This window comes from Pinus tabuliformis, chromosome 8, assembly GCF_031772625.1.
Source record: "Pinus tabuliformis cultivar Carrire ecotype Pingquan chromosome 8, CPIR1, whole genome shotgun sequence".
Taxonomy (NCBI): Eukaryota; Viridiplantae; Streptophyta; class Pinopsida; order Pinales; family Pinaceae; genus Pinus; species Pinus tabuliformis.
The window spans coordinates 908424068-909577500 of NC_142294.1; the positions used below are offsets into that span (position 1 = coordinate 908424068).

The window sequence follows — 1153433 nt, forward strand, 5'->3', positions numbered from 1 at the left end:
ATTGAAGACTTTTAGGCCAACATTTTTGCACACATGGATTGTGAATGTTTCTAAGACTATTCTTTGAATATTTATGGTTCATGTTTGCTTTCATTAGTACTAGAGTAATTGAACTATTTCAATGACTTTAGTGCTTCTTGTTGGGAATTTGTCGTTATATGTATAACGATCATCGCATCCTTGTGAACTATTTCACTTGATGTTATACAAACCTTTATCTTTTATGTGTGTCTCCATTAGGTTAGTACTATAACTTCTTTCTTAGAGGCTCACTTCATTTTCCCCTTTGCAATAAGTGAACCTGTTGACAGTGTTGGAAATCCGTCAACCAAGCAGTCTCCCCAATGTGAAGTCCCAATTAAACCTCACATAGTTTGGAGTAGGAACCCCATTTAGAGTATCGACCTAGTTTCCATGTATTCTTATATATTTTCCTTGGTTCTAACTATCAGCGAGAGAGACGAGTGCAATGGTACTTTCAAAAATTAAGAAGGTGTGCCTAGTGAGTGTTTGGTTGTAGGTGTGTCAAAATTCTTCTACTGCAGAGGGAAAGAGTAAAGTGATCCTCTAAGAGAGAGGTAATAGTACTAGCCTATAAGAGACACACACAATAAAGAAGGATTCATCTAACATCCAATGGAATAGTCCACAAAATATGTGATCGTCATTACACCCAATCAATGAGCCAAGGAGAAATGTACTTTTCTCATACAATGAGGGTGTATATATAACTAAGAGGTGATTCTTCACCTTCCTTGTGACTCTTTGACTACCCTCATGATTGTTTGACTTCCTATGACTTTTCAACTTTACATGACTCTTCATATTCTGAATGTGTCTTTTGGACTTCCACTTTACAATACATTTTGAATAGGTAATTACATAATCCACAATAATGATGTGGCATATGATGACTTGTGACAGGACATGACATGACACTGATGACATGGACTGCATGATGATGTGACAGTGCCAAGTTGTCCTTCTTGCTACTTCTTTCTTTGTGTCTTCTTGAAAATATGGTACATGTTCTTCTTCTTCCTCCTCCTTATGACTTGAAGATGAGGATTCTTCCATGTGATCTTGATATTCATCTTTTGTTATAGTTCATGTTCCTTTGTCTTCTCACATGATGATCATCTTATCTCTTCAACTCCATATGTGTCTTCTAGCATGTCCTCCTTCTCCATATCCTTCTTCATCATCTTTCCATAGCATGATAGAGTACCTACATCTGCAATCCACTCATGACAAGACAACATCAGTCTGATAAACCCCTAGTCTAAGATGGTGCATATTGATCCACTAACTGAGCTAGAACCAGGTGACAGGCTGGGAAAGAGGCTCAATAATTTCACAATTGCATAGCTCAGGTAGTTAGGGGTGAAGATTGAGCCTTAAAACTGCACAATGCGTAGTTCAAGTTGGACAGAGTAAGAATATTGTGTAGTTTGGGAGCTCAGTGATCCAAGCTTAGGGGTTGGGCACTGTTTAAGTCAACTACATAGTTATGGAAGGCAAAGAAGATTTGGTGATTGTAAAGTCGTGAAAATAAAGAGCTCAAGGATTGGGCTTGAGGTATAATAATGCACAATGCACAGTTCAGGCCTAGCTGGAGGGCACTATTACACAGTTTTCGAGGCCAAGGCCTGGACTTGAGAACTAAACTTGTGAAATGTGCAGTACTACAAGGACAGGATGTCAAATTATTATGTAGTTGCATAGTTCAAGAGATCAATACTTAGGATTGAGGACTGAGACTACGTAATGCGTAGTGTTGGCTTGGCTGGACAGAAAGATTGCACAGTTGTCAGACTCAGGGGATGGGCTTCAGCACTAAGGTTGAAAAATGTGAACTTATAGGAGCAGAGACTGTGCATTGCGCAGTTCCAAGAGACAAGGTCATTGATTGAGGGTTGAGACTACGGAATGCACAGTTCAGGAGGGCTGGATGAGGCTAGGCTGTTGGGGATTTTTCAAAATTGGCTAAGTGTGGGACCGAGGAGACTTATGTGAATAGCGATATGACTTGATTTTGATCACACACTTGAAACACTTTGATGACACAACCACGTAGATCATATGAAACATGTTAACAACATATTTCCCTCAATGTGACAACTTTGCGATGAATTTACGACAAGTGCAACACTAAAGGTACACTTTGCGACGACACTTATGCGACATTGCTTAAAACTTTGGGAATCAGTGTGACTGGTGTTTACATGGTTATTCCAACTAATTCACATGAAGATAACCCCTTGAAACCACCAGAACAAGCATACATACATTGTGCAATATCTAACCTGCGAAAAGTCAATAATTTCTAAAGTGTACATGACTCTTGCGATATGTGAACGACAGTGAAAGTAACACATGTTAGAGAAAAGATAACGTGAAAATGAAACTAATTAGATTGAATGCAAGTGAAAGCGATAGCCGAAAATATAAAAATGACACACCCAAAAACAAAGGTGCATGGAAGCGACAGTTTCCAAAATTCATCGAAATGGAACCAAAAATGCAATTAAAATCTGATAAATTGTCATTGTCAGTGTGCACTGACTATCGACATGGATTGGAAATCGCACAAGCACAATCTTGATGGGACATGCTATGCTTCTTCAAGCTTGCGTAAAAGAATGCTCCCATGGACTTTTTATGGACTAAGCATGTGTGAGAAAGTGACTTTGACACTTCCAATCCAAGAAGGGAGCTCAGAAGCATCAGCTAACTGAGAAGTGACTACAGAATGACTGATCGCAAGATCTATAGTAGGCTCCAGAATTTGAGTGTATGCAAAATTTTGGAGGGTGTTTTTTGTAGCGACAACACTTGGAAAACTCTAGTTTCTTTGCCTTGGTTAGATATTTCATGAAAGGTCTAGTACTTCAGGAAGTATTGATTCATCATTGTGATTACCATGGCTTCCCCACTTATCCCATGTATAAACAAGGTCCCCTTAATTCCTTTACTCGGCTAAACACAAACATAATACCAACGATCATACAATGTTTCAAAGCGGGACAAGGTAATGAAGTTCATGAGATTTAGATTTTTGGTGTTGTTACACATTATTTTATCACAACTCTTATTCACTTCATGTCCATATCCCGAAATGCCAAAATGTTGACTACTATGCAGCATATCCATCATGGTATACAAACCAAAACCTCCCTGAAGAATTGAAGGAAAACTTCCTTGAATCCATTATGAAGATGGTTGAATAAAAACCCTAATTTTAGCATCAGCGTGTTTTGCTACATTGCCTTCCTGTGTTGATGGCAGGTTTCTTAGTTATACACTCACGTTGCTAGCGCGGGTTTTCATAGGAAAACCCACGTTGAACCTCTTCTGGCAGGTTTTCCCAAATTGGAGGAGAAGCTTCTTACACTAGAGCCTTCAGGAAGAATGAGTTGGATATTGGTTGTTGTTGATATGGTCGAGCTCTCTCATTTGGACCTCTTGATCTTATCATCATCTGCTTTCCCCTTGATATGTGGACCTTCCTCCCTCTTTTGTGGATCCTAACTCCCTCTTCCTTCCTATAAATTCACTCCTTTCCACCCCAAAATGGTTGGCCATTTATTGTTGCATCCCTATGCTGAGATTATGCTTACATGCTACCCATTCTAGCTTGGAGAAGGAGTGCTTGAAGAGTCTTTGCTTGGACTTGGACATCTACCAAAAGGAGGTCTCCAACATCAAGGCATAAGTTGTATGATCCCATTTTTATCTCATTAATATGTACATCTGATATTCACTTTCCGTAATTGTGTAAATGTTTATACTTTTAGCTTCATACTCCTTGATCTATTAAGTAGTTTGTTTGATGTATGCCATATATGCTCTTGTGTCTTGCATAGCTCTTTGATCTTCCTTGCAAGTACTCAAACATGAAGAACAAGTAAGAAGCGATGCCTGGAGTGAAAGATTCAAAGTCATCTCCAATGGATCGAGCGATTAGCATCAGAGCGAGGTAGGTTTCTCCTTCTCTGTGTATTTGTTAAACATAAACTAGGAAAGTGTATGTTAGTTTGTTTGGTTTGTTGCTAGACCCACTCATTGGGCTAGAGGGATTGCCTATGTTCGCAGAGGGGATTTACCTTCAAAACAAAATGGCTACTCCATTGGGGAAGCTATAGCCTCTTCATCCTATTTTCTCATCTGATATTTTGATCACTTTGACCAACCATTGAGTTCGCAATTAGTTTGACCCTGTATAGGTTTGCATATTCACTTATTGCTTCCATAGAGTGTTGAGTCTAGATTGTTTTTTGAAATATTTTTTGTTTTTACCCATATTCCTCGCTCAATGCGAGTTTAATCACTGGCATTCGCGTTGGAAATGCTTGGTTTTGCCCGTACAATCGTGTTGGAAACCCTTTATTCCACTATTTAGCCATGCTGAAGACCAGCACGGGCTTTGCTATGAAAAGTAGCACTCACAGCATGGGTTTTGCTATGAAAGTAGTGTTGATGACCACATCAGCACGAGTTTTGCTATATAAAGTAGCGTTGATTCTTGAATGTGAGAATTTTCTATCAAAATCCAGTGTGTCTTGGCCCTTTATATCTTTTCCCATCCTGTATGCTAGGATTTGCCAGTGCTTTTGATTGATTGTCTTGATTAATTTGAAAAATTTGTGTCCTTGGCTTTGAAGTGAAATCTGATTGAATTCTAGGGTTTCTAGTCAATTGGTCATCGCTTGTTTCTTGTTGGTGTCATTGAGGTGTTGGTTTAGTTGATTGATTAAGTGTTGTTTTATGTGGAAATTATTGAAAACGTCGTTTTACATTTGTTTTATCTTTTCTTCCAAAATTTACTTTTCATGAAAATGCATTAGATTAGTTGCATTGAAAAGTTATTCTTTGAGATTCACCATTGAAAATAGATCGCATTTTTCAGTGATTGAAAGCTAAAAAATGTATTAGGTGCATCAAATCATTCAAAAGGAAAAGAAAAGCATAATTCATATAAGTGCATCTTAGTAAAGCAAAATCATTTTGCTTTCAAAAAAGTTGCATCTAGGATAGTGAAAAGTGAAAATCATTTTTACTTTTGGCATTGCATTTGGAAGACGAAAGTAAAAGTTAGTGAAAGGAATTTTTCTTAATTCATTTAGTTTGATGCATTATTGACTGAAATTTCTTCCCTCGGTTAATCTAGCTTTCATTGAAACGAAAAGATTTCCTTTTCTCATATAGTTGCATTTTAGGATTCAGGTGACATCATTTGAACCCAAAATTGAAACATAATTCAAGAACAACATTAAAATTTATTGAATTAACCTAAGGACCATTTGGAATTTAATGCAAACATTTAGAGGTCTAGGCTAGAGACATGTTCTTGCATCTATAAACCTAGCAGTTGTCGTTAATTACTTGCATTGTATCCTGGGGATGAAATTCCATTCCAATACGGAAGTATATCAGAGGTTCTCCAGTACTCTTGGGTATATCGAGGCACTCTAGAATGGAAAGTATATGGGAATGCTCTCACTTAACGATTATGCATTAGAAAACGCTAACACGGACTTGTTCTCCCCATACTATCACATATATATTGGGAGACCCCATTAGGTTGTTATCTTTTAGCCACAGGTAACCGAGTCAACTGCCTTGTAAACATGGTACACCGAACACAACATTTGAGGAGACTGGGTGATGTACATTAAGTCCTTGGTTTCAGCTAAGGTGTATATTGCGGTTGACAGATACTTGGTAAACCCTCTTACCTAGCTTACCCATCTTTTATTTTGTTTTGTTAATTTCTAAAATAAATTAATTGACTGTGGAACAACATCCTTCCTATGGAAATACTCCTTAGTAGATCTTAGGTTGATACTAAAGGTGACATTTCCTGAGTTTACCAGTCAAGGAAAACCCTCTGACAAGAATCCTATGTTGTAAATAATACTGAGAGGGGGGGTGAATCAGTATTATCAATTCAAATATTCCTTTTTCAAATCCAGATGATATACGCTACTTCAGTTAATTAAAACCGCGTATATACGCAACTATGTAGAAGGAAACCCGCGTATACAATGCAAACTTATAATTTACTTTATCTTTCAGATGATGATTATTAATCTGTGTATCAGAATCAAATAACCAGTAACCAGAAACAGTAAAATAGAGTAGAGGACAATCACACACAAGAACACAAGATATAAGGTGGAAACCCAATGTGGGTGAAAACCACCTGCTGCAATTCGTCTCTATCTTATTTTAATTAGAAACTTCCTTTTACAATGTACTGGTGCAATCCTTTACCAGTACGCAGGCTGCAACCTGCAGAGAGCTACAACCCTCTCTCATTCTCCAGCTTCTCCTGGAAGGGAGCTACAACCCCCTTAGCTCTTGTACTAGCCAAGATACTAGTACGTAGGTGCTGGCCTACTGAAGGCTACAACCTTCTCTTTCTTCCAGGGACCACGTTTCATAAATTTTCAGACTGGATCCATGAACATCAAAAAATTTCTGCTTCAACCAATCTCCTTTTCACCGAACAAAAACTGAATCACAATAAACACTTCTCTGATAGCTGTACCCAGAACACAGTGACAGTAACCATATACCAAATTCTAAACCTAGAACACTACAACAACAAACAAAGGAAGCTAGATCACAATAAAATACATATACGCTACTTAAACAACCTGAAACCTGCGTGCATACGCTCCTATGTGTGGAGCAACCTGCATATACACAGTTTTCCTTTACTGAACCTGTGTGTATATGTTCCTTCACTTCACTGAACCTGCGTATAGATCTATAAAGGATAATTCACTCTTTCAAATAGTCAGATACTAATTAACCCAGATTGTCGGATTTATACATCAAGCGTGCGCCTCACAGAACAGATCAAAATCATACAAAGATACTATCATTCAAGCCTTAAAGATTATGACCCATCAATAGATCTTATCCTTCTTTATGCGCTTATGTTCATCCTTCATTCAGATCCAGATCTGCACCATAACCCCAATCACAAATATTTCAGATCTAGCACTTATTATATATTCAATTCATTCGATGATCCTTTGCCAAATGATCTCCTTCCTCTTTTATAGTCTTAGGCCTTTCACAATACCACGGTCCAGAACCATAATAACACAATACCATGAACCCAATACTTGGGATCAACACTTTTGGATGCAATACCATGGACCAAAACCATAGGATCAAAAACTGTTGGACTAATACCATGAGCCAACCATGAAAAATGAAAGTGCGTGAACTTTTCTCTTCATGAAAGGAACTTTTCTCTGCATGAAAGTGCGTGAACTTTTCTCTATATGAAAGAAACTTTTCTCTACATGAAATTGCGTGAAATTTTCTCTACATGAAAGTGCGTGAACTTTTCTCTACATGAAAGAAACTTTTATCTTCATGAAAGTGCGTGAACTTTTCTCTACATGAAAGAAACTTTTATCTTCATGAAAGGGCATGAACTTTTCTCTACATGAAAGAAAATTTTATCTTCATGAAAGTGCGTGAACTTTGTTGCACTATAATTTATCATCTAAGATGAGTGGGTTGCCATCAAGTACAAAATATGTATCATAATGCCAACATCCTAGTCCTTTTCCTTCTTTTGGAAATATTGGTGCTCCATATATGGAAACATTGTCCCTTCCTGGATTGACCATTGGTCTGCCAGTTTGGTTATTTCCGGCCTCAGTGATTCCAAGTGTCCAAACTACTTTTCAACCGAGTTATCCTCCACCTAAAAAACATCAACCTCATGTTGATCCTAAAGTTGACCCCTCACCTTCTTCGCCTATTTCTTCACCCTATTCTTCCTCTTCACTTGGTGAAAGTCTGGATTCTAGTAACCAAGAAGCTAAGAAGAAGAAGAAGAGGACAAAGAAGAAGAAGCAAATAAGCAAGGGGGAAACCAAGCAGCCATTGCTATGGAGGAAACTAATCTAGAAAAATCTTCCAACCAACCCTAGAAAGGAAAATTCCCTTGCATGTTATGTAAGGGTGACCACCTTCTTCGGAATTGTCATGGTATTCTCAAGGTCTTAGAAGTGTGGTCCACAGGTTCACATCAACCTTTGTCATCAGCCTCTGGACATCATGCTGATGATAAACCTTTGACTAGTAATAATAAGATCCATGAGAAAAAGGGAAAAGTCAAATTTCCCTATAAGTTGTGTGAAGGTAATCATCCCATTCACCTTTGTCCTCTTATGGATGAAACTTCCAAAGAGTTGGAAAACCGTACATTTTTCCAGTCGTATCTTCTGGTTGATTATCGGAAGTGTTATCTCAAAATTAGACCCTAGAAGGCTGCTGGCCAGGAAGACCTTGAGTAACTGTTTCAAACCTACCTTTTAGCTAAGGCTTAGCCTCCTCAGCCTGAGAGGGCTCTCTCAAAGGGTTAATGATTTTGATTAAAGAATAAGATAGATGGCTAACTCTATGGTTTGTGATTGTATATGTTTATAGGTTGAAAGATGAATGCTGGCTACCATTGGGCTATGGAGTCAAAGTATGTTCAGTACCACAGCAAGATCAGCTTAACGTGAAGTCAATGCATAGAGAGTTTTTATACATCAACAAAACAAAGATACAATGTAAGGAAACACAGTTTATAAATACATGAAGGAAGTTAGAGCATCATTGATGAGTTCTAAGTAACATGTATTCATACCACTGCAAGTAAGTGAAAGAGGAAAGCCATGAGATAATAGGACATTAAAAACTCTCTTTGAATCCTGAGTAGTGAAGCCAAAACATTCTACCTAGCATGGAAGTCAAGGCATTATAGAGTTCAAGTGCAGAAATGCAAATATAAAACAGTGAAACACAGTTAGTTTATCTATGAAGGAAGTCAGAGCATCATTGATGAATTATGAGTATCATAAGTAAACATCACTGCAATGTATGTATTGGAAGATGCTATCAAAACAAGAACATACAAGAACTCTTCATGAATCTTGAGTTGTCTAAGTAGAAATTCTGCATTAGGTTAAAAATATACATAGTCTGCACATAGAGCAGCAGCTGAGCCAAAAAGTCTCCAACCCTTTGCTAATTCGACCTCTTGCTCTATATATAGCATTTACAACATGTATTCCTTCATCCCTCATCAAGAGAATTTGAATTTTCTATGAGTGACACCTATTCTAACCATAAAACAAACTATTAAATACAAATGACAGCAAACTAGCAGTCCTAGAGTCCTAATACAATTAGGAGTACAACTCCTTGTTATGATTACAACAACCTTATATAAACATTGAAAGCATTCTTTGACAGCTGCAACCTCATGAAGTCGAATTTGATGAAGCCTCCCACGTTGTCACCTTATTGCTGATGACAAACCCTAGAAATTAGGGAACATGTTTCCCTGTTTTTAGGTTTAGGATCTTTGAAAATTAGCATGTGGGACAGAGCCTTTATCTTCTCATCCACGACATATTTTACAAAAATGAAGGAGTTTTTTGTATTCCATGATGTCTAGAACAAAAAAATCTCTTGGTTTTTTAAAATACTTCTCCATCTATCCAGAATCTGTCCTTGAAAAACACATGTCAAACAGGAAAAATCCGTTCTCTAAAATTAGGGTTTCAAAGAAAGCTTAGTATCTCCCAACTGAAAACACTTGTGAAGAAAGTGAGATAGGTTATTGTAGCTGGAGAGTTGGTGAAGAGAAACCTCGATAAGGATTCCAAAATACCTTTTCCTGTAACCAGAAACTGATCTTGAAAAAGACTACTAAAACCAGAAGACAAAGCTTGACTTTCAGCAGTTTCGTAGCGCAAGTTTAACCATTAATTCCTCCCACCTCAGAACGAATTTGAAGAAAATGAAAGAGGTTTTTGTATTTCAGTATGTTATAAAGAAAATCCTCTTTTTTTTTTCAAAATTTAGTTATCAGCTGCTCAGAAACCCTTTTGGAAGTTGACTAGTAAAAGCAGAAAACATACTTTTTTATGCTGAAACAGGCTTTTTTAGGGGTTTCGTAGCATGCTACGAAAACTCCTAGTTCAGAATCCACAATTTCGTAGCGCGGCCAGTGAAAATTCTAGGTTTTGTGCTACGAAAACTCCTAGGTAGCTTGTATTGCATGAAAACCTTGACACAAGTTTGACACATGGAATTTTAGGTGTGATGTGGGGCCAATGATGGGCAAGAAAGGAGTGTTGACCCTATTTGACCATACCAACAAGACTATTTTCTAGATCTTAGACATTAAAGAAACCATGGAAAGATTAGACCAAGACTAACACAAATCCTTTGGAATCTTAGTGATGTCAAAACACATGGTGAGGCTTTTAGGACATGGAATGAAGCTGTGAAACTTTTTTTTTTTTTTTGGAAAAGAGAATGACACTTATTGAGATGAGATGACTCAAAACCTATAAGACTATGACTAGAAACAAGGCAAACTTTCCAAAGCTTAGAAACAAAAATTTTAGGGTGATAACAGGAATATTTCCCGTGATCCTTCGCTAGTTGATTAAGTGATTGATCAAAATCCATATTTGGCCAACCCCGCTCTCTCTAAAAGTGAGTCTCATGAGTCTATTCTCGACCAACCATTGGTTGAGAAAACGATAGACTTGGCTCTACCTTCAGTTAACCGTACCTTTCTGGTAGAGAGTAAACCTCATACTACTCAGGTTCTTCTGGTGTCTTCAGTTTGAAATGAATTGGAGGGAAATCCTCCCATTCCTAAGATGCATGAGAGTAGTTATCCTATTCCCACAGTGCAAGAGGGTAGCTCTCACGTTCCTACGACACCCATTCCGAGTAGTTTAGTCACTTCTTTTGATTGGAGTCGACTGACGGGATATTGTCTTATGTCTTATGTGCCTTTCCAGATTACAATATAGGCTTACAATATGGTCGTACCTAACACAATCATAGATGAGGGTGCATATGTTAGCATTCTCTCCTCAACTACTTGGCAAGATTTATGTTCTCCTTGGCTTGTCCTTGTCACCCAAAATATGTTAGCTTTTAACAGAGGAGCTAGTCAACCGTTAGGGATCCTTCCTAAGCTACCTATTAATTTGGGAGGAAATATTGTCTATATAAACATTATGGTTGTCCAAGGCCCTTTATATTTTAATCTACTCCTTGGCCATGACTATGTTTATTTCATGGGAGCTCTTGTCTCTTCTCTCTTTCATGTGATTTGTTTCCCGCATGAAGGAAGAATTATGAGCATTGATCAACTTACATTCATTGGTCCTGAATTAACTCCCAATCAATGATCATTCCTAAATGGTTCTTATGTGCCAGCAGTATCACCCCCGCCACGGGTTAATTATGTGGCTACATGTTCCATGCCCACATCTACTGATGGTCTAGTAGGTGATGTAGTACGTTATGTACTAGGGGAATTGGAGCCCGATTTTTCCATTGGATCCCTGGACATGTATTCCTTCCAGAGTGTTGTTCTCCCATCTTATGAGAAACTCTTGGAAACCATGGCCTCTTTTGGTCTGTGATCAGGGGTTTGGAGCAAAGTTCTTTGTCTTATGTCAAGCTTGTCAAAAATGAAACAAGGGCCATGAGGATAATTATTTTACCATGCAAACCTCGTTAAAAAATGAAATAGGTTCCAATGAGGATAGTTCTTTTACTATGTCAACCTCGTTAAAAAATGAAACAAGATGTCATGAGCATGGTTCTTTTCCTATGTAAAGCTCATTAAAAAATGAAACAAATCCCCTTCCAATTCGAGTCTTTGATTAGATATCGTAAAATCCTAGTCGAGTCTTTCACTTGATCTCGTAAGTGAACCTTCATTCCATCCACCTGTTAGTAACCAGTAGTCTACTTAGGTGAATGAAATGAAGCTTAGGGGGCATGTACCTCAAATTGAGTCATTATGCTGGGGGCATGCAAACTTATCTCAAGCATAGTTTATCTTTGTTTCAAGCTTGTGTAAAAATGAAACCAAATCCAAGCATAGTTTTTTTTCTCATGTTTCAAGCTTGTGAAAAAATGAAACCATCCTCAAGTATACTCAAGAATAGTTTCCCATGTTTCAAGATTGTGTAAAAATGAAACCATTTCCCTTTTTACCTCTCGTGTTTGTCATTTTATTAGCATGTTTTTGCTAGATGAGACTTGTTTTTTTCCTTTCCATCGCCGCCATCTCTTCGGCCGATCATACTCTTTCACTTGGTTGTTTTACCCTTGCCTAAGGAACATCTACGATGAGTGGTCTTATTATCCATCTTCTTGACCCTTACATTTTTTTATCAGTTCCATCATGACCGGAACTAGTTGTTATCCTTTTATACCACTCGTTCCTTTGGGTGGAGTCCTCTTTCAACTCCTTTCAAACTCAATATGAAAATATTGTTGAGTACATGTCGTTTCGAACTCGTTAAAGTAAATGAAATGACATCTACTCTGTATAAGTTTAGCCCTTTTCCGAACTGAGTAGACTATTGTACGAAAAAGGAATACCTTAGTCAAACATGGCTAAGAGGTTCTCTTGGATATTTTTTTTTCTACCTTTTTAGGTTCAAGAGACAATTTACGAAAAGGGACCTTTGGATTTTTATTTTTCACTTATTTTTCAAACTCTCTAAACATGAAAAAGTTGTCGAGTTTCACCTTCATCAGACTCATAAAACATAAATGACGCAAGAATTATCACCATGACGAGACCAAGTTTTTCCTTCCTAGGACTCATAAAACTTACTAGGATGAACTTATATGGTAAGCATATGCTATCCCCTTCAAGCTTGCGATAAAAAATATATGGGGTACTCGTAAGAAATGGTGCGGGGGAATGTGAAAGCGATCATCTCTTGTATTCTGTAAAGGCAACATGTCACTCTTGAACATGGCGCTCATCTGTTGCTCATGTCAGGTTTGGGACATCCTCACTTGGTCACTTGCCTTCCTGGGTTTGGGAAATCCATTTTGCCTCTCATATTATTATACCACTTCGTCATCATGATCTTTGATCCTATGTTGAGTCAATTTCTACCAAACTCCGGAGTCAAGTCGTCGGTATGTTCAAGAGAAGTCCTATATGTAGTTCTTTACAACTTATACATTATCTGACTTTCTTCCACAGTCCTGGATCACACTTATCTACTCTACTACATCCTTTTGTTTCGTGTCAATGATATGGGATTCATTATGGCCCTCCTTGGATCACTTCTATTGACTTCAGCTCATTATCTGGGAAGATGATTTAGAAGCTCCTTTCCAATATCCTAAATCTTGCATGCCTCAATGGAAATTTCTTTACATTCGATGACAGTTTTACATCATTTACCTTCAATTAGGTGATTCCACGGGTGTTTGACTTCAGCTCTCTTATTCACATTCGTGGAATTTGTTGATTTTACCTTGAGATCCATTGTCAATATTGGTGGTTTCTCTCATGCCTGTTAACGGTTTACATCATTGACCAATAATCAGGTGGTTTTCTATCAGTTCGACTTCGACATATCTATTCACATGTTAGAATTCGTATATTGATTGGGTCGAGACGGAGTGAAGACCCTGGATTTTGTTTGATAAAACCCAGGTTGTGTGGAGTTATGAGTTATTCATGACTGTACACATGTTTCCTCTGGACAGATGGTTGCGAGCCTACCATGAGTCCATATTCATGATCCATTTTATTCAGATGGATGCGATGATACCGAGGATATTTGCACATGATCCCTTCTATTCAGACGGTTGTGTCCATACCATGGATTCATGTATCGTTAGATGCCTATTCGTGTATCATTGGGAATGATCATTAGAGATGTCAGATATGTATATGTATATGTATATGCTCAATTTCCAGGTCTCTTGACGGTGTTGTTCTCGCCCTTGCACTGACTTGTAAAGCATATCATCCATCACTCCCTGTTATGCCTTCATGCTTTAGGGGGAATATATTACACAATATTTTTCACACCTCCTATTCACTTCCTTTCCATATCCCGAAGTGCCAAAACATTGACTACTGTGCAGCATATTCATCATGATATACAGACCAAAGCCTCCCTGAAGAATCAAAGGAAAACTGCCCTGAATCCATTATGTTAAACACACATGGGCAGCAAGAGAGATATCAAAGATAAAACATGCATTACAATTTTTATTAACAAGATATATACATTTATAGTACATGTGGTGACCGTTGGGTTTCACATCCCAAGGTCTCTTGGACTCCTTTTGTCCATTCGGCTTCCACACTAACCCATTGAGGATTAGGTGTCCAACATTCCCCCCCTTAATCCGAAGGGTTATGTATGAGTCCAAGAAGAGAGCTGTAATACAAAATGTGCAAATATGCATGGCAACACTAGGCTGAATGTGCTCTCTGAAATGTTGGTATAAAGGGTGGTGGTTTAAGGATGAACACCAACACTGGAACGCTTAGTGAAGTTCCCGGAACTCTTCCAAAACTTGCAAGAAGCTGAAGTCTTCTGCTAGAGGAAGTGCTCCTATTTTTTTGAAGAGGGAAACCTTCAACCAATAAAGGGAGGTCTCACCCCACATAAAAGGGAGAACTTCAACCTGAAAAGGGAAGTTTCAACCTGTGATGGTTTAAGGATGACCAACAACTCTGGAATGCTTAATGCAATTCCTGGAACTCTTCCAAAACTGGTAAGAAGCTGGAGTCTTCTGCTAGAGGAAGTGTTCTCAATTTTGTTCTTGGAATTCTTCCGAAACTGGCAAGAAGTTGAAGTCTTTTGCTAGAGGAAGTGTCCCAGATTGCCAACTGAAGGCATGTTTAGGCATCTTTGTCTCTGGCTACAACTCTGAAACTGGTGTGGCAGGTTGTGCCTCAGGCTCGCTTGATGTGACTTTGAAGCTTGTAGATGACCATCATTTCCCCCCTGTCAGATACAAGGTGAGATGATGGAGGAAACTCAACTGCAAGACTGTTCAATATTCTGGAACAAGTTCTGACATGTGTTTGGAATATCTTCTTGGCTGTTGATGCCCATTGCCAAGAAGCGATCCATCCAAGATGAATCTTTGTTCTTGCAGGACGTTTGTTTCTGAAGCATCTGTGTGAAGAATGACTGGTTTTATGACAGTGCTTACATGGATGAAGATCAAAATAGTGATCTTTCAAATGGCAAACTCGGTCACAGTGTTGGAATTTCATGATCCGTTGTTTTTGTTGTTGTTGTTGTTGCTGTGGAAGAGGGGCAGAATCTGGAACAGCTGGAGGTGAATTGTCATGAAGAGCAGGTGAACTGTCATGAATGAATCCCGCACTCTGAAACTGAATGGGCTTGGCGTAGTCTGGAATATGAAAGGACAAGTCCTTGTCATATCCAAGACTAGTTCTATGCTTGTTGTGGACAAGCTGTTCCCAAGGTCTGATGATGGGCTTGGGAAGTGCAGATTGAGTTTCTGCATATGCATGTACAACTGCTGCTTTATTTGAATGAACAGTAACATTATTGACTTGCTGTTTATGGGAGTCTGTTTCAATCCTCTGAATAGAAACAGGTTTAGAATGATGACTCCACTGCTGTAATTCTTCCTATTGTAGCTTTGTTTCCAGCTGCAAAAACTCAATATTTTCCTGTGCATTTTGTAGACATGTCTGAATTTCTGAGAGAGATCCTATGCTGATTTGTAACATGTCATCAACACTAGATTGTATAAGAGTTCTCATAAACTCTAATACTTCACTGATTCTGACCATTTTTCTTCAATGTTAGATTTACACCCTCTCTCTTTTTTTCTTAATACAATTTATTCAACACAACAGTAATGTGATATTACTCAATTCCACAATGCACAGAATTGATTGTTCAATAATAAAAATATGCTCAAGCAATACTTTACAATACTGCCGACTAAATAAATCAAAAGTTACTAGCTTAATTGGATTCCACTACAGCCTACAGAGCCTAGGCAAATTTTCTTAATTCATTGCCTGGAGTACTGTAGCTTGGAATTATTTCCGTGACAAGTCCGCATATGCATTCTTGCTTCACCGAACTCAGGAAAAATTCTACCGAATTTTACCCTCAGCAATACACGAGCTGCTTCAGAAATGTGGTCGAGCTGCCACAGAGATTGACCACTTGCCTCGAATGTGCCTCGAGCAGCCTTACATTAGTTCGGCCCGAACTACCTTGAGAAAGTCACCCACGCTGCCTCGGGAGGTAGCCAAATTGCCTCAGAGTAAGGCACAAAACTCAGCCGAAATGCCTTAGGGAGACCGAAGTGTTGCGGAGCTGCTCACTACAAAAGCCAGCATACCAAATCCAGCGGCAATTCAGTCTTGAAATATACTGTATTTTGACAGGCAAAAATAATACAGAAGTGGCATTTTTTATCACATCAAAATAGCCATTGTCTACACCTCCATTGTTGTTGAACATCATCAATTGTCATCTTCATAAACTACAGGCACCAACTCAGCAAATCAAAAGAAATGGTTTTTCACGAACATTAGAATCCCTTCATTGATCATAATACAATCTTAGCCACTAGCGCCCAGTTTTTGCTCTCTTCATGCCAACATTGTTAAAAGGAGATACACTTCCACTCATATGAGGACTATCCTCTCTTAAAGTACCATTCAGCATGGCCAATTCTCGTAACTGTTTTTTTTTTTTTTAAATAATCATGAGACTCATCCACAGGCTTCAAAAGATCATCTATAATTTCAAATGCTTGTTTCATGCGGGCATCAATGATCTGAGCACGATGCTTTGTTATAGAGGAAAGGGAATCGAAGAAATGGAAATCTCCCTTGGGATGACTACCAGTTGATGAAATTCACCCAATGTATCATAAATGAAACACTTCGTCTCCGCAACTTTGCTCCAGGGGCTTTCAGAGAAGCTAAAGAAAATTACAATACAAAAAAAACCTAGCAGTTCGATCAGTTTTATTTTAGGAAAAAATGATAACCTGTGGATGCCCAAAGCGACCAGAACATAGGCCAAGAGAGCTTGTTCTGCAGAACGAGGAAAGTCCGTGGAGGGCTCTGCCCGGACAAACAAGGGTTACTACATCATCACCGGAGATCGACATCGAGGAGAGGCCGCGTGAGGAGCCATGCTATCCTTACTGCATACGGCAACCCCGAACCACTACCAAACACAGGGATATATGGCTTGCTTGAGATGCATGCAGACCTAAAAACACGAGCTCACTCATGATACATTAAAAATCAATTCTGCATATTGTTACCTAACCATCGCACTAAATAGGAATCTGTCATAATGGTTACATGCCAACTGCTAATTCAAACCGCTCCATGCCTGATGCATTGCATTGCTCACAACAACCTTTCTATACACCATTTCCTTGATTTCGCATTGTTGACTAAATCATTCGTCCCGTCAAATTTTGCTACTGGTGTGATATTCTATAGATTGGGTTATGATACATATATCAACATCACGATAATGCGCAGGTGTGCATAATCTGCGCACAATCATATTGCAGTTTTCATGGAGAAGGGGCTCCTTGTTGTAGCGTGATGGTGTTGTTGGTGTGTCTTGGCCTGTATTCAGATGGGCTAGTGGCAGAGATGACAAATACTTTGCCCGTATTGGAAACAATACCCCTCAGGAAGTACAGACAACAAAAGATCAAACAAATGGATATAAGCTGGATAAATCCCATATATTTGTTGTTAACATGTTTGATGACTTCGATAAATACATGAAAGTATCAAATGGGTGGATTCCTCCAGAAACAAAGGCCTATACACCTGTGGAAAATTTACAACAATGGCTAACAGACGACAAAGGACGTGATCAATTTGTTATTCGTGCTAACACAGACACTGAAGTTTATTGGAATGATCCTAGACAACTCAGACCAGAACTAGTCTACCGACGTGGATAATGGACTGAAAGCTTTGTCCAGTGGTTATCTCCTGGAACTTACCTCACAGCAGTGCACATGCAGGGAGCAGCTATTTGGGGAGGTGCTACAACCTTTAAACGTCTGATGCGATTTGCACATCCGCAGGTAAAATTGATAGATTTCTCTTCTAGTGAAAATTCTTGGTTACTTACAGCAGTCGCGAGCCAAGTAATCCTCGAGACACACAGAGGGTTACCCTCAACATTTTTGATGTGAGGACTGGTAAAGTATTGAGAGATTTTAATGGAAGTGCTAATGATTTTGCAACTGGTGGAAATGGAAATGTAGTATGATATCAAATCTATCCGGCAGGTCGGACCAGAGTTCAACTCAATCAACGGAACAGCGTTACAAATTCAGGGAAGCGCAGAGGTCATAATTAATGAAATGGTCAGACGAACAGTGGACGTTGCAAAGAAAGAGCGCTGACAATTGCAGAGAATGCCCAAAAATGAGAAAATGCATTTCTGACAGAGGCCAAATTAGTGGAGAGTTAGGTCATGCAAGCAATTATAGCACTCAAGTTCTGGCAAGTAGGATAGAGCCAATAGAGAAAAACTGACAAAACAGTGGCTCAAATTGGAGCAAGGTCAGAATTCGCCCTCTCTGATACCATGTTAAACACGCATGGGCAGCAAGAGAGATATCAAAGATAAAACATGCAGTACAATTTTTATTAACAAGAGATATACATTTATAGTACATGTGTTGATCGTTGGGTTTCACATCCCAAGGTCTCTTGGAAATCGTGATCCCAACACATTATGAAGAAGGTTGACTAAAAACCATAATTTTAGCATCAACGCATTTTACTACACTTCATAACCATGTTGATGGCAATTTGCTCAGTTATACACTCGTGCTGCCAACATGGGTTTTCATAGGAAAAATCACGTTGAACCTCTTCTGGCAGGTTTTCCAAAACTGGAGAAGAGGCTTCGTACACTAGATCTTTTGGGAACAACGAGCTGGATATTGGTTGTTGTTGATATGGTCAAGCTCTCTCATTTGGACCTATTGATCTTATCATCATGGGATTTCCCTTGATGTGTGGACCTTCCTCCCTCTTTTGTGGATCCCTAGCTCCCTCTCCCTTCCTATAAATTCACTCCCTTCCATCCCCAAATGGTTGGCCATTGATTGTTGCATCCCTATGCTGAGATTATGCTTACTTGATACCCATTCTAGCTTGGAGAAGGAGTGCTTGAAGAGACTTTTCTTGGACTTGGATATCCACCAAAATGAGGTCTCCAACATCAAGGCATAGGTTGTATGCTTCCTATTTTAGCTCATTAATATATACATCTGATGTTCACTTTCCATAATTGTGTAAATGTTTATACTTTTAGCTTAATACTCCTTGATCTATTAATTATGTTATGTTTTATGTATAACATATATGCTCTTGTATCTTGCATAGCTCTTTGATATTCCTTGAAGGTACTCGAACATGAAGAACACGTAAGGAGCGAGGCCTGGAGCGAAAGATTCAAATTCATCTCCAAAGGATCGAGCGATTAACATCAGAGCGAGGTAGGTTTCTCATTCTCTCTACATTTGTTAAACATAAACTAGGAAAGTGTATGTTAGTTTGTTTGGTTTGTTGCTAAACCAACTCATTGAGCTAGAAGGATCACCTATGTTCGTAGAGGGGATTTACCTTCACAACAAGAGTATATTTTTTCATCTCTAGTGTTTCTCTGCTGCTAGCAGGCCTTGACAGTACCCTGTTGGAATCACTTTAGGAACAAAAACATTGCCTCACTGCCAATGAACTTGGATAGTACCCTGGCAAAGTTGCTTGCTTCACCTCTCTGTGTAGGAAGCCTTTCTCTATTTTCACCTTTATTTACTTATTTATATAGGACTATGCATCGACACTTATTTATTTCATGGGTGGAAGAGGGATCTTGACTTATTAAGATCTTTGATATTGGTTTGCTCGTTTAGATTTCCCCTTGTCCTTCTCTACTTGATTGGATTAGCTTGAAAACACTGAAACATTAAGACCCAAGTATAGGCATGAGGTTTCCATAATAGACATGGAGATCATGGTTCGACACAAGGCTTTCTTAATGCAAGGATTATTTTTTTGTCATAACATCATCAACCAAAAGATGTAACCAAGACAAGGAAGAAGGACAGAAAGTTAGCCAAATGTTGCAGTGTTACAAAGTCCTTTTCTATTTTTCCACTTTCCCTTTGAGCCAATAGAGCATCTCCATGCACGGTCTCACAAAACGAAAGGAAAGACAACATACAACAAGGAAACAAAACTAGAAGACAAGACAGAAAATCGCTAAAGAAAAACATGTTGTGAAACCAAAACCAGAAAACACAGGCCAAAATACAAGAAATGAATGTAGGATGGACATGCAGGTAAATTAAAATGAAATTAGACTTACTCCTAATCTAACTAGCTAGAAGTTTGGGGTCACGAATAATGGAATTTCCAATGTAGCCACCGTAAATTTTCCTGACCTATAATCACAAAGATGTGATCGATTAACACAAGTGTAAAACAATGTGCACTAGAAAAGATAATAGCTTGAATAGCTTGCACAAAAATATGAAGGTATTTCTTGTGAGTAAAAATATAGTCCATAGCCACCGCTTCTAACCATTTTATATTCTCACCCTTTTGATGAATTCAATCATTCAAAAAACCTCTAAATCTTGTCGAGAATGTGTCTCTATCTACTCCAAACTCCTTAGCAAATGTGAGGAAATATCGCAACTTGTTATTTCTGACGGAGCCTTCAAGGTAAGAATGTTCCAACCATTCAATGACTGTATCGTAAAATTCATGATAATCCTCTTGAAAACCCTGAAATATTTGAAAAGATGAATTTTCAATTAGAGGCATGAGAATACGATGGGAATATTATAAGGTAAAATATATATGATCATATTCAATAGTCATGTCGAGACAGTTAGGACCTAACATAACCATCAACGAAGGCTAAAGTGCCTCAATGTTATAGACATTTTTGGGCACTGCAACCCCAATCATAAATGTCCATAAACCAAGGGCTCCTAAGGGCGAGAGTGGACAAATGGTAGGGTCAATCTGTGAGGTGGAGGATCATGGAATCTTCCAAAAACTTCTCCTGTGACACTTGCCTCTCTGCATTCGCCCAGGGATGAGTAAGAGATCATCAATCTCCAAGTGGAATCAAGAACTATCAGAGAGAGGACACTAATCAAATCTCAGAAGCTAACTCACCCCCCTTGCAAACATCTATATATGGATCCCTCATCCCAGAGATCCAGAGGCTGGAATTTTGTATCTTGTAACGAAGTGTTGCTGGTTTCTTGGTGTAACATCATAGTGTTGGGTGATCTAAGCTTTTCATGAGCTGAAGAAGGGCTTTCTTGCTAAGAGGATGAAGCTGGGTCAGAACAATGGGTTGTAATCCTCTTTGCTATTCTTGATTATTAATAAATATATTCAAGTTTTCCTCCACATTCTTGTTTGATTGATGATATATGCATTTGTGTGGTCAAAATATATCTGGTCCTATATTGTTTATGATAGTAGATCTCTATTCTTGGATAGTGTTATGCTACTTTGATTCTACAGGTACTCTTTGAAGCCGGGTAAACGAGGAAGCAAGTGGCAAAGATCTATCAGAAGAGAGAGGAATCAAGCAAGGAACCAAGCGCAAGACAGAGGTTGGTCTCCTTCTTTCCCCTCTTATCTACCTCTCATAAAGGAAAACGAAAGTGGTTTTAGTTTGAATGTTTCTAAGGTAGCTACCAGCCTTAGTGGGACTAGCAGCTCTGCATAGACACTAGATTTCCCGATAACAAAATGGTGACTCCACTGGGGAGCGAATAGATTGTTTGTTTGTCTATATTTGTTTGCTTTATAAACTTACAGACGGAGCCTGAAGTCAAGCCAACTAGCCTTCGAACTGCATTTGCTATGCAAGTGCAAAGTAGATCAATGCTGCTTCAGTCTATCTCCGGGTTTTGTTTATGAATTGAAAAATCGATTTACAAGCTCTCTAATTGCCCTTGTGGTGGCTCTAATAACCTCCTTAGATCTACCCCCGTGATTTATTTACTGATTACCACTTGCTTGGCCAAAATCCCTGAACTGTGCTGCAAACTATGATCAAGAACTGGATCAAAAGTCTCGCACTGTACCATCGCACCCTCTCTTCAAGGATCTCAGTATGCATCGCACTTCCTGTGTGCTGTAGGTGCGCTGATTAGAAAGGGCTAATTTTGCCTTCAGACTTTGGTTTTTTCACTCTTTTCAGCTCTATTCAGGAGTTTTGTTGTCTGTAATCAGTATACCTCTGTTGGAAACCCCCTTCCTTGCCATTTTTCTGCCTCCATTGTGCAAAGAACTGTAAATTTTTTTATGTATTGTGATCCATTTTCAGTTCTCTTTTACAAAGAAGTAGCATAATTGAATTGTCGTTTCTTGATTTGGAAGTGTCGCAAGTGTCGTTTTCAGTCATAGAAGAGAATCCGATTGTTCTTGATAGTCGATTACATTGTGACTCTTGTATTTGATTTGAATTATTAGTTTTTCAAGTGTCGAAAGCAAGTTTTCAATTCCAAATAACGAAGTGTCGTCATTGTCTTCATTTTGTCTTGAAAATAAACTTGTTTTTTTTTTCCAAGGAAAAAAACGGTAACCTTTTATTAAAGAATTAATGAAAAGTTACACTAGCTTATGCAATAGAGCATGCAGAGAGATGCCATATGGCCCGCAGCGTTAGGACAACTAACGTGCACAAAGAAATAAGAAGAGAAAAGAGAAGGAAAGAAAAGGGGAAAAAACCTGATTTCGACTCATGCTTCAGGTTTTTCTCCCCTTTTTCTTTTCAACCTTGCGCCACTCTCCCACAGTGGCCTCGGTCGAAGCAATGACTAACTGTGTTGTTACCTTCAGATGTCCTGTTTCTTTATCTGAATCTGAGGTGTCTGAGTGATGTTGTCGTTTGATGCCTCCCATGCTTTGATCCACGCTTGTCATCTCTGCCTGATTTGAGAGTGGCTGTGAATCCTTGTTGACTTCTATATTTTCCTTCTGGTTCTCTATTTCAACTTCCTCTATGGTGGTATCATCCTCCTCTGTTTCTGTTTCTTCATCTTCTGATACTGGGGGAGCTTTCTTTCCCGCGGTTCTCTTCTTTATGACAGAATCTATGTTCTGCCATCCTTTGTGCTTCCTTTGTTGTGGCTTGCTCTTGTTAAGGCTTTTGCATGCATTGAACAGATGGCCTGTTTGTTGACATCCCCTGCATCTGAAAGCTGTATTCTCATAGTCCAAAGGTTGTTTCCACTGAGTATTGTTGAAATGCAGAATGATGCTTTCCGGTAGACCTTGGCTGAGATCTACCTCAACACATATTCTAGCAAAAGTAAAGATTCCTTTTAAATGTCTCTCAGTATCGATCTTTAACATCTTCCCAAGGGTGTTTCCTATAACTGATAAGGTCTTGAAGTGCCAAAAATGTATCGGTAGGTTATGCAACCTTACCCATACCGGCATCCTTGATACCACCATGGTATTTGGATCAAACTCCGGGAACCAAGGGGTAACAAATAATCCCGCACTGCCCCAGAACCATGGTCCTTCAGTGAGTGCTTTTTCCCTTTCTTCTTCAACGCGAAAGATTACGATGAAGAAACCCTTCGAGCATAGATGGATCTGGCAGTTTGTTGTCCAAACCGTATGGATCCATTGGTACAAAGCATCCGTTTTAGGCCAGAAGCCGTTAAATCTACAAATAACTGCCTTTTTTTGTAGATCTGAGAAAATGCCCTGTACCTCTGGGATATCCAGAGGTATGGAGGGGCTCTCTGGAACTTCATCCACGATATACTGCCCAGGAGGTGTATTAACAGCTGAGTGTTCTTTCCCCTTTTGAGGTTCTTTCCCTTTTGCTGCGTCGCGGTAGGATCCTGTAGGTTTTGATGTAGATCCTCCCCTTGAGGAGCTTGGTTGTCCCTGAGGCAGAGCCCCTCCTCTCAATCTGAGATTTAAAATAATGATTGATCCTGGCCCAATCTCATAACTTTCCAGAGATCTACAGTCCTGAAGGGACCGCCTTCCACTGACCAGATGCTGGGCCTGAACTGGATACCCCATTTCTGCCCAAATTTGTTGTTTTATCTGCATGGGGGTATCTCCTGCATAAACCCATACAAATTGAGATTTCCCATGAGGGGGTTTAATCAGGATCTGAAAACAATTATTAGTTACCTGCTTTGACTGATGGCGAAAATCCAGATCTGGCTCCGTTTTGGTTCGTTTTTCCTTTTGCTTGCCTGGATCTGCATAAACTCTGCCCGATCTTGGATTGATGTCTAACTGCTCTGACTGAAAGCCAACTTCCGACATCGGCCTCGTTTTTACACGTTTGTCCTTTTGCATGACTGGTTCTGCGAAAGCTCTGCACGATCTATTGTGTATGCCTTCGATCTTCTTCCTAGGCTCTGGCTGTGCATAAATATAGGCTAGATCTTGTAGATCCAAGCCCATTCTACATAGTTTTGGCCCCTGCGCTACAGGGGGGAGTGGATCTGCTTCATGCATTCCCCCCTGCCATTTCTCCATTCAATCTGGGTTTTACTGGCCCTTGCCTCTAATCGCCTTACGACACCAAGACAGCCTTGATCTAAAACTCATTTTTTGACCTCTATCCTCCGCCAGGCACAGCCCTCCTCGTGTTCCCGCGCCAGAAAGGGGTCTTCCGTTGCTGCCCTCTCCTCATGGTCTCGTTGGATACTTGAGTATTGTTCCCAAGACAGGATGACATGAAAACTTTTAACGGAATACTCCACCGATGCGACGGCATATAGATCTGGGTGTATTCGATGCGTTTGGCTGCAGGAGAACAGCCATTCTTCTGCATGCTCTTGCTCTAAGGAGATCCTTACAACCGCGATCACCGTCTTCCCAACGCATGGATCGCCCTCGGCCCTGGAGGCGGGCTTAGGAACCTCTGCGGCAGCGGCCAAAAACCCGCAAACCCTAACAAGCGCCATCCCTGGTTCGACACCCCCAAATCTATTTACAAAACCCCGAATTGAAAATAAACTTGTTAGTAATGTCGCTTTGAAAAATAATTTAGATTTGCGCTTAGCTTTCTTTTTATCATTCACACATTAAGAAGGCTGAAAACAAATACATGCATGTGAATTTGCATTTAGACTGTTTGTTGGTTTGATTTAGGATAGTGCATATAGTGTGTGCTCTCTGCTCTATGTTGAAAGAATATCGTCTCTCTTTCCTTAATAGCTAGGATTTTCATTGCAAAAAGAAGATTAAACGATTGTTTATCATCTTAGATTGCATTTTAGGAAATTGTATATCTACATCACGCGGTGAACCTGAAAGGAAAATTTCTTAAGCAAGATCAATTGTAAAATAAATTGAATGAATCTAAAAATGCTTTGGAACCTAACGCACAACATTTAGAAGTCTAGGCTAGAGACGTATTCCGGCGTCATAAAGCCTGGTAACTGTTGTTTTCATTGTTGGTTGGGTGATTCCTCCACTTTGAGACGATAAGTGCCAGTACGGACTTGTGCTCCCACGTATCATCGAGTATATATTGGGAGACCACAATAGGCTTTATCCTTTATCCATAGGAAGTCGTGTCTGCCGCCCTATCGATCGTAATGCACTGAACACAGCATTCGGGAAGATTGACTGCCGTACCGTAAAAATTATTTTGCAGTTTTGCGATTGGTTTGGTAATCCCTCTGTCTAGATTTCCATAGTAGTCTCTTTTGTTCCTTTTCAGACTCCTTAAAGGAAAAGGTCCATCTGAGCACTTGTCACTTCAAGCTCATTAAAAATCAAAGGCGACTAGAGTCATCTTTTGTTTTTTCTCGACTCTTAAAAATTGAAAAAACAAGTTGTGTCAAAGCGTCTAAAATTCATTTAATTCGGAAACATATTTCCCCTTGATTTTTAGTTGATCAAGTAATCCGCAATCGTGGAAGAAAGTCAATTGAAACCCCGTCGTTCGCGGAGGCTTACGAGTCAACCGTCTTTGTCTCCAGAATCAAAATTGTTACGGACGAAGCGAACTTGTTTAACCAGTTCCAAATCCCCTGGTAAAGTTAGAACAAGTGTTCCAACACCATCGGAGACTCTGGTTACTCCAACCATTTCTAGTATCCCTACCTTTACAGAAGAAGTTCTGCAACCACCAAAGGACAGTAGAACTGATCCTAGTGTGAAGTTAAACACTATTATTACTGAACCAGCTCCATCTACAGCTGATTTGGAAGGTGTTATTCCCCAAACATCTGTCGCTGTAGATTCTATACCTTCTTCGACACTAGAAATATTTTACGGACCTGACGGTCTACCTCTTCCACCTGATCTGATTGCTATAGAAGAGATTGTGGAGGATCCTCCATCTAGTACTCCATCAAAATTTGGAGTCAGGATCACCCTATATCCTTCTTCATCAGAAATTATTCTACCGTTATCGGAAGCTCCTGTAGAATCGCTAGGAAATATTTTGGATAGACTAGAAATGTCTGAACAACCGTCGACATCTAGGACTGTGTCATCCGACACAGCAACGGCAGAACTTCTTGCTGTCACTCCAACAATGTTCGCCAGCATACCATCTGTCCCAACTAGCTCTCAATCGCTAGATGGGGCCCACTCAAGGGCTATTTCGACAGTATGGTCCGTTCCTGTTTGTTCATTCGGAATAATATCCAGGAACTCTTACGTTGAGTCTCAGCAAATTGACCCTTCACGGTGTCAATTTGGGCAGTCCGGTCCTCAAGGACAAATAATTCCTTTGAGTACCGGATTACCGCCGTATGGGGGGCAATATACCCTTTCATTGTCTCCTCCGGGAGGACAACCATACGAGAGTTCACAACAAAATTCAGGTTATACTGGAATTACATCTAGCGGTTGGGTTCCAACACTGCCTCAACAACCAAGAGTTGTATACTCAATGCAACAATGTTTACCTATGTCTAATATACCAACTACGCCGCCTATTGTGACGGTATCGCAAGTACAAGAATTGCGTGTTGTATGCCAACCTCAGGTTTCTCAGGTTGTAATGCAACAACCTCTTGTCCTTGCGACTCAACCACAATCGCCAACTAGTGGAATGACACAGGTCCAAATGGGTACAATTACCCCTCATCTTGGACAGATAGTCAGTATTGGACAACAGCACATGGCTTCACAACCATGGCTGGTGCAATATCAACAACCGCAATTCCAACAAGTTTACCAAGGATCCGAGCAACAAATCTTTGCAAATAATGGGCAGCTGTATATTCAAAACGGTCAAAATCAACCATTCTACAATGGTTATGCCCATCAACCTTACCAAAGTTACCAGCATCAAATGCATTATGCTGGTATGCAAAGACCAACTGCTCAGGCAATTCCATCTTATCCTGGGTATGCTTTGCCAAACCTGAATCAACAGTTACCCTTCGTGGAAACTTTAGAGTTACTGGATCTAAATCGGCGAATGAATGATCCAATTGCTTACGCCCCTTGGTGGCTAGCGATTCTGCATAAACTTCCATCAGATATTCCTAAATTTAATGGAAATCCAGGTGAAGACCCATCGAATCATGTGATGACCTTTCATCTGTGGTGTTCATCAAACACCCTAAATGATGATTCGATTAGGCTTCGCCTTTTTTAGAGAACGTTAACTGGTCCGGCAGCAAAATGGTATATCGAATTACCTAGAGCTTCGTTTGATAACTTCAGTACCCTAGCCACAACCTTTTTAACCCATTTTCAGTTACCCATAAGGTACGAAACGGGAACAGAACTCCTTACCAATTTCAAACAAACGACGGCCACTCACATATCCGATCATATTCATGAGTGGTGATGTCGTTGTAGAATGGTAAAAACGTATGTTCCTGATCAGCTTTTAGTTGAATGGTTTATTAAGTCGTTATTACCTTCCATTACAGAAGATGTGGCAAAAGGAGGAGTCGTCATCGAAGAGCAAGTTATTGCTCGTGCACAATATTTAGACTTGATTTATACTCAGTCTGGCACGCTCTACGATAAAATCCCTGATGCTCTTAGACCTGAATTTTCCGTTCCTCCTCCTCCTAAATCGAACAATGACTCTCATGCCGGTGATGGCATGATTGGTACGATAGACACAAAATCAACAAAGGCTACATCTAAAAAGGCCTGTAATATTTCCAGTCAAAATGCAAAAGAAGAACTTCTCGCCTCGGAAGTAAATGTCGTCTCAACTGATAAAGGTAAAGAAACCAAGCAACCAGGAGGCAAGAAAAAAAACAAAGGGAAGAAGAAGAAACAGGAGGAATCATCACCTGAAAAATCTTTTGCAAACCCTTCTGGAGATAAGAAACCAAATCGTCCATGTCTTATATGTGACGAGGATCATTGAACAAGAGATTGTCCATATAAAACTGAGCTTAGAAAATTCTTCAAGAATTCAAAAACCTCGGCGGTATTGACTTATCCGTTTCCAAATCCAGGAACAAATCTGGTTGCTAGTGACAATGCTTCCCCGTCCCAAGTGTTGATGTTGTCAGTTTCGAAACAACAAAATGATGCTTTGATAATGACAAGGAATAAAGATTACAAGAATCCACAGCTGCCGAACAACAAGGATAAAGATCAGCATAGTAGTTCGACAACAACTTCGACAGAAGTTGCGCCGCCCATCATTCCAAAGCTAACAATAAAACCGCCAAAGGGAGTAGTACACAAGTCGACATTTAATCCTCGTGCCAGAGCAGCACAACATTATAATATAGTGGAAGATCAGGCCCAATCGCCATCCGCTATGTCGACACTTGAGGTACTACAAAATTTCCCCTACCAAAAGCAGGCTTTATTATCAGCAATAGGTGGGATAGACCCAAAGGATTCTAATCTTGCGTCCTTTAACCACAAAGGATATGATCCTCAATTACCATCTCAACTAGCTTTCCTCATTCAAGTGAAAGCCCTCAACAAAACTGTTCATCGAACAATTATTGATAAGGGGGCATCTACATGTATTATGTCGATGAGTTGCTGGAAAACTTTAGGATCTCCAACCTTGTCACGACCTTCGACGACATTAAAAGCATTTGATGGACGAACATATACCCCGTATGGGATTTTAAGTAACTTGCAAGTTGAACTGGGGGGGAAACAGTAGAAATAGATGTTGAAGTAATCGACGGAAACCTCGATTACAACATCCTGCTGGGAAGGCCCTGGATATATGCTATGGTTGCGGTTGTGTCGACCTACTTTAGGAAGATTGCATTTCCTTTTCAAGGAGGAATTACAATCCTCGACCAACAAACATTTCTCCCCAATAGTTCCCAAGTTACGGGAAGCATTCCAATGATACATGGAAGCCCCCATTCGCTTCAAAATATTGGAGTAGGCCTACTAAAAGACCCTATATTAATGGGGACTTTTGCTCTCCCACCTCCAATCAATCTGGCGGAAGTGGCGACGGTAGGAACCTGCAATATGATATCTTCTATTCAAAAGATCTCAGAAAACAATATTAACATGGATCATTTGTAGGTATTGCCTCCAAGCCCAATAGAAATATTGTAGCAATCAATGTTTTCGGCATGGGAGGCAAACCCCAATCAACACTCATCAAGAGTTTGGATAGATAGGTCTAAGGAATATGGCACCCCTTCAGATCCTTGGTCGCAAGTGCATTACACCGACGAAGGAATTGTTCAGTCAATGACAATTGACGGCGCGCCATGGGAAAATTACCACCATCATTCCCATCTTCCATATCGTCAAGAAGATACTCTTGATGACCTTCATCATCCTTCAGTTTTTGATTTCCTATCAAATACTGTAAACATGGTGGATTCCGAGCGAAACTTGTCCAATATCGAAGATACTATCGCCATAAATCTCGACCAAAACAGATGTTGTAGAGAATATTTGTGTTGGAAAATGTTGTTCTCCTTCAGAACTGGAAATATATAACGCTCTTTTTTGTGAATTCAAAGATGTCTTTGCTTGGTCATATGACGAAATGCCATGCATTGACTCGAGTATAGTTGAACATGAAATAAAGATGTATCCAAATGTCAAACCAGTAAGACAACGGCTACAGCAGGTGCACCCCAAGAAAGCCACTGCCATCAAGGCAGAAGTTGAGAAACTTCTCCATGCTGGTTTTATTTACTCGGTTCCTCTAACCGATTAGGTATCAAACATTGTTCTTGTGATGAAAAAACAAGGAACGATTAGAGTGTGCGTCAATTATAGGGATGTAAATCAAGCTTGTCCAAAAGACAACTACCCTACACCCTTTATTGACCAGATAATTGATGAATGCGCCGAATGTGAAATCTTTTCATTTATGGATGGATTCTCCGGGTATAATCAAATAAATATCCGCCCACAGGACCAGTCAAAGACTGCATTTATTTGTCCGTAGGGCACATTTGCATATCGCAAATTACCCTTTGGTTTAAAGAACGCAAGGGCAACATTTCAGAGGGCAATGAATTATGCCTTCCATGACATCAAAAACATCGTTCAACCATATCTTGACGACCTTCCGGCTCATTCGCAAAATCGGACCGATCATCCGCAGCATTTGAGAGCGATATTCCTACGTTGTCGACACTACAAGATACGACTCAATCCACACAAATGTGTGTTCTATGTCAGTTCTAGTCATTTGCTTGGATTTGTAGTCTCGAAGGACAGGATCCATCTCGACCCCTGTAAGGTTCAGGCAATCATAAATTTTCCTCCACCTTCAAATTTGCTTCAGATTCAGAAACTCCAAGGGAAAGCAAACTTTCTGAGGAGGTTCATTCCAAATTACGCCGAACTTGCTAAAGGTTATATGCGTCTATTGAAAAAGGAAGTGCCCTTCGTCTGGGATCAAGACGCGCAAGCTTCCTTTGATGCTTTAAAAGAATCCCTCATGAAATCATCATTAATGTACGCTCCTGATTATCAAAAAGACTTTAACCTGTATCTGGCTGCAGCGAATACAATCATCGCAATGGTTTTAGTTCAAGAAGACAACGGAATTGAACATCCTATATATTATTTTAGTAGAAACTTAAATGATACAGAAATCAAATATTCCTATGTTGAAAAGCTGGCTCTCGCAGCCGTTCAAGCGATACAGAGATTTCGACACTATGTCCTCTTTCGAAAAAATACCATTTTGTCAGATTGCAACCCCATGAATTATATATTGTCGAGACAGTTGCTGGGGGGAAAATATTCAAAATGGATAGCAATTCTTCAAGAGTTTGATCTAGAATTTGTAAAATCCAAATCAAAGAAATCCCTAGTTTTCACGGAATTACTATGCGATCTCCCATTGTCGTCCAACGATGAAACATCCGAAGAAACCATCGTGGATGAATCTTTTTTTCTGATATCTTCAAGCAATTCGTGGTATGGAGATATAATCATCTATCTCCAAACCCAAAAATATAGGTCTAATACCTCTCGCTCAGAACAAAAACGTATTCGATACCAATCAAAAGACTACATGATCGTCGGTGATACACTTTACCGTCGTGGTGTCAATACAGTTCTGAAGAGGTGCCTCACCCATGAGGAGGCCGAAAATGTCCTGAATGATTGCCATTCAAGCGCGTGTGGGGGGCATCAATCTGGTTACGCTACGGCGCAAAAACATTTACGAGCAGGATACTTCTGGCCAACAATGTTCAAATATTGCATAACCGCAGTCAAAAGTTGCCATGCATGTCAAATTTTCGATAGCAAAACCAGAAAACCACCCGCACCCCTGCAACCGACAGTTGTTGTTGGGCCATTTGCCAAATGGGGCATTGATTTCATGACATGTCACCCCACCTCGGCTGGGGGGCATGGGTATATCATAGTCGCAGTAGACTATTTTACCAAATGGACTGAGGCGATGCCTACATTAGATAACACCGGTGAAACAACTGCCCTTTTCTTTTTCAATCATGTAGTCGCCAGATTCAGCGTTCCACAGGCTATAGTCACAAATCATGGATCACATTTTTGCAAACACATGATGGTAGAATTGGCTGCCAAATTCGGGTTGTCCCACGACAGCTCTACTCCATATTACTCGCAGGCCAATGGACAAGTTGAAGCAATCAACAAAGTCCTGAAGCAGATGCTGCAAAGGATGATTGGAGTCCACAAAAGGAGTTGGCACCTGATCCTGTACTCAGCCTTGTGGGCATACCGAACATCGGTAAGGAATGCAACCGGGTTCACACCTTTTCAACTGGTGTATGGCCTAGAAGCAATCTTACCAGTTCAGTGTGAAATCTCGTCCCTCAAACTCGCAGTCGACCTTCTCCCCGGAACTTCAGAAGAGGAGGCTCGTTTCTTGGAACTAATCCAATTGGATGAAACCCATCATGATGCCGCATTGGCTAACGAAGCCCATAAGAAATGAGTCAAGGCGCAGTTCAACAAGAATGTCAAACCCCGTGTCTTCTCATAAGGTGACTTGGTCTTACTTTACAACCAGGAATCCGATAAATTGGGAGTAGGAAAGTTCAAGTCTTTGTGGATGGGCCCCTATATTGTTAAACGTGTATTAGCAAAAGGGGCTTACGAGTTATTGGATTATGACGGGATTCCACTGGCGCAACCCCGTAATGGGTTGTACCTTAAGCGTTACTATGCATGATTCAGTGTAGTAACCCATATGCTTTTGTTACATTTTTGTTTTCGCTAAGGGTAATTGTTTTGGTCAAGTAATCCACTTTTTACATTTTTCGCAGATGTCGAACCTATTGGAATCTTTTGTTGGATATGCTGACGGAGCGAGTCGTAGTTCGCGGAACCTATCTTCTGCGGCCTGGGCCATTTTTGATCCAAGCGGTGAGTTAGTAAGTTTCAGAGGGGTATGTATTGGTCGGTCAACAAATAACATCGCTAAATATAGCGCGTTGATAGAACTTCTCTCTGATGCCATCACACATGGCATAAGCCGACTTGTCATCAAGCTAGACTCACAACTCGTCATCCTACAACTCACTGGTATCTACTCCGTCCAAAATCCAACTATCTATCGCATGTTCCTAAGGGTCAAGATTTTGGAAAGGCAATTTGATTTTATTCAATATCAGCATATTTCCATAAAATTAAACACATTAACAGACTCATTGGCAAATTATGTGTTAGATAGACATTTGCAACATTTATAAAAAGAAGCATTTCATCAATATTTGCATCGGGACCATGTAACTTAACAAAAATAAAACTTCGAAAATCAAATATATATATATATATATATATATATATATACTATTTATGGTTTACATATAATGTTCTGTAACCAAGACAAAATTGGTCAGATGACCCAAAACTCAAAACGCTAGGGGGCACCCTAGTCTAATGATGCTAGTGATAACAAGTCACCGCCTGTGCAATCATGTGTAAAAGCCTAATCCATCGACTTGGCACGCCGGTAGTATGTCGCTGCAACCTCAGAGGCAGCTCGTCAATCCTCACATCCAGAATACCAAGAGTGAGGCCTTCGACCTGATCCTGCAATGTTGAAAGAGTCTCGGCCACATCAAGGTCGCGAAGGATAGCCCTTCCCACAGCCTCTCCTGCTGGAGTGGCAGCGGGCACTCTCAGGCGTACTACTAGCCGAACTGGTCCAACATCTGCATGAGCACATGAGTTTTGATTAGTCCTGATAGAAGAAAGCACAAGAACATTATAAAGAGAAACGATAAACAGAGATATGGTCAAAGAATTTACCGATGACACCCCACTGCTCGCCAGCCGGCAGTACCAAATCCGGGTCACCCCGGAAATCCATACCAGCATATGGATACTCGGAAAAAACCATCTCCTGACAGTTGAACCACTCAAAGAAAGTATCAGAAAAGGAAACCTGGGACTGACCAGCATGTCTGGCCATAAGGTCGACCCATCTCTGCATCCGTGGCTCAGTCGGTGGAGGTAAACCAAGTGAAACATACTGCAGCTGCATCAGCGGGATCTTTTCCAAGGCGAAAGCTGTCAAGATAGAACCATATCCAAAGTTCTTCAATCTTTCGTTTTTCACCTTGGTCAGTTGTTCTTTCATCACAGAGAGTACTGCATCACACCATTTGAACACCTTTGGTTCAAGGCATTCTAAGGCATACTGCATATAAGATTTGTTGGCCACATGGAGAGCCGCACTACCAGCCAATCTAGCAAAAGTGAACAGAATGGTCCTCAGGGACCTGTCAGTGACATCTCAAATATTGATCTTGCCGTCCTTACTCGGCTGAGATCCCTCTCTGCAATACCTACGAATGTAATCTCTCACAAATTCACCCCCACGGGCCGAACCTGATAATGAGATAGGGGCACCCCGCCTCGATAAGCCGTTCAAAAAATAGATGTCCATGACAGTCAAGGGGATGGACTTGCCCCTAATCTGGAACACCTGGGTGGTAGGATCCCATGCATCGAGAAAATATTGCAACAATTTGATTTGTTGCCTCATGCTAGAGATGCGGAAAAACTTGAACAGGCCACAATTCCGCAGTGCATTTACCATAACCGGATCATGTAAAGCAAGCATGTCCTCTTCTTCATGCTCACGTTCTCACAATGTAACAGGAATTTTTCTCCAATGAATCTCTGAAACAAACAACAGAAGAGTCAGGATCCTGATTTGGTGAAAAACAGGAAAAACTTTCCATGAAAAATTGTGCATAAATTTCCCTCTTTGTGCCCATCGCACCCCCAGTAGTGTTCTGGGTGGGATGCATGCTAACTGGCTAATGGAAAAGCCAGCATGCATCACACCTTTCAATATAGAAGAGGTGTGATGGAGCCAGGGTGAGTTTTTCAAACCCTAGAGGCTCAGAAAAACCAGAAAACATGCTCAGAATTCAAAAAGGAAAGGATGAAACTGAAGAGCTCAGGTTTAGCTCCTACCTGGTCCAGACGTCGCCGAGAATTGTCCACAGAATCTTTGGAATCAGCTAGTGAAAATCAAGGGGGAAAGCACCTCCAAAGCTCCAACAAACCAAAGTTCAAATGAAATGGTAAAATGAGAGGTAAAAAACCACTTTTAAATTACTTTTCACATAATTCAAGTAAAATATTAGTGTTTTGACTCATTTCTCAAGCATATGTTATTCGTTTCTAACTAGTTTGATGAAGAAATTGAAGAAGCAGTACAACCGTTGAAGGAACAAAAGTTGTCAATGGTAAAATCAAGATAATCAATGACCATTGTATCGAGCAGTTTTAACGCGGAATTCAAGCTCGTTAAAAAATAAACATAAGCAATGAGCAAATGTTCCCCAAGAATTTAAGCTCATTAAAAAATGAACCAATTTCCGGTAAATAACCATCGTGAATGCATTATCATTAGCCTTTGAAGCCTTGGTCGTGTTCTCATCATCACCTCCACTTTGTATTGGACGATCATTCACCTCCATTTGATTGTTTACCCCCTTTTGAGGAACAGCTGCAAAGAGTGATCCTGTTAGCCATCCTTGTGACACTGTCGTGATTGGAAAATTCCAAACCTTACCTGGAATTAGCTGCTACCCAAATTTATCACTCGTTCCTCAAAAAACGAGTCTCCTTTAAGCTCTTTTCAACTGACTCGTAAAATATGAAAAGATTTCCAAGTAATTGGCCTCTCCAGCTCGTTAAAGTGACCGGAAGAGCTATCCCTCCTTTAGATTTTAATCTTTTTGGACTTGAGGAATTATTACACAAAAAGATCGAGCACTTGTTTTGTTCGGCTCGTTAAAAGTACCGAAAATTCATCCCTTTTGTATTTTTTTATACTTTTTCAGACTCAAGGGATTATATGACGAAAAAGGATTATTGGAGTTTTCTTTACGTCCCTTTTCAGACTCTCTAAAATTGAAAAGGACCGAGTTATCTTTGTCATTAAACTCGTTAAAACCGAATAGCGACAAACTTGTCCATACAGACAAGAACGAGTTTCACTATCGCTAGGCTCGTTAAAACATAGCGATGGGTTTGCCCGAAGGGAAAATTATAGAACAAGCATATGTTATCCTTCTCAAGCTTGACAAAAATAAAGAGGTACTGGTCAGCAATCACTGGGGAAAAATTGGGAAGAAAACTTGAAGAAACTTCATTGGTAGCAAGTCGCTCTTGAACATGACACTTTCACTCTACATCTGAGTCGGGTTGGGTTGTTCCGTTCACTGGTCATATCACCATTGGTCCATCACACCATTCATATTTGGGCTTAACGCTACCAATCCATCATGTCAGTGTCACTGATATGTTCAAGAGAAGTCGCTCAAAGAATTCACCTATGTCTCATCCACTGCAATTTTTACGCTCCATTCTTTCATGACCGCCACCCTGAACCTTATGTCATCAGATCGTTTTCACCTCCATTAAAATCATTTGCTCCGTTCTGTGTCATTGATGTTGGATTCACTAAGGCCCTCCTAAGACGGATCTCTTCTTGTCGACATCAGCTCATTATCCAAGAAGTCGATCTAGGAACAACCCTTTCAGTACTTTGAAGCTTGCATGCCTCAATGGCAAGTTTCTCACTTCCGGCGACAGGTTTACATCAATGGCCTTCAACCGAAAGATTTTGTGTGGTGTTCGACGCCAATTCCCTTATTCACACCACGTGAATTGTACTGTAGTACCTTGAGGGTCATCATCATTATCGGCGATTCCTCTCGCGCCTGTTAACAGCTTACATCATTGGCTAGTAATCAGGCAATGTCTTTCCATGTTTGACTCCAGAACATATCTCACATGGATCGACTTGTACTTTGAGTGAAGATCGAACGAGATTGAAGACCCTGGATCTAGTTTCATCCATCCGGGCTACGATATATATTCAGTAAAATAAAGACATCAAATGTACATCATTACTGCACAGATAATCATCCAATCCAAGGGATGATGGCTCTACCAGAATCATCAGTCTTCACTCAGACGATTGTCTGTCTTATGTACATGAAAGTGAATTTATAAAGTTGAGCATGGGAATGCCCGCCTCAGCTAGATCATGAAAATATTATGAAGATAATGTATTGTATTGTATCTTATTACAGGTCACCTTCCAGCTTGAAAAAACTTCGGATCCTCATGATAAAGCATTTCACCCGACATCAAAAAAACGATTAACGACCTTATGCTTTAGGGTGCAACTGTTATAGACATTTTTGGGCACTGCAACCCCAATCATAAATGTCCATAAACCAAGGGCTCCTAAGTCCCTAAAAGTGTTGTTCCAACCCCTAAAAGAACAAAGTCAACTGATTACAGCATCTCCCAGAAGTTCTCCATGAAAAACTGTCAGACCAGGAGTAACTCCAGACTTGGCAAAAAACTGATTCATATATTTCATTAGGTAGCTATTGTTATATACATGAATGTGACTGATCAGTTCATCTTCTTGATGACTGTTCACATTCCGCATTCACCCAATCGCAGTGGATTAGGTGTCAACATTCCCCCCCTCATCTGAAGGGATGTTGGTGAGTCCAAGCATCATTCTGAATCTTTCAAGCTTTTCTCTTCCAAGCGCTTTGGTGAAGATGTCTGCAATTTGCTCATTTGTGGAACAATGACGAAGATGGATTGTTTTGGCCTCAACATGATGTCGGATCAGATGATATTTAGTATTGATGTGCTTTGTACGATCATGGAACTTTGGGTTCTTGGCCAACTTTATTGCAGAGGTGTTGTCAATCATGAGTGGAGTTGATTGTACTTGTTTTACCTGCAAATCTTCAAGAATTTTCCTGAGCCACACAATTTCTTTCGTTGCTTCAGCTGCTGCCACATATTCTGCTTCTGTTGTGGAATCTGCTGGAACTGATTGTTTGCGTGATCTCCAAGAGACAGCTCCTGATCCAAGACTCATAGCATATCCTGAAGTAGATACTCCAGTTTCTTTGTCTCCATCGAAGTCTGAATCAGAGTATCCAATCAAGCTGAAGTCGTCCACCTGTGTATACTTGATTCCAAGGTCTTGAGTTCCCTTCAAGTACCTTAGAACTCTTTTTGCAGGAGACCAATGTCCCTCACAAGGCTTTTTCATAAACCTGGAGAGGATTCCAACAGCAAATGAAATGTTTGGTCTGGTAGTAATGAGGTAGATGAGACTTCCTATAAGCTGTCTATACTTTGTTGCATCCTCAAATTCCTTTCCTTCAATAGATGTGAGCTTTAAGTTTTGTTCCATTGGAATAGAAAGAGGATTGCACTCTGTCATGCCAAATCTGTTTAACAAATCTCCAATGTATTTCTTTTGAGAAAGAAATATGGATTTTGGATGTTGGGTTACTTCAATGCCAAGATAGCAATGAACATAGCCCAAATCAGTCATTTCAAAACTTTTTCCTAATTTTTTCTTTATGGATGCAATATAGCTTTCATTGTTCCCTATCATTAAAAGATCATCTACATATACCACAAGATATACAACTGTTTTGCCAACTTTCTTGACAAATAAAGTTGCATCATCAAGGTCAAAATGATTGAAGTTGAGTTTCAGAAGATGCTCAGTTAATTTTTCATACCAGGCTCGCTGTGCTTGTTTGAGGCCATACAAGGACTTCACAAGTTTGCATACTTTTTGTTCATGTCCTTTCACAGCAAATCCTTCAGGCTGGGACATAAAAACATTCTCTTTTAGATCTCCATTCAAGAATGCAGTCTTTACATCCATTTGATGGACTTTCCAACCGTTCTGAGCTGCTAGTGCAAAGAGTGTCCGGATGGTGGCCCATTTTGTTGTGGGGGCAAAAGTTTCCTCATAATCGACCCCTTCCTTCTGTGCAAAACCTTTTGCCACAAGCCTGGCTTTGTGCTTGTCAAGTGAGCCATCAGCTTTGTACTTGTTCTTGTAGACCCACTTGCAGCCAATTGGTTTGGTTCCAAATGGAGGGTCAACCAGCTTCCAAGTGCCATTGTTTATGAGAGCATCATACTCCTTTTGCATCGCTTCTTTCCATTCATCATGAGAAGCAGCTTCTTTGAAGGAAGTTGGTTCAAAATATGTAGACAAGTTCAATTCACAATCATAAGTAACATCCATATCAACAGGTGAATTAGAGTCATCTACATCACCTCCATTTTGTCGGTTTGAATTTCTGGTTCTTGTTTTTCCAATTTCATCAGGATGAACACTTTCAAGTGTCTTTGTCAGCCACTTTGGGGGACCTTTCTGAGATGGTCCAGGCTGCTCTGTTGATTGAGTTGGGACTGAATCAAGATTGAGTCTCCCAATTCTATCAATTACATCACTTAAAGCATCATCTGTTGTTGGAGTTCCATGCAGGGGAGATTGTGCTTCAGAAGAAGATTCCACATGTTGATCTAGTATAGGAATCCCCCCTTCAAGGTGTGGAATCTGATTATCAAATTCTTGAAATGATTTCGTTTTTGCGAATCTATCCAAGCGATCAAGTTGCTGCTCAACAACATTGTCAGATTTGGATGATTCAAGAAAAATGACATCTCTAGATACAACAAAATTTTTATTTACTTCATCATAGAGGCGGTATGCCTTAGAGGTGTTTGAATACCCCAGGAAGATACACTTACGACTTCTAGCACCAAGTTTGTTTCTATGTACCTTTGGTATCAAAGCATAACAGGTGGAACCAAAGATCCTGAGATGTTTTACTGAAGGAACATGTCCATACCACAATTCATAAGGAGTCTTGTTTCTTATAGCATTAGATGGACATCTATTCTTTATATATGCAGCACATAGAACAGCATCAGCCCAAAACATTATCTTTACATTTTTGAAGAAAAGCATGGATCATACCATATTCAAGATTGTTCTATTCATTCTTTCAGCTACACCATTCTGTTGGGGATTATAAGGCACAGTTGTTTGATGTTTGATCCCATGTTGGCGAAGATAGTTTTCAAATTCATTTGATGTATATTCTTTTCCATTATCAGTGTGAATAAACCCAATATGAGATTGTGCATCATTTTCAATCCATTTATGAAAATTCTTGAATGTTTGAAAAGCATCAGATTTGTTCTTCAATAAATAAACCCAACACATTCTGGTGTAATCATCCATAAATGTCATGATATATTTATTTCCATTTGCAGAAGGAACAGGCATTGGACCACATAAATCTGAATGAATGAGTTCAAGCTTCCTATGTGCTCTTGAATGTGAATCATGAAAAGACTGTTTGCTATGCTTTCCTAGAATGCAAGCATCACATTGCTTATGTTTCCTAGGAATTGTAGGCCAACTAGTAACACCATTTTTCTTCAATAAGCGGAGACTGTCATAGTTTAAATGTCCAAATCTAGCATGCCATAATAAACTTGATGGAAGTGTACCTTCTTCATGATGAGAAATATATGAGAAATGTTGTGCATGAGCAGAGGTTCCTTGCAGTTTGAGAAGCCTTTCTTCTTCTATTCCCCTCATGACAAGTGAGTGGTCAGATGCTTTTCTTACCTCAAGCTTGCCATCAAACATATGAATGGAGTGACCTTGCTGGCGGATGTGGACCAAGGACAACAAGTTTCTCTTGAGCTATGGGAGATATAGAACATGATCCAGAAGAAACTCTGGAAGACCAGGCAGTTTAAGCCTGATTGTGCCAAGCCCTGATGGCTTGATTTTTTACTAATCTACAAAGTATACTGCTCCATCAACATTGCCAGTGAAATCTTCAAAAAAATATTTCCTATGAGTCATATGATAGGTTGCTCCTGAATCAAGCAACCAATCATTTTTCGAGGAAGCAAGTGAAGCATTAAACAAATCTTCATTTACTCCAATGTTACATTGTGCCTCAATATAGTGAGCGGATTCAGGTGCTTTACCTTTGTCTGTATCATCAGTTTTACCTTTCTGCTGGTTTCTTTTTTGCTCAATTTTGTCCCATGGTAGCTTGCATGTAGAAGCATCATGTGATCCATTTCGTTTGCAGCGAATGCAATGCAGATCTGCTTTTTATCCTTGAGAATGTCTGCCCCCCCTGCCTCTGAAGTATCTTCCTCTTCCTCTTCGTCCACCTCTTCCTCTTGTAGAATCTTGAGCAGGATGATTTTCTTTATTAGCAAGGCAAACAGTCTCTTCAGAAGATTCAGGGACTGTCTTCTTTCCAAAGGCTTTCTCTCTTTCAGCAAACTTTTTCACAAGAGAGTCAAAGGTTATATCTTTAAGATTTCCATTTGCTTGTAAAGACTCAAGATAATTGGAGTAAGTAGGATAGAGTGCCTTGAGAAAAGCAATAAGAGGGATATCCAGCTCAACCTTAGTGGATTTGATATCATGCATTATGGATTTAACTTCAGATGCAAGAGCAAGAGGATCATTATTTTTCAATTCAAGAGTGAAGAGTTTAATCATGAGATGAACAACTTCAAGTGCAGAATGTGAGTCATAGAGTTCTTTGAGCTTTTGTAAAGCTTCAAATGCAGTTGAATATGATGAAATATGGCGACTTACTTCTTCATTTACAGATGCTGCGATTAATGCATATGCTTTGTTGTTCCTGTTATCCCAAATGATGAGCTCTTTGTCTGATGTAGGTTGTACTGGGTCATTGTCTCCTTCTCCGACACACACTCCCTTCCACAACTCATTGAAGATGAGGGTGTGTTTTATCATCCGGGACCATTCAGGATAGTTCTCCTTGCCAGTGAGAACTATCCCTACCATAGAGATGATTGAATGCATTCTGTAAAAATTCTTCTGCTGAAAAAAAAATCCTTATGTCACAGCCTTATGCACTTTATTTTCCTCTAACGTTTGATAGAAGCATCAACATTTCTTTGTACATATCACTTCAATATATCATGCAATACTACTATGTTTTGAAAAAACGCACAAGGGATCACTTCAATATATCACTTCAATATATATCAATATATCATGCAATACCACTTTGAAAGCAGCGCAATATATCACTATATCACTTCAATGTGTCAATATATCACTTCAATATATCATGCAATACTATTTTGAAAGCAGCGCAGTATATGACTATATCATTTCAATGTATTAATATATCATCCAATACTATTTTGAAAGCAACGCAATATATAAACGCTTTAAAAGTTTTGATTGATACTGCACAATACTCAAACGTTGTAAACTCTCAGTCTTCACTGTTTCAGCAGATTGAGTCTCTTCCAAGCGCAGAGACAGTGTACTCTGCTCCATCGTCAGTCAATTTGTGAAATTGATGTAGTGGATGCAAAACATGGAAAGCGGCTTTCGTTGCACTCTGGCTGGGGATCGCATCTTCATGGATCAAGTTGCTCGGCTCAGTATTGCCAACCCAAGAGTTTTTGTATTCGATGTCTTTCCCTTGCTTTTGGCATAGCTCTTGAAGCTCAGTCACAGGATGCAGTTCAAGTGTATCTGGACTCACTAGTGGTTCTAACAGTGGCTTGAATACCTCCCACACTCGATCTAAGGAATACCCAGAGTCAACAAACACTGCACCAGCTATGGATTTCACTATGTCAGCCAGAACTTTGGGGGGCTTGAAATCTCCACAACGGAAGGATTTGGATTCGTCTTCAATATTTTTCACAAAGTCCTCGATGATCCGTTGCAGAGCTGGTGCATCTTGTGTGGAGAGGCAGCAAATTTGGGTTCATAACCGATGCGCAGAGAATCAATGGGACGTAGGACAATCAATGAGATGCAGGACAGAGGCAGCACTCAGGTATTCATGCACAGAGAATCAATGAAACGCAGGACAGAGGCAGCGCTCAGGTATTCATGCGCAGAGAATCAATGAAACGCAGGACAGAGGCAGCGCTCAGGTATTCATGCGCAGAGAATCAATGAGAGGAGTTACAACTATTCTTAGGACTGGGTCTGATATCATGTCAGACCAGGAGTAACTCCAGACTTGGCAAAAAACTGATTCATATATTTCATTAGGTAGCTATTGTTATATACATGAATGTGACTGATCAGTTCATCTTCTTGATGACTGTAACTACTCAAAACTGGTCAAAATTGGACCATCTCACCTGCTCCATGGTCAAAGTGCGCTACATCCCACCTAAATGCACATGGGAGGTGTGATGCATACTGAAAATCCCTTCTATGGGGTGCGATGGGCGAGAGTGGACAAATGGCAGGGTCAATTTGTGAGGTGGAGGATCATGGAATCTTCTAGAAACTTCTCTTGTGACACTTGCCTCTCTGCATTCGCCCAGGGATGAGTAAGAGATCATCAATCTCCAAGTGGAATCAAGAACTATCAGAGAGAGGACACTAATCAAATCTCAAAAGCTGACTCACCCCCCTTGAAAACATCTATATATGGATCCCTCATCCCAGAGATCCAGAGGCTGGAATTTTGTATCTTGTAAGGAAGTGCTGCTGGTTTCTTGGTGTAACATCGTAGTGTTGGGTGATCTAAGCTTTTCATGAGGTGAAGAAGGGATTTCTTGTTGAGAGGATGACACTGGGTCAGAACAATGGGTTGTAATCCTCTTTGCTATTCTTGATTATTAATAAAGCTATTCGAGTTTTCCTCCACATTCTTGTATGATTGATGATATATGAATTTGTGTGGTCAATATATATCTGGTCCTATATTGTTTATGATAGTAGATCTCTGTTCTTGGATAGTGTTATGTTGCTTTGATTCTACAGGTACTATTTGAAGCTAGGTAAACGAGGAAGCAAGTGGCAAAGATCTATCAAAAGAGAGAGGAATCAAGCAAGGAACCAAGCGCAAGACAGAGGTTGGTCTCCTTCTTTCCCCTCTTATCTACCTCTCATAACGAAAGTGGTTTTAGTTTGTTTGTTTCTAAGGTAGCTACCAGCCTTAGTGGGACTAGCAGCTCTGCATAGACACTAGATTTCCCGATAACACTCAACCACTCAACAAAAATACAAATAGTGAGATGTTGAATGATGAAAATTGAAGGATGTAAAATAGCTATCATTGAATATACAAGTGGGAAAATGATAAAACGAATGACAGTCATCAAAGACATAATAATGATCAGATGAGTTGATTAAAGCATCAAATTCCCAATTTGTAATAAACGAAGATAAATCAATATGAAAAGTTTCACAAATGTTATGAACAATAGAATCATCTTCCTTGCATGATGAATGTGAGAAATTATTTGTTTGTAACTAGTAACATACTACACTAGCATCATAAGAAGTGAAAAGGAATTCCAGTATACCAAACACATGAAACCAGTTAAGATGTAGTGAACGAAGAAGAATTTGATTTGCACAATCACTCATCCATTCATTTGCACTCAAGAGGATTTCAGTGCGATAAAGAAAAATATTCACAATATGATATTCACAAGGAAAGCCATGAGTTTCTCATCATGAAATAAATATGATAGATATGATCCCTTCAACCAAAGATGGTCTTTGGAATTATCAAATTTGTAATTCCATGACTCTATGAGAGATACACATTCCAAACTTGAGTTTGATGCAAGATATTTGCGTGAAGACGAATGAACCGAAAAATATTATTAAATATGGTCAAAAGTAAATTATTGGAAATTTGAAAGATCTCATCCAAGATACCAAACATTTTTCAAAAAGGATTTTTCATCAAGTGAAAGCATCCAAAGGGAAGTATTGTGCGAGAGAAACCAGATATGACTTACTTCAAGGGGCTTAACAAATTCGCGAGATCCTACATAACCATCAAAATAATTTGAAGTTCCTCAACTCCCTAGCAAGTCCCAGAACTTTCCAGGATTTTAAAATCACATTTTGAAGCTTGAACCAAATTATGCATGGTTTGAGGATAGATGCTACCATTGGTTTCAATAAGGCCACTACTCACCAGATGGCATCCATCTTTGTCACTGATTTTACTAGATTTTTCAAATTCAACAACCATATTACTCAAGTCGAAAGATTCTTCTAATCCCAAATTCGAAGATGAATGAATCAGGGAATTTTTGTGAAAAAGTTTATTGGAAGAGTTGTCTTCATACAAGAGAAGATATGATGAGGTATGGGAAGGATACTCAATGATTTTATTGTTTTCATTTGCATCATGGATAATATCACAACCTTGTGCCAATTGAGAGGTTAACTCATCGACTGAAGAACTTGAAGAGCATGGAGTATCTTTGTTGCAAGTAGATGCATCGCAAACGGTAGAGCAAAAGGGATAGTAAGATGAAGAGGAAGTTTTGATAAGGCCATGTTCTTTGACCAAATCAAATTTTGGATCTAAAGTAAAATCTTCATGAGAAACCAAAAGATTTGTTGATGCACCTAGGAATTCATGACCACATACATCAACAAAGTCATCATCATCAGAATGATTGTTACCCAAGGCTACAGATTGATTGAAAGATTTGATTGCATTTGATTCACTACCGATATTATCATATGAAAAATGATCCAAGAATGGAAGTGCATCATCTTGACCTAGGGAAATTTGATAAAGGGAAGAGAGATCAAGAGTACTTTTCTGATACAATGAGGGTTTATATATAACTAAGAGGTGATGCTTCATCTTCCTTGTGACTCTTTGACTACCGTCATGACTGTTTGACTTCCTATGACTTTTTGACTTTACATGACTCTTCATTTTCTGAATGTGTCCTTTGGACTTCCACTTTACAATACATTTTGAATAGGTAATTACATAATCCACAATAATTATGTGGCATATGATGACTTGTAATAGGACGTGACATGACACTGATGATGTGATAGTGCCAATCTGTCCTTCTTACTACTTCTTTCTTTGTGTCTTCTTGAAAAATGGTACATTTTCTTCTTCTTCCTCCTCCTTATGACTTGAAGATGAGGAGTCTTCCATGTGATCTTGATATTCATCTTTTGTTATAGTCTGGTGTTCCTTCATCTTCTCGTTTGATGATCACCTTATCTCTTCAGCTCCACATGTGTCTTCTAACATGTCCTCCTTCTTCATCATCTTTCCATAACATGATAGAATACCAACATTTGCAATCCACTCATGAAAAAACAACATCAGTTTGATAAACCCATAGTCTAAGATGGTGCATATTGACCCATTGCCTGAGCCAAAACCGGGTGACATGCTGGGAAAGAGGCTCAGTAACTATGTAGTTGCACAACTCAGTAAGTTAGGGGTGAATATTGAGCCTTGAGACTATGAAATGCGTAGTTCAGGATGGAATCAGGAAGAAGATTACAGAGTTTTAGAGCTCAGTGAACCAGGATGAAGGGTTGGGCACTGTTTAATTCAACTGCACTATTCTGGGAGGCAAAGAAGATTTGGTGATTGCACAATTGCACAGCTCAAGAGCTCAAGAATTAGGCTTGAGGTCTGAGACTATGCAATTTGCAGTTTAGGCCTAACTGGAGGGCATGATTGCATTGTTTTGGAGGCAAAGGCCTGGGCTTGAGCACTGAAATTGTGAAATGAGCAATACCAGAAGGACAAGAGGCAAAATTATTGTGTAATTATGCATTTCAAGAGCTCAAGACAGAGGCTTTAGGACTGAGACTACAAAATGTGCAATGTTGGCTTGGTTGGAGAGAAAGATTGTGTAGTTTTGAGACTTGGGGGTTGGGCTTAAGCACTGAGGCTGCGAAATGAGAAATTACAGGAGGCAGAGACTTCACTTTTTGAAGTTACAAGAGACAAGGTTGTTGCTTGAGGGCTGATACTATGCAATGCGCAGTTCAGGAGGGCTAGATAAGGCTAGGTTGTTGGCAATTTTTGGAAATTGGCTAAGTGTGGGACTGAAGAGACTGATGTGAATAGCGATATGACTTGACTATGATCACACACTTGAAAAAAATTGATGATACAACAACATATATCATCTAGAAGACGTTAACAACATATTTCCCTCAATGTGACAACTTTGCGATGACTTTACGACAAGTGCGACACTAAAGGTACACTTTGTGACGACCATGATGAAACTTGTGTGAAAGTTCATAAAACTTTGGGAATGAGTGTGACTAGTGTTTACATGGTTAGAAAAACTAATTCACAAAATATAACCCCTTGAAACCACCAGAACAAGCATACATACATTGTGCGACAACTAACATGCAAAACTACGACAATTGTTAATGTGTGAATGATTCTTGTGATATGTGAACGAAAGTGAAAGTAACACATGCCAGCGAAAGGATAACATGGAAATTAAACTGATTAGATTTAAAACAAGCAAAATAAATAACCAAAAACATGAAAATGACACTCGCAAAAACAAAGGTGTGTGGAAGCGATAGTTTGCAAAACTTACCGAAATGGAAGTACAAACGCAGCCTGTTGAACCTCGTGATTGCTTCGTTTTGATACTCTCCCTTACCTATTTTTCCTTTCTTTGACCATCATCATCAACTAAATACGCATCAAACTATAAGTTTTTGGACATGATAAGGTATTTAATTGTCTTAACTTTCATATTTAATAATGTTCCTTATTATTGAGATGATATTTGTATTAGCTACTGAATTTGCACGATTCTGAAGCTAATTTATGTTTTTGTAGCTGATTCCAAGGTTTACCAGGATCAAAGGTGCCAGCTAAGAGAAGAAAGATATGGACAGTTTTATATTTAACCCTTTAATGATTTCCTCCTATTCATCGGAACCAGATCATCAAAGGATTGTTCGATTGCGTGGTCAAAGGGTAAAGTCAACTTGTTGTTGAACAAGCAAGTGAGAATCTAAAATTCCTCAGCTTCACGATTTGCTTTGTAAAATAGAAAATCGTGAGAAATGATATCTTGATATTTTTTAGAAGCTTAATTTAGAACTTTGTTAGCTAAGGTAGGCATAAAATCCTCGAACAATTATTGACATGGGCTTTTATAAATACAGTGCATCAAATATGAACAATAGGTTAATTTTTATACGCAACAATATTGTTTCAAACTCTGTTTTATATGTTAATGAAGAATTAAGCTTTGATGCATAGTTGGATGTTCAATTAAAGTTTTTTGACAACTTGTTTGTGGAGGGCCCCTGCAAACAGTGAAGCTTTCGCATTTTCATATATTTTCTTTATTGTTTGTTGCAATTATTTACATGTTTTAGAATCGTTCTGTAGTCTTGATTTCAATTATATAGCGATAGAAAGATTTCACTAATCATTCCTTTTTCAAGTTGATTTATAATTATGCTAATGGTAGTGTAATCACTTTACATAGATTTCTTTATAAGTCCATTTTACAATATTTCATTTCAGAGCTTGAGTGATTTCTTTATAGTTTCAGTTTACAGTATTTCATTTCAAAGCATGATTGATTTATTTATGGTTTTCCTTTCAAAATCATGAGTGATTGGTAATGATTAAATGTGTGGTTTTCGTTTTGAATAGAAGTCAATTTCATTTTGATTTTTATGCCAAGGATTGCTAGAATGTTAGATGAATAATTCTACTTTTAGAGATTAAATTTGTGTTGCAATAGATCAATTAAGTTTTTTTAATGAGAGTGTGAGTTTCCTTTAAGTTTCATTTGCAAGTGTGAAGAGCATTTTTTATTTCTTTAGAAAGGAGTGAGGAAATTTTAGGAATATTTAATGTGTTAATTCCATTTTCTTTGAAGAGTAAGATAGGAATGAATTACATCCTTAGAAGTAATTTTCAATAACTCAATCATGCACATTAATAATATGATTTAATAAAAAGGATTTCTAACATATATAGTGCACTTGCACTTCACAAGTTTACCAACTCCGTTAGATAATTTATGTAAAAATTTAAGACAATTAAATTGACAAACATTTTGGCGTCGTTGTCGGGAAAGTGTAAATAGAAGTTGTTAGCGCTTGAAATTTCACCTCAGGCTGAGAAAGGTAAACCTCAAGGCTACATCAAACCATTTAGCCTCGTAGCTAGCCCTACGGGGCAGGAGAAGGCTCTCTTCGGTCTATCTCGTAAAATCTTCAATAGATGAGATGACCAATAAGGTAACACTGATATTAGGCTAGTAAACTGATTAGAAAGGTTGATTTGGGGGTTTTTTGGGTTTTTGGTGACAATTTGAGGAATTGCAATTTTGGGTGCGGGGATTGGACACAGTTTCTGCAGGGGGTTCCTTGGGGCGAGGTAGGAAACAATATTGATGCCTTAACTTGAGATGGATGATCAGGAATGAAAGATGAGGAGCTAAAGAGAGCAAACAATGACTTTGAATTCCCTTTAGACAGTAGAAAACATGGAAATTAAACAAATTTAAAAGCAGAGCATGGCTAGCATGAATTCCTACTTTAACACTTCATTTGTTTAATGTGCAGCAGTAAAGAAAGGAAATGAATCACATAACAAAGCTTACAAGAACATTGAGAAACACACCATCAACACATGAGTCCACAAGAATCCCAAAGATGACTGCAAAACCCTGGTCTTCCTTAGCCAAAAATTGCAGAGATACAGTGAAAATATACAATGATAGCTTCTCCCTCAAGAGTCCAACCATGAAAATGAGCAAGAAAGTACATAATATAGATGATCTAACCTCTTTTCCTGCCTCCATGGGTCGAGCTCACTATCCTAGGAGCTGTTTCAACCACCTCTAAACTAAGCACTACAAAATAGGCAGTCAAAACAACTTGCCTCTATAAACTTGGAAACCAGTTCATACATTCAATTTTTACCCTTTACATGAATAAATCTTCTAGAAGAGTTACAAAAGGGTAAAAGTGTCTAAAAAGTGTCACAATTACATCAAAGAAGACCATCATTAACCTCAAAAAGTCAAACCAAGTCAAACTGTGCTTTTCCGAGCTGTTACAGTGAAATCTGGCAAAGTTTGCCTGACGGGTCGCGCACATCTGCCTGACGGGTCGCGCACATTGGGAGCTCTGTTTGAGGCACTTGCAGGTGTCAGAATTGGGTGCAGGATAGCTCGTTGGAAAGGTCTGTGAGTCTACTTTCCAACCCAACTAGAATTTTTGAATTTGGAGGTCATTTTCCCTGTCAAAACTTAATTCTCCCAAGACTGGTTTCTGCAACTCAAAAAAGGGGCAGAAAGTCAAATTTTGCATGTATTTTGACCTTCTGGAGGCTCAAAACTCCATAAAAACTCAAGTCCATCCATAGGCATATGTAAATTTGCATAAAAAATCTAGAAATGCTGAGTTTTTGCAAAAAGGAGCTGCCATGACAAAGGGTCTCACTGGGGGTGAGACCCGTTGAGGAGCCAAAACCTGTAAATTTCCAAAAAATGCCAAAATTACCCAAAATTCTCAAAAAAATTTGGGATTTGAGCTGTGGCTAGGCTAATGAGTGCCATGATCCTTGAGAGAAGCCTCAGCCAAGATACGGAGGGGATTTGGCTTCTTTCTCTGTTTTTGAGCATCGGTCAACCTCCTTTGAAAAACTTTCATTTTGGCTTTGCATACATGCATCCTTGCCCAATAATGATTCTTCATATTCCTCAGCAGCTTTTTCTCTTGGTTGGCCTTAGCCAACAGCCTCTCTAAGTATGCATTCACCTAGATGAGCATTGATTCTCGGTCAGCAGGCAATGGATCATCGGGTCTTCTTCGGTTCAAGACTCGGTCACTACGAATCCTCCATAACTCATCCAGTGCTTTCTCCTCCTCCAACTGTTTGTTCCGCTGCTCCAGGTAAGTGATAGTCCATTGGGCACCCTCAAGTCTCTTCTACAAAACATCATTTTCAGCTCTCAGATGCTGAATGATCTCCTTTGCCTCTCGGCTAGGAGAACTGGCCTCAAGATCAATGACCTCGGTGTCGGGGACTCATGATGGACCCTCATGAATCATGGGCTATTTGCCCCTCTGTGGTACCTGTGCTGGTGAAGAAAGCGAGGCCCCTTCCACCTAATGTGGAGATAACACTCGCTGTACTGATGATGAAGGCGAGATCCCTTCCACCTGCTGTGGAGATAGTACTCGCCTGGCTGCTGCAAATAAGGCCCTTGGACCTTTCTGATAGGTGACCAAAGGTGTAGAGCTAGCATGTCGGGTGACCGGAATATCAGGTTGCTGAGATGGTCCTCCCTCCTCATGAATGACCTCATGATGTGGCTGGGGTGGCACTGTGAAAAACTCACGAGAGATAAACTCCTCCCATGAGATACCCTGATGTGTCAACTGATGCAAGACTATGAGCTGAATCAAACCATAATGACATAAGCTCCTATACTGCTGGGCCGGGGTCTTCCTCTGCAACATGGGCACCATCTTCTGAATGTTCTGAAAGAAGAAAACCGGGATGTTCATCATCCTCACTCGGGTGAAGTGCATCAAGAGGCGAATGTGATATGAGTACACCTGTGAAAATCTGCCCTCACAGGTAAAATAGTGCATAATAAGCCTCATGATGGGAGCATACTCGCTCCGGAGAAATCTGAATGGAAAAACACCCGCTAAATGTCTCAAGAATGATGGCCGAACATAAGGCTCAAAGTGAACAATATCTAGCAACTTGCGCTTAGGCCACACCTCACCAACATTCGGTATTCCTGTAGCATGTGAGATCGCCTCGGGTGTCAATGTGAAATCTACCCCTGCTAGATTGACATGTCCATCATGCAAATGTAAAACAAAGAGGCGGGCCAACTCTCTGTGATGTTGAATCCGGGAGATCCTCTCACAAAACTGATAACAAGACATGTACTGAAAACAAGTCACTGCCATGGGACAAGCCTGTAATTCTGCCAAAGAGGTGGGCTCCTCTCACTTATGATATCCACCCTTACCTCCCCTACGAGGCCTCCTCTGTACCTCAACCTCTGTAGATGATGAATGGTCATCACTTTGCTCATAAGTTTCGGTTTCTGACATGGTTTAGGAGCAAAGTGGACAAACTGAACTGTTGTCTCTGCCTGCAAAAAGTGTTGAACTCTATGTTGTTTCAAGGGGAAAAAGACATGAGGGAAATGTCAGGGGAGGGATCTTTTAACAAGGAATGGGAATATATAAATATAACAGGGAATTTTTAAGGGAAATGTTGCAAATCATTATGCATATAGGAATACATATTTATAATTGGGAAATCATTTGCAAAGATCATTGCATATGGGAAAAAACATATATGAAAGTGAACATGGGAATATGCATACATGTATTAATAGGGGAAATAGGGAAACCATGAACAAAACATGCTGACATATTTACCAACATTTTTGCTTTATTTACACATGCATATGGTGGAGGAGAACTAGGGTTTGAATTTTGTTTTTTGATGCTTTGGGAGAGGGGTAGGGTTTTCATTTTTAGTGATTAGGGATGGGGAAAGAATTGCATTTTATTTGTAAAATACTATGGGAAAAGAGATGAACATATAAGTGTGAGTGAAAGGGAAAGGAGGGAAACAAACCAAAGGGAACAATAGCTTGAAACAACACAAACCCTAGCACAATTTGCTCATTAACATTGCAGCCATATAAAGGAGTTCCACTTGCAAAATTTTAATCATTTTAACATGTTCATGACACCCACCATTCATAACCAGCAACCAATCCATGTTTAGAGCACCTACCTCGAACAAATTGATAGCTTGGAGGGCATTTGAGGGAATTCGTTTGAAGTTTGCAGCAAAACAATCCAACGGGTCGTGCACCACGCCCAATGGGTCACGCCCCTCTAACGGGTCGCGCCCGTTGTTTTTCTGAACGGTGGGAGACCCTCTGACGGGTCGCGCGCACCCAACAGGTCGCGCACCTCTCTGCTGCCCGAAACTACTCTGCCTTTGCTCCTTTCTCACAATCGCTCTCTCAAACCTCTCTTGCAAGCGTTAGGATGCACAATGAGAGTGAAAGGAGGGAATTTAGGCTTTTATAAGTTTCATTTGAAAAAATTTCATTCATAAACCCACTTTCTAATGTTTTCCTTTTAACACTTTATAACACTGATTTTTGGTTTCTTTTATCCTGAATTTGACTCATTGAGTGCTTTGACTTGATTCTTTTTGCAGGTAGATCATCTGAGGGACCTTGGCAAAGGGACCAGGGTTGCATTTTGTCCGCTGAAGACTTTTGAAATTTCATCACTTATTTACAAAAACTGAGAAAATGACCTTGGCTTTAAAAACAGAGTTTTTAAATCCAAGGTGAAAGTTCACTGTACAAGATAAAAATATCGAAGAAACATGTTTACAAACCTCCCTCTGGCTTGCTGAGTACTCATGGATTTTCTTAGACATGACCTTGCAGAGATAAATGACCAAAACCCTAGACCTAGGACTTTGACCTCAAGACAAATCAAGACAAGCTTGAAAAACTTAATGACTGATATGACCTGATTCAGCAAAGCCAAGAGGGGTAAAAATAGACCAGCTCCTCCATCAGGGTTATGGCATGCCTAACGGGATGCAAAATTTGACACTGATGAGACACCTACTAATGCAAATGCAAAGAGCTTTGATCACTGATGGAGGGCTTTCAAGACCGACACTAACAGAAGTCATTGTCTTTTTCATTTTGATAAGCTAAAAAAAATGACAAAAATAAAAACATGATATGCATAGGGAAAGAGACTCTAGGGCTATATTTGTATGTAGAGGTAAGAGTTTAATTCCAACAACATCACTCACCTCACCACGATCTCGTAGTGACACACCACTCACACAAACTTGAATTCCATCCAATGCAGGGAAACACAAATTCCCTGAGGTATTAAGATCTAAAATCCAACCTAGAGATTCACCAACTTCATCAACAGAAGCCATAATATATGAATAAGATCCCATATCTCCAACAACAACAATAATTTTCCTATCTTCATCTAGAGAACAATTTCTAGCTCAAGAGATGGAATTTCCTACTGAAGAAGAGGAGGAAGAAACCTATTTTAACAAACCATTGATAGAAGAACCAGAGGAACTAGAGGAAGTTGAAAACCCAATTTTGGAACTTGAAACCTATATTAGTTATGAGGAATCTACAATGGTTGGAGAAGGGGAAGGAGATGTACATAATGTGAATGGTGAACAACCTAGGATTGGAGGAGGAAGAGGATGAAATAGGGGAGGTGGAAGAGGTGGAGTAAGAGGAAGAGGGAGAGGAGAAGATATAAATATAGAACCCTTTGGATTTCCTATCCTCAATGAAGATACAATTGTGACAGTGAAAAATATCTCACCCTATATCCTTCCAAACTTTCATGGACTAAGGAGTGAAGATCCTGAAATATTTCTCTTTGAATTTGAAGTCTTGTATAGATCATATGATTATATTCATGATGCTCAAAGGTTGAAATTATTCCCTGAAACCCTTAAAGATGCAGCATTAAAATGGTTTATGGGTTTAGGAATAAATTCCATAAGAACATGGGAACAAATGAAAACTACATTCTTAGATAAATATAAGGATTATTGTATGCCCCATAATATTAAGGATGAAGTCTTTAAAATGGTACAGAAAGAAGATGAAAATCTTGAAGACTTCGTTGAAATATTTGCTTATAATGTTAAAAGGGAAAAAATGAATAATCTAGATGAGGAAACTTTGAAAGCTCTCTTATTGAAATCCATTAGAGATGAGTGGATTTATCTTCTCAATCTAATGGGTAAGGGAGACATTTCTTAGTTGTCACTTGGAGAAATTTGTGAGTTATGCATACACATTTCAAGAGGCAAAGCAAGAACTAGGAAAAATCCAAGAGATCCTCTTTTATCAAGGATTAATAAATCTGCAGTTGGGATAGTAAGTAGAGAAGAATTAGGTAATTTACGTGATAGCTTTAAAACAAATATTTTAGGGAGTTTTAGTGAACAAATTGTGACCCTTAAAATAGAAAGCAAAAAAAAAAGCTGAAAACGTTGCATTTTCCATTTTTTGCCCTAAGTGCAAAAAGAAACATGCCCTGAGAGAATGTCCTATTGATTTAAATAGTGTAGAAACATGTGTTATATGTGCAGAAAGTCATGATACAAAATAATTTCCCTCAATAGCAGGTCTTAAATTTGTCTATCAAGAAGAAGGAGTACCAAATCAGGTAGACCCTCTTTGTTTTATTGCTAAGAGACCATGGCAGAATCCACAACCAAATACAACTCAAGGTTCTAACGCTCAACCATTTGCACAACCATCACAAAGTAATTGGACTTCCCCAATGCCTTCGCAATCTTGGCCACAACCTTGGTCACAGGATTAAAAAATCTTTATGGAGAGTACCCTCAATATCCTCAATATCCTCAATTTCCACATTTTCAATAATCATATCCTAATTTTCCTCGATAACATTATCCTCAGACAGTTCAAAAAAATAAATCCCACAATTTGAATCCACAACTTTCATTACCATTTCCTCAAAGACTAAACCAATTGCCTGCCCAACCACTTCCAAATCTGAATAATAATAAAAACTCACAACTTGTTTACAATATGGAAGGACAAAATTTCCAAACTTACATGATAACTCCACTAGATCTAAACAATGTTCAACTTATATCTGGTAGAATATTAGATATAAATTCCCCATTCGTTGTTATTCAGGAAAGTGAAAAACAAAATATCTCTGAAGAAGAGGAGTCTCTTAATGAAAAAGAAAAAAATCAAAAACAAGTTACTCCAACACATCCAAATAACTCAACTCCTACTATGGAACAACCTTCAGTATATGTTTCAAAACCACCTTTTCCTAAGAGATTAAAAATTGATGAAGGGGTAGAAAAATAGATTTTATTTCTTAATTATGACATGTTAGATGAACTGAAAAATGTTTTCATAAAAATCCCTTTGCTACAAGCCATTAAGGAAATACCAATTTTCGCAAAGACAATTAGGGAATTTAGCATAAAAAGACCAGGAAAAAAAAGAAAAGAAGTCAAAAGAACCCAACTAGTCGGCAAAATTGTAGATATCATGAAGGGTAAAACAAAAATTTAGAAGTATCTTGATCCAGGAAGTCCCATTGTGAAAACACACATCAATGGTGTAGAGACCCCAAATACATTGATTGATCTAGGAGAAGCTATAAACATCATGAGTAAACAAACAATGAATCAATTAAAACTTTCTAATCTTCTATATACACCTACACTATTACAATTGGCAGATAGATCTATAATTAAACATGATGGTGTATTAGAAGATATATATGTATCCTTAGATTCTTGGGAATACCCTGTCGGTTTTATAATTTTAACACCCAAGAATAACTTAGGAGGACATCCATTGATTCTAGGAATACCATGGCTAGCTACAATTGATTCTTTTATAAGTTGTAGATTTGGTGATATGTTTATTTCTAATGGGAGCTCAACAAAGAAAGTCACACTGTATCCACCTGCAAAAACAAAGATAGAAGTTGGAAATCAAGAATGGTTAGATGATGACATTGATATAATACCAATCTTTGTTACTTCATAAATAGATGAGGAAGATCAAATTTTGAATTTAATGGAAAATAATGAATCTTCATCATATTGTGATTCTAGTCATAGTTTTCAAGAGCAATGCAATATTGAATATTTATCATCCTGTCAACTATCCTTGCATTCTATGGAAAAATTTGGAAATTCTACAATTCAAATCTTTCAAGGAAAAAATTTGAATATCAATAATAATTTGGAAGAAATTCAAAAGAAAGAATTAATAAAGATGTTACAAGAACATCCCTATGCCTATGCATGGGAATATACTGACATGAAGGGAATTTATTCTACTTGTATACATCATATCTACATTGAAGAAAATGCCAAACCAATTCAAAAACCTCAAAGAAGAATGAATCCAAATCTAAGGGAAATTGCTAAGGAGGAACTAAAAAAAAATTTGAATGTAAATTTCATCTATCCAATATCAAACAGTCAGTGGATTTCACCCTTAGTAATTGTTCCTAAAAATAATGGAAAATATAGAGTAGGTATTGACTATAGGGAATTGAATAAAGCCACTTTAAAATATCACTTTCCACTTCCTTTCATAGATCAGGTTTTAGATACGTTGGTAGGAAAGGAATAATTTTCATTCTTAGATGGTTTTAGCGGATATAATCATATCTAAGTAGCCCCAGAAGACTAAGATAAAACTACCTTTACCTGCCCATGGGGAACTTATTCTTACCAAGTACTTCCTTTTGCATTATGTAATGCACCTGCAACATTCCAAAGAGCATTATTAGGCATTTTTCCTGATCTAATTGATGTTCATGTGGAAGTGTATATGGACGATTTTACAGTTTATGGAATTATCTAAAGAAGCTCTTAAAAATTTGGAAAAAGTTCTCATTAGATGTAAAGAGGCAAATCTCTCATTAAGCCATGAAAAATGTTTTATGATGTTTACAAAGGGAATTGTTTTAGGACACCATATTTTAAGAAATGGATTAGAGTGGACACATCTAAAGTAGAAGTTATTTCAAAATTATCAATTCCAACTTGTCAACGAGATGTTAGAAGTATTCTTGGTTTCACTGGTTACTATAGAATATTTATAGAAAATTTTACAAAAATTGCATCCCCACTTTTCAAACTGCTCACAAATAATCTGAATTCAATTGGAATTTCTATTTTCAAAAGGCCTTTGAAACATTAAAGGAGGAAATCTCTGAAGCACCCATTCTTAGAGGACCAAACTGGAAACTACCTTTTCATATCTCAACTGATTCTTTAGACACATCATTAGGAGTTGTACTAGGACAAAAGGATTTAACTCCTTATGTCATTTATTACACAAGTAAAAATTTGACTCCTACAGAGTTAAATTACACTATAATAGAAAACGAGTTTTTAGTTGTTGTCATGCCATCAATAAATTCACACATTAGATTACTGGATACGAAACTTTTGTACATATAGATCATTCTGCAATTAGGTACTTAATGAATAAACCTCTCACTAATGGTAGAATTACAAGATGGTTGTTTTTGTTACAAGAGTTTAACATCACTATTTTTTATCGACCTGGGAAACAAAATATAGTTGCTTACTTTTTTTCTAGGATTCAAAATGATAATAATGATGTACATGTAGAAGACAATTTCCCTAATGAATATCTTTTTGAAGTATCTACTAAATCACCTTGGTTTGCAGATATTGCTAATTATTTGGCTACAGGGAAGTTACGATCATATTTATCTCCTCAAGAAAAAAAGGAAGGTAATTCAAATTAGTGCATCTTATTCATGGCTAAATGAAGAATTGTATAAAATAGAGTCAGATCTGATCATTTGAAGGCGTGTTAGAGAAGATGAATTTCCAGAGATATTGAAATCTTGTCATGATGAGCCATGTGGAGGGCACTTCACTGACAAAAGAACTTCCTAAAAAGTCCTTCTCTTAGGATACTATCAGCCTTCCCTTTTTAAGGATGCCAGGGAGTATTTCAAGAGATGTGATAGTTGTCAAAGGATGGGGAAACTTGTTTCCTCTGCTGAAATGCCTCTACAACCTCGGGTACTTATTGAGCCTTTTGAGAAATGGGCTCTGGATTTTGTTAGTCCAATCAATCCACCATCAAGACAAAAAAGGTACATTCTTGTTTGCATTGATTATGTTACAAAATGGGTAGAAGCTAAAGCACTTCCTTTTGCTACTAAAAATGTTGTAGTTTCATTTATTTTTGAGGATATCTTTACTCATTTTGGTGTCCCAAGGGAAATTGTAACAGATCAAGGTACTCAATTCACATCCAAGTTGGTACATAAAATAATGGAGGAGTACAAAATCAAATATTGGAAGTCCACTCCATACCATCCAAAAGCAAATGGACAAGTGGAGTCCACCAATAAACTAATTGAAGTAATTCCCACCAAAATTGTGCATCTGCATAGAAGAGACTGGGCAGAAAATATTCCAAAAGCTTTATGGGCATACTGTACCACATGGATAAACACTACAGGGCATACTCCCTATGAACTTGTTTATGGGAAGCAAGTCCTTTTTCCTATTGAGTTTCAAGTAAAAACTTTCAAGACAACAGTTAAATTGGGTCTTGATCTTTCAGAAGCACAAAAACAAAGAATGGAGCAACTAAATGAACTTGATGAGATAAGACAAGATGCAATCCAAAGAACCAATCTAGTTCAAAAACAGAGATCCAGATGGCATGACAAATATATCAAAGAAAGAAAGTTCCATCCAGGAGATTGGGCATTACTTTTTGATTCAAAATTCAAATATTTCCAAGGGAAATTTCAAACTCATTGGCTTGGACCTTATGATATTGAAATAGTCTTTGATAATGGTGCAATTAGGATCAAAACTATTGATGAAGAGAGGGCCACCTTTCTTGTGAATGGTCATCGATTAAGAATCTTTCATAATCCATTGAGAAAGGATGATTTTATCAAACATTTGCAAGACAACAATGATTTCCAGTTGGTTAAGAAGGATTTTCCTTCTCCTCCAACTTGACTCATAAACCTTTTTATTTGCTAAAAAAAAAATTGTATAACATGAAAACCAACATTGTTGGCATGTTTATACAGAAAATTTAGGGTGAAAACCAAGTAATTTTGGCATCCTAAATTTTCTTTCCCATTCCCATTTCCTTTTTATCCCTCTTTTTCTTTTTAGAATAAAATAGCTATAGAATTGCTAAGAATATGCAGCTCTGATAGAATTCGCAGTTGATGTTTGATAGGGACTACTAATCGGAGTAATTGGAGAAATGATCAAATCCATCCTCGGAAGCACCTAAAGGCAATACAAAAAGGAGAAATCAAATGTTAGAATCATCAATTCAAAAGGTATGCAAATATTTAATTTAATAATAAGGGTCAAAACATTAGTGTATGAATTATATGGACATTATACCACCAGTTCAAAAACCATCATTGCCGAAAGTGAGGTGAAAATATCTTGTCATATCAAAATAAAAGTCATAAACCACCCATTCATTCCTCATCATTACACAACACTCATCTCAAATTCTGAATTCATTGTTGAAATCACCCAACTCACATCCATTCATACCCTAATGGTCACTTCACTTGTCTTTCCCCTCGCTCTCGTTCATACTCTCACAAAAATCCATTATCTCGAAACCCTGACTCATACCCTGTCAAGAAGTGAATTCTGAAGTGAAACTTCTGAACCATGGGCGTCATAGTGAGAACAAAACCAAATGGTAAAAAAATTATGGAAGGATACATGTAGGTGAAAGAAATTTTGCAGAAAGCACAGTGGCTAGAGTTCGTGGAAAAGTTTGATGGTTTTAACAAGGAAGTAACCAAATCATTTGCCATATATTTTGATGGCGTAGAGGTTGAAATTGGAGACATCAAATTTGCAGTGATATAATCTCCTATTGTTGAAGCTACCGAACTGTCAATAGTCAGAGAGAAATGGTTTAAGAACAGGGGCATTGAAGGAGACGAATGGAAGACTTTCTTGAAAAATCCAAGTATGGATATCACTATTTTTAAGAAAGGAATTCTCAGTACAAGAGTTAAGGGTAAATGGAGAAATTTGTTTCTATTAATTCATAAATTTGTCACCTGTGAAGGAATATTTGATTGTGTGTTATTTTACCACATTCGTTTGATGATGCATTTTCTCGAAGAAAATGAAATCAATCTTCCTCATTTTCTATTAAATAGCTTAAGGAAAATGTCTAGGAATGTTCAGAAAAGGATCCAATTCATATAAAACACCATGTATCACCACGGCCTTATAAAAATATTGATTGAATTTCATCTTGAAAGACTATGAGATAATTGGGATAGATTCCTAGTTAGAAATCATTTTAAGGAAGAGGATCAAGAGCCACTTAGCAACAGTAAAGCAAAAAGAGGAAGGAAGAGAATATCTAAGAATCCTATTAAAAACTTACCTCAACAACAACTACAAGAATAGTCAGAAGATGAGACTCCTATTGCAGAAATTTTAGGAAGCATTAAAAGGAAATCTATTAGAAGAAAGAAATCCAGCAAAAAGGAAGAAATCACATCCAAGAAAACAGAGGAAGCTAAAACAGAGAAGAAAAGAGTTAAAACTAAAAACCCTCTTCCATCAAATGTAAGAAAAAGTGCCAGGCTTAATCAAAAGCATATCAAAAATCTACAGATGTTGTTAATTTGGAGGAAGAAGAGAAAATTAAAGTTCCATCACCTACAATCATCTCACCTGTTCATAGCCCAGTGCGAAAAACACCAAAAATATATCCTGTACAGCAAGAAATCTATGACTATATTGAGTCTCTGGAGAGGAGACTACAGCAAAGGCATCTTGTTCTATAGTCCATGAAAAATAAATCTAGTCTAACAGTCCACAAGAACCTCCACTCGTGAAAACTACGAAGCAAGAAGTTTTTGAGTTGGAGACACTGAATAGACATCTGAAGAAGGAGCATGAGACATTAAAGATGCAGAATGAGATACAAAGGAATGACAATGATTACATTCTTTTACATATGGGATTATGGTATGAAAAGAGCAAGAAGTTAAAGAAAAATAATGAATCTATAAAAAGGAAGGTCATGAGTCTAAAATGCATGATTTTGATGAAGAAGCCCAGAATTACAGTTGCAAGAAAGAAGATAAAAAAGACAAACTTGGTTGTTCTAGCCCAAGTTTCTGAGAGAGAGAAATGATAGAGAAAGACTTCTAGTTTTTAATTTTTGGATGAGGACATGCAATGGCCTCAGTGTGGGGGAATGTTGAGCCTCATGATTACTTCAATTTGACACTCTCCCTTACCTATTTTTCATTTCTTTGACCATCATAATCAACTCAATAGGCATCAAAATACAAGGTTTTTGACATGATAAGGTATTTAATTATCTTATCTTTCATATTTAATAATGTTCCTTATTATAGAGTTAATATTTGTATTAGCTAACAAATTCGCACGATTCTGCAACTAATCTATGTTTCTGTATCCAATTCCAAGGTTTACCAGGGTCGGAGGTGCCAGCTAAGAGAAGAAAGACATGTACAGGTGTAGATTGATCCCTTTAACTATTTCCTCATATTCGTCCAAACCAGATCATCAATGGTTGTTAGATTGTGTGGTCAAAGAGTAAAGTCAACTTGTTGTTGAACAAGTGAGCAAGAGTCTGAAATTCCTGCTCTTCACGATTTGCTTTGCCAAATAGCAAATCGTGAGCAATGATATCTTGATATTTGTTATAAGCTTAATTTAGAACTATGTTAGCTAAGGCAAGTGTAGAAGCCTTGAACAATTATTGACATGATATTTTATAAATATCATGCAACAAACATGAACATGAGGTTAATTTTTATATGCAACAATATTGTTTTAAACTCTGTTTTATCTGTTAATGAAGAATGAAGCTTTGATGCATATCTGGCTATTCGATTAAAGTTCTGTGACCACTTGTTTGTGGAGGGCCCCTGCAAATAGTTAAGGTTCTGCATTTTTATATCTTTTCTTTATCATTTGTTGCAGTTATTTACATGTTTTAAAATCGTTCTGTAGTCTTGATTTCAATTAGATAGCGATAGCAAGATTTCACTAATCGCTCCTTTTTCAAGTTGATTTGTAATGATGCTAATAGTAGTGTATCGATTTTCATAGATTTCTTTATAGTTCCATTTTATAGTATTTCATTTCAGAGATCAAGTGATTTCTTTATAGTTTCATTTTATAGTATTTCATTTCAAAGCATGAGTGATTTCTTTATGGTTTTCATTTCAAAAGCATGGGTGATTGATAATGAGTAAATGTGTGGTTTTCACTTTTAATAGAAGTCAATTTCATTTTGGTTTTTATGCAAAGTATTGCTAGAATGTTAGATGAATAATTTTTCTTTTAGAGATTTAATTTGTGTTGCAATAGATCAGTTAAGTTTTCTTAATGAAATAGTGTGAGCTTGCTTTAAGTTTCATTTTGCAAGTGTGAAGAGCATTTTTTATTTCATTAGAAAGAAGTGAGGAAATTTTAGGAATATTTAATGTGGTAAATCCATTTTCTTTGAAGAGTAAGATAGGAATGAATTACATCCTTAAAAGTAATTTTCAATAACTCAATCATGCACATTAATAATCTAATTTAATAAAAAGGACTTCTAACATATATAGTGCACTTGCACTTCATGGATTTACCAACTCCGATTGATAATTTATGTAACAATTTAAGACAATTAAATTGACAAACACAGCCCAAATGTAATAAATTGTCGTTTTCAGTGCGCACTGACTGTCGACATGGATTGGACATCACACATGCACATTCTTGATGGGACATGCTATGCTTGTTCAAGCTTGGGTAAAAGAATGCTCGCATGGACTTGTTACGGATTGAGCATGTGTGAGCAAGTGACTTTGACACTTCCAATACAATAAGGTAGCTTAGAAGCATCAACCAACCAAGAAGTGACTACGGAACGATCGATCGCAAGATCCACTTTAGGCTCCAAAATTCAAGTGTATGCAAAATTTTGGAGGGTGTTTGTCGCAATGAAAACAGAACCTTGATATATCTACAATTGAACATTCACAAGGTGATCTAGCCCTCTCATTCAAAAGGACAATTTCACTTCTCTCTTGTGCTGACAACTAAAGCTAAGGCATATATTTAAGAAAACGGCAGTGGGGACCTATTCCGGATGGGACTCCTACACCAAATGGTGTGAGGTCTAGTTGGGACCTTATATTGGGGAGATCCCTTGAATGTTCGCAGTATCAAATGTCGTCAACAGTAAGGATTGTCTCCTATCAATTTTTCTTGCATTGGAAGATGAAGGTGTTTGTAGGCTCACTCAATAGATGGAGAATAGAGGATTGTGAAAAATATCATATATATCTTAGTGGAATGAGGATGGCCAATGGTGTGGTTGGAGATGCCCCGATTGCCTAAAGAATCTTCACACCCATTGGCTTACTCTCATAAATTCATTGTATGAATTTTCTCCTTATCAACCAACAAGCTTGATCAACGTATCTGGGTGGGAAGCAAGCAAAACACCTACACCGTTAAAGCTGGCTATGAAGTACTCATTTTTCAGTTACCATAACCCCATGTTGATAGAATATGGATCAAAATATGGAACAAAGATGGATTTACAAAAGTAAATCTGTTTTTTTGGGAGCTTGTCCACGAGAAAATTCTAACGGCTAAGAACTTGAAGAAAAGGAGCATACATACGCCCTCCATATGCGCTTTGTGCAAAAAGGATGAGGAGTATATCAAACATTTTTTTCTTTCCCTTGTATTGGTTTGGAATTTGTTGTTACCATGTAAGCGATTCATTTCAAATACCTAGAAGTTGCAATGATATGTTTATCGCATGGAATCATCACAACCCTTGGAAGTAAGGATCTGACTCTTTAATACAGCGATGCTGGAAATCGTTGCCAAAGTATCTTTTCTAGTCAATATGGTTAGTGCAAAATTCATATATATTCTAGAACTCTCGTCCCAATTTGGAAATAGTGGCTAGTAATGCTTCTATACTAATATTTGAATCTATTACAAAAAAAGGGTACAATATAGAGGAATTAGAAAACTTAATAGAATAGGAAAGGAACTGGTTACCAGTTGGGACATCATCAACTCATGCTGGCAACTTTAGTCAAAATTTCCCTTCCAAAAAATCTTATTGCCTCATAATGGATAATGACAAATTCACTGAATGGAGAACTAGAAAGAGTTATATATCCTATTTCTTTGATGGAGCATCGAAAGGGAACCCAGGGGAGGCAGGAGCAGGAGGATTTTTTTTATATTTTGAAGGAAAAATTGAAACAAGGTTTGCATAGGTATTGGGTTCCTTGTCTAATAATCAAGAGGAATTTTTGGCATTGTCCAAAACATAAGGAAGATATTGATTTTTGGTTACTCCATGTTGATGGTACAACAAATGCTAAAATTTAAAAAATATCTAGGATAGGACTTTTCCCCAATTGTGTAGACAATAGGAGCACTACTGAGTAATTTCGATCACATCAAAATATATCTTGTTAAATTCCATCTGAACTAGTTGATAGATAATATGGCTAATCAAGGTGCAAATATAGTATTAGGATAATTAAGAAAGAAAATCTTCCACCAATATTCAATATATTCCATGAATTGGACAAATAAACAGAGTAAGGTTCTGATCAATTGCTTCAAATTTGATTTTATGAATATGGCCGAATGTTGGGTTATTGAGTTGGAGGCTACTGGAAAATGTGTTGTGAGGATAGTCACTATTTTGTTTTAGTATTAGATGAAGTGTCTCTTTGTTGAACTTTGTGGAGTCTTTTGGAGGAAATACAAATATAGTCTGTTTAAAAGTGCATCGGTGAGAATAGGTAATGATACAGATGTATTCTTTGAATAAGGATAATGATTGGAGAAGAAGTTTTTTCACTTGATGTAACAGATGTTAGCTTGCAAACTAGTTTTTCTTGCTTCATTATAACCATTTCTTTTTAAAAAAATAGGTGGGAGGGAAAGAAACATTCCCATGGTATTGGGATGACCAATGGTATTTTAACAATCCACGAAAATAAAAGGAATATTGGAGCTCACTCTTGGCATGAATTGGTTATTGCTTTTTATAATTGATCTGATATCTCTTGGAGCTTTGTGTAAGGATTTCAAAGTATCATGGAGAATATTTTTTATGGTGGAACCATCCACTCTAACTAATCAAGGTTTGGTTTGGTGGTGAAACTATCCACCCTAGCTAGTCAAAAAGGAAGGATCATCTAGATTCATCACATGTACTCAAATGAAGAACTTCATTTGCGGGAGATATAGTGGGAGCTGAAGGAGAAGTGCTTCATCATTGCAACAACTCTATTTTAAGTTTTATTGTTCGGAACTAATCCCACATTAGTCATTTTTGAATCGATGTTTCGAGTCTATAGCAAGACTCATCATCCGGATAATCCTGATTATGGGTCTTGCTATAGACTCGAAATGTCGATTCATAAATGGCTACTGTGGGATTAGTTTTGAACAATAAAACTCAAGATACCACCCACATAAATATTCAATCAACTTTATTTTATTGAGGTTGAATTAAGATTGGGAGATTGAATTTGATTTATGAAAGTTGAGCTTGATTTTCTCAAGTTCCAAAGAAAACTTCTAAAGAACAAATTAAATCAAGGAGGCCAATCCCTGATTCCTAGAGGTCAAATTATTTGTAGAAGCCAAATTTAAATTTATCTTGTTGGGCCGAATTTATATTTTGGGTCGAATTTTTCTAGCTAGGCCAAATTTATTTTGTTGGGTCGAGTTTATCTTATTGGGTAGAACTTATTTTTCCTCGTTGAATTTCTCTTGTTGGGCCGAATTTGTTCTGCCTCGTTGAATTTCTCTTGTTGGGCTGAATTTGACTTGTTAGGCTGAATTTCCCTTATTAGGCTAAATTTATTTTGCTAGGATGAATTTCTTTTGCTAGGCCAAATTTCTCTTGCTCGACTGAATTTAACTTGTTGGGATGGATTTATTTTGATGGCCCAATTTTATTTGTTGGAGGGTGAGTTTATTTGTTATGGCTTAAGTTTATTTTTTGAGGTCGAATTCTTCGTTATAGAAGTCGAATTCCATTTGTGGAGGGGTTGAGGTAATACCTTCTGTCTAGAGCTTTGCTCGGCCATCTATTCAAGTCCATTTTTCCATAACATCATACAAAATCCAAATCCATTATTTTTTGCATCCAAGAAAGGAAATAATTTAGGATGTAAAAATTTTTGCTAACGATTAATAACTATTGGCTAAGTTATTTGGAGTTTTACTATGTTATTTGTAAATGGGGGATTAATATGTATTTGGATGTTAAATGTTTGAATAAATATCTCTACCATAGTAGTCCTCTTTGTTTTAACACAATATGTTTGACAAAATGTATTCACACAAAGTGTTTTTGAAAATGATTCAAAGCGAGTTTTTAAGAATTATTGGCACATACTAGTAAGGGATATTACTAGTGTTTGTTGGAAGAAAATTTCAAAAATACGCAAGTTAAATAAGTCATATTATGTGATGTCCCTTTCCAATCCATAGAAATAGAGAATAGTGAAATCATAGCCTACCATGATCCCCGTAGGTTATCGACAAGAAAACGGGAATCAACAGATTAATTAGTAGACATTATCTTAATAATTAAATAAAATGTGGTAAATTCACTTTAAAAAAAAAAGTGACCCATGGTATTATTTTTCACCCATATTATTTTGGAGAGGGAAAATTTATAAAGAAGGGGAGAATTGAGGAAAAGGGTATCCGTGAGATTTGATTGGTAAATTGATAAAATGGTTGAGTAGATTATGAGAGGGAAAACCCTAAAGTATTCTCAGTTTTGATGTTGAAATACACAACCTAGCTAGCGGTGATTGGTGGTTGTTGGGCCACCCTAGATAATAAATAATTATCATTTTGAGAAGAGGTCGAATTGCATATTTTACAGAGGGCTGAATTTTGGAGTTACTCGGCCAAGTTTATCTTGTGTTTCAGAGGCTAAATTTTTGGAGCTACTGGCCAAGTTTCTCTTGTGTACAACGGCTGAATTTCTAGTGTTGTTGGGATGAGTTTCTCTCGTCTTGTAGGGGTTGAATTTCTAGTGTTGTTGGGTCAAGCTTTTCCTATGTTGTAGGGGCTGAATTTCTAGTGTTGTCAGGTTGAGTTTCTCTTGCATTGTAGAGGCCAAGTTCTTGCTACAATTTGGAGGTTGAATTAATACCTTTGTGGGATGATTGATATTCTGAAGGAGGATGATTGATATTCTAAAGGAGGATGAAATTAATTGTTGTCGGAGGGTCAAGTTTCCTATCTCATGGAAAATAAATTTCTTGGTTCCTGAGGATCGAATTGCAAGGGGACGAATTCACAGTGGAGTCAAAATCGAATTAACTAAAAGGGCCAAAATCGTTGTCTCTTAGAGGGTCAAATTGAGGGCCAAAATTATATTATTTAGGAGGGTCGCAGTGCTAGGGTTCGATTGCATTTTCCAAGAAGGTTGAATACCCCATGGAGGATGAGTTGCAGAGCTAAGGAGCCAAGCCAAGGGTTTTTGAAATATCCCCATTAGGTTTCCTTCCAGGTTAATTGATGTAATTTCCTTACAATTTATAAATAAAATAGCTAGAGTTTGTAGTGTTTTTTGTACAATTTCTAGAATGATGTTTGCAATTTGTTGTTGAATCTTCTGAAAAAATTATATTGAATTTATGGGAATTAAGTCAATTATATAAGAGTTTTATTACAGTCGTATCAGAGTTATGCATCTTGCTATCCTGGAGGGTTACAAACCATAAGAAGATAGAGAATTTATGACTTAGAGAAGGAAAATGAAGGGATGAGAAATCCCTTACCCATGATCAAAGGCAGAAGAGGGAGAAATGGAAGATTGTGAGGATCAACCTTGCGAAAATAGCAGGCATACTCTGAATGATTTAGATAGTGGCCAATAGGAGATGGTCCAAACAATGAAATTTCTCACTCAATCTATGGCCAACATACAAGGGAATCAACTTAACAATGGTGCGAGAGGTTTAAACAAGACATTACTTGGAGGATATAACAGTCATTATGTTGAATTTATCAATAGATATGATCCAATTCCACTACTAGTAAACAAAGGCATAGCCAGCGCATTTATGCTAAAAATTTTGGGAGAACCAGATGGAAACCAACGGGCGTGAGATGAAGATTTATTAGATTATCTAAGAGAATATGAGCATTAAGAGTATATTTTCATGCATCCATGTAACTCTAGTATTATTGCACCATCAAATATCGTAATAACCAAATATCATAATAAATGGTGGAAAAATAGTTATATTTCCAAGAAGGTGAGTGAGATAACTATTCCTAATTTTGATGGAGCATCTAGTGGTATATATTGAGCTTGCATATAGAAATTAGACACATCCTTCCAGTTTAACACCATGAGGGAGGCCAAGGTTATCCAATACACTACCCTGCACTTGGGAGGCAAGGAACATGAGTGGTGGTACCACAGATTGACCACCCAAGGGCACTCTAATATCACTTCCTACTTAGAGTTCACAAAGATATTGATTCATAAGTTTGATAAGAAAAACCCAAAGTTGCACTTCAGGGATCCAGCAAAACTTCAGCAAACAGGGACTCCATGCATCTATATCACTAAATTCGAGAGATTTCTAGTGATGGTGAATGATATATCATAGGATCGGTTCGTTATGTTATTCTTGGAAGTGCTAGTTGAACCATTGCATTGGTGAGTCAAATCCTTAAAGCCCAATACACTTCAGGATGTTATATCCAAGACAAGGGATACAAAAGATGTAGATTTAAAGAGAATTCCTACGAAATTCATCCCTCCCTAGAAGAACAATGAAAAGAAGTTGTGGAAAGAAAAGGGTGGCATAGAAGAAATAAGGGATGAGTTGAGGAGAAAAAAAAATCGTTTCAACTACAAGGAACCATGGGTTCCTTGGCATAAGTGCATGGGAAAGGGAAAATTCCACCTCATAGAAGTAATATTAGATAATGAGGAAGAGGAATAACTAGAAGCAATTCACAAGTAATATCATAGTAGCAATGATGAAGAGCCTCCATGGATGGAGACAAAGGGGGCCACTCTTGCAAAGCTCTCTTTTGTTCCCATATATAATACCTTTCAAGTATGAGGAGTTTTGTAGGGAAAATGAGTTACCATCCTCATTTATGGTAGATCTACCCATAATTTCATAGATATAATATTGGTAGCCAAATGGTTCCTACCCATTGAAGAATTCAAAGGGTTTGATGTAGAGTTGGTTGGAGGGCATAAGATGGCATGTTTAAGGAGGGTTCCTTAGATTTAATTAAGGATGGTGAATTAAACCCTCTCTGATGATTTCTATGTGGTAAAGATAGCCAATACCAATGTGGCATTGGGGGTCTAGTGGCTCATTTCTATAGGAAGGCACTGGAACAACTACCGCATTATGGAGATGGAGTTCATTGGACTAGATGGATAGTGAGTACTGTTGAGAGGAATGACCAATAATTCTCCAAGAGTGGTCACGGGAAAGGGTATAATCAGGCATGGGTACATAATAAGGGTTTCACAGTGTATGGTGATAAAGAAAAATCTTCTCGGTGGTGAGAAGAAATACCCGATAAATATTCAAGCATTATTAATTAGGCATTAGAAGGTGTTCGGATAGATCCCACCAAGGAGGCCGCTAGACAAGGGATTCAAGCGTACAATAAAATTCGAGGAAAGGGATAAACTAGTTATCAAAACTCCATATAGGCATCCCAAATAGTAAAAGGAGGAAATAGAAAATACCATTAAGGAGTTATTGGATATGGGACACATAAGGTATTATATCTAGCCCATTTTCATCCTTTGTAGTATTAGTCAAGAAAAATGATGGAACACTGAGGATGTGCATTGATAACAGGGCCTTAAATAAGAAGACAATCAAGAATCGATACTCAATACACATGATCAGTGAGCTTTTGGATGAGTTACACAAAGTATTCTATTTATCCAAAAGTATTTGCAGTTAAGGTGCATGAGTATTATATACACAAAACAAACTTTAGATGTGCTTATGGGCACTTTGAGTTCCTTGTTATGCATTTTTCTTACCAATTCCCCCATTACCTTCCAATTGTGCATGAATCATATTTTCAAGAAGCAATTACGAAGATATTTATTATTTTTTTTCGAAAATCTTCTCATCTATAGAAAGACGTGGGAAGAGCATTTGGAGCAACCAGGGGAGGTGTTGTGCACATTGGAGGGTAGTCTCTTTTTGGAAAATAATCCAAATGTAATTTTAGGTTGATCGAGATCTTGCACTGTAACACCCTCCTCCCACATCTACCCAAGTAACCGGCCATCTCATGTAAACATGCGATGAGAGGCCACTATGATATGATTCGACCTCCTAATTCACGTGAAGGAAGTGGAACCAATGGAAACACACCATACATACATTCAACATCAACATTAGAACCCTCAGGAACCAATCCAACCTTTCTGTCAACCAACCACTGGGTCCCATAGAGATTTTGGACCACTTGACCTTTGGATGCTCTCATGCTATGGGCATGCCAGCGTCTAGGGACCTCTAGACATTCTCGCAGGCCTATAAGCTAGTGTCCAGGGACTATTTTGCACAATGTTGTGCCAGCATCCCTAGGATTTGAGCCACTTTTTCAAGCCCAGAGCCTAGGTCACTACCCAGAATTGAATGACATCTTCAAAACAATAAAATAACAAGTAAATGACAGTACAAATGCAATCTTTTCAATAAGACTTTGACTTGACCCCTACTAGCCATGACAGGTATTTCGTCAAACATATCACAAATATGTAATCTACAAGTGTAAATAACAATTCTGAGCATACGGGTCTCATACTTAGATGAGACTCCCTAAGAAGCATTGATGCCTCAGCACATCAACTACCATTTCATCCATTACGTCATAGATACATTGTTCATTCATTTACTAGTAAAAACGTGATGAGATACATGCATAGATACTATCATGAAACATATACATAACCAGCATAATAGAAACAAAAATACCAAAGAAATCACATCCACATGATCCACATATAAACCAGTATAATACTCATAGAAATAAAAGGAGAAATAACCTCATATTGATGATGCAAAATCAAAACCCGAGATGGGACTTCCACGTTCCACCCGACTGTAGAATGGTTGAGCCAAATCTCTCTTCAGTCATTCACCCCTATGCCATATTCCAATAATGAATGTGGGATCTCATAGAACACATCAATCCAAAACCATCTAGGGCTTCCAAAGGCCATCCACCTCAACCCATCAAACAGTGATTCCACTTCATGATCAGACATCACAAAACCATCACCAGATTGGTCTATATCTAAGCCTTCCAGGGCTCCAGAGAATTTGTTCCAAACAAGGTTCCAAGACTAGTAACTCAACCCACAACTGTCATAGGGCTCCAGAGCGTTTGTCTAACCAAGACTTCAGGACTAGTAACTCAACCCACCAAGTGCTCCAGAACATTTGTCTAGCCAAGGCTACGGGACTAGTAACTAAACCCAAGTTGTTACAGGGCTCCAGAGCGTTTGTCCAACCAAGGCTCCAGGAACTATTAACCCAACCCAAGCTAAGGAACCATGAGAACCAACCAAAACAAAACAAAGAAATAAACCCATAATATCCATGGATATCTAGGAAATGGCAAGGCTAGGAAATCCATTGTCAATCCAGACAATCCTCCATGTCAGTGACAGATCATGACCAATAATCCACATGCATATGTCATGCATGTCAAAACTAGTGAGAAAAACATACATGCAACTCGGTACCTGTAAGAAAATCCCATTGTAGTTGTTGATGCTGATGTCCTCTTGCGCCTTCCTGATCTCCCTTTGCCTTCTTCCTCCAAAAATCCAAGTATGCCACACCCTCCAAGAGTGCTCCAAGAAAACTCTAAGTATCCAATAGTATGAGAGAGAGAGAGAGAATAATGAGAGATCTCCAAAACTAAACTAAAAAACGTTATCAACTGATCCTCAAAAGCCTTTTTATGAGTAAGGCCTTTATTTTCTTCATTTTCCATTACCTTCCTTCAATTTCCTCCTCACATGCAACCCGTGACATTTCACCTCCCTTTTCTCCTAATTTCCATTATTTTCATAAAAAAATGTGCCAAAAATGCCATTTTTCCTTTCCAAAGCCTTAGCCATTTCCTTTGCCAATTTCCTTAGCCATTAATAACCAAATGAACACCCACACTAGGATGTCTTGCCCAACATTCATCTTGGAATAAGTGTCCCATCAACCGTGGTTATTATTTTTCCTTTATTAACTTTTATTACATGGAATTTTCACCAGGGTTGTTACAGAACCCTCCCCCTATGGGGAACACTGTCCTCAGTGTTCAACAACACCTATAACCATAAGACTTTTGTAAGAAAAATATATTGTCTATGGAGCTTTATAACTTAGCTCGTTGCATTATTTACAATGATCAACCTATTGAGAAGCAAACCAACATGAAAACATAACATCACAATGACATGAAACACATACCGCTTATTAGAGATTTATAACACATCTCATGGCGGTATTTACATCCATATACATATGTACATATACCAAACATCACGAAAACATGTACCAAACATATACCAAAACACCACACCAAAACTGCTTTGCCTCAACCAGAAAACAAGGAAGGATACATAGCCCGCATCTGATCCACCACCTCCCATGTAGCTTCATTGGGACCAAAGTGCTTCCATTTCACCTTAACTTTCTCGATTACTCAATTCCGAAGCATGAGCACCTTTTTCTACAATATACACTAAGGCTCTGGCTGGAATTCTCCATCTCGTTCCACCTACAATACATACTGGTCAATCACATGATCAACATCTCTAACATACTTCTTAAGCAATGAAACATGGAAAATATCATGGACTTTCACTATTAAAGGCAGTGCAAGTATGTAGGCTACTGGCCCAATCCTCTCAAAAATACTGAAGGTTCCACAAAACCATGGTGCCAGCTTGGCACATGATCTAATCTGTAAGGAGCTCTTCTTCAGTTTGATGTGCAAGTACACATGTTCCAGGGGCCTGGAACTCCTTGAACAACCTATTCTGATCTACATAGCTCTTCTTCCTATCCTATGTTGCCTTTGGATTCTTCTTGATCACCTTCATTTCATGTTCCATGTCTGCCAACATGTCTGGTCCAATCAACACCTTGTTAACTAGATCACTCCAACTGACAGGAGTATTGCAACTCCGCCCATACAATGCCTCAAATGGACTCATCCTCAAAGATTATTGATACCCATTGTTGTAAGAGAACACTACTATTGGAAGGTACTCTTCCCACTTTCATTGTTGATGCATCACATAAATCCTCAACATGTCCTCCAATATCATGTTGACCCTCTTTGTCTTTCCATCTGTCTGTCAATGATAAGCTATACTGAAGGGTAACTCTATACCCAAACTTGCAAGTAGCTCCTTCCAAAATTTGGAAGTGAACTTCGCATCCCTGTCTGACACAATATTCTTTGGATCTGACCACATCTATGATTAATACATGTGCTACATCACTAGCTGAGAATGTAGACTTCATTGGAATGAAATATGCAACCTTTTTCATCCTGTCGATAATAACCATGATGGAATCATGTTGTCTCACTATCCTCGGCAAACCTGTGAGGAAGTCCATGGAAATGACTTCCCATTTCCACTCTAGAATTACAATCGGTTGTAGCAATCCAACTGGATGTTTACACTCTTCCTTCACACGCTGACAATCAAAACACCTATCAACAAACTATGCTACATCCCTCTTCAGATTCGACAAATAATAAAATATCTTCATTGTTTTCGGTGTCTTATGATAACCTGGGTGACCCAAATATGATTTCGCATGAAAATAACTCAATATCACCTTCTTGAGCTCACTACTATCTGGCACATATATCCTATCTCTCAATTGGACCAATCCATCTGTTGTAAGGCAACAGTTCACATCCTGTGCACCTGCACCTGTACCTACCCCTGTACTTGTACCTGTAATACCACCTGTACATGTACTTGTACTATCCTGCAACTTGTGCATAATCTCCATATATTTGACACCCTACTGATCTACCTACAAGATCCTATCCTGTAAGTCTGTCCCATAGGAGCTCATAGTTGCTAAGTGATTTACATTTATCCGCCTACTAAGAGCATCTACCACTCTGTTCTCTTTACCTTTGATGTATATTATCTTGAAATTGAACTCACTAATCATGGCCAACCACCGATCCTACCTACCATTTAGGTTCGATTGGTCAAATAGATACCGTAACCCAGTGTGATCACTCATCAACACAAATCTTCTCCCCAAAAGGTAGTGTCTCCACATCTTCAATTGATGTATGAACGATGCCAACTCAAGATCATGTGTGGGGTAGTTTTGCTCATGCTCATTCAATTTTCGTTATTCATAGCATACCACCTATCCCTCCTGCATAAGGACTCCACCAAGTCCTTTCTTGCAAGCATCTGTACATACTACAAACTCTTTGTCTGGATCTGCAATCTTTAACATTGGTGCATGTCTCAACAACTACTTGAGCTGCTAGAAACTAGCCTCACACTCCTCTTTCCATTTGAACTTCTTACCTTTCCTCTGGAACGACATGGTAGGATGAGAAATCTATGAGAATTTCCTGATGAACCTCCTGTAATAACTTGCCAACCCCATGAAAGTTCTCACCTCATCTACATTCCTGGGAGCTACCCATTCCATGATGGCCCTTATGTTTTCTTGATCTACTGCAATTCCCTCCTTGGAGACAACATTCCCTAAGTAATTTACCTCAGTCTGAAAGAAACTACACTTGTTGAGATTCACATACAACTGATGCTCCCTCAACAACCTCAACACTGTTGCTAAATGCTCAACATGTTCTTCCTTATTTTTAGAATATACCAATATATCATCAATGAACACAATAACAAACTTATCCAAATACGGATGAAACACACTATTCATCAAGCACATAGATGTAGCTAAATCACTAGCCAAACCGAATGGAACTACAACAAACTCATAATTCCCATACCTGGTCCAGAAAGATGTCTTACAGATGTCCTCCTCTTTGATGCATACCTAATGATATCTGGATCTCAAATCAATCTTCGAGAACACTGCTTCTCCCTTCAACTAATTGAACAATTCATCAATCCTCGACAACAGAGACCTGTTCTTAATGGTCACTCTATTCAAATACATATATTCAATGCATAATCTGAGAGTACCATCTTTCTGCTTCACAAACAATACGGGTGTGCCCCATGGTGATACACTTGGCCTAATGTATACCTTGTCAAGCATTTCTTTCAGCCACAACTTTAACTCTACCAACTCATGTGTGCTCATCCTATAAAGTGCTTTTGATGTTAAAGCTACCCCTAGCACCAACTCAATATAAAATGATACCTCCCCATGAGATGGAAACTTTGTAATGTCCTCAAGAAATATATCATGAAACTGTTGTAGAACTGGGTATCTGCTCAAACATTTGCATCCTCAAATTCCTTACCTTTGTCACTAGAAATGCACACTACAAATAACAAAAACCCTTTCCTACGACTACACTTTTTTGCATAGTTGTTACCATCCTAACTAATGTGGCTTTATTCTTTCCCTGTAAGACTCTTAGTTCTCCATTGTCATCTAAGCACTCAATAACTTTGTCATAAAAATCCACCTTGGTTCTATGAAGGTACAACCAATCCATGCCCAAAAACATATTGTATGATCCCAACGGTAATACATTCAAATGTGTTGCAGTAGGCATACCATTCAAATCAAATGCACAAGCTCTAACCCAATGATGAACTCGTTTCTTTGTACATGTATCCAACTGCACTAACCAAGATTCTGCATCCAATTCCTTACTCAAACCACACTTATCCACAAATTCATGACTAACATAGCTATAATTAGATCTAGGGTCAATCAAAATAGAAATAACTTGATCACAAAGCTTACCGTCTATCTCATTGATAGATGCCTGATGGTATGCCTGTTTGTTATCCAATGTTGCATAAATACAAAGAACACTTTGAACAACATCACCAACAATATGTGTGTCTTATGCATTGTATATATGAGGCCTACCACCCTGATATTGTGGACAATCTCTCCTGCGATGATCCCCTCCACAAGTCCAACACCGCACGAGCTGCTTATTATGCTCCTCAAATAGATGTCCATGTCATCTATCTGATGCATTGAACATCTTAGATGGTGCAACATTCTCTTTATTATTTTTACCATGAGATCTTTCTCATTTCTTGTCCCATTTTCCTTTGTTCCTTGCATTACCTTTCCAATATGGCTTAGTCTCAAACTTGCGCTTCAATTGTTCGTAGCAATTATTTAGCTTTCAGATGGTTTCTTCCAATGATTTAGGCTCATAGAACTCAATCTTGTCTTTAAATGCAACTGACAATCCAATAATGAACCTCTGAATATTGACCTTATCCTTTGTGAGATAAGGCACATACCTCAGTAACTCCAAGAACCTGCTAGTGTACTCATCATCTATCATGGATCCCATCTTTATCTCATATAATTCTTTTTTCCTGTCATCAAAATATCTCTCCGACAGATACTTATTCTTGAATAGCCACTCAAACTCACTCCAAGTCAAGTCTTCCTCACAAATAGATTTGACATTCTTCACATTTTCCCACCAAATGTATGCTTTACCATTGAGACTAAATGTAGCTACTCTAGATTTCATGTTTTTTGAATACTCATGTAACCTGAAGAAATTACTCATGCCAAGAAACCATGCCTCTACACCTATGGTTTCTTCATCTCTCCATCAAAATTAGGTGGCTTTGCTTTATTAAACTCATCTGATAAGTATCCCCTATCACTCCTCCTATAAGGATGATAACACTGACGATCATAGTGCCTATCTGAATAAGAACTAGAATAATACCTGTGTCTATACCCCCTCCTATCTAGAGTGTTCAACAGTCTACCATCTCTGACCGTGTAATCTCTATCTAACATGTGCCCTACATGTGACCTACTACCATATGCCCTGTTAGTTTTTTCCTCCTACTCATAGTTGATCTAACATGGTCCCTGTCGCTACAAATCTGACAAACTCTGAAGTATCACTGCATTTACCTCTGATTGTTTCTCCTGTGCCTGCATGGTTCTGTCATTAGTTTCCTTACAACTCCTTATTTCTTCCTTTAAGCTTCTCAGCGTTTCTACCAAATCAGAAGAGTTCCCAACAACATATTTCTCTTATAATTCATAGGGAGAGTCTTTGTAGTCTACCATCTTGCTAGCCATTTGATAGTTCTTCCTGCAAGTTATATCATGTCAACTAAACCAAATCACAATAAACCAACGTACCTTAGGATAGCTCGGGGAGGATACCTTCCCTGCAAGATCAACAAATCAGCGTGATACATGTATAACATAATCATGATGGCATATAGAAAGATAACATGTAAGTATATAACCATGCAACCATCATTCTATCTAGGGTACAGTCATCAATCCAGGACCATAACAACAATGCATACCACAACCTCATGCATGAAAACAACCATTACATCATTATACACTTGACCACATGCAAACATTAACATACATGAACAGTGTGTAACCAACCACACACATGCATAAACACATGTAGCCAAGCATAAACGAACAAGACTTGTAACCAAACCTACAAGAATGATACATGCAACCAAGCATACAAGAATGAAAGCAAACATACAAGAATGTAACGAAGAATACAATAAATGATACATGTAAGTGACATACAAAAACATGTAACTAGTCATACACTCACGATGATGCACTCCATAATAACAACATCAACTTCCACATGACGACATCACTACAACCATGATCAACATTATGCAAATGCAACAAGAACATGGAATGCAAGCGTAAGAGACACACATGCAACTGACATGCATGCATGACCAACACATAGCCCATCCAGTGCAAGGGGTGAACCAGGCTCTGATACCACTCTGTAACACCCTCCCCTATCTACACAAGCAACTAGTTAGCCAGGGTAAACATGTGACGAGAGGCCACTATGATATGATTCGACCTCCTAATTCACGTTAAGGAAGTGGAACTGATGTAAACACACCATACAAACATTCAACATCAGTGTTAGGACCCTCATGAACCAATCCAAGATTTCTGCCGACTAGCCCCTAGGTCCCACTAAGATTTTAGACCACTTTACCTTTGTATGCTCTCATGCTATGGGCATGCCAGCGTCCAGGGACCTCTGGATGATCTCACAGGCCTACAAGCCAGCATCCAAGGACTATTTTGCATAGTGTTGTGCTAGCGTCCCTAGGATTTGAGCCAATTTTTCAGGCCCAGAGCCCAAGTCAATGCCCATAATTGAATGACAACTTCAAAACATTAAAATAACAAGGAAATGACAGTACAAATGCAATCACTTGAATAAGACCTTGACTGGACCCCTACTAGCCATGACAGACATTTCGTCAAGCATATCACGAATATGTAATCTACATGTGTAAATAACATATCTCAGCATAGGGGTCTCATACTTAGCTAAGAATCGCTAAGAAGCATTGATGCCTCAACACATCAACAACCATTTAATCCATTAAGTCATAGATACATTATTCATTCATTTACCGGTAAAAACATGATGAGATCCATACATAGCTACGGTCATAAAACATATATATAACCAACATAATAGAAACAGGAATACCAATGAAATCACAACCATATGATCTACATATAAACCATTATAATACTCATACAAATACAAGGAGAAATAACCTCATATTGCTGATGCAAAATCCAAACCCGAGATGGGACTTCCACGTTCCACCCGACCGTAGAATGGTTGAGCCAAATCTCTCGTCAGTCATTCACCCTCGTGCAATATTCCAACCATGAATGTGGGATCTCATAGAACACATCAATCCAAAACCATCTAGGGCTTTCAGAGGCCATCCACCTCAACCCATCAAACATTGATTCCACCTCACAATCGGACATCACAAAACCAACATTAGATTGGTCTCTATCAAAGCCTTCCAGGGCTGTAGAGAGTTTGTTCCAACCAAGGCTCTATGACTAGTAAGTCAACCCATAGTTTTCATCGGGATCCAAAGAGTTTGTCCACCAAGGCTCCAGGACTAGTAAATCAACCCACCAAGGGATCCAAAGTGTTTGTCCAATCAAGACTATGAGACTAGTTACTCAACCCAAGTTGTTACAGGGCTCCAGAGCGTTTGTCCAACCAAGGCTAGTAACTCAACCCAAGCTAAGGAAACATGACAACCAACCAAAAAAACCAAGGAAATAAACCCACGATCTCCATGGCTATCTAAGAAATGGCAAGGCTATGCAATCCACTGTCAATCTAGGAAATCATCCATGTCAGTGAGAGATCATGACCAATAATCCACATGCATATGCCATGCATGCCAAAACTAGTGAGGAAAACATACATACAACTTGGTACCTAAAATCAAATCCCATTGTAGCTTCTGATCTCGATGTCCTGTTTTTCCTTCCTGCTCTTCCTTTTCCTTCTTGATCCAAAAATCCAAGTATGCCACACCCTCCAAGAGTGCTCCAAGAAAACTCTAAGTATCCAAGAGTATGAGAGAGAGAGAGAGTAATGAGAGAGCTCCAAAACTGAATTGACAAAAGGTTACCAACTAATCCTCATAAGCCTTTTTATGAATGAGGCCTCTATTTTCTTCATTTTCCACTAATTTCCTGCAATTTTCTCCTCATATGCAACCTGTGACCTTTCACCTCCCTTTTCTCCTAATTTCCATTATTTTCATAAATAAATGTGCCAAAAATGTTATTTTTCCTTTCCAAATCCTTAGCCATTTCCTTTTCCAATTTCCTTAGCCATTAATAACCAAATGAACACCCGCACTAGGATGCCTTGCCCAAAATTTAGCTTGGAATAAGTGTCCCATTAACCATGGTTATTATTTTTCCTTTATTAACTTTTATTACATGGAATTTTCACCTAGGTTTTTACATACGTGGGCACATTATTAGTGGAAAGGAGGTACAAGTACACTAAGAAAAGATACAGAATATCCTTGATTGGCCAACACCCAATAACCTTACAAAGCTATGTTAATTCATGGGAATATGCAATTACTACATTATCAAGGGATACTCATAGATGGTGGCACCTTTAACGAACCTGACCCAAAAGGGTGCATTTAGATGGTCGGAGGAAACACAAAACACCTTCGAGAATTGTAAAGAGGTAATGAGTACTTGTCCTATATTGGCTCTTCTAGATTTCTTAAAACCTTTTGTGTTGGAGTCTAATGCATCAGGTGAAGGCATAGGGGTTGTGTTTACACAAGATAAACACCTTATATATTTTGAAAGTAGGAAGTTGAGAGAGTCATAGGAATTGTACTATATCTATTATAAGGAAATGCTAGAAATTATGCATGTGTTGGGGAAGTTCATATAGTACTTGGTAGGAGGGAGGTTCATGATCAAGAAAGATTACAACAACTTAACATCTTTCCTAGATAAAAAAGAGTTCAACAAAAGGCGGTAGAAATGGGTCATCAAAATTCAGACATATGATTTCAACATTGAATATGGTAAGGGGATGAAGAACATGGTCGGTAGTGCTCTCTATAGGAAACCAACGTCCTTCTCACTCATGGAGATTAGAAGTGATTGGAAGGCACTCCTGTTAGTGGACTATTCAAAGAATAATTTTGCATGTTAGTTGATGGATGGATTGATACAGGATGACAAGTACCAGGCATTCAATGATGTTATCTTTTACAAAGGGAGGATTTTCTTAGTTCCCAAGTCACAACTCAAGGATAGAATTATGAAGGCCATACATAACTCACCCTTAGTAGGCCACCTAGGATTCCTCAAGACCTATAGACAGGCAAGAGAAATATTTGCACGGAAAGGCCTCAAGGAGGACGTTTGGAGAAATGTGACAAAATACACTACTTGCCAACAAAAGAAGGTAGAACAAACCCATCCATCAGGATTGCTTCAACCACTGCCTATCCCAGAGAAGAAATGGGAAATCATTTTGATGGATTTTATTACAAGGCTTCCAAAGGTGCAAGGGAGAAACTACATCTTTGTGGTGGTGAATAGGGTAACCAAATTTGCACACTTCATGGTCATATATTTTGACTGATCAACAACATAGGTAGAAGAGACATTTTTTCATGAAGTATTTAGATTGCACGGGGTTCGCAAAGATATTGTCAACAACTGAGATATCATATTCCTTAATGCATTTTGGTAGGATCTATTTATATTTTTTGACACAAAATTAGTCCTGAGTACTAGTTACCATTTGCAAACAAATGGACAAAAAAGATTGTCAACAAGTGGTTGGAAGGTTATTTGAAATTGAGAAACTATTTGTCTAATCAGTAGAGGACATGGATCAGGTGGTTGCACTTGGGAAAATATTTCTACAACACTACTTATCATATGTTCTTTGGCATGACTCCTTTCAAGGCATTATATGGATATGACACTCCCTCATTTATTGATATGGCATTGAGTGATAGCAGGGAACCAAAGGCAAGGGATTGGTTACAGGAGAGTCAAGTTATTCTTAGAATCCTTAAATAGAACTTGAAGATGGACAAAATCAATAGAAGATATATGTAGATCATCATAGTGTGGAGCACAGTTTCCAAGAGGGAAACATTGTCTTCTAAGTATTCAGTTTTATAACAATCTTCCTTGAAAAAGAGTGGCTCTAATAAATTAAAGCCCCAATTTTATGGGCCTTACAGGTTTAGACATAAATTTGAAGAAGTGGCTTATGAACTGGGGCTACCAAAAGAAAGCAAGATTCACAATGTCTTCCATGTATCTTGCCTCAAAAAGGTTCTTGGGAAACATATTAAGGAAACAATAGAACTTTCACATTTAGATGAGGAGGGGAAATTGGTCCTCAATACAAAAGGGGCATGGATACAAAAGAAAGGAAGTTGAGGAGACAAATTATGAAGGAGTATTTAATCCATTGGAAGGCCTGCCAGTAGAAGATTCCACATGGGAAGGTGAACATGTTTTATGACATCACATCTTACAATTGCTTGTGGACAAGCAAATTCGGGAAGGGTCGTCTATAATGTCCCTTTCAAATCCATGGTAGCAAAAAAAAGTGAACTCATAGCCTACCATGATCCCCATAGGTTATCAGAAAGAAAAATGGGGTTAACACATTAATTATTAGATATTATCTTAATAATAAAATAAAGGTGGAAAAGCCACTTTAGAAAAATAAGTAACCCATGGCATTATTTTTCCACCCATGCTATTTTGGAGAGGGGAAATTTATAAAGAAGAGGAACCTTGAGGAAAATGGTATGTGTGAGATTTTATTATTAAATTGAAAAAAGATCGAGTAGCTTGTTAAATTGACAAAAATCTCAAGTAGCCAATCAATAATTATCATATGTAGAAGAGGTCAAATTGCATATTTTACAGAGGCCAAATTTCTGGTGTTGTTGGGCCGAGTTTCTCTTGTGTTGTAGGGGACAAAATTTTGGAGTTGTTGGGACAAGTTTCTCTTATGTTGTAGATGTTGAATTTCTAGTGTTGTTGGGCCAGTTTATGTTTTGTTGCAATGACCAAATTTCTGGTATTGTTGGGCTGAGTTCCTCTTATGTTGTAGGGGCCAAATTTCTGGCATTACTGGGCTGAGTTTCTCTTGTGTTGCAAAGGTAGATTTTTTGCTACAAGTTGGAGTTTGAATTAATACCTCTATATTCTAAAGGAGGAAAAACTTAATTGTTATATAAAGTTCGAGTTGCATATCTCGTGGTAAATCGATTTTTTGGTTCCTAAGGATCAAATTGCAAGGGGTTGAATTAACAATGGAGTCAAAATTGAATTAACCAGAAGGGCCAAAATCGTTCTCTTAGAGGGCCAAATTGAGGGATGAAATTTAATATTCAAGAGGGTTTCATTGCTAGGATTCGATTACATTTTCTAGGAAGGATGTATTCACCATGGACGATGAGTTGCAAATCTGAGTCAAGTGAAGGGTTTTTGAAATATCCCCATCAGGTTTCCTACCAGATTAAATGATGTAATTACCTTCAAATTTATAAATAAAATAGCTTGAGTTTGTTGTGTTTTCTCTACAATTTCTGGAATGATGTTTTAAATTTAATTTTAAATCTTTTGGGAAAAAATTATAGTGAAATTCTTGAATTTAAATTTCTGGAAATTAAGTCAATTTTATAAGAGGGTTATTACATATTAGTAGGGTGACATCACAATGGGATCAAATTTGGTTTACTTGTCATTTAGTGAGTTCATAGTACTTTGATGGCTCTAAGGACAAGGCATACATTATATAGGAGACAAATAAAAGGAAAAGATATCCCTCACTTTCAATTAGAAGAAGAAGGAGAAGAAACGGGTGTCAAAAACAACTAGCAGTTTCGGAGCATCATGAATTCCCTAAATGAATTGGGCAGAGGACAGCAGGAGCTAGTGTAGAGTCCAGACTATGGCAAAAGGGTAGCAAGATTTGGTGGGGAGTATTTGAAGAAATCAACAAAATGCCAACAATAATGCACTAGAGGGTCAAATAGCCTCCATGGGAAACACGCTGAGGTGAGTAACACTTATAGTGTAGCCTAATGTAATCCTTAGTCATCAAGTTGAATAACACCTAAGCCCCTCTTACCAAAATTTTTGGAAGAGAAACTAGTATAGAACAAAGGGAAACAAATGCAAGGTGAATATTTTAATGGTTATCTAACAAAGTATCAGGCATTACGAGAGGAGTTTCTTGCAACAATGTCCCTACAGAATTTTGTGCTATAAAGTACAAGAACAGGCTTAAAGATTATAATCGGGGGTCACATACTTATGAGCTCCTAAAGAAATCAAGGAATATAACCAACCCTTCTTTTGATGGCTCATCTAGCTACATGGCCAGAGCATGGGTACAGAAGTTGGATACATACTTTCAACTCAACCCTATGACAAATATAGAAGACATGCAATATGCTACACTACATTTTGAAGGCAAATCTCATGAATGGTGTTACCATGGGTTGATCAACTTGGGACATTCTAGCATCACCTCTTACTTAAAGTTCACACAAACATTGATCGATTAGCTAGAAAATAAGAGCTCAGAGTTACACTTTAGAGAGTTGATACAACTCAAGCATACAAGTATAGTTGATGCATTCATTTTTGAGTTTCAAATATTAGTAGTCATGGTGACCAATGTGTTAAAGCATAGGTTGGTCATGTTATTCATTGAAGGACTGGCTAAATATTTTCGTGGTTGGGTTAAGGCCTTCAAGTCGAGGTCCTTACAAGATGTCATCATTATGACATGGGATATGGAGGACATACTGTCCAAAAAGGTCATGTTGTCACCTTAGATGCACACCTAGATTAATGTGGGAATAATATTCAACCCCACAATGTGTGGCCTTTGAAGTGCAACGCTCAGAGAAGAGGTTGTCACCTATTCTCAACTCTCTCTCCTTTTAAGCTATCTCCTAGCTAAGTTAAGGGGGGTGGTCCCTAAATATGATTCTAGAAGGAAAATTTGTTGAACATAACAAACTCTAGGAGATAAAGGGAAAGGCAATCACCACTCAATTATAACTTGAATTTAAAGGTGGATTCAAAAGTATTAATATTAATGAGCATGTAAATATTAATGAGATGGATTCAATGAAATCAACAAGACATTCAGCAACACAATATATGAGAGACAAGTTCCTTTACATAATGATCAAATAGAAATTATGATACTTGCAAATGAAAATGATCCTTCAAGTTACAAGAATAGAAATCCTGCAAAACACGCGTTAATGGAACAACATCACAAGAGATTAAGTATGATATTGATATATGAGCAATAGAAAGACTTGCAAGATAAATAAAACTTATACTTCTAATTTTGAGAGAGATGCTTCAATAAGATATAGTGATATCCAAAGATAGTGAGTATGTAAATGAAATGACAAGTATAAGAGCAATGAAATGCAATGCTTGCAAGTAAAATAAATGCTTACAACTCAACTTAAACACTAACCACTTGTAAATCGAAACAATGTTATGTGAGTGTGTGATGCAAAGTGGTCTTGGTAGATTTTAATTAAAGCCTAATATATGGTGAGACTTCCCCTCAATTCCTCAAAACTTGTTAAGGACTAAGGTGAATCACTAGAATGCTAGGATGAGGAGGCACTAGTGTTATAGCATCATTTACGACCTTTATATACTTGATGCTATGAGTCATGGTCTTGGGAAGCCCTTTCCCTTCAGACTTGGTCCAATTATTAAAAAAAATTATTTTAAATTCCATACGCGACTATGCCCTTCAAAAAATCCATGTACACGTGGGTTCAGCTATACCCAACCCGCGTATATGATTTAAAATATGAAAAAAAATATAAAATCCCTATTTTTTGGGTGGGGTTTACGGGTTACACTGGAAGCCTACCTACAGGAGCCCGTGGCCTAACTGTATCCCAACTGAAAAAATTGTTTTGAGGTGATATAAATACACCTCATGGGGAAGGCCTAAGGGGAGAGAAAGATAGGATATTGACATTATATCCAATTGTCCATGATCAAGTCTAATTTATCCCTATGCCTCCTGCACTCCCAGCTATAAGAAACCCATGTTTCCTCATTGTGATGTCCATCTCCTTTATATGGCATCCATGTGTATGCATTTGAAAGAGGATTGTTGAGGCTTGGGATGGACAGATCCGGAGGAAGGTTTCACTTGGAGCCGTGGATGAATCAAGTTGTATTATTCCACATTCTTTTGCAGTCATCAATAAAGAAGCTCTGTCTTGTTCCTGATGTTATGATCTTAATGCTTTAATTCATGTTTTAATCTAACTTATGTATTATTTCATGTTTTATACTTATATTCTTATATGATCTAACATCTATATCATGAACATGCTTTTAACTACTGCTAATATATGTGCCTTTCTTGAATGAGTTGTAGGGTTTGAAGCATTGGAGGAAGCAGAGGGTTTTGACCCTATGGGAATGACCTCAAACATAGGACCTTCAGGTACTACTTCTTCTTCCTACTTTAGTAGTTTAAGTATTAAGATCGCTTGTTTGTTTGCTTCTTGTTGGTGTATTCCCTTCGCTTTGTTGGAGTTCTCAACCCATACCCTAGGGTGTATTATTCCCATAACAGAATTGGTGACTCCACTAGGGAATACTTCTAGTATTTCCTATTTTTGGTTGTTTCTTTCTTCATATGGGCCTTCTTGTTTGGTTTCTTGTTTTTCCAGTATCTTTGACTTGTTTGCAACCTGGGAAAAAAGTTTAATCTTCTGGATCAGACCTAAAATTTTTGTTTTTCTTTACTGACTTTTCTATACGTGGGTTTTAGTTTACACAACCACGTATAAACACACTTTTGTCCAAATAAAGACATGTATACGCATGTTTCCTTGAGAACAATGGCATATACATGCGGGTCTATCACTACACAATCGCGTATGCTTGGTTTTATTTGAATTTTTCAAATGCTGCATCCAGTAAAGGGTTTTTCTTGATGTTTCTTGCTTTTGTTTAGCCATTGATTGTCTGGGAAAGTCCTGCTTCTTATAGATTTTCAGTTTCCTGTCTCTCTTTGTGGAAAGACTTAGTCAACCTAGGGTTTGCTTTTTGGCAAAGTGTTGGTTTTTCTGTCTGAGTTCAAGGCTTCTCAGTGAAGTTCTTGGTTGTTCTCAGCCTTTGGAACAAAGAATTGGTCTCAATTTGTTTATAACCCAACATTTACATTGCTTTGCCTTGCTTTCTTGAAAGTTGGCGTTTTTGGTTTTTTCTTGGTTTTTGAGAAAGTTTTTCTTGCAATCTTGAAAAGTTTTCTTGGTCTTCTTGAATTATTTCTTGTTTGTTGGAGTTTGTATGCTGTTGTTCATATCATTTTATTTGAGTTTGTAGCCTCTTGTCACTTTAAGTCTTATCATGCTTATGATCTTTGTGGCTTGTGAAGTTTGAGGTTCTTCATGCTTGAATTTGATCTTGAAGCCTTTAGTAGTTTTTGTTTTCTCAAAAACTCTTTATGTCCTTAAAAGAAAAAGATAAAAACATTGTTTTGTTGCCTTTATTTTTCCTTTTTGGTTTTGTTTTTGGTCTTCTTATCATTTTGAGCAAGTGTGAAGTCTTTTCATTAGGTTGAATTCGCTTGATTTTGGGAAGAGTTTGTGATTGAATTTGTTCTTCCTTTTATCAAGTTTGGCCTCTTGATCATTTTGAGAAATACATTTGCTTTTTTTTTGGTAGTCCTTAGAATCTTGCATAAACCATTTAGTTTGCATTAGGATAGTTGCATTGTAAGCATTTTTAGTCTTTTCATAGAGTTTGAGTGTGTGAGCTATGTGTTTTGAAAAGGAAAAAAGGAATTTTTGTTTTCATAGTTTGTTCGTAGAAACTTGTAGAAATCTCTTTTCATCGAACAAAAAAGTTTCATGTGCATGTAGCCACATTTTCTATTGATTTTTTTTGCGTCCATAACATCATAAAATTACACTTCCATTTTACCCCTCACCTAAGAAAAGGCATTAAAATCAAGCACTAAATTTAAAATGAACTAGAATTTTTTGATTTGTCATAGTAACATCAACTAGTCTAGGTCATATTAGGGCCTTGGAATAGGCGAGTAGAGAGTTAACTCTGAAAGGCCACTCTAAATTGAAACACAGAAGTTGACTAAAAGAGTGAAATCCAGTGTCGTGAATTTGATCGGGAAAGATCTTCTCTTCTAGGAGTTAAGCACGAGGGAGTGAAGGCGAGAAAGAGAGATACCCCCTCTCCGACTTGTTGGATCCCGACCAAAGACTATTATGCCCGACTGTCGATACAAACTAGTTACCTTAGTTGCCTTTCCTAGGGACCACATAGGTGACTGCAAGGGGGGGTACCCATGGTACTTGAAGCAAACGTTGTATCATTCTCATTAGTACTTCTAGAGGGTGCCCTTGCGAAGCTTGGGTACTTGCACCAGCAAAGGCTTTTGATTGGACATCAACGTAATTGTTTTTGTTACCTTCGTTGGTAGTATTGGGTCGTAATTATCCCAAGCTATCTTTGGAAATACCTTTATTTCACTTTCTTTTATTTTGGTGTCCAGTCCTAATCACCCAGAGCGGAAATACCTGAAAGTAGCTTGATTGATTGTATCTTTAGGGACATTTCAATAAGTTCTCTTTGCTCCTATATTTCCATGTCTTTATAATTTTTTGAGTCTTTACAAGTTCTCATAATAGTTAAAAGTGGTTTATCGACCAGTTCGTCGGTCCAGGAGGCTTCATGGGCTCTCACCTACGAGTTTTGAGCCTTCTTCTAGAAGGCATAGGAGAAATTTTGTTGGTGTTTTTCAATCAATAGCAGCGAACCCATCGGAGATTGATCCTTCGCATCAGGCTATAGTTTCACAGGGTAGACCTAGTGCAAGTGGTGATTTGGATAGGGATACTTCTGTCCTTTCTAGGGTCCTCTTCCAGCCGGGAGACAAATTTGAGGCTGAAGATATTCCTGAGTCCCTTGTGACTCATTCTTCACCTCTTCCTCCTAATTATCTAGACGTTCTACTATACTTTGGGACCCCAACTCAGAGGATGGAAATCCCTAGATTTTATTGACCTTTTCCTTCGATGGCCACTGCTGGGAGCACGAATCTGACTATGAGTGCTACTAGTGAGCATACTCCTCTTTCAATCCAAGGAGGAGGTATTATCGCTATATATACTATCACTCCTAGTCCTGCAATATTTGGCTCTACCTCCATTCCATCTTCGAGTGGGGCACCCAAGCTTTTGCTTCCCACACTGGTTCCTTCCCCTTTGGGATGCTTTATAGTGCAATTCCCTCGGTTCCTTTACCCATCCCATTCGCTTTTTCCACATGTGTGACTTCTATGGCTAGTGGTTCAACCTCTTTTCAAGGTTTTGCTTTTGGAAGTGGTCAAATACCTCATTCTAATCCTTCTTTACACTCTCTTCCTTTTTTCGCTCATGGTCAAAGTTATAATCCTTTTCAATGATGGACTAACCCTGCTTTTAGTGGTTTAGGAACCAAGAATCAGTTTTCTTTTTATCAACAGGGGAACATGCCTTACTCCTCTAGAAGTTCCTTTCAGGATTTTTCTCCCTTCGCAAATGCATGGAACCCTTACCAAGGGCTCTCCTCTCCTTTTAATACTTCACTTGGGGGAAATATTACTTGTTATGGTAACTTTTCAACAAGAGTTGGTCAAACTCTGAATTTTTTCTAGACCAAAAGATTTTCCTTACAGTTCAATTTCTTCTACGAGCAATCATGGGCAACCCGGTGCCTCAACAAATCCAGGATATTCTTTTCAAAATATTGGGAATTTTTCTCATAGTGGGTGAAATTCTCAAGATCCTTCATGCTTACCATTCTTGGCAACCCTAAATTTTCCATATCTTTCAAAATTGACAAATGATCCCATCTGATATAATCTGGTGTAGCCTTCGGTTCCCACCAAAATTCCATCAGATATTCCAAAATTCGAAGGAAATTCTAGGGAGGATCTGGCTGATCATACAATAACATTCCATTTATGGTGTTCATCTAACTCCCTAATTGACGGTTCAATCAAGTTGAGATTGTTCCAATGCACCTTAACAGGAATAGTTGCTAAATGGAATATAGATATTAATGGGGGTACCTTTACCTCATTTGGTGAATTGGCTACTATGTTTTTGAACCATTTTCAGTTTCTCGTTCGATATGATGCTGGAACTGAGCTATTGGCTAGTTTCCAACAAGATAATGCAACTCACATTTCTGACCATATTCAGGAATGGTGGAGAAGGAAGAGACTCATCAAAGCCTATATTCCTAATAAATTCCTTCTTGAATGGTTTTTAAAATATTTACAGCCATAAATTTCTAAGTATGTATCGCTCTCCGAAGTATTCGCCAAAGAATAAGCTATCTTTAAAGACTGGCAATTATAACTTGTATATTCTCAGTATGGGATTCTTGAAAATATTTTTCCTGATGCTCCTCAATCCAAGATCGATTTAGCCAAACTGAAGCCAGGTCCCCATGCAGACAGAATTATCGGATCAATCGATAATAGCACGGCTAACCTGCTAAGCCAGCTGCAACAATTGTCTTTACAAACTGCTTCTTTGATTCATGCATCACCGTCAGTGCCTATGCCTTGTCAACCTTCAACTATTAACGATGTCCAATCTTCTAACCCTAAATGAAATCAAAAATCCAATGGGAAGAAAAAAGGACTAGGTAAGAAGAAAGATAAGGATGGGAAGGGTAATGTGAACAAACCAAGTAATAATACTGGGGAGGGTAAAAAGGAGTCCAAAAATAAAGTTAAGTTTCCTTGCAAATTATGCAATGAAGACCATTCAACTCATATTTTACCTAAGATTTAGGATTCTCAGTGCTTGTTATTGTAGCAGGGTTCTTCTAGCTCCCAGGTAGTTCTAACTAATCCTTTTCCCCAAGGGAAGAAAATGTTTTTTGGCGCAAATGCTAATACTGGAAACCCCACAGGGGCCAACCAGGAAGGGGAAAATCAATCAAATGTATATATGATGAGTTCTCATGTCAATGTTGCTACAATATCACATGATTATGGTGAACTAGAATCCTCTAAGGCTAAGACCACTCCCAATGTTCCAAAGTCACTCCATATTGAGAGGCTCGCATTAGAGTCTACACCTCAAATGTCGAAAGCTCTGCAAAACGTTCGACGATTAACCCTAATGCTAGGGTTGCCCATAACTACCTCATTGTTGAATATCTAGGCCAAAGCCCTTGTGCGATGTCTGTGTTAGAGGTACTCCAGCTGTCTCCATCACAAAGGAGTGTGTTTCTCACTGAAATCGAGGCTATAGATCCGAAAAACTCTATTATTGTTACATTTGACATGTCAAATATTAAGAAGAGACTGCCTCATCACATGGCTTTCCAAATTAAATCTACAAATAAAAAGATCAATATCTTTCAAACTGTAGTTGATGAGGGAGCTTTCACATGTGTCATGTCTTTTTCATGTTGGAAAGCTATTGGATCTCCTAAAGTTGTTCCTTCACCTACTATCTTCATTGCATTTGATGGTCATTCTCATAGGCTGCATGGAATTATTCCATCCTTTCCCATCTGTGTTGGGGGCAAGGTGGTTAATATTGAGGTGGAAATAGTTGATGAAAATTTGGATTATAATCTTATATTGGGATGAAATTGGATTTATGAAATGGATGCCATTGTATCATCATTATTTCGCATCCTATGCTTTCCCCATGAAGAGAGAATTGTTATTGTTGATCAAATGGAATATTCTCTGAAAGAATCCAATGCATCCTCTAATTTCTATGTCCCCTTGGTAAATAATCCCAAGCAACCTGTTGAGAATTTAGGAGTCATAATATATTCCTCACTAATGGGCACTTTTGATCTTCCTTCTCCTATTGCTCGAATAAATGCCATTTCATCATCCAAGGCCCCTTATCGAAGAGAGTTCTTCAGAACTCATTATTTTTTGGATCCTTGGCCCTTACCCTCTTCTACCACCACATTAGAAGTAGGGAAAGTGGGTGAAATGGCATATCTTATGTCTACAGCTCAAATTGCTTATCAATTTATAGTTAACACTGCAGATTTTGATCCTACTCCTTTTTCACTAGAGGATTTGGATGGAGATGTGGCTTCGGCTTGACCTCTTAACTCTACTTATTTTATGGATTTCCTTGATATTGTCTTACCATCTTAGGAAGCAATCCTAGAAGCAATGACAGGTATAGACAGACTATGGCATGATTTGCATCATCTGTCATATTTTCTCCCAGACTTGCGTGAAGTAGAATCAAGTTTGTCTAATCCTTCGTCGACTAGTGATGTTCACACAAGTTTAAACCCTTTGGCTCCAGCACAAGTTTTTTCCAAAGGTAACAAGTCTATCATTTCAGAAACTATTCCGATGAACATCTCCAGGAATCCCAATATAATCGAGAATGTTTTCATCGAAGTCGAATTCTACCATGAAGAAATTCAAATCAATACTGATCATTTTAAAGAATTTCCTGATCTGTTTTCTTGGTCTTATGAGGAAATGCCTAGAATTGATCAATCAATAGTCCAACATGAGATCAAGACTTACATAAATGTGAAGCCTATACGGAAAAATATTCGGCCGGTAAAACCTAGGAAAGTGGCATCTATCAAAGTCGAGGTTGAGAAGCTTCTTAAGGTGGGTTTCATATACCATATTCCATTGAATGAGTGGGTCTTGAATCCAGTCCCAGTTGATAAAAAAAAAGGAACGATCCGTGTATGCATAGACTTTATGGATTTAAATAAGTCTTGTCCTAAAGATAATTTCCCTACACCATTTATTGATCAGATTATTGATGAATGTGTGAGAAATGAAATTTTTCTCCTTCATGGATGGTTTCTTGGGTTATAATCAAATTACTATCCTTCCTTAATATCAGCATAAGACAGCTTTTATTTTCCCCTGGGGTACTTTTGTATACAAAAAGATTCCTTTTGGCCTTAAAAATGTTGGAGCTACTTTTCAGCGGGCCATGTCCTACGCTTTCCATGATATCAAACATATCATTGAGGCTTATCTGGATGACCTAGCTGCTCATTCTCGAAAAATAATTGATCATCCTCATCATCTTCAATAAGTTTCTGAGCAATGTCGTTTTTATAAAATCCGGTTGAATCCGAATAAATGCATTTTTGTCACATCTGGTTGATTATTGGGATTCATAGTATCTACTGAAGGGATTCGTGTAGATCCTTTAGAGGTTGAGGAAAATTCAGTTGCCTCCCCCATCTACCATCTTCCAACTTCAAAGTCTCCAAGGAAAATCCAATTTCTTGAGGAGATTTATCATCAATTTCGTTGAGATTACAAAGGGATTTATGCGGTTAATGAAGAAAGGAGTTCCATTTCTATGGGATGATTTCGCTCAACGCTCATTTGATGCTTTGAAAAAATCATTGACCTCTGCTCCTTTACTAATTCCACCTAATTATAGTAGGGATTTCCTCTTATATCTCATTGTGGCATAATCAACCATCGGTATGGCTCTCGTTCAGGAAGACGATGCTCTTCATGAGCATGTGATTTATTATCTAAGCCAAGGCTTGATAGGTCCTGAATTAAGATATTCTCCTATAGAGAAATTAGCTTTGGCAGTTGTTCATACTATCCAACGACTTAGACACTATATTTTGCTTAGAAAAACTTTTGTCTTGGAAGTTGTCAACCCATTCAGTTTGTTTTCAGTAGGCGAGTGATTGGGGAAGAATATAATAAATGGATTTTTATTTTACAAGGATTTTATCTCGAGTTGTTGTCAACCAAATCTAAGAAACCATTAGTATTTGTGGAATTAATCCTAGAGTTTCCTTGTGAAGAAGAAATAGTTTATGAGGAATCATTCCCTGATGAGCATATTTTCCTTATTTCTTCACAAGATCCTTGGTATGGAGATATTATAATATATCTTCAGACTTCAGAGTTTCATCTCACTTTTTCAAAGGATGAGCGAAGAAAATTGCGTCACTTAGTGAAAAGTTATGTTATTATCTGTGACACTTTATATCGTCGCGAGATTGATTGAATCCTTAGACGTTTCTTAACCTTAGAAGAAGTTGAGCCAGTGTTGAATGATTGCCATAGTGGAGCTTGTGGTGGTCATCTATCTCGGCTTTCTACAGCCCAAAAAAACTTGCGTGCAGCGTATTTTTGGCCTTCGATTTTCAAAGATTGTGTTGAAGCAATAAAAAAATGCCATCCTTGCTAGATTTATAGTCAGAAAATACGTGCTCATCCAGCTCCGCTCTTTCCTGTTATTACCATCAGTCCATTCACAAAGTGGGGAATTTAGGACTACTTTACTAAGTGGGCCGAAGCTATGCCCACTGTTGTGAATGATGGTGAAACAACAGCCCTATTTCTTTTCAACCAGGTCATTTCTCGCTTCGGTATTCCAAAGGAGATTGTCACTAACCATGGCAATGATTTCCAGAACAAGATGATGGTTGAATTGGCTCTCAAGTTCGGTTTCTGACAGGATCATTCGTCTCCTTACTATCCTCAAGCCAATGATCAAGTGGAAGTCATGAATAAATCTCTAAAAGTTATCCTGCAAAGGACAATTCATAAGGCTCGATCTAATTGGCATATCATGTTATATCCTAGACTTTGGGCATACCGGATGTCAGTTAAGACCGCTACGGGTTTCACTCCTTTTTAATTAGTTTATGGTTTGGAATTGATCTTCCTTGTGGAATGTGAAATTCCTTCTCTTAAATTAGTTGTAGAACTTCTTCCAGACAGTTCTAACATTGAAAAATGACTCGTTCATTTGGAACATCTTGACGAGCAGCATTGAGATGCTTCCACAATTAACAAAGCTCATAAAAAGAGAGTGACAATCCAATATGATAAGGTTGTGCTTCCTAGGTGTTATAGACATTTTTGTGCCTTACAGCTTTGAGCATGAAATGTCCATAATCCAAGGGATCCAAAGTCCCTAAATATGTTGTTACAGCTCCTAAAGGAACAAGTTAAACCAATGACAGCTTCTCCCAGAAGTTCTCCACCAAAAACCACTCAGAAACAGTCAATTCAGGATCAATTCAAGTGCTCCACTAGCTGCCCGCATTGCAAAGCACCCCAGTACACTGTCTAGGTGCGTTGCAACGCACTTGAATGCACTACCCAGGTGCGTTGAGCGGGAAAGGACAAGTGGAAGAGTCATTCAACGAGGTGGAAAGACCATGGAAGCTTCCAGAATCTTCTCCAATGACACTTGCCTCACTGAATTCGACCAAGTGATGAGTAAGAGGCTCTCAGTCTCCAAGTGGAAGAAAGAACTAACAGATAGAAGCCACAAGTCAAAAAATAAGCTGACTCATCCTCTCTGCTTACATCTATATATGGATCCCTCATCCCAGAGATCCAGGGGCTGGAATTTTGTACTTTGCAGAGAATTGCTGTTGGTTTGAGATTGAGATTAGTACATTGGGTGATTTATGCTTTGTTGGAGGAGAGGAAGGGATTCCTTTGCTGGGAGGTAGATGCTGGATCGGAACTCACTTGGTTGTATCTCCTCTTGGACTTTCTTATCATATCAATAAAATTATTTGAGTTTCTCCTACATGCTGTGTATCAATGATGTTTTGTTATATTTGCATGTTTAGCTTAATCTGATCTTGAGCTTTTTATGAATGTATATCTATATCTTCGTGTAGTTTCTCTCTCTTGTGATCTTGCAGGAATTCGGTGGAGCTGGGCCAGCAAGGGAGCAGGGAGCTGGGAGCTATTGAAGAGAGGAGCGATTGGATCAACAAACTAGCGAAAGACACAGGTTAGTTACATCCTTTCTCCTCATTTACATTTCATAAAGAAGAATACTCAAATAGTTTTCCTTGTTTGTTGCTAAGGCACTATCACACCTTAGAGTGGGATAGGGGCGTTCTGAATAGATACTTTTCCCAACAACAAATTGGCGACTCTGCTGGGGACTGTATCTAGTTAATTTATTTGTGTTTCTATTGTTGTTCTTCTCATAAACTTAGGAGTGCTGAATCGAACTGCATTTGCCATTTACAAATGCAAAGTAGAGATCTGCCACTCTAGTCCACTCACTGGGCCTGTTTATGATCTGAACAAGCTGATCCAAAAATGCTCTAACTTCCCTTTGTGATAGCTCTTAGTCCTCCTTTAAATCATCCTTCTAATTGTACCTTATTGATAGCTTTTATCCGGCCAAAATCCATAGATTAAACTGCAAACCGTGACCCAGAACCCAGAGACAACTCTCATTTCTGCTTCAGCGCAGGCTCTGTGAAGAGACTCTACATTTCAATGCAGGTCCCGAGAGGGCTACCTGCGCTGCAATTCAGTTTCTCTGTGCTGCAGGTTTGCTGATCAGCCTTTGCCCTGTGCAGCTATGGTTCTTTGCATCCTTGTGTTCAGTTTTATCTCTGTTTTTTGCAGCCTGTTATCAATGTGTGTACCTATCTGAAAACCCCTTTTCTCTGCCTTAATTCCGCCTCAGTTGTATAAAAGAAACTGTATTTGTTTTTGTGTATTTGTTACATCATTTGCAGTTTCCCATTACAAAAGTAAACTAGTCATATTGTCTCGCCTTTATATCTAGACCTGTCGTAAGTGTCGTTTTGATCTTAGGAGTAAGTTTGTTGGCTGTTGACAGTTGATTGTGCTTTTACTTTTGTCTTTTGGTTTGAATTTATGAATTTCTAGTGTCGAAACAAGTGTTTACTTCAAAATCATAAAGTGTCGTAATCGTCTTTTTGATTTCAAAAAGAAACTTGTTTGTGTTTTCACTTGAAATCGAATTCAAATTTTGTACAACAGCTTTCTTTTTAGGCATCAATATTAAGAAAGTGAAAACAAATACATGCATTTGTGCATTTGCATATTGATAGTTTGTATGGTTTGATTTAGGAAAAGTGCATTTACAGTGTGCTCTATGCTCTTTGAGAAAAGATTGTGTCTTTCTTTTCCCCTTGTAGCTAGGATTTTCATTGTTGAAAAGAGATAAATGCTTGCTTATCATCTTTAGACTGCATTTAGGAATTGTATATACATCTCGTGGTGATCCAAAAAGGCAAACTTCTAAGAAAGATCAACCTAAAATAAATTGAATGAACTTAAATACACTTTGTAACTTAATGCACAACATAGAGGTCTAGGATAGAGACGTGTTCCGGCGTCGTAAAACCTGGTGACTGTCGATCTCACTGATGGTTGGGTGATTCCTCCTGAGAGACGATAAGCGCCAGTACGGATTTTTCTCCCACGTACCATCGAGTATATATTGGGAGACCCCTATAGGCATAAAACCTTTATCCATAGGAAGCCGTGTCGGCCACCCTACTGATCGCAATGCACTGAACACAGCATTCGGGAAGATTGACCGCCCGTACCTTAAAAAGTATTCTGCGGTTTTGCGAAAAGTTTGGCACACCCTCTACCTAGAACTCCAGAGCAGTCCCTTTCGTTCCTTTTCAGACTCCTTAATGGAAAAGGTCCATCTGAGCACTTGTCACTTCAGGCTCATTAAAAATCGAAGGAGACTAGAGTCATCTTTTGCTTTTTCTCGACTCTTTAAAATTGAAAAAGCAAGTTGTGTCCAAGCGTCGTTAAAATTTATTTTAAACGGAATATTCATACCCTTTTTCCTGCGTTGATCTTTAGGTTGAGAAAATGGAGCCTACCAACCAAGGAATTCCCCTTGGTGGAAATCCTAGTCCCTTCTCCTCTTGGAGAGATGTTGGTGCGCCCCATATGGCCACATTGTCGCTTCCAGGACTGACAATTGGCTTGCCGGTCTGGTTCTTCTCAACCAATGTCGTTCAGAACACCACTATTCCTGAATAGTTGAATCAGCAGTTAGACCAGTCCAGAGTTACCCACCAACCTTCTACTTCCTCTAATTCTTCCTCTCCTCCTTCCTCTTCGCTTGATGGGGCTGGCAAAGCCAAAAGTCAAGTTTCTAAGGAGAAGAAGGAAAAGAAGAAGAAAGAGAAGAAGAAGAAGGAGCCAAAAGCGACTGGGGGCAAACGAGTGTCGTCTAATGAAAATCCACACACTGCACCGACCAGGCCTAAATCGCCATGTGTCATTTGCAAGGGAGATCACTTTCACAGAGATTGTCCCTGCATCCCTCGGATACTAAGGGACTGGTCTCCCCGTTTGCATAATCCGGTGGCGTCAACCTCTGATAGCCATGTTGAAAGCACACCATCAACTAGCGAAAGTGAAGTCCTAGGACAAAAAGGGAGAGCTAGATCTCCTTGTAAACTGTGCGAAGGCAATCACGCCATCCACCGTTGTCCCTTCTTAGACGAAGCTAAAAGAGTTTTGGATGATCGTCCGGTTTCACCGTTACGACTTCCTCCTGGATATAAAAAACTCTTGCCGAGTCCTTCGTTAGTTGAGAATCCAGCTAGCCCGCTCAAGTGGTCAGCTGAAGCGTCGGTCATTGAAGATGAACCAGCTGAATCCATACCCGACGAAAGTCAAAAGGTCGAGGCGGCAGTTGACCCGGTCTTGCCTTCAGAGGATTTATCTTCGAATGACACAGTCACTGAAGAGGATAAAGATGACACCATCCAAATTCTCTTCATCAACAGAGACTCTGACGAACACAGGGACAATCCACCCATTCCTTTATCGCACGAAGGAAGTTCATCAGAGCAATACCCGACCGTCTACTCGGTCCCACCACCAAGCAACCTAGTTGTCTCCTTCAACTGGAACCAACTAGGCAGACCCCGTTTGCCAGCAAGCATACAATTCAGAATTATCGTCCAAATATACAGAATGGTCATGGCTGGCACCATCATTGATGAGGGGGCATCTGTGAGTATCCTTTCCTCTATTGCTTGGGAAGCACTTGGTTCGCCATCGCTTTTGCCTGAGATGAGAAATCTGACAGGCTTCGATAAAGGAACCAGTCGACCTTTAGGGATCCTCCCCAATGTGCCCATAACATTGAAAGGGAAGACCGTTCAAATGAACGTGATGGTCGTTCAAGGACCCTTGGATTATAACCTACTCCTTGGACGAGACTATATATGTTGCATGGGAGCCATCATCTCCTCACTCTTTAGAGTAATGTGTTTTCTGCACGAAGGAAGAGTGGTCAAGCTCGTGGACCATCTTTCATTTCCCGGATCACGCATCGCAAATAGTCATATACCGTCCCTAAATGGTCTCTTCACGCAAGAAATGTCTCAACCCACAGTCCGTCCTCCCGATGAGCGCGAGTAATTCGGAGGGATATGACTGGAACCCAGGGGGCATGCGTCCTGGTCTGCTTCGGCAGGAAAACTTCGGGTATAGGGTAGGTTTCCGAGGGAGAATATGACTAGTCTGTACCCCGTCCGTCTTGGAAGAGGGGTTATTCTAGAATAAGATTTTTTTGTCAAAGTTATGTGTTTGGCACTCGTTGTCACTCACCTTTGTCTATCTCGGTAGACATCGCCGAGGAAGTGTTTTGTTTGAAAGATTAATAGAACAATCTTTGGGTAACCTGAAAGAGGTAGGCCTTTCCTGGTAGAACAAATGTTTTATCTGCAAATTGAGAGGTAACCTTGAAATCGTACTTTATACCTGGGGGCATGCAAACCTTTTGGAGTGCAAGCAAGGGGCGGCTATTTATTTTTTAAATTTTTAGGTCCTCCCTTTAAACCTGTAGGTCTAACCCTTTAAACTCGTAGGATTAGTCGTTTCCGAACTTGCATAACGAAAGGATGCGGGGCATAGCTTTGTAAGGCGCAAGCTCCATAAAAAATGGCATCTTACATGAGACATTCTTATCATATGACTGGATTAATCGAGCAGTTTTAGCACATAGTTCATGCTCGTTAAAATATAAACATAAGATCGAGCAAGTGTTTCAACCCGCGTTTAAGCTCGTTAAAAAATGAACTATCCCCCGGTAAATAACCACCGTGAATGTAACTTTATCAGCCATTAAAGCCTTGGTCGTGTTTGCACTGTCACCTCCACTTTTCCATTGGCCGATCATTCACCTCCATATGATTGTTTACCCATTTTGAGGAACAGCTGCGAAGAGTGATCTCACTAGCCATCCTTGTGACACTGCCGTGCTTGGAAAATTCCAACCCTTACCTGGAATCAGCTGCTATCCATTTTATCACTCGTTCCTCAAAAGACGAGTCTTCTTTAAGCTCTTTTCATCTAACTCATAAAATATGAAAAGATTGCCGAGTTTTGGCCTTCCAGCTCGTTAAAGTGACCGGAAGTGCTATCCCTCCTCTAGATTTTAATCTTTTTGGACCTGAGGGATTATTGCACAAAAAGATCGAGCGCTTGTTTTGTTCGGCTCGTTAAAACTATCGAAAATTCATCCCTTCTGTATTGTTTTATACTTTTTCGGACCTAAGCGATTAGATGACGGAAAAGGACTTTCGGAGTTAACTTTACGTACCTTTTTATACTCTCTAAAAATGAAAAGGACCGAGTTATCTTTGTCGTTAGACTCGTTAAAAAGATTAATAGCGACAAACTTGTCTTTAGACGAGAACGAGTTTCACTATCGCTAGGTTCGTTAAAACATAGCGATGGGTTTGCCCGAAGGGAAAATTATAGAACAAGCATATGTTATCCTCCTCAAGCTTGACAAAAATAAAGAGGTACTGGTCAGCAATGACTGGGGAAAAATTGGGAAGAAACTCAAAGAACTTTTATTGGTAGCAAGTTGCTCTTGAACATGACACTTCCACTACATGCCTGAGTCGGGTTGGGTTGTTTCATTCACCGGTCACATCACCATGGTCTCGCCATACCATCCACCTTTGGGGTAAATGCTACCGATCCATCACATAAGTGTCGCCAATATGTTCAAGAGAAGTCATCCAGAGAATTCAACCGTGTCCCATCCACTACCATACATTATACTTCATTCTTTCATGACCGCCACCCTGAACCATATATCATCAGATCGTTTTCACCTCCATCAAAATCATTTGCTCCGTTCCGTGTCACTGATGTGGGATACATCAAGGCCCTCCTTTGACGGATCGCTTCTTGTCGACATCAGCTCATTATCCAAGAAGCTGATCTAGGAACACCCCCTTCAGTACTTTGAAGCTTGCATGCCTCAATGGCAAGTTTCTCACTTCCGGCGACAGGTATACATCAATGACCTTCGACCGAAAGATTTTGCCTGGTGTTCGACACCAAGTCCTTTATTCACACCACATGAATTGTACTACAGTACCTTGAGGGTCATTATCATTATCGGTGATTCCTCTCGCGCTTGTTAACAGTTTATGTCATTGACTGGTAATCAAGCGATGTCTTTCCATGTTCGACTTCAAAACATTTCTCACATGGATCGACTTGTACTTAGAGTGAAGATCGGACGAGATTGAAGACCCCGGATCTAGTTTCATCCATCCGGGCTGCGATATATATTCAGGAAAAATAAAGACATTGACATGTACAGCATTGCAGAACAGACAATCATCCTACCAAAAGGATGATGATTTCATCGGAGTCATCAGTCTACCATCAGACGATTGTCTGTCCTATGTACATAAAAATGAATTTATAAAGCTGAGCATGGGAATGCCCGCCTCAGCTAGATCATGAAAACAGTATGAAAAATAATGTATTGTATTGTATCTTATTACAGGTCTCCTCCCAGCATTGAATGAACTTCGGATCCTCCTAATAAAGCATTTCACCCAATAAACGGCCTCATACTTTAGGGGGCAACTGTTATAGACATTTTTGTGCCTTACAGCTTTGAGCATGAAATGTCCATAATCCAAGGGATCCAAAGTCCCTAAAGATGTTGTTACAGCTCCTAAAGGAACAAGGTCAACCAATGACAGCTTCTCCCATAAGTTCTCCACTAAAAACCACTCAGAAACAGTCAATTCAGGATCAATTCAAGTGCTCCACTAGCTGCCTACGTTGCAAAGCACCCCAGTACACTGTCTAGGTGCATTGCAACGCACTTGAATGCACTACCCAGGTGCGTTGAGCGGGAAAGGACAAGTGGCAGAGTCATTCAACGAGGTGGAAAGACCATGGAAGCTTCCAGAATCTTCTCCAATGACACTTGCCTCACTGAATTCGACCAAGTGATGAGTAAGAGGCTCTCAGTCTCCAAGTGGAAGCAAGAACTGATAGAGAGAAGCCACAAGTCAAAACATAAGCTGACTCATCCTCTCTGCTTACATCTATATATGGATCCCTCATCCCAGAGATCCAGGGGCTGGAATTTTGTACTTTACAGAGAATTGTTGTTGGTTTGAGATTGAGATTAGTACATTGGGTGATTTATGCTTTGTTGGAGGAGAGGAAGGGATTCCTTTGCTGGGAGGTAGATGCTGGATCGGAACTCACTTGGTTGTATCTCCTCTTGGACTTTCTTATCATATCAATAAAATTATTTGAGTTTCTCCTACATGCTGTGTATCAATGATGTTTTGTTATATTTGCATGTTTAGCTTAATCTGATCTTGAGCTTTTTATGAATGTATATCTATATTTTCGTGTAGTTTCTCTCTCTTGTGATCTTGCAGGAATTCGGTGGAGCTGGGCCGGCAAGGGAGCAGGGAGCTGGGAGATATTGAAGAGAGGAGCGATTGGATCAACAAACTAGCGAAAGACACAGGTTAGTTACATCCTTTCTCCTCATTTACATTTCATAAAGAAGAATAATCAAATAGTTTTCCTTGTTTGTTGCTAAGGCACTATCACACCTTAGAGTGGGATAGGGGCGTTCTGAATAGATACTTTTCCCAACAACACTAGGGTTTTCTCTTAAGGTGACCTTGTCCTGGTCTATGACTAAGACAAAGACACCTTGGGGGTAGGTAAGTTTAAACCCATGTGGTACGGTCCTTTTATCGTTAAAAATGTCTTAAAAAGGGGAGCTTATGAATTGGTTGATTTTGATGGAAATGAATTGTCAGAGCCCATAAATGGACTCTATCTTAAAAATTACTATGCCTAGGCTTCTGCCTAGTGTTATCACTCAGGTTTTCCCAAAAGTTGTAAGAAAGGGAAAGGATGCTGAGGTAACCACAAACCAATATTTTAGATATGGAATATAACCAATCTATATCCAGAGAGGGCTCTCTCTTTATGATTTAGCTTTGTTTTTTAAAGGTATTAGGCTGGTTATGAAGTTCAAGGGTTTTGTTTGAGTTTGGGTGTTGAGATTCAATAGAGCAGAGAGGTAAGATAGAGTAGTTCAGTCCATTGGGCTAATGGATTCAAAGAAGACAGCTTTCTAGATTTGGTTTCTTAATAGAGGATGGTTTCACAGAGCAAGGCGGTAAAACAGGGAACAAATAAAGATTTGAAACAGATGGAATGGGCTCAAATGAGGTGAAGGGAAGTTGAGAATCCTTCAACCTATTTAAAGAGGGAAATTGGATGATTACTGATAAGGAGCAGTTAAGTATTCTTTAGCAAATAATCAACATGAAAGAATTAGGGAAACAGGAGCAATTAAGATTTCACTGCTTATCCTCGTTCTGAAGAAAACACAGAGAACAATAATGACAGAAAACAGATTCCAATCAAGCGTATTCTGAAATTAAATCTTTTCCTTATCATTCAAATTGTGAAACACAAATGATGTAATAAACTAAGAAAACTTTAAAACACAAGATATAGAGGACTTATTGATCTAGTGGTTGATTCAAGAAGTCTGTGACAAGTCCTCTACTTCATTTCCTCATCCAGTAAGCCAAGCAACGGTTGATTCCAACAGTTCTTTATTCCAAAAAATCAATATTACAGCAAAGTCTAGGAATCCACCCTAATACTCCATTTTAGGGGTATTTATGCAACAAATTATAAAACAAATATCTGAGTGAGATAATATCTAGGATGACTAAAAATAGTTTACAAAAAATAGAAACAACTAGCCTTGAAAATAGGGAAAAGATGAACTGATGTTGTGTTGGTCCTGTTTTTGTTGAATGTGTTGGAGGCAGGCCCTAGGATTCGGCTTGCAGCTGTCTTCTTCAGTTACTCTGCTCTGGCTGCCTGTCTTAACTGATACTCTTTAACCCTTGATCTGATACACTTTGACCATGTTTACCTATGTTCTTTTTTTTTTTCCTTTCCTGTGGTTGATTTCCCAAAATTCTCCTTTTACCAAGGGTAACCGCGTAGCTTTGGATAAATACCTATTGTAGGTTGTTCTGCGCCTTCCAATTCCTTTCCTTTATACCTTTCTGTGGCTGGTATGCTAATTTCCTATGGAGATTGCTGAGAATTCCTGGCAATTGATGCACCAATAACTGATTGTTTGAGATAGTTTGAAAGGTGCCTGTGTTTACAGAGGAAAACTGTATACTGCAGGTTGAATGGTCGGCTCAGAGTTCATCGCTGTAGCTTTTCTGGTCAGGTGGCATCGAGAAACTAGAACAATGGTCATTATTTCTGCATGGGAGTTCAAGGCACAGGGCATTACAGTGGAAAATACCTCATTCGTTTTATTTAGCAAAACATAGGTGGGCGGGGGTTTTTTATTTAATTGGGCGAATGACGTCAGCGAAGGGCGGTTGACGGAAGCGGTTTGTCGCGACGTGGAGGGTGACATGGTGGATGACGTCAATGGATGACATGGCAGATGACGTCAGAGGATGATGTCAGCAAAGGGTGGTAAGTGGTTTACCCCACACCGCTTTTGGGGTTGGGTGGTATTGAGCGGGGAGGGAGCAAGCACCCCGGATGGGCGACACGTGGCAGAGGTACGGCGGAAAACCGCCGGCCGATCGCGAGTTAACGTTCGGAGGTAAGGGGGGTCGCGATATTGTTTTCCACTGTCGGATGTGAATGGAATGATCAAACGGCAGACAGGCGTTGGAGATGGCGGAGAGTTAACTGTGGCGGGCCCGGTACGATATAACATGTTTTAATTTCATCGGGGCTATTTTGATTGGTCGAGGACGGTTATTATTTAACCCAAATGGTTAATTAATCCCATGATGCATGGTGGGAAGGTTTTTAACGAATTTCCAATGAAATCGGTAATTCCTATTTAAATAGCGTTTAGGGTTGTATGCAACCGGGGTGGGGATAAATAATATTCGGGGTTTTTTAATATAATTATATGATACGGGATGGGTAAATGTTTTCGGGATTTATATAATAATAGTTAGAGTTAATATGAATTATGAAAATGAAAGCGCTAAGTTATAATGTTAGGAATTTTACATTAAAACTTAGGCTAAAGGGAAAAAGGGGTTTATATGAGAAATATGGCCATTTTCCTAAGTAAAATAGGGTTTTACTTAGGCAATCGTTATGAAGTGGAATGAGTGGTTTATGAGTGATATTAAGCACAGATGTTAATACTTTAGGGGGAGTTAGTGAATGATTAGGGAAAAGTATGAAGGGGAGTTAGTTATGTAACCTTGCCTTGCTTGAGCTGCATCAAGTATAATATCTGCCTTGCACTTGTAATAGAGATAAAGATTAACACATTTAGAGACATAATCTATCACAAGTATCATTATGCAACACCATCTACCTACCCTGCCTACTTTAGCCTAGCATTTTTTCCTTTCTTTACTTGGGTGCACTTAGACTGGAAAACCCTTATCAATCTTCTTTTCTTTTCATAGCAAGCCTACCTAAGTCTGCACTTATTACATCCAATGGCTCAGATTTAACTATTGAGCTCATTTTTATTTACTCTACCTATCTACTTATCTGCCAAGATTAAATAGTTTGGTCAGATTTTATTCTTTATCTTTAAAATAGGAAATTCAAACATGAATAAGCCAAGTTTAAGCTGTTTGAATCTTCATCAATTGTTGCATAGATTAACAATTTGCACACAATGCTTATTACAGAAAATAAAAAGTAGTGGCATTTTGGACTTGCACACTTTCCTGGTCTTCCTTTGTTTGGGGTTCATTTCTTTCAATTTTTTGACCATTTTATTTATTTTCACCCTTTGATTTTTCTTTTAGGGTATACCCTCTTTACATTTTTTACATTTTTTAAAAATTTTGATAATATGGAAACCTTTGCAACAAGGAAAGGAATGAACATATTACAGAGCTCAACAAGTCAATCATGAAATATGACACCTATTGGTATAGGATTATAACAGTGGCTCCACTTGGGGATGGCTTTCCCTGGTGGAAAGTCAAGAACAGCAAGTCAGATGGCCTTCTGAATAACTTTTACTGTTATCTGAAATCTCCTTCAGCTGGTTGCTTTATTGTATATATGACAGCACACTTGTGAAGCTTAGGGCCTTCTCTTCGGGCTTCAAATGCAGCAAGTTACTATCCAATCCAAACTTTGACATTATCAAGGATATAGTATGTACATGTTAGAGTCAGAATACATTAAAAAACTGGATCAAGTAATGTTTCAGCATTCGACCATTCACTGGTCCTTCTTCTGTTTTTGTACCATCCAATCTTTTCAGAAAGTAAGTGTTGTTCCCTTGCAATGCCTAGATGATAAATGGCCCTTTCCATAGGAAGTCAAACTTCCCATGTTTTCCTTTGTCTTCTCTCCTGGAATCCCACCTTAGAACTTTGTCTCCAAGGTAGAAGTCTTCTACTTTGGTCCTTTTATCAAATATTTTCTTGAGTTTTTCTTGTAACACTTGGGATCTTTGGCGCACTTCTTCTCTGGTCTGCTGTAAATGGATGGTCTGATTTACTCTCCTTTGAATGTCATTGTGTTCCACCTGAGCTTTTTGTAGTAATTTCATTACAAGAACTCCTAAAGATGAAGGAAATACAGCCTCCATGCCATAAACTAACTCATGAGGGCTAGTTCCAATAGAGCTCTTTGTAGTAAGTCTGTCTGCCCATAATGCATTTATAAGTTTCTTGTGCCAGTTTTTTTGTTCTCTTCCAACAATTTCTTAATAATATTAATCAGGCTTTTATTGGAAGATTTAGCTAGACCATTACCTTGAGGGTAATAGGCTATGGAATGGCCTAAAGTGATATGGTATTTGTTACAGAAATTTATCATTTTCTTGGACTTGAAGGCAGCATCATTATCGGTTATGATCTTTTCAGGATAGCCAAATCTAGACAATATGTTGGTTTCCAAGAATCCTATAATCATTGTATCATTGGCTTGTCTAGAAGGAATGGACTCTATCCATTTGGTGAAATAGTATGTGGCAGTGAGGATCCATTTATGTTGGCCAGAAGAGGGAGGGTGTATTTCTCCAATGAAGTACAAACCCCATTGTTGAAAGGGCTTTTCAGTGGAAATTGGTCCCAAGGGTAAGGGTAACAGTTTCCTTTTGCCTTCAAAAATTTGGCATTTATGGCAAGCAGTGACAAATTTCTTTACATCAGCGAACAAGGATGTCCAGTAAAATCCAGCCCTTAGGATTTTGTCTGCAGTTGATTTCCAGTAAAGGTGTCCACCGCAATCCCCTGCATGAAATTCTTTGAGAACCTTGTCAGCTTCTTCTTTTATTAAACAATTCAATAGAATACCTTCATGATTTTTCCAAAAGAGAGCATTATCTAAAATACAGAATTTTGAAGCTTTCATCTTTAAAAACTTTTTCTTTGTTCTGGATAACCCTGGAGGAGCCTGCAGGTTTAATAATACATGAGTTATATCAGCATACCAAGGTGATTCTAAGAAGGCCTAGCTGATTTGTGGAGTCGCCATCTCCTGTTCATTATCCAGTTCATTAATATCCAGGGCTTGAAAGTTTGTTTTAGTCATGAGTTTAGCCAATCCCTGTCCTTTTATAATCTTTGTAGGTTTTATTTCAATATCATACTCCAATATATTAGCTATCCATTTACCTCGTTTACCTTCAATTCCATCCTGAGTCGGGATGTCTTTGACAACAGCATTTGGTACATAAGCTATTACATGGGAGTACAATATATAGACTCTGAAGTCTTTAATAGCTTTCATAAGTGCAAAAACCTATTTTTCCATGATTTTGTAATTTAGAGGTGCATCTCTAAGTGCTTTACTAAAAAAGGCTATGGGTTTTTCACATTCTTGATCATCGTTTTGCAGTAAAACAGCTGTTATAGTGTGTTCTGATGCAAATGAAAAAATTATGAAGTCTCTATTGAACTTTGGATTTGTAAGGACTGGTGTTCTGGTCAAAGCCATTTTAATTTCTTCAAATGCTTGTTTGGCTTCTACTGTCCATTTAACCTTTGAATCCTTTTTTAACATATTGTTCAGCAATCTAATTAATTCAGCCAAATTAGATATGAACCTTCTTAAAAAGTTAATCTTTCCTAGGAAAGCTTGAAGTTCACTGACATTTCTGGGGTGGGGTATGTGCAGAATAGCTTCTATTCTAGCAAGATCGATTCTGATGCCATCTTTGGAGATAATATGGCCTAACAGTTTGCCTTCTTCTAGACCAAACAAAGATTTTTTAGGATACCATACTTTTTGCATTTTAAAAACACTTGTTTGAGATGATCTAAATGTTGCTAATCTAATTTGGAAAATACAGTCAGGTCATCTAGATATATAATCAGAAAATCATGAATTTCTTTTGCAAAATCTATGTTCATTGCTTGTTGAAAGGTTGCCCCTGCATTCTTAAGTCCGAATGGCATTTTAACATATTTGAATGTACCCCATGGTGTTGTAAATGCAGTCTTTTCTTGGTCATCAGGATGAACCAGAATCTGATTATAACCTGAAAACCCATCCAAAAGTTAAATCCTAGAAGCACCTACTACCCTTTATAAAATATGATCCATCTTAGGTAAAGGGTAATTGTCTTTCAAAGAAACCTTGTTTACATTTCTTAAGTCAACACATAATCTGATTTCCCCTGTTTTCTTCCTTGTAGGCACTAAATTAGACACCCACTCTGAAAATCTGATTGGAGCAATTATCCCTGCATCATGCATTCGTTTGATTTCTTTTTCAATTGAAGGAAGCAGTACAGGGTTAATTCTTCTGAGCTTTTGTTTGAATGGTTTTTGATTTTCCTTTAGGGGTATTCTATGTTGAATTACAAAGGTGTCTTAAGATTTTAGGTCTTCATAGCTCCAGGCAAAAACATCCTGGAATTCTGTGATTAGTTCAACATAATTAAGTTTTTTATCAAGGGGCAAAGATTTGGATAATTTTACCATTTTTGGCTTTTCTTCAGTTCCTATGTTATAGTCTTCAGTGTCTGCTTTTAGAGGTTCCATCTTGGGTTTCTTTTGAATATCGTTGAAATCAACGAGATCTTCCAAAGGAGTTAATCCTTTGGGCAAATGATTGTCTTTTAAATTGATAATTTCAGATTCTCCTTCAATAATCTCATCAACATCTATTTCTTTAATATCCTGTATTTCCTTTTTGGTAAATTTCGTTGGATGAAGCATTTGAGTTGCATTTTCTACTGAAATGTCTGTTTCTAGCTGATTTGTTGGATCATACTCACTAACTGTATCTATATCTATGTTAGTGCTAGAAAATTCTTCTTCTAGGGTTAAAAAATTATTGATCTGATTATCACTGTCAAACACTTGCCAGTTTTTTACATTATTAGATATGGTTGGCCTGTGTCTAATCTCAGCTATGAATTGATGATTTGGTTCAAATGGTAATTTACAGGTGCTGGCAAACATTGCCAGGCTATGAGCTTGCAAGTTATGTTTTCTCAGGATTTTGGCAAGCTGAGTTTCTAGAAATGTATTGAGGATCTCTATAGTTGTTCCTCTGTACTCTCTTAATCTGGGATCATTTGTTAAGAACTTCCCTTTTATCTGTTGAATGATTAAATCAAAATCTCCTAGGACTAACACTCTAGTTGCTCCCAATTTCTTAACCAGTTTAAGACCTAGCAATAAAGCTTCATATTCAGCCATATTATTAGTGCACCTAAAGTTTAATCTGTAGGCATGGCCTTCAGCGTGATTGTTTTCAATATTGTGCACCCAGACTCCTGCTCTTGCTCCTGCTTTGTTCACAGAACCATCAAATTCTAAGTACCAAAGGATTTCATGTTCATAATTAGTATCTGGAGTTTCAAGGATCTGTTTAATAGGGAGATCTGGTTTTTTAGTTTCTTCTGGTTTATCTGATGTTTCATGATTTTCAGAAATTTCTTGGATTCGGACACTAGACTTTTCATTTGCAATTTTTTATGTTTCATCTGCTAAAACTTTTGTTTCAATTGAGGGATCAATTTCAGCATTGTAAAGCATAAAAGAATCCATATTCGAATGCACTGAGTAGATAGGGAAATTTTGAGGTTTCTCTTGACTACTCACTACATACTTCATTAAGGTTTCTCTGTATAGTTTCATGGGTAGACCAAACACTGAAATGGTAGCGTAAGACATGTCTAACTGTAGAGATCCTTGAAGCTTTTCGCCCCAAGATCTAGACAATAACATGCCATACTTTGGTGGAATATCAGCTACTACTATGTCCATTAAGATGGTTTTGGCAGGATATTGGACTAGTGATACACATGAATATTTGATTAAACCTAAACATTTGACCTGACTTGAATCAAAAGAGAAAATGTCTTTATATGGCCTAGTGATGTCAGGTCTAGTCTCTCCATTACAGATTTAGGCATTAAGTTATGAGAATCACCAGAATCAAACATGGCATTATGAAGTATTTTATCATGTATGTTTAAACTTACATAGAAAAGAGGAACTTCTCCCTCTACTGTTTTTCCATTTACTCCAAGGCCAAATATCAATTCAGGCTGGTCATCAAAAACATTTATTGAATCTTTGTTCACAGAAATTTTGAGTGATCTGCTGATTTGACTTCTATAGACATCATGTTTAGCTAATTCTGATAATGGAACAACTATCTTTAGTTTGCCTACTTCTGTCTCAAGATTAAAAGGTTTTTCGGTCTGAGTTCTTGTATTTCAGACAGCTAGATTTTCTTCGTTTCTCTCCTCTTCAGGAGTGGGATTATGGGCTGAAGTTGTTTCCAAATCAAGTTCTAGAGGCTCCTCTAGAATAGAAGTGGAAGGTTTTCTATTAGGTGGTTGATTATCTGATACATTTTCAACAATCCGGTTATTAGGGTTAGGACCTGTTCTAGAAAGAATATGTACACAGGGGGTATTGATCGTACCTTTGTTAGGCTGCTTGGTACCTTTCTGTTTATTGGTTTTAGGGACGTATATTCTTCTACTCCTCAGATTGTATTGTTTGTGGACGTCATAAATGGCTGTATCATACCCCTCCCTAAAGTCAAATGATTCACCTGACTGAGTTTGGAATTGTTTAAGAATGTGAGCTTCCTGATCCTCTTGGGTCAAGAAAACTTGTTGTTCATTGTTGAGTCCCATCAAATTAATTTGAGTGTCTTCTGTTGGTTCATCAGAAGTTGAGGCTTTAGCATAATTTTCTTGAAATGGGGGCCTAATATTTTGGTCAGGCCCTGTCTTTCCAGTGTTAGGATTTTGGTTCTTCCTGAAATTTGGATTTCTCCCAGTATTGCCTGGTTGACCATCCCAAGGGGATTTTCTCTCGATTGTTTCTACTCTATCTCCAAGTCTATCCATTCCTTTAATAATAGCATCTAATTTTTGTTTAAAGGCAGAAGGTTATTCTTTGAAAGGTGTCCTCCTTTCAGCTCTGGCTCTAGATTGTTTAGATATCAGGTTGGCCTCAACACAGACAGCTATACTTTGCTTATCTTCTAAGTTTCGAGGAGCTCTTTCCCTAAGTTAGTATGCCATATCAGAATCAAATGCATCAGGGAATTTGATCAAGGCCAAATCTGGAGGAGGTCTGAGATTTTGAGGAATAGTATTCTAGACATTATTGAATCTGGTACAGTAATCTTGGATAGTTTCTTGTGTGCCTCTTCTGAGGTTTTCATATTCTGATCAAATGTGGAGAGGATATTTCTTCTTTTCCCATCTGTTCAAGAAGGTCTGATAAATATCGTGTGGGTCATTGATATTGTTTGCAGGGAGAGCTCTAAAATATGTTCTAACATCTCCAGTTAAACTTTGCACAAATACTTTCATTCTAACATCATCAGCATCAACCTCATATATTTCAAAATAGTCGGTCATTTTCTTGGTATGTTGTTGAGTTGTGTAAGTGCCAGTGCCTTCAAAAGAAGTGATTTTACTTTGATAGTCTTGGGGCATAGCCCCTGGATTGGCAGGTAAGTGCAGGGGGTATATCGGTTTGCCAAGATTGCATAAATAGATGTGACAACTGGAGGAGTAGGGATAACAATGGGAATGTGAGTTGTGGATGGAGAAGTGGAAAGGGTAGTTTGAGGTGCTGATGGTGAACTTGGAGAAGCTGTAGTAATCACAGAAAGGTTTGGTGTTCTTTCAGAGGTAAGCTCAGACTGAATGGAGTCTAGCAAATTTCTATCAAGGTGTGAAGTAACAACTTCAATCTGCAAATTTTCAATGAATATTGGATTTTGAACTGTGTGGGTTAACCCAGATTCTGAAAAGGTTTCAAATAAAGAGTTTTCAAAATACTCATCAAAAGGTTCGTCCTCAGGGTAGATCCACTTCACAAGACAGGATCTTGATTTGTATAGAGGCCGAGAACTAGCAGAATTTTCTTGGCTCTCTTGTCTTCTAAGAATCCTAGGAATCAAATTAGGATTTTCAAACACAGGTGGGGGATTAGGATCAGGATTTGATTTGGTGTAATGAATCCTTTTTGAAGCCAAGTTTCTAGGTGTGTTTTTGGTTTTTTCTTGAAATAGATTTGACAATACAACTTTAACAGTCTCTTTAAGAGGTTTTAGATGTGGGAGTTTTGAACTTTCTTAAAGACTTATTTGAAAAGAGGAACTGATCAAGTATTTGAAACCAACTGTCCAATCTATAAGCTAGACCGGAGATAGACTGAAGTAGCATTCATTTACTTCTGCAATTGCAAAGCAAAAGCATTTCAAAGGCTACCTGGCTAACTTCAGGCTCCGTCTATAGCTTATACAGAAAACAGTAGTAACAAACAAATTATTCAGGTCCCTAGTGGAGTCGCCATTGATGTTATCACTCAGGTTTTCCCAAAAGTTGTAAGAAAGGGAAAGGAGGCTGAGGTAACCACAGACCAATCTTTTAGATACAGAATCTAGCCAATCTGTATCCAGAGAGGGCTCTCTCTTTATGATTTAGCTTTGTTTTTAAAAGGTATTAAGCTGGTTATGAAGTTCAAGGGTTTTGTTTGAGTTTGGGTGGTGAGATTCAATAGAGCGGAGAGGTAAGATAGAGTAGTTCAGTCCATTGGGCTAATGGATTCAAAGAAGATGGCTTTCTGGATTTGGTTTCTTAACAGAGGATGGTTTCACAGAGCAAGGCGGTCAAACAGGGAGCAAATAAAGATTTGAAACAGATGGAATGGGCTCAAATGGGGTGAAGGGTAGTTGAGAATCCTTCAACCTATTTAAAGAGGGAAATTGGATGATTACTGATAAGGAGCAATTAAGTATTCCTTAGCAAATAATCAACATGAAAGAATTAGGGAAATAGGAGCAATTAAGAATTCACTGCTTATCCTAATTCTGAAGAAAACACAGAGAACAATAATGACTGAAAACAGAATGTAATCAAGAATATTCTGAAATTAAATATTTTCTTTATCATTCAGATTGTAAAACACAGATGATGTAATAAACTAAGAAAACTTTAAAAAACAAGATATAGAGGACTTATTGATCTAGTGGTTGATTCAAAAAGTCTGCGACAAGTCCTCTGCTTCATTTCCTCATCCAGTAAGCCAAGCAACAATTGATTCCAACAGCTCTTTATTCCAAAAAATCAATATTACAGCAAAGTCTAAGAATCCACACCCAATACTCCATTTGAGGGGGTATTTATGCAACAAATTATAAAACAAATATCTGAGTGAGATAATATCTAGGATGACTAAAAATAGTTTACAAAAAATAGAAACGGCTAGCCTTGAAAATAGGGAAAAGATGAACTGATGTTGTGCTGGTCCTGTTTTTGTTGAATGTGCTGGAGGCAGGCCCTAGGATTCGGCTTGCGGCTGTCTTCTTCAGTTACTCTGCACTGGATGCCTGTCTTAACTGATACTCTTTAACCCTTGATCTGATACACTTTGACCATGTTTACCTCTGTTCATCTTTGTTTACCTTCCTGTGGTTGATTTCCCAAAATTCTCCTTTTACCAAGGGTAACCGCGCAGCTTTGGATAAATACCTATTGTAGGTTGTTCTGCGCCTTCCAATTCCTTTCCTTTAGACCTTTCTGTGGCTGGTATGCTAATTTCCTGTGGAGATTGCTGAGAAGTCCTGGCAATTGATGCACCAATAACTGATTGTTTGAGATAGTTTGAAAGGTGCCTGTGTTTACAGAGGAAAACTGTATACTGCAGGTTGAATGGCCGGCTCGGAGTTCATCGCTGTAGCTTTTCTGGTTAGGTGGTTTTAGCGCTTGAAATTTCACCTCAGGCTGAGAAAGGTAAACTCCAAGGCAACATCAAACCACTTAGCCTCGTAGCTAGCCCTACGGGGCAGGAGAGGGCTCTCTCCGGTCTATCTCGGTAGGGATCTTCAACGGGCGAGATAACCAATGAGGAAACACTGATTCTAGGCTAGTAAACTGATAAAAGGTTTGATTTGGGATTTTTAGGGTTTTGGTGGAAAGTTGGGGAAAGGCAATTTTGGGTGCGGGGATTGGACACAGTTTTTGCAGGGGGTTCTTTGGGGCAAGGTAGGAGACTGTACTGATGCCTTTGAATTAAGTGAATGGATAGGAATGACCGGTGTGGAGCTAAAGAGAGCAAGAAACCTTCAAGGGTTCTCTTTAGACAGATGAAAACATAATTATTAAGCAAACTTAAAAAGCAGAGCATGGCAATCATGAATTATACTTTAACACTTCATTTGCCTAATTTGCAGAAGGAAAAGTAAGAAGATGAATCACATAACAAACTTACAAGTACAAAGAGAAACACACCATCAATACATGTAACCACAGGAATCCCAAAAAGGACTGCAAAACCCTGGTCTTTCTTCCTTTGCCAAAATTGCAGAGATACAATGAGTAATACAATAGAAGCTTTCTCCCTCAAGAGTCCAACCATGAAAATGACCAAGAAAGTACATAATATAGGCAATCTAACATCTTTCCTTGCCTCTAGGGGTCGAGCTCACTATCCTAGGAGCTGTTTCAACCAATTCTAAACTGAGCACTAAAAATTAGGCAGTCAAAACAACTTGCCTCTATAAACTAGGAAACCAATTCATTCATTAAATTTTTGCCTATCACATGAAAGAATCTTCTAGAAGAGATAAATAAGTGTCAAAATATCATAAAGTTACATCATTTACAACAAGGAGGATCAAAATTCACTCAAAAAAGTCAAATCCAGTCAAAACTGTGTTTTGTCGAGCTGTAGGTGGAATTCTGTGAAAAACTGCCCAACAGGTCGCGCCCTAATCCTGAACAGGTCGCGCTACTTTGGAGCTGCTTTTGAGGCACTTCCAGGTGTCCAAATGATGCAAAAGTGGGCTTGTTGGAAAGGTCTGGATGTCTACTTTCCAACCCAAGTAGAATTTCTGAATTTGGTGGCCAGTTGCCCCTCCAAAATTGCAATCTCCCAAGCCTACTTCCTGTGTGTCAAAAAGGTGGCAGAAAGTCATTTTTTGCTTGTTTTTTGACCTTCTGGAGGCTCAAAACTTGATGAAATCTCTTGGTAATTGCTGAGCAGGTGTATCTTTGCATGAAAAATCCAAAAATGCTAAGTTTTCCCAAAATGGAGTTGCCCATCGAATAGGTCGCGCGCGGCGCACGACCTGTTGGGGAGGAAAACCTGTTTTTTGCCCAAAAATTCACAAGTGACCAAAAATGCTCAAATTTTTTTTTTTGAAATTTGTGCTGAATTTAAGTCATTTAGTATCATTCTCCTTCAAGGAAGCCTCAGCCAAGATGTGGAGGGGATCGGGCCTTTTCCGTCGTTTTAGTGCCTTGGCCAACCGCCCTTGGATCACCTTCATTTTTGCCTTGCATACGTGCATTCGGGCCCAATAGTGGTTTTTCATGTTCCGGAGCAGGTCCTTATCTTTGTTGGCCTTGGCCAGCAGCCTCTCCAAATGAGCATTGACCCGGAGAAGCATAGCCTCTCGCTCAACGGGTACCAAGTCACCGGGTCTCTTGCGCGCCAAGTTGCGGTCTTCATGGATCCTCCGCAACTCATCAAGAGTATGCTCCTCTTCAAGTTGCTTGTTGCGCTGCTCCAAGTAGGTGATTGTCCAATTTTCCATTTCCAATCTTTGCTGTAATGAATCATTTTCAGCTCTTAGGTGCTGAATGATCTCCTTTGACTCTAGGCTAGGAGAACTGATATCAAGGTCAACAACCTCTATGCCTGGAACACCTGATGGCCCCTCATCAATCTTGGGCTGCTTGCCTCTCTCTGGTACCTGTGCTGCTGTCGGAGATGAGGCCCCTTCCACCTGGTGTGGAGATAACACTCGTGGTGCTGATGAAGAAGGCGATACCCCTTCCACCTCGTGTGGAGATAATACTCGCCTAGCTGATGCAAATAAGGCCCTGTGGCCTCTCTGATATGTGACCAATGGAGGGGAGATGACATGTCTGGTCTCAGGAATATCATGCTGCTGTGAAGGCCCTCCCTCCTCATGAACAACCTCGGGGGGTGATGATGCTGATGCTATGAAAAAATCTCGAGAGATAAAATCCTCCCATGGGATACCCTGTTGAGCCAACTGATGTATGACCACAAGCTGGATCAAACCATAATGATAGATGCTCCTGTGTTGCTGTGCTGGGCTCCTTCTCTGCACCAAGGGCACCATCTTCTCAATATTCCGGCACATGAAAAATGGTATGTTCATCATCCGTACCCGTGTGAAATGCATCAACAAGCGAATATGGTACGAATACAAATATGCAAACCTGCCCTCACAGGTGAAATAGCGCATGATGAGCCTCATCAAGGGAGCATACTCATCCCTCAAAAATCTGAAGGGAAACATACCAGTTATGTACCTCATGTAGGCAGGTTTAATGTAGGGCTCATACTGAAATTTGTCCAACAGTTTGCGCTTGTTCCACTCTTCTCCCACATTGGGTATCCCTGTTGCTTGAGCAATAATTTCAGATGAAAATATAAAATCCACCCCTGCAAGATTTACATTCCCATCATGCAGATGCAAAACAAACAAGCGGGCCAATTCCCTATGGTGCTGAATTTGAGAAATCCTCTCGCAAAATTCATAACATGAGAGGTAGCGGAAACATGTGACTGCAAGTGGACAAGCCTACAAATAGGTCAAAGAGGTGGGCTCCTCTCTCAAATGGTGACCACTCTTACCGCCCCTGTGAGGCCTCCTTTGTATCTCAACTTCTGGTGTTGACTCACGGTCATCACTTTGCTCATAGTTGGTTTCGGTTTCTGACATGGTTTCAAGAGCAAAGTGGCTGAAATGTACTATTGCTTCTGCTCAAATGACCTATTGTTTTACCCTGTTTGAAATGCTGCTTCAAGGGGACAAATAACACAAGGGAGATGTTAGGGAAGGGAGACTTCTAAGGGGAATTAGGGAAAATACATGAAAAGGGAATTAAGGGAAGGAATCATGACATATACAACATCATACCATTATCATTTGCAAAGATTTTATGGGAAGTAGGGTTTAAGGTTATATTATTGGAGTTTAGGGATATGGGTAGGGTGTTGGGCTTTTGATATTTTTTGGTAGGGAGAATAGGTAAAAATGATAAGGGAGATGGTTGGGATGTGGGGAAAAAATGCGAGTGAAAGGGATGACCTTGAGAGCAGCAAAACAAAACCCTATCTCTACTTTCATTTTGACATTTTTAAAGCAAATATACATGAACCTCTCATTTCAACTTGATGGCAATAAAACACATTTCCTATGCTCATTTTTCTTTATCAAGTAAAATACTTTGATGATCAGAGGCCTACCTGCAATCTTGAAGAATTTTGGGGTCGTTTGGGAGTTTACAGGCGATTTTTTGTGGATGAATTCCCAACAGGTCGCGTGCACCCAACAGGTCGTGCCAGTGTATTTTCTCAACTGGTAAGACCCCCCCGACAGGTCGCGCCGGCCCAACAAGTCGCGCGCAAGTATTGACAGGTCGCGCGCGGGCTCTGTCCACAATTTCACTCAATTTCTCTCCAAATCGCTCTTCACTATTGATTAGAGGCAAATGATGATCAAATGGAGGGAGAGAGGGGCTTTATAGGCTTGATTTAAATTAATTTCCCCTCAAACCCTCTTTCTAATGTTTTTAACTTGACACTTTTTCAAAATTTAAATGTTGCTGACTTTATGGTTTCCTTTTGTCCTGAAATTGGTTGAACTGATGCTTTTTCTTGAAAATTTTTGCAGGGATAGCTTCTGAGGAATCTTGGCGAAGGGGACCAGGGCTGCATGCTGACTTTTGAAGAATTTTGAATTTTTACAACTTTTTACAAAAATGAAAAAAAAAATGACCTTGTCTTTAAAAACAGGGTTTTTAAATCCAAGGTAAAATTTAGCTGTACAAGATGAAATCTTTTGAAGAAAAACTTTGATAGTCATCCCTCTGGCCTGCTGGGCATTTATTGACTTTTAAAGACATGACCTCAAAGACAAATTGGACCTGTTAGAGTCGGTCTAGTAGCCCTCCATCAGCGATCAGAGCTCTTTGCATTTGCATAAGTAGGTGTCTCATCAGTGTCTTGCATTCCATTAGGCATGCCATAACCCTGATGGAGGAGCTGGTGCCTTTGTCCCCCTCTTGGCATTGCTGGATCAAGGTTGTTTCAATCCTTAGACTCTTTCAAGCTTACTTGTCTTGTCTTGAAGTCAAATTCTAGGTCTAGGGTTTTGGTCAAGATTGTCTTCAAGGTCATGTCTCTGAAGGTCAATAAGTGCCCAGCAAGCCAGAGGGATGATTTTCAAAGTATTTCTTCGAAAGATTCTATCTTGTACAGTTAAATTTCACCTTGGATTTAAAAACCCTGTTTTTAAAGCCAAGGTCATTTTTCAAAATTTTGTAAAAAATGGTAAAATTTCAAAAGGCTTGAAAGGACAGCATGTAACCCTGGCTCCCTTGCCAAGATCCATTAGATGTTATCCCTTCAAAAAGTATCGAGCAAAAGCATCAAATTAGTCAATTTTAGGATAAAAGGAAACCAAAATCATCAAGTTTATAAAGTGTCAAAGAAAAACATTATAAAGTGGGTTTGGGCATGAAATTAATTCAAATCAAGGTTATAAAAGCCCAATCTCCCTCCATCGAGTCTCATTGTGCATCTAAGTCATTGAGCAAGTGATTGCAAGTGAGTTCGAGGCGAATTTGTGAGTTGCAGAGGCGCGCGACCCGTCAGACCAGGCGCGCGACCCGTCAGGCACCCTCCGCCAGTGTTAATTCACAACGCGCGCGACACGTCAGAGGCGCGCGACTCGTTGGGTGAGGCGCGCGACCCATCAGCGCTCTCTCTGCAAAATCGCCAGCAAACTTGCCAAGGAACTACAAATTGCCAAATTTTGCAAGGTAGGCCCTCCATCATAAAAAATTATTGCTTGCTACAGTTCAAGAAGGTCATGATTGTATTTGTAAAAGTCTCCATTTGCAAGTGAAAGTCTCCATTGTGCTTTTGGTTTGAAGTTGTCAAATTGCTAGGGTTTTATACGTTGTTTTGAGGTATCCCATTGTTCTCATTTTTCTTCCATCTCCCATTTCATATTCCTTATCATTCTATGTAAATTTCCCTTCCAAATATGTGAAAAGCCCTAAACCCTACCCCTCTTCCCAAGAAATCAAAAAATTACACCCTAACCCTACCTCTCATAATATCCTTGTAAATCAAATTGTATAATGATGTATATGCAATGATTTTTCCCCTAAAACTCCCTGTTTCATTATTATTCCCAATTTCCCTTTAAAGTATCCCTCCCCTAACATTTCCCTCGTGCTCCTTGTCCCCTTGAAACAACATTCTAATCAGCAGTTTACAAAGCAGAAACAGCAGTACATTTTGGCCACTTTGCTCCTTAAACAATGTCAGAAACTGAAACCAGTTATGAGCAAAGTGATGACCATGCATCAGCTTCAGAGTTTGAGGAACAGAGGAGACCTCATAAGGGTGGAAAGGGTGGTCATCATAGGAGAGAGGAGCCCACTTCTTTGACAGATTTACAGGCTTGTCCTATGGCAGTCTCATGTTTCCGGTATATGTCTTGTTATGAGTTTTGCGAGAGGATCTCTCGGATTCAGCATCACAGAGAGTTGGCTCGCCTATTTGTTTTGCATTTGCATGATGGACATGTGAACCTTGCTGGGGTGGATTTTACATTGACACCCGAGATGATTTCTCAAGCCACAGGGATACCGAATGTCGGAGAGGTGTGGAACAAGCGCAGGATGTTGGACAGTGTTCAGTTTGAGCCTTCCATTAGACCTGCATTCATGAGACATTTGACGGGTGTATTTCCCTTCAGATTTTTGAGGAGTGAGTATGCTCCCATGATGAGGCTTATCATGCTCTTTTTCACCTGTGAGGGCAGATTTTCACAGATATATTCGTACCATATTCGCCTGATGATGCATTTCACACGGGTACGGATGATGAACATCCTTGTTTTCATGTGCCAGAACATTGAGAGGATGGTGCCCTTGATGCAAAGGAAGAGCCCAGCACAGCAGTATAGGAGCCTCTATCATTACGGTTTGATTCAGCTTGTGGTCAGACATCAGTTGGCTCAGCAGGGCATCACATGGGAGGAGTTCATCTCTCGTGAGTTCTTTATAGCACCACCGCCACATCCTAAAGTTATTCACGAGAAGGGAGGACCATCACAGCAGCATGACATCCCCGTGACTAGACATGTTAGCTCCTCACCATTGGTCACTTATCAGAGAGGCCAAAGGGCCTTATTTGCAGTAGCTCGGCGAGTATTTTCTCCACAGCTGGTGGAAGGGGTCTCGCCTTCTTCATCAGCTCAGTGAGTGTTATCTCCACAGCAGGTGGAAGGGGCCTCGCTTTCTTCAGCAGCACAGGCAGCACAGAGGGGCAAGCAGCCCAAGATTGATGAGGGGCCATCAGGTGTTCCAGATATAGAGCTTATTGATCTTGATGTCAGTTCTCCTAGCCTAGAGTCGAAGGAGATCATTCAGCACCTTAGAGCTGAAAATGATGCATTGCAGAGGAGATTAGAGGGGGCACAATGGACAATCTCATATCTAGAGCAGCGCAACAAACAGTTGGAGGATGAGCAAGCTCTTGATGAGTTGTGGAGGATTCGTAGTGACCGAAACTTGAATCGAAGAAGACCCGGTGATCTATTGCCCGCTGAACGAGAGTCCATGCTTATCCAGCTCAATGCTCACTTGGAGAGGTTGTTGGCTAAGGCCAACCAAGATAAGAAATTGTTGAGAAACATGAAGAACCATTATTGGGCGCGGATGCACGTGTGCAAGGCGAAGATGAAGATGTTCCAAAGGCGGTTGGCCAAGGCACAAAAAAGGAGAAAGAGGCCCGATCCCCTCCACATTTTGGCCAAGACTTCCTTGAAGGAGCAAGGCACTAAATATCTCAGCCACAGCACAAATCCCAAGAAATTTTGAGCATTTTGGGTCAATTTTGGTTTTTTCAGGCAATTTACAGGTTTTGTCCCTTTAACGGGTCTCACCCCCCACGCGACCCTTTCTCTTGGCAACTTCATTTTGCAAAAACTCAGCATTTCCAGATTTGTCATGAAAAGTTACATATGCTCATCCATTGCCAAGAGATTTTGTGAAGTTTTGGGCCTCCAGAAAGTCAAAAAACAAGCAAAAAATGACTTTCTGCCACATTTTTGACACACAGAAAGCAATCTTGGGAGATTGCAATTTTGGAGGGGAAAATGACAACCAAATTTAGAAATTCCAGTTGGGTTGGAAAGTAGACTCACAGAACTTTCCAACAAGACTACTCTTGCCTCATTTGGACACCTGAAAGTGCCCCAAAAGTGCTCTCAAAGGCGCGCGACCCGTCAGGATTTGGCGCGCGACCCGTCAGGCAAATTGCTCAGGAAATCAACCTACGGCTCAGCAAAAATGCAGTTTGACTGGATTTGACTTTTTGGGAGTTGATTTTCATGCTCCTTGTTGTAAATGATGTAATTTTATGATGTTTAGGCACTTATTTACCTATTCTAGAAGATTCATTCATGAAATAGCAAACATTTAATGAATGAATTGGTTTCCTAACTTATAGAGGCAAGTTGTTTTGACTGCCTAGATTTTAGTGCTCAGTTTAGAATTGGTTGAAACAGCTCCTAGAAGGATGAGCTCGACCCCTAGAGGCAAGGAAAGGTGTTAGCTTGCCTATATTATGTATTTTCTCAATCATTTTCATGGTTGGAAGGTTGGACTCTTGAGGGAGAAGCTATCATTGTATTATTCACTGTATCTCTGCAATTTTTGGCTAAGGAAGACCAGGGTTTTGCAGTCCTTTTTGGGATTCTTGTGGTTACATGTATTGATGGTGTGTTGCTATATGTACTTGTAAGTGTGTTATCTGAATCATTTCCTTTCTTTTCCTTCTGCACATTAAGCAAATGAAGTGTTAAAGTAGAACTCATGACTGTCATGCTCTGCTTTTAAGTTTGTTTAATAACAATGTTTTCTACTGTTTAAGGAGAATTCAAAGTTATTGTTTGCTCTCCTTAACTCCTCATCTGTCATTCTTAATCATCCACCTCAATCAAAGGCATCAATACTGTCTCCTACCTCACCCCAAAGAACCCCCTGCAGAAACTGTGTCCAATCCCCGCACCCAAAATTGCCACCTCCTCAATTTGCCACCAAAAACCCTAAAAATCCCAAATCAACCCTTTGATCAGTTTACTAGCCTAAAATCAGTGTTACCCTATTGGTTATCTCGCCCATTGAAGATCTTTATCAAGATAGACCGGAGAGAGCCCTCTCCTGCCCCGTAGGGCTAGCTACGAGGCTAAGTGGTTTGATGTTGCCTTGAGGTTTACCTTTCTCAGGCTGAGGTGAAATTTCAAGCGCTAACATATTGGCGACCATACTGGGGAGAACAAACTTGTTTGTGGGTTGATGTGTTTGTTTCATAAGTCTTAGACGGAGCCTGAAGTTATGCCAGGTAGCCTTCGAAACGCTTTTTCTTTGCATAAGCGGAAGTAGATAAACGCTGCTTCAGTCAATCTTCGTGAGCTTGTGAATACAGCACTTCATTTGCATATTACCCCAGTACATGTATCAAGTTCAGATCTGATTGTTGATGGTGAACAATGATCAGACACTTGAAAGGCTGAAATCATTCACTTGGCGACTCTAAATCATTTTCGAGATCAGATCCAAAGACTCCACTGGAGGATGATCCCGACCAGCAAAAACATGAAAGGACAATATGGACATATCAGGTATTCAAGTTGGAATTTCATCCAAGACATTTTGTTCTTTGTCATAAATTATTTCTTCTCTTTTCCCAAGAATGTTAAGAAGGCTTTGCAAAGTATATTGTATTTGAGAAGAGATCCTCGGCCTGCAGTTGATTCTTTCCCTTTGAAGATTGTGAATCTCAAGAGACCAAGACTGATTCTATACCTGCTGTACATATCCCTACACCTTGTAAAATTCCAGATCGGTATAAACCTCTTGTTTTACCTTCTGTTCTCCATTCTTTCCCCAAAAACTATGATCTATACTTGCCGAGGTTTGATGGTGAAAGTAAGAATGTCAACGCTGAGCAACATGTGCAGAATTTTGAGAATTTTCTAGATCTTTTTGAAGTTGATGAAGAAGATGTTAGTATTAGGCTTTTTGCTCTTTCTTTGCAAGCCAAAGTGAAGAGTTGGTTCAAAGCCTTGCCTGATGCAAGCATTTCAGATTTCCAGCAGTTTGTCAAAGTTTTTCTCGACAGGTGGATGATCGGACAGAACCTTCTCTTGATTGTAGAAGAGTATAACCAGCTGAAAAGATTACCAGGGGAGACAGTACAACAGTTTTCAGCCAGATTTAATCAAGTTTATTATTCGATGCCAGTTGAGATAAGGCCTACTCCTAAATCTGATCTCTTGCACTATCTGGGTGCCTTTGATCTGGACATGGAGTTTCAGCTGAGAGAAAGGGATATTACAACACTTCACGAGATGCAAAACAGTGCAGTAAATGTAGAGGCACATCTGCTAATCCGAAGGGCATGGTTGAAAGAAGAAGAGATGAAAAACATAGATCCGGCCGAATCGACATCTCTAGAGGTGAAACTTGACATTTTGGTAAGTGCAGTGGAAAATATGATGGACAAGATCAACACAAGGAATGCTTATGATGTTCAAGCTCATGGCTCGTTGATTGAAGAAGAACAAGTTGTTGATCCAAAACATTTTGTTTCTTATCCTAGTTGTTATAGATCTGATAATGATTGTTTTGTAGATCACCTTGGCGAAGAAAGAACTGTTGATATGACATGTATGCTTGATGATGTGTTTTATACTGATGAATTGCCTCAATTTGATCAGTATGATGATAATTATGTTGTCCAAACAAAAGCTAATCTTACAGACAAATCAGCAGCTAGTTTGTGGGAGGAAAAAGTTCATTTTCAGCAGCTTGAATACAATGTTCAGCCATCACATATCAGCTATGACAATGATGAGGAAAGTGCATCAAAGTTTGAAGTAAGTGAAGGATATTTGCCTTTTTGTTTTGAATCATTTCAGTTTTTGAAGGGTAGATTGCATAGTAAATCTTCAAATGAACAGCCTATAACAAATCAGCAATCTCTCAGTGTTAATGTTGACGATGAGACAGATAACAAAATTCTTGAGCAACCTGTAGCATCCTATTTACAGCCACCAAATGAACTTGAAGGGCAGATTACAGATGAAGGTATGGCAGCTGAAATACATGATTTGATGATGCAGGAAGATTATATGCCCTTTTGTTTCGAAGCATTTCAGTTTATAAGGAAGAATCTTCGTAAAATCTCTCAAGAAAAAGATGAACAGCTAGAAGGATGTCATGCATTTTCAATGGATACATTACAGCAGTCTTTTCAAGTTTTTCATGATCCAATTGCTGATGTTTTGGATGAGGTTTGCAGTCAAAGTCTTTCTCCATTAACTACATGTGAGCTTGAAACATGTGCTGATATGAATTTGATCCGGCAGCCGGTTTCCTTCTCATTTTCAGCAGAGGTCTCGTCACAAGGCTCAGATCAAAGTTTGCATTCATGGTATGAGGAGATGAGAAGTAATCCATTGGATGAGCTAAGTTCCAGTGTGCATGAATTTCAAGATCCTTATGCAGTGTTTTTGGAGGTGGATAGAGAATTCATATCATTCAAAGGATCTGTTTCTAAGTTGTCATGGGAGTTGCCTTTCAGTAGTTCTCTCTTGTTGTTCATAAGCGAGAACTTGTGGAGAATTCAACCAGCAGACGGGATTCTTACTTGGTTGCATTGGTTGTTTCATTTCACTTGATCAGGTGATGAATGAAACTGTTAGAGTAGGTTTTGATGAATAAGCTCCCCTTTGAGCATCATTTTCAGTTGGTCAGTTGTGTTTAAGTATTGAGTCAGTTTTTTTTTTAGTTGAGTGAGAGTTTATTTGTGTTGTCAAGTCATCAGTTTTCAGTCATGCATTGCAGCTTGAGTTTTTGACTCCATTGCCCAATGATTGAAAAGGCACTGGTCTAGCTCTTACAGAGATCTGCGGTTCTTGGCACCTCTAAGGAGCTACCATCCCCATTGGAGCCAATGTTAGAGTCGGTCTAGTATCCCTCCATCAGCGATCAGAGCTCTTTGCATTTGCATAAGTAGGTGTCTCATCAGTGTCTTGCATTCCATTAGGCATGCCATAACCCTGATGGAGGAGCTGGTGCCTTTGTCCCCCTCTTGGCATTGCTGGATCAAGGTTGTTTCAATCCTTAGACTCTTTCAAGCTTACTTGTCTTGTCTTGAAGTCAAATTCTAGGTCTAGGGTTTTGGTCAAGATTGTCTTCAAGGTCATGTCTCTGAAGGTCAATAAGTGCCCAGCAAGCCAGAGGGATGATTTTCAAAGTATTTCTTCGAAAGATTCTATCTTGTACAGTTAAATTTCACCTTGGATTTAAAAACCCTGTTTTTAAAGCCAAGGTCATTTTTCAAAATTTTGTAAAAAATGGTAAAATTTCAAAAGGCTTCAAAGGACAGCATGTAACCCTGGCTCCCTTGCCAAGATCCCTCAGATGTTATCCCTGCAAAAAGTATCGAGCAAAAGCATCAAATTAGTCAATTTCAGGATAAAAGGAAACCAAAAACATCAAGTTTATAAAGTGTCAAAGAAAAACATTATAAAGTGGGTTTGGGCATGAAATTAATTCAAATCAAGGTTATAAAAGCCCAATCTCCCTCCATCGAGCCTCATTGTGCATCTAAGTCATTGAGAAAGTGATTGCAAGTGAGTTTGAGGCGAATTTGTGAGTTGCAGAGGCGCACGACCCGTCAGGCACCCTTCGCCAGTGTTAATTCACAACGCGCGCGACCCGTTGGGTGAGGCGCACAACCCATCAGCGCTCTCTCTGCAAAATCGCCAGCAAACTTGCCAAGGAACTACAAATTGCCAAATTTTGAAAGGTAGGCCCTCCATCATAAAAAATTATTGCTTGCTACAGTTCAAGAAGGTCATGATTGTATTTGTAAAAGTCTCCATTTGCAAGTGAAAGTCTCCATTGTGCTTTTGGTTTGAAATTGTCAAATTGCTAGGGTTTTATATGTTGTTTTGAGGTATCCCATTGTTCTCATTTTTCTTCCATCTCCCATTTCATATTCCTTATCATTCTATGTAAATTTCCCTTCCAAATATGTGAAAAGCCCTAAACCCTACCCCTCTTCCCAAGAAATCAAAAAATTACACCCTAACCCTACCTCTCATAATATCCTTGTAAATCAAATTGTATAATGATGTATATGCAATGATTTTTACCCTAAAACTCCCTGTTTCATTATTATTCCCAATTTCCCTTTAAAGTATCCCTCCCCTAACATTTCCCTCGTGCTCCTTGTCCCCTTGAAACAGCATTCTAATCAACAGTTTACAAAGCAGAAACAACAGTACATTTTGGCCACTTTGCTCCTTAAACAATGTCAGAAACCGAAACCAGTTATGAGCAAAGTGATGACCATGCATCAGCTTCAGAGTTTGAGGAACAGAGGAGACCTCATAAGGGTGGAAAGGGTGGTCATCATAGGAGAGAGGAGCCCACTTCTTTGACAGATTTACGGGCTTGTCCTATGGCAGTCTCATGTTTCCGGTATATGTCTTGTTATGAGTTTTGCGAGAGGATCTCTCGGATTCAGCATCACAGAGAGTTAGCTCGCCTATTTGTTTTGCATTTGCATGATGGACATGTGAACCTTGCTGGGGTGGATTTTACATTGACACCCGAGATGATTGCTCAAGCCACAGGGATACCGAATGTCGGAGAGGTGTGGAACAAGCGCAGGATGTTGGACAGTGTTCAGTTTGAGCCTTTCATTAGACCTGAATTCATGAGACATTTGACGGGTGTATTTCCCTTCAGATTTTTGAGGAGTGAGTATGCTCCCATGATGAGGCTTATCATGCTCTTTTTCACCTGTGAGGGCAGATTTTCACAGATATATTTGTACCATATTCGCCTGATGATGCATTTCTCACGGGTACGGATGATGAACATCCCTGTTTTCATGTGCCAGAACATTGAGAGGATGGTGCCCTTGATGCAGAGGAAGAGCCCAACACAGCAGTATAGGAGCCTCTATCATTACGGTTTGATTCAGCTTGTGGTCAGACATCAGTTGGCTCAGCAGGGCATCACATGGGAGGAGTTCATCTCTCGTGAGTTCTTTACAGCACCACCGCCATATCCTGAAGTTATTCACGAGGAGGGAGGACCATCACAGCAGCATGACATCCCCGTGACTAGACATGTCAGCTCCTCACCATTGGTCACTTATCAGAGAGGCCAAAGGGCCTTATTTGCAGCAGCTCGGCGAGTATTTTCTCCACAGCAGGTGGAAGGGTCTCGCCTTCTTCATCAGCTCAGCGAGTGTTATCTCCACAGCAGGTGGAAGGGTCCTCACTTTCTTCAACAGCACAGGCAGCACAGAGGGGCAAGCAGCCCAAGATTGATGAGGGGCCATCAGGTATTCCAGATATAGAGCTTATTGATCTTGATGTCAGTTCTCCTAGCCTAGAGTCGAAGGAGATCATTCAGCACCTTAGAGCTGAAAATGATGCATTGCAGAGGAGATTAGAGGGGGCACAATGGACAATCTCATATCTAGAGCAGCGCAACAAACAGTTGGAGGATGAGCAAGCTCTTGATGAGTTGTGGAGGATTCGTAGTGACCGAAACTTGAATCGAAGAAGACCCGGTGATCTATTGCCCGTTGAACGAGAGTCCATGCTTATCCAGCTCAATGCTCACTTGGAGAGGCTGTTGGCTAAGGCCAACCAAGATAAGAAATTGTTGAGAAACATGAAGAACCATTATTGGGCGTGGATGCACGTGTGCAAGGCGAAGATGAAGATGTTCCAAAGGCGGTTGGCCAAGGCACAAAAAAGGAGAAAGAGGCCCGATCCCCTCCACATTTTGGCCGAGGCTTCCTTGAAGGAGCAAGGCACTAAATAGCTCAGCCACAGCACAAATCCCAAGAAATTTTGAGCATTTTGGGTCAATTTTGGTTTTTTCAGGCAATTTACAGGTTTTGTCCCTTTAACGGGTCTCACCCCCCGCGCGACCCTTTCTCTTGGCAACTTCATTTTGCAAAAACTCAGCATTTCCAGATTTTTCATGAAAAGTTACATATGCTCATCCATTGCCAAGAGATTTTGTGAAGTTTTGGGCCTCCAGAAAGTCAAAAAACAAGCAAAAAATGACTTTCTGCCACATTTTTGACACACAGAAAACAGTCTTGGGAGATTGCAATTTTGGAGGGGAAAATGACAACCAAATTCAGAAATTCCAGTTGGGTTGGAAAGTAGACTCACAGATCTTTCCAACAAGCCTACTCTTGCCTCATTTGGACACCTGAAGGTGCCCCAAAAGCGCTCTCAAAGGCGCGCGACCCGTCAAGATTTGGCGCGCGACCCGTCAGGCAAATTGCTTAGGAAATCAACCTACAGCTCAGCAAAAACGCAGTTTGACTGGATTTGACTTTTTGGGAGTTGATTTTCATCCTCCTTGTTGTAAATGATGTAATTTTATGATGCTTAGGCACTTATTTACCTATTCTAGAAGATTCATTCATGAAATAGCAAACATTTAATGAATGAATTGGTTTCCTAACTTATAGAGGCAAGTTGTTTTGACTGCCTAGATTTTAGTGCTCAGTTTAGAATTGGTTGAAACAGCTCCTAGAAGGATGAGCTCGACCCCTAGAGGCAAGGAAAGGTGTTAGCTTGCCTATATTATGTATTTTCTCAATCATTTTCATGTTTGGAAGGTTGGACTCTTGAGGGAGAAGCTATCATTGTATTATTCACTGTATCTCTGCAATTTTTGGCTAAGGAAGACCAGGGTTTTGCAGTCCTTTTTGGGATTCTTGTGGTTACATGTATTGATGGTGTGTTTCTCTATGTACTTGTAAGTGTGTTATGTGAATCATTTCCTTTCTTTTCCTTCTGCACATTAAGCAAATGAAGTGTTAAAGTAGAACTCATGACTGTCATGCTCTGCTTTTAAGTTTGTTTAATTTCAATGTTTTCTACTGTTTAAGGAGAATTCAAAGTTATTGTTTGCTCTCCTTAACTCCTCATCTGTCATTCTTAATCATCCACCTCAATCAAAGGCATCAATATTGTCTCCTACCTCGCCCCAAAGAACCCCCTGCAGAAACTGTGTCCAATCCCCGCACCCAAAATTGCCACCTCCTCAATTTGCCACCAAAAACCCTAAAAATCCCAAATCAACCCTTTGATCAGTTTACTAGCCTAAAATCAGTGTTACCCTATTGGTTATCTCGCCCATTGAAGATATTTATCGAGATAGACCGGAGAGAGCCCTCTCCTGCCCCGTAGGGCTAGCTACGAGGCTAAGTGGTTTGATGTTGCCTTGAGGTTTACCTTTCTCAGCCTGAGGTGAAATTTCAAGCTCTAACAGGACCTAAACCCTAGAAACCCTAGACCTAGGACTTTTGACCTCAAGACAAGACAAGTAACCTTGAAAGAGTTTATTGACTGAAACAACTTGATCCAGCAGTGCCAAGAGGGGAATAAAGACACCAGCTTCTCCATCAAGGTTATGGCATGCCTAATGGAATGCAATGAGATGACACTGATGAGACACCTACTTATGCAAATGCAAAGAGCTTTGATCACTAATGGAGGGCTACTAGATCGACTCTAACAGGTGGCATCGAAAAACTGGAACAATGGTCGTTATTTCTGCATGGGGGTTCGGGGCGCAGGTTATTATAGTGGAAAATACCTCCTCATTCATTTTATTTAGCAAAACACTAGTGGGCGGGAGTTTTTTATTTAATTGGGCGAATGACGCCAGCGGAGGGCGGATGACGGAAGTGGTTTGTTGCGACGTGGAGGGTGACATGGCGGATGACGTCAGCAGATGATGTCAGAGGATGATGTCACCGGAGGGTGGTAAGCGGTTTACCCCGCATCTCTTTTGGGGCTGGGCTGTATTGAGCGGGGAGGGAGTGAGCACCCTAGATGGGCGACGCGTGCCAGAGGTACGGCGGAAAACTGTCGGCCGATCGCGAGTTAATGTTCGGACGTAAGGGGGGTCGCGGTATTGTTTTCCACCGTCGGATGTGAATGGAATGATCAAACGACGGACGGGCGTTGGAGATGGCGGAGAGTTAACTGTGGCAGGCCCAGTACGATATAACATGTTTTAATTGCATCGAGGCTATTTTGATTGGTCGGAGACGGTTATTATTTAACCCAAATGGTTAATTAATCCCATGGTGCGCGGCGGGAAGGTTTTTAACAAATTTTCAATGAAATCGTTAATTCCTATTTAAACAGCGTTTAGGGTTGTATGTGACCAGGGTGGGGATAAATAATATTCGGGGTTTTTTAATATAATTATATAATACAGGATGGGTAAATGTTTTTGGGATTTATATAATAATAGTTAGAGTTAATATGAATTAGGAAAATGAAAGCGCTAAGTTATAATGTTAGGAATTTTACATTAAAACTTAGGCTAAAGGGAAAAAGGGGTTTATATGAGAAATATGGCCATTTTCCTAAGTAAAATAGGGTTTTACTTAGGCAATCTTTATGAAGTGGAATGAGTGGTTTATGAGTGATATTAAGCATAGATGTTAATACTTTAGGGGGAGTTAGTGAATGATTAGGGAAAAGTATGAAGGGGAGTTAGTTATGTAACCTTGCCTCGCTTGAGCTGCATCAAGTATAATATCTGCCTTGCACTTGTGATAGAGATAAAGATTAACACATTTAGAGACATAATCTATCACAAGTATCATTCTACAACACCATCTACTTACCCTACCTATTTTAGCCTAGCATTTTTTCCTTTCTTTACTTGGGTGCACTTAGACTGGCAAACCCTTATCAATCTTCTTTTCTTTTCATAGCAAGCCTACCTAAGTCTGCACTTATTACATCCAAGGGCTTAGATTTAACTGTTGAGCTCCTTTTGATTTACTCTACCTATCTACTTATCTGCCAAGATTAAATAGTTTGGTCATATTTTATTCTTTATCTCTAAAACAGGAAATTCAAACATGAATGAGCCAAGTTTAAGCTGTTTGACTCTTCATCAATTGTGGCATAGATTAAAAAGTTTCACACAATGCTTATTACAGAAAATAAAAAGTAGTGGCATTTTGGACTTACACACTTTCCTGGTCTTTCTTTGTTTGGGGTTCATTTCTTTCACTTTTTTGACTATTTTATTTATTTTCACCCTTTGATTTTTCTTTTAGGGTATACCCTCTTTACATTTTTCACATTTTTTGAAATTTTTTATAATATGAAAACCTTTACAACTAGGACAGGAATGAACATATTATAGAGCTCAACAAGTCAATCATGAAATATGACACCTATTGGTATAGGAGTATAACACCTAGCATTTTGTTGGTTGTAGATATTGTATATATTTTTGCATATCTATCTATAGGTTTCATAGTGATATTGATATTTTTGATCTGCTTTGGCAGGTATCGATGGATGATCTGGTATATCTAGGGTTCGTCGATGGTGCTAGTCGACATACTCAGAATTTGGCTTCCACGGCTTAGGTGATTTACTATCCATCTGGTCAGTTGTTGGTTTCAAGAGGCATATGTATTGACCCTGCTTCAAATAATGTTGTCGAATATACTGCTATTGTTAACTTACTATCTAAAGCAATATCTCTTGGTATTGATTCATTAGTAATATACTTGGATTCACAATTGGTGGTTTCTCAGTTAAACAACATCTATCGTGTGAGAGATCCTTATTTATATCGCCAATTTCTGAGAGTGCGTTTATTACAAAGATCATTTAATTTTATCACATATATTCTTATTCCATGATTAGAAAATTCATTTACTGATTCCACAACTAATAAAGCATTAGGTTGTCATATTAATCATTCATAACATTAAAAATAAAACATAATCAAACATCACCTATATATATGATCATCACATCAATTGTCTGTATATAGATAGAAGTTTTATGTTCAAAATATTATACAAAATCAGGACAAAATGTCCTACAAAATTAGGGCTTAAGCCCAATCATGTCTATCAAAAATCTGGACATCTCTAATCTATATCTATGGGTCCAACCCCAGATGTGAATCTCAGAAGAAGATGATGGCAATAGCCACCCGTCGGAAGAGCCACACCATATCTTGTGGTACTCCTACTACATGTCTTTTCACAGCCTCTAGTAGATCCTCTATCATTGCCATAAGTACCTGGTGAGTCAACATCTCCAAGTTCCTCTCTACGATATGGAGGAGTCTCTCAATATCATCTATGTCACTCTCTGCGTCTCTTCCATGAGGCTTATGCCTGGGTAGACCCTCAGGTCTTACCAGTCCCACATATGTATCATGATCAAACAATTTTGTAATAATTTTTGTCTCATCAAAAAGAATTTCAATTCATAATTTTTGAAATCCAAAAAATTCAAATAACTTTAAAATTTAAAAATAATTTTACCAATGGCACCCCATGCAATGTTAGGTAAAAGCACTAGACCTGGATCTGCTCTGAATTCCATGCCTCGATGGAAATGACTTGTTGTTCCCACCAAAGGAAAAACTCGTCATCAAATATTGTTCTAGGGACCTCACCACCCCCTAGTCTCTTCATCAAATCAACCCATATACCTATACGTGGATCTCTCAGGTTGCTGATGGTAGAGAGCACTTTGGGTCGAAGCCTTAGTAGCCTCTCAAAGAAGAAAGTGCAAAGGATGGTACCATACCCAAAATGTTTGGTATTACTCTTTTTGATAGAAGTGAGTTGCTTTTTCAGATTGATTAGGAAGGTTGTACACCAATAAAATACTGTGGTGAGGCAATCGACTACTAGGCTCATTGTAACACATGATGCTTGGTGTAATGAAGTTGAACCTGCTACCCTCACAATGGTAAAAAGGAGAATTCTGAGGGGAAGACTCTCCACATTCTTTATTGGGATTTGTGTCCCTACCTTCTCATTGTTCCCAGGGAAATATATGTGAATATAATCATCTACATTGAGGCTTCCTCAGGCCTTCCCTTGCAAGTTAACTAGCTCTCCTCCATGGGAAAGTCTAGTGATGAAGTAGATATCTTCTACTTCAATTCGCAAGGGCATTTGATCAATCATAAAAGCATCCTCTTCTGGATCCCAGTAATTCACAAGCATCTCCAGAAACCTTCTGTTGGTTTTCATATTAGGCATTTTGAAATTTTCCAATAATCCACACCTCTCAATGAATCTAGTGACAGTGGTTCATTCATTACTTCATTGTCTATTGCACTATGCTCTCTTTCCTTCCATGTGATAGTCATCCTGCAAATCAAGCATTTTTATCCATTAAAATTCATAATTTAAAATTTTTCACTGCACACAAGTGGTTTCACTTCATACACAGTCACATATAGGGCTTATTGATACGTACTTCAATATGCCCAGCCCGCATACGCGCAAAGTAAAAATCTAAAAACAATATTTCTACAGTAAAATTCTTTAAAAAAAGCTTGAAATGTACATAAATTCATTGAAATATTGAATTTGAGGATTACCTAGACGTTTGATAACTATTCGGGTCGATAAATAGGGTGGATTGTGGTTGTTGGTCTTTTCTCCAGAGCTCTTTCTCTCAATTGTTCAAAACAAAAATGAGGTTTGTTGAGCCAAAAGGTCTATTTATAACTTATAATTTCAAAAACTTTTAAAAACCCACTTTTACAAAGTTTATGTTTTATTTTTAAAAATTTATAAACTTTGTGACCTTTTGGCTTTGAGTGTTGGGATAGGTTGTCTTTCAGGTTAAATTGAAGAATTTGATATTTTTTCTACTGCTTCGATTCCATGACCGTTGACCTATCATGCCAGGCATTGTTTTCATCACTAGCATATAGGTTAGGGAAGATCACTTTTTTCGTTGCATTATGCATTCTAGCCTCCATACTGTGATATGTTGCCTTAGGGTTGACCCCATTATGTTATGATTCTTAAAGCCATTTTTACTCGCCGACTTATAAAATCATGACATGATGGTAGAGCCTTCTTTTACATGGGCTTCCTAGTTAGATCCTCGCTGACATATGTTGCCCATGTTGCAAAGATTGAGTAGGCTCAGGAGTCCTCTTTAGTCCCGCCATGACTTTTTGCGATGAAGCTTCATTCTCCTTCTTCTTCACTATCTTTCTGGCTTTATACCCTAGAGGCTCCCACATGTTGATTTGTACTACTTCATTGCATGTTTACTATTTGTACCTCTTGGTCTTAAGCTGGCTTCACTTGAACTCATGTATAAGCCACTTTTTCACCATGTCTTTCTGCAAAATCAACCTTGCAATCACTTAGCCTCTACAACTTGACAACATTTTCCTGTGGAAAGAACATTCCTTTGAGTGTCATTGACTAGTTTCGTCACCTTGCATTGAGCATAGGAATGTTCCCCTCCCAGGAACTAGCGCATTTGTATCTGGACACTCGTTCTTTCCACTATACCATAGGCATTCTTTTATTCCTTTTCAGGCTTTCCAAATATGAAAAAGACAAAAAAATTATATATTCCAAAAAGAGCGGGAACGGGACTTTACTTCCATAATTTATGGCAGCAAGAGTCAGTTGTGTCACCCTTGAACAAAGTACTCAAAGCAAGTCTTTCCTCCATCGGGATGGGCTTTGGTTTGAATTAGGAGAGCCATAACCTTGTTATTGAGTTAGTACTCCTCTGGTTGGTTATCTCTTCCAGTCATATGGAAAGTTTGTTTATTCCTCTTGCATGACAAACTTATACAAAGTTATCATATGTTGTCATACAGTGACATTTGAGTCATGCTTTTTTTCAAGGGAACTAAACCTAATTCGGCCTTTCTGTGGTGTCTCTTGACTCATATTCACTCATCCATACCTGGTCTGTCAGAGTTATGTTCAGTATCATATCAGCTATTTGGTCCTTTGCTCGTGTTGGTTGAAAAGGTATCCATTGACTTCTTGCTAGCGGGTCTACTCTTATCAACTTCGACACATTGTTGTGAGAGTAGGCCTACAGCTGCACCCTAACCCTATTTGCATCATTAATAGGTGACCTTGTGCTCAGCATTGATCAGTATCATGGGTCTTTAACTGAGTGGTTTCCCTTGTGTTCGACGTCAGCTTACATGATCTCACATTGGTATTTGTGCAGTACCTTGGTTTTCATTTGACCCTATTGGTGGATTCCTCGCCTCTGTGTTAGCTTTAATTATTGGTTGGTTCAGAGGGTTTCTTTCATGCATTAGCCACATCTTTTGTATGCCAGAAACGTGCTTTGGTATGGTTACTTCATATTTATTTGTCTGATTCCTTCCACATTATTGGCATGCGGATTACACTCACGCTGGATTGATGTAGGATGCCTTAATGCCTGCCTTCTTGCAAATCTTTTCCCATCAAATCCAAGTCATTTCTCTGGGAATAAGATCTAGAGTCATTTTTCAGTACCTTAGGGTTTGTAGTCATTAGTGGCAGACTCCTTCCCTATCAACAGTGAGAATACATCAATGTCTCATGATTGATAGATTCTCTCAAGTGTTCGACTTCAACTCATTTATTCGCACTCGTTATATTTTACTGGGGTACCTTGACTCTCATCATCATTATCAGTGAGTTGTCTCGTGTTTATTAATGGTATATATCAATGAACAATAATCAAACAATTTCTCACATGGTTGACTTCAACTCATTTATTCCCATATTGTAGAAATGTATCGTGGCGGTCGGTGAAGACCTCAGGTTGCATCATCATTTCATGGTTCACTTTTCAGTCCCTCCATTTTGTTGCCAATGACACCATCCACCTTATATTCCTCCTTATATGTTGCAGTTCATCACAGCAGCATCCTATATGTTGGCACCCAAGTTGCATGCAGTGCCATTATTCCACTTTTTGACTTGGTACTTTGGAGGATCAGTTATGTGACTTCAGTGATCAGATATCTACTTCAACATCATTGATCAGTTCTTCTATATGTGATATTGTGACATGGCCTTGATATGTATTTTTGTGGCTATGATTAGATTATCCACTATGTATTTCTCAGTTTCCTTTGTACTTGTATACATATTGGATCTTCTCTACACTTGATATGCAAACATGCTTTAATATCTCTAAGCATGGGTATGCCCGCCTCAGACATGAGCTTTCTTTCTGGTCTCTTCCACTGGTTTGGTAGGCTGGAATCTAGTGATATCCTCCCAAGTCCTCGCATGATTCTTTCTATAAGCTTAATACATTTTGGCCATCACGTGCCCCTTCTGACCTCATATATTAGGGGGCATCTGTTATAGCATCATCTACCACCTTTATATACTTGATGCTCTGAGTCATGACCTTGGGCAGCCCTTTCCATTCAAACTTGGTCCAATTATTAAAAAACATTATTTTAAATTCCATACGTGACTCTGCCCTTCAAAAAATGTGCAGGTTCAGCTATACCCAACTTGTGTATATGATTTAAAATATGAAAAAAATATAAAATCCCTATTTTTTGGGTGGGGTTTATGGGTTACACCGGAAGCCTACATATAGGAGCCCATGGCCTAACTGTATCCCTACTGAAAAAATTGTTTTAAGGTGATATAAATACACCTCATGGGGAAGGCCTAAGAGGAGAGAAAGATAAGATATTGACATTATATCCAATTGTCCCTGATCAAGTCTGATTTATCCTTGTGCCTCCCACACTCCCAGCTATAGGAAACCCTTGTTTCCTCATTGTGATGCCCATCTCCTTTATATGGCATCCATGTGTATGCATTTGAAAGAGGATTATTGACGCTTGGGTTGGACAAATCCAAAGGAAGGTTTCGCTTGGAGCTGTGGACGAATCAGGTTGTATTCTTCCACATTCTTTTGCAGCCATCAATAAAGAAGCTCTATCTTGTTCCTAATGTTATGATATTAATGCTTTAATTCATGTTTTAATCTAACTTATGTATGATTTCATGTTTTATACTTATATGCTTATATGATCTAACATCTATATCATGAACATGCTTTGAACTACTGCTAGTATATGTGCTTTTCTTGAATGAGTTGCAGGTTTTGAAGCATTGGAGGAAGCAGAGGGTTTGGACCCTACGGGAACGACCTCAAACATAGGACCTTTAGGTAATACTTCTTCTTCCTACTTTAGTAGTTTAAGTATTAAGACTGCTTGTTTGTTTGCTTCTTGTTGGTGTATGCCCTTCACTCTGTTGGGGTGCTCAACCCATACCCTAGGGTGTATTATTCTTGTAACAACTAGTCCATCATTAATGATACCCAGCTAGACTTCAAGACAACACATGTGGCTTTGTTCCTACAAGTGCTCGACCACAAGAGAACTGCGAGGTCACATGTTTTAACCTTTGCTCCAAACTCAGATTTATAAAATTGAATGAAAAATAGGGAAGGTTGCCATAAATTTGTATCAACCAAGCTTATGCTTAGAGATAAATTTTATAAAGTGCAAACTAACTCTATAATCCAAGTTAGAGATAAGATCCAGAATATGAAAAATGCTTCAATGAGATTTAACAATTTGGGAAAAATGCTTCAAAAATGAAATGTGTTAAATATGTTAATAGTAAATGCCACTTCACTTATATGATCCAACCAACAATTAGCACTTTGAGTACAATTTATTCTATTATAATAAGATTAACTTATGCCAATTACTAATGAAGCAAATGAATATTACTAAATATAGTAATGCAAATTGGATCTATGACAAGATGGAACAATTTTAATGGAGATGCCAATTAGAAAATTAGATCAAATTATTGAAATGCAAATCAAACAAAGTAGCTAGTGAAACCACCAAATAGTTAGATCAAGACAAAAGATAAGTGTTTCAAAATATATTACCAAATGAACACAAGATATGAGATCAAAATCTAACTATTAGATGAAATGAACTAATAAGTGCAAAATGAACAAGTTAGAAATGAGATTTAATTAAAAAGTTACAAAGTTAGTGTTCAAATAAAGACCCTCCTACCAAAATGGGTGGTGGGATACTATGGGGAAGAGACCCCAAAGCTCCCTCTAGGAAAAACTTACTTTATTAAAATTATCAAGAGAGCCCCCTTAGACAAAGGTCAAGGATTGAATAATCTTAAGGGGGATTTACAAATGGAAATTTAATATCCTTCCCTAAGAGAGCAATGAGAGAAAAAACCTTATAATGAATTTACAATATTCATAATGATAAAATTTCTCCCTAAAGGAAAACGAATTTCCTCAAGATGAATTACGCTCCAAAAATTAACATCAAATCCCCATGAGGACAATTTCACAACAGATGAAGAATAAAAATTTGTGGCTAAGAGATGAAAGCTTCAAAAATTAAATTTAAAAACCCCAAGTCTCAAAATTTAACTTGGATAATTTTCGCTCAAACTTTCTAGAAAATTTCGCTCAAGGAATAAAGATGAATTTCTCTTGTATTTGCGACCAAGGAGAGAATGGCTCGAAGATTCAAGGCGATTTCAACAACAACAAAAAATCCCATCCTCAATAACGTTCTTTTTTAAGAAACTGAGATTGAATCTCTCCTCAATTTTCTTTTATTTAAACCCTTGAGAGGAATTCCACTCAAGAGAAAAGGATAGATCCCTCCCAAGTCCGCGACCTAAAGAAATGGCCCTTCAAAATGAAAACAACTCCCAAAAATAATACAATCAAGGATGGATCTCTTCAAAGAAAATTGAACTAGGGTAGCCTGAAACCCTAGTCGTTTAGGATTGATGGGCAAGTCTGTAAAAAAAAATGTTTTAAGAAAAATACCAATTACTGAACCCTTGATCCCCTTCATATTCCACAAAATAGTCCAGAGGAACAACAAATATACAAGAGAAATAAAATTTATATGCAAGGGCTATAAAAATATTTACAAAATTTACAAGTGCTAATCCAAAGGGTATGAGGACTCCTTCGCCCTTTAGAAAGCAAAAATAAGCTCTTAAAATAACAAATATATTCAGTTAAAATGCATTAGTAGAGAGAAGTAGACGTTGAAATGAATCATTTTCACAAGCTATGGCTAAGAAACCCCTACAAAAAAATTTGAATGATAAACCTTTAGAAGAAATCAAGATGGGTTCTTCCACTTTTGTCCTTGGGAGTTGGTTGGTTCAACTAAAAATGTCCCCAAACACCTAAGATTTGATTCATAATATGGATTTCTACATGCTCAAAGTAAGATTGTTAGATCACAAGGAAATAGATAACACAATGAAGAGAAAGACTAAGGGTTCAACGAAAAACCCACTAGTGCTTTCACATCTAGAGTATTTTTCTAATCTCAACTACTAATGTAAGATACCTTACAAATACTAGATCCACAAGTGGCAAGTGAAATAAAAAAAATTTGTTAACCCCAGTAGAGCATTAAGAACAAGAAATCAGAATTTTTTTTACCATAGAAGATAGAAGAAGAACACCACCATGCTTTATTCTCAAAGACTTTCTTTATTATTCAGAAAAATATGAAGTACATAGTCCAGTAGAGACTCACTTAGCCAAGAGCTCGATCTTACAATGATCAAAGATCATACAATGAGGAGCCAAAGCCTCAATTTATAGAAAGAATGAGAGAGTGGAGCCTCTCCAAGTGAAAACGGCTAGTTCCCTTTAGCAAACGTCTTGACCCAAGTCAAATAAATTGTGTCCCTTGATGATTGCGTAAATCTTGAGGAGAGAATTTGTTTCCCTCGAAGGAAGATCTAGATTGGCCCAAATTTTGATCCCGGAGTGGTTTGGACCACTAAAATATTTTTCTCCTCTAGAATCTCTCATTCAAAATAACAATCTTGGACCATTCCTTTTAAAAAATCGATTTTCTGGACCATTAGTTGTTAAAGAGGACCAACTAATTTTCTTTGGGACTTTTCTCACTTGATTTGTGGAGATTCCTTCAGTTTTTGACTTGATTCCTTTCTTGGGAAAATACACATTCCTTTTTAAATATTTTTCCCCTAGAGAGGATTTTATTTTTCTCTCATTTTAATATTCTAGCTAATTTCTAGCTACTTAATTACAATTTTTTGCCAAAAAATGGAAATAATACAATTTGAGGGGTATAGACACCTTTTTTTTACCCCTAAAGTGTGTCTAGATAGAAATTTGAGGTGCAAAGATCTAATTTTGAGTACTCATAACCTATACAACTTCTATAGAAAACTCTAATTACATTTTTCCTTCAAATACTTATTAAAAATCCCGACTAGTGGAAATTTTTAATAATTAAAAACTGACACTTTGACACAACCAAATTCTATGAAACTCTAGACATGATATAGTATGGAAATTTACCATGACTTTGTATACTAGGACTCACCTAACACTTTAACATCAAGCTTCACTCCATCTTTGGGGGATATTTGGGAGAAAAACTTAACCAATTATTTAGTGTTGATAAACACAAATAAATAGCTAAGGAAAAAAAAATTCCTAGTGTGAACAATATCTAACAAAATTCTAAGCTACCTAGATGTGTTACATGATTCAATTTCCATCATACTAGAATCATTTTTTACAACGACTCTAAAGGGTTGTAGAATTTGGATTCCATAGAATTGACAAGTTTTTGAAATATGATGATGAAGTTATGAAATTCAAACTTTTTTTACCATGATGGAATGCTCTGACATGTGCTTTGGCATGGATTCTTCAACCTTTCTATATTTGACACGTAAGTGTTCAACAAGTCCCTTCCAAAACCTCACTTCCCTAGCAGAATAAAGACAATAAGCCTTTCCAAAAGTAGTAGTCCAAGAAAAGTAGGTTGGATGGAGAGACTCAAGATGAGCTAAGGAGGAAGAAACTATATTTGAATTGCAAGGAGCCTTGGGAAATGGGACATAGGTGCAATGGAAAAGGACAAGTGCACCACATCGAGGTACATTCAAATAGTGATGAGGAAGAAGAGAGAGGATTGGTTCAGGACAATTAGCATAGTAGTACAGATGATGAGCAACCACATTTGGAGATTGGGGGTGGCACCATAGCCACACTTTTAGGTGTTCTAAATTACCATGTGTTCATCTTTAGAGGGACAATACAAGGAAAATGTGTCACTATGCTAATTTATGGTGGGTTAATGCACAATTTTATTGACTCGGCATTAGCAGCCAAAAGAGGCATCCCTACAAAGGAATTTTGGGAATTTGATGTAAAGGTGGTTGGTGGGTGCAACATGACATGCATCAAAAAGGCTCCACGACTAAACTGGAGATGGTAAACTACACAACAATCAATGAATTCTATGTAGTGAATCTAGCATACACTAACATGGTATTGGGAATTCAATGGTCGATCTGTATAGGGAAGCACTAAAAAAAGTACCATACCATGGAGATGGAATTCATTGCCATGGATGGTAGGAAAGTAATATTGAGATGCATGACCAATGGTACCCCTAGGATTTCTTCAGCCAAACAAATGAAGAGCATAATCAGGAATGAGGACTTATATGTGGTAGTAAAAAATGACACCCAACCATTATCAAGAAAATTGGGCAACTCAAGACCTATCTTGGGAGTATTGTCTCAAATTGATTCTATTGTTGTTTAAAGGCCATTAGAAGTCTTACTAAGAGATAAATACTCAATAAAGTTGAGTAATGTTGACCAAGGTAGCTACTTTCATCTTGGAGATGCTAATAAACGTAATCTACAAGTGTTAGATGCTTGTACAAATGAGAAAGGGTGGGAGATAAAGATTGAGCTTTGTGACGAGGATAGCCCATTTCGAGAACATCAAGGAGTGGATGGGATGCATATTCATATTTCCTTCTTTAGTGCACTATATTTTCATTTCATTAACATTTGGTGTTTTAGGTTGGTGAGATATTCCCGTGAAAATCACCTTAGTTCAACTATGTAGCAGCTGAAAAGGCAACAAGATTGTATCATGAGGAAATCAGTGGACCAAGTTGATGCTTTATGGACCAAAGGCCATTATAGGCACCTTCTCCAAATTTGAATAGGTGGAGCATGTGACAACAAATGGAATCACTGAAGTCCTTTAAATAACATCATTTCTAACTCATTGTATTCACAGGTATTCAAATATGTTTTTGACATAGCACTCAAGCTAGCCTATAGATATTCAATATACAACAAAATAATTAAGTGTGAGTGTGCATCTTCAAATAAAAGGATCTTCCTATTAAAAAATTTGTTCTTCCATCATGTGAATTCAAGGTGGTAGATGGGATTCTAGAGAAATCTTACACTAGTTCTATTGTGTAGGATGTTATGGAAGATGTTATGCAATTGGACCATGAGGAGCTATGCTCTTCAATTTTACAAAGAATTTTTATGAAGGTCGCTTCACATTTTAGTGGACTACTTCGAGGTATGGTAGAATGTTGCAATAATATAGGGTTCAACTGAGTTGAAATGGTATAGCAATTATATGCCAGAAAGTTCCATAGACATGTTTTGGATTGTGGAATTGGTGTCCATGTGATATGCAATTTCAAGAAGGGAGGACAGTAATGTTCCTTTTTTGAATGGTGATCCAGATTTATAAAGTGTAGTGTCCTATTTTTCTAGTATAGTTTTGTCACTGCTATCAAGGGTTATATATATATATATATATGATAGGTTGATCACTTGATTGAGGAATAGTGTTTTACATACATAGTTATATTTCCTTTTATGTTTATGTATGACAGATTGATCACTGGATTGGGGAACAATGTTTTATATAGTTATATTTCCTCTTATATGTGGTATCATTGATTATTTTTATTAGATGGTTTTGGTTAAGTAAAATGTTATACATATGTTTTTTTCTGTTCGTATCTGATTTATGAAGCAGGTGTATGACATGGATGGTGATCCAAGATTGAGACACATAGACCCATGGATTCCCATGGTTATGAGGAATAGATGGTTAATTATGATTTATGGATGATACATGATTTGTGTGATTATATATGTCCAATATTGTACTAAGCAGGATGTGGTAGGGTACCTGGTCATTTTCCAACAAGGATGTTCGATTATGAATGACTGTGGAAGTCATTTCTTCAAAACTAAAATGATTGTGGAATCCATGCACCATTCTGGGTAAAATGTGATTAAGTTAATTTCATTATGAAATTCATTTGATTCCTTTGATCTATGGGATTGTAATGTGTGCATGTCTTTGAACAAGGCCTTACCAGCGAACCATCAGATGGGTAAAAGCTCACAATCAATACCATAAGGAGAAACGCAAAGTTTCAAAGCACAGTAGATGAGAGGGCATGGAAATTAGGGTGTGGAGTCATAAATCCAAGAAAGATAAAGACGTGGAGTCTTGTATATTTAGGGCACAGAGTCCTGAATATTTAAAAAAGATCAATTTGTGGAAGCTTGGATCTTTGGAGTAGATCAAGGCGCGGAGTCCTCAATCTACTAAGGCACAGAGAGGCATGAAATAGGGGTACAGAATCCCTATTCTCCATAATAAAATTACCACTCATGGATGAATTTCCTTAAATAAAATGTCATTCTCACAATTTTGGAATGACTTTCTAAAAATAGAAAGTCATTTCTAGCATCTCAAGCACGACTTTCCAAAAATAGTAAATCACTTTACATAAATTGGTAATCAAGCAGAGTTGAAGAAAAATGAATTAACTTATAATTCATTAATCCTAATAGTTCAATCTTGATTGAATACTCAATATTATTAATATTATTATTATCTTTTACGAGACTATGATATTATTATATAAAAGGAATTACAAGTGAATTTTATCTCCTTAATCAATTCACACATCTCCTTCATGGCTCTATGTAACTCTCTCTCTCTCTCTCTCTCTCTCTCTCTCTCTCTCTCTTTTAAATAATTCATTATACTCTATTTTATGCACTCATCAAAGAATGGAATATTCATTTTCACTCATTAAAAATATGTCATAAAATATTCCTCTTACGCTCTCTTTAATGCATATGTTACACTCTCTTTAACTAAGGCATTCATACCTCTCCTTAATGGCATAAGTTACACTCCTCTAAATGGAATCCAATGCATGCACATTACTCCTCCTTTATGAAAAGAATTGGTTGCTCCTCCTATATATGAGTCTCATGTATTCTCACTTGGGGATGGGGAGGCCAAGAGTGGAGAAGACTTGAGGAAAATAGTGAGAGGGAGAGATATGGAGAGTAGCCAATTGTTTCCATAATAAATCTGAAATTATTGATAAAATCCTAAGATCTCTAGCTATTGAGGTTGGCCATGAGTGGTATTGAGAGGAAGTGAAAATTTGCTTCCTTAGTTTGCCTTGCAAATCTCTCTATTGTTGTCTTTTGGTACTGCTTGTGAGCTTTTGCAGCTCAGGGGTTCCAGGGGGAGAAGTTCTTCCTGGATATGGTTGGGAGGAAAACCGGGTGGTTCACAATGAGTTGGTAAGGATATTGGAGCTGGAGCATACTCTCATTGGAGCTAGAGCATACTCCCATTTTTTGAGTTGTATAAATTCACTGCTAAGTATGTTGGCAACATTATATTGTGTTTATTTTTGTAGTTCATTACATGGTTTTTCTTATCTGGTTGTTGACTAAAACTTAGATGTATATCAAATGCTGCACAATAAATGTTGAAGGAATTTTGCAGTAATTCTAGTGTATTTTATGTAAGTTTTTTTTTATACAGTTTCATTGCAAGTTGATTTACATCATGTCTTAATGGTTGAAGCATTCAGGCTGCCATGAGTTTTATGAAAACATGTTAATAGCACAAATTTGGGTTTTCCTTCTTTTTACAGTTGTAGATAAGTTTTCAGAGTATATGTTTGACAAAAGGGATAAATGAGATAGTATGAATCTGTTTTTGGTTGTGGTTTTAAATAATCGCATTTCTGGGTGTTTCTGTTTTGATTTATTTTAACTTCATGGGGTATCTGTACCATTTGGCCATGTCGTCCCAACTTTGATTTTAAAAAACTGAGTTTTAGAATCCAGTTCTGTAATCTTCTATATTTTACAGATTTGTTGTTGCTCCCTGGTGGTTTGTCTTGCTGCTTTTTTTTTGTAGCTGTGATTTACCTGGTATTCTCTTTTTATGAAATCAATCTGTTATATAAACTTGGAATTATTATTTTAAAGTATCAATGATTAATACATTAATAGTTTAATAAACTTGTGACTGCTTATTTGATAGTTTAATAGTTAGCAGCTTGTTGTGACTATTAACCATTGTTCAAAATTCCCAATGGTTGTAGCTACATCGTTGCGAGCTATTTGTAAAAATTCTTAAATATTTATAGTCATTATGTTTCTAAATTTTTATATATGCAGCAATCATTATGGATGATAGTTATACTTATGTATTAGGTTCACTTCTTGGCATAAATGACAAAGAAAAAGAAATTATGTAATCCTAGATTCATGTTAGTTAATTTTGGTGAAATCGCCTTAAGGGTTATGGTTGTAAGTGTTTGACAAAATGCCTCAATGGCTGTACATTTCATGCTTGCAAACTGTTTGAAATAATGCTTCAATGGTTGTAGCTAATTACATCTGTGAATTGTCTATAAAAATGACTAATTAAATTTAGGATTTGCAACCAAGGTGTTTTTGGAGATATCTCAAAGAATAAGCATGATGGTTCCATTGAAGTAAAAATCCATGGAAGGCAAATTGGTTAGGTGAAATGTTGTAATTGTTAGCTCACATATGAATTCATAATAATTGGAAACCACTCCTTTAGAAGTTGAATTATCTTGTTTTTCTTCCCTTTGTTTTACCAAAGAATTCATAGGCATATTATCTAGAACAAAATCAAATTAGTCACTCTTAAACACTCTTAATTGCAATAGAATGAACAATTAGCTTATTGGAAATTGTGGTTTGTAAATATTGATATTATTTATCCCACTAAAGACTCTATCATTTAAATGTGATTTTAAGACTTATGGTTGTAAGTTTTGGATCTTGAGGAACCATGACCCTGTAGCCTTAATGAGAAGTTTAATATTACCATGGATTAGTTAGTTAGTAGAAATTAGTATGTAGTGTAAAGAATACCAATAAAAATAAAAATATAGATATATAAACTTGCATGAACTTTTACATCTTAAAAACTTAAACTTAAATAGCATTTTGAGTTAGCCTTAGTATAATACTGATGGTTGGTAAGGCGGGACCTTACATATGGTATCAGAGCAGGTTAAAACTCTAGGACCTAGGGCTTGCCTGCTAATATTTATTACTTACCTAAATTTTTCCTTGGTCAGGTTAAGCAATCATGGAGAGAACATCAAGGAGGAGGAAGGAAGTCTCATCTCCACCTCCCTAAGATAAAGAATCTGAGCAAATATCCATCAGGGAAGTAAGGGATATGATGTTATCTTTCCAAAAGATGACTGAAATCTTGATTAGTAGGGTTGGGGGAAATCCTTCAGTACTTGGTTCTTCATCTCAATTAGAGAGGCAAGAAATACCATCTAATGGAGATGTACATAGATAATTGGAAAAAGTTAAGCTTCTTATCTTTAAGGGTACCACAAAAGGGGAGGTAGCAGAAGCTTGGTTGGAAAACATGCGCCTATGTTTTGATTTGTGGAATTATTCTAGCAACCAAAAGGCAAAGTTGACTATATACCAACTTAAGGAGAGTGCACTATTATGGTGGAGGAACTTAGAATCCCAATTGGGATACTCCATGTCTACCTTGACATGGGAACGATTTGAAGAGGAATTTCGAGCAAAAGTACCTTTCTGCTGAATACTTGGAGAGGAAATTGAATGAGTTCCATGATCTTAAGCAAGGAACTAAGACAACCCTCGAATATGAAGCACGATTCATGGAGTTTCTTAGATATGCTACCCATCTAAATACTGAAGCCCTCAAGGTAAACAAGTTTTTATATGGATTGAATCCTATTATAAAGGAAAATGTGCACATTTTGAGGCCTACTACGTTGCATGAGGTAGTGCAATAAGCAATTATAGCCGAGGAAGAATTATTGGGGAAAAAAGGGGGGGATAAAACCCCAAATCTATCATTCCATGGGAAACCTCCTCGAAGGGGAGGCCAATATGTAAGACATAAGTCAGGTGGTTCACATCATCAGGGATTTCAAAAGAATCATACTTTTAAGAACCAAAGAAATAACCCAAGGCAACATCTTCAACAAAGTAATGCTCGCACTCAAGAATCACCTAATAAAAGGGTAAAAATTATGAAAACTGCTCCCACTAATGGATGTTGGACTTGTGGAGGACCTCATTATGAGCGAGATTTCCCTAAAAAGAAGACTGAAGCATAATCAGAGTAGGAACAAGCCACTGTTAGAGATATGGGCAGAGCCCATAGGATTCATGCAGTTGTGAAAAATCGGCAGGTCGAGCATCAGTCTACAGTGCTTGAAGCATCAGGTAAGATAAATGGTATGGTTGTTAGTATTTTGATTGATCCTGGCGCAATTGAAAGTTTTATTTCTCCTAATGCTTTATTGAAATGTAAATTGGTGGTGATAGAGCAAAATAATTTTGATCAGGTTCAAATGGCCTCAGGGCGATCTCAAAAGGTTGAACGCTTAGTGCAAGAGTGCCCTTTAGACATGGGAGTGTGTGTCACAAATGTGAATCTTTATGTGACGCCACTTGGTCACTATGATGTGATAATTGGGATGGACTGGCTTGAATCCCACTAGGTTGTGCTTAGTTGTTGAAGCAAAACCCTTCATTTTTTGAGTGATGAGGGCCAATCTATGGTTATCCATGGGGAAAGGAGACCTATTTCTTTAAGACTTATCTCATTCTTGCAAATGAAGAGAATTCTTAGGAAAAAATTTCAAATGTATGCTGTAATGACTTTAAATGAGGGAGAGATTTCATCCTTTGAATAATATCCTTTCCTTTCAGAATTCTTCGATGTCTTTCCAGAGGAGTTGTCTAGTTTACCTCCAAAGCGGGAGATTGACTTCTCCATAGAGCTAAATCCTGGTATCGAACCTATATCCAAATCTCCCTACTGAATGCCTATTGTTGAACTTCATGAGTTGCAAGTGCAACTTTAGGAGTTATTGGACAGGGTTATGATTAGACCTATTGTTTCACCTTGGGGAGCTCCAGTGATATTTGTAAAGAAAAGGATGGATCCCTTCGACTCTGTGTTTACTACAGGCAATTGAATCGAGTAACTATTAGAAATCAATATCCTTTGCCTCGCATTGATGATCTATTTGATCAAATGAAGGGAGCCACCATATTCTCTAAGATCGATCTTCGATCTGGATATCATCAGCTCAGAGTTAAAGAAGAGGATATTTCCAAAACTGCTTTTCGAACTCATTTTGGTCATTATGAGTTCATGGTTGTTCCTTTTGGGTTATCTAATGCCATAGGAGTGTTTATGAGTCTGATGAATGGTGTATTTAGGAATTACTTTGACAAATTTGTACAAGTGTTCCTCGATGACATCCTAATCTATTCAAAGTCCCTAGAAGAGCATGAGAAACACCTGATATTGGCGTTACAATGCTTAAGAGAAAATAAACTTTATGAAAAAATGTCCAAATGTTCTTTTTTCCAATCAAAAATCCATTATCATGGACACATGATCTCTAGGGAAGGAATTGTTGTTGACTCAGCAAAGATCGATGCAATTTCATAATGACCAACACCCTCTAATGTGTATGAAGTGCGTAGCTTCATGGGTATGGCAGGATACTATCGGAGATTTGTGGAGGGGTTTTCAAAAATAGTCAGCCCTATCACTTCATTGCTTAGGAAGGGAGTACAATTTAATTGGACAAATGAGTGTGAGCAAGCATTTTCCAAGCTCAAACAATGTTTGACTACAACTCAAATACTTAAAGTTCTAGATATGGATAGACCATTCATAGTATGTACCGATGCGTCAAAAGATGGATTGGGTGCAGTATTATCACAAGATGGTAGGGTGATTGCATATGCCTCTAGGAAGTTAAGGACGCATGAGGAAAACTATGCAACCCATGATCTAGAACTAGCAGTTGTAGTTCATGCCTTACGACTTTGGCGACATTATCTGATGGGAAAGAATTTTGAATTGAAAACAGATCATAGAGGTTTGCAACATATATTTACTCAAAGTGATCTAAATGCTAGGCAAAGAAGGTGGTCAGAACTCCTAAGTGAATATGATTTTGACATAACTTACATCAAGGGTACATTGAACAAAGTAGTCGATGCACTCAGTCAAAGACCACAAATATTTTCAGTAATTCCATTGAAGATTAATTTACGGGAGCACATCTTGAGGGCACAAGATGTAGATGAATGGTGCAAGGAAGTTAAAGTTTCTCTTTCTAGGGAGGGGGATAAGAAAAATAAGGTAGAAGGGTATTCTTGTGATGACGACAGTATGGTGAGATTCATGCAAAAGATTGTAGTTCCAGATCAATATGGGCTCCGTGAGTTCATTTTGAAAGAAGCTCACTGTAAAACATATATGGCTCACCCGGAGTTTAGAAGATGTATGCTGATTTAAAGAAAATTTTCTTTTGGGCATGCATGAAGAAGGATGTAGCAAATTTTGTGGCAAAATGTTTGGAATGTCAGCTAGTTAAAGAAGAACATGGTCATCCAACAGGATTTTTGCAGCCGCATAACATTCCTAAGTCCAAATGGGAAGCAATATCTATGGACTTTACTGTTGAATTACCTTAAACAACCAAAAGGCATAACTCCATTTTGGTGGTGGTAGATAAACTTACTAAGAGTGTCCAGTTTATACATGTTAGAGATACTTACAAAGCATCTGAAATAGCACAAGTATTTATCAAGGAGGTGGTTAGACTTCATGGTTTTCCTAAGAAAATCATATTAGATAGGGCCTCTATATTTACAGGAAGATTTTGGACTAGTTTCCAGGGAGCCCTTCAGACACAATTAAATTTCAGTACAGCTTATCATCCGGAGACTGATGGCAAAACTGAAAGAGTAAATCAAGTGTTAGAGGACATGCTTAGAATGTATGTAATGGATCAAAAATCTAAGTGGGAAGATTATCTTCCTCTAGTGGAGTTTTCTTACAATAACAGTTATCATCGCTCCCTTGGTATGGCACCTTATGAGTTATTGTATGGAAGACCATGCAAAACACCTTTAAGTTGGGATAGATTAGAGGACAAAATCTCAGTAGGTCTTGAAATTCTTCAAGAAATGGAAGAACAAGTGTGTCGTATAAGGCAAATATTAAAGTAGGCACATGATAGACAGAAGAGCTATGCTGATATGAATAGAGTGGATCATAGTTTTAAAGAAGGGGAATTTGTTTTTCTTCGAGTAAAACCTCATAAAAGCTCTATTAGGTTTGGGAAAGGATCTAAGCTCTCTCCTCGATTTGTTGGGCCTTTTGAGATCATCGAAAGCGTTGGACCTGTGGCATATCGTCTTGCTTTACCACCAGTCTTTCATCGTATGCATGATGTATTTCATATTTCGATACTATGTAAGTATGTTCATGATCCTTCTCACATTTTAGATTGGCATCAATTACAGGTAACGGACGAAGGAACTCTTAAGGCAGAGCCAGTTTGCATTTTGGACCATCGCACTCGACAGCTAGGACGCCGCATGGTGGACAAAGTAAAGGTCCAATGGGACCTGTACAGTCCTAGTTTCGCCAATTGGGAAGATGCATCTTCTATGCGTCTTGAGTTTCCTTTTTTGTTTAGTTAAACTTCGAGCCAAGTTTACTCCAAGAGGGGGAGTATGTAGTGTCCTATTTTTCTAGTATAGTTTTGTCACTCCTATCAAGGGTTATATATATATGATAGGTTGATCACTTGATTGAGGAATAATGTTTTACATACATAGTTATATTTCCTTTTATGTTTATGTATGACAGATTGATCACTGGATTGGGAACAATGTTTTATATAGTTATATTTCCTCTTATATGTGGCATCATTGATTATCTGTATTAGATGGTTTTTGTTAAGTAAAATGTTATACATATGTTTTTTTCTGTTTGTATCAGATTTATGAAGCAGGTGTATGACATGGATGGTGATCAGAGATTGAGACACATATACCCATGGATTCTCATGGTTATGCGGAATAAATGGTTAATTATGATTTATGGGTGATACATGATTTGTGTGATTATATATGTCCAATATTGTACTAAGCAGGATGTGGTAGGGTACCTGTTCATTTTCCAACAAGGATGTTCAATTATGAATGACTGTGGAAGTCATTTCTTCAAAACCAAAATGACTGTGGAAGCCATGCACAATTCTGGGTAAAATTTGAATAAGTTAATTTCATTATGAAATTCATTTGATTCCTTTGATCTATGAGATTGTAATGTGTGCAGGTCTTTGAACAAGGCCTTACCAGTGAACCATTAGATGGGCAAAAGCTCACAATTAGTACCATAAGGAGAAAAGCAAAGTTTCAAAGCACAGTAGATGAGAGGGCATGGAAATTAGGGCGTGGAGTCCTAAATCCAAGAAAGATAAAGACGTGGAGTCTTGTATATTTATGGCGCGGAGTCCTGAATATTTAAAAAAGATCAAGTTGTGGAAGCTTGGATCTTTGAAGTAGATCAGGGTGCGGAGTCCTCAATCTACTAAGGGACGGAGATGCATGAAATAGGGGTGCGGAATCCCTATTCTCCAAAATAAAAATATCACTCATGGATGAATTTCCTTAAGTAAAATTTCATTCTCACAATTTTGGAATGACTTTCTAAAAATATAAAGTCATGTCTAGCATCTCAAGAACGACTTTCCAAAAATAGCAAATCACTTTACATAAATTGGTAATCAAGCAGAGTTGAAGAAAAATGAATTAACTTATCATTAATCAATCCTAATAGTTCAATCTTGATTGAATACTCAATATTATTATTATCTTTTACGAGACTATGATATTATTATTAAAATGGAATTACAAGTCAATTTTATCTCCTCAATCAATTCACACATCTCCTTCATGGCTCTATGTAACTCTCTCTCTCTCTCTCTCTCTCTCTCTCTCTCTCTCTTTAAATAATTCATTATACTCTATTTTATGCACTCATCAAAGAATGGCATATTCCTTTTCACTCATTAAAAATATGTCATAAAATATTCCTCTTACGCTCTCTTTAATGCATATGTTACACTCTCCTTAACTAAGGCATGCATACCTCTCCTTAATGGCATAAGTTACACTCCTCTAAATGGAATCCAATGCATGCACATTACTCCTCCTTTATGACAAGAATTGGTTGCTCCTCCTATATATGAGTCTCATATATTGTCAATTGGCGATGGGGAGGCCAAGAGTGGAGGAGACTTGAGGAAAATAGTGAGAGGGAGAGATATGGAGAGTAGCCAATTGCTTCCATAATAAATATGAAATTATTGTTAAAATCCTAAGATCTCTAGCTATTGAGGTTGGCCATGAGTGGTATTGAGAGGAAGTGAAAATTTTCTTCCTTAGTTTGCCTTGCAAATCTCTCTACTATTGTCTTTTGGTACTGCTTGTGAGCTTTTGCAGCTCGGGGGTTCCAGGGGGAGAAGTTCTTCCTGGATATGGTTGGGAGGAAAACCGGGTGGTTCACAATGAGTTGGTAAGGATATTGGAGCTGGAGCATACTCCCATTTTTTGAGTTGTATAAATTCACTGCCAGTTATGTTGACAACATTATATTGTGTTTCTTGTTGTAGTTCATTACATGGTTTTTCTTATCTGGTTGTTGACTGAAACTTAGATGTATATCAAATGCTACACAATAAATGTTGAAGAAATTTTGCAGTAACTGTAGTGTATTTTATGTAAGTTTTTTTTTTGTACAGTTTCATTGCAAGTTGATTTACATCATGTCTTAATAGCTGAAGAATTCTGCCATGAGTTTTATGAAACATGTTAATAGCAAAAATTTGGGTTTTCCTTCTCTTTTTTCAACTGTAGATAAGTTTTCAAAGTATATGATTGACAAAGGGGATAAATGAGATAGTATGAATTTGTTTTTGGTTGTGGTTTTAAATAATCGCATTTATGGGTGTTTCTGTTTCGATTTATTTTAACTTCAGGGGGTATCTGTACCATATGGCCATGCCGCCCCAACTTTGATTTCAAAAAATAGAGTTTCAAAATCTGGTTCTATAATCTTCTATATTTTAAAGATTTGTTGTCGCTGCCTGGTGGTTTATCTTGCTACTTTTTTTTTGTAGCTGTGATTTACCTGGTAATCTCTTTTTATGAAATCAGTCTGTTATATAAACTTGGAATTATTATTTTAAAGTATCAATGGTTAATACATTGGTAGTTTAATCAACTTGTGATTGCTTGTTTGATAGTTTAATAGTTAGCAGCTTATTTTGTGACTGTTAACTGTTGTTCAAAATTCCCAACGGCTGTAGCTACGTCGCTACGAGCTATTTGTAAAAATTATTAAATATTTATAGTCATTATGTGCCTAAATTTTTGTATATGCAGCAATCAAGATGGATGACAGTTCTACTTATGTATTAGGTTCACTTCTTGGCATTACTGACAAAAAAAAAAAAGAAATTAGGTAATCTTAGATTCATGTTAGTTAATTTTGGTGAAGTCGCCTTAAGGGTTATGGTTGTAAGTGTTTGACAAAATGCCTCAATGGTTGTACATTTCATGCTTGCAAATTGTTTTACATAATGCTTCAATGGTTGTAGCTAATTACATCTATGAATTGTCTATAAAAATGACTAAGTAAATTTAGGATTTGCAACCAAGGTGTTTGATGAGCCTTGAATTGGGTAACTTATTGGGCTCATTTTTCCTAATTGTTCTTGATCAATCCACCATTTTTCATAGTTTATACATGTTTTTTGAGTATGTTTATGTTAGTTGAACGAATGAGGGTGGTCACTTTACCAAGATGGCTAATACGTGGTTATTTCAGGTTTTTTGGACAAATTTTGGAACAAAGCCAAGAAATTATGAGCAAGATGACAGCCAAGCATGAAGGAACAGGGTTGAGGATTCGTAGGGAGGTCGTCTCTTGCATTAAATGGCCCTTCCTCGAAATCTCCATCCTCAACTCAGAGCTCAGCAGGCCACCAAAACGAATCCTAAAGGCAGCCGAGCAGCTTTGTGAAGAGTGATTGTTCACTGGCAGTTTGAACAGCCGAGTCCCTTGAGTTAAGAAGGGCTACTAGGACCCTCGTAGTGCATAAATAGGAAGGCCTCAGCCTTCGTAGTTGACTTTTGGAACTGTTGGGTTTTGCACCATAGTGCTATCATTATCTTAGCTCATTTTTGTAGCTACTGTTGTATAACTTTCTTGTGACATGATTATTTTTGAGGAATGAAGAGCAGCTTTACTTGGCATCAATTCTGAGTTTCATAGGAGCCTATAGCTCTTGGGGTTGGGCCCAACCCAAGTGCTAAGGCTTCCTTTATGTACTGTTATTTGCTTTTATGTCTTTGCAAAATAATTTATGTTAAGTAGATTAAAATCTTGTTGATTATCTAAGTCATTGTTGATGATTAGAAAGGATTTTTATGTTCAGATTGACTTGATAGGTTATTAACAGGGAAGATATCCAGAAAAAGGCCATCAAGGACCTCTGATCTCACCTCTCCCTCAGTGGGATCATGAGTTGGGACAAAGGAGACCTTGCTGCCAACAAAAACATTGTCTTTGCTTCACCATGCAATCATTAGTGTTCGATTTTTATTTGCAGAAGTTGGTTACATGTTCAGATTCTTGATTGTTTCATTGCATAGTTAGTATACATGGTTTAATTGCAAATAAACTTCTTTTCATTCTCTTTACTGTTAGCTAGATCATATTAGGTTAATGTAACTAGGTCTCTGATTTTCCAAGTCTTCGTTGGTTCAGTTGGAGAAACAACTTGCAGAGCACCCGTACCACTTCTCTATTTGCCCATACTCCATCAATCCCATCTACTCCATCCCCTAACGCGGATACTTGCCTCACGTTTTCCACATTTGCTCACATAACCCTAATTTTTGTGCAACATTGCTTCACTTCTCCTTGAACAAATCCAGCCATCTTCATCTCTCCTCAGCTCCATCCACCAAGTCCTGGACCTCCTCACACCCTTATCCTACCTCCATACTCACTCCTTCACCTTTCTCTCTCCATCCACCCTCCAAAATCCTCTTTTCGGAACATCCTGTAGAAAATACAGAACATCTTGTAGAACCCCTGCAGACTTCCTGTAGAAGCTCACGAACGCAGTTTCTTGATAGCCAAACTTTGTGAAATTCTCTGGAAGGGTGCTAGGGACCCCTTAGGCCCTCTTTGAACCTTACCAACCATCTGCAAGCATTTCCTCTCGCCAATCCACCTATGCACAGTCAAAACAGTCAAAGCACATGCATGATAATTCTGACAACTTATTAAAAAATACAAAAAGATGTTTTTTTCCAGATTTTACTGTAGAAGTAGCTTAGACACATGCATTTTACCTTCCTAGAAGTCAATGGCATCTCTTTCAGTAGCTTGCATCCTCTTTCTTGCATCAGTAGGGCTAGCTGGTAAAATTAGGGTTTGTTAGGGTTTGCATTTCCTTTCAGCTTTCCAGTTTCTTTCTGCAAGTAGATTAGCCTTCTTTGAGTTAGCTTTCGTCCATGAGTTAAAAATATTCTTCTAAGAGCTCATAGAAGTTGGCTTAAGCTCCTAGTGGACTTGTGCCAGCTGACCAAGTGACAGCTGCGGCAAGAGCTAGTACTTGTGCATACAGCACCGTTGCTTCCAAGTTTGTTATGAACTACCAGGTTGATAAGAGTAAAAAAGGGAGTCCCAGGAGTTGCAGCATTATTGTTGCAATACTGGATCCCACCATATTTTTGGCGCCGTTTCCAGGGAAGCGTCAGAGTATTTGTGATTGTTGCTTTTCTTCTATTTTTCTACTCCAACCTTCTGCTAAGTAATTTATTTCAGTTCCATTCTACAATTTCATTTCTGCAAAAGTAAATTAGACATTTCCTGCTTTCATAGATTAGCCTTTCAATTCCGTAATTTCAATTATGCAAGCGTAGAATAGCATTTCAATTCTGCAAGCGTAGTCTAGCATTTCATTCCTGCAATTTAATTTCAACAAAATAGATTAGTCCTTTCCTGCTTTCATTTCATTTCCGCATTTTCATTTCCACAAGATACATTTTAGTTAGTTGCAATTCCATCTGTTTTAGTTTTGTAGGTACAAGTAGAAAAAAGCAAAAGCAACCAAAAATCTTTTCATGCCTCGTAGGAATAGAGATAATACTGGAAAATTCCTACCCAACAGCCCCACTACTTCACTGAGCCACCCTTCTCTCTTCTTTGGTGGCAGTGACCCAAAAGAACCTATAGGTGAACCTCCTGAGATATACAAAGATCCTATAACAGAAGAAGAGCAAGAAAACATTCCTTTTGAGAGCATGGCTGAAAACAGAAACGGTAGAGAATATGATGAGAGAATAGAAGGTACCTTCCCCATCCGAGAGACCAACGGGGACATGAAGATGAAAAACATAAGTCCCTCAGCCTTACCTCATTTCCATGGATTGACCACTGAAGACCCTGATACCTTCCTGTTTGAGTTTGTTGTCCTTTGTCGAACTTATGACTATGAAGAAGACGAGAAAAATTTGAAACTCTTTCCCTCTGCCCTCAAGGATGCAGCATTACGCTGGTTCATGGGGTTACCCGGAAACAGTATCACCACTTGGGCTCAGATGCAGCAAGCCTTTAACAACAAATACCAGGACTACTGTAGGTCCAAGTAAACAAAGGGAGAGATCTTTCGGATGACCATGGGAAATGACGAATCTTTAGAAGACTACGAGGAAAGGTTCCAACCTAGTTATAAACGGGCCAGGTGCACACTTGACCCTGAATTTCTGAAGCTGGTTCTGCTCTGAGGAGTCCCTGAAGACCTTCTAGATGCCCTTCACATGATAGTTGGAGGAGACATCTACCAACTACCTTATGAAGACATAAAGACTGTGTTTAGAAACCATTCTAGGGCAGCCCGGAAAAGGTAGGGGGAATCCACTTTCAGCTAGTACCACCTTCTCCAAGCATGAGTTTGCTAATCAGATGTAAGACCTCAAAAGTGAGATGAGACAGACCATTGCCATGCAACTTGATACTTTTTGGATCCAACAAAAGAAAGAAGAATCAGAGAGGGCTTTGGCCATTTTTTGTCCTAGATGTACGAGGAAGCACCCTAGAACGAGTTTCCATTGCACTCAGTAGAGGTATGTTTCGTTTGTGAGGAAAACCACCCCACAAACCAATTCCCAACCTTGCCCGAATTTAAAGCCATGTACCAAGGGACTGAGGCAACCATTGAACCTCTCTACTTCCTCAACCAAAGGAGGCCACATGGGCCCAGAATTACTAGCAGGGGATGCAAGGGACATCCCAAGCTTATTATAGCCCCAACCAATCTGCTCACATACCTTCTTAGGGTCCCCCTGCTCATCCTTCCTAGTCTGCACCTCCTCCATGGTCTTATCCATCTCAATACCATACTCAACCCACTTCTCATTCGTTTCACTCACATGTCCAGCCACAACCTTAGTGGAATGCACCTCAACCGGGGTGGAGGCCCCAGTACAACTCTCCTCCCGCCATTCTGCCTCCACCACCGGCTCAGCACAACCATTACCTCCTGCTCCTCCAAGACATCCCCAGATGCCTTCTCAACTGAACCCAAACCCCAACAACTGACAGGCCCAGCAGGTATACACTGGGGAGACAACATGCCCTACCTATGCTGTGGAGATCCAGGAGATCAACCTACGATCTGGGAAGACCCTTCCAGATCGCCAACCTCCTCCCCCAGAGGACGAGGAAGAGAAACAGGAAAGTGAACCCAAAGCCATTCCACCCTTTCCTGAGCGACTAACAGTAACCATGCAACCAAACCCAGAGGAGACTGAACTTCTGGGAGAACTTAAATAGTTGTGTGTGAAAATACCACTTCTCTAGGCCATAAAATATGTACCGATATACAACAAATTGATTAAGGAGAAGTGTTTCAGGCACCCAGGCAGGCGAAAGAGAGATTCCTCTACTATCAATGTCATGGGACAACTGTCTGATCTAAAGTTGGGGCAAGTAATCTGTCCAAAGTATTTGTACCCTGGGAATCATGTATTTGATGTCCACATCAATGGCACCATAATCCCCCATACCTTGATTGATCTAGGGGCTGCCATTAATGTGATGACCAGGGACACCATACTTAAACTCAACCTTCAGAGTTCCTTAAGGAAGACCTCGACAGTCCTGCAGTTAGCAGATCGCTCCACCATGACTCCCGAAGGGATTGTGAAAGATGTCTTGGTCAATGTTGACTCTTGCAAGTACCCTGCGGACTTCTTGGTCCTTCAGCCAAAGGCAAAGCTCACTAGATACCCCCTCATTTTGGGAAGGCCTTGGTTAGCCACTACGGATGCTTACATCAGTTGTCGAGCTGGAAGCATGACCATCAAGAATGGGCCTAAGTCCAAGCAGCTAGTCCTATACCCTCCTACCCAACCTATGCTAGAACATGACTTACCACTCTGGTTGGAAGAGGGAGATGAGGATGAGGTCTACTCTACACCATTGTGCACAGTAGAAACCACCAGGGGAGGCCCTCAAGCCGAGGATGACTTGATTGAGAATTTGATTCAAAATCCACCTCCCAATGCATTTTCCTTAGAAGAGTTGGTGGAGGGTACCCAAGCCAGAACTTTAGTGGACCTCTGTGTGACTGATCCGACCTCTCCTAGAGTTAAGAATGTGGAATTTGGCACCGAAAGAACCTTAAAGATCAGCTCCTCCCTATCTCCCTCCCAGGAGAAGGAGCTGTGTAGCTTACTGAACAATCATCTGGATGCTTTCGCTTGGAGCTATAAGGAGATGAAAGGAGTCCACCCTTCGGTCTGTACCCATCACATTTACATTAAAGAAGATTGTAAACCAGTCAAGCAGCCTCAGAGGAGAATGAATCCATCCCTTAAAGACATTGTCAAAGAAGAATTGCAAAACTTGTTGGATGCAGGATTCATCTACCCCATCTCCAATTGTGAGTGGGTATCACCTCTAGTGCTTGTGCCCAAGAAGAACGGGAAGTGGAGAATCTGTGTAGATTACTGAGAACTTAACAAAGCCACCAAGAAAGACCATTTCCCGTTGCCTTTCACTGATACGGACTGTGTCACCCTATCCAGCTCTCCAGCTCTTAGTCTGTCCCACGAAATTCTCCCAGCGCTTCCTCTATGCCATGCGTCAGCCTCTCTGGCCTAGCGTCAACCTCTCTGGGCTCTACGTCAACTTCTGGAGCCTCTATGTCAGCCCCTGGACCCTCTGCGTTTAACACACTGGCCCTCTCTAGCTCTGTGCAGCTCCTGGCTACCTATGCATCCCTCTCTCAACTCTGCATTAATCCTCCTGGTACTAACTTTGCTTCTCTACTATGTATTCATTTCCCCTCAACTGCAACTCTAATCACTCACTCAATTTCCTCAGCAAACCCTGCCCCAGAAAATCGAGTTCTTGATCTCTCTTGGTGTGTTCTCCAACTGACCCTCAAGCCTCCTCTTATACTTTTCTCGTTGGTCCATCAACGGCCAAGATTAAATCTCTAATCAATGGCTAAGATTAGATTTGGCTTGATCCATGACTTTTAGACCATTCTAACCCAGTTTTATATTAATACCCATTAATATTTTATTTTTCCTAAGTTTAGACTTAGGAACTCCATTAAAAATATTAATTATTTTAATATCTCCCAAACTGGTTAGAATCTGCCCAAACCATTTTTGGGTCTTGGAGATCTCATGTGCTTTAGCCTCTCCACCAATTTTCATGGCTAGAGCACATCCGATTCTACCCCAAATCAATAATGTTTCTGAGACCATGACCCTTATACCATGAACACCATACCGCTTATTGGTGCTTTATAACACAACTCAATGTGGTATTTATATACACGCACACACACACATATATATAGACATGACCAAAACATAACATCAAACACATATACCAGAATGCATCTTCTCAACCAAAGAATAGAGAAGCATACATAGCATGCATCTGATCAACCATCGCCCATGTAGCTTCATTGGGCCCAAAGTGCTTCCACTGCACTTTAACTTGCTTGATTGCTCAATTCCAGAGCATCGGAATCTTTCGATGCAAAATGCACTCAGGGTCCGGCTAGAATTATCCATATGGTTCCACCTACAATATAGATCAGTCAATCACATGATCAACATCCTTCATGTATATTTTAAGCAATGAAACATGGAAAACATCATGGAATTTCACTGCCATATGTAGTGCAAGTCAGTAGGCCACTGGTCTAATCCTCTCAAGGATCTCGAAAGGCCCACAATACTTAGGTGCCAACTTGGCACATGACCCAATATTCAAGGATATCTTCTTGGTCTTGATGTGCAAGTACATATGTTCCCCAACCTGGAACTCCTTGAATATCATGTGTTGATATGCATAACTCTTCTTTATATCTTGCAATGCCTTTAGATTCTTCCTGATAACCTACATTTCCTGTTCTGTTTCTGCCAACATGTCTGTTCCAATCAGTACTTTGTTCACTAGATCACTCCAACTGATGATAGTATTATAGCTTCGCCCATAAAGTGCCTCAAATGGATTCATCTTCAAGGACTCGTGACACCCATTATTGTGCGTAAACTCTACGAGTGGAAGATACTCTTCCCACTTCCTCTGCTGATGCATGACATACATTCTCAACATGTCCTCAAGAATCTTATTAACCCTCTATGTCTATCCATCTTTTTGTCGATGATAAGTTGTATTGAAATCCAAATCTATCCCCAAACCTGCAAACAACTTGTTCCAAAACCTAGAAGTGAACTTGGCATCTTTTTCTTACACAATCTTCTTAGGAATACCATGTAACCTGACTATCTCCCTAATGAAAATTTGAGTTATGTCACTAGCTGAGTTCGTAGACTTAACTACGATGAAATGAGCTACCTTGTTCAACCTTTCAACCACAACCATAATAGAATCATGTTGCTTCAATGTCCTCAACAAACCTGTAATGAAATCCATGGAAATGACCTCCCATTTCCACTTTGGAATCGAAATCGACTGTAATAAACCACCTAAACGCTTACACTATGGTTTTACCAACTGATAATCTAAACATTTCGAAACATACTTAGCCTCTTATTCTTTCAAGTTCAGCCAATGATAAGACTTCTTAACTGCTATCAATGTCTTTTGATATCTTGGGTGACCAGAATATGGCTTGAAATAAGATTCCCTCAAGATAAGCTTCTTGAGCTCGTTGTTGCCCAACACAGATCTTGTCCCTAAATCTGACCATACCATTGGCTGTGAGATGATAATCCATGTCCTAATCACCTATACCCTGCTGTTGTAACCTATGCTTAATAGGAAACTCTGTCAGCACTAAAGGAAACACAGAAAAAACAACAGGAAGGACAACAAGAACATAGGGAAGGCAAGGAAGCAGCAACACAAGTGTAGGAGGGGGAAAATTCTCTAAAGAAATCTAAGGGAGAATCCCAAGAGTTGCAGGAACCTAGCCCACAACCCAATATTAGCTCTTATTGCATATTCATTGATGGAGGCAGAGTAATACCACAAAAAATTTTCATCCCTCTATTCTTTGAGCTTGACAGGAAGGGCACATCACTGGATGCAAATTGCCAAATCAAAGAAGGTAGAGGATGTGGGCCATATGGAAGAGAAGCTAGTAGAGACAACCAGAGAGTTGAGCAAGATAAGAGCAAGGAATGAATTATGCGACCTCAACTAGAGGCAAAAAACACATGGCCAAGGAGGTAGTTACAACAAAAAGAGATCCAATTGGCAACCATGGCAAGCCTCTCCATGGAGGCACTCTAGTGCAGGATGTTACCTACTTTCGCACAAAGTTTCTAGGCACCCCGACAATGCTCAGAGTAAGGGTTGTCACTCTAATCCTTACTCACTCTTTTTAGACTCTCTCCTAGACAAATCAAGGGGGTAGTCCCTAGGGTGAATGAATGAGGATTGCCAGTGAAACACGAGCTCTAGGAGACTTAAATATGGACAAATTGATTTTTAGATTTTTTAAATTTTAGAAATTTTTATGTTTTTCAAAATGAAAATAAATAAAATCAAAATGAAAAAAAATGATAAAATGTAAAACAAAAATCAAATCAAAAATAAATAAATAAATCAAAATCAAAATCAAAGAATCATAAGTAAAAGCAAAACAAGAAATGTGAAATCAAAACAAACAAACAAAAATATAAAAATCAAGAAATCAAATTAAAACAAATCAAAATGAAAAAAAAAAAACACTAACCCTAACCATATACAAGACAAATAAAATAAAAGTCGAATGAATCGAAAAATAAAAAGAAACTAACCTAATAAAAAACGAAAAAAGGCAAGGAGAAATCGATTTTTTTGTTGTTGTTGTGTGCAGGTCGGTGGCAGAGAAATGGAGAGAAGCCGTGGGTCGACAGAATGGAATGAGTGCAGTGACGACAGAAAGGATTGACCTTGATGAAGAAGGAGCGGACAACAAATAAGAGAAGGGAATGCAAGCAATGAGGACATAGAGGAAAAAAAAGCCAATGGATGAGGGAGGGAGGAGGCGGATGAGGGTTTGATTCAGCGTGCAGGCAATGGAGCTCAATGGGAGAGGCAGAGGAAAAGTGGCTGCGAGTTAGGAGAAAGAGGTGGCCTTGGAGAGGGAAGGGAAGAAGATTGTGTGTTGGAGTAGTTGGACGCAAGTAGCAGCAAAAGGTTGTGGGTCTTCTTAAAAAAAATTGAAATTTTTGCAGTAAGAAAAATAAAAAGAAGAACCCAGGGAACATTTCCAGGAAGCCAATGGTAGCCTTAAGAAACCCAAAATAAACCCAAAAAATCGAATTCCACATCAATATATTTTTTATGCTTTAGATTTAGCCTTGAAACCCTCATGAAATTTTCCAGATCTAAAAATTTTAAACCCTTGGACTGTGTTGAAGCCCAGAAAATCAGGTCTACAACAAGGGGGATACCCACCCAGTCCAGACCTTGAAAGCAGCTCCTTTTCTGTTTGGGATGGTGGGTCCGACTGGGGATAATGGGACCAGTTTCCCAATTTGTTTGTGATGATGCTAAGGGTTGATGTTTCCTTTTCTAAAAGTTTCTAAATAAAATGCTTTTAATCTAATCCTAATCTAAAACATGCAGTTTTATTCTAATAAACAGAAACATCTAATTTTAAACTATCCCGGGACTAACTCTTCACTTATGCGATCTAAAATAGTTTCTAACAGCAATTGGTAATAAAGATCATTCAATTGCTACAAGAAAAGAATTCATTAAAAGTGAATTGTCTCATATAAGAAATTAGCCGAAACAATTGTGAGAAACATATTGCATAATAAGTTATTCATACATTAAGCATAAACAGAATATTCACCACCGTACAAAAGTGCCAAATGATAACTTAAAAATTCAAGCTTTCATATATAAACAACTGAACATAGCATATTACTTGACACATAAGTAGAAATCATTAAGAGATAAAAGTACCATTGATAACAAGTCCTACTCATGAGCTTCAACAATATATATTTATCTTCTCATAATTCAATATCTACTAAGAGTACAGAAGTGCATTTCAGTAGCAGACATTCAACATAGATATCAATAAATCTCGTTCCATTCATTCATCAAAACCTCCTCAGAGAGTACAGAAGTGCATGTTCTGAAGAATTTTTTTTGACAAATTTCTGGACCCCTCTCTAAATGCATGAGAGGGGTTTAAATACTGCTAACTAAAGATTAAAAATAGTTTATTACAAAAATATGGGAGGCGGTTTAAATGACCGTCCTCAACTAAGGCAAAAATAAATCAAAAATAAAACTAAATCTGTATTTGAAAATTAACTATGCATCTGTTCTCTAAAATCGCAAGCATTCAACATCAGTTTTAGGAGCGTCGATTGGCCGACCTCCGATTTTAGTTATCCTGTGAAAACATAATCAAAAAGCGTTGGCGCTATCTTTTCGGCGGAATTTGTAAGGCATTTTAGAGTCATACATTAACTGTGCATTTTAACCAAGTATTGCCAGTAAGAGTCCCAATTCAACTTAGTTAACTTCTTAATTGACTCTGCCCTTTCTTCAGCTCTCCGTCTCCAGCTTGTTTGTAGTTTTTGTGCTTTTGGGAGGAATCTTGGAGCGGTTTCTGAAATCAGGTTTGCTCTATGCATATTTTCATTAACACAGTTAATGACATTGCTCGTTGTTGTCGCTGCTTCTTCCGCTACCTGTTCTGCCTTTTTTATCTGTGCATCCCACTTATTGAACAACATTTCTTTATGGGATTCATTGATCCTGAGTAACCCTACTTTCTTGCCTTCCTCTGATTCCTGCCATTTCAAATAATCAAAAATTTTCTTATCAATTAAATCATAATCAAGTCACAAATCCACGACTTGACTGGTAATTTTGTCGCTCATCTCGCAATGGGAACTCCATTGCGATATTCTTTGGCAGAGTGCCTCTTGCTGTTGCAAGAGTTGGTCATTCAAGGCAAGAGCTTCAAAGACAAATTTTGTGACTTTGGGGTCATCTTTATGCATTTCTAACATGGCCTATAATTAATGTTCCTTTTCAGCCAAATTGTTTTGATATCCCAGCTGCATTTGTTGAAAGTCCTGTTGTAATTTTTCCAATTTTTCTTCCGCTTCCCGGTTAGTAATGGCCTACTATAACTGTTGCTGCAAAAATAGGATTTTTTTCTTCGTTATCCTTAAGCAATAGTTGTACTTCAAACGCTTTATCAATAGTAGCAGAAGCATAGGCTCCTGCGATTTGGGATAACTTAGTCAAATTTTCTGTAGGATCAGTGGTAGGGTCTCGCCAAAGGACATCTAGCTGCTCTGCCTCAGGTGAGAGCACGTTGTCTAATTTTCATTTCTTTCTCTGTCTTCTTACCACTGCTTTGTGCTGTGGGCTGTAAAATACATCTAGAGGAGGGATCTCCTCTATCTTCAGCATGATTTTAGATGATGGGGCTATGGGAATATGCTCCTTTTCTGGAGCATTGACAACTGTTTCAATGACCATTCCTGTCATTGTCTGTGTTGTATTCTCAGGTGTCTTCATGTTTTGCTCCTCAGTATTGATTAATTCATTAAATGTTTCCCACTCTTTCTCCAGCTCAGTTCTTACTGGCTTTTTTGGCTGGATGAGAGGAGCGGGAACCTTCACTTGTGTTGGCGACAAAACTTGTTGTTCTGGGTTCTCTTTAGATTGGGCAGTATCCTTGACTGACCCTTCACTTTTATTATGGTCACTCTCTAACCGTTTAGACTGTTCTGGTGATTCTTTTCCAGACTTAGATTTGGACTTGTCTGTCCCCGAGCTTCCACTTATACTGATGTTGGGAGTGGGCTCCCTTATTGGTTCTAAGTGCAACTTGTCTAAGGGGAGGTTTGCCAATCTCCGTTCTCTGTAGAGTTTGAACTCTTGGAATTCTGCTGGGCCAAACTGGATTTGGGCCATGTGAAAAATGTCTTTAAGTGTGCTCTTCTGCTGGAAGATGTCATCAAAGAGATCATCTTCTTTAGTGAATACCTTTATTTTAACAATCGTAGTAAAGTTTTTTATTACATCAAAGGGATCAAACTGTCTCCCTGGAAATTTAAACAATCGTAGACTCAGCATGTTGTCTACTTCTCTGAAAGCGTGACCTAAATCAAACAGTGAAAAGGCCCCACAGGGGACAGGGAATTGTGGCTAGATTTCCTTTTTCTTGTCTTTTAATTCTTTGCCCATTCCACCAACCCCGCAGGTTTGGTAGGCTATTTCACGGGCCATTAAATTGTCAGGAACATACAATGGAAGTACATGAGGGGAAGCAATGCTTCCAAATACTTTGATATAAGTAAAAAAACTCTTCTCCAAACCATCTTCCGACAAGGAGAATATCAATTTCAGCTTCAGGGGAAAACCTCGGGGCGTATTTATTATACAACATTTTGTGAAGGGGTAACATAACTCCATGGAAAATTCTATAAAAATATGGGGTAAACTTAGAATCCCACAATTCCTTATGGTAGACGTGAATAGGCAAGGGATTCTGTATAGTCCACTTCCAACCCATGAGAGGAAATCTAGAAACAGAACAGATTGCATCCATGACATAAGCAACTAAAAAGAAAGGAGGATAAATCCTCTGAGAGGGAGTTCTTTTAGACTGATAATTCCAAATGGCGGAGGATAAGTTATCAAACAATATCTAGGCCCAATCCATAATAGTGGCGTTAGTGGCCGCATCTAATAGGGGTAGCCACTCGGATGAAAACTTGTTGATATCAGGCCTTCCAAATAGCCTACATAGCATTGCAGCAACAAAACAATATGGAGAGGAGAGGGAACCAGTACTGTACATACCATATTTGTCCCTTTTTAATGGTTCTTCCTTTGCTGACCAGCTTTTGGTACATTCCACCAAATATTCATTTTCTTTGGCAAATTTCTCCACGAACTGCTTGTTGTAGCTAGCCCACGGCTCTGGTAAATGATACATAAGTCTTAAATCCTATGGGGTAAATGACCCAATAAGCTCCTGGTCCTGAAACTTGAATTGCCTATCTGTTATATCAGCGTTGTCTAATACCCACTTGACTATGTTTGTATAGGGAAGAATCTTAGGCCTTGCTGCTATGTGATGCAGGAATGAGCATGCAAGTTTAATAAGTGATGCTTCGGATGACCCGCGTGCATCAGCTGTAACTGTAAATTCCATAACTCTCAGGTTTTCTTCTTCTAGCATATTGTACATGCCTTCCCAAGTGAATATGTCAGTTTCTCTAGTACAGGTGGTGTCTGTGAATAAGGGCGTCATCTCTATTTTCTCAGCAACCAGAGCTTTTCCCTTCTTTCCCATTACGTTCTGCACACTGGTTTGTATATTATTCTTCTTGCTGCTCCTCCAAGTTCACAAGTAAGGAACGAATAATGGTAAGTGAAAAGGTGACGAGAAAGCTCTTTAATTTCAAAATCATATCAAATATATCACCCTACGTGAAACACCCTTTCGATTAGATGGAAATCTTTTCTCATAAATGACCATCAATAAACCACTAAGTTGACATTAATGCCCACAACTCATTATTGGATTACGAGAAATATTTCATTGAACGATGAGCCCTGTTGATCTGTGATAAAGCGATTTTGTGATTTGCTTCGTAATATCGCAGATCGCAATATCGCTAATCCTTTTTGTTATCCATCATTTATTTCTTTGTGTGACTGTGAGATGATTTATCGCATATCACAAGGTCGGGATATTTTATCTTAAGTGGTGGTGTGACATATGAAATCTGCGTCATGCAATGAGTCTTGTAAGGAGCGTGATCTCGCATCATTGCATTTTCGCAATTTCAAAAGTTTCTTTATGTGCTATCATCCTTTACCCTTTTGCGATGCGATGTTTATTGTTAAGAGAACGATTTTATTTGAAACTTATCATAATACTTAAGATTTAAGGTTTGCGAATGTTTTTCCTAAGCTATGATAGTGTGTTTTATTCCAAGTAAAATATAGGTGCTAGTTTTTTATTTTTAGAAGGGTCCCCATTTATTTAGTGTCATTACTAATACTAAATAAAAATGGGGGTTGTTGCTGGCCACAACAGACTGTAACAAAATTGAATAATATCCCTTAAAAATTACATTGATAAACCCCCAGAGATCTAGATCTTACCCTCCAGGGCCAAGATCTGGACTCTACACAAATTTTATCCTTAGATCTGTAGTTGCACGATAACAAAAAACACCCAAATGATATATAAAATGATAAAAACTAAAACCTAGAAAAACCCATGTTAGAAAAATAATTACAGAATTTACAAACTGCACAAGAATGATAGATCTATCAGATCTAAGGAGTATGAGTCCAACTCCGCTCCCAAATTTGATAATCAAAGGCTCTCAATAGCTAGATCTATCAATTTCCCCCACAATTTTTTTTTTTTTTAAAAGTAGGTGTTAACTCGGAACCCTTCATACATCAACAACAACAAAAAATCTTATGATAAGCCCGTGATTTATTTCACTGGGCTCCTCAAAAAGCACGGATCAGGAGTTGGCTGGTCCAACTGAAAACTTCCCCTAATGCCCGAGGATCTAAAATCAAGATTTCCCTGCAAAACTCAATCTATCCATTAAAAATAGAGCGAGAAAATAATAATAAAACTCAGAAAAATAGAGATACCTACTATTACATTCAAAATTTAGATTATTATTCAAACCCCAACAACTGAGCAAGATACTTGTACTCAAATCAGTATTTAGAAGCTATCATCAATAGATTTAGTAAAAATTGTGCATGAAAACAACACATCTTACAGTGTTCCCATGAAGAGTAACACCAACAAAACTTAACCCCAAAGTCTTTCTTTATTATCCATAACAAGATTACACAAGAGCTTCTTGCTAAGCACACGACTCAAAGGTTGGATCCATTGACTGACCAATGACTTCCTATTTAAAGATAAATCCTCTAACAGCTAGTTCGAGTGATCCTCGTCAAAGCGATCTCGACCGTTGATGAAAATTAAAATTTCTTTTAATCTCATCCGTCAAAATATTTAAAAATTTGGGGAAATTCAAAATTTTCAATTAAATGCATTTTAATTAAATAAAAAATTGAAATTTTGAGTTAATTTTCCCAAAATTTTGACTTTGATTTAACCCAAGGGATCAAAGGTTTAAAATTTATCAAAATAATTAATTTACTTTAGTCCCTGGGCCTCTTAAAATTTAATTTTTAAAGGCCGACGAATTTTTCCTTTGGAGAATTTAAATTTACCTAGGACCTAGAATTAATTAAATTTATGGCTTAGGATTTTAATTAATTTTTTGCGAGAAAATTTAATTAATTAACATATGAGGGGATAAATTATTTTTCCAACCCTCAAGACACTTTATATCATAATTTTCATATTTTTTTACATCACAAGGGGGAAAACCCATTTGTAATATACCCTCACATACTACCCATTTTTGCGACACAAATATAATCCAACAGACCAAGCAATTTATAATAAAATAACCTAACCAAATAGTTAGGATTATTCCCAAATCAATTTTACATAGACTCGATCTAGAACACTAGGACTCACCTAAGATTCCAATGACAAAATCCATTCCAGCTTTGGGGTAAGACTAAAGGAAAACTCTGCCGACCATCGGAGAATGGATCGGTGATACAAAAAACCTCCCAGAATGTATATCGTCACCAGAAAAGTAGATTTACTTAGGAAATTACATACATGACACAGATATGCTAAGATTATTTACATCATATATATGTAAAGTGGGTTTACATTATAACATGATGATCAGGCTAATAATGATAGTTGAACAACACTGACACATCGATCAGGTGCTATCCCTCTTGCGAAAAAAGGGGGTGTACTGCTATGGGTCGTTGACACGTAGTGGTCAACATCTGGCTCTACTTGGGGGCATGTTGTTGCACCAGAGGAATGTGAGAATCCAAAAATCTGCATCCACGCAACACACAATATAACATAAGTAGCGTTCATCCAAAAATCATCATATAACGTTACGCACAAGAAATATATAAGCTCTTCATTTATTAACTATCTTAATAACATGAAAAACACAAATCTAACTATAAAATGAAATACTGAAATAAAAGGGTATAAGTTTAGAAATTCAATACAAATATGCCCCATGGCATCAGATGCGTTCAATATAGTGCATACTGAGCATTTGTCTGCTTTCAGGTAAATCTGTTGGTTGCTTCTCGAATGTGCCATGTCCAATCCTACAAAGAGTAGGACTTTTTCCTATCCGAAAATAAAGCTGCCCGCGGCCAGCAGATGGATCAAACCGCTTTCTCATCTCTTTCTCTTGCATTTTTTCTTTATGGCAGGCTGTGATGTTGATGATGATGTCGTCGGCGTACAACTTCCTTCTTAGTCCGAAAAACGCTCGTATGGAAAATTTGAAATGTTCAAGACTTTTGTGACTTGCGCTTCTTTATGAACCTGATATGTTATGATTGGTGGATCAACTATGCGAGCATCAACCTGATTCTTATTAATTTGCATTTTATCCTAGTCACCTTTAATTAACCACTTTTCAGTGGAACAAATGATCTCCTCATAATAATATGGAGCTTGCTTCAGTAGACAGGGAGGCTTATGATCTGTTGACTTTTCCTTGTTTCTTTCATCCTCTGACTGATGCTGAAATTTATGTACCTGTATCTTTTCCATTGTTATGGAATCCATATGGTTAGAGTGTTCCACCTTCATAGCACTGACTCCCTTGGCATGGTTTCCCTCCATGGTCAATAACCTATTCTGAAGACATATTTGACCAGCTTCTGTGTCCTTTATCATTTTATCATTCTTTGCTTTCATGTCCATGAATTAGTTTTGCATATAGTTTATCTCTTTCTTATGATTTGCATGCATGGTAGCTAACTGATTATTATAATCGAATCTCATGATGGTCATTTCTTCATCCATAGTTGACAATTTTTTCTGAATCAAACTTATTTCTTCTTAATAACTTGCTTCCATGGCAGTCACTTGATTTGAATGATTAAATTCCATGATCGCCATATTTTCCTCTAGGGTTGATAACTTGCTTTGCATAGAATTAATTCCCCTCGCATGATTAGCTATTAATGTTGCTTGATTAAGTTCCATATCTTTAATAAGTTGAGCCTGATTAACTTCTGCATTCTTGCTTACTTGAGTCTGATTTAACTGTATGTCTTTAACCATTTGAATTAACTCCTTGAAATCATTTTCAGCTTTTATAGTTTTCTTTACTTTAGCTTTTTCTTTGACTTTGCCTTTATCTCCATATTCATCTTCAAAGGCATCAATGATTGATTATAGATAATCAAAAGTGTTATTAGGGAAATTAACATACCAATCAAAACCATCTCCAGATTAGGTAAGAATGAAAATATTCATCTCCATATCTTCATATTTAGAATATTATGGGAGACACTTGTTTATACAGAGGCTGACGTTCTAAAGGTGAGATTCGATAGTAAAAACATTGTTACCTTGAAAAGGAGGAAATTCATCAATGGCATCACCAAAAAAATAAGGATATCCATGCAGAGCTCCCTAAATATTAGTAAAATGACAAGGAGCAAACAAGTTATAATCCATGATGACGATAAAAAGATGGACCAAATGGATATCAAAGAGAGAGATCCCTACTCGAGAAAATCAAAATGTCTACAAGAAGTGGGCTTCTAGCATAAATTCTTGTAAGAAATGGAAGTGAAGTCGCCACTTGACCATGAATCTATCACAAAGAGACTAAAGGTGAAACCGAAAAAGTTAGTGGATGGAGGTAGATGGATATCTAGAGAGAGCTCCCTGTCTGGGATTAAATGAATGAATAAGTGGAGTTGCCACCCAAACAGGAAACCAACCAAAATGTCCAGTTGTGGAAAGTGAAGATGAATGGATTAGATGAGAAAGATGAGGAGAGTTAGGATGGTGAGAAATCAAGAGACGAAATGACACCAGAAAAATGAGATGAAATTTCGTAAAGCCAAGGTCCAATAAATTGGTCCTTGGTGGAAATGCCAAGAAGTGTTGGCTTTGCTGGCTCGAATGAGAGATGATAAATAAGAAGAATAAAAATTGTGAACTTCGGCAACAAGATAAACTTGTTTCCCTAGCAACAACACCAAATCGTGAACTTCGGCAACAAGATAACTTGTTTCCCTAGCAACAACACCAAAATGTTGTGCCGGATTATGGGAAGAAAAAAGATGAGATGATTGAAAGGACATTGAGGAAACCAAGGAAAGAAAAACTCTATCACCAAGAACGGCGTCGAAAAATGTTGTCGCACAAAGTGTCTAGGCACCGTGACAACGCTCAGAGTAAGCGTTGTCACACTAATTCTTACTCACTCCGTTTAGACTCTCTCCTAAATAAGTCAAGGGAGGTAGCCCCTAAGGTGAATGGATGAGGATAGTCTATGGAACATGGACTCTAGGAGACTTTAAGGATGAAAAACTTGAAGGAATTAGAACAAGTCTTGGTCAATTGAGATAGATAGATTAAAATAAGCAACCATAAGATAAAATTGATTATAGACCAGTGCCTTTAATTTGAATTAACCATAGACTAAAAAAAAACAAGTTATCCAGAGTAATTTATAAATGTGGCGAAGGTGACGATCATGAATGATTAAATGTAAATTCTCAAAACTTTAACATGCAGGATATTCTAGATTTAAAATAATTTTCATTAAGAACTCAGATCTAGAATAATTTATCATTTCCCAATAGGCAATATCATTTACACTTGCCAATAGAGAAATCAATACCACAAAAATTAAAATTTTACATTTAACACCATTGACACCAAGGTACTTTAAATTTTAATTTTAATTATCCCTTAGGCAATCAATTCAATGTGGTAAATGAAAAAATCAATATTTTTTATGTAACAAAAATAAAACAAATAAAAAAGGTTAATAAATTGAAATTTTAATGTGCCATAGGCCACATTAAAAAAAATTAATGTGAAAGCGCAAATCTTTTTTTGATCTAATTCCTTTACGAATTCTAAAGTCACTACAATTTTTTAATATTTTTTAATGTTTTGTTTTGTTTTTTTTTTTTTTTTAGATTTTTTAAATTTTAGAATTTTTTATGTTTTTTCAAATGAAAATAAATAAAATCAAAATCATAAAAAAATGATAAAATGTCAAACAAAAATCAAATCAAAAATAAAAAGAAAAAGGAAATAAAAAAAATGAAAATCAAAGAATCATAAGTAAAAACAAAACAAGAAATGTGAAATCAAAACAAACAAACAAAAAAAATATAAAAATCAAGAAATCAAATAAAAGCAAATTGAAATGAAAAATAAAAAATTCGAGTTAAAATAAAATCAAATTGAAATGAAAAATAAAAAATTCAAGTTTTATATATATATATATATATATATATATATATATATATATATATATGTGGTGACTTTAGACTTCATAAAAGAATTAAATCAAAAGAGGATTTGCGCTTTCACATTAAATTTTTTTAATGTGGCCTATGGCTCATTAAAATTTCAATTTATTAACCTTTTTGATTTGTTTTACTTTTGTCACATAAAAAATATTGATTTCTTCATTTACCACATTAAATTGATTGCCTAATGGATAATTAAAATTCAAATTTAAAAGTACCTTAGTATCATTGGTGTTAAATGTAAAATTTTAATTTTTGTGGTATTGATTTATCTATTGGCAAGTGCAAATGATATTGCCTATTGGAAAATGATAAATTATTCTATATCTGAGTTCTTAATGAAAATTATTATAAATCTAGAATATCTTGCATGTTAAAGTTTTGAGGATTCACATTTAATCGTTCATGATCGTCACCTTCGCCACATTTATAAATTACTCTGGATAATATTTTTTTCTAGTCTACAGTTAATTCAAATTGAAGGCACTCGACTATAATCAATTTTGTCTTATGGTTGTGTCTTATTTTAATCTATCTGTCTCAATTGACCAAGATTTGTTCTAAGTCCATCAAGTTGTTCATCCTTAAAATCTCCTAGAGTCTGTGTTCCACACACTATCCTCATCCATTCACCTTAGGGACTACCCCCCTTGACTTGTCTAGGAGAGAGTCTAAATGGAGTGAGTAAGGATTAGAGTGACGACCCTTACTCTTAGCATTGTCGCGGTGCCTAGACACTTTGTGCAACAACACCACCAAAATCATATGCCTTCTACCTCAAATATCAATGACTGCAATTTCAAATAAATATACTAGCACAACAGGCGACTATGTCTTTCCAAGACTATAGGAAATTCATTGAACTATGTGACAAAAGCACCCTAGAGGATAAGGCCAAGATATCTTAATTTTACTTACACAACTTGGCATTAACAAACTTGAATGTGTGGGACCCCAATGCAAAGTTGGGGGACTTACAACTAATGGCCCTTGCATCATGGATGAGTCATGAGGAGGCCAGGGCTAAGGAGGTGAAGAGGGTGTTGGAAAGAGAAGAAAAAGAGCCCCTTTACATCAGAGCAAAACAGATAAATTCAATGGTTGTCATTAGCACCCACAACATCATCGCCAATGATCCCCAACTTGCACCAAGATACCTAGCTACACAAGAGCAAGCAATCACACATTTTGAGAACACCTTGAGATTGCTAGGGAATGAAATCCAGCAAGCATGCCAAAGGAGATGGGGCACCCTACCATATAGCCTAAGGATCAAGGAGTATCATTCCCCTGAAAGGATGAGAGATGCACTAGAAAGGACCCCACTGTATAAGAATGCACTGCAGAGACTCAAAATCAATTGGATTGGTTTGAAACTCAGTCCACCCTTGCTATTGGGTATGCTAGAAGGTAGAAAGGAGGAAGAGGAAAGAAAGCAGTGGGAGGAAATAGAGAAGCATGCAAGATTTATCCACAAGAGGAAACTCCATCAACAGAGGCCTAGGATGTCAGAGAGGCCACAAGAGCTATGAAAGACATGGACATAGACTAAGTTTCTCAGAGGATGAGCAACACTTTCAGTAGGGCGGGGTGATGAGGCTCATCAATAGGTAAATTATATGGGCCTTAATGCCACTCTCCATCTTATTAAAATCATTTTTTCTCACATTTCTTTACATATTTTATTATATTTTTCTTATTGAGAAGGGTAAAGGTGAGATGTTACGTCATGTGGCCTAATGTGCATTAATTGCAGGATTTGCAGTAGTTTTTGGCTAATTGAAGTGCATGAACTTGAAGTAGACAAGCAAGAGGGCTTTTATGTAATTCGTTCTCCCTCCCTAACTCCTCAATCACTCGAATATTCCTCCACCAGATCTCATCAGCTCGGAGTTACAAGCAGTCAAGCCCACCAAGTTCATTGGCAGCCAAGCCAATGATAGTTGAAGACAAGTTAATCTCAAGTTTGGGAGCCAAGCCTCCCTAATTTTAAGGAAGATGTTGGTAGCTTTAGTTGTATAAATAAGAAGGCCTAGGGCTTCATTAGGATTTGACTTTTTATTGTATCCAAGAGGCAATTTTGAGCTTAAGATATTATGACTGTTATTCTCATGTTATTTTTGACATTTTGGTGATAATGAAAAGGGTTTCTTTGATCCAGCATTGAGTTGATTCAGAGGGTTGAAGCTCTTGGGTTAGGGCCCAACCCTAGTAGCAAAGGTTCCTCTTCTTTTTTTACATGTATCCTTAGATTAGAATCATAGATTAGCTGCTGAAATTATTTTTGTTTTGTTTAATTTGCAAGTCTTTGAATGATTGGTTAGTTTTGCTTCCATTAGTTGGAGAAGTAGATTAGTGTTACAGTAGTGAAAAAAAGACTTCAGAAAATCTTGTGACAGTGGCCTCATCCTCATCTCCCTCATGGGATCATGATTTGAGGGCCCCACTCTCACAGCCCCAAAAACAGAGTTATCTTTTGGTTATTACATAGCTTAGGATTTCTTGTCGAGTAGATCATTGTTAAAGATTTCTTAGAACTACTTGCAATTGTCATTTTGGATCCTTAAGTTTGTTGCAGATTAGAAAGCATTCCATTCCATGGATTTGATCCACTAGCCATCAATAAATTAGTTTCTCAAATTCAACTCATCTTTTCCACATTTACATAATGTTGTGCATAAATGAAGAAATGAATATGCGTTGTTGCAGGAGTTTCAGATCTGCAGGAAGTAACTCATTCCACTAGCCTCATCTAAAGTTTTCTCCACCTCTCGCCAAACACCACCAATCACCAATTCAGATTTTTGTTTTGTAGCCACCTTGGACAACCACCTTGAGCAAATCCAACCATCCTGAAGAGTTGGGTTGATCCTTTGGTAGTGTAAACCTTCCCCATACCTTATTCCACCATCATACAGCTTCCCAACACTTCTTTTCATGTTCCCTACCTTCCTACAACTTTCAGCTAAGTTTCTTATAGTAAACCAGGACATCCTGTAGTAACTACAAGAAACCTATATAAACTACAAGAAACCATGTAACAACCTTTTTTAGACTGTTTTGGGTAGAAATAATGATCAAAGCCTAGGGTAGGCCTTCAACTTGACCTCCATACCCCTCAATGCCATTTTTTACCAATTTTCCCATACCTTCCTCTCCTGCAAAAGATTAGCTTGATAAGTTTACCATTTACATTTCTAAATTGAAAACCAAAAGACTATTTTCTGCAATATTTAGCTAATGCATGCATACATCAGTCTTATAAATGTTAGGACCATTTCGATGCATACATCATTCTTAGCAATGTTAGGATCATTTCCATGCCTACTTAGTCCATATGACTAGATGATAGAATGCAAGGTTAAATTAGGTCTCTTTTGCAAGTAATGTGTGTTAATTCCTAGCTAGGTGATTTCATTTCATTTCATATCACTTTCTATTCAACACTTTCATTTCCTTAACGTAGGAAAGCATTTAATTTCTACAATAAAGATAGCTTTACATTCATTGTCAGTAGTCAACCTCCTTCTAATCAATAGAATACTGGTTTGAAAAACCCTAGTGGTCTATCACACTAGTTGAGAAGTGACAAGAGTAGATTGTTGCATCTGTTGTGCATATAGCACTTTCACCTCCAATTTTGTACGAAACTCAGGTTGATAAAGTACAATTGGTCACCCTAGGAGTTACAACATCCTTCTGCAATACTGGGGCTCATCACTAACCAGGCCTAACCATGACAATCATTTCATCAAACATATGGCGAACATGTAAGCTACGGGTCATGAATGCATATCTGATTGTAGGAATCTGAAACTTATTTGAGAATCACTAAGAAGGTCTGATGCCCTGTCATAATAGCTACAATAACATTTGTTAGTTTATGCATTCATCAACCTTTCATACATTCTTCAAAACATGTCGAGAACCATAAGTAATCTACATCACATAACCATCATATAACCAACATAGAAACAATGGCAACTCAACCATAATATTGCCAACATAATCAATACAAATATACATGAACCACAATAGAAGAATAACTCTTATTAACATATGGAAATACCAACCAAGTCTGGGACTTCCACGTATCACCCGACCATAGATTGTGCTGAACCAAAACTCTCTTTCATCCAATCAACCCCGCATCATATTCCAAGCATGAATGTGGGATCTCATGTAATAACCAAAACAAAACCAAATCAGGGCTTCCAGAGGCCAAACCACCTCAACCCTCAACCACAGTGATTCCACCTCCATGGTCAGAATCACTGACACCAACCAGATCTGTCTCTACCCAAGTAATCCAGAGCTCTAGGAACTAGTAACTCAACCCACAACCTTCTAGGGCTCTAGTGTGTTTGTCCAACCCGACTCTAGGGCCAATAACTCAACCCACCAAAGGGCTCCAAAGAGTTTGTCCTAACCTAGGCTCCAGTACTAGTAACTCAACCCAAGTTTTTCCAGGGTTTCTAGAGTGTTTGTTCCAACCCACAACCATAAGGAATTATGAGCACCAATTAGAAAACAATCAAGTAGAAAAACCCACAACACAATGGTTATCCAGGAAATGGAAAGACAAGGCTAAAACCACTGTCAATCCAGGAAAATCTCCATGCCAATGAAAACAAATAACCAAAAATCACATGCATATACCATGCATCCATAAATCAGCAAGGAAATCACACATGCAACCTGTTACCTGCCAAGTAATCTAGTTGTAGTTTTTGATCCCCCTGTTCCCTTGCACTTTCCTGCTTTCCTTTGCCTTCTTTCTCCAAATCTAATGTATGCCAAAGTGCTTAATAAATTCTCCAAGAATACTCTAAGTGTGAAAGAGTATGAGAGAATTAGAGAATAGAACAAAGCTCCAAAATTGAACTGACGAAATCTAAAATCAATAAAAGTTGTGAACCTATTGTCATAAACTTTTTTTATCATTGAGACCTCTATTTTCTTCATTTTCCTTCAGTTTTCCTTCAATTTCCCTCTCATGCAAATATGTGTCCCCTCATCTCCCTTTTCTCTTATTTTCATAAATAAATGTCAGTTAATGCCACTTTGCCTTTGCCACTTTACAACCATAAATTAATCACTAGTGATACCCATCACTATGTTTTTCCCAACATTCAGATTTGAATACCTGTCCCATGACCTTGTTCTTATATTTTATTTATATGAAAATCAGCCAGGGGTTGTTATATATGGTATCCTATATATCCTAACCAAAGTAATAATAATAGTCTGAGGTCTGGAGTCATACACAACATGATGCTTCAACAAGTACTGTTGTCCCAACAAAAAATCACAAACTTCAAGGGGAGAAACATCGCACAATATCTCGTCCGTGAAAATCTTGATGTTGTAGGGTGGGCGACACTGTTTCTTGATGCAAATATATGTCCCTTGTTGGACCTTCTTGATGGTGTATGGCTACAAGTGTGGTGTTGTCGGCAGGCCTAACCGCTTAGCAACCTCTGTTGAGATGAGGTTTTTTTAACTCCCATTATCGAAAATGAAATGTAGCAGAGTCCCATTTAGCCAAATTTGTTAGTGGAAGAGACACTCACCTTCCTCTGGATCTTTGGGTTCCTTGTGTTGGACCTTGGTGGTAGCAAAGGTGGCACTGGGTTCAATGATTTTTTTCCCGTTGTCAAGGTCTAGCTCAAAGTGAGAACCTGCATCTCACTTTTAGGTTTTCATCTCAGCCACTAGTGATTGCTTTGCATGACACTCATTTGTGTTATGACTAGGGCTCTTGTGGAACACACACCACTTTCCCGTGTCCTTCATATTTCCATTTCTATTCTTTGCTTGCAACTTTGATGGGTTGTCCTGGATTGGTCCACCTTGGCCTTGTCCTTTCTTCTGCTCTTTGGGTGTGCCCAACCCTACTTTGGATTTGCAAAACCAAAGTCTCGCTTTTTCTATTTAAACTTTTGCTCGATTCAAGTAGCATATCAGTATGTTGCACCAAGTGAGGAGATGTACATGAAATCCAGACAACCACGATACTTGAGCGCTAGATGTTGCTTCAAGTCCTTGATACCCAACTTCGTGCTCATAGTAGGAAAGATATTTATGAACTCTGACATGTCTTGGTCCCTTTCCTACCATAGCGTGGTCCATTTTATATATTTTCCTTCGTAGCTTCAAACAGGGTAATAATGTTCCTTAAAAACATCCTCAAAGGAGTTCCAAGAGGGCACAACTAAAAACAATGCAAACTCCTCCATGGCCCTTTTATCACTATAAGTTTCCCACCAGTACTTGACGTGGGGGGCAACTTTAAGCAGTGAAAAAGTAATTCTTTCTCTATTGGAAAAATCATGGACCAAAAAAATATCTTTCCAGCGAATTTGACCATTTACCTAGAGCATTTTCATCTGTGTCCCAGCTGAATCCCTTATTTCATGCTACTGATTAGGGTAGATATATCCACTTGGTTTTTTTCTCTAGATCTAGGATTTGGCATAGAATACATCATACAAATCATTCAACCTTTTTGATCTCCAAATACTCCTCCCACACCAGCTGGATCTGTATTTCCTTTGGAGGCGTTATCAAAGTTATACTTTATCCATCCCATGGTTGGGGGTTTCCATTGTTGCTGACACTTAATGAAGGTGCCCAAAGTCTGTTATATGTTTTCTCTTGTGAAATCTTGTGAGACATTACCTGTTGAGCAATTTAAATTATGAAGAAGTTTTAGTTATTTTGAATCACTTGTATTTGTTGAACTAGTTCCAAAAGAATCAACTAATGTGGTTTCATCAATTAGGTTTTAAGGGACCATGCTTTTTAATGCTTCATCTTTTAACATTTTTGACATTCTAGTTGTGGTTAGATAGACTAATTAAAATTTCCAATGACCAGACATTCAGCGCCGCAGAGAATTCGTCATTAGTTCTTTTTCCCTTGTTGCATGGTTTAGTATGCATAAGAGATCTGAGATACAACCTAAGAATGTTGGATTAATGATTATTTAAGATTTAGAACCATTTTAAGTCTTCAATGTTGTACAAGGCATGCATTTTTATGTTAGGGAAACATCTACATCTATTTGGAGCTTTCCATAATATAGAGAGGTGCATAGTTGGAGCATTTTATTATTGTCACGGCTTTACCTAAATTTGAAAATGTGCTTTAATCTCAGACCATATGTGGGGCAAAAGCATCCTGAGACTATAATGAATCACATATTTTCTAGAGTTGTCATGAATGTTGAATGCTACTTATTCTGGAGTTATGGATAGAGTGGACACTTTTTAGTGATATTGACCTAGAGTTTTCTTCAATTGGAGTTCAACCAATTTGGTCTTTCTTCGAGTTGCATCCTTGGAAAATCCATTGGTGGTATTGTAGTGGTGCTTATAGTCATAAGAGAACTTTGCCCCAGTAAATAAAAGGAGACAAGGAGTATGATTTTTAGAAAACTCATTCCATATAGTCGCACATGTAAATGTTATTCTATTCATGTGAACGGATCTTTTGAACTTAAATGTTGGTAACAAACATGGTAATTGATTTACCCTCTCAAATTCACTGACCCTTTTTTTGAGAAGAGTTGTTGATTAGATGAATGAAGCACGATTTATTGTTTTCCCACTCACAAGAATATCTATTTTCTTAAGACACAAAGAACATAATTGAAGGCATATCTAAGTGATGTTAGTATATTTGGACACTTGGGAGGTAGTTAAGATCAACTTGGTTTAAAGTGTCTTTATGTAAAGTGTGTTTCTTTAGTATGCATTTGTAGTTATATAATATGATGATCACAATATGTTCTAAATGTAAAGTGATCTAATGGTTTAGAAACTATATTGATCCATGGCTTAATGTTTAAATGTTTTGTGAGATTATTGATCAGGTGTGATAATCTGGAGACATGTAAGGAACCCTTCCATAAATTTTCCATGAAAATCAAAGTTACATGAGTAACCGTAGGCAAGGTTGAGGACAAGTGTTTTTGCATGAATGAGACAATGGAACATCATTATCAATGGAATTATAGATCTTCGTGTCTTTTCAAATTTGAGTGTATCCTCGTAGCCTTTCCCACATAATAAATAGGTTCATTGGCCTTATCCATGGCATCATACAAATAGCTCATTTTGGGGTTGTCCCCATTCTTACAACAAAATCTAGAAACCTAGTGCAAAGCCTCACTAAGTGACCTAGACAATGTGCAACACACAAGAGTGTTACCATTGTCACCTTAGCAACTACTCCCCTCTTAATGAAGGACACAATCCAACATAAGGGAATATTTCTAGGGAGGGATTAGGGATTGTTGGGCATGGAATCCCCCAAAGGCATGTTTTGGGGCTTAAAGCCCAAGTTTTGACCAAATATTGTTGTAAAAGCTTCGCGAATTGCGGGTGCAGGGCGTGAAAGTATGATAGAGTCACAGGGTTGTCCACCCTAGTTTTGTAATGTAATGTTGGCTGGGTAGACCTACCGATTGTATAAATAGAGCGAGGCTCTAAGTGTGCAAGATAACGAATAACTACTAAGAATACGAAGTCTAAGTGATTGAGTCAAAGTGTAAAGTGTGTATGTGGGTCCTAGAGTAGGAGAAGGCTCTGCAACTGAGTGCGCAGAGGCCTAGTAGTCCGCAATTGAGTGCACGGACCCCTGTAGCTGAGTACGCAGGGCGGGTCGAGTCTGTAACCGTTGAAGAATCAATAAAGAGAAGTTTTGCTATAATTCTGTGTATCTGTTTTTGGTTTAATGCGTGATTGAATATAATTTACAAGTATATTGTTCATTTACTGCACGACCTGTATGAATGTTTAAGGATAACTTAAGACATTTAAGTAGGCAAAAGTGCTTAAATAATACTGGAAGATAAATAAGATCTCGGGTAATAACGCAGAGCATAGCACAACCCCTGGTTAGGGCTTTGCGAAGGCTAAGTATCAGGCCACGAGGAGCGAAGGTGCGCAAAGGAACAAACAAAGGACTAGTCGTACTCATCAGACATCTCCAGGGTGCAGAAACCTGGTTCTAGCATCCTCCCATACTACTTCAGGTGAGACCTCAGTCTGTGCTCCGCGAAATGTTGCCGAAAGGGCTAGTATTACCAGTATTTGTGTGTCTAATTAACTCTGAACCTAGGTCAGGCCCCAACAAGCCAACAAATGGTTCTGTTGTCGGGACTGAGATCAGCATAAATATGTCTGATGTCGTATCACTATAATCTGACAAAGAAAGGAATTGAAGAGTTTTTGGACAGAAAGATTCACGATTTCACAGCGCAAGAAAACAAGAATCCGCGACTATCAAAGGAAGAGTGGTTAGATTGTTACTTGTATACAGAGATCCACGAAATTTTCTTTGCATCCTTCCCTACTGAGTTGTACGAGTGGATCGCGAAGCTAGTAGATAGCCAAGGAAGGTGTAAACTCGACAAACCTATTGTGTGGACTCTAGAATTGGTGCGCAAACTGGAAGCATCGAAAGATAAGATCGTGCGCACAGTTGATCACTGGCTAGATCGAATCATAGGAGGATTCATCACCGAGTTCGTGGTAGATACTTCAGTCAGCTATAGCGAGGCAGAACGTCGCTTCCTCAAAGTATCACGAGGTAAGTACGTTAAATATTTGAACACTTGGATTAAAATTCTACTTTGTGAAAAGCGGGTTATGTGAATAAATTGATGTTTGTGGCTACGTGAAGTGGGAGAATCTACATAAACGAAGGTAGCACAGAACTGGAAACTAGCCCCTTGATTTCACCTCCACGAGGAAGAAAGGAAGAGCTCGTGAAGGTCTCACCAAGAAGTGAAATCAATCTGATAAGACAAAGAATTCCACGCATACCACCCCCACCCATGCCACCACCAGTTTCACCATCTTCACCCCCGACTTCGCCCACACCACCTTCGCCACCACCGCGACGAAGTATGGCCAGTGCAATAAAGATACCAGTGTTCAAGGGAGTAGGGAATGAAGATCCAGACCAATTTTGGTTCATAGTAAAAGCTGTATGGGAAGCACAGGGTGTCACGGATGACAATATAAAGAAGAGGACATTGGTCAGTGCTCTGCAGGATCGCACGTTGACCTGGTACATTAAGCATTCCAATTACAATCCAAATGCGGGGATAGCAAACATCCAAGCTACGCTAAACAAGGAATTTAGCAGGCCAAAACCAGAAGCACAATTGATCATTGGATTCAAGGAAATCATAATTCTACCAAGTGAAACCCCATGGGAGTTGGATCAAAGACTGAAGTGCAAAATTCACGAAGTGAACATGACCTTAACAGATGAGTAACACTGAAAATGGTTTGTAGCCTCGTTAACATCGCGTCTACGGAATGCACTGTCACAGCAAAGGCTAACCACTCAGGCTGAGGCTTTGGAGATTGCGATGAGATTGCACGAGACTCTGATACAAGATCATAACCTGGGAGTCCAACAAATTCACACGCAATTGAAAAACTTGTGCCTTGAGATGCAGAGTTTGAAACAATATAGGACGGCTCATCCAGAAGTGCGTGACGAGGTATGGTGCGTAAAGTGCAAGGGCCAGGGGCACGACAAGGACCACTGCCCGGTGTTCACAAACTACCTAGAGGGAGGAGGACCAATTCCATTGAGACTGAAGGCACAAGTAGGACTAAGCATGGCACCTGCATTATGGTGCGCGATTTGTCAGATAGGAGGAAAACATGCTATAGATAACTGCCATCTACTACAGAAGTATACGCAGAATTCCCATCAGTTGTTCTGCAATTTCTGTAGGTCAGTAGGACATGATGAGCGCACGTATAGAAGTTATGAACTGATGATGGATCGAACTCCTACCTACAGAGTTTAGACTGAAACATGGGCCCTCGATCAAAATGTAGGAATGACGCGCACTGGATTTCAAGGGCGCAGACGAGGTCGAGGTGGAATGGGACCAGGAAGAGGTCATGAACAGTTGATATCTTACAATTGCGGAGGGCTGGGACATTATGCTTGCGATTGTGCAAATCCAACGAGACCATCATGCTTATATTGTATGCAGTTCGATCATGAGACAGAGGATTGTCCAACACTGATAGAAAGGTTGCGCGATAAAGGAGCACTCCAACCTCCCCCGGCTCAGAACCTGCAAATGATGAGGTCTGAGCCGCGCGAGGAAAACCCTAATATAAATATCGTGCTCTAAAGTGGTATTACGACAGGGGATGACAAAGGCAAGCTGCGTGAAGAAAGTACCTGGGTTCGCAAGGCTCCAATGGAGGAACCAGAATTTGATTTGGAGCGCGCTAAGGAGTCCTTCATGGAAGCTAAGGGGAGATTCGCGGATGCCTCCACTTCAGGAAGTAAAGACAGACTCGATCCGGAAATGGACCCATCGATGTTCACTACGTTCTTGGACGCATGCATGAAGTTGTTGCGCGACATCAAGGCTGTAAAGGGGTTGCAAGAACTCATAACTAGATGCACTAGGACCACGCTAAGAGAACCGCGCGTAGTCTGAAAACTCGGGAAGCACACAACGCGGGAGATGAGATTGACCGCACAGATCGGGGAATATGAGATCAAACAAGTGATTCTAGATCGAGGATCGGACGCGAACGTCCTACCAAAACAGACATGGGAGCACATGGGCAGGCCTGCGTTGCAATGGTCTCCTATCCAACTACGAATGGAAAACCAACAAAAGATCCTACCTATAAGGAGACTGCAGAGAATCGTAGTAGATATCGAAGGAGAAAGTGCGCTAGCAGATTTCAAAGTGATAGAGATTGTTGATGACAAAAACCCCTACCCCGCGCTACTGGGAATAGATTGGGCCACTGACATGAATGGAGTGATAAATCTAAAGAAGCGCAAGATGATTTTTGAGAAAAAGTCACTGTGCGTAGTGGTACCTTTACACCCTACGGAAGGATCACGCTACAAAGAGCCAGTACACAACTACGACAACGATGATGACTTGGACTGTATCTACAAAATAACCACGCGAGAGCAGGACTGGGTAAATCCAACCGCAAATGGTCGAATCTCATGGGAGTGTGAAAGCTCCTGTACATCATATTCTGACGAAGAGATAGAATGATGGTAGAACCGGTTACACGAGGTAACCACGCTCAACTGTAATGAAATGACGAGATCGTTGCGCTGTGTAACAAAAGAGAGAAGAGATCTGCCTACGTACGACAGAGTAGGTGAAGTGGAGGAATTCCTGAACAAATTTGAAGAGAAGTGTCAGAACAACAACGATTTGACGCTCTAAAATGGGTACTCCGCGCTATGCCCGCAAGGTGGTGGGGTATGCACTAGCAGAGTCTTGAGGACTACCGTGACTGCTGAAAGGATGATGCGCCTACAATTTGGGAAACCTCAGATGCGGTTAAAAGACAAGTATGATGGATGAAATGGCCCGCGCGCCCACCTTTCTAGGAGGATACGAACATATGGAGAGAAAATTTCTGGAGTGCACACAGTACTCACGGTAGGAGACACGACCGGTAAGTAGGTGCGGGCAAGACAATGGCGCAAGCGACCCCTCTGGCTAGGACCACGAAGTATGGAAAGACCAGGTGCGTAGAAGGCTATCCACACGGAAGCCTTTAACCAAGTATGCAAAGCGATGAACAAGGTCCACAATGCGAAGCAGACTGACTGGGAACTACGCGTACCAACGATTTTATGGGCTTATAGGACCGCGTGCAAGCACTTGACCCTAGAGGCACCCCCACAGCTCGACTATCAAGGAACCACTGTAAATCCTATAATACAAGGAAATGTTGGACTGTGCATACTAGCACCGGTAGATACGGCGGTTTGCGGAACCCTGGAAGAGGAAATCCAACTGGGAAACTCTAGGCTCCAAGAACTTGAAAAAGAAAGGGTATGATTAAGAAAGAAAAGCGCTCTGATGGACGCGGAAGTCAAGAAGCTGGAAGATGAAATAAGGGACGATTTTATCGATAAGAAGACCAGGGTGATAACACAGGGTGCGCACGAACATGTTGACAATTTTGAGGACTATCACCATGAATTAATCAGTCTGATGCCTTGGCTTGGACTGCAGATTACTAAGAGAATTAACCAGGGTGATACGCTACAGATGATAAGGCGTGTGACACAGCCAGTAATGGTAAAAGGTGGGTATTTCCCAGGAAGAATGATGGATGACCGGAGGAAACCGCACATAGGTGGCGCGACCACCTGACTAGCCAAGGGAGGAACAGTATTAGCACTCCAAGCAGTTGAAAGGAAGCACAGGAAATAAACTATTCTACCCGGGAACTCCGCAATGTTGGAGCTGCGCACAGAAGCGAAGAGTCACAAGGTCCGCGACCACGCACGGGGGGTAGTGCTGCCACGCGGGTTGGCCAAAAAGTGACCGTTGAAGTCACTATTCATGATGGGATGCTCGACTTGAGGCCAAATGGAGTAGGTGGCAGGCATTTAAGACGCGATTTATGGGCAATATTTGGGAAAATCTGCTGCCAAGGGAGCATTAATGAACCAGAATGGGGGAGAACGGTCGAATTCAAATTCAAAACGTGTTATAAAATACAAATGGTTGCCCAGCAAACAACACTTGGTCATTTGAGAATTGAGCAATTGAGCAGAGCCCTGATTTTTGGGTGTCGAGCATTGATTGAGCCCCTGAGTTCCCGAGTGCGATATTTATAGATAGATATTATGGCATCAGCTGAGGATATTATGGAGATAACTGAACTGACCGCCGAAGAGGCTGCACAGGCCCTGACTGTGGGGGATGCTCCAAAAGGCGTCGGGATTGTGGCAGAAATCCTGAAATCATCGCGCACGCCAAGACCCAAGAATGACAAATAAGCAATGGTCCCTGTACGTGTGTTCCCGCGAAACCCACTACACACCAAGCTGACAATGAAGGATAAGGGGAAAGTCGTCACCATAGTGACCGATGAAGAAGAAGAAGACCTGGAGGACCTGATTATCGCAGAAGACGAGGACGAAGGCATGGAGGCAAAAGCTGAGCCTGCCGACAGCCCCCGACAAAGTTGCTCACCTATGTCCCCCCACGGAAAGGAAAGGCTAAAGTGCCAAAGGACTTTGATGAGACGAAGAGCTCGCTCCAGACCCTGCTCCTCCCAGACAACATTATTTTTTAGGGCATGCACCTAGGGCGAGTGCCAAACTTAAAATTTGAAGATTGGGACCTCGCTGACCATGAGAAGTTCCCTCACTTTGCGACCTCAAACCTCATGAAGCCTAAGCAGAACACTGCGGCGAGGGTTACAAAATTAGAGCCGAGGAAGTGGTTGTGCGGAGTGGAAAAGGCCAGGCTACTTAATCTGCTCTGGATGTCGCATTTCCATCGCACCCCAATAACCATTTTCGTCATCAGGCAGCGGCTCTGCCTGGTGCATGATGGGTGTTTGTGGCTGGAGGAGCCCATCCCCATCACGATCGACTTGATTCACTGAATTTCCCAGCTGCCATGCAAAGGAGAAGACCTTGCGGTCATATCGGAAGGAAAGAGCAGTGACATGGCCATCGCGGAGGCCATGAAGAAAAATTACATGCTGGAAAAGAAGAAGAGGGGCTACGCCATCTCCAACATCAAGGACAAAGCAGTATGTGTGGCGACCCAAATCCTGGCCGGAAAGGTTATGTGCAAGTGCCGCGCAGACGAGGTACCTGCGCCAGTGGTCACACTGGCTGAGTAGTGCGCGGAGGGGGTCCAGTTTAACTGGTCTGGGTCCCTCTGTATGAAATTTTTAGAGAATATCTGCGAAGCCCAGGAACAAGGCAAAGCGTTCCACTATGTATGGCTTCTACTGTCCATAGTGCTCGTGGCAGGGGAATTACTGGAGGGGAGTCAATTCCCCATAATTGACAAGGACTTACCGGAGGCCGTGAAGTACGCTTCACTCTGGGCCACAAAGTATGCAACTAGAACCTGCGATAGAAAAATATTCTAGGTGTTCATGCAGATGAACCTCAGAATGGGGATCAACCGCAAGTCGCGGTTGTCACCCACTATATAGAACAATCTTTAGAGTTTTGCGGAATGCAAAGCGGACATGCATAACATTTACATCAGAGCGTGCAAGGACCCGACTAAACAATGGAGGAAGCTACCATTTGTAGCCACAGACGATGTAATCTTTAACGTCCTGGAGACATGGCCACCATAGTGGCACGCCCCAAACATTGCGGAGATAGAAAAGTCGACAGTGCAGAAGAAGAAAGACGAGGCCAAGTTGTGCATCGCACAGTTGGAAGACAAGAGAAGGGAGGAAGTAGTGGCAACAGAAGTGCGGGTGGCACGGGACATTGCACAGAAAGCAACTGAGTAGGAAAAGGTTGCAGCAGCAGCAGCAGCACGGGAGGCAACCACGAAGGTGGGCAAGGGCCAAACAACGCCTTTGCAGGGACAGGAAGCAGAGGAAGCAGAAACAGGAGAGGGAGGCGCTTACCCACAAACCGCGTCAACGCAGTTAAAGAACCAACACCCAACAGAGCGGGCAGGGTCATGTAAGAAGGTCAAGGCATCAAAGTTGTCTATTGACCCAATCACCCTAACTGAGGGCGATCTGCACGACATCGGCAGGACAGTGCACGATGTCACCTCCGAGGCTCTCCAAAATTTCATGCAGGAGAACCAGATTGTGTTGGGGGCCCTTAGAGCACAGTTGCAGGAATTACAGGCGTGCTCTCCTCAGGCTAGTACCCTTTCGACCAGCCTCGTAGTCAGCTCAACAGCAGCAGAGTAGATGTTGTGCGCAAGGATGAAGAATACCATAGTGTTGCCGGAAGGGGCACGAGTGACATCAAATGAGGCGACAGGCCTACAGTTAGAGCATTGAAAGGTCTCGGTCTCAATATAGCTAGGATAACTGCAGATCTGCGTGCTATGGAGAGCCGCACACTGCAAGTCCTCAATGAGTAGAAAATCAATATGGAACAACTGAGCTTGCAGCGCAACGAAGTGGTGTTGCAGAACCAATAACTGGTACAGGTAATAGATGATGCTTTCCAAAGCATCCCGGAGCTGGCCAGCCCAACAAACATGCCAGCAGAGGTGTAGATCCACAAGTTAACAGCAGGTGTCCACGAGACAAGGGAAGAAATGGCAAAGGTCCAGATAGAGTTGAACCTTTAGATCGAAGAGTTGCGATTGAAGGCACAGTCATCCACCCCCCCGGAAGTCAGAGAACAACGCACTAGCGCTATCACAGTGGGACTGGAGGAGATTTGCAGTGCAGTGTGAGACTGCACCAGTATGTTGGAAGAATCACTTGAGGTCCTCACAAATCTACAGGAGGACCCCAACATCCAACGCTCGGAGATAGAGGCACGAGAACTCCAACAGCAGTATGACAGCATTTGAGGGACTATGCAGACAGTGGTCCTCACTCAGAGGCTCGCGCTGATGCAGCAGGCTAAGCGCTGAAAGAGCAGGTGGACGCGGCACGACATAAGGAAGTAGCCCTGAAGGCATGCGTTCAACCTTGGATCGACGAGGCCTTCACCATCACAACATAAATTGAAGGCAAGCTTGCATAAATGTAGGGGATGCACACACTGATGTAGAGAAGCACTTCCGACACAGAGGTCTCAGAACAATGTATGCAGCAGATCTAGCACGTAATAGCTCAGTGTGCTGCTGACCTTGCCGCAGTTCGAGAATAGTTGGAGGGACTCCATGCAAAGATCTTCGCGCCGACAGAGTGACTCGAGGGTGAGTCACAATGTTTGTGTTGGGGGCCTGTTGGGCATGGAATCCCCCCAAGGCATGTTTTGGGGCTTAAAGCCCAAGTTTTGACCAAATCTTGTTGTAAAAGCTTCGCGAATTGCGGGCGCGAGGCGCGAAAATATGATAGAGTCACAGGGTTGTCTGCCCTAGTTTTGTAATGTAATGTTGGCTGGATAGACCTACCCATGGCCTGCGAACCATGGGATTGTATAACTAGAGCGAGGCTCTAAGTGTGAAAGATAACGAATAACTACTAAGAATGAGAAGTCTGAGTGAATGAGTCAAAGTGTAAAGTGTGTCTGTGGGTCGTAGAGTAGGAGAAGGCTCTGCAGCTGAGTGCACAGAGGCCTAGTAGTCCACAGCTGAGTGCACGGACCCCTGCAGCTAAATGCACAAGGCAGGTCGAGTCTGTAACTGTTGAAGAATAAATAAAGAGAAGTTTTGCTATAATTTTCTGTATATGTTTTTGGTTTAATGCATGATTGAATATAATTTACAAGTATATTGTTTATTTACTACGCGACCTGTATGAATGCTTAAGGATAACTTAAGACATTTAAGTAGGCAAAAGTGCTTAAATAATACTGGAAGATAAATAAGATCTTGGGTAATAACGCAGAGCACGGCACAACCCTTGGTTAGGGTTGTGCGAAGGCTGGCTATCAGGGCGCAAGGAACGAAGGTGCAGGAAGCCACCTGCGCGAAGAAAAAAACAAAGGACCATTCGAACTCATCAGACATCTCTAGGGTGTGGAAACATGGTTCTAGCACCCTCCCATACTACTTTGGGTGAGACCTCAGTCCGCGCTCCGTGGACTGTTGCTGAAAGGGCCAGTAGTACCGGGATTTGTTTGTCTAATTAACTTCGAACTTGGGTCGGGCCCCAACAAGCCAACATGGATCAAGTAACCCAAGGACCTTATGCTAAATTCCCTTAAAGATCCTACAATATAGATCCATCGGATAAAGGTATGGCAAACTGTGAAAAATTCACTACTGAAATTCTATTGCAGTAACTGGAATTAATTCTTCTAATTGTAAATTAATTTAGTAGTTTATTTCTACGACAACAAAAAATTAATCACATTGCAATCTTTACAAATAAAAATATCGTGGAAGATAAACTAGAAACTCAGAAAATACTAGCGCATATACACAACAATATAACATCGTTATTTTTGGACAAAAGTCCCCGGAAAAACCCAATGTGGGAAAATGGGTGCAACAACTAAGAATTTTTATTATTAAGCAACAGTGAGAAATTCTGAGTACAATCTATGGATGCCCAATTGACAATCCAATCAGAAAAATAAACTGGCCAAAATATCTGTGAGGAAAATACATCTTGCTCTGACAACTAGAAAAATTAGCTAATCGTACGACCTCTGCACAGTGCTTGTGTAGACCCCAACTTACTATGCCCCAGAACTGATGGAAAAATGACGTCTTTGCTAACTCTGCCTCTGGAAGGATTTGCTTGGCCTCCTGGAGAATTTCTGAACCAACTACAACTGAATTACCATTCCCTTCAGCAAAATCGATCTCCCTCTGAAGCTATCTACGCAACCTCTTTGGGAAATATGACCCTTCTACTGCTAACTCTTCGGAACTGGAAAACTTCATCCGGACTTATTGTCTTTGCCCCTCTCTGTCTCTGTGTCCCTTCTCTAGCTCGAACTCTTCTGACAACTCCTAATTCTCTTTGGAAAAATTGGACTGCCCAAGGAAATCGATCTCAAGTGTGTATCTCCATCTACTCATCGACCTATTATTATAATCTCCAGCTGGGACTCCAAAGGCCAATATTAAAACCTAATCAATGGTTGAGATTATTTCCAAGTCGATCCGTGTGATTTTATAAATGATTCACATTTTTCTCAATTAATTCTTACTAATTAACCACTTTTTTTAAGTTAGACTTAGGAAATTTTTAATCATGGACAATTAATTTAATTGAGCCATTTCTTGGTGGAATTTCTACAAACAATTTATGGGTTTTAGATAACTCTCGTATTTTAGCTTTTCCACAAAGTCTCAAGACTAGAAAACCATCTGATGCTACAAAAACCAGCACTCATTCTTAGCAAGGAAGCTGTTCTAGTGCTGAACTACTCCAACACCTTGTCTCTGCTACATCCTGCAACCATGTTGTTGATGTCTGAAAAGAAACTTTGTTGGAAATGACTGTGTTGCTCCCTTAGTTATAGTTTTTCTCCCTCAGTCACAGTGTCTCTTCCTCAGCCACTGCGTTGTTCCCTCAGTCACTGTCCATCAACCACTACGCCACTTTGATGTTGCATTTGTGTTGCTACTGACACTGATATAGTGTTTCCGAATCTGCATTTGCACTGCAACTCCCTCTCAACTATTGCTACTATCATTGCAACTGAGAAGCATCCAAAATACTGAAGCAGCTTTGTCTTTGTGCTGCATCTATCTCCAGAGCATCTGGCTGCTACTAGCCTCTACACATTCCACTGGGAAGTTTGCGCTGCTATTGACTCTGCACTGAGCCTCTTACTATGTTTTCAACACTTCTCTGTACTCCTCAACACTTGACTGCATCTAGTCTCCAACTGTCTCTCTAGAATCTGACTGCATCATTGTCATTGATAGATTCTGCTATTGAACATTGTGGGCCCCTTATAGCAAGGTAACGATCCATGAGGAGGACACCTCAATGGACCCTGTCCAATCTCTATGTGACTATAGCTCCATATCACCCCACCTCACTCCTGGAAGTATAGCTGCAAACATTGAAAATTCTTCCTTCAACTTGGAGGATAATTTTTCTATCTTTGTAGATGTTGTCGCCTGGTCCTGCTTCTCCCGCTTGTCCTTCTTACTAAGAGGACACTGGGTACTGTAGTGGCCAAACTCGCCACACCTGAAGCACTTGATCTTAGATAGGTCCTTTCTATTCTTCTCCCCTTGTCCCTGACTGAGACCCTTTGATGCAAGGGCGAAATTCTCCTCTTCCTTCTTACCTTTCAAACCTGAACTGTTATTTCCACTCATGGAGCTCTTTACTAGAGCACGCCTCATCTTCTCCTGTTGCAGGTCTGACCACATCCTGTCCCACCCTAGTAAGGTGTCTCATCCCAAGATTCTTTAGACAAAGACTTGTCATTCCTCTGAGACATTGTTTAGGTCCAAACACACAATCTTTGTAGGTTGAGGCACCTATCCAACTGCTGAAAGTTGATCTCGGATTTCCTAAATTCTGGTGAGGAAGGGATATATGCCTTCACCCTTCTGGATCCTGATGTTTCTCAACTTCTCTTGTAGGAAAATCTTCCGTTTCTCAGAAGGATTCTGATATAGCTAAGCAAAAGCATCCCACATCTCCTTGGTTGTATTCTTGGTCTATATATGCGAGACTATATGGTCCCAGACTCCATAGAAGATCATCCTCTTCACCTTTTCCATCTATTTCCAGTACTCCTTCAGCTGATTCGCATCGGTGGGTATTTCCAACATTATTTGCATAGGTATTCAGGCCAAATTCATCCAACAAGAAGGACATCTTGGCCTTCCAGATGACATAGTTGGAGGCTTCCTCCAACCTATCCTGATCTCTAAGCCCAACTGTGGGCATCTATGTAACTGAACCAGAAAACTCCCTCGTTCACCTGCTCAACTGTTGAATTTGCTATTCGCACTCCCTTTTGGAGTGAGACAATCTGCTTGCAGCTACTGCCGACTTCAACTAGAAATTTGGATTTCTAGGCTAGAAACCCTTTGAGAGAAATTAATTTGACTTAGTTGGTTCAGATAATTTGAGTTGAGGGTCTAACTTGAGTCATGTAGAGTGGCTCCTACTTTATAGGAGCCCTGGTTGAGTTTATTTTGAGTTTTAATTAATTAATTTAGTTAAACTGAGTTAAAGTCAATTAAAATAGTTCCAACTGTTGGTGGAACTAGTAGGAGATCTAGCAGTGGGGTGCAACTTTAGTGTTCAACTAGTTAACTAATAATTTAGCCATAAATAATTCATGAATGTGTGATCTACGAGTTACCCAATTGAGATTGGTGTCTGGGGGTAGTGTACTATCAATTGTATAATCATCCAAATTGTATAGGTGGTGCATGCAGTCAGAGGAAGGCCTATGATGTATTGCGTATTTGTGGATGAGGAATTTCCCTAATTAATAGGGGTTAATTCTCAAGGAAACAATGCAACGAAATAGGGACTTGGGTAAGTAGAAAATTGGTTAAGTATTGGCCAAGGCTTGTCTAGGAAGTAATGAGATAGATAGAGATAGTGCAGAGGTTGCTCGGGCTTCAACAAAGCATTGTAATCTTCTCATATTTTTCTGACTAATGCAATATACAAATAGCAGGGGTTTTTAGTTGTGGCTTTCCTAAGGAAATCATTGTGTAATGTGTTGATTGAATTCTTTCACTTGTATGCTCTTTGATTTCGCGATCAAATTGTTTTCGCAGTTGGTAGAGTATATTCAAGCCAATTGTTTTAGTAAATACAATTAGTAGTTTGAATCTACTAGGAATTTCTACAAAAATTAGGCTTTGCAACCACTAGGTCATATAGAAATGTTTGTGCCATAGATTCTAGGGAAATCATAGTGGTTGGTTTAATTAAAGACTTGCATGTCAAGTTGACTGTGTATTTAGATGTCTTGATTTTAATGGATGTTGTAGTTATTGAAGTTTCATATTTTTGGTGGATGTTGTTGTATAGGAAATAGGTTACCAATTTGGGTGATTTGTTACAAATGGACCTATCTTATGTTACCATCCCAACTTGTGAGGGCACATATGTCGATTCTCATCATGAACAATTTAGGAGAAGACCCCAATGAACCCATGAATGAATTTATGTGCATGTTAGATGGTGACATGGATAATTATAGACTCCTCTCACATTCAATAACCCTTGACATCAAGGAAAAAGAAGTAATAAGGGAAAATGATGAATTTGGAAGATGCACCTTGATGGGACACATTCTTAGTTAGGTACAGGTATACAAATTGTTTTCATTTCCCAACAAGATGATGTCGGAAAATTTGCCTATAGATTGGAATGTGAGACTGCAAACAATAATGTAGGATATGGAGCCTTGATTCTAGCATTGGAGTTGGCTTTAGAAATGGGCAAAAAAAGTGTTACAAGTAATTGTTGACTCTAATCTCATAGTGTTTAATGTCAAAGACCGATATGCTTCGAATTTTGAGAGGTTGAGGAAGTACAACATGCAATTTTGAATCTGATAGAATCACTAGATGGATTCTCAATAGAGATTGTCCCAAGAGGGAGAAATTTCTATCTAGATGCCTTAGTTGTAGTGGCCATGACCATCCATCTTGAATAATCTTAGACACTAGCAAGTGTTCTAGGATTATTCCCAAGTAGCAATATTCATGAACAACATAGAAGAATTTGTTGACCTTAAGGAGGATTGGCAATGTAAAGATAATATAAATGGTGAACTCAAAGTGCTTGAGCTAATGGAAGATAATATAATCTCTTATAGCTTGATACCTTTTGGAGAATTTTTTTTGATTGACACAATAGGTACAAACGAAATATAGAAGTCACTTATCCTCACGACCACTTAGAAGTGAATATTAGGTTAGAGGCAAATGCCAAGTTGATTAAAATTAGAAAGGGAAAAAACTCTAGATGAGAGAAAACTAATAGAAAGTTTGATCAAAAAATATAGGAATGTGTTTACCTAGTCATATGATGACCTAAAAACTTATAAAAAGTACATAGAGAATTAGTTAACATACCCGCCTAGATCCATCTTAACTCTAGATCTTTCAACCATTGAAATGGATCAAATCTTTCAAGGTGCAAACCTCTTTTTTGAGTGCAAAACTCGAGGAAAGATTTGCACCTCGAGAGATTTGTTCCCTCTCGATGCTTGATAGATCCCATTTGTAATGTCCCCACCATAAGAATTTTTTTTTTTACAACAAGCATAGCTAAACATTGTAAATTTGATTAATAATATCATAATCACTTTAGTACAACAATAATAATTTTTTATTTTATTTTATTCTGTTGAGGTTTATCACATACATATATTTGACCAAGGTTCAACAATTTGAGATTTCCGAAGCTCGGACCATACGAATGATCCAGAACCTCGTGTGAAAATTCCTGAATCTAACACATCAAAAACCCCTACTGCAATTATTGGTTTACAATCTCCTACTTGTTCTTTACATTAACAAGTTATTTAATTGCATAAACATCGAAGTAAACACTATTGCAACCTTCATAAATATAAAAATCATGTACTGAAATAAAATGAGACAATAACACAAGGGACACCATTATTTTTGGACAATCGTCCCCGGAAAAACCCAATTCAGGAAAACTGGTGCAACATATAGAGGGTTTGTATTATTAAGCAGATTTCGCGAATACAACTAGGGTGCCAGAAATGGCTCACCCAACAGAGAACATTCTCAGCAGTAGTACCTTTATCCAGAGATAGATATTCTGGCAAATCAACAACCGGATGATCAAACCCCACAGCGACTCTGGTTGTTCCTTGTGCTAGACAGTGAAAGTTGTTCCAAGCACTACTCTGGAACTGCGTCACTCCTCCAGGAGTTACATCACCCTTTCCCGACTTAGAATCTGTTGATATGCTCCCATTCTTCCCCACAGAATCTCCCCAGTGCTGCCTCAGAGGCCCGCCATTAGCCTCTATGGCTTTTGCGTCACCTGCGTGAGCGTTTTTCATCCTCTGCATCAGCCCTTCTAGGGCCTGCACTGTCTCTCCCGGCACTTAGCTGCCTCTCTGCTATGTATTCTTCAGCCTCAGATGAAAATCCATTGCTGAATTTCCCCTCACTGCAACTCTAATCACTAACTTGATTTCCTCAGAAAACCTCGCCCCAAAAAATCAAATTCTTTGATCACTTGGTGTATCTCCAACTGACCCTAAAGCCTCCTCTCATACTTTCCTGTTGAGTCTTCAACGGATGAGATTAAGTCCCTAATCAACTGCTAAGATTAGAACTAGCTTGATCCTCATCACTTAGAACTTTCTCACCCATATTTTATTAATACACATTAATATTTTTATTTTCCTAAGTTTAGACTTAGGAACTCATTAAAAATATTAATTATTTTAATAACTCTCCATCCGGGTGGAATTTCTCCAAACATTTATGGGTCTTGGAGGTCTCATGTGTTCTAGCCCCTCCACCAAATTTCAGAGCTAGAGCACATCCGATGCTACCCAAAATCAACACTCCATATTAGTGAGGAATGTGCTCTAGCAATGCTTCACAACATAAGTACTACACTGTTCAACTGCATCGGTCCTCTGTGCTACTAATGCTTGGCCTGATGCCCTTCATCCACTGCACTGTTTCTTCTTGTACTACTTCCCATGACTCTGCCACTGCCAGTACTACATCTGTATTGCATGTCCCTCTCAAAATGTTGCATCATGCTGCCCATAGCACTGCCACTACTAACTGATGCACTGCAACTCAGTTACTGAGAAGTAAGCAACTAAAACTTCACCCAAAGACTTACATGCTGGTTAGTATGGATGCCTCGTGATGCTGAAGCTACCTCTGCTGCTAATCTGTGCTGAACCTCTGCTGCTACTGCGCTATTGCAAACTGCTATGTGCCTCTCGCACTGCTACAACATCCACGGTGCTGCCTCAGACTTTGGCACTCTAGATCTACCGCTGTCGCTCCATCACACCTCGCTCCAACTGACACCCGTCATTTTGCTACTGTCGTTAAGGGCTCCCATAGCCATATGTGATCCAAGAGTTTGGGAACCTCAAGGATCTTGCCCTTCTTCTGTAGTCCTCTCAACTACAACTCTATGTCTCCCCACCTATTCTCTAGAGGTGCATGAGCACTCATGGCACAATCGTCATCAGTCTTGACATCCTTCTCCACCTTTGCTAGAGTAGCCTTTGAGTTGGAATCTTCTCCCTTACCTTTCTTCCTAGGGCACTGAGAGGCATAATGTTGAAGCACTTGACCTTGGAGATGTATTTCTTCTTCCTCTTCTGTACCCCCTATTGTCCTGCCTATGCGAGAGTTTCATCCTCCTCCTCCTCCTTCTTGATTCGGGCTCCCTTACCGCTACTCCCCGACTTGGTAATTCTCTTGATCTCTTCTTTTCGAAGAGCTTCCCACATCTTCTCCCAATTGGGAAAATTTGCTTTGCCCAAAATGCTTTGGAAAAATGTCTCCCACTCCTCGGAGATTGCATTCAGGGTAGTCCTTACCATGAACTCTAGATCCAGTGTAGACCCCATGGAAGTAAGTTGGTCGTAAATCCCTTGCAATCTGAGAAGGAATGGATCTATCTCCTCTCCTTTCTGCATCTAATATGACCTCAGCTAATTCTCCAATAACATCTTTTGCTGCACGAAAGAGCCCTGGTATAAGGTGGTCAACGTCTGCCACATCTCCCTTGTTGTGTTCTTCTCAACAATATGTGGTATGACATGATCCTTGACCCGTCTAGAATCATGCATTTCGCCTTCGCCTAGGCCTCCTCATGCTTCTCATTTGCATTAGGGTCAACTGGGACAACTACTATTTTCAAGGCATAGTCCTTGATGCGATGTTTATCTAGGATTGCTAGGATCCTGGCCTTCCAGATGACAAAATTAGAAGCCCCGTCCAATCTGTCTTGATCCCTCAATCCGTTCACTGCCATCTCTGCTCCTCTTCTCTAGACTCCCTCTGAGTCCTAATTTCCCTCTCAAAAATCCTCCAGCCAATTGTCAAATCACTCCTCTCCAATACTCCTTGTCGTTGCGACCCAGATCTGAGCCCTTCAAGCTCTGCACAATCTCTGTGTGGGTTGAATCTGCTCCTCCTAGCCAACTGCGTCAATCCTTCCTATCTCAAAAAGATGACGTGGCTCTGTGTGATCCAAATTGGATCTAACATAGACTTATAAATCTATGAAATCTTCCTCACAGAGGAAAATGAAAGTCAAATGATGCGCTTGGAAATAGTCTCATTGCATAGATCTCTTCATTCTAAATCTAATGCAATTTGAATGGGCTAAAATGGACTTCGGATGAAGAAGTTATTGTAAAAAGAAATTTGCCCATTATCCTTAGAAAAGGAGGCAAATTCTTATAAAAGTGGACTTAAGGGCTCCTTAAAGAAAATCGCATCGGAAAGGTTCAAAGGGAGGACTTAACCAAAGGCGGAAGGACTCCCTGATAGCGATCTCTGATATATCGCATCAGAGGAAGGCCTTCATGTGATATCGGAACCCTGGGCAAGCAATTTGTGATTCCGATCGGCGGATCGTCAATCAGCACAGTCAAAGGGAAGTTGTATGGACCCTGGGCCATTGCGACTTGCGATATGCGATGCGCTGATAGCGTGATTGGCGATCGGGATCATAACAATGAAAAGAGACCATGCCATTGCGACATGCGATGAGCGATGATGCAATCGCATCTGGACCGTTGGATCACGGGCTTGATCAGATGGTGGAGAATCAACGGCGGGATATTGCATCACTATTATGTTAATTCCATGAATCAGAGCTCCTACTTGTTGCGATTGCGATATGCAAATAGAGCCTGGACTCGATAGGATTATAAACACGATTGCATATTATTTGAAGTCTGTATTTTTGGATTTTCAGTGTATTCTCGTGTATCGATGTTTTGGCTATTTCTTGGGTTTTAAGCATTCCGCTTGTGCGATTGAAATTTGCGATCACAGGACGGACCCGATAGGTTTATCAATGCGATTGAATGCATTTTGAGTTCCGGTTAAATGGCTCATGATGCGTTTTTCCTGTGCATTTCCGTTATGCTGTTGTTTTCAGGATTATGGCAGGAGGAAGGCCAAACAACTAGGTTTCCCATGCCGATGGTTCATTCCAATTCTAAATTGGTTCTCTTGATTGAAACACGTGGGTTTTAATGATGAAGGATTGTAACCAATGTGTTACAAAAACACAGAAAGCATAGAGAAATGGGATTCCCAGAGGCACAGGTAGAGGAACGCTCAAAGAGAGCTCAGAGAAGCTCGAGAAGCCCAGGGATGCTCAGTGAATACTCAGGAAGAGTAAGAGAATGCTGAGTGATGCACAGAGGTAGTCTGCAGAGTGAGGAAGGCTCGGTGCAACGTAAGAGTTGATCGGATCCAAAGAGAGAGCAAGAGCGAGAGCGAGAGCCAAGAGCGAGAGTGAGAGCCAGAGTCAGATCTAGAGCCAGAGCCGGAGCTAGAGCCAAAGCGAGAGCCAGAGCTGAGAGCTAGAGCCAGAGCCAGAGCCAAGAGCCAGAGCCAAAGCCAAAGCCAGAGCCAGAGCCAAAGCCAGAGCCAAAGCCAAGAGCTAGAGCCAGAGCCAGAGCCAGAGCCGAGAGCCAAAGCCGAGAGCCGAGAGCCAGACAGCCAAACGGCCAGGGATAAAAATGGTATTCTAAGCCCAATGGTTTAGTTGTAACCTATTGGAGTTGAGTGTGGAACTTGTAAAAGAATTCAACCATAATCTCAAAGATTCTAATCGAGTTGATTAGAGTTCAAGGAGACGTAGCCTAAGAGGTCTGGGCGAACTCCATATTATATTGTTCTCTCCTGTGGTTTGCTTATTTGCTGCTTTATTTACTGTTATATGCATTTCATATCAGTTTAAGCAAATGAACATAAGCACTTAACAGTTAAAGGCAAACAAAAGCATATACCTATTTCAAATCCTTTAATTCCGCAAATTGTTAATCATAAGCATAGATCTTGGGAATATATAAGCTTTGGAGTGGGAGAGGTTCTTGTAAGCACGTCAAGAAGCCTTTAGGCCCCATTTCAGATCAGGTGGTGTCAGAGTTGGTTATATCAGAGCTTCAGGTTAATTAACCCCACCTTCAAAGAAGGTGATATCAGAGTTAAGTTATATCAGAGCAGGTTATATTATGATGCAAGTGATATCATATTAGAATGCTTGATTGACAGAGAAATCTATATGCTTGTTTGACTTGAAAGGTGTTCAAATAGTAGAAAGAATTTAGTTGTTTGATTGTTTGTAAACTTACTATTGTTTGAGTTTGCAGAGGTGAAAGCTATTGATAGCTAAGTCCAGGAGAGGACACGAAGGAAGAAGGGCTAAAGGCATTCTTCTTATTCTAAAGGACTTCAAAGCAATCCTTGAAGCACAAGAGGTTTTTTGCAAAAGGTTTCCTGAATAAGCTCTTTGTTAATCTTGTTTGAAGTTATTTTGTTCATTTTGATAATAACTACTTCTACAAGTGAGTCCTCACATTCTTCCTTCATCACAATATTCTTTGATGAAGACATGAAGCAATACTTGCTCATCATAATGGATATGGTGAGAGAAATGTATGAGAATGGAAGGAAGAGCATCATACTTATAAAGCAGTTGAATTCCATGAAGGAAGAGAAGCAGTTGTTTTCTGACAAATTGCAGGAAATGGAGAGGCAACTTCATATTGCAAATATAAACCTGAAAAGGATGCATGAGTTGGAGACACAATTCTTTGTTGCCAAAGAAGCCTTAGTCAAGTATCAGCTTGAAGAAGAGTTAAATGATTCCAGTTTGTCTTCAATTTCCTTTAAGAATGTTTATATTGGTTCTTTTGAAAAACATACTAAAGGCATAGGTTCCAAGTTAATGTCCAAGATGGGTTATGAAGGAAAAGGCTTGGGAAAACATGCACAAGGTATTGTTGAGCCAATAATAGTTGAGGAAAGGCCTAAGTATTTGGGTCTTGGCTATGGACAAGCTTATGGAGAAAGTTCCAAAGCTGCCATGAAAACAATTGAAACAGTGCCAAGAAGGAGTTTCATTTCAGGTCTTCTACTTCAAGAGTGTAAAGATTGTATTCATGGGGAATGAAATTGCTTGAAACATCATTTTCAGGAAGAAGGTGTTCATAAGCATACACTTGAATCAGAGAGTTGTGGAAACTCTGAAACCATTGAAGAGGTTGATGGTGTTCCAAAGGGAGCTACTTCTTCATTCAGTTCACCTCCTCATGAAGGCAATAAAGGTGAAAAAGAAAGGTATAAATCTAGTTTTAACCATATTCCTTTTGATTATGTTAAGCATGATAAATTTCCATATAAGCATGGGAAAATAATTGCATGTTCATTTTGTGGTTTGGATAACCATAATGTTTCTAGATGTTGGAAGAGAATGGCCACATACAAGAAAATTTTGAATGAAAGGAAGCAAGAAGCCAAAGGTCCACTGGACAAGGCAAATCATGCTGTCAAGAGGATGCACATGTGTTGCACTTACTGCCATAAGCAAGGTCACATTGCTAAAAAGTGTTGGACTTTGAATCCAACAATGCTTCCACGAAACTTGAAGAAGGTGGAAAGAGAGAACGGTAGGAATGGAAAGAGAGATTCCATGATTGATGTGTTTTAGGATGATTCACATGTTGTTGTTGATGCACAAACAAAGGAAGGACCTTTGAAATCGATTGGTAAGATATGGTTAGAATTCTTATCTAATTAAGATTGCATGTCTATTGATATAATGCATCTATTTGCATTTCTTTGTTAATGGAATGCAAGCTGCAGGGTTTTACCAAGAAGGTGAATGGAAAAGTTGAGTAGGAGACTCACTTTATTACTGCAACATTATATTCATTTCAGCTTCAAAAGTACAACGTGCTTAAGCGAAAGTTGAAATATGAAAGGCATGCATAAGCATGATATGCATGACCACAGGGATGTTGATGATTTCCTTGTATTTGAGCATGTATGTGTAATTAACTTGAAGGGTTGATTGCTTTGTTTTTAAACATGCATGTAATGTTAATGATTGACTTGGAAAAAGTTGATTTGGTCTCCAAGATGGAGATAATGATGAAGTGTTTCATCTTTGAAAAAGAATCCTAAAGTTCTTTTTCTACATGCTTGACTTGAAGGGTCAATTGTTTTAAAGGCATGTTTTGTTGGCTTGTTATCTAGTCAATCATTTGTATGCAGATGTAAAGACATGGAGGTGTTCACAAGATGTGAAATCTGTTTCTTTTGATGAAGCAAGAGTTTAGGCCATCCAGTTGTTGTTTGTAATCCTGTTGTTGTTGATAGTATGTCAAACAGGTACAAGTGAAAATCTTGTGAAGCAGATGTAACTTAACATTGGTTTGAGCCACCTTGGATCAATGACAAAGGAAGAGAAGTTCAAACTACCTTTTGTAACCTTCTCAATAGGATTTCTGCATGAAGTCAAGGAGGAAAATATTTCTTCCCAGGAGGACAAGCACATCCAGGAAGGAAGTGTTCAAAGGCTTTGGTTCAGAGGCACTATGGAAGGCAAGTGTATGGAGGCTGAAAGAAGAGGGTGAGGTACTCTCATTTACTCTTTAGATCAGTATATCAGTCTTTTGCAGTCCAAAAGCCTTTTAGTGGGAAGGCATGATCCAAAATGGATTTAACATAAACTTCTAAGTCTATGAAATCTTCCTCATAGAGAAAAATGAAAGTCAAAGGATGCTCTTGGAAATAGTCCCATTGCATATATCTCTTCATTTTGAATCTAACGCAATTTGAATGGGCTAAAACAGACTTCGGATGAAAAAGTTATTGTAAAAAGAAATTTACCCATTATCCTTAGAAAATGAGGCAAATTCATATAAAAGTGGACTTAAGGGCTCCTTAAAGAAAATTGCATCGGAAAGGTTCAAAGGGAGGACTTAACCAAAGGCGGAAGGACCGCCCAATAGTGATCTCTGATATATCGCATCGGAGGAAGGCCTTCATGCAATATCAGAACCCTGGGCAAGCGATTTGCGATTGTGATCGGCGGATCAACGATCGGCACAGTCAAAGGGAAGTTGTATGGACCTCGGCCGTTGCGACTTGCGATATGAGATGCACCGATAGCGTGATCGGCGATTAGCGATCAGGATCACAACAATGCAAAGGGACCATGCCATTACGACTTGCGATGAGCAAAGATGCGATCGCATCCGAACCGTTGGATCGCGAGCTTGATCAGACGGTGGAGGATCAACGACGGGATGTCGCATCACTATTATGTTAAGTCCATGAATCGGAGCTCCTACTTGTTGCGATTGCGATATGCGATTAGAGCCTAGACTCGATAGGATTATAAACATGATTGCATATTATTTGAAGTTTGGATTTTCAGTGTATTCCCGTGTATTGATGTTTTGGTCATTTCTTGGGCTTTAAGCATTCTGCCTGTGCGATTGCGATGACATGATGGACTCAATAGGTTTATCAATGTGATTGAATGCATTTTGAGTTCCGGTTAAACGACTCATGATGTTTTTTTCCTGTGTATTTCCGTTATGTTGCGGTTTTTTGGATTATGGCAAGAGGAAGGCCAAACGACCAGGTTTCCTGCGCCGACGGTTCATTCCAATTGTAAACTGGTTCTCTCGATTGAAATGCATGGGTTTCAATGATGAAGGATTGTAATCGATGTGTTACAAAAACACATAAATCACAGAGAAAGGGGATTCCTGGAGGCACAGGTAGAGGAACACTCATAAAGAGCTCAAAAAAGCTCGAGAAGCCCAGGGATGCTCAGTGAATACTCAGGAAGAGTAAGAGAATGCTAAATGATGCACAGAGGCAGTCTGCGAAGTGAGGAAGGATTGGTGTAGCATAAGAGTTTATTAGAGCCAAACAGAGAGCAAGAGCCGAGAGCAAGAGCCAGAGTGAGAGCCAAGAGCGAAAGCCAGAGCGAGAGCCAGAGTGAGAGCCAGAGCCAGAGCTGAGAGCCAGAGCCAAAGCAAGAGCCAAGAGCCAGAGCTAGAGCCAGAGCCAGAGCCAGAGTCGAGAGCCGAGAGCCAGAGAGCCAAACGGCCAGGGATAAAAATGGTATTCTAAGCCCAATGGTTCAGTCGTAACCTATTGGAGTTGAGTGTGGAACTTGTAAAAGAATTCAACCATAATCCCAAAGAGTCTAATCGAGTTGATTAGAGCTCAAGGAGACGTAGCCCAAGAGGTCTGGGTGAACTCCATATTATATTGTTGTCTCCTGTGGTTTGCTTATTTGCTGCTTTATTTACTGTTATATGCATTTCATATCAGTTTAAGCAAATGGACATGAACACTTAACAATTAAGGCAAACAAAATCATACACCTATTTCAAGTCCTTTAATTCCGCAAATTGTTAATCATAAGCATAGATCTTGGGAATATATAAGCTTTGGAGTGGGAGAGGTTCTTGTAAGCACGTCAAGAAGCCTTTAGGCCCCATTTCAGATCACTGTGTGAGCCTGATCTGCCCTCCTCTTGCCTCTTCAGCTCTAGAACAACGTTGTCACTCGGGACAACTAATTTTCTGCTGCAAATTCTCATATTTCTCAGTTGGTGTCTTTAGTCACCTATGATCTGCAATCGCTCTTATACCATGTGAAAATTCTCGAATCTAACACATCAGAAACCCCTACTGTAATTACTAGTTTACAATCTCCTACTTGTTCTTTACATTAACAAGTTATTTAATTGCATAAAATTCGAAGTAAAAACTATTGCAGCCTTCACAAATATACAAATCATGCATTGAAATAAATTAAGACAACAACACAAAGGGGCACCGTTATTTTTTGACAATCGTCCCCGGAAAAACCCAATTCGGGAAAATCGATGCAACATATAGAGGGTTTGTATTATTAATTAGATTTCGTGAATACAACTAGGGTGCTAGAAATGACTCACCCAACAGAGAATATCCTTGACAGTGGTACCTCTATCCGGAGACAGATATTCTGGAAAATAAGCAATTGGATGATCAAACACCACAACGACTTTGGTTGTTCCTTGTGTTGGACAACAAAAACTACTCCAAGCACTACTCTGGAACTGCATCACTCCTCCAAGAGTTGCGTCACCATTTCCCGGCTCAGAATTTGCTGATTTTCTCCCAGTCTGACCCACATAATCTCCCCAGTGCTGCCTTAGAGGCTCAGTGTCAGCCTCTATAGCTTCTGCGTCACCTACATCAACCTTCTGCGTCACCTGCGTCAGCCTTCTGCGTGCTCTGCGTTAGCTCTTCGGCCTCTGCGTCAGCCCTTCTAGGGCATTGCGCTGCCTCTCTTGCTGAACTGCCCCTCACTGCAACTCGGATCACTAACTCGTTTTCCTCAGCAAAATTCACCCCAGAAAATTGAATTCTTTGATCACTTGGTGTATCTCCAACTAACCCTCAAGCCTCCTCTTATACTTTTCCTGTTGAGTCTTCAATGACCGAGATTAAGTCTTTAATCAACGACTAAGATTAGAACTGGCTTGATCCTCGTCACTTAGAACTTTCTCACCCATATTTTATTAATACACATTAATATTTTTATTTTCCTAAGTTTAGACTTAGGAACTCATTAAGAATATTAATTATTTTAATAACTCTCGATCCAGGTGGAATTTCTTGAAACGATTTCTGGGTTTTGGAGATTTCATGTGTTCTAGCCCCTCCACCAAAATTCGGAGCTAGAGCACATACGATGCTACCCAAAATCAACACCTCGACCATACCTCTTCCACGTGGCAGACTTCTTCTTGGGATTGGTGACTAATCAATGGCGGAATTCCCTCTCGGGATTGTAGACATATCAATGGTGGCAGAAGTTTGGAGGTAGATCGATGACCAAGGTTAACAAGAGGGAGTCAGAGGGTAACTACCCTCCCCTCCAATACATCCCAGGTCCCTTATTCATCTTGGTCATGGTTTCACAACCCTCCTTTGCAATCCTTTTAGGGTTTTGTCAAACTCCCCTAGTTTACAATAGTGATGGTTGCCTATTATGCTCATTCAAATCGTATGATTCTCGTGGGGTAAAGGAAGTACACCCATAACCTATCCCAAGCTGGAAATCTCATGATAAAACCCCGGTTCACCTACGAATAGAAGACCACGACAATCACCAATTCAACAACCCAATAAGCTAATTATCATTAATATTTTGATTAATTTAATTTATTTTTTTATTTTTATATAATTTAACCAAATCAAAATGTGTACATTACATCACATAACATAACCTTACAACATCTCTTTCATACTCCATTGAAGAGTGACTCTGAGATCAACTATCTCTATTTCTTTTTTTTCAACAACCCAATAAGCTAATTATCATTATTATTTTGATTAATTTAATTTAATTTTTATTTTTATATAATTTAACCAAATCAAAATATTTACATTACATCACATAAACATAACCTTACAACATCTCTTTCATACCCAGAACATATGTCAAATCAACCAACTCTATTTTTTTTTTTTTTTTCTCTTCTAAATTAATCAATATTTAAACTCTATACCATCATTTTTCCATCTTGAATCCCGAGTGGGTAAAACATCGAGTAATTTCTATTTAAAAACACCAAATAAACGAAAGATACATGCTTTTTGAATATCAAAAACGTCAACCCAATAGACAGTCAAGGTGACCAACGACTTCCCTCCATCATCATACCTATATATACATGATTTTGATTGATTCATGGAGTGATCGTCCCACCTAATGCAATGCAATGCGATTATGCTCTTGTTGAAATTTAAATTTGCTCGCATTGCGTTGCAGGATGGTCCGAACGAGTTGAATCACGTACAAAACCAGCAGCAACAGGAGGAACATCCAAATTAAATTTTAAGCTACTACTGAAAGATCAAACGGTGGAATCCGGAGACAGACCAACTAAAATTTAGCCGCGATTTACTTCGCCACAACAATTATTGAATTTCAATCTGCAATTGTAATGAAACCGAAAAATCCCTACCTGATGACAGAATAATTCGTTATTTAGTAAATTCTATTCTCATATTATCTCATCTAGAACTCTTTCACCACATTTACCGTTCGATTTATTTATTTTATTATCCAGGTGGAGTGACAGGGTTTCAATTTTGTTTTATACAATAAAACCGTTTCGCCTGTTAGTATGGGAAATCGGAAACGGGGCCGGGACGGAAGGGAAACTGTGAAAATTGATAATGGAAAAAAAAAATTCGAGGAGACCGAGAGCACAAAAGGCAAAGAAAAGGTTAGTACAATAATGTATAATAATTTAAAATAATGTATTGTACGAACCTTGTTTGTGACAGAATTTTACAAGCTTTTTATATTTTATTTCTTATTTTGAAAAGTTCACGAATGATCAAAATATTTGTACTTTTTTTTCTAAATTTCTATCAATAATACAAATATTTGTACGAAGTGGGGAGACTGATACTATCAGGTGATGCAATAATTTTTTCTTAACTTGTCTTTGCCATTCTTGTTGGTGCATGTGTGCAGAAGCCCATTATCTTTTTAACTGCCATGATGTTATTTTATACTCTATAACAATATTTTCAGCTGATAACATTTATAGGAATCTTTCTTTTATATTCAACTAATATTCCTTTTATATGAGTTAATCATCCATTCTCTAGCTTATAAATCGTTAGTAACTTAGTACTGTGCCAGCCCCAATTAACAATTGGCTCACAAAGAGCAAAAATGCTACAAATGGGATTTGAACTTGGGTGGGAAACATAGCATCACCTCTATTCATGGTCTAGTATGCATAAGAGATCTGAGATACAAGCTGGGAATGTTGGATTCATGGTTCTTTAAGATTTAGCACCATTTGAAGTCTTCAATGTTGTACAAGGCATGGATTTTTATGTTAGGGAATCATCTACATCTATCTGGAGCTTTCCAGAATATAGAGAGGTGCATAGTTGGAGCATTTTATTATTGTCGCGGCTTTACTTAAATTTGAAAAAGTGCTTTAATCTCAGGCCATCTGTGGGGCAGAAGCATCCAGAGACTATAATGTATCATCCAGAGACTATAATGTATCTCGTGTTTTCTGGAGTTGTCATGAATGCTGAATGCTACTTATTCTAGAGTTATGGATAGCATGGACACTTTTTAGTGATATTGACCAGGAGTTTTCTTCAATTGGAGTTCAACCATTTTGGTTTATCTCTGAGTTGCATCATTAGCCAAGCCATTGGTGGTATTGCAGTGGTGCTTACAGTCATAAGAGAACTTTGCCCCAGTAAATAAAAGGAGACAAGGAGTATGATTTTTAGAAAATTCATTCTATATAGGCGCACATGTAAATGCTATTCTATTCATGTGAACAGGTCTTTTGAACTTAAATGTTGGTAACAAACATGGTCATTGATTTACCCTCTCAAATTCACTGCCGCTTTTTTTGAGAAGAGTTGTTGATTAGATGAATGAAGCATGATTTATTGTTTTCCCACTCACAAGAATATCTATTTTCTTAAGACATAAAGAACATCATTGACGGCATATCTAAGTGATGTTAGGATATTTCGACACTTGGGAGGTAGTTAAGATCAACTTGGTTTACTTTAAAGTGTGTTTCTTTAGTATGAATTTATAGTTAATAATATGATGATCACAATATGTTCTAAATGTAAAGTGATCTATGTTGTGCTCCCCGTTAATGGCGGTGTTGATCCAACGCTCCCGTGTGTTTCGTGGATCCGTTAACTCTAATGATGTGTCTGTTTGCTAACACCCGCGGGTTTTGGTGTAACGGCAATTTTGACTCCAACAAGTGGTATTAGAGCCAAAGGTCTCGAGTTTGAAACACACCTGGCTCGCGTTGGGGGGGGGAGATTGTTGTGCTCCCCGTTAATGGCGGTGTTGATCCAACGCTCCCATGTGTTTCGTGGATCCGTTAACTCTAATGATGTGTCTGTTTACTAACACCTGGGGGTTTTGGTGTAACGGCAATCGTGACTCCAACAATCTAATGGTTTATATTCTTCTCAATTTTAGCAGCTATATTGATCCATGGCTTAATGTTTAAATGTTTTGTGAGATTATTGATCAGGTGTGATACTCTGGAGACATGTAAGGAACCCTTCCATAACTTTTCCATCAAAATCAAAGTTACATGAGTAACCGTAGGCAAGGTTGAGGACAAGTGTTGTTGCATGAATGAGACAATGGAGCATCACTATCAATGTAATTCTAGATCTTCATGTTTTTTTCATATTTGAGGGTATCCTTGCAGCCTTCCCACATAATAGATAGGTTATTTGGCCTTCTCCATGGCATTATACAAGTAGCTCATTTTGGGTTGTCCCCATTATTACAGCAAAATCTAGCAACCTAGTGCAAAGCCTGACTAAGTGACCTAGACAATGTGCAACACATAGGAGTGTTACCATTGTCACCTTAGCAAATACTCCCCTCTTAATCAAGGACACAATCCAACACAAGGGAAGATTTCCTGGGAGGGCTTAGGGATCAAGTAACCCAAGGACCTTAAGCTAAATTGTTGGAATTTCTAATTCTAACCCGTTAGAAATTCTTCCTGCACTATCTAGTTTATTTCACCTACTTGTTTAATTACTTAACAAGTTGTTTAACCATTTAAATACTGAAAATAAACACAAGTACAGTCTCAACATCTACAGATCATCAGCTGAAGGAAAACAAACACACAAGTGACACCATTATTTTTGGACAAATGTCCCTGGAAAAACCCACTGCGGGAAAACTGGTGCAGCTATTTTGAGGGTATATTATTATGCAGTATTTCCTTGAGTACAGCTGGGTGCCTAACCGGCTCATCCGATAGAGAAAAATACACAGCAACAATACCTCTATATTCGGAAACAGGTATTCAGAAAACCTGTCCCACGAAACCCTCTCCGGCACAACTAAAGCTCAGCGCTGGCCCTTTTGGCCTCTGCGTTAGCCTCCTGCTGACCTGCATCAGCCCCAGGACCCTCTGCGTCAACCCTCTAAGGCATTGCGCAGCCTCTGGGACCCTCTGCGTCACTCCAGCAGCCTCTGCATGGATGACACAGTCCCTTTGGCCTCTACGCTGTCTCTGCTGGGCTCTGCATGGCCTGAACTGGCTGTTGCTCTTGCTCTCCCTACTTCTGTGCTGGTCTCTCAGTACTGTCTCTACCTCTCTGTCTAGTACTCACTGCCCCTCACTGCTGATCACTGATTCACTTTTGCTTAACAACCCCACTCTAGCAAAATGAATGACTGATCACTCTGGTGTGTTCTCCAACTAACCCTCAAGCCTCTTCTTATACTTTTCTCATTGGTCCTTCAACGACCGAGATTAAATCTCTAATCAATGGCTAAGATTAGATTTGGCTTGATCCATGACTTTTGGAACCTTCCAACCCAGTTTTATATTAATACCCATTAATATTTTATTTTTCCTAAGTTTAGACTTAGGAACTCCGTTAAAAATATTAATTATTTTAATATCTCCCAAACGGATACAATCTATCCAAACCATTTTTGGGTCTTGGAGATATCATGTGCTTTAGCCTCTCCACCAATTTTCATGGCTAGAGCACATCCTATGCTACCACAAATAAACACTCCCTCTTAGCGAGGACTGTGCTCTAGTAATACTCCCCACTGAGCATCGCTCTGATTATCTGGCACCAGTACGTGTGCTGACGCTAGGCCTTCCCACCCAACATCCTCTACACGGTTGCATCTTGCTCAGCTGCACATGGCTTTGCCACTGCTACAACCATACGGCATCTCCCTCTGCATCCATGCCGCTGCTGGTCCATCCTCCCAACACTGCATTTGCACTGCATCCCCCTCTCATCATGCTGCATCGTGCTACTGCATACTGCTACTGCACTGCAACTCAGTTACTGAGAAGTAAGTAACTAATCCACCCAACTTCTGACATCCCTGTCAGGCTAGAAACACTCCCTATGCTGAAGCTCCCTCTACTGCTAACAAGTGATCCCTCTACTAACCTCTGCGCTGCTGCAACAACTCCCTGCATCTCACACCGTTGCACACCTCTCTGTGCCATCCTGCACTGGTGCAACACTCTCTGTACCTCTCGCACTGTTGCAGCCTATTAGCCTCGTGCTACCCGGGGACTCCTGCATTGTAGGACTCTCTGCCGCTTCATCCGCATTTGTCTCTACCTACATTCGCCAGTCCTGCTACTCCTCTTCGGGGCTCCCGTAGCAAGGTATAATCCAAGAGGTTGGGTACCTCAAGGATCCTGCCCCTCATCGCCTGTAGTCCTCTTGACTACAGCTCGATGTCTCCCCACTTCTTCTCAAGTGGCACATGAGCACTCATGGCACAATCGTCATCCTCCTGGACTTCTTTCTCCGCCCTCGCTGGCGCTGCCTTCGATTCAAAAGCCTTTCCCTTACTCTTCTTCCTCGGACATTGGTTCGCATAGTGACTTAGTTCCCCACAATGGAAGCACTTGACCTTGGAGAGGTCCTTCTTCCTCTTCTCCTGCTTTCCTGCAGATGCCAGAGTCGCATCCTCTTCCTCTTCCTTCTTGATCTTGACCCCTTTGCTGCTACTTCTCGTCTTGGTCAGTCGTCTGATCTCTTCTTGACGAAGAGCTGCCCACAGTTCTTCCCAATCTGGAAGACTCGCCCTGCCTAGTATGCTCTGGACAAATGTCTCCCACTCCTCGAAGACTGTGTTAAGTGCGGTCCTCATCATCAACTCTTGATCCGGCCTCACCCCTATGGAAGTCAGTTGGTCATGGATCTCCTTCAACCGACCGAGGAAGACATCTATCTGCTTTCCCTTTTGCATCTGATATGACCTTAGCTGATTCTCTAGGAGCATCTTCCTCTGCATGGAATTATGCTGGTACAATGTCTTCAAAGTGTCCCACATCTCCTTTGCCATTTCCTTCTCGGCAATATGTTGGACCACATGATCCTTGACCCCATCAAGGATGATGCACTTTGCCTTATCCATTGCTTCCTCGTACCTTTCATTAGTTACCGGGTCAACTGGGATAGCCATTAGTCTCAAGGCGAAGCCCTTGATATGATGTCTGTCTAGAATGGACAAGATCCTGGCCTTCCAGACCACAAAGTTGGACACTCTGTCCAGCCTGTCCTGATCTCTTAGCCCATTCACGGCCATCTCTCTTCTCTTCTCTGTTGACTCCTACGAGTCTCTCCACTTCCCACTGAGTCTCTCTACTTCCCGCCTGGAAGTTCTCAGTTCGACTCTTGCTGAGTCTCTCTACTTCCCGTCTAGAAGTTCTCTTTTGGACTCCCTCTAAGTCCCGATTTCCCTCCTGGAAATCCTTCTGCCAATTGTCAAGTTGCTCCTCTCCGATCGTCTGTGCAACTGCAACATTGATTCGAATTCCTTGGCTAGAAATCCGCCTCGGCATTAACTCCCTCTACCTTGGTCTTGCCTTGTTAGGTACTGTTCTGACCACAGTACCCCACCAACTTCTCTCCCGCAAAATACCCACAGCTTCCTTCGCCCTAGCAACTGAAGGATTGAGCCACTAGGCTCTACGCAATCCCGACACGACAAAATAGATCCCTCAGCCAACTGCGTCAACCCTCCTGGCCTCTGCGGGAGCCTCTCTCTGCCCTCCTCAGCCTCTGTGCTGGCCTCTCTCTGGCCCAAACTGATGACGCAGTCCCTATGCGTCAACCCTTCCTCTGTCGCTTTTGCCAAGATCAGCTACTGTCACTCGGTACAGCTGATTCTGTTGCAAATGATCTACTTAGCTGATGCCTTCAACTCTCCTGTGATTTGCAACCACGCTTTATACCATGTTGGAATTTCTAATTCTAACCCATTAGAAATTCTTCCTGCACTATCTGGTTTATTTCACCTACTTGTTTAATTACTTAACAAGTTATTTAACCAGACAATTACTGAAAATAAACATAGATACAGTCTCAACATCTATAGATCATCAGTTGAAGGAAAACAAACACACAAGTGACACCGTTATTTTTGGACAAATGTCCCCAGAAAAACCCAATGCGGGAAAACTGGTGCAGTTATTCTGAGGGTATATTATTATGCAGTATTTCCTTGAGTACAACTGGGTGCCTTACCAGCTCACCCGACAGAGAAAAATACATGGCAACAATACCTCTATATTTAGAAACATGTATTCAAAAAACTTGTCCGATGAAACCCTCTCTAGCACAACTGAAGCTCAGCGCTGGCCCTTCTGGCCTCTGCGTCAGCCCTAGGACCCTTTGCGTCAACCCTCTAAGGCACTATGCAGCCTCTGGGACCCTTTGCGTCACTCTAGCAGCCTCTGCTTGGATGACGCAGTCCCTCTGGCCTTTGCGCTGTCTCTGCTGGGCTCTGTGTGGCTTGAAATGGCTGCTGATCTCGCTCTCCCTGCTTCTGTGCTGGTCTCTCAGTACTGTCTCTGCCTCTCTGTCCAGTACTCACTGCCCCTCGCTGTTGATCACTGATTCACTTTTGCTTAGCAACCCCGCTCTAGCAAAATGAGTGATTGATCACTCTAGTGTGTTCTCCAACTAACCCTCAAGCCTCCTCTTATACTTTTCACGTTGGTCCTTCAACGGTCAAGATTAAGTCTCTAATCAACGACTAAGATTAGATTTGGATTGATCCATGACTTTTGGAACCTCTAACCTAGTTTTATATTAATACCCATTAATATTTTATTTTTCCTAAGTTTAGACTTAGGAACTCCATTAAAAATATTAATTATTTTAATATCTCCAAAACCGGGTACAATTTGTCCAAACCATTTTTGGGTCTTGGAGATCTCATATGCTTTAGCCTCTCCACCAATTTTCATGGCTAGAGCACATCTGATGCTACCACAAATCAACATAAATGTGCCATAAAGATTAGAGATCCATCGGATAAAGGTATGGCAAACTGTGAAAATTTCACTATTGAAATTCTATTGTAGCAACTGGAATTGATTCTTCTATCTGCAAATTAATTTAGTAGTTTATTGCTACGACAACAATGAATTAATCACACTGCAATTTTTACAAATAAAAATACTGTGGAAGATAAACTGGAAACTAAGAAAATCGGTGCAACAACTGAGCGTTTTTATTACTAAGCAACAGTGAGAAATTCCGAGTACAATCTATGGATGCCCAATTGGCAATCCAATCAGCAAAATAAATTGGCCAAAATATTTGTGAGGCAAATACCTCAACACCATGCCAGATCTTGCTCTGACAACTGGAAAAATTAGCTATCGTACAACCTTTGCATAGTGCTTGTGCAGACCCAACTTGCTAAGCCCCGGAATTGCTAGAAAAATGACGTCCTGGCTGACTCTATCTCTGGAAGGAATTCGTTTGACCTCATGGAGAATTTTCGGACCAACTACAACTGAATTACCATTCCCTTCAGCAAAATCGATCTCCCTCTGAAGTTATTTGCGCTAGCTTTCGCAGCCTCTTTGGGGAATACGACCCTTCTATTGCTGACTCTCCGGAATTGGAAAACTTCCTCCGGACTCACTGTCTGTGCCCCTCCTCTAGCTCGAACTCTTCTAGCAATTGCTGCTGCTCTTTGGAAAAATCAAACTGCCCAAGGAAATCGATCTCAAGTGTGTATCTCCATCTACCCATCGACCTCTTCTTATGATCTCCAGTTGAGACTCCAACGACCAAGATTAAAACCTAATCGATGGCTGAGATTATTTCCAAGTCGATCCGTGTGAGTTTCTAGATGATTCACACCTTTCTCAATTAATTCTTACTAATTAACCACTTTTTTAAGCTAGACTTACAATTTTTTTAATTATGGTCAATTAATTCAATTGAGCCATTTCTAGGTGTGCACTCTCTCTTCCACCCAGTGTTGATTCTGCTCTAGCAACTGCCGTAAAACCCTTTTGTACCCTAACAAGGAATCCGGTCAGTGAAAATATCGAGCTGCTACTCCCTCTACCTGCTGGAATCACTCAATCTGGCAAGCCGAATTTTTCTGCAACCCTGCACTGGAAAAAATTGAATTGCTCAAGCAATTCACACTGCTTGGCTAGGCACTACGCAACCCCTAGAAAAACATCCTCTTGCTCCCTCTGAAAAATGAATTTTTCTGCTTCTGCTTTTGAGCTTCCCCGTCTGATCAAAATTGCTCTGATACCATGTGAAAATTTCACTACTGAATTAATTCTTCTAACTATAAATTAATGTAGCAGTTTATTGCTATGACAACAATGAATTAATCACATTGCAATTTTCACAAATTAAAATACCATGAAAGATAAACTAGAAACTGAGAAAATACTGGCACACACACACAACAATATAACACTATTATTTTTAGACAAAAGTTCCAGAAAAACCCAATGTGGGAAAATTGATACAACATCTGATGGTTTATATTATTAAGTAGTAGTGAGAAATTCCGAGCACAATCTATGGATGCCAAACTGGCAATCCATTTAGAAATATAAACTGGTCAAAATATATGTGAGGCAAATACCTCAACACCACGCCCGATCCTACTCCGACAACTGGAAAAACTAGCCAGTCGTACAACCCCTGCGTAGTGCTTGCGCAGACCCCAACTCGCTAAGCCCCGGCATTGCTGGAAAAATGATGTCCTAGCTGACTCTGCGCAACGTCTCTGCGAAATACAACCCTTCTGCTGCTGACTCTCCGGAACTGGAAAACTTCCTTCAGACTCACTATCTTTGCCCTTCTCTATCTTTGTGTCCCTTCTTTGGCTTGAACTCTTGTGGTGACTGTTGCTGCTCTCTGAAAAAATCAAACTGCCAAGGAAATCGATCTCAAGTGTGTATCTCCATCTACCCATCAACCTCTTCTTATAATCTCCAATAAGGACTCCAACAACCAAGATTAAAACTAAGTCAATGGCTGAGATTATTTCCAAGTCGATCCGTGTGAGTTTCTAGATGATTGACACCTTTTTTGCCATTAATTCTTAATTTCTTACTAATTAGCCACTTTTCCTAAGTTAGACTTAGGAATTTTTTAATTATGGTCAATTAATTTAATTGAGCCATTTCTAAGTGGAATTTCCAGAAACAATTTCTGTGTTTTGGAGAATTCCTATGTTTTAGCCTATCCAAAAAGTCTCGAGACTAAAACACCATCCGATGCTACAAAAACCAACACAAACTGGGGTTTGAGGTGGATGGAGTAAATTCTAGGCTTGGGTTCAAGGGATCTATGGGTCAATCTAAAGGTTACGATTGGCGTAAAGAGTCTCAAATAGGTTTCCCGAACACACCAAATCAAGAAAATTCTCAAGGCTGCTATAAAATAGGGGTTTAGAACATTAAATTCCAGCAAAACACTAGTTTATAACAACATCAACTTTAGTCATGAAAATTATGCAAAAGCTATGTAAGATGAAAGCTAAATTAAGGAGTAAACTAAGGACAAAGTCACAACAAATTTCAGTGGCAAATAAGGCATATAACAGCAAATACAACCTTTGACATCAGCTCTAGAAAATGTCTCAAAATGCATGAAAAACTTCAATTTTGCTTCTCTAATGCATTTTTAAATAATGTCTAATTCAAATTTACCATAAAATAAAAAAATAATTTTTATATTTTAAAGAGTGCCACATGTGAGATTCTCAATCTAGGGCATATGGAGTCTAGGATACAAATTATTCTAGGGTTTCTTTGGAGTGATTCTAAATCACAACAAACTAGGGCAAATAAACTCGACAAGGGACAATGAAGCAAATACCAAATAAACTAACTTAACACAAGAGCATTAATCTCATGGAACAGAATACCAATATAAAGCAAATAAATTAACTTACTTCACCGTTCAACTTCCAAGATACACCATAAGCATTCATGAAAAGAGATCACACCTCATCAGAAGATCCACCCAAGAAAGTTGCTCAAATAGGCCTTCATGTTGCACAAGAGAGAGAAATCACCTAATGAATAGAAGTTATGATACAAGTGTGACAATGAATCCAAGAGGATATTGACTCCCCTATTTATATGCTTTTCCCCTAAATTATGCTAAAAGCTTTAAAAACTACTAAATCCATGATACAATGTGGATGGGCCCTCAAGGTGACCACAGATAGCCAAATTATGTAATAATATGAAAATAAGTCTCAATTAACCCACATGTGTGAGTCTAAAAGCCTCAAAGGGTGACATAATCTTCCAAAAGACATGTCTCTTCATGATAAAGTGCAAGGGATGACCCAAGGGGTTTCTCTCATCACAAAAGTCATGTCTCCTCATCATATTGGTGCCTTGTCACCAAAGAAAATCCTCTCAAGACCAATGTCATCATCAAGAAAGCCAACGTTATCATTAAATGCATCAAAAGGTGATGTCATCATGCTATGGCATGACATCACTAGGGTAGAGGGTGTGTTAAATTATGGTATGTTCTATGCTTAAGAGCAATTTACTTCAAATCTTCTTATTAGCCCAATATCAATTTCCAGTATTGCAATCACATCAACATGATAGTAAAATGCAGATAGAACATAAATGTAAACAACAGAAGACAAGCCAAGACAAGAGACACAAGATGTGGCACCAGCCAAGGACAAACCCCAATGCGGGGAAACCCTTTGATTAGTTCTTCTATATTCTTCAATAATTTAGCAGAGAGAGAGAGAGATAGTACAATATCACAAATCTGTGATTTTACAACAACAGTAGTATAATCTAAATCAGCGAGGTCAAAGCTGGTCAAACAATTCCCAAGCGACCTCAAGACACCCTAGGAGAACTCGGCCTCCAACAGTAATAGAAAGAAGCCCAAAACAGTGAACGCAAGGAGCTCAAACAACAGTCCATGCTACAACAATACTGCAGCTAGCCCTAACCAGTCAACGCTAGTCAAACATATGCTCCAACAGGTCAACACTAGTCAATGCTATGCCAAAACAGAAATCCACAATCAAAATATGGTCAACGCTAGGTCAACGCATCACCCTGCAGCTCGGTCAACGGTCCTGCAGCTTGGTCAAACTTCAATCAAAGCTTGCCCTAACAGAAAATCTGTCCTCTTCTTTGCACGTGTGAGAGAGAAGCTACTCCTATGCTTGACCAATCAGATTAGGAGAGAGAAAATGATGTGTTCACTGTTGAGTGATGGTGAAATGGGACACAATGTCTCCTTGTTTTATATGCAACGTTAAGACTAAGTTGGGGGCAAAACTGACTGTTTTGCTTGCTGGCTGACCTTGACAAATTGTCAAGAATACAAATAGATTCATATCTCCATAAATACATATCGGAATAAAATGACCGTTAGATCAATCCTACACCTCTCGATGAGAGGAATCCAAGAAAAATATCAGCTGCCATAAATAAGATGACCCACATGGAGTTTGGCCCTAGTTGCCAATTTTAACACTCCCTCTCAACTAGGGAGAACTCCATCTGCTAATCCATCTGTCTGTCGGTACTATCTCTGCCATCAAATGCACTGCCCTGCACTGCTCGGCTTTGCTCTGCTTTGCTATGAAGAAGAAGAAATGATCGAGAATGTATCATACCATCCTCTACTGACCTGAAGTCAGTCCCAGATAAAAGAGAGTGTCCAATAGCACTCTTACTGACCTGAAGTCAGTCCCAATGAAGAGAGTGTGTCATACCACTCTTACTGACCCGAAGTCAGTTCCAAAAGAGAGTGAGTTATATCACTCTTACTGACCCGAAGTCAGTTCCAATTGATCCCATATCAATGTCATCCTAGCATAGGGAGTATGGTAGATACACGATGCATCCATCGGTACTACTCTGGTCCCTATCCGAATTTCCCTACTCATTGGCGAGATGAGAGGTACTTCCCATGAGTCCGAGACTGCATGGGTAGGATGTCTCGGCAGGAGAAGGATGAACCACTCATCCTACCTACATGTCGCCACGAGGTATCACAGGGGAAGGCTGAATCATTCACCCTGTACATAGCGCACCACTAGGGGAGGGTGAGTCACCCTATGGTCGCTCGTCGCTCCAAGAAGTACCCAAAGCCCCTTGGAGCTCAATGTATGCATCATACAGGACCCTCATAAGAGGGTCTCTCCATGACTCCTAGTTGTTCTCGGAAAGTCGGGAATTTGATCTTTCCCAGGGGCTTTGTCAGAATGTCGGCGACCTGCTCATCAGTCCCAATATGATGGAGCCTTATTGCTCCTTGTTGTACCATATCCCGGATAAAGTGATACCTGATATTGATGTGCTTGGAGTGATCATGAAATATGGGATTCTCTGATAAACGAATCCCACTCTAGTTGTCGTAGAGGATCATGGTAGTATCCAGTGTATGTCCAAACAGCTCACTAAAGAGCTTCCTCAACCAGACAGCCTCACAGGAGGCCATACTCGCAGCAATGTACTCTGTCTCCGCGGTGCTCAAAGCCACTAACTTCTGCTTCCTGCTCATCCAAGATATCGAAGCAAAACCCAAAGAGAAACAACACCCGGAAGTGCTCTTTCAATCCACCACACTACCTACCCAATCAACATTGGAATATCCATGTAGCCTCACATCTCCGACAGTGTATCACAGCCCATGAGTGACTGTACCCCAAAGATATCTCAGAAGATTCTTAGCACCAATCCAATGTGAGTGATGAGGCTCAACCATATATTGGCTCAACGTGTTCACTGCAAAACATATATCCGGACGGGAGTTCACCAAGAACATCAATGCTCCTATGAGTTGATGATACTCAGAAGCATTTCCCAAAACAGGTCTGTCAGCACTACCGCATAACTTCTTGAAGTTAAGCTCCATTGGGGTAGTCATTGGCTTGCAGTCTACCATACCAAATCTCTCCAATATCTTCACCACATATTTTCCTTGAGATAAGAAAATTTCTCTTGGATTTTGCCAGACCTCCAGTCTTAGGAAATAGTGCATCAGTCCTAGGTCCTTCATCTCAACTCCCTCTTATATTTTTGAATGAGAGGGTCTGCACCTGTTAGAAAGAGGTCGTCAACATACACCACCAATATGAGGCGCTTATCATCTTCAACCTTAAAGTAAAGGTTTGGATCGACTTCACTCTTGTGAATCCTAGCTTCATCAAGTAGCTATCGATCCTCTCATACCAAGCTCAGGGTGCTTGCTTCAACCCATAGAGAGCTTTCTTCAACCTGCATACATGAGATTCTCGATTATGAATCTCAAACTCCTTGGTTGTTCCACATAGACTTCTTCTTTAATTGAACCATGCAAGAATGCGGTCTTGACATCCATTTGACGTAGGTTCCATCTTTGCGAAGTGGCAAGGGCTATTATTGAGCGGATGGTGGTGTATCAGGCAACAGTGCAAATATCTCATCATAATCTACACCTTCCTTTTGAGAGAAGCCTCAAGTAACAAAGCGAGCCTTATACTTTTCAGCACTCCCATCAACTCCATGCTTGATTTTGTAAAGCCACTTTGAGGTGACAATTGTTTTGTCCTGGGGTCTGGGGACCACATCCCAGACATCATTCTTCATGATGGACTCATATTCCTCATTCATAGCATCCTTCCATACTTGATGCTTCACGGCTTCTTCGAACGATGAAGGCTCATTTTGAATGATGGTGCTCATAATAGTCAAGTATCCTTGATACCTGGTCGGCTTCTTACTTTCACGGAAAGTCCCTCTGGGTGCAATATGTCTCTTGGCATCTTCAAGAGTCCCCCTAAGCCATGAGGGCCTCTTCCTAGAAGAGGAAGGCTCTTGTGGAGGGGGATCAATAGGGTCCATAGGTTCTTCCACATCGGGCATTGTCTCATCTTCCTTCTCATCCGGCTTCCTGGTGTCAGCTTCTTTATCTTTCCTTAGAATAGGAAGATTGTCAACCTTGCTAAGAGCCATATCTTCGTCAAAGGTGACATCATGACTTATCTTGACTTCCCTTTGACCAGCCACATAGATTCTATAGCCCTTAGAATTTTCGCTATAGCCCACGAAGATTCCCTTCTTTCCAGATGCACCCAATTTTCTTCTTTTCTCTTTCGACACATGAAAATATACGAGACTTCCAAAAATTCTAAAATGAGAGACATTAAGTTTCTTACTAGTGAACATCTCTTTGGGATTTTTGGAATCCAATGCTTGATGAGGGCATCGGTTTTGAACATATACAGCGGTATTCGCAGCTTCGGCCCATAGAAACTTCAGAAGCCTTTGATCATGGAGCATGGCACAAACGGCTTCCACAATCATGCGATTCTTCCTTTCCGCCACACCATTCTGCTCCGGAGTGTATGGTGTTGTGGTCTCCGTCTTAATGCCAGCTTCTTTGCAAAAGTCATGGAACTCATTGGATTCATACTCGGTCCCATTATCACTCCTTAAAATCTTGATCCTCTTCTCAGTTTGATTCTCGATCAAGGCTTTGAAGTGACAGAACCAGGAGAATACTTCATCCTTCTTTTTCAAGAAGTATATCCAAGTCTTGCGAGAATAATCATCTGTAAAAGTGATATAATATAGATATCCTCCCAAATAGTTCACGGGCATCATACCAGATATGTCGGAGTGAACCAACTGCAAAATATCAGAGGTCTTGCTATGGCTAGAGGGGAATAATCCTCTTTTGAGCTTTCCTTCGGCACATCCCAGACATACAACTTCATGCTCTATTTTGAACTCAGACATCCTTGTCACCATTTGTCTCACATTGGGTGGAGCCTTATAATGAAGGTGAGAAAACATCCGGTGCCATAGTTCACACTGAAGAGATGTGTCGCAAGACATGACTCCCAACAGACTTCCTCCAACTTGATATAAAGAGTCAACTCGAAACCCAAGAGTGAAAGCATCTTTAAAATTCTTTTTCCACACACGTACCTTGCCATCGATGAAGGCCACCTTGTAGCCTTTGTCTTCCATTACCGAAATGGACACTAGGTTCTTCTTGAGATTAGGTACATATAGGACTTCTTGCAAATGAATTGTGTTACCCTGATTTAATTGAAGAGTAACATTCCCTACACCCTTTATGGGATAGGTGGAATTGTCTCCAAGAATAATCTCCAAGTTTGTCTCCTTCTCTATCAGATTAGAGAGAGCTTCCTTGTAACCAGTGAAGTGCCTTGAGGCACCACTATCAATAAGCCAATTGCCCAACGAGTCCGGAGGAGAGGTAGTGGAGAGGGTCGATATCAGATAATATTCATCTTGCTTATTGTTAACAACATTTGATTCATACCTGGAGTTCCTTGCTTTCTTGGAGGGTTGACCACTTCCTTGATTTCCTGCATTCCTCTTTCCTTTGCCATTGAACCTGCCATTCCTTTTATTGTGGTTGGAGTTGTCCCTGGAGTGATTTTGATTATCATCATGTGATGTGTCCTTTCTATCTAGACACTCCCTCGCAGAGTGGCCAAATTTATTGCAAACGAAGCATCTTCCCTTCCTTCCACCCTTCGATCCGGTCTTTCCTTTGAAGTGACCTTTAGACACAGAATTATTTCTCCTTTTGGCATGAGAGGAGAAAGAAGTGGGGTTGCCTTTACTTGAAAGAATTTCTTGCTCCACCGTCCTTATCTCTTCTTGAATGCATCTCGACTTCAATTCTTCAAATCCTGGAATTCGATCATTGTTGAGAAGAGTGGTTCTAAATACATACCATTCAGATGGGATCCCTCCAAGGGTAGTGATGGTTAGTTCCTAAGTTGCAGGAAACGTGGGAAGAGGGTCTGTTTCCGTACGGAAACGAAACGGAAATGGGGAAACCCATACGGTACGGCCTGGAAACTTGTTTTCGACCGTACTGGCCCGTTTCTCGAGGAGGAAACATGGCAATACGACGGGAAATGAGTTTTCGGGCCGTACAACGTAGTTTCCCCACGCAGATTGACTTTTTTATTATTTTGTTTTCTATTTTTTAATTGGGTGACTAAAGTGGCTTCTAGTTTCTTCTAGATGCCTCTCTCAAGTTATAAAAGTGACCTTTGCCTCATTCTCTCATCACACAATTGAGCAAATCGTTTCTCTTGGAGACTGATGATTTTAGCAAAGGAGAAGAGAGGAAGAGAGCAGTGGTTACAGCTAGGGTGTTTTCAACAGTGAGAAAAGGAGATTTCAGTAGCAAGAGCAAGAGAATTCAGCAGCAAGAGAAAGAGATTTCAGTGGTAGATTTGGAGTGCAGACTTTCTGGCTACAGCATTCTTGGTTTTTTGGCTCAGCTACAGCCATATTTATCGTCTTTTCTGGCATTTTCGGGTAGCTTTAGCTACAGGAAATTAATTTGGGTACGCAACATTCATTTTCTTAGTTTTTTCCTACTATTTCTTCAATTTTTCGAGGGTTTATGTTGCGAAAAATATGAAAAACGTTTTTTATTTACAGATTTGTTTTTTTAATTTATTTTTGCAGCAATGGCTTCCAATCAAAGTGCCACTGCAAGTTAAAGCCCTAGGGCCAACCCAAGGGCTGAATATTATTCTCTTTGGAGGCATGTTCAAAAGCTTCAAAAATGTGGAGGTGGTGGCTCATGGGAATGGCGATGTAATATTTGCAATAATTCGTACAAGGGCTCCTACCCAAGAGTGAAGGCACATCTTTTGCATGGAGGAGGACTGTGGGTTGCACAAAAACAACAGATCCATTGACAAGGAGGGCATATCAAAGAGAGCAAGATGAGGCGGATGTTATTAAGAGAAGGCATGATGAGCTTACTCAAGCTACTCCTCAAGCTCCATCTAACATTGAGCCAAGGATTGTAGTTGAAGCAAGAAAGAGGAGAGCCGGTGCCACTCAACAACATGAACAAGTAGCACCCAGAAATACCAGAGGCGCATCCCCTTCAGTTCAGGATAGCAGAATTGCTAAATTGGTGAATGTGCAAGCGAGAGAAGAAACTGATTCCAGAGTGGCTAGGTGCATTTATGCATGTGGTATCCCATTCAATGTTGTTCGCTCTCCTTACTGGCAAGATATGATAAGGGCAATTAACAAAGCTCCTCAAGGGTACAAGGGTCCCAAATATGAGAAATTCAGAACTCAACTTCTCAAAAATGAGGAGGAGCTTATGGAGGATATTTTATCACCAATTCGTTCTTCCTGGAGTAGCTCTGGGGTTACCATAGTCTCAGATGGATGGACAGATACAAGGCGCAGACCATTGATAAATATCATTGCCACTTCCCCCAAAGGAGCAATGTTTATCAAGGTGGAAGACTGCTCAGGAGAGGTAAAAGATGCACAGTTCATTGTTGATGTTATTATAAAATCTATTGAACAAATAGGGCCTAACAAGGTGGTGCAAGTTATCACGGATAATGCACCAGTTTGCAAAGCTGCAGGTTTAATTATTGAGGGGAGGTATGACCACATCTTTTGGACACCATGCATTGTCCATAATCTGAATCTGATCTTAGAGGAGATCGACAACAAAGTTTCCTAGATAAAGGAAATCACATGGGGAAGCAAGGGAGATTGTCAAATTCATCACCAACCACCACTAATTTTAGGCCATATTTCGAGAGTACTCCAAATTGGAGTTGTTAAAAGTTGCTGAGACTAGATATGCCTCAAACTTCCTGATGTTGCGCCGCCTTGTTGAGGTTAAGCATGCATTAGTTTCTATGGTGGTGAGTCAACTTTGGATTGAGTGGAGACAAGCAGATTCAGAGCGGGAATATATGGTGCGTAGATTGTGCCTTGATGAGGATTGGTGGAGCAAGGTAGATTTCTTGCTAAAGTTCACAACCCCTGCATTTGAGCTTCTTCAGAGTGCTAACACTGACTAACCTTTCTTAGGAGAGGTATATGATGGCATGGATTCCATGGTTGAGAAAACTATGGAAATCATTTCGCAAGAGTCTCCACAACTTTTGTTTGTTGATGATCATTTCGCTGGTTTAGTCAAGAAAATCATTGTTGATAGGTGAAACAATTTCAACACTCCATTGCACACTTTATCACATGCCTTGGACCACAAATTTTATGATGAGGAGCTTATTGCTCAAAGCAATGGGAAGAGGAAGGTACCCCATAAGGATAGAGAGGTGGCTAATTGGGTGAAAAAAATCCTTATGAGAATGTTTCCTTCTCATCTACACAGGGAGGTTGGTGGGCTCCAGTATTGTAGCAATAATGCTACAACTCCTGGAGCTTCCTATCTCTAATTTTATCAACCCGGTAGTTCGTACAAACTTGGAAGCGACGGTGCTGTATGCACAAGTACTAGCTCTTGTCGCAGCTGTCACTTGGTCAGCTGGCACAAGTCCGCTAGGGCTCAAGCCAACTTCTATATGCTCTCAGAAGAAGATTGCTAAATGATGGACGAAGGCTATCTTAAAGGAAATTAATCTATTTTGCAAAAATGAACTGAAAGCCAATCAAAACATGGAAACCCTGGTAAACCCTAATCTGACTAGCTTAACCTCTAGGATGCAATGGGTGGAGTGCAAGTGTCTGGAAATGATGCCATTACTTCTAATGATGTGAAATGAATGAACTTAAACTACTTTTATTGAAAAGAACATGTTTTTGGATTTTTGCTTAATTGGTTGGAGTGATGATGATTTTGTTTCTTATTAGGGTTTGGTTGTGCAGAGGTGGTGCGAAAGGAAGGAAAGCTTGGGAAAGGTCAGGGGGGCTAGGAGAGGTTCCAGGGGATCTCTAACATCATCCCACAGAAGTTCCACACGTTCAGATGCTCAGCAACCGAGTTTGCAGGCTTCTACAGGATGTCTGCAGGGGATCCTACAGGAAGTCTCGGGATTTCTACAGGAAGGTCTGTGGTTGGAGTTTTGGGTGATGGAGGAGTGGAGGAAGTGTATGGGTGAATAGGTAGGATGGAAATGAGGCTTGTGATGGCTCAGGAACAGAGAACTAAAGTGGAGAAAGAGTGCATGCATGGATCTATAATTAAAATAACTATGTGGCAACTTGCATGAAAGCATAAGACTGCGTTTTTTTGGTGGTTGGTACAGCCCACACCCCCAATCTCTAAACAGAGATGGCAGCGAGTGCACTATCAACCTTTTCTTGACTCTAATGAATTACAATCCTCCTCCTCTAATCTAAACAACTAAAAGCACTTAAACCATAAGCTAATCCTACTTCAATCACACAAAACAAATCAAATCAGCAGACTGGAAATTCTAAATGCATGTCAAAACAAAGGAAATAAAGTGCTGCAAGGAAACAAGTAACGATACAAGGAAGAGGAGGTCTATTGCTCTCAGGTTGGGCCCTAACCTGAGAGCTATAGCTCCCTTAAAAACTTCGAATTGAATCCAAAGCTGCTTGCCTTTATTGAATAATCATGAGTCTAACATCATGCCAAAACTGGCTTACAAAAAGACTAATTGGCTAACCAAATTGACTAACTAGCTAATCCCAAAAATGACTAACTAGCTAACCAAATTGACTAACTACTAGCTACAAAAATGACTACCAACTAGCTAACCAAAATGAGGCCGTAAGCCTTCTTATTTATACAATTTGAGGACCCAACAGTCCTCCTAAAATTTAGGGACTTGGCTGCCCAAGACTTGTAGTTAACAGCAGTCCTACTTGACTTGCTTGGCTGCCCTTGTGCTCATTGATTTGGTGGCCTTTGAACTCCGAGCTGATGGTGGAGAATTCGAGGTAAGGGCCCATAAATGAGGGGGACACCTTCCTACAAATCCTCTAGCTTGTTCTCCCACGAATTTGGCTGCCAAGTGCTCATTAAGACCTTCAATTTTGTCTCCAAGTGGACCAAAAAGGCTACACAAAGCACCCATTAGACTTGTTGGCATAATGACTAACCAAATTCACTCTATTAACATAAAAATAATAAAAAACATGCAATAAACCAATGAGAATGGTGGATTAAGTCAACTTAGGAGGTTGGATGAGCCCAAATAATTGTCCATTTTTGGGGCTCATCATCACCCCCCTACTGAAAGTGTTGCTCATCCTTTGAGCAACCAATCTCTCTCCTCATCTTTGATGGCCCTGGTGGCTTCTTTGGCTAACATCTCGGCCGATTTCTCCTTTGGCTTCCCTCTTTTCAAACTTCCTGTAGAAACAGTTCGCTGGCTTCCTGTAGAAACAGTCCTCTGTCTTCCTGTAGAAGCAGTCTTTGAGTCCATCACCTTGATTTTCTCTCTCTAGGTGAAGGTTTTTAGCTTCCTCATTCATAGATGATGGATCCCTTTGAAGGAGACTCTTCCTTTTGTTTAGCTGTGGTGTCCTCAATTGTAATTGGCTCCTTTGACTGTGGCTAGGGTCTGCCAGCTTTTATCCACATGCTCCTTCTTGCCTTAAAGTACATGGAAGGCTCCCTTTTTTGCTTCCCTTTTTGCCTTGGAGATGTGCTTAGGGCATCTAGCACTGCTACCGCCTCCCTGGCCAGAATCTCAGGCGATTTCTCCCTTTGCTGCTCCGTTTCCAGACTTCCTGTAGAAGGTCCTGTGTCAACTGTTTTCTGGCTTCCTGTAGAAAGTGTCTTCACTGTTTTGGTCTGCGTGGCTGAGGGTGCCTTTTTTTTGAATTGTGCTGCTAGGCATGGTGAGAATACCCGTGTGACAGTGTCACATTTTTCATCATCATTCATCACTGCTTCATTGATCTTGATCTGTCTAGACAGATTTGAATATAGAGCCGAGATGTAACCCTTGTTATTTCTGCACTATATACACAGTCTTCTTTGTCCATCCAGGATACTGCGTTTCAGGTATGCCGAGCTTGTAATTGCTTCAGTGATAGATTTAGAGCTACTTTTCACACTAACCATATAACAGCCACAAAAAGAAAAAAAAGTAGTTTATATGTGCACAGGTGAGCGTTACAGTGGTTTATCATTATCATGTGGAGCATTTGTTGACAGGAACCTTGGAAGAGAATGTGATGCAGCGTTGTTTGAAAGAAATGCCGTGTATCCCACAAGCAAACCACCATTCTTGACCCATAGGCAGACTGGTTTTAATTGTCCCCACTTCAACCAAGCTAGTTCACCACCCTTTAAAATCTCATGCATGGAAATGGTATTTTTGAGCCTACCTTTCTTCAAGCTTCACTGTGTCCTGCTTGGCTGTGGGTGATTTTCTTTTCAGCTGGGCTGTGGCAGCCTTCATCTTCTCCCCCTTTCTGCTCTTCTTCCTCACTGTTAGAAGGACTGATATCTTTGGCCAAAACTCTTCATCTTTGTCCAACAGTTCAGTTCACCACATGACATAATCTCAATACGTTCATCCACCAATGGTCCTGGACATCCTTGCAAGTTAGCTATCACGACATCCTTCCCAGCAGCATATTTCCCTGTGTCTTCATTGCCATTCTCACCCAATGAGGATGTTGATGGTCCTTGCATTTCTGGCAAAAAAAAACATCCTGCTGAGTAGCCTCTGTTACACATCTCCCTGCATGATCTTCATTTATTTCTCCCAATATTGGAATTGAAATAGGCTGTTTTGACTGTCCAGAATCAACATGTTTTCCTTGAAAAGATGCAATAACAGTTGTGTTGTGTCCAGCATCATTGTCTGACAATACCATGTCCCTTGGATTTTCATTCATCCCACCTTGTCGTGTATCCTCCATCTCTGTCAGACTGCTCCGGAAGGCTATGCTGTATTTCCTGTAGAAGACTTCACCCGTTTCCTGTAGAACGTGATTCGGCCTTTGAGTGAGCCCGATGCACTAGAGAAATTCGAAAATAGGTAGGAAACTCAGCGGAGGTCGATAGATCAGAGGATGTATACTTTGAGTGAGCATGATGCAAGTGCAAGTTGACTAACAGTCTTTGAATTTCAGCCGAGCGCTCAGTGATGTCTGCGTGATTTTTGGAGTGAGGTGGCACATACGTGTGCTGGCTTATGCGACTGTTTTGCAATCATGAACTGCAGTGGTCACTATTTGTTCTCTGCTTGAAATCTCATCGATTCAGTTGCACTGGAGTTAGACTGCCCATACTGTCCGTTTTTTGACTTTCACGTGCATGGCTGACCCATGCATGCTGCGTGACTTGCTAGAGAACTGGACATCAAGTGAACCTTCCTAAATTCGTGGCTTAATTCCATCACTCCATTCGTTCATGCAGTTCTTGAATTAGATTCATGCAATAGAGGAATAGGTTTTGTCACGTACCTGAAGCCAAACGACTGCTTGTGAAGTTTCTTGTTGCTGCATGCTCTGATTCTTTGATTGCATGAGGCTTGGCTAATGATTTTTGATTGCTTTTCCTTGTGCAGGTGTCCTCTGGCCGGATCTGAGCTGCATGCAATCGTTTCCACGTTCAACTTTGCCTGTTCAAGCTGTTGCTGCTGCATGGTCACAAAACCAGAACTTCTTTTTGCCATTTCTCCCAAACGGTAGATCAGATTGATTTGAAACTCGGTGAGCATGTTCCTACCATCATTATGCATCTCCCATAGCAAATTCGTGATCAATGGATGCACGGATTTCGAGAAAAATGGAAAATGGCTGAAGATTTCAGAGGTCGATTTCTCGAAAACCGTGCATCGGAATCGGCTGAAACTGCTTGGGTAGGTTACTATCACCCATGTGCATCTCCCCATGAAACAGGTTTTGAAACGGATGCACGGTTATGGAGAAAATGCAAAAATGGCTGATGGTCATGGAGGCTGATTTCTTGGAAACCGTGCACCAGAATTGCATGAAACTGCTCGAGCATGTTGCCATCACCCTTGTACAATTCCCCATAAAACGGTTTGTCAAATGGATGCATGGTTTTCAAGTTATGGCAAAAACAAATTCTGTTCTATGTGTTTTTGCTTCAAGGCACTTTGCATGCGTTTGCATGGAAGGGAAAACTGAGCTTGGGCTGTGATGCAGGTATGGAGATGATGGAGGAGGAGTTGGAATATTGCATGAGGGCTTCTGAACCCTTGAGGAAGCTACCATGTTCGCCAAACCACTTTTTGAAATGCATGCCTAGTTTCCCACAATTTCTACAGGAAGTTCCTGTAGAAGCACAATGAGAAGCACAAGGAGGTGGAAAAAATGATGGAGAAAGGCAAGGGATGGACACACAAGTGCTTGTAGGCCTAATCAACAGATTCCCACCATCAGATTCACTTTTGAAATTGGATTTGGCTCGTCCAAAGGTTCTACAGGATGTTTCCTGTAGAAATACAGAGCTTCCTGTAGAAGGCATAAGAAAAATTACTTTGACCTTGATTTGAGTGCTCCTCCTGTCATGAAATGTCCTTCTTGCAACCTGCAATGTCATTGCTGCAACATGAAATTATTCAATGGAGATTAGCTTTATTTTTTCTTTTTCTTTTTTCTCTTTTTTTTTTTGAAAAACAACTAGGGCGCCTCAGGGAGGTTTTCACCCTAATTGCCTGCCCTGGGCGCCTCCAAGGGAGGTTTTCACCCAGAAATCTTATTCTCTTTTCTCTTTTTTTTCAACCCATTGACCGCCTCATGGAGGTTTTCAATCAATGAGCCAATCTAAGGCGCCTCCGAGGAGGTTTTCACCTTAGATTTTTATTTTCATTTTTTCATTTTTTCTTTTTCTTTTTTTTCTCTTTTTCTTTTTTCTTTTTTTTTTTCTACCCTACCCTACTTGAAAAACAAAATCATTTTCAAGTATAAGAATACTTCCAATGGAGCCATGTGCACATCGAGATTAGAGAAGAAATGATGTGGAGGCTCGAAATGCATGCTTGGATAGGTATCCATATCTCAGAGACCAAATGATCTGACGTTGAAGGGATCAAACAAAGCTGAGGAAGAAAGTACTGCTGCAACTTAGTGACCTTCTGAAACTATATCTCAATATAGCTTTGATACCCTTGGTTCTTTTGCTGATCTGGATCATTCTTCATGTCACCTTCTATCATGACCTTCTGATCTTCCTCTTTTTGTTGATCTTTCTCTTGAATACATGGAAGATTTGATGGTAACCATGAGGGAACTCTCTCGATCTCTGATTCTGATCTCTTCTCTTCATCAAGTGCAGCCCATGGTTCTTTGATCTCCTCTTTTGAATCTTGTTTTTCCGGATGTGGTCCTTCAATGTTGTCAATAGATTCTCTCTTTTGCAACACTCTTCCTGAGCTTTGGTGAACATCATTGAGCTCAAAAGGAGTCATTTGCACATGTTGTGCCTCAGCTTTGCAATTGGGTTGAGCTGCTCCATTGCAGGGTTTTGGAAATGGAGGTACGGGTAGCTGAGTGGGGGTGTGAAATTGAGATGGAGATGGATGGCATTGTGGTTGGGTAGGCATTTGGGGTTGCCTTGGTGGAGGAGGCGATGGTTGTGGATGAGCAGGTGGTGGAGGAAAATGAGCGGGATGAGAGTTGTACTGGGGCCTCCACTCCTGATAAGGTGCATTCCACTGAGGCTGTGGCTGAGCATAAGAGTGAAACGAATGAGCAGCTGGTTGGGCATAATATGGATCTGTGAAGGAATAAGGAGGAGGTGTGAACTAGGAAGGATGAGCAGGGGGACCCCAAGAAGGCATGAAGGTGGCTTGGTAAGGGTCATAATAGGTCTCGGGTGTCCCTTGTAGTTCTTGCTGGTAGGGTACGGGTCCATGTGGCCTCCTTTGGTTCATATAACAGAGTGATTCAGTGGCTCCCTTGGCTCTTTGATATGTAGCTTTGATTCTGGGCAAGGAAGGGCATTGATCTGTAGGATGGTATTCTTCACAGATGAAACACACTTTTAGAGGGTGCATTGGACATTCGTTCCTAGGATGCTTTCTAGTGCACCTAGGACAAAAAAGGCCAAAGCCCTCTTGGCTTCTTCTTGCTTCTTTTGGATCCGCAAGGTATCGAGTTGCATGGCAAGAAACTGCCTCATATCACTCTTGAAATCTTCGATCTGATTTGCAAATTCATCTTTGGACAAGGGACTGCTCCCAACATTTCTGCTTGTAGCCATTTGCTTCAGAGGAATGTTTCTTCTTCTTCTCCCCTAGAGGTTCTTCAGATATGTCTTGATGTCCACCCAGGGGTTCTTCAATCACAGCCATCGAAGAAGAGAGAATCTTGGCTGTGTGAAGCAGTGGGGGTGTTGTGCAATCATTTTTCTAACTTATCTCTACTCCTACAAGGCATGAAATGAAATCTTTTTGGTTGATTTTTTTTTTTCTACTTCTACTTGCAAAACTGAAATAGATTGAACTGCAACTAACTATTTTGCTAAAATGAAAATGCGGAATTGAAATGAAAGCAGGAAAAGACTAATCTATTTTGCTCAAATGAAATTGCAGGAATGAAATGCTAGTCTACGCTTGCGGAATTGAAATTGCGGAATTGAAATGCTAATCTATGAAAGCAGGAAATGCTAATCTATGCTACTTTTGCAGAATGGAAATGAAATAAACTACTGAGCAGAAGGTTGTAGTAGAAAATAGAAGAATAGCAACAATCACCAATACTCAGCCGCTTCCCCGGCAACGGCGCCAAAAAGATGGTGGGCTCCAGTATTGTAGCAATAATGCTACAACTCCTGGAGCTTCCTATCTCTAATTTTATCAACCCGGTAGTTCGTACAAACTTGGAAGCGACGGTGCTGTATGCACAAGTACTAGCTCTTGTCGCAGCTGTCACTTGGTCAGCTGGCACAAGTCCGCTAGGGCTCAAGCCAACTTCTATATGCTCTCAGAAGAAGCTTGCTAAATGATGGACGAAGGCTATCTTAAAGGAAATTAATCTATTTTGCAAAAATGAACTGAAATCCAATCAAAACATGGAAACCCTAGTAAACCCTAATCTGACTAGCTTAACCTCTAGGATGCAATGGGTGGAGTGCAAGTGTCTGGAAATGATGCCATTACTTCTAATGATGTGAAATGCATGAACTTAAACTACTTTTATTGAAAAGAACATGTTTTTGGATTTTTGCTTAATTGGTTGGAGTGATGATGATTTTGTTTCTTATTAGGGTTTGGTTGTGCAGAGGTGGTGCGAAAGGAAGGAAAGCTTGGGAAAGGTCAGGGGGGCTAGGAGAGGTTCCAGGGGATCTCTAACATCATCCCACAGAAGTTCCACACGTTCAGATGCTCAGCAACCGAGTTTGCAGGCTTCTACAGGATGTCTGCAGGGGATCCTACAGGAAGTCTCGGGATTTCTACAGGAAGGTCTGTGGTTGGAGTTTTGGGTGATGGAGGAGTGGAGGAAGTGTATGGGTGAATAGGTAGGATGGAAATGAGGCTTGTGATGGCTCAGGAACAGAGAACTAAAGTGGAGAAAGAGTGCATGCATGGATCTATAATTAAAATAACTATGTGGCAGCTTGCATGAAAGCATAAGACTGCGTTTTTTTGGTGGTTGGTACAGCCCACACCCCCAATCTCTAAACAGAGATGGCAGCGAGTGCACTATCAACCTTTTCTTGACTCTAATGAATTACAATCCTCCTCCTCTAATCTAAACAACTAAAAGCACTTAAACCATAAGCTAATCCTACTTCAATCACACAAAACAAATCAAATCAGCAGACTGGAAATTCTAAATGCATGTCAAAACAAAGGAAATAAAGTGCTGCAAGGAAACAAGTAACGATACAAGGAAGAGGAGGTCTATTGCTCTCAGGTTGGGCCCTAACCTGAGAGCTATAGCTCCCTTAAAAACTCCGAATTGAATCCAAAGCTGCCTGCCTTTATTGAATAATCATGAGTCTAACATCATGCCAAAACTGGCTTACAAAAAGACTAATTGGCTAACCAAATTGACTAACTAGCTAATCCCAAAAATGACTAACTAGCTAACCAAATTGACTAACTACTAGCTACAAAAATGACTACCAACTAGCTAACCAAAATGAGGCCCTAAGCCTTCTTATTTATACAATTTGAGGACCCAACAGTGCTCCTAAAATTTAGGGACTTGGCTGCCCAAGACTTGTAGTTAACAGCAGTCCTACTTGACTTGCTTGGCTGCCCTTGTGCTCATTGATTTGGTGGCCTTTGAACTCCGAGCTGATGGTGGAGAATTCGAGGTAAGGGCCCATAAATGAGGGGGACACCTTCCTACAAATCCTCTAGCTTGTTCTCCCACGAATTTGGCTGCCAAGTGCTCATTAAGACCTTCAATTTTGTCTCCAAGTGGACCAAAAAGGCTACACAAAGAACCCATTAGACTTGTTGGCATAATGACTAACCAAATTCACTCTATTAACATAAAAATAATCAAAAACATGCAATAAACCAATGAGAATGGTGGATTAAGTCAACTTAGGAGGTTGGATGAGCCCAAATAATTGTCCATTTTTGGGGCTCATCAGAGGTAAAGGAAGAATTTGCCAGTTTTGCTGCAGGAATAGGTGATTATGCAGATATATCAGCTTTGGAGGAAATAAGCACCATGAATCTAGTGAGGTGGTGGATTTGTCATGGAGAAAATTGTGTACATTTGCAAAACCTTGCCATTCATATTCTTTCACAAGTGGCAAGCTCTTCATTAGCAGAAAGGAATTGGAGCACTTATGGTTTTATTCATTATGTGAAGCGCAATAGGTTGAGCTCACAGAAGGCAGAGGATCTTGTTTATGTGCACTCCAACCTTCACCTTGCATCTCGTAGGGGTCCAGAATACAACAGTGGTCCTTCTAAAGAATGGGATGTGGATGCAGAAAGCCCTGATTTGGATCTCTCTCTTGCTGCCTTGAATATTGAGGTCCAACCTGGAAGTGGAATTGGCCCATCATCTTCTTCAACACCACCATCCACTTTTGAGCATTGTTCTGCTTCTATTTTTGATGAGAATTATGATGATGATGATTAGTCTTTTGTCTCTATAGTTCTTGCAGCCTTATAGTCTTTATTGTACTTGCAGCCTCATATATTAATATATAATAAAGGCTGATTTTGAGATTTGGATATATAATAAAGGTTGCTTTTGGATATTCCGATATTTTTATTTTCATTATGTGATCATTCATGAGTAAATGTGATTTAAATTTAATCATAATGCTTAAATGTAATAAATTATAATGTATCATGTATGCTTTATGATTGCACATATATATATTTAATATATATATATTCGCGTTTCCCCGTTTCCAAAATTTGGGGAGGTTGCGTTTTGTACCCGTGCCCGTTTCGAAAACTCATACCCATTTCCCCGTTTCGTGCAACTTAGAGATCTACCAAAACGATTTGACTCTCGCTTCTAAACAAAGACATGATCATTGCAAACTCCTAAGAAATGTATTTGAGAAATGTAGGCAACACAACATCTCCCTGAACCCTAAGAAATCAATATTTAGTGTTGAAAGGGTAAATTGTTAGGGAACGTGGTCTCTAAGGATGGGATTAGTATTAACCCCGAAGTAATCCAAGCCATTAAAGGGATTCCCCCTCCCAAAGATCAAAGTGCCTTATGGTCCTTTTTTGGCAAAATAAACTTCGTGAGGAGATTTGTGCCAAATTTTGCTGAAATTGTCAAGCCTATGAATGACCTCCTAAAGAAAGATACTCCCTACTCGTGGAACCAGACTACAAATGAGGCCTTTGAAGATATTAAAGAAAGAATTGCCTCTGCCCCTGTCTTAATCAGCCCCGACTACACCAAGGACTTTATAATATATTCCTTTGCATCCAAGGACACTATAGCTGGTATCCTCATGCAAAAGGATGAGGAAGGAGGGGAAAGACTGGTGGCATTCATGAGCAAGCCCCTCAGAGATGCTGAGACAAGATACACCATTACTGAAAAGCAAGCTTATGCTCTTGTCAAATCCCTTAAGTTCTTTAGAGCCTATGTAGGGTACAATAAAATATATGCATATGTCCCTTACCCTGCTATGAAGGATGTGTTGTCACAATCTGATTGTCTCGGATCTAGGGGCAAATGGGTATCCAAAATCCAAGAATATGACCTTGATATCCGCCCTAAAAAGGTCATCAAGGGACAAGGATTGGTTGAGATGCTTACTGAGAGTAATAGTCAAGCCATTAAAGAAGGAGAAGAGGAGCAATTATGTGCTACATCCACTGAGCTCAGAAACATGACTAGTACACCGACATCGTTTATTATTTGCGTAATCTATCTACCCCTCCCTACCTTGCTGATCACAAGAGGCGAGCCCTGAGGCTAAAAGAATCTAAGTTCTGCTTGACCCAAGATGGCCTTGGATGGATGAGCCCCAATGGCGTGATCCTCCGATGCGTTAGCAAGGAAGAATATGAGAAATTGATGAATGAATTCCATGCTGGTTTCTGTGGTGGACATTATGTTGCCCAAACCACCACTCATAAGATTTTGAGAGCAGGTTATTACTGGCCCACCATCTTTGCTGACACCCTTAACTTTGTAAAACAATGCCAACCTTGCCAACTATTTGCTCGAAAGCAACACCTTGCCACTATGCCATTGAAAAATGTTGCTATCGACGCACCTTTCCAACAATGGGGCTTAGATTTTATTGGTGAATTCAAGGATAATTCTAGCAATGGGCATAGATGGATCCTCACAGCAACTGACTACTTCACCAAGTGGGTTGAAGTGATACCAACCAAGAAGGAAATTGACCAGGTGGTTATGGATTTCCTTGAGGATAAGATTATTACCAAATTTGGTGTTCCCACCAAGATTGTCACTGATAATGCCAAAGCTTTTGATTCCATGGCTCTGACATCCCTATGTAACAAGTATGGCATAATCTTATCGCATTCCTCCAACTACTACCCTCAAGGAAATGGGTAGGCTGAGTCTAGTAATAAGAAACTCATAAAAATTATTAAAAGAACCATTGGTGATAATAAAAGGGGGTGGGATAGCAAGATCAAGTACGCCTTATGGGTTGACTGAACAACCGTGAAGGCTTCCACTAGTTTTAGCCCATTCCAATTGGTTTATGGTTTTGAGGCCAAGTTACCTATTCAAATGTAGTTGCCCATCCTCGAATGCCTGAAAGATTTTCCCGATCAACAAAACGCCATACAATCCCAGATCGATCAACTAATTGAAAGCGACAAAAATAGAAGGAAATCTTTTGACCAGATTGGTCGTAGTCATGATAAAATGAAATTCGCCTTCAAATATAGTTGGCAAAAAGCCTTCAAACCTAGTGACCTAGTGGTTTATGGTTTTGAGGCCAAGTTACCTATTCAAATGTAGTTGCACATCCTCGAATGCCTGAAAGATTTTCCCGATCAACAAAACGCCATGCAATCCCAGATCGACCAACTAATTGAAAGCGACAAAAATAGAAGGAAAGCTTTTGACCAGATTGGTCGTAGTCATGATAAAATGAAAGTCGCCTTCAAATATAGTCGACACAAAGCCTTCAAACCTAGTGACCTAGTGCTCTTGTGGGATAAAAGAAGAGAAAAACCTAGTATGCACAAGAAGTGGGATAACCTTTGGATAAGCCCATTCAAGATAAGTGATGTGGCAAGAGTGAACTCATACTATTTAGAAACTCCGGATGAAGATTCCCGTGAATGGGCAACTCCTAAAGGAGTATTATCCCGAGGCTTGACATTGTATCATATGCATGGTAGAGTAGGATGCATTACATGCTGATTTCTACATTAGAAATAACATCGTATAATTTTCTCATGGTAGATAGATGCATATTTGCATAACTGTTGATTTTATGGCCTAACATATTAGCAGGTGCGATCATGAGACGCCGTGAAAGCATGTTGCCCCTTGTTTTTCCATTTATTATATGTGCATGTGACAGGTCTACAGTAACCAAGAGATTGTTGGAGTTCTCGTGACCTCTCGTTCGTGTAACTTCACCCACTTCTTTGAGAGATCACGTCTCAGTTGGAGCCAGATGTTACCCACCATTTTGTGGGTGATATCCCTAGGAGAAATTTTTTTTCCAAGATGGTCCTCAGCCGACAGCCAGCAACCCCTTGCAGCGACCAACTAGCTCATTGTGCCATTTTCTCCACCACTTGAGCCAACGATGTGGTCCCTCGCCCATCTGCCATGATCGCATATTTGAAGGTGGGCCTCTCGAATCTAAAGGTATGCCTTATAATTTGGAAATTGAGTATTGTAGTTTGCGTATCATGGACACTTCTGCGCATGGATTAATGGGGGGATTCAGCGGAACGAATGGGCTAGGTCTGTGCTTCTGTCCCCTAGACCCCTTTTAGGAATTGACTATAGATTCTAATCCCGTGGGATCTCTTTTACTAGCCATTTGGTTCCAAGGATGGTATGTCATGGAAAACCATGATTTTGGTTGTGTGGTCCCGCTCCCTTATCCACTTATATTAACCTCTTTCCATTCATTATTACTCCATCCATCATTTTTCACACTTGGGTCCACATTCCTCCATTGGGTCCACATAAGGTTAGCTCGCCCCTTCTCCTTTGCTGACACGTTGGGTCATGGCCTGGAATGAAACCCGGAGGTTGATGCAGTTGAAAAGAAAGTTAAGAGCATATATGGCCACATTCAACAGGAAAAGTACCACAAAATGCAAAAGATGGTCGGGATAGAAAAATTTAGCATGTGGGCAAAAGCCAATACATGAGATCTACCCCATCATCATGGCCATCAACCTAGTTCCTACAGGTTCTATGAGCCTTCTTCATCATATAGGAACCCATGATTGTCCCAATCCCTGGTGGGCGATGAACCGCCCCACCTTAAAAGGGGGAATTCATTTCTATATCTTATACATCATGCTCTAAACCCTTGAGCCCCGAGCAATTTGTGAAATTTTCTGAATCTAACACATTAGAAACCCCTACTGCAATACTTGGTTTATTATCTTCTACTTGTTATTTACATTAACAAGTTATTTAATAATATAAACATCGAAATAAACACAATTGCAGCCTTCACAAACATACAGATCAACAATTGAAATAAATTGAAGCAACACAAGGGACATTGTTAGTTTTGGACAATTGTCCTCGGAAAAACCCAATGCCGAAAAATCGGTGCAACATATATGAGGGTTTTATTATTAAGCATATTTCTGAATACAACGAGGGTGTCAGAAATGGCTCACCCTTCAGAGAATATCCTTGGCAGCATTATCTTTGTCCGGAGACAGATATTCCAGCTAATTAGCAACTGGATAAACAATCCCGAAAGTGACTCCGATTGTTCCTTGTTCTGGACACTGAAAGCTGCTCCATGCACTCCTCTGGAACTGCGTCACCCTCTTTGGATCTGTGTCAGCTAATCAACTCCCAGTCTGCCCCACAGAATCACCTAGCGTTGCCTCTGAAGCCTTCTGCATCAACCTCTTGGCTTCTGTGTCAACCTCTACGACCCCTTTGCGTCCTCTGCGCTGGCGTCCTTAGCCTCTACGTCAGCCCTCCTATGCTTTGTGCTACCTCTTTTGGCACTCTACTGCCTCTTCGATATGTATCCTTTAGCCTTGGATCAAAATCCCTTGCTGAACTACCCCTCGCTGCAACTAATCACTCACTCGATTTCCTTAGCAAACCCTGCCCTAGAAAATCAAATTTTTGATCTCTCTTAGTGTGTCTCCAACTGACCATCAAGTCTCCTCTTATACTTTTCCTGTTGACAATTCAACGGCTGAGATTAAGTCCCTAATCTATGGCTAAGATTAGAACTGGCTTGATCTTCGTTACTTAGAACTTTCTCACCCATATTATATTAATACACATTAATATTTTAATTTTCCTAAGTTTAGACTTAGGAACTCATTAAAAATATTAATTATTTTAATATCTTTTCATTCGGGTAGAATTTCTCCAAACGATTTCTGGGTCTTGGATATCTCATGTGCCTTAGCCTCTCCACCAATTTTCAGGGCTAGAGCACATCTGATGCTACCAAAAATCAACACAATTAATCACAGAAAATCATAAAAAGGAAAAAGGCATAAAAGAAGGGTGGAAAAATCAAGGTTGGGGCACCACATGTTCCACGATTGCTCCCTCTTACATATTAGAAACCCAAGTGTAGGCTTCCCTCTTATTAGCCACCCTTGTACCACAACATGTGACCCAGGGATGCCCCTTCTCATTCCCTACTTCATTCACCTATCTACCACATGCCACCACCTTTTGAAGGATCTACCTTGACTATATTACCCCCTTTAGAAGTAGAAACCACCTAATAGGGTGCTTGGCTAACCCCATTTGGAGTTTAGGAGACATTGACACATCTCGAAGCCCATTATGGAAGGGTGGGCCATTATGAAGTAACCATAAGCTCATTTACTCGATTTCTCTAATGACTTGTTGTGTTGAAAGACTAGGGTATGCATTGGATCTTACGCAGGATTGCAGATGGTTTCAATTTGGGTTTGGTCTCCCTATACAGGGTCCAAACTCTTTAAAGGGATACATTGGCACATGTAGGGTGAGCGTTGAGTGCCATGGGCCTCCACAGCAGTAAATTGCACTCCATAGATCCCCATAGCCATTTAGAGATTGCTCGTGGTTCACTTATTGGATGAGGAGGATGCACCTGATCCATCATGCCCAGTTGGCCCCAGATCTACACCATACACTTGACAGATGATCCAGGACTTGCACGATGATGTGGCATCACCTACACCATCATCCTAGCCCTTGTAGGTGATCTACAGGCATCTTCGATTTGTTTGGAGACCTGTAAGGACACTTGTGTGCCCCCACATGTCATTTGGAGCACCACAGGTTATTACAAGGGACCAACCCCTTGTCCACTGCTTTTGAGGGTCCTGTTCTTCATTGTGGTACCCACGGACCTCATTAGACCTCTGAGAGGACCCTACGACATGCATAGATTATTATTTGACCTCTTGAGAGGCTTACTTTTTCATTTATGAGCTAGTTTGGTGGGGTTGCCACCAAAAGTTGTATTATTAGAACATTATTTTATTTTTGGGGCTTATGTAGGCCAAGGAGGTTAATTCGAACTCCTAAGTTGTGTATATACTATAAATACAAGTGATATGAGTTCATCTCTTATCATCACTTTGGTTTGGATCTCTGATCTCTCTTGAGATTTTTGCACTTTTTCTAAGGATGAATTGGAGCTTTATGGATGAGTTTTAATGTGTGGATATTGATCTACCTTCTCTTAGAGCTTCTTTATTGTCAATTGTGAAAGGCTGGATATACTCTATTACATGTAAGTACGTACTTTTGATGTTATTCTTGTTTACTTTTGTCATACATGTTGGACTGTGATTTTTGTTGCTCTAGGGCTAATTGCTGCATGCATTTACTGCTTAATATTGTGGGATTTGTCTTTACTATAGCATTCCTTCAATGTATGGGCCATGTAATGTGAACAAAATTTCCTAGGGGTTAAATTTGACCTTGACAAGCCATTCCTCTTGCATATCGAAGTATAAAAGCTTTACAGTTGCTTCCTTTTGACCTAGAAGGCAAACGAAGTGATCTTGAGGCCTCCTTAACTGCGAAACAAGACTCCATTCGCCCAAGATTAAGGCACTGATCTACCAAGGGTGGTCACTAAAATCCATATTTTCTCACATCCTTCTAGGACTAGCCACATTGGGGTACCTAGGGCATCAATTTCCCGACAAGCTAGCCATAAAAAAAATTGATCTCCTAGGGTCTCTTGCGTTGGCCTTTCCTCTAGCTCGTCAATTTTGAAGCCATTCTAACGGTGGAGTTGGGAGAAAAGTCAAGCCCTAGCTCCGGGATCAAAACTTGCCTTGCCATCCCCAAGGCTAGTACCTCATAGGGTCAAGACAACATCTTCAAGTGAAATTATTTCTTTGATCCTTTCCCCCACCTTGTGTATGGTAAGAATATCATTGGTTGCTTCATACTTTCCTCATACCCTAGACCAAGTCCACTTGGCCCCGTGTGGTCTTTCTCCTTTAAAAGATCATTCTTCAAGAACCATTTGGGATACCAATTCTAAGGATTTTAGGGATTGGGGAACTCTTTCACAAGCCTATTCCCATAAATCTAACCCTCAAAATCCTCTCTTTCTTTCCCGAGAATACATAATACCTTGCGTAGTGAGCAAGAAAGCTCCATCTTTCAAACTTTTTTGGGAAAGGGCCTGTTTGGGTCACTCATATCTATTAACTTATCATTCATTAGTGACTCCACACATATCGAGTATCCTCCTATCGGTGAAAGTCCATAAATAGAAGGGAGCCTTAGCTGAGGTCACAGTGGGCTAAGTCTCCATTTGTTGCCATTGGCCTAGTATTTTCCCTTTACGGATCCCCCTTTGGTCCCCTGCTAGTTTGAGCGGTAACAGACGTCATAGGGTCAGTGTAGAGGCTGACGTAGAAGGTCCAGGAGGACGAGTTTCTGAAGAGAATTCGTGTTGGGGTTGCTTGTGGAGGAAGGGTAATTCCCTCAGATAATTTTGCCCATATTTTCCTGCTATTTGGATTGCCAATTGGGCATCCATAGATTGTACTTATTTTTCATTGCTGCATAATAAAATAAAATCCTCATCTGCTGCATCGGTTTTCCTGCATTAGGTTTTTTGTCCAAAAATAATTGTTACTTTTTATTGTGTGCGCTAGTATTTTCTCAGTTCCGACGCTATTTATTTTTAGCGGTTTTATTTGTGAAGGTTGCAGTGTTTTTATTTTGATGTTGTTGTAGCAATAAACTGAATAACTAATTTATCAGTTAGAAGAAATAATACCAGTGGCTGCAATAGGATTCCATTTTTGGAATTTTCACATGGTATCAGAGCGTGAGTGATCAGCCAAGATGCTTAGAAGTGGAGAAATAGTTTCGCTGCTTAGAGGGAGCAGCAAGCCAAAATTCTTGAGGCAGTGCAGTGATCAGACAAGCAGGCCGAATTGTTGGACCAACAGTTCAATTTTCAGTTACAGGGGTACAAAAAATTCGATTTTCCCAAGAGAGAGATTCCAACAGTCAGATGGAGTAGCTGCAGCTCAGATTTTCGCTGAGCAAATTCCTTGGATGGACGTAGAGGGTTTTGCAATAGCAGAACCAACGTCGGGTGGAAGAGAAAAGCACACACAATAGAGGAAAAACTTCTCTCATGGAACTTCGAGTCTCAGAAGTTCGTTTTTCCTTGCAAATTGGTAGTAGTTGTGAACATATCTTCTCGCTCCAGAAGGTAGTGCGAGTAGCAAAGCAACAACCAAGTAGAATCAAAGAGGGGATTTTCGACAGTTTTCGAGATGGCCACTACAGGGCTTAGAGATCAAGATAGGTTGGATGGATCATCCAACTATGTCATCTGGAAGGCCAGGATGTCTTTCCTTCTAGATGAATATGGCCTGAAAGCCTACATTGATAATGTAGTGGCAGTTCCTCAGGATGCAGACCAACTCAAGGAATATAGGAAGGAGATGGCGTGGGTGAAGCGTTTGATCCTAGATGGAGTCCGGGACCATATAGTCTCACATATAGCGGCCAAGGGAACGACCAAAGAAATGTGGGATGCTCTCTCCACATTACACTAGGGTACTTCCGAGCAAAAAAAGATGTTCTTGGAAGAGAAGCTGAGGTGCATCAGGATGCAAAAGGGGGGAGGCATAGATCCCTTCCTCGTCAAGATTCAGGAGCTCCAAGATCAGCTTTCAGTTGTTGGGCCAATGCCTCAACCTTCAGAGCTAGTACGATTGGCACTCAACACTGTCTTTGAGGATTGGTAGGTCTTTGTCCAAAGTATATTGGGTAGAGACACGCTATTAGGATGGGACAAAATGTGGGGCGATTTGCAGCAGGAAGAATTGAGGCAAGCTCTGTTGAAGAGCTCCATCAGTGGCAGCAGTAGCAGCAGACAAAAGGTGGTGAAGGAGGAGGATAATGTGAAAATTTCTAAACTGAAATTCTATCACTGCAGCAACTGATTTATTTCACCTACTTATTATTCTCAATAAGTTATTTATGAAATTCTTTCAACAAATATTAAAATAAATTCTACTGCAGTTATCACACAATTACCCAGAGAAAAAATACATGCACAAGAATCAATCACATCGACACAGTGATTTTTGGAAAATTGTCCCCGAAAAAACCCAATGTGGGAAAACCGGTGCAGCAGACGAGGGCTTTTTAATCTTCAGCAGCAATTGCTTTTACAAGGAATAATTTTACAGAGAAACTGAAAGAAAACACCTGAGGCTTTCCCTCTGAGACCATTTGACACTTTGGATACCCTGCTCACACTTCTGTGTCATCCCTGCATCACTCTGATTGACCCAGCGTGGCACTGAGTGGCTCTGCGTCCCTCTACATTAGCTTGCGTAGGCCCTGCATCACTCTTTTTGCGTTGTCTTACACTGCCCCTGCGTCACCTCCTCCTCGGTCACTGCCTGCTGTTGAAGCCCTCCTCTTCCTCCACCCTACAACTACCTCTGAAATCGATCTCCTCTTCCTTGAGATACTAAGTATTTGTCGATGTGTCTCCAAATGACCCTCAAGTCTTCTCTTATACTTTTCCTGTTGATGAATCAATGGCTGAGATTAAGTCCCTAGTCAACGGCTAATATTAAAACAGGCTTGATCCTCGTCTATTAGAAGCTTCTCATCCTTATCTTTATTAATACCCATTAATATTTTTATTTTCCTAAGTTTAGACTTAGGAACCCATTAGAATTATTAATTATTTTAATAACTCCTCATCTGAATGGAATTTCTTGAAACGATTTCTGGGTCTTGGATATCTCATGTGCCTTAGCCTCTCCTTCAAATTTCAAGGCTAGAGCACATCTGATGCTACCAAAAATCAACACTCCCTCTTAGCAAGGAATGTGCTCTAGCAATGTTTCACTATAGAAACATCACACTGATCTTTCGCATCGGTACCTGTGCTGATGCTTGATTTGGTGCCTCACATCCCCTGCACTGTTGCTTCCTTGTACTGCTGCCCATGACACTGCCAAGCCACTGTTGCTCTTGTACTGCAGCTCCCTCTCAACCTGCTGCATCATGCTGCCCATAGCACTACCAATGCTAACTGCTACACTGCAACTTCTGATTCTTATCCATTATTGAAATGGATTATTTACCATCCCCATCTTCTCTTGAAACGAACAAACTTTGTTCTTGCTAGGGCCTTGGTGAGGATGTCTGCTACCTGTTCTCCTGTAGGAGTACCTCAACTGTACTGCCCCTCATTGGACATAGTCTTTGACAAAGTGACACTTCATATCAATGTGCTTCAACCGATCATGAAATACTGGATTCTCAGAGAGTTTGATGCAACTTTGGTTATCACACATGATCTTGGTTGCTTCCATCCTTCTCCAGAATAGATTCACAGCAATTTCCTAAGCCATATGGCTTTGCACAAAGTTGTGCTAGCTGCCATATATTCTGCTTCAGCTGAGCTCAGAGCCACGGATTTTTGTTTCCTACTGCACCAGGAGGTCAATCCTGATCCAATGTTGAAACAATACCCAGTTGTACTTTTCCAATCTATTGAATTTCCAGCCCAATCTGCGTCAGTAAACCCATTCAACCTGATATCATTTCCTCTTGTGTAAAATAGTCCATGCTCGATTGTTCCTTGTATATACTTGAGAACATGTTTGGCTGCTGCCTAGTGCGCCCTCTTATGTTCTACAATGAACTGATTGAGGGTGTTGACAACGTAACAAATGTCTGGCCTGGTATTGACTAGATACATTAGGGACCCTATAAGCTGCCTATACAAGGTGGGATCAACATCTTTGTCTTTTGATGCATCAATCTTCTTCCAGTTGGTGATCATTGGAGTAGCCATAGGTCTAGAGTCCTGCATCCTGAATCTCTTCAAGATTTTTGTAGCATATCTCCCTTGTCGGAAGATCTCACCCTTCTTCTGCCAAACTTCCAACCCAAGAAAATAATGCATCTGTCCCAAATCCTTTGTGTCGAATTCTATGGCTAGGTTCTTCTTGCAATCTATGATGAGCCTGGATGACCCTGTCAGGAAGAGATCATCCACATATAACACTAGGATTAGAGGTTCATTCTCTACAACCAGATAGTAGAGATTAGGGTCTGCATCACTCTTGACGAACCCCATCTTCTGCAAGTAGCCATCAATTCGACCGTACCATGCCCTAGGTGCCTATTTCAGCCCATACAAGGCTTTCTTTAATTTGCATACATGAGATTTCTTCTCATGTGTCTCAAAACCTTCTGGTTGTTCGATGTATACTTCCTCTTCTATTACCCCGTTCAAGAATGTCGTCTTGACATCCATTTGATGAATCTCCCACCCCATCTGTGCTGCAAGAGATATCACGGTCCTAATAGAAGTATACCTGGCTACTGGGGCGAAGGTTTCTTCGTAATCTATTCCTTCCTTCAGTGCATACCCCTGAGCCACGAACCTAGCTTTGTATTTCTCCACACTGCTGTCTGCAGCATATTTGACCTTGTAGATCCATCTCGAACCTACCACTGATCTGTCCTGAGGCCTAGGTACCACTTCCCAGACATCATTGACCATTATAGAGTTGTATTCCTCCACCATAGCATCCACCCATACTTGATGTTGAACGGCCTCCTGAAAACTAGAAGGTTCCCCAACCTGAGCTACTAAGGTCTGGTATCTGTCTGGCTGTCTTCGCTCCCTTTTACTATTCCTGGGTGCACCAATGAAGTCTTCTACATCCTATAGAATCTGTCGGAGTTCCCGACTTGTTCTTCCACTAGTAGCAGGAAAATCTATCAACTCCTCTTCTTCCTGAGATTCCTCCTGTTCTGAAGCCTTGTCTTTAGGAGGATTTCTGGTACCAATTTCCGCTGGTTGAAGTGGTCTGACCAACGGCTCGTCTTTCGACTGCTCCTCGGAAGGGATTTCTCGAGATTTTCTGAAAGCTCTATTCCCCATGAACTTTACATCCCGCCGAACTACTACCTTCCTACTCCCTGGAAGATAGATTCTATATGCTTTAGCATTCTCGCTATATCTCACAAGATATCCTTTCTCAATAGTTTGATCTAATTTCTTTCTCTTCTCTTCAGGTATACGACAATATGCTAAACTCCCAAACATCCTGAAATGACTGACTTCAGGTGTCTTCTCAGTGAAGACCATCTCTGGAGTGATTTTTACCAATGCCCTGTGAGGGGTCCTGTTTTGGACATAAACTGTCATGCTACATGGTTCTGCCCACAAGAATTTAGGCATATCCTGATCATACAACATTGCCCTAGCTGCTTCCACAATAGTCCTGTTTTTCCTTTCTGCTACTCCAATCTGCTCTGGATTGTAGGGAGCTGTCCACTCTCTTCTAATGCCTTCCTTAGCGCAAAAATTGGTGAAGTCCTTGTCAACATATTTTCCACCATTGTTCGAGCACAACACTTTTATCTTCTTTCCTGCCAAATTCGCCACTAGAGCCTTGAACTCTTTGAATCGATCGAAAATCTCATCCTTGGTTTTCAGAAAGTAGATCCAAGTCTTCCTGGAATGGTCATGGATGAAGGTGATGAAGTATTCAACACCACTAAGAGATTTTGTGGACATCGGTCTGCAGATGTCTGAATGTATCAATCATAGCACACTCTTCGCCCTATTGTTACTCTTGGAAAACGCAACTTTGGCATACTTGCCCAAAGCGCACCCTCTGCATGCATTATCCCGTTCAGTACTTAGTTTGGGAACTCTTGATATTGTTTCCCTAAGAATTCTCAGAACCCCATGGTGTAAGTGTCTCATCCTCCTGTGCCATAGCTCATTCAAGTCTTTGTCTCCATTACTGCCTATCAGTGCCATTGGTGATTCTAGCTGTAACTTGTACAACCTGTTACTTCTGATTCCAATCTGAGCCTTCTTTTTCCAACTTGGGTGTTTGACATATACTTTCTCCTTAATGAAGAAAATGTCATAGCCCTTGTTTTGAAGTTGAGATACGGAAAGTAAGCTCATCTCCAATCCTGACACATGCAGCGCATTGGTTGTCAAAGTCTCTCTCCTGCTTCGGTTTGACAAACTATGGTACCTTTTCCTACTAGAGTACACTTTGCCTGATTCCCCATGGTGATCTAAAAATTCATTCTTTCTTCCCGATAATCTGAAAAACATTCTTAGATTCCTGTCATATGCCAAGAAGCTCCACTGTTTATGTATCAAACCTCCAATGAGGCAGAGCTTGCAAGGCAAGCGGCTTCTTCTTCCAATCTAGAAGCTAACATCGAATATGCATCCCTTATGCATTCTTCGGGAAATCTACATGAGTCCCCTTGACTGGATGCCTTTGCATCATGCTCTTGACCCATAATCGATTTTCCTTTCCTGTTGTCGGATCTCTGCTCTAATACCATGTGAAAATTTCTAAACTAAAATTCTATCACTGCAGCAACTGATTTATTTCACCTACTTATTATTCTCAATAAGTTATTTAGGAAATTCCTTCAACAAATATTAAAATAAATTCTACTGCAGTTATCACACAATTACCCAGAGAAAAAATACATGCACAAGAATCAATCACATCGACATAATTAATTTTGGACAATTGTCCTAGGAAAAATCCAATGTGGGAAAATCGGTGCAGCAGATGAGGGCTTTATTAATCTTCAGCAACAATTTCTTTTACAAGGAATGATTTTACAGATAAATTGAAAGAAAACACCTGAGGCTTTAGCTCTGAGACCATTTGACCCTTTGGAGACCCTTCTCACACTTTTGCGTCACCCCTGCGTCACTTTGATTGACCCAACGTGGCACTGAGTGGCTCTGCGTCAGCTTCTGTAAGCTCTGTGTCTCTCCTCTAGATTGCATCTCTCTTTCTACGTTGTCTTGCACTACCCTTGCCTCTCCTCGATCACTGCTTGTTGCTGAAGCCCTCCTCTTCCTCCACCCTGCAACTCCCTCTGAAATCGATCTCCTCTTCCTTGAGAATCGAATTTCCTTGAGATATTGAGTATCCTTCGGTGTGTCTCCAAATGACCCTCAAGCCTTCTCTTATACTTTTGTTGTTGATGAATCAATGACCGAGATTAAGTCCCTAATCAACAGCTAAGATTAAAACAAACTTGATCCTCGTCTCTTAGAAGCTTCTCATCCTTATCTTTATTAATACCCATTAGTGCCACTAATATATATTAGTGGCACTAATGGGTATTAGTGCCACTAATATATATTAGTGGCACTAATGGGTATTGTTATCACCCCAAGAAACTCTCCTAGGTTGTAGCTCGGAGATGCCTGGGAACATACAAATTCAACTTATTGTTGCAAATGGATGAATGGAAGGAATGATGCTTGTCCAAGCCAGATAACCACTTCTACTTTGCTTGACTCTAGACATGCGTGAACACCCCCAGACTACAAGGCTTTATACCACCAATTACTCACAGTTTAAGGATTGGGTGAATATGGAGAATACTGACCACACCAGCAGATGCACAAGACCATGTGATGGCCGGCTGCAACCAGTGAAGAAGTTTGCAAATCTAATTCCCTAATACATGGACCAGATGACAGCTCTCCGGCACTAGGTGAAAAGAAACCTGAATAAATCATTCACTGATACATACAAGACTTTAACACAGAGATAGGATGACAACTTCTCTAATGTTAAACATCAAGAGCTCATAAATACAGCATATCAGGCACAACTTGGAACAGAAAAAGAATGGAAAGTGAGCAATTAACAGCAAAAGAAGCTTGTATTAGCTGAAAATGAAGACGAGACGTTGCAAGTATCAAAATAGTTACAGTCTCCAGAAGTTGAACCTTACATCAAAACATCAACCATCAACCCTGATTACATCTTGTTTCTGGGTATATATAGGGTTTCAATACAAAGGCACTCGGCCATTCTAAGTATGGAGAGGTCATAATTGACCACCAACCGCATTTAGTTGCCTGATGGAGCTTCTGAGTACATTTGCTTGCTTTAGTGGATGAATCTGATCTTTTTTCCGTGCTCTGTTGTCCTCTCGGGCAGGTGGAGTGTCGTATAGGATGAAATTCCATAACTGTTAAATGCAGTTATCTGCTCGAGCTCTGTCCTTTTCCTTCTCGGCCATACTGTCTATTGAATGCGGTTGTTGAGGAGCAAATGCACCGAGTACTGGTAGATTGGTCACTTTCGTCCTTCGGGCATACGGAGTGATCAAGTGGCATGGATTGCCTGGCGAATAGACGGGTCGGATGAAGGAGGAGAATCAGCTGTCGGATCAAGAGAATAGACGGTGGGGATGAATCAACGGGGATATCGGAGGAGGCGAGAGTGGGATGATCGTGAGCTATTGGATCTCCAGCGGGCAGATCCAACGGTCGTCGGGTGGCGGAAACGTGCAGACATTATCGGGCGAGGACGGAGGACCGGGCGATAAGCGGTTTTGGTCGCACCACCTTCGGACGCTGGGCAGTAAAAGGACAATGGTGCGCAATTCCATTCAGAATGTGACACGTGGCGGCAGGGGAGAGAGGAAACCACTCTCCATCACGCGTTAACGTCCCAACACTTTGTGGACGCGGGGGAAGCGATCACCGTCCGATCGTGGCGGAGATGATTAGACGACGGGGAAATGATCGCGTAAGTCACTGCGATGGGAGCCGTCGGATCAAGAGGCGGAGATCGACGGTGGAGGTTACGGGTGAAGGGTTTGTGAAGGCGAGTAATCGTATGGGTGCGGGTTTTATGGGGTATGGTTTTTAGCGCTCAGGGCTTAAGAGCAAGGGATTTCATATGATTTTAACAAAAAGCATGGGAAATGGAGATGGAAGGAGGGTGAGTGAGGTAAAGGAGAAGGTAAAAATGGCCAGTATAGGCCTCCTTTGAACATAACCAAGGACTAAGCTTATTTCTGATTCTCAAAATATCAAAAATATGTAGTAGAGCTAACATTGGCTCCTTTTGGGGATGAGATCCTCCTTGCGAGGTCTCAAGAATTGCAGACCAATGCCTTACTTGTCAAAACCAGATGAGTAGAACTTCCTAGTGCTCCATTGGGCATGGAGTCTAACTAAGTCTATATTAAAGCTAATAAAACAACATATTTACAACTTTAAGGCTTGAAGACCTTAAACAACATAAATTTTCAAAAACCGCCCATTAACTGGGCCATCAAAAACTGTCTCCCCTTCCATACTTTGTAGTATAAAAGTATTGTTTCCTTGGATCTGAGAAATGATAAAAGACCTTGTCCATAGAGCATCAAACTTCCCATGATTGCCCTTCTTCTATTTTAGTGCATCCCACTTAAGAACTAGGTATCCAACCTGAAAATTATCTATTTTTGCCCTCCTGTCAAAAGCTTCCTTGATTCTCTTTTGATGTGCTGCAGACTTTTCAACTAGTTGTTCTCTGATTTGATGTATTTCTGCTAAATCAATGACTCTTTTTGCCATTTCCTCTTCCTCATTCTGCTCTTCTTGCAAGAACTTTGCCACAGGGAGGGTTAACTGAATTGGGAATACAACCTCAGCGCTATATACCAGCTTGAATGGAGAATTCCCTGTGGATTCTTAGTGGTTACTCTATTAGCCCATAGTGCATACTTGAGCTTAGAATCCCAATTCTTTTTGTTGTCTTCCAACAGCTTTTTAATTATTCTTATCAGACTCTTGTTGGAAGATTTTGCTAGACCATTGCCTTGAGGGTAATATGAGGTGGAATGAACCAGCTTAATGCTCATTGAGTCGCACATGTCCACCAATTCTTTTGCCCTGAAGGCTGCTGCATTGTCTGTAACCAGTTTATGTGGACAACCAAACCTAGTGAAGATATTCTCTGTTAAGAACTTCATGACCACATGGTGATCAACCTTTCTGGTAGGGATGGCCTCAATCCATTTATTGAAGTAATATGTGGCTACTAATATCCATCTGTGCTAGCCACTGGAATGCGGATTGATTTCTCCAATGAAATCCAAGCCCCACTGCTGAAAAGGGCCACTAGCATGTATGGGTTTTAAGGGCAGGGACTTCAAGTGTTGTTTTCCTTCAAACCTCTGGCACCTGTCACAAGATTTAACAAATGAAAAGACATCAGAAAATAAGGTGGGCCAATAGTACCCAGCTCTGAGGATTTTGTGGGCTGTAGTTTTCCAATAGTGATGTCCTCCACATATGCTGGAATGAAACTACTGCATGACTTCAATGGATTGTTCTTTGTCCAAACACCTCAAAAGAATTCCAGAGGGGTCCCTCTAGTAGAGCAGATTTTCATGAATCCAATATTTAGCTGCCTTGAGCTTAATAGTTCTGGCTTGGCTTGTACTAAGGTCTGGAGGAATTTCCAGCTTCAGCAAGAATTGAGCTATTGCAGAGTACCATTCACAAGAAGCTATAGTTTCTGCCAATCGCTGATTTTGCCCTGATTCAGCCGTTTCTTCTTTTGTCTGACCCTTTTATGAAATTGTGCTTATGATATTTATGTCCAGCATCATGCAATTTTCTTCAGCCATTACTCTGGCAAGGCCCTAACCTCTGACAAGCTTGGTGGGCTTCAATTCTATGTTAAATTCAATAAGCTTTGCAATCCATTTAGCCCTTCTTCCATCAGCATCAAGCTGTGTTAGGACATCCTTTACTGAAGCAGAGGGTACATATGCAATTACCTTGGAGTGCATAATGTAAATTCTAAAAGCTTTCAAAGATTTTATAAGAGCATATGCCTGTTTTTCAATGATATCATACCTCAGCTCAGCATCCCTTAAGGTTTTGCTGAAAAATGCCACTGGATGCTCTGAGCCTTCCTCATCTGCTTGCAACAAAACTGTTGCGAGGGTGTCATCAGAGGCAAACGAAAATATATGGAACTCCTTGCTGTAATTTGGGCTGATTAAAGTAGGAGCTTCCATGATAGCTTTCTTAATGGATTCAAAGGATCTTCTTGCTGCGTCAGTCCATTTGATTTCTGACCCCTTTTTCAACATGGAGATAATGTGTTTACAAGTTCTGCAAAATTTGGGAGAAACCTCCTTACAAAATTTATCTTGTCCAGAAAGGACTGGATATCCTTCTTTGATCTCGGGACAGACAAGGTCTGTATTGCTTTTACTCTTTCTGGGTCAATTTTGACACCTGCAGTAGAAACAACATGTCCTAACAACTTGCCTTCTTCTAAAGCAAACTGTGACTTTTTAGGATTGACTAAAATCCCAAACCTTCTACACTTCAGGAACACTTTCTTCAAATGCTGCAAATGGTCTTGATGGCTGCTAGAGTACATTGTTATATCATCTAGGTAGACAAGGACAAACTTATCCTTTTCTCCTACAAATGCTATATCCATAGCTCTCTAAAAGGTGGCTCCAACATTCATCAACCCAAAAGGCATCTTGGAATACAAAAAAGTGTCCCAAGGAGTGGTGAATGCAGTCTTCTCTTGATCATCTGGATGTACAGCAACCTGGTTATACCTTGAAAATCCATCTAGGAAAGACATCACTTTGGCTCCTGAGACTTTCTGCAGCAAATGCTCCATCTTGGGTAGAGGGTAATTGTCTTTCTTAGAGCATTTGTTCAAGTTTCTGAAATCAACGTAGAGCCTGATTTCTCCACTTTTCTTCCTCACCACCACCAAGTTGGCTACCCATTTTGAATATCTGAGAGGGACTATGATTTTGGCAGCCAGTAACTTCTTGATTTCCTTTTCAATCAGCGGGAGGAGCAAAGGATTTATTGGTCTCAGTTTCTGCTTGAAAGGGATAGTGTCTTTCTCTAAAGGGATTTTATGCTGGATGATATTTTTGTCATATGTTTTCAGGTCACTATATTCCCAGGTAAAGACATCAGTAAATTGCTTCATTAAATTGCAGTAATCAAAACTCTGGGCAGCAGATAGATGAGTGGACAGATTTATATATTTTGGATGATCTGGACTCCCTATATTATGCCTATGGACTGCAGATTGGTCTTCTTTTTGGGCAGCCTTATAAGGGACATCATTCTGGTCAAACAACTTTTCTAAGGGGACTAGACCTTTAGGTATCTGATTGCTGGGCAGTTGGACAATGCTATCTTTGCCAATTTTGTTCTTTAGCTGGGATTGGGGGTTTTCTTCCAAGGCTTCGTTCTCTTGGTCAATTTGCATTTCGGAGAATTCATCAATGACTTGAAGAAACCTATTTACTTCATCATCATCCTCAAAAACTTTCCAATGCTGGACATTATCAGGCAAGGATGGTCTATATTTCATCTGAACTTCATAAACTAGTCTGGGAGGCATGGGAGGAATAAACATGCTAGCAAACACAGCAAGGGAATCAGCAAGCTGATTTCTGACTCTAGGGATATATGAGATACAAAAATTATCAAAAGAATCTTTGAGTCTCCATACCTCATCTCTATATGCTTTCAGCCTTGGGTGCTTTGCCTGAAATGTTTTGTTCACTTGCTGAATGATAAGATCAGCATCTCCAAACACCTTTATGTTTCTGATTTCTCTATCTTTAGCTGCGTTAAGGCCCAATATCAGAGCCTCATACTCTGCTATATTGTTGGTGACTTGGAAAGCCAACTTAAAAGACAAATGTGTGCTTTCTTGTTTTGGAGATATCAGCACCACCCCTGCTCCTGCAGTTTCCCTGGAACATGCTCCATCAAAGAACATTTCCCAAACCTGACTTCCTTGCTCTCCCTCGGCCTGAACTATTGGTTTCTTGAGCTGCAATGAGGCCTTCTAGGATTCTTCAATTTGGAGGATACATGCTCCAAAATCGGTATCCATAGCATAAATGGGATGATTAGAGGGATTCTTCTCATCACTGATGATGTAGGCCAACTGTGTTTCTCTGTACAATCTCCTGATTTCTCCCCCAAAGACTGGGACAGTGGCATAGGACAAGTTATTTTGTAATGTCCCACCTAGTCTCTTAATCCACCCTCTGTATAGCAGCATGCCAAACTTGGGAGGGACATCTGCTACCACATTATCCATAATCATGTTCTTCATGGGCAGCTAAGTTATGGTAATGGCTAGGTCTTTGATTAATCCTAGGCATTTTACCTTTCTCGAATCAAATGAAAATAAATCATGGTATGGTCTAGTGATATCAAGGCCTAACTCTTCCATGATTGCTTTTGGCATCAAATTGTGGCTGGCCCCTGTGTCTAGCAGGCAATTTGGAGGATTTTGTCATGAATGGTCAAGGATACATAGAATGAGGGAGAATTATCATCAGCAGGTTCATTCATTGGGCTAAGGACAACTACAGGCTTATCATCTTGCAAATTTACATAGTCATGGGAGGTTTGTGAGGCTTTTAGCTCAAGGGCATCAAAGATAGACTTTCTAAAAACTTCACCCTTTACAAGTTCTATCAGAGGTACAAATATTTTTAACTTCTGGAATTCTGATTCAAAGCTGAAAGGGGAAGGGGACTTGTCAGGACCTCTTACCTTTTGAGCTGGTGTTTTGAGGATGGTTGGATCAGCTGCTGGCTTCTTCTGTTTGATATTCTGTTGCTTTGTTGGGACAACAGCTCTATGGGCAGGATTCTCCTTGACGTTGTTTGCTTTTGACCTCAGATTGTACCTTTGCTGTTCACCAGTCTACAAAACAGCCTCTCTATCCCACTTTTGACTGGTTGGGTCCTGTAGTAATGACTCTTCATAGGCGGTCAATGTCAAAAAGGAAGCACTGCCCTTATCTTCCATGCAATGAATTTCATCCTCTTCTTCAAACTGTTCCTCCTCCATGACTATGTTCTGGAAAGAAGCTTTAACCTTTTGTTCTTCACTAGCTCCTTTACCCCTCTGAATGATTTGCAATTGTTCATTTGCTCTTTTGAATAGATTTGGGTTTCTTGGAGCAAATGTGTTTGGAAGCCTTGCCTTTCTAGAGCTCTGCTCAACCTTCAGCTTAGATATCTCAGCAGCCAATGACTCTATCATTTTAGTCATTTTATCTAATTTGGGTTCTGAAGATGAAGCAGAGGAAGAAGAAGTCTCACCTCTCTGCCTCCTTCTATCAGCATGACTTTTGAGCTTTTCTGCAGCCATGATATTCGATTCCACCTCTAAAGCTACATCTTGCATTTCAGCTAGAGTGGCACATCTTCTTTCTCTTAAGAGTAGGCAGAAATCAGAGTCAAAAGCATTGGCATAGGCGAGTTTGGCAGAGGTGGGGGTAGGCTTTACTTCAGCTGGTATCTTACTATACATATGGTTAAATCTTTTATTAAAATCAGGCAATGATTCCCCATTCTCCCTCTTGAGATTACCAAACTCAGTATGGTAATAAAGCAGGTCTTTCTTATCCCCCGAATGCTTCAAAAATGCATCATCTAATGCTTCAATGTCTGCTATAGACCTAGGAGCTAGTTCTCTGAACCACTTTCTAGTCTCACCATCAAGGCTCTGGACAAACACTCTCATCCACACATCATCTTCACTAATATCTAGGTTATCAGCATAACTATAAAAAGACTCAAGGTGTTCTTCCGCTGTTACTCCCTCTGTATCGGTGAACTTAGGCATATATTTTTGGTACTCTCTTGCAGGCATGGCGTTCAAAGGAACATGCAAGACCAGGGGTCCATACCTAGCAGCGATGATTCTTTCCATCTTTGTGGGTGCTTGCTGGCCTGCGATGACTGAGGTAGGTGGAAGGATACAGTAGGGAACAATGAAATGGATGACAGAAACAAAGGAGTATGAGGGACTATATGGGAGGCTTTCTTTGGACTGAGATCCAAAGGGGAACTGGATGAACAAGGAACTTTATGAATCTCTGCGGGTATTTCTTCACTAACAATGTTAGGCTCTAAATCTTCAAACCGTATATTCTCAGCTATAATCTTCTCTTGCAGAGATACATAAGATTTCTTAGGCTTACCTGATCCTGATGCTCCTTTCTGTGATGTTTTTCTCTGCTTAACAATCTTCTCAGGGTCAGGCACTGGGTCAGCTGGTGATTTTTGAGGATTTCTCCGAGTATGCCTCACAAACTGAGCCATAATTGTAATGTGGAGTCGCCACTAGGTTGGTCCTCTAGTAGAGTCGCCAGATAGATGATTACAACCAAAAATGTGTCCAGACTTTGTCTATCATCAAAGTTGGAACTGTGTCGTTCTCCCAGGGAAGCTGAGCTTCAATCTTCGATCCCCGACAACGACGCCAATTAATGTTATCACCCCAAGAAACTCTCCTAGGTTGTAGCTCGGAGATGCTTGGGAGCATACAAATTCAACTTATTGTTGCAAATGGATGAATGGAAGGAATGATGCTTGTCCAAGCCAGATAACCACTTCTACTTTGCTTGACTCCAGACATGCGTGAACGCCCCCAGACTACAAGGCTTTATACCACCAATTACTCACAGTTTAAGGATTGGGTGAATATGGAGAATACTGACCACACCAGCAGACGCACAAGACCATGTGATGGCCGATTGCAACCAGTAAAGAAGTCTGCAAATCTAATTCCCTAATACACGGACAGGATGACAGCTCTCCGGCACTAGGTGAAAAGAAACCTGAATAACTCATTCATTGATACATACAAGACTTTAACACAAAGATAGGATGACAACTTCTCTAATGTTAAACATCAAGAGCTCAGAAATACAGCATATCAGGCACAGCTTGGAACAAAAGAAGAATGGAAAGTGAGCAATTAACAGCAAAAGAAGCTTGTTTTAGCTGAAAGTGAAGACGAGACGCTGCAAGTATCAAAATAGTTACAGTCTCAAGAAGTTGAACCTTACATCAAAACATCAACCATCAACCATGATTACATCTTGTTTCTGGGTATATATAGGGTTTCAATACAAAGGCACTCGGCGATTCTAAGTATGGAGAGGTCATAATTGACCACCAACCGCATTTAGTTGATTGATGGAGCTTCTGAGTACGTTTGCTTGCTTTAGTGGATGAATCTGATCTTTTTCCCGTGCTCTGCTGTTCTCTCGCGCAGGTGAAGTGTTATGTAGGATGAAATTCCATAACTGTTAAATGCAGTTATCTGCGCGAGCTCTGTCATTTTCCTTCTCGGCCATATTGTCTATTGAATGTGGTTGTTGAGGAGCAAATGCACCGGGTACTGGTAGACTGGTCACCTTCGTCCTTTGGGCATATGGAGTGATCAGTGGCGTGGATTGCTGGCAAATAGACGGGTTGGATGAAGGAGGAGAATCAGCCGTCGGATCAAGAGAATAGACGGCAGGGATGAATCAATGAGGATATCAGAGGAGGCAGGAGTGGGATGATCGTGAGCCGTTGGATCTCCAGTGGGTAGATCCAACGGTCGTCGGGCGGCGGAAATGCGCGGACGTTATTGGGCGAGGACGGAGGACCGGGCGGTAAGCAGTTTTGGTTGCACCACCTTCGGACGCTGGGCGGTAAAAGGACAATGGTGCACGATTCCATTCAGAGTGTGACGCGTGGCGGTGGGGGAGAGAGGAAACCACTCTCCATCGCGTGTTAACGTCCCAACACTTCGTGGACGCGGGGGAAGCGATCGTCATCTGATCGTGGTGGAGATGATTGGACGGCGGGGAAATGATCGCGTAAGTCACTGCGATGGGAGCCATCGGATCAAGAGGCGGAGATCGACGGTGGAGGTTACGGGTGAAGGGTTTGTGAAGGCACGTAATCGTATGGGTGCAGGTTTTATGGGGTATGGTTTTTAGCACTCAGGGCTTAAGAGCAAGGGATTTCATATGATTTTAACAAAAAGCACGGGAAATGGAGATGGAGGGAGGGTGAGTGAGGTAAAGGAGAAGGTAAAAATGGCCAGTATAGGCCTCCTTTGAACATAACCAAGGACCGAGCTTATTTCTGATCCTCAAAATATCAAAAATATGTAGCAGAGCTAACAGGTATTAGTGCCACAAATACCTACCAGTCTTTTGAGATTGCATTCAGGGCTGTCCTCACCATCAATTTTTGATTCGGCGTGGCTTTTATAGCAGTCAACTGATTTCAGATCTCATTCAGTGCTCCGAGGAAGGTGTCAATCGATTCTCCCTTCTTCATTTGATACGACCTCAATTGATTCTCTAGTAACATTCTTCTCTGCATAGAAGTATGCTGGTGCAATTTCTTGAGGGCCTCCCACATCTCATATGCCGTTTCCTTCTCGGCAACGTGTGGTACTACATGGTCCTTGACCCCGTCAAGGATGATGTTCTTGGCCCTCGCCATTGCATCCTTGTACTTGTCATTATCATTTGGGTCGATTGGGATAGCTATAACCTTCAAGGCGAAGTTCTTGACACGATTTCTGTCAAGTACGGATAAGATTCTGGCCTTCCAGACTACAAAGTTCGACGCTCCATCCAGCCTGTCCTGGTCTCTTACTTCGTGTAGTGCCATGATGCTCTTCTACTTCCCTCCTCGAAGTTCTCGATCTGACTTCCTCTGAGTCTCGATTTCCCTCTTGGAAATCCTTCTTTCGTTGTCGAGATGCCCCCTACTCTGATCGTCTGTGCAACCACAACATTGATCTGGGTTTCTCGGCTAGAAACCCTCGATAGCAATTCCCTCCTCTTGGCCTTGCTCTGTCAGGTATTGTTCTGACTACAATACCTCACCAGCTCCACTCTGCAATATTCCCACAACTTTCTAAATCCCAGCAACTTGAAGGTGAGAGCTCCTAGGCTCTGCGCAATCTCGGCACCAGCAACCCGGCCTCCTCAACCAACTGCGTCAGCCCTCCTAGCTTCTGTGTGGCTTTTTGTGAGGCTCCCTTTGTCCTCCTTAGCCTTTGTGCTGCCTCTTCCTGTCTCACCCTTGATGACGCAGCACTGTGTCACCCTTCCCTTGTTGCTGCTCTACTAGAAACAACTTCTCTCACCTCGGGACAGCTGTTTTTTGCTACTATCTCCTATGATCTGCAATCACGCTCTGATACCATGTTGAAGTTTGTAAGTCTACCAGTTAGAAACCCTCCATGCACTTTATCAGATTTATTCCAACCTACTTGTTTAGTTACTTAACAAGTTATTTACAATGTAAACACTGAAATAAACACTAGTGCATGCTCAACATATTACAAATCAACAACTGAAGGAAACAGAAACAATCACACCAAATGATACTGCCATTTTTGGATCAATGTCCCCAGAAAAACCCAATGTCAGAAAATCAGTGCAGCTATCTAAGGGTTTTCTTATTAAGCAATATCATAATACAATTTGGGTGCCAAAACTGGCCTACCCAACAAAGAATTTCTTTGGTAGTAATACCTCTCAGTTTGAGACAAATTTCCCGGCTGAAACCTCGGATAAACCTTCCGGCAGCTCCTCAGCTCTAATCTGCCCCAGAAACCCCAGCGTTTGTCCTTTCTGGACTGCATCAGCCCCTCTCTACCCAGCGCTGGCCCTGCGTCACCCTGAATGGGTCTACGTCAGCTTTCTGTGCCTTTGTGTCAGCAACGCTAGGCTCTCCGAGGCTCTGCGCAGCTCCTGGATGCCTCTGCACGGCCCTGCGTGAGCTCTGGCTGCTACTGCGTCACTCTCTCTGGATACTTGCTGCTCTTCCGGCACTATCTCTGCCTCTCTGTCTCTTTGTACTCAATGCCCCTCAACTACAACTCCGATCACTGATTCTATCTCTCTTAGCAAACCCAGGTCTAGAGAATAGAATGACTGATCACTTTGGTGTGCTCTCCAAGTGACCCTCAAGCCTCCTCTTATACTTTTATCATTGACATATCAACGGCCGAGATTAAGTCCCTAATCAACGGCTAAGATTAGATCTGGCTTGATCCATGTCTTTTGGACCATTATAACACAGTTTCATATTAATATACATTAATATTTTATTTTCCCTAAGTTTAGACTTAGGGACTCCATCAAAAATATTAAATATTTTAATATCTCCTGAACTATTTAGAATTTGCCCAAACCCTTTCTGGGTATTGGAGATCTCATGCACCCCATCCTCTTCACCAAATTTCGTGGCTAGAGCACATCCGATGCTACCCCAAATCAACACGCTGATGGATAGGTTAAGGTTTTCAACGAATTGTTTCGATAGAATCATGCCCCATGTTGGATTGGTTTTGATAATGAGAATGTTTATGGAGAATTCTCTCTTAGGATATGTATGGAAAAAGATCTTTCTACCTTCTACCAGCCCACATACCTTGAATTCTTCACAATTTAGAATCACCTTGCCTTGACATTTTCTTGAAAGAGTAATCCCAAGCATTTTCATAATACTTAAAGGCATGATATGGATAGGTCTCCTTGAATTTAAGACGCAATTCTTCAAAGTATGCCTATTTATTCCCAGCGTCACATAAAAAGGGTCAATTGTCCATCGCCCGCCAGGGGTTGGGACTGTTGATTTGTGTAGCTTGGGAGGTACTCCAAGCCCTAGGGTTCAGGGTTTGGAGGACAAAGCGCCACAAGGGAAACTTGTGGGCTTGGAGCCCAAGTATGGGGTTTTGGCACCCGTTGCGATTTGGACAAAACATCGATGGATTTACGACATGTGATGGATGAGGATGATAGTACTTAGAAAGACGATTCCAACGCAACATATCACCTTCTATATATACCATAAAGAAGGCTTCAACGTCACATTTGAAGTGATACATCCATTTTCTCTCAAGTCGGCCTACTTGACAACCAATAATTACTAGTCAACTTCAAAAATTCATATCTCTCTAACGACAACTCGGATTCCGGTGATTATAGTTGCAGCCCATGGGAGCAATTGAGAGGCTTTTCTTGGTGATTGAGAGCCTCTTCTCATAGCAGATCTCACAGTGAAGTATTGGGTGTCATAGAGTTGGTTGGAGGGTAGCGAGTTGGCTACCCAAAGTAGCCCTAGACGAGCTATCTTGAAGGACAAAGAGCAGTTGAAGGTTGGGTGAAGGATGGTGCCGAAGTGCAACACTTTGGTGGACTAAAGTTGTTGCTAGCTTGGCAGATTGGAGCTCTGTTGAAATTTGATGGCTAAAAAGTTTCCTGCAATCCCAACCTAGTTTTAATTTCACCTTATCACTCCCATTCAGTTAAATGCCCTTTCCCATAAACATACATTCAACATATAGAATTCTGGAAATGAAATTTTCAGATTAAAACACATGGGACTGGCAACACATGCTGAAAATAAATATGGATATAAACAGATCAACAACACACATAAAAATACACAGATTGTTGGTCAACTTAGACCTAGGCAAAACCCCTTCAATCTTCTCCGGGGAAAACCTGTTAGAGAGCTCTTCAAATTTATTTATCTTTCAAGTTCAGGAAAAATGCATTTGCAGACAAAACAAAACAACAATATACAACTTATCTCTTCAACGCAAAAATCCTTGAAAACTGTGCCCACTTTGCTTCGATTTCCATGCCCACTTGAAGCTGAAAATATGTACTATATGGATACAGACTGTACGGATTGTATGGTATGGATTTTGTATGGAATGTACGAATTTTCATACCACTGTACAGACTGTACGTATTTTTCAATTTTTTTTGTTCTCAAAAACTTCTCTCGAATGACGTGCAACTCACAACATTAAATGTTGTTCATACTGTACCTTCTGCTATCTTCTATGCCTTGATTTCCATGCCCAACTTTGCCCAGAAATCACTCCTTCAGCTTGCTGCAACAAATTTCTCCTTCAAAACTTTTCTCCAGCTCTCAGCCTCCTTTCTCCAATCTGTTCATGAAGAATGAATGAATGCAGTCTCTCTTTTCTTTTCCCCCTTTTGTTTCCCTAAATGACTTTTGGGCAACCCTAAGATCTAATGGCTCAGATTCATTTAGATGAAGGGATGAGAATAAATGTCTATTTAATTCTCACTTTCTATTTTTTAACTCACCCATTAAATAAAGTACCCACATTGTACTTTATGTCTAAAGTCACTTTTCACTTTATAATTTAACATTGACTTTACCACTTATAAAGTCACTTTCACTTTATAAAGTCACACTTAGGAAAATAATTATTTTGGACACTTTTCCCTAGGTAGAGACTAACCCATGGGAAACCACTTGTCCAAGGTACATTAAAAATCAACAAGCTCGGGAATTGGCCAACCTAGAGAATAGTTAATGAGCCCGTGTTCATTGTGGCAGATGTGACTTGCAGCAGTGATAGGAGGCAACCCTCTTGGAGTCTCGATGTGTGGTGGCCTTGATGGCCTTGATGGACTAAGGCACTACTAGTGAGCAGTACCAGTGTGACGGACTGGCAGGACAAGATAGGACATAGAAGTGTTGCAGCCAAGTTTGCCATTGTATCTTGTAACCATAGACTGTTGTATTTATCAAATTTGGATTAATATAACGAAGACTAGTGATTGTCCATTATTGTACAATTTTGTTTAAAATTGTGTATATTGTGCATATGTGATTTACTGCTTTATATTTCCGCTGTGAAAAGTTGTTTATGGTTGAGATTCTTGGTTTGGTAGCGTAAGTGATTTTAAGACTCTAACCTAGAACCATGGTTGTGGAAATTCAATAGAGACAATCATGGGTTCCTATATGATGAAGAAGGCTCATAGAACCTGTAGGAACCAGGGTGATGGCCATGATGATGGGGTAGAGTTCATGTATTGGCTTTTGCACACGTGTTAAATGTTTTTGTCCCGGCCATCTTTTGCATTTTGTGGTACTTTTCCTGTTGAATATGGCCATATATGCTTTTAACTTTCATTTCAGCTGCATCAACCTCCGAGCTTCATTCCAGGCCATGACCCAAGGTGTGGGCAAAGGGGAAGGGGAGAGTTGACCCTATGTGGACCTGATGGAGGAATGTGGACCCAGGTGAGAAAGACGATGAATGGGGTAATAATGAATGGGAAGAAAACAATTTTCTCTTCAGCAAAATCGAATTGCTTCTAAAGCAACTGTGCAGTCCTCTGTGCTGCCTCACTTGGAATAACTCGGCCCCTTGCTTCTGCCTCTCTAGATTTGGAAAAATTCCTCCGGATCACTGTTTCTGCCCCTCACTGACTCTACTTCGATCTTTGGCTCTCTAGCAACTTTTATTGCTCTCTAGAAATCAATCTACCAAGAAAATCAAACTACATAAGTGATTTCTCCAAGTTCCCATCAATTTCTTCTCATAATCTTCTGTTGGGACTCCAACGACCAAGATTAAATCTTAATCAATGGCTAGGATCATCTTGAAGTCGATCCATGTGAGCTTCTACACGATTCTCACCTTGACTTAATTAATTCTGATTAATTAACCATATTCCCTAAGTTTAGACTTAGGAAATATTTAAAAAATGGTTAATAATCTAATTAAGTCACTTCTAGGTTGAATTTCCATAAACGATTTATGGGTTTTGGAGATATCATGTATTCTAGCCTCTCCACCAAATTTCGTGGCTAGAACAGATTCGATGCTACAGAAACTAACAAGTAGTTTTGGTTGCTCCCTTAGCCTGATAGACCATCATCTCGAACTCAAAGGTCAAATCCCTTTGAAGCTAAAACAAAGCTCTTTGACTTCTTCCTTTGTTATAGAAGCAATTCTTTCTACCACAATTGCTCCCTTTGAAGCATGAGTCCTTCTGTTTCTGTCAGAAACAAATCAAATAGGATCAACCTTGATCCATTAATCCAAAAATAGCAAGTTCAACGTGTCTGCTTGTGATTATACAAAGCCTTCTGCAATCATGAGACTTCTTCTCATGTACCTCAAATCCCTAAGGTAGCTCTATGTACACTCCTTCCTCAATTAATTCATTGACAAAAACGATCTTTGCATCCACCTGGTGAAATTTTCAAAGCAATGATAATATTTCTAACATAAGTGTGCTTGCCAACTAGAGCAGACATCTTGTCATGATCCTCTCCCTCTTTCTGGGGGAACCTTCTATGTCTTGTCATGATCGTCTCCCTTTTTCTGGGAGAACCTGCTATTCTCAACTCTTTCTTTCTACTTGTCTATGCTGCCATTTGTTGCACACTAGATCTTATAGATCCATTTGGAATTCATCATTGGCTTCTCTTTGGCACAATCAAAGTATACATCAAACTTGTTGATCTACCTGCTTTCTCTGAGCTTGTATTTCATCTTAGTACAATATCTCTCATTATCGATTCTGGGAGAGTCCTCTTGTCACTTGTTTTTGCTTTGTTCTTCCATTACATTCATTTGCTGCCAGAGCCTTGGTAGCCTTCGTTATGTACCAACAATCCTCACTAGGAGGCCATGGAAGAACAACAATTATTACCAAATAAAGGGTATAAAGACAAGAAGCTAAATAGGAAAACATTATCAATGATAATAATCAAGGAAGAGAGATATAAAGTACTTATCTTTTGAGGATTATAGAGAAATGTTGGCTCCCTCTTGATCTTAGCCTTCTTGCATCCATCTTGCAACTTTATCATCCTCGTCCTCATCATCAACATGATGTCATTCCTTCCTTGCATGAGTTAGAGTTTCTTCTTTCATTGGAAACATTAATCTAGGTCTAGCTCTAGGGTTTTATCCTCAATCCCTTGGGCTTCCTTATCCTTCAAGATTAATCTAGGGTTTACAAACCCTATTTTTTACAACACTCGTTTACACCTTTTGCAAGGTCCACCAGACTTTGTCATCTGCAAAAATTCCTTTTCATGTACAAATGTTCAACATTCATCATGTCATTAAATAATTATCTAGATAGGCAAATGTCAAGATCATGGATCTTTTAATGAGATGTCTGTGAAAATTTCACTACTAAAATCCTATTGCAACAACTGGTATTAATTCTTCTAACTGATAAATTAATTATTTAGTTTATTGCTATGACAACATCGAATTAAACACACTGTAACCTTCACAAATAAAGTTCTGTGGAAAATAAATAGCGTTGGAACTAAGAAAATCTAATACACACACATTGTTATTTTTGGACAAATGTCCTCGGGAAAACCCAACATGGGAAAACTGGTGCAACAACTGAGGGTTTTTATTATTAAGAAACAATGAAATTTCGAGTACAATCTGGATGCTTGAAACTGAGAATCCACAGCAAGAAAATCTGTGCAAAATTATCTAAGGGAATTACCCTTCTTCCACAAGCAACTCTGACACAACTTTCCTTCAGAAACTCATCCTCCTGGAACCCTTACGCTGGCCTCCGTGAAGTGCTTGTGTAGGCCCTATGACGTCTAGCCCAGAACTACCTCTGAAGAATTCGTTTTGTCTGTCTCTGCTGAGGAAATCGCTTCTTCGGCACTTTGGAACCTTTGCCCGGCCTTTGGAATTGAAAATGACTTTTCCTCCTGCTAAATCGAGTTGCTCTTCTGAAGCAACTGCGCAGCACTTTGCTTTGCCTCATTGGGAATAACTCGGCATCGTTGCTGCTGCCTCTTCGGATCTGGAAAACTTCCTCCTGATCATTATCCCTGCCCCTCACTGTCTTTGCTTCCTCACTGAAGTTTGAACTCTCCAGCAATTGACTGCTGCTACTCTGAAAAATCAAATTCTCCAAGTGAGTCTAGTGTATTCTGCATCACCACATCGATCCCTTCTTATATCTTCCTGTTGGAACTCTAACGACCAAGATTAAATCTTAATCGATGGCTCAGATCATTTCTAGATTGATCTGTGTGAGTTTCTAGAGAATTCTCACCTTGGCTTATTTAATTCTGATTAATTAACCAATTTTCCTAAGTTTATACTTAGGAAACATTAAAAAAATTAGTTAATAATCTAATTAAGTCATCTCTAGGGGGGAATTTCCATAAACATTTTTTGGGTTTTGGAGATCTCATGTATTCTAGCCTCTCCACCCAAATTTCGTGTCTAGAACACATCCAATGCTACAGAAACTAACAATGTATTCATGACAGATCCACATCATACTTGGTTACTATTTCAACATTTCTAGCAACGCTAGTCTCACAAATCAGCTAAACATCAGTTTTGACTTTTTCCAACTCAAGAGATTATCGTTCATCATAGCAGTGGACACATCAAGTTTTGTAGATCACTCGTCTTTCTCGAGGGTACTTTGTCTCCAAACTTGAAGAGGGAGTCAACCTCTTTTTCACTGTAAGCTTGTGAAGGTAATATCTAAATGAACTTCCTTCATCAAAGTGTGCTTTCTTCAAAAGCATGACAGTGATCCTTTTTCCTTCTTGTTTTGATGTGAAAGGTATAGATTCCAATAATAGAGCCCATATAAAATATTTACAACATGCATCTTCTAGTACTTCAATATCTTGCTTCTGAACACAATGCAACATCTTTCAAGGAGACACACATGTTTGTTGTTCAGCACGTGTATATTGACCACATATTTGATATTTCCCTTATGTTGCTTTCTCTTTCTTTTAACAATTCGAACTGACATTGCTTCTTGAAATATTAATGCTACAAATTATAACCTTGTAAGGTGAAGGGTCTCCTTCATAATTTCCCTTAATGAATTATTCAAGGAACAAATCAGACCTTTGATACATTCCTATGCTCTGTCTAAGGAGCGAATCAAACTTTTGATACAAGACTTTTCAGCCAAGCATTTAAGTGGTTGTTTCCTCTAGCCGAGGTCTATAATAAGATTTCCAAAGTAGACCTTTGATCCCAAACAAGATTGTAAATAAATCGATCAAACATACCTTACATTCCAAGCATCATACTTTAGATTTTGGCAGACTTTTGTTGGTCTCATACTCGTTTTTGAACAACTCAACACGACGCGCTTTCCTTGGAACCAATATGTGCTTTTCATGGAAACAAAGTCATGCTTGCTTACATCTTCAATACTTTAGCCTTGCCACTTAAGGCATCAATCCTTCTTCTCAAACTTGTCATCAGCCCAATCCCTTATTTTGAGTACAGTGTCTTCCATAGTTCAAAGATAAGAAAGTAGATCTCATGCACAAGTAAATGACATTGTTGGCTTATCTTTAGAAGAAGTTATTATCAAACTTCTTTTAGGTTGCTTCCTGAGACTCTTCGGCCTTAGTCGTAGAGGCTTAGTATACTTACGATCATGTCAGTACAAAACATCATAAGTTTATGCTCAAGACTTCTCAATGTATGCTTGAATGATTCTGCCTTGTGGTCTTATGAAACATTAGTCAAATCACCAAAACAAATTGTAGGCAAGCTTTTCTATTGACTGTGATTATTCAGATTTTTTTGAGGTCATTTGTGAAGACACTCGACACTTTATTATTAGTCCTGAGGTCCTTTGGCTTTCTTGAGGTATCCTCGACATTCTGAAACCGTTGTTTGAGGCTTGTTGGTCTGTAATACTGGGACAAAGGTCATATTTTAATTATGTTAGTCCTATGACCTAGTCTAAGTTTCCTTGACCCTTTGAAATAAATCCTAAGGTCTTTTCGGCTTACTAAGACAGTCTTTGAGATCTTCGTCTTCGCATCTTTCAATTGAGGTTTTTTGATTTACTTCAATAGATCCTGAGGCCTTCTTGGACCTTTGTCACAAACTACGAGGCTTGAAAGCTCGACACCCCTCTTTTGTACATAGAACAAAAAAAGACACAGTTTTCTGCTCCTTTTCATTCCATGGATAGACCCTTTTTTTTAGAGCACAGGTTACATGGTACCTCGATGGCATCAATTCCTAAACTTGGCCTGATCTTATGCCTTCAAGGTTGCTCTTTAACCACTCTGATACCATGTTGATTTTTTGTAGGTTCTTGTATCTGATAATTAATTCTAATGATATTCACTTTAGATTATTTCATATTCACATTAATCATTAAGTAATTACACAAAATTTTTCAGCAATAGACATTAGGATCATAAAGAGACAACCAAATCAAGAACACAAGCATTACCTTGGGAAAACCCACATGGGAGAAAAACCCAACAAACTTTTCCTTAGAGAAATTCTTCAGTTCAAAAAGAGACACGCTTAGATCATCTAGTCAACCACAAGGTCAAACTGACCAACAAAGAGACTTGGTCAAACCTAGTCCAACTCCTTTCTAGTCAAGTCAAGTATCTGCCCAAGAGACTCGGTCTAGTCTGTTCTGCTAGGGCCAAATTTTGGCCTTCTTCTGCACCCAAAATCTCTGTTCTGCAGCTTCGTTATACCTCAGAAGTAGGCTGACTTGGATTCTTTTGGAGCCAAAAATTCAAATACTAAAATTCAAAATTTCTCTTTTGAAAAAGACATGAAGAACATGCCTTATAATTTTACTTTTGACATTAGCATGAAGAACATGCTTTATATTTATCGTTACAAATACATCAAAGGCTAAAATATTAATTATGAAGACTGGACATAGCTACAAAATTCAACAATCCTTTCATCTCCTAGGCACACTTGATCTCCAAGCAATGTCCTAGCTTGGATTACCAACATCCAAGGTCCTGAGACTAAGGGATGGTCTCATCAATTGTGCCATGTCATCCTCGAGGTCAACATTCCTCAAAAGGTGCCCAATGTTCTTTGTCAAATTGTACCATGTCATCATTAGAGTGGTTGGACATCATCTATAGAATGTTGGAGAAGCATCATATAATCCCTCAAAAGATCCTGGCTACACTTGGAAGAATCATTTAAGTTTTAACCCATACTCAAGTAGTGAAATGAAATCAAAATCATGGGTACAAGAACCATAAGAGCATTAAGGTGGACCATGTTCAATGTCAAATCCATCAAAGTACTTCACACAAGTATCATCTTCAAATGCCTTACTTATGATTGTGCACAAGTTACCATACTTAGGTATGGGAGGTGTTGTCGCACAGATTGTCACGACAATGCTCAGACCGGGGGCTGTCACCCTGATCCCCGATCTCTCCGTTTAAGCCTGTCTCCCACGGCTAAGGGGGGTAGACCGTAGACCCTGTAGAGAAATGAACGACCACCTGCGAAACAGTTGGATTGGGAGACACGAAGGAAAAAGCACTAAGCTGATTTTATTAATTTTATGGACCAGTGCCTTGTGGGTTTGATGTTTAAACGATTGTTTACTAGATGTTGCAGAGATGTAAACCATGTACATCAATCATTTATCATCAAATAACTTGAACGATGCAAGATATCCAGTAAAACCACAAAATTCTTATAATGATTAAAGTTCAATAACGATATCCAGCAATTAAAAATTTCGAAAGATAAATACTTTAAACGACCATGCAAATTATAAACATTAACCAGATATCATAGTCATGTAGTTAATCTTCAAAATGATCAAAATGATAAACATTTATTCCACATCAAAAAAAATTTGAATCTCAGCAGGAAAAAATAGAACGTGATAATTTCCCGAGACAAAAAACTGAATCTGGCAAATTTTTTATTTTTTTTATATGCGCTTTTATGATTTTTAATTAATAAAATCTAAAAAGTTAAAACTATTTAAAATAAAGCTAAAAAAAATAAAATTTAAATTATTAAACTAAGCTAAATTTAAAAAATTAATTCCTAAACTAAAACAAAACTATTGAAATCTAAAATTTAAAAGTTTATTCTAAATTTAAAGTCTAAATAAAAGGAACCCGCTTTTTATTTTTTATTATTTTTTTATTTTTATAAAGATTCAAGAGAAAAAAATAAAAAAATAAAACTAGAACTAGCCCTAAGATCCTAAACTAAAATTAAATCTAAAATTTCAATAATCTAAACACTATACAAAACCTAAACTAAAATCAATTTAATCTAAATAGAAAATAGAATAAATCAAAATGAAACGACGAATGCAGACTTACTTACCTGGCCCGTATTGTAATATTTTACCTGACTCATAAAAAACAACACGATTTCCTGAGATGCATCGCAGGTGACAGCGGATTTCTGCGCAGCTTCAAAACGATGAGTAATAGCTGCGTCTAATGTTTCATTTTACAACATTCACCCTTGTTTGTACGCAGATATGACGTGATCGATTGGCAGAGAAATCAACGGATGGTCGCAGCAGGCTTTGACGGCAGCAAAAGCAGGTATACAGGCAGCGATGCAACGTTTTTGGGTGGGATATGATTGGCCTGTCAAGATAAATCGATTTGCGGGTGATTTCAATGCCGACAGCGTGGGAGAGAGAGACTCCTGAAGCCCGCACGCACAGTCACTGAAACCCTCTTACGCCAGGCTCGTGGCACCCTTGACCATTTGGAAATGCTGGGCGGCGTGGAGATAATACGCTGGCATCAGAAAGTTATGAAGCGTGAAAAGGAAAGGCCTACGCAAGCTCGCAGGCGGCCCCCAAAAAGAAATCGATTTGCAAGCAGGTTTGGATGGAGCGGCGGCGAAGAAGGGGTCACGGAGTTTTGCAGATGTATGGAGAACTGTGGGAGATAGTTGTGCGTATAAGTTGATTGAAACAGTGAAGAGAAAGGGATGACGTGAGGAAACTTGGCGCGGCTGAAGGAGTATATGTGGATGAGCAGGGAACGTGCAAGTAAATGGGGCTTCCGTAAGCGTTTGAAGCAGAAATAGATTTCTGAAGGTCGCCAATGGAAGTGCTGCGTTTACTGATGAGAAAGAAAGGGCTGATCTGAAGCAGCTTTGAAAAGATGGCAGCAGGATGATGAAGAGGGAACAGCCCAGAAGCTATTTCCTGAAAAAAATGCACCTGTAACCTGCAAACAAAAACCCGGAAGATAATATATGCATAAAACAAAATTTGAAACCCCAGATCTGAAAACAACTGATATCTGAAACCCTTGGACAGCAAAACGGCGCAGATAAACCTTGGAAATCTTCAGAAAACCTGCAACCTGGAATGAAAAATCACCAAAAAATGATATGTGCATAAAACAAAAACTGAAAACCCTAAACCCAGCAAAAATTTACAGTATTTACAAACTGAAAGCTCTTCAGAAGCCAGATTTATCAATAATCACAGAAATATTATTAGAATTTAATTTTAATATAAAATGCTTCAGAAAACCCTGCATGCATTCATAAAAAATATTTCGAATGATAAGCCCGGGATCAAGAACTGGCTGGGCTCTTTCAGAAAACACAACCCGGGAGTTGGCTGGTTCAGCCGAGAACTTCCCCTAACGCCCGGTAATCTGAAAAAAGGATTTCATGCACAACTTAAAATCAACCATCAACATAGAAGGAGAAAACAATAGTGAAACCCCGATCAAATGGAGATACCTGCCACTATATTTCAAAATCTAAACTATCATTCAAACCCCAAAGATCAGACAAGATACCTGTGCCTAGATCAATCTTCATTAAGCTATCATTAATGGCTTAAAATAAAATTATGCAGAAAAAATAAAACAATCTTACAACATTTTCAGAAGAGTAACACCAACAAGATTTTTAACCCCAAAGTCTTCTTTATTGCACAAAAAAAATGACTACAAGAGAGCTTTCTTTAGCACTAGACTCCAAGATCGAATCTGATCTCAACTGACCCCTAGCACCCTATTTAAAGGAAAAGTTCCCAACGGCTAGTTCGAGTGATCCATGTCAAAAAGATCTCGACTGTCGATGAGGATCAAGATATCTCTTAATCTCATCCGTCGAATTTTTAATGCATTAAAAAATTGAAATTCTGCATTTATTTATTCAAAATATTATTATTTTATTATTTTTTAAGTTTTTACTTTATTTTATTATTTCATTATTTTTATTTTTAATTTTCTAATTTTTTCAATTTTTAATTTATTTTTAAATGGATTCTCGAACTTAGCCTTTGGAAAAATCACCTAGGACCTAGGACTTAGGACTTATGAGGGGATAAAAAACATTTTCTAACCCTCAAGACACTTTACATCATGACTTTTACAACTTTACATCTCAAGGGGGAGAACCCATTTGACATAGACCCTCATAAACCACCCAGTTCTGCGACACAACTATAATCTAGCAGATTAACACACTAAGATTCTCCTAAGATTCTAATGACAAAATCCATTCCGGCTTTGGGGTTAGGCTGAAGGAAAACTCTGCCGATCATAGATCGGTGAGACAAAAAACCTTCCGGAACGTAGATTATCACTAGAAAATTAGGTCCACCTAGGCAATTTACATACATGACTCAATTCTGCTAAGATTATTTACAATTAAATATGCAGACTGGGTTTACAACATAAATTGATCAAGCTGTCGATGACTGTCGAATGGCACGGACATGTCGATCAAGCGTTATCCCTTTTTGCGAAGAAAAAGGGGGTGTACTGCTGAGAAGTTGACACGTAGTGGTCAACAGGAGGATTATCACATGACCCTATTAGGTACTTCCAACTCTAAGGGGAGGAACGATTCCTAGACCAATCCTATCAAATAATAGGTACAAGTGATAATGGCTTGGGGTTTACTTCATGAAAGATGTCCTAGTCGTATACTAGGTTATGCAAACCATTGTCCATGAGTGCCTTTGTAAAGGAATTGCTAAGTTGCTGGAGTTACCTTCCCTTGCCTTCGTTTTTCAAAGCCCCCATATTTTTGTTTTTCTTCATTTGATTTGTCTTGTTTAGAAAGCTTCATTGGGTTTACCAAGTAATATTGATGATATAATTCCCCTTTAATGATGGGCAGTGTATCACTTCGCTAGGTCAAGATGTTCATTCAGATTTCCTTTTACTTTGATAGGTGTGATATGCATGAATACTCTTGGGGACAAGTGGCTATATAAGAGGGGGTAGAGCTCAAGCTATAATTTGCTTTTGATTGTTATACATCTGTTGCCATTTTTTGGCATTTTTATATTTGGCTCATACATTTTTTTTCATAGATGCATCAACCCAATGTTTCCAAGCTCTTTTTCTCACATGACAAGGCCAAAAAGGTAATCAATACAAGCAATTGACAACAACTAATAAAAAAATGGGATAACAAAAGGAGGGGAATGATGAAAATTGTTAAGTATGAATAATATGAAATGCTAGCATCATTAGAGCCTCTTTTTTGTGCCCTATTACTGATCGTATTAGGAGGGTTACAAAGTTCTATGCAACCTGCTAAGATAGGTACACATGAGGTAAGGGTCCACTGTCACCTTGGACTAAACTCCCACTCTTTAAGCTCAATTTCCTCTAAAATGCTAAGAAAGGATTCCCAATTAGTACCTCAACCAAACAAATGAAGGCCAGTGCCTTCTTTGGGGTCAAAGGATGAGGTGGAGAAGTTAATTACAGGAATTCTTTCTAGTTTTCTGTTGGACATTGGATAAACCAATGCTCCCCGTGTGTTTTGCGACATGGACTAACCGCCTCTCATGGATCCTTATCTCTGGTGATGTGATTGTTGACTAACACTTGCGGTTTTTGGTCTAATGACAATCGTGATTCCCAACAAGTGGTTTCAGAGCGTAGATGACAAGTTCGATACACACCTGGCTCGCATTGGGGGGGAGATTGTTGGACATTAGATAAACCAACGCTCCTCGTGTGTTTCACGACATGGACTAACCGCCTCTCGTGGATCCTTATCTCTGGCGATGCGATCGTTGACTAACACCTGATGGTTTTGGTCTAACGACAATCGTGATTCCCAACATTTTCTTTGTGTAAATTTGCAGCAGAAACTCAAAACTAGCAAGATGATACACTCAAAAGGACAAGATACAACATTTAAGCAGTAAAAGAGAGAGAACAAAAAATATATTGACCAGATCTAAATCATTTCTTCAATTGGATGATTCGTTAGAGGGGTTCATGTGTTAATTTGTTTGTGTCCTTGTTGCAGATTGTAAAATTTGTAGAAAAAAATGCAAGGGAAACAACCAATTCCCCTTAAAAAGGGCCACCCAAATAATGCCAAAGCACTCTAGATCTAAGATCTAAGGGTGGGAAGGCTAGGAGGTGTCATATTGACTTTAATAGATCACTCTCAAGCCTTTGGACAACAATGCAATGCGATTTCCAGCAAGATGGAAATTGAATTTCTAAAGTCCTGTGATAAAATGCCATTGGGTACTGTTGTCGCACATAATGTCTAGGCATCACGACAAAGGCTTAGATCGGGGGTTATCACCCTGATCTCCAACTCTCCATTTAAGATGTCTCCCAACAACAGACTAAGGGGGTTAGACCCTACGGAAATGGATGGAAGAAGGACTAGTTGGGAACAAACCAATTCGGGAGACATAATTGAGCGGCCAAGTACTTGTTTAGATCTAGCAAGACTTTAAGGATTCGACTAGATTTAGATGACTGATATCAGTGCCTTGTGGAGTCAGCGATCTCGCTATGTAAATTTAGGATGAAGTACAAGATGGACAACTACTGCTTTAATGATTAACTATCCTATATGAAAATGAAATTCCTATGACTTAAGTGAAATGCAAGAATCTTGGTTGATTTTTATTTAAATGCCTATTCTAAGTATGTTCTTTGATCTTTGTCTATATTGAGCCTAAACTTTATATCGAATGGCAGAGAGAAGTCAAAGTGAAGCACACAAAGGTGTGATTAACAAACCCTCTCCTTGAAATCTAATGTACCCGGTGGAAGGTCACCGTTTTAGACTCTAAAAAGACTAGACTTTTCAAGAGAAGACACAAAAGTGTTCCTATCTTTCTTTCAATCAAGCTTATCCTTGGAGGCCGATTATTAAATGCAAGTTTAATTTATAATGCGGAATGCAAGGAGGAATTAGAATATGATTAGTGAAACGAGATTTGAAACTTAGGAGCACTTAGATTTATGATTTATTATGAGTTATACTGCTAAGTATGTAAGCCAAGTTTTCAATTTTCAATCCCAAAAACAAATGCTCAAGATAAAGAATATTGAAATGAAATTTTCGCAAAATGTACAATTTGTCCAAAATCACAATTAAGCACTTATCCAATCTTGATGAAAAATGTCAATGACAACTTGAAATTTAGAACTAGTTAGCGAAGAGATTTGCAAAAAAAAATAGCTCAAGTATTCAACGCAATTTAGAGTAAAATTCCCTCAAATGCTACTTATCTTAAAGAGGATTAGATCATTCACCAATCAAGGAACGAGAATGCTTTAGAAAAGGACAAATACCACCATTTCCTTAGATCTAACTGCTAAAACAAGTGCCTCAGATCAATGAACTTTCTTGTAATAGTAAGCTTATGTATGCACAAATTGAGAGCATAGGAAAGATAAAAACATTAGGCTTCTCAAATACTAGTGCCAACACTTGTTTTGCCAAATATGTTTTAAGATGCAAGTTTATGTGTAACTGGAATTAGGGACTCAATAAATAGCAAACAATCAACTATAACCCAATGCCAATTACCACTAGAACTTGCTGATGTGAAAAAATTTAAATAGTAACCTTCACAAATGAATCCAAAGCATTTATTTTCAGAGATTATGTTGTTTAGGACAGCAATGAATTCTTTTATGACAGCAGAGGAATTAAGATGCCAATCAGTAAACAATATTTTAAAATTTTCTGAGTAAGCTGTCTTCTTAAAGATGTCCAAAATGAAATGCAAAGAAATTTTATAACCGAACTTTAGGAAATGTGTGACAATGACTGCAAGTTATAATTTCATGCCAATTTTTTTTTTAATTTGATGTGTAGACAGAAGCAAGATAAGGGTTTAGAGGATAAGAACTTGAAGCCCTAGGCCTTGAAGTCACCTGCTAAAAACTTTAGTGATTAACCACTTGAAAACTACTTCTTCACGAATGCACTACTCAGAAAATGCTTTTTCCCATGGTGATGATGATGCATTCCAGCAAAGTTTTGCAGCCCTCACTTTGAAGGAGGAGAAACTGCGTTTAGGCAGCGTAAGGACTGAGTAAGGGAGAGGCTGAGGCTGCGGAAAACCTAAAATAGGCTGCCAAAGGCAGCGATAAAGGAAAGAGGGGACACTGTTCGCAAGAGAGGCTACAGAGGATGTGAGAGGGTTTGGATAGGTGAGAAGAAGAGGAAAGGGAAGCAAGGACAGGGTCACGGCAAGGAGAAAGCGAAGAAGGAAGAGGCAGCGTGAGAACTGCATTAGGGTTTAAGGGAGCTGCAAAGAGGAGAAGGAAAGGTGGAGGAGTAAGGAGCTCGGTTAGGGCTGCCGAGGAGGCAGCAGAGGGCTGCGGAAGGTAGAGAAGAGGGTTCTGCAAGCAAGGAGAGAGGACTGGAGAACTGAGCAAAGAAGGAGATGGGTCTACGACTAAGGGAAACGAGTTGAGATGAGGGATGCAACAACGGAAGAAACCATGGCAGGGCTAAAGAGAGAGTGTGTTCGACATCGTTGGGCCTATAGGTCCTTAAAAAAGATTAAATTTTAATTTAGAATAAATTTTAGCCCAAGATTTGATTTCAAGTCTCCAAATTTTTTATGAAACCCCAGATTCAAAAATTTTCACTGAAAGATTTTGTTGTTTTATCCCTGCAATAAAAAGATTGAGGCTAGATATTGCCCTCCAGGGCCTAGATCTGCTTCAAAACCCAAAAAATATCCTTGGTAATCTTCAGATCTATGCCTGCACAAAATGAAAATAAAACCCTAGATCCCACATATATACAAAAACTAAACTAAAACCCAAAACCTAGAAATTTAAAATAATATTACAAAACTTCAAATCTATACAAATAAACTACAGATTTATCAGATCTAAGGAGTATGAGTCCAACTCTGCTCCTAGATCTGTAGATTTAAGCTCTTTCTAGCTAGATCAATCTATTTAGTATAAAATATTGAAGATGAATAAAATCTTTTAATTTAGGTACTAGCCCAGAAAATCCCCGCAAGAGGAAAATCTTTAGATAATATTAGGATTTTAATCTGGAAGGCTCTTCAGATCTTATGCATTAGGAGATGGCCGGTCTAACTGAGGACTTCCCCAAATGCCCAATTTTTTTTAAATCCAAATGATTTCTGCACATTTTAGATTTAACGGTCAGATTAATAGAGACATAAAATAACAATGTAATTTTTCTAGAATTAAAGATACTTGCTAACTCTATTAAATTAAAATGTTATTTTAAACCCAATAAACTATGCAAGATACCTGTGCAATAGATTATTCCTCAAAGGCTATTAACCAACAATTTATAAAAATAATATTCAGTAGAACATTAAAAGCAATATTATCATAAGATGCAGGAGAAGAACACTACTATCAATGTAAACTCCAAATACTTTGCGTTATTATTATTCCAGAAAAAGATTACAAGAGAGCTTCAAGAGCAAGTACACAACTCAATGATCAGATTTTTTGATGTGACAAATGAATTATAGTTTATAGATAAATTCTCCAAATGACTAGTTGACTTAATCCTCGTCAAAGTAATCTTGACCGTTGATAAAGATTCAATTATATTTTAACAATCATTGTCAAAATTATTTAACTTTTTGAGGAAATTTCAAAATTTTCATTTAATTGATTTTAATTAACTCAAAATTAATTATTTTGAGTTAATTTCCTCAAAACATTGACTTAGACTTAACCACCAAGGCCCAAGGGTCCAAAATTTCTTGATATTTTTAATATTCCCTTGGTGAAGGACTTCCAAAAATTAATTCTTCTAAAACCCACGATTTTATTTTTATTTTTTTATTTTTTTAATTTGGAGAATTTATTTTTTCTAAGACTTAACCTAGACTATAATTAATTAAATTTATGGGTTATAATTTTTAATTTATTTTTCCAGAAAATTTAATTAATTGACACATGAGGGGATTAAATTTTTTTTTGAACCCTGTAATATTTTAGCATCACGGCTAAAATATTATTTACATAAGATAATTACATTTAACTCATGAAGGAAGAACACTCGTTCATTATAGACCCTCAGTTATTTACCCAATTCTGCGACTCAAATATGATTTAGTAGACCAAGTGATTTATAATAAAATAATTTAGCCAATTAGCTAAAATTATTCCCGAATCATTTTACAGAAGGCTCGACTAGAACACTATGACTTTCTAAGATCTTGACGACAATGTCCACCATAGCTTTGGGGTGAGGCTGAAGGGAAAAACTTTTCCGATCATTTGTGTCTAAAAACACAGATGAATCAGTGAGGCGAAAAACCTCTTAAGATAGAAATCGTTATCAAAATAATAGGCTTACCTAGGTTGAATGGGTTTACAACTATAACAAAGTGAAGATTGATGATGAATCTTGGATGATCTGAATGATGAAATCCCTTTTGTGAAAAAAGGGGTGTACTGCTATAGGGTCGTTGACATGGAGTGGTAAACATCTGGCTTTGCTTGGGGACACGTTGCTTCACTGAAGGAATGTGAGAATCTAGAATCTGCACCCAAGCAACAAACAAAATCGTATAAGTAGCATCCATCCAAAAAATCATTATATAACATTAAGTACATGAAATAGAAGCTCTATAACTAGTAACCATTCTACTAATATGAAAAGTAAATTTAATTTAAAAACATAAATGAAATGGTGAAATGACAAGCTGTAGGGTTAGAAATACAATACAAAGGATGCTCGATGGCATCAGATGTCATCTTTGAAGAACAACTTGACCATTTGGCCATTTGCAAGTAAGTCAAGTGGTTCACCATCCAATCTACTCAAGTGGAATGAATTTGGTCCTGCGATGCCTCTGATAATGTAAGGACCTGGCCACAAAGTGTCAAACTTCTTGTGATTTCCTGGTTTCTAATTTCTATGATCCCAAAGTAATACCATATCTCCAATCTGCGAAGATCTAGCTCGAGAAGATTTATCGAAGCTTTTCTTAACAATAGATTGACTTTTGCATCTATTATCAAAATATTTTCTTCGATTTTCATCTGACTCCATAATTCGATCAATTCTATTTAGGACAACATCTTTATCAGTAGAAAAATGTTGAAGGAGTTGATAAGCTGGCAATTTAAGGTGCACAGGTAGAGTTACATTCGAGCCATAAACTAATTCAAAAGGAGTTTTATCAGTAGCTTTTTTCTTTGTAATTCTATCTTCCCATAATGGATACTTGATTTTTCTATCCTAGGACCGCTTATTATCTCCTACCATCTTCTTGATAATGGTTGTAAGATTTTTATTACTTGATTCAGCAAGGCCATTACCCTAAGGATAGTAATTAGATGAATGAGAGAAGACAATGCCATACTTGAACCAAAAAGATGAAAACTCTAAAGAATTAAAAGCCTTGGCATTATCAGTGGTGATTTTAGCTGGGACACCAAATCTAGTAATGATGTGATTTTCAATGAAATCTGTAATAACCTTTTCAGTGGCATTCTTAGCAGGAATGACTTCAACCCATTTAGTGAAATAATCAGTAGATGTTAAAATCGATGAGTAGCCATTGCTAGAATTTTCATGAAATTTCCGAATGAAATCCAGACCCCAATACTGAAAAGGTACCTCAACAACGACAGGTTGTAAATGCAGGGCATCTAGCTTCTATTTCCCAGTGAATAGTTGACAAACTTCACAACTTCTAACAAACTTATGCACATCAAAAAGGATTGAAGGCCAACAATAACCAACTCTAAGAATTTTGTGGGGGGTAGTTCTTGTAGCATAATGGCCACCACAAAATCCTAAATGAGATTCAAAAATCAACTTCCTTGACTCAATTTCGTCAACACATCTAAGTATAATACCCTCAGGATTTCTCCATATGAGGTCATCCTTCATAAGGCAATACTTAGTTGCTTTTAATCTAAGAACCCTTCTTTTATGAGCAACTAAATGATTAGGACACGTAAGATTTAACAAATAATAAATGATATCCTTGTACCAATCGTGCTCTCCCAATCTTTGCAGCTCAGGTGAAGATGAATCATTCAGACAAATCAAACCGTTAGATTTTTCATTACCTTCAATCAACATTTCAGCGAATCCTTGACCTTTGACCAACTTAGTGGGTCTAATCTCCAAGTCATACTCTTGGATCTTAGTAACCCACCTAGCACGAGTCCCTAAGCAATCAGTTTGAGTTAATATATCTTTAATAACTGAATGTGGGACAAAAGCAATGATTTTAGAATAACCCACATAAGTCCTGAAATGCTTAAGAGACTTGACCAAGGCATATGCTTGCTTTTCCATGGTAGTATAATTTAATTCAGAATTTTGAAGAGCTCTACTCATGAAAGCAATAGGTTGTTCGTGACCTTCCTTATTCTTTTGTAACAAGACACCAACAATTGTATCTTCTGAAGCAAAAGAAAAAACCATGAAATCTTTAGAATAATCAGGGCTAGCTAGAACAGGAGCTTTTGCAATAGCACCTTTGATTTCTTGAAAACCCTTTTTACTGTCTTCTTTCCACAAAAATTTAACATCTTTCTTAAGAAGACTTTGAATAGGTTTGGCTATCTCTGTGTAATTTGGAATAAATCTCCTAAGAAAGTTGGTCTTTCCAAGGAAAGACTGAAGGGATTTGAGATTATGAGGAAGAAGAATCTTTTGGATTGCCTCAACTCTTTCAGGATCTATCTTGATCCCATCTTTCGAGATGATGTGACCAAGTAACTTCCCTTTTGTTACTCCAAATACAGATTTAGAAGGATTCAAGGAGATTCCAAACTCTCTACATGTGTCAAAAACTTGCCTAAGATGACCTATATGACTGATACCATCATTAGAAAAAACCGTAAGATCATCCTTATATATCTCAATGATTTTATCAATTAAACCCTTAAAGGCGTAATCCATGGCCCTCTGAAAGGTAGCTTCAACGTTAGTTAATCCAAAAAGCATTCTAATATATTCAAATGTACCCTGTGGTGTGGTGAAAGTAGTTTTGTGCCGATCCTCTTTCTTAAGCCATACTTGATTATATCCAGAAAAACCATCTAGCAATGACACCATTTTTAAACACGTTACTTTTTGCAACATAGTCTCCATGTTTGGCAAAGGGTAATTATCCTTTTTACATGTCGGATTAAGGTTTCTAAAATCGACACAAATTCTGATTGTCCCATTCTTTTTCCTAACAATCACGAAGTTAGAACACCATGTCGAATGCCTAGTTTGAGCAATAATACTTGCTGCAAGAAACTTTGAAAGCTCCTTTTGAACTAAGGGGGCCAACTTAGGATCTGCTTAAGCTTTTGGCGAAAGGGTTTAGCATTTTCATCTTTTAAAGGGATAGTGTGTTCTATGACATCTTCCCTATAACCTTTTAACTCATCAGAAGAAAATGCTAAAACATCCCTATATTCACGAAGTAAATTAATTAACTTTTTTCTTTCTTCATCACCAATACTTTTACCAATTTTCACGACTTTAGGGTCATCATAGGTACCAATGTTTACTTCAATGAACTCCCTTGAATCCATCTTAATTTTTTCCTTTTTCTTTGTAGCATCATGACGATTGAAATGTTTCTCCAAAGATACAATGTTCCCGGGAGTAGGATTAGTTATGTCTTTATGATTTTCAGATCCATCCTCTTTATAACTAATCTCAAAATTTTCAAATTCATCCAACTTATTAAGAAAGAAAATCACTTGTCTTTCATCATCAAAAACCTGCCAATGCTTCATATTGTCAGGTAGAGAAGGTCTAAAAATAATCTCCATTTTAATCTTATCCTTCAACAATTCATCAGATAACTGCAAAGTAGATGCTGCTATAGCAAGCTCATCAGCCAAGTTATTCTTTTCTCTAGGGATAGCTTCTAGATCAAGAGCATCAAAACATTCCATAGTATCCCATACAACATTTCGATAGTTCCTTAATCTTTGGTTTTTACATGTAAATTTATTCTTAATTTGCATGATAACCAAATTAGAATCTCCCTTGATACTAAGCAATTTAACCTTCAAATCTTTTGCCAATTCAAGACCCAACAATAGAGCTTCATACTTGACAACATTGTTGGTCGCTCCAAACTCCAATCTATAGGCAAATTTGAAAATATGACCAAGGGGAGACTTTAATACAATTCCAGCACCTTTACCATGCCTAGAAGATGCACCATCAAAATACATATACCATACCTTATTCTTTAAATCACCCACCTTCTCATCAACCTTGACCTCGGGGGAATTATAGAGTTAGACAGAATGGCATAATTCCCAAGGCTAGGTTGTTCCTTTATTATTTCATTATGGGGACTCTTAGGATCTTCAACATGGAATCTTCTTTTAGGCTCTCTGTTAAGTCTAACAAATCCATCACCTCTAGGAGAAGGAATCGTAGCATATGACCAATTCATCTAAATACTTCCACCTAGATCAGAGGCCCATTTCCTAGACAACAACATGCCCCAAGCATCAGGAACATCAACTACAACTATGTCCATTACAATCATTATGTCAGGGTAAACTAATAAATGAACTTGTAAATCCTTAATCAACCCATGAACTTCAATTTTCTTAGAATCCATGGCACATATGTTGTAGTAAGGTCTAGAAATTCTTAAGTTAACTTGCTCAAGGACCCTCTTGGTCATAACACTAGCTGAGGCACCAGAATCCAACATGCAGTTATACAATCTATAACCATTAATCAACAAAGTAATAAAAAAGGGTTGATAATCCTTTGTTATCTAAATCCATACTTTGCTAATATATGGAGGCATCTTGATAGACAGTCTCAGGAGCCTTCTGTTGAGAAACATTCACACGAGGAGCTTCAATGGCTTTTAATAACTTAGCCTTTTGGGAAGGAATCTTCAATATCTCGGTGATAGGAACCCAGATTTTTGCATTATTAAACCAACTTCCCAAATCAACATCCAAACCAGAGCTTGAACCAGGGTTAAAACTTCAAGGGGGAATTTGATTTCCACTTTGATCCTTATCCCTTCTTTGATAAGTCAAACCCTTATCTTTTGCAATTTCCAAGACTTGCTCTGGAGAAGGATTTTCACTAGATAATTCAACCATCAAATCTTTTTCATGATCAAAATTATTTATACTAAAGGAAGATATAGAAGGTTTGACCTCATGACTATTTCCTTAATTTCCATCCAACATTCCATAGATAATGAAAAATCCTTGCCAACCACATTTAATTAATTTCTTGTCCCAAACATCCCACTTGTCATGTCCCTTCTCAAACACATTTGTAACAGGGTGCTACTACACAATTTTGCACAATTTGGCTAAGGAAGAGAATCCATAATTTTCGACTTAGGGACTTAGGAGGCAATTCGACATTATTTGGTTGCTAGTGGACTGTGGGAGCCACCCACATGGGAGTTCGAATTGGCCCATTCAAATAGATCGGAGGGAAATTCGAATAAGTGGGTGGAGGGGCCCATATGAGGCTAGGGAGGCCCAGGGAGTTATAAGGAGGGAGCAACTCTCATTTTGGATTCATTCTTACACCTTGCAATCAAAATTACTTGACTGTTCGCTCTGCTGTTTAACTGAGTCAACCGGCTATTTAGCCACGAATCTCTCAAGCGGGAGATTCAACCTCTACTTTGGTGGACCATCCATGCCCTCCCTAGAGAGGTAGTTCCATAAGTATTTTAGGAGTTTTGGGAGTGTGTACAGCGCTACCATTCAGCCAAAACAGGAAGTGCGTATTTCTGGTTCGCTGGAGAATACACAGGGGGCGTTTGGAGCTATCAGTGATCAAGCATTTGTTGGGAGAGTTAGAGGATTGGGAGAGCAACAAAGGGTTAGCCTTTCTTGTGAGTTTTGGAGCCCACAGAGCTAGTATCCCAGTAGTTCGATTTATAGTTCCCCGGGGCCTGCGTAGAGAGCCACCACTAGGCTCACGTGGGAGTTGGAGGAAGGAATTGTAGAGCTGGAGCTGGCCAGGATGTAATATCCCTTATCAGGAATATTCCTCAAACACAAGAAAACTCCAACCAGAGATGGACTGGGAGGGAATTTACCAGATATGTTGCCTCTGAAAAGAGGACGAGATCTGGAGGCTACCTGGCCCTTTCCAGACTCTGTCTAAGAGTATAGGAGAAAACACACAAGTGGTATAGTAGCTGGAAAGCTCAAAGAGATAAAAATAACAATGGTGCAACATATAACAATATAACCATAAGCAGATACTCAAGAAATGCAGAGAGAAATGCTAAGCCATTTTATTATACTAAGTAATAGAATGAGTATAGGAGGTGATTAGAAAGACGACACCTCGACTTGCAAAAGGCAAGTGAATAAATACACTCAGAATAGCAAAGGAATGGCCTCTCTCTAAACTGCGTCCAAGCTGCTGGAGAACTGTCGTGCTGCTGTTGCTGCTAGAAATCAAATGAGGATTTGGGGCTGTTCCCCTCCTCAGAAAATGCTGAAACTCTGGAATCGGATTCTACTCAGAAAACCCAGAAAAACCCAGAAAGCTTTTCTGAAATGGCCGACCCCCAAAAATCGCCCCCTTGAGGACCCATGCAATCCCTCAAGGCTTTGCATTGCCACTGAAATAAATCCACCACAACTCTGCCTGAAACTCAGCCAAAATCCTCCAATATGCAAGAGTTGATCCCCTGCTCAACCTCCCAGCACAAATCCACCCGCAAACCTTCAATCCAAAATTCTTGCCAGAAAGAACTGCGTCATCCCTCTCAAGACTGCGTAGTCATCCAAGATGCTCAATCCTCCTGCCAAAATGCTGATGAAACTACTGCAAAAATACTGATGGAAATACCTTGCCCGAGCAGGCACTCGAAGTCCCCCGGGGCTAAGGGTGAGATCTCCGAACGGAGACACTCAATGCACTAAACAGTGCTGCAGACTAGCTAAACAGCCAGCGTGCTCCAAGTCGAAGTGACTAGCTCAAATGCACATAATCGAATGCCAAAATGAGGAGGCTCCTCTCTCCTTTATAGCATTGGCCTCTCTCAATCCCAAGGCTCACCTCCTCCAACGTAGCTTCCCTCTTGCCACGTGTTTCTCACCATCTGCGCAATCACTCCAAGTGTCTACGTGGGCCCCTCCTCTACGTGGTTCTTTGGCCCCCCTTGGCTCACCTTTTAAGTTACAACGTTGTGCTACTAGGGAGTGTCTTTATTCATGAAGTGAGTATGTCCCCCTCTCCTCACCTTTTTATTTATAACTAGCTATAGAAGGCAAAACTGAGCAAAATTGAATATTCCAATTAGCCATGGCTAATTAGGAATATTACAGTCTTCCCTGGCAAAATGTTGCTTGTCCTCAAGCAACTGAAGTGATGATGCTGCAAGATCTTCTCTCTCTCTCACGTGGCATCCTCATCCTGTAAATTCTTCCACCTCACCAAGAATTCCCGGACTGTCCTGCTCCGCAGCTGCCTCTCCCTGGTATCAATAATAGCCTCTGACTGCAACAGCAAATGCCCCTCATCATCCGTGGGTGGTAGCTCATCTGTCACTGTCACATGCTGTCCCAATGCCTTCTTCAGGCATGATACATAAAAAATGTTATGAATCTTGCTGCCTTGGGGCAGCTCCAACTCATATGAAACCTGTCCAATCCTGCGTATCACCTTGTATGGCCCATAAAAGCGGTGCTTGAGCTTCTCAGCCCCCTTCTGCTTCAGTGACGACTGTCGGTATGGCTGTAATCGTAGGTAGATGAGGTCCTCTACCTCAAACCGTCTCTCCACCCGATGTAACAACCCATCTCAATTACGATCAACATAGCAATATCAGCATGCATGTGAGGCATACATATGATAGCTACATATGCATGCATCATATACATTGCACTAATATATATATATATATATATCGACTATATATCGACTATTCATGGAGAATGTCTAAATATAAGATAAATGAATTAATTATCAAAGGTGTTAATTAAATACCTAATTCTCGTAAATAGAAGAAATATACACTCAGTAAGAAATATAGTTGAGTTTATTCATATGTTTACATATAACCCAAAATGTATACTAATAAAACTAAACCCATAAACCTTATGATTAAACTTGATATTTTATAAAACATAAAATAATATGTAATATTTAAAATCATCATGGTCTTATACTATTTAATAAATTAAAGTACCAACTGTCATAATTAAAGTGACACCATTCGATGTTGTGAGGATCTGATTCAATTAAAGGCAAAAAGCATGACAAAGCATCCACCGCCTAACAAAAATAATATCTTTTCATAAAGGCGGTGAACGGATACGTAGAGGTGAAGGGACCTCTACTATTTAAAGGGAGGAGATATACAGGGAAAAGGGGGAAAGAAAATCAGCCTGTTTGAGGGATGAGCCGAGGGCTCGATTTTGGAACTATAAATTGGGAAATTCTGAGCCGTTCTTGGAGTTTTGGGCACGGGGGCCAGAGGACTTCGAAATGGAAGTCCTTTGGGTCTGGGAACCGCAGAGGTTGATCCCAGATAGGCAGGGAGGAACAAGTTGGTTTGGTAATGGTGGCAGAAAACTCGGAGCAATGTGATCAACACCAGACGGGAGAACCAGGTATGCAGAGATTCAGGTACACAGATGCAGAATCAGGTACACAGATGCATTTAATTTGATAGAAGTTTGAAAAAGGAAATCTGTCAATCTGATTAAAATATAAAACTTAATATCAGTCTTTACATTTGACTGAAATGGAATATTAGTCTTTACAGTCTTTACAGTCTTTACATTTCAGTCTTTACAGTCTTTACATGTGATAGAAATGGAATATCAGCCTTTGCAGTCTTTACATAAGTATTTAATTAACACCTTTGATAATTAATTCATTTATCTTATATTTAGACATTCTCCATGAATAGTCGATATATATATATATATGTAAAGACTGCAAAGACTGATATTCCATTTCTATCACATGTAAAAACTGTAAAGACTGAAATGTAAAGACTGTAAAGACTGAAATGTAAAGACTGTAAAGACTGATATTCCATTTCAGTCAAATGTAAAGACTGATATTAAGTTTTATATTTTAATCAGATTGACAGATTTCCTTTTTCAAACTTCTATCAAATTAAATGCATCTGTGTACCTGATTCTGCATCTGTGTACCTGAATCTCTGCATACCTGGTTCTCCCACCTGGTTCTCCCGTCTGGTGTTGATCACGTTGCCCCGAGTCTTCTGCTATCATTACCAAACCGACTACGTGATGACAAAACTCCAAGAACAATTGAAGCTTAATGAGATTCCATGATAGGGTGTTAACCCTAATTCTGCTAGGAGGGGTGGAGGTGTTGCCCACCGTTTATCCTCTAAAACCTGGGGTCATGGGAGGATTGTGTGAGTCACGCTCCCCTAGACGTGTGATGATGACTACCGGATGCCTACTGGGAAATCAGGTCGATATAGTCGACGCTGCCATCCTTAGAGTTTATGCATGGTTAGGTCAATATAGCTGACGCCATGGCGTACTCCAGTAGAGGCCGGATAGGATGGGAGCGGAAGAGATTAGGAAGGATAGGATGATTTTAGAATAGTTTGGGAACCTGGTTTGGGCAAGGCATGACCATTAAAATTAGAAATCTATCAGCGTTCAAAATCAAATTTTAAAGTGTCCTCACGATTATAAATGGAAATTCAATCACATAACACAATCCTTACATACCCTAAAGGAATTATCAATATACTTTATAAACCCTTAACTTCGGGACGAAGTTCTTTTGAAGGAGGGGTGTATGTAACAACCCATCTCAATCACGATCAACATAGCAATATTAGCATGCATGTGAGGCATACATATGATAGCTACATATGCATGCATCATATACATTGCACTAATATATATATATATATATATATATATATATCGACTATTCATGGAGAATGTCTAAATATAAGATAAATGAATTAATTATCAAAGGTGTTAATTAAATACCTAATTCTCATAAATAGAAGAAATATACACTCAGTAAGAAATATAGTTGAGTTTATTCATATGTTTACATATAACCCAAAATGTATACTAATAAAACTAAACCCATAAACCTTATGATTAAACTTGATATTTTATAAAACATAAAATATTATGTAATATTTAAAATCATCATGGTCTTATACTATTTAATAAATTAAAGTACCAACTGTCATAATTAAAGTGACACCATTCGATGTTGTGAGGATCTGATTCAATTAAAGGCAAAAAGCATGACAAAGCATCCACCGCCTAACAAAAATAATATCTTTTCATAAAGGCGGTGAACGGATACGTAGAGGTGAAGGGACCTCTACTATTTAAAGGGAGGAGATATACAGGGAAAAGGGGGAAAGAAAATCAGCTTGTTTGAGGGATGAGCCGAGGGCTCGATTTTGGAACTATAAATTGGGAAATTCTGAGCCGTTCTTGGAGTTTTGGGCACGGGGGCCAGAGGACTTCGAAATGGAAGTCCTTCGGGTCTGGGAACCGCAGAGGTCGATCCCAGATTGGCAGGGAGGAACAAGTTGGTTTGGTAATGGTGGCAGAAGACTCGGGGCAACGTGATCAACACCAGACGGGAGAACCAGGTGGGAGAACCAGGTATGCAGAGATTCAGGTACACAGATGCAGAATCAGGTACACAGATGCATTTAATTTGATAGAAGTTTGAAAAAGGAAATCTGTCAATCTGATTAAAATATAAAACTTAATATCAGTCTTTACATTTGACTGAAATGGAATATCAGTGTTTACAGTCTTTACAGTCTTTACAGTCTTTACATTTCAGTCTTTACAGTTTTTACATGTGATAGAAATGGAATATCGGTCTTTGCAGTCTTTACACCCGACCCCTGTCAGCATACAACTTCTGCTGGTTCTTCGCTGCAGCCATATTATCCTTGAGAGCTCGGAGAATATCCTGACTCTCTTGGATCCAAATCTTGGCTCTTGGAGCCTTGCTAGCACCAAACATCATGTCAGCAAAAGATAAAGGATGATACCCATACAAAGCATAAAATGGTGACATACCGATGGACATGTGATGAGTAGTGTTGTTGCAGTACTCTCCCAGATGCAGCCACTTTAGCCATGCTCACTGCTGCCCATTGACATAGTTACGCAAGTAGCCCTCCAGCCACTTGTTAACTATCTCTGTCTGCCCGTCCGTCTGTGGGTGATAACTGGTACTTGGTGTCAACTCCGTCTCCACTAATCGGAAAATCTCTTGCCAAAATCCGCCCATGAAACGGCTGTCCCTGTCACTGGTGATGGTCTTGGGAAGACCATGTAACCTGAAAATCTCTCTGAAGAACAGCTCGGCCACTTGCGCTGCTGTGTAGTGTGCTGATATGGCGAAAAAGTGTGAGTACTTTGTCAGCCGATCAACGACGACAAAGATGCAGTCCTTGCCCTGTACCATGGGCAACCTGTGATGAAGTCCATCGAAATACACTCCCATTTCCCCTCCGGAATGGGAAGAGGCTGCAATAGTTCTACTGGATGGTTCATCTCCTCTTTGTTCCTCTGGCAAACATCGCACTCCTGGACATGCTGGAGTACATCCTCCTTGTGGCCCTTCCATGAGAACCTCTCTCTAATGGCCCTGTAGGTTTTGGTAAACCCCTGGTGACCTACCAATGGTGAATCATGTGATGCCTGAAGTATCTTCTTCTTGAGCTGAGACCCCTCAGTCAAGAAGATCCGATCCCTGTAGTAGATGATCTCATTGACCACCTTGTACCTGTCATTCGCTACTTGCCCATCCAGAACCTCACATGCGAATCTGTCCTTAGAGTACTCTACTAAGAGTCGAGCCCTCTAGTCTGCGTCCAAGCTCATAAGAGACAACGTGGCTGCCCTACGTGAAAGGGCATCTACTACCATGTTGTTCTTACCCTTGACATACTCAATGTCAAAGTCATATGCTTGGATCTTGCAGATCCACTTCTGCTGCCTCTCCTGTAGTTGCTTCTGCTCCAAAAAGAACTTGAGGCTGTTGTGATCAGTCCTCACCCTGAACCTGTTACCTACCAAATACTGCCGGTACTTAGCCAATGCATGCATGATGGCCAGCATCTCCTTGTCGTATATAGAATACAACCTCTTGTGCGGAAGGAGCTTCCGGCTCTCAAAGGCTATAGGGTGACCTCCCTGCATCAACACTGTGTCGATCCCCTCTCCCGACGCATCACACTCCAAAACAAATGGCTGCGTAAAATATGGCAACACAAGCACTGGGCAGCTACTCATAACCTCCTTGAGACTGTCGATGGCTCGCTGCGTTGTATCCGACCAACTGATTGCCCCCTTCCTCGTCAAATCTGTCAGGGGTGCAGCAAGCTGTGAGAAACCCTTGACGAATTTCCGGTAGTAAGTACAAATGCCAATGAATCCTCGAAGTTTCGTCATGTTTCTCGGCTTCAGCCAATCTCTGATGGCCCTGATCTTCTCCTCATGGACCCTCACTCCGTCCACTCCTATGATGTGTCCCAAATATAACATCTCCGTCAACCCGAACTCACATTTGGAGAGCTTGGCATAGAACTGTTGCTCCTCCAAGATGCGTAATACTGTCTCAATGTGTTGGAGATGCTCCTCCCAAGTCCTGCTGTAAATGAGGATATCATCAAAGAATACCGACACAAACTTCCTTAAGTGACTACGCAAGATGTGATTCATGCAAGGCTGAAATGTAGCTGGGATGTTGGTTAGCCCGAAGGGCATCACCAAAAACTCAAAGTGCTTATAGTGACACCTGAAGGCGGTCTTGGGAATGTCCTGCTCCCTCACGAGAATTTGATGGTACCCAGATCTCAAATCAATCTTTGAGAAGAACCGTGCTCCTCTCAACTCGTCCATCAACTCATCGATCCTGGGTATGGGGTATCTGTTCTTCAGGGTCTTCTTGTTTAGGGCCTTGTATTCAATGCACATCCTCAATGTGCCGTCCTTCTTCTTCACCAACACCACGGAAGAAGCGAAAGGACTAGTGCTTGGCCGAATGTGCCTAAGAGCCAGCAACTCCTGAATGGCCCGCTCAATCTCATCCTGATAGGCCTTGGGATGCATATAAGGTGTAGTAATCACTGCCTGTATGCCCTGCTCAAGCTCAATGGTGTGCTCAAACCCCCGGTCCAGTGGCTGTCCCGGCGGAATCTCCCCAAATACTATGGAATACCGGTCAAGGATGGACTGTATCTCCGAGTGCATTGTCTGACCTGTAGTCCCTGTCTCTGATGCACGCAGCGCTACTGCCCACTCTATGTTTCCCCTCCGGAAGACTACCTCCATCCGATGAGCCGAAACAGTCTGAGGCGGATATGTATGCTGTCCCCGTATCTTCTCATGCCTCCCTGTCTTCTTATCATCCCACTCCATCTCTAGGGTTTTCCAATCTGTCGTGACCTTCCCTAGAGTGATGAGCCACTAAACACCTAGTATCATGTTGGTGTCCGGAATATCGACCACGAAAAAATGGTTAGTCAATGTATAAGTGCCCATCATCATGGATAACTCTGCTACATAACGTGCACACACCATGGTCTGATCTCCTGGGACCAAAACTGAAAACCCATCGAAGCTCTTTGTCTGTATGCCTCTCCGCTCAACCATCTGTGCATCGATGAAGTTGTGGGTTGCCCCACTGTCAACCAAAACTGATACTCGCTAGCCACGTACTGTCCCCCGTACGCGCAACGTCAAATACTTGGGAACTCCTCGCAATGTTGCAAGGGCTCCTCTGGTAGGTGAAAAAGCTGCACCACCCGTTGCTGGTGCTGGAGGTGGCAAACGATCCTGCGCGGCATGACTACCTCCTGCCTCCACATCATCCTCCTCATCCTCTTCCCCACTGCACTTGGAGAAGACCTCAATAAAATGTGCTTTGCCCCGGTGCCCACGGCTCCTGACAAGGGAAGCACAACCGCTTCTTCTTCAACTTCCTCCTGGCATCATCATCAATCTATACTCATCCTGGATTCCCCTTCGGAGGCAGAATCCTCACATCCTTCCCCTTAGGTTGAAAAGCCTGTCGCTGGGGTATGGTGTCCGGGTCCTGGGTAAGACATCCTGTAAGTCCCGAGTCCTGCTAATAGCATCCTGAAGGGTGGTTGGTCTAGTGGATTTGACTAGACCCCGAAGTGGCTCTGCTAACCCCTCAACATACATGTAGATCCTTCGTGCCGCGGATAGATCTGGCACCATCACTGAAACCCTCAAGAAATCTAAAATGTAGGTCTCTGGGCTCCCAGTCTGTTTGAGCCTCGTCAGCTCCACAAAGTGTTGTTCCAGATCCCTCCGGTCAAACCTCTCCATCAATCTCTTGGTGAACTTGGCATATGTCGTCACTGTGGAGTGTCCGAGTGTAACCATCCCATGGAATCACCAATCCTGGTCCTCACCATCCAAATGTAATGTCGCCACCTTGATGGCCTCCGTCTCCGACATCTGGTTAAGCTGGAAGTAAATGTCCAGCTTCTCCACCCAAGACTTTGCCGAACTGTTTGATGAACCATCAAACGTAGGCAAGTGGAATCTACTAGCTGCACAGTGGGTGTCACCATCATGATAATGCCGGTATCCTCTGTGATAGTCGCGGGGTCTACTATCCCGCTGGAGCTGAACAAAGTCTCTGAATGAGAGAGCCTCCCTGAACTCCTGCCCATAGGCTTGGTATTCTCCAAAATAATCTCCCATATGACCGGGCTTTGCCTCTTGCTGGGCTTCGGCCCCTGTGTCTGCTCCTAAGAAAGTGGGCATGGTAGAGCGTGTAGGGGCATGTGAGGCCACCTGCTGAGTAGTATCACGCTGCTCTGGCAAATGGTGGGATGCACCCGATCTCTCACCAACCTGGAAAGCCCGTGCGCTCTCACGCTGTCTAGCCTCTACTGCTGTGAATCTCTGCCCCATCACCTCAATCTGCGTCGACAGATCCTGTACTGATTTGAGGAGCATGTCCGCAAATCTCTTCCCGTCATCATATGCCATTGGATCCTCCTGCTCTGCATCCACCACAGGCTCCTTCTGTTCTGCATCCACCACAGGCTCCTCCTGTTCTGCGTCCACCACCGAACACAGTCTCCCTCTCCGTAAGTGTTCTCCAACCTACGCCCAGTGTCCCTGTATCTCCTACCTCTGTAACAAATGTAGGGCTTTTCCCTCGGTGTCATAGATTGCTAGCTCCACAGGTTGAGCCAGATCTATGCTCTGATACCACTGTAATATCCCTTATCAGGAATATTCCTCAAACACAAGCAAACTCCAACCAGAGATGGACTGGGAGGACATTTACCAGATATGTCGCCTATGAAAAGAGGACGAGATTTGGAGGCTACTTGGCCCTTTCCAGACTCTGTCTAAGAGTATAGGAGAAAACACACAAGTGGTATAGTAGCCGGAAAGCTCAAGAGATAAAAATAACAATGGTGCAACATATAACAATATAACCATAAGCAAATACTCAAGAAATGCAGAGAGAAATGCTAAGCCATTTTATTATACTAAGTAATAGAATGAGTATAGGAGGTGATCAGAAAGATGGCACCTCGACTTGCACAAGGCAAGTGAAGAAATACACTAAGAATAACAAATGAATGTCCTCTCTCTAAACTGCGTCCAAGCTGCTGGAGAACTGTCGTGCTACTGCTGCTGCTAGAAATCAAATGAGGATTTGGGGTTGTTCCCCTCCTCAGAAAATGCTTAAACTCTGGAATTGGATTCTACTCAGAAAACCCAGAAAAACCCAGAAAGCTTTTTTGAAATGGCCGACCCCCAAAAATCGCCCCCTTGAGGACCCACGCAATCCCTCAAGGCTCTGCGCTGCCACTGAAATAAACCCACCACAACTCTGCCTGAAACTCAGCCAAAATCCTCCAATATGCAAGAGCTGATCCCCTGCTCAACCTCTCAGCACAAATCCACCCGCAAACCCTCAATCCAAAACTCTTGCCAGAAAGAACTGCGTCATCCCTCTGAAGACTGCGCAATCATCCAAGATTGTCAATCCTCCTGCCAAAATGCTGATGAAACTACTACAAAAATACTGATGGAAATACCTTGCCCGAGCAGGTACTCGAAGGCCCCCGGGGCTAAGGGTGAGATCTCCGAACGGAGACACTCAATGCACTAAACAGTGCTGCAGACTAGCTAAACAGCCAGCGTGATCCAAGTCGAAGTGACTAGCTCAAATGCACATAATCGAATGCCAAGATGAGGAGGCTCCTCTCTCCTTTATAGCGTTGGCCTCTCTCAATCCCAGTGCTCATCTCCTCCAACGTAGCTTCCCTCTTGCCACGTGTTTCTCACCATCTGTGCAGTCACTCCAAGTGTCTACGTGGGCCCTTCCTCTACGTGGTTCTTTGGCCCCCCTTGGCTCACCTTTTAAGTTACAACATTGTGCTACTAGGGAGTGTCTTTATTCATGAAGTGATTATGTCCCCCTCTCCTCACCTTTTTATTTATAACTAGCTATAGAAGGCAAAACTGAGCAAAATCGAATATTCCATTTAGCCATGGCTAATTAGGAATATTACATGGAAGAAGTAGGAGATCACTTGGAGGGCCATTTGAGGAGGATTGCTTGAGTTTGGAGAGCAGAGATTGACAGGATTAGTCACAGCAACAAAATTCGAAATTGGAGGAGGGCCAAGCTGTGAAAGGTCAATTTTTGAACGTTGTAACCAAGGGAAACCCTTTCTGGGTTTTAGGCAAGGATCACACTCCTGATTTTATAGAATTTTTTGGGCAGATCTAAGGGGTCAAACAGGGGTCCCAACTTAGCCATCAACTAGAGGAGCTAAGGGGAATTTTGGCCAAAATTCCGAGGTCAACATTTGGCCAATTCCTTCGTGGTTTTTTTCGGGTTTAGGCCAAAGAGCAAGGAGATGAAACCTCATAATTTTCTGAGCACGGGAAGCAGTGATTCCAACCCTTTCGAAGTCAGTAGACAAAGCAGTTTTCTGGGGCAGCGCAATTTAGTTTGGTGGAGCAGTTGTAGTAGCCTTCAATTCAACATTTTCTCACCTGGGTTTTGTCAAGCTTGTCCATTGAGACAAGCCCAGGTGCACCATTCTATTTTACTATTGTATTTTCCTCCTGAAGAAGTAATAAAATAGCTTAGTAGTTCTCTATTTCCAGTGTTTCGATGGGTGATTAATGTATATTTCATTTTTCTAATTGCTAGATTGTTTGCATGCTTTGTATATCACTTACATTCCTGTTTAGGATCATTACAGTGGTATCAAAGCCATAATCTTGGCTCAGCCTGTGGGAAAGATTAGAATCAAACAACATGGCGATCACCTGGAATGAGGTGGTGAGGATTCAACAAATGATGATTGATGTGGGGAAGAAGTTGATTCATTCCTCAGTTTGGAATCCAGACATGATTGCAACTGATGTGGAGTTATTGGGGGAAACTGGAGGGCATACCAATCATTGGGTCATGGCATTTAGGCGTCCCTCTCTTTTTGGGAATTTTGTGAACTAAGGGGTATGCACAAACCAATGGAGATTTAGTGGGATTTTGTAGGGATGATGAGAAGTATTAAGAAAAAAGATGAAAGAGTAGTTGAAGGGGCCATGGTTGGCAAAGAGATAGTTGAGCATACACCCATTGATGAGGCGTCATCCATTGATGAGGTATTCGGGGTTGTGACCGAGTTCTCAGGTGATAATAATGCACCACAGGTTGGTGAAGTGCCGCAAGATAGCTCCATTGCTGTTGAAGAGCCAATAGGTACAAAGGCCTCCAGATCTATGACGGAGTTTCCAGACGATAGTCACCTACAACTTTCTGGTGAGCATATCGTGCATATTGGGTTGTCTATGGAGGAGCAGTGAAAGGCTCATGTTGAGCCTGTGATGGAGGAGGATGTGCAGCCATCCCTTGGGCTAGCCATTGATGAGGGGCAGCATAGAGGTCACGTGTTGGGTTTTCAGCACAGTTCACTTTAGAGGCCCACTGACGGGGTCTATAGCGTTATCAACTCACCCTTATGCATTGGATTGAGGGAGGCTGAGTTGTCTAGATGTACCCGAGGGGGTGGACAGGTTAGTAGGATTGAGCTGAGCATGATACCACATCAGCTTGGAGGGCTTGTTCCTTCCATAGAGGATTACACATTCGATCTCTCCTTTGGGATTGGATGGTGAGAGGTACTGAGTTGGTACTCGATGGAGCAGGTTAGGCGGTTGGATACATCCATGGCCACATGTCAGCAGAGGCCATGGATTACCAGAGGGACTCAAGGGCAGGACTATTTTTGGGATCCAGGTGGGATTTTCCATCACATCATAGAGCTGGTAGGTGATGGTAGTAGCTACGGGATGGGTTTGACGCTTGAGCGCACCCACATTTTCAGATCTCCATCAGAGCCCCAGTCAGCACTAGTGACAGGATGGTTTGACAGGCGAGCAGACAGATTTCATGAGTTGTCTTGGCATATTGACAGTGCGTGGAGTCACAGGGTGACTAGCTTACTTTGGCAGGAGCTGGTAGGAGGAGGTGGCATCGATAGGCTATCAGATAGGGCATTGTATGGAGAGAGTGCTCTCTTACTAGCATATGGGACGTAGGGACTATTGAGGATAGGCGCAGTAGTGTCATTTCCATTAGCATGTGGGGAGTCGGGCTGCTCAGGTCTTTCAGAGCAGATGGGGGGATGTAGCCCACATCATGGAGGGCGTACTAGTAGAGAGGTCGATATTTTGGCCCATGCAGGATATTGTATGTTACAGGGTGGTACGACAGTGGGCAGTGGTACACAGGACTACACAGAGTTATGTCATAGTGTCCAGTGTTATGTAGAGGGATGCAGTCTGATGCATACAGACCCAATGTTAGGCCATAACATCCAGTGGTGTGCAGGGCTATGGAGCGAGGAGCAGGGGCCTGCAGAGGAGCATGGAGATGCAGGGTGGTGTATCATAGTATGTTGGACTGCACTGTAGAGATGGAGTGCCTCACATCGCATTGAGTACATTCGGCGAGTGACAGGTACAGTGACACATGCAGGACCCAGGCTAGTATAGGATGGCATAGCCATAGTCGAGGGTATCTAGCGGTGTACATGTGAAAATTCTATCACTACAGCAATTGATTTACTTTTCCTACTTATTTCATCATAAGTTATTCATGAAATTACTTCAATAGACATTAAAATAAATACTGCTGCATATATCACACCATAATACAGAAACAACCATATGCACAAGAATCAACACATTGACATAGTTATTTTGGACTAATGTCCTCGGAAAAACCCCATGTGGGAAAATCGGTGCAGCAAGGGAGGGTTTTATTATTCAACAATTTTCTAGTACAACAGGGTGCCAAACTAGCTTACCCATAGATAGACAAATTCTTCAACACTTCTTCTGAAGCCAATGTCATCTCTACTGACCTCTGCGTGACCTGAAACCCTCTGTGTCAGCTTGTTGAGCCTCTGCGCAACCTCTTTGGCCTTCTGCGTCACTCCTGCAGCCTTTGCATGGATGACGCAGGCCCGACTGGCCCTGTTGCCTCTCCGTGGTCCCCTCTGGCCCTGCGTCTGCCTTTTTTGCCTCTGCGTTGATCTCTCGTCTCTCTATTCCGTACTTGCTGCCTCTTGACTGTTCTCCAAACCACTCTTAGCTAACCCCGCTCCAGAAACTGAACTGACTGGTCTCCCTCAATGTGTTCTCCAAGTGCACCTCAAGCCTCCTCTTATACTTTTCTCATTGACAAATCAACGACCGAGATTAAGTCCCTAATCAACGGCTAAGATTAGATCTGGTTTGATCCATGACTTTTGGACTATTCTAACACAGTTTCATATTAATTCACATTAATATTTTATTTTCCCTAAGTTTAGACTTAGGGATTACTTTAAAAATATTAATTATTTTAATATCTCCCAAACTATTTAGAATTTGCCCAAACCCTTTCTGGTTATTGGAGATCTTATGTGCCTTAGCCTCTCCACCAAGTTTCGTGGCTAGAGAACATCCGATGCTACCCCAAATCAACACTCCCTCTTAGCGAGGACTGTGCTATGGCAATACTCCTCACTGAGCATCACCTTGATCATCCGACATCTGTTCCTGTGCTGATGCTAAGCCTTCCTACTCAACATCCTCTACATCACTGTATCCCGTACTGTTGCCCATGGCTTTGCCACTGCTACTGCCGCCGCTGCATCTGTACGACAACTCCCTTTGCATCTGTGCTACCGTTGGTCCTTTCTCCCAACACTGCATCTGCACTGCAACTCCCTCTTCATTCGTGCTGCTAACACACTCATTTCTACTTATGAAAGGGGTTCTTTACCACTCCCATATTTTCCGTGAAGTAGTCAAATTTTGACTTTCCAAGGGCCTTGGTGAGGATATCTGCCACCTGTTCTCCTGTAGGAGTGTAGCTTAACTGTACAGCTCCTCGTTGGACACAGTCTCTCACAAAGTGACACCGGATATCAATATGCTTCAAGCTATCATGGAACACTGGATTCTCAGAGAGTTTGATGCAACTCTAATTTTCACACATGATCTTGGTCGCCTCCATATTTCTTCTGAATAGGTTCACCAACAGTTTTCTAAGCCATATGGCCTCGCACGAAGCTGTGCTTGCTGCCATATATTCTGCTTCAGATGAGCTCAAAGCCACGGACTTTTGTTTCCTACTGCACCAAGAGGTCATTCCTGATCCAATGTTGAAACAGTACCCAGAGGTACTTTTTCAATTCACTGAACTTCCTGCCCAATCTGCATTAGTAAATCCACTCAACCTGATATCCTTCCCCTTGGTGTATGAGAGCCCATAATCAACTGTTCCCTGTAAATACCTGAGAATGTGTTTGGTTGCTGCCCAGTGTGCCCTCTTTGGTTCCACCATGAACTGACTGAGGGTGTTGACAACGTAGCAAATGTTTGGCCTGGTATTGACCAGATACATCAGGGACCCTATGAGTTGCTGGTATAGGGTGGGATCGACATCCTTGTCTTCTGATGCATCAATCTTCTTCTAGTTGGTGATCATTGGCGTAGCCATAGGTCTACAGTCTCCCATTCCGAACCTTTTCAGGATTTTTGTAACATACCTCCCTTGCCCAAGAAAGATTTCTCCTTTTTGTTGCCAAACTTCCAACCCTAGGAAGTAGTGCATTCGTCCCAGATCCTTCATATCGAACTCCGTGGCTAGATTCTTCTTGCAATCCTCAATGAGTCTCAATGATTTTGTCAGAAAGAGATCATCCACATATAATACTAAGATAAGCAGCTCGTTCTCTACGACCAGATAGTCGAGATTCAGATCCACATCACTCTTGACAAACCCCATCTTCTGCATGTAGCATCAATTCGACCATACCATGCTCTCGGTGCCTTCTTCAGCCCATACAAGGCTTTCTTCAGCCTACATACATGAGACTTCTTCTCATGAGTTTCAAAGCCCTTTGGTTGTTCAATGTATACCTCTTCTTCTATTACCCCGTTCAGAAATATTGTCTTGACATCCATTTGATGGATCTCCCTTCCCATCTGGGCTGCAAGAGATATCACGGTTTTGATAGATGTATACCTGGATACTGGGGCGAAGGTTTCCTCATAGTCAATCCCTTCCTTTTGAGCATACCCCTTAGCCACAAACCTGGCCTTGTATTTCTCAATACTGTCTTCTGCAGCATATTTGATGTTGTAGATCCATCTTGAACCTACCACAGATCTGTCTTGAGGTCTTGACACCACCTCTCAGACATCGTTTACCATTATGGAGTTATACTCCTCTACCATCGCATCTAGGCAGACCTGATGCTAAGCTGCCTCCTTGAAACTGGCAGGCTCTCCATCCTGAGCTACTAACGCTTGATATTTGTCTAGCTGTTTTCACTCCCTCTTGTTGTTCCTTGGCTCATCGATGAAATTCTTTGCATCAGGCAGAATCTGACGAGGTTCCCTGCTAGTTCTTCCTCTACCAGCAGGTGGTTCTGTTTGCTCCTCCTCCTCCTCCTGAGAGTCTTCCTGACCTGAGGAAGAATTCTTCATTTCTGTTGGTTGAAGAGGCATGACCAACGGATCTTCTTTCGACTGCTCCTCGGAAGGCATTTCGCAAGATCTTCTGAAAGCTCTGTCCTCCATGAACTTTACATCTCGTCGTACTACTATCTTCCTGCTCCCTGGAAGATATATTCTGTATGCCTTAGCGTTCTCGCTATATCCCATCAAATATCCCTTTTCTGCAGTCTGATCCAACTTCTTCCTCTTTTCTTTGGGTATGCGACAATATGCTAAACTCCCAAATATCCTGAAATGGCTGACTTTAGGCGTCTTCCCAGTGAAGACTTTCTCTGGAGTAATCTTGCCCAATGTCCAATGACGAGACTTGTTCTGAACGTAGACAACTGTGTTGCATGCTGATGCCCACAGGAATTTTGGCATATCTTGATCATACAACATGGCCCTAGCTGCTTCTACAATGGTCCTGCTTTTTCTTTCTGCCACCCCATTCTGCTTCGGATTGTAGGGAGTTGTCCACTCTCTTCTGATGCCCTCCTTAGCGCAATAATCAGTGAAGTCCTTATCGACATACTATCCACCATTATCTGAGCGCAAAACTTATATTTTCTTCCCAGTCAGATTCTCCACTAGAGCCTTGAACTCCTTGAATCGACAGAAAACCTCATCTTTGGTTTTCAGAAAATAAATCCAATTTTTCCTCAAGTGGTCATCAATGTAGGTAAGGAAATATTCGACACCACCTAGAGATTTGATGGAGATAGGTCCGCAGATATCTGAGTGTATCAATCCTAGTACACTCTTGGCCCTGTCTTTGCTCCTAGGAAATGTCGCCTTGGCATACTTTCCTAGAGCGCATCCCCTACATACATCATAGTGTTCGGTACTCAGATCTGGAACTCCTGTTACAGTGCTCCTGAGAATTCTTAGAGCTCCATGGTGCAAGTCCTTCTGTGCCATAGTTCGTTCAAGTCCTTGTCCCCGTGACTGCCTATTAGTGCCATTGGTGATTCTAGTTGTAATCTATTCAACCGATTACTTTTGATCACGATCTACACTTTCTTTTTCCAGCTTGGGTGTTTGACTATACATTTTCCTTGATGAAGTAAATGTCATAGTCCTTGCCTTGTAGTTGTGACAAGGAAAGTAAGTTCATCCCCAATCCTGGTACATGCAACACATTTGTGGCACGGAACCGTTCTCCCGATTCTGTCTAAAAACTATGGTACCCTTCCCTACTAAAGTACACTTTGTCTTGTTCCCCATTGTGATCTGAAAGTTCATCTTCTCTTCTCGATATTCTGAGAAACACTGCTTGATTCCCTTCATATGCCACAAGGCTCCACTGTTTATATACCATACTTCTGATGATGCAACACTAGTCATGCACGCCACTTCTTTTTCCAGCCTGGAAGCCAACATAGAGAAATCAAAATCCCTTTCTCTTGTGAAATTTTCTGAAAATCTGTGTGAGTCCCCTGAGGTGGATGCCTCTGCATCGTGGTCTCGACCCATAACTGATTTTCCCTTTCTGTCTCTGATTACTTGCTCTAATACCATGTGAAAATTCTATCATTGCAACAACTGATTTACTTTTCCAACTTATTTCATCATAAGTTATTCATGAAATTACTTCAATAAACATTAAAATAAATATTGTTGCAGATATCACACCGTAATACACAAACAACCATATGCACAAGAATCAACAAATTGACACAGTTATTTTGGACTAATGTCCCCGCAAAACCCCAATGTGGGAGAATCGGTGCAGCAAGGGAGGTTTTTATTATTCAGCAATTTTCTAGTACAACAAGGTGCCAAACTGGCTTACCCACAGATAGATAAATTCTTCACCACTTCTTCTGAACCCAACGTCATCTCTACTGACCTCCGTGTGACGTGAAACCCTTTGCATCAGCCTGTTGAGCGTTTGCGCAACCTCTCTGGCCTTCTGCGTCACTCTTGCAGCCTCTGTGTGGATGACGTAGCCCCTGCTGGCTTTGCACAGACTCTGCTGCTTTTGCGTGGTTCCCTCTGGCCATGCGTCTGCCTTTTCTACCTCTGCGCTGATCTCCCGTCTCTCTGTTCCGTACTTGCTGCCTCCTAACTGTTCTCCAGACCACTGGTTCAATTTCTCAGCTAACCCCGCTCCAGAAACTAAACTGAAAGTCCCTAATCAACGGCTAAGATTAGATCTGGCTTGATCCATGACTTTTGGACCATTCTAACACAGTTTCATATTAATTCACATTAATATTTTATTTTCCGTAAGTTTAGACTTAGGGATTACTTTAAAAATATTAATTATTTTAATATCTCCCAAATTGTTTAGAATCTGCCCAAACCCTTTCTGGGTATTGGAGATTTCATTTGTTTTAGCCTCTCCACCAAGTTTCGTGGCTAGAGCACGTTCGATGCTACCCCAAATCAACACTCCCTCTTAGCGAGGACTGTGCTCTGGCAATACTCCTCACTGAGCATCACCCTGATCATCCGGCATCGGTTCCCGCGCTAATGCTAAGCCTTCCTACCCAACATCCTTTGCACTGTTGTATCCTGTACTACTGCCCATGGCTCTGCCACTGCATCTGTACGACAACTCCCTCTGCATCTGTGCTGTTGTTGGTCCTTTCTCCCAACATTACATCTACATTGCAACTCCCTCTTCGTTCGTGTTGCTAACACACACATTTCTACTTATGAAAGGGGTTCTTTACCATCCCCATCTTTTCATTGAAGTAGTCAAATTTTGACTTTCCAAGGGCCTTGGTGAGGATATCTGCCCCTTGTTCTCCTGTAGGAGTGTAGCTCAACTATACAGCTCCTCGTTGGAAAACAGTCTCTGACAAAGTAACACCGGATATCAATATGCTTCGACCTATCATGGAACACTGGATTCTCAGAGAGTTTGATGCAACTCTGATTATCACACATGATCCTGATCACCTCCATATTTCTTCTGAATAGGTTCACCAACAGTTTTCTAAGCCATATGGCCTCACACGAAGTTGTGCTTGGTGCCATATATTCTGCCTCAGATGAGCTCAAAGCCACAGACTTATGTTTCCTACTGCACCAGGAGGTCATTCCTGATCCAATGTTGAAACAGTACCCAAAGGTACTTTTCCGATCAACTAAACTTCTTGCCCAGTCTGCATCAGTAAATCCACTCAACCTGATATCCTTCCCCTTGGTGTATAAGAGCCCATAATCAACTGTTCCCTGTAAATAACTGAGAACGTGTTTGGCTGCTGCTCAGTGTGCCCTCTTTGGTTCCACCATGAACTGACTAAGGGTGTTGACAACGTAGCAAATGTCTGGCCTAGTATTGACCAGATACATCAGGGACCCTATGAGCTGCCGGTATAGGGTGGGATTGACATCCTTGTCTTCTGATGCATCAATCTTCTTCTAGTTGGTGATCATTGGCGTAGCCATAGGTCTACACTCTCCCATCCCCAACCTTTTCAAGATTTCTATAGCATACCTCCCTTGCCTAAGGAAGATTTCTCCTTTATGTTGCCAAACTCCCAACCCTAGGAAGTAGTGCATTCGTCCCAGATCCTTCATATCGAACTCCATGGCTAGATTCTTCTTGCAGTCCTCAATGAGTTTGGATGATCTTGTCAGAAGGAGATCGTCCACATATAATACTAAGATAAGCGTCTCATTCTCTACGACTAGATAGTAGAGATTTAGATTTGTATAACTCTTGACAAACCCCATCTTCTGCATGTAGCCATCAATTGGACCATACCACGCTGTCGGTGCCTTCTTCAGCCCATACAAGGCTTTCTTCAGTCTGCATACATGAGACTTCTTCTCATGAGTTTTAAAACCCTCTGGTTGTTTAATGTATACCTCTTCTTCTATTACGCCGTTCAGAAATGTCGTCTTAACATCCATTTGATGGATCTCCCATCCCATTTGGGCTGCAAGAGATATCACGGTTCTGATAGATGTATACTTGGCTACCGGGGAGAAGGTTTCCTCAGAGTCAATCCCTTCCTTTTCAGCATACCCCTTAGCGACAAACCTGGCCTTGTATTTCTCATTACTGCCATCTGCAGCATATTTGATCTTGTAGATCCATCTTGAACCTATTAGGTTCCTATAATAATAGGGTTCATAATTTTGAATTGACCATGTATATCTTGTAATATTGTACATACCTTTGCTTTCTGCAAATGTTTTCCCATATTTAAAAAATGAAAAGAAGGTATGTCCTAAAAGAAAATTCAAAGGACAAAAAGAAACAAGGATTGAAAAAGAATATTAAATATGAACTCCACCAAAAAGAGATAAAAAAGATCATGAAAGTGTGCACATTCAAATGCCATTACTCTTGGTTTACTTCTTGCAAATAAGATTGTGTGCAACTTGTCAAAATGCCACAATCCATGATGATCAAACAGTTTAATCTTGATTCATTCATGCTTTAAATTTCACGCTGATAGATAGTGAATAAACATATGACTAAACCATCTAATCTTAGCAGATCATTAGTTAGGTAGAGAATAAATGTTCTCATTAGTTTAATCTGGGCCATTGGATGTTATAAGATTAGAATTAGATAGTTTTCTTATCAAAGAAAAATAAGAGGGTCAGCAAGCTCAAATGCACCCAATAAATGAAGAAAAAATGTTAGGGTAAATGATGGGTAGGCAGAAGCAGTTTTCACAAAGCATGGAGAGCATCAATTGGCTCATTTCATATCACTAACTTCCTTCCAAACTCATTTTCCCTTGAAAAATCACCCCTACCCCTTCATTTTACTATTCCCCCCTTATTAGTTTCCATTTTCCCCTAAAACCCCTTATCCTAAGTTTGAATAATGTATCGAGCCCCATTCAAAAAACTCTCTCTGATGCCCTTTTTAACTTAAACCTTACATTATTCATACAATAATCCCACTTTATTTATTTAAACCCCTCCCACTTTATAAATCCCGACCCTCACTAAACCTTTGAAATATATTTAAACCATCGCATTATTTATCCCCGGGCCCCGCCAACCACACCCCGACTCAGCCCTTGCAACTCCGTTGATAACCCTCTAATCTCGCACCTCTAGATCCGATGGCCATATCCATATCTGCGCTTCCATCGTCCAACAGTTAAAATCCCAAAAGCATGTGAGATTCGTGGTTTTGCCCGAGCGCCCTTTTGCTATGTGGCAGCCCCATGTTATATCATGTGCTCTCAAAAAATACCGCCCTCCACTCAAAAGCGGTGCGATATGCCACAAAACCACCTCCCATTCCACGGCAGCCCCCTCAGAATACCGACCTCCAATTGTCTCCTCCTACCCGAAAGCCTCCTCTTGTTGCTTCACTATGTATCCCCGGAAGCCCTATCATCCATTGCTGTACGATAAACCTTCTAATCGCACCTGCACAATATGAAAAATCACAGAGTTTTTACAATATGAAATTCCACCATTCCCTTACCTTTGTTTAAAATGAATAAATGAAAAGCCTTTTCCAAACAGAATTGAGCCATCCACAGTCTGGACTCCATCCACAGACATCTCAGTTCAATAAAGCCATTGATTGCCTTCCTCGCAGACCTATGATTTATTAATGATTGTTTTATTTTGCAGGTGATTAGTAGAACGGGAGCTTGGACAAACAGTTTTGATACTAGTTCCAAAACCTGTTTACTCCAAGATTCGCAAGGAAATGTATTCAAAGGCTTTATTCAGAAGGAAAAGACAATTATCACAAAGCAAGAAGAAATCATTTACACAGAGGCAGTAATGGTTAAAATAGAGATAAATCCCATAAAATAAAAAAGAAAAAATATATATAAATCCCTCTTTTTACCCCTTACTTCACCAAACCCTATTAATATAAAGTTTTGGACTTTATATTAATTTCTCCCCGCAAGCCTATACTACCTCTTCCCCCTGCAAAGTCAACCAATGGCCCACCCTACACTGAGAATTAAACCCCCTTCATTTTAATTTGCCTTGAGATTCGTAAAAACAAATGAACAGTTAAAAAACACGCGAAATTAGTGGTTTTCCCAGCCCATCTTTTTACTACATGGTAGCCCCACATTATATCGCGTGCTCTCAAAAATTAACACCTACCACTCAAAAACATGCGAGATTAGTGGTTTTCCTAGCCCATCTTTTTACTACATGGTAGCCCCACATTATATCGCGTGCTCTCAAAAATTAACACCTACCACTCAAAAGCGGTGCGATAAACCATTCACTGTTTTGGTTTTAAATCTTATAAATGTTAAGGGAATATGGGGTGAATTAATTTCAAGTGAAATACAGAGATATGAGAATGTGGTAATATTTCAGAGCTACGAGTGAAACCATACTTGAGGTAAAATTATATAGCTACAGGAAATATGAGACTAAGGTTGTGGAATGAGATTCAAAGGTAAAATGGTTTTACAGCGACACATGAAATAAAATTCATGGATGCCATGAATTTATCAGAGAAAATAAAAGGGAAAATTTCACATGAAATTAATGTACAGGTGAGCAAAGATAGCATTCATGTAAATGCATTTCACGATAGAAGATTAAGGTGAAATCAATTTACAGGCATGGTGAAATCAATTTACAGGTGTAAAAACATGTTGCAGGTAAAAGTAAAAGAGTAAAGTGAGAATACTCTTCCAACCATACAAATCAACACATGGTTTTGCAAAACCATCCAGGTATTCTACAAGGGTAAAAGGAATTTACATACAGATAAAATGAATTTACAAAGGAAGGAGTAATAGGAACAAAACTACACATGGTTTTGTGAATTCATGGAAAGAGAAAACAAAACCACATATTGGAAACAACACATGGTTTTGTAGAAATTTAATTATAAATTTCATTTAAAATATTTTGGAAATATTATTCAAATATATATATTATTATATATTTTCGAAAATATTTTGTGACACTAATGGATAATAAAACGGCAGGGTAGTCACATGATCAACTATCAGTGAGGGAAGTCTCAGTTTATCAAGTCAGAGGATCAGCAAGCAATTGAGTGAATTACTAAGAAAAAGAGAGATACATCTGCATCTGCTAGTTCATCTGCCAGCACAACCACAAATTTGGGTCCACATCCTACCCGGTCCCACTTCCACAGGAACAAAATTTGCACAACACATTCCACTAGAACTATTAACCTGCAGTAGTTAGAGCTTTTTAGTTCATCTATAGTCTAAAAATGTCATATCTGTTAGAGACATAATTTATTGTAAACACTTTGTAAATACTTCTTCTTTTGAAGTATTAAGGTGGGGATTTCTGAACATTTCTATAGGTGAACTCATCTACAACCTAAGGGTTTACTGTACTTTTTCAGTTAACAGACAGGGCAAATAATAGAAGCATTTCTTTACAAGATTCATGTGTTGAGCCACTTCAGTGAAGTATATTTCAATTGTTCATGTTCTTTTCTAAAGTATTCCATAAACTTGAATGTTTTCTAAATTTGAATGGTATAACAGGAATGTTATTGCAGAAATTGTTTAAGTACACTCTGCTCTTACTATTATACATTTCTATGTTTTCTTCTGATATTCGGATTTGAGAATCCTTAATTGCTCTCCCATCTCGGTTGACCTCTTTCACTTCCTTCATTATCCGGTTTAAGGAATCCTTAATTGCTCCTTGATCCCAATTGAAAATCATTTCACCATTCCAACCTTGAGATCTGATATTGCTCAGCTACCTTGCCCTGTAACACTGCTTTTATAATTTGTTTATGTTCTATTTTCTTGATATATTGACTCCATAGCCCAATGGAAAATAGACAATCATCTATCCATCTAAATCAGTAATTCCACCAACAACTCAAATCAAAACCAAATCAAGCTTACATAACTAGCCTAAAATCAATTAAAACAACAAAGTTATATCATTAAGAGAGAGCCCTCTCTGAGCATTAGGAAGGCTAGATCCTAATCTCCAAAGTAAGTTTATGGTTACCTCGGTGATTTCTTTCTTTAGCCTTGAGAAAATTATGGAGTGATAATAGAACCTACCACAAATCTGTGTTGAGGTCTTGACACCACCTCCCAGATATCGTTCACCATTATGGATTCATACTTCTCTACCATCACATCTAGCCAGACCTGATGCTAAGCTGCCTCCTTGAAACTGACAGGCTCTCCATCCTGAGCTAGTAACCCCTGATATCTGTCTTTCTGTTTTCGCTCCCTCTTACTGTTCCTTGGCTCACCGTTGAATTTCTTTGCATCACGCAGAATCTGACGAAGTTCCCTGCTAGTTCTTCCTCTGCCAGCAGGTGCTTATGTTCGCTCCTCCTCCTCATCCTGAGAATCTTCTTGACCTGAAGAATAATTATTCAATTCTGTTGGTTGAAGAGGCATGACCAATAGATCCTCTTTCAACTGCTCCTCGGAAGGCATTTTGCGAGATCTTCTGAAAGCTCTATCCTCCATGAACTTCACATCTCGTCGTACTACTACCTTCCTGCTCCCTGGAAGATAGATTCTGTAAGCCTTAGCATTCTCGCTATATCCCACCAGATATCCTTTTTTTGCAGTCTAATCCAGCTTCTTCCTCTTTTCTTCAGGTATGCAGCAATATGCTAAACTCCCAAATATCCTGAAATGGCTGACTTCAAGCGTCTTCCCACTGAAGACTTTCTCTGGAGTAATCTTGCCCAATGCCCGACGAGGAGTCCTATTCTGAATGTAGACAGTTGTGTTGCATGCTTCCGCCCACAGGAATTTTGGCATATCCTGATCATACAGCATGGCCCTAGCTGCTTCTACAATGGTCCCCCTAGCTGCTTCTACAATGGTCCTGTTTTTTCTTTCTGCCACCCCATTCTGCTCCGGATTGTAGGGAGTTGTCCACTCTCTTCTGATGCCCTCCATTGCACAATAATCAGTGAAGTCCTTATCAACATACTCTCCACCATTATCTGAGCGCAAAACTTTTATTTTCTTCCTAGTCAATTTCTCCACTAGAGCCTTGAACTCCTTGAATCGACAAAAAACCTCATCCTTGATTTTCAGAAAATAAATCCAAGTTTTCCTCGAGTGGTCATCAATGAAGGTAAGGAAATATTCGGCACCACTGAGAGCTTTGACGGACATAGGTCCATAGATATTTGAGTGTATCAATCCTCATACACTCTTGGCCCTGTGTTTGCTCCTAGGAAATGCCGCCTTGGCATACTTTCCTAGAGCGCATCCCCTGCATACATCATCGCATTCCGTACTTAGATTCGGAACTCCTATTACAATGCTCTTGAGAATTCTCAGAGCTCCATGATGCAAGTGACCCATCCTTCTGTGCCATAGTTCGTTCAAGTCCTTGTCCCCATGACTGCCTATTAATGCCATTGGTGATTCTAGTTGTAATCTATACAACTGATTACTTTTGATCTCGATTTGCACTTTCTTTTTCCAAATCAGGTGTTTGATGTATATCTTTTCCTTGATGAAGTAGATGCCATAGCCCTTGCCTTGTAGTTGTGACACGGAAAGTAAGTTCATCCCCAATCCTGGTACATGCAGCACATTTGTGGCACGGAACCGTTCTCCCGATTCTGTCTGAAAAACTATGGTACCCTTCCCTACTGGAGTACACTTTGCCTTGTTCCCCATGGTGATCTGAAAGTTCATCTTCTCTTATCGATATTCTGAGAAACACTCCCTGATTCCCGCCATATGCCATGAGGTTCCACTGTCTATATACCATACTTCTGATGATGTAGCACTAGTCATGCACGCCACTTCTTCTTCCAGCCTGGAAACCAACATAGAGAAATCAAAATCTCTTTCTCTTGTGCAATCTTCTGAAAATCTATGTGAGTCCCTGAGGTGGATGCCTCTGCATCGTGTTCTCGACCCATAATTGATTTTCCCTTTTTGTCTCTAATTACTTGCTCTGATACCATGTGAAAATTCTATCGCTGCAGCAACTGATTTACTTTTCCTACTTATTTCATCATAAGTTATTCATGAAATTACTTCAATAAACATTAAAATAAATATTGTTGCAGATATCACACCGTAATACACAAACAACCATATGCACAAGAATCAACACATTGACACCATTATTTTGGACTAATGTCCCTAGAAAAACCCAATGTGGGAAAACCGGTGCAGCAAGGGAGGATTTTATTATTTAGCAATTTTCTAGTACAACAGGGTGCCAAATTGGCTTACCCACAGATAGGCAAATTCATCAGCGCTTCTTCTGAACCCAACGTCATCTTTATTGACCTTTGCGTGACCAAAAACCCTCTGCGTCAGCTTGTTGAGCCTCTTCGCAGCCTCTCTAGCCTTCTGCGTCACTCCTGCAACCTCTGCGTGGATGATGCAGGCCCTACTAGCTCTGCACAGACTTTGCTGCATCTGCGTGGTTCCCTTTGGCCCTGCGTCTGCCTTTTCTGCCTCTGCGCTGATCTCCTGTCTCTCTGTTCCGTATTTGCTGCCTCTTGATTATTCTTCAGACCACTGGTTCAATTTCTCAGCAAACCCCTCTCCAGAAACTGAACTGACTAGTCTCCCTCAGTGTTTTCTCCAAGTGCCCCTCAAGCCTCCTCTTATACTTTTCTCGTTGACAAATCAACGGCCGAGATTAAGTCCCTAATAAATGGCTAAGATTAGATTTGGCTTGATCCATGACTTTTGGACCATTCTAACACAGTTTCATGTTAATTCACATTAATATTTTATTTTCCCTAAGTTTAGACTTAGGGATTACTTAAAAATGTTAATTATTTTAATATCTCCCAAACTGTTTAGAATATGCCCAAACCCTTTCTGGGTATTGGAGATCTAATGTGCCTTAGCCTCTCCACCAAGTTTCGTGGCTAGAGCACATTCGGTGCTACCCCAAATCAACAGTACAGGGGTAGGCCATGGTGTACAGTGGCATGTCCAGGAGTACTGGGATGATCGGTGGCATGCAGGGGTGTATAGTGTTGCACAATGAGGTCATGGAGTGTTGCCTCTAGGGAGACCCTTGGACGGAAACACTGGGCATACCTTTGGGCCTAGTTCACCCAGGATCGACGGGGACATAGATGAGCGATACTTGATGGTATCTGTGGGGACTCACACGCCTGACCCTCTTCTACATCCCTCACGGGCGCAGTCGATTTTGCTGTCGACTTTCTGCACTTTGGGCATGAGCCACGGGGGACGAGGAGCTCACTTGAGATATTTGGGTGAGACTCAGTGCACTAGGGGGGAGACTTTTCAGCAGTGGCATTGGGTTGGTGCGTCAGTTGACAGCCACAAGTTGGGGGATGAGGTGATCATCTGCAGGGGTGGCATATCGTTCATCACCGAGCCTACGTCTAGGGATCTAGTCCCGAGGGAGACGTGTCACTCTTTTCTCAGGGCATGTCAGGATCAAGCATGAGCAGAGGATAGCGGTTACGATTGAGGTAGTTTCCCAATATGTGTCTAGGCTCTAGACCTTATATTGGCACATTATTGAGAGGGCGGATGGCAGACCCAGGGGAGATGGTTGGCAGGGACAGGAGGGATCCACATACCCTGAGTCGATTACGAGTATCAAATACCCATCTTTTGGTTGCATTCAGGGGGTAGCTCTTTGGCACACGTGGCTTCCAGCGATCATCGATACTACACAGTGGCAGGCACAAGGTAGATTAGCATGCATCAGATTAGCCCATGATATATGGAGCCTATATAGTGATCACATGCAGGGACTAGAGACAAGGGCCAGAGGGATTCCATCGGTTGACAGGGCTATGCCGTAGCAGGTCTAGCTATGGGATGCAGGGATTCAGTTGATCGATAGATCACTCGTGATGAGTAGAGTCGTGGCAAAGAGTGATATAGTTTGCTCTTGGGATGACACATGGGGGTTCACAGAGGGTTTCATCATATGGGGAGGCAGACATTCTCTGTTGCTACACAGGTTCAGAGTTAGATTTGGATGGGTAGGCCTGGGTGCCATGGAGATGCCCAGGCAGGATGTGTCTCGCCTCTTTTAGTGTTCCACCATCATGTTCCAGGAGAGGAGGATGATGACTGCGTATGATGGGGATTATGACATAGAATAGCGCAGCATCAGCATGGTGGCACCACTCTGGGACTAACAGGGAACTGGGGCATCACAACTCTTCATAGCTCAATAACCTTTAGGGATGCGCCGACTACTGCAGGGGGAGATCATATAGATATTCAATTGGGATTTAGCGAGTCACTGATAGAGCAGGGGACTTCTGGTACTTTCATTGGGTAGGATAGTGAGTGGAGCAAGGGGAGCTTCATGTTGGATCCTGGTATTGAAGGATTCTTCCATATCAGGACAGTGTAGAGGTCAGTCACGATCCAGTGGCACATATGGGACCCTGGCACATTTTGCAATGACAGTGGGGAGCAACAATTAGAGAGGTTGCTTTCTCAGGCATTGCTTGAGGACAAACGATTTTGGTGAACTGGAAGAGCTTGCCGGATGAGGATGCCACCTAGGAGGGTGAGCATATTTTGGAGCACCTAGCTATGAGGTTGCTTGAGGGCAAGCAACATTTGGGAGGGGAGGACTGTCATGTCCCTTCTCAAACACATTTGTAACAGGGTGTTGTGATGCACCCAGTTGTACTCAAGAAAATTTGCTTAATAATAAAACCCTCAGAACTGCTGCACCTTTTTTCCCAAGTTGGATTTTTCTGGGTACGATAGTTCAAAAATAATGGTGTCCCTTGTGTGTTTGTCTATTTCTTTTAGTTGATGATCTGTAGATGGTTGAGATTGCATTGTGTTTATTTCAGTATTTATATGGTTAAATAACTTGTTCATAATTAAACAAGTAGGTGAAATAAACCAGATAGTGCAGGAAAATTTCTAACGAGTTAGACTTAGAAATTTCAACACATGGAATAGTCAGATATGGGTTGAAGTACACTCCAGAAGATGGAGTCAGATTGAATGGATTCACAGATGCAGATTGGGCAGGTAGGTAAGTAGACTGGAAAAGTACCTCCGAGTATTTCTTCATTGTTGAATGCAGAATGATCTCTTGGTGCAGCAGGAAGCAAAAGTCGGTAGCTCTAAGCTTAGCCGAAGAAGAATATATGGCGACCAACACAACTACGTGTGAAGCTATATGGCTTAGAAAACTGCTTGTGAGTTTGTTCAGGAAAAGGATGGAGGCGACTAGTATTTTCTGCGATAATCAAAGTTGTATTAAACTCTATGAGAATCCAGTGTTTCATGATCGGTCGAAACACATTGATATCAAATGTCACTGTACGAGAGACTGTGTTCAGCATGGGGCAGTACAGTTGCAGTATGTCTCCACAGGAAATCAGGTAGCAGAAGTACTCACAAAAGTTCTAGGGAGAGCTAAGTTCATCCATTTCACGGAGTTGATGGGTATGGTAAAGAATCCGTTTTAGTGGCAGAAATAGGTGGTTTCTCAGTTGTAGTGGCAGGAAGTTGCTGTACATATGCAACATTAGTAGTGGCAGGGTCAGCAACAGTACAAATGCAACATTTGCGCAGTAGTTGGTGAGCAGTGATGTCAGACACCAACAACATAGAGGGAGATGTTGCAGAATAAGGTGATGCTTCAACAGGGTGCATTGTTAGAGCACATTCCTCGCTAAGGGGGAGTGTTGATTTCTAGTAGCATCGGATGTGCTCTAAGTCTCAAAATTTGCAGGGAGGTTTGGACACATGCATTCCACAATACCCAGATATCGTTTTAGGAAATTCCACCCAGAGACAGTTTTATTAAAATAATTAATTATTTTTAATGGGTCCCTAAGTCTAAACTTAGGAAATTAAAATAATTAAAAGGTATTAATCTAACTGTGGGTGAAAATTCCAGAAGAAGACATATATAGAGTCCAAATTATCTGAGCCATTGATTAGAATCTAATCTAGGTTGTTGGTTCTCAACTGGAGCATTATAAGGACTTCGATGGGCATTTGGAAGACACACCAGGGAAATACTCAGTTACCCGAATAAGATCGATTTTCTCATCGGTTAAAGTTTGGCAAGAGGAAATCAATTCAGAGGGAGAGTTGCAGGTGAGGAGGAGAGAGAGGATAGCAACATCAGTCAGGGGTGCAGGAGCAGAAGACGCAGAGAAGAGAAGGGACAACATAGCGGCTGTGACACAGAGGGACAGCGCAAAAGCTGACACTGGGACCGCGTAGTCCCCATGGAGAAGCTGATGCAGTGAGACGCAGAGGGGGCAGCAGGTCCTCTCCTAGATCGGAATCTTGCAGAGAAGTGTGAGAAAGTTGTCAGTAAATTTCTCACAGAGATTCCTCTTCTATTTTTCTGGTTGTATCATTAAGGACAAAGTGGCTGGTCTCTTGGACAACACATCAACAACTATGTTGTGCTCCCCTTTGACATACTCGATGTCAAAGTCATACACCTTTAGTTTGCTCACCCACTTTTGCTGCCTCTCCTGTAGCTATTTCTTCTCCAAAAAGAACCTGAGGATGTTGTGGTTGGTCTTTACCTTGAACCTGTTCCCCACCAAATAATGCTTGAATTTGGCTAATGCATGCATGATGGCCAACATCTCCTTGTCATAGATGGAGTAAAGCAGTTCATGGGGCAGCAACTTCCTACTCTCAAATGCTATGGGGCGCCCTCCCTGCATCAATACGGCCCCCACACCCACTCTTAATGCATCACACTCCAACACGAAAGGCTGAGTGAAATCAGGGAGTGCCAACATCGGATAACTACTCATGACCTCCTTGAGGCGATCAAATGCCTTCTGTGTTGTAGTGGTCCACTCGAAAGCCCCCTACTTCGTCAAGTCTATGACGGGTGCAGCCAATTGTGAGAAGCCCTTCACGAACTTCCTGTAATAGGTGCAAATGCCCACGAACCCCCTTAGCTTGATCACATTCCGGGGCTCTGGCCAATCTCGGATAGCTCTAATTTTCTTCTCATGCACTCTAACACCATCCTCCCCAATGATGTGCCCAAGGTAGAGCATCTTAGTCAACCCAAACTCACACTTGGACAGTTTGGCATAGAATTGCTGCTCCTCTAGAATGCATAGTACTATCTCAAGGTGCTGTAAGTGTTCCTCCCATGTCTAACTGTAAATTAGTATGTCGCAAAAGAACACCAGTACGAACCTCCTCAACTGTCGACGAAACACATGGTTCATGTATGACTGGAATGTGGCAGGTGCATTTGTCAACCCAAAGGACATAACCAGGAACTCAAAGTGCCCATATTGGCACTAGAATGGTGTCTTTGGGACATCTTGGTCCCTCACCTGGATCTGATGGTACCCCGACTGCAGATCAATCTTCGAGAAGAACTTCATCCCCTCAACTCATCCATCAACTCATCTATATGGGGAATGGGGTAGCTGTTCTTCAAATTTTTCTTTTTGAGAGCCATGTAATCAATTCACATCTGTAAGGACCTGTCCTTCTTTTTCATCAGCACAACTGATGAAGCAAAAGGGCCAGAGCTGGGTTTGATGTGCCGAAGTGCCAATAGCTCATGGATGGCCCTCTCAATCTGAACCCGAGAAGCCTTGGGATATCGATAAGGGGTGGTGATGACGGCTTGCACCCCTAGCTCCAACTCGATGGTGTGCTTAAACCCTTGGTCAGGAGGTTGTCCCGGTGGTATGTCCCCAAACATCACTGGATATCTGTCAAGAATAGCGTATATCTCCGGATGTGGTGGATTGGGTTTTCCCCTAGCCTCTGAGATCCTCAACTCCACAACCGACACAATGTCTCCATGTCTCAAGTTAGCGTCCATCTTGTGGGTCGAAACAGTTTATGGTGGGTATGAGTGCATCCCCTGAAGCAACACGGTCTTGCCATTTGGCCCTACGAACTCTATCTCCAGCTTCTGCCTGTCTGTTGTGACTCTTCCTAACATATAGAGCCACTGGACTCCGAACACAACGTTGGTGTCTGATACATCCACCACAAAGAAATGATCTGTCATGGAGTAATTCCCCATGGTCACTGTCAAAGTTGGCACATAGCAAGTGCAATGCATGGTTTTGTCCCCAGGCACAAGAACTGAGAATCCCTTGAATTCCTCAGTTGTGATGCCTTTCCTCTGAACCAGCTGCGCATCAATGAAGTTGTGGGTAGCCCCACTATCCACCAGTATTAAGACACGCTGCCCTTGAACAATGCCTCTGATCCTCATCGTCAAGAATTTGGGTACCCCTCGTAGTGATGCAAGTACCCCTACAGTAGGTGCGAAAGAATCTCCTCGTGGTGGTGGTGGTCCTCCTCCTGGTGGTGCTGCATTGTCCTCCCCCGTCATCTCAAAATAAGTCTCATCCTTTGCATCATTGTCAGAGAATACCTCTATATAGTGGGCCTTTCCCACTACACACCTGTGTCTCGGTGCCCATGGCTCTTGACAAGTGAAGCACAATTTCCTCTGCCTGAGGTCTCTCTGTGTCTCATCATCCGGCTGCGCACACCCCTGATTGGCTGTCGGTGGTGGGGCCTTGATATCCTACCTCTTCTGCTGGAATCCCTGTCTAGGGGGAAATGGTGCCCTTGTCCTGGGTAAGGCATCCTGTAGGTCTCGGGCTCTCCCTCTGACATCTTGCAATGTAGTGGGTCCGTTGGACCTCACCAACCCATGCAATGGCTCTTCTAGCCCATCTATAAACATGAAAATCCTCCTAGACTCTGACAAGTCTGGGACCATCACCGACAAACACGGGAACTCTGAGATGTAGGTTTCTGCACTCCCAGTCTGACTGAGCCTAGTCAGCTCCTCGAAATACTCCTCTAGATCCTTGCTCTCAAACTGCTCCAACACCCTCCTGGTAAAATCATCATAGGCAGTCACCCCAGCATGCCCCAATGTGGTCAATCTGTGGAACCACCAGTCGTGGGCTTCCCTTTCTAGATGCAACGTGGCAATCTTGATTGCCTCACCTTTTGTCATTTGGTTTAGTTGGAAATAAACATCCAACTTCTCGACCCAGGCCTTGGTCGAGCTCTTGGAGGACCCATCGAAGGTTGAGAGAAATAACCTCCCCACCGTGCGTTGCCTATCTATACCCTGCATATAACCTCCTCCATTCTGTCTCTTGGATTTGTTGTTTCCCTTACGGTGATGGCCCTCCCAAATTCAGGTCCATAAGACTGATACTTCAAGAAATAATCTCCATTGGGTGCTTGCTCTTGCTCTGGTTACCCTCTTGCTCCAGATTTTAGGAATGTAGTAATGGTGGATCTAGGGGGTGTGTTTTGGACCAATGGCATGTTGGCATGGAGAGATGCATGGTGCTGTGATGTGCTAGTCCCTTCTCCATAGTGGAAATCCCCTTGGACTCCTTTGCCCTTGTTTCCATTGCTATTTTGTTGCCCCATTCCTTCAATGTTCCAAGACAAATCCTGCACTACCTTCAGTAGGAGTTGGGCAAACTCCTTCTCCTCATCCCTTTTGTCTCCCTCGTTATCCCCCATGTTGGATTCCTCTACCTTTGGTTCTGTAGTCACGGGATCAAGGGTGATCTCTAACTGTCGTTCTTTGCTCCTATACCTCTGCCTCTGGTATGTCATGTTCTGCCTATCCTCTGGTGTCATAGACTGCACTACTCCCACAGGTTGTGCCAAGTCTATGAGCTTTGATACCATTGTAATATCCCTAAGGGAAAATTAACAGTAAATATTCAAAGCAAAATAGACAACACATCATAAAAACCAGAACAGACAATCAAACCATGAAAATGCTTCCACAACAACGTTGTATACTCATTTTATTAAATGGAAAAGGTGTACAATCAAGGTGCTGGAATGAGTGCACCTGGGCTTGCTTTTAGCAAGCTAGCAAAGCCCACAATGATCCTTGAATCACCCTCCTCCAAGCTCTGTCAATTTGGCCCAACTGTTGCGCTGTAAATCCCAGAAAATGGTGCTGTTGCCTGAAATGAAGAGTTGCGAGAGCCCTCTCTACTAAGAAAATTCCAGGAATTTAATATTGGGCTCTACTCAAGAAACCCAGAATAACCCACGAAGGGTTTGGCCAAAGCTTGACCCCGAAATTTCGACCCCCTTGAGCTTGACTAGCTCTCCTGCTGGGAAATTCGACCTCCTGGATGATCTGTTGCTGAAATGCCTCCAAAATGCCTGCAAACCCTGTTAGAAGGCTTCCCAAGCCTTCCCACCAAATCTCCACCTCGAATTCCCTTAACTCCCCAAACTCTCGGAGTGCCTCTAGCAGTGACTGTGCACTCCCTGCACTGTTGTGGCTCTCTCTGTTGCTGCAAATCGACCTCCTCCTGCTGGTACGAATTAGGCTGAAGAAGAACTCCCTCTTTGGGCTGGCACTCGAAGTCCACCGAAGCAAGGGCTGGGATTTCCGCTTGGAAACACCCGGTGTGCTGAACAACACATGCAGACTTGGCTCACTGCTCAAGCGTGCTCTTGTCAAAGACAAATTCTGAAATGATGAATGATAACCAAAATGAGAGCTCCTCCCTCTTTTATCGAATTTCCTCCAAGGCTGCCCATGTGGGCCCACATCGACTTTCTCCCACCTTCTTCGAGCCAATGAGAGTGTACTCTCCATGTGGGCTGAAAATGCCTTCGTGGTGGCCCCCACATTCCACCAAAGCCGCAATTTTTTGCTGAGCACTATAGTTGGAGTGCCTCTTAGGCCAAAAATCACATATGGGTCCCCTAGGCCCCCTTTTCCTAAGTGAAATAATGTGAATGCCAAAATTGATCAAAATTTCGATATTCCCTTAGTGAAACACTGAGCAGGAATATTATAGAAGATGATTAGTGAAGCGAGGTTTGAAACTTAAGAGCACTTAGATTTACGATTTATTCTCAGTTATACCGCTAAGTACTTAAGTGAAGTTTTCAATTTTCAATCCCAAAAATAAATGCTCAATATGAAGAATACTAAAATGAAATTTTCACGAAATGTAAAATTTGTCCAAAATCACAATTAAGCACTTATCCAATCTTGATAAAAATGTCAATGACAACTTCTTGATATTTAGAACTAGTTAGCTAAGAAATTTGCAAAAAAAATAGCTCAAGTATTCAATGCAATTTAGAGTAAATTCCTTCAAATGCTACTTAGCTTAAAGAGGATTAGATCATTCACCAATCAAGGAACAAGAATGCTTTAGAAAAGGACAAATACCACCATTTCCTTAGATCTAACTGCTAAAACAAGTGCCTCAGATCAATGAACTTTCTTGTAATAGTAAGCTTATGTATGCACAAATTCAGATCATAGGAAAGATAAAAACATTAGGCTTCTCAAATACTAGTGCCAATACTTGTTTTTCCAAATATGTTTTAAGATGCAAGTTTATGTGTGACTGGAATTAGGGATTCAATAAATAGCAAGCAATCAACTTTAAACCCAATGCCAATTACCACTAGAACTTGCTGATGTAAAAAAATGTAAATAGTAACCTTCACAAATGAACCCAAAGCATTTATTTTCAGAGATTATGTTGTTTAGGACAGCAATGAATTCTTTTGATACAGTGGAGGAGTTAAGATGCCAATCAGCAAACAATATTTTAAAAGTTTCCGAGTTAGCTGTCTTCTTAGAGATGTCCAAAATGAAATGCAAAGAAATTTTATAACCAGACTTTAGGCAATGTGTGACAATTACTGCAAATTAAAACTTCATGCCAAATTTTTCTTATTTGATGTGTAGACAGAAGAAAGATAATGGTTTAGAGAATAAGAACCTGAGGCCCTAGGCCTTGAAGTCACCTGCTAAAAACTTCAGTGATGAACCACTTGAAAACTACTTCACGAATGCACTACTCAGAAAATGCTTTCTTCCCACAGTGATGATGATGCAATCCAGCAAAGGTTGGCAGCCCTGGCTTTGAGGGAGGAGAAACTGCGTTTAGGCAGCGTAAGGACTGAGTAAGGGAGAGGCTAAGGCTGCAGCAAGCCTAAAATAGGCTGCTAAAGGTAGCAATAAAGGAAAGAGGGGACATAATTCAGCAAGGGAGGCTATAGAGGATGTGAGATGGTTTGGACAGGTGAGCGGAAGAGGAAAAGCAGGGATAGGGTCACGACAAGGAGAAAGCGAAGAAGGAAGAGGAAGTGTGAGAGCTGCGTTAGGGGTTAAGGGAGCTGCGAAGAGGAGAAGGAAAGGCGGAGGAGCAAGGAGCTCGGACAGGGCTGCCGAGGAGGCAGTGGGGGGCTGCGGAAGGCAAAGAAGAGGGTTCTGCAGGCAAGGAGAGAGGACTGGAGGACTAAGCGAAGAAGGAGATGAGTCTACGGCTGAGGGAAAGGAGCTGAGATGAGGGATGCAACAGCGGAACTTGGAAGAAGCCACGATAGGGCTAAAGAGAGGTTGTGTTAGGCAACGTTGGGCCTTTAGGCCTTTAAAAAAATTAAATTTTAATTTAGAATTTTTTTTGGCCCAAGATTTGATTTCAAGTCTCAGAATTTTTTATGAAAACCCCGGATCTGAAACTTTTCACTGAAGGATCTTGTCCTTTTATCTCTGCAATAAAAAGTTTGAGGCTAGATCTTTCCCTCCAAGGCCTAGATCTACCTCAAAACCTAAAAAATCTTCTTGGTAATCTTCAGACCTATGCCTGCACAAAATGAAAATAAAACCTCGGATTCTACATATATGCAAAAGGTAAACTAAAACCCGATTAAAATAATATTACAAAACTTCAGATTTATACAAATAAACTACAAATCTATCATATCTGAGGAGTATGAGTCCAACTCTGCTCCCAAATCTGTGGATGTAACCTCTTTCTAGCTAGATCAATCTATTTAGCACAAATTGTTCAAGATGAATAATTTTTTTTTAATTTAGGTACTAGCTCAGAAAATACCCGCAAGAGGAAATTTGTTAGATAATATTAGGATTTTAATGAGGAAGACTCTTCAGATCTTATGCCTCAGGAGTCGGTTGGTTCAACCGAGGACTTCCCCAAATGCCCATTTTTTAAATCCAAGTGATTTCTGCACACTTTAGATTTAACTGTCAGATTAATAGAGACATAAAATAACAACGTAATATTTCTAGAATTAAGGATATGTGCTAACTCTATTAAATTAAAATGCTATTTTAAACTCAATAAACTATGCAAGATACTTGTGCAATAGATTATTCCTCAAACGCTATTAACCAGCGATTTATAAAAATAATATTCAGCAAAACATTAAAAACAATATTACCATAAGATGCAGAGAGGAACACTACGATCAATGTAAATCCCAAAGACCTTACGTTATTATTATTCCAGAAAATATTACAAGAGAGCTTCAAGAACAAGTACATGACTCAATGATCAGATCCTTTGATGTGACAAATTGTTATTTTATGTTATGTTCTATGCTTAGTGCAGTTTACTTCAATTTCTTCTTATTAGCCATTGTTTAACAATCACATAAACATAAAGTAAAATGCAGATAGAACATTAATAGATCGACATAAAACAAGTCAAGACAAGAGACACCAAATGTGGTGGCTAGCCAGGGACAAACCCCAATGCGAGGAAACCCTTTGATCAATTCTTATTTAATCTTCAATGGTTCAGCAGAGAGAAATAGTACAAATTCATAAATCTGTAATTTTATGACAGCAGCAACAAACCCTAACCAACAAAGTCAAATCTGGTCAAACAAGATGAAATTGACCTCCAATATGCTTGGTCAATTTCCCTGTCATCTAGGCCTCCAAGAGCAAGAAGAGGCAACCCATAAACAACCTCAAAAACACAGTCAAACTGTAGTCAACCTGTTGCCACAAACTAGGACAGTCAACGCTGGTCAAACCAGAGGTTAGATTGCCTCGAGTTGCATGCCAAAATCTGCGGCCTGCCTAGGAGAGGCAGCCACACCAAAATCGCACTCTTGAAAAGTCAACGCTTGGTTGATGTTGGTCAAAACGTCTTGCTGCAGCTTCTGTGTCCTTCTTTCTGTGTCTTCCTGCGTCCTCCTTCTTTGCCCTTCTGCGTCCTCCTTCTTCCCACATGTGAGCTTCTCTTCCTTGTGTATAAACCCAATGCTAAGGAGAGAGAGAGAAGAATGAGTGAGATGATATGATGAAATAATGCCTCCACCTATATTGTATTTATATGAGACGTTGAACATGTGTGCCACACATTTAGCTGCTGGCTGACCTTGACAATTTGTCAAGTAATTACAAATAAATGCATATCTCCATAAATACTTGTTGGAATAAGATGATTGTTAGATCAATCCTACACCTCTCGACGAGAGGAATCCAAGAAAAATATCAGCTGCCATAAGTAGGATGACCCACATGGAGTTTGGCCCTAGTTGCCAATTGTAACATTCCCTCTCAACTAGGGAGAACTCCATCTGCTAACCTGTCTGATCGTCGGTACTATCTTTGCCATCAAATGCACTGCCCTGCACTGCTTGGCTTTGCTCTGCTGAACTATGAAGAAGAAGAAATTATCGAGGATGTATCATACCATCCTCCACTGACCCGAAGTCAGTCCCAGAGAGTGTATCATACCACTCTCACTGATCCTAGATCAGTTTCATTGATCCCAGATCAATGGAGGTCATCCTAGCATAGGGAGTATGGTAGATACAACGATGCGTCCATCGATAGTACTACTATGGTCTCTAACCCTGTTTCCCTACTCATTGATCAGATGAGAGGTACTTCCCATGAGTCCCAGACTGCATGGGTAGGATGGCTCGACAGGAGAACTAATCATCCTGTCCATAAGTCGCCACGGGGTGTCATAGGGGAAGGTTGAATCTTTCACCCTGTACATAGCGCACCACTAGGGGAGGGTGAGTAGCCCTATGGTCGCATGTGAATCTTTCACCCTATACATAGCGCACCACTAGGGGAGGGTGAGTAGCCCTATGGTCGCATGTTGCTCCAAGAAGTACCCCAAGCCCCCCGGAGCTCCCAGAGCTCAATGTATGCATCATACACGACCCTCATAAGAGGGTCTCTCAACGACACCAAGTCGTTCTTGGAAAGTCAAGAATTTGACCTTTCCCAGGGGCTTTGTCAAAATGTCAGCGACTTGCTCATCTGTACCGATATGTTGGAGCCTTATTGCTCCCCGCTGCACCATATCCCAGATATAGTGGTACTTGATATCGATATTCTTGGAGCGATCATGAAATACGGGATTCTCTGATAAATGAATCCCACTTTGGTTGTCACACAGGATCACGGTAGCATCTAATGTAAATCCAAATAGCTCACTGAAGAGCTTCCGCAACCAAACAGCGTCACAAGAGGGCATACTCGCAGCAATGTACTCTGCCTCAGTGGTGCTTAAAGCCACCGACTTCTGCGTCCTACTCATCCAGGATATCGAGGTAGATCCCAAAGATAAACAACACCCAAAAGTGCTCTTTCGGTCCACCACACTGCTTGCCCAATCAGCATCCGTATATCCATGTAGTCTCACATCTTTGGCAGTGTATCTCAACCCATGAGTGATTGTGCCACGAAGGTATCGCAATAGATTCTTGGCACCAATCCAATGTGTGTGGTGAGGCTCAATCATATGTTGACTCAACGTGTTGATTGCAAAACATATATCTGGACGGGAGTTCACCAAGAACATCAATGCTCCGATGAGTTGATGATACTCTGTAACATTTTGCAAAACAGGTCTGACAACACTACCGCTTAACTTCTTGAAGTCAGGCTCCATCGGGGTAGTCACGGGCTTGCAGTCCACCATACCAAATCTCTCTAATATCTTCACCACATATTTTCCTTGAGATAGGAAAATCTCGCCTGGTTTCTGCCAAACTTCCAGTCTTAGGAAATAGTGCATCAGTCCTAGGTCCTTCATCTTGAACTCGGAAGCCAACTCCCTCTTACATTTGTGAATGAGAGGGTCTGCACCTGTCAGAAGGAGGTCGTCAACGTACAGCACCAGTATGAGAGGTTTGTCATCTTCAACCTTAAAGTAAAGGTTAGGGTTGGCTTCACTCCTAGTGAATCCCAACTTCATCAAGTAGCTATTGATCCTCTCATACCAAGCTCGGGGTGCTTGCTTCAGCCCATAGAGGGCTTTCTTCAACTTGCGCACGTGAGATTCTCGATCATGAATCTCAAATCCTTCAAGTTGTTCCACATAGACTTCCTCTTTGATCGAACCATGCAAGAACACGGTCTTGACATTAATTTGATGTAGGTTCCATCCTTGCGAAGCAGCAAGGGCTATGATCGAGCGGATGGTGGTGTATCGGGTAACAGGTGCAAATATCTCGTCATAGTCTATACCTTCCTTCTGAGAGAAGCCACGAGCGACAAAACGAGCCTTATACTTTTCAGCACTTCCATCAGCTCCATGCTTTATCTTGTAAAGCCATTTCGAAGTGACAACTGCTTTGTCCTAGGGTTTGGGGACCACATCCCACACATCGTTCTTCATGATGGAATCATATTCCTCAGTCATAGCATCCTTCCATACTTGATGCTTGATATCTTTTGCGAATAATGAAGGCTCATTTTGAATGATCGTGCTCATGATGGTCAAGTATCCTTGATACCTGGCCAGCTTCTTACTTTCACGGAAAGTCCCTCTGGGTGCAATGTGTCCTCCGGCATCATCAAGTGTCCCCCTAAGCCATGAAGGCCTCTTCCTATAAGAGGAAGGCTCTTGCGGAGGGGGATCAATAGGATCCATAAGTTCTACATCGGGCATCGTCTCATCTTCCTTTTCCTTTGGTTTCCTGGTGTCAGCGTCTCTAGATTTCCTTAGTATAGGAAGATTGTCAACTTTGCTAAGAGCCATATCTTTGTCAAAGGTGACATCATGGCTAATCTTGACTTCCCTTTGACCAGGCACATAGATTCTATAGCCCTTAGTATTTTCGCTATAGCCCAAGAAGATTCCTTTCTTTCCAGATGCACCCAATTTATTCCTTTTCTCTTTCGGCACATGAAAATATACAGGACTTCCAAAAATTCTAAAATGAGATACGTCAGGTTTCTTACCAGTGAACATCTCTTCGGAGTCTTGGAACCTAATGCTTGATGATGCTATTGGTTTTGAACGTATACGGTGGTATTCGCAACTTCGACCCATAGAAACTTTGGAAGCCTTTGATCATGGAGCATAGCACGGATAGCTTCCACAATCGTATGATTCTTCCTTTCCACCACACCATTCTGCTCAGGGGTATATGGTGTTGTAGTCTCTCTCTTAATGCCAGCCTCTTTGCAGAAGTCATGGAACTCATTAGATTCATACTCAGTCCTATATTCAGTCCTTAAGATCTTGATCTCTTTTCGATTTGATTCTTGATCAAGGCTTTGAAGTGACGAAACCAGGAGAACACTTCATCCTTCTTTTTCAAGAAGTATATCCAAGTCTTGCAAGAATAATCATCTGTAAAAGTGAGGTAATATAAATATCCTCCCAAAGAATTCACAGGCATCATACCAGATATGTCGGAGTGAACCAACTGCAATATATCGGAGGTCTTGCTATGGCTTGAGGGGAATGGTCCCCTTTTGAGCTTTCCTTTAGCACATCCCGGACATACACCTTCTTGCTCTAATTTGAACTCAAGCATCCCGGTCACCATTTGTCTCACATCGGGTAGAGCTTTACAATGAAGGTGAGCAAACCTCTGGTGCCATAGTTCGGACTGAAGAGATGTGTCACAAGTCATGACACCCAACGGACTTCCTCCGACACGATATAAAGAGTCAACCCGAAACCCAAAAGTGAAAGCATATTTGAAGTTCTTTTTCCATACACGTACCTTGCCATCGATGAAGGCCACCTTGTAGCCTTTGTCTTCCATTGCCGAAATGGATACCAGGTTCTTTTTGAGATCAGGTACATATAGGACTTCTTGTAAATGAATTGTATTACCCTGGTTCAATTGAAGAGAGACATTCCCTACGCCTTTCATAGGATATTTGGAGTTGTCCCCAAGAACAATTTCTAGGTTGGTCTCCTTCTCTATCAAATTAGAGAGAGCTTCTTTGTAACCAGAGAAGTGCCTTGAGGCACCACTATCAATAAGCCAATTTCCTAGTGAGTCTGGGGGAGAAGTAGTAGAGAGGGCCGCTGGTAGATAATATTCTTCTTGCTTATTGTTAACAACATTAGATTCATACGTGGAGTTTCTTGCCTTCTTGGAGGGTTGACCACTTCCTTGATTTCCGACATTCCTCTTTCCTTTGCCATTGAACCTGCCCTTCCTTTGATTGTTGTTGGGATTGCCTCGGGAGTGATTTTGCTCATCGTCATGAGATGTGTCATTTCTATCAGGGCACTCCCTCTCATAGTGGCCAATTTTGTTGCAAATGTAACATCTACCTTTCCTTCCACCTTTCGGTCCGACCTTTCCCTTAGATTTTGCCCCGGAATTATTTCTCCTTTTAGCATGAGAGGAGAATGCAACGGGATTGCCTCTAAGTGCAGGCATTTCCTGCTCTTCCATCCTTGTTTCTTCTTGAATGCATCTCGCCATCAATTCCTCAAATCCTGGGATTACATTATTGTTGAGAAGAGTGGTTCTGAATATATACCATTCAGATGGGAGCCCTCCGAGAGTTGTGATGGTCAGTTCCCTGTCAAGAACGACTTCCCCAATTGATAGGAGATCATTCTTGATCTCGGTGATCCTTAAGAAGTAGGCTTGCATACTCTCATCTTTGCCCTTTTTAATTTCCTTCAACTTATTTCTAAGGAACAAAACTTGATTTGCATCACCAACTTTAAATAGGCTTACCAGTCTATCTTAGATTTCCTTGGAGGTGGTCAGCTCGGAAATGTAGGCTACTAGGCGCTTGTCGATAGAGTCCCGGATGATCTTCTTTGCTTTGACTTCTCCCCTAGTCCACTTGTTCTTAGCAGCAACGGATGCATTTGATGGAGGCTCAATGATTCTGCCTCTCACATGGTCCAACACTTCTTGTTCTTCTAATGTTAGATCGAGAGACATCTTCCATCCGTGATAGTCAGACTTCTCACGGAGCTTGTCTTCAGGGGGAAGTGATGAGGACCCCATGAAGCTTTTAAGATTGCTTCAACAGCCTTCAGTGATTGCTCTTGCTCTTGCTCTTGCTTGGGCTTTGTCTTCACCTCAGCTTCAATACCATGTTATATTATGGTATGTTCTATGCTTAGTGCAGTTTACTTCAATTTCTTCTTGTTAGCCACTTTTTAGCAATCACATAAACATAAAGTAAAATGCAGATAGAACATTAATAGATCAATAGAAAACAAGCCAAGACAAGAGACACTAGATGTGGCGGCTAGCCAGGGACAAACCCCAATGCGGGGAAACCCTTTGATCAAGTCTTCTTTAATCTTCAATAGTTCAGCAGAGAGAAATAGTACAAATTCATAAATATGTAATTTTATGACACCAGCGACAAACCCTAACCAACAAAGTCAAATATGGTCAAACAAGTTGAAATTGACCTCCAATATGCTTGGTCAATTTCCTATTTATCTAGGCCTCCAACAGCAAGAAGAGGTAGCCCATAAAAAACCCAAAAAACACAGTCAAATTGTAGTCAACTGAAGTCAAACTACAGTGAACTTGCTGCCACAAACTAGGGTAGTCAATGTTGGTCAAACCAGAGGTCAGATTGCCTCGGTTTGCATGCCAACATCTGCGGCCTACGTAGGAGAGGCAACCACACCAAAACCGCACTCCTAAAAAGTAAATGCTTGGTCAACGCTTGTCAAAACGTCTTGCTGCAGCTTTTGCGTCCTCCTTTTTGCATTTTCCTGCGTCCTCATTCTTTGCCCTTCTGCGTCCTCCTTCCCACGTGTGAGCTTCTCTTCCTTGTATATAAACCCAATGCTAAGGAGAGGGAGAGAAGAATGAGTGAGATGAGATGATAAAATAATGCCTCCGCCTATCTTGTATTTATATGAGATGTTGAACATGTGTGCCACACATTTAGCTGCTGGTCGACCTTGACAATTTCTCAAGTAATTACAAATAAATTCATATCTCCATAAATACTTGTTGGAATTGGATGATCGTTAGATCAATCCTACACCTCTCGACGAGAGGAATCCAAGAAATATATCAGCTGCCATAAATAATATGGCCTACATGGAGTTTGGCCCTAGTTGCCAATTTTAACACAAATGACTTCCAATTTATAGATAAACTCTTCAAACATCTAGTTGGCTTGATCCCCGTCAAAGTAATCTCAACCATTTATAAAAATTTAATTATCTTTTAATCATCACCGTTGAAATTATTTATTTTTTTGAGGAAAATTCGAAGTTTTCATTTAATTGATTTTAATTAACTCAAAATTAATTATTTTGAGTTAATTTCCTCAAAAAATTGACTTTGACTTAACCACCAAAGCCCAAGGGTCCAAAACTTCTTGATATTTTCAATATTCCCTTGGTGGAGGACCTCCAAAAATAAAATCTTTTAGAACGCATGAATTTTTTAATTTCGAAAATTTATTTTTCATGAGACTTAACTTTGACTCTAATTAATTAAATTTCTAGCTTATAATTTTTTAATTTATTTTGCCAGAAAATTTAAATAATTGACACATGAGGGGATTAATTATTTTTTCCAACCCTGTAATATTTTAGCATCATGGTTAAAACATAATTTACATAAGATAATTGCATTTAACCCATGAAGGGGGAACACCTTTTAGTTTTCGTTATAGACCCTCAATTATTTACTCAATTCCGCAACTCAAATATGATTTAGTAGACCAAGTGATTTGTAGTAAAATAATTTAGTTAATTAACTAAAATTATTCCTAAATCAATTTACAGAAGACTCGACTAGAACACTAGGACTTTCCCAAGATCTTGACGACAAAATCCACCCTAGCTCTTGGGGTGAGGCTGGAGGGAAAAACTCTGTGGATCATTTGTGTTTAAAAGCACAGATGAATCAGTCAGATGAAAAACCTCATAAGATAGAAATCGTCACTAAAATAATAGGCTTACCTAAGTTGTTACATACATATTGGTCTTAATAAGATCATTTACATTATAAACATGCAGAATGGGTTCACAACTTTAACAAATTGAAGACTGATGATGACTCCTGGATGATCTGAATGATGAAATCCCTTTTGGCGAAAAAAGGGGTGTACTGCTATAGGGTTGTTGACACGGAGTGTTCAATATCTGGCTCTACTTGGGGACATGTTGCTTCACCGAAGGAATGTGAGAATCCATAATATGCACCCAAGCAACACACACACTCATATAAGTAGCATCCATCCAAAAAATCATCATATAGCATTAAGTACATGAAATAGAAGTTTTGTAACCAGTAACCATTCTACTAATATGAAAAGTAAATTTATTCTAAAAACAAAAATGAAATGTTGAAATGACAAGGTGTAGGGTTAGAAATACAATATGGAGGATGCCCTATGGCATCAAATGTCATCTTTGAAGAACAACTTGAGCATTTGTCCATTTGCAGGTAAGTCAAGTGGTTCACCATCCAATCTACTCAAGTGGAATGAATTTGGTCCAGTGATGTCTCTGATAATGTAAGGACCCAACCATAAAGTGTCAAACTTCTTGTGATTTCCTGGTTTTTCATTTCTGTGATCCCAAAGTACTACCATATCTCCAACCTGCAAAGATCTAGCTCGAGAAGATTTATCAAAGATTTTCTTAACATTAGATTGACTTTTACACATATTATCAAAAGCTTTTCTTCGAGTTTCATCTAACTCCACAATTTGATCAATTCTATTTTGGAAGGAACCTAATAGTAAAATTTGATATGAAGGATTTGACACTGATACATCACTTCCTAGGCCTGGAGTATGGAAGAGGGACGGTGAGATATTCCTTGGTCAAGGGAGATATACTACAGAGATCCTGAAGGGGTTCAAGCTACAGAATTGTAGGCTTATGTCCATGCCTATGATTACTAACTCGAGGAATCGAATGACAAGGACGTTGACCCAACCTTGTATAGACAACTCATCGGTTCACTCATGTATCTGGTCAACACCAGGCCAAACATCTGTTTCGAGAACACTCTTAGTCAGTTTATGGTGGGACCTAAGATGGTGCATTGGACAACAATGAGACATATATTGAGGTACTTGTGTGGCACAGTCGAGTATGGGTTGACGTATACTCAAGGAGATGGTGTCAGGCTATGTAGTTATACGGATGCAGACTGGGCAGGCAGTTTAGTGGATCCGAAAAGAACATCATGGTGCTGCTTTAGTGTTGGATCAGGGGTTGTGTGTTGGTGCAGCAGGAAGTAGAAGTCCATAGAACTGAGATCTACAAAGGCAGAGAACATGGCAGCTAGCATGTCCACATGCGAAGCTATTTGGATTCAGAAGCTGCTAGTGAGTTTGTTCAGTTAGAAGATAGAGGCGACCAATATCTACTGCCATAATCAGAGTTGCATCAGGCTCTCTGAAAATCCATTGTTCCATGATAGACCGAAGCATATCGACATACGATACCACTTCATCATAGATTGTGTGCAACGTGGATCAGTTTGGCTACAACATGTTCCCACAGACCAATAGGTGGCTGATACACTCACGAAGGCTATAGGGAGAGCCAAGTTCGTCTACTTCAGAGAACAAATGGGTATAGTGGAAAACACCTTCTTCGCTAAGAGGGAGTGTTAATTTGTGTAGCAATGAACAAGTGTTATAGTCTCAGATTATGTTTGAGAGGCTAAGGAATGCAAGATCTCCAAAACCTAGAAAAGGTTTCGCGAGATAAGACTCAGAAACACCTTAATTAAATTAATTTTCCATAATTAAAATATTCCAAAGTCTAACTTAGGAAAAATGGTAAATTAAAGTGAATTAATTAAGGTAGATTGATTTTGCTCCAGAGGCTTCTATTGATGAAGTCAAATTGATCTTATGTAATGTTCCAAACTAGGAAAAACAGTGCTATGCAAAGTAGACAAGAAAAAACAACACCATAAAATCGAAACATTCAGTGCACACCCATAGAAATTCTAGAAATAACCATCAACTGAGCCATTTTATTATAATTTGGGAGAAAAGTACCATAATGTAAAAGAGGTGCACTTGGGCTTGCCTTAATGGTAAGCGTGATCAAGCCCAGGTGATAATATGTCAAGCTTGGATGGTAGAAATAGTTGTTGCAATGATGCCCTGCATTGCCCTTGTGAAGTTGTGTTGTTTGCTGCAAAGATATTGCTGAAAGTCCCACCTCTGGTGCTCAAAAAATTCTGCGAAATTAGTCCCGGGCTCCTCTCAATAAACCCACTAAAACCAATAAAGGGTTTCGCCTACTTTTGACCTCTGAAAATCGCCTCCAAATACGACATCCTCCTCAAACTGGCTAGAAAATACGGTACGTTTGGAAATGTGCTGAAGCAACCTTCCAATTTCTTAAAAAATGTTGAACTCCACTCCTCGGATGATCTCCTCAAACTCCTAACACAACCAAGCTCCCAAACTCCTTTCCTCAACCTTCCATGTGTGCCAAAAAATTAGCTTTTGCGTTGGCCCAGTAATTGTGCCACTGCTACTATCTGAAAGTGGTTCGAGTCCCTTTGCTAGAATGCCCGGATTGGCCTGAAATTGTTGCTATAGCCTTTTAATTTTCCCCACAAGACCCAAAAATGAATTGGTCCCAATCCTCCAAACTAGAAAACCCACAAAATGGAGCAAATAACCAATAGTTGCTGGCTGGGAAGAAACACCTGTTTGCACCCTCTAGAATGCTCAAAAAATTTAGCCAAATTAACCTTGGCCTCTCCTCAACAAACCGAAAAAAAACCCAGAAAGGGTCGGGCCTAATTCCAGCCTTCCAAAATTGACCCCAAATAATGTGAGCACCCTCTACAAATGGGTAATTCGTTCTAGCTGAATAATCATTGCCAAAGCCCTCCAAAATTAGATGAGAATACCTCCAAGAATTATCCCTATGCCCTTGGTAAATTCACAGCCCCAATTCGGTTCAAGCCTTCACAATCAATGTACTCCTCCAATGACTGTGCATGTCCAACCAAACCCCTTCTACACTAGCCCAAGAAGAGGAATTTCGACCTGTATGTAATCCACTCAGCCAACCCTTCAAGCCACTGCAAAATCGCTGCTAAGTTCCAAGAGAATATGCCTCTAAATTCCCAGAATATGCCTCTAAATTCCCAGAACCCATGTTCCCACATGAGTGCGTGGTCCCTTGCTGCGCTTAGCCTGCTCCTCAATAGCTCGAATCTCTCTCCCTTCGGAACAACTCCTCGAATGTAGTAAATCTCCCTCAGGGTGGCACTTAAAGTCCACCGAGGAAGGAGTTGAGATTTCCCCTCGGAAATATCGTGTGCTAAACAACACTTTGTTGACCCAACTAAGCAACTTGACCAAACTATGGTTCAAATATCAAATTAGCAAGAGATCCCCAAAATGAGGCCCTCCACCTCTATTTGTCTTGCTGCCCCTTCTACTCCTTCATGTGGTCCCCACAATTCGAGCTCTCTCCTCTTTCTCCCCACAAATTTGAACTCTTCTAATGGGTATAAATTCCGTTTGGAGTGGCCCCCACATTCCACTTGCACTTTGATTCATTACCATTTCTATTGTTTGGAAGCCTTCTTTTCCTAAAAATCCAAGTGGGGTCATCCTAATCCACCTTTCCTAAGTTCTAATGCCAAAATATCTCTCGAAGGTCAAAATTGTAAAAATGGAATTTCTTCTTAATGATATTAATTAATTGGGGACATTACATCTTAGCCATCGGTTGAGAGTTAATCATGGCCATTGAGACTCCAACAAGAGATTATAAGAGCAAGTCAAAGGGCTTGGGAATAGACACAGTTGCGAGTCAAGCAATTTGACTTACCCAGTTGCTGTATTCAGCAAGGGTGCAGTTGAAGTTAGGGAAAACATCAGAGCAAAGGTTGCAACAGAGATTCTAGAGTAATATTTTCTGTGTATTTCCAGTCTTCGGGAGATAGGAAAGAGGGAAGCCAAATTATGTGCAAAGGAGGTCGTACAAAGCAGTATAAATAGCTAGAAACCCCAGTGAGAGTTGCTGAAAGAGACTTGTTTCAACTGCTAGTTGCCGGATTAGAGTGTCAGAGGCAGAGCAAGTTGGTTCCAGAGGCAGAGGGAGGATAGACGTCTCACTTGGAGGCAGTTTCAAAGCTGCACGATTTTATTCAACCAGGAAGTGCACATTTATGGGTTGCAGTGTGAGTGGCCAGGAGGAGGCGTGAGTAAGCTAGGAGAGGCTGAGTTGATTGCAAAGGGAGACAAGGGTGTCTCCCAGTAGATTTCCAAAGGTTTTCCAGTTGGCAAACCAATTGTAATATTTCTCTCAAATTGTTGTATAGTAATAAAACCCTCATCTGTTGCACTGATTTTCCCTTTGAGGTTTTTCAAGAGACAGTTGTCCAAAAACAATGATGTCAATTTTTTTGTGTGTGCATCTATTTTTATATTTCCACAACGTTTTTATTGTGAAGAATGCATCAATGTTTTAATTGTTATTTGCCGAATAATAATTCAGAAGACAAATAAACTGCTAACAGTTAGAAGATTAAATTCCAGTTGTTGCATTCAAGGAACTTTCACAAAGTTGTCCCCACCTTTGATTTAAAACTCCTTCCACTCCTCAAATCCACCTAGGAGCAGTCCTTGATGTGGCATTCTTCAATTTTCAGATCGATTGTGTGGTGAAGTACAAACTCTTCTTCCGATTGAAGCTCCCTTCTGGAATGGTCCAACCTTTGTAAGAGTGATCCACTACAACAAAGAAGTAAAGCGAGATAGTTCCCTAGTTTATCTTCACGTGGTTACATAACTGCTCAATGAATCATTTTGGCAACTGCTGTGTGATCTTACTTAATGCAAATTGTTTTACATTTAAACCCAATTACTACAATAATCCAAGAAAATATAGGATAGTAAAAGTCAACCCACACAATGTAAAAAACACACAGGTTTGCAAAATGAGTTCTTTTTATTATGGCATATGATCTGACAAAACAAAAACAACCTTCTCTAGAGGGAGGCTAGCCTTTCATAAAACCATTCTAATAGCTAGATAATGGCTAGCTAATGCCTAGTTCATTTCTCCTCAAGGAAATATTATTTACTAGTCATCCACATGTCGAAGCCTTAGTAATTTTAATAAAATATTACAACTACATCATAAGTTTGCCCACTAAGGGGTTGAATGGACTCAAATGTCCCCTAGAAGTCCAACGTTCCTGGTGGGCTCCAGTATTGTAGCAATAATGCTACAACTCCTGGAGCTTCCTATCTCTAATTTTATCAACCCGGTAGTTCGTACAAACTTGGAAGCGACGGTGCTGTATGCACAAGTACTAGCTCTTGTCGCAGCTGTCACTTGGTCAGCTGGCACAAGTCCGCTAGGGCTCAAGCCAACTTCTATATGTTTTCAGAAGAAGCTTTCTAAATGATGGACGAAGGCTATCTCAAAGGAAATTAATCTACTTTGCAAAAATGAACTAAAAGCCAACCAAAACATGGAAACTCTAGTAAACCTTAATCTGACTAGTTTAACCTCTATGATGCAATAGTGAGAGTGCAAATGTCTAAAAATGATGCCATTACTTCTAGTGATGCGAAATGCATGAACTCAAACTACTTCCATTGAAAAGAACATTGTTTTTGTATTTTTGCTTAAGTGGTTGGAGTGATTATGATTTTGTTTCTTATTAGGGTTTGGCTGTGCAGAGGTGGTTCGAAGGAAAGAAAGCTTGGGAAAGGTCAGGAGGGCTAGGAGAGGTTCCAGAGGATCCAAAACATCATTCCATAGAAGTCCACAACGTTCAGGTGCTCGACAACCGAGGTTACAGGTTTCTACAGGATGTCTGCAGGGGATCCTACAGGAAGCTTGGGATTTCTACAGGAAGTCTGCTAACTTCTACAGGATGTGCTGTAGTGGGAGTTCTGGGTGATGGAGGAGTGGAGGAGTGGTATGAGTGAATGGGTAAGGTGAAGGAGGAATTTGTGGTGGCTCAGGGACAGAGATCTGAGGTGAGGAAAGAGTGAGTACAGTTGGTTGGTGAATAGAAGGGTGGAAGCAAGGAAAAGTTAAAAAGATGGAGCTACGTGAGAAGTAGAAGGGTTGGAAGGCTAACGAGCTGAACAGAGGTCGAGCAGGTGGCTTTAGGCGTGGTTGAGAAGAAAAAGAACACGATAAAGTGATGCTATGCAGTGTAAAAGAAACAAATCCTCTATATCTTGCACAAAACCGAGAATTCCATCAACCTATTCTAACTGTGTTATTAAACCAATGAACAACAATGTAAAGTGTGGAGAAAAATCGTGCATGGTGTTGGAACGAAGCAGTAGTGCTCAAGAGCAGAATGCATGGACGGATCTACAATTGAAATGACTGTGTGGCAGCTTGCATGAAAGCATAAGACTGCGTTTTTTGGTGGTTGGTACAGCCCACACCCCCAATCTCTAAACAGAGATGGCAGCGAGTGCACTATCAACCTTTTTTGGAGCTCTAATGGATTACAATCCTCCTACTCTAATCTAAACAACTAAAAGCACTTGAACTGTAAACTAATCCTACTCAATCACATAAAAGAAATCAAATCAGCAGACTATAAATTCTAAATGCATGTCAAAACAGAGGAATAAAGCGCTGAAAGGAAAGTTAAATAACAATACAAGGAAGAGGAGGTCTATTGCTCTCAGGTTGGGCCCTAACCTGAGAGCTATAGCTCCCTTAAAAGCTCAGAATTAGAACCAAATCTGCTTGCCTTTATTCATAATCAAGAGTCTAATGTCATGCCAAAACTGGCTTACAAAAACAAACACCGAGCTGTAGCTCGTGCTCAGAAATTACAATACTAGTTCAAAAGTTCAAAAAGCTCCTATCAAAGGCTACGGCCTTCATATTTATACACAATGAAGATCAAGCTGGCTTCCTCCATTCGTGGAGCTTGGCTGTCCAACTGAAAGTCAAACTGCTGATCCTGTAGAATCTGTTGGCTGCCTCTAAGCTCGGTGGGGAGAGCTGTTGGAGCTCGGAGTTAAGGTGAAAATCACGAGGGAGGTTATTTAAGGCTGTAGACAACCTCCCTATAAATCTGCAATGCCACCTTTGCTGTCTCCTTGTCTCCTTCTGCGTGGTCTTTTGCTCTCTTTAATGCCAAAAACCTGAAATCATCATGTATTAGCCACATAGATATAATGCTTGCCCTTCTTCCTACAAACAACACGAATATACTAAGAAATGAATGCATAAGTGATAAAAGATGAATGGTTGAGCAAGGTAAGTAGGCCAAATGAGCCCAAATTGTACCAAAAATTGGGGCTCATCATCACCCCCCAGCTAAAATATTTGCTCATCCTTGAGCAACTTTGCTCCAGCTCCTTGTCCTTGGCCGAGAACTAGGGCCCGGAGCATGCTCTTCCTTTCCTGTTCTTGGTGGCCCTGCCTCTTCTGCCCCTGGCGGTGATGAGGGTGGCGCTTCCTCCCTCTTTCCTGTTTCCTTGAGCCGGGCTTCGGAAGCCGATTGGCCTATCCTTCGTGTCCAGGAAGTTATTTTTGGACTTCCCCTCTCGGGGGTGGCCGATGTTTTAGAGGGGGATCTTTCACTGGGTGAAGTAGGGACACCCCCTAAAATGGTTTGGCTGTTGGGTGGAGGCTGCGGCTTGCCCGTTTTTATTCTCTTACTTCTCCTAGCTTCAAAAGGTAGAGGGATCTCCCTCTCTCTCTTCTCCTGTGGCTTTGGAGGTGTACTGAGGGCGGCCAGCGCAGCTGCTGCCTCCTTTTCGAGAATGCCAGCCTTCTCTTTCTTGCATTTTGCTTTCTCAGGGCTCCCTGTAGAGGGCCCCTTCCTTTCTGATTCCGGGCTTCCTATAGAAGACCCTGCTTTACCCACTTTCGGGCCTTCTGTAGAAGACCCCTTCTTTACCACTTTTGGGCTTCCTGTAGAAGACCCTGTTTTAGCCAATTTCGGGCTTCCTGTAGAAGCCCCTGTTTTGGTAATTTTCGGGCTTCCTGTAGAAGCCCCTTTTTCAATGATTTTCGGGCTTCCTGTAGAAGACCCTTTTACTGTTTTCGGGCTTCCTGTAGAAGCCTGTTTCTGCTTTCCTGTAGACACAGGTGTCACCACCTTTGCTTGCTTTGCTACATGGGTTTTGCTTTTTGGTTGGGTTGCGGGTGCTGATGAGGTACTTGGGCTGATGTGGACCATCTCAGCTTTGTCCGTTCTGCTCTGCAACCTCTTTTCTCTTGCTGACAAGATGGGTGTGTCACCTTTTTCTTTGTCATCCTTTTTCTCATGCTTCCTCTTTTGTTCTTTCTTCTGCACTGTGGTCGGGGTCTTCTGGCCTGTTTCCTTCTTTCCCTCGGCCACTGATTCTTTTTCCTCACTGCTGGAGGAACCCGTTTCTTCAATCAACATCCTTATGTTTCCATCTCTTGTCAAATTCCTGAATGATTCCCATGAGAGGGGAACCTTATATGAATGAAGCGCATCCTCCACAAGAAGTTTGATCAACCCATGGTGGGCTACCTGATCTGGTATGCCTTCTTTTAACTTTGTGGCACACTCAATTAGAGACTGTAGCAGGAAATAAGGAATGCTCAGTTTCTGTTCTACAGGAAGATCAACCCGATGCCTCAATTCAGTGAGCAACCGAAAGTGATACGCGTACACGATGCTAAAACGGCCTTCACAGGTTATATACTTCATGATTTGCAGGCTAACTTCATTCCATGGTGGCAGCAAACTGGTTCTACGCACCCCATTTTTGTCCTCCGAGAATTCCTCCTCAGGGGGAAAGAATTCTTTCTTGGCCTGTTGGCTCAACTTCCTTTCTTCCTTATCCCATGGCAAACCCATTGGAAGTTCAGTAATTCGACTGATATATTGCGGGGTGAGCTTGAGGCTTAGACCCCTGAAGTTCACTGTGGCCAGTGTCTTGGATTTCGGCCTCAGAGCCTGCAAAAACTCTTCTGCCACTTCATCGTCGTAACCCTGCAATTTGTCACAAAAAGATATCCATTGAACCCGTGTGAAGAGCTCCACCACCTCCTGGTTTTCCCTTAACTTGGTTGAATCAGTGGGTTCTCGTCTAATAAACCCACCCGGCATGATAAAACAGTTTCCTTAACCAGAGGTGGTGATTGTGGAAGAAATTTGGTCTACTGAGACAGAGCGTAGAATGTCATGCACATAATCCACAAAACTTATCCCTGAGGAACTTAACACAGTTTAATTACCCTGACATCCTGTAGAATGACAGTATAGGCACAGCAGACAACAATTTCACCATTTTTCTATGACCAGACTGTGGACGACAATTCTGCCACCTTTAAAAACCAGTTGCATGAAGAGTTCAGGGTTACCTTTTTAATCTGCCACCTTTTTACGTGAGGCACCCGCCTTCCTGTAGAAACTGCGTTCCTGTAGGATGACAACGTTCCTGTAGAATGACAGCGTTCCTGTAGAATGCAGCGCGCGATTTTCGGGAAAGACTGCAGTCGGTCTGCGCCTTGGGTGTGCCTCACAATCGTTCTGATAGCCAAAGGCTCGGCGTATCGAACTGCAGAAAGATCAGGATAGCCACTCGAGTTCAAAACGGTGGTTGATAAATGCATGAGTGCAATCTAGCCGATTAGATTTTGAATCGGCGGAATCCGTGGCGCGGGGGTGAGCTGTCCCCGCCGGACCGTTGGGTGACGTCATCCCATCATTCTACTGCGCGTTCACTTGCTGCCGCATCAATTCCCGCAGATCTGCCGCCTCCTCTTCTGTTAAACTCGTTTTTTTTCGACGAGATTGCTCTCATGTGCGTGCTGCCCATTCTTTTTGTCATGGCCGCCACCCAAACATCCAACTAGACCATTAACTGGCCGACGTGGCCATACGGCCGCTCAACCCATTCACCTTTACACTTTGCAATCAATCAAAGTAACATTCATGCAATCTGATGGAAGGAAGGGTCGAGACACTTACCTGCGCGGCTGCACACGATGTTTCGGTTCTTTGGACGCTGATGAATGGATTTACCTGCTGCTGGCGAACTCACACAGGCCCGGAGGTCCATGTTCACAGGCTGCTGACGATGGATTGGATGCTTTGGTTGCATGCGCCCACGTTTCATTGCATATGGCCTGCGCTGTGAATGGTATCCACTCTAGCAGGCTTAACTGTTACAGGACTCCCGCGGGATGTCTTGTAACAGTTCTTCCTCCTTGGGTGCATGCTGCACGACGAAGGATCTGGCCTCACGATCACGCCCCCGGAGCTTCTGGATGACTGGGATGAATATGGTGCGAGATCTCCAGCGTTTTTTCATTTAAAATTTGCCTTTTCTTGAGAACTCATCGACCTGCTTTGCTGGTGCAGGTAGCTTTGTTGCATGTCGACAAGGATGGTGGAACAAGATAACAGCAATGTGCAAGGGTGACAACAGTGGCTTGCATGCGTCCAAACCGATCCTTAGCTGTTAGATCTCCTCATGAAATGAATTCTGGCCCATTCTGAGCTTCTACAGGAAGTTTCCTGTAGAAATACAGAGCTTCCTGTAGAACGGTTGCGTTTCCTGTAGAGAGTCTGCACCTTCCTGTAGAAAATCTGCATCTTCCTGTAGAAAATCTGCGTCTTCCTGTAGAAAATCTGCGTCTTCCTGTAGAAGACTCAAGCTATAATAAAATTGCACATACCTTGGAGAAAATGAGTATTCTTGGAGGAGGTGCTAGTGAGGTCTCCTGACAACATGATACGGATTCTGAGTTGAGAGGCTTCCTCTCCTCCATAGAACACCTGCATGCAACTTTACATAATGAATCTGCTGACCTTGTTTTTTCTTTTTTTTTTGTTTTTTTTTTTTTCTCTTTTTTTTTTTTTTCTCTTTTTTTTTTGAAAGATAACAGGGGTGCCTCATTGAGGTTTTCACCCTTGCCATCTGCCTTAAGCGCCTCAAAGAGGTTTTCACTCAAGGATCTTTTCCAATCTTTTTTTCTTTTTTTTTTTGAAAGATAATAGGGGTGCCTCAATGAGGTTTTCACCCCTACCACCTGCCTTGGGCGCCTCAGAAAGGTTTTCACCCAAGGATCTTTATTATTTCTTTATTTTTTTTTTTTTTTTAGATTCTTCAGGGTATGCCCAAAGCAGAGGCAGAACCCTTCTCTATGACCAACACTGCCTTCTCCATAGTTTTGATGAACTCTTGTCTTGAGAGAGGCTTCCTGTAGATCTTCAATCGATGCCCATTGACAAGCATGGGGATGGCTTCCTCATCAATGGTCCGAATAAGAACAGATCCATTGTCATGACATTTTTCCACTGAATATGGCCCTAGCCATCTGGTTCTCAGCTTTCCCTTGAAATCTTTGTATCTGGAGTCATACAACAAAGCCCAATCTCCAGGCTGGAATTGCTTGTCATGGAGATGTTGGTCATGCCACACCTTTCTCTGAAGTTGAACCACTTCTGAGTGAAGGAGGGCCTGCATTCGGTGCTCATCCAGTCCATTCAGCTACAATAACCTTTCTTGTTGTGCATGGCTGAGATCTAGGTCCAGCTGAGCTGCCATCCTCAAAGTGTTGTATTCAAACTCAATGGACAGCAAAGCTTTCTTCCCATAGACCAGCTCATAAGGTGTGAAGCCGGTGGTGGTCTTCCAAGTGGTGTTGTAAGCCCATGTGGCTTCAACCAGGCGATCTGCCCAGTCCTTTCTGCTGCTGCTCACCACCTTAGTCAAGATCCCTTCTAATGCTCTATTGGTGACTTCCACCTGCCCATTTGCTTGAGGGTGATAGGGGGTGGAAGTCCTATGCTTGATCTTGTGATGAGCTAGTAGATCTTCAACCAGGTTGGAGGTGAACTGGCTCCCTTGATCGGTGACCAGCTCTCTTGGATAGCCAAACTTATAGAAGATGTTTTCTCTTAGGAACTCGGCCACCTTTTCTTCTGTTGCTGCTTTGATTGCTTTGGTCTCTGCCCACTTTGTCAGGTAGTCAGTGACTCAGTGCACACAATGATGTAAGACCTTTGCCTCGAAGGAGGGTTGATTGGGCCCACAAAGTCCATGCCCCACTTCTCAAATGGCTCAAGAGTCACCTGAGGTTGGAGAGGCATCTCATCCCTTTGGGTCGGTTTCCCCATTCTTTGGCATTGGTCACACTGGCTGACATATCTTCTGACATCTTGATGAAGTGTGGGCCAATAGTAGCCTGCCTGCAGGATTTTGAAGGCAGTTCTTTTTGCTGCAAAATGTCCTCCACAAGGCCCATCATGACAGGTGAGGAGGATATCAAAGACTTCCTCCTCCCTTACACAACGCCTTAAGATCTGATCGGGGCCAAGCTTGAACAGATTGCCCTCGATCCAAGTAAATTAGGCACTTTTTCTGATGATTCTGCTCTTCTCTCTTGAAGATAGGTGCGGAGGGAACTGTGCTGAAACAAGGTAGTTTGCTATATCAGCAAACCATGGAGAGAGTGCTGAGATAGCAAACAGATGTTCATCAGGCATCTGATCATCCACCGTTCCATCCTCATCTGCAGACAAATCCAATCTAGATAAAAAGTCAGCAACAACATTTTCTCTCCCTGGTTTGTCAACAATGGTCAAATCAAACTGCTGCAATAAAAGTAACCATCTAATAATACGAGCATTCACATCTGGTTTATTCATTAAATATCTAATTGCAGCATGGTCTGTATGTACAAAGGTTTGATAGCCAGTGATATAGTGTCGGAACTTGTTCAGTGCATGGACCACAGCCAAGAATTCTTTCTCGGTTACAGTGTAATTCAGCTCATCTTTGGACAAGTTTTTGCTAACAAAGTAAATGGCATATGGAAGTTTTTGCTCAACTTGTCCTAAAGCTGCACCTATGGCTTTGTTCGAGGCATCAGTGTGGATGTGGAAAGGTAGGGCCCAGTTTGGACCTCTCAGGATTGGGGCTGACACCAACTTGTCCTTCAATTCATTCAAAGCCCTCTGACAATCGTCAGTCCATTTAAACTCCACATCTTTTGCCAACAGGCCAAACAATGGCGAGGCTAGCTTGCTGAAGTCTTCAATGAATCTCCGGTAATATCCTGCTAATCCCAAGAAACTCCGAACATCCCTTACCTTTTGAGGAGGTGGAACCTTCTTGATGAGAGCAATTTTGTTAGGATCCACATGTAACCCTTGGCAAGAAATGGTATGGCCTAGCACGGTCCCTTCAGTCATTAGGAATTCACATTTTTCAGGACTAAGGGACAAGTTCATCTCAATGCATTTGGTTAGGACTTTTCCCAGATTGGACAATGCTTCCTGGAAGTTGGCCCCATAAGGAGTAAAGTCATCCATATAGATTTCCACTGCATCATGGACCAGCTCCGAGAAGATGCTTAAGACAGCTCTCTGGAAGGTAGCAGGAGCATTGCATAGCCCAAAGGGAAGGACTCGGTAGGCAAAGGTGCCCCAAGGACAAGTGAAGGTGGTCTTATCTTGGTCTTCCGGGCTGATTTGGATTTGGTTGTACCCGCTAAACCCATCCAGGAAAGAGAAGAACTTCTTTCCTGCCAGTCCATCCAACACTTGATCTATGAAAGGTAGAGGGAAATGGTCTTTCTTGGTAGCTTTGTTCAGTTTTCGGTAGTCCACACAGATTCTCCATTTCCCATTTTTCTTGGGAAACAACACCAGAGGGGACACCCATTCACTATCTGAGATGGGGTAGATGAATCCGGCATCCAACAGTTTTTGCAATTCTTCCTTGACAATGTCCTTAAGCGCTGGATTCATTCTCCTCTGGGGTTGCCTAACCGGCTTACAATCCTCTTTGATGTATATGTGATGGGTACAGATCGAAGGATGGACTCCTTTCATCTCCTTATAGCTCCAAGCAAAAGCATCTAGGTGACTGGCCAACAGGCTACACAGCTCCTTTTCCTGGGAAGGAGATAGGGAGGAGCTGATCTTTAACATTCTCTCAGGGCCGAACTCCACATTCTTGACTCTGGGAGTGACAGGGTTGGTTGTACAAAGATCCACTAAGGTGCTAGCTTGGGCATCCTCCACCAATTTCTCTAAGGATAGAGCACTGGAAGGTGAATTCTGGATCAAGGTCTCGATCAAGTCATCCTCGGTTGGGGGGTCTCTTCTAGTGGTATCTAAGGTGCACAGAGGTGCTGAGTACACCTCGTCTTCCTCTCCTTCCTCTAACCAGAGTGGTAAGTCATGCTCTAAGGAGGGTTGGGCAGGAGGGTATAGGACTAGCTGTTTGGACATAGGACCATTTTTGATGGTCATATTTCCTGCACGGCAACTTATGTAAGCATCTGCAGTGGCTAACCAAGGCCTTCCCAAAATGAGAGGATATCCAGTAAGCTTTGCCTTGGGTTGCAGAACCAAGAAATCTGCAGGGTATTCCCAAGAGTCGATAGAGACCAAGACATCCTCCACAATCCCTTCGGGAGTCACAGTGGAGCGATCTGCTAATTGCAGTACTGTCGAGGTCTTCCTCAAGGAACCCTGAAGATTGAGTTTGAGCATGGTATCCCTGGTCATCACATTAATGGCAGCCCCCAGATCAATCAAGGTGTGTAGTATGATGATGCCATTGATGTGGACATCTACTACAGGACTTCCAGGATCTAGGTACTTTGGGCAGATGACTTGTCCTAACATAAGGTCAGACAGTTGTCCTATGACATTGATGGTTGAAGCATCTTTCTTCCGCCTGCCTGGGTGTTTGAAACACTTTTCCTTAACCAGTTTGTTGTATATTGGCACATCCTTGATGGCTTGGAGAAGCGGTATTTTTACACACAACTGCTTGAGCTCACCCAGAAGCTCATCCTCTTCTGGGTTGGGTTGTGTGGTGGCTGTTAGTCTCTCAGGAAAGGGTGGAATAGCCTTTGGTTCACTTTCCTGTTTATCTTCCTCATCCTCTGGGGGAGGAGGTTGGCGATCTGGTAAAGTCTTTCCAGATCGAAGATTGATCTCCTGGATCTCCACAGCATAGGTAGGGCATGAGGTTTCCCTAGTGTATACCTGCTGGGCCTGTCTATTGTTGGGGTTTGGGTTCGGTTGAGCAGGCATTTGAGGTTGCCTTGGAGGAGCAGGAGGTAATGGCTGAGGTTGAACTGGTGGTGGAGGCAAAATGGCGGGAGGAGTATTGTACTGGGGCCTCCACCCCGACTGAGGTGCATTCCACTGAGGCTGTGGCTGGGCATGTGAATGATATGAATGAGAAGTAGGTTGAGTAGGGTACTGAGGTGGATAAGACCATGGAGGAGGCATGGACCAGGAAGGATGAGCAGGGGGACCCCAGGAAGGCATAGGAGTCGATTGGTTGGGGCTATAATAAGCTTGAGGTGCCCCTTGCATTCCCTGCTGATAAGGTCTAGATCCTTGTGGCCTCCTTTGGTTGAGGTAATAGAGAGGTTCAGTGGGAGCTTCTGTCCCTTGGTACATGGCTTTAAACCCAGGTAAGGTTGGACACTGATTTGTGGGATGGTCCTCCTCACAAACGAAACATACTTCAACCGAATGCAAGGGGCATTCGTTCTTAGGGTGTCTCCTTGTGCACCTAGGGCAGAAGACAGCCAAGGCTCTCTCAGCTTCTTCTTTCTTCTGCTGGATCCTGAATGTGTCCAGCTGCATGGCAATGGTCTGTCTCACCTCACTCTTAAGATTTTCTAATTGATTTGCAAGCTCATGTTTGGAGAAAGGGACACTTGTTGAGAGGAGGTTTCCTCTACCTCGTTTCCGTGCTGCCCTGGAGTGGTTTCTAAACACAGTCTTGATGTCCTCATAAGGTAGTTGGTAAATGTCCCCCCCAGCTAACATGTGAAGGGTATCTAAGAGGTCTTCAGGGACTCCTCGGAGCAGGACCAACTTGAGGGATTCAGGGTCAAGTGTGCACCTGGCCCGCTTATAGCTAAGTTGGAACCTCTGCTCATAATCCTCTAAGGCCTCATCATTTCCCATGGTCATCCGAAAGATTTCTCCCTTGGTTTCCTTAGACCTACAATAATCCCTGTACTTGGTATTGAAAGCTTGCTGCATCTGAGCCCAAGTGGTGATACTATTCCCAGGTAAGCCCATAAACCAGCGTAATGCTGCATCCTTAAGAGTTGAAGGGAAGAGTTTCAGCTTTTGCTCATCTTCAGTATAGTCATAGGTTCTACAAAGGACAGCAAACTCAAACAGGAAGGTATCAGGATCTTCAGTAGTCAGTCCATGGAAGTGAGGTAAGGCGGAGGGGCTAATGTTCTTCATTTTCATCTCTCCATTGGTCTCTCGGATGGGGAAGGCACCTTCTATTCTCTCATCTTCTCTTCTATTGTCAGCCATAGCTTCAGATGGAGTGGTCTCTAATTCTTCTTCTACTATAGGATCTTCGTATATCTCGGGATGTTCACCTATAGGTTCTTCTGGGTCACTGTCACCAAAGAAGAGAGAAGGGTGACTTAGTGATGTGGTGGGGGTGTTGGGTAGGAATTTGCCTGATTTATCTCGGTTTCTACGAGGCATGAAATGGAAAAGAATTTTTTTTTTTTTTGATTGCCTTTGTTTTTTTCTCTGTGGTACCTGCAAAACTGAAACAGATTGATCTACAACTAACTATAAAAGATGCAGAATTAAACTGAAAGCAGGAAAGAACTAATCTACTTTGCTCAAATGAAATTGCAGGAATGGAAATGCTAGTCTACGCTTGCAGAATTGAAACACTAATCTATGAAAGCAGGAAATGCTAATCTACGAAAGCAGGAAATGCTAATCTACGAAAGCAGGGAATGTCTATGCTACTTTTGCAGAATGGAAATGAAATAAACTACTTAGCAGAAGGCAAGAGTAAGAAAATAGAAGAAAAGCAACAATTACTAATACTCTGACGCTTCCCTGGCAACGGCGCCAAAAAGATGGTGGGCTCCAGTATTGTAGCAATAATGCTACAACTCCTGGAGCTTCCTATCTCTAATTTTATCAACCCGGTAGTTCGTACAAACTTGGAAGCGACGGTGCTGTATGCACAAGTACTAGCTCTTGTCGCAGCTGTCACTTGGTCAGCTGGCACAAGTCCGCTAGGGCTCAAGCCAACTTCTATATGTTCTCAGAAGAAGCTTTCTAAATGATGGACGAAGGCTATCTCAAAGGAAATTAATCTACTTTGCAAAAATGAACTGAAAGCCAACCAAAACATGGAAACCCTAGTAAACCCTAATCTGACTAGTTTAACCTCTATGATGCAATAGTGAGAGTGCAAATGTCTAAAAATGATGCCATTACTTCTAGTGATGCGAAATGCATGAACTCAAACTACTTCCATTGAAAAGAACATTGTTTTTGTATTTTTGCTTAAGTGGTTGGAGTGATTATGATTTTGTTTCTTATTAGGGTTTGGCTGTGCAGAGGTGGTTCGAAGGAAAGAAAGCTTGGGAAAGGTCAGGAGGGCTAGGAGAGGTTCCAGAGGATCCAAAACATCATTCCATAGAAGTCCACAATGTTCAGGTGCTCGGCAACCGAGGTTACAGGTTTCTACAGGATGTCTGCAGGGGATCCTACAGGAAGCTTGGGATTTCTACAGGAAGTCTGCTAACTTCTACAGGATGTGCTGTAGTGGGAGTTCTGGGTGATGGAGGAGTGGAGGAGTGTTATGAGTGAATGGGTAAGGTGAAGGAGGAGTTTGTGGTGGCTCAGGGACAGAGATCTGAGGTCAGGAAAGAGTGAGTACAGTTGGTTGGTGAATAGAAGGGTGGAAGCAAGGAAAAGTTAAAAAGATGGAGCTACGTGAGAAGTAGAAGGGTTGGAAGGCTAACGAGCTGAACAGAGGTCGAGCAGGTGGCTTTAGGCGTGGTTGAGAAGAAAAAGAACACGATAAAGTGATGCTATGCAGTGTAAAAGAAACAAATCCTCTATATCTTGCACAAAACCGAGAATTCCATCAACCTATTCTAACTGTGTTATTCAACCAATGAACAGCAATGTAAAGTGTGGAGAAAAATCGTGCATGGTGTTGGAACGAAGCAGTAGTGCTCAAGAGCAGAATGCATGGACGGATCTACAATTGAAATGACTATGTGGCAGCTTGCATTAAAGCATAAGACTGCGTTTTTTGGTGGTTGGTACAGCCCACACCCCCAATCTCTAAACAGAGATGGCAGCGAGTGCACTATCAACCTTTTTTGGAGCTCTAATGGATTACAATCCTCCTACTCTAATCTAAGCAACTAAAAGCACTTGAACTGTAAACTAATCCTACTCAATCACATAAAAGAAATCAAATCAGCAGACTGTAAATTCTAAATGCATGTCAAAACAGAGGAATAAAGTGCTGAAAGGAAAGTTAAATAACAATACAAGGAAGAGGAGGTCTATTGCTCTCAGGTTGGGCCCTAACCTGAGAGCTATAGCTCCCTTAAAAGTTCAGAATTAGATCCAAATCTGCTTGCCTTTATTCATAATCAAGAGTCTAATGTCATGCCAAAACTGGCTTACAAAAACAAACACCGAGCTGTAGCTCGTGCTCAGAAATTACAATACTAGTTCAAAAGTTCAAAAAGCTCCTATCAGAGGCTACGGCCTTCATATTTATACACAATGAAGATCAAGCTGGCTTCCTCCATTCGTGGAGCTTGGCTGTCCAACTGAAAGTCAAGCTGCTGATCCTGTAGAATCTGTTGGCTGCCTCTAAGCTCGGTGGGGAGAGCTGTTGGAGATCGGAGTTAAGGTGAAAATCACGAGGGAGGTTATTTAAGGCTGTAGACAACCTCCCTATAAACCTGCAATGCCACCTTTGCTGTCTCCTTGTCTCCTTCTGCGTGGTCTTTTGCTCTCTTTAATGCCAAAAACCTAAAATCATCATGTATTAGCCACATAGATATAATGCCTGCCCTTCTTCCTACAAACAACACGAATATACTAAGAAATGAATGCATAAGTGATAAAAGATGAATGGTTGAGCAAGGTAAGTAGGCCAAATGAGCCCAAATTGTACCAAAAATTGGGGCTCATCAGTTCCCTTTTCTCATGGCCTAGAAGTTGAAGAACGGTCCAAAGTTACCTCAAAGTTCAACTAAGATGCTTAATGACCTCTCCTAGAGCTAGTAGATTGGTTCAACTTCATTCTTTCCCACTCAAATTGGTTGAAGATGAACTTGAATTGGTTTAAAATGAAGTATCTTTGACTTGCAACAACTAGCATGTTGGCTCAACTTTGTCCCTGCCCACTCGACTTGGTTGAAGATGAACTTGAATTGGTTGAAAATGAAGTCCCTTTCACTTGCAACTACTAGAAAAGTGGCCACATGCTACTCCCTCAGTCTAAGATGCTCAAATGTTCCACTTTTGACTTCCAATGACTAGTGCATGATGCCAAACAACTAGTTGACTTGACCTTTCATGGATACCAAACTCAAATTCACCATCTTTTGGCCTTATACTCAATGCCTTGATGGATTTGATGATTTTTCCACTTGGGTGTACTATAACATGCCTTGGTTTCACCTAGATCTTGCTCCAATTTTCTATACCTTGCGTTGCATTGCCACATTATCACTACTTCTGCCATGTCATCAAAGCCCAAATGGTAGATCTCTAAAAAATTGAGGAATCTAAAGAATCTAAGTCTTTGGTTATACAATATATTCCTCTTTTTCTATAGACCACTTTTGACATAATGCATGTCAAAATTTGCCAAATGCTGCCTTGTTTAGCCAACCAGAAAACTATAGTACTTGTTGACCAAATTTGATTAGTTGTAACTTGACAATTTCTTCACTGTTTTGAAAAATTCAATGTAGCATGTTAGCATCTTATCAAACTAAACAATTTGGTACCAAGTTGACTTTTTGACTTTTGAGACCACTTTCATTGGGAAACATGATCTGCCTTGGGAAACGTGAAAATTTGACTTTGTGAAACTGCCATGTATGAAAACTCTTTGAGGGAATTTATTGAACCCATACTTCATACATTAGGATGACGATTCCTTAAATTGACAATACGCTTACAAACCATAAAATCAAAAATTTGATGTCACCAATATTTACCTTATTTCGTACCTTGAGGAGCAGTCTTTTGTACTGTATCTCTTTTGATTTCATTGAAATGGAGTCGCTAGATGCGATCCTACAAGTTAGTCCATAAAAGAATATCTCATCAAGTACAAATAAAAAATGAAAATGTCACCAATGGTGTTGTTGAATACAACCAGGGTTAAATGACTTCCCCTTGGCAATGGTGCCAAAAAATGTTAACCATGGATGGGAACAATTTACACCTTGAAATATATTTTTGAAACGTCATTTGAATGTCCATATTATTTGACTTTATCCTCAATAACGACGCCAAAAGGTTCTCCTCACTTCTTTGTCCTTCACTTCTTGATTTTTAATGGAAAAACAAGAAGGTTCTTTATTACTCTCCGCCTTGGAGTCTTTATCTTCTTCATCTGTATAAGTAGAAATATTTTCTTTTAATACCACCACTTTGTCCTTCTCAACAAGGCGGGACTCTTTACCACTATTCTCTGATTGAAGTCAGAAACTCAATTCGATGGTATGGTTTTCTTTTGTTGAAGTTTCTAAGTCTACCAGTTAGAAACCCTCCATGCACTTTACTGATTTATTCCTACCTACTTGTTTGATTACTTAACAAGTTATTTACAATGTAAATACTGAAAATAAACACTAGTGCATGCTCAACATATTACAAATCATCAACTGAAGGAAACAAAAACAATCATACCAAATGACACTGTTATTTTTGGACCAATGTCCCTGGAAAAACCGAATGCGGAAAAACCGGTGCAGCTATCTGAGCGTTTTCTTATTAAGCAATTTCAGAGTACAATCTGGGTGCCAAATCTGGCTTACCCAACAGAGAATTTCCTTGCCAGTAGTACCTCTCAGTTTGAGACAAATGTGTTGGCTGAAACCCCGAATAATCCTTCCGGCAGCTCCTCAGCTCCAATTTGTCCCAGAAACCCCAGAGTCTGCCTTTCTGGACTGCGTCAACCTCTCTCTACCCAGCCCTGGCCTTGTGTCACCCTAAATGGGCCTGCGTTAGCCACAGGAGGCCCCGCGTTAGCCTTCTGGCCCTCTGCGTCAGCAACGCTGGCCTCTCTGAAGCACTGCGCAGCTCTTAATTGACTCTGCGTGGCCTTGCGTGAGCCCTGGCTAGCTCTGCGTGGCCATACGTGAGCCCTGGCTGCTACTACGTCACTCTCTCTAGATCCTGCGCTGATCTCCCGATGCTATCTCTGCCTCTCTATCTCTATGTACTCATTGCCTCTCAGCTGCAACTCCGATCACTGATTCTATTTCTCTTAGCAAACCTTGCTATAGAGAATAAAATGACTGATCATCTAGTGTACCCTCCAAGTGACCCTCAAGCCTCCTCTTATACTTTTCTCGTTGACATATCAACGGCCGAGATTAAGTCCCTAATCGATGGCTAAGATTAGATCTGGCTTGATCCATGTCTTTTGGACGATTCTAACATAGTTTTATATTAATCCACATTAATATTTTAATTTCCGTAAGTTTAGACTTAGGGACTCCATTAAAAATATTAATTATTTTAATATCTCCTGAACTGTTTAGAATCTGCCCAAACCCTTTCTGGGTATTGGAGATATCATGTGCCCCAACCTCTCCACCAAATTTCGGGCTAGAGCACATCCGATACTACAACAAATCAACATCTTTGTCATTGAGTTCTTTAAGACCGTGGAGATAAATGATGTTGTTTTTCCACAACACGGGAGAATGTAGGTTAGGGTCTTAGAATCTCTAGAAAACCAACTCAAATGCCACAACAAACTACTTTGCACAGTGAAATAAATACAACAGCAAATCAACTAGTGCACAAATATACAACTTTTTACAATTTTACAACCCAACTTCGTTATATTATCAATCTATAATACCATTGTCTAGGGCTCCTGTACCAGGGATCGTGACCCTCATACAATCATTGATACAAGAATACAAAATAGGGTAGGTGTGAACAACTATGACCACCAATCTAACCTGAACATGATACCAACTGACCTACTAGCTAATCTAGTGCACCTCACAGCTCCACTTGGTTGTACCTTGAACACCACTGTTGGTCCTTCTGCTCCCAATCTGCAACAACAAAAATCTGCCTCTATCAATGAATCCTGCTCCTTTAGGTCACTGAACACAGCTCACCAATCTGCCCTCTAGCTGATCATTAGTCCATCAACGAATCAATACATAGGGTCTTCTTGTGAGTTGTTCACAACTCCTTAGCTGCCCATTTGTTGCTCCTCAACACTTGGGGACTTCTTCCCTCTATTGCCTTCATGTGTTGCTCCAATGAAGACAAACTTAGGGCATGCAGGGATGCCCATTATCACTGTCAAAAGTCCTCCAACAGTCAACTTAGGGCTGATTCACTAGCCCACTTAGGCTGCCACTTCTTCCTTCAAGGGATCGACCACTAGGCCATTTCACTTCTGCCTCTCCTACCAGATTTGAGCTCCTTTACAAATCTGGACTTAGGGAGCACAAGGACACCTTCTTGCTGCCCTCCAAACAGTCCACAAGTGTCCTCCCAAAACTGCCCAAACTAGGACCTCATCCACTAGCAACAAAATCAACTTAAGAAGACAAAAACATACCTCTTCTGCCTGAGATGTTACTCTGTTCTGTGCCCCTGATTCTCAGTTTTTTTGCCCCATTGGTTAGGGCTTCTTGTGCCACTGCAATATCCTTCAACTCGGCCTCAAAACTCCTTCAACTCCTGCGCTATCCTGCTTCACTTCTAGCCCTGCCTCTCCACCGTACTCAACCTCCTTCTAGGCTGTTATAACAAACTCCAAATAACAAAGAACTGCCCTAAATTAGTGCTCTGAACAGCCTGAGGTCACACGAAAACTTGACCTGCTTGAACAGAGATGTAACACCTTCAAACTAGCACGAATTTGCCTAAAAAATTCTGCTTTTCTTGCTTGCTTGCTTCTCCAATAATTCGGCCTACTGTCATGAGAAAATAGCACCACAAATAGTCCCTTTTCCATCGTTCACTAGGCTTCCTTTGTCTGCGGCTATCACAGAGGTGTCTTCTTATGATTCGTTGCACTTTGGATGGTAGAATGAGGCTCCTCCTCATCTCTATTTATATGTCTTCCTAGGGTGTGCAATGACCAACCCTTTAGGGCACCTTTTTAACTTAACTGACTTGAATCCTTTGTTGCAAGGCCACACGAAACACAAAAATTAATTTCTCTCAAACTATAAATCCTCTCTTGGTGTTCTTGGCAGCCCTCCCGCCTTTAAGGGTGCTCTACCATCTCCAAGGGTCAAATCATCAAATCCATGTATGGTTTCACATCCACAAGCTTGGGTGCAAAGCCCACCTCTTGGGTACTTAGCCCACAAAGCCCTTTTGTGGTTCTAATTCCTCCACAACTCTGTACCTTAGGGTTTGGAGTACCTCCCAAGCTACTAATCTCAACAAATGATCCATTCTTTTTTCTGACATGGTTCCAAATGTGGTTCTGTCATGCTCTCTTCACTTATTTCTTCATTTTGGGGATGAAGACATGTTGTTTCTTGGTTTCTTTCTTCAATAATGTCTCTCTTATCACTTTCCTTGTTTCTTAGACCATTTTCAAATAAGCCATCCAACAACATCATTCTCTTAATCATGCACTAATAGTTCAAGAGTGGGAGAATGACGTACCTCTTTATGGAGATCTTCTTCTTCTTCACCCGCATAATATTTCCCATCTCGAGGAGCCTTTGTTGCATTATGATTTGATTTCGAGTCATGGTAGTATGATTTTGAGTTAAGATCATTTGTAATTCCTTTAGTTGTTGCATTAGGAGAGTGATGGGATTTGAATGAGACAGATGAAATTCTTCATAAAGTTCATCTTACATTTGCATACAAGGTTCACCATATTGTGCTTTAACATAGTCTGACAAAAGACTTATCGCATCCTTCTTTTCTTTTATTTGCACAATAAAATCATTGGAGGGGTGCTCACCAAATTTCATAACCAAGTCATTAATCCTTTCTTGCATTCTTCCTTGCATATCAATGAAGACACAAATGTCTTCAACCTATTCATACCCCCGGCTTTAGAATTTCGGCCCTCCTGCAACCTTGCAATTTCGGCCTTCCTATAGCTTCAATTTCTTCGCACTTGTGAGATAGAAACAAGATAAAATGGTCTTCTTCCTTTGCTAGAGTTTCTCCTTTTTTTGCTTTAGGTTTTCTCCTCTTCTTGCCTTTTTCGCACCTTTTTCTCTTCTTCGAATTGCAGATCGAACTTGAATGTGTGTGTTTCAAATGAGGTCGAGTAGCCGCCTATTTATAGTTGTTTTTGGCTCCTGTTTGAGGCCAACTTGTCTTCTTTGAGGCCGGCTTGATGGACGAGGCCTAAATGACTCAATTTACATCAAAATAATTTTTACTTTTTATATAAACAAAGCCCAAGAAGGGTCTATTACATGATGACATGGACAAGAACTCTTGACATAAACCCTAGAAACCTACAATGGAGGCTTTGACCTATTAATCATTGACCCAAGCATGAAACCCATGCTTCAATAAGTCAATTTCTTTTACAATAAAATTTCCTTTTCTTTCTTTTGACAATTACATTATATTATGGCTCAAATATAATTATGAAGACCGACACTAGTTACATTCTTCAACAGGGAGCAACATTTTGTACTGTACCTCTTTCGAATTCGTTGAAGTGGAGTTGTCAAATGAGATCTTCCAAGTTAGTCTGTGTTGTCTCACAGATCGTCACGACAAAGCTCAGATCGGGGGCTATCACCTTGATCCCCGATCTCTCTGTTTAAGCCTGTCTCTCGCGGCTAAGGGGGGTAGACCCTATAGGAAAATGGATGACCAACTATGAATCAGTTGGGTTGGGAGACACGAAGGACAACCAGCACTAAAATGATTTTATTAAATTAATAGACCAGTGCCTTATGAAGTTAATGTTTAAATGATTACTTACTAAATGTTGCAGAAATGTAAACCATGTAGAGCAATCATTTATCATCAAATAACTCAAACAAAGATTAAATTTTATCAAATGCGAGAAAATGCTTAAATGATACTCTAGCAATTTAAAACTTCGAAAGATAAAGCTCGATACACAACCATGTAATTTTAAACGCTAACCAGATATCTCATTTATGTAGCTAATCTTCAAAATGATCATTCAAGCATGCTAAATCTCATAAAAATGATAAACATTAATTCCACATCAAAATTTTAGCGTTAGCAGAGAAGATAAAATGTGATAAATCCCTGAGCTAATACTAAATCTGGCAAAAAATTTCCACAATATTTTTATGCTTTCAAATGAAAATGAAACTTTAAATCCAAAAAATGAACTAACTATAAAATTAAAATCTAGAACCCTTTTTATGATTTTAAAGGCTTTAAACTTAAAACTAAAAATGAAAAAAAATAAGATTTAATCTAATCTAAGACTAAACTATAAAAAATTAAATCTAAATTTAAAATCTGAAACCTAAACTATAGAACAAATTTTTTTATGAATTTTTACTTTTTATATTTTCTTAAAAAAAGCAAAACCTCACATTAAAATCTAATCATAAACTAAATCTAACAAAAACGTAAATCAAAACCAGACAACTTAAAAAAAAAAAAATCAACCTACGCTAATTCCTAACCATGCAAATAAACGACTATCGAAACCTAAACTAAAATCTAAATGTAATGAAGCCAAAATCTAAAGTTTTGAAATTTGCATTTATGCTGAACCAAAAACGACTTGTTACTACGCAGACGAAAGGAGATTTACGCACCAACAGTTCACCCGCACGTAATACCACCAAAATACATTACCTGGCCCGTGTAGACCAACAAAAAATGCATTCTTACTGCAGTTTGGTGACGTTTGAAATGGAATGAATGCGCAGAATGAGGCCAACGAGCAGCTGCAGGTGCAGATCGAAAGGCAGGTTAGCACTGAGGGAACAACTGTAAAATTTCGAAGCGTTTCTTGCTGCGTGTGGTTGAAGGAATCCGACGGCGGAGTTTGCAGTGCGTAATGTGTGCAAATTTCGCTATAGGAATGAAGGTGAGGATGGCAGCTCGACGGAGGTAGAGGAGAGCGTGAGGATGCACGACGCAAGCGATGCGCTGTGCTTGCAGGTCTGAGTGTTTGGCAGCAGAAAGAGGATCGGGCGAAAAATAAATAGCAACTTTGGTAGCTGGACGAGGGGCAATAGACTCTGCTGAGACAACGTGGAGCTGGAAAAGAGTCGTAGCAATGTATTGCAGCCGTTGTGGGTTTAAGCAACAGTGTGAAGTAAGGTAGATATAGCAGCAGATGGAAAGCATAAACAGGGCTGCGGGTTTGATGAAGATGAGAAGATCCGTAGGATAGGGAGAAATTGTGTGAGAAAAATGAGACGTGTGGGGCGATGGATTGGCAGAAAGCGTGTATGCGTGGAGGTTGTGTGGAGGAGTTTGTAGCTACGGGTTTGATTCTGAGTAGCCAACAACGTGGAGATGGAACGGATTGCCAAGATTGCCCAGAAAAACCACTGGATCTCTCCACAAAATCAATATTTGAAATTCCCTGCTCCAAATTTGCTTGATAAAACCCTAAAAATTTTTCAAAACCTGCACCTGTGACCTGAAAACAATGAAACAAGCAACTAGAACCTGAAAACAATAAAGAATAAATGAAACCTTAAGAACCGGCGAAAATTATTTACAGTTTTGTGACTCTGCAACAGCCAGATTTGTCAGTAACCCTCCATAATATTTTCAGAATATCAGATTTACTATGAAGTACTTCAGAAATCTCTCATGCAAATCAGAAAAAAAAAACTTAAATGATAAACCCAGGATCAAAACTAGCTGGGCTCTGTAAGAGAATGCTTGCTGGAGTTGGCTGGTTCAGCCGAGAACTTCCCCAAACGCCCATTGATCTTCTTCAATAAGGGTTTCCTGCACAGCTCACTTCAACCATCAATAAAAAGAGAAAAACAGTACTAGATCTCAGATGCAATGGAGATACCTGCCATTATTTCAGAAATCCTAATACCATTCAAACCCTAGCAAGTGAACAAGATACCTGTGTTCAACAATACTCTACAATGAGCTGTAGCCTGTTACTAATGGCTGAAAATTAAAATATGCAGAAAATAAAATAGCTCACAGCACTTCAAGAGAGTAACACCAGCAAGATTTCAACCCCAAAGTCTTTCTTTATTAGCACCAGAAAAGGTTTACAAGAGAGCTTCTTCAGCACAAGACTCACAGATCGAATCTGATCTCAAATGACCCCTAGCATCCTATTTAAAGGAAAATTTCCCAACAGCTAGTTCGAGTGATTCACGTCAAAATGATCTCGACCGTTGATGAGGTTCAAGATATCTCTTAATCTCATCCGTCGAATTTTTAATGCTTAAAAAATTGAAATTCTGCATTTATTTACTCAAAATATTATTATTTTATTATTTTTTAAAGTTTTTTAATTTAATTTTATTATTTATATATTCCTTTTTTATTTTATTATTTTTTATCTTTTCAATTTTTTTTAATTTTTAATTTATTTTTAAATGGATCCTCGAACTTAGCCTTTGGAAAAAATGACCTAGAACCTAGGACTTAGGACTTATGAGGGGATTAGAACATTTTCTAACCCTCAAGACACTTTACGTCATGAATTTTACAACTTTACATCTCAAGGGGGAAAACCCATTTGACATAGACCCTCATAGACCACCCAGTTCTGCGACCAAATATAATCTAGCAGACCAACACACTAGGATTCCTTTAAGATTCTAATGACAAAATTCATTCCGGCTTTGGGGTTAGGCAGAAGGAAAACTCTGCCGATCATGGATCGGTGAGACAAAAAACCTTCCGGAACGTAGATTATCACTAGAAAATTAGGTCCATCTAGGCAATTTACATACATGACTCAACTTTGCTAAGATTATTTACCATTCACACATGCAGACTGGGTTTACAACATAAATTGATCAAGTCGACGATGACTGTCGAATGGAACGGACACATCAATCAAGCGCTATCCCTTTTTGCGAAGAAAAAAGGGGGTGTACTGCTATGGGAAGTTGACACGTAGTGGTCAACAGTCCGTAAACAACTATTTGAGCTCAAATCTATAGTACCATTTTTACATGCTTCATACCCTTGCATTGACCATGCAAGGTCTTTCATTAAGTCTTACTCGAAGACAATGTTAATATCTACAATATAATTCATAAAATACTTTAATAAATAGAGAGCTAACCATGGATTTCCATTAAACTTGGGGACTTGCATATACAAATCAGTTATAAGAGAATGAGGATATCTTGAACTGCATGGTAAATCCAAAGGAACATATATTATATATAGTCAAAAAATAAACCCTTATTAGATCACATACTTCATACATTAGGGTGATGATTATTACTTTGGGGAGTAGCCTTTTGTACTGTACCTCTTTAGAATTCGTTGAAGTGAATTTGTCAAATGAGATCTTCCAAGTTAGTCCATAAACAAATATCCCATAAGTACAAATACAAAATGAAAAGATTACCAAGGGTGTTGTCATATACAACCATGATTAAATATTAAAATAACCTCTCCTCTACAATGATGCCAAAAAATGTTACCCATCTTATTAACAGGGTTGCAAATGACTATGCAACCTTCTAAGATGGGCACATAAGGTAAGGGCCCATTGTCAGCTTGGCCCAAACCCTCATTCTTTAGGCCTAACTTCCTCCTAAAAGGCCAAGGGAGGATTCCCATTGAATACCTCTGTGAAAGTTTGGAATCCCCGAATCATTACTGCAACGATTGATTATATTTCTCCTACTGAATCAAGTTATTTACAATATTATATGGTAAACATCAAAAATAAATACAACTGCAGTCTTCACAAATTAAATAATATGTGGAAACAAGAACTGAGCAAGAAAGAAATAGCACACACAAGTGACACCATTGGTTTTGGACAAATGTCCTCGGAGTTGGTGCAACAACTGATGGTTTGAATTATTATGCAGTAATTTCTGAGTACAATTCATTGGATGCCCAGCTGGAAATCCTATACAGAGATCTAACTGGACAAAAACATAGTGAGATGATCTCACCCTGTCACTGGGAAATCCGACACTGATCTGCGCTAGAGATGAGCCTTTGTGTTGTCTTTGCACAGTATTGCGTCACACCACGCAGTTACTGCGTCACTGCTGCAGGGACTGCGCTGCACCTCCTCTCGATCCTCTGCTTGCTGGAAGATTTGGCCCTTTGGCCTCCCGATCTCACACCCCGGCTCCGACACTAGATATCGACTGTTCCCTAGCAGAAATACGGACTCCCTCTGAAGCTTTGCACTACCACAATGTAGATCTATGTTGCCTCTGCATGGCCCAACGCTGCCTCTCCGGACTACTCTCTGCCTTCTCTTCCTTGTACTCTCCGGATCAGGAAAACTTCCTCTGGAAAATTATTGCTACCCTCACTGCAAGAAATCTCCTCAATCACCTTCTTCGGCAACCGCTGCGCTGCTCTCTTGAGAAAATCGACCTCTGATTTCTCACTCGATTTTTTTCCAAATGCCCATCGAAGTCCTTATAATCTTCCAGTTGAGTAATCAATGACCCATATTAGATTCTAAACAATGGCTCAGATCGTATTGACTCAATTTCCATCTTCTTCTAGAATATTCACACCTAGTTTCATTAATACCCTTTAATTATTTTAATTTCCTAAGTTTAGACTTAGGCACCCATTAAAAATAATTAATTATTTTAATAAAACTGTCTCCGGGTGGAATTTCCCAAAACAATTTCTGGGTATTCTGGAATACATGTGTCGTAGTCTCCCTGCTAATTTTGAGGCTTAGAGCACATCCGATGCTACCATAAATCAACACTTCCTCTTAGCGAGGAATGTGCTCTAGTAATGCAACCTATTGAAGCATCACCCTGATTCTGTAACATCTCCCTCTGCGTTGTTGATGTTTGACATCTTTGCCCACTTACTACTGCACAAATGCTGCTGTTGGCCCTGCCACTACCAACACTGCATCTGCACTACAACCCTCTCCAACTGCTGCTGTTGTTGCAACAACAACGAAAAAGCATCCAAAATACTAAATAGGTGTTCAGCATGCTGCATTTGTTGTTGGAGTTCTGACTGCTGCTAGTCTCTGTGTTGACCCTCTGAAGCCTTTGCATTGCTGTTGACTCTGCATTGTACCAACTGCACTGTTGCCAACTCTGCTCTGCGTTGCTCAGTCTTTGGCGCTCCTAGCCACTGCAATTGTCACTCCGACACTCCTTTGCACCAACACTGGTCCATCCTGCTACTCTTGATATGGGCTCTTGTTGCAAGGTATTGTTCCAAGAGGTGGTCTCCTCAAGGACCCTGCCCATCTGCAGTTCTTTCTAGCTAAAGTACTAGATCACCCCACCTCTCCCTTGGAGATATTTGGGAAATCATGGAAAACTCTTCCTCCTCGATCTTAGTGGTTGCAGCGTGCGGATCATGTTTCTCGTCCTTGTCCTTCTTCTTGAGAGGAAACTGTGTGTTGTAGTGGCTAAGCTCACCACACCTGAAGCACTTGATCTTCAAAATGTCCTTCCTCATGCGTTGCTCCTACTGCCCCTTAGATGCATGGGCCACATCTTTCTCCTCCTTTACTTGCTTTGGGCCACTGCTGCTGCTAGCACCACTGATGGTGCTCTTCACTAGATCTCGCCTCATCTCCTTGTTGGAATTTCTAAGTCTGACACGTTAGAAACCCTCCATGCACTTTACTGATTTATTCCTACCTACTTGTTCCGTTACTTAACAAGTTATTTACAATGTAAATACTGAAAAATAAACACTAGTGCACACTCAATGTATTACAGATCATCAACTGAAGGAAAGAGATACAAGCACACAAAATGACATTGTTATTTTTGGACCAATGTCCCCGAAAAAACCCAATGCAGGAAAATCGGTGCAACTATCTGAGGGTTTTCTTATTAAGCAATTTTAGAGTACAATTTGGGTGCCAAATCCGGCTTACCCAATAGAGAATTCCCTTGGCAGTAGTACCTCTCAGTTTGAGACAAATGTCTTGGTTGAAACCCTGGATAAACTCTCCGGCAGCTCCTCAGCTCCAATCCGCCCTAGAAACCCCAGCGTCTACCTCTTTGGACTGCGTCAGCCTCTCTCTGCCTAGTGCTGGCCTTGCGTCGCCTTGAATGGGCCTGCGTTAGCCGCAGGAGGCCCTGCGTCAGCCTTGTGGCCCTCTGCATCAACAACGCTAGCCTCTCTGAAGCACTGCGCAGCTCCTGGCTGCCTCTGCGTGGCCCTGCGTGAGCCCTGGCTGCTACTATGTCACTCTCTCTAGATCCTGCACTGATCTCCTGGCACTATCTATGCCTCTCTATCTTTTTGTACTCATTGCCCCTCAGCTACAACTCCGGTCACTGATTCTATCTCTCTTAGCAAACCCCGCTCTAGAGAATAGAATGACTGATCATCTGGTGTACTCTCCAAGTGACCCTCAAGCCTCCTCTTATACTTTTCTCGTTGACATATCAACGGCCGAGATTAAGTCCCTAATCAATGGCTAAGATTAGATCTGGCTTGATCCATGTCTTTTGGACCATTCTAACACAGTTTTATATTAATCCACATTAATATTTTAATTTCCCTAAGTTTATACTTAGGGACTCCATTAAAAATATTAATTATTTTAATATTTCTCAAACTGTTTAGAATCTACCCAAACCCTTTCTGGGTATTGGATATCTTATGTGCCCCAACCTCTCCACCAAATTTCGTGGCTAGAGCACATACGATGCTACCCCAAATCAACACTCCTCCTGCTGCAAATCAACCCACACACGTTCCCAATCTGGCAGTTTCTCTTTGCCCAGGATACTTTGGACGAAAACTTGCCATTCTTCGGAAATGCTATTCAGAGCTAATCGTACAAACTCTGTAGGCTAGGGCGTTGTCCCTACTGAAGCTAGTTGATCTCGAACATCCTGAAGCCTAGTAAGGAAGGGGTCTATACGCTCCCCTTTTTGCATCCTCATGCATCTCAGCTTCTCCTCAAGATACATCTTTCGTTGCTCGGAAGATCCTTCATACAGCGTAGCTAGTGCCTCCCACATCTGTTGGGCAGTATCTTTGCCAGCTATGTGAGATACCACGTGATCTCAAACCCCATCGAGAATCAACCTCTTAGCTTTCGCCATCTCCTTCTTGTATTTCTTAAGCGGATCTGCATTTGCAGGTACAACTACCACACTATCAATATAAGTTTTGAGATCATGTTCATCTAGAAGGCATGAAATTCTAGCCTTTCAGATCATATAGTTGGAGGCCCCGTCCAACCGATCTTGATTTCTCAACCCAGCTGATGCCATCTCTCTAAAAACAAAATGTCAAACTACCTCCTCTCTCCTTTGTGCAGCTGCTAGGCTGGCCTACTCACTCTCGCTGGATTTTGTAGATCTCGCTCCTCGCTATTGCTGCTCAGAAATTGAGAAATAGAATTCCTTGGCTCAGAATTCATTGAGGAAGATATTCCCTCAAAAAGTGTCTCCTTCCTTCTTCTGACGTTTTTCTGCCCTAGCAACTGCTACAGAAAACTGCGTCTCACTTGAAGACTGCTCTGTGCTGAAGCTTCTGCTGCGCTGCTCCCTCTACCGCTGACTAATCTCGATCTGGAAATCTTACCTCTCTGTCAATTCACTTAGAGAGAGATCTTCTTTGAGAATCTTTCCCTTGTGGCCTGGACAACACAATCCCTCTGAGGATTCGATCTGTTTCCTACGAAACACTTCAATCTCCCTTCTTCTCTTCAATGCTCGGCTCTTTCGGTCTTCTCTCTTGCCTCACCTACGCTCTGATACCATGTGAAAATTTAGAATCTTTGAGTCACTACTGCAGCAACTAATTATATTTCTCTTGCTGAATCAAGTTATTTACAGTATTATACGGTAAACATCAAAATAAATACAATTGTAGTCTTCAAAAATTAAATAATATGCGGAAAAAAGAACTGAGCAAGAAAGAAATAGCACACACAAGTGACACCATTGTTTTTGGACAAATGTCCCCGGAAAAACTGTTGACACCTAATCCTCTGCGGTTGGGTGAACTTGGAATGTGAACAGTCATCAGAAGATGAACTGAGCAGTCACATTCTTGTATATAACAATAGCTACCTAATGTAATAAATCGAATCAGTTTTTCTGAGTTTTCTGCCAAACTGGAGTTACTCCTGGCCTGACATGGTATCAGAGCCAAGTTCTAAAAATAGTTGTAACTCCCTTCATTTCTGCCACTGTCTCTGTCCTGATCATTTCTGCCACTGCCTCTGTCCTGATCATTGCTGCCACTGCCTCTGTCCAGAGCGCTACTCTGCCTCTGCCTCTGTCGCTCTCTGAGCAGTCAGACCATGTCATAAACGTTTAAAAAAAAAAGGGCCGCCTTCTACAATTCAACGCATGTTAGAATGTCTTCCTCGTAATGAAATGCATATGGATTTTGTACTGTGATTTATCGGGGCCGCTTTCTATGATCCAACAGATATGCCATAATTTCTTCCTTGCCCTCTCTGGTTAAGGTGGCACGCAGGCTTTGTATTTCATTCGGAATTACTTCTCGTTTATCACGGTATGAGAGCCCACCCCATTTTTGACATTTTCTGTGTTGTAACTCCTCTCTACTACCATTATTCTCTGTCAAATCTCTGTCATTCTTCTTTGTCCTAATTGATCGAACACTGAACGTTGTCTACCTAACGTTGAGGCCGATATACCTGTGCATTGAACGTTGTTCTATGGGGGATTGTCGTGCATTGATTCAAGCCAGTTGGTCAAATATAACTGTGCGTTGAATTACCGTGGTGTGTTGTGCATTTGAAGGGCCATGACTGTCATGAATGGTGGAAGACTGGAGGACTTTGCGTCCCAGGACTAGATTTTGTTTGCATCTCCCTATGTAGTGGAGGGTGGCTTGATCATCTGCCATGATAAAAACCTCGTAGTGTATTAAACCGTGGCCTGACTGTATATTGTGCATAAAACCGTGGACTGTATAATGCATAAACCGTGGAAACGACAGTCTTTCATATATTGTGGTTTGCTCACACTAATTATATTGTGGCTCTCAATGTTATCCAGTGGGAAGGTGCTTCTTCAACGTGGGTCTTCATCCACATCCGGGTAAGATCATACTCCGGTTGGGTGTTCTTTGGCTGAAAGTGGAAGACTTAGAGCGTAGGTTCTTTCAGAGGCTTTGCAGAATCGGAGAAAGAGAAGACAAGCAGTTTGTCCTCGGAGACCATTGGTAGCAGCAAGTTGAAACTCCACTCAAAATGCCCCGAGTTCGATTCACCGCAAGGCAGAGGCACATAGCGATTCAGTCCATCGGAGGTTACAGCGATTCGAAGGCCTGAAAGCCCGGACGAGTGGTATATGTTTCCATAACGTTTGGTATTAAACCGCTTGTATATGCCTTGTTGATGATTGACCAGCATATATATATTGACCAGCGTTTGAGTTTTGAATGCGTTTTGGACGCTGTTTGAATAAGTTTTGAATGCGTTTTGGACGCTGTTTGAATGAGTTTTGGACGCTGTTTGAATGAGTTTTGAATGCGTTTTGGACGCTGTTTGAATAGTTTGTAGATATGGAATATGGTGGATATATTATATGAGGATCCTTGGAGGGATTTGAAGAAACAGTACATAAAAGTATTTGAAATCTTTTTTCCCTTTTGAGTACAATTTCACTATATATCAGCAGAAGTATTTTTTTTCTATCAGCAGAAGTTTTTTGTTTACAGAATGCATTCAATCATCTCTGTGGTAGGAATAGTTCTCACTAGCAAGGAGAACTATCCTGAATGGTCCCGGATGATAAAACACACCCTCATCTTCAATGAGTTGTGGAAAGGAGTGTGTGTCGGAGAAGGAGACAATGACCCAGTGCAGCCTACCTCAGAGAAAGAACTCGTCATTTGGGAAAACAAGAACAACAAAGCTTATGCATTAATCGCAACATCTGTAAATGAAGAGGTGAGTCGCCATATTTCATCATATTCAACTGCCTTTGAAGCTTTACAAAAGCTGAAAGAACTCTATGACTCACATTCTGCACTTGAAGTAGTCCAACTCATGATTAAACTCTTCACTCTTGAACTGCAAAATAATGATCCTCTTGCTCTTGCATCTGAAGTAAAGTCTATAATGCATGATATCAAATCCACTAAGGTTGAATTGGATATTCCTCTTATTGCTTTTCTCAAGGCACTTTATCCTACTTACTCCAACTATCTTGAGTCATTGCAAGCAAATGGAAATCTTAAAGATATAACCTTTGACTCTCTTGTGAAAAAGTTTGCTGAAAGAGGGAAAGCTTTCGGAAAGAAGACAACCCCTGAATCTTCTGGAGAGACTGTGTGCCTTGCTCATAAAGAAAAGCATCCTGCTCAAGACTCTACAAGAGGAAGAGGTGGACGAAGAGGAAGAGGAAGATATTTCAGAGGCAGGGGGGCAGACATTCTCAAGGAGAAAAGGCAGATCTGCATTGCATTCGTTGCAAACGAAATGGATCACATGATGCTTCTACATGCAAGCTACCATGGGACAAAATTGAGCAGAAAAGAAACCAGCAGAAAGGTAAAACTAATGATACAGGCAAAGGTAAAGCACCTGAATCCGCTCACTATATTGAGGCACAATGTAACATTGGAGTAAATGAAGATTTGTTTAATGCTTCACTTGCTTCTTCGAAAAATGATTGGTTGCTTGATTCAGGAGCAACCTGTCATATGACTCATAGAAAATATTTTTTTGAAGATTTCACTGACAATGTTGATGGAGCAGTATACTTTGCAGATCAGTCAAAAATCAAGCCATCAGGGCTTGGCACAATCAGGCTTAAACTGCCTGGTCTTCCAGACTTTCTTCTGGATCATGTTCTATATCTCCCACAGCTCAAGAGAAACTTGCTGTCCTTGGTCCACATCCGCCAGCAAGGTCACTCCATTCATATGTTTGATGGCAAGCTTGAGGTAAGAAAAGCATCTAACCACTCACTTGTCATGAGGGGAATAGAAGAAGAAAGACTTCTCAAACTGCAAGGAACCTCTGCTCATGCACAACATTTCTCATATATTTCTCATCATGAAGAAGGTACACTTCCATCAAGTTTAATATGGCATGCTAGATTTGGACATTTAAACTATGACAGTCTCCGCTTATTGAAGAAAAATGGTGTTGCTAGTTTGCCTACAATTCCTAGGAAACATAAGCAATGTGATGCTTGCATTCTAGGAAAGCATAGCAAACAGTCTTTTCATGATTCACATTCAAGAGCACATAGGAAGCTTGAACTCATTCATTCAGATTTATGTGGTCCAATGCCTGTTCCTTCTGCAAATGGAAATAAATATATCATGACATTTATTGATGATTACACTAGAATGTGTTGGGTTTATTTATTGAAGAACAAATCTGATGCTTTTCAAACATTCAAGAATTTTCATAAATGGATTGAAAATGATGCACAATCTCATATTGGGTCTATTCGCATTGATAATGGAAAAGAATATACATCAAATGAATTTGAACACTATCTTCACCAACATGGGATCAAACATCAAACAACTGTGCCTTATAATCCCCAACAGAATGGTGTAGCTGAAAGAATGAATAGAACAATCTTGAATATGGTACGATCCATGCTTTTCTTCAAAAATGTAAAGATAATGTTTTGGGCTGATGCTGTTCTATGTGCTGCATATATAAAGAATAGATATCCATCTAATGCTATAAGAAACAAGACTCCTTATGAATTGTGGTATGGACATGTTCCTTCGGTAAAACATCTCAGGATCTTTGGTTCCACCTGTTATGCTTTGATACCAAAGGTACATAGAAACAAACTTGGTGCTAGAAGTCGTAAGTGTATCTTCCTAGGGTATTCAAACACCTCTAAAGCATACCGCCTCTATGATGAAGTAAATAAAAAGTTTGTTGTATCTAGAGATGTCATTTTTCTTGAATCATCCAAATCTGACAATGTTGTTGAGCGACAACTTGATCGCTTGGATAGATTCGCAAAAACGAAATCATTTCAAGAATTTGATAATCAGATTCCACATCTTGAAGGGGGGATTCCTATACTAGAACAACATGTGGAATCTTCTTCTGAAGAACAATCTTCTCTGCATGAAACTCCAACAATGGATGATGCTTTAAGTGATGTAATTGATAGAATTGGGAGACTCAATCTTGATTCAGTCCCAACTCAATCAACAGAGCAGCCTGGACCATCTCAGAAAGGTCCCCCAAAGTGGCTGACAAAGACACTTGAAAGTGTTCATCTTGATGAAATTGGAAAAACAGGAACCAGAAATTCAAACCGACAAGATGGAGGTGATGTAGATGACTCTAATTCACCTGTTGATATGGATGTTACTTATGATTGTGAATTGAACTTGTCTACAGATTTTGAACCAACTTCCTTCAAAGAAGCTGCTTCTCATGATGAATGGAAAGAAGCGATGCAAAAGGAGTATGATGCCCTCATAAAGAATGGCACTTGGAAGCTGGTTGATCCTCCATTTGGAACCAAACCAATTGGCTGCAAGTGGGTCTACAAGAACAAATACAAAGCTGATGGCTCACTTGACAAGCACAAAGCTAGGCTTGTGGCAAAAGGTTTTGCACAGAAGGAAGGGGTCGATTATGAGGAAACTTTTGCTCCCACAGCAAAATGGGCCACCATCCGGACACTCTTTGCACTAGTAGCTCAGAACGGCTGGAAAGTCCATCAAATGGATGTAAAATCTGCATTCTTGAATGGAGATCTAAAAGAGAATGTTTTTATGTCCCAGCTTGAAGGATTTGCTGTGAAAGGACATGAACAAAAAGTATGCAAACTTGTGAAGTCCTTGTATGGCCTCAAACAAGCACCGCGAGCCTAGTCTCAAAAACTAACTGAGCATCTTCTAAAACTCAACTTCAATCATTTTGATCTTGATGATGCAACTTTATTTGTCAAGAAAGTTCGCAAAACAGTTGTATATCTTGTGGTATATGTAGATGATCTTTTAATGACAGGGAACAATGAAAGCTACATTGCATCCATAAAGAAGGAATTGGGGAAAAATTTTGAAATGATTGATTTGGGCTATGTTCATTACTATCTTGGCATTGAAGTAACCCAACATCCAAAATCCATATTTCTTTCTCAAAAGAAATACATTGGAGATTTGTTAAACAGATTTGGCATGACAGAGTGCAATCCTCTTTCTACTCCGATGGAACAAAACTCAAAGCTCACATCTATTGAAGGAAAAGAACTTGAGGATGCAACAAAGTATAGACAGCTTGTAGGAAGTCTCATCTACCTCACTACTACCAGACCAGACATTTCATTTGCTGTTGGAATCCTCTCCAGGTTTATGCAAAAGCCTTGTGAGGGACATTGGTCTGCTGCAAAAAGAGTTCTAAGGTACTTGAAGGGAACTCAAGACCTTGGAATCAAGTATACACAGGTGGACGACTTCAGCTTGATTGGATACTCTGATTCAGACTTCGATGGAGACAAAGAAACTGGGGTATCTACTTCAGGATATGCTATGAGTCTTGGATCAAGAGCTGTCTCTTGGAGATCACGCAAACAATCAGTTCCAGCAGATTCCACAACAGAAGCAGAATACGTGGCAGTAGTTGAAGCAACGAAAGAAATTGTGTGGCTCAGGAAAATTCTTGAAGATTTGCAGGTAAAATAAGTACAATCAACTCCACTCATGATTGACAACACCTCTGCAATAAAGTTGGCCAAGAATCCAAAGTTCCATGATCGTACAAAGCACATCAATACTAAATATCATCTGATCCGACATCATGTTGAGGCCAAAACAATCCATCTCCGTCATTGTTCCACAAATGAGCAAATTGCAGACATAATCACCAAAGCGCTTGGAAGAGAAAAGCTTGAAAGATTCAGAATGATGCTTGGACTCACCAACATCCCTTCAGATTAAGGGGGGAATGTTGACACCTAATCCTCTGCGGTTGGGTGAACTTGGAATGTGAACAGTCATCAGAAGATGAACTGAGCAGTCACATTCTTGTATATAACAATAGCTACCTAATGTAATAAATCGAATCAGTTTTTCTGAGTTTTCTGCCAAACTGGAGTTACCCCTGGCCTGACAAAAACCTAATGTGGGAAAACCAATGCAGCAGCTGAGGATTTGAATTATTATGCAGTGATTTTTGAGTACAATTCTTCGGATTCCCAACTGGAAATCCTATACAGAGATTTAATTGGACAAAAATATAGTGAGATGATCTCACCCTGTCACTAGGAAATTCGACACTGATCTGCATTGGAGATGAGCTTCTGCGTTGTCTTTGCGCAAAACTGCATCACACCCACGCAGTTACTGCGTCACTGCTGTTGGGACTGTGTTGCACCTCCTCTCAATCCTCTACTCACTAGAAACTTTGGTGCTCTGGCCTCTCCGTCTCACACCCCGCTTCGACACTAGATCCCAACTGTTCCCTAGCGGAAATACGTTCTACCTCTGAAGCTTTGCGCTTCCACAACGTAGCTCTACACTGCCTCTGCATGGCCCAACGGTGCCTCTCCGGACTACTCTCTGCCTTCTCTGTCTTGCACTATTCAGATCAAGAAAACCTTGTCTAGAAAATTATCCCTGCTCCTAACTGCAAGAAGTCTTCTTGATCACCTTCTCCGGCAACTGCTGCGTTGCTGTCTTGAGAAAATCGATCTTTGATTTCTCACTCGATTTTTTTCCAAGTTCCCATCAAAGTCCTCATAATCTTCCCATTGAGTAATCAACGACCCAGATTAGATTCTAATCAATGTCTCAGATCATATTGACTTGATCTTCGTCTTCTTCTAGAAGATTCACACCTAGTTTCATTAATACCATTTAATTATTTTAATTTCCTAAATCTAGACTTAGGCACCCATTAAAAATAATTAATTATTTTAAATAAACTGTCTCCAGGTGGAATTTCCCAAAACGATTTCTGGGTATTCTGGAATACATGTGTCCTAGCCTCCTTGCGAATTTTGAGGCTTAGAGCACATACAATGCTACCAGAAATCAACAACCTCAACCAATCCAAGTAAGACCAATGCATTAAATAGGGCCATAAGGTAAGGTGAAGGAGTTAATTACAGGTTGTCTTGCTCATCCTGTATGTAAATACACAACAAAAAACTAAAACCAACAAAACTCTACATACAATTTTGTTAGATAGAGCATGTAAGTAGTCAAATTGGTGTAGAGAAATTGTACAAAGTAGATTTAACATTTTTTTAATGTTTGGATCCCTGGTTAGAGGGATTCTAGAATAAGTATACTTGTTGTACTATGACTAAAGACTGTAAAATCTGAAAGAAGTTGTTGGGACAACAACCAAATTTTCCTTAAAAGGCCACTCAATAGTGCTTAAGCACTACTAAATCATAGATCTAAGGGTGGGGGAGTTGTAAGATGTTGAATTGTTCTTGAAATATCACTTAAGGCTTTGAACAACAACGAATTGCACTTTACAAGCTGGAAAATGAATTTCTGCAGTTTTGGGAATAAATGCTTCTGGGTGTTATCAAAATTTCCAGCAATAAATTTAATTATATAATAGTTGGAAATGCTTACCTTTTCAACTCTAAATTGATAAATGTACAATATGTATTAATTTTAGAGTCTAATTACAAGATTTCAAATAAAAAGATTCACTTTTCAAGAGCTTGGAACCTGGAAAATATTGCAGATTTATTCTGTCACAACAATAAAAATAGGCATATCTGCAAGTAAAACACTTGATACAAAGGGTAAAAGATATCCAATAATGATACAAATCAACCTATCAAACCTTGGATAAGACCTAACTTTATTTTTAGTAACCCAAGGTAACTAAACTTGTTATCTTGTGATAACACTTGAAAGTCAACAAGCTAATAATCCTCCACTAAAGAATAAAATGAAAAGTTTGGTTTTTTAAAATATATAAGTTGGTTGCTACAAATTTTTATCTTGTGCCACAATCACTTCATTTCATGATCTGAGTTGTGAAACACACTTTGCTCTAAGTCAGCATTGCAATAGATCATGGAAGTGAGGTTGGTCTTAGAGAGAATTTTCCTCCACTTGTGACTTAAAATCTTCTTCACTTTTCAGACTCAACTAGAAGTGGCCCCTATCGTGGTGTTCCTTGGCCTTCGGTTCAACTATGGGATGAAATACAAATTGCTCTCCTGGTTTAAGCTCTCTATTGGGATGGTCCAATCGTTTTCAAAGTGAATCACTTGCAACAAGAAAACAAGGTAGGCTTGCACCCTAGTTTGTCTACTCCACGTGGCTATGTAGTCCCTCAATGGATTGAACCTCCAACTTTTGTGTGATCTTACTTAATGGACAAAAAAAATTAAATTAAATTGGTTACCACAATAAGCCAAGAAGAAAAAAGTTAGTAAAATCCAACCCATACAATGTAAAGAATACACAGGTTTGCAAATGAAGTTCTTTTACTAATGGCATTGGCCTCACAAAACAACAACTCCATAGGAGAAACTTCCCTTTAATAGAACTTTTCTAACAACTAGGTAGCTAGCTAATAGCTAGTTGGACTCCTCTAGAAAATAATATGTACTAGTCATCCATATCTCAGAGAATTAGTAATTAAAATTATAAAATATTACCTATGTTTCCAGGGAACGTGGGTTCGGGGATGGGTACAGGGATGGGTACGTCATTTTTTGAAACAGGGTGCTTGGGTTCGTCGAGGGTATATTATAATTTATATATATAATATATAAATATTATATTTTATAAATTATAATATATATGAATTTGTATATTTTTCAACTTTAAACAAGAAAACTACAATATTTATGATTTAAACTTTAAATATTTTGTCAGGCCAGAGTAACTCCAGACTTGGCAGAAAAGACTGATTGATTATTTCATTAGGTAACTATTGTTTATATACATGAATGTGACTGATCAGTTCATCTTCTTGATGACTGTTCACATTCCAGTTTACCCAACCGCTGAGGATTAGGTGTCAACATTCCCCCCCTTAATCTGAAGGGATGTTGGTGAGTCCAAGCATCGTTCTGAATCTTTCAAGCTTTTCTCTTCCAAGCGCTTTGGTGAAGATGTCTGCAATTTGTTCATTTGTGGAACAATGACGGAGATGGATTGTTTTGGCCTCAACATGATGTCAGATCAGATGATATTTAGTATTGATGTGCTTAGTACGATCATGGAACTTTGGGTTCTTGGCCAACTTTATTGCAGAGGTGTTGTCAATCATGAGTGGAGTTGATTGTACTTGTTTTACCTGCAAATCTTCAAGAATTTTCCTGAGCCACACAATTTCTTTCGTTGCTTCAGCTGCTGCCACGTATTCTGCTTCTGTTGTGGAATCTGCTGGAACTGATTGTTTGCGTGATCTTCAGGAGACAGCTCCTGATCCAAGACTCATAGCATATCCTGAAGTAGATACCCCAGTTTCTTTGTCTCCATCGAAGTCTGAATCAGAGTATCCAATCAAGCTAAAGTCGTCCACCTGTGTATACTTGATTCCAAGGTCTTGAGTTCCCTTCAAGTACCTTAGAACTCTTTTTGCAGTAGACCAATGTCCCTCACAAGGCTTTTGCATAAACCTGGAGAGGATTCCAACAGCAAATGAATGTCTGGTCTGGTAGTAGTGAGGTAGATGAGACTTCCTACAAGCTGTCTATACTTTGTTGCATCCTCAAATTCCTTTCCTTCAATAGATGTGAGCTTCAAGTTTTGTTCCATTGGAGTAGAAAGAGGATTGCACTCTGTCATGCCAAATCTGTTTAACAAATCTCCAATGTATTTCTTTTGAGAAAGAAATATGGATGTTGGATGTTGGGTTACTTCAATGCCAAGATAGTAATGAACATAGCCCAAATCAGTCATTTCAAAACTTTTTCCTAATTCTTTCTTTATGGATGCAATATAGCTTTCATTGTTCCCTGTTATTAAAAGATCATCTACATATACCACAAGATATACAATTGTTTTGCCAACTTTCTTGACAAATAAAGTTGCATCATCAAGATCAAAATGATTGAAGTTGAGTTTCAGAAGATGCTCAGTTAGTTTTTCATACCAGGGTCGTGGTGCTTGTTTGAGGCCATACAAGGACTTCGCAAGTTTGCATACTTTATGTTCATGTCCTTTCACAGCAAATCCTTCAGGCTGGGACATAAAAACATTCTCTTTTAGATCTCCATTCAAGAATGCAGTTTTTCACATCCATTTGATGGACTTTCCAACCGTTTTGAGCAGCTAGTGCAAAGAGTGTCCGGATGGTGGCCCATTTTGCTGTGGGGGCAAAAGTTTCCTCATAATCGACCCCTTCCTTCTGTGCAAAACCTTTTGCCACAAGCCTAGCTTTGTGCTTATCAAGTGAGCCATCAGCTTTGTACTTGTTCTTGTAGACCCACTTGTAGCCAATTGGTTTGGTTCCACATGGAGGATCAACCAGCTTCCAAGTGCCATTCTTTATGAGAGCATCATACTCCTTTTGCATCGCTTCTTTCCATTCATCATGAGAAGCAGCTTCTCTGAAGGAAGTTGGTTCAAAATCTGTAGACAAGTTCAATTCACAATCATAAGTAACATCCATATCAACAGGTGAATTAGAGTCATCTACATCACCTCCATTTTGTCGGTTTGAATTTCTGGTTCCTGTTTTTCCAATTTCATCAAGATGAACACTTTCAAGTGTCTTTGTCAGCCACTTTGGGGGACCTTTCTGAGATGGTCCTGGCTGCTCTGTTGATTGAGTTGGGACTGAATTAAGATTGAGTCTCCCAATTCTATCAATTACATCACTTAAAGGATCATCCGATGTTGAAGTTTCATGCAAGGGAGATTGTTCTTCAGAAGAAGATTCCACATGTTGATCTAGTATAGGAATCCCCCCTTCAAGATGTGGAATCTGATTATCAAACTCTTGAAATGATTTCGTTTTTGTGAATCTATCCAAGTGATCAAGTTGCCGCTCAACAACACTGTCAGATTTGGATGATTCAAGAAAAATGACATCTCTAGATACAACAAACTTTTTATTTACTTCATCATAGAGACGGTATGCTTTAGAGGTGTTTGAATACCCCAGGAAGATACACTTACGACTTCTAGCACCAAGTTTGTTTCTAGGTACCTTTGGTATTAAAGCATAACAGGTGGAACCAAAAATCCTGAGATGTTTTACCGAAGGAACATGTCCATACCACAATTCATAAGGAGTCTTGTTTCTTATAGCACTAGATGGACATCTATTCTTTATATATGCAGCACATAGAACAGCATCAGCCCAAAACATTATCTTTACATTTTTGAAGAAAAGCATGGATCGTACCATATTCAAGATTGTTCTATTCATTCTTTCTGCTACACCATTCTGTTGGGGATTATAAGGTACAGTTGTTTGATGTTTGATCCCATGTTGGCGAAGATAGTTTTCAAATTCATTTGATGTATATTCTTTTCCATTATCAGTGCGAATAGACCCAATATGAGATTGTGCATCATTTTCAATCCACTTATGAAAATTATTGAATGTTTGAAAAGCATCAGATTTGTTCTTCAATAAATAAACTCAACACATTCTGGTGTAATCATCAATAAATGTCATGATATATTTATTTCCATTTGCAGAAGGAACAGGCATTGGACCACATAAATCTGAATGAATGAGTTCAAGCTTCCTATGTGCTCTTGAATGTGAATCATGAAAAGACTGTTTGCTATGCTTTCCTAGAATGCAAGCATCACATTGCTTATGTTTTCTAGGAATTGTAGGCAAACCAACAACACCATTTTTCTTCAATAAGCGGAGACTTCATAGTTTAAATGTCCAAATCTAGCATGCCATAATAAACTTGACGGAAGTGTACCTTCTTCATGATGAGAAATATATGAGAAATGTTGTGCATGAGCAGAGGTTCGTTGCAGTTTAAGAAGTCTTTCTTCTTCTATTCCCCTCATGACAAGTGAGTGGTCAGATGTTTTTCTTACCTCAAGCTTGCCATCAAACATATGAATGGAGTGACCTTGCTGGCGGATGTGGACCAAGGACAACAAGTTTTTTTTGAGCTGTGGGAGATATAGAACATGATCCAGAAGAAAGTCTGGAAGACCAGGCAGTTTAAGCCTGATTGTGCCAAGCCCTGATGGCTTGATTTTTGACTGATCTGCAAAGTATATTGCTCCATCAACATTGTCAGTGAAATCTTCAAAAAAATCTTTTCTATGAGTCATATGACAAGTTGCTCCTGAATCAAGCAACCAATCATTTTTCGAAGAAGCAAGTGAAGCATTAAAAAAATCTTCATTTACTCCAATGTTACATTGTGCCTCAATATAGTGAGCGGATTCAGGTGCTTTACCTTTGTCTGTATCATCAGTTTTACCTTTCTGCTGGTTTCTTCTCTGCTCAATTTTGTCCCATGGTAGCTTGCATGTAGAAGCATCATGTGATCCATTTCGTTTGCAGCGAATGCAATGCAGATCTGCCTTTTCTCCTTGAGAATGTCTGCCCCCCCTGCCTCTGAAGTATCTTCCTCTTCCTCTTCGTCCACCTCTTCCTCTTGTAGAATCTTGAGCAGGATGCTTTTCTTTATGAGCAAGGCAAACAGTCTCTTCAGAAGATTCAGGGACTGTCTTCTTTCCAAAGGCTTTCTCGCTTTCAGCAAACTTTTTCACAAGAGAGTCAAAGGTTATATCTTTAAGATTTCCATTTGCTTGTAATGACTCAAGATAATTGGAGTAGCTAGGATAGAGTGCTTTGAGAAAGGCAATAAGAGGGATATCCAGCTCAACCTTAGTGGATTTAATATCATGCATTATAGACTTTTCTTCAGATGCAAGAGCAAGAGGATCATTATTTTTCAGTTCAAGAGTGAAGAGTTTAATCATGAGCTGAACAACTTCAAGTGCAGAATGTGAGTCATAGAGTTCTTTCAGCTTTTGTAAAGCTTCAAAGGCAGTGGAATAAGATGAAATATGACGACTTACTTCTTCATTTACAGATGTTGCGATTAATGCATAGGCTTTGCTGTTCTTATTTTCCCAAATGGCGAGTTCTTTGTCTGATGTAGGCTGCACAGGGTCTTTGTCTTCTTCTCCGACACACACTCCTTTCCACAACTCATTGTAGATGAGGGTGTGTTTTACCATCCGGGACCATTCAGGATAGTTCTCCTTGCCAGTGAGAACTATTCCTACTATAGAGATGATTGAATGCATTCTGTAAAAAATACTTCTGCTAAAAGAAAAACTTTTGCTGATAAAAAGAACTTCTGCTGATAAAAACTTTCTGCTGATATACAGTGAAATTGTACTCAAAAGGGCAACAGATTTCATATTCTTTATGCACTAAGTTTTCTTCAAATGTCTCCAAAATTTTATAAAATATCCTCCACAAAATATTCAAACAGCGTCCAAAACGCATTCAAAACTTATTCAAACAGCTTACAGCGCATTCAAAACTTATTCAAACAGCTGGTCAATATATATATATGCTGGTCAATCATCAACAAGGCATATACATGCGGTTTAATACCAAACTTTATGGAAACATATACCACTCGGACGGTGCTAATAGTTCTCTGACAGGAGCTTTCAGGCCTTCGAATAGTTGTAACCTTCGATGGATTGAATCGCTATGTGCCTTCCAAGAGTTTGGCATTGAGCACAGGTCGGAGGGTCGGGTCAGGGCACTCCAGCAGAAGCTGAAATACCTCGTTGACGCCGAGGAGGCAGCAAAAATTCAAGAAGCCGAAGCTGCTGCCTTCAAGGAGAAGACAGATATCGAAGCAACTCGCAAATGATTTCTGCTGGATTGACCTACTGACTGGACCACTGGTTCTTTGAATGCTTCATGTTAATATGGACGCGGAGACTATGACCATAAATGCGAAGGCAAATCATACACAGTCACCCTTGATTGGACTCTGTGCTATTCAAAACCCACGAGTGTGAAGACCAGAGCCGAGGCGCAGAGCGGACTTCAATAGATCGAGGTAAACGTAAAAAAATATGAATTGCTGTATAACAAGGCTTTTAGCCTTTTTGATACAAATAACCCAGCAGTCCCATACCACCATAAAGCATATAACTCTTATGGAGATACGGTTCCCAATCAAGCTTGTAATGAAGAACAATGTACATCAATTAAGAACTGCAATGCGAAAACAAAGATTTGTTAAAAATCGAAAACCAGGAATATACTTGGTAGAAAGCGTCTTGCGAAAAGATTTGAATCTGATACGCCGTTTCCTTTGAAATCTCCTCAACGGAAGGATTTCAGAGCCGGTGCATCAGGTGTGGACAGAGGCAATCAATGCGCAGAGAATCAATGACTTTTAACGGATGCGCATAGAGTCAAACGTTCAGGCAGATGCGTTATGGCCAGACAAACGTTCAGGCAGAGGCGTTATGGCCAGACAAACGTTTCAGGCAGAGGCGTTATGGCCAGACAAACGTTCAGGCAGAGGCGTTATGGCCAGATGCGTTATGAACAGAGGAGTTACAAGGAATCTGGGACCTGCGCTCTGATACCATGTCAGGCCAGGGTAACTCCAGACTTGGCAGAAAAGACTGATTGATTATTTCATTAGGTAACTATTGTTTATATACATGAATGTGACTGATCAGTTCATCTTCTTGATGACTGTTCACATTCCAGTTTACCCAACCGCTGAGGATTAGGTGTCAACATATTTAAACATGCACATCATTGAACTTTCAACATTCACAATGAAATTTCAAAATTTCTAGTTTGATATCAAGTGCAAATTGGAGTTTACATATAAGAATCATGATATATGTCCATTGTCATACTACATTCAAAATTTTCCTTAAGGTATCTTCAAACAAGAACTAGGAAATTTTAAAATACTAAAATAAAAATAGCTGATAGTGAACAATGGCTTCCTCAAGCCATGTCATCAACATAACTCAGATCTTCAGTTAGCATGCTCTCTAGGTAGGAATCACTCATCTTGAGGCTCCTTCTCATCCATAGCAATTGGAGGTAGCTAAATAAGGCCATCTGGTTGTATCTCCTCGTCCACACACATAACCTCATTTGTGTATTGGTCCTACCTCTTGAAAGGACCCTCCTTGTACCTAGGGTCTTTTCGGGATATGAAACGAAGTGTGCTATGAATGTACACTAAGTTCTCTGTCTTCTTTGAGCCCAACCTATTTCTATCTACTGAATGGATAAAGGCATAAGTACTCCAATCCCTCTCACAAGCTGAAGAATTAGCTACCTAGAATATTAGGAGATGCCCATTAAATTAATTAAAAATTTAAAAATAAAAACTAAAATGAACCCCAAAGAACCCGATTGTGGGGTTCCAGGTACCCAACATCAGGGTTCTCTATACCCATGAAGACAAAAGAACCTAATTTTTTTAATGCAGAACCGGGTTCTTATGGGTTCTTCTCAGAAGCACCCGTACTTGAATTCGGTACTTGGGGACGAGAACCCGAGATGGGTTCGAGAACCCCACCCCTAGGTTCGTGAACCCGTGCAACATACAATATTACATTATATTCATGAATTTTTCCACTAAGGGGTTGAATTGACTCAAATCTCCCTTGGAGGTCCATATTCACTTTGCTTATGTCCTCAGAAGACCATAAATAAAGAATAGTAAACTTTGGAGGCCCAATGACCAACTTGGAAAGCTTGACTGAATTCGATTTGGTTGAAGAGAAGACTCTTGGCCTTTCAACGATTACATTTTTGTCCACTCACCAACTTCTTGGTCTAGAACATGTAATATCCCAAACAGTATATTTTGCAGAAAACTAAGGCAACCACAATTTCTCCATAAAATTACCGTTCAGTTTACAAAAGATTGCCATGTAAAATAGAACAAAAGAATGCATGCAATTCAATCATACAATGAGTAGAAATAATCTTAACCTTTATTATTATATATAAATTGGAGTTTTACATGCTGAAATAACAAAATAGCTGATATAGCTGAGATAGAATTGGCCTCAAGGATCTGCTCCAATGTTGCATGGGCCCTCCACCAAAACTGAACTGAACTGCCACTGCTAAGCTCTCTTGTGAATTCTAGATGAATTCACCAAGGGGAGATGGGTACTCGCCCAATCTCACTAAATCACCCAAGGGTTTCCGTCCTAGGGCTACCAAGGAAGTAGAGAACCGAGTTCTCAAACCTCTCCACAAGAAGAAAACACAAATCCAAGATGTCCTCTACTGGCCTCCTTCTCCTCTTTTTATAATTCTCATGTACCCCTCTAGAACCTCCTATTTTACTATTATTTTAATCATGGAGCACTTTTCTCTCTTTTAATTTCAATTAAAATATTCTTTTTAATGTGGGAAAATGGTCAAGTGGTCGCCATGTCTCCTCAGGTCACTGAAAATCACTCCTAACCATCCCATCCTATAGATCTTCTTGTTCCGGTTCCAACGAGCTATTACACTAAGATGTTTTGTCAAGTATTCCTTTTGGAATGCCACCTTAAGCGTAATTAATTGAGTTAGGCCCATTAATAACTCTGTTTTTTGAAAGTTGTTGGAATGCAACAGAACGAAAGACAAACTGCGCGGATGATGGAATCTATTAAGCAAATGCCATCAGACCTCATAAAAATCCATAAAAACCGCATGAAACATCTCCAGAAGCCCCTGGGCCCGCTGATGAAGTAAACCTGAACCTATGACCTGTCTGCCTCCAACCCTGAAAGTCCATCCATAAGGAACACCAGAAAAAGGAACATCACATAACACTCCAACATTCCATTTGATTGTCTAAAATTGATCTGAATTTGAAACTACTTGTAATTTGTTTGCAAGGTATTCAATTCAGAATTATACATGTTTAAAAGATTTCCATGTCTTGCAGAAAGAAAACAAATGAAATTTTCAGTTGTTCATGATCCATTTAAGCATAGCAGATTTATTTCCTTTTACTGTTTAACACACTAAAACGAATTTGTTCTGCAAAATAATTCAACCACAGATGCAAAAGAATTTGAGAAAGCAGTTCACCCCTCCTGGGCTACGTCTGCTGGGTCCAAAGCTCCCAAATGGGCTTGTCCTTGTTTTCATTAAATGCTCAAATTGAAAATACAGCTGAATAGAAGCACCTACAGGTGAAATAGATGGTAAAAATGGATTCAGAATACTTGAATCCTTCAGGATTGACTATTGGATCACCTCCAATGGATACCTGCAACCCTATACAGTCTTCACAAAACTGGGCCCTGGTGGCTCCTAGAACTTTCACGGCTCCAAAACCTCTGTAAATGACCTCAGATGGCTGTAAGACCTGCACCAATGGCTTCATAAGGTCGAAAATACCCAAAATCAAAAAAAAATTCGTCCAAAACGGACTTTCCTAGCCAAAGTTATGGCCATTTACTCCCAACTGCCAGCTGCCCCTACAAAAACTCCAGCTAACTTTAGTTAACTCCAGATAGGTCCGCCAAATATGGCGGGTCCGCCAATTTTGGCGCTCCGCCAATTCCTTCGCCAGTCTGACCGCATGTTACGGGTGGCAGTTAGTGCATGTGACCGAGTTCATTATTTGGCAGTTGACCTTGGATTCCGCGCTGTTGGTTAGGGGTTTAGCCCACGGTTCTGGGCCCCAGGTCGCATGGCATGGGGGCTGGCCCCCTTCGGGCCCCGCCCAAAGTCATTTTAAACCTTAAATGATGTTTTTTCCGCCATTCTAATAACAACTGTTTCCGTGGCCTAACGGTAAGTCGTTGCATTCTCCTGTGGGAGGTCGTGGGTTCAAACCACGCTTCAACCACAAATTTTGATAATGCGCACATACCTTGCTGACGTCATCCTGGGGGCCACGTGGCGGCCTCCAGGCCTGCCATGTGGCAGCTTGTGATTGGTTTCCGAAAAGGGAATATTCCCTGGAATATTCTGTGGAATATTCCTTGGAATATTATGTGGAATATTCCTTTTTAAATTTTTTTTTTCAAAAATTAAAATTTCCAATGTTATTGACAAATTCTTCTTTTTGCCATAACTTACTCATACGGCGACCGTTTTTCGAACCGTTTGCGGCGCCGAAATTAGGAAGACGAGCACTTTCCAGTCATTCAACTTTGAACCAGTTCTGAGCATTTTAAATTTTGAGCATTTTACGACACTTAGGACATGAGCACCTGATCAAGAATGGCTAGTTTGAAGCTATGATGGCTTGTAGACTTGACCATTAATGAATAGTAGACTCAACTTCACCACCTTTTTGCTTGATCTCCAATGCCATGGTGAGTTTGATGATTTCGCCACTTGGTTTGCTGTAATTTGCCTTGATTTCACTTGGGTATTGCTCAAATTTTCTATATGATGCCTTGCATTGTCGTATCATCATTGCATTTGCTGCTAATTTGGGGTAGCATTGGATGTGCTCTAGCCATGAAAATTGGTGGAGAGGCTAAAACACATGAGATCTCCAATACCCAGAAAGGGTTTGGGCAGATTCTAAACAGTTTGGGAGATATTAAAATAATTAAAATTAATTAATGGAGTCCCTAAGTCTAAATTTAGGGAAAATAAAATATTAATGTGTATTAATATAAAACTGTGTTAAGGGTCCAAAAGTCATGGATCAAGCTAGAGTTAATCTTAGCCATTGATTAAGGACTGAATCTCGGCCGTTGAATTGTCAACGAGAAAAGTATAAGAGGAGGCTTGAGGGTCACTTGGAGAACACATCGAGTTGATCAAGATTTCGACTTTCTGGGGTTGGGTTTGCTGAGGAAGTCGAAAGAGTGATCAGAGTTGCAACTGAGGGGCATTGAATATAGAAGCAGAGAGGCAGGATAGCACCAAGATGATCAACGCAGTAGTCCAGAGTGAGGGATGCAGAACCAGCTAGGGGTTCACGTAGAGCCAGCCAAGGCTCACGCAGAGGTAGCCAAGGGTTCACGCAGAGCTAGCCAAGGCTCACGCAGAGGCAGCTAGGAGCTGCGCAGTGGCTCAGAGGGCCAGCGTGGGTGATGCAGAGGGCCAGAGGGCTGACGCAGGCCAAGCCAGAGTGATGTTGGTCAAACACTGGGCCAGAAAGTGCTAACGCTGTCCCTAGAGGCTGACGCTAGGGTTTCATGGGGCAGATTGGAGCTGTGAAGCTGCTAGAGTGTTTATCCAGGGTTTCAGCCGAAATATCTTCTTTCAAATAGAAAGGTACTACTGCCGAGAGCATTCTCTGTTGGGTGAGCCGGTTTTGGCACCCAGATTGTATTCTGAAACTGCTTAATAATACAAACCCTCAGATAGCTACACCGGTTTTCCTGCATTGGGTTTTTTCGGGGACATTGGTCCAAAAACAACGGTGTCACTTGTGTGCTTGTTTTGTTTCCTTCAGTTGATGATTTGTAATGTGTTGAGCATGTACTTGTATTTACATGGTAAATAACTTGTTAATTAATCAAAACAAGTAGGCAAAAATAAATCAAAAAGTACATGAAGGGTTTCTAACGGGTTAGACTTAGAAATTCCAACATGGTATCAGAGTGTGGTTGCAGATCACAGGAGAACTGAGGACATCAGCCGAGCAGAGCAACAGTAGTAGAAAATGACTGTCTCGAGTGATAGAAGTTGTTCCTAGCAGAGAAGCAGCAAGAAAGGGGTGACGCAGTGCCTGCGTCATCAAGTTTGAGCCGAGAAGAGGATCAATGCAGTGGCTAAGGGGAGAAGACTCGACCTACGCAGTGCCCGGTCATCTTTCTCAGTGAGGAAGGATTGACGCCCGTGGCCAGGAGATGCGAATTTTGCTGGTGCCGGGATTACGCAGAGCCTAGAAGCTCTAACCTTCAGTTTGCTGGAGCTTAGGAGGCTGTGGGTAAGTTGCAGAGTGAAGCTGGTGGGGTACTGTAGTTAGAACAGTACCTAACAAGGCAAGACCAAGGAGGAGGGAGTTGCTACTGAGGATTTCTAGCCAAGAAATCCGGATTAGTGGTGCAACTGCACTAACATTCGGAGTGGGGGCATCTCGACATTGGCAGAAGGGTTTCCAGGAGGGAAATCGAGGCTTAGAGGGAATCACACCAATAACTTCCAGGAGGGAAGTACATGAGCAGTGAGATGACAGTGAACAGGGTAAGAGACCAAGACAGATTGGACGAAGCCTCAAACTTCGTAGTCTGGAAGGCCAGAATCTTATCCGTTCTAGACAAGAATCGTGTCAAGCACTTCGCCTTGAGGACGATAGCAACCCTAGTTGACCCAGCTGATAACGACAAGTACGCGGAGGCAATGGCGAGGGCCAAGAGCATCATTCTTGACAGGGTCAAGGACCATGTAGTACCACATATTGCTGAAAAGGACACGACAAATGAGATGTGGGAGGCCCTAAAGAAATTATACCAGCATACTTCTATGCAGAGAAGGATGTTACTAGAAAATCAACTACGGTCATACCAGATGTAGAAGGGAGAACAGATCGACCCCTTCCTCAGTCGATTGAAGGAGATCCGAGATCAGCTGATTTCCATAAGAGCCACGCCGGATCAAGAATTGATGGTGAGAAAAGCCCTAAACGTATTCTCTGAAGACTGGGAGGTGTTTGTCCAGAGCATACTGGGTAGGGCGACCCTTCTAGATTGGGAGGAAATGTGGGTGGCTCTTCGCCAAGAAGAGATTAGAAGGCTGAGCAAGGCGGGGAGCAGCAACAAGGGGATCAGAATCAGGAAGAGGAGGAGGAGGTGGATTGTAATGACCCACCTATAACTATAAATAAAATATGAGTATTAGAATACATATGAGACCTCCATACGATAGCTACGTATGCATGGACCCGCATGTATCGCACTATATATAAGCTAGTTACTACAGGAGGAGATATAAATTAAGGTAATGAATTAATACCTCACCAGAATATCATATATATGATAAATCCTTAAACTAACAGAAAATGTTAATTTTAATTTACAAATTAAAATTTAAAATTTAAAATTAATAAAATAATAATATAAATTAATTAAAATTATAAATTAAATAAATCAAATTAATTCATTAAAATAATAAATAAACTTTATCAAATCAAATCTCCATATCCGAATAAAATCAACAAAATCAAATAAAATTTGGTTTTATAAAATTACACGTATCAAAATAATGACACGGAGATGGGAGGAAGGCGGTGGACGGGGAAATAAAAGGAGGAAAAACAAAGAACAATTTCAATTTTAACACAGAGATACAGACACTCTTGAGTTTTGATTGTACTGGAGTTTTTGGGCACGGGGGATCAGATTGCTTTGATTGGAAAGCATTTTGAGATTGTGTGCCCAGGTCGTACTCATTTCGGCAGGGTGGCTTTGGCCATTTTGGTAACGCAGCCGGAACAAGAATTGTAGCCAGGACAAAATTACAACAGAACAATTGAAGTAGAGCTTCACAACAGAGCAGACATGTTGGTTTTCCTTAGTTAAATTATTTTAATTTTGTGTTAAATTACATATTTTGATTTTTGAATTTAAGGTTCTTACATGGATATTGCCTTAGCATCTGAGGGAAAGCAGGAGAAATGGAAGAAGTACCTCTCCAAGGTCGAATGCTTCCACTGTGGGGAGATGGGTCATTATGCAACCCAGTGTCCAAGGAAGAAGAGCAAGGGAGAGGCCTCCGAGACCAAGGCTGTGCCAGCAAGGGCAGAGAAGGAAGTGAAGATAGATGATGACTGTACCATGAGTGCACACACACCACTTGAGCGGAAGTGGGGAGACATCGAGCTGTAGTCAGACAAACTACAGGCGATGAGGGGCAAGATCCTCGAGGAACCCAACCTCTTGGATTAGACCTTGCTATGAGAGCCCCGAAGAGGAGTAGCGGTATTGGTGGATGTCAGTAGAGACAGATGCGAATGGAGCAATAGAGGGAGCTACAGTGCAGGATTCCCAGGACAACGTGAGGCAGCAGTGTGAGAAGCACGGGAGTGTTGCACCAGTGCAAGATGGCACAGAGAGGTGTGCAATGGTGCGAGATGCATGGAATAGTTGCAGCAACGCAGAGGTCAGAGAGGGAGCACTTGTCAGCGACAGAGGGAGCTTCAGCATCATGGGTGTCTCTAGCCTGACGGAGATGTCAGAGTTGGGAGATCAGTTACTTACTTCTCAGTAACTAGGTTGCAGTGCAGCAATTAGCAATGACAGTGCTATGGGTAGCACGATGCAACAAGATGAGAGGGAGTTGCATTATGAATGCAGTAGTGGCAGTGGCAGGGCCATGGGTAGCAGTACAGGATGCAACAGTGCAGATGATGGGCAGCAGGCCTAGCATCAGCACAGGGACCGATGCCAGATGATCAGGGTGATACTTAGTGAGGAGAATTGCTAGAGCACAGTTCTCCCTAAGAGGGAGTGTTGATTTGGGGTAGCATCGGATGTGCTCTAGCCACGAAAATTGGTGGAGAGGCTAAAGCACATGAGATCTCCAATATCTAGAAAGGGTTTGGGCAGATTCTAAATAGTTTGGGAGATATTAAAATAATTAATATTTTTAATGGAGTCACTAAGTCTAAACTTAGGGAAAATAAAATATTAATGTGTATTAATATAAAACTGTGTTAGAAGGGTCCAAAAGCCATGGATCAAGCTAGAGTTAATCTTAGCCGTTGATTAGGGACTTAATCTTGATTGTTGAATTGTCAATGAGAAAAGTATAAGAGGAGGCTTGAGGGTCACTTGGAGAACACACCGAGTTGATCAAGATTTCGACTTTCTGGGGTTGGGTTTGCTGAGGAAGTCGAAAGAGTGATCTGAGTTGCAGCTGTGGGGTAATGAATACAGAAGCAGAGAGGCAAAGATAGCACCAAGAGGATCAGCGCAGTAGTCGAGAGTGAGGGATGCAGAACTAGCCAGGGTTTCATGCAGAGCCAACCAGGGCTCACGCAGAGGCAGCCAAGAGCTACGCAGTGCCTCAGAGGGCTAGCGTGGGTGACACAGAGGGCCAGAGGGCTGACGCAGTGCCTCCAGAGGCTAACGCAGGCCAAGCTAGAGTGACGCTGGACAAACACTGGACCAGAAAGGGCTAACGCTGTCCCTAGAGGCTGATGCTGGGGTTTTGTGGGGCAGATTGGAGCTGTGAAGCTGTCGGAGTGTTTATCTGGGGTTTCAGCTGGAATATCTGCTTCCAAATAGAGAGGTACTACTGCCGAGAGCATTCTCTGTTGGGTGAGCCGGTTTTGGCACCCAAATTGTATTCTGAAACTACTTAATAATACAAACCCTCTGATAGCTGCATCGGTTTTCCCGCATTGGGTTTTTCTGGGGACATTGGTCCAAAAACAACGGTGTCATTTGTGTGCTTGTTTTATTTCCTTCAGTTGATGATCTGTAATGTGTTGAGCATGTACTTGTATTTATTTCCAGTATTTACATGGTAAATAACTTGTTAATTAATTAGAACAAGTAGGTAGAAATAAATCAGAAAGTACATGAAGGGTTTCTAATGGGTTAGACTTAGAAATTCCAACATTTGCCATGTCATCATGCCCTTGTGTTAGATCTCTAACGTCTTGATAGACCTGGAAGATTCAAGACATGGGTTTTGTTCCTCTTTTCTTGTCGGCCATTTTTGATGTAATGCATTTCCAAAACTGCTCAACAATGCCCCTATTTTGCCACTTGGAAACTTGTAGTACCTGTTGACAAATTATAACTTAAAAATTCCTTCACTAATTGGAAAAGTTCGAAGTGGCATATCATCCTCTCATCAAACTAAACAAATAAGGACCAAGGTCACTTTTTGACATCCGGGACCCGTTGCATTAGGAAACATGAACTTCCTTAAGAATGTGAAAGTTAACTTTGTGAGATTTCCATGTATGAGAATGATTTGAGGGATACTACACCAGGGCCAAGACCACATATAAAGTTATAAACTCAATAGACACATAACCATGCAGTAAGACATAGGGGCACCCTGATGTAGGATGGATTGACCCATAAACTAGCGATCACCCCTACAAAAGTAGGTTCCTCTAAAACCATGAGTTCTCAAGTAATTCAATCCAAAGCCCTCCAATCCTATCCGGGACAAAAGGAACTGGGGGTGAACCGACCAAACACAAGGTTAAGGACACCTAATATAGGGCCACACATGGTTGTTACAAGGCTTTAACTTGTGACCTTTGGCTTGCATTGGTGTGAAATGTTCTGCAAAAATGTGTACCCTTTGTTAACATGAGGGGTAATAGGCTTGACATCATGATTTGTGCAGGGGGATGAGATTCTGATGTCCTTTGTGTTATTTCAGAACCTTGGTATTGACAAAGGAATGGATGGGTCTATAGAAAACTGAAAGCTGCCATTACAAACCTATATGGAGAGGGAGGAGTCACACATATGTGGAGTGGGAGGGGAGGCTTCTTGGGACCATGGGATGGCCTAGATTTGAATTCCCTCAATAGGATCCTCCGTGAAGTCAATCATTTTCTCCTCCATTGCATTGAAGAAGGTAATTACATTAGAATCCAAATTTTAGACTGGAGTACGTGGAGTAGCTGCAGAGCCTGTGAGTAGTACAGGGTTACAAACCCTAGGCCTGAATGCCTACAGAAACCCTACCCTTCCTTGCCATCACCCGCTACCCACTCACCCAATGCCCTAAATTCATCCATAGGCCATTCCATAGCTGTCAACTCACTCACATGGTCTGCATTTTAGAAATAAAGCCATTATATATTTTAAACGAGTAATATCTAATTTCAGTTGACAATTACCCTTGTTCCCTCTGAAAGAATATTTGATCTTATTCATGTCAATGCAATATATTCATGCTTAAAGAGAGATTATGGAACCTTTTTCCCATGCTTTGTGACTGAGATGACTAGAGCTTGCTCCAAACTGAAGCTGTTGTAAGAGATTACCATGTCCTCCACGAGGCATGTTTTCAATGGGAATTACTGTTATAGTGCTCGTCTTTGTTTCTCAAAGAGTTCTGTAGAAAATGCTCTAAAAAGAAATTATTTTAGATAATCTCACTGGAAAATTTGTATTTACTTTAAAAGAAGCATTGCCAATCAAAGAATGGTCAATATTAGTTAATTCTCAGAATCTCACTATATTATACTTTTTTGTTTTCTTTTTTTTGTTCATGCTTCACTTAACCTTTGGATTATCAATTATAAACGTATGATTCCAAATATGCATGATTCTAAATTTTGAATTTTCTAGTTCATTTATTAGAAAGAAAATGCAATTCTTTTTAACATAATTAACATAACAAAAAAGTATTTTTTTTGCCAACTGTGGTTTTTCAATCTTTTCTGTTCTGTTTGTCAATTCAGAGTGCAGGGTAGAGAAATAATCTAATGCCTGTTTTCATGCAGTTGTCTGTACGTGAGGCCCCACCTGATTGTCAACATCCAGATTCCTTGGAGAAGAGGAAGGTGCCACAATATACTTGTATCAAGCGCAGTATCCTAATAAAAACTAGTGATTATGAACTTTCCTGTTTCATACTAAAATAACCCAAGATTAAACAGCTCACTGTTTGTATATTAGTGAATGTAAACCCTTGTTGATTTGCATACATGTTCTTTGGATGGAGCCAGGATCTTGAGGCATCATTATAATTTGTGACAAAACTGTCATTCATTCTATGTCCAGTCACTTTTCTTGATTATTTGGACATTTTCTACTGTACTTATTTTTCATTAGTGTTAAACTGATGGGTAATGGAAGCTATGTTTGTCCTGGACTACGTGAAGATGTATATTTGACCAAGGAAAAGCGTGTAGAAGATGATGCTGCAGAGTGCTCTTGTAGGCTATCTTCCTCTGGTTTGGAAGGAGTCTGTTATGAAAATTGTCATTGCAGGTAAGATATTCCTTAGATTGACTTTTATGCCATATATCTTTCAATTATAGAATTTGATAAATACTAATGTCAATGTATGTAATGTTGGAGATACGTTGGCTAATCTTTACTTGTGTCATAAATTATAATCATTAATGGGCACCCTTGTGGTCTTGATGAGTTACAATGATACACCTTGTGTAATTGGCTTATTATGTTAGTGAGGGTCCATACTAAGATTCCCTAACTCATATATATATGTGAGGCTAAGCATCATTTGTGCACAAGCAAGTTGAGAACTATATCATTCATTGATATTATCTGAAGGAGTACCTAATTGTGCCCATACGCATCTTGTGTGCTTGGGTTATATTTCTTATGATATGTTTATTAGTAAGTGTAATGGGTTTTATATTAATCACACATTAAATTTGTGTTCTATCATTTATAAGATGGTGTTAGAGCCTTGGAGTTGAAAATGGGTCTAGAGAATTTGATGGAATTATTTTGCCTAATATATCTTAGATTGTTGCACAACTTCTGGTTTGAGAACTTTTCAATGGGGCTCATAATAAAGGTCCTGTTACCATGAGAACATGTTTGGGAGCTTGAGTGCTAGAATTAGATGGGCTCTTCCACATCTCTTGATGTATTTTCCATTAAAAATACTTTTGAGGCATGCTCACTCCTTGTAGGCAAAGTTGTATATTTGGAGCTGATTTCATCCTCAAGAAGGCACCTCACATTATATGAGGCATGTTCTACATATTTGGAGGCATGGCATGGTTCATCAGCATTTCTTACATGGCATTAATGTGGAACACTCTGCACAAGAGGATGACACATGACATACAAACCTCATCTCCAAGATTAAACACACGTGTAATTGAGATGCCCATCAACTAGGGGTTATTATGGTACACCTATGATTCAAAGAGCTACTTTGAGGAATCCACCCCACATCCGAGCTCATATGTTGCACATACATCTATGAGGTCCATGTTTAGGGAATAGTCAAGCCTTTGTGGAAGTCAAATTGCACTATTTGAGCAACGTCTTGTATGGAAAGGTCTAGAATTGCATGTGTCAAGAAAAAAGGATTATTTGCTGGAGTGCTTAGCTTTAGGAGATGACAAGTAGCACCTTTGATCTCTTCAAGGCATGAAATGATGGCTTAGGATTGGATCACCTTGATTTTATGGTATTTTAGATTATTCTATTATTATTTTATTTTATATAGAGTCGTACAAAGAGCCTATACAAAGATCCCTCACTTTCATTTGTAACTAATGAGTTCTGTTGTTGCACAGATTGTCACGACAACGCTCAGACCGGGGGCTGTCACCCTGATCCCCGATCTCTCCGTTTAAGCCTGTCTCCCGCGGCTAAGGGGGGTAGACCCTATGGGATGATGAAGACCAACTGTGGACCAGTTGGGTTGGGAGACACGAGAGAAAACAAGCACTTATTTGATTTTATTAAGTTAATAGACCAGTGCCTTATAGAGTTAATGGCTGAATGATTATCTATCAAATGCTGCGGAAAGATGAACTCATTAACAATCATTTACCATCAGATAACTCAAGTAATGCAAGATATTCGATAAACGCACAATGCTTTAATAGTGATCCAGCGATTAAAACTCAATAACGATATTCCAACAATTAAAATTTCCAAAGATAAATGCTTTAAACAACCATGTAATTTCAAATGCTAACCAGATATCACATTCATGATCATTTAAGCATGTTTAAAAAAAATGATAAATATTAATTCCCACATCAAAATTTTAGCCTCAGCAGAAGAGATAAAGAGTAACAGATTCCTGAGCTAAGACTCAAACTGGCAAAATATTTCCAAAATATTTTTATATTTTCAGACAAAAAATTAAGACTAAATGAAACTTAAAAATCTAAATCTACACTTTAAAAGAAAGGAAACTCCCTTTTTATAATTTTATAATTTTTTACAAATTTTTATTGTTATATATTTAAAAGAAAAACTTGAAACTTAAATCTAAACTAAAACTGAAAATTTAGTTCCTAAAAAAATTAAACAAAAATAGAACCAAAACCCTAACTAAAGGGGCTTTTTATATTTTATACTTTTTATAATTTTTATGATTTTAAAATTTTAAAATTTTAATGTTTTTTTAAAACTTTAAACTTAAAACTAGAACATGAAAAAGGAAATCCTATCTAATCTAATCTAACATTAAAACTATAAGAAATCAAATCTAAATATAAAGCTAACTATGCTAACTAAAGCCTAAAGAATTTTAAATAAAGTCAAAATCGAATACAGCTAAAATAAAAATAAAATGAGAATTGTGAAGCATAAAGTGCTGAAACGAAATCCTAAAAAAAAAATTAACCAGCGCTTGCGAAGAAAACCTTGAATCGTATTGAAACTAAAAAAAAATTACCTGACACCCACGAGAAACCCCTGATCCTTACCCCGTCGTGAAGCTTCAACGATTTATGCGTTGATCAGGTGCAGGCCCACGGAGATTTGATGTAGGTGATGCGTGGCTTAGAGTGAAAATGTTAAACACGCACGAACCTGGAGCAGCGGACGGACGCCTTCAAAAAGAATAAAATCGACTTTTGCTTTGCCTGTTGTTTGCAGGTATGGTGATGTTTGACAACTGCAGATGACCGTGAGAGAGTTTTGATAGGTAGGAGGAGCAGGTTTTCAGCGTGGAGGTAATGAATTCGTGGGGCAGAGGTGCAAGATGGCAACACGCAGGTAAGAAATGATAAATGTGCAAGTAAAGAAATGAGCGCAGAGAGACAGGCGTTTGCAGATTTGCGTGATGATTGCTTGGACACAGAGATTACAGTGCTTTTCTTGCAGATCAATGGATGCTGGAATTGCAACGATGGAGCCTTGGTAATGATAAGTTGGAGTGAAACGCAGAGGTAAGAGAATGAAACGTGTGGACGATGGACAGGCAGAAAGCGTGAGGATTTGTTGATCTGGACAGCAGTGCTGATGAAGAAGATGCGTTTGAGAAAGTTGGCTTGAAGCAGTGTCGAAGTTTTGACAGATATGATGGCAGCAGGACGTTGATGAAGAAGGAACAATCCTGAAACTATCTCAAAGCTTGTACCTGCAAGCTGCAATGACAAAGAATCGAAAACCCAAAATAATATGTGTAAGAAACGAAACTAAAAACCCTAAACCCAATAAAAATTTACAGTATTTACAATTTATTGACTCCACAAAAGCCAGATTTGTCAGTAATTCACATAATATTTTCAGAATATCAGCTTTACTTCAGAAAATACTTCAGAAATCTCTCATGCAAATCAGAAAACAAACTTAAATAATAAACCTAGGATCGAAACTGGCTAGGCTCTGCAAGAAAATGCTTGCGGGAGTTGGCTGGTTCAGCCGAGAACTTCCCCAAACGCCCACTGATCCTCTTTAATAAGGGTTTCCTGCACAGCTCACTTCAACCATCAATAAAGAGAGAAAAAATAGTACTAGATCTCAGATGCAACGAAGATACCTGCCATTACTTCAGAAATTCTAATACCATTCAAACCCTAGAAAGTGAACAAGATACCTATGTTCAACAATACTCTACAATAAGCTGTTACTAATGGCTGAAAATTAAAATATGCAGAAAATAAAATAGCTCACAACACTTTCAGAGAGTAACACCAGCGAGATTTCAACCCCAAAGTCTTTCTTTATTAGCACCAGAAAAAGTTTACAAGAGAGCTTCTTCAGCACAAGACTCAAAGATTCAATGATCTCAAATGACCCCTAGCACCTTATTTAAAGGAAAAATTCCCAACAACTAAGTTCGAGTGATCCACGTCAAAATGATCTCGACCGTCGATGAGGATCAAGATATCTCTTAATCTCATCCGTCGAATTTTTAATGTATTAAAAAATTGAAATTCTGCATTTATTTACTCAAAATATTATTATTTTATTATTTCTAAGTTTTTTATTATTTTATTAATTATTATTATTATTATTATTTTTTTTTTATTTTTGTTTTTTTTTTATTTATTTATTTATTTATTTTTTTTTTTTTTAATTTATAATTTATTTTTAAATGGATCCTCGAACTTAGCCTTTGGAAAAATCACCTAGGACCTAGGACTTAGGACTTATGAGGGGATTAAAACATTTCTTAACCCTCAAGACACTTTACATCATGACTTTTACAACTTTACATCCCAAGGGGGAAAACCCATTTGACATAGACCCTCATAAACCACCCAGTTCTGCGACACAACTATAATCTAGCAGATTAACACACTAGGATTCCTCTAAGATTCTAATGACAAAATTCATTCCGGCTTTGGGGTTAGGTTGAAGGAAAACTCTGCCGATCATGGATCGGTGAGACGAAAAACCTTCCGGAACGTAGATTATCACTAGAAAATTAGGTCCACCTAGGCAATTTACATACATGACTCATATCTGCTAAGATTATTTACAATTCACACATGCAGACTGGGTTTACAACATAGTATGATCAAGTCGACGATGACTGTCGAATGGCACGGACATGTCGATCAAGCGCTATCCCTTTTTGCGAAGAAAAGGGGGTGTACTGCTATGGGTAGTTGACACGTAGTGGTCAACATCTGGCTCTACTTGGGGACACGTTGCTGCACTGTAGGAATGTGAGAATCCAGAATCTGCATCCACGCAACACACAACAAAACATAAGTAGCGTCCATTCAAACATCATCATACAACATTTAAGCACAGGAAAGATATAAGCTCTTCATTTATTAACTATCTAGTAACATGAAAAGTAAATCTAATCCTAAAACAGAAATAAAATGCTGAAATAACAAGGAGTAGGGTTAGAAATACAATACAAAGGATGCCCTATGGCATCAAATATCATCTTTGAAGAACAGCTTGAGCATTTGGCCATTTGCAGGTAGATCAAGTGGTTCGCCATCCAATCTGCTCAAGTGGAATGAGTTTGGTCCAGCTACGTCTCGAATGATGTACGGTCCCAGCCACAAACTGTCAAATTTCTTATGTTTTCCTGGTTTTTCATTCTTGCGGTCCCAAAGTAGTACCATATCTCCCACCTGTAAAGATCTAGATCGAGAGAAATTATCAAAGCTTTTCTTAATGTTAGATTGATTTTTACATATAGCATCAAAAGCTGTTCTACGAGCTTCATCTAACTCCACAATCTGATCTATTCTATTCTGAACAACATCTTTATTAGTAGAGAAGTTCTGTAGGAGCTGATAAGCTGGTAATTTTAGGTGCACAGGTAAGGTTACATCCAAGCCATAAACTAATTCAAAGGGAGATTTACCAGTAGCTTTCTTCTTAGTGATTCTATCTGCCCATAAAGCATACTTGATTTTGCTGTCCCATGATCTCTTATTATCTCCTACTATTTTCTTGATAATGGTTATGAGATTCTTGTTACTTGATTCAGCCAGACCATTACCCTGAGGATAGTAATTTGACGAATGAGATAAGACAATGCCATATTTGAAACAAAAAGATGAAAACTTTGAGGAACTAAAAGCTTTAGCATTGTCAGTAGTGATCTTAGCAGGGACACCAAATCTAGTAATGATATTATTTTCAATGAAATCCATAATAACCTTTTCAGTGGCATTCTTAGCAAGAATGGCTTCAACCCATTTAGTGAAATAATCCGTAGCAGTCAAAATCCATGAGTAGCCATTGCTAGAATTTTCATGGAACTTCCCTATGAAGTCCAGACCCCAATGCTGAAAAGGTGCCTCTACAATGACAGGTTGTAGGGGCAGGGCAGCAAGCTTCTGTTTCCCAGTGAATAGTTGACAGGCTTGACAAGCTCTAACAAACTTGTGCACATCAGAAAAAATTGAAGGCCAATAATAACCAGCTCTCAGGATTTTGTGGGCGGTAGTTCTAGCAGCATAATGACCACCACAAAATCCTGAATGAAACTCAGAGATTAATTTCTTGGACTCAACGTCATCAACACACCTAAGCACTATGCCCTCAGGATTTCTCCATCCAAGGCCATCCTTCATAAGGCAATACTTAGTGGCTTTTAGTCTAAGAGCCCTTCTCTTATGAGCAACTAAATGGTTAGGACATGCAAGATTCATCAAGTAATAAACTATGTCCTTGTACCACTCATGCTCTCCTAATTTTTGCAACTCAGGCGAAGATAGATTGCTAAGACAAAATAAACCAAGAGTCTTTTCGTTACCTTCAGTTAACATTTGAGCCAAACCTTGGCCTTTGACTAGCTTGGTGGGTCTGATTTCTAAATCATATTCTTGTATTTTAGTAACCCACCTAGCACGAGTCCCTAAGCAATCGGTTTGAGTTAATATATCTTTAACAGCAGAATGTGGGACGAAAGCAATGATTTTAGAATAACCCACATAAGTTTTGAAGTGCTTAAGAGACTTGACCAAGGCATAAGCCTGCTTTTCCATGGTATTGTACTTCAATTCGGAACTTTGAAGCACTCTACTCATGAAAGCGATAGGCTGCTCGTGACCATCTTTATTCTTTTGTAGCAGGACACCAGCAATGGTATCTTCGGAAGCGAAAGAAAAAATCATGAAATCCTTGGAATAATCAGGACTAACTAAGACAGGAGCTCTAGCAATAGCGCATTTGATTTCTTAAAAGCCTTTTTGCTGTCTTCTTTCCAAACAAATTTTGCATCTTTCTTTAGAAGACTTTGAATAGGCTTAGCTATTTCTGCGTAATTTGGAATAAACTTTCTAATAAAATTTATCTTTCCAAGGAAAGACTGAAGGGATTTAAGATTATGAGGAAGAGGAATCTTTTGGATTGCTTCAATTCTTTCAGGATCAATCTTGATTCCTTCCTTAGTAATGATATGGCCAAGTAATTTCCCTTCTGTTACTCCAAAAACAGACTTAGCTGGATTCAAAGAAATCCCGTATTCTCTACATCTATCGAAAATCTGCCTAAGATGATTTACATGACTGATACCATCCTTAGAAAAAACAGTAAGATCATATTGGTAAATTTCAATAAATTTCCCGGTTAACCCCTTGAAGGCATAATCCATAGCCCTTTGGAATGTAGCTCTAGCGTTGGTTAATCCAAACGGCATTCTGATGTATTCAAAGGTACCCCATGGTGTGGTGAATGTGGTTTTATGACGATCTTCCTTTTTAACCCATACCTGATTGTACCCAGGAAAACCATCTAGCAACGACATCATTCCAGAACCGGTTACTCTTTGCAACAAAGTTTCCATGTTTGCCAAAGGGTAATTATCTTTTTTGCATGCTAGATTAAGGTTTCGAAAATCGACACACAGCCTTATCGTACCGTTCTTTTTCCTAACAATCACCAGATTTGAACACCATGTTGAATGCCTGGTTTGAGCGATAATTCCTGCTGCAAGCATTTTCGCAAGTTCTTTCTGAACTAAAGGGGCCAATTTAGGATTAATTTGCCTAAGTTTATGGCGAAAGGGTTTAGCATTTTCATCTTTTAAGGGGATAGTATGTTCCATGACATCTTCCCTATAGCCCTTTAATTCATCATAAGAAAAAGCTAAAACATCTCAATATTCGCGAAGTAAATTAGTTAACTTTTTTCTTGAGATCCTTAATCTCAAGAACAAGTTTGCTTTCAGTTTCTTGAACTGCTTTTCCTTTAGGTTCTTTTAGTTTCGTAGCATTCCTATCGAAACCTGGGATCTCAGACTTCCCAGATGTTGCCTTGTCCTTTTCAAGCTCTATAGCTAAGGCTTGGCAATCTCTATAATCATTAAGTCTAGCACGCCTTAATTCATAAGATGGCTCAGGACTAAAGGCATCAATGTAAAAATCTTTGAGAGATTTATCTGTAGGTTTATAGTCTTGAGGTAATTCTCTAATAATACCATTAAACCTTTTATTAAATTCTTCAACAGTTTCATTCTCTCTCTTTTTTATTATGCTAATAGCTTTTACGAGGTGTCTTCCTTCTCTCTTATCTCCATATTTTTCTTTAAATGCATTAATGATTGATTCTAAGGAATCAAATGAATTCTGAGGCTTTTCAGTAAACCATTCATGAGCATTGCCCCCCAAGGTTAAAATAAAAAGAGTCATTCTAACATCTTCATGATCGAAATCAGGAGACCTTGCGTACTTAGCCATCCATATGCTAAAATCCCTCAGATGCGAATTTGCACTAATCGCATTATCTCCCTGAAAGCTAGGCAACTTATCTATCCCAACTGATGGAAGAGCATTGGGATACCCTGGAATGTTAGAAAAATTGCAAGGGGCATACATATCCATGATGCTGTGCCTAACTTGACTAGTAAAAAGCAAATGGATATCAGAGAGGGCTTCTTGTCCGAGGTTAACAAGAAGTGTACGAGAAGAGAGTTTGTGTAATCGTACCCTGAGGACCCTTTCAGGATCAGGAGTAGGATTGCACAGACTGCTTGGATGTCTTCTAGTATACACTCTTGAAGATAATATATGAAGTGGAGTCGCCACCTGGACAAGAAGTGAAACACGGAAAAGCTCGAAATGAAAGAACCAAGGACAAAAAAAACTCTATCCTCGGCAACGGCGCCAAAAAATGTTGTCGCACAGATTGTCACGACAACGCTCAGACCGGGGGTTGTCACCCTGATCCCCGATCTCTCCGTTTGAGCCTGTCTCCCGCGGCTAAGGGGGGTAGACCCTATGGGATGATGAATACCAACTGTGGACCAGTTGGGTTGGGAGACACGAGAGAAAGCAAGCACTTATTTGATTTTATTAAGTTAATAGACCAGTGCCTTATAGAGTTAATGGCTGAATGATTATCTATCAAATGCTGCGGAAAGATGAACTCATTAACAATCATTTACCATCAGATAACTCAAGTACTGCAAGATATTCGATAAACGCACAATGCTTTAATAGTGATCTAGCGATTAAAACTCAATAACGATATTCCAGCAATTAAAATTTCGAAAGATAAATGCTTTAAACAACCACGTAATTTCAAATGCTAACCAGATATCACATTCATGATCATTTAAGCATGTTTAAAAAAATGATAAATATCAATTCCCACATCAAAATTTTAGCCTCAGCAGAAGAGATAAAAAGTAACAGATTCCTGAGCTAAGACTCAAACTGGCAAAATATTTCCAAAATATTTTTATATTTTTAGACAAAAAATTAAGACTAAATGAAACTTAAAAATCTAAATCTACACTTTAAAAGAAAGGAAACTCCCTTTTTATAATTTTATAATTTTTTACAATTTTTTATTGTTATATATTTAAAAGAAAAACTTGAAACTTAAATCTAAACTAAAACTGAAAATTTAGTTCTAAAAAACATTAAACAAAAATAGAACCAAAACCCTAACTAAAGGGGCTTTTTATATTTTATATTTTTTATAATTTTTATGATTTTAAAATTTTTATGTTTTTTTAAAACTTTAAACTTAAAACTAGAACATGAAAAATGAAATCCTATCTAATATAATCTAACATTAAAACTATAAGAAATCAAATCTAAATATAAAGCTAACTATGCTAACTAAAGCCTAAAGAATTTTAAATAAATTCAAAATCGAATACAGCTAAAATAAAAATAAAATGAGAATCGTGAAGCATAAAGCGCTGAAACGAAATCCTAAAAAAAAATTAACCAGCGCTTACGAAGAAAACCTTGAATCGTATTGAAACTAAAAAAAATTTACCTGACGCCCACGAGAAACCCCTGATCCTTACCCCATCGTGAAGCTTCAGCGATTTATGCGTTGATCAGGTGCAGGCCCACGGGGATTTGATGCAGGTGATGCGTGGCTTAGAGTGAAAATGTTAAACACGCAGGAATCTGGAGCAGCGGACGGACGCCTTCAAAAAGAATAAAATCGACTTTTGCTTTGCCTGTTGTTTGCAGGTATGGTGATGTTTGACAGCTGCAAATGACCGTGAGAGAGTTTTGATGGGTAGGAGGAGCAGGTTTTCAGCGTGGAGGTAATGAATTCGTGGGGCAGAGGTGCAAGATGGCAGCACGTAGATAAGAAATGATAAATGTGCAAGTAAAGAAATGAGCGTAGAGAGACGGGTGTTTGCAGATTTGCGTGATGATTACTTGGACGCAGAGATTACAATGCTTTGCTTGCAGATCAATGGATGCTGGAACTGCAACGATGGAGCCTTGGTAATGATACGTTGGAGTGAAACGCAGAGGTAAGAGAATGAAACGTGTGGACTATGGACAGGCAGAAAGCATGAGGATTTGTTGATCTGGACAACAGTGCTGATGAAGAAGATGCGTTTGAGAAAGTTGGCTTGAAGCAGTGTCGAAGTTTTGACAGATATGATGGCAGCAGGACGTTGATGAAGAAGGAACAATCCTGAAACTATCTCAAAGCTTGTACCTGCAAGCTGCAATGACAAAGAATCGAAAACCCAAAATAATATGTGCAAGAAACGAAACTAAAAACCCTAAACCCAGTAAAAATTTACAGTATTTACAATTTATTGACTCCACAAAAGCCAGATTTGTCAGTAATTCACATAATATTTTCAGAATATCAGCTTTACTTTAGAAAATACTTCAGAAATCTCTCATGCAAATCAGAAAACAAACTTAAATAATAAACCCAGGATCGAAACTGGCTAGGCTCTGCAAGAAAATTCTTGCGGGAGTTGGCTGGTTCAGTCGAGAACTTCCCCAAACTCCCACTGATCTTCTTTAATAAGGGTTTCCTGCACAACTCACTTCAACCATCAATAAAGAGAGAAAAAATAGTACTAGATCTCAGATGCAACGGAGATACCTGCCATTACTTCAGAAATTCTAATACCATTCAAACCCTAGCAAGTGAACAAGATACCTTTGTTCAACAATACTCTACAATAAGCTGTTACGAATGGCTGAAAATTAAAATATGCAGAAAATAAAATAGTTCACAGCACTTTCAGAGAGTAACACCAGCGAGATTTCAACCCCAAAGTCTTTCTTTATTAGCACCAAAAAAAGTTTACAAGAGAGCTTCTTCAACACAAGACTCAAAGATCCAATGATCTCAAATGACCCCTAGCACCCTATTTAAAGGAAAAATTCCCAACAGCTAAGTTCGAGTGATCCACGTCAAAATGATCTCGACCGTCGATGAGGATCAAGATATCTCTTAATCTCATCCGTCGAATTCTTAATGTATTAAAAAAATGAAATTCTGCATTTATTTACTCAAAATATTATTATTTTATTATTTCTAAGTTTTTTATTATTTTATTTTATTTTTATTATTATTTATTATTTTTATTATTTTTTATTTTATTTTATTTATTTATTTTTTAATTTATAATTTATTTTTAAATGGATCCTCGAACTTAGCCTTTGGAAAAATCACCTAGGACCTAGGACTTAGGACTTATGAGGGGATTAAAACATTTCTTAACCCTCAAGACACTTTACATCATGACTTTTACAACTTTACATCCCAAGGGGGAAAACCCATTTGACATAGACCCTCATAAACCACCCAGTTCTGCGACACAACTATAATCTAGCAGATTAACACACTAGGATTCCTCTAAGATTCTAATGACAAAATTCATTCCGGCTTTGGGGTTAGGTTGAAGGAAAACTCTGCCGATCATGGATTGGTGAGACGGAAAACCTTCCGGAACGTAGATTATCGCTAGAAAATTAGGTCCACCTAGGCAATTTACATACATGACTCATATCTGCTAAGATTATTTACAATTCACACATGCAGACTGGGTTTACAACATAGTATGATCAAGTCGACGATGACTGTCGAATGGCACGGACATGTCGATCAAGCGCTATCCCTTTTTGCGAAGAAAAGGGGGTGTACTGCTATGGGTAGTTGACACGTAGTGGTCAACAAGTTCATTGTGGAGAAATGCCCTAAACACTTATATTTGGGCCTTGTTGGGAATCACGATTGTCGTTAGACCAAAACCCACAGGTGTTAGTCAACGATCGCATCGCTAGAGATAAGGATCCACGAGAGGCGGTTAGTCCATGTCGTGAAACACACGGGGAGCGTTGGTTTATCCAATGTCCAACAATCTCCCCCCCAACGTGAGTTGGGTGTGTATCGAACTCGTGACCTACGCTCTGATACCACTTGTTGGGAATCACGATTACCGTTAGACCAAAACCCGCAAGTGTTAGTCAACGATCGCATCGCGAGAGATACCGATCCATGAGAGGCGGTTAGTCCATGTCGCGAAACACACACGGAGCGTTGGTTTATCCAATGTCCAACAGGCCTTGTTACCCACCAAAATGGGTAACCTCATAGGAGACAACTTTTCTCCTACATTTGACGACTAGTCGGATAGCCAACTAGCTAGCAGCCCTTGACAACCACTATTTGATGATCATATGCCATGTGCCTCTCACCATATGGCATTTACAATTGGATGAAGGTGGGCTACTATTCAAAAGGTATTTTGATCATTTTGCAATCGGGTACTTATACTTGTTTGTTTTGGGCATATAGTATGGATAAAGGAGCGATCTCAATGATTGACCAATCTTGATTGTAAATCTGTTCTCTCACCTTACCAAGGGGGTTAATATTTAGCCCTAGTTCAGTGGGACCTCCCTTGAGGCCTTACGGTTATAGGAGTAGCACTACTTGGAAAACTTGAATTGAGATAGCATGTTTATTGTCCTATATACCATACTTGACACTTTCCATCACACATTACATGCCCCATGTGCCATATCCTCTCTTTGTGTCTAACTTGTCATTGTTTCTTTGGGATATGGCACCCACATGTTCATAACCCTTGAGTAGGGCTAGAAAACTATTGCCTTGGAGGTTGATGCAGCTAAAATAATGAAAAGGCATATCATGGCTACAATGAAAGAAAAGAAGAAAATCAAAATGCAAAAGATGGCCAGGGACATAAATTAGCAAGTGGGCAAAATGTAATGTCCCCTATTTCTTGAGCTTGGAGCCATTGTTTCCACTTGCTTAATTGTCTCCTTTAGGCTAGCAAGAAGGAAAAATTATCTAGTACACCCAAAGACATTTATCCAATTTTGATATTATTTTATGTTATTAAATTAAAGGGGTAAATTATGATTAATAAAAAGGGGCAAAAGTATTTTATTAAAAGGGGGGAAAAAGTCGCTTAGAAGAAAAAGCGACTTCATCAATAAAATAATATTAAAAAGAGTTTTAGAAGCTTGGAGAAAACTCAATGAAAAATTATAAAAGGAGGTTGGAACTCATTTACTAATCATTCTATCTTGTGATTTCTCATTTTCATTGAAGGAAGCTCAAGCGAGTTTCTGACTGAGGGCTTTAGGCAAGATCCTCACGCTAGCTTCGGTGGATTTCATTGCCGCCCTAGCTAGTATCTCTCCCATTTTGGTGGACACCTTTGCCACCCTAGTGGTATTTCCATACCTTGTCCAGATTTCATTGCTAATTTGTTGCAGGAGAATTGAAGAAATTTATTGTGTATCTGCAGGAGACTTCTCCCTAAGGGGCCGAGTTGTTTCAGATATCGTCATTAGAACAAATTCCATATTGTGCTTGCAGGAGAGTCATCACTGTTGGGAGCAGAATATTATTTCATTCAAGTGCCAAATTTATTGTACCAAGAGGATGAGGTTCTAGTGCATCAGAAATCAAAATTTATCCTAAATAAGGGGATGAGTTCTATCACTAGTTTCCTTGCCATCTCAGATTGATTTCTTGTAGGAGATGAGGGCCAAATTCTCATTTTGAAGAGGAAAGATTTGGATTAAAATTCAATGCCAAACAAAAGGGTGGATGAGATACATCAGTTCTTGCAGAAGAAATCACTATTTCCTAAGGAGATCAAGTCTAAAATCATAGGGCCAAATTTATTTGAAGACAAGGTCCAATTTTGGCATGGTATCACTAAGCATTTGGCAGAGATATACATATTATTGCTTCAACAATTAGCGCTTAGGGTTTTTCATCAATTGTTTGCTTTAACACTTAAAGCATTGAGGCCGAATCTCTTCTCTAACAAGTTGAGATTCACTGATTATTTGTGAAGGCCGAAATCCCTTTTACTCTGAGTTTGAATTAGCTTGATTGGGTGGCTTAAATTGCATATTGCAATTTGATCTGTGCGTTGTAAAGATTGAACTTTGGTACCTATCCATTCTTGAAGGCATGAGTCTTCAGATCTAGCAAGGGGACGAGTTTTTGGATGAATTTTGTCATTTGTTCAGAGAGGCCGAATCCCGTTTGGCGGTCAAAGAAAGATAGCTGCAAATTAATCCAGAACTAGACTCTCCATTGCATAGAGAAGAAATAATTACTACATCAAAAGAGGTCGACATGACAGGTTCAGATAAGGAAGAGGCAACATTCCAGAGCCTTCTGATAACTGGGTAATTGTGTGATACCTGTAGTAGAATTTATTTTAATATTTGCTGAAGGAATTTCATAAATAACTTATTGAGAATAATAAGTAGGTGAAATAAATCAGTTGCTGCAGTGATAGAATTTCAGTTTAGAAATTTTCATATCCACTTGTAGGACATTTGGGCTACCTACAGGGCAGTCAAGGAGAGGTTCTCTTGTAAGGGCCTCAAGGAGGATGTTTTGAGGTATGTCTGTGAATATAGCGTCTGTTAACAAAATAAGTAGCATACACATCCAGTAAGACTATTGCAACCACTTCCTGTCCCAAAACATAAGTGGGAAAGCATCTCTATGGGATTCACCATGGGATTGCCTTCAGTGCAGGGCAAGGATTGCATATATGTGGTGGTGGATCGATTGACTAAGTATACTCACTTCTTTGCGATCCCCTCTAGGAGTTTAGCATCCTAGGTGGCAGAGTTATTCTTCCATGAGGTGTTCAGGCTACATGGTATACCTAAGACTATAGTTAGTGATAGGTACATTAGATTTATGGGAGGATTTTGGCAGGAGTTATTTCGATTGGTGGGCACAAAAATCAACCCTAATATGATCTATCACCCACAGACGGATGGACAGAGAAAGATAGTAAATAAATGGATCAAGGTGTATTTAAGGAATTATGTATCAGGACAACAGAGAGCGTGGGTGAAGTGGCTACATTTGGTTGGGCACTCTTGTACAGCACTTCGGCCCTCTGCTAGGGCATCTATTTCAGACTTGTTAAGGGTTGAAATTTTGCATTTTGGCTATATCTCAGACCCCGTCCCTCTTAGGAAATTCACTACCTATGGGCAGCGAAGTTTTCTTTTAAGATTTTCTTTTGGTCTGGGCTTTGAGTAGAGCTGTGTTTTAGTCTATTTAGGGTCTGGTTAAGGTTTGTTTAGGTCTGTTCACAGCATAGGCTTTAGGATTGTGTTAATAAATAAAGATCTGTTCTATAGTGAGCAGCAAAGTCAAAAGAGTTTATTTTATCTAGACTGTGATTTAGGATTGTGCATTAGTGACATGACATTATAACTGTGATATGACCTTAAACAGTCAAATGGCCTTTGCACTAAATTCAATACTTAAATATGTAAGCCAGCCATTGATGGTACAAGCAGTCAAAAGATTCTATACGGTGAGAAGAATTAAGACACCCTTGTCAGTTATCTGGTTGTCAATTTATGACATTGAATTTCACTATAAGACAATGGCTGTAATGTCATCATGCATCAGTGAGTAACTTCAAGTATCAAATGCATTAAGCCAATGATTGATTTAGCATCTTGTTGACAAGTCTCTCATTGCAATTCTGAACCAAATTACAGTACCAAATAATCATTATGCCATAACACTTACTTCATGTGATCCTACAACAATAAAAAACAGTGAGACTGTAATGATGATAATGACTTTTGATGACTAGACTTTGTTGATGTATAGACATTCCTGTGACAGTTCTGGTGTAATAGTGAAAACAGTGACATGGCTTGACTTATGCAGTGTGTGCTATCATTTGAAGATGGAAAATCAAGCAAATAATATTGATTGTAAGATCCGTGTTTACAGTATTAGTAAGATAGTGGGAGAGACCTTATAATAGTATTATGTCCTTACATATACAGTGACAGGACAGCAGTCTTATTAAACACAACATTGACACATATTTATGATGATAGTGAGCTTGACTAGGGTCCATTGTTTGAATGTTGCAAATTATATTAACAGTGACTCTAGGGACACTTAGCAGTGGTTCAAATATGTATACTTGACATATAGGCTTGGCAATGAACTAACAGTAATGTGACTTAATTATGTGACTATATTCTGATGTGATGAGACTATATCTCCTTTTGTGTTTGTCACATGTGATGTGACAGTAATGCATGTGTATGATTTAAATTGACTTATAAACCTGATGCCTTACAATGACACCTACAGCCTCATAACAAGCAGAGTTGGACTATAGTGATCCAACATAAGAATTGGCTTGACACTTCAACATGTTGACATAATTTATAGATATATACTTGTTAGTAGCAACATTAGTATAAGAGTTTCCTCAGACTACAATGACATTGACATGGCCTATTGACTTGACACATAGACCTGATACACAGTTGACTTAGCAGTAACATATGGTTGACTGTATCAATAGAACTGGTATGATTGTGAGTTGACACTTTGACTTTGACTTGGATCTATGACTATGATGACCTAGGGATTTGTACTAGAAGTCTTGTAGTGATGACATAATCGTGACCTTACAGGTTAGTGGGTCTTTGAGGGCAATATCATTTCGTTGTACAACTTATTGATGTGATGATGGATAACAGTCTACATCAAGTGATCAGCAGTGAAAAGACATATGCTGGTAGCTCTTTGTGGGCAGAGTTTGTGAGCATTGGTAGCAGGTCATAGGGATGACTTGAGGCACCTTGGTTTATGCCATTGTTTGATAGCAGTGCCGGATGGTGGCAGCAGCATTTGCAGTTTGGTACGGTGAGGCAGTGTGATATGTTGACTGTCTCATGAGCATATGATGCTTATCCTTACATGAGCAATGTGGTACAGTGACCATTGCAGGTTGATTTGTTTGGTACAGCTTGGACAGTGATCAGTTGGATAACATTGTGCAGTGATTAGTAGTTGGACAGTGCAGTGGTTAGATTGAGCAGGGTTGTGCAGGTTGAACAAGATTATACAGTGTGATCAGCAGTGCAGTTGCAGGACTTGACAGGATATTCATTTTGAGCAGAGAAACATTCTCTTATTTACTATCTTCATATATTGATTCAGGGCACAAGGGGATCCAGTCTGAAAATTGTGAAACATGATCTACCGACTCTTTTGGCTGATTGGAGTCACCTTCAGGTTGTGGCTTGAGAACACCTCAGGGTGGCAGGGTGGTGGTAGGGTGTGGCTTGCACAGGGTGTTGTGGCATCCATTCAGTTGTGGATGATAAACTAACAGGGCAGTGAAGCATCCTTTCCAACAGCAACTAGTAAACAGAGTGTTGGGGCACTCATCAGGTTGTGGCCTGATCTATAGGGCGTTGGGGTGTCCTTCTGGTTGCAACAGGATATTAGGGTCTAATAGCATCCTACAGGTTGTAACCTATGAATTAGGGGGTTGACGCCTCCCTTAGTTGTAGCTGAAATCTTGATGTAATCAATTTTCTTTTAATAGGGAGAAGACAATTACTAAAGAAGCGTTTGGTGGTTTTTGACCCGGAGGGGGTTTTCCACCTAAAAATATTTGTGTCCTTTGTTTTATCTTTCTGCATTGTTGTATGGTGTTGTCTATTATTGATTATTATTTATGATCATCTGAAGAAGAACAATAATAATAACTGAAGATTAACTAATGCTCTGAAAAAGATTAAAAAGTGCTAATTGCTAAGAAATACTGATTCACCCCCTCTTAGTATTTCCAACAACATGCCCGAAATAGAGCATCTCAGTCATATCGAGCTCACACTTGGACTCTTTTGCATAGGACTTCTGTTTCTCCAAAATTCCCAACACTTTGTCCAAATACCTGAGGTGATCCTCCCAAGTTTTGTTGTAGACGAGAATGTCATCAAAGAAAACCAACAAATACTTTCGCAATTGTTTGTTGAACACATGGTTCATGCAAGATTGAAATGTTGTGGGTGCATTGGTTAGCCCAAATGGAATAACCAAAAACTCATAGTGCTCATAGTGGCACTTGAAAGCAGTCTTCGAGATATCTTGCTCTTGAACTTGAATCTGATGGTAGCTCGAGTGAAGATATATCTTCGAAAAATACTTTTCCTCCCTTAGTTCATCCATCAGCTCATCAATCCTTGGAATGGGGTACTGATTTTTTATTGTTCTTTTATTAAGTGCTCGGTAATCAATGCACATCCTCAAGGTGCCATCCTTCTTCTTAGCCATCACCACCGAAGAAGCAAAGGGGCTAAAACTAGGACAAATGTGGCCCAATCTCAACAGCTCCTTGATAGCCTTCTCAATTTTGTCCTTATAGACCTTGGGATGATAATAAGGGTTGGTTATAACAGCCTATAACCCCTCTTCCAACTCTATCACATGCTCAAATCCTTTATCTGGAGGTCTACTTGGAGGAATATCAACATATTTTTTTTGATGTTTGTGGAGTAATACCTAAATTTCATCTAGATACTGTCAAGACTGCTTAGACTGCCTTTTGTTAGAAACGTAGCACTCTACTATCCATTCTATGTCTCCATGCTGCATTGCTGCCTCCATACTCTGACATGATACTATCTTGGGTGGATATTGATGCATGGCCCGCAAAACTACCTTCTGACTGTCATGTTCTATGAAATCCATCTCCATCCTCCTCTTATCAGTACTGTATCTCCTGATGGAGTAAAGCCACTAAACACCGAGTACCACATTGGTATCTGGTATGTCCACCACAAAGAAGTCATCTGTTAATGTGTAGTTCCCCATGGTTATTTTTAGTTTGGGGACCCATCTAGTGCACTCCATTTCATGACCACCTGGTATGACCATTGTGAATCCATCAAACTCCTTTGTCGGAATCTCCCTTCGATCCACCAACGTTGCATCTATAAAGTTGTGGGATGCCCCACCGTCAATCAACACTGTCACCTTCTGCCCCAACATGACCCCCCTAACTCTGAATACATGGTACTTGGGAAGTCCTGACATGGATGCAATAACAGGGCCTTTAGCCCCAACCTATGATGACTCCTCACCTACTACTAGATGTCCCTACTCCTGTATTTGTCCCTGCCCTGAATCCTCATCCTCCTCATCACTATCACTGTTTGAGTAGACCTCATTGTAGTGTGCTTTGCCCAACTTGTCCTTTCCTGTACATCTGTGTCTTGGCGCCCAAGGCTCTTGATAACTGAAACAAAGCTTCTTCTTCCTCAACTCCTTTTCGGTCTCCTCATCTAGATTTTATTTCCCAGTATACTCCTTTTGAAAGGGTTCAACCTCTTTACCCTTTTGAGGGAGGGATTGTTTGGGAGGAAATCTGCTCTTAGGAACAACATCATGCATATCTGTAATATTCCTAATTAGCCATGGCTAATTGGAATATTTGATTTTGCCCAATTTTTGCCTTCTATAGTAATTTATAGATAAAAAAAGTAAGGACAGGGGACATAACTCACCTTTAAGAATAAAAAGTCACTTCCTAGTAGCACAACGTTGTGACTTAAGGAGGAGCCAAGGGGGCCAAAGGGGGACGCAGAAATGGGGCCCACACAGACACATGGAGGGACTACGCAGGAGGGAAGAACACATGGTAAGAGGGGAATCACGTAGGAGGAGGTGAGCCTAGGGATTGTGAGAGGCAGAGGCTATAAATAGAGAGGAACCCCCTCATTTTGGGATCATTCAGTTATGTGCATTTTGAGCTAGTCGTTTCGACTTCTGAGCACGCTGGCTGTTTAGCTGGTCTGCAACACTGTTTAGTGCATTGAGTGTCTCCGTTGGGAGATCTCAACCTTAGCCCCGGGGGACTTCGAGTGCCTGCTCGGGCAAGGTATTTCCATCGGTATTTCAGCAGTAGTTTTATCAGCATTTCAGTAGCAGTTTCATCAACGTTTTGAAGGACTACGCAGCACTTGGAGAGGGACGAAGTTCTTTTTGGTTGTAGTGCTGGATTGGGGTTTTGTAGGTGGAGTTATGCTGGGAGATTGAGCAGGGATCCAGCTTTTGTCTCATTGGAGGATTTTTGGCAGGGTTTCAGGCAGTGTTTCAAGCAGAGTTTAGAGGGGTTTTCTTCAGCGGCAGCGCAGGGCATTGAGCAACTACGAAGAACCCCAAGTGGGTGTTTTTCGGGGGTCGGCCATTCCAACAAAGCTTTCTGGGTTTTTCTAGGTTTCTTGAGTAGAGCCCAAATTCAGAGTTTCAGCTTTTTCTGAGGATGGGAGCACCCCCAAATCATCATTTGTTTTCTAGCAGCAGTAGCAGCACAGCAGCAACATCCACGCAAAGAGGCCATTCTTGTCATTCTGAGAGTATTTCTTCACTTGCCTTGTGCAATTCGAGGTGCCATCTGTCTAATCACCTCTTGTACTCATTTTATTTCTTAGTATAATAAAATGGCGTAGCATTTCTCGCTGCATTTCTTGTGTATCTGCTTATATTTCCGGTTTACATTATTATATGTTGTTCCACTGTTATTTTATCACTTCTGGGTTATTATATCATTTGCACATATTTGGTTGGAATTTTTGCTAGGGTTTGAGGAATATTCTAGGTTAGGAATATTACAATATCTTTGGTTCTACTAATTGCATTTTGTTGAGTGGCGGGTTGATAACCCTTAACCCAACCACATAGAGGCTCAAATAGCCCCTCAACAAATAAGATCACTAGTCATGCCTCAGATATGTCAATGACCATAACTTCCAACCTCTAAAACTCTGAGATATGCCTTCGGACTGCCAATTTACTTGAGTTGTGCCAACTCTCTAAAATGAATCTCTGGATTATTCCTATCAAAGCACTCTATGAGTCTCTAAGTAAACTTGGAATATGAATTTATGTTGGCATGACCGAAGGTCAGTAATCCATGGTACCACCACTCCTGGGCCTCTCCATTCAAATGTAATGTAGCCATCTTAATGGCATCAACCTCTGTCATCTTGTAATATTCCTAATTAGCCATGGCTAATTGGAATATTCGATTTTGCTCAATTTTGCCTTCTATAGTTATTTATAAATAAAAAGGTGAGGAAAGGGGGGACATAACTCACCTTTAGAATAAAGTCACTCCCTAGTAGCACAACGTTGTGACTTAAAGGGGAGCCAAGGGGGCCAAAGGACCACGCAGAGATGGGGCCCACGCAGACACTTGGAGGGACTGCACAGATGGAAAGGAACACGTGGCAAGAGAGGGACTATGTTGGAGGAGGTGGGCCTTGGGATTGAGAGAGGCCAACGCTATAAAGGAGAGAGGAGCCTCCTCATTTTGTCATTCGATTATGTGCATTTGAGCTAGTCACTTCGACTTGGAGCACGCTGGCTGTTTACCCTGTCTGCAGGACTGTTTAGTGCATTGAGTGTCTCCATTCGGAGATCTCACCCTTAGCCCCGAGGGGGCTTCGAGTGCCTACTCGGAAAGGTAGTTTCCAACAGTCTTTTGCAGTAGGATTGATCTTTGGCATTGTGGAGGAGCTGAGCATTTGAGGACTGTGCAGTCTTGAGAGAGAGGGACGTAGTTCTTTTGGTTGGAGTTTGCTTGGGTTTGAGGGATATCCTAGAAACAGGATATTACAGTGATATTAGAGCATAGATCTGGCTCAGCCTCTGGAGCTAGCAATCTATGACACCGGGGGAAAAACCCTACATCTGTTACAGAGGTAGGAGATACAGAGACACTGGGTGTAGGTTGGAGAACACCTACGGAGAGGGAGACTGTGTTCTAGTAGCGGAAGCATAGGAGGAGCTTTTGGGGACACAAAGCAGGAGGATCCGATGGTAGATGAGGACGGGAAGAGATTTGTGGACATGCTCCTCAAATCAGTGCAAGATCTATCGAGGTAGATTGAGGTGATGGGGCAAAGATTCACAGCAGTGGAGGCTAGACAGCATGAGAACCCGCGGGATTTTCAGGTTGGTGAGGGATCGAGTACATCCCACCATTTTCCAGAGCAGGGTGCCACTTAGCGTGGTACTACTCAGCAAATGGCCTCACATGCCCCTACACGCTCTACCATGCCCACTTTTCTAGGAGCAAACACGGGGGCTAGAGCCCAGTAGGAGGCAGAGCCCGGTCACATGGGTGATTATTTTGCAAAGTACCAGGCCTATGGGTAGGAGTTCAGGGACGCTCTCTCATTCAGAGACTTTGTTCAGCTCCAGAGGGATAGTAGACCCTTCGACCATCATAGAGGACACTGGCATTATCACGATGGAGACACCCACCGCACAGCTAGTAGATTCCACTTGCCTACGTTTGATGGTTCATCAAACAGTTCGGCAAGGTCTTGGGTGGAGAAGCTGGACATCTATTTCCAGCTTAACCAGATGTCGGAGGCAGAGGCCATCAAGGTGGCGACATTACATTTGGATGGTGAGGCCCAGGATTGGTGGTTCCATGGGATGGTTACACTCGAACATTCTACAGTGATGACATATGCTGAGTTTACCAGGAGATTGATGGAGAGGTTTGACCAGAGGGATCCGGAACAACACTTTGTTGAGCTGACAAGGCTCAAGCAGACAGGGAGCCCAGAGACCTACATTGCAGACTTCTTGAGGATTTCAGTGATGGTGCCAGATCTATCCACAACACGGAGGATCTACATGTTTGTTGAGGGGTTAGCAGAGCCACTTCGGGGTCTAGTCAGGTCCACTAGACCAGTCACACTCCAGGATGCTATTAGTAGGACCCGGGACTTATAGGATGCCTTACCCAGGACCCAGACACCTTACCCCCAGACATGAGGATTCTGCCTCCGAAAGGAAATCTAGGACGAGCACAGATTGATGATGACGCCAGGAGGGAGTTGAAGAAGAAGCAGTTGTGCTTTACCTGTCAGGAGCCGTGGGCACCAGGACATAGATGTGCTGCTGGCAAAGCACACTTTATTGAGGTCTTCTCCGAGAGCAGTAGGGAAGAGGATGAGGAGGATGATGTGGAGGCAGGAGATAGTGATGTCGTGCAGGGTCCGTCGCCGCCTCCACCACCAGCAGCAGGTGGTGCAGCTTTTGCAGCTACCGGAGGAGCCCTTGCAACATTGCGAGGAGTTCCCAAGTATTTGACGCTGCGCGTACGGGGGATAGTACGTGGCCAACAAGTATCAGTTTTGGTTGACAGTAGGGCAACCCACAACTTCATCAATGCACAGATGGTTGAGCGGAGAGGTATACAGACGAAGAGCTTCGATGGATTTTCAGTTTTGGTCCCAGGAGATCAAACCATGGTGTGTGCTCGTTATGTCCCATAGTTATCAGTGACAATGGGCACCTACACACTGACTGACCACTTTTCCGTGGTCAATATTCTGGACACCAACATAGTACTGGGTGTTCAGTGGCTTATCACTCTAGGGAAGGTCACGACAGATTGGAAGGCCCTAGAGATGGAGTGGGATGATGAGAAGACAGGGAGGCATGAGAAGATACGGGGACAACACACATATCCGCCTCAGACTGTTTCGGCTCATTGGATGGAGGCAGTCTTCCGGAAGGGAGACATAGAGTGGGCAGTAGAGTTGCATGCATCAGAGACAGGGACTACAGGGCAGACAGTGCACCTGGAGATACAGTCCATCCTTGACCGGTATGCCATAGTATTTGGGGAGATTCCGCTGGGACAGCCATCGGACCGGGGGTTTGAGCACACCATTGAGCTTGAGCAGGGCATACAGGCAGTGATTACTACCCCCTATAGGCATCCCAAGGCCTATCGCGATGAGATTGAGCGGGCATTCAGGATTTGCTGGCTCTTGGGAACATTCGACCGAGCACGAGTCCTTTTTCTTCTTCCGTGGTGTTGGTGAAGAAGAAGGATGGCACACTGAGGATGTGCATTGACTACAGGGCCCTGAACAAGAAGACATTGAAGAACAGGTACCCCATACCCAGGATCGAGGAGTTGATGGATGAGTTGAGAGGAGCACGGTTCTTCTCAAAGATTGATTTGAGATCTGGGTACCATCAGATTCGTGTGAGGGAGCAGGACATTCCCAAGACCGCCTTTAGGTGTCACTATGGGCACTTTGAGTTTTTGGTGATGCCCTTCGGGCTAACCAACGCCCTAGCTACATTTTAGTCTTGCATGAATCACATCTTATGCAGTCACTTAAGGAAGTTTGTGTTGGTGTTCTTTGATGATATCCTCATTTACAGCAGGACTTGGGAGGAGCATCTCCAGCACATTGAGACAATATTGCGCATCTTGGAGGAACAACAGTTCTATGCCAAACTCTCCAAGTGTGAGTTTGGATTGACAGAGATGTTATACTTGGGACACATCATAGGGGTGGACGGAGTGAGGGTCCATGAGGAGAAGATTAGGGCCATCAGAGATTGGTCAGAGCCGAGAAACGTGACAGAACTTCGAGGATTCATTGGCATTTGTACTTACTACCGGAAGTTCGTCAAGAGTTTCTCACAGCTTGCTGCACCCCTAACAGATCTGACGAGAAAGGGGGCATTCAGTTGGTCGGATACAGCACAGTGAGCCTTTGACAGGCTCAAGGAGGTTATCAGCAGCTTCCTAGTGCTTGCATCGCCGGATTTTACGCAGCCATTTGTTTTGGAGTGTGATGCGGCGGGAGAGGGGATCGGTGTAGTGTTGATGTAGGGAGGTCACCCTATAGCCTTTGAGCGCCGGAAGCTCCTTCCGCACGAGAGGTTGTATTCTATATACGACAAGGAGATGCTGGCCATCATGCATGCATTGGCCAAGTACTAGCAGTATTTAGTGGGTAATAGGTTCAGGGTGAGGATTGATCACAACAGCCTCAAGTTCTTTTTGGAGCAGAAGCAACTACAGGAGAGGCAGCAGTTGTGGATCAGTAAGATCCAAGCATATGACTTTGACATTGGGTATGTCAAGGGTAAGAACAACGTGGTAGCATATGCCCTTTCACGTAGAGCAGCCTCGTTTTCTCTTATGAGCTTGGACGCAGACTGGAGGGCTCGACTCTTAGTAGAGTACTCCAAGGACAGATTTGCATGTGAGATTTTGGATGGGCAGGTGGCGGATGACAAGTACAGGGTGGTCGATGAGACCATCTACTACAGGGACTGGATATTCTTGACTAAGAGATCTCAGCTCAAGAAGAAGATACTTCAGGCGTCACATGATTCACCATTGGCAGGCCATCAGGGGTTTACCAAAACCTACAGGGCCATTAGAGAGAGGTTCTCATGGAAGGGCCTCAAGGAGGACGTACTCCAGCATGTTTGGGAGTGCGACGTTTGCCAGAGGAACAAGGGGGAGAGGAGCCATCCTGTAGGATTATTGCAGCCTCTTCCCATTCTGGAGGGGAAATGGGAGTGTATTTCGATGGACTTCATCACAGGGTTGCCCATGGTATAGGGCAAGGATTGCATCTTTGTCGTCGTTGATCGACTGACGAAGTACTCACACTTTTTCTCCATATCCGCACACTACACAGCAGCACAGGTGGCCGAGCTGTTCTTTAGAGAGATCTTCAGGTTACATGGTCTTCCCAAGACCATCACCAGTGACAGGGACAGCCGTTTCATGGGTGGATTTTGGCAGGAGATTTTTCGGTTGGTGGGGACGGAGTTGACACCGAGTACCAGTTATCACCCACAGACGGACAGGCAGACAGAGATAGTTAACAAGTGGCTAGAGGGCTACTTGCGTAACTATGTCAGTGGGCAGCAACGAGCATGGCTGAAGTGGCTGCATCTGGGGGAGTACTGCTACAACACTACACATCACATGTCCATTGGTATGTCACCATTCTATGCTTTGTATGGATATCATCCCTTATCTTTTGCTGACGTGATGTTTGGTGCTAGCAAGGCTCCGAGAGCCAAGATTTGGATCCAAGAGAGTCAGGATATTCTCCGAGCTCTCAAGGATAATATGGCTACAGTACAGAACCAGCAAAAGTTGTATGCCGACATGGGTCGGGTGGAGAGACAGTTTAAGGTAGGGGACTTGGTATACCTACGGTTACAGCCATACTGACAGTTGTCACTGAAGCAGAAGGGGGCTGAGAAGCTCAAGCCTCGCTTTTATGGGCCATATAGGGTGATACACAGGATTGGACAGGTTGCGTATGAGTTAGAGCTGCCCCAAGGCAGCAAGATTCATAACGTCTTTCATGTATCATGCCTGAAAAAGGCATTGGGGCAGCATGTGACAGTGACAGATGAGCTACCACCCACGGATGATGAGGGGCATTTGGTGTTGCAGACAGAGGCTATTATTGATACCAAGGAGAGGCAGCTGCGGAGGATGGTCCGGGAATTCTTGGTGAGATGGAAGAATTTACCGGATGAGGGTGCCACTTGGGAGAGAGAAAATTTTGTAACATCCATCACTTCAGTTGCTTGAGGACAAGCAACATTTTGCCGGGGGAGACTGTAATATTCCTAATTAGCCATGGCTAATTGGAATATTTGATTTTGCTCAATTTTGCCCTTTATAGTTATTTATAAATAAAAAGGTGAGGAAAAGGGGGACATAACTCACCTTTAGAATAAAGTCACTCCCTAGTTGCACAACGTAGTGACTTAAAGGGGAGCCAAGGGGGCCAAAGGACCACGCAGATATGTGGCCCACGCAGACACTTGGAGGGACTGCACAGATGGAAAGGAACACGTGGCAAGAGAGGGACTACGTTGGAGGAGGTGGGCCTTGGGATTGAGAGAGGCCAACGCTATAAAGGAGAGAGGAGCCTTCTCATTTGGTCATTCGATTATGTGCATTTGAGCTAGTCACTTCAACTTGCAGCACGCTGGCTGTTTACCCTGTCTGCAACACTGTTTAGTGCATTGAGTGTCTCCGTTTGGAGATCTCACCCTTAGCCCCGGGGGACTTCGAGTGCCTACTCAGGCAAGGTAGTTTCCAGCGGTCTTTTGCAGTAGGATTGATCTTTGGCATTGTGGAGGAGCTGAGCATTTGAGGATTGCGCAGTCTTGAGAGAGAGGGACGCAGTTCTTTTGGTTGGAGTTTGCTTGGGTTTGAGGGCTATCCCGGAAATGGGATATTACACATTTGATGTAGCTAGACGTATGTGTCAAGTTTTTGAACCCATAATGTCGTTGAACATTTTGATGACCCATCAAAACATATGATGGACACTTCCCCCAGTGTCTTTTGAAGCTCATTGTTCTGCCTCATAGCCTTTTGAGCACCTTTAGGCTTGTTTTTCATTTGGAGGTGGCAGAAATATTTTGAAGTAATGGTTGCTTGAAAGTCTCCTCCCAACCTCATATACTCCTCCAGAGATTCCCCAGCAAGTATATCTTGATCATTCTACTCCTCATGGCCAGTTGTTGTCTCATTTAGGAATTGTGACATAGTGGTTCTACATGACCAATTATATATGTGTGGGTGGATTTGCACAATTGTGCATTCATGGCTTGCTTCCACACTATTAGATCCTTTGCTTCCACACTATTAGATCCTTCACCATTAATGGGGCCCTTCTTCGTCTTCTCTCCCCCTGCGACCTCGGTAGAACCTCCATTGTTGGCTAGTTTCCCCATTAGCTCCACCATCACTTTTTGGCCCTTAGCCAAATCATTTAGGATGCTGATAAGGCTGTTAAACTCTTGATTCTCCTTAGCCCCATGATTGTCTCCTCTTTTTCAGAGTGTATTTCTTCCTCTTTCCCCTTTTCAGGTGTTTATTCTTCTTCCCAAAGTAGAGTGGGTTCTCTGCCTTGATAATTTATCCTATAGGTGACACCCCTGTAGCGGTGCCCTTCATAACTCATCAAAACTCTGTTAAATTTTGCCATTCAAACCTCACAACTGTCAAAGACGATGCCTTGATACCATTGTAATATACCCTCCCAGACTATCTTAGTTTTTGCCACTAAAATTTCTGAATTTAACAGAGTTTGTCTATGATGTGTTTTGTCAAACAATTTGAGGACATATGGTTGTAGGTGTGTTTTTCATCATATATCTCAAATAAAATGAACATAAAACCATAGAAACACCATGAACTTGTTTCAACTAAGCAAATATAACTTCTATTAAGCTCATAAAATAACACATATCACTGATATGAGTTCACAACAACAATAGAAGAGGAATATGACCACAAATACCAACAGACTGTACAATAATGATAGTGTTGAAAGATGATACTCAGAGAACAAATCTGGACTGAATATATATATATATATATGGTCTTCAAAGCACATCTTCAGCAAGGCAATGATTGATATACTTGATGGTTCGAACAAGATCCCACAAGGTGAACACTTCCCACTTCTAAACAATGACTCGACCTCCAAGAAAGACTACGGCAGACGTTGTTTTTCTAATCACTGCCCCAAATCAGCCTGCCCATTGAAGTAAACTTTTGTGCCCATATTTATGTATTACACAACTAGTAGGAGGGGTGACTTCGACCTTAGTTTTGACCCCCACCAAAAGAGAGAGAACTCAACCCAGACTCCAGCAGAATACAAGATAACTTGGCCCCTTCTCTACAGTGCTTCGAACCACAAAATCTTGACAGAACTTGTCTTCCTTTATTTTCAGACTCAACCCCTTTTAAGTAGAGTAAACTCAGCTCCTTAACCCACTCAAAACTCAGCCGACAAACATCATAAACTCGACCTCAGGTGAAGCAACCAAAATCAGTGGTTTGACCCTCCAAATAATCCCATGAACTTGTCCTCTTAATGGGTATTCTCTATACGAGAGATAGAATAACATAAGTTAGTCCTTAAAATAAACTAATAACACCACTGACTTACTTCTTCTGCTAAGATATTTTTCTCCACTGAAGGACAATGGAAAAATCTGAGTGATCCCGCTCCCAAACTATCTCGGGTGTATAGTTTCAACACCGAATCTAGCAACCAACAAAGAGGGTTTCCAAAAACCCTAGACTCTTCCTCAAGAACTCTCCAAATTTCTTTTTCTCGAGTGAGCAAATGCAAGAATGAGGAGAGACTCTTCATTTTCCCTATTTTATAAGTCATTTGCCACTTTGCCACTTTTTTTCCCTCTTATTTTGATAAGTCACTTTAGTGAGTTTTCTTACTTTATAATTTAAAAGTGACTTTTCATTAGCCTAGTACCCATGCCCCCCTTTTCACCACTTTAGCTTTTGTAGTTTTTTCTCCTAGGCAAATTGTGTTCTCTTGATTAATTTTTTCTCATCCTAGCGTACGGGAACCTTATTAGGCTAGCGGTTCCCCTTCCTTATGTCTCTTCAGTGGATGGGGACATTACAATTTTTCATAAGTTGATCACCTTCTAGACCCCATCACCCAAGATCAAACACTAGCCTCTTCCACATAGGTGATCGCACCATAAATTTTCCCAAAACACAAATCTCTCTCTCTCCTATATATTTTCGGCCTTTTAAGGCAAGCTGCTAGGCTAGGGTTATGACTGACATTCAACTAGGGTGCATGCGCTGGCTTGTAGGAGGATTCAACATGTGGTTGGTAATACATTTCCTCAAAATCAACTTTTTCCTCTGAATAATTCTTCCATTTTAGGGTCGTTGTCATAAGACCTAGGCAATTTTTTCCCTAGGAAAACCCTAATCTAGCCCTAGGCTTCTACTTGGGGCTTGTTGAAGGTTTGTGGTCCCAAAAATTGATCATATTTATCTATTCAAGCCTTTTCTTAGCCTTGTGTGCCTAGGTAAGCCTATTATCCTTTCCTATCCATAAACCCTAGGTCACTTGTGCCCTAGATAAGCCTTTAGGAGGGTGCACTTTGCCTTGTCTAAGCTTGTTTGAGCCCTGCCCTTAAGTTCAGTACCTATCTTGAGTCCATCCTTGTCATCTCCAATCCTTATACTTGAACATCCATAAGGTGACCTACATAGGGAAGCCTCTCTTGTGGTGAGATCCACTAAAGAGAAGGGGGTGGTGGCTGTGGTGATAGTGGGCCACACCTCATAGTGTTGTCACTTGGTCTAGCTCTTGTCTTGTGAGTTTCCTGTTACCCACCAAAAGTGGGTGACCCCATAGGAGAAATTTTTCTTCTAGATCTCTTTTCAGTTGACAGTCGACACCTAGTGTTGAAGTTTCTAAGTCTAACAGTTAGAAACCCTCCATGTACTTTCTGATTTATTCCTTCCTACTTGTTCTGATTAATTAGCAAGTTATTTTCCATGTAAATACTGAAAATAAACACAAGTACATGCTCAACACATTACAGATCATCAATTGAAGGAAACAAAAACAAGCACACAAATGACACCGTTATTTTTGGACTAATGTCCTCGGAAAAACCCAATGCGGGAAAACCGGTGCAGCTATTTGAGGGTTTGATTTATTAAGCAGTTTCAGAATACAATCTGGGTGCCAAATATGGCTCATCCAACAGAGAAAAATCTCAGCAGTACTACCTCTCTTTTGGAGACAAATGCTCGGCTGAAACCCCAGATAAACACTCTGGCAGCTCCTCAGCTCCAATCTGCCCCACGAAAAACCCTAGCTTCAGCCTCTAGGGACTGTTTCAGCCTCTTCTGCCCTCTACGTCAGCTTTCCCGACAGTTCCGGCAGTTCCCGACAGTTCCGGCAGTTCCCGACAGTTTCGGTTGTTCCCGACAGTTTTGGCTTCTACCCTCTGCGTCAGTTTTCCTGGATGTTGCGCTGATCCTCCCGGCACTATGTCTGCCTCTCGGCTTTTGTATTCACTTCCCCTCCACTACAACTCCAGATCACTCTCTCAACTTTCTCAGCAAACCCAACCCCAGAAAGTCGAAATCTTGATCTCTTGGTGGGTTCTCCAAGTGACCCTCAGCCTCCTCTTATACTTTTCTCGTTAACAGATCAACGGCTGAGATTAAGTCCCTAATCAACGGCTAAGATTAGATCTGGCTTGATCCATGACTTTTGGACCATTCTAACATAGTTTTATATTAATTCACATTAATATTTTAATTTCCCTAAGTTTAGACTTAGGGACTCCATTAAAAATATTAATTATTTTAATATCCCCCAAACTGTTTAGAATCTGCCCAAACCCTTTCTGGGTATTGGAGATCTCATGTGCCTTAGCATCTCCGCCAAATTTCGTCGCTAGAGCACATCTGATGCTACCCAAAATCAACACCCAGCAACACTTGATAGCCACCATTGTAGCCGATACATTGTGCCATTTGATTTCTGCTCCCTACATAAGTTATATGTCCCCATGCCCATTTGTCGAGAACGTTGTTTGAATGTGGGTAATCCAACCCAAAAGGTATGTTTTTCATCATGCAATCGGGTGCTTATGTTTTTTTTTCTTGGGGCATCTTGGGTATGGATTAATGGATGACTTGGAAGAAGGAAGGAATTTGAACGTATTTTTGTTCCCTCACCTTAAATGGGGGGGTTAATCCCCAATCCTAGTCTCGTGGGATCTCCCCTATTGGCTTATGGCTTTAGGAAGGGGACTACCTAGAAAACCCCGAGTTTGGTGGCATGGTCTTGTTTTCTTGTTCCACATTTTTCACTCTCCTTCGCACATTACAAGCCCTGTTTCATCATTTTCCTTATTTTAGTCCACATGACCATTGGGTCCATAAGGCATTGGCACACCCCCTTCCCTTGTCCACATATTGTTGCCTCGGATGTTGTTGTAGCTAAAAGAACATTAAAATCATATCATGGCCACAAGAAAGGAACAAAAGAAAAGAATATTATAAAATGCAAAAGATGGTCGAGACATTTAATATAGCACATGGGAAAAAGCCAAGGATGAGCTCTACCCTTGTTATGGCCATCACCTTGGTTGGTTCCTAGGGCCCTATGAGTTCCCCCACATCATTAAGGAACACATGTGTGTCCCAACCCTTGGTGGGCAATTAACTGCCCCACCTTAAGGGGTTAATAACTGCTTACATCATGCACAACATCCTCTCATTTACTAGAGTTCGGAGCAGAAATACAAAGAAAAAATAAAGAAAAGGCAAAAGGAAAATAAAGAAGGGTGGAAAAAAAAAGGTCAGGGTAACTCATGTATCCATGATCACTCCCTCCTACATCTATATACCCAAATATGTGGACATCCCTCATCCTTTCCATCCTTGAACCCATGACATTTGGCCTTGAGAACTTTGTGTCCCTACCCTATCCATTCGTCATCATTCACATGACACCCATCAAATGAAGGATGTACCAGGGAACTGTCTTTCCCCTTAGGGAGTGGGAACACTTAATAGGGTAGTTTATTAGCCGCTCCTACCTAGGGAGGTGTTGGACTATTCAATAATCCCCCCATTTATTTCATTTTAGTTATTTTTAAATAATGGGGACCCTTCTTTCATTTTAATAAAACTCTTTAATTTTCAATAAAGATAGGACATTTTTAAGTTTGTTATAAAATTTCTTAGGCTTAAATGTTTCCCTCATCGGAACTCATTTATCAAAGATTTTAACCCTTAAAATGTTACGATAAATCAAAATCTCGATAGACCCTCTCTCCACAAAGTCAATGCATTATCGGAAGGTATCCATCGGACACTTATTAGATCGTAACTGTCCTTTTGAGAGAGTTACAATAAAGTCCCTCCCCGATAAAGCTTTCCCAATGATTACTTTCTTTATCAAAAGGGATTTTCTGAAAAATTTTAATATAAGTCACGCACCCCCTTTTTAAATGAATATTATAAGAGTCGCCGGCTCCACAACTGCCACTTGGCATATCATCTCTTCACAATATCGTAACATTTTAAGTGCGACACTTACGATACTCAGTACTTTCGATATCTCCCAGCTCCGATACCTTCCTCGTCCGATATCTACTACCTTCGATACTCGTCCCCTCCGATACCATGAGACCTCCAATATTCCCGTTTACAACTATTATCGGGACTTTCATATCGGGAGCTTGTTCTTTATACCTCCGATATAGATATCTTGATATCACTTCTTGCCCTTGCTTAATAGCTGTTACTTCATCAAATATCCTTTATCGAAAGTTACCAATATCGTAACTTTTGAATGCATCTCCAATTCATTCCTCTGATATTTATCTTTCGATATGTTGATTTGGATAGACCCACGTAAATTCACATTTCTGCACTTAATGTTAGAGAGTGGTGAATTTAATTTTTTCGAAACCATAAACATTTTCATTCATTACAGTTTCATTCTATCAAAATTTGCTTTTAATATGAAAATTGTTGTGTAAAATTCATTTTTTGCGCTAAGTATGAAGAAGTTATCGCTCATCCCTGTGTTTCCTATTATAGGCTAGTCCCAACCATCGTAACAATGAAGAAAAAGTCTAAAACAACAAAAGAAAATAAGAAACCCTCTGCACAACAACAATCTGTCGCTCCTACAACTGAAAACACTGCTATGCCAGGATTATTTTCCGACACAGTCTATTCTCTAGATTCCTAAAGTTCCTCCTGGGGATCAATTTATAAACTATTTGAGGATGAAGGGCCTAGGGTCACACAAAGAACAATTACAATCGATCATTCTACTTTGGTTTTGAATACTAGTTATAGTGATGTGGCCAATTCATTCTTGCATAGGATTGCAGCTCGACCCAAAATTCTTCCTTATACAGAGATGGTTCGGTGGGTCGTTGACAACTTGAGAATTGCAAAAAGGAAGTTCGTGACAATGAAGAATATAGTCATCGGATCATTCGCCGACAAGGATTTTAGCGTAATGTACAATTTCCCAGAGCCTCAGTGGAAATATAACAAGCAATTTGTGGAAAAATTCATGAAGGAACATGACCATGCATCAGAGCCTATTAGAGCATGGAGGAGAGATCCAAACAAGCATAAGCGAGAGGAATCGGGTAAGTATGTAGTTGACTCCCTTGTTGGTCCCTATTTCCAAATAGCCACTATGATGTGTAGACTCTTTGCTTACCCTAATACACAAAAGTTTATTGATCAATGGACACCACTGATTGATGGGGCTTCAGAAGGTTATATCTTTGATTGGGGAAATATACTTTCAGATAACCTAGCTTCTCATATCCTAGCTTTTAGAAGCAAGCGTAAAGTCTCAGAAAATATAATTCCTCCCTTTTACATGAGTGCCTACATAATGGATGCCCTGTGTTTCACTATGGACTTCACCTCTATGGGGTGGAAGTGGACTTTAGAAGACCCGACCCCTATCCACATCTATCACGATATTCTTTGGGATTCAAAGTATCAGCCTCATTTTTATAAAATCTTTCATGGAGTAATGCTACCTATTTACCAAATCATCTTTGATAAGAGAACTCCTAGGCTAAGTTACACGATACAGGGAAATGAGTACGAGTTTTCGAAACGAGAATGGGTACGAAATGTGGCCCTCCCAAATTTTGGAAATGGGGAAACGCAATATATATATATATATATATATATATATATATATATATATATATATATATTGACAATTGACAATTTACTCATAATGTAATAAATTAGAATGTATCATGTATGCTTTATGATTGCACATATTTCTTAAATGTCCTACTATATATATATATATATAGATATATGATACATTCTAATTTATTACATTATGATTAAATGTCAATTGTCAGTGGATAGACTATAAGTCTCTAAATTTACATCACATTTACTCATGAATGATGACATAATGAAAATAGCAATATCCAAAATCAGCCACGAGAAATTTCTAATTTCTTGTCTCATGCTTGATTTGGAGTCTCCTCCTACATCGTCGAACGAACTTAGTGCTCTTGATTAAATACAAGTTCCATACCTTAGTACCCTAGGTGCTCTTGATTATTGGGAGCCTCCCTTGCATAGAGGGCTTGGTACTCTTGATTAAATACAAGTTCCATACCCTAGTACATGTCAAAATCCAATGGAAACATTGCAATCCCCCCAATCCTGAAATCTTGAAAAACAGATAAGTCTGCTGGATTTTGAGTGATATCTAAAATTCTACTTTCTCCATATGAAATCCAATGAGGGCGAAACCACACTCAAACATCCTGAGTCATTTCATGGTAATATTAAAAATTTAAGTAAAATGAAGAAAATGAAAGGTAAAGGAGAATGTCACTTTTACTTTAAGAATTTAACATTACCATGAACTGCATATTAACACTAGGGCCATGGGCTTGAACATTAGGCTGCCCCACTCAAAAAAATCATCTTTTTTATAACTTGAGAGAGGCATCTAGAAGCATCCAAAAGATATTTTAGTCGCCCAATAAAAAATTAGAAGTGAAAAATTTAAAAATAAATAAAAGAAAACATCAAGTGTTAACTGGAAACTTCATCGTACGGCTTGGAAACTCGTTTCTAGCCGTACTGGCCACATTTCCCCAGTGTCAAATGGGCCAGTACAACCGGAAAAGAGTTTCCAGGCCGTCCGGTACGAGTTTCCTCGTTTCCGTTTCGTTTCCGGTCGGAAAAGGACCCATGGGCAACGTTTCCTGCAACTTAGCTCCTAGGATATCCCTAGAAGCCGAAACCGACTTGCTCCAGATAGGAAATTGGTTTGGTGAAGAGTTATTTACCTATGCCCGAATCTTTGTTAGCCTTGCTAACCCCCATGTCTTGCCTCTATTTGTCCTTGACAAGCTTCTTGCCTGAGAAATAGCATACTAGACTGTAGGGAATGGTATTTCAAAAGTATTAAAGGAGTCAAATAAGAAAATGTGGGCTATTTTTCTTGTTTAGTGCAATATATATGCTTTGTATAATTTCAAGCATGCAAGCATTGAAATTAATACTATTCTAGAGCTCAATTTCCCCACCATTCCAAACAGACAATATGATCTCCCCTTCAAACTGTTAGAAAGGTTACCGCAACATCAAGCATCAGGCAGTTTACTCACGAGCCAGACAAGTTTTATGATCTATTTGAAAAGCCTTCTACTTATTAAGTGGTTATGAGAAAAGCAGAAGAACAATTGGCTCCACAAGAGATGAGTCAATTCACCCAATACAGAGCCACAAGGCTAGCTAGTTTACCAATGGATTCATTAAGAATTCCTCATGAAAAGACAGTTCAGGATGATGTCATAGTTGTTGCTTCCACACAGACTACTGATGTGCCTTAATCAAGAGAAACAGGTGCTTCCTCCTCTTCTCAGGTAGAAGGTCTTATGCCTAATACCAAGCTTGAAGAAATATGGGAGCAATATAACCAGGTCCTGAAGGCCAATGAACCTCAAGTTTTAAAGACTCCCTTACAAGAGAAAGTTCAAGACACTTTCAAAAGTCTTGAACAAACTCCGATAACAACAAAGGCCTCTGAGAAGCCTTTAGGAGATGAAGACATTGAAATTATACTAGTTTTCCCAACATCCGAGGTTGTGTTAAGGGTTGAAGAAATTCCTCCACTTGATATATTTTATAGTCCTCAGCACAAGGTTGTTGTCAAAAGAGAGAGGAAGAAAAGGAAAATTGATCAATCCTAGGCTTAGTTATTGGAAATGCTTCTTTTGAGGTCTTATGGAAAGGCTCTTCCCACAGAGGAGATGGGAAGGCTCACTCAATTCACAAGAGCCTATGCTTCAGCAACAATGGATAAAGCCACGGAAGTACAACAACTGTTGAAAGAAAAAGAAGACAAAATTGTGCATTTGGAACAAATTTTTGAAATTGAGAAACAAAAGATTGCCGATCAATGGCAAGGACAGATTACTGAACTCTAGAACAGTTTTGATGCCCTCAAAGTTCAATATGATACTGATTTGTAGGCTCGAGACATTCAAATACAGGAATTGCAGAGCAGGATTGAACAACTAAGTGTTAATCCTGAATTGACAGAGTTCAAGAAGGAAGCAAGAGAGTTAAACACTCTCCTTGCTCAACAACAAATTGTATTTTGTCAAAAGTTGGCAACTATTCATGATTTGTGCCATACAGCCAGTTCCCTAGTTGATCAATTATCAGATATCAGAACTTATTTTGATGACATTGAAGAAAAAATTGCAGGTTTCCTTACATGGCAAGACAACGTTGATGGAAGATTAGCTAATATTCCCAGAATTGAAGAGTCACACAAGGAAATTGTTTTTAGAGAATGGGAAATTCGTCTTAAACATGCAGAGGCAACAATGTTCAATGCAAGAGATATTTCTAATAATCTCATTGAGGCAATTAGTGATAACTTATTTCAAGAAAATCTCATATCAAATTGCCTCGAAGGAGCATTTCCAGATATTAAACTGCTCACTAAAATGTGGCAAGAGTCATCCAAAAAGCGAGCCGAAGTAATCGATCAACTATCTAAAATTGACTTGGAAAGTCATTGGCAGTTTTTGGTCAAACCACACAGCTAGTGGTTGATGCTTCGGTGTCTATCCAATACCACCACTCAGATGTTGCCAGCATTAAGAGACACAATCTTCATCAGCCAGATGCGAATTCAACTGAGGTCTCCACCCGAATTAAAGAACATGACAGATATCTACAAGCTACAACAACGAATGGGAGGACAGTCTTCTTCACAGGCCTAGATGATTTGTTACAATAGATTCTAAATTTGTCTCTTTTGGTTTATTTTGGCTTCGTTTGTTAAAACCACCTCAAGTTGTTACTCTATTTGGTATATTTGTATTTTATTTTGAAACTATAAATCCCCTCCATTTGTAATAAGAAGGGGTTTTGAATTTTTGAAAGAAGGCTCAAGCTTGCACTACTGTAACTTCAGTTTTTCTTAATACATAGATGAACCAACTCCATTTTACTCATGAGCAGAGTGACAATATAACAGGTACTATTATCTATTTATTATTCTTTTGTTTAAGAGTTGAATGGAAATTTGATATTGTTCATTATATATGTGCTATAACAATCGTACATTGTCACTAATGATATGTTTGATTGGATTCATAAATTATATGTATGAACAACGAGATTTCATATATGTGATGAATTTATAAACTAATTTAATTAACTATTTAATTAAATTAGTTATTTTTTTGTTTTAAATTTGTAATTGCGCGATGATCTATATTGTCCTGTTGATTACGAAATATTTATAATCACATATACAAATAGCTTTCTCAGGATAGATATTAAGTTTAAGCAATCTCTATTTTCAGTTTTAATTATATCAGAGCTTTATACTTGTACTCAATTCATTTCTTATAGTTTTATTTAAAGAGAAACTGGTCCCATAATCCTAGTTGGAGGAACCATTCCAAACAGAAAAGGATCTGCTCTAAGGTCCCAACTGGGTGGTTTTCCACCAATATTGAAGCAGAAATTTCGGGCCTTCAACATTTTTGGCGCTAGAAGGAGGGCCATCAGACTATGAATGGAAACAAGGTTTAATCCCACAGCAAAAAGTCATTCTAAGAGCCAATCTCCCTCGAAGTCACCACCAACTTCAAGATCCTATTCTAAATCCCCTAATCCCAGATCTGAAGTTGTGAAACAACCACTAAATCTCCTAGCACACTTCCAAAGTCAATTGGTCAAACTTCTCCATATTTCCAGTGTTCGGGAAAATAAGGGACTCGGAATAGAAGAGCCAAGAGTTGCAAGAAGAAAAAGAAAACGTAGAGAAAAATAAGTCAATTTTTTTTGCATAGAGCGGTGACAAATCGCAGCAGGCAACAAGAAGAAAAACACAGCAAGGAAAATGATTTCGAGCAGAAAAGAGAAAAAACACAGAGGACTTAACAATGAATGGTAGCCCAAAATCCTTTAAATTTTTTTCTAGAAATTTATATTTTAAAATGATATATCCCTGCTCCAAATTTCCTCTCAGTGAAACTCATGAAATCCCCAGATCTAAATTTTGAAACCCTCAGACTGAAAGTAATTTTAAATAATGTCCCTGCAAAATAATATTGAGGCCAGATCTTGCCCTCTAGGGTCTAGATCCGGCTTCAAATTAAACTTCTTTTTCAGATCTGCATCTGCAAAAACAAAAACAAAAACTCCCAGAACCCAAATATAAAACAAAATGAATAGAAAAACTTCAAAACCCAAGTTAGAAAATTTTAAATCAAAATAAAATTTACAGATCTATGCACAAAGGTTGTAGATTTATCAGATTTGAGGAGTATGAGTCCAACTCTGCTCCCAAATCTGATTATCTAAGGCTCTTACTAGCCAAATTTTATCAATTCATTCACAAATATTAAAAAAAGATTATGAAATTTTTGGAGAGGTACTAGCCCAAAAACACCCTGCAGAAAAAAGAATTTATCGTTAGATAAATCCTGGAGCTTATATGAGGTAGGCTCTTCAAAAAATATATGCTGAGAGTTGGTTGGTCCAACCGAGGACTATCCCCAAACGCTCAACAAAAACCTGAGAGATCTCCTGCAAACACTAGATCAACCATCAAACCAGGTAGAGAAACAAAGCAACAATGAAATTTTGAAGAAATAGAGATGCATGCTACTTTGTTCAAAATTAATAATGTTATCCTAGATCCAACAAACTAAATAAGATACTTGTATTCATATTATTATAAGAGAGCTATTGATTGATAGTTTTTACATAACATTAAGCAGGAATTAAAACAATGTTACCATAAATTCATGAAAAGGAACACCACCGCATGTTGAAACCCTAAAGACTTTTTCATTAAGTTCAAAAAAGTATACAAGAGAGCTTGAGAGCTTAGTACACGATTCAAAGATTGGATGAAAAGACAGACTGACACTGACCTCTAATTTATAGGTAAAATCTCCAATGGCTAGTTGGATTGATCCCCGTCAAATTAATCTCAACCGTTCATAAAGATTTAATTAATCTTTAATTATCACCGTCGAAATTATTTAGTTCTTGAGGAGAAAACGAATTTATCATTTAATTGATTTTTAATTAATTCAAAATTAATTATTTTGAGTTAATTTTCTCAAAATTTTGACTTTGACTTAACCACCAACGCCCAAGGGTCCAAAATTTCTTGATTTCCTCAATATTCCCTTGGTTGGGGACCTCAAAAAATTAACTTCTTTAAAACCCACGATCTTTATCATTGGAGAATTTAATTTTACCTAGGACACAAAATTGATAAATTTTTTGGCTTAGGATTTTAATATAGTTTTGCCAGAAAATTTAATTAATTGACTTATAAGGGGATTAATTATTTTTCCAACCCTCTAATACCTAGCCATAGTTTCTAATTATGAGGGACCATGCACTAAATATTTTTTACATGAAGATTTTACAATTTAATACATGAAGGGGGAACACTCATTCGTCATAGACCCTCAACATTTACCCATTTTTGCTACACAAAATATGATCTAGTAGACCAAGTAATCTGTAATAAAATAATCTAGCCAATTAGCTAGGATTATTCCCAAATTACTTCTACAAAGACTCAATAAAAAAACACTAGGACTCAATATCTTGATGACAAAATCCATTTTAGCTTTGGGGTGAGGTTGGAGGGAAAAACTACGCTGATCATTTGTGTCTAGAGACAGATGAACCAGTGAGACAAAAAACATCCTACAGTAGAAATCATCATCAAAATACTATGCTTACCTAGGTTCTTATATACATGATGGTCTTACTAAGATCATTTACATTATAAACATGTAGAATGGGTTTACATCTTTAACAAAATTGTCGGCTAATGATGAAATCTAAAAGGCCCGAACACTCGAACATGATAGATTCCTTTTGTGAAAAAATGGGTGTACTATTATGGGGTTGTTGACACAGAGCTGTCAACAAGATGTATCTCTAGGAACTCTTTCAACTGCACTTATTTAATTTCATGTGGATTTAATGATTTGTGGTGAAGTTTTCTAGAGGAATCATTCTTTGGTCAAGCTTTTCAAGCGTGAGGGGAAATTCTCGAACGAATCAACTCATTCTTGAAAAATATTCAAGGAGAAACTACATGGGTTGAACTCCAAAGTCTCATCTATATCTTATTTTTGACTTGTAGGGATTCTTTGAAGTTTCTTAAAGCTCTTATTTCTTGTATCAAAAAAATCAAACTTAAAATAATTTTATTTTTTATGTATTGCACTTTATTTATCAATATCTGTCTATTTCAAAGAGCTAAGTCATGGCTAGTCAAAGAGGAGAGCTTGCTCATACTCTTTGGCCTAGCCACTTGTAGAGTATTTTTTTGTAACATATTTTGTAGTTTTCCTGAGCTAATATGTGTTGTGTTGTTGTATCCATTTCTAACATGTTCTTTGCATCTACTTGTGGGATTCATCATCAAAAAACTACTTACAAGTTTGCATGTAGGACCTTGGGACTCGAATTTAGTGACTACTTCCACCTTTAGGCCGAGTTTTTCTTGGACAAGGTCGTGTTCTTCTTGAGGGAGGCCAAGTTCTTTTGGCCATTTTTTTCTCTCTCTTGGTCGTGGCCATAGAGGAGGTTTATCCTCTCTTTTCCTTCTTCAAAAAATCTGCATTTGGTTGAGCCTATTTGAGCTTCAAAAAAAAAAAAAAAATCAGCTTGGAAAGGTCTATGGTTTGAAGCCAAATTGTTAAGACTTTCCTTGGATTTTAGAGAAGACTTTATTGTCTTTTCCTTCTTGTAACAACTAATAAAATTTCTGATTTTAGGAGCGTGGGTTTTACCCATTGGTATCCCTATCTTTCCACCTTTTGGAGAGGCTTGGTGGTTTGATCGTGTTGGTTTATTTCATTTTTCATGCATATCATCTAATTGGGAAATTAACACAACATGCATCACACTCATTTTGCATGCACTTTAATTTAATTTACTACATGTTTTAAATCCATAACAAGTTCAGATTTTTTGCATGCAAGCACTTTTTACTTGATCTTATTTGGCTTGAACATAGTTCCAAGTTTACTTATGCTTCACCATTAAACACATCTTACATGCATCAAATATTTGGACAAATTTTCTCCATAAAGTAACATTCTATTTCATGACAAACAAATATATTTCAAGTTGAAGTTAATTTTCATTGTTTGGTTAATTTACTTATATGCCCCAAGCATCATTAAAATTTACCTCCAACTTAAATTGGTTGAATAGAATTTTTAGGGACCTTCTACCTCTATTGACTCCTCATTGTGATACCCAAATCTTTGGGCGAGGATGAGGTCCGAGGACTAAAGTTCAATTGTAACTTTGCTTTAGCGCTAGTTAATAAAATAAACCAAGAACACCATTTCATCACATTTACTTTACTTGCAAAGTTCTTAAATTTCTTGCGATCTTGATGGTTAAAAGTCTCACATGCAAATCTTATGTCAATAAGGACTTTGGATGCAAGCATTGTAATATTTTAATTTTGCAACAAGTTTAGTTTAACTTTCCTGTGCTTGGAAATTGGTTTACCCTTGAAGCTTAATTACATATTGCCATTTTGATGGTCATTGATCTCACTTTCGAGTACTCTTATTTTGTTTCAAACTTAATCTCATATTGTCATGTTGGTCTAACATTTGAATTCTTTTTATCTTCTCATTTTCACAAGTAGATTTCTAATTGTATCCTTTTGAGCAAGATAGTTTCCATGCTTTGATTTGTAAACTTGTTCACCTTAAAAACATTTATAATATTTTGTGCTAACAATTTCTTGGTTCACTTTTCAGGATTACTTTTGCTTTCCATTTGAAATCATGTCACCTCATTTAAGCAAATATAATTTCATTTTAGAGAAATTTATTTGAAGGCACTGGTTGAATGCTCATTTATTGATTGTTGTCATAAATATTTGATGTCATATTGCTCATATCACATCTGCTTATAAATATCTAAGAGTAATCCATGACACTATAACACTCTCCTAGAAACTCACATCTTTAACTTAATTTTCCTTTAGGGACTACCCTCCTTAGCTAACCTAGGAGATATCTTAAATGGAGAGAGTTAGCATTAGTGTGACAGTCCCTTCTCTAAGTTCCTTGCCACCAACCACACCTTGTGGGGTTGAAGGCTTTTCTCACTAACCTATAGGTAGGTGTAGGCGGCAGGAGTAACAATAGGTACTTGACATCCTAAAGACCAACTCAATGAAATTTCTGAGATTGAAGAAGTTGAGGCATCTTTCTTGAGGAATATCGGCACTTGATAAGGTAAGGTTGCAGAGGTCAAGATAATTTCTTTCTAAAGCTTGACTACTAGAAGGAAGAAGTGGAAGCACATGGCAAAGCATGAAGAAGAAGAAGTAGAGAACAATTTGAAGCTTGCATAAAGGAAGTAGTTTAGAGGACAAGAAGTCCACTTACCTCAGATGAAAAGAGGGAGCTGTAAAGACCTCAATGGATACGATATTGAAGCTTGTTGATTGGTTCTTTCAAGGAACACATTTATTGATGATTGAAAGCTAAAGAGCATGAAGCAGAATGTTGTTGCAATATGAAGATAGATCATGCAAAGGAATGATGATCTCAGAAGGAGCAAGCAGCAAGATTCCGAATAATCCCACATCTTGACTAAAAGCTATTGTGATTTGGCAACTTTGATAATGTTGGGATATGATTTGGCTTCCTAATAGGACGTATTGCAAAAATATGTGAAGAGGCTGAAAGATAGCTTGTTTGATGATATTATACCAACTGCTGTTTGATTCGATTTGGGAGCATATGGATTGAGTGAATGACATTGATGATGACTTGGAAGAGCATTGATCCGGATTTAAACAGGAACGCAACAAACTACAGAGATAACCATATACACAAAGATGCAGCGGAAATGATACTTCATTTCATTAATGGAAAATACTGAAATATTCTTACAACCAGAAATGGAAATAAACTAGCTAGGGCGATGGTAGCTTATCTCTGAGAAGAGATGTGGTGGCTACATGCCTCTGAACTGTGTTACAATGAGGCTCGAAGGCCTATTTATTGTTGAGAAACAATGGAAAACCCTTAACATTCCAAAACCTAACCCTAGGAGATGAAACGCCAAACTGTGGGCCCTGTTGTCGCGCGGATTGACACGACAACGCTCAGACCGGGGGCTGTCACTCTGATCCCCGATCCCTCCGTTTAAGCCTGTCCCCCGCGGCTAAGGGGGGTAGTCCCTGAGAGATGATGAGACCAACTGTCGACCAGTTGGTTGGGAGACACGAGACACGATATGAAAAGCACCAGATAGATTTGATTAACTTAGCAGACCAGTGCCTTAAGAGATTATTGTTAAAATGATTACTTGTTAGATATAGAAAAATAAACTGTGAACATCAATCATTTGTCATCAAAAGGTATCAGCGAAATCACATAACCAAACGATATCCAGCGACTGAGAATTTTGAAAAAAGATAAATGCTTTAAACCACCACGAGAATCCAAATCATTAACCAGATATCAATATTCGCATCTCGGCTTGAAAATTTAATAATCCTGCAAACCATGAAAGGAAAAGATCACCCAAAGAAAAAATATGCCTAAAACCAAGAAACTGAAAACCCTAGTGAAAACTGCATAGAACAAAATTTAAAACCCTAATGAAAAAATATTAAAACCCTAGATCAGCGTAATAATTTACAGATTTAGGCCCTTAGCAGCCAGATTTAGCAGTAAGCACAAAAATATTTTAAAGAAAAGAAATTTCAGATTGTCACTGTGAAAAAACTTCAGAAATCTTCTCATGCAGATCAGAAAAATAAAACCGAATGATAGACCCAGGATCAAATCCAGCTGGGCTCAACAAAAAACGCTTGCGGGAGTTGGCTGGTTCAGCCGAGAACTTCCCCGAACGCCCACAAAATTCCTTCAGAAAATGTTATTCTGCACAGCTCAAAACAATCGTCAATAAAGAGGGCAAAAATGCTGCTAGATCTCAAACAGTAATGGAGATACCTGCCATTATTTCAGAAACCCTAACAGCACCCAAACCCTAGCAAGTGAGCAAGATACCTGTACCCACAATACTCTACAAAAGCTATTATTAACAGCTGAAAATAACATATGCAGAAAATTAAAACAATCTCACAGCATTTCAAGAGAGTAACACCAGCAAGATATGGACCCCAAAGTCTTCTTTTATTAACCAGAAACAGATTTACAAGAGAGTTTCTTCAGTCTTAGGCTCCAGATCGAATGAATCTGAAATGACCACCTAAGACCCTATATAAAGGAAATGATCCCAACGGCTAGTTCGAATGATCCATGTAGAAATGATCTCGACCGTTGATGAAGATCAAGACATCTCTTGATCTCATCTGTCGATTTATTCAATTAATTTTTTATTATTATTTTTAAAATTTTTAAAATTTCTTATTATTTATTATTTTATTATTATTTTTAAAATTTTTAAATTTTTAATTTTTTTTTTATTATTTTTTATTTATTTCATTTTTTTTTAATTTTTTAATTTTTTAAATTTCTTATTATTTATTATTTTATTATTATTTTTTAAATTTTTAAATTTTTTTTTATTATTTTTTATTTATTTCATTTTTTTTAATTTTTAAATTTTTTTATTATTTATTATTTTATTATTATTTTTTAAATTTTTAAATTTAATTTTTTTTTTATTATTTTAAATTTTTTTTATTATTTATAATTTTATTATTATTTTTTTAAATTTTTAAATTTTAAATTTTTTATTTTTTATTATTATTTTTTTTTATTTCATTTTTTTTAATTTTTTATTTATTTTATTATTTTATTTCATTTTTTAAATGGATCATCGAACTAAACCTTTGGAAACATCACCCAGGACCTAGGACTTAGGACTCACGAGGGGATTTAAAACATTTTTCGATCCTCAAGACACATTACATCATGACTTTTACAACTTACATCTCAAGGGGACAAGCCCACTTAACACAGACCCTCATAAATCACCCAGTTCTGCGACACAACTATAATCTAGCATATTAACACACTAGGATTCTCCTAAAGTTCTAATGACAAAATCCATCCCGGCTTTGGGGTCAGGTTTGAAGAAAAACTCTGCCGATCCATGGATCGGTGAGACGAAAAACCTTCCGGGACATAGATTATCATAGAAAGTTAGGTCCACCTAGGCAATTTTACATACATGACTCTGATCTGCTTAGATTATTTACAATTCATACATGCAGACTGGGTTTACAATTGAAATGATCAAGCTGCTGATGACTGTAGGCTGGCACGGACGCGTCGTTCAGGTGCTACCCCTTTCTGCCAAGAAAAGAGGGTGTACTGCATGGGAAGTTGACTAGTAGAGGTCAACATCTGGCTCTACTTGGGGACACGTTGCTGCTTGCAGGAATGTGAGAATCCAGAATCTGCATCCATACAACACAAAACAAAATATAAGTAGCATCCGTCCAAAAATCATCATATAACATTAAGCACAGGAAAGATAAAAGCTCTTCATTTATTGACTAACTAACAACATGAAAAGTAAATCCTACAAACAGAAATGAAATGCTGAAAAGACAAGGCGTAGGGATAGAAATACGATACAAAGGATGCCCTACGGCATCAGATGTGTTCAATATAGTGCATACTGAGCATTTGCCTGCTTTCAGGCAAATCTGTCGGCTGCTTGTCGGATGTGCCATGTCCCATTTTGCATATGGTAGGACTCTTTCCTATCCGAAAATCAAGCTGCTTGCGGCCGTCTGATGCGTCAAATCTTCTTCTCATTTTCTTTCTCTTGCGCTTTTTCTTTCTGGCTGGTTGAATTACTGATGACCTGGTACTTTCTGTTTCAAAGCTATCAGATGAAGTATGTAAGATATGCGTGCTATGTCTTTCTTCATCTTGCATCTGATCTTTATCATTCTTAAGTCTGTCTGGATCACCCTCAATCAACCATCTTTCAATCGAATCAACAACCTCCCAATAATAAGATGAATCTTGTTGCAGCAAATGAGAAGACTCCTGATCTGTTGATGTTTGCTGGTTTCTCTTATCTTCCAATTGTTGAAACCTTTGAACCTGTATTCTAATGGCCTCCATCTGTCTAGAGTGTTCAACCTTTGTAGCACTGATTTGTCTGGCATGGTGTTCTTGCATGTCTTTTATTACTTTAACATTCTTTTCCTTTATGTCCATCAAGCAATGCTGCATAAAATTTATTTCTTCTTTATGATTCGCTTGCATGTCAGCCACTTGATTATTATGGTTGAACGTCATGATGGTCATTTCCTCATCCATGGTTAATAGCTTGTTTTGCATAGAGTCAATTTCCCTATTATGATCAGCTTTCATGGTCACCATATTTTCCTCTAAGACTGACATCTTGCTATGCATGTTTCCAATTTCTGTTTCATATTTATTTTTTATGGCCTCAATTTCCTTAGCATGCTGATTTTGCGTGACCTCCATCTCTCTATTACGTTTCTCCAGGTGAGTGCATAAAGTTTTCACATCATTGACATAATTAGTTTGATTGATTTCCATATTTCTTACCAGCATCATTAGATCTCGTATAATTTGCTTTTGCTCCTCTTTTTCATTGTCATTTGTCCCTGGTTTTTCACTATCATGAACTTGATCTGCAATATTTTCGGTGGATGACACATTTTGACATGAAGAATCATCCTGGGATCTTTCAGCTGGACCTCCTATCAAATTACTTACATTCTGTTGCACAATTTTGGAGGAAGAAGGCAAGCTGTTTGGATAACCATATCTATCTTCAAAAGCATTGATAATATCAACCAAAGAAGAGAAAGAATCCTCAGGAAAATTGTTAAACCAATTCAAAGCATCATCTTCTAAAGAAAGGACAAATAGACGCATTTTGATATCATCATGATGAAACTGAGGGGGTCTGCAATATATGATCATGAAGCGAATAAACAAGTCAATATGCCTTTTAGCAGCGATTGGATCACCATCTGAAAAAATAGGCAATTCAGGAAGGGCCTCCTCCGGAAAATCATGGAGACGGTGAGTAAAACGACATGGTTTAAATGAATAATCCATGATGAACAATAAGGGATGATAGAACTAGATCTTTGCTCAAGAAAATCAAAAGATGAAGGAAGTGGAGTCGCCACTTGAACAACAAATCTGATTCTAAGATCCGAGAAGCAATCAACAAACAGATATGCGGTAGGCTTCTTGTCTGGGAAAAATAAGAAAAATGGAGTCGCCACCCAAACAGGAAACAAACCCAAGAGGTACTGCTGATACGTGATGAAAAGATGCAAAATATTGAATCTGCCAGCTCAAATGAGAGATGAGAAGATGAGAAGATGCATGAAAAGTCGTTGAAACACCAAGGATAGAAAAACTCTATCCCCGGCAACGGCGCCAAAAAATGTTGGCGTTGCCGGGCCAGATGAAGAGATAAGAAATGAGAAAAATGATTTGTCGTTTGAAACGCCGAGAAAACAATGTCCCCGGCAATGGCGCCAAAAAATGTTGTCGCGCGGATTGACACGACAACGCTCAGACCGGGGGCTGTCACTCTGATCCCCGATCCCTCCGTTTAAGCCTGTCCCCCGCGGCTAAGGGGGGTAGTCCCTGAGAGATGATGAGACCAACTGTCGACCAGTTGGTTGGGAGACACGAGACACGATATGAAAAGCACCAGATAGATTTGATTAACTTAGCAGACCAGTGCCTTAAGAGATTATTGTTAAAATGATTACTTGTTAGATATAGAAAAATAAACTGTGAACAGCAATCATTTGTCATCAAAAGGTATCAGCGAAATCACATAACCAAACGATATCCAGCGACTGAGAGTTTTGAAAAAAGATAAATGCTTTAAACCACCACGAGAATCCAAATCATTAACCAGATATCAATATTCGCATCTCGGCTTGAAAATTTAATAATCCTGCAAACCATGAAAGGAAAAGATCACCCAAAGAAAAAATATGCCTAAAACCAAGAAACTGAAAACCCTAGTGAAAACTGCATAGAACAAAATTTAAAACCCTAATGAAAAAATATTAAAACCCTAGATCAGCGTAATAATTTACAGATTTAGGCCCTTAGCAGCCAGATTTAGTAGTAAGCACAAAAATATTTTAAAGAAAAGAAATTTCAGATTGTCACTGTGAAAAAACTTCAGAAATCTTCTCATGCAGATCAGAAAAATAAAACCGAATGATAGACCCAGGATCAAATCCAGCTGGGCTCAACAAAAAACGCTTGCGGGAGTTGGCTGGTTCAGCCGAGAACTTCCCCGAACGCCCACAAAATTCCTTCAGAAAATGTTATTCTGCACAGCTCAAAACAATCGTCAATAAAGAGGGCAAAAATGCTGCTAGATCTCAAACAGTAATGGAGATACCTGCCATTACTTCAGAAACCCTAACAGCACCCAAACCCTAGCAAGTGAGCAAGATACCTGTACCCACAATACTCTACAAAAGCTATTATTAACAGCTGAAAATAACATATGCAGAAAATTAAAACAATCTCACAGCATTTCAAGAGAGTAACACCAGCAAGATATGGACCCCAAAGTCTTCTTTTATTAACCAGAAACAGATTTACAAGAGAGCTTCTTCAGTCTTAGACTCACAGATCGAATGAATCTGAAATGACCACCTAAGACCCTATATAAAGGAAATGATCCCAACGGCTAGTTCGAATGATCCATGTAGAAATGATCTCGACCGTTGATGAAGATCAAGACATCTCTTGATCTCATCCGTCGATTTATTCAATTAATTTTTTATTATTATTTTTAAAATTTTTAAAATTTCTTATTATTTATTATTTTATTATTATTTTTAAAATTTTTAAATTTTTAAATTTTTTTTTATTAATTTCATTTTTTTAAAATTTTAAATTTTTTTATTATTTATTATTTTATTATTATTTTTTAAATTTAATTTTTTTTTTTATTATTTTAAATTTTTTTTATTATTTATAATTTTATTATTATTTTTTTAAATTTTTAAATTTTTTATTTTTTATTATTTTTTTTTTATTTCATTTTTTTAAATTTTTAAATTTTTTATTTATTTTATTATTTTATTTCATTTTTTAAATGGATCATCGAACTAAACCTTTGGAAACATCACCCAGGACCTAGGACTTAGGACTCACGAGGGGATTTAAAACATTTTTCGACCCTCAAGACACATTACATCATGACTTTTACAACTTACATCTCAAGGGGACAAGCCCACTTAACACAGACCCTCATAAATCACCCAGTTCTGCGACACAACTATAATCTAGCATATTAACACACTAGGATTCTCCTAAAGTTCTAATGACAAAATCCATCCCGGCTTTGGGGTCAGGTTTGAAGGAAAACTCTGCCGATCCATGGATCGGTGAGACGAAAAACCTTCCGGGACATAGATTATCATAGAAAGTTAGGTCCACCTAGGCAATTTTACATACATGACTCTGATCTGCTTAGATTATTTACAATTCATACATGTAGACTGGGTTTACAATTGAAATGATCAAGCTGCTGATGACTGTAGGCTGGCACGGACGCGTCGTTCAGGTGCTACCCCTTTCTGCCAAGAAAAGAGGGTGTACTGCATGGGAAGTTGACCAGTAGAGGTCAACAGGCCCCGTTTGGGTAAATTGGTACATCAACTTCCCGGGGTCGTAACTTTGGCATACGATCTCCATTTGACGCGTACAATAGCTCGTTAGAAAGATCTATCCGAGCACTACCACTTTGGGAAGGGCAACATTGTCCATGGATCCATGTTGTCCCCAGATTTCCCAAAAAACGTCGTTTAGGGCCTCAAAACTGCTCCAGAAGTTCAGGACCCGAAAAACTGCTAAAAATAGTAAGTTGTGCTACAATTAAGGAAACTGAAAATGCTGAGAGAAACAATGGTGGGGGTCCAGGTGGACTTGGCAGGTGGCCACCAATATCCACCTGGATCATTCCTCCCCCCTTAGGAAGTAATGGTCCCCATTGCGTTGAGCTCCTCCATGAGATGAGGAAACTTTTGCTGAACTTGTTCCGTGGTGAGCCACTTGCCCTGCTGAAGGAGTTGGCCTGCTCTAACAACTCGATACAGTTGGATATTCTGTTGGCGAGTGTTCTTGATCTGTGTGTCCATGATCCGATTAGTTGCAGCTTGTTCCATGCAATCTGGATTTAATTCTGTGGGTTTGAGCTGTTCTGCAATGTCGGATGTGTCTAGCAATGGTGGAAAGTATGGCCAAAGGCGGTCCACATTGAACACTGGGTGCAGGCCAAGGAATGGGGGAATGCTGAGCTCAAATGCATTGTCTCCCATAGCCTTAGTAATGGTGTAAGGACCATATCGGAGTGGTCTCAATTTTCGATAGGCTCCAGTAAGGCGTTCCTTTTGCAAATGCAACCAGACTTTGTCGCCCACCTGAAACTTGTGTGGCACCCGATGTTGATCATGTCGTTGCTTGTACTTGGCATTTGATTTCTCAAGAATGTCATGGACCTGCTGGCGAATATGTTGGATGTGCTCAATGAAGCTGGTGGCCTTATCTGTTTCGGACTGGACATGAGCTGAATTTATGTGAGTAGCTGCAAGTGGCATGGCCACATCAATGGGGCATAGTGGCTGGAATCCCAAACCCACCTGAAAAGGGCTATGGCCAGTGGAGCTGTGAAGAGCTCGATTGTAGCTGTGCTGAACATAGGGGAGGCTCTCATCCCATGTGCGTGGATGCTTTGAGTTATACATGTGGAGAATGTGCACAATCATCCTATTGACAACCTCTGTCTGGCCATCAGTTTGAGGATGGAAGGCTGTGGACTTCGTGAGTTTGGTGTCCAGCATTGACCAGAGACTGGACCAAAATGTGCTAAGAAACCGACTGTCCCGATCTGAGATGATAGACTGTGGGATCCCAAAGTGCACCCACACTCGTTCAAAGAAGAGTTTAGCAGTGGCTTCTGCTGTGATATTCTTCTTGCAGGCCGCCATAATGGCCATCTTCGAGAACCTGTCGACGACCACAAAAACACAGTCATTTCCATGCTTAGTGGAAGGAAGGCCTGACATGTAATCCATGGAGATGGATTCCCAAGGTCGACTAGGGGTAGGCAACGGGGTATAGAGGCTGTGTTTCTTAATGGTTGGTTTGGCAATGGCACAGGCAGTACATGATCTGATGTACTTCCCAACATCCTGTCAAAGATTCGGCCAATAGAAATAATTTTGCAGTATTGCCACTGTTTTCTCGACCCCGAAATGCCCAGCAGCCCAACTGTAGTGTGCTTCCCAAATCATCTTGGCACGCTCGCTTGAAGGAACACAAAGGTGACCCAGGTGGCATAACAGGGCATCCTGGAGGTGAAAATCTGGAACATGCCGACCCTCCAAGAGTGTCTGGTATGTGTGGCCGAATTCTGGGTCGCTTTTGTAGAGAAGTGGCCAATCAGAAGTCTCGTGCCCACAAGAGTTGAGCACGGTGGTTAACGCCATGATCGGTGGTCGACTGAGGCAATCTGCAACATTATTGGTGCTGCCCTTCTTATACTTGATATTCAAGTGGAACTGTTGCAGGTATGTAGACCACTTCTGATGGCGATCATTCTGCAATTTCCCTTGGGTCTGTATGAACTGCAGGGGTCGGTGGTCTGTGTGGATGACTGTTTCCTTCCCCAAAATGTAATGCTTCCATTGTCGGCAGGCCTGTACAATGGAATACATCTCTTTATCATAAGTGGGGTACTTCCGGAATGTGTCTGAAAGTGCTTCACTGTGATATGCCACTGGATGTCCATGTTGAGTAAGGACTGCCCCAATAGCATAGTCAGAGGCATCTGTCTCGACCTCAAATGGTTGTTGTAAATCTGGTAACACGAGCACTGGTGCCGTGCAGAGGCGATCCTTCAACTCCATGAATGCCTTCTGTTGAGATTCAGACCAAAAGAATTTTGCTTTCGCCCCTCCCTTGGTGACTTGACTCAAGGGCCAAGCAATATGAGAAAACCCCAACAAGAACCTGCAGTAGAAGTTGGCAAGACCTAGAAAGCTGTGAAGCTCTGTTAGAGTGGTTGGAGAGGGCCAATCCCGAATGACTTGGATCTTGGCTGGATCGACATGCACCCCCTGTTCATCAATGATGTATCCCAGATACTGAACCTCGGTCATGCCAAAAATGCATTTCTCCAAATTGGCACATAGCTTGTGTTGCCGCAGTGTTTGGAGAACCTGTCGGATGTGGTGGAGGTGCTCTTCCCAACTCTGGCTGAAGATCAGAATGTCATCCAAGTATACTACTACAAAGGAGTTGGTGAATGGCCGCAAGATGTCATCCATTAGCCTCATGAAGGTTGCAGGAGCATTCGTCAATCCGAAAGGCATAACCAACCATTCAAAAAGGCCCTCCTTGGATTTGAAGGCAGTCTTCCACACATCAGAGGGTTCGATTGGTACCTGGTGATATCCTGACTTCAGGTCGATCTTGCTGAAATATTTTGCCCCCTTTAGTTGGTCTAGGAGGTCATCAATCCGCGGGATCGGGTACCTATTACGGACAATGATCTTGTTCAGCGCCCGATAGTCAATACAGAGTCTCCACATCCCATCCTTCTTCTGTACCAACACGATCGGGCTCCCACAAGGCGATGAACTCGGACGGATGTGACCTTTCTGCAGGAGCTCCTGAATCTGCCTCTTGATTTCATTGTTCTCCAGAACGGAGCGCCGATAAATTGGTCCATTCGGTAGCGGCACACCTGGGGTCAGATCGATGGAGTGCTTGACCTGACAGTGCAGAGGAACCCCTGCAGGGGAGGTGAAGATGTCCTCGTACTCCTCCACAACCTTGTCCATCTGTAGTTGTCGTGCAGAGGGACCCCGTCTGGAGGCCGCGGCCACCGTCTTCTTCTTTCCTTGAGGGCATATCATCAGGAAAACAAATTTACTGGTTTTGGAAATGATCTTACTGCATTGTTTTGCAGTAATCAAAGAGATGGCGGTAGGTGGCGCTACCTCTGGTATCCTGTACAACTTATTTCCCAATGTAATAATAACAGCACGGGGCCTTGATTCATACACAGCATGTCGCTTCCACAAGTATGGCTGTCCTAATAATACATCACAAACTTCAAGGGGAGCAATGTCACATAATACCTCATCCGTGAAGGGCTTGATGTTGTATGGAAGGCGACACCGCTGGCTCACGCGAAGATCTCGTCCTTGGTGAAGCCACCCAATAGTGTATGGTTGTGGATGTGCTGTGGTCGGTAAGCCCAACTGCTTCATGACCTCTGCCGAAATGAGGTTCTTTTGACTCCCGCTATCAACAATGAACTGTATCGGGGAGCCCTTTACCCACATCTAGGAGTGGAAGAGATGCTCCTCCTCCTCTGGATCTTCGGGTTCATTTTTCTGGATCGTGGCGGTAGCAATAGTGGCGTTGGGATCCGCATCAATGATCTGCTTTCCTTCTTCATTCCCCTTATCGGGTTCTGACTCAGAGTCAGAACATGCATCTGATTCTGAAACCTTTAGCTCAGCCACCAATGACTGCTTGGCCCGACACTCACTTGTGTTGTGAGTGGAGCTCTTATGGAACTCACACCATTTTCCAGTGTCCTTTTTCGGCTTCGCGGTGCTGTTCTTTGCTTGCAGCTTCGGCGGGTTGTCTTGGGTTGTCCCGCCTTGGCTTTGTCCTTTGTTCTGTGGTTTAGGGGCACCTTTCCCCTGCTTTGGATTCGCAGATCCAAAGTCTCGCTTCTTTTGTTTAAACTTCTGCTCGACCTTGACGGCATATCGGTATGCTGCGCCGAGCGAGGAGATGTTCAGGAATTGTATTTCTTCCTGGATGTACTTGTGCAGGCAACCACGGTATTTGAGTATCAAATGTTGCTCCGAATCCTTGATACCCAACTTTGTGCGAAGGGTATGAAAAAGATTGGTGAACTCCGGCACGTCTTGGTCCCTTCCCTGCCGCAGCGTGGTCCACTTTATGTATTCATCCTCATAGCTTCTGACAGGGTAGTACTGCTCCTTGATGGCATCCCAGAATGAATTCCAGGTGGGTGCGGCTGAAAATAGTGAGTCAGTACTTTCATCCTTCTGCTCGCAGTAGGTTTCCCACCAGTCCTTGACGTGGGGGGCTGCTTTGAGAAGAGCGAAAACAATCTTTTCCCGACTCGAAAATTCATGAACAGAAAAATAACCCTCTAGCAGATTTAACCATTTATCTACGGCATCTGCGTCTATCTGACCCTCGAATATGGGGATTTCAAAATGGACTTGTACCTTAAAGGGTGTGGCGTTTCCAGAGTAGCTGCTGGAAGCCGATGCGTCGCTTCTGGGTAGCCGCTGAAGGATCTGGGCAAAGCTGTCCATCATCGCGTTCCGTTGTCGCTTGAGAGCTTCTTCGAGCAAGATTTTGATGGGATTTCCTGCCCCCTCGTCTTTCTTCTCATTCGCCATGGGAGGTTGTCGGGATCTACGAGGCTGGTCTTGCAAAGGTTCAACCAGTTCAAGCCCTAACTCTTTATATCCCGACCTTGTTGGGGACATGCAAAGAAAAACAGAGAAAAAGCAGACCGCTCTGATACCACTGATCCGGATTTAAACAGGAACGCAACAAACTACAGAGATAACCATATACACAAAGATGCAGCGGAAATAATACTTCATTTCATTAATGGAAAATACTGAAATATGCTTACAACCAGAAATGGAAATAAACTAGCTAGGGCGATGGTAGCATATCTCTGAGAAGAGATGTGGTGGCTACATGCCTCTGAACTGTGTTACAATGAGGCTCGAAGGCCTATTTATTGTTGAGAAACAATGGAAAACCCTTAACATTCCAAAACCTAACCCTAGGAGATGAAACGCCAAACTGTGGGCCCCGTTTGGGTAAATTGGTACATCAACTTCCTGGGGTCGTAACTTTGGCATACGATCTCCGTTTGACGCGTACAATAGCTCGTTAGAAAGATCTATCCGAGCACTACCACTTTGGGAAGGGCAACATGGTCCATAGACCCATGTTGCCCCCAGATTTCCCAAAAAACGTCGTTTAGGGCCTCAAAACGGCTCCAGAAGTTCAGGACCCGAAAAACTGTTAAAAATAGTAAGTTGTGCTACAATTAAGGAAACTGAAAATGCTGAGAGAAACAATGGTGGGGGTCCAGGTGGACTTGGCAGGTGGCCACCAATATCCACCTGGATCAAGCATGAATATTGAATATTGTTATGTAAGGATGAAATGCATGTGCTATCAGTTGTGAGGAAGTTTGGCTCCTTCAAGATGTTAGATGAAACATTTAATGACAAAGTTGCATGATGATTGTCAAGATCCAGGAGGGGCAGTTCAGCCGAGAATACATAGCAGAGAGGCAGAGACAATGCTAGAGAGATAGCGCAGAGCCTGGAGATGTTGATGCAAAGGCAGCTGGGACTTACGCAGAGGCTGAGGAGGCTAGCGTGGGTGACGCAGAGGGCCAGAGGGTTGACGCAAAGAGCCAAGGGGTTGACGCAGAGGCATTAGTGGTTGTGCAGAGGCTAGCAAAGCTGATGCAGGTCCAAGAGGCAGCGCTGGGTGATTTTCATGGGGCAGACTGAGTGTCGGTGAGTTGAGAGGGTGACGCAGTCCCTAGCAGAGTGACACAGAGCATTGGAGAAGCTTGGAGCAACTTTTGCTGTCTAGCTAAGGAGCTGTTGTAGTTGTTGTGGGATTGATCATCTGGTGACTGATCAACCAGAATATTTGTCTCTGAGGAGAGTTTCTTCTGCAAAGGGCACTCTCTGTTGGGTGAGCCATTTCTGGCACCCTAGTTGTATTCAGAAACTGCATAATAATAAAACCCTTGTATCTGCTGCACTGGTTTTCTCGCATTGGGTTTTTCCAGGGACGATTGTCCAAAAATAATGGTGTCCCTTGTGTGTTTGTCTCGATTATGTTAGTTTTTGATCTGTATATGTGTTAAAGTTGCATTTGTGTTTATTTTCAATATTTATATTTATAAATAACTTGTTAATGAAAATAACAAGTAGGAGAAAATAAACTAGATAATGCAATAGGGATTTCTGACATGTCAGACCTAGAAATTTCAACATCTCTCTCGTCTCTCACAGAAGTTATAGGGCTAATGTCATGATGTTCGTTTGACCGTATGACACATAACATCGCTATCAATTGGCATGCCTGTATGACACTCAATTTTCTTCTCTGTCTCACTATATTGGCATGTACAATCATTGTATTGATTTAGGGCTATCACTCATATAGAATTGATGCGATGATTCTAGGATCTCACCTATGGTAATGGCATTACAAGACTTATGATACATCAACAAGTTCTCGATAATACTTATATATTCTGCGACTTGTATATCCGTTCGATGTTCCACATCTCATATTGATAATACATTCGTAATCCATGGCTTGCATTTCTTTTTCTCCTTGGCCTCACATTTAATTGATGTCCACGGACTTGTTGACTCGATGGCCCACATCGAGATCACTCAGAATACTTGGTTTATATGGCTCGAATGACCCGCAACAGTATGGCCCGGTTGGTATGGTCTCTCTCTGTATATGGCATTGTAATTCAATCCTGACATCTCGATTATTTTATGGCATCACACAATTTCATTGTTTATGGCACGATTATTTTATGGCATCGCAATCTCATTATTTATGGCATCGCACATGTCTCATGGCATTGTACAATCCACTTTTCTTTTTGTATATAGCATCCTTTGCTTAAGCATAAGATCATTGGCATTGCATTTATACTACAGTCCAGGCATCACATGTATATTACAGTTCTTAGCATCACATATATCTTCAGTCCTGGCATCGCATTATATTACAATCCAGGTATCACATATATATTTTACAGTCTTGGCATCACATATATCTTCAGTTCTTGGCACGACTGCATTTATATTATACTCTTGGAATTACACAGCTATGGTTCCTCTTTATATGTAGTCTCGACTCTACATTATTTTAATTTCTTATTGTATGGATGGACTCAAGCATTATGTCTATAGACGGGTCTCTACTCTGGTGTATTGATTGGTGTTGACACTACTGCATATATTGTCCTTGGTACTGGTATACATGTAAGTATCTGCACTGTGGTATATGCCAGTCTCAATGCAGTTTCACATCATTGACATCAGATTCATATATGGCATTGTTGAAGTTAAAAGAAGAGATAACATTTACATGTTGTAACCCTAATTCCAAGTATGGCAAACAATTGATGATAGTATTATGTACCTACATTATCGATTAATCTTTTTCACAAATGAAGTTGTGAACAAGACACATATATGGCCCTGGGCAGCCTGTTGATATTTTTTACTTTGTATCTCAACTGAACGATTGATGAAATCTAGTAGAAGGAGAAGAATTTATTAAGGGTTTTCCCCCTTGTGGGGTTTTTCCCTTGTCTCCGACCTATACTGGTGTCTCTTTGTGTGCATGCTTTTCTTCTGATGTTCCTTTTACTATATTGTTGCATTAATGATGAAGTTGTTCTTTCTACATAATTGCACATGATGTAATAATGTTTCAATGATGTGGGATGAATATAATGTGTTTATGATGTAATGCAATTATCAAAGCAAAGAACAATACAGTCCTAAGAAAAATTAACATTTCTATGATGCGTTCTGAGGCAAGAAAATATGTGAAGTTCTTAGGATATATGTCTAAAAAGATGTACGAGTTCCTAAGGTTATATGTCTGAAAAAGTTCCGAACTCCTGAAGCTATAAGTTTGCAAAATATGCGAGTTTCCTAAGGCTAGATTTCTGCAATGAAATGCGAGCCTCTTGAGATATATATCGGAGATTAAATGCAAAGTTTGTCTATGCCAAATGATATGAGATAAATGGAAATTCTTTGTGATAGATGATCTGAAATAAGAAGAGAGTTTCTTGTGGTTGTTGCTGAGACTGATGTTATCTTTTGTGATTAAGATTGATGGGATCTACCATGATGATGCAAAACGTGGAGGGATTGACTTGGCTTCTTGGAGGTTGGATTTCGGTTTTGTATTTCTCACTTTGATTTGGTTCTATAAGAAAAGGAGATTTTTTGGGTTTTCTGTAATGTTCCAAACTAGGAAAAAAGTGATATGCAAGGCAAACAATAAAAACGACACTACAAAATTGAAACATTCAGTGCACACCCATAAAAAGTCTAGGAATAACCAATAGTTGAGCCATTTTATTATAATATGGGAGGAAAGTACAATAATGTGGAAGTGGTGCACTTGGGCTTGCCTCGATGGCAAGCATGATCAAACCCAGGAGGTAATATGTCAAGCCTAGATGGCACAAATAACCGCTGCAATGATGCCCTGCACTGCCCTTGTGAAATTGTGTTGTCTGCTGCAAAGATGTTGTTGGAAACCCCACCTCCAGTGCTTAGAAAATTACGGGAAATTAACCCCGACCTCTCCACCAAATACCCGGAATAAACTACGAAGGGTTTCCCTTGGTTCCAACCCTCAAAAAATGACCCTTCACAGCTTGGCCCTCCTCCAATTTCGAATTTTGTTGCTGTGAATGATCCTATCAATCTATGCTCTCCCAAATTTAGCAATCGTCCTCAAATGGCCCTCCAAATGATCTCTTAGCACCCTAGCTCCAAACTTCCCTGGATGGTGCTGCCCCCAAAAGTCTCACTCCAATGACTGCTCAGTCATGGAGGAGATGATGCAGTCCTGTGTGTGATGAAATGAGAGTTGCGTGTAGGATGGCCCTCTTTTCTCTAGTTTCCCTCTATACTCCTGAAAATGATGAAAGGGTGCTCCTGTCTCCCCAACTTCTCGAAGTGCCTCATGCAGTGACTACGCAATGCCCGCGCTGTTAATCCTCCTGCTGCTGGTACTTGCCTTACAGTTGTTGTAACTTTTCTCCTTGCTGCTGCTACGAACTGATATGAAGAAGAACTCCCTCCTAGGGATGGCACTCGAAGTCCATCGAAGCAAGGGTTGAGATCTCCGCTCGGAGACACTCGTGTGCTAAACAACACAGTAACCCGACTGAAATGAGGAGAGTTGCCTTCCTTATATAGATTTCGTGGAGCACTTTTCCCTCCATTTTCCCTCCATCATGGGTCCCTCAACCATCGATTTCCCCTTCATGCAAATTGAACTAGGGAATGCGTATTCTCCTAGTGTGGATGGCCCCAACGTACAAATTAACCACATCGAAATAACTTCTACCAAGTCTAGCCTCCTAATAAAATCAAACGAGCCCCATCACCTCCAAAATGGGCCCCAAAATGTAGAAATTAATCTTGTTCCAAAATAATTTAGGAAGGGACATTACAGTCCTCCCCTCCCAAATGTTGCTTGTCCCCAAGCAACTTCAGTGCTGGATGCTCAAGTATGCGCTTGCCCTCCCAAGTAGCATCCTCATTCAGCAAGCTCCTCCAATGCACCAAAAATCGCTTGTCTTCAAGTAATGCCTGAGCAAGCGTCCTCTCTAATTGCTGCTCCCCACTGTCACTGCAAAATGTGCTAGGGTCCCAGATGTGCCATTGGATCGTGCTTGACCTCTACGTTGTCTTGATATGAAGGAAGTCTCAATACCAGGATCCCAGGCCATCCTGTCCAACATGAAGGTCTCCTCGCTCCACTCATTATCCCGCCCGGTGCAAGTACCAGAAGTCACATGATGCATCAGTGACTCGCTAAAGCCCAATGGAAGATTTGTATGATCTCCCCCTGTAGTAGCCAACGCATCCCTAAAGGTTATTGAGCTGTGAAGAGCTGTGATGCCCCAGGTCCCTGCTAGTGCCAGAGTGGTGCCACCATGTTGATGCTACACTGCTCTGACTGTGACATACTCCCTGTAAGGCCTTCGCGACTCGGGCAGGCGTGCACGACGAGCGGGCGCTCCGTGCACGATGAGCGGGCGAACGATATGCGACGTTGGTGCGACGATCATACGCGTTAAATGTGACGAAATGCGACGATAAGGAGCGTGTGCAAAAATGGCTAAGTGTTAGTACACTTGAGCGTATATGGGAGTTTATATGCATATTATATGAAAATAATATGAACATATTATATGCGATATGAACATATTATATTATATGCATATGTGAATAAAATATAATATAATAAGCCACATGTAAAGGGGATATGTGAATAATGGAGCACATACGACAAACACTTATGTAATACGAAAGGTATATATACATGGAATAATAAAACAATAAAGTATAAATCAAAGCCGACATGTAATAAAGTATGTAGAGCATACGACAAAGAATATGAGGTCGGCCATGGATTAACACCATGTAATATCACATTCGAAGGAATATATATAAGATATGCATGGGAGCTCATAAAGCATCGAACTCCACTTGGATACCTTCGCATAAGGACAAGGAAAAAGTGCGAAGTCTTGAGGATATGCGCATACCTCATGCGCATAAGAGTTAAGAAGATCTCGCATGTTTTAGGTTGGTTTATGTGAAGGGTTGTCACGGTTGAGGAGGTTTTTGTACTCGGTTTTATGCAGGTTTTTGTAAAGAGGTTGAGTGGCTCGGGTGAGCACTCTCTCTTGGACAAGGGTGCATGAAACGTTGTAAAAGGCAGGTGGCCTGTCTTTTGTAAGAATATTGGTTAAGTGTGAAGCTTGGCACACTTGTTGTAAAATCTGGTATTCTTGATATAAATAACATTGTTGGGCAGACTGTTCGGGGAGTTGCCCCTCCCTTCATATTGTGTATTGCTCTCGGTTTATTGTTGATGATTGATGAATGAGAATGTTCTTTAATGAAGTATAAAAGATAACATTTATTCGATTATAAGAACACAAGTTAACTAAGTTTATGTTGAAGTAGGCGTAGTCCATAAACGTGAGTATTGTTAAAAAGAAAGCGTTCGGTGGTGCCGCACCTCGCCGGCACGGTTGAAAGACTATCGTAGGCTTGGGGGCGTGACACTCCCCATCGTGCGCAGACAATATCCTCCCCTCCTGAGGCCTAGTGGCAAAAAATCTATGACAGTCAAGCTCATCCTGCCCGAGCATCTCCATGATGCCAATATCTACCCCTCCACTGCTAATCTCAACTCTAAGCCATAACAGGACAAGTCTGCCTCGCCATGCAGTGGAGGTTTTAGTGATTCCCCATGTGTCAAACCCAAAGTGAACGGATCAGCCTCTACCATGACCTTGCTCGTCACAAAGTGGAGTGATCTGCCAACCAACCGGATCCCGGGATTCCCCAAACATATGGGGAGCTCATAACTCCCACTCCTCACAAGATGTCACTGCATAACGTCGTTACCAGCTAGAACCCATCTGGCCCTCATCTCCGATCCCTGTGTGTAGTCCCTGGGTGGACCCCAAGTATAAAGAGTAGGTCTCATGCCTTTGAATTTTCCCTGCTCTTGCCATACCACGAGTGAAATCCGCTATCTCAACTCCTGATGATACAACTCGACACTGCTCGGAGTCTGGGTACACTCCTGTAGACAAAGTCTACCATCCACTGTCCCTCAAGTGTGAGCTTAGGGGTAGAATATATGCTACCTCGACTATCAACCTTGCCAGCCCTAAGCCTGTATCCGACAACTCGTGCACCTACCATGGGTCTCAATTGAAGAGTCTCCTCTCGGCTCATGGCACTTGGTGTCTCATCCAACTGTCTAGGGTGAGCCTCCCATAGCCTGCTGCTTGAATGGAGAGAGTCAAGGGGAAACAACCAAACACTCTGTGACTGTAACAAACACTGGAGGATGATGGGCGGGTATGTCCTAAATGGTATGATCAAAATTCTACTGGAATGCCCAAGAGTGATCCTATAGACGAAACTCTCCTCGCCTCAGATTTGTTGATAACTCCCTCAAAGCCCTGTCTTCACTAAGCATGGTGTCCCTAGATGCTCAAAAATGTCCTCATCGATCCTAGGTGCGCTGCATCCAATGGTACACCTAATGTCCCTGTCCATATGCCTCCTTGGAGGCAATGCTCCAAGAGCCCACTGCACCGCACCATGTGTCACTACACACCACCAAGCAACACTGCATTCCTTGAAATGCCCCTGTATGCCGCAACCCACCCTTTTACACCACTGGAACGGCTATGCCAATCTGTACCGTCCTGTGTTCTGCCTGTGTCACTGCACCGATCACTCCCCGCATTTTCTCAATGCGATGTGAGGCACTTCCCCATGCGTCTCCATGCCCATCTGCAGACTAATGCTCCACGCTAGATGCTTCTACCCATCCCCGAATGAGATGGCCTAAATTTGTGTCCCTATGCGTTGGCCCACACCTGACCGGTATCATCACTTCCATCGTCGCATCATCATACCCTCTGGAAAATGGATCTTCACTCCAAATCCTCCCTAAGGGATCCGAGAAGTGAATCTCCCTATGTGTCAGTAGTGATACTACCCCTGCACTGCTCCTTTGCACCCTTTGTGCCCCACACAAAAGTGAAGATTCCCCAACTCCATACAAGGCGCTATCTGGTGGCCTGCCAATGCCACCTCCTCCGCCAAACTCCTACCAGATTGTGCTGATCACCCTATGGTCTTGTGTACAAACGCCTTACCAAGTCAACCCAAGAAGCCTGTCCATAAACTGGTTGGCCACTGGTGCTGACCGAAACTCTGTTAGCAGAGGTGCATGTTCGACTGCTAGGTCAACTTTTTGAGACAGGTTTTCGGCGATAATCACATCAAAATTCATTTGCTGACGTGTTTCGAACCAACAAGTGTGGTTCATCGTCAGGACAAGATGAAGAACCAAATCCAGGCATAGCTTAAATAGAGAGAGATCGTTCAAACGGTTAGAAAAAAAAACAGCTATAATTGACCAAGTAACAACTATAATTGACCACAGGGACAGGGTAACAACTATATTTCTAAGTTACCAGGATTCGGATACGGATTCGGATACGGATCCGCTAGTTTTTTGAAAAGCCAGGATCCGGATACGGCAAGTACAAACAATATAAAATGTTTTATAATTTTTAAAAATTAAATGTATATAAAAATAAAATAAAAACATATATTAATTTTTAAATATATAATTTTTATATAGAGTACCTATAAAAATAAATATTAGATATATTAGGCCCACGGGGCTTTGGATTGACAGTGAATGGGTGCGCTGTTAAGGCACTCCTTGCGATAGGTCACCGATTCAAATCCCCGTGGGTGCGTAGGTTAGTCTTAACAAGCAAAAAAAAAAAAAATATATTAGATATATTAGATAAATAGTATCAGAATTAATATATTATTTATAAATATTAATTAAATTTGTATAAAATAAAAAAATTATAATTTCTATTTAAAATTTTAAATATAAAACTTCTACATAATATTTTTAGAATAATTATTAATTTCAGATGGAAAAATAATTATTAATTTAATATATTAAAATTAATGTATCATAATATTGAAACATTAATTACTAGTTATTATATTTAAATTAAATAAACTTACTTTATGAAACTTTTAAAATAAACCTATAATTCAATAGTTATTATATTTAAATTAAATGAAGTTACTTTATAGAACTTACTTCATCAAACTTCTAAAATAAACATATAATTTAATTAGAATATCCCAACATCCGTATCTTATAATCTTGAAATAAAGTTTATACAATGGTTAACCGCAGGTTTATAATCTTGAAATTAATGAACTCCCTTGTTAATTATTCCCACGGCTGATTTTTCCACTATAACATTATTCATCAGCTGACATTTTCTTTCTGGAATTCTGCGTTGAGATATAATTTGAAAATATGTGCTGACGTCAAACCATATTACACACAGATTAATGAACTCCCGCACGACTGATTTTTCCAATATTGGGTTATTCATCCACTGATATTTTCTTTCTAGATTTTGCGCTGAAATATAATTTGGAAATATGTGCTGACGTCAGACCACATTATAGACAGACAAATGTTGGGCGGGGCGGATCTTCGTGGATTCGGATCCGAATCTGTCTCTGATCCGAGGATCCGCGGATCCGGCCGTTGGGCCTGAAGGATCCGGTAACATAGCTATATTTGACTGGTCCAAGAGACAGTTAATTCATTAATTAATTTGTTAGATATAATTATTTTTAATTCATATGAACCTAAATAAATCTAATTTAAAAATATTTCTAACCTAGGAACTCTAATCGAAATATTTATTAGTTTACCAAAAATAATAATTTTTAATTCATATGAACCTAAATAAATCTAATTTAAATCAAAATATTTATTATTTTTAATTCATATGAAAATATTTTGATTACCCTCATTAAAATGACTCATAATATAGTATATTATGTTTAATCTAATTAGTTAATTCTATTACTAAACCTATTTTTATATAACCAAATATGAATAATTTTTTTATTAAAAATATATAAACTCATCCAACCTACGAGTTACTATGGTATTAACTAGAAATTTTTATAGATAAATTTATAAATTTATAATTTAAATCAAAATATTTATTAGTTTTCCAAAATTAATCATTTTTAATTCATATAAACCTAAATATATCTAATTAAAAATATTTTCATTTTCAACTGGTATACCTAGGTAATGATAGGTGGTCCCTCCCAGATCCCAATGCTAGTCAGGGCTTCCAGTATCCCCAGTGCCTGGAAACTCTTGCTGAGCTCCACCTGAGTCCACTACCATCTCCTTAGCCCACTTCACCAGGTACCAACTCAGAATTTCTCGCCATCCAACCCCAAGAGAGGGATTGAATGCACAAACTCCCGCACATAGAACAACCCCTTCATGCGAGTGCTGCACCCTGTACAACTCAGGTCGTCTCATCTCGCTACCCTAGTCAACACATGAAATCTGACTAGGACGCTTTGTCTCTCTTTGTCCAATGGGTAAAGGTAACCTCAGAGTGCTGCCAACCCCATCTATGTATGCTCGAAGAGGGCTTCTCTCATGCCCAATGTGCACTCTAGCGCACCAGTAGGGAATCCAGCCACTCCGGAACGTGAGTCAATTTGGCCGTGGACTCGGCACAAACCACTCTCATGCCCTCCAGTTCCTCATTCTGGTGTAGAATAGCCTTTCGCACTAAGGCGACCTTCCTTTTTAATTCTAGAAGGTTTCCCTGAAACTGATGGAACCATCGTGGGCATCTATCACCTGAAAAATTGGTCATGGCTCCATATATCTCAGCAACTTTTGGCATCTCGTCCATGGGTGGCACCCCCTCAACTAATGGCTCTATGTGTGTAAGCTCTATCCTCTCCACCAAGGTGTCAACTGGGGCTATCAAAGAGGTCTCTAATAAAGGTGACTATTGTGCCACATCGGGTATATCGATGTGCTCCTCACCATCATGTGGGATTTCAGCATCATGCTCAACCTTCTCCTCAAGATCCTGATAACTAAAGCGAGGTCTCCACCAGCAAAAGCACCCCCTGGTCTCACCCTCTAACCGTCTTTGTCCTGCCTGCTCCTTTTCAGGAGATTTGGTGCCCTGATCTGGTAGACTTTCCCCGCATGATGTAGATGGTTGTACCCCCACGGCCTGCTCACCTCTAATGTCTCTGTTGTAAGGGTGAGGATGGGTTTAGTCTGTCACCCTCATCAACTCGGCCAACCTCTCATTGTCCCAATGAATTTTACCCCAAAATTTCTACATATTGGATTTCCCTTGGGTCATGGGTTTGTCTCCGGTTTCATCCGTCACTACACACTCATACCCAAAGCTTCCATGATCTTCTGGCTAATTTCCAACAGCTGGGCCAAGATCATGCTCTGATACCACTGCAATGTTCCAAACTAGGAAAAATAGTGCTATGCAAAGCAAACAATAAAAACAATGCTACAAAATTGAAACATTCAGTTCACACCCATAAAAAGTCCAGGAATAACCAACAACTGAGCCATTGTATTATAATCTGGGAGGAAAGTACAATAATGTGGAAGTGGTGCACCTAGGCTTGCCTCAATGGCAAGCGTGATCAAGCCCAGGTGGTAATATGGCAAGCCCAGATGGCACAAATAACTGCCGCAATGATGCCTTGCGCTGTCATTGTGAAATTGTGTTGTCTGTTGCAAAGATGTTGCTGGAATAACTACCTCCGGTGCTCAAAAAATTACGGTAAATTATCCTCGGGCTCTCCATCAAATACCCAGAATAACCCACAAAGGGTTTCCCTTGGTTCCAACCTTCAAAAATTGACCCTTCACAACTTGGCCCTCCTCTAATTTCGAATTTTGTTGTTGTGATTGATCCTGCCAATCTATGCTCTCCCAACTCTAGCAATCCTCCTCAAATGGCCCTCCAAATGATCTCCTATCACCCCAACTCCAAACTCCCCCGGATGGTGCAGCCCTAAAGAGTCTCACTCCGAATTGTGTAGTCATTGGAGGAGATGACGCAGTCTTGCGTGTGATGAAATGAGAGTTGTGTGTAGGATGGCCCTCTTGTCTGTAGCTTCCCTCTATACTCCTGAAAATGATGAAAGGATGCTCCTGCCTCCCCAACTTCCCGGAGTGCCTCACGTTGTGACTACGCAATCCCCGCATTGCTGTAAATCCCCCTGCTGCTGGTACTCAACTTACAGTTGTTGTAACTCGTCTCCCTGCTGTTGCTACGAATTGAGATGAAGAAGAACTCCCTCCTAGGGCTGGCACTCGAAGTCCACCGAAGCAAGGGTTGAGATCTCCACTCAGAGACACTCATGTGCTAAACAACACAGTAACCCGACTAAGTAGCTCAAGCAACTAAGATTGAGTTCAATATGTCAAAAGATAAGATGCTGAAATGAGGAGAGTTGCCTTCCTTATATAGATTTCGTGGAACACTTTTCCTTCCATTTTCCCTCCATCGTGGGTCCCTCACTTAAACATTGATTTCCCCTTCATGCAAATCGAACTAGGGAATGCGTATTCTCCTAGTGTGGGTGGCCCCCATGTACAAATTAACCACATCAAAATAACTTCTACTAAGTCTAGCCTCCTAATAAAATCGAATGGGCCCCATCACCTCCAAAATCGGCCCCAAAATGTAGAAATTAATCCTGTTCCAAAATAATTTAGGAAGGAACATTACATTTTCCCCCTTGTGGGGTTTTGGCCTTGGCTTGGAGAGCCTACATCTTGTGTTCTTTGTTTCTTGTGATCTTCTTCATTTATATTTTGGTAATTGCTTGATGAAATAAGAGAACATAATAATAATAATAATAAAACCAACAAATTCACAAGTAATTACCATGACAGAGAAATCAACCCTAATTCATAAGCCCATTGTTTTCTCAACACCTTTGAATGTTTGGCGGCTTGCTTCCTTGACCTTCCCATCTCGATTCACCTGAGATTTGGGTTCCAGCTATTAGGCTGCCACTGAAGGAACCTCCTCTAATACCAATTGTTGGAGTCATGATTGTTGTTACACCAAAACCCACAGGTGTTAGTAAATGGTTGCATCGCCAGAGTTAATGGATCCTCGAGAGGCTGTGAAGCACATGTCATGAAACACACGGGGAGAGTTGGATTATCCAATGCCCAACATTATTCTTACCTGTAACATGATGAATCACGTGTTCTTTAATGACATCAAGGATAATCCTTTTGGCTTTAACATTCTTTTTGTTATATTCAGCCAAAAATGTTGCATCTGTAGGAACTTTGACAGGGTTCTCAACTATGTACCACAACTCATATTCCTCCATAATCAATACTATCCTTGCTTTCCATGGGAAAAAAATATCCTTCCCCCTCTAATATATCCTCAAACCTCAAACCTGTAGCCATATGACCTACTCAACTGATAACAAGGTCCAACCTTTTTCTTGGTGAACAATTTTCAACTCTCTTGCAAACCCTAGTGTCTTTCTTATTTGGTTTCCCCTTCTAGTATCATGTGCTTTGATACCATGTAAATTTTAATTTGACCCAATCACGGTTTTCAATCTCAATAAGTTTCTCAGTTTCTTGCTGTTAGGGTTTAATGCTCATACACAAATGCATTCAAAAAATGAACTTATGAAATAATACACATTGAATCATTTACTGCAAATGCTGAGTGGAAATTGAGGAAAACAAACACATTAAATGACAATTTTTTGGGCAATGCCCCTGGAAAAACCCTGAAGGGAAAACCAGTAGAGAGAGAATTTTTATTATGAGCCCACAAGAAAAATAAAATGAGTTTACAACAAATTTCTTTTCCAGCAACAATTGACTGTACTTATCTTGAATTTTGAGCCACTTCACCACCTCAAAAACTGTGCCAAGACTCAATTTTTGTGCAGAAGAGACTGCCTCAAAATGTGTCAAAACCCTTGATTTTTGTGTAGATAATAATACTTCCTTGTAGTTTGAGCCAAAACCCTCGATATTTTTGCATAGATACTGCCTTGAAATTTGGGCCAAACTTTCTCGATTTCTGTGCAAAAATACTGCCTTGAAATCTGTGCCAAACTTCCTTGATTTTTGTGCAGAATTACTAGCTTGAAATCTGTTCGAACTTCCTCGATTTTTGTGCAGAAATATTGCCTTGAAATATGTGCAAGAACCCTCGATTTCCCTGCCTTGAAATCTATGAAATGGCTGCAATAAATACTGTGTTCTCCTGGGTTTGTGTGCTCCTTGCTGCTCCTTCTCTCCTCTTTTTTCAACACTTCTCTCTCTCTCTCTCTCTCTCTCGTTCCAAAATGAATTGAAAAATAATGTCTTTCCCTAGAAACTCCTTTTATGTCTCATCATAACGAATTTTACCTAACCCTAAGATCTAATGGCTCAGATTAAATCCTTGGCCAATGAGATCTATGGTTGTGATATAATCTCTCATTATCACAACTTAAATAATTTAAAAAACATTTTATTCATTAATAATGCACAAAAGTCACTTTAACTTTATAAAATAAAGTTAATGTCCTAGGGACCACTTTTGGACATTCTCCCACATGCTAGACACCAAGCCAATGTGGAAGACACTTGTCCAAGCTAAAACCTTCAACTATTGCATGGTCAACACTTTGTTTCCTTGGTTTAAGCATTCTTGTTGGTTTTTGATACTGCCTTGACTGTATATTTGTTGAATCATTCTAAGATTTAATATGAGTCTTGGTTTGTGTGCTTGGAGAATTCTTATTGATCCTTGAAACTTGCTTGTAGGTTCATTGGATCATGCTTAACTTCATTTGTGGAGATTCCTCTTTGACAACATTGGGATTTGAGTTCTTGCTGTGACTATTTGTAATTTTGTACATCTTCTTGTTCAAACTTATTTTTTCTTTGCTGGTTCTGAAAAGATTCATCTGAAGGTGTTTGGAAGCTTCAATTTTGCAGGACTCTTGTTCAAAGTTGTGTTTTCTTCACCATTTCTAAAGATGTTTATTTGAAGGTGTTTCTTAAAGCTGTTTGATGAGAACTTGTTAGCACTTTGTCATGGGTAGGATGTTGCCATCATTTGTCATCATCGTATGCACTAAGCACTTAAACATTAATGGGGGATTATTGTAATGTTTTTGGCCCTTTTTTTACATTTACTACTATCCCAAGTGTATATTAAGGTGGGGCTTCCAGGGATATATATTTACTTTGTCAAATATGTATCAACACCCCGGTGATTGGATATGGTCTCAAAATTTCCCTTTATGCTAACTTTCCTTATTTGTCTCCCTATCCCATTTTAAATGGGGAGGGTGGAGCTATGTTAGCTTATCTTGACTTGTGTCATAACCCATTATTGGATGCCCTTGTGGTTCCCATAGGTTACGTTGATACACCCATGGTAGTTGGCATGTAACCACACTTATGTGTTAGTTAGGATCCACGCTAATATGCTCTGGCTTAAATATATATTCTGGAGGCTAATCCTCATTTGTGCACAAGCATCCTGAGAGAACTATATCATCTATTGATATTATCTTTTAGGTGTACTTGTAAACATCTTGTGTACCTGGGTTATCTTTCTTATGATGTGTTGAATCTTGATTATTAATTTTATTAGGTTTTGTTATTATAAATAACACATTAAATTTGTGTCCTACCTTTTTAACATATCTTTATTTGTGTCTGAATATATCTCAGAATGACAAATGTCATCTGTTCCTCAATCTGTCATTGTGGGAAATCCTGCGTAAATAAGCCATTTCAGCTCCGAAAACCTAAAAGCTTGAAACTGTCAAAGGTGAGAACTATTCGTTTGTCCAAACTTCAATAAAGCATTATCATTTTTGTAATAAGTCACTGCACCAATGAATGCCAGGGATGTTTTTATACATGCATTATCCTTCAAATCGTGCATTGAGGGATGTGGCTATACATCATTAATACAAGAGGACATGGAAATATTAGTTTCTTCAGGTCAAAGAAATTTGATCTCCAAAGAACATCTGATGAATAACACCACCCTTGAAATGCTATAAAATAACAGTTGCATTGTAAGGAAAATTTGATGTTAAAATGACAATTTTTTTTTCTATGTGGTTCACGGACCCCAAAGATCGGTGACTGCTACATCCGCGGAATATTTGTACTAGGCAAATCCACCTGAATGGATCACAACCACGGAACTTGACCCCAAGAGTGTCCAGATAATTGAACTCGTGACCTCTCAATAGCAAAGGTGGGACTCGACCAATTGAGCTAACCGTTGGGGATGTGAAAATGACACAATAATATTGGTCTTGAGTAAATATATTTTATGATCTGCCAAATAAAAACTCATTTGACATCATGTGCATTAAGTTCAAGAGTGTACACAATTGAGAATTCTCAAAGTAGGAAAATGAAACAGTTGACCCTCAGATTAAACTTTCAGTTGTTCACCAAGTGAATTCGAGGATAAATATGCTCAAATGTTGTAAATTTCTGTCAAAGGGGGTGCCCATTACATGCTTGAATTTACTTGCAACCACAGAACCTTCAAGTGAGTTTTCATTTTCATGCGTTTTTAGAAGATCCTCTGTATCCCTCAGTGCACAAACTTGGCCAGCAATTATTTCAATTGAATTTGAAATGTACCATGTCTTCTTATCTTTATGATATAAAGCACTATCAAACTACTTACGAAAAGAGGCTGAAAGTGTAGTTACGTCTCCAGAGAAGCTGTCTGCATATGGGTAAAACACTCGTGTTTAAAGCATCGCATTTTAAGTTTGCTTGTCTTTTTGATAAGGGCCTTTAATTTGAAGTTGTACGGGAGGCTACTTTGTTACCAGGTTGTGTATCTCATCTACAACTTAATTGTCATTGCGTAACAGCTTGAATTCCATTTCAAATTCATTTTTGAGTATTTGAATATCAGAGTTAATTCATTGGGAACTCCATGTTGACATCATGCCTTTGAGTGTTGCAGCAAAGGTCTTCCCCAGCATGTGTTTTTGCCTTCTCATTGGTGGTCCAGATTGTCTTATAGATGCCATTATTCCTTAATGCAACTATTCTGTTAGTTAGGACTTTCTAACAAGGGCATCTGAATGACATCTTCATAATGATGGTATCGTGACTTAACTCACAACGTAAGTTGCAAGACATGATGACACAAAAAATGGAGGACATGGAAGTACAAGTATTTGACATGAGAGACAACAACTCTGAAAACAGGATACAGTGTGTGTGTGTGTATATACTTAAAAAATAACAAATTAGTGAAATTACACAAAAATGAAACATAGACATAAACATTGAAATTTTGTTAGAATTTAGAAAATAGAACATTTACATGATACAAATTCAATCATACAATTAGTTACTACTTAGTACTTACTAGTACCACATCAACGATCAAGTGACAAACACACAAGAAATTAGAACCATAAATTGCAATTTTCTCATTAAATGATCAAAATCTAAATGTATTACATATATATTATGTCACTGCTACTATATGTGTATGCATTGGATGCACTTGCTTAGAATCCCTTTGGGACAACTTTGGGTTAGTTCTTATTGAATTTAGATGTAGATAGACCACCATATACCATGGTTTAGTAGGATCTACCATATGTGCCACCTATAGGAGTCAGAGACAGAGATGCACCTCACTTTTAGGTGCCCACATACTATGAGATCAAAGGATGCTATCAGTGCCTCATTAGGGACTTGGGGGGCTCTCTCTCTACATTCTTTTGGTTCCAGGCCCATAGATGCCTAGCCCTCTTCACAAAGGAGATCTTCAGTGATAGATCTTAGTTCCTACATGTCATGCCCCTCCTTGGGATGACCAGGACTATCACTTCATACTTTCATGTTGACTTGCCAAATTGGAGCTACAAGTGGCAGGCAGAGTTCCAGAGTGCACCAGACAGTATAATGGTGAAACCTTGGGTCTCTCCTCAGCCTCCCCCTTTGGGAGATTGATCAGCATTATCAAGACCCAATTTAGAGGTGTCGAATCATACATCAGTTCATATATCCTCAAAGTGTTAAAAGGGATTAAATCTAGATGGATCCAGATTAGGGCACATACCACTCATTAGATTACCTCCCAATTCCAAAGGAGCAACCAAAGATCTAATTAGAGTTTCTTTCTTTTGACCTAGAATGTTAGGAGTATCCCCTACTCCTACATCCCCCCAAGATCATACACCCAGACCCCTTGCTTGTTCTCGAGGACTCCAACCATAAGCCAGTGCCCATTTCTCCCTTCTCGCCCTTAACCATCAAACATCATTGGCTTCTTCATCAAATCTCTCTCTCTAGATAGGCTCTTGAGTTGTCTAGTTCTCTAGTCTTGGACAAACTCCAAACTCACATAGTATCTGCTGATTTGGGGTAGCATCGGATGTGCTCTAGCCATGAAAATTGGTGGAAAGGTTAAAGCACATGCGATATCAAAGACCCAGAAATGGTTTGGGCAGATTCTACCCGGTTTAGGAGATATTAAAATAGTTAATATTTTTAATGGAGTTCCTAAGTCTAAACTTAGGAAAAATAAAATAGTAATGGGTATTAATATAAAACTAGGTTAGAAGGTTCCAAAAGACATGGATCAAGCCAAATCTAATCTTAGCCATTGATTAGAGATGTAATCTCGGTCGTTGAAGGACCAACAGGAAAAGTTTAAGAAGTGGTTCTTCGGAGGAGGAAGCATACGCTTCCCGTACGCTTTCGTACGCATCGGGAAAGAGGCCGCGCACAAGGCAAAAAAACATTTTTTTTTAAATTTTTTTTTTTAAATTTATGTTAACTTAGCATAAAGGGGGTGGGTTAGGGTGAGGTTAGAGTGAGGTTAAGGTGAGGAATGAAAAGAATAAAACCCCCATTCATTCCCCATTTTCTCACTGAGTTTATGAGAGTTGGAGAAGAGAAGAGAGGAAAGGAGAGGAAAAGAGAGGAGAGCTTGGAGGAGTGAAGGAGGAGGAGCTAGGAGAAGGAGGAGGAGCCTGGAGCAAGAGCTTGGAGGACTTCATCTACAAGAGCTAAAGAGGTAAGTTCAAACCCCAAACTCCCTTATTTTTTTGACAATTTTTTTGTATTTTTCTCCTCCCTCTCCTACTCTTTCCCATTGTTTCTACTTGCTCCTTTACTTACAGGTTGTCCACCACCTATATCCATATTCCAAGATGGTGTTCTTTTGGCTTCTATGTATCATTCCACTCTTGGTTTTAATGATGGCAAAGGGGAATAGGAATATAAGGGAAGAAATACAAGAGGACAGTGGTCCCAATATGAGTGACCCAATGTATGATGAGGAGGAAGGGTTTGAAGAGGAAGGGGATGAACCTGAAGGGGACACTAAAACACAAGATGGGGAAACTACATCAACACCCTTGTGGAACTATGTGACCAAACTTGATGGGGGAAAGGGTGGTGGATCTTACAAATTTGTGTGCCGTCGTGGTTCTCATGGAGGAAAACCATATTGTGGTTCATATACCCGTCTGAGGAGGCATCTTTGTGGGATGCTGGACAGTGATGAAAAAAAGGGTCCTGTGGGGGTATAAATTTGCCCAAACATTTCAACTGAAGAAAGAATAAAATACATCCAAATAGAGATGGCTACACAACAAAAAAACAAGAAACAAGGAACTCATTCTGAATCAAGTGCAACCTCTAAATTTGGTAGCTGCTCATCTCCTCATGGTACTTCTGCAAGCTCTAGAGGTAGAAGAACAATAGGGGATTTCCTTAATGTCGCTGGGAGGGATGATGTGGATGGAAAGATAGTCCGTTTTCTTTGTGCTTGCGGTGTACCATTCAATGTGCTTTGCTCTCCATATTGGCATGAAATGGTAAAGGCCATCAATGAAGCCCCAAAAGGATACAAGGCCCCCAACTATGAGAAAGCTAGAACAGTGTTATTAGAAAGAGAAAAAGCTAAGGTTCAAAGAGCTTTGACACGTTTTACAAATGAGTGGGTAGATTTTGGGGTATCCATTGTATCAGATGGGTGGACAAATATTAGAAACCAACATTTGATAAATGTTCGTGGTGTTTCTTCTAGTGGTGCAGTATTTATTACATGTCATGACTCCTCCTCCATCACCGCATCTGCACAAAACATTGCAGATCTCCTATTGAAATCAATCAAAGATGTTGGTCCGAATAATGTGGTTCAAGTGATCACAGATAATGCAGCAAATTGTAAGGCAACAGGAAAAATTATTGAGCGTACTCATCCACACATCTTTTGGTCTGGGTGCCTGGTTCACACATTGAACCTTTTGATGCATGATATTGTGAAGCACAAAGAATGTGGGTGGATTACTGAGCTTTACAGGAGAGAGAAGCAACTCATTAAATTCATCACAAGGCATACAAGGGTAAACTACTTCTATGGCACTTACTCCATGTTGTAGTTGCTTAAAATTGCAAAGACAAGATTTGCTAGTTATTACCTCACCTTTAGGCGGCTAGTGAAGGTGAAACAAGCTTTAACTAATCTGGTGTGTGCTGAATCATGGGATGAAATTAACACTGACATAGATGGTGCTAATGCAGTCAAGGACACTGTTCTTGACAGTTACTTTTGGGCACAGGTTAAATATGTTTTGCAATTCACCAAACCAATTTATTACATGATCAAGTTTGCAAATTCAGATCGACCAGTAATTGGGGAGGTGTATGAGCAAATGGATAGCATGTTGGGGCAGATTAAAGACATTGTTGAGCCTAGAGATACCACCTTGTACAATTATATTCGTGCAGAGGTGGAAAACCGATGGGAAATGCTAAATGTTCCATTGCATGCATTAGCATATGTTTTGACACCTAAATACTATCATCCATCATGGCTTTCAACACCAGCACCTGGGGGGGGAAGCAGGATAAAACCACACCAAGATCAAGAGGTTCACAGAAAATATATGGCTGCATTGAGTAAATTAATCCCTAATGAGGAGGAGGCTGCATTAGTACGGAGACAGGTGAGCAACTATACGCTTAACACTGGTCCATTTGGGAGCATGCATGCAATTAAAGATCGAGAGACTTTTTCTTCTCTTGAGTGGTGGAACATGCATGGAGGGGGTACTCCACTTCTACAAGCTTTGGCATTGCTGGTGCTATCATAGGTGGTAAACACTTCTTTTGCAGAGAGGTGTTGGAGCTCTTATTCTTTCATCCATAGTGTTAAAAGGAATAGGTTGAGTTTAGACCGGGCACAGAGCTTGGTTTATGTTCATTACAACTTGTGATTGTTGTCCCATTACTGTGAAGATGCAAAGTCTAATTAAAGACCTGTTGATTTGGGACAAGAGTCGAGAGGAGCCCAATTTGGAGGATGGAGTGTTGCGATTAGAGAAATTAGAGGATGCTCTTATCCAGGTATGTCCATTGTGGTATGAATTTTCCAATTTTTCCTTATAAAGCATTTCTCTAATTCATGTTTTTAATTTTTTTGTTAACTAGTGTTTTTTTTTGCATGAATTTTTTGAGCGATTCCAGGATGATGATGATCGTGTTGATATGCCACCCCCACCCCCATCTGGTCCCTTGGTTCCTAGGTTCCATGGTTCAACACCAACAGCAGGGGGTTCTTCTTCATCAGTTTCAATGCCACAACTTCCACAGGCACCATCTTCTTCATTGCCACCACGTGGAGGCCCGCCGCCACATTCTCTTCGTGGTGGAAGGAGGAGAGATTAGTAGATATATTCACAATCTACTACTTTTTGTCATAGATTACTCATTAGACTTGTAGGCTTGTGAATTTGAATTTTGAACCTTTTTTTTCTTGGCGGTGACCAAGTGACATATTTTGTAAACATTATTATTTGAATTTTGGACATGACAAATGTTGACAGTTGCTCACTTGCTAGATAAATCATAATATGCTCTATGTTTTATGTTTTATAATATGCTTAAATGTTTTATGTTTTATAATATGCTTAAAAATTTGATGTATGTTTGTAATAGCTAGAATATAGATGATTGTTGTACATACTAGTAATTACAATGGAATCATGGATGCCATATCTATCTTGATTTATGCAAAAATATGCATGTTTTCATGTCTTCTACAATTAATTTTCTATTTGGGATGTTTTTTTTGAGTATAAATGCAAAAAAATATTATATATATATATATATATAGCAGACGCTTCCGCGGACGCTTCGCTTCCTAGATTTTTGGAAAATGATGCTTCCGCGTCCCCACTTCCAAAAAACGCTTCCGCTTCGCCCCCGCTTCGTGCAACATTGGTTGAGACTATATTGTGTTTATTTCGATGTTTATATGTTTAAATAACTTGTTTGTAATTAACAAGTAGGAGAAATAAACTAGAAGAATATAGATAAAATTTCTAACGGTTAGACTTAGAAATTTCAACATGGTATCAGAGCGTGGTTGCAGATCATAGGAGAGATGAAGGCACCAGCTGAAGCAGGGCATTTGCAGCAGAAACAACTATCCCGAGTGACAGAAGCTATTCCTTGCAGAAAGCGACAGAAGAAGGGTTAACACAGAGGGATTGTGTCATCAGTTCGGGCCAGAGAGAGGCCAGCGCAGAGGCTGAGGAAGGCAGAAAAGGCTCATGCAGAGCCATGCAGAGACCAGGAGGGTTGACACAGTTGGCTAGGGGAGCATTTCAGCCAATGCCGGGATTGTGTAGAGCCTAGAGGCTTAGTCCTTTAGTCGCTGGGGCATAGGAGGCTATGGGTAGATTGCGAGGAGTGAAGTTGGTTGGGTATTGTTGCTGCTGAGTCAGAACTGTACCTAATGAGAAAAACCAAGGTAGAGGGAGTCGCTACCAAGGCGGATTTCTAGCCAAGGAATCTGGATCAGTGTTGCAGGTGCATAGGAGATCGGAGAGGTGTGACTTGACGATTGGTAGGCGGATTTCTAGGAGGGAAATTGAGACACAGAGGGAGTCTAGTAGAGAACTTCCAGATGGGAAGTATCAACTCAGAGGGAGTCAAAGAGAGAACTTCCAGAGGGAAGTAGATACTCGGAGGAGTTGAAAGAAAGAGCAGAGAGATGGCCATAAATGGACTGAGGGATCAGGATAGGCTGGACGTGGTGTCCAACTTTGTGGTTTGGAAGGCCAGGATCCTATCCATTCTAGATAGACATCGCACCAAGTCCTTCGCCTTGAGAATAGTGGCTATCCCAGTTGACCCGGCTGATAATGAGAAGTACGAGGAGGCAATGGCCAAGGCGAAATGCATCATCCTTGATGGGGTCAAGGATCATGTGGTCCAACATATTGCCGAGAAGGAGACGACAAAGGAAATGTGGAACGCTTTGAAGACGTTGTACCAGCATACTTCCGTGTAGAGGAAGATCTTACTTGAGAATCAGTTGTGGTCATACCAGATGCAAAAAGGGGAGCATATAGATCACATCCTCGGTAGATTGAAGGAGATCAAGGACCAATTGAATTCCATAGGGGCCACGCCGGATCAGGAGTTGACTTCCATAGGGGCCACGATGGATTATGAGTTGATGAAGTGGGAGACATTTGTCCTGAGAATTTTGGGCAGGGCGAATCTTCTAGATTGGGAAGAATTGTGGGCAACTCTTCGCCAAGAAGAGATCAGACGACTGTCCAAGACGGGAAGTAGCAACAAAGGAGTCCAGATCAAGAAGGAAGAGGAAGAGGATGCAGCTCTGGAATCTGCGGGGAAGCAGGAGAAGAGGAAGAAAAAGGACCCTTCCAAGGTCAAGTGCTTCAACTGTGGGGAACTGGGTCATTATGCGAATCAGTGTCCGAGGAAGAAGACTAAGGGAGAGGCATCTGACTCCAAGGCAGCGCCAGCGAAGGTGGAAAAGGAGGTAGAGGAGGATGACGATTGTGCCATGAATGCTCATGTACCTCTAGAGAAGAGGTGGGGAGACATCGAGCTGTAGTCAAGAAGACTACAGGCGATGAGGGGCAGGATCTTCGAGGTACCCAAACTCTTGGATTATACCTTGATACGGGAGCCCCGAAGAGAGAGTAACAGGACTGGCGGATGTTGGTAGAAACATATGCGGATGAAGCAGCGGAGAGTGCTACAGTGCAGGAGTCCTGAGCAACGCAGAGCTAGCAGGCGCAATAGTGCGATAAGCACAAAGAAGGTTGCAGCAGTGCATGATGGCACAAAGAGGTTTGCAACGGTGTGAGATGCAGGGAGTTGTTGCAGTAGTGCAAAAGCAGTAGAGGGAGCACTTGATAGCGACAAAGAGAGCTTCAACATCGGGAGTGTTTCTAGCCTTACAGGGGTGTCAGTAGTTGGGTGGATCAATTACTTACTTCTCAGTAACTGAGTTGCAGTGCAGTAGCAGTTATCAGTAGCATGATGCAGCATGATGAGAGGGGATTGCAGTGCAGATGCAGTGTTGGGAGAAAGGACCAACAACAGCATGGATGCAGAGGGAGTTGCTGTATGAATGCAGCAAATGCAGTGGCAGAGCCATGGGCAGCAGTACAGAATGCAGTAGTGCAGAGGATGTTGGGCGGGGAGGCCTAGCATCAACACAGGTATTGATGTCGTATAATCAGTGTGATGCTCAGTTGGAGTATTACTAGAGCACAGTCCTCGCTAAGAGGGATTGTTGATTTGGGGTAGCATCGGATGTGCTCTAGCCATGAAAATTGGTGGAGAGGCTAAAGCACATGATATCTCCAAGACCCAAAAATGGTTTGGGATATATTAAAATAATTAATATTTTTAATGGAGTTCCTAAGTCTAAACTTAGGAAAAATAAAATATTAATGGGTATTAATATAAAAATGGGTTAGAAGTTTCCAAAAGACATGGATCAAGCCAAATTGAATCTTAGCCATTGATTAGAGATGTAATCTCAATCATTGAAGGACCAACAAGAAAAGTATAAGAAGACGCTTGAGGGTCAGTTGGAGAACACACCAGAGTGATCAGTCATTTGATTTTCTAGAGCGGGGTTTGCTAAGAAAAGTCGAATCAGTGATCAGTTTGCAGCGAGGGGTAGTGAGTATGAGATAGAGAGGCAGAGATAGTGCTGAGAGACCAGCACAAAAGCAGAGAGAGGGAGACGCTGAGCTAGAGGGAACATGCAGAGCCTAACAGAGACAACACAGAGGCCAGAAGAGCCTGTGTCATCCACATAGAGGCAACAGGAGTGACGCAAAGGGCCGTAGTGTTGAAATTTCTAAGTATTACCCGTTAGAAATTTTATCTGTATTCTTTTGGTTTATTTCTCCTACTTGTTAATTACAAATAAGTTATTTAAACATATAAACATCGAAATAAACACAATACAATATCAACCATCTATAGATCAAAAACTGAAAGAAATAGCAAACGCACAAGTGACATCGTTCTTTTTGGACAGCTCATCCCCAAAAAAACCCAACTTGGGAAAATCGGTGCAGCAATTCTGAGGGTTATTTATTATGTAGTATATCCTTGAGTACAACTGGGTGCCAAACTGGCTCACCCAACAGAGAAAAATAACTGACAATAATACCTCTCTATTTGAAAGCAAATTTTAGAAAATCTGCCCCATGAAACCCTCTCCAACACAACTGAGGCACTGCATCAGCCCTCTTAGCCTCTGCGTCAGCCTCAAAACCCTCTGCGTCAGTCCTCTGAGGCACTGCGCAGCCTCTACGGCCTTCTGCGTCACTCCTGCTGCCCTCTACATGGATGACATAGGCCCTCTAGCCTTTGCACTGTCTCAGCTAGCCTCTGCATCAATGTTGCATGAAGCGGGGATGTCTTTTGGAAGCAGGGATGTGGAAGCATCATTTTCCAAAAATCTAGGATGCGAAGCGTCTGCGGAAGCATCTACTATATATATATATTTTATTTTTTTGCATTTATACTCAAAACAAACATCCCAAATACCAAATTAGTTGTAGAAGACATGAAAACATGCATATTTTTGCATAAATCAAGATAGATATAGCATCCATTGTACATTAATGATTAATTATTCGAGCATCAACCATTTAGATGTATCAACCATCTAGATTCTAGATTCTTCTCCTCTTGTCTAGCCTTTGCCTCTACCTCGATTGTATAGGGATATTAGTCAACATTGCCCAATTTTGATCAAACTACCTAATTCAAGACTTAAAATATGGTAGAAAAAGCTTAACATGCTTGATCGATGATTTTAACTTGATTGAAAGGTAATTTTTTGCTAAGGGTGTGCCTCGTGACAAAGGAGTTCAACAATTAACACCACCAACACTAGGGTACATATAGGGCTTGGTGCTCTTGATTAAATTCTAATCGCATACCTTCATACTTGATATAATCTAATGAAATGCCACAATCCCATTGATCCTGAATTCCTAAAAACTGTTAAGTCTATTGAATTTTGGATAGGATATGAAATTCTATTTTCTGCATATGAAGTCCAATGAGATTGGAACCACTCTCAAACATCCTGAGTCATTTCATGGTAATGTTAAAAATTTAAGTAAAAGGATGAAAATGAAAAATAAAGGAGAATATCACTTTTAATTTAAGAATTTAACATTACCATGAGGGAGCATTTGCTATATTTATATTTTTTTTGCTTTCATTCCTCACCCTAACCCAAGGTGGACCCACCCCCAACAAGCAAACTCACCTAAAATTAAAAAATTAAAAAAAAAATTGATTTTCTAAACAGCGCGTCGCTTTTCTGGAATCGTACGGAAGTGTACGCTTTGCCCTCCGAAGCGCCATGCTTCGTAAGGTCGAAGTGCCGCACGAAGCGCACTTTGGAGGAAAGCTTCGGAAATTTCTAGGAAGCGCCCAAAACAGGCGGAAGCGCGCTTCCGAATTTTGGAATCGCGCTTCCGGGGACGCTTCCTGGACGCATCCGCACGGGACGCGCTTCGGGCCTTAGAACCGAGGGGGTTGGGATGCTTCCTGCAACATTGCTCTGCGTGGCCTGCTTTGGCTTCTACGTCTGCCTCTTTGCCTCTGCGCTGTCTCTCGACACTATCTCTGCCTCATTGTCCAGTACTCACTGCCGCTCACTGCAAATTGATCACTGATTCTACTTTTCTTAGAAAACCCCATTCTAGAAAATCAAATGAGTGATCACTCTGGTGTGTTCTCCCACTGACCCTCAAGCCTCCTCTTATACTTTTCCTGTTGGTCCTTCAACGACCGAGATTACATCTCTAATCAATGACTAAGATTAGATTTGGCTTGATCCATGTCTTTTGGAACCTTCTAATCCAGTTTTATATTAATACCCATTAATATTTTATTTTTCCTAAATTTAGACTTAGGAACTCCATTAAAAATATTAATTATTTTAATATCTCCCAAACTGAGTAGAATCTGCACAAACCATTTTTGGGTCTTGGAGATCTCATGTACTTTAGCCTCTTCACCAATTTTCATGGCTAGAGCACATCCGATGCTACCCCAAATAAACACTCCCCTCTTAGCGAGCATTGTGCTCTAGTAATGCTCCACACTGAGCATCACTCTGATTATACGGCATCGGTACTTGTGCTGATGCTAGGCCTCCCTGCCCAACATCTTCTGCACTGCTGCCCATGGCTCTACCACTGCCACTGCTACATCCGTACGGTAGCTCCCTCTACATCCGTGCTGCTGCTGGTCCTTTCTCCCAACACTGCATCTGCACTGCAACCCCCTCTCATCATGTTGCATCTTGCTACTGCTAACTGTTGCAACTTGCTACCACTAACTGTTACTGCACTGCAACTTAGTTACTGAGAAGTAAGTAACTGTTCCACCCAACCACTGACATCCCTGTCAGGCTAGAAACACTCCCAATGTTGAACCTCTCTCTATTGCTATTAAGTGCTCCCTCTACTGCCTCTGCACTTCTGCAACAACTCCCTGCCTCTCGCATTGTTGCAAACCTCTCTGTGCCATCCTACACTATTGCAACCTCCTCTATGCCTCTCGCACTGCTGCAGCCTGCTAGCTCTGCGCTGCCCGAGACTCCTGCACTGTAGCACTCAGTGGCACTTCATCCGCATCTGTTTCTATCGACATCTGCCAGTCCTTCCACTCTTTCTTCGGGGCTCCCGTAGCAAGGTATAATCCAAGAGGTCGGGTACATTAAGGATCGTGCCCCTCATTGCTTGTAGTCCTCCTGACTATAGCTCGATGTCTCCCCACCTCTTCTCTAGAGGTTCATGAGCACTCATGGCACAATTGTCATCCTCCTCTACCTCCTTTTCCGCCTTCACTGGCCATGCCTTGGAGTTAGACGCCTCTCCCTTGTTCTTCTTCCTCCGACACTGGTTCTCATAATGACCCAGTTCCCCACAGTTGAAGCACTTAACCATGGAGAGGTCCTTTTTCTTCCTCTTCTCTTGCTTCCCCGCAGATGCCCGAGCTGCATCCTCTTCCTCTTCCTTCTTGATCCGGACTCCTTTGCTGCTACTTCCCATCTTTCTCAGTCGTCTGATCTCTTCTTAGCGAAGAGCCGCCCACAATTCTTCCCAATCTGGAAGATTCGCCTTACCTAGTATGCTCTGGACAAATGTCTCCCACTCCTCAGAGACTGCGTTTAGTGCGGCCCTCACCATCAACTCCTAATCCGGCGTGGCCCCTATGGAAGTTAGTTGGTCTCGAATCTCCTTCAACTGATCGAGGAAGTAATCTATCTACTCCCCCTTCTGCATTTGCTATTACTGCAGCTGATTCTCAAGTAACATCTTCCTCTGCACGGAAGTATGCTGGTACAATGTCTTCAAGGTGTCCCCCATTTCCTTTGTCATCTCCTTCTTCGCAATATGTTGGACCATGTGATCCTTGACCCCATCAAGGATGATGCATTTCGCCTTGGCCATTGCCTCCTTGTACTTTTCAATATTAGTTGGGTCAACTGGGATAGCCACTGTTCTCAAGGCAAAGGCCTTGATGTGATGTTTATCTAGAATGGACAGGATCCTGGCTTTCCAGACCACAAAGTTGGACACCCTGTCTAGCTTGTCCTGATCCCTCATTCCATTCATGGGCATCTCTCTGCTCTTCTTTTGCACTCCCTCTGAGTCTCTACTTCCCTCCCAGAAGTTCTCTCTTCGACTCCCTCTTAGTTGCTACTTCCCGTCTGGAAGTTCTCTGCTAGACTCCCTCTGAGTCTTGATTTCCTTCCTAGAAATCTTCCTACTAACCGTCAAGTCGCACTTGTTCGATTTCCTGTGCACTTGCAACATTGATCTGGATTCCTTGACTAGAAATCTGCGTCGGTAGTGAATCCCTCTACCTTGGTTTTGCCCGTTAGGTACTATTCTGACTCGGCAGCAACAACACCCCACCAGCTTCACTCCTCGCAAACTGCCCACAACTTCCTAAACCCCAACAACCAAAGGACTGAGCCTCTAGGCTATGCGCAATCCCGACACTGGCTGAAATGCTCCCCTAGCCAACTGTGTCAACCCTCCTGGTCTCTGCATGGCTCTGCATGAGTCTTTTTTGCGTTCCTCAGCCTCTGCGTTGGCCTCTCTCTGGCCTGGACTGATGACGCAGTCCCTTTGTGTCAACCCTTCTTCTGTCGCTTTTTGTAAGGAACAACTTCTGCCACTCGGGACAACTGTTTTCTGCTTTAGCTGGTGCCTTCAGCTCTCCTGTGATTTGTGACCACGCTTGATACCATGTTGAAATTTCTAAGTATTACCCATTAGAAATTTTATCTGTATTCTTCTGATTTATTTCTCCTACTTGTTAATTACAAACAAGTTATTTAAACATATAAACATCGAAATAAACACAATATAGTCTCAACCATCTACAGATCAACAACTGAAATAATAACAAACACACAAGTGACACCGTTATTTTTGGACAACTCGTCCCCAGAAAAACCCAACTTGGGAAAACCGGTGCAGTAATTCTGAGGGTTATTTATTATGTTGTATATCCTTAAGTACAATTGGGTGCCAAACTGCTCACCCGATAGAGAAAAATAACCGGCAGTAATACCTCTCTATTCGGAAGAAGATAATCAAAAAATCTGCCCCATGAAACCCTCTCCAGCACAACTGAAGCATTGAATCAGCCCTCCTAGCCTCTGCGTCAGCTTCAAAACCCTCTGTGTTAGCCCTCTGAGGCACTGCGCAACCTCTACGACCTTCTGCGTCACTCTTCCTGCCCTCTGCATGGATGACGCAGGCCCTCTGGCCTCTGCGTTGTCTCAGCTAGTCTCTGCATGGCTTGCTCTGGCTTCTGCATCTGCCTCTCTGCCTCTGCGCTGGTCTCTAGGCCCAATACTCACTACCCCTTGCTGCAAACTAATCACTAATTTGACTTTTCTTAGCAAACCCCGCTCTAGAAAATCGAATGACTGATCACTCTGGTGTGTTCTCCAACTGACCCTCAAGCCTCCTCTCATAGTTTTCCTGTTGGTCTTTCAACGGACGAGATTACATCTCTAATCAATGGCTAAGATTAGATTTGGCTTGATCCATGTCTTTTGGAACCTTCTAACCTAGTTTTATATTAATACCCATTAATATGTTATTTTTCCTAAGTTTAGACTTAGGAACTCCATTAAAAATATTAATTTTTTAATATCTCCTAAACCAGGTAGAATCTGCCCAAACCATTGCTAGGTCTTGGAGATCTCATGTGCTTTAGCCTCTCCACCAATTTTCATGGCTAGAGCACATCTGATGATATCCGAATTCAACACCTAGAGGTTGCGCAGTGCCTCAGAGGGCTAACGCAGAGGGTTCTAGGCTGACGCTGAGCTTCAAAGGTTGCTGGAGAGGGTTTCATGGGGCAAATTTTCTGAATATCTGCTTCCGAATAGAGAGGTATTACTGCCGGATTATTTTCTCTGTCGAGTGACCCAGTTTGGCACCCAGTTGTACTTAAGGATAAACTGCATAATAAAATAACCCTTAGAATTTCTACACTAGTTTTCCCAAGTTGGGTTTCTCCAGGGACGAGTTGTCCAAAAATAACGGTGTCACTTGTGTGTTTGCTATTTCTTTCAGTCGTTGATCTGTAGATGGTTGAGACTGTATTGTTTTATTTCGATGTTTATATGTTTAAATAACTTGTAGGAGAAATAAACCAGAAGAATACAGATAAAATTTCTAACGGTTAGACTTATAAGTTTCAACAATATTTTGTATCATTGTACTTTTGTCATGGTTATATACATGTTTTGAGATTGTACATCTACAAATTTCTCTCTTTCTTTCTTTCTTTATATTGTTTTTGACATTCTCTAGGACCTACACTTGTTGCCCCAAATTATATTCATACTGGTTGTATTCTTCATTCCAATTGAGATACTTTTTTGGTCATTCGTTTGACATTAATAAAATGATTTGATGAAGATACTTTTTTGGTCATTCGTTGGACTTTAATAAAATGATCTTATCTTGTTTATAGGTGGGAATGACATTGGAAAATACAAAACTAGGGTAGATACTAGATTTGTAGATGGAAGAATCTCATAGCTCGTGATTGTCAATATTTCTTCTTCATGTCAGGAGCATCAAAGTTAACATCATTGCCACTACTCTCTCCTCCATCCTTCCCCTCCTCCTCTTCTATGTCCAATCCAATCAATGTTGATTTGTGGTAGCATCGGATGTGCTCTAGCCATAAAAATTGGTGGAGAGGCTAAGGCACATAAGATCTCCAAGACCTAGAAATGGTTTGGGGAAATTCCACCCGGTTGGAGAGATATTAAAATAATTCATATTTTTAATGGGGTTCCTATGTCTAAACTTAGGAAAATTAAAATATTAATGGGTATTAATATAAAACTGGCTGAGAATGTTCTAAATGACATGGATCAAGCCAAATCTAATCTTTTAGCTGTTGATTAGGGACTTAATCTCGGCTGTTGAAGACTCAACAGGAAGAGTATAAGAGGAGGCTTGAGGGTCAGTTGGAAATACACCAAATTGATTAGTCAGTTCGATTTTCTGGAGCGGAGTTTGCAGAGAAAATCGAGCTAGTGATTTGTTGCAGTGAGGGACAGTTTGGCACGAGGCCAAGAATACATAGCAGAGAGGCAAAGATAGTGCTAGAGAGACAACGCAGAGCCTGGGAAGGCTGACGCAGAGGCAGTAGGGAGCTACGCAAAGGGTTAAGAGGCCAGTGTGGGTGACTCTGAGGGCTGACGCAGAGGCTTCAGTAGTTGCACAGAGGCTAGCAGAGCTGACGCAGGGCCAAGGGGCAGCACCGGGAGAATTTTTTGTGGGGCAGATTGAGTGCTGATAAGCCAGGAAGGGTGACGCAATCCCCGCAGAGCAACAGAGAATCTTGGAATAGCTTTCGTTGTCTAGCTAAGTAGCTGCCATTGTTGCTGTGGGATCGTTCATCTGATGATTGATCATCTGGAATACCTGTCTCCGAGGAAAGGTACTACTACCGAGTGCATTCTCTCTTGGGTGAGCCATTTTTGGCACCCTAGATGTATTAAAAAATTGCATAATATTAAAACCCTCATATCTGTTGCACCGATTTTCCTGCATTAGGTTTTTCCGGGGACGTTTGTCCAAAAATAATGGTGTCCCTTGTGTGTTTGTCTCAGTTATTTCAGTTGCTGATCTGTATATCAGTTAAGGCTGCATTTGTGTTTATTTCAGTATTTATATCTATATATAACTTGTCAATGGAATAAACAAGTAGGAGAAATTAAACTAGAAAATGCAGAAGGGATTTCTAATGTGTCAGACTTAGAAATTTCAACAATCAATACATCTGTTGATGTGGAGGATGACCCCTCAATAGGATCACCATCATTAAATGTGAACAACTCTAGCATTGATTCATTGAGATCCAAGTTGGCTAATGTCATCTCAACATTGTTTTCCAAACCCATATCATTAGGAAACATATCCCACGCCTTTGTCTTTCCCTTCAACTACTCCTCCCTTTGCCCGTAAATAAGATGAAGTTTGGTGTGCATGCACACAATGTATCTATCTTGGAATGCTCAAGTCTACTCTTCTTCAAATTGTTTAAATTCCCATATGTGCTCCAATTCCTCTTTAAACAAGAGGATCAATTAACTTGAGATTCTGATGAAGGAGCCTCATGGCTAACAGTTGTGGAAGAGGGATTGTTGCCCCATGAGTTGTCCACCAAGCATAGGGATTTTTATTCCCCCTTTAATGTTGTAATATAACACCTTAGAACTCCATCTTGCTGAAAAATTGAGATAAAAAGAGGCATAGGTCGCTATTTTAGGGCCCATGGGTCAACTTTTAAGAGGATAAATGTTGAATTTCTTGGTACCTTCGAAAGGTCTTCTACATGAGCTTGGTGTTTTAGCATGTAGGAAATGGTTGATTGTCTCTTTAGGTGCTTGCTTGGTGGATTAAGTGATTTATGAGTTTTCTCCTAAGTCTAACTTAGGAAAAATACAATAATTAAAGTTAATTAATCACTGTGGGCAAGTAAGCTGAAGTATTAAAGATAAATAACTTAATTATTTACGTGAGTTAGATATGGTCTGAACCGTTTATCTCAAGTGAGGCGAGATTTAATCTCGATTGTCAATCACCTAGGAGATTAGGGTTAGGGATTTGGCTTAATGGAGTTATATGATATTCCTTCTTAGCAATATTGCTAAGGGAAATATCAATCTTGCCCAATTTTGTCTTATTTCATGTTTTCACTTAGAAGATGTGGGTTTAGAGGTCCCGCATGAATTTTGGGATTAAGTGGGGGACCAAACATTAGGAAGGAAGGGAAATATTGCGGCTCTAGTGGAGTGTGGGGGCCACCCCATGGAGAATTATGGCCCACATGTGGAGTACGCTCTCATTGGAGCGAAGTTGGTGGGGGAAAGTCAAGTTGGGCCCACATGGGCATCTTGGAGGCTCTTTGATAAATTGAGCAAGAGGCACCCATTTTGGTCATTCGTTCATCTATTGAGAAATTGTGTCTTTGACATAGCACGCTTGAGCTGAAACCAAGTCTGCAGTGTTGTTTATCACATGAGTGTCTCTAAGCGGAGATCTCAACCCTTGCTTCAGTGGAATTCGAGTGCTAGCCCAAAGAGGGAGTCCTACCTATACCAGTTTGTACCAGCAGCAAGGAGTGCGAGTTTGTGGAGAGGATTGGCAGCAACAATACAGGGACTGCGCAACTCTTGAAGGAGGCATCCTTGGAGGTTGTGGAGTTAAGGGAGTTAGGGGCTGAAACTTGAGGTGGAGTCCGGGGAAGTGTATTGGGGGATTTTCTGTTGATTTCTGGTAGCATCAGATGTGCTCTAAGTCTCAAATTTTGCAGGGAGCCTTAGGAACATGTATTCCAAAGAAACCAGAATGCGTTTTGGGAAATTCCACCCAGAAACAATTTTATTAAAATAATTATTTATTTTTAAAGGGACCCTAAGTCCAAAATAAGGAAAATAAAATAATTAAGGGGTATTAATCTATTTGTGGGTGTAACTTCTAGAAGAAGACAAGGATCAAGTAAAAATGATTTTAGCCATTAATTAGCTTCTAATCCAGGCTGTTAAATGTCAACGAGGAGATTATTTGAGGATTGAGGGTCATTTGGAAATATACACACAGAGAGTTCAGAAGTTCAATTTTTTGAAGCAGAGCAGCTGCCAGGAGAACTTCGATAGTGAGCTATTGCAGTGAGGGCCAGAGATAGTATCTGGAAGAAGGAAGTTTTCCTGGGCTGAAGAGTACAATGCAGAGAGGATAGAATGACATCCAGAGAGGTGCAGACGTTGGCCCACATAGAGCTAACGCAGTGGCAGCACAAGCCTTAGAGGGAGATTGAATTCCTGCTGAGGAAATCGAGTTTCAGTATCCGGGAACTGAGGTGTGAGACCGGGAGGCAGAGATTCAAATTTTCCAGCTAGTAGAGGGTCTGAAGCAGGAGCAGTGTGATACCCAACAGGGGTGATGCAGGAACTGCGTGAGAGTGACGCAGTTCCACGCAGAGGCTCCAATTTAGCGTGATCAGACTTAGATTCTCCCAGTGACAGGGTGAGAGCATTTCAACATTTGTTTTGTTTAAGTCTCTCTGTATCGAATTGTTAGTTGAGCATCCAAGGAATTGTACTCAGATTTACTACTGCAAATAATAAAACTCATAGATCTGCTGCACCAGTTTTCTTGCATTGGGTTTTTCCGGGGATATTTGTCCAAAAAAAATATTGTGTCACTTGTTTTGTATCTTTCTCTATTGTTTTGTTCTTTTGGACATATTATTTAATTGGTGTAGGCTACAGTGTATTAGCTTCGATATTTGCTGTAGGAAGCAGTAAATGATTTGTTTTTGTAACTAACAAATATGAGAAGTTTAATCAGTTGCTTTAGTAGGGATTCCGGTTTATGGAATTTTCACATTTTCCAGCATTTTGGCTGAGTATCAAAATCAGCATTTGCTACAGGTTACATCCTCTGTTTGTGGAGGAGGGCCAATCATTTGGGGGTCAATTTTGGAGTGTCAAAACTAGGAAAACCCTCTTTGAGTTATTTTGGGTTTGTTGAGGAGAGACCAAGATTAATTTAGCAGAATTTTTTAGGTAGATTTGAGGGGTCAAACAGGGTCCCCAACTCAGCTAGCAGCGAGAGGAGCTAGGGGAAAATTGGGCCGAAATTCCAAGGTCAACATTTGGCCTATTCCTTCATGATTTTTTGTGGTTTATTGGCGGAGAGCGCAGGGTTAATTTCCCATAATTTTATGAGCATCTGAGGAGGCCTTAGCGGCAGTTCTTTGCTGCCAGCAACATATTTCTGGGTAGTTTCAGTGCAGAGCCAGGAGAGAGCAACAACAGATTTGAGAGGGATTTCTTATTGTTCATTTGGGCTTAGATAGCTTGCCTTGAGCAAGCCTTGGTGCACTCTTTCGAGCACCATATTGTACCCTCTTATTTATTAATAAAATGGCTCAAATCAGCACAGTTCATGGAGATTTCTAGTTGTTAAATGTGCCGTAAAATTTTGCATGTGTTTTTGCTATGTTTGCTTTGTGAAGATTTCTGAATCTAACACATCAGAAACCCCTACTGCAATATTTGGTTTACTATTTCCTACTTGTTCTTTACATTAACAAGTTATTTAATAACATAAACATCGAAGTAAACACAATTGCAACCTTCACAATTATATAGATCAACAACTGAAATAAACTGAAACAACACAAGGGACACCGTTATTTTTGGACAATCGTCCCCGGAAAAACCAAATGCGGGAAAATTGGTGCAACATATATGAGGGTTTTATTATTAAGCAAATTTTTGAATACAACTAGGGTACCAGAAATGGCTCACCCTTTAGAGAATATCCTTGGCAGCAATACGTCTATCCGGAGATAGATATTCCAGTTGATCAGCAACCAGATGAACAATCCCATAGTGACTCTAGATGTTCCTTGTGCTGGACGATGAAAGCTGCCCCAAACACTCCTCTGTATTTGCATCACCCTCTCTGGCTCTGCGTCACCCTCTCTAGCTCTGCGTTAGCCAATCAACTCTCAGTATGTCTCATCGAATCGCCTCAGTGCAGTCTCTGAAGCTTTCTGCATCCTCTGCATCAACCTTTACAGCTTTTGCGTCAGCCTCTATGGCCCTCTGCGTACTCTGCGTTGACCTCCTTAGCCTTTGCGTCAACCCTCCTAGGCTTTGCACTGCCTCTTCCGACACTCTGTTGCCTCTCTGATATGTATTTTTCAGCCTCTTGTTGAACTTCCCCTCTCTGCAACTGATCACTCACTCGATTTCCTCAGCAAACCGTGCCCCAGGAAATCAAATTCTTAATCTCTCTTGGTGTATCTCCAACTGACCCTCAAGCCTCCTCTTATACTTTTCCTGTTGACAATTCAATGGCCGAGATTAAGTCCCTAATCAACGACTAAGATTAGCTCTGGCTTGATTCTCGTCTCTTAGAACTTTCTCACCCATTTTATATTAATACACATTAATATTTTATTTTTCCTAAGTTTAGACTTAGGAACTCCATTAAAAATATTAATTATTTTAATATCTCTTCATCTGGGTGGAATTTCTTCAAACGATTTTTGGGTCTTGGATATCTCATGTGCCTTAGCCTCTCCACCAATTTTCATGGCTAGAGCATATCCGATGCTATCAAAAATTAACACTCCCTCTTAGCGAGGAATGTGCCCTAGTAATGCTTCACCATAGAAACATCGCACTGATCTTCCACATTGGTACCTGTGTTGATGCTTGGCCTGCTGCCTCACATCCATTGCACTGCTGCTTCTTGTACCGCTGCCCATGACACTGCCACTGCCACTGCCACATCTGTATTGTTGCTCCCTCTCAACATGCTGCATCATGTTGCCCATAACACTGCCACTGCTAACTGCTGCACTGTAACTCAGTTACCGAGAAGTAAGTTACTGACTTCACCCAAACACTGACATCTCGGTCAGTCTGGAAGCCTCGTGGTGCTGAAGCTACCTCAGCTGCTATCCTGTGCTCCCTTTGCTGCCACTGCGCTGCTGCAAACACCTCTGTGCCTCTCGCATTATTGTAATCTCCACTGCGCTGTTACAGACTTCTGCACTCAAGCACTGCCTTGCCGCTCCATCACGCCTTGCTCCACCCGACACTTGTCATCATGCTACTGTCGTTAAGGGCTCCTGTAGCTGGATGTGATCCAAGAGTTTGGGCACCTCAAGGATCCTACCCTTCTTCTGTAGTCCTCTCGATTACAGCTCTATGTCTCCCCACCTCTTCTGTTGAGGCGAATAAGCACTCATGGCACAATCGTCATTAGTCTCGACATCCTTCTCCACCTTTGTTGGAGCTTCCTTTGAGTCGAAAGCTTCTCCCTTGCCTTTCTTCCTCGAGCACTAAGATGCATAATGTCCCAGCTTCCCACAGTTGAAGCACTTGACCTTGGATATGTCCTTCTTCTTCTTCCCTTGCTGTCCCGCAGATGCTAGAGCTGCATCCTCGTCCTCCTCTTTCTTGACTCAAACTCCCTTACCGCTACTCCCCGCCTTGGTCAACCTTCTGATCTCTTCCTGTCGAAGAGCTGCCCACATCTCCTCCCAATAGGGGAGAGTCGCTCTGCCCAAAATGCTTTGGACAAATGTTTTCCAGTCCTTGAGATTGCATTCAGAGCAGTCCTGACCATAAACTCTAGATCCAGAGTAGACCCTTCTGAAGTAAGCTCGTCACAAATCCCCTGCAACCTGAGGAGGAAGGGATCTATCTCCTCTCCCTTTTGCATCTAATATGACCTCAGTTGATTCTCTAATAACATCTTCCGTTGCATGGAAGGTCCCTGGTATAAGGAGGTTAGGGTGTCCCACATCTCCTTTGTTGTGTTCTTCATAACAATATGTGGTATGAAATGATCTTTGACCCCGTCTAGGATCATGCACTTCGCCCTTGCCTGGGCCTCCTCATACTTTTCATTCTCAGCTGGGTCAACTGGGATACCCACTACTTTCAAGGCATAGTCCTTGATGCGATGTCTATCTAGGACTGCCAGGATCCTGGCCTTCTAGATGACAAAATTGGAAGCCCTGTCCAATCTGTCCTAATCCCTCAGTCCGTTCACTACCATCTCTTCTCTTCTCTCCTAGACTCCCTCTGAGTCCTGATTTCCCTCTTGGAAATCCTCTTGCCAACTTTCGAATCACTCCTCTCCAATCCTGCTTTGCTGTTGCAACTCAGATTTGGATTTCTTGGCTAGAAATCCACCGAGGTAGTGCTTCCCTCTACCTTGGTTCCGTCTCCTTAGACACTATTCTGCACCGACAGAAACAATGTCCCACCAACTCCTCAAATCACAATTTGCACAACTCCCTTAGCCTCGAAAACTGATGAATCTGAGCTCTTCAGGCTCTGCACGATCTCGACGTAGGCTGAAACTCCTCCTCCTGGTCAACTGCGTCACTCCTACTTGGCTGAGAAGGATGATGTGGCTCTGCGTGAGCCTGTTTTGCCTCTCTCTGCCTCTGCGCTGGCCCTTCCTTGGCTCAAAATGCTGACGTAGACTGTGCGTGAGCCTATGCGTCATCGTCTAAGCATTGCGTCACTTATTCTCTTTCCGCTTCAGCGCTGGAACAACGCTGTCTCTCGGGACAGCTGCTTCTCTGCTGCAAATCCTCAGATTTTCCCGGCTGGTGCCTTCAGTCTCCTATGATCTGCAATCACTTTGATACCATGTGAAAATTTCTGAATCTAACAGATCAGAAACTCCTACTGCAATATCTGGTTTACTATCTCCTACGTGTTCTTTACGTTAACAAGTTATTTAATAACATAAACATCAAAGTAAACACAATTGCAACCTTCACAATTATACAGATCAACAACTGAAATAAACTGAGACAACATAAGGGACACCGTTATTTTTGGACAATTGTCCCTAGAAAAACCCAATGCGAGAAAACCAGTGCAACATATATTAGGGTTTTATTATTAAGCAGATTTTTGAATACAATTAGGGTGCCAAAAATGGCTCACCCTTCAGAGAATATCCTTGGCATCAATAACTCTATTCGGAGACAGATATTCCAGCTGATCAGCAACTGGATGAACAATCCCACAGTGACTCTGGTTGTTCCTTGTGTTGGACAACAAAAGCTGCTCCAAACACTCCTCTGGAACTGTGCCACCCTCTCTGGCTCTGCGTCAGCCAATCAGCTCTCGGGTTGTCTCACTGAATCACCTCAGTGCAGCGTTTGAAGATTTCTGCGTCCTCTGCATCAGCCTCTATGGCCCTTTGCAACCTCTACGCTGGCCTCCTTAGCCTCTGCGTCAACCCTCCTATGCTCTGTGTTGTCTCTTTTGACACTCTGTTGCCTCTCTGATATGTATTCTTTAGCCTTTTGTTGAACTGCCCCTCGCTGCAACTGATCACTCACTCGATTTCCTCAGCAAACCCTGCCCCAGAAAATCGAATTCTTGATCTCTCTTGGTGTATCTCCAACTGAACCTCAAGCCTCCTCTTATACTTTTCCTGTTGATGATTCAACGACCGAGATTAAGTCCCTAATCAATGGCTAAGATTAGATCTGGCTTGATCCTCGTCTCTTAGTACTTTCTCACCCATTGTACATTAATACACATTAATATTTTAATTTTCCTAAGTTTAGACTTAGGAACTCCATTAAAAATATTAAGTATTTTAATATATCTTCATCCGGGTGGAATTTCTCCAAATGATCTTTGGGTCTTGGAGATCTCATGTGCTTTAGCCTGTTCACCAATTTTCATGGCTAGAGAACATCCGATACTACCAAAAATCAACATGATTTGTTTGACATTGTATATTTCCATTAGGAATATTACAGTGGTATCAAAGCCATAATCTTGGCTCAACCTTTGGGAAAGATTAGAATCAAACAACATGGAGGTAACCTTGAATGAGGTGATTAGGATGCAATGAATGATGATTGATGTGGGGGGGAAGTTGATTCATGCCACAATTGGGAATCTGGACATGATTGCAACTGATGTGGAGTTATTGGGAGAAAACTGGAGGGTATACCAATCATTGGGTCATGGCATTCAGGCGTCCCTTTCTTTTTGGGAGTTGTGTGAACTAAGAGGCATGCACAAACCAATGGAGATTCAGTGGAATTTTGCGGGGATGATGAAGAGGATTAAGGAAGAAGACGAGAGAGTAGCTCAAGGAGCCATGGTTGGTAAGGAGATAGTTGAGCATACACCCGTTGATGAGATGCCATCTATTGTTGAGGTATCCATTGATGAGGTGTCGGGAGAGATCTCCACTATTGATGAGAAGCCAATAGGTACAGGGACATCCAGATTTATGACAGAGTTGCTGGATGATAGTCACCTACAGCTGACTGGTGAGCATTTTGTGCATGTTGGGTTGTCTATGGAGGAGCAATTGGAGGCTCATGTCATGCCCATGATGGAGGAGGATGTGCAGTGATCCTTTGGGATAGTCATTGATGAGGGGCAGCATAGAGACCACACGTTGGGATTTCAGCACAGTTCGCTTCAGAGTCTCACTAATAGGATCTCTTGCGTTATTAGCCCATCCCTACACATTGGATTGAGAGAGCGGAGTTGTTTAGGCATACCAGAGGGGATGACTAGGTTAGCAACATTGTTGGGTCACCTTTTCCCATTGGAGAGAGAGACAGAGGTACCTAGTCAGATCTCATGCGTTGACCTGTGTAGCGGGATGAGATGATCGAAGTTGCACAGGGTGCAGCATCCGAATGTTGGGATTGTTCTATGTGCAGGAGTTCATGCATTCAATCCCTCTCTCGGGATTGGATGGCGAGAGATTCTGAGTTGGTACCCTGTGTAGTGGGCTATGGAGATGGTGGTGAACCTGGGTGTAGCTCAGTAGGAGCTTCCAGGCACTGGGATATCGGGAGCCCAGACTGGCATTGGGATCTGGATGGGACTATTTATCATTTCCTAGGTTTGTTTGGTGACTACAACCTAGATGGTACAGTTGACCTAGTAGCAACACAGAGGACACAGAGGAGCAAAGCAGTGGTGGCATCACTGCTGACACATAGGGAGATTCACTTCTCGGATCCCTCAGGGGGGATTTGGAGAGAATATCCATTCATTGAAAAGTATAGTGATGCGATGGTGGAGGTGATGATACTGATCAGGTGTGGCCCGACACGTAGAGACACAGCTATAGGCCATCACATCCAGGGATATGTGGGAGCATCTAGCGTTGAGCAGTGGACTACCAGTGGACATGGAGGTACATGGTGGTGTACCATAGTGTGCTAGATTGCGTTGTGGAGTAGGAGTGTCTTACATCACATTGAGGACGTGCAGGGAGTGTTGGCGCCTTGACACATACAGGGCACGGGACGGTACAGAGTGGTATAGCGGTAGTCGGGGATAGCTTGTGGTGTATAGAGACATGTCTTTGCCTGGCTTATCAGCAAATCCGAGACCGAGAGAGGGGCACCCATAGGGTTATTCTTCAGTACCCCAGTAGATTCTTGATCCTACCCTTGGGGACCTACCCACCCATGACTCTCCAGTTGAGACGTTTGGTGGAGGCACGGGTTGACGGATGCAGGCTTAGGGACGGCTTGGTTTATTGCGAAGGTAGCATAGGTTCCACTCTTGGGCTCACACAGGGGGAGTCAATTGCGAGGGAACTGCATGATGCACTTTAGGTGAGACCAACGAAAGTTTACAAGGCATAAACAATGGATTTGAGGCTAACCTAGTATGTCATCTGAGGCAGTTTGTTGGATTGAAGATAGGTGTTTTTCTTGACATATGCTCATTGATCCTGAAGCACATTTCTAAGGCATCCCTGTGACATGTTAAAGCGAATTATAGGCATATTTTTATCCTCTGTTGTAGACACATATAACCCTCAATTCGGCTCTAAGAAACGTAAGATTGCTTCACGTCTGTTTGAGAGACATATTCACTAGCTCATGGTAGTTTGAGGATTCTTGTTTGGCATCCTTAAGGCATATTCTGTTTTGCATCAAATCCACATCTACCTGTGCCAAACCTCAAGCCCTAATCCGGGCTACCCGAAGCATTAATCTCAGTTGAAGTCGCAGATAATATGACTTGTATTCATCGCAGGGCATCGTAGAGGTTTATTATATATTCACAGAGGTTTTTGCATTCATCACAGAGCAGTGAAATGGTAGAATCTTATTATATATTCACAAAGGTTTTTACACTCATTGTAGAGCAATGAAATGGTTCAACGTGACTTGCATTCATCGCAAAAGACCGTAGAGACTTAATATATATTAGTAGAGGTTCAATTTTCATCACAAAAGGATCGTAAAAGCATCTTATGTATTCGCAAAGGGCTCTCATTGGTATGTTGTCTGTATGTAAATCGTATCAGATTATATGGCTTGATATCTCCCTATTACAATAACATGTTATCTTTGTGATGCGAATTGCTTTACAATGTATTGGCTTAGCTTCTATACCATGTGACATCTTTACAGTGATATGATAAATAAAGTCTTATAGTGATCTTTGATATGGCTCAGTGGCCCTAGGATTGAGAATGACCATATTCTTGGTGCCATTATATTTTGATGGATGTTACCTCGTTATAAATTGGTAACCATGATACATGATAAATAGAACCATAACGACTGTGACTTAAATGATGGCAGAATTCTTACTCTTGTGATTCATATGCTTATGTTATTCTATATTACATATGGCAAAGTTCTACTATGATACATTCAAATATGTATTAGATATATGGGCCAGAGTTCTTCCATGATTCAGATGATAGTGAATATGCAGGCAGTGTTCTTGGACAGGGATCTTACCTCTATGAAAAATGATGACAATGATCAGTGTTGATGTTTCTTATGATGCCACTTCAAATAGTGATGTGAAAGCAACTCTCTTTCTTGATGTATTTCAGTTGAACAGTTAAGGAATATTTATTAAATAGAAGAAGAATTGGATGGGTTTTCGTCCTGTGGGGTTTTTCCCTAGTATCTTACCTAAACAATTCTTGATACTGATCAGAACCTTGACTGTGATGGAGTTACAGAAGAAGTTGTAACAACAAATAGTAGTGGATCAGTAGTAGCAGAGGCAACAAGTCATGGTAGTGGTGCAACAGAAGAAGAGGCAGCAGTTGAAGGCTTGAAGTAGAGAGTGTGTCAATAGCAACATCAGTGAGTAGCAATGGCAGCAACAGTAATGTGCAGCAACAACATCAGTGAGCAGTAGTTGCAACAACAGTATGTGTGCAACAATTGCATCAGTGGGCAGCAGTGAGCAACAAAGGCAACAGTGGTTGTAGCAGTGAGTAGCGGTAGTAGTGATTGTGCGTGGGCCATTATCCCTGGTACAGGAGCCCAACCTTCAAGGAGCATTTTACTTCCTTCTAGATTGCTGGAAACTCTTGGAAGTATTGTATGTACATTGTACACTACATAATACAACACTTGTTAAAGCTAAATCCCTTGTGTACTGTTCAAGTGACATGTTTTATGGTTTTCATAATTGTTTTAAATTAATATTTAATCAAATGTGAAAAATAATAGGAAATACTGATTCACCCCTATCTTAGTATTTCCAACGGACTCCTGATACTTGGGGTCTACCCATGGGATACATACAGGGATCATAGATGAGGGCCAGATGGGTTCTAGCAGGTAGCAGCACTACGCAACGACACTCCGTGAGGAGTGGGAGTTATGAGATCCCAGTTTGGTTGGGGGATCCAGGGATCCGGTTGGAGGGTGGATCACTCCCCTTGGTGATGAGCAGGGTCATGGGAGAGGGTGATCCAGTTCACCTTGGGCTTGACACATGGGGGATCACTGAGATATCCATTGAATGGCAAGGAAGACTTATCTTGTTGTTGCTTGGGGTCGAGGTTGACAGTAGAGGCGTAGATATCGGCATCATGGAGATGGCCAGACAGGATGAGTTTGGCTCTCAGATTTTTGGCCACTAGGCCTTAGGAGAGGAGGATACAGTTCGAACATAGTGGGCAATATGAGCAAGTTGCATTGTCGGTTATGACTAGAGAGCCACAACGTCAACATGGCAATTTTCTTTCGCGATCAGCACAACATCTCAGCCTCTCAAGGCTTGACAGTTCAACCACATTCAGGGATGTGCTAGTTTCTACAGGGGAAGATCGTACAGGTCTTCCATTGGGTTTTAGTTGCATGAAGAGTAGCTTTCCCCTAGAGATTCGTTGATGACTTGGGTCACTACGCTAGTATGGCGGGATGATTGGCACATACGGGTTTTTGTGGTCATTGGCACTACTCAATGGCAGGCACCAAGAATTGGGAGCGATGGGCCTCCAATTTGGTTGTGGGATCCAGGGATCCATTGGGTGAGAGGACTACCTTGTTTTGGGAGGATCATGGGGATGACAGAGATAGGATTTCATCCTCCTCCGGATGACAGGTTAGAGACCATCAAGATGATCACTACGGGGTGAGGAAGGCCCTTCTCGCTATTATTTCGACAAGAGTTTGGGCGTGCATCGGTAGATGATAACCTTGGCAAGGTACCCTGGAAGGATAGAACTACGCGTAGTGATGTTTTCTCTTATTGAGTGTGTAGTGGAGGTTTACCAGAGTGGATGACTTTGCAGGAGCACGAGTGGGTCGCAGTTATGACTAGGTCGAGGCAACATCCACTTGATGGACTCACTTTGAGATTAGTTTGGGACCTGGGAGCTATAGGGCTGAGCAGTTGGGTTACGGATTAGGGAGAGTGGGTTCCCACAAGGGGAGATTACCTAGATCTTCCATTGGGACTCCTTTATGATAGGTCAGCACAAGGATCGGGAGTGGCTCAGTGGCATAATTGGGACCCCAATATTGGTCGCAGTGGTAATTTGGTCAGGATGGAGAGAGCGCTTGTTTGGAAGTTGCTTGAGGACAAGCAACGTTTTGGTAGAGAGGACTATGATATTCCTGCTTAGCAATATTGCTAAGGGAAATATCAATGTTGCCCAATTTTGGCTTATTTTATGTTTGCACTTAGGAGATGTGGGTTTAGAGGTCCCACATGAAGTTTGGGATTAAGTGGGGGACCAAACATCAAGAATGAAGGGAAATATTGTGGCTCTAGTGGAGCGTGGGGGCCACCCCATAGAGAATTACGACCCACATGTGAAGTATGCTCTCATTGGAGCAAAGTTAGTGGGGTAAAGTCGAATTGAGCCCACATGGGCATCTTGGAAGCTCTTTGGTAAATAGAGCAAGAGGCACTCATTTTGTTCATTCATTTATCTATTCAAAAATTGTGTCTTTGACATAGCATGCTTAAGCTGAAGCCAAGTTTGCAGTGTTGTTTAGCACACGTGTAAAAATCTCTGTTTTCCCACCCCGATTTTCAGTTTCTCCTTATTTCTCCCATGTAGTTAAATGCCCATTCCCATAACCATACATTTAACAAACTGAAAAAAATAAATATTGCTGAAAACACAAATTCTGGAAATTTTTCAGAATGCTGGAAATTGCAGAATTAAAAATCAGAAATAAAAAGCAGCCATTAAAATACATTAAAACACTGATATTTTTGGTCAACTTGACCCTGGAAAAACCCCCTACAACTCTTGGGGAAAACCAGTTTGAGAGCTCTTCTTTATTTCTGAAAATTGCCTTTTTACAGTGAGAATTACTCAGCAAAAAATCAGCAAGCAAATTTACAACTTATCTCCTTTCCCGTGCCTCACAGCAATCTGGAAATTACAGCAAACAAGACAACAATAAATGCTGTACGGCCTCCATTTTGTGTGCAGAAAAATTAGCAAACTGCTCCTCGATTTTTGTGCAAAAATCTGCCTTTCACTATGTGCTGAATCAGCTGTACAAATCTGCTCAACTGCTGCCTTGGAATGTGTGCCAAGCTGCTGTCTCCTTCTCCTCCCTGCTCAGAAATCTCTCTTGCTCTCTTGCTCTCCTTCTCCCAATCTGCTCATGAAAGAATGAATGACCTTTTCTTCCTTTTCCTCCTTTAATATAACTCCAAGTGACTTTTGGGTGATCTCTAAATCCAATGGCTGAAATAGATTTAGATCAATGGCTGAGATTAAATGCTCATTTAAATCTCACTTTCTATTTTTTTAATTCACCCCACTTTAATAAAGACCCACTTAGTCATTTATTTCCAAAGTCACTTTTCCTTTCTAATTTTTCATTTACTTTAAAATTAGACTTAGTAACTTTATCACTTAAAGTCACTTTTAAATTAGATTTAACTTTATAAAATTATAAAGTCACTTTAGGAGAAAAATTAAATTCTTTTGGACACTTTTCCCTAGGCCAAAGATCAAAGCCTAAGGGAACCACCTGTCCTCCGGTACCAAATTTCAACACTCCCTCTTACCGAGGAAGGTGTTCCTCACCACACCCATATTGTCTCTGAAGTAGACATGCTTGCCCTGTGGTAAGGCTTTGGTAAGGATATCTGCAACCTGCTCATCAGTGGAAATATACTCAAGCTTCACAACTCCCTTCTGAACATAGTCTCTGATGAAATGATATCTGATCCTGATATGCTTTGACCTGTCATGAAATACTGGATTCTCCGTGAGTTTAATGCAACTCTGATTATCACAGTAAATCACTGAAGGTCTCAACGGCTGACCAAATAAGCCAAACAACATCTTGCGAAGCCAGATGGCCTCACAACTAGCTAGACTGGCTGCCATATACTCTGCTTCCGCTGAACTCAGTGCTACTGACTGCTGCTTCCGGCTGAACCATGACACTACTGCTGAACCCAACCCAAAACAACACCTTGAAGTGCTCTTCCTATCAGAAGCACAACCTACCCAATCAGAATCAGTGTATCCTGCCAATCTCACTCCATCTCCCTGCCTGTAGTCCAGACCATAATCCACTGTCCCCTGCAAGTACCGCAAAATGTGTTTTGCAGCCACCCAGTGAACCTTCCTAGGCTCACACATAAACTGACTCATCGTGTTGACTGCAAAACAAATATCTGGTCTAGTGTTGACCAAATACATCAAGGAACCAATCAGCTGCCTGTACAATGTGGGATCCACCAACTCGGAATCCGAAGCATGAAGCTTCTTCCAGTTGGTGATCATCGGTGTCGACATGGGTCTACAATCCTCCATGTGAAATCTGCTAAGGATGTCCACAATATACTTCCCCTGCCCCAGGAAGAAATGCCCCTCCTCCTGCCACACCTCCAAACCCAAAAAGTAATGCATCAAGCCGATGTCCTTCATCTCAAACTCCGCCGCAAAATCTCTCTTGCAGTGCTCTATGAGTCTCTCTGCACCTGTAATGATCAAGTCATCCACATACAGCACCAGAATGAGAGGCTCCTCACCAATCACAATAAAGTAAAGGTTCGGATCTGCCTCACTCTTTGTGAAACCCATCCCCTGCAAGTATGTATCTATCCTGGAGTACCAAGCTCTGGGAGCTTGCTTCAGGCCATAAAGGGCCTTCTTCAGTCTGCACACATGGGACTCCTTCCCATGCACCTCAAAGCCCTGTGGCTGCTCAATGTACACCTCCTCCTGTATGAAGCCATTGAGAAATGCGGTCTTCACATCCATCTGGTGGATCTTCCAACCCATCTCTGCTGCTATCGATATAATGGAGCGGATCGAAGTATATCGAGCCACGGGAGCGAAGGTCTCCTCATAATCAACTCCCTCTACCTGGGAGAACCCTCTAGCCACAAACCTCGCTTTGAATTTCTCAATGCTGCCATCTGCAGCATGCTTTACCTTGTAAAGCCATCTGGAAGTAACCACGGATTTGCCCTCAGGCCTCGGCACCACCTCCCAAACATCATTCTTCATGATAGAAGAATACTCCTCCTGCATGGCCTCTCTCCAGACCTGCTGGCTAGCTGCCTCCTCATAGCTAGAAGGCTCAGAGTCAAGGATGCTGGTAACCATCGCCATATAACTACAAAACCTCTCAGGTGGTCTACTCTCTCTGACCGGCCTCTTCGGCTCAGCAACAGATGTGGCATCTCTCAAGGTGTCCTGAAGCCACTTGGGCTTCCTCTTCCCTGAGCATGCTTCTCCCATAGGAGAATGAAACTCCTCCTCATCACCATCAGTAGCCTGAACTCCTGACTGTCTGTCTGCTGTCCTGCCTACACCTGAACCTGTAGAAGCTGAGGTACCGTGTGAACTGTCCATCAATGGACTCCCTAGTGAACTGCTCTGCATGCTGCCCGGAGCACCACCCCTCTGGCTCGGCGAGCCACTGCTCACTGACGGACCTGACATCCTCATAGATGTACCTCCGGATCCTCTTGATCCCTGCCCACTGGATCCCTGCGACTGACTCAACTGCTGCTGAGGGTCTGGCTGATCCAGATACTCTAACTCCCATGACCTCCTAAAGGCCCTGTCCTCCTCGAACTTCACATCCCGTCTGACAACAACTCTCCTCTGTGCAGGAATGTAAATCCGAAAGGCCTTTGAGGTCTCACTGTAGCCCACAAAGATACCCTTCTCTGCGGTGGGCTCTAGTTTGGTCCTCTTCTCCTTGGGTATATAGGAGTATGTAATGCATCCAAAGATATGAAGATGACCAATATCAGGCTTCTTCCCAGAGAAAGCCTCCTCCGGAGTCATGTGCCCCAAGGCACGATGCGGACTCCTGTTCTGCAAGTAAACAACTGTGTTGCAGGCTTCTGCCCACAAGAACAATGGCAACCCCTGATCATGTAACATGGCTTTGGCAGCCCCTATGATGGATCTGTTCTTCCTCTCTGCAACTCCGTTCTGCTGGGGGTTGTAAGGAACAGTGAACTCCCTCCTAATGCCTGCCTCCGCACAATAGTCAACAAACTCTCCAAGGGTGTACTCTCCTCCATTGTCCGACGTCAAGGACTTGATCTTTCGACCTGTCTGAGTCTCCACAAGAGCTCTGAACTCCTGAAACCGCTTGAAGACCTCACTCTTGGTCTTCAAAAAATAAATCCAGGTCCTCCTGGAGTGATCATCAATGAATAACACATAGTACTCATATCCACTCAAGGAAACATGAGACATCCGACCGCTCACATCGGAATGAATCAAATCAAGTATCCTCGTCGCTCTGCTGTCACTGCTGGGAAAAGGGGATTTGGCAAACTTGCCCATCGCACAACCTCTGCAAGTATCAAAGTGATCAGTACTGAAATCTGGCACACCTGTAGTGATTTCCCGCAATGTCCTCAAGGCTCCATGATACATATGTCTCATCCTGCGGTGCCAAATCTCACACAGCTCAGAACTGCTAGCTCTGCTGTCGGTACTACTGCTCAATGCCAAAAGGGGTTGGAATGCAAACTTGTACACCTTTGCATGGCGTACACCTATCACTCTAGCTGAATCAACTGGAGTGCCCCTGGGATACATCAACACCTGTCCTCCCCTAAACAGTACCTCATATCCTCTGTCCTCCAAAGCTGAGACGGATATGAGGTTCTTCCTCATCCCTGGCACATAAAGAACCTCTGACACCTTCAAGGGAGTTTTGGACTCCCTCTGAAATGTCACTGTCCCCACCCCGACTACTCTAACAACTCTGTCATCACCGAGTACTACCTCGATATCAGTGCCACTCTCTGAAAGCTCTGAGAAGTACTCACGGACTCCTGTCATATGACGTGAAGCCCCACTGTCCACATACCAGATACCTGAAGATGCTCCGCTAATCGAGGGAAAAGCATGCTCTCTCTGAACCTGTGTGGCAGGTGATCCTGCACTAGAGGACTCACACGTAGTGAACGCAAACTCCCGGTCAAACCGACCTGCAAAGTCCTCAATCTCTGCTGAAGCTGCCACATCCTGGTTCTTCCCCTTCTTCTTCTTCTTCTCCGGACACACAACTGCATAGTGTCCCATCTTTTGACAATTCCAACACTTCACCTTGGAATAGTCCTTCTGTGTGTTCCCCTGTTTACCTTTGCCTTTGCCCCCACCATTGCTTGTGGAAGCCTGCTTCTTCCCTTTGCCTTTCTTGCCTCCTGCCACCAGTGTTACGTCCTCATCCTGCTCAACTGGCTTGGCTGCCCCAAGCTGTCCTTTCCTGATCTCTGTCTGAATGCAATCATCCCAAAATCTCTCCCATGTGGGAAGGGTCTCACGTGCACAAACCCCATCAACAAAGTTCAACCATGAACGGGGGAGGCCATTCACTGCAATACGCACCAACTCAGTGGATGGAATGGCCTCTCCAATCGCTGCCAACTCATCTCTCACATTGGTAATCTTTGTGAGATATCCAGCTGCACTATCATTCCCCATCTTAATGTTCTTCAGCTTTTCCTTCAGGACCATCTTCCGGTTCTCATTGGTACTCTGGTAGAGATTGGACAATGCTGTCCACATCTCATGGGCATTGCTCTTTCCTCTCACATGAGGAATGCAATGGTCTTTGATTCCGTCTAGAATCAGCCTCTTACCCTTATTGTTCTTCTTTTTATACTCAGCCAACTGAGTAACATCAGTGGGCACAACAACAGGGTTCTGTGCGGTATGCACCATGATATCCCAGACTTCTGCCTCCTCAAAGATACTCTGCATTCTCTCCTTCCAAACGCTGTAATTTATATGCCCATCCAGCCTATCCTCCACCCTCAATCCCAATGACATCCTGCTGTCCTAAAACTGAAAAATAGCACTGCTGTAGTAAAGATAAAACTGTTGTTTATGAAAAAATCAGCTTGCTGGAATTTTCTGAGTGAAAAATCAGCAACTGTAATTTTTCCTTTTGCTGTCCCAAACTACCCTTCAGCATTCAAGCTCCGATACCATGTAAAAATCTCTGTTTTCCCACCCCGGTTTTCAGTTTCTCCTTATTTCTCCCATGTAGTTAAATGCCCATTGCCATAACCATACATTTAACAGACTGAAAAAAATAAATATTGCTGAAAACACAAATTTTGGAAATTTTTCAGAATGCTGGAAATTGCAGAATTAAAAATCAGCAATCAAAAACAATCATTAAAACACATTAAAACACTGATATTTTTGGTCAACTTGACCCTGGAAAAACCCCCTACAACTCTTGGGGAAAACCAGTTTGAGAGCTCTTCTTTATTTCTGAAAATTGCCTTTTTACAGTGAGAATTATTCAGCAAAAAATCAATAAGCAAATTTACAACTTATCTCCTTTCCCGTGCCTCACAGCAATCTGGAAATTACAGCAAACAGGACAGCAATAAATGTTGTACGGCCTCCGTTTTGTGTGCAGAAAAATCAGCAAACTGCTCCTCGATTTTTGTGCAAAAATCTGCCTTTCACTATGTGCTGAATCAGCTGTACAAATCTGCTCAACTGCTGCCTTGGAATGTGTGCCAAGCTGCTGTCTCCTTCTCCTCCCTGCTCAGAAATCTCTCTTGCTCTCTTGCTCTCCTTCTCCCAATCTGCTCATGAAAGAATGAATGACCTTTTCCTCCTTTTCCTCCTTTAATATAACTCCAAGTGACTTTTGGGTGATCCAAGTGACTTTTGGGTGATCTCTAAATCCAATGGCTGAAATAGATTTAGATCAATGGCTGAGATTAAATGCTCATTTAAATCTCACTTTCTATTTTTTTAATTCACCTCACTTTAATAAAGACCCACTTAGTCATTTATTTCCAAAGTCACTTTTCTTTTCTAATTTTTCATTTACTTTAAAATTAGACTTAGTAACTTTATCACTTAAAGTCACTTTTAAATTAGATTTAACTTTATAAAATTATAAAGTCACTTTAGGAGAAAAATTAAATTCTTTTGGACACTTTTCCCTAGGCCAAAGATCAAAGCCTAAGGGAACCACCTGTCCTCCGGTACCAAATTTCAACAACACGAGTGTCTTTGAGCAGAGATCTCAACCCTTGCTTCGGTGGAATTCGAGTGCCAGCCCAAAAAGGGAGTCCTACCTATACCAGTTCGTACTTGCAGCAGGGAGTGCGAGTTTGTGGAGAGGATTGGCAGCAACAATACAAGGACTACGCAACTCTTGAAGCAGGCACGCTTAGAGGTTGTGGAGTGAAGGAAGTTAGGGGTTGAAACTTGAGGTGGAGTTTGGGGAAGTGTTGTGGGGGCTTTTCCAGCATTTTGGCAGAGCAACAAACACAACATTTGCTATAGGTTACATCTTCTACTTGTGGAGGAGGGCCAAACATTTTGGGGTCAATTTTGGAGCGTCAAAACTAGGACAAACCCTTTCTAGGTTTTTCTGAGTTTATTGAGGAGAGGCTAAGATTAATTGGGCAGAATTTTCTGGGCAGATTTGAGGGGTCAAACAAGGGCCCCAACTCAACGAGTAGCTAGACGAGCTAGGGGAAAATTGGGCCGAAACTCCAAGTTTCACATTTGGCCAATTCCTTTGTGGGTTATTGGTGGAGAGCCCAAGGTTAATTTCCCGGAATTTTCTGAGCATCCGAGGAGGCCCTAGCAGCAGTTCTTTGCAGCCAACAACATATTTTCTAGGTAGTTTCAGCGCAGAGCCAGGAGAGAGAAGCAATAGATTTGAGAGGGATTTCTTATTGTTCATTCGGGCTTAGATAGCTTGCCTTGAGGAAGCCCAACTGCACTCTTTCCAGCACCACATTGTACCCTCTTATTTATTAATAAAATGGCTCAGATCAACGCAGTTCATGGAAATTTCTAGTTGTTAAATGTGCTGTAAATTTTTGTATGTGTTTCTGCTATGTTTGCTTTGTTTAACATTGTATATTTCCATTAGGAATATTACAAGTTATAAAATAAGCCTAAGCAAGAGGTGAAGACACATAAGTGTAAGAAGCGATTTTCTCTAGAGAGAGGGGATCAGCTTGTTAGTTTATGTAGATCAGATAGGTGTTTTAGTCTCAAGTGGTGTCAATGAGGCTAGGAACACAAATGGTTTAATTATCTCCAAGCCTGATTTATTTTATAAGGGAAAATGTCTTAATTAGATTTATTAACCAATTTTAAATATTTTCCCAAGTCTAACTTGGGGAAATGGGTTAATTAATCAATATTAATTGAGACAAGTCGATTTATCTCTATTGATTTCTAGAAAAGTGATTTGATGGAGTCATGATTATCTTGGCCATCGATTGTGATTAGATCGTGGTCATTGATTGCTCAACGAGAGATTATAGGAGGAAATCAATGGGCATCTTGGAGACATAATTCAAGTGAGCAAGGGAAAAGTGATCGTGTGGGTCGACACTAGCAGAGGGTTCAACAATGATTGAGATCAATTTGCTGGAGAGAATTTTGTCACAGTGATTTCCTGTTTTTTAGTGACAGAGAGAGATCAGATTATTTTGCAGAGGCCGAATTTCTTTAGGTGGTGCGAATTGATAAAGGTTGATTTGGTAAAAAGGATGAATTTTCTAGAAGGTCGATTTGCAGGGGAAAAGATGAGTTTTCCAATGAAGACGATTTCCCGGTGGAGGTTGAATTATTTTGCCAGGTGATATGAGCTCCCATTGGAGGCCAAGTCCTTCTCCAGGGTTGCATGTGTTGGTTGATTCAGGGCTGTACAAGAGGGCCGAATAGTTTTCAAGAGGTCAAAGTAGCTTGCAGAAGTTAAGGAAATAAATTATCGGAGCTTTGCTAATATACAACAAGTAGTTATAATAATTTTCTATTATAGATTTGCTGAAGAATAATAAAACCCGCATTGGTTTTCCCCACCTTGGGGTTTTTCCAGGGACAACTTGTCCAAAAATATTGGGGTCTATTTTATGTGTGATGTTTTCTTAGTTCCAATGGTTTATTATTTGATGAAATTTGTAGTTGTGTATTTATTCAGTATTTACAGTAAATTAATTTGCTGGAAAAAATACTCATTTAAAGATAGGAGAATAATTACAAGATTTATTGGAATAGAATTTTCACATGGTATCGTAGCAGATTTGAGGCACAACTAATTATTTGAGAATCTCAACATAGGGTACAAGAGAGGAAATCGAGGGTTTGTAAAAGCCAGTTTGATTTGTTCCAGATTTACTTGGGTTTGCTTTTATTATTCCGAGGGTTTCAGATATGCATTCAGCTGGATTGAGGGATCAGGATAGACTTGATGGTGCATCAAAGTTTTGTGTCTGGAAAGCCAAAATTTTGTTATTCCTAGAGGAGCAAGTACTGAAGGAGTATGCTATGACAGTTGTTGTCGTACTTACAAGGAGGATGCCAAGGCTATGCGTATTATGCAGGACGGGGTTAAATATCACATCATTACCCATATCCCAGAGTTGAATATAGCCAAGAAGATGTGGGATGCAATCCTGAAACTGTTCCATAATGCTACTGTTAATAGGAAGCCGATCCTTAGAGACAAGCTAAGAAACACCAAAATGAAGACGGGCGAAGGCGTAATCAGTTGCCTCACCAAGATCATACTTGTTAAAGGCGAGTTAGCATCTGTTGAGGAAGAGATAGAAGTGATGAGATCATGAGAACTGCCTTGAACGGGTTCTCAAAGCAGTGGGACGTGTTTGTCCAAGTGATTAATGGACGCCATGACCTACTTAATTGGGATGATTTGTGGAGCGATTTCACTTGGGAGGAGCTTAGGTTGAATCTTGTCAATGGCTGCAGCAGTTGCCAAAAAAATGAGGCAGAATAGGAAAATGTGGCCCTTGTAGGGAAGAACAAAGTAAAGAAGAGATCCAACAAAGGGTCCAACTCTAAGGGGGACAAGGGGAAGGACCTTTCGAAGGTCAAGTGGTATGGTTGTCATGAGTTTGGACACTATGCTAGTAATTGCCCACAGAGGAAGAAAGGAGATAAGAAGGAAAAGAAGCAGACGAAAACTTCAACAAATGCAGATGAGCTTTCTAGTTGGATGGAACAGGAGTTCGCACTCATATCTTGCTTGACTAAATCAACCTCATAGGGTGTTTGATATATAGACAATGGAGCATCATTTCATATGATAGGAGTTAGGGGGTCTCCGGTTACAAGGAGGAGGACATCAAATTCTAGATCGAGATGGGGAACAAGTCCAAGTGCAATCCAATTGGGAGGGGGGCTGTTCTATTTCATGGGGAGTCTGGCAAGTCGATTCTTATTCATGATGTGTTGCATGTTCCTGGAATGTGGATGAATTTTATTTCCATATCTATTCTTTAGGATAAGGGGTACAATCTACTCTTTAGAGGACAACAAGTGTTGATAAAACATTAGGAGTGAAAGTCACCCATAGTTATCGGAGTTAGGAGCGACTGACTTTATAGGTTGTAGTTGAATACTCCAAAGGCACTAGTGAGAAGCAGCGATCCGAGAGATTAGGGAGAGCTATGGCATAAGAGGATGGGCCATATTCATCACGAGGCACTTAAGTTGCTTCAGGAAACAATGATAGGTGTTCTAGAGGTGAGGGCGGAGCACGATGATGTGTGCAAGGGATGTGATTTGGGGAAGTTTGCCAATGCAAATTTTCAAAGGAGTGACACCAGATCCAAAGGTGTTCTTGATTTAGTTCATTCTGATATATGAGATTAGACCTTGAAAACCCCTTACACCAGTGATCAAAATGTTCACGGCTAGAAGAGAAATAAGCCTACAATGCTTAGGACCAACTCCCAAAAATAAATTAAATTTTAGTTAAAATTATTAAAAACTATCAAGCGAATTTCACTATGGCTCCAAGGCTTGAAGCCTTCAAAAATTGTGCAAATGAATGGACCTCTTTAGACCCTAAAGGCCTCTCGCACCAGGTGAAGGAGGTAAGCCTTTAGGCTCACGAAAAAGAGAAATAGCTCTCCCGAAGAGGCTTTCTTAGCCCTAGCAAAACACAAGGTTAAATCGAAGAGACTAATTCTAGATCAAAGGAGAAACCCTCTCAAAATTGATGTGAAACCTTTGTAAAATAAATAAGGGTTGATAGAAATTGATACAAATAAAACCAAGCCTCTTAAAGCTCCGGCCTAGAATAAATAGCATAAAAAACCTTTGCTTTTATGATGAAATGCCCTCAAATTTTTTTAAAACAGTTAAGAAATTTATATACCAATGGATTGAGGGTTTGGAGGCTTGAAAAAGCCCGCGACCTCACTAAAACAAATTTTCCAAGGCTTCCAAATAAATATAAGTAATATAATACCCTTAGAAAAATTATTATGAGATTTCTATGCCATAAATCCTTCAAGAAAAATCTGATTTAGGAGCAGATATGGCCTTGCAGTGCTTGCAGCTTTCAGAGAGGGACCATAATTGGTCTGTGGCTCACCAAAAATTCAAAAAAAAAAGGAAGAAATTTGCTAACCACGGCCACAAAGGAGGAGGGGGATTGAGCCCTTGAAAATTTCTTTGTTTATCCTCTTGTAAGGCTAGATCCACCTGCAAATAATTCATTAAAGAGCTCTATCTTCTAGCCTTCATATTTGCAATCAAATGTTAAGAGAAAAGCCCAAAAAATTTACATACATAATCAATTAAAATATATACAAGCTAGATCTATTCACAAAATTTATTTGCAATATTTACAATGGACTAGATCAATAGGAATATGAGTCCAACTCCATTCCCTTTCCTAGTGAACAATAGCTCTAAATAGGAGCTCTATCAATTTACATCACAATGAGTAAAGAGATGAGTAAATATTAATAATATTATCCTTTAGATGAATGGCAAGGAAAATCCCTTAAAAGATGTTCTTATGACGAGTTGTTGAGAGTCCCACTATGGGTTCTTAGTTTCTATGTGCCAAGAAGATGGAGATCCAAACAAGGATTACTCCAAATGGTTGACTCGAGGAGATGAAGATTCAAACAAGAATTACTCCAACTGCTCGATATCTGATCAGATAAATATTTTCTACACAACTTAGAAGGATTTTGTTAGTTTCAATAGGGATTAGATGACATAGAGAGATGAAGCTCCAATGGTTCAAACAAGAATCCACTAGATCTACCCAATCAATAATGTTTCCCCAATCCAAATAGAGGTGGAAAGGCAAACAAGCAGCCAATAAATCCAATAGGCTAATGAAAATAACAAGTTTAAACTTTGTAGAAACTGAAGCACAAAATTCAATTTATTAGAATAACATTACCATAACAAGTTGAAGATATACACCATAGCTTTGCCCCTAAAGACTTTTGCTTTTATTAATTAGAGAAATATTATAGAGCTTCCAGAGTCAATTACACCATCCAAAGATGTTCCAATGAATAGCCTCAGACTCAATTTATAGAAAAATGATAGATCCAGATCTCTCTCCAAGTGGAAAGTAGCTAGGTCCAATGAAGTACACAAATTTGACTTGATCCCAGAGAATAATAGCTAGTTGAAGCTTGATCCATGCCAAAATTTAATTTTGACACTAGATCTGGAAGAAAAATTTGAATTCCTTGATGAAGAAACTTTGATCCCAGTCGAAAAAATATTTTTTCCAAATTTTTCTCCTTGAAAGACCCCCCCACTTTGTGAAAATTCAGTGACCCGAATTCCTACTGCAACAATTGATTAAATTTCTCCTAGTTAATTTTTGAATCAAGTTATTTACAGTGTTACACAGTAAACATCAAAATAAAATCTACTGCAACCTTCACAATATAAAATACCGCGGAAAAAAAATATTGCACAGGAGAGAAATAAGCACACACTCAAATACACCATTTTGTTTGGACCAATGTCCTCGGAAAAAACCCAATGCGGGAAAACCGGTGTAGCAACTGAGGGCTTTATTATTATGCAGTAATAATTTGAGTACAAATCATTAGATGGCCAAACTGTGAATCAGATACAGAGAATAAACTTGCAAAGAGGTAGTGAGAAATATTCTCATACTATCACTGGCGATCCGACACTGCTGGCCCCATGCTGCCTCTGCGCAGTCTCTACGTCAACCTATGCATATCTACATCACAACCTCTAGGAACTGCATCACCTCCTCCTCTGATCTTCTGATGACTGGAACTTCGACCCTCTGGCCCTCCGGTTTCACGCCCCATCTTCCGGGACTGGATCTCGACTCTCCCAAGAAAATTATAGACTCCCTTTGAATCTCTACGCTGCCTCTGCATGTCGTTGTGCTGCCTCTCTGAACCTCTCATTGCCTTCTCTGCGTTGCACTCACCGGAACTGGAAAAATCCCCTCCGATCTACTATCCCTGCCCTTCACTACAAGAAGATCACTCGAATTCTCTTTGGCAACTCAGCACTGCTACTCTTGAGAAATTCAATCTCTAGATCTCACTATCTCAATGTGTTCTCCAAGTGCCCATCAAGCTCCTTCTTATAATCTCTCGTTGGAGCACCAATGACCAAGATTAAAACATAATCAAAGGCTAAGCTTAACTGGGAGTTGATCCTCATATTTATCTAGAAGATTCACACCAGATTTAATTTACACCCTTTAATTAATCACATTTCCTAAGTTTAGACTTAGGAATACATTAAAAATGATTAATTATTCTAATTAAACAATCTCTAGGTGGAATTTTCCCAAATGATTTCTGGGTCTTGGAGAATGCATGTGTCTTAGCCTCTCTACAAAATCTCGAGGCTAGATCACATCCAATGTTACAGAAATCAACACTCCTTAGCGAGGAATGTGCTCTAGTGTTGCAATCCACTGAAGCATCACTCTATGTCTGCACCATCTCCTACTGCGTTGTTGATGTCTGGCTTTGCTGCCCATCAACTACTGCGCAACTTTGATTGCTGCATCTGTGCTACTGTTGGCCCTGTTGAACTGCTGCCAACACTGCATCTGCACCGCAACCCTCTCCAATCGCTGCTACTACAACTGCAACAACTGCAACAGAAAGGCATCCAAATTACTGAACCAACTGTGGTTAGTATGATGCATCTGTCACCTGAGTCCTGATTGCTGCTAGACTTTGCGTCGTCCCTGAAACCTCTGCGGTGTGCCAACTGCACTGCTGCTAACTCTGCTCTGTGCTGCTCAGAATCTGACCTGGTACTAGCTACTGCATCTATCACTCTCGTACCTAACTGCACCAACTGCCATTGATCCATCTTGTTACTACATATTATGGGCTCCTGTAGCAAGGTATTGAGTCATGAGGTGGACCACCACAAGAATCTTTCCCATCCTGTAGCTCTCTGGGGCTACAGTTCTAGATCACCCACGTCACCCCTGGAGGCATCTCGACAATCATGGCAAACTCTTCCTCCAATCTAGAGGAAAACTTGTCGATCTCAGTGGATGCAGCTTGTTGATCCTGCTTCTCCTCCTTTTCCTTCTTTATGAGAGGACATTGAGTGTTGTAGTGGCCAAGCTCACCACACATGAAGAACTTTATCTTTGAAATGCCCTTCTTTCTTTTGCGCTGCTCCTACTGCCCCTTAAATGCGACGGCCACGTCTTCCTCCTCCTTTACTTGCTTCGTCCCATTGCTGCTGCTAGCACCACTGTGGTGCTCTTCACCAGATCTCGCCTCATCTCCTCCTACTGTAGATCAGCCCACACATGTTCCCAATCTAGTAGTTTTTCTCTGCCCAGGATACTCTGGACGAAAACTTGCCATTCTTTGGAAACGTTGTTCAGAGCTAATCGTACAAACTCTGTAGGCTGGGGCATTGTTCCTACTGAAGCCAATTGATCCTAGACATCCTGAAGCCTAGTAAGGAAGGGGTCTATACGCTCCCCTTTCTGCATCCTCGTGCATCTCAACTTCTCCTCAAGATACATCTTCTACTTCTCAAAAGATCCTTCGTACAATGTAGCAAGGGCTTCCCACATCTGTCGGGCAGTATCTTTTCCAGCTATGTGAGAAACTATGTGATCTAGAACTCCATCGAGAATCAACCTCTTTGCTTTCGCCATCTCCTTCTTGTATTTCTTAAGTGGATTTGCATCGGTGGGTACAACTACCACACTATTGATATAAGTTTTGAGATCATGCTCATCTAGAAGGCAAGAAATTTTAGCCTTCCAGATCACATAGTTGGAGGCTTTGTCCATCTAATATTGATCTCTCAACCTAGCTGATGCCATCTCTCTTAAAAATGTCGAACTTTTTCCTCTTCTCCTCTCCGCAGCTACTGCCCAGCTATTCGCACTCCCTCCCAGAGTGAGAAATCCTGCATACAAGTACTGCTGCTCTGCTAGGAAAATTCGAACTTCTTGGCTAGAACTCCCCTGATTAAGGAATTTCCTCAGTGTGTGCTTCTCTTTCCTTCTGACGCTATTTTGCCAGCAACTGTTGCAAAATGACTGCGTCCCAACTGAAGATCCGCTCTGCGTGGAAATTGCTGCATTGTTTCCTCTGCGTCTGAGAATCTTTGATCTAGAAAATTTACTCTCGTCGACTCACTTAGAGAAGTAATTTTCCTCCATACTTAACCCTCCTGTCCTATGGACTGCGTAGCCTCTCTGGGGTTTCGAAATGCTGCCTACGCAGTGATTTCAAATTCCCTCTTCCGCCTGCAACTAAGCTCTTTTCTGCTTCACCTATGCTCTGATACCATGTGAAAAATTGGTGACCCAAATTCCTACTGCAGCAACTGATTAAATTTCTCCTACTTGTTAACTTTTGAATCAAGTTATTTACAGTGTTACACAGTAAACATCGAAATAAAATCTACTGCAACCTTCACAATATAAAATACTGCGGAAACAAAACATTGGATAGGAGAGAAATAAACACACACGCAAATACATCGTTGTTTTTGGACCAATGTCCCCGGAAAAAAACCCAATGTGGGAAACTAGTGCAGTAGCTAAGGGTTTTATTATTATGCAGTAGTAATCTGAGTACAAATCATTAGATGCCGAAAATGGAAATCAGATACAGAGAATAAACTGGCAAAGAGGTAGTGAGAAATATTCACACAGTCACTGGCGATCCGACACTAATCAGGCTCAAGAAGGCTAGCCCCACACTGCCTCTGCGTCAACCTACACAGGTCTGTGTCATAGCCTCTAGAAATTGCATCACCTCCTCCTCTGATCTTCTGCTGACTGGAACTTCGACCCTTTGGCCCTCCGGTCTCACACCCCGACTTCTGGCATTGGATCTCGACTGTCCCAGCAAAATTACGGACTCCCTCTGAAGCTTTGTGTTGCCTCTGCGTGGCACTACGCTGCCTCTCTGAACCTCTCATTGTCTTCCCTTCCTTCCACTCTCTGGAACTGGAAAAACCCCCTCTGGTCTACTATCCCTGCCCCTCACTGCAAGAAGATCACTCGATTTCTGTCCAGCAACTCAGCGTTGCTACTCTTTAGAAATTTGATCTCTAGATCTCACTATTGCGATGTGTTCTCCAAGTGCCCATCAAATTCCTCCTTATAATCTCTCGTTGGAGCACCAACGGCCAAGATTAAAACATAATCAAATGCTAAGATTAGCTGGGAGTTGATCCTCGTCTTTATCTAGAAGATTCACACTAGATTTAATTAATAACCTTTAATTAATCACATTTCTTAAGTTTAGACATAGGAATACATTAAAAATGATTAATTATTTTAATTAAATCATCTCTAGGTGGAATTTTTCCAAACAATTTCTGGGTCTTGGAGAATGCATGTGTGTTAGCCTCTCTACAAAATCTCGAGGCTAGAGCACATCCGATGCTACAAAAATCGATACACTTAACCAACTTGGCCGAACAAATTGATTTTCCTTAGAAAAATGATTTTTTACCTTTAATAGAGGGCCACAAACTATTTTCTCTTGAAATTTCCTCATTCGATTTAACCACTTGGAGAAAAAAAATCGATTTTCCTTTAGAAATTATTTTTTTGGCCCAACGAATTTTTTGTGGGATTTTTCTGCCTTGGAAATGAATCTTTCAAATTTAGTTTTCCTCGGGAAAGTCCGTTTTCTCCAAAAAACTGTTTTACTACTTCGAGAGTATTATTTTCTCTCATTTAATTTTTCCGACCATTTTCCAGCTAATTATTTAGCCATTTTTTGTAGGGAAAAGAAAATAAAAATAATTTGAGGGGATAGACCTAATTTCAACCCTCAAAATTTTCTTTAAATAGAGAGTTGAGGTGTAGAGGTTCTACTTATGAGTACTCATACTCCCATTAACTTCGATAGACACTATATTTTACAATTTACATCAAAATAATTATTAAAATCCTAACCAGTGAGAAATTGTAATAATTAAAATTAGACACTTAGAATTAACCAAATTCTTCAAGATTTTAGACATGAACTAGCATGATAATTTACATCGACTCTATACACTAGGACTTACTTAAAACTTCGCCATGCAGCCCCAACTCTAGCTTTGGGGTACGCTTGGGAGAAAAACTCATCTAATCTTTTTATGTTTAGGAAAAACACAAATAATTAGTTTAGGTTAAAAAACTCCCTAGAGTGAAACGCTTTGGAAAAAATCCTACGCTTACCTAGGTGTGTTGCATGGCTTTATAAACAAACTAGAATCATTTTCACATAATTGCCCACATGGTTGTAGAATTTGGATTTACAACCTTTACAAAATTGTTGAACGATGATGATGATGTTTGGATGTCTGGCTACTTGAACATGATGTAATGGTTTGAAAAAATGTGTATTGCTATAGGGTAGTTGACACAGACTGGCCAATACCACTGTAATATCCTTGATTATAATTTTGCCTAAATTTCTCAGAAAATTGCTATTTTTTTTTACCATAAATGTCTCCAAGCAATTGCAGAACAAGCACCATGAAATTGCAGCAAAAATAAAATAGATTTGCAATGTGAAAACCAAAATGTTGCCAATTGTTAAAATTGGCAACTAGGGCCAAATTCCACCTTAGGACAACTCATATGATGGAGATGATTATTGCATCGGATTCCTCTTTTCGAGAGGTCCAATTTTGATATAAAGATCATCTTATTCTAACAAGCAGAAGTGGAATTTTGAATTTATTCTCTCATGCAAAAGTTATCAAGGTCGACCTTAGTTAAATAAAGCCCAATAGATGTGTCTCCACACCCTCATCAAATTGTATAAATAGGAATGAACTCTCTCCTCGTTTGGACATGACTCATCACAACACACATCTTTCTCTCCTCTCTTGATTGGTTCGTACAACTTGGAGACAACCTTTCTCTTCTTTGCACGTGTGACAGGAGGCTGAATTTCGCTAGGACAGAACATGCCGAATTTCAGAGGAACAGACCAACATTGACCAACGTTGACTAGGACTCATTTGACCTCTGTTGACTTCGGTTTTCAGGGCAGAATTTCTATCTTTGGAGGTCGCATTTATTGGCATAGAAATCGAGGAGTTTGGGACAATTTGACCAACAACTTGACTTCAAATTTGACTGCAAAAAATTACAACAGTGTTTCTCTCTCCTTTGACTAGGTTTGACTGAACTATTTTGGGCTGACTTTGACTTTCTTTGAAGGCCGAATTGGACTGCTATTGACCACGCTGCGTGGAGGACAATTTGGTGCTGATTTGACCAGCGTTGACTTTCTGGTTAGGGCTGCAGTTGACTGCTGATTTTGACAAGGTTGTTTTGACTATATATTGGGCAAATGAATTTGATCTATGTACTCTCTCTCTGCTGAACTATTGAATAATAATAAGAAGATTTGATCAAAGGGTTTTCCCTGGATTGGGGTTTTTCCCTGGCATCTGCCAAATCTTCTGTCCTCTTGTCTTGGCTTGTCTTCTATAAATGTTTTATGTTCTATCTGCATTGACTGTCAATGTGTTTAAGTTAATATGATTGCTACTGGAAATAATTGGAAATTGTCATTGGGTTGGTAAGAAACATTGAAGTAAATTGTGCTAAAGCATAGAACATACTATTGTTATCTAAAGTTAACATGGAATCAGAGCTCAGGGGAAGACAAAACCCAAGCAAGAGTGAGGAAAAGCAATCACTAAAGGAAGCTGTTGGACAAGAACTTGGAACTAGTCCCAATGATGACTACATCCTACTTCAAATACGAGGACAAGCTTAAGGACAAATCCGACTATCATGCATGGAAGATGACTTTGGATTGACATTGGAAGAAAATGATGCCATGGATTATGTCAAAGGAAGAGTAGTGGAGCCTCCTTCAAATGCATCCGCAGTTGCACAAACAAAGTACAATATAGGTGAGGTTAAAGCTAGGAAAATTGTTGTTGATTCTATTCACAAGCCTTTGGTTGCCTATATTTCTGATTTGGATACATCTAAAGAGATGTTCAAAGTAAATAATTCAAATCAAGTCATGATTACCGAGGATCAAGAATGATCTCCTATCTATTGGAGAAGTCATTGGTGATAGGGAGCTCACTCTTATTACACTTGGAGGTCTTACTAGAGAATGGGATGTGTTTAACACAACCATCCTCAACAATGACACAATTCCAGGATTTGATGAATTATTGACTAGATGCACTCAAGAAGAAATAAATATGATGGAGAGAGACAAGCCCTCAAATGGAAACAATCCTACCACCTTCTCTGCTCATGCTAAGAGGAAGAACAAATGCTGGAACAAGAAGACAAGGTCAAGGGTCCAAGCTGGGATTCAAAGAAGGAAGAAAAGGAAGATGATTCAATTGTAACAGGTTTAGCCACTTTTATAGAGAGTGTCCTCATAATAAGCATACTCCAAGAGATGATGACAACCATAACAACAACTACAAGGGAAACGGAAATAAACAACAGGTTCAACAACAAAGGAAAGAGGAATGCTCCCGTTGCTCGAAATGGAAATGGTCGTCCTCCCAAGAAGTCGAGAAATTCTAGGTATGAAGAAGTTAATGTTGGTGAAAAGCAAAAATAATTTTATCTTATTTCTTCCCTCGCCACCGCCTCTCCTCCAAATACATTAGATCATTGGTTGATTGATAGTGGTTCCTCAAGGCACTTCACTGGGTACAAAGAGGCTCTGTCAAAGTTGATTGAAAAGAAAACAAATATGGAGATTATGCTTGGGGATAATGCCACTTATCGCGTGAAAGGAATTGGGACTATTACTCTTCACTTAAAATCAAGCTCAAATGCTTCATTTACAAGAAGTGTTGTATATACCTAATCTGAAAAAAAATCTGTTCTCTATTTCTGCGATGGAAGATAAAGGTTTCAAGGTGACATTCATTGATGGGAAGGTTCATGTTTGGCAAAGGAACCCAAGATATGCATTCACTCTTCGATTTAGGGTTGAAGGCCTCTATCAGGTTGGAGGAAGTCCGTTGGGAGTAATGACTTGTGATACTTCTCTTCAATCCGAATTATGGCACTGAAGATTTTCTCACCTTCATTTCAAATCCTTACCTGATGTAAGGAAGATGTTCACAGGTATGCCCGAATTCATCTTAGATCATGAAGGTGTATGTCAGGGTTGCGCAACTAGAAAACATACTAGGGGTCCATTCCCCTCAAGTCAAAGTCAAACTATCGATATTCTTCAATTGGTCCATTATGATCTATCAGGTATGTTTCCCATGACATCATTGGGTGGATATTTGTACTATGCAATTTTTGTGGATGACTTCTCTTGCAAAACATGGATCTATTTCTTAAATAAGAAGGATGAAGTGTTCAAATCGTTCCGCTCTTTCAAAGCCCTGGTTGAGAATCAAACAGGGAAGAATATCAAAATATTGAGGACCAATAATGGGACCGAATATGAGTCAAATGAATTCAATCACTATTGTAGAGAAGTTGGCATTAAGAGGGAGATCACTGCTGGATATACTCCTGAAAAAAATGGTATTGCCAAAAGGAAGAATCGAACTATCATAGAAGCCACCTATGCCATGCTTCATGACCAAGGTCTACCAAAGTTCTTATGGGGAGAAGCTACCAACACCGTTGTGTATGTTCAAAATAGATGCCCACATCAAGCATTGGACTTCAAGACACTTGAAGAAGTATTCACCGGTACGAAGCCTGATGTTTCTCATTTTAGAATTTTTGGTTGTCCCGTATATTTTCATGTGTTGAAAGAGAAATGAAACAAGCTAGATGCATCTGGGAATAAAGGAATGTTTGTGGGCTACAGTGAAACTTCAAAGGCATATAGAATCTATGTGCCTGGTCAAAGGGAAGTGGAGATAAGTCATGATGTCACTTTCGATGAAGATTATGCCCTTAGGAAAGTCCGATATCTGCCTATCCCTAGGAAGGACAATAATGATGATGATGCAAAGGAAAGAAGGATGAACCTCCGATTGATGATCCAATGCTTGATGGATCCCATTGATCCACCTCCTGGTGAGCCCTCAACTTCAAGAAAAACACCTTTGTGGCTCAAAGATACTTTTGAAGATGCTGAGAAACATATTGCACCGAGGGGGACATTTCGTGAAAGCAAGAAGCCAAACAAGTATCAAGGGTACTTTTGCCATGAGTACCATTGTACAATTTGAGCCTTTTACATTCGAAGAAACTGTGAAACACCAAGTTTGGAAGGATGTGATGAACAAGAAGTATGAGTTGATCATGAAGAATGATGTCTGGGATGTGGTTCCTAGACCCAAGGACAAATCCGTGGTCACTTCAAAATGTCTTTACAAAATCAAACATGAAGCTGATGGGAGTGCTGAAAAGTTCAAGGCTAGATTTGTTGTTCGAGGCTTCTCTCAAAAGGAAGGAGTAGACTATGATGATATATTTGCACTAGTTGCCTGATTGTAATGTTCCTAAGTAGGAATACAAGTGATATAACGCAAATAATCTGTGCAACAAAATAAAAACGAAATACACATTAAACACCCAAAGAAATGTTGCAAATATGGAACTCCTGAGCCATTTTATTACTTCTTGAGGGCACCTGGGCTTGTCTCAGTGGACAAGCATGACCAAACCCAAGTGAGAAAATCGCTGATCTGATGGCTGCTCAAACGGCTGCACCAATCTGCACTGCGCTGTCTAGAAAACTGTCTTTCTGCTAGGTTCGAATGGTTGAAAGGTGCACTTCATATGCCCAAAAAAATAATATGCTTTTAACCCCAGACTCCTTGGTCTAAACCTAGAAAAACCCACAAAGGAATTTCGCTGGTTTAGATTTCTAAAATTCGACCCCCTTGGAGCCCAACTTCAGTTGTAACTGCAAAACTCGGCCTGTTGGAATTTGCCTATAAATCCTCTTGGAAATGGTCCCAAAGTGCTATGATGATCCCAACTATCAATTCCCTAACTTCCCGGATGGGCTTCGGGCCTATGGCACCTTCTCATAAGCTCCACGAAAATCCTGGACTGGCCCTCTGCGCTGTCCCCAGGCCCAGTAATTCAAACTGTTGGGATGCTAACTCTGCAGGCTCCAAAACTCACAAGCAATGCTAGTCTACTGCTTCTTTCCCAATCCTCTAACTCTCCCGACAAATGGTTGATCACTGATAGCTCCAACTCCTCCTGTGTATTCTCTAGCTAGCTAGAAATACTCACTCCCTGTTTGTCGCTGAATGAGAATGCCGCAACACAATCCCGAATCTCCTAAAATCACTATGGAACTACCTCCCTAGGGCGGGCACAGAAGGTCCCCCGAAGGAAAGGTTGAATCTCCCGCTTGAGAGATTCGTGGCTAAACAGCCGGTTGACTCAGCTAAACAACAAAGCAAATAGTCAAGTAATTTTGATTGCAAGGTGTAAGAATGAATCCAAATGAGAGCTTCTTCCTCCTTATAACTCCTTGGGCCTTCCTTGCCTCATGTGGGCCCCTCCATCCAGCTATTCGACTTCCCTCCAAGCCATTCGAATGGCCCAGTCCAAATTCTCATGTGGGTGCCTCCACATTCCACTAGCATCCAAATAAAGTCGAATTGCCTCCTAAGTCCCTAAGTCGAAAATGCTAGGTTCTCTTCCTTAGCCAAAATTGTGCAAAATTGTGAAGAAACAACCTGTTACAAATGTATTTGAGAAGGGACATAACACAAATATACAACGATCTGTTTGATCATAGCCCTTGCTGCCTTGCAAGGATGGAGCCTACACCAAATGGATGTCAAAATTGCCTTCTTGCATGGCTCGCTTAAGGAGGAAGTCTATGTAGAAAAAACCTAGGGGTTCGAAGTTCAGGGTGGTAAGACACATGTATGCAGGTTGAAGAAAGCCCTCTATAGATTGAAGCAAGCCCCCAGGGCTTGGTATGAGAGGATTGATAGCTATCTTATGAAGCTAGGATTTACAAGGAGTGATGTTGACCCAAACCTATACTTCAAGGTGGAAAAGGACAGGCCTCTCATTTTGGTCCTTTATGTGGATGATCTCTTTCTGACAGGTGATGACCCTCTCATTCATCAATGCAAGAGGGAGTTATCTTCTAAATTTGAGATGGAGGACTTAGGACTGATGCACTACTTCCTGGTACTTGAGGTTTGGCAAAAGCCAAGTGAGATTTTCCTTTCTCATGGGAAATACATGGTGAAGCTACTTGAGAAATGTGGGATGGTGGGCTGCAAGTCCGTATCTACTCTGATGGAACTCAACTTTAAGAAGCTATGTGGAAGTGTTGTTGGGCTTGGATTAGCACACCCTTCCGACTATCATCAACTTGTGGGGGCCCTGATGTTCTTGGTCAACTCCTGTCCTGACATATGCTTCGTTGTGAACACGTTGAGTCAATTTATGGTTGAGCCTCATCACATTCATTGGATTGCTACAAAGAATCTCTTCAAATATCTCCGGGGCACAATCCACTATGGATTGAGATACACTACCGGGAAATTGAGGCTCATGGATATTCAAATGCTAATTTGGCTAGCAGTGTGGTGGATCGTAAGAGCACGTCTGGGTGTTGCTTCTCTTTGGGGTCTGCTTCTATATCTTGGATGAGTATGAAGCAAAAATCGGTTGCTTTAAGCATCATCGAGGCCGAATACATTGTTGTGAGTATGGCCTGTTGTGAAGTTGTTTCATTGAGGAAGCTCTTCAGTGAGCTATTTGAGCACATGCTAGATACCACCGTGATCTTCTGCGGCAACCAGAGAGGGATTTGCCTATTAGAGAATCTCGTGTTCCACGACTGCTCCAAGCACATTGATATCAGGTACCTCTTTATCTGAGGTATGGTACAACGGGGTAAAATAAGGCTCCAACACATTAGAACAAATGAGTAGGTCGCAAAAATTCTCATGAAGCCTTTGGGGAAGGTCAAATTATTAACCTTCCGAGAGAGACTTGGAGTCGTGGAATGACCCTCCTATGAGGGTCCCATATGAGTTGGACACTGAGCTCTGGGAGCTCCTGGGGGCTTGGGGTACTTCTTGGAGCTATGAGCGACCATAGGGTGAGTGGTTCACCTTCCCTTAGTGGTGCGCTAGATACAGGGTGAGTGGTTCACCTTCCCCTGTGATACCCCATGATGGTTGACATGTGTGTAGCTTGAGTGGTTCACCTGCCCCTACGATTGTGGACACATGTATGTAGGGTGAGTGGTTTACCTTCCCCTACAATTGACATATGCATAGGATGAATGGTTCACCTTCTCCTATGGCATATGAGCAGGATGAGTGGTTCACCTTCTCCTGTCGATGCCCCAACACACATCCTACCCATGCAGTCCGGGACTCATGGGAGGTACCTCTCATCTGGCCAATGAATTGGGAAAAGATTGTTGGGACCATAGCACTACCGATGGACGCATCGTGTACTGTCGTACTCCCTATGACTAGGATGCATGGTGTTCAACAACTTGATCTGGGATCAAGGACTGACTTTTGTCAGTGGAGAGTGGTATGATCTTGTGACTCACTCTTGATCACTTCTTCTTCATTATTATTTCATGGTTTAGTAGAGCAGAGCAGTGATGACAGAGATGGTACATGATGACAAGATGGCATGATGATGATCGATGGATTGGTAGGTGGAATTCTCCCTAGTTGAGAGGGAGTGTTAAAATTGGAAACTAGAGCCAAATACCACCTTAGGAAAACGCATATGATGGAGATGCTTATTGCATTGGATTCCTCTTTTCGAGAGGTCCAATTTTGATATAAAGATCATCTCATTCTGACAAGCAGAAGTGGAATTTTGAATTTATTCTCTCTCATGCACAAATTGTCAAGGTCGGCCTCAATCAAATAAAGCCCAATAGATGTGTCTCCACACCCTCAACGAATTGTATAAATAGGAGTGACCTCTCTCCTCATTTGGACATCACTCATCACAACATAGATCTCTCTCTCCTCTCTTGATTGGTTCGTATAGCTTGGAGACAACCTCTCTCTTCTTTGCATGTGTGGCAGGAGGTCAAATTTTTCTGCGACAGAACACGGCGAATTTCAGAGGAACATACCAGCGTTGACCAAGGCCCATTTGATCTTTGTTGACTTTGGTTTTCAGGGAAAAATTTTGATCTTTGGAAGCTGCATTTATTGGCATAGAAATCGAGGAGTTTGGGACAATTTGACCAGTTGGTTGACTTCAGATTTGACCGCAAAAAATTACAATAGTGTTTCTCTCTCCTTTGACTGGGTTTGATCAAACTTTTTTGGGTTGTCTTTGACTTTCCTTGAAGGCCGAATTGGACTGTTGTTGACCAAGCTGCTTGGAGGACATTTTGGTGCTGATTTGACCAATAATAAATTTCTAGTTAGGGCTGCAGTTGGCTATTGATTTTGACAGGGTTGTTTTGACTATATATTGGGCAAGTGAATTTGATCTATGTACTCTCTCTCTGCTGAACTATTGAATAATAATAAGAATATTTGATCAAAGGGTTTTCCCCACATTGGGGTTTTTCCCTGGCATCCGCCAAATCTTGTGTCCTCTTGTCTTGGCTTGTCTTCTATACATGTTTTATGTTCTATCTGCATTTACTGTCAATGTGTTTAAGTTAATGTGATTGCTACTGGAAATAATTGGAAATTGTCATTGGGCTGATAAGAAACATTGAAGCAAATTGTGCTAAAGCATAAAACATACCATTGTTATCTAAAATTAACATCATAAGAAAAACTCGGCTTTATTTAATTACTGAATATGATATTACATAGACATAGCTGAGATTAATAAATTGGCTTCCAAAATAATCTTCTTGAATGCTAACCAGCCTCCAAACTGACCACAAAATCAATAAGTGCACCTGTGAATTCTAGATGAATTCACCAAGGGAAGAGATGGGTTCTCACTCACTCTCACTAAATCACCTGAGGTTTTTCGTTCTGCGGCTACTAAGGCAGAGAAGTAAATTCTCTAATCTTCACCAAAGACAAATACTCAAAACCAAGATGTCCCAAATGATCTCCTCCTCCTTCTTTTAATGGCCCAATAGATCGATATTCAATCTTATTGAAGTATTTTATTTTATTATTTTATTATTCTTCTAGAAGCTCCCCCTTGACTTCATCTAAGTGACTTTTTAATTTATTTTAGTCACTTTCAGTCTTTTCCCTTAATTAATCTTTCCCCTTTTTAATTAGTGACTAATTAAAGTCTCTTTTTAATCTGGGGAAATTGTAAATCTCTCACCATATTTTCTCTAGCCACTAGAAGTCACTTTTTAGCATCTCATCATGTAGATCTTCTTGTTTCGGTTCCAACGAGATATTACACTAAGGTGTTTTGTCAAATATTCTTCTCAAAATGCCACCTTAAATGTAGTTATTTAAGTTATGCTCAATAATAACCATATTTTACGGGAATTATTAGAAAGCAACGAAACCAAAAACAAGTTGTGTGGAACTGTTCTTGATGATGAATATGCCAAGCGAACATTGTCGGATCCAATAAAAACTCCTAAAAACCCCTCTAGGACAATTGATGATGTAATCTTGCTCCTGTGACCTAGCCATCATGTAGCATGAAAATCCATCATGGTTGTACATTGAGGAAACTGAAAATGGGGATATTGCATACTCTCAACCTACATATAAAATTTGCCAATATAACTACCATATATATAAATATTGTACAAAAGAAAACCATAAATTACATAAGAGATACATTTATTCCAATCCTTGGAAAAATTGCTCACAAGCTCTTTCATTCAATAAATCCCAGATACAAATGAAGACCTGAATACTACCTCAAAACTAGGGTCAAAAGGTTAAGGTATGACATGGAAAGGTCATTAACTGTGAACAAGGATATTTTAAAGCTAGGTCAAATTAGCTATTTTACATGTGAAAAAGGGGTGTGCCTAGTCTCATGTGTAGCACATGAACTTTAAGTTACAACTTCTAGTGACCAATTAGAATTGAAACAAAGGGGAAAGGGTCTTAATGAAGAATTAGAACAATAAAGTGCAAATAGACCAATAATTGGGCACTCAACCTAAGGTTTAGGATTTAAATTTTAATTAAAGTATCCCAAACCATGTGTTCACACTAGAATATAAGTGTAATGTTCCTAAGTAGGAATACAAGTGGTATAAAGCATACAATCTGTTCAACAAATATAAAATCAAAATATATATTAAGCACCCATGACTAAAACCAAGTGAGAAATAGCCGAATTTATCGCTACCTAAATTGCTGCACCAATCCGCGCTGCGCTGGCCAAAAAACTACCCTTTCTGCTAACTTTGAATGTATGGAAACACCACTTCCCGTGCTCAGAAAATTATGAGATTTGAGCTCTTGACTCCTTGACCTTAACCCAGAAAAACCCACGAAGGAATTTAGCTTGTTCAGAATTCTGAAATTCGACCCCAAGGAACCCAACTTCAACTGTAACTGCAAAATTTGGCCTGCTGGATTTTGCTTCTAAATCCTCCTGGAAAATGTCTAAAAGTGCCAACTGATCCCTACTACCAATCCCTTGACATCCCAAATGAGCTTTCGGGCTGTAGCACTTGCTCCTAAGCCCCACGAAAACGCTGGACTGGCCCTCGCGCTGTCCCCTAGCCTGCAATTCAAATTGTTGGGTTGCTGGCTCCAAAAATCTCTAGAAATGCTGGCCTAGAGCTGTCCTCGAAATCCCCTAGCTTTCCCGGCAAATGACTCATCTGTTGTGGCTCAAACTCCTCCTACGTATTCTTCTGGTGGCCCAGAAATACACATTCCATGTGTGTGACTGAATGGTAGTGTTGTAACAAACTCCCGGATCTCCTGAAATGCTGATAGAACTGCCTTCCTAGGGCGGGCACTCAAGATCCCCCGACGATAAGGTTGAATCTCCCACTGGAGAGATTTGTCGCTAAACATCTAGTTGACTCGGCTAAATAGCAGAGCGAACAATCAAGTAATTTTGATTTGTAAGGTGAATGAATGAATCCAAATGAGAGCTTCCTCCTCCTTTTATCTTCATGGGCCTTCCTTGCTTCATGTGGGCCCCTCCATCCAGCACTTCGAATTCCCTCCAAGCCATTCGAATGGCCTAGTTCAAATTCCCACGTGGGTGGCCCCCACATTCCACTAGCAACCAAATAAAGTCGAATTTCCTCCTAAGTCCCTAAGTCGAAAATTATGGGTTCTTTTCCATAGCCAAAATTGTGAAAAAATGTGGAGAAACACCTTGTTTCAAATGTGTTTGGGAAGGGACATGACAGTCCTCCTCTCCCAAATGTTGCTTGCCCTCAAGCAACATCAAAGCGGGGTGCTCCAAAATGTGCTCACCCTCCCAGGTGGCATCCTCATCCAACAAGTGCTTCCAGTGCACCAGGAACTCCCTGATGGTCCTCCTCCTTAGGCTCCAAAACCAAAACCAAGTGGCCCTCATCATTCAGAGGGGGTAACTTTGTTGTTGCTGTCACCTATTGCCCCAACACCTTTTTAAGGCATGAGATATGAAATACACTGTGGATCCTGATCCCTGAAGGCAACTCTCCCCGAAGGCAACTCCAGCTCATAAGCCAGCTCCCCAACTCATCTGAGCACCCGGTATGGCCCATAGAAGTGGGGTTGTAGCTTCTTGGCCCCCTTCTGCTTCAGCATGGACTGCCTGTAAGTCTATAGATGGAGGCACACCAAGTCCCCCTCCTCGAAATGCCTCTCTGTCCTGTGCTGGTTTGCGTACACCTTCCGCTGGTTTTGTGCTGTCACCAAGTTATCCTTGAGAGCCTTGAGGATGTCATGGCTCTCTTGGATCTAATCTTTGGCCTTTGGGGCCCGACTGTCTCCAAAAACGACATCAGTAAAATGTAATGCATCATATCCATACAAAGCACGGAAATGGGTTATACCAATGGACATGTGGTGGGTGGTGTTGTATGTCATGTCCCTTCTCAAGGAAATTAGTCTCAGGGTGCAACTACACATTTTTGGCACAATTTTGACTTAGGAGGAAGACCCCACACTTAGACTTAGGAACTATGGGGGAAATTTGACTTAATTTTGCAGCGAGTGGAATGTGGGGGCCACCCACATGAGGAATTCGAACTTGGCCATTCGATGAGCTTGGAGGGAAATCGAATGGGTGGATGGAGGGGCCCACATGAGGCTAAGGAGGCCCAAGGTAATAAAAGGAGGATCAGCTCTCATTTTCGACCATCTTGAACATTTGCAAACAAACACTCTTTTGTACGCTTTGCTGCTTAGCGAGTCTAATGGTTGTTTAGCCACGAATCTCTCACTTGGGAGATTCAACCTCTTCTTCAGGCGATCATCCGTGCCCACCCTAGGGAGGTCATTCCGCAAGAGTTTCAGGGAGTTTAGCACAGTCACACACTTTAGCCAACAACACAGAGAGGGAACTGTGTATTTCCTAAGCAGCTAGAAACACGCAGGAGAAGTTGGAAGCCAACAAGGAGGTTCATTGCTTGCTGGGAGTTTTGGGAGTTGAGGAGGCTGCTTGTTGAGGACATTTTCGCTGGGGTTTGCAGCCAGCTAGACCAGTGCATCAGTTATACAAATTTATGGGCAGAGGGATTGCGTAGAAGCCTGTAGCAACAATTTCGTGGGGCTTGGGACAACAGTTAATCTTGGCCAAGAGCCATCTGGGGAGTAAGGAGTTGGATAGCACATGTAAAACCAACATTTCAGAGGTGTTTATAGAGGGATTTTCAGACTATTTCCTGCAAGTCGAATTTGGCAGCAAACGCTAGGGAGAGGCTTCAAGAAGGCCGAAAATCCAAAATCAAAACCAACAAAATTCCCTTCTAGGTTTTTTTGGGTTTTGTCCAAGGAGTCTGGGGCTGTAAGGGTATAATTTTCTGGGCAGTTTTTGGGCACATTCTACTAGGTCAAAGTTCAGCAGGGCAACACTTTACTAAGGCAGTGCAGAGCAGCAGCTGGGCAGCCTTCAACTCAACTATTTTCCCACCTGGGGTTGGTCTTGCTTGTTCATTTGGACAAGCCCAGGTGAACCATTCCATTTCATATTGTATCTAAGCCTCTGATTTCTAATAATATGGCTCAGCAGTTCCTGATTGGTAGCGTTTTCATGGATGTCTAATGTGTGTTTTTATTTTTATATGTTGCTGCACTATTTATTTGCTTAATATCACTCACATTCCTACTTAGGAACATTACAGTGGTATCAGAGCCTAGTTCTTGGCTCAGCTGTGGGGTTTGTTTCCTATGAGAGAAGAGGACCAGCAAAACATCACCTACCGTAGGTAGAGGTATAGGAGCAGAGAAAGGGAGTTAGAAATTATGCCAGATATTGAAGAAAGAGGGAAAGCAGTGGCTAGAGAGGAGGAAACAACAGAGCCCAAGAGCAGGGAGGAGATGGCTTTCGATATCTTCCTCAGGGCCTTGAGTGACTTGGCCAAGGGGCGAGAAGACATGCTGGAGGAGATGAAGTCACAGAACAGAGACAGCGCCACACCTAGAGGGTTTCTATTTGGATAAATTTCTGGGGCCTCTCAGCCTTTCGTTCACCCCTCACTAGCAGCACAACGTCGTTCAGTTAGTGTGCTGACTCGGGCTACACTACCTTCTTTCGTGCTAGTGGCACAAATCGAGCCAGCAAGGGAGGAAGACATTCCTCAGATGGGAGATTACTTCGGAGAGTGGAAAACTATGGATGAAGACTTCAAAGAAGCCCTCTCCTTCAAATATTACTGCAAGCTCAAGCAAAGTGAGAAGAACAAGGGGTACAGAGGACAGGGGACCCAAAACTATGAGCTGCAGAGAACTATAGGGAGGATGTATTTCCCTACCTTTGATGGCACTGCCAAGTGCACAGCCAGGGCTTGGGTTGAAAAGATGGACACATACTTTCAACTCAACCGGATGACGGAGCAGGAAGCCATTAAGATGGCAGCACTGCACTTGGAGGGGGAAGCCCATGATTGGTGGTTTCACGGTCTGACCACTTTGGGGCATGCCCAGATAGTTTCCTATGAGGACTTCACCCAAAGGGTGGTGGAGTGATTTGATCAGAGGGATTTGGAGGCTTCTTTCAGGGAGCTGACACAACTGCGCCAAACAGGCAACCCAGAGTAGTACTTCTCAGATTTTCTGCGTGTGTCAATGATGGTCCCGGATCTATCTGAGGCAAGGAGGGTGTACACCTTCATTGAGGGCTTGCTTGAGCCCCTGCGTGGACTGGTGAAGTCATGCAGACCCTCCATGCTGCAGGAAGCGGTCTTGTGTGCCAGAGATCTATAGGGGGTCATCCCCAAGACTAGAGCACCATTTCTTGCACGGACCCCTTTCCCACAGAAGGGGCATGAGGCTAGACCCCCACCACCGAGGAACACACAGGGGAGGGGGAAATTAGACGAAGAGACACGGAAGGACCTCCGGAGGAGGAAGCTGTGCTTCACATGAAGAGAGGCCTGAGCACCTGGCCATAGGTGCACTGCAGGTAGATCACATTACATTCAGGTCTTTTTTGACAGTGACCAAGAGGATGAGGTGGAGCAGGATTGTGGTGGGATAGATGGAGAGAGTCCAGCAGACAGAGGGCCACCACCACCACCTCCAGAGGGAGGGGCCTCTCTTGCCCCAGCAGGAGGAGTCCTTGCTTCTTTATGCGAGATTCCTAAGTTTTTGACACTCAGGATCAGAGGCACTGTACAGGGACAGAAGGTGTCAGTGCTTGTGGACACTAGGGCTACCCACAATTTCATAGATGCACAACTGGTCCAGAGGAGGGGCCTCACCACAACAGAGTTTCAGGGTTTCTCGATCCTAGTGTGTTAATTTTAGGCATGTTCTTTGCTTAGAGCAATTTATTTCAATTTTCACAGTTAGCTCAATATCTCTTCCAGATTAGCAATCACATCAGCATTAAAGTAAACTGCAGATAGAACATAAACATAAATCGCAGAAGACAAGCTAAGACAAGAGGACACAAGATGTGGCACTAGCCAGGGACAAACCCCAATGTGGGGAATCCCATGATCAATTCTTCTTATATGTTCTTCAATAGTTCAGCAAAGAGAGAGAGAGATAGTACATATACATCAGAAGTCAACACTTTGACTTGACAAGATAAGAACATAAATCTTCTCTAAGAAGATGTCTCATGAGGTAACTGATATGGACTCATGTGATTCCATCACCCTATCACAGTGCTGCACCATCATACCATGTCCATCACAGAGCTACACCATGCTGCATCACTGCTGCGATGTACCTCATCATGCTGTACCCATCTTGCTGCTCTTCATCTTCATGCTGCACACATCATGCTATTGTACCATATCATCATGTTGCACCTCCTTGTGTTGCATCTTCAAACTGTACCTTACTATGCCTATCATGCTGCATCCACTTGTGCTGCACACCCTGAAACACTGCCCATAACAACTCTTGCTATGGTGCTATGGCCTGCAGCCTAGCACATAGCAACAAACGTATCACAGATAATGTCCAATCATTATTAACACAACAACATTTAGTCTATAAAAATGTCAACTCTTGAATATGTTGTAATGCTGCAATTCAGGGACTGATTAGGGTACTGAACATAGTCCTTAACAGCCCATCTAAGCTGGCCCAGAATTACTCTTAATGACTGTGGTTGTCCTCCAATGAGTTGTTGCCCTCCACACTGCATCATAACAATCCTCCTTGATATAGTAGACCTCCCAAATCGTCCCGCTAATGAACTGTTGTAACCTTCTCTTTTCATGTGGCTAGGGCAGTCATGAGACTGCATATAAGGAACCATTAAGATCCCTTCTCACAACAGTCTAAGGGCACATGAAACCCTCCACAAATGCGGCCTAGAATAGTGTTAAGGTGATTGTGTTTAGGCCTGCGTTCAGCCATGTATAGACTGCGGCTAGGGCACGTTTAACCCTTCCTTAGATATGCAACTAAGGCTACTTTAAGGCTTCCTCATGTCTGTGGATTAGGGCTGCCTTGCTGCATGTAGGAGTTCCCCTAAACGGTGGCTAGATCTCCCTTCTTTGTTGTGGATTAGGGCCTCCACTTGGCTGCGTATAGGGCTCCTTAGATCTGCGGATTAGGGCCTCTACTTGGTTGCGTATAGGGCTACTTCTTTGCTGCGTATTAGGGCCTCCTTTAGACAGCTGTTAGGGCTCCTTTGGCTGCGTATTTGAGCTCCCTTTGACTGCGGCTAGGGATGCATTCTTCAACTGTGTCTAGGGCACATAGAACCCTTTCTTCACTGCGTCTAGGGCTTCTCCCTCATGACCTCTCTAGCCACTAAACCCAAACGAGTGGAGAGAGATCTTAAGAGAAGTGAGTGTTTAAATCAGTCTTGATAATATTGCCGAAATATCGGTGATATTCGTAAATATCACGATATTTTCGACGAGCGGAAATATCGCCGACGAATAGGCAAAATATCGCGCGACGATGCAATTTATCGCCGGGAGACAGTAGAAAATATTCACGCGGGTTATAAAATTCAGCTTTTGGTTTTTTATGAATCATTTTCATTTCTGATTGCTGGAGAAGGAAGGGGAGAGCTATGTGCTTGTTGCCAAGGAGTGTTTGAGCATTCCATAGCTATTATCGCCACCAACAACGAAGATTTCATTGATCTAAGCTTCAAGAACAGTGAGACAATTTCATTTCTTCCATTAATAGGTATGTTCAAATAAACCCCTATTTTAATGAATTTTTTGTTAGTTTTAGGATTGTTCTTGCTTGCCTATTTGCCTACAATCATTTTGCTTGATTTTTTTTTTTCCATTTGAAAATATTTTCATGCCCATGAGCAAATGCAAGGGTTTTAAGTTTTTAAGTTTTCAAGTTTTCTCCATATGTGGAGAGCAAACTCCATTTTTTTTGAGTTCATAGCTGCAGAGGCTATTTATTAATTTTATTATATATTAGGGGTTCATCTCTATAAAATTTCTTCACCTTAGAAATTAGTTTCTTATTGTGCAATGTGAACAGTGAGGTAGGTTTACCGTTTGCCTATTTCTATGTATGAATTTATGAAATGATGTGCTCAATATTGGATGTTGTGTAATGCCTTCGAAGTGAAATGTATTCCTCCTCTTATTGACATTGTTGTTTATTCATGTAGCCATGATTATCTACTTGGTGTTTCCCTTAAAGATTTCTCTGATATTTGAGAGCAAACTGCATTTTTTTTTAAACTTTCAAATACACCACCTTATTGTCATTTATGGTTTGTCATTGAATTTTCAATTTTCAATTCACATTGCAAAATTGCAAATAATGTAGCAAAAAAACTGTTTTGTAAAATGATGTGGTTATTACTTATTAAGTTACTAATTCCATTTTTTTTTTGGTGCCCTAGTTTTGAGTTAGCCCACTACAAAATACAAATATGCCAAAAGCCTTGGACCCATTTTGGGAGTATGGGAACCTTGATGGTGGGACAAATTGTGCATATCTTACATGCAAATTATGTGGGACCAAGATGACAGGTGGGGTTACACAACTGAAATACCATCTTGCTAGACTCAGTGGAAATGATGTTGGGATTTGTACAGTTTCTAGTCCGGAGCTTATACAAAAAGCTCTTGAGGCAATTGATGAAAAAGACAGAAAGAAGGAAGAGGCAGAAAGAAACAAAGCTGAACATGCAGGTAGATCTTTCGGGATATCTTCCCCTGATTTTGATGTTGAGGTTAGTGGGAGGGGCTCCACAGCTGGCACTGGCACATCATCACCTGCTACTACTAGTGTGAGGTCATCAGTTTTTGTTCCATAAATAGGACCTGGAGCACAACCTGGCATAAAATCACTTGTTAAAAAAAAGGAGAAGCAAGAAGTAGATAGAGTCATGGGGAGGTGTATTTTCTGGAGCGACTTACCTCTCAGCATCACCAAAACCAATCCATTTTGGCAGCCAATGTGTGATGCTATTGTTGTGGTGGGCCCAGGGTACAAAAGTGCCACATATGAGGAGTTGCGGGGGCCAATTCTTCAAGCAGAAAAGCAGGACATCAACTCTAGATTGGCAGAGTTGAAAAAGACATGGGAAGTTACTGGATGCACAGTGATGTCTGATGGTTGAACAGATAGGAAGGGTAGGACCCTTCTAAATTTCTTGGTACATTGTCCTAAAGGTACCATATTTATTAAATCATTGGATGCATCAGAACATATCAAAGATGCAACAACGATATGTGAGTTGTTAGATGGGTTCATTCGGGAGATTGGTGTGCAGAATGTGGTGCAAGTCATAACAGACAATGCAGCTAATTATGTGTCTCTCGGCAAGATGCTTATGGAGAGGCATCCCACATTGTTCTGGACTCCGTGTGTAGCACATTGTCTTGATTTGTTGCTTGAGGATATGGGGAAACTCTTCTTCATCAAGAAGGAGGTTGATATGGCTAGGAGCGTCCCCAAGTTTATTTATAACCATGCTTTTGTTCTTAGCCTCATGAGGAGGTTCACTAGAAACAAGGAGTTGCGGTGTCCTACGATCACACGTTTTGCCACAAACTTTATTACTCTTCAGTCTTTGCTTCGATGTCAGTCTGAGTTGAAGCAAATGTTTGTGTCTGATGATTGGCGTAATTGTAGATACAACAGGAGATAGGACGGGACAGCCATTGCAAAAATGGTGTACTCTGAGACGTTTTGGCGTGGAGTAGAAGAAGCATGAGCATTTAGTGAACCTATAGTAAAGGTTCTCAGATTGGTGGATGGGGAGAAGCCTGCAATGGCTTATTTGTATGAGGGCATGGATAGGGCCAAGGAGGCCATTCGTTCTTATTATGCAGACAAGGGTTCTGTTGGCCTTGATAGGCAGATGATGTTATGGGATGTGATTGATAGTCAGTGGACAGGGATGCTTCATCGACCCATTCATGCAGCAACACTCTTCCTCAACCCTGCATTTTCATACAAATGCGGCTTTGATTTTGATAGCGAGGTGATGGAAGGGCTCCATTCCTGTATTCAGAGGATGGTACTTGATCCTGAGCTTCGTAGCAAAATCAATCGTGAGATACAGTTTTATCGGGATTGTGTTGGCCCATTTGGCTTTGATGATGCTATTAGGGAAAGGACCCTCTTCATGCCACGTAAGTGACAAGTCATCACTCATTAGAAATTAGAATTTTCAATTTAGAATTTCCTTACTTATAATTCTATTTTTTTTAAATTCAATTATGTAACTTTTATTTGAAAGTTTAATTATGTTTTAAGTTTTTGAATTTTTTATTTCATTATTTTGTTGTAGATATTTGGTGGCGAAGCTATGGTGCAAGGGCACCAAATTTGTAGAAATTGGCCATACGAATCTTGAGTCAAACATGTAGTTCTTCAGGGTGTGAGCGCAATTGGAGTGTATTTGAGAAAATACACGCAAAAAAGCGCAACAGGTATAACTTTGAGCTCCAGCCTTCAGTTGAGCTATTACACTTATTGTAATTTTTAATTTTTAATTTATAACCTTCAAGTGTCAAGAGTTAAGAGTCGGGACTCATTATTTTTTTAACACTCTTAAAGGTTGGTGTTCGCACGCCTCGAACGATTTGGTGTATGTGCATTGTAACATCCGACTTCGAGTGAGGCAAATAGAATCACCAATGGATCCAGATGCCATTTCCTTAGACAATATTGGTGTATTGTCTTAGTGGAGGGTGGAGTTTGAGGAGCCCATTTTGGAGGAGTCACCTTCATGGTTAGAGCGAGTGGCAGATGATCCATTAGAATAGGGGCAGCAAGAGGAGGAGGACTCGGAGGAGTAGCAGCACTCAGAGGAGGAGGAGGAGGAGGAGGAGGAGGACATTGCAGGAGCATCAACATCAACACCATTTTCTATAGATATAGGAGAGCATAGCCCCATACCTAGCACTCATTATTTGACATTAGCTGCCGAGGCAGGGTCAGGGCCTTCTACTACTAGGGGCAAGCCTGGCAAACAGCCCATCATGTTTTCTCGTAAAAGGGGGAGAGGGCAGTGATTTTAGATAGATAGCTGCTAGCTTGCTAGTTTTATTTGTTATCCTACATATAACTCATGATGATGAGATACTTTTATATATGTGATGTTATTTTGTATTGGTTCTCCACATTTGAGTCCTTGAATGGACAATTATCAGGGATCAGTAGGATTTGGTATCGCCTTTGATGTATCATTTCTATTTGACATCATATATATCCGTGCTTTCTTCATATTTATGTGCCAATGTGTTTATTTCATGTTGTTATTGCTTTATATGTTTAAAAGTCTGAAAAAAATTGAATATATTATGCATTTTTTATGCTTGCCAATATTTGCTGATATTTTCGCCGATATTGCCAATAAGATATTTTCTGGACCCTCTGCGATATTTTCCCGATACCGATATTTTCAACACTGGTTTAAATGACTTGAAGATGTCCTCCTTTTATAGTAAAATGTGGAGCACAAGAGGGGGTAGATTAGTTGCTGGCCGACCTTAACAAATTGTCCTATAACACAAATAAAATCGTATCTCCATGAATATTTATTGGAATCGGATGATCTTTAGATTAATCCTACACCTCTAGATGAGAGGAGTCCAAGAAAAATATCAGTTGTCATTAATAAGATGACCCACATAGAGTTTGGCCCTAGTTGCCAATTTTAACACTCCCTCTCAACTAGGGAGAACTCCATCCGCTGATCCATCTGTCCGACTGTACTATCTCTGCCATCAGTGCCCTACACTGCACTGCTCTGCTCTGCTGAGCTCTATTCTAGTCTGCTCTGTGTTGCTCTGCTGAACCATGAAGAAGAAGAATTCTTTGCTGACCTGAAGTCAGTTTCATCTGAAGAGAGTGTGTCATATCACTCTTACTGACCCGAAGTCAATTTTATTGATCCTAGATCAATATCACAAGAGTGTCTCAAAGCACGCATACTGATCCCAGATCAATATCACAAGAGAGTGTCTCAAACCACTCATACTGATCCAGATCAGTTTCATTGATCCCAGATCAATGGAGGTCATCCTAACATAGGGAGTACAGTAGATACAATGATGCGTCCATCGATAGTACTACTATGGTCCCTAACCCTATTTCCCTGCTCATTGATCAGATGAGAAGTACTTCCCATGAGTCCTAGACTATATGGGTAGGATGCCTCGACAGGAGAACTAATCATCCTGTCCCAAAGTCGCCATAGGAGAACTAATCATCCTGGCCCACAGGAGAACTAATCATCCTATTTCACAGTTTCCACAGGAGAACTAATCATCCCAACCCACAGGAGAACTAATCATCCTATTCCATATTTCCATGAGAGAACTAATCATCCTAGCCCACAGGAGAACTAATCATCCTGTTCCATAGTTCCCACGAGGTATCACAGGGAATGGTTGAACCTGTCATCCTGTACATAGCGCACCACCAAGGGAGGGTGAGTCGCCTTATGGTCGTATGTTGTTCTAGTAAGTACTCCAAGCCCCCTAGAGCTCCCAAAGCTCAATGCATGCAAGATGTGGTTCCCTTATATGAAGGTCTCTCAACGACTCCAAGTCATTCGAGAAAATCAAAGATTTGACCTTTCCCGGGGCTTTGACAAAGTGTCTGCGACCTGTACATCAGTCTCAATGCGATGGAGCCTCCTCGTTCATTGACTTACCATATCCCAGATAAGCTAGTATCTGATGTCTAGCTGCTGGAGCAATCATCGAATATGGGTTCCTCAACCAGGCAGCGTCACAACGAGGTAGCGTCACACGAGATCATACTCGTAGCTATGTATTCGGTCTCGATGGTGCTTATAGCAACTAACTTCTGCTTCCTGCTCATCCATGATATCGAAGCAGAATCTAGAGAGAACCAACACTCAGAAGTGCTCTAACGATCCTCCACACTGCCTGCCCAGTTAGCATTCGAATAAGCATGCAGCTTCATATTTCCGACAGTGTATCTCAATCCATGAGAGATTGTGCCCTGAAGATTCTCAAAAGATTCTTGGCACCAATCTAGTGAGGCTCAACCAAATATAAGCTCACCATGCTAACAGCAAAGCATATATACAGACGGAAGTTCACCAAGAACATCAATGCAGATGAGTTTATGAAACTCAGAGGCATTTCCCAAATCTGATCCAACATCACCACCATATAACTTCTGAAAGTTAATATCGTTGAGGTAGTCACGGGCTTGTAGTTTACCATTCCATATCTGGAATCCAACTCCCTCTTACTTCTGCAAGTGAGAGGGTCTGCACCTGTCAGAAATAGGTAGTTTCTCAGAAGGTGCCGGTATGAGAGGTCTATCATCCACAACCTTCAAACAATGGTTTAGATCGACTTCACTTTTAGTGAATGTCAGCTTCATCAGACAACTATCAATCCTCTCATATTAGGCCTAGGGTGTTTTACCTCAAGCCATGGAGGGCTTTCTTCCACTTGTATACATGAGATTCCCAATCATGAATCTCAATCCCCTCGAGTTGTTCCAAACTTATGGACCTGCTACATGAGGGGAATGGTCCCCTTGTAAGATTTTCCTTCTGTACATCTCAGACATGTACCTTCATGTTCTTCTTGAATTCAAGTATCCGAGTCACTATATGACTCACATATGTTAGGGCCTCATAAAGTAGATTTCGAGTGTTATAGATGAGATATGTCATGATCCCCAATGGACACTCTTGCAACTTGACACAAATTGCCAACCCTGAACCCATGAGTAAAAGCATCTTTGAAAATTTCATTTTCAAACATGTACCTTTCCATCGATGAATGCCACCCTGAAACCTTTGACTTCCATTGTTGAAATGGACACTAGGTACTTCTTGCGATCAAGTACATAAAATAGATTCTGTAAATGAATTGAGCTACCCTCATTAAATTGAGGGGTAACACCCTTTCTGGGATAGGTGGCATCAGCTCCAAGTATAATTCCATGAATGTTTCCATCTCTACCAAATGAGAGAGAGAGCACTCTTCTATCTGATGGAGTTCCTTGAAGCACTACAATCAATAAGCCAGATTCCCAAAGAATCTGAAGGAGAGGGCCAATACAAGATAACACTTCTTTATCTTATTAGAAACAACATTTGATTCTCCATACCTGGGGTTCCTTGCTTTTTTTGAAGAGTCAGCCATATCCTTGATGACCTGCATTACCTATCATACCTCCATCATTGAAGATGTCCTTGGAATGATTGTTATCATCATCAAGTGATGTGTCCCTGCTAGTCGAATACTCCTTTGCATAATGGCCGAACTTATTTCAACCAAGGCATCTGCCTTTCCTAAAACCCTTAGATCCGGTTTTCCCATAGAAGTGATCTTTAGGTAGGCCATCAGAAACTTCCGCTGCGCCATTTTGATAATATTCTCTGCTTCGACTTCGCCCTTGGTGAATTAGAAGAGGGATGAGGAATCCATTGATCCTTTTGTCCTTTCCCAACTGTCTTTAGTGATTTGTCTTTCACTCTTGCTTGGGTTTTGTCTTCACCTTAGCTCTGATACCGTGTTAATTTTAGCTATGTTCTATGCTTAGAGCAATTTATTTCAATTTTCACAGTTAGCTCAATATCTCTTCTAGATTAGCAATCACATCAACATTAAAGTAAACTGCAGATAGAACATAAACATAAATTGCAGAAGACAAGCTAAGACAAGAGGACACAAGATGTGGCGCTAGCCAGGGACAAACCCCAATGTGGGGAATCCCTTGATCAATTCTTCTTATATGTTCTTCAGTAATTTAGCAGAGAGAGAGAGATAGTACATATACATCAAAAGTCAACACTTTGACTTGACAAGATAAGAACATAGATCTTCTCTAAGAAGATGTCTCATGAGGTTACTGATATGGACTCGTGATTCCATCACCCTATCACAGTGCTACACCATACTGCACCATCAAGGTGATACTCCTCACTGAGTATCACCTTGATCATCTGACATCGGTCCCTGTGTTGATGCTAGGCCTGCTGCCCATCATCGTCTGCACTGCTGCATCCTGTACTGCTGCCCATGGCTTTGCCACTGCCTCTGTTGCATCTGTATGACAGCTCCCTCTGCATTCGTGCTGCTGCTCATGGCTCTGCCACTGCCACTGCTACATCTGCACTGCATCTCTTTTCATCATGCTGCATCGTGCTGCCCACTGTTGCACTGCAACTCAGTTACTAAGAAGTAAGTAACTAATCTCCGAACTCTGACCTCTCTGTTGGGCTAGAGACACCTATTGATGCTGAAGCTCCCTCTGCCACTGACAAGTGCTCCCTCTCTGACCTCTGTGTTGCTGCAACAACTCCCTGCATCTCGCACCGTTGCACACCTCTTTGTGCCATCTAGCACTCGTGCAACACTCCTGTGCCTCTCGCACTACTGCAGCTTGCTAGCCTCGTGCTATCTTGGGAATCCTGCACTGTAGCTCTCTTTGCTGTTCCATCTACATCTGTCTTTACCCACATCTACCAGTCTTGCTACTCATCAGAGCTCCTGTAGCAAGGTATAATCCAAGAGGCTGGGTACCTCGAGGATCCTGCCCCTCATTGCCTGTAGTCCACTTGACTCTAGCTCGATGTCTCCCCACTTTTGCTCAAGTGGTGTGTGAGCACTCATGGCACATAGAACAGACAGGATCCTGGCCTTCCAGATGACAAAGTTGGATGCCTCATCTAACCTGTCTTGATCCCTTAGCCCATTCATGGCCATCTCTCTGCTCTTCTTGTTGACTCCTCTGAGTCTCTCTACTTCCCTCTTGGAAGTTCTTTGTTCAACTCTTGCTGAGTCTGCTTCTCGCCTAGAAGTTCTCTGTTCGACTCCTGCTGAGTCTACTTCCCATCTTGAAGTTCTCTGTTCGACTCCCGCTGAGTCTATTTCCCGTCTGGAAGTTCTCTCTTCGACTCCTACCGAGTTTATTTCCTGCCTGGAAATTCTCTGTTTGACTCCTGCTGAGTCTACTTCCCATCTGGAAGTTCTCTGTTCGACTCTTGCTGAGTCTACATCCCATCTGGAACTTCTCTATTCGACTCCGGCTAAGTCTCTCTACTTCCCATCTGGAAGTTCTCAGTTCGACTCCTGCTGAGTCCCTCTACTTCTCGTCTGGAAGTTCTCTTCTAGACTCCCTTTGAGTCCCGATTTCCTTCCTGGAAATCCTTCTGCCAACATCAAGTTTCCCCTCTCCGATCGTTTGTACAACACCAACACTAATCCAGATTCCTTGGCTAGAAATCTGCCTTGGCAGTAACTCCCTCTACTTTGGTCTTGCCCTGTTAGGTATTGTTCTGACCACAACACCTCACCAGCTTCACTCTGCAACTTACCCACAACCTCCTGAACCCCAACAAACTGAAGGTTAGAGCTCCGAGGCTCTGCGCAATCTTGGCACCAGCAAATCAACTTCCTCAGCTAATTGCGTCAGCCCTCCTGGCCTCTGCGTGGCTCTGTGCGAGCCTGTCTTTACCTCCCTTAGCCTCTGCATAGCCTCTTCTTGGCCCAATCTTGATGACGCAAGCACTGCGTCACCCCTTCCTTGCTGCTACTCTGTTAGGAACATCTTCTGTCACTCGGGACAACTGTTTTCTATTGTTGCTGCTATGCTCGGCTGATGCCCTCAGTTCTCCTGTGATCTGTAACCATCCTCTGATACTATGTTGGAATTTCTAAGTTTGACATGTTAGAAACCCTTCATGCACTTTACTGATATATTCCTACCTACTTGTTCTGTTAGTTAACAAGTTATTTACCATGTAAATACTGGAAATAAATACAAGTACATGCTCAACACATTACAGATCATCAACTGAAGGAAATAGAAACAAGCACACAAGTGATACCGTGGTTTTTGGAATAATGTCCCCAGAAAAACCCAATGCGGGAAAATCGGTGCAGCTATCTGAGGGTTTGATTTATTAAGCAGCTCTTTTCTAAGTACACTAGGTGCCAAACTAGCTAACCTGACAGAGATAAAAAAATCTGGCAACAATACCTCTCTTCAAAAACAGGTATTCGGAAAATCTGCTCCACGAAATCCCTCTCTAGCATAATCTGAAGCTCAGTGTCAGCCCTGCTGGCCTCTGCATCAGCCTACTGAGACTCTGCACAGCCTCTCTGGCTCTCTGCGTCACTCCTGCAGCCTTTGCATGGATGACATAGGCCCTTCTGGCTTTGCGCAGTCTCTGCTGCCTATGCGTGGCTCCCTCTGGCTCTGCGTCTACCGCTCTCTACTTCAGCACTGGTCTCTTGGCACTGTCTCTGCCTCTCTATCTCATACTCACTGCCCTTCGCAACAACTGATCACTGATTCTATCTCTCTTAGCAAACCCCGCTCTAGAGAATAGAATGACTAATCACTCTAGTGTTCTCTCCAAGTGACCCTCAAGCCTCCTCTTATACTTTTCTCGTTGACATATCAACGCCCAAGATTAAGTCCCTAATCAACGACTAAGATTAGATCTGGCTTGATCCATGTCTTTTCGACCATTCTAACATAGTTTTATATTAATCCACATTAATATTTTAATTTCCCTAAGTTTAGACTTAGGGACTCCATTAAAAATATTAATTATTTTAATATTTCTCACACTGTTTAGAATCTGCCCAAACCCTTTCTGGGTATTGGAGATCTCATGTGCCCCAACCTCTCCACCAAATTTCGTGGCTAGAGTACATCCGATGCTACCCGAAATCAACAGTTTAGTCATCCAGTTGAGCTAGAAGTAGGTGTCCATCTTCTCAACCCAAGCCCTAGCAGTGCACTTGGCAGTGCCATCGAAAGTAGGGAAGTACATCCTCCCTATGGTCCTTTGCAGCTCATAGCTTTGTGTGCCTTGACCTCCATAGCCCTTGTTCTTCTCACTCTGCTTGAGCTTGCAGAAATATCTGAAAGATAGTTCTTCCCTGAAGTCTGCATCCATAGATTGCCACTCTCTGAAATGATCTCCCATTTGTATGGGGTCTTCACCCCTTGCTGGTTCGATTTGTGCCACTGGTATGAAAGAGGGTAGTGTGGCTCGAGTTGGCCCATTGGCCAATGGGTGTTGTGCTGCTAGTGAGGGCTGATTGAATTACTGGGAAGCTCTAGAAGTTTCTCCAAATAGAAACCCACTAGGAGTGGTCCACTGTCTGTTATGCAACGTTATCTCCTCCAGCATCTCTTTCTGGCCCTTGGCTAAGTCATTCAAGGCCCTTGGGAGGTTGTTGAAAGCCATCTCTTCTCCGCTCTTAGGTTCCACCATGTCCTCCTCTTCTACCACTTCTTTCCCTCCGCCCTTCGTGTCTGGAGTAATTTCCAGCTATCTTTCTTTGCTCCGGTACCTTTGCCTTCTGTATGTGATGTTCTGCTGGTCCCCTTCTCTCATAGGTGAAAATCCCACAACTGAGCCAAGAACTAGGCTTTGATACCACTGTAATGTTCCTAGGTAGGAATACAAGTGATATAAAGCATACAATCTGTTCAACAAATATAAAAACGAAATATATATTAAGCACCCATGAAAATGCTGGAAATAATGAACTGCTGAGCCATTTTATTACTTCTTTGAGGGCAAAATACAATAGATAATAGAGTGGTGCACTCGGGCTTGTCTCAATGGACAAGCATGACCAAACCTAGGTGAGAAATAGCTGAACTGATGGTTGCCTCAATTGTTGCATCAATCTGCACTGCGTTACCCAGAAAATTGTCCTTTCTGCTAACTTCGAATGGCTGGAAACACCACTTCCCGTGCTCAGAAAATTATGAGATTTGAGCTCCCGACTCCTTGGCCTAAACTCAAGAAAAACCCATGAAGTAATTTAGTTGGTTAAGACTTCTGAAATTCGACCCCCAAGAAGCCCAACTTCAGCTGCAACTGCAAAACTCGGCCTATTGGATTCTTCCTGTAAATCCTCTTGAAAAATATCTAAAAGCGCTGGGTTGATCCCTACTGCAAATCCCCTGACTTCCTGGATGAGCTTACAGGCTGTAGCACTTGCTCCTAAACCCCACGAAAATGCTGGACTAGTCCTCTGCACTTTCCCCAAGCCAACAATTCGAATTGTTGGGTTGTTGGCTCTGTTGGCTCCAAAACTCTCTAGAAATGTCTGCCTATTGCTATTCTCCAAATCCCCTAGCTTTCTCGACAATGACTGATCTATTGTGGCTCAAACGCCTCCTGCTTATTCTTCTGGTGGCCTAGAAATACGCATTCCATGTGTGTGACTGAATGGTAGTGCTGTAACAAACTTCCGTATCTCCTGAAATTCTGATGGAACTGCCTTCCTAGGGTGGGCACTCAAGGTCCACCGAAGGTAAGGTTGAATCTCCCACTTGAGAGATTTGTGGCTAAATAGCCAGTTGACTCGGCTTAACAACAGAGCGGACAGTCAAGTAATTTCGATTCGCAAGGTGAATGAATGAATCCAAATGAGAGCTTCCTCCTCTTTTTATCTCTGTGGGCCTTCCTTGTCTTATGTGGGCCCCTCCATCCAGCACTTCGAATTCCCTCCAAGCCATTCGAATGGCCTAGTTCGAATTCCCACGTGGGTGCCCCCGACATTCCACAAGCAACCAAATAAAGTTGAATTTCCTCCTAAGTCCCTAAGTCGAAAATGCTAGGTTCTTTTCCTTAGCCAAAATTGTGCAAAAATGTGTAGAAACACCCTGTTACAAATGTGTTTGGGAAGGGACATGACAATAAAGATTGAGGGGTTATTACAATTTATAAGGTAATACTTGGGGACTTTAAGCCAATTATGTCATGTGCCTCCTTATATGGAATGAATTGGAGTGAATGTGTTAAAGACTTAAAGAAGCTAAGTAAATTATTAGGGTGAAATGGGTTGTGTTGTCGCACAGATTGTCACGACAATGCTCAGACCGGGGGTTGTCACTCTGATCCCCGATCTCTCCGTTTAAGCCTGTCTCCCGCGGCTAAGGGGGTAGACCCTATGGGAAAATGAATGACCAACTGTGAAACAGTTGGGTTGGGAGACACGAGGGGAAACAAGCACTTAATTGATTTTTATTAGGTTAATAGACTAGTGCCTTATGAAATAAATGATTAAACGATTACTTGTCAAATGCTGTAGGAATATAGGCTCATTAACAATCGTTAACCATCAATCAACTCAAACAAAGCTTAACCTTTACCAAATGCGAGATAATCAATAAATGCTTAATGGCTTAATGATACTCCAGCAATTAAAATTTTGAAAGATAAAGTGCTTCAACCATGTAAAATGCTAACCAAAGATGAACATTAAAGTATGCTAAACATTAATTCCCACTTCAAAATTTTAGCTTTAGTAGAAAAGATAAAACATAAGAAACTCCTGAGCCAAGATTGAAATTAGCAAAAAATTTCCCAAAATATTTTTATATTTTTCAAACAAAATTTAAAACTAAATGAAACCTTTAAATAAAAAATCTAAATAATATTAAAATCTAAACTAAATTAAAAGAAACCTTTTAATTTTTTTTTCTTTTTTATATTTTTTCTAACTAATAATGCAATTAAACTAAAATCAAATAGAACTTAAACTAATATCTAATCTAAAGTCTAACAAAAATAAAAAAGGAACTTTTTCAACCTTTTATGATTTTTTTTTTTTAATCAAAATTTAAACTTTAAATAAGTCTGAAATAGAAAAAATGAACCAAAACATTAGAACTAAAACCTAAAAAAAATTAAAAAAAAAATCTAAACTGAAAGAAACTGTTTATGCTTTTATAATTTTTATGATTTTTATATTTTTTATGATTTTAAAATTTAAAATTAAAAAAAAAAAAAACTTAAACAAAACTCAAGGAAATCGATCTGGATCCAAACTTTAATTCTAAAATCTAATGCTAATTTAAATCAGCTCACATTTGAATCAAAATTAAATAAAAACAAAAATTTAACCAACGCCTAAAGTAAAACCTAAAATTATATTTACGCTGTACCCAAAAAAACGATTTCTCCCTACGCAAGAACGCAGAGATGCAGAACGCAGAAGGCAGAGACCTGCCTATGCACGTACCAGAACGCAGAGACCTAACCCGTATTCAGAAAAGAATCCAAATTTTTTTGTTTTGCTACAGGAAGGAAAACGATGCAGCTTTGTCTTGACGACGAGAAAAAAAATGTAGATAATGGAGTCGCGCGGGCAGGAAGATGAAGACATAGGGGCACGTTTTGATTTGCAGGCTTTATATATGTGTGCAGGTTTGGCAGAGTGTGAAGAGACTGAGCAATGGACGGCGAGTGTATGAGATACGATTTCAGGAATGGCTCGATGCAGTGACTGCAATGTGAGGGATGGAGAATGGCAGCAGGCAGAGGAGAATGGCAGAGAAAGATGAGGGATGCGTGCAGGAAAATGAGGCAGCGGGTGGGCTGGACGCAGGTGGAATCGGTGGCAAGGATTGAAGATGCTGAGCAATGGATGAAGAATACAAGAACAGCTTCGATTGATGCGGCTGCGGTTTAGAGAAATAGAGCACGCGGGAGGGACGAATACGCAGGTATGAAGGAGCTGCTTGCAGACAGAGATAGGAGTTGGGATGGAAAAATGCTTTATGACTGCGGATTTGAGCAGCGTGGAGAGCACTGTGTGGGAGGGGAATTTGAAAGCGGTGATTTTTTTTTTTTTTTTGCATACAGCGAATAGGCAGCTGGCCAAGCGGCAAGGGCTTTGCCCAGGTCACAAAAATTTTCGAGAAATTTCTTCCCGTAATATAATCGAAACCCTCCAGATCTGAAAAACAACTGATATTTGAAACCCTTGGACAACAAAATAACTTAGACAGACCCTCGGAAATCTTCAGAAAACCCTGCAACTTGTAATGGAAGACAAGCACCTGGAGAATATATGCAAATATTAAAACTAAAACCCTGCAAACTGGTAAAAAATTACGATATTTACAGAATTATAGCTCTACAACAGCCAGATTTGTCAGTTATCATCAATAATATTTTCAGAACTTCAGATTTTCTATGAAATGCTTTAGAAAAACTCTCATGCAACTCAGAAATAAACTCTAAATGATAAACCCAGAATCAAAACTGGCTGGGCTCTACAAGAGAGTGCTTTGCGGGAGTTGGTTGGTTCAGCCGAGAACTTCCCCAAACGCCCACTGATTTTCTCAATAAGGGTTTCCTGCACAGCTCACTTCAACCATCAATAAAGAGAGAAAAACAGTACTAGATTCCAGATACAATGGAGATACCTGCCATTATTTCAGAAATCTTATTACCATTCAAACCCTAGTAAGTGAACAAGATACCTGTGTTCAGCAATACTCTAAATCAAGCTATTACTAATGGCTGAAAAATAAAAATATGCAGAAAATAAAACAGCTCACAGCACTTCAGGAGAGTAACACCAGCAAGATTTCAACCCCAAAGTCTTTCTTTATTAGCACCAGAAAAAGTTTACAGGAGAGCTTTCTTCAACACAAGACTCATAGATCGAATGATCTCAAATGACCCCTAGCACCCTATTTAAAGGAAAAATTCCCAACAGCTAGTTCGAGTGATCCACGTCAAAATGATCTCAACCGTCGATGAGGATCAAGATATCTCTTAATCTCATCCGTCAAATTTTTTAATGCATTAAAAATTGAAATTCTACATTTATTTACTCAAAAATATTATTATTTTATTATTTCTAAGTTTTTATTGTTTTTTATTTTTACAATTTTTTAATTTTTAATTTTTAATTTATTTTTAAATGGATCCTCGAACTTAGCCTTTGGAAAAATCACCTAGGACCTAGGACTTAGGACTTATGAGGGGATTAAAACATTTTCTAACCCTCAAGACACTTTACATCATGACTTTTACAACTTTACATCTCAAGGGGGAAAACCCATTTGACATAGACCCTCATAAACCACCCAGTTTTGCGACACAACTATAATCTAGCAAATTAACGCACTAGGATTCCTCTAAGATTCTAATGACAAAATTCATTCCGGCTTTGGGGTTAGGCTGAAGGAAAACTCTGCCGATCATGGATTGGTGAGACAAAAAACCTTCCAGGACGTAGATTATCACTAGAAAATTAGGTCCACCTAGGCAATTTACATACATGACTCAGATTTGCTAAGATTATTTACAATTCACACATGCAAATTGGGTTTACAACAAATATGATCAAGTCGATGATGACTGTCGAATGGCACGGACATGTCAATTAAGCGCTATCCCTTTTGCGAAAAAAAGGGGTGTACTGCTATGGGAAGTTGACACGTAGTGGTCAACATCTGGCTCTACTTGGGGACACGTTGCTGCACTTGTAGGAATGTGAGAATCCAGAATCTGCATCCACGCAACACACAACATAAATAAGTAGCGTCCATTCAAAAATCATCATATAACATTTAAGCACATGAAAGATAGAAGCTCTTCATTTATTAACAAGGAAAGTAAATCTAATCCTAAATCAGAAATAAAATGTTGAAATAACAAGGAGTAGGGTTAGAAATACAATACAAAGGATGCCCTATGGCATCAGATATCATCTTTGAAGAACAACTTGAGCATTTGGCCATTCGCAGGTAGATCAAGTGGTTTGCCATCCAATCTGCTCAAGTGGAATGAGTTTGGTCCAGCTATATCTCGAATGATGTACGGTCCCAGCCACAAACTGTCAAACTTCTTATGTTTTCATGGTTTTTCATTCTTGCGGTCCCAAAGCAGTACCATATCTCCCACCTGCAAAGATCTAGATCGAGAGAATTTATCAAAGCTTTTCTTAATGTTAGATTGATTTTTACATATAGCATCAAAAGCTGTCCTACGAGCTTCATCTAACTCCATAATCTGATCTATTCTATTCTGAACAACATCTTTATTAGTAGAAAAATTTTGTAGGAGCTGATAAGCTAGTAATTTTAGGTGCACAGGTAAAGTTACATCCAAGCCATAAACTAATTCAAAGGGAGATTTACCAGTGGCTTTCTTCTTAGTGATTCTATCTGCCCATAAAGCATACTTGATTTTGCTATCCCATGACCTCTTATTATCTCCTACTATCTTCTTGATAATGATTATGAGATTCTTGTTACTTGATTCAGCCAGACCATTACCCTGAGGATAGTAATTTGACAAATGAGATAAGACAATGCCATACTTGAAACAAAAAGATGAAAACTCTGAGGAACTAAAGGCTTTTGCATTGTCAGTAGTGATCTTAGCAGGGACATCAAATCTAGTAATGATATTATTTTCAATAAAATCCATAATAACCTTTTCAGTGGCATTCTTAGCAGGAATGGCTTCAACCCATTTAGTGAAATAATCCGTAGCAGTCAAAATCCATGAGTATCCATTGCTAGAATTTTCATGGAACTTCCCTATGAAGTCCAGACCCCAATGCTGAAAAGGTGCCTCTACAATGACAGGTTGTAGGGGCAGGGCAGCAAGCTTCTGTTTCCCAGTGAATAGTTGACAGGCTTGACAAGCTCTAACAAACTTGTGCACATCAGAAAAAATTGAAGGCCAATAATAACCAACTCTCAGGATTTTGTGGGCGGTAGTTCTAGTAGCATAATGACCACCACAAAATCCTGAATGAAACTCAGAGATTAATTTCTTGGACTCAATGTCATCAACACACCTAAGCACTATGCCCTTAGGATTTCTCCACCCAAGGCCATCCTTCATAAGGCAATACTTAGTGGCTTTTAGTCTAAGAGCCCTTCTTTTATGAGCAACTAAATGGTTAGGACATGTAAGATTCATCAAGTAATAAACTATGTCCTTGTACCACACATGCTCTCCTAATCTTTGCAACTCCGGTGAAGATAGATCACTAAGACAAAACAAACCAAGAGTCTTTTCGTTACCTTCAGTCAACATCTGAGCCAAACCTTGGCCTTTGACTAGCTTGGTGGGTCTGATCTCTAAATCATATTCTTGTATTTTAGTAACCCACCTAGCGCGAGTCCCTAAGCAATCAGTTTGAGTTAATATATCTTTAACAGCGGAATGTGGGATGAAGGCAATGATTTTAGAATAACCCACATAAGTTTTGAAGTGCTTAAGAGACTTGACCAAGGCATAAGCCTGCTTTTCCATGGTATTGTACTTCAATTCGGAATTTTGAAGTGCTCTACTCATGAAAGCAATAGGCTGCTCGTGACTATCTTTATTTTTTTGTAGCAGGACACCAACAATGGTATCTTCGGAAGCGAAAGAAAAAATCATGAAATCCTTGGAATAATCGGGACTAACTAAGACAGGAGCTCTTGCAATAGCACATTTGATTTCTTGAAAAGCCCTTTTGCTGTCTTCTTGCCAAACAAATTTTGCATCTTTCTTTAGAAGACTTTGAATAGGCTTAGCTATTTCTGCGTAATTTGGAATAAACCTTCTAATAAAATTTTCCTTTCCAAGGAAAGACTGAAGGGATTTAAGATTATGAGGAAGAGGAATCTTTTGGATTGCTTCAATTCTTTCAGGATCAATCTTGATTCCATCCTTAGAAATGATATGGCCAAGTAATTTCCTTTCTGTTACTCCAAAAACAGACTTAGCTAGATTCAATGAAATCCTGTATTCTCTACATCAAAACCTGCCTAAGATGATTTAGATGACTAATACCATCTTTAGAAAAAACAGTAAGATCATCTTGGTAAATCTCAATAAATTTCCCGATTAACCCCTTGAAGGCATAATCCATAGCCCTTTGGAATGTAGCCCTAGTGTTTGTTGATCCAAACGGCATTCTGATGTATTCAAAAGTACCCCATGGTGTGGTGAATGTGGTTTTATGACGATCTTCCTTTTAACCCATACCTGATTGTACCCAGAAAAACCATCTAGTAGCGACATCATTCCAGAACCGGTTACTCTTTGCAACAAAGTTTCCATGTTTGGCAAAGGGTAATTATCTTTCTTGCATGCTAGATTAAGGTTTTGAAAATCGACACAAAGCCTTATCGTACCATTCTTTTTCCTAACAATCACCAGATTTGAACACCATGTCGAATGCCTGGTTTGAGCGATAATCCCTGCTGCAAGAATTTCCGCAAACTCTTTCTGAACCAAAGGGGCTAATTTAGGGTTAATTTGCCTAAGTTTCTGGCGAAAGGGTTTAGCATTTTCATCTTTTAAGGGGATAGTATGTTCCATGACATCTTCCCTATAGCCCTTTAATTCATCATAAGAAAAAGCTAAAACATCTCAATATTCGCGAAGTAAATTAGTTAACATTTTTCTTTCCTCCACACTAGTACCTCTACCAATTTTAACAATCTTTGGGTTTTCAGAAGTACCAATGTTTATCTCGAGATATTCGCCTGGGTCCATCTTATTTTCTTCTCTCAACTTCGTGGCATCATGCCAATCAAAATGTTGCTCCAAGGAAACCACATTCCTAGGAGTAGGATTTATGACATGCTCATAATTTAAAGATCCATCCTCCTAAGAATCTATCCGGAAATCTTCAAACTCATCCAGACTATTAAGAAAACGAATGACCTGTTTTTCATCATTAAAGACCTGCCAATGCTCTGAGTTATCTGGAATAGATGGTCTAAATATTACTTCCATTTTGATCTTATCATTAATTAGCTCATCAGATAACTGGAAAGTAGTAGCAGCTACGGCAAGTTCATCTGCCAAACTATTTTGCTCTCTTGGGATAGCTTTGAGGTCAAGGGCATCAAAGTGCTCCATAGTATCCCACACAGCATTTCGATAATTCCTTAGTCTTTGATTTTTGCATGTGAATTTATTTTTAAGCTGCATGATAACTAAATCAGAATCCCCCTTAATGCTAAGCAACTTGATCTTCAAAGATTTTGCCAATTCAAGCCCCAACAATATAGCCTCATATTCAGCGACATTGTTGGTTGCTTCAAATTCTAATCGATAGGCAAACTTGAAAATGTGATCAAGGGGAGATTTAAGCACTATTCCAGCACCTTTACCATGCCTAGACGATGCACCATCGAAGTACATATACCAAACTTTATCCTTGAGATCCTTAATCTTATCATCGGGAGGAATTATGAAATTAGACATGATGGCATAGTTCCCAATGTCAGATTGCTCTTTGATTATCTTGTTGTGAGGTCTCTTAGGATCTTCGACATGAAATTTTCTTTCGGGCTCTCTATTTAGTCTTACAAAACCATCAACCCTAGGAGAAGGAATCATATCATATGACCAATTCATTTGAATACTTCCTCCTAGATCAGAGGCCCACTTTTTGGATAAAAGAATACCCCAGGCATCAGGCACATCCACAACAACAATATCGATGACAATCATGATGTCTGGGTAAACTAATAGATGAACTTGCAAGTCTTTGATTAAACCATGCACTTCAATTTTCTTAGAATCCATGGCACATATGTTATAGTAGGGTCTAGAAGCTCTTAAGTTAAGCTGTTCCATGACCCTTTTAGTCATTACACAAGCTGATGCACCAGAATCCAACATGCAATTATTCAATTTATATCCATTAACTAACAAGGTGATAAAGAAAGGTTGGTGATCTTTGTTATTTGCATCTAAGCTTTGCAAATATATGGGAGCATCGTGATAGTCAACTTCCTGAATCTTCTTTTGAGAAGTATCTATTTGAGGACCTTGGATAGCTTTTAGTAACTTATCTCTTTGGGAAGGGATTTTAGCAATCTCAGAGACAAGAACCCATATTTTTGCATTGTTAAACCAACTTCCCAAATCGACATCTAATCCAAAGTTTAAACCAGGGTTAAAAGTTCGAGGGGGAATTTGATTCCCGCTTTGATCTTTATCCCTTCTCTGATAGGTCAAACCTTTATCTCTAGCAATTTCCAAGATTTGCTTGGGAGAGGGTTTTTCACCATATAACCTAGCCAAAATGTCATCTTCATTTTCAAGGTTATTTATACTAAAAGCTGATGAAGGATTCATAACATCATGACTATTTTCCTTGACCTCTATCCAATCATCCATAGACAAAGGAAACTTGCTACCTACCACATTTATTTGATCACCTGTCCCAAACATCCCGTTATCTAAGATCCTTCTAACGATGGGGCAAGTGGCCTCTTCATGAAGAGCATCACAAACCCGACAATAAGGAGGAGCATTATCAACCAAATTAGTTATCGGATTAGGAGGTCTCTGCTCACTAGATTGACCCTTCTTTTGCCAATTGTTATTTCTGTTATTATTATTTCGAGGTTGGAAGTTTTGCGTTTGTGTTCTTTCCATTTGAATCAACCTATTCTGCAAAGTGGCTATCTCCTTGTTATGATTAATTTCCATGGTTTCAATCTTTTGGAGCAATTTGAGAACAAGTTCGCTTTCAGGCTCTTGAACTGCTTTTCCTTTAGGTTCTTTTAGTTTCGTAGCAGCCCTATCAAAACCTGGGATCTCAGACTTCCCAGACGCTGCCTTGTCCTTTTCAAGCTCGATAGCTAAAACCTGGCACTCCCTATAATCATTAAGTCTAGCACGCCTCAATTCATAAGATGGCTTAGGACTAAAGGCATCAATGTAAAAATCTCGAAGAGATTTGTCAGTAGATTTATAGTCTTGAGTTAATTCTTTAATAATATCATTAAACCATTTATTAAATTCTTCAACGGTTTCGTTTTCTCTCTTTTTGATTATGCTGATAGCTTTTACCAGGTGTCTTCCTTCTCTCTTATCTCCATACTTTTCCTTAAAGGAATTAACAATTGATTGTAAGGAATCAAATGAGTTTTGAGGCTTTTCAGTAAACCAATCTAAAGCATCACCCTCCAAGGTCAGAACAAAAAGGGTCATTTTAACATCTTCATGATAAAAATCAGCGGCCCTTGCGTACTTCCCTAGCCATGAACTAAAAGCTTTCAGATGTGAATTAGCACTAATTGCGTTATCTCCCTGAAAGATAGGCAATTTATCCATTCCATGCTTTGGAGTATCATTAGGATAACCCTGAATATTAGCAAAGTTACATGGGGCGAATATGTCCATGATGTCGTGCTCAATTGGACTAGTAAAAAGTAAATGGATATCAGAGAGGGCTTCTTTTCCAAGGTTAACAAGAAGTGTACGAGAAGAGAGTTTGTGTAATCGTACCCTGAGGGCCCTTTCAGGATCAGGAGCAGGATTGCACAGACTGCTTGGATGTCTTCTAGTATACACTCTTGTAGATAATATGTGAAGTGGAGTCGCCACCCGGACAGGAAGTGAAACATGGAAAAGCTTGAAAATAAAGGAGCAAGGACAGAAAAACTCTGTCCCTGGCAACGGCGCCAAAAAATGTTGTCGCACAGATTGTCACGACAATGCTCAGACCGGGGGCTGTCACTCTGATCCCCGATCTCTCCGTTTAAGCCTGTCTCCCGCAGCTAAGGGGGGTAGACCCTATGGGAAAATGAATGACCAACTGTGAAACAGTTGGGTTGGGAGACACGAGGGGAAACAAGCACTTAATTGATTTTTATTAGGTTAATAGCCCAGTGCCTTATGAAATAAATGATTAAACGATTACTTGTCAAATGCTGCAGGAATATAGGCTCATTAACAATCTTTAACCATCAATCAACTCAAACAAAGCTTAACCTTTACCAAATGCGAGATAATCAATAAATGCTTAATGGCTTAATGATACTCCAGCAATTAAAATTTTGAAAGATAAAGTGCTTCAACCATGTAATATGCTAACCAGAGATGAAAATTAAAGTATGTTAAACATTAATTCCCACTTCAAAATTTTAGTTTCAGTAGAAAAGATAAAACATAAGAAATTCCTGAGCCAAGACTGAAATTAGCAAAAAATTTCCCAAAATATTTTTATATTTTTCAAACAAAATTTAAAACTAAATGAAACCTTTAAATCAAAAATCTAAATAATATTAAAATCTAAACTAAAATAAAAGAAACCTTTTATTTTTTTTTTCTTTTTTATATTTTTTCTAACTAAAAATGCAATAAAACTAAAATCAAATAGAACTTAAACTAATATCTAATCTAAAGTTTAACAAAAATAAAAAAGGAACTTTTTCAACCTTTTATGAATTTTTTTTTTTAATCAAAATTTAAATTTTAAATAAGTTTGAAATAGAAAAAATGAACCAAAACATTAGAACTAAAACCTAAATAAAATTAAAAAAAATCTAAACTGAAAGAAACTGTTTATGCTTTTTATGCTTTTATAATTTTTATGATTTTTATATTTTTATATTTTTTATGATTTTAAAATTTAAAATTGAAAAGAAAACTTAAACAAAACTGAAGGAAATCGATCTAGAACCAAACTTTAATTCTAAAATCTAATGCTAATTTAAATGATCTCACATTTGAATCAAAATTAAATAAAAACAAAAATTTAACCAACGCCTAAAGTAAAACCTGAAATTATATTTACGCTGTACCCAAAAAAACGATTTCTCCCTACGCAAGAACGCAGAGACACAGAACGCAGAAGGTAGAGACTTGCTTATTCACGTACCAGAACACAAAGACCTAACCCGTATTTAGAAAAGAATCCAAATTTTTTTTTTTTGCCGCAGGAAGGAAAACGATGCAGCTTTGTCTTGACGGCGAGAAAAAAAATGTAGATAATGGAGTCGCGCGTGGGCAGGAAGATGAAGATGCAGGAGCACGTTTTGATTTGCAGGCTTTATATATGTGTGCAGGTTTGGCAGAGCGTGAAGAGACTGAGCAATGGACGGCGAGTGTATGAGATACGATTTCAGGAATGGCTCGATGCAGTGACTGCAGCGTGAGGGATGGAGAATGGCAGCAGGCAGAGGAGAATGGCGGAGAAGGATGAGGGACGGGTGCAGGAAAATGAGGCAGCAGGTGGGCTGGACGCAGGTGAAATCGGTGGCAAGGATTGAAGATGCTGAGCAATGGATGAAGGATACAAGAACAACTTCGATTGATGCGGCTGTGGTTTAGAGAAATAGAGCACGCGAGAGGGACGAATACGCAGGTATGAAGGAGCTGCTTGCAGACAGAGATAGGAGTTGGGATGGAAAAATGCTTTATGACTGCGGATTTGAGCAACGTGGAGAGAGCACTGTGTGGGAGGGGAATTTGAAAGCGGCGATTTATTTTTATTCTTTTTTTGCATGCAGCGAACAGGCAGCTAGCCAAGCGGCAAGGGCTTTGCCCAGGTCACAAAAATTTTCGAGAAATTTCTTCCCATAATACAATTGAAACCCTTTAGATCTGAAAAGCAACTGATATTTGAAACCCTTAGACAACAAAATAGTTTAGATAGACCCTCGGAAATCTTCAGAAAACCCTGCAACCTGTAATGGAAGACAAGCACCCGGAGAATGTATGCAAATATTAAAACTAAAACCCTGCAAACTGGTAAAAAATTACAATATTTACAGAATTATAGCTCTACAACAGCGAGATTTGTCAGTTATCATCAATAATATTTTCAGAACTTCAGGTTTGCTATGAAATGCTTCAGAAAAACTCTCATGCAACTTAGAAACAAACTCTAAATGATAAACCCAGAATCAAAACTGGCTGTGCTCTACAAGAGAGTGCTTTGCGGGAGTTGGTTGGTTCAGCGGAGAACTTCCCCAAACGCCCACTGATTTTCTCAATAAGGGTTTCCTGCACAGCTCACTTCAACCATCAATAAAGAGAGAAAAACAGTACTAGATTCCAGATACGATGGAGATACTTGCCATTATTTCAGAAATCTTATTACCATTCAAACCCTAGTAAGTGAACAAGATACCTGTGTTCAGCAATACTCTAAATCAAGCTATTACTAATGGCTGAAAAATAAAAATATGCAGAAAATAAAACAGTTCACAGCACTTCAGGAGAGTAACACTAGCAAGATTTCAACCCCAAAGTCTTTCTTTATTAGCACCAGAAAAAGTTTACAAGAGAGATTTCTTCAACACAAGACTCACAGATTGAATGATCTCAAATGACCCCTAGCACCCTATTTAAAGGATAAATTCCCAACAGCTAGTTCGAGTGATCCACGTCAAAATGATCTCGACCGTCGATGAGGATCAACATATCTCTTAATCTCATCCGTCGAATTTTTTAATGCATTAAAAATTGAAATTCTGCATTTATTTAATCAAAAATATTATTATTTTATTATTTGTAAGTTTTTATTGTTTTTTATTTTTTCAAATTTTTAATTTATTTTTAAATGGATTCTCGAACTTAGCCTTTGGGAAAATCACCTAGGACCTAGGACTTAGGACTTATGAGGGGATTAAAACATTTTCTAACCCTCAAGACACTTTACATCATGACTTTTACAACTTTACATCTCAAGGGGGAAAACCCATTTGACATAGACCCTCATAAACCACCCAGTTCTGCGACACAACTATAATCTAGCAGATTAACACACTAGGATTCCTCTAAGGTTCTAATGACAAAATTCATTCCGGCTTTGGGATTAGGCTGAAGGAAAACTCTTCCGATCATGGATCGGTGAGACAAAAAACCTTCCAGAACGTAGATTATCACTAGAAAATTAGGTCCACCTAGGCAATTTACATACATGATTCAGATCTACTAAGATTATTTACAATTCACACATGCAGATTGGGTTTACAACAAATATGATCAAGTCGACGATGACTGTCAAATGGCACGGACATGTCGATTAAGCGCTATCCCTTTTGCGAAAAAGGGGGTGTACTGCTATGGGAAGTTGACACGTAGTGGTCAACAGGTTGCACCTGGGAAAAGGGTGGTAACAAGTTGTTACAAGCAAATTACTTAGGTGAAATGATGAGATGTGATGAGAGATGAGTAAAACAAGGCAAACTAGTCAAGTACACCACCATGCTAGAGGATGTGGGCTCAAGGCAAAATTGACTAGAACATGACCATGTAATCTCCATGATGTATCATTGAAGCAACCTCCTCCCACATCCCAACCCTTGGACGGATAGGATCATCCCATCAATCTGCACAAGTCTTTTACCACTCATGTCAATATGAGGGGTTCCAGTTTGTATTACCAAGATTAGTATGAAAACATCCCTTGAATTACTTTGTCATTCCGATTTCCCCATTTAGGGGTTATGCTGGTGTATGAAGTTAGAAGTGAGAGGTCATGTTTGACCCAATGTTGCACGAAGCGGGGACGTTTTCTGGAAGCAGGGACGCGGAAGCATCATTTTCCAAAAATGTAGGAAGCGAAGCATCTGCTATATATATATATATATATATATATATATTTTTTTTGCATTTATATTCAAAACAAACATTCCAAATACCAAATTAGTTGTGGAAGACATGAAAACATGCATATTTTTGCATAAATCAAGATAGATATGGCATCCATGATTCCATTGTAGTTACTAGTATGTAGTATGTACATCAATGATTAATTATTCGAGCATCAACCATCTATATTCTAGAAATTACAAACATACATCAAATTTTTAAGCATATTATAAAACATAAAACATAGAGCATATTATGATTTATCTAGCAAGTGAGCAACTATCAACATTTGTCATGTCCAAAATTCAAATAATAATGTTTACAAAATAGGTCACTTGGTCACCGCCAAGCCAAAAAGGTTCAAATTCACAAGCCTACAAGTCTAATGATTAACCTATGACAAAAGTAGTAAATTGTGAATATATCTACTAATCTCTCCTCCTTCCACCATGAAGAGAACGTGGTGGCGGACCTCCATGTGGTGGCAATGAAGAAGATGGTGCCTGTGGAAGTTGTAGCACTAAATATGATGAAGACGAACCCCCTACTGTTGGTGTTGAACCATGGAACCTAGGAACCAAGGGCCCTGATGGGGGTGGCATCTCAACACGATCATCATCATCTTGGAATTGCTCAAAAAATTCATACAAAAAAAAACATGGAGGAAGCTCGCGATCTGTACGCTTCGTACGGTCGAAGCGCCGTCCGAAACGCGTTTCAGAAAAACCGAAACGCGTTTCGGTCACACGCTTCCTGAAATTTCAGGGAAGCATGTTTATTAGCCGGAAACACGTTTCGTTTTTTCCGAAACACGTTTTGGATGGCGCTTCCCCCACGCATCTATACGGATCGCAGATCAGGGTTTTGATCGGGGGTGACATTTCCTGCAACACTGGTTTGACCAATATGCATGTTTGACTTTGTCATGCTGTATTCATTTGTTAAAGGTCTATGCTTGGATTTATTGCTTGTTGTTGATTCTGGTTTCCATCCTTGACCAATATGCATGTTTGACTTTGTCATGCTGTATTCATTTGTTAAAGGTCTATGCTTGGATTTATTGCTTGTTGTTGATTCTGGTTTCCATCCTTGGTCTTGCTGCCATTCTGTTAAAAATGAAAGAACATTTATCTGCTTCTGCCTTGTTTCTAGTAGTTCCCTGAGCAATTTTATTGCTCTCATATGGTTCGGAAGTTTGAACAGTTTTGCAGGGAAATTTTCTACCTAGGGCCACTTTTTATAACATCTTCTGTAAATTATTAGGACTGTTAACTTATTTCTTCAAAAAGTCAGAAAAGACAGATCTATTGCTTTCTTTTCTTGCTACGCTTGCATAAATGATCTTTGCAGATGGATGTTATAACCTATTGATTTATAACAAGTTTGTTCTGATATGAAATTTAACTTGCAATACTACAGCCTAAAACCAGCAGAATCATTAAAATTACCATAAAACACAAATGGTCTGGCCTGAAAAAGAAAAAATCATATTTTGAGATAAAACTAAGATCTGAAAACAGTATACAAAAGCATCCAAGGATGGATAATCTCCAGAAAAAGTGCTAATGGAGGTCTATAACTATGTAGATTAATGTTTACATTGATGTTGAAAAATATTTATGTAAAGACATAGGTAGTTTACAAGTGTGTCTCAACAGCTCAATTTTTTCGTGATGTAATTCTTTGTTCCACGATCCAACTCTTTGTTCCTTGAAGTAATATGTGATGGAAAAGGGGGAAAAAAGGTGGGCCGAACTTCCTGTCAAGTGGATTTTTTACTATCTGCTGATGCTTTCGCGACATCATACTACCAGTGGGACTGTTTTCAATAAGAGAGCTTCTTGAATTAACTTATATTCTACCAGTCTATTGCTATTTACATGACATAAAACATATCAACATGGACCTCAGACATGCCATAATGTCCCTCAAGATGGACAGTAGACATAGAATCAACAATTAAGACAATAATCATAAATATTCTAACAAAAGAAATTTTTAGTTGTTATTGAATATAGATTGTTGTTTTTCAGCTAGTCAACTTAGTCAACTAAATCGCTATTTGCAATTTGCAATTCATGAACTTTGCTTTATAAAAGAGTAAAAGAGCTCAATTAACATTATTGCGATGAGTTATTTTAGTACGCTCAATAATTTAGTATGCCATGAATGATTTTAAATCCAACGAACAGATTTTTTATTTTGCTTACCGGCATCGTAGCCATAAAAAAATATTTAAGATCCTCATGTGTTTAATGTTAACATATTTGCCCCTACTTCTAGACTGAGAAATGTGGCTGGGGAGTGAAGGCCGGCGAAGATATTATGGCTGGAGAATTCTTGATAGAATATGTTGGAGAAGGTAATAATTTCCTAGTTCTTATATTGTTGCATCTTATGGCTGTTTCTTCTGGTTGTGGCCATTTTAGTAGGTAAATGATCACTGACTAATTTGATGGTTGAACTTCTGTTCAAATCAAGTAATTGATATCAAAACATGTGGAGAAAGGCTATGCAAGATGAAGGAAAAAGGTGAAACAAATTTCTATATAGTGCAGATGAATTCTAAAACGTTCATTGATGCGACCTACAAAGGAAATAAGTCACGATTTATCAATCATAGTTGCCTACCAAATACCACTCTTCAAAAATGGTTCGTACTTACTATGGATTTCTCTTTCATTAAATACCTACTCAGTTGTTCTTAGGCCGGGGCCAGCCTACACTACCATTTAATCCATAGCAGTCATCATTTATTTACATCACCTTAATTAATTGATCGTATTACGAAAATTATTCCACGCAACTATTATTTCAGGAAAAATGACTGGGAGACCAGAGCTGCGGTGTTTGCTATGAAGAATATAAAGAAAGGAGAATTCATAACATACGATTACCGGTATGTACATTTTATGTATACGCTTCGGGACTATGGACTGGCACTTAGTATAAAGCACTTTATTTTTTAATGCATTTTTATTTTCTTTCATTTTCCTCCATACTTGTCAAGAGAGTTATGAGGAGTTATTCTCATATAGCATTTTTATGTTTTATTAGTTCTGAATGTTCTTTACATTGATCTGCCCCAGGTGGACCCACTTTGGCAGCACTGATCAACCGTGCTATTGCGGAGAACCAAATTGTAAGCTTTTGCTAGGCGCAAACCGTGGTAAACATGCTTCTTCAGATGAAGCTATCAAAGTTGTGATCCAAGAGACTATTCCTCCAATGACCATGAAGGTTTCGCATTCATCTGCGGATGTTAATCCAGTAAGTTGTCCCCATTCCAAAATTTCGATTATGTGTGCAGTACAGTTAGTACTTCCTAGTAACTTCCATAATTTTGTTGGATGTTAACCATGATGTAGCTTGATCAAATTACAGACATTGTACTTTGGCATGCGCTGTACAAGATCTTGGAATTCTATGGATTTGTTACTATACTACAGTTATATGTTTGAGTAAATTTCACTGTAAGCTAGCCTGCTGTCTAGACATAATATCCAATATATTGAACATTGCCTGTGGGTTTTATCAATCAACTGCAACAAACTTGGAATCCCTTTTCTACCAAACAACAGTGAGAATTTATTTAGTGAATGGAATGCTGCAAATCAATGTGGAAAATATTGTTTTGGGATGTATCACAAAGGGTCCAGAAACATATTTGAAATAATAGGGAAAATATTAGTAAACTTAATGAAGTGTGTATATATATTCATTTTGTTAAAAATCTGAAGCAACAACAACATCAAATAGTCATATTTCTGCATAAAATGAAGAGGGAGAAACAAAATAAGTACATTACTGCTTGAGGATGGGAAACGCCTAGGGTGAGGAAACCACCATGGATACCTGAGTGAGAAAAGTGCATGGATATGCGTGTGGTGATTAGATTTGAGGAGTTGGACAATGTTGAAGGGAATGGAATAGAAGGAAATGCCTATGGCATACAGATATGAGACAACATGAAGGGAGACAATAGCAATGTAAATGATAATGGGAGGAAGCAGAGCTGTTGGCTACAAAAATCTAACACCAGTGATTGATGACAGCAAGGATTATCTGGGATGAAACCTAGGGTTCAATGTCATGCTCCTTTTGTCTCTTCTAGTCTATAGAATGACACATATAGAGGCCATGATCGACATAGACATAGGATGAGTCTTCCTTGTTTGTGACCACAAAACAATAAAAAGTTAGTCAATCCCTAGCATTTAGAACAGATGAATGCTCATTGCCTATTGTGCATTGGAAGACATTGGCATCACTCTGAGGACTTGATATTGGTTCATCCTTGATGTTATTATTGTCATCTTGTAGATTTGCATCCATAAAATATTCTTCAATTGCTTGCAAGTTTGTTGGCAAGCTCAGTTGGTGCCTTCTTGAGGAGTGGCTCTACGGTTCCAAGTTTAGGCCACATGCTTTACCTCATGATCGTTAGTTTTTGGTAACAGCAGACGAGAGTTCTATTCTCTATGGTGTCTATGAGGCTAAGGAACACATTTTCTCCAATACCCTAAAAAAGTTTCATAGGAAAATGCCTCAATTAGATTAATTAGCCAATTATTAAATATTTTCCTAAGTCTAACTTAGGAAAATTGGTTAATTAAATCAGATTAATTGAGGAAAATCGATTTTTCTCTAGAGATTTTCAGAAGTCACTTGATGGGGTCAAGATGATCTTAGCCATCGATTGTGATTAGATCATGGCCGTTGGTTGTTCAACGAGAGATTCTAAGAGAAAATCGATGGGTCAGTTGAAGATACACAACATACTCAGTGAGTGCAATTTACAATGATAGCAAAGGCATAGGGGGAGACACTAGCAATGGGGTTTCATGTTATGAATATAATTCATATAAAAATAATAAATATAAATATAAATATAATAATAATAAATAATGATTAATTAACTAATGGTTAGTTAGTTAGTAGTGAAGAGGTATGTCTTAGAGACATGACCATTCATGAAATGGCACCTGCCTAGGGTATATAAGCAGACCCTCATTCTATTTTTAAATATCTCATATCTTACATATATTCAATATACAGTTACATGTCTTACAATGGACATTTACGTATTTGAAGTATTTTAAAGATTTTCGCTGTGTATACGATTTTTGGTTGTTACATTGGTATTAGAGTTGTTCGATCCTCTGGACATTCAACTGCTGAAGAGAACCAGTGTGATCTAGCCTTTGGCCATTAATCCTTCGCATGGTTTTTAAAACCGGCCTAGCTAACCGGTTATCGGTCTAACTGGCCGGTCAGCAGGGCCACTGGTTGGAACTGGAGCAAAAACCTAGTTAAGGACGCTGTTTGGCGAGATTTTGACCCTAACCGGCCGGTTTAGGATAGAATTGGTCGGTTTGTAGCAAACTGGTCGATTTTGTCCTAAACCGGCCGATTACCTGCCATGCCCACCGAGGACCCACAGAGTGGCTTTTCCAATGAGGTTTAGGGGTTTTGGAGGGAAAGTAAGGGTGTTTTCCCTCCAAAAACACCCTCTCCAAGCCTTCAAGAGGCCCCTCTCCCTCTCATTTGTCTCACACATCTGATTTGGAGTGATTATGAGTGTTTGTGAGTTTGTGGGAGTCATTTGGTGGCCAGTGTCCTCAATTGCAAAGGTTTGCAATTAGAGTCCTCAGTCAAACTTGCAGTGCTTAAGGTTGTGAGCGCAATTGGTCTGTTTTTGAGTGCATATACACGAAGAAGAGAAACCGTTTGGAGCAAAAACAGTTAAATGATCTTGTTCTCGTGCAATACAACCTTCGACTGAGGAGGAACCAAATGATGAAAAAAACCCTGATCTAGAACCCCTTGTGTTAGATGATATTGATCCAACATCAGAATGGGTGGAGGAGACTGAAGATCCTGTGTTTGAGGCAGATTTTGATATTGACATGGTTTTAGCGGGGGATGAAGCAGATTTTGTGGTGGCATCAAAACCGGGATCAGTAGCGGCATCAAGGAAAGGAAAAGAACCAATGAAAGGCACTAGTCGTGTAGGTCGGCAAACTCGTGCTTCCATTACGTCCACTTCTATTGTTATTGGTGGCATTGCTACTGAGGTTGCAGATCAGGCTGAGACATCCTTAGACTCTGAGCTAGATGATGTCTATGTAGCTCTTGATGATGATCCCGTGGCTAGTAGTGATGATGAACTTGATGATTGATCATGTGTACACTGTAGACTTGTAGTAGCCAATGGCCTCATAGCTTGCAACATTGTTTTTGGACTTTATAGGCCATTTAGAGCCTCATTGATTATGTATTTTGTTATTTTGTTGATGATATGTATTGCACATGGTGCCATTATGATATATTCACCTTTACATGGTATATAAATGAGCAAACTTTGCATATTTTGTCTCTATTGGCTTGGAATCATGGTTTTAAATCTTAATAATAGTTTTGTTTCATTAAAAATTAATTATTTAATGTATTTTTCTAAAACTAGTTCGTTTAGACCAAACCAGTCCCTGTTAGACCAGTTCCAGTCGGTAAACCGGTTCATTAGGTGGACCGGTCTAGTCACCGATTTTGGTTTTAAAAACATTGATCCTTCGTCAAGCCTGTTGTCATCACAATTGAAGCGTTTCGCTACACAAAGTTGGAGTTTCTCTATTTCGTCAGTTTCGTCATTCAGGCTTTGACCATTAAACAAAATAAAAAAGAAAAAAAAGGATTGCCAAAGAAAAAAAAGAGAAAAGAAATAAAAGCACATATAAAGATTTAAAAAAAAAATTTAAAGAAAAAAATCATATAAAAAATATACTATTAAAAAAAAATAGTCCGATGTAAATTTTGAAGGAGAACATTCATATATATAAAAAGGTTCTACATTATTGATAAAGAGTGCATGATAAAGTCAAAAGTGACTCTTTTCAAATATCTTTAAAACTATACGTAAGAGAAGGAAGAGTATATAAGATTAACCTGATTCTTCATTAAGTAGTTTACAAGAAACCAACCCATGGTATTTTCAAGGTAAAAGAAGAACAAAAGGAATACAAAATCTCTTTATGTGAATGGTAAGTTTTACTTTTATGTGGAGAAAATTAACCGAGTCAAAGACACATAAGTGGACATATATTTTATATTAAACCCCAAAGAAATGAATAGCTACGTTTCACTAGGGTTGTAACTTTTCAAAAAGAAAATAATAAATTATAAATATATATGGAAAAAATAAAAATAAAGTAAAAAAAGAAAAGAAAGTTAAGAAAAAGAAGAGAGTTTAAGAGAACGAAAAAACAATTATTGAGAATTAAATAAATACAAATATTATTAATTTTTTTTATAAAACAATACTTTTATAAAAGTATTAAAAAGAGCAATATTCATTCAAGTTTAAATATTGTGGTACAAGAAGTGAAGAAGTGAAGTTTGACAAAGATAATAAAGAAGAAAATAATAAAAGGGTTACCACAAAACCCTAAGGTCGAGCAATGGAGTTTAATTTGAAAATGAACAAAGAAACTAAGGATTCCATATATAATTCTACGTTTTGGACCAGATGTCTATTTTGTCGAATAGAAGATCAGTATTTATCGATTTTTAAAAATCGCACAATACCTTGTCCAAAATGTCGAATATTGTTTACTTTGGAAGATTATCAAGGTAATACCTAGACAGAAATAAAAATATAAAAAAAAAAAAATTGCAAAACTTCAACAAAAGAATGAAGCATCAGAAAATAAATATAAAGATCTCGAAGATCAGTTTCATGCAAAATCAACAGAAAGCAACAAAGAAATTTGGCATCTAAGGGACCACATTGAGAAATTACTTTAACATATAAAAAAGTCCAAGGTTAAAAGACAAAGACTAAAACAAGAAAATGAAATTTTTGATAAGCAACTAAAGGAGAATCTATCATAAAAGGAAAAAGAAATTTTGTGCCTAAAAACTCTTAATAAAAAATTATTGGAGAAAATAAAAAATTTAAAAGATAAATAGAAAGATACTAAGGACAAAGTCAAGGTTTCAAAAAATTATGAACTTTCACATCTAAGGAATCATAACCAAGCCTTACGCAAATAAAGTGTAGTGTTCCAAAATAGGAAAAACAGTGATATGCAAGCAAATAATGATTTTTCACCACAGAAATTTCAAAAATATTATAACACACCCATAACAATCAGAAATATGGAAGCGACTGAGCCATTTTATTATAAACTAGTGCAAGAGTACAAAATATGGAAGGAATGCACCTAGGCTTGCCTCAAAGGCAAGCGGAGCAAAGCCCAAGTGAAGCAATGACAACCCGGAGCTACAATCAACTGACCAATTGCTGCACTGCGCAGTCCCCAGTAATTCTACACTATTTGCTGCAAAGATATGGCTGAAAACCCCACCTTCGGTGCTTAGAAAATTCTGCAAAATTATTTCTAGGCTCCTCAAGCAAAACCCACAAAAACCCAGAAATGGTTTGGCTTGGTTTTGACCTTCCAAAATTGACCCCCAAAAGGCCCTACGCCCTCCAAAACTGTTGAAGCACACTGCCTGCCAATACACCAGCAAAATCCTCCTCAAACACTCTGGAAAAGTAGCAATCATCTCCACTAATGCTTCCCTTATTTCTCCCGACAAGGATCAGCCTCAATGGTTGAGTCTCCACCTCCCACGTGTGCCTAATCTCTTCCTTCTGTGCTGGCCCAGGAAGTGCAAAATCCCCACTGAATGATAGCTCTCTCCTCTAGCCCAAAAACTCACCCAAATGGTAGAAAATCACCAGAGCTTCTCTTCCAAAATTTCTCTCGAGAAAAACTCCCTTGAAGAATGCAAAAGATCTCAACTCGGTTTCTCCCACTGCGTCCTCCAGAAATACGCACCACCTGTAGATATTGAACACAAATGCTGGAAACCACAATGAAAATCACCTCCAGAAGATTATGGATGAACCTCTCTAGGGTGACACTCGAAGTCCCCCCGAAGAAGGGGTGACTTCTCCGCTTGGCAAATTTTTGCTAAACAACAAGTGACTCGGCTAAGCAGCTTGAACAACAAAGAAGAAATTCAATATGCCAAAAGATGTTGAAATGAGGAGTGCTCCCTTCCTTTAATAGATTTTGTGGAGCCTTTTTCCCTATTCGTGGGTCCCTCTCTAAGCCTTCGATTCCCCTCTCATGCATTTCGAGCCATTGGCTTAGGGAGCGCATATTTCCTAGTGTGGTGGCACACCACACGCTACTAAGAAACCAAAATAACTTACTTCTAACTCCTAAGTCTTCTAAATAAAATCGAATGGGCCCCCTCTCCTCTAAACTTGGCCCCAAAATGTAGAAATTAATCCTGTTCAAAAATCATTTAGGAAGGGACATTACAGTCCTCCCCTCCCAAATGTTGTTTGTCCCCAAGCAACTTCAATGCTGGATGCTCAAGTATATGCTCGCCCTCCCAAGTAGCATCCTCATCCGACAAGCTCTTCCAATGCACCAAGTATTCTCTGATTATCCTGCTTTTGAGCTTCCTTTCCCTGGTCTCCAAGATGGCTTCTGGTTCCAAAACCAGATGCCCCTCATCATCAAGTGGAGGCAATTCCACAACTGCTGTAACCTGTTGCCCCAACACTCTCTTGAGGCATGAAACATGGAAAATATTGTGGATCTTGCTCCCTGGCGGTAGCTCCAACTCATAAGCTACCTCTCCAACCCTCTTGATCACCCTGTAGGGCCCATAAAATCGTGGTTGCAGCTTTTCAGCCCCCTTCTGTTTCAGAGTGGACTGTCGGTATAACTGCAATCAAAGGTACACCAAGTCCCCTTCCTCAAAATGCCTCTCAACCCGATGCCTGTCAGCATATATCTTTTGCTGATTCTGAGTTGTCTGCAAATTATCCTTAAGAGCCTTGAGGATGTCTTGGCTCTCTAGGATCCAATCTTTGGCCTTTGGGGCCCGACTGTCTCCAAAAACAATGTCAGCAAAAGATAAAGCATCATAACCATATAGAGCACGGAAAGGAGTCATACCAATGGACATATGATGTGTGGTGTTGTAGCAGTACTCTCCCAAGTGCAGCCATCGAATCCATGCCCTTTGCTACCCTGTCACATAGTTCCTGAGATAACCCTCTAGCCATTTATTTACCCTCTCTGTCTGGCCATCAGTCTGTGGCTGGTAACTAGTGCTTAGGGTGAGATCAATGCCCACTAGCCTGAAAAGCTCCTGCCAAAATCCCCCCATAAATCAGCTATCCCGGTTGCTGGCTATAGTCTTAGGGAGTCCGTGCAATGGAAGACCTCCCTAAAGAACAACTCTGCCACCTGAGAAGTTGAATACCATGTCAGAATGGCAAAGAAATGTGCGAACTTGGTTAGCCAGTCAACCACCACAAAAATGCAATCCTTCCCATGCACTGAGGGAAGCCCCGTGATGAAGTCCATAGAGATACTCTCCCATTTCCCCTCATGAATGGGGAGAGGCTACAACAATCTTGCTGGATGGGTCAACTCCCCCTTGTTCCTCTGACAAGCCTCACACTCATGCACATATCTCAATATGTCCCCCTTGAGGCCCTTCCAGGTGAAGCGCTCTCTCACTGTCATGTACGTCTTTCCGAATCCTTGGTGCCTAGACAAAGGGGAACCATGAGCTGCACGAAGGATATGCTCCCTCAACTGTGACCCCGAAACTAAAAATATGCGCCCCTTGTAGTATATAACCTCGTCCATCACCCTGTAGCGCTCATCTGCATAACTGCCCTCCAAGATCTCGCATGCCCGACGATCCTTGGAGTACTCCACTAATAGTTGTGCCTTCCAGTCATGGCAAATGCTCATGAGTGAAAGTCCTGCGAGCCTCCTAGATAGTGCATCGACTACCACATTGTGCTTCCCCCGCATATACTCAATATCAAAATTATAGGCCTACATCTTGCTAAACCATCTTTGTTGTCTATCGTTGAGGCCCTGTTGCCCCATGAAGTGGCGAAGACTGTTGTGATCTGTCTTCACCCGAAATCAGTTACCCACCAAATACTTGTCAAAACTTGGCCAATGCATGCATTATGGCCAACATCTCCTTGTCGTATATGGAATACGACCTCTCATGAGGTAGGAGCTTCTGGCTCTTGAAAGTAATGGGGTGCCCACCTTGGGACAAAACTTCTTAGATCCCCTCACCCGATGCATCGCACTCCAATGTGAAGGGTTGCGTGAAGTCCAGGAAGCATTCAAATGTTGTCTGAGCTCCATCTGTTCATGTAAAAGCCCCCTTCTTAGTCAGATCGGTGAGGGGTCCTGCCAACTGTGAGAAGCCCTTAACGAACTTCCGGTAGTAAGTACAGATGCCCAAGAACCTTTGAGTGTTGTCACATCTCTAGGCATTGGCCAATCTCGAATGGCCCTAATCTTCTTCTTGTGCACCTTGACCCCAGCTACGCCTATGATGTGTCCCAAGTAGAGCATCTCCGTCAGCCAAAACTCACACTTGGATATCTTGGCATAGAACTGTTGCTCCTCCAAGATACGTAACACCACCTCTAGATGCTGCAAGTGATCCTCCCACATCCTGTTGTAAATCAAGATATCATCAAAGAATACCAGGACAAATCTCCTTAGTTGACCTCTAAACACATGGTTAGTGCATGAATGAAAGGTAGTAGGTGCGTTGGTCAACCCAAAAGGCATGACCAAGAACTCAAAATGCCCATGTTGACATCTAAAAGTTGTCTTCAGAATATCCTTCTCTCTCACCCGAATTTGATAATACTCAGACCACAAAACTATCTTAGAGGAGTATTTGGCTCCTCTAAGCTCATCCATAAACTCATCAATACGCGGAATGGGATATCGGTTCTTCAATGTCTTCTTGTTGAGTACCTTGTAGTTAATGCACATGCGAAGAGTCCCATACTTCTTCTTCACCAGCACAACTGAAGAAGTGAATGGACTGGAACTCGGTTTGATGTGGCCCAACGCTAATAACTCCTTGATGGCCCTCTCAATCTCATCTTTATAGGCTTTCGGATGCCTATAGGGTGTAGTAATGACTGCCTGCACACCAGGCTCCAACTCTATAGTGTGCTCAAACCCCCTGTCAGGTGGCTGCCCTGGTGGTATATCTCCAAAAACTACCGGATATCTGTCCAGTATCGCCTGTATGTCTGGATGTGGTGGCTTGGCCCATCCCCTAGCCTCTGAAATCCTCAGCTCTATTGCCCATGCTATGTCCCCATGTCTCAAATCGGCCTCCATCTTGTGGGCCGAAACCATTTGTGGAGGATATGAATGCATGCCTCGAAGAACCACTAGTTTACCATTTGACCTGGTAAACTCCATCACTAGTTGCCTCCAGTCGATGGTAACTCGGCCAAGGGAATACAACCATTGGACACCCATCACCACATTGGTGTCTGGTACGTCCACCACAAAGAAATGATCTATCATTGAATAGTTCCCCATGGTCACTGTCAAAGCGAGAACATATCGAGTGCACTGCATAGTTCTGTCTCCTGGTACTAGAACTGAAAACCCCTCAAACTCTGCAGTGGTGATGCCTCTCCTCTGGACCATCTGAGCATCAATAAAATTGTGGGTGGCCCCATTGTCTACTAAGACTGAGACACGTTGTCCCTGCACTGTGCCTTTGATCCTCATGGTCAAAAATTTGGGAACCCCGCACAAAGAGGCTAGGACTCCCCCAGATGGTGCAAAAGATGCTCCCCCATGTGGTGGTGGTGGTCTCTTTGCCGAATCATCATTGTCTCCCCCATAAAATTCCAACTCCACATCATCCTCCTGATCACTGTCAGAAAAGACCTCGATATAATGGGCCTTGCCCGCTGTGCACTGATGGCCCGATGCCCATGGCTCCTGACATGTGAAACACAACTTCCTCCTCCTGAGGTCTCTCCTGGTCTCATTGTCCAGCTGCCCTCGCCCTTGGGCTGCTCTCTGTGCTGGGGGTGCTCTAGTGTCACTCCCCTTCTGAGGGTAGGGAGTGCATGGTGGAAAGGGTGCCTGGGTCTTGGGGATGCCCCCTGCAAGTCTCTCGTACAAGTCACGACCTCCAATAGAGTAGAGGGTCTGCGTGACTTCACCAGTCCATGCAGTGGCTCCGTCAGCCCCTCCACAAATGTGTATACTCGCCTAGCATTCGACAAATCCGGTACCATGACTGCAACCGTCAGGAACTCTGAAATATAATGCTCTGGATGTCCTATTTACCGGAGCTGAGTCAATTCCCTAAAGTGAGCCTTCGGATCCCTCTGATCAAAACACTCCACTACTCTCTGTGTCAAATCCTCATAAGAGGTCACACTAGCATGCCCTAGAGTGGACAAGCCATGAAACCACCAGTCTTGTGCAAAGTGGCCATTTGAATGGCCTCTATCTTCGTTATCCTGTTGAGCTAGAAAGAGGTGTCCAACTTCTCCACCCAAGCACGTGCTGTGCACTTGGTAGTTCCATCATATGTGGGGAAGTACATCTTCCCAATGGTGTGCTGCAACTCATTCTTCTTGAGCTGGCAAAAGTTTTGTAAGATAGTGCTTCTCTGATGTTTGCTCCCATGGGCTGCCACTCCCAGAAATGCTCTCCCATAGGTGATTGATCATCAACTCCTCCTAGTTCACCTTGTGCCAAGGGTAGGAAAGAAGGTAGCATTGCTCTAGTTGGTCCACTAGAGGATGGTGGTTGCTCAGCAGGTGAAGGGTGGTCAAACTGCTGAGAGGCTCCCGAAGTCTCTCCAAATAGAAAATCCCGGTGAGTGCTTCGCGGTTCTGCATTTTGATCTCATCTAACATCTCCTTCTGCCCTTTTTCCAAGTCACTCAGAGCCTTCAAGAGATTGTCAAAGGCAATCTCCTCTCTGCTCTTGGGCTCCCCCATGTCTTTGCCTACCATCGCCTTCCCATGGTCCTCGATGTCTCGAGTGATCTCTAGCTCCCTCTCCCTGCTCCAGTACCTTTTCCTCATGTAGGTAACGTTCTGTCGGTCCTCCTCACTTATAGGAAAATGCCCCACGTCTGAGCCAAGATCTGAGCTCTGATACCACTGTAGTGTTCCAAAATAGGAAAAACAGTGATATGTAAGAAAATAACAATTTTTCACCACTGAAATTTCAAAACAATTAGAACACACCCATAACAATCAGAAATATGGAAGCAGGTGAGCCATTTTATTATAAACTGGTGTAAGAGTACAAAATATGGAAAGAATGAACCTGGGCTTGACTCAAAAGTAAGCGGAGCAAAGCCTAGGTGAAGTAATGACACGCTGGAGTTACAATCCACTGACCAATTGCTGCACTGCACAATCCCTAATAATTCTTCACTGTCTGCTACAAAGATATGGCTGAAAACTCCACCTCCGGTGCTTAGAAAATTCTACAAAATTATTTCTAGGCTCCTCAGGGAAAACCCACAAAAACCCAATGGTTTGGCTTGGTTTTGACCTTCCAAAATCGATCCCCAAAAAGCCCTACGCTCTCCAAAACTGCTGAAACACACTGCCTGCCAATACACCAACAAAATCCTCCCCAAAGACTCCGAAAATGTAGCAATCACTTCCACTAATGATTCCCTTATTTCTCCCGACGAGGTTCAGCCTCAATGGACGAGTCTCCACCTCCCATGTGTGCCCAATCTCTCCCTTTTGCACCGACCTAGGAAGTGCAAAATCCCCACTGAATGATAGCTCTCTCCTCCAGCGCAAAAATTCACCCAAATGGCAACAAATCACCAGAGCGTATCTTTCGGATTTTTCCTGACAAAATCTCCCCTAAAGAATGCAAAAGATTTCAACTCGGTTTCTCCCATTGCGTCCTCCAGAAATACGCACCACCTAGAGATACTGAATACAAATGCTGGAAACCACACTGAAAATCACCTTCGGAAGATTATGGATGAACCTCTCTAGGGTGGCACTCGAAGTCCCCTGAAGAAAGGGTGAGTTCTCTGCTTGGAAAACTCTTGCTAAACAGCAAGTGACCTGGCTAAGTAGCTCGAGCAACAATGAAGAAATTCGATATGCCAAAGATGCTAAAATGAGGAGTGCTTCCTTTTATAGATTTCGTGGAGCCTTTTCCCTCCTTCGTGGGTCCCTCACTAAGCCTTCAATTTCCTTATCATGCATTTCGAGCCTTTGGCTTAGGAAGTGTGTATTTCCTAGTGTGGTGGCTTCCCACACACTACTAACAAACCAAAATAACCTAATTCTAACTCCTAAGTCTTCTAAATAAAATTGAATGGGCCCCATCTCCTCCAAAGTTGCCCCCAAAATGTAGAAATTAATCCTATTCCAAAATAATTTAGGAAGGGACATTACATAAAGAAGCTTAAAAGCGACAAGAAATCACTAAATGACAAGTTAAAACAACTTCAAGAAGTAGTATCGAAGTCTCCAGTTGTTTCAGTCCAAGTTGAAGATAAAGAAACAAATACCAATCCAGTCAAAATTGTAACTTAAGTAGAGGATAAACATACTAAAGTGAAGACACATGCAGAAGTTGTAGTTCAAACAATGGGCATTCCAAATGATGATTCGTAGCCAACTCAACAACAACATCGCCTTAAGGAAATCAAGAAACAACTGCTAACATGATAAGGGAAAGTCCACCCAGAAGAACTATTTATTGACATCTGAATCACAAGAGTAGACTTTCTAATCAATCTACGTACTAGTATCACTCAGAACATAAACAACAAATTTATGTTCCCAGGAATATTAAAGTTTGCAGAATCTAGTCCTATGATGACTATTCATAAAAAATTTCCAAAGATCAGAAGATTTCGTAGAAGATTAATTTAGGATGGTCCGATCTGTTCTCAGTATGACAATTTTGTTTATCACTCAGAGTATCATATCATCTTGTATCAATGAAGATGAAAGTTCATAGGCGAAAAGATATTCTCAGTAAGCTTTGAGGACAAAGCTTCTTGAAGAGAGAGACAATGCTGTGAATATAATTCATATAAAAATAATAAATATAAATATAAATATAATAATAATAAATAATAATTAATTAACTAATGGTTAGTTAATAATGAAGAGGCATGTCTTAGAGACATGACCATTCATGAAAGGGCACCTGCCTATGGTATATAAGCAAACCGTCATTCTCATTTGTAAATATCTCATATCTTACATCAATTCAATATACAGTTATATGTCTTAAAATGGACATTTACGTCTTTGAAGTCTTTTAAAGATTTCTGCTGCGTATATGACTTTTGGTCGTTAAATACTCTAGAAGATTTGGAATATGTAGATCTCCATTGAAGATACAAGAATATATATTAAAATGTATGAGTAAGATGATGTTACAAATGAGAGTGTGGACCTGCTTATATATCTTAGGCAGGTACCTCTTCATGCAAGGTCATGTTCCATTTAGACATGCCTCTTCAATGCTAACTACTAATAAACTAATCATTATTACAATTATCATCATTATTTACATTTATATTATTTATATATATTTTATTCATAACATTGCCTTCCTCTTCAAAAAGATTTTATCCTCAAAGCTTGCTGATGAAAAGGCTTGATCTCTTTTTCGGATTCGAATGTCTTCCCTTCTCGGAACTGTCATCTTTGTTGATACAAGTTGATATGATCCTCTCAGTGATAAACAAAATTGTCGGACTGAAAATAGATCTGACCATCCTAAATTAATCTTCTGTGAAATATTCTGATCACTGGAATTTTGTAATGAACTATCATCATAGGATTGGATTGAGCTTACTTAAATGTTCTTCGGAATATAAGTTTGTTGTTTCTATTCTGAATGGTACAAATACATATTGATTGAGTTGTCTAGTCTCGTGATTTGGATGCCGATAGGGAATTCTTTTGGTTTGACATTCCCTTATTAGGTGTGTGGCAATTTTTTTATTTTCTTCTGGTGAAGATGTTGTTGAGTTGGTTATAGAACTTTCACTTGGGATGTTCATCATCGGAAATGCGACATCTAAGTGTGTATTTTCTTCAACTTGCTTGTCTTCTTCTTGAGTTGTGACATTCACTGAATCGGTATTTGTTCCCTTATATTCAACCTAGACTATTACGACTAGAGACTTCGATACTTCTTGAGTAAGTTCTAAATTGTCTTTTAACAACTTCTTGTCCTTATTAAGCTTCTTGATTTGTGTTAGTAATTTTTTGCTATGGTCTTTAAGATGAGAAACTTCTTCATTTTTGTTAGTGGTGATCTTATCAACTTCTCTTTGCATATTTTGTAGTACTTTTTTACCTTCTTGAAAAATTACTTTTGAAATATCTTGTATGTCTTCTGGTGTTACTGAATTCGACTTCAAGGTAACATCTTGTAGTGTTATTTTTCTCTTTTTATATGAAAATGTCAAGTACTTCTTTTTCGTATTCATGATGAAGGAACCTAGGGTTTCCAGCCAGGGTGAACCTAAAAAATGTCACCTTGATCGCTCCATAGGGTTTGAACTGAGAACTATGATATGAATGTATAATTTCCAATGTTTAACTATAAATTGGCTGTCATATTTTTTGTTGCCAAAACAATCTAATTTTTTGTTTATATTTGACTCAGGAATCACTATTTGGTTTGCGATTTTAGGTTTTATATAATTTTTATCTTCGGCAGGTGAGATAGCAATAGTAACATCTTTCCCTGCAATAGACTCTTTAATTCTAAATAGTACAGAAGCATAATTGCGTGAGGTTTCTAGAAATCTTCTTTCTTTTATTTCCGAATTAGACCCCATTTTTTCCAAATTTTGTTGTAATATCTTATGTATTAATTAATTTCAGTTAATAATAATAGAATTATTAACTATTATATAAATAGTTTAACTATATATATTTGGTTATATAATTAAATATATAATTGAATTATATAGTTATTATATAATGATTATTAATTATATAATTTCAACTATATAATATATATATTTGAACTATATAATGAATATATATATATATATATATATATATATAAAAAGGTTATATAACTTTGAATGGGCACGAATTAGTAGATGTGACTTTTCGTTATTAGTTATTAGATAGCGTTGTTCAGATTTGGTCGTTAGGTATCTTTGACCAGTGAAATAGATGTGGTCGGGAAATCTACAGTGGCTCAGTCGGAACGGTGGAGACAGGTTTGTGGCTACAACTGCAAATGTGGTTGGTCATGAATGACAATGACTGGCGGCTCGACGTCTGTTGTGGGTTGTGGTGTGGCAGTAAGCTTGGTGTAGAAGACGCGAAAAGCAGGTTGGCAGCGGTGGTGAAAAGGTAGTTGTGATGGTGGTGAAAAACCAGTTGAAAGGGTTAACCGCGGTCAGGCCACTTTGCTTGCTGTGGTGGCGGCTGCAGGCGCCTAGTGGTGGTACAGATCAGTGCAACCTCAAGGTTTGATGGTGTACGAACAATTGAGCGATTGCAGTGGCATTTGGAGTGTTGGTAGCTATGCAGCGGAATTGACGGGCTAGTGGTGATGATTGTCTGGCGGTGGCAGTGGTTGCAAGTGGGCAAGAGAGGTGGTGGTGTGTCGCCGATGGTAGCGACTGGTGTTGCAGCTATGAGCCGGTCGACTATTAGTGGCAGTGGTGAACTGGTTGTCGACTGCTGCTACAAATTGCAGCGGGGCTAGGTAAGTCATTTTTTTTATTATTATTATTATTTTATTTGTTTTTCTATTTAATTTTTTTTAAACCCTCTTTTCTTTTGACCTTTTTTTTTGTATTTTTTTTCTAATAAATATAATTTTTTCTTATAATTTTTTTTTAATATATATATATATATATTTTTTTTTGTTTTTCCTAAATGGCCAAAGACTTGATAGCGAAAATGGAGAACCTCCAAAAGCTTGTAGTGAAATGCTCGAACGACAACAAGGTTGACGAATTTGACGGTCAAAGACATGGATCGAGAAACATGACTCTGTGCAGCAGTTGAGAGGCTAGATGATCTGAAATGGGGCACTAAAGGCTTCTTGTCAGCTTACAAGAATGTCTCCCACTCCAAAGGTTATATATATTCCCAAGATCTATGCTTATGATTGATAATTTGCGAAATAAGCACTTGAAATAGGTGTATGCTTGTGTTTGCCTTTAACTGTTTAATTGCCTTAAGTTTATTTACTTATGACTGATATATAAACACACATAATAGTAAAATGCAACAAAAAAAAACACATAAGACAATAATATAATATGGAGTTCACCTTGATATCTTGGGCTACTTGTCCTTGAGCTCTAATCAACTCGACTAGGCTCTTTGGGATTATGGTAATGCTTCTTTTACAAGTTCCACACTTAACTCCATTGGTTTACAACTGCACCTATGGGTTTAGAATACCATCTTATCCCACTGGCTATCCATACTCTACAGACAGATCTAGGCTTCTCTGGACTAGATTCTTTCATTCAATGCTCCGAGCTATCTTGAGCTCCTGGCTTGCACCAACTCCCTCAGAATTCTTTTGCTGTCTTTGGAATTCCTTCTTTTGTCTTCAGCACACATCAAACACCAGCGACAGCTTGATCATTTGATCTCTTTGCTGTTCTGCAACTTCATTACAACTCATGGCTCTTAGAAGTTTGTTTTGAGCTCTTTGGCTCTAAGGCTTTGCCTCCAACCTTTGGTGGCTATGCCTCTGTCAAGTCTCCAACCTCTAGTGGCTTCTGCCTCTACTCGGCCCTCTGGCTCTGAAGCTCTCTAGCTTTCTAGCTCTCCGACGCTAAAGCTTTTTTAGCTCTGTCTGGCTCTCCGACACTCAAGCTCTTTGGCTCTATCTTCTGTGCTCTTGCTTCTGAGTCCTTCTGAGAGCTCTTTGGAGGGAGAGTAGCCTCTTCGCTTGGCTCTCTGGCCTTTTAGAAATCCTCCGACTCTGCAGCTTCCACGCCCGTTCCTCTGTGTGCAATCATTCCTCTGCAGCTTTGCGACTTCTTCTGCTCCCTGTCTCTTCGACTGGCCCTTTGGCTTACCAGCTCTGTGGCTCTGTGTTTGGCCCTCTGGCTCATTGGCTATGTGGCTCTGTGCTTGGCCCTCTGGCTCACTGGCTCTGTGGCTCTGTGCGTTACATAATGCATTCCTGTTACAAACGCATCATTGTTTCAAAACGCATCATTTGTTACAAAATGCCCGCTTATAGCATGGCACAATGATTTTAGAATAGGGACTGTTACAAAGGAATCGACGATCTTTTTCCAAAACAAAATCTGTGAAATATCGCATATTTCGTTTGTAACGGAAATACAAAGGAATATACAGGAATCCCAACAAAACGCCTTATATCAGAACTCAAATTTTATGCAGTCGCATCCATAATCCTATCGGGTCCGGTCTTTATTGCATGTCGCAATGCACGGCTCTTTTATATGGCTGCGTTCCCATTTGCCGATCACCGATATCGGCGCTATCGCATGGCATAAGGCCTTTGTTCCGATCGCTAATCGCCGATCGCATCGGTGTATCGCTATCGCTGATCACACATCGCATTGTTGCATGTCAAAGACCCTTTTGTATTGCCGCGATCCCGATCGCCGATTGCGCTATTGGCACATCGCATATCGCAAGTCGCAATGGCTCGGGGTCTGTTCCTTCGCCAATGGATGGCTCTGATGCGATATACATCGCTGGTCGCCGATCCCTCGATCCGCTTCATCGCAATCGTTAATCGCAATGGTTGCAGGTCTTGGTCCCTTCCTCTTGGAAATCTACGATGCGATATTATCATATCCACCGTTAATCTGTGCACCCTATCTATGGTCCACGTTATATCGTGTTGATCGCTAATCGCAATTCCCTAAGGCCATGGTCCTTTAAACACTCTGCTTGGCTTTTCTCTGATGCGATGAAAGGTTGTGATGCGATAAACTTTAAGGAATTTTGTGTTTAAAAACACATTTTCCCTTAAGTCCCATTTAGTAAGAAATTGCCTCCTTTTCAAAGGACAATGGGCAAATCTCTTTTTACAATAACTTTTTCATCCGAAGTCCATTTTCACCCATACAAATTGCGTTAGATTTAGAATGAAGAGATCTATGCAATGAAACTATTTCCAAGGGCATCCTTTGACTTTCATTTTCCTCTGTGAGGAATATTTTTAGACTTAGAAGTCTGTGTTAGATCCATTTTGGATCACGCCTTCCCACTAAAAATCTTTTGGACTCCAAAAGACTGATATACTGATCTGAACAGTAACTGAGAGTACGTCACCCTCTTTTTTCAGCCTCCATACACTTTCCTTGCATAGTGCCTCTGAACCAAAGCCTTTGAACACTCTCCTTCCTGGACGTGGTTGTCCTCATGGGAAGAACTGTCCTCCTTCTTGACTTCATGTAGAACTTCTGCTGAGAAGGTCACAGAAGGTAGTTTGAACTTCTTTGCCTTGATTATTGATCCAAGGTGGCTCAAACCAATGTGAAGTTACATCTGCTTCACAAAATTTTCATTTGTACCTGTTTGACATACTGTCAACAACAACTATTAACAACAACAAGATTATAGACAACAACTGGATGGCCTAAACTCCTTCTTCATCAAAAGAAACAAATTTCACATCTTGTGAACACCTCCATGTCTTTACATCTGCATACAAATGATTGACTAGATAACAAGCCAACAAAACATGCCTTTAAGACAATTGACCCTTCAAGTCAAGCATGTAGAAAAAGAATTCTACAGTTCTTTTTCAAACATGAAACACTTCATCAACATCTCCATCTTGGAGACCAAATCAACTTTTCTCAAGTCAATATTGCATTACATGCATGTTTAAAAACAAAGCAATCAACCCTTCAAGTTAATCACACATACATGTTCAAATACAAGGAAATCATAAGCATCCCTGTGTTCATGCACATCATTCTCATGCATGCATTTCATCCTTCAAATTTCGCTTAAGAACACTATACTTTCGAAGTTGAAATGAATATAGTGTTGCAATAATAAAGTGAGTCTCCTACTCAACTTTTCCATTCACCTTCTTGGTAAAATCCTGCAACTTGCATCTCATTAACAAAGAAATGCAAATAGATGTGATACATTTCTGTTCATATCAAAAGATATGCAACTTTAATTGGATAAGAACTCTAACCATTTCTTACCAATCGATTTCAAAGGTCCTTCCTTTGTCTGCACATCAACAACAACATGTGAAACATCTTGAAACACATCATTTATGGAATCTTTCTTTCCATTCCTGCCATTCTTTCTTTCCACCTTCTTCAAGTTTTGTGGAAGCATTGTTGGATTCAAAGTCCAACATTTTACAGCAATGTGTCTTTGCTTATGGCAGTAAGTGAAACACATGTGCATCTCCTCAACAACATGATTTGCCTTGTCCAATGGACCTTTGGATTCTTGCTTCTTTTCCTTCCAAAGTTTCATGCATGTGGCCATCCTCTTCCAACAGCTAGAAACATTATGGCTATCCAAACCACAAAAGGAACATGCAATGCTTTTCCAATGCTTATATGGAAATTTATCATGCTTAACATAATCAAAAGAAATATGATTAGAACCAGATTTATGCCTTTTTCTTTCAGCTTTATTGCCTTCATGAGGAGGTGAATTGAATGAAGAAGTAGGTCCCTTTGGAACACCATCAGTCTCTTCATTGCTTTTAGAGTTTCCACAACTCTCTGGTTCAAGTGTATGCTTATGAACACCTTCTTCCTGCAAATGATGTTTCAAGCTATTACATTCCCCATGAATACAATCTTTACACTTTTGAGGTAGAAGACCTGAAATGAAACTCCTTCTTGGAACTGTTTCAATTGTCTTCATGGTAGCTCTGGAACTTTCTCCATAAGATTGTCCATAGCCAAGACCCAAATACTTAGGCCTTTCCTCAACCATTATTGGTTCAACAATACCCTGTGCATATTTGCCCAATCCTTTTCCTTCATAGCCCATTTTGGACATTAACTTGGACCCTATACCTCTGGTATGTTTTTCAAAAGAACCAATATAAACATTCTTAGAGGAAATCGAAGACAAACAGGAATTGTTTACCTCTTCTTCAAGCTGATACTTGACTAAGGCTTCTTTGGCAACAAAGAGTTGTGTCTCCAACTCATGCATCCTTTCCAGGTTCATATTTGCAATATGAAGTTGTCTTTGCAATTTGTTAGAAAGCAACTGATTCTCTTCCTTCATGGAATTCAACTGCTCTCGAAGTTCGGTGCTCTTCCTTCTATCCTCATACATTTCTCTCACCACATCCATCATGGTGAACAAGTCTTGCTTCTTGTCTTCATCAAAGAATCTTGTGATGAAGGAAGAATTTGAGGACTCACTTGTAGAAGTTGTATTATCAAATGAACAAAAGAACTTCAAACAAGATTAACAAAGAGCTTATTCAAGCAACCTTTTGCAACAAACCTCTTGTGCTTCAAGGATTGCTTTGAGGTCCTTTGGGATAAGAAGAATGCCTTCAGCCCTTCTTCCTTCTTGTCCTCTCCTAGATTTAGCTATCAATAACTTTCACCTCTGCAAAACTCAAACAATAGTCAGTTTACAAACAATCAAACAACGGAATTCTTTCTACTGTTTGAACACCTTTCAAGTCAAACAAGCATATAGATTGCTCTGTCAATCAAGCATTCTGATCTGATACCACTTGCATCAAGATACCACTTGCTCTGGTATAACTTAAGCTCTGATATCACCTTCATTGAAGGTGGGGTTAATTAACTTGATGCTCTGATATAACCAGCTCTGATACCACCTGATTTGAAATGAGCACTAAAGGGTTCTTGTCAGCTTACAAGAACCTCTCCCACTCCAAAGCTTATATATATTCCCAAGATCTATGTTTATGATTGATAATTTACGGAAATAAGCACTTGAAATAGGTGTATGCTTGTGTTTGCCTTTAACTATTTAATTGCCTTAAGTTTATTTGCTTATGGCTGATATATAAACACACATAAAAGTAAAATGCAACAAATAAACAAACACATAAGACAACAATATAATATGGAGTTCACCCTGATATCTTGGGCTACATCTCCTTGAGCTCTAATCAACTCGATTAGGCTCTTTGGGGTTATGGTAATGCTTCTTTTACAAGTTCCACACTTAACTCCATTGGTTTACAACTGCACCTATGGGTTTAGAATACCGTCTTATCCAGCTGGCTGTCCATACTCTCTAGACAGATCTAGGCTTCTCTGGATTAGATTCCTTCAATCAACGCTCTGGGCTATCTTGAACTCCTGGCTTGCACCAACTCCCTCAGAATTCTTTTATTGTCTCTGGAATTCCTTCTTCTGTCTTCAGCACACATCAGATACCAGCAACAGCTTGATCATTTGATCTCTTTGCTGTTCTGCAACTTCATTACAACCCATGGCTCTTAGAAGTTTGTTTTGAGCTCTTTGGCTCTGAGGCTCTGCCTCCAACCTCTGGTGGTTATGCCTCTGTCAAGCCTCCAACCTTTGGTGGCTATGCCTCTGTCAAGCCTCCAACCTCTGGTGGCTTCTGCCTCTACTCCTCCCTCTGGATCTGAAGCTCTCTGGCTTTCTGGCTCTCTGGCGCTCAAGCTCTTTGGCTCTGTCTGGCTCTCCGGCATTCAAGCTCTTTGGCTCTGTCTTCTGCGCTCTTGCTTCTGAATCCTTGTGAGAGCTCTTTAGAGGGAGAGTAGCCTCTTCACTTGGCTCTCTGGCCTTTTAGGAATCCTCCGACTTTGCGGCTTCCACGTCTGTTCCTCTGTGTGCAATCATTCCTCTGCGGCTCTGCGACTTCTTCTGCTCCCTGTCTCTTCGACTGGCCGTCTGGCTTACCGGCTCTATGGCTTTGCGTCTAGCCCTCTAGCTCACTGGCTCTGTTGCTCTGCGCTTGGCCCTCTGGCTCACTGGCTCTGTGGCTCTCTGCGATACATAACACATTCCTATTACAAATGCATCATTGTTTTAAACCGCATCATTTGTTACAAAACTCCCTCTTATAGCGTGGCACAATGATTTTAGAACAGGGATAGTTACAAAGGAATCGACAACCTTTTTCCAGAACAAAATTTGTGAAATAACGCATATTTTGTTCGTAACAGAAATACAAAGGAATACACAGGAATACATAGAAATCCCGACAAAACGCCTTATATTGGAACTCAAATTTTATGCAGTCGCGTCCATAATCCTATCGGGTTCGGCCTTTATCGCATGTCGCAATGTGCGGCTCTTTTATATGGCTGCGATCCCATTTCCCGATCGCCGATATCAGCGCTATCACATTTCGGCATATCCTATGGCATAAGGCCTTTGTTTTGATCGCATCAGCGTATCGTTATTGTTGATCGCACATCACATTGTCACATGTCAATGACCCTTTTGTATTGTCGCGATCCCGATCGCCAATCACTGATCGTTGATTGCGCTATCGGCGCATCGCATATCGCAAGTCGCAACGGCCCGGGGTCTGTTCCTTTGCCAATGGACGGCTCCGATGCGATATACATTGTCGATCGCCGATCTCCCGATCTGCTTCATCGCAATCGCTAATCACAGTGGTCGTGGGTCTTGGTCCCTTCCTCTTGGAAATCTACGGTCCGATATTATCATATCCATTGTTGATCTGTGCTCCCGATCTACGGTCCACGTTATATCGCGCTGATCGCTAATCGCAATTCCCTAAGGCCACGGTCCTTTAAACACTCCGCTTGGCTTTTTTCCGATGCGATGAAAGGTTGCGATGCAATAAACTTTAAGGAATTTTATGTTTAAAAACACATTTTCCCTTAAGTCCCATTTAGTAAGAAATTGCCTCTTTTTCAAAGGACAATGGACAAATTTCTTTTTACAATAACATTTTCATACGAAGTCCATTTTCGCCCATTCAAATTGCGTTAGATTCAGAATGAAGAGATCAATCCAGTGAGACTATTTCCAAGAGCATCCTTTCACTTTCATTTTCCTCTGCGAGGAATATTTTTAAACTTAGAAGTCTATGTTAGATCCATTTTGGATCACGCCTTCACACTAAAAAGATTTTGGACTCCAAAAGACTGATATACTGATCTAAACAGTAACTGAGAGTACGTCACCCTCTTCTTTCAGTCTCCATACACTTGCCTTGCATAGTGCCTCTGAACCAAAGCCTTTGAACACTCTCCTTCTTGGATGTGCTTGTCCTCCTGGGAAGAACTGTCTTCGTTTTTGACTTCATGTAGAACTCCTATTGAGAAGGTCACAAAAGGTAGTTTGAACTTCTCTGCCTTGATCATTGACCCAAGGTGGTTCAAACCAATGTGAAGTTACATCTGCTTCACAAAATTTTCATTTGTACCTGTTTGACATACTGTCAACAACAACTGTTAACAACAACAGGATTACAGACAACAACTAGATGGGCTAAAATCCTGCATCATGAAAAGAAACAGATTTCACATCTTGTGAACACCTCCATGTCTTTACATCTGCATACAAATGATTGACTAGATAACAAGCCAACAAAACATGTCTTTAAGACAATTGACCCTTCAAGTCAAGCATGTAGAAAAAGAATTCTACAGCTCTTTTTCAAAAATGAAACAATTCATCAACATCTCCATCTTGGAGACCAAATCAACTTTTCTCAAGTCAATATTGCATTACATGCATGTTTAAAAACAAAGGAATCAACCCTTCAAGTTAATCACACATACATGTTCAAATACAAGGAAATCGTCAGCATCCCTGCGTTCATGCACATCATTCTCATGCATGCATTTCATCCTTCAACTTTCGCTTAAGCACACTGTATTTTCGAAGCTGAAATGAATATAGTGTTGCAGTAATAAAGTGAGTCTCCTACTCAACTTTTCCATTCACCTTCTTGGTAAAATCCTGCAACTTGCATCTCATTAACAAAGAAATGCAAATAGATGTGATACATTTTTGTTCATATCAAAAGATATGCAACTTTAATTGGATAAGAACTCTAACCATTTCTTACCAATCGATTTCAAAGGTCCTTCCTTTGTGTGCACATCAACAACAACATGTGAATCATCTTGAAACACATAATTTATGAAATCTTTCTTTCCATTCTTGCCATTCTTTCTTTCCACCTTCTTCAAGTTTTGTGGAAGCATTGTTGGATTCAGAGTCCAACATTTTGCAGCAATGTGTCCTTGCTTATGGCAGTAAGTGCAACACATGTGCATCTCTTCAACAACATGATTTGCCTTGTCCAATGGACCTTTGGCTTCTTGCTTCTTTTCCTTCCAAAGTTTCCTGCATGTGTCCATCCTCTTCCAACAGCTAGAAACATTATGGTTATCCAAACCACAAAAGGAACATGCAATGATTTTCCAATTCTTATATGGAAATTTATCATGCTTAACATAATCAAAAGGAATATGATTAGAACCAGATTTATACCTTTCTCTTTCACCTTTATTACCTTCATGAGGAGGTGAATTGAATGAAAAAGTAGCTCCCTTTGGAACACTATCAGTCTCTTCATTGCTTTCAGAGTTACCACAACTCTTTGGTTCAAGTGTATGCTTATGAACACCTTCTTCCTGCAAAGGATGTTTCAAGCTATTGCATTCACCATGAATACAATCTTTACACTCTTGAGGTAGAAGACCTGAAATGAAACTCATTCTTGGAACTGTTTCAATTGCCTTCATGGCAGCTTTGGAACTTTCTCCATAAGATTGTCCATAGCCAAGACCCAAATACTTAGGCCATTCCTCAACCATTATTGGTTCAACAATACCCTGTGCATATTTGCCCAATCCTTTTCCTTCATAGCCCATTTTGGACATTAACTTGGACCCTATACCTCTGGTATGTTTTTCAAAAGAACCAATATAAACATTCTTAGAGGAAATCGAAGACAAACAGGAATTGTTTACCTCTTCTTCAAGCTAATACTTGACTAAGGGTTCTTTGGCAACAAAGAGTTGTGTCTCCAACTCATGCATCCTTTCCAGGTTCATATTTGCAATATGAAGTTGTCTCTGCAATTTGTCAGAAAGCAACTGATTCTCTTCCTTCATGGAATTCAAATGCTCTCGAAGTTCGGTGCTCTTCCTTCCGTCCTCATACATTTCTTTCACCATATCCATCATGGTGAACAAGTCTTGCTTCTTGTCTTCATCAAAGAATCTTGTGATGAAGGAAGAATTTTAGGACTCACCTGTAGAAGTTGTCATTATCAAAATGAACAAAAGAACTTCAAACAAGATTAACAAAGAGCTTATTCAAGCAACCTTTTGCAACAAACCTCTTGTGCTTCAAGGATTGCTTTGAGGTCCTTTGGGATAAGAAGAATGCCTTCAGCCCTTCTTCCTTCTTTTCCTCTTCTGGACTTAGCCATCAATAGCTTTCACCTCTACAAACTCAAACAATAGTCAGTTTACAAACAATCAAATAGCTAAATTCTTTCTACTGTTTGAACACCTTTCAAGTCAAACAAGCATATAGATTGCTCTGTCAATCAAGCATTTTGATCTGATACCACTTGCATCATGATACCACTTGCTCTGGTATAACTTAAGCTCTGATATCTCCTTCTTTGAAGGTGGGGTTAATTAACCTGATTCTCTAATATAGTCAGCTCTGATATCACCTTCATTGAAGGTGGGGTTAATTAACCTAATGCTCTAATATATCCAACTCTGATACCACCTGATTTGAAATGGGGCACTAAAGGCTTCTTGTCAGCTTACAAGAACCTCTCCCACTCCAAAGCTTATATATATTCCCAAGATCTATTCTTATGATTGATAATTTGTAGAAATAAGCACTTGAAATAGGTGTATGCTTGTGTTTGCCTTTAACTGTTTAATTGCCTTAAGTTTATTTGCTTGACTGCTATATAAACACACATAACAGTAAAATGCACCAAATAAACAAACACATAAGACAACAATATAATATGGAGTTCACCCTGATATCTTGGGCTACGTCCCCTTGAGCTCTAATCAACTCGACTAGGCTCTTTGGGATTATGATAGTGTTACTTGGGAGCGGGAGCGAAAGCGGGGAGTGGGAGCGAAAATGGGAGCGGGAGCGACATTTTAAGAAGCTTCCGGTTTGGGAGCGAATCCTGGAGCTTTTTTTATATAATATATATATTTTTTATATTTTGATACATATATGTCAACAAAAACATGTAGAATAATGAATTAGATATAAAAAACATAAAAAAACATAGATTGAACCATATAACAACAATCATCTAGAAGCTAAGATACCGGATTCGTCCAAAAGCCCTGTCGAATCGCAAATCCAGTGAATCCGACACGATTCTCTGCGGATTCGTGTCCAAACTTCATGACACGTCGTGTCCTTTTATGACACGTCGTGTCCTATAATGTGTCCCGAATTTGCAGTGCGTGTCGCGATTTTTGGGACGTGTCCTGTTTTTGGGACTCGTTTCCAGCTGCTAGGTTAAAGGGGCGTGTCTGCTCGGTTGACGGCTCATTTTGCAAGTCAGTTGGCAAGGGATTGTGCTGTTGCAGCGAGGAGCGGACTCTCAGCAAGGAGAATCGACCACCAAACATCCACAGTCCACCAGGTCTGAGGTAAGTGGTCCACCAGATAACGCAGTGAGTTTATAAATTATAACACAGTCCTTTGAATGAACCCAAATCTCTGAGTTTTACCAGCAATGAAGGCTCCAGCGTCCTATCTCTTTGTATCAGCGGTTATACTGGCTCTTCAGAACCCACGCAGATCAAAAAATAGTGAGACAATGGACTGACATTATGCACAGAAATGTGTCTCCTTGTTCTGCGTCCAAATACACTAGGCAACTCTTCAACTCAGTCCCATACTGAAGTGCGTTCACCCAGCTATACACAGGAAGAATGTGGCCCTCCTTATGGTCACAAACTCAGCCTCTTTATGGTGTGAACTCGGCCAGAGGAAGGGAAAAAACTCGGCCTTCTATTTTGTATGCAACTCGTCCCTTTGTAAGAGGAACTTCAATCCTCTGACACCACTGAGTGTATATTATATGGCATAATTTCCATCAAGGTTCCTCTTCCTGCACTGTGGGCTTGCACACTAATTTTTAGATTTTCTTAGTCTAGTTTGCATCTAAAGTCTCGACTCTCTATGCATACATTGGGGTGATTTTCAAGCGTGGTAAGGTTTTACAGTTTATTGTTCTGGTCATTGCACAATTTGACAAGATAGAATCATTTTGGATGGTGTTTCATGAAATTCAGAAATGAGAACATGTGTTCCCTCATAGCAGTTCACACCCTTCAAAACTTCTGTTCTAGACCTGTTATCGTTTTGTTCTCTAAACGTGTTATCTGGATTCTGCACTTAATCTGCCTCATTAACAAAATGGAGTTACACCTAATGTACTTTTTCATTAGGCCTTGAGACACCTGTTATCATCGAGATCATGGTTGCAACTTTCTAGCTAAGTAATGAAGTCTGTGAGTGATATCTTTGAATTCAACATCTATGGTGAAGCTGCCCTTCTTGTCTATAAATAACAGGGCTGCAGTTACCAGCTTAAGACATGTAATTATGTGCTTGCAATTTTTTTCTATGTTTTCATTAAGTGTTGTCAGTGTAATACATTGAAATTTGAAATAAATACAAGAAGAGCACCTACAGCAGTGTGTTTATAAACTGTTTGATGAAATGTGCCACTGAAAACTCAGTTGCACATCATGTATGCAATAAATTGGTAATGGTAACAAATTACAATTCAAATTAGTGTTGATTCTTGTTCATTTTTTTTGCATTTTTAAATTTTTACAACAGTTTGTTCATTTTTTTTACAGGTTGAGGTAACAGTGTTCATGGCTCAATCAAAGGCAGCAGTTAGGGGGCTGTTGTTGGGAAAAGTATCTATTCAGAACGCCCCTATCCCACTCTAAGGTGTGACAGTGCCTTAGCAACAAACAAGGAAAACTACTTGAGTATTCTTCTTTATGAAATGTAAACGAAGAGGAAGGATAAACTAACCTGTGTCTTGCGCTAGTTTGTTGATCCAATCGCTCCTCTCTTCAATAGCTCCCAACTCCCTGCTCTCTTACCGGCCCAGCTTCACCAAATTCCTGCAAGATCACAGAAGAGAGAAACTACACGAAGATATAGATTTACATTCATAAAAAGCTTAGGATCAGATTAAGCTAAACATGCAAATATAACAAAACATCATTGATACACAGCATGTAGGAGAAACTCAAATAGTTTTATTGATATGATAAGAAAGTCCAAGAGGAGATACAACCAAGTGAGTCCCGATCCAGCATCTACCTCCCAGCAAAGGAATCCCTTCCTCACCTCCAACAAAGCATAAATCACCCAATGCGCTAATCTCAATCTCAAACCAACAGCAATTCTCTGCAAAGTACAAAATTCCAGCCCCTGGATCTCTGGGATGAGGGATCCATATATAGATGTAAGCAGAGAGGATGAGTCAGCTTATGTTTTGACTTGTGGCTTCTCTCTGTCAGTTCTTGCTTCCACTTGGAGACTGAGAGCCTCTTACTCATCACTGGTCGAATTCAGTGAGGCAAGTGTCATTGGAGAAGATTCTGGAAGCTTCCATTGTCTCTCCACCTCGTTGAATGACTCTGCCACTTGTCATTTCCCGCTCAACGCACCTGGGTAGTGCATTCAAGTGCGTTGCAACGCACCTAGCCAGTGTATTTGGGTGCTTTGCAACGCAGGCAGCTAGTGGAGCATCTGAATTGATCCTGATTTGACTAGTTCTGAGTAGTTTTTGGTGGAGAACTTCTGGGAGAAGCTGTCATTGGTTGACCTTGTTCCTTTAGGGGCAGGAACAACACTTTTAGGGACTTTGGATCCCTTGGATTATGGACTTTTCATGCTCAAAGCTGTAAGGCACAAAAATGTCTATAACAGGGGCAAAGGAAGGGCAAGAATGTCATGGTTAGAGATGCCCTTCCTCCCCCAATATCATCAGAGTCTGTTGCAAGTAATGTTGAGGGAAGAGGACTTAAAGACAATGATAAATATCCATTGTGGAAATATTTCACAAGAGAGGATGGGCCAAACAACAAGGGAAAGGGAGGAGGCAATGTGCAATGGAAATGCAACTTTTGTAACATTTCTTTCAAAAGCACATATTACCGTGTGAAATCACATTTGTTGGCTATACCTGGTTGTGGGATTGGATCTTGTAGAGCTATTACTTCACAAAAGAGAAAAGAATTGGAAAAGGAGGCCAATGTTGGTATGGAACATGTGGCACTGGCTTCAAAATCAAAAACACCCAAGGGCAAGAATGAAGACCCCCTTCCATTTTTGAGGAAAGCCACCACCAAATTTCCATTTGAGAGTTCTACTTCTACTGGGGGACAAGCATTAAAAAGAAGATCACTTGGTCCAATGGACAGGATTTTCCAAAAAGAGAGACGGGAAGAGCTTGATCTCACCATTGCCTTCTTCTTCTATCAAAACTTCATATCATTTAATGTTGCACGTTCACCTTTATTTGTTGAGATGTGCCGAGCTCTAACTCAAGGGGCTCCAGCAGGGTATGTGCCTCCTGGGTCAGAGAAGCTGAGAACCACATTGTTGACGAAGGCAAAAAAAGAGGTGCAAAAAATGCTTGAGCCTATTATGGCATCATGGGCAACTTCATGATGTCTTCCTTGAATGGTCCAGTTTTCCTGAAAGCAGTGGATACACTTGGCAAATACAAGGATGCACAATTTATGGGTGAGTTATTTATTAAAGCTGTTGAAGATGTAGGTGTTGAATCTTGTGTGCAAATCATTACATATAATGCACCTGTTTGCAAGGCGGCTGGCATGATTGTGGAAGCTAAATATCCACAAGTGTTTTGGACACCTTGCATTGTCCATTCATTGAACTTAGCACTGAAATCCATTGCTTCTTATGTGCTTTGGATTGGAAGCATTATTGAGGATGCAAGACATATCTGTAACTTTGTGCAAAATCATACAAATGCCCTCACTAAAGAAACTGGGATTAGCAACTACACCTCACAAGAAACCATACCCATTAGGATGGTTGAATGACAAAGCACAACTACAAGTGACTAGACAGTGCAAACTCAAGTTTTCTTTTGGGCCAGCGTTTGTAGATGAAGTTTAGTTAAACATAATTCCTTTGGATATATGTGGAATTGTTTTAGGAAGTAGTTACTTGTATGATAGAAAAGCTATTTTCTATAGAGATGAGAACAAGTATCTACTTGTTAAAGATGGAATCGAATACTTTTTAAAACTCATAAGCTCAAGAATAATTATACTCTTATAAACTCAGGGCAGATGAAAAGAATGATAAATTCATGCAAACAATTCTTACTGATGGTTTGTAAAGGAAAAGAAACCTAATAAAACCAATGTATTTGAGGGCTGTAATGCTAAACAACAAGCTGATATAGAAAAGGTTGTTTCAGAGTATGATGTCTTATTTCAAGAACCTAAAGGTCCGCCACCCAAAAAGGGAATAGTACATGATATTATTTTGCAACAAGATGTTCCATTGCCTAACATTGGAATGTACAGGTTGTCTGCTTTAGAGAATGTTGAAATCAAGAAGCAAGTGCATGGGTTGCTCGAGAAAGGGTTCATCAGGCCTAGCACATCACCATGTGGGTCACCAATCGTTTTGGTGAGAAAGAAAGATGGCTCGTGGAGAATGTGTGTTGATTACCGAGCACTAAATAATATAACAATCAAAAATCCTTATCCCCTTCCTCGCATAGATGATCTTTTAGATCAATTAAAGGAAGCTGTTTATTTCACCAAGCTGGATTTGCACAGTGGATACCATCAGGTCAGGGTTGCAGAGCAAGATGCATGGAAGAATGCTTTCAAAACAAAGCAGGGATTGTATGAATGGCTGGTCATGCCTTTTGGCTTAACTAATGCTCCTGCTACTTCATGAGATTAATGAATGATGTACTCAGACCTTTTCTTGATGATTTTGTTATTGTGTACCTAGATGACATTCTGATTTTTAGTAAAATGTGAGAAGAACATTTAAAGCATGTTAAGCAGACATTAGATGTTTTGAAAAGAGAAAAACTTTATGTTAAACTCTCAAAATGTGAATTTGGCAAAACATCTCTAAACTACTTGGGTCATATAGTAGGGGGAGGTGAACTAAAAATAGATCCCTCTAAAGTGGCAGTCATTGTGAACTGGCCTAAACCCAGGTCTGCAACAGAAGTAAGAAGCTTCTTAGGAGCAGCACAATATTGGAGAAAGTTCATTTCTAACTTTTCCTCAATTGTAGCTCCCTTACATGCTTTAACAGGATTGAACAAGGTGTTTCAGTGGGGAGGTAAACATCAGAAAGCCTTCGACACCTTGAAAGAAAAGATTAGTACAACACTTGTACTAGCACTGCCAGATCTACAAAGACCATTTGAGATCCAAACTGATGCCAATGACTATGCCATGGGAGTAGTGTTGACACAGCACGGTAAACCCATGTTATCATTCTGAGACTTTTAATCCTACAGTAGTTAACTATCCTATATATGATAAAGAATTGTATGCATTAGTTCAGAGTGTGAAAAAGTGGAAACATTACTTAATGGACAAAGAGACAGTAATACAAACTGATCATCAACCACTTCAATATTTGCACTCCCAAACTAAGTTGCAGCAATCAAGACATTACAGATGGATGGGTTTTCTACAATAGTTTCATTTAGTCATCAGATATAAAAAGGGCATACATAACAAGGTTGCAGACATGTTATCTAGATCCATTATAAATGCATCTACCATACTTAAGCATAATTTTATACTACATGAAAGCTACATTGAAAAATATGCTCAAGATATGGACTTTAAGGATGTATATGCAACTTTGAGTCAAGGCAAAAGAGTAGAAGAATTGGACTATATGAAGGACCGACTCTTATACCATTGTGGGAAACTCTGCATTCCACAAACTGATAGAGTAAAGATAATTAGGGAAGCACACACTTCTCTGATATCAGGTCACTTTGGGGTAAGTAAAACAGTTGCACAGCTGCAAAGATTTTGTTATTGGCCGAAAATGAATGAGACAGTTTCTAGATATGTAAGAGGGTGTGCTATGTGTGCTAAAAGCAAGCCTAGTAATAGAAAAATAGGCTTGTACACTCCATTCCTAGTTCCTTCTCACCCTTGGGAAAGTGTTTCCATGGATTTTGTTGGAGGACTGCCTAAATCTAAGAAAGGTCATGATTATTTATATGTTGTTGTGGATAGGTTCAGCAAAATGTGTATTTTGATACCTTGTAATAAACAGATTACAGCTGAACAGACTACAAAATTATTCTTTGAACATGTATGGGTTCATTTTGGATTACCCACTTCTATTGTATCTGATCGAGACACTCGATTTGTGGGGTAGTTTTGGTCAAGTCTGTGGCAACTGATGGACACCAAACTGAAGAAAAGCACAACTTTTCATCCACAAATAGATGGCCAGTCAGAAGTAGTTAACAGGACAGTGATCCAGTTACTAAGAGGATATTGCAGCAAACATCCTAAGCTTTGGGATGAACACTTGTGTTATGTGCAGCATGCTTACAACAGAGCAAAGCATTCTTTTACACAGAGATCTCCTTTTGAGACCTGTTTTGATTTCACACCAAGGTCTCCGTTGGATTTTTTTCTTTGGAAAAGATACCATGGTTGATGTGGATAAGGCAACTAGGTGCATTGAACAGATCCAGGGGATCCACCACGCAGTACAGGAACAACTGGAAAAGAGCCAGGCCAAGTACAAGGCTAGGTATGACGAGCATCGGATGGAGCATAGTTTTCAAGTTGGAGACCAGGTCTGGTTGTATATCAGCAAGGACAGGATGCAAGGTGAAGGTAAAATGCTGAAGCCTATCAGTTATGGACCCTTTAGGATACTTGAGAAGATTGGTGAAAATGCTTTTCGCCTTGATCTACTAGCTTACATGCACATCTACTCAATTGTAAATGCAGATTGCTTGAGATTGTTTGAACCTTCAATGATTGAGGACCCTGAAGAGCAGAGTCAATTGCCTTCTATTGATGACCTGCTACCTGAATATCAGTGAATTGCAGGAAGACACAGTGCTGGACAGGTCGGTGAGGACGACGCATAGGGGAGATGTGGAGTACCTCAGGATTGGGCTCAAAGGTTCAAAGCCAAGCAATGCAAAATGGATTGAGATTAGGCAAGTGAGAAAGCAATACCCTCACTTAGTCGATGATTGAAAACCAACTTTTGGTGGTCCAAAAGATTTTTCAGTGGGAAGGTCGTGATCCGAATTGGATCAATAAGAACTGTCAAAAGAACTATGACTGTATCAGGTCGGGACAAACATTAAAGAATTCAAAACAGCGATCAAAAACACCTGAACCAGTGGCAATGGCAGCCAGCGTGGAACAACGAGGACCTCGGTCAAAGCACGCTAACCGAGGCCCATGGAGACTGCGCGGGAGGCCGAATTAGCCCCTAGGAGGACCGGATCGAGAAACGGAGGTGGATTTTGATGGGCGAAAAGGCTCGAAATGGGGAAGCCCCGAGCACTCGGTCGCGTGGGGTGCCGGAGAACCGTAGGGTAAAAGGCAGAAAGGCTAAAGGACAAGGCGGGACCTGTGCTCTGGAAACCGGCAGTATTGATTGGGGGCTCCTCAAACGGTAAGCGGTTTTGGATGAAAGCGAAGCGATCCCACTCAACGATCGACGCGTGGCAAGCGGAGGAGAGAGAAAACCGCTATTGATCGCACGCTAACGGTCGAGCAAGTCAACCGCGTGAAATGAGCGAATGGCGTTGGATCTGGGGGATCTAGATCAGACGGCTGAGATCGCGCCCGATGGGGAAGCGGAATCAACGAGGGATTAAGCCGCAGTTTGTAAAGATTTGAGGTCCGTTTTGACTACCACGGTGGAGGAAGACTCATTCCACGAATGTAACTGAAGAATTGAACTGACGAAGCAGGTTGGCGTGTTACAGGAGGACATGTGGCCACTCCCTGTGAGCTGATGATGACGCTGAGCCAGGGAACTGCAAGCGCAACTGCAGAAGGCGATTCAACAGACGCGGTAGAGGAATCAAACAGGCATGGAAACGGATGGCCTAAAAGCCATGAACAGACATAGAGGGAGAGACAAAGAGAGGGATAGAAAACCCCGAGAGATAGAGAGACAAGAATCCCGAGAGGAGGACGGAACATAGAGAAGAAGATAGTGAAGCAAAAACAGAAAGAGACAGAGGGCTGAGCTGACCAAAGGCAGCAACGAGCACCATAGAGCTTGAGAGATACAAGCCATCCCAGATAGGATCTGTCCGGACTGAGCACCACATTGGACTCTCTCCATTGTAGACCAGAAGGTCACAGAGCTGGTAGGCAGAAGAGTCTGTGCACTCCAATGGCTTGGGGAATCCAAGAACCACCCTGCCAAGCAAATCTGCTTTAGGTGACTCATATTGAACTCCTACATTGTAATTCTCTACTTAAGACACAATAAAATAAGGCCACCACTGAAAGCTGGACCGGAGACGTAGCCCTGGAGAATAGGGTGAACTCCTTATTAATTTCTTGTGTTCTTGTATTTGCTTACTGTATTTCTCTGTTGTCTTTCCATTTAAAGTGTCTGTGTATTTGCAATCTGATCGATCCGTTGCTTAAATAACATAGACACACACACCAGCACATGAGTCTGTAGTACCTTTATTCAATAGTCTTGAACTGAGGTCACTCAAAGGGTCATTATCAGATCAATTGAGGGGGGGGGCCTCCCCCGCAACACTGGATTATGGTAATGCTTCTTTTACAAGTTCCACATTTAACTCCATTGGTTTACAACTGCACCTATGGGTTTAGAATACCATCTTATCCTGTTGGCTATCCATACTCTGTAGATAGATCTAGGCTTCTCTGGACTAGATTCCTTCAATCAGTGCTCCGGGCTATCTTGAGCTCCTGGCTTGCACCAACTCCCTCAGAATTCTTTTACTGTCTCTGGAATTCCTTCTTCTGTCTTCAACACACATTAGACACGAGCAACAGCTTGGTCATTTGATCTCTTTCCTGTTCTACAACTTCATTACAGCCCATGGCTCTTAGAAGTCTGTTTTGAGCTCTTTCGCTCTGAGGCTCTGCCTCCAACCTCTGGTGGCTTTTGCCTCTGCTCGGCCCTCTAGCTTTCTGGCTCTCTAGCGTTCAAGCTCTTTCGCTTTGTCTGGCTCTCTGACGCTCAAGCTCTTTGGCTCTGTCTTCTGCGCTCTTGCTTATGAGTCCTTCTGAGAGCTCTTCGGAGGGAGAGTAGCCTCTTCGCTTGGCTCTCTGGCCTTTTAGGAATCCTCCGACTCTACAGCTTCCACGTTCATTCCTCTGTGTGCAATCATTCCTCTGCGGCTCTACGGCTTCTTCTCCTCCCTGTCTTTTCGACTAGCCGTCTGGCTTACCGGCTCTGTGGCTTTGCGTCTGGCCCTCTAGCTCAGTGGCTCTACACTTGGCCCTCTGGCTCACTGGCTCTGTGGCTTTGCGCGTTACATAACGCATTCCTGTTACAAACGCATCATTGTTTCAAAACGCATCATTTGTTACAAAACACCCGCTTACAACGTGGCACAATGATTTTAGAACAAGGATAGTTACAAAGGAATTGGCAGCATTTTTCCAGAACAAAATATGCGAAATAACGCATATTTCGTTCGTAACAGAAATACAAAGGAATGCATAGGAATACATAGAAATCCCGACAAAATGCCTTATATCGAAACTCAAATTTTATGCAGTCGCGTCCATAATCCTATCGGGTCCGGCCTTTATCGCATGTCGCAATGCGCGGCTCTTTAATATCGCTGTGATCCCGTTCGCCGATCACCGATCACCTATATCGACACTATCGCATGGCATAAGGCCTTTGTTCCGATCGTCGATTGCCGATCGCATTGGCGTATCGCTATCGTTGATCGCACATCGCATTGTCGCATGTCAACAACCCTTTTGTATTGTCGCAATCTCAATTGCAAATCGTCGATTGTTGATCACGCTATCGGCGCATCGCATATTGCAAGTTGCAATGGCCTAGGGTTTGTTCCTTCGCCAATGGATGGCTCTGATGCGATATACATCGCCGATCGCCGATTCCCCGATCCCCTTCATCGCAATCACTAAACGCAATGGTCGCGGGTCTTGGTCCCTTCCTCTTGGAAATCTGCAATGCAATATTATCATATCCACCGTTGATCTGTGCGCCCGATCTACGGTCCACGTTATATTGTGCTGATCGCTAATCGTAATTCCCTAAGGCCACAGTCCTTTAAACACTCTGCTTGGCTTTTCTCCGATGCAATGAAAGGTTGCGATGCAATAAACTTTAAGGAATTTTATGTTTAAAAACACATTTTCCCTTAAGTCCCATTTAGTAAGAAATTGCCTCATTTTCAAAGGACAATGGGCAAATTTCTTTTTACAATAACTTTTTCATCCGAAGTCTGGTTTCACCCATTCAAATTGCGTTAGATTCAGAATGAAGAGATCTATGCAATGAGTCTATTTCCAAGAGCAACTTTTGACTTTAATTTTCCTCTGTGAGGAATATTTTTAGACTTAGAAGTCTATGTTAGATCCATTTTGGATCACCAGAGGATCGAACTGTTCTGATACCAATGGAACGAACAAAGTTCGCTCTTCAAGTTAAATACTCTAGAAGACTTGGAATATGTAGATCTCCATTGAAGATACAAGAATAAATGAGTAAGATGATGTTACAAATGAGAGTGAGGGCCTGCTTATATACCCTAGGCAGGTACCTCTTCATGGAAGGTCATGTCCCATTTAGACATGCGTTTTCAGTAATAACTACTAATAAACTAATCATTATTACAATTATCATCATTATTTACATTTATATTATTTATATATATTTTATTCATAACATTTCAGCAGAGAGATTGGGAAGAGAATTTCTGGAGAAATTCTCCACAAAGATTCTAGCATTCTAGGAAAGGAAGGGAGGCCAAATTATTCTGCAGAGAGGTAGTACCAAGCAATGTGAATTAGCTAGTGTGCAGAGTTGGGCAGCAATTTGATTTCCAGTTCCCAGAGACAAGTGCTAGAGGTGGTGCTAGTTGGGGGCGGAAGAAGACATTGCAGGAACAATTTCTAGAGGTAGTGCGGGTTGTAGATTAGGGCTGTATGCATTTCTAGATCAGCCAATGCGAATTGCAGACAGGAGGTCGTGAGGTTTTGCAGAAGGGAAACTTGGGATTCCAGATCGATTTTGACATTGGAGATATTGTATGTCGAAGCTTTGCCAATGAAAGGAAAGTTGGTTGTATTTCTCAATTTCGTTAAAGAATTAATAATAAAATCCTCATCTGCAACACTAGATTTCCCCACATTGGGGTTTTTCAAAGGACAATTTGTCCAAAAATATTATGTCATCTATTTTGTGTGTGTATTATTTCTTAGTTTCTATATTTATTTGTGAAGATTGCAGTAGTGAATTAATCATTATTTGTTGTATTAATTTATGAAGACAAATAAATTGCATAAGTTAGAAGATTAACTTCCAATTATTGTAGTTAAGGAAATTTCACATGGTATCAGAGCATATCTAAGCGCAATGTTAGTTTTTGTGGCATCAGATGTGTTCTAGTAAGGGAATTTGTTGGAGAGGATAGAATACATGAGATGTCCATAACCCAGAAATCATTTCTAGAAATTTTGCCTAGAAGTGTCTCAATTAGATTATTAACTGTTTTTTAAATATTCCCTATGTCTAAACTTAGGGAATATGGTTATTTAATCAATATTAATTGACATAAGGTGAGAATCGTCTAGAAAATCACACGGATCGATCCTGAGATGATCCTAGCCATTGATTAACTTTTAATCTTGGTCGTTGGTGCTCCAACAATGGATTATAAGAGGAGATTGATGTGGTGATGGAGGATACACGAGTGCAGATACTTAGTTGCCTAGGCAGTTCGATTTTCTCAGTGGCATTAACTCAACAGAGAAGATAGAGTGAGAGGATGAGTAGCAGGTGGAAGAGGAGGGTAGCAGCATTCCAGGAGGAAGGTTACCAGTTCCAGGAAGAGACAAAGGATGTAAGGAGAAATCCTCACAGGGTTAGTGTAAGCTCTGCGCCGAGGGTGACGGAGGAGGCACAACACAGAGGCTAGGGACGTAATTTCGAAGGCAGAAATTAGTTGTGGGCTGAGAGAAAATTCACACAGTAATTTTGCTAGTATTTTCCCCAGATTAGATTGCTAGTTGAGCATCTAAATTATTGTACTCATAATTGTTGCTGAAGAATAATAATAAAACCCTCATCTGCTGCACTGGTTTTCTCGCATTGGGTTTTTTCAGGGACAATTATCCAAAAGTAGTTGCGTCAAAATTCTTGTGAGTGTGCTAGAATTTCTCAATTTTTCAGTATTTTATTTTCCGCAGTATTTTTATGGTGAAAATTACAGTTGTGATTTTATTCGTTGTTTGTCGTAGCAAACAAACTGCATAATTAATTTTACGGTTAGAAGAATAATTTCCAATTATTGCAATAGATAAAAATTTCACATGGTATTAGAGCTCAGTTGATGAGTTGGAGAGCTCAGAAACAATGGAAAGGAATTTTGCTGCTTAGTAAGGGCAGCAGGCCAAAACTCCCAAGGGCAGCGCAGTCTTTTTGCTAGGAGGTGAGGTCCTTGAGGAAGTTTGATTTTTCTGAGAAAGGGGCTGAAAATTTTGATTCTTCAAGTTCGAGTTATTCTAGAGGCAGAGGGAGAAACTCAGTTATTTCGTTGGGCAGATCTCTAGCAAGACGCAGAAAGTTTAACAGTAGATTGCTAGTACAGAACCAGTGTCGGGTTAAAGAGGAATAACACTTTAAATTCTTCAACATAACCATGGACAGAAGTGACATTTAAGGGACTTCAAATTTGTCTTCTAGGTTGGAGGACAAATTTTCTTTCTTATCAGGATCAGCTTCAGAGGGTGTCTGGTATATAGACAGTGGAGCATCAACTCACATGACAGGGGTTAGAGAATATTTCTCTACCTATAAGGAGGAGCAAATGGGACTTCCAAATTACTATGGGAAACAAGACGAAATGTACTCCAGTGGGGAGAGGTACCATAGATTTTCAGAGAGAGTCAGGAGCAAGCACCAATGCTACAAATGTATTTCATGTGCCAGGGTTGCGCATGAACTTGATTTCAATATCCCAGTTACAAGATAAGGGGTATGATTTTCACTTCGTAGGGAAGAAAGTGTATGTCAAACACTCAAGCTGGAAAAACGTAATACAAATTGGAGTTCGAAGTAACATATTGTATCGATTCTCCAATGACACTAATAGGCAGTGACAGTAGTAGTGGGAAGGAGTTGAATGAGTTATGGCATAAGAGAATGGGACATCTACACCATGAAGTACTAAGGATGCTTAGAGAAATAGTAACATGGGTTCCAAAACTTGGCACTAAACACGATGATGTGTGCAGAGGATGTGTACTCGGGAAGTATGTTAAGGCAACATTTCCAAGAAATGACAACAGAGCTTATTGCATGTTAGGACTCATACATTCAGATATTTATGGCCTGATGCCCACTAGAGCTCTCAACGGTGTCGAATATTTTGTCACCTTCATTGATGACCATTCCAGGAAAACTTGGATCTACTTCTTGAAGACCAAAGTGAAGTCTTTGATCATTTTAGAGGGTTTAAAGCTCTCGTTGAGAATGCAACGGGGAAGATGTAATGACCAAATGTCGTATACGCAGTGGAAATATTAAAATACTGTTGAATTTTCTAAGTTTACTTAATTTAGAAACCCTTTATGCACTTTACCCGATTTATTCCTACCTACTTGTTAATTTTTCCTTTAACAAGTTATTTACAAAGTAAATACTGAAAATAAACACTAGTGCATACTCAACATATTACAGATCAGCAACTAAAAGAAACAAGAACAAACACACCACATGACACCATTAGTTTTGGACCAATGTCCCCTGAAAAACCCAATGCAAGAAAATTGCTGCAGCTATCTGAGGGTTTTCTTATTAAGCAATATCAGAGTAGAATCTGGGTGCCGTTACTGGCCTACCCAACAGAGAATTTCCTTAGCAGCTATACCTCACAGTTTGAGAGAAATCTCCTGGCTGAAACCGGCCCCCCTTATCAAGAAGGGCAGGACCTTACCGCCTGAAAGGATCTTACCGCCCACACCGGTCGGCACAGGACACTTCTATTTATTCCCCTCAATCCTTACGAAGGTAAGTAAGTGATAACCCTTCTATAGGACCTCTAAAATGCATTCATTCGAGTTGGCTGCTCGATTCATTTATATCTGTATATGGGCTTATATATGCAATATGATACCTCGACCAGGCATTGAACCATAAGAACCGTCTATTACCGATACTTGAGAAGGCATTGCTGAACCCAGAGAGAGAGACGGCATTGAGAAGAATACGGCATCCTCGCCGGTCGAGGGGAAGGACTTGAAAAGTCATCAAATTGCTACGCTAGAGAGTGTTGGTTGTTCGGAAGAGTGAAACCTCGGAAAATCCTTCCAGCAGCTCCTCAGCACAAAACTGCTCCTCCAACCCCAACGTCTGCCCAATCTGGACTGTGTTAGCCCCTCTCTGTCTCATGCTGGCCCTGCATTAGCCTTTTTAGGCTTGTGTTAGCCCCAGGAGGCCCTGCGTCAACTGCGCTGGCCCCTTTGGTGCTCTGCGTAGCACTTGGCTGCCTCTGCGTGGCCCTACGTGAGCCCTTGCTGGCTCTATGTCACCCTCCTTTGCTGTTGCATTGCTCTCTCGACACAATCTCTGCTTTCTCTGTTTCTTTGTACTCGATGCCCCTCAGCTGCTCTCCCAATCACTGATTCTATCTCTCTTAGCAAACCCCGCTCTAGAGAATAGAATGACTAATCATTTGGTGTACTCTCCAAGTGACCCTGAAGCCTCCTCTTATATTTTTCTTGTTGACATCTCAACAGCCGAGATTAAGTCCCTAATCAACGGCTAAGATTAGATCTGACTTGATCCATGTCTTTTGGACCATTCTAACATAGATTCATATTAATACACATTAATATTTTATATTCCCTAAGTTTAGACTTAGGGACTCCCTTAAAAATATTAATTATTTTAATATATCTTGATATGTTTAGAATCTGCCCAAACTCTTTCGAGTATTGGTGTAATATTCCTAATTAGCCATGGCTAATTGGAATATTCGATTTTGCTCAATTTTGCCTTCTATAGTTATTTATAAATAAAAAAGGTGAGGAAAAGGGGGACATAACTCACCTTTAGAATAAAGTCACTCCCTAGTAGCACAACGTTGTGACTTAAAGGGGAGCCAAGGGGGCCAAAGGACCATGTAGCTATGGGGCCCACGCAGACACTTGGAGGGACTGCGCAGATGGAAAGGAACATGTGGCAAGAGAGGGACTACGTTGGAGGAGGTGGGCGTTGGGATTGAGAGAGGCCAACGCTATAAAGGAGAGGGGAGCCTCCTTATTTTTTCATTCGATTATGTGCATTTGAACTAGTCATTTCGACTTGGAGCACGCTTGTTGTTTAGCCTGTCTGCAACACTATTTAGTGCATTGAGTGTCTCCGTTCGAAGATCTCACCCTTAGCCTCGGGGGACTTCGAGTGCCTACTTGGGAAAGTAGTTTCCAGCAGTCTTTTGCAGTAGGATTGATATTTGGCGTTGTGGAGGAGCTGAGCATTGGAGGACTGCGCAGTTTTGAGAGAGAGGGACGTAGTTCTTTTGGTTGGAGTTCCAGATTGGGAGTTTTGTGGAGGATCAGAGCTGGGAGATTGAGCAAGGGATTAGCTCTTGCATATTGGAGGATTTTGGCAGAGTTTCGGGCTGAGTTTTGGTGGATTCTATTCAGTGGCAGCGCAAAGACTTGAGAGACAGCGTAGATCCCGAAGGGGGTGATTTCGGGGGTTGGCTATTTCAGAAAAGCTTTCTGGGTTTTTCTGGGTTTCTTGAGTAGAGTCTGATTCCAGAGTTTTAGAATTTTATGAGGAGGGGAACAACCCCAAATCCTCATTTGATTTCCAGTAGTAGCAGTAGCGTGGTAGTTCTCCAGCAGCTTGGACGCAGTTCAGAGAGAAGCCATTCCTTGCTATTCTGAGAGTATTTTTTCACTTGCCTTGTGCAAGTCGAGGTGCCATCTTTCTGATCACCTCCTGTACTCATTCCATTACTCAGTATAATAAAATGGCTTAGCATTTCTCTCTGCATTTCTTGAGTATCTGCTTATATTTCATGTTCACATTATTATATGTTGTACCACTGTTATTTTTATCACTTTGAGTTTCCCGGTCACTATATCATTTGGACGTGTTTGGTTGGAGTTTGCTTGGGTTTGAGGGATATCCCGGAAATGGGATATTACAGTGGTATCAGAGCATAGATCTGGCTCAGCGTGTCTAGCTAGCAATCTATGACACTGGGGGAAAAGCCCTACATTTGTTACAGAGGTAGGAGATACAGAGACACTGGGCGTAGGTTGGAGAACACCTACGGAGAGGGAGACTGTGTTCCAGTGGTGGACGCAGAATAGGAGGACACTGTGGTGGACGCAGGACAGGAGGACCCTGTGGTGGACGCAAAGCAGGAGGATCCGATGGCAGATGAGGACGAGAAGAGATTTGTGGACATGCTCCTCAAATCAGTGCCGGATCTGTCGAGGTAGATCGAGGTGATGGGGCAGAGATTCATAGTAGTGGAGTCTAGATAGCGTGAGAACCCGCAAGTTTTTCAGGTTGGTGAGGGATCGGGTACATCCCACCATTTTCCAGAGCAGGGTGCCACTCAGCGTGATACTACTCAGCAAATGGCCTCACATGCCCCTACACGCTCTACCATGCCCACTTTTCTAGGAGCAGACACGGGGGCTGGAGCCCAGCAGGAGGCAGAGCCCGGTCACATGGGCGATTATTTTGCAGAGTACCAGGCCTATGGGCAGGAGTTCAGGGACGCTCTCTCATTCAGAGACTTTGTTCAGCTCCAGCGGGATAGTAGACCCCGCGACCATCACAGAGGACACCGCATTATCACGATGGAGACACCCATCGCACAGCTAGTAGATTCCACTTGCCTACGTTTGATGGTTCATCAAACAGTTCGGCAAGGTCTTAGGTGGAGAAGCTGGACATCTATTTCCAGCTTAACCAGATGTCGGAGGTAGAGGCCATCAAGGTGGCAACATTACATTTGGATGGTGAGGCCCAGGATTGGTGGTTCCATGGGATGGTTACACTCTGACATTCCACAGTGACAACATATGCCGAGTTTACCAGGAGATTGATGGAGAGGTTTGATCGGAGGGATTCGGAACAACACTTTGTTGAGCTGACGAGGCTCAAGCAGACAGGGAGCCCAGAGACCTACATTGCAGACTTCTTGAGGATTTCAGTGATGATGCCAGATCTATCCACAACACGGAGGATCTACATGTTTGTTGAGGGTTTAGCCGAGCCACTTCGGAATCTAGTCAGGTCCACTAGACCAGTGACACTCCAGGATGCTATCAACAAGACCCGGGACTTACAGGATGCCTTACCCAGGACCCAGACACCTTACCCCCAGAGACAGGCTTTCCAGCCTAAGGAGAAAGACGTGAAGATTCCGCTTCTGAAAGGGGATCCAGGACGAGTACAGATTGATGATGACGCCAGGAGGGAGTTGAAGAAGAAGCAGTTGTGCTTTACCTGTCAAGAGTCGTGGGCACCAGGACATAGATGTGCTGCTGGCAAAGCACACTTTATTGAGGTCTTCTCCGAGATCAGCGGGGAAGAGGATGAGGAGGATGATGTGGAGGCAGGAGATAGTCATGTCGTGCAGGGTCCCTCACCGCCCCCATCACCAGCAGTAGGTGGTGCAACGTTTTCACCTACCAGAGGAGCCCTTGCAGCATTGCGAGGAGTTCCCAAGTATTTGACGCTGCGCGTACGAGGGACAGTACGTGGCCAACGAGTATCAGTTTTGGTTGACAGTGGGGCAACCCACAACTTCATCGAAGCATAGATGGTTGAGCAGAGAGGTATACAGACAGAGAGCTTCGATGGATTTTCAGTTTTGGTCCCAGGAGATCAGACCATGGTGTGTGCTTGTTATGTCCCAGAGTTATCAGTGACGATGGGCACCTACACACTGACTGACCACTTTTTCGTGGTCAATACTTCGGACACCAACATAGTACTGGGTGTTCAGTGGCTTATCACTCTAGGGAAGGTCACGATAGATTGGAAGGCCCAAGAGATGGAGTGGGATGATGAGAAGATAGGGAGACATCAAAAGATACGGGGAAAGCACACATATCCGCCTCAGACTGTTTCGGCTCATCGGATATAGGCAGTGTTCCGGAAGGGAGACATAGAGTCGGCAGTAGAGTTGCGTGCATCAGAGACAGGGATTACAGGGCAGACAATGCACTCGGAGATACAGTCCATCCTTGACCGGTATGCCACAGTATTTAGGGAGATTCCGCCGGGACAGCCACCGAATCGGGGTTTGAGCACACCATTGAGCTTGAGCAGGGCATACAAGCAGTGGTTACTACCCCCTATAGGCATCCCAAGGCCTATCGGGATGAGATTGAGCAGGCCATTCAAGAGTTGCTGGCTCTTGGGCACATTCGGCCGAGCACGAGTCCTTTTGCTTCTTCCGTGGTATTGGTGAAGAAGAAGGACGACACATTGAGGATGTGTATTGACTACAGGGCCCTGAACAAGAAGACACTGAAGAACAGGGGCCCCATACCCAGGATCGATGAGTAGATGGATGAGTTGAGAGGAGCACAGTTCTTCTCAAAGATTGATTTGAGATCTGGGTACCATCAAATTCGCGTGAGGGAGCAGGACATTCCCAAGACCACCTTCAGGTGTCACTATGGTCACTTTGAGTTTTTGGTGATGCCCTTCGGGCTAACCAACGCCCCAGGTACATTCCAGTCTTGCATGAATCACATCTTCCGCAGTCACTTAAGGAAGTTTGTGTTGGCGTTCTTTGATGATATCCTCATTTATAGCAAAACTTGGGGGGAGCATCTCCAGCACATTGAGACAGTATTGCGCATCTTCGAGGAGCAGCAGTTCTATGCCAAACTCTCCAAGTGTGAGTTTGGATTGACGGAGATGTTATACTTGGGACACATCATAGGGGTGGACGGAGTGAGGGTCCACGAGGAGAAGATCAGGGCCATCAGAGATTGACCGGAGCCGAGAAACGTGACAGAACTTCGAGGATTCATTGGCATTTGTAGTTACTATTGGAAGTTCGTCAAGGGTTTCTCACAGCTTGCTGCACCCTTGACAAATTTGACGAGGAAGGGGGCATTCAGTTGGTTGGATACAGCGTAGCGAGCCTTTGACAGGCTCAAGGAGGTTATGAGCAGCTGCCCAGTGCTTGCATTGCCAGATTTGACGTAGCCATTTGTTTTGGAGTGTGATGCGTCAGGAGAGGGGATCAGTGCAGTGCTGATGCAGGGAGGTCACCCTATAGCCTTTGAGAGCTGGAAGATCCTTCCACACGAGAGGTTGTATTCTATATACGACAAGGAAATGCTGGCCATCATGCATGCATTGGCCAAGTACCGGTAGTATTTGGTGGGTAACAGGTTCAGGGTGAGAACTGATCACAACAGCCTTAGGTTCTTTTCGGAGCAGAAGCAGCTACAGGAGAGGCAACAGAAGTGGATCAGTAAGATCCAAGAGTATGAATTTGACATTGAGTATGTCAAGCGTAAGAACAACGTGGTAGCAGATGCCCTTTCAGGTAGACCAGCCACGTTGTCTCTTATGAGCTTGGACGCAGACTGGAGGGCTCGACTCTTAGTAGAGTACTTCAAGGACAGATTTGCATGTGAGGTTCTGGATGGGCAGGTGGCGAATGACAGGTACAGGGTGGTCGATGAGATCATCTACTACAGGGACTGGATCTTCTTGACTGAGGGATCTCAGCTCAAGAAGAAGATACTTCAAGCGTCACATGATTCACCATTGGCAGGCCATCAGTGATTTACCAAAAACTACAGGGCCATTAGAGTGGAAGGGCCTCAAGGAGGACATACTCCAGCATGTCCGGGATTGCGACGTTTGCCAGAGGAACAAGGGGGAGATGAGCCATCCGATAGGATTATTGCAACCTCTTCCCATTCCAGAGGGGAAATGGGAGTGTATTTCGATGGACTTCATCACAGGGTTGCCCATGGTACAGGGCAAGGATTGCATCTTTGTCGTCGTTGATCAACTAACGAAGTCCTCACACTTTTTCGCCATATCCGCACTCTACACAGCAGCACAGGTCGCCGAGCTGTTCTTCAGAGAGATCTTCAAGTTACATGGTCTTCCCAAGACCATCACCAGTGATAGGGACAGCCGTTTCATGGGCAGATTTTGGCAAGAGCTTTTTCAGTTGGTGAGGACGGAGTTGACACCGAGTACCAGTTATCACCCACAGACGGATGGGCGGACAGAGATAGTTAACAAGTGGCTGGAGGGCTACTTGTGTAACTATGTCAATGGGCAGCAGCAAGCATGGTTGAAGTGGCTGCATCTGGGGGAGTACTGCTACAACACTACACATCACTTGTCCTTTGGTATGTCACCATTCTATGCTTTGTATGGATATCATCCCTTATCTTTTGCTGACGTGATGTTTGGTGCTAGCAAGGCTCCGAGAGCCAAGATTTGGATCCAAGAGAGTCAGGATATTCTCCGAGCTCTCGAGGATAATATGGCTACAGCTCAAAACCAGCAGAAGCTGTATGCCGACAGGGGTCGGGTGGAGAGACAGTTTGAGGTAGGGGACTTGGTCTACCTACGGTTACAGCCATATCGACAATCGTCACTAAAGTAGAAGGGGGCTGAGAAGCTCAAGCCCCGCTTTTATGGGCCATACAAGGTGATACGCAGGATTGGACAAGTTGCGTATGAGTTAGAGCTGCCCCAAGGCAGCAAGATTCATAACGTCTTTCATGTATCATGCCTCAAAAAGGCATTGGGCAGCATGTGACAGTGACAGATGAGCTACCACCCACGGATGATGAGGGGCATTTGGTGTTGCAGCCAAAGGCTATTATTGATACCAGGGAGAGGCAGTTGTGGAGCAGGATAGTCCAGGAATTCTTGGGGAGGTGGAAGAATTTACCGGATGAGGATGCCATTTGGGAGAGTGAGAAAATTTTGCAGCATCCATCACTTCAGTTGCTTGAGTACAAGCAACATTTTTCCGGGGGAGACTGTAATATTCCTAATTAGCCATGGCTAATTGGAATATTCAATTTTGCTCAATTTTGCCTTCTATAGTTATTTATAAATAAAAAGGTGAGGAAAAGGGGGGCATAACTCACCTTTAGAATAAAGTCACTCCCTAGTAGCACAACGTTGTGACTTAAAGGGGAGCCAATGGGGCCAAAGGACCACGTAGAGATGGGGCCCATGCAGACACTTGGAGGAACTGCACAGATGGAAAGGAACATGTCGCAAGAGAGGGACTCTGTTGGAGGAGGTGAGCCTTGGGATTAAGAGAGGTCAATGCTATAAAGGAGAGGGGAGCCTCTTCATTTTGTCATTCGATTATGTGCATTTGAGCTAGTCACTTCGACTTGGAGCACACTGGCTATTTAGCTTGTCTGCAACACTGTTTAGTGCATTGAGTGTCTCTGTTCGGAGATCTCACCCTTAGCCCCGGGGGACCTCGAGTGCCTACTAGCGCAAGGTAGTTTCCAGCAGTCTTTTGCAGTAGGATTGATCTTTGGCGTTGTGGAGGAGCTGAGCATTGGAGGACTGCGTAGTCTTGAGAGAGAGGGACGCAGTTCTTTTGGTCGGAGTTTCGGATTGGGAGTTTTGTGGAGGATTATAGCTGGGAGATTGAGCAAGGGATCAAGTCTTGCATATTGGAGGATTTTGGTAGAGTTTCAGGCTGAGTTTTAGTGGATTCTATTCAGTGGCAGCGCAGAGCTTTGAGGGACAGCGTAGATCCCCAAGGGGGTGATTTTCGGGGGTCGGCTATTTCAGAAAAGCTTTCTGGGTTTTTCTGGGTTTCTTGAGTAGAGTCTGATTCCAGAGTTTTAGCATTTTCCGAGGATGGAAACAACCCCAAATCCTCATTTGATTTCCAGTAGTAGCAGTAGCACGGCAGTTCTCCAGCAGCTTGGACGTAGTTCAGAGAGAAGCCATTCCTTGCTATTCTGAGAGTATTTCTTCACTTGCCTTGTGCAAGTCGAGGTGCCATCTTTCTGATCACCTCCTGTACTCATTCCATTACTCAGTGTAAAAAAATGGCTTAGCATTTCTCTCTGCATTTCTTGAGTATCTGCTTATATTTCATGTTCACATTATTATATGTTGTACCACTGTTATTTTTATCACTTTGAGTTTCCCGGTCACTATATCATTTGGACGCGTTTGGTTGGAGTTTGCTTGGGGTTGAGGGATATCCCAGAAACAGGATATTACAACTGGAGATCTCATGTGCCCCAACCTCTCCACCAAATTTCGTGGCTGGAGCACATCCGATGCTACCCCAAATCATCACTTCCTCTTAGCGAGGATTGTGCTCTAGCAATACTCCTCACTAAGTATTACTCTGATCATCCGGCATCGATACTTGTGCTGATGTTAGGCCTTCCTGTCCAACATCCTCTGCACTGCGGCCTCCTGTACTGCTACCCATGGTTCTACCAATGCCACTGCTGCATCTGTACGACAGCTCCCTCTGCATCTGTGGTGCTGCTAGTCCTTTCTCCTAGCACTGCACTCGCAATGCACCTCCTCTCATCATGCTGCCCACTACTGCACTGCAACTTAATTATTGAGAAGTAATTGATCTCCCAACTGACCTCTCTGTTGGGCTAGAAACACTCACTAATGCTAAAGCTCCCTCTGTCGCTGACAAGTGCTCCTCTCTCTGACCTCTGCGCTACTACAACAACTCCCTGCATTTCGCACCGTTGCACACCTTACTATGCCTTCCTGCACTGGTGCAACACTCCTGTGCCTCTCGCACTGCTGCAGCCTGCTAGCTCTGCGCTGTCTTGGGAATGCTGCATTGTAGCTCTCTCTGCCGCTCCATCCACATCTGTCTCTTCCCACCCAGCCAGTCCTGCTACTCGTCAGGGCTCCCGTAGCAAGGTCTAATCCAAGAGGATGGATACCTCGATGATCCTACCCCTCATCGCCTGTAGTCCACTTGACTACAACTTGATGTCTTCCCACTTCCGCTCAAGTGGCGCATGAGCACTCATGGCACACAGAACAGACAGGATCCTATCCTTCCAGTTGGATGCCTCATCCAACCTGTCCTGATCCCTCAGCCCATTCATGGCCATCTCTCTGCTCTTCTTGTCGACTCCTCCAAGTTTCTCTACTTCCCTCTTGGAAATCCTCTGTTCGACTCCTACTGTGTCTACTTCCTGCCTGGAAGTTCTCTGTTCGGCTCCTACTGAGTCTTCCTCCCGTCTGGAAGTTCTTTGTTCGACTCTTGCTGAGTCTACTTCCCGTCTGGAAGTTCTCTGTTCGACTCCTGCCAAGTCTCTCTACTTCTTGCTTGGAAGTTCTCTTCTGGACTCCCTCTGAGTCTTGATTTCCCTCCTGGAAATCCTTTTGCCGCTTGTCGAGATGCCCCCTATTTTGATTGTCTTGTGCAACTACACTGTTGATCTAGGTTCCTCGCCTAGAAACCCTCGGTAACAACTCCTCTGGACCTGCTCTATCAGGTATTGTTCTGACTACAGTCCCTCACCAGCTTCACTCTGCATTATTCCTACAGCCTTCTAGACCCCAACAACTGCCTCTCTGTGAACTACGTTAGCCCTTCTCTTCCTCACGCTAGCTCTGCATTACCCTGGATGGGTCTGCGTCAGCCCTGGGATGCCCTGTGTTAGCACTCAGGCCCTCTTCGTCTGCAACGCTGACCTCTATGAGGCTCTGCACAGTTCTCGACTTCTTCTCTGTGGCTTTGGCTGGCTCTGCGTCACACTTCCTTGGCTTCTGTGCTGCTAGAAACAACTTTTGTCACCTTGGGACAGCTGTTTTCTGTTGCTGTTGCTCCGCTCGGCTGATGTCTCTTAGTCCTCCTGTGATCTGTAATCATGCTCCGATACCATGTTGAAGTTTCTTTGTTTACTTAATTTAGAAACCCTTCATGCAGTTCTCCACATTTATTCCTACCTACTTGTTAATTTTTCTCTAACAAGTTATTTACAAAGTAAATACTGAAAATAAACACCAGTGCATGCTCAACATATTACATATCAGCAACTAAAAGAAACAAGAACAAACACACCACATGACACCATTATTTTTGGACCAATGTCCCTGGAAAAACCCAATGCGGGAAAATCGGTGCAGCTATCTGAGGGTTTTCTTATTAAGCAATATCTTAGTACAGTTTGGGTGCCGTTACTGGCCTACCCAACAGAGAATTTTCTTAGCAGCTATACCTCACAGTTTTAGAGAAATCTCCTGCATGAAACCCCAGGAAACCCTTCCGGCAGATCCTTAGCACAAAACTTCTCCTGCAACCCCAGCGTCTGCCCAATCTGGACTGTGTCAGCCCCTCTCTATCTCACGTTGGCCCTGCGTCAGCCCCAGGAGGCGTTGGCCCCTTTGGTGCTCTGCACAGCACTTGGTTGCCTCTATGTGGCCCTGCGTGAGCCCTTGTTGGCTCTGCATCACCCTCCTTGGCTGTTGCGCTGCTCTCCCAACACAATCTCTGCCTTCTCTGTTTCTCTGTATTCAATGCCCCTCAGCTGCTCTCCCGATCACTAATTCTATCTCTCTTAGAAAACCCCACTCTAGAGAATAGAATGACTGATCATCTGGTGTACTCTCCTGTGACCCTCAAGCCTCCTCTTATACTTTTCTTGTTGACATCTCAACGACCGAGATTAAGTCCCTAATCAACGGCTAAGATTAGAACTGGCTTGATCCATGTCTTTTGGACCATTCTAACATAGATTCATATTAATACACATTAATATTTTATCTTCCTTAAGTTTAGACTTAGCGACTCTATTAAAAATATTAATTATTTTAATATCTCCTAATTTGTTTAGAATCTTCCCAAACCCTTTTTGGGTATTGGAGATCTCATGTGCCCCAACCTCTCCACCAAATTTCGTGGTTGGAGCACATCCGATGCTACCTCGAATCAACAAATACTTTGTAGACAATGACATCCATCATAGGATAGTAATTGTAAATTGTATATTGTATAAAGCAATGTGGAAAAAGTCGAAGTCGGGATTAAATCGGCAAGGGTCCAAAAGTTGAAAAAGTCGTTAAAGTCGGGAGTTTTTCGAAAAAGTCGGCAAAAAGTCGGCAAAATTAAAAAAAATACAAAAATATTCATTTTTTAAAAAATCCAGACTTTTTCAATAAAATCCCGATTTTTTCAATAAAATCCCGATTTTTTCAATAAAATCCCGATTTTTTCAAACAAAAAAAAATCATTAAAAAAATACCACGATTTTTTGGAAAAAGTCCCGATTTAATCCCGACTTTTTCGATTTAATCCCGATTTTTTCGACTGGGAAAAAATCGGCAAAAAATCGGCCGATTTAATCGGCCAGCCAAAAAAATAAAAAAATCGGGATTTAATCCCGATTTTTTCCCGACTTTTTCCACACTGGTATAAAGAATTGATGTAGGATGATACAAATGAGAATGGGGGTCTTGTATATATAGCCAGGTAAGCAACCTTTCACTAATGGTTATGTCCTTGGGGACATATGTAATGACCCACTTATAGTAAATTAAAATTATGAAATTAAATAAAATTAATTAAATTAAAAATTAAAAATTGAATAAATTAAAATAAATAAATAAACTTTATTTCAAATTAAAATATTCAAATAAAATAAAATCAGATTTTGTTTATAAAAAAAATCAACACGTATCATACTTTGGACACGGTGATGGAGGATGTCGGCGAATGAAAACTTATAAAAGGAAGGGAAGGTTGGAAGCAAAGGGAAAGAGGGGGAGGAAAGTTTATAGATAGGGAGTTTGTTTATTATTAGGAACAGTTGGGCCTTGTTTGTTTTGAGGTTTCTGGGCACAGGGGAACAGTCTGCTTCCACTGAGAAGCTTACTGGACTGAGTAAGTGAGGTTCCGCTCAGTTTGGCTGGGTGGTTTCGGTCTTTTGCTAACCGAAGCAGGAGCAATTCGAGGCATCATCAACCGTAGGATTTCAGGTAAGTACTCTCATTGGTTCTGTCAGTTAAATTTATAAAACTCAGGAATTTTTATCACAGGCTCATGAAGATTAATTTTAGAAGCCTTTACTGTTTCTGCAATGGCTGCAATATTCTGTTATTTCATATTCTGTTCTTAAGGAATATTTGTTTAAATTCTTCACAGTTCTTACAACATACCTTTTCATTAATTGCTAACTAATTAATCATTAATCTTATTTGTTGTCTTTTACATTATTTGTGTTTATTTCTTATACAAATTTAGTTCGTTACATTTCCTTCCCCTTCAAAAATCTGTCCTGAAAGCTCACTGATGAAGGATCAGATCTCTTCTGTCATTCGAAATATCTTCTTGTTTCTGAACCTCCATCTTTGTTGATACAAGACGACATGATGCTCCGAGCGATAGACAAAATTGTTGTACTAAAAATGGATTAGACCATCCTAGATTAATCTTCTGGGGAATCTTTAGAAATGTTTGGTGAATAGTTATAGTATGACTGGATTGAGCTCACTTCAATATTCTTCGGAACATAAGTTTTTTGTTTATGTTCTGCGTGATATAGACTTGTAGATTGATTAAGGTGTCTACTCTTGTGATTCAGATCAAGGTTGCGGGGGAGCATTCCCCCCCCACACCCCTGCTCCCAATTCACACTCTGGGCGGGAGCGACTCAGGAGCTAGTCTGGAGTGTGCTCCCAGCAAAAGAAAACGCTCCTTGGTTTTTCAGAGCGTTTAGTCTTTTTTGCAAAAAGTTTCTTCCAGTAATGTTCCAAATGCAGTTTTTTTCAAAGAAACAAATAAGTTTTGAGTGAGGCAACCTAATGATCAAGCCTATGGCCCTAGTATTGATATGTGATTCATTGTAATGTTAAATTCTTAAAGTAAAAGTGACATTCTCTTTAATCTTCATTTTCATACTTTTACTTAAATTTTTAACGTTACCATGAAATGACTCAGGATGTTTGAGAGTGGTTTCGACCTCATTGGCTTTCATATGGAGAAAGTAGAATTTTAGATGTCATTCAAAATCGATCAGACTTATCAGTTTTTCAGGATTTCAGGATTGGGGGGATTGCAATGTTTCCATTGGATTTTGTCATGTATTAGGGTATGGAACTCATATTTAATCAAGAGCACTAATCCCTCTATGTACCTTGATGTTAGTGACATTGGTTGTCAAACTCCTCTATCCTGACTATCTTGACCCTCCTAAAAATGTACACATCACTCAAACAAAATCTTGACTTGACATGTTATGCTTTTTCTATCTTATGTTAATGCTTAGAGGGATGATATTAATGAAAAAGATCTCTATACAGATCCATATGTAATGACAAAGATACCTCTGGATATTAATGCTTAGATGGTGATATTAATGATAAAAATCTTGATTTTCCAACAAGACTAAAAAATTAGACATTTCTCGTGGTGGAAAGAGGCCCAAGCATTAACAATAGATAATAGATTTACTTGTCTTTTCTAGTTTCTAGTAGTTTTTATAACTATTGACTCTTTCATATTTATTATGATATTTTTTGTAAACAATATATGACAATTTAAGTTTGAAGCTGGCAATTACAACTCATTAGTAATGAATTATGAATATGATGCTTCGTGAACGTTGAAAGTTATTTCATTTCATTTCATTTTATAACATTTCATTTCATTTTAGGTATTATTGGTTGTAATGGTTACACTTAGCTTACAAGCACAACTTTGGTGATCAATGATGATAAATGTTATATATTGAATTTTGAAAGCTTGAAACTTTAAGATTGATGAATCATGAGACTCAATATGTTGTATGTTACTATGTTACTAACTTGTGGACGTGGTTGATGAAGATTATAACTTCTAGATGATTGTTGTTATATGGTCCAATCTATGTTTTTTTTATGTTTTTTATATCTAATTCATCATTCTACATGCTTTTGTTGACATATATGCATCAAAATATAAAAAAATATAAAAAATATATATTATATAAAAAACACTCATGGAATCGCTCCCAAACCGGGAGCTTATGAAAATGTCACTCCCGCTCCCGCTCTTGCTCCCCGATTTTGCTCCCGCTCCCAATTAACCTTGATTCGGATGTAGATAAGGAATTTTTATTGTTTGAACTTCCTTAAACATTTTTATGGTAGTTTCCTGATTTTTCTCAAGCATTGTTGATGTTGACTTGACTACTGAACCCTCATTTGGGGTGTCCATCGTTTGAATGGAAACCTTTGAGTACGTCTTTTCTTTAGTAGGATTTGAATTTGTTTGCACTGTGATATTAGTGGGGTCGATGTTTGTTTCTTCTTCCCCAACTTGGACTACTACATCTAGCAATTTTGATGCTTCTTTTGCAACAATTTTTTCGAACCTATTCGTCAATGATTTCTTATCGTCCTTAAGTTTTTTAATCTATTTGAGCAGATTTTGGTTATGATTTTTGAGACGTAAGCATTCCTCATTTTCTGAGTCAACTTTATTTTGGCCTTCAAGCTTCTCGTCTTTTAAACACTTGATTTGTTCTAATAATTTTTTGTTAAGGTCTTTTAAGCATAAATTCTCCTCTTCTTTCTTTGATAAACTTTCGTTGAATTTTTTGTCAAAACTTTATTTTTCTTGTTCTAACTTGTGCTTCTTAGTTTTACAATTTTTGACTTGTGCAAGAAGTTTCTCATTGTGGTTCCTTAGATGAAAAATTTCTTCGTTGTATTCTGTTGATTTTGCTTGAAACCACTCTGTGAGATCTTTATATTTATTCTCTGAGGTTTCAGTCTTTTGTTGAAGTTTTGTGGTTTCTTCTTTTAATTCTTTAATTTGTGTTTAGGCACTATATTGATATTCTTCTAAAGTAAACAATCTTCGACATTTGGGACAAGGTATTGTGCGATTTTTATAAATCGATAAATACTGATCTTCTGCTCCACAAAATGGACATCTGATCCAAAATGTAGAGTTATGTATGGAATCCATAATTTCTCTGTTCATCTTCAAATTAGACTTCTTTCTTCAGTGATGAACTTTCTTTTGTGTTTGTTGCTAAGCTTAGGGTTTAAAGGTAACCCTTAATATCTTATTAATACCTTTGAATTATTATTTATTTTTAGTTGAGGTCTATATATATATTTTTTAAATAATTCCCTTTTTCCTTTATAAAAATATGTGGCACTTTTCCTTTTGAATTTTTAAAATTTAACTTAATACTTTGGGTTTTTCAATCACCTTTTTTATTTATTTTTTTAATAACAAGAAATATATTTTCTATGACTTAAGTTTTAACTTTTCTGTTGAGTTGAAAACCAAGGTCTTTTTATCCTAACCCTCTTTAATATTTTTTATGATAATATTTTCTTTCCCTTTTTTTTTTAAACTTTAATTTTTTTTATGATAATATTTTCTTTCCTTTTTTTTTTAAACTTTAATTTTATAAATCAATTCCTTTTTATTTAGACTTCACTATTTTTTTCTCTTTTTTCTCTTTTAACTTAACACTTCCTTGGACTTCCAATGTTAATTCCTTCCTTACTTTTTTTTTTGACCCTATCAATTTATTGATAAATTTTGTCTTTTAAATTGATGTTTTGCAAGCACAATCGATGTGCTTTCTCTCTCTTTCTATATATTTATTAATTCTTATATAATAAATAAAAATAATTAATAGTATTATTATTTATATATTATATATCTCCATAAAAATTAAAAGACAAGACTTAAAATTAAAGGACACGATAATTATGAATTGTGTGGTGAAATATTGGATGCCGACATAGTGTGGAGTGTGGCGATAGTGGGCGGATTAAGTTGCACGATAAGAAGAGAGTGGTCGAACAAGCATTCGGGGAGTTCATTTTGACGGTGGCTGAGTGTGATGGCAATGGCAGAGATTCGTGGTGGTGGCGCAGAAGGCCGGTGCAGTGGTGAATAGTGTGATGCAGGTGGACGAGGTCAACGCTGTGGTGGAGGCTAAGGTGTTATCAATGGCTAGGAAGAGGTCGAAAAGCAGCATCATCTAAGGTTTTTGTGGCGGCAGAGCCCGCTCGGAAGGCAATAGGGGTCGGTGGCTGGAGAGCTGATGGCGACTGATAAGGAGGTGATGGTGTAGGTGTGGTCAGCCAACCTGTAGGAAGTCGTTGCAGCCATGGGAAGGGGGGGGTCGGACAATGCAACATCATGGATGGTCAAGGGATAGAACTAAAAGACGACTAGGAAGGAGGCGACGTCGACAGGAAATTTCTTTCGGGTCGAATTCAGTCGAGCTATAACTCCTTGATGGTTGTGATGTGGTCAAAACGGTGTGTCAATGGTCAATGTCAACCAGGTATGACTTCTTCCCTTTTTTATATATATAAATTTTTTCATATAATTTTAATTTTTTTAAATAAATTTTTTATTCAAATAATTTATATATATATATATTTTATTTTTTTATTTTTTATTATGGCCAAGAGCCTAGTAGCGAAACTGGATGAATGGAGAACCTCCCACTTTGTAGCGAAATGCTTGAGTCTTGACGACAACAATGTTGATAGAGTTTGATGGCTAAAAGTCGGGATCAGACGTGACTCTGATACCAATGTAACAACCAAAAGTCATTTATGCAACGGAACTATTAAAATACTTCGTAGACAAAGACATCGATCGTAGGATAGTAATTGTAAATTGTATATTGTATAAAGAATTGATGTTGGATGATACAAATGAGAATGAGGGTCCTATATATAAGTACCCTTTCACTAACGGTTATGTCCTTAGGGACATACCTTTTTATTAATTTTTAACTAATTAATCATTAGTCTTATTTGTTTTCTTTGACATTATTTGTGTTTATTTCTTATATAAATTTAGTTCGTTACAGAAGAAGATCAAGGTGCTTCACTCAGATAATGGTTGAGAATATATTGATAAAGACTTCACAAATTTATGTGTGAAGGAAGACATCAAGAGAGAATGGACAACTCCATATAATCCACAGCAAAATGGTGTAACGGAGCGAAAAAACTGAATCATTGTTGGAGCTGCAAAGTCTATGTTATATGACCAGGATTTACCCATATTTCTATGGGCAGAGGCATGTAACACGACAATATATATTCAGAACATGACTCCTCATAGAGCATTAGGGAAGAAAACGCCAAAAGGAGTCTTCTCGGGGAAGAAGCCAGAAGTTAGTCACTTCAAAAATTTTGGCAGCGTTTTTTATTGCCACATGCCAGATGAGAAACGTACCAAACTGGATCAGATTGCAGAGAAGGGGTTCTTCATTGGGTACAACAAATCACAAAGGCATATAGGATCTACATTCGTAGCAATAGGAAGATTGTAGTAAGGCGAGACGTGAAGTTCATGGAGGATCGAGTCTTTAGGAGATCTTGTGAGATACTTGTAGGTGATTAGAATCAGTCAACAAAAGCTACTTTGGTCCAGTAGTAGGGACAGGAAGGAGGACATTCACAAGGAATAAGTACTGTGACCAGTACCAGTATTTCCTCAGGTGCAGTAAATATGGGGAGTTCTCAGCAAATGGAGCACCAAAGACAGGATGAGGAGGAGATGGTTGAACCTCCCACGACTAGTGGTCGAGGCAGCAAAGAGGTTCGTCAAACATTGAGAGATGCAAAGGAGTTTATTGGAATTCCTGGGAAGAACAAAAGACAACATAGGAAACCTGACAAGTAGCAAGCATTGGTGCCTTAGGATGCAGAAACATCCAGCTTTCAGGAGGCCGCACAACATCAAGTATGGATAGATGCCATGGTAGAAGAGTATAGCTCTATCATGACAAATGATGTTTGGGAGGTAGTGCCCAGGCCGGAATACAGATCAGTTGTAGGTTCTAGATGGATCTACAAGATCAAATATGTTGCGGATGATAGTGTGAAAAAATACAAAGCTAGGTTCGTGGCAAAGGGGTATGCACAGAAAGAAGGGATATATTATGAGGAGACCTTCACCCCAGTTTGCAGATATACTTATATTTGGTCAGTTATATCCCTAACAACTCAGATGGGATGGAAGATGCACTAGATGGACATCAAGACAACCTTCTTGAACGGGGTGATAGAGGAAGAATTGTACATAGAACATCTAGAGGGTTTTGAGACTCATGATAGGTGCACTCATGTATGTAGATTGAAGAAAGCTCTATATGGACTCAAGCAGGCTCCCAGAGTATGGTATGGTAGGATTGGAAGCTACTTGCAACAGATGGGATTCATCAAGAGTGACGTAGATCCCAACCTGTACTATTTGATGGTAGAGGGTGAGCCACTCATCCTAGTTTTGTATGTGGATGATCTCTTTTTGATAGGATCATCAAGGCTCATAGAGGAGTGCAAGAGGAATCTAACAACAAAGTTCGACATGAGGGATTTGGGGTTGATGCACTATTTCCTAGGATTGAAAGTGTGGTAGAAGGATGGGGAGATCTTCCTTAAGCAAGGAAGATATGCTACAAATATTCTGAAGAGGTTCATAATGCAGGATTGCAGACCATGTCCATGCCCATGATCACCAACTACAAGAATATAGATGCATCGGATGACAAGGATGTCAACCCCACCTTGTATAGACAATTTATTGGGTCTCTCATGTATCTAGTCAATACTAGGCTAGATATTTGCTTCGCAGTCAATACCCTTAGTCAGTTCATGGTAGAGCCGAAGAGGGTACATTGGAAACTAGCGAGGAATATTCTGAGGTATGTGTGTGAGACAGTCAAGTATGGGTTGAGATATTCTCGAGGAGATGATGTCAGATTATGTGGATTCACAGATGCAAATTGAGCAGGCAATTCAGTGGACAAGAAAAGTACCTCTGGGTATTGCTTCAGTGTTGGATCAGGGATGGTTTCTTGGTGTAGCAGGAAGCAGAGCTCAGTAACACTGAGCTCTGTAGAAGCAGAGTATATGGCAGCAAGCACAGCTACATGCGAAGCTATATGGATTCAGAAGCTACTGGTGAGCTTGTTCAGGCAGAGGATGGAGGCGACTAGTGTCTACTATGATAATCAGAGTTGCATAAAGCTCTCTGAGAATCCATTGTTTCATGACAGGTCGAAACACATAGATATTTGATGTTATTTCATCAAAGATTGTGTACAATGTGGAGCAATCCAGCTACAGTATGTTCCCACAGAAGTGCAGGTTACAGATATAGATTTACTCACGAAATCTCTAGGAAGAGCTAAGCTTGTCTGCTTCAGAGAACAAATGGGTATGGTGGAGAACTCGTTTCAGTAGCAGAGGCAAATTACCTTGGATGATTATCAGCTGCAGCAACAACAGATGAGAAGGAGTTGCAGTGATGGTAGTAGTATGGCTACTATATGCCCCAACAACTTACCTTCACTCAGAGAGAACTGAGATTTCTTTGGATTCAAAGACAACCCATATTCTTTGCATTTATCAAAAGTGAGTTTCAAATGCACAATATGCTCCTCATCTATTTTATAAAAAAAGTTGATACCATCCAAGTAGACCACTACAAATTTGTCTTGTTCTCCCACGAATGCTATATCCATGGCCCTTTGGAAAGTTGCTCCTGCATTTATAAGGCCAAATGGCATTCTTGCATACATGAAGGTTCCCTAGGGCGTAGTGAATGCAGTTTTCTTTTGGGCATCGGGATGTACTACTACTTGATTATACCCTGAAAAGCCATCCATCATGGACATCCGAGCTGAGCCCACTACCTTCTGTAATATATAATCCATTTTTGGTAATGGGTAGTTGTCTTTTAATGAAGCTTTGTTGAGGTTTCTGAAATCCACACACAACTTTATCTCTCCATTCTTTTTCTTGACAGGAACTAGGTTTTCCACCCACTCTGAGTACCTCAAGGGTACAATGATCTTGGCCTGAAGTAACTTCCTTACTTCCTTCTCAATGGATGGGAGTAAAAGAGGATTGATCTGTCTAAGTTTCTACTTACAAGGCTTCATTCCATTTTTTAAAGGAATCTTGTGTTGAATAATATTTGTATCAAATGTCTTTAAATCATTATATGACCAAGCAAATACATCTTTATAGGTCCTAAAGAGATTTAAGTACCTTTGTTTATATTGATGAGGGATCCCTTTTGACAACTTAATCATTCGGGGTTCATTCTTCGAGCCAATGTTGCAATCCTCCACCTGTTCATCGACTCCCTATTCAGCAGGTTTTGAGGCCACATTGGATTTGAATAGTCTCTCCAAAGGAACTAGGCCATGGGGAATGGTGTTTCCCTTTAGCTGCAGAACTCTATGTCTTGCAATAGTTTCTTCCCAAGTAGTAGGTTGTTCCTTTGTCACTTTTTCGTCTTCCTGGTCGATCACAAAATTGGAGAATTCCCCAATGACTTCCATAAAGTGCTTGATTTGTTCATCATCTTCAAACACCTGCTAGTGTCTCACATTATCCAGCACTGAGGGTCTGTATCTAACTTCGACTTCATATCAGAGAAGTGGATTTTGTGGTGGCTTAAAATTACTGGCAGCTATAGCCAATGAGTCAGCCATTCAATTTCCTTCCCTGGGTAAGAATTGGACATTAAAAGCCAGGAAGAAATTGTCCATTAAATCCCAAACCTCATTTCTGTAAGCCCTTAGCCTAGGGTTCTTAGTTTGACATTGGTTCTTGATTTGCTTTACCACCAGTTCCGAGTCTCCAAACACAGTCAGGCATTCAATGTTCAAATTTCTCGCTGCTTGCAGGCCCAACAGTAATGCCTCATACTCTGCCACATTATTGGTTGCCTCAAATTCCAATTTGAATGAGAGAGGGATCAAGCTACCCTCGGGAGATATCAATGCTCCACTACCTTCCTTAGAATTAGCACCATCAAAATACAACTTTCAAACTTTGTTACAATTTCTGAGCCGCTGATGTAATTGGGCTACACATTGTATGTGTGCTTCTTCTAAAATAAAATCATCTTCTTCTAGCAGTAAGCAGGAGAGATCCCTTTCTTTCCCATACACAGGAGAATTATTTGGGCAATCATCTTTCGTAACTGTTTTAACAAACCTTGATTCCCTATACAATCGCCTTTCTTCTCCACCAAAGATAGGGATGGTAGCATAGGTAAAATCCAACTTGATGGAACCTCCAATCTTTGATCCCCAAGATCTGGACAAAAGCATACTGAACCTTGTAGGGATATCAGCTACTACAATGTCCATTACTACACTTTTCACTGGGATCTGGGCCAAATTCACCACCAAGTCCTTTATCATTCCCAAGCACTTTACCCTCTTAGAGTCAAAAGAGTAGAGATCTTTGTAAGGATTTCGGGCTTATGGCAATTTGGATCTGAGGACCCCTTCTTTTTTTGAATAATTGGATCTAAAGGCCTCTTCTCCTTATCAGTTGGCCTAGGAGGCTCTTACGAGGAGGCACCTTCGTTCTGTTCTTGTCCCCTTGATCTATTTCTAGATGACCAGAGACCATATTTCCTATGCAGTTGAACCTGCATAAAATCAACGAACTTCTTGCAGTAATCATCAATCTCACCATCGTTTAGTGTTGCATCAAGATCATCCCCTTCTTCTTCATACGCTCTAACTTCTTGTTCTTCATTAGAGAAAGAGGAATACAGGTTCCCTTGAACTTCATTGGCATCTTATATCTGCTCCTCTGGATCATCTTCTATATATAATGGAGGATGAATGTGGTCTTGTTGTTCTTTTCTCTCTCTTTGCAATATCTATAGGGGGGCCTTCTGTATTGGGGATTGAAACCTTGATTAGCAACCTGGGAATTCTGTCGTGGAAGGTTTTTATTTTCTAGCTCCAGTTTTATCAGTTTATTTGATAAGTTCTTTATTAACTTATCCATTTCCTCCATTTTTTGTTCTTGGGATTCCCTTCCATGACCTGAGGAATTTGCTTCCTCTTTCCCTTTTTTCCTTTCTCCAGGGTTTGTCATGTTTCTTGACTTCCCAGTTGATGTAAAATTTGCTTCTACCTCGAGAGCATCAATTTGAATCTGGTCCAGGGTCCAGGACTTCCTCTCTCGGAGTGTGGAACCGAAGTCTGATTCAAAGGATCCAACAAAAACTACTCTGGCAGCAGCCTGTGGAGGTTTTATCTCAGCAGGTAGATTGTTATATAATTTATTAAATATTTTTATAAATCCAGAGACGTCCTCATCGTGTTTCTTTTTCATAGCATTGACCTCAATAAGAATATATCCGTGATCTCTCTTTTCTCCCCACTTTTGCATAAAAGAGTTTTCCATCTCTTCCCAAGTAGTAATGGAAGCATCCAGCAAGGATTTGAACCATCTTCGAGCTTCACCATCCAGAGATTGGATGAAGAGCCTCAACACCACATCCAAGTGCTCGACATTTAAATTTTCTGCAAAGGCACAAAAAGCTTCTATGTGTCTCTATGTTGATGTATCGTCTTCTCCATTAAACCTGGGCAAGAGTTTGAGATAATCTTGAGGCATGGCACTTAAAGGTTGAGGTAGGTCTAAGGGAGAATATTTGTTTAATAGGAAACCTAGAACAACCATTTGGAGCAGAGGTGGTGGTGCTAGGTTTATTAGTGGTCCCTGAGCTATGACCAATTGCGAGACAGTTGACTGACTGTGGAATGAGAAATTGTTCACACTGTGAGTAGGGCTGCTCTTGAGGATATATTTTTCCTCCTCAACTTCAGGGAGGGGAGGAAATGAGAAAGAAGGGGTGTTGGTTGAAACTTCTTCTTTGACTTCTAGGGAGGCAACACTGAGTAGTTGACCACTTTCTGAAGGATATACCTGGACTCTAGGAGAAAAGCCGGAGCAATGAATTATGGCATTCTGCGAGCTGGATGAGAATGTTTCAGGAAACGGGGAGACAAAAGCATTAGTATTGGGGGTTTTTTCCTTCCAAATCCTCTGGATATTAGTCTTTCTGGAAAGGGAAAGCCAATGAAGAGTCCTAGTCTTTAATCGATCTTTGTCGAAGTTGTTGTCTGCTGCCCCTTCTAGTCCTTCTTCCTCTTTGGACACTGGGTGACATAGTGACCAAACTCAACACATTCGATGCACTTGACCTTCGAACATTTTTATTGTGAAGAATGCATCAATGATTTAATCGTTATTTTCCATAAACAAATAAAATACTAATAGTTAGAAGATTAAATTCTAGTTTTTGCATTCATGGAAATTTCACACACAACTTCTAGTAGAGTACTGAAAGAACTAGCAGGCGTGTGAGATTTTGGATGGTACCTTTGGGGATGATAGGTACAACATTATGGATGAGGTGATTGCTGGTCAAAGTTGTCATTGATGTCAATATGGCATTGTTGGAGATGGAAAATGTCCCAACCCTTGTGATGGACGAATAACCCTTTTGTGATGTTGCCCTAATGTCATGCAAACCCTAGGATAAAACCCTAAGCATGAAGATGATGCATATTGAAGTCACATGATGCACATGCAAAATTTCCTACTACATGATAAAGCCCTAAATTCTTGATACATGATGCCCTAGCTTTGTCAAAGATGCCCATGATGCCTTGTTGAAGATACCCAAATCCTAAGTGCATGCCCTAGCTTTGTTAAAGATGCCCATGATGCCTTGTTGAAGATATCCAAATCCTAATTGCATGCCCTAGAATTAATGTTTGATATATGAAGCCCTATGTTAATTGGCAAATAAGATAAATCCCTAATCCTATTATGTCCATTCCATTAATGTCAAGCCTTAAATGTATAAAGAAGGAGCCTTTACCTTGAATGCCAAAAACATAAAGATAAAATCCTAAAGGCTACCATGGATGAAATAATGATGACAGTTTCACAAATATAATTTTATTGATGGTAAAAAGACCCTAATTGAAGATGGAACTAGCATAGGCTTGTAGAGGACATTCTCCCCATTCCAACAAGCTATTACTCGCCTTCTAACTCCTATTTTTTTTTCTTTTTTTCTTTTTTTTTCACTTCTGGTTCACAGATACTCGGGTCAATGGGTAGCCGCTACGTCCAGGGTTGTTCAACACTGAGTGGACGCACCCGAAGGCATCAATACCCCTCGGCCTATTTACTGACCTAACCCCAAGAGTTTTCGGGATTCGACCCTGTGACCTCCCATTGGCGAGGCACTTGATTTGACCGATTGAGCTAACTCTTGGGGCTCCTTCTAACTCCTCTTATATTGAGAGAAATTGAATTTACAAGTTGGAAAATAATAATTTTTGAACCTAGCCGACATGAGCCTACTTGTGCAAGTCGGCCTCACCTTAAAGGGATGCGTCTATTCATTGAAGGTCAAACTTGTATAAATACAAGTTCGAACTCATCATTTTAGCATCCATTTCGGTAAAGAATTCAGAGGAGCATTGAAGTAAGAAGGCCGAGGAGAGCTAAAAGAAGTTTACAGTTTGGGCACAATTCTTGTGTTAAGGGTCCTTTCAAGCTCAGACTATAGGATAGTCACCTTGGAGGCATATAGAGAGCTAGGATTTGTGTGAATCTGTGATTTGTGCACAATGACATGTAAGCAGACTTTTGGAAGAGAAACTACACCTCAGACCTCAAGAGCTACAGTTACCTTTTTTGGGAGGCCGGACTAGTGGACAAGACACGGATTAGTGGCATATAAAGTGCTCGGATCTGAGTTATAGACAACTATAGGGGCTTGGTTTTGCGAGCCTGTGATACATTGGACAAGTGTGAACAATCACAGCTCGGACCTTGAGTGACAACTACCTGTGGGAGACTAGAACTATGGACAACTACCACTGTAGAAGCTCGAAAGCTTAAGGACAATCATCACCACAAATCAGTTTTTCTGAACAGTAAGTAGCTCGGATACCTTGTGAAAACCTGTGGTAAGCACACCTACACGTGGCTTGGACCTGTGGTCAGAGGAGATCGGATCTGTGACAATTTTGTGGACACTTGGAGGCTCGGTTAAAAGATCTTGATTGTGGCTCAGACTTAGGATAAAAACTTCATTCCTATGGTAAATTAACTTCTTTAAGGGTTTGGTGCAGTGATCATAACCTTAGACCTGCGATAGATTTTTGAAGCCTCAGTTCAAGGCTTGGATTTGTGATTTGTGGATAGCCTTCTTGTTGAAGAAAGGTGTAACTAGGTTTGGTTTTCATAATGACTTATAATTATGATTTCATCAAAAGAAGAAACAAATGTATTTATTGTATTCCTTGCATCATGGGTTTCATGAGCAAGAAGTATTTTATCTAGGTCAAAGACTTCTTCTTGATGTCTTTAGGATTGATGAGTACAATTAGAAAGGTTATGTTACACAAGGAGAACTCATACTCCAAGACGTTGTCACTATCTCTCACCATTAGTTAAAATGAATAGAACAGTCTTCATATGAATATGTCAGCGCAAACCAAGGATCTTATGTCGGCCTTCAAAGGTAACGCATGAACCACTATAAGTTTGTAGGTGATCTCACTCCAAAAGGACAAGAAGTTAACTCGATACATCTATGTATCTCGGTGAAGAATTACAGTGATACAAAGGCAATTACAAGTTTCGGGTAAAGGAGTCTCTGTCTTCATCGCAGTGATATGAAATAATGGTGAAATACATATATCTCTATTTCAAAGTAAGGCAACCTCTGTTGTTCATTACAGTAATACGAAGAAGGGTTCCATCACAGATTCAGATATCCTCTGTCTCATCGTGTGCAAAGAATCAATCACTGTCTTGGGACAATACTCTTATAAGGATATATATATATATATATATATATATATATATATATATATATATATACACGATCCGGAGACAGAGATGATCGAAGTTAGAATAGTCTTGTCAAGTGAAAGTCTTGGATTGTGGAATACATTGCGAAGGAGGAGAACAGAACTTGGCATAAGATCAGTGTCAAGGTTTCGGAGGCCGAGTTTCTCCAGTGCTACGACAAATAGAAGGAGAAAGAACTTAGAAGTATGTGAATAGAATGATTGTGCAAAATTCATGAAATAATGACAAGCGTCTTGGAAGTAAGTCTGAGTCAAGCAATTTTGTTAAGGGCCTTGGTATTCATCAATAAAAGAATCTATAAGAAGAGATTGAAGGGTTTTCCTCTCAAGAGAGGTTTTGGCCCTGGCAGAAAGCCAACATCGTGTATTTGTGTCTCTTTGTTTTGGTAGCTATTTGATGAAGTAAGAAATACACACACTAATGATATAAAGAAAAGATTGTGCTAATCAGTTAAAGATAAAATACCTCACAAATAGTTATCATGCTAAGAAGAATCACATAAACTACATTTTCCCTAGATTCTTCAACATGGTATCGGAGCTAAGGTGCTGAAGTCAAAGAAAGGGCAGTAAAAAGAGACATCAAAGCAAGGTTTAAGGGTTGAAGGATCAAATCTACAACAAGCAGTCTACAACAGCAAAGACTTTTTGCCTATACAACCTTCAAACAGTCTATACTACTCGCAGTATCGGTACTATTGAGATCTCGGTGCCACAATAGGATTAAGTAACCTCGGTCAAAGAATAAAGTTTTGATCACAAGTACAAAACTCACATTCTTTCTGAGATGATTCGGTGAAGAACAAAGACTGTAATTTGCATTACAGGAGAATAGTATCTCGAACCTCTGAAATCTCGTACAAGGTATAGGGGAGCAGACATCTCGGATAAAGTGCAGTGGGACAGTATTTCAGATAAATGAAGTGGCTCAGAATCTCAGATGAGGACAACAGTCCTATGTTTCTCGAATGGACATCATGATCTCTATCTCGGCATACCTAACACAATCATGTGTGATGAGGAGGATCTCGATGTGGTATACATCCTAAACATAGTCATGACCTCAGCATAATTGCAATCTTGATGAAGATCTCAGTACAACTATCATATATATACCTCAGAATGGAGATCTCATTGTTATAACAAAGATCTCTGTGAAGATCTAGCATTGGTGCAGCAGTGATGAAGGTCTCAATGAAGTTGTAGTCATGGTGCAGCAATAATGAAGATCTTTGTGGTGTAGTAGTGATGGCCTCAATGGTGGAGCAATGATAATGATCTCAGCAGTGACAAAGAAGATGAATTGATAAGGTCATTAAGCAGTTTCGGTGATGTCAAGACCACTAATGTCATGATGCTAAAAGGTCTCCAAGGAAGTCGTGATGAAAGGATACTAATGATGGGCAGCTCAAGCAAAAGAAGCATCAAGGTGAAGATCTCCTCATCACTCACCAAGTAAGTATCGTTAAATTTTATAATCAGATTTGGTTAAATGATTTCATGATTGCAAGGGGATTTATAAATTGGTTAGATAATCGAAAGTCCTTGCATAGAATAAGGAGGATTGTCATAATCCTCATAGAAAAGAGAAGTCATTGATATCTATGAAAAGGTCTATGTAGGTCAAGTATTGTTTGAATCCATCAAGATATTCATATGATTCATATGATATCACTCAAAAGTCCTCTCATACCTAAATAGCAGAAGAGGAGACATAAAGAGAGATATATGAAATGTTAAATATACTCTCGGAAATTAAAGTAAAGAAGGTCACTTAGACCTACACAATAGTAAAGGATAAAAGAATTCAACCATGTGCAGAAAGGAAAGGCAAGGTTGGTCCTTAAGCGCGCTTGAGCCAAAGGCGATCTAGGATGGGTGACCTCTCGGGAAGTCTTGGTTACCGGGTGCAAGCCCCAGAAGTGATGATTGACGCTATGTGATTTATTTCACCAGTTTCAATCCCACTTCTTCACCCTTGTGAGCATCACCCGATGCAATGAGTTCTAAGTGAACTATTCAAATCATGAGAAATTAGTCACTTACAACTACCTCTCATGGAAATGGTCATACATGAATGACTTACTTAACACAGTTGAATCCCAAAAATGATATCTAATAAAATAAGTTGGAAGCTCATATCATTGAAAGATGGAGGAAGTTGAAGAAAAGGGCCAAGGAAAGAGGGAGTAACAAATCTCTCCTATGACTAAGATAGTATCCCTCACTAAAGGCTCCTATCATAAGCTCCTAAATCCTGTGTTATAAGATATGACAATGATAATAAGATGCATCATGGAATCATGGAAGCATTAGAAACAAGAGCCCGTAACATCTCCATAAGGATCATGAAGGACAAAAATCCATGTCAGACAACATGTAGGATATATAGCACTTGGGAACCTTAGTAGACATTGAAGGAAAGAAAGGAGTCATCTAAGGCTCATCATACATCAAGTCAAAAAGGAAGCATCTACCAGTTGAAGATATACAAGATCCTCAAAATTCTTTGAGGGAATCCTCATCGTAGGGTTCACTAATCTAGAGAGGAAGCAAGTGTTTCAACAAGAACTCCAACGTACGGAATCCACGAGATGATGATATGACATGAAGTAGATCAAGGGATTGAAGATCTTTTCAATCAAGGAAGTTGCTGGAAGAAGCCTTGATGACCTGAAGGTAAAATAAGGTATGTATGCTTGTGTTTAATATTATAATGTCATGTCGTATGGTTGCAAGTAATATGGATCTCTACTTCTATCTTAAGAAGCATGATCAAGAGAAAAAGGATCGCTTCGTTTGAAAAGATGCAGGAAGGCATAAGTCACACTAGATGAAATCAACACAATATGCCCTCATATGAAGTATGAGGTGGTTGAATACAATAAAGAAACTCTGATTGAAAGCTATGGAATGTGTGAGGCAAAAAGAGATCGTGAGATAAGCAACCATGATGAAGGCAATCAACATCCAAAAGACTAAGAAGATTTGACTAGGAAATCTCCCAGAAAGATATGAAGACTCTGATGAAAGTCTGAAAAGAATGAAGACCCTTGATAATGGATATCTTTGGGAGATGTGACAATATGCGTGCAGGATGTTGATACCAACAAGATGTCATGAAAAAAAGCCATCTCGTAAGGTATGATTTAATTTAATATGATGTTTTGATTTCTTGAGTTCATGTAGGGCTACTAGAACAAGACTTGTAAGTACAAGTACGACCAGCACTCATGCGATGGATGGAAACTTCTGAAAGAAGCATGGAGAGAAAAGAAGTAGCCATATGAAGAAAGTTCCAGATGTATGCCAAGAAGGCAACTTTCCATGAAGAAAGAAATGACATGATGGAATAAGAAGGAAAGTGATCGATGATTGTTGCCCTCCAAGGAAGAAACTAAACTAAATTTCCTGACATCAAGGAGAGAAGTTGATCAAGCAACAGAAGAACCCACGGAGAAGAAGTTGTTGCTGTATAAAAGAGTCCCTAGCTAAGAGGGAGCTCTGATAGGTCCCTGATCAAGAGGGAGTTTGGATTAGATCACCCCTGATTACAAAGGAATGACAATTTTGTTTTTTCATTTCATGTGTCATGCACCAGACCAGGACTAACAGCCGTAATTCTAGATAAAGGCCATGAATGGAAATGTAGACACATGATAGACACAACATTATTGTCTTCACTTGAGAAGAAAGAATGGGAGGATTGGGTAATCAGCTGGCATCCGATATTCTTTGAGGATGTGTAGGGCATCCAAGACAAGAGTAGGCAAGAGGAGCGATATTCTTTGAGGGTTGGGAACCCAAGACAACAATAGTCCTAGAAGGTCATACTTAGTGAACACCCGGGTGTGTATGTACCTTGAGAGACAATGACTAAGTTGTCTATAAGTCATTGGTCAAGGCCTTGAGAGAGATAGAGTTGTTAGTCAAGGCCTTGCTATGTGACAATGTTGATTATAATGATGCTATATAGATGGGTTACTAGTCCGACTCTTCTTATAAGTTCTCTTCAGTATTGAGAATATCCATGTACCAATTATGAACACCTCCCTAGTTAAGAGGGAGTGTTGAAGAAATGTGTAACTAGGTTCGGTGTTCATAATGACTTTGAATTATGATTTCATGAAAAGAAGAAACAAATGTATTTATTTTATTCCTTGCATCATGGGTTTCATGAGCAAGAAGTGTTTTATCTAGGTCAAAGAGTTCTTGATGTCTTTCGGATTTATGAATATAATTAGAAAGGTTATGTTTCACAAGGAGAAGTCATACTCCAAGACGTTGTCACTATCTCTCACCATCATTTAAAATGAATAGAACAGTCTTCATATGAATATGTCGGCCCAAACCAAGGATCTTATGTCGGCCTTCAAAGGTAACGCATGAACCACTATAAGTATGCAAGTGATCTCACTCCAAAAGGACAAGAAGTTAACTTGATACATCTACGTATCTCGGTGAAGAATTACAGTGATACAAAGGCAATTACAAGTTTCGGTTAAAGGAGTCTCTATCTTCATCGCAGTGATATGAAAGAATGGTGAAATACATATATCTCTGTTTTTAAGTAAGGCAACCTCTATTGTTTGTTACAGTAATACGAGAAGGGTTCCATCACAGATTCAGAGATCCTCTGTCTCATTGTGTGAAAAGAATCAATCAATGTCTTGGGACAGGACTCTTATAAGGATATATATATATATATATATAACATGATCCGGAGACAGAGAGTCTCTGTCTTCATTGCAGCGATATGAAAGAATGGTGAAATACATATATCTCTATTTTGAAGTAAGGCAACCTCTATTGTTTATTACAGTAATACGAAGAAGGGTTCCATGACAGATTTAGATATCCTTTATCTCATCGTGTGAAAAGAATCAATCAATGTCTTGGGATAGGAATCTTATAAGGATATATATATATATATATATATAACATGATCCGGAGACAGAGATGACCGAAGTTAGAATAGTCTTGTCAAGTGAATGTCCTAGATAGTGGAATACATTGTGAAGCAGGAGAACAAAACTTGGCATAAGATTAGTGTAAAGGTTTTAGAGGCCGAATTTCTCCAGTGCTACAACAACTAGAAGGAGAAAGAACTTAGAAGTATGTGAAAAGAATGACTGTGCAGAATTCGTGAGATAATGACAAGCGTCTTGGAAGTAAGTCTGAGTCAACCAGTTTTCTTAAGGGTCTTGGTATTCGTCAATAAAAGAATCTATAAGAAGAGATTAAAGGGTTTTCCTCTCAAGACGAGAGGTTTTGGCCCTAGCAGAAAGCCAACATCGTGTGTTCTTGTCTCTTTGTTTTGGTAGCTATTTGATGAAGTTAGAAATACACACACTAATGATATAAAGAAAAGATTGTGCTAATCAGCTAAAGATAAAATACCTCACAAATAGTTATCATGCTAAGAAGAATCACATAAACTACATTTGCCCTAGATTGTTCAACACTTTTGTGATGCCTTGGAACTGTAGAGGGTGAGTGAACAACAGACCTGTAAGAGCTCAGATTAGTGACAAATCTTGAGAACAGTCAAAGCTCATACCAGTATAAACAGTCATTTGTGGAGCTCGAATATATCTCGACCTGTGGAATCGTAGACTTTAGAGCAATGTTGTTTAGGCCTGTGGAAGGATTAGTAAGGAGGCTCGAAACTACACTGACATAGATACTCAAACCGTGGTTATTCAACCTATGAAGACTCGGTTTTGAAGTCTCGAATCAGTCACAAAACTTCTACCTGTATAGCTTGACATATTTGAAGAGCAGGTGGAATATTGAGCATCCATCAGCTGCCTCTTGAGTATTTTTGGAGCACACTTGATTATCTTTGAAGCAAACTTGAAGTGGACAAATCTTGTTGTTGAAGAAAAAACTTGAAGACTATTTTGGAGCCTTAGAACCTTGTAGATCTTTGAGAGTGCTTTGGAGCTGACATTGAAGACCCATTGAAGGAAATTGGAAGCATAATAGAAGCTGATCTTGGAGACTATATTGGAGACCATGATACATTGTTGAATCCATCGTGAGGTGACCTTGAAGAATTTTGTTTTGGTAACATGAAGAGTTGTGGAGACACCTTTTGAGGAGATAAAGTTGTCATTGATGAGCTAAGTGCTTTGAAGATCGTTTGAGGGCATTGTTGAAGGTGAAGATATTGTTAGGGCTTCTTGCAGAAGATATTGGGAGCCATGATGAATCATTGAACTTATGTTGAAGAATTGAAGCATAGGGTTGGAGCCCTAGAGGATAGGAGTCCTCAAGAAGACCAAGTTGGAGCCTGTATCAGTGAGAGGGTTGGAGCCCTAAGGTTGGAGCCTCGTGAATTCCAAGTCGGTTATTGGAAAATAGAGTTTGGACCCTGGTGGATTGGAGATCAGAGTCTTCATCCAGGGTTGGAGCCCTAAACTATTATTGTACTTGATGTATTATAAAGAAGAGGATTGGAGTCCTCATTGCTTATGATTAATAAAATCATTTACTCTATATTGTTCATTTTGTGTTCTGGTTATAAGTGATCTAAAAACTGGTAAAATAACAATTGTAAAAGATATACTGATTCACCCCCCTCTCAATATTTCCAACAACGATATACTACAAGAACCAGATTTATCATGTTCCAAGGTCTAAGCTTCAGGAGAAGATCCCGAGGGAAGCACATGATTCAACTCTTGTAGGACATCCAAGTTTCCTGAAGACTTACAAGACGGCTAGGGAAGTTTCACATGGAGGCGCCTCAAGGAGGATGTCTTGTGATACATGTAGGAGTGCAGCACGTGGTAGAGGAATAAGGTAGAGCACACGCAGCTGACGAGACTACTTCAGCATCTACCTATTTTGGAGCAGAAATGGGAAAGCATCTCCATGGACTTCATCACAGGGATCCCAACTGTTCAAGGGCGAGACAACATTTATGTGGTGGTGGATAGGTTGAGTAAGCTTGGCCACTTTTTCACTATTTCGACTAGTTATTGATCCAAAATGGATCCTAGAACACTCTCTAAGTTTTCATGAACTCTCTAAAAATTATGCCAAAGATTCAAAGTCTTATAAATATCAAGCTATCGGAAGGAATCTTCAGACAATTGCAATGGCAATCAATGCGGATCAACGAGGGCCGTCAATCTAGCGCGCAGAGCGGCGGACCATGGTAACGTGCGCTGACACCAACCAGCAAATACAGGGACAAATTTAAGCAGTGGAGGTAGTTTCTGATATGCGATTAGTGACAAGTCGCTAATCGCACATCGCAAGGCAAACTTCTCAGTGAAGAGAAGCCCCGAGCACTCGTACCCGAAATAATTATAAAATGCGGAAAATACTATTTCGGTTCTGTCGGAGCGAGATTCCACAAAACTGGCAGAATATCGGAGGGGCTTCGAGTGGTAAGCGATTTCGACCGAGTTCCGCTCGATGCCACACAACGATCGTCAGTCGTCCTTGTGGGGGGACAGAGAAACCACTCACATCGGACGGGTAAACATCATGCTACTTAGTCGCCCGATATGAATGATGACCGTAGGATCTGGGGCCCCCAGATCAACGGCGGAGATGCGTTCTGATGGATGACTGGATTTGACAAGGTTATGAAGCGAGGTCACATAGGATTTGAAGTTCGATATGGACAATGCATTGGCAGAAGGTCGTGTTTCGCGGGCATTCTTGGAGTTAACGGGAAAAAATGGTCGTTTCAAATATGTCAAAGAGAACTGACACTCATTCGTTATGAAATAGGTGGCCACCTCCCTGTGAGGCGTTATATAGTGACTGATTACGCAGGACAGAGGGATTCAACAGATAGAGGCAGGGGAACCAGAAAGCCGAGAAGCAGAAATGAACAGTCAAGAAGCAGATTGGCTTTAAAGCCACAAACAGACAGAGAGAAGCAAGCAGTAAGCGAAGAGAGCAGTAGGCAGTAAGCCGAAAGCAGAGAGAAGAAGCCGAGCTGACCTACAAAAGCAAAGGCAGCATCGAGCCAGAGTTAAGACAGAGACAGAGAGAGTCAGAGAGTCTGTGTACTCCAGAGAAAGCTTGAGAGGTTCAAGCGCACTCCTTTATAATGCTTGTCATGTATGAGTCTCAGATTGGGCTCATACTACTGTGACCAATAGAGGTTAAGAGTTTAGTGAGGAGAGTCTGTGTACTCCAGAGACTTGGGGAATCCAAGTACAATCTTATTGATTTGTATCTGTTGAGTAAGACTCAAATTGAGCTCACTGTTGTAAAAACTCTGCTTTGAAAACATAATAGAGAGGCCACCATTGAAGGCTGGAGCGGGAGACGTAGCCCAGGAGTATTGGGTGAACTCCTTATTAAACTTGTTGTGTTTATATGTTTGCTTGTTATGTTTTCTTTAACTGCTTCATTGCCTGTGTATTTCGCAATCTTATCGATCCGTTGCATAAAATAACATAGGCACATCCATGCACATGAGTCTGTAATACCTTATTAATTGTCTTGGATCAATATTAGATCAAGTGGTATCAGAGCTCTAGGTTGCTAAGGTTAGACAAGCTTGTGCTGGATTCTTTTTTTGTTGAATGCTAACTAGGACAAAGCTTAAATTAGGAGAAGGAGAGTTGGTTGAAGCTAACCCAGAAATTGGAAGAGTCTATCCTAGGAGGAAAATGGCAGAAGAAAGTCCCTTGGAATCAGACTCCCAGTTCATGGACAGTTTCATGACCATGAGAGCCATGGTAGAAGAAATGTATAGAGAATTTAAGAGAGGTAGAGGTGAAGAGTCATCAACCTCCAAACAAGATAAAGGAGTAGAAGAACCTCTTCTAGTTGCCCACCCAGAAGGCAAAGGAAAAGAAGAGAAGCCCTCTCCACCATCTCCCCCATCATCACCTTCATCATCATCTTTTTCACATAAAGAAAACCCTTAAAAGAAAAAGAAGAAACCTTCTTTGATTAAATTAGATGTGAAGTTTGATTTGCCAGTTTATGACGGAGAATTGAATGCAGAAAAGCTAGATAACTGGACTAGATAGATTGATGTATATTGCAAAGTGCGGAACATCAATTCAGAAAGGAGAAAGATTCAGCTGGCTAGCCTACACCTTGGAGGCACCGCCCTAGTATGGTGGGAAGGCAGGACACAAGCTGATTTGAAGAAACATGGTAAAATTCTTTCTACCTGGAATGAATTTGTTTCTGCAATTAAAAAACAATTCTATCCACTAACTTATATGTAGCAAGCTATGATGAGTTGGCAAACTCTTCGCCAATTAAAAGGGCAAAGTGTACAAAGCTACACCCAAGAATTTAGAAAAAGAGCTTTGATTCTAGGCATTTCTTTAGACTCACCTGAAACTCTGCTGAAGTATATAGGTGGTCTACACAGCTATTTAAAGCACACCATTCTCATGTTTAATCCTACTAGCATAGATGAGGTATCTGTTCAAGCTACACATCTAGAGGCTAGAGGCAAGAATGTGAACCCAGAAGTTGGGGGATCATCAAAACCCACTGCAAGCAAGAACAAGGAAAAGAGAAAGCAGAAATGGAAAGAGAGGAAGACAAATGTTGTACAAAAGACCAAACCTTCATGCACTCATTGCAAGAAGGATGGGCATGATGATGAACACTGTTGGATTCTGCATCCGGAGCTGAGGCCCAAGAAGTATGATGGCAAAAAGAAGAAGACTGTTGCAGCTATTCAGAAGGATTTGGGGTCAGACTCAGGGGATGAAACAACAATCACAACCACAGGTATAAAAGGTAAAAATTCTGAAGCATCTACTAGTAATTCTGCACAATCTACTGATAATGAAGAAAATGAGAGGAAAAGACATGAGCTTTTTCATATTAGAGTTATTTCCAAGCATCAAAAGATTGATACTTTGTTTGATAGTGGCTCACAAGTAAACTTAATTTCTGAAGAAATTGTAAAGAAATTGGGATTACTAACCACACCTCACAAGAAGCCATATCCATTGGGTTGGGTATGTGAGAAAGCAAAAATACAAGTGACAAGACAGTGCAAACTTAGGTTTTCTTTTGGGTCAACATTTGTAGATGAGGTTGAGTTAGATATTGTTCCCTTGGACATATGTGGAATTGTTTTAAGAAGTCCTTACTTGTATGATAGAAAAGCCATTTTGTATAGAGCTGAAAACAAGTATCAACTCGTTAAAGATGGAATTGAATATATTGTAAGAGCTCATAAACTCAAGAATAATTATACTCTCATAAACTTAGGGTAGATGAAAAGAATTGTAAATTCATGCAAACAATTTTTATTGATAGTTGTAAAGGAAAAGCAACCTGATAAAACCAATGTATTTGAGCGCTGTAATGCTAAACAGCAAGCTAATTTAGAAAAAGTTGTTTCGGAATATGATATGCTATTTCAAGAACCTAAAAGTATGCCACCTAAAAAGGAAATAGTACATGATATTAGTTTGCAGCAAGATGCTCCATTGCCTAACATCGGAATGTACAGGTTGTCCACTTTAGAGAATGCAGAAATCAAGAAGCAAGTACAGGAGCTGCTCGAGAAAGGGTTCATAAGACCTAGCACATCACCATGTGGATCTCCAATTGTCTTGGTGAGAAAAAAAGATGGCTCATGGAGAATGTGCATTGATTACTAAGCATTGAATAAGATCGTTATCCCCTTCCTCGCATAGATGATCTATTAGATCAGTTGAAAGAAGCTTTTTACTTTTCCAAGTTGGACTTGCATAGTGGCTACCATCAGGTTAGAGTTGCAGAGCAAGATGCATGGAAGATTGCTTTCAAAACAAAGTAGGGATTGTATGAGTGGTTAGTTATGCCTTTTGGCTTAACTAATGCTCCTGCTACTTTCATGAGAGTAATGAATGATGTACTCAGGCCTTTTATTGATGATTTTGTCATTGTATATCTAGATGACATTCTTGTATTTAGTAAAATATGGGAAGAACATTTGAAGTATGTAAAGCAGACTCTAGATGTTTTGAAAAGAGAAAACCTTTATGTTAAGCTATCGAAATGTGAATTTGGCAAAACATCTTTGAATTATTTGGGTCATATTGTAGGGGGTGGTGAATTGAAGATAGATCCCTCTAAGGGTGCAGTCATTGTAAATTGGCCTAAACCCAAATCTGCTACAGAAGTTAGAAGCTTCCTAGGAGCAGCATAGTATTGGAGGAAGTTTATTGCTAACTTTTCTTTAATTGCAGCTCCCTTACATGCTTTAACAGGATTGAACAAGGTGTTTCAGTGGGGAGGCAAGCAGCGGAAAGCCTTCGACACCTTAAAAGAAAAGATTAGTACAACACCAGTACTAGCATTGCCCGATCTTCAAAGACCCTTTGAGATTGAAACGGATGCCAATGACTATGCCATGGGAGCAGTTTTGATGCAGCACGGTAAACCCATATGTTATCATTCTAAGACATTTAATTCTGCAGTAGTTAATTATCCCACATATGATAAAGAATTGTATGCATTAGTACAGAGTGTGAAAAAGTGGAAACATTATCTAATGGGCAAAGAGACAGTTATACATACTGATCATCAACCACTTCAATATTTACACTCACAAACTAAGTTGCAGCAATCAAGACACTATAGGTGGATGGGTTTTCTACAATAGTTTCATCTTGTCATCAGATATAAAAAGGGCATACACAATAAAGTTGCAGATATGTTGTCCAGACCAATCATAAATGCATCTACTATACTTAAGCATAGCTCAGTATTGCATGAAAGCTACATTGAACAATATGCTCAAGATATAGATTTTAAGGATGTCTATGCAACTTTAAGTCATGGAAAACAAGTAGAAGGATTGGATTTTCATGATAAGGACCAACTCTTGTATCGTTTTGGAAAGTTATGCATTCCTCAAACCGAAAGAGTAAAGATAATTCGAGAAGCACACACTTCTTTAATATCAGGTCACTTTGGTGTAAGTAAAACAGTTGCACAACTGCAAAGATTTTGTTATTGGCAAAAAATGAATGAGACAGTTTCTAGATATATAAGAGGGTGTACCATGTGCGCTAAAAGCAAGCCCAACAATAGAAAACTAGGCTTGTACACTCCACTACTAGTCCCTTCTCATCTTTTGGAAAGTGTTTCCATGGACTTTGTTGGGGGACTGCGTAAATCTAGAAAAGGTCATGACTATTTATATGTTATTGTGGATAGGTTCAGCAAAATGTGTATTTTAATACCTTGTAACAAACAGATTACAGCTGAACAAACAGCAAAGTTGTTCTTTTAGCATGTAAGGGTTCATTTGGGATTACCCACTTCCATTGCATGTGATCGAGATTCCCGATTTGTTGGGAAGTTTTGGTCAAGTCTGTGGGAATTGATGGACACCAGACTGAAGAAGAGCACAACCTTTCATCCACAAATAGATGGCCAAACAAAGGTGGTCAATAGGACAGTGATCCAGTTGCTTAGAGGCTATTGCAGCAAGCATCTCAAGCTTTGGGATGAACATTTGTGTTATGTGTGTTGACCTCTTCTGGTCAACTACCCATGCAGTGCACCCCGTTTTTCTTGACAGAAAGAAGCAGCACCTGATCAGCAGCTTGATCTTTTTGATTGTAAACCCAGTCTGCATGTATTAATTGTAAATAATCTTAGCAGACATGAGTCATGTATGTAATTTGCCTAGGTGGACCTAACTTTCTGATGATAATCTACGTCCCGGAAGGTTTTTTGTCTCACCGATCCACGGATCGGCAGAGTTTTCCTTCAAACCTGACCCCAAAGCCGAGATTGATTTTGTCATTAGAACTTTAGGAGAATCCTAGTGTGTTGATCTGCTAGATTATAGTTGTGTCGCAGAACTGGGTGTTCTATGAGGGTCTGTATTAAGTGGGTTCATCCCTTTGAGATGTAAATTGTAAAAATCATGATGAAATGTGTCTTGAGGGTTGAAAATGTTGTAAATCCCCTCAAGAGTCCTAGGTCCTAGGTCCTAGGTGATGTTTCCAACGGCTTAGTTCAGTGATCCATTTTAAAATGATTTAAAAAATTAAAAAATGAATAAAAATATTAAAATAATAAAAAAATTAAAAATGAAGCAAAAACCCTAACTAATAAAATAATAATATTTTAAGTTAATAAGTCGACGGATGAGATCAAGAGATGTCTTGATCCTCATCAACGGTCGAGATCATTTCTACATGGATCACTCGAACTAGCCGTTAGGATCATTTCCTTTATATAGGGTCTTAGGGAGTCATTTGAGATCATCTGATCTGTGAGTCTGTACTGAAAAGCTCTCTTGTAATCTGATTTTCTGATTAATAAAAAGACTTTGGGGTTCAAAACTGGCTGGTGTTACTCTCCGGAATTGCTGTGAGATGATTTTTTTTTTTGCATATTTCAGTTTTCAGCAGTTAATAATAGCTGTATTTCAGAGTATTGTGAGTACAGGTATCTTGCTCACGTGCTAGGGTTTGAATGTTGAGGGTTTCTGGAATAATGGCAGGTATCTCCATCATTCCTTGAAATCCTGTAGCATTTCTTGCCCTCTTTACTGATGTTTGCTTGAAGTGTGCAGGAGATCTTTAGGTAAAAGGTACAGGTGGGCGTTTGGGGAAGTTCTAGGGTGAACCAGCCGACTCCCACAGGCTTTTCTGTGCAGAGCCCCGCTGATTGTGCCCTGGGTTAATCTTTAAAATTTTATTGCGTGTTTTACATGAAGAGATTTTCTTTATGATTCACAGTGAAGTTCAAGTTTTTCTGATATATTGAAAATATCTCTGCTCTTATTGTTAAATCTGGCTGTGTAGGGGCCAAAATCTGTACATTAATTAGTTGTTCTAGGGTTTCAAGTTTATTTTTTTTTATGCAGTTTTCACTTAGGGTTTTCCAGTTTTGGGTCTGAAGCATATTTCATCAGGGTCTTGTTTCCATGCAATTGCAGAGACAAATTTATTGGCAATATGGTAAATGCGATCAGATTTCTTAACCCAGCTTATCGATTTCCTTGGCACATTGCAACTGATATGAAGGCGTGAATCGATTTTTTGAGAACGTGAGCAACATTCAACATTTTAGCAGTGCTCAGGTTCTCATTATGTGACTATCTCTATCAACTGAAACAAGTTTCATGACCATCACATTTTTTGAGCCCGAGTATAGTCAGCACGTGGTCAGTATACACAAGTCCGTCGAAAATTTCGCCATCATATTCACATCGGGCCAGGCTATCCAGAGCCGCCATCAAAAAGGAAACGCGTGCAGTCACGCGAGTTAACCCTGCATAAGCAAATTTTGAATTTTTGTGGCCGCCGACAGAGGTTATATGTTTGATTGATTTCCGTCATCGAAACCCTGTATCTACGATCCCTCTCACGCGAACTGCCTGGTCGCCCTCCTTGCCCATCCGCAAACCTGCATTTTGAAAATAAAAAAAAAACAATAAAGAGAGCACGCAGAAGAAACCCTTGAATGCATCGATGGCACTCTGCATGGACTGAAAGCTGCTCACGTCAGTTGTTGAGGGTTACGATTCCGCCTTACCAGTCACCGCAGACATTCTCAACAACCGTCGAAGATTTGCAGCCAAATCTCTGTCACGCTGCTCAGGTAATAACATAAATCCTTTTTCGATTTTGGTGAGGGATATCACGTGGTTCATCAAGGTAATCTCAGGCGTAAACATTCAACGTTTCGATATTCAGTTTCTTTCTTCGCCGCCATTAAGCTCCTCCTTAATCGAGAATAGGTTTCTGCGTTTAAAATTTTTTCGCTTTGGTTGAATTAGTGTCGTGCGTTTCTCTCTTAGTCTTCATATGTATATAGTTAGGGTTCACTGTAACATTCCTTTGCATTTTTATTTCGATGCGTTTTGATTGTTTCAGCATAGGTTCATCGCAGGTTTAATTTAGGTTTTTGTTTTTACGTATTTAGATTTTAATTCATTTTTTATAGTTTCATTTTATCACATATAAAAATCAAAAAAAAAAAAAAAAAAAATGCGTTTATGTTTAGGCTTGTTAGGATTTAACTTTATTTTTATTTTTCGATTTAGAGTTTAGTCTTTAGAATTTTGTTAGGTTTTAAATATTTAGATTTTAATTTGATTTCTAGGATTAATTTAAATTTTGTATAGTTTAGTTTTATTTTTATGTTTTAGATTAATTTTTAATTAGATTTTAAATAGATTTTAATTTTTGTTTTATTTTGGTAAAATAAAAATGCAAAAAAATATTTCTTAAAGGTTTTTTTTTAATGATTAGAATTTAGTTTTAGAATTCTAACCTTTTAGGATTTTTAATTTCCATAATATTGAAAAAATAAAAAATTTGAAAAAAAGATTTAAAAAAAAAAAATATATATATATATATATAAAATAAAAATTTGTGGAAAGCTAGTCTTGCCCGTATCAATGGTTTTTTCACGTTATATCTTTATTGCTGAGATCTAAAGTTTTCAAGCTGAGATGCGAAATTGATATCTGGTTGATGGTTTATGATTCTCATGGTGATTTAAAGCATTCATCTTTTCTAATTTTTAGCTGCTGGATATCGTGTTTCTCATTCTAAGAGCATTGTTTTTTTTTTTTGGCTGATGATAGATGGTTGCTTTTCATGGTCCATGTTTCTATATCATTTAAAAAGTAATCGTTTCAACATTAACTCCACAAGGCACTGGTCTGCTAAATTAAATCCATCGAGTGCCTTTTTATATCGTATCTCGTGTCTCCCAACCAACTGGTCGACAGTTGGTCTCATCACCTCACAGGGTCTACCCCCCTTAGCCGCGGGAGACAGGCTTAAACGGAGGGATCGGGGATCAGAGTGACAGCCCCCGGTCTGAGCGTTGTCGTGTCAATCCGCGTGACAACATTTTTTGGCGCCGTTGCCGGGGACAGAGTTTTCCTGTTCCTGGAGTTTCATCGACATTAATCTTCTCATCTCTCATCTCTCAGTTGCACTGGCAGATTCAAATATTCTGGCATCTTTTCATCACATATCAGTAGATTCTCTTCGGTTTTGTTTCTTGTTTGGGTGGGGACTCCACTTTCTCATTTTTTCCCAGACGAGAAGCCCTCCCGCATATCTGTTTGTTGATTACTTTTTGGATCTTAGAATCAGTTTTATTGTTCAAGTGGCGACTCCACTTCTTGCATCCTTTGATTTTCTTGAGCAGAGCTAGTTCTATCATCCATCTGATCCCTTATTGTTCATAATGGATTATTCATTTAAACCATGTCGTTTTACTCACCGTCTCCATGATCTTCCGGAGGAGGCCATTCCTGAATTACCTATTTTTTCAGATGGTGATCCAATCGCTGTTAAAAGGCATCTAGACTTGTTTATTCGCTTCATGATCATATATTGCAGACCCCCTCAGTTTAGTCATGGTGATATCAAAATGCGTCTATTTGTCCTTTCTTTAGAAGATGATGCTTTGAATTGGTTTAACAGTTTTCCTAACGATTCTTTTACTTCTTTAAAAGACATTATAAATGCTTTTGAAGATAGATATGGTTATCCAAGCAGCTTGCCTTCTGCCTCTAAAATTGTGCAACAGAATAAAAGTAATCATATTAAAGGTTCAGCTGTTGAAGACGATTCTTCATGTCAGAATGTGTCATCCACCGAAAATATTGCAGATCAAGTTCATAACAATGAAAAGGAGGAGCAAAAGCAAATAATACAAGATTTAATGATGCTGGTGAGAAATATGGAAATCAATCAAACTAATTATGTCAATGATGTGAAAACTTTATGCACCCACTTGGAAAAACGTAATAGGGAGATTGAAGTCACGCAAAATCAGCATGCTAAGGAAATTGAGGCCATGAAAACTAAGTATGAAACAGAAATTAGAATCATGCAAAGCAAGATGTTAGTCTTAGAGGAAAATATGGTGACCATTAAAACTGATCATGATAGGGAAATTGACTCTATGCAAAACAAGTTATTCACTATGGATGAGGAAATGACTATCATGACATTCAATCATAATAATCAGTTGGCTGACATGCAAGCGAATCACAGAGAAGAAATAAATTTTATGCAGCATTGCTTGATGGACATAAAGGAAGAAAATGTTAAAGTAATAAAAGATATGCAAGAACACCATGCCAGACAAATCAGTGCTATAAAGGTTGAACACTCTAGACAGATGGACGCCATTAGAATACAGATTCAAAGGTTTCAGCAATTGGAAGATGAAAGAAATCAGGTGACATCAATAGATCAGGAGCCTTCTCATGTGTTGCAACAAGCTCCATCTTATTATGAGGAGGTTATTGATTCGATTGAAAGATGGTTAATTGAAGGTGATCCGGACAGACTTAAGAATAATAAAGATCAGATGCGGGCTAAAGAAAGACATATCATGCACACTTCATCTGATAGTTTTGAAACAGAGAGTTCCTGGTCATCAGTGATTAAACCAGCCAGAAAGAAAAAGCACAAGAGAAAGAAAATGAGAAGAAGATTTGACGCATCAGACGGCCGCGAGCAGCTTGATTTTCGGATAGGAAAGAGTCCTACCATATGCAAAATTGGACATGGCACATCCGACAAGCAGCCGACAGATTTGCCTGAAAGCAGGCAAATGCTCAGTATGCACTATATTGAACACATCTGATGCCGTGAGGCATTTTTTGTATTGTATTTCTAACTCTACTCCTTGTCTTTCAGCATTTCATTTCTGTTTTAGGATTAGATTTACTTTTCATGTTATTAGATAGTTAATAAATGAAGAGCTTTTATCTTTCCTGTGCTTAATGTATATGCTGATTTTTGGGATGGACGCTACTTATTTTTGTGTTGTATGGATGCAGATTTTGGATTCTCACATTCCTGCAAGCAGCAACGTGTCCCCAAGTGGAGCCAGATGTTGACCTCTTCTCGTCAACTACCCATGCAGTGCACCCCGTTTTTCTTGACAGAAAGAAGCAGCACCTGATCAGCATGTCCGTGCCATCCTGCCATCATCAGCAGCTTGATCTTTTTGATTGTAAACCCAGTCTGCATGTATTAATTGTAAATAATCTTAGCAGACATGAGTCATGTATGTAATTTGCCTAGGTGGACCTAACTTTCTGATGATAATCTACGTCCCGGAAGGTTTTTTGTCTCACCGATCCACGGATCGGCAGAGTTTTCCTTCAAACCTGACCCCAAAGCCGGGATTGATTTTGTCATTAGAACTTTAGGAGAATCCTAGTGTGTTGATCTGCTAGATTATAGTTGTGTCGCAGAACTGGGTGTTCAATGAGGGTCTGTATTAAGTGGGTTCATCCCTTTGAGATGTAAATTGTAAAAATCATGATGAAATGTGTCTTGAGGGTTGAAAATGTTGTAAATCCCCTCAAGAGTCCTAGGTCCTAGGTCCTAGGTGATGTTTCCAACGGCTTAGTTCAGTGATCCATTTTAAAATGATTTAAAAAATTAAAAAATGAATAAAAATATTAAAATAATAAAAAATAATAAAAAAATTAAAAATGAAGCAAAAACCCTAACTAATAAAATAATAATATTTTAAGTTAATAAGTCGACGGATGGGATCAAGAGATGTCTTGATCCTCATCAACGGTCGAGATCATTTCTACATGGATCACTCGAACTAGCCGTTAGGATCATTTCCTTTATATAGGGTCTTAGAGAGTCATTTGAGATCATCTGATCTGTGAGTCTGTACTGAAAAGCTCTCTTGTAATCTGATTTTCTGATTAATAAAAAGACTTTGGGGTTCAAAACTGGCTGGTGTTACTCTCCGGAATTGCTGTGAGATGATTTTTTTTTTTTTGCATATTTCAGTTTTCAGCAGTTAATAATAGCTGTATTTCAGAGTATTGTGAGTACAGGTATCTTGCTCACGTGCTAGGGTTTGAATGTTGAGGGTTTCTGGAATAATGGCAGGTATCTCCATTATTCCTTGAAATCCTGTAGCATTTCTTGCCCTCTTTACTGATGTTTGCTTGAAGTGTGCAGGAGATCTTTAGGTAAAAGGTACAGGTGGGCGTTTGGGGAAGTTCTAGGGTGAACCAGCCGACTCCCACAGGCTTTTCTGTGCAGAGCCCAGCTGATTGTGCCCTGGGTTAATCTTTAAAATTTTATTGCGTGTTTTACATGAAGAGATTTTCTTTATGATTCACAGTGAAGTTCAAGTTTTTCTGATATATTGAAAATATCTCTGCTCTTATTGTTAAATCTGGCTGTGTAGGGGCCAAAATCTGTACATTAATTAGCTGTTCTAGGGTTTCAAGTTTATTTTTTTTTATGCAATTTTCACTTAGGGTTTTCCAGTTTTGGGTCTGAGGCATATTTCATCAGGGTCTTGTTTCCATGCAATTGCAGAGACAAATTTATTGGCAATATGGTAAATGCGATCAGATTTCTTAACCCAGCTTATCGATTTCCTTGGCACATTGCCACTGATATGAAGGCGTGAATTGATTTTTTGAGAACGTGAGCAGCATTCAACATTTTAGCAGTGCTCAGGTTCTCATTATGTGACTATCTCTATCAACTAAAACAAGTTTCATGACCATCACATTTTTGAAGAGCCCGAGTATAGTCAGCACGTGGTCAATATACACAAATCCGTCGAAGAATTTCGCCATCATATTCACATCGGGCCAGGCTATCCAGAGCCGCCATCAAAAAGGAAACGTGTGCAGTCACGCGAGTTAACCCTGCATAAGCAAATTTTGAATTTTTGTGGCCGCCGACAGAGGTTATATGTTTGATTGATTTCCGTCATCGAAACCCTGTATCTACGATCCCTCTCACGCGAACTGCCTGGTCGCCCTCCTTGCCCATCCGCAAACCTGCATTTTGAAAATAAAAAAAAAACAATAAAGAGAGCACGCAGAAGAAACCCTTGAATGCATCGATGGCACTCTGCATGGACTGAAAGCTGCTCACGTCAGTCGTTGAGGGTTACGATTCCGCCTTACCAGTCACCGCAGACATTCTCAAACAACCGTCGAAGATTTTCAGCCAAATCTCTGTCACGCTGCTCAGGTAATAACATAAATCCTTTTTCGATTTTGGTGAGGGATATCACGTGGTTCATCAAGGTAATCTCAGGCGTAAACATTCAGCGTTTCGATATTCAGTTTCTTTCTTCGCTGCCATTAAGCTCCTCCTTAATCGAGAATAGGTTTCTGCGTTTAAAAAATTTTCGCTTTGGTTGAATTAGTGTCGTGCGTTTCTCTCTTAGTCTTCATATGTATATAGTTAGGGTTCACTGTAACATTCCTTTGCATTTTTATTTCGATGCGTTTTGATTGTTTCAGCATAGGTTCATCACAGGTTTAATTTAGGTTTTTGTTTTTAAATTTTACGTATTTAGATTTTAATTCATTTTTTATAGTTTCATTTTATCACATATAAAAATAAAAAAAAAAAAAAAAAAAATGCGTTTATGTTTAGGCTTGTTAGGATTTAACTTTATTTTTATTTTTCGATTTAGAGTTTAGTCTTTAGATTTTTGTTAGGTTTTAAATATTTAGATTTTAATTTGATTTTTAGGATTAATTTAAATTTTGTATAGTTTAGTTTTATTTTTATGTTTTAGATTAATTTTTAATTAGATTTTAAATAGATTTTAATTTTTGTTTTATTTTGGTAAAATAAAAATGCAAAAAAATATTTCTTAAAGGTTTTTTTTTAATGATTAGAATTTAGTTTTAGAATTCTAACCTTTTAGGATTTTTAATTTCCATAATATTGAAAAAATAAAAAATTTGAAAAAAAGATTTAAAAAAAAAAAAAAAAAATTGTGGAAAGCTAGTCTTGCCCGTATCAATGGTTTTTTCACGTTATATCTTTATTGCTGAGATCTAAAGTTTTCAAGCTGAGATGCGAAATTGATATCTGGTTGATGGTTTATGATTCTCATGGTGATTTAAAGCATTCATCTTTTCTAATTTTTAGCTGCTGGATATCGTGTTTCTCATTCTAAGAGCATTGTTTTTTTTTTTGGCTGATGATAGATGGTTGCTTTTCATGGTCCATGTTTCTATATCATTTAAAAAGTAATCGTTTCAAAATTAACTCCACAAGGCACTGGTCTGCTAAATTAAATCCATCGAGTGCCTTTTTATATCGTATCTCGTGTCTCCCAACCAACTGGTCGACAGTTGGTCTCATCACCTCACAGGGTCTACCCCCCTTAGCCGCGGGAGACAGGCTTAAACAGAGGGATCGGGGATCAGAGTGACAGCCCCCGGTCTGAGCGTTGTCGTGTCAATCCGCGTGACAACAATGTGCAACATGCTTACAACCGTGCTAAACATTCTTCTACAGAGATCTCCTTTTGAGATCTGTTTTGGTTTCATACCAAGGTCTCCCTTGGATTTTGTCTTTGGTAAAGACATAGCGGTTGATGGACACAGTGATGTGGACAAGGCAACCAAGTTCATTAAACAAATCCAAGAGATTCACCAGACAGTACAGGAATAGCTGGAAAAGAGCCAAGCCAAGTACAAGGCAAGGCATGATAAGCATCGGATTGAGCATAGTTTCCAAGTTGGTGATCAAGTCTGGCTGTATATTAGCAAAGATAGAATGCAAGGTGAAGGTAAGACGCTGAAGCCGATAAGGTATGGACCTTTCAAGATACTTGAGGAAATCAGTGAGAATGTTTTTCACCTTGATTTGCCAGCTTACATCCACATCTATTCAGTAGTTAATGCAGAAAGCTTGAGACTATTTGCACCTTCATTGATTGAAGACCCTAAAGAGCAGAGTCAATTGCCTTCCATTGATGATCTATTGCCTGAATATCTCAATGAATTGTAGGAATATACAGTTCTGGACAAGGTGAGAACTATGCACAGAGTGGATGTTGAGTACCTCAAAATTGGACTCAAAGGTTCAAAACCAAGCAGTGCAAGATGGATAGAAATTGGGCACGCGAGGAATTTATATCCGCACTTGATTGATGCTCAAAAACCAAATTTTGGTGGTCCAAAAGCTTTTTCAGTGGGAAGGCGTGATCCAAAATGGATCCTAGAACACTCTCTAAGTTTTCATGAACTCTCTAAAAGTTATGCCAAAGATTCAAAGTATTATAAAGATCAAACTATCGGAAGGAATCCTCAGACAGTTGCAATGGCGATCAACGCAGATCAACGATGGCCGTCAATCTAGCGCGCAGAGCGGCGAACCATGGTAACGCGTGCTGACACCAACTAGAAAATGTAGGGACAAATTTAAGCAGCGGAGGTAGTTTCCGCGATTAGCGACAAGTCGCTAATCGCATATCGCAGGGCAAACCTCAGTGAAGAGAAGCCCCGAGCACCCGAACACGAAATAATTATAAAATGCAGAAAATATTGTTTCGGTTTCGTCGGAGCGGGATTCCACAAAACCGGCATAATATCGGAGGGGCTTTGAGCGGTAAGCGGTTTCGACCGAGTTCCGCCCGATGCCACACAGCAATCGCCACGGGTCCCAGCAGGGAGAGAGAGAAACCGCTCACATCGGACGAGTAAACATCATGCTACTTAGCTGCCCGATATGAACAATGACCATAGGATCTGGGGCCCCCAGATCAACGGCGAAGATGCGTTCCGATGGATGACCAGATTTGACAAGGTTATGAAGCGAGGTCACATAGGATTTGAAGTCCGATATGGATGATGCGTTGGCAAAAGGTCGTGTTTTGCGGGCATTCTTGGAGTTAACAGGAAAAAATGGTCGTTTCAAATATGTCCAAGAGAACTGACACTCATCTGTTATGAAATAGGTGGCCACCTCCCTGTGAGGCGTTATACAGTGACTGATTACGCAGGACAGAGGGATTCAAACGGACAGAGGCAGGGGAACCGGAAAGCCGGGAAGCGGAAACGAACAGTCAGGAAGCAGATTGGCTTTAAAGCCACAAACTGACAGAGAGAGAAGCAAGCCATAAGCGAAGAGAGCAGTAGGCAGTAAGCCGAAAGTAGAGAGAAGAAGCCGAGCTGACCTACAGAAGCAAAGGCAACATCGAGCCAGAGTTAAGACAGAGACAGAGAGAGTCAGAGAGTCTGTGTACTCCAGAGAAGGCTTGAGAGGTTCAAGCGCACTCCTCTGTAATGCCTATCATGTATGAGTCTCAGATTGGGCTCATACTACTGTGACCAATAGAGGTCAAGAGTTCAGTGAGGAGAGTCTGTGTACTCCAGAGACTTGGGGAATCCAAGTACAGTCTTACTGATTTGTATCTGTTGAGTGAGACTCAAATTGAGCTCACTGTTGTAAAAACTCTGCTTTGAAAACATAATAGAGAGGCCACCACTGAAGGCTGGACCGGGAGACGTAGCCCAGGAGTATTGGGTGAACTCCTTATTAAACTTGTTGTGTTTATATGTTTGCTTGTTATGTTTTCTTTAACTGCTTCATTGCCTGTGTATTTCATAATCTTATCGATCCGTTGCATAAAATAACATAGGCACATCCATGCACATGAGTCTGTAATACCTTATTAATTGTCTTGGATCAATATCAGATCAGTTACTCAGCTTCGCAGGTAGTCGAGCTCTTCTTCTGGTAGGTGTTTAGGTCTTTAGATTGGTGGGCACTGAGCTCACACCTAATACTAGCTACCACCCTCAAACCGACAGACAAATGGAGGCAATTAACAAGCGGCTAGAAGGCTACTTGAGAAACTCTGTGATAGGGAAACGAGCATGGGTGAAGTGGCTACACCTTGGGGAGTATTGCTACAACACCTCATATCCTATGTCCATTAGTATGTCCCCTTTCAGAGCTCTTTATGGTTATGATGCGTTATCTTTTGTTGTCATGGTCTTTGGAGACAGAAAGGCCCCAAGAGCTAGAGATTGTATCCAAGAGAGATAGGAAATACTCAACGCTCTCAAGGACACATTACAAGTTATGCAGAATCAACAAAGGGTCTATGCATGTTGTGTTGATTTGGGGTAGCATGGGATGTGCTCTAGCCATGAAATTTGGTAGAGAGGTTGGGGCACATGAGATCACCAATACCCAGAAAGGGTTTGGGAAGATTCTAAACAGTTTAGGAGATATTAAAATAAATAATATTTTTAATGGAATTCCTAAGTCTAAACTTAGGGAAAATAAAATATTAATGTGTATTAATATGAAACTATGTTAGAATGGTCCAAAAGACATGGATCAAGCCAGATCTAATCTTAACTGTTGATTAGGGACTTAATCTCGGCCGTTGATATGTCAACAGGAAAAGTATAAGAGGAGGCTTGAGGGTCACTTGGAGAGAACACTAGAGTGATCAGTCATTCTATTCTCTAGAGCGGGGTTTGCTAAGAGAGATAGAATTAGTGATCGGGAGTTGCAGCTGAGGGGCATTGAGTATAGAGAGACAGAGAGGCAGAGATAGTGTCGAGAGAGCAGCGCAATAGTCGGGGAGAGTGATGCAGAGTCAGCCAGGGCTCACACAGGGCCACGCAGAGCCAGCTGAGAGCTGCGCAGAGCCTCAGAGAGGCCAGCGTTGCTGACACAAAGGGCTAGAGGGTTGACGCTGGGCCTCCTAAGGCTAAAACAGACCCTTTCGGGGTGACACAAGGCCAGCGCTGGGCAGAGAGGGGCTGATGCAGTCAAGAGAGAGGTTGATGTTGGGGTTTTTGGGGCAGATTGGTGTTGAGGAGGTGCCAAAAGGATTATCCGAGGTTTCAGCCAAGAGATTTGTCTCAAACTGAGAGGTATTACTGCCAAGGAAATTCTCTGTTGGGTAGGCTAGTTTCGGCACCCAGATTGTACTTTGATATTGCTTAATAAGAAAACCCTTAGATAACTGCACTGGTTTTCCCACATTGGGTTTTTCCGGGGACATTGGTTCAAAAATATTGGTGTCATATGGTGTGATTGTTTCTATTTTCTTTAGTTGTTGATCTGTAATATGTTGAGCATGTACTAGTGTATATTTTCAGTATTTACATTATAAATAACTTGTTAAGTAACATAACAAGTAGGTAGGAATAAATCAGATAAAGTGCATGGAGGCTTTCTAACTAAGTAGACTTAGAAAATTCAACATGGTATCAGAGTGTGATTGCAGATCACAAGAGGACTAAGGACATAAGCCGAGCAGAGCAATAACAGCAGAAAAAGAATTTTCCCGAGGTGATAGAAGTTGTTTCTAGCAGAGCAACAACAAGGGAAGAGTGACGCAGTGCCTGTGACATCAAGGGTGAGACGGGAAGAGGTAGCACAGAGGCTAAGGAAGGCAAAGGGAGCCTCACGCAAAGCCAAGCAGAAGCTGGGAGGTCTGACGCAGTTGGCTGAGGCCGGGTTGCTGGTGCCGGGATTGCGCAGAGCTTAGGGGTTCTCACCTTCAGGTTGCTGGGGTTTAGAAGGCTGTGGGAATATTGAAGAGTGGAGATGGTGAGGTACTGTAATCAGAACAGTACCTGATAGGGTAAGGCCAAGAGGATGGAGATGCTACCGAGGGTTTCTAGCCGAGAAATCCGAATCAGTGGTGCGGTTGCACAAGACGATCAAAGTAGGGGGCATCTTGATAGCGGCAGAAGGATTTCCAAGAGGGAAATCAGGACTCAGGGGGAGTCCAGAAGAGAACTTCCAGACTGGAAGTAGAGACTCGGAGGAGTTGAACAGAGGACTTCCAGGAGGGAAGTAGAAGAGCATCATGGAACTACATGGAGTAAGAGACCGGGATAGACTGGACGAAGCATTGAACTTTGCAGTCTGGAAGGCCAGAATCTTATCCGTACTTGACAGAAATCGTGTCAAGAACTTCGCCTTAAAGGTTATAGCTATTCCAGTTGACCCCAATGATAAAGACAAGTACGAGGAGGCAATGGCGAGGGCCAAGAGCATCATCCTTGACAAGGTCAAGGACCATGTAGTACCATACATTCCCGAGAAGGAAACAACATATGAGATGTGGGAGGCCCTCAAGAAATTGTACCAGCATACTTCTGTGCAGAGAAGAATGTTACTTGAGAATTAGTTGAGGTTGTATCAGATGAAGAAGGGATAACCGATCAACAACTTCCTTAGAGGACTGAAAGAGATCCAAGATCAGTTCACTGCTATCGAAGCCACGCCGGATCAGGAGTTGGTGGTGAGGACGACCCTGAATGCAGTCTCAGAAGACTGAGAGGTATTGTCCAGAGTATATTGGGCAGAGGGACACTTCCACCTTGGGATGAGATGTGGGTGGCTCTTTGCCAGGAAGAGATCAGACGACAGTTGAAGATGGGTAGCAGTAGCAAGGGGATCAAATTCAAGCAGGAGGAGGAAGATGTTGCCCTAGCATCTGAGGGAAAGCAGGAAAAGAGGAAGAAGAAGGATCTCTCCAAGATCAAGTGCTTCCACTGTGGGGAGCTGGGTCATTAGTCGACCCAGTGTCCAAGGAAGAAGAGTAAGGGAGAGTCTTCTGAGACTAAGGCAGTGCCATCAAGGGCAGAGAAGGAAGTTTTGATAGATGATTACTGTGCCATGAGTGCACATGCACCACTTTAGCAGAAGTCGGGAGACATCGAGTTGTAGTCAGGCGGACTACAAGTGATGAGGGGCAGGATCCTTGAGGTACCCAGCCTCTTAGATTAGACCTTGCTACGGGAGCCTCGAAGAGGAGTAGCAGGAATGCTAATGTGGGTAGAGATGGATGCAGATGGAGCGGCAGCGAGAGTTATAGTGCAGGAGTCCCAAGACAGCACGAGGCTAGCAGGCTGCAGCAATGCGAGAGGCACAGGAGTGTTGCACTAGTGCAAGATGGCATAGAGAGGTGTGCAACGGTGCGAGATGCAAGAAGTTGTTGCAGCAACACAGAGGTCAGAGAGGGAGCACTTGTCAGCGGCAGAGGGAGCTTCAGCATCAGTGGGTGTCTTTAGCCCAATAGAGAGGTTAGATTGGGAGATCAGTTACTTACTTCCCAGTAACTAAGTTGCAGTGCAGTAGTGGGCAACATGATGCAACATGATGAGAGGAGGTGCAGTGCGGAAGCTGTGCTGGGAGAAAGGACCAGCAACAACACGGATGCAGAGGGAGTTGTCGTATAGATGCAGCAGTAGCAGTGGAAAAACCATGGGCAGCATTACAGGATGCAACAGTGCAGAGGATGTTGGGCAGGAAAGCCTAGCATCAACACAGGTACCGATGTTGGATGATCAGAGTAATACTCAGTGAGGAGTATTGCTAGAGCACAGTCCTCGCTAAGAGCGAGTGTTGATTTGGGGTAGCATCGGATGTGCTCTAGCCACAAAATTTAGTGGAAACGTTGAGGCACATGAGATCTCCAATACCTAAAAAGGGTTTGGGAAGATTTTAAACAGTTCAGGAGATATTAAAATTTTTAATGGAGTCCCTAAGTCTAAACTTAGGGAAAATAAATATTAATGTGTATTAATATGAAACTGTGTTAGAATGGTCCAAAAGACATGGATCAAGCCAGATCTAATCTTAGCCATTAATTAGGGACTTAATCTCGGCCGTTGATATGTTAACATGAAAAGTTTAAGAGGAGGCTTGAGGGTCACTTGGAGAGAGCACCAGAGTGATCAGTTATTCTATTCTCTAGAGTGGGGTTTGCTAAGAGAGATAGAATTAGTGATCGGGAGTTGCAGCTGAGGGGCATTGAGTACAGAGAGATAGAGAGGCAGAGATAGTGCCGGGAGAGCAGCGCAGTAGCCGGGGAGAGTGACGCAGAGCCAGCTAAGGCTCATGCAGGGCCACGCAGAGGCAGCCGAGAGCTGCGCAGAGCCTCAGAGAGGCTAGCGTTGCTGACGCAGAGGGCCAAAGGGCTGACACAGGGCCTCCTAAGGCTGACGCAGACCCTTATGGGGTGATGCAGGGCCAACGCTAGGTAGAGAGGGGTTGACACAGTCTAGAGAGAGGCTGACGCTGGGGTTTCTGGGGTAGATTGGTGCTAAGGAGCTACCAGAAGGATTATCCGGGGTTTCAGCCAGGAGATTTGTCTCAAACTGAGAGGTATTACTGCAAAGGAAATTCTCTATTGGGTAGGCTAGTTTCGGCACCCAGATTGTACTTTGATATTGCTTAATAAGAAAACCCTCAGATAGCTGCATCGATTTTCCCACATTGGGTTTTTCCGGGGACATTGGTCCAAAAATAAAGGTGTCATATGGTGTGATTGTTTCTGTTTCCTTTAGTTGTTGATCTATAATATGTTGAGCATGTACTAGTGTTTATTTACAGTATTTACATTGTAAATAACTTGTTAAGTAACATAACAAGTAGGTAGGAATAAATCAGATAAAGTGCATGGAGGGTTTCTAACTAAATAGACTTGGAAACTTCAACATGGTATCAGAGCGTGATTGCAGATCACAAGAGGACTAAGGATATCAATCGAGTGGAGCAATAGCAGCAGAAAAGTAGTTGTCCCGAGGTGACAGAAGCTGTTTCTAGCAGAACAGCAACAAGGAAGGGGTGACACAGTGCTTGCGTCATCAAGGGTGAGCTAAGAAGAGGTATCGCAGAGGCTAAGGAAGCCTCACGCAGAGCCACACAAAAGCTGTTTCTAGCAGAGCAGCAACAAGGAAGGGGTGACACAATGCCTGCATCATCAAGGGTGAGCCGAGAAGAGGTATCGCAGAGGCTAAGTGAGCCTCACGCAGAGCCACGCAAAAGCTGGGAGGGCTGACGCAGTTGGCTAAGGAGGCTAGGTTGTTGGTGCCGGGATTGCATAGAGCCTAGGAGCTCTCACCTTCAGGTTGCGGGGTTTAGAAAGTTGTGGGAATATTGTGGAGTGGAGCTGGTGAGGTACTATAGTCAGAACGGTACCTGACAGGGAAAGGCCAAGAGGAGGGAGTTTCTACTGATGGTTTCTAGCAGAGGAACCCGGATCAGTGGTGCGGTTGCACAAGACAATCAGAGTAGGGGGCATCTCGACAGCGGCAGAAGGATTTCTAGGAGGGAAATCGAGACTCAGAGGGAGTCCAGAAGAGAACTTCCAGACGGGAAGTAGAGACTCGGAGGAATCGAACAGAGGACTTCTAGGAGGGAAGTACAAGAGCATCATGGCACTACACGGAGTAAGAGACCAGGATAGACTGGACGGAGCGTCAAACTTCGCAGTTTGGAAGGCCAGAATCTTATCCGTACTTGACAGAAATCGTGTCAAGAACTTCGCCTTAAAGGTTACAGCAATTCCAGTCAACCCTAATGATAACGACAAGTACGAGGAGGCAATGGCGAGGGCTAAGAGCATCATCCTTGACAGGGTCAAGGACCATGTAATACCACACATTGCCGAGAAGGAAACGGCATATGAGATGTGGGAGGCCCTCAAGAAATTGTATCAACATACTTTTTTGTAGAGATTTTGTTACATGAGAATCAGTTGAGGTTGTATCAGATGAAGAAGGGAGAACCGATCGACACCTTCCTCGGAGGAATGAACGAGATCGGAGATCAGTTGATTGCTATAGAAGCCACATCGGATTAGGATTTGATGGTGAGGACGGCCCTGAATGCAGTCTCAAAAGACTGGGAGGTATTTGTCCAGAGTATAATGGGCAGAGGGACACTTCCACCTTGGGATGAGATGTGGTCGGCTCTTCGCCAGGAAGAGATTAGACGACAGTCAAAGATGGGTAGCAGCAGCAAGGGGATCAAAGTCAAGCAGGAGGAGGAAGATGTTGCCCTAGCATCTGAGGGAAAGCAGGAAAAGAGGAAGAAGAAGGATCTCTCCAAGATCAAGTGCTTCCACTATGGGGAGCTAGGTCATTATGCAACCTAGTGTCCAAGGAAGAAGAGTAAGGGAGAGTCTTCCGAGACTAAGGCAGCACTAGGAAGGGCAAAGAAGGAAGTTTTGAAAGACGATGGTTGCACCATGAGTGCACACGCACCACTTGAGCGGAAGTGGGGAGACATCGAGCTGGAGTCAGGCGGACTACGGATGATGAGGGGCAGGATCCTTGAGGTACCCAGACTCTTGGATTAGACCTTGCTACAGGAGCCTCGAATAGGAGTAGCAGGACTGGCTGATGTGGGTAGAGACGGATGTGAATGGAGCGACAGAGAGAGTTATAGTGCAGGAGTTCAGAGACAGCACGAGGCTAGCAGGTTGCAGCAATGCGAGAGGCACAGGAGTGTTGCACTAGTGTAGGATGGCATGGAGAGGTGTGCAATGGTGCGAGATGTAAGAAGTTGTTGCAACAGCGCAAAGGTCAGAGAAGGAGCACTTGTCAACGATAGAGGGAGCTTCAGCATCAGTGGGTGTCTCTAGCCCAACAGGGAGGTTAGATTGGGAGATCAGTTACTTACTTCTCAGTAACTGAGTTGCAGTGTAGTAGTGGGCAACATGATGCAGCATGATGAGAGGAGGTGTAGTGCGGATGCAGTGCTAGGAGAAAGGACTAGCAACAACACGGATGCAGAGGGAGTTGTCGTACAAATGCAGTAGTGGCAGTGGCAGAACCATGGGCAACAGTACAGGATGCAGCAGTGTAGAGGATGTTGGGTAGGAAGGCCTAGCATCAGCACAGGTACCGATGCCAGATGATCAGAGTAATACTTAGTGAGGAGTATTGTTATAGCACAGTCCTCGCTAAGAGGGAGTGTTGATTTCGGGTAGCATCAGATGTGCTCTAGCCTCGAAATTTGGTGGAGAGGTTGGGGCACATGAGATCTCCAATACCCAGAAAGGGTTTGGGCAGATTCTAAACAGTTCAGGAGATATTAAAATAATTAATATTTTTAATGGAGTCTCGAAGTCTAAACTTAGGAAAAATAAAATATTAATGTGTATTAAGATGAAACTGTGTTAGAATGGTCCAAAAGACATGGATCAATCCAGATCTAATCTTATCCATTGATTAGGGACTTAATCTCGGCCGTTGATATGTCACCAGGAAAAGTATAAGAGGAGGCTTGAGGGTTACTTGGAGAGAACACCAGAGTGATCAATCATTCTATTTTCTAGAGCGGGGTTTGCTAAGAGAGATTGAATTAGTGATTGGGAGTTGTAGCTAAGGAGCATTCAGTACAGAGAAACAGAGAGGCAGAGATAGTGCCGGGAGAGTAGCACGGTAGCCGGGGAGAGTGACGCAGAGCCAGCCAGGGCTCACGCAGAGGCAATCGGGAGCTGCGCAGAGCCTCAGAGAGGCTAGCGTTGCTGACGCAGAGGGCCAGAGGGTTGACGCATGGCCTCCTGTGGCTGATGCAAACCCTTCCGTGGTGACGCGGGCTAGTGCTGGGCAGAGAAGGGCTGACGAAGTCCAGAGAGAGGCTAGCGTTGGGGTTTCTGGTGCAGATTGGTACTGAGGAGCTGCCAAAAGGATTATCTAGGGTTTCAGCCAGGAGATTTGTCTCAAACTGAGAAGTATTAATGCCAAGGAAATTCTTTGTTGGGTAGGCCAGTGTCGGCACCCAGATTGTACTCTGATATTGCTTAATAAGAAAACCCTCAGATAGCTGCACCAGTTTTCCCACATTGGGTTTTTTTGGGGACATTGGTCCAAAAATAATGGTGTCATCTGGTGTGATTGTTTTTTTTCCTTTAGTTGTTGATCTGTAATATGTTGAGCATGAATTAGTATTTATTTTCAGTATTTGCATTGTAAATAACTTGTTAAGTAACATAACAAGTAGGTAGGAATATATCAGATAAAGTGCATGGAGGGTTTCTAACTAAGTAGACTTAGAAACTTCAACATGTTGAAAATTAGCAGCTCAGGGATGAATTTCTAAAAATAAAATGTCTAAACATATAATTTATAGAAATAGAAAATCTAAAAATAGAAAAACTAAAAATATAATTTCTAAAAATAGAAAGTCTAAAATTAAAAAGTCTCAAGATAGTAAATCACCTTTCATCAATTGGTAATCAAGTATTGTTGATGAAAACTCACTTCTTATCATTAATCAATCCTAATAGTTCAATCTTGACTTAATATTTTATCATCAATATTATTAATATCCTCTTTATGATACTATTATATTAATATTAAAAGGAAATTCAAGTCACTCAATCATGGCCCTCAATAATGTTCTCTTACACTCTCATTATTGGTATGAGATATTCCTCTTACACGCCCATTAATGCTCTTACACTCATTAATACACGTCATAGAAGATTCCCTTACACTCTTTTACACTCATTAAAGCACGTCATAAAAGATTCTCTTACACTCTCTTACACTCAATAAAAGTATGTCATAAAAGATTCCTCTTACGCACTGTTTAATGAACATGTTACACTTTCTCTTAAAAGCATAAGTTACAAAGACATGCGTACCTTTTTAATGACATGAGTTACATTTCCTAAATGGGCATATGTTACTCTCCCTCTTGGCATGCGAGTTACTCCTCCTTTATGGCATGGATTCGCTGCACCTCCTATAGATGTTTGCCTCATTCTTTCTCTCCTCACTACTTGTGCATTGTGAAAGAAGAATTTGAACTTGAGAGAGAGTTGGATTGAAGAAGATTGTGAGAGAGAGACTTGGAGTGTAAGAGTAGGACTTGGTTAGTTGAGGTTGATTCAGTGCTTCAGTGTTTCAATGTTGATTCAGTTGAAGGGAAGGTTGATTCAGTGGGTTCATCCGCTACTACTACTAGTGATCTTCATGTTACAACTTGTTCAAATTTGGGTGAACTTACTCATTCTCTTGATCTCTCATTGTATTGTGTATCTCTGTTGAACAATTGATTTCTAATAGAAGAAGAATCTGGTTGGGTTTTCCCCTTGTGGGCTTTGCCCTGGTCATTGGATTTAAATTCTTTGTGTCTCATTTCATTTGTGATAGTCTTCTATTGTGCATTTGATTTATGTGTTATCTACAATTGCTTATCTAATATTACGACATAAAGAAGTTTTGGAATAAGTGATTGTTACATATAACATCAGAATTTCAAAATGGTATTAGAGCTTTGGTTAAGACAAGCTCAAGAAGATAAGAGTTGTCACTCTTTGTTGCTAGAATCTTATTTGTTGCTCCTTACTTACTGTTGAAATTTTACTGCTAAAATTTTACTGTTGAAATTTTATTGCTGAATTTTTACTATTGAATTTTTGCTGCTACAGTTTTTCCAAGATTTCAAGGAATCCAAGATATGATAGTAATCTTGCAGAAAGTAATTAAGGTGTTGCATGTGTTTAATATTTTTGGTTTGGGAACTTGTTGATGCATGCAAACGTAAAGAGTACTTTTACTTTTGTTTATGCATGTGCAAGAAAGTGTTGTCCTGAAAATAAACTTAATACATAAAAAGTTATAATAATCGCTGATATAAATTGAATGTTGAAGATAGGGGGATTTTGATTATCTCACATTATATGAAAAAGGTCATAATATTATGGGTTTTGGTAATTTTGATATTAGAGTTTACTAAAAACAATGCTTGTAGGAAAGAATCGTGACTTCTGTAAAGCGTGGAATGATAGTTTTCTAAACTAACCTCTTTTGCAGTGATTAAAGATAGACTATAACTAATATCATTGCAAGCAATGAAGTAAATATGTATAATTATTATTACACGCCTTCACTCTGGGAACAAGATTTGAAGATCTTTATAAAATCAATGGAATACCTATCCATGCATTGATTCATGATAAGTAATCATCAATGTAAACTATGATACTGAAAGTTCGTTCATCTTCACTATAAAGCATTACCTCATGTGGGAAAGATGGTTTCCGAAATACCTGATATTAGAGTGGATCATGATGGAGTTTTCCAAGTGTTGTTCAAGAAGATGCATTTTTTCTACCAACGACATATAACTAATGGACAATGGTAACTCATAGAGGCTGGATCAAGAGAGAGCTAACAACTTCCTCCAATTCCCATTAGAAAATAAAGTCTTATGTTGTTTCTTTGTGTCAATGCTCTTGTTTAGATTTATATTTTTAGATCATTGGTTATTTTTCCTGCATGAGTATTTGAATGATTTTCACTAACTTCTTGATGAGAATGCGGTGAAGAAAAATAGATCTAAAAGATCGTCAGGATGCAAAATAGTGTTGGAAGAGTAAACTCCAAGAGGAAGCTTGTGCAAGGATAATGAAGGAGCCACTCTCACATCTAGAAAAGAAAGAAAGACCTGCCTCATCATTAGATATACTTTCATTATGTTTATTTCTCTTTCTCTTATTTTGGGATCAACAGGTACATTTGATGAATTTGAGAACCAAGTCCTATGTATCGAGATTGAGGAAGATGTCGATCTATCCCATGACTTGAGTGGACATGAAATGGATAAGATCTCAAGACTTCTACAAGGAAGCTGGAATCAAGAAAGAGACCATCGTACCATATAACACAGAAAAAAATGGGCACTTAGGGATCTTTGACTGCCCACTTTCATGTGTCAAACAAAAAGAGTACCAAGCTGGAAGCTTCAGGTAAGAAATGTATGTTTGTTGGTTATTGTAAAAATTCTAAAGCTTACAGAATATATGTGCATGGTAAAAGAACTATAGAGTTTAGTAGAGATATAACATTTGATGAAGATGAAACTCTTTGAAAAGCCATAGAAAACCCTCCTCCTGCTAATTTTTAAAGACTGGATGATGCCTTGGATGCACAAGAAGATACCCGAGCCTGAAATTGATCTTGTTGATGGACCCATGGAGCCCATGGATCCTTTGGATCCTCCTCCATGTGATCCTCTTGCTAAAAGGAGACCTTTATGTATTTGTGACACGCTTCAAGATGTTGCTAAACATGTTGCTCCCAGAGGAACCTTCAGATAAAGCAAGAAACCATGCCGGTTCCAATGGTATGTTGTAACCATGAGCAACATTATTCAAGATGAACCATGTACTTTTGAAGAAGCTGTGAAGGATTAAGTGTGGAAATATGCATGGCTAAAGAATATGAGTCCATCATTCATAATGATGTATGGGAAGTGGTTCCAAGACCACAAGGTAAATCTGTTCTGTCTTCTAAATGGTTGTATAAAATTAAACATGGTGATGATGGTAGTATTGAAAAATATAAAGCTATATTTGTGGCCAGAGAGTTCTCTAAGAAAGAGGGAATAGACTATGATGAAATCTTTGCACCTGTTGCCTGCTATACAACCATCTGATCTATTGTGGCTCTAGCTGTTAGCCAAAGATGGTACCTTCACCAAATGGATGTGAAGAGTGCTTTTCTGCATGGCTTTCTCAAGGAAGAAGTATTTGTGGAGAAACCACAAGGCTTTGAAGTATATGACTGGAAAACTCATGTGTAGATTGAAGAAAACACTCTATGGTTTGAAGCAAGTTCCAAGAGCTTGGTATGCCCCCATTGATAACTTCTTGACGAAACTTGGTTTTACTAGAAATAATGCTGATCCAAATCTTTACTTTGAGACAGTCCAAGGTATGCCTTTGAATTTGGTATTATATGTTGATGATTTATTTCTGAGCGGTGGTGAACATTTTATCCTCCAATGTAAGAGGGAGTTAGCTTCTGAATTTGAAATGAAAGATCTTCATTTGATGCACTACTTTCTAGGTCTTGAAGTATTGCAAAGAAATGGTGAAATTTCCTATCTCAAGGAAAATATGTTGTCAAGTTGCTAGAAATATTCGGTATGAGAAAATGTAAATCCATGAATCCTCCAATGGAGATGAACTTCAAGAAGTTGTTTGGTGAAGTTGTAGGTCCTAATTTGGCAAATCCTTCTGAGTATTGACAACTGATTGGCGCACTAATGTTCTTAGTGAACACTAGACCAAACATATGTTTTGCGGTCAATACTCTAAGCCAATATATGATTAAACCATCTCATGCACACTAGATTGCTCCAAAGCATGTGTTGAGATCCCTGCATGGGATCATCAATGTTGGATTGAAATACACTGCTAGAGATGTAAGATTACTTGGGTACTCTGATGTTAATTGGGCTGGTAAAGCTACTGACAGAAAAGCACATCTGGTTGTTGCTTCTGCTTAGGATTTATCATTATATCTTCGAAGAGTAGGAAAAAAAAGTTTGTAGCCCTTAGCATGGCTAAAGCTGAGTACATTGCTGCTAGCATGGCTAACTGTGAGGCAGTATTGCTGAGGAAGCTCCTTGGAGAGATGTTTGAGCATGTTCAGGACACAACAATAATTTACTGTGATAATAAGAGTGGGATTCAAATTGCAGAAATCTTGTGTTCCATGACAAGTCCAAGCATATTGAGATCAAATATCACTATATCCGGGATATGGTGTAGAGTGGAGTAATAAGACTCCATCATATAGCGACTAATGACTAGATTGCCAACATTCTTACCAAGCTTTTGCCGAAAGGGAAGTTCTTGGTTTTCAGAGAGCAACTTGGACTGACAGATGTGTGTTGGAAATAATACTGAGAGGGGGGGTGAATCAGTATTATCAGATTAATAAAACCTTTTCAATTTCCTACTCAGAAACATATACGCGACTTCTGTTAAGTGAACCAGCGTGTACACGCGACTGTGTCTAAAGCAACTAGCGTATATGCAGATATCTTATGATTCAGTTAATCTTATCTTCAGTAAATGCATCAGAACATTATTAAGCAATTTAGCAGTAAACAGGTGCAGTATAACAGAACAGAATCATCACACAAGAGCCACACACATGAACACCATGATATAAGGTGGAAACCCAATGTGGGTGAAAACCACCTGCTGCAATTCGTCTCTTTCTTTCTTTAATGAGAAACTTCTTTTACAATATACTGGTGCAGTCCTTTACCAGTATGCAGGCTACAACCTGCAGAGGGCTACAACCCTCTCTCTCGTTTTCCAACTACTTTTGGAAGGGAGCTACAACCCCCTCAGCTCTTGTACTAGCTGATCCATTTACTAGTACGTAGGTGCTGACCCTACAACCTTCAGGGACCACGTTTCATCAATTTTCAGACTGGATCCAAGAGTACAAAGCAAACATTATCGCAATACAATCATCAACTATACTTGCATCATAAAACAACCCAATACCGAATCACTGAAACCCTGTCATCAAGAACACAGAACCCAAACCAGAATCTAGAACTCTGCAACAACCACCAGAATCAGCAACAACCTGAAATATCAACCCTTATCATGCATACGCTACTTCACTGTACCAAAACCGCGTGTATACGCGCTTTCTCCAAAGGCAACCCGCGTGCAGATCTAGAAATGATTACTTCTGCCTTTGCTGTCAGATCCGACCCTTACCAAGCGTCCCGAACAGATAACCAATAATACCAGATCCTCTCACTGCGTCAGCCACACACAATCCATGCTCCTTTGCCTAGTGATCTTCTCCTTATATAGCTTTAGGCCTTGTTCAATACCAAGAGCCAAAACCATAGAAACACAATACCATCAACTTCAATACTAGGGATCGACACGCCCGTCGAGACATAATGGTCCGAAACCATAGGCACAACTTCCAAGGACTAACCGCCATGGACCAAAGGTACGTTTCCACATACACGCGCTTTTGCTGAAGTCAACCTGCGTGTACACGCTGATTCTCCTTGCTGAACCTGCGTATATCTCTTTCTTGTCCTGCTGTACTGAGATCTGTCTTCTAGTTAAGTTGTCATCACCTGTACCAGTCTCTGAGCACCTGTACCAACCTTCTGAGTGAGTTGCCATCAAGGACAACACTTGAATCATAATGCCAACAATCTCCCCCTTTGGACTTGATGGCAACCACCACACCAAGTCACTCTCCCCCTTTGACATCAAGGGCAAAGGGTGGACCAAGATATTCTCTTCCTTGGTATACCTTCTGCTGACCATACTGCTGTCCATACTCCCCCTGAGTACATGCTGAAATCTCCAAATGTGCTCCCCCTTTGTGTATGCCAAAGTGTACCAATCTATCCATCCTGCTCTTGCTGAATTGTGCTGTTCATGCTCCCCTTGACTGTAGGCAAGATCTGTAAAAGATGTTCTACAAGAAGAACAAAGACTTATACATCATAGAAGACCTTCCTATCACCAAAAGACTCAACATACATTCATCACCCAACCTAGTGGGGATATCCCAATATTGACTCATTCACCTAACCATGTGAAGATACATGATAATACATGAACATTTCATCATTCATCCCAGGCATAGTGGGGAAACCAACATAGGCCGTTACATGACCTTGACATCATAAAAGAGATACATGACATAGTGATGAAATATCTAGACCAAGACTTATGAAAGCCACCAACAGCATCATGATCTGTACCATCAGCCTGCAATACCATTCCTAAACAGTAAGATGTATCATTTAGCTTCATAGACTTTATCAACACCTTCTAACCATAATGCCAACAATGCATTATTCGAAGAATATTCTCCCCCTGAGTGTAAGCCAACCATGTCTGAACCATTTCCTGAGTCTGTTCTGCTCCCCCTGAGCCTGAGCCAACCATGACTGAACCTGGGTCTGTTCTGCTGCCCTTTCTTCATATACGCGACTTTGCAGCCTGTAACTCGCGTATATACGCGACTTGTCTTCAGTCTATCAGCGTATGCAGGATGGAATACTGAATTTCATCACTTTCAGATTCCCCTGTGTCTGTTATGTCAGCTGTCTGAGTTATCCCACACCTTTCTGTCTCTGTCTTCTTCAATTCCTGCAACTGTGATGATGTATGGTCCCCTTGTCTTGAATTTTGAAATCTGCTTCTGCATTCCCTTGCTTTATGCCCATAGTTGTTGCATGTATAGCACCTTATATTTTTCATGTTCCTTCTATCACAATCAAATGCTTTGTGTCCATATGCATTACAGGCAAAGCAATACCCTCTGAAATACCTGGGATGAGATGATCTTTCTTGAACCATTCTACTTCTGCATCTGGCTGCAACATGTCCAAGATTATGACATACATAACATTCAACTTTATTCAGCGGAGGAAATAATCGTCTATCACGTTCATAGTTAGGAGTAAAGGATCTTCCTTGAGGAATTTCTTTTCTTGGTTGTTCCTTGAGCATTTCAGATTTCTCATTAGAGTTTCTTGTCTCACCTTGTGAACTAGATTCACCTTCAACATATTCATGAAAACCAAGACCAGTCTTGATAGCAGGAGATCTTTGACTATTAAGAATATCATCCAAGACTTTAGAACTATCTTGAAATCGTAAAAGCTTATCCTTTTCTTCTAGTTTACCTTTCAAGATATTTACCTCAACTTGATGTTGTTCTTCCTTTTTCAGATACTGCTTCCTTAGGTCTTCTTCAACTTTTCTCCCTTCTTCTACTTGTCGCTTTAGTTTGATCACTTCATGTTCTTGATCTTCAAGATCTTCTTTTAGAGAGAGGATCTTTGATTCAAGTCTCTGAATAGTTGAGCTCTGATCTTTTGCTATATCCTGCAATTTCTCCCTTACCCTGGTTTCTGTTTCCAATAGTTCTTTTAATTTGGCAGCTTCTTCAGTTTCTACATTCTTCTCTTCATGTGCCATGAGACTTTTAATATCCTCGCTATCATTGGATGAAGCATTCTTCTTCTTGTGCGCCATGAGACTTCTAATATCTTCACTATCATTAAATGAACTTTTAATATGGGAATAATAGCTTCTACCATCTTCTTCATATATCCTTCCTTTGTTATGAGGACATCTAGCAGCATAGTGACCAACTCTTCCACATAGAAAACATTTGAAAGGCAACTTATCTTTGAACCGTCCAGTTCCCCGTTCAAGATTCTTGACAAAATTTACCTCATCTTCTTCCTCTGACACTTCGAATGCGGCCTCTGGTGGTACCTCTAGTCGCATTTCAAAAGCAGTTAGGATCCCGTGAAGCTGTGACATGGTAAGTTTTCGCACATTCTCCTTTTCTTCTATGGCAGATACTTTAGAATCAAATTTAGTAGACAGAGATCTCAAAACCTTTTGAACTAAGACAACTTCCTCAAATTCTTCACCCAGATCCCTCATACAATTCACAATCTCATCCATACGCAGGAAATAATTAGCTACGCTTTCATTACTTCGCATCTTAAGAGTTTCATACCGGATTCTGAGAGTTTGAAGCTTCGCTATTTTTACCAGATCATCTCCTTCGTAGCTTGTAACGATTTTGTCCCATATTTCCTTAGCTGATTTGAGATGCATGATCTTCATAAATTCTGATTGAGTCAAAGTACCCAATAGGACATTAACTACTTTGGCATTGAGCTCATATTGCTTTTTCTCTGCTGGATCTGTAGGAGTTGCTGATGGGAATTTGTATCCTCCTTCTATGAGTCCCCAAACTTCTGCTCCTTGAGACTGTAGATATGCAGTGGTTCTTATCTTCCAGTGAGTAAAATTGTTCCCGTCAAAGACTGGTGGCCTGATGTGTGCCTCTCTTTCTGGATTAGCCATTTTGATGGATCTTTTCCTTCAAGCGATCAAGCTTCCTCTGAAGGACCTGCTCTGATACCAATTGTTGGAAATAATACTGAGAGGGGGGGTGAATCAGTATTATCAGATTAATAAAACCTTTTCAATTTCCTACTCAGAAACATATACGCGACTTCTGTTAAGTGAACCAGCGTGTACACGCGACTGTGTCTAAAGCAACTAGCGTATATGCAGATATCTTATGATTCAGTTAATCTTATCTTCAGTAAATGCATCAGAACATTATTAAGCAATTTAGCAGTAAACAGGTGCAGTATAACAGAACAGAATCATCACACAAGAGCCACACACATGAACACCATGATATAAGGTGGAAACCCAATGTGGGTGAAAACCACCTGCTGCAATTCGTCTCTTTCTTTCTTTAATGAGAAACTTCTTTTACAATATACTGGTGCAGTCCTTTACCAGTATGCAGGCTACAACCTGCAGAGGGCTACAACCCTCTCTCTCGTTTTCCAACTACTTTTGGAAGGGAGCTACAACCCCCTCAGCTCTTGTACTAGCTGATCCATTTACTAGTACGTAGGTGCTGACCCTACAACCTTCAGGGACCACGTTTCATCAATTTTCAGACTGGATCCAAGAGTACAAAGCAAACATTATCGCAATACAATCATCAACTATACTTGCATCATAAAACAACCCAATACCGAATCACTGAAACCCTGTCATCAAGAACACAGAACCCAAACCAGAATCTAGAACTCTGCAACAACCACCAGAATCAGCAACAACCTGAAATATCAACCCTTATCATGCATACGCTACTTCACTGTACCAAAACCGCGTGTATACGCGCTTTCTCCAAAGGCAACCCGCGTGCAGATCTAGAAATGATTACTTCTGCCTTTGCTGTCAGATCCGACCCTTACCAAGCGTCCCGAACAGATAACCAATAATACCAGATCCTCTCACTGCGTCAGCCACACACAATCCATGCTCCTTTGCCTAGTGATCTTCTCCTTATATAGCTTTAGGCCTTGTTCAATACCAAGAGCCAAAACCATAGAAACACAATACCATCAACTTCAATACTAGGGATCGACACGCCCGTCGAGACATAATGGTCCGAAACCATAGGCACAACTTCCAAGGACTAACCGCCATGGACCAAAGGTACGTTTCCACATACACGCGCTTTTGCTGAAGTCAACCTGCGTGTACACGCTGATTCTCCTTGCTGAACCTGCGTATATCTCTTTCTTGTCCTGCTGTACTGAGATCTGTCTTCTAGTTAAGTTGTCATCACCTGTACCAGTCTCTGAGCACCTGTACCAACCTTCTGAGTGAGTTGCCATCAAGGACAACACTTGAATCATAATGCCAACAATGTGACCCTTCCTACAAAGGGTGGTCATGGATGATGAGGCTTGGTTGTGCGAGATCCTTGCCATGTGTTGACAAGTGGATCCCCCCAAGCAGAGATGAGACTTGGTTGTGCAAGATCCTTGTCAAGTGGGTTATCTCCCCAAGCAGAGATGAGACTTGGTTGTGTGAGATCCTTGTCATGTGTTGACAAGTGGATCCCCCCAAGTAGAGATGAGACTTGGCTGTGCAAGCTCTTTGTCAAATGGGTTAACCCCCCCAAGCAAAGATTAGGCTTAGTTGTGTGAGATCTTTGTCAAGCGGGTTATCCCCTCGAGCAAAGATGTGACATGGTTGTGCGGGATCCTTGTCAAGTGGGTTATCCCCCCAATCAAAGATGTGACATGGTTGTGCACGATCCTTGTCAAGTGGGTTATCCCCCCAAGCAAAGGTGTGACTTAGTTGCACAAGATCTTTGACAAGTGGGTTATCCCCCCAAGCAGAGATGAGACTTGGTTGTTTGAGATGCTTGTCATATTTTGGCAAGTGGAAATCCCCCAAATGAATATAGGGTGATGGATGAATCTCTCTTATGATGATTCTTCTTCATTAGAGTGAGACATCGTTGTTCCAAATGATACAAAGCAAAGATGAACATAGATGAGCAGAGAAAGCAAAGATCTTTGTTGCAGAAAGAAATTACTCCCCTGCCGAGAGGAAGTGTTCAAAATTGGGATCTCATGGATGAATTTCTAAAAATAGAAAGTCTAAAAATAGAATCTCGAAAATTAGAAAGTCTCAAGATAGTAAATCACCTTGCATCAATTGGTAATCAAGTATTGTTGATGAAAAATCAATTCTTATCATTAATCAATCCTAATAGTTCAATCTTGACTTAATATTTTGTGATCAATATTATTATTATTGTCTTTATGATACTATTATATTATTATTAAAAAGAAATTCAAGTCACTCAATCATGGCTCTCGATAATGTTCTCTTACACTCTCTTTATTGGCATGACATATTCCTCTTACACTCTCATTAATGCTCTTACACTCTTACACATTAAAACATGTCATAAAATATTCTCTTACACTCATTAAAACACGTCATAAAAGATTCTTACACTCTCTTACTCTGAATAGAAGCATGTCATAAAATATTCCTCTTATGCACTCTTTAATGCATATGTTACACTCTCTCTTAAAAGCATAAGTTACAAAGGCATGCATACCTTATTAATGACATGAGTTACATTTCCTGAATGGGAATATGTTACTCTCCCTCCTGGCATGCTAGTTACTCCTCCTTTATGACATGGATTTGTTGCTCCTCCTATATATGTGTGCCCCATTCTTTCTCCTCTCACTTGTGCATTGTGAAAGAAGAATTCAAACACAAGAGAGAGAGAGTTGGAGAGAGTTGAAGAAGATTGTGAGAGAGAGACTTGGAGACCGCCAATTGTACTATGTATCCCTGTTGAGCAATTGATTTCTAATAGAAGAAGAATATAGTTGGGTTTTCCCCTTGTGTTTTTTTCCCTGGTCATTGGACGTAAATTCTCTGTGTCTCATTTTGTTCTTGGTTTTCTTCTATTGTGCATTTGATTTATGTTCTATCTACAATTGCTTAACTAATATTACAACATAAATAAGTTTTGTAATAAGTGATTGTTACAACATAGAACATCATAATTTCAATAATGCAGACCACCACCGAGTTGAGAGGCAGTTGGAAGTTGGAGACTTGGTTTACCTACACATATAGTTGTACCGACAATCGACTCGCAAGCATAAGGGTGTTGAGAAGCTCAAGCCTCGTTTCTATGGACCATATAGGGTGATTAGGCGTGTTGGAGAGGTGGCATATAAATTGGAGCTTCCATCAGGGAGCAAGGTGCATAACGTCTTCCATGTATCATGCTTGAAAAAGGCTTTGGGATAGTGGGTATTAGTTTGTGTAGATCTACCACCCTTGGATGAGGAAGGGAATCTCGTACTCGTTCCTAAACCCATTTGGAGGTGATACAAAGGAAGCTCATGAACAGGTTCATCACGGAGTTCCTTGTCAGATGGAAGGACTTACCTAAGGAGGATGCAACATGGGAGGGAGAACATGTATTACAACATCCTGCATTGTAGCTGCTTGAGGACAAGCAAATTTTCGCAGGGATTTCCCCATTTTCATAAATTGCTAAAGTGTAGCACAATTTTGTAATTTTGAGGCTAGAGACAATTTTGAATTTTGGGCATTTTGGACTTGGAAAAAATGGGTAGATGGGTCCCATTCTCTAGAAAAGGGATGCAATATACACCCAAGTGGGAAAAATCGAACTCGTAGTGGAATGTGGGGGCCATCAAAGTAGGCAATTCGAACCTCAAGGAAGGGGGACGAATTTGTGGATTGTGGGGGCCACCAAGGGGTCCAGGGAGAGAAGGAACCCATGACTATAGAAGGCGACAACGAAGAATTTCTCCTCATATTTTGACTATTACATCTCAGAATTCAACCTCTCTTGGAGTTGTTCAGCGCAAGTGTTGGAGTGTTGAGCACATGAATTTCAAGTGAGATTCCACGCCAATTTCAAAGAACTTCAAGTGTCTCCTAGCTAGAAATTCAGGGAGTCCATTTTGGGGTTTCCATCAGGAGTTATTGTAGCAGATCAAACAATTGGTGCACATTTCCTAGGCACAGAGGCAGTTCGACTTGGCAGTTTTATGGGCTAGCTTCAGTGTTTTGTGTGGACGGAATTTGCAGGAGTATTTCCCATCTTGGATCCGATATTTTTGGTTACTTTTTGTAGCAGTAGCTTTGGGCCATTTCTGAGGGCCAAATTTCCCATTTTCTTTTAGTGCGCAGATTTTCTTGGGCAAAGGCTGCACATGCCTTGGAGCAGAATTGTTGGGAAGACGAGGGGTTTAGGAGTTGGGCCTTTTAGAGGACAATTTCCTGATTAGGAGGAGTTTCTTGGAGCGAGAATTAAGGGGTATTTCCAACAGGCAAATTTCTTATAGGAGCACACACAATTTATCTGTTGGGCCATACACACCTCTTGGAGGGTTTCTTCACCTTTTGGAGTGGAGCCAAGCTTTTTCTAGGTTTTTGTGGGTTTGAGGAGAAGAGTCCAGGGTTAAAATTGCAGAGCATTCCGTAGAGTATTCTGTAGGAGAGAGCCAGATTGAATGTTGAAATCACTTGCAGATTTACACACTGTAATGCAAAACTTTTATTAATAATTGAATACTTGAATAATGAACTACAAACCCTCAGACGGTATGCCTAAATAGGCAGTGACTGGTCATGAGGTTGATTGGTCACAACTTTTGACCATAACCCTTCATAACTTAATAATAATTAAAATACTTAATTCATTAATTATTATTCATTATTCATTATTTATTTATGAATTAATTATTCATAATATTGCCCCACCCTTAAAAATTGCTTTTTCCTCAAAGCAAGGGTAACGAGGGGTATTGCTGTTGGAACTTCTTAGATTCCCATGAGGAGTCTTATTTCGGAAGGTTTTTTCAACTTGATCAGGGATTCTCTAATAGTTTTGGAATGTAGTACCTTCACTCTGGTTGCAAGGATACCTTCAGGTTCTAAGACAATCCTTCCTTCTTCATCAACTTAAGGTATCTTGGTTTGAGCTGATTGGTTTTGACCTAGTATCTTTTTGAGACACGAAACATGGAATACGTTGTGCATTCGACAATTTTCTTGTAGTTTCAATCCATAAGCTACATCATTGATTTACCTGATTATCTGGAAAGGCCCATAGAATTTCAGAGCTAACTTGTTCTTTCCTTGTTGTTTCAAGGATAATTGCTTGTAGGGTTGTAGTCTTATGAAGACCCAGTCTCCTTCGAACTCTCTTTCTAAATGGCGTTGGTGAGCTTGTTGCTTCATTCGATTTCTGGAAGTTGCTAGGTTTTCCTTTAATATCTAGATAATCTTTTTACTTTCTTCCAAATGGTTCTTCATTGCTTCAACCTTATTGTCATTTAATGCAAAATCCTCCCATCTCGAGGTTTCATAACCATACAGGGCCTAGAATGGGGTCATTTTGGCTGAGGTATAATAGGTGGTATTGTACCACCATTCTGCTAGATGCAACCTATTGTCGCACAGGTTGTCTAGGCAGCGCGACAACGCTCAGACCGGGCGCTGTCACCCTGATCCCCAATCTCTCCGTTTAAGCCCTTGAAACAAGCTAAGGGGGGTAGACCCTATGGGATAAATGAAGACCAACTGGGAATCAGCTGGCTTGGGAGACACATCAGGGGAAAACCAGCACTTGATCGATTTAGAATTTGATTAGATCCTTAAATGCTTAAGACCAGTGCCTTATGGAGTCAATGAAAACCAAGTAATTAATTAGTTGCTGCTGCTTATGAAGTAATTTAATGATTGCTTGAAAATATTTACAAAATATCAAACATGTCACGAGCATTATATAATCCAGGCAACGATTAATTTCACCAGATGCAAAATATTCAATAGATGTGCAATGTTCTAGCAATTAAATTTCAAGAGATCAAAATTCATTACTCAACCATGAAATTCAAATGCTAACCAGCCCACAAAATGATTCACCACTTTTCAATAGCTAATCTTTAAATAAACATTTTAGTGCATTTAACTATAGAGAAGTGGAACATAAATACCACAAAAGACACCAAAAAGAATTTTCGATTTTTAGTTAATCTTTTCAAAAAAATTTAATTTTATATATCTTTTTATAAAATTTTAAGTTTAAAAGTAAAACAAAACTAAAATCCTAATAAAATTAAAATCTAATCTAAACTTAAATTTAAATTAAATATAACCTAAAGACTAACCCTTTTTAACTTTATTTATTTATTTTATTTTTTATTTTTTGATTTGAGAAGTTAAAATTAAGCTAAACTAAGATCAAACCAAAAAAAAACTAAAATCCTTTTTATGATTTTTTATTTTTTAAATTCTAAATTAAAAAAAAAAATCAAAATAAAAGAACTAAAATATAAATAAAGTTAAAATCTATTCTAAACTAAGATTCTAAAAAAAAAAAAAAAGGAACTTAAAAAAAAAAAAAAAAAAAAAAACCTTTTACGAATTTTTATTATTTTTTTATTCTAAAGCTAAAATTTAGATAGAACAAAACTAAAATTAAAATCTAAACTAAAGCCTAACTATACAAAATCTAAACTTACCATACGACTATCATAAAATTAAAAAAACATAAGAAACCTAATATGAAATAACTATCCTACAGCCAAGCTGTAATATAGAAAACAAAATGTTAACGCATATGACAAGGGGTTTTGGCTTTTGCGTATTGTTTGCAGATTTCGACGGAGAAGGGAAGAGCTAAAGACTTCAACAACTGAAAGGAGTTCTAGCAGGGATGATGAAGGGTCAGGCAGTAGTGAAAATAGATATGTGTGGAGTAGGCAGCGTGAATGAAAGCGGCGTGGGTTTGTTTTGAGCGTTTGAAGATGGGCAATGTGTAGGTAGATTGGAAGTTGGAAGGGAAACCGCAGAGGAACAGCGATGACGACGTGAGGGTTTTTGGTAAATCAATGGAGGGAGCAGCAATGTGTAGGAAGGTATGGGGCTGCGGAATTGATGGATTTAGCAGGTGATGGCAGCTATGGGCAACGGCATAAGGGTTTGCACGAGGGTAAGCTGCGTGGAGCTGTAGGGAAACGGCAGCGAGGCTAAGGTAAATGAAAAATAAAATCACAGGGAGACACCCAAGCTTAGACAGTAAAGAATAATTTTGAAACCCTCCATAAAACAACAACGAGAAACAAATTCGAAGTTTTTTTCTGCTCATGAAAAAAAACCAGGCAGCCAATCAACCTGCAAAAAATTCCACTAGAAACCCCTTGGACTGCAAGAATGCTGGTTGATATTCCTAGAAAGAAATTTTTTATGAACCCCAACGATCAAATGGCTTGGAAAACCACGAATTTCTTCATAAACCTTTTCTAGAAAACCCTTGCAAGAGTTGCATCTAAGGCCAGATCTTACCCTCCAAGGCCTAGATCTTGCTTTAAACAAAAATATCCTCTTCAGCGCTGCAACCTTTAATGACAAAACAAAATACCTAGAAACAATATGTGCAAGGATGAAACCTAAAAATTTTAAAACCAGCTAAATAATTACAGTGTTCACAAGATAAAGGCTTTGAGCAGCCAAATCTGTCATTATGCCACACATATATTTTTAAATTTTTAAAATTAAGATAAGGTACTTCAGAAAACCCTTCATGCATTCACCAGAAAATTTCAAATGATAAGTTCGGGATCAAAACTAGCTGGGCTCTTTAGAAAATGCAATGCGGGAGTTGGTTGGTTCAGCCGAGAACTTCCTCGAATGCCCGATAATCTAAAAAAAAAGGATTTCCTGCACAGCTTAATTCAACCATTAACAAAGAGGGAGAAAATGATACTAAAATCCAAATCTAATGGAGATACCTGCCATCATATTCAGAAATTTAACTATCATTGAAACCCTAGCGACTAAACAAGATACCTGTGTTTAAAATCACTCTTCATCAAGCTATCATCAATGGCTGAAAATAAATTTATGCAGAAAAATAAAAATCTTACAGCATTTTCGGAAGAGTAACACGAGCAAGATTTCAACCCCAAAGTCTTTCTTTATTTGCACATAAAAAATGACTACAAAAGAGCTTTCTTTAGCACACTACTCTCAAATCAAATCCTCTCAAATGACCCCTCACACCCTATTTAAAGGAAAATTTCCCAATGGCTAGTTCGAGTGATCCATGTCAAAGTGATCTCGACCATCGATGAGGATCAAAATCTCTTTTAATCTCATCTGTTGAAATTTTAAATATATTAAAAAATTGAAATCTTGCATTTATTTCCTCAAAACTTTCACTTATTATTATTTTATTATTCTATTATTTTATTTTTCAATTTTTCTATTTATTTTTTAATTTATTTAATTTATTTATTTTTTAATTATTTCTTTAATTTTTTAATTTTATTATTTTTTATTATTTTTATTGGACCCTCGAACTTAGCCTTTGGAAAAATCACCTAGGACCTAGGACTAATGAGGGGATTAATTATTTTCTAACCCTCAAGACACTTTACATCATGACTTTTACAATTTTACATCTCAAGGGAGAAATCCCATTTGACATAGACCCTCATAGACCACCCAGTTCTGCGACACAAATATAATCTAGCAGATCAAGCAATTTGTAATAACCTAACCAAATAGTTAGGATTATTTCCAAATTACTTTTACATAGACTCGACCTAGCACACTAGGATTCCCCTGAGATTCTAATGACAAAATCCATTCCGACTTTGGGGTTAGGCTGAAGGAAAACTCTGCCGATCATGGATCGGTGAGACAAAAAACCTTCTGGAACGTAGATTATCACTAGAAAATTAGGTTTGCCTAGGCAATTTACATACATGACTCAAATCTGCTAAGATTATTTACAATTTACACATGCAGACTGGGTTTACAACATAACATGATCGAGATGATGATGACAGTCAAATGGCATGGACACGTCGATCAAGCGCTATCCCTTTTCTCGAAAAAGGGGTGTACTGCTATGGGTAGTTGACACGTAGTGGTCAACATCTGGCTCTACTTGGGGACACGTTGTTGCATTGTAGGAATGTGAGAATCAAGAATCTGCATCCACGCAACACACAACAAAACATAAGTAACGTCCATCCAAAAATCATCATATAACGTTAAGCACAGGAAAGATATAAGCTCTTCATTTATTAACTATCTAGTAACATGAAAAGTAAATCTAATCCTAAAACAGAAATGAAAATGCTGAAAAAACAAGGAGTAGGGTTAGAAATACAGAGGATGCCCCATGGCATCAGATGTGTTCAATATAGTGTATACTGAGCATTTGCCTACTTTCAGGCAAATTTGTCAGCTGCTTCTCGGATGTACCATGTCCAATTCTGCAAACGGTAGGACTTTTTCCTATCCAAAAATCAAGTTGCTCATGGCCATCCGATGCATCAAATCGCCTTTTTGTTCTCTTTCTTTTGTGTGTTTTTTTTTGTGGCAGGTTGTATCACTGATGACGTGGAACTCTCTGCTTCAAATCTCTCAGATGAAGTATGTAAGACATGCTGACATGTCTTTCTTCAATCTGCATCTGCCCTGTCAAGGATGATGGATCAATCTCACAGGTGCCATGAGTTATAACTTGATCTTCTATGACTGGTGGATTAACCGTGTGAGCATCAACCTGATTATTAATTTCCCTTTTATCTAGGTCGCCTTAAATTAGCCATTTCTCAGTGGAACAAAGGACCTCATAATAAGATGGAGCTTGTTGCAGCAAATAAGAAGGCTTTTGATCTATTGACGTTCCCTGGTTTCTTTCATTCTCCGACCGCTGTTGAAACTTCTGAACCTGTATCTTAATGGCATCTATCTGACTAGAGTGTTCAACCTTCATAGCACTGATTTCCCTGGCATGGTCTTCTTCCATAGTCAGTAAATTATTCTGAAGACATATTTGATTGGCTTCCATATCTTTTATTACTTTGTCGTCCTTTGCCTTTATGGTCATCCAGCAATGTTGCATAAAGTTTATCTCTTTCTTATGATTTGCTTGCAGGGCAACCAACTGATTATTATAATCGAATGTCATGATAATCATTTCTTCATCCATAGTTAATAACTTGTCTTGCATAGAATTAATTTCCCTATCATGATTAGCTTTCATGGTCTCAATTTCCTTAGCATGCTGACTTTGCATGTCGGTTACGTGATCAGAGTGTTTAATTTTCATGATTTCCATCTCCTTATCACGTTTTTCCAGGTGGATGCATAAAGTTCTCATATCATTGGCGTAATTAGTTTGATTGATCTCCATATTTTTTACCAGCCGCATTAGTTCTATAATTTGCTTCTGATTTTCTCTTTCATTGTCGACACTGATTTTACAATTTGTCCCTGTTTTTCCACTATCATGGATTTGATCTGCAATGGTACAGGTGGAAGGCACATTCTGATATGAAGAATTGTCTTGAAATCTCTCATCGATAGCTGGACCTTTCATAAGATTACTTTCATTCTGCTGCACAATTTTAGGGGCACAAGGCGAGCTATCTGGATAACCATATCTATCTTTAAAAGCATTGACAATGTGTTGTAAAGAAGTGAAAGAATATTTAGGACAATTATTAAACCAATTCAAAGCATCACCCTCTAAAGAAAGGACAAATAGACGCATTTTGACATCTTCATGATCATACTGAGGAGATCTACAATATATGATCATTATACGAGTAAACTTGCATAAATGCTTTCTAACAGCGATTGAATCACCACCCGAGAACAAAGGTAATTTAGAAATGGCCACTTCCGGAACATCATGGAGAACATCAATAAAATGACACGGGGTAAACGAATAGTCCATGATGAATAGTGAGGGACCAAATGGATGATAGAAAGAGGTCTCTGCTCAAGAAAATCAAGAGATGAAAGAAGTGGAGTCACCACTTGAACAATGAATCTAATTCTAGGATCCAAAAAGCAACAAACAAGTAGATATGAGGGAGGCTTCTTGTCTGGGAAAAATAAAAGAGATGGAGTCGCCACCCAAACAAGAAACGAACTGAAGAGTAGTTGCTGATATGACGAAAGATAAGGTGATGAAAAGATCAAATGACGCCAAAGAATGTTGGCCGTTTGACAGGCTAATGAATGGCGGAAAATATGAGATGATGCCAAAAAATGTTGACCTTGCCGGCTCAAATGAAAAGATTCCAGATTTCAAATGAGAGAGAAGGATGAAGATGAAACGTCAGGGACAGGAAAACTCTGTCCCTGGCAACAGCGCCAAAAAATGTTGTCGCACAAATTGTCTAGGCAGCGCGACAACGCTCAGACTGGAGGCTGTCACCCTGATCCCCGATCTCTCTGTTTAAGCCGTTTCCCTGAAGCAGGCTAAGGGGGGTAGACCCTATTGGATAAATGAAGACCAACTGGGAATTAGCTGGCTTGAGAGACACAATAGGGGAAAACCAACACTTGATCGATTTAGAATTTGATTAGATCCTTAAATGCTTAAGACCAGTGCCTTATGGAGTCAATGAAAACCAAGTAATTAATTAGTAGTTGTTGCTTATGAAGTAATTTAATAATTTCTTGAAAATATTTACAAAATATCAAACATGTCACGAGCATTATATAATCCAAGCAACGATTAATTTCACCAGATGCAAAATATTCAATAGATGTGCAATGTTCTAGCAATTAAATTTCAAGAGATCAAAATTCATTACTCAACCATGAAATTCAAATGCTAACCAGCCCACAAAATGATTCACCACTTTTCAATAGCTAATCTTTAAATAAACATTTAAGCGCATTTAACTATAGAGAAGTGGAACATAAATACCACAAAAGACACCAAAAAGAATTTTCGATTTTTAGTTAATCTTTTCAAAAAAAAATTAATTTTTTATATATTTTTATAAAAATTTTAAGTTTAAAAATAAAACAAAACTAAAATCCTAATAAAATTAAAATCTAATCTAAACTTAAATCTAAATTAAATATAATCTAAAGACTAACCCTTTTTAACTTTATTTATTTATTTATTTTGATTGGAAAGTTAAAATTAAGGTACACTAAGATCAAACCAAAAAAAACTAACATCCTTTTTATGATTTTTTATTTTTTAAATTCTAAATTAAAAAAAAAACAAAATAGAAGAACTAAAATCTAAATAAAGTTAAAATCTATCCTAAACTAAGATTCTAAAAAAAATAAAAAGGAACTTTAACAAAAAAAAAAAAAACCTTTTACGAATTTTTATTATTTTTATATGAGATAAAGTTCTAAAGCTAAAATTTAGATAGAACAAAACTAAAATTAAAATCTAAACTAAAGCCTAACTATACAAAATCTAAACTTACCATATGACTATCATAAAATAAAAAAAAAACATAAGAAACCTAATCTAAAATAACTATCCTACAGCCAAGTCATAATATAGAAAACAAAATGTTAACGCATATGAATAGGGGTTTTGGCTTTTGCGTATTGTTTGCAGGTTTCAACGGAGAAGGGAAGAGCTGAAGACTTCAACAGCTGAAAGGAGTTCTGGCAGGGATGACGAAGGGTCAGGCAGCAGTGAAAATAGGTATGCATGGAGTAGGCAATGTGAATGAAAGCGGTGTGGGTTTGTTTTGAGCGTTTGAAGATGGGCAACATGTAGGCAGATTGGAAGCTGGAAGGGAAACCGTAGAGGAACAACGATGACTACGTGAGGGTTTTTGGTAAATCGATGGATGGAGCAGCAATGCGTAGGAAGGTATGGGGCTGCGGAATGGATGGATTTAGCAGGTGATGGTAGCTATGGGCAGCTACGTAAGGGTTTGCAGGAGGGTAAGCTGCGTGGAGCTGTAGGGAAACGGCAGCGAGACTAAGGTAGATGAAAAAGAAAATCATAGGGAGACACCCAAGCTCAGACAACAAAGAATAATTCCGAAACCCTCCAGAAAACAACAACGAGAAACAAATTCAAAGTTTTTTCTGCTCATGAAAAAAACTAGGCAGCCAATCAACCTGCAAAAAATTCCACCAGAAACCCCATGGACTGCAAGATTGCTGGTTGATATTCCTGGAAAGCAATTTTTTATGAACCCCAGCGGTCAAATGGCTTGGAAAACCTCAAATTTCTTCATAAACCTTTTCCAGAAAACCCCTGCAAGAGTTGCATCTAAGGCTAGATCTTACCCTCTAGGGCCTAGATCTGGCTTAACACAAAAATATCTTCTTCAGCTTTGCAACCTACAATGACAAAACAAAATACACAAAAACAATATGGGCAAGGATGAAACCTAAAAATTCTAAAACCAGCTAAATAATTACAGTATTCACAAGATAAAGGCTCTGAGCAGCCAAATTTGTCATTATGCCACACATATATTTTTAAAATTTTAAAATTAAGATGAGGTACTTCAAAAAACCCTTCATTCATTCACCAGAAAATTTCAAATGACAAGCCCGGGATCAAAATTGGCTGGGCTCTTCAAAAAATGAAATCCGGGAGTTGGCTGGTTCAGCCGAGAACTTCCCCGAACGCCCGGTAATCTAAAAAAAAAAGGATTTCCTGCACAGCTTAATTCAACCATTAACAAAGAGGGAGAAAACAATAGTAAAATCCAGATCTAATGGAGATACCTGCCATCATGTTCAGAAATTTAATTATCATTCAAACCCTAGCGACTAAACAAGATACCCGTGTTTAAAATCACTCTTCATCAAGCTATCATCAATGGCTGGAAATAAATTTATGCAGAAAAATAAAACATCTTATAGCATTTCTGGAAGAGTAACACCAGCAAGCTTTCAACCCCAAAGTCTTTCTGTATTTGTACACAAAAAATGACTACAAGAGAACTTTCTTTAGCACACAACTCTCAAATTGAATCCTCTCAAATGACCATTAACGCCCTATTTAAAGGAAAATTTCCCAACGGCTAATTCAAGTGATCCATGTCAAAGTGATCTTGACTGTCGATGAGTATCAAAATCTTTTTTAATCTCATCCATCGAAATTTTAAATATATTAAAAAATTAAAATCTTGCATTTATTTCCTCAAAACTTTGACTTATTATTATTTTATTTTATTTTTCAATATTTTATTTATTATTTTTTTAATTTATTTTATTTTGTTTTTATTATTTTTTAATTATTTCTTTAATTTTTTAATTTTATTATTTTTTATTATTTTTATTGGATCCTCGAACTTAGCCTTTGGAAAAATCACCTAGGACCTAAGACTAATGAGGGGATTAATTATTTTCTAACTCTTAAGACACTTTACATCATGACTTTTACAATTTTACATCTCAAGGGGGAAAACCCATTTGACATAGACCCTCATAGACCACCCAATTCTGTGACACAAACATAATTTAGCAGATCAAGCAATTTGTAATAACCTAACCAAATAGTTAAGATTATTTCGAAATTACTTTTACATAGACTCGACCTAGCACACTAGGATTCCCCTGAGATTCTAATGACAAAATCCATTCCGGCTTTGGGGTTAGGCTAAAGGAAAACTCTGCCGATTATGGATCGGTGAGACAAAAAACCTTCTGGAACGTAGATTATCACTAGAAAATTAGGTTTGCCTAAGCAATTTACATACATGACTCAGATTTGCTAAGATTATTTACAATTTACACATGCAGATTGGGTTTACAACATAACATGATCGGGCTGATGATGACAGTCGAATAGCACGGACACGTCGATCAAGCGCTATCCCTTTTGTCGGAAAAGGGGGTGTACTGCTATGGGTAGTTGACATGTAGTGGTCAACACAACCATTGTGACCATTTGCTTTTCTTATCAAATATGAAGCATCGTAGGTATGTTTCTAAACACTTATTTGCAATTTTTGTTTGGCCATTTGTTTGTGGATGGTAGGATGAACTCATGTTAAGGGTTATTCTGGCTTGATTGCAAAATTCCTTATAGAAATTTCGCTTAAATCTTACATACCTGTCACTAATGATGACTTTAGGTAGACCATGTAGCTTGTAAATGTTTTTTGCAAAATACTTATGCAATTTGCTTGGTTGAGTCTGTTTTCTTCACCGCCATAAAGTGTGCATATTAGTGAGTCTATCTACTAAAAAAAATATCTTGTCCTTACCATCAGACATAGGTAAATCGTTAATGAAATCCATTGAAATTTATTCCCATTTCTAATTTGGAACATGTAAGGGGTGTAACAACCTAGGATTTGAGACATTTTCGCTTGTACTTCTTTAACAGATGTTGCATTCAGTGACATATTTCTGAATCTCCTTCCTCATTCCCTTTCAGTAGAACGACTAACGTGCGTTGTAGTATGTCTTAAAGAACCCAACATGCCCAACTGCAGGGGAATTGTGTGATTCTTTTAGAAACTTTATTTTAAATTTGGATGAAGGACTTAGGTAAATCCTACCCTTATACCATAGTATGTCATTTTTCCATTCAAAATTAGGATGTTGGTTGATGTTTTCGATTATCGAACAAGAGTCTAGATCCTTGGCATATTCAGTTTGGATCTCGTCCAACCAATCAGGGACTACTATCAATGCAAAGTGTTGCCGCTCAAATTGTACAACCACCGTGACCACTGCTCAGGTCGGGGGCTGTCACCCTGATCCCCGACCTCTCCATTCTAGCTATCTCCCGACAACATGCTATGGGGGGTAGACCTTATGGAAATGAGATGATGGAAGACAAGTTGGAAACCAACTTATCCGGGAGACATAGTTGAGTGGCCTAGCTAATCGGTTTAATTTAGCAAGACTTAAGTAGTCAATTAGATTTAGAAATGAGACCAGTGCCATATGGAGTCAAAATTATTGCTTATTACAAATCAAGCCCAAGTAATGGATGGACAACTGCTACTTAAATGATCAACTAACCTATATGAGATGCAAGTCCTAGAAACTAGGTGTAATGCAAGGATCTTGGTTATTTTTAGATTATATGCCTAGCCTAAGTGGAACCTTTCTCTTAATTGTTTTGAGATCAATCTTTAGAGTAGGTTGTGGGATGGAAGCCAATGGGAAGCAAGAAAAGGCTTGATTAATGATACCTCCCCCTATGTTCCAACCACCCAATGCCTTCGGCGTTGTAGAGACTATGGCTTTGACAACTGCAAGTTTGTTGTGTTAACCACTAGAAAGGTGTTGAATCCCTCAAGCTAGGTGAGAAAGGGTTGCCCTAGGAGTCTATCAACCACGCTTATGCTTGAAGGTAAGTTATTAAAGCAAATTAAGCCTAGAATGATTATGCGGTGATTGTGAGTGAGATTCTTACTTAAGATTGCTTAGCGTTTAAGTACTTAAGTTATGATGAATCTTTAGAGATAAGAGTACTTGTAAATCAAAATGCAATCTTACAACCAAGAACATGCCAATTTATTTAGTGCCAATATCAAATCCACAAGATACCAATTACTCAAGATATTCAATTAACAATCTTATGCTTTTAGACAATGCCAATAATGAAAAATTGCTCAATTAGAATAAAATGCCAATTGCTCAAGATAGATAATAGAATTAAACCAAAGCACAAGATTATGATCTTAACTTAGAGCACTTATTCCAAAATGCTTCAACCACAATATCAATTAGATCTTATGCCAAAATAATTTAAAAAATCATCAACAAGATTAGAAGATTAGAGCTTAGATGTGTGAGTGTCTTAGTGCAAAGTTTTAACAATTCTTATAGCTAACACAAGACAAGTAAACGTTAGATTCCATTGTTTAAGCAAAAAATCTTTTCCAAAATGAATTACTTAGAGCATGAAACAATAAAAACCACTTATGAGGAATCATTTGATGTTATATCAGATTTGAATGTACTTATGAGTTATGATAGCAGAGAAATTAATGAGCTACCTATTGACCACTAGAGTGGCACTTGATGATTATATGAAGACTCCATGCCCAAGGATGATCCAGAAGACACTTGTACCATCATATATCATCAGTCAATAGAGTTTTAACTCTACTTTTATCTTCTCATCATCTTTCTTGTACCTAGATTCCACACCCTGCGGAGAATTGTAATAAGTGATACTAGTAATGATGATTTTTTGAGTCTGTAATAGGCCTAGGATGTTGGGACTCGATCAACAAACGAGTACACCTTGGAGTGTTTTTTTTATCTGGTTAATTATCCCATATTTTTCAGAAGTGGATAATTTTCTGGGTTTTTTCACTCTCTTTTTACCCCAAAACCGGGGTGACGGTTTGAAAGTTGTTCCCCTAACACATCTTAGTGTCTATAGTCGATGTATATTACCATACTAGATCACACAAATTTTTTTGTGGAATTTGGTTAGGTCTAGGTAGTCATTTTTTAAGTTTTTAGATTTCCTGCAAGTTAAAAATTGCAAATAAAATTGTATTTAAATTGTAATAAGTGTAGTCTAGAGAAGTTGTATGGGATATGAGTAATCAAAATTACACCTCTCACCCTCAACTTTCTACTATGTCACACTTTGAGGGGTTAATAATGTGTTTTGGACCCTCAAAACCCACTTTTCCTAAGTTTAGTGGGAAATCAGGTAATTAATTAAGCCATAAATTAAATAAGTGGAGAAAAATAAATATCTACACATGCTAAATGTTGTGGAAATGAGGTGGAAAATTATGGGGTAGTTAAAGTGAAGTCCCAAGGTGATATGGACACCCAAAATCAAGGAAATGACATGTGCTAAAATAAAATTGAATTTCTGGCATTAAATGAGAACGCTGCTTAGTTTGAAATTCAAATTTGTGAAGTTAATGCACATTTGGGAGGATTTGAGAGAATATTTGGTGGAGATTTTTGTGGGAAATTGTCCCCACATGGGTTACCACCCATATACACTTGTCATTTCATCATAAAATTCTAATTTGGCATATAACGGAAGAAGAAAATGATGTCCACTTGCCAGAATTCGATTTTTACACTGGGCATTGGAGCTCTGTACAAAAAATTTGAATTTCTCTTTGGAATTGTCACCTCATGCCACTTGTTTAATCACTTCTACATTGGGATTGACTCCAATGCCATTTGTCATTGTCATTCTTCATTGGGATTTTCTCCCAACTCTCTATATAATAGAGCCATGGGCTCTCATATTGTATCATGTAATACGAGCTATTGTGCTTGAGGAGACTTTGCGGGATTGTATTCACTACTTGCAATATAATACAACAGTGTTTGGGGTAAAGCGTGATGGTGTTCTTCTCCTTGCATGTGTGGTAAATTCTTGACTTGTTGTTATGCTTCTATTTATTTTCTCATGTCATTATTTCTTTCATGCTTGTTTCAAGTTATGTTAGTATGCAACTATCTCATATTAGCATAAGAATTAATTATTTGCTTTAGGAAAATAAATCTTCTAGTGGATAATAGATGTATCTATAGGAATTCTTTCCACTACACTTATTTAATTTCATGTCGATTTAATGATTTGCGATGAAGTTTTGTAGATGAATCATTATTTGGTCAAGCTTTTCAAGCGTGAGACGAAATTCTCGGAGGAATCAACCCATTTTTGAAAAATCTTCAAGAAGAACCCGCATGTTTTGAATTCCAAAGTCTCATCTATATATTATTTGTGTCTTGCATGGATTCTTTCAAGTTTCTTAAAGCTTTTGTTTCTTTCATCAAATTATCAAACATGGAAAAATTTATTTATTACATATTGTACTTCATTTATCAATATCTGGCTATTTCAAAGAGCTAAGTCATGGGTAGTAAAAAAAAAGAGTTTGCTCATACTTTTTGGCCTAGCCTCTTGTAGATTATTTTTGTAACATACTTTGTTGTCATCTTGGTCTAACATTTGAGTTATTTTTGTATCCTTTTGAGCAAGATAGTTTCCATGCTTTGATTTGTAGACTTATTCATCTTGAAAGCATTTATAATATCTTGTGCTAACAATTTAGTGTTTCACTTTTCAGGGTTATTTTGGCTTTCCATTTGAAAGCATTTTACTTCATTTTAAGCAAAATACAATTTCATTTCTTAAAAAGCAAATACTTGGAAGGCACTGGTTGTTTATGTATTTCATGCTTATCTTATGATGGTTATTGCTCATATCAATTTTTTTCTTATAAATATTAAAGAGATAATCTATTTAACTCTAACAATTCTCCTAGAAACTCACATCCTTTTTAAATTAACTTTTCATTAGGGACCACCCCCCTTAGCTAACCTAGGAGATAGTTCAAATGGAGAGAGTTAGGATTAGTGTGATGGCCCCTTCTCTGAGTTCCCTACCACCAACCACACCTTGTGGAGTTGAAGGCTTTTCTCATTGACTTGTAGGTAGGTGTAGGCAGCAGGGTCAACACTATCAATATGAGGGTGTGTGCCAAGTTATGCCCAACAATTGCTAAGTGTTAGTGTGAAAATTCTTAAACCTGAAATCCATACTGCAGCAACTGATGTTACTTCTCTTACTTGTTAATCCATACAATTTGTTTACTATGTTCTACGGTAAATATCGAAGTAAATACAACTGCAGCATTTACTATTTAAAATAATATTTCGAAACAAGAAACTAAACAGGAAAAAGATACAACACAATGACAATTATTTTTGGATAAATGTCCTCAGAAAAACCCAATGCGGGAAAACCAGTGCAGCAGATCTGAGGGTTTTTATTATTACGCTGAAGTATTTTTGAATACAACTAATAGATGCCCTCCCAACAATCTAGTTACAAAGAAAGTCACTTAGCAGAAGAAACTGGTGAGATTACCTCACTCTACAATGCAAGTCCCAGATTATTCAGTTGAACTGCGAGTTCCCCAGTTACTTTTGCACTGTCCCTGCGTCAGCCTCTAAGACACTACATCAACTCCACTAAGAATCGGTCTGCCTTTAAAAGCCTTTTCCAGCCCTCCCAGCTCAGAAACGTCAGCTTCCTCAGCAAATTCGAACCTCTGCACTGGAAGCTACTATACTGCTCTGCATGAGGCCTGCGTGAGCCCTTCCTGGCTTTGTGTCACCTTCTCTGGCCTCTACACTGCCTCCTCTGTGTGCCTCTCAGCCTATTTGCTGAATATTCTTGGCTCCGGAGAAGATCCTCCAGCCAAAACTCCCTTTGCCCCTCTCTGGAAAAACTCACTATCGAAATTCTCCTAACAGTTGCCCTGCTCAGAAAATCGAACTTCTGAGCTCACTTTGTGTGTCTTTCCAAATGACCCTCAAGCCTCCTTAAATAATCTCCTTGTTGACATTCAATGACCCAGATTAGAAGCTAATCAATGGCTAAGATCATTTTTACTTTATCCTCGTCTTCTTCTAGAAGTTACACCCATAGTTAATACCCATCAATTATTTTATTTCCTAAGTTTAGACTTAGGGTCCCATAAAAAATAATTAATTATTTTAATAAAACTATTTCTGAGTGGAATTTCCCAAAACGCTTTCTGGGTTCTTTGAAATACTTTTGCCCAAACCTCCCTGCAAAATTTGAGACCTATATTATATCTAATGCTACCAGAAATGAACACCCCTTCTTAGCGAGGAATGTGCTCTAGCAATGCCTCCCACTAAAGCATCACTTTGTTTTGTAACATCTCCCTTTGCACTATTGATGTCTAACATGTTGTCCACCAACCAATGTGCAAATGTTGCATCTATACTGTTGCTGACCCTACCACTGTCAATAATGCATTCATACTACAACTCCCTCTGAATTTTTGCATCTGTGTTGTTGTTGGCACTGCCACTGCACTGCAAACTGCTGCTGCTACTGCACCAGCAATGGAAAAACATCCCTAATTACTAAACTAACTATGTTCAGTATGATACCATGTGAATGCTGGAACTTGACTGTTGCTAGTCTCTACGCTGACCCTTTAAATCTTCTGCATTGTTGTTAACCTCTGCTTTGTGCCATCTACACTGTTGCCAACTCTGATTTGCGCTGCTTAGTCTCTGGCGCTCCTAGCCACTACAATTGTCTCTCCGACACTCCTCAGCACCATTCGACACTAGTCCATCCTGCTACTTCCGATCTAGGCTCCCGTAGCGAGGAATTGATCCGAGAGGTGGGATCCTCAAGGATCCTACCCATTTGTAGATCCTTCGAACTACAACTCCAAATCAGTGCACCTCCCTCCTAGTTGTCATGGAAAAATATGATATACTCATACTGGGACTGCTACTGCTCTGTTGCCGCAACTACTGCAATAATGAGTATGATCTCCTCAAATCCAGAAGTACTAGCTTCCATAGGGATGCTCCCTTTGAAACTAGACTTCCTTTGAATCTCGACCTCCCTATGGGAAATCTCTTTGCTCCCTCCTGGCAACTCACACAATCCTCTTGCATTGGAACCAGATTGCGAAGCTCTGCGCTGGGAATCTCCTGGCTAGAACTTCTCCTACATACTACGGGCAATTAACATTGCCTGTGTCACTACAACTAGATCTGCAACTGTCTTCCAGACACTGACTACAACTAGTTATGCCACTGTCACTTGAATGACTAGCTGCGTCTGCTGACACTGTGATCCTCCTGCTACTGATTCTGTTGGGTTCTTGTAGCAAGGATACTGATCCATGTGATAAATCTGCGGCAACTAGATCTAATTTGTTGCTCTTCCATGGATGCGGCCCATCCATGGCCATCTCTGCAAAAATGTTGAATTACCTCCTCTCTCCTCTACACTACTGCTAGGCTAGCCTACACACGCACGACTGGAGTCAGTATATCTGCTGCCCCTTGCTGCTTCTCAACTCGTGAGAATTCAAATTCCTTGGCGAGGAATTTTCCGAGGAAGAAATTTCCTCAACCATGTCTAACTCTTTCCTCTTACGTATTTTCTGCCTAGCAACTTCCTGCGGAAAATTGCGTCCCCCCAGAAAGAAAACCCCTCTTCGCTGGATCTGTTGTGCTGCTCCCACTGATGCTGGAAAACCTTGATCTGGAAGTCTTACCTCTCTGTCAACTCACTCAGAGAGACTTACCTCGAAAATCTTTGCCCTCTGGTCTGGATTGAGCAATCCCTCTAGGGATTTGAATTGGTGCCTCTGCAGGAATTTCAAATTCCCTTCTTCCTTCAGCGCTTTGTCTTCCAACTCTGTTCTTCTTGCTTAACCTACAACTATGATACCATGTGAAAATTCCTAAACCCGGAATCTCTACTGCAACAACTAATGTTACTTCTCCTACTTGTTAATCCATACAAGTTGTGTACTGTGTTCTACGATAAATATCAAAGTAAATACAACTGCAACATTCACTATTCCAAATAATATGTCGAAACAAGAAATTGAACAGGAAAAAGATACAACACAATGACACAGTTATTTTGGACAAATTTCTCCAGAAAAACTCAATGCGGGAAAACCGATGCAGCAGATTTGAGGGTTTTTATTATTAAGCTGAAGTATTTCTGAATATGACTATTGGATGCCCTCCCAACAATCCAGTTATAGAGAAAATCACTTAGCAGAAGAAACTGGTGATATTACCTCGCTCTACACTGCAAGTCCCAGCTGGTCCGGCAATTGAACTGCGAGTTCCCTGACTACTCCTGCATTGCCCCTCTGTGGGCCTTGTATCAGCCTCTAAGTCACTGCGTCAACTCAACTGAGAATCGATCTGCCTTCAAAAGCCTTTTCCAACCCTCCTGACTTAGAAATGTCAGCTTCCTCAGCAAATTCGGACCTCTGCGCTGGAAGTTGTTGCGTTGCTCTGTGTGGGGCCTACATGAGCCCTTCCTGGCTCTGCGTCACCCTCTCTGGCCTCTGGGCTACCTCCTATGTGTGTATCTTTGCCTCTCTACTTAGTATTCTTGGCTCCGGAGAATATCCTCCAGCCAAAAGTCCCTCTACCCCTCTCTATAAAAACTCTATCAAAATTCTCTCGGTAGCTGCGCTACTTCAGAAAATCGAACTTTTGAACTAACTCTATGTGTCTTTCCAAATGACCCTCAAGCCTCCTTAAATAATCTCGTCGTTGACATTCAACGGCCCAGATTAGAAGCTAATCAATGGCTAAAATCATTTTTGCTTGATCCTCCTCTTCTTTTAGAAGTTATGCCCACAGTTAGATTAATACCAATTAATTATTTTATTTTCCTAAGTTTAGACTTTTAGGGTCTATAAAAAATAATTAATTATTTTAATAAAACCGTTTCTAGGTGCAATTTCCCAAAACACTTTTTGGGTTCTTTGGAGTACGTGTTCCCAAGCTTCCCTACAAAATTTGAGGCTTAGAGCACATCCGATGCTACCAGAAATCAACAGTTAGAACTTAGAACAAGCTAGCTAATATGAAATTATGAGTTCTCAACCCTCTTAAGAAGTTATGTTCAACATATATCAGATCTGAATGACTTGTTATAATAGTAAGTAAAATGGACAATCAGTGAGCTATTGATGCTACAACACGTGCCAAATTATGCCCAAAACTTAAAGTAAGCTTACCAAACTAAAAAAAAATTGATTTTTCAACCCTTTAGGATGCAATAGTCAGAAAATATCAAATCTGATTTCACAGTTATGGAAATATATTCCAACAAGCTAAAAATTAGATCTAGGCTAGATACTCAATGGCTAAGTGGCCAAAAATTTAAGAGAATTTTATTATGAAATTTTTAGAGTTTTTAGATCACTTAGTTGTGATTTTAGGGCACTTATATCACTATTATGAAGAATATATTACAACCGTAGCAAAACAAATATAAAATGAGGGTTTAGATAACAAACCTTAGGCCCAAAGCCTTGTAGATACTTGCCCAAAACTTGTCAAAATTTCTTGAATGATTTTGCCACCTGAAAACACCAACTTAGGGCCAAATTTTCTGCAAAACACACCAAGCTTTAGTCCCAAAAAAATTTAGAGATAGGAAGGGTCAAATTAGGACCAAGAAAAGGCAGCCCAGTAGGGATAGTGTTGGGCAATAGAGGGCGTAGAAGGCCCAGGAAGAGGCAAAGGAGGCGAGAAAAGGCCAAGAAGGCCTGACGCTGGAGAGAGAAAGCCCTCTAAGGAATGACAGCTGGGGTTTAAGGCTGAAGGAGGGCTGAAAAGGGGGAAAAGAGAGGCCAAAAGGGAGAGCAAAGGGAAAAGGAGGTGGTCGAGGCAGGAAAAAGGGACATCGAGGCAAAGAGGGGGCCTGAAAAGCCCACGACAACCCTAAAAGGTTGACATCTAGGGTAATGGAGGGGGTCGAGGCCTTCTAAGGCCACAACTAGGCCAAAAATGGCCCTAAAGCCTCAACGTTGGGCCAAGGAAGGAAGGACGAGAGGCCTGGAGGGTATGACCAGCCCCAAAAAGGCCCAAAAATGTGATGCAGGGCTAGGAGAGGGAGACACTAGCCTTGGAGGGGTTGGATCTAGGCTCGGGAGGGCTGAAACTTGAAACCCTAGCTATGAAAAATTTAATTTGCTTTAGATCTAAGTTTTACTACAAAATCTTCAATGGTTGACCCTCCAAAAAAATTTAGAGACTAGATCTTACCCTCAAAGACCTAGATCTAGCTCTATTCCAGCTCTTTTTGCTTGATCACACCTACAAAAATAAATTTACAAATGCCCAAAAGCCCAATATATACAAAAATTCTCAAAACCCAAAACCCCAGTTAGGAAAAAAATAATTTACAAAATATATATTATACAAAAACTATTTACAAATGTACAAATATACAAGGCTTTTGAAAGAAATTTTGAGAAAAAAATTTAGAATTTTTTTGATAAATGGGTGTATTTCTAAGAATAGATGCAAACTACAACCTTAGCGAGATTAAATAAATGATATAAATATTCAGAGTTCAAACAAGGTCAACCTACATTCACAATTTGTGAACTTAGAGTCCAAGAATTGGAGAACTTGCAAACACTATATATTTTCTTCAAGAAATCTTTTTAGACATATGGTGAATCAGATCACCTAAGATAAATCCAAAATCTACCAATAGAATGATCTTATCCCCATCTAATGAAAAACAAACTTTAAAAAATATTTAAGCACAATATATGAATGTTGCACCCAACAAGTACCACAAATCATTAGACAATAAACACCATGAACTACACCCCAAAGTCTTTATCATGATTCAAATAATGTTCCTAGCGGGGTAGTAGCATTACATCAGTTTTTCTGCAGAATTTTCTTAGCCAAACCTCTGATGGTTTGAGATTCAAATGACTTGCTAATTTTTAGTTAAACACTCCAAGTAGAAAAATAATAGCTGCTTGGCTTAATCCTTGTCAAATTAATCTCAGACGTTGATAAATCCTTGATGATATTTTAATCTTTGCCATTGAAATAATTATTTTTGAGGAATTTTCGGATTTCTCATTAAACCCATTTTTTATTAGCTCAAAATTAATTATTTTGAGTTAATTTCCTAAAAAAATTCACTTTGACTCAACCACCAAGGCCCAAGTGTCCAATTTTCTTTTAAATTTCGAATATTCCCTTGGTGGGGGACCTCCAAAAATTAATTCCTTTGAGACTCACGAATTTTCCACTTGGAGAATTTAATTTCTCTAGACATTTAATTTTGACTCTAATTAATTAAATTTTTTGCCTAGGATTTTAATTTATTTTTTCCAGAAATTTTAGTTAAATGACACTTGAGGGGATTAATAATTTTTTCCTAATATTTTAGCTATGATGTCTAAGTATGAGAGATCATGCACTAAAATATTTTTTACATATGATTTTTACAATTCAACCCTCAAAGGGGAAACACTCGTTCATGTATAAACCCTCAAATTACACACCCAATTCTACAACTCAATATGATCTAGTAGACCAAGTGATTTGTAATAAAATAATTTAGCTAATTAGATTAAATAATTCTCAAACTACTTTTACATAAGACTCGACTAAAACACTAGGACTCACCTAAGACTTTGATGAAACATTCCACCTTAGCTTGGGGTGAGGTTGGAAGGTAAAACTTTGCTGACCATCCGTGCTTAGAAACACAAACAAATCAGTGAGATGAAAAACCTCCTAGGATGCAACTATTGCCAAAATAATAAGCTTACCTAGGTTGTTACATACACACACGGTCTTACTAGAATCATTTAATTACAAATTTGCATAATGGGTTTACAATGACTCAATGAACAGTTGATTGATGATTTGATCCTTTAAAAAATCCTAGCCCATATCTGCTTCCTTGGAAATTTGAAAAAATGTGTGCAACAGAGAGCATGTTGTGGTGTCTTCATCTTTATGTGAGAGAGCATCAACAACCACATTATCTTTTCCCTTTTTGTGCAAAATTTCCATGTCAAATGTGACCAGTTTCTCTATCCACTTCTGTTGTTTTGTTGATAATGTTTTTTATTGCAACAAGAACTATAGACTATTATGATCTGTGTGCATTGGAAACCTGCTCCCTAATAAGTATTGACACCACTTTCTTAATGCATGAATAATGGCCAACATCTCTTTGTGGTAGGTAGACTTCAAGCTTTCCCTTTTATTAAGCTTTCAACTTTCGTAAGCTATGGGGCGACCGTCTTGCATTAGTACTGCTCCAATCCCAAATCCTGAGGCATCACATTCTACCACAAAATGTTTGGAGAAATATGGGGTTGCCAGAACCGGGGTAGATGACATTATCTCTTTTAAGGATTCAAAGCATTCGTCTACCTTATTGTCCCATTGAAAGGAATTTTTTTTTAGTAAATTCGTTAGGGGAGCAGTCACATGTGCGTAATTTTTATGAACCTTCTGTAGTATCTGGTTAATCCAAGGAATCCCCTAAGTTTTGATATATTCTTTGGCTTGGGCCACTCTTTGATTATTTTAATCTTGTTGGGACCTACTTTGACGACTTCTTTGGATATGATGTGTCCTGGATCTTCGACTTCCTTTTGTCCAAAGGTACATTTTGATAATTTTGCATAAAATTAATTCTTCTCCAATACGGAAAGTACTTCTTCTAAATGCTTGAGGTGCTCCTTCCATGTTTTACTGTAGACGAGGATATCGTCAAAGAAAACCAATACGAATTTTCACAAGTATGGGCAAAAAAGTTCGTTTATGGTTGCCTGGAATGTGGCTGGTGCATTTGTTAGACCAAATGGCATTACCTGAAACTCATAATGCCCTTCATGAATTCTGAACGCAGTCTTCTTGACATCTTCTAATCGTACTCGGATTTGGTAATAGCTTGACCTCTAATCTAGTTTTGAAAAATATTCTGTGCCATGGAGTTCGACCAGCATCTCATCAATAAATGGAATGGGAAATTTGTGTTTAATAGTAATCTTGTTTAATCCTCGATAATCTATACACAACTGGAAGGATCCATCTTTCTTTCAGACTAACACAACTAGAGCCGCATATGGACTTCTGCTTTCTCTGTTTTATGATGATGGGGATAGTTGTTGGAAAATCAAAGTAGTTATATTAGGGTTTGATTCTCCTTTCTTGATAATTACTTGTGAGTATGTTGGCTTCTTTTACTTCTTTATTATCTTATCTTTCATCAAGCAATTACCATATTATGTGTGTGAAGATTACAAAACAAGAAACACAAGATATAGGCACTATGCCATGGAAAAACCCCCCTCGAGGGTAAAAACCAATCAAGATAATTCTTCCTTTCAATAGTAATATTTGGGACTCTTCACCCTAGACCAATACCAGACCTTCCCTCCACACCAAGTCAGCCTTCCATATCTTCAACCCCTTCCAGCAACTTCGACTAGGCAACAACTTCCAACAATAGTGAAACTTAGGAGACTTCGATCTCCCGATCCAAACCATGAAACAGTGAGAGAGAGGCATCAAAAGTTCGATTTTCTTCCTCTCCATAGACTTCCCCAAACTCACACTTATTTTGTGTTGGAATTTCTAAGTCTAACCTGTTAGAAACCCTTCATGCACTTTCTGATTTATTTCTGCCTACTTGTTCTGATTAATTAACAAGTTATTTACCATGTAAATATTGAAAATAAATACAAGTACATGCTCAACACATTACAAATCATCAACTGAAGGAAAAAAAACAAGCACACAAGTGACATTGTTGTTTTTGTACCAATTTCCCTGGAAAAACCCAATGCGGGAAAACCGGTGCAGCTATCTGAGGGTTTTAATTATTAAGCAGTTTCAGAATACAATCTGGGTGCCAAAACCGGCTCACCCAATAGAGAATAATCTCGGCAGTATTACCTCTCATTCAGAGATAGATAATCTGGCTGAAACCCCGGATAAACACTCCGACAGCTCTTAGCTCCAATCTGCCCCATGGAAAACCCCAACGTCAGCCTCTAGGGACTGTGTCAGCCCTTTCTAGCCCAGCGTCACCCTAGCTTGCCCTGCATCAGCCTCTAGAGGCATTGCGTCAGCCCTTAGAGCCTCCGCGTCACCTACACTGGCTCTCTGAGGCACTGCACAACTCATAGTTGCCTCTGTGTGAGCCCTGGCTAGCTCTACATGAACCTCTAGCTAGCTCTACGTCCCTCTCTCCCGACTTCTACACAGATCCTCCTGGTACTATCTATGCCTCTCTGCTTCTGTATTCATTGCCCCTCAGCTACAACTCTGATCACTCTTTCGACTTCCTCAGCAAACTTTGCCCCAAAAAATCAAAATCTTGATCAACTCGGTGTGTTCTCCAATTGACCCTCAATCCTCCTCTTATACTTTTCTCGTTGACAATTCAACGACTGAGATTAAGTCTCTAATCAACGGCTAAGATTAACTCTTGCTTGATCCATGACTTTTGGACCCTTCCAACACAGTTTTATATTAATTCACATTAATATTTTATTTTCCCTAAGTTTAGACTTAGGGACTCCATTAAATTTATTAATTATTTTAATATCTCCCAAACTGTTTAGAATCTGCCCAAACTATTTCTGGGCATTGGAGATCTCATGTGCTTTAGTCTCTCCACCAATTTTCGTGGCTAGAGCACATCCAATGCTACCCCAAATGAACATTTTGAACTCCTCGCTACAAACTTTGCACTTCTTCAGCTACTCTTGAGATATCAAACTAGCTTTAGAGTTGATGCTCCAAATGACTTCGACTAGCTTGTATTTATAGGCTTCTTGCGGGTCGAATTAGAGTCCTTTAGGCCGACTTGATGTGGAGGATACATAAATCATATTTGACTCAATACTAAACTTTTTTACATGATTCAAAAGCCTAAAAAGGGTCTCTTTGAATGTATAATCTCTATAAACTAAATATTAATCCTAGGAGTCCATAATGGGGACTTTGACTAATATAATGATGACCCAAGCATGAAACCCATGCTTTAATAAGCCATTGTTACAAAAATAAAATTTCTTCTCTTTATTCTCTTGACAAGTACATTACATCATGACTCAAGTACATTAATGAAGGCCGAACATAGTTACATTTTCCAACAATAGGGATATGGCTTGACATTCGTAGGTGTCGCATCCGGTTTAACTTCAATGATGTGTTTGATCTTCCTTTCAGGAGGTAATTTCCGGATTAGGCATGTAACTTCATATTGTTGGTGAGTCCCTTCCATAGATAATAACTCTAATTGTTGGCACTGTGCGACGAATACCAAAGCTCCTTTGCAAATAAGTTTCTTCATTTGTTGTGTAGATATGATTTGGGTAGGAGGAGCCTAGAACCTGAACAATTTATACTTTCTTCCATTCCACTTGAACTTAATGAATTGTTTCTGATGGTTTGTGGAATACGTTCCCAACATTTGTAACCATTGTATTCCCAGGATGACATCTACACCTCCCAAGGGCACTGTGTAAAAGCTAGATTCCATTTTGTAATCACTTAGTTGCAGTGTAACCTTATGGCACTTCCCTGCTCCATCTATTCTTTTCCCATCTGCTACCATAACCTTTATATCTGACACAGGATATGAAAATAGATTTAGCCTCTTTGCGACATTGACATCTATAAAATTGTGGGTGCTTCCTGAATCTATTAACACAATAACATTTTGCTTCTTAATATGTCCCTTCAGCTTTAATGTTTGTGGCTAGGCTATTCCTATGATTGCTGCCATAGAAATTCTTGACATATTTTCTTCTTCTCGATCTAGATTAGGAGTCTTATTTTCTTCGTTAGTTTCTTTGTTGGAGTCACTATTTGAAGATTCCTCTTCTTGTTATGCTTCATAGTAGTAGAGTTTTTGTGTGTTGCACTTGTGTCTTGGAGAATATTTGTCTCCGCACGTCCAACATTTGCCATCTTTTTTCTTTTCAAAACATCACTGTTGTTTTCCTCCTCACAACGGGGGTGGAATGTACTTGCTAGACTTGTCTAGAGAATTCTTGCTTGTCTTTCCTTTTGAGGAATTGTTTGATTTTTCACAAATGGTATATGACGTTTTATGGAATTTGTATTTATCTCTCAATAATTATCGCTGCGTGTCTAACTTCTTCAATAGTTTTGGGCTTGTACAACTTCAATTCTGCTCAAATATACTCAAGTACACATCTATACATTTTTAACAGTTATTCATCAGTAAACCTTCTTTGTCTTCTAGATAATACTCCCCATTCGTGGGTGAATTCGCTTACAAACCCTTTTTGCTTGGGATGAACGATTTTTTCATAGATATTATCTTCTTCTTCGTCATGAAACCTTTTTAGTAGGGTATCCACAAAATTTTTCCGAAAGAATGAACGAGGTTCACATTTGTTGGACCACTTCTGAGTTAGAGATATCACTTCTGGGTTTTGCATGGCTTGCATGGCAGGCCCAGGTTCTATCATTTCAGCTTACTCTATGTACCCATACACAGTTTATTAATAAAATGGCTCAAAGAATTTTGTTGGCATCTATTGTGTATTGATTTGTGTTTTTGGTTTAATTTATTTTGTTGTTCCTTGTGCATTGCTTTGATATTTACTGTTAAGTTCCATCTAGGAATATTACATGTGGAAACTCTGAAGTGGCCTGTATAGATGTTTATGCTCACCCATGTATGCTCTTGAGCTCTGTACTTGAAATCAATTGTATTAGTACAATTCAAGGGCATTTGAAGTCTCCTTCATGTTATACGAGAAAATTAAAACCAGATGGTTAGCTTGAAAAGGTATTTTCATCCTTGCGAACATTAATCTTCAGAATGTTAAAGGAGCAGTTCTCATTTGCACAGAGATCTCTAAGAAGAAAATATCTTGTCTTTTCGTTATTTTTAACATCTGAATCTAGTGTTGAGGATATTGTGGAGTCCGTTTACAGAAAAGATTGCCCAACAGGTGTGTGGGAAAGCTTTGAAGTTTAAAGGGTGTTTTATTAATGAGATAGGCTTTGATACTACATTGATCATATATTGGGTTTCCTTTTCTAAGTGCTGTAGATTATGCTGCTTGTTTTCAAATAATTACTCTAAACTGGCCTATGTATCATGCATTCTGTTGTACTAATTGTATGTGGTATAAATGTAGTTTGTCTAGGGTGAGAGCATTATTCTCTACACTAAGTTATATCTAATCTATGAAATGTACAGTTAATGCCATATGGTCAAAACTCTACTTGGTTCAAAGAATGTGATGTTCTTGATTTGGGCAGCCTGGGGATTGGCATTGTTGGATTTTTATTTTTTTTTTTTTTATTGTGTATTGGAGCAAGAATAAAGCATATTACAGCTGGGATTGACTGCCGTCCTTTACTTTTTGTCTGTATTTTTATGGAGTTAACATGCTGCTTCTTGGTTTCACTTTAGCCTTCCCTACAAACACATTTGTATGTTGATTTATTGCATTTTGAAATCCTGCAGAAACATAGACCACATGAAGCTTCCAGTAAAGGTATATATCTAAGTCTTTGTATGCCCATAATTTTTCAAATATCTTTCAGTTTAAACTGAAACTCATGCAATACTTTGATACATTATATTGAGGAGTTCATATTGCTAGTAAATTCATTCATAACTGAAGTGCAATTTTTGTTGAGTAGAGCTCTTATTGTTCAGAAGGAAGTCTCCTACAGAAAAGTGTATCGGTCTTCCTGTCCGTGTATGGTGCCCGCTTCAAAAAAGGTGCAAGTAATGCTCTTATTATAATACTTTTATTTGTTATTAAGGATATGGATGAAAGGAAGAAGAGAAAGACGTTTATGAATGGTTTTCCTGTCTGCTGAACTTAATTAGTGTACATTAATCTATCACAGCTTCAGAAATCTTCGTCTTGCAATGCATGGTAGTAGTTGGCACTATTTTACCCTTCCTTTTAATTAAATTCAATTAATTAATAACTTCTCTTCCTTGATGTATCTAAGTTTGTCCTCTCCTTCAAAATCAATTTTCTTTTCCTTCACTCTTTTAAACTTTGACTTATCACCAACCTACTAATATTAATAATAATTGTATTTATTTTATTTTACTATTATTTCCTAATGCCTAGTTGTTTATACTTCTATTTATTTGGTTTAGAAGTCACTCTTTTCCATCTTTTCAAAAGCTGTATTTGATCTCTTGATGGGTGGAGTGTCCACTCAAATTGTTGGAATATTTCTAAAGCCCACTACAATTTGTTCCACAAAATAGCATTACTATTTATATTCTGTTATTTCTCTTGATTGCTGATCTCTTCTGATGATTATGTTAAAATTATGGATCTCAACAGGTTCTATCGTGGAAAGATTGTAAATTATGACCCAACTAGTAATAAGCATATTGTGAGTTTGTAAATTATTTTGAATTTTTGTCATCAAAAGCTGTCTTAAACTTACTTCTGCGTATCTGACATTGCCAAACACTTATCTGATTAAGTTGATTGTGTGCCAGGTTCTGTATGATCACGGTGCCCAAGAGACAGTTGATATGTCAAAGAAGACATGGAATTTTGACTTGACTACTCCTCCAACTTAGGTCTTCTTCAATGTTATAATTTTATATCTTTAACGTAAGATGAAAAAAAATTGGATTGAAAATTGTTTTCATCCTTCATTACTGTGGATGTTATATATATCCAAGATTCTGTGTATCTGTATGCATATGAAATTGTTCTACTTATCCGTAGATCATGGTTTTGCAGAGAAAACAATGTGCCAGTAAGGGATCTGTGCATTCATTTGTCGAAAGAATCAGGTTACAACCAATATTTTGGTTTTAAGTTTATGTTTTGTTACTCTGTAGAAATTCATTATCTTTAGCTTGTTTTGTTTATTGGGAAGTGTTATTTCTTTCCAATCTTTTGTATCATTTGCAGGGCAGCATTAGTTTCATTGTGCCAATATCTGTTTGTATTTCTGGCCAAGTGGCTTTCTAACAAGAACATTCTGGTATACAAATGAATATATCGGTTGCTGTTCTTATCATCTTAGTGCCATTTCATGATGATAAAAAATGCATGCGTAGGACACGTGTTGTAATGTACCAGCACTATAATTTTGCACAAAATTCTTCAAAAATTTAAGCCAATCTCATAGCAGACTTTTGACATACAAGTTTTGTCATACAATTATGGCTTACCACAACAACAGTTCAGAAATTACATCAAACAGCTAGTGAACAAACTTGCTACAGCCAAATGTGCACAGGAATTTCACCTCAAGGGCAAAATTATTATTTCATTAGCTGGGAGAATTTCTTTACAAATTTTTGGAAATGTGGAACTTGGAAAATACACGTAACACAGCTGTTGGAGATACCAGTCCAACCCACTGTAAGTGATATCTGCCCTCAAAAATCATCTTTGCTTCCAACCCCAGGCAACTCTACCCTTCAAGGAAAATTCTGGAAATAGCATAGCCTGGATGAGGTTCTTCCTCCAACAATTCGACCCACTGAAGTGACCCTCCCAGAATTCGTTCCACTGAACAGAAACTCGGCCCTCTTGCACAGTAACTCAGCCCCTGGTGGATGTTAGTTTGTTTGTCTCTGGGACTCGGCCTGCCTTTTGCCCAATTGATCTTTGGCTACCAAAAGAAACTCGGCCTCCTCTTTTGTTGAACAGTTCTGTAATGTCACTAGGGAGAATTATCAGTGATAAACAGAGCATGCATAGCAAAACACCCACAGAATTTCCACACAAATTAAACACCATGAAACAAGCCAAAAACTGCGCTGAACTGAGCCATTTTATTATGAATGAATGGGGTACAATAGTAGTTTGGAAAGTATGCACCTGGGCTTTCCCAAGGCAAGCTAGCAAAGCCCAAGTGATGAAATCAACTTCAACTGCTAGGTGGCTGTCCCCACAATAGTTATGCGCTGGTCCCTTAGGAACTGAACTGCTGGCTGCAAAGAATGGCTGATTTGACCCTCCTCCGGTGCTCAAAAAATTCCAGGAAATTAACCCCGGTCTCTCCACCAATAACCCACCAAAACCCAGAAAGGGTTTGGCCAAATGCTGACCTCCAAAATTCGGCCCAATTTCCACCCACTCCTCCAGCTACTGGGTATTTCGACCCACCTGAAAATATCACTGCAGATGGTCACCAAAATGGCTGCAATATTCAGCAATTTCCCCTCCGGAACTACCCCACAAGCTCCAGCCCTCAATTCCTCTCTCTCCAAGCTCCCATGTGTGGCACGAAGGTACCACTGTGTAGGCCCATGCAGTCCCTAGTGGTGATTGTGTTGGCACAGCAGTCTCCCACGAAATGGAGCCCTGGAAGCACTCCAAATCTTCAGCAATTGATGGCCCTATGCTGTCCTTGAAATCCCAACAAATCCCTGGCTCCACAACCAGCTCCTCCAAAAGCAGCGTATTCCCTTTCCTGCATCCCACTTGCTGTCCAGCTCCATGAATTCACTTGGCAAGCTCCCTGGCTAGATCAGAAATGATGCAAAACATCTCCTTGGTCTGGCACTTGAAGTCCACTGAAGCTAGGGTGAGATTCTTGTTCGAAAATCTCGTGTGCTCAACAACACATGCAGACTTGGCTCTCTGCTGAAGCGTGCTAGTGAAGGATGAATTTTCAAATGATCAAAGATGCCCAAAAATGAGTACCCCCTCCTATTTTTTCATTGAGCCTCCAATTTCCCATGAGGGACCCATCCATCGATTTTCCCTCTCTCTTTCCCTCCAAGAGTGCATACTACCAAAAGGGAAGCGTATTCCTTTTTTGGGGTGGCCCCCACCATCCACTAGCCATTCAATTTCCTCCCTTTCTCCTATGTTGGGCCCTTACTATAGCTCAAAACTTCAAGTGGGATCCCACAACCCACTTTTCCTAAGTAGTAATCCAAAATTTGACAAAATTGATATTTCCCTTAGCAATATTGCTAAGTGGGAATATCACAGTCCTCCCCGCCAAAATGTTGCTTGTCCCCAAGCAACTACAATGCTGGATGCTGAAGAATCTGCTCACCCTCCCAAGTGGCATCCTCCTCAGGTAGGTTCTTCCACCTGATCAGAAACTCCCTGATGACTCTGCTCCTCAACCTCCTCTCCTTGCTGTCCAAGATGGCCTCAAGCTCTAAAACCAAGTGCCCATCATCATCCAATGGAGGTAGCTCTGGGACTGTTGTCACCTGTTGGCCTAATACCTTCTTGAGGCACAACACATGGAAGACATTGTGCACTCGGCTTCCCGACGGAAGCTCTAACTCGTAGGCCACCTCACTGACCCTCCTGGTGACTCGGTAAGGCCCATAAAACCATGGTTGTAGCTTCTCGGCCCCCTTTTGCTTCAGCGTGGACTACCTGTAGGGCTGGAGGCGCAAAAAGACTAGGTCCCCCACCTCAAAGTGTCTCTCAACCCTGTGCCTGTTTGCATACATCTTCTGCTGGTTTTGTGCTGTCTGTAAGTTATCCTTGAGAGCCTTGAGAATGTTTTGGCTCTCCTGGATCCAATCTTTGGCCCTTGGGGCCTGACTGTCTCCAAAAACAATGTCAGCAAAAGATAAAGCATCATAACCATATAAAGCGCGGAAAGGTGACATACCGATGGACATGTGATAGGTAGTATTGTAGCAATACTCCCCCAAGTGTAGCCATCTCGCCCATGCTTGTTGCTGCCCTGTCACATAGTTCCGCAAGTAACCCTCCAGCCATTTGTTGATGATCTCAGTCTGCCCATCAGTCTGGGGGTGGTAGTTGGTGTTGGGTGTAAGATTTGTGCCCACTAGCCTAAAGAGATCCTGCCAGAAGTCCCCCGTGAAGGGGTTGTCCTTGTCACTCACTATGGTGTTGGGAAGACCATGCAATCGGAAAACCTTCCTGAAGAACAATTTTGCAACCTGAGAAGCAGAGCACCTGGTAGGAATAGCGAAGAAATGGGCATATTTCGTCAATCTGTCCACCACCACATAGATGTAGTCACGACCCTGCACCATGGGAAGGCTTGTGATGAAGTCCATCGAGATGCTCTCCCATTTCCCCTCCGGAATAGGGAGTGGCTACAATAACCCTACCGGATGAGTCAACTCCCCCTTGTTCCTCTGGCAAGCCTCACACTCCTGTACATGCCTCAACACGTCCCCCTTGAGGCCCTTCCACAAGAAGCACTCTCTAATTGTCTTGTAAGTCTTCAGGAACCCCTAGTGTCCTGACAATGGCGAATCATGGGCGCATGGAGGATTTTCTCCCTCAACTGTGAACCAGGAATCAAATAGATGTGCCCCTTGTAATAAATAACATCTGCCATCACGCGGTAGCGCTCATCCCCATAGGTGCCCTCCAAGATCTCACACGCCTGACAATCCTTGGAGTACTCCACCAGTAGTTGTGCTTTCCAATCATGGAAAATGCTCATGAGGGAAAGTGTCACAGGCCTCCTAGATAGGGCATCTGCCACCACATTATGCTTGCCCTTGATGTACTCTATGTCAAAATCATAGACTTGGATCTTGTTGACCCACTTTTGATGTCTATCGTTGAGGTCCTTCGGCCCTAGAAAATGGTGAACACTATTGTGATTAGTGTTCCCTCTAAACCTGTTGCCCACCAAGTATTGTCGAAATTTGGCCAAGGCATGCATAATGGCCAACATCTCCTTGTCATAAATCAAGTACAATCTCTCTTGTAGAAGGAGCTTCTGACTCTCAAAAGCAAGGGGGTGTCCACCTTGCGACAATACTTCTTCCACGCCTTCACCAGATGCATCGCACTCTATTGTGAATCACTGGGTGAAATCGGGAAGTGCCAATACCAGGCAACTGCTCATCACCTCTTTGAAGTGCTCAAATGTCGTCTATGCCCTATCTGTCTATGCGAAGGCCCCCTTCTTGGTCAAATGGGTGAAGGGAGCTACCAACTATGAGAAGCCCTTCACAAACTTCCTGTAATAAGTGCATATGCCCACAAAACCCCTCAACTCAGTCACATTTTGGGGCACTGGCCAATCTCGGATGGCTCGAATCTTCTCCTCATGCACCCTTACGCCATCCTCCCCAATGATGTGCCCCAAATAGAGCATCTTTGTTAACCCAAACTCACACTTGGACAACTTAGCATAGAACTGTTGCCCCTCCAAGATCTTGAGCACCTCCTCTATATGCTGCAAGTGCTCCTCCCATGTCCTGCTATAGATCAATATGTCATCGAAGAAAACAAGGACACAACGCCTCAGTTGCCCCCAAAACACATGGTTCATGCAAGGCTGGAATGTGGCTAGCACATTGGTTAGCCCAAAGGGCATCACCAAGAACTCAAAATGCCCATAATGGCAGTGAAATGTTGTCTTGGGGACGTCCTGCTCATGCACCCTGATCTGGTGGTACCCCAAATGCAGGTCTATCTTAGAGAAGTACTTAGCTCCTCTAAGCTCATCCATCAACTCATCGATTCAGGGAATGGGGTACCAGTTCTTCAGCATCTTCTTATTAAGGGCTCGGTAATCAATGCACATCCTCAGCATGCCATCTTTCTTCTTCACTAGGACAACTGATGAAGCGAAAGGGCTAGAACTAGTCCTAACTCCTGATATGTCCTAACACCAACAAGTCATGGATGGACCTCTCGATCTCATCTCGATAAGCCTTGGGATGTCGGTAGGGGGTCATAATCACTCGCTGTACTCCTAGTTCGAGCTCAATCATGTGCTCAAACCCCATGTCAGGTGGCCGCCCTGGTGGAATATCTCCAAATACTGCTGGGTACCTGTCTAGAATAGCCTGCACACCCAGGTGTGGTGGTTGGGGCTTACCCCTTGCATTAGATACCCTCACCTCCACTGCCCACTCTATATCACCATGTCTCAAGTCAGCCTCCATCCTATGCGCTGGCACTATCTGTGGAGGGTATGAGTGCATCCCTCTTAGTAAGTGATCCAGATTTAAACAGGAACCCAACAAATTACAGAGATAACCATAAACACAGAGATGCAGCGGAAATAATACTTCATTTCATTAATGTAAAATACTGAAATATGCTTACAGAACCCAACAAATTACAGAGATAACCATAAACACAGAGATGCAGCGGAAATAATACTTCATTTCATTAATGTAAAATACTGAAATATGCTTACAAACAGCAATGGAAATAAATGAGCTAGGGCGATGGTAGCTTATCTCTGAGAAGAGATGTGGTTGCTACATGCCTCTGAACTGTGTTACAATGAGGCTCGAAGGCTTATTTATTGTTGAGAAACAATGGAAAACCCTAAACATCCAAAAACCTAACCCTAGAAGATGAAACACCAAACTGTGGGCCCCATTTGGGTAAATTGGTACATCAACTTCTTCGGGTCGTAACTTTGGCATACGATATCCGTTTGACGCGTACAATATCTCGTTAGAAAGATCTATCTGAGAACTACAACTTTGGGAAGAGAAACATTAGTCCATGGACCCATATTACTCTCAGTTTTCCCAAAAAACGTTGTTTAGGGCCTCAAAATGGCTCTAGAAGTTCAGGACCCGAAAAACTGCTAAAAATAGTAAATTGTGCTACAATTAAGGAAACTGAAAAGCTAAAAGGAACAATGGTGGGGGTCCAAGTGGACTTGGTGGGTGGCCACCAATATCCACCTAGGTCATTCCTCCCCCCTTAGGAAGCAATGGTCTCCATTGGGTTGAGTTCCTCCATGAGATGAGGAAACTTCTGCTGAACTTGGTCCCTGGTGAGCCACTTGCCTTGGTGAAGTAGTTGGCCTGCTTTGACAACTCGATACAGTTGGATATTTTGCTGGCGAGTGTGCTTGATTTGTGTGTCCATGATTCGATCAGTGGTCGCTTGTTCCATGCAATCTGGATTTAACTCTGTCAGTGTGAGCTGCTCTGCAATGTCGGATGTGTCTAGTAATGGTGGAAAGTATGGCCGAAGGCAGTCCACATTGAACACTGGGTGCAGGCTAAGGAATGGGGGAATGCTGAGCTCAAATGCATTGTCTCCCACAACCTTGGTGATGGTGTAAGGACCATATCGGAGTGGTTTGAGTTTCCGATAGGCTCTAGTAAGGCATTCATTTTGCAAATGCAACCAGACTTTGTCGCCAACCTGAAACTTGTGTGGCACCCGATGTTGATCATGTCGCTACTTGTACTTGGCATTTGATTTCTCCAGAATATCATGGACCTACTGGCGAATATGTTGGATGTGCTCAATGAAGCTGTTTGCCTTATCTATTTCGGACTAGACATGAGCCAAATCTGCGTGAGTAGCTGCAAATGGCATGGCCACATAAATGGGACATAGTGGCTGGAATCCAAGCCCACCTGAAAAGGGTTGTGGCCATTCGAGCTGTGGAGAGCCCAGTTGTAGTTGTGCTAAATGTAGGGGAGGCTCTCGTCCCATGTGCGTGAATGCTTTGAGTTGTACATGCGCAAAATGTGTACAATCATCCTGTTGACAACCTCTGTTTGGCCATCAGTTTGAGGATGGAAGGCTGTGGACTTAGTGAGTTTGGTGTCCAACATCGACTAGAGACTGGACCAAAATGTGCTGAGGAACCTGTTCTCCCGATCTGAGATGATAGACTGTGGGATCCCAAAGTGTACCCACACTCGTTTAAAGAAGAGTTTAGCAGTGGTTTCTGCTATAATATTCTTCTTGCAGGCCGCCATAATGGCCATCTTTGAGACCCTGCCGACGACCACAAAAAACACAATCGTTTCCATGCTTAGTGGAAGGAAGGCCTGACATGTAATCCATGGAGATGGATTCCCAAGGTCGACTAGGGGTAGGTAGCGGGGTATAGAGGCCTTGCTTTTTGATGGTCGGTTTAGCAATGGCGCAGGCAGTGCATGATCTGATGTACTTCCCGACATCCTGTCACAGATTTGGCAAATAGAAATACTTCTGTAGTACTACCATCATTTTCTCGACCCCGAAATGCCCAACAGCCTGACTGTAGTGTGATTTCCAAATCATCTTGGCACGCTCACTTGAAGGAACACAAAGGTGACCCCGGTGGCATAACAGGGCATCCTGGAGGTGAAAATCTGGAGCGTGCCGACCCTCCAAGAGTGTCGGTATGTGTGGCCGAATTCTGGGTTGCTTTTGTAGAGAAGTGGCCAATCAGAAGTCTCGTGCCCACAAGAGTTGAGCACGGTGGTTAACGCCATGATTAGTGGTCAACTGAGGCAATCTGCAACATTATTGGTGCTGCCCTTCTTATACTTGATATTCAAATGGAACTGTTGCAGGTATGTGGACCACTTCTAATGGCGATCATTTTGCAATTTCCCTTGGGTCTGTATGAACTGGAGGGGTCGGTGGTCTGTGTGGATGACTATTTCCTTCCCCAAAATGTAATGTTTCCATTGTTAGCAGGCTTGCACAATGGAATACATTTCTTTGTCATAAGTGGAATACTTTTGGACTGTGTCTGAAAGTGTCTCATTGTGATATGCCATTGGATACCTGTGTTGATTAAGGACTGCCCCAATAGCATAGTCAAAGGCATCTGTCTTGACCTCAAATGGTTGTTGCAAGTTTCGCAATGCGAGCATTGGTGTCGAGCAGAGGCGATCTTTCAACTTTGTGAATGCCTTCTGTTGAGATTCAGACCAAAAGAACTTTGCTTTCGCTCCTCCTTTGGTGACTTGACTTAAGGGCCAAGTGATATGAGAAAATCCAAACACGAACCTGCAGTAGAAGTTGGCAAGACCTAGAAAGTTGCGGAGCTTTGTTAGAGTGGTTGGAGAGGGCCAATCCCGAATGACTTGGATCTTGGCTGGATCCATATGCACCCCCTGTTCATCAATAATGTATCCCAGATACTAAACTTGGATCATGCCAAAAGTGCACTTCTCCAAATTGGCACATAGCTTGTGTTGCCGTAGTGTTTGGAGAACTTGTCGGATGTGGTGGAGATGCTCTTCCCATCTCTGGTTGAAGATCAGGATGTCATCCAAGTATACCACTACAAATGAGTTGGTGAATGGCCGCAAGATGTCATCCATTAGCCTCATGAAGGTTGCAGGATCATTCGTCAATTCGAAAGGCATAACCAACCATTCGAAAGGCCCTCCTTGGCTTTGAAGGCAGTCTTCCACATATCGGAGGGTTCGATTGGTACCTGGTGATATCCTGACTTCAAATCGATCTCGCTGAAATATTTTGCCCCCTTTAGTTGGTCCAGGAGGTCATCAATCCATGGGATCGGGTACCTATTACGGACAGTGATCTTGTACAGCACCCGATAGTCAATACAGAGTCTCCAAGTCCCATCCTTATTCTGTACCAACGCGATCGGGCTCCCACAGGGCGATGAACTCGAATGGATGTGACCTTTCTGCAACAGCTCTTGAATCTACCTCTTGATTTCATCTTTCTCCAGAACGGAGCGCTGATAGATTGGTCCATTGGGCAGCGGCGCACCTGGGGTCAGATCGATGGAGTGCTTGACCTAACAGTGCAGAGGAACGCTTGCTGGGGTGGTGAAGATGTCCTCGTACTCCTCCACAACCTTGTCCATTTGTAGTTGTCATGCGGAGGGGCCATGTCTAGAGGTCGTGGCCACCGTCTTCTTATTTCCTTGAGGGCGTATCATCAGGAAAACAAATTTCCTAGTTTTGGAAATGAGCTTACTACATTGTTTTGTAGTAACCAAAGAGACGGCGGTAAGCGGTGCTACCTCCAGTATCCTGTACAACTTATTTCCCAAAGTGATAATAATAGCACGTGGCCTTGATTCATACACAGCATGTCGCTTCCACAAGTATGGTTGTCCTAATAATACATCACAAACTTCAAGCGGAGCAATGTCACACAATACCTCATCCGTGAAGGGCTTGATGTTGTATGGAAGGCGACACTGCTGGCTCACGCAAAGATCTCGTCCTTGGTGAAACCACCCGATGGTGTACAGTTGTGGATGTGCTGTGGTCGGTAAGCCCAGCCGCTTCACGACCTCTGTCGAAATGAGGTTCTTATGGCTCCCGCTGTCGACAATGAACTGTAGCGGGGATCCCTTTACCCACATCTGGGAGTGGAAGAGACGCTCCTCCTCCTCTGGATATTCGGGTTCCTCCCTCTGGATCTTTGTGGTGGCAACGGTGGCATTGGGCTCCACATCAATAATCTGCTTCCCTTTGTCATTCCCCTTGTCGAGTTCTGACTCAGAGTCGGAACATGCATTTGATTTTGAAACCTTTAGCTTAGCCACCAGTGACTGCTTGGCCCGACACTGACTTATGTTGTGAGTGGACCTCTTATGGAACTCACACCATTTTCCCGTGTCCTTTTTCGGCTTCGCGGCGTTGTTCTTTGCTTGCAGCTTTAGTGGGTTGTCTTGGGCTGCCCTGCCTTGGCTTTGTCCTTTGTTCTGCGGTTTTGGGAGCACCTTTCCCTTACTTCGGATTCGCAGATCCAAAGTCTTGCTTCTTCTGTTTAAACTTTTTCTCGACCTTGACGACATATTGGTATGTTGTGCCGAGCAAGGAGATGTTCAAGAATTTTATTTCTTTTTGGATGTACTTGTGCAGGCAGCCGCGGTATTTGAGTATCAAATGCTGTTCCGAATCCTTAATACCCAACTTTGTGCGAAGGGTATGGAAAAGATTGGTAAACTTTGGAACGTCTTGGTCCCTTCCCTGTCGTAGCATGGTCCACTTTATGTATTGATCCTCATAGCTTCCGACAGGGTAGTACTGCTGCTTGATGGCATCCCAGAATGAATTCCAGGTGGGTGCGGCTAAAAATAGTGAGCTGGTACTTTCATCCTTCTTCTCGCAGTAGGTTTCCCACCAGTCCTTGACGTGGGGGGCTGCTTTGAGAAGAGCGAAAAAAAAAATTTCCCGACTTGAAATTTCATGAACAGAAAAATAACCCTCTAGCAGATTTAACCATTTATCTACGACATCTGTGTCTATCTGACCCTTAAATATGGAGATTTCAAAATTAACTTGTACCTTAAAGGGCATGGCGTTTCCAGAGTAGGTGCTGGAAGCCGATGCGTCGCCTCTGCGTAGCGGCTAAAGGATCTAGGCAAAGTTGTCCATCATCACGTTCCTTTGTCGCTCGAGGGCTTCTTTGAGCAAGATTTTGATAGGATCTCCTGCCCCCTTGTCTTTCTTCTCATCCGCCATGGGAGGTCATTGGGATATGCGAGGCTGGTCTTGCAAAGGTTCGACCAGTTCAAGCCCTAACTCCTTATATCCCGACCTCGTTGGGGACATGCAAAGAAAAACAGAGAAAAAGCAGACCGCTCTGATACCACTGATCCAGATTTAAACTGGAATGCAACAAATTACAGAGATAACCATAAACACAGAGATGTAGCGAAAATAATACTTCATTTCATTAATGTAAAATACTCAAATATGCTTACAAACAACAATGGAAATAAATCAGTTAGGGCGATGGTAGCTTATCTCTGAGAAGAGTTGTGGCGGCTACATGGCTCTGAATTGTGTTACAATGAGGCTCGAAGGCCTATTTATTGTTGAGAAACAATGGAAAGCCCTAAACATCCAAAAACCTAACCCTAGAAGATGAAATGCCAAACTGTGGGCCCCGTTTGGGTAAATTGGTACATCAACTTCCCGGGGTCATAACTTTGGCATACGATCTCCGTTTGACACGTACAATATCTCGTTAGAAAGATCTATCCGAGAACTACAATTTTGGGAGGACCGATGTTGCTCCTAGTTTTCCCAAAAAACGTTGTTTAGGGCCTCAAAACGGCTCCAAAAGTTCATGACTCGAAAAACTGCTAAAAATAGTAAATTGTGCTACAATTAAGGAAACTGAAAAGCTAAAAGGAACATTGGTGGGGGTCCAAGTGGACTTGGTGGGTGGCCACCAATATCCACCTGGATCAGTAAGACCATCTTCCCATCAGGTCCCATGAACTCCATCTCTAGCTTTTGCGAATCAGTGGTAACACTCCCAAGTGAGTACAATCACTGCACACCAAGTACTACGTTGGTGTCAGGCACATGAACCACAAAAAAGTGGTGTGTCATGGAGTAGTTCCCCATCACTACTGTCATCCCAGGAACATATCTGGTGCACTACATGGTTTGGTCTCTCTGTACCAACATCGAGAACCCCTCAGATGACTCTATTTGTATGCCCCTCCTCTCCACCATCTAGGCATCTACAAAATTATGGGTAGCCCCACTGTCCACAAGTACTAAAACATGTTGCCCCTGCACCATGCTCTTGATCCTCAAAGTGAGGTACTTCAACACTCCCCGAAGTGAAGTAATGACTCCAATTTCTGGCAAGAAAGGTGCTCCCCCTTGTGGGGGTGGTGTTGGTGCACTCCTGCCTCCTCCTCCTGCCATAGGCAGACCATCATCTCCAACATCTATCTCCTACTCCACATCATCCTCCAGCCCATTATTGAAAAAACCTCTATGATGTGGGCCTTGCCTTTTGGTACATCGATGCCCCAGTGCCCACAAATCCTGGAAAGTGAAGCACAAATTCCTTGGGCGAGGTCCCTCCTAGCCTCATCATCCAATTGTCCATGCCCTTGGGTGTCTCTTTGTGGTGGGGCCCTAGTGTCTCTCCCCCTCTGCTGAAACTTGGGTCTGGGGTATCTGCGTCCTAGTCCTGGGTAGAGCATCTTGCAAATCTCGAGCTCTACCAACCATGTCCTATAAAGTGGTGGGCCTGTTGGACCTCACCAAGCCCCTCAACAGTTCTACTAACCCCTCCAAAAGCATAAAGACCCTCCTCGCCTTTGATAAGTCTAACATCATCACGGACAATCTCAGGAACTCGGAGATATAAGCCTTATCACTCCCAGTCTACATGAGTCGTGTCAACTCTCCAAAGTTCTCCGGATCTCTCCTCTCAAAATGCTCCAATATCTTCTAGGTGAAATCATCATAGGTCGTAACTCCCACATATCCCATAGTGGTCAACCCATGGAACCACCAATCATGGGCTTGCCCCCTCTAAGTGCAGTGTGACAATTTTGATTTCCTCCACCTTTGTCGTCTGGTTGAGTTGGAAGTAAACATCTAGCTTCTCAACCCATGCCCTAACTGAGCTCTTGGGTGAGCCATCAAAACTTGGGAGGAATAATCTCCCCATCATGCATTGTAGGTCAGTGCCATGTGTGTAGCCTCTGTCACTCTGCCCCCTGCTCCTATTGTTGCCCTTAAGATGGCAACAGTCCTTGAAGGTGATGGCCTCTCTGAAATCAGGCCCATAGGATTGATACTCCACAAAATAGTCCCCCATGGGCATCTCCTCTTGCCCTTGCGGCCCTCTAGCACCGGATGCTAGAAATATGGGGATGGTTGACCTGGGTGGTGTACTAGAAACAAGAGGTACATTGGGTGTATTCGTTGCATGGTGGTGCGAAGTACCTGAGCCTTCACCCAAATGAATTTCTCCCTGAATCCCCTTGCCCATGTTGTTGCTGCAGTTTTGTTGCCTCAATTCATTAATGCCCTTAGACAAATCATTGATGGCCTTCAGAAGATGTTGGGAAAACTCCTCTTCCCCATTATCCCCCATGTCTGGCCTCTCAACCTTCGGTTCAACGGTTACTGGATCAGGAGTGATTTGTAGCTGCCTTTCTCTGCTTCTATACATATGCCTCTTGTAAGTGACATTATGCTTATCCTCTGGTGTCATAGACTAAAGCTGCTCCCACATGCTGGGCCAAGAGTATGACTTCGAGTACCACTTTAATATCCCTAGGGAGAATTATTTAGTGATAAACAAAGCATATATAGCAAAACATCCACAAAATTTCCACACAAATTAAACACCATGAAACAAGCCAAAAACTGCGTTGAACTGAGCCATTTTATTATGAATGAATGGGGTACAATAGTAGCTTGGAAACTATGCGCCTGGGATTGCCCAAGGCAAGCTAGCAAAGCCCAAGTGATGAAATCAGCTGCCCCCACAGTAGTTCTGTGTTGGTCCCTTAGGAAACTTAACTGTTGGTTGTAAATAATGGATGATTTGACCCTCCTTCGGTGCTCAAAAAATTCCGGGAAATTAACCCTTATCTCTCCACCAATAACCCACCAAAACCCATAAAGGGTTTGGCCAAATACTGACCTCCAAAATTCGGCTCAATTTCCACACATTCCTCCAGCTGCTGGGTATTTTGACCCACCTGAAACTATCACTATAGATGGTCACCAAAATGGTGGCAACATTCAGCAATTTCCCTTCCAAAATTACCCCACAAGCTCTAGCCCTCAATTGCTCTCTCTTCGAGCTCCCACGTGTGGCACGAAGGTACCATTGCGCAGGCCCATGCAGTGCCAAGTGGTGATTGCGTTGGCACAACAGTCTCTCATGAAATGGGGCCCTTGAAGCACTCCAAATCTTCAACAATTGATGGCCCTAGGCTATCCCTGAAAGCCCAACAAATCCACAACTCCACAACTAGCTCCTCCAAAAGAAACGTATTCCCTTTCCTGCATCCCACCTGCTCTCCAGATCCACGAATTCACTTGGCAAGCTCCATGGTTAGATCATAAATGATGCAAAACACCTCCTTGGGCTGAGACTCGAAGTCCACTGAAGGTAGAGTGAAATTCTTGCTCGACTCGTGTCCTAAACAACACATGCAAACTTGGCTCTTCGCTCAAGCGTGCTAGTCAGGGATGAATGTTCAAATGATCAAAGATGCCCAAAAATGAGTGCCCCCTCCTATTTTGTCATTGAGCCTCCAATTTCCCCATGTGGGACCCATCCATCGATTTTCCATCTCTCTTTCCCTCCAAGAATGCGTACTACTAAAAGGGAAGCATATTCCTTTTCTGGGTTAGCCCCCACCATCCACTAACCATTCAATTTCCTCCCTTTCTCCTATGTTGGGCCCTTAATTTAGCTCAAAACTTCAAGTGGGGTCCTCAAACCCACTTTTCCTAAGTAGTAATCCAAAATTTGACAAAATTGATATTTCCCTTAGCAATATTGCTATGTGGGAATATCACAAGTGCTCCCAGAATTCGGCCCCTGGTTAAAGATGGGTTCAACCCTCACCCAAAGAACTTAACCTCTACCCATAATTCGTCCTACTCATCCCTAGAAAAGCTAGCAACTCAACCTCGAAGGTGTATTGTCCCAAATGGAACAATTTGGGGTTTTCTCAAAATTTTAACTCATAAATACTTCAGATAAATTTTCCATTCATAAATAGAAGATTGCCATGTAGAATAGAACAAGACAATGCATGCAAATCAATCATACAATGAGCAGAAATAATCTCATCTTTTATTATAATGTATACACTGGGGTACTACATGCTAGAATAACAAAAAAAGTTGAGATAACTGAGATAGAACTGGCCTCAAGGATCTGCTCCAATGCTGCATGGGCCCTCCACCGAAACTAAACCAAACTGCCATTGCTAAGCTCTCCTGTGAGTTCTGGATGAACTCACCAAGGGGAGATGGGTACTCGCCCAATCTCACTAAATCACACGAGGGCTTCCATCCTGGGGCTACCAATGGAGTAGAGAACCGTGTTCTCAATCTCTCATATAAGAAACAATATCAAAATCCAAGATGTCCTCCAACGGTCTCCTCCTCCTCTTTTATAGATTTGATGGACTCCTCTAGAACCTTCTAGTTTATTATTATTTTAATCATGGAATACTTTTCCCTCTTTTATTTCAATTAAAATATTATTTTAATGCAGGAAAAGGGTAAATTGGCCACCATGTCTCCTCGGTGCACTGAAACTCATATCTAACCATCCCATCCTGTAGATCTTCCCATTCTGGTTCCAACGAGCTATTACACTGAGGTGTTCCACCAATTTATCTCCTCGGAATGCCACCTCGAGCATAATTAATTAAGTTATGCCCAATAATAATGTTGATTTCTGGAAGTTGTCGGAATGCGACAGAACAAAAGGAAAATTGTGCAGAAGATGGAATGCGCCAAGCGAATGCCATCAAATCCCATAAAAACTCCGCAAAACTCCATCAGAACCCGTGATGACATAAACCTGCTCCACTAACCTGGCCATCTTCTGCCCTGGAAATCCACCATGGTTGCATTATGAAGAAGGATAAAAAATGGGGCCATGACAGAAGGAAATAATTTTGGACCCCAATTATTTCCAAAGGAATCCAACCCTATTCTCAAGGAAAATCTCGGCGTTCTCTTCAAACTCAGCCCCAAGTATTTAAGCAGAAATTCGACCCTCTAAATGGTACTTGGCCTCTTCAAAAATTGGGTAGCTTGGCCCTGGATGGTTAAATGAACTCAGACCCTCTAGATTGGTTTGCAATTTGGCCCCACAACTTGGCTTTCCAAGGGAATTCAGCCCCTTGGCAAATGGGTTTCTTCCTACTACCAAGATTTGGATCCCAAACACCAACAAGAAGATTAACACACTTTGGCAAAGGGGAATCCAACTAGGGTGACAAGAAAATTCACCGAAATTGGAGACTAGCTAGGGCGAAAATTAAATTCATTGAAACTGGGTTGAGAATCTCCTTGGAAATTCTTTATTGAACTTGTTGTCGCCTTGCTTGCACACCTAGATTAGTGTGGGAAAAATCATCAACCTCACAAGGTGTGACTTGGTGGCAACGTAAGAGAAAGGAATGTCACCTATTCCCAAATCTCTCTGTTAAAGCTCTCTCTTAGTTTAAGCTAAAGGGGGTGGTCCCTAAGTGAAGGTTAAATGAAAATGTGAGATGTAAGTTTTTAGGATACTAAGGTTAGTGGGACTACTTTAAGATATGAACAAGCTTGTGAGTATATAGGCAATATAAATATGTATATTCAATGATAATCAATGCAACTTTCAAGAGATAAAAAATGTAAACCGGTGCCTTGTAAATAATTACTCAAATGAAATAATAAATACTTTTTCAAGTAGATATTCAAAGTAAAATGATAAGTAGTCTTGCAAAATAGAACAATGTTAGATGAAGCATAAGTTGACAAAAATGATGAAGCATGTACCCAAATAAATTATGAAACAGTTCACCTAGCTGAGTAAAAAAGGGATGGATTAGTGGACAAATCAAAGACTGCCCAAGAAAAAAATGTAAAGTGCTTGCACATAAAATGAGTTGCTCAAAAATAGATTGCAAATCTTGTAACTTAAGCAACAATAAGTTGAACAATGCAAGAGCTCAAGTAATGAAATAGCAAACTTGATTAGTCTAAATTAGCAAATGAAAGGAAATGTGAGCATTGTGTTGAGTCTAAAGATTAACCACATGTGAATTGGATTAGCAAATCAAATATGTATGCATGGAAATTAAGTGTTAAAGTTAGGAACTAGTCTATGCAAATCAATCCACCCAATAGAACCCTTCTAAATGAGGAGGTGGGATACCATGGGAGAATTTCCCAAGCTCCCTCAAGCCAAAAAGATGATTTTATTAGAGTTGTGTTACAATGAGGAGAAGCCTCTCAAAGGCTGCCAAATGAATGAAGGAGAAACTTTACAAAGGTGTGACTTATAAGAGCTAAATCTCCTCCTTAGACAAGGTAAAACTTGGCAACCACAATTACAAATGAAACTTCTTCAAATCTGAAAATACAATGGACTGTTCTTGCAGCAACAAATCAGCCTCAAAGAGTGGAAAATTGCGCTTGGACAAGGGAGGATGAGCCCTTTAAAGCCCACAATCTAGTCAAGAGTGATGCTCCCCTCAAGTGCAATTCGGCCTTGCAGAAAATTGGTGTTTTAAATGCCCACGACCTTCTTAAAATTCAGTCCCAAACATGTGCAAAGGGTCTTGCAAACAACTTGTTAGATGTCTCAAGCACTTGCTCCTCAAAATTTTCCACAAAGGAAATTAGCAAACACTTCAAACAAGGGCTGCAAGACAAGTCAAATATTAGGCGAAAATCAACAAAATGAAATGTACATGTACAATCTAATTCACAAGGGCTAAGCTAAAGAGTGTAAGTAAACTCTCCTCTTTGCTTAGCCATCATCAAGCTTTTTAAATAACAAATTTGAAACAATGAAGCACAAGATTTAAGAAAAAATGATTTAAATTTGAAAATAACTTGACTTGAAGACAAGCTATGGCTAGCACCCCTGCAAAATCACTTGTAAGATTAGATTATGAGGCTCAAAGAACAAATGAGAGTTCCTTCAAGAGCATATCAAGAGTGGGTTGGTCTCTCCAAAGATTTCCCCTCACACTTGGTCTTTGATCCAACTCAAGATTTCCTTTCTACAAAAGTCAAACACAAGATTAGTTCCACATATAAGTTCAAAAAAATGCATTGAAAAGGAGGCCTAGAGATTTATGTGAAATCTACTAGGACTATTTAAATCTAGAGCACAATTTATAAATCATGTATTGATGCAAGATAGCTCTACATCAAAACATCTCCCAAAGTATATGGAAGCATAAAATAATTAGCACATATAGAGAAAAAATAAACATAAGATCATACTGTGCTCCAAGGAAGGACTCCTCATGAATGAAACCCCAAAGTGTTTATTAATATTTGAAAGTGTACAAAGCAACAACGCTTCTACAAGCACAATAGCTAGTATCAAGAATACATAATGAGAGCCCAATGGGTCTCTTTATACAAATTTGAGAGAAAATCCCAATGAGAAAACCATGTGACAAGTGGAGTTGGAGAAGATCCCAAGGCAAAATCGAATTCTTGAGTGGAGGAGCCAAGTGTACCCTCATGCAATTCAAATTCTCTAGCTGACCCAATGCATTCCTTGGAGGCTTCGATGCATTCCTTGAGGAGGGACATGTGTAAGTGGGAGTGGAGTGGTAGGAGACCACTCTCCACTCATATCTCAATGATCTCCAAGTCCAAAGCCCACCAAAGAGTGACTCATCCATGAAACTCGAGCTATCTCCCTCAAAAAATGCAATTTTCCCAGCAGAACTCGTGGTCTCCTCCAAGAAATTCAATTTCCCTTGATTTGTGGCTTAAGTGGAGTCCACATCATTTTCTAACTTGATTTTGACTTTTAGATTAATTTCCACCCCATTTCCACATCATTTTCAGCATGTGTGGATATTTATTTTTCTCCATTTATTTAATTTTTGGGCTAATTTATTGCCACATTTTCCACTAAACTTAGGAAAAGTGGGTTTTTAGGGCTTAGACCTTATTTTTTATAGCTCAAAGTGTGTCTTAGTAGAAATTTGAGGGTGAGAGGTGTAATTTTGAGCATATATACCCCACTTTTTACATTTTACAATCATAATTATTAAAATTTACGTCCAACAGGAAATTAAAAAAATTAAAAAATTGACCCCTAAACTTAATCAAATTCCACGAAATTTAACGAGTGATCGAGTATAGTAATATATAACAACTCTAGACACTAGGACTCACGCAAGGCCTCACCATCAAGCCACACTCTGACTTTGGGATTATGCTTGGAGGAAAAAACTCAATTAATTATTAAGTGCCTAAAAGTACCTAATAATTAACCAAGTAAATAAAACCTCCCAGAGTAAACTCATTTGATGAAAAAGTCTCAATTTAACTAGGCCTGTTACATGACTCAATTCATCACACTAACTTCACTTTACATCATTTCCATTGGGCTTGCAGAATCTGAGTACAACACAAAAGAAGAAGAGAAGAAGAAGTTAGAGTTAAAAAACTTTGATGATATATGAACTCTAATGGACATGAAGCCTCTGACATATCTTCGGGCATGGAGTCTTCAAAAATTTTAGGTACAACTTTCAGTGGTCAATATCCAGCTCCACATGGGGATGTGTGCTAGATAGGAAGTGATAGCATGCAAGGACTTGGAATCTATAGCCACAAACAAAAGACATATATCAGCAGTGTCCGTTCAAAGTATCATCATATAATATCAAATACAAACATGAAGAAATTTTATTCTAAGAGAATAAAATAAAACTACTTCTAAATAACAAAATTAACAAAGATCAAAGTTAGAAATACAATATAGAGATGCCCCATGGCATTAGATACTCTCTTTGTAGAATAGTTTGAGCATTTGGACGTTGACAGATAGCTCAAGTGTTTCTCTGTCCAATGTGCTCAGATGGAAGGAATTTTTTCCAACTGCTTCTCTGATGATATATGGCCCAAGCCACAAACTATCAAGCTTACTATGGTTGCCCGACTTTTCATTCCTATGGTCCCACAAAAAACCACATCATAGTTAGAAAAATTCCTACTTCTAGATGATTTTTCAAAATTCTTTTAACCTTTGGTTGATTTTGCAACTATGCTCAAAGGCTCTCCTCTTGGTTTCATCCAATTCTACAATTTGATTAATCCTATTCTGCACAACATCTTTCTCATATGTAAAGCTTTGTAGAACTTGGTAAATTGGGAACCTTAAGTGCTCAGGAAGGGTAACATCCAAACCATAAACTAACTCAAAGGGACTTTTTCCAGGTGAACTCTTCTTTGTGATCCTATCATCCCAAAGCACATACTTAATCTTGTTGTCCCAAGCTCGTTTGTTATCCCCTACTATTTTCTTGATGATGGTGATCAAATTTTTATTTCTATATCCAGCTAAACCATTACCCTGAGCATAGTAGTTAGATGAATGGGATAAGACAATATCATACTTAAAGCAAAAAGATGAGAATTCAGAAGAGCTAAAAGCCATGGCATTTCTAGTCGTGATCTTGGCTGGGACACCAAAACCAGTGATAATTTTGTCTTCGAGAAAATCCATCACTACTTTGTCTGTGGTGTGTTTCTTAGGGATGGCTTCTACCCATTTGGTAAAATAATTGGTGGTAGTTACAATCTATGAGTAGCCATTGCTTGAATTTTCACTGGACTTCCTTATAAAATCCAACCACCAATGTTGAAAGGGAGCTTCCACAACCACTAACAATATAAACTTTGAAATGGGAACTATAAACTCAAAACGAGAACTCTGGCCAAGAAACCTCGAAAAAACATCAAAAACAATGCTAAAAACGAAAAGTGTGGCTACTGGAACGATGGTTTTTTTTTAGGGTCAATTTTAAACATGTTTTAAAAATGGCAGTGAAAACGTAATTTTCGTGCAAAAAACAGCTTGAAAACGAAAAAGTGATGACACTGGAACGATGATTTTTTTTTAGGGTCAATCTTCAACATTTTTAAAAAACACTAGTAAAACCGAATTTTTATGTGCCAAACAAAGTTGTTTATGAGGAAAAAACACACTAATGTTTTTGGTAGAATAACATTTTTCTTTCCTAGGTATAAATTCAACATGTTCTCAACCATAACATGCTAGATACAAAATAAATTGAAATTTTTTCAACCATAAAATTAAAAAACTGTGACATTATGAACAAATTACATCACTAAATGAATTCAAAAGTCATTATTTGTATATTGAATGAAACATACATTATATCTCTCATTTAATGTTGCATTGTAGATATTCTAAACGATAAAAATGATCATAATTAAGACATAATCCAACAACATAAAAATGACTCATAACTTCTCATTTAACACCATATGGAAATAAAAAATTTTATTTCAAGTCTGTCGCAGCCCCACCCTAGCGGCCCGCCCACCCGCCCGCAGGGTGGTTGGGCGATTCCCGGAATCGCCCAACCACCCCCCGGACAAGCGGGCGGGCCGCCGGGGTGGCACGAGGTGGGCTGCGACAGCCCCACCCCGCGCCACCCTAACAGCCGGGCCACCCGCCTGCGGGGTGGTCGGGCGATTCCGGGAATCGCACAACCACCCCGCGGGCGAGCGGGCGGACCACCGCGGTGGGGCTACGGCAACCCACCCCGCGCCACCCTGGCAGCCCACCCGCCTGCCCACAGGGTGGTTGGGCGATTCCAGGAATCACCCAACCACCCCGCGGGCGGGCGGGCGGGCCTCCGGTGTAATGCCTTGCGGTTGGCAGACAACTAGGTGCGCCCTCCATCCACTATGCGAAGCGACTAAGGCATGAAACGGAGCATGGAGCGACCAAGGACGAAGTGTATATTACATAGGCGAGTTGGCGTTCCATGATTTATAAGGCGAGTTGGGGAGCTTGTCGTGCAAGCCGACCGAGGAGCGTAAGGCAAACAAGAAGATGAATTGAGGGGCGTTCCCGTGCCATAGGCGGGCTGACCTACAAAGGCATGTATTGTTTGATGAACGCGCGGTTGGGAGGAGTAAATGGAGGGTTTGCCAAGGGCTCGACCTCCACACATAACAAGTGTATACATATGCGAGGGAGGGATGCATTTGAACATCACAAGTTCGACCTTCGATCATCAAAATAGAAGTACGAAGAGGTGGAAAGACCGCAGCAAAGGCATAGGTCATGCGCCCACTCGCCTGGCGGTATACATAGGTTCTTGCATGATGTTAGAAGCGGTTGAGGGCACAGGTGGATGGCATTCTAGGCGCCTGCCCTCCAAACGAATTGAACGAGTTTGGGTTGTGTTTTGGGCAAGGGTCGTGCACGGGCGCACCCGCCCATCTTGGCAAAGGAAACTCGTGTTGTTGTATATTGTTGTTGGGTTGTGGTGAGACCATCGTGCGGTCTTGCATGGGTGGGTGCCTGACTCGGGTGTAAGGCCGATTGAGTATAACTCCCGATCACTTGTAAAAATATTCTCTCATATAATAAAAGATTTACTTGCATATGAATGTGTTCATGCTGCTGTTCTATATTGTTATGGTATTAATGGATTCCGCACATTAATATGTTATTCATGTATAATGATGAATGTTAAGGCATAGTTCGTAAAGTAAGCTAACAATGGAAGATGTTAATTACTTAGGCAGTGCCTCACCCGGCCAATTTAACGAAAAAACAATTGGGGGCGTGACAGGTGGCATCAGAGCAGGTTCACAGGTAGTGAAGCCGTTGCTTGATGAATGCAGAGAACAGACATGTATGCAGGAAAAAGTTATGGAGAAATCATGGATTAACAGTCTGGGTTTCATGGACTTGATGGTTCATGGCAAGACCATTCAAGCTCTGGTGGACATAGGGGCCACTCATAACTTCATGACGACACGGTTGGCAAAATAGGTTGTGTTAGAGCCTAGATTTGTCTCAGGCTGAAAAGACAAGGTTCTAGGTCCACATCAAACCACGCTCAGCCTCGTAGCTAGCCCTACGAGGACAGGAGAGGGCTCTCTCCGGGTCAATCTCGGCAAAAGGTAATCGATGAGGCTCGAGATGACTAAATTTGCAATTGATCTTAGGCTAGGTATGAAGTACAAGGAGTTTGAGGTTGATTTTTGAGGTTTTTGTTGAATCAAAGGAAAAGGCAATTTTGGGTGCGGGGATGAGACACAGTTTTTGCAGAGGTCTACTTGGGGCAAGGTAGGCGATTGTCTTGATGCTTTTAAAGAGAATGAATGGGTAGATCTGACTGGTGAGAAGCTAAGGAGAGCAAGAAGCTTTCAAGGATTCTCCTTAAACAGACGAAAACATGGAAAATCAAACAAATTTAAAGGCAGAGCATAACAATCTATGGATTCTACCTTAACACTTCATTTGTTCAATTGCAGAAGACGAGAGAAGGAAAATGATACATATAACAACTTACAATTACTGAAAGAAGCACACCAAGGATCCCAAACAGTGCTGCAAAACCCTGGTCTTTCCTTTGCCAAAAATGCAGAAATGAATGTACAATAGAGTGTCAAGCTTTTCCCAAGAGTCCAACCATGAAAATGACTTAGAAATTACATTACATAGGCAAGCCAACCTCTTCCCTTGCCTCTAGGGGTCGAGCTTATCATTCTAGGAGCTGTTTCAACCAATTCTAAACAAGGCACTACAATCTACGCAGTCAAAACAACTTGCCTCTATAAGGTAGGAAACTGATTCATTCATTAAATTTTCACTCTTTGGTGAATGAATCTTCTAGAACAAGTAACTAAGTGTCAAAATTACATCATGTTCAATCAATTACATCAAGAGAAGTCAAAAATTACATCACAAATCAAAACTAGTCAAACTGGCCGAATTTCTGAGCTGAAAGATGAAAAATTGGGCAAAAAATCTATATGTGTCGCGCTACTTTGCTACTGATTTTGAGGTACTTGCTGAAGTCCAAATTGAGCTCACGTTGGCTTGTTGGAAAGCCCTGCCTGTCTACTTTCCAACCCATGTGGAATTTTCCAATTTGGTGTCCATTTGCCCCTCCAAAAGTGCATTCTCCCAAGACTGCTTCTTGTGTGTCAAAATAGGGCCAGTGAGGTCATTTTTTGCATGTTTTTTGACCTTTTGGGGACCCAAACCTTGCTCAAATTTCTTGTTCAAGTACCAAAATTCATGATTTTTCATGACAAATCCAAAATTGCAAGCCATTTGTCATTTGGAGCTCCCAATCCTAAGTGTCGCGCACCTTATAGAGAAAAAAACTGTTTTTAAAGCCAAAAAATTCAAAATTGACAAAATTTTCTCCAAATTCCTTGAAATTTGGGCTGAAGGTGCCTCATCAAGTGCCATGCTCAGCCAAAGAAGCTTCGGCCAAGATTCGGAGCCGATCTTGCCTTTTACGCCGTTCCAGTGTCCTCCTGATGCATGCAGTTTCAGTTGTAAAGTTACTGCCTGTCCGCCTTCATGGTGTTTCAAAGTCTGTTTGGCTTTCAATGAGATGGAGAATGAGAGTTTGGCACAATTGCCAAATGTGGGAGGGACTATTGGGATAGATTCAGTTAAGGAAATATGGGATGGTTTGGGAGTTTTATGTATAGGGTTAGGGTTTGAGAATTTGGGAAAAGGAATTTGGGAGAAGGAATTAATGAGCTTAGGGGGATAGGGAAACTTAGGGAATGATGAAAACAAGGGACCAATGGGATTGGGGAGTGATGGAGGAATGATAGACTTAGCAGCAAAATAGTTAATCAAACCCTAGGCAGCAATCTTTGTTTGGAAACTTTGAAGAAGTAGGGTTTGTAGTTTGTACATTCACCATGCAATAAACACCATCTCAATCTTTGATAAAAAACTATGAGAGAAGCTCATCCTACTTGCATCAAGACAAATCCATGCATTTTGGGCGATTTGGAGCAAATTTGTGAAGTTGTTGATGGCTCAGCACATTGGGCAACTGGCACGGCGCACATGGAAGGCGCGGCGCATATAGCCTCATTTCTCAGTGCAAAAATACACTGGTGTGGCGCATAGGGAAGGCGCGGCACATATAGCCTCATTTCTCAGTGCAAAAATACACTGGCGCGGCGCACAGGGAAGGCGCGGCGCATATAGCCCTGTGCGTAGCACCTTTTTGCAGGAGACTTTTGGAGGCCTTCCCGGTGTCGAAATCGGGCGCAGGATAGCTCATTGGAAAGGTCTTTGAGTCTACCTTTCCAACCCAATAATAATTTTTCAATTTGGAGTTCATTTACCCTGTCAAAAATCAAATCTCCCAAGACTGGTCAAAATGTGCCAAATGAGGCTGCCCAAAGGCAGAGTGCTGTTACAGTCAACTTTTGAATGCCTTCCTCAACTCAAAATTGAGCTCATGATAGCTCATTGGAAAGATCGTTCTATCTAGTTATCATTTGACTCATCAAGCAAGTCATTTGGCCAACCAAGCTAGGAGAAAACTTGATTTTCTCAAGGTCACTTCAGAGGTGCATCAATTCTCCCAAGGCGATTGTATTTTTGACATTTCTCTAAAACCATAACACCTGTGTAAAAAGTGAAAGAGGTTTTTCTTTCTTGGGCTGTTGTGGACAAAAATCTCTCTCAGTTTTCCCAAATTCATCTTTGATTGCTCAGAAACATCATTTGAGTGAAACCTATCCCGATGTGTGGAACAAGGGAATTGTCGAAATGAAGCGAAATGAAGGAGATAGGGAGCTTCTAAATTCTTGAGGAAATTTTGGGAAGTAGGGAGGGATGTTAGGAAGCAGGGGAAAGTGGAATTTCAGAAATTGAGTGAGGGTAAGGGGTTCAAAAGAGCAAAACACAGGCCTAACCTAGAAAATTGCCAGGTTGTAGCAAGAAACTAGGGTTTGTTCGAAAATGAGAAATTTGGGGGATCTCAGTGATGGGAAGTGTTTAAGAAGGTACATGAAGGATAGGGGAAGGTGTATGAACATCTGGATACAAGTTTTGCTAATGATTTGACTATTCAAGAGAAATTGCCTTCAAAACCCTAGGAGAGGGAAATGAACCTTGCCTAGGCGCAACTGAAGCATGAACAAGGTGTAAAATGACCCAATGGAACCTGACATGATGATGACAACCCTCTGAATGATGGTAGACTCAGCTGAATAGTGACATAGACTGACATTTGGACAACTTTGAAAGGAGTAAAAGCAAACCCTAGACCTAATGCCTAGTGTCCAAATTTTGCTTGAAGACTCACTGAAATGACAAAATTTGACCTTGACACTCTGAGACCACTTTGAAAGAGCATATTTTATCACTAGAGGAAGGCTGGAAAGACTGACACTAACATTGGCTCCAATGGGGATGGTAGCTCCTTGGAGGTGCCAAGAACGACAGATCTTTGGGAGAGCAGACGGTGCCTTCATCCATTGGGCAATGGAGTCAAAACTCAAGATAAAATGCATGACTGAAAACCGACACAAACTAACTTAACAACAAGACTGAAAACTGACTCACAAATGACTCATGACTCAACTAAAAACTGACGCGATACTTAAACACAACCGACAAACTGGAAATGATGCTCAAGGTGGAGCTTATTCATCAAAACCTACTCTAAAAGTTTCATTCATCACCTGATCAAGTGAAATGAAACAAACAATGCAACCAAGTAAGTATCATGTCTGCTGTTTGAATTCTCCGCAAGTACTCGCTTATGAACAACAAGAGAGAACTACTGAAAGGCAACTCCCATGACAACTTGGAAACAGATCCGTTGAATGATATGAATTCTCTATCCGCCTCCAAAAACACTGCATAAGGATCGTGAAATTCAAGCACACTAGAACTTAGCTCATCCAATCGATTACTTCTCTTTTCCTCATACCATGAATGCAGACTTTGCTTTGAGCTTTGTGACGAGACTCCTGCTAAAAATGACAAAGAAACCGGCTCCCGGATCAAATTCATATCAGCACATGTTTCAAGCTCACGTGTAGTCAATGGAGAAGGACTTTGACTGCAAACCTCATCCAAAACATCAGCTATTGGATCATGAAAAACTTGAAAAGCCTGCTGCAATGTGTCCATTGAAACTGTATGACATCCTACTGGCTGTTCATCTTTTTCTTTAGAGATAGTACGAAAATTCTGCCTTATAAACTGAAATGCTTCGAAACAAAAGGGTACAGAATCCTCTTGCATCATTAAATCATGTATTTCGACTGCCACACCTTCATCTGTAATCTGACCTTCATCCTCAACATTAAAACTGAGTGATTGTTGATTTCCTACAGGTTGCTCATTTGAAGATTTACTATACAATTTACCCTTCAAAAACTGACATGATTCAAAACAGAAAGGTAAGGAATCTTCTTGTATCATTTGATCATATGTGTTAGCTTCCATATCTTCATGTGCAACTTGAAAATCAATGGCATTTGGGGGCTGGAAATCTGAATATGAAAAGTCTGGAACAAAGTTTTCATCGCGCTCAAGAGGATCCAAATCAAGACTAGTCGATAGCTGATTTCTGATTGCATGGAAGTTGTCTCTGATGAACTGACATGAATCAAAGCAAAAAGGCAAAGATCCTTCACTTACTTCAAACTTTGCTGCACTTTCCTCATCAATGTCATAGCTGATATGCATCATTTGATCATTGTACTCGAGCTGTTGTAAGTGAACTTCCTCCTCCCACAAACTAGCTACTGATTTGTTTGCAAGATTAGCTTCTGTTTGGAGAACATAATCATCATCATACTGATCAAACTGAGGCAAATCATCAGTATAAAAGACATCATCAAGCATACATGTCATATCAACAGATCTCTCTTCTCCAAGATGATTAATAAGACAATCATTATCAGATCTATAACAATTGGGATAAGAAATAAGATGTTTTGGATCAGCAGCTTGTTCTTCTTCAATCAGCGAGCCATGGGCGTGAACACTATTCTCATTCCTTGCGTTGATCTTGTCCATCATCTTTTCCACTGCACTTACCAAAATGTCAAGCTTCACCTCTAGAGATGTTGATTCCTCCGGATCTATGTTTTTCATCTCTTCTTCCTTCAACCTTGCCCTTCGGATCAGCAAGTGAGCCTCTACATTTACTGCACTGTTTTGCATCTCGTGAAGTGTTGCAAGGTTCCTTTTTCTCAGCTGAAACTCCATTTCCAGATCAAAGGTACCCTGATAGTGCAAGAGAGCAGATCTAGGAGTAGGCCTTATCTCAACTGGCATTGAATAATAAACTTGATTAAATCTGGCTGAAAACTGTTGTATTGTCTCCCCTGGCATTCTTTTCAACTGGTTATACTCTTCTATAATCGAGAAAAGGTTCTGTCTGATCATCCACCTGTCGAGAAAAACTTTGACAAACTGCCGGAAATCTGAGATGCTCGCATCAGGCAGGGTTTTGAACCAATTCTTGACTTTGCTTTGCAAAGAAAGAGCAAAAAGCCTTATACTGACATCTTCTTCATCAACTTCAAAAAGGTCTAGAAAAGACTCAAAATTCTGCACATGTTGCTCAGCGTTGACATTCTTACATTCACTGTCAAACCTTGACAAGTATAGATCATAGTTTTTGGGGAAAGCATGAAGAACAGAAGGTAAAACAAGAGGTTTATACTGATCTGGAATTTTACAAGGTGTAGGGGTATGTACAGCAGGTATAGAATCAGTCTTGGTCTCTTGAGGTTCATCAATTTGAAGATGGTCATCACAAAATTTGGAAAAAAGATCCTGATCAAGCTCAAAGGCATGCAAATCTTTGGTATTTACCATCTTCAAAGGGAAAGGATCAAATGCAAGCCTGGGATCTTTTCTCAAGCATAGTATATTTTGCAAAGCCTTGTTAATGTTCTTCGGAAAAGAGAAGAAATAATTTATAACAAAGAACAAAATGTCTTGGATTAAATTCCAACTTGAATACCTGATCTGTCCATATTGTCCTTTCATGTTTTTGCTGGTTAGGATCATCCTCCAGTGGAGTCTTTAGATCTGATCTCAGAACTAATTTAGAGTCGCCAAGTGAATGATTTCAGCCTTGCCAGTGTCTGATCGTTGTCCACCATCAACAATCAGATCTGAACTTAATACATGTACTGGGGCAATTAACAAGTTAGATGTCACGATTACAAGCTAGACCGGAGATTGACTGAAGCAGCGTTTATCTAATTCCGCTAATGCAAAGCAAAAGTGTTTCGAAGGCTACCTAGCATAACTTCAGGCTCCGTCTATAGCTTATAAAACAAATGACATCAACAAGCAAACCATGTTCTCCCCAGTATGGTCGCCACTATGTTAGAGCCTAGATTTGTCTCAGGCTGAAAAGACAAGGTTCTAGGTCCACATCAAACCACGCTCAGCCTCGTAGCTAGCCCTACGAGGACAGGAGAGGGCTCTCTCCGGGTCAATCTCGGCAAAAGGTAATCGATGAGGCTCGAGATGACTAAATTTGCAATTGATCTTAGGCTAGGTATGAGACACAACTTTTGCAGAGGTCTACTTGGGGCAAGGAAGGCGATTGTCTTGATTCTTTTAAAGAGAATGAATGGGTAGATCTGATTGGTGAGAAGCTAAGGAGAGCAAGAAGCTTTCAAGGATTCTCCTTAAACTGACGAAAACATGGAAAATCAAACAAACTTAAAGGCAGAGCATAACAGTCTATGGATTCTACCTTAACACTTCAATTGTTCAATTGCAGAAGATGAAAGAAGAAAAATGATACATATAACAACTTACAATTACTGAAAGAAGCACACCATCAACACATAAAGCCACAAGGATCCCAAACAGTGCTGCAAAACCCTGGTCTTTCCTTTGCCAAAAATGCAGAAATGAATGTACAATAGAGTGTCAAGCTTTTCCCAAGAGTCCAACCATGAAAATGACTTAGAAATTACATAATATAGGCAAGCCAACCTCTTCCCTTGCCTCTAGGGGTCGAGCTCATCATTCTAGGAGTTGTTTCAACCAATTCTAAACAAGGCACTACAATCTAGGCAGTCAAAACAATTTGCCTCTATAAGGTAGGAAACTGATTCATTTATTAAATTTTCACTCTTTGGTGAATGAATCTTCTAGAACAAGTAACTAAGTGTCAAAATTACATCATGTTCAATCAATTACATCAAGAGAAGTAAAAAATTACATCATAAATCAAAACTAGTCAAACTGGCCGAATTTTTGAGCTGAAATTTGAAAAATTGGGCAAAAAATCTATATGCGACGCGCTGATTTCTATATGCGCCACGCTACTTTGCTGCTGATTTTGAGGTACTTGCTGAAATCCAAATTGAGCTCAAGTTGGCTTGTTGGAAAGCCCTGCCTGTCTACTTTCCAACCCAAGTGGAATTTTCCAATTTGGTGTCCATTTGCCCCTCCAAAGGTGCATTCTCCCAAGACTGTTTCCTGTGTGTCAAAATAGGGGCAGTGAGGTCATTTTTTGCATGTTTTTTGACCTTTTGGGGACCCAAACCTTGCCCAAATTTCTTGTCCAAGTACCAAAATTCATGATTTTTCATGACAAATCCAAAACTGCAAGCCATTTGTCATTTGGAGCTCCCAATCCTAAGCGCCGCACAAGGTGTGTGGCGCATATAGAGAAAAAACCTGTTTTTAAAGCCAAAAAATTCAAAATTGACAAAATTTTCTCCAAATTCCTTGAAATTTGGGCTGAAGGTGCCTCATCAAGTGCCATGCTCAGCTAAAGAAGCTTTGGCCAAGATTCGGAGCCGATCTTGTCTTTTACGCCGTTCTAGTGTCCTCCTGATGCATGCAGTTTCAGTTGTAAAGTTACTGCCTGTCCGCCTTCATGGTGTTTCAAAGTTTGTTTGGCTTTCAATGAGATGGAGAATGAGAGTTTGGGGCAATTGCCAAATGTGGGAGGGACTGTTGGGATAGATTCAGTTAAGGAAATATGGGATGGTTTGGGAGTTTTATGTATAGGGTTAGGGTTTGAGAATTTGGGAAAAGGAATTTGGGAGAAGGAATTAATGAGCTTAGGGGGACAGGGAAACTTAGGGAATGATGAAAACAAGGGACCAATGGGATTAGGGAGTGATGGAGGAATGATAGAATTAGCAGCAAAATAGTTAATCAAACCCTAGGCAGCAATCTCTGTTTGGAAACTTTGAAGAAGTAGGGTTTGTAGTTTGCACATTCACCATGCAATAAACACCATCTCAATCTTTGATAAAAAACTATGAGAGAAGCTCATCCTACTTGCATCAAGACAAATCCACGCACTTTGGGCGATTTGGAGCAAATTTGTGAAGTTGTTGATGGCTTGGCACATTGGGCAACTGGCGCGGCGCACATGGAAGGCGCGGCGCATATAGCCTCATTTCTCAGTGCAAAAATACACTGGCGCGACGCATATAACCCTGTGCATAGCACCTTTTTGCATGAGACTTTTGGAGGCCTTTCCGGTGTCGAAATCGGGCACAGGATAGCTCGTTGGAAAGATCTTTGCGTCTACTTTCCAACCCAATTATTATTTTTCAATTTGGAATTCATTTACCTTGTCAAAAATCAAATCTCTGAAGACTGGTCAAAATGTGCCAAATGAGGCTGCCCAAAGGCAGAGTGCTGTTACAGTCAACTTTTGAATGTCTTCCGCAACTCCAAATTGAGCTCATGATAGCTCATTGGAAAGATATTTCTGTCTAGTTATCATTTGACTCATCAAGAAAGTCATTTGGCCAACCAAGCTAGAAGAAAACTTGATTTTCCCAAGGTCACTTCAGAGGTGCATCAATTCTCCCGAGGCGATTGTATTTTTGACATTTCTCTAAAACCATAACACCTGTGTAAAAAGTGAAGGACGTTTTTCTTTCTTGGGCTGTTGTGGACAAAAACCTCTCTCAGGTTTCCCAAATTCATCTTTGATTGCTCAAAAACATCATTTGAGTAAAACCTATCCCGATGTGTGGAACAAGGGAATTGTCGAAATGAAGCGAAATGAAAGAGATAGGGAGCTTCTAAATTCTTGAGGAAATTTTGGGAAGTAGGGAGGGATGTTAGGAAGCAGGGGAAAGTGGAATCTCAGAAATTGAGTGAGGGGAAGGGGTCCAAAAGGGCAAAACACAGGCCCAACCTAGAAAATTGCCAGGTTGTAGCAAGAAACTAGGGTTTGCGCGAAAATGAGAAATTTGGGGGATCTCAGTGATGGGAAGTGTTTAAGAAGGTACATAAAGGATAAGGGAAGGTGTATGAACATCTGGATACAAGTTTTGCTAATGATTTGACCATTCAAGAGAAATTGCCTTCAAAACCCTAGGAGAGGGAAATGAACCTTGCCTAGGCGCAACTGAAGCATGAACAAGGTGTAAAATGACCCAATGGAACCTGACATGATGATGAAAACCCTCTGAATGATGGTAGACTCAGCTGAATAGTGACATAGACTGACATTTTGACAACTTTGAAAGGAGTGAAAGCAAACCCTAGACTTAATGCCTAGTGACCAAATTTTGCTTGAAGACTCACTGAAATGACAAAATTTGACTTGACACTCTGAGACCACTTTGAAAGAGCATATTTGATCACTAGAGGAAGGCTGGAAAGACTGGCACTAACAGGTTGGACAGATGATCTTCCCATCGAATGTGGAAGTCAAGGCAGTGAACTCTAGAGCTAAAGTGGCGGGTTTGGCACACGAAGTGCCTGTGCAGATAAAAGAATGGAAGGGTCAGTTGGACTTCACAGTGATGGAGATGAACGACTTCAATATGATATCGGGGCAATATTTCTTGAAGGGCAACAACGCAATTGTTGTCCCCTTCTGTGATGAGGTGGTGCTGGTTGGACAGTCACAAACTTGGACTTTGCCCACTCATAGGCAAAGGAGGGAAGTCAAGGTGCAACATGTTTCGGCACTATGTTTGGAGAAGGCTATGAAGGAGTCAAATATGGAGACATATGCGATGATGTTCAAGGATGTCGAAGGTGATGGAGTGGGGACGCCTGTTCTAGCCGAGATTTCTGAGGTACTGACCAAATATGCGGATTTGATGCCTGATGAGCTACCGAACAAACTTCCACCAAGGTGTGCAGTGGACCATAGCATTGAGCTTGAGCCAGGAAAATGACCCTTGGCTAAAGCACCTTATCGGTTGTCAGGACCTGAGTTGGAGGAACTGAAACGACAACTAAAGGAGTTAGCTGATGCAGGTTTCATTAGACCTTCAAGGTTCCCCTATGGAGCTCCAGTATTGTTCCAACGGAAGAAGGATCTGAATGAGCTACGGATGTGCTGTGATCACCGCGCATTGAACAAGCAGACGGTAAGGAATAGGTATCCTTTGCCATTGGCTGCTGATTGCTTTGACAAGCTTGCGAAAGCCCGAGTGTTTTCCAAGCTGGACTTGAGGCATGGATATTATCAGGTGTGGATAGCTGAAGGAGATGAGAAGAAGAGCGCGATAGTAACGAGGTATCGTAGTTTTGAGTTCCTTGTTATGCCATTCGGGTTGGGTAATGCTCCTGCTACGTTTTGCACTTTGATGAATGATGTCCTACGACCATACTTGGATTTGTTCATAGTAGTGTACTTGAACGATATAGTGGTGTTCAGTGAAAACATGGAGGATCATAAGAAGCACTTGGAAATGGTGTTCGAGGCACTGAAGACAAATCAGTGGTACTTGAAGAAGTCTAAGTGTATGTTCGCTCAGACCGAGATTCCGTTCCTTCGACATATAGTGGGTCAAGGGTACATACGGATGGAGCCAAGCAAAGTGAAGGCGATTGAGGACTGGGTTGAATCGAAGAATGTCCATGAGATGAGGGTGTTTTTTGGCATGACCAACTACCAACGGAAGTTTGTAGAGGGGTACTCCAAGGTAACATCATCACTGACAGACCTATTGAAGAAAGACAAGAGATGGAGTTGGACGGATAAATGTCAGGTGGCATTTGATGATTTGAAGAAGAGGATGGTTACAGCACCGATACTAAAGTTGCCAGACTTCGAGCTACTGTTTGAGGTACACACAGATGCTTCAGATTTTGCCATAGGAGGGGTTCTTATGCAGGATGGGCATCTAATGGCGTGCGAGAGTTGGAAGTTGCAGGATAGAGAACGGAGGTATCCGGTCCATGAGAAAGAGATGACTGCAATCATTCACCGTCTTCATGTGTGGAGCCATTACCTGATTGGGAAGCTGTTTATTGTCAAGACGGACAATGTTGCAGCAAGTTATTTTGCATCACAACCGAAGCTTTATGCGAAGCAAGCTTGTTGGCAGGACTTCTTGGCAGAATTCGATATGACTATCGAGTATAGACAGGGAAGACACAATGCGGTAGCAGATGCCATTAGCAGGAAGGGACAACTTGCAACATTGGAGGAAGGAGAAGACCGGGAAACTAGGAGTAGGAGTCGAGTTCAGATGTCAGAAGAGATGCAGAATAAGATCAAGGAAAGTGTTGAGACTGATACTCAGGCGTAGATTATAGTGAAGCAGGTGAAGGAGGGGAAGACACGGAAGTTCTTTCTCCGAGATGGATTCTTGTTCTTTGGAAACCGGCTCTATGTTCCAAAGTCATCTGGGCTCAGGAGGCACCTTTTGAAGGAGTGCCACGACTCGCCATGGGCTGGCCACCCAGGGATGTGTCGTTCTTTGGCATTATTGGAGAGAGGATTCTTTTGGGAGAAGATGCGGGAGGATGTAGAGGAGTATGTACATACGTGCATCATTTGTCAGCGGGACAAATCGGATACTCAGAGGCAAGGAGGTTTGTTGCAGCCTTTACCGATTCCTGAGAGACCATGGATGAGTGTCTCGATGGACTTCATCACTCAGTTGCCACAGGTTCAGGGGTATAATGGGATAATGGTCGTGGTTGATCGTTTTTCCAAGTATGCTGTCTTTGTTCCAACAAAGATACCTTGTGGAGTCGAGCGGACTGCGGAGTTGTTCTTTAAGAACATAGTGAAGTATTGGGGGATGCCATTAAGCATCCTGTCGGACTGAGATCCACATTTTATAGGCAAATTTTGGACTACATTGTTCAAGTTAGTCGGGACAGAGTTGTTGATGAGTTCGAGTTACCATCCGCAGACAGATGGACAGACCGAGAGGATCAACGCATTGCTAGAGGACTACTTGAGACATTATGTGATGGCTAATCAAAAGAATTGGCCCGAACTCTTGGATGTTGCTCAGTTTAGCTACAACATTCAAAAGAGTTCTACAACAGGGTACAGTCCATTTGAGTTGGTGAATGGGCAGATGCCAGTCACACCGCATACCGTAGTGACAGGAGGTTTCTTGAGGAGCCCTAATGCGAAGAAGTTCATGAAGGCTTGGGATGAGACCTTGGAGCTGGCACAGTTGCGCTTGCACGAAGCTGCAAGGAGAATGAAGAAATGGGCAGATAAGGGAAGACGGGATGTACACTTCAGTGTGCGAGATATGGTGTTTTCAGGATAACTGGGGAGTAGTTTCAGGTGCCTAAGGGGACTACGAACAAACTGACGCGGAAGAATGAGGGACCATTCCAAGTGAAGCAGAGAGTGGGGGAAGTTGCTTACGAGCTGGAGCTTCCACACCATATGCACATGAAGCATTCGGTTTTTCACATGAGTCAGTTGAAGAGATGCAAACTTGATATTGATCATCCAGAGAGAGCTGAACTGCCGAGAGGACCATCTGGGATTGTGGACAAGCCAGATTTGGAGTTGGAGAAGATTTTGAGCTTCAGAACTACAAGAATTGGTTGCCACATGAAATGAGAGTTTCTTGTTAGATGGAAGAATGCACCGGAGGAGGAAAGCTAGGAATTAGAGGACTCACTTTGGAGATGGAAGAAGAAGATTGAGAAGTATGACAGGAAGCTACTGAGACAGTCAGGATTGTCGAGGGCGACAATGATTTCGAGTGGGGGAGGATGTAATGCCCTGTGGTTGGCAGACAACTAGGCGCGCCCTCCATCCACCATGCGAAGCGACTAAGGCATGAAACGGAGCGTGGAGCGACCAAGGACAAAGTGTATATTACATAGGTGAGTTGGTGTTGCATGATTTATAAGGCGAGTTGGGGAGCTCGTCATGCAAGCCGACCGAGGAGCGTAAGGCAAATAAGAAGATGAATTGAGGGGCGGTCCCGTGCCATGGGCGGGCCGACCTACAAAGGCATGTATTGTTTAATGAACGCGCGGTTGGGAGGAGTAAACAGAGGGTCGGCCGAGGGCGCGACCTCCACACATAACAAGTGTATATATATGCGAGCGAGGGATGCATTTGGACATCGCAAGTTCGACCTTCGATCATCAAAACAGAAGTGCGAAGAGGTGGAAAGACCGCAGCGAAGGCGCAGGTCATGCGCCCGCTCGCTGGGCGGTATACACGGGTTCTTGCACGGTGTTAGAAGCGGTTGAGGGCGCAGGTGGAGGGCGTTCTAAGGTGCCCGCCCGCCAAACGACTTGAACGAGTTTGGGTTGTGTTTTGGGCAAGGGTCGTGCACAGGCGCGCCCACCCATCTTGGCAAAGGATACTCGTGTGTTGTATATTGTTGTTGGGTTGTGGTGAGACCACCGTGCGGTCTTGCACGGGTGGGCGCCCGACTCGGGTGTAATGCCGGTTGAGTATAACTCTCGGTCACTTGTAAAAATATTCTCTCATATAATAAAAGATTTACTTGCATATGAATGTGTTCATGCTGCTGTTCTATATTGTTATGGTATTAATGGATTCCGCACATTAATATGTTATTCATGTATAATGATGAATGTTAAGGTGTAGTTCGTAAAGTAAGCTAACAATGGAAGATGTTAATTACTTAGGCGGTGCCGCACCCAGCCAATTTAACGAAAAAAGAATTGGGGGCGTGACAGCTGGGGTGGGGCTGCGGCAGCACCCCACGCCACCCCGGCGACACGCCTGCCTGCCTGCGGGTGGGCGCTGGGGTGGGGTTGCGGCAGACCACCCCGCACCATCCCGGTGGCTCGCCCGCCCACCCGCCTGCAAGGTGGTTGGGCGATTCCCGGAATTGCCCAACCACCCCGCAGGCGGGTGGGGGGGCTGCCAGGGTGGCGCTGCGCCAACCCACCCCGTGCCACCCTAGCGTATTGCCCGCCCACCCGCCCGCAAGGTGGTTGGGCGATTCCCGGAATCGCCCAACCACCCCGTAGGCGGGCAGGCGGGTGGGCCGCCGGGGTGGGGCTGCACCAGCCAACCCCGCGCCAACATGGTAGCCCACCCGCTCGCTCGTGGAATCGCCCAACCACCCCACGGGCGGGCGGGTGGGCCGCCGGGGTGTCGCGGGGTGGGGCTGCCGCAGCCCACCTCGCGCCACCACGGCGGCCCGCTCGCGGAGTGGTTGGGCGATTCCAAGAATCACCCAACCACTCTTTGGGCGGGCTGTCGTGGTGGCGCGAGGTGGGCTGGTGCAGCCCCACCCCGGCGGCTCGCCCGCCCGCCTGCAAGGTGGTTGGACGATTCCCACCCCGCAGGCGGGCGGGCGGGCCGCCGGGGTGGCGCGGGGTGGGCTGCCACAGCCCCACCCCGGCGGCCCGCCCTCCTGCCCGTGGAGTGGTTGGGCCACCGGGGTGGCGCAAGGTGGGCTGTCGCAGCCCCACCCCGACGACCACCCGCCCGCCCGTGGGGTGGTTGGGTGTTAAATTTGGACAACTAGGTCCAAACTCCATGTTCTGATGCTCAAATTAAGAGGCTAATATTTTTGTTGGATTCCTCTTTCTGAGAGGTGTAAAATCCATATAAAAATAGTCTTAATCCGATGAGCAGAACTTATATTGTGAATTTATTATTCTTAATAAATTATATGTGCAAGGTCAGCCAGTTTTGTAATGTAGGCTCACATGCCCAACAGATGTGTCACACACCCTCATTGATGGATATATATACAGGAAAAGTTGGAGAGAATTTGATCACAACACAACTCACATCTTCCTCTCTCATCTTAGAGAGTACGCTACCTGGAGGATGAATTTCAGCCACACGTGGGAAGGACGAAGAGGACAGACCGTACGGATTTTCTGCTGCTAGGGTTTCGCAGAAAGTTTGACCAGCGTTGACTTTGGTCAACGCTTGGTCCAATCAAGCTGAAAATTGGTGGAAAGTTCGATTTTTGAAGGCCGTACTATCTGGCACAAAAATCGAGGTCAAAGGGTTGACCGTTTTGCTGCTGCGTTGACTTTTAGCTTGCTGCCCCTGCGTTGACTTTTCAGGACAGCGTTGACTTTTTGTAGAATTGACTTGGGTTGACTCATCTACTAGTTGGAGGGATCTTGTGACACATCTGGGCTGGCTGACCAAAGGAGACTTTGCTGGTTGAAGCATCCTGTTGACCGCCGAAACGAACACACACATTTTTCTTGTTTCTGATTTGTCTTCTGTAAGATCTACTTATATGTTCTATCTGCATTTTGCTTAACTACTTGTATGATTGCTGTGAGAAAAGTGAAATTGCTCTTAGCATAGAACATCTACAAAAATTTACATGGTATCAGAGCTGAGGTGAAGACAAACTCTATCTATAGCAATCATCATCGAAATAATCATGCCCTAATCGAAGTCAATGGATGCCTTTGTGTTGCTGTACATAGAGGATTATATACGCTATCAATGATATACGTTGTAACGTAAAGATATACAGCACAAGTGTAGAGGATATGTTTAGGCAGTAAAGGAAGCCGCAGTCATAAGGACATGAGGCTGCAGTCATGAAGAGTCAAGTCGTAGTAATGAAGAGGTATCTGCAGGCTTAAGGCTCTGGCCAAAGTGCGAAGAGGAGTATTTCTGTGTCTTTTGTTTATGATCTGATTGGCCAAGTAAGGAAGGAGGCTAGCTAAGCTTGTAAAGAGGAGTTCTGAGCATAAATGCAAGGGTTATTCTCTATGCACAGGCCGTTGAGTGTTTTTGAGTTTTACAATGGGACAAAAGTCTGTTTTGAGAGGGCCGAGAGGCCCAGCAAGGAGCAGGAAGAAGGCCGCAGTACCCTTGACCATCAACGTAGGAATTAAAGAGGTTTGAAGGCTGTATAGTGGGCTGTCGTAGAAGCCACAGAAAGCCCTAACCAGGGCCGAAATTTCAGGGTCCTGTGCATTGGTCAAAATGTAGTTGTGGACAGAAATATGACGTCTATCACAGGTATGTGCTTGTCTTTTATAATGATGAATTTACCAGATACTATGGTCCAGATTAGACAGTTTGCAATTCTGGTATAATGGGCTGTAAGAAGATGTTTGGTAAAGCTCCAAGTATAGTCCCTTGAGAAGGACAACAAGGGCTGTTAGAAGGTAGATGATTTGGAGTCTTAAAAATGGATATATGGAAGAGCTTAAGGGTAGTCAAGTGGGCTTATTATCAGACCCCATCTTCTGTACGTATGACAGTGAAATATGACAATATGACAGAGTTTTTGACAGTGATCTTCTGCACTCATTGTAGTGTCACTTACTCTTATAACAGTTATGCATAGCAGTGATATTGTTCTCTTGACAAATGGAGATGATATATGGAAGAGATATTTGTTCCTATGACAATAATGTTTGGGCAGCGACTTTAGTGATATTTGGACAATGTTTCTTGATGTATGGAAGTGATTCTTGTATGACAGTGATTTATATGGCTGTGATGTGACAATGATATATAGGACAGCATGATGATGATGCATAGGCAGCATTATAAGATCATGAACATGAAGGGCTGCCTGATTTTGGAAATAATCATAAAGGTGTATGTAAGGGCTGAAGGAAAACATACAAGGGGACCTTTCCCCTCAAGTGTCACAAAGACATCTGAGATATTGCAACTGGTCCATTCTGATCTTTCTGGTATGTTACCTGTAACATCCCTGGGGGGATGTTCTTACTATATGACATTTACTGATGACTTCTCTCGCAAAACCTGGATATACTTCTTGAAAAAGAAGGATGAGGCTTTCATGTGGTTCCATACCTTCAAAGCCTTGGTGGAAAATATGACCGGAAAGAAGATCAAGATTTTGAGGACTGACAATGGCACTGAATATGAGTCAAATGAGTTCAAAGACTTCTGCAGAGAAGCTGGCATTAAGAGGGAGACTACCACTGCACTCTCTCCACGTGTTTGGGTTTTGTGGACAGAGAGATCTAGAGGAGAATCCGCAGTTCTAAAGAGCCCTCATACGCTGTCCCAAGAGGCCCTTACACGCTAAGAATAGGAGCCCTAAATCTGCAGTATATTGGGCCCTAAATCTCTGTTTTATTGGGTGCAGGTAAGGGCATTTCCAGTGAAGGAAGAGGGGACGTTTAGGTCACTCCTATGACTGTTTTGGAGTGAAAATTAACCAACAGAAAGGCCTCAATAAAGGAGACAAAATTCTGGGTTGATTTGAATATTATGTGCGGGCTGGAAACTCTGTTTCGGCAGGCCGTGGGTACAGGAAGCCACCTGTGGTAGGCCGCAGGCCCTTACCCCACTGAAAAGGCATTGCGTGGGACTGTTTTGGGGCTAGATTGAGCCCTAAATCAACAGCGTGGATGCAGAGGACTTATACAAGGGTAGCACGTAGTTTTTGAAGGCTGTTTGGTGACTTGGTTAAGGGCTGTTGCAGCATATGGATGCCCTAACCAGTCACAATTAGGAGCAGCAGCGAAAACAGATTGGAACAACAATTTATGCCTTGTGTTGGGTCAAGGAATTTGATCAATTTTGGATCAAATGGTTGGGCAACCTATGGGAGCAAATTTGGAGGCTTGATTGGGTGATCGTAAGCCTCAATTAGTGCAGATCTGACTGTGTTGTAGTGTTGCAACGTGATGATGCAAAGGCAGCATGGGTAGCATGCAGCGTGATGATGCATAGACAACAAAGAAGATATGAATCTCCACTAGGAGTATATTACAATGAAAAGACCAGATCTGTCATTCTTGTTGATTTGGGGTAGCAATGTGATGCTGTATAATGAGAGCAACATTACAGTCATTGAGGTGCAGATCCATGATGATTGAGAATTGACTATGACGATATATTTGCACCTGTGGCTCGATATACCACCATCCGATCCATCATAACCCTTGCTGCTACGCAAGGATGGAGTCTTCATCAGATGGATGTCAAGACCGCTTTTCTGCATGGTGCAATAAAGGAAGAGGTGTATGTAGAACAACCTCTGGGATTTGAAGTTCAAGATCGAGACACTTATGTCTGCAGGTTGAAGAAAGCCCTCTATGGGTTAAAGCAAGCACCCAGAGCTTGGTATGAGAGGATGGATAGTTACTTGATGAAGCTGGGCTTCACTCGAAGCAATGCTGATCCAAACCTTTACTTTAAGGTTGTGGAAGGAAAGCCTCTCATTATAGTGTTGTATGTGGACGACCTCTTCCTGACAGGTGGTGACCCTCTCATTCATCAATGTAAGAGGGAGCTTGCTGCTGAGTTCGAGATGAAAGACCTAGGACTGATGCACTATTTCCTAGGCCTAGAGGTCTGGCAGAGACCTGGAGAGATTTTCCTTTCTCAAGGAAAGTATATTGTGAAGCTTCTGGAAAGATTTGGGATGGTGGACTGTAAGTCCGTGTCGACACCAATGGAACTCAACTTTAAGAAGTTGAGTGGCAGCGCTACAGGGCCTATCTTGGCCAATCCTACTGAGTATCGTCAACTCATAGGAGCTTTGATGTTCTTAGTGAACACCCGTCCGAACATATGTTTTGCAGTGAATACTTTGAGCCAACAGATGGTTGAGCCTCATCATTTTCACTGGGTTGGTGCCAAGAATCTTTTGAGATATCTTCGGGGCACGATAAACCATGGGCTGAGATACACTGCCGGGAGTGTGATACTCCGGGATATACTGATGCCGATTGGGCTGGCAGTGTGGTGGATCGTAAGAGCACATCTGGATGCTGTTTCAATCTTGGTTCTGCTTCGATCTCATGGATGAGCAGGAAGCAGAAGTCGGTGGCTTTGAGCACCGCGGAGGCCGAATACATCGCTGCTAGTATGGCCTGTTGTGAAGCAGTTTGGTTGAGGAAGCTCTTTAGTGAGCTGTTCCAACATGTGCTAGATACCACTGTAATACTCTGTGATAATCAGAGTGGGATTCGTATGACTGAGAATCCTGTGTTCCACGACCGATCCAAGCATATTGATATCAGGTACCACTTTATCCGGGATATGGTACAGCGAGGCGCCGTAAGGCTCGATCATATAGGAACTGATGAGCAGGTCGCAGATATTCTCACTAAGCCCCTGGGGAAGGTCAAGTTCCTAACCTTCCGTGAGAGTCTTGGTGTCGTGGAAAGACCCTGTGATGTGGGTCCTGTTGGACGATGAGCTCTGGGAGCTCTGGGGGGCTTTGGGGATAGCTTCTCGAAGCTATAAGCACTCATAATTCTTCTGCCCCACCCTTTGATTATTGAGCTGGTTCGCCACTCATTTAATCTGTGCCCCGTATGCATCCTACCCACTGAGTTCAGGGCTCATGGGAAGTACCTCTCATTTGGCCAATGAGGTGTGGAAAAGCTAGAGACTATTAGCAAAGACTAATGGACGCATCAGAGATTGCCGTACTCTCTATCTAGGATGGCATGGTCCAACCTCTTGATCTGGGATCAAGATTTGTGAGGTCTGGGACCTCTGGACTGATTATGTCAGTAGGGGAATGATGTCTTTGTGACTGACCCACTTCTGTTCTGAAATAAAGAAGCCAGCAAAGCAAGTTTCGGCGGGATGACTCACGATGTTGATTGCACTAATAAATGGAGTTCTCCCTAGTTGAGAGGGAGTGTTAAATTTGGACAACTAGGTCCAAACTCCATGTTCTGATGCTCAGATTAAGAGGCTAATATTTTTGTTGGATTCCTCTTTCTGAGAGGTGTAAAATCCATATAAAAATAGTCTTAATCCGATGAGCAGAACTTATATTGTGAATTTATTATTCTTAATAAATTATATGTGCAAGGTCAGCCAGTTTTGTAATGTAGGCTCACATGCCCAACAGATGTGTCACACACCCTCATTGATGGATATATATACAGGAAAAGTTGGAGAGAATTTGATCACAACACAACTCACATCTTCCTCTCTCATCTTAGAGAGTACGCTACCTGGAGGACGAATTTCAGCCACACGTGGGAAGGACGAAGAGGACAGACCGTACGGATTTTCTGCTGCTAGGGTTTCGCAGAAAGTTTGACCAGCGTTGACTTTGGTCAACGCTTGGTCCAATCAAGCTGAAAATTGGTGGAAAGTTCGATTTTTGAAGGCCGTACTATCTGGCACAAAAATCGAGGTCAAAGGGTTGACCGTTTTGCTGCTGCGTTGACTTTTAGCTTGCTGCCCCTGCGTTGACTTTTCAGGACAGCGTTGACTTTTTGTAGAATTGACTTGGGTTGACTCATCTACTAGTTGGAGGGATCTTGTGACATATCTGAGCTAGCTGACCAAAGGAGACTTTGCTGGTTGAAGCATCCTGTTGACCGCCGAAACGAACACACACATTTTTCTTGTTTCTGATTTGTCTTCTGTAAGATCTGCTTATATGTTCTATCTGCATTTTGCTTAACTACTTGTATGATTGCTGTGAGAAAAGTGAAATTGCTCTTAGCATAGAACATCTACAAAACTTTACATTGGGCGATTCTCAGAATCGCCCAATCACCCTGCGGGCAAGCGGGTGGGCCACCAGGGTAGCGCGGGGTGGGCTGCCGCAGCCCCACCCCGGCGATTCACCCAACCACCTCGCGAGTAGGCAAGCGGCCGCCGGGGTGGGGCAGGGTAGGTTGTCGCAGCCCCACCCCGACAGCCCGCCCGCTCGTGGGGTGGTTGGGCGATTCCCGAAATCACCCAACCACCACGCGGGTGAGCGGGCGGGCAGCCAGGGTGGCACAGGGTGGGCTGCCGCAGCCCCACCTTGTCGGCAGGGTGGCGCAGTGTCGACTGCCGCAGCCCCACTCCGGCGGCGTTCCCGCCCGCCCGCGGGGTGGTTGGGCGATCCCGGGAATCACCGAACCACCCCGCAGGCGAGCGGGCGGGCTGTCCGGGTGCGGCGGGGTGCGTCGCCGGGGTGGGGCTATGGCAGCCCACCCTATGCCACCCTAGTGGCCCACCCGCCTACCCGCAGGGTGGTTGGGCGGGCTGCCGAGGTGGGGATGCGGCAGCCCACCCCGCGTGACCCCAGCGGCCTGCCCACCCATTCGCGGCGGGCGGGTCGCTGGAGTCACGTGGGGTGGGCTTCCGCAGCCCACCTCAGCAGCCCGCCTGGCAGGCCACCGGGGTGGGGCTGTGGCAGCCCACCCCACACTACCCTGGTGGCCCGCTCGCTCACCCGCGGGGTTGTTGTGCGATTCCCAGAATCACCCAACCACCCCGCGGGCGGGCGGGCGGGGCGCCGGGGTGGGGCTGCGACAGGCCACCCCGCGCCACCCCAGTGGCTCGCCCACCTGCCCGCGGGAATCACCCAACCACCCCACGGGCGAGCGGGCGTGCCGCCGAGGTGGAGCTGCGGCAACCCACCCCGCGCCACCCCGACGCCCCGTCTGCCCGCCTGCGTGGTGGTTGGGCGATTCCCATAATCGCCCAACCACCTCGCGGGCAGGCGGGTGGGTTGCCCAGGTGGGATTGCGGCAACCCACCCCACGCCACAGCGACAACCCGCATGCCTGCCCGCGGGGTGGTTAGGCGATTCACGGGTGGGCCACTAGGGTAGCGCGGGGTGGGCTGCCGCAGCCCCACCCTGGCAATCCGCCCAACCACCCCACGAGTAGGCAGGCGGCCGCCGGGGTGGGGCAGGGTAGGTTGTCACAGCCCCACCCCGACAGCCCGCCCGCTCGCCGGGTGGTTGGGCGATTCCCGAAATCACCCAACCACCACGCGGGCGGGCAGCCAGGGTGGCACAGGGTGGGCTGCCGCAGCCCCACCTCGGCAGCCCGCCTGGCAGGCCACTGGGGTGGGGCTGTGGCAGCCCACCCCACGCCACCCTGGCGGCCCGCTCGCTCACCCGCGAGGTTGTTGTGCGATTCCCGGAATCACCCAACCACCCCGCAGGCGGGCGGGCGGGCGGGGCGCCGAGGTGGGGCTGCGGCAGCCCACCCCGCGCCACCCCAGTGGCTCGCCCACCTGCCCGCGGGATTCACCCAACCACCCCACGGGCGAGCGGGCGGGCCGCCGAGGTGGAGCTGCAGCAACCCACCTCGCGCCACCCCGGCGCCCCGTCTGCCCGCCCACGTGGTGGTTGGGCGATTCCCATAATCGCCCAACCACCTCGCGGGCAGGCGGGTGGGTCGCCCAGCTGGAATTGCAGCAACCCACCCCACGCCACCGCGACAACCTGCACGCCCACCCGCGGGGTGGTTGGGTGATTCCCAGAATCACCCAACCACCTCGCAGGTGGGCGGGCGGGCCGCCGGGGTAGGGCTACGACAGCCCACCCCGCGCCACTCCGGCGACCCGCTCGCTCCCCCGCAGGGTGGTTGGGTGATTCCCGGGGTAGGGCTACGACAGCCCACCCCGTGCTACTCCGGCGACCCGCCCGCTCGCCCACAGGATGGTTGGGTGATTCCCGGAATCGCCCAAACACCCCGCGGGCGGGCGGGCGAGCTACCAAGGTGGGGCTGCGGCAGCCCATGCCGCGCCACCCAGCGGGCCGCCCGCCTGTGGGGTTGTTTGGTGATTACCGGAATGGTGAAGACATTGCTAAACTCATACCTAAAAAGAATCACCCAACCACCCTGTGGGCGGGCAGGCGGGCGGGCCGTTGGGGTGGGTCTGCGGCAGCCCACGCCGCGCCACCCCGGCAGCCTGCCCGCTCGTAGGGTTGTTTGTCGATTCCCGGAATGGTGAAGACATTGCTAAACTCATACCTAAAAGGGATTATGCCCTAGTTATTGCAGATATTCCCTATGGTTTCAATATTCCAAACATTGACTATGATAGTGACCCTTATACTTATCAAGCTCTTAGTAAAGTGGTTGCTAGATTTCTAGAAGTCACGTCATCACCATTATGGAGATTTGTGACATTTCATTCAGACACACAATTGACAATGGTATTGTCAAGTTTCAAGGGGAAAACAAATTCAAGGATGTAGCTTACATGGGAAGACGTTTAAAATGTATATTTGATTAATGTTGAAAAATTCATTTATGTACAAGTTAATTGAACTTTCACTATTTCATGTTACAGGCAAAAGTCAAATCTTCTTAACCGTGAAGATCAACTATTTATAAATGATTGTGAGTTCATTCATATTGATAGTTGGGCAAAAGATGATAGCTATATGTCTATGATTTTTAATCGGGTAGACGGAAAGAGTCATAACCAAACACTGACTTATGATGTTGTTGTGAGAAAACTAACATATGAAGACAAAGAAGCAAAAGGAGAGATAGTTAACATTTATCAAAAGCCGCAATTATTGATTAACTATCTTATAGACATATGTTCAAACGAAAGAGGTTGAGTTCTAGATGTATTTTTTTGCTCGGGTAAGTTTTATTATATGGAATTGAATTTCAATATGTTATTTTTAATTAGTATGTCATTGTACTAATTTACTTCATTATTTCTTTTGTGCTTGATAATTAGGTACAACACTAGCATGTTGCCTTCAAAAAGGAAGAAATTGCATTGCAATTGAAAAAGATTCAATATAGTGCAATTTCATTCAGCAAAGAATTAATGTTCTTCAATTTCTTCCAGATGCAATGCAAGAAATTGGGTTGAAGAAAGGGGACTTTAGTGAACCACGTGTGGCAAAAAAGGCAAAGGAACCCCAACCACCATTACACGGAATGTTTGTAATGACATACATTGGGAGATTCGCAGGCATCAAAGATCCATTAGAAGAGGAAAATGAACAAAACGAAGCAGAAAATATTGTGGAAAAGGACAATGATGAAACTCTAGAGGACGAAGAGTTTGGATTACGTGACATTGTTGATTAAATTTAAGTTATGGTTGGAAATCAAGCTCATTTTTTGTAACTATTAAGTAGTTATACTTGCAATGTTTTGACTTTGACATTTTATGAGAAGAATATACACTCAATTAAGGTTCTTATGCGTTCAATATTTGTAATATGTGATTTTCGCATTAATTTTTAAGTTAATCATTATTTTTTGAAAAAAATGATTATTATTATTTTTTTGACATGAAATTCATAAAAAAAATTATTATTTAACCATTTTTAGTTAAAATTTTCGTATAAAAATTGTGATTTTGACATGTCATTTCTAGCAAAAAAATTATCAAAACGTGTGGTTTTTTAGTTATATTTATGTTAAAAATGGTTTATTTTTATGTCAATTGTTAAAAATTATTGTTTTTTAGAAACAATTATTTCATGTGGATTGAAAAAATAATTAACGATGTATAAATATGTAGAATATCGAAAATTCAAAATATTGACCTTCTTCTTTAAATATGCAAAACAATAAAAACCTCACTACAAAAAAATTAAAATTAAAATAAAAACAAGAAAGTATGAAGAAAAATACCACTTCAAAAATTATTAAATTTACAAAATAATTATTTACATTTCATATATTAGAAAATTTAAAAAAAAAAATTTTAAAAGCCTTTTAAAAAAATGGCCTAGTGTAAAATTACCACTTTTTAAAATCAGCATAAAAAACACTACCATTCTAAAACACCATGTACATAAAAATTTTATAGTGCCAAAAACTATGCTCTAAAAAAAACGTGTTCTGCATCACCCCTTTTCAAAATCGGGTCACTTTTTTGCTATCTCTACAAAACGGGTAACAGTATGAGTTCCTGTTTCCAAGTTTACATTGTTCACTGGATGTAGGGGCAAAGAAGCTAACTTTTGCTTCGCAGTAAATAATGACATGCTTGGCACCCTCTCACGTACTTGTGCACATCGGAAAAGATAGAAAGCCATAATAACTAGCTCTCAAGATTTTATGGGTAGTAGTCTTTGCAGCGTAATGCCCTCAACAAAATCGTGAGTGAAACTCAGTAAGGAGTCTTTTTGGCTTCAATTTCATTATGCATCTAAGTATCACCCCTTCTATATTTCTCCAACCTAGACCATCCTTCATAATGCAATACTTTGTTTTGCTTAGTGTCAATTCTCTTCTCTTATGGCCAACTAAATGGTTAGGACATAACAAATTTCGCAAATAGTAAATAATGTCACTATACCATTCTAGTTGACTTAACTTTTGAAGTTCTGATGAAGTTGAGTCCAAATCATTTTGACAAATCAGTCCTAATGCCCTCTCATTCCCCTCAGTCAAGATTTGGGCCAACCCTTGGCCCTTTACTAGCTTGTTGGGTCTAATGTTTAGATCATATTCTTGAACCTTAGAGACCCAACTAGCCCTGGTTCCTAAGCAATCAGTTTGGGTTAAAATATCTTTCAGAGCAGAGTGGAGGACACGTGTAATTACTCTAGAATACCCCACATAAGTTTTGAATTACTTAAGGGACTTGACTAAGTCATAAGCTTGCTTCTCCATGGTGCTATACTTTAGCTCAGACCCCTGAAGAGATCTACTCATAAAATTAATAGGTTGCTTATACTCTTATTTTTCCTTTTGAACCAATACCCTTGCAATAGTATCCTTAGATGAAAAGGAGAAAATCAACAACTCTTTAGAATAATCAGGGCTAACAAGAACATGTGCTTTGGCAATGGAATCCTTAATTTCCTGGAAAGCCTTTCTTCCTTCATTTCCCCAAACAAACTTAACATCCTTCTTTAAAAGGGATTGAATAGGTTTAGTTATTTTTGCATAATTTGGAATGAACCTTCTAAGAAAGTTGATCTTTCCTAGAAAGGATTGAAGGGTCTTAATATTGTGAGGCAAAGGGATCTTTTGAATTTCCTCAACTCTCTCAGGGTCAATCTTGATCCCATCCTTGGAGATGATGTGACCAAGCAACTTCCCTTCAGTCACTCCAAAAACAGACTTAGCAAGATTCAGAGAGATTCCATATTCTCTACACCTATCAAAAATTTGCCTTAGATGACTCACTTTAGAAACTCCATCTTTAGAAAAAATTGTTAGGTCGTCTTGATAAATCTCAATGAATTTCCAAATTAGGCCCTTTAAAGCATAATCCATAGCCCTTTGAAAAGTTGCTCTGGCATTAGTTAGTCCAAAAGGCATCCTTAAATATTCAAAAGTACCCCATGGTGTGGTGAATGTAGTTTTATGTATATCCTCTTTCTTTACCATGACTTGGTTGTATCCTGAAAATCCATCTAACAAGGACATCATTCCTAATCCTGTTACCCTTTGTAATCAAGTCTCCATTTTAGGAAAAGGGTAATTTTTCTTTTTACAGGCTAAACTGAGATTTCGAAAGTCTACACATAGTCTAATTGATCCATTCTTCTTTCTCACAATAACCAATTTTGAGCACCATGTGGAATGCCTAGTGTGAGCTATGATTCTAGCTTGGAGCATCTTTTGCAACTCCTTTTGCACCAAGGGGGCTAAGTTAGGACTTATTTGCCTAATTTTTTGCCTAAAGTGCTTGGCATTCTCATCTTTTAGAGGGATAGTATGTTCTATAACATTTTCCCTATGTCCTTTTAGCTCATCATATGAGAAGTCCAAACAATCCCTATATTCTTGAAGTAAATTTACCAATTTCTTCCTTTCTTCTTCTGTGGTACCCTTTACTATCTTAATGATCTTTGGGTCTTAGGGGTACGAATGTTTACTTCAATGAATTCCCCTACATCAATTTTCTTATCCTATTTTCTCTTGATAGCATCATGCCTATCAAACATCACGCAAGGTTGCGAGGGAGCGCACCTACCCCCCCCCCACGCCCCCGCTCCCAATTTGCGCTCCGAGCGGGAGCGACTCGGAAGCATGCTCCCGAAAAAAAAAAAAACTCCCTGTTTTTTCGGGAGCATTTCGTCTTTTTTGCAACAAAGAAAAAAATTGCAGTAATATTCCAAATGCAATTTTTTTCAAAGAAACAAATAAGTTTTGAGTGGGGCAGCATAATGATCAAGCCTATGGCCCTAGTATTGATATGCGATTCATGGTAATGTTAAATTCTTAAAGTAAAAGGATGAAAATGAAGATTAAGGAGAATGTCACTATGAAAATGATGATTAAGGAGAATGACACTTTCACTTAAATTTTTAACATTACCATGAAATGAATCAGGATGTTTGAGAGTGGTTTCGACCTCATTCAATTTCATATGGAGAAAGTAGAATTTTAGATTTCATTCAAAATCCAGCAGACTTATTAGTTTTTCAGGATTTTAGGATTGGGGGGATTGTAATGTTTCCATTGGATTTTGTCATGTATTAGGGTATGGAACTCGTATTTAATCAAGAGCACCAATTCCTCTATGTACCTTGATTTTATTGACATTGGTTGTCAAACTCCTTTATCATGACCCTCCTAAAAATGTGCGCATCGCTCACATAAAATTTTGACTTGACATGCTATGCTTTTTCTATCTTATGTTAATGCTTAGAGGGTGATATTAATGACAAAGATCCTTATATAGATCCAGAGGTAATGACAAAGATACCTCTAGATATTAATTCTTAGAGGGTGATATTAATGACAAGATCCTGAGTTTCCAACAAGACTAAAAAATTAGACATTTCTCGTGGCGGCAAGAGGCCCAAGCATTAGCAATAGATAATAGATTTACTTGTCCTTTCTAGTTTCTAGTAGTTTTTATAACTATTGACTCTTTCATATTTATTATGATATTTTTTATAAACAATATATGACAATTTAAGTTTGAAGTTTGAAGTTGGCAATTATAACTCATTAGTAGTGAATTATGAATATGATGCTTCGTGAAAGTTGAAAGTTGTTTCATTTCATTTCATTTTATAACATTTCGTTTCATGTTAGATATTATTTGTTGTGATGGTTACACTTAGCGTACAAGTACAATTTTGGTGATCAATGATGATAAATGTTATATATTGAATTTTGAAAGCTTGAAACTTTAAGATTGATGAATCATGAGACTCAATATGTTGTATGTTACTATGTTACTAACTTGTGGACGTGGTTGAAGAAGATTATAACTTCTAGATGATTGTTGTTATATGGTTCAATCTATGTTTTTTTATGATTTTTTATATCTAATTCATTATTCTACATGCTTTTGTTGACATATATGCATCAAAATATAAAAAATCTAAAAATGTATATATTATATAAAAAACGCCCCCGGAATCGCCCCCAAACCGGGAGCTTCTGAAAATGTCACTCCTGCTCCCAAGTAACCTTGGCTACACGATCCCTAGGAGTAGGATTTGATACTTTGTTACACTACATATAGTTACAACCTTCCTCTTTGTGGCCAACCTTAAAATCCGAAAATTCCTCCATATTATTAAAAAATCAAATCACTTAGCTTTCATCATTAAATACTTGCCAATGCTCAATATTGTGAGGAACCGATGGCTTAAAATTTACTTCCATATTCATTCTATCATCCATCAAGTTATCCCCAAGTTGTAAAGTAGATGCAACAACAACTAGCACATCAACTTGCCTATTTCCTTCTCTTGGAATTGTTTGAAGATCCAATGCACTAAATACTCCATATTGTCCCAAACAACATTGTCATACTTCTTTAATCTACCATTCTTACAAGCAAATTGATTCTTTACTTGAAGAATGACTAAATCAGAATCCCCCTTGATACTAAGCATCTTAATTTTCAAGTCCTTTGCCAACTCTAGACCTAACAACAAAATTAAGATGCTTAGTATCAAGGGGGGTTTTTATTTAGTCATTCTTCAAGTAATTGCCAACTCTAGACCTAATAACAAAGCTTCATATTCTTCTACATTGTTAGTTGCATCAAATTCCAATCTATAAGAAAACTTGAATATGTGACCAAGGGATGAGGTAAGGACAATTCTCGCACCCTTACCAAATCTTGAATGAGCACCATCAAAATTCATGTGCCAAATCCAATCTTTCTTACTTTCCACCTCCTTCTCCAAAGGAGAAATAGAATTAGCCAAGATAGCATAATTTCCCAAATCATCAAATTCACACACAATTTCATTATAAGTCTTCTTGGCATTTTCCACTTTATACTTTCTCTCCAACTCCCTATCCAATCTAACCATGATGCCCTCAGTATTAGGGATCGTAGCATAACTTTAGATTCATTTGTAAACTACCCCCTATATCAACTCCCCACTTTCTAAACAACAACATACCCCAAGCATCAGGCACGTCAATCACCACAATATCCATGGTGATTATAATATCAGGATGCATTGCCAAGTGGACTTGAAGATCCTTTATCAAACCACAAACTTCAATTATTTTAGAATCCATAGCACAAATGTTGTGGTAATTTCTAGAAATTCTCAAGTTCAACTGATTCATGATCTTCTTGGTCATGACACAAAATGATGCTCCAAAATCAAACATGCAATTGTGCAAAAGTAACCCATTGACCAACATAGTAATGATGAAAGGTTGATGATCTCTGGTATCTCTACACATATCACTACTTTGCAAAGTGATAGGGGCATCCTCAAATCTATCCTTTGAAAAATTTGACATTTCCTTCCCATGAGGTGCATCAACGGCTTTCAACAACATAGACTTTTGGGAAAGAATATTTAGGATTTCAATCACAGGCACTAAAATCTTTGCATTGTTTAGCCACCCCCCCAAGTCAATAATTAACCCAAATGTAGGTGGAGTGAAAGAGTTAGGGGCATTTTGATTTTTCTCTTGTTCCTTTCCATTTCTTTGATAAGTCAAACCTCTATCTTTGGCTATCTCTAAATTTTGATTTGATGAAGGCTTTTCTCCATATAATTTCGTGATCCTATCCAACTCACCAAAGTTATTCACACTATTGGAAGATGGAGACTTTTTATTTACCTTTTGGCTACTCTCCATAACTTCCATCCAATTCTCCATGGACAAATGATGCTCTTTTCCAACTAATTTTATTTGCTAACTTGTCCCAGCGATTTCTCCTTCTAAAATCATTCTCACATATGGACAAGTGGCTTCATCATGCATTTCCTTACAAGGTCCAAAACAAGGAATAGAATCATAAACTAAGTTAGTAGACTCAAGTGGAGTTGGTGTCTTATGTTCATTGGGAGGTCCTCTCTTTTACCATTTCTCATTTCCTCTATTTTGGAATCTCCCAGTTTGATTTCTTTCCATGGCTACCAATCTATTTTGGATGGAATTCATTTGACTAGTGTGATTTTATTCCATGGTTTTGATGAGTTAACTCTTTTATAGGACCATGGACACTTTCTTTCTTGGCCTCCCCTTTAGAATCACGAGACTTTGATGACCCTCTACTAAAACCAGGAATTTCAGACTTTCCTGATTCATGCCTAGCCTTTTCCATTTTCAAAGCTTCAATTTGAGCTTCATTTAGATTTGCAGGTTCCTTCCTCCTCAACTCATAGGAAGTGTCAACACCAAAAGCATATAAATAAGAGCACAATAAGAACTTTTTAGGAGGCTTAACATCTTGAGGCATACTTTTCACCAAGTCATTATATCTCTTGTTAAACTTCTCCATAGTTTCATTCTATTTCTTCTTGATAAAGCTAATGGCATTGATCAAGTGTTTATCTTCTTTCTTTCTCAAAATTTATCCATGAAGGCACTAATGATAGCTTGCAATGAGTCATAAGAGTTAGCAAGACGCTCAGTGAACCAATCAAGAGCATCCTCTTCTAAGGAGAGGACAAAGAGTCTCATCTTTACATCCTCATAGTTAGCAGTGGTACACCACTTGTAAATGCAAACATTGAAATTTTTATTGAAATTTTTAACATGTGATGCAGCACTAATGGCATTGTTACTTTGAAAGGAAGGCAACTTTTCAATAGCCTTGTCAGGGATATTGTGAGGATAGCCATTAATGGTATTAAAGTCACAAGGACCAAAAAGATCATTCATGATGTCTTGTTGCACTTGTCCTTGGAAAAGAAAATTGATATCAGAAATAGCCTCTTGCCCAAGATTAGCAAGAAGTCTACTATGAGAGTTTATTTAACCTCGTTCTAAAACCCCCTTTAGGCTCAAGAATGGGGATAAGTAGACCACTTAGATTCCTCCTAGTAGAAACTCTTACAAAGTTTGAGTTAATTGGAGTCATCACTTGAGCAGGAATCTATATCCAAAAATCCAATATGCAAAAACCAAAAGTTATGTCGATTTCCAAGTACAAGAGGACTTATCCCTGGAAACGATGCCAAAATAAGGTTTTTGCCTCAATAGCACACCTAGGTCAGTGTGGGAAAAATCCTCAACCCCACAAGATGTGACTTGGTAGAAACCTAAGAGAAGGGGCTATCACCTATTCCCAACTCTCTTCATTAAAGATCTCTCCTAGCTAAAGCTAAGGGGGGTGGTCCATAAATGAAGGTTAAATGAAAATGTGAGATGTAAGTTTCTAGGAGACTAAGGTTGGTGGGACTACTTTAAGATATGAGCAAGCTTGTGAGTATATGAACAATACAAAGATGTATATTCAACAATAATCAATGCAACTTTCAATAGATAAAAAATATAAACTAGTGCCTTGTAAATAATTGCTCAAATGAAACAACAAATACTTGCTCAAGTAGATATTCATAGTAAAATGACAAGTAGTCCCAGAAAATAGAACAATGTTAGATGAGACATGAAATACCACTTGCAAGATTCAAATTTTACTTGTAAATAAATGCTCAAATATCATTACATGTGATAGAAAATTGGCAAGTAAAGAAAAGATGGCAAGATGAAAATCCACACTACTTGCAATATTCTTCTTGAAAGAAAACAACTTGCAAATGAGATTCAATGGATCGAAGTATTGCTTGCAAAACATAAGTAGGTATTGCACTTGTTGAAAAGTGTAACTAGATTCAGTCTTCAAATGACATGTAATTGTGATTTTTGTAAATGATGAAAAGAAGAAAAACAAAATTATTTTGTAATGCTTGCTTCATAGGTTTCATGAGCAAGAGATTTTATTTAGATGGCTCCCATTGAGAGACCTTAGGATTTGTTATTAAATTCAAAGAGTCAATGTCATGTATGAAGAATCCTTCTTGGGGATATAACAATGTATATGAGTCTATGAAAATGTCTAGAAGCCCTCCAACGACAAGCACTAGTCCTTCTCTTGAAGTCGGCCTCAAAACATAGAGTAAACTCATGTCGGCGCACCTCAAACAGACACACCTATGTTGATTTGGGGTAGCATCAGATGTTCTCTAAGCCTCAAATTTTGTAGGCAGGCTTAGGCACATGCATTCCAAAGAACCCAAAAAGCGTTTTGAGAAATTCCACCCATAAGTGATTTTATTAAAATAACTAATATTTTTAATGGGGTTCCTAAGTCTAAACTTAGGAAAATTAAAATATTAATGGGTATTAATCTAATCAGGGGTGAAACTTCTAGAAAACGACACAGATCAAGCCAAAACTATTTGAGCCTTAGATTATGATGTAATCTAGGTCATTGGTTGTCCAATAGGAAGACATAAGAAAGGGCTCAAGGGTCATTTGGAAAACACACAGAGGGATTAAGGAAATCGATTTTTTGAAGTGAGAAGTTCTCAAGAGGAAAAATCAATTGAAGAGATCTCTTGCAGTTGAGGGGCAGGGATAGTAGCTTCCAGAGAGAGAGATTCTCAACCGGAGATACATTAGTAGAGAGAGACAGAGAGTGATCCAGTAGCCTTGACGCAGAGGCTGACACAGGGCTAGAAGGGCCACATAGAAGCAGTGCAGAGGGAGAGAGAGAGTCGAAAATCATAGCAGAGGGTCAGTTTCAGCAACTGGAAGTCGAGGTGTGAGACCGGGATTTTGAGAGCAGTGACTCTGGGCCACTGATCGATTCCCCAGTTGGGTGATGTTGTGCCTGAGAGGGTTGACGCTGGGACAATGTAGAAGCAACACAGAGATAGCGCAGGGCCTGCTAGGGGCACCTCATCTAGCAGCGGGAATAGGCGAGACTTTTTCTCAGTGATTGTGTGAGGTAAAATCACGAAGCTTATGTCAATATCTCTCTGTAACTGAATAACCCTGTGAGTTATTCAGTGATGTATTCATAATTTTCTACTAGTTAATAATAATAAACCCTCAGAGTTGTTGCACCAGTTTTCCTGCATTGGGTTTTTTCGGGGACTATTGTCAAAAAATAATGATGTCCTATGTGTTTCTATTTTCCTTGCTTAGTTTTTATGTTTTAGAATCATATTTAATTTGGTGTAGGTTGCTTCAGTACTTTACTTCAATGTTTCATGAAGAAATCTGAAATAATCTTGTAACATAATTTACAATCTAGGTGAAGTAGATTTAGCTGGTTGCAGTAGGATTCTTGAGATTGTTAGATCTAATAATTTTCACATGGTATCGGAGTTGTTGATGTGAAACAAGGAAGAGAAAATCTAGCACTGAAGCAAGGGCCACCTTGCTGCAACAAGCAACAGTTCGAATCCCCTAAGGGATTGCACAGTTCTAGCCAGGAGCTATATTTTCATGGGTGTCTCCCTTTGAGTGAGCCGACAGAGAGGTAAGACTGCCAAATCGAAAACTTTCCAAGTGAGAGGGAGCTATGTAGAGCCACGAAAAGCTAGAGGGACAAAGTTTTCTATAAGATGAGTGTTGGGTAGAAAAGTTGTTAGAAGGAAGAAGCAGATCACATAGTGAGGGAATACTTCCTCAGTGATTTCTTGCCAAGGAAATTAGTATTTCTCATTTGCCAAGTAGTAGAGGAGCAACAACTTACCAGCTCCATTAGGGAGTGTGTAAGGCAATCTAGGAGCTACACAGTAGGGAGAAAGAGGGAGTTGTTTGACATTTTTCGGAAGATATGGCAACCAGTGGCTTGAGGGGTTGGACATGGCTTCCAACTATGCCATTTGGAAGGCTAGAATGTCTTTCCTTCTAAATGAGCATGCCCTCAAGACGTATGTTGATAATGTGGTAGTTGAACCTACAGATTCAGATTCGCTAAAGAAGTATAAGGTTGAGATGTCAAAGGCCAAAATAATGATCCTAGATGGAGTCAAGGATCATGTGGTGTGCCACGATGTTAGCAAAGGGACTGCTAAGGAGATGTGGGATGCCTTGGCCACATTGTATCAGGGATCTTTTGAGCAGCGAAAGATGTACTTGGAAAAGATGTTGAGGCCTGCGCAGATGCAGAAGGGAGAACATGTGGATCCATTCGTCACAAAACTGAAGGAGACCTGTGATGAGTTGTCAGCTTCAGGGCACACACCTCAGGATTCAAAGTTAGTGAGGTTGGCTCTAATTCCATCTCGGATGAATGGAAAGTCTTTGTCCAGAGTATCCTGGGGCAGAGCAACATTGCCAAATTGGGACGAGATGTGGGAAACTCTGACACAAGAAGAGTTGAGGAGAGACCTGCTCAAGGTCAAACTTGATGGGAGCAACAGAAGTATAGGATCGAAGCCCAAAGTAGAGGAGGATGATAACACAGCCCTTGCATTGAAGGGACAAGAAGGGCAACAGAGACGAAAGAAGGACGTTTCCAAGGTGAACTGCTTTAGATGTGGTGAGATGGGCCACTATGCATCCCAGTGTCCTTTGAAGAAAAAGGACAAGGATGAGAAGCATGATCCTAAGGTTGCAGCCACAAAGATTGAACAGGAGGAGTTTTCATGACAACCAAGATACCTCCAGGAGGGAGGTGGGCTGATATAGAACTGTAGTTCGATAGATCTACAGATGGGTAGGATACCTGAGGAACCCACCTCTTGGATCATCACCTTGCTACGGGAGCCCATGATTAGTGGTAGTGGGATGGAGGAGTTTTCAGTTGGTGCCATAGAGTGTTGCTTTGATAGATGCAATAGTTAGTAGTGCCAGAATGTGAGCAACACAGAGTAGAGAGGCAACAATGTAGAGCTTCAACAACGTAGTGGCTTCAGAAGAGAGTGTGGGACTAGCAATAGTCAGGATTTCAGCATCGAGGTGTATCCATTGGATACATGTCCAGTTTTGGGTGTTTTCAGTTGCTTCTCTTAGCAATTGAGCTGCAGTACAGATGTAGCATTGGCAATGGCAGTGTCAAAGGCAATAGTATAGTAGCACTAACAGCGCAATAGTTGGTAGACATCATGTCAGACATCAGTAGCGCAGAGGAAGATGCTTCAAATTCAGAGCAGTATGCAGTAGCAGTGTATTGCTAGAGCACATTCCTTGCTAAGAGGGAGTGTTGACTTTGGGTAGCATCGGATGTTCTCTAAGCCTCAAATTTTGCAGGGAGGCTTGGGCACATGCATTCCAAAGAACCCAAAAAGCGTTTTGGGAAATTCCACCCAGAAGTGAATTTATGAAAATAATTAATATTTTTTTATGGGGTCCCTAAGTCTTAACTTAGGAAAATTAAAATATTAATGAGTACTAATCTAATCAGGGGTGAAACTTCTAGAAAAAGACAAGGATCAAGCCAAAACAATCGAAGCCTTTGATTATGATTTAATCTAGGTTGTTCATTGTCCATCAAGAAGATATAAGAAGGGGCTTGAGGGTCATTTTGAAAACATAGAGAGATCAAGGAAATCGATTTTCTGAAGTGATAAGTTCTCATGAGGAAAAATCGATTGAAGACATCACTTGCAGTTGAGGGGAAATGATAACAACTTCTAGAGAGAGAGATTCTCAGTCAGAGATACTTTAGTAGAGAGAGGTAGAGAGTCATCCAGTAGCCTTGACGCAAATGCTGACGTAGGGCCAGAAGGGCCACGCGGAAGTAGCGCAGAGGGAGAGAGAGAAAGTAAAAAATCAGAGTAAATGGTCAGTTTCAGCAGCTGGAAGCCAGGGTGTGAGACCGAGAGGCTGAGAGCAGTGACTCTGGGCTACTGATTGATTCCCCGGTTGGGTGACGCCATGCCTGAGAGGGTTGACGCTGGGACAGTGTAGAGGTAGCACACATATAGCGCAGGGCCTACCAGGGGCACCTCATCCAACAACTAGAATAGCTAGGACTTTTTCTCAGTGATTGTGTGAGGTAAACTCACAAATCTTCTACCAGTGTTTTTCTCTGTAACCGAAAAACCCTATGAGCTATTCAGTGATGTATTCAGAATTTGCTACTGCTTAATAATAATAAACACTCAGAGTTGTTGCACCGGTTTTCTTACATTGGGTTTTTCTAGGGACTATTGCCCAAAAATAATGGTGTCCTATGTGTTGATATTTTCCTTTCTCAGATTATATGTTTCAGGATCATATTTAATTTTGTGTAGGCTGCTTCAATAATTTACTTCAATGTTTCATGAAGAAATCTGAAATAATCTTGTGACATAATTTACAATCTAGGTGAAGTAGATTCAGCTGGTTGCAGTAGGATTCCTGAGATTGTTAGATCTAGGAATTTTCACAACCTATTCAAATAATAATAGGTTGGCTTATTTATGGGACAAACCACTATAAATACGTGGGCAGACTCTTCACATTTACACAGTGAAGTAATTTGGATATCTCCCTCTGAAGTCCGGATGAGGTTACAATCATCAAGTTCGGATGTCTAAATTCGAATGGACAATCACAGTCAAATTTTCGCATGTCTTTGAGATTTTCGGATGGTAATTATAATCAGAAATGTAGATGTATTTTTGTGATTTCGGGAGAATAGTTGCAGTGAAGGAAGGCTTGGATCTCTCCAAGTTCAGGTGTCAAAAAGAGAAGAGGTAAGTTCAGGTATATTGCAAGAGACAGGTCCGTTGTAGGAGATCAGATAAGGAGACAAGTTTACAGAGATAAGATCTATGCTATCTCTCAGTCAATAGATCAGGTTTATCTCTGAGATTCAGATGATAATGACAGTGACAAATTCGGTGTCACTATAGTTCGAAGCTGCCACAATGAAGAAGAGTTTGAAGGGCTCACAGTTCGATTTATTTTTTATGCTTACATAGTGAGAAGGGTTTGCTGCCTCTTTGCTTCAGTACCATTATAGTTCATGCAGTGATGAGGCTCTCGATGAAGTAGTCTTAGTGATACGAAGGAAGAGGAATCACGAAGAAGAGGAAAGGAGTAGAAGACAGTCAAGAGAACTAGTGCCTTGGTCTTGGAGTGGTTAATAGGTCAAGGGTCTTGGTCTTGGTATTTATCAATTGGAATCTCTATAAGAAGAATTTGTTTGGGTTTTCCTCTCAAAGAGTGAGAGGTTTTGGCCCTAGATGACAGCCTACATTCTGTATCTTGTCTATTTATGTTCATGAATTGGTTACTGTTTGATGAAGAAAAACACTAATAATCTAAGAAGAAGAAGATCCTAATCTAAAGAAGTAGAAAAACATTCTCAAGCAGTCACTAATTGAAGAGAAATCACCTAATGCTAATGCCCTAGATTTCTCAACATGGTATTAGAGCTAAGGTGTCAAAGTCAAGGAAGGGCATCTAATCAAAGAGACACTCAAGGATCGAGTTTCAAGGAAGGCATCAAAGCAAAGTGAAGGATCTACATTGAAGAATCAAACCCTAGATCAAAGAAGGAAGTCTACTTCAAAAGAAGTCTTGGGATCATCAAATAATCAAGGCCAAAGCCTTATTTCTACTCAAGGCGAATAGATCTACAAATCAAGGCAACTAGAAGTCTACACCAGCAAGAGTGTTGGATCCTATAGTCTTTAGCAAAAGACCACAAAGACCCTCATCAAGATGAAGAGATCTACAAAGCAAGGCAGCCCAAAATATAGAGAAGCATTTCTAGGATTAATATCACACAAGTCGAAGTATCTTGAAGGCAAGAAGGCATTATCATCATCTTCAAAATCTCCCTATCATTGAAGCAAGGATCCCTTCCTTATCCTTGAAGAAGATCATCCGAGGAAGCATCAAAACATCCTCATCAATCACCATCAACAAAGGAAGCTGGATCTAAAGGCGTTGACATCATAAAAGGAGTAATCTCCTTTATTGAAGAAGGGATTTTCATTTGGAAGAAGATCATCCAAAAGGAGCACTAATACATATTTTTCAACCACCATCAAAGTGATCAAGTTGAAGATTTCATCTTCACTTGTCAAGTAAGTATCTTTCATTCTATAATCAAATTTGGTAAAATGAATTCGTTTTGCAAGGAGATCTATAAGTTGGTTAGTTCATCAAAATTCCTTGCATGGAAAAGGAGGATAGACATAGTCCTCGTAGAAAGTGAAGTCATTGAACATATGAAAAGGTCTCCTTAGAATACATGGAAGCGGATTCTTATGAAAGGTCCCCTCATTTAGCGATATTAGAGACATCAAAGAGATATATATGATAAGATGGTAGAACTATTCTCTAAATATGAAATAAAAAAGGTCACATCACTTAGATCTAATCCACACAAATTGAAGGTATCAAAGAATAAAGGGTTATCTTCATAAGATCTCAATTGCAAGATCTGGGAGAGATAATCCTCATTGTTCTAAATGCACTAACTAATGAACAAGGTAACAAATGTCTATGAGGATAAGGAAGCTATCCCATTCAACAACTTGTGGTTTCTATGCAAGATAGGAGATGACAGGTTGAGGGCAAAAGTGTTGAAGGATCAAATGAAAGGATTTAGACATTTTGTCGAAAGGAAAGAAGAACATAGCTAAGATTCAATGTTATGAGAATTACAGGAAAGATTGTCCTAAACTCAAGAAGGGCAATAACAAGAAATATAGAGAAGAAGTCCATTTCACCGAAGAAGTGGAGAAAGTTGAAAGAAGGAAGTCCAAGAAAGAGGAAAAGCATTAGAAGAGCTCGTGACATCACTGTTAGAGTCGGTCTAGTAGCCCTCCATCAGCGATCAAAACTCTTTGCATTTTGCATAAGTAGGTGTCTCATCAGTGTCAATTTTTGCATTCCATTAGGCATGCCATAACCCTGATGGAGGAGCTGGTGTTTTTGTTCCCCTCTTGGCATTGCTAGATCAAAGTTGTTTCAGTCCTTAAACTCTTTTAAAGCTTACTTGTCTTGTCTTGAAGTCAAAATTCTAGGTCTAGGGTTTTGGTCAAGTTTGTCTTCAAGGTCATGTCTCTGAAGGTCAATAAGTGCTCAGCAAGCCAGAGGGATGTTTTTCAAAGTGTTTCTTCGAAAATTTCTATCTTGTACAGTTAAATTTCACCTTGGATTTAAAAACCCTGTTTTTAAAGCCAAGGTCATTTTTCAAAATTTTGTAAAAAATGGTAAAATTTCAAAAGGCTTCAAAGGACAGCATGTAACCCTGGCTCCCTTGCCAAGATCCCTCAGATGTTATCCCTGCAAAAAGTATCGAGCAAAAGCATCAAATTAGTCAATTTCAGGATAAAAGGAAACCAAAAACATCAAGTTTATAAAGTGTCAAAGAAAAACATTATAAAGTGGGTTTGGGCATGAAATTAATTCAAATCAAGGTTATAAAAGCCCAATCTCCCTCCATCGAGCCTCATTGTGCATCTAAGTCACTTGCAAGAGAGATTGGGTGAGAAATTGGCCGAAGTTGAGAGCTGGACAGGCGCGCGACCCGTCAGGCGCCCTCCGACAGTGCAATTTTTTAACGGGCGCGACCCGTTGGGTGAGGCGCGCGACCCGTCAGCGCCCTCCTTATCAAACTGCCTGCAAATTCATCCAAGGAAGCACCAAAATCGCCAAATTGCCTAAGGTAGGTCCTCCAACTTAAAAATTGTTGCTTATTATGGTCAAAGGAAATCGTGATTGCATTTTTAAAGATCTATATTTGCAAGAGAAAAGCTCCATGTGGCTGTGGTTTAAAATTGTAAAAAATGGCTAGGGTTTTATGTTGTTTTAAGGTATTCCCTTGTAATCATTTTTTCCTCATTTCCCATTTCATTTTCCTTGTCTTCCTATGTAAATTTCCCTTTTAAATTTGTAAAGAAAACCTAAACCCTACCCCTCTTCCCTAAAAAATAAAAAATCAAGCCCTAATCCTACCTCTCATAATACCCATGTAAAATTTTTTATATAATGATGCATATGCAATGATTTTGTACTGATTTTTCCCAAAATCCCTGTTTTATATATTTATTCCCACTTTCCCTTTAAAGTGTCCCTCCCCTAACATTCCCCTCATGCTCCTTGTCCCCTTGAAACAACATTTTAATCAGCATTTTATCAAGCAGAAACAGCAGTACATTTCAGCCACTTTGCTCCTTAAACAATGTCAGAAACCGAAACCAATTACGAGCAAAGTGATGACCAGGCATCAGCTTTAGAGTTTGAGGTACAGAGGAGGCCTCATAAGGGTGGAAAGGGTGGTCATCATAAGAGAGAGGAGCCCACTTCTTTGACAGATTTACAGGCTTGTCCTATGGCAGTATCATGTTTCCAGTGTATGTCTTGTTACGAGTTTTGCGAGAGGATCTCTCGGATTCAGCATCACAGAGAGTTGGCTCGCCTATTTGTTTTACATTTGCATGATGGACATGTCAACCTTGCCGGGGTGGACTTTACATTGACACTCGAGATGATTGCACAGGCCACAGGGATACCTAATGTCGGAGAGGTATGGAATAAGCGCAAGGTGTTGGACAGTGTTCATTTTGAGCCTTTCGTTAGACCTGCACACATGAGACACTTGACAGGTGTGTTCCCTTTCAGATTTCTCAGGAGTGAGTATGCTCCCATGATGAGGCTTATCATGCTCTATTTTACCTGTGAGGGCAGATTTTCACAGGTATATTCGTACCATATTCGCCTATTGATGCATTTCACACGGGTACGGATGATGAACATCCATGTTTTCTTTTGCCAGAACATTGAGAGGATGGTGCCCGTGATGCAGGGGAAGAGCCCAGCACAGCAGTATAGGAGCCTCTACCATTATGGTTTGATTCAGCTTGTGGTCTTACATCAGTTGGCTCAGCAGGGCATCTCATGGGAGGAGTTTATCTCTCGTGAGCTTTTCACAGCACCACCACCACATCCGGAGATTGTTCATGAGGAGGGAGGACCATCACAGCGGCATGATATCCCCGGGACTAGCCATGTTAGCTCTCCTCCGCTTGTCACTTATCAGAGAGGCCAAAGGGCCTTATTTGCAGCAGCTCGGCAAGTATTTTCTCCACATCAGGTGGAAGGGGTCTCGCCTTCTTCATCAGCTCAGCGAGTGTTAACTGCACAGCAGGTGGAAGGGGCCTCGCTTTCTTTAGCAGCACAGGCAGCACAGAGGGGCAAGCAGCCCAATATTGATGAGGGGCCATCAGGTGTTCCAGCTATCGAGCTTATTGATCTTGATGTCAGTTCTCCTAGCCTAGAGTCGAAGGAGATCATTCAGCACCTTAGAGCTGAAAATGATGCATTGGAGAGGAGATTAGAGGGGGCACAATGGACAATCTCATATCTAGAGCAGCGCAACAAACAGTTGGAGGATGAGCAAGCTCTTAATGAGTTGTGGAGGATTCGTAGTGACCGCAACTTGAATCGAAGAACACCCGGTGATCTATTGCCCGCTGAGCGAGAGTCCATGCTTATCCAGCTCAATGCTCACTTGGAGAGGCTGTTGGCTAAGGCCAACCAAGATAAGAAATTGTTGAGAAACATGAAGAACCATTATTGGGCGTGGATGCACGTGTGCAAGGCGAAGATGAAGATGTTCCAAAGGCGGTTGGCCAAGGCACAAAAAAGGAGAAAAAGGCCCGATCCCCTCCACATCTTGGCCGAGGCTTCCTTGAAAGAGCAAGGCACTAAATAGCTCAGTCACAGCACAAATCCCAAGAAATTTTGGACATTTTGGGTCAATTTTGGTTTTTTCAGGCAATTTACAGGTTTTGTCCCTTTAACGGGTCTCACCCCCCGCGCGACCCTTTCTCTTGGCAACTTCATTTTGCAAAAACTCAGCATTTCCAGATTTTTCATGAAAAGTTACATATGCTCACCCATTTCCAAGAGATTTTATGAAGTTTTGGGCCTCCTAAAAGTCAAAAAACAAGCAAAAAATGACTTTCTGCCACATTTTTGAGACACAGAAAGCAGTCTTGGGAGATTGCAATTTTGGAGTGGCAAATGACAACCAAATTCAAACATTCCAATTGGGTTGGAAAGTAGACTCACAGACCTTTCCAACAAGCCTACTCTTGCCTCATTTGGACACCTGGAAGTGCCCTCAAAGGCGCGCGACCCGTCAGGCAGAGGCGCGCGACCTATCAGGCAATTTTCTCAAAATTTCACTGTACAGCTCAGAAAAACGCAGATTTGACCATGTTTGACTTTTTGGAGTGGATTGTTATCCTCCTTGATGTAAATAATGTAATTTTTTGATACTTTTGCACTTATGTATCTCTTCTGGAAGATTCATTCATGAGATAGGTGAAAATTAAATGAATGAATTGGTTTCCAAGTTTATAGAGGCAATTTGTTTTGACTGCCTAGTTTTCAGTGCTTAGTTTAGAATTGGTTGAAACAGCTCCTAGGATAGTGAGCTCGACCCCTAGAGGCAGGGAAAGATGTTAGATGATCTATATTATGTACTCTCTTGCTCATTTTCATGGTTGGACTCTTGAGGGAGAAGCTATCATTGTATTATTACTGTATCTCTGCAATTTTTTGCTAAGGAAGACCAGGGTTTTGCAGTCCTTTTTGGGATTCTTGTGGTTACATGTATTGATGTTGTGTTTCTCTGTGTACTTGTAAGTGTGTTATGTGAATCATTTCCTTTCTTTTCCTTCTGGACATTAAACAAATGAAGTGTTAAAGTAGAACTCATGACTGTCATGCTCTGCTTTTAAGTTTGTTTTATTTCAATGTTTTCTACTGTTTAAGGAGAATTCAAAGTTGTTGTTTGCTCTCCTTAGCTCCTCATCTGTCATTCTTAATCATCCACCTCAATCAAAGGCATCAATATTGTCTCCTACCTCGCCCCAAAGAACCCCCTGCAGAAACTGTGTCCTATCCCCGCGCCCAAAATTGTCACTCCTCAATTTGCCACCAAAAACCCTAAAAATCCCAAATCAACGCTTTTGATCAGTTTACTAGCCTAAAATCAGTGTTACCCTATCGGTTATCTCGCCCATTGAAGATCTTTATCGAGATAGACCGGAGAGAGCCCTCTCCTGCCCCGTAGGGCTAGCTACAAGGCTAAGTGGTTTGATGTTGCCTTGAGGTTTACCTTTCTCAGCCTGAGGTGAAATTTCAAGCGCTAACATATTGGCGACATACTGGGGAGAACAAACGAATTGTTTGCTGACTGATGTGTTTGCTTCATAAGTCTTCGACGGAGCCTGAAGTTATGCCAGGTAGCCTTCGAAACGCTTTTGCTTTGCATAAGCGGAAGTAGATAAACGCTGCTTCAGTCCATCTCCGTGAGCTTGTGAATACATCACTTCATTTGCATTTTACCCCAGTACATGTATCAAGTTCAGATCTGATTGTTGATAGTGGACAACGATCAGACTCTGACAAGGCTGAAATCATTCACTGGCGACTCCTTCACTGAAAACTCCAGAGATCAATGCTTCATGGTGACTTCACTGCAGGAAGACTAGTAGCTTTGAGCTTTTCAAGATGGATCAGATCGCAAGAAGATATGCTCCCTTGAGCCGAGATCACAACCCTGGTTTTCCAAATAAAATTCCGAAGGTAGATTGGTCAAGGAATTTGCCTACATTTAATGATGATGGTAAGAAGGATGCTGCTTTACATCTAGTTAGATTTCATATGCATATCCGCAAGTTGAAGGTGGATTTTCCTGAAGATTGCTTGATGAAGATATTCTTGGCCACTCTGGAAGGTAAAGCCCAATCATGGTATGAAAGTTTGCCGCCTGCTTGTATTTACTGTTTAAAAGATTTTCATGCTATGTTCATTGAAAGATATCAAGCATCTTATCCATCATTAAATTTGGTTCAAGACTGTTGCCAACATGCATATAGTTTTATTGAAAGCCTTGAGAAGTTTTATGAAGATGATAATTTTATGGATGTTGAGATCATGGAGGCTCTGTATGAGAATCCATTTCAGCAGCATAAAGAAAACTTAGAGGATTCCCATAGAGACGATTATGAAAATTTGCAGCAGGACCAAGATCTTAGTACGGTGGAAAATGAAACAATTTCGCATCTTGACAGTCAACAGGAATTGCATGAAATGGATCAGCAGTATGAGGAAAATCTGTATACTCCTTCACTTGAAATCAATAAAGACAATCACTGTTTGAACAAAAGGAAGCAAAAGGTATTATCTTCTCTATCTGAAGATGAGATAGATCTACTTTTGAGAGGTCTTGTTCCAGCTCAAGTTAACGCAGAAATGCAGTGTGCACATGGTCGAGAAGATGATGGTGGACCTTCTTCCTCTTCTGAAAAGGATGACAGTCTTGTAAGCAGCTTTATAGATCAGCAGGTTGAAATTTGTTATATGGCTGTAATTGATGAAAGAGAAGAGCTTGTTTCAGATCTGCCCACAGAAGAAGACTAGATTGCAGAATGTGATAATGTTAGGACAGCTACTTCAGTTCTAGATTCAGATTGTGATGACCAAGCATACCTTGTGCTGAATCCTGAAAAGGAGAATTTTGTTGTTGAGATCATACACAGCGGTATGGATTCAAATGTTCTCAGTCATGCTGCCAGTCTGTCATTAGAACCGAGTCTTCATGAGGAGGTCATTCAGTCTGCTCATGAACAGCAAGGTGAGATCTTTGCTCAAGCAAGTGATAAAGTTTCTTTGAGTGAATTTGTGGTAGACAATGTAAATGATAATATTGAAGAATGTAATAAGGAACTTGATAATTTGGTTGTGATATCATATGAAGATGACATACCATATTGTCAGACTACAGAAGATCAGAGCATACAGGATTACCTTTCAGATTCTTCATATGTTTCATGTGCTGAAATGTTCTGCTCATCCATTTGTTCGGAGTTTTTTGAAGCTTATGAGCATACTTTTACTGAAGCACATGGTGAAGGCAGATCAGAATTTGAAACAAAGGACACCTTGATCTTTCAGCAGGAGGTGGCAGTGGCAAAACTTCAAGTTTTTCAAGATCCAATGGCAGCCCTGTTGCAGTCAACAGTGAAGGTGATTATTGCAGTATTCAGTGATGAAGGAGATCATGGTCAGCTATGTTTTTGGATGCCCAGTTACCAGTATCTATTGTTGATCATGAGATTTGATTGGGAGAATCAATCAAGAAGCCATCTTCTTGATTGGTTGCATTGGCATTTTGATATAGTTTGATGTATATTGTCTTGTAAGAAACACAGGTGGTCGTCATCATGATTTCAAATCTTGATGGACTGCTGCCTTTCAATAAGCTTTGTAAGTTTTTGTTTTAGTTAAGTCAGTCATGAGTCATTTGTGAGTCAGTTTTCAGTCATGTAGGTTTCATAATTGTGTCGGCTTGAGTCAGGTTTCAGTCAATAAATGTGTCAAAGTCTTGTATTGTTTATCAAATAATGACTCCATTGCCCAATGATTGAAAGGCACTAGTCTGCTCTCCCAGAGGTCTGCGGTTCTTGGCACCTCCAAGGAGCTACCATCCCCATTGGAGCCAATGTTAGAGTCGGTCTAGTAGCCCTCCATCAGCGATCAAAACTCTTTGCATTTTGCATAAGTAGGTGTCTCATCAGTGTCAATTTTTGCATTCCATTAGGCATGCCATAACCCTGATGGAGGAGCTGGTGTTTTTTTTCCCCTCTTGGCATTGCTGGATCAAAGTTGTTTCAGTCCTTAAACTCTTTTAAAGCTTACTTGTCTTGTCTTGAAGTCAAAATTCTAGGTCTAGGGTTTTGGTCAAGTTTGTCTTCAAGGTCATGTCTCTGAAGGTCAATAAGTGCTCAGCAAGCCAGAGGGATGTTTTTCAAAGTGTTTCTTCGAAAATTTCTATCTTGTACAGTTAAATTTCACCTTGGCTTTAAAAACCCTGTTTTTAAAGCCAAGGTCATTTTTCAAAATTTTGTAAAAAATGGTAAAATTTCAAAAGGCTTCAAAGGACAGCATGTAACCCTGGCTCCCTTGCCAAGATCCCTCAGATGTTATCCATGCAAAAAGTATCGAGAAAAAGCATCAAATTAGTCAATTTCAGGATAAAAGGAAACCAAAAACATCAAGTTTATAAAGTGTCAAAGAAAAACATTATAAAGTGGGTTTGGGCATGAAATTAATTCAAATCAAGGTTATAAAAGCCCAATCTCCCTCCATCGAGCCTCGTTGTGCATCTAAGTCACTTGCAAGAGAGATTGGGTGAGAAATTGGCCAAAGTTGAGAGCTGGACAGGCGCGCGACCTGTCAGACCAGCGCGCGACCTGTCAGGCACCCTCCGACAGTGCAATATTTTAACGGGCGCGACCCGTTGGGTGAGGCGCACGACCCGTCAGCGCCCTCCTTATCAAACTTCCTGCAAATTCATCCAAGGAACCACCAAAATCGCCAAATTTCCTAAGGTAGGCCCTCCAACTTAAAAATTGTTGCTTATTATGGTCAAAGGAAATCGTGATTGCATTTTTAAAGATCTATATTTGCAAGAGAAAAGCTCCATGTGGCTGTGGTTTAAAATTGTAAAAAATGGCTAGGGTTTTATGCTGTTTAAAGGTATTCCATTGTAATCATTTTTTTCTCATTTCCCATTTCATTTTCCTTGTCTTCCTATGTAAATTTCCCTTTTAAATTTGTAAAGAAAACCTAAACCCTACCCCTCTTCCCTAAAAAATAAAAAATCAAGCCCTAATCCTACCTCTCATAATACCCATGTAAACAAATTTATATAATGATGCATATGCATTGATTTTGTACTGATTTTTCCCAAAATCCCTGTTTTATATATTTATTCCCATTTTCCCTTTAAAGTGTCCCTCCCCTAACATTCCCCTCATGCTCCTTGTCCCCTTGAAACAACATTTTAATCAGCATTTTATCAAGCAGAAACAGCAGTACATTTCAGCCACTTTGCTCCTTAAACAATGTCAGAAACCGAAACCAATTACGAGCAAAGTGATGATCAGGCATCAGCTTCAGAGTTTGAGGTACAGAGGAGGCCTCATAAGGGTGGAAAGGGTGGTCATCATAAGAGAGAGGAGCCCACTTCTTTGACAGATTTACAGGCTTGTCCTATGGCAGTATCATGTTTCCAGTATATGTCTTGTTACGAGTTTTGCGAGAGGATCTCTCGGATTCAGCATCACAGAGAGTTGGCTCGCCTATTTGTTTTACATTTGCATGATGGACATGTCAACCTTGCCGTGGTGGACTTTACATTGACACCCGAGATGATTGCACAGGCCACAGGGATACCTAATGTCGGAGAGGTATGGAATAAGCGCAAGGTGTTGGACAGTGTTCATTTTGAGCCTTTCGTTAGACCCGCACTCATGAGACACTTGACAGGTGTGTTCCCCTTCAGATTTCTCAGGAGTGAGTATGCTCCCATGATGAGGCTTATCATGCTCTATTTTACCTGTGAGGGCAGATTTTCACAGGTATATTCGTACCATATTCGCCTATTGATGCATTTCACACGGGTACGGATGATGAACATCCCTGTTTTCTTCTGCCAGAACATTGAGAGGATGGTGCCCGTGATGTAGCGGAAGAACCCAGCACAAAAGTATAGGAGCCTCTACCATTATGGTTTGATTTAGCTTGTGGTCTTACATCAGTTGGCTCAGCAGGGCATCTCATGGGAGGAGTTTATCTCTCGTGAGATTTTCACACCACCACCACCACATCCAGAGATTGATCATGAGGAGGGAGGACCATCACAGCAGCATGATATCCCCGGGACTAGCCATGTCAGCTCTCCTCCGCTTGTCACTTATCAGAGAGGCCAAAGGGCCTTATTTGCAGCAGCTCGGCGAGTATTTTCTCCACATCAGGTGGAAGGGGTCTCGCCTTCTTCATCAGCTCCGCGAGTGTTATCTCCACAGCAGGTGGAAGGGGCCTCGCTTTCTTTAGCAGCACAGGTAGCACAGAGGGGCAAGCAGCCCAAGATTGATGAGGGGCCATCAGGTGTTCCAGCTATCGAGCTTATTGATCTTGATGTCAGTTCTCCTAGCCTAGAGTCGAAGGAGATCATTCAGCACCTTAGAGCTGAAAATGATGCATTGGAGAGGAGATTAGAGGGGGCAAAATGGACAATCTCATATCTAGAGCAGCGCAACAAACAGTTGGAGGATGAGCAAGCTCTTAATGAGTTGTGGAGGATTCGTAGTGACTGCAACTTGAATCGAAGAAGACTCGGTGATCTATTGCCCGCTGAGCGAGAGTCCATGCTTATCCAGCTCAATGCTCACTTGGAGAGGTTGTTGGCTAAGGCCAACCAAGATAAGAAATTGTTGAGAAACATGAAGAACCATTATTGGGCACGGATGCACGTGTGCAAGGCGAAGATGAAGATGTTCCAAAGGCAGTTGGCCAAGGCACAAAAAAGGAGAAAAAGGCCCGATCCCCTCCACATCTTGGCCGAGGCTTCCTTGAAGGAGCAAGGCACTAAATAGCTCAGTCACAGCACAAATCCCAAGAAATTTTGGACATTTTGGGTCAATTTTGGTTTTTTCAGGCAATTTACAGGTTTTGTCCCTTTAACGGGTCTCACCCCCCGCACGACCCTTTCTCTTGGAAACTTCATTTTGCAAAAACTCAGCATTTACAGATTTGTCATGAAAAGTTACATATGTTCACCCATTGCCAAGAGATTTTATGAAGTTTTGGGCCTCCTAAAGTCAAAAAACAAGCAAAAAATGACTTTCTGCCACATTTTTGACACACAGAAAGCAGTCTTGGGAGATTGCAATTTTGGAGGGGAAAATGACAACCAAATTCAAAAATTCCAGTTGGGTTGGAAAGTAGACTCACAAACCTTTCCAACAAGCCTACTCTTGCCTCATTTGGACACCTGGAAGTGCCCCAAAAGTGCCCTCAAAGGCGCGCGACCCGTCAGGTAGAGGCGCGCGACCTATCAGGCAATTTTCTCAAAATTTCACTTTACAGCTCAGAAAAACACAGATTTGACCATGTTTGACTTTTTGGAGTGGATTGTTATCCTCCTTGATGTAAATAATGTAATTTTTTGATACTTTTACACTTATGTATCTCTTCTGGAAGATTCATTCATGAGATAGGTGAAAATTAAATGAATGAATTGGTTTCCAAGTTTATAGAGGCAAGTTGTTTTGACTGCCTAGTTTTCAGAGCTTAGTTTAGAATTGGTTGAAACAGCTCCTAGGATAGTGAGCTCGACCCCTAGAGGCAGGGAAAGATGTTAGATGATCTATATTATGTACTCTCTTGCTCATTTTCATGGTTGGACTCTTGAGGGAGAAGCTATCATTGTATTATTACTGTATCTCTGCAATTTTTGGCTAAGGAAGACCAGGGTTTTGCAGTCCTTTTTGGGATTCTTGTGGTTACATGTATTGATGGTGTGTTTCTCTGTGTACTTGTAAGTGTGTTATGTGAATCATTTCCTTTCTTTTCCTTCTGCACATTAAACAAATGAAGTGTTAAAGTAGAACTCATGACTGTCATGCTCTGCTTTTAAGTTTGTTTAATTTCAATGTTTTCTACTGTTTAAGGAGAATTCAAAGTTATTGTTTGCTCTCCTTAGCTCCTCATATGTCATTCTTAATCATCCACCTCAATCAAGGGCATCAATACTGTCTCCTACCTCGCTCCAAAGAACCCCCTGCAGAAACTGTGTCCTATCCCCGCGCCCAAAATTGTCACTCCTCAATTTGCCACCAAAAACCCTAAAAATCCCAAATCAACCCTTTTGATCAGTTTACTAGCCTAAAATCAGTGTTACCCTATTGGTTATCTCGCCCATTGAAGATCTTTATCGAGATAGACCGGAGAGAGCCCTCTCCTGCCCCGTAGGGCTAGCTACGAGACTAAGTGGTTTGATGTTGCCTTGAGGTTTACCTTTCTCAGCCTGAGGTGAAATTTCAAGCGCTAACAATCACCATAGGAAACATGAAGGATGTGTGATAGTCAACTATGAAGGATATAGCTCTTGAGAACCTCATTGGAAACTAAAGGAAAGGAAGAAGTCATCTAAGACAAGGCTCATCATACATCAAAAGGTAACATCTGCTTGATAAGGATGTGTAAGATTCTCAACACTCATTGATGGAATCTTCATCAGAAGGTTCACCAATCTAGAGTGGAAGCAAGTGTTTCATCAGGAACTCCAACTTATGGAATTCATGGGATGATGATATGATGACATAAGAGATGAAGCAGATCAAGGGGTTGAAACTCTTTTCAATCAAGGAATGTTATAGATCTGATCCAAAAATATAAGAGAATACAAATAAACCTAGAAATAATATGAAATACTTCTTTATTGATCAAACCCTTATGGTAGGGCAACACCATACATTCAATCCTTAAGGAAGGAGAACGCTCCACAAGCCATATGCCTGTTCATACAATAATCCTTTACTATTCCTTCCTTGACATGGAGTTTCTAGCCTCTATATAGGCCTCATACATACAATACCATGGGTCATTACCATGGTTCCCTCATACCATCAAACTAATACCATGGGCCCATTACATTATTACTAACTACTTGTGGTCCCTTACATGATATGGGTTAACCACCTTATTTATTACTATGGCCCATCCCATTATTACATTATTACCTTGGGTACCTCCCTTGGTACCCCATATTATCCCCCCTAGGTATATAACATTCCACCCCCTTTAGCATGTTTCGTCCCCGAAACATGGGAAGAACACAAATAATAAGATCTACTCAAAAGAGTAGTCCACTGGTACCATGCACGTGCATCTAGCCATCCAAGAGAGAGGTGAACCCTCGGTCTCGCTGGTGCCTCGCTCGCTTGAGATGGAAGTTGACCGTGGTAGCTCTTCTGTGTTGATATGTAGTAGGTGGATCTTCGCTCCTCTCTATCTGTCTTGCGGAGGTTGTTGTCCGTGTGGCTAATTGGTTTCCATCTTGATGGTTGCCTTGCGGGGTGATGTGGGTGATGATATGCTGAAGTTTTAACCCACGATGGCTTTTTCTTTAATTCACCCCTTACGGGAGCCTAACTGTTATCTGGTGCATGTTGTGGTGCCTGTTGTAGTGTCTTATCTTTCAATATTACTTCAACCACTGAGCCCTCCTCTGATGTATAAGCACCTGTAACCTTTTCTGCTTCAGCCTCTGTTTGTGTTTGATTGTCTATCATCACTGGCTCATCATCTAATTATGCTCTTAACCTGCAAGACGATACCATAATACAGAATATGCGAAGAAATATACCCAAAACATAGAATAGTGAGAAACAACAACAAGTATTTTATTATTCAGAAAGTAATGTTCACTTGCCTCTTCGAGGGGGCAACCTCCAATAGAATAAAGCTCGATTACAAAATAAGACACGATGACTTTCTCCTTCTGAATCAATCCATGAACCTGCAATAAGGAGATACTAGTAGAAAATAACACATGTTTCTCATTATCTTGTTTTCTAGCATGAGACCATCTGTCTAAAAGGAATTTTTCAAATGCTTCATCAGGCAGGTTGTAACACTTCGTTTTGTTAAGTAATCCCCACCATGTGGCCACCTCATCTCTAAATTGCTCCACTACCCACCATTTCCAATGGTTGTTCCATAACCACTTCTGTTTTTTTATGTATTCTTCAATAGTAGGACCATTATCTTTTCCTGTAAAATATAGAACCTTGCTAGAAGCCATGAAGAGGGTTTTGAAAAAATTCACTTACTTGGCGAAAATTTGAAATTGTCACAGTTCTGTCAATATTGCTCAGAATCCCTATTATGACTTGTTTTCAGAAACGGAACAATAATTCTGCATCTTCTTATGTGATAGAAATCTTGATCCAGGCACTGGAATTTCAGATCTGCGCTGCAACTCTCCCACCGTCACCAAAATTTATGCAAAAAAGAACTGATTTTAAATAAGCGATATCTCCCTCATTCGGACTCCGATTCGATTGAATATTTTTTTTTTAAATTGGGTATTTTTCACAAAGAATCCAGATCTACAATTAGATTTTGCAGATCTTGCACCAGGACGTCCAAATCTGCGCCGCAAACTCGCTACCCTGAAAAATTTTCTGCAACCCCACTGATTTTTAGATCAGCAATATCTCCTTCATCCGGACTCCGATTCAACCGATTTTTTTTTTTAAATTGGCTATTTTTTTACAAAGAATCCATATATGCAATTAAATTTTGCAGATCTTGCACCAAAACGTACAGATCTGATCTGCAAACTCGCTGCCCCCGAAATCCTGCAAAAAACAATTCTCCATTTTTTCCCAAGAAAGTGCTCTGATACCACTTGTTATAGATCTGATCCAAAAATATAAGAGAATACAAATAAACCTAGAAATAATATGAAATATTTCTTTATTGATCAAACTCTTATGGTAAAGCAACACCATACATTCACTCCTTAAGGAATGAGAACACTCCACAAGCCATATGCCTATTCATACAATAATCCTTTACTATTTCTTCCTTGACATGGAGTCTCTAGCCTCTATATAGGCCTCATACATACAATACCATGGGTCATTACCATGGTTCCCTCATACCATCAAACTAATACCATGGGCCCATTACATTATTACTAACTACTTGTGGTCCCTTACATGATATGGGTTAACCACCTTATTTATTACTATGGCCCATCCCATTATTACATTATTACCTTGGGTACCTCCCTTGGTACCCCATATTATCCCGCCTAGGTATATAACAAGGAAGCTCTTGAAAGAAGCCTAGATGACCTAAAGGTCAATGAGGTATGTATGGTTGTATTCAATATTATAAACTCATGTTGTATGGTTGCAGGTAACATCGATCACTGCTCTATCTTGAGAAACATGATCAAAGGAAAAGAATATTTTCCTATGAAAGATTGCCGGAAGGCATGGGTCACACTAAATGAAATCAACATAATATGCCCTCATATGAACTATGAGGTGGTTGACTACAATTGGGGAACTCTGAATGGAATCTCCTGGGAATCAAATGTGTGAAGAAAGGAAGGAAGAGATTGTGAGTTATGCAACCATGGTAAATACAATCAACATCCAAAAGACCATGAAGAATTGACTAAGAAATCTCTCGGAAAGATATGAAGACTTTGATGGAAGTCTGAAAAAGATGGAGGCCCTTGACAATGGATATCTTTGGGAGATGTGTCAACATGTATGCGGGATGTTGATGCACACTGAAAGATGTCATGATGAAAGACCATCACAAAGGTAATTTTGATTTAAGTGTTCATTTCTTATCTTTGAACAAATATCTGGATGGGCTTATGCAGGACTACCAAGGGAATAACTGTGAATATCTTCCAAGAGGACCATATAGAAGGATGTAAGATCCTTCCGAAAATATGGCATGAAGAAGGCAAAATGACATGAAGCAAGACCAGATATAGACTGATGGATCACTTATGAAGGAATGATGACATGACTAACTAATGAAAGTGATGGATGGTCTATGCCCTATGAAGAAGCCCCAAAAGATGAATACTCCTTGATAAAGAAGTTCATGACATCGAAGGAAGGAGCTCTTCAAGTGGCTAGTTGAGAAGCTGTTGTAGGTCCCTAATTAAGAGGGAGCTTGAAAACAAGTTTCTTACTTGGAAGAAAATTGGAAATTTCTAAGCTAAGAGGGAGCTTAGGTACATTCCTTCCATAGGAATGAGTACATTCCGTTATTGGAAGTGATATGTCCTCCCTAATTGAGAGGGAGAGATAGACACATCATTCTGGTATTCACTTGGGAAGACAAAATGGAGGATTAGGTAAACATCTGGCATTCGATGCTCTTTGAGGATGAGATAGGGCATCTAAGATAAGAGTAGTCTTATAGGACCAATATTCTTTGGATCCAATGCTCAGAGAGAAAGTTATGACGATTTTCCCAACGTCACCTGTTTGACATGGAATTCGAGAGCCTGCAAAAACCCTAACTTCCTCAGATCATATCTCCAAAAATATAGTGAACCAAGATCTGAAGTTCGATCACGAGGTTCATCACGATTTCTACTCAACTGGGTTTTAATTTCAACTTCTGAAGCTTTGCAAAAAAAACATTGTAGTGAAAATTCCACAATGACCTGTTTGAAGCCACGAAATCCCTACTAGAGGAGGATATGAGGGTCATTATTTATATAAATGTCTTGAGTTGAGAGGGTCCTCAACAAGTGAACGTTGGAGGGATTTTAGGGGCAAAAAGGATTTATTAATTATTGACTATACAATGACCACAACCAATTATGAGTGCCATGCCACAACCTCATAGGGTTTTAGCTCACTAACTAGGGTTACTAACTTCAAACATGAATATCTCTCAAACCGTGAAGAATTACTGGGTGTGCCATATATCAACAAAAATATCGACGAGTAGAATCCATTTAGAAGATCCTTGATTCGAAATAGAGTAAGTTGTCAAGTCAAAATGCCCTTGCAAGATTGGGGTAGCCCCTGGTGCTGCTTGGGTTGACATCAATGACAACCACTAATCAACAAACTGTGCATGCCTTGAAGCCGTCTTTGAGCACATGTTTGGAGATCAAAAGTTTATGCCAACATTTTTTTCTTGTGGTTTCACAACCATTACCTTTTCAATTTATGAATTTTATTTGGCTTTTACTGCTACCAATACGTATCTGCTTCCTTCAAGAATGTAGAGAGTTGGGTCCAGCTCGCAAGCATGTGTGATTATGGTCTTCTAAATCCAACTTTATTGCAGGTATTTCAAGAGCAAATAAGTAGAAATTCTTCTGATAAAAAAAATGATTATGGAGCAAAGATAAACAATAGGGAACATATATAAAACCCCTCTTTTCAAAAATTTTAACCCCTGATGATTATCTGGGCCATTTATATTTGTGTATTATGGAAAATACTTTGAATTTCAATTTGTTGTTCAATTTTCTTTCATGGTTAGAGATATGAATAAACTCTTTTAAAACTCAAGCATAGACATTATTTCATTAAGAATTCTCTTCCAACTATTAAAAAAGATTGTGGGTATATATTTTGGTGGCCACACTCAGATCTTTGCAATATTTATTGTGGGATATCTACCCATTTTGTTTTGTTATCGCATTTTTCTTGGGAAATAGAATGGCAGTCAAAATTTTCAATCTACGAATTCATGTCTTCCTTGTTGAGTTGCAAAGCAATATTATCTATTGGCTAATGATATTGGCTATTGACTACTCAAAACGTTAGTTGATAATACAATGCGAAAATGATGTAAAAGATAGACTTCAACCAGCTCAGCTTGCGTGAACTACTACAGAAATACTAAAAGTAATCAATTCACCTCTCCTAAATATTGACACAAATGTCAAAAGTAATGGGGGAGATTGAATGCAAGTGCTATGAACCTCTTGTGGAAAACTTGGTCAATGATGAAACCTTTGAAGAAAGACTAACCATATCACTGAACTCTTCACAAATTTCTTACACATGCTTCTACCACCCATTCCATCAAAGGAACAAACTAGAAACCAACATATGAAAAGGGCGCTGCTACACTTGTATTGATAATAAGATTAATTTTATTTTCCAAATTTAATATTTATCACCAACATTCTCTTCTAATGTTTATTTGAAGTATCAAGCTTGCAGTGGGACCATGTTGAAGGTTCATCTAAGCTTACCAATAACATTAAAAACAAAAAAAGAATTATTACGTTGATAGTCGTTTATATTGAGGTTCTTCCTGGCAACACTGTTTGAGATTTGTCATCCTCGACACAATGTTGAGATTCATCGTCCTCGACACAATCTTCAACACGTGTCCCACCTAATTATGCCAATCACAAAGTTCTCTTTTCATCCGTCTTGCTCCAATCAAAATATCACATGTGGAAAATTTGCCATTGGGTTCACATGTTCTATTGTACACCACCGCCATGACTATGAAGAGAGCTTAGGGTTTATGGTTCTGGAAAGGACCACTATTATCTTTCTTAGGGTTTATGGGTCTGGAAAGGACCCCCATTATCTTTCTCTTTGTCTTTGTTTTCTTTTTGCTCTGCTACAGGTTTTGTCTTTGCTTTGCTACAGGGAACCCCTGCAACTTTGTCACGAATCCCTTTGCTACAATTCTTTAATATTCATTTATCTGTATTGTTGGTGTGATTTGCTGCAATTCTTCAACATTCATTTCTCTGTATTTTTGGTGCCCTTTGCTGCAGTTCTTCAACATTCATTTGAAAATTCATTTCTTTGTATTGTTGGTGAAGTTTGAAGGATCCCGCAAACATTTCACTAGTATTTTTTTCTTGTGGACATTTCACTAGTATTTTTCTCCATCCATGTGCTTTATTTCTTATTTGATATTTGTATTTTTTTCATAGGGTTTGTATTCTCCATCCATGTGCGTTATTTCTTATTTGATATTTGTGTTTTTTTTCATAGGGTTTGTATTGATGTCTAATAATGTTTCCTATGTGTGCAGGCCTTTATGGGGTTTCAACCCTGGTCTGGCTCAACCTTTACGAATCTGGTGCGGAAATATTTATGCATTATCATCTTTTCTCTCGACCAAGGAGGCGGTTTCTTCTTTCTTCCATTTTGAGGAAGGTTTTCCATCGTCAACTTTATCTGTAGCATCTTTTTCCAATAGGTTCATTTTCATTGGAATCATCTTTCTTTGCAACTTGTTCCTACAAAACAAAAATAAACAATTTAGGCAATAAATGCATCTATCATTAAAGACAATTTTCTTCTTATGTATTTGTGAATAACAACACACACAACACAATCAATGGGTTAAACCATTTTTCTCATTTATTGCAAATAGGTAGCCACCAAAATAAAAACATCTAGGAAGAAGACAAAAAAATCCTAGTGCCAAGATCTTATGTAATTATCAAGTCAGTCAAAATCAGTCATTAGCCTCCAAGCCAGTACATAATTACGTAGAGACACCATTGTTGCAGAGGGAACCTGCATGGTTTCTTTCTTTTTCCAATGTGAGAATAAACCTACTTTGGAACTTCTCAACAATCAATTCAATTATTTTTCTAGTGCGAGAAGCAACCTAAATTGGAACCAATTAATTCAAACACCATTATGACCGTATCAATGGGTTAATCAAAATTTAATTCAATTTGATTAATTCCCTTTTAGAAAAATTTGTAAACAAATGTGATTTATTCAAAGGCAAGGCAATTCCTACCTTGTAGGATGTCTGTGATCAAAATTTTATGATATCTACAATATATTTTCTTAAAAAGATGTAAAATTGTTCTTACAAATTGAAGCATACTTAATAGGTTTGGCAATTATTTCTTACTAGCCACATAGACTAATCCAAACCAAACCTTTGAACAACATGGGAAAATAAATTTGCAAAATACTTTAGAGCGTCATGCTTCAATAAACATCCTTTCAGACCATTTTGTCACCTGTAACTTAATAAAACAACATTTTTTTGTTCAAAGTATGACCACTTATTTCCTTGTAGAACCCTCATGGTTATAATTTTATGCCATGTGACTAAATCGTGAATTAGAAGAATGTATATTTTTTCTTACAAAATGAAGCATAATCAAACCATTTGCCTCGACTTTGAACCTTTCAAAAAATCCAGGCATACCAATCCATACCAAACCTATGAACCTTTAAAAAAAAATTGAAACCACCAATGAAATAGAACAACCTAAGCATTGATTTACAAGAAAAGAATATTGTCGAGACCCATGCTGAGGGCTCATTCTTGTAATGAGCGAGAAACATTGGGTTGTTTTCGTTATTAGACTCCATTATTATAATATAAGATAAAATAATGAAGTTATTTCATTAGTATGTCATTAAGATATAAATTATATACATAAGTTTCTGCATCGCAAGATTCCCAAACATTTCGAAATTTTTTTTCCTAAGTCCCTAGAACCTACCAATATTTTCAAACTTGGTGGCTATGACTGAGCTACAAAATGAAATGCACTATAGAAGACAAATTGCAATCCTCACCTCAACTTCTTCATCTAGGGGATGAATGCACCTTCGATGCTGAGTTTCAATCGAATTCCAAACAATGAAAGAAACATGATTCATTTTCATATTAGATTTTGTTGAGTGGGATTTGTTGGAAATACTGGGGGGGGGGGGGGGGGGGTGAATCAATATTCCCTAGAAATTAACACTTTTAAATCTTTTCAAAGAATTATTTAATCTTCAATTATTATTAATGTTTATGCGGTAATAACAGTAAAAAAAGAACATAGTAGGCACAAGAATTTTAGGTGGAAAACCCCCTTCGGTGAAAAACCACGGATGTTTTTCCAATAAATTATTTAATCTTCAGCCCCAACTGAAATGAAAGCAACAACTTCCTAGAACTCTAGAAAAGCATTCTTATCCAGCTCCCACTAGAAGGACGCCCCAACGCCCTGGTTTCTTCAGTAATCAACTGAATGGATGCCCCAACACCCTAGCAAGCCACAACTCGCCCTAGCACCACCCTACCACCCTGAAGTGTTCATAGGCCCCAACCTATAGGCGACTTCATACACCTGCCTAGCACCTCCCTATCACCCTATAATGTTTGAAATAACACAAGACTATGGATTCCCAAACCAGGGACAACAATCCATGATACAATAAGATGTACAATTATTTTCATGTACTTGACCAAATACCCAATCACTCTATGACCTACATCCCAACCATGACACCATCCCAATAGTGACTGTTATACCTCCCAACACTTCCTCTTCGACTCTAGGCAGAATAACTCTTTCACAAATGACTCTTTTACAATCTTTACAATGATGACTCTTTTACAACTTTACAATGATGACTCTTTTACAAACGACTCTTTTACAATGATGACTCTTTTACAACTTTACGATGATGACTTTTAGCCTTAAAAATACTTCACAATATTTGGATGGTTGTCATGTCTTCAAGGATGCCCTGCCACAATGCTTCTTTTAATTTGATACTTCTGCTCTTGAATTCTTGCATGATGTTGTACTTGAATCTTCTTCTACTTGCATGCAAAATTTGCCCTGTGAAACCAATCCCAAAACAAAATAAAATACCCTTCAACTTACCTTTGCCTGCAAAACACATGTAACTACATAATAATGGATAAATACAAATTAAAATTACAATGCATACCTGAAGTGTGCTTGTCACTTTTGTTTTTGACTTGTTGTAGCAATAGACAAAGACTCCCACTCTTGATATAGGTCTGGACTCTATGCAAGACTATATCCGAAACTGACCTAAAGATATATATAATAAAAACTAATGACAGACCCTAGACTTGTGATGGACCAAGTTCTAAGTACAACAACAGAGACCATTCTATCAACTATGTCGAGACAAGTAACATGAACTTACGACATCATATAGATTTAGCAGACTTGGTGTAGCATCAAGAATATGTAGCATCAAATGTGTATTATCAAGAATAGGACATCTGAAATGTGGTAACAAAACTAACTGCGACATATAGAGACATAGAGATATAACCGAGACCTTGTATATACTTACGTTGTCCTGCAAAAACATATGTTAGAGATGATACTCAAAATTAAAATGTAAACACTAATCATACATACCTTTCTATAGGAGACTTACCCTTGATTGTTGATGTGTGGTCCTTACTGCAGTGATCCTTGAATGCACGTTTTTTCTTGCCTTCTAGGAGCTCAATATTGAATCTGTTGTATCTATGTAATTTCGGATCTCCAAGGTCTAAAATTTCTTTGTGTGGTAGCCATCCGAGTTCTCTTTCCAACCCCACAGGTGTAATCAATATTGGATTCTTCAAGAAAGAGTTATTCCCAATCTCCCACGATGACCTTATTATATATTGGTTCAGAAGAGAGAACTTGTACGAAGTTCCACGTGTCATTGTTGCAACCTTTGGCCCTGCAAAAAATACCCAACAAACTATAGTCCATCCTCTTTCTGACACTATTTATGAAATTTGAATCCAATTCTCAGAGAGAAATTTATGACAATTTTCCCAACGTCACCTATTTGACATGGAATTCGGGAGCCTGCAAAAACCATAACTTCCTCAGATCATATCTCCAAAATTATAGCGAACCAATATCTGAAATTAGGTCATGAGTTGCATCAAGATGTCATCTTAAATGGGTATTAATTTCAGCTTCTGAAGCTTCGCAGAAAAAAAATTATAGCGAAAATTCCACGATGACCTGTTTGAAGCCACAAAATCCCTACTAGAGGAGGATATGAGGGTCACTATTTATATGAATGTCTTGAGTTGAGAGGGTCCTCAACAAGTGAACTTTGGAGGGATTTTAGGAGCAAAAAAATATTATTAATTATTTAATATTCAATTACCACAACCAATTATGAGTGCCATGCCACAACCCCATAGGGTTTTAGCCCACTAACTGGAGTTACTAACTTCAAACACGAATATCTCTCAAACCATGAAGAATTACATGGAGTGCCATATATTAATGGAAACATATCGACGAGTAGAATCCATCTGGAAAATCATTGACTCAGAATAGATTAAGTTGTCAAGTCAAAATTCCCATGCAAGATCAGGGTAGCCCTTGGTGCTGCTTGGGTTGACATCAATGACAACCATTGATCAATAATCTCCCCCTTCGGCATTGATGGAAACACAAGTACTCCCCCTGCAATTATGACACCTATTCTTACTGCCTTCTCTCCCCCTTTGTCATCAATGGAAAAGGGTAACTCCCCATGAAAAAATGTCATCCTGTGGACCTATACACACCTCCACTCCCCCTTTCTACTTAGTTAGATAAGAGAAAGATTCTAATGAGAACTTGGGAGAATCCCAAGATTTTGGCGAAGATACTCAAATGCTTCATGAGGTAATGGTTTGGTAAAGATGTCAGCAATTTGTTCCTTTGTACCAACATATTCAAGCTTGATATTCTTTTTGACGACCTACTCTCTAACGAAATGATATTTGATTGGAATGTGCTTTGTTTTGGAATGCATCACAGGATTTTTGGAGATACTGATGGCACTGATGTTATTGCAGAAGATGGGAATAGACTATCAAACTTAACTTGAATATCTTGCAAGGTTTGCTTCATCCAGAGAACTTGAGTACAACAAGTTGTTGCCGCGATGTATTCTGCTTCCACTGTGGATAACAAGATTGAAGACTGTTTTTTACATAACCATGAGACAAGGAAACCACCTAGGTAGAACGCTGCTTGGAATCGTGCTTCTTGTCCATCTTCCTGCATCACATCTTGTCGAGAGGCTGTCACATATAGGAGACTACCAATCATGGATCTATACAACCTTTGGTCCACATCCATTGACGAATATTCTTGTAACCTATTACCATGGGAGTAAGGATAGGCTTGCAATCTTCCATCTTGAATTTCTTGAGAATTTCCTTGATGTACTTGATTTGATATATGAATATTCCTTTATCCTGCTGAGATATCTCGATAATCATTAGATTGTCTTGATCCACTTTCACATAGAGATTTCTTGTCAGTGCTTCCTTTCTTGAATCTATAATACTTCAACTATTCTTCTCCCCCTAAACATGTAATGAAACTTCCATCTTGTTCAAACTACCTGTCTGTCAATCGTAGACTTGTGTCATACACTATTGCATAGACTCCTCATCTTCAAATATTTAGGAGTAGATAAGCCGAATTGTTCAGAATAGTCTGTCATTTAATGGACCATCTTGACTCGAGTCATTAATTGAAGCAGCTGCTGATTCCCCACAATTCGTTACGAATCATGAAAGCATAATTGTTGGGACCTTATTTCCTTCTTGCTTTTCTTGCTCATCTTGTACTTGTTTTCCTTTCCAAACCTTATTATTCTCGTCGTCAAGCTTTTCATTCATAGTTGATTCCATCTTGTACCTGCAGTTATGAGTTGTGTCCATAGTTATGACGTTTGTAACATTCGATGTTATTCATAGAAGATTCCATTTGGTGTCTATCTCGTGATCTTGCAAATTTTATTCTAGGGTTTTTTTAATAATAGTTGTACTTGTCTGGAACTTCACAATCCCTAGACATATGTCCAAAATTGTTACATTTGTAACATTCAACATCATCTCTCAAATGATCAAATTTGTTGATATTATGTTGAGTTTTGGAATATCCATTTTTGAAGGATCTCTTGGAATTATATTCATTCCAAACATACATGCGACATTCTACAGCTCTATGTCCAAACCTTCCACATGCATAACAATGACCATAAAAGATAGGTTGGTACCTGGAAGGAAATCTTCTTCGAGGAATTGTCTTCCAAGGTTCTTCCTGCGAGTCTTGATCTCTTGATTTAGCTAAGAGATCTATCTGCTTGGTATATTTTGCATATCCATTTTCTTTAATTGCCATAGAAGGAATTGACTTATTTTCAAATTTTTCTTTGTAACCAAGACCAATCTTGTCGCTATATGATCATTGGTTGCTGATGATTTCGTCCTGAGTCTTTGAACTGTTGGCGTAGTTTTGAATTTTTTTTTCTATTTTTTACTTCCTTTCGTAGAGAAACTATTTCAGCTTCCAATGCTTCACTTTCTTTGTTGTTTTCCTTTAACTCTTTCTTGAGAGATTCTTCAATTTGCTTCTATTCTTCAGCCTTGATTTTAAGGTTGAGGACTTGTTCTCTTTCTATCTTCAATTTTTCTTCAAGAGTGTTGACATGCTTCTTCTCGGCTTTGAGCTCTTTGATAACTCTAATCACTTTGTTTTGAAATTTAACCTCAACCATTTTTTCTTCTTCATCTCCTTCTTCATCGGGTGCCTCTTCCTTATTGTGCTTGGCCATAAACAATACTCTTCCGTTGAATTCTTCTTCATTATCACTGTCTTCTTCAGATGAGGAACTATATTCTTTGGTGAAGAAACTTTTCTCAAACCATTTCTTCTTGCCTTGCTTGTTGAACTTCCTAGGAACTTTCTTTCCATTTGTAACAACCTCATTTTTGTGAGGACATTTAGCTGCAAAATGCCCAGCCTCACCACAGTCAAAACATATTAATGGAATTTTACCTTTGAATTTTCCCATACCTGTTCTCATTTTTTGTGTGAAGTAGGCGAATTCTTTATCTGAGAGTTCTTCTTCCTCTTCTTCCTTTTCTTCATCCTTACAACTACAAGTTTTTGCATTATGAGTTTGCTTGTCCTTACCATTCTTCTTGGATGCAGCAAATTTTGTTTCTAAGTGAGATGTGTCATCCTCTTCTTCAATCCTCATTTCATATGCCGTAAGAATTCCATGCAATTCATCTATGTTGAGATTGGTTAGATTTGATCTATCTTCCAAGACAAATACCTTAGGGTTAAATCTCGCTGGCAAGGTTCTGAGGATCTTTTGGACAACAATTTTTGTTTCAACCTAAGTTGCAGGAAACGTTGCCCAAGGGTCCATTTCCGACCGGAAATGGAACATAAATGATGAAAGTCGTACCGTATGGCTTGGAAACTCGTTTCCAACTGTACTAGCCCATTTCACGCTGGGAAAATGTTGGCAGTATGGCTGGAAACGAGTTTCCAAGCCGTACGACAGAGTTTCCAGTTAACACTTGTTATTTTCTTTTAGTTTTTATTTTCATTTTTTCTCTTCTAATTTTTTATTGGGCGACTAAAATATATTCTAGATGCTTCTAGATGCCTCTCTCAAGTTATAAAAAAGATGAATTTTTTGTGTGGGGTAGCCTAATGTTCAAGCCCATGGCCATAGTGTTGATATGCAGTTCATGGTAATGTTAAATTCTTAAAGTAAAAGTGACAATCTCCTTTATCTTTCATTTTCATCCTTTTATTTAAATTTTTAACATTACCATGAAATGACTCAGGATGTTGGAGAGTGGTTTCGCCCTCATTAGATTTCATATGGAGAAAGTAGAATTTTAGATCTCACTCAAAATCCAGCAGACTTATCTATTTTTCAGGATTTTGGTATTGGGGGGATTGCAGTGTTTCCATTGGATTTTGACATGTACTTGGCTATGGAACTTGTATTTAATCAAGAGTGCCAAGCCCTCTATGCAGGGGAGACTCCCAATAATCAAGAGCACCTAGGGTACTAAGGTATGGAACTTGTATTTAATCAAGAGCACTAAGGTCGTTCGACTATGTAGGAGGAGACTCCCAATCAAGCACGAGACAAGAAATTATAAATTTCTCGTGGCTGATTTTGGATATTGCTATTTTCATTATGTGATCATTCATGAGTAAATGTGATGTAAATTTAGAGACTTATAGTTTATGCATTGACAATTGACAATTTAATCATAATGTAATAAATTAGAATGTATCATGTATGCTTTATGATTGCACATATTTCTTAAATGTCCTAATATATATATATATATATATATATATATATATATATATATATATATATATTGTGTTTCCCCATTTCCAAAATTTGGGAGGGCCACGTTTCGTACCCATTCCCATTTCGGAAACTTGTACTCATTTCCCCGTATCATGTAACTTAGGTTTCAATAGATTCTCCCAATCATTCCAATGTATTTTTTGTTTCATCAACACGCTGAAAGTATGTAGCAATATCTTCATCTTCCCCCATTTTTAGTTGCTCAAATTTTGCCCTGAAAATCTGAAACTTTTCTTCTTTCACCTTTGAATCACCTGCATATATATTTTCAAGCTTGCCCCATACCTCTTTTATAGTTTTGCAACTCAATACCTTAAGATAAACAGATTCGATAAGCCCACTAATAATAAGATCTTCAGCCTTTGCATCATATACCATATTTTTCTTACCTTGTTCATCATGGGTCGGTGTGAAGCCTTTGTCAACGATTTCCAATACTTCATATCCTTGCGCCAGCAAATGAACCTTCATTCTTCTACTCCAAAGTGCATAGTTATTTCCATTGAACAAAAGAACTCTATTCTTAGTATACTCCATGATCTCCTTCCAGTTGTTAGAGTGCTATTGAAGGAACCAAGCTCTGATAGTAATTGTTGGAAATACTAAGAGGGGGGGGGGGGGGGGTGGTGGTGAATCAGTATTCCTTAGCAATTAACACTTTTAAATCTTTTCAGAGAATTATTTAATCTTCAATTATTATTAATGTTTGTGCGTTAATAACAGTAAACAAAAGAACATAGTAGGCACAAGAATTTTAGGTGGAAAACCCCCTCTGAGTGAAAAACCACCGAACACATTTCTAATAAATTCTTTAACCTTCAACCTCAAGTGAAATGAAAGCAACAACTTCCTAGAATTCTAGAAAAGCATTCTTCTCCAGCTCCCACTAGAAGGACGCCCCAACGCTCTGGTTTCTTCAGTAATCAAATGAATGGATGCCCCAACAACCTAGCAAGCCACAACTTGCCCTCGCGTCCCTACCACCCTAAAGTGTTCACATGCCCCAACCTGTAGGTGACTTCATACACCTACCTAGCAACTTCCCGCCACCCTATAATGACTGAAATAAGACAAGACTATGGATTCCCAAACCAGGGACAACAATCCACGGTACAATAAGATGTACAATTATTTTCGTGTACTTGACCAAATACCCGATCACTCTATGACCTGCAAACCAACCATGACATCATCCCAACAATGACTCCTATACCTCCTAACACTGACTCTTCGACTCTAGGCAGAATGACTCCTTCACAAATGACTCTTTTACAACTTTACAATGATGACTCTCGGCCTTAACAATACTTCACGATATTTGGATGGCTGTCATGTCTTCAAGGATGCCCTGCTACAATGCTTCCTTTGATTTGATACTTCTGCTCTTGAATTCTTGCTTGATGTTGTACTTGAATCTTCTTCTACCTGCATGCAAAAATTTGCCCAGAGAAACCAATCCCAAAACAAAACAAAATACCCTTCAACTTACCTTTACCTGCAAAACACATGTAAGTGCATAATAATGGATAAATACAAATTAAAATTACAATGCGTACCTGAAGTGTGTTTGTCACTTTTGTTGTTGACTTGTTGCAGTAGTAGACAAAGACTCCCACTCTTGATATTGGCTTGGACTTTATGCAAGACTATATCCAAAACTGACCTAAAGAAATATACAATAAAAACTGATGACAGACCCTAGACTTGTGATGGACCAAGTTCTAAGTACAACAACAAAGACCATTCTATCAACTATGACAAGGCAAGTAACATGAACTAACAAAATCATATAGATTTAACAGACTTGGTGTATCATCAAGAATATGTAGCATCAAATGTGTAGTATCAAGAATAGGACATCCAAAATGTGGTATCAAAACTAACTGTGACATATAGAGATATAGAGATATAACCGAGACCCTGTATATACTTACGTTGTCCTGCAAAAACATATGTCAGAGACGATACTCAAAATTAAAATGTAAACACTAATCATACATACCTTTGTGTAGGATACTTATCCTTGACTGTTGATGTGTGGTCCTTACTGCAGTGATCCTTGAATGCATGCTTTTCTTTCCTTCTAGGAGCTCGATATTGAATCTATTGTATCTATGTAATTTCGAATCTCCAGGGTCTGAAATTTTGTCGTGTGGTATCCCTCTGAGTCCTCTTTCCAACCCCACAGGTCTAATCAATATTGGATTCTTCAAGAAAGAGTATTCCCAATCTCCCATGATGACTTGATTATATACTGGTTCAGTAGAGTGAACTTGTACGAAGTGCCAGGTGTCATTGCTGGGACCTTCAGCCCTAAACAATACCCAACAAACTGTAGTCCATCCTCTTTTTGAAACTATTTACAAAATTTGAATCCAATGCTCAAAGAGAAAGTTATGACGATTTTCCCATCATCACCTATTTGACATGGAATTTGTGAGCCTGCAAAAACCATAACTTCCTCAGATCATATCTCCAAAAATAGAGGGAAGAAATATCTCAAATTCGGTCACTAGTTGCATCAAGATGTTGGATCAAATGGGTTTTAATTTCAGCTTCTGAAACTTCACAGAAAACAGGTTATAGCGAAAATTCCACGATTGCCTATTTGAAGCCACAAAATCCCTACTAGAGGAGGATATGAGGGTCACTATTTATATGAATGTCTTGAGTTGAGAGGGTCCTCAACAAGTGAATGTTGGAGGGATTTTAGGAGAAAAAAAACATTATTAATTATTGACTATTCAATTACCACAACCAATTATGAGTGCCATGCCACAAACACATAGGGTTTTAGCCCACTAACTGGGGTTACTAACTTCAACCACGAATATCTCTCAAACCGTGAATAATTACGTGGCGTGCCATATTTCAATGGAAACATATTGACGAGTAGAATCCATCTATAAGATAATGACTCAAAATAGATTAAGTTGTCAAATCAGAATGCCCATGCAAGATCGGGGTAGCCCCTGGTGTTGCTTGGGTTGACATCAATGACCACCATTGATCAACAAGATTGGCGTGGCTTACTTCAGTCTTCTTTCTGGTAACTTTCATTGGGAAAACAAAACAACCAATCTAGACACACTAAACCCTTGGAACTGAAAAGACAAGGAAATCAATGAATTGACTAGAAAAATACACTTTAAGGAACCAAGAAGAAGGATAACCCTCATGCAGTTGCACCCACTCTAAAAGCCTATCCAAACGAAACCAAAAATTCGCATCCAAAATTAATTCATGAGGAAATATAAAACCATGGCATCCGACTCAAGCAAAATGAGCCAAAAGAGGGTTCGAATTAGATACCTATGATGAAAAAGAGAATCACTGATCCCGCCACACTAAACACCTAAACTGAGCATACAAAGAAATCAAGGAATTAACCAAAAGAAGAATCTTTGATAAATGAGCTTTAAGCTTTAAGGAACCAATATTCATCAATTGCATAATTGGCAAAAGTCAATGTAGTGGGTCTATCGAGCAGGGAATTGAATGGAAATTATTCTTATGTTGAGGATGTAAAGGGTTTGTTGAGAAAATGAGAGCATGGGTCAAAGGGATACAATAAGAATAGACTGCTAAATTGTGTGAACGTGGCAAAGGTCAAATGACCGAACCCTAATCTTTTCAAATCCTAGCTTTTCTAGGGGAGAGACTTCTATTGTTGTGCATGGACCAGTAGTTGTTATAGTACTGGTCCCACACAACCATCAAAACATGACAAAAAAACATTCATAATTAAAACATAAATAGATAATATTAAGTTATATAAGTTATTCAAATATGTCCAAAATGGGCCCATATATTGATTGGGCTTACAATTGTCCAACACTAGCCTTTACTATCACAATTTGACAAGACATCTTGTCCCAAGTACCTCCAGATCTGATTTAGAAAACAAGACAAAATTAACAAGCAAAACTTCCATCCCATACTATCCAACAAGACACATCACATCAAACCAACCCCAATAAATATAAACTGGAGCAGTTATGACCAAAGTTCATTGCTACCTGCACAAGAATAGAGAATGTATGTGTCAACCATAACTGCATATATGTTCATCAATGCAACCTGCTCAAAGCAATAAATGACACCAACACACAAGATTCAAGAATTAAACACAGGAAAACAAAAAGGAAAGCACAAGGATCAACCATAAGAGTTTATCAGCCATTGGATGACATCCAAATCAATCCACAACACACATTTGAATTTGGAAAAAAGAAATCCATGTCAATCCTCCCTTCCAATCAAATTCAACAACAAAAATCTATAAAACCACCTCACAATTGCTTCATAAACTTTCATTCTACTCATCTGCAGCTGGATTCACTCCATCATATACTATGCAGATTGTAATCAGGTTTGAATAATTCAAGTATTTTCTTTCTGTTTTTTAAATTCTTCCATTAATTTACGGTATAAATTTCAATTTTTTTCCTTTATTTTTTGTGTTATTTTTAATCTTCCAAATCTTCAATTAATTTACCATATGAAAAAACTATGTGTGCAATTTAGCTTATGTGTGTGAAATTTGCAGACAAAAAACCATAGCATCTGAGTCAACAAAGAACAAATTAATCATGCCCAACATGCAATTTAGATTTTGTGTGTGAAATTCGGCTTCTGTGTGTGAAATTGCAAAGAAAAAAACCATAGCATTTGAGTCAACAAAGACAAAAAATTAATCATGCCCAACAAAGACAAAAAAGACAAAAATACCAGAGCATCTAATTCAAAACACATAGGCCTGATATTTTTGTCAAAATAATGCTGAAGTCCAGCCTTGCCATAATGCGAAAGTCTAATGTATAAGGTAGTGAAACATGTCTTGTGTTCCATACTTGCTGAATTGTGCATATGGATTATATCACCTATGAAAAGTGTTTTTCATCAACAGAGTCAAACTCGCAAGTTTGTCTATTTGACCCACCAAAGGTGTCAAATTCACTCATTCTCTCCACTTCATGCATTTTTCTCTCCCATGATGACTGCAATTGCAAACCACAATCTGAGATAAGGATATATGTGGCATATCTAATGCGAAAGTCTAATGTATAAGGATATCTAATGCGAAAGTCTAATGTATAAGGATATCTAATGCAAAAGTCTAATGTATAAGGCAATGAAACAAGTCTTGTGTTCCATACTTGTTGAATTGTGAGTATGGATTGTATCACCTCTGAAAGGTGTTTTTCATCAATAGAGTCAAACTCACAAGTTTGTCTCTGTGACCCACCAAAGGTGCCTAATTCACTCATTCTCTCCACTCCATGCATTTTTATCTCCCACGATGGTTGTATCTGCGAGCCACAATCTGAGATAAGGATATATATGGCATCATAACATTGACATATTGCCAAGGTTTATTGTTTCACATTGCAACAATAAACTATGGCTTCATATCAGTGATTGTTACAACATCTTCTCCAACCCAAGAAGCACCTCTACATTCTCATCTTTTCAATTTTTATCCTGTTAGGGTTTTAGGGTTTATAGGTACTATTTTTAGGCTTGTTTCACTCTCTTTATGTTTTTTTTAAACTATGTTTAGAGTTTTATTTTTTTTCTAGTGTTTTTCAGGAATTTTAAGGCTGTGTCATAACAACCATAAACTAGAAAATACCCTAAATTAGAAATTGTAAACAAAATTCAGCTTTTGTGTGTGAAATTGCAGAGAAAAAACCATAGCATCTGAGTCAACAGATACAAAAATTAATCATGCCCAACAAAGACAAAAATACCAGCGCATCTAAGTCAAAACACATAGGCTTGATCATTCCTTAATCAAAACAACTAAGTCAAAACACATAGTCCTAATCATTACTTCATCACAACAATTTGGCAGCTTTTATGCAATAACTGTCATGCCTCTAAGAAAAAATGAATAAATTTGTTTCAAAATCGCTTGGAAGTTTTTGGTCTATTTTAAAAGGAAACTGTAGTATGTTAGTTTTCAGTTAGTTGAGACACAAATGTAAAATGAACACAAGGTAGTTACAATGGAGGAGACATCTTCACAACTGCTAAGGAATTCAGTTTTGTATGAGCAATAGAAGCCTCTTCCATTGCAAGATGTCAAGGCTTTAGTTATCATTTTAAAGGAGGCATGGTGGAAATTGTTATGGGTAATCCCCTCTAAAACTTCTACATCTCAGAAGACTAATCATTCTGAATCAAATCAAAGGAGATTTCCATTACAATCTATCATAAGACTAATCATTTTGAATCTAATCAAAGGAGATTTCCATTACAATCTATCCAAAGAGAGAGTTAGCATGTTAGCAACTAAACTCGTGGCACAATTGCAGAATTGGAAGCAGTTGTAGCTGAAAATGTAGAGAACTGGAGTGTTTTAAGATACGGTCAAACACTGCAACTTTTAGTCACCTTTTTTAGTGACCTTAACAACAAATGAATTTAAAACTTATTTCAATTAACCAGCACCTATTCCTAGCATTTGTAAGGAGACAGTTTTCAGTACCCTTCCCTTTTTTTCTGAGGTTGATCGGGATATTATGGATTTGATGCCCTACTCAGGATACATGATTATGTTCAAGCTAAATTTAGGCTTGATATTTCTATCAAACACATAGGCCTGATATTTCTATCAAATTAAGTCATGATATCTGTGGATGGAGATTCAAGTCGATGCAAACACATAAATTTCTTATTCAAATATATGTAGGTTGCAAGTATTGATTAACCTGTTCATATTTAAATTTCAGGAAATAAATAAGACTAATTTTCTATTATACATGTTGCAATTATTGATTTCCCTTTTCATATTTAAATTTCCTATTCAAATAACACTGAGTTTCTATTGCTAAAACAACTTCCACTAACAGAAATAAATTTTAACAATATGCAAGTTGTTGTAGCCATGCCACGAGTTTCAATCGCATATCGTATAAGGAATAGGAGGAGGCGAGGGACCAAGGGTGTCCAATTGCGATGCACTTCATTGAAAGAGGAAATAGTCGATGATGTAAATGATGTCAATACTCCATGCAATGATGTTGAGAATACCCATGTGGTGGCAGATCCTATTGTCCAGCCATCTACCATAGAGCCACCTTCAACCACAATACAAGGTGTAATCTCAACTAAGAAGATCAGTGCCATAAGAGGGTGGACAAAGTAAGGCATGCTAGGTGCAATTGATGACATAGAGTTCAGGTGATATTCAGTACATGCATCTACAAAAAGACATGGAATTACAGCCTCAAGCATAGATTATTGGATTAATGGGATCACTAATACAAAGCGTAGAGGGCCTGTTGTTGTTATGATTGAACAAGAGGAGGTCGAGGTGGTTGTGTGGTGTAAGGAGATGGCCCAAATGGGACATGGGTTAGAGTTGATACAACTCAAATCCACAGTATCTTAAATCTGTCATGGGAGGCCAAACCCCTTCAAATATGGGTTTCCTGGCAAATATTGGTGGAGTGGGTTTAAAAAAAGGCATCGAGACCTTGTCTTATGAAAAATAGAGGGTCTTAATAGAGACAGGGCTTTAAATTTATGCCCTGCAATTGTGTCTAAGTTCTATGACACCCTTTCCCATGCATATGAGAAACACTCTTATGCCCCAAACCATATCTAGAACTGTGACGAAATAGGCTTACAGGCTGGAAGGAATTGTGGCATGTGGGTAATTGCCAAGAGAGGGAGCAGAAATGTGCCAAATATTTTTCCTAGGAGCAGGGAGTGGATCACTATACTTTGTTGTGTCAATGCAATTGATTCTTCAATTCCGGGCTATTATTTATTCAAAGGAAAAACACAACTTAAAAACTATATACATAATTGTGAACCAGGTGCATGTATGGTTGCACATCCCCATGCATGGATGACAAAGGCACTCTTCTTGAATTGGCTTTTTCACTTCATTGCATCTGTGCCCAGTGGTGTCTTGCTTGAAAATAGACACCTACAAATTTTAGATGGCCACGGAAACCACATGGATGTGCAAAAAATCGAGGAGGCCAACCATTTGGGCATTGACCTATTAACACTGCTAGCTCATACCACTCACAGATTACAACCCCTTGATGTCAGCGTGTTTGGGCCTTTCAAGAACTATTTCAGGGTAGAGTGAACTTCATGGATGGAAAAGAATCCAGGGGTGGAGGTAAAAATACTTGAGCTAGCTAAGCTTGCAAGTAAAGCATTTAAAAGGGATCTAACACCTTCTAATATCAAGGTTGGATTTAGGAGGATTGGAATTTTGCCACTAAATGTTGATGCTCTTATTAATGATACTAGTTGCAGCCAAACATTTGTTGTGGAAGGTTAGGAAGCAGAGGACTTACATGACCCGGTTGATGCCCAAGAAGATGTTATTGTTGCTGAAGGTATGATATCCCTTTCTCAAGGGAACTTCTATGATGATGAACATGTATGTGAGACACAATTCAGTAATGAACCAATTTTCAATAACATGGAGGCTGCCACACCCACTAAAGCACCTACTAATTTTGCATGTGATATTCCAAATGAGGCAGTTGATCATGAAAATGACAATGCAAATGTGGTTTCAAATGAGAATGTAACAAGAATCAACAATGACCAATTGAGCATATTGTTGGAAAATCAAGGATATTATATTAGGGTTTGATTCTCCTTTATTTATAATTACTTGTGAGTGTCTTGGCTTCTTTTACTTCTTTATTATCTTATCTTTCATCAAGAAATTATACATACATGAAGATCACAAAACAAAAGACACATGCGAGGGAAAAACACCCCTCGAGGGGAAAACCCAACCAAGATAATTCTTCCTTTCAATAGTATTATTTGAGACTCTTTACCCTAGACCAAGACCAGACTTTCCCTCCACACCATGTTAGCCTCCAAGATCTTCGACCCCTTCCAGCAACTTCGACTAGGCAGCAGCTTCTAGCAACATGCAGCTTACGGCAATAGCGAAATATTAGGAGACTTCGATCTCCAAACTTAGACCACGAAACAAAGAGAGAGAGGCATCAAAATTTTGATTTTCCTCTTCTATAGAGACCCCCCCATACTGGCACTTCTTTCATCCTCTCGGCAACAAACTTCACACTTCTCCAGCTCTTCTTGAGATATCGAACTTGGTTGAGAGTGACTACTCCAAATGACTTCGACCTCCTTCAATATATAGGCTTCTTGTGGGTTGAATGGGGGTCCTTAGGACGACTTGATCTTCCTTAGGCCAACATGATGTGGAGGACACATAATTCATATTTGACTTGGTACAAAAACATTTTACATGAACTGAAAGCCCAAGAAGGGTCTCTTCGAATGTACAATGACTCTATAAACTCAATATTAATCCTAGGAGTCCACAATGGTGAATTTGACTAATATAATGATGACCCAAGCATGAAACCCATGCTTTAATAAGTCATTGTTACAATAATAAAATTTATTTTCTTTATTCTTTTGACAAGTACATTTACATAATGACTCAAGTACATTATTGAAGACCGAACATAGTTACTTTTTCCAACGCTTCCTCTTAACTAGGGAGGTATTCATAATGTATAAATACAATGGAAGATCTCAAACTATATGAAAACATGAAGAACCTTTACGCACCGCAATGCCATGGACTAGATTCCTAACCAGGGCAATCTATCTAACCAGTCTCTCAATAATTTAGGCACCACAATGCCATGGACTAAATTCCTGACCAGGGCAGTCTATCCAACCAATCACTCAACAATTTAGGCACCACAATGTCATGGACTAGATTCCTTACCAACGAAATCTATCCAGCTAGTCACTCAACAATTTAGGCACCGCAATGCCATGGACTAGATTCCTGACAAAGGCAATGTATCCAAGTGGTACTAAGGTGGACTCAAGCTTTTAGCCCCTCTAGGTACCATCAGGCTTACTTGCTAACCACCAACCCAAACATACAAGTGTGTATCCAAAACTGAGCTCAATAAAAAACACCACCTTTTCAATCCTGGGATTCCTGACATCAACACAGAGTGTCGGTTTGATGTCTCCCTAGGAAATGCTTCACTTGTAAAGCCTCAACAAATATCTTTCATTTCTTTATCATCAATACAATCACCAATATCTACCAAACCCAGCAAGTTCCTTAGATATTCAAACTTCTTATTAGGAAGAGCCTTTGCTAGTATGTCTGCTACCTGTTCGTCTATCAAAACATATTCTAACTTCACGATCCCATCCTGCACCAAGCTCCTAATAAAGTGGAATTTATTATTGATATGTTTCGTCCTCAAATGAAACATGAGATCTCTAGACATCTTGATACAACTTTGATTATCACAGTTAATCATAGTAGGACCTAGAGACTTTTCGAACAAGTCTGTCAGAAGCTTCCTTAACCAAAGATCCTCTTTTCCTACTTCACATGTAGCCACATATTCTACCTCGACACTACTCAATGCAATGGGATCTTGCTTCCTACTCATCCATGAGATCATAACAGCTCCCAGACTAAAGCATCCTCCGGTAGTGCTCCTTCCATTGGTCTCATTGCCACCCCAATCAAAGTCTGTGAAGCCAATTAGCTTGACTTCCTTACTATCATACTTTAGGCAGTGATGTATAGTGCCACAAAGATACCTTAATATATGTTTGGCATCTATCCAGTGATCATGACGAGGCTCCAATTGAAAATGACTAAGAATGCTGCAAAACATATATTTGGCCTAGTATTTACCAGATACATCAGGGAACCCACCAACTGACGATATGAGGTAGGATCCACGAGATTTGAGTTGGTGCTCCTCAACTTCTTGAGGTTAGTGATCATAGGAGTAGCTATCGGCTTGGAGTTCATCATCCCAAATTTTTGCAATAACTTGATTATGTCCTTACCTTGCTCCAAATATATCTCCCCAGGTCTTTGCCATACTTTTAGACCTACGTAGTAATGCATCAGTCCTAGATCCTTCATCTCAAATTCAACTGACAACATTTTCTTGCATTATTTAATTCTTCGTTCTACATTGGTGATGAATTGGTCATCCACATATAGTATAATAATGACTAGCTCATTATTCACGACCTTAATATATAGATTCATATCAACAGATCTCTTCACGAACCCAATCCTAGGAAGATATGCATCCATTCTTGCATACCATGCCCTTGGTGCTTGCTTCAAGCCATATAGAGCCTTCTTGAGTCTGAAAACATGAGGGTCCCTATTATTCACTTCAAATCTTTCAGGTTGCTCGATGTACGCTTCCTTTTCAATGGTCCCATTTAGAAATGCATTCTTAACATCCATTTTATGGATATTCCACCCCATTGTAGCAGCAAGTGAAACCAACGATCTAATGGTAGTGTACCTTGCAGTAGGTGCAAATGTTTCTTCATAGTCAATACCTTCCTTTTGAGAAAAACCCCTTGCAACGAACCTTGCTTTGTACTTGTCTATGCTTCCATTAGCAACATGTTTGATCTTATAGATCCACTTCGATGTGACAACCGATTTGTATCTAGGTATAGGAACGATTTCCCAAACCCCATTCTTCATTATGGATTGATATTCTTCCTGCATAGCTTTCTTCCAAACCTCTTCATGCTCAGATTCCTGGAATTTAGATGGTTCGGCTTCAATCAACTTTTTCATATATGCAACATAACCAGAATACCTTTTCGGTTTCTTAATTTCCTTGGAGGACCCTTTCGTAGCTTCATGTCCTTCAACATCTTCTAATGTAGCTTTCAACCAACTTGGCCTCTTCCTTGTGGTTGGGATAAAGACCGGTTGAATAGGCTCACTTGGTCCTTCTTCATCATTTGCAGTAGAGTTCTCATGAACTTCATCTTCTTCAAATATGGGAACTTCTTCGTCATCATAATCAATAGGAATATCCTTTGATTTCTTGTAATCTTGATTCTCATCAAATATGACATCCCTGCTTACTTCAATGTATCTTCCCTCCTTTATGTAGATTCTATATGCTTTTGAGGAAAGATTATAACCAACGAATATTCCCTTGATGCTTGTCGAGTCCAACTTCTTTCAATTGTCTTTCAGAACATGGACATATGCTGGACTTCCAAATATGTGGAAATGATCCACACTCGGCTTCTTTCCTGTGAATACTTTCTCAGGTGTAGTATTGTCAAGAATCTTATGAGGACTTATATTTTGAACGTACACGACAGTCATCGCTGCTTCACCCCATAAGAACTTCGGTAGATCTTGATCAAGGAGTATAGTTCAAATTCCTTCTTCAATTGATCTATTCTTCCTTTCAACCAATCCATTTTGTTAGGGATAGTAGGGAACAATGAGCTCCCTCTTAAAACATGCATCCTTACAATATGCAATAAGCTATTTAGCGGTGTATTCCCCACCATTGTCAGACCTTAGAGTGTTTATCTTCTTTTTAGTTAGGGTTTCTATCTCAGCCCTAAACTCCTTAAACTTATCAAATACTTTATCTTTAGTTTTGAGTAGATATATCTAGGTCTTCCTTGAATGGTCATCAATGAATGTTACATAGTAGAGATGACCTCCAAGTGTCTTATTAGACATGGTCCCGCATACATTGTAATGGATGAGATCTAATATTTCTTTAGATCTAGATTCATTATGATGAAATGGCTTTCTAGTATGCTTCCCTAAAGAACATCCCTTGCACACACCTTCATGGTCTAACTTCATATCAAGAATACTATGAACCAATTAACTTAGAGTACGGAGGACCCTATAATGAAGATGGCCATGCCTTTGATGCCATAGTTCAATGGGACTTATTTCCATATGAACCAGAGCTTGAGGAGATGGAGTGATAACATGGTAAAGACTTCCTTCGCAAACTCTAATAACCCTAGCTTTGTCAAAACTAGAGTTCTTTCCCCAAACCAATACTTTTCCATTACAAAAATCAATTATTTCCCCTTTATCTTATAAATAATAAATAGAAAGTAAATTCTTTTTCAAACCTAGAACATAGAGAATGTTGTTGAGATGCAGCTTCGATCCATTGTCCAGCTTTAGTGATGTAGATCCCAAGCCTCTAACAACATAGCTTTTGTTGTCACCCAATTCCATTGCATGAGAGGATGACTCCTTTGATAGTGTTGTAGTTTCCTACTTTCACCTGTCATGTGTCTCGATGCTCCACTATCAATGATCCATGCATTCTCATCAGTAAGAGATCCTGTAAGGGTAGCCAACAATCCATGACTCTTGACTTTGTCTAATAGGTAGTAGATGATCTTCTTGATCCATCTTCGAGTAGAGTTGAAAACCAAACTTATGTAGTTCAACATAGAGGGAGAATCCATGCCAACAAAGTGATCTTCGACCTCTCTTGACCTTCCCTCTAATACCATGTTGGAAAATCAAGGATATTATATTAGGGTTTGATTCTCCTTTCTTGATAATTACTTGTGTGTGTGTTGGATTCTCTTACTTCTTTATTATCTTATATTTCATCAAGCAATTATACATACATGAAGATCACAAAACAAGAGACACAAGATATAGGCGCATGCCAGGGAAAAACCCCCCTCGACGGGAAAACACAGTCAAGATAATTCTTCCTTTCAATAGTATTCTTTGAGACTCTTTATGCTAGACCAAGACCATACTTTCCCTCCACACCATGTCAGCCTCCAAGGTCTTCGACCCCTTCCAACAACTTTGACTAGGCAACAACTTCCAGCAACATGCAGCTTACAAGAACGACGAAATCTTAGGAGACTTCAATCTCCCAACTTAGACCACGAAACAGAGAGAGAAAGGCACCAAAAGTTCGATTTTCCTCTTCTCTAGAGACTCCCCCAAACTCACACTTCTTTCGTCCTCCTGATAACAGAATTCACACTTCTCCATCTCTTCTTAAGATATCGAACTTGCTTGAGAGTGAGTGCTCCAAATGACTTCGACCTCCTTCAATATATAGGCTTCTTGTGCGTAGAATGGGGGTCCTTAGGCCAACATGATGTGGAGGACAAATAATTCATATTTGACTTGATACAAACCCTTTTACATGATTCGAAAGCCCAAGAAGGGTCTCTTCGAATGTACAATGACTCTATAAACTCAATATTAATCCTAGGAGTCCACAATGGTGACTTTGACTAATATAATGATGACCCAAGCATGAAACCCATGCTTTAATAAGTCATTGTTACAATAATAAAAATTCTTTTCTTTATTCTTTTGACAAATACATTTACATAATGAATCAAGTACATTATTGAAGACCGAAGATAGTTACTTTTTCCAACACATGCCAACCCAAGTAACCCCACCATCATGGTTAGCAGAGGTCGTGATGAATAACAACAAACATAATGTATCATCCACCAATGATGAAAGCATGGCAATGCCTTCTTAACCAGCAGAGTTGAGCACTGAACTTGTTCATTATTTTGTGGACAATGGATCACTGGAAGAAGAGTCTATTCAGAATGAAGTACCAAATGAGGACAACAATGGGGTTCAATCAGGTTCCCCTGAGGTTGAAAGGCAAGTGTCAAGTCATCAGGAGCATGTGAAAATGAACTAAACAATAATTGGTAAGTCCTCAAAGCTACCAGTAGAGAGAGTGAAGGCCTCATCAACACATTCAACAACATACTATCTTCAGTTAGTGTGGAGTTCACAATTACTCACCTCTGAAGAATATTTGAGCCTAAAGTTCAATTCTAAGCATAGAAAAATTGAAATTTGGGAATCTAAATAGAGAAAGAAGGAGTTGGCCAAGGAAAAGAGAGATTCAAGGATTGCAATAGTAGCAGCTCGGGAAAAGGAAAGGCTTGAAAGACAAAAAACAAGGGAAGAGAAGGAACATCAAAAACAATTGGCAAGGCAAGAGAGGGAGGCAAGAAAGGCTCAACAAGTGTTGGAAAAAGAAGGGGTGACAGACAGGGAAGAGTATGGTGCAAGTTAGTTGGAGGAAAATAGGATGATGTCCAACACTTTGGACCACATTGCAGATCATACACCATCGTACCAGGACCTGATTAACATCCAAGTCCCCCACTATCAGCCAAGGGTTATACCCACCTCCTATACACCTACCAGTGCAGGGGTAAATCCTATGTATTATAGGCCACCTCCACTTATTGTTGGGGTTAGTAGCACAAGTGGAAAATTCGGCTATTCAATCCCTTCATGGTTACAAAGAGTAAAATTGACTCAAGCATATGGCAAAAACTTGGCTCAGGCAGACACTTCAACAAGTTTGGGCAATTCAGAAAATGGAGACAATCAAGCATAGGGGTGGCATGACTTTTTTGTTTGTAACCAAATTGCAATGTGGATGAATTTACCATCCCTTTTTGGTATGTTGTATGTAAGTTCCAAAGTGTATTTGGATACAATTCAAAAGACAAACATACAGTTTAATATACTAGTTAAATATACAATACGTTTCGAGTATGGTTTATAATTTATAATGTTACAAAAATAACTAACAGGCATGTTACAAGAACTAAATAACTGACTAACTAAATTCCAATGTTACAAAAACTAATTGACTATAAAACCCATGCATAATTTATAATGTTACAAAAACTAACTAACTGACATGTACCAAAAGTAACTAACTAGCTGTTACATAACATAATTACTCCCACTGTTACATAAGCACCCCAACTATTACATAACAAAATTATTAAGTTCACCCATAATTCAGTTGTTACATAACATAAGCACTCCAACTAGATTTCATTTAGAAATGCCTCGAAAAATTCTTGAATAATTTCATTACTGCAAGTTAATCCACTTGAGAATTAAATCAAATGTAACTACAACAGAAATTTAGGGTTCTTTTTGTTATCATCTTGTTCAGTGAATGAATGACACTTAGATGTAGGTATATAATACAGACGTCAATTTTTATACTGCCTTGAGCAACTAAGTGGAATATGCAGAGACTATGATGACAAACAAATTATTATGGTACTAAAAAAATGACAAAGTCTTTGCTTCCTCTTATGAAACCTTCCTCAACAAGGCCACCACTTCCCACAAATACATTACTTGTGAAGGCCACCACAAGGTTGCATAATTATATTATCTTCCGTTATTTAACCACCTACAACATGAAAGACCAATTAATTGACTATTTTTCCATTGTATAAAGATACTGAACAAGACCTCACTTTTGCATATTATTTCCCAACCATGAGGAACCCTCTCACATCACAATCTTGTATGTCTCCTAGTTAAGCATGTGCGACACATAGAAGGTAGGGTTTGGAGCAAAGTGGTAAGAACACAAATAAACTAAAATGTGTTACAACCCCATTTGGAGAAGCCAAAATTACTACAACTCCACCATGAGACAACGAAATTACAACTCTAGAAGCTACAATAACCCCAAAAGAAACTACAATTATGAGAGTTGTAGTTGTAGAATACAATGTTGCAACTCAAGTATCGACATAATACCCGGTGTTCCCATTTAATAAGAAATAATCAAGGTCTAAAGAGAAATGAAGGTAGCCATGATAGCAACGTGAATTCATAGCAGTTAAACCCCTAAGAAAGAGACGGTCCATATGATGCATAAAAAAAATCCATGTTGCGAGTGCCAAGACTCGGGATTTTGTACACAGGAGTAGCAATCAGAAAGAAACTGTATCAAATAAGAAATAGTCAAGGTTTTCATTTAAACTATAAAGAGAGATGAAGGTAGCCATGAGAGAAATGTGAATTCATAGCAATTAAAACCCTAAGAAAGAGACGGTCCATATGATGCATACAAAAAAATTATGCTGAGACTGCCAAGGCTCGGGATTCTGTACACAACAGCAACAATCATAAAGAAACTGTCTCCAATAAGAAATACTCGAGGTTTTCGTTACAACTCTAAAGAGAGATGAAGGTAGCCATTATAGTAATGTGGATTCATAGCAATTAAACTCCATCAGTTATACAAACAAATCTCAAGAGACTCCAGTTATAATAATCAGTTGTAACAAACAATTATAATAATTTTCAAATTGTTTATAATAATAATCAGTTGCATAATAATTTGTTTGTAATAATAATCAGTTATAAAAACAAATCTCAAGGGACTTCAGTGATAATAATTTATTTGAATCTCAGGGGACTGTTATACAAACAATTTTTTATGCAGAGACCGGCTCAAGAAACTCACTGGAATATGCAAAGACTGTTATACAAACTAATTATTATGGTAATAAAACCCCGATTTCTTTTTTCAACCTAAGCCACAAAAGCCACTAGAAGCCACGAATTGAAGCCACAGATACTCCATACATTCACAAAAGGCAAACAAGCCATCGAAAAACCCAACCAGTGCATAAACCCCATTTTTTTTCAACCTAAGCCACAAAAGCCACCAATTAAGCCACAAAATCCACAAATTGAAGCCACAGATACTCCATACATTCACAGAAGGAAAACAAGCCACCAAAAACCCAACCAGTGCAAAAACCCCAATTGTTTTTTCAACCTAAGCCATAGAAGCCATGAATTGAAGTCATAGATACTCCATACATTCGCAGAAGGAAAAAAAGCCACCGGAAAACCCAACCAGTGCGAAAAGGCCCCAAAAAAATTAACCTAAGCCACAGAAGCCACCAATTAAGTCATAAATACTCCATACATTCACAAAAGGAAAACAAGCCACCAAAAAACCCAACCAATGCATAATCCCCCAAAAAAATTTCAACCTAAGCCACATAAGCCACCAATTAAGTCACAGAAGTCATGAATTGAAGCCACATATACTCCTTACATTCACACAAGGCAAACAAGCCACCGAAAAACCCAACCAGTAAAAAAACCCCAATTTTTTTGTCAACCTAAGCAACCAATAAGCCAATACTCCATACATTCACAAAAGGCAAACAAGCCACTGGAAAACCCAACTTGTGCATAAGCCCAATTTTTTTTCAACCTAAGCCACAGAAGCCACAAATACTCCATACATTCACAGAAGGCAAACAAGCCATCAAAAAACCCAACCAGTGCAAAAACCCCATTTTTTTTCAACCTAAGCCATAGAAGCCATGAATTGAAGCCATAGATACTCCATACATTCATAGAAGGCAAACAAGCCACTGAAAAACCCAACCAGTGCATAAACCCCAAACATTGTTTTCAATGTAAGCCATTGAAGCCACCAATTAAGCCACATATACTCTACACATTCACAGAAGGCAAAAAGCCACCGAAAAACCCAACTAGTGCAAAAACCACAATATGTTTTCAACCTAAGCCGCAAATACTCCAAACATTCCCAAAAGGTAAACAAGCAACCGAAAAAAGCAACTAGTGCATAAAACCCAAAAAAAATTCAACCTAATCCACAAAAGCCACCAATTTAGCCACATAAGCCACAAATACTCTAGAGAAGGCACAAAAAGCCAGAGATTAACACAAAGAAGATGAATGGTGTGAATATCAAGCAAATAGTGGTGTTGAAAAACACAGTTGCAAGTATGGATGACATGATGAAGAATCCTACCAGGGAACGATGACGCCAAGCTCCAAACGCCTGCTACAGCGAACCGACCATGGTGTCCAGTTTTGTGTCAAGCAGGGTCGAGCAAGTGAGAAAAATTGAACACATGTCCCTCCAATTCGGAACCAGCATCGATGACATACAACCCTGTAGCAACGTGATGCCACCCAAGATCTGAAACCCTTTACTGTGCCCACACCCCACCTCTGCGGCCAAACAACACACCACAGTAGCCGAACAACACACTGCAGTAGCCGAATAACACACCACAGTAGGAAAACAAGATGCCATAACAAGCGATAAACAGAGGTTCACCTCAACATAAACGAAAAGTTCACACACAACTACTAGCAAAGCAGAACAAGCAAGTTTCGGGTCTGAACAAAAATGAACAAAGAGTGAAACAAGGTCAAGTAATCGAAGCATCAGGAACCCTAAATGGCGCCAAAACAGGAAGGTGGGGCCCACTATGCGAAGGGGACATGTGGAGTCACGTGAACAACATGTGTCGTACAGCCGAATCAACGGTTGAGGTGTCATTTTTGGTCCACGTAACTACTAGCCTGCCTCGCCACCCTCAAATTATTCTGTTCAAAGCCCAACTATTCACGTTTCAATCTACATGATGGCAATGTGTCACACTTGGAGGTCTAAGTGGAAGAGTCATGGGTCTTTTCAAATGTCATCGCCCAAAACAAGGCTTGTATGGAATTGCCACACACCTTGGGGAACCTACCTGAGTCTAACCTGAGTCTAGATATGTGGTAGATTCTAGTGAGTTATCAGAAGTGCAGAATAATGAACCAGTCATTAGTGATAGAGTGGTATCGATCAGAACATACCCTATGATGGTTCAACCATTTTGCTATCTTTAGACCACTGAACTAAACAAGCGGTTGAATGGATGTCTATGGACTAAACAACATTGACACTTACATTTACATTAAATAAGCGACTAAATGGATGTTTATTGACTGTCTGACATTGAACTTACATTTACATTTTCGAAAATAAAGTCAGACGAAGATGTAGGCTTATGTGGTATTTCCGGCTTTCCATCGCTTTTGTTGGTACTAATATGATCTGTCACTGTTGGTAGAGATGGATGAGAAGCAGTCATCCTTTTGCTACTTTCATGTTAACTATGAAAAGAAGAGTCTTGTAGGCTGTCGACGTACGGACCACTCATAGCTTGAATTCGGTTTTAGTTTGTTTTCTAACATGGGTCAAGCTCAATTTTATGGAAAAATAGAAGGAAAGGCCCTTGGACCATACAAGAGGATCAATTACTCATCTCCTACATTATGGTCCAACACATCAATTTATTTAATGATGTTCCAAATAGTTTTGATGATGAAGAAAATGTAATAAATTAATTACCACAACATAGCACGTACTACCATGCAAAAGAGTATTAAAAAATACAAAAAACATATAGACAAATCTAGTACTATCAAGTAATTTTTAATCAAGACAGACCAATCTGATGTTTGTACCACTTCATGGTCTGTTTATACCTCTTCATGTTTCTTCTAGCAATATATTCATACATGTTTTGCAATTTTTTATTATATGGAGTTATATTCTCATAGGTTTTTTGCATTTATTTATTATATTGAGTCTATCTAATTGCCTTGTACTGTCACGTTCTCCATTTTTTTATGGAGTAATATTCTCATATGCATTTTTCATTTATTTATTATATTGAATGTATGTAATATGGAGTAATATTGTCATAGGCATTTTGCATTTATTTATTATATTGAATCTATCTAATTGCCTTGTACTATCACGTTTCCAATTTTTTTTTTTTAATGGAGTAATATTCTCGTATGCATTTTACATTTATTTACTATATTGAATGTATCTAATTGCCTTGGACTATTGTTAACATCAAATTTCCCAAATATTTTGGAACTTACCATCAATGGAGATAAGATATATCCAATATCTAATATCAGGCACAATTGTGAGATGCATTTTAGAGGAAATCCTTCCTGTACTCTTATTATGTACAAATTATTACCGTACAAGTTGATTCTTATTATGTGAAAATTATTACCATACACGCTGATTCAAACAAAAAGCATTTTGTTCGACTTCAAATCATCAGCTGCACACTCATTCTTTTTCAACACGAAAAAAAGCTATATGGTTGTATTATATTCATCCAACAAATATGTACAACAAAATCCATATGAAGACCTTCAGATATGGAAAGATGACATTTTGATCTGCTACATATAGGTCATATAGAAATATATTGCTATGTGCACATGTGCACATATTGATATTTCAGCTATTCGGTCCCTTGAGCCAAGATTATATAAGGAAAAAACAAAAAATAAGATTTCAAAAAATAGGGGAAATAGAAATTCATACCAGATGGACTTCTTTGAAAATAAAACTATGTACCCAACATGGAAAATTCTTGGATCTGATGGGAGATGTTGTCCACTGTAATTTGCATCCTCCATATGCCCTGTGGCGTTGATAGTCCCTGTTTTGATAAAGCATCAGCTCTCCGGTTTTTATCCCTGGCAATGTGGGAGATTGTGTAGTCTTTCCTAATGTTCCACAATGTCTCAAGCTTGTTCAACCATCCAGAGAGATGTATATTTTTTATGATATGTTTAGATTGCACATGATCAATGATGATTTTTGAGTCTCCAAATATATGAAGATTTTGGAAGCCAAGGAAGTCACAAATTGTTAGGAGTCCAGTCAGTGCCATAATTTCTGCTTTATTGTTAGTTCCAGGTCCCCCATTCCAATGGATGTCCAATACTTTTATGTGCAAGTTATTACGATACACGCTGATTCAAATAGAAAGAAATTTGTTCGACTTCTACTCATCGGCTCCGCATGTTTGTGAAAACGAACTAGCTACTAATTCATCTAACAATTTAGATATTAGAAATATTTTTATTTTAGATTTTATTGTAAATATATATGAAAGGTGAAATATACTAAAAAACACTATTGACTTGTTTTTGCACTTTTTGGTGCAAATGCTAGTATATATAATCACAATGAATTATATGCATTAATATGGAGTCACGATAAGAGTAAATTGAGTTCTGACTAAAATTTCTCATTGTCATTCCCTCAGATGGAATTAAATATCAAGCTAGAAGAAGATTTGAATTAGGAATTTTAAGTCTTAATCATTCTTCTTTTAATGTAAATATCTCCCATTCCCAACATATGACTAGGTTTCATGGACTTGGTGACCTGGTGAACATGCTAACAATTTGTTTATCATCCTCACAATACTTCAATTTGATCATGCTTTTTGCATATTTTCCATGTGTAATGATGAAGAATTTCAATGTGCTTGAACTTTTCAAGAAATAAACATAAGATGGATAATTTTGGGTTGTTTCATTTAATAGATTAAATTTGGGAACAATTCTGGTTTAAAATGTAGAAAAGACAATTATGTAATAGTAGATAGCGATGGAGCACAACTATGTTGATCCTTGTTACATCTTTCACTCATGCATGCTAATTTGCATTAAATGTCATTGCATACTAATTCAATGATGAGCATAATTAATTGTGTTGAGGGGTGCTCTATAGCCCAGTATGGGGCGTTATTGTAGTGGTGTAAATGTTTGTGAACATTTATATTTCGGCTCACTCAATTAAAAAATAATAAAAGATTAAAAGTAATTGCGCCAACGAATATTGGAAGAGCAACTTGCTTGGGTGCGTGAGTTGAACATTGCTATTGACTTTATGAGGCTTGCCTTTACTCTTCATGTGCATGCTATCAACATGTTAACCACCCCTTTACTTTAACTGTCTCACCTTACTTAGTGGATGGGAGTATTGTCTGCCCTCATGGGAGGCTTCACTCAATGAACCTCTGACATATCTCATGCGTTCGTGGCATATTAAACAATACTCTTAATTTGACTACATATTGGAAAATACCCTTAAAAATCACTTTATTTAACCCCCTACCAATATGAACCCAATAGACCTTCCCAATTTAAAAACTCCAACTTTCACTAGATATTGAAGGTATCCATTTTTTAATTAACATTTTTTATACCCCTTTATATTTTTTCATTAACTTTAGGCTCCATTTTTTATACCTACCAATATAAAAACCCTCTACCCCCTATATATCCCCCATTATATTATGTCATTTTTTCCTCAATAAATACCCCCCAATATGAACCCACGTGGTATGGTATTTCTCCCCTAGTGAAGCCCCCGTGTCTGCCCTTAACAACCCATTTCTTCAATCAGAAAATAATACTTAGTGGGTGGGTACAACGATATCTTTCTTGTCGGGTTAGAAAATAAATGCTCTACAACCTAGTACGAAAGCGATGTTGTATTGGTGTAAATGTTTGTAAACATTTATAGGTTGGCTCACTTAAAAAATAGTAAAAGGTTAAAATTAATTATAGAGCCCAATATGAAGAAGATGTAGTCTTTGTAAATGAGTGCAAACATTTAAATGTTGACTAAAGTAAAAAGTTTAAAGTAATAAAAATAATAAAATTCAATTTGTTATATTGTAATTTTGTTTTTATTAATAAAATTAACAAATTTTTAAATTAAAAAGAAAAACCCATAATATACATATCATATAAATATAAATAGTAGTTATACGTTAAGATCCAATCTATAAATTAAAACAATGATTCCATAACCATATTTAAATTTAATTAATAAACACATAAAATCATAATACTCATTGAAGGTCAAGGGATGTTTTGCTCATGTTATCAAGAGGTCGTTGAAGAGAATTATTGTGTAAAGATCCAGAGGTTCGTGTACAGGTTCATGTAAGAGTTTGTGTATTCATCACAGAAGACATAGAAATTGCACAACAAGCTTCATTTTCTCCTTCGAAGGAAGCCCCTGCTCCAAATTGGTATCACAACTAGTAATGTTTGGTTCATGCGGGTATTTATCTTTTAAACTCTCTCAAAATATAACATGGAACCAGGAAGAAGATCTGTTTCATTTAGAGAACTTCAAAAAGAAGAAACATAAGAAAATAATTTTGATATGGAAAATTTGTTTCATAGTGCATCATCTTCAATGATTAACTCTGCAAAAATAGAGTTAATAGAAAGTCAGCCATCAGCCCGATGGGCTCTCCCTTCCATAAGCCCATCAGAAGTTTATGGTGATTTATCTATGTTTCATTTGAAAGCTATAACTAGAGTCATTGTTAAAGAATGTGTCTCTCAAATCTAAGAAAATTCTGAATCCATTCAAACCATTTCCCTTTTAGATCCTAAAAAGCTTTAGGAAGAAGCTCGAAGACATGGTACTTCTTATCTACATCTTGGTTGTATCCGGGTGGGCATAAATTCTTTAACCCAAAGAGGGCTTAATACATATGTGTTGGCTACTATCAGAGATCTCACAAATAACATATATACTGGTTCATTAATTGGTATCGTGGCTCCTTTATCAAATGGTCATGTATGGTTTGATTGCCACCCAAATTTCTCAATATATGTGTATGATTAACACATTAAGGACATCCTCCAATTGCAAATCAAAACTAGTGGTTTTGATATGAAAAGAAAAACGACAAACATTGCAGTTCATACTAGAGGGTGTTTTAGGTACACCAACACATTATATCCAACCATTCTGTATACACTCAGTCAAGAGTCAAAATCCAACACCCTGGTAATCACTGATGCTCACAATCAAAAAATTGAGCATCAGACCATCAAATGGGAAGATCTCAGATTTCTTGAAAACTGGGTAGTAGATTTATCTTAATCGCCCAAAGTTCAAAGTATCACGATTGATTAGATACAAAAAGGACTAGCTAAAGATACTATGTCCTTCCCTAGAAGATCTACTATGGATTGCAAAAGAACACAAGAAGTTTGTTAAGCCACAAAATACCATATAAACTCGGATCATATTTCATGTCAGCCATCTACTTCCACATCTGTAAATACTCCATTTGTAATATGCTCACATGCTGATTTATTTGAACTCGCTCAGTTATTACATTTTTCCACTCTTGAAGTAAAATGTCCTATCTACCAAACAATAGTTTTCTTACAATCTCTTGCAGATCTTATTCTCCACAAAAATCATAATCGCAGGACTAGAGAGGCCCCTTCTATTGTTACTACAAATTCATGTCCAAATCCAAAATGCTCTGACATTCTATTTCCTCATGACACTGTCCTAATGATTCATGAATTACCCACTCTAGAGAATGAAGACCCCTCTCTCACTAAATTGTTTAGCAATATGAGACCACCTGGAATGCCAAAATATGGCTTGGGATATCTTGAAAGACTAGACAATCTCATTCTATCTTCAAGATTTCAAAATCCTATTCCACCAAACTCCAAAAATCCATCAAACCCAGGAATGTAAAAATTCTTCTCCATCATGGATGGGTGTCCCAAACATAAGATTAATAGAGACTGAATGAAGAATATGCTAAATTGGGATCTCTATACACACCATGAATCCAAATAATTTAGTCTCACCAAATTTGTTGGTGAAAAATATGCTCTTTCTTTGGAATGGAAAAAGTAAATGGAAGAAACAAACTCATGGATTTCTTTTTATGTTTGGAAGAAATTAAAGGAACAACCAAAAGTACATATGGCATATGCAAAAACTTCATCTGCATAAAAACGTTTTTGGACAGCTTGTGATGGAAGCAAGTTAGAAACAAATACCACATTCCCTCCATACAAGAGAATCATGCTAGGAGAAGCTAGCAACTCAGCCAAGGCCATTCCTTTAGTATTAAAAGATGATTCAGCACTAGGATTAGATGGAAGGATCCAGAAAGTCGGTGAACAAATAAACTAGACAAATACAACAATTAAAGGGCTAGAGATGAATATTGTAAAAACTTCTGAACAAAAGGAATGTTTTGACTCACTATCAGTCGTTGTACATAGTGTGAATAAAAATTTGAATGATGTCAACTTTTCAGTTTCTGTATTAAAAGGTTTTGTCAGAGAATCAACAACACAAATTGAAAGCATGGAGAGAAAGGTAGATTATGAGTTCGAATCTACTCAGACTCTTATGGGTAAACTATCTGAAAAATTTGAGCAACTTGCAATATCTCCCAAAGATAAGGATATCCCTACCTCCATGTTGTTTAGCCACCATGTACCCATTCAGCATGCCACAAAACCTGTAGAAAGGTTTCCATTTCTATTTCCTCAAGAAAAACCAAAGCAACACACTGGCACCAAAGAATCTTTTAGTGAATCCTATTCTCTTTTCACAGGGACCATGACCAAAGAAGAAGAGCCAGGATCCTCAGGACAACATCTTTTGCCTATATATGAACCTTTGTCTAGCCAATTCACTAGATATCCAGCTCTTGACCTCAATGGCAAGGGAAAGATGCCAGAAACTCATACCTTTCAGTCTAGATCTTATAAAGAATGGAATATTGATGGCTTGAGTGCTGGTCAAATCAGGCAAATGATTGACCAGATGTACATTGAATATAAGCTTATGTGTATGAGAGGAAAATCTGAAATTGAATCCTGCAAAACTCTCATCCAGTGCTTTACAGGTACCCTATATAGATGATGGGAAGTAGAATTATCCCCTAAATTACTTTCAAAAATGGAACCAAAATTTGTTAAGTATGAAGCTGGAGATGTTATCCACAATGAAAATGGTGACCCCAAAAATAATATGATTGGAGCATTAACCTCCTTCATCCTAGAACATTGGTGTGGAGAAAAAATAGAAATTGCTAATAAACATGAGATGATCATGATGAATCTCAGATGTAAGAAAATGTCCCAATATGAAGATTTACACAGAGATTGGACACAAAGAATTTATGAAGTAAAAGAAAGTTAGAATGACCTATGCAAACAAGTATATATAGCAGCATTACCCTCCAAATTTGTTGAATACATCCAACAACAAGAAGTGTTCCAAACTTCTTTTGAAAACTACACATGGGGAGAGATATATTGCAACATAATAAAATGCTTGGTAGGACTTTGCACCAGCATGAAAGTCAACAATTCCTTACAAAAGATGTCCAGAATACCTGACAACAAATCCATCTGCAGTAAATATGGATTGATTATTGATGATCCAATTGTGCAAAGAAAAAAACACGGAAAATCCTAGAAGAAATGTCATAAACAGCGGACCAAAAGTCATCCTCATAAGTCAAATAGGCACAAGAAAGGATCATATAAAATAGTGCCCAGAACACACTACTATGAGCCCAAAGATATCCATTTGAAGTGTCAAAGAAAAAATATGATTACTTGTTGGTTATGTGGACAAACTGGACATACTACAAACAAATGTCCTCAGGGAAGAGAGTCAAGCAAAAATAGAGGCAAAAAGACACAAGAATATGCCTCTAGAAGACCTAGATTCCACTTCAAGGAAGAAGTGCACTTGATGAAGCAAAATTGTTGCAGTTCATAGAATCATCTGATTCGAGTTTATCTGAGTCTGAACATAGTGAAGAATAGAGGAATGTCAAACAATGCAATTGCACATATACTAATCAGTGAAACTGCAGCCCTTTTGAGACTGACTCAGACTTTATCTCAGAAATAAAAACAAAAAAGGTACCAGCCAAAGAGAAAGTGTGTATGGAACACACCATTGATTCAAATGATGAATCAAAAGTTCTGGCAGGCATCAAGATGCTTGCAAAAGGAGAAATGAAAGAAACACTTCTAGAAACTTTTTTACAAATCAGATACAGAGATCTTGGTAATACCTCAAAAGGTAATATTTCCAAAGCAGTGTTCATTGATGCTTGTTATGAGAAAAACACAAAATCTTTTAAAAGAAACCAACAACATACAAAACCAAGGTCTTTGACTCTAGGAGAAGTCAGTCATGAGATTCATCATTTAAAAAAGGAAATAGTTGAGCTAAAAGCAAAAATCTCTCAGATAGAAAAGGGAAAATGGAAAGAACCAGCAAAAAATCATAATGTTGAGATTTTTGAAGATATGCAAAATAGTGGCATAGGATTTGGCAATATGAATATCATGACCATTCAGTATCAGCAACACCACGTACTAATAAATGTTAATATACAAGGAGGAAACTTCACTCCCAGAACATTAATAGATTTGGGTGCAGACATAAATGTTTTAAACAAAAAGGTAATCCCAACCAAATACTGGACACCTGCATATAGGCAAGTCACTGGGGTAGGTGCACAAGATTCTCAATATGAAGTCTCTAGTGCAACTCTTTGATTTTCAAGACATTGTATGAAAATGAAGTTTGTAGTTAGAAATATTCCAATTGACTGTATTTTAGGAAATATTTTTCTTGTTGTTGTTGAACCACATGGATCGGCCAGATTACAGGATGGCAAAGCTGGTTATTTTATATTTTTCCCTCGTAACAAAGGCTTCTTATAAACCATCACATTGCCTTTTATTTCAACACCAAGAATATCCACCATGATTCAGACTATGCAGGTAGTTAATCTGACGGAAAGAAGAGTGGGAGAATTAAAAGACTTCAAGTCCTCTTTCAGAATAAAAGAACAACTACAGTCCCCAAAGGTACAACAAAAAATCTCAGAGCTCAGAGAGCAATTAGAAAAGGATTGTTGTTCTGAAAAACCCAAATTCTTTCTGGCATATAAAGCAACACAGAGTTTCATTGTCGTTCAAACAAGAATATGATGGAGAATCATGCAAGATCCAAGCCATACCTATGAACAACGAGTACAGAACTCTGTGCCAAAAAGAAATCTGAGATCTCTTAAAAATACGATTGGTCAGAGAATCTAGCAGTCCCTGGAACTACTACGAGTTCTATGTAAATAAACACTTGGAACAAATTAGAGTTGTTCCCAGATTAGTCATAAATTACAAACCTCTAAATTATGTACTAGCAAATGATACATATCCTATTCCCCACAAAGGAATCCTAATAAGCCGAATAGAAGGAGCTAAAGTTTTCTCCAAATTTTGATATGAAATCTGGGTATTGGCAGGTTGCAGTAAAAGAAGAAAATAGATTCAAAACTGTCTTCAACATTCATCCTTGTCATTATGAGTGGAATGTTATGCCCTTTGGCCTAAAACATGCACCATCCAAATTTCAAAAGTTCATGGACCAGGTTTTCAATCCATACTTTGATTGGCTCATTGTATATATTGATGATGCCTTAATCTTCTCTAACTCTGTAGAAGAAAATATCAAACATGTACAAATTTTTACACAGGTAGTTAAGAGAAGTGGTCTCATACTAAGAAAGAAGAAAATGGAATTGTTTCAGACAAAGATCAAATTCCTGGGACATACTATTGAGGATGGCCAAATCACATTACAAAAGCATGCACTTGAATTTGCTGATAAATTTCTAGATATGATCAAAGATTAAAAAAAAAAAACAATTGGAGAGATTCCTAGGCTGTTTGAACTATGTTAGCAATTTCTATGAAGGATGTGCCCATGAAAAAAAATTGTTAAATCAAAGATTGAAAAAAGATCCAACGCCTTGGACTTCAGAACATACCAATACCGTCAGAAAAAAAACAATCTAAGGTAAAAACTTTACCTATTCTCTACCTTGCGGATGAGGATTTGCCAAAAATTGTAAAAAGTGACGCCAACAACATTGGATGGGGAGGTATTCTCAAGAAATCTAAAGAAGGAGAAGAACAAGTTATATAGTTTGTTTCAAGCACATGAAACCAAGTAGAACAAAACTATTCTACAATTGAAAAAGAGGTAAAAGTTGCATGGAATTGTATAGAAAAATTTGACATCAACCTCATACATAAAAGGTTTCTTCTCACGAATGATGCTTCTGCTTTAAAGATAGTGTTAACAAAATACATAAAAAAGCCTGGGGAATCCGAGTTTTCCAGATGGCAAGCTTTGTTTGAAAATTTTGATTTTGATGTCGAGCATATAAAGGGAGAAAGAAATTGTCTACTAGATTTTTTGAGTCAGGAGTATCTAAAAAAAGAAAATCATCTAATGATTATTGTCAATGAATGGGACCCTAAAGCATAGCAAGAAGAACTTATAAATATCCCAGACAACACCTCATGGCCAATCTATGCTAAAAAATGGAAACCCACTTGGCAATTAAGAAACACCAAAGTTATGGATGCAAATCTACAACCTCATCGGGACTTATAACACCTTGTACCAGAAAGAAAGATTTACCTTAAGTCCAACACTTGGATACATGATATGGTGAATAAGAATTCAATGATGTATTATGATCTTGCAGATGAAGTATTAAGGGAAAGTGTTCATGATATCCATCTAATATGGAATGAGGGAAGCAATAGAACCAAAACATGTCATAAATATTATACTATCAATAGAACCAAATATCCTGAACATCCTGCAAGAATAATGTGGCCACGAAGGATCTAAGCCTTGTATTTCCTGACACTGTCTATAATTTCCATGGCTATAAAGATCTCCGGTGAGATATCTTATGTAGAGAAGAAAGATCAGAAATACATTATACATTATTAAAATTTGGACATGTCTTCATTAAACAGTTACTGTTACAACCAACTTGGTTACAAGAACGATGGATATGGTATTGGATAAATAAGACTACTATGGATCCAAGGTACTTTGAAAGAGACTTTCAAAATGATTGCCAGGAGTGCATGGAGTGTTTTCACCTTCCCTGTAAGACTATTGCAGATCTAAAAAAAAAATCGGATGATCGCATATTAGGCTACTTCATGAGAGGACATCATCATTGGTTAGTCTTAACCAAAGTAAACCATCAGATTATCCTCGGGAAACCAATGATTTTCCGAAGGATTTATACAAAAGCATGGGAGACTAGTGGAGCATACCATCATAATAATGGTCGATTCCTTGGTACAAATCCATTGGGAACATAATTTAAAAGACTCTAAGGGTTCTCGTGGGCTTCTCCTGAAAAGCATCCACAATGTACATTTATGTCTTGTCACTTGACTTTGATAGTGACCGATTTTCATGGGATTTTACGACAAAAATATCCACATTGTAAATATCTTTTCCGTAGGATTTGGAATAATATCTACTTTGTAAAAATTCTGATTTTTCGAGACTCGGAGCACTTCTCCGACTTTTGGTGTGATTCCCACACCTTGAAATCTCAGTACGATTGTCTTCTGGTGTGATTTGATCCATATCTCGAAATCTCAGTACATTTGTCTAATGTTTGTCCCCTTCTCATCCTATAAAAAGAGAGAAGTAAGGCTCATTGAGGCATTCGGAGTTGGAGAGTTTGAGAGTGAGAGTCTTGTTGTTTGAATTCTGAGATAATCTTCCTTCTCTACATCTGTGAATGTCTGTGTTCGATCTGCTTGCATCACAAGGAAAGTCTCTTTTAGAGTCGAGTTTGAAAAGATTGCGTATAAGGGCATAACAACCCTGGTAAGAACCTAAAGTGGTTGAACTCATTAAGTTTGCGTTGTGTTTGTTTCAAAAATTTCAAGGACAGAGTCTGCAAAGGGCCAAGTAGCCTCTAGAGTGCATCTCAATTTAAGGTGTGGCATCTGGTAAATGCCCAAGCAGTCTATCTCTCATTGAAGTTTCTCTAAGTCTCCCAGCATTGTAATCCATCTTTTGAAATTCAATAAAAGAGAGACATTTTTCAAAATGTTCTGCTTGAGTTTATGTTTTGTTATGTTATTTTAAATATTCGGTGAGAGGAGAGGTTCATCTAAGGTTCGCCGAAGGTTCACCAAGGATGAGGGATGTTTTGCTTGTGTTGGCAAGAGGTCGTTGAAGAGAATTATTGCGTGAAGATCCAGAGGTTCGTGCCTGGGTTCATGTAAGAGTTCGTGTATTCATCACATAAGACATAGAAATTGCACAGAAAGCTTCATTTTCTCCTTTGGAGGAAGCCCCTGCTTCAAATTAGTATCAGGGCAAGTAACGTCTGGTTCATATGAGTATTTATCTTTTAAAATATCTCAAAATATAACATGGAACCAGGAAGAAGATTTGTTTCATTCAGAGAACTTTAGAAAGAAGAAACACAAGAAAATAATTTGATATGACAAATCTGTTTCATAGTGCATCATCTTCAATGATTAACTCTGCAGAAATAGAGTTAATAGAAAATCAACCATTAGCCCCATGGGATCTCCCTTCCATGAGCCCATCAAAAGTTTATGGTAATTTATTTGTGTTTCATTTGAAAGATATAACTAGAGTCACTGTTAAAGAATGTGTCTCTCAAATTTAAGAAAATTCTGAATCCATTCAAACCATTTCCCTTTTAGATCGTAAAAAGCTTTAGGAAGAAGCTCGAAGACATGCTACTTCTTATCTACATCTTGGTTGTATCCGAGTGGGCATAAATTCTTTAACCCAAAGAGGGCTTAATACATATGTGTCGGCTACTATCAAAGATCTCACACATAACAGATATATTGGTTCATTAAATGGTGGTATTCTAGCTCCTTTATCAAATGGTCCTGTATGGTTTGATTGCCACCCAAATTTCTCAGTATATGTGTATGATGAACACATTAAGGACATCCTCCAATTGCAAATCAAAACTAGTGGTTTTGATATGAAAAAAAAAAGGACAAACATTGCAGTTCATACTAGAGGGTGTTTCAGGCACACCAACACATTATATCCAGCCATTCTACATACACCTAGTCAAGAGTCAAAATCCAGCACCCTGGTAATCATTAATGCTCACAATCAAAAAATTGAGCATCAGACCATCAAATGGGAAGATCTCAGCTTTCCTGAAAACTGGGTAGTAGATCTACCTCAGTCGCCCAAAGTTCAAAGTATCACAACTGCTCAGATACAAGAAGGACCAGCTAAAGCTACTCTGCCCTTCCCTAGAAGATCTACTTTGGATTGAAAAATAATACAAGAAGCTTGTCAAGCCACAAAATACAATATAAACTTTGATCATATTTCATGTCAGCCATCTACTTCCACATCTGTAAATACTCCATATGTAAGTTGCTCATATGTTGATTTATTTGAACTCACTCATTTATTACATTTTTCCACTCTCGAAATAAAATGTCTTGTCTACCAAAAAATAGTTTTCTTACAATCTCTTGTAGATCTTGTTCTCCACAAAAATCATAATCACATGACTAGAGAGGCCCCTTCTACTATTACTACAAATTCGTGTCCAAATCCAAAATGCTCTGACAATCTATTTCCCCATGACACTATCCTAATGATTCATGAATTACCCACTCTGGAGAATGAAGATCCTCGTCTCACTAAAATGTTTAGCAAGATGAGACCACCTGGGATGCCAAAATATGGCTTGGGATATCTTGAAAGACTATACAGTCTCATTCCATCTTCAAGATTTCAAAGTCATATTCCACTAGACTGCAAAAAGCCATCAAACCCAGAAATGTACAAATTCTTCTCCATCATGGATGGGTGTCCCAGACATAAGATTAATAGAGAATGGATGAAGAATATGCTAAATTGGGATCTCTATACGAATCCAAAGAATTTAGTCTCAGCAAATCTGTTGGTGAAAAATATGCTCTTTCTCTGGAATGAAAAAGTACATGGAAGAAACAAACTCATGGATTTATTTTTATGTTTGGAAGAAATTAAAGGAGCAACCAAAAGTACATATGGCAAATGCAAAAACTTCATTTGCACAAAAAAAATTTTGCACAGCTTGTGATGGAAGCAAGTTAGAAACAAATACCACATTCCCTCCATACAAGGGAATCATGATAGGAGAAGCTAGCAACTTAGACAAGGCCATTCCTTTAGTATTAAAAGATGATTTAGCGCTAGGATTAGATGGAAGGATCCAGAAAGCCAGTGAAAAAATAAACTAGACAAATACAACAATTAAAGGGCTAGAGATGAATATGGTAAAAACTTATGAACAAAAGGAATGTTTTGACTAGCTATTAGTCATTGTACATAGTGTGAATAAAACTTTGAGTGATGTCAACTTTTCAGTTTCTGTATTAAAAGGTTTTGTCAAAGAATCAACAACACAGATTGAAAGCATGGAGAGAAAGGTAGATTGTGAGTTTGAATCTACTCAGACTCTTATGGGTAAACTATCTGAAAAATTTGAGCAACTTGCAATATCTCCCAAAGATAAGGATATCCCTACCTCCATGTTGTTTATCCACCATGTACCCATTCAACATGCCACAAAACCTGTAGAAAGTTTTCCATTTCTCTTTCCTCAAGAAAAATCAAAGCAACACACTGGCACCAAAGAATGTTTTAGTGAATCCTATTCTCCTTTCACAGGGACCATGACCAAAGAATAAGAGTCAGGATCCTTTGGACAACGTATTTTGCCTATATATGAATCTTTGTTTAGCCAATTCACTAGATATCCTGCTCCTGACCTCAATGGCAAGGGAAAGATGCTAGAAACACTTATCTTTCAGTGTGGATCTTATAAAGAATGGAATATTGATGGCTTGAGTGCTGGTCAAATCAGGCAAATGATTGAGAAAATGTACACTGAATATAAGCTTATGTGTATGAGAGGAAAATCTGAAATTGAATCATGCAAAACTCAAATCCAGTGCTTTATAGGTACCCTACACAGATGGTGGGAAGTAGAATATTTCCCTAAATTACTTGCAAAAATGGAAGAAGAATTTGTTAAGGATGAAGCTAGAGATGTTATCCATAATGAAAATGGCGAACCCCAAAATAATATGATTGGAGCATTAATCTCCTTCATCCTAGAACATTGGTGTGGAGCAACAATAGAAATTGCTAATAAACATGAGATGGTCCTTCTCAATCTCAAATGTAAGAAAATGTCCCAATATGAATATTTCAACAGAGATTGAACACAAAGAATTTACGAAGTAAAAGAAAGTCAGAATGACTTGTGGAAACAAGTATATTTAGAAACATTACCCTCCAAATTTGTTGAATACATCCAACAACAAGAAGTGTCCCAAACTTCTTTTGAAAACTACACATGGGGAGAGATATATTGCAACATAACAAAAGCCTTGGTAGGAATTTGCACCAGCATGAAAGTCAATAAGTCCTTACAAAAGATGTCCAAACTACCTGACAACAAATTCATCTGTAGTAAATATAGATTGATTATTGATGATCCAATTGTGCAAAGAAGAAAACATAGAAAATCCCATAAGGAAGTTCATAAATAGTCATCTAAAAGTCATCCTCATAAGTCAAATAGGCACAAGAAAGGATCATATAAAATAGTGCCCAGAACACACTACTATGAGCCCAAAGATATCCATCTTAAGTCTCAAAGAAAAAATATGATTACCTGTTGCTTATGTGGATAGACCGGACATACTGCAAACAAATGTCCTCAAGAAAGAGAGTTAAGGGAAAATAGAGGCAAAAAGACACAATATCATGCCTCTAGAAGACCTAGAATCCACTTCAAGGAAAAAGTGCACCTGATGAAGCAAAATTGGTGCAGTTCATCATAATCATCTGATTCAAGTTTATCTGAGTCTAAACATAGTGAAGAACAAGTGAATGTCCAAGAGTGAAATTGCACAGATATTGATGAGTGCAACTGCAGCCCTTCTGAGATAGACTCAAACTTTAGCTCAAAAACAGAAACAGAAAAGGCACCAGCCAAAGAGAAAGTGTGTATGGCACACACTATTGATGACGATGAATCAAAAGTTATGGCAAGCATCAAGATGCTTGCAGAAGGAGAAATGAAAGAAACACTTCTAGAAACTTTTTTACAAATCAGACACAAAGATCTTGGTAATACCTCAAAAGGTAATATTCCTAAAGCAGTGTTTGTCGACGCTTCTTATGAGAAAAACACACAATATTTTCAAAGAAAGCAACAACATACAAAACCACGGTCTTTGACTCTAGGAGAAGTCAGTCATGAGATTCATCATTTAAAAAAGGAAATAGTTGAGCTGAAAGAAAAAATCTCTCAGATAGAAAAGGGAAAATGGCAAGAACCAGCAGAAAATCCTAATGTCGAGATTTTTGAAGATATTCAAAATAATGGCACAGGGTTTGGCATTATGAAGATCATGACCATTCAGTATCAGCAACACCATGTACTATTAAATGTTAATATATAAGAAGAAAACTTCACTCTCATAACATTAATAGATTCTGAGAGTGAAGTTTTCTCCTTGTATATTAGCATTTAATAGTACAAGGTGCTGCTGATACTAAATGGTCATGATCTTCATATTACCAAACCCTATGCCACTATTTTGCATATCTTCAAAAATCTCGACATTAGGATTTTCTGCTGGTTCTTTCCATTTTCCCTTTTCTATCTGAGATATTTTTGCTTTCATCTCAACTATTTCCTTTTTTAAATGATGAATCTCATGACTGACTTCTCCTAGAGTCAAAGACCTTGGTTTTGTATGTTGTTGGTTTCTTTGAAAATATTTTGTGTTTTTCTCATAAGAAGCGTCAACAAACAGTGCTTTAGAAATATTACCTTTTGAGGTATTACCAAGATCTTTGTGTCTGATTTGCAAAAAAGTTTCTAGAAGTTTTTCTTTCATTTCTCCTTCTGCAAGCATCTTGATTCCTACCAGAACTTTTGATTCATCATCATCAATAGTGTGTTCCATACACACTTTCTCTTTGGTTAGTGCCTTTTTTGTTTCTGTTTCTGAGCAAAGTTTGAGGTTGTCTCAGAAGTGTTGCAATTGCACTCATCATTATCTGTGCAATTTCACAATTGGATATTCACCTGTTCTTCACTATGTTCAGACTCAGATAAACTCAATTCATATGATTCTGATGAACTGCAACAATTTTGCTTCATCAAGTGTACTTCTTCCTTGAAGTGGATTCTAGGTCTTCTAGAGGCATATTCTTGTGTCTTTTTGCCTCTATTTGCCCTTGACTCTCTTCCTTGAGGACATTTGTTTGCAGTATGTCCAGTCTATCCACATAACCAACAGGTAATCATATTTTTTCTTTGAGACTTAAGATGGATATCTTTGGGCTCATAGTAGTGTGTTTTGGGCACTATTTTATATGATCCTTTCTTGTGCCTATTTGACTTATGAGGATGACTTTTAGCTGACTGTTTATGACCTTTCTTCTGGGCTTTTCTGTGTTTTCTTCTTTGCACAATTGGATCATCAATAATCAATCCATATTTACTGCAGATGGATTTGCTGTCAAGTAGTTTGGACATCTTTTGTAAGGACTTATTGACTTTCATGCTGGTGCAAAGTCCTACCAAGGCTTTTGTTATGTTGCAATATATCTCTCCACATGTGTAGTTTTCAAAAGAAGTTTCGAACACTTCTGTATTCAACAATTTTGGAGAGTAATGCTGCTAAATATACTTGTTTCTACAGGTCATTCTAACTTCCTTTTACTTCGTAAATTCTTTGTGTCCAATCTCTGTGGAAATCTTCATATTGGGACATTTTCTTACATTTGAGATTCATGATAATCATCTCATGTTTATTATCAATTTCTATTACCTAACCTTTGATATCAAACTCCACTTTACCATGGATATTATTAACTTGTAAATAAGTTTTGTTACAATACCATGGGTTATCGATACCACATGCCCGAAAATCATAACTCATTTCACAATCAAAATATTTATTTTAATTTAATTTTATAAAAAATAAATAATTAAATATAAAAGCAAAAGGGTTATAATCAGCGTAGATCCATCTTAAATTTGGATCTACCAAGTTGAGTGAGGGATCAAATCTCTTGAGATGCAAAGCTCTTTTAGAGTTAAAATAGATTTTATCCCTCTAGTAGGTATGGATTTAAGGTGGATCTAGGCTAGTTTAATTCTCCTTTAGATAGGCTATATTCCAAATGAATACCATGAGTTCTCATACCATGGATGAAAACAACGAAATTATTTTTATTTTAGCGTTATTTTTTTCTATTAATTTTATTTTATTTTGAGGGGTAAAAAAAATTCACATAAAGTTATATTCATTTGAAAATATTATATTCAAAAATTGAGAGTCCAAAAATTGTATGGTAAATTGGCTATTTTATTTTATTCTTATTTTAATTTATAATTTTATTATATTATATTTTATTTATTTTTATTTTTATTTAAAAAATTTATTTTATTTATTTTTATATAATTTCACTATCTCAAAATGTTAAGCGTGATGCAATATTTCTACCATATAGAGCGCTTCTAAGGGTAATTATTTTTGAGATATATTTAAACCCTCTATCCTCACTACTACTAAAAATATTCCGTGGATATTTCATAACAACCAAATCAAGGTTTTAATAAAATTAAAAATAAGAATATTTTTATCTAGATAAATGTGATATTTATATATATGAATAATATTACTATGAACTAGATCCATTTTAACTAAGGATCAAATAAAAGAATCAAATTTCTGGAGACTCAAACTTTCTTCACACTAAAAAAAAATTACATCTTAAAAATTTGATCTCTTAATTAATATAATAATCTTGACGAAAATGGAGCGGGAGCGACGCACGACGACGAGAGCGCCACACCCGGGTTCAACCAGTCTTCATCTCCAGGGATCGTTGTAGAATCAGGCCAACCAGCAGACACCGCTTTCAGGACCATTGAGCGGTTGGGATTGTTGTGGGAGAAGCAGCAGGCCAACCAGCAGACACCGCATTCACGCCCATTGAGTGGTCTGGGTTTTTGTTGGGATTGTTGTAGGAGAAAAATCTGGCCAACCAGCAGACACCGCATCCAGGCCCACAGAGCGGTTGACCACTGGAAGCCTTCCCTTCGCCACGTTCTATCCCTTTTACAGCTACAGATAGCTATCTCTCGAAGAAGGATTAGCCACCGTCCACATTTCTTCTCGCACACCTTGCTTCCAACCTGAAGCTATGACATACATGCTTTCTTAGGGACAGGACACATGTCGGCTTGCATGCCCCTGCTATTGTGGGTTGATATCTTATAAATCTCTGTTTCTTTCTTGGGAGCTTTTTTCGGCTTCAGGCCGCGACGTCCCCTCTTCTGTGGTGGGGGGGCTCATGCCTGTCAGCTTCTTACGTTCTCGTTTTTGCCTCATATGCAATTCAACGATGAACCGGCTTAGCTACTTGAGTTCACTGGTGCTCTCGGTCATGGTGGTCGCTTGCCGTTAAGGTCTGTAATTTCCTTTCTCACCTTGTTTTCTCTCGTATTTTATTCTAGATTTTCGCTATTCAGTATGCATCATCTTATTTGCTGATCTATCCCTCTTCTGGCATATTCTCTCTTGGAGTGTCATGATAAGATGCTAAAAGCACTCTTGCAAAAATTTAGGAACCTTATAGCTTTCTATAAGCCGTGTAAAGATGTCAGATTTAGTATAGGTGAATGGTGGTGCGTCCTTCACATCTATTGCTGCTGTTCTGCATGCAATGAATCTCCAGCTCTTTAGTTTGGATTCTCAGAGGTCATGGTTTCGAGCTCTCCCAGAGTTCTGAAAACGAATTACTGCCCCTCCTTCTTGTCGGAATTCCTACCGTTACGATGGCCGGGTTCCTGAAAAATTCAGTCTGGCTAAGAAATTCCCAGTGTCTGAAAATTCAAATGGTTGTTGGAATCGATAATTCATCCTCATATGTCCGGAACTGCTCTTGAATTTATTACCATATCCTTGACATATCCTTTAGATGCTAATATGGAGGCTTGATGATGAAATTCCAAGAACCATTTTCTGACCTCTTCAGCTGATCATCACCTGATCTAGTACTTGCATTTATTTCTATAGGAGTACTTCTATTGTTCTTCACCTACTCTTGATCATTCTATATCTTCCCTGTGGTGTCAGAACAACTCTCATCCTCCCCTTTATAGTAAAGGGCCTCTGTACTTCTTTCTTTTGTCTTTCTGTCCTTTTTTGTGCCAAATCCAAGAAAATATTTTCTGGCTGCGCATGGAGGATGGTTCTGATTCGGCTGCCACTGAGGCCCTCATCAAAGTTGCTATGGAGGCTGAATTGGCATGGGAGCATGCCACCTCACATGATGGATGGCAAGATACTTTGGATGAGGTGGCTGTTAAACCGACTCATTGCAATAGTGATATGGGATAGGTCCTCTCTAATAGAGAAGACAAGGCGGAGCAAAAGGCTAAACCTCCTCATAACCGTTATAATAAGATGCACATCCCCGCCAAGACATCTGATCCCCCATCTGCGATCAAAATCGACAACATCCACCTTACAGAAAGGATTGAAAGCCTCCAAAACCTTGCCCTCATTGGCAGATGGCACTTCCCTACCATGAGTGATGCAAACATGAGACAATGGATAGCCATTCACTGGAAGCCTATTATAGGATATATTCCTGTTATTTCTAACCTTATGAAAGAATGGTATTGCTTTCACTTCCTTGCTGCAGGTGACGCCGAAGCCATCCTGAAGAAACCTTGGGTGGTTAAAAGAAGTTTCCTTGCTCTCTACAGATGGTATATTGGTTTCGACCCGCTGAAAAACACTCCTTCCAACAACCTAATATGGGCTAAGCTCCCAAATCTTCCCTTAGAGCTCTGGTCTAAGGAAACACTTGAGGAGATAGGAAATGCCTTGGGCAGATTCATCTATGTTGATCCTTGGTGTCTAGGTGAAAAGGATAAAAGGATTGCTTGGATCTTCATAGAAAAATTCTACAGGGGGGGCTTCCCAGAATATATTGAAATAGCCTGGAGGGACCAGATAATTAAGCAGAGGATGGATTTCTGAGGCATTCCATTTAGATGCGCTGCATGTCACAAGACAGGCCATCTGATCAAAAGATGTCCTGGGCATAAGCGCTTTAAACACAGGCTCCCCCGTCAAAAGGATCATAGATTCCCTCCCTCGGCCAACTTATCCTCTACAGACCTATCGGATGACCATCTTCTTGGACCGCCTATTCTACGGGCTTCTTCACAGGACCCTCTCATTTCTTCTAAGCCTGGTAGCCCTCCAAATAGCCCCACGACTTTCCACTGTCACCCCATCCCTGAACCTAGAAATGATGCTACGGTCCCTTCCCCTGCTCCCTTGATAGCAACCGATTTTTCTTTTGGATCAATTCCCATCCCTATCTCATCCTCTCCCCCTTCGCCTGATAAAAATATACCTTCCCAGACTAAAGGAAAAGTTCCCTGTCCATCTGTCACCCCTGTTAACTCCCATACCTCTTCCCCCATCAATCAGACTGATAGCGACTTGGACTTCCTCTCAAGCAGAAAATCACTTGAACTTGAACCCCTAACCATTCATAAACCTAGGTTACAGGCTCCGCCCCTCATAAGCCCGGAATCAGGGAAAAATATTACTATCCGGAAAAAGTCTCGTGGGGGCAGCAGGCACTTCAGAGGGACAACCACTGTCACCGAAAGTGGGGTCAAGAACCTTTCTTTAACCGAAGTTCCTATTTATGGTCTACCGGATCCTCAGCCTCTTAGAGCACAGGCGGCTGGCGAGTCATCAAAATGACTCACATCATCTCCATGAACATCAGGGGCCTTGGCGTTGACCCCAAATTTCTAACGCTGAAAAACTTTTTCCATCTTTCTAGACCTGGGATTATTCTCATACAAGAAAAAATGCATAGTTGCGAGGCATCTATCTCATACTTCAGGAAGTTGTTACCAACTTGGTATATGGTTTCTACTGAGGCAAATGGGCTTTCGGGAGGTTTAGCGACGCTCTGGGATCCTGCTCGTATCAGAGCTAAAGCATTCAAATGCTTTGCGGGGATTATCATTTTTTCTTCCATCAGGGGAAAAGATTCTCCTATCAATGTCCTTAATATCTACGCGCCCTATAAAAACAGAGCTCCATTCTGGGGAAGACTTTTTTCCTCAGAAATTCTCGACATAGACCAACTAATTATTGCTTGTGATTTAAATTTTACTTTGAGCTCTAACGAATGCTGGGGCAATGCAGGAAAACAGACTCACTTGCAGATTGCATAAAGAACCATCCCCTAAACAAGAACTTGGTGGACGTAGTCCCTGGAGAAATGAAGCCTACGTGGACGAATGGCATGTCTGATAAGGCCTACATTGCAAAACGGATTGATCGCTTTCTGGTACATGTCAGCCTTATAGACAAATTGGGAATGCCACGGTCTACTGTGGAGAATGTATTAGTGTCAGATCATAGACCAATAATGCTTTCCTAGACTGAGAAGGGTTTTAAAAAAGGATATCCATTTAAGTTCAATCGGTCATTCCTACAGGATCCAACTTTCAATGAGCTTATCGTAAAATCATGGAAGGAGATGTCTTCTCAATCAGCTACTTCACCTTTCCTTATCTTCCGCGACAAAATGGCTGTTTTGAGGAGGACCGTAAAGAAATGGGAGACGCGAAAAAAGGCAAATGATAAAAAGCTGCTGATTTTTATTCAACAAGAATTGGATCTCATCCTGAAAAATGCAAATGCTACCTCTCTCTCTTTTTCCATGAAATGCAAAATTCGTGACCTTGAAAGGAAAAAAATTGAGCTCCTCAAACAAGAAGAATCATTCTGGCGGCTTAAAAGCAGAGCAACTTGGCTTCATGAAGGCGACAAAAACACCAAGTTTTTCCACAAGTTTGCAAGCGCCAGACGTGACAAAACTTCATCTGGAAAATAAAAAATGAAAGCGGAGACTCCTTTGTTTCACAGAAAGACATTACCAGGGAGGCTGTTAACTATTTCATGAAGCAATTCAACAGAAGGAATGACGTTGCATTCCGAGACACAGAAATACATTACCAGGGAGGCTGTTAATTATTTCAAGAAGCAATTCAACAAAAGGAATGATGTTGCATTCCGAGACATTCTATGGGTATTGATTTGACCCCCCAAATGTTCAACGAAGCTGATAATGAGATGCTGTATAAGCCAGTGACAGAAGAGGAACTACTTGGGGTTCTGAAGTCTTTCAAGAAAGACAAAAGTCCTGGGCCGGATGGCTGGACAATTGAATTTCTCACTCACTTCTTTGAGCTCATCAAGCATGACCTCTTAAGGATGGTGGAGGCCTCAAGGATGTCTGGAAATATTCATCATATCACTTCTTCAACGCTGATCGCTCTCATCCCGAAGAAGATAGACCCAGAATCGTTTAACGATTTCAGACCAATTTCTTTGTGTAATATATCTTTCAAGATTATTACAAAGATTATTGCTGAGAGACTAAAAGGGAATCTGGCCTCCTTTATAACAAAGGATCAATACGCTTTCTTGCATGGTCAAAACATCCTGGATGCCGTTGCCAACACACAGGAATGCCTCTCCTCTATGTATGCTCAAAAACTCCCGGCGGCCATCATGAAGATTGACTTGAGGAAAGCCTTTGATTGCTTAGACTGGGGATTTATGGAGTGCCTTCTTGCAAAGATCGGCCTCAATACACAGAACATCCGATGGGTAATGGCATGTATAGAGAATGTAAATTATGCGGTTATTGTAAATGGGATCCCCTCACATTTCTTCCAAGCCGAAAGGGGTCTGCGACAGGGTTGCCCTCTCTCGCCCCTATTGTTCATTCTGGCTATGAATTCGTTAAGTATTCATATTAACAAAGCGGGGGATGAAGGCAGATGTAAGCCCATAAAAATCTGCAGGCACATTTTTACATCTCACAACCTGTTCGTGGACGATGTCCTTTTATTCGCAATGCTCTATCGATCATCGTGGAGTTGTTTAAAAGTCATTTTGGACAGATTTCAAAGCGCTACTGGCCTCGCTATTAACAAAGCAAAGTCTGTGCTATATCATAACGATGTTGATTTTGAGATGGTCGAATGGATTTCCCAGCTATTCGGTATAGAATACATTTCCCTCCAGCATGGCCTTAAGTATCTAGGCTTCCGCCTTAAAGCAAAAGGCTATTCCAAACTTGACAGGCTTTGGCTGACAGACAGATTTTTCAAGAAAATTTCAGCATGGGAATTCAGGAGTCCCTCCATCGCGGGCAGGGTCACCCTCTCTCAAACTGTTTTAATGCAGATGGCAGTTTATTGGGCGCACCTTTTCTTTATTCCTGTAAGTATAATCAACAAGATGACCGCGATTTCGGCAAACTTCATTTGGGGCGGGTCTTCGGAACAGAAGAAGTTTCATCTATCCAGAATGGACAGAATTTCTATGCCAAAGAACATGGGCGGCTGGGGCTTAAAGAATCTAAGGAATTTCGGCAAGGCTCTCCTTTGCAAATCACTCTGGCGAGGGATCTACGGGGATGGTCCATGGAGCGAGACGATCAGACAGAAATACATGAAAGGTAAATGCCTTGAATTCTGGTATAGAAACGAAGCAATTGGTATCAAATCTGGATCGGCTATCTGGCTAAGTTTCAGGAAAATTGAAAATTTCTTCCTGTCAAAATTAAGATGGAGGATTTATTCCGGTAACAGGATCTTTATTGGCCTCGATCCCATTGCTTGTAGTCGCAATTTTTCCTTCCCAGAAGCTCTTTTATTTGCCTTGCACAGAATGGGTATCTTCACGTGGGATAAACTCATCTTAGACTGGAATGGCCTCTCCCCCACGTGGAAGGATGCAAACGTCATTGGTCTGCCGGTTGAACTCCACCCCACTTGGAATCTGATCACAGGACAACGGGTTTATTCGTGGAGGCACTCTTGACCATCTATCTTGGTCTTCTTCCAACAGCTCGACAGTTCCTAGAGTAAAAGATATTTACTCTGCCTTCATTTGCTCAAAGGCTTTGAACTCTCCTCCAATCTTCCCGGTTGTTTTTTGGAAAACAGGTTGCCCTCCTAGAATGATCCTTTTTGCGTGGCTGGTTTTTAACAACCGAAATCTCTCTTGGGACAATCTTAGGAAAAGGAGCTGGCATGGCCCCAGCAAATGCTCGATGTGCGAGTCTGAAGAAGAGACAAACTTACACATGTTCTTTCAGTGCAACTCTTCACAGAAAATTTAGTATGAACTCGCCATCTTTTTTGATTTCCCTCACAATGTCTTTGACTCTGTTCATGCAGCTTTCCATTGGTGGTGCTCTCAATGCGCGGCAAGGCGTCCCCTTCTTGTTATCATGATATGGTATGCTTGGAAATGGCGGAACCATAAAATCTTTAGAGACTCCAAGACCCCCTTCTCTGCCATTTTGCAAAGCATCTGCACTAGCTTTGAAGCTATCTCAGGCTTACAGGCCTAATACATCTGTCTTAACATGTTTTTGTTCCCTCTATTTTGACTTAATGTCTAAGTATATGTACATCCCCAGCCCATCTAGTATCATATGCTTCCATTTTCTGTATCCATCATACTCTGAGATATGTGCTATATGACATCCTATGTACATGATCCTGCTCTATTTTGACTTGATATCCACTCAAGTCCCTTTCATATGTTTCCAAATGTAGCTCTTTATATTGACTTAATATAATCTATACTGCTTTTTCTTCTGGAAAAAAAAAATAATAATCTTGACCAAAATACAATTAACAACATTTCAAATACATCATATACAATTTAGCATTGAAATGGAAGAAACATCTCCAATTTATCAAAAATTATGCAGAAATTACCCTTCACAGGTGATCAAAACACTTCAGATTATTAAAATTGAGCCAGTCTTGGAGAACACGGTACTGTCCCATCGTTACAAAAAATAATAGCATTAAGTAGACTCGAATGCATACCTTTGTTGCAAACAAATCATAAAATGGTCCAAACAAAACGGTCGCAGTGTGACAATACATCACACCACAAGTTTAACAGTCACAGAAGATGGCCTTCATTTCTTTCCGTTTTTCCTCTCCTCACGAAAGTTGAACCTAAGTTAAATTTAGTTCATTCACTACGATTTGGTTCAATCATCTCAACCGACTCACTATGGGAAAATGCATTTTGCTTCAGTGGGTCCAATTAAAAACCGTGGCAATAATGTGTAAATGTAAATGTAATATTTTTGCAGGGATGCAATCTAAACATGTCAAATATACATAACCTTTGGGGTTCTGTTCATATTTAGATAAACATCCCATAAATGTAAAGCAATCTCCATGATATACGATAAACGAGTATGGTGAAATTGTGAAAGGAAATGACTTTTTTTTGAAAAAAAAAAACGTGTATGGCCAAGTTGAAAAAGTAAATGCAGTACTTGCATTATCTACCAAAGTGAATCACAGAGATAAATTTTTTAAATAAACCAACAAAAATTCAAAGGATGCAGGTGAACACAGTGGTCACTTACTGCCAATGCCTATGGCCCAAATATTAATGAGATGGTGCAAGCCTGTGCTTTAAAACACGAATCACTGAGTCTGTTGGCTTTACCTATACTTTCTATATGGCCATTTGGTGCCCAACCGTGAAACAGAAGTCAAAGGAAATGGGTGTAATCAGCTTTCACTATGAAAAATGAATTATTAAATTTGTCGGTTTTCCTTACATTTTGAAAGATTTAAATTTCACTATCAAGCATGAATTTTATATATATATATTTTCTTGTTATTTCATATATATATATATTTGTTATTTCCACGAATGAAGCAAGAGTCAATACATAGTTTTTTTCTATGTTGCATGAGTTTCTGGAACGTGGGAACGTTGGGAACTTGGGTACCGGTGTTGGGAACGGCTAGAAGGTTAATCGGAACGATAATATTATATAATAAAAAAAAGAAAAAATATATAATTATATGATAATCAAAATTAATATTTAATCAAAATATTAAAATCAATTTAAATATATAATCTCTCTTATATATAAATATATTCTCTGGGTATCTCTCTCCCCGAGTCTCTCCCTTATATATATATATAAAATATGAAAATGTCAAGTTCATTATCAATTCTCTGACACATGACCAGTGTTTGAAACAATCTGCCTTAAAATTACAAAGGAACAATTTTACCTATGTTTCTCTAGTTATTCTTATGAGAAAAAGTAAAGCAACTCTAATGGTTAAGCATTGACTGCCACATACAATATGCACACAATCTTCTGCAATACATATACATAAACAACAAAATAAATACTCATCAGCATGACATCCCAGATATCGCCCTTACATTGACGTGTCACGCACTTCCTTAACCCATCAAGAGATTGCTCCAGTTTCTCAATAAAGGATATCGGTGTTAAGGATGTCTTTGGCCTTTCTTCCTGCGAAGATTTCAACAAAGGCTCATGTTTTGTGGGCAGTTCAACATATTTGTCTACATGCTTTGTATCCCCCAACCCCAGGGAACGCGGGAACTCCAAAAAAAATCAGTCTTCAAAGCTCCCGGAACTTTCCCAAGCTCCCATTGCAGCTGCTGCTGAAAAGGGAACGTTCTCGTACAGTTCCAAAGCTTTCGAGAGCGTGGGAACCACTGGAACGAGTTTCCCACCTCTAGGGAGCGGTTTCCATGTAACAAAGGTTTTTTTTCTAATAGATCTTAATATTTGTGGAAACCAAACCACCACACTTGATTATAGCCTGAAAACCATTAAAAAGAAAGAAAGAAGAAAGAAATTATTTTAACATCCATGAGACTAAAGATAGCCTATGGGATAGATTGCTTCTTCATCTGCTTGATGTATTCGACCCTTTTTCTGTGAAGCCTCAAAATAAATTCTCCCAGCTTCTCGACAAACCCCTCGCTAAATAGATTATCCCAAGAGCTAGCTGCCAGCATATCTGCATAACTTTCCCTGTTGTCTTTGAAAGCCTCACATTCTAAAATGAAATGTTTTTATGTTTTCACTTTTCCGAAAGAACAAAAAATGCATACTCTTTCCTCCCACACTTCCTTTGGACTTTTCCAGCGCCCTGTTTCATAACGGAGTTGATGAGAATTAGTCCTTAACTGAGCAATAAGAATTTTGGCTCTCCAAGAGATATTGGCCTCTATGTGTGTCTTTGTTTGATGACTATGAGTGGGATTAAACACTTCAATATAGTAATTTTTCTTTCTTCCTAGCTCTTTATCCCAAGTACATTTGTGGAACTTTTCCATAACAAAAGATTTTATCTCTTTGTTGTTTATGGGACACAAGTTCAAGCAAATACCCCATTTACTAAACCATTTTTTATTTTGCTGCATCCAAGTTTTTTTGCTCTTGCACAATCTATCATTAAAAAGTAATATACCCTCTTCCATTTGCTCAATTTTTTTACCATACCTTATGACTCGCACCATAGCAATTGCTTCAATAGGAGCAGTTCCTGTTTCACTTAACAAGACATCATAAGGAACTGCACTTTTAATCTTAAATTTGTTTGTAATCAAACACTTATGAATTTTCTCAATTTGTCTCCACTGCATGTCGGATGTACTGCGGGCCCATAGTTCACAACCATAGAGAATCACTAGAATCACTAGAAACCCAAAAAGAGTTTGAGTGGTTTTCTAGTCCCATAACTCTACCTCTATACACCTATTTTGGAAAGCATAAAATGCTTTCCAACCCCCAAAAGTTATTTTCTTTTTACAACCATTCCAGCTTAGATTTTTGTTGAAGTCAATTCCAAGGCATTTGTAATCCGCAACTTCTTCGAAAATGTTGTCTTCAAAGTAGAACTTATGCTAGTTATGTTTTCTTTTCTTAGAGAAGACCACTACTTTCGTTTTGTTGATATTGACTTGCATCTCCACACTTCTACAAAAATGTTCAAGGGATAGTAAGTGCTCTTCCAAACCAAGAGACGATTTAGCAATCAGAATAAGGTCATATGCATACAAAAGAAGCCTTATAACAAACTTGCCCAAATAAATTCCATCACCCCCTTGCGAATTTAGCCACTCCTCAAACTTATTGATATATAAACCAAAAAAGGTAAAAGACAATGGGCAATGAATTACTCTGTTTGTCAACTTACATTTTGAGAGCTTAAATAGAATAAACCAATGCCATCTTTGCACGTAATGCATATGTCCAGACAGGAAAATGGAAAGAAACACCTCAAATCTTTGCAACCGGCCACTCAATTGATTAGATGATAGAATTGGAATCTGGTCTCGTTCCCAGGCTGCTCATCCTCGTAGATGTCATTAAATTCAATCATTCAATCATCATAAGATTTTTCCATCTTCCACACAGCTCATCATTTTATATGCCCTCATTGGATGTGGGACTGAAACCATGTTTAAAAAGTTGAAATGAGTCCAGCGTAATGTAAGCAAGAAGCTGGGAATGAAAATAGTCGCATAGTTAAAAGCATTTACTTCAGTTTTCAACTTCAAAGTTTCCAACCTATACACACCAAAAGTTCAGCTGCATAAGTCTACACTTCTGGCATTTTAAGGCCCTTCTCCTCTCTTTGAAATCTTATTTTGTAGTTAAAGAGCCATTTCTTTATTAATGCAAGCATTTAATTCTATTTTCAACTTCAATGTCTCTAATATTGAAGCAGTTGCTCTGGAATTTATCTAGCTTCTTGATTCATGGTTTGTATCCCAATAAAAAAGATTCTTGTTGTGTATCCAAGAGTTGAATATGTGTAGCCACATAAACTCTTCATTGTGGAATAATGTAATGGCTTTCTTGTATATTATGGAGTTGCTTTCTTGCTCTTGAAGGAAGGGGAAGAAAGTTTAATATGACAACATTAGAATAGTGTTGTCAATAATGAAGACAATGATGAAGAGGTCTTAGGGAGTGAAGACTGGTTCTCGAGGCTGAGTGGGCACAACGGGGCAGTCCACCTTGGAGAAAAACTCACTCTAGGGATCAAAGGTAAAGGTTATATAACTCTTTATAACCACGATAATAAGAAATGTGAAATTCATAATGTTTTTTTATGTTCCTCAGGCGATGAATCATTTGCTTTTAGTCAGCCAGATGCAACATAGTGACTTGAAACTTGAGTTCAACATGAGAAATGGTAGAAGGATTTGTGTAAAAGATAGGAATTCCAAAGTTGTTGCACAAGGATCGGAAAAAGAGGCATGTGAATTTCTAATGCCAGTCCCCCCGACACCTTGCTCTGGCTACTACAGTCACAAACTTGTGCTTGTTGTGGCATGCTTTGGAAACTTGAATCTTGCTTACCTTATAGCATTGAGTAAGCAGAAGATGGTTCATGGGCTTCCAACCATCAAGGAAACTGCTCAATTTTGCTCTAGTTGTGTTATTGGAAAGCAACATAGATTGAAGTTTTGAGAGTGATAGGTCAACTCGAGCCACAAACATTCTCGACTCTTGAAGGAAGAAGGGGAAGAAAGTTTAATATGAAAATTTGGGTAGGAAAGTAGTGAGAGTTTTCCATATCGGTGCTCAAGAGTATAATGTTGCTAATTATACTTTGTTAATTTTCAATTTAAGTAGTTATATCAAAATCTATTTCATTTTAAGTGATTCACTTAACTATATTAAATTTTAAAAGGGGGATATTCCCCTGGGAAGAAGCATTATATTACATCATCCTTACAAACATTGCATCAACTGACAACAACCCATCATGTATAATCGTGATTCGAACCTGGGTGGGGAGGGCATTAGTGCACCATCCCAACCACCCGGGATAACGTCCACATACTAACTATATTAATTTATATTGCGAAATAAAATTATTATAATATGTTTTTATTCATATATTTACTTTACATATTATTCGGGTGAAATTTTGATAGGATAGGGGAGCTATATAAAATGTAACTCATGAAAAAAGATAAGGAAAATTCAAGTCACTATGAGAGACCATAAATGAGAAAGAGAATCTAAGAAAATTGTGCATGAGTTAGAAAATAGGAATGCACTAATTTGATTGTAAAATGGTGCATGAGGTAAGAGAATTTGAAAGAGAATAAATGACTTAGAAGATAATTTTTGTGTATTATGATTGATGGAAGATGAAATCTCTCTCTCTCTCTCTCTCTCTCTCTCTCTCTCTATATATATATATATATATATATATATATATATATATAGCTTTGTGGTGGTATACTCACATGTATTCACTATCCATTAGTAATATAGTAAAGGGGTGTGTGTGTTTTTTTGACCTTTCATTAACTTAATGTATTGTTGTTGTTTGTTTATAATATTGCCACCTCTTTAGGGAATAATTTTTCCTCAAAGCCTAGTAAGTTTGATTCTATCTAATTGAGAATGTTGTTGTGGTGACATCATCTTTGTGTTTGTTCAATTTTAGGGGTTTAACTTTTCCTCCTTTGAGTGTTAGCAAGACTTTATTGTATTGTTTGAATCATATCCCCAAGTATTTTTACATGGTTATTTAATGTAAAGTCTTTAGGCTTCCTGATAGCATATTTTCTTTATTTTTATTATTGTATGACCATTCGTGATTTTTGCACTTTTTTTATTAGTAGTAATTCAACTTTCTTGAGGGTGGAACCTTCAACACGATATAATTTATAATATTTTCCTTGCTAGTGAAATTCCATGAACCATTCTTCAAGGTTAGTGGTATGAGTGCTCAAATACATCAATCATTTTGTGCCTCGCACCATATTCAATTCATCAAGTGTAGCATGTAGAAACTTGTTTTTAGATCCAATCCTTAGATTTGAACTTAATCTTTATGATATCTACATACACTTTGACCTTTTGTCCCTTAGTAACCTTAATTTCCAAGTCCTTAGTGGGCTACACAAAAAGGTTTAATTGTTTAGTGGTATCAATGTCTATATAGTTATGACAACCACTAGATGTTACACACATTGTTACATTTTTATCTTTTATGATTCCTTTACATTTCAAGGTCTTAAGTTGTGACTTCCTCACCATGGTTGTTAATGGAACTATATGCTTGCTTTCTCTTTTCTTGGAACCTAGATCTTATTGGTGTTCCTAAGATGAGGTGGAATATATTTTGCAATTTGTTGTTGTATTTGGTCATTTAGAGTAATGGTTCATGTTTGAAACATGTTTTATTCATTCCTATTTTTTGGGTGCATTGGATTTAGCCTAAGGATAGTTTTGGCCATCATTCATTATCGATGCTCACTATTTTGATTTTAAATATATTGGGTTAACTTGTTCCATGTTAATCTCTTTCATAGAATTATGCCCAATGAGTTCAAAGTTACTGGAGGATTTTCACAACTATTAGGTTTTATACTTAACTTGTCTCATCTTTCAGTTAGCCAGTCATTCCTTTTTCTATGATAATTAGTTATCATTGATGTCTTTTCATTTAAATTTTGACTCACATAGATCTCTTCTTTATGAATTATAGTAATTATCTTTGGAAATCTTCTAGTAATTTGATTCTTTTTCTTATAATTCTTTTTGAAGTTGTAACTAACAAGGTTCGTATACTCAGAGAAATGCTCTAATACGAATGTAACAAACAAAGTTCATATATGCAACGGAGTAAACTTCAAAATACTTTGAAGACGTAAAAATCCATTGTAGGACAAGTAATGTATATTAAATATTGTATAAGAATTGATATGATATATGAGATGTTTACAATGAGGGGGAGGGTTTGCTTATATATCCTAGGCAAGTACCTCTTCACCAAAGGTTATGTCCACAGGGACATATGTTTTCGTTAACTAGTTACTAATTAATCATCATTATTATTGTTTTACATTATTTGTATTATATATATATATATATATATATATATATATATATATATATATATATATATATATATATATAGATAGATATATATATTATTCATAATAGAAACTTTTCAATATAATCCATTATTTGTGTGGCACCATAAATTTTATCTCCATAATGATAAACATATGTATGTGCTTTGTCATTATTAACCATTTTAGTGTGTGTTCTTTTTTGTATAGCCCACCTATTTTTTCAATACACGGCGCATCAAAATTTTATATTTTTTTTAAAGGTACATTTTTAGTTGACTTATAATATAAGCCAACTTGGTTAAAAAAATTACCAATGGATATTTTTTTTGGGTATATATATATATATATATATATATATATATATATATATCATGAAGGGTTTTAAAAAGTGGTTGTATAGACATATTGACAAAAGAAGTTATTAATAAGCATTAGTTACGTAGCATTCAAAAAGGATTTTATTAAGCAATGGTTATAATATATAAAGCAGGCCTGGAATGTGACAACTTCTAACACATATATTCATGAAGGGTTTTAAAAAGTGGTTGTATAGACATATTGACACAAGAAGCTATTAGTAAGCATTAGTTACATAGCATTAAAAGAGGATATTATTAAGCAGTGGTTATAATATATAGAGTAGGCCTGGAATGTGACAACTTGTAACACATATTTTCTCTCCAAACTCATATGTTACAAGTGGATACAAAATCAACACATTAACAATTATTTACATCAAAATTTTGATCGACGCTTAACTATGTTGAGTGCTCATCATAAATCCTAGTAGGCACTTATAGGCTACTATTAAGTCTTACCGATAGGCTATAATGCAAGGCATGGCAGGGGAAATGTTACATAACCAAGGGCTCATTGAAGGAGAAAATGAAATTGTGTGTCCCAAACTCTGGCCTATGTACAACTCATTTAGATACCCATGGTCCATAATCCATTCAACTTTGTTATGCTCAATGTTGGGTCTATTCCACTTTGTTAACTTCCAAGGGTTTTACTTAGCATTGGGTTTTCTCCATTTAGATGGATCTACTCTACTCTGTTAACTTCCAAGGGTTTTATTTAGTGTTGGTTATGCTCCATTCCATTAACTTCCAATGGTTTTTCTCATTGTTGGGTCTACTCTGCTTTGTTGACTTCCAAGAGTTTTACTCAATGTTGGGTCTACTTTGTTTTATTAACTTCCAAGGGTTTTATTCGATGCCATATTTTCTACACCATGGTGGGTCAAAGTACATTGGTGGTGGAACCATCCTATTATAGTAAGCTTGTGGATTTGAATTGAATTAAATAGAATCCCATATTTTTTGAAGTGGTCCTCTAATTCCTTCCTACAAATTTTGCAATTTATAGACTCAAGTAATTAAATTAATTGGGTTCTTTGTTGGGTGGGAATAATTTCATAAAATTTGATTGATTTGTTTTTCGGGGGGTGAAGATAATTTTGTAACTTCACTTATGGGGTTCCATCTTAGAGTAAAATGTATTGGGACTATGTTTTTTTTGCGTAGAGGTATGGCTCTAGTCATACTCATGTGAGGTTTGTTGCATGATGAGATAACATAATCTTCAAATTTCACTCTTGATCCAATTTGTTATTACAACCCTAACTCAAGATTTAGCTCATTCACATATTCCCTTGATATGTTCTTATCATGATGAATGGTTAGCATGGGAAACCATATCGATAATCCCTTAGGTTATTGGGTATGGAGAGATTGCCTAGCCTCATATTTGTGAATGTTTTCTTAGTGAATGAGCTTGCTAGTGTGTATTGTTTAGAAATCTAAGGGCAACAAGTTAAGTGATTTCTCTTACTTTGATAACTTCTTATTATGTATTTTACTTATCTTGATTACCTTATTCTCTTCACTTAATTATAATTAGTGTTCTTTCTCAAACTTTCCTTATAGAAACCTTCACTTCTCTTTTGACCAAGAATTTCGACCTGCAATATCGACTACAACTTCAACCTCTCTTACCTGTAACTTTTGGCCTCATGTACTTTGCATGTGTGACAGATTTGAGGCAGGTTTATACTTCTTCTTGCCTTTCCTGTACTTCGCATGTGTGACAAATTTGAGGCAGTTATATACTTCTTCTTGCCTCTGCTTGGATAGGCTTCCTTTCTTTTACTATTCGGCTTGTACTTTCAGACTTATTTGACCCTTGATCCACCCTTTTGACCTGGTTGTAATTTCATCCTTCTATAGTTGAGAATGTGCCCTAATTACAATCTGCACATGTGAGAAATTACCCCAAAATAGACCTTGAAAGACTTTGTGTTATCCTTCCTCTTGTCCTCTTCCTTCTTCGCTTGATATGAAACTCCTCCTTGTCTTTAAATCGAACTTTTGTGATGTTGTTGGACGTCTTCTTGAATAAGGTTGAATGCTCCTATATAGGCTTCGTTTAGTGCCCTAATGAGCTGACATGTCCTCTAGGTGAGCCGACTACTCCTTTTGAAGGCCGACTTGATTGTAGCATCTTGACAAGGTCTTGGAGGGTCTTTGACTCTAAATTTTGACTCAAATAAATTTTATTTTACAATATGTAACATGACCAAAGGGTCTTTCATACATGACAATAACTTAATTGATTTGTAGACTCAATAACAAGCCCTAGAAGCACTCAATGGGTGCTTGACCTATAAAATAAATTTCCCTTGAGCATGAAACCCATGCCTCAAGAATGAAAATAATGAATTTATTTTCTCATTTCATTCAATACATAAAATCATGATTACATTTTTCATTATGAGTACCGAACCTAGTTACATATTTCAACACTCCCTCTTAACTAGGCAGGTATTCATAATCCATACAAGGTACTTGGACATTCTCAAACTGAAGAATTCTCATAAGAAGAGACAGATTGGTAAGCCATCCCATAAGCTACTTCCTTAGTTTATGCTAGAGCATCTCATCATACCAACCGCCATTATCACATGCAAGGCCTTGGTTAACAACTCTATCTCTCCACAAGATCAGAGCACAATGCTGGTGAGACCAATGATTAATAGACACCATCATCATTTTCTCTCAAGGCACATACCCCACCCGAGAGTTCACATGGTATGTCCTTTTAGGACAATTCCTATCTTGGAATAACACATCATCAAGGAATTTCCTCTTCGACTACTCTTATCTTGGATGCCCTACCTCATCCTCAAAGAGTATTAGAATCAGTCTTAGATTCTTAACCAATCCTCTATTTTTTATTCACAATATGAAGACAAGAATGATGTTTTTATCTCTCCTCATGGCCTTTAGTAAGACTTGCGGTTGTAGTCCCGGTCTAGTGCATTACATATGAAGTAAAGAACCATATCTGTCACTCCCTCTGAGCTGGGGAGGATCAACTCATTCCTATAAAAGTAATATACCCAAGCTCCCTCTTAACCAGGGACATGCCTAATCTCCCTCTCAACTAGGGACTTTTTACCAAAAACAACTCTTTAGTGGAGATCATGGTACTATTAGTTGTTTGTAAGGCTCTTCCTTTCATTATCATGAACTTCATCTTCTTTATTATGGATCCTTCATCTTCTAGTTCTTCTTCGTAGGGCATCAACCATCCATCACTTTCCTTCAACGAATCACATGGTTGAACCATCAATCATGTCATCCTTCTTTTTCATCGAAAATTGATTGTCCAGTCCACATCTAGCTTTTATTCACATAGATACCTCTTCCACATCATGTTTCTTTCAGGATCTTCCATCCATTCCCATGAGTATTTAGTTGTAGGTGGCATCTACAACTCTCTTCCAGTAGCTCTGTATCACCCCAACTAGATGTTGTTCAAAAATAAAAATGAACATCAAATCAAATTTACCTTTTATGATGGCCTTTCATCATGACATATACTTGCTTGCAACATCAACATTTTGCACTTTCATAAACACATATCCAAGACATTCAATGTCAAGGGTCTCCTTCCTTTACAGACTTTATCAGAGTCTTCATACTTTCTCCATGGAGATGTCATACCAGATTCTTCTAGTCATCATATGTTGATTCCTTATCTTATGTGACAATAGTTGTAGCTTTTCCATGAATCCTTCTTCATTTCCTCACATATTGTAGCCTATGAACTTCTATACATAGTTCCTTCATCTTGTCAGCCACTTCATATTTCATATGAGAACATATTATGTTGACTTCACCTTATCAATATGTGAACTAGGGCATATGCCTTCATGCATATTTCTAAAGGAAGATATCCTTATTTTTCGATCATGCTCATGAGATAGAGGATTTAACCATGCTATCTACAACTATATGATGACATGACTTAATCTATCAAATGCATGCATACATACCTCTTTTATTCTTTTGGTCATCCAGGCTTCATTTGGTAGCTTCCTTTCCTTGCTTGAAAGTACTTCAACCATGTTTCACTCCTATGTCATCATACCATAATCTCTTTTAAACCATGGATACCACACAAGGTGGAATGATCAACAAGACACTTGCTTCTTCCAAGTAGAGATGAACCTTCTAATGAACATTCCAACAAAGGATATTGATTATCCTCATCATGCAAATGCTCCTTTCTAATGATGATAATGTATGATGAATTATTCTATAATGCTAGATTATTTTCTTCCAACCATATTACTACTTCGATATGAGCTACTATCATTATGAATTTTATAACCATGTAGACGTTTGCTTCAGCTATCCTTTCAAGCTTCTATAATGATGTCATGAGTTTGTTTATTTATTTCAACCGTATGCTTTCTAATATGATTCCATATTCTTACTAAGATGCATCCTATCATACTTACAATGTTTCACCTTGACTGTCATGTTAGATTTATTTTCACCTCATACTTCTCCTTGCTATGCATCTGAGAAACCTTAATAGTGAAGATCTATCCCCTTGGATTTCTTCTCATTAGTTTCTTCCACTTCTTCAATGATATGGGCTTCATTTCTTTCTTTCCTTTTATTGTTTTCATTCTTGAATTTAGGGAAATATCTCTTGAAATACCCATATTTTTGACAACCATAGCATCAGATCTTCGACATATCAATTTTCTTCTTTTTCTATGGACCAAACTTCCTAGACTTTCTTTTTCTCTTGGCCATGGCAGAAAATGCCTGAACTTGTCCATTTGATCCAACATCGTTTTTTGCCTTCAACCTAGTTTCTTCAATATTACATAATGACTAAAGATCGGTGAATGGAGTAGCTTCCTTCTTTCCGTAGATGCTTGATACAAAGTTGCCCCACTCCTTTGGCAGTGCATTGAGCACAACTGTGGTCATTTCTTTATCAAACATTATTTCCCCCAACTATTGTAGTCGGTCTCTTATTTGTGACACCCTCATAAAATATGAGGTTGTTCCTTCTTCCTTTGATATCTTCATATTGTATACCTCGGTTCTAAATGATATGATTTCTCCAACAGTGCTTACGAAGAACAATTTTACTAGCTTATTATAAATTTATTTTGATGTCTCCGACTTTGCTACATAAGGTATGAGGGGATCCTTGATGGATTCTATAAGGATCCTTTGAGCCCTTGTTTCCCCTTTCATATACTTTGATAATGCTTGAGTTTTCCCTTCAGATGGTTTAGAGACCTAACCATTGACATGACCAATAACTTCATTTTATATGAGGATCAATTTTGTCCTATTTTTCCATGCAAGGAAGTTCGATGACCCAACCAATTTGTTGCTCTCCTTGCAAAATGAAGTCATTTTTATAAATTCAAGCATAGATGTAAGGATGTTTATTTTTCAAGTGAAGGTGCTCCTTTGATGGTGATATTTTCAACTTGATTCTTTTCTTGATTTTGATGATGATAGCTTCCTTGAAGATGACAATACTTCTGGAGATGTCCTTCTTCAAATATGCTTGAGATGTGGTATTTTATTCAAAGAGAGGGAGATCACCTTGGATGATGGCAATTCTTATTCCTACTTCCCTTTGATGCAGAGACTTCAAGATGCTTCAATGTGTATGCTTTCTTTCTTTAAGTGGATCTAGGTTCCTTAAGGTCTTCTTCTTCTTGTGATGATGATTGTGAAAAGTGATCTTCAATAATGCTTATGGAACCCTTCCTTTGATGAGTTAGGGTTTTGAGGTCTTATTTTATATTCCTTCCTTCAAGATGATGAGAGGATTAGTCCTTTTATTATTGATGTTCTTGATGTTTCCCAAACGATTTTCTTGTGCTTCAGCCCTTGAGTATCCTTCTTTAAGCTTTTATCCTTTGATGTAGTCACCTTAGCTATGATAGCATGTTGAGAAATTTAGGGTGGAAAATTAAGTGAATTATCTTACTTTCATAACTGCTTGTGATGTATTTTACTTATCTTGATTAGCTTCTTCTTTCACTTAATTATAATTAGTTTTCTTATCATGAAATAGCTACCAAACCATAAAGAACAATGAGGCAAGAGAACACAAGATATAGGCTATCAGCTAGGGTCAAAACCTCTCCTCCTGATAGGACAACCCACAAGACCTATTTTCTTCTTATAGAACTTCAATTAACAAATTCCAAGACCTATGACCCTTAACCAAGACCCCTCCAAGACCAAGTCAAACTTCTCCTTGAAGCACTCTCTCAAAATTTCCTTATAACAACCTTCACTTCTCTTTTAACCAAGAATTTCAACCTGTAATATTGACTACAACTTCTGCTTCTCTTACCTATAACTTTCATCCTCTTGTACTTTGCACACATGACAAATTTGAGGTAGTTTTAGACTTATTTTTGCTTTCGCTTGGATAGGATTCCTTTATTTGACTATTCGGCTATACTTTTAGACTTATTTGACCCTTGATCCACCTTCTTGACTTGACTGTAATTTCGTCCTTCTGTTGTTGAAAATGTGCTCTAATTACAGTCGTAACATGTGAGAGATTAGCCCAAAACATACCTTGAAAGACTTTGACTTATCCTTCCTCTTGTCATCTTCCTTCTTTGATTGATATGAAACTCTTGCTTGTCTTCAAATCGAACTTATGTGATGTTGTTGGATGTCTTCTTGAATGAGGTCGAATGCTCCTAGACCTAGGCTTCCTTTAGTGCCCTAATGAGTTGACATGTCCCTCTAGATGAGTCGACTTCTCCTTTTGAATTCCAACTTGATTTTTGCATCATGACAAGGTCTTGGAGGGTCTTTGACTCTAACTTTTGCTCATAAACATTTCTTTTACAATATGTAACATGAACAAAGGGTTGTTTATACATGAAAATGACTTGTTTGACTTGTAGACTCAATCACAAGCCCTAGAAGCACTAAATGTGTTATTGACCTATAAAATAAATTTCCCTTGAGCATGAAACCCATGCCTTAAGAATGGCAATAATAAATTCATTTGTCTCTTTTCATTAAATACATAAAATCATGATTACATTTTTCATTATGAAGACCGAACCTAGTTACATATTTCAAGATGTACAACCTCAAGGACTCCCTCAATATCATACCCATCTACATTAATTAAGGCCATACACCATTTTTAATACCAAATCTCAAATTTTGTGGATAATGGTAGTGTGCATTGTTAATAAAAATATATGATACAAGTTAAACTAGGGTTTACATTTGTATATTTATATTATGGTAACTACAAAAGTGATATACATAAGCAGTATCTCCAAATCCCTTCCTTTTCTCAATAATTTTAGATATACAATATTTCTTGTAATTCCCTTCATTTTCACATCTCCAACATACCTTAGTGATTTTTCTAGGCAATTTAGATCTTTGTTTAGATTTAAATCTCCTGCGGTAGGACTTATATTTATTTCAATTTTGGGAGCATCCTCTTACAAAAAAGGCATCTGTGTTCCAAATTTCCATGATTTTCTATCTCATATCCTCTAATAACAAGTATGAGAGTATTTCATTGAAACTTAAAGTAGTTGCATTACTAGCTATGGAAACAATCAAAATATCCCATGAGTTTGGTAAAGAATACAATAAGTCAATACACTTATCTTCATCTGGAATATTTATATCAATGGATAATAACTGACTTACCATAGTGTTGAAGGTGTTTATATGCTCTGTCACCAAGTCTTCATCCTTCATCCTCAATTTATACAAACTTTTATATAGGAACAACTTTTTCATTGGGGACTTAGATGGATATAAATCCCATAGCTTGTTCCACAAAGCCTTTGTTATAGCTTCCATTGAAAGATTTAGTAATACCAAATATGAGAGGCACAACCATATTTTTCTCTTTGCCTTTCTATCCAACTTCATCCAATCTTCTATTCACATTCTCATTGATATAGAAATTAGATCCACAATGATCCACTAATCTTTTTCCACCAGCAAATCTTCCATTTTGATTTCCATAGCTCAAAAATATGCCCCTTAACTTTCCGAATCTCTATCTTTGAACTACTTTTCATTTCTTTTCACCACAAGCACCACAGGTATGAGCCAAACCCCTCAACCACAAAGTCATCCCCTTGAAGCCATAACTGATCTGGTAAAAAATATAGGTTTTAAACCATGTACAATTAATTATTTCCTACAAATTATAAAACATAAAAGCTACAATAGAAAACACACACATGGACACAAAGATGTTATCTTAGAAACCTGAACCGGAAAAGCCAACAATATTTTTTTTTTCAATATATATTCTTATGTATAATATTACAATATAATATATATTTTTCGACATTGTTGGTACCATCCCATGACCTCCTTTTTCCTCCTAAAACATATCATTTTCCTACCTCTTTCCATCATACATCTCTTAGATCCCTTGAAATTGATTAGTTAATAGTACTATAGTTATTAAAATGCATTAAAATTGATTTAGGAGTTTTATGTCAAAGAATTAGGAATTTTTGGTAAAATGACTACAGGAAGTTACAACATCCTGTAATTGGTTTATTGTTTGACATGTGGCATGACAGCTAGGCTAGAGCGAAGGGTAGGGATGAAAAGTAGAATGTCCAAGCATGGACGAATACCTATCCTACAGCAGAACCGACCCTCCTACATGCGCGATCAACGATGGTCAAAGTATAGCATGTTGGCGACAAAGGCAGCAACAGCATAGCATTCTAAATTGATTTAGTTTTGTTCCTTTTTGAAATTAGTTCAGGATAGAAGCATTTTAAAAATCACGACATGATAAAAGCGGCAACAGCCACATCATGAATGTACATTCGTTTTCGAAATGTAAGGGTTGTAAAAACATATGTAAACACAGTTCTGTGTAGTCAGTAGTGGGTTATCATTGTATCGTTTGAAAACAGAGTTTGAACTTAATACCAAGAACACGGTTGTAGTCACGATTTTCCTTGTTGCATTGATTTTATAATCGGTTGATCACAGTCCAGTATACCTCTGAAACGCGGACGGGCCCTGCGTTAAACTGGTATACTGTCATTTCTTTTTATTCGCAACTTAGGGTATTAAATGATATGCACAGTAATTAGAATTGGTTTTTGATTTCAATAGAATGCGTATCGTTGATGTTTATGATAGTGCTTGAACAATTCATCACTGAGATCGTGAATCGTATCCTGTAAGGGATTCGATCCTTTGTTGTCTTTTAAAGCAATGCCATGAACTCTGTTATCATTTTAAAGTATGCTTATGATTTCCGTATGTCTTTATCTTGCATGAATATTAGTGAATGCTGAGTATTTGCTGAACAGGGGTTTTATGCATAGTGTCTCCGTAAGGAGATTGAAATCTTGGTTTAAAGTGATACACAATGTTTTAATTTGGTAAATGAATTGAATGACAATGTTTCAATTAGGTAGATTAACTGAGTGACCTAAGTGTTTGGGTGATAGGTAACACACGTCAATCTTCCGTAAAGAAGTCCTGTAACCTACCATCATAACCACTTAGCTAATAATCCTTTATGTCTATATACTGTAGACGCATGCCTCTAAGTCTACGCATCCTGGTCGATAATAAATATAGCCTAGTCTAGCACCCTAGATAGGACACTACAGGCATCCATAAACCGTATTTCATTAACTGAAACTACAAAACCATGGGGAAAATCACCATGCACCACAAAATTTCTAAAGCTGAAAACCATGTGCCGAAAATTGCCAAAAACGGATGCAAGAGGCCGCTAATTTTTTTTATAGGCATTTCCCCTAAACCCTTGAACCCAAATAAAAGGGACTTCCACCCCCCATTGTGCCCGATGCACTGTATAACACACGTGGATAGTCATCCAAAGAATATAACACATACCCAACCAATAAAAAATCAATCTTATAGATAAATCCGAGAATATTCTATCAAGTAACCTTTTATATAATTAATCAAATTAGTCTAAATTTCTTTAAAATCTGATTTCAAATTTAATTAAACTTAAAATATTCATTTTATTTATTAAAATTATATAAACATATAATAAATATATAAATATATAAATCCTAAATAAAAATCAATACTTTATAATTCAAAACTTGTTTCTTTAAATATAAAATTATTATAAATATTATATATTTATTATTAATAATGGGGGACTTCCACCCCAGTGGTGCCCGACGCATTGTATAACACATGTGGATAATCATGCACATAATATAACACATACCCAACCAGTGAAAAATCAATCCTATAAATAAATCCTAGAATATTCTATAAGTAACCTTTTACATAATTAATCAAGATAGTCTAAATTTCTTTAATATTCAATTTGAAATTTAATTAAAACTTAATATATTCGTTTATTTATTAAAATTCTATAATTTTATAATAAATATATAAATCCTAAATAAAAAATCAATACTTTATAATTCAAAACTTATTTCTTTAAATATAAAACTTATTATAAATATTATATATTATAATATTTATATATATATATATATATATATATATATATATATATATGAAAATCTAGAGAAATTTTATTAAAAGATAAGAATCTAAATGAAATTCCATTATTGTTAAACTCTTAAATGGAAACCATGTAAGATATTAAAATCATGGAAAAAAAACCTACAAAATTCATCATAATCATGTATAAATTTATTGAAAGCATATTACCTTTTGAATAAATTTTATGTCAGTCAATATGTTGTATATGTTACTTATAGGGAGTTAATATTTATAGTGTTGCAACCACTTACACTAGCCTTCATTTATCTTAACCCTAGATCTATCATGTGCCGAGAGGGATCAAATCTATTGAGGAAAGGTTTGCACCTCAAGAGATTTAATCTCTCTCGACACTTAATGGATTCGGGGTTGAGATGGATGTAGATTGGTTCCAGTCATCCGTGACCACAGAAAAATCCTCGACTATATGTTTAATCTGATTATTTTAAATATGTTAAATACTTCTAATTTTAATATGATAATTTTAATATTTCTATTTAATAAAAATTATGAATACAAATTTTCAATGTTGATTTTGATATTGCCATTTAAAACAAACTATGAATATAAATTTATAATGTTGATTGATTATAAATGTAAATAATTATCAAAGAGATTTAGAACATTCAGTGAAGGAGCGCGTTGTTAAGGCACTCCGTAAGCAAAGGTCACCGGTTCTAGTCTCGCCGATACCAAAAATCCAACATGGTTTCCGCTGGTGTGGCTCAGGCCGGGTGCGATCCCTGGGTGACTTTGATAGCTTAGATGCCCCTGAGTCGTGGCCTCTCAGCCACAGGGTAAGCATGATATTCAAGATTCACCCACTTATCAATCAAAAAAAAAATTATAAATGTAAATAATATGAATCTAGTCAATTACAAATAGTTTACATTGTAATCAATCTTAATTTCTCTTCTTCTGATTTTCTCATAGTCACACCTGCTATTTTTTCCATCTTTTCATATCAATCATATGAAAAGGAAGGTTGAAATCATAGACAATTCATATCTTTAACTCAAGATATCATAGTAAATATCATACCTTATCTCACTTTCTTCCCAATATTAATTGGAGCTTTATCCAAAGTCAATCCTTGTAACTTGTGTATTGTTAAGCCCCAAGAAAGCTTCAAAGGAAGTTGTACCTCTTTCAACAGATGTAATAAGAAATATTTTAGGCAATGATTTGTCCCATGGTACTCTCATATAATTATCAAATCTTACTAAAATATGTGTGGGTGGTTATGGGGTTGAAACTCCAAGGTTATACACAATTTCTTCTACAATTCCAAGAGCACCATTTACAAGTCTTGCATTACTCGATATGTTTGATGTAAGCATCACTCAAGCTCCAACTACAATAAGTAACACAAGTTTCATTTCTTCCTCATCTATTTCCATGTAGTTTCTTTTCCTTTTGCAACAATTTTGGCTATAATGGGACAATTTAGATATCTTAAACAAAGTTTATTATGATTTTGTACATCATCATTTGTCACAAACAAATTTCTTTATTGAAGGACTCTATTATGGAAGGATCCAATGATGTATTTGTATGAGTCATATTTAATTTCTAGTCTTCCATAGTTGGTATTGTGTTCATTACATTCATTAACAAATGACGAAATTGTATTTGTTGTTTGCTTTGTCCATCTTGTCGAAATACAATATCAAACTTCACAACCTTTGTGAATGAGTTCCATAATTCTCTTTCAACATCATCACATTAATATAAGGGGTTTATCCATAATGAGTGGCAATTATCCCAAATCATCGATCAATATAATTAACCTCCCACCAAAAGGAATGTTACCATTTTCTGGGAAAGCTTGTCAAAGTCTTGATTCAATGTTTTTTAATAGATTTCTTCTAATAAAACTCATTTCATCTATTAGAATATATTTCACATGCCTCAACTCTTCCTATAATGTAATTAAACATGATCCTTGTAGAGGTGTTATGTCTTTGATTGGCAATTTAAGTGCATAATGAATTGTTGTTGCAGATATGTTGAAATTTGCAACTCTTATAGGAGCTAAAAGAAGTAACGAAATCTTCTCAAGAAAGGAATCAATTTTAAGTGCATTAAAATAGTTCCAATCAAATAAGACTTTCTTGTACCTACAATTACTTGGATTATCATGCATACAAGATCAACCAGTGATTTGTAATGGTTAAGGAGTGATTTGTAATGTTCAAGGATCATATCAAATTCTTTCCTTTGTTGAACCCCAAGACTTCCAAATGAATAATATTTTTCATGTTGGTTAGTGTGAATGGAATTTAGCTTTCACTTTTCAGATATGAAATTAATAGTGTTATTGGAAGTGGCTACATCAACAAAATTATGTTCCAATTATGCTCACAATCATGATCTCTATATCCCAACATCTCATACTCATTGTAATTTATATATTTATTCTTATATGATATAGAAATGATATCCCACTCATTCTCCCTAGAATTTGCAGGTGTATTTTGAACTTATTCTTCTTCATTAAATTCAACTTGATCAATTTGATGCATTACATTATGATTAGAATGTCATGGTTGGTATCGTAAATTTTCCGAATTATGCACTACCTTATCAAATGTTTGACCTATATATCTCCTAAAATCATGAAAGGAATTGTATAATACCAAATCAAACCAACAAAATTCTACAAATTAGATTGGGAATTGAGCTAAATCAAGGGAACACATGTAGAATAATTGCATTCTTCTGTGATAATCATTTTTCCTCATGTTGAAATTTGTCATATGACCATGATTTTTCCACACCTATCAACGCAAGTGGTTCAATGTAGGAAGGTGTTGAAGCCCCGAAAATCGGGTCGACAACAAGGGGGATACCCACTCGGTCTGGACCTTGGTTGGCAGCTCCTTATCTGTTTGGTATAGCGGGTTCGACTGGGGATAATGGGACCAGTTTCCCAATATAAGGGTGTGTGTGTGTGCAGAGTTGGATGATGCTGATCTAAGAGTTCTAATCTAAGCTACTTTAATCTAATTCTATGTTATTGTAATCTAATGAAAACAGCACATCTAATCTATGCTAACACGGGATGTATTTATTCTATTATGCAATCTAAAGAGATTTCAAACAATAACTGGTAAAAAAGATCATTCAACTATCATAAGAATGGAAATCAATTAAGATGAACCACTTTGCATAAAAAGTTAGGCAAAACAGTTGTGAATAGCATATCGCATAATAAGTTATTCATATATCAAACATAAATAAATGACTCCACCGTACAAAAGTGCCAAATGGTAACTCACACATTCATACAATAACATATAAACAACTAAAAACTCTATATCACTTTAAGAATATAAGCAGAAATGATCAAGAGATAAAGTACCATTTATGACTGGTCCTACTCATAAGCTTCAAGCAACAATGATTTATCTCTACTTGTTCTAATATCTACTAAGAGTACAGAAGTGAAACATCAGTAGCAGATATCAAATGCAAATATTAATAAACCTTGATCCATCCATTCATCGAAACCTCCTCTGAGGGTGCAGAAGTGCATGTTTTGATGACAAGTTTTTGACAAATTTCTGGACCCTTCTCTAAATGCATGAGAAGGTTAAAATACTACTTCCTAATTCTAATAATAGTTTATTTACAAAATTTAGGATGCGGTTTTCAAATGGCCGTCCTTTTTCTAATCTAATTTTTAAGAAAAAACAACATTCTAAATAAAGTTATTTCTGAATCTGATCTTTAAAGCTGCATGCATTCATCATTGGTTTGAGGAGAGTCGGCTGGCTAACTTCTGCTTTGAGCTGGGCTGAGAAAACGAAATCTATGAGAGCTGGCACCACTTTCTCGGCCGCATTTATGATACATTTCACAGTCATCTGCTGACTATGCGGCTTCACCAAGTATGCCCAGTAACACTCCCAATTTAACCTGTCTAGTGCTTGGACCTCTTTTCCCTTTTCTGGCGCCTTCAGCTTCCATTCTGCTTGTTCTGCCTCCCTGATTTGATCGTCCCACTCGTTGAAGAGCAACGCTGAGCCCACTTCTTGTGCTACCTGTGTATTGCTCACAGGTGTTTTTGGGGCCTGTCCTTCAAGATTGATCAGTTCGTTGAAGGTTTCCCATTCTTTATCTAATTCTGTTGTGATGGGTGGTGCTTCAATGACGAGAGGGGGGACATCTCTTGACGGGGAGGCGATAACTTGCTGCTGTGGAAATTCCATTGACTGAGCGGTGTCCTTAGCTGACTCTTCGCCTCTATCTTGGTCATTTTCGGATTTTTTAGAATGCTCAGGCATCTCTTGTCCAGTCTTAGATTTAGATCCGGAAGCGCTTGAATTCCCACTAAGGCTAATGCTTGGAGTAGGTTCTCTGGCAGGTAGTTGCAGCTTTTCTAGAGGAACACTGGCTAGTCTTCTTTCCCTGTATACCATGAATCTTTGGAGGTCATCTGGAGACAATCGCGATTGAGCTTCCCACAAAATTTCCTGGAGTGAGCTTTTATTCTGAAATAAATCATCAAATAAATCCTTCTTTCCAACGAATACTTTTATCTTGACGTTCGTTGTGAAATCTTGGGCAACTTCATTTGGGTCAAATGGCCTTGCCGGGAATTTAAATAATTGTAGACACGTCATATTCTCCACTTCGGTGAACACGTGACTTACATCGAACAATGAAAAGACCCCACAAGCTACAGGAAACTGGGGCCATATGGCCTTCTTTTTGTCTTTTAGGTCTTTGGTTAGGCCGCCTTCTGAACAGGTTTGATATGCAATTTCTCGAGCCAGCAGTTTGTCAGGAATATACAAAGGTAGGACATGAGGAGGGACGGTGCTTCCAAATACTCTAATATAGGTGAACCATTCTTCTCCGAACCATCTTGCGATGGGGATGATATCTATCTGTGCCTCAGGTGAGCACCTCGGGGGTTCTTTATCATACATCATTCTATACATGGGTAAGATAAGCCCGTGACAAATTTGGTAGAAATGTGGAATGAACTGAGAATCCCATAATATCTTATGATAAACATGGATAGGTAATGGGTCCTGAGTTGTCCATTTCCAACCCATAGAGGGAAATTTAGACACATAACAAATAGAATCCATAACATATGCGGATAGGTAAAAAGGAGGATAGATCCTTTGAGACATGGATCTTTTAGACCGGTAATTGATAATAGCCGTGAATAGGTTATCAGAAAAGATCTTGGCCCAATCTATAATAACGGCATTTGTGGCAGCATCAATCAATGGTAACCATTCAGACGAAAACTTATTGATATCTGGCATCCCAAATAATCTACAAAGCATGGCCGCAGCAAAACAATACGGAGAGGTGAGGGAACCAGTGCTGTACATACCGTTCTTATCTTTTTTGAGCGGTTCATATTTTCTGGACCAATCTTTAGTGGTCTCTGATAGGTTTGGGTTCTCCGCCACAAATTTTTTAATGAATTATGCATTGTAAGTCGCCTGCAGTTCAGGAAGATGATACATGAGCTTTAAGTCTTGTGCAACGAATGACCCGATGAGCACATGTCCTTGAATCTTGAACTGTCTGTCGTTCATTCTTGCATTGTCAAGTATCCACTTGATCATATTTGTATATGGGAGAATTTTAGGTCTTGCTGCTATCCGATGAAGGAATGAGCACGCTAGTTCTTCTAAGGATGCTTCGGAAGAGCCTTGTGAGTCTGCGACAGCGGTAACCTTCATTATTCTGGGGTTTTCTTCTTCAAGTAGTCTGTACATGCTTTCCCACGTCGATATCCCTGTGTCTCTGCTACAAGCTTCACCTCAGAGCCCTGAGCCTTACTTTTCTTTCCCATTTCTTCCTGCGTATGGCTTGGTATCGCCCTTCGTTCTTCGTTCCTCCAGCTCACAAATGGAAATGACTGATCAAGAAAGGTGATGGGAGAGTCTTAAATGCAGCAGATATATCAAATATGCCACCTTACGTGAAGTAATTCTTTGCAAAAGCACGCGTCTACATTTAATAGATGACAACTAATTCCTTTATTATCATTAAAAGCGCATGATCTTGAGTCAGATTATGGTAAGTGGCTTTTCTTGAATAGCGCGCCCGAAAGATTCGTGATGGAGTGATTTTGCGATTTGGTTCGCAATCGTCGCAGATCGCAACATCGCATTATCACACCATCGCGCTCTCGTACCGACTCACAAATATAACATCGCAGAGTTGATTTGGCTTAATATCGCAACCATCGCTTTATCGCGATATCGCAACATCGTAGATCGCAGAAGTTTTATGCTTGCCATATTTTGTTAGCCCATTCCCTGCGATATGTGATCTTGCGATCGGGGTTATCGCAAATCAGAAAATCTTGAAGTCTTTCTCATTGGCATTACCTTATTGCGATGCGATATATCGCTTAGTACAAGAATCTTGCACGTACCAGGATTATACCCAAATGGAGGTGTTTTTCTATCATTTTATGATGCGAATTTTTAAAGATTTTTCTTATCATAAACTTAGGTTTTAAAGTATTCAAAAGATCTTCCTAAGCTTACGATGGTAACCTTATTTTGAAGAAAGGAAACTCTTGCTTTTCCTAAATTTTAACTAAGGGTCCCCATTCATTTAGTATTTTGGACAACACTTAAATGAAAAAAGGGGGGGGGGGGGTTGTTGCTGGCCACAACAATTGGCGATTCACTTGGGAGAACTAGTTATCTCTGATTTTATATTGAACTTTTCAAATTTCCAAAACAAAATTTGTTGGAAAATTAAACTTTATTATAAAAAGATAAAGTGTATTATATCCCAAACTGTCAATGACATTTTGTTCCAACCTCTTTCTATTTTAATTATTTGCTTCCTCAGCGTGTCTTTGCATTTACATCAGCCATTACTTGGTCTTGTAAAGATAAAATAAGGTCTTCCCTGTGTACTAGTTTTTTTTAAAATATGCTCATTTGTCGCAGGTAGAGCCTCTGCTGCCAGCAGGCGTTCATAGCCTCGACAGGGTTACCTATTACCCAGTAATGATCCTTTATCCTGCTTAAGGTGATCTACAACTTTCAAAGAAAAACCCATATTGACACTTTTTCCTTTTTTATTCTTAAAGAACAATGTCTTGGTTTGGTAGCCAAATTATGACACAGTCGTTCACTTGATTTACACTTTCGCTGAACAAGCTGGCTCGTGATGAGACCTCTTATTCTTCAAGATATAGTGTATCCTTGGGTCGTTTCTTTAAATGCTGCGATTTTCTTTAGCAGGGAGGAAGTCATTTTTTTCCTTAAGAAAGCCCTGGACGACAATAATAGAGTTTTTTCGACATGGCTGTTCTACAAGGAATCCTCATTTTGTTATTGATACCTTTCATTGTACTGATATAAAACAATTTCTTCACTAAGATTGCTTTCGTCAAATTTTTTGAAGTTGAAACTAGTATCATATCTGGTTTAAAGTTTTTAACTATATATATTAATAATAAAGATCAAGTTTTCAAAAGATTTGCTATTTATACAAGCAAAAGTTCAAAATCTGATAGAGAAATGGTGTCTTTAATAAATGTCAAATGTTGTTAACCACAGGCAAATTTTATTAGGGAGGAAAATATTTAAAGAAATGAGAGGTAACTATTCCCTTGGATTATGTACATGATAGGGATAGTTTCTTCTTTTATTTTGCCTACCAATATTTAAAAACTAAATTATCCACCTAATAACCTAGCTAAACTACCCCTTCTCCTATTCTAACTATAAACAGAAAAATTAACTAGGTAAAATGATATTTCCAGTGGAACCATCTTTTCATTTTTATTCCTACATGTATGTACCTTTTAAACATCAGTGTTAAGAATAAAACTTTTCTTGGACTGTGAATATTGGATGTAGGATTAGAAAGTGTAACTTCAGTTGGAATTCCGCCTGAAATTTCTTTCTTATGAAATCTTCTGTCCAATTGGATACCTATTGGATCATAAAAATTGGGATGAATTTCTGTTATGGATTGGTGATCATGTAATAGGAAAGATGACAAGCAAGATTGCGAATATGATTTTTTAGTTTTAATGGCCTGTAATCTACTATGCGTTAAAGTCAAGCTTTTAGCAATTTCTCGTAAAAGGAAAGTTTCCACATATAAATCACTAAATAAATCAATGAAGAATAGATGGAAATTTTTGGAAAGAGATTTATCAATTAACACGAATTGCTGGCAAGTTTCCAAAAATACTTTTTTTTGTTGATGATGTTTTGGATGACACAGAAGTTTCTTCTGAAAGGCTGATATTGATTGATCATGGAATTGAAAAAGTTCTGTATTTCCTTGACACAATTTAGTTTTCCAAAATGGTAATACATCTTTCGAATGTTCTTTGATAAGGTGCTCAATATACCATAGTAATCTATCAAAAGTCTGAAAATTTAAAATACAATCCGATTTTATACAAAATGAGTGCAAGCAAAAAAGAGTGCAATGATTATTTGTACAGCTAATGTTACAACACAACTGGGATTGACTTGAAATATCTTCTTCTTCACAAGAGCTGGCCAGAATTATGGGATCCGAGTAATTTCAAATTACGTCTTGTGAATCAGAAAAAAAGTTATGATTGGGAACAGGCATAGGGGTTTTCTCATGATACGAATCATAGATCGGGATATTGTTTTGGATAGTAAAATCATGCAAATGATCTGTCACTATGGAATGAGGATCGACTGATATGATTCTTGAATTAGAATATCTCTCATTATCTGAGCTCTATTGAGTTACTTGAGATAAATCAACATCATCATCATCATCATAGTAGCTATCATAAATGATTTTACAGGTCTCTCTAGATTTTTCTTTTTCATCCAATATTTTCAGAAAAGGAAGGTCAAGTCGTTCTTGTTTGTAAATGACCAAAGGATGTTCTATTGCTGCCTCTTTATCTTGAAAACCTAATGGTGATTCATTTGAATAATCCTCTGTACTTTTTGAGATATCATTAATACTGAGGGGGAAAAATTATCATCACTAAATACATCAGGATAAAGAGAAAAATGTGATTCCGAAACAATGCATTTGAAAATATCATCGTGAAAAAATTCTTGTTCATCACATTCACCATAGACATCTGGCTTTAGATCATACCTTTGCGTGTTTGTATTTTCCGAAAGAGAATTAATTTGTTTTTCTAACCTTGGCGTCTCCATTTGTTGACTTGCGATGATATTATCTAACCTTGTCTCCAAGTTTCTTTCTGGTTCCAAGACAGGCTTTCTTTTAACGTTCTCGCTTTTGTCTTCTTGCATTAGAGCAGGCGTGTTTCCTAAGCTTTGGGAATTTTCTTCATCATGAGTGATTCGCACATTCAAATTGGAATTTTCATTCCTATTAGAAGAAAATAAAACAAGACTCGAACTAATTTCTGATGGATCAGACATCGGAGGTAGGGAATGCTCAGCATAATCTGAAGACTCTTCATTCATGAGTTCATTTTCAAGATCATATTTTAGACAATCAAGATGAAATCGCATATTAAAATCCCTAACAGATTCATCTTCTTTTCGTAGATACTCAATTTCATCATATACCTTATCATAATCATAGCAATCAAATTTACAAATGAAAGCCTTGACAAATTGGTCCCAGCTGTGAATTGAGGCAACTAGGAGGGTTCTACACCATTTTCTAGCTTCCGCCGTGAATGTGAGAGTAAAAATTCTGCATAAAACGCCTTCATCAATTCTTTGAACGTTCGAACTTGAAACTCTTTGAATAAATTGAAGGGCATGATTAAAAGCAGAAGAATTATTCCTACCATTGAATTTTACCTGAGACAAGAGTCTTACCACTTCAGGTGGAGTGTTGGAAGAGGCACGAACATGGATGCAACTCCAAATGGGAAGTTTGTGAGCAGCCATCCTAATTCGAATGATTACGATTTCAAACCATTCCAACAGACACTATGTTCAGGCCCTCCTTCTAGCGCTAAATATGTTGAAGCCCCAAAAATCGGGTCGACAACAAGGGGGATACCCACCGGGTCCGGACCTTGGTTGGCAGCTCCTTATCCATTTGGTATAGCGGGTCTGACTGGGGATAATGGGACCAGTTTCCCAATCTAAGGGTGTGTGTGTGTGCAAAGTTGGATGATGCTGATCTAAGAGTTCTAATCTAATCTACTTTAATCTAATTCTATGTTATTGTAATCTAATGAAAACAACACATCTAATCTATGCTAACCGAGGATGTATTTCTTCTATTATGCGATCTAAAGAGATTTCAAACAATAACTGGTAATAAAGATCATTCAGCTATCATAAGAATGGAAATCAATTAAGATGAACCACTTTGCATAAAAAGTTAGGCAAAACAGTTGTGAACAGCATATCGCATAATAAGTTATTCATATATCAAACATAAATAAATGACTCCACCGTACAAAAGTGCCAAATGGTAACTCACACATTCATGCAATAACATATAAACAACTAAAAACTGTATATCACTTTAAGAATATAAGCAGAAACGATCAAGAGATAAAAGTACCATTTATGACTGGTCCTACTCATAAGCTTCAAGCAACAATGATTTATCTCTACTTGTTCTAATATCTACTAAGAGTACAGAAGTGCAACATCAGTAGCAGATATCAAATGCAAACATTAATAAACCTTGATCCATCCATTCATCAAAACCTCCTCTGAGGATGCAGAAGTGCATGTTCTGAGGACAAGTTTTTGACAAATTTCTGGACCCTTCTCTAAATGCATGAGAAGGGTTAAAATACTACTTCCTAATTCTAATAATAGTTTATTTACAAAATTTAGGATGTGGTTTTCAAATGGCCGTTCTTTTTCTAATCTAATTTTTAAGAAAAAACAACATTCTAAATAAAGTTATTTCTGAATCTGATCTTTAAAGCTGCATGCATTCATCATTGGTTTGAGGAGAATCGGCTGGCTGACTTCTGCTTTGAGCTGGGCTGAGAAAACGGAATCTATGAGAGTTGGCACCACTTTCTCGGCCGCATTTATGATACATTTTACAGTCATCTGCTGATTATGCGGCTTCACCAAGTATGCCCAGTAACACTCCCAATTTAACCTGTCTAGTGCTTGGACCTCTTTTTCCTTTTCTGGCGCCTTCAGCTTCCATTCTGCTTGTTCTGCCTCCTTGATTTGATCGTCCCACTCGTTGAAGAGCAATGCTGAGCCCACTTCTTGTGCTACCTATGTATTGCTCATAGGTGTTTTTGGGGCCTGTCCTTCAAGATTGATCAGTTCGTTGAAGGTTTCCCATTCTTTATCTAATTCTGTTGTGACGGGTGGTGCTTCAATGACGAGAGGGGGGACATCTCTTGACGGGGAGGCGATAACTTGCTGCTGTGGAAATTCCATTGACTGAGCGGTGTCCTTAGCTGACTCTTCGCCTCTATCTTGGTCATTTTCGGATTTTTTAGAATGTTCAGGCATCTCTTGTCCAGTCTTAGATTTAGATCAGGAAGCGCTTGAATTCCCACTAAGGCTAATGCTTGGAGTAGGTTCTCTGGCAGGTAGTTGCAGCTTTTCCAGAGGAACACTGGCTAGTCTTCTTTCCCTGTATACCATGAATCTTTGGAGGTCATCTGGAGACAATCGCGATTGAGCTTCCCGAAAAATTTCCTGGAGTGAGCTTTTATTCTGAAATAAATCATCAAATAAATCCTTCTTTCCAACGAATACTTTTATCTTGACGTTCGTTGTGAAATCTTGGGCAACTTCATTTGGGTCAAATGGCCTTGCCGGGAATTTAAATAATTGTAGACATGTCATATTCTCCACTTCGGTGAACGCGTGACCTACATCGAACAATGAAAAGGCCCCACAAGCTACAGGAAACTGCGGCCATATGGCCTTCTTTTTTTCTTTTAGGTCTTTGGTTAGGCCGCCTTCTGAACAGGTTTGATATGCAATTTCTCGAGCCAGCAGTTCGTCAGGAATATACAAAGGTAGGACATGAGGAGGGACTGTGCTTCCAAATACTCTAATATAGGTGAACCATTCTTCTCCGAACCATCTTGCGATGGGGATGATATCTATCTGTGCCTCAGGTGAGCACCTCGGGGGTTCTTTATCATACATCATTCTATACATGGGTAAGATAAGCCCGTGAAAAATTTGGTAGAAATGTGGAATGAACTGAGAATCCCATAATATCTTATGATAAACATGGATAGGTAATGGGTACTGAGTTGTCCATTTCCAACCCATAGAGGGAAATTTAGACACATAACAAATAGAATCCATAACATATGCGGATAGGTAAAAAGGAGGATAGATCCTTTGAGACATGGATCTTTTAGACCGGTAATTGATAATAGCCGTGAATAGGTTATCAGAAAAGATCTTGGCCCAATCTATAATAACGGAATTTGTGGCAGCATCAATCAATGGTAACCATTCAGATGAAAACTTATTGATATCTGGCATCCCAAATAATCTACAAAGCATGGCCGCAGCAAAACAATACGGAGAGGTGAGGGAACCAGTGCTGTACATACCGTTTTTATCTTTTTTGAGCGGTTCATCTTTTCTGGACCAATCTTTAGTGGTCTCTGATAGGTTTGGGTTCTCTGCCACAAATTTTTTAATGAATTGTGCATTGTAAGTCGCCTGCGGTTCAGGAAGATGATACATGAGCTTTAAGTCTTGTGCAGCGAATGACCCGATGAGCCCATGTCCTTGAATCTTGAACTGTCTGTCGTTCATTTTTGCATTGTCAAGTATCCACTTGATCATATCCGTATATGGGAAAATTTTAGGCCTTGCTGCTATCCGATGAAGGAATGAGCACGCTAGTTCTTCTAAGGATGCTTCGGAAGAGCCCTGTGAGTCTGCGACAGCGGTAACCTTCATTATTCTGGGGTTTTCTTCTTCAAGCAGTCTGTACATGCTTTCCCACGTCGATATCCCTGCGTCTCTACTGCAAGATGTGTCTGTATATAAAGGTGCCATCTCCTTCACCTCAGAGCCCTGAGCCTTACTTTTCTTTCCCATTTCTTCCTACGTATGGCTTGGTATCACCCTTCGTTCTTCGTTCCTGCAGCTCACAAATGGAAATGACTGATCAAGAAAGGTGATGGAGGAGTCTTAAATGCAGCAGATATATCAAATATGCCACCTTACGTGAAGTAATTCTTTGCAAAAGCACGCGTCTACATTTAATAGATGACAACTAATTCCTTTATTATCATTAAAAGCGCATGATCTTGAGTCAGATTATGGTAAGTGGCTTTTCTTGAATAACGCGCTTGAAAGATTCGTGATGGAGTGATTTTGCGATTTGGTTTGCAATCGTCGCAGATCGCGACATCGCATTATCGCACCATCGCACTCTCGCACCGACTCACAAATATAACATCGCATAGTTGATTTGGCTTAATATCGCAACCATCGCTTTATCGCGATATTGCAACATCGTAGATCGCAGAAGTTTTATGCTTGCCATATTTTATTAGCCCATTCCCTACGATATGCGATCTTGTGATCGGGGTTATTGCAAATCGGAAAATCTTGAAGTCTTTCTCATTGCATTACCTTATTGCGATGCGATATATCGCTTAGTACGAGAATCTTGCACATACCAGGATTATACCCAAATGGAGGTGTTTTTCTGTCATTTTATGATGCGACTTTTTAAAGATTTTTCTTATCATAAACTTAGATTTTAAAGTATTCAAAATATCTTCCTAAGCTTACGATGGTAACCTTATTTTGAAGAAAGGAATCTCTTGCTTTTCCTAAATTTTAACTAAGGGTCCCCATTCATTTAGTATTTTGGACAACACTTAAATGAAAAAAGGGGGGGGGGGGGGGGGGTTGTTGCTGGCCACAACAATTGGCGATTCACTTGGGAGAACCAGTGATCTCTGATTTTCTATTGAACTTTTCAAATTTCCAAAACAAATTTTTTTGGAAAATTAAACTTTATTATAAAAAGATAAAGTGTATTATACCCCAAACTGTGAATGACATTTTGTTCCAACCTCTTTCTATTTTAATTATTTGCTTCCTCAGCTTGTCTTTGCATTTACATCAGCCATTACTTGGTCTTGTAAAGATAAAATAAGGTCTTCCCTGTGTACTAGTTTTTTTAAAATATGCTCATTTGTCGCAGGTAGAGCCTCTGCTGCCAGCAGGCATTCATAGCCTCGACAAGGTTACCTATTACCCAGTAATGATCCTTTATCCTGCTTAAGGTGATCTACAACTTTCAAAGAAAAACCCATATTGACACTTTTTCCTTTTTTATTCTTAAAGAACAATGTATTGGTTTGGTAGCCAAATTATGACACAGTCGTTCACTTGATTTACACTTTCGCTGAACAAGCTGGCTCGTGATGAGACCCCTTGTCTTTTGATTTCAAAAATCTTGAGTCATTGCCCTATTTTGATGGACAGTGTTTGACAAAGTCAACAAAGTTATAATATCTGTGATCATGATAAGCCGGCTCGTGATGAGACCTCTTATTCTTCAAGATATAGTGTATCCTTGGGTCGTTTATCTAAATGCTACGATTTTCTTTAGCAGGGAGGAAGTCATTTTTTTCCTTAAGAAAGCCCTGAACGACAATAATAAAGTTTTTTGGACATGGCTGTTCTATAGGGAATCCTCATTTTGTTATTGATACCTTTCATTGTACTGATATAAAACAATTTCTTCACTAAGATTGCTTTCGTCAAATTTTTTGAAGTTGAAACTAGTATCATATATGGTTTAAAGTTTTTAACTGTATCTATTAATAATAAAGATCAAGTTTCCAAAAGATTTGCTATTTATACGAGCAGAAGTTCAAAATCTGATAGAGAAATGGTGTCTTTAGTAAATGTCAAATGTTGTTAACCACAGGCAAATTTTATTAGGGAGGAAAATATTTAAAGAAATGAGAGGTAACTATTCCCTTGGATTATGTACATGATAGGGATAATTTCTTCTTTTATTTTGCCTACCAATATTTAAAAACTAAATTATCCACCTAATAACCTAGCTAAACTACCCCTACTCCTATTCTAACTATAAACAGAAAAATTAACTAGGTAAAATGATATTTCCAATGGAACCATCTTTTCATTTTTATTCCTACACGTATGTACCTTTTAAACATCAGTGTTAAGAATAAAACTTTTCTTGGACTGTGAATATTGGATGTAGGATTAGAAAGTGTAACTTCAGTTGGAATTCCGCCTGAAATTTCTTTCTTATGAAATCTTCTATCCAATTGGATACCTATTGGATCATAAAAATTGGGATGAATTTCTGTTATGGATTGGTGATCATGTAATAGGAAAGATGACAAGCCAGATTGCGAATATGATTTTTTAGTTTTAATGGCCTGTAATCTACTATGCGTTAAAGTCAAGCTTTTAGCAATTTCTTGTAAAAGGAAAGTTTCCACATATAAATCACTAAATAAATCAATGAAGAATAGATGGAAATTTTTGGAAAGAGATTTATCAATTAACGCGAATTGCTGGCAAGTTTTCAAAAATACTTTTTTTTGTTGATGATGTTTTGGATGACACAGAAGTTTCTTCTGAAAGGCTGATATTGATTGATCGTGGAATTGAAAAAGTTCTGTATTTCCTTGACACAATTTAGTTTTCCAAAATGGTAATACATCTTTCGAATGTTTTTGATAAGGTGGTCAATATACCATAGTAATCTATCAAAAGTCTGAAAATTTAAAATACAATCCGATTTTATACAAAATGAGTGCAAGTGAAAAAGAATGCAATGATTATTTGTACAACTAATGTTACAGCACAACTGGGATTGACTTGAAATATCTTCTTCTTCACAAGAGCTGGCCAGAATTATGGGATGCGAGTAATTTCGAATTACGTCTTGTGAATCAGAAAACAAGTTATGATTGGGAACAGGCATAGGGGTTTGCTCATGATACGAATCATAGATCGAGATATTGTTTTGGATAGTAAAATCATGCAAATGATCTGTCACTGTGGAATGAGGATCGACTGATATGATTCTTGAATTAGAATATCTCTCATTATCTGAGCTCTGTTGAGTTACTTGAGATAAATCAACATCATCATCATCATCATAGTAGCTATCATAAATGATTTTACAGGTCTCTCTAGATTTTTCTTTTTCATCCAATATTTTCAGAAAAGGAAGGTCAAGTCGTTCTTGTTTGTAGATGACCAAAGGATGTTATATTTCTGCCTCTTTATCTTGAAAACCTAATGGTGATTCATTTGAATAATCCTCTGTACTTTTTGAGATATCATTAATACTGAGGGGGAAAAAATTATCATCACTAAATACATCAGGATAAAGAGAAAAATGTGATTCCGAAACAATGCATTTGAAAATATCATCGTGAAAAAATTCTTGTTCATCACATTCACCGTAGACATCGGGCTTTAGATCATACCTTTGCGTGTTTTTATTTTCTGAAAGAGAATTAATTTGTTGTTCTAACCTTGGCATCTGCATTTGTTGACTTGCGATGATATTATCTAACCTTGTCTCCAAGTTTCTTTCTAGTTCCAAGGCAGGCTTTCTTTCAATGTTCTCGCTTTTATCTTCTTGCATTAGAGCAGGCGTGTTTCCTAAGCTTTGGGAATTTTCTTCATCATGAGTGATTCGCACATTCAAATTGGAATTTTCATTCCTATTAGAAGAAAATAAAACAAGACTCGAACTAATTTCTGATGGATCAGACATCGGAGGTAGGGAATGCTCAGCATAATCTGAAGACTCTTCATTCATGAGTTCATTTTCAAGATCATATTTTAGACAATCAAGATGAAATTGCATATTAAAATCCCTAACAGATTCATCTTCTTTTCGTAGATACTCAATTTCATCATATACCTTATCATAATCATAGCAATCAAATTTACAAATGAAAGCCTTGACAAATTGGTCCCAGCTGTGAATTGAGGCAACTGGGAGGGTTCTACACCATTTTCTAGCTTCCGCCGTGAATGTGAGAGTAAAAATTCTGCATAAAACGCCTTCATCAATTATTTGAACGTTCGAACTTGAAACTCTTTGAATAAATTGAAGGGCATGATTAAAAGCAGAAGAATTATTCCTACCATTGAATTTTACCTGAGACAAGAGTCTTACCACTTCAGGTGGAGTGTTGGAAGAGGCACGAACATGGATGCAACTCCAAATGGGAAGTTTGTGAGCAGCCATCCTAATTCAAATGATTACGATTTCAAACCATTCCAACAGACACTATGTTCAGGCCCTCCTTCTAGCGCCAAATATGTTGAAGCCTCGAAAGTCGGGTCGACAACAAGGGGGATACCCACCCGGTCCGGACCTTGGTTGGCAGCTCCTTATCTGTTTGGTATAGCGGGTCCGACTGGAGATAATGGGAACAGTTTCCCAATCTAAGGGTGTGTGTGTGTGCAGAGTTGGATGATGCTGATCTAAGAGTTCTAATCTAAGCTACTTTAATCTAATTCTATGTTATTGTAATCTAATGAAAATAGCACATCTAATCTATGCTAACCCGGGATGTATTTATTCTATTATGCGATCTAAAGAGATTTCAAACAATAACTGGTAATAAAGATCATTCAGCTATCATAAGAATGGAAATCAATTAAGATGAACCACTTTGCATAAAAAGTTAGGCAAAACAGTTGTGAACAGCATATCGCATAATAAGTTATTCATATATCAAACATAAATAAATGACTCCACCGTACAAAAGTGCCAAATGGTAACTCACACATTCATGCAATAACATATAAACAACTAAAAACTGTATATCACTTTAAGAATATAAGCAGAAATGATCAAGAGATAAAAGTACCATTTATGACTGGTCCTACTCATAAGCTTCAAGCAACAATGATTTATCTCTACTTGTTCTAATATCTACTAAGAGTACAGAAGTGCAACATCAGTAGCAAATATCAAATGCAAACATTAATAAACCTTGATCCATCCATTCATCAAAACCTCCTCTGAGGGTGCAGAAATGCATGTTCTGAGGACAAGTTTTTGACAAATTTCTGGACCCTTCTCTAAATGCATGAGAAGGGTTAAAATACTACTTCCTATTTCTAATAATAGTTTATTTACAAAATTTAGGATGCGGTTTTCAAATGGCCGTCCTTTTTCTAATATAATTTTTAAGAAAAAACAACATTCTAAATAAAGTTATTTCTGAATCTGATCTTTAAAGCTGCATGCATTCATCATTGGTTTGAGGAGAATCGGCTGGTTGACTTCTGCTTTGAGCTGGGCTGAGAAAACGGAATCTATGAGAGTTGGCACCACTTTCTCGGCCGCATTTATGATACATTTTACAGTCATCTGCTGATTATGCGGCTTCACCAAGTATGCCCAGTAACACTCCCAATTTAACCTGTCTAGTGCTTGGACCTCTTTTTCCTTTTCTGGCGCCTTCAGCTTCCATTCTGCTTGTTCTGCCTCCTTGATTTGATCGTCCCACTCGTTGAAGAGCAATGCTGAGCCCACTTCTTGTGCTACCTATGTATTGCTCATAGGTGTTTTTGGGGCCTGTCCTTCAAGATTGATCAGTTCGTTGAAGGTTTCCCATTCTTTATCTAATTCTGTTGTGACGGGTGGTGCTTCAATGACGAGAGGGGGGACATCTCTTGACGGGGAGGCAATAACTCGCTGCTGTGGAAATTCCATTGACTGAGCGGTGTCCTTAGCTGACTCTTCGCCTCTATCTTGGTCATTTTCGGACTTTTTAGAATGTTCAGGCATCTCTTGTCCAGTCTTAGATTTAGATCAGGAAGCGCTTGAATTCCCACTAAGGCTAATGCTTGGAGTAGGTTCTCTGGTAGGTAGTTGCAGCTTTTCTAGAGGAACACTGGCTAGTCTTCTTTCCCTGTGTACCATGAATCTTTGGAGGTCATCTGGAGACAATCACGATTGAGCTTCCCGAAAAATTTCCTAGAGTGAGCTTTTATTCTGAAATAAATCATCAAATAAATCCTTCTTTCCAACGAATACTTTTATCTTGACGTTCGTTGTGAAATTTTGGGCAACTTCATTTGGGTCAAATGGCCTTGCCAGGAATTTAAATAATTGTAGACACGTCATATTCTCCACTTCGGTGAACGCGTGACCTACATCGAACAATGAAAAGGCCCCATAAACTACAGGAAACTGGGGCCATATGGCCTTCTTTTTGTCTTTTAGGTCTTTGGTTAGGCCGCCTTCTGAACAGGTTTGATATGCAATTTCTCGAGCCAGTAGTTTGTCAGGAATATACAAAGGTAGGACATGAGGAGGGACGGTGCTTCCAAATACTCTAATATAGGTGAACCATTCTTCTCCGAACCATCTTGCGATGGGGATGATATCTATCTGTGCCTCAGGTGAGCACCTCGGGGGTTCTTTATCATACATCATTCTATACATGGGTAAGATAAGCCCGTGACAAATTTGGTAGAAATGTGGAATGAACTGAGAATCCCATAATATCTTATGATAAACATGGATAGGTAATGGGTCCTGAGTTGTCCATTTCCAACCCATAGAGGGAAATTTAGACACATAACAAATAGAATCCATAACATATGCGGATAGGTAAAAAGGAGGATAGATCCTTTGAGACATGGATCTTTTAGACCAGTAATTGATAATAGCCGTGAATAGGTTATCGGAAAAGATCTTGGCCCAATCTATAATAACGACATTTGTGGCAGCATCAATCAATGGTAACCATTCAGACGAAAACTTATTGATATCTGGCATCCCAAATAATCTACAAAGCATGGCTGCAGCAAAATAATACGGAGAGGTGAGGGAACCAGTGCTATACATACCGTTTTTATCTTCTTTGAGCGGTTCATCTTTTCTGGACCAATCTTTAGTGGTCTCTGACAGGTTTGGGTTCTCCACCACAAATTTTTTAATGAATTGTGCATTGTAAGTCGCCTGCGGTTCAGGAAGATGATACATGAGCTTTAAGTCTTGTGCAGCGAATGACCCGATGAGCCCATGTCCTTGAATCTTGAACTGTCTGTCGTTCATTTTTGCATTGTCAAGTATCCACTTGATCATATCCGTATATGGGAGAACTTTAGGCCTTGCTGCTATCCGATGAAGGAATGAGCACGCTAGTTCTTCTAAGGATGCTTCGGAAGAGCCCTGTGAGTTTGCGACAACAGCAACCTTCATTATTCTGGGGTTTTCTTCTTCAAGCAGTCTGTACATGATTTCCCACGTTGATATCCCTGCGTCTTTGCTACAAGCTGTGTCTGTATATAAAGGTGCCATCTCCTTCACCTCAGAGCCCTGAGCCTTACTTTTCTTTCCCATTTCTTCCTGTGTATGGCTTGGTATTGCCCTTCATTCTTCATTGCTGCAGCTCACAAATGGAAATGACTGATCAAGGAAGGTGATGGGAGAGTGTTAAATGCAGCAGAGATATCAAATATGCCACCTTACGTGAAGTAATTCTTTGCAAAAGCACGCGTCTACATTTAACAGATGACAACAAATTCCTTTATTATCATTAAAAGCGCATGATCTTGAGTCAGATTATGGTAAGTGGCTTTTCTTGAATAGCGCGCCCAAAAGATTCATGATGGAGTGATTTTGCGATTTGGTTCGCAATCGTCGCAAATCGCGACATCGCATTATCGCACCATCGCGCTCTCGCACCGACTCACAAATATAACATCGCAGAGTTGATTTGGCTTAATATCGCAACCATCGCTTTATCGCGATATCGCAACATCGCAGATCGCAGAAGTTTTATGCTTGCCATATTTTGTTAGCCCATTCCCTGCGATATGCGATCTTGCGATCGGGGTTATCGCAAATCGGAAAATCTTGAAGTCTTTCTCATTGGCATTACCTTATTGCGATGCGATATATCGCTTAGTACGAGAATCTTGCACATACCAGGATTATACCCAAATGGAGGTGTTTTTCTGTCATTTTATGATGCGACTTTTTAAAGATTTTTCTTATCATAAACTTAGGTTTTAAAGTATTCAAAAGATCTTCCTAAGCTTACGATGGTAACCTTATTTTGAAGAAAGGAAACTCTTGCTTTTCCTAAATTTTAACTAAGGGTCCCCATTCATTTAGTATTTTGGAGAACACTTAAATGAAAAAAGGGGGGGGGTTGTTGCTGGCCAGAACAGAAGGTCACTTGGTATATACATTAATAAGTGAATTGTCATTGTTGACGTTGTATATCTCAACTTGTACTTGTTTGAAAACCTTCATACCAACATTTAGAACCTCAAATTGACTACATTAAGAAAGGAGCTCTAGAATTAAATGACTTTTATCCCATGCATCTATATCTCAATCAACAATGGTTTCACATAAAAAAACATTTTATGCATGTGCTACCAGTTCATTTGGATTTTGAATAGAAGAGTGACACATCAAGATATCACGAAATGTTTATGATCCTTTTTTAGTTTTCCCTCCAAATTTTTTCGATGTAATTAATGATGACACACTTCAAAAGAATAGGTTTCCAAACTATATTATCCCTCTACATCATCAACATTTTACAATTGTGTATATTCAACCTATCATCATTTCATCTTGGTTCATACTTATTTTTTCCATTCTCATCAACATAAAGTTTTGACTCATCACATATATCTTGTGGTGACTTATATCGACATACCAATCTTCTTGCATTCTTTTGAAAGCAATATTTCTCATTATAGGTCATGTGACACTCAACACACTCAATATTGTTTTCATAATCAATCATATAATCAAAATTAAATAATTTTTGTGTCCTTTAAACAAGGATGATCATCGACTTTATGTCTAATATCAATATTTCTTTGATGTCAATCACGTGGATTCACTTTATGTACACATCCATTAAAATATTCTTTTGGAATCCTAGCTTACATAGGATCATCGCAGTTCAACATGTCCACGTTAGGAGCATTTTTTAACCATAGAAATCCATGCACATGTTGATATCCATGATGTTTCCACTCATAGAAACAACAATAATTTGTAGCTTGATGAAAATGTTTGAAAATTTCATATCAAACCATTCTATGCCATAAGTGCATATAATGTATTAAAATATGAGAATTATCAATTACAGTTTGATGTTTCCATTTCCTTGCTTCCATCGGATATGGAGGACATGCACTTGCCATTAATTTATGTAAATCTAGCCATTACATATTTGTCACACTTAGTGTAAAGAATATTTTAGGACTCCTAATATGTTGAATCGAACCAAATAACCCAGCACACCACTTATTCCACTATATGCATGTGTTCCTCTTAGTACAATTCCAAATCACATTAATCTTTCTCCAAATCGTGATTCTAGAATATTTTACAAATGCTCTCTTAAATCCTCAACTATTGTTGGTAGATTTGTCATATTCTTCTTTACAAAAATTGTAGACAAATACTGAGCACGATGTCTCATGATGATATTGAGTAAAACATATCTAAAATGTAGTTTTCTTCCAAACCTATTTTCATGATATCGGAGAAAATGTTGTGCATACTCATTTGGATTTTTAATAGAAGAGTGACACATCAAGGTATCATGAAATGTTTCTAATCCTTTTTTAGTTTTCCCTCCAATTTTTTCTATGTAATTAATGATGACACACTTCAAAAGAATAGGTTTCCAAACTATATTATCCCTCTACATCATCAACATTTCACAATTGTGTATATTCAATCTATCATCATTTCATCTTGGTTCATACTTATTTTTTCCATTCTCATCAACATAAAGTTTTGACTCATCAACATAAAGTTTTGACTCATCACATATATCTAGTGGTGCCTTATATCGGCATACCAACTTCTTGCCTTCTTTTGAAGGCAAGATTTCTTATTACAGGTGATGTGATACTCAACACACTCAATATTTTTTTCATAATCAATCATATAATCAAAATGAAATATTTTTTGTGTGTCCTTTAAACAAGGATGATCATCGACATTATGTCTAATATGAATATTTCTTTGATGTCAATCACGTGGATTCATTTCATGTACACATCCATCAAAATATTCTTTTGGAATCCTAACTTACATAGGATCATCGCAGTTCAACGTGTCCACGTTAGGAGCATTTTTTAACCATAGAAATCCATGCACATGTTGATATCCACGATGTTTCCACTCATAGCAACAACAATAATTTGTAGCTTGATGAAAACGTTTGAAAATTTCATATCAAACCTGTTAGTGTCAGTCTTTCCAGCCTTCCTCCAGTGATCAAATATGCTCTTACAAAGTGGTCTCAGAGTGTCAAGGTCAAATTTTGTCATTTCAAAGAGTTTTCAAGCAAAATTTGGTCACTAAGCATTAGGTCTAGGGTTTGTTTTCAGTCCTTTCAAAGTTGCCCAAATGTCAGTCCATGTCATCATTCAGATGAGTGTATCATCATTCAGAGGGTTGTCATCATCATATTCAGTTCCATTGGGTCATGTTACGCCTTGTTCATGCTTCAGTTGTGCCTAGGCAAGGTCATTTCTCTCTCCTAGGGTTTTGAAAGCTAATTTCTCTTGAATGGTCAAATCATTAGCAAAACTTGTATCCAGATGTTCATACACCTTCCCCTATCCTTCATATACCTTATCAAACACTTTCCATCACTGAGATCCCCCAAATTCCTCATTTTTGCACAAACCCTAGTTTTTAGCTACAACTTGGCAATTTTCTAGGTTTGGCCTATGTTTTGCCCTTTTCAACCCCTTCCCCTTGCTCAATCTCTGAGATTCCACTTTCCCCTGCTTCCTAACATCCCTCCCCACTCCCAAAAATTTCCCCAAGAATTTAGAAGCCCCTTATCCCCTTCATTTCGCTTCATTTCCACGAAATTCCTTGTTTCACACATCGGGATCAGTTTCACTCAAAAGATGTTTCAGAGCAATCAAAGATGAATTTGGGAAAACTGAGAGAGGTTTTTGTCCACAAAAGTCCAAGGAAGAAAAACCTCCTTCACTTTTTTCATAGGTGTCATGGTTTTAAAGAAATGTTAAAAATACAATCGCCAGATCCAAGGAGGTTGGCCAAGGCACTAAAACGACGGAAAAGGCCCGATCCAGTCCAAATTTTGGCCAAAGCCTCTTTGAATGAGCATGGTACTTGATTGGGGACTCCCAGCCCAAATTTCAAGAAATTTGGAGAAAATTTTGTCACTTGTGAATTTTTGGGCAAAAAATAGGTTTTCTCCACCAACACGTCGCGCGCCGCGCGCGACCCTTTCGATGGGCAACTACTTTTCAGGAAAACTCAGCATTTTGGGATTTTTCATGCAAATATACACTTTCTCATCAATTTCCAAGAAATTTCACCAAGTTTTGGGCCTCCAGAAGGTCAAAAAACATGCAAAAAATGACTTTCTGCCACTTTTTTGACACACAGGAAGCAGTCTTGGGAGATTGCAATTTTGGAGGGGAAAATGGACACCAAATTCAGAAATTCCACTTGGGTTGGAAAGTAGACTTTCAGACCTTTCCAAAAAGCCCACGTTTGCCTCATTTGAACACCTGGAAGTGCCTAAAAAGCAGCTCCAAAGGCGTGCGACGTGTTCAGGATCAAGGCGCGACGTGTTGGGCAGTTTTCACAGAAATTCACCTACAGCTCAGCAAAACGCAGTTTTGACTGGATTTGACTTTTTGGAGTAGATTTTGATCTTCCTTGTTGGAAATGATGTAATTTTATGATATTTTGACACTTATTTATCTCTTCTAGAAGATTCATTCATGAGATAGGCAAAAATTTAATGAATGAATTGGTTTCCTAGCTTATAGAGGCAAGTTGTTTTGACTGCCTAGTTTTCAGTGCTCAGTTTAGAATTGGTTGAAACAGCTCCTAGGATAGTGAGCTTGATCCCTAGAGGCAAGGAAAGATGTTAGATTGCCTATATTATGTACTTTCTTGGTCATTTTCATGGTTGGACTCTTGAGGGAGAAAGCTCTATTGTATTACTCATTGTATCTCTGCAATTTTGGCAAAGGAAGAAAGACCAGGGTTTTGCAGTCCTTTTTGGGATTCCTGTGGTTACATGTATTGATGGTGTGTTTCTCTTTGTACTTGTAAGTTTGTTATGTGAATCATATTCTTACTTTTCCTTCTGCAAATTAGGCAAATGAAGTGTTAAAGTAGAATTCATGATTGTCATGCTCTGCTTTTAAGTTTGCTTAATATTTATGTTTTCATCTGTCTAAAGAGAACTATTGAAGGTTTCTTAAACTCTTTAGCTCCTCACCGGTCATTCCTATCCATTCACTTAATTCAAAGGCATCAATACAGTCTCCTACCTTGCCCCAAAGAACCCCCTGCAAAAACTGTGTCCAATCCCCGCACCCAAAATTGCCTTTTCCCGATTTTCCACCAAAATCCTAAAAATCTCAAATCAAACCTTTTATCAATTTACTAGCCTAAAATCAGTATTCTTTATTGGTTATCTCACCCGTTGAAGATCTCTACCGAGATACACCGGAGAGAGCCCTCTCCTGCCCCGTAGGGCTAGCTATGAGGCTAAGTGGTTTGATGTTGCCTTGGAGTTTACCTTTCTCAACCTGAGGTGAAATTTCAAGCGATAACATAACCATTATATGCCTTAAGTGCATATAATGTATTAAAATATGAGAATTATCAATTACAGTTTGATGCTTCCATTTCCTTGCTTCCATCGGATCTGGAGGACATGCACTTGCCATTAATTTATGTAAATCTAGCCATTACATATTTGTCACACTTAATGTAAAGAATATTGTAGGACTCCTAATATGTTGAATCGAGCCAAATAACTCAGCACACCACTTATTCCACTATATCCATGTGTTCCTCTTAGTACAGTTCCAAATCACATTAATCTTTCTCCAAATCGTGATTCTAGAATATTTTACAAATGCTAAATCCTCCACTATTGTTGGTATATTTGTCATATTCTTCTTTACAAAAATTGTAGACAAATACTGAGCACGATATCTCATGATGATATTGAGTAAAACATATCTAAAATGTAGTTTTCTTCCAAACCTATTTTCATGATATCGGAGAAAATGTTGTGCATACTCATTTGGATTTTGAATAGAAGAGTGACACATCAAGATATCATGAAATGTTTATGATCCTTTTTTAGCTTTCCCTCCAAATTTTTCTATGTAATTAATGATGACACACTTCAAAAGAATAGGTTTCCAAACTATATTATCCCTCTACATCATCAACATTTCACAATTGTGTATATTCAATCTATCATCATTTCATCTTGGTTCATACTTCTTTTTTCCATTCTCATCAACATAAAGTTTTGACTCATCACATATATCTGGTGGCGCCTTATATCAACATACCAATCTTCTTGCCTTCTTTCAAATGCAAGATTTCTCATTACAGGTGATGTGACACTCAACACACTCAATATTTTTTTCATAATCAATCATATAATCAAAATTAAATATTTTCTTTTGTGTCCTTTAAACAAGGATGATCATCGCATTATGTCTAATATGAATATTTCTTTGATGTCAATCACGTGGATTCATTTCATGTACACATCCATCAAAATATTCTTTTGGAATCCTAACATAGGATCGTCGCAGTTCAACGTGTCCATGTTAGGAGCATTTTTTAACCATAGAAATCCATGCACATGTTGATATCCACGATGTTTCCACTCATAGCAACAACAATAATTTGTAGCTTGATGAAAATGTTTGAAAATTTCATATCGAACCATTCTATGCCTTAAGTGCATATAATGTATTAAAATATGAGAATTATCAATTACAATTTGATATTTCCATTTCCTTGCTCCCATCGGATCTGGAGGAAATGCACTTGCCATTAATTTATGTAAATCTAGCCATTACATATTTGTCACACTTAATGTAAAGAATATTGTAGGACTCCTAATATGTTGAATCGAGCCAAATAACTTAGCACACCACTTATTCAACTATATGCATGTGTTCCTCTTAGCACAGTTCCAAATCACATTAATCTTTCTCCAAATCGTGATTCTAGAATATTTTACAAATGCTCTCTTAAATCCTCCACTATTGTTGGTAGATTTTGCATATTCTTCTTTACAAAAATTGTAGACAAATACTGAGCACGATGTCTCATGATGATATTGAATAAAATATATCTAAAATGTAGTTTTCTTCCAAACCTGTTTTCATGATATCGGAGAAACTGTTGTGCATACTCATTTGGATTTTGAATAGAAGAGTGACGCATCAAGATATCATGAAATGTTTCTGATCCTCTTTTAGTTTTCCCTCCAAATTTTTCTATGTAATTAATGGTGACACACTTCAAAAGAATAGGTTTCCAAACTATATTATCCCTCTACATCATCAACATTTCACAATTGTGTGTATTCAATCTATCATCATTTCATCTTGGTTCATACTCCTTTTTTCCATTCTCATCAACATAAAGTTTTGACTCATCACATATATTTGGTGGTGCCTTATATCGACATACCAATCTGTTTGCCTTCTTTTGAAGGCAAGATTTCCCATTACTGGTGATGTGACACTCAAAAAACTCAATATTTTTTTCATAATCAATCATATAATCAAAATTAAATATTTTTTGTGTGTCCTTTCAACAAGGATGATCATTGAAATTATGTCTATTATGAATATTTCTTTGATGTCAATCACGTGGATTCATTTTATGTACACATCCATCAAAATATTCTTTTGGAATCCTAACTTACATAAGATCATCCCAATTCAACGTGTCCACATTAGGAGCATTTTTTAACCATAGAAATCCATGCACATGTTATATCCACCATGTTTCCACTCATAGCAGCAACAATAATTTGTAGCTTGATTAAAATGTTTGAAAATTTAATATTGAACCATTCTATGCCTTAAGTGCATATAATGTATTAAAATATGAGAATTATCAATTACAATTTGATGTTTCCATTTCCTTGCTTCCATCGGATCTAGAGGACATGCACTTGCCATTAATTTATGCAAATCTAGATATTACATATTTGTCACACTTGATGTAAAGAATATTGTAGGCCTCCTAATATGTTGAATCGAGCCAAATAACTCAGCACACCACTTATTCCACTATATGCATGTGTTCATCTTAGTACAGTTCCAAATCACATTAATCTTTCTCCAAATCGTGATTCTAGAATATTTTACAAATGCGCTCTTAAATCCTCCACTATTGTGGGTAGATTTGTCATATTCTTCTTTACAAAAATTGTAGACAAAGACTGAGCATGATGTCTCATGATGATATTGAGCAGAACATATCTAAAATGTAGTTTTCTTCCAAACCTATTTTCATGATATCGGAGCAAATGTTGTGCAAACTCATGTAGATGGATGTTTATCTTTCATGCTTGCAACCAATATGTTTCATTATTTGGGAAAAATGTTGTAAATTCCATATCGAATAATCCCATAATGTTATACTCATCGATTGGAGATAAGTCAATGTTAGGCCAACTAAGCACTTCCTCTACATTCGGGTTATATTCATCTACATTAAGGTTATTTTCCCAATATTGAATAATATCAATCTCTTGTCATGCATTTGGAGGATTTTCTACAAAATAATTTGTTTGCAAGCCATCTAATACATCATCAATCTCTAGAACCCCTCCCAAGATTGCAAATTTAGTGTCATTGTCTATCTTTGGTAATGTAATAAATTTAATCAAATGTCATACGTTTGTTGCAATTTTAGGTAATTCTTTAAGTGAATTTTCATAAACTTAAACTCCATGATAATATGGATCGTTCTTAATCTTATAATTCAATGCACACCATATTTTATCTTTTATGACAGTAAAATCATAACTTGATCATTTTCCACCTTTTTTTCACACAACAATCATCAAATCCAGGTCTTTAATATGTCAAGGTAACCTCATGGCAAGATTGCTAACCTCTTGTGGAAAACTAATAGTGTGTCCTCTATATTTGTATTTTCTACCTATTGAATACATAAATTGCAAAATTAGACTTGCACTGCTATCAACATCTCCTCAATTTGTGTGAGGTCTTGAAGAACTTTAATTTACTATCTTGGATTTAGATGGTTATCAAAATAAAATATATGATGAGTTCATTCTGTTTTACATCTCATGCAAATTCAACTTGTATTTATGTTAAATATATGAATTATGGCATATGAATACTCGCACATATAACACATTTGAAATTGAGCTAATCGATTAATCCTATCGCGAAATTTTCAATGCGCAATATCCATATTAGCGATAATTTCAGGTTAAACTTAGACATAGATATTGGTTAAACACCTTTTTTTGGTAATATTTTCATTTACATCCTTTAAACACCTTTTTTTGTAGGATTTTCTTTTATATTTTCTTGCATTTTTTTCTCTTCACAATCTTTATGTTTCACTTCTTGTGTTGTCCTCTATCGATGTTCTCTTTGATGTGCTCTTTGTCACTCAATTGGTTTTTTCATCTCTTATTGTTATTGTTCTATCAATTCGTTGTGCCTTTCTTTTTTGATATGCTCTTTTATTTTCTATTTGATGTGCTCTTTATTGTTTATTTTGTTCCTTAATCTCTTGTTGTTGTTGTTCTATTGTCATTTATTGCACCTTTATTTCTCGATATTCTCTTTGGATGTATCTTTGATGCGCTCTTTGTCATTCATTTTGTTATTTTCTCTCTTGTTGTTGTTCCATTGTCATTTGTTGCACCTTTTATTGTTGATATTCTCTTTTATTTTCTCTTTGATGTGATCTTTGTTGTTCAATTTGTTCTTTTATCTTCCATTGTTGTTGTTCCATTGTCATTTGTTGTGCCTTTCTTTGTCGATATGCTCTTTTAATTTCTCTTGATGTGCTCTTTGTCATTCAATTTTTTATTTCATTTCTCCTTCTTATTGTTCCATTGTCATTTCTTACGCCTTTATTTCTTGATATGCTCTTTAATTTATTTTTTGACGTGTTCTTTGTCATTCAATTTGTTTTTTCATCTCTTCTTGTTGTTGTCAGATTGTCATTTGCTACACCTTTCTTTTTCGATATGCTCTCTGATATTTTCTTTGATGTTCTCTTCATTGTTCAATTTGTTCTTTCATCTATTCTTGATGTTGTCCTCTTGTTATTGTTGAGAAATCTAGGGAAATTAGATTAGGTGATTTCTCTTTACATTGATAATTTCTTGTGATATTCTTTTACTTTTCTTTATGATTATCTTATTTTTCTCTTAGTATTATAGTTTTCTTATCATCAAACAACTACCAAAAGGTGAAAATTAATAGAACACATGGACACAATATGTACACCATTAGCTAGTGCCAAAACCTCTCCTAGAGAGCAAAACCCACAAAAATATCTTTTCTTCTTACAAAATATTCAAATGAGGAATTCCAAGAACCTTAGACCCAAGACAAAGACCCTTCCAAGACCAATTCAACCTTCTTGAGTATGTTCTTCTTTTCACCTATTCAAACCAAGTCAAATATTTTCCTAATGCTCAACTTCGACCCTCATTGCAATCATGTAACTTTTGGCCCACCTATAATTAGCTCCAACTTCACACATGTGGGTGATTAGGGCTCTTTTAGGATCCCCCCTTCCTTCACTTGGGTTGATTCTTAAAAATATTTTAGATGATCAAATTAGCTTCTTTACTTTAGACTTTGTCCCTTCTTGGATAATTTAGAAATTAGGGTTTGTAGATGTAGAAAAATCCTAGTCTTCCCTTATTTCTTATAGATCTCCACTTTCCTTCATTCTTATTGTCCTTGCTTTCTTGATCGAATCGATGGATGTAAAAATCAGGTCAAATGGTCACTTATATATAGGATTCCAAGGAGGATGAATAACCCTAATGAAGATGAATTCTTCATTGCCACACTGACTTGGTCTTGGAAGGGTAGATCTACATTTTTTACTCAAAAATAAATACTTTGACTTGTTACAAAATGCATAAAGGGGTATTTTACATAAGATAATGACTCTATTGACTCCATGACTCTTTGACAATCCCTAGAAGCACACAATGGATGCTTTGACCTAAAATAAAAATGACCTTGAGCATAAAACACATGCTATGAAATAACAATAATAATTTTTTCTTTCTTTTTACAAAATATACAAAAATCAAGAGTACATGACATATTATGAAGACCGAGCCTAGTTACATATTTCAATAGTCATTTGTTGTGACTATATTTGTTGATGTGCTCTATGTGTTCCCCTTTGTTATTGATACTCCTTAGTTTTCATTTCTTTCGTGTTTCGCTACGACTTTTTGTTTGTTGTTTATTTCTATTCATTTTTTATTCATGCTTCTCAACTTGACTCATCTTGTTATTACTATGCAACAAAAATCATTACACATTATCATAAGTTAACTTCTACACTAAAATTAATTTGTCTAATGCAAACATTGAAATATTAATTGATATTACTAAGAACTTGTCGAGAAGCCCTCTCCATTTAGAGATATATACTAGTATTAATTTATATTTAATATTGATATTAATAAATATTAGTTAAGCCACATGTTTTAATATATAGTTTGTTATGTATCCAGATTAAAAATCGCATAGAAACATAAGAAAAGATAGATCAATGACTATATAGTAAGCCACTTCGAGGGGGAAACCTCCCTTTTCATCACATAAATGAGAAATTCTTGGATGATTCAAATGAAAATACTTCCTTGGTATATATAAGAGTCTAAAGGGTCAAAATATAATTAGGGCCTACATAACAATAATAATGTAAGGACACAATAATAACAATAGTGGGCATCTATGGGGCACATAATAACAATATAGGGGATACACTAGTCTTATAGGGACCTAACATGCCCCTTTCCTTAAAAAAAGTGTTGTCCTCAATGCTTGAGTAGTTTTGGATGTTTCTGTATAAAATACTCATACTCCCATGTGGAATCTTCAACAGGTAAGTTCTTCCACTTAATGAGATACTCTAAAATTGATTGATTTCATAGCTGGCGGATTCTTGTTTTCATGATTGCTTCAAGCTCCAATATGATTTTTCCTTCCTCGTCAAATATTGGAAATATAGTTTGAACTAGGAACTTGTCACTTATATCCTTCTTTAAGCATGAAACATGGAAAACTAGGTGTACTCACGAAGATGTAGGCAAATCCAATTTGTATGCTATAGTACCAATATGTGCAACACCTTGTAAGGGCCATAGTACTTCGGTGATAATTTATTATCATTCTTAGCTTGCTAGAGGGAAATTTGTTTTTATGGTTGTAGCCGAAGAAATACCCAATCACTCACGTCAAAACTTATTTCACTACGGTGTTGATATACTTATTGTTTCCTTCAATTCTATGCCAAAGTCTGTTTATCCTTCAAGAGTTGGAGAACTTATTGGTGATGCTTGATGCGATCTTCCACTGCTTGAACCTTAGAATTGTCTCTTAGAGATGATGTGATAGATGGTGGATGATATCAATAAAGTGCCATAAATGGGAACTTTTTTGCTACTATATGGAAGAAAGTGTTATACCACCATTCTGCTAGAAGTAACCACTTGAACCATTGTGTTTATTTATCAGATACAAAAAAGCGAAGATATCCTTCGAAACATTTGTTCCCCTATCTCAATTTTCCCATCAGATTAAGGATGACAAGATAAACTATGAGCTAATGAGTACCGAGACAAAACAATTTTATCCAAAAATTTCTAATGAAAATGGGATCTCTATCACTTACAATAATCTTTGGGTTTCAATGTAGCTTTCGAATTATTTCCACAAATGCAGTAGTGGTTGTACTGACTTTAAAAGGATGAGATAGTGCACAAAAGTGTGCATACTTGGTAAGTATATCAAGTACCACCATGATGACACTCTTCCCTTCGAACTTGGGTAGACCTATGATAAAATCCATTGAGACCTCCTCCCAATGCTGACTTGGAATGGATAATGATTGTAAAAGACCTAGGGTCTTAATTATCTCAAATTTATTTTGTTGGACATCCAAATATTCTACCACAAACTTCTAAATATCATATTTAAGGTCATCCCAAAAAAATTCCTTCTTGTCTCTATGGTAAGTTTTTAAAAATCCCAAGTGCCCTCCTATGGGAGAATTGTGCAATTCCAAAAGAACCTTTTGTTGGATTTGGGAGTTCTTACATAGATATAAGTGATATTTGTACCACAATGAATAATGTTTTTAGATAAATGTATCATTTGCACTAGGATCTTGTTGCAACTTTTAAATGAGTTTCCACAAATCTTCATTATTCTTCCGTTCATCCCTTGCTTTAGTATCCAATCTCATTGGATAATAGAAATAGTACAGAGAAATACATACACATCCTCATCCCTTCTTAAGAGTGCATTTGTAACAACATTTTTCTCCTTTTTTTTTGTAGATGATTTCAAAGTCATAACCCAACATATTTGTGACCCATTTTTGCTTCACTTTGGAAGATAATATTTGTTCCAAAATGTATTTAAGACTATCATGATATGTTTTTACCTTGAAGTGCTTCTCATTAGGTAAGGGCGCCATTACTTCAAAGCATGTAGTATTGCCAACATTTCCTTCTCATAAATAGGTATGTGTAAATAATTTCCTTTGATTGGATGACTTTCAAAAGAAATGGGTCTTCCTTCTTGAATTTAAACAACTCCAGTGTCATTTCCTAAGGCATTACATTCCACAATATAAGTTTTTGTGAAGTCTAGTGTAACTAAGACCTGAGCTCAACCATTAGAGAAAATTTTGAGGTCTAAAATGGGCCTCCTAAGGAATATTATAAAATAATAGTGGATATAATAAAATAAGAGTATATTACCTCATCAATTTTTGGAGGGAAAAAAGAAAAAACTTATTTTTCAACTCGCAATTTCAACTTATCTCCCTCTGATTTTACTCAAATTTTGAGCAGGAGCACTTATTGGATGCAAAATTTAATTTTGTATCCATGGAGTACCCATGTTTCATACTTTCCATGGACCCTACTACATGAAAAATGTGAAATACATGAAAACACATGATTGCAATCACATTTTTCATGTAGTAGGGTCCATCGAAAGTATGCAACATGGGTATTCCTTGGATGAAAAACTAAATTTTTCATCCAATGAGTGCTCCCGCTTGAAATTTGAGTAAAATCTGTTAGGATATTCCGACACATACGAAATATTAAGTATAACTTGGTCTAGTGTAGAGTTAGGTAAAGTGTGTTTCTTTACTATGTACTTTTGTAACTTACAATCCGACGGTCACGATATGTAGTGATTCGACGGTTCATTCTCTCCTCGGTATTAGCAACACTTGATCTGTGGCTTAATACTCGATTGGTCCATAATATCTATTTAAAGAGCATGGAGGGTCATTTGTAGGGTAACCGTTCATGAGAGAATCTTATGTAAATTTTCATTCTTTTATTAATAAATTGCCTGAACTGGTCAAGTTGGCTCAGGCCCTGGACTGTTTCCCTCTTTGAGGGTTTTAACCACGTCAAAAATACTGGTGGTTTGATCTGTGATTTGTTTGTGAGCGGTGTCCTTGTGTTCTATTTGAGGAATTTACCCTGTAAATTCCTACATGGTATCAGAGCTATTTGAGGGCGGCATCTGTTGGTGATCCAAATATGAAGTCGGTAAAATTGCATCTGACTGTCATTTCCTAGATCTATTGTTACTGATTGCTTTCAGGCCGAGAGGACTACTCTATTGTGTTAGGAGCGTCTGTTCCAGTGAGGAACCCCTTTCGTTTGACGCGAAAAGGTTTCCGATAGCCCTAGCTACATCATTTTTAAGATCTGGACGTATACAGTGTTTATTTGCAGTTTTTAGTTATTTTCTTTCTGTTTATTTCAGTTTATTTAGCTGTTTGTTTTTTTATTACCAGATCTATACCTTTCATTTTTGTGTATGCTCTTTGCCCCGTGACTCTGTGCGACTTAGGCAAATCAGAAACAGAAAGGAAGGATTTTTCTCATGTGTATGCTCTTTTCCGTTGCACCTTAGTGTGATCTCGGAAAATTAGAAACATTGAGGAAAATATTTAGTTTCCAACTAAAGCTAACTTGAAGCTATAAGGTTTGTTTTTTTTATGTCCGTGTTGGGTTTTGTATTTTCCAAAAATTACTAACCTTTTAATCTACCTCACTTGGTCCAAAGATACTTTATGAGAATAGAGGTCTTGAGTTCAAGTCTTTCTTTTTGTTGAGCTAATTAGATTAAGTTTGGAAAGGGGGTGGATTTTTTTATAAATATAACACTATCATTCATTTCCGCACATTCTCGCACTTCGTCAGCATCTTCAACAAGTTTTCTTCAAAAAGCCATAACTTCTTCATCCAGAAGCCGTTTTGAGAGCCATTTTTTTTGAATCAGCCTAATTTTTCGAGGTCTTTCCATTGGAACACTTAGTTTCAACATCTATAGCTTTAGTTCCTGTTAAAATAGAAAGTCCATGCCAAGTTATTCTTGATAGCACCAACTACTTCCAATGGTGGTCTTACATTGTGGATTTTCTTAGAAGTAAAGGTCTTTACATAATAGCCTCAGGCCAAGAAACCAAATCGAAAGATGAAGATAAGGCATCCAAATGGGAAAATAGGCAAGATCAAGCACGTGGGTTGATGGGGATGTCTATTTCTCCAGACCTTATATTCCATATCGCTGAACTTGATACTCCTAATGAAGCAATGAAACAGATCACTAAAGTTTTTGGAATTAAAAATGAACTTAGAGCCCATCAACTCGAAAATGAGTTGCTTACATTGGACCCCAATAATTTTTCTTCCATTGAAGATTTTTTGTCCAAGTTCAAGACTCTTAGACTTCTCTTGGAAGGTGTTAAGGTTAAGAAAGAAGATGGTAACCTTATCTATTCCATCCTTACTAAGTTGGGACCAGCCTACTCTGTGTTTTTTTCCACCTTCCATTCTACAAGAGAAGCCTTCATTTCTCAAGGACAAGACTACAAGTCCCCTTCCTTTGATTCCTTTTGTGATTCTTTAATAAGAGAACAAGAAAAACTCTTACACCTTGGTCTTCTTAATCTTGGAAACTCTTCTAAGAAAGCCTTAGCCACCCAACAACAACCAAATTCAAAGAATCCTAAGAAGCCGTATCCTAAAAAGAATGGTCCTAAACCAAATAAGGGTCCTAAGCAATTTTAGTCTCAAAATGAAAAATCATTTCAACAAAATGATAAGGAAAATAAAAACAAAGTGAAGAAGACTGATAGACATTGCCACTTTTGTAATCGAGATGGCCTCTTAGGATCCAAATGATTTAAGAAGATGGAAGCCTTGGAAGCAGCAATGAAGAAGCATAACATCCATTTGGAGCACTCTTCAACTTCAACTTCATCTTCAGGAATAGCACTTTCTGCATGTGGTTATCAAACATCTCGGTTGCGATATGCACTAAATGTATCTTCTTCTTCTAATTCTCATGAGTGGCTCATTGATTCTGGAACTTCTTATCACATGGCCAAAAACAAAGCCATGTTTTCTTCTTTAAATGATTGTAACACCAAAAATATATTTGTTGGTGATGATAGATCTCTTAGTGTTGTAGGGACTGGAACTGTTCATATAGACAATGGTCAATTTAATGATGTATTATGTGTTCCAACCTTATCCTGCAACCTTCTATCTGTATATCAGACAACTCATTCAGGTGAAGGTAAAATCGTTGAATTTTCACCTCACGATGTTGTAATTAAGGACCTAAGAGATCCTAGACATATTTTAGCTACTGGCATTGCTGATGATTCTACAAGGTTGTATAAGTTTAACAAATTTGGGTCATCAAATCTTCCCTCAGTATTTGTTGCTCATAATTATGAAGTGGGCAAACTTTGGCATGAGCGATTTGGTCACTTAAACTATCACTCCCTTCAGAATCTATGTAAAGAAAATATGGTGACAGGTCTTCCAATGGTATCTTGCAAAGATGGTGTTTGTTCTGGATGTGTACTCGGAAAACATCATTGGGATAGTTTTGAAAAACGTGCCTCTTGGCACGCCTCAGCCCCTTTACAGCTTGTGCATAGTGATTTATGTGTTCCACTTCCAGTTGTTTCATTCTCTGGCTATAAGCATTTCTTAACTTTCATTGATGATTTCTTCAGACGCACTTGGGTATACTTCTTAAAACTCAAGAGTGAAGTATTTAACATGTTCTTGGCCTTTAAGGCCTTTGTTGAAAAACAATCTGGACATCAAATTCTTAAGCTAAGATCTGATAATGGCGAATAATATGTTAACAACAAATTCATCAACTTTGGCACTGAGAATGGAATTCAAATGCAACATATTGTTCCATATACTCCACAACAAAATGGTGTAGCTGAAAGGAAGAATCGCACCTTAAAGGAAATGGCTAATTGTATGCTTAAATCTAAAGGACTTAGTCTTAATTTTTGGGCAGAAGCAATTAATTGTGCAAATTACATAATAAATCACACTCCTACTAAGGTTTTAAAGAATATCACTCTAGAAGAAGCATGGAGCTCAATTAAACCAGTTGTAAGTCACTTTCATGTTTTTGGAAGTGAAGCATGGGCCCATATTCTAGATGAGAAACATAAAGCTTTAGAACCTAAGAGTGAAAAATGTATTTTTGTTGGATATTCTGAAGATGTCAAAGGATACAGAATTATTCCACTTAAGTCCAAAAATGTTATCATTAGAAGAGATGTAAAGTTTGCTGAAAATATATTGGCCTACGAGCCTAGTTCGGCGGATGTGCCACCTCTCTCTATCCCTTCTACTTCTAAAAATATATCTTCTTCAAATGATGGTAGCAAGGATGAAAATCCTCCCCCACCTTGTCAGGATCCTCCTTCTGCTCCTCAGCTTCCAAAATGGGTCTGTGCTACTCGGGATACAGCAGGTGCTCTTGCTGGTGATCCTACAGATCAGCGATGTACACATTCTCAGTTCGATAGAGCCTCTTATTTACTGGCTCAAGCTTCAGCTAATTATGATCCTGGCACCTTTGCAGAAGCTTCAGGCCATCCAGATTGGGACGCAGCTATGAATGAAGAATATCATTCATTATTGGAAAATGATACATGGGATATTATTCTCATTCCAAAGGGACGAAAACTTTTTAGATGCAAATGGGTTTATAGAACCAAGTATGGACCAGATGGAAAAGTTGATAAACATAAAGCTCGTCTTGTTGCTAAGGGTTTTTCACAAGTTGAAGGCATTGACTATACTGAAACCTTCTCCCCTGTTGCCAAAATGAACTCTATTCGCCTTGTTCTTTCCATCGTTGCCTCTTTCAAATGGGAAGTCCATCAGATGGATGTTAAATATGCCTTCTTGCATGGAGACTTGCATGAAGAAATCTATATGGAACAACCTACTGGCTTTATACAAATAGACTCCAACCTTGTATGTCGGCTTAAGAAATCCCTTTATGGTCTCAAGCAAACCCCTCGACCTTGGTATGCCAAAATGAATAGCTTTCTTTTAGAAACTGGATTTTCTAGGTGTCATTCTAACAACATTGTCTACACCAAGAAAGTGGGCAAGTCTCTTATCATTCTTGTTCTTTATGTTGATGATCTTATCCTTACTTGTAGTGATCCCAACCTTATAAACCATGTGAAGTCCAACCTTAAAAGGAAGTTTGAAATGACAGACTTAGGACACTTGCATTATTTTCTTGTTCTTCAAGTCTTGCAATCCAAGGAAGGTATTTCCCTTTGCCAGTCCAAGTATGCATGTGATCTTCTATGCCTTTTTCACATGGAAGACTGTAAGCCAGCCCCTTCTCCCTTTCATTCTGGAGCCAAACTTTCAATCACTTGTACTTCCCTTGAAGTTGATGCTACCTTATACCTTCAACTTGTAGGAAAGCTTTTGTATCTGACCCATACTCGTCCTGACCTTTCCTTTGTTGTTGGCCTTATTGCTCGATTTATGCAAAACCCACATGAAAGTCATTGGAAAGTAGCTAAAAGAATACTTCTTTAAGTTTGAGGTACAGTTCAATTTGGGATTCATTACAGTGCAGAAGAATCTCCTCTACTGGTTGGTTTCACTGGTTTTGATTGGGCTGGTGACCTCGATGATCGAAAGTCTACTGCAGGTTATGTGTTCACTCTTGGTTCAGGACCTATTACATGGGCTTGGAAGAAGCAAAGTGCCATTTCTCTTTCTTTAGCAAAATCAGAGTATTGTGGTGTCATAGAAGCTAGTAAGGAAGCCATGTGGCTTCATCAGATCCTGTCAGAGTTTGGCTTTCAGCAGCAGCATCTGACTACACTTTAAAGTGCCATTCAACTATGCAAAGATCCAATCCAACATCAGCGCAAAAAACACATTGAACTGCACATGCACTTCATCATAAAGCTCATTCACAACCATGTTCTTGAAGTGCAATATTATTCAATAGATGATCAAGTTGCAGACATCTTTATAAAGGCTCTCACAGAGGTGAAGTTTACTAAACTTCGATTTATGGTTGGAGATCAGGAAGTTGCCACTAAGGGGGGATAGGCTCTAATGCCTCCTTCCTTCTCCTATTGTGTCATATTTGTACATCCTTCAATCCTATCCCAAGTTGTTCTTAAGGGGGGATGTTAGGATATTCCGACACATAGGAAATAATTAAGTATAACTTGGTATAGTGTAGAGTTAGGTAAAGTGTGTTTCTTTACTATGTACTTTTGTAACTTACAATCCGACGGTCACGATATGTAGTGATATAACAGTTCATTCTCTCCTCGGTATTACTGACACTTGATCCGTGGCTTAACATCCGATTGGTCCATGATCTCTATTTAAAGAGAATGGAGGGTCATTTCTAGGGTAACTGTTCATGAGAGAAGCTTATGTAAATTTTCATTCTTTTATTAATAAATTGCCTGAAGTGGCCGCGTTGGCTCAGGCCGTGGATTGTTTCCCTCTTTGAGGGTTTTAACCACGTCAACAATACTGGTGTATTGATCTGTGATTTGTTTTTCAGCGGTGTCCTTTGGTGTTCTGTCTGAGGAACTTACCCTGTAAATTCCTACAAAATCATAGGATATAAGTTGAAAATACGAGTTGAAAAAGTAGTTTTTTATTTTTATTTTTTATTATTTTATCTTTTTACCTTTTTACATCAAAAATGGTGAATCATCCCCCATGGTTGACATCATCATATTCAATCATATTGGTTCTTATAGAGTTGATTTTTGTTTTAAATTTTTGTTTTAAGACCCATTTTAGAGCTCCAAATTTCTCTAATGACGTTGCCTATTTAAGATAATCAAAGGTCTTAGTTGTTTCTGGGGTCCCAAAAAATGTATCTTTCTTCAGTAATGATGTTAGAGGTGCTAATATTTTCCCGTAATTATTAAGAAACATGTAATAATACCCTGTCAACTCGAGAAATTCTTGAAGATGCCTTTAGGTTGTGAGAATTTTCAATCCCTTGATGGCTTTAATTTTGTTAAGGTCTACCTTAACACCCTTATGATATACAATATGACCCAAATATTCCACTTCCTATACCCAAAAGTAACATTTGGATGGTTTTGCATATAATTGTTTCTCCTTCAATGATTTGAGCACCCTGTCAACATGTTGAACATGATCTTTCCAAGACATGTTGTCGATTTAAGCATATCATCAAAAAATACTAACACAAATTTTCTAAGGGTGGGTTTGAAAGTGAGATTCATCAAACCTTGAAATGTGGTAAGTGCAATAGTAAGGCCAAAAGGCATGACCATAAATTGATAATTACCTTCATGAGTTTTGAATGTTGTTTTCAAAATATCTTTTGTCTTCATTCTAATTTTTTGATATCCTAAACAAAGATCCAACTTGGTGACGTAAATTAATCCATGTAGTTCATCCAACAATTCATGAATGACAGGAATGAGAAATTTATCTTTAATAGTAAGCTTGTTGAGCTCTCTATAATCCAGACACATACACCATGATCTATCCTTATTGTGCACATATACTACTAGAGAAGAGAAATAATGTTGGCTAGGTTAAATTATAACTACATCTAGTATTTTTGCAACCATACATTCAATTTCATTGTTCTATGCATATAGATATTTGTAAGGTTTGATGTTTTGAGGAACACTTCCTAGAATCAAGTGAGTAACATGATCATGATCGTGAATAGGTGGGACACCTTTGGGAGTCTCAAATACCTTGGAATGATTTTCAATGACACTTTGGATATCTAGAGAAATGGATGACTCAGATGTTTGAACATCTAGTGAGCATAATTTTGCAATTACCCCTTGTTGTTATTTCTACAAAAGCTTTGTCGTACCATTAGAGTTGATTATATTGCCATGTTTCCCTGTGGTACCCCTTAATTCGATTTCCTTTTCTTCCTAGAAAATTTTCAAGAAAAGTTCTTGAAAATTAAAATTTATTGTCCCCTAAGATTGTAACCATTGGACTCCTAATACAACATCAACACCACCAATTGGAATGGAAATCATTTGACTATTCGTACATATTCCCCCATGGTTAGATAAACTTTATGGTACTTCCTTGAGCAATGTATAGTTCCTCCATCTACAACCATCACTTGACACTCTGGTGATGGATATGGAAAGCAATTTGAATCCTTGGCTATCGTACAATGAATAAAATTATGGGTACTACCTGAATCAATCAACACTATTACTTTTTTGTTCTTGATATATCCTTCTATCTTGAGAGTTTGAGGGGTGGTAATTCTTGCCAATGCATTACAATATATGATGGGATTCATTTCTTCTTTTTCAAACCTTGAGGTTGGTTCGTGGTGTCTATATTCTTGTTTTGATGTTTCTTGTTCATTTTCTTCCTCCTCTTCACAATCCATGTAAAATAATTTCTTCTCAACACACTTATGAACTTTATTATATTTGTCATCACTACTATAAAAATAACCCTTGCTATTTTTTCCTCTTGTTGTTGTGTTTTCAACCTTGTAGGTTGTGGGAGAGTATGAGCGGAAACACTTCCAACTTCATAGTTGTGAGTGGTAGACCTCCTTATTGCCATAATTTTGCTTTCAACTTTTTGGCCACCCTAAATCCATTCTCTAATGAATTAGGTTCCCAAAGGTGAACCTCATGTTGGGCATTATCCTTTAATGTATCTATGAAGACATCAATCAGATGCTCCTCTGGAATATCAATTACCTTGATATTCAATCTTTAGAAGTCATCAATTGAACCCTTTTGTTTGAGATTTATCAATTGGCTAAAGAAGGTATTGATCTTTTTATCCTCGTGATATGGTATTAATTCCACCATAAAAATTGTCCAAATGATAAGTGATTTATGAGAAAAAAATACATTGATGTCACACAAACTAATTGGGTTCTAAGTATGAATATGCAGTGTGTACCTTTGTGTGTGTTGCATGTCACGTAGATCAAAGAACTGTTCCATTTGTAGTATCCATGTTATTGAATCCTTGCCATCAAAATTCCTCATCTCGATATTTGGAATATGGTTAGTATTCAACCAATTTTATATTCTCTAAAATCATGATTCACATTCCTTTTTTTATCATCATCAGTTTCATAGAATACCTTGTCACCACTATGAGGTGTTTCTTGTAGCAAATTTGTCAAACCTTCCTTCAAACCTTTCATGTCCCCTGTTAAACAATTCTGCAAACCTTCCATTTCCCCTTTTATTTCTTCTTTTAAACCATCCTTCAAACCTTCCATGTCCCTTTGTATCTTTTATTCTAAACCATCCATCTTACTTTCAAATTCATTTTTTTTTGCTCTTTGCGAAAGTGAAAATTGTTGCACTTGTTCCCTTAATTTTGATATATCATGTTTCATTTATTCCTCCTCTTCATGCGTCATAATAGAGTTTTTTGTGGGCTTAATGGGTGTAGAATTTCTTTCTTTAGAAGGCATTTTGGAACCAATTAATGATATATATGCTTCACTATGCCCTTTGAATCACTTTAAACTATTTTTTCAAACAAAAGTTATGCAAATTTAAAAAGGCACACCTTTTAAAGCTTCATTTTGAGTGTGTTGATAAGGTTGACCTTGAAATTTTTCTATCTCTATGATTTCTACCTCCCAAGGCCAAAAATTGCATCATATGGTATCCATTTATGCCTTCTTTCCAATCCCACCTGTTATACCAAGATTGGATTTTTCAAGATAAAGTTATGCCAATTCTCCCACGATGGCTTGATTATGGATTTCTTCAGTAGATCGAAATTTTATGGGATGACACATATCACTTTTTGAACTTTTAGCCTTGAAAATCATACCCAAGAAACTATAGTAAGTGAAATTTCATTCACTTTTTACAAAATTCAATTTTGATGCTCGAAGAGAAAGTTATGATCATTTTCCTTGGAATACCTATTTGAGAATGAATTCTAAAGCACGCAGAAACCATAACTTCCTTGGAACATATATCTAAACATATAACAAACCAAGATCTTAAATTGTAACCAGATGTTCATCAATATTTCTCCTTCAAGTGATATCAATTTCACAGTCTAAAGCTTCGCAAAAAAAATAAAATTATAACAAAAATTCCATGATGCCCATTTGAAGCAGAAAAACCCTAGGATCAAAACCTCTAATACCAAGTGTTATGTATCCAAATCGAAAAGCATTAAAACATAAGAAAATATAGATCAATGACTAGATAATAAGCCACTTCGGGGGGGGGGAATATCTCTTTGCGTCACACAAATGAACAATTCTTGGATGATTCAAATGGAAAGCCCTCCTCAGTATATATATAAGAGTCTAAAGGGTCAAAACATAATTAGGGCCTACTTAACAATAATAATGTAAGGGAACAACAATAAAAATAGAGGGAATCTATGGGGCACGTAATAAAAATATAGGAGCTACACTAGTATTATAGGGCCTTGACATAGTTTAATTTATAAAGTTAAATTAAACAACAATTATAAATCTAAATTAAACTACATGCTTTTACCTATATTTCAAATATAAGCTACATGTTAAATGTTAAATTAAATAACAAAAATTATAAAGTTAGTTTAAAATACATGTTAACAATTAAATAACAATTATAAAGTTAAAATTTAAATATCAAACTACATGTAAGTTTATACACAAACCTACGCAAGATATAGTGACAATTCCCTAATTTAGTAACAAATGGTTGATTTATAGAGAATCATAAAATTCCAAGATCTATAGAAGAATATAGCGCTTATCCTAAATTTTTGTTAAAAATTTTGTACCATTTATATCAAAGGTCATTATGTAAATTATGTACTCCGAGTGCACATATTATTAATGTTATTCATAATACATCCTACGTGGATGTGATGGTAAAGGAAATTGATTTGTGGGGGGGGGTGTGGCAGCAAGATGTAGCAGACTTGAACCCCGAGAGAGAGAGAGAGAGAAAACACACAATATTCCCTTAAAATATTCTCAAAGACATTGCAAAAAAAAAGTACACATTGAATACATCCTAATTTGTGAAGGGAAAGATAATTGTTATTTAAAATAAGAAAAGCTTTAAACAACTACATCATGGTGGACACATCTACCCTTTTACAAGGTGAGGCACATTATTTATTTAATTTTTTATACCTTCTTGAGTTACAATACTCTGGGTAAATACCATGGATGGATACCATGGGTGGATGCAAGTTTCCATTCAAATAAATTCTCCCCCCTTAAGAAGAAATGGTCCCCATTGCATTAAAATCCCTCCTGAGAACCTTTTGTGGAATATGAATCAATGAAGAGAAGGGTTTTGTGTGGTTGAACCATAACCATGATTATTGAAGGTCTAAGGATTGAGTTACCTTGTAATTATTGTGTGCCAACTGTGGTACTGATAGTGTATGGCCTAGCAAATGGACTTCGATGGAAAGGGTTTTGTGTGGTTGACCCATAACTGTGGGATTGTGGGTTACCCATAACCATGATGAATGAAGGTATGAGGATAGAGAAATCCTATAATGCTTGTGGGAAAATTGTGATACTAACAATGTATGGCCTAACAAATGGACTTTGAGATAGTTCACTTATTGGTATGCGAAGGTGTGGTACAAAATTGGTGGCCTGTATGATGGCTTACCTTTGTAATTTCTTATTATAAAATGAGATGTTGTAAAGGCATATTTTGGTATCAAGGGAACACAAAGATAATGAAAATATAATTCAAGGATTTTTTCTACCATTTCCTTGGCTGAAACTAAGAACCTCTCTACATATTAAGTGCTTGTGAAGTTGAGAGTCAATCCTTGCATGACGATTCCTCTTTGGACTACACTAGGTGGCATCCATTTTGAATATGGAAAGTAACCTTATTCACCACATTTCTCTGGATCGTTACACAAAAGAGCCACAATTGTGCCAACTTTGGCAGAATTTTGGGCAATGGCTCACCTAAAAACATCTCCATATCTAGCAATCACAATGGCTCCACTCATGTGCACTCCCTTCTTTTGGGGAATTTTGCAATCCTCTTCACATCCATAGTTAATGTATACAAACTGTCCAATGAAAGTACCTAAGGGTGAAAATTCATGGAAGGGCACTATAATAGATGTAGTATCAGTTTTATTACTTTGAAACTCCTCATCCAGATTGAGTTGGTACTTCAATCCTGTGTCAAGGGAGTACAATGAAAAATATCTAAAGAAAGGATAAGATAGAAGAATTTTGTAATCCACAGTGTGTGCTACTAACCCACATGCTTTGAAATTTTGCAAAGCATGCTAATAAGATAAAATGCCACTTGGCATGTTGACTACTTCTGGCTATCACGTGAGCTCTCTTGAGTGTTTAGCAATGGAGACATTGGTTCTTGCATTAACGAAACAATTATAAACGTGTTTAAGTTTCTATCCTGAGCCAAGCGATAATGATGCGATTTGCTCACGTCTTTGAGCATTAGTTTGAAACCAACTATAATAGCCATGAGAATTATCACTGTAGTCCATGATGCTTCCTTTTCTCTCCAGTCAATAGACTTTAGCAAATCCTCATCCTGTGAATACTGGTATTGTGGGCTAGGAGAGTTGGACAAGCATTTCTTTGTATCCATCTTGGCACCCAAATATGTGGACTTGAATTCCTCGTCACTCATATATGCAAACTAGTTTAACCCCAATTTGTAGGATGGATTCCCTTGGTTGTTGTGCTAACGAATATACAAAAAATTGTCTTTAAATACAGAGAAACTCTTATGTTTCTGGGCAAGGCCATTGCATGCTTTCTTGTGCTAATCGAACCACAATTCATAGAGCTCCATGATCACATCATCTTCCCTTAGATATTTGTTGTCATAGCTGATGATGGAAAAATATGCTTTGGAAGTACTTCCTGTCATGGTAAATAGTACTAGCACAACACACAATAGAAGGATTCCCACTTAGTTTTTGATTGAGTTGAAAACTAAGAGGGAATTTTTCTCTACTGGCCTATGCGTAATCCTCATAAAAAATCAACCAATCTCTCAAAAGATTAAGAGCCATAGGGATTTATCAAGCAAGAAGTCACCCTGAAAAGGGGTGGGTGTTCCTATCTGCATATATTATCAAGTCATGGACAACTATTAGATTCAGATTGATTGATTTCCTTCCTTTTTTGTTGTAGCATTTGCTATTGCCCTGCTCTGATTATGATTTCCATGGATTTGTAGCCTGCTTTGATACCACTAATCTGGATCTTTGGGGGGGAATATCTAGGAGACTTGAACCCTGAGAGAGAGAGAGAGAGAGAGAGAGAGAGAGAGAGAGAGAGAGAGAACACAATATTCCCTTAAACTATTCTCAAAGACATTGCTAAAAAAAATTACACACTAAATATATCCTAGCATATGAAATTAAAGTTAATTAAGTATTGGGGTTTTTTGTAGTGCATTATATTAGATATCATTTTTTGGGATTCAACTACGTTAAGTAAGTCATTCATATATGACCATTTCCATGACAGGTAGTCGTAACTGACTAATTTCTCATGATTTTTGAATAGTCCACTTAGCACTCATTGCATCGGGTGATGCTCACAGGGGTGAAGAAGTGGGATTGAAACTAGTGAAATGAATCACATAACGTCAATCATCACTTCCGGGGCTTGCTCCCGGTAACCAGGACTTCCTGGGAGGTCACCCATCCCAGATCACCTCTAGCTCAAGCACGCTTAACTGTGGAGTTTTCCCCACAATCAAACCCGCTTAGCTTGCTACCCCATTTTCAAAACCTGAGTAAGTATTGTGCCTCATGAACCATTCAAGTAGCGTTCCCTTCACTCTTTTGAATTAAGTATTGGGGGTTTTCGCAGTGCATTATATTAGATTTCATTTTTTGGGATTCAACTGCATTAAGTAAGTCATTCATCTATGACCATTTCCATGAGAGGTAGTCGCAATTGACTAATTTCTCATGATTTTTGAATAGTCCACTTAGCACTCATTGCATCGGGTGATGCTCACAGGGGTGAAGAAGTGGGATTGAAACTAATGAAATGAATCACATAGCGTCAATCATCACTTTCGTGGATTGCACCTGGTAACCAGGACTTCCCTGGAGGTCACCCATCCCAGATCGCCTCTAGATCAAGCGCACTTAACTGTGGAGTTTTCCCCGCAATCAAGCCCACTTAGCTTGCTACCCCCTTTGTAAAACCTTAGCAAGTATTTTTCCTCATGAACCATTGAAGAAGAGTTCCCTTCACTCTTTTGAATTAAGTATTGGGGGTTTTCACAGTGCATTATATTCGATATCATTTTTTGGGATTCAACTGAGTTAAGTAAGTCATTCATATATGACCATTTCCATGAGAGATAGTCGTAACTGACTAATTTCTCATGATTTTTGAATAGTCCACTTAACATTCATTACATCGGGTGATGCTCACAGGGGTGAAGAAGTGGGATTGAAACTAGTGAAATGAATCACATAGTGTCAATCATCACTTCCGAGGGAGATGATTCAAATATCATTTAGACCCTCTACCCTCCTTATGAGTGATCAATTCGTCCTTAAATAAGTAACTTGACCGTTTTATTTTGAAAAGGGAATTCAATATGAACTGGAAGATAATTTCTTCCCCAATTGGTGCTCTTGGTCTATGAAAATTTCCTTCAGAACCTCCTCATGAACCCCTTAATAATTTTTCCCCTATTGAAGAAATGAACTCAACCACTAAAAGTGAAATGATTCCTTCAAGAAAATTAAAACCCCAAATGTTGGAGCTTCCTGCAAAAAATGGTGATTAGATCTTTGCCATAATCATGATGGAAGATATGAGATAATATTCCCCTAGATCTAACTAGGGTGGCACTCGAAGTCCACCGCAATTATCTATTGAGTTTTTGCTTGAAACTCTTGAAACTCACTTGAGCTTCTTCACAATGTCAAATAGAAATGATATAATAGAATCCCCTCCAAATGAGTTCAATCCTCTATTCATAATTCTTCCTTGATCCTCCTCCTTGCTTCTAGATTTCCCTTTTTCCCAATTATTTTATTGGTGGGACCCATTTTCCTCTAGGATAATTTTTCTACCATTTTGAATAATATAGTAATTTGCCTCCTTTTTCAATAAAATATTAATTTTCCGCCATTCTCCAATAAAATAATAATTTCCCTTTTTTCCGTCATTATCCAATAAAATAATAATTTCCTTATTTGTCGTCATTATCCATTAAAATAATATTTTACTTTCCTTCTCCAATTAAATATTATTTTTTCGCCAACCCATTAAAATAATCATTTCTCCCTCCTCTCACAGAATTAATATTTTCCCATTTCTAATATTATCCAAACATTTCCAAGACCCTAAGTGATTTTTGCATGCCCAAAAATTAGGGACATTACAGTCCTCCCTGCCAAAAATTTCCAAGGTCTCAAATGTGCCACTGAATCACTCCTTGTTGCAGAACCACCACCACATGGATGAATCCCATGACACCAAGGTTCCAAACCATCCTGACCTATGTGAAACCTCCTTCACTCCACTTGTTGTCACATAAGATAAAGTTGTTAGAAGTGCTCTACACAGCAACTAGATCACCCTGACAAGGTGAAATCCTGAGCATAACCTTGAGAAGCTTCCCTACTGAGTACTTTATCACGTGCACTTCAAGAGTAGACTACTAAATATGCAGTCCAATCCCTGTGGAGATGAACCCCTATTCGCATGTGCTTCCCCTGATCTCATGTTGCTGGACATCCTCCCATATTGTTGGAGTCCCCATGTCATCATCATCTCACTAAGGCCCAATGGAAGATCTAAGTGACCTTCCCCTGTAGAAACCATCTCATCCCTGAGGGTAGTTGAACTGTTAAATCTTGTGATGCATGAACCCCCTGTTGGTCTCAAAAGGGTTCCACCATGTTGTTGTTACGCCACTTTGACCATGAATGTCTTCCCATCATGCGCTAGGTGTATCCTCCTCTCCTGGAACCTGATGGAAAAATATCTGTGGAGTCCCAACACATCTGGCCTAGGCATCTCCATGGTCTCAAGGCCTACCCTTCCAATACTAACCCTGATCAAGAGCTGTAAGAAGGAAAATTGGCCTTGTCATGCGATGAAGGCCTCAACGCTACCCCATATGCCAAACCAAGGGTGAAATCGATCAGTCTCTGCCCAGATCCTGCTCATCACGAAATAGGGTGAATAAGAAACCAGCTAAAGCCTTAGACCCCATATCCATATCAGCTGTGACATAGTCTTGACAGCTACTGGCACCAACCCGTACACTGTCTCGGGTCCTTGCATGCAATAAATATATGGACTTCATACATCATGAGTCAACCGAGTGCGTGCAAGATTTCCATGCGCCTGCCATACCACATTATGAGACCTGCAATCCTACCTCCTGTGTCCACTGCCCAATACTTCCTAGAGTCTAAACATCTGCCTGCAATAAGGATCTACCAACCACTGTATATGCTCCTAAGCCATCTCATAATGCCTCACCCAAAAAGTGCCATGCATCTCCTTGAGTGTGGGCCCAAGGGTGGAGCACATGCTACCTCTGCAGAAGATCAGACCACCCCCAAGCCTGCACCTGCCAACTCACACCCTGAACCATATCCCATAGCTAGGAAGCCTCTTTCCTAATGCACTATGTCTCGTCCAATTGTCTCAGATGAACCTCTTGGGTCTTGTTGTTCGTGACGAGAGAATCTAGATACATTACCCAAGTCCCTTGTATTAGTGCGCAATGCTAGGGAGTTTTAAATGTGTGGGATCCAATGGGCATATCCAAGTACACATATGGAATCTCATGATCAACCCTACAAACAACCTACTCTCCAAACCTATGAGTGCCAAACCCAAAGGTATGTTGGTTGTCTCTCTCAAGATATCTCTCTGGAGGCAACACTCCAACAATTTGTTGTGCATCATCATACATTTTTGTACAAAAATACATACCCCTGCACTCCTCTGCATAGCACTAAACACTGAGGCACAACTCCGTGCACCGCTAGATACCAACACTCATTATCATACCACCCTGCACCCTCTGTCATCCCACATGCGCCAATGCATCCACCACTCTACTTATAAACCATCCATGACGTGTGCTACATCTCCCCATCTATTCTGACAGACCTGAGTAGCCTAACTCCTCACATTTCAATGAGAATGACACTATTGTTCCTATCCTCAGTAGCTCCAGTGTCGAATATACCAATGAGAGAGCATCGTCTCCATGTAATGCCCTATCTAGTGGCCTACCAATTCCACCTCCTCCTACCAGCTCCTGCTAGAGTAGGCTAATCACCCTGTGACCCCACACGCAGTCAATAGGCCAAGACAACTCATAAAATCTGCTTTCTCCCGTGTCAAACCATCCTGTCACTAGTGTTGTCCAGGGCTGGGATGGAGATATTAAAATGTGTGTGTGCCCAAACATCAAATTGATCACGCAGCTACTACCATCACGTATTGGCTCTATGATGTGATCAGAAATCCTGCCTGGATCCCAACAACAGTCTGGCCCTCAATCCCCTCTAGTAATCCATGGCCTATGCTAAAATGTGGCCATGGATGTATCCAACCACCTAGCCTACTACATCGGGTACTAGATTAGTGCCTCACACCATCCAATCCCAAAGGAGGGATTGAATGTACAATCTCTTGTGGAAACAACAAGACCTCCAAGTTGATGCGATGTCATACTATCTCATGTTGCCCAGTCCTACTAACTTGGCCATCCCATCTGGTATGTCTAGATAACTCCACCTCTCATCCAATGTGTAGGGGTGGGCTAATAACATTGTAGGTCCCACTAGCGTGCCTCTGAAGAAAACTATGTTGAAATCCCAACATGTGCTCTCTATGCTGCCTCTCATCAATGGCTAACCCAAAGGATGGTTGCACATCCTCCTCCATCATGGGATCAAAATGAGCCTCCAATTGCTCCTCCATAGATAACCCAACATGCAAGACATGCTCCCTAGTCAACCGTAGGTGGTTATCATACTGAAACTCTGTCACAAACCTGGATGCCTCATCAATGGATCCCTCAAAAATGGATGGCGCCTCATCAACAATGGACATCCCTATGCCTCCTGACACCTCATCAACATGTGTATGCTCAGATGTATCCACCAATGTGTCAACTAGGGCTACCAAAGGAAACACCAACAAGGGTGACTCATGTGTCAGACTAGGTGTGTCCACATACTCCTCATGCGTGTTATTAGGTTCATGCTCAACTGATGGAGTGTATCTAGATAAACTCCCTCCTCAGTGGGTTTGTCTTCTCTTATATCGTCACTTTCTTCACCTTCAATCTTTGTTTTTGCAGTATTGATACTGGCATTTTGTTCAGTAATCATGCTCCTCTCATTTTCCTCATTTGCAGGTCTGCAACTACTTTTTCTTCTTGTCACCCTTGTTGATGCCCACTCTTCGAGCTACTCCACTACTCTCTCAAGGTTCCTAGTATAATTTTCAAATTTCTCAAGGAATTTCTCCTACTAAGACATTTTTGGGCACAAGTTAAATATGAAGAATAATGTTGGACTAGTGTTTCAACCTCTGGAATTTTAACCCAACAATAGAAACTTGGACATTACCATGATTTAGAACCACAACTGGCCAAAAACATGGCTCGAATGCCCACTAGGAAATATTCCAAATTGACCAATAAATTTATGATTTTTGCGGTAAGATGCCCTCAAGAATACCTTATCATTTTCCTTTTATTTTCCTGAGTTTCAATTTGAATGTTCAGTGTGGTGTTTTGTCGAATAGTTCTTGAACACGTTGTTGGAGGTACACCTTATTTTCTTTTAATTTAAAGAAACATTGGATATGAAAATATCCACTCGCGAGGATTGCAGGACTATCACATATTAATTTTAGCAAGAATAAAATTCCAGAATGACACTAATGCCAATCAACAATTCATTATTCTTCATTGGGACACAACTAATAAATTACATAGTAGTTTCATGATCAAACAATCTTGAATGCAATTGAATGAGTGTAAATAAAATCAAGTAATAGTTTGACCTCGTAAATTCGCTACCCAAGATAGAGTTCTAGTACATGTTCAACTCAACAATGAATATTCCAATGATACCAACCATCCATAGGCATATGTTTGTCTCTTTCTCCAGTGTACACTCAACAAACATACAATGTTAACCAACACATTCTAGCACCTCAACCTCAGCTCCTATCCATGTGAAATCTCAGCCTTTATCGGCTCAAACTCAGCCTAATAATGCAGTATATCAGTCAACCACCAAGAGTATATTATGATTTTTTTCTTAGGGAAATTCACAATTCTGAAACTCACTATGCATAATGTTCAATTGGATCTTTCCCTTAATGGATTGTGGTAGGTTTAAGTGATTTCACTTCAATTATGGGCATTTAATTTCAATTAGGGACAAAGGTGAATTCTCCCTTCACTTTGTCATTGCAAAAAATACCTAAAATCCATTCGGAATCTTGAGGATATTACTCGTCCCTCCTTGAAAATAAGCACTAGTTACATATAATTTTGGCCTCCCTTTTTACAATGGCTCAAACCTCCTTAAGAAAATATATTGTGCTCCTCTTTTTACTGTGCAAAAACAAATCATCCCTCACTAATGTGATGGTGAACCGCTGAAGATCTCTGCTGCAAATCAGCCTTCAAATTTGGGGAATTAATATATTAGTTTGCCTCCTTTGATTGGAAGGCACTAAATGCTCCCTTGGGCACTGTAACTTCATGGCACAAATCTAGAGATGCAAACAACTGAACCCTCTTTATTGAAGAAATCAACCACCACCTTTGGTACTAAAAATGTTGGAGATGATTCAAATATCATTTATACCCTCTACCCTCCTTGTGAGTCATCAATTCAGCCTTAAATAACTAACTCGGCCCTCTGATTTTGAAAAGGGAATTCAATCTGAACTGGTAGATAATTTCTTCCGCAATTGGTGCTCTTGGCCGATGAAAATTTCCTTCAGAACCTCCTTGTGAACTCCTTAATAATTTGGCCCTATTGAAGAAATGAACTCGACCACTAGAAGGGAAATGATTCCTTCAAGAAAATTAAAACCCCTAATGTTGCAACTTCCTGCAAACAATGGTCATTAGATCTTTGCCATAAGCACGATGGAAGATCTAAGATAATCTTCCCCTAGAGCTAAATAGTATAGGGTGGCACTCGAAGTCCACTGAAATTAGCTATTGAGTTTCTCTTGAAAATCTTGAAACTCACTTGATGATCTTGACTTATCCATGAACGCAACAGAATACTGATATAAGCATAGAGATGCAGCATAAATAAAACTTCATTTCATTAATATCAAAGAACTTAAATATGGTTACATACAGAATGGAAATAAACTATCTCAAGTGATGGTAGCTCATCTCTGAGAAGAGAGATGGTAACTACATGCCTATGAAATATGTTACAATGAAGCTCGAAGGCCTATTTATTGTTGTGAAACAATGGAAAACCCTAAACATCCAAAAATCTAACCCTAGGAGATGAAGCGCCAAAACTATGGGGCCTGTTGGGGTAAATTGGTACATCAAATTCCTGGGGTCATAACTTTGGCATACGATCTCTATTTGATGTGCTTGATACCTCATTATAAATATTTATCTAAGTACTATAAATATCGATTGTAAAAATTTTATCATTTTCTAAAAAATCGTATTTTAGGGCCTCAAAATGGCTCTGGAAGTTCGGGACCTGAAAAACTACAAAAAATAGTAAATTGTGCTACAATTAAGAAAACTAAAAAGCTGAAAGAAACAATGGTGGGGTTACAAGTTGAATAGGTGGGTGGCCTCCAATATCCACCGGGATCACTTCTCCTCCCCTAGGAAGCAATGGTTCCCATTGCGTTGAGTGCCTCTATGAGATGGGGAAACTTTTGTTGAACTTGGTCCCTAGTGAGTCACTTGCCTTGGTGCAGGAGTTGGCTAGCTTTGACAACCGGATACAGTTGGGTCTTCTGCTGGCAAGTGTTCTTAATCTCTGTGTCCATGATCTAATCATTTGTGGCATGTTCCATGCAGTCTAGGTTTAACTCTATTGGTGTGAGTTGTTCTGGAATGTCTGATGTGTCCAGTAATGGTGGAAAGTATGGTTGAAGGTGGTCCACATTGAACACTAGGTGCAGACCAAGAAATGGGGGAATGTTGAGCTCAAAATCATTGTCTCCCACAGACTTGGTAATCATGTAAGGCCCATATAGAAGTTGTTTGAGCTTCTGATGGGCTCCAGTAAGGTGCTCTTTCTGCAAATGCAACCAAACTTTTTCGCCCACATGAAACTTGTGTGGCACTCGATGTTGATCATGTCACTGCTTGTACTTGGCATTGGACTTAGCCGTCGATCACTTTCCTTCTTGGTTCATCATGGCATTCCTTTCTTCGTGGAAAGTGGCCTTATTGGTACATATCTTGAACCTTATTCATATGGCTACTTATTTCTCATCATGCTTCTTTCAGGGATTTCAATCCACCACATGAATTCTAGTTGTACTTTCACTTTCAACTCTTGTTTTAGTAGCCCTTCATGAACCCATCCAGATATTATTCAAGAAATAAAAAAATAAAATTAAACCAAATAGTACCTTATGATATGTCTCTTCATCATGACATCTTCCTGTAGGTATCAACATCTTGCATGCATGTTGACACATCTCCCAAAGATATCCATTGTCAAGGGTCTCCATCTTTTTCAAATTTCCATCAAAGTCTTCATATCTTTCCAGTAGATTTCCTAGTCCATTATTTTTGGTCTTTTGGATGTTGATCGCCTTCATCATGGTTTCATATCTCATGCTCTCTTCCTTCCTTACACATTCCATTCCCAAGAGCTTCCAATCAGAGTTCCCTAATTGTAGTCAACCACCTCATACTTCATATGAGGACATATTATGTTGATTTCATCTATTGTGACTTATGCCTTCCTGCATCCTTTGAGAGGAGGAGATCATTTTCCCTTGATCATGCTTCTCAAGATAGAATTAATGATCCATGTTACCTGCAACCATATGACATAACTTTATAATATTAAATACAAGCATACATACCTCATTTTACCTTTAGGTCATCTAGGTTTCTTCCAGCAGCTTTCTTGATTGAAAAGATCTTCAACCCCTTGATCTGCTTCATTTCTCATGTCATCATACCATCATCCCATGAACTCCACAAGTTGGATTTTCTGATGAAACACTTGCTTCCTTTCTCGATTGGTGAATCCTTCAATGAGAATTCTATCTCATGTATTCTGCATATTCTTATTCAACAAATGTTTCCCTTTTGACTGATGTATGATGAGACTTGTCCTAGATGACTTCTTCCTTTGATCTTTCAATGAGGTCACCAAGAGCTATATTCTTCAAAGTTGACTACCATAGATTTTTTTCCAATGGTCCTTCATGTTTCCCTATGGTGATGTCACGAGCTCTTGCTTCTAATGCTTCTCTTCCTTGGATTTCCTTCTTTCAGCTTCCTCCATTTCTTCGGTGAAATGGACTTCTTCTCTATTCTTCTTGTTATTGTCCTTCTTAAGCTAAGAAAAATATTTCCTGTAAAGTACATAATCTTTTACTTCCATAGTATTGAATTTCAGTCATGCTCTTTTTCCCTTTTCTGAGTACCAAAATTTTCCAAACTTCCTTACCTTCCAGCAAATGTTTGAGTCCTCAACTTTTCCTTTTCTATCTTGCATAGAAATCACAAGTTGAATAAGGTAACTTACTTATCTCATGAATTTTTGTTACCCTCGTGATGATGTTACGAGTCTTTATTTCTAATGCTTCTAAGATGTCATATTGCATCTTATTGTAGACATAACCTATGCAGGATCTAGGAGCCAGTGAGAGAGACTATCTTTAATGATTTCTTACTCCCTCTTACCATGGAATTCTTTTCCTTAGCTCCTCCTATCCTTTCCAGTGATATGAAATTTCTTTTCTTGTAATGTTCATAATTCTTCTTCCAGCTTCTTTGATGTCTCCAATATTGTTTATGTGAGAGGACCTTAAGAGTTCCTTCCCATGAATTCAAAGGAGACCTTTTTCATTGATATGTTTCTTGACTTCGCTTATCTATGAGGACTATGACAATCCTCCTTATTCCATGCAAGGAATTTTTATGCCCTATCCAACCTATAGATCTCCTTGCAATCACGAAGTCATTTTACCAAATTGATTAAAGAATGAAAAATACTTACTTGACATGTGAAGATGAAATTATCACCTTGATCATGTTGAGATTGGTTGAAGCAGATGCATTGATGCTTCCTTCGGATGAGATCCTTCTTGTAATGATAGGAAGCTTGCCTGCTTGTATTCAAGTTACTTTGACTTATACATCTGATCCTTGTGATTAACAAATTGTTGATATACTTGAGATGGCACTGTATTGCTATCACACAAGTGGACTATGGAACCTTATAGTATGCAACATCGTGTAGAATCATAGAGCATTGAGGTCACTTTCCATGATTATCATCTTATAGTACTGAGATCCATCACTTAGTATTACTATGGCTGTATCAATGGACACCTTCATTCTATATCGAGTATTGTCCATACAAACTTCTATATGCCATTGAATATGTATCATCAAGCTCTGGGAATCCGAGATGTCAAGACTGTTCTTTTTATAGAAAGGATTCAATCCGAGGTTGAGATCACTGTGGTATGACATAGACCGAGACTGTGAGAGGCATCGAAACTGCTGCCATGTACCCGAGTTCTGAGCACTGTGATCTAGCATCGAGACTTCATATTTTGACTAAGATTACTTAATCATATTGTGGCACCGAGATCCCAACAACATAGCACCGAGACTGTGGGTAGTATGAGACTATGAAATTATCCAAGAACTTCATATAAGGATCCAAATTAGTCTTACTGTAGTACTTATCCTAAATTGTCTTGTTGTTGTAGACTGTCTCCTTGATTCTATAGACAAAATCCCTTGTTGTTGTACAATGATTCTTCAATATTGATCTAGGTCTTGAAACACAAATCCCTTCAACTGGCTTTGATCCTTTAGTGTCTCTTTTATGCCCTTCCTTTGACTTCAGCACCTTATCTCTAAAACCATGTTGAAGAATCTAGGGCAATCAGGTTAATAAGATTCTTCTCACGATGATAACAATTTGTGAGGTACTTTTTACTTTTTCTTATTAACACAATATTCTCTTGTTATTATTAAAGTGTGTTTTCTAACTTCATCAAATAGTTACCAAAACAAAAGAGACAAGGACACAAGATGTTGGATTTCTGCCAAGGCCAAACCTCTCACTTTTTGAGAGGAAAACCCGCAAAAATTATTCTTATAGAGATTCCAATTTACGAATACCAAAACCAAGACCCTTGACCTATGTTGCCTTTCCCAGACCAAGACACAATCATCCTTCTTCCTTGATTCTTCAATTTCTTCATGGCACCAAAAACATGGTCACTGCAATATCCAAAAATTAGGATATATTCCTAAAATTTGGCCTCACAGAGTCGTGCATCATACCTTCATACTGTTACTAGCACCGAGTTGCACCATGTAACTCCTAGCTTCATCATGTAGCACCTAGCATCACTGATCATCATGTCACTACTGAGCACAACACTTGGTATCACTGAGATCTAGCGCCGAGCATCACTAAGTATCATATTATTAGCACAACACCGAGACCTTATCCAAACTGTATCACTTTCCATCGGCATTATAGTGAATATATCCCTGAGATAGTGAGGAAAATGTCATTGTAAGTCACCCAAAATTAGTTCGCACTGTAATCACTATGATAACTGAATTCCTTGATGTCTTGACCACCGCGAACCTCAGAAAATATGTCAAGAAGTTTGTTGTGGATGATCTTTATTTTATCTCAGTTGTACCCATCCAAAATCTCAAAGATATATCGAATCTATCTCACTATGGAAATGTGAGGGTAAATGCTCCTATATACAATTGTTTGCCCCTACATTTGAGCTGACATGATCACTTGAAATGGTGTGTCTCCATATGTGAGCCAACTTGTCATTTGTATACATTCTTAGGCTGACACCAAGAAGAGGATGATTGTTCTTGTCTATTGGAGGGCTTCTAGTCAACTTGTAGACTAGACATATTCTTTGTATGCCCAAGAAGGGTCATATATGACATTGACTTTAAAAACAAAAATCCCTTGCTAATGAAACCCATGAAGAAAGCCAATAATAAACGAGTTTTTTCATTACATTATTTACAAAAATCACAATTACATGCCATTACGAAGACCGAACCTAGTTACATTTGACGACAAATATGACCTCAAAGGTCGGGAATGCTGGTACAATTTCCATGTCTTTGTTGAAAATAGCAACAAGAAATGCTAAAAATAGAAGTGCTAAAAATAGCACTGCTATAAATAGCATTTCAGGATACATTCCAATTTTAGTTAGTCCCTAAACTAAAATTGAGAATTAAAATTTGAATTTGATCTGAGCAGTTGTTTGTAAAATAATTAATTAATTCATCTTGAGTTAATTGGTTGTAGGAAATCAAACATGAAGTCTATGTGAAGACATGCAACAATTTCTCCATTGATTGAGGAAGTTATCCCTTGATTAAAGGAGATCAGGATGAGTTGTACTTTGAGTTGTAATTAGTTAGCTCAGTTAACTAAGTTAAATCTAGTTAGATTAGTTCAAATAGTTTGTTGAACTAATTGTGAGTTCAGTTAGTTAATGCATGCATGCATGTAACTGCTGCACTTCAGATAACTAAATATTATCTCATAAATAACTCATGCATGTCAGTTCAGTTAGAGACCCAATTGAGATTAGATGATGGGACAGTGTACTATTAGTTGTAGGAATATTCCATGGAGGATATCTCTTGCATGCAGAAGGAATTCATTCCTTGGAGATTGCGCAATTACTTTTGAGTTTGATGAGTGTGTGATGAGGCCAATTCACACAGGTGGCAGCATTGGACCCCAAGAGAAACTGCGCAAGGAAATAGGAGGCTTGGAGGGCTGAGGGAAGGCATATGTTGTGTCTATTCAGTCTGTGAGTTGTATTGTTGGATTGTACTGAGAGCAGGATAGCTTGTGAGCTAATGCTTTGTGTAATCTGAACATATTTCCATTTGTATGATAATACAGAGATTGGGGTTTTTAACTGAGGCTTTCCCTAGAGTATTCTTCTGTGTTCATGTGTGATTTCTTTCTCATTCTTAGTTATATGTGTTCTATTTGATCTTGCTCAAAATCGATTAAGCTTCCACAAGTTTGTTGTAGAAGTAGATCTTGTATTTTGCTTTAGTATATTTCATAATCGGTTGATCTACAGTGGGAAATTCTACAGTCTTCGGTCTCTATAGGCTTATCAAAGGCCTTTATTGTAATCAAAGTCTTCTCTAAAGTTTCAGAAGTGTCTAAGACCTTCTCTTGCGAGGGAGTCTTCAAAACCTCAGGTTCCTTTCCTTTCAAAACCTGGCTACATTGTTCCCATATCTCCTCAAGCTTAGAACTTGGAAAATGACCTTTAGTCTGAGTAGAAGAAGAAGCCCCTGTCTCTTTTGGTTTAGGGGTATCAGTAACCTATGTAGAAGGAACAACTGTAACCTTTTCTTGAGTTGTGCTTTCCTAGGGAATATTTAATGAGTCTAAAGGTAAACGAGATAGCCTTGCTTCCCTGTATTGGGAAAATTGAGTGATTTCTTGTGGAGTTAGATGCTCTGCAATCTGTTTGGAAACTATTGAATAGGTGGAAGCTTTTTCAAAGAAGTCATCAAATTGATCTGGTTCATGAGATAATTTCTTGATGCTTGAATATGTAGTAACCTTCTTGATAGTTCCATGAGGATCGTATTGTCTATTAGGGATAGTAGGAAATTAAACTATAAGATAGAGTTAATCTCACCAGCTGAATGTTTGAAATTATACATACCACAATGAAAAGGAAAGGTAGTGTTAGGTCCCTATAATACTAGTGATTCCCCCATTACTATTGTCATTGTATCCCTTATTGTTATTATTGTGCCCCTATCGTCCCCATATTGTTATTAGTGTGCCCATAGAAGCCCACTATTGTTATTGTTGTGCCCTTATATTATTATTATTATGTCGGCTTTGATTATATTGTGACCTCGTAGACTCCTATATATAGGAAGGAGGTTTAGTCATTTGTATCATCCAAAAATTGTTCATTTGTGTAATGTAAAGGAGGCTTCCCCCTCGAAGAGGCTAATTTTGAAGGCATCGATCTATCTTTTCTTCTATTTTGTGAGTTGGTTTCATAACATTTGGTATCACAGCTTTGGATTCTAGGGTTTTGCTGCTCCAAACACATCATTGTGGAATTTTTTCTATACAACATTTTCTGCAACGTTTCAGAAGCTAAAACCAAAACCCATTTGATCCAAAATCTCGATGATCCTCGGATCTAAATCTTAGATCTTTTCTCGCTATACTTTCGGATATATGATCTAAGGAAGTTAGGGTTTTTGAAGGCTCCTGAATTACATCCAAAACAGGTGACCTTCGGAAAATTGTCATAACTTTATTGATGAGTATCAAATTCAAATTTCATCAGAAGTTATAGAAAGAGGACAAACTGTAGTTTTTTGTGAATCATTTTTAGGTCTGAAGGTTGAAACAGTGACACGTGGAACTTTGTACAAGTTCTCTCTACTAAAAAAGTGTATAATCAGGCCATCTTGGGAGATTGGGCATAACTCTTTATTGGAGAATCCAATTTAGATTAGACTAGTGGAATTGGAAAGAGGACTTAGAGGGTTGCCTCAGTTCGCAATTTGAGACCTTGGGGATCCGAAATTTCAGAGATACATCCAATTCAATATCAAGCTCCTACAAAGTGAAAAAATGAGTGTAGTTTTTTTTTTTTTTTTTTTTTGCATAAGTTTGGTTTGAAAAATTAGTTTGAAGGAATTCAAAGGGCATAATGAACCATAATTATCACTAATTGATTCCCAAAATAAAGAAAATGCAAACACCTAGTAAGAAACCTTAAATATTTAACGTGACTCATGAAGAAGAGGAAGAAATGCAACATGATATATCAAAATTATGAGACCAAGTGCAACAAAATTCACTCTCACAAAAAGTAATAGAAGCTAAGATGGATGGTTTAAAGAAAGGTGTGGAAGCTAAGATGAATGACGTGGCAGCTAAGATGGAAGGCAAAATGGAAGATTTGAAGACAAATTTGACAAAGTTGCTACAATAAATGTTTACTAATGGTGAAAGGGGTAAAGGAAACTCATGATGAGAAAAAATTAAATGTTAATCATGATTTCATAGACTCTAACATTGGATTGAAGACCCAACATGTTCCAAGATCGATATGAGGAAGTTTGATGGCAAGGATCCTGTAACATGGATACTACATATGGAGCAATATTTCGATCTCCATAATGTGAAAAACACACAAAAGATACACATTGCAACTTTATATTTGGAACCAAATAAGTTTGTATGGTATCGATGGCTTTGATCTTGTAAACAAATTGTCACTTGGTAAATTTTTATGAAAGAAATAATAGCACATTATGAGGATACAAAAAGCAACACCTTTTTTAGCCAATTGATAAATCTCAAACAAAAGGGTTCAATGATGGAGCATAAAAGATATAAGGGTAAAAGATATTACAGAGGATCATATGATCGATGTGTTCCTAGGGACTTTAAAGGATAACATCCAACATGAGGTTCGCCTTTGGGAACCTGATTCGTCGGAGAAGGCATTCAAGTTGGCAAGAAAAATGGAAAGAAAAATTATGGCAACCAGGAAGCCTACCACTCACAACTATAAAGATGGAAGTGTTGTTGCCGCTATCCTTCCACAACCTATGAGGTCGACAAGAAAAAAGAGCAAAAGGTCTTTGTTATAGTTGTGATAGAAAATACACTAAAGGTCATAAGTGTGCTGAGAAGAAATTATTTTACATAGATTGTGAAGAGGAGGAAGAAAAGGAACAAGAAATGTCAAAAGAAGAGGATATACACCAGGAAAAAAAACCTAGAGAACTAAGAAATGAATCTGACCATATCTTGTAATGCATTGGCTGGAATTACCACTCCTCAAACTATCAAGATAGAAGGACATATCAAGAAGAAAAAAGTAATAGTGTTTATTGATTCGGGTAGTACTCATAATTTGTTTCATTGTAAGATAGCGAAGGAATTGAATTACTTCCTATATCTAGCACCAGAGTGTCAAGTGATGCTTGCAAGTGGAGGAACCATAAATTGCTCTGGAAAGTGCCATAATATCAAGCTATCCATGGGAGAAAATGTATTGAATATACCAATGCTTTCCATTCCAATGGGTGGTGTTGATGTTGTACTAGGAGTCCAATGGTTACAATCCTTGGGTACAATAGCTTTTAATTTTCAAGAACTTTTCATCAAATTTTGTTCGGAAGGAAAGGAAGTTGAATTAAGGGGTATCACAGGGAAACTGGGAAAGATAATCAACTCTAACAGAATGACAAAGCTTCTAAATGAAGAACAACGAGGCGTAATTACACAATTATGTTCGCTAGAGGTTCCCACATCGAAATCATCTATTTCTCCAGATCTCCAAAAAGTTTTGGACAATAATTCCAAGGTATTTGAGACTCTGAAAGGCCTCCCACCTATTCATGATCATGATCATGCTATTCATTTGATTCCAAGAAGTGTTCCTCCAAACATCAGGCCTTACAGAGATCCCTATGCCCAAAAGAGTGAAATTGACCGTATGGTTGCAGAAATGCTAGAGGCGAGTATAATTAAACCTAGTCAAAGTTCTTTATTTTCTCTAGTAGTATTGATGCACAAGAAGGATTGATCATGGCGCATCTGTCCGGATTATAGGGAGCTCAAAAAGCTCACTATTAAAGATAAATTTCCCATTCCTGTCATTGATGAATTATTGGATGAATTTCTTGGATCAATTTACTTCACCAAGTTGGATCTTCATTCAGAATATCATCAAATCAGAATGAAGACTGATGAAAACAACATTTAGAACTCATGAGGGTCATTATGAATTTTTGGTCATGTCCTTTGGCCTTACCAATGCACCTTCTACATTTCAAGGTTTGATGAATTCCATTTTCAAACCCTTCCTTAGAAAATTTGTGTTGTATTTTTTGATGATATACTAATATACAACAAGTCTTGGAAATATCATGTTCACCATGTTGACATGGTGCTCAAACTATTTGAGTAGAAACAATTATATGCAAAAATCTCCAAATGTTTCTTTGGAGTACAAGAGGTGGAATATCTGGGTCATATTGTATCTCATGAAGGTGTTAAGGTAGACCCTAGCAAAATTAAATCCATTAAGAAATGGAAAATCCCCACATCCATAAAGCATCTACAAGGATTTCTCAAGTTGGCAGGGTATTATCACAAGTTTGTTAAGAATTATGGGAGAATAGCATAACGTCTAACAACATTATTGAAGAAAGATGCATTTTCATGGACTCTGGAAGCAACAAAGGCCTTTGAACATCTTAAAGAGGCAATGTGCCAAGCATTGGTCTTAGCTATGTCAGACTTCACAAAAACCTTTATTATGGAATGTGATTCCTTAGGAAATGGAATTGGTGATGTTTTAATACAAGAAGAAAGACCCATTGCTTTCGAAAGTCGTCCAATCAAAGGAAAGTATTTACACAAAGCTATTTATGAGAAGGAAATGTTGGCAATACTGCACGCACTTAAGAAATGGCGACCCTACCTAATGGGAAGACACTTCAAGGTAAAAACGGATCATGATATTCTTAAATACTTTTCGGAACAAAGATTATCTTCAGAAGAGTGGCAAAAATGGGTCACAAATATTTTGGGGTATGGCTTTGAAATCATTTACAAAAAAGGGAAGAAAAATTTTGTGGCATATGCACTCTCAAGCATCGACAACAAGTTCTCCAACTCTTAAAAGGATAACCTCACTTTTGCATAGAATAGAATGAAACAACAAGCAGATCAACATCGCAATGAAAGAAGTTTTGATGTAGGTGGCTAGGTATTCCTACGGATGCAACTCTATAAACAAATGTCCCTCAAGCAAGATAAGAAGGATAATAAATTAGCACCAAAGTATTATGGTCCATACAAGGTGTTGCAAAAGATTGGTACTATGGCATACAAATTGGAGCTTCCTGCAGCTTCCCAAGTGCACCTAGTTTTCCATGTTTCATGTTTAAAGAAGGTTATAGGTGACAAGCTCCCAGCTCAAACGATATTTCCAAAACTTGACGAGGAAGGAAAAATCATATTGGAACCTGAAGCAGTCACAGAAACAAGAACTCGACAACTATGAAATCGATCAATTTCGGAGTATCTCATCAAGTGGAAGAACTTACCCGCTGAAGATTCCACATGGGAGGATGAGAATTTTATATATAAGCATCTAGAACTACTCAAGCATTGAGGATAACACTTTTTTGAAGGAGAGAGGCATGTTAGGTCCCTATAGTACTAGTGATTCCCCCATTACTATTGTAATTGTAGCCCTTATTGTTATTAGCGTGCCCCTATTGTCCCCATATTGTTATTAGTGTGCCCATAGAAGCCCACTATTATTATTGTTGTGCCCTTATATTATTATTGTTATGTCGACTTTGATTATATTATGACCCCTTAGACTCCTATATATAGAAAGGAGGTTTAGTCATTTGTATCATCCAAGAATTGTTCATTTGTGTAATGTAAAGGAGGTTTCCCCCTCGAAGAGGCTGATTTTGAAGGCATTGATCTATCTTTTATTCTATTTTGTGAGTTTGTTTCATAACAGGTAGGTCATACTTTCTTATTAGATTATTTCAATACTTTAGAAATTCCATTACCTATGGTTTGGTATGCTATCTCTCGAGCCAATAGTTTTTTAGGGACATATAGGGGCAAGACATGGGGATTAGAAAGACTACCAAAGACCCAGATGTAGGTAAATAACTCCTCACCAAACCAATTCCCAACTCAGAGAAAATCTGTCTCGGCTTCTGGGGAAACCCTAGTTGTTATCTTACTAAAAATAATTTGATAAATAGGAAGCATAACACCTTGGCATATTTTATGAAAATGAGGATGATACTTGGAGTCCCAAAGGATATTATGGTATATATGAATAGGATTTGGGTCCTCTAAGGTCCATTTCCATCCCATGGAGGTGAAATCCGTAGTGAAGCATAGGGTGTCCATTACATAGGCACTCATATAGAAAGGAGGAATTATATTTTCTGAAACTATATGCTTCTTCCTAAAATTCAGAATGTGAGTGGCTAAGTTATCAGATAATATATTTCCCCAGTCTAATATATATCCTTCTGAGGCAACATCAATTAGTGGAGTCCATTGATCCGAGAATTTCTAAGTATTAGGATAAGCAAAGAGTCTACATACCATGGCAACAATTTGACAATAAGGACCAACGAGAGAGTCAACTACATACATACCCTTTTCCTCACGCTTATGCTTGTTGGGGTCTCTTCTCCATTCCTTAATGGGTTCTGATGCATGATCAATGTTGCTCATGAATTTATCCACAAACTATTTGTTATATTTGCACTGATGTGGTGGAAAATGGTACATTGCACTGAAATCACTGCCGCTGAAAGAGTCGATGATTGTTTCATTCTTTGTCATGAATTTCCTTTCTGCAATGTTCAAGTTTTCCACGACCCATCGAATCATATTTGTATAGGGAAGGATCTTGGGTCAAGCAACAATTCTATGTAGAAATGAATTTGTGACATCGCTATAGGTGGTATTAGAAACTGGAGTAGAATCCTCAGTTGTAGTTGTTCTTTGGGTGACCCTTGGTCCTTCATCTTCGAATAGCTGATAGATAGATTCCCAAGAGGCACTTCCAACATCTATAGAACAGACCATGTCAGAAAACAATCCTGGTGTATCGAGGTTTTCAGCTGGCGGAGCAACCAACTGCTGCTGAGTAACCAATTTCTTCTTTGCCTTAGCTGCTTTAGACATTTCTTCTTAGTTGTGTTTATCGAGACTGGCCTACAATGGAAAAACACAAGACTAAATGATAATTCCTTCACTTGAATTACTTAGCGGAAATAACGATTTTACATAACAATTTAGGTATTAAAGGGCGAATTATGATAAAATAAAACCGTAATGAATAAAGTTGTTTAGAATCTCGAAAACCATAAATTCACCACTTTTGGAAATTAAATGTAAAAACATGAATTCATGTGGGTCTTGCACACATCAGCATATCAAAAGAATTTTATTGGAGAAATCACCTGGACGCACACTAAAAATTACGATATTTGAGACTCCCAATATGTCATGTTTAAAGACATAACGACTATAAGTGGAGGTGGGAAGACATATCAGAAGTTTTATATCAGCAAATGGAATATCGGGGATTTAAAGAGTGAACATTTGATATGAAAAGTATCGATATGGGTAAAGATGAGAATATTGGAGGTTTGAGATATCGAAGGGGAGCAGCATCAGAAATATCAGATATCGGAAGTGGGAGGCATTAGAATATTGTGATATCAAGAGTTAGGTATAGCGAAAGCGTTGAGTATCAGAGGTTTGAGATATCGGGAGTTTTGAGATGGTGCAGTTAAAAAGTTACGATGTTTGGGGATTCTGATATGCCAAGTGGCAGTTTGTGGGGCCGACAGTTCTTTAAAGTATTTAATTTAAAAGGAAGCGCCCACTTAACTTTGTGTTTTACATATCAGGAATGTTTGATCGGAGAACGATTTTATTGTAACTTTCCTATAAGGAAAGTTACAATATTATAATGATCCAATAGAAATCATCCAATAGAAATCATCTAATAATGCATTATTTAAATAACAAAAGGTGTATTGGGTTTTTCATTAATTGTAACATTTGTAAGTTTGGACCTCCGATATTTGGGTTCCAATAATAGAAACTTTCACGTGAGAGGGTATTTTATTACAAATTTAAAATTGCCTTATCTTTATTAAAAACTAAAGAGTTTTATTAAAATAGAAGAAGGGTCCCCATGATTTATTATATAACTAAAATAAAATTAAATGTGGGGTTGTTGAGTACTACAACAAGGCTCTAGATTGGGCTTGTGGGTCTGGTAATGTGGATTGTTCCCCAATTCAACCAAGCCAACCTTGTCATGAATTATTTGCTTCCCATTCTTCTTATGCCTTTAACAACTATTACCAAAATAATGGAGCCTCATTTGTGGCTTGCACTTTTGGTGGAACGAAACAATATAAACACTATAAATCGAAGTAATTTTTCATGGGGTTTGCTTATATTTTGTTTTCTTCCTACATAATAGTGTAAAATAGGATGTATTCATAATTGGACTATGCCTCTACAACTCGGAACTAATAACTAACTAAGTTTCTAAACCTATTTGAACTTTCATTTCATGCAGGTTATGAATCTTGTGTGTATACAACATCTAGGTAAAGTCCTAGATCTATTGTTTCATGTTAGTTACCCATATTTTAAATTCTATGATGTTGGATATGAGATCATAAACTTTGATGCATCAATGATTGTGCATATGGTAACTTAATTTTTTTGTGACCTAAACAATTTATATATTGTACTCTAAAATATCACTTTACATAATTCTTGTTAGATTGACAACCTTATGAACAAATAACATGAAAATAACATATTTATGTATGTACTATGTTCACCACTCAATATATCTCTGGCTTGTTGCAACATTTTAACATCCTTTTTGGAATTGTTAAAATTGGTGCTTGGGTTAGCTATATGAATAATTTTTTAATGTTTTTTTAATTTGGATTTTAGTGGTTGTAACATTTTACTTTGTTATAGTAAAATATATTCATATTTTTATTTGTTTATATTATTTTTATATTTTTCTATTCTATATTAAAATGTTTTTAAGGAGACAAGTAAAATCCTCTTTTACACTATCATATATTACAAACAACCACCTATTATTGATAGTCTATTACAACAATCATCAATTATTAGTCTAGCTTTGTTAATAGTCTATTACAAGCAACCACCTATTATTGGAACATAATACGACACAACTCACCATCCAAAAAAGACACTCTACCTTCCTTTTACAACATATATACCTTGCATTCTCTTCAGTGTTTCCTTCCCCAACTTTGGGGGTATGCTAATTGTTAGCACACTCTAGATTTTACAGATATGAAATGGGTGAATTAATTTATCCATAATTTTACTATTGCTTCTAGATATGTTGCTCTAGAGTATGAAAATATAGGCTATTGAATGAAAGAAGTGATGTCTATAGTTTTGGGGTCCTCCTCCTAGAGGTTAGCACTAGACAAGAGCCAGTTGACTATGGTAAACATGTAGGAGAGGTAAGTTTGTATTACATTATAATTGTATTAGGTATAGCCAAGAGGCTATAAATGGAGATACAGTTATCAAATTCACATTGTAATAATTACATGGGTTGATGTTGTAGGTGAACAATATTGATTGGTTAAAGATGATGGTAGGGAACAAACACTCTGAAGAAGTTCTAGATCCACATATGGAAGTAAAACTATCTACATGAGCTCTCAAGAAGGCACTTTTTGTGGCACTAAGATGTGTTGATCCTGATACAGAAAAGAGGCCAAAGATGGGATAGGTTGTGCACATGCATGAAGAAGATGAATTTCCATTATGTGAGGTAGTTTGTTCCACTCATTCCTTAATTCCCTTATATTTATTTACTTGAAAATTCATTGGTTTAGCATAGAAAACAACAAAATAGAATCAATGTTAAATTCGTTCAATTACATAATCAAAGAATTAGAGCATATCAGGCTAGACACATAGAAGTTATTCCAAATTCTATTCCAAATGTTGGGGCCAAGAAAAGCTTTGTGCAACGTAAAGGGAAAAGGACGGGAAATCCTACAAGATTTGTATGGAAAAAGGTCAGTGGGACTGACAAATTAAGCAAGTCTTTGTGCTTACAGTTACTTGTTTTTTAGCATGTTATCATGAAGTGTTTTCTTTTTTATGTTTGTCTTTAAGGTGTTTTGGAGTGCGCTTGAGCCATTTCCCAATGGCATTGTAAAAAGGTTTTTCAAGGTTTATTATCCACTTTTTTAACTTATAGGATATCATAGTATAGGTACGAATTTGTTGATATTATTTTTGATGAGTTCTTAGTCATAACGCATATGTTATACCATTATAAATTTGAACGTCTATGCTCATAAATACATTACAAAGGTATTGGTCATGTTGTATTTTTGTGTACCTCTAGAGACCATGTGTAAAAGAAAGTCGCTGATCCAGTTCTAAACTTGACGTTATAATAATTATTTTTATTTTTCTTTAGCTACTTTAGTGGCCATAACTTAGTGAGGAACTAAACCATCCTCACAGAGTGTTAATTTTTTTGTTTAAAAGCTATAGGTTCGTCATAATTTTGACGAACTTTTCGACAAACATTCATCAGAATTTCAACGAACCTTGTTCATCAAAGGATGTACGCTATCGGTAGTAGACCGACCATTGTTGTCATCAATCATGTGAGACTATAAGATCATTCTTTCATCAATTTACCGATGCATAACAAGCATAGAAATTATGACGAATTTGAAAAACACCAATAATATGACTATTCCTTGTTCCAAGTTTAGTGAAACCTCCTCTTATCGTTACAGTGACAAAACAATGTGGTAAGAATGACAAAGGGTCGTTAAAAATTGGCTCAATTTTTATTAGTTTATGACCATTTTCTTTCGTGCAGGTTGTAGGATTTCACTAATACACTCAAGTTCACCACACCACTAATGTTTTACTCATGTTCACCATAGCACATAAATATAAATACAATTATCTCAAAATGTATCAACTTTACTAATCCAACGTACAATGCACACTACTTAATGTGTGTGTGTGTGTGTGTATATATATATATATATTTCCACCAGAAAAATCGTAATATTTCATTAATAAGATGAAAAATTACATATAGTATATGCTTATTAGCATATGCGATTATATCAGTATGTCCATAATATCTACAAACCCATTCCTGTGAATGGCCGTATCAAAAACCAGGAAATCATCACGCAAGATGATGCTGAATAGTGTTCATAAAAACATAATTACACCTCATAGGGTGTTGAGCATAAATAAAACTAGATATCTACATCATCATATATGGCCGATATTTTGCAAAAAAAATTAGGTACCATCCACCTGATGGTATGTCTAATCTATATAAGGCCTATGATAGTACTGGTACTAAGTAGTAACCCTCTGTTCGTGGATTATCCATTGTCCTCTTGGCAGGTGCGTGGCCTCCTTGGAAGGGTTGTTGGCACAGTAGTTGTGTTCCCTAAAAATATGACGAACAAGGATTGTATTAAATAGAGATTTTAAATGCATCACTTCATCCGGAATATTTAAAAGTGTGTGTGTGAATGACATCTAGTTTTCTTGTTGATCTAATTGATAATGATATTTGAGTCACCAAAGATCTGAATATCTTTGCAATCATGATTTAAAGCAAAGTGAATTAGATGTCGAAGAGTGATTAGTTCTACGAAATTGTTTGTTCCTTCGCCCAATCCCAACTTGACTTTGTAGTAATGCTGATCTGAAAGGTAGAGAATGAAGCCTCCCCCACATCCATGTTGTTGGGTTGCTCCATCGAAAGAGGCCCACAAAGAGGAGTGGTCTATAGGATCAGGAGCAGAGGGTCTGCATGGACAAGGTGGGGAGTATTCTGGGAGTTCAAGATAGGAAGCAACGATTTTTGCAATAATGTTCTGCCATCTGATCGTGCAATTTTCGAAAGTCAATTTATTTCTAACCATCCATATTGACCAGTAGATGATCAGGGATAGGCATGGCAGGTTTTTACTTGTGTGAGCGTTGTTCCAGGCTTCCCAAGTTGTTGTTATACTGTCACCTTCCCATGCTTCTGTGAATTCGATCTCAGCAACAACATCTCTCTCGATTTGTTTTGTAGTGTTACAAGTGAGGAATAGATGCTCGATCATTTCGGTGCTCTGTTTGCATAGTATGCACCAATGAGGACCATGCATGGATCTGCAAGTAAGCATATCCCTTGTTGGTACCTTGTTTCGAAGGATGCACCAGAAAAATGGTCTAGTTCAGGGTGGAGATTTTAATTGCCATATGTGCTTTCACCATTTTTGAATGTTTTCAAGTTGTTTGTCTTGAAGCAAACACAGGTAGCCTTCCTTAGGGGAATAGAAACCAGATTCTGCCATACACCACATGAGCTCGTTTGGTCCCTCCTTGATGCGAATATGAGATTCACTCAATGCATTTGTATATTCATTCCAGATTTGGTGCCAGTAAGGAGGCAGGTTTAGCTGAGTGGCCGATTTCCAAGCTTGTGTAAAAACATAGGAATTCTCTTGATCCGCAATATGAGCAATTACCTTGATGTTATGTTGGTTAAGTAATAATGCGAGCTCTCTTGGGAGGAAACATCTACCCCTCCCCCAGTCTATGGGTCCAGCCTAATGTGAGCACTGGTTCCTGCGTTTATTCTCTGTGCAAGGTGACTGTGAATAAAAGGGAGTGAGAATAGTAGAGCTTTCTAGACCGAGGATATGCTTGTCCTATTCCAACTGGGCAATCTTATCCCATCCATTATTCGGAGGAGCCAGATATATTTGTGATAGGAGATGGATGTCTAGAGGTTATGCTTGGTAAGAAGAGTCCATCCCGTTTTTGTAGCCAGAGCTTTTGCAAAATAGGGTAGATCTTTGAGACCCCAACCTCCCCACTTTTTGGGCAAGGCAATTTTGTTCCAACTTATCCATGAAAAGACTCTTTTGTCTTGACCTCCATTCCATAGAAATCTACAGCAAATTTGCTTGAGATGAGCCAGGATACTTCTAGGGATCCATGCTAAAGCCATCCAGAATACCGAAGTAGCTTCCAGGACAGATTTGATAAGCACCATCTTGCCTGCTCTAGATAAGAAACGATGGCTCCAGTGGGATATTCTTTTCTCTAATTTGGTGATCAGCCAAGTCCAGTCAGCTATCTTATGACTCAAGGGCTTGATCCAGAATCCCAAGTATTTGAAGCCCTGGTCAAGAGGATAGGGATTATAAGGGAAGTGATGCAGAGCAAGAGTAGATTCCTAAGCCGATGTGAAAGCCTGAGTAATGGTAGATTTTGCATGGTTTACCATCATACAAGTGGCCCTATAAAAAATGGCAAGGATCTTTTCAAGGGCAACCGAATCACAAACACTTCCATCCAAAAAGATGAGGACATCATGCACAAATAGGAGATGTGTCAGGAAACACTGATCATTTATCTTTAATCCTGATAATCTGCCATTCTGTTTTTCATGGTAGATTAGCCTACTCAGGCATTCCATGACAATCAAGAAGAGGAGTGGGGAGAGAGGGCAACCTTGCCTGAGTCCTTGCTCAGCATGGAAGAATGGAGAGGCAGAGCCATTGATGAGGAGGTTGTAGGTGGGCGATGAGATGCAAGCCATGATCCATGTAGTAAAATGATGGGGGAAGCCTAGGTGAATAAGAAAGCATTTTTATGTAAAGCCAACTCACCTGGTCAAAAGCTTTAGCCAAATCGATCTTGAGGATGATTCCCTTTAATCTTATGGATTGTATGGAACGAATGGCTTCTTGTGCAATACCTATGGCTTCGTGGATCTGTTAGTCTTTGAGAAAATCAAACTGTTCAGGGAGGATATGCTGAGATAGGATAGGCCTGATACGATTTGCAATGATTTTGGTGATGATCTTGTAGAGACAGTTGCAGAGAGAGATGGGACAGAAATCGTTGAAGGAAGTAGGGGAGTCGGGTTTGGGAATGAGAGCGATGAAGGTAGTATTGATAGCATTGTACATTTTGCCAGTAGACCGACATTCCTCCACAACCTGAAGAAGGTCCTAGGTGAATAGATCATAAAAATCCAGGTAAAACTCGATTGTCCACCCATCTGGACCCGAGCTTTTGTCTTTTTTAAACCACTTTAAGGTCCCCTCAAGTTCCTCCAAGGTAACAGGTGAATTAAGTCCAATCCCTGCCTCCTCCCCCACATATCTAGGAAATAGACCAGCCACTTGTATGATGTCAGCCAGATTTGCTTCTTGTGGGGATTTAAACAGATTATAAAAGTGTGAGGTGCGCAACCCAGATAGTTTCTGGAAATTGTCAACTTGCTGTCCATCTGGAAGAGGCATTTTCCAAATAGTATTGGTTGTATTCCTTCCCTTTGCAAAGTTTTGGTAAAACTTTGTATTTTCATCACCTGCCTGTAGCCATATAGCCCTACTCTTCAGTCTCCAAGATTCTTCTCTCTCCTTCAGGATCTTATCTTTCTGTTTTTCAAGCTCAATCAATTTTGCTTTCTCTTCTACTGAGTTAAAGCCAAGATTTCTGTCATCCAATAAATTGTTCAACTTAGCTTCAATGGCATTAATCGACTGATCATCCTTGGATTTTTTCTCTTTTGCCCATGCTATGGTTAAGTTTTTAAGCTGAGATAGGTTATGGCATAAACCTTCAGCTGCCGATCTGTGATTTGATATAGGGTGGGAAGTCCAAAAGTCCTTGACTAAACTTGTATATCCCGCATCTTGTAACCAAACATGGTTAAATTTGAAAGGGGCCTTTGGCTTGGCATTAGGTCCAAGGATCTCCAGAAAGATAGGAGAGTGGTCTGATATTCCCCCAGACCCAACCCACTGTCTATATTTAGAAAGTATTTGAAGTAGAGGAACTTTGACTAGGAAACGGTCAAGCCTTCTAGCCAGGGCTACTTCCCCTACTCTTTGGTTTCTCCACGTGGGTAGAGGCTTGATCATGGGGATTGTTAGAGTCGGTCTAGTAGCCCTCCACCAGAGATCAAAGCTCTTTGCATTTCATGATTAGGTGTCCCATCAGTGTGATCATGTTGCATTTCGTTAGGCATGCCATAATCCTGGTGGAGGAAGTTTGTGTCTTTATTCCCCTCTTGTTTGGCACTGCTGGTTCAGGTTTGTTCAAGTAAATAAAATCCTCAAAGGGTCATTCATCTTGCTTTAAGTTTTAAGGTCTTAGGTCTAGGGTTGAGTCCATTTTTGTCTTGAGAGGTCATAAAGGACCAGCAGGCCAGAGGAATGTCCTTCATTGAACAATATTTCAAAAATTCTCATCATTGTACAGCTAAATTTTCACCTTGTTCTCAAAAACTCTGTTTTTGAAAACAAAGGTCATTATCTCATTTTTGTAAAAATTCTCAAAATTTCAAATTCTTCAAATGTCGAAGTGCAGCCTTGGTCTCCTTTGCCAAAGCATCCTAGAAGCTATCCCTGCAAAAATTTTCAGAAGAAATCATCATTTCAACCAATTTTTCAAAGAAAAGAAACCAAAAATCAGAGCCAATTAATTCAAAAAGTGTCAACACTCAAAACATTACAAAATGGGTTTTGGGCAAGTAAAAATCAAAAGGAAGCCTATAAAAGCACATCACTCTTCATTAGCAACTCATTTGCCTCTCACAAGCTAAGTGAATCCATGCAAGGGCGATTTTAGGAGTTCTTGAGCAAGTTGAGCAGTTTCAGAGGCGCGCTACGCGTCAGGAGGGGCGCGCTACGCGTCAGGAAGCTGTTCTCAGTGTTATTTTACACGTGCGCTACGCGTCAGAGGGGCGCTACGCGTTGGGCAGGGCGTGCTACGCATTGGGTTTTCTGCTCAACAAATTGCCAGCAAGCCATCTGTTGGATAGGTAAATCCCCTCTGCGGACAGAGGCGATCCCACTAGCCTAAAACAGAACTAGCCACAATCAATTCACGCTGCCACGCAAGTTCCTAGTTGTACATTAAAGGTGAATTAAGAAGACCAACCTGGAATCCAACGCTATAGTCGAAGCAGAGTTGGTATTCCCGCTCCCTTGCTCCGGCAGGTCACAATCCTTGCGATCCTTGCAAACGGACACCTGCACATGCAAAGGAAGAAACAAATACAAGCATAAAATCCACCAAGGCACAACTATATTTCAGTCAGAAAGGAAATAAATCAAACATAACTATAATAGACAATGAGATTGGAACTATAATAGCAGTCTTTCATTAATGAATAATAGACAGGAAAAGTTACAACCAAGGTTCTGACGTTGAACCTCTCCTCTGGCTGGGCGAGCAACTATATGTGTCTTGCAATGTACCTCCTCTCTGGCAGCATAACCTCTCTATGCTTCACTATACAGTGACAAGTGTTTTTGGGTTATGTCACTGTTCACAGGTCCCGGAATTCGTCCTCCAATGTACGGGAACGGGGCGATAGGGACGGTGACCAATGGTGACAAATTACTGTGTAACAGATGCCCCCTAAAGCATGAAGTCCGAGAGGGAGAGAGAGGGGTGAAATGCTTTATAGGAACACACAAGAACACATATAGCTGCCGCCGAGGATCTGCATTGAGAGACACGACTGATAGTTCAATTACATGATGTACGTGGTATGGTCGCAGCCATCCATAAGAGAGTACATCAATAATCTAGATCCATAGTATGGACGCAGCCATCTGGTTAGGATCAATGAATAGACTCAGGCATGGTCGCAGCCATCCAGTGAATGGGTCATGTATCAAGAATCACGCCTGGATTACAACAGACACAATCCAGGGTCTTGCGCTCCATCTCGACCCGAACAAGAGTACAAGTTCAAGCATGCGAATATATGAACTGAAGTCGAACATGCATGAACATCGTCTGATTACCAGTCAATAGTGGAAACTGTTAACAGACGCGAGAGGTACCACCAATAATGACAATGGCCCTCAAGGTACTATAGGTACAATCTACGGTGTGCGAATTAATGAGCTGGCATCGAACACCCGTAGAATCATTCAATCGGAGGCCAATGATGAAACCCTCACGTCAAACACGAAGAACCTGCCATTGAGGCATGCAGGCTCCAAGGCACCGAAAGGGAGTCCCTAGATCAGCTTCCTGGATAATGAGCTGGAGTCGACAGGAAGTGACCTTGATCGAAGGTGGGCCATAATGTTTCCCACATCATCGACACGAGACAGAGAGATAATGTTGTGAATCAAGATCATGTGAACTATCAGATGGAGGTTGTTTCTTTTCAGAGGTCAACTTCTCTTGAACATATCGACGGCACGATAGTGGAATTGGCAGTATTTGACATCGATGGATCAAAGGTCATGATGACGAGGCAATGAGTAGATGAGAGGTCAAATAGGGTACCCAAGTCCATGGAAGCAAGTGAAAAATATGAGATGAGATATCCCCACCCTAGACACGAAAGCAGAGAAGTGCCATGTTCAAGAGCGACATACTGCCGACACGACGGTAATTATGGTTCCTTTTTTCCCCCACCATTTATGGCGAGTACCCCAATTATTTTTAACAAGCTTGATGGGGATAGCATATGCTTGTGGTACGTCATTTCGACAAAATCTGATGTCATCAGGTTTTAACGAGTTTGACAAAGGAAGAACTCGGCGTCTTTTCATGTTTAGAGAGTTTGAAAAGACAGCAGAAAAGGAAACTCCAGGGGTGTCCTTTTTCGTAAAGTTGTGTCTCTCAGACCTAAAAAAGTATAAAATAATGCCCGAAAGAACCGCCCGACCATTACGATCGAGGAGTACTTTTCATAAATAGTGATTTCGACCTGAAAAAGTAAAAAAGTGATCAAAATCACGTCGTTTCATGACCATTAACGAGTTTGAAACGACAAAACCCGGTAATCTTTTTATGTTTTAACGGTCGATAAAAAGAACTTAAAACGACCGCCCCTTATTAACGTTTAACGAGTCAAGAGGAGCGACTCGGCAATCTTTTCGTCTTTAAATGGTCAGAAAAGGGCTAAAAGCGGACCTCCATTTTTATTCTCTTTAACGAGTCAAAAAGGAAAAAATACTCGGCAATCTTTTCATATTTTACGAGTCAGAAAAGAGCGTAAAGGTGACTCGTCCTGTAGGAACGAGTGGTATAAAAGGTAGCAACTGGTTCTGATAATGGTGGAACTACTCAAAACATGTAATGGTCAAGAGGCTGGCTAATAAAACCACTCATCGCATATGGTCGGCCAAAGAGATGGTGGCGATGGAATGAAACAACCAAGGCTCATCTAGCAGAATTTAGCAGATAAAAGGCAATCACGGGATGTAAATCAGGTATGGGTTCATTTTTACACAAGCTTGAACCATAGAGAACTTTGCTTGGATTCGGTTTCATGTTTACACAAGCTTGAAACGAAAAACTATGCTTGCTATAAATTTGCATGCCCCCAGCATGATAATGCAAATCGAGGTACATGCCCCCCAAGCTTCATGGCATTCACGGAGTGGATGGAATGAAGGTTCACTTGGAAAGACTCGATTTTGAAAAGGAGGATGCATGCCCCCCGGGCTTCAGTCACGCGCCCGGGTCAGCTGCCGTCATCAGGATGACGGACTGGATGTTGAGGCATTTCCTGTGGAAATAAGACCATTTAGGAATGGTAGATGACTATATGTGAAGTGTGAACCGGGGAACGAAAGTTGGTCTACGATCTTGATCGTCCTTCCTTCGTGCGGAAAACACATCACTCTGAAGAGTGAGGACACAATTGCGCGTATGCGATAAATATAGTCTCGCCCAAGGAGTAAATTGTAATCTAACGGACCTTGGACTACCATGACGCTCATTTGAACGGTCTTCCCTTCTAATGTGATAGGTACATTGGGAAGAATTCCTAAAGGTCGACAGGTTTCTCGATGAAAACCTGTAAGGTTTCTCATCTCAGGTAGAAGCAGTGGCGAACCAAGTGCTTCCCAAGCTGTTGAAGAAAGGATGCTCACAGGAGATCCCTCATCAATAATGGTACCGGCCATAACCATTCGGTAGACTTGGACTATAATTTGAAATGGTATGGAAGCTGGTAACCGGGGATTTCCTAGTTGATCCCAATTGAAGGAAACAACTAGGTTGCTTGGAGGTGGGACCGGATAAACGGCCGGATATGACTCTGATGAACTTCCTTCCTGCTGCAAAGGAATGAGAGGGATGCTCACTTGATCATAAGAGTCTGTGTTTATGAATAGAATTTGGACGGTGTGGTCTTCATTCTTTACAGCGATATTATCATCTGAGGAAGGAACTTCTGAAGGCAAAACCGGGTCACTTGTCATCTGGACCTCTTGAAAGACCGGGTCAACTGTCATCTGGACCTTTGGACTTTCGTCTGGTTTGGATTCAGATGGTTCATCCTTGATGATAAACACTCCCGGAACAAAGTGGTGCATAGACGATGAATGTAAATCAACACTCTTTCCGACCAGGGACTGGTCTGGAACAGGCTGAGCACAGCCAGGTTCGGGAAGAGAAGGCTGGACCAAAGAGGAATCATGCTTGATCTCTTGGTTAGCGGAGAGATGATCTGCAGTTGCAAAAAGACACTGATATCCAGCGGGTGGTTGAGGTAAGGGAGCTGACAGACTTTCCAAAAGACGGGAGGCTTCATCCATAAGTGGACAAAGGCGAAGGAGATGATTACCTTCACAAAGTCGACAAGGGAAACGAACCTTCCCTTTTCCCTTACCAGCTGATAAGGTATCGTCAATCTGCAACGACGAGGGGCGAGTCGGGTCACGGGACCATATATCTAGGACCCTGGGAATACCAGGACAATCAGTAAGAAAATGGTCCTCCTTGCAATACGGGCAAACCGATGGTTAACCTAGGCAAAGACAAAGTTGCGATATACTGAACACCGACATTTCCAACAGCAGGAAATGGACGAGGGTTTCCATCAGGGGGAACACCTTGGCCGGTGGGCTTAGGGAAGGATGCCATTGAACGAGAAATAATCCTACTCAAGCTAACGCAAACAAAATCTAATTGGGCAAATGTTATCGTGGCCAATAAATTTTAAGACGCAAAGACACAACTTGACCTTTTCATGTTTTAAGAGTCGAGAAAAGGACAAAAGATGACTCTAGTCTCCTTCAAATATTTAATGAGCACGAAGTGACAAGACGCTCACAGGCACCTTTTCTTTTAGGGAGTCCGAAAAGGATCAAAAGTGACTGCTCTGGAAAACTAGGCAAGAGGTTTACCAAACAATCCGTAAAACTGCTTATACACCTCGGCAATCAGATGAAAACCAAGGACTTCCCGTACTGCAGTCAATCTTCCCGAATGCTGTGTTCAGTGCATTACGGCTTGTAAGGCGGCAGACTCGGCTTCTTATGGATAAAGGATGATAGCCTAGTGGGGTCTCCCGTATATACGCGACGGTACGTGGGAGCTTAGTCCGTATTGGCACCTATCGTTTTACCGTGGAGGAATCACCCAACCACTCAACGGTAAGCTACCAGGTTTAAAGACGCCGGAACACGTCTCTAACCTAGACCTCTAGAATGTTTGCGTTAGGTTCCAATGCGTTGTTATGTTCATTGAGTTTATTTTAAAGTTTATCTTCAATTATGTTTCAGTTTTTTGGTCCTACCGTATGTGATATCTCAAAAGATTCTTAGATGCAAACTACATGCCAAAACTATACCATTTCATTCGATGAATTCTATCTACAGGAGGGTTGAGATCTTTACACAAACGAAATGATCACTCAGCAAACAACAAAGATCCTGATGCAGCTAATAACAAGAAATGAAATTTTTTCTTTTTAATAGCAACAAATAACAATAAACGCTAACTAATATGATGCAAAAGATCTTTTGTTTTTCTTTCCTTTAAGATGGCATGATGCATTTAAACAAATCTTAAGAGATATTCACAAGTATACACAATCCAAGTTCACTCAATGAAATAGAACCAATCTTGAAACACCAAAATGAACTATGCAAACAAGGAAAAACACAAAGACTTTCAATGAACCATGTAATCTAAGTTCAAATGAAGTCGAGCAAAATCCAGAGAAGCTAGAAGTGAATCACCCAAAGCATAGAAGACCAAGCTTTAACAAACCACTAGATAGGTGCGGAACACAACCAACAAGTTGACTGGAAAATCAAAAGACCGAAACTTCCCACAGAAGGCTAGACGCGCGAAGCCACTAGATGTTCTAGGGCTAGGACGAAAATCAATAGAAATAAGCAAACAACTGAAGGATAAAGGCCAAAACCAGTCAAACAGAGGTTCAACACACTTCCAGAGGCTGTAAAAGATATAAAAAGATAAAAATCTGAGTTGCAAGAGCTTCCAACCAACACACAGGCAAAATTCACAGGGCTGGCGCGACTGTCAGCCTGCAACTTGCGCTACCAAAATATTGGCGCGGGTTGATGTCGGGCAACATGCGCCAACTGGAGCGACTGTCAGAATAAAAACTGCACCAACAAAGCTTGCCGGCTAAAAAAATAAATAACACGACCCCAGATCGGGCTGACAGTGTTCAGATGGATCAAACAGTAAAGAATAATCTCAAAACTGACCCAGAAAGCTCATTGACTCAAGCAAGCAAGAAAAAATGAACATGCAAGACAAGTTCCAAATAGCTTATCCCCAGCGGAGTCGCCAAATTGTTGGATAGGTAAATCCCCTCTACGGACAGAGGTGATCCCACTAGCCTAAAACAGAACTAGCCACAATCAATTCACGCTGCCACGCAAGTTCCTAGTTGTACATTAAAGGTGAATTAAGAAGACCAACTTGGAATCCAACGCTATAGTCGAAGCAGAGTTGGTATTCCCGCTCCCTTGCTCCGGTAGGTCACAATCCTTGCGATCCTTGCAAACGAACACCTGCACATGCAAAGGAAGAAACAAATACAAGCATAAAATCCACCAAGGCACAACTATATTTCAGTCAGAAAGGAAATAAATCAAACATCACTATAATAGACAATGAGATTGGAACTATAATAGCAGTCGTTCATTAATGAATAATAGACAGGAAAAGTTACAACCAAGGTTCTGACGTTGAACCTCTCCTCTGGCTGGGCGAGCAACTATATGTGTCTTGCAATGTACCTCCTCTCCGGCAGCATAACCTCTCTATGCTTCACTATCACTCATGACAAGCGTAATCACAACTAGCATTCCTCCAAAAACTCCAACTCCAGAACTTGTCTAATGCATGAGGACAGATATTTATAGATGGAGAAGGGAGAAAGATTCGATGAACCAGGACACCCATTGTGGATTGGCATTATCTCTGAAAAGCCACTGTGGATAAATGTCAAGGATAGATGATGACTCTCGACCTCTATCAGATGGATTTTTCCCTCAAAAGACTTCGTGATCTGAAGGGAAAAAACAGACGGGCGTGCGTTTAGCAAAAATCATTACCAAACTGGGCTGGCGCGGGTGTTGTTCTGTGACAGAGCGCGAATGGTCGCGCCCTCTTTTGAGGATCTCAGTGATTGGCGCGGGTGAGATACTGTGGACCTGCGCCAATGGAAAAAGAGCACTTTTCAGGGAGAATTTGCAAAAGGTGTCTTCATGGAACATGAAGTACATACTCAGGGGAACATAATGCAAGTGTTTTTGGGTTATGTCACTGTTCACAGGTCCCGGAATTCATCCTCCAATGTACGGGAACGGGGCGATAGGGACTGTGACCAATGGTGACAAATTACTGTGTAACACCATCAAATCGATTTTTCTCTCAAGTCCATTGCAGGTAGGCTTCTCCTCCATGCCTAGATTTGTTTTTGCAAGATGAAAGAGAAACTTAATATGTTCAAATGCTATGTAAATGATAAATCAAAACCCTCCCTTGTTGTGGAAAATTTAAAGTTTCAATGGTACTAGGGTTTCAAATTTCTCTTGTTGTCCAAGGTTGCCCATTTGTAAATCCCTTTTTCCCTCATTTTCATCACCTTTCTCCCTCAAATTTTCCCTTGAAATTTCATAATTCTCCTCTCTAAAATTCCTAAAACATACTTAACTTCCCAAACCCTACTTCACTTTAAAATCCCATAATTTTGTGATTTCCCATCCTTGCTTTCCCTAAATTCCTTCTTTATGTTTATTGTCCCTAATTCCCTCATGTTCCCCTTTCCCTAACAATCCCCTTGTATTTATGTCCCCTTGGTGACAGCATTTGAAAAAGTCAAACAACAATTGATTGGGTGCAAAGTCAGCAATACATTTCAGCCATCTTGCCTTCAAAACCATGTCAGAAACCGAATCAGATTATGAGCAAAGTTATGACAATGATTCAACACCAGAGGCAGAAGTGCCAAGGAGGCATCACAAGGGTGGTAAGGGTGGTCGGCATGTCAGGGAAGAGCCCACTTCTTTGGCTCAATTGCAAGCCTGTCCACTTGCAATGTCATGTTTTCAGTATCAATCATTCTTTGGATGTTGTGAGAGGATCTCACAAATTCAACACCATAGAGAATTGGTCCGCTTGTTTGTCCTACATTTGCAAAATGGCCATGTGAACCTTGCAGGAGTGGACTTTACTTTATCACCTGAAATTGTTGCTCAAGCCACCGGGATACCAAATGTTGGGGAAGAGTGGACCAAGCGCAAGCTGCTAGACAAATTTCACTATCAACCATACATCAAACCCGGATGCATGAGTCACCTTACTACTGTTTTTCCTTTCAGATTCCTAAGGGATGAGTATGCACCCTTGATGAGGCTCATTATGCGTTATTTCACTTGTGAGGGCAGATTTTCACGTTTATATTCGTACCATATCTGTTTGTTGATGCATTTCACCCGGGTACGAATGATGAACATTCCATTTTTCATGTGCCGAAATATAGAGAAGATGGTGCCCGTAGTGCAAAGGAAGAACCCCGCACAACAGCTCAAAAGTATATATCATTATGCACTGATCGAGATCATAGTGATGCATCAGTTGGCACAGCAGGGTATTGCTTGGGAGGATTTCATTTCTCGCGACTTTTTCATGGTGCCACAGCCACCTCCCGAGATTGTCCATGACGAGGGAGGGCCTTCACAGCAGTTTGACATTCCTGAGCCAGAGCATGTCAGCGCTCCTCCAGCATGTGTTACATATCAGAGAGGCCACAGGGCCTTATTTGCATCTGCACGACGAGTATTATCTCCACATCAGGTGGAAGGGGTCTCGCCTTCTTCATCAGCACAACGAGTGTTATCTCCAAATCAGGTGGAAGGGGCCTCGCTTTCGACAGCAGCACAGGTACAAGAGAGGGGCAAGCAGCCCAAGATTGATGAGGGGCCATCAGGTGATCCAGGCATAGATATTGTTGACCTTGATATCAGTTCTCCTAGCTTAGAGCCAAAGGAGATCATCCAGCAACTAAGGGCTGAAAATGACTTGTTGCAGCAAAAGTTGGAAATGGAAAATTGGACAATCACATACTTAGAGCAGCGCAACAAGCAATTAGAGGATGAACACACTCTTGATGAGTTGCGGAGGATCCGAGAAGACCGGAACTTGGCTCGCAAGAGACCTGTTGATTTGACACCTAAGGAGCAAAGCTCTATGCTCATTCAGGTGAACACTCATTTGGAGAGGTTGATAGCCAAGGCAAACAGGGACAAAGACATGCTCCGCCACATCAAGAACCATTATTGGGCCCGAATGCATGTGTGCAAAGCAAGAATGAAAGTACTCAAAGCACGCTTGGCCAAGGCACTAAAACGGAGGAAAAGGCCTGATCCGCTTCAGATTTTGGCTGAAGCCACCTTGAGGGAGCATGGTGCTCAATGATACACCTCCAGCTCAAAATTCAGGAAATTTGGAGCAATTTTGGTCAATTTTGAATTTTTTTGTGCCAAAAACAGGTTTTCGCCCTCAACGCGTAGCGCGCCGCGCGCTACCCTTAAGTTGGGGAGGTCCATTTCATGAAAACTCAGCATTTTTAGATTTTTCATGACAAAATACATTTTCTCAGCCACTGCCAAGAAGTTTCATGGAGATTTGAGCCCCCAGAAGGTCAAAAAACAAGCAAAAAATGACCTTCTGCCACTTTTTGGACACACAGGAAGCAGTCTTGGGAGATTGCAGTTTTGGAGGGGCAAATGGACACCAAATTGAGAAATTCCACTTGGGCTGGAGAGTAGACATCCAGAAATTTCCAACAAGCCCACTTGTGCCTCATTTGGATGCCGGGACATGCCTCAAAAGTGGCCTGAAAGGTTCACTACGCGTTAGGAACATTTGCCAGTTTTGCACCTTCAGCTCAGGAAAATGCAGCATTGACTAGTTTTGACTTTTTGGTGGGATTTTTCATCCTTTTTGATGTAATTGATGTAATTTCATGTTGACATGACACTTTTTTACCTATTCTAGAAGATTCATTCATAAAATGGCAAAAAAATTAATGAATGAATTGGTTTCCTAGCTTATAGAGGCAAGTTGTTTTGATTGCCTAGATTGTAGTGCTCAGTTTAGAATTGGTTGAAACAGCTCCTAATATGATGAGCTTGACCCCTAGAGGCAAGGAAATGTGTTATCTTGCCTATATTATGTACTTTCTTAGTCATTTTCATGGTTGGACTCTTGAGGGATAAGCTTAGACTGTATTACTCTTTGTATCTCTGCAATTTTGGCAAAGGAAAGACCAGGGTTTTGCAGCGCTATTTGGGATTCCTGTGGTGTTTTGTGTTTATGGTGTGTTTCTCTCATGTACTTGTAAGTTTGTTTATGTGTATCATTTTCCTACTCCTCTTTTCTGCACATTAAGTAAATGAAGTGTTAAGGTAGAATTCATGGTTTCTATGCTTTGCCTTTAAGTTTGCTTAATATCTATGTTTTCATCTGTCTAAGGAGAACTCTCGAAGGTTTCTTGCTCTCTTTAGCTCCTCACCATTCATTCCTATCCATTCACTTAATTCAAAGGCATCAAGACAATCTCCTACCTTGCCCCAAAAAGACCTCTGTAAAAACTGTGTCTCATCCCTGCACCCAAAATTGTTGTGCTCAGTTTTCCAACAAAACTCTAAAAATTTAAAATCAAACTTTCCTTATCAGTTTACTAGCCTAAAATCAGTGTTCTTTATTGGTCATCTCCGCCATTTGAAAACCTTTTGCCAAGATAGACCCGGAGAGAGCCCTCTCCTGTCCCCGTAGGGCTAGCTACGAGGCTAAGTGGTTTGATGTTGCCTTGGATTTTGTCTTTTTCAGCCTAAGGCCAAATTCAAGCGCTAACAGGGATATCAGTAAGATTGTGCTGGTCCAGAATATCCTTGAAGAAATCAGACATGGGGTCAACTTGGGCTTGTGACCCCCAAGATTCCCCAAATCCTATGGAGAAATTTAGGTCACCCCCTATGATAACCTGGTCCACTGATGTAATATTAGATTGAAGAAAGAACTGCCAGAAATCTTCTCTCCGCTGGCATGGGCCATAAACATTGATGAATCTGATGGATAATCCAAGCTCAGTCGAGAAAAGATCCAGACCAATGAATCCCACTCCTCCCCAAGTGGCAGATACATTAATGGAGCGAGGGTTATATCCTATGGCTAAACCCCCAGATCTACCTATGGCATCCAGGGCATGGAATTGCCAACCAGGTTTGATGGTGGATAGGGTTTGCTCAATAGATTCTGCATTGCCCAAGGTTTCCTACAGCATTATAATATCAGTTGGCTCATTTTCAAATAACCTCCTCATGGCTAGTTTTTTGGAGGCACTAGCCAAACCTCTACAGTTGAAGGAGAGGCATTTCATGGTGGAACCCCTCCCGGGGTGTTCAGTGCTCTAAGAACCCCTTCCATAGTGGACTACTTGCTAGAGGCTACTTCAGCCCCGACCTTCTGAATGGCTTTAGATAGGTAAGATTTTTGACCTCGGGAAGATTGAGTAGAAGGTCCAGGGAAGGATAGACCTAAACCAGATTGTGTGTCGGGATCTAGTATATTCTGAGAGCGAAGATTGTAAGAGTGGGGCAATACTGGATGGAAGCTGGCCGAGGCCTCGGGCGAGGATGGGGGCAGAGGCAAGGTAGGGGCGATGGAGGCAATGATGGGCAAAGGTAAGGAAATCTCGCATGTGATAGCAGGTGACAAAGGAGGTGATATATCAAATGATAAGCATACAAAATTTGACAAAGAAGCAAAATGAGAGGAAAGGGGAGAGAGAGGAGTTGTACCCGCTTTTCTTGCCATCTCCGCAGCAGCAGCAGCTCTTGCCTGAGTCAGAGAGGGTGAGGGCGAATTGTGGAGCTCCTCCCTGCCTTTGACGATTCCCCAAGAATAAGCTGTTTAGGGAATAGGGTGCTATACCAAGATGCAGTAGCGGTAGCTTTGCCCTTTTGAGGTGCTAGTGAGCCGAGAGGTTCTGCTGATTTCGTGAACAAAGGGCATTCCTTGAATACATGCCCTACCTTGTGGCATCTCCTACAACGGAATGGGACTCCCTCATAATCCAAAATCTGAACTCTGGTATAATGCCTCCACTTGAGGGTAATCTTCTCTTCCAGGCCCTCCCTTGTGTACAAGTGTACCAGGATTCTTGCCAGCGCACGATTCTTTCTCTGCACATAGGTTTTATCATATTCCAAATAAATGCCAAGGGTGTTTCCAATCCTTATAAACACAACTTCATACCAGAATTGAAGTGGAAGGCCTGGTAGTCGCACCCATATGGGGCCTGCTCCAATCTGCTCCCATTCTAGAGCAAATAATGGAGACCAATGCTTGAGAAGGACCAGAGCCATCTCAATATGCCAATATTTTGCGAGTATCAGATCAGTGTAGGCTGCCTTAGAGAAATGCAACGCGAACCATCCTCTAGCGAGGCTCTGAACCTCTTGTAATTCTTGAAGCATGCCCCCCCATATTTCTTTTACCCAACTGGTGAGCCTGGTCACTGAGTATGCTCTTCCTCTAACATGCCCGACAAGAACCGTGTTAACCTTGTCCACCACCTCGCCCATTGGGATATCTTCGTCGAATGTAATGGTGAGGTCCTTCGTTGAAGCTTTCATGCACTTAACCTTTCTTTTTCCCGTTCTCGACGCTGATGGGTGTTCTTTCAGTGGATCCAATCCTGCATCCGGTAGAGGAGTTGAGGCTTTTGCCTTAATGACCGGTGAGTCGAAGCAGCCCGAGGGGAGGGGGTTAGGGTTTGATGAAGATTGGGGGATAGAACATGGAGGGGGCGAAGGGTTGTGTGCAGGTAGCAGATCGAAAGCGGGGGATGGAGGCGAAACAACGGTGAGTAAATTGAGAGTATCGGGGGATAGAGGGGGGCAATCAAGGCCCAAAGTGTCCAGGGAGAGCGATCCGAAGTGTAATGGAGACAAGGAAGATCCAGGCAACGAAACAATTAGCATGGAAATCGGATATGATAACCCATTCAAAGTAGGGCATTCTACATTAGGGTTAGGGCTGCAACTGCCGAAGATAGACTGACCCTCATACGGGTCCAGGGAGTAATCTAACGCCTCCTCCTCGATATCCATTCTGTCCATAGACGGAAACCGCCACCGAAACTATCGGAGAGTCTGTTGACCGCGCGCACAGGGACCCGGAGGTCGATAGGTCGGAAGAAATGGTAACAGCTATCGCGGGAGCCCATAATTACTGTGGTAAAAAATGTTTAATTCTGTCTCTGTGCAGGTACAGGGATGCACGTGCACCACCTGCCCGCCTGCAGTCACGTCAAAGCCTAAAACATCGTTGAAACCCCCATATATATATATATATATATATATATATATATATATATATATATATATATATATATATATATATATATCAATTATTATTTGCTTGATTATGGAAACCAAACTTACACAACTTTTTCAATTTAACAATATTATTATTGTCTTTTTACACTTTTTAAAACCATTATTAGTATTTTAATTTCTTCGATTAACAATGTAATTTAATTTATTTTTTATTGATATCCTATTAACCTTGATATACATTACATTTTTATTTCCCGTCTATCTCATACTTCCCTCAAAATAAATAAATGGTTAGATAGATTTGGGAGTTAAGTTGGTAATTTATTTTAATGTTTCTTAAAAAAATTATGCCACTCCTCTTTTATTGAAAAATGTATATGCATTGTGAAATTGAAAAAATTAGTGAAAAGATGGTATAAAATGTATAATTTTTAATTTTAATACGGTATAAATTTGGTGAAAAGATGGTATAAAATGTATAATTTTTAATTTTAATACTGTATAAATTTTAATTTTAATACAGTGTGTTACTAATATACAAAGTTATATAAAGTTGGGCTCTTGCATCCATTTTTCTTCCCACATATAAAAGGCTTATAACCATTGAAACAATAATTTAAAATTGTGTGATCACCACCAATTTTTTCCCAAACGAACATTTTTCTCTATTTCATATCATCCACTCCATTTCCATAATGGTATTTTTTTTGCACAAGAAGATTCTCAACATTCTATAATATAAAAAGTTATCTTGGTTAATAAATCAAACATGAATATTAATATAACAATATATTTTGTTAGACGAGACTGATCGCCTTCCGAAAAAACTAGGAGAGATGGCGAGTAATAGGGTTTTCTCCTGCAGAGTTTTGTTTGTCGCCGCCGCCGTCCCTGAGCCTGCTACAGGGGTCGATGGCGATCCATGGCTTGGGGTTCCGGTGAATGGTTCTCCTTACGATACTGAAAGGGCTTTTTTAGTGCAATCGCCTACAGAGAAATGGCTCCTCTCTTGCAGCCAAACGCTTCAAACCCACCTAGGTCAGCGTGGGTATGTATCTGTGGGGTCTTCTGCCACAAGAAATCATGTGAATTTGGACTAGAAACAACCTGTAAGTGTGAGCGCTCTCATCCGCAATGCCATGATAGTGACCATGGATCCCGAGTTCAGGGTTTATGCTAACGAGGCTCTGTTCATAAAAGCCGATCAGATCCACGCAATTGGTTCTTCTTCCTATATTCTGAACCAATTTTCAGCTGAAGCTGCCGAGGTTATTGACCTGTGTGACCGCATTCTTCTGCCAGGATTCCAACTGGATCATGCGGCGAGGTCATCAACGGAAGACCACCGCCTTGCGCGGTTATACGAGGAGGTTTTCGGGTTGCAGAGAATCGAGGTGCCCAACTGCGGCTTTGAGCCATGCAGCCATCATGCCGCAACGCGTTTAGAGGCCAGGTCGCGCCATACCTAGAACGCACGGAGCAATAGCAGGGGGGGAAGAAGAAAAGAAATCTGGGATGCGGCAGGGTTGGGATCTACAGGGTTTCACACTGGTTCGGTCATTGCAATCAATGAAGGGGGACTGCATGGTGCAGATCTGCTCCCTCTCTCAATGCATTGGCCCAAACATTACAAATCCGGCCTGGATCTACCTGATCTGGCCAACATTCGAGAACAGCCAGATCCCAGGCAACAGATCGGTGGCAATAAGCATAGATCGAGCAGAGGGTTTGTAGATCTAGACATGCACAAGGAAAAACGACCCAATACGAGGCCAGATCTGGAAGATTGTTTACAGCGAGAGCAACGGAAATTAGCCGCGACACCAGTTTAGGCGGATCAAGATCTCAGAAAAAACCCAGGCTACAGGTAACAACAACTCGTTTTCAGATTTTTATTAAATCCCCTGAGGGGAAAACCCGTTTAGTGTGGGTTCATGCAGGAAGCACCATCTTGCAGCTGAAACAACAAATATGGGAAGTGACGGGATACCCAGTTCAGATTCAACATTTGGTCAGTGGTAGGTGGTCCCTCCAGGATAGTAGAACGCTGAAAAGCTATGAGATTAGTCCAAGAACAATCATTGCTTTAAACCTTAGGCTGAGAGGAGGGGCTCTACCTCAGGGATAGCCAAGCTCATCAGGAGGAGACAAGGGGAAAAAGACAGCACCGCAGCATCAACCCAAGGGAGGTTCCTCCTACAAAAACATTTTACAGGGCAACAGAGACTCAGGGTCCTCTCCAGATCAAGGCAGATATACACCTAGGCCATACATAGTAGATCAGCTAGGGCAAACCCCAACCCTTAACTTTGATTCTACAGGGCTTGATGATTTCGTTATGTCCTATGAAACGCAGGCCCTAATCTGTCGTTTTAACAGTTTTTGGCCAAAACCAATGGATCTATTCCACTGGATCTTCACCAGTTGGACCATGGAATGTGATATACATCTATGCTCCAAGGGGTTTTTTATAGTAAGATTTGCATCCAAGGAAGTCAGAGATACAATCATCAGTGCTGGGCCTTGGTTTTGGGGAACATCGGGGCTGTTTATGACCCCATGGTTTCCAGATTTCGATCTAAACAAAATGACTGTATCCAAAGTGTCGGTCTGGGTCCGCCTATACAACCTTCCCCTTCACTTTTGGAGTGAAAGAGTATTGGAAGGAATTGGGAACAACATAGGGAAATATATCAAAACAGATCTGGAAAGGATTGATGAAAGGGTATACACTTTCGCATGCATTTGTGTGGAAGTAGATCTAAGTAAAGGGCTGCCGGACAACATAAGGCTAATCTACAAACAACAAAATTGGTTGCAAGCACTAGACTATGAAAACACTGCTTTCAGATGTAGGCTCTGTAGGCAAACAGGACACTTGCAAAGCACATGTCCAGAAGCCAAGAAAGTAAACAGTAAAAAGAAGCAGAAGGGGAAGCAGAGGAAAGGATGGCAATTTGCCCCCCCAGACTCAGAGGACGAAGAATCAGAAGCAGAGGAGGAAGAGACCCCCGCAGAGAATGGTGAGGTTTCTCAAGAAATGGAGACTCAGAAGGGAACCACATCAGACAACAAGGCTTCACAGTTTCACTCAAATCAGGCAGAGAAGGCAAGCGAGGATCTGAGTATGGGAGGGATCAAAAGGCATCACCACTCAGACACTTCAGACTCAGACAAGGAAACAACCTCACAGAAAGCAGAAACACAGTTAGTCATAGCTTCGATTGAGCCCACTCAAGGAGAGTGGCACAAGGTCGAAAAGAAAAAGGGGAGAAAAACTTGAAGGGTGAGTCCTTTACTCACTACCGGATTCCAGTTTTTCTGCCTCTTTCTCCCTTCTTCTCTCTTTCTCTTTTTCTTCTTCTAAAGCAAGTTAGTTTTGTAACGTTGCGTGGGGTGCGAAAGCACTTGAGCCCAACGGGCATCTTATGGAAATGCTTCAATGCATATGCTAGTGTAACTTTTCATTTTTTAAATAAAAAGTTACCGATTTTTTTCTTGGAAAAAAAAAAACAATATATTTTGTTATAAAAAAATTAAATGAACATTAATATAACAATATATTTTGTTATAAAAAAATATATATTACTATCTTCTTTTTATGGGAGTTCCAATAAATATAAAAACTTGTAAGTTTATGCAGCCATCTTATAAGTTGTATTCTCAGTGTTATCTTTATTTATTGAGTCATTAGTCTTATTTTCTCGATAGAAGCCTCTATTGTTCCTATAAATTAGGCTCATGTATAGCTCATTTTCCCAAGTAATGAAGTTTTCTCTTCATTCTTCATCTTGTGATCTCTTGGTAGAAGGATTGTTTAGCTTTGCAGTCTGATTCTTGGGTATTTTACTCTTTCATGGTGTCAGAGCTATACTCTGAGCTCCCTTCTCATCTTTTTTGAGATCTATTTTAATTATTTTAAGATCTAGTTTTGGATCTAGATCTGTTGGGGTTTGAAGTTTGTTGTTTAGTCCTTGAAGCCATCGGATAAGAGCGTGGAATTTGTTGACGCCTCATTCAAAGAATCTATGAATTTACCGTAAGTTCTCAAAGGCTTCATTCATATTTGACAAATTTTTCCATAATTAATTTACTCTCTTTTTAATTTTCCTGTGAATTTTTTTTAGATGAGAAAGGGTATTTAGAAAAGGAGAAAGGAATTTATGAATGTGTTGTTTGGCTGGAGAAAGTTTTCCCACAAATTGTAAAGGAGGAAAGCATATGTGTAATTTTTTTAAAAAAGGTTTAATTTGATTGGGCCCTCAATAAAATTATTTTGAAATTCTTTGGATTTTTGGGCAAATCTTTGTGGCTTTAAAAAAAAAAAAAAAAAAAACCTAAAAATTATTGGAAAATTTTCCCCTCAGTAAAAGAAGTAAAAGAAGAATTGTGCAAAAATTATTGATTAGGGTAAAAAGGAGAATCTGGGATAATATTATTGGCATTTCTTGGCATTTTTTTAACTGGATTAAAAAGAAGCTGCATATTTTTTGGCATGATGCAATAGTTGTAAATTTGAGTTTTGATATTATGACAGAGTTAAGGATAATAGAATTACTTATTCTGTACAATTATCATACCTAGAAAATAAAAATGCAACAATTACTGCAATCTAAGGGGCTGTGGCAAACATTAAGTGAAATTTTTGGCATTTCTTTTACTGGATTAAAAAGAAGTTGCATATTTTTTGGCATGATGCAATAGTTGTAAATTTTGAGTTTTGATATTATGACGGAGTTAAGGATAATAGAGTTACTTACTCCGTACAATTATCATACCTGGAAAATAAAAATGCAACAATTGTTGCAATCTAAGGGGTTGTGGCAAACATTAAGTGAAAATTTTGAGTTTTGATATTATGACGGAGTTAAGGATAACAGAGTTACTTACTCTGTACAATTATCATACCTGGAAAATAAAAATGCAACAATTGCTGCAATCTAAGGGGTTGTGGCAAACATTAAGTGAAAATTTTGAGTTTTGATGTTATGACGGAGTTAAGGATAATAGAGTTACTTACTCCATACAATTATCATACCTAGAAAATAAAAATAAAAATGCAACAATTGTTACAATCTAAGGGTTGTGGCAAACATTAAGTGAAAACCAGCCCAATTTTACAAAAGAAGTTGAAAATTTTTCCTACAAGAAAAAACTGGATGAAGCAAGGGGTTGATTGGGTTGCATGTTTCAGACAACCTTTTATTTTATCTTGAAGAACGTGAGACACCCAAAGAAAGTTGGGAAAACCTGGCTTATGTATTCAAAGGTATCAATGAGTTTCATGCATTAGAATTGGAAACTAAATCATCATCCCTAGTACCTGATGAACGTGCCTCTATTGAATAGTATCTTGCTCAATTCAGGTCTTTGTTGTGTCAATTAAAGGCATGTGGCAAGGAGAAAAAAAATGCTAAATGTATTATCTTGATTTTGTCAAAATTAAAGGGTCCTTTTCAGTTTTTGCATCTACCTTCTATGCATTAAGGGATGCCCTTGTGAAAATTTTCAAATGCCCAGCTTTGAGATATTTTATGATCACCTCATACGAGAACAATCTAAGCTCAACCAACTAGATGTTCTCTCTATCTCTTCAAATCAGGGTTTGGTGGCTCATAACTCCAAAGGTAAGCAAAAATCTCAATTCAACCAAAGAAAAATTCTGCACAATCCTGTGAGTCTCCCTCCAAGCCTAAGCAGAATACTAATTCTTCTCCTCCAGTTTCTAAGAATGAAGAATCCTCCTTTAAGACAAACAAAAAAAAAGGAAAAGAAGAAGACCAAAACAGATGAAATTTGTACTTTTTGTGGCAAACAGGGACATATTGAAGCAACATGTTGGATAAAGTTGAATGCGTTAGAAGAGGCTATGAAGAAGCACAATATTTCAATAGGAAATGGACATGCTCTATCAACCCAAGACATGCGTAAATGTACAGACAATTGGATACTTGATTCAGGAGCTTCACATCATATGACTCCTTGTCAAGACTTGCTTCCCTCTACATCTCATAACAACATCTCACAAATTGCAATTGGTGACTCTACACAACTTGAAGTCTTGGGATTGGGAACTGTATAGATGACACATGGGTGAATTAACAATGTGCTCCTAGTCCCTGAAATTTCCACAAATTTATTGTCCATTTATCAGATTTGTCATTCTAGTAATAGGAAAATTGTAGAGTTTTCTCCAAATGAAGTAGTCATTAGATAGCTACATGATCCTGCAATTGTTGTTTCTATTGGAAAAGTTTATCATGCTTATAGATTATATAATTTTGTCTACTTCGAGCCTTCCTCTGAATCTTATTTTACGTTTCATGTCGATTCATTGAGTAAGCTTTGGCATGAAAGCTTTAGTCATCTCAATTATAGATATTTGCAGCAAATGTACACTCAAAATTTGGTTTCAAATCTTCCTAAGGTTTCATGTATTGATGGAGTATGTGAAAGTTGTGCCCTTGGAAAAAAACACCAAGATCCCTTTCCTAAAGGGAAATCCTCAAGAGAAAAAGAACCTCTTGAGTTGGTGCATAGTGATTTAATGGCATTTTCAACTCCTTCTTTTTCAGGGGCCAAATATGCATTAACTTTTATTGATGATTTTTCATGGTACTCTTGGGTGTATTTTCTCAAGTACAAGAGTGAAGTCTTTGCAACCTTCAATACATTTAAAGCTCTTTCTAAGAAACAATATTCATGCTCCATTAAAAATCTACGCACAAATAATGGGGGGGAATATGTCAGCAAGGCATTTCAATTTTTTTCCAAATAACATGGCATTCTTCATCAACATTTTGTTCCCTACACCCCTAAGCAAAATGGTGTAGCTGAACGAAAGAATAGAACACTTAAGGAGATGGCTAATTGCATGATTCATTCCAAGAACTTGGCAGCTACTTTTTGGGTTGAAGCAGTTAATTATGTTAATTACATTCAAAGCAGGATGCCTCATAAGGCAGTTCAAAATATGACTCCAATGGAAGCTTGGGCATAAGAGAAGCTTGATGTATCTCCTTTCAAGGTATTTGGTAGTCTTTCTTGGGCATCAATTCTAGATGAAAAACACAAAGCCACGGAAAATAAAATTCAGCAATTGATATTTGTTGGTCACTGTGAGGACATAAAAGCTTATAAACTCTTTGATCCTAACTCTATGGAAGTTTTGTTATGAATAGATGTTCATTTTGATGAAAATATCAGTTCAGGATCATCTTCTTACCCTACTACCTCATCTTCAATTGTTGATTATGGTTCTAATCATTGTGATGCTTTTATATATTTGGCAGAAGAAGAAAGCTCTACTGAAGTTCCTCATCCAGAAGAAAATCTTCCACAGTAACAACTAAACTCGTGTAGGAGTAACTTGTTCTGGATAATTCCTTGAGGAGGAGTCTTCGTTAGAGAAAGCGTCCTAATAGATTTGGATATGATGCAGCTGATTTTAGTTATCTAGCCTCAAATCAACCACAGTATGAAGGAATCTCCCTTTTAAGTCATGCCATTTTAGAGGATCCACAATAATTTTTTGATGTTATTGGAAAAACTGAGTGGGAAGTTGCCATGACAAAATATTATTCTTCTTTGATGAAGAATCATACTTGGGATCTTGTTCCTCTTCCAAAGGGACACAATTTAGTCTGTTGCAAGTGGGTCTACAGAACCAAATATGCAACAAATGAATCTATAGAAAAACATAAGACACATCTTGTGGCTAAGGGATTTTCACAGTTTGAAGGAATTGACTATTCTGAGACTTTCGCTCATGTCGCTAAGATGGATTCTATTCTTATTGTGGTTTCTCTTGCAACCTCCCAAGGCTAGCCAATTTACCAGATGGATTTTAAGAGTGCTTTTCTGCATGGTCATCTACATGAGGATATTTACATGGAGAAACCCCCTCGTTTTCTGTAGGATCCTTTACTTGTCTGCAGGCTTAGGCGATCTTTGTATGGTCTCAAACAAGCTCCTAGATCTTGGTATGAGAACATGGATAATTTTCTACTTTCCTCAGGGTTCAATCATTGTCACTTTGATCCAACAATATACACTAAAAGATAGGGCTCTAATTTATTGATTCTAGTTTTGTATGTGGATGATTTGATCCTCATAGGGAGTTATTCATCTATGATTCAAAATGTTAAGGAAGCATTGATGGGACAGTTTATTATGACAAATCTTGGTCTTCTACACTACCTTCTTGGCATGCAGGTTCATCAATATTCAAATGGAATCACCATCTTCCAGCAAAATTATGCTCTTGATTTACTCCAGAGTTTTGGGATGGCTAATTGTAAGCCTTCACCTACTCCTTTTTAGTTCGGTGTTATTCTTACTGCTAGTTGCACCACTCCTAGGGTGGATCCTACATTGTATCACCAACTTATTGGTAGTCTACTTTATTTGACACACACTTGACCTGACATTGCCTATGTATTCGGACTAGTATCTAGATTTTCTTAGGATCCTCATCAGAGTCATTGGAAAGCAACAAAGGATATTCTCAGATATATTCAAGGAACTTCCAATTTTGGCATTCAGTATACTGCTGGTTTTCCTGAGCTTGTAGGTTTCACTGATTTTGACTGGGCTAGATTAGTGGATGATTGGAAATCTACCTCTGGATTTGTTTTTTGTCTTGGATTTGCTTCAATTGCATGGCCCTGCAAGAAACAATCAATAATTGCATTATCTACGACAGAAGTTAAGTATAGAGCTGTAGTTCTCGCAAGTCAAGAAGTTCTTTGGCTATGACAATTATTGCTTGAGTTTGGAATTCAACAAGATCAACCTACTCTCTTATGGTGTGATAATCAAAGTGCAATACAAATTTCTAGAAATCTTGTGGAGCATCAATAGACAAAACACATTGAGATTCATATGAACTTCATTTTCCAACTTATTCAAGATGGTGTTCTCAACCTGGAATATGTACCTACTGAAGAAAAAATAGCAAATATTTTTACAAAGTCCTTGGCATCACAAAGGTTTCTTTAGTTACGACATATGCTTGGAGTAAAGGAAGTTGTCCTTGGGGGTTCATCTTGAGTCCTCCTTCCTTTATCTCTTCATTTTATTTCCTTCTTTATTTCTTATGAAATGTTGTACATGGGTACCTAAAAAGGCCTAGTTATCGAGACCCATTCTTTGTGTTCTTTTTTCTTTATTTTCCTCCCTACGTTTCGTTTATGGGGGGTTGTTAGAGTTCCAATAAATATTGAAACTTGTAAGCTTACATAGCGATCTTATCATCTGCGTTGTTAGTCTTATCCTTATCTATTGAGTCAGTGGTCTTATCTTCTAGCTATTGTTAGAAGCCTTTATTGTTCCTATAAATTATGCTCATGTATAGCTCATTTTCTCAAGCAATGAAGTGTGTTTTCTCTTCGTTCTTCATCTTGTGATCTCTTGGTAGAAGGATTGTTTATATTTGCAATTTGATCATTGGGTATTTCAATACTCTTTCACTTCTTTCTTTCTTTTTTTCAAAAAAAGAAAAAACCCCATAGGGAACATTAGATATAGCCCAACAAACCAACAACCAATCATTACAATGTGGGTCAAAAAACCCCAACATAAATCTAAAAGAAAAAAGGGTGCAACACCCACAAACAACGATATAACCGGAAGATGCTCTAATTAGCTTGGACGTGCCTAAAGATGCTCAGATAGGCCTCACCACATGCACACGTGCAAAATAGTAAAAAAAAAAACAACTAGAAGTTGCTTTGATGGGCTTGGATGCACTTGGAGATGCCTTGACAAGCCTCATCACACACATATATGCTAAGTAGTCCATCAAGGCTAAAACCCCTTGAAAAACAAGCCCAAAAACAGGATGCATGAAAACAAGCCGAAATGCTCTAAGAAAATTGGTGCAAACCCCAAATCCAACATCCCCTAACTGTAACAGCCTTGGTTCAAAATCCATGTGAAAATATAAGGCCATGGTCATGGGACACATATTCCAAGTTGAATGGTGGGAAAAACATCCTAGTGGGTGTTCACTTCGGTTTATTATGGCTAAGGAAATTGGAAAATGAAACGGCAAAGGAAAAATGACATTTTTGGCACATTTATTTATGAAAATAATGGAAATTAGGAGAAAATGAAGGTGAAAGGTCACATGATGCATGTGAGGAAGAAAATTAAGGAAAATAATGGAAATTGAAGAAAATAGAGCCCTCATTGATAAAAAGGCTTTTGAGGATTAATTGGTAAGATTTTGACGGTTTTGTTGGAGCTCTCTTCTATTCTCTCTCTCTCATGCTCTTGGATACTTAGAGTTTTCTTGGAGCACTCTTGGAGAGTGTGACATACTTAGAGTTTTGGAGAAAGAAGGAAAAGGAAGAGAAGGAAAGTGCAAGTGGACATCGGGATCAGTAGCTACATTGGTTTTTGCTTGCAGATACATGTTTTTTATGCAATGTTATGTACAGGGTGGTACAGATAGTGTTGTACGAATATTGCATATGCAATGTTAGGTATAGATGATGCTATGTACATGTTGGATATGTGGTGTTGTGTACATATAATTTGTATTGTGCTCATGATGGATATTTGGTGTTGTGTGCATGTTGGATATGCAGTGTTGTGTACATAGGGTGCTATGTACATGTTGTATATGCAATGCTATGTACATATGGTGTTCTGTGCATGTTGTACGTTTAGTACTATGTACATATGGTGTTGTGTGCATGATTGTACATGTGGTGCTATATACATGTTGTACATATGGTGTCGTGTGCAGGTGGTGTTGTGTACCTGTGGTGTCATGTACATGTCATGAATTTGGTGCTGTGTACATTTGTCATTATGTACACGTTGTACAGATGGTACGATGTACATGTGGCATTGTGTACATGTTGTGCAGGTGGTGTCGTGTACATGTGATGATGTGCACCTGTTGTGCAAGTGGTGCTTTGTACAGGTGGTATTGTGTACGTTTTGTACATATGGTACTAGTGTACATGTGGTATTGTGTGCATGTCATACATGTTATGTTGTGTACATGCAGTACTATGTATGTGCATTGTGTAGTTGATGTATCGTGATACGTGTACTCATTGTGTTGTATTCTTTGTAGTACATGTATTGTGTTGTGTTGTACCCTGGATGTAGGTATATGTATGTGTTGTGTTGTACCTTGGGTGTATGTGCATGTATTGCATGATGTTGTATGTCGTGTGTGGTGGTATGTGTGTGATGCACACTATGTGTATGTGCACATGGTTGAGGAGAAGGCACTGGGTGTTTGTCAGGAGTGGAAACCGAACTTGTGCACATACGAAATAAGGAGAAAGGTAGAAGCTAAGGATTTATTGAACGATAAGTATCAGTATTTTATTTCAGTTTTATTATGCATGTGATTTATGATTCTAGTCTATGATGATTGCATGTGATTCATGATTTTTATCTATGATGGTTTTGTTTTGAGATAACCTGATGTGATAATTTTATATATGTTGATTTGGTCAAAGATGCTAGTTTGATTTGTTGTGACAGGAAGTAAACAAAATTGCAAGTGTACCTTATTGACGAGCTACCAATGAGGTATGATGTGAATTTATTTCAAATTATTTTAAATCTAATGGAAATTATGTGCTTGGTACAATAATGCATGAACATGCCCGATTGGGTGGTTGAAATTGATTGCAAGAAATTGAAACAACAAAAGGAATTGGAAAATGCAGCAGTATGCTGGTAAAGCACTTCAGGAGTAGGGCTATTGTGGGACACTGGTACCCAATAGTGTCCACTGATTTCCATGAGCATGATATGATAAATATGATAGTTTTAAGGCAGGGTCATACCTTAGTTTTTGTATCTTCCGATGCGAGGAAGTCTTGCCAAGGGATGGACTACCCAGGATGGGGGTGCCAACAGAACTTGGAAGATGTGTGATTGCATGGAAGGGGGTGACTAGATTTCTCGAAGGACTATGTAGCAGAGAAGGGAAGGTCGGGGATATATTTGTTTTGGTCATTAGCATTTCCAGATGGAATCAAATGCACATTGGGAGTGTACCCTGGAACAATGAGCCGGTAATTGTTCACTGAGAGGACAAGTGGTGCAGGATTATAGCACTAGACATTGGATGCAGATTTGACCTTGCACTGGATTCTAGACTTTCTAGAAACGAGGTGAATCCTGGTATTTCTTTGAGGGTGGAGGTGTGAGCCTCTGGATTCCTTTGTTGCAGATGCAAGCATCGTATCCTTTTATTTTCTAGTTGAGAAAATGTGCATATGTGTATATTATTGTAAATATTGTATCGAGCTGGATTTATAAAGCTCCATAGATAGTATGATTATTTGTTGGGTGAAGCAAATGTGTATGTGTATATATGTGGTTATTATTGTAAATATCGTAATGAGTTGTGTTATAAAGCTCCAATAAATGATATGTTTGTCATGTTTTAGCAAATGTTCATTGTAAATACTACAACGAGCTATGCTATAAAGATCCATGGGCAGTATGTTTTGTTTTCAGCAATCTTGTTGGTTATATGTGTCATTGAACACCGAGGACGTTGTTCCCCCAAGGGGGAGGGTTCTGTAACAACCCTGGTTAAAAATCCACGTAAAATTATAAGGCCACAGTCATGGGACATGTATTCCAAGTTGAATGGTGGGCAAAACATCCTAGTGGGTGTTCACTTCCGTTTATTATGGCTAAGGAAATTAGAAAAAGCAATGGCAAAGGAAAAATGGTATTTTTGGCACATTTAATTATGAAAATAATGGAAATTAGGAGAAAAGGAAGGTGAAAGGTCACAAGTTGCATGTGAGGAGGAAAATGAAAGAAAATAATGGAAATCGAAGAAAATAGAGGCCTCATTGGTAAAAGGCTTCATAGGATTAGTTGGTAATATTTTGACAAGTTTTGGTGGAGCTCTCTTCTATTCTCTCTCTCTCTCATACTCTTGGATACTTAGAGTTTTCTTGGAGAAATATTGGAGAGTGTGGCATACTTAGAGTTTTGGAGAAAGAGGGCAAAGGAAGAACAAGAAAGTGTAAGAGCACATCGGGATCAGTAGCTATAACGGGTTTTTCTTGCAAGTACTGAGTTGTATGTGTGTTTTCCTCACTATTTTTGGCATGCATGGCACATACATGTGGTTTCTTGGTTATGATCTGTCATTGGCATGGAGGACTTATTGGATTAACAATGGATTTGCTTAGCCTTTCCATTTCCTAGATAGACATGGTGTTGTGGGTTCATTTCTTTGTTTTGTTTTGGTTGGTTCTCATGTTTCCTTTAGCTTGGGTTGAGTTATTATTTCTTGGAGCCTTGGTTGGAAAAACACTCTTGAAGCCCTATAATGGCTTGGATTGAGTTATTAACCCTGGAGCCTTGGTTGGACAAATGCTCTAGAAGCCCTGTAACATCTTGGGTTGAGTTACTAGTCCTGGAAGCCTTGGTTGGACAAATGCTCTGGAGCCCTTGGTGGGTTGAGTTACTAGTCCTAAAGCCTTGGTTGGACAAATGCTCTGGAGCCCGATAGTTGTTGTGGGTTGAGTTACTAGTCCTAGAGCCTTGGTTGGACAAACGCTCTGGAGCCCAGTAGTAACCGTGGGTTGAGTTACTAGTCTTGGAAGCCTCGGTTGGAACGAATGCTCTGGAACCCTAGAAGGTTTGGGTAGAGACCAATTTGATGATGGTTTTGTGATGTATGATCGTGAGGTGGAATCACTATTTGATGGGTTGAGGTGGTTGGCCTCTGGAAGCCCTGGATGGTTCTGGATTGATCTATTTTATGAGATCCCACATTCATGCTTGGAATATTGCATGGGGGTGAATGGTTGTAGAGAGATTTGGCTTAGCCATTCTATGGTCGGGTGGAACATGGTAGTCCCATACTAGGTTGGCTTTTGCATCCTTAATATGAGGTTATTTCTCCTTGTTATCTCATGAGTATTATACTAGTTTATATGTGGATTATATGGTTGTTGTATCATTGGTATTTATGTTGTTATTATGTTGGTTATGTATGTGTTTTATGACAGTATCTATGTATGGCTCCCATCATGTTCTTACTTGTATATGAATGAACAATGTATCTATGGACTAATGGATGAAACTGCAGCTAGAGTGACAAGGAAACAATGCCTCATAGAAAATCTTAGATAAGTATGATACCCCTATGCTCAGATTTGTTATTTACACATGTAGATTACATATTCGTGATATGTTTGGCGAAACACCTATCATGGCTAGTAGGGGTTTAGTCAAGGTCTTACTCAAGTTATTACAATAGCATTGTTATTTCCATGTTATCTTACGAGTGTAAAGGTGTCATTCAATTCTTGGCAGTGACCTAGGCTCTAGGCCTAAAAATGTGGCTTAAATCTCGGGGACGCTAGCACATAACTGAGCAAAATAGTCCCTGGATACTGGCTTGCAGACCTGTGAGAGCGTCCAAAGGTCCCTAGACATTGGCATGCACATAGCATGAGAGATTCCAAAGATCAAGTGGTCCAAAAGCTAAGTGGGACCCAGGGGCTGGTTGGAAGCAAGGTTGGATTGGCTCCTGAGGGTCCTAATGTTGATGTTGAATGTATGTATGGTATGTTTCCGTCAGTTCCACTTCCTTAACATGACTTAGGAGGTTGAATCATATCATAGTGGCCTCTCGGTGCATGTTTATCTCGGCTGGACAGTTGCTTGGGTAGATGTGGGAGGAGGGTGTTACACTAATAGGGAAATGACATCAAGGAACCCTGGGCAACAAGTAGCAGGCCATGAAGCCTAGCAAGTAGCCAATGACGTCTCCAAAAAACCGACTAATGGAAGCAAAAGCATAGGGAATAGATGACGATGAAAAGAGCTCCACATAGAGAGAGTACCTACATAAGAAACATGATGTCTGCTAAGGAAAAAGAAAAAGGCCTCCGACCACAATTGTAGTCGATGCGTCAATGGAGGGTCTTAGGCAACGAAGGCACAAACAGGGCAACAACAAAACTCCAAAAAAAAAACTCAGACCTGGAGAAATACACCAATGATAGTAGGGGGGGGACTCTGGTGAATCCACACACAAATAATAATAATAAATAAATAAATAAATGTAAAAAAAATAAAAATAAAAATTGTATTTATATGGATAATTTTTTTTAAGTTAAATAGGCAAGATGTAACTAATACACATTTCCATTATTGTTAAAAAAATATTAAAAAAGGGGGAGGCAAGAGTTGGAGGGTTCTTATTGGCCCTGACGAAAAAATTGAAGCACAAATTGCATGGGCTCTGGGACACAAGGAAAACAATTAGGCATAATTTTTGGCTCTTTGGAAAGGCCTAGAATTAGCATTGGAAAGAAATTTATCTAATATTTTGGTTTTTGGTGATTCGATGTTAATAATTTGTTTGGTGGCCAAGGCTAGACATGTGTTAAGCTCTGATCTCCCATCTATCCTTCATGGATCCTCTTGTTATCCTTTCAATTTAAGCATTTAGAATTTATCCATGTTTATAGGCATCTCAATTCTATGGTTGATGCTTTCGCCAAACGTGGCTCAGCGATGACCCAAGGTCAAATAGAGTTGGATCATATAAATATGCTTACATCCCTTAACTATGTTAATTCCCAAATATCATTTTTTGAATTCAAATCCCAATCCAGCTAGAAATCCCTTGTGTCAGAAGGAGGAGATTCCCTTCTTTTGAAGTAATTGGTCCCAAGCTATTGTTGCAGTGTTAAGAAACTTTGGGATCTGGACTATTAGACTTGTCCAGCTTTGATTTTTAAACTTCTCCTCCATGTGTCTCTCCCCATCTCATAAGTGTTATGAATTCTCTCCCTCCTTGCGTTTATTGTGGTATCAACATTTATATCACCTTATGCAAGCCTAGTTTGAAGTCGATATGTCACTTGCATTTCCTTTTCATGTTGTGTAACTAAGTTAATTGTCCTGTGTGCTCATTTCCTAGTTCTCTCAACGTCCTCCGACAAAATATAGGTTGGATTCAGAATTGCATTCTCAGATGGGCTCATGGAAATGTCTAATTTTAGATTATAAAGGGGATTATGTGGCCTCTCAATATTTCCATGGTGAATTATGTTTGGTTGGTATTGCGGAATGGGAGAATTCCTCTAGAGTGATTAGGCTTTGGGTGCAACAATTTTCTCGTGGCATGGTAGATTCTCAACCCTCTTCAGACCACAACGCTATTAGTCAATTGATAATAAATAAAAACTGGTTGTGGTTGAGGCATTGAGGGTGGCAAGCCAACAACAAGATGAAATGGCTAAATGAGAACGTTAGTCCTCTTAGCTTCTCATGGAGGCAAAATTTCTTAGGATTCTAGGTAGCCTAGAAATTGCATTCAATGAACTTTATGATGAAGTTGTACCTCTTATGGCTAGGATTACTGCACTTCGGAATTCAATGGGTGGCAATGCATACAAAAATAATGGTGGTGTCAATTCCAGTGTTGTGCCTAACAAAAGGAGGTCTTAACGCCAACGAAGGAATAACACTCTTGGAAATGGCCTCTGTTGATGGGTTTTCTTTGGTTGGATCTTTTTGTTTATGGTCATGTCATCCAACTGCTTTATGTTGCAATGTAAATATTTCCTGGTTTTAGGGGTCTTTTGTAGAGTTATAAGTAGATACATCTTTATCCTAAAGAAGAAATAGAGTCTTAGTGCTAGCATTAATTTTGTATAGTAAAATGAATATTTGCATAGTTTGAAATAAAAAATACTATATAAAAAAATCTTGCCATAACCCAAATTTTGTTATATAAATCCCTATCCATTTCTTTTAAAAATAATACTAATTAAAAAATGTTATCACTTTAAAAATTAAATTCAAATTAAATAAAAAAATGGTTCAATTAAAAATTAAAAATTTAAAAGTAAAAATAAAATACAAGTTATTGCATGTGCAAATATATTAACCATTAGTTTAGTAGAGCTTCATTCTGCACTGAAGACTTTTCCATATTTGGTGAAGTAGAAGGTTTTAAAAAAAAAACTTGAGAATCATGAATTAATGAAATAGAAAAATATAGACAAGAAAGAATGAAATATACCTGCCCCATACATACATATACGCATCTAACTACTCTAGTATATTTGAATATGTATCTTTTGGAGTATATATCTTGCCTCTCCATAAAACAGGATCGTTTTGGATTTCTTTCCAAATTTTAAATTGTTATCTCATCTAAAACTTTAAAATGATTGAATATCCATATCTCTCCAAAATATCTAACATTTACCATACATAAGTTAATTATTTTCGAGGTTTCCTTCATGCTTGTGCCTTGTGCGGGAATATTCAAAGATTAGGAAAGTAATGATGATAAAATATGAATAGATATATTACTGGAGTCTTTAGCTAATGGAAAATTAATCTCACAAAAAAGAATAGTGAAAAGTTTAAATTCTCACACATATATATTCATGAATTTATTTATCGTAATCGTAAAAATGAAAAGCTAAATTCTCTGTCCATGGGCATTCTTTTTCTCGTAATAAAAAATAACAAATATAATTTTAAAAATAAAATATTACAATGTTATAAAATAAAATATGACAATGTTATAATTTATTTATTACGTACTTGTATTTTATAAAAAAATAAAATACATTGATTATTTAATATTAAAAGAACATTATAATTGCCTATAGTTTGATATAAATAATGTGTGATTAAAAAGAGCTTTTCACTTTCGTATTTAATGTTTCTTGATACTTATAAATTTATAATTAAAATAGACGTCGAATAGTTTAATAAAATAAATAAATGTAAAATAGTTTAATAAAAGACAAGTTTCATTACACATATTTTTTAACCAAAATTTTATTTAAATAAAATTTTATTATTTTCAATTAGATATTTTTTTTTTCCATGATTTTTTTATCCATATATCTATATTCATATATTTATAACAAAATTTACAAATTTTTACATATAATTTATAACATCTTTTGGTCAGAATTATTTTTATTTTGTTGATAAATGGGATTTTGGAAGCTCAATAACATTTTGAATGAATAACTTGAGTAATAATAATATTGGTTTTTTTAATATTATATTATGAAATTTCATAATTTAAGAAGGAACACCAGAAACGAATTCCAACCTCCCGGTAGTTAAGGACAGTTAAAACAGTTACACTTTTCTTCTTGAAGATAAAAGGAAATCTCAGTGGAAGAAAATGGGTTCAGTCTCTATTAGAAAAGGAAATAGAAGAAAAGCAATGGAAGGAGTATCCAGAGCTAGACTTGATCCAATGGATTGCCTTGTTACAAAAAGGATTCATAAGCTAGAAGATTGGACTGTAATCCTGAGGTCTGTAGTTTCATTCCAGCATCAATATGAACTGTTGCTTGTTGTTCTAGCGCAGAAGCTTAGGGGTAGAAGAGGATGTTATTGCCCTTCTTACGGTTTGGAGGAGAAGGTCTCACCTTGTCGAATTCAAGGAAATTTCATAGAACAGATAAGCATTTATGCTTGATCTTTAATCTGTAGTTTTGCATGAAAGAAACTTATTAAAGTTCCAAGTTGATGTTGTATCAATAAGCTCTATAACATGTGCCTGTTAATGTTCATAAGCTAAAATGATTTGGCATATACTTAGGGTTTATGTTTATATCATGTTAGTGCAGTTTGTTATGAAGCAAGTAAGTTTAGCATTTATATAAACTAGGCAATTAAAATTGGAGGAAAGAGACACAAAAGGGAAAACTATTAAAACCTTAACCCAATTAGAACCATGATTGCAAAAACTGTTTAACCTTGGAATATAGAAAATGTAACCCAGAAATAATAGAGCAAGGAAATAGAACAAGAGAAATGCTTGTAAGTTTGTAATGGGGTTGCATAGTAAATAATTTTGTGAAGGAAAACGAACATTAGGAATGCAATGTTAAAGAAAATTAGATGTTATTAGTTACAATGAAACTCAGAGTGAGTTCTGAATACACACGACCATAGTCAAGGGTTAGGATCGAGCCGCCGCCTTGGCAACAACTCAATCCAGTCCCCTACCCAGCTATGCGTATTTGGAGACCTGAGAGTTCATACACCCTACAGGTATTCAAGAGATTTAAAACTTAAATGTTAAGTGGGTATTAACTGTAGCCAACAAGAAAGCTATATATGAAAAACTAAAACTGGGATTGTTTAAAAGAAACCCGTTATGTATAAAGATCATTTAAGAACCTGCATGTCTACATAAATAAACCTAAAGGTTGCACACTTTTAAGTGGGGCAAATAAACCATGATAATCAACAACCAACGCTCAACACATATGCTACAGTAATAGACAAAGCGAGGCTCTTGCTATAAGCATCATAGCCTAGGATAAAGCCCACTCAAAGAAAACTATAACATCATAATCTAAACGAATATTTGAATCAACTGAAAAAGAGCTTGAAGACCATATCCACAGGATTGTGTAAGAATGGAACTACACACAGTAATTACTTTGGAATGAGTAAAACGGGAACCTCATACATAAGAGTTAAATTAAGTATCGGTCCAAAAGCTCGAAAACTGGGTGACACACGCACATATATATATAAAGCAACTCTGTCGCAGAAACTTTGCGTTCCTTCAGAGGCAAGAAGACTTAATTTAAACAAAGCAACCATTTATATAACTAATTCTTTCCATATCAGAAGTAATACCCTAAGAAAATATGCAGTCTAGCCTACATGTTGAAAAGTTGCAAGATATAGTTAACACCTAGAGAAAATAGGATATCGTAGCCTGGGAAATGTCAACCGAGATCTCGGTGAAAAGACTCCTGCAATTAGAAACCATGCCAAGGGTAAAACTTTAATTAAATTTAGAAGTTAAAACCGTGACAACAATATAATACGGCATGTAGAAAAAACACAAAAAAAATTACCTGGGTTCAAGTTTTCCGGAACCTGAGTCTTTGTTCCCAAATCCTGAGCTTAGGGACACTGCTTCATCGGAGCAGTGCAGTTCACCAAAGGAGGAGCACCTGCAACACGACATCCTAAGATGATTAAGATATTATAGATTAGAAATAACTAGATTGAACTATAAACCAGAGGTAACAAGGACCCTAACAGATTACCTAAGAAGTTGATCATTCAAAATCTTGCAGAGGTTTAAAGGGGTGACAGAACCGAAATTCTTAGCAAATCCTAATGGTGGAGAAATGAACCATGTCATGAATACTGCAAGTCGACAGAAGAATACATCTAGCAACAGAGGAGTGAAAAACATCATGAGGGGTGCAGGTAGGCAAAAGAATTCATTTGATTCGCAGTGGTGGGACCCCCATTTGAGGCAGCAACAACATTGAGCTGCAAATCAGGGTCTGGGCAAAGAAGCGGAGGAGAAATGACCAAATGAAACCTCAAGCACCGTGACTAGAACCCTAACCAACCTCAAACATACCCTTGCCATAAGATTAAACTCTGAGGGATCGATGATCATCAAGCGCCCAGCTGTCTGCCGAGATGGGAGCCAGTGGTAAGGCATAAACCTTTCTCGACCCTTCGGATAAATGATCTAGGTTTAGTTAAGGCGTGGCTACTTAACCAATAATTGCCCCATTAAATTCAACTACAAATTTTAATGTGATAGTATGCCTTTCAGTAACATAAACATTTATCACTATTTAATTCGAATGCAAAATGATTAACATGTAAGGTGACCTTGCATAGGGGTTAGTGTAATTAATTTAAAAGGGGTTATCAAATATTTTTTTTTCTATTTTATTTATTGTATTTTACATAGTTATGAATATAGATGGAAAGTTAGGTTACATGTTACAAGTGGTATCAAAGCCACAAGTACAAACTTTGTGGCCTTGTGGTAAGAAGTGTTAATAACCAAGGAGCAAGAGAAAATCTTGAAATGTCTCTCAGATTGACAAAATATGAGGGATCCAAGTCCTACTGTAGACAACGAACAAAGGAAGGAGACAAGGCAACAACGGAGAGGTTCAATGGAAGTGGAGGAAACTCGAATGAATAATAATGAGGCAGAATCCAGGAATACTTCGGGGGTAGAGGACCTAAAAAGCCAAGAATTGAGTTACAAAAAATAGTTGAAAAATAGTCAAAAATGTCAGTTATCAAGTATGAAATTTAAAACCTCATGGTTGGTACAATTGGCCACAAGGGAAAAATATAGAGTAACAAACAAGGTAGATAATTTCCCTGTGGAAATTGCAGAGCAGCCTACAAAAGTAAATCTAAACATATTGCCTTTCGGTTCTTATGATGTATTAATTGGAATGGATTGGCTGGAAGGACACTGGTCCTTAGTGAATTGTAAAGATAAAACCACCAATTTCCTCATCGAAGAAGGAAATAGATAGGAGATACAAGACATCAAAAGAAATATTAAGTTGCGGTCAATCATTGCTAACGAGTTAAAGAAGTGTATCCATAAGAGTTGTCAAAAATACGCAGTACAGGTTGGATATACTAACTCGAAGGATAAATTCGCAGCTTTGGAAGAGATATCGATTGTCCAAGAGTTTATTGATGTATTTCCAAAAGACATACCTAGATTACCTCCAAAGAGAAGTATTGACTTCACCATAGAACTTATTCTTGGAGCTACCCCGATGTCCAAGGAACCCTATCGTATGAGTATTCCTGAGTTAACTGAACTCAACATGCAGTTACAAGAATTACTTGATAAAGGGTACATTCGACCAAGTATATTGCCTTGGGGAGTGCCAATATTAATTGTCAAGAAGAAAGATGGAACGTTCAAACTTTGTATTGACTATAGATAGTTAAACAAGTTAACCATTAAAAACAAATATCCATTACCTCGAATAGATGACTTGTTTGACCAGGTCAAAGGCGCCACCGTGTTCTCTAAAATTGATCTGCGATCAGGTTATCATCAAATCCGCATTAAAGATGAGGATGTATGTAAAACAACGTTTAGAACACGTTATGGCCACTATGAGTTTATTGTATTACTGTTTGGGTTGACTAATGCTCTGAAAACCTTTATGAGTTTGATGAATGGAATTTTCCATCCCTACTTGGATAAGTTTGTCCTAATTTTTATTGATGATATTCTAATTTATTCTAGGAATACAACAAAGCATGTTAATGTGTATCACTTTTTCCCTTTTTGTGGCAAGGAAGTTTTATAAAAATAAATGGAGTTGGAATGTTTACTCTTAAATTCACAAAATCATCAAAAACTAGGTGGTGGTGAAAGAAGACAAAACATGTCATTTTAAATTCAATTTCATGTCATATTTTTTCTAAAATTTAATATAAAATTTTTATCTAATTTATTCATTTTCTTTAAAAGGTATCATTAGTATTTTACATAAATTTTTAAGTAGTGACAAAACCGCGACCCCCCATTTCTCTATTGATTTATGTTTTTTAATTCCAATTTCTTTAAGAGATGTGTTGTAAACATTCTAAAGATTGCTAAACAAATTTAAAAATAAAAAGTAAGCATATTTTTTAATTATTATTAAAATACTAGTAAAAATGATCATATTTTCGTATATATAAAACCGCGACCCAAGAAACTACCCTTTCAAGTTTATAAAATCATTTTTTTTAATAGAAATTTGAAAATAACATATAACAAAATGTTAAAATTATTTTTTGAAATTTTTTAAAATATATTTTATATTTTTTATAATAAAATTTTTAATTATGATTATAATAACGTATTTTATATTATTCAAAATATAATATATAAAATTATTTGTTTAGAAATTCTACTTCTATTTTTATATATATATATATATTTAAGGAGTTTTAGCATTTCATTTAACTTTACATCAAGTTATTTATATTTTGTGAGTGATTAACCATAGCTTTTACGAATATTTACTATCAGTTGACTTATTTGCAAATTTAGTATTTACTTTTTATAACATTATTTATATTTTCTAAACCCATTAAATAGGTTCACTATAGCTTTTACCAAAATTTATTGTGAGTTAGCTTTGTTACAAATTTAGCATTTATTTTTTATAATTAACAAGTATGAAACTCAACTCATTTAATTGATATTTTTATATTATTTTTTTTTAATTTTTATCTTTTTTTATTTGAGTACTTTTTTGCTTTTGCCATATAATGAGACACATTAACATGCTTTCAGGAAGATGGTTCTCCAAACTTTAAGAGAGAATCAACACTACGCCAAATTTAGCAAATGTGATTTTTTGAAGGAATAGATACAATATTTGGGGCAAGTGATATCCTCCGAAGGTGTTGTGGACCTGAAAAGATAAAAACCATTTTAAATTGGCCTGTTCCTAAAAATGTAGCAAACATCTGGTCCTTTATGGGTTTGGCAAGCTACTATCGTCGATTTATTGAAGGGTTTTCTAGGGTTGCGTACCCTATGACATCACTACATAAAAAGGGGAAAGATTTTAAGTGGACAACAAAATGTCGACTTAGTTTTGAAAGATTAAAAAAATTGTTAACATCTTCCCCAATTATTAAAGTAGCTGATCCAAAGAGGGACTTCATCGTTTTCACATATGCCTGGCAATAAGGAGTTGGGGGAGTTCTGATGTAGGATGGTAATGTGTTGGCTTATGAATCGAGGAAGCTCAAGGAGCATGAGCAACGATATTTAGCTTACGACCTAGAGTTTACTGCAATAATACATGCCTTGAAGGTATGGCACCATTACCTATTGGGGAAGAGATTTGTGCTTATGACGGACCATAGTAGTTTAAATAATTTATTTAAGCAACCCAATTTAAATGCGTGCCAAGCTCGATGGACAAAATTTCTGAGCGAATTTGACTTCGATATAAAACACCTTAAAGGCAAGGAAAACTGAGCAGTAGATGCTTTAAGCAGAAAAGTTTAGTGTGTATTCGAAATTCGATACCATCATGTGGAGTTTGATGTAACAGAGTAGCTTAAGGAGGCCGCTCTTAAGGATTATGAATATAAATTTTTATGGCAGCAAACTATGTAGATGCAAAACTTAAGAAAAACAAGTGAGTATAGCATTGATGATCGGGAACTGTTGAACTTCAAAGGAAGAGGGTATGTTCCCAATTAGCTAAGTTTCAAGCAAATGTTGTTGGATGAATTTCACCGAAGTCCTTATCCTGTGCATCGAGGTTATTAGAAGCTATTTTCTGCAATAAAAAAAAGAAGAAGGTATTTTTGGCCTGGAATGAGGAAGGACATCATGTTATATTTGGCTAAGTGTTTGGAATGCCAACAGGTTAAAGATGAACATCAACATCCGATTGGATTACTTCAACCGCTCCCTATACCTGAGTGGAAATGGGAAATGATTACATTGGACTTCATAACTGGACTTCCGAAAAGATGGAAGAAGAATGACTCCATCATTGTTGTGGTGGACAAACTGAGAAAAATTGCTCATTTTATACCTATAAAGTCCACTTACAAGACTATGGAAATAGAAGACATCTTTATGAGGAAGATCTTTCGGTTTCATGGTATGCCAAAAGTAGTAATCAGATAGAGATGTAAAATTTACATCTACATTTTGGAAAGCTTTTTTTATAGGGCTAGGTACTCAGATCCAATTTAGCACTGCTTACCATCCTCAGATGAATGGACAAATAGAATGGGTCAATCAAGTGTTGGAAGACATGTTCTGAATGTATGTGATGCAACAACCAACCAACTGGGAGGATTACCTCAATTTGGTTGAGTTTTCTTATAACAATATCTACCACGAATCGTTAAAGATGATCCCTTATGAAGTGTTATACGGAAGGTGTAGGACTCCCGCTGGATGGCATAACCGAAGGATAAAATGATCTTAGGACTTGAACTGTTAGCTGAAATAGAACAGAAAGTGAAGAAAGTTCTACAGAACTTGAAGGCAACTCATGAAAAACAAATAATATATGCAGATAAAAAGCAAAGTTTCAAAGAATACCAAGTCGGGGATCATGTTTATGTCCAGATAAAACCCAAGAAGAGCACTTTACAGTGGGGTACTTGTGCTAAATTGGCACCCTGCTATTGTGGCCCTTTTTAAATTTTGGGAAGGGTAGGACCAGTAGCTTATTAGCTTTCTCTTCCTCATCACATAAAAGTACATAATGTGTTTCACATATCCCTCTTAAAAAAATATGTGTATGATGGCAGACATATTATTAATTGGTAAGATGTTCAAGTAAGTATGTGTGAATTTGAAGTTATATTATAGCTCGTTAAAAAAAAGTAACTAAGGGTGATAATGGTGTTTTGACAGGTCGAACCAGATGGGGAGTTTTTGTAGAACCCCTGCATATTCTCGATCGGAGAGAAACAACGTTGTGGAAACGAGTTATCACCCAAGCTTAAGTGCAACGGAAGCACTTTAGCCCGGAGGAAGCTACTTGGGAAGATGAAAGTCTACTAAGACAAGCTTATCCTTTTCTGTTTCATGAGCTACAGTAAAACACCGAGGACGGTGTTCTACTTAGGGGGGAGATGTAACATCTAGTTAACAGTCAGAACTATTTTTATTTTGTTGATAAATGGGACTCTGGAAGCCCAATGACATTTTGAATGAATAACTTAAGTAGTAATATTATTGTTTATTTTTATATTATATTATGAAATTTTAGAATTGAAGAAGGGAGACTGGAAACGAATTCCAATCTCTAGGCAGTTAAAGAAGGTTAAAACAATTACACCTTTCTTCTTGAAAATAAAAAGAAACCTCAGTGGAACAAAAGGGGTTTATTCTATATTAAAAAAGGAAGTAGAAGAAATGTAACGGAAGGAGTATCCATAGCTCAACTTGATCCAGTGGATTGCCCTGTTACAAAAATGAATCAGAAGCTAGAAGATTGGATTATAGTCATGAGGTCTATAGCTTGATTCCAGCATCAATAAGAATTTTTGCCTGTTGTTCTGGAGTAGAAGCTCGGGGGTAGAAGAGGACGTTATTTCCCTTCTTACGGTTGGGAGGAGAAGGTCTCACCCTATCAAATTCAAGGAAATTTCATAGAATAAGTATTTATGCTTGATCTTTAATCTGTAATTTTTGCATGAAAGAATACTTATTAAATTTCACAGTGGAAGTTGTATCAATAAACTCTATAACCTATGCTTATTAATGTTCATAAGATAAAATGATTTGGCATATGCCTAGGGTTTATGTTTATATCATGTTGTTGCAGTTTGTTATGAAGAGAGTAAGTTTAGCATTTATGTAAACTAATCAATTAAAAGTGGAGCAAAGAGACAGGAAAGGGAGAAATGTTAAACCCTGAACCCAAACAGAACCATGATTGGAAAAATTGTTTAACCTTGGAATATAGAAAACCATAACCCAGAAAATCGCAGAGCAAGGAAATCGAACAAGAGAAATGCTTGTAAGTTTGTAATGTGGTTGCATAGTAAATAATTTTGTGAAGGAAAACAAACATTAGGAATGCATTGTTAAAGAAACTGAGATGTTATTAAGTTACAGTGAAATTCAGAGTAAGTTATGGATACACACGACCATAGTCAGGGGTTAGGATCGAGCCATCGCCTAGGCATCAACTCAGTCCCGGGCTATGCATATTTGGAGACCTGAGAGTTCATACACACTACACGTATTCAAGATACTTAAATCATAAATAATAACTAGGTATTAACTGTAGCCAACAAGAAAGTTATAAATGATAAAACTAGAACTCGAATTGTTTAAAAGATTAACTCTTTATGTATAAAATATCATTTAAGAATCCACATGTCAACATAAATAAATCTGAAGGTTGCACGCCACATTTTAAATGGGGAAAATAAACCATGATAATCAACAACCAACGCTCAACGCATATGCTATAGTAATAGATAGAGCGAAGCTCTTGGTATAAGCATCATAGCCCAAAATAAAGCCCATTCAAAGAAAACTATAACATCATAATCCGAATGAATTTCTGAATCAACTAAAAAAGAGCTTAAAGAGCATATCCACAGGACTCTGTAAGAATGAAACTACACACAATAATTACTTTGGAATGAGTAAAACGGGAACCTCATACATAACACTTAAATTAAGTATCGGTCCAAAAGCTCGAAAATTGGGTGACATAAATATATATATAAACATATAAAGCAACTCTGCAGCAGAAACTCTGCATTCATCCAGAGGCAAGAATAATTAATTTAAACAAAGCAATAGTTCATATAATTAATTCTTTCCATATCAGAGGTAATACCCTAAGAAAATACGCAGTCTAACCTACATGCTGAAAGGTTGCAAGATGTAGTTAACACCTAGAGCAAATAAGATATCATAGCCTGGGAAATGTCAACCGAGACCCCGGTGAAAAGATTCCTGCAATTAGAAACCACGCCAAGGGTAAAACTTTAATTAAATTTAGAGGTTAAACTATGAAAACAGTATAATACGACGTGTAGACAAAACACAAAAATATTACGTGGGTTTGGGTTTTCCGGAACCTGAGACTCCGTTCCCAAATCCTGAGCTTGGGGGCACTGCTTCATCGGAGCAACGTGGTTCACCAGAGGAGGAGCACCTGCAACACGACATCCTAAGATGATTAAGAGCTTATAGATTCGAAAGAACCATATTGAACTGTAAACCAGAGGTAACAAGGACCCTAACGGATTACCTGAGCAGTTGATCATTCAAAATCTTGCAGAGGTTTAAAGGGGTGACATAACCAAAATTTTTAGCAAAATCCAATGGCGGAGGAATGAACCACGTCATGAATACTGCAAGTCGACAGAAGAATACATCCACCGGCGAAGGAGTGAACAACATCATGAAGGTAGCGGGTAGGCAAAAGGATTCATCTAGTTTATAGTGGTGTGACCCCCATTTGGGGCGGAAACAATGTTGAGTTGCAAAGCAGGGTCCAGGCGGAGAAGCAGAGGAGAAATGACCAACTGAAACCTCAGGCACCGCGACCAGAACCCCAACCAACCTCAAGCGTACCCTTGTCATTAGATTAAACTCTGAGGAATTGATGATCATCAAGCGCCGAGATGGGAGCCAGCGGTAAGGCACAAACCTTTCTCGACCCTTCAGATAAATGATCTGGGTTTAGTTAAGGCATGGCTACTTAACCAGTGATTTCCTCATTAAATTCATTTGCAAAGTTTAATGCAGTAGTATGCCTCTTGGTAAAATATACATTTATTGCTATTTAATTCGAATGCAAGACGATTGACAGGTAATGTGACCTTGCATAGGGGTCAAGTGTAATTAATTTAAAATGGCTTATCAAATATTTTCTTTTCTATATTATTCATGGTATTTTATATAGTTGGGAATATAGATGACAAGTTAGGTTACATGTTATATATTTATAGAACTAGCACAACTATATAAATTAAATGGTTGGTAAAGATGAGAGCATCAAAACACGTACTTCACGATATGTCTTACTTTACTAAAATTAAAAAATTCATAAAAACTAGCTAAATTATTCTATTTTAAATTATTATTATTATTATTATTATTATTTATAAAAAATAATATATATAATAAGTTAAATATATATATATACAACTATATAAATTAAATGGTTGGTAAAGATGGAAGCATCAAAATGCTTACTTCACGATATGTCTCACTTTACTAAAATTAAAAAATTCATAAAAACTAGCTAAATTATTCTATTTTAAATTTATTATTATTATTATTATTATTAGTTATAAAAAAATAATATATATAATAAGTTAAATATATATACATTTAAAAAAGATATAAAAATGATTCTTGACCATGAAGATTTACAACTACTTTACTAGGGAGATTCTTAATTTGTAAATAGGTTTTGTTGCAATACCATGGCTTATCAATACCATATGCTCAAAAAACCATAACTCACTTCGTATGACATTTTTTGATTAATCAATTTAATTAACAGGAAAAAAATTACATAGCTACTTTGGAAATAAATCTTAACCTTTTAATTGTGTATAATGATATACTATTATAAATATTTTAACATATTCTATGGAAATTAAATTCTTATCATTCACATCTAATTATTGATAATTAAATTAAAATTCTAGAATCTCTATTCCAAAATAGACATGCCTTAATGAATAAATTAAAATTAAAATTAAAATTAATCTTCATATTTATTTTACACTTAAATTGGTTAAATATCTCAAAAAAATAATTCAATAAAAATGTAATTCTTTTTAACATAAAACAATAAAATAAAATAAGTTATCCCCTTAATTATAAAATAAATTATTTATTTAAATAAATTTATTAGTGTTATAACATTTCAAATAATTTTAAATTTTACATCAACAAAATTAAAAATAATTTATATAAAATACTTTTAAATTATTTTAATCATAAAATTAATTATTTGATATCAAAAATTATTTAATCATAAAAAGACTTATAATCCATGGATAACCATCTAAAAGGGCAAGGTTACAATTTTTTTTTTTCAATCAAAGATTTTTTTCTTTGATATGGTTCATTGCATTTCTATAATGATATTATTTTTGTCACATTAAAGTTTTCAAATTTTTATAATTAGCACAATTATATAGATTAGCACAATTATATACAAGCACATTTTTCAATATGATTAATATACACCTCATAAATTTATATTAACCACATTAATAATTATTATGAGTATTTTTTTAAACACCAACTATTTATGATTATTAATAACTATATAAATAATAACAACCATATTATTTATATATATTATTATATGATTATTATAATAATATTATAATAATTATATAAACTCATAATAATATTAAATTATCATTATATTATTATAATAATATAATAATTATAATATTATTATAATAATAATATAATAGTTATTATATTAATAATAATAATTATTATTATTATATTATAAGAATAATAATATAATAGTTATTATATTGTGGAATAGATGTCTTTCAGATTAATCACATAATCAGAGTTTGGTCGACATTTCGAACCAACTAATGTGGTCTATCCTCGGGACAAGGTGAAGAATCCATCGATCTTAAGGAATAAATAGTGTGGATGCGTCATTGCCCAGAACTAGCCGTTGGTAAATTAGTTAAATTAATTACTGAAGTAAGTAAATAATAATAATAATAATAATAATAATAATAATAATAATAATGGTATTAATAATAAAGATATTTTATTATTGATGATGATGGTTAACGTCCACTTAGACCAAACTTTGGTCTATCGGACCTAAAGAAATGAATTATTCAGTTTGATTTAAGATTGTATTCATATGCTCAAAAAGCTTGGAGAGAAGCCTCTCGAGCTCGCTATAACTTTGACATCGTAAAAGGCTAGGAAGGCCAGTATTGCAACGAAGATTATGAAACTAAAATCTAATGTGGTTGTACGCAGGGCACTCTAAGAGGAAGTGATTTTCATCCTCAATGTTTATATTCTCACAAAGATTGCAGATCATTTCCATCCATGGTGTTTTAGGAACTGTCCAACGACCTGTTTCATTATGGAGCTCATGAGAGTTCTTTCTAATCTTGGCTATATTAATTTTCTTCTTTGAACTAGTTAAAACAGAGAGATACTTTTGATCGTCTAGGGTGGGGCTGATGGCCTCCTTATAATATATTAATTTTCTTTTAGTTGTTAAATCTTTCTCACACCACATTTTATCTTTGAACTTAGAAGTAACAATATTTTTAATGCTATCAATGTTTTGCAATGCAACATTCTCGTCGATCTCCTAATGGTTTAACTAGGCCCTGGTGTCTTTGTACCAACCTCGTTTGAGCCTTAGGTCGTTTTGGATAGAATTTAAAGCTAGCTTAGGAAGTCTATCGTCTCCCATGTTATTGAGTTTGTGCTAGTACAATAGAAGCCTAGTCATAGCTAGGCTCTCGATAGGGGAAAGACCCACTTCTATAAGGAGAATAGGATAGCGCGTATTGCTTTTAATTTTGAGGTTATACATTATAAAATGCTTCTAGATTTACTCAATCTTTCTCCAGGATTCTCTAGATATGCTGCAACCCCAAACCTCACATCCATATAAGATAGCAGGAGTGACTAAAGTTTCAAAGAGGAACTTCTTTCTATCCCACATTATGAGGTTTGTCGTTTTATAGTTATTTTCAAGACCAAAATAGGCTTTCCACCCCTCATTAATCCTTTTCTCAATGCTATAGTTCCAGTTGAGCTTGTGATGAATATCAATTCATAGGTACTTGTAAGAAGACACTTCCTCCAAGTTACTATTGTCATACATAAAATTAGTGTAAGTGTCCTTGGATTTGATAATCATAACTTTTGTTTTTTCATACCCATGGTAGAGCAGAAATTCTTAAGAAGTTCAAGTTGCTTATCAAGATCAGATGGGCACCTTGCGAGAAGAACTATATCATCAGCATAGAGAAGAAGCATGATGACTATCCCAGCTAAAATCGTGCCAGCACAACCTGCTTCCTCTAAACAACCTTCTAGCTTGTCGATGTATATTCCAAATAGGGTAGGGGAGAGGGGGCAACCTTGTTTAACTCTGATATTACACTTAATATCTTTCGACCACCCCTCATTTCTCTTTAACTTGGCAATAACATTCTCGTATAACCTTATAGCGACAATGCTCAACTCGAAAGGAACCTTAGCTCTTCTAATCTATTCCATAGGTTGTTTCTAGGAACCGTATCGAAAGCCTTTCTAAAGTCCACAAAGCAACAAAAGGGATTGGATTTATCATTGCCACATTCCTCCAATGATCCTAAGTGTAACGAGGTGGTCTGTTGCTGAGTTTTGCCTTCTAAAACCCGCTTGGCCTTTAGCCCGCTTACCTTCACTTTCAAGTCATATGCTCAACTTCTTTTCCAAAATAATACCATATAACTTGGCTAAGAGAGGGCTGATCATAATTCTTTGATAATTAGAGGGGTTATTTGTCCCCACTTTTAAAAATAGGGATAATGAGCTCTAAGTCCATGGTTTAGGGAACCCTTGCTTGACCACTTGATTGAAAAGCTTGTGGATGTGGGGGATGAGGACAGGACCTCCAATTTTTAAGATTTCTGCCTGGTAACCTTCAATGTCCTTAGCTTTCCCATTTTCCAGGCATTTAACCCCAAAATCAATGTCTTCTAATAAGAAAACTTCTTTTGTTGTGAGCAAGGTTTCAAATTTATCCATGACATTTAGAGATTCATAAAGATTTTTAAGATAGGAATTCTAGTTGTGTAAAGCAATTTTATTATTATATTTTGTTTTCCTAGTTAGAATCTGCCTCCAGAATTTCTTAGGAGCTACCTTAGAGAGGTGTAAGAGATTCTTTTGTCTTTTACAAACATATTGCTTTTTTTTCCTTTTAGTTGGGGCTTTGTATATTTTTATCTTGCCAATTTTAAGAGATTCGTCAACAGCTTCCTTAATTGCTCTCCTTGCACTTTTACAATCTTTGTCATACCATGGGTTGGTTTTGTTATTTTTTTTATTACTTGAAACTTCAATTGAGAACTTGTTAATAGAATATGAGAGAGTTGTAGTAAAATTATGATAGAGAGCTTCTATGTTGTCTATACTAGATAAAGGAAGAAAAATAGATTTTGATTCATTTAGAAAGAGATCGTTTTTATTTCTATCAAAGATTAAGTTCTTTTGGCTATAAGTATTATCTTCTATGGGATCTCTATGCATGACAAAATTGAGAGTTATAAGTAAAGGTCTATGATCAGAGTCAGGCTCGCGGTCGTTTAAGATGTCAAAATTTATTATTTCATTGTATAAAGGGAGATCAAAAATAACATAGTCTACCACGCTACTACCAAGCCCATGGATGTAGGTCATATTGCTAGATTTAGGCCACTCCTTTAGAGCATTGCAAATTATGAGATCTTGAGCACTACAGAGCTTGACTAGCTCCGACCCAAACAAATTCTCCCCGAGGTCGTTAGAGCTCTTTTTGTACTGTCTAGCCAGAGTAAGGTCTTCGTCTAACCAAAGAGGATTAGGGTTGGAATGATTGCTTAGAAGAATAGCTTGGTTGCTTGAAGTTTGAGCATTAAAGTCACCCATTAAAAGGATATTACCTTCATTCCTTAGGCTAGAAATATCATTCTCTAAACCATTTTAAGGACTATTTTTATCTAGATTATTTTTCTTATAGAAGTTATAATTGACAGGGGGGAACTAACAGATTGCTATGTAGGTATTTTTATCATTAATGTTAGTAATCTCTATCCAACTATATTGGTTTTAAGGGTCGTTTTTATAAATCCTAGCATGGGGGGAGATGTTCTTCTTAATGTAACAAGCTATACCCCCAATGCCTCTACAAGAGGATCACTTGTTCCAGTTATACCATAGTGCAAAGCCATCTATGTTAGGGATCTTAGATTGTCCGTCCTCCCAAGTTTCAATAAGCAATATAATATCAACATCATTCAAGATCCAACTTAGCCTGGGGCCTTTGTTCCATGGAAAGCCCCGGCAGTTCCAAGAAAGAATTCAGAGCATGTTGAATTGCTATTTATTACTATCTTTTTGGTTTCTATCTCGAATAATGACTTTTCTATTTCTGATTATTGCCCATTTTCCTTCCTTCCTAGCTTCTTTTACCTTTTGAACCTCCTTTCTTAATTCTTCTTGATCTTCTGGAATGAGATCTTCATTTATAAATATTCTCGTTCCTTTTAGACTTGAGGTTTTACTAAGTATGTCATACTTATGGTCAGTAGAGCTCACATTTATTCGGATCAACCTTTCTTTATTTTCAGTTAATTTCCCCAACCTTGTTGCTTCTGTGAGACATGTTGTTTCAATTTGTAATCTATTATGTAATTTTGTCTGGGCTATGGCTAAAGTATCCTTGTCTACCTCCTCTTTCAAACCAAATATTATAAGGTTCAAGGCCCTTTCGTTACGCTCATGGTCTAATTCTGTCAATTTTTTCATTTCATCTTTAATTGGTTTGATATCTAATTTATCTACCACGCTATTTAAGGTGAGGTGGCTATTAATTTTTTCTTCTAGTTCTTTAATCACGTCCTTCATTTTAAGACTCTCTAAAGTATCAACATCTCCTTGCTGGGATGTTTGGTTCGTATCTTGGTTTTGTTTTTCTATAACTTGCAACCTAGTCTCTACTGCCTCCATTTTATTCTCCAATAGTTCTATTTTATTTTCTATTTGTTTTTGGATCTTGTCTTCAAGAGATGTGAATTTATTTTCCAGCATGGCTTCTAACTCTGTTTGTAACTTGACTTACCTTAGTAACTAATTTACCAACAGCTAGTTCTGGGCAATGATACATCCACACTATTTATTCGTTGAGATCAATTGATTCTTCACCTTGTCCTGAGGATGTACCACATTAGTTGGTTCGAAACATCGACCAAATTCTAATTATGTGATTAATTGGAAAGACATCTATTCCACACTATGGATCACAAAAGTCTTAGATCTAACAACTATTATATTAATTATTATTATTATAGTAATATGTTATGATTATTATTATATTATTATAACAATAATATAAAATAATAATATTAATAATAATCACAATTATATTGAACTATTATTATTATTATAATAATAATAACTCGTAATAACAACCATGATCCAATAATAATTAGAATTGTGATAAGGGAATTATTATGTATAATTTTTTAAAGACCAACTATTTATGATTATTAATAACTATATAAATAATAACAACGGTATTCTTATATATTTATATATTTATGATTATTATATTAATATTATTATAATAATATAAACTCATAATAATAATAGTAATAGTAATTAATAATAATAATAATATTATTATTATTATATTATAATTCTTAGGTTTTATTAATTCAACTATGTTTATTTTAGTATTTTTAATATTTATCTTAGGGTTTGTATACATTGGATTTATAATATTAGTATGTTTTGTTTAATATTATTCCCTCGGGTTCATAATTCCTTGGGATTTTTGTATTAATCCCTTGAGTAATAATAATATATTATTATTATTAGGATTGGAGGAAAATTTGGGATCTAAATTGGTGGCCCAAAGTGACCACTTTCACTTGGTTAGCTTCGAAAAACAAAATCTTAACTTGGGACCGCATCCAGAAACGGGGTTTCTCGGGACCTTCGAGCTGCTATCTGTGCAGAAAACACGAAGAAAACAGAGATCATATCATGATCCACTGCCCGTTTATTAATCAACTCTGGTCTAATACCAAGCGCACCTTTAATAAACCTGGGGTGGAGGTTAGAGATTTTCTCGAAATGGTTTTCCATTGGAGGGAAGAAACTTTCCACTGCAAAGTCATACAGCGAGCCTGGAATCTTGTATCAGGTTTTGTAATATGGATGGCATGGAAGGAACGCAATGCTAGAATTTTCAAAAGTATCAATAAGGAGCCTGAGGTAATCTGTGAGCGGGTGGTAGAGGCGATGAGAGAAACCATTCTGGTAGAGAGATGGCAGGACGAGGATTGGAAAGCAGATCCAAGGGAGCAAGAAATTTTGAACAGACTCAACCTTAAATTTGAAATGGTGCATTATCAATTAAGGAGAGAGCAGGACATGAGGATTAAAAGCCCAGACAAGTTTACCTATCCTAGGGGACAATTTATAAAACTAAATTTCGATGGGGCCTCTAAGGGCAACCCTGGGGATGCAGGGTTCGGGGGTATATTCCGTGACAGCAACAGACAAGTAAGATGGATATATGTCGACTGGGGAGGGAAGATGACCAACAATGAGGCCGAGTTCTGGGCTCTCCATACTGGATTGAGAATTGCTATCAGAAATGGGTACTCCAACTTGGAAATTACGGGCGACTCCCAAATTGCCATTGAAATGGTAAAGAAACTCAGGAATGGCAAGGGGTGGGAAAAGGTGACTAAGAGCTGGTGCACAGCAGGTATCGTACAGGAGATAGCGGATATGATTAAAAGAATAGACTACTGTATCTTTAATCATGTTAGAAGAAATGGCAATAAAACTGCGGACTGGCTTGCCAACTGGGGCAGCCGTGGCCAGCAAAGCAGGATAGATAGTCAGTGGAGGAATGCGGAGGCAAATAGAGAGTGGAAAGATCTGATTACGCTCATTAAGGTTGATCATGATGGTGTTATCGGGGATCACACTTCGATCAATGAAAGGGATTATTAATTGGCAGAGGCACGATCGAACCATGGCCAAGGTTCGATTGAATAAGGTGCTAAGTGGCATGCAAATCCACACAATGATGAAGCAGGAATTAAAAGGAGGTATTATGGTGGCAGAGGGGATGAGTACCAAAGATTACACATTTGATGCGATAATTAATAGGCATCAGCTGAGAGGGGAGATTAACGAGGCGTCAGGATACATTGCAGTGGACGTGATTACGGATGGAACGGCCGACGGTAGTGGGGTACCGGATCCGGATGGGAAGCAGCCGGGAATTAAAATTCGGGCCTCATCCTATGTTCACCATATTATAAATCTCCGAAGTTAAGAGAAACAGAGACCGAGAAACAACTACCCTTGAGGGATAATTCAGAAACATTTCCATAGTCTCCAGCAGAGGCATTCAAAGGGGGGAAATAATCAGAGAAGGAAGAGCGACAGGACTGCAGGTGGTATGGAAACTCGACAGAGAGGCCGTGGTGTAGGGGAGCGGAATGCAATTGATGAAGATCGGGAGCAAGGGAAGGGCAAAAGCCCCATAGAACGAGACTCCCCATTCATAATTTGGGATATAGATGATGATTCAGAAGAGGAAGACGTTGGAGTCTCTGGGAAAAGATTTAAGGAAATGCAAAAGAGGAGCTCGAAAGGTAGCACGCCCCAGCCGGAGACAAATTCGCCTATGCTGAATGCCTCTGATGATAGACGTTCGGGGCTTCGCAAGAGGGGTCGTCCACTGAGCAGTGGTCAAAGCAAAACGCAGAAGGGGGATAGGAACCAGAGCACGACAGAGCACGAGGAAGGGGAAAATTCTGGAAAGCGACAGCAGCAATCTGCGAAGCCTAAAAGAACAGTGATGCACCAAATTCGAGAGGCAGAAAAGGCCTTTCAAAACAATGCTGACCCTGATATTCGTAGGTTAATGCAATATCTTGAAGAGGAGGCCATTCAGGAGCAATCGTCAGACGAGATGGAAGAATGGGCAACAATCCTCCACGACCCGGGCCACACTCGTGGTCGCAGGACTCTGTTCAAGCAGTCCCTTCACATGTATTGGGTAATGAAAGGCTTGATGGCGAAGGCCTTGGAACAGGTTGCCAAAGAAGTGGCTGATTTACTTCAGAAGAAACCGGATATGAGCAAGGAGCTAGGCTATATTCGTACAGCCTTGTCAAGACAGGAGGATAAAATGGATGAGATTCTTCACCTTCTGAAGAGTGATCGTCAGGATCCTGTTCAAGGAGACAGCCAGCCGAATCCTGCGCAAGGAGCCAGCCGGCCAGTGGAAAAGGAAAATGCATGACGGGAGATATGTTGAATACTGTTTCTCTGTTTTGTTCTGATTTTGTTTCGTGTCTTTATAGATGAATAGTAGGAACAGAAATATAGTCATGAATAGGGTTTACTGTAAGTTTCAAAACTGCTATGCTGTGTTAGCTACTTTGGTTAGACTGAGAGCCTATTACTTCTGGGCTGGACTGAAAAATTACAGATGGTTTTGACTCGGTTTCCCCTTGAGGGCGGGCTTCTATGGTTTGGACGATGTATCTTTTTGAAAAAAATTTCAGTAATAGAATGAGTAATACCTGAGCTTACAAAAAAAAAAATAATATATTATTATTATTATTATTATTTTTATATTATAATAATATAAAAAATAAAAAAACATATTTTTATATAATAATATTATTATAATAATAAATATATTTTATTATAATAATATATTATATTATTATTATAATAACAATATTATATTATTATTACAAAGGGAATAATATTAAAATTCCAAAGGATTATGTACTCGAGGGAATAATATTAAACAAAAGGGACGAATATTATAAACCCAAGGAACTAATAAACCCAACCGTTTAATATTATAAACCCATGGAATTAGTGAACCCAAGGGATAAATATTAAAAATCTAAGGGATCAAGAAGCGTAAAGGATTGATATTACAAATAAGAGATTAATAAAGCTGACCATGATTGACATTATAAACCCAAGTTAATCATAAACCCAAAGGATTAATACTAAAACCCCAAGGGATTATGAAATAATATTAAACCCAAGAGACTAATATTATAAACCCAACATTGGTAAACCCTAACATATATCTTAGAAAGACTAAAATAAACATGGTTTATTTTCATGGTGAGACAATCCTTGTCACAATGTGACATTCAACCATGGCTAACCATGGCTGGCTATGATTGTCAATGGTTGACCATGATCGATATTATAAACCTAAGGGAATAATAAACCGAAGTGATTGATATTATAAACCCAAAGGAATAATAAACCCGAGGGAGTAAAACTAAAACTGCAAGGCATTATGGACCCTAGGGAATAATATTAAACCCAAGGGACTAATATTATAAACTCAACGTATATAAACCCTAAGATAAATTATAAACACTAAAATAAACATGATCGACCATCATTGATTTTCATATTGAGACAATCCTTATCACAATTCCATGTTGGACCATGGTTGACTTCACAATAAATCATGGTTGACTGTAGAATAATAAACGCAAGCGATTGATATTATAAATCCAAAGGAACAATAAAACCAATGGATTAATACTAAAACCCCAAGGGATTATGAACCTAAGGGAATAATATTAAACTCAATGGGCTAATATTAAAAAACCAAGGTATATAAACCCTAAGTGGAGACAATTTGTTTCATAATGTGAGATCAGACCATGATTGACCACAGTTAACCATGGTTGGTTATTGTCGGCCATGATTGATATTATAAACCAAGTTAATAATAAACCCAATAGATTCATATTATGAACCCAAGGGAATAATATTAAACCTAAGGGACTAATATTAGAAACCCAACATTGGTAAACACAAATATAAATATTACAAATACTAAAGTAAACATGGTTTATTTTCATGGTGAGACAATCTTTGTCGAAATGTGACATTCAACCATGGTTGACCATGGTTGGCTATGATTAACAATGGTTGACCATTATTGATATTATAAACCTAAGTGAATAATAAACCCAAGGGATTGATATTATAAACCCAAAGGAATAATAAAACTAAGGGATTAATACTAAAACCCCAATGGATTATGAACCCAAGGGAATAATATTAAACCCATGGTCCAAATATTATAAACCCAACATTGGTAAACTTAAATATAAATACTACAAACACTAAAATAAACATGGTTTATTTTGGTGGTGAGACAATCTTTGTCACAATGCGATATTCAAACATGGTTGATCATGGTTGGCTATGATTGATAATGGTTGACCATGATTTATATTATAAACCGAAAGGGAATAATAAACCCAAGGGATTGATATTATAAACCCAAATGAATAATAAAACCAACGGATTAATACTAAAACCCCAAGGGATTATGAACCCAAGGGAATAATATTAAACCCAAGGGATTAATAATAAAACCCCAAGGGATTATGAACCCAAGGGAATAATATTAAACCCAAGGGACTAATATTATAAACCTAATGTATATAAACCCTAAGATAAATATTATAAACACTAAAATAAACATGATTGACCATCGTTGATTTTCATATTGAGACAATCCTTATCACAATTCCATGTTGGACCATGGTTGACATCATAATAAACCATGGTTGACTCGAGAATAATAAACCCAACCGATTGATATTATAAACCCAAAGAACAATAAACCCAAGGGATTAATACTAAAATCCCAAGGGATTGTGAACCCGAGGGAATAATATTAAAAAAAAGGGATTAATATTATAAACCCAAGGTATAAAAACCCTAAGATAAATATTAAAAATACTAAAATAAACATTGTTGAGTTAATAAACCCTAAGAATTAATATTTTTAACTCAAGGGATTAATAGACCAAAGGGATTATTAATATTATAAACACAAGGAACAATAAACCCAAGGGATTAATACTAAAGCACCAATGGATTATGAACCTAAGGGAATAATATTAAAGCCAATGGACTAATATTATAAACCCAAGGTATATAAACCCTAAATGGAGATAATTTTTTTCATAATGTGAGATTGAACCATGATTGACCAGAGTTGACCATGGTTGGTTATGGATGACCATGATTGATATTATAAACCCAGGTTAATAATAAACCTAAGGGATTAATACTAAAACTCAAGGGATTATGAACCCAAGGGAATAATATTAAACCCAAGGGACTAATATTAAAAACCCAACATTGGTAAACCCAGATATAAGTATTACAAACACTAAAATAAATAAGGTTTATTTTCATGGTGAGACAATCCTTGTCACAATGCGACATTCAACCATGGTTGACCATGGTTCATTGTAATTGACAATGGTTGATCATCATTGATATTATAAACCTAAGGGAATAATAAACCCAAGGAATTGATATTATAAACCAAAAGGAACAATAAACACAAGGGATTAATACTAAAACCCCAAGGGATTATGAACCCAAGGGAATAATATTAAACCCAAGGGCCAAATATTATAAACCCAAAATTGATAAACCCAAATATAAATACTACAAACACTAAAATAAACATGGAATATTTTCATGGTGGGACAATCCTTGTCATAATGAAACATTCAACCATGGTTGGCTATGATTGACAATGGTTGACCATGATAGATATTATAAACCTAAGGGAATAATAAACCCAAGGGATTGATATTATAAACCCAAAGGAATAATAAACCTAAGGGATTAATATTAAAACCCCAAGAGATTATAAACCCAAGGGAATAATATTAAACCCATAGGACTAATATTATAAACATAACATTGGTAAAATATAAATATTACAAACACTAAAATAAACATGGTTTATTTGCATGGTGAGACAATCCTTGTCACAATGCAACATTCAACCATGGTTGACCATTGTTGGCTATGATTGACAATGGTCGACGATGATTGATATTATAAACCTAAGGGAATAATAAACCCAAGGGATTAATATGAGAAACCCAAAGGAATAATAAACCAAAGGGATTAATACTAAAACCCCAAGGGATTATGAACCTATGGGAATAATATTAAACCTAAGGGACTAATATTATAAACCCAATGTATATAAACCCTAAGATAAATATTATAAACACTAAAATAAACATGATCGACCATCATTGATTTTCATATTGAGACAATCCTTATCACAATTCCATGTTGGACCATGGTCGACATCATAATAAACCATGTTTGACTTAGGAATAATAAACCCAAGCGATTGATATTATAAACACAAAGGAACAATAAACCCAAGGGATTAATACTAAAACCCCAAGGTATTATGAACCTAAGGGAATAATATTAAACAAAAGGGACTAATAATATAAACCCAAGGTATACAAACCCTAAGATAAATATTAAAAATACTAAAATAAACATGGTTGAATTAATAAACCCTAAGAATTAATATTTTAAACTCAAGGGATTAATAAACCAAATGGATTATTAATACTATAAACCAAAGGAACTAATAAACCCAACCGTTTAATATTAAAAACCCAACGAATTAGTGAACCCAAGGGATAAATATTAAAAACCTAAGGGATCAAAAAGTGCAAGGGATTACAAACGCAAGAGATTAATAAAGCTGACCATGATTGATATTATAAACCCAACCTAATAATAATCCCAATGGATTATGAACCCAAGGGAATAATATTAAACCCAAGATACTAATATTATAAACCCAACATTGGTAAACCCCAATATACATATTACAAACACTAAAATAAACATGGTTTATTTTCATGGTGAGACAATCCTTGTCACAATGCGACATTCAACCATGGTTGACCATGGTTGGATATGATTGATAATAACTGACCATGATTGATATTGTAAACCTAACGGAATAATAAACCCAAGGGATTGATATTATAAACCCAAAGGAATAATAAACCCAAGGAATTAACACTAAAACCCCAAGGGATTATGAACCCAAGGGAATAATATTAAACCTAAGGGACTAATATTATAAATCCAACGTATATAAACCTTAAGACAAATATTATAAACACTGAAATAAACATGATTGACCATCATTGTTTTTAATATTGGGACAATCATTATCACAATTCCATGTTGGACCATGGTTGACCATGGTTGACATCATAATAAATCATTATTGACAGGGAATAATAAACCCAAGTGATTGATGTTAGACAATGGTTGATCATGGTCGAACATGGTTGTTTATTGTTGACCATTGTTGAATAATATTAAACCATAGGAATATGAACCCTTAGATTAATAAACTGAAAGGATTGATATTATAAACCCAAGTGAATAACAAACCTACGGGATAAAAATTATAAACCCAATGCATAAAAACCCTAAGATGACTATTATAAACTCTAAAATAAACACGGTTGACCATGGTTTATTTCCATATTAGATTAATCTATTGTGATATTAACATAATCATAAATAGTTGGACAAATATTTAACCCTTAATATTAGGGTTTTATAAAACCAAGATATTATTAATATTACAAACCCAAGGCACTAATATTATAAAAACAAATGGTTAATAAATGCAAGGGATCAATATACCCAAGGAATCAATAAACCCAGCGAGCTAATATTAAAAACCCAAAAAAGAGAATTTAAATATATTGATAACTTGCTAATGGAAATGTATATACTTTTGATGATGTTTTCAATGCCAAAGGAGAATTTAAATATATTGATAACTTGCTAATACAAATAGATATACCTTGATAACTTGCTAATATGAATAGATATACCTTTGATCACGTTGCCAATGTCATTTTCTAATAGATGCAATGTGAAAATTTCAGGAGTAAGACATCCATCCAATTGAATAGAATAGTGTTTAAGAGCTATATCTAGAATTAGAAAATTCTTAAGGTTATTTAGATCTACAAGGATTTAGGATGATTTTTTTCAAAAAAATATTTTACAAGGCTTTTAAACATTTAACTCTTTAAATGGAGTTAAGTTTTAGTCCTTTGTTCTAAGTTTATAATATTATTCTTTTACAAATTCAAAAACAACTCAATATAATTTTAGGTTTATAATATATATCATTAAATGAAAATCCTTAGGATGGCATAGAATAGAGATTTTAGGCTTTTTTTTTTTTTTAATATATTTGAAGTGGAATGGATGTCTACCAATTTTTTTAATATATTTGAAGTGGAGTGAGTTTTCCATTAAACAAAGAATAGAGAAAAGTAGAAAAAGGTGTAACATTCTTTATAATGAACAGTGAATAGAACAACATATAGCTCGTAGTAGAAATCTCAATTCAATGTTTCATATATTGAGTTTTTTTAAATTTTAGAAGCCATATTCCACTTGTTTGGGTGCAAAAGTTAATTTATAGTGCCACATAGTTAATTTTATGTTTCAATAATTTATAGTGTTTTTTGGTTTGTGAGTAATTTATGAGTAATTTAGGTTAATTATATCAATAATTTAGATTCATGAGTAATTATGAGTAATTAAAGTAACTATGTGTTATTTAGCTTTATGAGTAATTGATTAATTCTATGTTTCAGTTTTTAGGTTTATGGGTAATTTCTAGTAATTTAGGTATATGAGTAAACTAGTTCTGATCTAATAAACAGTTCTGATTTAAATATTTATTAATTATTTGTGATTTAAACAATTTCTCATTTAATAAATATTTTTTTAATCACTATTGCAAAACTTATCTTATTTCATTATTATAAACCTTAAGATCATTGTCAAATTAAATCATGAATAATGAATGCTACATAGTTAATTTTATATTTCAATAATTTATAGGGTCTTTAGGTTTATGCATAATTTATAGTAAACAATTATAAGTAGCTTAGATTTATGACTAGTTATCATTAACTATGAGTTATTTAGCTTATGAGTAATTGACTAAGTTTATGTTTTAGTTTTCAGGTTTATGAGTACTTTATACTAATTTAGGTATGTGAATAAACAATTTCTGATTTAATAAATAATTTTGATTTAAATATTTATTAAGTATTTATAATTTAAAAAATTTCTCATTTAATAAATACATTTTTAACCATTATTACAGAGCTTAATTGATTTCATTCAGATTAGTATAAATCTTAAGATAATTGTCAAATTAAATAATGAATAATTAATAAGTTGGTGTATATACGTTTTTTGCAAACGTTTTGATGAAGCAAAAATTGTGAAATGCTCAAAATATTTTCATGGGCATAGAAATTAATAAATGTGAGTTTGTTAAAAGCAAACACATAATAATAGACTTGCAGCAAGAAGATGAAATGGTAATAGCATTCCATTATTAAAATAGTTATGTATTTAATAATGTTGTTTAAAGCGAGGAATATCAAAATTATTTGGAAAACCGAACAGTGGCATTTGGAAAATCCAACGATTACAGCAAGTCGATGGAATTTCATCATCAAATGCATTAAACACCCGTTGCAATGTAGTAGCTCATGGTGTGGCTTAGTGAATGGCATGATAGTAATCTAAAATCACAAGTTTCTAATGTAACACACACAATTCAACACACAAAGCCACTTATTCCAATTTTATTTTTAATTTTATTTTGCCCTCACTAATCCCAATACATATTTCATAAATGGTTATACATATCTTCATAAAGTAGCTATAAGATAATAATAAAAAATAATCAAAAACATTAATTAACAAAATCATTCAAATACCCAATTCTAACAGAGGAAAGCCTATAGATACCAATCTTTAAGGTGTAGGAGTGGTTTTATTGAAACTTGGGGTGCAGCAGGTAAACGTGTTCTGAGTGGGAGTGGAGTATTAACAATAAGCACAACGATTTAGCAGTGAGCACATGGGTAACAGATTTTGATCATAGAAGTTATCAAATCATTTCAACAAAACATACAAAAGGTACATCTAACCCTAGAGCCTTCGATATAAAAAGAATTAAAATGTTAAATGTAAGATATTTTAAATTCTCGCATTCTACTTGGATCTCTAATCTAACAATTTGGAGAATAATGCAGATGTGAAAGTGTGGAACAAATATTTAAATCCTAGAAATGATCATCTTTCATTCGATTGTATTCCTTTTTTGTTGTGAGTTGTAGAAATACAAATATCTATATCGAAATCTGGGGCTTCTCGATATTGGACTACTAATTATTAGGGATGGTCTGCGTATTATAAGCGTTTGGATGGATAGCATGTATTTTGTTTCCCCCTACCTATGGATCTATCACTGGACCATGAGGTGGGGAGACCACAAACGAATTGTGTATAGACTGTATGAAAACTCCATAAGCCCTTGGGTTTTGTAGTGGGCTTGGTCCTCCAGAATCAATTGGGAATCCATTTGGTTCGAGAGATGGAACTCCTGGATTATATAATGAAGATTAACATCATGTAAGTGTTCCTTTAATTTACAATTTACATTTAACTTCAACATGACTTCACCAAAAATGATCAAATCCATTCCATATTAGAGTGTTATTGGTCTTTTAAATGACAAATCTAGGTAACAGTGGCCATTGAAAACAATATTAATACATAGAGTCTTAATCTTCCAAATCTAGGTAACAGATTGTGCACCTTTCTTAGCAGATAGAAGCCGAGAGAAGCCCCTTCAAATCGTTCCAGTAATCCTTCCAACAATCCTTCCAGTAATCCTTCAACAATTCCAACAACCCAAGCACTAAGAAATGCATGCATCCACGGAGCACTACTTTGCTTATAATAGATGGAATGGTGATGAATAAAATGTACAATAAATATTTAATCACAATTTGAAACGCTCAAGTTGCTTTATTCCTCCACGTTACAATCCTAGATGGAGTGGCGGAGTTATTATTAAGAGCATGAAAGGGTGAAATTGATGGACAAGTTAATGAAACTACCGACACCTGTTATTTGGAATTGGACACACGTTACCAATGGTTTGAAACGGATGATCATCTTATTCGGAAATACACCTTTCCACTACTATGACAAGTGTATGTGTAAGGTGTGTGTTACATTTTGTAGTCTTCCCATTATGGTTAATCGTGATAGGTGTCAATTAACAAATGGCATGGTAAATTTTTAATGAAGCTTTGTAAAAAATTAATTTAAACAAGGTTTAATCGTGCAATTTAGATATGCAGGGAATTTAGTGGTGTGAATTCAATCCATTGATATTGTGGCAATGACGAGAACATACTGGCATCTTCAAATTTAAACCGTCCGATCAATTTTTTTAATTAGTAAAATTATTAAAATACCCAATTCCAATAAGAAGGATGCCTATCAGCATAATAAGATGTATTCTAGTTTAAGAAATAAAAAATACATATTAGTTATCAACTATTTTTGTTGTGGATACCGATGTTACCAACATGTTTTGTTGTAAAAACATTACATACATCTCTTAGCATTATTATTTATAGTTATATTTTGGGATTAGATTCTTGTTATTAATTTTGTTATTTAAAAACTATAGTTTAAAATTTGGAATGCTAAAGCTAAATATTTAAAATAAAAAATTATTCAAAGATAAAAAAGAAATAGCTTAAGTTTAAGCATTAAGTAAATGAGTGAAATGGATTTAGTAAATAAGTGAAGTGGATTTAGTTAAAGAAGCTAAACGAATTCAAATTATATAATAGAACCCTCATTAATAAAAAGAGACAAGATAAGACAAAAGACTACAACCTAATCCTAAAACAACAAATCAAGAGAACTAAGTTGAGTTGCACTACAGGGCCATCGAAAAATTGAGCAAGCATAGGGTAAGATTGAAACGACATTAAAAAGTCAAGTTGTGCAATAAACCCCTCCAATGGTAGAGCAAGTCATGGTAAGTTTTATGTTTAGTATAAGAGAAATGTTGCGACGTTATTGTTAGCATTATTAGATAAGTTTACATAATAAAAAAGGACTTAATATAAAAATAAATAAATAAAAATACAAATAATTTTATTTGCATATATGTTAACACAATTTGTCTGGGAGAGTTTATTTTACATGGAAGGTTTTTCCTATTTGATGAAAAAGAAGGCTCTCATGAAATGAAAAGAAGTTCACTAAAAAGAATGAAATAAAAATACTTTTTTTTTTCTTTTTTCTATCTTTCTTTTCGCTTCCTCTTTTTCTTTTTCTGCTTTTCTTCTCTTTTCTTCTTCTTCTTCTTCTTATTCTCAGATGAAAAAAGCATATATTCATTGAAGATTAATATTTACATCTTCTTCATAGCAGAGTATCCCAATAGTAGCTCTTTTTAGATGTTTAGTGCAATTTTCATGATGTCTTCATACAAAAAGTTCCCAATACCCAACCTGAAAAGCATAAACTGATTGAACTTTGTGAATTTAGATGGTTCCATAAAAATAGTAACAACATCTGATTTATTTATAGGCATATATATAGTATATCTGGAAATCTGAAAACTATAGACTCAAAAAGGAAATAACAGAATGGACCTATGCGATGTCAACAAAGAGTTATTAGGTTAGAAAATCATTCTGGAAATGGTATAATCCTAGCCTCAAGCCAAGTCTCACCCGTTTTGATCTCTATGTGAAGACCATCCAAATTGTTTTTTGCGCCTTTCTTGGAGAGACGGTCCGATTCATTGTTGAAATCCCTGCTAATGTGTTGTATGGAGGAGTGTTGTAATGAGCTCCATAGTGTTTTGATCTGATTTAACCAGCCTTGTATGGAGGATTTGCAAATGGTAGCCTTGTCACCAACATAGTCTATAATGACCCTAGAGTCACCATAGATGTGGATAGATTGAATATCCAGGAAATGAACAAACCAGAGAAGTCCCCATAGTGCCATAGCTTCAACCTCTAAATTGGTGCCTTTACTCGCCCCCGAGTGGACATAATATGTGATACGCCATCGAAGAATCTAGTTGGGTAATTTATCTCAGGGCCAGTGTTGGTTTTTTTGGGCCTTTTTGTGTTATCCACTTGTATTTCAACATATATCTTGTTTCTAATTATTTGCAACACCCGAGCTCACTGTTCTCTGTGGTTGTTGAAGATGATATTATTCCTCCATTTCCAGATTTCCCAAATGAAAATAGGAGGAATGTATCACACTGTGTTGGTTACTCCACCATTCAAGACAGTTAGTAATGCATGCGAACCGTGGAATTTTTAATCCATATGTGGCATCTAGGTTTTTCTAGAATATAGAAACTTCAGGGCATTTGATGAACAAATGCCCATTATCCTCTTTTGCATTCTTGCATAGTATGCAATACCTAGGCCCTGTCGAGTTCCTTTTCTGTAGGTTTTCCCATGTCAGATTTTTGTTCCTCCAAACCAGCCAGAGAAAAATAGTATTTTTTGTAGGAATGTGGGTGTTCCAGAATTTTGAAAACCATCCAACCTTCAGTTGATTGTCATCCAGACAGCAAAGTCTTTGATATGTATCCTCCACCATGATGTTGTCCACCTTCATCTTACACTATCATGAAATCAAGTCACATTTAGAGTCCCTACGGATACTAGTAAGTTGCAATTGCGAGCAGATCTTATCCCACTCCATAACGTTCTGTCCACTTAGAATCAACTCCAATGAACGTTTCCATACAAGGAAACTATTTTTCCATGTCACAATGACTTATTGCCAGAAGAATATGCCCAGGTCATTAAATCCCTGTATGAGAGAAACCAGGATAGTGTCGACGTCCTCCAGTCCCTAGATGTTGTCGCGACCAATTGCTATGTGGTGTCCCGTGCCCAATCTCCACGTAAGCAATGTTTGAAATAAATGACAAGTCTTAACAAAACTGTGCCAGACCGCAGAGCCATAGTTACGACCAATACATCCCCTGCGCATCCATACTTTAAAATCAATACCATTCAGATATTTATGATTTATAATTTGACTCCAAGTGCCAGTGCCAAAGATCCTGCGCTATATTGATTTGAGTAGTAGTGCGTGACCAAATCTCTTCAGATGTAGGATGCCCCAAACCCCCAGTCGCTTCGACATAGAGATATGTTCCAGCTTTGTGAGGTGGTATTTGTGCTTCTGCTACATGCCAGACCAGATGAAGTGTGCAATGATCCCATTTAATTTCTTGATGATGGAAGTGGGCAGTTTGAATAAGTGTTCCCAGTACACGCCCCTTTGAGTTATCACATCTTGAGCAAGAGTGAAATTCCCTCCCATAGAAAGACATATGTACTCCTAGCCCGATATTTTCAGATCGAATCGGTCAACCAACCATTGCCAGTCTAAATTTCTATAATTACAAGGCTTAATATGGAAACCAAGGTATTTCAATCCACCAGACATGAGCTCAGATGCAATACCAAATAGATTAGCAATATAATCAGTAATATTTGTATCACCTTGATCATGTACAATAGCCAATTTACTTTGGTTCTTAATTAAGCTAGTAGCACTACCAAATTTAATGAAAGTGTGAAAAAGGTGAAGTCAAGAAAACCTGTTGAGGATCCCCATGATGAGCACATCATCAACAAAGAAGCTGTGGGAAATCTGAATATTTCTCCCGATGTTCAGAGGTTGAAAATGTCCTTCAGCAATTGCATTTGTAATGTGAAGACTCAGACCATCTAAAGCCAGAATAAATAGGAGGGGTGATAGAGAACAACCTTGTCGAAGACCCCTCCTGGCCTTAAAATATGTCGTCGGGTATCCATTTATGATCACCGCGAATTGTACATTTGATACGCATGCCATGATCCACTCAGCAGCCGAGGGCTGAATACTAACCTTGTGGAGGACCAATCGCAAATACCCCCAATCCAGATAGTCAAATTCTTTTTTAAGGTCCACCTTCATAATCACTACACTTAATTTCTTAGTATGGATGGAATGTAGACATTCCTGTGTGATTGCTATTGTGTCATGTATCTGATGATTTTTAAGAAAACCAAATTGCTGAGGGGTGATGAAAGAGGAGAGGGTGGGTCTCAAACTGTTTGCAACAGTCTTGGAGATAATTTTATAAACAAGATTACAGAGTGAAATGGGGCGGAAATTAGAGAAGGAATGAGTAAGAGGCTTCTTCGGGATCAGAGAAATATAGGTGGAGTTAAGAAGGGGATGAACATATCCCATAACCTAGGATTCATCGACTGATTAAATACCATATCAGCCTAAAAGAGGTCAAAAAAATGAGTGAACAACTCAATGGTCCAATCGTTGGAGCTGGGGCTTTTGTCACCATGGAAGGAATGCAATACCTCATGATTTTTCGCCGCAGAGACTGGTTTGTAAAGGGCATGATTCACATCTTCATCGAACATGTTGGGGTAGTGTTGTATTCCCCAAAGTTGATCCTCCAGGTAGTCCATAGTTATTCGGTCATAGGCTTGTTGAAAGAATGTAGAGGTGGGCTGACTGATTTCCATTTGCGTTTGGAATCTATTACCTTCAAAGTCATAAATCTCCCATATGGAATTGGTTCGACCCCTGGAATTTGCATATATGTGGAAGAACTTGGTGTTCCGGTCACCATCCTTGATCCAAATAGCTCTACTCTTTAGTTTCCATGTAGTCTCCTTAATGAGCAGCAAATCCTAACTTGTTTTTCTAATGCCTGTATGCGACACCGAATTTCATTTGGGAGTGTGTGACCAGATAGGAGTGGGTTGATCTCCATTAGTTCCTTATTTATAGCTGCATGTTCTCTGTTCAAAAGCCGCTTCTTTTTTATCTCCCACTGCTTGGTCTCTTGCCGCAAGACCCCTAGTTTATCAATAAAGGACTGCATATGTGAGGGATATTGATTTTCCTCTCTGTGACAAATATACCAGACAAGATCAGAATAAGTGGGATCTTCCAACCAAATTTGGTTAAACTTGAAGGATAGATCGCCACGGAATTCATCCCGATGCCAGTGGAGAGTGATGGGGCGACAGTCAAATATTTAGCAACTGATAATTTCAAATGATACCATCCCAAGTTGCTCTATTATCTGATCATGAATGAGGAAGTGGTATAGTCGCTTAGCGATATAACCCTCTCTCGACCGTCCATTATCCCAAGTGGGCATAATAGTGGAGGGACAAATATCCACCAAGTTATGGTCCATGATAATAGTTTTTAGTATGTCTCTCATGGCGTCGGCTCTTTTGGAGCGACCCCATCATTCATGTGTGCCAACAGTACAGTTTAGATCATGCACCAAAACAAGAGAAGATAGGTCCAGTAGCTCTGACTCAAATAGATGCTACCAAAAAAGCTCCTGGTCATGGTATGAGGCATATACATTTAGTATATGAATGTGACCCAAGAGGCTGTGGATGTGTCCAGCAAGTAGTGTTCCCGCAAAATAGGAAAAATCCCGAACCCTAACCCATCTGGGATCCCAGATAGCAATGGGACCACCCGAGAGACCATGAGCATTAGTGGCTGCCATGTGCCAGTCTGGTAGCATTCTCCGAAAATAACCAATCACGTGAGGAGCAGGGTGCATTGTTTCTTGTAGTAGAATAATGTAGGGACGATTAGAAGAAAAGAAATCCTTTAGGGACAAAAATTTAGGGGCGGCTCTAAGTCCCCTCATATTTAGTGAAAGAATAAAGGTCATGTTTGTCCTTGAGCAGGCTTCCATGCTCCAAGGGCCCGAGTAGGGATAGAGTCAACTATGGGGACGTTAATAAGGGCATGAGAATCCACAGGACAGAAATATAGTGGGGGACGTGGATGTCCACGGAAGTATCTGTTGTCTCGTGGTTTTTTTTTTCGGATGGTGATGTAACCAGAAGATGTAGGGCTAATGTGAGGGGATGAAGGACTAGATGGTTTGTGGATGGTGAGTGACCGGAGGTCCAAGGTTTTCTTCTAGAGAAGGAAAACGAGATCCCTGTCCACAAAATTTGTGGGTGAAATAAAAGGTGAATGTGGTGATACGAGAGTTGGTTCAAGAGAGGGTTTAAATGTCGGGGAGGAGGGTATGATATGAGTTGGAGAATTCACCTGGACGTACATGATATGGGTGGAGGATAGGGGGTCATGGTGCTTCGGATGTGGCGGAGCGTTAGGTGGCGGTGACAGGTATTCACGTGAAGGAGAAGAAAGCCCATGTAATGTGGCATCTATGGGAGGGGGCCCGAACCTTTGGATAGTGAGGTGGATAGGATGTGAATAGGTGCAGATTCTAACGGAATAATAGCAGAGTGATGGAGCGGTTTTCCAAGTGGAGAGAGTGGAGAAGTACCTGTATACAGTGGAGAGCTAGAGCAGTGCGACGGAGTCTCAGTGCCCCCATATGATGAACCATCCGCGAATATATCTTTTTCCTATTGCCATATACCCTTCTGAGGGCGTTGATATGCCATAGGTCTAGGCCCCTAACATCGAGGACAATGGGCCAGAAGGTGTCCTATGCAGTGTAAATTTAGGCAACAGAAGGGGACGCCCCAAAAGTCCAATCTCTCAATCAACTTAGTTTCGTTCCAGCTGAGTGAAATATGATTCGGAAAGCCTCCTCTGTAACTCTTTTCGATAAGAATCCATGCCACCCTTTTGTCAGGTGCCCCAAGGCACCGAGGATCCACATATACGAACTTCCCAATTGCATTTCCAATATCAGTGAATACCCACTTCGACCAGAATTCAATGGGGATACCAGGCAATTTAACCCATATGAGATTATTTTGTGGTGTATCCCGTAGCGGGTTAAAGCCAATATACTAGGAGTATAGAGCAAGGAAGTTGCACCCCTTAACCCAAGGAAATGATTTAATCTTGTTGGGGTCTTCCTGACAGAGAAAATGGAAGTTGTACCATCCATTGAGCAGGCGAACCACCGTCGACATATAATCGAGCAGAATGTGCTATTTAGAATGTAACCAAGTGCGCATGTCCGAGTCCTCCATATCGACAAACTATCACTTCCCAACCATAACACACTTCTGTAAGCTAATTATGTGGTCTAATAGCACATCATGTCCAAAAGCCAAAATGGGTGCAGGTTCAGTAATTTTAATAGCACGGTTGGGGTGGCGAGTTCGACGTCCATGCATCAAGTGTGAGCATCCATGCATCATCAATGGCGCATGTGAGCCATCTGGTAGTGAGTGCGTTGGAGAAGATGGAAGCCCTTTGTCCAAGGGTGTGGCCCCCTCCCAAATGATTGTTCAACATCCACCGTAGCATGGATGAGCGCCTCATGTGTTGAGGTGTTCGATGCCACGTAGTCCATCACCTCGAGAAGCACATAAACTATGCAAATACAACCGGGAGAGTGTAGGGGCAGATGATAATGAGAGGTCAGGTGGTAGGTGAAGGATAAATGTGCCTCTGTCAGGGAATGTCTAGGGATCCCCTATGTCAGATAATCACAGTAGGAAGCATTAAAAAAGGTACCAGCAAAGGGAGGGGCCAGATATGGACGTCGCGAGAATTGAAGTCCAAATCAGGTAAGTACCTAGAGGTAGGAGAAGAATAAATGTAGAAATGGTGTAGGACAGTGATAGTAGATCTTAGTCAGGGTGAGAAGATAAGATCTTCCAGATCATGTATGTGGGAAAGTGTCCCGAGTCGTGTCATTGCAGAGAGGCCGATACGTTGTCATCTAATTTGAAATCAAGCTGGATTTAGGGGCAATGGGTTGCCGGAAAAAAAGAGATGTAGATCAGAGCCGAGACAGAGTCAAATGTGGTGGCCAAAAATAGGAAATACAGAGGATCAAAAGGATTGGGGGCAATCATCGCCATCACAGCAGCAACAACAACAACATCCAGGGCATGTCCACCATTTATTGTAATGACGAAATCCAAAGGAGTTGCATGGTTGGGATACTGTGAAAGAATTTATCCAGCGTTGATAGAGGATGTTATAGCCGGTGATATGGAGGCAATCAATCCCCCCCAAAAGGGACTGTGGACAGTTAAGGCGGAAGAGGTCACTCTAGAGGGGCATGTGGATGCCTAGGAGTTGACAGGAAGTGTAGGCAAATAATACAAATGAGAAGGTAAGTGGCAATGAAGAGTAGAATAACAATATGAAGAATCTTAGAGTGTGCAATAGAGAGAAATGAGAGCAAAATATTGAACATCATCAGGAGCATGTGTAGTACCATGGAATAGTGTATATTAGATGCGACTGAGATGATCGTGCATAAAAATGAGCTATGTTCTATTCAAAACCCAACCAGTCCCCCTGTCACCCTGTTCGCCTTAGTCAGTGGAGTTGGCGGATGTACACAGCCTCAAAACATGAGCTCTATGCTTGCCGCTGTGCAATGCATCCTCCCCAAAGCCCTAAGGAATCCTACCTATACACGAAAACACACATGAGCATTGATCCCTGTATATCTATATACATAAATGAGCATCTAAATGTTCTAGTCATTCGAGATATGCATTTTACATCTAAATTAAACATACTACATGTTGAGTTTGAAATTGATAAATTATTTTACTTTTTAATATTGATTTCAATTTAAAAGATTATATGTTTTTTTAACATTAAACCAATTGTCACGATAACCTTATTGTTCATTAAATTCTAAAATATTTTTAAAATTCTAAAATATTTTTAAAATTTGCAAAGCTGTCGTCTTAATATATAGATTAATGGAGCAAATAGCTTCTTAGTTGTTCAAATAAAACTTCAAATATTACAGAGCCTCAATCATAAATATATATTTATGGAATTTTGATGTAAAATTGGAAAGTTCCACTGACTTTAATAAAGTGCACATTTAAAAATTTATTTTAATATTTTGTTTTTAAAAAAATACACTCTTATAAATTATTCAATAATTTCTAATTAAATAGTTTTATGTGATTATACCCTTCGAACATGAATATTTCTGGCATAGTGAGACGTTGTGGATAAACAAGTACCCAAGACGCGTTATATAATACGTGTCATGCGGCATGTATACTAAAGCTTATCCAATAGAACATACCTCATAGTACCATAGGAACCTATATATACATCATTGTCTCAATGGAGCACAGCATGTTGCAGATTGTTCGAAATTGAATAGAGATATCGACCAGTGAAAAGGGTGATCCCAGAGAAATAGGTAGTTAATTCTCAGGCAGGAAAAATGAGTTCGGATGACGCTCCCATGTGAGAAGAAGTTCAAATGAGGCTCAAACGTGGAGCCATGAAAGGAGGGCTCAGCAGCAAGGAAGGTACCCGTGAGCCAACAGACGAAGAAGTCAAGGAGAAAGGGCTCATGCCCAAGGAATCCCAGGTGTAACTAATTAGCCTTATTCTTTTCTTATTCTTGTTCTGGATCCTTCAATTACTTCCTGTATTCTGTGTGTTTTGAAATTGTACGTCATTGAATGTATAATTTATTGAGCAGGAGCGGCTGATAGAGGGAGCAAAGAAGGGAGGGAGCACAAGAGCTGCTCAGATAGGGAAGGAAGGATATCAAGAGATGGGTAGAAAAGGCGGGCTGTCGAGGATGGGAATGTCTGGTGAGGAGGCAGCCAAGGAAAAAGGAATCGAGATAGACGAGTCCAAATATAAAACCAAGTCTGAACTCTCTGAGGTTGCCAAGACTCCTCAGCCACAAACATGATAACCGCAATCTATTTACGACTATATATGTAATGTATATATATAATCTCGTATATGTGTGGCATTCGGCTCTATACCTCACGCAATTTTGAATGCATCACCCTGATGATAACGCAACGCCAGAATTTTGCACGGCTTTTATGGCTGCCATTTTGCGAATAGTTATGCATTGACAGAATTTTGGATGGCTTGACATTTACAGCAGCCATCTTGTGAATAGTCGATGAAGCTCCACTTTTATACATATAAAGACATAGCGATTCTAGCAACGTATCTTCCGTTTTGTTTGTGATTGCGTCTTTCCTAATCCAAATAAGTGTTTAATCTATGTTACATTATTTATTATTGTTAAATATCTCTTAACCCTATTTATCATTGATGTTTCTATGGGCTAAATATTTACTTCAGAATCTTCAGTTTTGGTCTTAACACTATTTATCATTGATGTTTCTATGGGCTAGATATTTACTTTAGAATCATCAGCTTTGGTAATAACATGACAGTTATTATGGTTGACTATCTCGTTAAATGGGGTACGCTCATTGCTATAAATGTACAATATACTGAACGGTGATTGGGAAAACGGTAGTCTTGCCATTGGTTTTTTTTTTTTTAATGAGTTTAATACGATTTTCATGGCTTTACGTGTATAAAGCAAATACAACCTTTTTGCATAAACCGTTTTTGGTCAGTTATCGATAATTCAGCCTAGCTTAGGATAGCAAGTGGCCTTGATCTCATTTGATTGGAGTTGGAATCCTAATCAGATATCACCCATGTTAATATTGTTTGTTTGTAGGCGATGACCCGTTTTTAGATTGTTCGAAAATATTTTTGTCCATAGCAATTTTAAATCTTCATTGACAACATTACAAAAATATACGACCACTTTGATTAAAAAAAATATAAGAATTACAAAAATGTTGTAATCAATTTAATAAATAACCTTGAGAATTATTATGTAAGGGATTTTCTCGACGACAGAGTTTCACTGGAAATTCCAACTTTTATCACGAAAATGTGAAGGTTGATCGTAGTGTTTTAGAAGAGCTAAGCTAGGGATCTGCTTACGATAATGTAGGTGGATTTTTTTAGATCATAAATAAGTGCTAATAATTGTTATCGTGAGTTACACAACTTAAATTTTGTCTGGCAAATAGTCAATGGATGAATCAGTTGGCTAATGAGCATCGGCATATGGTGAATCAATGTTGTTGGCATTGCACCTTGATCGACCGAGATTTATGTTTTCATGTTGTTGTTTGGAATTTGGCTTGTTATTCGGTGGAAATTTTGTTAGTGTAAAGAAGCAACAATTGTCAAAGTTGATCATTTCAAATCTCTCAATTTCAAATCTCTCAAAAAAAAAAATAGTTGTAGTCTTGGAGCTTCCTGGTGGAAAGTGTTGTTGTCATTATAAAGGAGTTGTAAAAATGATCTTGCAAACATGGGACAAGGTTTTAGATTCAACAAATAGGCATCAGTGAAGCTCTCCAAACCACTGTGTCATGTTTATGTTGACCTGGAAAATAATTTTTCTCCCAGTGATCAAATCCCAGAAAATGGCTATACCTGTATACCTATTGTTAGTATCAGGGACCCAGTTCGCCCTGGTGTAAAATATGTTGTTCAAACCTGTAAATCTATTAGAATCAATGTGTGAATGTAAAATATGTTGTTCAAACCTGTAAATCCATTAGAATCAATGTGTGAATGATAACTTGAGACAATATTAACACACTGATCTTCAATTCATTTATCTTTTGTCGGATTTTTAACGAAATAAGTTCAAGAGAAAGGAAGGGTTAAATGTTTTCCATGGCATACTGAGCCATTGGGTGTTCATGCCAATAACCATGCTCTGGTTAAACTAATCCCCTTACCAGGAAAATCAAAGCAATATAAATTAAAAGTAGAATGATATGCATTTGGATTTTGCAGCCAATGGATGGATCTTGTCTTCCAATATGCAAGCTGTCGCAACGCATGGAACCAATGTTTAACAGATAAATTGCACTCCTGGGTACCCCTCGTGGTTTTAATTACGTTGATAATGAATATTGCTTTGACTATCGATAGAGGGCCTGGGGATAGAATTCTGTAACATGTCGGTACTATAAGAACCATAGAATCTGTGTTGATCAAGAGAATTATCCATGCTCATATCACAAGGGACTAGGTTAGGATGGTTGTGAAAGTAACTTCAAGCTCCATAATAATAGTCATTAATGATAATGCCTCAATCTTCGCGGCTTTCAACTGAGATGGATCTCCTTAACTAAAATATTTCATGACAAATTTCCAAATACAAAGTTGGCTATTTCCAACAATTCTATACTTCGAGCATATCATGATAACAATGAGGAGAATCCTCGAGAGCATAATGGTTCTTACAATTCTATATTTCGAGTACAGTGAATTGTTATTGCGAAACGTTTTTCCAGGAAATTTATATTACTTACACTGTTGTAATTAATATTGGTCTCATTTGCTTTAGAGCCCACAGGTTCTCTAGGTTTGCCAAGGATTCACTCATTCCAATTTAGTCATCCATTGATCCTCAGCGCCCAGGAGGTTGGCGCGCGAACTACTTTGGCATTTCAGACATTAAAGAAGGATGGTGAACATGAACTTATGTTTTACAGAAATATAAGTGCAAATGTTTTACTTGACTACTTATCATAGAAGGTACAGATGGTCTTCCATATTACACAAAGGAGCCTATTTTGAGCTTTTGCGATTTTCTCTACTATATTTCCAAAGTAGAGGTTCGTGTGTTTATGTCCTATTTTACTCTACTTATCATAGAAGTTCTAGATGGTCTCCATAATACACAATGGAGTGAGCTTTTGCGATTGTCTCCGCTATAATTCCAGAGGAGAGGTTCATATGTTTATGGAACCTCATATGTTTATGTCCTATAGCAACATTTAGAAATTGGGTCCTATCTACAAAGATAGAAATTTGATCTTATGTACAAAGATATGAATTAGATATTAATTCATATGTATATTAATTCATATGTATATGTATATGTTTATGTCCTACAGCAACATCTAGAAATGGGATCCTATCTACAAAGATAGAAATTGGATCTTATGTACAAAGATATTAATGGGTCTAATAGAAATTGGATTCTATGTACAAAGATATTAATGGGTTTGAATTATTCACTCTGGGAGTTTTTTACATTTTTAGAAAGTTTATCATAGAAGTTTTAGATGGTCTTCCATAATACACAATGGAGCCTATTTTGAGCTTTTGCGATTGTCTCTACTATATTTCCAAAGGAGAGGTCGTTATGTTTATGTCCTATAGTAACATGTACAAAGATATTAATGGGTCTGAATTATTTACTATAGGAGTTTTTTACATTTTTAGAAAGTCTTAGAAAGTTTTATACAGAATTTTATTATGTTTCTAAACTTTTTATATTAAAGGGGAGGTAAACAAAGGCAAAGAAGATACTTCTCAGGAAAAAAAATCACAATATTGTTATCAATATCAAAGGAGGAGATTTGTTGTATTGTTTTTACATTTTTATAAAGTTTATCATAGAAGTTTTAGATGGTCTTCCATAATACACAATGGAGCCTATTTTGAGCTTTTGCAATTGTCTCTACTATATTTCCAAAGGAGAGGTTCGTATGTTTATGTCCTATAGCAACATGTACAAAGATATTAATGGGTCTGAATTATTTACTGTAGGAGTTTTTTACATTTTTAGAAAGCCTTAGAAAGTTTTATACAGAATTTTATTATGTTTCTAAACTTTTTATGTTAAAGGGGAGGTAAACAAAGGTAAAGAAGATACTTTTCAGGAAAAAAATTCACAATATTGTTATCAATATCAAAGGAGGAGATTGGTTGTATTGTTGTCATTGATGACAAATGAATAGTAGGAGCAACAAGGAATGTCTATTATGTTTGATAGCTTGAGTATGTTTGTTCATGTATACTTATTTTATGAGGTGTTGCTACAGAGATATTATGTCACAAAGATTAGTTGAAGAGGTGCAACAAGGCAATGTGATGCATTGAGTTATGCTTATGTTATTGAACTATTTGTTACTATATTGTTGATCACTCTTATGCTTGATGGCAAAGCATGTCGAGTTGAATGCATAGATAATGTATGCACAAATGAAAAAGTATTGTTATGCCTTAGAAGTAAACAACTTGCTTTCATATTGTTACACCATGTTGATGGTGTTGCATATATTGTTATGGCAAAGGAGCAACGAGGTATGCTATATATGGTTGCAAAGCATCTTGGTATGCTTGGTATATCAGTTGTGTTTGGGTGCAAGTTATGCTAGAACTATTGATAGCAAAACAAATGAGCAGCAAAGTATCATGGCAGTGGTTGTATGCACAATTGTGTGAAGAGATGCACTAAGTTATGCTTGTTTTGATGCACTTATTATGAAAATTTAGTTGCATATATTGAGTTGGTTTGTTATCAAAGATTGTTGTGTTACAAATATTGTTTTAATGCAAGACAAAGGCAAAGACATGAAGAATATTGTTATGTTTTTGATGTTGTGATGTTATAGTTTTTGATGTATTGCTAATGTATGTTGCAGAGGGTTGCTATGTTTGTTGATTTAATCATTACATTTGGCTGAAAATAATATTTGGCGAAGCATTTATTTTATTTTAATATTCAAAATCTCAAAAATTGTGAAATGAATGAGTAGAATGCAGAGGGACAATTATTTTCACTTCATATTCATATTTGGAATACCAATATCCATTAAAGCTTGCTTATAAAAATGTGTGAGGTTGCAAGGTCATGTGGTTAGAGAGTTGGAGAAAGTGTGAGCTGATTTGAATTGTTTATTACTTGGCACATATATAGCATATGTGAAGCACATTTAAGGAGTAGAAGAAACAGGAACAAAGATGGAGGTATGCATATTTATAGGCTAGGTAACTAGCACATTGTTTTATTGAATGTATTAAGGGGATGTAGTCTCCTTTCAAGTTGAAGCTTGATAAAAAGAATAGGTTGGAGCATGTTGAGGTAGGAGCCTTTTGTGGGTTGTAGCCTGCAAAAAATTGATGGCAGTTGGAGCTTCCTTTAAGTTGTAGCTTGCACAAGAATTGAGGTAGCAACCTCTTGTAGGTTGGAGCCTATAGAAAATCAAATGTAATAACGAAGTAGGAGCTTGCCTTTGCATCACAACAATAGCAAAGTTATGGTTTTTTCTCTTTATGGGTTTCAACTTATATCTAGTTTCCATGTGATGATTTGATGTGTTGATTTTATGTTATCATTGTGCTTCGTAAATTACATAAAATTCATATAAATCTGCCTTTTATATGGTGTTAAACTGCTCATTAAATAGTTCAGATAAACATTAAATGAAAAAGAAAATTTTTCCATGAATGTACTAAACTAATTCACCCCTTTCACCCCCTCTCAATTTAGTTAAGTTTTCATCACCTTCTAGAATCCTCAACCACCTCTAAGATATCTTTCCCCATTAAATCAAAGAAAGACAAGAACAATTGTGCACCCCAACCATTAGGCCCCAAACTTTTTGTCTTTTGGCATCTTCTCAAGAATATGTAAAACAACATCCTATGTAGCATGTCTCCTTATCCAATATGACTATTCATCTATGAAGAATTGGGAGAAGTTTCGGATAGCTTTTATTTGAACCATAATATTTATATGCCCACTTTCTTCAAACAATTTCTCATAAAACTTGACTCCTTCCAATGCAATTTCATCAAAGGAAAAAACAACATTCGAACCATTTAATGTAAAAATTTCCTATACATGGTTTACAACCCTATGATGACTAGCATACTTGAGAAGAATTGAGTATTATTGTCACTTCAACAATCTAGGTGGCTCAGATTTAAATTTTCAATATAATTCTTGATCCCATAAAATTCCTGCTCTCTTTGATTCTAGATATCTAACTTGCTCTTATTCATAATTAGTTAAAAGGACGTCTCCTCAAATGTAAAAATCTAAAATTTTCTCCTCTATTTAACCAAGGAACCATAAGTCTCCTCCTTTTCCTTTTTAAACCATTTGCATACAACTTCCTTCAAAAAAATTACATTCCTAGTAAATTGATCCATATGAGGTACTCTACTCAACTTATCTATATTTTTCCAAACTTTATAAACAAGGGCCCTAAAATTAGCATCATCAAGCCATCCTCGATTGAATCGAAATGGATAATTCCTCCTATCAACATCCCCCATTTCTAACCAAATTGGTTTTTTATTAGATATGGTTTCATTACTTATCATAGAACAAATCAACATACATTTAGGCAGAAGAGACTCTTTAATTAGAAATATATCCAAGTTCTTCCCTACTGCACTATCACCTCTTCTGTTGTTTGACCATGTTGGAATTAACTTCAAATGCTCTATATTCACCACACTAGTTGATTCCAACCAATGACGGAAGAAACCAGCCAAATTGTTTCCTCTACTACTTTGACTCCACACTTCTCTCCTTGAAAGGTGAAATTCAAGTCCCTTACTATGATTAGGTTATCTTTGTGGATGAAGTCACTATTCAACATCTCCAACCAATAATAAATTCCATAAATTCATAGGGTCCATAACAATTTAGTATTGTTAATGGAAATACGATTGAAGGAACATTACCTTCCATAAGAATCCCACCTACACATACTGAACTTTTAAAGTATCTCACTCTAGGGGATCAACAAATGAGTAATCCTCCTTACAATCCACAATCATCTACAACATTAAAATTCCACCTTGGTAGTCACATAAGAAAACAAATCAATCGCCTTTGATCTCAAACACATTGTCTCTTATAGAAACACAACATCTAGATTATGGACAAAGAAAACTTGTTTAAGAGAATTTTGCTTAAGGGACCCCCCCAATCCCCTCATGTTCGAAAACAGAATATGCATTGTGTAATTATTGGTCCACGACACTCTACTCTAAGGGCCCTAAAAGAATTTTGGGATTAAGAAAAAGAGAGGCATGAACATATAGATGCATTTTCCCTTATGCCCCTTCCTCTCCTACTCTGATATTTGGTAATACGGAAAATCCCCTCTTCTACATTTTCTTCCATAGGGGATAGTTTGCCTCCACTAGTGATGGGCTCCAGTATTGCAGCAATAATGCTGCAAATCCTGGGACTCCCTTATTTACTTTTATCAACCCGGTAGTTCGTAACAAACTTGGAAGCGATGGTGCTATATGCACAAGTACTAGCTCTTGCCGCAGGTTGTCACTTGATCAGCTGGCATAAGTCCGCTAGGAGCTTAAGCCAACTTCTATGAGCTCTCAGAAGAAGCTTTTAACTGTGATGGGCGAAAACTAACTCAACCAGAGGCTAATCTACTTGCAGAAAGAAGTTGAAAGCTAGAAAGGAACACAAACCCTAGCAAACCCTAGTTGTACTGACTAACCCTACTGGTGCAAGTAAAAGGATGAAAGCTATAGAAATGGATGCCATTAACTTCTAGAAAGGTAAAATGCATGTGACTAAGCTACTTCTGAAGAGAAATACGAAGAAAACATCTTTTTGCATTTTAGAGTGATTTGTCAGAATTATTTTGCATGTGCTTTAACTGTTTTTGACTGTGCAGAGGTTGATTGGCGAAAGGAAATGGACTAGGCACTTGCAGAAGGTTGGGAAGGTTAGAAGAGGGCCTAAGGGGTCCCTAGCACCCTTCCAGAGAGTTTCACAATAATCGGATCTCAAGAAACCGCTTTCGTGAGCTTCTATAGGAAGTCTGCAGGGGTTCTACAGGATGTTCTGTGGCTTCTACAGGATGTTCCGAAAGGGAATTTTGAAGGGCTGATGGTGGAAAAAGGTGAAGAAGTGGGTATGGAGGTGAGATAAGGGTGTGAGGAGGTCTAGGACTTGGTGAATGAGGATGAAGAGTGATTAAGGTGATTGAGTTGGTTATAAGATGAGAGAAGCAATGTAGTGAGAGAATGTAGGAGCTAGGGCAAAGTGAGAAAACATGGCAAATGAGAGGCAAGAATTTGAGTTAGAGGACGAAGAAGGTTTCATTGATGGGGTAAGGGTAGGAGAGGAGGTTTCACAGGTGCTCTACACATTATTTTTTCAAAACTAATCAACAAAGACTAAGAAAACCAAAGAGATAACTACTTTAACCTAATCTGACCTGAATATCAGCAAAGAAAATGAACAGCAGTTTATTACAACGAAATAATGTGAAATAGCTATGCAAACTAAGCAATCATGAACCTGAACATGTAACCACAACTGGTATCAAATTCTGCAAATGAGAATTTAACACTAACAATTGCATGATGAAGCAAAGACAATGTTTTTGCTGGCAGCAAGGACACCTTGGTCTCAGCTCATGGTCCCACAGAGGGAGAGGTGAGATCAGGGGTGCTTGATGGCCTTTTTATGAAGATATTCTCTGTTATTAACCTATCAAATCAATCTGAACATGAAAAACCTTTTTAATCATCAACAGTGACCTAGGTAACCAAGCAAGACTGTAATCTACTTAACAAAAATTCTTTTGCAAAGACACTAAAAACACATAACAGTACACAAGGAAGCCTTGGAACTTGGGTTGGGCCCAACCCCAAGAGCTGCAGGCTCCTAAAAAAAACTCAGATATGATGCCAAATGAAACTGCTTTCCATTATTCAAAAATAACCATGTCACAAAGAAAGTTGTACAACAGAAACTACAAAATGAGCTGAGAAACTAGCAACACTCTAGTGCAGAATACAACTGTTCAAAAAGTAACCTACGAAGGCTGGAAGCCTTCCTATTTATTCACTACGAGAGTCTCCAACAACCCTCCTTAACTCGAGGGGCTCGGCTACTCAAACTGCCAGTGATCAGTCACTTTACACAAAACTGCTCGGCTGCCCTTGGAAATCCTTTTTGGTGGCCTGCTGAACTCCGAGATGAGGGTGGAAAATTCGAGGAAGGGGCCATTTAGTGCAGGAGACACCCTTCCTACGAATCCTCACCCTTGTTCCTTCATGCTTGGCTATCCTCTGGCTCATAAATGCTTAGCTTTGGTCCAAAATTTGTCCAAAAATCTGCAATAACCATGTGTTAGCCTTCTTGGTCAAGTGATTGTTCTCATTTGTTCAACTAACATAAATATACTCAAAAAACATGCATAAACTATGAAAAATGGTGGATTGATGAAGAAAAATAGGCAAAATGAGCCCAATAAGTTACCCATTTTTGGGGCTCATCATCACCCCCCTGCTAAATGGGTTGCTCATCCTTTGAGCAACTAATCTAGCGCATCATCCTTGATAGCTTTGACTGCCTTTCTCATGTCCCAGGCCTCCGAGGTGATGTCTTTTTCCTGGTCATGAAATCCTTCTTTTCTTTCCACTTCCTCCCACTGTCTGTTTTCTTCTTCTTCCTTTGGTCGTTTTGTCGCCTTTTCCTCCAATTTCTTGGTCTCTTTTAGCTTAGCCGAAGTTTCCTGTAGAGCTTTCTCAGCGTCCTGTAGAACTGTCTTTGTGTCCATTGTCTTTAGTCTTTCTCTCCAGGTAGAAGTTTTTGGGCTTCCTTGCTCATAGGTGACATAAATCTTTGAAGGAGACCCTTCCTTTGGTTTAGGGGTTGTGTCCTCAATGATAATTGGCTCCTTTGATTGCGGCTGGGGTCTGCCTACTTTGATCCGTGTGCTCCTTCTTGCTTTAAAGTACATGGAGGTCTGCCTCTTTCGCTTCCCTTTTTGTTTTGGAGGTGTTTTTAAGGCAGCCGACACTGCTGCTGCCTCTCTTGCCAATATTTCCGGTGATTTTCCTCTTTGCTGTTCTGTATCCATGCTTCCTGTAGAAGCCTCTGTGTCAACTGTTTCTGCCTGTATTGCGGCCATTTTAGGATTTTTCTTTGCCTTTTGTTTTGGTGTGACTTCTGTGGCTGTGCCAGCCTTTAATTGGGATGTTTCTGCCTTCTTGGCTCTCCTCTGCAGTCTCTTTTCCCTTGGTGTTTGTGCTACTATTCGTTGCTTTGTTTTAGGCTCAACAATTTGGCCCCTTCCCTCTTTCTCTTTTTGTCCTGCTTGTGCTTGTTTGTCCTGTGTTTCTTTACCACTGGTTTTCTCTCCCGCTTCAGTGTGTTCCCCTTCTTCACTGCTGGATGAGGTGAGCTCCTCGGCTAGAATTCTAATATCGTCATCTTTGGTCATGTTTCGGAAAATTTCCCAAGAGAGGGGGATAGTGTAGGTGTGGAGGGCATCTTCCACTAAAATTTTGATGAGCCCATGATGGGCTAACTAATCCGGTGTTCCTTCCTTCAATTTTGTCCACATTCACTTAATGACTGCCAAAGAAAATAAGGGATGCTCAACTTCTCTTCTCGCGGTAAATCCATCCCATGTCTTAGTTCATTTAGCAACCTGAAATGATAGCCGTAGACAATGTTGAACCTCCCTTCACAGGTAATGTATTTCATGATTTGGAAGCTGACTTCGCTCTAAAGAGGAGGTAAGCTAGTTCTCCGGACTCCATTTTTGTCTTCTATAGGATGTTCTTCAGGCAAGAAGAATGCTTTCTTAGCTATCTGGCCCAATGACCTTTCTTCTTTGCTCCAAGGGAGCCCTAATGGGAGACCAGTAACATGACTGATGAGCTCAGGGGTAACTTCTAAGGTCAAACCCCTAAAATTCACTATGGCCTGTCTCTTTGATTCAGGTTTTAGGGACATTAAGAATTCCTCCGTTATCTCATCGTCATGACCCCAAATTTTGTCACAAAAGGACATCCAATTGGCACGAGTGAAGAGGTCTACCACCTCTGGATGCTCACGCAGCTTGCTGGGATTCGAAGGTTCCTTCCTAATAAACCCTCTTGGCATGGTGAGAGCGCCTTGTTTTATGCTCTGTCAGAAAAGGGAATGTTGTCTATGGGTTTCTCCCTGGACTCAAGGAATAATTCCTCGGCCGTTTAATATCAATGAGCAACAATTCCTTGGTTTCAAGACTGTAGTGACTCAGCTCTCAGCTATCTGGTTATGAAAGGAAGAGTTTTGCTTCTACAAATAGAGGACAGAGAGCAAGTTTTCTTCTCAGAACACGTTTAGATATGCGAATTTTAAAATTTTCATCCACAGGCTGGCTCTCACAGCTGCGTATGCCTTCCTTATAGGAGAATTTTAGCAACAGGAAACATGGAGAAGAATTTTGATGCAGAAAAACTGAGGAATATCGTTCAACACACAGGAAAACTGCTATTTCCAACTCACAGGCTGATTTTTCTCGGACTCCCCAATTTGAAACAGTGAAATTCACCACCTTTTCGAAACATACCATGCATGGAAGAGTGTTTTCGAGCCTACCTCTCTCGGAACTCCAAATTTGACGAAGAAAAGTCCAGGCTTCTCTGCTCCGGAAAGCTGTGCCGAACTTCCTGTAGAGTTGCTTCCTGTAGAACTCTTGCCAGCTTCTATAGGATGTCACTGTGCCTCTGAACGAGCTCGGTACGCGGGAGATTTTTTGAACAGGCTGAAAAACTCGGTGGAGGACAACGGGTTAACAGATTTCAGAAGCAGAGGATGGGTACTTCGGCCGAGGACGTTGCAAGTGAAAATGAACAGTGGGTGGTGAGAGTCTTCAGCCGAATATCTTTTAACTGCGGCGCAATTCGTGGCGAGGGAATGAGATGGCCGGACCGAACCGTTGATCCAATGTCACGACCATCATTTTTCTGCGTATCTCTAACCGCCATCACCTCCCTTTTTCCATTAACTGTCGCCACCACTACCAGTCCCGCTGGTTTTTCCCCGACTAGATACTCCACACGTGTCGACTGCACATCTCGGTGGCAAATTTGAATGTAACTGAGCTTGTTCGGATCCCACGAAGCTTTGTAACTGGCTGAGGGTGGTCAGTTGATTGGCCACCGATCCCATTCAATCCGCACCATTTTCATAGTCATGCAGTTTTTGAAATATAGTTTATGCAATTGACGAATGAGGTTAGACACTTACCTGCGTGTCTGTGAATGCGTTATGCAGACTTTGGGCCTTGGAACCACTTCTTCACTTGTTGCTGCCTCATGCACGGGTGTTAGAACCCATTCATTCATTTGTTGATGCTGTATGCACAGGTTTTGGAACCCGATCCTTCGGTTATCAACGCTGCATGCACAGGTTCTGTTGGGTTTCAACTGCCGAGGATATTTTCACGTCCAAGAGGATCCTTTTGCATGTTCCCTTTGTTGATCTCGGTTGTCCCTGCCTCCAGAGTATGTCTTCTAGAGGGATCAGCCGCTACAGAATTCCTATAGGATGTCCTGTAGCTACTTCTCCTCCTGGGATGTAGGCTAAACGAGCAGGGCCATATTGCGGATGAGGGATTCGTTGATGAAGAGTCTAGATGGATTTTGGACAGGTAGGGTGAGCGAGACTTTGTTACTTGACTTGTCACTCAAAAAAATCTTGCTGTCAATCTGAGGAAAACAGGGTTTCTTGTATGACTGTGCAGGAACACATAACCAGGTGGGTGACGGAGCTGTAAAGAGATGGAACAGGGTGCCATATGGTGATGGGTGGAAACAGGGGTGTTTGCAGGCCTAACCAACAGATTCCAACCTTCAGATTCCCCTCCAAGATTGATTTTGGCTTGCCCGAAGGTTCTACAGGATGTTTCCTGTAGAAGACATAAACTACCTGTAGAACAGGCAGAACTTTCTGTAGAAGGTGAAATCTGCCCCTGAATCTGATCAAATCTTAGGAGAGGCGAGTGGTCATGGAGGAAGTGTCTGTGAGGGTGTCCTATAGCCTGGTGTGGACCCTTGTCCTTGTTTTGCGCGACCTTCCTAACCTGCAAGATATTCCCTGCAACCTGCAATTATTCCACAGAGATTAGACCTGTTTTTCTCTTTTTTCTCTCTCTCTCTTTTTTTTTTTTTGAGAGAGAGAGACAGCTGGGGTGCCTCCATGAGGTTTTCACCCTCACTGTCTGCCCCGGGCACCTCTAATAAGTTTTCACCTACGGATCTTTTTATTTCATTTCTCTGTTTTTTTTTTTTATGCTCAAGGTGTGGGTGGAGTAGAGACAGGGCCCTGCCCCACTACCGGCACTGATTTGTCCAAAGTTTCAATGAACTCCTGCCTTGAAAGGGGTTTCCTATAGATTTTCAATCGATGCCCATTGACAAGCATGGGGATGGCTTCTTCATCAATGGTCCTGATAAGGACTAAACCATTATCGTTGCATTTCTCCACTGCATATGGTCCTAACCACCTTGTCCTCAGATTCCCTTTGAAATCCTTGTATCTTGAGTCATACAACAGTGCCCAATCTCTTGGCTGGAATTTCTTTCCATTAAGGTGTCGGTCATGCCATATCTTCCTCTGGAGTTGAACTACTTTTGAGTGGAGGAGGGCCTGCATTCTCTGTTCATCTAATCCATTCAGCTGCAGTAATCTTTCTCGTTGTGCATGGTTGAGATCTAGGTCCATCTGAGCTGCCATCCTCAATGTGTTGTACTCAAATTCTATGGACAGCAGAGCCTTCTTCCCGTAGACCAGCTCATAAGGTGTGAAACTTGTTGTAGTTTTCCAAGTGGTGTTGTAGGTCCAGGTGGCCTCAACCAAGAAATCTGACCAATCCTTCCTGCTGCTGCTCACCACTTTAGTCAAAATCTCTTCCAACAATCTATTAGTAACTTCCACCTGCCCATTAGCTTGCGGATGATAAGGGGTGGAAGTTTTGTGCTTGATCTTATGATGAGCGAGCAGGTCTTTAATTAGGTTAGAGGTGAATTGACTTCCTTGATCGGTGACCAGCTCTCTTGGGTAGCCAAATTTGTAGAAGATATTTTCCCTTAAAAACTCAGCCACTTTTCCTTATGTCGCTTCCTTGATTGCCTTGGTTTCTGCCCACTTTGTCAGGTAGTTTGTGCACACTATGATGTAAGACCTTTGTTTTGAAGGAGGGTTGATAGGACCCACAAAATCCATGCCCCACTTCTCAAATGGCTCGAAGGTCACTTGAGGTTGGAAGGGCATTTCATCCCTTGGAGTCCGTTTCCCCATCCTTTGACATCAGTCACATTGGCTGATGTATCTTCTGACATCTTGATGAAGAGTGGGTCAATAGTAACCTGCCTGTAGAATTTTGAAGGCAGTCCTTTCATTGCAAAGTAACCTCCACAGGGCCCATCGTGATAGGTCAGGAGGATGTCAAAAGCTTCCTCCTCCCTAACACAACGTCTCAAGATCTGATCTGGGCCAAGTTTAAACAGGTTTCCCCCGATCCAAGTAAATGGGGCACTTTTTCTCACAATTTTTCTCTTCTCTCTGGAGGATAGGTGTGGAAGGAACTGTGCTGAGACCAAGTAATTTGCTATATTAGCAAACCATGGAGAGAGTACTAAAATAGAAAACAGGTGTTCGTCTGGCATCTGGTCATCCACTGTCCCTTCTTCACCTGCAGGCAAATCCAATCTAGACAGAAAGTCAGCAACAACATTTTCCTTACCTGGCTTGTCCACAATGGTCAAATCAAATTGCTGCAACAAAAGTAACCATCTAATGATACGAGCATTTACATCAGGCTTATTCATTAAATATCTAATCGCAGCATGATCAGTGTGTACGAATGTTTGATAACCAGTGATGTAGTGTCTGAACTTGTTTAGGGAATGGACTACAACCAGGAACTCTTTTTTGGTTACAGTATAGTTCATCTCTGCCTTGGACAGGTTTTTGCTGACAAAGTATATGGCATATGGTAGTTTCTCCTCAACTTGTCCTAAGGCTGCTCTTATAGCTCTGTTCGAGGCATCGGTGTGGATCTGGAAAGGTAGGGCCCATTTTGGAGCTCTCAAGATCGAGGCGGACACCAGGTTATCCTTCAACTCATCCAGAGCCCATTGAAAATCATTAGTCCATTTAAACTCAACATCTTTCCCTAAGAGGCCAAACAATGGTGAGGCTAGCTTACTGAAATCTTTAATGAATCTTCTATAATATCCTACTAAGCCTAGAAAACTCCGAACAACTCTCACCTTTTGAGGAGGTGGAACCTTTTGGATGATAGCAATTTTGTTAGGATCCACCTGTAATCCTTGCTGAGAAATGGTATGAGCTAACACGGTCCCTTCAGTCATCAGGAATTCACATTTTTCAGGACTGAGGGATAGGTTCATCTCAATACACTTGGTTAAAACTTTTCTCAGGTTAGACAATGCTTCTTGGAAGTTAGACCCATAAGGAGTAAAGCTATCCATATATATTTCCACTGAATCGTGAACCAGCTCAGCAAATATGCTCAATACTGCTCTCTGGAAAGAGACAGGAGCGTTGCATAGCCCAAAGGGAAGGACCCGATAGGCAAAGGTTCCCCAAGGACAAGTGAAGGTGGTCTTATCTTGGTCTTCCGGGCTAATTTGGATTTGATTATACCCGTTGAACCCATCTAGGAAAGAAAAGAACTTCTTCCTTGCGAGCCCATCTAGCACTTGATCTATGAACGATAAAGGGAAATGGTCCTTCTTGATGGCTTTGTTAATTTCTCGATAGTATACACAGATTCTCCACTTCCCATTTTTCTTAGGTACAAGCACCATAGGAGAAACTGATTCGTTGTCCGAGATGGGTAGATGAATCCTGCATCCAACAACTTTTTCAATTCTTCTTTAACGATGTCCTTAAGGGCTGGATTCATTCTCCTCTGAGGCTGCCTCACTGGTTTACAATCCTCTTTAATGTAAATGTGATGGGTACAAACAGAAGGATGGATTCCTTTCATTTCCTTATAGCTCCAGGCAAAAGCATCCAAATGGTGGTTCAATAAGCTACAAAGCTCCTTCTCCTGAGAGGGAGGTAGGGATGAGCTGATCTTTAAGGTTCTTTCAGGGCCGAATTTCATATTTTTAACTCTGGGTGAGATTGGATTGGCTACACAGAGGTCCACTGAAGCGCTGGCCATGAATCCTTGACTCTGGCCATGAATCCAACAACGGACTCATTCTCGTCCATCTTCAATGCAAACAGTTTTCCCTTGAGTGCTAGAACACAATTTGTATTCTGAGTCTCGTACAAGTTCTTGATCGTTGCCCATATATCAGCGGCCAACTTAGAATCTCTGATATGTGGGATAATATTGTCCTTAATGGACATCTTCAGTATAACTTTTGCTTTCGTTTCTCTTTTATCCCAATCTTGTTCTTGGGTCGCTGTTCCAGATCTCTGCTCATTTCCCTCAACGATCGACCATGCATTTACGCTCTCCAGCAAAGTTTGCATTTTGAATTTCCAGTTGGAGAAATTCGATCCATCGAGTTTGCCAGACTCGTGGAGATATGATTCTATACTGTTATTCATTTTCGCCCAACTGAACACTCCAATCGGCCACCACCGGGCAAGTCCGATCTGCTACCACCGAACAGATCAGGAACTTCACTATGCCACCACCGGGCAAGTCCGATCTGCTGCCATCGAACAGATCAGGGACTTCACTGTGCCACCACGAGCAAGTCCGATCTGTTGCCACTGAACAGATCAAGGACTTCACTGTGCCACCACCGGGCAAGTCCGATCTGCTGCCACCGAACAGATCAGGGACTTCACTGTGCCACCACCGGGCAAAACCGATCTGCTACCACTGAACAGATCAACAAACAAGCTCCAACACGCCCCCACCGGGCAAAGACGATCTACTTCCACCGAAAAGATCAAGGAGCTGCACTGCGCCACCACCGGGCAAAAAATTGATTTGCTTCCACCGAGCATATCACAGAGCTCTGATTCGCCACCACCGGGCAGGTCCGATCTGCTACCTCTGAGCGGATCAAGGAACCTCAATTCGCCACCACCGGGCAAATCAAATCTGCTGCCACCGAGCAGAAATCTCCACGTGCCACCACCGGGCAACTCCGATCTGCAACGAAAAATTGCAGATTTCCAGAGAGAAAGAGGTTGGCTCTTTGGCGCTCTGAACAGCCACGAATCCACGCCAATTGCGGATAAGGAAAATTTATGATGTGCACGAAAATTGGCACGATTAACAGCCACGGATCCGCGCCAATTCAGTTACTTTTTACCTGGCGCACTTATCAGCCTCAAACCCGCGCCAATGGGCGCGTCTGTTCTTTAAAAACTCATGCTCGTCTGTTCTGTTCTGTATTGGCACAACTATCTGCAAAAAATCCGCTCCAACTGCTACTTCTTCTGAAAAAAATGTGCTTCAACCCTTTCTTCGGCTCAGAGATGATCAGTCATCTAAGACCCTTCGTTTCAGGTGTTACTGCAGTTCCACCTGATCACACAGACACATTTACATACTCTCCTACCACTATAGATATGTAACTAATGATACATCCCTAAAAAATTTGAGGCTATCTCTACCCTAAGCTCTGATACCAAGATAAAATCAAACTTTGAATTAAATAAAGGAGTTGCAGCTCACAGGTGTGTACAGCACCTGGGAGACTGCACTCAAACAAAGAGGAGACTCTATCTCTCGTTCATTCTATATTTCATCAAATGAATATTACAATATTAAATACATCACTGAAAATTAGGTAGTTGTAAACAACCTCCTAAACTCTAGGAACAAATCTTAAACTAAGGAGATGCGTGACAACCATATAACCATTTTTCCATTATTTTTAACTTAAAATAAATGATTTATTTAAATAAAATTATTATTATTATAACATTTTCAATTAATTTTATATTTTACATCAACAAATTTAAAAGTAAATTAATAATAATTTATATAAAATATTTTTAAATTATTTTAATCATAAAATTAATTATTTGATATTACAAATCATTTGTTTAAATAAAATTATTATTACGTTGTTATATTTTAATTTATTTTGATATCATATGACCTTGCATATTGGCCACATTGTTTAAAGATTCTGGATTTAAGTTGATAAATTATTTAATTAAGAAAAAAACACTCCTATTATAAATTGCTAAGAGAAGGTGGAGTAGAGATTATATCATATTTTGTCAGAAAAAATAATTGATTTTTCTGGTTGTTTACTTTCATTCACTACCATGCTCTCTGTTCATTGAAAATTGCATCCTGAATTTCAAACAACTACGTGGTAAAAACTGGTATAAAATTTACAACTTTTAATTTCATTAAAATGTTGTATACGTATACAAGATTGAGATTCCGCATTCAATTTCCTTTTCTTTTAATTTAAAATATCTACATATACCATATAAATGAAAACTAAATAATGACTCATAAAAGACTTAAAATCAATGGATAAACCATCTAAAACGGCAAGGTTACAACTACTTTTTTCCAATCAAGTTTTTTTTCCCTTCGATATGGTTCATTGCATTTCCATAATGATATCATTTTTGCCACGCCAAAGTTCTGAACCTTTTATAATAAGATGTACTCTAGTTTTAAGAAATAAAAAATGCATATTAATTACAAACCCTTTTTGTTGTAGATATTGGTGTTTTTTTAGTTAAGACTAATGGATAAACCATCTAAAACGGCAAGGTTACAACTACTTTTTTCCAATCAAAATTTTTTCCCTCCGATATGGTTCATTGCATTTCCATAATGATATCATTTTTGCCACGCCAAAGTTCTCAACCTTTTATAATAAAATGTATTCTAGTTTTAAGAAATAAAAAAGGCATATTAATTATAAACCTTTTTTTTTTGTAGATATTGGTGTTTTTTAGTGAAAACTAACCTAAGTACTCACGGGGATTTGAACTGGTGACCTATCGTAAAGAGTGTCTTAACATCGCACTTATTCACCGTCAATCCAAAACCCCGTGAGTTATAGATACTGGTGTTACCAACCTATTTTGTTGTAAAAAAAATTACATACATTTCTTAACATTATTATTTATAGTTATATTTTAGAATTAGATTCTTGTTATTAATTTTGTTATTTAAAAATTATGGTTTGAAATTTAATATTTTAGAATTAAATATTTAAAATAAAAATTTATTAAAAATAAAATAAATAAATAAATAAATAAAATATTAAATTTAAACATTAAGTAAATGAGTGAAATAAATTTGGTTTCAAAAAACTAAACGAATTCAAATTATATAATAGAACTTTCACAAATAAAAAGAGACCAGATAAAGCAAAAAACTACAACCTAATCCTAAAACAACAAATCAAGAAAACATCCTAAAACAACAAATCAAGAAAACTAAGTTGAATTGCAGTAAAGGCCCCTCGAAAATTTGATCAAGCCTAGGGTAAGATTGAAACAACATTAAAAAATTCAAGTTGGGCAATAAACCCCTCCAATGATAGAGCAAGTCAAGGTAAGGGAAAAGAAGTGGCAAGAGGAGGGTGAAAGAATTTTAAAAAATATTGTCAATAGAAACATTTTAGAGTTAGTATAAGAGAAATGTTATGGCGTTATTGTTAGCATCATTATAAGATAAGTTTACATAATAATAATAAAAAATTAATAATAAAAAAATATAAATAATTTTATGTGTATATATATTAACATAATTTGTTTGGTAGAGTTAGATCTTGTATAGAAGTTGTTCACCAAAAAATGAAATATACATATTTATACACAAAACACATATGAACATTGATACTTCTATATGCATAAATAAGCATCTAAATACTTTAGACGTTTGAGGTATGCATTTTACATCTCGATTAAACATACTACATTTTGAGTTTGAAATTGATAAATTATTTTACTTTTTAATGTTGATTTCAGTTTAAAAAATTATATGTATTTTTAAAATTAAATCAATTGTCAAAAAATTGATAGCCTTATTTTTCATTAAATTCTAAAATATTTTTAAAATGTGCAAAACCGTAGTCTTAATATATAGATTAATTGAGCAAATCGTTTCTTAGTTGTTAAAATAGAACTTCAAATATTATAGAAACTCAAACATAAATATATATTTATGGAATTTTGATGTAAAATTGGAAAGTTTCATTGACATTAATAAAGTGGACATTTAAAAATTTATTTTAATATTTTGTTTTTAAAAAAATACACTCTTATAAATTATTCAATAACTTTTAATTAAATAGTTTTATGTGATTGTACGCTTCGAACATGAATATTTCTTGCAAAGTGAAACATGGTGGATAAACAAGTACCCACATATAAAATGGACGCGTTATATAATACCTGTCATGCTGCATGTCGTTTGAATACTAAAGCTTATCCAATAGAACATACCTCATAGTAGCATAGGAACCTATATATATATATATATATATATATATATATACATCATTGTCTCAATGGAGCACATCATGTTGCAGATTGTTCAGAATTGAATAGAGATATCGACCAGTGAAAAGGGTGATCCCAGAGAAATAAGTAGTTAATTATCAGGTAGGAAAAATGAGTTCGGATGACGCTCCCATGTCAGAAGAAGCTCAAATGAGGCTCAAACGTGGAGCCATGAAAGGAGGGCTCAGCAACAAGGAAGGTACCCGTGAGCCAACAGACGAAGAAGTCAAGGAGAAAGGGCTCATGCCCAAGGAATCCCAGGTGTAACTAATTAGCCTTATTCTTTTCTTATTCTTGTTCTGAATCCTTTAATTACTTCCTGTATTCTGTGTGTTTTCAAATTGGACGTCACTGAATGTATAATTTATTGAGCAGGAGCGGCTGATAGAGGGAGCAAAGAAGGGAGGGAGCACAAGAGCTGCTCAGATAGGGAAGGAAGGATATCAAGAGATGGGTAGAAAAGGCGGGCTGTCCAGGATGGGAATGTCTGGTGAGGAGACAGCCAAGGAAAAAGGAATCGAGATAGACGAGTCCAAATATAAAACCAAGTCTGAACTCTCTGAGGTTGCCAAGACTCCTCAGCCACAAACATGATGACCCCAATCTATTTACGACTATATTTGGCTAATGAGCATCGACATATGGTGAATCAATGTTGTTGGCATTGCACCTTGATCGACCGGGATTTATGTTTTCATGTTGTTGTTTGGATTTTGGCTTGTTATTCGGTGGAAATTTTGTTAGTGTAAAGAAGCAACAATTGTCAAAGTTGATTATTTCAAATCTCTCAAAAAAAAATAGTTGTAGTCTTGGAGCTTCCTGGTGGAAAGTGTTGTTGCCATTGTAAAGGAGTCGTAAAAATGATCTTGCAAACATGGGACAAGGTTTTAGATTCAACAAATAGGCATCAGTGAAGCTCTCCAAACCACTGTGTCATGTTTATGTTGACCTGGAAAATAATTTTTCTCCCAGTGATCAAATCCCAGAAAATGGCTATACCTGTATACCTATTGTTAGTATCAGGGACCCAGTTCGCCCTGGTGTAAAATATGTTGTTCAAACCTGTAAATCCATTAGAATCAATGTGTGAATGTAAAATATGTTGTTCAAACCTGTAAATCCATTAGAATCGATTTGTGAATGATAACTTGAGACAATATTAACACACTGATCAATTCATTTATCTTTTGTCGGATTTTTAACGAAATAAGTTCAAGAGAAAGGAAGGGTTAAATGTTTTCCATGGCATACTGAGCAATTGGGTGTTCATGCCAATAACCATGCTCTGGTTAAACTAATCCCCTTACCAGGAAAATCAAACCAATATAAATTAAAAGTAGAATGATATGCATTTGGATTTTGCAGCCAATGGATGGATCTAGTCTTCCGATATGCAAGCTGTCGCAACGCCTGGAACCAATGTTTAACAGATAAATTGCACTCCTGGGGACCCCTCGTGGTTTTAATTATGTTGATAATGAATATTGCTTTGACTATCGATAGAGGGCCTGGGGATAGAATTCTGTAACATGTCGGTACTATAAGAACCATAGAATCTGTGTTGATCAAGAGAATTATCCATGCTCATATCACAAGGGACTAGTTTAGGATTGTTGTGAAAGTAACTTCAAGCTCCATAATAATAGTCATTAATGATAATACCTCAATCTTCGCGGCTTTCAACTGAAATGGATCTCCTTAACTAAAATATTTCATGACAAATTTCCAAATACAAAGTTGGCCATTTCCAACAATTCTATACTTCGAGCATATCATGATAACAATCAGGAGAATCCTCGAGAGCATAATGGTTCTTACAATTCTATATTTCGAGTACAGTGAATTGTTATTGCGAAACGTTTTTCCAGGAAATTTATATTACATACACTGTTATAAGTAATATTGGTCTCATTTGCTTCAGAGTCCACAGGTTCTCTAGGTTTGCCAAGGATTCAATCATTCCAATTTAGTCATCCATTGATCCTCAGCCCCCATTGTTATTGCGAAACGTTTTTCCAGGAAATTTATATTACATACACTGTTATAAGTAATATTGGTATCATTTGCTTTGGAGCCCACAGGTTCTCTAGGTTTGCCGAGGATTCAATCATTCCAATTTAGTCATCCATTGATCCTCAGCCCCCACTACTACTTATCATAGAAGTTCTACATGGTCTTCCATAATACACAATGGAGCCTAATGGAGCCTATTTTGAGCTTTTCCGATTGTCTCTACTATATTTCCAAAGGAGAGGTTCGTATGTTTATGTCCTATAGCAACATGGCTAGAAATTGGATCCTATCCTATCCTATGTTTATGTCCTATAGCAACATGGCTAGAAATTGGATCCTATGCAGGGTTGGAATTTGGATTTCTCTTTACCCGTCATACAATTTTTTTTTGACGTTTTGGATATTTAGGCTTCCCGTCAATAAACGTTATGTTGAAAATTTTGCCCTTCAAGAGTGACGTTCTCATAATAAATTAACCTTTCACCAATAAATGTTTGATTAAAAAATTACCCTTCAATAACATAATAATGTTTAAAAATTTCATATATTTATCCCTTCAAAAAACCAAAATATGAAAAAATCCCTTCAAAAAACCAAAATATGAAAAAACTAAATTGTGGATCACCATCTGAATAGTGAGTACCTAACCGGTCCTTGATGGGTGAGCAATCAATCACCTTCCCTTAGAATGCATCCATACGATACATTCTTTCTGATACAGCAGGCATTGAACCTGCTTCACACCGGGGATTGGGGTGGGTCGGTAAATAGTAGGTGATGGCGGCCTTTTGGTCGAGTGTGCTAACGCACCCATCAATCGATCAATCACGAAGGATGCGCAAGCAGGCTCGACCATAAGCCCCCCCACCCAATAAGTAAATTGAACCTTTTCCTCTCCTCTCCTCTCCCTCTCCTTAACAGTCGAGCACCTAAAGGTCTTTATGGTCGAACACCTAATTTCAACAAAAAAGTGTTAAACATTTGAAATTTGTTGATTGAAAGTATATAATTAGTCCTAACTAAAATACAAGATGGTTATCCATTGTATATATCTAAATTATCATTTAAAACCAACAATTTGTAACTCAATTGTGGAAGTTTCAACAAAAAAAATGTTAAGCATTTGAAATTTGCTTAGTATATATAAGAGTTGTCGGAGGAATTGCTTGGACAGCCAAAAGTGGCCGGAATCCGGGCAAAAAAATTTCAAAAGATCTTGTAGAGGAAGTGTTTGAATCTTGTTTTTGATGGTGGAGATGGATTCAACACCATCAAAAACATCTAGGACACCTAAAATTTTGAAGTTTAACAATTATAACTTGGATTTACAAAAATCCTTGCCGGATTTTTTCTAAATATAACCGGAATTTCCATAACTTTCCAGGCAATTCCTCCCGCTAATTAGACTATGTTGTATATAATTAGTCCTACGTAAAATACAAAATGGTTATCCATTGCATATATCTAAATTATTATTTAAAACCAACCATTTATATTATGCAACATGAATATTTAGATGCCTAATCTTTAAATTATCATTTAAAATCAACCAGATTTCTAATAAAACTAACTTGCATATAAATTCAGAGATAATTTCTGACATTATCTAATATAAAGTTTGATACAAAATACCCGGTGGGCAGGTTGACGAGGAAGGTGAGCAGCATCTTGAACTTACTTCCCGTCATAGGCCAATCCGGCATGCATCTCCACAGTGATGGCGTCAACCAACTGCCTCAAACGATACAAAGGAGTAGAGCATCCCTCCTCGAAATCTCGCAGAATGCCCAACACACGGTTCCACTTGCCTCGACTCCTCACCGGCCTCGCCGCCAGCAAAAAGGCAACCTTGCACGACACTGCAACGCAAGCCACAGCCAGTCCCAACGCTGCCTTACTGTTAACCCCCGCTCCAATACCACCTCCATGGAAATCTACCACAAACACCAGAAATAGACATAAATTCTCATCAATTACCCCCACAGCAGTAGAAGGCGTTCACTAACCCAATCCATCGCTCAAATAGAACCCAAGAATCCAAATCCAACAGAAATTCGCTTCTCTAAGTTCCTTCCTTCGACCCAGAAGAGTCAAACCAACCAAGCAATCGAATCAACTGTCATATCCTGTGAAAATGCCTTTTGCGATTCCAAGAATCCCCCGCGCTCCCCCACCGGATGAATTCCTTTGTCCGTCCTCTCAAGACGGGTGCGTATTCCCGAGGACCATACGGGCGCCTAGCTGGCTGGAAGGTCAAATGCATTAAAATCCTTCAAACAAGAATACTCGGAAAAACACAAGAAACCGCCATAAAATCATCGGCAAGCGCTCAAATTTGCAAGAAAATTACTTGACGAAATGTTTTCACTGCGATGACACAATTTCCCAGCGTTTGATTTAAATTATTATTTTCTGCTCTACGCAAGGGAAAGGACAAGGGCAGTTGAGGGGGCCCTTGGCAGCGATGAATCTGCACCCATCTTTCATCACATCAATCCCATTCAAACCAGAAAAAATACCCAAATATTTTAAAGCCCAATTTTTGCAAAAAGAAAAAATAAATAAAAACAAAAAGAAACTCTGGGTAGTTTTTTGGGCTTTCTATATACCATCTGGAAAGTTACCGTTCCTACTCTGTATCTAGATAATGCGATCCGTAATTTAATATGCTTATTGGTTACCGACGCTGAATAGAATTTAGCATATTTTCAGTGAAAAAAACTTGCCCAAAAATTACTCTATTATATGAAAAATAAAAAGGCGTAGGAACGTTTTGGAAAAAGTTCCAAACGTCAAAAATACGTTTTTTACTCCTCTAGGCACGTCACTCAAAACGGGCATTGAAAAATTCCAGCCGTCAAATACGTTCAAAAAGCCTTATGACGGGCAAAATGCCCGTCAAATTCCATCCCTGGTCCTATGTACAAAGATATTAATGGGTATGAATTATTTACAGTGGGAGTTTTTTTAGAAAGTTTTAGCAACATGGCTAGAAATTGGATCCTATGTACAAAGATATTAATGGGTATGAATTATTTACAGTGGGAGTTTTTTTAGAAAGTTTTAGAAAGTTTTACACAGAATTTTATTATGTTTCCAAACCTCTTATTATTGATTGTTTTTGCTAGAAATTGGATCCTATGTACAAAGATATTAATGGCTATGAATTATTTACAGTGGGATTTTTTTTAGAAAGTTTTAGAAAGTTTTACACAGAATTTTATTATGTTTCCAAACCTCTTATTATTGATTTTATTGATGTTAAATGGGAGTAACCTCTTATTATTGATGTTAAAGGGGAGTTATTGATGTTAAAGGGGAGGTAAACAAAGGTAAAGCAGATATTTCTCAGAAAAAAAAGGATCACAATATTGTCATGAATGTCAAAGGGGGAGATTAGTTGTATTGTCGTTATTAATGAGATTAGTTGTATTGTCGTTATTAATGAGATTAATTGTATTGTCGTTATTAATGACTAATGACAAATGAATAGCAGGAGCAACAAGGAATGTTTGCATGTCTATTATGTTGGCTTGAGTATGTTTGTTGATGTATGCTTATTTTATGAGGTGTTGCTCCAAATATTATGTAACGAAGATTACTTGAAGAGGGCAACACAAGGCAATGTGATGCATTGAGTTATTCTTATGTTGTTATTGAACTATTTGTCATCACATTGAGTTATGCTTATGTTGTTTTTGAATTATTTGTTACTATATTGTTGATCACTCTTATGCTTGATGGCAAGGCATGTCGAGTTGAATGCATAGATAATGTATGCATAAATGAACAAGTATTGTTATGCCTTGGAAGTAAACAACTTGCTTTCATATTGTTATTGCATGTTGATGGTGTTGCATATATTGTTATGGCAAAGGAGTAACGAGGTATGCTATATATGGTTGAGTTAATGGCTTGGTTGTTATGGTTGCAAAGCATTTTGGTATGCTTGGTATACCTGTTGTGTTTAGGTGCAAGATATGCTAGATATGCTAGAACTATTGATAGTAGAACAAATGAGCAGCAAAGTATCATGGCACAGTTGGTGTATGCACAATTGTGTGAAGAGATGCATTGAGCTATGCTTGTTTTGATGCACTTATTATGGAAATGTAGTTGCATATATTAAGTTGGTTTGTTATCAAAGATTGTTGTGTTACAAATATTGTTTTAATGCAAGACAAAGGCAAAAACATGAAGAATATTGTTATGTTTTTGATGTTGTGATGTTATAGTTTTTGATGTATTGCTAATGTATGTTGCAAAGGGTTGCTATGTTTGTTGATTTAATCATTACATTTGGCTGAAATTAATATTTGGTGAAGCATTTATTTTATTTTAATATTCAAAATCTCAAAAAGTGTGAAATGAATGAGTAGAATGCAAAGAGACAATTCTTTTCACTTCATATTCATATTTGGAATACCAATATCCATTAAAGCTTTCTTATAAAAATGTGTGAGGTTGCAAGGCCATATGGGTAGAGAGTTAGAGAAAGTGTGCACTGATTTGAGTTGTTTATTGCTTGGCACATATATAGCATATGTGAAGCATATTTGAGGAGTAGAAGAAATAGGAACAGAGATGGAGGTATGCATATTTATAGGCTAGGTAACTAGCACATTGTTTTCTTGAATGTATTAAGGGGATGTAGTCTCCTTTCAAGTTGTAGCTTGATAAAAAGAATAGGTTAGAGCATGTTGAGGTAGGAGCCTTCTGTGGGTTGTAGCCTGCAAAAAATTGATGGCAGTTGGAGCTTCCTTTAAGTTGTAGCTTGTACAAGAATTAAGGTAGCAACCTCTTGAAGGTTGGAGCCTATAGGAAAGGCATTTTTACTTGGGACAAGCTCATAACAGTTTGGCAAGGCCCAACCCCTCTATGGAAGGATGCCAATGATCTTCGTATGCCAAAATCTCTGGTTATGTTATGGAATTCTGTCAAGGATGCTCTCAGTAGTTGTGGGTTTCATCGCTCAGGGTCAGCTGACCACCTGATTTGGATGGTGCCAAATGTAAAATTGTTGGTTCAGGTAAAAGACATTTACTCTTATATGATAATTTAAAGGCCTCTCACTCTAGCTCTATATATTCTCCGATCCTCTGCAAGTCGGGATGCCCTCTTAAATTAATTTTCTTCTCGTGGTTGGTGTTCCACAATAAAAATTTGACATGGGAAAATTTAAGGAAAAGGAACTGGCACAGACCAAGTAGATGCTCGATGTGCGAATCAGCTAAGGAGTCCAATTATCACATGTTCTTCCAATGCAAATATTCTCTGTAAATCTGGTATGATCTGGCAATTCTTTATGGTTTCCCTCATGTTGTTTTTGTTTCGACCCATGCAGCGTTTGAATGGTGGAGTGGGCAAAGAGAGCCATGGAGATCTCTTATTATTATTGTCCTATGGTGCACATGGAAATGGAGGAATTGTAAAATTTTCAAAGATTCAAAGGACCCCCTAAAGTATATTTTGTAACATATCATATCTATTTATGATTCTGTGCCAAAAAAGCAGCCCAAAATGAAGAAAGGTCTCATGAAAGAGAAAGAATGTTTCCTCAACAGATTTCCTAGAGCATTCTTTGATGGTGCTGAACAACAAAACATTTTTGGCTGTGGAGTTCACATTATTATGGACGAGGAGCTTCAATATCTTATTTCATGGAACGGAGGAAAAGGTTCTAATAGTATAGCTGAGGCGAGAGCTCTAGCGGGTCTTCTTTCCTTCTGTGTGTTTTTTGATATACAGGCTATTCCAATCTATGGTGATTCCAAAACAATGATCAATCATGTAAAAGGAGCCTGCCACATTAGGAGCCCTCACTTGGCAGGCTGGATGGACAGGATAATGTTCTTATGGGGGCTCTTGAGAGACTGCTCCATGCAACACATCTGTCGTGCTCAAAATCTCCAAGCTGACTGCCTGTCAAAGAAGCGTCTACTCTTAGGTACAGGGTCATGGTCTATGGAAGTAAAAGAGGGAGACAATTGCTATTTTATCCAGGATTTCTATATCCCTGGATCTTGAAGCTCCTTTGGTTATATACAGGTTCTTTTTTCTTTATCTTTTTGTTTTTCTTGCATATGTCATGATTTATGGCTGTCCTCCAATCTCTAAAAATCTCAGTTTCATATCTGATATGATCCGGCAAGTGATGCACAGATGACTGTTTATTTATTTTATTTGATGTTTTTTTATGGATCAGCGATGGTGTATCTAACCGCAGTGTCTCAAAATAGTGGCTGCATCTTTTTGCACTAGTTTTTGTATCATCTGGATCTTTTATATTGACTCAATATAATATAATGAAGCTTTTTCTTTCTGAAAAAATAAACTTCAGTGATTTTTTGTCAAAATTTTGGGGACCAAGGTTGGATATATGTTGTGCTTCCATATCCTCATAAAAGATTGTTGGATTATCTTTCAATTCAGATCGAAGGTGGCTTTTAAAGCAATGTTATAGGTGTTGAATTTCCATGACACGAATTTGGGTTTGGTTTTAGATTTTCTGGCACAAACACGCTCAAATGCCACAACAAGACTACTTTGCACAACAGAATAAACACGACATTAAATCAACTAGTGCACAATAGACAACTTTTCACCTTTTCAGCCCAACTTCGTTATATTAAAAAACTATAATACAACTATCTATGGTTCTCGTACCGGGGATCATGACCCTTATACAATCACTAATACAAGAATACAACTAGGGCTTGGTGTTAGTCTTTTGACAACCAATATACCCTGAACAAGATACAATTGACTTACTTGCTAATGTAGCTAGCTTCTTATCTCCTTCGGGTCCATGTACTTTGAACAAAATTGTTGATCCTTTAGCTTCCAATATACTTCTATCAATGAACAATGCTCCTTTAGGTCATTGAACTTGGTTCTAAACAACCTTCCCTCTTGCTGCTCCTTTGTACACCAAGAATGCAACACACAAGGACTTCAATCAAATGTTCACAACTCCATTTGGGAACAGTGCCTTGATCTGCCCACTTCTACCTTCCTCTGTTGCTACAGTGATGACAAGTCAAGGGCTTGGAGGCTACCCTTCTTTTCACTGAAGATGTACTTCTCCAATAATGAACTAGGGTTTAGACACTATCCCACTTGGTTTCCTTCTTTTGTCCTTCAAAGAGCCAACGCTTAGGCCAACACGTCTACCACTCCTAGCAGAGTTATTGTCCTTCACAAGTCTACACTTAGGGCTGTTTTGGACAACCTTCTAACATTCCTCCTCCCTGTACACAGGCTCCCCCGACTTCTGTCCTAAATTGGACCTCTAAACCTACACCCTTTCTCCTTGAAGATGTCCTTTCAGATCTCTAAAACACTTCATATTTGAGCACACTACCTCTAAGTTTTTCGGCCCTATCCAGGGCACCTTGTAGCAACCCTAAACGAATGTGCAAACTCTCCCACAAACCTTGATTTTCTGTGCACTTGGCTCAGAAGGATGTGGCCTAGTCCTAGCATCCTACTAGGCTACTTGGCCTCCAAAAATTAAGGATCCAACCGCCTGCAATACACATAAAATTTTGGCCAACATCACAGAGAAAATTCCTCCTTAACGCACCCAAAATTTTCCCTTAAGAACTCGAACAAATGTCCTCCTTGAACCTGTACCAAACCATGAGACAAAACAAGACGAAAACTATCTTCTTCTTCCTACTCCTATTCAGTTTGACTACCTAAGGTATTCATCTCCCTTGCTCTGTCTATTCTTGAGAAGAGGATGTGTTGTTGGATGCCAAATGAGGTTATAACCCTCTCTTACTTATATGCTACTTGATGGAAACATATAGCCCTCTTTTATGGCTCTCCTAAAGTCGTGTCGACCTTAAAATTTTGCCACAAACCCACTACATATAAATAATAAAAAATTTCCTTCCTCATTTGACAAAAGCTCCCTCAAATTTCTTTGTATCCCTTTGCTCCACTAAGGGTGCCACATGCAATCCAAGGGTCAAATCAACAAAATTCATCTTGGTTTCATGCCCAACACTTTGAGTACAAAACCCACCTCTTAGGTACTTGGCCCACAAATGGATTTTTTGGTGCCAATTCACACAAGCCCAATACCCAGGGCTATGGAGTACCTCCCAAGCTACAAATCTCAACAAAAGGGTTTGTGGCTATGGGGGGACTCAAGTCTCATCCTTCATTAGTGGTATTGGGGATTCAACCCAAGACACGAAGCCTTTTTAGTAAGGTAGGTGTGGTTCCTGCTTCCTAGACTCCTACCATAGTTTTGGAATAAGAAAGATCTCGTTGCAATCGAGAATGCAGTTGGAAAAAATCTGTTAGTAAAGGAAGATCAACTAATGCTAGAAGACTAATGCATTGTAAGGGTTCTCATGGAAGTTGTCAATAGCAAAGGGCTAGTGGTAGATTTTGTGATTAGGTGGGGGGATTTTTCCTTCTCCCAACCCCAAGATTATTGGGGAGTTCCCTTTCAGTGCGCTTGTTGCAAGAAGTTAGGGCACAAAATGTGTGTGTGTCCTTTAGAGGTAATCTATGGGGTTAGGGGAGTAAATTTCGATAGTCCAAAGATTTGAGTGGGCTCAATGCGAAATGAAGGGCGTGTAGAGAAGGGTTTTCCCTCAAGGGATGGGGTTTCTATGGAACAAAATAAAAAAGAAGTGTCTTATTTGGAAGCGGAAAAAAGTAGGCAGGAGGCTACTTAGAAAAAAACTTGCTCAAAATTTGGCCCTTCATCTAAAAATTAATAAACAAATTAATGCCATTAAATTTCTAGAGAGAGAGAGAAATCCAATGATTTTTTTCCAAAGAATCAGAAGGAAATGGCTTTAAGGATTATGTAGAAAATTAATTATCCAATTGGATGAAGGAAGCAACAAACAAAAGTCAATTTGAGACTAGGATCCTCAAGATCTAGTTTCTCCCTCTAATAAGGAAACCTCAGAAGTTTTATTTAAAAAATGTGTTCAAGGATCCCTTGAAGAAACAAAAGTGGTTCAAAACACAAAATTCAAGGGTTTTAGAAGTAGTGATGTTGAAATATTGGCTCGAGAATGTTTGTTCGAGGAGAAGCTAGTGGGGTAGAGGATTCAAGGAACCTTAAAGATTATTTAACTTCAAATTTAGGGAAGCTATCGGGAGTCCTATCTTCATTTATGCCAATGATAGATAGAAATGAAGGAACTCAAAAAGATGCATCCTATGTCAATAATAAGAATATGATCTTTGAAGCTCTCAAAGAAAGATTGAACTTACAAAAGGAGAAACAATTGGAAAATGGAAAGTTTAATGATTCTCCCCTTCTTACGAAAAGTCATTTCATGAATTTACTTTCTTTGAAAAAACGTTACAGGTCCAGGTCTAAGGCTAGTGGAGTCAAACTATCCCCTATGGAAGAAAATGCAGAAGAGGGGATTGTACACTTCGAACATGAATATTTGTTGCAGAGCGAAACGTGGTGGATAAACAAGTACCCATCTATGAGGTCTAAGGCTAGTGGAGTCAAACTATCCCCTATGGAAGAAAATGCAGAAGAGGGGATTGTACGCTTCGAACATGAATATTTGTTGCAGAGCGAAACGTGGTGGATAAACAAGTACCCATCTATGAAATGGACGCGTTATATAATACGTGTCATGCTGCATGTCGTTCGAATACTAAAGCTTATCCAATAGAACATATCTCAGACAACCATAGAAACCTATATATATATATACATCATTGTGTCATCATTGTGTCAATGGAGCACATTATGTTGCAGATTGTTCGGAATTGAATAGAGATATCGACCAGTGAAAAGGGTGATCCCAGAGAAATAGGTAGTTAATTATCAGGTAGGAAAAACGAGTTCGGATGACGCTCCCATGTCAGAAGAAGCTCAAATGAGGCTCAAACGTGGAGCCATGAAAGGAGGGCTCAGCAGCAAGGAAGGTACCCGTGAGCCAACAGACGAAGAAGTCAAGGAGAAAGGGGTCATGCCCAAGGAATCCCAGGTGTAACTAATTAGCCTTATTCTTTTCTTATTCTTGTTCTGGATCCTTCAATTACTTCCTGTATTCTGTGTGTTTTGAAATTGTACGTCATTGAATGTATGATTTATTGAGCAGGAGCGGCTGATAGAGGGAGCAAAGAAGGGAGGGAGCACAAGAGCTGCTCATATAGGGAAGGAAGGATATCAAGAGATGGGTAGAAAAGGCGGGCTGTCCAGGATGGGAATGTCTGGTGAGGAGGCAGCCAAGGAAAAAGGAATCGAGATAGACGAGTCCAAATATAAAACCAAGTCTGAACTCTCTGAGGTTGCCAAGACTCTCAGCCACAAACATGATAACCGCAATCTATTTGCGACTATATATGTAATGTATATATATAATCTCGTATATGTGTGGCATTCGGCTCTATACCTCACGCAATTTTGAATGCATCACCCTGATGATAACGCAACGCCAGAATTTTGCACGGCTTTTATGGCTGCCATTTTGCGAATAGTTATGCATTGACAGAATTTTGGATGGCTTGACATTTACAGCAGCCATCTTGTGAATAGTCGATGAAGCTCCACTTTTATACATATAAAGACATAGCGATTCTAGCAACGTATCTTCCGTTTTGTTTGTGATTGCGTCTTTCCTAATCCAAATAAGTGTTTAATCTATGTTACATTATTTATTATTGTTAAATATCTCTTAACCCTATTTATCATTGATGTTTCTATGGGCTAAATATTTACTTCAGAATCTTCAGTTTTGGTCTTAACACTATTTATCATTGATGTTTCTATGGGCTAGATATTTACTTTAGAATCATCAGTTTTGGTAATAACATGACAGTTATTATTGTTGAATATCTCGTTAAATGGGGTACGCTCATTTGCTATAAATGTACAATATACTGAACGGTGATTGGGAAAACGGTAGTCTTGCCATTGTGTTTTTTTTTATGAGTTTAATACGATTTTCATGGCTTTACATGTATTGCATAAACCGTTTTTGGTTAGTTATCGATAACCCAGCTCAGATTAGGATAGCAAGTGGCCTTGATCTCATTTGATTGGACTTGGAATCCTAATCAGATATCACCCATGTTAATATTGTTTGTTTGTAGGCGATGACCCGTTTTTAGATTGTTCGAAAATATTTTTGTCCACCGCAATTTTAAATCTTCATTGACAACATTACAAAAATATACGATCACTTTGATAAAAAAAAATATAAGAATTACAAAAATGTTGTAATCAATTTAATAAATAACCTTGAGAATTATTATGTAAGGGATTTTCTCGACGACAGAGTTTCACTGGAAATTCCAACTTTTATCACGAAAATGTGAAGGTTGATCGTAGTGTTTTAGAAGAGCTAAGCTAGGGATCTGCTTACGATAATGTAGGTGGAATCTTTTTAGAGCATAAATAAGTGCTGATAATTGTTATCGTGGGTTACACAACTTAAATTTTGTCTGGCAAATAGTCAATGGATGAATCAGTTGGCTAATGAGCATCGACATATGGTGAATCAATGTAGTTGGCATTGCACCTTGATCGACCGAGATTTATGTTTTCATGTTGTTGTTTGGAATTTGGCTTGTTATTCGGTGGAAATTTTGTTAGTGTGTAAAGAAGCAGTTGATCATTTCAAATCTCTCTAAAAAAAAATAGTTGTAGTCTTGGAGCTTCCTGGTGGAAAGTGTCGTTGTCATTATAAAGGACATGTAAAAATTATCTTGCAAACATGGGACAAGGTTTTAGATTCTAACAAATAGGCATCAGTGAAGCTCTCCAAACCACTGTGTCATGTTTATGTTGACCTGGAAAATAATTTTTCTCCCAGTGATCAAATCCCAGAAAATGGCTTACCTGTATGCCTATTGTTAGTATCAGGGACCCAGCCCTGGTGTAAAATATGTTGTTCAAACCTGTAAATCCATTAGAATCAATGTGTGAATGTAAAATATGTTGTTCAAACCTGTAAATCCATTAGAATCAATGTGTGAATGTAAAATATGTTGTTCAAACCTGTAAATCCATTAGAATCAATGTGTGAATGATAACTTGAGAAAATATTAACACACTGATCTTCAATTCATTTATCTTTTGTCGGATTTTTAACGAAATAAGTTCAAGAGAAAAGAAGGGTTAAATGTTTTCCATGGCATACTGAGCAATTGGGTGTTCATGCCAATAACCATGCTCTGGTTAAACTAATCCCCTTACCAGGAAAATCAAACCAATATAAATTAAAAGTAGAATGATATGCATTTGGATTTTGCAGCCAATGGATGGATCTTGTCTTCCGATATGCAAGCTGTCGCAACGCATGGAACCAATGTTTAACAGATAAATTGCACTCCTGGGTACCCCTCGTGGTTTTAATTATGTTGATAATGAATATTGCTTTGACTATCGATAGAGGGCCTGGGGATAGAATTCTGTAACATGTCGGTACTATAAGAAGCATAGAATCTGTGTTGATCAAGAGAATTATCCATGCTCATATCACAAGGGACTAGGTTAGGATTGTTGTGAAGGTAACTTCAAGCTCCATAATAATAGTCATTAATGATAATACCTCAATCTTCGCGGCTTTCAACTGAAATGGATCTCCTTAACTAAAATATTTCATGACAAATTTCCAAATACAAAGTTGGCCATTTCCAACAATTCTATACTTCGAGCATATCATGATAACAATCAGGAGAATCCTCGAGAGCATAATGGTTCTTACAATTCTATATTTCGAGTACAGTGAATTGTTATTGCGAAACGTTTTTCCAGGAAATTTATATTACATACACTGTTATAAGTAATATTGGTCTCATTTGCTTCAGAGTCCACAGGTTCTCTAGGTTTTCCAAGGATTCAATCATTCCAATTTAGTCATCCGTTGATCCTCAGCCCCCATTGTTATTGCGAAACGTTTTTCCAGGAAATTTATATTACATACACTGTTATAAGTAATATTGGTATCAGAAACGTTTTTCCAGGAAATTTATATTACATACACTGTAATAAGTAATATTGGTATCATTTGCTTTAGAGCCCACAGGTTCTCTAGGTTTGCCGAGGATTCAATCATTCCAATTTAGTCATCCATTGATCCTCAGCCCCCACTACTACTTATCATAGAAGTTCTACATGGTCTTCCATAATACACAATGGAGCCTAATGGAGCCTATTTTGAGCTTTTCCGATTGTCTCTACTATATTTCCAAAGGAGAGATTCGTATGTTTATGTCCTATAGCAACATGGCTCCTTTGACGTTCGTATGTTTATGTCCTATAGCAACATGGCTCCTTTGAGTTTCGTAACATGGCTACTTTGAGGTTCGTATGTTTATGTCCTATAGCAACATGGCTAGAAATTGGATAGGGTTGGAATTTGGATTTCTCTTTACCGGTCATACAATTTTTTTTTGACGTTTTGGATATTTAGGCTTCCCATCAATAAACTTTATGTTGAAAATTTTACCCTTCAAGAGTGACCTTCTCATAATAGATTAACGTTTCACCAATAAATGTTTGATTAAAAAATTACCCTTCAATAACATAATTATGTTTAAAAATTTCATATATTTATCCCTTCAAAAAATCAAAATATGAAAAAACTAAATTGTGGAGGTTTCAACAAAAAAGTGTTAAACATTTGAAATTTGTTGATTGAAAGTATATAATTAGTCCTAACTAAAATACAAGATGGTTATCCATTGCATATATCTAAATTATCATTTAAAACCAACAATTTGTAACTCAATTGTGGAAGTTTCAACAAAAAAAATGTTAAGCATTTGAAATTTGCTTAATATATATAAGAGTAGTCGAAGGAATTGCTCGGACAGCCAAAAGTGGCCGGAATCTGGGCAAAAAAATTTCAAAAGATCTTGTAGAGGCAGTGTTTGAATCTTGTTTTTGATGGTGGAAATGGATTAAGCACCATCAAAAACATCTAGGACACCTAAAATTTTGAAGTTTAACAACTATAACTTGGATTTACAAAAATCCTTGCCGGATTTTTTCTAAATATAACCGGAATTTCCATAACTTTCCAGGCAATTCCTTCCACTAATTAGACTATGCTGTATATAATTAGTCCTAAGTAAAATACAAAATGGTTATCCATTGCATATATCTAAATTATCATTTAAAACCAACCATTTATATTATGCAACCTGAATATTTAGATGCCTAATCTTTAAATTATCATTTAAAATCAACCAGATTTCTAATAAAACTAACTTGCATATAAATTCAGAGATAATTTCTAACATTATCTAATATAAAGTTTGATACAAAATACCCGGTGGGCAGGTTGACGAGGAAGGTGAGCAACATCTTGAACTTACTTCCTGTCATAGGCCAATCCGGCATGCATCTCCACAGTGATGGCGTCAACCAACTGCCTCAAACGATATAAAGGAGTAGAGCATCCCTCCTCGAAATCTCGCAGAATGCCCAACACACGGTTCCACTTGCCATGACTCCTCACCGGCCTCACCGCCAGCAAAAAGGCAACCTTGCACGACACTGCAACGCAAGCCACAGCCAGTCTCAACACTGCCTTACTGTTAACCCCCACTCCAATACCACCTCCATGGAAATCTACCACAAACACCAGTAAATAGACATAAATTATCATCAATTACCCCCACAGCAGTAGAAGGCGTTCACTACCCCAATCCATCGCTCGAATAGAACCCAAGAATCCAAATCCAACAGAAATTCGCTTCTCTGAGTTCCTTCCTTCGACCCAGAAGAGTCAAACCAACCAAGCAATCGAATCAACTGTCATATCCTGTGAAAATGCCTTTCGCGATTCCAAGAATCCCCCGCGCTCCCCCACCGGATGAATTCCTTTGTCCGTCCTCTCAAGATGGGTTTGTATTCCCGAGGACCATGCGGGCGCCTGGCTGGCTGGCAGGTCAAATGCATTAAAATCCTTCAAACAAGAATACTCGGAAAAACGCAAGAAACCGCCATAAAATCATCGGCAAGCGCTCAAATTTGCAAGCAAATTACTTGACGAAATGTTTTCACTGCGATGACATAATTTCCCAACGTTTGATTTAAATTATTATTTTCTGCTCTACACAAGGGAAAGGACAAGGGCAGTTGAGGGGGCCCTTGGAATCGATGAATCTGCACCCATCTTTCATCACATCAATCCCATTCAAACCAGAAAAAATACCCAAATATTTTAAAGCCCAAATTTTGCAAAAAAAAAAAAAAAATAAAAACAAAAAGAAACTCTGGGTAGTTTTTTGGGCTTTCTATATACCATCTGGAAAGTTACCGTTCCTACTCTGTATCTAGATAATGCGATCCGTAATTTAATATGCTTATTGGTTACCGACGCTGAATAGAATTTAGCATATTTTCAGTGAAAAAAACTTGCCCAAATATTACTCTATTATATGAAAAATAAAAAGGCGTAAGAACGTTTTGGAAAAAGTTCCAAACGTCAAAAATACGTTTTTTACTCCTCTGGGCACGTCACTCAAAACGGGCATTGAAAAATTCCAGCCGTCAAATACGTTCAAAAAGCCTTATGACGGGCAAAATGGCCGTCAAATTCCATCCCTGATCTTATGTACAAAGATATTAATGGGTATGAATTATTTACAGTGGGAGTTTTTTTAGAAAGTTTTAGCAACATGGCTAGAAATTGGATCCTATGTACAAAGATATTAATGGGTATGAATTATTTACAGTGGGAGTTTTTTAGAAAGCTTTAGAAAGTTTTACACAGAATTTTATTATGTTTCCAAACCTCTTATTATTCATTTTTTTTTTTTGCTAGAAATTGGATCCTATGTACAAAGATATTAATGGGTATGAATTATTTACAGTGGGAGGTTTTTTAGAAAGTTTTGGAAGTTTTACACAGAATTTTATTATGTTTCCAAACCTCTTATTATCAATTTTATTGATGTTAAAGGGGAGTAACCTCTTATTACTGATTTTATTGATGTTAAAGGGGAGGTAAACAAAGGCAAAGAAGATATTTCTCAGAAAAAAAGGATCACAATATTGTCATGAATGTCAAAGGGGGAGATTAGTTGTATTGTCGTTATTAATGAGATTAGTTGTATTGTCGTTATTAATGATTAATGACAAATGAATAGCAGGAGAAACAAGGAATGGGGGAGATTAGTTGTATTGTCGTTATTAATGAGATTAATTGTATTGTCGTTATTAATGACTAATGACAAATGAATAGCAGGAGCAACAGGGAATGTTTGCATGTCTATTATGTTGGCTTGAGTATGTTTGTTGATGTATGCTTATTTTATGAGGTGTTGCTCCAAATATTATGTAACGAAGATTACTTGAAGAGGGCAACACAAGGCAATGTGATGCATTGAGTTATTCTTATGTTGTTATTGAACTATTTGTCATCACATTGAGTTATGCTTATGTTGTTATTGAATTATTTGTTACTATATTGTTGATCACTCTTATGCTTGATGACAAGGCATGTCGAGTTGAATGCATAGATAATGTATGCATAAATGAACAAGTATTGTTATGCCTTGGAAGTAAACAACTTGCTTTCATATTGTTATTGCATGTTGATGGTGTTGCATATATTGTTATGGCAAAGGAGTAACGAGGTATGCTATATATGGTTGAGTTAATGGCTTGGTTGTTATGGTTGCAAAGCATCTTGGTATGCTTGGTATACCTGTTGTGTTTAGGTGCAAGGTATGCTAGATATGCTAGAACTATTGATAGTAGAACAAATGAGCAGCAAAGTATCATGGCACAGTTGGTGTATGCACAATTGTGTGAAGAGATGCATTGAGCTATGCTTGTTTTGATGCACTTATTATGGAAATGTAGTTGCATATATTAAGTTGGTTTGTTATCAAAGATTGTTGTGTTACAAATATTGTTTTAATGCAAGACAAAGGCAAAAACATGAAGAATATTGTTATGTTTTTGATGTTGTGATGTTATAGTTTTTGATGTATTGCTAATGTATGTTGCAAAGGGTTGCTATGTTTGTTGATTTAATCATTACATTTGGCTGAAATTAATATTTGGTGAAGCATTTATTTTATTTTAATATTCAAAATCTCAAAAAGTGTGAAATGAATGAGTAGAATGCAAAGAGACAATTCTTTTCACTTCATATTCATATTTGGAATACCAATATCCTTTAAAGCTTTCTTATAAAAATGTGTGAGGTTGCAAGGCCATATGGGTAGAGAGTTAGAGAAAGTGTGTGCTGATTTGAGTTGTTTATTACTTGGCACATATACAACATATGTGAAGCATATTTGAGGAGTAGAAGAAATAGGAACAGAGATGGAGGTATGCATATTTATAGGCTAGGTAACTAGCACATTGTTTTCTTGAATGTATTAAGGGGATGTAGTCTCCTTTCAAGTTGTAGCTTGATGAAAAGAATAGGTTAGAGCATGTTGAGGTAGGAGCCTTCTGTGGGTTGTAGCCTGCAAAAAATTGATGGCAGTTGGAGCTTCCTTTAAGTTGTAGCTTGTACAAGAATTAAGGTAGCAACCTCTTGTAGGTTGGAGCCTATAGGAAAGGCATTTTTACTTGGGACAAGCTCATAACAGTTTGGCAAGGCCCAACCCCTCTATGGAAGGATGCCAATGATCTTCGTATGCCAGAGTCTCTGGTTATGTTATGGAATTCTGTCAAGGATGCTCTCAGTAGTTTTGGGTTTCATCGCTCAAGGTCACCTGACCACCTGATTTGGACGGTGCCAAATGCAAAATTGCTGGTTCGGGTAAAAGACATTTACTCTGATATGATAATTTAAAGGCCTCTCACTCTAGCTCTATATATTCTTCGATCCTCTGGAAGTCGGGATGCCCTCTTAAATTAATTTTCTTGTCATGGTTGGTGTTCCACAATAAAAATTTGACATGGGAAAATTTAAGGAAAAGGAATTGGCACAGACCAAGTAGATGCTTGATGTGCGAATCAGCTAAGGAGTCCAATTATCACATGTTCTTCCAATGCAAATCTTCTCTGCAAATCTGGTATGATCTGGCAATTCTTTATGGTTTCCCTCATGTTGTTTTTGTTTCGACCCATGCAGCGTTTGAATGGTGGAGTGGGCAAAGAGAGCCATGGAGATCTCTTATTATTATTGTCCTATGGTGCGCATGGAAATGGAGGAATTGTAAAATTTTCAAAGATTCAAAGGACCGCCTAAAGTCTATTTTGGAACATATCATATCTATTTATGATTCTGTGCCAAAAAAGCAGCCCAAAATGAAGAAAGGTCTCATGAAAGAGAAAGAATGTTTCCTCAACAAATTTCCTAGAGTGTTCTTTGACGGTGTTGAACAACAAAACATTTGTGGCTGTGGAGTTCACATTATTATGGACTAGAAGCTTCAATATCTTATTTCATGGAACGAAGGAAAACGCTCTAATAGTATGGCTGAGGCGAGAGCTCTAGCGGGTCTTCTTGCCTTCTGTGTGTTTTTTGATATACAGGCTATTCCAATCTATGGTGATTCCAAAACAATGATCAATCATGTAAAAGGAGCCTGCCACATTAGGAGCCCTCACTTGGCAGGCTGGATGGACAGGATAATGTTCTTATGGGGGCTCTTGAGAGACTGCTCCATGCAACACATCTGCCGTGCTCAGAATCTCCAAGCTGACTGCCTGTCAAAGAAGGGTCTACTCTTAGGTACAGGGTCATGGTCTATGGAAGTAAAAGAGGGAGACAATTCCTATTTTATCCAGGATTTCTATATCCCTGGATCTTGAAGCTCCTTTGGTTATATACAGGTTCTTTTTTCTTTATCTTTTTGTTTTTCTTGCATATGTCATGATTTATGGCTGTCTTGCAATCTCTAAAAATCTCAGTTTCATATCTGATATGATCCGGCAAGTGATGCACAGATGACTGTTTATTTATTTTATTTGATGTTTTTTTATGGATCAGCGATGGTGTATATAACCGCAGTGTCTCAAAATAGTGGCTGCATCTTTTTGCACTAGTTTTTGTATCATCTGGATCTTTTATATAATATAATGAAGCTTTTTCTTTCTGAAAAAAAAAAAACTTCAGTGATTTTTTGTCAAAATTTTGGGGACCAAGGTTGGATATATGTTGTGCTTCCATATCCTCATAAAAGATTGCTGGATTATCTTTCAATTTAGATCGAAGGTGGCTTTTAAAGCAATGTTATAGGTGTTGAATTTCCATGACACGAATTTGGGTTTGGTTTTAGAATTTCTGGCACAAACACGCTCAAATGCCACAACAAGACTACTTTGCACAACGGAATAAACACGACATTAAATCAACTAGTGCACAATAGACAACTTTTCACTTTTTCAGCCCAACTTCATTATATTAAAAAACTATAATACAACTATCTATGGTTCTCGTACCAGGGATCATGACCCTTATACAATCACTAATACAAGAATACAACTAGGGCTTGGTGTTAGTCTTTTGACAACCAATATACCCTGAACAAGATACAATTGACTTACTTGCTAATGTAGCTAGCTTCTTATCTCCTTCGGGTCCATGTACTTTGAACAAAATTGTTGATCCTTTAGCTTCCAATCTACTTCTATCAATGAACAATGCTCCTTTAGGTCATTGAACTTGGTTCTAAACAACCTTCCCTCTTGCTGCTCCTTTGTACACCAAGAATGCAACACACAAGGACTTCAATCAAATGTTCACAACTCCATTTGGGAACAGTGCCTTGATCTGCCCACTTCTACCTTCCTCTGTTGCTATAGTGATGACAAGTCAAGGGCTTGGAGGCTACCCTTCTTTTCACTGAAGATGTACTTCTCCAATAATAAACTAGGGTTTAGACACTAGCCCACTTGGTTTCCTTCTTTTGTCCTTCAAAGAGCCAACCCTTAGGCCAACACGTCTGGGACTTCTAGCAGAGTTATTGTCCTTCAAAAGTCTACACTTACGGCTATTTTGGACAACCTTCTAACATTCCTCCTCCCTGTACACAGGTTTCCCGACTTCTGTCCTAAATTGGACCTCTAAACCTACACCCTTTCTCCTTGAAGATGTCCTTTGAGACCTCTAAAACACTTGATATTTGAGCACAATACCTCTAAGTTTTTCGGCCCTGTCCAGGGCACCTTGTAGCAACCCTAAACGAATGTGCAAACTCTCCCACAAACCTTGATTTTCTGCGCACTTGGCTCAGAAGGATGTGGCCTAGTCCTAGCATCCTACTAGGCTACTTGGCCTCCAAAAATTAAGGATCCAACTGCCTGCAATACACATAAAATTTTGGCCAACATCATAGAGAAAATTCCTCCTTAACGCACCCAAAATTTTCCCTTAAGAACTCGAACAAATGTCCTGCTTGAACCTGTACCAAACCATGAGACAAAACAAGACGAAAACTATCTTCTTCTTCCTACTCCTATTCATTTTGACTACCTAAGGTATTCATCTCCCTTACTCTGTCTATTCTTGAGAAGAGGATGTGTTGTTGGATGCCAAATGAGGTTATAACCCTCTCTTATTTATATGCTACTTGATGGAAACATATAGCCCTCTTTTATGAATCTCCTAAAGTCGTGTCGACCTTAAAATTTTGCCACAAGCCCACTACATATAAATAATAAAAAATTTCCTTCCTCATTTGACAAAAGATCCCTCAAATTTCTTTGTTGCCCTTTGCTCCACTAAGGGTGCCACATGCAATCCAAGGGTCAAATCAACAAAATTCATCTTGGTTTCATGCCCAACACTTTGAGTACAAAACCCACCTCTTAGGTACTTGGCCCACAAATGGATTTTTTGGTGCCAATTCACACAAGCCCAATACCCAGGGCTATGGAGTACCTCCCAAGCTACAAATCTCAACAAAAGGGTTTGTGGCTATGGGGGGACACAAGTCTCATCCTTCATTAGTGGTATTGGGGATTCAACCCAAGACACGAAGCCTTTTTAGTAAGGTAGGTGTGGTTCCTGCTTCCTGGACTCCTACCATAGTTTTGGAATAAGAAAGATCTCGTTGCAATCGAGAATGCAGTTGGAAAAAATCTATTAGTAAAGGAAGATCAACTAATGCTAGAAGACTAATGCATTGTAAGGGTTCTCATGGAAGTTGTCAATAGCAAAGGGCTAGTGGTAGATTTTGCGATTAGGTGGGGGGATTTTTCCTTCTCCCAACCCCCAGATTATTGGGGAGTTCCCTTTCAGTGCGCTTGTTGCAGGAAGTTAGGGCACAAAATGTGTGTGTGTCCTTTAGAGGTAATCTATGGGGTTAGGGGAGTAAATTTCGATAGTCCAAAGATTTGAGTGGGCTCAATGCGAAATGAAGGGCGTGTAGAGAAGGGTTTTCCCTCAAGGGATGGGGTTTCTATGGAACAAAATAAAAAAGAAGTGTCTTATTTGGAAGCGGAAAAAAGTAGGCAGGAGGCTACTTAGAAAAAAACTTGCTCAAAATTTGGCCCTTCATCTAAAAATCAATAAACAAATCAATGCCATTAAATTTCTAGAGCGGGAGAGAAATCCAATGGTTTTTTTCCAAAGAATCAGAAGGAAATGGCTTTAAGGATTATGTAGAAAATTAATTATTCAATTGGATGAAGGAAGCAACAAACAAAAGTCAGTTTGAGACTAGGATCCTCAAGATCTAGTTTCTCCCTCTAATAAGGAAACCTCATAAGTTTTATTTAAAGAATGTGTTCAAGGATCCCTTGAAGAAACAAAAGTGGTTCAAAACACAAAATTCAAGGGTTTTAGAAGTAGTGATTTTGAGATATTGACTCGAGAATGTTTGTTCGAGGAGAAGCTAGTGGGGTAGAGGATTCAAGGAACCTTAAAGATTATTTGACTTCAAATTTAGGGATAGGATTCAAGGAACCTTAAAGATTATTTGACTTCAAATTTAGGGAAGGTATCGAGAGTCCTATCTTTATTTATGCTAATGATAGATAGAAATGAAGGAACTCAAAAAGATGCATCCTATGTCAATAATAAGAATATGATCTTTGAGGCTCTCAAAGAAAGATTGAACTTACGAAAGATTGAACTTACAAAAGGAGAAACAATTGGAAAATGGAAAGTTTAATGATTCTCCCCTTCTTACGAAAAGTCATTTCATGAATTTACTTTCTTTGAAAAAACGTTAGAGGTCCAGGTCTAAGGCTAGTGGAGCCAAACTATCCCCTATGGAAGAAAATGCAGAAGAGGGGATTGTACGCTTCGAACATGAATAATTCTTGCAGAGCGAAACGTGTTGGATAAACAATTACCCATCTATGAAATCGACGCGTTATATAATACGTGTCATGCTGCATGTCGTTCGAATACTAAAGCTTATCCAATAGAACATACCTCACACAACCATAGGAACCTATATATATATATACATCATTGTGTCAATGGATCACATTATGTTGCAGATTGTTCGGAATTGATTAGAATATCGACCAGTGAAAAGGGTGATCCCAGAGTAATAGGTAGTTAATTATCAGGTAGGAAAAATGAGTTCGGATGACGCTCCCATGTCAGAAGAAGCTCAAATGAGGCTCAAACGTGGAGCCATGAAAGGAGGGCTCAGCAGCAAGGAAGGTACCCGTGAGCCAACAGACGAAGAAGTCAAGGAGAAAGGGCTCATGCCCAAGGAATCCCAGGTGTAACTAATTAGCCTTATTCTTTTCTTATTCTTGTTCTGGATCCTTCAATTACTTCCTGTATTCTGTGTGTTTTGAAATTGTACGTCATTGAATGTATGATTTATTGAGCAGGAGCGGCTGATAGAGGGAGCAAAGAAGGGAGGGAGCACAAGAGCTGCTCAGATAGGGAAGGAAGGATATCAAGAGATGGGTAGAAAAGGCGGGCTGTCCAGGATGGGAATGTCTGGTGAGGAGGCAGCCAAGGAAAAAGGAATCGAGATAGACGAGTCCAAATATAAAACCAAGTCTGAACTCTCTGAGGTTGCCAAGACTCCTCAGCCACAAACATGATAACCGCAATCTATTTACGACTATATATGTAATGTATATATATAATCTCGTATATGTGTGGCATTCGGCTCTATACCTCACGCAATTTTGAATGCATCACCCTGATGATAACGCAACGCCAGAATTTTGCACGGCTTTTATGGCTGCCATTTTGCGAATAGTTATGCATTGACAGAATTTTGGATGGCTTGACATTTACAGCAGCCATCTTGTGAATAGTCGATGAAGCTCCACTGTTATACGTATAAAGACATAGCGATTATAGCAACGTATCTTCCGTTTTGTTTGTGATTGCGTCTTTCCTAATCCAAATAAGTGTTTAATCTATGCTACATTATTTATTATTGTTAAATATCTCTTAACCCTATTTATCATTGATGTTTCTATGGGCTAAATATTTACTTCAGAATCTTCAGTTTTGGTCTTAACACTATTTATCATTGATGTTTCTATGGGCTAGATATTTACTTTAGAATCATCAGTTTTGGTAATAACATGACAGTTATTATTGTTGAATATCTCGTTAAATGGGGTACGCTCATTTGCTATAAATGTACAATATACCGAACGGTGATTGGGAAAACGGTAGTCTTGCCATTGTGTTTTTTTGTATGAGTTTAATACGATTTTCATGGCTTTACATGTATTGCATAAACCGTTTTTGGTTAGTTATCGATAACCCAGCTCAGATTAGGATAGCAAGTGGCCTTGATCTCATTTGATTGGAGTTGGAATCCTAATCAGATATCACCCATGTTAATATTGTTTGTTTGTAGGCGATGACCCGTTTTTAGATTGTTCGAAAATATTTTTGTCCACAGCAATTTTAAATCTTCATTGACAACATTACAAAAATATACGATCACTTTGATAAAAAAAAATATAAGAATTACAAAAATGTTGTAATCAATTTAATAAATAACCTTGAGAATTATTATGTAAGGGATTTTCTCGACGACAGAGTTTCACTGGAAATTCCAACTTTTATCACGAAAATGTGAAGGTTGATCGTAGTGTTTTAGAAGAGCTAAGCTAGGGATCTGCTTACGATAATGTAGGTGGAATCTTTTTAGAGCATAAATAAGTGCTAATAATTGTTATCGTGGGTTACACAACTTAAATTTTGTCTGGCAAATAGTCAATGGATGAATCAGTTGGCTAATGAGCATCGACATATGGTGAATCAATGTAGTTGGCATTGCACCTTGATCGACCGAGATTTATGTTTTCATGTTGTTGTTTGGAATTTGGCTTGTTATTCGGTGGAAATTTTGTTAGAGTGTAAAGAAGCAACAATTGTCAAAGTTGATCATTTCAAATCTCTCTATAAAAAAAATAGTTGTAGTCTTGGAGCTTCCTGGTGGAAAGTGTCGTTGTCATTATAAAGGACATGTAAAAATTATCTTGCAAACATGGGACAAGGTTTTAGATTCTAACAAATAGGCATCAGTGAAGCTCTCCAAACCACTGTGTCATGTTTATGTTGACCTGGAAAATAATTTTTCTCCCAGTGATCAAATCCCAGAAAATGGCTATACCTGTATACCTATTGTTAGTATCAGGGACCCAGTTCGCCCTGGTGTAAAATATGTTGTTCAAACCTGTAAGTCCATTAGAATCAATGTTTTCTCCATTAGAATCAATGTTTTCTCCCAGTGATCAAATCCCAGAAAATGGCTATACCTGTATACCTATTGTTAGTATCAGGGACCCAGTTCGCCCTGGTGTAAAATATGTTGTTCAAACCTGTAAATCCATTAGAATCAATGTGTGAATGATAACTTGAGAAAATATTAACACACTGATCTTCAATTCATTTATCTTTTGTCGGATTTTTAACGAAATAAGTTCAAGAGAAAAGAAGGGTTAAATGTTTTCCATGGCATACTGAGCAATTGGGTGTTCATGCCAATAACCATGCTCTGGTTAAACTAATCCCCTTACCAGTAAAATCAAACCAATATAAATTAAAAGTAGAATGATATGCATTTGGATTTTGCAGTCAATGGATGGATCTTGTCTTCCGATATGCAAGCTGTCGCAACGCATGGAACCAATGTTTAACAGATAAATTGCACTCCTGGGTACCTCTCGTGGTTTTAATTATGTTGATAATGAATATTGCTTTGACTATCGATAGAGGGCCTGGGGATAGAATTCTGTAACATGTCGGTACTATAAGAAGCATAGAATCTGTGTTGATCAAGAGAACTATCCATGCTCATATCACAAGGGACTAGGTTAGGATTGTTGTGAAGGTAACTTCAAGCTCCATAATAATAGTCATTAATGATAATACCTCAATCTTCGCGGCTTTCAACTGAAATGGATCTCCTTAACTAAAATATTTCATGACAAATTTCCAAATACAAAGTTGGCCATTTCCAACAATTCTATACTTCGAGCATATCATGATAACAATCAGGAGAATCCTCGAGAGCATAATGGTTCTTACAATTCTATATTTCGAGTACAGTGAATTGTTATTGCGAAACGTTTTTCCAGGAAATTTATATTACATACACTGTTATAAGTAATATTGGTCTCATTTGCTTCAGAGTCCACAGGTTCTCTAGGTTTTCCAAGGATTCAATCATTCCAATTTAGTCATCCATTGATCCTCAGCCCCCATTGTTATTGCGAAATCCTCAGCCCTCATTGTTATTGCGAAACGTTTTTCCAGGAAATTTATACTAGCATTTGCACTTTATGTTGCAAAGGAAACGCCGTAAGGCATAGAGTGGGGAAGAATAGCATAGAGTGGAGAAGAATAGGTAATCAAATCCGTCAAAATTAAGATTAAATTGATCTATTAATTTTTCATTTACATACAATGAAATCATATGCAACGTGGAATAGGAATAAGAATCTCAAGAATCTCAAGTTATCATTCAGATAAATTTCTATAGTCCATGTTCTATTTTAAATAGTTTACTCTTCGTCATAACTGGAAGAATCTCAAGTTATCATTGAGCTAAATAAATCTCTATAGTACATACTCGTTATATATATATATATATATATATATATATATATATATGAATGAAGATCTCTGCTATGATTTATATTACTTTCTATAGTCCATGCTCTATTTTAAATATTTTACTCTTTTGTCATAACTGGAAGAATCTCAAGTTATCATTGAGATAAATAAATCTCTATAGTACATACTCATTATATATATATGAATGAAGATCTCTGCTATGATTTATATTACTGTGGCAATACCATTTTTCTCTCGCAAATTGGCATCCATTGGTTTTTTTTAAGACATTAAAAGAATCTAGCCGCTATGGTTTGTTATGATCGATGGGTTATCTTTCAGATTATATTGTAGATGATGTTAGATACATTGAATCATTTTGAAATAAACACGGACATGCCATTGGCATAGATTAGCGGCATATGCTACAATAACTTATCTTCATTGAAAAAGAGGTTGATGTATTCATTGAGAATCTCTCACACTAAAACTTCTTGAAACATGGCTTGAAACACCATATGTTAATGATGTTTTCATAGAAGTTGCAACAATGAATGTTGAAGGCAACTGGATGTTATAGAAAATAAAAATGTTAATGAAATTTCCATGCAATAGTGTCCTTGAGAGACAAAATATTTTTATGATTTATTTTGGAACAAATTGATGAAGAGCAAGCTATGGAAGGTGACATGTGGTAGTCGTTTACATACAAGCCAATTTTTGAAGAAATAGAGGACATGCATGGACAACTTGGAACAATGGAACAGTTGCATTAGCCAATAAAGACACTGAAATCTGAAGCTTCCAACAAAAAGACAAGGCTAAAGCAATGAAGAAAAGAAAAGGAAATCCAACTAATGTCAAAAAAAATAAAATTGTAAGCATAGCTTAGACTCGGACCAGAAAATATCTTAGTTTAAATTTTTTTTTTTGTAATTAAAGGGGAGTGTTGCATAAAATAATTTCAACCACCCATTTAAATAGGAGATAATGTTTGTTGGAAATCTTCAAAAATTTTATATCTGAACAATCTCAAAACATATAGGTAATGACTCATTTTCTTCGGTCAAGGATAGTGTGCATTTGCATGGAGTGCACAAAACAATTACAAGTGATAAGTATATTTATTTTCAAAGTGATGGGTACATTTTTTCCCATTTGCAAATCGATGGTACAACAAACATGGTAAATAAAGTTCTGAAAACATGTTGCAGATAAATTCTGGAGAGCATATAGACAAAATGAAATTTAACTGGTGTCAACAAAGTACAAGAAAACCACCCCGCCTTATCGTCCAGAGTTGTGAACTTAGTGGAATTACCAATATGAATAGGTCAGCAAAGGTGTCAAATAGTTCAAGCACAATAAATAGGTAGCCTTTCATAAAAATAAAAAGGTATTCCCATTAAAGTAAGTGATGGTACATCTAAGAGGAGTGATTTCCTAAAGGTTTCTGCAACAAAGTAAAGTAAAAAACAAAAGAGATAAATTAAAACTTAAAATCAAAATAAAATTGAACCATGTCAAATTCTAATGACAAGGCAATCATCGATATACATCACTTAAAATTTCAATGTTTCAAACATTTATATATCTAACACAAGGTTAAATGATGAACCAAGGCCACGTTGAATGACCAATTACATGTCCATCAATTTATAAACTCTATTTAGTCAAGTGGAAAGGTTTACCAGTTTCATGCCACACTGAAAAATAGAAAAAAAAATGATAAAACACAATGAGAGCAGTTTAACATAAATTGATAAACCAAAAAATGAAGATATGAAAATTGAGAAACCTGAAAAGCTAAATTTGTGAATGCTTGTTGTACGAGTAGAAGAATGTAGAGCCTCAGGGGTTAGTTCAAGATGAACCAGACATGAGATCTTTTCCCAAATTTGAGAGGTTACAAGTTCGACTTTCTTGATCCTCTTTATATTACGCTCCAGAATCACTCCAGAATCAGGATCAACGTTTACCTCATTTTCCATTCACAGATCATAAGAAAGTACCTAGAACTTAGAAGGTTTTTCGTGAAGTATTTTCTTTTGAAAAAAAAAGGATAGAAAGATGTAAAACTTCAAAAAAACATGCAACTAGATCACCAAACATGTATCAACCTGCAAACTTAGCTGACAACATGCAACATTGTGCGAATTGTATACTCAAGTCCATGAGAGCCAAAAGTTGAAGTGTTTGGAAAGTGTTGAAGAGTTTAGAAAGTGTTACCATTTTAGTATTTTTAGGATATATCCTCTATATAAACCCAAAAATCCAAATTATAAATTACACTGTTTATTAAAATTAAGTGCTAAGTTCTCCCTAAGGATGGTCAAAATGACATTTATTAAGCAAAGAAGCCATAGAAGCACTGGAAGTAATGGTAAATGTATAAAGCATGCATACATATGTCTTCCAGAGTCCAGACTCCACCCTATGTTAGAGGCTTACCAGAATTTGATCACCACAGAGTCATTAATTGGTCAAGTTTATGAGGTACAAAGTTCATGTATCTCCCCATTCAAAGTGAGTACTATGGAGCAGGATAGATCTTCAATCCCTAGCCGAAGGATGAATAAATCTACCATCACTAATAGGGAAGGCATGTAAAACAATATTAAAATTGCCATCACTGAGGGGAAAAGAACTCCAACCTTGCCTTTAGGTGATAGCAATAAAAAAAGATGTAAATAGTAGTAATTCTGATATCACTGAGGGGAATATGTGCAAACAATATTAACTACTATCACCAAAGGGAAAAGAACTCCAAACCTTGCCTTCAGGTGCCAACAAGCAAACATATTCAGATTTCCAACCAGCTCATCCCTGGTGCGTCACCAGCGTAAAGACAGACTTCCAAATTCCTACCAAAGAATCAATCAGTTTCCAAATAAGATTCAATTGTATTCGAGTATTTATTCAGTTTTAAGAAACCAACAAGGCTGGTAGGCAGTAGTGTTCTTATCCCAGTATGTACAATCATTATTGGACAAACTTAAGCTTTGTCGTATTGGGTTTCAAGACTAAACTTCTGGCTAATTGCTATCATAATGAGATTACAATGGGTAAATTGGACTGTAGCGGAAACCTCAAAATAGACTGCCATAATCTTCACCATTCTTGGTTCTTGATAATATAAATACTGACCTTAGATTTGATGTGTAGGAGGTGCATGATAATATAAACATCGTTGCAAAATTCCTAATTAAAGTTCAGAAATTAGTCTGAAATTAGAAGATCTACACAAATCTAGACCTTTTTGCTGTGAGCTGTGTTTGCGATATATGGAAACGTACTGAATAGTACACATTTAAAACAAGAGAACACAGTAAAAATACACATTTTTGTGACATATGGAACCATACTGAATGGTACACATTTAAGACAACACAACACACTGAGAATAAGATAAGTTGTGATTACTTAAGGAATCAGCAAACATGTCACTTGGTAGAATCAAAAAATGGTGGGGCAAGAACAACACTCGACTTTAACAGAGTTTTTCAACTTTTGGACCCTTGCCGTAATTCCGACTTCGACTTTTTCCACATTGATAATTCTGACTTCGACTTTTTCTACATTGATCTTTTTCCACATTGATATAAACTTTTGGACCCTTGCTGTAATTCCGACTTCAACTTTTTCCACATCGATATAAATGTTTCGGGGCCAATATGGGGGTGTCAATTCAAGGGCGGAGTCAGGGACTAATTTGGGGGTCATTTTAAGAAGAGTATTTCATATAAACGGCAGCGAGGGCTGCTCGACCTTTTCTCCCATCCCATGATATAACCTTACTATATACACAAGTACGTCGGTCATTTTAAGAAGAGTATTTCATAGAAACGGCAATGAGGGCTACTTGGCATTCTCTCCCGTCCCATGATATAACCTTACTATATACACAAGTAAATCTTGTTGCCACAAGTGTTATACTGTTAGTTCAAGTACGCAAGTGAGAAATGGGAGTTAAAGCCACTGCAGAGACCTTTACTTCAACATTCATACTTACTAACAATAGGATTTATTAACTGTATAATAATGAGGAAGACTGGTGCATGTGGTTTTATTGCCCAGTTCTTGGGTGTTGGGTTTATTGCATTAGCTAGCCCTTCAAGTCGGATTCCTCTGATATTAAGAGTTTGGGGTTTTGCATTGATGATATATGTCAAGCAAGCTAGAAGTCTGGTGAATTCACCAGTCATTACATTATTGATTCAGGCAGCAAAGGGCATCAGTTTCAGATTGCACTCTAGGGGTCACAAGTTGAAGAAGAACTATCTCAGTGCTGCTGTGACTTAGGTGCCATCATGGTTCATTGCCAGTCTAGCAGGGTGTGGTTTCCTGTGTGAATGTGATGTTTATAAGGCTCAACGCGAATTGGAAAATGCATCCTGCAAATGGACCAGATGGCAGGGAGATTGGAAATACAAAGCAACGACAGAACGTTGTGTTAGGGATCAATGTGCAATTGAATCTGCCATCCAAATGTTGGCATCTAATGAATGGGAGCATGTTTTTGGAGTTTTTATGCATGCTCACAAGAGGAAATATAAATGGGTGGAGACAAATTGGGTTTCCTGTATACTCTCGTCACCGAATTACGGAAAGTCTTCATACCTCTTCTCATTTTGGTCCAACTTGTGCAAAGGAGCGACTTCAGAGATTCAACACCCCTACAAGCCATCTGCAGAGTTTGCCCTGTTCGAGGCCAATAAATGGACTCGTTCGATGTGAATATGAGCTCAGTCAAGCATGCGGTGCAGACTCTTACGTTACACGAATGAAGAAGCCCCTCGAGGGCCAAATTCTCTGTAATCTTTTGTGCTAGTTATGTTGTGGTAGCTTTTTGGTTAAACAAGTATTTTAGGCAATACACACGCCAAGTCTATAGGAATAGGTATGAGTAAGCTGGGCATAACAATTTTTCAATAAAAAGATTCTATGAGCAGCAGGCTGTAATTGTTTTCATTTTCATCTATAATTGTGATTCTTTTAAATTTAAATTATTAAAAAAAGGGCGAAATTCTGCTCAAAAATCTCTTAAAGCCGACAAGTTTATGGAGAAAGTTTGTTGATGTGATTAAAGGGGAAAAATGAATAGCTCGATAGGTTAATCAACGAGTCTCGTTAAAGGATTGTTCTACTTGTGCTCGCTTCAACAAAGGTGGCCATATGAAGACGCTTACTTTTCTCATTTTACTTATTGCACATAAAAAAGTTGATTACAGTTCCAACTACATCATTAAAATCCATTAGAATACATCCATGTTAACTTGGGGAGGATCTGAGAAGCACCTATACCAAAAAATGAAAAAAAGAGCCCGACGGAGCGGCTAGGGTAATCCTAGCTGTCGCCCTCAGCTGCTGCAGGAATTTGCAATTTCCGTTCACTAGCTCAGCTGCTGCCTTCCGCTCATTCCAGGACTCCTTTTCCATGACTGAGGATTTATTATGTTTGCGAGTTTCTTTTTTGTTGATTTGTGTTTTCTATTGTGTCCTTACTGGTTGATGACCGAGTTTTAAGAATTCACCCACAAATCAGAGTTTTTGATTTAAAGAGTTCTTTGCTGGGTGGTCTTTGACTGCCCCATGGTTCAGTGATTCACCTAAGTATCTTTGTAAAAGGAGCGGGCACAATTCCTTCTCTTAATTTGGAATTTTCTTCTGCGATCAACGAGAATGTTAAAATTCTCAAGGAAAAAAGGGTTGATGGGTAAGGTCATCCGCCTTTGCCCTAATTATACTTCTATTTTAGAATGGATTTCTAACAATTAGGTAGATCATGAACTCCTTGGTACTCTGTACTTTGGAAACAGATATCATGCTTTTATTGTGATATCATGCTTTTATTATTGAATGTGAGGATAGAGATCTGATCTTCAGATCTGAGCCTTACTTCATAGACTCCAAGAAAATGTTTCTCATCTATTTGACTTTGAATTTTAATCCTAACATAGAAATTTTCTATGCTTGCTGGGATCAAATTTTCATATCTTCCCCCTTTCATATCTTCCCCTTTTTTTGGGTATTTTTAAATCTATCGAAAAATTGGCCCGCTATATTACTAGTTTACATTCTAAGGAATACAACTTCTCATGTGCCAAAATTTGTGTTAGAAATGTATTTTGCAAAAGTCCCAAAAGTAATTTGACCTGCTATATTACTAGTTTACAGTCCAAGGAATACAACTTCTAGCATGTCAATATTTGTGTTGAAATGTATTTTGCAAAACTCCCAAAGGTAATTTAGCTGACTTGGAGGGTCCAAGTCATCTTCAAGTTCTAGATTATGAGTTAGTTCCTTTCAAATGTAATTTTTGCGATAAGTATGTGTTTTACAAAAATTTGTCCAAATACTATAATATCTCAACTTCTTTCTATTTCATCGTCATCTTCTCAAATTAATAAATAGCAATGAACATTCAAACAAATTCCAAGGAAACACAAAAGGCCTCATTCTAATAGATTTGAGTCTCACCAATATTCTCCCTCCAGTAATAAATTTGGAATTTTGCACTCTACAGAAGCAGAGGTCAAGGTTGAATGATTAATTCAATACCTTATTTCGATCACACAGGTCCATTCTCCCTCTAGAAATAGATTTGGAATTCTGCACTCTACAGAAGCAGAAGTCAAGGTTGAATGATTAATTCAATTTCCCATTTTGATCAGGCAGTTCCAGATCTAGTGCAATCAGAGATCATCAACTCACCTGTTGAGGAAGGGGTTTCACCTAAGGAAAGGACAAAAACAATCTTTTAGAAAAGAAGTAAGAAGCAAAGAAGAAAAATATTTAATCTTCTTTTTTTCAAATGTTCTAAAAATTAATCAATGTTATTGACCATTAATAAAATATAGAAAATATCAAAGCAAGAAATCTCCAAAATCTGGTGTCTTGATCTTCCTACAGATCTAGTAAAAAGATGGTTTCACTTAAATTCTAGAGATGTTTTATTTTTATATTACCATGTCCAAGCAATTTGTAAGAATCTATTCATGTACGCAAAAAACAATGTATTTAATTTTCAGTATATCTAGTCTTGAATCCGCTGCTCTCTTTTTGTGAAGAAAAGTATGGTTTTTTTGTCCTCTTCCTTTTACATTTATTGACAGAATTTTTAACAACATGTTCTAATAACAACTTTTTTAATACAAAAATTGTAACCTTCATTCCTATATATTGCTTTAGCAGCATGTTCCGGTAGAATTTTTTTTTAATACAAAAATTCTCATTACAAAAAAAAATCCAATATAAATAAAATTTTAAAAAAATACATCTATAAACCCTATTTTTGATCTCCCCATAAATACATCCCAAATTAGATTCACATGTATCTATTGATAAATAGGTACCAAATTAGATTCACATTTATCTATTGAAACATTCTGATAAACAAACTTGGAAAACAAACAGCATTAAGTAGATACCTCACTTCTACGAGCACGAAGTACACATCTTATAGAATATCTCGCTTCTACGAGCACAAAGGACAAATTTCAAAAACACACAAATGTGAAAATCAATATGCAGTTTGCAGTGTAAACATCGTCGCACCTTTATATATAAGGGCTGACATGCCGTCATAAGGGCTGAGGAGGACAAGAGGCGGACTGAAAAATTGGTGTTCTGTGTGGGAGCGAGTTTTATTCTTCGGCGTCATTCATGGAACAACAACGAGGATCCACTCTAACAATGTTGATTGACTTCTCAGTCTACCTCTAGCTCTTCTGTGCTCCTCTTTCTCTACTCGTCTCAGATCCCTTTCTTTTCATATTTTAATACTCTTAATTGTGTGGTGTTCAGTAAAATAGCAGGCCATTTTTCCATATTTAATCCTCACCCCTTTTAGATATTAAGAAATAGGAGCCGTACGTTTACAGAGAGTAAATTTATCAGCCTTATACAACCATACCATACAATGAGAAACATTTTGAGGTAACAACCAGCTACATCCTCGTTGCCTTCATATACACATTGCATAGTTAAAATTATACAGACAAGAAAGCAAGCTCGCGTATCTACCATATCAGACCTGTGCAGCATAGGATGCTGATCGGTCCTGTAGCAGGGCAGACTTGACCACACTACCTACATAACTCAAAGGTTCAAACACAATTTTGAATCTAGGTGCAAATAAAGTGAAGTGTAACATAGAACATTTTTATAGCCATTTGAGTGATACCTTATCCACCAGCCCCTTTAAATGATTAATGTCATTTTGGATCATTTAATTTTACAAGATTAAAAGCAAATTGCACCGTAACATTAGCTTTCCAAATCTTCAACACACAAGATGAAAAACACAAGAACAAATTGCACCGGCTTACCAAATCTTCAACTCTTCTTATATGCCATTATTTTTATGCTTTCTGCCCTTTTATCAGGATATGTCAGCAAATGAATTTGTGATTTGTATGTCAAGTTATAATATGCTTTTGTACCCTTTTGGTCTGATGTCAGAAGATGAGTATGTCAGGTTATAATATGCTTTGTACCCTTTTGGTCCGATGTCAAAAGATGACTGTGGCACTTTTAATTTTCACATGCCACGGTATCAAATGCTTCCTACTTTTTTAATCCTAAAATGAATGACTCTCTGCACATCGAAAATTTTGAATGATCACATGCACAGATGGAAAGATACTATAATGTACTATTAAAAGAATTTATGATCACATGCACAGATGGAAAGATACTATAATGCACTATTAAAAGAATTTAAGGTCATACAGAGCTAGAAAGCTTATCATGGCTCATTGATATCAAACTTTGTTAGCGTAAGAGATGTAAATGGTGAAAGGGGATGGATATCCTGCGTATTCTTATCCTCCGACATATATTTATATATATACACACCGTATCTGACAATAGTTTACGCTACTCGAAGAATAATGAATATATGGTATTCAATTAATTATAGCAGCTATTTCTGGTCCCTTTACAGTCTCTGCTTCCTTCTTTGTCACTATGTAAAAACAAGAGTCATCTGGAGAGGAATAAGGCCATTAGCTGTCGATTAAAATATCCATGAAAAAGAATTCGTTCAAGCAGAATGGGCTTGGACAATTATCATCAGTTAAACGGTTGCTTCAATTGAACTGACATGAATTTAATTTCTAATGTAGCCCTCCACTGACCATTCAACTGCAGAAGCCCTCTTGCAGACTCAACCATACAATAGAATACAATACCAAAGCATTTATGACAGTATGCAGTCACTCCCCTAACATAAAAAGATGGAACATGACCCTATGTTGGAAAGGATTTCATGCAAACCAATGCTTCTAGTGCATTACCCTCATACTAGATAGCATATTTAAACTCATCCCATTGTAAAGTACTCTCGACAAACAACATCATAACATTCAAAGGGATTCATAAAAAAACCCTAAAACAACCAAAAAAAAAAACTCAAAATCTGCCAAGCAATTTTAATCTGCTAAGTCCAAGATTATCAAACAAAATTTATTAACTCAAATCATATTCAGTAGAAAGGGCCGTGAAAATAATGAAGGAATAAAAGCGTGTAGCAGATGCAAAATACTCTGGCACTCATCCAGAAAAGAATGGCTTGCACAAAACCTAGACCTATAATGGGTAAATGGATAAACAATGAAGGAAGAAAAGCGTGTAGCAGATGCAAAATACTCTGGCACTCGTCTAGAAAAGAATGGCCTCCACAAAACCTAGACCTATAATGTCTTATACATATCAGAAATATACATAAAATAGGATGATAAAAGCCACCCCTCCCTGATCATTAAAAATGACCAACAGCAACGGCAAGAGGCTAAGAAGGGTATAAATGAGGCCATGATGGCGAAGAATAGAGAGGGAATGAAGGCCACGGAAGCAGCACCCGCCTACATTGTTGGACTGGGAGATGCTGCCTTCACCTCTATTATAAGTAATATTTCAGAAACGTTTTTCCAGGAAATTTATATTACATACACTGTTATAAGTAATATTGGTATCATTTTCTTTAGAGCCCACAGGTTCTCTAGGTTTGCCAAGGATTCAATCATTCCAATTTAGTCATCCATTGATCCTCAGCCCCCACTACTACTTATCATAGAAGTTCTACATGGTCTTCCATAATACACAATAGAGCCTAATGGAGCCTATTTTGAGCTTTTCTGATTGTCTCTACTATACTTCCAAAGGAGAGGTTCATATGTTTATGTCCTATAGCAACATGGCTAGAAATTGGATAGGGTTGGAATTGGATTTGTCTTTACCCGTCATACAATTTTTTTTTGACGTTTTGGATATTTAGGCTTCCCGTCAATAAATGTTATGTTGAAAATTTTGCCCTTCAAGAGTGACGTTCTCATAATAAATTAACGTTTCACCAATAAATGTTTGATTAAAAAATTACCCTTCAATAACATAATTATGTTTAAAAATTTCATATATTTATCCCTTCAAAAAACCAAAATATGAAAAAACTAAATTGTGGAGGTTTCAACAAAAAAGTGTTAAACATTTGAAATTTGTTGATTGAAAGTATATAATTAGTCCTAACTAAAATACAAGATGGTTATCCATTGCATATATCTAAATTATCATTTAAAACCAACAATTTGTAACTCAATTGTGGAAGTTTCAACAAAAAAGATGTTAAGCATTTGAAATTTGCTTAGTATATATAAGAGTTGTCGGAGGAATTGCTCGGATAGCCAAAAGTGGCCGGAATCTGGGCAAAAAAATTTCAAAAGATCTTGTAGAGGCAGTGTTTGAATCTTGTTTTTGATGGTGGAAATGGATTCAGCACCATCAAAAACATCTAGGACACCTAAAATTTTGAAGTTTAACAACTATAACTTGGATTTACAAAAATCCTTGCCGGATTTTTTCTAAATATAACCGGAATTTCCGTAACTTTCAAGGCAATTCCTCCCACTAATTAGGCTATGCTGTATATAATTAGTCCTAAGTAAAATAAAAAATGGTTATCCATTGCATATATCTAAATTATCATTTAAAACCAACCATTTATATTATGCAACCTGAATATTTAGATGCCTAATCTTTAAATTATCATTTAAAATCAACCAGATTTCTAATAAAACTAACTTGCATATAAATTCAGAGATAATTTCTGACATTATCTAATATAAAGTTTGATACAAAATACTCGGTGGGCAGGTTGATGAGGAAGGTGAGCAGCATCTTGAACTTACTTCCTGTCATAGGCCAATCTGGCATGCATCTCCACAGTGATGGCGTCAACCAACTGCCTCAAACGATACAAAGGAGTAGAGCATCCCTCCTCGAAATCTCGCAGAATGCCCAACACACGGTTCCACTTGCCTTGACTCCTCACCGGCCTCGCCACCAGCAAAAAGGCAACCTTGCACGACACTGCAACGCAAGCCACAACCAGTCCCAACACTGCCTTACTGTTAACCCCCGCTCCAATACCACCTCCATGGAAATCTACCACAAACACCAGAAATAGACAGAAATTATCATCAATTACCCCCACAGTAGTAGAAGGCATTCACTACCCCAATACATCGCTCAAATAGAACCCAAGAATCCAAATCCAACAGAAATTCGCTTCTCTGAGTTCCTTCCTTCGTCCCAGAAGAGTCAAACCAACCAAGCAATCGAATCAACTGTCATATCCTGTGAAAATTCCTTTCGCGATTCCAAGAATCCCCCGCGCTCCCCCACCGGATGAATTCCTTTGTCCATCCTCTCAAGACGGGTGTGTATTCCTGAGGACCATACAGGCGCCTGGCTGGCTGGCAGGTCAAATGCATTAAAATCCTTCAAACAAGAATACTTGGAAAAACGCAAGAAACCGCCACAAAATCATCGGCAAGTGCTAAAATTTGCAAGCAAATTACTTGACGAAATGTTTGCACTGCGATGACACAATTTCCTAGCGTTTGATTTAAATTATTATTTTCTTCTCTACGCAAGGGAAAGGGCAAGGGCAGTTGAGGGGGCCCTTGGCAGCGATGAATCTGCACCCATCTTTCATCACATCAATCCCATTCAAACCAGAAAAAATACCCAAATATTTTAAAGCCCAAATTTTGCAAAAAGAAAAAATAAATAAAAACAAAAAGAAACTCTGGGTAGTTTTTTGGGCTTTCTATATACCATCTGGAAAGTTACCGTTCCTACTCTGTATCTAGATAATGCGATCCGTAATTTAATATGCTTATTGGTTACCGACGCTGAATAGAATTTAGCATATTTTCAATGAAAAAACTTGCCCAAAAATTACTCTATTATATGAAAAATAAAAAGGCGTAAGAACGTTTTGGAAAAAGTTCCAAACGTCAAAAATACGTTTTTTACTCCTCTGGGCACGTCACTCAAAACGGGCATCAAAAAATTCCAGCCGTCAAATACGTTCAAAAAGCCTTATGACGGGCAAAATGCCCGTCAAATTCCATCCCTGATCCTATGTACAAAGATATTAATGGGTATGAATTATTTACAGTGGGAGATTTTTTAGAAAGTTTTAGCAACATGGCTAGAAATTGGATCCTATGTACAAAGATATTAATGGGTATGAATTATTTACAGTGGGAGTTTTTTAGAAAGCTTTAGAAAGTTTTACACAGAATTTTATTATGTTTCCAAACCTCTTATTATTGATTTTTTTTTTTTTTTGCTAGAAATTGGATCCTATGTACAAAGATATTAATGGGTATGAATTATTTAAAGTGGGAGTTTTTTTAGAAAGTTTTAGAAAGTTTTACACATAATTTTATTAAGTTTCCAAACCTCTTATTATTAATTTTATTGATGTTAAAGGGGAGTAACCTCTTATTATTGATTTTATTTATGTTAAAGGGGAGTTAATGATGTTATTGATGTTAAAGGGGAGGTAAACAAAGGCAAAGAAGATATTTCTCAGAAAAAAAAAAGGATCACAATATTGTCATGAATGTCAAAGGGGGAGATTAGTTGTATTGTCGTTATTAATGAGATTAGTTGTATTGTCGTTATTAATGATTAATGACAAATGAATAGCAGGAGCAACAAGGAATAGGGGAGATTAGTTGTATTATCGATATTAATGAGATTAATTGTATTGTCGTTATTAATGACTAATGACAAATGAATAGCAGGAGAAACAGGGAATGTTTGCATGTCTATTATGTTGGCTTGAGTATGTTTGTTGATGTATGCTTATTTTATGAGGTGTTGCTCCAAATATTATGTAACGAAGATTACTTGAAGAGGGCAACACAAGGCAATGTGATGCATTGAGTTATTCTTATGTTGTTATTGAACTATTTGTCATCACATTGAGTTATGCTTATGTTGTTATTGAATTATTTGTTACTATATTGTTGATCACTCTTATGCTTGATGGCAAGGCATGTCGAGTTGAATGCATAGATAATGTATGCATAAATGAACAAGTATCGTTATGCCTTGGAAGTAAACAACTTGCTTTCATATTGTTATTGCATGTTGATGGTGTTGCATATATTGTTATGGCAAAGGAGTAATGAGGTATGCTATATATAGTTGAGTTAATGGCTTGGTTGTTATGGTTGCAAAACATCTTGGTATGCTTGGTATACTTGTTGTGTTTAGGTGCAAGGTATGCTAGATATGCTAGAACTATTGATAGTAGAACAAATGAGCAGCAAAGTATCATGGCACAGTTGGTGTATGCACAATTGCGTGAAGAGATGCATTGAGCTATGCTTGTTTTGATGCACTTATTATGGAAATGTTGTTGCATATATTAAGTTGGTTTGTTATCAAATATTGTTGTGTTACAAATATTGTTTTAATGCATGACAAAGGCAAAAACATGAAGAATATTGTTATGTTTTTGATGTTGTGATGTTATAGTTTTTGATGTATTGCTAATGTATGTTGCAAAGGGTTGCTATGTTTGTTGATTTAATCATTACATTTGGCTGAAATTAATATTTGGTGAAGCATTTATTTTATTTTAATATTCAAAATCTCAAAAAGTGTGAAATGAATGAGTAGAATGCAAAGAGACAATTCTTTTCACTTCATATTCATATTTGGAATACCAATATCCATTAAAGCTTTCTTATAAAAATGTGTGAGGTTGCAAGGCCATATGGGTAGAGAGTTAGAGAAAGTGTGTGCTGATTTGAGTTGTTTATTACTTGGCACACATATAGCATATGTGAAGCATATTTGAGGAGTAGAAGAAATAGGAACAGAGATGGAGGTATGCATATTTATAGGCTAGGTAACTAGCACATTGTTTTCTTGAATGTATTAAGGGGATGTAGTCTCCTTTCAAGTTGTAGCTTGATGAAAAGAATAGGTTAGAGCATGTTGAGGTAGGAGCCTTCTGTGGGTTGTAACCTGCAAAAAATTGATGGCAGTTGGAGCTTCCTTTAAGTTGTAGCTTGTAAAAGAATTAAGGTAGCAACCTCTTGTAGGTTGGAGCCTATAGGAAAGGCATTTTTACTTGGGACAAGCTCATAACAGTTTGGCAAGGCCCAACCCCTCTATGGAAGGATGCCAATGATCTTCGTATGCCAGAGTCTCTGGTTATGTTATGGAATTCTGTCAAGGATGCTCTGAGTAGTTGTGGGTTTCATCGCTCAGGGTTAGCTGACCACCTGATTTGGACGGTGCCAAATGCAAAATTGCTGGTTCGGGTAAAAGACATTTACTCTGATATGATAATTTAAAGGCCTCTCACTCTAGCTCTATATATTCTTCGATCCTCTGGAAGTCGGGATGCCCTCTTAAATTAATTTTCTTCTCGTGGTTGGTGTTCCACAATAAAAATTTGACATGGGAAAATTTAAGGAAAAGGAACTGGCACAGACCAAGTAGATGCTCGATGTGCGAATCAGCTAAGGAGTCCAATTATCACATGTTCTTCCAATGCAAATCTTCTCTGCAAATCTAGTATGATCTGGCAATTCTTTATGGTTTCCCTCATGTTGTTTTTGTTTCGACCCATGCAACGTTTGAATGGTGGAGTGGGAAAAGCAAGCCATGGAGATCTCTTATTATTATTGTCCTATGGTGCGCATGGAAATGGAGGAATTGTAAAATTTTCAAAGATTCAAAGGACACCCTAAAGTCTATTTTGCAACATATCATATCTATTTATGATTCTGTGCCAAAAAAGCAGCCCAAAATGAAGAAAGGTCTCATGAAAAAGAAAGAATGTTTCCTCAATAGATTTCCTAGAGCGTTTTTTGATGGTGTTGAACAACAAAACATTTGTGGCTGTGGAGTTCACATTATTATGGACCAGAAGCTTCAATATCTTATTTCATGGAACGAAGGAAAAGGCTCTAATAGTATGGCTGAGGTGAGAGCTCTAGCGGGTCTTCTTGCCTTCTATGTGTTTTTTGATATACAGGCTATTCCAATCTATGGTGATTCCAAAACAATGATCAATCATGTAAAAGGAGCCTGCCACATTAGGAGCCCTCACTTGGCAGGCTGGATGGACAGGATAATGTTCTTATGGGGGCTCTTGAGAGACTGATCTATGCAACACATCTGCCGTGCTCAGAATCTCCAAGCTGACTGCCTGTCAAAGAAGGGTCTACTCTTAGGTACAGGGTCATGGTCTATGGAAGTAAAAGAGGGAGAAAATTCCTATTTTATCCAGGATTTCTATATCCCTGGATCTTGAAGCTCCTTTGGTTATATACAGGTTCTTTTTTCTTTATCTTTTTGTTTTTCTTTCATATGTCATGATTTATGGCTGTCCTGCAATCTCTAAAAATATCAGTTTCATATCTGATATGATCCGGCAAGTGATGCACAGATGACTATTTATTTATTTTATTTGATGTTTTTTTATGGATCAGCGATGGTGTATATAACCGCAGTGTCTCAAAATAGTGGCTGCATCTTTTTGCACTAGTTTTTGTATCATCTGGATCTTTTATATTGACTCAATATAATATAATGAAGCTTTTTCTTTCTGAAAAAAAAAAAAACTTCAGTGATTTTTTGTCAAAATTTTGGGGACCAAGGTTGTATATATGTTGTGCTTCCATATCCTCATAAAAGATTGCTGGATTATCTTTCAATTCAGATCGAAGGTGGCTTTTAAAGCAATGTTATAGGTGTTGAATTTCCATGACACGAATTTGGGTTTGGTTTTAGAATTTCTGGCACAAACACGCTCAAATGCCACAACAAGACTACTTTGCACAACAGAATAAACACGACATTAAATCAACTAGTGCACAATAGACAACTTTTCACTTTTTCAGCCCAACTTCGTTATATTAAAAAACTATAATACAACTATCTATGGTTCTCGTACCATGGATCATGACCCTTATACAATCACTAATACAAGAATACAACTAGGGCTTGGTGTTAGTCTTTTGACAACCAATATACCCTGAACAAGATACAATTGACTTACTTGCTAATGTAGCTAGCTTCTTATCTCCTTCGGGTCCATGTACTTTGAACAAAATTGTTGATCCTTTAGCTTCCAATCTACTTCTATCAATGAACAATGCTCCTTTAGGTCATTGAACTTGGTTCTAAACAACCATCCCTCTTGCTGCTCCTTTGTACACCAAGAATGCAACACACAAGGACTTCAATCAAATGTTCACAACTCCATTTGGGAACAGTGCCTTGATCTGCCCACTTCTACCTTCCTCTGTTGCTATAGTGATGACAAGTCAAGGGCTTGGAGGCTACCCTTCTTTTCACTGAATATGTACTTCTCCAATAATGAACTAGGGTTTAGACACTAGCCCACTTGGTTTCCTTCTTTTGTCCTTCAAAGAGCCAACCCTTAGGCCAACACGTCTGCCACTCCTAGCAGAGTTATTTTCCTTCACAAGTCTACACTTAGGGCTGTTTTGGACAACCTTCTAACATTCCTCCTCCCTGTACACAGGTTTCCCGACTTCTGTCCTAAATTGGACCTCTAAACCTACACCCTTTCTCCTTGAAGATGTCCTTTCAGACCTCTAAAACACGTCATATTTGAGCACAATACCTCTAAGTTTTTCGGCCCTGTCCAGGGCACCTTGTAGCAACCCTAAACGAATGTGCAAACTCTCCCACAAACCTTGATTTTCTGTGCACTTGGCTCAGAAGGATGTGGCCTAGTCCTAGCATCCTACTAGGCTACTTGGCCTCCAAAAATTAAGGATCCAACCGCCTGCAATACACATAAAATTTTGGCCAACATCACAGAGAAAATTCCTCCTTAACGCACCCAAAATTTTCCCTTAAGAACTCGAACAAATGTCCTCCTTGAACCTGTACCAAACCATGAGACAAAACAAGACAAAAACTATCTTCTTCTTCCTACTCCTATTCAGTTTGACTACCTAAGGTATTCATCTCCCTTGCTCTGTCTATTCTTGAGAAGAGGATGTGTTGTTGGATGCCAAATGAGGTTATAACCCTCTCTTGTTTATATGCTACTTGATGGAAACATATAGCCCTCTTTTATGGCTCTCCTAAAGTCGTGTCGACCTTAAAATTTTGCCACAAGCCCACTAAATATAAATAATAAAAAATTTCCTTCCTCATTTGACAAAAGCTCCCTCAAATTTCTTTGTAGCCCTTTGCTCCACTAAGGGTGCCACATGCAATCCAAGGGTCAAATCAACAAAATTCATCTTGGTTTCATGCCCAACACTTTGAGTACAAAACCCACCTCTTAGGTACTTGGCCCACAAATGGATTTTTTGGTGCCAATTCACACAAGCCCAATACCCAGGGCTATGGAGTACCTCCCAAGCTACAAATCTCAACAAAAGGGTTTGTGGCTATGGGGGGACTCAAGTCTCATCCTTCATTAGTGGTATTGTGGATTCAACCCAAGACACGAAGCCTTTTTAGTAAGGTAGGTGTGGTTCCTACTTCCTGGACTCCTACCATAGTTTTGGAATAAGAAAGATCTCGTTGCAATCGAGAATGCAGTTGGAAAAAATCTGTTAGTAAAGGAAGATCAACTAATGCTAGAAGACTAATGCATTGTAAGGGTTCTCATGGAAGTTGTCAATAGCAAAGGGCTAGTGGTAGATTTTGCGATTAGGTGGGGGGATTTTTCCTTCTCCCAACCCCCAGATTATTGAGGAGTTCCCTTTCAGTGCGCTTGTTGCAGGAAGTTAGGGCACAAAATGTGTGTGTGTCCTTTAGAGGTAATCTATGGGGTTAGGGGAGTAAATTTCGATAGTCCAAAGATTTGAGTGGGCTCAATGCGAAATGAAGGGCGTGTAGAGAAGGGTTTTCCCTCAAGGGATGGGGTTTCTATGGAACAAAATAAAAAAGAAGTGTCTTATTTGGAAGCGGAAAAAAGTAGGCAAGAGGCTACTTAGAAAAAAACTTGCTCCAAATTTGGCCCTTCATCTAAAAATCAATAAACAAATCAATGCCATTAAATTTCTAGAGCGGGAGAGAAATCCAATGGTTTTTTTCCAAAGAATTAGAAGGAAATGGCTTTAAGGATTATGTAGAAAATTAATTATTCAATTGGATGAAGGAAGCAACAAACAAAAGTCAGTTTGAGACTAGGATCTTCAAGATCTAGTTTCTCCCTCTAATAAGGAAACCTCAGAAGTTTTATTTAAAGAATGTGTTCAAGGATCCCTTGAAGAAACAAAAGTGGTTCAAAACACAAAATTCAAGGGTTTTAGAAGTAGTGATTTTGAGATATTGGCTCGAGAATGTTTGTTCGAGGAGAAGCTAGTGGGGTAGAGGATTCAAGGAACCTTAAAGATTATTTGACTTCAAATTTAGAGATAGGATTCGAGGAACCTTAAAGATTATTTGACTTCAAATTTAGGGAAGGTATCGAGAGTCCTATCTTTATTTATGCTAATGATAGATAGAAATGAAGGAACTCAAAAAGATGCATCCTATGTCAATAATAAGAATATGATCTTTGAGGCTCTCAAAGAAAGATTGAACTTACGAAAGATTGAACTTACCAAAGGAGAAACAATTGGAAAATGGAAAGTTTAATGATTCTCCCCTTCTTACGAAAAGTCATTTCATGAATTTACTTTCTTTGAAAAAACGTTAGAGGTCCAGGTCTAAGGCTAGTGGAGCCAAACTATCCCCTATGGAAGAAAATGCAGAAGAGGGGATTGTACGCTTCGAACATGAATAATTCTTGCAGAGCGAAACGTGGTGGATAAATAATTACCCATCTATGAAATCGACGCGTTATATAATACGTGTCATGCTGCATGTCGTTCGAATACTAAAGCTTATCCAATAGAACATACCTCAAACAACCATAGGAACCTATATATATATATATATATATATACATCATTGTGTCAATGGAGCACATTATGTTGAAAATTGTTCGGAATTGATTAGAATATCGACCAGTGAAAAGGGTGATCCCAGAGTAATAGGTAGTTAATTATCAGGTAGGAAAAATTAGTTCGGATGACGCTCCCATGTCAGAAGAAGCTCAAATGAGGCTCAAACGTGGAGCCATGAAAGGAGGGCTCAGCAGCAAGGAAGGTACCCGTGAGCCAACAGACGAAGAAGTCAAGGAGAAAGGGCTCATGCCCAAGGAATCCCGGGTGTAACTAATTAGCCTTATTCTTTTCTTATTCTTGTTCTGGATCCTTCAATTACTTCCTGTATTCTGTGTGTTTTGAAATTGTACGTCATTGAATGTATGATTTATTGAGCAGGAGCGTCTGATAGAGGGAGCAAAGAAGGGAGGGAGCACAAGAGCTGCTCAGATAGGGAAGGAAGGATATCAAGAGATGGGTAGAAAAGGCGGGCTGTCCAGGATGGGAATGTCTGGTGAGGAGGCAGCCAAGGAAAAAGGAATCGAGATAGACGAGTCCAAATATAAAACCAAGTCTGAACTCTCTGAGGTTGCCAAGACTCCTCAGCCACAAACATGATAACCGCAATCTATTTATGACTATATATGTAATGTATATATATAATCTTGTATATGTGTGGCATTCGGCTCTATTCCTCACGCAATTTTGAATGCATCACCCTGATGATAACGCAACGCCAGAATTTTGCACGGCTTTTATGGCTGCCATTTTGCGAATAGTTATGCATTGACAGAATTTTGGATGGCTTGACATTTATAGCAGCCATCTTGTGAATAGTCGATGAAGCTCCACTGTTATACATATAAAGACATAGCGATTCTAGCAACGTATCTTCCGTTTTGTTTGTGATTGCGTCTTTCCTAATCCAAATAAGTGTTTAATCTATGCTACATTATTTATTATTGTTAAATATCTCTTAACCCTATTTATCATTGATGTTTCTATGGGCTAAATATTTACTTCAGAATCTTCAGTTTTGGTCTTAACACTATTTATCATTGATGTTTCTATGGGCTAGATATTTACTTTAGAATCATCAGTTTTGTGTTAAATTTTAATTTTAAACAGCGCGCGGCGGTTTCTGAAAACAACCCCGGTCTCCCCGCACCACCTTTGGCAAAAGGCTGTACCCGCAGAGGAGGCCCCGACACAATCAAACTCCGCCACGCGTTCCTTGTACAAACGACAAAACCGCCCGCTCCCCGGAGGTTAAAGACAGTTTTGTTTTCCCGAGGTTGGTGTGCGAACCTCGTTGGATCAGCCAAGTGATCAGGGCGCCCGATCTCAGCCGTCGATTTCCGAAGTTGCCCTCCGCCTGCGTCAAATCAAGTTTCTGCGTGGAGTAAAAAAAACTTATACGTTGACCGCCGTAGGAGGAATTCAATGGAGTTTAATGTTTGTCGTAGTTTTTTGGTGGAGGACTTTTAATATGTTATGGGCATATGTTTTTTTATATTTTTTTATATGTTTTTCATATATTTTTTTTATACGTTGTTATGTAAGCCAACGTGAATTAGTTTGGTGTGTGTATCGTGCTTGCGCGTGGTGTATTTTTTTTTGTGGTATGTTTAGAACGCACAGCAGTGCGAGATGTCTTTTGAAAACAGGATTGTAATGGTTATGGGGTATTGTTAAAAACACATGAGCACCAGTAAATTGGTTTTGTAATATCCACAGCAGTGGAAAATCTGTGAGAGCAGCAGAGTTTTTTTTGTGATTCCCTCTTTGCACAGAGGAAGAAATATGTAACAGAATGTTTGTTTTAATTAATAGAAATGCTTTGCGACTGTGTTGTCTTCTGAGTCAATTTGTTTTAAAAGCTTCCCTGTGTAAAGATCCTGGACAGAAGAAACAGAGCATTGTCTCTGTGGTGAATATTTTGTTGGTTTTTGGTATTTTCTCCATCAAAAATACCCAACAGTGGTATCAGAGCAAGGCTTAGGCTCTTTAAAGAAGTTAAAGAAGCTGAAGGGAGAAGGTTGTTGCTGCAACAAAACTTCTCAGGCAGACAGAAGACTCAGACAGCGAAGGATTCAGGTATTCCCCAAAAGCATTTCTCTTGTTATTGCTGAAGACAGTCAGTTGTTTTTTTTTTTAAAATCACAGTCAAGGATTTAAAACCATAGTTCAAGATGCAAGGAATGGCAAGCACAAGCATGGGTATGTTCAACACCCAGCTCCCACACTTTAATGGGAAGAACTATGACTACTGGTCTATAACCATGAGAGCTTTGTTCATCTCTCAAGATATATGGGAACTAGTAGAATATGGGTTTGAGGAACCAGCAGATGAAACAGCATTTAATAACCTAACTCAGGGAGAGAAGGACCTATTGAAGCTCAATAGGAAGAAGGATGCAAAGGCCATTGTCTTGTTGTATCAAGCAGTGGACCAGAGTATATTCCCAAGGATAGCAGCAGCTACAACATCACACAATGCATGGAAAACCCTAAAAACTGCCTATCAAGGCATGGAGAGAGTGAAGACAGCAAAACTACAATTGCTGAGAAAGGATTTTGAAAACTTGAACATGAAGGAGTCAGACAACATTGAATCATTCTTCACTCATGTGATTGTTGTAATCACACAAATGAGAACTCATGGAGAAACAATTGAAGATAGAAGAATAGTGGAGAAAATATTGAGGGTCTTACCCTCAAGGTTCGATGCCATAGTCACAACCATTGAAGAGACAAAGGATTTCTCAAACTATTCAGTTGATGAGCTACATGCATCACTGATGACTCATGAGCAGAGGTTGAGTAGGAATGAAAACTCATCCCTCGAGCAAGCCTTCAAGACCCAGATGTCCTTTGGAAGAGGAAGGGGTCAAGGCAGAGGAAACCATAGAGGAAGAGGCAGAAGCCAGAACAGAGGTGGAAGGAACAGCCCATCAAAGGCACAAGGAAGAGGCAGCAATACAAATCAGAACCAAGGTCAAGGCAACAGCCAACAAAGAGATCAGTATCAGGCTCAAGGATAAAGGTATGATAAATCTAATGTTCAATGCTATTATTGCAAAAAGTATGGACATTATGCTAGTGATTGTAGAAAGAAACAACATGATATGAATAGTAGACAAAATGCAAATGTTACAAGAGAAAACAACAGTCAAGAAAATGTCCTGTTAGCTTGTAACATGGCTGAAACACATAGTGAAGGCATATGGTTTTTAGACTCAGGTTGCAGCAACCATATGACAGGGAATATAGCCCTCTTTTCAGCCTTAAATCAGAATTTGAAATCAGAGGTCACACTAGGAACTGATAGTAAAGTTTCTGTTATGGGAAAAGGGGAGGTAAAGATATTTTCAAAGCAAGGAGAAAGGAAAACCATAGCAGATGTATACTATGTCCCCGGAATGAGATGTAACCTCTTGAGTATTGGACAGCTTGTCCAAAAGGGTTACAATGTTTACTTTGTAAATGATGTGTGCACCATCATGGACATACCACCCAGCAAAAGATGCATTGCTGAAGTGAAGATGACAAGGAACAGGATGTTCCCTCTCCGGATCAGGGCAGACATGAAGAACAAAAGGGAAATGGCAGCAGCCACCCAAGAGGCCTTCCAAAGCGTGCCAAAGGATGAGAACTGGTTATGGCACTTGAGATTCGGGCATCTAAATTTTGGAGGTCTAAACTTATTGAGCAGAAAAGGAATGGTAAAGGGATTACCATTGATAGAGAAGCCAGACAGCCTTTGTGAAGGTTGTATATTGGGCAAACAACATAGAGAGAGTTTTCCATCAAGGAAAAGTATAAGGACAAAGGCACCCTTAGAGATTATCCACTCAGATTTGTGTGGACCAATGCAAGCTCCATCATTAGCAGGCAGCCTATATTTCTTGACATTCATTGATGATTTTACAAGAAAGACTTGGATATATTTCCTCAAGAACAAAAGTGAAGTCTTTGAGAAATTCCAAAATTTCAAAGCACTTGTGGAGAACCAAAGCGGGCTGCATATAAAAGTTTTGAGAACTGATAGAGGAGGTGAGTATATCTCCAATGAATTCCTAAAGTTTTGTAGAGAAAATGGAATACATAAACAGTTCACAACTCGGTACACCCCACAGCAAAATGGAGTTGCTGAAAGGAAGAACAGAACCATCATGGAGATGGCAAGGAGCATGTTGAAGGCAAAGCATTTGCCAAATGAGTATTGGGCTGAAGCTGTACATTGTGCAGTTTATATTTTGAACAGGTGTCCTACAAAAGCAGTCATGAACAAAGTGCCAGAAGAGGCATGGAGTGGGAGTAAGCAAGGAGTCACCCACATGAGAGTTTTTGGATGTGTGGCCTGTGCACACATTCCACATCAACTAAGGAGGAAGTTGGACAGCAAAGGGGAGAAATGTATCCTTGTTGGATACAGTGATGAATCCAAAGCCTACAGGCTGTACATCCCATCTACCAAGAAGTTCTTTGTCAGCAGGGATGTTCAATTCATTGAAGAAGAAGCTTGGGATGGAAGCATAGAGAAAACAGTGAACATTAAAAGCTGTTTGCCTCATGATGAAGATGAAGAGGAGGTGGCTGAAATGAACCCCCAAACAACAGCACCAACACAAGGACAGCAAGGAACACCATTGAGGATCAATGAGAGTGCTTCTCCAAGCACACCACAAGGAGGAAATTCAAGTGCATCTTCAAGCACTTGCACACCAAGTGAAAGAGGTAAGAAGTTTAGAAATCTAAGTGAAATTTATGAAGAAGGAATGAATTCCTTATTTGCCTTGTTTTGTCATGTTGATGATCCTATTCATTTTGAAGAAGCTATTAAAGATAGAAAATGGATAGAAGCTATGGATGAGGAAATGAATGCCATAGAAAGAAACAAAACATGGGATTTGGTTGAGCTACCGAAAGGCAAAGAAGTCATTGGTGTGAAATGGGTCTACAAGACCAAGAGCAATGCTGAAGGCAAGATTGAAAGGCATAAAGCAAGGCTGGTTGTCAAAGGCTACAAGCAGCAATATGGGAGAGACTATGAGGAGACTTTCACACCGGTTGCAAGAATGGAAACCGTGAGAGCAGTGTTGTCCATAGCAGCTCAAAACAAATGGAAAGTCTACCAAATGGATGTGAAATCAGCATTCCTAAATGGAGTGTTAATGGAAGAGGTCTATGTGGAACAGCCTCTTGGATATGAGAGGAAAGGTGAAGAGCACAAAGTGTGCAAATTGAAGAAAGATCTTTATGGGCTGAAGCAAGCGCCAAGAGCATGGTACAGCAGGATAGATTCATATCTATTGGATAATGAATTTGACAAATGTGAAGGAGAACCCACAGTCTACATCAAGGAAAAGGATGGTAAAATTTTAATTGTTGTCTTATATGTAGATGATGTTATTTTCACTGGAAATGATATGTATCTTATTGAGAATTTTAAATCAGTCATGAAGGATGAATTTGAAATGACTGACATGGGTTTGTTGAGATACTTCTTAGGCATAGAAGTAGATCAAAATGAAAAAGGAATTTTTATATCTCAAGCAAGATATGTAAATCAAGTTTTGGGCAGATTTAACATGCAAGAGTGCAAGGCAGCAATCACTCCCACAGTGATGGGATTAAAGCTCAGCAGAGAGGACAACAGCAAGGATTTTGATCCTAGTTTTTATAAAAGCATTGTGGGCAGCCTTATGTATTTAACAGCAACTAGGCCTGATTTAATGTATGCTGTTAGTTTAATTTCCAGGTTCATGGAGAGGCCGAAGGAGGCACATTGGCAGGCAGCAAAGAGAATTTTGAGGTATGTCAAAGGTACCAAAATGTTTGGAATTCTATATCATGCCTCAGAACATTCAGATTTGGTTGGGTACACTGATAGCGATTGGGCTGGAAGTGTAGATGATCGGAAGAGCACTTCCAGTTATGTTTTTAATATGGGTTCAGGAGCCATCTCATGGGCTTCCAAGAAGCAATCCATTGTAGCATTATCTACAGCAGAGGCAGAATATGTGGCAGCGACAGCAGAAGCATGTCAAGCAGTTTGGATGAGAAGGATGTTGAGAAGCTTAGGCCAAGAGCAGGCAAAAGCGACAATGGTCTTTTGTGACAATAGCTCAGCTATTGCTTTGTCAAAGAATTCAGTGTTTCATAAGAGAACGAAACACATTGATACAAGGTTTCACTACATCAGAGAATTAGTGAACAATGGAGAAATTGTCCTAGAACATTGCAGGACCTAGGAATAGGTTGCAGACATCTTGACAAAGCCACTGGTTCAGAAGAGTTTTGAATTTTTGAGAAAGTGTTTGGGAATGACCGAACGCACGACTGTTAAAATTAAAGGGGAGTGTTAAATTTTAATTTTAAACAGCGCGCGGCGGTTTTTGAAAACAACCCCGGTCTCCCCGCACCGCCTTTGGCAAAAGGCTGTACCCGCAGAGGAGGCCCCGACACAATCAAACTCCGCCACGCGTCCCTTGTACAAACGACAAAACCGCCCGCTCCCCGGAGGTTAAAGACAGTTTTGTTTTCCCGAGGTTGGTGTGCGAACCTCGTTGGATCAGCCAAGTGATCAGGGCGCCCGATCTCAGCCGTCGATTTCCGAAGTTGCCCTCCGCCCGCGTCAAATCAAGTTTCTGCGTGGAGTAAAAAAAACTTATACGTTGACTGCCGTAGGAGGAATTCAATGGAGTTTAATGTTTGTCGTAGTTTTTTGGTGGAGGACTTTTAATATGTTATGGGCATATGTTTTTTTATATTTTTTTATATGTTTTTCATATATATTTTTTATACGTTGTTATGTAAGCCAACGTGAATTAGTTTGGTGTGTGTATCGTGCTTGCGCATGGTGTATTTTCTTTTGTGGTATGTTTAGAACGCACAGTAGTGCGAGATGTCTTTTGAAAACAGGATTGTAATGGTTATGGGGTATTGTTAAAAACACATGAGCACCATTAAATTGGTTTTGTAATATCCACAGCAGTGGAAAATCTGTGAGAGCAGCAGAGTTTTTTTGTGATTCCCTCTTTGCACAGAGGAAGAAATATGTAACAGAATGTTTGTTTTAATTAATAGAAATGCTTTGTGACTGTGTTGTCTTCTGAGTCAATTTGTTTTAAAAGCTTCCCTGTGTAAAGATCCTGGACAGAAGAAACAGAGCATTGTCTCTGTGGTGAATATTTTGTTGGTTTTCGGTATTTTCTCCATCAAAAATACCCAACATTTTGGTAATAACATGACAGTTATTATTGTTGAATATCTCGTTAAATGGGGTACGCTCATTTGATATAAATGTACAATATACCGAACGGTGATTGGGAAAACGGTAGTCTTGCCATTGTGTTTTATTGTATGAGTTTAATATGATTTTCATGGCTTTACATGTATTGCATAAACCGTTTTTGGTTAGTTATCGATAACCCAACTCAGATTAGGATAGCAAGTGGCCTTGATCTCATTTGATTGGAGTTGGAATCCTAATCAGATATCACGCATGTTAATATTGTTTGTTTGTAGGCGATGACCCGTTTTTAGATTGTTCGAAAATATTTTTGTCCACAGCAATTTTAAATCTTCATTGACAACATTACAAAAATATACGATCACTTTGATAAAAAAAAATATAAGAATTACAAAAATGTTGTAATCAATTTAATAAATAACCTTGAGAATTATTATGTAAGGGATTTTCTCGACGACAGAGTTTCACTGGAAATTCCAACTTTTATCACGAAAATGTGAAGGTTGATCGTAGTGTTTTAGAAGAGCTAAGCTAGGGATCTGCTTACGATAATGTAGGTGGAATCTTTTTAGAGCATAAATAAGTGCTAATAATTGTTATCGTGGGTTACACAACTTAAATTTTGTCTGGCAAATAGTCAATGGATGAATCAGTTGGCTAATGAGCATCGACATATGGTGAATCAATGTAGTTGGCATTGCACCTTGATCGACCGAGATTTATGTTTTCATGTTGTTGTTTGGAATTTGGCTTGTTATTCGGTGGAAATTTTGTTAGAGTGTAAAGAAGCAACAATTGTCAAAGTTGATCATTTCAAATCTCTCTATAAAAAAAATAGTTGTAGTCTTGGAGCTCCCTGGTGGAAAGTGTCGTTGTCATTATAAAGGACATGTAAAAATTATCTTGCAAACATGGGACAAGGTTTTAGATTCTAACAAATAGGCATCAGTGAAGCTCTCCAAACCACTGTGTCATGTTTATGTTGACCTGGAAAATAATTTTTCTCCCAGTGATCAAATCCCAGAAAATGGCTATACCTGTATACCTATTGTTAGTATCAGGGACCCAGTTCGCCCTGGTGTAAAATATGTTGTTCAAACCTGTAAATCCATTAGAATCAATGTGTGAATGTAAAATATGTTGTTCAAACTTGTAAATCCATTAGAATCATTGTGTGAATGATAACTTGAGAAAATATTAACACACTGATCTTCAATTCATTTATCTTTTGTCAGATTTTTAACGAAATAAGTTCAAGAGAAAAGAAGGGTTAAATGTTTTCCATGGCATACTGAGCAATTGGGTGTTCATGCCAATAACCATGCTCTGGTTAAACTAATCCCCTTACCAGTAAAATCAAACCAATATAAATTAAAAGTAGAATGATATGCATTTGGATTTTGCAGCCAATGGATGGATCTTGTCTTCCGATATGCAAGCTGTCGCAACGCATGGAACCAATGTTTAACAGATAAATTGCACTCCTGGGTACCCCTCGTGGTTTTAATTATATTGATAATGAATATTGCTTTGACTATCGATAGAGGGCCTGGGGATAGAATTCTGTAACATGTCGGTACTATAAGAAGCATAGAATCTGTGTTGATCAAGAGAACTATCCATGCTCATATTGTTGGAATGGTAATTCCAACTGCAGGTCGCAACACCGTGCAGGCGGACGTGGACAATACGGCAGCACCCAAAACCGCCGGAGCCAAACCAGCAAACCACCTCGGTGCGTATCGGACCGCTTTCAGCAGCAGGCAGTTTTCGTACACAAGGGCTCCGATAAACTATGGAGGCGACGCGTGTCACCCGCATGACATAAGCAAACGTCATTTCTCGGGTGCTATCGTTCAGTCAGGTAAGGCCACCCGATATTCTTGTCAGCCGTACGATCAGTTCCATCAATCTCCACCGTCGATCTCTGAAGGTGCATACGGGCCTGCAGCGAATTAATTTTGCGTGGAGTAAAAGACTATTGGTTGACCGCCGAGAATGGAAGAGTTAATGATTTTAATGCTTGACGTAGTTTTTTTGGTGAACGCCCTTTAAATGGTTATGGGCACATTATCATATATTTTTTATATACGTAGTTTTGGTGGAGACCCATTAATATGGGTATGGGCGTATAGTTTTATATATTTTTTTATATATGTTTTATATATATGTCGTAGAAAAGAGTCTACGGAGGGTAGTTTTTGTGCATTGTGCATACGCACTATGCATTTTGTATGTTTTAATATATAACAATATATTGTGGCTGTGTTAGTGTAGTTGCTGCGCGAGTTGTTTCTTTTTTTATGCTCATTGAGGCTGCGTACGGTATGCGCAAGAGAGAGCAAGGGAAAAGAATGTAATGGAGTAGTGGCTGCGCAGAGCTCCAGCAAGTTTTGTGTGTATTGTGACTGCGCGCGGTAGCGCATGAAAATTTTGTGCACAGCAGTGCGATGTATTGGAACAGGGATGTAATGTTTGTCTGACATTGAAAAACAGAGGAATGTTTAGAAGTTGATTTTGTAATATCCACAGCAGTGGAAAACAAGAAGTGAAAGAGCGCATGGAGTGTGTCCTTCTTTATATAAGTGAATGTAATGAAATTTTTACTGTGTATGTAAAAAGGGGTTTTACAGCAGTAAACCCAGCACAGTAATTTCTCAGGTGAAAACAGAGTTTTGGTTGAATGTTGTCTTTGGAAAATCCCTCACAGTAAAAGAGGATGAAGTTTGTAACAGTTTTTTTTTAAAGCAATAGAAAATGTTTTTATGGCTGTGTAATACTCTATTCTGAGTAATTTTATTTAAAATCTTCCCTGTGCATAAAGATCCTGAGGCAGAGAAACAGAGCATTACCTCTGTGGTGTTTGTTTGAATTTTGGTTTTTGGTATTCTCCATTTAAAAATACCCAACAGTGGTATCAGAGCTAGTCCAGGCTCTTTGAAGGCTCAAAGAAGCTGAAGGAAGGTGTGGTTGCAGCAGTCAAACTTCTCCAGCAGTGTGAAGACTCAGCCAAAAGAGTTAAGGTATTTTTCAAAGCTTTCCTTTCTGTTACTGTTAAAGGAACAATCAGTGATTTAAAAGAAAACACAGTCAAGTATTTAAAGCCTAGATAAGAATGGCAAGGTCAAAGAAGAAAGCCTCCAGGCCTGTTAAAAATGTGTCTCCCCCCTCTACTAAACTAGAAGGCAATCCATTAGAATACATTCTATTTGAAACCCCAAAGTTTGATGGAAACTTTGATGTATGGGAAATAAAGATGAGGGCTTTCCTAATGTTTGAGGGGATTGAAGTCTGGGAGTCAGTGATTGATGACAGCAAGATGGATAAAGAATCCATGGAGTATGATGCACAAGCAGCAAAGACTATCTTGGATGGTCTCCCTGATTCAGTGAAGAGGAATCTAGGAAAATACACATCAGCAAAGGATATATGGGACAGACTGCATGACCTTCATGCAAAGGGAGCACTGACCATGACCAGTAGTGAAGAAGAAAATTCTGAACCCATCATAGAAGCTGAGAATGAAAAGCTTGACCTCATCAAGCTTCAAGTAAAAGAAAGGGATGAAGAGCTTGCCAAGCTTAAGAAGGAGCTTGACCAATGCAAGAAGAAAAATCATGAAGAAGTCATATCCATGACAAATCAGCTGAATAGTGCAAAGAAGCAGGCAGATGCCTTGACAAGTCAACTTGAACAAAGACACAAGAAAGTGAATAAGCTTGTGGAAGAGATTGGACAGTACAAGGTAGAGGTCTCCTCCCTTAAGTCTGAACTACAAGAAGCCAAGAAGCAGGCACAAGGAGCTGAAAAGAAAATGAAGAGCAGTCAAGCAAAAGATGAAGAAATCTCCAAAATGAAGACAGATATTATCTCCTTCAAAATAGTAGCAGCTGAAGCTACTCGTAGCAAGGAAGAAACTGAGGAACAACTTGCAAAGAAAAATAATGAATGTGAAAAGTTAGAAGAAGAGATTGTCCTCCTCAGGAAGAAGGCTGAAGGGATGAACAAGATCATGAAGAGCTCTCAAGCTTTGGATGACATGCTCAGCTATCACAGATCTCCATCTGATAAATCAGGACTTGGGTATGTAGGTGAACCCTCAAACAAGGATGAAGATGCTTTAAGCAAAGGATATGTGAAGAAGCTAGAAAGAAGTTGTGAAGCTCCTAGTTCCAGCAAAGGCAAGGAGAAAAATGAAGGCTGCAATAGAAGAAATCCTACTCCAAGTAGAAAACCAGCTCCAAGAAGAAATGTAGCTGATGTCAAAGAGGTAAGAGGCAATGGTCGTCAACAAAGAATCTCAAGGCACCAAGGCTTCAGAAGTACATCAAGGAAACCTCCATCTCACAGGTATCAAAGTTCATTTTTTGGTTATTGTTATGCTTGTTCAAACTTTGGTCATATGGCAAAAGACTGTAGAGCATTTCATAAAGATAAATGTTGTGGTCTTCGAAAATCTCCAAGAAACAATTTTAGAAGAAATCATGAAATGTTGTTCATGAACAATGTTGAATGTTTCAAATGTCATAACATTGGGCATATGGCACGAGATTGTAACTTGACATGGGCCCTTACACAAGCTAGACCCATGCAAAAGAAGAAAGTTACACAAGTATGGAGAAGGAAGGAAAGGCAATCTGAAAACCCCTTGAACTCCCCAGTGGATCTAAATTTGTTTTGAGAAGAGTCTGCTGAAAGAAGATAAAGCATACACTAAAGGGGAGCTTGTAATTTTTGTTGCTGAACTATCTTAACAGTCACTCTTTGATGAAGACCTTTCATAAAGGAAAGACATGAAATCAAATCTGCCATAAGAGCAGAAAAGAAAAGGGGACAACGCTCAAATGTAAAGTGCAGCAGCGCAATAAGAAAAGTATGCAAAGCATGGAGACCCTCACAGCAGTGGGAAGATAGAACATAAAATAGCAGTTTTGAATTTTTTTTGTGATGGAGCACATGCATTGAAATGCATAGCAATGGAAGGTAGTTTCCTTCTATTTAATGTGAGAGAACATACTCACAGCAGAGTGAGTACAATACACAGCAGTAAAAAAAATGTAATGTTTTTCTTCATATGCAATGGAGCATGCAAAGAAATGCATAAAGAAAAACAGGGACAGCAGATTTTAATGCACATGGGTGAATGATAATGTGTGGCAGCAGAAAAATGAAAGGAACTGCACAGCAGTGCATTATGAAATTAAAAAAAATGAAACTGAAGATTGTGTGAAGAAAGGGTGTAAAAAGTAACAGCCCGTGTTATTTTTTGTGTGGAGAATGAAGTGCCAAGAGTATGGGCACAGCAGTATGATGAAACAAAAGGCAGCGACAGTGCAAATTGCAGAGGCAACGCAGCAGCAAATAAAAACCCAGGGATGACAGTCTATGGTTATGGGTATGGACAGCAGTGAATATGAAAAATGCAACAGCAAGAAGTTATGGACAGCAGCATGATGGCAAGAAGGAGAAGCACACAGAAATGGAAATGTGAAAAATGCAGCAGCAAGAAGTTCTGAACAGCAGCACATGCAAAAGAAATTTTCCTTACAACAGTAAAGGTAAATGTAATGAATTTGTTGTTCATTGAATTGAAATGCAATATATGCAACAGCAGTGAGTGTAAGAAATGTTTACACACATCAGTGTAAATTTGTAAGGTGGGACAGAGTAATTGTTCCAGAAAAGACAGAGTATTTTGTCTTTGAAAAGTGCAGAAGCAGTGCAAGTGTAGACACAGCAGTGTGGGATAGACACAGTAAAGAAGATGGGACAATAGTGCAGCAGAGAATATGCAGCAGCATAAAAGAACAATGTAATGAGTTTGCACACACAGCAGTGCAATGATTGTTTGTTTTGGAACTGCATTTGAAGCAGTCATTTGGTGAAACCCTCTGTTAAAGAGGAAGGTGCTCTTCAGCACATTGTAATGGTGAATCCCTCTGTCATGAGGAAGGTGCTCTTAAGCACAGTTTCAGGTTAATCCCTCTATTAAGAGGAAGACAACTTTGTTGTTTGTGGAACTGCATCAGAAGCAGTTGGTGAATCCCTCTATGTGAGGAAGATGTCTTTGTAACAGCAGTGTTGGTGAATCCCTCGATGTGAGGAAGTGGTTGGGTAAGATTGAATGCCCAGCAGTCGAAATTAAAGGGGAGTGTTGGAATGGCAATTCCAACTGCAGGTCGCAACACCGTGCAGGCGGACGTGGACAATACGGCAGCACCCAAAACCACCGGAGCCAAACCAGCAAACCACCTCGGTGCGTATCGGACCGCTTTCAGCAGCAGGCAGTTTTCGTACACAAGGGCTCCGATAAACTATGGAGGCGACGCGTGTCACCCGCATGACATAAGCAAACGTCATTTCTTGGGTGCTATCGTTCAGTCAGGTAAGGCCACCCGATATTCTTGTCAGCCGTTCGATCAGTTCCATCGATCTCCACCGTCGATCTCTGAAGGTGCATACGGTCCTGCAGCGAATTAATTTTGCGTGGAGTAAAAGACTATTGGTTGACCGCCGAGAATGGAAGAGTTAATGATTTTAATGCTTGACGTAGTTTTTTTGGTGAACGCCCTTTAAATGGTTATGGGCACATTATCATATATTTTTTATATACGTAGTTTTGGTGGAGACCCATTAATATGGGTATGGGCGTATAGTTTTATATATTTTTTTATATATGTTTTATATATATGTCGTAGAAAAGAGTCTACGGAGGGTAGTTTTTGTGCATTGTGCATACGCACTATGCATTTTGTATGTTTTAATATATAACAATATATTGTGGCTGTGTTAGTGTAGTTGCTGCGCGAGTTGTATTTTTTTTGTGATGCTCATTGAGGCTGCGTACGGTATGCGCAAGAGAGAGCAAGGGAAAAGAATGTAATGGAGTAGTGGCTGCGCAGAGCTCCAGCAAGTTTTGTGTGTATTGTGACTGCGCGCGGTAGCGCATGAAAATTTTGTGCACAGCAGTGCGATGTATTGGAACAGGGATGTAATGTTTGTCTGACATTGAAAAACAGAGGAATGTTTAGAAGTTGATTTTGTAATATCCACAACAGTGGAAAACAAGAAGTGAAAGAGTGCATGGAGTGTGTCCTTCTTTATATAAGTGAATGTAATGAAATTTTTACTGTGTATGTAAAAAGGGGTTTTACAGCAGTAAACCCAACACAGTAATTTCTCAGGTGAAAACAGAGTTTTGGTTGAATGTTGTCTTTGGAAAATCCCTCACAGTAAAAGAGGATGAAGTTTGTAACAGTTTTTTTTAAAGCAATAGAAAATGTTTTTATGGCTGTGTAATACTCTGTTCTGAGTAATTTTATTTAAAAGCTTCCCTGTGCATAAAGATCCTGAGGCAGAGAAACAGAGCATTACCTCTGTTGTGTTTGTTTGAATTTTGGTTTTTGGTATTCTCCATTTAAAAATACCCAACACATATCACAAGGGACTAGGTTAGGATTGTTGTGAAGGTAACTTCAAGCTCCATAATAATAGTCATTAATGATAATACCTCAATCTTCGCAGCTTTCAACTGAAATGGATCTCCTTAACTAAAATATTTCATGACAAATTTCCAAATACAAAGTTGGCCATTTCCAACAATTCTATACTTCGAGCATATCATGATAACAATCAGGAGAATCCTCGAGAGCATAATGGTTCTTACAATTCTATATTTCGAGTACAGTGAATTGTTATTTCGAAACGTTTTTCCAGGAAATTTATATTACATACACTGTTATAAGTAATATTGGTCTCATTTGCTTCAGAGTCCACAGGTTCTCTAGGTTTTCCAAGGATTCAATCATTCCAATTTAGTTATCCATTTTGTTATTGCGAAATGTTTTTCCAGGAAATTTATACTAGCATTTGCACCTTATGTTGCAAAGGAAACGCCGTAAGGCATAGAGTGGGGAAGAATAGCATAGAGTGGAGAAGAATAGGTAATCAAATCCGTCAAAATTAAGATTAAATTGATCTATTAATTTTTCATTTACATACAATGAAATCATATGCAACGTGGAATGAGATTCTTGTTCTCAAGTTATCATTGAGCTAAATAAATCTCTACAGTACATACTCGTTATATATATATATATATATATATATATATATATATATATATATATATATATATATATATATATATATATATAAATGAAGATCTCTGCTATGATTTATATTACTTTCTATAGTCCATGCTCTATTTTAAATATTTTACTCTTTTGTCATAACTGGAAGAATCTCAAGTTATCATTGAGATAAATAAATCTCTATAGTACATACTCATTATATATATATATATATATATAGATATATATATATATATGAATGAAGATCTCTACTATGATTTATATTACTGTGGCAATACCATTTTTCTCTCGCAAATTGGCATCCATTGGTTTTTTTTAAGACATTAAAAGAATCTAGCCGCTATGGTTTGTTATGATCGATGGGTTATCTTTCAGATTATATTGTAGATGATGTTAGATACATTGAATCATTTTGAAATAAACACGGACATGCCATTGGCATAGATTAGCGGCATATGCTACAATAACTTATCTTCATTGAAAAAGAGGTTGATGTATTCATTGAGAATCTCTCACACTAAAACTTCTTGAAACATGGCTTGAAACACCATATGTTAATGATGTTTTCATAGAAGTTGCAACAATGAATGTTGAAGGCAACATGGATGTTATAGAAAATAAAAATGTGAAATTTCCATGCAATAGTGTCCTTGAGAGACAAAACATTTTTATGATTTATTTTGGAACAAATTGATGAAGAGCAAGGTATGGAAGGTGACATGTGGTAGTCATTTACATACAAGCCAATTTTTGAAGAAATAAAGGACATGCATGGACAACTTGGAACAATGGAACAGTTGCACTAGCCAATAAAGACACTGAAATCTGAAGCTTCCAACAAAAAGACAAGGCTAAAGCAATGAAGAAAGGAAAAGGAAATCCAACTGATGTCAAAAAAAAAAAAATTGTAAGCATAGCTTAGACTCGGACCAGAAAATATCTTAGTTTAAATTTTTGTTTTTTTGTAATTAAAGGGGAGTGTTGCATAAAATAATTTCAACCACCCATTTAAATAGGAGATATTGTTTGTTGGAAATCTTCGAAAATTTTATATCGGAACAATCTCAAAACATACAGGTAATGACTCATTTTCTTCGGTCAAGGATAGTGTGCATTTGCATGGAGTGCACAAAACAATTACAAGTGATAAGTATATTTATTTTCAAAGTGATGGGTACATTTTTTCCCATTTGCAAATCGATGGTACAATAAACATGGTAAATAAAGTTCTGAAAACATGTTGCAGATAAATTCTGGAGAGCATATAGACAAAATGAAATTTAACTGGTGTCAACAAAGTACAAGAAAACCACCCCTCCTTATCGTCCAGAGTTGTGAACTTAGTGGAATTACCAATATGAATAGGTCAGCAAAGGTGTCAAATAGTTCAAGCACAATAAATAGGTAGCCTTTCATAAAAATAAAAAGGTATTCCCATTAAAGTAAGTGATGGTACATCTAAGAGGAGTGATTTCCTAAAGGTTTCTGCAACAAATTAAAGTCAAAAACAAAAGAGATAAATTAAAACTTAAAATCAAAATAAAATTGAACCATGTCAAATTCTAATGACAAGGCAATCATCAATATACATCACTTAAAATTTCAATGTTTCAAACATTTATATATCTAACACAAGGTTAAATGATGAACCAAGGCCACGTTGAATGACCAATTACATGTCCATCAATTTATAAACTCTATTTAGTCAAGTGGAAAGGTTTACCAGTTTCATGCCACACTGACAAATAGAAAAAAAAATGATGAAACACAATGAGAGCAGTTTAACATAAATTGATAAACCAAAAAATGAAGATATGAAAAGTGAAAAACCTGAAAAGCTAAATTTGGGAATGCTTGTTGTACGAGTAGAAGAATGTAGAGCCTCAGGGGTTAGTTCAAGATGAACCAGACATGAGATCTTTTCCCAAATTTGAGAGGTTACAAGTTCGACTTTCTTGATCCTCTTTATATTACGCTCCAGAATCACTCCAGAATCAGGATCAACGTTTACCTCATTTTCCATTCACAGATCATAAGAAAGTACCTAGAACTTAGAAGGTTTTCCGTGAAGTATTTTCTTTTGAAAAAAAAAGGATAAAAAGATGTAAAACTTCAAAAAAACATGCAACTAGATCACCAAACATGTATCAACCTGCAAACTTAGCTGACAACATGCAACATTGTGCGAATTGTATACTCAAGTCCATTAGAGCCAAAAGTTGAAGTGTTTGGAAAGTGTTTGAAGAGTTTAGAAAGTGTTACCATTTTAGTATTTTTAGGATATATCCTCTATATAAACCCAAAAATCCAAATTATAAATTACACTTTTTATTAAAATTAAGTGCTAAGTTCTCCCTAAGGATGGTCAAAATGACATTTATTAAGCAAAGAATCCATAGAAGCACTGGAAGTAATGGTAAATGTATAAAGCATGCATACATATGTCTTCCAGAGTCCAGACTCCACCCTATGTTAGAGGCTTACCAGAATTTGATCACCACAGAGTCATTAATTGGTCAAGTTTATGAGGTACAAGGTTCATGTATCTCCCCGTTCAAAGTGAGTACTATGGAGCAGGATAGATCTTCAATCCCTAGCCGAAGGATCAATAAATCTACCATCACTAATAGGGAAGGCATGTAAAACAATATTAAAACTGCCATCACTGAGGGGAAAAGAACTCCAACCTTGCCTTTAGGTGATAGCAATAAAAAAAGATGTAAATAGTAGTAATTCTGATATCACTGAGGGGAATATGTGCAAACAATATTAACTACTATCACCAAAGGGAAAAGAACTCCAAACCTTTCCTTTAGGTGCCAACAAGTAAGCATATTCAGATTTCCAACCAGCTCATCCCTGGTGTGTCACCAGCATAAAGACAGACTTCCAAATTCCTGCCAAAGAGTCAATCAGTTTCCAAATAAGATTCAATTGTATTCGAGTATTTATTCAGTTTTAAGAAACCAACAAGGCTAGTAGGCAGTAGTGTTCTTATCCCAGTATGTACAATCATTATTGGACAAACTTAAGCTTTGTCGTATTGGGTTTCAGGACTAAACTTCTGGCTAATTGCTATCATAATGAGATTACAATGGGTAAATTGGACTGTAGCGGAAACCTCAAAATAGACTGCCATAATCTTCACCATTCTTGGTTCTTGATAATATAAATACTGACCTTAGATTTGATGTGTAGGAGGTGCATGATAATATAAACATCGTTGCAAAATTCCTAATTAAAGTTCAGAAATTAGTCTGAAATTAGAAGATCTACACAAATCTAGACCTTTTTGTTGTGAGCTGTGTTTGCGATATATGGAAACGTACTGAATAGTACACATTTAAAACAAGAGAACACAGTAAAAATACACGTTTTTGTGACATATGGAACCATACTAAATGGTACACATTTAAGACAACACAACACACTGAAAATAAGATAAGTTGTGATTACTTAAGGAATCAGCAAACATGTCACTTGGCAGAATCAAACAATGGTGGGGCAAGAACAACACTCGACTTTAACATAGTTTTTCAACTTTTGGACCCTTGCCGTAATTCCGACTTCGACTTTTTCCACATTGATAATTCTGACTTCGACTTTTTCTACATTGATCTTTTTCCACATTGATATAAACTTTTGGACCCTTGCTGTAATTCCGACTTCAATTTTTTCCACATCGATATAAATGTTTCGGGGCCAATATGGGGGTCTCAATTCAAGGGCGGAGTCGGGGACTAATTTTGGGGTCATTTTAAGAAGAGTATTTCATATAAATGGTAGCGAGGGCTGCTCGACCTTTTCTCCCATCCCATGATATAACCTTACTATATACACAAGTACGTCGGTCATTTTAAGAAGAGTATTTCATAGAAACGGCAACGAGGGCTACTCGGCCCTCTCTCCCGTCCCATGATATAACCTTACTATATACACAAGTACGTCTTGTTGCCACAAGTGTTATACTGTTAGTTCAAGTACGCAAGTGAGAAATGGGAGTTAAAGCCACTGCAGAGACCTTTACTTCAACATTCATACTTCCTAACAATAGGATTTATTAACTGTATAATAATGAGGAAGACTGGTGCATGCCGTTTTATTGCCCAGTTCTTGGGTGTTGGGTTTATCGTATTAGCTAGCCCTTCAAGTCGAATTCCTCTGATATTAGGAGTTTGGGGTTTTGCATTGATGATCTATGTCAAGCAAGCTAGAAGTCTGGTGAATTCACCAGTCATTACATTATTGATTCAGCTAGCAAAGGGCATCAGTTTCGGATTGCACTCTAGGGGTCACAAGTTGAAGAAGAACTATCTCAGTGCTGCTGTGACTTAGGTGCCATCATGGTTCATTGTCAGTCTAGCAGGGTGTGGTGTCCTGTGTGAATGTGATGTTTATAAGGCTCAACGCGAATTGGAAAATGCATCCTGCAAATGGACCAGATGGTAGGGAGATTGAAAATACAAAGCAACGACAGAATGTTGTGTTAGGGATCAATGTGCAATTGAATCTGCCATCCAAATGTTGGCATCTAATGAATGGGAGCATGTTTTTGGAGTTTGTATGCATGCGCACAAGAGGAAATATAAACGGGTGGAGACAAATTGGGTTTCCTGTATACTCTGGTCACCGAATTACGGAAAATCTTCATACCTCTTCTCATTTCGGTCCAACATGTGCAAAGGAGCGACTTCAGAGATTCAGCACCCCTACAAGCCATCTGCAGAGTTCGCCCTGTTCGAGGCCAATAAATGGACTAGTTCGATGTGAATATGAGCTCAGTCAAGCATTCGGTGCAGACTCTTACGTAGCACGAATGAAGAAGCCCCTCGATGGCCAAATTCTCTGTAATCTTTTGTGGTAGTTATGTTGTGGTAGCTTTTTGGTTAAACAAGTATTTTAGGCAATACACACGCCAAGTCTATAGGAATAGGTATGAGTAAGTTGGGCATAACAATTTTTCAATAAAAAGATTCTATGAGCAGCAGACTGCAATTGTTTTCATTTTCATCTATAATTGTGATTCTTTTAAATTTAAATTATTAAAAAAAGGGTGAAATTCTGCTCAAAAATCTCTTAAAGCCGACAAGTTTATGGAGAAAGTTTGTTGATGTGATTAAAGGGGAAAAATGAATAGCCCAGTAGGTTAATCAACGAGTCTCGTTAAAGGATTGTTCTACTTGTGCTCGCTTCAACAAAGGTGGCCATATGAAGACGCTTACTTTTCTAATTTTAGTTATTGCACATAAAAAAGTTAATTACAGTTCCAACTACATCATTAAAATCCATTAGAATACATCCATGTTAACCTGGGGAGGATCTGAGAAGCACCTATACCAAAAAATGAAAAAAAGAGCCCGACGGAGCGGTTAGGGTAATCCTAGCTGTCGCCCTCAGCTGCTGCAGGAATTTGCAATTTCCGTTCGCTAGCTCAGCTGCTGCCATCCGCTCATTCCAGGACTCCTTTTCCATGAATGAGGATTCATTATGTTTGCGAGTTTCTTTTTTGTTGATTTGTGTTTTCTGTTGTGTCCTTACTGGTTGATGACCGAGTTTTAAGAATTCACCCACAAATCAGAGTTTTTGATTTAAATAGTTCTTTGCTGGGTGGTCTTTGACTGCCCCATGGTTCAGTGATTCACCTAAGTATCTTTGTAAAAGGAGCGGGCACAATTCCTTCTCTTAATTTGGAATTTTCTTCTGCGATCAACGAGAATGTTAAAATTCTCAAGGAAAAAAGGGTTGATGGGTAAGGTCATCCGCCTTTGCCCTAATTATACTTCTATTTTAGAATGGATTTCTAACAATTAGGTAGATCATGAACTCCTTGGTACTCTGTACTATGGAAACAGATATCATGCTTTTATTATTGAATGTGAGGACAGAGATCTGATCTTCAGATCTGAGCCTTACTTCATAGACTCCAAGAAAATGTTTCTCATCTATTTGACTTTGAATTTTAATCCTAACATAGAAATTTTCTATGCTTGCTGGGATCAAATTGTCATATCTTCCCCCTTTTTTTGGTATTTTTAAATCTATCGAAAAATTGGCCCGCTATATTACTAGTTTACATTCTAAGGAATACAACTTCTCATGTGCCAAAATTTGTGTTAGAAATGTATTTTGCAAAACTCCCAAAAGTAATTTGACCTGCTATATTACTAGTTTACAGTCCAAGGAATACAACTTCTAGCATGTCAAAATTTGTGTTGAAATGTATTTTGCAAAACTCCCAAAGGTAATTTAGCTGACTTGGAGGGTCCAAGTCATCTTCAGGTTCTAGATTATGAGTTAGTTCCTTTCAAATGTAATTTTTACGATAAGTTTGTGTTTTACAAAAATTTGTCCAAATACTATAATATCTCAACTTCTTTCTATTTCATCTTCATCTTCTCAAATTAATAAATAGCAATGAACATTCAAACAAATTCCAAGGAAACACAAAAGGCCTCATTCTAATAGATTTGAGTCTCACCAATATTCTCCCTCCAGTAATAAATTTGGAATTTTGCACTATACAGAAGCAGAGGTCAAGGTTGAATGATTAATTCAATACCTCATTTCGATCACATAGGTCCATTCTCCCTCTAGAAATAGATTTGGAATTCTGCACTCTACAGAAGCAGAAGTCAAGGTTGAATGATTAATTCAATTTCCCATTTTGATCAGGCAGTTCCAGATCTAGTGCAATCAGAGATCATCAACTCACCTGTTGAGGAAGGGGTTTCACCTAAGGAAAGGACAAAAACAGTCTTTTAGAAAAGAAGTAAGAAGCAAAGAAGAAAAATATTTAATCTTCTTTTTTTCAAATGTTCTAAAAATTAATCAATGTTATTAACCATTAATAAAATATAGAAAATATCAAAGCAAGAAATCTCCAAAATCTGGTGTCTTGATCTTCCTACAGATCTAGTAAAAGGATGGTTTCACTTAAATTCTAGAGATGTTTTATTTTTATATTACCTTGTGCAATCAATTTGTAAGAATCTATTCATGTACGCAAAAAACAATGTATTTAATTTTCAGTAGATCTAGTCTTGAATCTGCTGCTCTCTTTTTGTCAAGAAAAGTATGGTTTTTCTGTCCTCTTCCTTTTATATTTATTGACAGAATTTTTAGCAACATGTTCTAATAACAACTTTTTTAATACAAAAATTGTAACCTTCATTCCTATATATTGCTTTAGCAGCATGTTCCAGTAGAATTTTTTTTTTTTTTAATACAAAAATTCTCATTACAAAAAAAAATCCAATGTAAATAAAATTAAAAAAAAACACATCTATAAACCCTATTTTTGATCTCCCCATAAATACATCCCAAATTAGATTCACATGTATCTATTGATAAATAGATACCAAATTAGATTCACATTTATCTATTGAAACATTCTGACAAACAAACTTGGAAAACAAACAGCATTAAGCAGATACCTCACTTCTACGAGCACGAAGTACACATCTTATAGAATATCTCGCTTCTACGAGCACAAAGGACAAATTTCAAAAACACACAAATGTGAAAATCAATATGCAATTTGCAGTGTAAACATCGTCGCACCTTTATATATAAGGGCTGACATGCCGTCATAAGGGCTGAGGAGGGCAAGAGACGGACTGAAAAATTGGTGTTATGTGTGCGAGCGAGTTTTATTCTTCGGCGTCATTCATGGAACAGCAACGAGGAGCCACTCTAACAATGTTGATTGACTTCTCAGTCTACCTCTAGCTCTTCTGTGCTCCTCTTTCTCTACTCGTCTCAGATCCCTTTCTTTTCATATTTTAATACTCTTATTGGTGTGGTGTTCAGTAAAATAGCAGGCCATTTTTCCATATTTAATCCTCACCCCTTTTAGATATTAAGAAATAGGAGCCGTACGTTTACAGAGAGTAAATTTATCAGCCTTATACAACCATACCATACAGTGAGAAACATTTCGAGGTAACAACCAGCTACATCCTCGTTGCCTTCATATACACATTGCATAGTTAAAATTATACAGACAAGCAAGCAAGCTCGCGTATCTACCATATCAGACCTGTGCAGCGCAGGATGCTGATCGGTCCTGTAGCGGGGCGGACTCGACCACACGACCTACATAACTGAAAGGTTCAAACACAATTTTGAATCTAGGTGCAAATAAAGTGAAGTGTAACATAGAACATTTTTATAGCCATTTGAGTGATACCTTATCCACCAAGCCCCTTTAAATGATTAATGTCATTTTGGATCATTTAATTTTACAAGATTAAAAGCAAATTGCACCATAACATTAGCTTTCCAAATCTTCAACACACAAGATGAAAAACGCAAGAACAAATTGCACCAACTTACCAAATCTTCAACTCTTCTTCTATGCCATTATTTTTATGCTTTCTACCCTTTTATCAGGATATGTCAGCAAATGAATTTGTGATTTGTATGTCAGGTTATAATATGCTTTTGTACCCTTTTGGTCTGATGTCAGAAGATGAGTATGTCAGGTTATAATATGCTTTGTACCCTTTTGGTCCGATGTCAAAAGATGAGTGTGGCACTTTTAATTTTCGCATGCCACGGTATCAAATGCTTCCTACTTTTTTAATCCTAAAATGAATGACTCTCTGCACATCGAAAATTTTGAATGATCACATGCACAGATGGAAAGATACTATAATGTACTATTAAAAGAATTTATGATCACATGCACAGATGGAAAGATACTATAATGCACTATTAAAAGAATTTATGGTCATACAGAGCTAGAAAGCTTATCATGGCTCATTGATATCAAACTTTGTTAGCGTAAGAGATGTAAATGGTGAAAGGGGATGGATATCCTACGTATTCTTATCCTCCGACATATAATAATATATATACACACCGTATCTGACAATAGTTTACGCTACTCGAAGAATAATGAATATATGGTATTCAATTAATTATAGCAGCTATTTCTGGTCCCTTTACAGTCTCTTCTTCCTTCTTTGTCACTATGTAAAAACAAGAGTCATCTGGAGAGGAATAAGGCCATCAGCTGTCGATTACAATATCCATGAAAAAGAATTCGTTCAAGCAGAATGGGCCTGGACAATTATCATCAATTAAACGGTTGCTTCAATTGAACTGACATGAATTTAATTTCTAATGTAGCCCTCCACTGACCATTCAACTGCAGAAGCCCTCTTGCAGACTCAACCATACAATAGAATACAATACCAAAGCATTTATGACAGTATGTAGTCACTCCCCTAACATAAAAAGATGGAACATGACCCTATGTTGGAAAGGATTTCATGCAAACCAATGCTTCTAGTGCATTACCCTCATACTAGATAGCATATTTAAACTCATCCCATTGTAAAGTACTCTCAACAAACAAAATCATAACATTCAAAGGGATTCATAAAAAAACCCTAAAACAACCAAAAAAAAAACTCAAAATCTGCCAAGCAATTGTAATCTGCTAAGTCCAAGATTATCAAACAAAATTTATTAACTCAAATCATATTCAGTAGAAAGGGCAGTGAAAAGAATGAAGGAAGAAAAGCATGTAGCAGATGCAAAATACTCTGGCACTCATCCAGAAAAGAATGGCCTCCACAAAACCTAGACCTATAATGGGTAAATGGATAAACAATGAAGGAAGAAAAGCGTGTAGCAGATGCAAAATACTCTGGCACTCGTCCAGAAAAGAATGGCCTCCACAAAACCTAGACCTATAATGTCGTATACATATCAGAAATATACATAAAATAGGATAATAAAAGCCACCCATCCTTGATCATTAAAAATGACCAACAGCAACGGCAACAGATCTCAGTAAAATCAAGAGGCCAAGAAGGGTATAAATGAGGCCATGATGGCGAAGAATAGAGAGGGAATGAAGGCCATGGAAGCAGCACCTGCCTACATTGTTGGACTGGGAGATGCTGCCATCACCTCTGTTATAAGTAATATTTCAGAAATGTTTTTCCAGGAAATTTATATTACATACACTGTTATAAGTAATATTGGTATCATTTGCTTTAGAGCCCACAGGTTCTCTAGGTTTGACGAGGATTCAATCATTCCAATTTAGTCATCCATTGATCCTCAGCCCCCACTACTACTTATCATAGAAGTTCTACATGGTCTTCCATAATACACAATGGAGCCTAATGGAGCCTATTTTGAGCTTTTCCGATTGTCTATACTATATTTCCAAAGGAGAGGTTCGTATGTTTATGTCCTATAGCAACATGGCTAGAAATTGGATAGGGTTGGAATTTGGATTTCTCTTTACCCATCATACAATTTTTTTTTGACGTTTTGGATATTTAGGCTTCCCGTCAATAAAGGTTATGTTGAAAATTTTGCCCTTCAAGAGTGACGTTCTCATAATAAATTAACGTTTCACCAATAAATGTTTGATTAAAAAATTACCCTTCAATAACATAATTATGTTTAAAAATTTCATATATTTCTCCCTTCAAAAAACCAAAATATGAAAAAACTAAATTGTGGACGTTTCAACAAAAAAGTGTTAAACATTTGAAATTTGTTGATTGAAAGTATATAATTAGTCCTAACTAAATACAAGATGGTTATCCATTGTATATATCTAAATTATCATTTAAAACCAACAATTTGTAACTCAATTGTGGAAGTTTCAACAAAAAAAATGTTAAGCATTTGAAATTTGCTTAGTATATATAAGAGTTGTCGGAGGAATTGCTCGGACAGCCAAAAGTGGCCGGTATCTGGGCAAAAAAAATTCAAAAGATCTTGTAGAGGTAGTGTTTGAATCTTGTTTTTGATGGTGGAAATGGATTCAGCACCATCAAAAACATCTAGGACACCTAAAATTTTGAAGTTTAACAACTATAACTTGGATTTACAAAAATCCTTGCGGATTTTTTCTAAATATAACTGGAATTTCCATAACTTTCCAGGCAATTCCTCCCGCTAATTAGACTATGCTGTATATAATTAGTCCTAAGTAAAATACAAAATGGTTATCCATTGCATATATCTAAATTATCATTTAAAACCAACCATTTATATTATGCAACCTGAATATTTAGATGCCTAATCTTTAAATAATCATTTAAAATCAACCAGATTTCTAATAAAACTAACTTGCATATAAATTCAGAGATAATTTCTGACATTATCTAATATAAAGTTTGATACAAAATACCTGGTGGGCAGGTTGACGAGGAAGGTGAGCAACATCTTGAACTTACTTCCTGTCATAGGCCAATCCGACATGCATCTCCACAGTGATGGCATCAACCAACTGCCTCAAACGATACAAAGGAGTAGAGCATCCCTCCTCGAAATCTCGCAGAATGCCCAACACACGGTTCCACTTGCCTCGACTCCTCACTGGCCTCGCTGCGAGCAAAAAGGAAACCTTGCACGACACTGCAACGCAAGCCACAGCCAGTTCCAACACTGCCTTACTGTTAACCCCTACTCCAATACCACCTCCATGGAAATCTACCACAAACACCAGAAATAGACATAAATTATCATCAATTACCCCCATAGCAGTAGAAGGCGTTCACTACCCCAATCCATCGCTCGAATAGAACCCAAGAATCCAAATCCAATAGAAATTCACTTCTCTGAGTTCCTTTCTTCGACCCAGAAGAGTCAAACCAACCAAGCAATCGAATCAACTGTCATATCCTGTGAAAATGCCTTTCGCGATTCCAAGAATCCCCCGCGCTCCCCCACTGGATGAATTCCTTTGTCCTTCCTCTCAAGACGGGTGTGTATTCCCGAGGACCATGCGGGCGCCTGGCTGGCTGGTAGGTCAAATGCATTAAAATCCTTCAAACAAGAATACTCATAAAAACGCAAGAAACCGCCATAAAATCATCGGCAAGCGCTCAAATTTGCAAGCAAATTACTTGACGAAATGTTTGCACTGCGATGACACAATTTCCCAGCGTTTGATTTAAATTATTATTTTCTGCTCTACGCAAGGGAAAGGACAAGGGCAGTTGAGGGGGCCCTTGGCAGCGATGAATCTGCACCCATCTTTCATCACATCAATCCCATTCAAACCAGAAAAAATACCCAAATATTTTAAAGCCCAAATTTTTCAAAAAGAAAAAATAAATAAAAACAAAAAGAAACTCTGGGTAGTTTTTTGGGCTTTCTATATACCATCTGGAAAGTTACCGTTCCTACTCTGTATCTAGATAATGCGATCCGTAATTTAATATGCTTATTGGTTACCGACGCTAAATAGAATTTAGCATATTTTCAGTGAAAAAAACTTGCCCAAAAATTACTCTATTATATGAAAAATAAAAAGGCGTAAGAACGTTTTGGAAAAAGTTCCAAACGTCAAAAATACATTTTTTACTCCTCTAGGCACGTCACTCAAAACGGGCATTGAAAAATTCCAGACGTCAAATACGTTCAAAAAGCCTTATGACGGGAAAAATGCCCGTCAAATTCCATCCCTGATCCTATGTACAAAGATATTAATGGGTATGAATTATTTACAGTGGGAGTTTTTTTAGAAAGTTTTAGCAACATGGCTAGAAATTGGATCCTATGTACAAAGATATTAATGGGTATGAATTATTTACAGTCAAAGTTTTTTAGAAAGCTTCAGAAAGTTTTACACAGAATTTTATTATGTTTCCAAACCTCTTATTATTGATTTTTTTTGTTTCTGCTAGAAATTGGATCCTATGTACAAAGATATTAATGGGTATGAATTATTTACAGTGGGAGTTTTTTTAGAAAGTTTTGGAAAGTTTTACACAGAATTTTATTATGTTTCCAAACCTCTTATTATCAATTTTATTGATGTTAAAGGGGAGTAACCTCTTATTATTGATTTTATTGATGTTAAAGGGGAGGTAAACAAAGGCAAAGAAGATATTTCTCAGAAAAAAAAAAGGATCACAATATTGTCATGAATGTCAAAGGGGGAGATTAGTTGTATTGTCGTTATTAATGAGATTAGTTGTATTGTCATTATTAATGATTAATGAAAAATGAATAGCAAGAGCAACAAGGAATGGGGGAGATTAGTTGTATTGTCGTTATTAATGAGATTAATTGTATTGTCGTTATTAATGACTAATGACAAATGAATAGCAGGAGCAACAAGGAATGTTTGCATGTCTATTATGTTGGCTTGAGTATGTTTGTTGATGTATGCTTATTTTATGAGGTGTTGCTCCAAATATTATGTAACGAAGATTACTTGAAGAGGGCAACACAAGGCAATGTGATGCATTGAGTTATTCTTATGTTGTTATTGAACTATTTGTCATCACATTGAGTTATGCTTATGTTTTTATTGAATTATTTGTTACTATATTGTTGATCACTCTTATGCTTGATGGCAAGGCATGTCGAGTTGAATGCATAGATAATGTATGCATAAATGTACAAGTATTGTTATGCCTTGGAAGTAAACAACTTGCTTTCATATTGTTATTGCATGTTGATGGTGTTGCATATATTGTTATGGAAAAGGAGTAACGAGGTATGCTATATATGATTGAGTTAATGGCTTGGTTGTTATGGTTGCAAAGCATCTTGGTATGCTTGGTATACTTGTTGTGTTTAGGTGCAAGGTATGCTAGATATGCTAGAACTATTGATAGTAGAACAAATGAGCAGCAAAATATCATGGCACAATTGGTGTATGCACAATTGCGTGAAGAGATGCATTGAGCTATGCTTGTTTTGATGCACTTATTATGGAAATGTTGTTGCATATATTAAGTTGGTTTGTTATCAAATATTGTTGTGTTACAAATATTGTTTTAATGCAAGACAAAGGCAAAAACATGAAGAATATTGTTATGTTTTTGATGTTGTGATGTTATAGTTTTTGATGTATTGCTAATGTATGTTGCAAAGGGTTGCTATGTTTGTTGATTTAATCATTACATTTGGCTGAAATTAATATTTGGTGAAGCATTTATTTTATTTTAATATTCAAAATCTCAAAAAGTGTGAAATGAATGAGTAGAATGCAAAGAGACAATTCTTTTCACTTCATATTCATATTTGGAATACCAATATCCATTAAAGCTTTCTTATAAAAATGTGTGAGGTTGCAAGGCCATATGGGTAGAGAGTTAGAGAAAGTGTGTGCTGATTTGAGTTGTTTATTACTTGGCACATATACAGCATATGTGAAGCATATTTGAGGAGTAGAAGAAATAGGAACAGAGATGGAGGTATGCATATTTATAGGCTAGGTAACTAGCACATTGTTTTCTTGAATGTATTAAGGGGATGTAGTCTCCTTTCAAGTTGTAGCTTGATGAAAAGAATAGGTTAGAGCATGTTGAGGTAGGAGCCTTCTGTGGGTTGTAGCCTGCAAAAAATTGATGGCAGTTGGAGCTTCCTTTAAGTTGTAGCTTGTAAAAGAATTAAGGTAGCAACCTCTTGTAGGTTGGAGCCTATAGGAAAGGCATTTTTACTTGGGACAAGCTCATAACAGTTTGGCAAGGCCCAACCCCTCTATGGAAGGATGCCAATGATCTTCGTATGCCAGAGTCTCTGGTTATGTTATGGAATTCTGTCAAGGATGCTCTCAGTAGTTGTGGGTTTCATCGCTCAGGGTCAGCTGACCACCTGATTTGGACGGTGCCAAATGCAAAATTGTTGGTTCGGGTAAAAAACATTTACTCTGATATGATAATTTAAAGGCCTCTCACTCTAGCTCTATATATTCTTCGATCCTCTGGAAGTCGGGATGCCCTCTTAAATTAATTTTCTTCTCGTGGTTGGTGTCCCACAATAAAAATTTGACATGGGAAAATTTAAGGAAAAGGAACTGGCACAGACCAAGTAGATGCTTAATGTGCGAATCAGCTAAGGAGTCCAATTATCACATGTTCTTCCAATGCAAATCTTCTCTGCAAATCTGGTATGATCTGGCAATTCTTTATGGTTTCCCTCATGTTGTTTTTTTTTCGACCCATGCAGCGTTTGAATGGTGGAGTGGGCAAAGAGAGCCATGGAGATCTCTTATTATTATTGTCCTATGGTGCGCATTGAAATGGAGGAATTGTAAAATTTTCAAAGATTCAAAAGGACCCCCTAAAGTCTATTTTGCAACATATCATATCTATTTATGATTCTGTGCCAAAAAAGCAGCCCAAAATGAAGAAAGGTCTCATGAAAGAGAAATAATGTTTCCTCAACTGATTTCCTAGAGTGTTCTTTGACGGTGTTGTACAACAAAACATTTGTGGCTGTGGAGTTCACATTATTATGGACCAGAAGCTTCAATATCTTATTTCATGGAACGGAGGAAAAGGCTCTAATAGTATGGCTGAGGCGAGAGCTCTAGCGGGTCTTCTTGCCTTCTGTGTGTTTTTTTATATACAGGCTATTCCAATCTATGGTGATTCCAAAACAATGATCAATCATGTAAAAGGAGCCTGCCACATTAGGAGCCCTCACTTGGAAGGCTGGATGGACAGGATAATGTTCTTATGGGGGCTCTTGAGAGACTTCTCCATGCAACACATCTGCCGTGCTCAGAATCTCCAAGCTGACTGCCTGTCAAAGAAGGGTCTACTCTTAGGTACAGGGTCATGGTCTATGGAAGTAAAAGAGGGAGACAATTCCTATTTTATCCTGGATTTCTATATCCCAGGATCTTGAAGCTCCTTTGGTTATATACAGGTTCTTTTTTCTTTATCTTTTTGTTTTTCTTGCATATGTCATGATTTATGGCTGTCTTGCAATCTCTAAAAATCAAATTTTCATATCTGATATGATCCGGCAAGTGATGCACAAATGACTATTTATTTATTTTATTTGATGTTTTTTTATGGATCAGCGATGGTGTATATAACCGCAGTGTCTCAAAATAGTGGCTGCATCGTTTTGCACTAGTTTTTGTATCATCTGGATCTTTTATATTGACTCAATATAATATAATGAAGCTTTTTCTTTCTGAAAAAAAAAAACTTCAGTGATATTTTGTCAAAATTTTGGGGACCAAGGTTGGATATATGTTGTGCTTCCATATCCTCATAAAAGATTGCTGGATTATCTTCCAATTCAGATCGAAGTTGGCTTTTAAAGCAATGTTATAGGTGTTGAATTTCCATGACACGAATTTGGGTTTGGTTTTAGAATTTATGGCACAAACACGCTCAAATGCCACAACAAGACTACTTTGCACAACGGAATAAACACGACATTAAATCAACTAGTGCACAATAGACAATTTTTCACTTTTTCAGCCCAGCTTCGTTATATTAAAAAAGTATAATACAACTATCTATGGTTCTCGTACCAGGGATCATGACCCTTATACAATCACTAATACAAGAATACAACTAGGGCTTGGCATTAGTCTTTTGACAACCAATATACCCTGAACAAGATACAATTGACTTACTTGCTAATGTAGCTAGCTTCTTATCTCCTTCAGGTCCATGTACTTTGAACAAAATTGTTGATCCTTTAGCTTCCAATCTACTTCTATCAATGAACAATGCTCCTTTAGGTCATTGAACTTGGTTCTAAAAAACCTTCCCTCTTGTTGCTCCTTTGTACACCAAGAATGCAACACACAAGGACTTCAATCAAATGTTCATAACTCCATTTGGGAACAGTGCCTTGATTTGCCCACTTCTACCTTCCTCTGTTGCTATAGTGATGACAAGTCAAGGGCTTGGAGGCTACCCTTCTTTTCACTGAAGATGTACTTCTCCAATAATGAAATAGGGTTTAGACACTAGCTCACTTGGTTTCCTTCTTTTGTCCTTCAAAGAGCCAACTCTTAGGCCAACACGTCTGCCACTCCTAGCAGAGTTATTGTCCTTCACAAGTCTACACTTAGGGTTGTTTTGGACAACCTTCTAACATTCCTCCTCCCTGTACACAGGTTTCCCGACTTCTGTTCTAAATTGGACCTCTAAACCTACACCCTTTCTCCTTGAAGATGTCCTTTCAGACCTCTAAAACACTTCATATTTGAGCACAATACCTCTAAGTTTTTCGGCCCTGTCCAGGGCACCTTGTAGCAACCCTAAACGAATGTGCAAACTCTCCCACAAACCTTGATTTTCTGCGCACTTGGCTCAGAAGGATGTGGCCTAGTCGTAGCATCCTACTAGGCTACTTGGCCTCCAAAAATTAAGGATCCAACCGCCTGCAATACACATAAAATTTTGGCCAACATCACAGAGAAAATTCCTCCTTAACGCACCCAAAATTTTCCCTTAAGAACTCGAACAAATGTCCTCCTTGAACCTGTACCAAACCATGAGACAAAACAAGACGAAAACTATCTTCTTCTTCCTACTCCTATTCAGTTTGACTACCTAAGGTATTCATCTCCCTTGCTCTGTCTATTCTTGAGAAGAGGATGTGTTGTTGGATGCCAAATGAGGTTATAACCCTCTCTTATTTATATGCTACTTGATGGAAACATATAGCCCTCTTATTGCATGTTGATGGTGTTGCATATATTGTTATGGCAAAGGAGTAACGAGGTATGCTATATATGGTTGAGTTAATGGCTTGGTTGTTATGGTTGCAAAGCATCTTGGTATGCTTGGTATACCTGTTGTGTTTAGGTGCAAGGTATGCTAGATATGCTAGAACTATTGATAGTAGAACAAATGAGCAGCAAAGTATCATGGCACAGTTGGTGTATGCACAATTGTGTGAAGAGATGCATTGAGCTATGCTTGTTTTGATGCACGTATTATGGAAATGTAGTTGCATATATTAAGTTGGTTTGTTATCAAAGATTGTTGTGTTACAAATATTGTTTTAATGCAAGACAAAGGCAAAAACATGAAGAATTTTGTTATGTTATAGTTTTTGATGTATTGCTAATGTATGTTGCAAAGGGTTGCTATGTTTTTTGATTTAATCATTACATTTGGCTGAAATTAATATTTGGTGAAGCATTTATTTTATTTTAATATTCAAAATCTCAAAAAGTGTGAAATGAATGAGTAGAATGCAAAGAGACAATTCTTTTCACTTCATATTCATATTTGGAATACCAATATTCATTAAAGCTTTCTTATAAAAATGTGTGAGGTTGCAAGGCCATATGGGTAGAGAGTTAGAGAAAGTGTGCACTGATTTGAGTTGTTTATTACTTGGCACATATATAGCATATGTGAAGCATATTTGAGGAGTAGAAGAAATAGGAATAGAGATGGAGGTATGCATATTTATAGGCTAGGTAACTAGCACATTGTTTTCTTGAATGTATTAAGGGGATGTAGTCTCCTTTCAAGTTGTAGCTTGATAAAAAGAATAGGTTAGAGCATGTTGAGGTAGGAGCCTTCTGTGGGTTGTAGCCTGCAAAAAATTGATGGCAGTTGGAGCTTCCTTTAAGTTGTAGCTTGTACAAGAATTAAGGTAGCAACCTCTTGAAGGTTGGAGCCTATAGGAAAGGCATTTTTACTTGGGACAAGCTCATAACAGTTTGGCAAGGCCCAACCCCTCTATGGAAGGATGCCAATGATCTTCGTATGCCAGAATCTCTGGTTATGTTATGGAATTCTGTTAAGGATGCTCTCAGTAGTTGTGGGTTTCATCGCTCAGGGTCAGCTGACCACCTGATTTGGACGGTGCCAAATGTAAAATTGTTGGTTCAGGTAAAAGACATTTACTCTTATATGATAATTTAAAGGCCTCTCACTCTAGCTCTATATATTCTCCGATCCTCTGCAAGTCGGGATGCCCTCTTAAATTAATTTTCTTCTCGTGGTTGGTGTTCCACAATAAAAATTTGACATGGGAAAATTTAAGGAAAAGGAACTGGCACAGACCAAGTAGATGCTCGATGTGCGAATCAGCTAAGGAGTCCAATTATCACATGTTCTTCCAATGCAAATCCTCTCTGCAAATCTGGTATGATCTCGCAATTCTTTATGGTTTCCCTCATGTTGTTTTTTTTTCGACCCATGCAGCGTTTGAATGGTGGAGTGGGCAAAGAGAGCCATGGAGATCTCTTATTATTATTGTCCTATGGTGCGCATGGAAATGGAGGAATTGTAAAATTTTCAAAGATTCAAAGGACCCCCTAAAGTATATTTTGCAACATATCATATCTATTTATGATTCTGTGCCAAAAAAGCAGCCCAAAATGAAGAAAGGTCTCATGAAAGAGAAAGAATGTTTCCTCAACAGATTTCCTAGAGCGTTCTTTGATGGTGCTGAACAACAAAACATTTTTGGCTGTGGAGTTCACATTATTATGGGCGAGAAGCTTCAATATCTTATTTCATGGAACGGAGGAAAAGGCTCTAATAGTATAGCTGAGGCGAGAGCTCTAGCGGGTCTTCTTTCCTTCTGTGTGTTTTTTGATATACAGGCTATTCCAATCTATGGTGATTCCAAAACAATGATCAATCATGTAAAAGGAGCTTGCCACATTAGGAGCCCTCACTTGGAAGGCTGGATGGACAGGATAATGTTCTTATGGGGGCTCTTGAGAGACTTCTCCATGCAACACATTTGCCGTGCTCAGAATCTCCAAGATGACTGCCTGTCAAAGAAGGGTCTACTCTTAGGTACAGGGTCATGGTCTATGGAAGTAAAAGAGGGAGACAATTCCTATTTTATCCTGGATTTCTATATCCCAGGATCTTGAAGCTCCTTTGGTTATATACAGGTTCTTTTTTCTTTATCTTTTTGTTTTTCTTGCATATGTCATGATTTATGGCTGTCTTGCAATCTCTAAAAATCTCATTTTCATATCTGATATGATCCGGCAAGTGATGCACAAATGACTATTTATTTATTTTATTTGATGTTTTTTTATGGATCAGCGATGGTGTATATAACCGCAGTGTCTCAAAATAGTGGCTGCATCTTTTTGCACTAGTTTTTGTATCATCTGGATCTTTTATATTGACTCAATATAATATAATGAAGCTTTTTCTTTCTGAAAAAAAAAAACTTCAGTGATATTTTGTCAAAATTTTGGGGACCAAGGTTGGATATATGTTGTGCTTCCATATCCTCATAAAAGATTGCTGGATTATCTTCCAATTCAGATCGAAGGTGGCTTTTAAAGCAATGTTATAGGTGTTGAATTTCCATGACACGAATTTGGGTTTGGTTTTAGAATTTATGGCACAAACACGCTCAAATGCCACAGCAAGACTACTTTGCACAACGGAATAAACATGACATTAAATCAACTAGTGCACAATAGACAATTTTTCACTTTTTCAGCCCAGCTTCATTATATTAAAAAAGTATAATACAACTATCTATGGTTCTCGTACCAGGGATCATGACCCTTATACAATCACTAATACAAGAATACAACTAGGGCTTGGCATTAGTCTTTTGACAACCAATATACCCTGAACAAGATACAATTGACTTACTTGCTAATATAGCTAGCTTCTTATCTCCTTCAGGTCCATGTACTTTGAACAAAATTGTTGATCCTTTAGCTTCCAATCTACTTCTATCAATGAACAATGCTCCTTTAGGTCATTGAACTTGGTTCTAAAAAACCTTCCCTCTTGTTGCTCCTTTGTACACCAAGAATGCAACACACAAGGACTTCAATCAAATGTTCATAACTCCATTTGGGAACAGTGCCTTGATTTGCCCACTTCTACCTTCCTCTGTTGCTATAGTGATGACAAGTCAAGGGCTTGGAGGCTACCCTTCTTTTCACTGAAGATGTACTTCTCCAATAATGAAATAGGGTTTAGACACTAGCTCACTTGGTTTCCTTCTTTTGTCCTTCAAAGAGCCAACCCTTAGGCCAACACGTCTGCCACTCCTAGCAGAGTTATTGTCCTTCACAAGTCTACACTTAGGGTTTTTTTGGACAACCTTCTAACATTCCTCCTCCCTGTACACAGGTTTCCCGACTTCTGTCCTAAATTGGACCTCTAAACCTACACCCTTTCTCCTTGAAGATGTCCTTTCAGACCTCTAAAACACTTCATATTTGAGCACAATACCTCTAAGTTTTTCGGCCCTGTCCAGGGCACCTTGTAGCAACCCTAAACGAATGTGAAAACTCTCCCACAAACCTTGATTTTCTGCGCACTTGGCTCAGAAGGATGTGGCCTAGTCGTAGCATCCTACTAGGCTACTTGGCCTCCAAAAATTAAGGATCCAACCGCCTGCAATACACATAAAATTTTGGCCAACATCACAGAGAAAATTCCTCCTTAACGCACCCAAAATTTTCCCTTAAGAACTCGAACAAATGTCCTCCTTGAACCTGTACCAAACCATGAGACAAAACAAGACGAAAACTATCTTCTTCTTCCTACTCCTATTCAGTTTGACTACCTAAGGTATTCATCTCCCTTGCTCTGTCTATTCTTGAGAAGAGGATGTGTTGTTGGATGCCAAATGAGGTTATAACCCTCTCTTATTTATATGCTACTTGATGGAAACATATAGCCCTCTTATTGCATTTTGATGGTGTTGCATATATTGTTATGGCAAAGGAGTAACGAGGTATGCTATATATGGTTGAGTTAATGGCTTGGTTGTTATGGTTGCAAAGCATCTTGGTATGCTTGGTATACCTGTTGTGTTTAGGTGCAAGGTATGCTAGATATGCTAGAACTATTGATAGTAGAACAAATGAGCAGCAAAGTATCATGGCACAGTTGGTGTATGCACAATTGTGTGAAGAGATGCATTGAGCTATGCTTGTTTTGATGCACTTATTATGGAAATGTAGTTGCATATATTAAGTTGGTTTGTTATCAAAGATTGTTGTGTTACAAATATTGTTTTAATGCAAGACAAAGGCAAAAACATGAAGAATATTGTTATGTTATAGTTTTTGATGTATTGCTAATGTATGTTGCAAAGGGTTGCTATGTTTTTTGATTTAATCATTACATTTGGCTGAAATTAATATTTGGTGAAGCATTTATTTTATTTTAATATTCAAAATCTCAAAAAGTGTGAAATGAATGAGTAGAATGCAAAGAGACAATTCTTTTCACTTCATATTCATATTTGGAATACCAATATCCATTAAAGCTTTCTTATAAAAATGTGTGAGGTTGCAAGGCCATATGGGTAGAGAGTTAGAGAAAGTGTGCACTGATTTGAGTTGTTTATTACTTGGCACATATATAGCATATGTGAAGCATATTTGAGGAGTAGAAGAAATAGGAATAGAGATGGAGGTATGCATATTTATAGGCTAGGTAACTAGCACATTGTTTTCTTGACTGTATTAAGGGGATGTAGTCTCCTTTCAAGTTGTAGCTTGATAAAAAGAATAGGTTAGAGCATGTTGAGGTAGGAGCCTTCTGTGGGTTGTAGCCTGCAAAAAATTGATGGCAGTTGGAGCTTCCTTTAAGTTGTAGCTTGTAAAAGAATTAAGGTAGCAACCTCTTGAAGGTTGGAGCCTATAGGAAAGGCATTTTTACTTGGGACAAGCTCATAACAGTTTGGCAAGGCCCAACCCCTCTATGGAAGGATGCCAATGATCTTCGTATGCCAGAATCTCTGGTTATGTTATGGAATTCTGTCAAGGATGCTCTCAGTAGTTGTGGGTTTCATTGCTCAGGGTCAGCTGACCACCTGATTTGGACGGTGCCAAATGTAAAATTGTTGGTTCAGGTAAAAGACCTTTACTCTTATATGATAATTCAAAGGCCTCTCACTCTAGCTCTATATATTCTCCGATCCTCTGCAAGTCGGGATGCCCTCTTAAATTAATTTTCTTCTCGTGGTTGGTGTTCCACAATAAAAATTTGACATGGGAAAATTTAAGGAAAAGGAACTGGCACAGACCAAGTAGATGCTCGATGTGCGAATCAGCTAAGGAGTCCAATTATCACATGTTCTTCCAATGCAAATCTTCTCTGCAAATCTGGTATGATCTCGCAATTCTTTATGGTTTCCCTCATGTTGTTTTTTTTTCGACCCATGCAGCGTTTGAATGGTGGAGTGGGCAAAGAGAGCCATGGAGATCTCTTATTATTATTGTCCTATGGTGCGCATGGAAATGGAGGAATTGTAAAATTTTCAAAGATTCAAAGGACCCCCTAAAGTATATTTTGCAACATATCATATCTATTTATGATTCTGTACCAAAAAAGCAGCCCAAAATGAAGAAAGGTCTCATGAAAGAGAAAGAATGTTTCCTCAACAGATTTCCTAGAGCATTCTTTGATGGTGCTGAACAACAAAACATTTTTGGCTGTGGAGTTCACATTATTATGGACGAGAAGCTTCAATATCTTATTTCATGGAACGGAGGAAAAGGCTCTAATAGTATAGCTGAGGCGAGAGCTCTAGCGGGTGTTCTTTCCTTCTGTGTGTTTTTTGATATACAGGCTATTCCAATCTATGGTGATTCCAAAACAATGATCAATCATGTAAAAGGAGCCTGCCACATTAGGAGCCCTCACTTGGCAGGCTGGATGGACAGGATAATGTTCTTATGGGGGCTCTTGAGAGACTGCTCGATGCAACACATCTGTCGTGCTCAGAATCTCCAAGCTGACTGCCTGTCAAAGAAGGGTCTACTCTTAGGTACAGGGTCATGGTCTATGGAAGTAAAAGAGGGAGACAATTCCTATTTTATCCAGGATTTCTATATCCCTGGATCTTGAAGCTCCTTTTGTTATATACAGGTTCTTTTTTCTTTATCTTTTTGTTTTTCTTGCATATGTCATGATTTATGGCTGTCCTCCAATCTCTAAAAATCTCAGTTTCATATCTGATATGATCCGGCAAGTGATGCACAGATGACTGTTTATTTATTTTATTTGATGTTTTTTTATGGATCAACGATGGTGTATCTAACCGCAATGTCTCAAAATAGTGGCTGCATCTTTTTGCACTAGTTTTTGTATCATCTGGATCTTTTATATTGACTCAATATAATATAATGAAGCTTTTTCTTTCTGAAAAAATAAACTTCAGTGATTTTTTGTCAAAAATTTGGGGACCAAGGTTGGATATATGTTGTGCTTCCATATCCTCATAAAATATTGTTGGATTATCTTTCAATTCAGATCGAAGGTGGCTTTTAAAGCAATGTTATAGGTGTTGAATTTCCATGACATGAATTTGGGTTTGGTTTTAGATTTTCTGGCACAAACACGCTCAAATGCCACAACAAGACTACTTTGCACAACAGAATAAACACGACATTAAATCAACTAGTGCACAATAGACAACTTTTCACCCTTTCAGCCCAACTTCGTTATATTAAAAAACTATAATACAACTATCTATGGTTCTCGTACCGGGGATCATGACCCTTATACAATCACTAATACAAGAATACAACTAGGGCTTGGTGTTAGTCTTTTGACAACCAATATACCCTGAACAAGATACAATTGACTTACTTGCTAATGTAGCTAGCTTCTTATCTCCTTCGGGTCCATGTACTTTGAACAAAATTGTTGATCCTTTAGCTTCCAATATACTTCTATCAATGAACAATGCTCCTTTAGGTCATTGAACTTGGTTCTAAACAACCTTCCCTCTTGCTGCTCCTTTGTACACCAAGAATGCAACACACAAGGACTTCAATCAAATGTTCACAACTCCATTTGGGAACAATGCCTTGATCTGCCCACTTCTACCTTCCTCTGTTGCTATAGTGATGACAAGTCAAGGGCTTGGAGGCTACCCTTCTTTTCACTGAAGATGTACTTCTCCAATAATGAACTAGGGTTTAGACACTATCCCACTTGGTTTCCTTCTTTTGTCCTTCAAAGAGCCAACCCTTAGGCCAACACGTCTGCCACTCCTAGCAGAGTTATTGTCCTTCACAAGTCTACACTTAGGGCTGTTTTGGACAACCTTCTAACATTCCTCCTCCCTGTACACAGGTTCCCCCGACTTCTGTCCTAAATTGGACCTCTAAACCTACACCCTTTCTCCTTGAAGATGTCCTTTCAGATCTCTAAAACACTTCATATTTGAGCACACTACCTCTAAGTTTTTTGGCCCTATCCAGGGCACCTTGTAGCAACCCTAAACGAATGTGCAAACTCTCCCACAAACCTTGATTTTCTGTGCACTTGGCTCAGAAGGATGTGGCCTAGTCGTAGCATCCTACTAGGCTACTTGGCCTCCAAAAATTAAGGATCCAACCGCCTGCAATACACATAAAATTTTGGCCAACATCACAGAGAAAATTCCTCCTTAACGCACCCAAAATTTTCCCTTAAGAACTCGAACAAATGTCCTCCTTGAACCTGTACCAAACCATGAGACAAAACAAGACGAAAACTATCTTCTTCTTCCTACTCCTATTCAGTTTGACTACCTAAGGTATTCATCTCCCTTGCTCTGTCTATTCTTGAGAAGAGGATGTGTTGTTGGATGCCAAATGAGGTTCTAACCCTCTCTTACTTATATGCTACTTGATGGAAACATATAGCCCTCTTTTATGGCTCTCCTAAAGTCGTGTCGACCTTAAAATTTTGCCACAAGCCCACTACATATAAATAATAAAAAATTTCCTTCCTCATTTGACAAAAGCTCCCTCAAATTTCTTTGTAGCCCTTTGCTCCACTGAGGGTGCCACATGCAATCCAAGGGTCAAATCAACAAAATTCATCTTGGTTTCATGCCCAACACTTTGAGTACAAAACCCACCTCTTAGGTACTTGGCCCACAAATGGATTTTTTGGTGCCAATTCACACAAGCCCAATACCCAGGGCTATGGAGTACCTCCCAAGCTACAAATCTCAACAAAAGGGTTTGTGGCTATGGGGGGACTCAAGTCTCATCCTTCGTTAGTGGTATTGGGGATTCAACCCAAGACACGAAGCCTTTTTAGTAAGGTAGGTGTGGTTCCTGCTTCCTAGACTCCTACCATAGTTTTGGAATAAGAAAGATCTCGTTGCAATCGAGAATGCAGTTGGAAAAAATCTGTTAGTAAAGGAAGATCAACTAATGCTAGAAGACTAATGCATTGTAAGGGTTCTCATGGAAGTTGTCAATAGCAAAGGGCTAGTGGTAGATTTTGCGATTAGGTGGGGGGATTTTTCCTTCTCCCAACCCCAAGATTATTGGGGAGTTCCCTTTCAGTGCGATTGTTGCAGGAAGTTAGGGCACAAAATGTGTGTGTGTCCTTTAGAGGTAATCTATGGGTTTAGGGGAGTAAATTTCGATAGTCCAAAGATTTGAGTGGGCTCAATGCGAAATGAAGGGCGTGTAGAGAAGGGTTTTCCCTCAAGGGATGGGGTTTCTATGGAACAAAATAAAAAAGAAGTGTCTTATTTGGAAGCGGAAAAAAGTAGGCAGGAGGCTACTTAGAAAAAAACTTGCTCAAAATTTGGCCCTTCATCTAAAAATCAATAAACAAATCAATGCCATTAAATTTCTAGAGCGAGAGAGAAATCCAATGATTTTTTTCCAAAGAATCAGAAGGAAATGGCTTTAAGGATTATGTAGAAAATTAATTATTCAATTGGATGAAGGAAGCAACAAACAAAAGTCAATTTGAGACTAGGATCCTCAAGATCTAGTTTCTCCCTCTAATAAGGAAACCTCAGAAGTTTTATTTAAAAAATGTGTTCAAGGATCCCTTGAAGAAACAAAAGTGGTTCAAAACACAAAATTCAAGGGTTTTAGAAGTAGTGATGTTGAAATATTGGCTCGAGAATGTTTGTTCGAGGAGAAGCTAGTGGGGTAGAGGATTCAAGGAGCCTTAAAGATTATTTGACTTCAAATTTAGGGAAGCTATCGGGAGTCCTATCTTCATTTATGCCAATGATAGATAGAAATGAAGGAACTCAAAAAGATGCATCCTATGTCAATAATAAGAATATGATCTTTGAAGCTCTCAAAGAAAGATTGAACTTACAAAAGGAGAAACAATTGGAAAATGGAAAGTTTAATGATTCTCCCCTTCTTACGAAAAGTCATTTCATGAATTTACTTTCTTTGAAAAAACGTTACAGGTCCAGGTCTAAGGCTAGTGGAGTCAAACTATCCCCTATGGAAGAAAATGCAGAAGAGGGGATTGTACACTTCGAACATGAATATTTGTTGCAGAGGGAAACGTGGTGGATAAACAAGTACCCATCTATGAGGTCTAAGGCTAGTGGAGTCAAACTATCCCCTATGGAAGAAAATGCAAGAAAATGAGGGGATTGTACGCTTCGAAACTCCCCTATGGAAGAAAATGCAGAAGAGGGGATTGTACGCTTCGAACATGAATATTTGTTGCAGAGCGAAACGTGGTGGATAAACAAGTACCCATCTATGAAATGGACGCTTTATATAATACGTGTCATGCTGCATGTCGTTCGAATACTAAAGCTTATCCAATAGAACATACCTCAGACAACCATAGAAACCTATATATATATATATACATCATTGTGTCATCATTGTGTCAATGGAGCACATTATGTTGCAGATTGTTCGGAATTGAATAGAGATATCGACCAGTGAAAAGGGTGATCCCAGAGAAATAGGTAGTTAATTATCAGGTAGGAAAAATGAGTTCGGATGACGCTCCCATGTCAGAAGAAGCTAAAATGAGGCTCAAACGTGGAGCCATGAAAGGAGGGCTCAGCAAGGAAGGTACGCGTGAGCCAACAGACGAAGAAGTCAAGGAGAAAGGGCTCATGCCCAAGGAATCCCAGGTGTAACTAATTAGCCTTATTCTTTTCTTATTCTTGTTCTGGATCCTTCAATTACTTCCTGTATTCTGTGTGTTTTGAAATTGTACGTCATTGAATGTATGATTTATTGAGCAGGAGCGGCTGATAGAGGGAGCAAAGAAGGGAGGGAGCACAAGAGCTGCTCAGATAGGGAAGGAAGGATATCAAGAGATGGGTAGAAAAGGCGGGCTGTCCAGGATGGGAATGTCTGGTGAGGAGGCAGCCAAGGAAAAAGGAATCGAGATAGACGAGTCCAAATATAAAACCAAGTCTGAACTCTCTGAGGTTGCCAAGACTCCTCAGCCACAAACATGATAACCGCAATCTATTTACGACTATATATGTAATGTATATATATAATCTCGTATATGTGTGGCATTCGGCTCTATACCTCACGCAATTTTGAATGCATCACCCTGATGATAACGCAACGCCAGAATTTTGCACGGCTTTTATGGCTGCCATTTTCCGAATAGTTATGCATTGACAGAATTTTGGATGGCTTGACATTTACAGCAGCCATCTTGTGAATAGTCGATGAAGCTCCACTTTTATACATATAAAGACATAGCGATTCTAGCAACGTATCTTCCGTTTTGTTTGTGATTGCGTCTTTCCTAATCCAAATAAGTGTTTAATCTATGCTACATTATTTATTATTGTTAAATATCTCTTAACCCTATTTATCATTGATGTTTCTATGGGCTAAATATTTACTTCAGAATCTTCAGTTTTGGTCTTAACACTATTTATCATTGATGTTTCTATGGGCTAGATATTTACTTTAGAATCATCAGTTGAATATCTCGTTAAATGGGGTACGCTCATTTGCTATAAATGTACAATATACTGAACGGTGATTGGGAAAACGGTAGTCTTGCCATTGTGTTTTTTTTTATGAGTTTAATACGATTTTCATGGCTTTACATGTATTGCATAAACCGTTTTTGGTTAGTTATCGATAACCCAGCTCAGATTAGGATAGCAAGTGGCCTTGATCTCATTTGATTGGACTTGGAATCCTAATCAGATATCACCCATGTTAATATTGTTTGTTTGTAGGCGATGACCCGTTTTTAGATTGTTCGAAAATATTTTTGTCCACCGCAATTTTAAATCTTCATTGACAACATTACAAAAATATACGATCACTTTGATAAAAAAAATATAAGAATTACAAAAATGTTGTAATCAATTTAATAAATAACCTTGAGAATTATTATGTAAGGGATTTTCTCGACGACAGAGTTTCACTGGAAATTCCAACTTTTATCACGAAAATGTGAAGGTTGATCGTAGTGTTTTAGAAGAGCTAAGCTAGGGATCTGCTTACGATAATGTAGGTGGAATCTTTTTAGAGCATAAATAAGTGCTGATAATTGTTATCGTGGGTTACACAACTTAAATTTTGTCTGGCAAATAGTCAATGGATGAATCAGTTGGCTAATGAGCATCGACATATGGTGAATCAATGTAGTTGGCATTGCACCTTGATCGACCGAGATTTATGTTTTCATGTTGTTGTTTGGAATTTGGCTTGTTATTCGGTGGAAATTTTGTTAGTGTGTAAAGAAGCAGTTGATCATTTCAAATCTCTCTAAAAAAAAATAGTTGTAGTCTTGGAGCTTCCTGGTGGAAAGTGTCGTCGTCATTATAAAGGACATGTAAAAATTATCTTGCAAACATGGGACAAGGTTTTAGATTCTAACAAATAGGCATCAGTGAAGCTCTCCAAACCACTGTGTCATGTTTATGTTGACCTGGAAAATAATTTTTCTCCCAGTGATCAAATCCCAGAAAATGGCTTACCTGTATGCCTATTGTTAGTATCAGGGACCCAGCCCTGGTGTAAAATATGTTGTTCAAACCTGTAAATCCATTAGAATCAATGTGTGAATGTAAAATATGTTGTTCAAACCTGTAAATCCATTAGAATCAATGTGTGAATGATAACTTGAGAAAATATTAACACACTGATCTTCAATTCATTTATCTTTTGTCGGATTTTTAACGAAATAAGTTCAAGAGAAAAGAAGGGTTAAATGTTTTCCATGGCATACTGAGCAATTGGGTGTTCATGCCAATAACCATGCTCTGGTTAAACTAATCCCCTTACCAGGAAAATCAAACCAATATAAATTAAAAGTCGAATGATATGCATTTGGATTTTGCAGCCAATGGATGGATCTTGTCTTCCGATATGCAAGCTGTCGCAACGCATGGAACCAATGTTTAACAGATAAATTGCACTCCTGGGTACCCCTCGTGGTTTTAATTATGTTGATAATGAATATTGCTTTGACTATCGATAGAGGGCCTGGGGATAGAATTCTGTAACATGTCGGTACTATAAGAAGCATAGAATCTGTGTTGATCAAGAGAACTATCCATGCTCATATCACAAGGGACTGTTGAAATCTAATTTCAACGCAGACCACCAGAAACTGTGAACCAAGCCAGAAACCGTTCACCGGATTTTCTCGGAGCGATTTGCCGACGAAGGAATAATCCGGCAAGGAGCTCCGATATAATTTGGAGCGGTTCAGCTAATGTATGTTATAGTTTTTGATGTATTGCTAATGTATGTTGCAAAGGGTTGCTATGTTTGTTGATTTAATCATTACATTTGGCTGAAATTAATATTTGGTGAAGCATTTATTTTATTTTAATATTCAAAATCTCAAAAAGTGTGAAATGAATGAGTAGAATGCAAAGAGACAATTCTTTTCACTTCATCTTCATATTTGGAATACCAATATCCATTAAAGCTTTCTTATAAAAATGTGTGAGGTTGCAAGGCCATATGGGTAGAGAGTTAGAGAAAGTGTGTGCTGATTTGAGTTGTTTATTACTGGGCACATATACAGCATATGTGAAGCATATTTGAGGAGTAGAAGAAATAGGAGCAGAGATGGAGGTATGCATATTTATAGGCTAGGTAACTAGCACATTGTTTTCTTGAATGTATTAAGGGGATGTAGTCTCCTTTCAAGTTGTAGCTTGATGAAAAGAATAGGTTAGAGCATGTTGAGGTAGGATCCTTCTGTGGGTTGTAGCCTGCAAAAAATTGATGGCGGTTGGAGCTTCCTTTAAGTTGTAGCTTGTAAAAGAATTAAGGTAGCAACCTCTTGTAGGTTGGAGCCTACAGGAAAGGCATTTTTACTTGGGACAAGCTCATAACAGTTTGGCAAGGCCCAACCCCTCTATGGAAGGATGCCAATGATCTTCGTATGCCAGAGTCTCTGGTTATGTTATGGAATTATGTCAAGGATGCTCTCAGTAGTTGTGGGTTTCATCGCTCAAGGTCACCTGACCACCTGATTTGGACGGTGCCAAATGCAAAATTGCTGGTTCGGGTAAAAGACATTTACTCTGATATGATAATTTAAAGGCCTCTCACTCTAGCTCTATATATTCTTCGATCCTCTGGAAGTCGGGATGCCCTCTTAAATTAATTTTCTTCTCATGGTTGGTGTTCCACAATAAAAATTTGATATGGGAAAATTTAAGGAAAAGGAATTGGCACAGACCAAGTAGATGCTCGATGTGCGAATCAGCTAAGGAGTCCAATTATCACATGTTCTTCCAATGCAAATCTTCTCTGCAAATCTGGTATGATCTGGCAATTCTTTATGGTTTCCCTCATGTTGTTTTTGTTTCGACCCATGCAGCGTTTGAATGGTGGAGTGGGCAAAGAGAGCCATGGAGATCTCTTATTATTATTGTCCTATGGTGCGCATGGAAATGGAGGAATTGTAAAATTTTCAAAGATTCAAAGGACCCCCTAAAGTCTATTTTGGAACATATCATATCTATTTATGATTCTGTGCCAAAAAAGCAGCCCAAAATGAAGAAAGGTCTCATGAAAGAGAAAGAATGTTTCCTCAACAGATTTCCTAGAGCGTTCTTTGACAGTGTTGAACAACAAAACATTTGTGGTTGTGGAGTTCACATTATTATGGACCAGAAGCTTCAATATCTTATTTCATGGAACGAAGGAAAAGGCTCTAATAGTATGGCTGAGGCGAGAGCTCTAGCGGGTCTTCTTGCCTTCTGTGTGTTTTTTGATATACAGGCTATTCCAATCTATGTTGATTCCAAAACAATGATCAATCATGTAAAAGGAGCCTGCCACATTAGGAGCCCTCACTTGGCAGGCTGGATGGATAGGATAATGTTCTTATAGGGGCTCTTGAGAGACTGCTCCATGCAACACATCTGTCGTGCTCAGAATCTCCAAGCTGACTGCCTGTCAAAGAAGGGTCTACTCTTAGGTACAGGGTCATGGTCTATGGAAGTAAAAGAGGGAGACAATTCCTATTTTATCCAGGATTTCTATATCCCTGGATCTTGAAGCTCCTTTGGTTATATACAGGTTCTTTTTTCTTTATCTTTTTGTTTTTCTTGCATATGTCATGATTTATGGCTGTCCTGCAATCTCTAAAAATCTCAGTTTCATATCTGATATGATCCGGCAAGTGATGCACAGATGACTGTTTATTTATTTTATTTGATGTTTTTTTATGGATCAGCGATGGTGTATATAACCGCAGTGTCTCAAAATAGTCGCTGCATCTTTTTGCACTAGTTTTTGTATCATCTGGATCTTTTATATAATATAATGAAGCTTTTTCTTTCTCGAAAAAAAAACTTCAGTGATTTTTTGTCAAAATTTTGGGGACCAAGGTTGGATATATGTTGTGCTTCCATATCCTCATAAAAGATTGCTGGATTATCTTTCAATTCAGATCGAAGGTGGCTTTTAAAGCAATGTTATAAGTGTTGAATTTCCATGACACGAATTTGGGTTTGGTTTTAGAATTTCTGGCACAAACACGCTCAAATGCCACAACAAGACTACTTTGCACAACGGAATAAACACGACATTAAATCAACTAGTGCACAATAGACAACTTTTCACTTTTCCAGCCCAACTTCGTTATATTAAAAAACTATAATACAACTATCTATGGTTCTCGTACCAGGGATCATGACCCTTATACAATCACTAATACAAGAATACAACTAGGGTTTGGTGTTAGTCTTTTGACAACCAATATACCCTGAACAAGATACAATTGACTTACTTGCTAATGTAGCTAGCTTCTTATCTCCTTCGGGTCCATGTACTTTGAACAAAATTGTTGATCCTTTAGCTTCCAATCTACTTCTATCAATGAACAATGCTCCTTTAGGTCATTGAACTTGGTTCTAAACAACCTTCCCTCTTGCTTCTCCTTTGTACACCAAGAATGCAACACACAAGGACTTCAATCAAATGTTCACAACTCCATTTGGGAACAGTGCCTTGATGTGCCCACTTCTACCTTCCTCTATTGCTATAGTGATGACAAGTCAAGGGCTTGGAGGCTACCCTTCTTTTCACTGAAGATGTACTTCTCCAATAATAAACTAGGGTTTAGACACTAGCCCACTTGGTTTCCTTCTTTTGTCCTTCAAAGAGCCAACCCTTAGGCCAACACGTCTGGGACTCCTAGCAGAGTTATTGTCCTTCAAAAGTCTACACTTAGGGCTGTTTTGGACAACCTTCTAACATTCCTCCTCCCTGTACACAGGTTTCCCGACTTCTGTCCTAAATTGGACCTCTAAACCTACACCCTTTCTCCTTGAAGATGTCCTTTGAGACCTCTAAAACACTTGATATTTGAGCACAATACCTCTAAGTTTTTCGGCCCTGTCCAGGGCACCTTGTAGCAACCCTAAACGAATGTGCAAACTCTCCCACAAACCTTGATTTTCTGCGCACTTGGCTCAGAAGGATGTGGCCTAGTCCTATCATCCTACTAGGCTACTTGGCCTCCAAAAATTAAGGATCCAACCGCCTGCAATACATATAAAATTTTAGCCAACATCACAGAGAAAATTCCTCCTTAACGCACCCAAAATTTTCCCTTAAGAACTCGAACAAATGTCCTCCTTGAACTTGTACCAAACCATGAGACAAAACAAGACGAAAACTATCTTCTTCTTCCTACTCCTATTCAGTTTGACTACCTAAGGTATTCATCTCCCTTCCTCTGTCTATTCTTGAGAAGAGGATGTGTTGTTGGATGCCAAATGAGGTTATAATCCTCTCTTATTTATATGCTACTTGATGGAAACATATAGCCCTCTTTTATGAATCTCCTAAAGTCGTGTCGACCTTAAAATTTTGCCACAAGCCCACTACATATAAATAATAAAAAATTTCCTTCCTCATTTGACAAAAGCTCCCTCAAATTTCTTTGTAGCCCTTTGCTCCACTAAGGGTGCCACATGCAATCCAAGGGTCAAATCAACAAAATTCATCTTGGTTTCATGCCCAACACTTTGAGTACAAAACCCACCTCTTAGGTACTTGGCCCACAAATGGATTTTTTGGTGCCAATTCACACAAGCCCAATACCCAGGGCTATGGAGTACCTCCCAAGCTACAAATCTCAACAAAAGGGTTTGTGGCTATGGGGGGACTCAAGTCTCATCCTTCATTAGTGGTATTGGGGATTCAACCCAAGACACGAAGCCTTTTTAGTAAGGTAGGTGTGGTTCCTGCTTCCTGGACTCCTACCATAGTTTTGGAATAAGAAAGATCTCGTTGCAATCGAGAATGCAGTTGGAAAAAATTTGTTAGTAAAGGAAGATCAACTAATGCTAGAAGACTAATGCATTGTAAGGGTTCTCATGGAAGTTGTCAATAGCAAAGGGCTAGTGGTAGATTTTGCGATTAGGTGGGGGGATTTTTCCTTCTCCCAACCCCCAGATTATTGGGGAGTTCCCTTTCAGTGCGCTTGTTGCAGGAAGTTAGGGCACAAAATGTGTGTGTGTCCTTTAGAGGTAATCTATGGGGTTAGGGGAGTAAATTTCGATAGTCCAAATATTTGAGTGGGCTCAATGCGAAATGAAGGGCGTGTAGAGAACAATTTTCCCTCAAGGGATGGGGTTTCTATGGAACAAAATAAAAAAGAAGTGTCTTATTTGGAAGCGGAAAAAAGTAGGCAGGAGGCTACTTAGAAAAAAACTTGCTCAAAATTTGGCCCTTCATCTAAAAATCAATAAACAAATCAATGCCATTAAATTTCTAGAGCGGGAGAGAAATCCAATGGTTTTTTTCCAAAGAATCAGAAGGAAATGGCTTTAAGGATTATGTAGAAAATTAATTATTCAATTGGATGAAGGAAGCAACAAACAAAAGTCAGTTTGAGACTAGGATGCTCAAGATCTAGTTTCTCCCTCTAATAAGGAAACCTCAGAAGTTTTATTTAAAGAATGTGTTCAAGGATCCCTTGAAGAAACAAAAGTGGTTCAAAACACAAAATTCAAGGGTTTTAGAAGTAGTGATTTTGAGATATTGGCTCGAGAATGTTTGTTCGAGGAGAAGCTAGTGGGGTAGAGGATTCAAGGAACCTTAAAGATTATTTGACTTCAAATTTAGGGATAGGATTCAAGGAACCTTAAAGATTATTTGACTTCAAATTTAGGGAAGGTATCGAGAGTCCTATCTTTATTTATGCTAATGATAGATAGAAATGAAGGAACTCAAAAAGATGCATCCTATGTCAATAATAAGAATATGATCTTTGAGGCTCTCAAAGAAAGATTGAACTTACGAAAGATTGAACTTACAAAAGGAGAAACAATTGGAAAATGGAAAGTTTAATGATTCTCCCCTTCTTACTAAAAGTCATTTCATGAATTTACTTTCTTTGAAAAAACGTTAGAGGTCCAGGTCTAAGGCTAGTGGAGCCAAACTATCCCCTATGGAAGAAAATGCAGAAGATGCAGAAGAGGGGATTGTACGCTTCGAACATGAATAATTCTTGCAGAGCGAAACGTGGTGGATAAACAATTACCCATCTATGAAATCGACGCGTTATATAATACGTGTCATGCTGCATGTCGTTCGAATACTAAAGCTTATCAAATAGAACATACCTCAGACAACCATAGGAACCTATATATATACATCATTGTGTCAATGGAGCACATTATGTTGCAGATTGTTCGGAATTGATTAGAATATCGACCAGTGAAAAGGGTGATCCCAGGGTACTAGGTAGTTAATTATCAGGTAGGAAAAATGAGTTCGGATGACGCTCCCATGTCAGAAGAAGCTCAAATGAGGCTCAAACGTGGAGCCATGAAAGGAGGGCTCAGCAGCAAGGAAGGTACCCGTGAGCCAACAGACGAAGAAGTCAAGGAGAAAGGGCTCATGCCCAAGGAATCCCAGGTGTAACTAATTAGCCTTATTCTTTTCTTATTCTTGTTCTGGATCCTTCAATTACTTCCTGTATTCTGTGTGTTTTGAAATTGTACGTCATTGAATGTATGATTTATTGAGCAGGAGCGGCTGATAGAGGGAGCAAAGAAGGGAGGGAGCACAAGAGCTGCTCAGATAGGGAAGGAAGGATATCAAGAGATGGGTAGAAAAGGCGGGCTGTCCAGGATGGGAATGTCTGGTGAGGAGGCAGCCAAGGAAAAAGGAATCGAGATAGACGAGTCCAAATATAAAACCAAGTCTGAACTCTCTGAGGTTGCCAAGACTCCTCAGCCACAAACATGATAACCGCAATCTATTTACGACTATATATGTAATGTATATATATAATCTCGTATATGTGTGGCATTCGGCTCTATACCTCACGCAATTTTGAATGCATCACCCTGATGATAACGCAACGCCAGAATTTTGCACGGCTTTTATGGCTGCCATTTTGCGAATAGTTATGCATTGACAGAATTTTGGATGGCTTGACATTTACAGCAGCCATCTTGTGAATAGTCGATGAAGCTCCACTGTTATACATATAAAGACATAGCGATTCTAGCAACGTATCTTCCGTTTTGTTTGTGATTGCGTCTTTCCTAATCCAAATAAGTGTTTAATCTATGCTACATTATTTATTATTGTTAAATATCTCTTAACCCTATTTATCATTGATGTTTCTATGGGCTAAATATTTACTTCAGAATCTTCAGTTTTGGTCTTTAACACTATTTATCATTGATGTTTCTATGAGCTAGATACTTACTTTAGAATCATCAGCTTTGGTAATAACATGACAGTTATTATTGTTGAATATCTCGTTAAATGGGGTACGCTCATTTGCTATAAATGTACAATATACTGAACGGTGATTGGGAAAACGGTAGTCTTGCCATTGGGTTTTTTTTTAATGAGTTTAATACGATTTTCATGGCTTTACATGTATAAAGCAAATGCAATCTTTTTGCGTAAACCGTTTTTGGTTAGTTATCGATAATTCAGCTTAGCTTAGGATAGCAAGTGGCCTTGATCTCATTTGATTGGACTGGACTTGGAATCCTAATCAGATATCACCCATGTAAGTATTGTTTGTTTGTAGGCGATGACCCGTTTTTAGATTGTTCGAAAATATTTTTGTCCATAGCAATTTTAAATCTTCATTGACAACATTACAAAAATGTACGACCACTTTGATTTAAAAAAATATAAGAAATACAAAAATGTTGTAATCAATTTAATAAAAAACCTTGAGAATTATCATGTAAGGGATTTTCTCGACGACAGAGTTTCACTGGAAATTCCAACTTTTATCACGAAAATGTGAAGGTTGATCGTGGTGTTTTAGAAGAGCTAAGCTAGGGATCTGCTTACGATAATGTAGGTGGATTTTTTTTAGATCATAAACTAGCAATTGTCCCAAAAGGTACAAATTGTCCCAAAAGGTACAAAGAGAGGCCGATAAGATTAGTGAAAGGAAGAAAGTTCTATAGATAGTCAAGCATATATAAAGATATGTAGTGACGAAGGCAATAACCACGTTGACCATCCTGTACCAGTACATTTGATATTAGAAGAACAAAACCAAAACCAAACCATTCATATTAATATAGTAAGTGTAGAACGCGTTCATACTTAAAGCTCAATAGGTTCAATAGATTATTGGTAGCACGGTTTTTTTCTAAATAAAAAGTAAATTACAACGTTGTACATGGTAAATGAAAAGTGGAGAAATTTGTGATTTGCAAATGTTAAAACAAATCACTTACATTACTGGTTGACAGTAGAAGTAAAACATTAACATTATTAAAATTTTGAAACCGATTTTAAATTCATGTATTGTATTTTTCAAAGTATTTTGTTTTACATACTTAAGTCCTCAAATATAGTGGTTTTAGATTCCATTTTGGCAAACCCACCATTCAAAACACTATGTATTTCTCTGGCCCTCAAAGCAAGCTTTTAGCACTTATTAATCTATGCTCTGTCCAAGATACAATTCAAACTTTCATTTTCAAGCATTTTAAGAGGCAAAACAGTGCAAATATTTTAAATGTTCTATTTACTTGTCTGAATTTCTACAAATAAAATATATATCTTACATCCCCACCCCACCTTTAAGGGGTTTAAAAAGAAGAAAGAGCGCTCTCAAAAAAATTAGAAACCTTTATATAAGGTGAATTTTTAAAAATTTACATCAAGAATTTGATTATGGAAATTTCTGCAATCCCTACACATCCTTCCTTTAAAGGGCATTTTACAATTTGGCTTTCCAAAAATGGAAATAGTCTCAACCAAAATTTTCAGTTATACTTTAATCTGTGTCTCCAGATAACAACTCCCAATGATCGCCAGTTCACACAGAACATTGGTCACACACCAATTGCCCCCACATAACACTGCTTATGCATCACTCATTCGCAATAGGTTAACAGGTTTCTTTGATATCCAATTCTAACAATAGTTTTAGACCATCTTTGTGTTTTGCTTCCTCACATAATCTGTGTCTCCAGATATTTTTCCTTCTACACTCCCATACTCCCATACACTCGTTTTCCTTCTACTCACACCAATCATCTTCAACTTTGATTTCAAACTAAGAAAGGGGTTCAAGGTTTCTACAATTTCAAATTCAATTAAAATGATTTCAGTTTCTTGGAATTTTCTCTGGAGCAATCTTTGCTGCCCCAAAACTGTTTATACCCTTTTCCATAAGTAGGATACATACGCAGCGACATTTTTCACTCAAACCCTGAAAAAGAACAAGCCTTCAGGGAATTTCATCTGGATCTTTTATCATTAATGTAAACAAAGAAACACAATCTATAAATTCCCACTGTTTTCTTGAAAAAGGAATCAGAAGAATTTACATTTTAAATGGTAAATATGAATACTTTCGAAATTGTGATGAGTTTCTTCTTCCGTATCTATCACATAAGTAGTTTTAGTGCCACCCCATTGTTGGCCACTCTTTGCCGCTACATCTGTAACCTGGACACTTTGCCTACTTCAATCGCCCTGCACAGTTCAGATCTCTCTTGCTACAGGATCTACGCATCAATTCTGCACTCAATGGCTCCACAATTATAGCCCCAAGCATAATTTGTCAGGGATTACCCTAGATTTGTCATGGTAACAATCTAGAAAGCAAATACTCAAAACTAATTGATTGAATATATCTGAGTCCTATATGAAACATATAAAATTAACATTAATGGTAAAACTTAACAACATTTGAATCCTGCAAATACAGGTAGGGATTGCCTATAGTTACAACCAAGAATAATGCCTTGTTCAGGATGATATACAATAGAAAAATTCATTATGGAATGAAACGGTTTCATTATGTCTCAAGGATCAAATATGTAGAAATTTTGCATTATGTAATGAAACGACAGCATTTCATCTCAATGATCAAAGATCTCTTAATCAAAATAATGGTTTCCATTAAATGAATGTCATTACAAATTGCAAGAAGAATAGTTAGGAGCTCTTTAATGAAGAGCAGATCCCCATAATAATCACATGGTCCAGAGAGATATCCCGCAGGTATGTACAAGTAGTTGAGAGTATAAATGAGCAGAACATATGTACAGGTAGTCTAATAATCAGGACCCATGACCAAATCAAATGACTCACTAAAACAGAGACAACTCAGAAAGTTGTTGCTTCATCTGGATCAGTAAGTCCTTTGTGTTATGGAAACCAACTGAAGATAAATAAAATCCACTATACAGTTAGAAGAACATATTGTATTTCCAGGAGATGAATGAAGAAGCTTTATGGGCTTTCTAAAACAGTTGTTTTTCTGCCAATAGCAGGAACTTTATAGATAGCCCATAACAGTCAACATGGCATCGGTAATGGAGAGGCCATAACTGTTTGCAAGGCCGGACAATAGACACCTACACAGTCTATGATAAAATTTCATCAGGCATAAATGTTAATATGAGAGGAATAATCAAGGGTTCTAGCTCCTTCCCATCCCATCCATTCTTCCCACTCGTCCCAATAAGCGTTATTGATTCCCATCATGCCCTCGACAGAGTAATCAACAGAATAGCTTTGCTGCTTTGCCTTTGCTAAACTGGACATTAACGTCTACTCATTATCACAAAAGTAACAACAATCAGAAAACCGTGGGCCTGCATAAGAGTCCCATATTACAGAATGAAAATGCATATAGATAAATATTACTCTTAGGCAGACAATTTACCTCATAAGCCTGATTGATCTTGTGAAATTGAACCCCACGCACATCTCCTTTGCAAACATCCGGATGATACTGTAAGCAGATTATATGAACATATGAGTGCAATATTAATGTTTTCTGACATTATATATGACCAGGGATATTGCCAGACAAATTTTCTTAAAAATTCTCAAGAATGTGTGAAGTCTGACATTTTTAATTTCTATTTCAAACCTGTATCTCTTTTTCTATTTGCTTCAGAAATGGAAGATTTATTGAAAATATCTGATCTTGAAAGTAAGAGACATAGCTTCAAATGGATACTTGCATACCTGCAACGCAAGGCGACGGTAGGCTCTCTTCACATCTTTTTCAGAAGCCCCAGGGCTCAATCTCAGCGTCTCATACTGCTCTTTCATCCCAGGAAAAGCAACAGAGGCCATCATAGTTACATTCCTCCTGCCTCACATTTGTAATAGAATACAGATTAATAGCAGTGTGCAACCCATTGTGAGTGTCTAGAGCATCTTCCATAGTAGAGAAAACAAGGGATCTATCTTATTTGTGAAAAGCACTCACCATAATCCCCAACTTTCTGACAGAATTAAGTCTTCTTGTTTCATGACACATGTACACACTTGGCTCACAAAAGTTTGAATGATCCATAGTAATCTATATCTACCAGAAACAATTGCAACATAGCAAAATCATCCTGAACCAAAAACAATCACATGCCACGTACAACCACTAATTCTGAAGGGTTAATCCAGAATAGTAATACTTTAGGTGAGATCACGTAATTACAGAAAACCATCTCTAAGCATCTTGAACCCAAATGTCTATAGGTCTCGTGTGAATTCTATGATAGGTGCAACAAAATATATAAGAGTTCAGTTTTGCAACAGTTAACGGAGGTTTTGCAATTTTTATGCAGGTAATGGAGATTTTGCAATTTTTATGCAGGTGTAAGCAAGCCTAATATGATTTCACAAAATTAGACAAGAACAACAAATCATTTTGCTTATGACTGCTTTCAGATTAACATTTACGAATGCGGTCTCCATTGAGCTATTAAAATAATAATAATAATAATAAATAAATAAATTATTATTTTTCCTTTTTTACTATGAAATTATATTCTGGAAAATTTCATGCAAATTTTGTTAGCTATTAAAGCAACTCCAACTTGGATCCACACAGAGTCCAACATCACCAACTCAAGTTGTCTTCCATAGGACATGATACACGAGAGCAAATTCGGATATTTTGCATAGGAAATTGGCAGTCTTAGAATTTGACATCACATTTTTCAAATAAACTATGATGATAACTTCTAGTTTCATTTGGGCAAAATACCAAAAGGAATTCAACTGAAAATTAAGGCCATATCACAGGGCTATACACTAACCAACAATTTCTGTAGTGCACTACCTATTTGAGACTTGAGAGAGAAACAACAAAAGAAATGTCTCCCAAAACAAGAAATATGAAAACTTCAAATAAAAACAGCAAGAAAGAAAAACCGTTCTGAGGTTCAGCAAAATATTGACTGATGTAACAAACAAAATATAAATGCACAAGGACGTTCATAAACAGTTCCTGTCGATGATCAAGGTAACAGTTAAATGGGACAGCCAAGAATTTTACCAAAATCTAACTGACTAAATATTTAATATGAAAGGCTACTAACATGTCATTCACCATGAAAAGCATGACATTGCAGGCACCATCTGCCCAGTGTTATTCATCAGTTCAAACAACCAAAATCATCACGTACGTACACATGATATATTATAGACCCCAGTACCATCTGCAGTGCCTGCTACTATCATACCGTTTCAAAGGTTGGCTGATTGATGTTCATTGTGTTCAGTTACATTCCTTATTAGCATCATTAACAATAATATTATATACTTACATCAAGACTAAAACTAAAGCAGGATTCAGATTTAACTCAGCTGTTATTTACACCTAAGTTGATCTTATATCTTGTTACATTAACAGCATTGATTATCTACACCTGCGGCACAACTACAGTCAAAGAAGGCTTTCAAATAGATTAAAAATCAAGCTGAGAATCATTCAAACTTCAACTCAGACATCAATTTACATCATAACCAAAAGTAAAAAGGCTTTTACTAATAGATTCATTACATCATAACCAAAAGTAAAAAGGATTTTACTAATAGATTCATTTTGAAACGGGGCATTGTCGAACAAATTAACTTTTAATCCATTTTTTTTTCCAGGAAAAGGTGAAAGATAATAATAATCAGACTGAAGACCGCAGCGTAAATACAGTTAAGGAAGCAGCTGATGCAATTAAACCATGAGGAAATTTGATATGAAACCTTTCTCACTGATAAAGCTATAAGTCAATAAAACTGTTCTCCAGGCACCAAAAACTTTCAGATGGCAACCAATGACACCATTTCATTTACCTTTCAAAAAGATGAACAGGACCTAAACTTATCCACATTATAAGCCAGTAGCTGTAATCTACAGTAAAGAATGTCAACTGAACAAACCTGTCCTCCAAAATGAAAATGATAGCACTTCTAATTTCCAAGGAGTAAAGGCCCAAGAGCCATATCTAGACAATATGAAACTAAAATAACTGAACTCACAATACTTGGCACTGTAACATGCATCACCAAGCATGTGAAGAGCCCAGAATAAAAGAAATAGTTCATTATAAAGAAAACACCTCTACTGTTAAGAACTATCCTCATCTACTATTTTAATTGCAAATATGAATATGAAATGCATGAGACATAAAATTCCCATAAATTCCAGGGATTTGTGGTGCTGGACGTGTGTTATTTCTGAAGGAAAACCATAGTTTCTGTTTCAAAGCTGCATTCGCAGAAGGTACCAACTACTGGGCAGAGTTAAGTGCATTTTCGATACTGGAAAATTTAACAATTAAGAAAGGTACTGCTCAAATCCAGATACTGGGAGATTCAGAGCTAGTCATCAACTCGGTAAATGATAAAAAACAATATGCAGATTTTGACCCTATCAACACTAATAGAAAGAATTAAAGAGCTGAATGAAAATTTCCCTAATTAAAGAGCTGAATGAAAATTTCCGAGTTTTATTTTCATCACATAAGGAATTGAATATCAAGGAAAATGAGCTTTCTAAACAAGCCCTTACTATTCAATCTGTCGTTTTCAGGCCAGAGGTGGAAGAATGTTCCCGCCGGCTTCTTGTAAGGTGATTCAACAGGACTTCGATTATTCCTTCTGTTAAAGCCCTGTTTATCCTTTAAAGCACCCCCAGCCATATACGAATCAATGTTGGGCATCACGATGAAAATGGGTTTGCTTGCCACTTTTGAACCCTTATTGCGCTCAGCATTAACCTCGGCAGCTCCGTTATCGCTACCATCGGCCAAGGGATCCCCTTCAAACTGAACAACATTTGTCATATTTTCACTCTGCTTGTTCATACAGATACCTTGAACATCAACCGGTGGAATCTCAGCTTGAACGTCCCTAGGGACTTGATCATTGCTCTGATTAAACCGTGACTGGGTAATTTTTCTTGTTCTGACTGCAGAAGGAGGCCTGGCTTTCGAAGTCGGCCGCATTGGCAGTACAGGAGGGATACTATTGTCACGGGATCTATCCTCACGGCCCTTTTCGAGAGCACTAACCTACAATTTAAACAGAACAGAGGAATTTTGAGAACCTGGGAACCTGGGAAACAGAGAGCTGTACCTGCATTAAATTTCACATCGAGTCTTGTGTTGGTTATTTGTGGTCTCATTGCCACTGTCAGTTGAAGGAGCCGCTACAAAGTTTGTAAATGCTGCGAGATTGTTGTAATGGAAGCGTCGAACAGTTGGAGGAGGCGGTGAATGTAAATGCTGCGAGATTGTCGTAATGGAAGACTCCAACAGTTGGAGGAGGCGGTGAATGTAAATGCTGCGAGATTGTCGTAATGGAAGCCTCCAACAGTTGGACGAGGCGGTGAAGTTCTCGGCGCGAATAAATAGAAATCACGACAGATGCTACCAAACAGACGGATACCCGGAAGTTCTCGGCACTGAGAATAAACAGAAGCCCGCCGAATATGCATGCGAGGTGTCAACCTGAGATTGAAAAGGACGACGAATGTATCTCTTTTTCTATTTGCTTCAGAAATGGAAGATTTATTGAAAATATCTGATCTTGAAAGTAAGAGACATAGCTTCAAATGGATACTTGCATACCTGCAACGCAAGGCGACGATAGGCTCTCTTCACATCTTTTTCAGAAGCCCCAGGGCTCAATCTCAGCGTCTCATACTGCTCTTTCATCCCAAGAAAAGCAACAGAGGCCATCACAGTTACATTCCTCCTGCCTCCCATTTGTAATAGAATACAGATTAATAGCAGTGTGCAACCCATTGTGAGTGTCTGGAGCATCTTCCATAGTAGAGAAAACAAGGGATCTATCTTATTTGTGAAAAGCACTCACCATAATCCCCAACTTTCTGACAGAATTAAGTCTTCTTGTTTCATGACACATGTACACACTTGGCTCACAAAAGTTTGAATGATCCATAGTAATCTATATCTACCAGAAACAATTGCAACATAGCAAAATCATCCTGAACCAAAAACTATCACATGCCACGTACCAACACTAATTCTGAAGGGTTAATCCATAATAGTAATACTTTAGGTGAGATCACGTAATTACAGAAAACCATCTCTAAGCATCTTGAACCCAAATGTCTATAGGTCTCGTGTGAATTCTATGATAGGTGCAACAAAATATATAAGAGTTCAGTTTTGCAACAGTTAACGGAGGTTTTGCAATTTTTATGCAGGTAATGGAGATTTTGCAATTTTATGCAGGTGTAAGCAAGCCTAATATGATTTCACAAAATTAGACAAGAACAACAAATCGTTTTGCTTATGACTGCTTTCAGATTAACATTTACGAATGCGGTCTCCATTGAGCTATTAAAATAATAATAATAATAATAAATAAATAAATTATTATTTTTCCTTTTTTACTCTGAAATTATATTCTGGAATATTTCATGCAAATTTTGTTAGCTATTAAAGCAACTCCAACTTGGATCCACACAGAGTCCAACATCACCAACTCAAGTTGTCTTCCATAGGACATGATACACGAGAGCAAATTCGGATATTTTGCATAGGAAATTGGCAATCTTAGAATTTGACATCACATTTTTCAAATAAACTATGATGATAACTTCTAGTTTCATTTGGGCAAAATACCAAATGGTATTCAACTGAAAATTAAGGCCATATCACAGGGCTATACACTAACCAACAATTTCTGTAGTGCACTACCTATTTGAGACTTGAGAGAGCAACAACAAAAGAAATGTCTCCCAAAACAAGAAATATGAAAACTTCAAATAAAAACAGCAAGAAAGCAAAACCATTCTGAGGTTCAGCAAAACATTGACTGATGTAACAAACAAAATATAAATGGACAAGGACGTTCATAAACAGTTCCTGTCGATGATCAAGGTAACAGTTAAATGGGACAGCCAAGAATTTTACCAAAATCTAACTGACTAAATATTTAATATGAAAGGCTACTAACATGTCATTCACCATGAAAAGCATGACATTGCAGGCACCATCTGCCCAGTGTTAGTCATCAGTTCAAACAGCCAAAATCATCACGTACGTACACATGATATATTATAGACCCCAGTACCATCTGCAGTGCCCGCTACTATCATACCGTTTCAAAGGTTGGCAGATTGATGTTCATTGTGTTCAGTTACATTCCTTATTAGCATCATTAACAATAATATTATATACTTACATCAAGACTAAAACTAAAGCAGGATTCAGATTTAACTCAGCTCTTATTTACACCTAAGTTGATCTTATATCTTGTTACATTAACAGCATTGATTATCTACACCTGCGGCACAACTACAGTCAAAGAAGGCTTTCAAATAGATTAAAAATCAAGTTGAGAATCATTCAAACTTCAACTCGGACATCAATTTACATCATAACAAAAAGTAAAAAGGCTTTTACTAATAGATTCATTACATCATAACCAAAAGTAAAAAGGCTTTTACTAATAGATTCATTTTGAAACGGGGCATTGTCGAACAAATTAACTTTTAATCCATTTTTTTTTTCCAGGAAAAGGTGAAAGATAATAATAATCAGACTGAAGACCGCAACGTAAATACAGTTAAGGAAGCAACTGATGCAATTAAACCATGAGGAAATTTGATATGAAACCTTTCTCACTGATAAAGCTATAAGTCAAAAAAACATTTCTCCAGGCACCAAAAACTTTCAGATGGCAACCAATGACACCATTTCATTTACCTTTCAAAAAGATGAACAGGACCTAAACTTATCCACATTATAAGCCAGCAGCTGTAATCTACAGTAAAGAATGTCAACTGAACAAACCTGTCCTCCAAAATGAAAATGATAGCACTTCTAATTTCCAAGGAGTAAAGGCCCAAGAGCCATATCTAGACAATATGAAACTAAAATAACTGAACTCACAATACTTGGCACTCTAACATGCATCACCAAGCATGTGAAGAGCCCAGAATAAAAGAAATAGTTCATTATAAAGAAAACACCTCTACTGTCAAGAACTATCCTCATCTACTATTTTAATTGCAAATATGAATATGAAATGCATGAGACATAAAATTCCCATAAATTCCAGGGATTTGTGGTGCTGGACGTGTGTTATTTCTGAAGGAAAACCATAGTTTCTGTTTCAAAGCTGCATTGGCAGAAGGTACCAACTACTGGGCAGAGTTAAGTGCATTTTCAATACTGGAAAATTTAACAATTAAGAAAGGAACTGCTCAAATCTAGATACTGGGAGATTCAAAGCTAGTCATCAACTGGGTAAATGATAAAAAACAATATGCAGATTTTGACCCTATCAACACTAATAGAAAGAATTAAAGAGCTGAATGAAAATTTGCCTAATTAAAGAGCTGAATGAAAATTTCTGAGTTTTATTTTCATCACATAAGGAATTGAATATCAAGGAAAATGAGCTTTCTAAACAAGCCCTTACTATTCAATCTGTCGTTTTCAGGCCAGAGGTGGAAGAATGTTCCCGCCGCCTTCTTGTAAGGTGATTCAACCGGACTTCGATTATTCATTCTGTTAAAGCCCTGTTTATCCTTTAAAGCACCCCCAGCCATATCCGAATCAATGTTGGGCATCACAACGAAAAGGGGTTTGCTTGCCACTTTTGAACCCTTATTGCGCTCAGCATTAACCTCGGCAGCTCCGTTATCGCTACCATCGGCCAAGGGATCCCCTTCAAACTGATCAACATTTGTCATATTTTCACTCTGCTTGTTCATACAGATACCTTGAACATCAACCAGTGGAATCTCAGCTTGAACGTCCCTAGGGACTTGATCATTGCTCTGATTAAACCGTGACTGGGTAATTTTTCCTGTTCTGACTGTAGAAGGAGGCCTGGCTTTCCAAGTCGACCACATTGGCAGTACAGGAGGGATACTGTTGTCACGGGATCTATCCTCACAGCCCTTTTTGAGAGCACTAACCTGCAATTTAAACAGAACAGAGGAATTCTGAGAACCTGGGAACCTGGGAAACAGAGACCTGTACCTGCATTAAAATTCACATTTAGTCATGTGTTGGTTATTTGTGGTCTCATTGCCACTGTCAGTTGAAGGAGTCGCTACAAAGTTTGTAAATGCTGCGAGATTGTTGTAATGGAAGCCTCCAACAGTTGGAGGAGGTGGTGAATGTAAATGCTGCGAGATTGTCGTAATGGAAGCCTCCAACAGTTGGAGGAGGCGGTGAAGTTCTCGGCGCGAATAAAGAGAAATCACGACAGGTGCTACCAAATGGACGGATACTCGGAAGTTCTCGGCACTGAGAATAAATAGAAGCCCGCCGAATATGCATGTGAGGTGTCAACCTGAGATTGAAAAGGACGACGAATGTATCTCTTTTTCTATTTGCTTCAGAAATGGAAGATTTATTGAAAATATCTGATCTTGAAAGTAAGAGACATAGCTTCAAATGGATACTTGCATACCTGCAACGCAAGGCGACGGTAGGCTCTCTTCACATGTTTTTCAGAAGCCCCAGGGCTCAATCTCAGCATCTCATACTGCTCTTTCACCCCAGGAAAAGCAACAGAGGCCATCACAGTTACATTCCTCCAGCCTCCCATTTGTAATAGAATACAGATTAATAGCAGTGTGCAACCCATTGTGAGTGTCTGGAGCATCTTCCATAGTAGAGAAAACAAGGGATCTATCTTATTTGTGAAAAGCACTCACCATAATCCCCAACTTTCTGACAGAATTAAGTCTTCTTGTTTCATGACACATGTACACACTTGGCTCACAAAAGTTTGAATGATCCATAGTAATCTATATCTACCAGAAACAATTGCAACATAGCAAAATCATCCTGAACCAAAAACTATCACATGCCACGTACCAACACTAATTCTGAAGGGTTAATCCATAATAGTAATACTTTAGGTGAGATCACGTAATTACAGAAAACCATCTCTAAGCATCTTGAACCCAAATGTTTATAGGTCTCGTGTGAATTCTATGATAGGTGCAACAAAATATATAAGAGTTCATTTTTGCAACAGTTAACGGAGGTTTTGCAATTTTTATGCATGTAATGGAGATTTTGCAATTTTTATGCAGGTGTAAGCAAGCCTAATATGATTTCACAAAATTAGACAAGAACAACAAATCATTTTGCTTATGACTGCTTTCAGATTAACATTTACGAATGCGGTCTCCATTGAGCTATTAAAATAATAATAATAATAATAAATAAATAAATTATTATTTTTCCTTTTTTACTATGAAATTATATTCTGGAAAATTTCATGCAAATTTTGTTAGCTATTAAAGCAACTCCAACTTGGATCCACATAGAGTCCAACATCACCAACTCAAGTTGTCTTCCATAGGACATGATACACGAGAGCAAATTCGAATATTTTGCACAGGAAATTGGCAGTCTTAGAATTTGACATCACATTTTTCAAATAAACTATGATGATAACTTCTAGTTTCATTTGGGCAAAATACCAAATGGTATTCAACTGAAAATTAAGGCCATATCACAGGGCTATACACTAACCAACAATTTCTGTAGTGCACTACCTATTTGAGACTTGAGAGAGCAACAACAAAAGAAATGTCTCCCAAAACAAGAAATATGAAAACTTCAAATAAAAACAGCAAGAAAGCAAAACCATTCTGAGGTTCAGCAAAACATTGACTGATGTAACAAACAAAATATAAATGCACAAGGACGTTCATAAACAGTTCCTGTCGATGATGAAGGTAACAGTTAAATGGGACAGCCAAGAATTTTACCAAAATCTAACTGACTAAATATTTAATATGAAAGGCTACTAACATGTCATTCACCGTGAAAAGCATGACATTGCAGGCACCATCTGCCCAGTGTTAGTCATCAGTTCAAACAACCAAAATCATCACGTACGTACACATGATATATTATAGACCCCAGTACCATCTGCAGTGCCTGCTACTATCATACCGTTTCAAAGGTTGGCTGATTGATGTTCATTGTGTTCAGTTACATTCCTTATTAGCATCATTAACAATAATATTATATACTTACATCAAGACTAAAACTAAAGCAGGATTCAGATTTAACTCAGCTCTTATTTACACCTAAGTTGATCTTATATCTTGTTACATTAACAACATTGATTATCTACACCTGCGGCACAACTACAGTCAAAGAAGGCTTTCAAATAGATTAAAAATCAAGCTGAGAATCATTCAAACTTCAACTCAGACATCAATTTACATCATAACCAAAAGTAAAAAGGCTTTTACTAATAGATTCATTACATCATAACCAAAAGTAAAAAGGCTTTTACTAATAGATTCATTTTGAAACGGGGCATTGTCGAACAAATTAACTTTTAATCCATTTTTTTTCCAGGAAAAGGTGAAAGATAATAATAATCAGACTGAAGACCGCAACATAAATACAGTTAAGGAAGAAGCTGATGCAATTAAACCACGAGGAAATTTGATATGAAACCTTTCTCACTGATAAAGCTATAAGTCAAAAAAACTGTTCTCCAGGCACCAAAAGCTTTCAGATGGCAACCAATGACACCATTTCATTTACCTTTCAAAAACATGAACAGGACCTAAACTTATCCACATTATAAGCCAGCAGCTGTAATCTACAGTAAAGAATGTCAACTGAACAAACCTGTCCTCCAAAATGAAAATGATAGCACTTCTAATTTCCACGGAGTAAAGGCCCAAGAGCCATATCTAGACAATATGAAACTAAAATAACTGAACTCACAATACTTGGCACTCTAAAATGCATCACCAAGCATGTGAAGAGCCAAGAATAAAAGAAATAGTTCATTATAAAGAAAACACCTCTACTGTCATGAACTATCCTCATCTACTATTTTAATTGCAAATATGAATATGAAATGCATGAGACATAAAATTCCCATAAATTCCAGGGATTTGTGGTGCTGGACGTGTGTTATTTCTGAAGGAAAACCATAGTTTCTGTTTCAAAGCTGCATTGGCAGAAGGTACCAACTACTGGGCAGAGTTAAGTGCATTTTCGATACTGGAAAATTTAACAATTAAGAAAGGTACTGCTCAAATCCAGATACTGGGAGATTCAGATCTAGTCATCAACTGGGTAAATGATAAAAAACAATATGCAGATTTTGACCCTATCAACACTAATAGAAAGAATTAAAGAGCTGAATGAAAATATGCCTAATTAAAGAGCTGAATGAAAATTTCTGAGTTTTATTTTCATCACATAAGGAATTGAATATCAAGGAAAATGAGCTTTCTAAACAAGCCCTTACTATTCAGTCTGTCGTTTTCAGGCCAGAGGTGGAAGAATGTTCCCGCCGCCTTCTTGTAAGGTGATTCAACCGGACTTCGATTATTCCTTCTATTAAAGCCCTGTTTATCCTTTAAAGCACCCCCAGCCATATCCAAATCAATGTTGGGCATCACGATGAAAAGGGGTTTGCTTGCCACTTTTGAACCCTTATTGCGCTCAGCATTAGCCTCGGCAGCTCCGTTATCGCTACCATCGGCCAAGGGATCCCCTTCAAACTGATCAACATTTGTCATGTTTTCACTCTGCTTGTTCATACAGATACCTTGAACATCAACCGGTGGAATCTCAGCTTGAACGTCCCTAGGGACTTGATCATTGCTCTGATTAAACCGTGACTGGGTAATTTTTCTTGTTCTGACTGCAGAAGGAGGCCTGGCTTTCGAAGTCGGCCGCATTGGCAGTACAGGAGGGATACTGTTGTCACGGGATCTATCCTCATGACCCTTTTCGAGAGCACTACCCTACAATTTAAACAGAACAGAGGAATTCTGAGAACCTGGGAACCTGGGAAACAGAGAGCTGTACCTGCATTAAAATTCACATCGAGTCCTGTGTTGGTTATTTGTGGTCTCATTGCCACTGTCAGTTGAAGGAGCCGCTATAAAGTTTGTAAATGCTGCGAGATTGTCGTAATGGAAGCCTCCAACAGTTGGAGGAGGCGGTGAATGTAAATGCTGCGAGATTGTCGTAATGGAAGCCTCCAACAGTTGGAGGAGGCGGTGAATGTAAATGCTGCGAGATTGTCGTAATGGAAGCCTCCAACAGTTGGAGGAGGCGGTGAAGTTCTCGGCGCGAATAAACAGAAATCACGACAGATGCTACCAAACGGATGGAAACCCGGAAGTTCTCGGCACTGAGAATAAACAGAAGCCCGCTGAATATGCATGCGAGGTGTCAACCTGAGATTGAAAAGGACGACGAATGTATCTCTTTTTCTATTTTCTTCAGAAATGGAAGATTTATTGAAAATATCTGATCTTGAAAGTAAGAGACATAGCTTCAAATGGATACTTGCATACCTGCAACGCAAGGCGACGGTAGGCTCTCTTCACATCTTTTTCAGAAGCCCCAGGGATCAATCTCAGCTTCTCATACTGCTCTTTCATCCCAGGAAAAGAAACAGAGGCCATCACAGTTACATTCCTCCTACCTCCCATTTGTAATAGAATACAGATTAATAGCAGTGTGCAACCCATTGTGAGTGTCTGGAGCATCTTCCATAGTAGAGAAAACAAGGGATCTATCTTATTTGTGAAAAGCACTCACCATAATCCCCAACTTTCTGACAGAATTAAGTCTTCTTGTTTCATGACACATGTACACACTTGGCTCACAAAAGTTTGAATGATCCATAGTAATCTATATCTACCAGAAACAATTGCAACATAGCAAAATCATCCTGAACCAAAAACTATCACATGCCACGTACCAACACTAATTCTGAAGGGTTAATCCATAATAGTAATACTTTAGGTGAGATCACGTAATTACAAAAAACCATCTCTAAGCATCGTGAACCCAAATGTCTATAGATCTCGTGTGAATTCTATGATAGGTGCAACAAAATATATAAGAGTTCAGTTTTGCAACAGTTAACGGAAGTTTTGCAATTTTTATGCAGGTAATGGAGATTTTGCAATTTTTATGCAGGTGTAAGCAAGCCTAATATGATTTCACAAAATTAGACAAGAACAACAAATCGTTTTGCTTATGACTGCTTTCAGATTAACATTTACGAATGCGGTCTCCATTGAGCTATTAAAATAATAATAATAATAATAAATAAATAAATTATTACTTTTCCTTTTTTACTATGAAATTATATTCTGGAAAATTTCATGCAAATTTTGTTAGCTATTAAAGCAACTCCAACTTGGATCCACACAGAGTCCAACATCACCAACTCAAGTTGTCTTCCATAGGACATGATACACGAGAGCAAATTCAGATATTTTGCATAGGAAATTGGCAGTCTTAGAATTTGACATCACATTTTTCAAATAAACTATGATGATAACTTCTAGTTTCATTTTGGCAAAATACCAAATAGTATTCAACTGAAAATTAAGGCCATATCACAGGGCTATACACTAACCAACAATTTCTGTAGTGCACTACCTATTTGAGACTTGAGAGAGCAACAACAAAAGAAATGTCTCCCAAAACAAGAAATATGAAAACTTCAAATAAAAACATCAAGAAAGCAAAACCATTCTGAGGTTCAACAAAACATTGACTGATCTAACAAACAAAATATAAATGCACAAGGACGTTCATAAACAGTTCCTGTCGATGATCAAGGTAACAGTTAAATGGGACAACCAAGAATTTTACCAAAATCTAACTGACTAAATATTTAATATGAAAGGCTACTAACATGTCATTCACCATGAAAAGCATGACATTGCAGGCACCATCTGCCCAGTGTTAGTCATCAGTTCAAACAGCCAAAATCATCACGTACGTACACATGATATATTATATACCCCAGTACCATCTGCAGTGCCTGCTACTATCATACCGTTTCAATGGTTGGCTGATTGATGTTCATTGTGTTTAGTTATATTCCTTATTAGCATCATTAACAATAATATTATATACTTACATCAAGACTAAAACTAAAGCAGGATTCAGATTTAACTCAGCTGTTATTTACACCTAAGTTGATCTTATATCTTGTTACATTAACAACATTGATTATCTACACCTGCGGCACAACTACAGTCAAAGAAGGCTTTCAAATAGATTAAAAATCAAGCTGAGAATCATTCAAACTTCAACTCAGACATCAATTTACATCATAACCGAAAGTAAAAAGGCTTTTACTAATAGATTCATTACATCATAACCAAAAGTAAAAAGGCTTTTACTAATAGATTCATTTTGAAACGGGGCATTGTCGAACAAATTAACTTTTAATCCATTTTTTTTCCAGGAAAAGGTGAAAGATAATAATAATCAGACTGAAGACCGCAGCATAAATACAGTTAAGGAAGCAGCTGATGCAATTAAACCATGAGGAAATTTGATATGAAACCTTTCTCACTGATAAAGATATAAGTCAAAAAAACTGTTCTCCAGGCACCAAAAACTTTCAGATGGCAACCAATGACACCATTTCATTTACCTTTCAAAAAGATGAACATGACCTAAACTTATCCACATTATAAGCCAACAGCTGTAATCTACAGTAAAGAATGTCAACTGAACAAACCTGCCCTCCAAAATGAAAATGATAGCACTTCTAATTTCCAAGGAGTAAAGGCCCAAGAGCCATATCATAATATGAAACTAAAATAACTGAACTCACAATACTTGGCACTCTAACATGCATCACCAAGCATGTGAAGAGCCCAGAATAAACGAAATAGTTCATTATAAAAAAAACACCTCTACTGTTAAGAACTATCCTCATCTACTATTTTAATTGCAAATATGAATATGAAATGCATGAGACATAAAATTCCCATAAATTCCAGGGATTTGTGGTGCTGGACGTGTGTTATTTCTGAAGGAAAACCATAGTTTCTGTTTCAAAGCTGCATTGGCAGAAGGTACCAACTACTGGGCAGAGTTAAGTGCATTTTCGATACTGGAAAATTTAACAATTAAGAAAGGTACTACTCAAATCCAGATACTGGGAGATTCGGAGCTAGTCATCAACTGGGTAAATGATAAAAAACAATATGCATATTTTGACCCTATCAACACTAATAGAAAGAATTAAAGAGCTGAATGAAAATTTCCCTAATTAAAGAGCTGAATGAAAATTTCCGAGTTTTATTTTCATCACATAAGGAATTGAATATCAAGGAAAATGAGCTTTCTAAACAAGCCCTTACTATTCAATCTGTCGTTTTCAGGCCAGAGGTGGAAGAATGTTCTCGCCGGCTTCTTGTAAGGTGATTCAACAGGACTTCGATTATTCCTTCTGTTAAAGCCCTGTTTATCCTTTAAAGCACCCCCAGCCATATCCGAATCAATGTTGGGCATCACGACGAAAAGGGGTTTGCTTGCCACTTTTGAACCCTTATTGCGCTCAGCATTAACCTCGGCAGCTCCGTTATCGCTACCATCGGCCAAGGGATCCCCTTCAAACTGATCAACATTTGTCATATTTTCACTCTGCTTGTTCATACAGATACCTTGAACATCAACCGGTGGAATCTCAGCTTGAACGTCCCTAGGGACTTGATCATTGCTCTGATTAAACCGTGACTGGGTAATTTTTCTTGTTCTTACTGTAGAAGGAGGCCTGGCTTTCGAAGTCGGCCGCATTGGCAGTACAGGAGGGATATTGTTGTCACGGGATCTATCCTCACGGCCCTTTTCGAGAGCACTAACCTGCAATTTAAACAGAACAGAGGAATTTTGAGAACCTGGGAACCTGGGAAACAGAGAGCTATACCTACATTAAAATTCACATCGAGTCCTGTGTTGGTTATTTGTGGTCTCATTGCCACTGTCAGTTGAAGGAGCCGCTACAAAGTTTGTAAATGCTGCGAGATTGTCGTAATGGAAGCCTCCAACAGTTGGAGGAGGCGGTGAATGTAAATGCTGCGAGATTGTCGTAATGGAAGCCTCCAATAGTTGGAGGAGGCGGTGAATGTAAATGCTGCGAGATTGTCGTAATGGAAGCCTCCAACAGTTAGAGGAGGCGGTGAAGTTCTCGGCGCGAATAAATAGAAATCACGACAGATGCTACCAAACGGATGGATACCCGGAAGTTCTCGGCACTGAGAATAAACAAAAGCCCGCCGAATATGCATGCCAGGTGTCAACCTGAGATTGTAAAGGACGACGAATGTATCTGTTTTTCTATTTGCTTTAGAAATGAAAGATTTATTGAAAATATCTGATCTTGAAAGTAAGAGACATAGCTTCAAATGGATACTTGCATACCTGCAACGCAAGGCGATGGTAGGCTCTCTTCACATCTTTTTCAGTAGCCCCAGGGCTCAATCTCAGCGTCTCATACTGCTCTTTCATCCCAGGAAAAGCAACAGAGGCCATCACAGTTACATTCCTCCTACCTCCCATTTGTAATAGAATACAGATTAATAGCAGTGTGCAACCCATTGTGAGTGTCTGGAGCATCTTCCTTAGTAGAGAAAACAAGGGATCTATCTTATTTGTGAAAAGCACTCACCATAATCCCCAACTTTCTGACAGAATTAAGTCTTCTTGTTCCATGACACATGTACACACTTGGCACACAAAAGTTTGAATGATCCATAGTAATCTATATCTACCAGAAACAATTGCAACATAGCAAAATCATCCTGAACCAAAAACTATCACATGCCACGTACCAACACTAATTCTGAAGGGTTAATCCATAATAGTAATACTTTAGGTGAGATCACGTAATTACAGAAAACCATCTCTAAGCATCTTGAACCCAAATGTCTATAGGTCTCGTGTGAATTCTATGATAGGTGCAACAAAATATATAAGAGTTCAGTTTTGCAACAGTTAACGGAGGTTTTGCAATTTTTATGCAGGTAATGGAGATTTTGCAATTTTTATGCAGGTGTAAGCAAGCCTAATATGATTTCACAAAATTAGACAAGAACAACAAATCGTTTTGCTTATGGCTGCTTTCAGATTAACATTTACGAATGCGGTCTCCATTGAGCTATTAAAATAATAATAATAATAATAAATAAATAAATTATTATTTTTCCTTTTTTACTATGAAATTATATTCTGAAAAATTTCATGCAAATTTTGTTAGCTATTAAAGCAACTCCAACTTGGATCCACACAGAGTCCAACATCACCAACTCAAGTTGTCTTCCATAGGACATGATACACGAGAGCAAATTCGGATATTTTGCATAGGAAATTGGCAGTCTTAGAATTTGACATCACATTTTTCAAATAAACTATGATGATAACTTCTAGTTTCATTTGGGCAAAATACCAAATGGTATTCAACTAAAAATTAAGGCCATATCACAGGGCTATACACTAACCAACAATTTCTGTAGTGCACTACCTATTTGAGACTTGAGAGAGCAACACCAAAAGAAATGTCTCCCAAAACAAGAAATATGAAAACTTCAAATAAAAACAGCAAGAAAGAAAAACCATTCTGAGGTTCAGCAAAACATTGACTGATGTAACAAACAAAATATAAATGCACAAGGACGTTCATAAACAGTTCCTGTCGATGATCAAGATAACCGTTAAATGGGACAGCCAAGAATTTTACCAAAATTAACTTACTAAATATTTAATATGAAAGGCTACTAACATGTCATTCACCATGAAAAGCATGACATTGCAGGCACCATCTGCCTAGTGTTAGTCATCAGTTCAAACAACCAAAATCATCACGTACGTACACATGATATATTATAGACCCCAGTACCATCTGCAGTGCCTGCTACTATCATACCCTTTCAAAGGTTGGTTGATTGATGTTCATTGTGTTCAGTTACATTCCTTATTAGCATCATTAACAATAATATTATATACTTACATCAAGACTAAAACTAAAGCAGGATTCAGATTTAACTTAGCTCTTATTTACACCTAAGTTGATCTTATATCTTGTTACATTAACAACATTGATTATCTACACCTGCGGCACAACTACAGTCAAAGAAGGCTTTCAAATAGATTAAAAATCAAGCTGAGAATCATTCAAACTTCAACTCAGACATCAATTTACATCATAACCAAAAGTAAAAAGGCTTTTACTAATAGATTCATTACATCATAACCAAAAGTAAAAAGGCTTTTACCAATAGATTCATTTTGAAACGGGGCATTGTCGAACAAATTAACTTTTAATCCGTTTTTTTTTCCAGGAAAAGGTGAAAGATAATAATAATCAGACTGAAGACCGCAACGTAAATACAGTTAAGGAAGCAGTTGATGCAATTAAACCACGAGAAAATTTGATATGAAACCTTTCTCACTGATAAAGCTATAAGTCAAAAAAACTGTTCTCCAGGCACCAAAAACTTTCAGATGGCAACGAATGACACCATTTCATTTACCTTTCAAAATGATGAACAGGACCTAAACTTATCCACATTATAAGCCAGCAGCTGTAATCTACAGTAAAGAATGTCAACTGAACAAACCTGTCCTCCAAAATGAAAATGATAGCACTTCTAATTTCCAAGGAGTAAAGGCCCAAGAGCCATATCTAGACACTATGAAACTAAAATAACTGAACTCACAATACTTGGCACTCTAACATGCATCACCAAGCATGTGAAGATCCCAGAATAAAAGAAATAGTTCATTATAAAGAAAACACCTCTACTGTCAAGAACTATCCTCATCTACTATTTTAATTGCAAATATTAATATGAAATGCATGAGACATAAAATTCCCATAAATTCTAGGGATTTGTGGTGTTGGACGTGTGTTATTTCTGAAGGAAAACCATAGTTTCTGTTTCAAAGCTGCATTGGCAGAAGGTACCAACTACTGGGAAGAGTTAAGTGCATTTTCGATACTGGAAAATTTAACAATTAAGAAAGGTACTGCTAAAATCCAGATACAGGGAGATTCAGAGCTAGTCATCAACTGGGTAAATGATAAAAAACAATATGCAAATTTTGACCCTATCAACACTAATAGAAAGAATTAAAGAGCTGAATGAAAATTTCCCTAATTAAAGAGCTGAATGAAAATTTCCGAGTTTTATTTTCATCACATAAGGAATTGAATATCAAGGAAAATGAGCTTTCTAAACAAGCCCTTACTATTCAATCTGTCGTTTTCAGGCCAGAGGTGGAAGAATGTTCCCGCCAGCTTCTTGTAAGGTGATTCAACCGAACTTCGATTATTCCTTCTGTTAAAGCCCTGTTTATCCTTTAAAGCACCCCCAGCCATATCCGAATCAATGTTGGGCATCACGACGAAAAGGGGTTTGCTTGCCACTTTTGAACCCTTATTGCGCTCAGCATTAACCTCGGCAGCTCCGTTATCGCTACCATCGGCCAAGGGATCCCCTTCAAACTGATCAACATTTGTCATATTTTCACTCTGCTTGTTCATACAGATACCTTGAACATCAACCGGTGGAATCTCAACTTGAACGTCCCTAGGGACTTGATCATTGCTCTGATTAAACCGTGACTGGGTAATTTTTCTTGTTCTGACTGCAGAAGGAGGCCTGGCTTTCGAAGTCGGCCGCATTGGCAGTACAGGAGGGATACTGTTGTCACGGGATCTATCCTCACGACCCTTTTCGAGAGCACTAACCTGCAATTTAAACAGAACAGAGGAATTCTGAGAACCTGGGAACCTGGGAAACAGAGAGTTGTACCTGCATTAAAATTCACATCGAGTCCTGTGTTGGTTATTTGTGGTCTCATTACCACTGTCAGTTGAAGGAGCCGCTACAAAGTTTGTAAATGCTGCGAGATTGTTGTAATGGAAGCCTCCAACAGTTGGAGGAGGCGGTGAATGTAAATGCTGCGAGATTGTCGTAATGGAAGCCTCCAACAGTTGGAGGAGGCGGTGAATGTAAATGCTGCGAGATTGTTGTAATGGAAGCCTCCAACAGTTGGAGGAGGCGGTGAAGTTCTCGGCGCGAATAAACAGAAATCATGACAGATGCTACCAAACGGACGGAAACCCGGAAGTTCTCGGCACTGAGAATAAACAGAAGCCCGCCGAATATGCATGCCAGGTGTCAACCTGAGATTGAAAAGGACGACGAAAGTCTGTTTCAATAGGAAGGCCTATCGGCCTAATAAGTGCTAATAATTGTTATCGTGGGTTACACAACTTCGTGGGTTACACAACTTAAATTTTGTCTGGCAAATAGTCAATGGATGAATCAGTTGGCTAATGAGCATCGACATATGGTGAATCATCAATGTTGTTGGCATTGCACCTTGATCGACCGAGATTTATGTTTTCATGTTGTTGTTTGGAATTTGGCTTTTTATTCGGTGGAAATTTTGTTAGTGTAAAGAGCAACAATTGTCAAAGTTGATCATTTCAAATCTCTCAAAAAAAATAGTTGTAGTCTTGGAGCTTCCTGGTGGAAAGTGTTGTTGTCATTGTAAAGGAGTTGCAAAAATGATCTTGCAAACATGGGACAAGGTCTTAGATTCAACAAATAGGCATCAGTGAAGCTCTCCAAACCACTGTGTCATGTTATTGTTGACCTGGAAAATAATTTTTCTCCAAGTGATCAAATCCCAGAAAATTGCTATACCTGTATACCTATTGTTAGTATCAGGGACCCAGTTCGCCCTGGTGTAAAATATGTTGTTCAAACCGGTAAATCCATTAGAATCAATGTGTGAATGTAAAATATGTTGTTCAAACCTGTAAATCCATTGGAATCAATGTGTGAATGATAACTCGGCCTTATGGCACCTTGTTTTCGCAATAGCAGTCAATGGGTGGGTGCGCTTCACCTCCTGCCCTGCCAGTGATAGGCCACTGGTTCTTAAATGGGTGAGTCTCCTCCTCCGAAAGGATTATCCCTGTCCGATGGGTCTACATTCATCCCTGGATGTCGTCGGGTACTTTTCACTTCCCCGCCATTCTTGTCACCGTCACCTGCAATCCGCGCTTACACACTCGGCCCCCTTTTTTTGAAGTCCGACACAATATTAACACACTGATCTTCAATTCATTTATCTTTTGTCGGTTTTTTAACGAAATAAGTTCAAGAGAAAGGAAGGGTTAAATGTTTTCCATGGCATACTGAGCAATTGGGTGTTCATGCCAATAACCATGCTCTGGTTAAACTAATCCCCTTACCAGGAAAATCAAAGCAACATAAATTAAAAGTAGAATGATATGCATTTGGATTTTGTAGCCAATGGATGGATCTTGTCTTCCGATATGCAAGCTGTCGCAACGCATGGAACCAATGTTTAACAGATAAATTGCACTCCTGGGTACCCCTCGTGGTTTTAATTATGTTGATAATGAATATTGCTTTGACTATCGACAGAGGGCCTGGGGATAGAATTCTGTAACATGTCGGTACTATAAGAACCATAGAATCTGTGTTGATCAAGAGAATTATCCATGCTCATATCACAAGGGACTAGGTTAGGATTGTTGTGAAAGTAACTTCAAGCTCCATAATAATAGTCATTAATGATAATACGTCAATCTTCGCGGCTTTCAACTGAAATGGATCTCTTTAACTAAAATATTTCATGACAAATTTCCAAATACACAGTTGGCCATTTCCAACAGTTCTATACTTCGAGCATATCATGATAACAATCAGGAGAATCCTCGAGAGCATAATGGTTCTTACAATTCTATATTTTGAGTACAGTGATTGTTATTGCGAAACGTTTTTCCAGGAAATTTATATTACATACACTGTTATAAATAATATTGGTCTCATTTGCTTCAGAATCCACAGGTTCTCTAGGTTTGCCAAGGATTCAATCATTCCAATTTAGTCATCCATTAATCCTCAGCCCCCATTGTTATTGCGAAACGTTTTTCCAGGAAATTTATATTACGTACACTATTATAAGTAATATTGGTATCATTTGCTTTAGAGCCCACAGGTTTTCTAGGTTTGCCGAGGATTCAATCATTCCAATTTAGTCATCCAGTCATCCATTGATCCTCAGCCCCATTGATCCTCAGCCTCAGTCTCATTTCAGTCCCATTGATCCTCAGCCTCAGTCTCATTTCATTCCCATTGATCCTCAGCCTCAGTGATCAAATTTGATCAAATTTGAAGGGCAGGTCTTAATTTCATTTAGAAGGACACACATCTAGGTCGCACTTCTATAATGAAAAGCATAAAAAAAAAGAAGCAATTCAATTGATAATAGTAAATTATTTTCAAATTTCTTTTTATTTTTTCACAAACAAAAAAATACCACTACCTCAAAGGCTACATTAGTAAATGAATTACTCTTATTGATATATTGTGAAAATTTTATATAATATTTCTTAGTGAAAGGAGATGAATAAACTAATAGGCATATATCAAACTATGAATTGAACTAAATTTCGTCTCATTATATTGTTACGATCTCAATTTATTGGAACATATTGAAATCACCCCTATCTCAATTTATTGGAATAGATTGAAATCACCCATTAAAATCACCCCTATCTCAATTTATTGGAACATATTGAAATCACCCATTGAAATCACCCCTATCTCAATTTATTGGAACAGATTGAAATCACCCCTATTCAGAGATTATGCGAGATGCACGATATAGTCATTGTAAATGGCCAGTTACCAGGACCAACTATTTTTTAAGCAACGGGGACCCACTATTCACTAGTTTGTCTCTGCTCTCATTTTTTGGACATCCCTTAACTGGAATAAAGTGATTCAATCTTTGGTGAAGTTAATTTAATTCAAATTCACCGGCCAGATTTTTGGAGATTCAATTTCTTATATTAATTGCACATTTCTGAAATATTTTATTTAATACAAATTTACTATTTACCACTATTACAGATTCTTGGAATATCCACTTCAATTACAATCTACCATCTATTAACTTATATGCATTACAGAGTCATGGAATATGAGATTCAATTCAAATCTACCATCTCTTAAAATCACAGATATTTATAGTAAAAATGAATCTAGCCATTTGGGAAGTCCCTATTGCGTTTGATATGTGCAATCTTAGATTATGCATAAATAAGTCTTGCGTATAATTTCAATGAACAAAAATAATTTCAACAAACAAGAATACTTTATGTTGTATATCCCTTGAAATCGACTTCTTAACCTCTCAGTATTTTAAACTTGTGGAAAAAGGTAATTTGTTGGGATGTTAACCTACCTCTTTGACTATATGAAAGAAATAATGTAAAGTTGAGAGTGATAGATGTTTCAATCATGGCAGGCATGGAATACACCAATTACATACAGGTTGGGCCGATGGACGCTAGTGTATGGTTGGGCCGATGGACGCTAGTGTATTACACAGTGCCCAATTCAACTGGGTGGAAGTTACACATACAGATTCATCAATGTTGATCATGAAGGAACCTTGTGGTGGCACGCTCATGTCTCATGGCTCCGAGCTAGGGTCCTTGGAGCAATCGTGATCTATCTGAAGAAGGGCAGTTCATATCCTTTTCCTAAACCCAAAGACAAAGCTACAATCGTTTTAGGTGAGTGCAATAGGTTTATATAGTTCACAAAATCATTTTTGATGCACTTAATTTTTTTTTATGGACATAGTATAAAGTATACCGATCGGTTTGTGGGGATACTCCTCATTAGTCTCCCTTCTACATGCAGCAAAAGGAGACCTGTCTACGTAGCAAGAAGAGGATCATTATACGCTGGGAAGAGGAGGCCTTAACCAGCCCTAGACACAGTCAAAGAGGAGTCTATATACGCTGCCCTAGCCGCAGTCCTCAAGGTTGATGTAATCCGCAATTAAGGGTGACACTTACACGCTATCAAAGGAGCCCTAACGAAGCCTACTAATCTATTGTTTGATGATGCCCTAATCCGCAGTTATGATGAAGCCCTATTCGCAACGAAGGAGAGTTGATCAGTAGTGAACCCATACACTGTAATAAGGACCCTAAATATGTAGTTTAGAAGGGCTTCTATTTGTTTTCATCTAGCCGTAGCAAAGTAGCCATCATACAGAATGAAACTGGAATAAGTTAAGGGACGGTTTGAGCCTCCCTCTTGCAACTGTGTGAGGATGGTTCCTTCTTGTAAGGACGCCGAGTTAAAAGAAGCAATGGATCAACCTGTTGGGATATCATTGGAAGATCAAGAGTAATGTTTATGCTGCTATAGGAAAACTAAGTGTTAGGCTATAGGCCATAACACCACACTCAAATATTTCTTATGGGTATTTGAGGGTTCAGATCATTAGCTTAATCTAACAAGGTGTTGTGTATAATGCTGTTGAGATCTAAGGCTAATTTTGATGACTATATGATGTTGCCTAGAGAAAATGGACTAATTGCTAGATGCGGGGTAATAAAAACCACTGGTATTTCACATCTCATGTTTGTGGATGACTTGTTGTTTTGTAGAAAAATAAGTTAAGCAAACTACAAGCATTCTGTAACATACTTTCTAGATTTGGGGTGGCATCTAGAATTATTATGAACAAAGATAAATCTGTTATCTGATTACTAGTATCTTGCCTCCAAGTCACTAGCACATTTACTAACACTGATACAAGTAACTCATTCAGAAATTGGGAATATGAAAACATACCAGGAATTGGGAATCCACAAACAAATAAAATCCAGTACATTAGGAAGCCTGTGCTTAAACCTTGCTTGATAGGTGTTTGCTGAATCATGAATCTATGCTCCTCTCCAGCTTAAATCGTTGTCAAACCTTGCTTTGGGCAGCCTTTAGGCACAACCCAATAAAATTACAGACCCAATACATGACCCATATTGACATCTAGTGGCTCTCAATTGAAACTACCAAATGAAATGGTATCAAAGGGTAATTGTGAAATAATAATTAATAAAAACTTGGATCATATGCACAATTAGAAAAAACAACTCAAAAAGACACTGTTGTTTTTTAAATGAGAGCAACTTAGAAACTGCCAAATGTAATGGTATGAAAAGGTAATTTTGACATAATAAGTAATAAGAACTTGCATCATATGCACAATTAGAAAAAACAACCCAAAAAGAAATTGTTGTTTTTGAAATGGGAGTTTCTCAAATGGAATTTAAGTTTTAACATGAAAGGAAATTCACAAATTCAACATTCTTAAAATTTTAATTTCTGAAAAAATGAAATTTAAAAAAATGTTGAAAATTTAACAGCCCTTTTTAAATTTTTTTAAGAAGATGGTAGTCCCATACTAGGTTGGCTTTTGCATCCTTAATATGAGGTTATTTCTCCTTGTTATCTCATGAGTATTATACTAGTTTATATGTGGATTATATGGCTATTGTATCCTTGGTATTTATGTTGTTATTATGTTGGTTATGTATGTGTTTTATGACAGTAGCTATGTATGGCTCGTATCATGTTTTTACTTGTATATGAATGAACAATGTATTTATGGACTAATGGATGAAACTACAGCTAGAGTGACAAGGAAACAATGCCTCATAGAAAATCTTAGATAAGTATGATACCCCTATGCTCAGATTTGTTATTTACACATGTAGATTACATATTCGTGATATGTTTGGCGAAATGCTTGTCATGGCTAGTAGGGGTTTAGTCAAGGCCTTACTCAAGTTATTGGATTAGCATTGTTATTTCCATGTTATCTTACTAGTGTAAAGGTGTCATTCAATTATTGGCAGTGACCTAGGCTCTGGACCTGAAAATGTGGCTTAAATCCCAGGGACGCTAGCACATAACTGAGCAAAATAGTCCCTAGATGCTGGCTTACAGACCTGTGAGAGCGTCCAATGGTCCCTAGACATTGGCATGCACATAGCATGAGATATTCCAAAGATCAAGTGGTCCAAAAGCTAAGTGGGACCCAGGGGCTGGTTGGAAGCAAAGTTGGATTGGCTCCTGAGGGTCCTAATGTTGATGTTGAATGTATGTATGGTATGTTTCCGTCAGTTCCACTTCCTTAATGTGACTTAGGAGGTTGAATCATATCATAGTGGCCTCTCGGTGCATGTTTATCTCGACTGGACAGTTGCTTGGGTAGATGTGGGAGGAGGGTGTTACACTAACAGGGAAATGACATGAAGGAACCCTGGGCAATAAGTAGCAGGCCATGAAGCCCATCAAGTAGCCAACAGGTAGAATTGGCATTGGAAATAAATTTATCTAATATTTTGGTTTTTGATGATTCGATGTTAATAATTTGCTAGGTGGCCAAGGCTAGACATGTGTTAAGCTCTGATCTCCCATCTATCCTTCATGGATCCTCTTGTTATCCTTCCAATTTAAGCATAATTAGAATTCATCCATGTTTATAGGCATCTCAATTCTATGGTTGATGCTTTCGCCAAACATGGCTCAGCGATGACCCAAGGTCAAATAGAGTTGGATCATATAAATATGCTTACATCCCTTAACTATGTTAATTTCCAACTATCATTTTTTGAATTCAAATCCCAATCCAGCTAGAAATACCTTGTGTCAAAAGGAGGAGATTCCCTTCTTTTGAAGTAATTGGTCCCAAGCTATTGTCGCAGTGTTAAGAAACTTTGGGATCTGGACTGTTAGACTTCTCCACCTTTGATTTTTAAACTTCTCCTCCATGTGTCTCTTCCCATCTCACAAGTGTTATGAATTCTCTCCCTCGTTGCGTTTATTGTGGTATCAACATTTATATCACCTTATGCAAGCCTAGTTGGAAGTCGATATGTCACTTTCATTTCCTTTTTCATGTTGTGTAACTGAGTTAATTGTCCCGTGTGCTCATTTCCTAGTTCTCTCAACGTCCTCCGACAAAATCTAGGTGGGATTCAGAATTGCATTCTCAGATGGGCTCATGGAAGTGTCTAATTTCAGATTATAAAGGGGATTATGTGGCCTCTAAATATTTCCATGGTGAATTATGTTTGGTTGGTATTGCGGAATGGGAGAAGTCCTCTAGAGTGATTAGGCTTTGGGTGCAACAATTTTCTCATGGCATGGTAGATTCTCAACCCTCTTCAAACCACAATGCTATTAGTCAATTGATAATAATAAAAAATTGGTTGTGGTTGAGGCATTGAGGGTGGCAAGCCAACAACAAGATGAAATGGCTAAACGAGAACGTTAGTCCTCTCAGCTTCTCATGGAGGCAAAATTTCTTAGGATTCTAGGCAGCCTAGAAATTGCATTCAATGAACTTTATGATGAAGTTGTACCTCTTATGGCTAGGATTACTGCACTTCGGAATTCAATGGGTGGCAATGCATACAAAAATAATGGTGGTGTCAATTCCAGTGTTGTGCCTGACAAAAGGAGGTCTTAATGCCAACGAAGGAATGACACTCTTGGAAATGGCCTCTACTAATGGGTTTTCTTTGGTTGGATCTTTTTGTTTTTGGTCAAGTCATCCAACTGCTTTATGTTGCAATGTAAATATTTCCTGGTTTTAGGGGTCTTTTATAGAGTTATAAGTAGATACATCTTTATCCTAGGGAAGAAATAAAGTCTTAGTGCTAGCATTAATTTTGTATAGTAAAATGAATATTTGCGTAGTTTGAAATCAGAAATACTATATAAAAAATCTTGCCATAACCCAAATTTTGTTATATAAATCCCTATCCATTTCTTTTAAAAATAATACTAATTAAAAAATATTATCACTTTAAAAATTAAATTCAAAGTTAAATAAAAAAATGGTTTAATTAAAAATTAAAAATTAAAAATTTAAAAATAAAAATAAAATAAAATACAAGTTATTGCATGTGCAAATATATTAACCATTAACCATTAGTTTAGTAGAGCTTCATTCTACACTGAAGACTTTTCCATATTTGGTGAAGCAGAAGGTTTTAAAAACAAACTTAAGAATCATGAATTAATGAAATAGAAAGATATAGATAAGAAAGAATGAAATATACCTGCCCCATACATACATATATGCATCTAACTACTCTAGTATATTTGAATATGTATCTTTTGGAGTATATATCTTGCATCTCCATAAAACAGGATCGTTTTGGATTTCTTTCCAAATTATAATTGTTATCTCATCTAAAACTTAAAAATGATTGAATATCCATATCTCTCCAAAATATCTAACATTTACCATGTTAGAAATCTGCAGTTTCTAAATCTTAATGTGACCCGATTAAAGCATTAAAGCGTTAAAAGCATTAAAGCATTAAAGCATTAAAGCGTTGAATTGGTATATGATGGACGTACCAGATTTAGTGTTAAATAATATAAAAAGGATTGGGTCCTCTCTCCCCCTGCCAAGAGTCGCATTCTTCTCCATCAAGAAGCGCATAAAGAAACAGGGCTAGAAAGAGAAACCGAATTCTGAGAAGAAGAGTAGGAGTCAGAAGAAAGTAGATGGCAGCCATTACATCTTCCGCTGTTAATCAAGGTATGTCATCTTAAACAATAGATCATATTAAGTTTTGTTTGTGAAATATTCGGTATTGATGATCTTTGGGCTGTTAATTTGAATTGTTCATAATTAATCAAGAAAGATTTACATTTGGTATCAGAGCCACCAATCAATAACTGAATATTTCCTATGATTGCAATTGATCTGTTCTGTGCTTTACTCATGATGTTAATCAAATCCTCCGCATGCCCACAATTTTCTGATCAAGTGATTTGCTTTCTTCGCGTATCTGCTTTAATTGATCCACCATCCACTGCTTTATTACTGAGTAAAATAATTCTGTCATTCCGTGATAAAATATAATAACGAATATGATACCGGCGATTGCCCATATCCGATTCGTTGGTGAAATGTAGAGCTCAGGAATTTTTTCAGTGGAATTTTGATTCATAATTCGATTCATAATTCTCCACGTATTCGCAACCTATTGCGATCAATTTAGTTTGAATATGCGGGCATGAATATTATCTCGAAAGTCTCTTTTAATAGAGGGATGAATCACTTTGTGCTTGTAGTATACCGGAATGCTGCCACTACGGTTGTGCTTGCTCCTTTCGCCTTCCTCATTGAAAGGAAAGTGCGAGCGAAACTCACTTTTCCCATATTCTGCCAGATTTTTGCATTGGGTTTGTTGGGGCCTGTAATCGACCAGAATTTTTACTTCGTGGGATTGAAATTGTTTTGCATAAAGTATGTGTTATAAATCATTTATGCACATGAGATTTATGATTTTGTTAATCACCAAAGTGGTCAAAATCAGAATAGTCATTTAGTGCATAAGTGACATAATGATTATTGATAGAAATTGCCAGTTATAATAATACCAATTAACACTGGCGTCACTAATGATAGAACCTGAGAGCTTACCCAAAGGAAAGTCTTGTTCTATAACTAGTTGACATGATGAGGTTTAATAGATATTTTGATTAAATAAATATTGATCATCCAAAGATGTCAGTTCTATTTAATTGAATATATTTATTACCTACTTATGTTTTGGTATTTAATTATGTTAAGTATAAGATAATATCTACCCAAAGGAGTGCTATATTATGCTATTATGTCTACATCTGAATCGCGTTAGTTATGAGCTTACAGTTATTTCATTTTTTTTTATTTTTTTTTAATTTGCAGGAGTTCCCATGAATACGCATGCTTCATCTGTTACATTGTTCACTGGTGTTAATTTTTCTGAATGGAGAGAACAAGTCAATTTCCATTTAGGTGTTCAGGATCTTGACTTGGCACTCCTTGAGGATAAACCTGCTGCTCTTACAAAAGATAGTACTGAGGCAGAAAAATCACACCATAAAGCATGGGAACGCAGTAACAGATTGAGCCTTATGTTTATTAAGATGACTGTTGCTAACAACATCAAGTCAACAATTCCACAAACAGAAAGTGCTAAGGAATATATGCAGTCTATGGAAGAGCGTTTTCGTTCAGCTGATAAGTCACTCGCTGGTACTCTTATGGCAGAACTCACGACCATGAAGTTTGATGGGTCGCGAACTATGCAAGAGCACATTATAGAGATGACTAATCTTGCAGCAAGGTTAAACTCCCTGGGACTTACAGTAGAGGATTCTTTTCTTGTCCAGTTCATCCTGAACTCGCTACCTTCTGAATATGGACCTTTTCAGATTAACTATAACACTATAAAGGATAAGTGGAATGTTAATGAATTGGCCAGTAGACTTGTTCAGGAAGAAGGACGTTTGAAAAATCAAGTGAATCACTCAGTAAGTTTTGTGAGTAATAAAGCTGGTAAAGAAAAGAAAGGAAAATCAAGTCATTTCAAGAAGAAAAAGGCACCTACTAAGAATGGGCAGGATAAGGAAAAGAAGGAACTAAAGGATGTTCAATGTCATTTCTGTAAAAAGAAAGGACATTATCAAAGTGACTGTCCGAAAAGGAAAGCTTGGTTCGAAAAGAAAGGTAATTATCTATCTTTCGTATGTTTTGAATCAAATTTAGTTGAAGTTCCCATTAATACATGGTGGCTTGATACTGGTGCTACAACTCATGTTTCCAATAATATGCAAGGATTTCTTATGATCCGAACCATAAATCCAAATGAAGATCGTTTTCTCTTTATGGGAAACGGAATGAAATCTTCAATTGAAGGCATTGGGACTTATCGTCTAATTCTAGAAAGTGGATATGTATTAGACTTATACAGTACCCTTTATGTACCTTCATTATCTAGAAACCTTATTTCCGTAAGTAAGTTGGATAATTCTGGTTTTAGATGTATGATTGGATCTGGCTGTTTTGATTTATATAAGAATACTGATAATGTTGGTTCTGGTATTCTAATTGATGGTTTATATAAATTGAAACTGAATGACAGTTATGCGAATTCCTTGTTGAATGTAGTAAATAATGTTGGATGTAAACGTAGCATGGTGAATGAAAATTCTGCTTTCTTGTGGCATAAAAGACTAGGTCATATATCCAAAGAAAGAATGATGAGACTAGTAAGTAATGAAATTTTGTCAAATTTGGACTTTAGTGATCTAGAATTATGTGTGGATTGTATTAAAGGTAAACAAACCAAACATAATAAGAAAGGAGCCACCAGAAGCAGCCAGCTTCTTGAAATAATACACACTGATATTTGTGGACCTATGGACACTCCAGCTTTTAATGGAGAAAAGTATTTCATCACTTTTATTGACGATTTTTCCCGTTATGGTTATGTCTATTTGCTTCATGAAAAATCTCAATCTGTGAATGTCCTTGAGACGTTTGTAAAGGAAGTTGAGAGGCAATTAGATAAAAAGGTGAAAATCATAAGGTCTGATAGAGGTGGTGAATATTATGGTAAATATAATGAGTCAGGCCAGTGTCCAGGTCCATTTGCAAAATTCCTCGAAAGTCATGGCATATGTGCGCAATACACAATGCCAGGTACACCACAGCAAAATGGTGTAGCAGAAAGGCGCAATAGGACGTTAATAGATATGATTAGGAGTATGATGTCAGATTCTACACTACCTAAGAATTTGTGGTCGTATGCTCTCAAAACCGCTAATTATTTGTTGAATAGGGTTCATAGTAAAGCTGTTCAAAAGACTCCTTTTGAGTTATGGACTAACAGGAAACCTAGCTTAAGACACCTGCATGTTTGGGGTTGTCCAGTGGAAGCGAGAATTTATAATCCACATGAAAAGAAATTAGATTCTCGAACGATCAGTGGGTATTTTTTAGGTTACCCTGAGAAATCTAAAGGGTACGTGTTTTACTGTCCTAATCATAGTCCAAGAATTGTAGAAACTGGTAATGCAAGATTCATTGAGAATGGTGAAGTCAGTGGGAGTACTCGAAGAGAAATAGTAGAAATAAAGGAAACAAGGGTAAATGTTACATTGCCTAGAATAGTTCCTCCATCTACTATTACTCCAAATGTTGTTCCAGCTGTTGTAGAACAGCATGATGATAATGAACAACATATAAATGAAGAAGTACTTCCTAAAGGAAATGACTTACATAATGCTGATATGCATGAACCACAACAAGTAGCATTAAGAAGACCTCAAAGAAATCGCAGGTCAGCTATTTCTGATGATTATGTGGTTTATATGCAAGAATCAGATTATGATATTGGAATCAATAAGGATCCAGTTTCGTTTTCACATGCTGTAGAAAGTAAAGAGTCAAAGGAATGGATTAATGCCATGAAAGAAGAACTGAAATCCATGCAACAGAATGAAGTTTGGGATCTCGTTGAGTTACCACATGGCTGTAAAAGAGTCGGATGCAAATGGGTTTTTAAAACCAAACACGACTCTAGTGGTAATATCGAACGGTATAAAGCTAGACTTGTTGCTAAGGGTTACACTCAGAAAGATGGTGTTGATTACAAGGAGACATTTTCTCCTGTTTCGAAAAAGGACTCACTAAGAATAATAATGGCATTAGTAGCTCATTATGATTTGGAGTTGCATCAAATGGATGTGAAAACAACCTTTCTGAATGGAGATCTTGATGAGGATGTTTACATGGATCAACCTGAGGGTTTTTCTATAGAAGGTAAAGAACAATTGGTGTGTAAACTTAAGAATTCAATATATGGGCTTAAACAAGCATCCCGGCAATGGTATATTAAGTTCAATACCATTATTACATCCTTTGGTTTTAAGGAAAATACGGTTGATCACTGTATATACCAAAAGATCAGTGGGAGCAAGTTTATTTATCTGGTCCTTTATGTTGATGACATCTTGCTTGCTGCAAATAATTTAAGTATATTGCATGAGACTAAGGAATTTCTCTCAACGAACTTTGAAATGAAAGATATGGGAGAGGCATCCTATGTGATTGGAATAGAAATATTCCGTGATCGATCACAAGGAATATTGGGATTGTCTCAGAAAGGATATGTCGAAAGGATTCTAGAGAGATTTGGAATGAGTAAATGTTCACCTGGGACAGTTCCTGTACAGAAAGGTGATAAATTCAGTCTCATGCAATGTCCTAAGAATGATGTTGAACGAAAGGAAATGGAATCAATTCCATATGCATCTGTTGTTGGTAGCCTGATGTATGCTCAAACCTGTACTAGACCGGATATCAGCTTTGCGGTCGGTATGTTAGGGAGGTATCAAAGTAATCCAGGAAGGGAACACTGGCAAGCTGCAAAGAAAGTTTTGAGGTACTTACAAGGCACGAAAGATTACATGCTCATGTATAAAAGATCCAATGAATCGGAGGTGATCGGATATAGCGATTCAGATTTTGCTGGATGCATCGATACTAGAAAATCGACTTTTGGTTACCTGTTTATGTTTGCTCAAGGTGCCATATCATGGAAAAGTGTGAAACAGACTATCGTTGCTTCATCCACTATGGAGGCAGAATTTGTGGCATGTTTTGAAGCCACAATTCATGCATTATGGTTGCGGAACTTTATTTCAGGACTTGCGGTTGTCGACACCATTAGCAAGCCGCTGAAAATTTATTGTGATAACTCTGCAGCAGTATTTTTCTCAAAGAACGACAAGTACTCTAAAGGTGCCAAACACATAGATCTGAAGTATCTTGTTGTGAAAGATGAGGTTCAGAAACAAAGAGTGTCAATCATGCACATCAGGACAGAACTTATGATTGCAGACCCTTTGATGAAAGGGTTACAACCAAGACAATTTAAGGAACATGTTCAAAGAATGGGTCTTGGTTGTATTAATAATAATTGATGTGTGACATTCTGAGCTCTTTTATGTGTTTCTGATATACAATTATGTGTCTCTTGTTTTAATATAGTAGTACGTATTTTATGTAATTTTAAACAAGAAAGAGTCTTATAAAGATATTATGTTTAATCATTATGATATAAGACATTATGTGGACCATTATGCTGTTTTATATAAATTATGAGTATGAATTGATGGTTTGCTGGTATTGTAGTATATGGAAGGAAATGCATTGAATTAATAGTGCACAACCGCCATAACTCTCAGCAATTTATCATAGTATGATGTTCAACACTTAATATTATGAATAGTCGGGTCAAGTGGGAGAATGTTAGAAATCTGCAGTTTCTAAATCTTAATGTGACCCGATTAAAGCATTAAAGCGTTAAAAGCATTAAAGCACTAAAGCATTAAAGCGTTGAATTGGTATATGATGGACGTACCAGATTTAGTGTTAAATAATATAAAAAGGATTGGGTCCTCTCTCCCCCTGCCAAGAGTCGCATTCTTCTCCATCAAGAAGCGCATAAAGAAACAGGGCTAGAAAGAGAAACCGAATTCTGAGAAGAAGAGTAGGAGTCAGAAGAAAGTAGATGGCAGCCATTACATCTTCCGCTGTTAATCAAGGTATGTCATCTTAAACAATAGATCATATTAAGTTTTGTTTGTGAAATATTCGGTATTGATGATCTTTGCGCTGTTAATTTGAATTGTTCATAATTAATCAAGAAAGATTTACATACCATACATAAGTTAATTATTTTCGAAGTTTCCTTCATGCTTGTGCCTTGTGCGGGAATATTCAAAGATTAGGAAAGTAATGATGATAAAATATGAATAGATATATTGCTGGTGTCTTTAGCTAATGGAAAATTAATCACACAAAAATGAATAGTGAAAAGGTTAAATTCTCACACATATATATTCATGAATTTATTTATCGTAATCGTAAAAATGAAAAGCTAAATTCTCTGTCCATGGGCATCCTATTTCTCGTAATAAAAAATAACAAATATAATTTTAAAAATAAAATATTACAATGTTATAATTTATTTATTATGTAATTGTATTTTATAAAAAAATAAATACATTGATTATTTAATATTAAAAGAACATTATAGTTGCCTATAGTTTGATATAAATGAACTTGGATTCATCATAGAGAGATTTAAATTTTAATGTGTGATTCAAAAAAAGCTTTTCACTTTCGTATTTAATGTTTCTTGATACTTATAAATTTAGAATTAAAATAGACGTCGAATAGTTTAATAAAAAAAATAAATGTAAAATAGTTTAATAAAAGACAAGTTTCATTACACACATTTTTTAGCCAAAATTTTATTTAAATAAAATTTTATTATTTTCAATTAAATATCTTTTTATCCATATATCTATATTCGTATATTTATAACAAAATTTACAAATTTTTACATATAATTTATAACATCTTTTGGTAATTATTTTTATTTTGTTGATAAATGGGATTTTGGAAGCTCAATAACATTTTGAATGAATAACTTTTTCTTTTTTTTCCACAGAAAAAATCGGTAACCTTTTATTCATAAAAATGAAAAGTTACACTTAGCATATGCATTGAAGCATTATTAGGAGATGCCCATTGGGCTCATGTGCTTTTGCACACAATGCGACGTAGCGAGGCTACCTTGCATTCAAAAATAAAGAAAGAAAAAGAAATAGAAAAGGGAAGAGAGAAAGAGGAGAAAAGCATCACGTTTTTCTCCCTTTCTTCTTCTCGACCTTGCGCCATTCTCCCTGAGATGGCTCACAAGTGGCAAGGACAATCTGATTTTCGACATGGAGAGTTCCAGTGTCCTTGTCTGAATCTGATGTTTCTGAAGTGTGTTGTCTTTTAATTCCTCCGCTGCCTGGGTCCACAACATTCCTGTCTGATTGTTTCGTTGGACGGTGTGGATCCATGAGAACAGTCGTGTCCACTGTTTGCACCTCAGGTTCCTGTGTAGGTTGTTTGCTTTCTGATGGAGCTGGTTCCTCTTCTTCTTCTGACTCATCCTCCTCTGACTCAGGAGGGGGAAACTGCCAACCTTTCCTCTGCTTCCTGTTCGGTTTCTTTTTGCTGTTTGTTTTCTTAACCTCTGGGCATGTATTTTGAAGATGTCCAGTCATTCTGCAATTCCTGCATCTGAACGCAGTATTCTCGTAATCAAGTGATTGCAACCAGTTTTGTTGCTTATAGATCAACATGATGTTCTCTGGTAAACCTTTGCTTAGATCCACTTCTACACAGATCCGAGCAAAGGTGAAGATTCTGTTTTCTAGCCTTTCCGTGTCTGTTTTAATATACCGTCCAAGGTTGTTTCCGATGCTTTCTAAAACCTGTTCGTTCCAGAAGTGAAGAGGCAGGTTGTGAAGTCTCACCCATACTGGTAATCTGGAAACTGTCATGGTGTTGGGGTCAAAATCTGGAAACCATGGGGTGATAAACAACCCCGTGGACCCCCAGAACCAAGGCCCCTCTCTGATTATTATATCTCTTTCCTCCGAGGTTTGAAATTTAACAATAAAAAACCCCTTGGAACAGAGGTGTATTTCACATTCCAGAGACCATTGAGTAAATATCCAGTGAAAGAGGTCCATGGGTTTAGGCCAGAAGCAATTGAAGCGGCATATTAGTGCCTGGGCTTCATATGTCTTTGTGTGCTCCTCTGTTGCTGTACTGTTGATTTTTAGTGCTGGGGTTTGTTCTTGAAGTTCTACTATGTAGGGTCTCGGTGTATTTCCAGCCTGTTCTGGAGGTGAGCCCGCCGCTTTTTTCCCTTGAAGGATGTTTTTGTAGGAGGGGCCTCCATTTGATTGCTGATGACTGTTGGGCGTATTCCTTTTGTCTCCCCCTGCAGATCTTGGGATGCTCTGAGCTGCACCCCCTCGCAGACGCAAGTTTAGGGTAATGGTCATCTCTGGTTTAATGGAGTAGTCCTTTAAGAGCCTGCAGTCCTGGAGGGAGCGGAGCCCATTGACCAGATATTGGACCGGTACAGGATACCCCAACAATCCCCATATTTTATGCTTGAGTTGAAGGATAGAGGTATCATCGCTTACCCAGACTGTATGAGAGTTACCCATAGGAGGTCTTATAAAAATTTGAAAAGGAGAAGAGTGCGACAGGATCTGGATCTTACCTATTGCTGGAGAAGGGAGCACTTCCTGCTTATGCCGATCCCTCCTCTTTGCCTCTTCATTCTTCTGATTCAGCATTTGGGTCTGCATGACAGGCTTGGGTGCCTCTGCTCTTGCCTCCATTTTCCCCATCATCTGATAAAGAGGCTTGCCTGAGCGGTCGAGGCCATTCTCGCCGGTACACAACGCGCGGAAGTTCTCAGCCGTCTTCGGCCCCACATCCGCATAGTGCTCCTTCACGATTTCGCCCTCTTCCTCATAGATTTGCCCGGGAAAACCAGATCGATCAGCATAGGAAGGTCGGAATGGGGCCAGGAGAACGATTGGCCGCATAGCCTTCTCGCCATCGCGAGCAGCCCTACCCTGTTTGACTGATCCTCCTGCGTCGATATGAACTGCGGCTCGAGGGAGGGAAAGGTCTGATCGATGCTTCGCAACACTGATCCCTTGTAGCGCAGAACTATTACGGCTCAAAATCTTGGCTTCCTGGCCGGCGGCGGCACCATACATACCATTTGTAACCCTAGCCATCACGCCGATTTCTTGAACTTTGATTCTTCGTGTTGACTAGTCCTCTGAATCGGTTTTCCAAGTCGTAAAGCATTTCCAGAGACACCACACCCTTTGAATGAATAACTTAAGTAGTAATAATATTGTTTTTTTTTTATATTATATTATGAAATTTTATAATTTAATAAGGGGGACTGGAAACGAATTCCAACCTCCAGGTAGTTAAGGACAGTGAAAACAGTTACACTTTTCTTCTTGAAGATAAAAGGAAATTTCAGTGGAAGAAAATGGGTTCAGTCTATATTAGAAAAGGAAATAGAAGAAAAGTAATGGAAGGAGTATCCAGAGCTAGACTTGATCCTGTGGATTTCCTTGTTACAAAAAGGATTCATAAGCTAGAAGATTGGACTGTAGTCCTGAGGTCTGTAGCTTCATTCCAACATCAATATGAACTGTTGCTTGTTGTTCTAGCGCAGAATCTTAGGGGTAGAAGAGGATGCTATTTCCCTTCTTACAGTTTGAAGGAGAAGGTCTCACCCTGTCGAATTCAAGGAAATTTCATAGAATAGATAAGCATTTATGCTTGATCTTTAATTTGTAGTTTTTGCATGAAAGAATACTTATTAAAGTTCCAAGTTGAAGTTGTATCAATAAACTCTATAACATGTGCCTGTTAATGTTCATAAGCTAAAATTATTTGGCATATACTTAGGGTTTATGTTTATATCATGTTATTGCAGTTTCTTATGAAGTGATTAAGTTTAGCATTTATGTAAACTAGGCAATTAAAATTGGAGGAAAGAGACACAGAAGGGAAAACTGTTAAAACCTTAACCCAATTAGAACCATGATTGGAAAAACTGTTTAACCTTGGAATATAGAAAATGTAACCCAGAAAATAGCAGAGCAAGGAAATAGAACAAGAGATGCTTGTAAGTTTGTAATGGGGTTGCATAGTAAATAATTTTGTGAAGGAAAACAAACATTAGAAATGCAGTGTTAAAGAAACTTAGATGTTATTAAGTTACAGTGAAACTCAGAGTGAGTTTTGAATACACACGACCATAGTCAAGGGTTAGGATCGAGCTGTCGCCTTGGCAACAACTCAATCTAGTCCCCTACCTGGCTATGCGTATTTGGAGACCTGAGAGTTCATACACCCTACGGGTATTCAAGAGATTTAAAACTTAAATGTTAACTGGGTATTAACTGTAGCCAACAAGAAAGCTATAAATGATAAAACTAGAACTGGAATTGTTTAAAAGAAACCCGTTATGTATAAAGATCATTTAAGAACCTGCATGTCAACATAAATAAACCTAAAGGTTGCACATTGCATTTTAAGTGGGGAAAATAAACCATGATAATCAACAACCAACGCTCAACACATATGCTACAGTAATAGACAAAGCGAGGCTCTTGGTATAAGCATCATAGCCCAGGATAAATCCCACTCAAAGAAAACTATAACATCATAATCTGAACGAATATTTGAATCAACTGAAAAAGAGCTTGAAGACCATATCCACAGGACTGTGTAAGAATGGAACTACACACAGTAATTACTTTGGAATGAGTAAAACGGGAACCTCATACATAAGAGTTAAATTAAGTATCGGTCCAAAAGCTTGAAAACTAGGTGACCTATATATATATATATATAGCAACTCTGTCGCAGAAACTCTGCATTCATTCAAAGGCAAGAAGACTTAATTTAAACAAAGAAAACATTTATATAACTAATTCTTTCCATATCAGAAGTAATACCCTAAGAAAAAATGCAGTCTAGCCTACATGTTGAAAAGTTGCAAGATATAGTTAACACCTAGAGAAAATAGGATATCGTAGCTTGGGAAATGTCAACCGAGATCTCGGTGAAAAGACTCCTGCAATTAGAAACCATGGCAAGGGTAAAACTTTAATTAAATTTAGAGGTTAAAACCGTGACAACAAATAATACGGCATGTAGACAAAACACAAAAAAATTACCTGGGTTCAGGTTTTCTGGAACCTGAGTCTTTATTCCCAAATCCTGAGCTTGGGGACACTGCTTCATCGGAGCAGTGCAGTTCACCAAAGGAGGAGCACCTGAAACACGACATCCTAAGATGATTAAGAGATTATAGATTCGAAATAACTAGATTGAACTATAAACCAGAGGTAACAAGGACCCTAACAGATTACCTAAGAAGTTGATCATTCAAAATCTTGTAGAGGTTTAAAGGGGCGACAGAACCAAAATTCTTAGCAAATCCTAATGGCGGAGAAACGAACCATGTCATGAATACTACAAGTTGACAGAAGAATACATCCAGCAACAGAGGAGTGAAAAACATCATGAGGGGTGCAGGTAGGCAAAAGAATTCATTTGATTTGCAGTGGTGGGACCCCCATTTGAGGCAGCAACAACATTGAGTTGCAAAGCAGGGTCTGGGCAGAGAAGCGGAGGAGAAATGACCAAATGAAACCTCAAGTACCGTGACTAGAACCCTAACCAACCTCAAACATACCCTTGCCATAGCATTAAACTCCGAGGGATCGATGATCATCAAGTGCCTAGCTTTCTGCCGAGATGGGAGCCAGTGGTAAGGCATAAACCTTTCTCGACCCTTCGGATAAATGATCTGGGTTTAGTTAAGGCATGGCTACTTAACCGATAATTGCCTCATTAAATTCAACTGCAAATTTTAATGCGATAGTATGCCTCTCGATACCATAAACATTTATCACTATTTAATTCAAATGCAAAATGATTAACATGTAAGGTGACCTTGCATAGGGGTCAATGTAATTAATTTAAAAGGGGTTATCAATTTTTTTTTCCTATTTTATTTATTGTATTTTACATAGTTATGAATATAGATGGAAAGTTAGGTTACATGTTACAAGTGGTATCAAAGCCACAAGTACAAACTTTGTGGCCTTGAGGTAAGAAGTGTTAATAACCAAGGAGCAAGAGAAAATCCTGAAATGTCTCTCAGATCGACAGAATATGAGGGATCCAAGTCCTATTGTAGACAACAGACAAAGGGAGGAGACAAGGCAACAACAGAGAGGTCCAATGGAAGTGGAGGAAACTTGAATGAATAATAATGAGGCAGAATCCAGGAATACTTTTGGGGGTAGATGACCTAAAAAGCCAAGAATTGAGTTACAAAAAATAGTTGAAAAATAGTAAAAAAATGTCAGTTATCAAGTATGAAATTTAAAACCTCATGGTTGGTACAATTGGCCACAGGGGGAAAACATAGAGTAACAGATAAGGTAGATAATTTCCCTGTGGAAATTGTAGAGTAGCCTACAAAAGTAAATCTAAACATATTGCCTTTCGGTTCTTATGATGTATTAATTGGAATGGTTTGGCTAGAAGGACACTGGTCCTTAGTGAATTGTAAAGATAAAACCACCATTTTCCTCATCGAAGAAGGAAATAGACAAGAGATACAAGGCATCAAAAGAAATATTAAGTTGCGGTCAATCACTGCTAACGAGTTAAAGAAGTGTATCCATAAGAGTTGTCAAATATACGCAGTACAGGTTGGATATACTAACTCGAAGGATAAATTCACAACGTTGGAAGAGATATTGATTGTCCAAGAGTTTATTGATGTATTTCCGAAAGACATACCTAGATTACCTCCAAAGAGAAGTATTGACTTCACCATAGAACTTATTCTTGGAGCTACCCCGATGTCCAAGGAACCCTATCATATGAGTATTCCTGAGTTAATTGAACTCAACATGCAATTACAAGAATTACTTGATAAAGGGCACATTTGACCAAGTATATTGCCTTGGGGAGCGCCCATATTATTTGTCAAGAAGAAAGATGGAACGTTCAAACATTGTATTGACTATAGATAGTTAAACAAGTTAACCATTAAAAACAAATATCCATTACCTGGAATAGATGACTTGTTTGACTAGGTCAAAGGCGCCACCGTGTTCTCTAAAATTGATCTACGATCGGGTTATCATCAAATCCGCATTAAAGATGAGGATGTATGTAAAACAACGTTTAGAACATGTTATGGCCACTATGAGTTTATTGTATTACCGTTTGGGTTGACTAACGCTCTGAAAACCTTTATGAGTTTGATGAATGGAATTTTCCATCCCTACTTGGATAAGTTTGTCCTAATTTTTATTGATATTCTAATTTATTCTAAGAATACAACAGAATATAAGGAGCATCTAAAGATGGTTCTCCAAACTTTAAGAGAGAATCAACTCTACGCCAAATTTAGCAAATGTGATTTTTTGAAGGAATAGATACAATATTTGGGGCATGTGATATCCTCCAAAGGTGTTGTGAACCCTGAAAAGATAAAAACCATTTTAAATTGGCCTGTTCATAAAAACGTAGCAAACATCCGGTCCTTTATGGGTTTGGCAAGCTACTATCGTCGATTTATTGAAGGGTTTTATAGGATTGCGGTACCCAATGACATCACTACATAAAAAGGGGAAAGATTTTAAGTGGACAACAAAATGTCGACTCAGTTTTGAAAGATTAAAAAAATTGTTAACATTTGCCCCAATTATTAAAGTAGCTGATCCAAAGAAGGACTTCATTGTTTTCACGGATGCCTGCCAACAAGGAGTTGGGGGAGTTCTGATGCAGGATAGTAAAGTGTTGGCTTATGAATCGAGGAAGCTCAAGGAGCATGAGCAATGATATTTAGCTTAGGACCTAGAGTTTACTGCAATAATACATGCCTTGAAGGTATGGCGCCATTACCTATAGGGGAAGAAATTTGTGCTTATGACGGACAATAGTAGTTTAAAAAATTTATTTAAGCAACCCAATTTAAATGTGTGCCAAGCTCGATGGACAAAATTTCTGAGCGAATTTGACTTTGATATAAAACACCTTAAAGGCAAGGAAAACTGAGCAGCAGATGCTTTAAGCAGAAAAGTTTAGTGTGTATACAAAATTCGATACCATCATGTGGAGTTTGATATAACGGAGTAGCTTAAGGAGGCCGCTCTTAAGGATTATGAATATAAATTTTTATGGCAGCAAACTATGCAGATGCAAAACTCAGGTAAAACAACTGAGTATAGCATTGATGATCGGGAACTGTTGAACTTCAAAGGAAGAGGGTATATTCCCAATTAGATAAGTTTCAAGCAAATGTTGTTAGATGAATTTCACCGCAGTCCTTATCCTACGCATCGAGGTTATTAGAAGCTATTTTCTGCAATAAAAAAAGGGTATCTTTGGCCTGGAATGAGGAAGGACATCATGTTATATTTGGCTAAGTGTTTGGAATGCCAACAGGTTAAAGATGAACATCAACATCCTATTGGATTACTTCAACCGCTCCCTATACCTGAGTGGAAATGGGAAATGATTACATTGGACTTGATAACTGGACTTCCGAAAAGACGGAAGAAGCATGACTCCATCATTGTTGTGGTGGAAAAACTGAGAAAAATTGCTCATTTTATACCTATAAAGTCCACTTACAAGACTATGGAAATAAAAGACATATTTATGAGGAAGATCTTTCGGTTGCATGGTATGCCAAAAGTAGTAATATCAGATAGAGATGTAAAATTTACATCTACATTTTGGAAAGCTCTTTTTATAGGGCTAGGTACTTAGATCCAATTTAGCACTGCCTACCATCCTCAGATGAATGGACAAATAGAATGGGTCAATCAAGTGTTGGAAGACATGTTTTGAATGTATGTGATGCAACAACCAACCAAATGGGAGGATTACCTCAATTTGGTTGAGTTTGCTTATAACAATGGCTACCACGAATTGTTAAAGATGATCCCTTGTGAAGTTTTATACAGAAGAAGGTGTAGGACTCCCATTGGATGGCATAACCCAGAGGATAAAATGATCTTAGGACTTGAAATGTTAGCTGAAATGGAACAGAAAGTGAAGAAAGTTCTACAGAACTTGAAGGCAACTCATGACAAACAAATAATATATGTAGATAAAAAGTGAAGTTTCAAAGAATACCAAGTCGGGGACCATGTTTATGTCCAGATAAAACCCAAGAAGAGCACTTTACAGTGGGGTACTTGTGCTAAATTGGCACCCTGCTACTGTGGCCCTTTTTAAATTTTGGGAAGGGTACGACCAGTAGCTTATCATCTTGCTCTTCCTCATCACATAAAAGTACATAATGTGTTTCACATATCCCTCTTAAAGAAATATGTGTATGATGGCAGACATATTATTAATTGGTAAGATGTTCAAGTAAGTATGTGTGAATTTGAAGCTATACTATAGCTCGTTAAACAAAAGTAACTAAGGGTGATAATGTTGTTTTGATAGGTTGAACCACATGGGCAGTTTTTGGTAGAACCCCTGCATATTCTCGATCGGAGAGAAACAACGTTGTGGAAGCGAGTTATCACCCAAGATTAAGTGCAACAGAAGCACTTTAGCTTGGAGGTAGCTACTTGGGAAGATGAAAGTCTATAAAGACAAGCTTATCCTTTTATGTTTCATGAGCTACAGTAAAACACTGAGGACAATGTTCTACTTAGGGGGGATATGTAACATCTTCTAATTAACAATCAGAACTATTTTTATTTTGTTGATAAATGGGACTCTCGAAGCCCATGACATTCTGAATTAATAATATTGTTTCTTTTTATATTATATTATGAAATTTTAGAATTCAAGAAGGGAGACCGGAAACGAATTCCAATCTCTAGGCAGTTAAAGAAGATTAAAACAATTACACCTTTCTTCTTGAAGATAAAAGGAAATCTCAGTGGAACAAAAGGGGTTCATTCTATATTAAAAAAGGAAGTAGAAGAAAAGTAACGGAAGGAGTATCCATAGCTCAACTTGATCTAGTGGATTGCCCTATTACAAAAAGGAATCAAAAGCTAGAAGATTGGATTATAGTCATGAGGTCTGTAGCTTGATTCCAGCATCAATAAGAATTGTTGCCTGTTGTTCTGAAGCAGAAGCTCGGGGGTAGAAGATGACGTTATTTCCCTTCTTACGGTTGGGAGGAGAAGGTCTCACCCTATCAAATTCAAGGGAATTTCATAAAACAGATTTAGTATAAGTATTTATGCTTGATCTTTAATCTGTAATTTTTGCATGAAAGAATACTTATTAAATTTCACAGTTGAAGTTGTATCAATAAACTCTATAACCTATGCTTATTAATGTTCATAAGATAAAATGATTTGGCATATGATTAGGGTTTATGCTTATATCATGTTGTTGCAGTTTCTTATGAAAAGAGTAAGTTTAGCATTTATGTAAACTAATCAATTAAAAGTGGAGGAAAGAGACAGGGAAGGGCAAAATGTTAAACCCTGAACCCAAACAGAACCATGATTGGAAAAATTTTTTAACCTTGGAATATAGAAAACCATAACCCAGAAAATCGCAGAGCAAGGAAATCGAACAAGAGAAATGCTTTTAAGTTTGTAATGTGGTTGCATAGTAAATAATTTTGTGAAGGAAAACAAACATTAGGAATGCAGTGTTAAAGAAACTGAGATGTTATTAAGTTACAGTGAAATTCATAGTAAGTTATGGATACACACGGCCATAGTCAGGAGTTAGGATCGAGCCATCGCCTTGGCAGCAACTCAGTCCCGAGCTATGCATATTTGGAGACCTGAGAGTTCATACACACTACACGTATTCAAGATACTTAAATCTTAAATAATAACTGGGTATTCACTGTAGCCAACAAGGAAGTTATAAATGATTAAACTAGAACTTGAATTGTTTAAAAGAAACTCTTTATGTATAAAATATCATTTAAGAACCCGCATGTCAACATAAATAAACCTGAAGGTTGCACACCACATTTTAAGTGGGGAAAATAAACCATGATAATCAACATCCAACGCTCAATGCATATGCTATAATAATAGATAGAGCGAAGCTCTGTTGAGATTTTATGTTTGGAGCAAAATAGGAAAAATCTCAGCTGATGACAACAATAGAATTCAGGTCCTAGATTAACTCCAGTTTGTTGGGAGGGAGTTAATGCCTCCTATATTTGATGTGAGGGAGTTAATGAGGCTGTTAGATTCTCTATGCTATATAACAGGCAACCATTCAGATGGTTTGCTGAGAGGGGTGAGAGCTTTATGAGGTTTTCATTATGTAATCTCCAATTTGATTGATAAATTCCTGATGCCTATGTTTGGTGGACGTAGCCCAGATTGGTTGGGTGAACCACATTAAAAACTGTGTTTTTGTGCTTGATATTTTGCTGTGTATTTATTTTGTTTGTTGTGCCTCTGGATTCCAACAATTGGTATCGGAGCAGTTGGAGGCAAGTTGAAATGCGTGCTGGAGGTGGAGCGCTGGTGCATGCTGGAGATTGCATGGAGTGTACTGCTGCGCGAATCGTCTGCGGGCGCTGCCTGGTACACTGGTAAACTGCGTTGACAGAGGTACATCTTGAACCTGCGTGGAAATGTTATAAAACCGTGTGATTTACATTGAAATGCGTGGTTATATATTTTGAAAACGGGCGTGGACATATTATCAAAACAGCGTGAATTATATTTCCAACAGCGTATATATATATTGGAACCAGCGTGAATTATGTGGATTTGATGTGTTTTAAACCAGCATATATATATATTGGAAAACGACATGGATATATATGTTATAAACAGCGTGGAAACGGTATTTAAAACTGCGTGAAGATTAAATCAATGCGCTGTTTTTTACATATTGCTGGTGCATAGTTGAATTGAATGGCTGGTGCATATTTGAATTGAGTGGTGCGTTGCATATTTGAATTGAGTGGGGCGTTGCATATTTGAATTGAGTGGCTGATGCATATTTGAATTGAGTGGTGCATATAACTGAGTGCTATCGTTTCAAAACTGTACTGCTTATATGACAGTGAGTGCTTATTTCCTGCGCGGAGGTTTGATGATCCTAAGGCTGTAACTTTGTTATGAATAGTAATATTACATTGCGCTGGAGAGATATACAAATGTTGTAAATACAAACGCTTCATTGCAATATATATGCGCTACAAATAAAGTGCAAACAAGAAACTTTTTTGTGTGAAGTGCCAAAGGGTAGTTTTTTTTTTTTTTTTAAAGGCAAAAGTACAGAGGCATAGGCAATTTTTTTTTTTTTTTTTATTGCTAGTTGGTTCTGGAGATTATTGTGTTTTTTTATACAAATGGCGAAAACTCAAAGTGCCCGGTTTGAAATTGAGAAATTTAATGGCAAGAATAATTTTGAGATCTGGAAGGTAAAGATGCACAATCTGCTGGTTCAACAAGGTGTGGCGAAAGCACTGTTGGGGAAAAACAAAAGGCCACCTTCCATGACGGAGGATGAATGGGATGAGATGGACGATAGAGCTTTGAGCGCAATTCGGTTATGTCTGGCGGACGATGTTCTGTTCAACATTGTGTCAGAGAAAACCGCCGCAGGCTTGTGGTCAAAGCTTGAGAAGCTCTATATGACGAAATCTTTGACAAATCGGATTCTCCTGAAACGGCAGCTTTACGGTTTGCGGATGAAAGAAGGTACCTCAATTGCTGATCACCTGAATGTTTTTAATAGCTTATTGGTGCAATTAGACAGTCTAGATGTGAAATTTGATTCAGAGGATAAGGCAATAACTCTATTATGTTCATTGCCCGAATCCTGGGATCACTTTGTTACTTCCATAAGCTTTAGTACATCAGATATCCTTGAGTTTGACGATGTTGTTGGAGCCTTGTTGGCTGAGGAGACGAGGAAGAGTTCGAATGCAGACACCTCTACATCAGAGGTAATGATGGCCAAAGGTCGCTCACGAGAGAGACACTCCGGGGGAAAGCATAGCGACTCTCGTTCGAAGTCCAAAGGAAAGAAGCCCAAGGTGAAGTGTTGGCATTGTGGCAAGGCTGGACATCTGAAAAAGGATTGCTGGAAGCGAAAGCAGGCTGCTAAAGAAGTCTCTTCGACAGAAAAGAAGGAAGCCAACACCACAGATACAGGTTCAGTATCAGGTTCAGGTATGAGTGTTGAGGTATTGTCTGTTAATGTTTCAAAGCATGATCAACATTGGTTGTTAGATTCCGGGGCATCTAACCACATGTGTATTCATAAAGATTGGTTTAAAACATATAAATCAATTGATGATGGTGTTGTGTACATGGGTAATGATGTAACATGTAATATTGTGGGAATTGGGAGCATACAAATGCAAATGTTTGATGGGACAACAAAAATATTAACTGATGTGAGGCATGTACCAAATTTAAGGAAAAAATTGATTTCATTAGGAGAACTTGATTCAAATGGATATAAAACTGTAATTCAAGGTGGAGTAATGAAAATTTACAAAGGCATCTTACTAGTTATGAAAGCTAAGAAAGTAGGAAATCTATTTCAGTTAGAAGGTAGAACTGGGTCAGATCATGTGTCTGTGTCTGAACATGACAGTAGTTCCATTCACTTATGGCATCAAAGATTGGGGCATATGAGTGAAAGAGGATTGAAAATTTTGGCTGACCGAAAGTTACTTCCTAATCTAAGATCTGGAAAATTGGATTTCTGTAAACATTGTCTGTTTGGTAAACAAAGTAAACAAAAGTTTAAAACAGGCAAACATACTAGTAAAGGCATACTTGATTATATACATTCAGATGTTTGGGGTCCAGCCCCTACAGCGTCATATGGTGGCTCATCATATTTTGTATCATTCATTGATGACTTTTCTCGGAAAGTATGGGTCTACATGTTGAAAAAGAAGTCTGATGTTTTTACAGTTTTCAAGCAGTTTAGAGCATTGGTAGAAAACCACACTGGTAGAACTATAAAATGTTTAAGAACTGACAATGGTGGTGAGTTTTCCTCCAAGGAGTTTGACAACTATTGCAAGGATGCAGGGATCGAAAGACATAAGACCACGGTTTATACTTCTCAGCAGAATGGAGTTGCTGAACGCATGAACAGGACTCTTCTAGAGAGAGCAAGGTGTATGCTGAGTAACGCCGGGTTGCCAAAGGAGTTGTGGATGGAAGCGGTGGCAACAGCTTGTTATGTGATAAACCGATCTCCATCAACGGCAATAGGCTGCAAGATTCTGCAAGAGGTATGGAAAGGACACCCTTGTGACTATTCTAAACTCAGAGTGTTTGGTTGTGATGCATATGCTCTAGTGCCTAAACACCAGCGAACTAAGTTAGATCCAAAGTCTAAAAGTTATATCTTTGTTGGGTATGGTGATGGAACAAAGGGATTTAGATTATGGGATCCTACTACCCGCAAAATCATCATCAACAGAGATGTA

The 1153433-nt window shown here is 39.2% G+C and overlaps 7 protein-coding genes and 1 pseudogene across 9 annotated transcripts; 6 read left to right on the forward strand and 2 right to left on the reverse strand.

Moving 5' to 3' along the window:
• Nucleotides 1-207462: 207462 nt before the first annotated feature.
• Nucleotides 207463-690301, forward strand: LOC149238482 (histone-lysine N-methyltransferase ASHH3-like). 3 transcript variants are annotated; one of them, XM_089373046.1, is made up of 14 exons: nucleotides 207463-207692; nucleotides 207822-207980; nucleotides 388198-388285; nucleotides 388579-388687; nucleotides 459416-459515; nucleotides 550484-550562; nucleotides 550682-550853; nucleotides 551019-551099; nucleotides 551290-551470; nucleotides 688778-688808; nucleotides 688957-689044; nucleotides 689625-689676; nucleotides 689786-689903; nucleotides 690036-690301. In XM_089373046.1, exons 2-13 carry the CDS (start codon nucleotides 207879-207881, stop codon nucleotides 689867-689869), a joined length of 1167 nt encoding a protein of 388 aa, XP_089229172.1. In that variant the 5' UTR covers nucleotides 207463-207692; nucleotides 207822-207878; the 3' UTR covers nucleotides 689870-689903; nucleotides 690036-690301. The 3 variants fall into 3 exon arrangements, with proteins under 3 accessions (XP_089229172.1, XP_089229171.1, XP_089229173.1); XM_089373045.1 differs by having other exon boundaries at nucleotides 689786-690301; XM_089373047.1 differs by having other exon boundaries at nucleotides 688957-689038; nucleotides 689786-690301.
• A 264196-nt stretch (nucleotides 690302-954497) lies between these two features.
• Nucleotides 954498-955119, reverse strand: LOC149238483 (uncharacterized). Its single transcript, XM_089366991.1, has 2 exons — nucleotides 954718-955119; nucleotides 954498-954621 (listed from the first exon to the last, which is right to left on the reverse strand). The coding sequence occupies exons 1-2, from the start codon at nucleotides 955080-955082 to the stop codon at nucleotides 954519-954521; spliced, it is 468 nt and encodes a 155-aa protein (XP_089223117.1). The 5' UTR covers nucleotides 955083-955119; the 3' UTR covers nucleotides 954498-954518.
• A 55299-nt stretch (nucleotides 955120-1010418) lies between these two features.
• Nucleotides 1010419-1010925, forward strand: LOC149238484 (uncharacterized). Its single transcript, XM_089369575.1, has one exon. It carries the CDS (start codon nucleotides 1010419-1010421, stop codon nucleotides 1010923-1010925), a length of 507 nt encoding a protein of 168 aa, XP_089225701.1.
• A 16336-nt stretch (nucleotides 1010926-1027261) lies between these two features.
• On the forward strand, nucleotides 1027262-1028166 carry LOC149238485 (uncharacterized). The gene is made up of 2 exons (XM_089366992.1): nucleotides 1027262-1027498; nucleotides 1027613-1028166. The coding sequence occupies exons 1-2, from the start codon at nucleotides 1027349-1027351 to the stop codon at nucleotides 1027829-1027831; spliced, it is 369 nt and encodes a 122-aa protein (XP_089223118.1). The 5' UTR covers nucleotides 1027262-1027348; the 3' UTR covers nucleotides 1027832-1028166.
• Nucleotides 1028167-1088448: 60282 nt separating this feature from the next.
• LOC149238486 (uncharacterized) lies at nucleotides 1088449-1088955 on the forward strand. Its single transcript, XM_089369576.1, has one exon. It carries the CDS (start codon nucleotides 1088449-1088451, stop codon nucleotides 1088953-1088955), a length of 507 nt encoding a protein of 168 aa, XP_089225702.1.
• A 3859-nt stretch (nucleotides 1088956-1092814) lies between these two features.
• Nucleotides 1092815-1093437, forward strand: LOC149238487 (em protein H5 pseudogene; annotated as a pseudogene).
• A 7606-nt stretch (nucleotides 1093438-1101043) lies between these two features.
• On the forward strand, nucleotides 1101044-1101767 carry LOC149238488 (uncharacterized). The gene is made up of 2 exons (XM_089366993.1): nucleotides 1101044-1101206; nucleotides 1101321-1101767. The coding sequence occupies exons 1-2, from the start codon at nucleotides 1101057-1101059 to the stop codon at nucleotides 1101537-1101539; spliced, it is 369 nt and encodes a 122-aa protein (XP_089223119.1). The 5' UTR covers nucleotides 1101044-1101056; the 3' UTR covers nucleotides 1101540-1101767.
• Nucleotides 1101768-1105086: 3319 nt separating this feature from the next.
• On the reverse strand, nucleotides 1105087-1105889 carry LOC149238489 (chaperone protein dnaJ 8, chloroplastic-like). Its single transcript, XM_089366994.1, has 3 exons — nucleotides 1105764-1105889; nucleotides 1105456-1105524; nucleotides 1105087-1105340 (listed from the first exon to the last, which is right to left on the reverse strand). Exons 1-3 carry the CDS (start codon nucleotides 1105875-1105877, stop codon nucleotides 1105170-1105172), a joined length of 354 nt encoding a protein of 117 aa, XP_089223120.1. The 5' UTR covers nucleotides 1105878-1105889; the 3' UTR covers nucleotides 1105087-1105169.
• Nucleotides 1105890-1153433: the final 47544 nt, after the last annotated feature.

Excerpts from the sequence above, each read along its gene's own strand:
- LOC149238482 (XM_089373045.1), top strand. The coding sequence starts at position 207,879 with ATGGGAAATCGGAAACGGGGCCGGGACGGAAGGGAAACTGTGAAAATT. Across the intron at positions 550,563-550,681 it reads GATAGAATATGTTGGAGAAG|TAATTGATATCAAAACATGT; the intron begins GTAATAATTTCC and ends GTTCAAATCAAG. Across the intron at positions 688,809-688,956 it reads ACATGAAGCTTCCAGTAAAG|AGCTCTTATTGTTCAGAAGG; the intron begins GTATATATCTAA and ends TTTGTTGAGTAG.
- LOC149238483 (XM_089366991.1), bottom strand. The coding sequence starts at position 955,082 with ATGATCATCAATTCCTCAGAGTTTAATCTAATGACAAGGGTACGCTTG. Across the intron at positions 954,622-954,717 it reads TTGAATGATCAACTGCTCAG|GTGCTCCTCCTCTGGTGAAC; the intron begins GTAATCCGTTAG and ends GTCGTGTTGCAG.
- LOC149238484 (XM_089369575.1), top strand. The coding sequence starts at position 1,010,419 with ATGAAGAAAGGTCTCATGAAAGAGAAAGAATGTTTCCTCAACAGATTT.
- LOC149238485 (XM_089366992.1), top strand. The coding sequence starts at position 1,027,349 with ATGAGTTCGGATGACGCTCCCATGTCAGAAGAAGCTCAAATGAGGCTC. Across the intron at positions 1,027,499-1,027,612 it reads TCATGCCCAAGGAATCCCAG|GAGCGGCTGATAGAGGGAGC; the intron begins GTGTAACTAATT and ends TTTATTGAGCAG.
- LOC149238486 (XM_089369576.1), top strand. The coding sequence starts at position 1,088,449 with ATGAAGAAAGGTCTCATGAAAGAGAAAGAATGTTTCCTCAACAGATTT.
- LOC149238488 (XM_089366993.1), top strand. The coding sequence starts at position 1,101,057 with ATGAGTTCGGATGACGCTCCCATGTCAGAAGAAGCTCAAATGAGGCTC. Across the intron at positions 1,101,207-1,101,320 it reads TCATGCCCAAGGAATCCCAG|GAGCGGCTGATAGAGGGAGC; the intron begins GTGTAACTAATT and ends TTTATTGAGCAG.
- LOC149238489 (XM_089366994.1), bottom strand. The coding sequence starts at position 1,105,877 with ATGATGGCCTCTGTTGCTTTTCCTGGGATGAAAGAGCAGTATGAGACG. Across the intron at positions 1,105,525-1,105,763 it reads ACCGTCGCCTTGCGTTGCAG|TATCATCCGGATGTTTGCAA; the intron begins GTATGCAAGTAT and ends ATCTGCTTACAG. Across the intron at positions 1,105,341-1,105,455 it reads AGATCAATCAGGCTTATGAG|ACGTTAATGTCCAGTTTAGC; the intron begins GTAAATTGTCTG and ends GATAATGAGTAG.